The 1,153,433-nt window shown below is 34.8% G+C and overlaps 11 protein-coding genes, 2 long non-coding RNA genes, 3 other non-coding genes and 2 pseudogenes across 25 annotated transcripts; 10 read left to right on the top strand and 8 right to left on the bottom strand.

The window, feature by feature from the left end:
- The window catches only part of LOC149409941 (endothelin-converting enzyme homolog), a 21,773-nt pseudogene extending 195 nt beyond the window's left edge, over positions 1-21,578 (top strand).
- A 10,379-nt stretch (positions 21,579-31,957) lies between these two features.
- LOC149409940 (endothelin-converting enzyme homolog) lies at positions 31,958-50,863 on the top strand. Its single transcript, XM_089649105.1, has 13 exons — positions 31,958-32,060; positions 34,533-34,760; positions 38,710-38,920; positions 39,911-39,983; positions 41,229-41,647; positions 42,346-42,439; positions 42,629-42,698; positions 44,137-44,319; positions 45,438-45,599; positions 46,337-46,526; positions 48,544-48,674; positions 49,086-49,225; positions 50,684-50,863. The coding sequence occupies exons 1-13, from the start codon at positions 31,958-31,960 to the stop codon at positions 50,861-50,863; spliced, it is 2,184 nt and encodes a 727-aa protein (XP_089505231.1).
- Positions 50,864-59,137: 8,274 nt separating this feature from the next.
- On the bottom strand, positions 59,138-59,210 carry TRNAS-AGA (transfer RNA serine (anticodon AGA)). The gene has a single exon. It is a non-coding gene; the product is annotated as a tRNA-Ser (tRNA).
- A 2,850-nt stretch (positions 59,211-62,060) lies between these two features.
- Positions 62,061-79,453, bottom strand: LOC149409938 (endothelin-converting enzyme homolog). Its single transcript, XM_089649361.1, has 9 exons — positions 79,385-79,453; positions 76,167-76,585; positions 74,922-75,139; positions 73,622-73,804; positions 71,186-71,347; positions 70,495-70,684; positions 64,977-65,107; positions 64,647-64,786; positions 62,061-62,257 (listed from the first exon to the last, which is right to left on the bottom strand). The coding sequence occupies exons 2-9, from the start codon at positions 76,574-76,576 to the stop codon at positions 62,078-62,080; spliced, it is 1,614 nt and encodes a 537-aa protein (XP_089505487.1). The 5' UTR covers positions 76,577-76,585; positions 79,385-79,453; the 3' UTR covers positions 62,061-62,077.
- A 1,516-nt stretch (positions 79,454-80,969) lies between these two features.
- Positions 80,970-83,800, bottom strand: LOC149409937 (neprilysin-3-like). The gene is made up of 3 exons (XM_089649104.1): positions 83,697-83,800; positions 82,125-82,343; positions 80,970-81,184 (listed from the first exon to the last, which is right to left on the bottom strand). The coding sequence occupies exons 2-3, from the start codon at positions 82,315-82,317 to the stop codon at positions 80,970-80,972; spliced, it is 408 nt and encodes a 135-aa protein (XP_089505230.1). The 5' UTR covers positions 82,318-82,343; positions 83,697-83,800.
- Positions 83,801-115,291: 31,491 nt separating this feature from the next.
- Positions 115,292-117,532, bottom strand: LOC149409936 (uncharacterized). Its single transcript, XR_016305103.1, has 2 exons — positions 117,375-117,532; positions 115,292-115,610 (listed from the first exon to the last, which is right to left on the bottom strand). It is a non-coding gene; the product is annotated as an uncharacterized LOC149409936 (long non-coding RNA).
- Positions 117,533-121,071: 3,539 nt separating this feature from the next.
- LOC149409935 (uncharacterized) lies at positions 121,072-122,446 on the top strand. Its single transcript, XR_016305104.1, has 2 exons — positions 121,072-121,245; positions 122,203-122,446. It is a non-coding gene; the product is annotated as an uncharacterized LOC149409935 (long non-coding RNA).
- Positions 122,447-169,384: 46,938 nt separating this feature from the next.
- Positions 169,385-307,867, bottom strand: Nep3 (M13 family metallopeptidase neprilysin 3). Of its 2 annotated transcripts, none has more exons than XM_089649359.1 (14): positions 307,722-307,867; positions 236,046-236,156; positions 199,832-199,976; positions 198,268-198,486; positions 197,335-197,548; positions 190,694-190,766; positions 182,439-182,857; positions 180,761-180,924; positions 179,844-180,026; positions 178,099-178,260; positions 174,699-174,888; positions 174,478-174,608; positions 172,879-173,018; positions 169,385-170,240 (listed from the first exon to the last, which is right to left on the bottom strand). In XM_089649359.1, exons 1-14 carry the CDS (start codon positions 307,752-307,754, stop codon positions 170,064-170,066), a joined length of 2,361 nt encoding a protein of 786 aa, XP_089505485.1. In that variant the 5' UTR covers positions 307,755-307,867; the 3' UTR covers positions 169,385-170,063. The 2 variants fall into 2 exon arrangements, with proteins under 2 accessions (XP_089505485.1, XP_089505486.1); XM_089649360.1 differs by lacking the exon at positions 307,722-307,867 and adding an exon at positions 238,256-238,346.
- TRNAY-GUA (transfer RNA tyrosine (anticodon GUA)) lies at positions 230,610-230,699 on the top strand. The gene is given in 2 exon segments: positions 230,610-230,646; positions 230,664-230,699. It is a non-coding gene; the product is annotated as a tRNA-Tyr (tRNA).
- A 4,494-nt stretch (positions 307,868-312,361) lies between the features above and the next one.
- Positions 312,362-416,521, top strand: CRMP (Collapsin Response Mediator Protein). Of its 2 annotated transcripts, none has more exons than XM_089649320.1 (14): positions 312,362-312,506; positions 367,614-367,708; positions 389,278-389,462; positions 392,267-392,343; positions 393,056-393,256; positions 396,121-396,267; positions 397,613-397,742; positions 403,028-403,049; positions 405,181-405,329; positions 406,823-407,010; positions 408,527-408,611; positions 409,458-409,604; positions 410,016-410,153; positions 410,821-416,521. In XM_089649320.1, exons 1-14 carry the CDS (start codon positions 312,468-312,470, stop codon positions 410,898-410,900), a joined length of 1,683 nt encoding a protein of 560 aa, XP_089505446.1. In that variant the 5' UTR covers positions 312,362-312,467; the 3' UTR covers positions 410,901-416,521. The 2 variants fall into 2 exon arrangements, with proteins under 2 accessions (XP_089505446.1, XP_089505445.1); XM_089649319.1 differs by having other exon boundaries at positions 402,941-403,049.
- An 8,108-nt stretch (positions 416,522-424,629) lies between these two features.
- pan (transcription factor pangolin) lies at positions 424,630-855,032 on the bottom strand. Of its 4 annotated transcripts, XM_089649145.1 has the most exons (13): positions 854,891-855,032; positions 838,212-839,454; positions 783,687-783,725; positions 664,758-664,821; positions 640,536-640,639; positions 486,627-486,750; positions 478,777-478,867; positions 463,128-463,223; positions 457,790-458,020; positions 441,854-442,079; positions 441,014-441,179; positions 432,581-432,650; positions 424,630-427,298 (listed from the first exon to the last, which is right to left on the bottom strand). In XM_089649145.1, exons 2-13 carry the CDS (start codon positions 838,380-838,382, stop codon positions 426,533-426,535), a joined length of 2,148 nt encoding a protein of 715 aa, XP_089505271.1. In that variant the 5' UTR covers positions 838,383-839,454; positions 854,891-855,032; the 3' UTR covers positions 424,630-426,532. The 4 variants fall into 4 exon arrangements, with proteins under 4 accessions (XP_089505271.1, XP_089505269.1, XP_089505270.1 ...); XM_089649143.1 differs by lacking the exons at positions 441,014-441,179; positions 854,891-855,032 and adding an exon at positions 439,357-439,510 and having other exon boundaries at positions 838,212-839,220; XM_089649144.1 differs by lacking the exons at positions 783,687-783,725; positions 854,891-855,032 and having other exon boundaries at positions 838,212-839,220.
- LOC149409931 (small ribosomal subunit protein uS15 pseudogene) lies at positions 674,924-675,934 on the top strand (annotated as a pseudogene).
- TRNAG-GCC (transfer RNA glycine (anticodon GCC)) lies at positions 773,357-773,429 on the bottom strand. The gene has a single exon. It is a non-coding gene; the product is annotated as a tRNA-Gly (tRNA).
- A 44,251-nt stretch (positions 855,033-899,283) lies between the features above and the next one.
- On the top strand, positions 899,284-926,549 carry LOC149409928 (UPAR/Ly6 domain-containing protein crok-like). The gene is made up of 3 exons (XM_089649139.1): positions 899,284-899,894; positions 921,590-921,751; positions 925,461-926,549. Exons 1-3 carry the CDS (start codon positions 899,837-899,839, stop codon positions 925,703-925,705), a joined length of 465 nt encoding a protein of 154 aa, XP_089505265.1. The 5' UTR covers positions 899,284-899,836; the 3' UTR covers positions 925,706-926,549.
- A 13,407-nt stretch (positions 926,550-939,956) lies between these two features.
- Vinc (vinculin) lies at positions 939,957-1,086,670 on the top strand. Its single transcript, XM_089649321.1, has 23 exons — positions 939,957-940,019; positions 1,008,161-1,008,268; positions 1,026,742-1,026,887; positions 1,027,889-1,027,994; positions 1,031,570-1,031,804; positions 1,033,788-1,033,869; positions 1,036,535-1,036,652; positions 1,041,621-1,041,809; positions 1,047,517-1,047,626; positions 1,049,081-1,049,183; positions 1,050,980-1,051,116; positions 1,052,163-1,052,293; positions 1,052,440-1,052,591; positions 1,053,536-1,053,601; positions 1,054,503-1,054,614; positions 1,054,959-1,055,052; positions 1,056,457-1,056,652; positions 1,070,145-1,070,372; positions 1,071,018-1,071,147; positions 1,072,495-1,072,607; positions 1,073,613-1,073,703; positions 1,078,749-1,078,813; positions 1,084,891-1,086,670. Exons 1-23 carry the CDS (start codon positions 939,963-939,965, stop codon positions 1,084,996-1,084,998), a joined length of 2,877 nt encoding a protein of 958 aa, XP_089505447.1. The 5' UTR covers positions 939,957-939,962; the 3' UTR covers positions 1,084,999-1,086,670.
- On the bottom strand, positions 1,037,693-1,040,270 carry LOC149409927 (uncharacterized). The gene is made up of 3 exons (XM_089649060.1): positions 1,040,083-1,040,270; positions 1,038,624-1,039,122; positions 1,037,693-1,037,746 (listed from the first exon to the last, which is right to left on the bottom strand). The coding sequence occupies exons 1-3, from the start codon at positions 1,040,268-1,040,270 to the stop codon at positions 1,037,693-1,037,695; spliced, it is 741 nt and encodes a 246-aa protein (XP_089505186.1).
- Positions 1,086,671-1,105,502: 18,832 nt separating the features above from the next.
- On the top strand, positions 1,105,503-1,109,139 carry LOC149409925 (5-hydroxyisourate hydrolase). Its single transcript, XM_089649183.1, has 3 exons — positions 1,105,503-1,105,630; positions 1,107,439-1,107,721; positions 1,108,619-1,109,139. Exons 2-3 carry the CDS (start codon positions 1,107,449-1,107,451, stop codon positions 1,108,706-1,108,708), a joined length of 363 nt encoding a protein of 120 aa, XP_089505309.1. The 5' UTR covers positions 1,105,503-1,105,630; positions 1,107,439-1,107,448; the 3' UTR covers positions 1,108,709-1,109,139.
- Positions 1,109,140-1,123,205: 14,066 nt separating this feature from the next.
- LOC149409924 (kelch repeat and BTB domain-containing protein 8-like) lies at positions 1,123,206-1,138,583 on the top strand. 5 transcript variants are annotated; one of them, XM_089649389.1, is made up of 3 exons: positions 1,123,206-1,123,320; positions 1,128,762-1,129,539; positions 1,138,326-1,138,583. In XM_089649389.1, the coding sequence occupies exons 2-3, from the start codon at positions 1,128,807-1,128,809 to the stop codon at positions 1,138,346-1,138,348; spliced, it is 756 nt and encodes a 251-aa protein (XP_089505515.1). In that variant the 5' UTR covers positions 1,123,206-1,123,320; positions 1,128,762-1,128,806; the 3' UTR covers positions 1,138,349-1,138,583. The 5 variants fall into 5 exon arrangements, with proteins under 5 accessions (XP_089505515.1, XP_089505512.1, XP_089505511.1 ...); XM_089649386.1 differs by lacking the exon at positions 1,138,326-1,138,583 and adding an exon at positions 1,126,983-1,127,095 and having other exon boundaries at positions 1,128,762-1,133,001; XM_089649387.1 differs by lacking the exons at positions 1,123,206-1,123,320; positions 1,138,326-1,138,583 and adding exons at positions 1,123,502-1,123,840; positions 1,126,983-1,127,095 and having other exon boundaries at positions 1,128,762-1,133,001.
- Positions 1,138,584-1,153,433: the final 14,850 nt, after the last annotated feature.

Raw genomic sequence — 1,153,433 nt, 5'->3', positions numbered from 1 at the left:
TCATATCTGGTCACTAAACATGACTAAAGCCATTTCAAGCAATATTTCAACTCTACGCAGTGATATGCTAGCCAGGCTACATTTAAAATTATGCGACATAAGCAGGAGATGACGGTCAGAACAATTTACGGAGCGCCATTATTACGCGGCTGTCATCTGTCAAAGTGACAGATCCCATACAAAGAAATGATATTCCGCGGCAGTTCCCCAATTGATCTGACCCCCTCTCCTGAGGAAGATTGTAGCGTCACCCTAACGTATGCGCGCATAATATAGCGTAATGTGTCTAAGGCTTCAAATATAATTTACAAGCGCACGCCGGGCTTTGAACCCGCGACCTTCGGGTTGCTGGTTGAGAGCCTTACCCCTCCACCACGGAGAACGTCGAATTTATCAATTTGACATGCATATTTATATACAGATAATTATTTATACTGGGTTTTACAGATGTTCTCAATTAAACTAGTCCCTGCGAGAGCTCGTACGTTCGTCCTCTTTCTTCTCACGCGTCTTGTTTGAAATCGAAAAAGACGAACGATACTAGAACGATGACGTTACGTACTGTGACTAGTTAACCTGAGAACAATCCAGTTATCAAAACTCAGTTAATACAAAAATAGGTAGGAATATAAAAATACAAAAAATCCAAATATATGTAATGTCTACATGAAAATTATGTAAACGCTCACTCAAATGACATGATACAATGCTCATACAAAGAGAGACAAGAGACACGAAGAGAGGCACAATTGATACAATAACCGATTTTTTTTCTGAATCCGGAAAAATTATCGTCAAAAATGTCTACTTCAGCACACTGTATATTTCTGAAAACTTTACTTATTCTTGCTAGGTTTCTTACTAAGTGTTAAGATTTGTTTGGGCTTGATGAAGTCTTCAATAACAGACGAATGGTTTTTTTTTGTTTTAACTGCACAAAACTGCATTTCACTTTATTTAATGTTACAAAGAGTTAAATTATTCCCGACCCGGACAAAACACTTTTACTAATGGTCTGCAGACCATAATAACTGCTTGTTACTATTTTATAGGAGAGAAGAATCCAGTCGGCGAGGCTTTTTATAATCTAACCAAGTAAAATACATTGACAAGCTAATTGTAAACAAACACTGTCAAAGAAAGCCAATTGATAAGGCAAAACATCTGTTTTATCTGTTAGCCCTAGTTTTACCTCTGACCGCTAGGTGCTAGGCAGGAGCCTGTAAAGTAACTGGTGGTGAACTTTGCTAATTGTTAAGAATAAGTAAAGTTTCAAAAGTCTTTAGAAATGTTGTTTTGTTAATTGGTCAGAAGTCTTCTGAAGTATGCTTCCACAATATGGAATCCTCAATATTAGAGTAAATATATATTTAGCAGAATATATACAGAGGAAATTTTCGGAACAGAAACATAAGAAAATTATTAAAATGATAACTTTACAAAAAAGACGTACATTGTCAGATCTATTTTTTGATGTGACAGCATTTTTTATTTTGTGAACTATCATTTTTACTAATGAATAAATTTGAATAATTGAAAATGGAGAACTTTGATGTTTACAAAAAGCATAAAAATGTAAATGTCTATGTATTTTAATTATCATCTATTACCAAACCCGAAATTAATGTCTTATATTATGAGGATGAGGTTAACTTAACTCATGGAGGAATGTAGCATCGTGATGAGGGTGATATCAAAATATGTTGATGTGTCACAGGGTACTTCAACAGGAAACTGCCACAGTCGCCTGGAAACGTTTAGCATCGTATTAGTGACCTCTTTGCTGTTGATAGTGGACATAGCCAACGCCAGTGAGTATGAATCGTTCTTCTTAAAACAACATAAGACTCTTATAATGGGAGTTTGCTCTACGCTCACATTTTTTATTATTACTGATGAACGTATTACTAAAATCTAAAATATTTCTAGAGGGATCCCTATGGATGTGAGTTATTTATAATTAAGATTAATAAAAACAGTACTTTACCACTAAAATATGTTTTTAAAACGGTTTTAAAATTTTATAAAACGTTTTTCAACAAAAAATTTGCGGTAACCACCATATTTTATTTTTCTATGTGGTGAGTTAGTAACCTCCCGAGGAATCCCTCTAGAAAAATTTGACATTTTAGTAATACGTTCATCAGAATTAATAAAAATAAACCCCACGGAAAGATCGATTTACCATGTCTTGTAGTGCAAAGTCGACCTTCGGTCCGTTCATTACGCAGAGCCGTGCGCCGAATATTATTTTTACAAGATTTTATCACTTATTTAGTTAAGATTCCCAGTTTATTTCAAATATTTGATAAAGCAAATTCAACCGCAGGTCTGTCCAATACACCAGGGCCGCGCGTCACATATTTTCGTGCACGACTGCTTCACTTACGTCTTTATGTTTCTCGTTTTATTTTAATGTATTGTCTCGTCTTTACAGAATAATTAAAATGTACACCTCTATGTAACCAAACGTTTCAACCGCAGTTTGTGAAAAAATTATGAAACATTGTAAATTTTTTGTTAATTACAGTCAAACTTGGTTATAACGAGCACGAGGGGATCGACTAAATTTGTTCCTTATAGCCGTTAAGGCGATGCACTACGTCGTGTAATATTTTAAATTGAGTCGCTATCAATAAAAACCCTTACGTAGATGGCGATAAGGATTAAATTCCCGCTTAACACCATCCGCCTGTTTTGATTTATGCAAGAAAAAAACATGGCCAAAAAGTGCCTTTAATTTTATTTTGTGGATGTTCAGGCATAGATATTTAATTTTTCTCCGATCATTTTATAAATAACTTAATTTGCCACATTATACAATAAAATCATAACCGAAAATGGGTTCGTAAGTAGGAGATTTTGAACTTTAAAGCAGTTTTAATAGGCCTATAAATTATTTTTTTCTGGGCTTATAAAAATACTTATATAAAAAAATACTCGATTATTTCAAAGGCCAAGATGTATTCTACTCGCAGTATTTAATTAAAGCATCTGAAATATTTCTAGGCGACCAAATTTTCAAACCAAAAACACATGATTTTGCATTACTACGTATGGCATCGCCTTAATCGTTATATTCAAAATAGGTTTTTTTAAAGTTGTATGTACCCACCTACCTGCCTCAACCATCAATATATTCACAAAAGTACAGCATGTTACGAGTAGGAAACTAAAAAGGTAGGTAATAAAAAATAGTTAGAAAAATACTCGGGATTTCGCTTTCATGCTTCTCAATTTCCTCTTCAAAACAATCAAAGCATTATAATTATCATCCTTCCAAGAAAAATGTCAATAAATTGTCTATCTTATTATCATTACCTTGTACGTACTGTACCTACCGCTTGTAAAATCGCACTTGTCATAAATAACTAGTTTTCGGGATTGTTTCATTATTTATTGTTAAAATTTTACTTATCACAAACCAGTGATGCTCAAATTAGGCCAGGCAAATCATCGGAAACTCAAAATTAACGTAAATTTAAAGATGCTTCTAAATAAGAAAATTATCTGAAATACTTGATATTATAATGAAAGTAATTACAATTTTATTGTAATTTTACTATAAAAAGATCGTGAATCAGAAAATGACCTTCATCACTCGAATGAAACTATTAAGTTTGCTTGCAATCATTTACTTATTATTTGCCTAAGATCATTTTGCAGACGATCATTTGAAAGTTATAATCAATTGATAACGATCATTTTACCTATAACCATTTAAAGGAATACTATAATGTCTAGTGCTTACTGAAATGCATACAGGGCCGTCCCTATGCGGGCGCAATTGGAGCAGTCCGCTCCGGGCGCCGAACTGTCAAGGCGCTAACCTAACCTAACCTAACACCTAATAATGCTATTGAGTTTAATTTTTACATAAACAGTTTGGACATATAACCGATTGTTATCTTTAATAGTTTACTCCCTGCCTACTCCCCATAACCGTTCTATTATCATTGTCACCAGGAGACGGGATGTACCAAAACAGTACCTCTTCTGACGCGCTACTGATCACAAGTGGCTAGTTCAATTCCGGGTTATGTGCGATTTGCCCTTGAGTTTTTGTGCTGGCAGAGCGAGGGAAAACTGAGGACACCAAGACTTTCAATATTCTGGTGGCATCCTCTCAGAGTTCCATTCCGTTCCCCTTTCTATATTTCGTATGAATTTTTTTCTGAATTTCAGATGAATCAGATGATACTTTCCAGTCGACTTGTCTGTCGGACGCTTGTAACCACACGGCTAGAGAGATGTTCAAATCTTTGGACACGACGGTGGATCCCTGTGATGACTTCTATGCCTTTGCCTGTGGGGGATGGATCGACAACAATACTATTCCGGAAGGCTTATCCCGATGGAGTATCTCCGACATACGGCAGATTCGAAACATGGTGATTATCCAAAATGCTTTGGGTCAGTTGAAAGAACATTGCTTAAATATTATATTATTTTTAATTTTTTTGATTGTGTTATTTTTGATATCCATACTAGATTTTTGTCATATATATAATAGAAAAAATATATTTCAGTTTGGTAGCATTTCGACCTCAAATCCAAATTTCAGATTTGGATGAAGATGGCTGCGCAGTCGTTCCTTTTAAGGCCTTTTTGTATCGCAAATGTCAAAAATAAAGTCAGCATTTTCATATTTTAGTCGTTTTTTATGATATGATTTGACAACCATTGTAAGTCCACCTTGTCGTCGAACTTCATCTTTTCGATAGGGCTCTCGAGTAGTGGTTCTTCCTAAGTTTTTGAATATTTCCAGAATACCAATGATTCCATAGACGGACTGGTTTTAATTTTCCCGTTCTATCGCAGAATGCATTCCATCATAAATTAAATCATTTCATCAAAGTCTATTGCCGAGTTGTCCTGTCATCCATTCCACTTCAGACCATAATTTTTAGTACAATTCCTCGACCGTTTTGTATAATTATCTTCCCAGATATTTAAAGTGTCAGAATGAGAAGTCTCGTACTGTAATTGTGTGAATAATCTGTCGTACAATAATAATAAATACATAACTAAAATTAGTAAAAAAATTACAAAGTGTCCAAAAAACATCAGTTTCTATTAAATCATTACAGACAAAATCGACCTTGAAAAGGTAGAATCCAAAGCAGAACAGAAAGCGCGTCTTTACTACGACGCGTGTCTTGACGTAGATACGATCGAAACTCTTGGTGGCACCCCCCTTCAGAAGTTGATAAGCAATGTCGGAGGCTGGAATATCTCTACCAGTGGATTTCAACCATATAAATTCAACCTGGAGACGACCCTTCAGAAACTAATGGAAAGGTAGGAAGCTATTCGTCACCATAACCACAAAATTGAACATAACCACAAGAACGAACTTGAAAAGCCTCGGTGTCAGCTCTTTTAAAAGCTAGATTTTTTCAGATATCCATCTTATTATTTTATACAGAACTCAATCAAGTAAAATGAGAATTTAAAAGTTATTTTTCTAAGGAACCGGGTTATTTCTGTGTTGAAATCACAGTCACAGAAATTTTCCTTTCCCCAGGATACGAAAATATTCTTTGAAACAGTTTTTTTTCAAAAATTCTCTTGCTTTCCACACTTTCATGTGGCAGTTGGTACATTTTTTAATCTGTTTCCTTGACTACTTGAATCTTCTCACTTAAAAGGCTGTCAGCGTCTGTACCATGGGGATTTTTGAAAAATACGTGTTTATTTATTTATTTTTCGCCTATTAAGGCTTTTGCATACATATATAACAATATTTAAGAAATTATACTCGTAAATAGTGCAGGAAATGAATTCGATCTACACAGTATGTAGGTACAAAATATAAAAATAAAAAATCCATATATTTTTTTCCTTCTGCCGACAAAATACTGTTAAGGTGCAAAATACTGTCAATTTGCTTATATACTATTAAATAGCTTTTTCAAAATATTCCTCTACTTGATGAAAAAACTTTCAATAAGGTATGTTTATATAATGAAATTGATGTACTAAATATATCAACAACATCGGAGTATTTGTTTCCTAGCTGTTGAATCCATCGCATAGGAGTGTGATATTGGGACGTTGATATAGAATTGCTATAATAGTATGGTAGGTACTGTCTTGTAACCGACCTGCTTGGAGTATAAAAAAAGAGATTACATATAATAAATCAGGGGTATCAAAAATTGAATTAATGATTTTATACAAGCAGATTAAATCGGAAATGATTCTACGATCAGATAATATTATTAAATTTACAAACTAGGTCGAGTGAGGTATCATTTATATGTTTTCATTCGTACTGATTTTGGGCGGACTCTTCATTTATATTGCCAAGATGTATGTATCACCAAAATATGAGTGCACAAATTTTGTAATTAATTAAACTCTTGCTTGATTCCTTGCTCCATCTTGGACCCGTCTGTGAACAAGATGAGTTCCTGTTTTTTCAGGTTGGACCTGCAATCGTGCCTCATTCCTCTTTGTGGGGTACATCGCTCTAAACATGATTTTAAATTGGATAGTTTAGGTAAAGATTGGTGAATTCGGTTTTTATCCAGTTTTTTAACAACATTTTTCTATGTGTTTATAAGATGATATATTTGCACACTTTTTTTTCACTAAACCCACACAAATAATTTCCTTCGCGGTCTATCTCATCTTTGCTAATGCTGTGTTGAGGGACTTTTTAAGGTAAGTTCTGTCAATACCGTTGTATGAGGGGTGGGTAGAAATCTAGGGAACACTGTATTTAAGTTCATATATCCTTTGACCTCATGAATTGGTCGAGAGAGACCAATTGGAGAGGTCAAAGGGTCTCTCTAAACCATCCTTTCCCGATCTGACTGTTTGTGGACAGGCGTATCCCCCACCAAGACCTGAACAAACCTCTCCCGATGAACCCATGAGCCACTGCTAAATAAATAAAAAAAATAGCAAACCACTCGGGGTGATCTATGGCAGATGTGTTTGTTATACAATAAATGGTTCACGGGGATATGGTAACCAAATCCACCTGTGTCTTAAAATTTGAAATTATATTTGATACATTTTTACTTAAGTTGGCTTGCAACCTTAGAAAAGCCATGGAACGACATCTTTATCTGTGTCGATCAACTCGAAGTCAGTGTTTATTCTGCTGACATCTCGAGCTCATATTGTCCTAATTTACCTCCTCTGGAATTTTTTTATAAATCTGTAAAGGGTTCAATGCTAACTCTTCCAATTCGTTTCCCTCAAATGTTTAACATAGTAATAAAATGTCTTCTTTACAGATATTCTATTGAGGCATTTTTTACTTGGTCTGTTGTACAAGATGCACAAAATTCATCGAATAACGTCATTACTGTAAGTATAATAAAGCTACAAACATACTTTTCTAAGAACAACACTTTACATCTATTAATGCCGCAATACCTAGAACCAGTTTATTTATTATGTTACCAACAATAAAATTATTATCGAAAGTAATAATTTTATACTTGTACCAGAATTAAAAATTATAATACATCAACTTAAATGTAACAGAACTAATTGCAATCAAGAATGTTCTATACTTAGTCTAACTTCTGAAATTAAATAAATATCTTGGTATATACGAGTATATAGATCAACATTTTAAATGGAAAAAACAAATTTGTGAACTTGTCAAAAGAATTAGAAAATGTATTTATATACCTATTTATAAGACTTAGAAATATTCTTAGACTAGAAAACCTAAAAAGCGTGTACTATGCAATTGTAAAATCTATATTACAATATGGTATTATTGGCTGGGGAGGAACTTATAACAATATATTAAATCCACTTAAAATAGTTCAAAGATTGATAATTAAAGTAATATTGAAAAAACCATCCAAATTTTCTACTGAGATTCTCTTTTCAGTATTCAATGTACCCACAATAGACAATATATATAAAAAAATATTTAATTCTACAAATTTATAAAGAAATACAGTTAAATAACTTACAATTCAATTATCTTTCTATATTCTATATATCTTTTTATTTATATCTGTGATTCTATATAAATTCGCATTATCTAAAATTAGATCAAACTCCCGCCACCTCGGAACAGGCTCAGCCTAGTGAGGTGGATTATACGAAAAAAAATGTATATTAATTTATTGGTTAATAAATAATTAAAAAAAAAAAAATTCATCAGCAAGATATCAAAAAACTATCAAAATCCCAAAACTTAATACAAAGCACACACAAAATACCTATCTCTATCTAGGTATAACACATTTTAACATCCTTCCATTATATCTAAAAAATATTGAAGATATTCAGGAATTTAAAATAAAATTAAAAAATTACCTAAAACTACTATAAAAGTCCATATCTTTAAAATAAAATTAAAAAATTACCTAAAACTACTATAAAAGTCCATATCTTACTTTTATTATTATTTCCTTCAAATCTTGAAACTGTATTATTGATAAATCTTGCCTATTTCTTACTTACCCCTTTGGTTTTGCAAATATATTATTTACTTACTTACATGATTCCATATAATTGAGCTAGGATTCACTCACCAAACACAAGAGCCTCGTCTCTTTATGGTGAGGAATAGCTATTATTATTTACGTTGATAACACTGTAAAATATGTATTATTGTATATTTATTGTAAAAAACATACAAATATCAAATTAAAAAAAAATTAAAAAAAAATTATAATTAACAGTAGATTTTTTTTTTGTATTAGGCAATTCACCCTAAAGAGAGTGCTATGTAAAACTACTTGACAGCCTGCAAGAGTCGCAACGCTCACTGACTCTGGCGGAATAAAAAGGTACAATCAAACACGGCTACCGTATTGATAGAGTTGACCGGACATGGAACACACAAGTTTACTTGTAACACTAAAAAATTAAAACAGTTTTTTTTTGACAACAATACTTCTATTTTTTAACGTGTTTTAAAATTTAATAAAAAATTGTTTGACTCAGGATTGAATCTTCCTACCCAGGAACTGGAGTCCACAACTACAATTCTGTTAAAAAAACAACACCCACAATTGGCAACTCTTTTGCTAGTATTGCTGATGTTTTTATTATGCCTCTATAGATATATAGGGCGGTACTTGTAGTGCATATTTTAACGAGCTCACTGAATAATTTTTATTTTTCCTCTTCATTGATTCCATGATTGTTTAGTTGTATAAAATAAACCTTACAATATATATTTTTTTCTATGTTTGTACTTCAACTGTCAGCAACTAGCATATATTTAAATGACACTTGTGTCGTTAATTTTATTTTTTTTACTGCTGCAACTTGTAATTTAAGAAACTTGGACCCCGAAACGTACCTTCTCTCTCTTTCGGCATCAAGATTTGGTCTGTAATCTGAATCGTAACTATATGTATTTTCGTTAATTTAATTTCAGATCGACCAAGCAGATTTTGAGATGCCAACTCGCAACAATTACTTAAACAAAACAGATAACAAAAAAATATTAGACGCCTATCTCGAATTTATGACAAACACCTCTGTGCTTCTTGGAGCCGACGAAACTGACGCCAGAACACAGATGCTCGACGTCATAGAGTTTGAGACGGATCTGGCGAACATCACAACTCCTGACGAGAATAGGCATGATATAGAGGAGTTGTACCACGCCATGTCCTTGGAAGAGTTGCAACAGTTGAGTCCTTTCATCAACTGGCAGGACTACTTCAACAATGTGTTCAGAATGGTTTCGAGGAAGATCACCATTAAAGAGAGAGTTGTGGTTTATGGCAAAGATTACTTGGTGAAATTAAACATCCTGGTAAACGAGTACGCGGAAACAGAAAAGGGTAGAAAGTGAGTAATTGTCTATCTACCACGTATCGTTTAAAGATCCACATGTAACAATTTACATAACTTAAAAATATACGAAAAAATATAAAAAAAATTACAGAAATCTTAAATGCCAATTATGAAAATTTCAAGAGACCTAGAGTTATTTTTTTGCAACAACCTTTTGTCACGCTGTGCCTGGTTGGTACGTCGATTCTGCCACGTAGAATACACAGCAGATCGTGGTGTCGAACCTGGCCGTAGTTGTTTGGTACGAACAATTGACGGCATTTCAGTAACTGTTGATGAAATATTTCATTATTTTTAATGCTGGTATTGTAAATGCCTCATTATTCTTAGATTGGAGACTTTCGCAGCGTGATTCGAAAGCAAATACATGTGATGGGTAAATCACGGATAGTCACTATACATTCTAATACAAAGATAAATGGTGATATTGACATATTTAATGTTAAGTTGGCGAATTTTGTGGATAACATGAAATATGTATTCAACATTACTTTTTTTTTTTAAATTTGTTCTATTGTTTTTGCTGATTTATTTTTGATCTTTTTTGTTATTTTTTTTATTAGGTACAATATTTTTTACAATTCAAGTTTTCCAGTAATGTAGGCCTCACTGGGTGGCTTGCCCGTGCTGAGGCCTTCATTTTATAATATGAAAATATAAAATGATCTTATAATGCAGTTGAACATTGACTTCATTGCTTTGGGATTGGAAAATTGTTTACCTTATCGTAATCATCAGATTAATCAAAATTCATCAGATTTCAACGTACATTTTCGGTAATATTATAAGACAAGATGTTTTATGCATAGCACAAAGGATTACAAATTATAATTAGCAATAATGAGTCGCCTGAAAAATCCGTACAAATTGAAAATATCTCCCGAGTAAAAATAAATGCTGCTGACGGGAATCGAACCCGCACTTTATGATCTCCGGTCAGGTGTTTTGAACCACAGAGCTACGTCGGTTTATTTCCAATACGCCAAATAATTCAATATGTGCTAGTACTTCAATCAACAATTACTGCTTATTATATTTTTTTCACCTTTAAACAATCTAATTATACTAAGATATCTAGTAGGGTTAAACGAATTTCTAATTTCGAATTTTATCTTCAAACCTAGTGCAAATATAAGTGCATTATGAAGCACTTAATTATGCTATTAAAATAACCCTATGAGTCATCGTTTGGGAATAACTAACATAAAGACCTTCAGTCAAATTTAAACATTACATTAATTGGGAAAACTTTAGTGGGGTAATAACCATAAGAATTTCTAACATTTTACTCAGAAATCAGTAATTGAAATTAAAATACCTATCTAGAAATAATATAAATGTATCGTCTGTAAGTGGGCTACCCACAGTTTGATAATGCCTTCAGAGGGCGAAACAGCTGTTACGCGTAATAATAATTACACAGCAGAAATTGTTTAAAAAAAACTGTTTTTATAAACCCAATAACAATATTATTGAATATATAAAAAAATAAAAATTAAACTTGATAACAATAAATAATAAAATACTAATTATTGCTTATAATAATTTGTTAACTTTCGGGTTCTGTTATTATATCATTGTAGGCTATTTGGTAGACAGAACTGAAATAATAACAGACCTTGAAAACATTTTTCACGGAACTTAAAAATGAACTGTGAAATATGAAGAATTGTTCGAATTCTCTAAAACAACCCGTCCTACCACCACAATTGACTGATCTGTGCGCGATGGTCAATCTTTCTCAAAGGCAACAATCAAGGCTGTGATCGGCCAATTCTGATGCGTCAATTCTATGCTTCTAGTACCCTGAACAACTATATGATATGGCAGGCGGTCAAGGATTTATCTCGCTACCTTAGCAAGGACTTCAGGGATGCGAATAATGCTTATCAAATGGCAGTGACTGGCTCCATGGGCGGCGAGACGATGACTGACTCTGAGGGCGATGCGGCGATGACTGAGTCCGAGGGCGGTGACGTGATGATTGCCTCCAAGAGTGGTAAAAGGCGGCGGTATACCTGCGCCACGGATACCGATGAGGCCATTGGTTGGTAGATCATGTTTTACTACAGACAATTGGGTATTCCTGGTATGGCAGGCGGTTTTGAAGTGGAGATAGTCTGCATAGCTCTCCTGAGATATCCTTCAGGAAATAGGCCTACTGTGCTGTTTCTGAAGTTTCACCTTACTTTTTTAGCAGTGGCCTAACCCCTATAATTTTCAGTACGGTTGTAGTTAAGAAGGTATACATAGCTTCTGTAAGCTGTAAAATAAATTTAACGTAAAAATTTTTTATCACAGCCCCACGTTTGGGCGCCAAGGTAAAGAACAATAATTGACAATTTCTCGCTTGAAATTCTGCCTACCCCTGGTTTAGGGTTGATTGTTTGTTATTATTGATTAATCTGCGTGTCCTACAGGACTCTCAGATTTTGGATTTAATAAATCTGTACCGTTTTGTAGGTTGACCGTCTCTTTTTTGGTTTGGACTACGAAAACTTTTAAAGACTATCGCAAAATTTTGAAGAATCTCTCCAATATCTCCATACCTCTTGTGTGTAATTCCCTTCAACTCGCTTCTGATGTCCAAACAGCTATTTCCTTCCAAAACTCTTTTTAATCTTTACCGCTATACAGGGTGTCCGGGGGTAATGCACACATGGTAGAATGGATGGTAGAATTAAAAAAGTAAAAAAATTTTTTCCCGTACTAAATTATTTTACAATAGGAAAATATTTATTTTCCCTTATAAACAATTCAACTTTTTTACCTTAAAACTACTTTAAAACGTTGATTAATATTTTCTACTTCTAAAATCATGTAGAATCACCTTCCGAAGTTAGTGCACTTTACCACCGGACACCCTGTATAGGAACTGACATAAAGATTTTTTAATAATTTTAATTTATCTTTTAGATTTTGCGACGGGTGCCATGTTTGTGCGTGAGATGTTCAGCGAAGAGTCAAGGTTGGAGGCTGTTGAGATGATTGAGAATATTCGTGGGGCCTTCAAGAAGAACTTACAGACCCTCAGCTGGTTGCATAAAGAAACCAGGGACCAGGCGGTACTAAAAGAGGACGCCATCAGCCAATTGATTGGTATTATTTTCTTCTTTTGTTGTAGTAAAACTGAGTGAAATAGGCGTCACGAGTCTGATAAATAATGCAGTAAAAGTTCCTATTTCACTGAGTACATAAAGTTTATTTTTCACTTCATTGAATTATTATTGAAAAAAAATATTTGTTTAACGGAAAATCAATTTCGTTAGCCCGACTTCGTTTCTTTCACGGTATGTCAGACACATTTGAAGTTAGTTAAATTGTTAATTAAATATTAAATCAAATTTGTTTTCCAAACGTAAATAGTATAGAAATCTAGATGCAGACTATAAATATGCTGCGAAATGCAGTACAACTACAATAAATTTAAGCTGGGTGACTAGTGGACTCGAACGCAGTATTTCCTTATTTCTTAAGCATAAACCAGTCTTGTGTTGAGAATGCACAGAAAAAACCTTCCTACAGAAGCAACCAAACTACTTATCAACTCTTACGTAGTCTCACGTCTCGATTACTGCAACGGCATTTATGCCAGCCTTCCAAGTGTTTAATGCAGCAGCACGACTCATAACAGGGGTTTCAAAATATTCGCACATTTCAGAACACCTTCGTAACCTTCACTGGCTCAAGTTCCCTGAAAGAATCCAGTACAAACTGTGCTGGATGGTGTTTAAATCCATCAATGAAATGGCCCCACCCTACATCTCTTAACTATGCGTCCCGGAAAACACTGGTCTGAGGCAGTCAACTCCTAGATCAGCAACATTATCAGCTGTAGGCAGACTGATAGAACCTAAGCGCAAGCCAAATACTAAGTTTGGTGATCGCGCTTTCCGAGTATCTGGGCCGAAGGCTTGGAATAAACTCCCTCCGGAACTAAGATCCATAACAAGTCCAACAGAATTCAGGTCTAAACTAAAAACTTACCTTTTTAAGCTGTCGTACCCTTAAATTAAATATACCATTCCTAAGAGAAAGTCCAGTTATATTCAATTTTCCAATTATGTCCTACATCCTGTATCTAAATTTCGCTAATAAACAATTAGATAATGTTAATTAAGTGTTAATCTCAAGTGACCTACCAGGTTAGTATTGTACTGTATATTATCTCCATAAATAGTTAAGTTATAATATAGAGCACTGTAAAAATGTATTATAAGTTTGTACAGCGCCCTTGAGGTGATTTTGCACAAAAACGGCGCAATACAAGTCATCCAATTATATTATTATTATAAAATTCCACTTTTAAATTTATTTCGAGCTATACACCATTTGCTGCACAATTTGGAGGAAAACTATTTATTTGTTCCTTGTATAAACATTATTTAAGCTTCTGAATTCTGTGCAGATTCGTGCTTTATTTAAAACCAGTCTATTGTTCTGAATGTGCAACAAATTTGATTTATGGACTCTTATGCAGACGCTCGCGTTACGAGTGCAACTTTACATTTGAAGTTGCATACTTATTTGTGAACACAAAGTTTGATTACGCATTTTTTTATTCGTTTATTCGAAGAATTCTTGAATCTTAGCTTCTCGCTAACCCCTCCCCAATAGACTTCGTGATAAATAATAAAACTAAGATATCCTTTTCACATTATGAAGAACAACAAAAAACAAATTTACCCAAATCCACGAAAAAGTTGTTCCGGGCTGCACCTTGAAGGGCAAAAATTTCCCTGATTTGACAGCCAACTTCTTTTATGGGAGGGCGCGCGAAGAAAAAGATGATTTTTCGTAACGCAAAATACTGTTTTTTTTTCAGGTTTCCCAGACTTCATCCTGAACGCAAAGGAGTTGGACCAAAAGTATTTGGAACTTAACGTGAAGGAAAGAGAATACTTCCAGAATAATATAGAGGTCCAGTTGTTCGAAATGAAGAATATTCTGAAAAAACTAGACGAACCTTCCAACAGAAAAGAATGGAGTATGTTACATCTCATTGGTTAATTCAGCCTGATTGAAGTCGTATAAATTGTTTGCCATGTTTGGATCGAAACAATGCTTATCTTCTTTGTTTAATTTATTTTCTAACTAACTAACTAACTAACCATCACGCCGTTTCCCCGCAGGGGTAGGCAGAGAGGACGGACCGCCAAACAACTCGGTCTTGGCACACACTCCTTGCCTCATTCACATTCATACATCGTCTCATACAAACTCTTCTATTATTCTGACTCTTGACATGGCCCGACTCGAGTATCTGATTCACTTGATCGTGCCATGTCTTCCTCGGGCGTCCCCGACTTCTGCTACCATTCACATTTGCATCATATATCCTCCTTACACTCCTATCTTCGCTCATTCGCTCTACATGCCCAAACCATCTAAGCGTCCCTTTCTTAATCTTACTCATTACGCTTACATCAGCCTTACACTCTTTGCGGATCTCCACATTCCTCACACGATCAAACATGGTTTTACCACACATACGCCTCAGGGATCTCATTTCAACAGCATTTAATCTACTTTCATCCTTTCTTTGCCAGTTCCATGCCTCACTTCCATACATCAAGGTAGGTACCAGCACTCCGTTGTGGACTGCTAACTTCGCTTTTTTGGACAATTTTTTGTTAGCGCCTACGGCGTTTAGTCCTCCATTAACGGAATTACCTGCATTTACCCTTCTTTCGATATCTCTGTCAGCCTTCCCATCTCTCGTAAACATACTTCCTAAATACACAAACTCATCCACCTGCTCCAAGTATTCCCCATTCACAATTATATTGCACACTTTATTTATTTTCCAATTTACGTATTTACTTTTAGTAAAAACCAAACCCTTACTAATTAACAAAAATAAAGAATTTCAAGCAACAACCAACATACCCAAAAACAGAGTAAGGAAACTAAAGATTTACTTAGAATAACGTACTTTGCCTACTGCTAATCAATAATAGAATATGGCATTAAAGGATGGGATCTTTTAAAAGATACACACAACCATTTTGCACAGCACATATCCAACATAATCACCAAAAGTTAACAAAATGAGCACCGTTAACATAATTTGAACACAAATTTCTGTGGAGAACTTTAAAATACTACACATAAACCAGTATAGTATGCATAATCGCTCTCCTAATAATAACCAACTTTTTTTTTCTTTTTTTTAATAGAATGACAAAAATTCTCGGGTTTCGAATAATCTGACAACATTTTAAATGTCCCACTACCATCACAATAATCGAAAATGTTGTTTGTGCGATGATGAAAGACTTACGGCGGGCTTTGTTTCGTTCAAATGTTTCACAGATGATTGATAGATGTCATATACATTTTTCGAGTTTTTAACGAAAGATCCTAAGGCAAATACTTTTTATACATTCTTTCAGCTTTATAAATCCTTCACAAAAGCCAGTGTATAGAACCTAATAACATTATTCAATATCGCCCTAAATTTTTTCTGCTATTTTGTCAGACTATGCTCGTGCTCAGAATTCACACATGGATCCGTCCGTGTATTCCTGCGACAGACAATGTGTGATTTCTGCACATTCAAATATTTATTTTCTTTAGCCACGGCTCTCGCCACGACAAACGCTGACTACAATCCCCTAAGCAACCAGATATGCTTCCCCGCTGGCATCCTGCAGTTCCCCTACTATCATCGCAAGAACCCAAAGAGTATTAACTACGGAGCCATTGGCACGGTGATGGGTCACGAACTGACGCATGCCTTTGATGACCAGGGAAGAAAGTACGATAGGTGAGGACATCACATTTTTCAGAGATGTGCTTTATTTAAAATAAATCCATTTCAAATGGAAATGCAAAATGCAAAATGGGTATTTTACATTTTAAATGCTTTTCTAAAAACCATTTTGCATTTTAAATGCTTTTCTCATTTTTTTGCATTTTCCATTTTAAATGCTTTTCTCAATGCATTTTCCATTTTAAATGATTTTTTTTTCAACACACTTCCTACTATCTCCACTCATCTTTTTTTCATAAGCCCCAAATATCAGTCCGTCCTCAACCTCACTATGAGAGATAATTTACATTTGTCAAGTTGCTCCCTGGTAGAAGCTCTGGCAATTGAGTGATACCATTACAAAAAATACTGATTCAAATACTGAACATGGGGCCATGATGCTATTAAATGTTAGATAGCAGTTTCTATGTTTTTTTCTAATTTTTTGTGGTTTCATAATCTGTAGTCGTGCTTTTGGATTTACCATCATGTAATATGTTTGTTCTACATTGATGTCCATTATTAAATGACAAAATTGTTTAAAAATTCTATAATTATTTTAATTGTTTGACCTGAGAAACCATTTTGCATTTTCAATGCATTTTGAAAATAGGTATTTTGCATTTTGCATTTGAAATGCTTTTCTAAAAACCATTTTGCATTTTGCATTTTCAAATGGAAAAGTTTTGACCCATTTCCATTTTGCATTTCAAATGGTTTTGGGTACCCATTTTGCACATCTCTGATCTTTTTACAGCACCCCTCAGACAGCAACCCTCACAATTTGCCTCCGCCATCCCTTCAAACATTGGCTTTATATTATTTTTTGTTCAATTCAGCTGAACTGTCCGGTGAGTGCAATACATTTTATTATGGTGTCTTAAGGGAAATTCTCTATCTATGGTGTAGGGGCGCGCCCTTCCACATGACGACAGCCTGGACGAGAGTGTTTTCCAATTTATGATAGCGTTAACTCGTCCCGGCTATTCTGTGGCACATCAAAATAGTGAACCTATGTGCTCTTCCCTCTGCGAATATCTGCGAAGCGCTGCATCGTCAAGGGAGGCCGAACAGCGTCCTATGTGCGTTGTTATACTGTACTTGAAATGTATTCACGGCGTCTTGTGCATACTTGACCGTAGTTCTCTAGTGTAAAATCTCATGCAGTACGTCCGGAATTCACAAATAATTCCAATATGATTTGGGGATAGTCATTGATTATAAGTTAAAAAAAATTACATCATGTGAGTATTATTACGAATAAAGCAAAGAAAATGCAAGGTTTCATAATAAGAATCATCGAATACTTTGGTAATTCAATCATTTTTTTTAAATATATTTACTCCACATCGGAGGCCTCGTAGAAAATAATTTTCCTCATATCTGATGTCATCTTTAGGGAAGGTGTGTGAAGGGTACTTTTTATATTTATTTTTAGAAAAAATTTTAGAAAAATATTAAAATTAACATACCTACATAACAAAATAAAAAAAATGTTATTCATGCCACCATTAATTTACCACTGGAGACAGAAGTGTGACAATTATTCGCAATACAAAAGTTTTATTTAGTTAAATTATAAGTAGATGGGGTGAGAGTGGGAACATGGGATAGTATAAAAGAACGAATGACGGGATTAGTTGGGGAGGTAGATTGAGTTTGGCAAAGCGAAACAAACCAAGTTCGCGGAGCGCGGAGCGTCACGCCGCCTATCTTTCTAAAATTTGTCAATAAAGTATTAGTGCTCACAATAAAGAACATATCTTGCGCGATTTTTAACTATTGTATATAACGCCGACGTTCAAAATTTATTTTTTCATTGATTATTTGAGTTCTCGATGAAGGGTGTGCGATCCCACGAGTTTCGCATGAAACAACATCAAAGAAAAAATAAAAATATTTCGAGGGTAAAAAATACAAGAAAAAACTCCAGTCGAGTTTTATACTTACCTCTCTCCCCAAACGTTACAAATGAAACAAAAATAAATCTCGTTCTGTAAATTAATGTTAATTTGTCGTGTTAATACAAAAAAATATATAATTTTCATCACTGAAGATACTATTAATTAACCTCAAACGAAATGTGTGTAACAGAAATATGAGATAGAGTCAGTAGCATCGCTCCCCGTACTTCCAAACATAACCCCGCCAAACATAAGGTGAGAAATTGCAACACTGAGGGAATGCAAGAAGGCGCTGCAAAAAGCGCAATACCTTTGCATGAAGATGTCGTCTCCCACCCGGCATGCTTCTTGTAGTCCAGATAGCCCTTCTGGGCGGAAGGAGAGAGGCTCCTCCGATTACCTCTCACCCCAGAAGATAGGTGGAAACATGAGTGGCAAACGGCCAACGTGGGAAATACCAATCTCATACAGGACCCCACCGAGAGATAGCCTGTGTTCTCATTGCCTCGCAAAACCTGGTCCGCCATCAATAGTTTAAGGTGCTCCCATAGACGCTGTGCCGACATGATGCACAGATGGGGCCTTTAAGAGTCGACGATGTGTGAATGTGGTGCGGTGCAGACAACCGAACATGTGGTCAACGAATGACCGCTCCATTCACTCCCTGGCGGGATTGATGAGGTCCACATGGCGACGCCTGAGGCCCTAGACTGGCTCGCAGATCTAAATGTCCCCTTCTGACCCCCCCACCATAAGAAAGAAGAAGAAGAAGTCGCATCTAGGAGTTGAGTCCGGGACCAAAGCCTTTCCGGGACTTTGCTCTACCATTGAACTAATCCTCTTCGCCATATTTAACCACATCACACTTCGACTAAAAACTACCTTTATTTTCTGAACGCTTTTTTTGGTTACTATTTTTCTTTGTGATTGCTAGATTCTACCCGATTTTAATTACAGTCTAGTAGATTTCTATTTACTTTCTCATAAGTCTAGGGTGAATATTCAATATTTTAATGGTAAAATAACTCATTTGGTAAAACCTAAACTTGGGATATTTAGTCAACGAAGATAAAATTAACAACTCTAAAAACGAAAGACATGAAACAGAACAATCAAAAAAAGATTCAGTCGCATCTAGGAATTGAACCCAAGACTTCAGCCTTGCAAGTTGTTATGGTCGAATTATCTCAGTGGTCATAACACTTCCCGGGCAAGGAAGAGGTCCTGGGTTCAATTCCTCGATACGTTTGAAACTTTTTCTTTCTTTTCTCTTTCACATATTTCGTCTGAGAGTCGTTAATATTTTCATTCGTGATTAAATCATTTTTTACATTTGTAATTTTTTGTATCTTTCGGCTGAGTAGATTTTCATAATTGTATGGACTTATTTGTCTGCCTAACTGAGTTTTATAACTGGATTGTTGGCATATAAATTGTACCACCTGAAAGAACCCAGTATAAATAAATAAAAATTAACATTTTCAATAATTTCACCATAAATTTTAATTTTGCTTTCACTGCATGTCTTCTTCTATTGTCCAATATTGTCAAATATATTGTCTTTTTTATTCAATTAAAGCATCTTTATTTTTATATTTTTTTTATTTCCGGATGGTAGATTTGGCAACTTGAACAACTGGTGGACGAATGACAGCATCCACCAGTTTGATCTGAGGACTGCCTGCATCAGAGACTAGTACTCCAACTACTCCGTGGAAGGGCTTCATCTGAATGGGAGAAATACCATAGGTAAGTTATATGCAATGCCAAGCTTAACATTTACTTAGGTAAGAGTTCAAACACATTAAGAAGGTGGTTTGAAAGTGAGATATGGAAATAAGATACACGTAATTTTTATATTTATTCTGTAAAACCTTTGTGAGTTATTACGAAAAGATATCAACTGGCGAACAGCTAGTCAACAATATTGATGTTTCAGATGAGAATATAGCGGACAATGGCGGTCTGAAAGCGGCTTTCCACGCTTACTTGGAGTACTCCAAAACTGCGGCTAAGAACTACACCTTGCCCGGCCTCGAATATTCACACAGGCAGCTTTTCTTCATTTCGTATGGACAGGTAACATAATAACCTAACCTAACCTAACATAAGTTTTCCACAAAACTCACACGTAGAAAGCTCATCAATGCAAACAACTATGGATTATCAAATGCATCACTAAGGACGGGTTGTTTTGAACAATTCATCACATTTCAAAGTTAATTTTCAAGTTCTATGAAATATTTTTTCAAGTTCTGTTTTTATTTCAATTTTGTCAAGCAACTAGCCTACAATGATATAATAACAGAACTTGAATAGGGCTTTCACAGAACCCGGAAATGAACGTTGAAATTTGATGAATTGTTCAAATTCTCCGAAACAACCCGTCCTTAGGATTTATGTAGAATTACCAAGTCGGTGAATCTTTCTGTCCTTGTTGGACAATTTTTTTGATATTGATTGAAAAATAACATAATCGTAATTTATTTTTGGGTACTGTGCCGTGTTACGCTATTTTCTTCTTAAGCCAAAGATTCTGACAGAGTTACAGTGACCATCATCGGAGCAAATGTGTACTTGAAGAATATGTTGAATCGTCTGAAGACTAGTATTTCAGTATCATTAGTTGATTTCAAAAGGTTTTCGTTTTTTAGTTTTGGCCTAGCCGTCAAGTATCGGATACCAAGAAGTAAGCTTATCCTCATCGTCTCTTTAATGGGGTTTTAGTGGATTTGGAAATCATCCGCATTTGCCGCCAAGATCTAAACAGACCTCACCCCATTAACCCGACTACTAAGTAGGCAAACTTCTCTGAGGGTGACCTATGGCATAGGTTTAGTTATCCAATGAATGGTACCTGGACGGCGTTACCCATACCCGCCTCACAAATTGAAAATGAAATTCTTATCTAGTTATAAAACATCTTTCGGTAAACCTATTTTTTGTAGATTTGGTGTGAAGCCAGGCCGAAGAAAGAACAGGTGGCCTTCCGGGTAGAGTCGGATGGACATTCAATCAATAAATATAGAGCCATCGGTTCCCTTTCCAACTTGCCTGAGTTCTCCCAGGAGTTCAACTGTCCACTGGGATCAAACATGAACCCAGTCAAGAAGTGCGGAGTTTGGTGAACACGCCCCAAATAATAGATACTTGAAAGGTTGAAAAAATAATGAAAGGTCTCCATTCTGTCTCTAACTGGCGAACGTACCTTGACCTCATGACCCTGTAAAAAATCTACAACAACTTTATCGATTGTTATGACTTACTCAAACTTAAAAACTTTTAAAATACTTTTTGAAATATCATTAGAACAACTAGGTTTGACAACATACTCTACAATCGACTGTCTTGACTTACTCAAACTAATACATTTTAAAATATCACTAGAACTAGAACAACTAGGGTTACTGACTTATTCCACATTATCTGAACTTATGGACTACTCAAACTAATAAAATTTAATATATGACCAGAAAAGCTAGGTTTGACGACTTATTCCACATTATCCGGACTTATGGACTACTCAAACTAATAAACTTTAATATATCACCAGAACAGTTAGGGTTGACGACTTATTCCACATTATCCGAACTTATGGACTACTCAAACTAATAAACTTTAATATTTCACCAGAACAGCTATGTTTGACGACTTATTCCACATTATCCGAACTTATGGACTACTCAAACTAATACATTTTAATATATAACCAGAACAGCTAGGTTTGACGACTAATTCCACATTACCGAACTTACGGACTACTCAAACTAATAAACTTTAATATATCACCAGAACAGCTAGGTTTGACGACTTATTCCACATTACCGAACTTACGGACTACTCAAACTAATAAACTTTAAAATACCGCTCAGAACAACTAGGATTGACGACTAATACCATACTAGACTTGCTCAAACTATTAAAATTTAAAATACCACTCAGAACAACTAGGATTGACGACTAATACCATATTAGACTTGCTCAAACTATTAAACTTTAAGATATCACCAGAACGACTAGGTTTGTTGCTATTGTTATTGCTTATTAAATATTTTTATTAAATATTTTTGCTTCTAAACTTTTCTAAAAAATATTTGTAAGCTTTTGCTTATGGAAATTGTTCACTTCTCTCATTTTACCATTTAAAATTTACGTGTAAAAAATATATGTAAATGTTTTGATTGATTTGTATTTGGAGTATTATGTCGTGTTGCGCTTCCTCCTTGATGTGTAATCTCCTCTGATGATGGACACTGCAATGCTGTCCGAAAAGTTGGCTAAAAAAGGAGGTAGTGCAACATGGCATTATACCCCAAAAACAAATCACTATCATTTTATTGGCCGTGAAAATTTCAAATCATACCATATATGTAAATGTTTATTTATCTGCTGCTAAAAATAAACTGTGGTAAATAGGATTTTCAATGTCGATTTTTCCTGTTAATGTTTTTTATTGTCTTTTTTATTACTGTAATATTCTGTGTTTTCTCCTTACAAGAAAATAAATGAAAAATATATTTTATTTTTTTATTTTATTGATAATTGGGTCATATTTCACCCTCCATGCTAGGGATGGCCCTATGTTATGGCGGGTGAATTTCACAGTTTGCGGACATAGAATCTATACATTACTATAATATAAAAAAGAAAATAAGAAAAATGATGTATAGCTAGTTTGGGTTGCAAGAAGAGAATGGAGAAGATAGAGAATTATAAGAAGATGAAAAATTTGAGAAATTATTAGTATATAGATCACACTAATTAATTATGTACATACTATACCGCTAAGTTAAGGAATAAGGATATGTTATGTTTTGTCTGAAAGGTGATTAAATTGATAGAGTCTAGAATGAATGAGTATTGTAGTTGTAATGTATTCCGTATGTAAGGATCCATTTCGTAATTTGTTTTTTAAAGGAATGGGGTTGACTCACGGTTTTTAGGTTTTCAGGGATAAGGTTAAAGATTTTAGGAGCTAGGAAGAAAAATTGTCTTCGAACTGACGTGGTATGTAGTGAAGGTACTTTGTAGTGACCGTTGGTTATTTGTTCTGGTGGTGTAGTTGGGTTGTAAGAGAGTTTTGTTTTTATATTTGAACAGGAAATGTATGTAGGAAAATTTTAGGTGGAGTTGTCGTATGTTTAAGACCTTATACTCTATAAGGAGTCGAGTGGAGGGATATCTTGTCGGTCGCTTGTTAATGACACGTATTACAATTTTTTTGACTTTTAGAAGAGGTTCGATGGTAGATTGTGCATTATATTATTATAGTGTGATATAATAATAGATAGAAATGGAAAATAAAGTTAAAAAAAACTATTTTCAATTAGTGTTCTACACATACAGTTGTAGAACAGGATAGTAATATAAGTACGCCCAACAATTGAATTTGGGAGCCACCTCTGGGCTGGAGCCCCACAATACTTGATAAACTACTTGACTTGCAAAGGAGCGCGGTCCTTCTGATTGACAATCCATTGTTAACGGACCGATTGCCGTCTTTTACGCACATACGTAATATCAGTATTCTGAGTCTGTTCTACAGGTATTTAAATGGAGTCTGCTCTAAGAAGCTAGCAGCATTGATTTCCAGTGCACGAGTGCACGTGCGTAAAATTGACGTACACGAGTGGAACTCCCGTTCACAGGTTGTTGGCTTAAAGAGAACAGGCCGATTCTTCGACTGGTATGTGTGTAAGACAGCTCGTATGTGGAACAAGCTACTGGCATCGGTTTATCCTCCATATAAACATATAACAGACCGGATCTCTTCGAGATATTCATAACGATTTTTTATTTTCCGAAAATGAATTTAAACAGTTTTTCCAAAGAAACGTCACTATCTCAATAATAATGACTATTTTTCAAATTTTCTTCAGCCCGGCAGGTAGGTACCATATCATTAAAAAAGTTCCAATGAGAAATTTCCTATTAGAATTAAGTTTTTTTTAATATAATACATGTATTTTGAAATTTTAAATTTATAAAATAATAGATTTGGTATTATTCAAGAAAAAAGTAAAATTATTTTTTTTAAAACTAGATAATGTTATCGTATGATTTCAATTATATTTTATCAATACAAAATGCGTAATAACTGACAAAAATCATTTAGGTTATCACCAAAAAATTCAAATTTCTGACTTGAGTTGACAAGTCTTGCCATTCTGGACATTGTTGAATGGTATCCATAATTTGTGATTGAAGAAAAGCAAATCATTATTTCTGAGTCTACGGGAAGGGATATTGAAAAGGATGAGTTGCAACAAAGTAGGTGAGTCAATCATACTGTTAATATTTTTTTAAATGCAGATGAGGTCAAAGTCCTTTCTACGTTTTTCTAAAGAAAATGATTTAATTTTAATTCAAGTTCAGCCTCTATTTTTAATATTATAGGGTATTTGCTTCCAGTCTTTTGTGGCGTCATTTTAATTTGTAACGGATGAGAATCAATATTGCTCCTATATCCTGCAATTGATTTATCAGAATTTCTTCAATAGAAAAAAATGATAATAATTTAGCAGTAATCTTGCGTTAATCACAAAACCGAAGATAATTTGTCCTGATGTATAAAGCAGGTAAAATTAACTGAAGCAATTAAATAATGAAGGTATTTATTAATGCACGGATATTTTAATACAAAATAAGGAAAATGTATCCTTAGATGACCTCTAAGACAAGTTAGGTCACTCTGTACATGGTTTTGTATTATATTAAAGTAAAGTCATACTATGAATGTACACGGTGTTCAGAAGCTCGTAGTACAAGTGAAAAACTGGTGGAAACTTCACCCAGCACATGGAGATTTTGAAAAATGATAATGTTTTACTTAAAATGCGTGAGCAGATTAATTCAAAACTGGAAATTTATCGTTACATTCTGAACACAAAACTGGTACGAGGTCCCAAATTTAACTAAAACTACACCCACAACATGAAAATGGTTTCAAAGGATTTTTGCAGCACATGGTCTGCAACTAGAATATTAAAACTGTACTTCTAATAATAACAATAATAATTGGATGACTTGCATACCTCCGTTTTTGTGCAAAATCACCTCAAAGGCGCTGTACAAACTTATAATACATTTATACAGTGATCTATGTTATTACTAACTATTTATGGAGATAATATACAGTACAATACTTACCTGATAGGTCACATGAGATTTACACTTAATTAAGATTAACTAATTGTTTATTAGCGAAATTTAGATACAGGATTGAGGATATAATTGGAAAATTGAATATAACTGGACTTTCTCTCAGAAATGGTATATTTAATTTAAGGGTACGACAGCTAAAAAGGGTAAGTTTTTAGTTAAGACCTGAATTCTGTTGGACTTGTTATAGATCTTAGTTACGGAGGGAGTTTATTCCAAGCCTTCGGCCCAGATACTCCGAAAGCGCGATCACCAAACTTAGTATTTGGCTTGCGCTTAGGTTCCATCAGTCTGCCTACAGTTGATGATGTTGCTGATCTAAGAGTTGACTGCCTCAGACCAGTGTTTTCCGGGACGCATAGTTCAGAGATGTAGGGTGGGGCCATTTCATGGATGGATTTAAACACCATCCAGCACAGTTTGTACTGGATTCTTTCAGGGTACTTGAGCCAGTGAAGGTTACGAAGGTGTTCTGAAATGTGCGAATATTTTGAAACTAACTGACTAACTCTAGAATGGTTTCCTTTTTTAATGAGTCTGATAAATCCAGCATTGTAATTTTATCTGCAAGCGAGTCTCCAGTTTAATTAACAAGACGTTCATAATTTCTTATTACACATTTAATTTCATTGAAGATTTTCATTTAAGAATAATTTTCATTTTATAAATTTTAATTAAATTAAAAAGGTTTGTTGGTTCGCCTATTCATTTGTGTTTAAATTATTTCTAGTAACGTAGGTACATATGCAAAAACGTGTCAGCTATATTATACCTCTATCTTAGGTTTTATAATAATGTCTTCAAAATGTATCTGAAACACATTGAAAGAAAACCGTTCACGCGTTCCGAAAGTGATATTTTTGTATTTTTTTTTGTGGTCAGTAGGCCGCATCAAAAGTACTCAATGGCTGTTCCAAAAAGACTCCCGGGCCGCAGGTTCCCAAACCCTGCTTTATAACAATACCATTTTATAGTTGTAAAATTCTATCCATCGCAAAAACGACAAACACACAAAACATCATCACCAAAAAATTCACATCAGCCCAAAGGATGACTTCTCCAGCACATTGCCTAGCATACTGACTGTGTGAAGATAGCTGTACACGGTTTTACAGACAGAATCCAGTACCTACTGTAAAAACAAAGCCCTCCGAAACATCTGTTCGATTTGTTTTGGGTACCCCCTCGTATGCTAATATTATAAGAGAGAAGAATTTAAAAAGAAGAAAAATAATGTAAGTTAAATCTGTAGAAATGTTAAATAAATCAAAATATAATATATCAAGCAAGTATTTTCGTAACGAGAAATAATTAAATTGAATAACTATCAAATTGTCTGAAATTAGTCAATTAATTAAGTTCACAGTGTTTGTTTGCAAAGTGATGAATTCTTGGAATTCGTGAATAAATAGAGTAGGTAGTGTTGAGGTTATTATTACAGTTAAAAGTGTATGTGCTTCGGGTTTGCCTGGTAGGTAAATTCTTGTAAATTAATTCCAATTGCTGTCAATTAGAGATTTAATAATCTCTAAATAGTATAAAAAAAATTAGCTTTCCTCTGTGTCTGTTTGTACGCTTTGTTCTTCTAAACTACGCAACGGATTTCGATAGAGTTTTCGCTATTAATTAGAGAATTTCTTCCGAAAGGTTTATTCATATATTATATGCATAGTATATTTATAGAAAGTAGAGAAAAGTACTTAAAATTATTCCTACAGTGTGCCTTACCCAATACAGATCTAATATTATACCACTAAATATACTGTTTATAAAAAGTAATGAAAAAACTTATAATAACAGCAATAACAGCATGACATTAACAAAACAAGAACATTAAAACTAAAACCTAATTTAAAACAGGAGGCAGTTTGTACTTAAAAATGGGTGGTAATCTTTATCTTCTCACAGGATGCATGAGATACTCCTAGAAGAGTTGAACAAGGGACATTATTTTCAAACTCATTAAAATCAATTGCGTTGGTCTCAGATTGAAGAAATAAGGAAAAGGATTCATACTGTGACATGATATGATCGTATCATATTATACAGTACACAGATGTGATAAGATTTGATCAAAGATGTGTCATCGTACAATTTTGAGATGAGCAAATATGTCTATCACGTCCGACATAACCCCATACTCAATATGAAACCCTGCATTATCATCGCATCGCTTGTAATTTCATCGATGTGTGAGTTCAACTGCAGACTCTCGTGAAATAAGAAACCAAGATCTCGAATCTGCGATACTCGAAGAAGATTAGCACCATTAATTAAATAAGAAAAATTAAGAGGATTTTTACCTTTGCAAAAACCAATAATCGAGGATTTACCAATATTTTATTGGAAATCATTTTCTGAACACCGTACAACATAGCGCGATCATTATCATCTCTAGGCCATCGATGAGTCAGTACGATTGTAATTGAATTCCCTAAGATTAATAGATCAGTGAATAAAACCTTGTCCGTTAATGCGTCATAATAATTATAATTATTTACCATAAATACATACCTTTGCATTTTAATAGATTTTCTATCGAAGAGTTTGTTTTGCCACTTAGTTGGTGTTCTGCTTTGTTCAGAAAAACACGGATTTTAATGTTATTTTCCTTCTTACTTTAAATATAATATAAGTTATCGTTTAAGTTGTACCAAGAATGGTGACCGTTGGAGAAAGTGGACGTAGAACGCCCATCAGTCGGGTAAATACTGATTTTTCATTTCAAGTTATTTACATTTCCCCATTTACTCAAAGCTTTTCGGAAATTTGTTAGTTTAGATACTAACGAAACTTAAAACAGAACAAAACACAGAAAAGTAACAAGGTTTTTTTTTCTGTATGTTGTGTTCATGTTTCGTTTATATTTATTAGTATTATCTTCAGCGATGAATTATATTATGTGTATAAAATTTATAACTCATCGGAAGTTTTTAACTGAAAGTTGTACTCATCATAAACATATATTTCCAAGACAAAAATGTAACACCACTGTTATCAGATAACACATCTGCCCTGATGATGGACACTGCAATGCTGTATCTATGTATTTTACATTGAACTTCTCTTTAATCGCTTTTAATAAGTGTTTATCGTTTTCTATTGTTCTGATATTTTTGGGTAGGCTGTTGAAGTATTTTTTCCCTAGATATATGTAATGATGTTAAGCAAAAGTGGTGTTACATTTTTGTGTTGGAAATATATGTTTTTGGCGAGTACAACTTTCAGTTTAAAAGCTGTGATTTTGTTTTTCTTTTATTATTTGAGTTATTATGTTTTTTTGGACAAGATCATTAAATTTTAATACTTTAAATTCTTCAAATATTAGGTGTGTTGGATAATCTCTTGGTTTTTTCAATATTATTTTTATAATTAGACGTTGTACAATTTCAACAAGGAGTAGATTTGTTTTGTATGCAGCTCCCCAGCTGATTACAGCGTATTGGAGATTTGATTGTACTAAAGCGTGGCAGACTGATGTTAGAATTTCCAATCAGAGAAAATTTTGAATATTAAAAAATATATAAATTAATTTTCTTATTTTGTTGACGGTTTGGTTGACTTGATCTTTCCAGTTTAGGTTTTTGTCTATTATTATTCCTAAGTATTTAATTTTATTTGAAATTTTCAATGTGGAATAGTTTATTGTACAGTTTTATGTTTTTTTAAATTGTCGTGTATAATTATGTCAAAATTTTGTGGAACGTCATTTGCTTTTATTGAAAATGGTATAACGTGAGTTTTTTCGCTATTGAGAGATAGTTAGTTTATGTCAAACCAGTATTTAAGACTTTTTATGTCTTCTGTTGCTTTTAGTTTTACTAATTCCCATGTATTGTCACTTTTAATGATGACTGTATCGTCAGCATAAGAGGTTATATTACCATGAAATGTTTGAGAAAATATCCCGTTTACATATAAGGTGAATAATATTGGACCCAGTACCGTACCTTGTGGGATTCCATAATTATATGTATCTTTATTACTATATACATTGTTTATTTTGGCATATTGAGAGCGATTATTTAGATAGCTTTTTATCCAATTTGTTACATTCTTTTTAATGTTCAGATTATCTAATTTTTCCATAAGTTTTATGTGGGATATACTGTCGAAAGCTTTTCTCATGTCTTTTTTTATTTTTATTTTTTTTTATTTTTATGTGACACCTCACAAGAGCGTCCCTGCCTGTGCAGTGTACAGACAGGGGAACTATGTCACCACCCGGTTGGGCGGCGTTGTGAGGCGGAATAAGGTAGGGGCTGTAGGAAGGGATTTGTTAATGCAGGCCTTGAAGAGGCTCGGATTATAGGAGGGAGGAAAAACAGATTCCGGTAGCTCGTTCCACATACGAGCCGACTTACACAAAAACGAGTCGTAAAAACGGCCCGTTCTCATGAAGCCAACGTCAACCGTGAACGGGTGTTCAGTTCGTGTCCGTCGAGTTTCGCGCACGTGCACCGGTGCATCAGGAATCAATGCTGCTAGCTCTTTGGAGCGGGATCCATTGAAATACCTGTAGAACAGACACAGCATGCCTACATTGCGTCTATGCATTAGAGAAGGCAATCGGTCTGTTAACAACGGATTGTCAATTAGACGGATCGCTCTCCTTTGCACAGATTCAAGCAGGTTTATTAAGTATTTTGGGGCACCAGCCCAAAGGTGGCTCCCAAATTCAATAGTTGGGCGGACTTGAGACTTGTACAGGGTCAGCAGCTGGTCACTGTTGAAGAATCTCCTAGCCCTGTACAAGACGCCCAACTTTTTGGAGGCCTGATTTACTCGGGCTTCTATGGATCCCCGATACTTGAGCTGGTCTGATATAGTAACTCCAAGCATTTCAATGGAGTCTTTATTGGGGAGAGTGCTCCCATCAAATTGCACCAGACAGTCATTGATCTCCCTTTTTGCCGAAATCAGACACGCTTGGGTTTTTGCGACGTTGAAAGTGACCAAATTGGCCTTACCCCAGGCACGAACCATCTCGAGGTGGTGGTCAATTTTTTGCTTCAAAACTTCCCGAGCTGTTCGGACATCATAGGTGGAAGGGGGCCTTTCAAAAAGATAACCCTCGTGAACGGTGCTGTCATCAGCGTAGCAGTGAATTGGTGCACATTCAACGAGATCGTTGATGTGCAATAAAAATAGCGTCGGAGACAGCACAGATCCTTGTGGCACCCCCGCATTGATTTGGTGCGATGAGGAAGAAGAGCCGTCAACCACGGTTTGAATTGTTCTTCCCCTCAGAAAGTCCGCAATCCAACTATGCAGGATTGGGTGGATCCCATACGATGGTAACTTTCCGATAAGCGCCCGGTGCCAGACTCTGTCAAAGGCTTTGGAGATATCCAACCCAACGGTTTGAGTTTCACCAAAACGTTCCATGAAAGGTCAATGAAAATACCAGCACATTTTTTCGTATATGCTAGATGTGAGATTTTCAATTGCATCTTGTGTTCCTCGCGCTTTTCGTAATCCGTATTGGTTGTTGTGAAGTATTTTGTTGTTTCCAACAAATTCCATTAATTGAGATTTTACAACTTTTAAAATTATTTTGCCTATATTTGAAATGAGGGAAATTGGTCGATATTTTTTTACAAAATGGGTATTTCCACTTTTAAAAATAGGTGAAATAATTTTTTTCTTATAATTAGACGGAAATATTCCATTTTTGAGACTTAATATATTAATTAGTGAGTTAATGGTTTTATCACATGGTCTTTAATAGATTTTAAAATTTGTACTGTTATATTGTCATAACCTGGAGACGACCCTCCTTTCATATTTTCAATTATGTTTAAAATATCTACTTTGCTGATCATTTTAAATTGTGATATTGTGTTTGGATTTCGTATATTTTCTATAATTGGTTGTTTATTCGATCTTTTTGTAACATTCATTTTTTTGGCTAGGTTTTGTCCCACTTTTGCGAAAAATGAGTTGAAAACTTAACACATTTTTTTGGGTTTTCTTTGGCATTTATTATTATGTTATTTTCATCTCTAATTTCATTTATTGATTGTTTTTGTTTATTGTTTTCTATTGAACAGTTGATTGTTTGCCAGATTATTTTAGGGTTGTTTTCAGAGCTTATTATTTAATGTCTGTAGTAGTCATCTTTATTGATTTTAATTAGTCGCGTCAATTTATTTTTATATTTTTTGTAATTTCTATCCAATTCTACGTTGTTTGGGAAATTAATTGTTTGTGTGTAAAGCTTACTTTTTTTTCTTATTGAATTTTATAGACTCTGAGTGATCTACGGTTTCAAGAATTTATTTTTTGCCAGATTACGATTTGGAATTTCAGTGATATGATGATAATGATGTAATAATATTTTGATATGTCACAGGGTACTTCACCATTGGACTGCCACAGTCGCCTGGAAAAGTTTCTCTTCGTATTACTGACCTCCTTGCTTTTGATAGTGGACCGAGCCACCTCCAGTGAGTATGAATTTTTCTTCTTAAATGGCCGAAATTTTGAAACAATCCCAGTCTCATTTGTGTGTGTGCCAGCAGAACCACTGAGAGCGGGGTTCTTGCACCGACGATCGACAAAGCTCTAGGTGTGTCAATAGTATTGCCTCAATACGATATTGACGAAATCCGTCATCTGTGGTCAGTTAGCGATATTTGCGAGCACTGTCAGAATATGAATCCGACAGTCGGTAGTCAAAATTTTCTACTTTAGCGCGGCCTCCAAGGTGTAGGATTTGCTGTCAATATGCACAACTTTTTAGATAACTTCGTTCGTTATGCAAAATAATTGACTTGTTAATTGATGGAAGTGAACTAACTAAGCGCTTAGAATTGAAAGAAATCGTATACACGATCCGTAGACTTAATTAATTCATCCTAGACGCGATCAATTGATTCCTTTCGAGAAACAAAAGTTGTTAGTTATGAAGAATGACCTCATGAAACAACCAACTCACTTTTTGGTGTACAAAAGTACATGAGGACAGCCAAAGTTATTATTCAATTTCAAAATTGACAATTTATTAATATTTTTAACTTTTACGTAACCTATGTACATATGTCAATTTATAATTTATTGCGTTGTCGATATCGGTCTGGCTATCAACAGCACGACCGTACTCGGGAAACCATCAAAGTATTAATAATAATTATTTAGATACATACAATTAAAACATAACACGCCATCAAATATTGCTGTCCAGGGTATAGGCAGGGTAACGGTCGCTTCAGTCGGATTCAACGAGTAGTTTTGGGTGTACGCGCGTTTTGTGATAACAGGCCGATAAGCTAGAAAAATGAGTTGTGCATATGGAGAGGGGCATGGTGGGGTTAATTTTTCTCTCCAGCAAAAAAACTATGTTACTTATATGCAAGCTTTTTCGAGATTCATATTTTCAAACTATCAAAATTAAATATGGTTGTACCAAGTTAGTAATAGCATTGCAGTGTTCCTTTGAACAAAGAAATTTAAAATCATGATTGTTGCATGTACCTATTTTTGAATTTCATAAACCTGCTATTTTCATTCTAAAATTGGTTTCCGCTGGGTCTAGAAGGAGAAATGAATTTTACACATAAAATTGTGGAAGATGCACATTGTTTTAGTGGATTGATCTGCCAACTACAGGATTTTCCAATAAGAGGTGTTATTTTGATATTCAATCGTCAAAGATCAATGGTTTCGTTGCTTGTGTGGCACGTAGCGTCGTCTCGTTGAAAATAAACGTTGTCTCTGGACAACGTTTATTTTCTGTCAATACCATTCAATTCCGGCCATAAAAATCATTAATCATCTCTCTATAGCGCAATCCATTCACCGTAACTGTTGCTCCAGCCTCATTTTCGAAAAAGTAAGGTCCAATGACTCCGCCGGACCAACCGGTGCCAAAACTGCACCAAACAGTCACACGTTGAGGATAGAGAGGCTTTTCAACAATAATTCTTGGGTTTTCCGAACCCCAGATGCGACAATTTTGCTTGTTGACGAAGCCACCGAGGTGGAAAAGGGCCTCATCACTCAAGATGATTTGCATTTGATTCACTCAAGTGAATTTTAATAATTTCAATGCGTTGTTGAAGCGTGTATTGTTCCGTTTTTATTAATGGCGTAGTTTCTACTTGTCAAGTGTCAAAAAATTACAGTTACAAAAGTAACATCTACCGAAATAGCGGGCTATTCAAAATAACACCTCTTATTGGAAAACCCTGTATATATTATATAGATTTATGAGCCTTATTGGAGGCATCACATTCAGGTTAGGGCATCTTTTTAAATGCACTAAGGCAATTTCTAAGACAATCATATATTATTTCTATGTGAGAAAGCCCGCCTTGTTGGGTCTATTTACGCGCCCAGTTTGAATAAAGGTACATATGTGCTATTAAATTCAATGTGGAGACTAGGAATACAAGACAAAATATAACATTCTTCTGCAATACATACACGACCAACCATCAGACACACTCACTGACCAATAGGATGCATGATCTGGGCAACAAGTATGGGGGCGCTATTGATTTATTTATTGACTCCATTTATAGAACTAAGCATAATCTATACCAACACTTTGTCGAATCCTACAAATTAGAATAGCGTTTGTAAATTAGTTTTAATATTTTGTCTTATTTGTAGTGTTGTTGTAAATTCTTTTTTACTTTATGTTACTCTTACGTTTTACTAGTATTGCTTCATATTTTCACATTATACTTGTAATCACAATTTTACACGTATTTTGTACCTACTTTACAATGGATTACATCTATTTACTGTCAGTATCTCCTGTATAATACAGATATTCTCCTATGTACATTGCATCATGTATCACTTTTATGTAAAAGCCTTTTTAGGCGTATATATATAAATAAATAAATTGCTCGTTCAATATTATATACTGCGGAGCCCTAAAAAATTATATGTTTTTCTTTTTATAAATACAGATGTTTCAAATGACAACTTCCAGTCGACGTGTCTATCGAACATTTGTAACTACACGGCTAGCGAGATGTCCAAGTCTTTGGACAGGAGTGTGGATCCCTGTGATGACTTCTACACCTTCGCCTGTGGAGGCTGGATCGAGAACAACGCCATTCCAAAGGGCGTACCCCAATGGGATATCCGCGACGTGGTGGAGCTTCGAAACATGCTGATTGTCCAGGAAGCTTTGGGTCAGTTGAAAGAACATTGCTTAGAGGAGTGTGTTAAGGGATTTTTTTCGGTGTTCGGTTTTCTTCAACTCTCCATTATTTTTTCATTTAAATTTATTTTATTTTTTGTATTTTATTTAAAACTTTTATACATCACGATAATTCAGGTTTTACACTGAATATTTTGCATATTATGATTAACACTTCTCTTCCGTTAACAGCACTTGCTTGTGGATGGAAAAGAAGTGTAAGTTTTGAATATATATATATATGTTAAAAACTATACGATATATATCGTCGATCGTTGCCCTTATAAAAAAACGAACCAACCAAAAAATCTTAATCTGTGAGACAGACGCTTAAGGTGAAGCTTAATGCTAAATAGTGATTTTCGATTAATCTTTTTAACGAATTGGTGAACATTATGAATATCAAAAATATGCTTTACATAAATTGAAGCTTTTAATGTCGTTTTCTTTGAGTAGAATACAAATAAATAGTTTAATTACTCAATAAAAAACATAAATCTAAACTACTACAAAATATATTTATTCAATGAAAATGTATGAATTCTTAAATAAAACAACTTTAAAAAAGTACAATATTTTGGCTAAGATTATCTGTGACAATTTCCCGTGAATAACTTTTTTGCTTTCTTATAAAACTGATTACAAAATAAATAAAACCACTTTAGAGCTTGAAATCGAGCGTTTCTTAACTCCGTTTGCCGAGCGCTTTTAATTCCGATTACATATATTCGTGACGATATAAGGTACACCAAGAATAGTCATATACACATGTTTGGCTCGATAGCTCAATCCATTCACCGTAATTATTGCTCCAGCCTCATTTTCGAAAAAGTAAGGTCCAATGACTCCGCCGGACCATAAACCGCACCAAACAGTCACACGTTGAGAATAGAGAGGCTTTTCAACAATAAATCTTGGGTTTTCCGAGCCCAAGATGCGACAATTTTGCTTGTTGACGAAGCCACCGAGGTGGAAATGGGCCTCATCACTCAAAATGATTTGCATTTGATTCACTCAAGTGAATTTTTATAATTTTAATGCGTTGTTAAAGCGTGTATCGTTCCATTTTTATTAATGGCGTAGTTTCTACTTGTCAAATGTCAAAAAATGACAGTTTCAAAAGTAACATCTACCGAATTAGCGGGCTATTCAAAATAACACATCTTATTGGAAAATACTGTACATTTAAAAGATGGAGAGCTTCAAAGAAAACGACCTGACTCCGACTCCGTGTACGATGTTATTAAGTGGTTAGTTTTTTTTTAATTGACTGACGTTTGATTGAAACGCAATAATTTATTAAAAAAAAAAAGAAAATATTCATAATATGGCTGATCTTCTTGCTCTTTGACGTTCTTCATTCTTCTTCTGATTCTGTTTCATCCATAACTTCAATGTGAGGAACATCATTAGAGACTGGAAGTTTTGAATACTAGTGGTGGTATTCTTTTAAAATGTTTTTGAAGGTGCAGAATTCCCATATGTAATTTTTTTTGTAATCTTTTTAGGCAAAAGTTTTTTGAAACCTCGAAGGTTCCACATTAATAAACACGTACATTTGTGTACCCACTTTTGTGATAATATCTAATCTGGATGATTTCCGGTTGATTTTAATATTCTACCATCTTATCATGTCAGCATTTAAATTTTTTTTATTTATATATATTTTTTTTATGTGACACCTCACAAGAGCGTCCCTGCCTATGCAGTGTACAGACAGGGGAACTATGTCACCACCCGGTTGGGCGGCGTTGTGAGGCGGAGTAAGGTAGGGGCTGTAGGAAGGGATTTGTTAATGCGGGCCTTGAAGAGGCTCGGATTATAGGAGGGAGGAAAAACAGATGCCGGTAGCTCATTCCACATACGAGCCGACTTACACAAAAACGAGTCGTAAAAACGGCCCGTTCTTATGAAGCCAACGTCAACCGTGAACGGGTGTTCAGCTCGTGTCCGTCGAGTTTTGCGCACGTGCACCGGTGCATCAGGAATCAATGTTGCTAGCTCCTCGGAGCAGGCTCCATTGAAATACCTATAGAACAGACACAGTATGCCTTCATTGCGTCTATGCATTAGAGAAGGCAATCGGTCTGTTAACAATGGATTGTCAATCAGACGGATCGCTCTCCTTTGCACAGATTCAAGCAGGTTTATTAAGTATTTTGGGGCACCAGCCCAAAGCTCCCAAATGCAATAGTTGGGCGGACTTGAGACTATTACAGGGTCACCAGCTGGTCACTGTTGAAGAATCTCCTAGCGCTGTACAAGACGCCCAACTTCTTGAAGGCCTGATTTACTCGGGCTTCTATGGATCCCCGATACTTTAGCCGGTCTGATATAGTAACTCCAAGCATTTCAATGGAGTCTTTATTGGGGAGAGTGCTCCCATCAAATTGCACCATACAGTCATTGATCTCCCTCTTTGCCGAAATCAGACACGCTTGGGTTTTTGTGACGTTGAAACTGACCAAGTTGGCCTTACCCCAGGCACGAACCATCTCGAGGTGGTGGTCAATTTTTTGCTTCAAAACTTCCCGAACTGTTCGGACATCATAGGTGGAAGGGGGCATGTCAAAAAGATAACCCTCGTGAACGGTGCTGTCATCAGCGTAGCAGTGAATTGGTGCACATTCAACGAGATCGTTGATGTGCAATAAAAACAGCGTCAGAGACAGCACAGATCCTTGTGGCACCCCCGCATTGATTTGGTGCGGTGAGGAAGAAAAGCCGTCAACCACGGTTTTAATTGTTCTTCCCCTCAGAAAGTCCGCAATCCAACTATGCAGGGTTGGGTGGATCCCATACGATGGTAACTTCCCGATAAGCGCCCGGTGCCAGACTCTGTCAAAGGCTTTGGAGATATCCAACCCAACGGTTTGAGTTTCACCAAAACGCTCCATGTACCGCCCCCAAATATGCGTCACATATCCGAGTAGATCGCCACACGATCGGTTTCGACGAAATCTATATTGCTGATCGCTTAGGATATTGTTATTCTCGAGATATGTGAGCAATTTGTTGTTAACCACCCTTTCTAATACCTTCGAGAGTATGGAAGTGATGGCTATGGGGCGGTAGTTAGAAGGGTCGGAGCGGTCCCCCTTTTTTGGGATTGGGTGGACGATTGCCTTTTTCCAAAGATCTGGCACCTTTCCACCTTTGAGAGAGAGCCTAAATAATTTCGCGAGCACTGGAGTTATTTCTGCAGAACACTTCTTGAGGACCAAGGCAGGTATTCCGTCCGGCCCACTGGCTTTGTCGACTTTCAGCTCGTTCAAGACTCGAAGAACCTCTCTGTTTCGGATCTTCGGTTCCTCCATTTGAAAACCGCAGTGCGGAATGGAAGGGGGAGTCTCTCCGTTATCTTGAAGAGTTGAGATTTCCGCGAAAATTTTGCCTAATAATTCAGCTTTCTCGCTGGCCGAGTTAGCCAACCGACCATCAGGCTTGGTCAGAGGTGGGAAAGTGGTTCTGCAGAAATTTCTTCCGATCGAGCTAGCGAGTGACTAGAAAGCACGGCTACCAAAGAGGCAGTCAGCCAGCTTTTTCGCAATTTTCTGGTCGTGGTTGCTCTTAGCTCTATTTAGAACTCTCTTGAGATAATCTTCCGGAGTGCATTAAAAGCCGTATTTTAGTCGTTTATGATATGATTTGACACCTTTTCGTCGAACTTCATCTCATCGATAGGGCTCTCGATTAGTGGTTCCTCCTCGTAAGTTTTTGAATATTTCCAGAATGCCAATGATTCCATAGACGGACTGGTTTTAACTTTACGTTCTATCGCAGAATGCATTCCATCACAAATTAATTCATTTCACCAAACAGAGCATATTGCCAAGCTGAATCGTCATCCATTCCACTTCAGACCATAATTTTTAGTACAATTCCTAAATTGCAGTCCATATAAGTGTCCAAAACCATCAATTTATATCAATTCATTACAGAAAAAATCAACATTGAAAAAGAAGAATCTAAAGCAGAACAGAAAGCGCGTATTTACTACGACGCGTGTCTTGACGTAGATACGATCGAAACTCTCGGTGGCACCCCCCTGAAGAAGTTGATAAGCAATGTCGGAGGCTGGAATATCTCTGCCAGTGGATTTCAACCACATAAATTCAACCTGGAGACGACCCTTCAGAAACTAATGGAAAGGTAGGAAGCTACTTATCAACATAACCACAGAATTGAAAATAACCACATAATTGAACATAACCACATAATTGAAAATAACCACATAATTGAACATAACTGTAACCACAGAATTGAACATAACCACAAAAACGAACAACAAGAGCACTTTTTTTTAATTTAATGTAAATTAAAATCTTTTTTTTTCATAAGCAGCAATTACTTTGTGGTTAGACATTATATTTTTAAAAATAAAACAAACACTTGAAAACAAACAAACAAACTGTATTTAACCACGAAGCTTCATCAGGATATAATAATAACTGGTTATAATAACAGTTATTATTATATCCTGATGAAGGTGGGTTGAAGCGAAACCGGTCGATGTGTAAAATAATAAATATTCGTGGTTAAATACAAAGTGTTTTTTAGGAAAAAAAGTCTTTTTTAAGGAAATGGAGAAGAGGAAATTTTGAAAAGGAAAAAGGTGTGAGGGATGGAAAGAAACCTCAGGATCAGTGTGTCCAGGAGTGACGTACATATGAATCTATCTCTCCAGCTGCGATGAGTCGGAGAGACCAGTTGGAGAGGTCAAAGGGTCTCCCTAAACCAGCCTCTCCTGATCTGGCCAACCATGCAGCTGGTGAGCAAGCGCATCCACCGTCAAGACCTGAACAAACGTTACCAGATGAACTCGTGCACCTCTGCTAAATCACCTAACGTAGGAACCATGGCACGGGTGTTGGTTATCACATAAATGGTTCCCAGAGCGGCGGTACCCAAGCCTGCCTCCCAAGTTATATCTTCAAAAATTCTTCTTCTGTTTTTGCCGATAGGTTTCTGTATAGTTTTTGCTGCTGACACTCCGAGCTCGTGTCCAAATTCACCTAATCTGGGATTTTTCATGAATACTGGCAAGGTTTCAATGCTTTAGTTACTATTATTATTATTATTATTTTAGTTCTTTTCCCTAAAATGCTTTGCATAGTAATAAATTTTTTTCTTATTTTCCAGATACCCCACAGATGTATTCTTTACCTGGTCTGTTATACAAGATCCACGAAATTCAACGAAGAACGTCATTTCTGTAAGTATAATAACAAGTCGAACGATGGCTACCCATATTTAAGTCACATCACTCTACACTTGAGCCATCGCTGCCTAAATTTAGGTATCCGGTTTTCGCCTTTTTTATTATTTATTAGACCTACAAATATGGGATAAACGATGACATTGGCAAATCTTTGGAGTTTTTTTCCCAACTTTGCTTGCTTTGCATAGACGTCTTCCTTTGAAATTGAACTCTGTATAGAGGATGTCTAGTTTTTAGCATATTCAGTACGTATCCAAGTGTCAAGCACATCTCGGATCATCAAATTACTCATTAGATTTCCTAACTTAATAGCAGATCAATCACTACTGTCATGAATGTTTTGCTACCAGCGATGTCCCCCAAGGTTCGCACCTGGGACGTTTATTATTTATCCTATAAATCATTTACGTTACTGACATTTTTCTGTCTTTTATACCCGCAAAAGTTTTTGTTTGTTTCTGTTTTTTTTTCTTCGTTAGTTTAATTTACTGCGCCTTAACGTATATTATTTTTTCTTTTTTTTTTACTTATATTAAATTAATCTGATAATTTTTCATTTCTTTCATCTTTCTACATTTTGTATTATTTGTGTACTATGACTGTCAGTAACTATCATGTATGTAAATGGCACTTGTGCAATTAACTCTAAATAAATATATGCATAGATTTTTACTCTTGCAACTTCTCACTAAAATCTCATTTGAGCAAATTGGACCAGGGTCCAAATGTGATCTTTCGTACGGCATCCAGATTACGTAAATATATTGTTTACATTAACTATATATATTTACAGCTATTTAAATTAGCTCCACTATAAAGGATTCCGTGTGGAGGGTCTTTTTAGGAAAAGGAAGGAGAGAAAGTTTTGGGAAGGAAAATGTTTGAAGGGTCGGTAGGAGTCTAAGGGTCAATATGTCCAGATGTGACGGATGTATGAATCCATCCCTCCTACGGTCGTGAATCTGAATAAAAAAAACAAAATGTCTCCTTCAATCATCTCTCCCGATCCGGACCTCCAAGCAGCAGGTGTACAAACGCATCTGCCGCCAAGACCTTGACGAACATCAGTCCATAAACTCAGGCACCCATGCTAAGTCATCAAATGCAGTGACCACTTAGGGTGATCTATGGCAGAGATTTTGGTTGTATAAATGGTTCCCGGAGCGCCGATACCCATACCCGCCTCCCAAATTGAAAATCTGAATCGTAACTATATGTATTTTCATTAATTAATTTCAGATCGCCGAAGCAGTTTTTGAGATGCCAACTCGCAACAATTATTTAAACAAATCAGAGAACAAAAAAATATTAGACGCCTATCTCAAATTCATGACAAAGACCTCCGTGCTTCTTGGAGCTAACGAAACTGACGCCAGAACACAGATGCTCGACGTCATAGAGTTTGAGACGGATCTGGCGAACATCACAACCCCTAGCGAGAACAGGCATGATATAGAGGAGCAGTACCATGCCATGTCCTTTAAAGAGTTGCAAGAGTTGAGCCCTTTCATCAATTGGCAGGACTACTTCAACAATGTGTTCAGAATGGTGTCGAGGAAGATCACCATTAAAGAGAGAGTTGTGGTTTATGGCAAAGATTACTTGGTGAAATTAAACATCCTGGTAAACGAGTACGCGAAAACAGAAAACGGTAGAAAGTGAGTAATTGTCTATCTACCACGTTTTGTTTACAGATACACATGTAACAATTTATATTACTTAAAAATAAATATTTGAAATAATAGTAAATTTTACAGAAGCCTTCAAGGCCAATGTGGAAAATGTCAAGATACCTAGAGATGTCAATTAGCAGCACTATACCTCTCGTCAGGCTGTGTTTGGTAAGCACGTCGATTCTGCCACGTGTATACAGTAGGTCGTGGTGTCGAACCGGGCGGTATTTGTTCTGTAGGAACAATTGAAGGCATTCCAGTGGGTGTTAATGAAATAGCATATTTTTAATGCAGTTATTGTAAGGGCTCCTTTCTTCATGGACTGGAGACTTAAAGCGCGTCTCAGAAAGCAAATCCATGTGATGGATGAATCACGGGTACTCACCATGCATTCTAATACAAAGTTACCTTAGAAACTTTTTTAAATGTGTTCTAGTAATTCTACATATTTTCGCAGATATGGGGCCCAAACAACAAATGCTTATTCTATTTTTATCTTGTAATGCAGTTGAACATCGACATCATTGTTCTGGGCTTAAAAAAATATTTACCTTATCGTGTATAAGGCACTGAGCGGGCTGTTACCATCACACTTGAGTGATCTGTGCGCGAGGGTCAATTTTACTCAGAGGCAACTCACGCTCAAGTTGGCAAATTCTGATGCATCAATTCTATGCTTCTAGTACCCTGAACAACTATCTGATATGGCAGGCGGTCAAGTCGTTACCTTCCTACCTTAGCAAGGACTTCAGAGATGTAGATAATGCGTTCCAAGAGGCAGTGACTGGCTCCGAGAGCGACGAAACGATGACTGACTCTGAGGACGGAGAAGCGATGATTGACTACGAGAGCGAAGGGACAGCGACTGACTCCGAGAACGACGAGGAAATGACAGACTCCGAGGGCGGTGAAGTGATGATTGACTCCGAGAACGGCGAGGCGACGACTGACTCCGAGAGCGGCGAGGCGATCACTGACTCCGAAGGCGACGAAGCGTTGCTGCTCGAGTGCGCCTCGAATACCGATGACGCCATGGGTGGGTACATCACGTTTTATACGTGGCTACTTCCTGGTATGGCAGGCGTTTTTTAAAGCGGTGATATTCTAAAAATTGTTGCTCTATTAAAGATTGTTGCTATATTAAAGATTGTAACACTATTAAATATTGTTGATCTATTAAAGATTGTGGTTCTATTAAAGATTGTACCATTATTAAATATTGTTGATCTATTAAAGATTGTTGCTCTATTAAAGATTGTTGCTCTATTAAAGATTGTTGCTCTATTTAAATCGTTGCTCTCTTGTGGCACGGAACTGACTTAATTAATTTGAGAGGATTAGTAAAAACATACGGGACAAAGTTATTTTGATACCAGATTTAAAGAACATATGCGATCGTTTAAAACTAATAATAAAATACAGTCACAATTCGCCAAACATCTCGTAGATAATAATCATTCGATCTGTGATAATAATAGGTACACGAACACCTTTACGTAAACAAAATAAAGGGCGCAAACTCAATATTTTAGAGCAGTTGGAAATAAATAAAAATTCTAACAAACCAAAAGCTATCTTGATAAATGAACAAACAAATATAATTCGCTCCCCGCTTTTAGATATTCTTAAGCCAATTCCGAAAGCAAACCCATTAGTCGTCATTTAGGAATTACGTAATGATTAGAATAATAACCTTTAGTCAAACTTAAACAACACACTAATTAGGGAAACTTTTAAAAGGGTATAATAACCAATTGCAGTCATTTTACTCAGAAATTAGTAAGGGAAATCAGTAGATAATTAAAAATAAAAGCAATGAAATCTTTTTATCACAAACACCTATCTAGTGAAATAAATACATCGTCTGTAAGTGCAACACTTTGATAATGCCTTCAGAAGGCGAAACAGCTGTCACACGTAATAATAATTACACAGCAGAACTTGTTTATAAATATACTGTTTTTTATAAATTGAATAATAATATTATCGAGTCTATAAAAGAAATTAAAAAAATATGATGGAGTTCTACAAAGGAAACTTAAAAAAAAAAAAAAAAATGAGGTTGTATTAGTAAAAACGAATTCGCTGCCGCGTCCTATCGTTTGTTTAGTTAATATTAATATATATTTTTATATCTTTCGTTGAACAACGTAATTAATTTGCTGAAAACATTAAAGTGTTTTTTAACTGCCACACTTTATCTGAAATTTGTAAGACAATAACAGTATATTTGTATTGCAACGTCAGTCGTTAGTTGATCTTTTCATTTTTGTTTTGAACTACGAAAACTTTATAGAGAGACTGCAAAATTTTAAAGGATCCCTCCTTGGTTACCTCTTATATGCCGTTCTCTTCCACTGAGTTCTGATGGCTAAAAATCTCCTTCCTTCCGAATAATTTTTCAATCTTGCCCGATGTATAGTAACCGAGCTAAGGATATGTTTTAAATTACAATATAATTTTTTTGGTTTTAGGTTTTGCGACGAGTGCCATGTTTGTGCGTGAGATATTCAGCAAAAAGTCAAGGTTGGAGGCTGTGAAAATGATTGAGAATATTCGTGGGGCCTTCAAGAAGAACTTACAGACCCTCAGCTGGTTGGATAAGGAAACCAGGGACCAGGCGGTACTAAAACAGGACGCCATCAGCCAATTAATTGGTATTCTATTATTTTTCTTCTTTAATGGTGGACAATCTCGGATTAGGCGACACGAGTCGAAAGTGTTAAATAATGTAGCGAAAGTGACCATTTCACTGAAGAGAGAAAGTTTTTTGTATCACTTCTTTGAATAATTGTTGATCAAATTAATAAAAAATAAAAAATATATTTAAAGAATGTGTCAATTACGTTAACCCACGTGGGTCAAAGTTCTACGACAGTAGTGGAAAAACAGCGGCCAGCGAGCACTTTTGGTGAGATTTTCTGGAAGCACCGCTAAAAACTTACACTAAGATCGCGATCATGGTATGTCAGATATAATGTCAAACTAGTATTGTATTCAAAATGCGCAGATAAAAATCCAGTTGTAGATTTATCTGCTGACGCATTTCGAAGGATACCATTCTCGTGTTTCCAGTGCAGTTATAAAATTCAATTTGCAGAGTCTACTGCAAAAATCTGAGGAAAACCATTTTCGTGTTTTAATTGTAATCGTGATTATAGCAATGGACTCGCATACAGATTAACTCTTAAGTTAAAACCAGTTTAGTGTTCTGAATGTAACGATACAATTATAGCTGTGGATTTATCTGCCGACGCATTTCGAGGAAGGCGTTCTCATGTTCCGAAGTTGAAAGTTCGAGTTGTACCATTTGTAAATTCGAAGAGAAATTTCTTGTTTATTCCTCATATAACCATCTATTAACATATCTGGGCTTGTGGACTCTATTCTGAACAGCTTTTGAATTAAAACCAGTCTCTTGTTCTGAATATGCAACATAAAATTCGAGTTGACTCATCTCCTAGCTCAATTCAAGGCAAACCATTCTCGCGCAGTTGTAATTTATAGTTTCTTTTCTTATTTATATAATGTTCGGTGCCTTCAGTCTTGGTGATTGTCAGACTTTTGGAACATGAAATACGCCCACATTTAACTTCTTTATTCTATGATGATGATTTAGACGGAGTTGTTTCGGGCTGCATCTTGTAGGGTAAAGATTGCCCTGATGACAGCCAACCTCTATTATTGAGAGGGCACCAGATAAAGAAGACGATGGTTCATACTCAATTGGGTCCTCGCGTAGCATTTGGATTTTGCAAAACATAATTTTTTTCAGGTTACCCCGACTACATCCTGAACGCAGCGGAGTTGGACCAGAAGTACTTTGAACTTGAAGTGAAACCAAATGAATACTTCCAGAATTATATAGAGGTCCAGTTGTATGAAATGAAGAAGATCCTGAAAAAACTGGACGAACCTATCAACAGAACGGAATGGAGTATGTTACATCTTGTTGATTAATTCAGTTTGATTTAATGTCATGTTAATTGTTTGCCATTTTTTCGTCGCAACAATACCTACTTATATTCTCTGTATTCTGCATCTTCCAATTTTAATTCATATTAAATCTTAAGAAAATATGAAACAGAAGAAAATACAAAAATATGAAAAAGTAACGGTCTCAACTGGAAATCGAACCCACGATCTCTGTCTTACTGGGCAACGCCTCAACCAACTCGACTATCTATCTAATCATCATACATAAATTTTATCGGGATAAGCGAATGATCCTGAGGCAAATAATTTCAGCTTCACACATCCTTTAATGATAATATTCCTTGAATTTTTTACGAATCTTCGCTTGTGTACAGAACCTAATAATGTAATACGATATCACCCTCTATTTATTCTGCTAGTATAAGATTTTGCGCATAATTCACACACGGATCCATCCAAATATTCCTGCGACGGAGAGATCGGCTCGGTCCAGCAATCAGTTGTCCGTCACGAGCCAATCCGTGCTCAAAGGTACGAAACGGATTGGCTCGCCAAACATGACCTCATTTGCAGTCGATAAGCATGAGACCTCAAATGAGATGCTTAACGCTAGAATGTCCGAGTAAATCCACCTAGGAAATCCGTGTGTGAATTCGCTCACCGAACGTACTCGGAAGAAAAATCCGCCGAGCAAATCCTTGTATGAATTATGTGAATTAAACACTTTCTTTTCTCCAGCCACGGCTCCCTCCACCGCGAACGCTGAGTATGATCTCACCAAAAACCAGATATGCTTCCCCGCTGGCATCCTGCAGTTCCCCTACTACCATCGCAAGAACCCAAAGAGCATTAACTACGGAGCCATTGGCTCGGTGATGGGTCACGAACTGACGCATGCCTTTGATGAACAGGGAAGAAAGTTCGATAGGTGAGGACATCACATTTTTACCACAATAACGCGAGAGACAGCAACCATCATAATTTGCTTCCGCCAACCCTTTAAAACCTTGGCTTTATAATAATTTTTGTGTAATTCAGCTGAACAGACCGGTGAGTGCCATACCTCGTCTACGCGTCAATGTATTAATTACGCGATATAAAATTGAATATTGGATATAAATTTTCAACGTATTTAACACTAGTATTACGGTGACCGTTGGAAAATTCTAAATGTATGGTGAAGGGGCGATGCCACTGGGCGATGAACTGGATGAAAATGTTTCCCACTACTGATAGCGCTGCCTCAACCCAGCTACTCTGCGGTGCATGCCTTCCCTCATAAGCAGCGAACCCATGCACCCTTCCCTCTGCAAACATCTACGAGGCGCTGCATCGCCAAGGGAGGCTGTTGTTATACTGTAATTGGAATGTATTCCTGACGCCTTGTGCGTACTTGTCCGTAGTTCTATAGCGTTCAAGCTTACACAGTACGTCTGGAATTCACAAACAATTTGAAAATCTAACGGATCAAGTCCAATTACGTCACATTACATATTACACGAAGTTAACACTAGGAGAAATCTTACAATAAAAGATGCTATGACATCAGCCATGACAAAAATAGAGCACAAATACTATAGAGATGATGTCAAGTCAAGGCAGTAATAAGGTTTTGATGTATGTTCACGACTACTAATATAATGATATCCTCACTGATATCTCCCGTGCTGAGGATTTCATTTACATATGATACAAATTTTAGCAGTGTGAATAATAATAAAGCAATTATAAATATATAGTGTTTTTACCTAAATAATTATAAATATATTTCATTATTGGGCGAACTTGAGATTTGTTTAGGGTAAGCAGCTGGTTACTATTAAAGAATATGCTAGCCCTATTTACCAAGCCATATTTACTCGGATTAGCCAGGATGCATACATGCCTATACTTCTATACTTGAGCTGGTATGATATACTTAATTCAAGAATTTCAATGGAGTCTTTATTAGGGAGGCTGTTTCCATTGAATTGCACTTCTTAAATGATCTACCCTTTTGCCAAAATTAGACATGCTTGGGTTTTTGAGACAGTAAAACTGAACAGGTTGGCCTTACCCTAGGCACAAAACTTCTCGATGTGGTGGTCAACTACTTGTCTCAAAACCTCCCGAGCAGTTATATCATAAGTTTTGATGGGGCTTGTCAAAAAGATAATGCTCGTGAACGATGCCGTCGTCAACATAGCAATTAATTCATGCACATTCAACGAGGTAATTGATGTCTAACAAAAACAGTGTTGGTGACAGCACAGATCCTTGTGGCACTTCCGAATTGATTAGGTGCGGAGAGAAAGAAAAACCTTCGGTTTGAATTGCCCTCCCATTGAGAAAGTCCGCAATTTAACTTTGCAGGATTGAATGGATCCCACACGATGGTAATTTCCTGATAAGCGCCCGGTGCCGGACCCTGTTAGAGGATTTGAAGATATCCAATCTGACGGGTTGAGTTTCTCCAAAACTTTCCAAGTACGGCCCCAAATATTCGCCACATATCCGAGCAGATCACCGCATGATTGGTTTCGTTGAAATCCATATTGCCGATCGCTTATGATGTTGTTATTCTCGAGGTATATGAGCAACTTGTTACTAACCACCCTTTCCAATACCTTTGAATATAAAAGTGGCTATGGGGCGGTAATTAGAAGAATCGGAGAGGTCTCTTTTCTTAAGGATTGGGTGAACGAGTGCTTTTTTCCAAAAATGCGTCACTTTTCCACTTTTGATTGAGAGCTTAAATAATTTTTGAGAACACCGAAGTTAATTCTGCCGAACACCTTTTAAAGGCAGTTATTCCGTCTGGGCCGCTGGCTTTTTATCATAAATATTGTGTATCCTTTGATTGAGTACATTCATTATCAATTTTAATGTTGCTTTCACTGCATTTTGTTTTTTTTTGTATTCACTTTAAGCATCTTCATTTATTTTCTTTTCTTTTCGGGTGGCAGATTTGGCAACTTGAACAACTGGTGGATGAACGACAGCGTCCACCTGTTTGACCTGAAGACTGCCTGCATCAGAGACCAGTACTCCAACTACTCCGAGGAAGGACTTCAACTAGATGGGGGAAATACAATTGGTAAGATTTAAGAAATGCTATGCTTTTTTTCATGTAAGTAAGCGTTCAAACAGATGAAGAAGATCGTTTGAAAGGGAGTTTTTTTATTATGAAAAACACCTATTTAGCTTTATGGAAAATATAATAAAACTTCATAACATGAGAGAGAAAAAAAACTTTTCTGAATATGAGTATGAATATTTCTGAAGAAACTACTTTAATGGTAGATTATATAGTACTATTATGAATTTTTAATCCCATTTTCTGGTAAGGTACAATTTACAAAAACATTATTTTCCAAAAACCAAGTAAGTTCCCAATAAACAGAATCATCAGGCAAACAGTGAAGATTGATGAAAATTGAAAATGTTGGTACGTAACGGAGATATTATGTCACTTTATAAAGTTTAATCAACAATATTGATGTTTCAGATGAGAATATAGCGGACAATGGCGGTCTGAAAGCGGCTTTCCACGCTTACTTGGAGTACTCCAAAACTGCGGCTAAGAACTACACCTTGCCCGGACTCGACTATACACACAGGCAGCTTTTCTTCATTTCGTATGGACAGGTAACATATTGAGTTAACCTAACCTAACCCTGAAATAAGTTAAAACGCCACGAGACTATTAGAAGGGGTTTGCTCTAAGCTCACAGTTTACCATCAAAATAGTTTGAGTACGTTTTACTATAAAAGGAACTTCGGGGTTTTTCGCTCTAACTTTTCTGATATACACTTTCTAATTTTGTATTTATTTATTTATTTATTAACGCACTTTTTAGACGTATTTTATAGATCAATAGTAAAAATTGTAGAGTATATAACTGAATTGTGATAACAATGAGCTCTATACTCTGTTTAAGACTCTGTGACTCTAAACGTCACAAAGTTCATAAAACTGGGAAGAGTTCGGTGGCTAGGTCATGTGGAGAGAATGACCGAGCATCAAGAACCAAAGTCCCTGCTGAGCTCAAGACCGATAGGGAGAAGGAGCCTGGGAAGGCCAAGGTTAAGATGGAGCGACAACGTCCTCAAAGATTTGTCTGCCTTGGAGCTTCGAAACTGGAGAGAGCTGGCGCGGGACCGAGATGAGTGGAGGAAGACTCTTGAGGAGGCCAAGACCCACCAGGGGTTGTAGAGCCAAAAGTGATGATGATGATGATATAACTGAATTGACTCAGTAACAATGTTTGTATTTGTTAGGTTAACAATATCGATGACCACAGACTTGGTATAATTATTTCCCTTCATTATTTATTCTGGACAATGATGAGGAAAGCATAATATGGTAGTTAGTACCAGAATTTATGCATTGAAACAAATCCCGACTTCTAGTATTACATAGTGTAATCCGAAAGCTTGTTGATGCAAGCAATTCTGGACTATAAAATAAATCGTTTAGAATTTTTTTTAGAAAGATTAATTTTTTCAAGTCAGTGAAAATCCTTCTGTCTTTGTTTGACCTGATTATAAAAAATATTTAGGATATCGATTTAATAACAAAATTATCTTGATTGATTTTTGGGGTATTATGCCCTGTTGCACTACCTGCTTCTTTAGCCAAAATTTCGAACAGCGTTACAGCTTCCATCATCAGAGCAGACATGTATTTGAAGAATATGGTGAAATGAATGTATGTTCATGTATCTAGATGCGATATCGAGTTGTGTGCTCCAATCCTCTGAAGGCTAGTATTTCAGTGCAATCAGTTTATTTTAAAAGGTTTTCGGCATTCAGTTTTGGCATAGCCGTCGAGCACCACTTACCAAAAACTAATTTTAGTTCCGTTGTCTCTTTTAATGTAAATGGGGTTTTTAATTCGCCGCCAAGATCTGGACAGAACTCACCTCATGAACCCGGACATCCCTTCTATGTCACATAACCACTCTTTTGAGGTGACTTATGGCAGAGGTGTTGGTTATCGAATGAATGGTTCCCCAAATGGCGGTACCCATACCCGCCATCCAAATTGGAATTGAAACTCTTTTCTATTTATAAAACATCTTTCGGTAAACCTATTTGTTGCAGATCTGGTGTGAAGCCAAGCAGAAGAAGGAACAAGCGGCCTACCTGATAGAGTCAGATAAACACTCCTTAAATAAATACAGAGTCATCGGATCCCTTTCCAACTTTCCTGAGTTCTCCCAGGAGTTCAGCTGTCCACTGGGATCAAACATGAACCCAGTCAAGAAGTGTGGAGTTTGGTGAACACGCCCCAACTAATAGGTACCTAAATGAAAGGTCTCCATTCTGTCTCTAACACGCGAACATACCTTGACCTCATGAACCTGTATAAAATCTGCAACAACGTTATCGACTGTCTTGACTTACTCAAACTTAAAAACTTTTAAAATATCATCCAGAAAAACTAGGTTTAATGACTTATTCAACATTAGAATTCCGGACTTACGGATTTGTTTCACAGAATTGAATTGAAAGAACAGAAAGTTTTATTCAAGTTCTGTTATTATTTCAGTTTTGTCAAACAACTAGCCTATAATGATATAGTAACAGAACTTGAACAGGACTATCACAGAACCCGAAAATGAACGTTGAAATTCGATGATTTGTTCAAAATTTGTGAAACAAACCATCCTAAAATATCACTTATTCAAATCACCTCAGGTTTGAGGACTTATTCCGCGTTATTTTCAAACTATTCATACCCATTGATCAGTTTAATTGAGTTAAATTAATTAAATTTATAGATTTAACCGACTTGCAGAAGAACCATGAGCGATTTGGTACTTTTATTCAATGGCTTAATGCAGTGCTCCGAAACCGGTGTGCCGTAAGCCGGATACAGGTGTGCCGCGGTCAAATTCAATGTATTTGACATTTTACAATATTTCATTATGTATTTAATACACAATGACAAATTATTTTTCATAATATTGTCTATTTTTCAAAATGTAGTATAGACTCTTTGGAATATTCTGTGCTGAAATGGGAGCTTTATATGAATCCTTATAGTTTTATATTGAAATTCGTTGTCTATCCCGAGGCAAAGTTTTGGCTAGATTGTTTGAGCTTCGTCATGAGGTGCGTGAGTTTCTTTTAAATCTATATATGCACAAATTATATCAGCGCCTCGATGATGAATACTGATTGATTAAACTTGTATACATGGCTGATATATTCCAGCATTTGAATGAACTTAATAAAAAAAGGTCCAAATGAGAATATATTGACGAGCTCCGACAAATTACAAGGGTTGAAAAAAAACTCGAACTTTGCCAGAAAGAGTTGCAAAAAGGATGTTTGGAAATGTACCAAAAGACAAACCAAAGTACAATAAAAAACAAACAATTAATTGTGGATCTGGTCCAACAACATTTAAGTAAGCTTCAGCACAAATTTAATCTGTATTTTTATTCCATTAATACGGAACAATACGATGGGATTCGAAATCCTTTGCAACTAATGCAATAAATTTTACGGAAGCACTGCCTCTATATAATTCAAGAAGAATTTACAGATTTATATATAATTACATGACTTTAAAACTTCACTTCTCCGAAGTCCATTAGATGTTTTCTGGATTTACGTTATCTTATAAGAATATACTCGCATTTTCGACAAAGCAATCTTAACAATACTTCCATTTTCAACGACATATTTATGTGAGAAAAGTTTTTCAACGTTTGTATTAATTAAAAATGATACGCGGTCATGCTTAAAAGTCGTGCTGTCAAAAATCGAGCCGAATATAAAACTTATGTGTTCATTCAAACAAGCAGGTATCACATTAATTTATTATAATTTTATAATAATTAATAAATATGTCATAGTTATATATGTAATATATATGTATACTTTTCAAATAAAAAAAAATACTAAAAATTTGTGTATCAATTTAATACCTATATATTTTAGCTTTTGGTGTGCCGCGGAAATCTATGAAGAATTTTAGTGTGTCTTAGGTGAGAAAAGGTTGCGAAGCACTGGCTTAATGGATGCACCAAAAATTCAAATCCTTGTAATTCCTTTTTAAATTTCCGTTTTCAAATAAGTGTCCAAATCTATCAAAAAATAATCAAAGTCACTGTTAATTCTACCTTATTATCATATTCAAAGTCACTGTCGATTCTACCTTCTTATCATAATCCTCAAACTGACTTCTTTATTAATTTCCTCAATGTTAAGAATCGTAACCCCTCCTCCAATTTCCCTTGTAGACTTACACTATTATAGTCACAGTTATTTTCATTTGGGAGGAGGGATTGGGTACCGCCGCCCATGGAACCATTTATTAGATGACCAATACCTCTGCCATAGATCACCCCAAGTGGTTCTACCCAGATCCTCCTCCCCTTCCTTTCCTTAAAAAGATCAAACGATTTCAGGAAGGTCTGATATTCTGGTGTTCTGAACTGGTCGTGGTCGATATAGTTACCCGCCAGCCCCATGTCCATCAACGAGGAAGAGGAATTGGATACCTGAAAACAATATAAAGTTATAATTTTTATTTTTTCGATGTGAAAAATATTTTGAGGTTAAACTTGGCATGTGTGACAAGACGAGACGACGCTCTTGTCATAAATGCCTCTCGTCGGCTCTTTCCTTACGGCTGCCAAAACTCTGTGCGTTATTATTTCTTCCATTCTCACTAAACTGGCAATGGATATTTTTAAATTAATGATGATGAATTTTTAATTTGTAATATGTTACTTAATAACAATTAGGATTAAGAGCAGTAAAGAGTTGGCTGAATAATTACATCTTAACTTTGAATACAATAAAAATTAAATATGTGACATTTAGTATATCATCAAAAAGTCAGCCTTCTGACACTCAAAATCTAATTATACATAATTGTCTGCTAAATTGTAATTGCCACCCCTTGGAAAGTGTAGATTGTATCATGTATCTAGGTGTAAAGATTGATAAATTTTTAAGATGTAATGATCATATCTATATGTTAACAAAGAATATTAGGAGACTTACATTTATTTTTAAAGAACTTCGACACATATTGGACAAAGAGAAATTAAAAACTGTCTATTTTGCCTTAGTCCAATCTCGACTTTCTTATGACATAGTATGCTGGGGATCATGTCTAAAGTCCAATGTTGAACCACTAAATATTACTCAAAAATTGATCCTTAAAGTGATGTACAAAAAAAAATTCTGTTATCCATCCAACCTACTTTATAAGGAATGTAATTTTATGGGCATAAAACAGCTATATATCACTCAAATACTTTGTCGATTTTTTATCAATATTAAATTTGCTGAAAGAACACAACAAATGGGGACAACTAGAATTAACTCTACATTGAACTTTGTGGCGGTACACACCAAAACATATTTTGGTCAAAGAAATTATTTATATCAGGCACCACTTATGTTTAATATTCTTCCAAATCATATTAAGTCTATCAATTCCTTAGTTAAATTTAAAAAGTTAATTAAGGTTTTTGTATTGACAGACGATTGTCTTAATATTTTTTCATCCTTGTCCTTTCTTAAATAATAAGATTTTATATAAGTCCCATTTGCCAAAAACTGAATGTCACCCTAGCTGTCTTAATTACCTACTTTGCTTCTTCTTTTGAATAATGATTAATGATTAGTTATGGTTCAAATATTGTTACAATATACTGTCAAATTACCCATCAGGTAACACATCTAATACTTATGTTTAATGTATAGTGAGATGCAATAAATAAATAAATAAATAATAAAAATAATTGTTTTACTTTCAAAAATATAACTACCTGTTTACTTTCATTTTCACCTGCCTCAATAATAAAATATTTCTATGTTTACAACTGCCAGGCGTTCCATGACGGCTATCTTTTTTATATCATTTTATACGTTTTGATAGATTCCATGGTTAAGGTATGCTTGGCTACAAATTCGGAAGTCGCGGTTTCAAATCCCGGCGTGCGAAACTAAATTTTGCTTTAATAATACGAGATTCGTTCACAATTATTTATTTGTTCATTTAACATGTCTCGTCTATTTGCCACATGTGGTTGATAAATTGATGGTAAATACTTTTAGTATCATCGTGGTTAAAACTCACATTCAGAATCTTAACGATGCCTGACATGGCTTTAGCCGTGTTTGGTATAGCCAGGTACTTTTCCACCTTCCTCTAACCCATTTCCTTCCAAATTATGCCAAAGTATAACTGGTCCAGACGATAGGAGCGGCTGGAACTCTTTGACATGTGGGAATAGTTTAGAAGCATACAGAAAAGACAAGTTCTAAGAAGCCATAGAAGGTATTACAAAAAAATATAAATATTACAAAAATAAATTGAAATTATGTTTAATAAAATGAAGCACAGAAACAGGTGACACGAAGATGGAGAATCTGCAGCAAGAATCCTAGGTGGTGAGTAAACTGGACCAGCTGCTGCAGCGAGAGAGTGCACCGCGTCCACCAACAGTGCCAGCACGAGGTTCGTCATCCGTCCAGGTATATGTCTGCTGCTAAAAGAGCGCTGACACAATATCCTCTCATAGATAGATACCAGACCTTTGCAGCACCGCTGTGACATTTGACGAAGATAGAGGATGGAGACTCTGCAGCAAAAATCGTAGGTGGTGAGAAAACTGGACCAGCTGCTGCAGCGGAAGAGTGCATCAGTGAGTTTTCTGGCGAGATTGATCTGGGCAAGAAGAGTTGATGGCGGAATGAGAGCCCGAGTAGTTGAAACATTTAGTTGTGGAGGAATAAGACCATTGATCAGCTGGGTGGTTTTCTTTACATTTAAAACATCACGGCGGTGATCAGCATGCAGCTTTGGTATGACCAAAATGGCAGCAAATTGAAAGATTTAGTGGTGTTGTTGAACTGGAAGATACTCTCAGTATGGCCCTGGTGAAAGACGATTCAGAATTGAATCGTTGCTTGAAATGGATTCGGTCGTGTTTGGTGACCAGATCTAAATAGCCAGATACTCCATCCCCATCTCCTTCCCCTCCCCAATACCTTCAGCCTCACAACATATCCCAATTGGGGATGCCATAAGTTTCTCTGGCTCCAGTTGGATGGGAGCGGTTGGGCCTCTTGTGAGGTTCACATATGAAAACAAAACAAAAAAACGGTTCGAGTGAATTATTATTTTTTTGGTAAACTAATGTTTTTAAGACAAGATTTTTTTATGCAAAGCACAAAGGGTAACAATTATTTTACAAGCAATAATTATTCGCCTGAAACACTCATCCACATTGAAAAATCTCCTGATAAAAGATACATGACGCCAACGGGACTCGAACCCGTGTCCCTTCGATTTCCGGTCGACAGCTCTGACCACTGAGCTATGGCGGCTTATCTCTTACCCGCGAAACTATTCAATATATACTAGTGTTTCATTCAACAATTACTGCTTGTTACATTTTTCACCTGAAAACAACCAACTTTATTTTATATGAGAAAGGCATTGTAAGTGCTAACTCTCTCACTAGATGGCGTCGAGACAAATTGTCTACATTTTTAGGTGAAATACTTGAACTTGTCAAATATTAATTATTATTTTTTTGGTAAACTAATGTTTTTAAGACAAGATTTTTTTTATGCATAGCACAAAGGGTAACAATTATTTTACAAGCAATAATTATTCGCCTGAAACACTCATCCAGAGGAGGAGGCGTCCTGATAGCAGTAAATAAAAAAATTTCATCGAAATTATTAAAAAACAAAAACAATGATGTTGAGCAAATTTTTGTAATGTTAAACGATAAATCCAAAAAAACTATCATCGGATGTGTATATATTCCACCAAATTCTAATATAATAATGTATAAAAATCACTGTGAAGATGTCGAGCTACTCAAATCTAACCACCCTAATCACAATATTATAATTTGCGGTGATTATAACCTACCTAATTGTAAATTTAATGATTTGGATTACTTACCATTAACGGCGTGCGAGAGAGAAATCTTAGACATGTCGAACTATTTAGGTCTATTTCAATGTAACAATGTGCTGAATTGTAGTAATCGGACACTTGATTTAATTTTTTCTACTGATGAGGGTATAAAAGTCTATGAGTCAGCCGAATCCTTTGACCCAATTGATAGTCACCACCCTCCACTTACAATACTAGTATCTATTACAATAGAGTGTGACCCTCTAATTAAAAATTGTAGTCGTAATTTCATTAATGCTAATTACCAGGACATTAATCATGCACTTAACAAAGTAAATTGGTCTGTTCTCAAGGAAGGTTATCTCAACTATAGCGTAGAACTATTTTACTCTCAACTGAATAGTATCATTTCCGACACAATTCCTCTAATTCATCATAAAGTACGAAAGTATCCGATATGGTTCAGCAAAGAATTAATTCAGTTAATTGTTATTAAAAAAGAAACACATAAAAAATATAAAGAACACAGAACGATTCCCAACTATACGGCATTCAACAATATTAGAAGAGATTGCAAAAAAATGACAAAAAGATGTTATAAAAATTACATTAATTCCGTTGAGAACACGATACTTCATGATGTAAAATGCTTTTGGAAATACACAAAATCAATGAAAAACAATGATGCTGGTATTTCTGGTAATATACGTTACAGACAAAATAGCTCCAGTAAAATTTATGAAATTGTTAACATGTTTGCTGATTACTTTAAGGACGTGTATGAACCTGATATTCCAGATGACTTAATTCCTTACTTCAATTCGGATATGAATTTACACTTATCGCAAATACACATTGATATTGAAGACATTATAGTCTGTATTAAATCACTTGAACCCAAAACGAGCTCGGGACCTGATAAGATTCCTTCCATCTTACTTAAGAATTGTGTCCAAAGTTTATCTGTTCCGCTTAATATACTGTTCAACAAGTCACTCTCCACAGGACACTTTCCACAAATATGGAAACTTAGCTACCTAACTCCTGTATTTAATAGTGGTGATAAATCCTTTGTTGAAAATTATCGGCCTATCTGTATTCAATCGTCTATTTGCGCAATTGAACTTTTAAAAAAACTAAACTTTTTGAGAAATTGATTCTTAAGAAAATCAGCTTCTTTGTAAACTCTTGTATCGCAACTTGTTAACACGGCTTTATCTCCGGCAGATCAACTTTGACTAACCTAACATTATATGAAAATTTTATTTCCAATGCACTTGCCAACAAACAACAAGTTGATTCTATATATACCGACTTCAGTAAGGCGTTTGATACGGTCTGTCATAAAATCCTCATTAATAAACTTTTGAAACTCGGCATTAATGGAAACCTTTTATCTTGGTTTAAGAGTTACCTACATAGGCGTCAGTTAACTGTCTGTATTAATGATCACTTATCCTACATGTTCGAAGCTACCAGTGGCGTACCCCAGGGTTCGCATCTTGGTCCTTTACTTTTTAATTTATTCATTAACGACGTAACAAACATATTCACCCGTGTTCTCATTCTAATGTTCGCTGATGATATGAAGATATATAGAATTATTGACAATATCGAGGACTGTCTAACACTTCAATCTAATATTAATAGCTTTTACGATTGGTGTCTTAAAAACAAATTAACTCTTAATGTAAAAAAATGTCAACTTATGAGATTCCACAGAAAAAAAACCCATTTTTGTTCACCTACTTTCTCAATAATCACACCTTATTATCTGTGGATGAAATAAGAGACCTTGGTATAACCTTTGACACTAAATTAACATTCAATAAACACATTAATAATATAACCAGTAAAGCAATGCAAATGTTAGGATTTGTCTTACGGATTTCAAAGGATTTTAAAAATTTAAAAACTGTCAAATTACTTTACACTTCACTTGTTAGAAGCCAACTAGAATTTAACACCACCATTTGGAGTCCTTACTACAGTGTACATGAGAATTCCCTTGAGCGAGTCCAAAATAAATTTTTACGTTATATTAATTTTAAACTGGGAATATTCGTTGAAAACATTAATTACCCCTCTCTGTTACAATTATTGGGACTCGATACATTAAAAGAAAGAAGAATTTGTTTTGACCTATTTTATTTATTTAAAATCGTTACCAACCTGTTGAACTCCCCTGAACTTCTTTCGTTAATATGTTTCCATGTACCTAGTCGATCAGTTCGTTTCAAATTACCCTATCATTGCAACAATACAGGATCTAACGCTGAACTCAATTCCATAATGAATCGCCTACATGTACTTGGTAATAAATATGTTTTGGATGAATCTATAAACATTACTAGCTTAAACTCATACAAACACTACTTAATTAAAACTGTATGTCAGCGCTTCTCAGATTGATTATAATCAAATATAGTTTTAAAGTATTAATTTATCCGGGATTTATTGTATATGAATTGTTTATATATTTATATATATATTGTTGTATTGTATTTATAATAACTATTTCTATTGTTCTCTTTTATGTATTTTATATTTATATTTTTTTGTAAAAGCCGCTATAATCGGCGTTAATAAATAATAAATAAATAAATAAATAAATAAATAAATCCACATTGAAAAATCTCCTGATAAAAGATACATGACGCCAACGGGACTCGAACCCGTGTCCCTTCGATTTCTGGTCGACAGCTCTGACCACTGAGCTATGGCGGCTTATCTCTTACCCGCGAAATGATTCAATATATACTAGTGTTTCATTCAACAATTACTGCTTGTTATATTTTTTCACCTGAAAACAACCAACTTTATTTTATATGAGAAAGGCATGGACACGGGTTCGAGTCCCGTTGGCGTCATGTATCTTTTATCAGGAGATTTTTCAATGTGGATGAGTGTTTCAGGCGAATAATTATGGTTCGAGTGAAATATTCACTTATTTGTAGAAATATGGCATTGATACCGCCGCCCCCATTGGGTATCCAACACCTCTGCCAAAGGTCACCCAAATGCTTGCTACGTTGTGTGACTGAGGTATGGGGAGAGACCGTTTAAAAAAGACGCTTTGATCTCTCCAGCTGGGATATCTCGACCCATCGCTTTGCGCCGAAGTGAGATGGATGGATTTATAGGTACGTCTGTCTCTCCTGAACCAGATACCTACCGACCCTTCACACGTTTTACTATCCAGAATTTAATCTCCTTCCTTTTCTTAAAAAATGTATGAAATATGCTTTCAAGTTTTCCTGTTAGAAATAGCAACATATTTTTTTTAATGCAAACGTGAAAAAAAGTTTAAAAATGACTAACCTTATGTTTTTCTTAACTACAATGACTGATTATAAAAGAAAAAAGTTGACACGTTTTATTAAACAAATGTGTTTTAAACATTAGTTATCTTGTTAAAAATAATAAGTAAAAAAAAAAAAAAAAAAAAAATCATTTTTTTGTGAACATTTTAATATTTAAAAAAAAAAAAAAAAAAAAATTATATATATTTTTTTATTTAACAAAATAGGTAGACCAACAAAGCTGTCACATGCCAGCTTGTCTGCAGGATCCACCGAATCAAAATATCTTAAGTCTATGTCTATAACATTGTATGATTATGTGTACATGAGTAAGTCTTATTTCTAAGTAGTTATAATAATTAAAAATATGTGGTTAACTTTTAGATTTAAATATAAAGCGTGGTGTTTTCTCTTTCTAACACCGTTTAGATCATGACGGTAGAATACAACAACTTCTATGAGACTCGTACGAGCTGTTCCCAAAAGTGAACAAATTATCCTGAGCGGTTAAATGAAGATACTTATTCTTAAAATAAAAAAGTTGTAAAGTTAATAATTGTTGTCTCGGCACAGGATATTCCTAGTGACATAACTACAAAACCATCGCCAAACAAACCCATATGTAATATTAACCCATTAGTGCCCTAATTATTTTTAATGCATCTAGGTTATCCTTAGTTTAATTAGACCAAAGTGAAAATAAACACTTACATTTAGATATTGAAGACAATATTAGTGTATAAACGAAAATCTGAAATAGAAAAATCAGAAAAGGAAACGGTCACATCTGGGACTCGAACCCAGGACCCTTGTCTTTCCGAGACAGTGCTCTACCAACTGAGCTAATGGGACCCTATTCCCCTCAGTCACTTTTAACTGTATCATACTTCGAATAAGAACTACTAACATTGTGTTCATTTTTTCACCGCACATTTTTATTGGCAACTATCTTTATATAACTAACTATCAACTAACTTTATATAACTATCTCAGTTGGTAGAGCACTGTCCCGGAAAGACAAGGGTCCTGGGTTCGAGTCCCAGATGTGACCGTTTCCTTTTCTGATTTTTCTGTTTCAGATTTTCGTTTAGAAATCACTAACATTGTCTTCAATATTTAAATATTACAATTTGAGGTTTTACTCAATAGTTCCTCAAGTTATTCCGAAAAATAAATAAACTTACATTTAGTTTAAAAGTTATTTTTTACCGATATAATAGGCCACTTGCATGGATTTCATAACGACTTGGAAAAAATCGTGTGGATAGATCTTTTTACTAAGATTACGAAAATGTTAGTAAAATTTTGTAGAAATGTACATTTATTTTTATTTTTAAATAAATAAATCCATTATTTGGGCTCGTGTCGTCACTACATGAAAATGTCCCGTCTACTGAAAATGTTCCTATTAATTTTGTAAAATTCCCCACTGATTTAATTTTTTTATATGGCATCACTTTGATTTCAGGCGAATTTTTGAATTCGTTCACTAGATTTATTGTTTTTTCTCTGCGAACTTTTCATTTGGTTTGAATTTTTGACAGATGTGAAGAGAACCCCGTACAATTTAGATGTCGGTACGTGTTTTAGAGGTATAATGGTTATGGTGCTGATTTTATCAAAATCAAATTTTATAATATTCTTATTATTATTATAATTTACAAGTACAAGTATATTACATTGGATTTATTAATATAGAAGTTGTACATTATAATGATTTATGATCAATAAGATGGATCAAGGAAAAAAATATTTATGAGATGTAATATTTTTGGTATGCCTCGTTATTCTGCTGTGTCACTCGTGTGGAAAATGTTCTTTTTTTTTAAATGATTTTCGGCTATGTAATCATTGTTTTTTCTCACCTATAAAATTATGTCCCGTCTTTCCGGTTTATAAAAAAAGGTCTGATTTTTCGGATTGAAATTTTCAAAAAATCCCCAGGGTTTCAAAAATACGATTAAAAAAATAATAATAATACAGAATGTTTTCCTTAACCGGAAAAAAAAATTAAAAAATATGATGCAAGTGGCCTATTGTTGCTATCATATGGTATCGCTGACAAGTATGTATAACGAAAACAAGTATGAAAGTATGAAAGAATATGGGTGAAAAAATATGGTATCAAGTGAAAAGCGCAATAAACTCAAATCATGTGTTAAAACAATTTTTTTCAGAATTTTACAATAAACATATTTTTAATTATTATTCTTATTGTAACATATTTGGCAAAACGAGGACTGCAAAAGCCACATTTTTATTTTATTTAGGTATCTATTATTTGGGGCGTGTTCACCAAACTCCACACTTCTTAACTGGGTTCATGTTTGATCCCAGTGGACAGCTGAACTCCTGGGAGAACTCGGGAAAGTTGGAAAGCGAACCGATGACTCTGTATTTATCCATTGAGTGTTCATCCGACTCTATTAGGAAGGCAACTTGTTCCTTCTTTTCTTTGGCTTCACACCAGATCTGCAACAAATAAGGTTTACCGAAAGAGGTTTTATAATTAAACAAAATTTTCCATTTCATTTGGGAGGCGGGTATGGGTACCGCCGTCCAGGGAACCATTCATTGGATAACCAACACCTCTGCCATAAGTCATTCCAAGATAAGTTTGGTGACTTAGTAGGGGTTTCCAGGTTCATGGGATGTGGTCTCTCCAGATCTTGCTGGCGGATGCGGATGATACCCAAATCCACGAAAAACTCATTAAGGCGAAGATTAATGCTAAATCACTATTTTGATTAATCTTTATAACGAATTGGTGTACATTATGAATACCAAAAAATATGCTTTCGATAAATTGAAAGTTTTCCTGTCGATTCGCTTGAGTAGAATACAAATAAAATAGTAATTCACTCAATTAAAAATATAAATATAACTAATAAAATAATAAAAATTATTTAATAGAAATGTATGAACACGTAAAGGAAAAAATCAGTTTCACTTGATTAACTTTTTTTGCTCTCTTATAAAATTATTTACAAATTAAATAAAAACCAGTTTTGTGCTTGAAATCGAATGTTTCTAGGACTCCATTTGTCAAGCGATTTTAATGTCTATTACCTATAATATAATATAAGGCCTATCCGAAAGAGATAAACGGAGACTAGAGGCTTTTGAGATGTGGTCCTATAGAAGATTGTTAGGAATTTCCTGGAGAGACCATATTACAAATGAGGAGGTTCTCCAAAGAATCGAAGGAGGAATGCACCTGCTCAGGACCTTGTCCGAAAGGCGTGCAAGATGGATCGGCCATGTTATACGACAAGAAGGCCTCTTGCATGTCATAATGGAGGGTATGACCGAGGGGACCAACTCTAGGGGACGCCCACGCCGAGAGTACCTGGAGGACCTGCTGGTGGACGTGCGCTGATCATCATATGCAGAAGTCAAGAGAGCCGCACAAGACAGGGATGAATGGAAGAGGAGATTAGATGAAATTGCTGCAAACCAATCCCAGGATTCAAACCAGAGAGAGAGAAGGTTTACCAAGAATATACACATTTTTGGCTTGTAGCTTCCTCTTAACATTAAGAAGACGACTAGGCTAAGCTTAGTTCGTGATAACCGGTACTTAACGACTAGACCAAAACTAAACGCCGAAAACCTAAAATTAACTGATTATACTGAAATACTAGTCCTCAGAGGATTGGATAAATCAGAATAATGTTGATTTCCAATCAATATATTTTTTTTAATATTAAGGTCCAACAAGATCAGAAAGATTTTCACTGACTTTTTATTTCTACATAAAATTCTAAATTATATATTCGATGGTCCAGATAAGCTTTTGTATTTCAATGGTAATACTAGATGTCGGGATTTATTCCAATGTATAAATTCTGGGACTAACTACCATATGTATTCCTCATTGAATAGAATACTAATAGAGGGAAATAATTATACCGAGTCAAAAAAATAACTTAACAAATACAAAGGTTGTTATTATTAATTATTACTATTCATATGTAAAAGCTTATAAATTAATTAAGAAAAAATTGTACACCATTGTAACTTATCTTAGTTAGTGAAAAAAATAACTTTTCGTGGTAAAATTTACATTATACATTTTTATGGTAAAGTAACCACTGTTTTTATTAATCTTAAATATGAAAAACTTATATACCGTGGACTCCCGCTTTAAATTTTTTTTTTATATTAACTCCACACAGGAGGCCCTGAAGAAAAAAATTTCCCTCAGGGCCTATGTCATCTTTGGGGATGCTGTGTGGAGGGTCTTTTTGTGGAGAGGAAGGAGTGAACATGGGTCTTGAAGAGTCCCATGTTGTAGGAGGGAGGAAACACAGAGGCCGGCAGTTTGTTCCACAGCCGAGCTGTTGAACTTAAGAACGAATCGTAGAAACGACCCGTTCTCGTGTGACAAATGTCAACCGTGTACAAATGTTGGGCGCTCGTTTGGCGTGTATCCCGACTACGCACCGGTGCCGAAGGGATCAATGACGCTAGTTCCTCAGAGCATCTTCCATTGTAATACCGATAGAACAAAGACAACATACCTACCTGACGCCTGTGCTCTAAAGATTGCAGTCCGTCTGTTAAGATTGGGGAATCTATCAAACGGACCGCCCGTTTCTGCACAGAGTCAAGGGTTTTTTTCAGGTATTTTGATATGGCATTTATTCAGATATGGCTGCCAAATTCGACAGTAGGGCGCACTTGCGATTTGTACAGGGTCGGCAGTTGTGTACTATTAAAGTATCTGCGGGCCCAGCATATTTACTAATTCGCATAAATTAATTAAAGTTTTAACCTCGAGCAAGCCCCATTTTTAGAGTCTTGTAGTGTCTGAACTTATTTCAGGGTTAGGTTAGGTAAGGTTAGCTTACTATGTTACCTGTGCGTATGAAATGAAGAAAAGCTGCCTATGTGAATAGTCGAGTCCGGGCAAGGTGTAGTTCTTAGCTGCAGTTTTGGAGTACTCCAAGTAAGCGTGAAAAGCCGCTTTCAGACCGCCATTGTCCGCTATATTCTCATCTGAAACATCAATATTGTTGACTAGCTGTTCGCCAGTTGATATCTTTTCGTAATAACTCACAAAGGTTTTACAGAATAAATATAAAAATTACGTGTATCTTATTTCCATATCTCACTTTCAAACCACCTTCTTAATGTGTTTGAACTCTTACCTAAGTAAATGTTAAGCTTGGCATTTCATATAACTTACCTATGGTATTTCTCCCATTCAGATGAAGCCCTTCCACGGAGTAGTTGGAGTACTGGTCTCTGATGCAGGCAGTCCTCAGATAAAATTGGTGGATGCTGTCGTTCGTCCACCAGTTGTTCAAGTTGCCAAATCTACCATCCGGAAATAAAAAAATATAAATGGAGATGCTTAAATTAAATTTAAAAAAAATATTAGACACAATAAAATATGCAAACAAAATTAAAATTGATGATGAAACTTAAAAATGTTAATTTTTATTAATTTATTTATTGAAACTGGGGTATTACAGAAGGTATCACTTACATGCGAACAATCCAGTTATAAAAACTTAGTTAATATACAAATAGATACATAAAATTACAAAATTATAAAATGATTTAATTATAGAAGATGACTTATTAATGACTGTCAAACGAAAAATGTGAAACGGTAAAGAGAGAAAAATATTCAGTCGTATTTGGGAATTAAACCCAGGACCTCTTCCTTACCCGGGAAGTGCTATGACCACTAAGAGAATTCGACCATATCTACTTGCGAGGCTGAAGTCTTGGGTTCAATTCCTAGTTTCAATCGTATTTATGAATTGAACCCAGGACCTCTTCCTTGCCCGGGAAGTGCTATGACCACTGAGAGAATTCGACCACATCTACTTGCGAGGCTGAAGTCTTGGGTTCAATTCCTAGATTCAATCGTATTTTGAATTGAACCCAGGACCTCTTCCTTGCCCGGGAAGTGCTATGACCACTGAGAGAATTCGACCATATCTACTTGCGAGGCTGAAGTCTTGGGTTCAATTCCTAGATTCAATCGTATTTATGAATTGAACCCAGGACCTCTTCCTTGCCCGGGAAGTGCTATGACCACTGAGAGAATTCGACCATATCTACTTGCGAGGCTGAAGTCTTGGGGTCAATTCCTAGATTCAGTCGTATCTAGGAATTGAACCCAGGACCTCTTCCTTGCCCGCTAAGTGCTATGACCACTGAGAGAATTCGACCATATCTAATTGCGAGGCTGAAGTATTGGGTTCAATTCCTAGATTCAGTCGTATTTATGAATTGAACCCAGGACCTCTTCCTTGCCCGGGAGGTGCTATGACCACTGAGAGAATTCGACCATATCTAATTGCGAGGCTAAAGTATTGGGTTCAATTCCTAGATTCAGTCGTATTTATGAATTGAACCCAAGACCTCTTCCTTGCCCGGGAAGTGCTATGACCACTGAGAGAATTCGACCACATCAACTTGCGAAGCTGAAGTCATGGGTTTAATTCCTAGATTCGACCGAATGTTTTTTCTGATTGTTTGTTTCACGTCTTTCGTTTGAGAGTTATTTATTTTATCTTCGATAATTAAATATCACAAGTTGAGGTTTTACCAAATAAGTTATTCTACCATTAAAATATTAAATATTCATCATAGACTTGTGAAAAAGTCAATAGATGTCGATAATATAAATGATGACACTATCTACTAGATTGCAGTTAAAATCGGGTACTGTATCGAACATGAAAACACGAATTTATTGCATTTAATATTATAAAATTTACGAGTTAAAAAATGCACCACGATAATCGGCTACTAAGCGAATCGAGCCAGAGAAAAATCAGAATATTGAACACCTGACGCTGACTCATAAAAACATCTGCGTTTAAACAGTAAACAAGTTTTTTGTTTGATGGTATTGTTGTCACAATAATGCTTCTTGGAGAAATTATAAATACCGAGTTAAAACAAAATATTGTGTCAGTCAAGTTTAAAAATTACCACGAGTGGACGGAAAACCTCCAGTTAAATCGCGATCTGTTAATTATAATTAAAAATTATAAATTCCTGAGTGTCAACTGAATCCTCCATCACGGCGCAATCATTTTAAAGATAACAACTATTTGCAAGAGCTGTTTACGGCCGGCACTCTATCAGCTGAGCCAGACGCATCTGTCATCATTACAATAATGGGGCGTCTCCGTGTGCCGGCTCTTATAATCAACTTAACTGCCCACTGCCGGTGATCACCTAGAGGCTGGCCAATCCCTGCTGCATTGATGCTGACAACCTAAAGGCTGACGAATACCTGCTGGCAACCGACTGAACTGCCCACTGCCGGTGATCACCTAGAGGCTGACCAATCCCTGCTGCATTGATGCTGACAACCTAGATGCTGATGAATACCTGCTGGCTACCGACTGAACTGCCCACTGCCCGTGATCACCTAGAGGCTGGCCAATCCCTGCTGCATTGATGCTGATAATCTAGAGGCTGATGAATACCTGCTGGCTACCGACTGAACTGCCCACTGCCCGTGATCACCTAGAGGCTGGGCAATCCCTGCTGCATCGATGCTGATAATGTAGAGGCTGATCAATTCTTCCTGGCTACCAACTGAATTGGCCATTGATGCTGAAAACCTAGAAGCCGGCCAATTCTTCCTGGCTACCAACTGAATTGGCCATTGATGCTGAAAACCTAGAAGCCGGCCAATTCTTCCTGGCTACCAACTGAATTAGCCATTAATACTGAAAACCTAGAAGCCGGCCAATTCTTCCTGGCTACCAACTGAATTAGCCATTGATGCTGACAACCTAGAAGCCGGCCAATTCTTCCTGGCTACCAACTGAATTAGCCATTAATACTGAAAACCTAGAAGCCGGCCAATTCTTCCTGGCTACCAACTGAATTAGCCATTGATGCTGACAACCTAGAAGCCGGCCAATTCTTCCTGGCTACCAACTGAATTAGCCATTAATACTGAAAACCTAGAAGCCGGCCAATTCTTCCTGGCTACCAACTGAATTAGCCATTGATGCTGACAACCTAGAAGCCGGCCAATTCTTCCTGGCTACCAACTGAATTAGCCATTAATACTGAAAACCTAGAAGCCGGCCAATTCTTCCTGGCTACCAACTGAATTAGCCATTGATGCTGACAACCTAGAAGCCGGCCAATTCTTCCTGGCTACCAACTGAATTAGCCATTAATACTGAAAACCTAGAAGCCGGCCAATTCTTCCTGGCTACCAACGGAATTAGCCATTAATACTGGAAACCTAGAAGCCGGCCAATTCTTCCTGGCTACCAACTGAATTAGCCATTAATACTGAAAACCTAGAAGCCGGCCAATTCTTCCTGGCTACCAACTGAATTAGCCATTAATACTGAAAACCTAGAAGCCGGCCAATTCTTCCTGGCTACCAACTGAATTAGCCATTGATGCTGACAACCTAGAAGCCGGCCAATTCTTCCTGGCTACCAACTGAATTAGCCATTAATACTGAAAACCTAGAAGCCGGCCAATTCTTCCTGGCTACCAACTGAATTAGCCATTAATACTGAAAACCTAGAAGCCGGCCAATTCTTCCTGGCTACCAACTGAATTAGCCATTAATACTGAAAACCTAGAAGCCGGCCAATTCTTCCTGGCTACCAACTGAATTAGCCATTGATGCTGACAACCTAGAAGCCGGCCAATTCTTCCTGGCTACCAACTGAATTAGCCATTAATACTGAAAACCTAGAAGCCGGCCAATTCTTCCTGGCTACCAACTGAATTAGCCATTAATACTGAAAACCTAGAAGCCGGCCAATTCTTCCTGGCTACCAACTGAATTAGCCATTGATGCTGACAACCTAGAAGCCGGCCAATTCTTCCTGGCTACCAACTGAATTAGCCATTAATACTGAAAACCTAGAAGCCGGCCAATTCTTCCTGGCTACCAACTGAATTAGCCATTAATACTGAAAACCTAGAAGCCGGCCAATTCTTCCTGGCTACCAACTGAATTAGCCATTGATGCTGACAACCTAGAAGCCGGCCAATTCTTCCTGGCTACCAACTGAATTAGCCATTAATACTGAAAACCTAGAAGCCGGCCAATTCTTCCTGGCTACCAACTGAATTAGCCATTAATACTGAAAACCTAGAAGCCGGCCAATTCTTCCTGGCTACCAACTGAATTAGCCATTAATACTGAAAACCTAGAAGCCGGCCAATTCTTCCTGGCTACCAACTGAATTAGCCATTGATGCTGACAACCTAGAAGCCGGCCAATTCTTCCTGGCTACCAACTGAATTAGCCATTAATACTGAAAACCTAGAAGCCGGCCAATTCTTCCTGGCTACCAACTGAATTAGCCATTAATACTGAAAACCTAGAAGCCGGCCAATTCTTCCTGGCTACCAACTGAATTAGCCATTGATGCTGACAACCTAGAAGCCGGCCAATTCTTCCTGGCTACCAACTGAATTAGCCATTAATACTGAAAACCTAGAAGCCGGCCAATTCTTCCTGGCTACCAACTGAATTAGCCATTAATACTGAAAACCTAGAAGCCGGCCAATTCTTCCTGGCTACCAACTGAATTGGCCATTGATGCTGAAAACCTAGAAGCCGGCCAATTCTTCCTGGCTACCAACTGAATTAGCCATTAATACTGAAAACCTAGAAGCCGGCCAATTCTTCCTGGCTACCAACTGAATTAGCCATTGATGCTGACAACCTAGAAGCTGGCCGATCTTGCTGGCTACCAACTGAATTAGCCATTGATGCTGAAATCCTAGAGGCCGGCCAATTTTTCCTGGCTACCAACTGAATTAGCCATTGATGCTGAACACCTAGAGGCTGGCCAATTCTTCCTGGCTACCGACTCAATTAGCCATTGATGCTGATAACCTAGAAGCTGGCCGATCTTGCTGGCTACCAATTGAACTGGCCACTGCTGCAGCAGTCGCCCACGCCATTTACTGTATCGTATGGCGCGATGATGCACAATGTGCTCGAATCTGAAAGTATCGCTGAAAGGATTCCGGTTGTATCAGTTTTCTATCTGTGTTTTAAATCCCAGTTGTATTGAAATACATATAACTATTTCTTGTGAATTGGGCTGGCTGTAAAAAATAGGAAGTACCTATAAGCTACACCCCTTTGTACGTTATGTATACCAAAACAATACTTGTAATTAAAATTTCATTTTGATTCGAATCGTTTTTCTTTTATGATGGTTTGGATAGAACACCTCACGGTGTTTTACTTAAATCATTACCCAGGTTGAGGACTGATGTGTGCCGGTGCTTATTATTTACAGTCTTTTCTTGATCAGGCAAACACGTCCCGTACAGGTAAAATGACGGAAATCATAAAAATTCTTGTATATTATTGTACGACAAATAAACCATTCATCTACAGCACAAGATATCTTATTTTAACATTTGTAACGTTTGGGGAGAGATGTAAGTATAACACTGGACATCTGGCAGGGTCCAATTTATAAGTCGGAGTCTGAAAATGCAGCCGATTCTCTCTCTCTCTGTGTCTCTCGTTTTACTGTGGTAAATTGTGATATGTTTTCCTCACCTATCGAACATTTTGCCATCGTCATCAAAGGTATTTAAGGCGTCTAAGAATTGAACCCAGGACCTCTTCCTTGCCCGATAAGTACTGTAACCACTGAGATAATTTGCGGAGGCAAATTGTGAGGGTTGCTGTCTCTCGTTTTATTGTGGTAAAAATATGATTTCCTCACCTATCGTACTTTCTTCCCTGGTCATCAAAGGCATGCGTCAGTTCGTGACCCATCACCGAGCCAATGGCTCCGTAGTTAATGCTCTTTGGATTCTTGCGATGGTAGAAAGGGATCTGCAGGATGCCAGCGGGGAAGCATATCTGGTTTTTGGTGACATCATATACAGCGTTCACCGTGGAGGGAGCAATGGCTGAAGAAAGGAAAGATTTTAATCCGCAGAATTCACAGACGGATGTGCTCGGCGGATCTTACACATCTGCCCTGATGATGGACACTCTAACGTTGTCCGAAACGTTGGCTAAAGAAGGAGTTAGCGCAACACGGCATAACACCCCAAAAACAAATATAAAAAACTTTGTATGTTTGGATAATAAATAATGTTTGTATTGTTTTTTTTTATAAGTTCCACCCTATACTGTAATGGCATATTGTATTATTGATTGAAAGTATGCAAAGTACGTCATTCTAAGTAAATCCTTAGTTTCCTTTGTCTTTTTTTGAGTATGTTGGTTGTTAATGTAAATGTTTTATTTATGTAAATAAATACGGGTGTAGTTATTACTATTAGTAAATACTAAAATTTTAAGATGCAGAATACAGAGAAGATAAGCATTGTTGCAACGCAAGATAGCAAACAATTGACATGACTTTGACTAAATCAAACTGAAAAACGAAATAAGATATAACATACGCCATTCCTTTCGGTTGATAGGTTTGTCCAGTTCTTCCAAATTCTTCTTTGATTCAAGCAACTGGATCTTTACATAATTCTGGAAGTATTCATTTGGCTTCAGGTCAAGTTCAAAGTACTTCTGGTCCAACTCCGCTGCGTTCAGGTTGTAGTCGGGGTAACCTGCAAAAACAGTATTTTGCAGATACGATTATGTTCCCTCCCATCTGTCATCAGGGCATCCTTTTCCCTACTAGGTGCAGCCCTTTACAACTCCGTCTCAATCAATCCTCGTTGTATTTTTAATACCTCACTTAAGCACAGGACAATTATAATAACAAACATGTCATATCAAATGTATAGGACATACAAAGTATAAGAGAACAAATAATTAACAGCCACAGTGCCACTATGGCACAGGAAAAAACAATAATATTAATGTAATATAATTTAGTTTATGTTCTCAAATAAAAACATTTTTTTATTATTTTTTTTTTTAACGGCAATATAAAGCAAAGTATAAAGATACAATATTAAGTAAAAAAAATAAAGTGATGTAGTTTGTTCTCAGTCCTCCTCACTAGGTATTCCTGTTCCAAGGCGGACTGTAGGTTGTTGTATGTGTGTTGATCATGATTTCCTCATCTTCTAATTTGTTGGTTTCCAAAAAATATAAAATCAATTAAGCAAAATGTATTTATGTTTTTGGTCTGTGGGTTGCGTTGGGGTTACTTCATAAATTTAATGATTTCCTCATCTTCATGTTTAGTTAGTCATAATATGATGACTTTTTAAAACTTTTCTATATCCATGGTGTTTTTAATTTCAGTAGGAAGAACATTATATAATTTTATAGCATGCGGAAATAGTGGTTTTTCTGGCCGAAAGATGTATTTAATTATGGAATGTTTAGTAGATTTGAGGATTTCGTCCTTGTAGTGTAGGTGTGTTGTTCAGCAAGGTATTTATATTTTTCTTTAAAATTGAGTAGTGAATTTTTTGAGTACAGTCTTATTATGCTGAACACGTAATTTTTTTTTTTCAATTATTTTGATGGAGTCCTTATGGATTATTTTTATTATTACTTTTTGTGTTTTAACGAGCTGCTTCATTCTGAGTAGACATTAAACATAAACGGTACAAAGGAGGAAGAGGAAACCAAACAATTCCCAGTAGCTTGAGAATGTGGCATATTATAGTAAATTGAAAAAGAAGTTAAGAGCTGGGGGAAGTTTATTCTAGATGAGCGGACCAGTTACACGAAAAGAGCGATCATAGTAAACGAATCGATTTGACAGTAATATCTTGAATAAGAGTCCTTCGAGTATGTTGTCAATCGCTCAAGTTTTGTCGAACACACAGTTCGATATAGGCTGGCTCCATTCTTTGCAACGCGTTGAAGGTCATTAATCCCCCGCATTCCCAATTTCTACCGATTTATAACAAGTTATGTGAAATTCTCCCAATAGAAAAAAATCGCAAAGTAAGCTCCGAAAATTATTAAAACGCGTTTTGTTCTGTTATTTAATAAGTTATAGGAATGAAAAAAATCACAGTGTATCTTTAAATAAAACTAAAGCATTTGTCGAGAGATGTTTGCTCTATTTGAATGGAGTCGTGTTTTATTAAATATTTTCACTAGTTCCGCTTAATTTTTATCGTTTTTTAATATTAGCGCGCTCCCTCTTACATTCGTATTTACATATCTCCCTTTCAAACCATCTTTAAACGCTTACTTCGGGGCCTTAAGCAGATTTTGAACTCTATTCTTTCAGGGATGAATTCAATGAAGGCGATCCCTCAGAAATGGGGTTATACGACAATACTTAGATTTATCAAAACTCATTATCGCTGCATCATTAAAAAACTGGATTCTATAGAAATGGTTTCTGAGGTACAGACTATTGTCTATAGTGAAACTCAGAAATTTCATTTATAATAAATATAGTCCGAAAGTTTTAATTGTGGTCTTACGAGGAACAAACAAATTGTTTCCTCCGAAAATTTTTAATTTCCAATGGAACATGAGAACGGCTTCCTTTAAAATGCGTCACCGGAATCTCGCAACTAGAATTGTATTGTTACATGTAAAACACATAGCTGGTTTTAACTTAAAAATAAATCTGTGTGCGAGTCCACTGCATTAATTATGATTATTACCAACACATGAAAATGGTTTTTCTCCGATTTATGCAATACATAATCTGCAACTCAAATTTTATAACTGCACTTGAAACACAAGAATGGTTTCCTTCGAAATGCGTCAGCAGATGAATCCACAACTGGAATTTTATCTGTGCATTCTGAACACAAAACTGGTTTAAATTTAAGAAAAAAATCTCCTAACCAGTTTAAATTTATTGTAGTTGTACTCTTTTTTACAGCATACATGTCTACAACTAGATATCTATAATTACTGCGGAACGCGAAGATGAAATGAGACAAATGATAGAATACCAATCAATTGGCTGATGGCGTTTTCTTTTAGTACCGCCTGGTCCCTGGTTTCCTTATCCAACCAACTGAGGGTCTGTAAGTTCTTCTTGAAGGCCCCGCGAATATTCTTAATCATTTCTACAGCCTCCAATCTTGATTGTTCGCTGAATATCTCACGCACAAACAAAGCACCCGTCGCAAAAGCTAAAAGAAAAAATAAATTACATTAAAATTCTAAAAAATCTTTAGTTCAGTTTTAAAAAGGATTTTTGGCCATCAGAAGTGAGTTGAGGGGAATGATACACAAGAGGTGAACCAAGGAGCGATCTTTGAGTTTGAGCGTGTTTTGTCCAAACCCAAAACAGACGGTCTATTAACAACTCACTCAATTGCATCACCAAATTAAGATAAAATATGTTTTTTTTTAAATACCCAAAACAAGGCAAATGCCACTATCATGGTGGTAACATAGAACAAATAACAAATACAATAATATAATAGAGATTTTTCTGGGAGAAACAGAAGGACCATTTATCTTCCGGGAAGAAAAACAGTGCTTGTTGAATAAATTAAAATAAAACTCAAATGTTTCTATTATTAATTTACCAGTCATTGCGTTCAGAAAATAGAAAAGCATTCTCAACCCAACCTAACCTAACCCTCTTATTTATTTCGAAGCCTTCAAAATATGTGATATTTTTTGCGACACGTCAACGGGTCAGAGAATAGGAACTTTATTCCTCCCTCTGCCTATGTACACCTGTGATTCTCGATGCAAATTTCAATGCCCCACATCAAAGATTATTTAGAAAATCAGTGCCGTGCCATAATACGAGTCGATCAACGACAGTTGAAATTGGTCGTGATCTTTTATTGTCTTTTTTCACTGCTGATGTATATTTATTTAATAACCACGGTATAAATATACCATAAATAATAATTGCATGTCACAGAATACAAGAATAATCAAATACTATAAATATGTATATTTTAAAATAACTATTAACTGTGGCAGTTGATCGTAAATTGAAGTCAGAGAGTGTAAAATGAATACAAGTTCTAGAAGAATATAAAAGTGTGTATTGTTTTTCCGCTAGCATAAAACTTAACTATAAACATGCTGAATATACCGTCTAAGGCCACAAAGTCAAAGGAGTTTGGAAAAAAACTTAATAAACAGCCTAGGCCAGAGGGATATCTTACGGGCCAGCCTTACAGTGGGAATCTTACGGGAACTATTCAGACTATCTCCGTTTCAAAAACGCATGCCATACTAGGAAGTAACCAGATGTCTGTTGGGAGTAAAATTTGATTTACCCACCCATGGCGTCATTGGTTTCCGAGGCACACTTGAGCCGTGACACTTCGTCTCTCTCGGAGTCAGTCATCGCCTCGCCGTTCTCGGAGTCAGTCATCGTTTCGTCACTCTCGGAGCCAGTCACTACCTCTTGGAATGCACTAGCTGCATCTCTGAAGTTCTTGCTAAGGTAGGGAGATAAGGACTTGACCGCCTGCCATATCATGTAGTTGTTCAGGGTACTAGAAGCATAGAATTGATGCACCAAGAATTGAGTCAACAGAATTCATTGAGTGAATTGAATCAAGCGTGAGCTGCCTCTGAGTAAGATTGAACCTCGCGCACAGATCACTCAAGCGTGATGGTGACAGCCCGCTCAGTGCCATATGCACGATAAGGTTAACATTTTTTAAGTCAGAAACAATGACGTCGATGTTCAACTGCATTACAATATCAAAAATAGAATAAGCTTTTGCTGGTTGGACCCCACATCTGCAAAAATACTGAAACGAATCCAAAAAAAGTTTCTAAGGTTTCTTTGTATAAGAATTCATGGTGAGTATCCGTGATATTGATATGTCACATGGATTTTCTTTTTGAATCACTCTATGACAGTGTCCAGTGAGGGGTAAGAACAAGATGTATGGTGATTCTAAATGGTATCTCTAGGACTCTTGAAATTTTCAACATTGGCCTAAAAGGTTTCTATAACAATAATTTTTATTTCATCACGCCGTTTCCCAACAGTGGTAGGCAGAGATAATGGACCGCCAAACAACTCGGTCTTGGTAAACACTCCTTGCCTCATTCATACATCATCGTACATACATCGTCATACATCGTCTTATAAATATTCTTCTGTTATTCACTCATTTGTTCGTTCATTCATTTTTTTTCATGCTCAAACCATATAAACGTCCCTCTCTTAACCTTACTCATTATGCTTACGCCTTGTATTATTTGCGGAACTCAAAATTTCTTACACGAGCATACATGGTCCACATACGCCTTTCAGTCTACTTTCACCCTTCCTCTGCCAGTTCCATACATCACTGCCGCACATCAGGATAGGTTCCAGCACTCCATTTTCGAATGCTAGCTTCACTTCTTGGGATAATTTTTTGTTATTGCCAACTGCGTTCAGCCCTCTATTAATGAGATCCTTACATTTAACCTTCTTTCTATATATGTATCACCCTTTTCATTTCTCGTAAACATATTTCTTAATTAATAAATCTGTAATGCACAAAAAGATCCATAGTTACTGACTTCCTGCCTTTTTCCGTATCCGCATACCGGTTCACCAGGATATTTAACTTCATCAAGTAATCTTTGGGGTAAACCACGACTCTCTCTTTAGTGGTGATCTTTCTTGACACCATTCTGAATACATTGTTGAAGTAGTCCTTCCAGTTAATGAAAGAGCTCAACTCTTGCAACTCTTGTAAGGACACGGTGTGGTACAGCTCCTCTTTATCACGTCTGTTCTCGCTAGGGGTTGTAATGTTTGCCAGTTCCGTCTCAAACTTTATGACGTCGAGCATCTGTGTTCTGGCGTCAGTTTCGTTGGCTCCAAGAAGCACAGAGATGTTTGTCATGAATTTGAGATAGGCGTCTAATATTTTTTTGTTCTCTGTTTTGTTTAAATAATTGTTGCGAGTTGGCATCTCGAAAATCATTTCGAAGATCTGAAATTAAATTAATAATAATCCATATGATGACGATTCAGATTACACACCAAATCTGGATGCTGTACGAGAGAGTACGTTTCGGGGTCTAATATCCTAAATTAGATTTTTGAGAGAAGTTGCAGCAGAAACAAAGATACTGGAGTGGAATCACGAGCGACTTAGGTAAAATAACATGTGGAATGCCCCAGGGATCAATTCTTGAGGCGTTGCTGTTCCTAATCTATGATAATGACATAACAAAGTGGGGTTTTAAAGGAATTCTACAGCTTTATGCGAATAACACAGTAATTTTTTTATAGCAAACCGAATCTATCGGAGCTTGAAACGGTAATGAATGTTGATATTTCCCATTTCACAAACTGGTTGAGAATAACCAAACTGACCCTCAACGTAAAAAAACGCATTACATACTTTTCGAAAACAAGAGAAATTGCAGCCTCACTATCAAAATTAGTGACAACTTCTCGAAAAGAAAACGAACACAATACAGGGTGTATCGGCACTAACCCGACAAACTTTAACCAGCTATTCCTTAGCACATTTGGAGTAAAAAATGTTATGTGCACTTTGCTGTTCGGTAGCATTTTTTTTCAATTAAAAACAAAAAAATTAAAAATTTCCACACTACATCACTGTCATTGGCATTGCGTTTCGTGTTCAACAGCTGTTATAAGCAAGTATATCAAAAGCGTCTTCGCTCTTTCGCACACACTAAATAATAATAGTTAAAAATGAGACGAATGTTACCGTGCCATTTCGTTGTGATTGTAAAAGTGCGCCAATATAGGTACACACGTGCATTATTCAACGGAATTCGAATAAAATATTTGCCAGATGGGTTTTCAAACTTTGACAAAGGATAAAACAGTGGTGACATGTGGTGAAAATATGAATAATAAATTTTTTATTAAAAAAAAAACGTTACCGGACAGCAAAGTGCACATAAGAATTTTTACTCCAAATATGCTAAGGAATAGCTGGTTAAAGTTTGTCGGGTACGTGCCGATACACCCTGTATACATATTATATAGATTCTCAGCTATCGTGAGATCTCCACATAAACCATGTGAAGGAGAAAATTACCCGCATAACTGGTGTTCTATATAAGTTTCAAGGATTACTACCCATTAATATAGTAACTTCGGTGTATTATGCCATGGTACATTCACACCTATCCTATCTCTGCTAGATCTGAGGCTTTGCCTCAAAGAAACTGATAGCTGACCTGCAGGTGTTCCAAAACTGAGCTCTCAGAAATGTTCTTCGTCTTCCATGAGACACACATATCAAGGAAATCTATTTAATTTCTGGTATCCTTCCCATCACAGTCTTTCCCAAACATGAAATCACGACAACCATCCTACAAATCACTCAACAATCAATCCACTCTGCTTTACAATCAAGACACCCACCACCACAATACTCGGAATAACAATAAAATTCGCATTCCTCTAACACACACTACGAAATATGGAATAAAATATCTTAACTATATTGCTTACACACTCTATAACTCTCTTCCAGATATGTATAAAAACAGCCAGCATTATTCAAGCATTCAAAGGCTTTAAAATAATAATTTTTGTAAAACTTATAAAAACTAAAATACGAAATTCTCGTCAATTTGTACTATGTTTTGTTTCTCTCTCTCTCCTTTTCTATCCCTTGTATTTGTAATCGAACATAATCTATTTTTACCAATGTATTTTTGGGTAAGTATCTTTTTCTAAATTCTGATCTTGTCGCTTTGCTTATGTTTATATCCCTGTCTGTTTCCTTTTTTATTTCTTCTTGTTTTTTCTACTTAACTTCCCTTTTTCCATTCGTGTACTGTTTTGTATGTGAAACTTATAATTATAATATCAAAATACCAATGTTTTAACTCCTATTGTAAGTTCCTCTCGTCCTACAATGAGTTTTATAACTATTCTATCAAGAAATGAAAATAAAAAAATAAAAAAAATGAACGGCGGAAGTGCGATTTACAAACATGCTACTTACTGACAATCGATATTCGACAATTAAATATAGAAACAAGAAAGAAAATAAATAAATATTTTATGTATGGAAGTAAACAAAACATAAAAGAATAAATATTCGTGCGCAATAAATGAAATCAATGAAGCAGATAAAACAAAAACATGTTATGCAGTGATCTCGTTAAAATTAGAACTGCAAAGTGTTTGATAAGTACAGCTTTAAACATCGATAGAGGCACTTCAAAAACATCAGCCACATTAGCAAAAGATTTACCAATGATTTGTAATCTATTTATAACAGAAATATCCCGTAACCTTAGTATAATTATCGTCAAAATAATACAAGGAACCTAATGCAGGCCTGGGGAATCTTTTCTTTTTTAATTTTAAAAGACGTTCGAAAATTGATGTACTTCAAAAACGGGTTGATTTTTTGAAGTGTTTTTTATGTGTTGTTGTGCCGAAAACATAGTTGACTGAGAGTAGCAAAATCCTGATTCGACCAAACCACTTTGCATTTCCTCTATCTGTAAATTTGTGTGTGTGTTCCGTGTCCTGTCAATCATGTCAAGACGGTAGCCGTGTTTGACAGTGCCTTTTTATTCCACCCGAGTACATGAGCGTTGCGACTGTTGCGAGCTTTCAAGTGGGAGTGATCAACATTCCGCGAAGTCTACTGTTCACCGAATTAATAGTTTATAATAATTGTAATTACAAGTACCCATAAATTTTCTAAGCTGATTCTAGGTATCAAGGCATTCGTAGTTGAAAAGTGTTGATCTTAAAAAAGTGTGTTATAAAGCTTCACTATACTTACAGTAATGACATTCTTCGATGAATTTTGTGCATCTCGTACAACAGCCCAGTTAAAAAATGCTTCCGTGGAGTACCTGTAAAATAATAAAACATTTCTACTCGTATGTCAAAGTATTTAGGGGAAAAAAATTGGAAGCGTTGGAATTGAACACTTTCCAAATTTAAAAAAATCCAGATGATGTAAATTAGGACAATATGAGCTCGAGATGTTAGCAGAACAAACAATGTACAGAAAGCTCTCGGCAGAAACAGAAGGGAGATTTCGAGTTGATTGAATCACACTGCATCCGGAAAAGATGGCATAGGCCCCGAGGAAAATTATTTACATCAGGGTTCGTGTGTGGGGTTAGTTTAAAAAAAATCTTCATAACGGTTCTAAAGAATATTTTCGTATCCTGTTGGGAGGAGAAATTCTGTGAAAAAATCAAAGATTTCAACACAAAAATAACAGGTTCCTTAGCCAAATAACTTTAAAATTATCAGTATAAAATAAAGCGATGGAATATCGAAAAAAAAACTTGCTTTAAAAGAGCCGAGTTGGCAAACTAATGCTGTTCAATTTTATTTTTTTAAAGAAAGATAAATATTCACGGATTACGAATAACCTGACAATATCAAATAATAACCAACAAAGCTTTGAAAATGTTGGGATTTATTTTAAGGGTATCTAGTGATTTCAAAAATGTAAATACTGTAAAAACATTATATATGTCACTTGTAAGGAGTCATGTAGAATACAATTCCACAGTTTGGTCCCCAAATTATAAGGTTCATTCACATGCGATTGAAAGAATCAAAAATAAATTTTTAAGATATGTAAATTTTAAAATGGGCATCCCTAGAGAAAACCTAAATTACGATAACGTACTTTGTTCATTAAATTTAGTAAAATTATCTGATCGCAGAATTATTTCCGATTTAACCTCTTTGTATAAAATTATTAATTCAATGTTTGATACCCCTGATTTATTATATGTAATCTCTTTTCATACTCCAAGCATGTCGGTTACAAGACAGTACCTACCATATTATTGTCACTATCACACTCCAATGCGACGGATTCAACAGCTAGGAAACAAATACTACGATGTTGTTGATATAATATTTAGTACATCAATTTCAATATTAAGCAAACCTATTGAAGTTTTTTTAACAATTAGTGGAATATTTTAATAAAGGTATTTAATTTAATTTGACTAACACATAATAATTTTGTAAACTGAAACAGAAAAAAATATTGTGATTTTTTATGTTTTGTGCCTTCATACTGTGTAGATCAAGTTCAGTGATATTTTGACTTTATAGTTATTTTTCTGCAATTGTTTTAAATAGTCGCCTGCACTATTTTCATGTATAAAATCGTAAATATTTTTTATATATTTGTATGTAAAAGCCTTAATAGACGTGAAATAAATAAATAAATAAATATTTGAAAATCTCCTACTACCACCACAGTAAGCGGAAAATATTGGTTGTGTTGTGATGGAGGCCTTAGCCAGCTGAGTAATTGAACACCAAACGCGATGTCAACTCAGCCACCGACCGGCTTTTATTGTGGTTATATTAAATTTTGTGGTTATGGTGATCTACCTTTTCGTTAGTTTCTGAAGGGTCGTCTCCAGGTTGAATTTATGAGGTTGAAATCCACTGAAAGAGATATTCCAGCCTCCGACATTGCTTATCAACTTCTGAAGGGGGGTGCCACCAAGAGTTTCGATCGTACCTACGTCAAGACACGCGTCGTAGTAAAGACGCGCTTTCTGTTCTGCTTTGGATTCTACCTTTTCAAGGTCGATTTTGTCTGTAATGATTTAATAGAAACTGAGTCTTTTTGGTCTCTTTGTGTTTTTTAATAAATTTCATGTATTTATTATTTATTGTACGACAGATTATTCATACAATTACAGTATAAAAATTCTCATTTTGACACTTTCAACATACAAAGAATGTCGTAAGAGGAACAGCTGAACAACTTCTTCCTTCAAAAGATCCTTTTAGATTTGAGGCCACGACAAAGCAATTAATTATTTAAATAAAAAAAGGGAAAGCAACAAAAACGAAACCCCGAAAAAGGGCGTTAATCAATAAATAAATAAATATTTGCTAAGGCCAAAGTAATTAATTATTTAGATGTGTGCTACGACAAAGGGAATGGGACAATGTAAATAAAATATTGTAAACTAGACAAAGCATACTCATATGTAAAGCATTTAAGCATTAAAATGAATCATTAACATAAAAAAGTTTTTTTTTTCAACATTGAGGATTTAAAAAAAAAAATCGCAAGTTGCGCCACAATACGAAGTATGTCAAAAAAATACAAATAAATAGTAGTATATCTGTGTGTAAGGATATAATGGCCAACCTTATGATTCCAGAGATAGCCTCATTTTTAATGTCAGTGCCATACAAATTTTTCTTAAAAAAATGATAACTTCTTCATTTGTACACGCAATTGCTTCATACGAAATTTTATAGCATAGTAATGATCAGCAGAATCCATTTCTAGCCAAAAAATACCCTTGATAATTCAAGTCTCTATGTCTATGAAAAGCGATTTTCAGCCCACTGTGCGACGCACTGAAATTTTGGATTCGTACTAAAAATTGTGGTTTGATGAGGAATAAATAACAAAATCTCTGTAAATTAACATTTGTGAAAATATCGTTTTGTTCACAACAGCAAAAAATAATTTAAATGAATAAATAATGGAGTGTTCAAGGAATTTTCTGTCAACTGACCCAAAATATTCTGCAGGCTCAGCAAGTTCCGAATCTGTAGCATATCGAAGGCACTCCACCGGGGTAAGCCTTTTAGAAAAGGAGTCCAGCCCCCACAGGCGAAGGTGTAGAAGTCATCACAGGGATCCACCGTCCTGTCCAAAGACTTGGACATCTCGCTAGCAGTGTAGTTACAAATGTTCGATAGACACATGGACTGGAAGTTATCATTTGATTTATCTGAATTTATAAAAAAAAGAAACACATTCATTTTTTCAGGGCGTCGTGATTTCTCTCCTAAAAATAATAGCATCTTTACCTCAATAATTGTGATAAAAAATTGCCTAAATGTATAAGAGCATTCAGTTATTTTTTTATATTTTTTTACAACTGCTGATGTACCTCGTTCTAAGATCACATTTTACATGGTTTTGTGTGTTTGTAAATTAAGTTAAGTTATTTTTATAAGTATGTTCATTTGTTGTAAGTGCTAAAATATGGCAAGAATTGTATATATAGAAAGATGCACTTGAAAGTGATCTCTTTCTGCAAATAAATATATAGAAAGATGCATCTGAAAGTGATCTTTTCCTACAAATAGTAAGGCTCGTAAACATCCAAGTAGTTGACAGATCATTGGGTATCTTTCTTTGTTTTTTTAAAGAAAAATTCGGATCTTTAACCAGACCCAACCGACAAATTCACAATAAAAAACGGGTTTTTGAAATTCAAAAATTTATGTAAAAACATGATGTTTAATTTTTCTTTGTCCAAAAGGACAACTAAAGGCCATCTGTTGTGCGTTCCAGCAAGCACTAAAAATTTGAGTGCTTCTTCAATAATCCTTAAGGTGTCCAAAAGATTATTATTTGATTGATAAGTAATAAACTAACCAAAAGAAAAAAATAAACCTTTTTATGATGCTGAACCAACGTTTGTACTTTAGCAATAGTTCTGACATGACACCACCAACGTTAATTTTGATAATTGAAACTTCAAACCCTGTTTTCACATCTTAAAAACGTTAATGGCTCGACTGATCTTGAAAAAGATTTTTTTTAAATATGGCATCACTGCCCGAATCGCTGCACTCGGTGGTCTTGCTTGCAAACACGCAAGTGAGAAAGTAGGATTTTTAGAAATAATAAAAGTTGACTGCTCGCAATAGCAACGACGACGCGACGTTCGGCCATCTAAGGAGAATAATTCATACTTACTGGAGGTAGAAAGAGCCTCCACAGTTATAACCACTATTCATGCATACTAGAGGTGGCAAAAGCCTCCACAGTTATAACCACTATTCATACGTACTGGAGGTGGCAAAAGCCACCACGGTTATAATCACTATTCATACTTACTGGAGGTGGCAAAAGCCTCCACGGTTATAATCACTGTTCATACTTACTGGAGGTGGTAAAAGCCACCACGGTTATAACCACTATTCATACTTACTGGAGGTGGCAAAAGCCACCACGGTTATAATCACTATTCATACTTACTGGAGGTGGCAAAAGCCTCCACGGTTATAATCACTGTTCATACTTACTGGAGGTGGCAAAAGCCACCACGGTTATAATCACTGTTCATACTTACTGGAGGTGGCAAAAGCCACCACGGTTATAACCACTATCAAAACGAGCGAGGTCACCAATACGATGAGAAACTTTTTCTGGCGACTGTGGCAGACCCATGGTAAAGTATCCTGTAATAAATCAAAATTTTATTACATCATCATCATCACAATACTACATTCCAGGGTGGAAGTTGGCCTCATGCACTAAAAATTCTTCTCGGATTTCGTAATAGAGGATAATTATAATAAAGATGTTAAAATAAGATAATGTTAGACCTGGTTGTATTACACAGAGTCATTGACAACTTAATTGACAGCCTTGCCATCTTTGCCACAGTTAAATTCCATTTTCCGACTAGCAACACAACACAAAATGTAGCATTCTTCTGCAATATATACACTAACTTGATCTAACCAATATGATGCATGATCTGGGCAACAAGTTTGGGGGTACTATTGATATGTTTACTGACTTCATATACAGAATTAAGCGTAATCTATACCAGCACTTTGTTGAATCCTACAAATTATAGTAGCGTTGGTAATGTTGTTTTATTTCTTTGTCTTATGTATAGTATTGTTCTAGTTTCAATATTAATTGATGTTTCTGTTACATGTTTTACTAATATTGTTTAATATTCTGTTCTTAAAATCCATGTAAGAGCCCGGCTGGCGTAAAACAAAATAAAATAAAATAAAAATAACATAAAATAAATTATGCGAAAGGTACAAGGATACCACCGTCCAAGAACTGGCCACGACCACTAAGGAAAATCCTTTTGACTCGCTTCTTTCATATTACACGAAAAAATCCAACGGTCTGAAATGATTCCTTCCAAAGGATATAAACATCCGGCCAAACACCAATACTAGAGTTTTTTAACACAACCTTACAGAACATAGCATCAGGGACGACCACTCGGAACCAAAAATGTCAATTTATTTATTTTTATCAAGTTTAATTTGTAGAACTCCATTTTAATTTTATTTTTTTTATATATTCAATAATATTATTATTAGATTTATAAAAACAGTTTATTTTTAAACAAGATCTGCTGTATAATTATTATTATGACATCTGCTTCGCCCTCTGAAGGCATTATCAAACTGTGTATATTATTTCTATATAGGTATTTTAATTTCAATTACTGATTCCCTAATTCAGGGCTTCCCAAACTTTTTTCAACTGTGACGCCCTTGGGAAGTTGCCATATTTTTGCGCCCCCCCCCCCGTTACTAAAAATCTAAGCCCCCCGCCGCTCATTTGTACCAAGCGTAGTATTTTGAAGCCCCCCCCCAGAACGTGTCACGTAGTATGGGTACGTTACCTAATAACAATTTTTCAGAAAAACTCCAAATAGTATCTAAATTTTTTATTAGAAAATAAAGAACACAACATAAAAACAAAAAAGCAAACAAAAAAGATAAAAAAGCATTTTTTTCTTTGGTATTAATGAGAAGGATGTGCTTGCTTTTCTGAGCATAGTTTCTCAAAACGAGGTTGAAGTTTCGAAATCGCCACTCTAGTCTCTGCCTCTAAATTTATTTTTGATCTGTACTTATTCTTAATTACTGCAACTGCAGAGAAACCTGTCTCACACAAGTATGATGTCGCAAACGGTAATAAAACCCTTAACGCTGCAGTGCTGATGGAACGATATTCTCGCTATAAAGATTGCCTCACGACGCCCCTGGGAAGATCCCGCGGCGCCCCGGGGCGTCGCGACTCACAGTTAGGGAAGCCCTGCCCTAATTGATTTCTGAGTAAAATGTTAGAAATTATTAATGGTTATCACCCCAGTAAAGTTTTCCCAATTACTGTAATGTTTAAAAAAAATGTCAATGTTTTTCTATACCCATAGAGAAAAATTGAATACGATGAAATAAATTATTGAATTATTTTATTTTATTTATCAATTAGTATAGCTTGAAAACTGTTTTTTGGAATAATTTTATCGAGTAAAACCTCAAATTGTAGTATTTAATTATTTAAGACAATATTAGCGATTTCCAAACGAATTTCTGAAACAGAAAAATCAGAAAAGGATAGGTCACATCTAGGACTCGAACCCAGGACCCTTGCCTTGCCGGGGCACCGCTCTACCAACTGAGCTAATGGGACCCTATCTCCTTCGGTCACATTTAACTGTATCATACTTCGAATAAGAACTACCAACATTGTCTTCATTTTTTCACCGCACAATTTTTACTGGCATCTATCTTTATGTATTATCGTAAGATTCATCCCAAACTAAATGCAATGAAGACAGCGTCTTTTAGATAAACCTATCTTATTTTTTTTAATGTGCGACATCTATTGACTTTTCTGCAAGTCTAGGATGAATATTTATTTTTTTGGAATAACTTTATTGAGTAAAACTTCAAATTGTAAAATTTAATTATTGAAGACAATATTAGCGATTTCTAAACGAAAACGTGCTAGATTTATTAGTATTATCTTCTTTTTCAATGATTTGTCACATTGATGTGAAAAACCTTCAAAATAAGTCAAAAAGAAAAAGCTGTTTCTTTAATATTTTTTACAGTTGAAACGAGATGTTGTTTTTGGTATATATTCGTATTTAAAAGTGTGTCCAAATATTACTATACAGGGTGTATCGGCACGTACCCGACAAACTTTAACCAGCTATTCCTTAGCATATTTGGAGTAAAAAATCTTATGTGCACTTTGCTGTCCGGTAACGTTTTTTTTTAATAAAAAAATTATTATTCATATTTTCACCACATGTCACCACTGTTTTACCCTTTGACAAAGTTTGAAAACCCATCTGGCAAATATTTTATTCGAATTCCGTTGAATAATGCACGTGTGTACCTATATTGGCGCACGTTTACAGTCACAACGAAATAGCACGGCACCATTCGTTTCATTTTTAACTATTATTATTTAGTGTGTGCGAAAGAGCGAATACGCTTTTTGACATACTTGCTTATAACAGCTGTTGAACACGAAACGCAATGCCAATGACAGTGATGTAGTGTGAAAATTTTAAATTTTTTTGTTTTTAATTGAAAAAAAATGCTACCGGACAGCAAAGTGCCCATAACATTTTTTACTCCAAATGTGCTAAGGAATAGCTGGTTAAAGTTTGTCGGGTTAGTGCCGATACACCCTGTATGCATAACTATTTAAGAGTGTGTCTAAATATTACTACATGCATAAATAATTAAGAGTGTGTCTAAATATTACTATATGCATAAGTATTTAAGAGTGTGTCTAAACATTACTATATGCATAAGTATTTAAGAGTGTGTCTAAATATTATTATATGCATAAGTATTTAAGAGTGTGTCTATATATTACTATATGCATAAGTATTTAAAAGTATGTCTGAATATTACTTTATTTAAAAGTATTTAAGAGTATGTCTAAATATTACTTTATTTAAAAGTATTTAAGAGTGTGTCTAAATATTACTATATTTAAAAGTATTTAAGAGTGTGTCTGAATATTACTTTATTTAAAAGTATTTATGATTGTGTCTAAATATTACTTTATTTAAAAGTATTTATGATTGTGTCTAAATATTACTTTATTCAAAAGTATTTAAGAGTGTGTCTAAATATTACTTTATTTAAAAGTATTTAAGAGTGTGTCTGAATATTACTTTATTTAAAAGTATTTATGATTGTGTCTAAATATTACTTTATTTAAAAGTATTTATGATTGTGTCTAAATATTACTTTATTTAAAAGTATTTATGAGTGTGTCTAAATATTACTTCATTTAAAAGTATTTATGATTGTGTCTAAATATTACTTTATTTAAAAGTATTTATGATTGTGTTTAAATATTACTTTATTTAAAAGTATTTATGATTGTGCCTAAAAATTACTTTATTTAAAAGTATTTAAGAGTGTGTCTGAATATTACTTTATTTAAAAGTATTTATGATTGTGTCTAAATATTACTTTATTTAAAAGTATTTATGAGTGTGTCTAAATATTACTTCATTTAAAAGTATTTATGATTGTGTCTAAACATTACTTTATTTAAAAGTATTTATGATTGTATCTAAATATTACTTTATTTAAAAGTATTTATGATTGTGTCTAAAAATTACTTTATTTAAAAGTATTTATGATTGTGTCTAAATATTACTTTATTTAAAAGTATTTATGATTGTGTATAAATATTACTTTATTTTTTATTTATTTTTTATTATTTTTTTTTATTTATTAACATTCAAACCTGCTAAACTACTTATGTAGTTTGTCAGCAGGTACATAATGACAACATTTTTGCAATAACATGGTACAATGATAAACAGTATGTAGGGATGTATAATGTTGATGATAAATTAACAATAAATGATAAGTTGGTTAAATTACAGAATTGTATAAATATAAATATTTAAGAAGCAGTATAAGCCTCATATAACAACACAAGCACAAATGAATTTAATATGAACAAATGAATATAATCAACAAGTACTTCTATGGTTTTAATAAACATAAGGTAATACAAATTTATAACGATTTTCCATTTCCCTAGGATGTGAATTCCAATTAGGAAAACAAGGTCTTCAGTAGTGCATCAATATAGATCCTCAGTATCTAATAGCCATTTCCTTTGATTATATTTGACTTTGACTGTAAAAACGTTTATATTTTTAATTGTCATTGGTAGTTTATTAAATATTCTGGATACAATAAAGTTTAGGGTTCTTTCACCGTATTTATTGGTACATTTCGGGACCAACAATCCTTCATTTTGGGTGAATCTTGTATTATGTTTATGGAAAACTCTTTCCCTACACAAGGAATCAGACAATATAAGATGTTGACTTACAATATTATAAAACAATAATCCTCTGACAGGTAAAACATTCAGAGACTTGTATATTAATTAAAAGTATTTACGATTGTGTCTAAATATTACTTTATTGAAAAGTATTTAGGAGTGCGTCTAAATATTAGTATATTTACAAACGCCTTTGAGGTTATTTTCTCACGAAAACGGCGCTACAGAAATGATCCAATTTAATTTCAACTACATTATTTACATCGCATTGCTAAAAAGACAGTCCGTCGACCAAAAAAAGATAGCATGATTGATAGGTGCAAGTCTATTAAAATTTTCTATTATATGTATTACAGATTTATATAATCCTATTACAATACACATGAAAAAAATGAAATAGCCTTTAATTATTATTTTTTATTCAAGAAATAAATTAATTGCGTATACTAAAGCAGTATTTTCATTGAATTTCTACATATTATTATGAAATTTGAACACTACTCTTCCATTTTCCATGGAAGCATTAGCTTTTGTTTGATAGAGGAGTGCAGAAGCAGATTATTGTACTTATTTATAAGTAATTAAGTTAATTATTCGGAATCGCTGGCCACGGATAATACGAAATATTTTTAAATATTGATAAAACCTTCTGATTTACCTTAATTACTATAAAAGGAAATTGTCTTTTTTTGGTATTTCTGATACCATATGAGTGGCTAGAATTTTTATAATTTACTCTATGCAAATACTAGGTAGGTACTATTTTGGCCCAACTAATAAAATAAAGGTATTTAGGCATGTTTTATAAATAAAGAATTTTTTTTAAATAGGTTATTATAGGTTAGGTTAGGATAGGTTAGGTTAAGATGGGTTAGGTTGGGTTATGATAGGTTAGGTTAGGATTGGTTAGGTTAGGTTAGGTTGGGTTATTATAGGTTAGGTTAAGTTAAGATAGGTTAGGTTAGGGTAGGTTAGGTTAGGTTAAGTTGGGTAATGATAAGTTATAACATTACCGGTTATGTTATTGTTTTACCGGTAATAACCGGTAAGTAATAAGTAATAACTTTAGAGTTTAATTTCAAAGATGTGTTTTACGAGTATAAAAAGTGTTTTAACCCCTTCAACGTTTGAGGGTTTTATTAAAGTATTTTCATCTTTTTTTCTATCATGCGGAAATACTTATTTTTTTGTCCTTAGAAATATGAGAATAATAATTCTTTTCAGTTTTCCGCAAATATTTATACTGAAATCCATTAATAAAATCCTAAAAAATACCCAATATGAATAATTTATATTTCGCGCCGCTATCGTAATAATCGGTTTAACTTTAAAATAAAAAAATTAAAAAAATTTATGTGAATCAGATAAAAGTGAAGGTATAGTTTTCTTACAAAATCCCAAAACAACCCGAACGTATTTTCGAAATATGGAATTCTCTCAAATTTTCTATGATTAGAGTAAAAATTTAATTAAAAATGTGTTAGCATTTTTGACACGTTTTTTTGCGTAAAGTCAAAAAATAATATGTATATAGCGCAATTAAAATACACAGAAAATATTGCAAACTGTACAAAAGTGATGCAAGAAGGGTGAATGGGGTGCGCAGTAGGCACTTAAACTTTTGTTGGCACTGTTCTGCCTTGTTTCGGTGATATTTATACAAGGCAGAACATTTTAAATTTCGTTGGCACTGTTCTGCTTTGTTTCGATGGTATTTATACAAGGCAGAACATTTTAAATTTTGTTGGCACTGTTCTGTCTTGTGTTGATGGTATTTATACAAGGCAGAACATTTTAACCTCCGTTGGTACTGTTCTACCTTGTATCGATGGTATTTATAAATAAGATTATTACATATCTGTCAGTGTTATTAAAAAAAGTCACGGATGTCATTTACGAGTGTAAAAAATGCTCATAAGCTCACTTTAACTTTCAACTGTTACTTTTGTCTTGTATAGATGTAATTTTGATTTTTAATTTCTAAAAAACTAATGTAAACACTAGACAATAACCGTTGTACAATAATATTTTTTGTTTTAGTACTGTATATTTTTGCTTTCCCAAATAGGAAAAGCGTATTCTAGTAATGATCGTATCATGCAGTTGAACATTGCTGTCATATGTCAAGAAATAATAATAAATAAATAAAAATGCAGTATTTACCCAATTATTGAGCGTTCTCCGCACACTTTCTACAATTGATGCCATTCTAGTGATCACTAAATCAAACTATTGGTAATTTATATTAACTTTTAGGCAACAAGGAAAATAATACGAAAAAACTGTGTAATTGCATGATAAAGAAAATTCATAATATGTATTCTTTGATGAATAAATTATAAGATAAATAATTATTATGTTGCAATAGTTGACTGTTTGGTGTAGAGAAGGGGTAGATAAACTGCGGCCCGCGAAGCCATTTGGTACCGCCCGCGCGCAATTTTGATGCGCCTTGCTGACCACAAAATAAAAACAAGTATAAAAAAATTACAAGTCAGCTGTAGTTACACCAATACTAAAAATGTCACCAATGATAACCTAGAAAATTATCGACTTGTTTGAAATTTACCTTTCATATCAAACTTACCTTTCATATGGTGACCGGTCAGTGGTTGAGTGGGCATAGCGCTTGGGTCTCACCCGAGCGTCGCGTGTTCGATTCCTCGGCTGGCTAAGTCCTCCATCACAACACAAGCAACATTTTCGGCTTTCTGTGGTGGTAGTAGGAGATTTTCAAACATTGTTGGGTTATTCGTAACCTGGGAATGTTTGTCTTTCTTTTTTAAAAAAAAAAAAAAAAAAAAAAAATATCAAAAATCCTGGAGAAAATTTCCGCTGCATAAATAACCGAGGAAGCTATTTTAATAAAATTCGATAAAAATCCGAACAAATTATTTCTACGTCCTGGGTGTAGCTTTAATAAAGCTGGGGACTCGAAAAAGATTCAATCTTAAGTTAAAAGTAGTTTTGTGTTCTGAGTGATGTGAATTATTTTTGGATCAATTTTATACCACTAGTGCCATCTGTGAAGGTTAGATTATATTGTGTATGAAAGGTTCTTGCCTCCGCTATGTATTTATTGTTAGTTCGCGTCGGCAAGAACAATTCCTGTATTGCTGATTTTTGAATTTGAAGTTTGTCAACTGTCTTGTCATATAAAAGGTTAGGTTAGATTAAAAACGCTCTCTTGCTCAAAAACAATCAAATGTTTCACCTTTCCTAAAGAATCACAGGAACTGGCCTGTATCTATATTATTTTACTGTAAAATTGCCTAGTCATATTATGTGAAAGTCTATATTAATTGTGATTAAAATAATTCAGTTTGCTCTAAAAAATAACGGAGTTTAATTAAAAGAACCCTAATTTATAACATGATGTGAGAAAATTCCATTTGCGGATTCATCTGTTTCGAAGGAAACCGTTCGCATGTTCCGAGTGGAGTTTAAATTCTAATTCAAAATGGCACTTCTGATTTTGTTTTGCTGAAAACGATATTTTTTTTGTTTTCTATAAATCGATTTTTTGTGTGAAGATTTTCCTGAAAATCTCCTGAAAATCTTCATACAAAAATCTATTTTTATAAAAAAAATCGGTTTCAGCTACAACAACATCAATAACGCCATTTTTTGTAATATTGGCACTTTAGTAACCCAAAATTCACGAGCCGCCACTAGACACTACAAATATCCAAATGGAGCCCGACGGAGAAAAGGTTCCGTACCCCTCATGTAGAGAGTAAGTTGTGGATTATACCTTTCGACTGGGATGTTTCGCCGTGGTGAGACTAACAGTATCTACCACTAATATGATTGTGTTACGACCGAGACTCGAACTCGCAACCATTCAAGAGAAATTGATTTTGGGAAAATATAAATTTATTTATTTATTTATTTAACGCCCATGGGGCTTTTACATGGTTGGTAGTATAATTGTAATTTGACAAATACTTTGAAACATAAGAAATGAGAATAAAATTACATTTGATAAAAGCTATGCAACAAGTCATACAAACACAAGAAACAAAAACAGAAAATTACAGCTATTTGTTGGTTTACATGATGTGTTTAGGAGTATTGTTTAAATAAATGTTTCAAATGATCCACAAAACTTGCCAAGTTGGTATTGAATATGTCAACATCACCCAAGTGGGTAAAGGGCAAAAACTTTATAATAACCTACCAAATGTCATAAAAGAAGCCCCAAGCCTTAGCACTTTTCGTAGGACATGTGTTATATATGTAAAAAATATTTTTTGTTTGTTGAACATACTCACCAATATTATTTTAGTCACTTATATATCTTATATAATATAATTTTGTGTATTTATCTTTTTCTCTTAAAATGTAATTGTTATTTTTTGTATTTTTTTTATATTCCTACTAATAAATAAATAAATAAAAATTCAAAAACAAGCAAACAAAAACAAGTAATGATTTCCCATGGTATGAAGTCGTTGTATCGGAGAGTGGGCAATGTAGTTACGCTTATGTGTGCTGCTGTAGAATATTGTATTTTGTCGTGTTGTTACTGTGGGTGTATGTATGTTTATAAGTTGCAGGAGTTAACAACAGTCGAATTTAGAGTTAAGTATTTTGAATAAGAACGTTAAATCGTTTATTTTACGTCTATCTTCTAATGTATGTATTTTTAGAGTATTTAATAAGAAATTTTATTTTAAGTCTTCGGCAGGGATATTTAATAATGATAATAATGGGATATTTATATAAATAATATAGATATGTCAAAACTAGGTCATAACTGATTAAATTGTTTTCGCATTATGTTTTCCTTGTATCACAAGGTCAATGTAATCGGCGTACTATCTTTGTTTTTTAACTGCATAATTTTTACAATTATATAACAATAATAATATTCTGATAATAATATGACGCATATAACAATAATAATATGCGTTTGCCCAAAAGCTGCGTGGCGGGCCGTATCAGTAGAGGCCGTTTGAGAGACAGCCTTTGACCTCTCCAGCCGGACTCTCTGGACCCAACGCCTTGCGCAGTGGGAGAGATTGATTTATAGGTTATTATCTTCTGGGGTGAGAGGTAATCGGCGGAGCCTCTCTCCTTCCAAGCGGCACGCCGCACCGGGTGGTAGACGGCATCAGTAAAACCGCTAAAATTGATTCTCTGGAATGCGAAGTTCTTCATTTGAAGGAAGTCATAAAGGACGTAAATATTAAAATAAATCAACGAGAACAATTTTACAGACTAAATAAAGTTTAAATTTTAAAAAGTGAAAACCTTCATGATATCGTAGCGAATATATTCCAGAAGGTTGGATATCAACTAACTCCGCAGCGGTACTATTTTTACAAAAAATTGCCACCTCTGTGATAGATTTCCTGGAATTACTAGAAATAATTCAATTAAGAGTACCCATCAGACAAACCAGACAAAATCAAACATTAAAAATCCCACACTAACTATCCCAAACACTAACTCAAAACAAAATGCTTTTATTCACCGTGCTTCGTACAATTTTGATATATTTTATTCTTCATACAGTGAATTAGACTTATTTAACTCAGCACCCCACAATTTCAAACCTAAAATCAATAAATAATTATACTATCATTATTATTTTTTATAAATACACATACGTACATGCTACACATTACACAGACTAGATCCATCCCATACCCCTCCCTTCCGCCATCCCATCCCTATAGGCTAATGTAACTTTTTTTCTTACATAAATATTATATATATTCACTAAATAATTAAAATACCTAAGTGAAAACCTATTATTTGTTAAATAATTAACACTTTCTACACCATACCTTGTAATAATTATATAACTGTTGGTTTTCCAAATAAAAAAAAAATAAAACTACCAAAAGGGGGCAAAGATTTTATTCAAAGAGTGCGGCCATGGCCAACGGCAACTTTCAAATCCATACCTTCGTCCAATATTGTTATATCTGCCTTATTTTGCAGATTTAAGTTTTGAGAACTCTTTGTTAAAAATTAAAAGGTTAAGTAAAGTACGTTACAAATAATAGGTCTGGATTTAGCTACACTGTTCATTACCCGAGGGTTGGTAATTCTCTGGTCCGAGAAGCTTGTTCCCTGTCAATCTCATCTCACAAGCAATTGTTACACTCTAGCGACATCTGTCGGACTCTGGAGTAAGCTTTATGACTAGCGCCATCTATCGCTTAAATACTCAACTTATTACCATACATCACAAATATTATTGTACGTCTTCTTGGGCGAGATTACAAGGACGATTTTTTGGCAGCTGATCGTCGCCACCGGACCTTGACTATATTCTACACTAGCCGTATATTCCTCAATGACCACCTCATGCCTTCTAACCAGCTACTTATGAAGAAAGCCAGGGAACTTAAAACTGAAAGAAATTATAAATACCTTGACAAAAAAACTGTTACATATTTATGAGAAATAGTGACGGTTCTCCTTCTATTCGAATTTCCTCTGAGGCAGATATAAAACAAAATAGCATTACTCCTTTAAAATATAATATACAATTCAATCAGTACACAGAATTTAAAAATATGCTTTGATCTTATAACTTTCAGTACACAAATTACTTTTAATCAAGTTACGTCGTTTGCAGTTTATTTATTGTTTTTAGTATAATCATGCGAAAACTGTATTACTACTAACTGTCTTTATATGTTTTATAATATTTTGTAACTCCTTATAATGTTTATTTTTTTGTCATTTATAAATATAAAAGTAGGTACAAATACTAAACCAATTATATAGTCATTTTAAATACATGTAGGATTACGAAAGATATTTTAAATATTTATATTGAGGGATCAGTAGGATTTATAGGCCCTGTTAGTAGTAGTAGAAGTTCTACCGAGCCGAACCCTCTGATATGAAAATATCTGGAGTCGGTGAATTATTTTCCCATTTGTTCTCTGGTGAGTTGACGTGTTGTTCTTGTATTGTTTTGTATTTATTTTGCTTATATAATGCACTTGCATAATGTTGATTGACTAGATGATCATTTGTGGAAAAGTGTGTGGAAGGGTTTTGTTTTTCCTGTGGGGAAGATTTAACCCGAAAAAAATAGCAAAAAAAAACTTATTGGAATTTTATTGGTCTAGAACAGGGGTCTCCAAACTTTTCAGCCGGAGGGCCACATTGACTACTCCTGTGAGTTCAGAGGGCCAAAACCGTTTTAGGGAGGGGGGGGGGGTAGACAATAGATTTTTCAGGGATGAAAATATAGATTTAGATAACGTAGCTTTGAAGATAATTTTTGATACTCGTTTCTCAGACCTTGATATCATTGCGAATCAAATAAAGATTTTTGAAAAAAATCCTCTCGATATATTCGCGCGATACTTGTGGACGCAATGTATTGGTGCCAAGTACCTCGCCAACGAGCATATTTATTTATTCGCAAGAAAAAAATCGCGGTGTTTTCGCCCCTTCTGAGCAAGGTCTTAGCCATTAGCTGTCGCGGGTCCTTGATGACACTGATCATAAGATGTCGCGGGCCGGATGGAAGACACTGGCGGGCCGGATGTGGCCCGCGGGCCGTAGTTTGGAGACCCCTGGTCTAGAACATATGAATAATTACTACTCATGCTTAAATGTACTCACTGTTTGTTTCCTAAATAAAATGTCCATTCGGCCAGGAAAGAAAATTAACTACCCAGTTTTTAACGATTTAAAGGCAATAAAAAACACTCAAGGAAAAATATTTGACAAATAAGGACATGTTCAGAGTAACTGGAACATACTAAAAAGAACTCGAAACATACAAGGCATCCAATTTTAAGATTTGCAAGCCTGTATACGGAAATAATTAAAACTAATAAGGAAAAGTTTTAGCATCTACAAGATTTAAAACAAACGTTAGAAAAAGATTACCATTCCTTCAGTGATAACCTTGCGCAAATAGGAAGTTACCTAAACAAATGGAGTTGTTGTGTGTACCTACACGTGAGACACGACTCTGCATAGTGTTCAACAGTCTTCGTATTGTTATTTATAAAATTAACCAACATGCAAACTGTAATCTTTTAAATTCTTAATGAATTGGAATTTTAGGTTAGACGTTCGAAAATGCCTTAACCGTTTTCTCAAACTACATTTATTACAGACAGACAAACTAACTAACTAACCATCACGCAGTTTCCCCGCTGGGTAGGCAGAAAGGACGGACCGCCAAACAACTCGGTCTTTGCACACACTCATTTCCTCATTCACATTTATACATCGTCTCATACATACTCTTCTATTATTCTAATCTTGACATGGCCCGACTCAAGTATCTGATTCACTTGGTCGTGCCATGTCTTCCTCGGGCGTCCCCGACTTCTGCTACCATTCACATTTGCTCTACATGCCCAAACCATCTAAGCGTCTTTTTCTTGATATTACTCATTACGCTTACATCAGCCTTGCACTCTTTGCGGATCTCCACATTTCTCACACGATCATACATGGTGTTATGAAAATAACATAGGATTATTTTTCTTTCTTGACAGTAAGTAAGAACCTGTCAAATTTGTGATTTGTCTTGTCTATTGTTTATGTTCTGGCAATAACAGGAAGTGACTAAAATTGAAGATGGCGTCACTTCCCGGCGGACAGAGAGGAGTGTGCGCGTCCGGTCGGGGGTCGATTATTATTTCTGGAGGTCTGAGGATCTGATCGAAATATATTTCATGGATTTGTGATTATTACCGAAATGCTCAGTTTGTGCTTCATGTTTAGATGTTTAATAATATTTCCAGCGAGTGGAATTCGCCACGGGTGGCGTGCGTAATGAAAACGTATTTTGCCATGTGCGGCTGTGGAGGTAATCAGAGTTTATCCAAGTGATCGGTGGTTATTTCTGCCGATAGACTGTTTTCGCCGTGAGCATTTTGATTCGGAGCATTTTTAAGTCCCACCTTGCCTCATGGAAGGGCAACTTACGGGTTATCCGTGGAACCGGCATCTTGGCTGGTACTCACTGGGCCGATGCTAGTCACGCCCTGACGCCGACGTCTACACCTCATCTTGGCTGGTACTCACTGGGCCGATACCAGTCACATTCTGAAGCTGTCGTCTACTCCTCATCTTGGCTGGTACTCACTGGGCCGATGCCAGTCACACCCTGACGCCGACGTCCTCTAGCTACTTGGCTGATTCATCTAGTCCGCCATTCGTGGCACTCAGCGTTCGTTCCTCATAACTATATACGTACATATTATTTTAGACAGGGTAGATAGATTCTACGTTCTGGTCGATGGGGGTAAGTTTTCACCTTTTTGTATATCTCTTTGAAATTTATCAAAATATACCTTGTTACGGTCAGTCTAAAGTTTAACCTGAATACTTTCATTTTATAACCTTGCAACTTCCTTTCAAACATCATGTAGATGGGATATATTTTTCCCGCCCTGTATGGAGAATTATGCTCTACCGTCGGTTGGTCGGTTTGGCGAGTTCTTTTCCAGTTCAACCACTGGAAGGGACTCTGGCGCGTTTGGTCTTTCTAAGACCAACAAAGTCAAACTTGGCCACCCACTTTTCAGTCATCATAACAGTCAATATTGTACTTAAAAACCTAACTTAACCCAGCCTATTAACACAAAATTGGGCCAAGTAAGTATCATAACATTGTGGTTTATTAACCACAATGTATTATTAAGGTATTCCTTAACATAACAATGGTTTTACCACACATACGCCTCAGGGATCTTATTTCAACAGCATTCAATCTACTTTCATCCTTTTTCTGCCAGGTCCATGCCTCACTTCCGTACATCAGGGTAGGTACCAGCACTCCATTGTGGACTGCTAACTTAGCTTCAAGTTAGTTTAAACATAGAATAAAGATTAACATAAGAAGTGCGCGGGTATGCTTCGTGATCCAAATATAATCCCAATTACGAAATTAAAATGGGATAGCGATATACAAAGAGAGACAGACCGCGTGCAAAATGTTCTAGAACCAAAAGGTACCAAATCAGTGTCAGATTTGCTTCCATTCAAATTTATATGGAAGACACTTCTACTTTTTATATTTATTCTATGAGTTTAAATTTTAACTTGTTGCAACCGGCTTCATACGAGCCTGAGTTTGTCTTTGAAAAATTCTGACATAAAATTAACCTATTTTCGGGAACGGAACTGATAACATTACTAAGAGATTTGCTAGGGGAGCCCGTCACCTTAGACATTTTCAATTATATTATTGCTTGTAGTAGAAGTCTACAAAGTGGCGTTTGGCGCCATTTTAAAATGCTGACCCTTAATTATTATTGGCTTCAAATATACTTGTATATTATTCATTTGAGTAATTATTTTGTAAAAATCACTTTCATAATATGTACTTCTCAAATGGAGCATCATATGAAGTGTAAATTCGAAGACACTTTAACGGGCACTCTTAGTGGAAACTTCGATTGAATAGTCTCAGTGAAAACTATTAATGGACACTTCAATTGGAAACATAAGCGCATATTCTGTGACATTTAAATATTGCAGACTCAGTGTAAATATTCAGTGGACAAACTCGTTGAAAACTTTTGGTGTACATTTCAAATAGACATTTGAAGTGCAAATTCGATGACAATTTAACTGGACACTCTACGTGTAAACATTCAGTGGACCAGCTCGGTGAAAACTTTTGGTGAACACTTTGAAATGGACATTTGAAGTGGAAATTCTAAGACACCTTAAGTGGATACTCTCAGGTAAACATTCAACGGACCAGCTCCGTGAAAACTTTTGGTGGAAACTTCAAATGAACATATAAAGTGGAAATTCGAAGAAACATTCAGTGAACACTTCAGGTGTAAACTTCAACGGACACTTGGTTTTTAGAACACCTTGAGTGGATACTGTTCCACTTGGCAATTAATTCACACAGCAATCAGTTATGAATAAAATACACCGCAATAATAAATTTCTAACTTGTTCATTATTTTTTTAATAGTCTCAACTCTGTTTGAATCTCAGGTGATGTATAAAGAAACAGTATGAAGGACAAGGTTAATAGAGGATAGATCAAGGACAAGCAAAAGATGGACTACTAACCTCGAATTCTATAAATCTTTGAACTAGTAGTTCTATGAACAATAGTCCTCGCATCCAAAAAAAATGTTTTTAATTTTCTCTTATTTAATAGTTCAAAATCGAAATTTGTAGGTAGGTACTTAAATACCTACCTACCTACATAATTATAAATCATGTATTTTATATTTAAAAAAATATATATATATATACATTTATTGCGTCCGTGCGTAAATCCGTCTTTGGGCGTCCAGCACTACTAGTTCTTTTTTTAAGATTGTTTTTGTGAATATTGCACTATGTATTGCTCAGAATAAACGCTTATATCATATTTTATTAATATTCATAATAATGCAGGTTTTGATGTTTATTATACTTTCATACATTTCTTGCGTCACGTTCATACTCACGTCTGGGTGTATATTTTTTGTATATTGAAGATTCCTTTTAATATAGGTTTCACGTCCTTTCAATCTAATTTAATTCTTACGTCTTCCGTATTTTGCTGACTATTCTAATAAAGGTTTCACGTCCATACTGAATAATTTATTGTGGCGTCCGAGTGTATATTATTTGTTTGTTACATGGCGTTTTGAATGTGGATTCAATTTTTACGTCTTCCGTATATAAGGCCCTTAAGACTCTTGGATTTGTTTTGAAAGTGTCAAAAGTCAAAAGACTTCAATAATTTAGGCACATTTAGGCCGTTGTTATGCCCCTTATATTATATAACCCCTTCGGATTACATGTTATTACACTTATTCTGATCTGAGAGATATATTTCACCTTAAAAATTTACAAAAATCAATCTGACTACTCCATTTTATCTCTTTTAAGATCACGCTATAAAAAACTACAAAGAAATTGTCACAATCAATACCTAATTAACGTTGAACACAAAATATCCTCTGATCCAAAAAATCTTTGGAATTATGTTAAATAAAATTCCAAATCACAGGGTGTTCCAAACACTGTATTCCTAAGGGATGAAAAAGCTGAGAACGGATCTGAGATTGTTAACTTATTCTCCAAATATTTTAGTTCTGTTTACATCAAGGATGTTCAAACTTCTCAAAATATGCCATACAACTACAACATTCATAATTCTTCCATTATTCATTGTATTGAAGTTGACGAACGTCTGGTGCAGACATATCTGGAAAATTTAAAACTAAATAAAGGCGCAGGCCCAGATCAAATTCCCCCCTTCTTCATCCTGAAATGCGCAAGCAGTCTCTCTAAGCCGTTATCCATTATATTCAATCGTTCCTTAAAAGAGGGTGTGGTATCTAATACTTGGAAAACTGCCTTCATCAACACCCATTTTGAAAACCGGGCAAAAATCTGACATTGAAAACTATCGTCCTATTTCAAAATTGTGTGTCTTCAGCAAGGTGTTTGAAAAAATAATATACGATCAGATGTTTCCCGCTTTGAAATCCTCACTCAATATTAACCAATATGGGTTTATGAGTGGAAAATCAACAACAACCAATCTAATAGCATTCACGGAATTCTTGCAAGATTATATGGATTAACGTGTACAAGTAGACGCAATATATATGGATTATAGCAAAGCTTTTGACCTAGTGAATCACGACATATTATTACGCAAGCTTATGCAAATCGGAGTCCACGGTGATCTTCTCAGATGGCTCTCATCTTATGTATCAAACCGTAGTCAATTCATAGTTGGGGGTGGCTTTAAATCGGACTGGGTAACCGTCCCATCAGGTGTGCCTCAAGGATCTCTATTGGGACCGTTACTATTTAACATTTACTGACTGTATTGCTGACTGTCAAAAAATGCAAGAGGACCTAAACCGTCTTAATATTTACTGTACACAGCATACCCTTAAAATGAATGTTAAAAAGTGTTTCGTTGTAAATTTCACACGAAATAAAAATATCATTATCAATGAATATAACCTGAACGGCTCAATATTAATCACCAAAACAGAAATCAAAGATTTGGGAGTGACATTGGACTCTAAGCTTATTTTTGAAATTCATATAGACTCAGTCACATCAAAGCCTCTAAAATGTTAGGATTAATTCTTAGGACATGTAAAAAATTCAATAACTTTATAACAATGAAAATCCTATATTTTGCTTATGTTCGCAGCTTACTAGAATACGCGTCACAAGTTTGGAACCCGCAATACATATCATATGAGGAAATTCTAGAACGTGTTCAAAATCGTTTTCTACGATACTTAGATTTCCGCAGCTACCGCCCACATCTAAGTCACCAAGATTCAGCAGCGTACTTCAATATACTATCATTGGAAGTTCGAAGAAGTTCGGCCGATGTTCTCTTTCTTCAAAAAATAGCCAGGTCCGTTGTTGATTGCCCAGAACTCCTAGAACGAATACAGATACGAGTTCCTAACAGACGAACCAGATCAAACATGATTTTTAGCCTCCCTCGATGCAACACTAATTCTAAGCAGAATTCTTTCATCTATCGTGCGTCCAACACTTTTAACACACACTATTCACAATTTGACATATTTAACTCTGCACCACACTCTTTAAAATCCCACAGACACTCTCTCATTACCTTACAATAACAATAACTACAGATACCATCCAATACAACCACCACTCTTCCTTTTTTTTCGTTTTTTAATTTTTTTTTTACGCATATTTTTATTACTATACCTCAACCTAACCGATCCCCCCCATCTTACCCCCTCCCTATTCCCCCCTAAATAACTTGTCTCTTGAAATGTAATTTTCCTTAGTAAATATCTCGTCATCACTACACTTGTATACAATACCTATGTGGAAACCTGTAAATGGTTTAATTATTGTAACTCAATTATTATTATGCTTTTGTGAATGTAAATTGTTGGTATCCCAAATAAAATAATAAATAAATAGTTTTCAAATTCAATTAAAAATCAGAGATTTTTGTTAAAAGTCGGGATCAAATACACCAATACAATCAACCGTGTGACACTGCTACGCGAAGAGTGTGCGAGGAAATGACACGCTACTGATGTCCCGCTTTAGTTCGCTATGCGGGAACATTCGAGGATCCCACCACTTACCCGCCCCGGTATAGGTAACTTATGGTTACCCCTTCAGGGCTCTTGCAAGTACGCTATTTTTTTTTGTTAAAAACGACTCTACATTTAATAAGAACGAAGCTAAACCTCGAATGTCCCCGCATACGTTTTTAGGGAAGCAGTCTGCGAGTGCTTACTGTGTACAATGTTAGTTTGTTAGTAGAGTACTTGCCTCTGTTTCTATGTTAGTAGAAGGGGAAAAAAATAAATACAAAAATAAAAACAACTGGTGTAGACTGTTTGTCTACATAGTATGTGCATAGTAATTTAGAGAAAACAAAAGTATAAACGAAAAACATCTGGTGCTGGTCCGGAGAGGAATAATCCACATTCTTCTCGGCGGTCCCGAGGCGAGTCAGCTGGTGATTGGGTTGATCGGTTACGAAGTCAGGGGACCGCTCCCCTTAGCCGATTTCTCGGTGGTGCCCTGAAGAAAGTGTAACTGGGAGCTGGGGGAGTGGATACCCGAAGACCTTAGGGAGAGATGCGTCGAGTCGTCGGAGGCGGGGAGGAAGATCCCCTAAGGTCGACCGACCATCCCTCAAACCTGCTACTGTCCTCGGGGGAGGTGCGGTAGGTTTGTGGATATCCTGTTTCCGGGGTCTGTCCGTTGGCCGTATGAGGGGACGAGGTTTATCCACCCCCTTGTGGGGAAAATGGACATTGACAGAACATTGATGTTCAGTTTCATCCCGGACTCGTGTTGCCCCTAAAGATGTCTTCTATATGGGTGTATAACCTGAATAACAAAATATAAGAAAAGAAAGCAGAAGAGAAATGTGAGGAAACTATAAAGAAAATTATGAAGCAAAAATAAAACAAAAGTATTAAAGAACGGATAATTGGTAGAAGCTACAATTTCCATAGCAAAAAAAAAAATATATATATTATTTGTCATTCCAAGGTATCCACAAAGATGGGAGCTGCTGCTCCTGGGTCTGATATTTATCATCTGAGCTGGGTGAAGAACAATTATCAGCAAAATCTGGCGAGGGTGTAAAAGAGTATACAAATCATGGTCAAGGAAGTCAGGAGCAAGTACACCAGGTTATGATTGATTTTACTCTAGTCAGCGACTCTCAAAGCTGGCCACCTCTCAACCCATGACTTAACATACTTCCTCAGACATTCGAAATATGTCTTGTTCGAAACGAGATCGGCGTTCCAAACTGGTCTCGTGATTACATCTAGGCCTCTCAGTAATTCATCCCTCGCATCCGTCATTATTTCGCAGTGCCACAGAATGTGCTCGGCGGGAACATGAGAAATCCACACGTCCGCAGTTGCATAGCATCCAGCGCCAGTCAGTCGTGGGCCGTCGTTAGATATTGACTCCTCGCACGTTTTTTTAGCATCTGCCGATGGTTTTTTCATGTTTTCAACAATTAAATTACAATGATTATTACTTTTGATATAACATGTAATAAACATAAGCGACTAGCTATGAATATTCATATTTTTCCGATATTAAATCGCTTATTTTGAGATGTGTATTGACTACACAACACCGGAACGCGTGGATTTTTTTAGCACAGTAAGGTTAAAAAAAGACTCGTTCGACAAAAGTGTTGCTTATGAAAAAAAAATTCCAATTATTTTTGGCAGTTCGGTGAAGGTTGAGGTGACTTTGAATAACTGAACCCATCGTAAATCAACAGGCAATGTGGAATCACTAGATTGTATGAACTGAGGAAATACTTAGTTTAATTTGTCGACATTTTTCAAACCAAGTACTACCACAGTATCTTCGTAACTTACTGCACTTGTAAGATTGAATTTGGAAAAGATTTTGAATACAGAATCCTCAAAATCATAATATTTCTGTATGTATTCAAGAATTCTCCTGTAAACCTTATTGGCTTCTTTTCTAATTATTGATATAATAATAATAATAACATAACATTTATATAGCGCAGTTTTGTGTTGTTTCACTTCAAGTGCGCTTAACTATAATAAACTTAAAATAAAATTTCCTATTGTGTTCCTTTTAAAAAAAATTAATTACATAATATGAAATAAAGAATAAACGGTTTACACAAAAGCAGAGAATAAAATTTAACAATAACAGTGCTATTTTATTAGAGGATAACAATAAAAGACAGTGACAGTGCACGAAAAATAAGAACTTTAAAATTAAAATATTATATAAAACAGGAAAACATTAAAATATTATATAATTTATTTTTTATTTATTTATTCGAGACACAAACAGGATATTTATAAAAACATTAATAATGGATTACAAAATAAAAAAGTACAATTATAAATATCCCTAGACTAATGTGTCTGCAGCAATCACATTTGCACATTCACATAAGCAAACATGTAAAATAATGACAGTATTTAAATACAAAACTTAAAACTTAATTACAAAGATTTAAGCACATAATAAGTAGAAAAATTTAAAGAGTACATATTAAAAAAAATTCTAAACCACTAAACATTTTTTTTATTTATTTATTTTTCTTTTTTTTTTAAGTACAGAAATCGTGGAGATATTTCTTGAAACACGTTATATTATTTGCAAAAATATCTATGACAGTGTGTATTTTAGCAAGATCATTGTATGATCGAGACATTCTAGACATAGGATTAAAATATCCAGTGTTATTGGCAAAAATTTCGGTCCAAAATATGTTCATATTTCTAGTATATTTGGGCCTGGCGTAAAAATTGATTTGATTGACTAAGTTACTATTAACACGATTATTCACAATTTTGTAAAGCATTAAGAGGTCATTTATATTTCGTCTTTTAACTAAACTCTCTAATTTGAAATATGTAAGTCTTTGTTCATACCCATTTAGAAGATGGTAGACACCTGATCGATAAGACAAAATCCGTGTAAATTTTCTTTGGACAGATTCAAGTCTGGATACTTGTGTAATGTAATGTGGATTCCAGACTGTTGACCCGTACTCAAGAACACTGCGGATTAACGAATTGAATAGAATTATTAGGCTATTAGAGTTCTTGAACAGTTTAGTTGATCTTACAATAAAACCTAGTACTTTATTTGATTTATTTACAATGTATTCTATGTGTTGGTTGAACGTTAGTTTGTTGTCGAATATAATTCCTAAATCTTTGATCGATTCAACTGTTTCCAGATTGTGACCACATATGCTATATGAGTATAGAGTTTTGTTGGTGTTCTTGGTGAAATTTATAACTTTGCACTTAGCTATATTCAATTCCATTTCATTGTCAATACACCAGGCAGATAATGTGTTAAGGTCTTGTTGTAAGAGTTCACAATCTTCCATAGATTTAATTGCTTTATATATCTTGAGGTCGTCAGCGTATAGAGAAAAATTACAGTGGAGTTTACATGTAAGGTCGTTGATGAAGATTAAGAAAAGCAAGGGTCCAAGGTGTGATCCTTGTGGAACGCCCGACGTGACTAAAATTGGGGAAGAGTTAAAACCGTTAACAGTAACCAATTGACTTCTATTTGATAAATATGATTCTAACCAACGAAGCAGATTTCCGTGTATGCCGATTTTATCCAGTTTATTCATTAAGATAGGGTGACTAACTTTGTCGAAAGCCTTACTGAAATCGGTGTATACGGCATCTACTTGTGTTTTTTTATTCATTGATTTACACAGAAATTCCATATACTCGATTAAATTAGTGTTTGTGGATCGTTTAGCTACAAAGCCATGTTGAAAAGGGCTAAGTATGTGTGTTACATGATTAAATATTTCTTTATATACAATGGACTCAAATATTTTGCCAAAACAAGATAAAAGGCTGATAGGACGGTAGTTCTTTACATCGTTTTTACTGCCAGACTTATGGATCGGAATGACGTGGGCAACTTTCCACAGATCTGGAAATACCCCTTCGTTCAGACTTTTGACAAATAATTTGTGTAAAGGTGCTGCAAGTTGATCTGCACAATTTCGAATGAATAGTGGAGGAATACCATCTGGACCGGAACCTTTATTGATATCGAGAGTGTTCAACTTCACCTTGACCTCGTCTAGGGTTATTTTGATATGAGATAGTGGATAATTATAGAGTGGGAAAGAATGTTTAGAGTCACTTTTAGAATTAGATGGTGAGCTAAATACAGAAGAGAAGTAAGTAGAAAAGAGTTCGCATGTTTCTTTGCCATTTGTTGCTGATTTGTCGTGGAGATGCATGATTTTTGGGAGAGAATTAGAAACTCTTTTCGATTTAATGAGGGTTGACAGATTTTTGATACTGTTAGGGAGAGAATTTTCTATGGAATCTACATAGGCTTTAAGGCAGGAACGTATGGATAATTTTACTCTAGCCCTCAAGATGGAAAAACTGTCATAGTCACATTGATTTTTGTATTTTTTCCACTTTTTTCTAAACTTTTCTTTTTCTCTGAGTTGGTGGATCAAAGCACTGCTGAACCAAATTGGAAACCTTTTGTTGCTGTTTCTTAAGCGCGGAGTATGTTTTTCAATTGATAGCCATAATAGGTTATAAAAATGTAGTAGGGAGTCATTACAATTCAGAGTATTAAGATCGTTCCAGTTATTTAGTGATAGCATTTCATTGCATTTAGTGTAGTCCGTTTTATTGAAGTTATATTTGATGTGATCTGGGTTGGTGGGTAGGAGTCTGTATTTAGACATTAGAAACTCGAATTCAATGGGAGGATGATAGGAGTCAACTTTAGATAGCACATGTGAAGCAATTTGAATTTCAAGGTGATTGTTGGAAAACACTAAATCTAAAATTCGATCTATATTATTAGAGACGTGATTGAACTGATTAAGTCCAGTCAAATTTTGAAATTCTAGTAGGGATATTGATTTTTGGCTATTATATATGACTGGTCTGGTGTGAATTTTATTGAAATTTAATGGGCATTGAATAGATGGTACATTAAAATCGCCCATTATTATTGTTACATCCTCTGATGATAAATTATTATATGTTGTTTGACACTTTTCGAAAAAATCTCTGAGATTTTCGATTGGAATATCTGGAGGCAAATACGCCAAACATAAGTTGATGGTTTGCCTAGATGTTTCATACAATTTAAATTTAATCCATAAATCTTCTGTAAATTTTGAGTTGTGTGTTGGGACTGTGATAGATGTCATTTCTTTTTTTATGGCTATTAGAACTCCACCACCTGATTTTTTAAAAGAACTCGATGTGTCCCTATCTCGTCTGTAAATATTATATCGATCATCTACTATTTCATGGTCATAGATTGAGGAGTCTAACCATGTTTCTGTAAGACAAATTAAATCATAATTGCAACTGAGCACTTCGCAGTGCAAATCATTTAATTTGCTTTTTAAACCACGTACATTTTGATAGTAAAATGTTATTGCCGTTTTGCTAGAATGCATTTTGAAAGTATATAATTAAGCATTACTAAATATGTATTTTTGTAAAATTGATGTGAAAATAATTTATGTGTTATTAAGTAATTATGCTTTGAAAGGGGGCAATTTTGAACATGAGAATATTTTGTTTGTTTGTGGTAAGTGATTTTGTCTATGGTATCAGATATTGACAGAACTAGGTTAAGAAGTTCATTTATGATTAGGTTAATTGATTGTAAACATAACATTTGTGTCGTAATAGCACAATTACTTGCAATGATGTGTAATAGTTTTTTGTACTTAGCAGGTTGTAATAATTCATGAGAGTAGTGACAGATCGTGTGAATCGTGTTTTTTAGTGACTTTGTACAGTAATTAAATAATGTTAGATTTATATATTTCCTAAAGGGCCGGTTGATCTGGTAGAATGTGCATCTTGTGTTGACTTCAATGTTGATAGCCTGTTGACATCCTCTTGGTCAGCAATTAGGATTATGGGGGTTGAATCGCTTATACGAGTAAATATTTTGCAGTTTCTTACCCAACAATAGCGAATTTTACCGGCTATTATAGGTGGACATTAAACATAAAAGTACAATAAGGAGGAAACCGAAACCAAACAATTACCGGAAAACTTCAAAACCAGGCTTTTTATAGTATATTAAAAAAGAAGCTTAGATTCATGAGAATATAAATGATTTTAAATTATTAAATATGATTTTTTGAATAATTTTGTTTTTAAAACCCGTTTAAATTCAGCCAAATTTTGTATATTGGTAAGGGCTGGGGGAAGTTTATTCCAAATGAGTGGGCCAGCTACACGAAAAGAGCGATCATAGTAAACAGCTCGATTTGACCGAGAAAGTTCGATTAAACGATTGGTAACATCTAGATCTGCTGACCTCAGAGTAAGCTGTCTATCGCTTAGGTTTTGTCGGACACATAATTCCGCTATATAGGCTGGCGCCATTCCCTGCAATGCTTTGAAGGTCATTAAGCAGATCTTGAACTCTATTCTTTCAGGGCATCGAAGCCAATGAAGACGATCCCTTAGAAGCGGGGTTATACGACAATGCTTAGATTCACCAAAAATCATTCTCGCCGCAGCATTGAAAACGGACTGGATTCTGTTGAATTGTTTTTTAGGTAGGCCAGCATATGCACTATTACAATAGTCCATACGTGAGACAACGAACGAATTAATGAGTGATTTTGCTCCATCAAAGGGAAGGCATCTCCTAATTGATTTTATTTGCCTTAGATGGAAAAAGCCAGCACTTACAGTTTTTGAAATTTGCGATTCAAGAGAAAGACAATTGTCTAAAGTAAAACCTAGAAATTTTATTTCCGTAGAAGGGATTATATTTGTATTCTGAATACGGATTGGACTGGAGTCGATGAGGGTTTGTCTTCCAGGAGAAGCTATCCAAATAAATTCCGTCTTTGTCGGATTAAGTTTGAGTTTATTAACAGACATCCAACTTGAAACCGTGTCAATGAAACTAACCACCTCGTTTTTAAGGACGTCTTTTTCATCCGGGGAGCAAAACTTGAAAATCAAACGATCATCCGCGTAGCCTTGTGATTCAAAGCCAGCTGAGTGAATGAGTCGTTCGAGACGATTAGTATATAGAATGAAGAGAATGGGACCCAGTACAGAACCCTGGGGAACTCCAAATTCGATGGGAGTTTCAGGTGATGTATATTTATTGAAAGTTACTGAAGCTACTCGTCCAGACAGGTACGATGACATCCATTGGAGTACATCACCTCGAACGCCAAATTCGGTTTCAAGCACATTTAATAAAATACTATGATCTACAGTGTCAAATGCCGCACTCATATCAAGAACAAATTCCAAACCCAACTTACCTGCTTCCATCCCGATTATCAAATCTGAAATTACCCGCAAAAGAACAGTTTCCGTTGAATGAAACTGTCGATAAGCAGATTGATTTTTGGCAAATAGACCGGCCGAGTTCAAGTACCCCACCAATTGTTTGGCAACGATTTTCTCAAGCAGTTTTGACAGAAATGGTAGGTTAGATATTGGCCTGTAATTATCCGTATTGTCTGTATCAAGATTTTGTTTTTTTAGAATCGGAGTTATAATTGATTTTTTTAGTGTTCCCGGTACAAGTGAATTTACTAGTGACTTCTGGATAATTGCGGTAATTATAGACGTTATATCCGGAAGACATTTCTTTAAGAGCCAGGTAGGTATGGGGTCTTGTGTGCATTGTTTATTAGGACAAGACATCACAGCACGCGTGACATCTTCTTCCGTTACAGCTGCGAAAGTAGTGAAGTCACCAGAGAGCGGACTTGGTGCTGCGACAGAAGGCGATCCTACTACACTGAGGGCCCGAATGTTTTCAACCTTATTTCTGAAGTGTGTTGCGAGGCTGTTTGCTTCAAGGGAGGAATCAACCTTGATGTTGCTCTCTCCAGACAGAGTCTTTATGTTTTGCCAGAGCTTTCGAGGGTCCTTTTCTGACTCAATTTGGTCACACCAAAAGTTTGATTTTTTCTTCGTCACTTCTTCTTTATACACTTTTTGCTTTGCAATCCAAAGCTGCCGATTGCTGAGAGTTGGGTTCCGTCTGTAAGCCCTCTCCAATTTACGCATTTCCCTTTTCCTTTGAAGACATTCTGCATCGAACCATTTACTGCAATTTCTAATGCGGCAGATCTTTTCTGTGAAAGGAGCATTTTTATCAATTAATGCCAGTAGCGTAGAATTATAGAGAGTAACTAACTCTTCTACCTGCATTTCGCAATACTTTTCCTTATCACAGAGGGGCGAGGTTTTTAATTCGATGCAAAATGTCTCGAAGTCGAATTCTCTCCAATTTCTGGAGATAATGGATTTAAACTCCAGTTTTGGAGGATCGAAGGCAAACACGGATGTGACGAGACGATGATCCGATAGTCCAATGTCCGTAACATCTACGATTTTCGGAGGAAAACCGACCCGGGAAATTATTGCGTCAAGTGTGCCTCCTGCATCATGAGTAGGTGAGTTAACCCACTGGTCGCAGCCGAAGTCACGCAGAATTTTATTAAATTTTTTAGTCATGGGATTGGCTTTCTTTTCCAAGTGAATATTTATATCTCCCAGAATAACAACGTCGCAATTGTAATTGGAGGTACACTCCAGGAGAGATCTAAAATCATTGAAAAAAATTGCAGTCGGTGTGCATGACCCGGGACGATAGATGGAAATTATCACGAGGGATGCACCATTAGCTGAAGCCTTGCAGCCGACAAACTCAAAAGTGGTATACACCTGACGTATTCCTATACTGTCTAAGCGAATACCATTTTGCGCTACAATTGCAACCCCCCCGCAATTTGTAAAATGAACGTTGCTTGTGTCCGTTTTGATCGGTCTTGCAGCTTCATACACCGAGAAACCGCTTGACCGAAGTGTTTTGATGGAGTATGAGTCTGCATTCTCATGCCAAGTCTCCGATAGCGCCAAAATATGAATATCTTTGCCCCTTATCAGATCCACAATATCTTCGTGTTTATTAGCAATGGATCTCGCATTCCAAGCCGCAACATTCAGAGACTTAGGTGGACGCAAATTTCTGGTTTGAGCTAACCGCAGATTTTTCACTAATTTTACCTTCCTTCCGGCTCTACACCCTCGTTTCCTTCCCTTACGTTGGGGAAGAAGTACACCATTGTCCTTTTCATTATCAACACTATTAAAACTATTATGATTGTTTATTACCGGTAAGGGTCGTAAGGCATACAGTTCGTCCAAAGTATATCTTATCATGATTTATGACCTTACTACCCATTTCGAAATGTTCCCACAAATAATAAAACGTAACCCTACACCGGTCATCGCTCCACCCCGGCAGAAAAACATGTGGCATCCATCTGTGAACCCACACTGCACTTTTAAATACAGCTATGTCTGTTAAAAGTTTTTGAATAAAACTCTTACTTCAGTATTTTAAATTGTCATATCTATTAGAATTTACACTAAACAACTATTTTAACATAAAAAACACAACAATTTTAATATTTCACTTATAAGGACGAACTTTCAGAACACTAGTATAAGAACTACCCCGTCAGGAGAATTAAAGTCCAGGAGCTTATATAGACACGTGTCTGCAGCTTCTAAGCGCGAACACAACTGCCTTGATCTTGATCTTGATCAGAAGGCCTCAAAAACTTTATGTTTCTCATTTTTTTGGCACCGTAAAATTCATCATGCAGTCGGCTTTCAACCTTGTCTTTTATGTTTCGACAATATCAATCGGTCAACAGCTCTCCCCAAACTAAACCATCTAGTTGGCCCATGTCGTAAAAGTTTTCTGTATTCAATTTCGAACTCCTCGAAAAATGTTTGTAATTCTCTCATGCGTTCTGTTCACTGTTCACGTTCACGTTCTTTTCACTGTTCACTGTTTTGTTTGCAAAATTCCGCATACACTTTGAAGAACGTGGCAATTACAATTTGCTTTAACGACTTTGGTGTCAGAATATTTCTCATTAATTTTTTGGGACACGGAATCGTGAGCACCATAATTCACCGATGCATTGTCTGCAGAGAATGCAGACACCAAAGTTGTCATGTTGAAGCATAAAATTTTCAATGTTCTCAAAATATCTTTTGAGATGTTTCGTTGGGATCCTCATAAAAATCCCCTAATTTATCTTGAACACCTTTTTCTTAGTCAAAGTATCTGATGACTATTGGATACACTCAGTCAGACAGCCACACCGTGATGGTAGTCTGTCGCTTCGCTGCCCGGTCTGACCCGGAGATATCGGAGTTAAACCCGTAGCCCGGAACGTCAAACCCGGAAAGGTGGCAGCCCTATTTGTACCCTTAATATACACATGCAATCTATAATACCTAGCATTTTTTAAAAAAATTGGCAATTGATGTTATACTAATTCTCTAAAAACGTGTATAATAAATTGTTTCAAGTTAATTTGAAGATTGAATTATTTTTACAACTAATTTAAAGATTGAAATTTGTTAATTTGTTTATTTAATTACGTTTGTAGTTTTTCAATGAGACTTTGAATTCTGTTCGCACATCACCTTTGAAACATTATTTTCTTTTTGTATTTACTAATGTTAGCCTGGGATTAAGTGGCAATATATAAAAGTAAGGATAGGTTTATTATCTAGAGGTAAAAAAAATATTTAAGAATACTAAAAATGTATAACCACACAAAGAGATAATAAAAAATAAATTAATTAGCATCCTACCATATAATCTGTCTGGTAAAGGGCTTGCATAGGTAAAATAAAGGTGTGATACCAGTTCTTGATGCGAAGTAGTAGATTCCGGTTCTTCACAGAAACTCAAAGTTTATAATTTATCCAAAAAATAGTCTTGTAGTACAATGCAAAACAGCCTTACGTTGCTGGTCTCCCAAAGGGTCCCTCTTAACCAATTAGGATCGGCAGATGCCATCCGATTCCATCAATCAAATCGTCAATGCTTCATATGCAAAGCTGGTGCTCATAAAAATTGGCGAATGTGTTCGTCGAACCTCAGCCAAGAGGAAATGCCGCTGCTCTGGGCTGGTGATCAAAGAATGGCCACTGCTTCCAATGCAAATCACAGATCCTTGCTCCCTCAGGTTTGGCAACTCTCCAAGTCAGAATTTCAGGGCTGTCAATTTGACCAATAGCAAAATGACAATGTGTAGGTACTTAAAGGTCCCACATACCAAGACCATACATGCGATGTAAGTAAAGTGATGCACACACACCTTGTTACGAATCTTATATGTAACACATACTCCAATGTAAACACGATCTCCTGAAACTCACCTTCTGGAGTAGTAGAATAATTAAATGTATTTATTTTGCACAATGTTATAATTTTTAAACTTACTTTATTTTGTAATAAATAAATTATCTTTACTAAGCACCCTATTACTAAGATAACTAACGATCCAATTCAATAACTAAATTAACCACTTCTTTTGCCCAGCATAATTATACCCACAAAGGAGAAAAATCTTTAATAAATTACCAGACGAAATCAGAAGCATTAATGATTAAAAAAAATATATTAAGGAAAATCATTAAAAAAAAAAACTGCTTCCTCTAGTTTCACTTGAAAATCTCACAAATTATCCTACAATACTCTACAATATTTTTTTCTTCTTCCCTAATTCAACAATTTGTATGGATTTTAACTTCGCCATTATTTTTTACTTTTTTACCATAACCTTAATGCAACATAAATCTTTAATTTAAAATATGTTAGTTATTTCACCAAATAATGCATTAAATTGCTATACCATTATATTTACGCAAATGTACACTCCTCTTCCATCCACAAGCAAATGCTTTTAATGGAAGAGTAGTATACATAGAAAACAGAAGCTATGTAAAATCTGAATTTTAATATTACGTTCAAAAGTTTAATTAATAAAAAAAATTGTATAATTTTCCTTTGATGCCCAACAATCGGAGTTTATATATATAATTATGTGATGGCGAACCTTGTCAAAAGCATTACTAAAATCAGTGTTTTCCTCGTGTTGTTTGAAACCAAGGGATTTAAAATCAAATCATTAAATAACTGGTAGAGCGACCTCTGTGATGAATTCATGTTGGTTAAAAACCATAGTGTTGTTAATAGATTCTACGACAGTATCTAACACTAATTTCTCAAAAAGTTTCGGTAAAGCAGACATTTTTTGGTATGTTGTTTGATGTATCGCTTTTATCGCCTTTTTATAATAATGTGTTATGTTACTCTTTTAGCACTGAGCCGGAAAAAACCAGAGCTAAAGACTCATTAAAGAGTTTATATTAAGTATACATCAGAGTACTAACACAAGTTATTAAAAATATTGGATGAATATCATCCGGTCGTAGAAGACATTAATATTCTGGACGTGAACGACATTTAATCAGCTTAGAAGCATTAATGATCTCCCTGTGGTTGTCTTGCTATCCACTTTATTAGTGACTATGGAGGTTCGAGTAATTCTCGACCTTTAATTATAAACCACGGCGTCCTTCAAGGAAGCGATTTGGTACCACCACGTTCATCAATTCAACAATCTGATTAATCCAACACATTTGTGATCTTCCTCTTATTCCTCTACTTTTCACTTTGACAGTAACAACAATAACCTTTTTTTATAAATGCGTTCATTCCGGAAGAGCTAGGTATCCACAAAAGGTTTTCAACTATCTGCCTACAACTAATTTTAAGATTGGACACTTTGCTTGCCAAACTGAGGACTCCAACTTTGAGAAACTCATGGGGAAGGTCACTAAAGCGCTGGAGTGACCAAGTATCATTGGCGTCCAGTAAGTTGGTGTGTTCGGCTCTCCATGCAGCTCAAAACCACAAGGAATGAAGGAACCATGTCCACCATGGAAATTGGAGTGGGAGTCACAATCTTCAGCAATTAGGAACTTAAGAAGGATAAATTAAGAGAGTAAGTAAATCATTAAAAAAATCTTTATTAATCAAAAATTAGATTTTTTTATATCATGGCTTCTTAGCAATATATAAATTATTAATATAAATTATGGCCGTTTTCATTGCTTCCGCTGTTTCCCCCGCCACCGTGTCCCCCGCTACCGCGTCCCCCGTTCCCCTTGCCACCATGTCCCCCGTTCCCCTTGCCACCATTTCCCCCGTTCCCCTTGCCACCATTTCCCCCGTTCCCCTTGCCACCATGTCCCCCGCGAACACCGCTGCCGTGTTTGCCGCCGTGTTTGCCGTCATGTTTTCCTTTTCCTAAACTGGCTGAAACCATCTGTAGAAATTGGAAAACAAAAATTGGTATTATAGCTTCAAAGAAAAGTTTTGTAAAAAAGATAACCCTTGTCTGATTTTAGAAGAATTTTGAACCCACACAACTTTCTCGTCAAATTTTGGGTACTTCCAAGTTAAATGCAATGTTATTTATATTTATTTTTTTGAAAATTTCACTAAAACAAGTACAATTTTTGGAAACTTGATGAAACTATATTTTATTTTTTTTTGTATTTGATTTAAACATTGATACTTATAAATTTGAATATTTAATTTTTTTTTAAATAATTAAAATAAATAAATAACATATATTTTAACTCCAAACGTCGAAAAATTGTGGAGAACATGAAGTTTTAAAAACACATTCATTTTATTTAGGAAATTTGTAAGAAAACGATTACGTTACTTTTTAACTTGTATATGAATAAAAAAAAATATAGTAATTCCCAGATAATAACACAAAAAATTAAACTTTGGATTTATTGTTGTCGTTTATTGCGCAACATAAGCGTTAATTTTTTGGATATATATTTACATAAGTCTTTTATATTATTAAAATACATCACTTTAAACTGTTGAGTAAAAAATAATATGTCAGAAATAACCTAGAATTTTCAAAACAGGAACTTCGTGTGTCACTCAGCTGAAACGCAGCGTTGCCAGCTCTTTTGCAGCCAGTTTAATATATTATTTATTAGTAAGAGTTTGAAACAGTCTTTATTCAAAGTCCTTAAATTAAAATTACCCCATAAAGTAATTTTGCTGTTATCGAAGAAAACATTAAAGAAGTTAAGAGCAGTTCGCTTCAATAACTAAAAAAATGAGCATATAAGCAACATCTATTTTATTCATATTAATATTCCTAACTAACAACAAAATTTGAAGTTATATTTTCATTGAAGTTTTACTTGAGGCACTTGATACATTGAGCTCAATACTATATAAAATGTTAACTGAAATGCTAATTGCTCCGTTTTGATCTCATTTTTGGATGTTTCGTATTGCATTATATTTGTTTTTTAACGTATTTTATTCATCTCTTTCCAGCATGATTACTTATCTAAATATCACATTCACGTATTTTGACCATTATAAATGCATACGTTACATTAAAATTGTACTTAAAAATTCATTTTTGAGCATTGTAATCGAATAAAAAAGTGAAAAATATATATATTTTTTAATTTTAATCTTAATTTAATTTAATAGATAATATTTCACCCTTACAGTTTTGATTAAATGCGTTTTTATTAAGAAATTCAAAACTAATTCATAAATCTACTCGAATGATTGGTACCATTCCTCAAAATATTAATATGAAAACATGTATTACTGCTTACTGTAGCTTATAGCCAATATTTTTAGGTTCTATAAGTATGGCACACTATGACAAGCGATCGATCAAAACGTTTTAGCAAACTTGGCATAATAATGTTTATATTTTTACCCTCTAACAGCGTACCCTTTTACGATCTGTGCAGCTCAAAAAACAACCAACTACTTGTATTCTACATGGTTATCAGTTGTTTAGGGTTATAAATACGTTTTTGAGACCCAAAATCTTACATTATATTGTTTGTGTAAAGTGTTTTATACAAATTAACGATAATATCGGTCACCAAGACGCAGGCAGTTGTTGCCTGGTATGGCGTTTAATGTATCAATGCTTTGTAAATGTCAATTAAATGCCATACATTTAATTAACGATCTATTGATAAAAATAAATTCACTATAAAAAGAAAAAAAACTGTGTTCAATATCTTACCATAGAGGTGGCTAGCAGGAAGCAAACAAAGAACAGAATAGAGAACTGCATTTTGAACAATTGATTGGTTAACTGATCAAAGTTGATTAGTGGTTGATGCGAAGTTGGTCCAGCTTTTATACTTTAGCAAAATGAACAGGTGTATGCTGACCTTCTTAGATGTCAATCTAACAGACCGATCGATCTGTAATACACGAAAAAGTTTTTGACCACTATCGAAACAATTTATTTAGTCTGTATTTTGACTACTTCAGCGTTCAAAGATGGTTTGAAAGGGATATATGTAAATACGAATGTTAGAGGGAGCGCGCTAATATACAAGCGTTATTTTGTCCACATTATAGTCCCTCAATAAAGAATACCTAAGACAGAGAGACAAACATTTTTCCTCAAAGGCCTATGTAATCTTTGTGGACGCTGTGTGGAGTGTGTTTTTAAGGAAAGGAAGTAATAAAAGGTATGAAGAGGTGGATAGGAATCTGGAACTCTGTGTGTCAAAGAGATACATATTTCTTCGACAGCGGTGTAAGACGATGGGTCGGGAGACCAAGAAGAAAACTTCCTGATAAAAAATAATTAACAATCTCAATAAATTATTCATTTTTATAAAACATGGTTTGGTTACCCAATAAATGGTTCCCGGGGTGACGCAAATTATTGGAACTACATTAAAACTTAAATTTACCGTTTAGTTGGTTTACAGTTCACAAATTTGTCCGCTTGAAATGCATCGCGTATTCATTTCTTCTGATAAGTAAATCTCCATCATTGAACAAGCAACATCGTCTGCTCACAATTATGTTAATTGGAGAGTTCCCAATATTATGCGATTATAGGAAATGATTGTCTGTGTTCTAATTTTTTTCTAAAAAATTATTGATTAACATTAAGCATTTTTATAGTTCCTCCAACAAAACTTATAAATTGACGTTGAAGACCTTTTGCAGTGATAGTATTTTTCTTAACAATATAAAAGCATAATAGTAATGATTGTATAAACAAATAAAACAATCACACTGTATATGAACAGATGCAACTGTTTTTTTCATTTCAAAAGCAAATGTTGTAAACAACCAAGTGTGTGCATACAAACTGTTAAAACTAAATATTGGAACTGTTTTCGCCAATTGCTTACAATATAAAATATGTACATACATTTATTGTGTCATTATTATTACATTAGGTACTAACGACGGCCGGCATAGTCCAGTGGTAACGCATTGGACTGCCATTCCGAAGGTCGCGGGTTCGAACCCGGCGTGCGCAAATAAATTTTATTTGATTGATTTGTGTTATTTCACAATTAATTCATTAAAATAATATATGGTATATTTGCGGCACGTTCCAGAGTGGAAGATACTACCAGTATCGCCCTGGTGTAAGACCACCATTCAGAATTGAAACGTTGCTCTAAATGGCTTTAGCCGTGTTTAGTGACTAGATCTGAATAGCCAGGTACTTCCCCACCTTCCTCTTTCCCTTCCCCACTTACCTTCAGCCTCACAACATCCCCCAATTGGGGATGCCATAGTCTCACTGGCTCCAGACGGGAGCAGTTGGGACTCTTGAGAGGTATTCACTATAAAAAAAAAATATATAAAAATAACCCACGAAAAATCACTAAATATTATAATTCCAATTTTTAAAAACACAATTAAAATAATTTTCTATAAATATAAGACTACAGATAGATAATCAATCGTCAATCTGAATTCGTCTAAGCAAACTGTTTGTTTTTTGAATATGACACTTAAAATCAAAGCAAACCCTAGTTCTAAAGATAATTGGGCCGGAGTTGGACGGACACTTTAACCCAAATCATTTTAAAAAATAATAGTATGATTCCGAAAACGTTTATTAATTGGGAGTCAGAATCAGAGAAAATCACGGAAACAATCGGACCCCGTCCTTGCAAAATACCCATGAAAAATATTTTTTTTCTGTATTTGCGCTTTTCAAATATGTATTTCAGATATATTTCAAAATCACAAAAACCAAATAGTTTATTCTACGAAGTAACCGATTGATTTAATGTACATTAGCGACATTTGTTCACAAGCAGTGAGCTGTGAAGCTGACGTCATTGTAAAAGTGTAAATTTTCGGATATTTTTATGAAAACATCAGTTAAGTAGAGTTTGGTAAAATATTAAAAGATTTACAGCTTTGCATTTGGGATTCTTTATAATATGAAGCAGGAGCACGATGAAATTGAAAATTTCACATTAGAATGATAGACTTACTTCCAATTATTTTATATCATACCCTGAACACGGTAGCGCTGTCGATACCCAAACGATATTGACAGAAAATATATTTAAAAAATCGTTAAACGATGGTGAAATGTGTGCAAGCGAGACAGAATTCTTGCACAGTTTATGTAAAGAGATGAATGCGTGTCTCATCCTCTCCCACCACACCAGCTAAACACCTGGATAATCCTTACCTGTATCGCTTAGCTAAAATACCTCACAGATCGCAACACTAACGGATCTCTCCATGAATTGACAAAGCTAAACGTATAACAACTACGTAAAAATATGAATAAATTGATAATGCTGAATTGAAATACTAACTAATATGTACATTGGCAGTTTTTTTTGTCACTGAAAAGGGAGTCAATTAGATAATGATGTTTTTATCCACAATGTGTCATATTTAAACAACAACAACTACTATCATTAGCCGGGAAGGATTCAATAGACCGCGTTTACAATTTTTTCAATTCAAGAGCTTCGTTAGTTCAACTCCTTTCATTAATAAGCCAGTAGTTTTGCATAACGAACGACATAATTAAAAAAGATGGGTATATTTACGTTTGTCTATCGGCCATCGAAACATTTCTTACATATTATTGTTGTACTCGCAAATATCGCTAACCGACCATATACGACAACTTTATTCAATATATAGTATTGATTATAAACTCTAAGCCATGCTAGATAGCTTGGTCACAGCTTGACTAATTCTTTTGTCACAAATAATCCTTTAAATCATGAAGATGACAACGTTTAACGAGCATCCCAACAGCTCCTGTTCGTCTGAAGCCAGGGAGACTATGGTGTCCCCGATTGTGAAACGTTATGAGGCTGAATATGTGGAGAGGAGAACGACCTGTCATGACCTGAGAATGGAGGTCTTTTAACATGGCAATACTTGAACTGTAAATGTTCACCGTTAGCTTTCACCCAATAATATGTTCATCTGATCAGGCGTCACAATATAAAGGTACTCTGACACTAATTACTCTCCAAACGCACCTTCTTCAGAAGTTCCCTAATTGTTGAAAATCAGAAACCCCACCTCAACACCCGTTTGACCATGGCGTCCTCAAACTGGTCTTTCAACCCATCGCCTTGCGCAGCAGTGGAAGGAATAAACTAATACGTCCTTCACTCCTGGACACACTGATCTCTTTAGATTCCCCGATCTTCCCCTCCTTTCTTTCTTTAAAGAAGACACTTCACACAGAATCTAACAGATGACAAATTATTTTCCTCAGGGGTGTGTTGTAAATGTAACAATTTCAAATAAATATCCCTGAAAACCCTCTCCAAATACTTTAATAAGATGGATGCCTACATAATATGTAAATAATATTCATAAAGAATGTATCAAACACTCATAAATTAATAAAATAACAGAGCTTCAGTAAATCAGTCAAATAAATAAATAATGTTTTATTTCTATTTTGGTAATTAGTACAGGTGCTGTTATGGCGTTAAATAAATAGGAACATGTTTTTATTACAGTTGCAACTGCGTATAAAAGCTGGTGCACATTTATAGCGAGTATCAGAATCTAACATTCAAATCACAATGAAGTTCGCTAATATCCTTTTCGTCGCCTTTGTGCTTATGGCTTCATTCATGGTAAGATATACTAATATATATATTTTCTGTTTCTTTTTCTATTGTTCCCATGGATGTACGATTATTCCTTTCTTGTTCGTATGGTGGAGAGTTGGTGGATGTCAAAGTTGAATGCTGAGGTTCTATGGCGCTTCCAGATTTTTATTCAATGAAACTCTTAAACATAAAACATAGGTTTTACAGAAGTCTTTATTGGGTACATGTGAAAATTTACCAAGTTATACCAATTTTATAAGTGACAAAAGTCCTATCTACCGTTCTTCACATTATTTATTTCATCTTATTCTCTCTTTATCACTTTGCGCACGTTTTTCTTACATAATTTGATTTTGACTACCGAAAAACTTTAGCATAGAAGAAAATCCTATATCATCGCAATTTGTAGTCCGTTTCCACCGTGGGGTGCAGTCCGATGCTTAGTAATACACATAAGCACAGACATAACTCTTTGATCCTCGGTCTATGAGGTCTGTGATATACGATTAGTACAACGAATCGGTCATCTTCTTCTGCTTCTTCTATTTTAACCTTTTCCTTTTTTAAGTATGGCGTCCCTTGATTGTTGGTACCTCCACTACCCATGGTCCTGTGGTCCAATAAATATTCCCGACGTCTTTGTTACATGATAAGTCCGATGAATCGGTCATCGTCATCTTTTCCTCGACCCGTTACCTTTGAACTATGGCGTCCCTCAAGGTAGAGTTTTCTGACCCCCACTTCCTACAATCGTCCATGATACAATGATTAGTCCAACGAATCTTTCATCTTCTTTCACTTCTTCTACTTCTATTTGCCAAGAGTTTATCTAGGTACGAGAACCCTTTTCCAACAACTATGGCATCCCTCAAGTATCCCAGAAGAAGTCACTAAATCTTCAAAATTAGATATTGCTGTAGAGAGAACCAAACGCATTTGTCCCCTAAGCTACTAACTGGTGTTTGTTTGTACTTTTTTCAGGCCACATCAGCTCGTCGCACAAACTATCGTGGCAGCGATGTCAACAAGGGTTGGGTTAAAGGATACGGAAAATACTAAGCTCTTCAAAACCAATAATGAAATAAACCAAAAGAAAAAAAAATTGACTCCGCTCACCAGAAAACCCGTTTTTCAAAATTCAAAATAACCATTAAAGATTCAATGGAAGTTCCTCTAGTCATTGAAATAGCTAATAAATAAAGCTCAATGACAACTCTTTGAAAAATGTTTTCATTTTTATTTTAATGTCTGGTGGAAGCTGTATTTTCTCAAACGTGTTGTAGATGGGATTGTAATTTTCAAAATTTTCAAATTTTATGGTTTTTAGTTGTTTTTGTTGTTGAGGAATGAGACAATTTCGATTTTTTTATTTATTTACATACTTGAGTAGAAATTGCTATACTATATATGTATTATATTATGGAAACTGCTGTACATAGAGAGATGCTGTATAGTATGATATGAAATCGTCAAACATTCTGATTTCTATTGTCTGTAGTGTGAATTATTTGTGCATGAAATTATTGATATTAACTGAAATCAAATTTGCTTTGAATTTATGAATTTTAGGAACCTCGTGATCGAGGAGTAAGGCTCTCGATTAGCAATTCGAAGGTCGCAGTTGTAAATCCCGGTGTGCGCAAGTAAATATTATTTGATGAATTTGTATTATTTCACAATTCATTCATTCAATATTGTATACATGAGACACTTTCCAGAGTGGAAGATACTTTCAGTATCGCCCTGGTTTAAGACCACCTTCCAAAATTGAAACGATGTATGAAATGAGTTTGGCCGTGTTTTGTGAGCGGATCTGAGTAGCCAGGTACTCAACCACCTTCCTTTTCCCCCATCTCCTCCCATTCCTCACAACCTTCAGTCTCAAAACATACCCCATTAGAAGATGCAGTAGTCTCAGTGGCTCAAGACCGTTGGGACTCTTCTGCGGTATTCACACAAAAAAATATCATTTTAATAAGTGGAACTGCTTGTGACTGTCACTTTTTACTTAAACACACCTTCTTCAAAAGTTCCCTAATTGTTGAAAATCAGGAACCCTACTTCAAGTTACGTTTGACAAAAAAATCTTCCAGCAAACCATGGCGTACCTCAAGGAAGAGATTTGAGACCTATACTCGGATAATTTATGTATATATATATATATATATATATATGTATATTGCTCAGAATAATCGTTAATATCATATTTTTTAATATTCATAATAATGCAGGTTTTGATGTTTATTATACTTTCACACATTTCTTGCGTCACGTACATATACTCACGTCCGGGTGTGTATTTTTTGTATATTGAAGGTTCCTTTTGTGATGGTTTGGACACATACATAATATAAACGAGACGAACGTACTCCAAAAATTTTTTGTTCAGATTAACAACATATAATACAACAGGCAGGCCCTTAAGTAAACACGTTCCCACGGGAAGGTAGGAAAAAGAGAGGAGATTGCTGGACGAAGACAGTCGGGTTTTAGACTTGAATAGCGAGAGAGCTCGTAGAAATTAATTAGAATCGGTGGTGATTTAAAAAGAATGTGTGAAATTGCTCTTAGTTAGTGAATTCTGATGGTGTCAAAAATTATTGTTAAATATTTAAATTAAAGAGTGAAATATTATTGTGTCAAGAATAGGACATATTTCCAGTTAACCGCTCTGTTCTTCCTGGAATTCCCGTAATTACCCCTTCCACTTTGTCGACATCTCTCTCAAACACTTAACATTTTTGTATTTATGTGTCAATATTTTGTGTAGTAGATTAGTTTTAAATATTCTCCTGACGAAGGAAGGGATCTTCCGAAACCGGTAGAGTGAAAATAAAACTATCGTGGTCAAAAACAAATTTATGTGTTTTTATTATAAAATAATAATAACAATAATAATAATTGGATAATTTGTAGAGCGCCGTTTTGTGAAAAATCACCTCAGGGGCGCTAAGTGTTGTGCAATCGCGATTATATTATAAAATTGTGTTAATTTAAACGTGATTTCGTAAACAGTTCGAACTAAATTGCTTGTCTTAAAAACATGGAAATAATAATAATAATAATTGCGTTTTAAAACAGAGTGAACGTATTTAGCGGCAGGAAGTGTTTACCATGTCGGTTAATCGAGCTAGGGAGGAATTAATAATTAGCGAGATGGCGTCTTATCTTCAGAGACCGTAAAACAAAGAATCAGACAAATCAACAGGAAGTTATGTAGCTCTGAGATAAATCATAAGACTGCGGGTTCGAATCCTGACAGAGGTTTTAGGGAGGTACAATTTTATTCACAGAATTATTTAATTACTCTGTTATAGACATAGGGAGGAGACAAAAAAAACTGAACAAATTGCAAGGGCTTCGCTAAAAGGAGGAAGGAATGCCGAGAGAGAGAAGTTAAACTAAACTGATTTAGCTATGTAGGGTGGAACCAAGTAAGCTTCATACTGTGATTGGGAGATGGCTCACAGGGTGAGTTTTTTTTAATATTATTTATTAAATTCCAGAAGACCCTTTAAAAAACGGATGCAACCGAAGAACAGGAACCAGGATTACAACACCTGCCACCCAAATGATGTTTTCATTAAAGGAATTTCAGTTGTAAGAAGGTAACGGGCCAATGACCTTTCATATGTAGGCCGATAACATTTAATTTAGGGGAACGCCTCGGTCCGGGGGGTCATATTAAAAATTTACCTATCTGCCGATCTGTTATTCTTTTAAAAAACATTACGAATCGTGGCGTTGTCCCTGCGATAGGTATTGAATCACTGACGAAAACATTAAATACTTATTTCAAATTAGGCAAACCAATATAAATTCGCAGTTTAAAAATACCTATCTACAGAGTACCTATCACAACACTGGCGTACAATTGAAACAGCGAACACCACCAGCCGGGACAAGAGGCAGGGTACACTCAGTCGAATAGGGAGGGAGGTTTTGCTAGCGTATGGCCACCCGAATAGAAAGCGATCGGATGCAACCAGACAGAACAAAAATGAATACTTATCATCTGTTATTTGACTTTCTAATTTACAAATTGGGATACACAAGAACAAATCTAGAGTCAAGTCAAAAAGGGGAGATGGTAATCTCCGAAATAAAACTACCAACCGAACAACTTTTCTCAACAGGTCCCTTTCGAGAGGTAGGCAGCCTCATAAAATTAAATGCCAAAATCAAAACAAATATCCGTTTATACCTACCTGAGAGGATAGGTATTCAATACAAGATACCCATACCTAATACACGAGGGAACTAGTAACCTCATAAAATAATTACTGGAACTAAATATTAAAATATATATTATGTTTTATTTTTTTGGCATCCAGAAACACACCAGACCTGACAACAAACTGTCTATTGATAGTGAGAACTTTGAATAAATATCATGTTGCATCTTGTATAAAATAGTACTTACTGGGCGCAGGCGTACGACAATTTTTTTACAACGATTATTAAATATCCTTAATAAATACGATATCCTTAATAAAAATATATCATTTCATAACGCGCCAGTTCGCTCCATTGCAGAGGGCGGTCGGACATTTTTAGGTCGGGACATCAATTTACCGTCTACTGTATATATCTATCAATCTACCGTCAATGTAACCATCAAAATGTCCACCCGCGCAGGGTGCTTTTTAGAGTCAGTGCTATGTGGCATCGTTTTAAATGAACTGAATGTTGCCAAATCTGGCGTTTTGCTTCACCAAGGGCTCAAACAATACATAACAATGTATTGTTTGAGCCCTTGTTGTATATCGCAAACGGCCACGGAGACGCAATACTATCAATGTAATGCGTGGACGCAGCACGGCCGTCGTTGTGTATACAATATTTATTTGTTGGATAATTTGTATAGCTCCGCTTTTGTGAGATATCACCTCAGGGGCGCTTTACAGTTAATAAAAATCAAATAATATCTCTGTTTATATTTAACTTAATTAGTTCAACCTCAAATTGTAATATTTTAATTAATGAGTTAAACTTATTACTATCATTAAGTTAAAAATAAAAATATGTTTTTATTTTTATTTCTTATCATCTTTAGTGTTACAATATTTATAACATAATATTATATAATATTTTAATCACTTTTCTGATAAATAGGTAAGATCCCTGTACTTAGGAGAGGACAAAAATATATTTTTACATATATTAATAATCTTACAAGAAAATACAATAAAAGTAATAAAGACAGGTTAGTTATAAATAATACTAAGGAATGATAAGCAGAAACATAATATGTGGAGTTTATTAAGCAGAATACTGTCATGTTTTGTCAATGACAGTTGTTGAGTAGTGTTCTGCTCCGTATTAAAATAGCGAAATTGAGTGAAAAAAGTTAATTTAATCAGTATAAAAAGTTTATTTAATCAGTATAAAGTAGCTGCAGAGTTGAAGAAGTTGTCGAATGACAAGTTGAAGCAACGAAGTTTCAGTGCCGGACTGTCTACATACATTAAAACAGTTAAATAAAGCATAAAAAAGTCTACCAAGCGAAATCACTTACAGTTGCGCAGTAGTGCGGTACACAGAAGTGAAAAGTATTTAGGATTTACTCACTTATGTGTTTTGGGTTAAAACAGATCCTAAAGGACTCTCAATATCAGAAGGTTGTTTTTAATAAAAGAATATTGAAATTCACTGAGTTTATTTGAACACATTGTAATACGCGACAATAAAATTTACATGGACGATTCTAGAATGTAGACGGTAATGTAGAAGGCACAACCAGTCGGGTCCAGCGGGAAATCAAGAATAATTCGGTCGGCTCACTGGCGGACCGTTGTGTTGAACACAGAATGTTGCCATAATCAGGAAATTAAATTAATAATTATTTTGTGCTGTTCGCTGTCAGGTCGCTGGTAGGTACCGTCTACATACTTCGCCCCCAGTTGTTAAACGATATATAAAGTAAGAAACATATAGTAGTATACATGATTTAAAAAGAAAAAAAATTATAAAGTTGAGAACTTGTCAGTGATTATAACACACAATTGTACATTTTTAAATTTAATACAACAGGAATTATTTTTTTTTAAATTATTTTCAACTGTATATCGAAATATGTTATTTATTATCTCTACATATTAATGGAGATAGTAATATTAAACAAAAATGAAACTGGGCAGTGTCCTCATCCAGTCTGGCATATTCCATTTTTATTTCCATTGTAAACTATTGTTATTACATATGGAATGCCAAATAACATTTACATGTTTACATAAACATTTGGATAGAATTATCGCATAAATTATCACATGTTATATTATATTACTACATTAAAAAATTTTATCATCTGTGAATTTGATATTAAAAAATATAGCCTAAAAGTGCTTAAAATTATAACTTAAAATTATACAAGGCTTCAACGCGTAAAGCGTAATTATTTTCAATGCAAGTTGCAATTTCTTCGCTATTTGCGGAATGGTGAAAGTATATAAAAAAAAACTTAAAAACTATTAACGCTTGCGGAATATTTTTAAAATTATAAAAAACATGTTTGTACAGTTATATATTTTGGTAATATGTGATACATTGTTTTACATGAACAATATAAGACATATTATTAAGCTATTATATATTTAGGACATTAGCGTGGTGTGACATTTCTAAGTATAGGTATATAAGATTTGCTTATACGTATCTAAGTACATAGGTTAGTTAGATCATTTATTTATTTTTTAGGAAAAGAAATGCCTTTTTATGCTTTAAACTGTCCTAATCTGTCTGGGAAATGAACTCTTCGACCAGATTTTGTGGTTCTGATTATTTCTGGTAATACTGGAACAGATGTAGGAACAGATACATTTTCTTCTGCAGGAACAAAAGCAGGTTTGAGGCGGTCTATTGTGACACGCTTAGGTTTTCCTTTTACAGTAATTAGGAATGTTTTTTCATTCCGTTCTTCCACTTTGTACGGGCCTTCGTACGGATTCTGCAGTGGTCTTCTTCCACCGTCAGTTCTGAGGAACACATGTGTCGCGCTAGGTAGGTCTTTGTGGACAAAAAACTTTCCTGTACCATGAACATTGGCAGGGGTTGGTTTAATGGCTTCGAACGTATTTTGTAGCCGTCCAATATATGTGTCTGGTTCCTCGCGTGGTGTTGCTGTGAAGAAATCACAGGGTAATTTAAGGGTTCTACCGTAGGTTAATTCAGCTGGTGAACACTTCAGATCTTCTCGTACCGTTGCTCTCAAACCAAGTAGAACTAGTGGGAGGCTTTCGACCCAATTTCGATCGCCACAAGCCATGAGAGAGGCTTTTAAGGTGCGGTGCCATCTCTCGATCATACCGTTAGCTTGTGGGTGGTACGCGGTGGTCCTAGAATGTTTTATTCCAAATTTTTCGGTTAGTTTTTTGAAGAGGCAGGACTCAAATTGTCTGCCCTGATCCGAACTGATGGTATCTGGGGTTCCGTGACGGGCAATCCAATGTGTTGTCAGTGCAGTAGCGACGGTTTCTGCAGTCATATCTTTCAAAGGGATTGCTTCGGGCCATTGTGTGTACCTGTCAATCATAGTGAGTATATATTGGTACTCGTTACACGCTGGGAGAGGTCCAACCAGGTCGATATGAACATTACGGAATCGACCCTCTGGTAGTAAATACGTTGCTAATGGTGCAACCGTATGTCGAGAGACCTTAGCTTTTTGGCAAGCTATGCACTGTTTGACAAAGTTTTTTATGTCTGTCGCCATGTTAGGCCAAACAAATCTTTGTTTTATGGTCTTTGTCGTTCCCAGGATGCCAGGATGGCAAACATTGTGTACACTTTCGATTACCTGCATTCGCATGCAAGCGGGTACGAATGGTCTGATATGGCCCGTTGATACGTCACACCATATTGAAGCTTCCGAGCCTGGAATCACCATTTGACATAAGGCGAGGGCGGTGTCATCTTTTGCCTTCATAAGTCCGTCGTCTTGACACTGCGCTTTCTCCATCTGCCTGTAGACAATAGAAGTAGGGCTGTTAATCTCTTCGATTCGAGATAGTGCGTCCGCTACTATATTTTGTTCTCCAGAGATATGCCTGATGTCCGTTGAAAATTGGGCAATGTAATCCAACTGTCTCTCTTGACGTGGAGAGCTAGAGGCTCGCTTCTTGCAAAAAGCAAAGGTGATTGGCTTGTGATCTGTATAGATGGTGAAATTTCGACCTTCAATATGACTTCTAAAATATTTTACCGCTTCGAAAACACCAGTAAGTTCTCGATCGAAGGTACTGTATTTTCGCTGTGCTGGTGAAAATTTCTTGGAAAAGAATGCTAAAGGTTCCCAAGAATCGCCATTTGACTGTTGTAATGACGCACCCATAGCTATGTCGCTAGCATCAACCATTATAGCTATTTTAGCGTTGGTATTTGGGTGTGCGAGTAATGCTGCGTCAGCTAAGAGTTGTTTGCATTCGTTGAATGCGTCCGTCAGTTCTTGATTCCAAGTTATTTTCCTCTTGTCATTTTTCTTATAACCGGCAATGCAATCAAATAATTTAGTTTGAGTGTTGATAGCCTTAAGGAGGAATCTTCTATAATAGTTCAACATGCCTAAAAAACGTCGCAAGTCTTTTGCTGTTTTAGGTAATGGAAAATTTATGACGGCATTCACCTTTTCTTTGATAGGCGACATTCCTTTTTGTGTTATTGTGTGACCCAGGAAGTTGACTGTAGGTACGCCAAATTGGCATTTATTAATGTTGATTACTAGATCATATTCAGCAAGGCGTTTGAGTAATATTTCCAAGTGTTTTCTATGTTCTTCTTCATTTTTAGAAGCAATCATCAGGATGTCATCAAGGTATACGAAACAAAAGTCCAAATCTCTTGTCACAGCATACATAAAACGTTGAAAGCTTTGCGCTGCGTTTGATAAACCAAATTGCATGGATGTGAATTCGAATAATCCAAATGGTGTGATGATGGCAGTCTTCGGAATGTCTTCAGGTTTCACTGGTATTTGATGATAAGCCCTGGTCAAGTCAATTGTGCTGAATATGGTTGCATCTGCAAGTTTGTGTGCAAAATCATGAAGTTGAGGTATTGGAAATTTATCCGGGATCGTTTTAGCATTAAGACGACGATAATCGCCGCAAGGACGCCACTCGCCGTTGGGTTTTTTTACCATATGTAACGGGCTGGCCCAATTACTTTTAGAAGGCCTGCAGATCCCTTGTTCCATCAGATATTTGAATTCTTTCTTCGCCGCTTCCAGTAGGGCTGGTGCTAGCCTGCGGGCTCGTTCGGTAACGGGTGGTCCTCGAGTTTCGATGCAGTGGGTCACTGAGTGTTTTTTGGCGTTTGATGTCTTCATGATAGGTCTTGTTAAGTTTGGGAATTTGTTTAGAATATCACGGTATTTTTGCGATGAAGAAATTGTGGAAATACCGGATGTAGGTCCCTTATGAGTTATTCCTTTTATGACTAATCCTGTTGACTGGTCTGCGATTGTTGACTTTTTTAAATTCACCGTTAGGTTGAAATGATGAAGAAAGTCTGCACCTAGGATTGGTCTTGATACTTCAGCCACAATAAATCGCCATTTTAGTGCTCGACGTAGGCCAAAATCGAGTTCTACAGTTCTTGTGCCGTATGTCTTGATGGGATTTCCATTTGCACCATATAGTGTAGCTGGACAGTTGTCAGAAGTGATGTTATTTTTGTTGTATGACGGGTTTCTAGGAATGACAGAAACGTCCGCCCCAGTGTCCACTAGGAATTTTTGTCTAGTTTGTAGATCATAAACAAAGAGACGACATGTGTTACTCGGAATCTCGCACGTCCCTACTGAGAGGTTCCGTTGTCGTTTCCCGAATTTTTGTTTTTGAAATTACATGGTTGGTAACATCTGAAGGATTTTTCGCCATAACGTCTGTGGAAATGACATAATCCATCAGGATTCCTCTTGGGTGATCTACCGCGAGACCTGGACCTCGGCCTTCCAGCGGGATTCTGTTGTGATGAATTGTTGTAAGAGTAATTTCGACGTGGGCTCTGGTTTTGTCGTCCACGGAAGTTTGTAAAGTTGTTATTTTGAGACATTTTTAAACGTGACACTTCATGTGTAAGGTCGGAAATTTGCTGTTGAAGTTGTAATAATATAGAATTTTCCGTATTTTCCTTTCTTGAGGTACCCGGTTTATTTTGATGGTCTACAGCACTGCATTCGGATGACTGGTAGACGTCTATTATTTTATCAGCCGCCAACGCGAGCTGATTCGTGTCATTGTCGGTTAAAGCTGACAGGATTGCTTGGACGTGTTGCGGTAAACGCTGCAACCAGAGTGTTCTCACTATAGCACTGTCCGCTAAAGCTGGTCCGGCAAGTTCCATCATGTGTCGGAGGAGTCCGGTTGGTTTCCGATCTTCCAGCTGGATTCCAGTAAGTAGTCGGATGAGTCGCTTCTCAGACGAATCTTGCAGTCTGTCAATAAGTGCCGCTTTGAGGCTTAAATATTTGTCAGTTGCGGGTGGTTTTGTGACAATATCGCTAACGCATTGTAGAGTTTGAGAATCTAGCGCTGCAATAATTATGTTATATTTAGTAAAGTCGTCCTTAACACGTGAATTAGCAAATTGCGCTTCCGCCTGTACTAGCCAAAGCGATATACTTTCTCTCCAGCATGGTGGTAACCTGACTGTTACATAATTGATATTTGAATCGGGATTAGTTCCGCTTGACGATTCCATGTTTTCGGTTTTCTTTGTATCCAGTTTATTCGTAGTTGATTCAAATGTTTTCTTCAAGTTGGGAATTTCTTCATCCGATATCATTCTGACATTTTCGTAGTATTTAAATGGACAAGTTTAATGCATGTAAGGCTTAAGATTTAAATACGTATTTAAGCAAAATGTAATTAGTTAACATAAGATTATCTTTAACCATTCACTATCAAGTAAAAAAATCAGAAAAACTTTAATACATATGTTTAGAACCATCTATGTATTTATGTTGAAAATATTTGTAAATACTGCGTGGATAATCAAAGACGCAAACCAAAAATTTGAATGGAAGTAGTCTACACTAAATAGTTTTCAAAGATTTCGAATAATAATGTTAAATCAATAATGTGAAATAATTAATAATATAATGAAATTCAAGAATCATACATGTTTTTGTTAAGATGCTTTTCAGATTCATGTACATTATTTTAAAATTGATAACTGATTTGTGAAAATTGCAAGAATTGTAAAATCATTAGAAATATTTGCAAAATATGAATTTATTTTTAAAAAAACATTCAACGTTATTCATAAAATATTTTTTGGAACTGCATAAAATTATTAAATTTTTTATATTATTACTGTAGGTATGACTCTAATATTGCAGTTATAATATTTCAAAAGTTCTAGAAGATTTTTTTATTCAAACATGTGCTGATTTGCAACATATTATTTAAAATTCATTATTATTTACGTCTAATCAATGCAACATATTATTTGAAATGCATTATTATTTACGTCAAATCAATGCAACATATTATTTGAAATGCATTATTATTTACGTCAAATCAATGCAACATATTAACTTTAATATGTATATTTAATAGTATGTAAAAACTGTTTAAACATTTACGTGACGTGAATATGATTTCTTCTTTCTTTCTGGAACTTGTAATCCCAGGATGACTCAGGATGACTCAGGAAAACTGGAATTCGCCCAGCAGATCGTCTTTCTGCATATGGACCGATGTAATGTGGCGAAATCTCGCCCCGCTGATGAAATGTATCGTGACGTCGTATTTGCAACTGCTTGAAGTGGTTGTCATGACGCAATCCGTCTTCCGATGGATGTAGCTGGTCGGTCTTTCCTGGAATTAAGTTTAAAACGCACTTAATGCTCGAAGAAACAAGTATATTATATGATTAGTTGGGACATTTTATTAAAAAGTTAAAAGACTTTAATCATTTGTAGGTATTTCGTTAAATTGAAAACTCGTACTGCATATTAATGCTTGTAAACACCATGGTTGGGGTGCTAAATAGCAGATCGCGCGATGCGCTTTATCTTAAACGATACTGAGAACATTTATTTTCGTTAATTATGAGAAAATAATAGTTAAAGTTACTTACGGAGGGGTATTCTGTCTCAGGATCCTTGATTCCACGCTGTCTCGACTGGATGGCAGGTAATAATAATGATAAATACGCGTAATTTAGAATGACAATAATGTCAATACGTGTGAAACTTCGGGTCACCAATTTATGATGACGGATGACAATAATGATACGCATGAAACGTCGGGTCACCAATTTAGGATTTACTCACTTATGTGTTTTGGGTTAAAACAGATCCTAAAGGACTCTCAATATCAGAAGGTTGTTTTTAATAAAAGAATATTGAAATTCACTGAGTTTATTTGAACACATTGTAATACGCGACAATAAAATTTACATGGACGATTCTAGAATGTAGACGGTAATGTAGAAGGCACAACCAGTCGGGTCCAGCGGGAAATCAAGAATAATTCGGTCGGCTCACTGGCGGACCGTTGTGTTGAACACAGAATGTTGCCATAATCAGGAAATTAAATTAATAATTATTTTGTGCTGTTCGCTGTCAGGTCGCTGGTAGGTACCGTCTACAAGTACTTTAAATTTGAACAAATTAAATTAACAAATTTTAAACGAAAATAAATAAATTTGAACGCCACAACTACACATTGTACAGTTATTGCTACTTGACCATAGAGGGCAGAAAAACGTGCAGGAATTAAACAAAAAATAAAATAAATTAATGCGTTCCGCTATTCGTCAACAGATGGAACTAAACACATAAATTGTTTCAAACTAATTGCGAAACAAATATATTTTTATTATTCCAATAAAATCAAGAAACCTCGCATACAAGACAAATATACAGAAACTGAATAAATAAATACATTATTAAAATAAACGTAAATAATTACAAAAATGGACTGCTATAGTTTCGATAATATTATTAGTCTAAACAAGAGCATTAAATGTAGCATAATATGCTTAAATGCATTTCATTACACCTGCTTAAATAGCACCGTAGAAAAATTTAAAAAAATGTCAAAAACACTCAGAGACAACTGGAAATGCAAAAAATGTAAAGCATTGGATCCTAAAACTCAACACAATCCAATTACACTCCTTCTTCTAGTAAGAACTTAGCGACTCAACATACACTGAAAACCCAGAAAATATGAATGACATTATAAATTGCATCGACAAAAAATTCTATGAAATGAAAACAGTTATTTTAAACAAGATAGAAACGGAATCTGCGGACAATAAAAAAATCGCTTCAATTTATAAGCGATCAATATGATACATTCATAAAATTTATTGAAAAAAATCGACAGTTAGAAAAAGAAATATCGGAAATAAAATATGAACTAGAGCAAAAAAACATAGAATTCAAAAGTATTTTAGTAAAAACAACAGAGATGAAACAGGCGACACTGAAAAAGTATCTCGAAATATCAGGTATCCAAAATCATGATCCTAAAATGACAAAAAACATAATAAAAGAAATAACTATATATTTACTGTAAAAAACATACAAATATTAAATTTAAAAAAAATTTAAAAAAAACAAAAAACTGCTGCGTGCGGAGTTCAAACTGAAGACACAGAAATTTCGAATATAAATCACATCCAAGATCGCCGACCAAACCATCGACCAAAAATAACTTTCAAATTAAATAACAAAAATAAAAGGGATGCTATACTATCATCAAGAAAAGGTCTCACTACGGAGGCAATAAACCAGCCCGGAAAACAAAATATTTACATTGGAGAAGTAATGACGCCATACTATAAGCAACTAATGTGGAAATTAAAAAACCATGCAAAAATAATTAACTACAAATTTGTAGGGTTTCGTGGAGGCCAACTATTAACCAGGAAGACTCCGGAAGGCAAAATTTTCAATATTAAACATTCTGATGACATAAATAAATTGACATAAACACAACTCCACACGTAACTACGCTTCACATCATATACTTACACAATTAATCACCAACATGGCGGATTACATGGAATATACAGACTCGGACAACCAACACTACTGTGTAAGTACAAACGATTTTAATCTATGGACAAACATCACAAACAAAAAAATAGAATCAAAATATTACACCAAAACATTAGGTCAATTAATAAAAAATTTGATGAATTTACGATATACCTACAACAGCTTGATAATAATTTTGATATAATTGTGCTGACAGAATGCTGATTGAACGATAAATATGTACCAAAAACAATCGAAAACTATAACACACACCACACAAAAAAACACAAAAATCAAAATGATCGTATAGTTATATCCAACAATGATAAAATAAACACAATCGTCAAAGGAATACACATAATAGACTCCAACTGCATACAAATAACATATGATAAAGAAACGTGTATTCTTGCGATGTACAGATCTCTATCCAAAAACAACATTACACATTTCCTAACTGCACTTAACAATACTTTAAAAGAAATCAACAAAAATAAAAATATCATCATCATTGGAGACCTAAACATAAACATCTTACAAAACGGACACCCACAAAATATAGAATACCTAACTCTACTAGCACAGCATGGACTGGAGCCAACGATAAAGGTTCCAACACGAGTCACACAAAACACAAAAAGTTGCATAGATCATATAAAGATCAAAACAAAACTAAAAACCAAAACCGTAGTACTTCAAAGCACTATCACAGACCACTACATGAATATGATAGCAATAGACACCGAAAACACAAAACCCAACCAACAGAAAATATTCACAAAAAAATAATTAACTACTCAAACTTGAAAGAAAAACTCAAAAAATAGACTGGAGTACAATATACCAAATAGAGAACGTGGAAGAGGCCTGGGATAAATTTAATAACATGTTAGCACAAGAAATAAATAATAACACTATTATAAAACAAGTAAAACTCACACACAAAGCAAAAAAATTAAACTATAGATAACACAGGGAATATTAAACTGTGTTCGTAAAAGAGACAAAATTCACAAACAGAGTTAAAAATACACCCTACGACATGGAACAACTTAATTACTGTAAAAGATATAGAAACATCTGCACGAAAATTATTAGAGTGGCTAAAGCAAGGCTGCCCAACCTTTTTAACAGTTGGGCCAAATTGACGATTTTGAATCACTGGCGGGCCACTGAGTACCTGACAGTTCCTGTTTCCATGGGGGGGGGGGGTTGTTAGAGAATTTCTATAAAACATAATTCCCCACAAAAAAAATTCAGAACGAGTGCTCCCCACAAAATATTGAAATCCATGGGGGGGGGGTGGCTACAAGATTCCATTTCGGACGCAAGAAATATTATATCAAAAATTTACCGGTGTATTTTTGTTTAAAAAGTAAGTTCACAACACTGGTGACCGCGCGCAAGCTGCATTGTTTGTTTTACCGCGGGCCCGCGACACTTTTTCAAATTGGCGGATTGACGGGTTTTTTGAAAATGGTTCACGCGGGCCACTTATAATTCGTTCGCGGGCCACATTGTGGCCCGCGGGCCTGGGGTTGGGCAGCCTTGGGCTAAAGAATTGTATTACAGAGAAAAACTTAAAAAAGAAAAAAATAACCCAAAGGAAATATGGAAAATATTAAAAGTAGTTACATACACACAAAAATACAAACAGAAAAATACTATTGAAAATCTAAATATTAACTAAAAAAAATTTGATGTCAATACAAATACAGAAACTAAAACAAATCATGTGAATAACTTCTTCGCAAATATAGGAAAAGTTTTAGCAAACCGCAAATTGCATAACACAAACACACTACCACAAACAAATAGATCAAATATCAATAAAAACCCGACACAACACAGATTTACAATAAAAACAACCTCGGAAGAGGAAATTGACAAAATAATAAACACATTGAAAGACCGAATTGCTCCTGGATTAGATGAGATAACAACGGATTGCATTAAGATATTGAAAAATGAAATTTCAAAACCTATAACACACTTAATCAACCTAAGTATAACACACTCCTGCTTTCCTAGTACTCTTAAAAAAGGACTAGTGATCCCCATTTATAAATCCGGAGACAAAATGGAAATAACTAACTATAGACCAATCACTCTATTAAACTCGCTTTCAAAGATTTTCGAAAGAGTATTAAAAAACCAAATTATAAAATACCTAGAAGAAAACAAATTAATCTCGGATGACCAATATGAATTTAGGGACAAAATAGGCACAAAAGAAGCTTTGGCATGTACAATAGATTATATACATAGCAACTTAGATCAAGGGTACAAATGCATAGCGATATATCTAGATTTAGCAAAAGCCTTTGACTCAATCTGCCACAATTCACTTTTTAAAAAATTAGAAAACATGGGTATCAAAGGCAAGGAACTTCAACTATTAAAAAATTATATGAGTAACAGAACACAACAAGTCAAAATTAACAATCATACTAGTAAACCACTGCCGATTACATATGGAGTTCCACAAGGAAGCATACTAGGGCCCGTTTTTTTTACTATTTACATAAATGAACTTTGCAGCATGAAAATAGACGGTGAAATAGTTAGCTATGCTGATGACACAGTTTTACTCTTCAAATCTAAAGATTGGAATAATGCATATAACATAGCGAATTTGGGAATCTCGCAAGTGAAAACATGGCTAGACTCAAACATACTTACACTTAACATATCAAAGACAAAATTCACAACATACAGTATAAATAGCACGGGAAAGCCAAAAAACAACAAAAACACCATAAAAACACACGAATGTTTAAACACCAACGTCTGCAATTGCCCTCCTCTAGAAAAAACAGAACAAATAAAGTATCTAGGAATCGTAATTGACCATAACCTTAGATGGATACCTCACATCAAACAAATCACAAAAAAACTTCTCAAAACCATTTGATTCCGAAATTTCAGCCTGTTTGGTACCATAAAACCAGAAAAAATTGTTTTAAAGTCCGAACCCAAGTTACAAATAAGCGACATAAAAAAGATAGTTTTTCCAAAAATGCAACTTTTTTCCGATATTAAAATCGATTTTGGTTTGAACCATTATTCTGATAGGGATTCAGAAATTTCAGGCCGTTTGGTAGCATAGAGCCTGAAAAAATCGGTTTTAAAGTCCGAACCCATGTATCAGATAACGGCCATAAAAAAGATAATTTTTCCTGAAATTCAACCGTATTAAGATTTTGTATCTGAAATCGCTTTAAACCATGATACTTATCACAATTCCTAAATATCAACCCGTTCGGTACCATTGAGACAATAAAATTGCTTTCAAAGTCCGAACCAAGTCTCAAATTACCGCCATAAAAACGATGATTTTTCTAGAAAAGCAACTTTTTTCAGATTAAAAGAGTTGTTTCGTTTCGAACCATTATTCTGATAGGAATACCGAAATTTCAACCCGTTTGGTACCATAGAGCCAGAAAAAGATGGTTTTAAAGTCCGAACCCAAGTCTCAAATTAGCGCCATAAAAAAAATTTTTTTTTTCCAGAAATGCAATTATATAGAGATTTTATAACTATATTCGCTTTGAACCATTATTCTTATCACAATCCCTAAATTTTAGCGCGTTCGGTACCATAAAGCCAGAAAAAATTGTTTTAAAGTCCGAACCCAAGTCTCAAATTAGCGCCATAAAAAAGATGATTTTTCCTCTAATGCAACTTTATTTAGACTTTGTAATTAAAATAGCTCTTAACCATGATTCTTATCACAATTTCTAAATATTAACCCGTTCGGTACAATAGAGCCAGAAAAAATCGGTTTTAAAGTCCGAACCCAAGTCTCAAATTAGCGCCATCAAATATAATTTTTCGAGAAAAGCATTTTTTCAGATTTAAAAAGTGATTTTGGTTTGAACCATTTTTCTCATAGAAATTCCGAAATTTCAGCCCGTTTGGTAGAATACAACCAGAAAAAAATGGTTTTAAAGTCCGAACCCAAGTTTCAAATAAGCGTCATAAAAAAGAGATTTTTGCAGAAATGCACCTTTTTCAGATATTAACAGTGATGTTGGTTTGAACCATTCTTCTGATGGGGATTCCAAAATTTCAGCCCGTTTGGTACCATCGAACCAGAAAAAATTGGATTTAAAGTCCGAACCAAAGTATCAAATTAGCAACATAAAAACGATAATTTTTCCTGAAACTCAACGGTATTAAGATTTTGTAACTGAAATCGCTTTAAACCATGATACTTATCAAAATTCCTTAAGATCAAGCCGTTCGGTACCATTGAGACAAAAAAATTGGTTTCAAGGTCCAAACCCAAGTCTCAAATTAGCGCCATAAAAAAGATGATATTTCCAGAAATGTTTTTTTTTAAATTTAATGAGTGATTTCGGTTTTAACCATCATTCTTATGGGGAATATAAATTCAATCTTATGGGGAATCTGAAATTTCAGCCCGTTTGGTACCATACAACCAGAAAAAAATGGTTTTAAAGTCCGAACCCAAGTCTCAAATTCGCGCCATATACAAGATGATTTTTCCTGAAATGAAAATTTATTTGGATTTTATAACTGAATTCGCTTTGAACCATGATTCTTATCACAATTTTTAAATGTTAGCCCGTTTGGTACCATAAAGCCAGAAAGAACAGTTTTAAAGTCCGAACCCAAGTTTCAAATAAGCGTCATAAAAAAGATGATTTTTGAAGAAATGCACCTTTTTCAGATATTCAAAGTGATATGGTTTGAACCATTTTTCTGATAGGGATTCCGAAATTTCAACCCGTTTGGTACCATACATCCAGAAAAAAATGATTTTAAAGTCCGAACCAAAGTTTCAAATAAGCGTCTTAAAAAAGATGATTTTTCCTGAAATGCACCTTTATTAGGATTTCATAACTGAATTCGCTTTGAACCATGATTCTTATCACATTTCTTAAATTTTATCCCGTTTGGTACCATAAAGCCAGAAAAAATTGTTTTAAAGTCCGAACCCAAGTTCCAAATAAGCGCCAACAATCAAATAGTTTTTTCAGAAATGCAAATTATTTCAGATATTAAAAGTGATTTCGATTTGAACCATTATTCTGATAGGGATTCAGAAATTTCAGCCCTTTTGGTACAATACGACCAGAAAAAAATGGTTTTAAAGTCTAAACCCAAGTCTCAAATAAGCGCCACAAAAAAGATGATTTTTCCAGAAATGCAACTTTTTTCCGATATTTAAAGTGATTTTCGGTTTGAACCATTATTCTGATAGGAATTTTGAAATTTCAACCCGTTTGGTACCATAGAGCCAGAAAAGATGGGTTTTAAAGTCCGAACCCAAGTTTCAAATAAGCGCCATAAAAAAGATAGTTTTTCCAGAAATGTAACTTTATTTAGATTTCATTACTGAATTCGCTTTGAACCATGATTCTTATATCAATTCCTAAATGTTAGCCCGTTTGGTAACATAAAGCCAGAAGAAATGGTTTTAAGGTCCGAACCCAAGTTTCAAATTAGCGCCATAAAAAAAATGATTTTTCCAGAAATGCAACTTATTTCAGATATTAAAAGTGATTTTGGTTTGAACCATTATTCTGATTGGGATTCCGAAATTTCAGCCCGTTTGGTACCATCGAACCAGAAAAAATAGGTTTTAATGTCCGAACCAAGTCTCAAGTTAGCGCCATAAAAAAGATGATTTTTCCTCTAATGCAACTTTATTAAGACTTTGTAATTAAAATCTCTCTTAACTATGATTCTTATCACAATTCCTAAATATCAACCCGTTCGGTACAATAGAGCCAGAAAAAATCGGTTTTAAAGTCCGAACCCAAGTCTCAAATTAGCGCCATAAAAAAGATTATTTTTCGAGAAAAAAATTTTTTCAGATTTAAAAAGTGATTTTGGTTTGAACGATTTTTCTCATAGAAATTCCGAAATTTCAGCCCGTTTTGTAGAATACAACCAGAAAAAATGGTTTTAAAGTCCGAACCCAAGTTTCAAATAAGCGTCATAAAAAAGATGATTTTTGAAGAAATGCACCTTTTTCAGATATTAAAAGTGATATTGGTTTGAACCATTTTTCTGATAGAGATTCCGAAATTTAGGCCCGTTTGATACCATCGAACCAGAAAAAATTGGATTTAAAGTTCGAACCAAAGTTTCAAATTAGCGCCATAAAAAAGATAATTTTTCCTGAAACTCAACCGTATTAAGATTTTGTAACTGAAATCGCTTTAAACCATGATACTTATCAAAATTCCTTAAGATCAAGCCGTTCGGTACCATTGAGACCAAAAAATTGGTTTCAAGGTCCGAACCCAAGTCTCAAATTAGCGCCATAAAAAAGATGATATTTCCAGGAATGTTTTTTTAATATATTTTATGAGTGATTTCGGTTTTAACCATCATTCTTATGGGGAAACTGAAATTTCAGCCCGTTTGGTACCATACAACCAGAAAAAAATGGTTTTAGTCCGAACCCAAGTCTCGAATTCGCGCCATAAACAAGATGATTTTTCCTGAAATGCAACTTTATTTAGATTTTATAACTGAATTCGCTTTGAACCATTATTCTTATCACAATTTTTAAATGTTAGCCCGTTTGGTACCATAAAGCCAGAAAGAATCGTTTTAAAGTCCGAACCCAAGTTTCAAATAAGCGCCATAAAAAAATTATTTTTCCAGAAATGCATCTTATTTCAGATATTAAAAGTGATTTTGGTTTGAACCATTATTCTGATTGGGATTCAGAAATTTCAGCCCGTTTGGTACCATCGAACCAAAAAAAATTGGTTTTAAAGTCCGAACCCAAGTCTCAAATTAGCGCCATAAAAAAGATGATTTTTCCTCTAATGCAACTTTATTAAGACTTTGTCATTAAAATCGCTCCTAACCATGATTCTTATCACAAATCCTAAATATTAACCCGTTCGGTACAATAGAGCCAGAAAAAATCGGTTTTAAAGTCCGAACCCAAGTCTCAAATTAGCGCCATAAAAATGATAATTTTTCGAGAAAAGCATTTTTTCAGATTTAGAGAGTGATTTTGGTTTGAACTATTTTTCTCATAGAAATTCCGAAATTTCAGCCCGTTTGGTAGAATACAACCAGAAAAAAATGGTTTAAAAGTCCGAACCCAAGTATCGAATTAGCGCCATGAAAAAGATGATATTTCAAGAAATGCTATTTTTTCTATTTGAAGAGTGATTTCGGTTTAAAACATTATTCTCATAGAGATTTCCAAATTTCAGCCCGTTTGGTACCATACAACCAGAAAAAAATGGTTTTAAAGTCCGATCCCAAGTCTCAAATTCGCGCCATAAACAAGATGATTTTTCGTGAAATGCAACTTTATGAAGATTTTATAACTGAATTCGCTATGAACCATGATTCTTATCACAATTTTTCAATTTTAGCCCGTTTTGTATAATAAAGCCAGAAAACATTGTATTAAAGTCCAAACCCAAGTCTCAAATAAGCGCCACAAAAAAGATGATTTTTCCTGAAATGCAACATTAATAAGATTTTATAACTGAATTAACTTTGAACAATGATTCTAATCACAATTTTTAAATGTTAACCCGTTTGGTACCATAAAGCCAGAAAGAATCGTTTTAAAGTCCGAACCCAAGTTTCAAATTAGCGCCATAAAAATGATAATTTTTCGAGAAAAGCATTTTTTCAGATTTAGAGAGTGATTTTGGTTTAAACCATTTTTCTCATAGAAATTCCGAAATTTCAGCCCGTTTGGTAGAATACAACCAGAAAAAAATGGTTTAAAAGTCCGAACCCAAGTATCGAATTAGCGCCATGAAAAAGATGATATTTCACGAAATGCTATTTTTTCTATTTAAAGAGTGATTTCGGTTAAAAACATTATTCTCATAGAGATTCCAAAATTTCAGCCCGTTTGGTACCATACAACCAGAAAAAAATGGTTTTAAAGTCCGAACCCAAGTCTCAAATTCGCGCCATAAACAGGATGATTTTTCGTGAAATGCAACTTTATGAAGATTTTATAACTGAATTCGCTATGAACCATGATTCTTATCACAATTTTTCAATTTTAGCCCGTTTTGTATCATAAAGCCAGAAAACATTGTATTAAAGTCCAAACCCAAATCTCAAATTAGCGCCATAAAAAAGTTGATTTTTCCTGAAATGCGACTTTATTAAGATTTTATAACTGAATTCACTTTGAACCATTATTCTTATCACATTTTTTAAATGTTCACACGTTTGGTACCATAAAGCCAGAAAGAATCGTTTTGAAGTCGGAAACCAAGTTTCAAATAAGCGCCATAAAAAAGAATTTTTTTCCAGAAATGCAACTTTAATCAGATATTAAAAGTTATTTTTGTTTGAACCATTATTCTGATTGGGATTCTGAAATTTCAGCCCGTTCGGTAACATTGAACCAGAAAAAAATGGTTTTAAAGTCCGAACCCAAGTATCGAATTAGCGCCATGAAAAAGTTCATATTTCACGAAATGCTGTTTTTTATATTTAAACAGTGATTTCGGTTAAAACCATTATTCTTATAGAGATCCCGAAATTTCAGCCCGTTTGTTACCATACAACCAGAAAAAAATGGTTTTAAAGTCCGAACCTAAGTCTCAAATTAGCGCCATAAAAAAGTTTTTTTTCCAGAAATGCAACTTCATTAAGATTTTATAACTAAATTGGCTTTGAACCATTATTCTTATCCCAATCCCTAAATTTTAGCCCGTTTGGTACCATAAAGCCAGAAAAAATTGTTCTAAAGTCCGAACCCAAGTCTCAAATTAGTGCCATAAAAAAGATGATTTTTCCTGTAATGCAACTTTATTAAGATTTTATTACTGAATTCGCTTTGAACCATGATTCTTATCACAATTTTTAAATGTTAGCCCGTTTGGTACCATAAAGCCAGAAAGAATCGTTTTAAAGTCCGAACCCAATTTTCAAATAAGCGCCATAAAAAAGATGATTTTTCCAGAAATGCACCTTTTTCAGATATTAAAAGTGATGTTGGTTTGAACCATTTTTCTGATAGGAATTCCGAAATTTCGGCCCGTTTGGTACCATCGAACCAGAAAAAATTGGATTTTAAGTCCGAACCCAAGTATCAAATTAGCGCCATAAAAAGGATAATTTTTCCTGAAACTCAACTGTATTAAGATTTTGTAACTGAAATCGCTTTAAACCATGATACTTATCAAAATTCCTTAAGATCAAGCCGATCGGTACCATTGAGACAAAAAAATTGGTTTAAAGGTCCGAACCCAAAATTCAAATAAGCGCCATAAAAAAGATTATTTTTCCAGAAATGCAACTTTATTAAGATGTTATAACTGAATTCGCTTTGAACCATGATTCTTATCACAATTCCTCAATGTTAGCCCGTTTTGTACCATAAAGCCAGAAAAAATTGTTTAAAAGTCCGAACCCAAGTCTCAAATTAGCGCCATAAAAAAGATGATTTTTCCAGAAATGCAACTTTTTTCTGATATTAAAAGTGATTTTGATTTGAACCATTATTCTGATAGGGATTCAGAAATTTCAGCCCTTTTTGTACCATAGAGCCAGAAAACATTGTTTTAAAGTCCGAACCCAAGTCTCAAATTAGCGCAATAAATAAGATGATTTTTCCTGAAATGCAACTTTATTAAGATTTTATAACTGAATTCGCATTGAACCATGATTCTTATCACAATTTTTAAATGTTTGCCCGATTGGTACCATAAAGACAGAAATAATCGTTTTAAAGTCCGAACCCAAGTTTCAAATAAGCGCCATAAAAAATATGATTTTTCTAGAAATGCAACTTTTTTCAGATATGAAAAATGATTTTTGTTTGAATTATTATTCTGATTGGGATTCCGAAATTCCAGCCTGTTTAGATCATAGAGCCAGAAAAAATGTGTTTTAAAGTTAGAACCCAAGTTTCAAATAAGCGCCATAAAAAATATATTTTTTTCTGAAATCCAATATATCCAGAAATGCTTTTTTTATATTTAAAGAGTTATTTCGGTTAAGATCAATATTCTTATAGAGAATCTGAAATTTCAGCCCGTTTAGTACATAGAGCCAGAAAAAAACGGTTTTTAAGTCCGAACCCATGTCTCAAATTAGCGCCATAAACAAGATGATTTTTCCTGAAATGCAACTTTATTAAGATTTTATAACTGAATTCGCTTTGAATCATGATTCTTATCACAATTCCTAAATGTTAGCCCGTTTGGTACCATAAAGCCAGAAAAAATTGTTTCAAGGTCCGAACCCAAGTTCCAAATAAGCGCCATAAAAAAGATAGTTTTTCCGGAAATGCAAATTATTTCAAATATTTAAAGTGATTTTGGTTTGAACCATTATTCTGATTGGAATTCCGAAATTTCAGCCCGTTTTGTACTATAGAACAAGAATAAATTGGTTTTAAAGTCCGAACCCATGTCTCAAATTAGCGCCATAAAAAAGATGATATTTCCAGAAATGCAACTTTTTTCAGATATTAAAAGTGATTTTGGTTTGAATCATTATTCTGATTGGGATTCCGAAATTTCAGCCCGTTTTGTACTATAGAACAAGAATAAATTGGTTTTAAAGTCCGAACCCATGTCTCAAATTAGCGCCATAAAAAAGATGATTTTTCTAGAAATGCAACTTTATTAAGATTTTGTAACTGAAATCGCTTTTGAAATTTTGGAATAGTGTTAAGAATCATGGTCCAAAGCGAATTCAGTTAAAAAATCTTAATAAAGTTGCATTTACAGAAAAATCATCTTTTTTATAGCGCTATTTTGAGACTTGGGTTTGGACTTTAAACGCAATTTTTTCTAGCACTTTGGTACCAAACGGGTGAAAATATCGGAATCCCTATCAGAATAATTGTTCAAAACGAAATCACTCTTAAAATCTGAAAAAAATTTCATTTCTGGATGAATCATATTTATTATTGCCCTTTTTTGACACTTGGGTTCGGACTTTCATTTTTTCTTGCTCTATGGTACCAAACGGGCCGAAATTTTGGATCCCTATCAGAATATTGGTTCCAACCGAAATCACTCTTAAAAATCTGAAAAAAATTGCATTTCTGGAAAAACTCATCATTTTTACTGCGCTAATTTGAGACTTGGGTTCGGACTTTTAAACCCATTTTTTCAGGCTCTGTTACTTAACAAGCTGAACTTTCGGAATCCTTATCACAATAATGGTTCAAACCGAAATCACTCTTAAAATCATAAAAAATTTCATTTATGGATAAATCGTATTTATTATGGCCCTAATTTGACACTTGGGTTCGAGATTTCATTTTTTCTGGCTCTACGGTACCAAACGGGTTGAAATTTTGGATTATTGATAAGAATCATGGTCCAAAGCGAATTCAGACACAAAATCTTAATAAAGTTGCATTTCTGGAAAAATCATCGTTTTTATTGCGCTAATTTACGACTTGGGTTCGGATATTTAAGTGAGAAGAAAACTAAGGTCACAACATAATACTGTTTTTTGCCAGACAACAAAAGAGTAATTCGTGTATTTATGTATATATTTATTCCCTCTCGTACTTTGTTGTATTTGTTGATCCGTTTGCATTTGTTGATCCACCGCGGATATGTTGATCCATTACCCAAGCTCGCATACATATTATGTAAATCCCTACAGATCAACTTGTGTCATCGAGATTTAGCCGTGAGCCACGCTCATTTTTCGGTCGCATATACATTTTACACGATTGATTTATTGACGAATCACAGTCAGCCTTACGCCCTTCGTTCTTCAACAGTTGATTTTACCCCTCGCCATTATCTTCTCGTCTATTAATTCCTATGTCTGTGGTTGATCTATATTTTTCTGAAACTTGACGGCTTGCATGCTTTGTAACTTGTAACCGCCAATTTCGCGCGCGTTGTCGTTCTTCTTAGATTTTGTTAGTACATCCATATTTTATGAAAATGACTTTATACTTAAAGAGGATAGACTGCCTTACGCGTATTTATATTGAAATGGAACTTTCGCAAACGTCAAATCCATGCTAAAAAAATCTTTTTAACTTAATTTACTACGTTTCGTCACTTAGCAGGGGTGCCCGGTAGCCCGGAGTGAAAGAGGTCGAAAAAAATTTTTTTTCGAATTTCAAAAACCCTATATCATTTAATGTTGCTGTAGATAAATAGCTGTTGAAAAATATTTTTTATTTTTTTTTGACGTATGATCTTCAGGTGGCGCAGAGGACCTGAAATTTTGAAAAAATGATCGATTCTAGAAATTTAAAAAAAATTTAAAACAAAATTATTATCATATTTAACTTTATTATTTGAATTAAAATATAAGGAACATTAAGAAAATATATATTTTTTAATCATTTCAGCCTTCAGTCGTGTCATATGCGTATGGGGTAGCTCCCTGAATTCCAGAGGAAAAGTGTAATTTTGTTCCGAATTTCGGCATTTCTTTTCTCGATTTTATTCTTGCTCGAATATATCCATCGCGTGCTGTACTTCCGCAAACAGCCAAGCTAGCTTCAGTGACCAGCTTCACATCTCTTTCCACAGCCTGTGTGTGACTGGGAAAATTTTCAATCCGGATATTTATATGTTCGCTCATAATTTTGTCCCATAATTCACTGTCACCGTATTTTTTTTTGAATGGTGGCTAGAATATTTTTTCTGTCTTCCAGTTTATCAAATCATAATAATCGTTGGCTTCGAAGTTTAGTTTTGGAGCCAAGAATGTCCTTACTTTTTTCTCCTTTGCATTTTGTCGGGCTTTAAGAATTCTTCTTACTGCTAATTCTTTTATATGCTGTCTTTCATCTTGTAGCATCGCTAATAAAATATTTTCAGAATGAGCGAAGAAAGAATTCCGCTCGATTATTCGAAAAACAATTGTTTTCAGCTCATATTTTAAATAGGAGCATCTTTTTATCATACTAAGGACATGTTTCGGACAATCTTTACATGAAGGTTTTGTTTTTATGGTGAACCATATTGGCGCATACACTTTTATCACAAACGTAGCATTCTCAACCAGACTATGAGTTGGAAACTTTGTTGCTACATATAGTCTCAATATTCTATTTGCACAGGTTAGCCAACGAGAGTGTGCCAGCTTTCCTGGTTGCTTATTAGCCAAATCAGTTTTTACGCTGCCTTGTGTTACAGCTTGACAAATTTCATACAGATATTTTTGATCATTGCTTAGAATTTTCGATATCGGGTAAGACTGTCGTAATTTTATCAATTTTCACCACAGGGAGGTCTTCACAGTGCTGTAACATCTTGCCAATGACTCCTGCGAACGTATTGGGACCTAAAGTACTGCCATCCAAAATATTAAAAAGATGACGCAGTGGTAATTCGTTGGCATGCAACAAACATATAAACCACTGTAATGGTCTATTTAAATGTCTTTCAATCAATGCGATTGCTTCATTCTTGAAGCCCGTGTTTACAGCCGCTCCATCGCATCCAATGGCTACAATGGTTGATAAATCTCCGAAGTGCAAATTTAAAAATTCTACAATTGAATCCTTATTAGAATTAGCGGTTCCAGAAGGAGGCGCGACGTGGCCAATGTACTAAGAATCTGGCTCGGAGAGCAAAACAATATGTTGTTCAGTAATGGTTCTCCTGTGGTACTTGTTATCATGTTTTTCCTGCACAATGGTCTTGTCTTTCCGACCATCAAAATATAACCCACTTATTTTACCGTCAGAACTCCCGAAGCTCGAAATCTGCCTTCTTTGCAACTCTTCTCGAACTTTTCGGCGCTCGCGTCGTAATTTACTTCTATCTATTACTTTTGAGAAATCTTGTTTACAAATAAAACCAATATCTTGAAGAACTGCACTGGCGATGGTTGATGCTGATCTGTCGGAGACAACAGTCCTGTCACAGGCAGTGGCAAGATTTTTTAATCGATGCCTCATCTGATTTGTTTGTGATTTCGATGTGGATGGCGTGGAGTATGTCGGAAAAAGTGTATAAAAGTCTGGATCTTGATTGCTGTCTGATAATCTTACACTATCATCCGAGGTCTCTGAAGTCTCTGGTGAGGGGCTCAGAGGTTTCTCAACAGTCTGTTTTTGAAGTAATTTATTTTGCTTCATCAGTCGTAATTGCCTACGCTCCAAAGCCTTGGATGCCACTATATCTTTTGAGCCGATATACATTTTGCGGGTACTTCTCTGATCTTGCAGGAATTCTAAGCTCCTTCTTGGGTATTTTCACTAAACATTTACAAAAATCGACACAAATGCACTTGCAAACAGCAATATCAAAGAGTTTTTTTGTTGCATCTTCATAAAATTCAGTTTTCTTTTTAGGTACTCGACATTTCAAGGATTTGTACTTGTGATAATACCGGGTTAGTTTAGTTACAATTTAACGTTCAGTTACAATAGGAATAGACGCTTTATTTTTTGTTGTTTTTGTTTGACCGGTCAGTGGTTGAGTGGGCATAGCGCTTGGGTCTCACCCGAGCGTCGCGTGTTCGATTCCTCGGCTGGCTAAGTCCTCCGTCACAACACAAGCAACATTTTCGGCTTTCTGTGGTGGTAGTAGGATATTTTCAAACATTGTTGTGTTATTCGTAATCCGGGAATGTTTGTCTTACTTTTAAAAAAAAAAAAAAAATTCCACAACGTAATTAGATCAATTGCAATTATTTCACATATATCTTTCACGGAAGGATCTTTTCCATTTGATAACCACTGCAAGTCATTTTTAATCCACAAATAATACTTTATTACATCCGAATAAGTTGGCAACACATTGTCTTTTAATTTTTCTGGGCCACCAAACATAGAACACATTGAATTTTTTCTTGTTTTAGGCATATTACAAAGAAATCACAATCAAGTTTTCGTAGCTGTTCCAACGAACGTGCTAATGTCAGTTAATTACTGATTAACTGCAGCTGTTGTTACGCAAAATAGTGTCAAAGGGTGGGGGGAAGAGGAGTAAGTTAGATGGCTAAAACTAAAATACATTTTGTGACGTTTAAGCTGGATTAGATGATGCGCTTATTTACTATCAAAATCTGAAAAAGCACCATTTTTGTAGAACTTTAGGGTCAGTGCGCCACCTGAAGATGAAGTTGGAATTTGATGATATTTTGTGTACTTTATAGGGTACTGCCAAGGCACCCATTGGTAATATAGGAAACACGAAATTTGAAAAAAAGTTTTTTCTCTCCGCCCTAGTGCCCGGGTTCATGGGGTGAGGTTTGTCTAGGTCATTTTATTAGAGAAATTTTTAACTTGAACTGATTGAATAAAATTTTATTTTAATGTATCTTTTACCATCTCTCCCGACGTAAGTTTTTTGTAATGATTAAGTTGAAACAAAGCGTAATATCCATAATATGCATACGCAGTTAGTGACTATGTGCGTCTGTCTGCGCTTAGTTTAGAAAAACTACCTAACGGATTTTATTAGCGTTTATACCATAATTTATAGATTTCCCCCGGAAGGTTAATATGTAAATAATGCATGCATATTACGTTGATAGAAAGAAGAGAAAATTCGATGTTTTATGAACAAGATGAAAAAAAAATTTACATTAGAACTCTGTCTAAACCTTATGAAATACATCAAAATTATGTACAACGGAATTGTATATTTATTAATTTATGAGACGATTTTTAAAGCGCCGCTTTTGTGCGATAAATTTTGGAATCGTAGAAAAAATCACGGTCTGAAAAGAAATCAATATCAAAATCTGCATAAAGAAGCATTTGTGGAAAAATGGTCATTCTTACGGGTACAAATGAAAGACAAAGGTTCGATCTTTAGGAGTCCTTTACTCAAGTTCTATGGCGCCGAACGGACTGAAATTTTGGAGTCCTACCAAAAATCACGGTTTGAAGCGAAATCAATATCAAAATCGACATAAAGATACATTTGTGGGAAAATCACCATTTTTTTATTTTTTATATATACAATAATATTATTATTGGGTTGTCACGCGTAATAATAATTACACAGCAGAACTTTTTTAAAAATAAACTGTTTTTATAAACCCAATAATAATATTAATAAGAAGGATTTATGCTTGCCATTCAGGATAGAGTCATTAATACTAAAAATTATAGAAAGCATATAATCAAAGATACAAATCAAATTGATGATTTGTGTAGAAAATGTTTGGCTTTTCCGGAAACTATAGAACATATTATATCGGGATGTTCTATATTAGCACCGTCCGAGTATACATTTAGGCACAATCAAGTTTTAAAAATAATTCACCAAAATTTGGTAATTAAACATAACTTGATTGACTGCCGTAATGTAGTACCATATTATGAATACGAACCAAATTCATTTTTAGAAAACGAATTTTATAAAATATATTATGATAAAACTATACTAACAGACCGAGCGATTAGTCATAATAGACCCGATATAGTTTTACATGACAAAATTAAAAAAATAACTTATATCATTGATGTCGCTATTCCAAATTCCTGTAATATTCAAAAATCTGTTAGTGAAAAAATAATAAAATACACAGATTTAGGAAATGAAATAAAAAGAATTTGGCATTCTCAGACTATAAAAATATTACCATTCGTTATTTCGGCTACTGGCATTATACCTAGCTCTCTAATTAAAAATTTAGGCGTATTAGATCTATCAAAAAAATTATATATAAAGATGCAAAAGTCGGTCATTTTGAATACATGTAGGATAACAAAAGATTTTTTAAATATTTATGTTGAGGGATCAGTAGGATTTATAGGCCCTGTTAGAAGTTCTACCGAGCCGAACCCTCTGATATGAAAATATCTGGAGACGGTGAATTATTTTCCCATTTGATCTCTGGTGATTTGACGTGTTGTTCTTGTATTGTTTTGTATTTATTTTGCTTATATAATGCACTTACATAATGTTGATTGACTAGATGATCATTTGTGGAAAAGTGAGTGGAAGGGTTAAGTTTTTCCTTTGGGGAAGACTTAACCCGGACAACTAAATCGGAAGTTTAAAAATAAAAAAAATATATATATTAATAATAATAATATTTGTGTAGAAAATGTTTGACTTTTCCGGAAACTATAGAACATATTATATCGGGATGTTCTATATTAGCACCGTCCGAGTATACATTTAGGCACAATCAAGTTTTAAAAATAATTCACCAAAATTTGGTAATTAAACATAACTTGATTGACTGCCGTAATGTAGTACCATATTATGAATACGAACCAAATTCATTTTTAGAAAACGAATTTTATAAAATATATTATGATAAAACTATACTAACAGACCGAGCGATTAGTCATAATAGACCCGATATAGTTTTACATGACAAAATTAAAAAAATAACTTATATCATTGATGTCGCTATTCCAAATTCCTGTAATATTCAAAAATCTGTTAGTGAAAAAATAAGAAAATACACAGATTTAGGAAATGAAATAAAAAGAATTTGGCATTCTCAGACTATAAAAATATTACCATTCGTTATTTCGGCTACTGGCATTATACCTAGCTCTCTAATTAAAAATTTAGGCGTATTAGATCTATCAAAAAAATTATATATAAAGATGCAAAAGTCGGTCATTTTGAATACATGTAGGATAACAAAAGATTTTTTAAATATTTATGTTGAGGGATCAGTAGGATTTATAGGCCCTGTTAGAAGTTCTACCGAGCCGAACCCTCTGATATGAAAATATCTGGAGACGGTGAATTATTTTCCCATTTGATCTCTGGTGATTTGACATGTTGTTCTTGTATTGTTTTGTATTTATTTTGCTTATATAATGCACTTACATAATGTTAATTGACTAGATGATCATTTGTGGAAAAGTGAGTGGAAGGGTTAAGTTTTTCCTTTGGGGAAGATTTAACCCGGACAACTAAATCGGAAGTTAAAAAAAAAAAAAATATATAAAAAATAAAATAATAAAATGGAGTTCTACAAATTAAACTTAATAACAATAAATAAAAATCACCATTCTTACGGGCAGAAAAGCAAGCCTTGGATTCGAACTTTGAGAGTCGTTTTCTCCGGTTCTATGGCGCTGAACCAAAGATATTAGAAGAACGAGATGTGCTATGAGCAGTTCATACTGTGTGGAATTGTTTTGCCCAGTGTCGCCGGTTTTGTTCACCAATACTTCTGCACACCTTCGCTTACGCTAAGGTATCCGCACTAATACATGGAACAGATTTCTGTGCGTACACGTCCCGATACCGTTCAAAGTACCCTAATTAGGTAGTACTCCGCCTACGGTCCGGCGACCAACATACCATATCTCGTTCTTCTAATATCTTTGCGCTGAACGGATTGAAATTTTGGAATCGTACTAAGAAAAACGGTCTTAAGCGAAATAAATATCAAAATCTGCATAAAGAAACATTTGTGGGAAAATCATTATTCTTACGGGCAGAAATGAAAGACTTGGGTTCGATCTTTAGTGGTCTTTATCTCAAGTTCTATAGCGCCGAACGGATTGAAATTTTGGAATCGTACAAAAAATCACGGTTTGAAGCGAAATCATTATCAAAATCAACATAAATAAGCATTTGTGGGAAAATCATCATTCTTACGGGCACAAATGAATTCGATCTTTCAGAGTCGTTTTCTCAGGTTCTGTGGCACCGAACGGAATGAAATTTAGAAAACTTACTAAGAATCACGGACTGAAGAGAAATCAATATCTCCATAATGAAGCATTTGTGGGAAAGTCATCATTCTTACGGGCAGAAATGAAAGACATTTGGATATTTAAAAGACGTTTTCTCAGGTTCTATGGTGTCAATCAATTTCGAGTTCTGCCTAAAGTAGAATTTGTGGGAAAATCTTCATGCATATATATAAGGCTATATACACAGACAGTGATATTCCTCTTTTTTTAACGTAAAGTGTGCGAAATTTCATCAAAAAGTATCAAAATTTTGCTTCAAAGTATGTGAAAAGATGATTGTCTTTTGTCCAAATCTCATGTAGACAGTGACATTTCTCTTGTTTTGAAGGTAAAGTGTTCAAAATTTCATCATTAGTGAAAAAAGTAAGGGATTGCATCGTTTCTTGGTAATGTCCAATTAATTTTTTTTTTAAATAATTAAATGTTGTTAACACACTTTTGCATGATAATTATTTTTTTAACTAAGGATAAATACATACAAAAATTTTCTTGGTGTCAATCAGTACCTCCCTGAAAATAACTTGTGTTTAGGAAGGGAGTATTATCATAAGTTCTATAAATTAAATAATTTTGCGCCTTTTAACTCGAGTTCAGACCAGATACATTGCTTAGAAGTAGTGAAGATTGCAGGATCGTGTTTTGCTAGGCGCCTATTTATTGCGCCAATCAGGTGTTAAATACAAACATGCTGTACAAGAAACGGTGTGTTTATTTTTATATCAACAAAGTTACAACACATTCTGTAACTGCTTTTATTAGGACCTTACGTACTTTTGTTGAACTGTTGTTTTTATATACCCCGGACAGAACATAAGTGCTATTTTATATGAATGGCATTGATGGCAAATCTATGTTGATGGGAAATTGTCTGGCAGCCATCTTGTATGACTAACTTTTGAACTGATTTTTATGCAATGTGGTGCATAATGAGCTATTATAATTTTAATTTTGTGCTGTTAATGCAGTTATAACAGGTTATGATTTATCGGAGTATTTGCAAGGAATGTAAATATCATTTAAAAATTTAAGTTAGTAGATTTTGGCATTTTTCATACATCTTTCCCCTTACCCCGCAGCTTCAAATTGTTCTTGAATAACTCCATCCAGAGCTCTTTAGGTTCATGATTATATACAATACTATTGAAATCCTTTGTACAACAGAACTCTCTATGACAACTTGTATTGTTCCTGCTTATATGGTTGATACTAAGTTTATTATGTTGTGTACTGTACACTTATTATTGAACTCCCAAACATCTTACATCTAACAATGTATACATGTAAAAGCCTTCAAGGAGAGAATGAATGCATAAATAAATAGGCTGTGTCTTGTTGTATAATAATTATTATCCTATCTGCTAATAATGAACGTTATTATTTTCTTTCAAGTAAATTATATTATATTTATCTTTGTTTGTGCCGTTTGTACCGCAGATATATAATTTGACACATATGTTGTAAACAGATAGAGAATTAGTTGGCAACAAGCAATGGAGCGATACGCACCTGAAGAACGCGGAATTGTTACAGCTTAATTGAACAATTTCCGGTCTGTTATAAATTCAATATAAATCATAGTATTAGAATCATTTTGCTGTTATGGTTTATGTAAAACTACTTTATTTACCCTGTTATACTTATATACTGAAACTAACTAACTAACTAACTAACCTCATTGTTTCTGGTTACGCCATTACGCATTATACATTAATTTGCACGTACATCTCAATTAATACACACATATTTACATATATGCGACTACTGTTAATTTTCGGGAAATCGACAGTTTACATTTATTTCAGTTTGAACATAAGTATTATATAGCCAAAATAAAACCAATTAAACTGTACTGAGATAATATTGTTGTTCATTTTTCCTACCTTCATTCTATTCCCGCACCTTTCTGTGCACATTGTGCAATCAGTCTGTTACAATAACCCGCATCGCTCACTATAAAAAACGCTCCCGCGCTAGATCTTATCTCGCTTATCTTATTACATTTTACATCCGCGCCCGTCTAGGGCAAAACCGCTTAGTGTTCAGTGCCACCGCCGTGAGATAACTGAGGATAAACAGGAAAAAAATGAGTGCCCCTTTTCCTAACGGTGAGTTCTTCCTTATCCATACAACATATTATTGTCTTAAGTGCAGTGGTAATTACACTAACATTCAAGGTCTTTCGACAAACATTTTTTACACTCCAAAAAACATAACATAACACCTTTTACACACCAGTTTCTTTTGACCCCGTCTACACTACGGTCCACGGGCCAGTGTTGGCAATCAAAGTGGAAATTTTTCATGTGTAAAATAAACAGAACTGGAATATATGATAATGACAAAAATAAGTACAAAAAGTTTAGCGAAAATGTCCATTGTCTCCCAAGCTAATGATTTTTTTTTCAAATTTGCCCTAAAAAATTCCAACTTCAGAATTGATTTACAATCCTCGACTTCGAGATTAAAATCAATCCTCGACTACGAATCAAGGGGGTCGAGTGTTTAAAATCCTTGACTACGAATCTACAGATTCGATTGGTTTAAATTCTCAATTACGAGTAATTTGTGTTATTTAATAATTACATTCCAGAGTTTATTTATTTATTTATTAATCTTAAGTTAGCTCACATCTTTGTGTGTGCTAATAGTTTTATAAACATATAAACATGTACATTGTTTGGCAAACATAATCTTTCTTTAAATATTTCAATAAAGTCACAAAAAAGAAACATTAATAATTGAGATAGACATATTTTCTTAATTCATTTTTGAACTTATTAATATTTTCTATCACAGCAATTTCCTTCGGGATTTTGTTATAGAGTTGAACGGCCTGGTACATCAGAGATTTTTGGGTGCTTGTTTTTTTTCTTGTTGGCAATCAAATTTGCTTAGAATTTCTCGTCCCGTGTCCGTGTATCTCGTTATTGTAATTTATTTTTCTTTTCAGTTCCTTAGACATCATCCCTATGTTAATTTTATGTTTAAAAATAAGTACATTCAAATACACAGTTTGCTTCACCGTCAAAATATTCAGCTCCTTTAACATGTCTCTTATCCGTGTGTATATGTTGCGCTTAAGTATTATTCGCATTGCTTTATTTTGCAGTATTTGCATTTTTTTCATTTTCTCTTTATTGCAGAGAAAAAGAATACTTGAACAGTAATTAAAGTGTGGTGATATAATTGTATTGTATATTATCTGGCATGTTTCTTTATTTACTTTGTTTCTGATTCTACCAAGAAATGATATTTTTTTGCAATTTTTTTAATTGTATAGTCTGCATTTTTTGAGAAGTTCAATTTTGAGTCTATAATAACACCTAGATATTTAATCACATTAAAGAGTGATGGAAGATATTTCTCAGTTTCGAAACGTCGCGTCGCCTGAAATGGCAATAGCACTGTTTTATGACTAGACCTGAATAGCCTGGCATTTCCAACCTTCCTCTTACCTTCTTCCAAAGGGGATGCCATATTTCCACTGACTCCTGGCAGTTGCAAATCCTGAACATTACCTATCACATTAAAAAATAAGAATAAAATGAAAATATTTGTATGAAATCATTAATTTTTATTCCACAAAAGTATAATATTTTTAATAAGTTATTCCAAAAGTGTTCCACTATATATTTTTGGTACATTCAATTACAGGTCATTAAAATTAAGTACACAAACTTATTTGTATTTTTAAGCTATCTACACACAAATATAAACATACAATTTCTCTCTGTAACAACAAAAAAAAACAAGAAGCAACACATTACCAGATAATTATTAATACAGATTGGAAAAAAGTTAATAAAAAAAGTGACACTGAAATTTCTAAAAATGAATTGATATGTCAGAGAAGTTTTTAAATCAATAATTTTGTGATATTATATGAACCAAAAAGATTTTCATATAAATCAATAATTTTTACTTTCAGGTTCGTTTATTTTTTTACTATATTATGAATTAGCTATATTCCGCCACGCGTTGCCGTAGCTCAGTCTGTCTGTGTAGATAACCATAGCACGTGTTGGTTTTACGTCCAACAGATGGAGCTGTTTTCAAAAAAGCAAGTTTGTCCAACAGACTGTGGTGTTTTTAAAAAGAAACATGTTTTTTTATATAAAAATGTTGTGTTGGTTCAAACACACGTATTCCAATGCAACGTTGTGTCAAAATTTCAAACCAATCAGTGTCGAGCTTTCGGAGATGTAGGTAGGCAAAACATTGCGCTATATGCAGCACGGCTTGGTCAATTTCAGCATATCGCTGAAATAGACCAAGCCACGAAAATATAGCATGGTCTGTCACAGGCTTTAATAAACATTTACATATTTATTTATATAGATTATTACTAAATAAAATAAAAACCTATTGACAATATTTTTAATGTCTAAAGCTGTGACCGAGTTTGAAAACGTTTTCTATGGCTCAGTCTATACATGGTGTCTGGAAACTAGCGGTTAAAGCGGGAAACTGTTGAAACTACATCACATTTGGAGTCGATTTTAAAGTATAACTTTTGTTGATTTGTGCTATCGTTTTCGTGTAAATCAAATCAGAAGTTGAAATTTTATTTTATATTTTTAAAAAATCGATCGCTACGGGGTTTCCATCAACTGTTTATTGTCTTTTAAAATGCATCGAAGCGTAAACCTGGCTCCAAAAGTTTTTTTTAAATGTAAAAAAAATAAATTTAAATGTTCGAATCGTAGAACTTATGTGTTCTCTATATGATGTTGATAAGATAACTTCCTGCCTATTCCATGAGTTCGGACACAGCGTATAAAGTAAAAATCAACATACAAAGGAAAAAACAACATAAAAGGAAGTGTTGGTAAAAAAAAAACGAAATAAGATAGTAAATTTTAAAAAAAGAAGAATTAATATCTGAAATAATATTTCGATAAGTTATTAACAGCTTGCATTGGGAATTGTTTGTTTCAGGTGTTTGCCTCTTAAAACCGATTATTTAATCTTATATTTGCAAACATATCAACGGTCCTGTGGTTAAGATAAAATACTATTAGAATTTGGCAACCAGATCACACCCACATACCCCAATACCAACATACCCCAATTCGGTATGCCATAATTTCACAGTCTCTGGTTTATAAATAAAAATAACTGCAAAGTGCAGAGAATTTGGCGGGCTGGTGTGGGAACCGCCGCCCCGGGACCTCTCACATATGTCACTTCAAGTAATTCGCTATGTTTGGTGAATTTGAGGGGTGCTGGGGTTTATGGGGTGAGGTTTGATCGGAAGACAATGGTTGAGAGAGACCCTTTAACCACTCCAACAGGACTCTATTCATCGCAGTGGAAGAAAAGAATTTATACGTCAGTCACTTCCAGTTAGATTCCTATCCACCCCTCGTACCTGTTTCCTTCCCAGAACTTCCCCTCCTTTATTTTCTTCAAAATACCCTTTACACAGCATCCCCAAAGATGACATAGGCCATTATTTTCCTCAAGACCTCCTGTGTGGAGCTAATGTCAAAAAAAGGTGACAGGAACATTCATATTGTCTGTTTGTATTGTTGTAACCTATGCTATAAGAATGACGCGGATAATAATATTACTGTGTTAATTTGTGTGTTTCCAATTGGCAACATTATTGTCAAATAAATATAAATAATTTTTGAAAAAAAAAATACTGTACTATCAGTGGAGAGATACCGCTAGTGTTTTGTGCACATTTCTGTGCTTCCGAAGTAAGCTCAATTTTTCCTTACTTTCATGTAAAAATGATTTAAACAATTCAAATATCGACATTCTTTCTAGAAAAGATTGAATTTTCATTATTAATTTTTGGGGTATTATGCCGTGTTGGGCTTCCTCTTTTTTTAGCCAAAGTTTTGGGCACAATTACAGTGTCCAACATCAGAGATGTGTAGATTGTATTAACACGGCATCCATTCTAAACAAACACACACCTGCTATGATAATGTACACAGTAACGCTGTCCTGAACGTTGGCTAAAGAATAAGGTAGCGCAACACGGCATAATACCCCAAAAATAAATCACAATACTACTTTTGAACATGAAAATCATATCAAATTTTGGTGGCGTCTGTGCTCGAGGGATAAGGGGATCGACTAGCAATTTGAAGGTTGCGGGTTCAAATCCAGGCGTACAACTAAATTAAATTTGATTAATTTGTGTAATTTCAATTAAAATAACACATAGGAAGATACTCTCAGTATCACCCTGGTGTAAGACCCCCTTTCGAAATTGAAACATTACTTGAAATGACTTTTCACACTTCTATGAAAAATCTGATCAGTATTAACTAAATATAAAAACTGTTACATTATTCCAGAGATGTGCAAAATGGGTACCCAAAACCATTTGAAATGCAAAATGGAAATGGGTCAAAACTTTTCCATTTGAAAATGCAAAATGCAAAATGGTTTTTAGAAAAGCATTTAAAATGCAAAATGAAAATACCCATTTTCAAAATGCATTGAAAATGCAAAATGGTTTCTCAGGTCAAATAATTAAAATAATTATAGAATTTTTAAACAGTTTTTTCATTTAATAATGGACATCAATGTAGAACAAACATATTACATGATGGTTAATCAAAAAATGCCACGACTACAGATTATGAACCACAAAAACTTTGCGCTGGACAAATGTTGCCAACGTAAAAACATAGAAACTGCTATCTAACATTTGATATTACAGCGTCATGGCCCCATGTTCAGTATTTGAATCAGTATTTTTTTTAATGGTATCACTCAATTGCCAGGGCTCCTACCAGGGAGCAACTTGACAAATGTAAATTATCTCTCATAGCGAGGTTGAGGACCGACTGATATTTGGGGCTTATGAAAAAAAGATGAGTGGAGATAGTAAGAAGAATGTTGCAAAAAAGCATTTAAAATGGAAAATGCATTGAGAAAAGCATTTAAAATGCAAAATGGTTTTTAGAAAAGCATTTAAAATGCAAAATGGAAAATACCCATTTTGCATTTTGCTTTTCCATTTGAAATGGATTTATTTGAAATAAAGTACATCTCTGCATTATTCGAATACTAGCTGCCGTGTACCCGTCCCCGGCGTGGCTCGACTTTCAAACATACACTTTTCTCCACTTTCCATAAATATAATATGCATGTATTATATACATAAACCTTCCAGAAGAAATTCTCTAAAGGATAGTGAAAACCCTATCAAAATCCGTTGCTTAGTTTAGAAGAACTAAGCGCACAAACAGACAGATGCAGATGGCGATTTTTTTAAATTCTATTTCGTGATGCAAGTTATAATGTTAACTTAAACTTCATTTTTGTAGCTTTTGTTACTAAAGTTATTTTTTTTAAATTACAACACCCAGACAATTTTTTTTTGTCAAAATATTTTTCAGTACCTACATAATCTATTGAAAAAAAGATATTTAAAAAGAGTAAATAATTTTTTATATATATTATATATTATATATACCAACATTTTCCTAACATGTTCCAGGTAGGTACTTCCGAACGTTCCTCATCAATTTCTCTTCTCCACTTTGTTCAGCCACCCAACATACCCCAATTGGGGTTGCCGTAGTCCCACTGGCTTCGTACAGTTGGGACTATTGCGCGGTATTCACATTTTAAAAAGAATCTGCTTTGTATGTTGATTGTCATCAAATAATATTAAGTTACATAAATATTTATTAAGATTCAAGCAACTAACTAAAAACTTTAATAAAAATGTCTTTTTTTACTCACAAAAATAGGAATAAAATAAAATTCAAACAAATTATTACAATTAATAAACTTACAACAATTTTTTTTTTCTTAAAAACTATTTTATAATAGACATCTAAAAAAACTTTGAACAAAAAATAAAAAATATTGATCACATATATTTAAAATGGCTTTTTAAGCAAACATTCGCATAAATATTATATATTTTTATTATTAGAAAAAAATAATTGTTTTTGTGTTATGATTATAAATTAATGATTTAGGTTAGGTTAGAATATGAAATATTTTCACTTTTCCAGCCTAGGTCAGCACTCAAAAATACTCACTTCGTAAATTGCTAATACATACAAGCAATACTGCAATTGATTATCTATGCAGAAACGGACAATGGATTGATCTTTAGAGCAGTCCTTGTTCTACTGGCATTTCAATGGAAGATGCTCACGAAGAACTAGAGTCATTAATCCCGTTGGCACCGGTGAATAGTCATAAAACACGCCAAAAGGTGCGCCCAACATTTGACAGTATACAGTTGACATTTCTCACATGAGAACCGGTCATTTCTACGACCAGAGTTCAAGAACTCGTTCACAGCTTGGCTGTGGAACCATTTGCCAGCTTCTGCATTTCCTCCCGTCTACAACATGCGTCTCTTCAAGACCAGTGTTCCCTCCTCAAAGAGACAACTCACCACACAGCATCCACAAAAATGACTTAGTTTGGAGTTAATGTAAAAAAATATACTATCTGTATTTTCTCAAAAAAAATCTTTATTTTAAATGCCTTCGCCGGTTTTCAAACTGCAACTATTGCAGATATTTTAGTATGTTTTCATAAAATTTAAATTACAGTTTAAGAATGTTGTTCGCTTGAAACATTAAGACATTTTTCTAACCCCATTAAGAAAATATAGATAAATCAATTGTTTCACAGAATTTGAACAAATCATCAAATTTCAAAGGTAAAATTCTATTCAAGTTCTGTTATTATTTTATCATGGGCCTGTTGGTTCACAATACTTGGATAATATCAGAACTTGGGATATTAAATTTTAAATTTGAGGAATCGTTTTAGAAATTTGCATTGTGGCGTTTAGGGCTATTTTTGAGTGTTAACCTTCAAGGCGATGCACTGCGTAGTAATTTAAAATCATTTGTTTTTGGTTTGAAAATTTGGTCGCCTAGAAATGTTTCAGATGCTTTAATTAAATACTGCGAGTAGAATACATCTTGACCTTTTAAATAATCAAGTATTTTTTAGATAAGTCTTTTTCTAAGCCCAGAAAAAAATAATGTAAAGGCCTATGAAAACTGCTTTAAAGTTCAAAATTTCATAATTACGAACCCATTTTCGGTTATGATTTTATTGTATAATGTGGTAAATTAAGTTATTTAAAAAAGATCGAAAAAAAATTAAATATTTATGCCGAACATCCACAAAATAAAATAAAAGGCACTTTTTGGCCATGTTTTTTTCTTGCATAAATCAAAACAGGCGGATGGTGATAAGCGGGAATTTAAACCTTATCGCCATCTACGTAAGGGTTGTTATTGATAGCGGCTCAATTTAAAATATTACACAACATAGTGCATTGCCTTAAGAAATAATGATAAATACATTCATGTAGGTAGTATATAGGTTCAGTGTTGAAATTTGGGGTATAAATAAAAAGACAGTCTTACTTTAAATAAATTAGGTTAAATTTGACCTATTTTTGGAATGGAAAAATAAAATTAATACACATTATTTGGTGTAAAAAGATAAATAAGGTCACATTGACCCTACTTGGGAAATGGAAAAATAGAGGATACAAAATCGATTCAACTGTGTAAAACATTTTATACTTGTATACATATATCTAACCAATTCTTTTTTTCCACAATACTTAAAACTAATACAGATATTTTAAATATATTATATATTAATCTCTGCTTACCCTTACGGGTAACAGTGTGATAGTTGATTAATTAGTGACTATAACTTTCTTATCACACAATTGATATATTGGTAACAATTATAGGAAATGTAAAGAATTATTGAAATATACAGGGATACATTAAAGATTATAACCTGAGATTCCTGGTCATATTTGGAGTAAAACTGTAGACATCTCTTTGCTCTCCGATATCATACATCCGATCGAGCTGAAACTCGGCAGATTGACTCGTTATCGATGACAATGTATTCTTAAAACTTTTGGTGGCAATCACGTACACACACACGGATTACTCTGAAATCAGTTGACATTACACCTGTTAATATACGAAATAAATATCCTAACCTATTGGCATTGACCCGAGTTGTCGACTCCAGTTCCTGGTTAAAAAGGATAAATCCTCAGTCAAACCATTTTTTTTAGTTTTTAAAGACATTTTAACATAGTTATATAATATTAAAAACGTTTGTTTTTAAATGGTTGATTTTTTTTTCGATTAAAAAATAAATAAAAATTTATGTTACGCATCGCCACTGAGTACATCAGTTACCTAGTGCATCACGTGATACGCACTCCGTCATGTTCCAGCAGCACGGTACAGACGAGACAGAGTGCGTATCACATGATCAGTTGCGTCGTGTGGCAGTGTGATCAGAATTTTAAAAAAAATCATCAAACAGCAAGATAACATTATATTTTTAACTCCAAAACTGCACATGAATCGCTGGTTAAAGTCTTACGGTTACGTGATGATACACCCTGTATAATTCAGGCCATTTTAAAAGCAGTAACCAAAAAAGGGCCTCACAATAAAAAAATTAAAAAAAACTGCTGTGCAAATTGCATGATGCCAGAGCTCACCGTTTTTTTTCTCTCAGAGCCATGAGATTTATTTATTATCGGTTCTTTAGAAACAGATTTGTAACTTTATTGTTAAGTTTGCAAGCAAAAAAGATTAAAGAAATAATTTATTTAACATTTTGAAATTATTCAAAACTTTTATATTTATTTATAACTAGGTCTCTGTAGCTCAATTGGGAGAGTGTTTTCCTGATAAGACACAGGATCTGGGTTCAATTCCCAGTTGCGACTGTTACGTTTTTATTTTACGGGCCATTTTCTACTTCATATTTCATTGAGTTTGTTAACCTTTCCCTTACTGTGCTAAAAAAATCCACACGTCCCAATGCTGTGTATTCAATACACATCTCAAAATAAGCGATTTAATATCGAACAAATATGAATATTCATAGCTAATCGCTTATGTTTATTATATTTTATATCAAAAGTGATAATAATTGTAATTTAATTGCTGAAAACGTGAAAAAACCATCGGCAGATGCTAAAAAACGTGCGAGGAGTCCAAATCTAACTATGAGCCCACGACCCACTGACTGCCGGCTGGCACAACAGGCGCTGGATGGTCGCTGGACGCACACACACAGCTATGCGGTCGTAGGTATCGGATGGTCTAAATCAAAATACAACTGCGTACGTGTGGATTTCTCATGTTCCCATATAGCGAACTAAAGCGGGACATCAATAGCGTGTCATTTCCTCGCACACTCTTCGCGTAGCAGTGCCACACGGTTGATTGGATTGGTGTATTTGTTCCCAATTTTTAACAAAAATCTCTGATTTTTAATTGAATTTGAAAACTATGTAAAATATTATTTTTTAATTCAGTGCATAAATGTATAACGGAAGAATACCTAAAGTCTGAACCCAGAATTTATTGTATTTATAGAGTTATTAAAGTTATTAGAAGCAATGTGTAGTAAATACACACCACAGATGAGGAAAGTTTAATAAAATCTTCTTTATCAATGATTAAAACTTATTAGTTAACCTCTCAGGCTAATTTGTTCGGTTTTGCGAACAAACAGATAATAACCGTAGATTCAATTTGTTCGCTTTTGGGAAAAGTTCTAATCGTTATGTCTCCCTTACCGTCGTAGCGAGAAATCAAAACGATGTTAGAAAGAGAAAACACCACTCTTTATAACAAATTATTATAAGCAATAGTTAGTCACGTGAAATATCCATACAAATTGAAAACATGTCGCTGACGGGAATCGAACCCGCACCTTCTGATGTCCGGTCAGATGCTCTAAACCTACTAGAGCAGAGGTTCCCAAAGTGGTCTATATAGACCCCCAGGGGCTATGCAATACATAAAAATAGAATTGAAAGTGTTCAAAATAGATTTTTAAGGTACCTTAATTTCCGCTCTTTTCGATCTCATATCAGTAATGAAGACTCTGCAAAGTTCTTCAATATACAGACGTTAACTTTCCGAAGAAATATAGCAGATTCGGTAATGTTATTCAAAATTACACACAATTTAATCGATAGTCCTGATCTTCTTCAACGCCTATTATTCCATGTTCCCAATCGCAACAGCAGACAGTCGCTTACTTTTGCTTATAATAATTTGTTATCCTTTGTGCTATGCATAAAAAACCTCATTTTATAAACATTATTTTATCATTAAAAAAATAACCACTCTTTATATTCAAATCTAGAAGTTAACTAGGAAGAATTAAAATGTGCAACCTATCAAAGCAAAGGTTTCAATGGCAATATGAGAAAAAATTATGAAACATTGCGATTTTTGTCTAAATTATTTTTGTATGAAATGATAAATAAAGTGAAGTGACGTTTATAATACATTTGTTTGGTAAAATGTGTGTGTTTTTTTTTTTAATTATAATTTATTTTAGTTCAGGGTTTAGACGAAAAAATGTAACATGAGCCATTTTTTAACTTTTTTATGTTTGCATTCATTATAAATTATATGTTCTGTTTTAACAAAAAAAATTAAAAATTATTTTATCACCTTTCAAAAACAGTTTTTATTTTTTGGATACAATGAGAAATATTCCATTTATTTGGATTTTATTGCAAAGCGGAAATAAACACAAATTTTCCAACCTTCTGACGGTGTCTTTAAGAAATATAATAGTCAATATGCCAGAGGCCTGAGGGGTTAAGCGTGAATAAAAAAATTATCTTAAGTTTTTTTTCTGGTGTTATATGCTCTTAATGTAGTTGTAAAATTAGGTACTGGATTTCGGGAAGGGTCAGCAGTAAAAACAACACATACTTTGTGTAGACTTATGCTGCTACGAGCAATACCGACGATTTGTCAGTAATTTCTCTAAGGGTAATTAAAGAATGTTTTCAGTGGATTGAATCACCAATACAATATTTTATTTGTATTGGTGTATCTTGTAAGAATTGAGTTTTAATATGCACCAAACCATTAATTAATATTTCTTACGTACAGGCGCAAACAACCAATAATTTATCTTAATAAATTAAAGCATAACTTGCAAAATGTGTTTTTCCTAAAATAATTAAATTAGTGCCATCTATTAACGAGCAGTGAATGCATCATTTTCAAGCTTATAAAGTTTACCTTAAGGATAAATGCAGAGATTTGCAAAATGGGAAACCCAAAACCATTTGAAATGAAAAATGGAAATGGGTCAAAACTTTTCCATTTGAAAATGCAAAATGGGTTTTTGAAAAGCATTTTAAATGCAAAATACCTATTTTCAAAATGCATTGAAAATGCAAAATGGTTTCTCAGGTCAAACAATTAAAATTATTATAGAATTTTTAAACAATTTTGTCATTTAATAATGGACATCAATGTAGAACAAACATATTACTTGATGGTAAATCCAAAAACACCACGACTACAGATTATGAAACCACAAAAAAATTGCGCGGGACCAATGTTTCCAACGTAAAAACATAGAAACTGCTATCTAACATTTAATATTACAGCGTCATGGCCCCATGTTCAGTACCTATTTGAATCAGTAGTTTTTGTAATGGTATCACTCAATTGCCAAGGCTCCTACCAGGGAGCAACTTGACAAATATAAATTCTCTCATAGCGAGGTTGAGGACCGACTGATATTTGGGGCTTATGAAAAAAAGATGAGTGGAGATAGTAGGAAGAATGTTGCAAAAAAGCATTTAAAATGGAAAATGCATTGAAAAAAGCATTTAAAATGCAAAATGCAAAATGGTTTTTAGAAAAGCATTTAAAATGCATAATTGAAAATACCCATTTTGCATTTTGCATTTCCATTCGAAATGTATTTATTTGAAATAAAGCATATCTCTGGATAAATGTAATCTATACGTTTATGGATGGCGTTAATTTAATTATTTTATAAAAAAACACATTTTGCAAGTTATGCTCTAAAATACTAAGACGAATCATTTGTTTGCGCCCGTACACACGCAATTTGAATAAATAGCTCAAAGAAAACCTCAATTAATCTAGTTTATCCTCAAACTGTAATCTTTTAAATTCTTAATGAATTGGAATTTTAGGTTAAACGTTCGAAAATGCTTTAACTGTTTCTCAAACTACACCTATTACAGACAGAATTTAAAATATCACAGTAGTTTAAACATATAATAAAGAATAACATAAGAAGTGCGCGGGTATGCTTCGTGATCAAAATATAATCCCAATTTGGGCATATATTTCCGGACAAAACTGCGTTTCGCCGTGATTACGAAATTCAAATGGGATGGCGATATACAAAGAGAGACAGACCGCATGCAAAATGGTCTAGAACCAAAAGGTACCAAATCAGTGGCAAATTTGTTTCCAATCAAATTTATATGGAAAGCACTTCTACTTTTTTATATTTATTCTATGAGTTTAAATTTTAACTTGTTGCAACCGGCTTCATATAAGAGCCTGAAAAATATCCAGTCAGAATCTTTGAAAAAATCCTGACAGAAAATAAATGTATTTTTGGGAACGGAACTGGTGTCGATTGAAAGTGCGGGAACTGCTTATGTAGGGTATGTAAGCGCATGTGTTACAACCAGTAACTTGCCCAACCCTATGATATCATAACTAAGAGATTTACTGATAAATCATTTATATTATTGCTTGTAGTAGAAGTCTACAAAGTGGCGTTTGGCGCCATTTTAGAATGCTGACCCTCAATTATTATTGGCTTCAAATATACTTGTATATCATTCATTTCACTAATTATTTGGTGAAAATCACTTTCATAAATATGTACTTCTCAAATGCAGCATATTATGAAGTGTAAATTCGATGACATTTTAAGTGGACAATCTTAGTGGAAACTTCGATTGAATAGTCTTTGTGCAAACTGTTAGTGGAGACATAAGCGCATATTCTGTGATGTTTCAATATTGCACACTCTCAGTGTAAACATTTAGTGGCCAGGCTCGTTGAAAACTTTTGGTGTACATTTCAAATGGGCACTTGAAGTTGAAATTTTAAGACACTTTAGTAGACATTCTCAGTGTAAAAATTTAACTGACCAGCTCGGTGAAAACTTTTGGTGAACACTTTCAAATAGACATTTGAAGTGGAAATTCTAAGACACTTTAAGTGTACACCCTACCCTCAGTGTAAACATTCAATGAACCAGCTCGGTGAAAATTTTTGTTGAACACTTTCAAATAGACATTTGAAGTGGAAATTCTAAGACACTTTAAGTGTACACTCTCAGTGTAAACATTCAATGGACCAGCACGGAGAAAACTTTTGGTGGACAATTCAAATGGGCACTTGAAGTGGAAATTTAAAGACACTTTAGTGGACACTCTGAGTGTAAACATTCATCGGACCAGCTCGGTGAAAACTTTTGGTAGACACTTCAAATGAACATATAAAGTGGGAATTCTATGAAACTTTCAGTGAACATTTTAGGTGTAAACTTCAATGGACACTTAAAGTGTACACTTGGTTTTTGGAACACCTTGAGTGGATACTTTTCCACTTGGCAATTAATTCACAAACCCATCACTTATGAATAACATACATCGTAATAATAAATGACTAACTTTTTCACTAAATTATTTAAAACTAAACAAATAAAGTGCAAAAAATATTATACGTAAACAAAAATGACTTTACAGCTAAGAAAAAAATCTTCAATGCAATAATTCTCCAAAACTTAAGCATTTACAAATTGTTAGAATTATTATGTGTAAGGAAATATATTTAGTTTATCCCTAAACAACTTCAATAATACATAATTTTATTGTTCTTAGATAAAATGACTTGTAAAACTTACTTTGATCAATTCATTTTCAGCTGCTCAAAGCTGCATAAGTACACAAGGAAAATAAGCTAATTTGAACACTATTTCATTACACATTAAATATCAGTTTCCTACACTCGGTCCGTCGTTCAAACCCCGTTTAGATCCCAAAATGTGTCAAAATTCTCAGAAAAATTTCAATCACCAAATCACTTCAATTCAATAACATCATTTTAGTTTCAACATCCCAGATGTAATTTTATGTAACTTGCAATCTCGTTTCAAATTTTGAATATGGAACAATTTTACAACATGTTTAGAACACTCACTTAAAGCAGTTTCAAAATAAAAATATAATTAACTTTCATTCTCTTTTCAATCTGTTTCCATTTTCAAAAAATGCGAGATTCAATCTGATACTAGAACTTTCACTCTTGTTCCAAAACATTGACTTGTGAAATTTTTTAATTTTTGGAACCTTCATTCTCGTTTAAAATTTTCGAAGTTGGAACATTCATTCTTGTTTCAATTTCTTTATAATTCAATTGGGCATTTGATTGGAGATGTTCACCAAACGACGCACTTTTTGACTGGGTTCATCTTTGAACCCAGTGGACAATTGAACTCCTTGGAGAACTCGGGAAGGTTCGATAATGAACCAATGACTCTGTATTTGGCGATAGAGTGGTCATCTTTCTCCATCATGACGACTGTTGCCTCCTTCGTCATTGCGGAACACCAGACCTGAAAAAATGACATTAATACATTTATAGATACGTACAATACCAGTGATAAATTTATATTATTTATTTTTATACCGCATGAGAATCCCAACTGGTCCCTGACCACTCTCTACGTTACCCTAGGAGATGGGGAAGATGTAGGCTACTTCCCAGCCTTCCTCTTCCCCATCCCTTCCTTTCTCCACCCCTTTACCCTCATAACATACCCCAATTTAAAATTAAAATAAATATTAAACATAAACTCAAAAAGCCATGATGAAAATTATACTGAAAGTTCCTGTAAGAACTAGCACTGACGAAATCTTCACCAATCTTAATGTACTGGACGGGAATCCGCACAAGACTGTAGATTTGGGCGCCGATTCCAAACCGTGTCTTCAACCGATGAGAATGCTCCTTTACGGCCGATGATGATGATAGTAGTGTAAATTTATGATAAAATCTGCCTCCCGCACCCAGGCTTGGTGAATGTTGGGCACTGGGTGTGCTTTCGTCTCTGCTCGCTCCTGGCATTGGCAGTTTTCCAGAGTAGGGCCGGCTGGTCTTGAGGAGGTAACGCCAGAAGGTTTGGAGCAGAAGACTTGGCGAGGTGAGGCAGATGGTGGGCAGGAGTCACTTGTTGATAAATAAAACGCTTGGTTTCGGTGGTAAAGATGAACTAATTTTTATTTTTTGTGTGGCTGCTTATATGCAATAAGCATGACTCGCACCCTACATTGGGCTGTGAGTCAAAAAGTGGTGGGGGATTCTATCCGCGCCAGTAATGTGTTTATATCTGACGGCCGGCATAGTCCAGTGGTAACGCATTGGACTGCCATTCCGAAGGTCGCGGGTTCGAACCCGGCGTGCGCAAATAAATTTTATTTGATTAATTTGTGTTATTTCACAATTGATTAATTAAAAATAATATATAGTATATTTGCGGCACGTTCCAGAGTGGAAGATACTACCAGTATCGCCCTGGTGTAAGACCACCATTCAGAATTGAAACGTTGCTCCAAACGGCTTTAGCCGTGTTTAGTGACTAGATCTGAATAGCCAGGTACTTCCCCACCTTCCTCTTTCCCTTCCCCACTTACCTTCAGCCTCACAACATCCCCCAATTGGGGATGCCATAGTCTCACTGGCTCCAGACGGGAGCAGTTGGGACTCTTGTGAGGTATTCACTGTAAAAAAAAAAAAAAAAATATATGCCCCGGCAAAATGTCGCATATTCATTTTGCCGGTAGCATAGCCGAAGGTAGACGCTTAAATTTGCGAGTTTGAAAAGATTTTGAAGGCTTACATGAATAACAATTACATAGTTTAAATGCATAGTAGTTATAAGAATGTGTATCTTGACAACTAGATTTTTTGTTTGTCAAGATACGACAAAAAATAAGAAAAGTTTGTAAATAAAAGTGTAAAAATGATCTTGAAGCGATCAAATTTGTAAAATATCTTAAGTTAGTATTTTTCTCAGGTTCCCCGTAACATAGCGCTCAGAAAGAGATAAGATTCACTATGCTACGAGGTTCCTGGATTTTTGTACACGCAAAAAAGGTAAAAATTATTGTAAAAAAATGGTTATACATATGTGTGAAAAACAGCATTTTTAATATCTCCTCAGTGGTAGCACATAGCAAATAGTGTTTATTTAACTACCGCTGAGGAGATGTACAAGTAAAATATAGACATTTGAAAGATTTAAAAATTGATTTTTCCTAGTAAATTTTACATAGTAAAATGTTGAACATCGATCCGCTCGACCAAGATAGACGTGCGATGCGGTATCGACGCCGTTCGGAGACAAAGTTTTCAAGCCGCCTTGGCCGAAAATGGGAACAAAATGACCAGTGGCGGGGAGTGGTGATTTCGCCAGTGGCGTGGGGTAGGCACATTTTATAAATGTAAAACATACATATAAATATAATATGAAGTTAAGTAATGTGGCCAACTACATCCGTTACACTTAACATCATGTCAATTAAACAACTATACTCTAAAACTATACTCATTTACATTCATAAGTACAAAACCCAAGAAATAACAACAAACACGTACAATAGAAACACTAGATCTCATGGTCAAAAACTTATCCAACAAATAACTACTAATAAACTTTTGGGCAAAAAAGCTTCTTATATCATAGTATTAAACTCTACAATAAAATACCACTCTCATTCAAAAACCTCAACATTATAACATTTAAATCTCAAATAAAAAACTGGATACTTAATATAGGGAGATCTGAAATAGAAAATATACTGATATCAAACACAGATTAAAACCGAATCTACTAAACTGAACTATACAAAAAACACTATCTTACTTATTTTAAAATTATTAAAAAAAAAAAAAAAAAAAATTATACTACCTGATATATGTTTATAATTAAATTCATATGTTACTTTGTTGTAATATTAATTTCTTATAATTAAATTATAATATGTAAATGACATCCTCAGCACGGGAGATCCCAGTGAGGATATCATTATCTCCATATTGTTACTAAGAAAAGAAGACAATAAATTATTATTATTATTATTATCAATTGGGTATGCTATAGTCCAACTGGCTCCAGATGGCAGGGAGCAGATGGGACTCATTGTGCGGTACTCATTTTCTAAATAAATAAAGTTAGGTTAGGTTAATTTTACCTGTGCGAACGAAATGAAGAAAAGCTGCCTATGCGAATAATTGAGTCCGGGCAAGGTGTCGTTCTTCGCCGCAGTAGTGGAGTATTCCAAATAGGCGTGGAAGGCTGACTTCAAGCCGCCATTGTCCGCTATGTTCTCTCCTAGACCAACAGCAAAACAAAACAATCAACAGAGTCATTAAGGCAGTTCTAAAAATCTGCATACTTGCTGGTAGCAGATTCATCCATAAAAGGTCCTGTCAGACCTTCTTCCACAGGGATAAGCAAGTATCCGATACTCGGCGATACAAGCGCAGATATTCTTACGCAGCCGCATGACATTTTGTAAACACGTTGACGACGCCACCAGCTACCAGTCGGGCAAGGTTATTACCACTAACATTTTCGAGACTTAACACATGGTATCACTTAGGTCAGACACCTTGGAACAATGACTAAATGAAATCTAAAGTAATGGAGTTTGAAAGAGAGAGTACAAAAACAGTGTGCAATATAGTTGTGAATGAGGAATACTTGGAGCAGGTGGATGATTTCGTGTGTTTAGGAAGTATGTTTACGAGAGATGGGAAGGCTGACAGAGATATTGAAAGAAGGGTAAATGCAGGTAACTCCATTAATGGAGGACTGAACGCAGTTGGCGCTAACAAAAAAATGTCCAAAGAAACAAAGCTAGCAGTCCACAATGGAGTGCTGGTACCTACCCTGATGTATGGAAGTGAGGCATGGAATTGGCAAAGAAAGGATGAAAGTAGACTGAATGCTGTAGAAATGAGATCCCCTAGACGTATGTGTGGTAAAACCATGTATGATCGTGTGAGAAACGTGGAGATCCGCAAACAATGCAAGGCTGATGTAAGTGTGATGAGTAAGATTAAGAAAGGGACGCTTAGATGTTTTAGGCATGTAGAGCGAATGAGCGAAGAAAGGAGTGTAAGGATAATATATGACACAGGGATGCAATAAAAATATATGGCATGATCAAGTGAATTAGATACTTGAGTCAGGCATAGTCAGAATAATAGAAGAGTATATATGAGACGATGTATGAATGTGAATGAGGCAAGAAGTGTGTGGTGTGACCGAGTTGTTTGGCGGTCCGTCCTCTCTGCCTACCCCTGCTGCTAAACAGTGTGATGGTTAGTTAGTTAGTATGTGCTGTAAATCTAAAAAAAATGCCTTGAGCACTGGAGATTTACGGACATTCGGTTTTGGATTTGGCCAGGCTTATTTAAAAATCATACCTCCGCATATTAATATGGAAACTGATTAGTGTGGTTTAAGGCCAACAAATCCACCTATATTTCTTCGTTTATCCCATATTTGTGGGTTTATAATTGAGCTACTTGCAGGGATTTCGAAATAAATTAGAAAAAATTAGTAAGCGAACAAGAAAGGATTCTGAATTGTGTAATGTGGATATATTCAAACAACAAAACACATTGTAGAAGAATGCCCTCCACACCAGTTTCCAGGAGGCACTGAACCAAGTAACTCCTGATGCCGTTGACTAGCGGAATAAGCTCAGCATTTCATTTTGGCCTTCACCAACCGTCCCCCTTCTCATGAAGAAGAATTCATAAAGCAAAAATGATGAACTTACCCAAGCTCTGTTTCCCGTTGATTTTGACTCCTTCCTCGGAAAAGTTGGAGTACTGATCCTTGAAGCAGGCGGTCCGAAGGTTGAACTGTTCAATGGTTTCATTGTTCCACCAGCGATTCAGGTTGCCAAATCTGCAAGTTAAAGGAATAGATGAGAAAACAACCGAGAAATCGTAAAAAAATACATTTTAGAATTAGCGACGCGGGAAAAAATATCCTCACCGATCGTACTCCCTGCCCTGGTCATCGAAGGCGTGCGTGAGCTCGTGCCCCATGACCACACCCATGGCCCCGTAGTTGATGCTCTTGGGGTTCTTGCCGTCGTAGAAGGGCAGCTGCAGAATGCCAGCGGGAAACACTATCTGGTTCTTGGTGGGAGTGTAGTAAGCGTTCACCGTGGTGGGGGTCATGCCTGAACAAAATTAAAAGTCTCATAATTGTTGCACTTACTAATATTTAAAAATTTTGAAATTTTTGAAAAGTTGTTTTTTTTAAATTTCAAAAATCAAATTTATAAATTTCGAAATTTTTGAAATGTTGTTTTTTTTTAAATTTCAAAATTTATAAATTTCGAAATTTTTGGAATTATTCAAAAACTTTGAAATTTAAAAACAAAATTGAATATATTAATTGAAAAAATAAAATTTTTGGAATCTAAAAGAAAAACATTGTAAAGAAATTATAATAATAATAATAATAATAAATTCTTTATTCCAGGATGTGGGGAGGTTAGTGCAATCCCACACATCCCATAGAGGATATAAGTACAAATAATATTTACATATAGTAAAATAAATAAAAAGAGATTAATAAATTAAAAATTAAATAGAAAATGAAATTAAGTTAAAGCAGAGAAGCACGGGAATCCATCAGTTCTGAGATTGTGGGAGCAAGTATCTTTCTCCATTGGTCTTCAATGCTCGATCCTGAAGTCAGACGGGATTCAATGATAATAATGTTTCTCGAATGGTTTATCCATTCCCTCAGTCCTGCAATCCTGGTTCTTAACAGAGCTGTAAATCCTGGAACTCGCCCTTCTGTAAACATTGAGGAGGCACTGCAGTGCCTGGGGAGTCCGAACATCAATCGGTAAGCGTTGTTATATTGCACCCGAAGCCTTTAATAATGTGCTACTGTACTACTTAGCACACAGTACCAAGCACTTAGGTGCTACGGTACCTAGGTCGTCGTAGAACCTACTGGACACTTTGGCCGTTGCCTAGAGGTCAAGTCGGACGGTACTAGAAACTACCACGCTATTCCAACAGGTACGACCGCTAGAATCTTGGACGTAACGGGCGGCAACATATTGTAGCAGTAATAACTAGAATGTTCGGGAACGTTCTTAGGTGCAACTTGAATAGCATTGAACCTACTAACGAAACATTGTATGTACTGCCCATCTACCTATTTGCTGGACTATTCTCGATGCATTCAGGCCTTACATAATTTTAACACGCTAATCCAGATAACTCAATCATTTTGCGCCGCTATTACTTAAATAATCTTACTGTTTCTATTGTGATTAATTACTTGTATGGTATATAAAATATTGTTAAAATTTATTCACGCATAGTTTATCCCGGCAACAGAATAATCCAATTATAAAATATTACATGGTTTAATTTCATCACCAAACACATCTTCAACCTTCGCAACACATATTATGTAAAAAAAATATTTGAATTTATCTACAATACTCTCTCAGTAATCTGCGGTTCGATTATAACACAGGGTCTCCATTGAAACTGTCAAGGAAGACACTGTGGTTTTACTTAATACAATAATCCGCCGTTATTTTTACTAGTTGAAACCACAAATCAAGCTCTATAATTCGTCAGTGTTCTTATTTCAAATTCAGTGGTTCGCCTCATGTCTAGACTAGAGCACCGAATTTTGTACACCGACGGGTCGAGTTATCTTACTCTACACGCTCAGTTACTATACCGCCGTCTAGCTTGCTAGAACTGACCGTTTTACCAGTCAACAGGGTTCATTATCGTTATTTTAGGACATTCCGGTTAGTCTTTTTATAAATAGGGGTCTTCTCAAAACCAAAAACATAACAACTTAACTTTAAACCAAAAAGAAATTGGAAAGTATATTTAACGAAACATCTTTTTTTTATTTTTTTTTTTTATTATATTTATTCAAGAAATTTCTTTACAATGTATGATATACATATATATATTTCACTAGTAATAAGATAAAAGATATTATGATATGGTTATTATTTATTATTTTCAATGTTCTCCCATAATAAGCAATTGCTTATGTGTATGGGATGAGGTATTATTTGTTTAGTTTCTTAGATTTATTTTATTTTTAAATTTATGTTGTGTTGCATCGATTGCGGTGTTTGTTTTTACGAAATACCTGTTTTAATTTGTAACATATGTGTAATTAACTAACAAACTAACGCCGTTTAACGCCTAAGAGGACGGACCGCCAAACAACTCGGTCTTGGCACACACTCCTTGCCTCATTCACATTCATATTCTCATAGATCTATTATTCTGACTCTTGACATAGCCCGAATCAAGTATCTGATTCACTTGATCGTGCCATGTCTTCCTCGGGCGTCCCCGACTTCTGCTACCATTCACATTTGCATCATATATTGTCCTTACACTCCTTTGATCATTCGCTCTACATGCCCAAACCATCTAAGGGTCTCTTTCTTAATCTTACTCATTACGCTTACATCAGCCTTGATCTCTTTGCAGACTGTTAGCTACGCTTCTTTGGACAATTTTTTGGTAGCGCCAACTACGTTCAGTCCTCCATTAATGGAGTTACCTGCATTTACCCTTCTTTCAATATCTCTGTCAGCCTTCCCATCTCTCATAAACATACTTCCTAAATACACAAACTCATCCACCTGCTCCAAGTATTCCTCATTCACAACTATATTGCACTCTGTTTTCGTACTCCCTCTTTCATACACCATTATTTTAGACGTACTTACATTCATCATTAATTCATTCTTCATACATACTTCGTTCATCCTAGACACGAGAGACTGTAGATCATCCATACTATTAGCAATCAGCACCGCATCATCAGCATACAACAGGCAACATACTTTCAGATTACTATATGTGTTAATAATATTTGGATGATTTGTATAGTGCCGTTTTTGTGAAAAATCACCTCCAAGGCTCTGGTACAAATATATAATAAATTTCTACAATGATCTATCTTACATTGCATCCACCGGTTCATTGGGAGGTCACTTGAGATTAAAACTGTTTATTGTTTATTACAGAAATTTAGATGCAATTTGCACACAGAGGACATAATTGGAACACATGTAATTGGAAATGCCATTATCAATTTCAGTATTTATTTTAATAATATATGTTCTTTAATGAGAGTATTTAGAAGAGGAAAAACAAATTTTATGTTAGGCGGTAAAACAGTACAGGGATTCGATTTGAATTTATTTTTAATGGGATTCGTCCCTTGGTATGAGACAGATTGAGTTTATGACTTTTAAAAACGCAAATCCAAAAAGAAAATTATGATTAGGATATATTATATGTAATACAAGAATGCTGTAACCTGCCATTGCACGGATTAGTGAGACTGTACGGTAATAAAAAAAATCCATCCAACTTACCCCATCTGGTCTTGTTGACGGGCTCGTCCAGTTTTTCCAGATTTTTCCTCAAAGTGAACACCATAACCTCTATATTATTCTGGAAGTACTCATTTGGCTTCACATCCAGCTCGAAGTACTGCTTGTCCAACTCCTGTGCGTTCAAGATGTAGTTTGGGAAACCTGGAAAAACATACATTACCTTAATGATGAACTCTTAATAATATGCAAAATACAATCATGAACGCAGTGTAGTTAATTTTGTTTTTACACGATTTTGAAAACAATGATAGCATTAGTTTTTAAGACAAACCTAGAATTTTCCCAATCCTTTGTGTATACTAATAATAATAATAAGAAAAATAAGAAAATACACAGATTTAGGAAATGAGAAAAGAAAACGGCTCGGAAAACCCAAGAGTTATTGTTGAAAAGCCTCTCTATCCTCAACGTGTGACTGTGTTTGTTGCGGTTAATAGTCGGGCAGAGTCATTGGACCTTACTTTTTCGAAAATGAGGCTGAAGCAACAGTTACGGTGAATGGATTGCGCTATCGAGAGATGATTAATGATTTTTTATGGCCGGAATTGGATGGTATTGATCTGGACAACGTTTACTTTCAACAAGACGGCGCTACGTGCCACACAAGCAACAAAACCATTGATATTTTACGATTGAATATCAAAATAACACCTCTTATTGAAAAACCCTGTACATGTAGGATTACGAAAGATTTTTTAAATATTTATATTGAGGGATCAGTAAGATTTATAGGTCCAGTTAGGAGTTCTACCGTGCCGAACTTTCTGATATGAAAATATCTGGAGTCGGTGAATTATTTTCCCATTTGATCTCTGGTGAGTGGACGTTTTGTTCTTGTATTGTTTTGTATTTATTATACTTTTTTTTATTTTTTTTTTATTATTGAATAAATAGTTAATACATATCAACAAACAAGTCCTGCTTATATAATGTACTTGCATAAGGTGGATTAACTAGATGATCATTTGTGGAAAAGTGTGTGGAAGGGTTTAGTTTTTCCTGTGGGGAAGATTTAACCCGGACATAAAGTCGGAAAAAATATTAATAATGTTTGGATTATTTGCATAGCGCAGTTTTGTTAAGGACGCTTAACAACTTAATTTATGCATTCAATCTATTCCTATCACTTAGACTTTAAACTTTTTCCTTTTGGCTTATGACCAAGTTTAATAGCTAGTGACTTATAACTAGTGGCCTATAACTAAGATAGTAATAAACGATAATGTGTTTAGTACAACTCTATTATAAATGTAATTTTTTTAACATCCTGTGATGTAAACAATTTTTAATGGAAACATAATATCCCCTGTGTTAAAATAGAATTAGTTTGTATTATTAAAACTACATACTATCGTTAGCAATAATAAAATGCTAAGTAAATTATAAGCAGAACCAATTTTTTCATTTGGCGTATAATCTAAATGGGAAAATGACAATTAAAATAATTTTCTTTAAAAATATTACATATTGATAAGTACTTTATAGCTTGTTCTGGATTCTCCAAACGTACACTGCCAATTTCTAAAATGAAGCTAAAATTGAAAGCAAAAGTTCTAGAGTTTATTGAACCGGAGTTTCAGACAGAGACAAACCCAAATTATTATTTTTAATAACATAAACCATGCATATTGAAAGATATCAACAACTTTTTGTGCCCAATTAATAAAATTGTGAGAAGTAAACATCAAGTTTCAAATACAATGGTCAGAAGAAGAATGGTTTACCTATCATATCAGTTATGGCATCTGCTTTCAGTAATGCCTGGTCTCTGGTCTCCTTGTCCATCCAGCTGAGGGTCCGAAGGTTCTTTTTGAAGGCCTCTCGAAGACCCTCAATCATCACCTCTCCCTGCGGCTTTGCCTCTCCGTGGAACGACTCCCGCACAAACATGGCACCAACAGCAAAACCTGGAAGAAAAATTATTCATTAAGTCAGAGATTTATTAACTTACTTCTCTCTCTCGGTTCAAAGCCGCCTTTTCAATGATATTTTCAGCGAGGAAACTCTCAGAGCGAACTATTAGGACTGTTAACAAGATACTGCCACCTCACACACACCACACCAAGGTACCATATATCAATACAATATTAACTAAATCCGCACATCTATAATTATAAGGTGGCGCTAAGGTATTTGAGAGCATGATCAGCATATAATTCAGCCTCCTGATTATGACATATGAAATTTCAGTCTGAAAAATCAATATTAAAATTATCTAAACTTTATCTACGGAACAAAAAAAGTTTGGGGACCTCCGTTCTATACTCACAAATTAATTTATGATTGTAAAATGATTTTCGCTGAAAGTTTCCAGGTTTCTGTAAAATAATAATAATTTTATTTGGATGATTTGTATTGCGCCATTTTTGTGCAAAATTACCTCAAGGGCACTGTACAAATATATTTACATATATACATTTCTATGTATGTTATTACTAACTACAGACTACTCAAACTATTATCAATTTATGTGTAACAGATTGCATCCACCAGTTCGTCGATCATTAATACAAAGCTATATGTAGAATGAACGTGATGCTAGAATGTACGTATGTTATTATTCTGATTTATTTATATTTTGAACAGGCAGATAATTTACAATACCAAGTAATAAGTTGTAAGTAATATGCGATGTACCAACCAATGGCGTTGTTGGTGTCGGTGACACAGTAGCGCCACAACTCCTCACCGCCCTCGGAACCAAACACCGCTTTGCGCAGCACCTTAGCTGCGTCTCTAAAGGCCTTGCTAAGGTAGGGGGATACCGATCTGGCTGCTTGCCATATCAGATAGTTGTTCAGTGTACTGAAGACATACAAGAAAATATTTTTTGTAAACATAACATTTCGAAATACAAAGATTACTCGATAATACAACAAAAATGGCAACAATCGTTCTTCTAGATCAGAAGTTCCCAAAGTGGTCTATATGGACCCCCAGGGGTCAATATCGGCTTGCTGAGGGTCTATGTCAGCGAGAAAAAAATTTGGGGGTCCACGAGATTCAAATGGGGGTACATACGAGCGGACCCCCATTTACCTCAAGTCAACATTTAGGAGTTCCGTAAATGACACAATAGACCTAACACAAATACATGGTGTCCGGAAACTCGTAGTACAAGCGGGAAACTGGTGAATCTACATCACATTTGGAGTCGATTTTGTAGTATATTTTTTTTTTTATTTGAGCTTTCGTTATCGAGTAAATCGAGTTAGAAGTTGATTTTTTTTTTTTTTTTTTTTAATCAAATTCTTATAAATTATTACTGAAGATCAAAGTACCCAACTAATTAAAACTATTTGAAAGTAAAACAAATGAAGAAACTCGGATTTGAAGCATTATTTTGAAATCACCCTTCATTTAATCCGGTGTAATCATAAAATATTTCTGCTCTGTAGGGTTAAAACATCTGTTGTTCAACCCTAAACACCAGAAAAAACTTTAACCCTAAAATAGCCGAAAAATATTTTTTTTTGTTTTTTTTTTTTTTTTGTGAAAATGCTCAAATCAAAAAACTTTATGTTTATTTGGGTTCCCCATGTGGTGTAGATTCTCCAGTTTCCCGCTTGTACTACGAGTTTCCGGACACCGTGTATAATAGACTGAGAAATTACTTATTTGATATTTGCATTTTTATATTTCGTAAAGTTGTTAATTGAGGTATATAAATAGAGTCTACGTTCCTTTTGTCGTCAGAATTAATATATTCAAGCAAAAAATTGCACATTGGAAGTCGCGAATTTTCCTAGTTGGGAACTTGTTTTTGAAAAACGTCCAGGGTTAATAATGACTTTCAACATTTAAATGTACTTTATACAGACTTCAAAACTAAGTTTGAGGCCATTTTGACTATCGAAATGGTACGTTGAAGAATCGGAAAACATGTGACAAAAAGAAATGACCGGAATAAGCACTGACAAAGAACTTAAGGGGCAGTTCTGTAGGGCCAGCTACATAAAGAAATTCCCGTTGCTTATCCTGCTTCATTTTCATTTGGTGTAATACATCACAAGGATGCCCCTGTCTGCACAATGTAAAGACAGAGGAACTATACCGCCACCCGGTTGTTGGACAGGCAAGGGAAGGGAATATCTTTACTAAAAAAATAAATGATTATCACATGGGACGTTAAAAGTTTTAGGAAAATTCAATATTCAGCAGGTAAGGGGTCTACGGAAAAAAAAAAATTTGGCAAGTGGTCTACGGGGCAAAAAAGTTTGGGAACCTCTGTTCTAGATAGAGCTTTCACTAGCTACTAATTATTGTTTATAATAAGTGAGATATCCTTTGTGCTATGAATAAAAATAAGTATAACTCACTTGTTGCCCTTTTCTGTTGCCGCATAACCATTCACTAGCGTGTTTAACTTCACCAAGAACTCTTTGGCATAGACCACAACTCTCTCTTTAGTGGTGATCTTCCTCGACACCATTCTAAACACGTCGTTGAAGTAATCCTGCCACTTGATGAAAGGACTGAGATCTTGCAGTTCTTGCACCGACATGGCGTGGTACAGCTCCTCCTCGTCGCGTCTGTTCTCGCTAGGGGTTGTGATGTTCGCCAGATCCGTCTCAAACTCTATGACGTCGAGCATCTGTGTTCTGGCATCAGTTTCATTGGCTCCAAGAAGCACGGAGATCTTTGTCATGAATTCGAGATATGCGTCCAAGATTTTTTTGTGTGCAGTTTTGTTTAAGTAATTATCGCGAGTGGGGAGGTTTAGACTTCCTTGATCCACCTAAAATGATTTAAATGTACAAGTTACTTTTTATTCTATAACGAAAGCCAACCTTAAGGGGGAAGTATCATAAATAGCGCTAAACATCACTTTGTATTTACCTAGTAAAAGGAATACCACTAATAATTTATCTAAAAATTCTATAGGGGTAGTTAGAAAAATGTCTTATGTTACCAGTGAATTAACTTTTTTTATCGTAAACTTTTTTATTCTATATGAAATACACATTGCAACTTTACGTAAAACTTCAAAAATGCCTTCGCTGGAAGCAGAATAGCTCCTATCAGAGAGATTTTTTTTTTAAATCCATCGGTCATCTCAAAGTAAATATGATACAGGTCATTTTAAATAAATAAAAAACACTTTAACATATATGGATTTTTGTTGTGATTCAATTAAACTTCCCGAATATTTCAATTATTTTCCGTCATACAAAATCCTATGGATGAAATCATTGTCCATGGCTTGACCGAACACCGCTAGTCACTGTCAGTCTCGAGGTGAATTCGGAAGTGAGAGCACGCCTTTTTTGTTTATTCTCTAGTCCTCGGCCAACTTTCAAATTTCTAATAGGAATCCAGAGGAGATTGGTGCTATAGCCAAGGGGTAAGTGGAAATTAAATATTATTTATTTTGTAATATATAATTTGAAACTTGTTTTACGGTCTCAACTTTTTTTTACCTTTTTCAGTTACCAATACGTAAATAATAAAGGGGCACATAAATGGGAAATAATAAAGGGACTCGCGCGTACAGCGCCGAATGAGACCGCTCCACTGGAGGAAAAGAAGAATAAGGTTTGTCAAAATACATCATTCCGATGGACACGTTTTCTACAAATTTTTACCGACTTCTATCGAAGTCGGTAAAACGGATTAGGTGGTGGCTTGAACTCGGATCTAATTTCAAAATGCATTATTTCGGCATCAATCATAAATTTCTCCAGTTCTCTACCGATTTAGTTCAAAATCGGGATTAGGGAGTTTGGATGTGCACTGAACTCGGATCTAATGTCAAAATGCATAATTTCAGCATCCATCTTGGATTTCTTCAGTTCTCTACCGATTTAGTTCAAAATCGGGATTAGGGAGTTTAGATGTGCATTGAACTCGGATCTAATGTCAAAATTCATAATTTCAGCATCCATCTTGGATTTCTTCAGTTCTCTGCCGATTTAGTTCAAAATCGGGATTAGGGAGTTTGGATGTGCATTGAACTCGGATCTAACGTCATAACTTCAGCATCCAGCTTGAATTTCTTGAGTTTTCTGCAGATTTGGTGCAAAATCTGGATTACGGAGTTTGGAGATGGACTTTGCGAGACTAGTGTGAAGGTGCTTTCAACGATTCTACCGATTCCTTTCAAACTGTCGCTAAGATTGGGAACAATGTCTATCAGATCCATTGATAAATGCACTGAATTTCGTTGATGGCTAATTCCGGGTAGTAGTATTATAAATAAATTATTTAAAAAAATATATATAAATATATATATGAGAGAGAGAGAAAATAAATATAAAATAATATATTACCGGTAACATGCATAGTAAGAATTATAGTGTATTTTATACAATGTACAAAAAACTTTTTTAATAGCCTTAACCATAAAGAAAGCCAAAGTTTTGGCACTTTTCGAGGATATTATGCTAAAAACATGAAAAAAGTATTTTTAACCAAGACATTTAGATATTTTTTTATCAATTTTTATCAACTTCTTTATATCTATCTTAGACTTTGTTTTTTTCTTAGTTTATGTACTTCATTCTACTTTTTTGTATATCTAAGTTAATATTGTAAAATATATTCTTTCCTGAGTACGAAAAAAACATTGAAATAAATTTTCAAATTACATTCACGATTTACAAATAAACTTTTTTCCATTTCTATCGCACTAAATATATAATCAAAAAATATTTGTCGTAACTGAATTTTACGTTTTCCCTTTTTTCACACCCATTGCTTTCTGGTAATATTATATTTAAAAAAAAACAGTTATTGTCATTACACAAACCGTACAATCAAATTTATGAACCAAAAATCTTTTCCAAGTCAAAACACGATTAGATTCTATGTGACTTTGAGTAAAAAATTGAGACGTCAAAAAAGGTCCAGGGCGTAAAAGATGTGACTGTATATCCATTATTTTGCTAGTATGATTTTTATTCTGTCAAGTTGTATCCATTATTTTGTAAATAAATATAAATTTTATAAAGCACGTGTATTTTTATTTCGTATTTTATCAAAACCGTGTCAATCATCCCCCTATCTACTCAAAAGACGCAGGTGTTGGTTTTGAAACCGCAGCTGTTCTAGCGGCCGACCGATTCATTTACAAGTAGCAATAATACCTAACTGTACTGAGGTTGAGATTTGATACCGTCCCCTTAACCTACTAAAGGGAAGTGTAAGATGCATGATTTAATGCTAAGACTTTTTTTCATAATCAATTTGAAAGAATCAATTTTGTGCACATTGTCTATTGCCACCATCCGAGGTGTAGGCATCATTTTTAACACCAATGCACAATTGAATATTTTTGCCCATAGTCGCAATGAGTTTAGGGAATTCCTGGAATTAAATTAATAGTTTTAAAAAATGCACGTCGAGATTCCCTGCAAGAAATTAATTTTTTTTTTTTTTTTTTTTTTTTTTATTTAGTTACTTTTTAAAATAATTAGGTACATTTTTGTATGGCACATGCAATAAAATATATATATAAAATTAAAACAGATCATTGAAGTCCTCCTCACTAGGAGATCCTGTGCTGAGGGGGACTATATATGTTAGAATACGTTTTCAGCAACTAAGATGATGTTTTAAATATATTAGTTAGTTCTTCTTCCGATATTTCCTTAAGCCAAGATTTGATGTCCTTAATGTAGTTATTTTTCGTTTTCCTTTGTTTGATGTTGAGAGGGAGTTTATTATATAATTTAATTGCTAAAAATTCAGAGTTTCTTTGTCCAAAGGTAGAATTACATTTAGGAATATTTAGCATGTCTGTTTGCTTGGCTCTGGTTTTATGATCGTGAGAGGGGTTTGCCTCTGGTTTATTTTTTAAGTGATGAACTAGAATATTTTTAGCATAGATTTTTTGTAAACTTGGAACATCAAACAGATTAAAAATATCAGTAGTTGGCGTCCTTACGGGGAGCTTTAATATGGTCTTTATGATCCAATTTTGAGTTTTCTTTAGTAGTTTAATATGGTTTGATGATGCTGAGCCCCATCCTATTATTCCATATTCCAGTAGAGAGTGGCATAGCGCATAATATACTCTCTTTAGATCTGTAGTTGACAAGATATTTCGTATTTTTTTGAAGAAATAGATGAGTTTTGTTAGCTTTTTTGAGGTTCCTTCGATGTGTGCATCCCAAAGAAGTTTGTCGTCAATTACGATCCCAAGATATTTAATTGTTTTAGTTTGGACTATATGCGGGCAAGAACATTGCGGATATTTATTTAGACATTCATGTAATTTGAGTGTATGCTCATTCGTTGGTTGACCTCTGTTGGTTTTAGAGAAAGTTAGATATTTAGTTTTACTCACATTTAATGTAAGGGAGTTTGCTTTTAACCAGTTTTGGAGTACAGTCAGACCTTGCTCCGCTTTTTTATGTGTGCTTGTCCAATTTTGTTCATAGAATATAATGACAGTGTCATCTGCAAAGCTCATTATGTCTCCTTCAATGGGAAGACTCATAAGGTCATTAATATAAATGAGAAATAGTATTGGACCCAATACGCTTCCTTGAGGGACACCGTACTTGATTGATAGAGTTTTGCTACTTTTATTACCAATTTGTACATACTGCTCTCTTCCAGTTAAGTAACTTTTAATTAGATTTAGAGTTGTTTGTGTTATTCCATTTTTTTTTAATTTAAAAAATAGTATTTCATGGTCAATTGTATCAAAAGCTTTTTGAAGGTCAATAAAAACTGCCAAGCATTTTTTACCTTCATCCAGTTTTTTTATAATTGTATTTGTTACTTTAGCTATAGCATCACCAGTACCCAGGTTTTCCCTAAAACCGTATTGCGTCGTTGATAATATTTTATTTTCATCCAAAAATTTAACCATTTGTTTTTTTATTACTTTTTCCAATATTTTCGATAGTGTAGGTAATAGACTAATTGGTCGATAGTTAGATATATCATTTTTGGGACCGCTTTTGTATATTGGAATAATCGTAGCAACTTTAAGACGTGTGGGAAAAATACCTTTTCTTATTGAAAGATTTACAAGGTACGTCAGTGGGTAGATTAGCTCATTTAGTAGATATTTAATTGCTCTGTTTGATATTAGTTCATTTCCCGATGAGGTATTTGTGTTTAGGGAGGCTATGGTATTTCTTATATCTTCACTTGTTATCTTGACTATGTTAAGGGAGTTTTCTTGATTGACATTTTCATTCCATACTGTTTTTTCGGCAGTAAATGAAGATTGTTTGATTTTATTCGCTAAGTTCGAGCCTATATTGCAAAAATAGTTGTTTGCAAAGTTGAGAATTTTTTCTGGATGTTCTGCAAAAGATGTTGGTATCCTGTCAATGTTTAATTCTTTAATGTTTTTAACATTGTGCGAGGCTTTAGCGTTTGTAATTTCGTTTATAATCTGCCAGAATTTCCGGGAATCATTATTACATTCCTCGATTTTCTTTTTATAGAATGCTTCTTTAGCATAACGGATTACATTTTTACAAATGTTACGATATCTTTTGTAGAAGCGATGTAAATGGATATCATAGGGGTGGTTTCTTACTTTTCTGTGGAGTTCGTCTCTTTTCCTGATTGAGTTGATAATGTTCTGACTAATCCAGGGTTTAATATGAATATTTTTATGAGATATCTTTTTTTCTGTCGTTATGGTGTTTGATAGAATAATGTTCTGAGTAAAGTCAATAAAATAATTCCAAGCAGCATCAGTATCATCATTGCCAAGAAGGTTTGACCAGTCAGCAATTTGTAGCTCGATTTTAACGTTTTCCCAATTTGTTTCAGACTTTGCTATGACAGATTTCTTTTTTTGATTTATAGATGTATTTTTATTATTAATAGATAGAAGTATTGTGTAGTGATCAGTCAGTGTAGAAGGGTAAATAATGGTTTGAGTTAATTTATCAGTTTTACTAAAAATATGATCAATGCATGATTTGCTTTCATTCCATACTCGTGTAGGTTCATCAACCAGGCTTTTAAAACCATGGTGAGCTAGTGTATGTATGTAATCATATTTTTTTGGATTTCCATTTTCCAGGATATCAATATTTATATCTCCGATAATAAAAACATTCTTAGTATTTTTGAGTAAGTTAAGCTCAAAATGTAAGGAGTTTAAGAATGGCTCCAGATTTTTTGTAGAAGGTGATCTATATATTGCGAGAACTGTTATATCCTTACCAATTGATATCCTTAGACAGTTTGCGTTATTAATATTGATCTCTTTGACTTCAACTTCAGTGTCTTCTTTAATGTATGCAATAACACCATCACTCTTTGTATTATTCATTAGTGTGGAGTAAGAGACATATTTATCAATTTGTAGAGGGTAGTGTTTATCAGTTAACCAACATTCAGTAAGTATAATTATGTCCCAGGTTAAATTTAAACTTTTAATTAATATTTGTAGCTCGTCAAAGTTTTTGTTTATGCTTCTAATATTTTGATGCAGTATGTTAAAATTTTTGTTCATTGTTGAAAGGTTAGGTAAGTTTGCTCTTTTTGCATTAGGTTCCGTGGTTAATGTAGTGTCAGCCATTTTTAATTTTTGTTATATTTGTTATTTTGAGCCATTTTATTTATATGATGTTTTTCAAATCGTCTATATGTTTAACGTAAATTATTTTTTCGTTTGCATTTCTTCTTGCCATTATTTTTCCCTCTTTGTGCCAGACGTATTCTTAGTTTTTTTCTTTTGAGATTTGTTTGGTTTTCCAAAGAAGTTCCTTATGGTAAGGGCTCAGTTCTTCAGCTATGTATATTGTTTCAGTTGAAATATCTTTGATCGCAGCATAATTGATGTTTTTTCTATTTGCAATAAGCTTGTCTCTGGTCAATTTATCTGAAAATTGCACTAGTATTTTAGGTGGTGCATTGATTCGCCTATCAGGTATCCTTTTTACCTCTATAATTTCGCTGTATTTTAGGTCCACTCCTGCCGCCGCTGCCACTTTTTTAACCACTTCAATTTGCTGTTCCCCATTTTTTTGTGGAATGCCAGCTATTTCAATATAATTAGAGCGGGTTTTGTACTCCATATCTGAAATTTTTATTTCTAATTGTTTAATTATAGTATTTTTCTCCTGGTGCTCTTTTTTCAGGTTTATAAATTCATTTTCAATTTTTTTGTTTTGTAGGATTGTTAACTCTAGTTTTTTAATCAAATCATCGTATTGACTGCTCATAAACTCCATGCTTTTTTGGGTGTCCTGTTGTTGCTTTTCAATTTTTGAAATAATTTCTTTTTTTATAGCATCTAGTTTTTTTTCGAAAATCAGTGTAATTTTTTCTATGCTGAATTTTTCTTCAGGTTCAATGTTAGCACCCTTTCCTCTAGTGTTAGCCATTATTTACTGTTAAATGTAACAACCTGCCCCGGTTTTAGATATTGAAGTAGAGGTACAATACCGGTGTTGACAGTTAGATGTTTTATTTTTATCTATGGATAACTATGGAGTGACAGTTTTATAAGATTTATTCTCAATTTTTTTGTAATCACTTTAGTTATCCGGGATTACGGATATTAAATCGATTTTTTGTAATCTAACTCACAGTTTCGAGCACTTTTCCACACAAATCACTCACTTTCGGTATAGATATTATAAATAATAGCAGGATAACTTATTTGCACTTGTATACGTATTTGTAGTCCATAGAAGAGTGAATAGAATCCATAGAATTTGTGAATACATTTTGAAAAGTTAAATGTTTTTCAAAGAAAAGTTACTTTTAACCTTTCAACTCTGTTTAGTTCTCCGGTGACCATTCTTTAAAAAAAAAAAAAACTAAATTAAATATGTTCTTATGAATAGTTCATCACAGTATCAGTAGAAAATTCAGGGTTTTCCAATAAGAGGTGTTATTTTGAATAACCCGCTATTTCGGTAGATGTTACTTTTAAAGCTATCATTTTTTGATATTTGACAAGTAGAAACTACGCCATTTATAAAAATGGAACGATACACGCTTCAACAACGCATTGAAATAATAAAAATTCACTTGAGTGAATCAAATGCAAATCATTTGAGTGATGAGGCCCATTTCCACCTCGATGGCTTCGTCAACAAGCAAAATTGTCGCATCTGGGGCTCGGAAAACCCGAGAGTTATTGTTGAAAAGCCTCTCTATACTCAACGTGTGACTGTTTGGTGCGGTTCATGGTCCGACGGAGTCATTGGACCTTACTTTTTCGAAAATGAGGCTGGAGCAACAGTTACGGTGAATGGATTGCTATCGAGAGACGATTAATGATTTTTTATGGCCGGAATTGGATGGTATTGATCTGGAAAACGTTTACTTTCAACAAGACGGCGCTACGTGTCACACAAGCAACAAAACCATTGATCTTTTACGATTGAATATCAAAATAACACCTCTTATTGGAAAACCCTGTACTTGTTTTTTTTTTTCTTTGTTTTTTTAATTTTTTTTTTGACAAAGTTAGCTATTCTGGGGAAGCTTCTTATGATAAATTATTATCTGATAAACAGGAAGCAATCGAAAAATAAGATACATTTAGTTTTTATTCCGATTTCAAGCAAAACTCGTCAAGGTGATATTGGTGCGGTTCCGAATTCTCATCACCACAGTCAACAGGTGAAAACTTGATTTTACTCACAATGATGACGTGCTTTGATGAATTTCGATCGTCTTCTCCAACAGCCCAGTTGAAGAATCCATTGATACTGTATCTGAAAATGAGAAAACGTGATATTTTTTTTTTTTTTTTTTTTTATTTATTATAAATTTTTAAAGATACAGGTATATGCAGTCCCACAAAGCAGTCACACATGACGGCTTGTCTGTAGGTTCTACAAATAATATATATAAAACATTTTTAATTTTTAATACATGTATGACACAAAATTATACAATAAACAATATCACAAAATAATATATATCAAAGTACCTACCTATATACAAATTATTTAGGCAGGTACGTTGAGATGTTCAGGAATACATCAATAATAATGTTCAGAGATACATTGATTCGTCGCTTATTAGCCAACGCTTAGTGTTTTTGGGGCAGGGTCTCTCATTATTCTGAGGTTTAAAATAATTATTAAATTTATTGAAAATCTCTGGTATTAAATATTTAAGCGTTCGGCTTCCATACTTATTTGTTACTCTTGGAATAATGAGGCCCTTATTTTCAGTGAATCTTGTTGTGTGATTATGCACCGGTTGCTTTTTATATTTGCTATCTCCCTCATTATCCATTATAATAATGTACCAAAGAAGACCCTTTATTGGAAGTAGGCCCTCAGAACCATACAGTAGTTTTAGATTACTTCTTTGTCTGTAGATATTCGGTGGTACAATTTTTTTTATTATAGCAATTTGTAAGTTTTGTATATATTTAATATAAATATTGCTTGAGTGCCCCCAAGTTCGTATGCCATATCTGAGTATGGATTCGACCATAGAAAAATAAATTATTTTAAGAGTACAATGAGGCAAAACATATTTCAGTTTATAAAAATTACTTGCAAAAGATCGGAGCTGGTTACAGATTTTAGCCACTTGTTTATCCCATTTAAATTTATTGTCTACTATTAGTCCCAGATAAGTATATTCGTTAGTAAAGTCAATTGTTTCACAGTGGCAAATATTTTCAATTTTTCTATGAATACATTCAGAATTATGAGCAATTATTTTGGGTATATTCCATATTCCCAGGCTTGGTGATTTTACATACATACATTTTGTTTTTTTAACATTAATAATTAAACCAACATCATGAGCCCATTTAAGTAGCTCGTTAAAGTCACTTTGCAATTGTTGAATAGCTATGATAGGATTTTCATTGGATACTACAAGTGCAGTATCGTCAGCAAAAATGAATCTAAAGGCCTTTTTAAAGAGTTTTGACATAACAATAACATATATAATGTACAATTTTGGACCTAAAATTGATCCTTGCGGTACTCCTGATTTAATATGTCTTCCTTTACTCATATCATTTAAAATCTTTACGTTCATTTTTCTATTAGTTAAGTAGTTTTTAAAGAATGAGAGGAGTTTACCCCGGATTCCAATGTTTTCAAGAACCTTAATTAATTGTATATGGCTGAGAGTGTCAAAAGCTTTTGAGTAGTCAATAAAAAGCACCAGTACATGTTTTTTAGAATTAAGTTGAGAATTTATAAAATCAGAAAATTTTTCCAGCAATTTATCACAACTTTTTTTTTTCTGGAACCCGTACTGGCATTCATCTATAATATTCAAATTATTCAAATATTTATCTAAATTTATCGAAATATATTTTTCTAAAATTTTTTCTAGTGCCGGGAGAATAGAAATTGGCCTGTAATTGTTAATTTCGGAGTGATCTCCATTTTTGAAAATAGGTCTTACAATGCTATTTTTTAATTCATCGGGGATGAGGCTGGTATCGATTATTCTGTTGATAAAGTGAGCAATAACAGGGCTAAGTAATTTGACATGTTTTTTTAAATCAAACATACGAATTAGATCTATGCCCGGTGACTTTGAATTTTTCATACCTCCGATAATATATTCAATTTGCTTAGCATTAGCTCTAGGTAAGTACATTGAATGCGGTAGGGATTCTTGCAAGTGATTAGACGCTCGGAAATCACATTCATGTAACAACTTATTAACTCCTTCATCAAAAAAGTTAGCAAAATTTTCTGCCACTGCATCAGAAGATTGTGACTTTAGGAAATATTTAGATAAGACTTCATCGCAACCAGATTTATTTTTCCTACCCAAAATTGTATTAATTTCATTCCATGTTTTTTTAATGTTCTTGAAACAGTGATTAAATTTGTTATTATAGTATGCCTTTTTTGTGTTTAATATTTGTTTATTAAGTTTATTTCTATATTTTTTGAAAGAGATTTCATATTTTTTATTATTAGGCGTGTTTTTCCACTTTTTCCACATGGCATCTCGTATTAGAATACTTTCAGCGAGACTGTCATTCATCCAAGTTTTTTGGTTATTTCGAAATTTTTTTGTTTTTAATTTTGTAAAGGTACTTTTTTCATAAATATTTTTAAAAATCGATTTTAATTCTGCATAAATAATGTTTGGTTCAGACAATTTTAACATTGCATTCCAATCGGTGATTTCGATCAATAAATCAATCCTTTTGTCCGATAGTGCAGTGTAATACTCTTGGTGCGATTTGTCGACGGTACATTTATCATAGTAACAGAAGTTAATACTAGCTGCAGTTAGGTAGTGGTCAGCTATTATTGAATCGCATACGCATGAACTGATTTCGGTCGTCTCCTTCACTCTTACATAAATATGGTCTAAACATGAAGCCGTTACATAGTTAGTCAATATCGCTTCTCTAGTCACATCATTTATACATCTGGTCATTCCAAAATGAGACATGAGGTTTTCATATTGCATAGTTATGGGTTCGTGTACATTTAATAAGTTAATATTCGTATCACCTAGAACCAATACGGATTCTTTTATATCAATATTTCCCAATATTGTCTCCAGCTCATCAAGAAATAATTTTTTTTTTGTATTAGGCGGTCTATATATTGCTAAAAGATGTAAGCGAATATGTTTGTTTACTGAAATGGTTCCGTAAACGCATTCAAAATTATTAGTCATAATATTTATTTTTTCAAATGTAAGGTGATCTTTCACGTACACAATAATACCGCCACCCGATCTTTTTGTTCGACAAAAATGGTACGAATTAAATCCCGGTAATTTATAAAGATTTATATTATTTTCATTAATAGACGTTTCGCATAGCGAAATTAAGTCGATGTTTCTCAAAGAGCTAGAAACAATTAATAGGAAAGTGTCCCAATATTTAGATAAAGATCGTATATTTAAGTTGAGGGCAGTTATTTTATTATTTCCTAACACATGTTTTTTTGTAGCCCAGTTTTCAAAAATTGACGTGCGTTCATAATCTATTTCTGCTGAATCAAAATCACAGTTCAAGTCACCCATATAGAATAATATTTTAATTGGCAGCAATAATATATAAACATGTATTGGGATTTATAAATATAAATACGATAGATACATAACAATATAGCAGTTAGTATTTCCGATATGTTCCAGGTTAGATTATAGTTTTGTACAGAACAAGGTAGGTTTACTAATCGGCAACAATAATTACATATTGAACTTTTTCTACACATACAAATACACGAAGAGTGCGCGAACATCAATATAATCATAGATTTCAGTATACTAGCGTTTAACACTGTGGCAATGGGATAATGCATTGTAACATAAATGGCAAAAATTTTCGGCAAGGATATGAAATATTTATGTCTCAATAAATTATATACATTACGATGCATAAATGAAAGTGATAATATGAAGTTAAAAAATGAAAAAATTGTGATTAGCATTGTAATTGTTTTTTAGAATTATAATACATACCTAATCATAGTCTATACGACTTTGAGCGATATGCATCATCTTTTTGTAGTAAGAACAAATTAGTATTATTAGCTTTGTGATTGGTATTTAGGGTCATCTTGAATAAGGTGTTCTGATGTGCACAGTTACTACATTTTTCTTCAGTTTTTTTGTTAGGGCATTCCTTCCATTCGTGATCTTTTGCGCAATGTAAACACGTCGCACGTTTGTCCTTATTAAAACATTTTAATGCAGTGTGACCAAATTTGAGACAATGGTAGCATTGCGTCAAGGGGCTGGCATCTTCCACTCGTACTCTGCTAAAACCAATGTTAATTTTTTCCTTTTCCATGAGGTAAGACCTTACTGCTCCGCTGGTTTCAAATATATAATTAGTGAGTCCATTTTGGTTTTTTGGTTTAAACATTTTTATTAGTTTAATCGTGTTTTTAGTATCGCTATTCATGATATCTTTTATTCCATCGTTTTGTGTTTTTATTGCCTCAATTATGTCCTCTTCAGTTAAATCTACTTGAAGATTTCTTATGAATATTTTTGGATTTTTCTTTCTTAATTCCTCTGCAACCATGTTTTTTTTAAGGGTTTTATTGATTTCATCTGTCAATTTCTCTGCATGTTCTTTTGAAGGACAAGATATAATTAATTTATTTTGCGAGGCTTTTCGTATTCCGTTCACTGCGATACCCAAGTTTGCTATTTTAATTTTCTTTACGATTTGTTCTTTAATAGCATCCGATGTCATGTTCGAATCTTCACCTTTGATGATCAATGAGAATTTGGATTCCGGGATTACTTTGAGACAACTTGCGTATGTTTTTTTTTCAAAATAGCTCGTATTCTCGATTTTTTTTTCTAATTTTTCAATTAGTTTTGACTGCAGACAAACAATCTCGTTTTGAAAAGATATTTTTTCCTGAGTCCATTTTTCTTCTAATAGTTTTATATTTAATTCCAGATTATTTTTAGCTTTCGAGTCCTTTACCGTAGAAATATTTGAAATTTCTAATTTTATGTTTTCTATTATCGACAGCACGTCCATAATGGGTTAAGCTTGTGACCGCCTCGCGGAACACCTCGCTCCCGGCAAAACTTAGATAAATGTGACAATTCTCTAATAATGTATTGTCTTTCTATAAACACGTCTACACACTACCACGGTAGAATGACGAATGAATTAATTGTTGTAACGGACGTACTGCTCCAATATCAGCCGACGTCGCCCCATATTAAAATCTGCTATTTACCTTAACTTTGCCTGTCCTTAAATTGAATAAACTGCCTGTAAATGTATGAAAAATTATGTAAAAATGTATATTTAATGTCAATATGTAATGTCAATACAATAAATGAAACGTCGGAGCTTGGCTAGAGGTATACGGGCAGAGAAGTAGTGTGAGAGCTGGTAAAATCATAAACATGTTTTAATTCGGGCACGATTGTTAGAACCGTGCCAAAACGTAGTGGGAAGCCGTGCCGTGCGCCATGCGCCGTCATAGCGTCACAAATGACCGGTGGTACGCCGTCATTACGTCCCACGGGCACGGTTCTGAGGATCGTGCCCAAACAAAGGAAGGCCGTGGTCACGTTCGGCCACGGCCCGAATCTACCGGCCGAGCGGTGGGGCGCCGCGATAGCGTCGCAAACACGGCTCACGGATTCCAGGAATCAAAGAGAAAGTGAGCCCGTGTGCGCGTCGTGCGCCCGCTGGCGGCTATAAAACGGGCAACAGGCCCTCAAAACGTCAGATCTCCAGCAACCACCACCAGCTCTACACCTCTCTCTCTGCTCTGCCCTCTACCTCGCTCCGACTTCTGCTTCTACTCGCCTTCTTTTACTCTGACCCCCGCCTCACCCTGGACCACGGACTTGCCTACCCCTTCGGACCAGACTCGGAATCAGCTCAAGAACAAGCGACAAGCAATCGGACCAGCTCTACAGCGGCTTCAGAGACGGCCCCGTTCTACCCCTCCACGCCACTGAAGGACGACATCTCACGCCTCCACAGATTGGGATCACCGGCCCCATTTACAGTCTTGTGTGTCACACGATTACGTCTGATACAATTGTTATCTAAGCGTCCCTTTCTCAATCTTTTTCACTACAATTTCTTCATCTTTGCATTCTTTCCAGATGTCTACATTTGTAATACTATCGACATTGACCAAAAAAAAAAATTTTTAATAGAAAGATAAACATCCCCGGTTATGAATAACCTGACAATATTTGAAAAACTCCTGCAACCATCATTATAAGCGAAAGATGGACTACTCGCCTCGAATTCTACCGATCTATGAACTAGTAACAGTTCTGTGAACAGTAGTCCTCGCATTCAAAAAAAGTATGTTTTCAATTTTTAATAAATCAAAATCAAAATTTGTAATTAGGTACTTAAATACCAACCTACCTTCTTAATTAAAAACCATATATTTTAAATTAAAAAAGTATATATCTCTAAATAGTATAAAACAAAGTCACTCTCCGTATCTGCCTACTTGTGCGCTTAGTTCTTCTAAACTACCTAACGGATTTTGATAGGGTTTTTTTTCACTATCATTTAGAGAACTTCTTCCGGAAGGTTTATATGTCTATAATGCATGCATATTATATTGATAGAAAGGAGAGAAAAGTCAATGTTTTATAAACAAGTTAACTTAATTTAATATCCGCTTCACTCACTGAACTACCTACACGCGCAGTAACAATAACGTGCCGGTGGCATCGCGAACAGCGCGGCGGACACAACCGTTGCGTGTGGCAGTTGGCACACTACTGAACCATTAAAACCAACGAACCAGCTTGAAACGGGCACAAAAAGTACAATCAAATTTGCACACAAATGAAACAGTCAAATTAAAACTGGACTCCTACCTGTTCTGTAGTATCTGAAAGGTCCTCTGCAGGTTAAACTTGTGAAGCACGAATCCACTGGCTGATATGTTCCAACCTCCGACCTTCTTGATAAGGTCCTGAAGCGGAGCGCCTCCGAGGGTCTCGATGGTCTCGTTTACATCGAGACATGCGTCAAAGTAGATGCGTGCTTTTTGTTCCGCTTTGGATTTCACCTTGTCAAGGTTGATTTTTTCTGCAATCAAAAGGTTGCACTTCAATTTAATAAAAAATTATCGTACACGCAGAATAAGAAGCTCGATGATCCGAGATGGACTTAACACGGAACTCCTGATACTCTTACTAAATTCTACTGCATGCAACTATAAAAGGAAGAGGTCCAGTGGGTCGCCTCAGGCAAAGTTGGAAGAAGCAACTCCAGAGGCTGTGTGAGGAAAGGTTGGTCAGGAGGAGCCAACGACTCAGCTGTGGAGTGATTTGCCAATCTCAGTGTTTCCTTCCTCTTGCAACATGGGTATCTTCAAGATTCATGTTCACTCCTTTCTCTCCTCCCAAAGACCCCCCCACGCAGCATCTTTGCGTGAAATCTCAGCGGATTTGAGTGAAATTATTTTCCTCAAGGCCTCCATGTAGAGTTCATGTAAAAAAAAAAAAAAAACCATCAAACTTATCACAATCCCATCCTCTGCATCCTGATCCTGATCCTAATCCTCAAAATAGATAACAGTGTATTTCTATTATAAGATTATGAGGTATTGACCAAAACCTGAAGCTGAAAAAAGTCCCTCTACACACCCCTCCAATCAATGTTCTCTCAACTGGCCCAAAACATTTGGAAAATCAGTTGATTCTGAACCCTTATCTTCTCTATTTTGTACAGGATTCATGTTAACAAAATCCAAAACTGAAAAGTCCCAAAACATGACTCCCTTTAAGTATGTTCTTTCAACCAACCTAAAGCATTCCGGACAATCAGCTGGTTCTGGATCTGTAACTTCTCGAAGATGCCCCAGATGGACTTTCCCTCCGGAATGGGGTTGTTCTTGATCCATCCTCCGCAGGCGAAGGCATAGAAGTCGTCACAGGGATCTACCTTCCTGTCCAAAGACCTGGACATCTCGCTTGCTGTGTATACGCAAGTGTCTGTTAGACACATTGACTGGAAGGTGTCATCTGAAATTATAAAAAAAAAACCATTAACACCTTCACACTTACAGGCACATTGTAGAAGAGTGTCAGACATTGGACGTCAAAAACAAGTTCGTTGTTGTAGACCCATGTGTTAAACTGCCATTGTTCTCTCTCCCTCGGAAGACGTGAACGTTACTAAAATGCATCCGGTGCAGTAACAGTCGCTGAGAGTATAAGATGCACAAAACGGAGCCTAAATGAAGCCTTGAGCCAAAAGGATTCTGAATTGTGTAAATGTGGACATATTCAAACAACAGCACACATTGTCACATCTGTGCCGAATCAAGGGTCCGATGCCATCGATTAACTGCATAACCTCTGCATCGCACTTTCACCTCCACTAAATCTCCTCTATCATAGGAAGAAGACTTCTGAAGAATTCAGTAGTTTCCGTGGCCTGACAGTATTAAAAAATACATTATCAGCAGGTACAGTGTAGAGTATGAGCAAAATTTGAAGTTCAGAATGACAAGGCAAGAAACAATGAAAGATTTTCAGTCAACTGCTCAGACAAAGATTAAAAATATTGAAAAAATGTCATACGGCTGGCCCTAGCATTCTCACTGCAGGTGGCTTGCGTGTGGCAACAAAACCGAGTCAGCAATATCAAATAACACATTGTTCCAGGTCACAACAAAATACTCACTGTAGGTGGCTTATATATGCTACATGGGCATATAATAATAATATTTGGGTGATGTTTACAGCGCCGTTTTTGTGCAAAATCGCAATGGCACTGAAATCACCACAAGGGCGCTTATGCCTAGTAAATTTCAGTGGTTCTAAAATTCAAAAATCTGTAACAAACTCCACAGCACAATGAGTGGTGTTTGAGTTATTAGGTTCGGTCACGGTGCATAGATGGCACTAGAGTATGTAACTAGTCGGTAATAATAAGTGACACAGTTTGAAATAGGCATACGAGACTGTCTTAAAGTAAGGACTCAAATCCGATTCAGAGTTCATCCGAATAGACTCAGTTCCTTGGACCTATTCTTTCTCACCCAATCCAGGTGGAACTCCACGGAGTTGGGGAACGCCAAGAGTCATAGGAGTTACAAGAGTGAACGAACTAATCAGATTTTTAAACTAATACAGGTGAAGGTTGAGGGGGGATTGAGAGGGAGTTTTGAGGGTGGGGGGTTTGAGGAGGGGGGGAGAACCGTGTACTTATTGTGAAACAGAAGTTTTATTTCACCAGAATAATCGCAACAATATATTTAGCACTGAATAAAAATAAATTATATTTAAAAACATCCACGTCAGCAATATCAATTGCGCATTGATCTCGTATGTGATATGTATGACTCTATAAATAGTTACTCACTGAAGGTGGCTATGGCGCTGTCAGGAGCCAGACCCGGAGAGGCGGACAGGAGGACAGTCAGGACCACCACAATGAGGAACAAGGATGCCACCAGTGCGAGGAGGCACTTCTCTAGATGACTGCGGGAGCCCCACACTGAAATACCCTGCAAAAGATAAATATATTCAAATATAAAATTGGATTTCAGGAACAGATCATGGACAAATACTATTGTAAAAAATAACTAACAAGTCAATAACACAATACATAACACATTCACGTAACACACAATGTTAACCTTTCCGGGAGTATGGACGCTAATGTACGACGGTACACACTTTCGCCAAAGGAGTATGGACGGCTATGGACGACAGGGGTCACATATTCATATTCGATGCATATTCTGTAAATATGCATCGAATTGCCATCTATGTACATATTTCTGTAACTTTACACCAATTTTAAACATTTTACATCATTATCGACAGAGATATCAGCTGTTATTTATTTTGCATACTATAATAAAATTTAATCAAAAAATATATTTTTTTATTTATGTAAAAAAAACTCACTACCCAGAGCACGGCCAGCATTACGTAACTTACTCCCGGAAAGGTTAATAGTGCACGCCATTGATCTGCTTCTGGAGCCAAAAAAAACATTTTTTTTAATTTGACAATTTTCCTCTGCATAGAGACGAGCATTCCTTGTTTGACTTGTCCGTTTGACAGTTGTGACTCCATCTCCTGTCTGTAACCACGGTTCAATGAACTCTAGAACTCGAGAATTTGCTTTGAATTAAAGTAGCATTTTCAAAATTGGAACTGATTGTGTGAAGAATTCAGACAAGCGATAGATACCTACCTATTATTATACAGGGTGTCTGGTGGTAAAGTGCCCAAACTTCGGGAGGTGATTCTACATGATAGTACAAGTAAAAAAAAAAAAAAAAAATTCTAAATTTCAAGGTTTTAAGGAAGTTTTCAGGTAAAAAAAAAGTTGAATTGTTTGGACGGAAAAAATATTTAAAATATCATCTGTCAGGTGTGACAGGTCTGTATGAAAGAGACGAGTATTTTTGTATGCATGGCTGCCGGACAGAACCATTGATACATGTAGAAATGCTGATGTGACGTCATACTCGGTCGGACATGTCCTTACGTGTAAACTAGCTAAAGACAGAGTTGAGAATAGCCTCCTTAATCCTTCAAGTACGAATCAAGTTCATAAACATCAACCCTAAAATAATGGGTGTATAAAAGATATAACACATCTAAAAGATGTATTATATTTAGATGACATATAAAGCGAAAAAATAGGTTCCGTTTTTTTACCTCCAACTCTCTATAACAAAAACTACCGAATCCGGTCTACACGCATCGCTTAGCGCATTCTAATAGTGGAACTTAGAGCTACAATTCGAGGTGCTAGTGCGTCCTAATATCTCGTTGAAAATTTTCCACTATTAGAACACGATCTGCGTAGACCAGATTCGGCAGTTTTGTAAGACAGTTGGAGGTCAGTTAGAGGTCAGTTGGAGGTAAAAAATCGGAACCTATTTTTTCGCTTCATGTCTTATCTAAATATAATACCTCTGTGTAGTGGATCAAGTTTAGACGAGATTTTAGTACGCAATAGCACATTTAATTGGTAGATCTAAAAACAGGCGTACCGGTGGAGGCGTCAATGTATAGGGGTTTTGTATTAGAGATATTGTTTTCTGTTAATTTTATTACCTTAAAAAAAAAAGTTACAAATCAGTGTACAATATACATTATAATATGCATTTATAGTTGTAATGTGCAAACTTTCTTAAAATAAAGACATATATATTATTATTATAAAAGGTGTAGCGATGCTACGAGAATTTTCTGGAACGCTCGCCAATGCAAAACGCATTGTAGTGGGAACGCGCTAAATAATTTTTTAAATTTTTTTTTTTTTTTATATTAACTCCTCACAGGAGGCCCTGAAGAAAATAATTTCCCTCAGGGCCTATGTCATCTTTGGGGATGATGTGTGGAGGGTCTTTTTGTGGAGAGGAAGGAGTGAACATGGGTCTTGAAGAGTCCCATGTTGTAGGAGGGAGGAAACACAGAGGCCGGCAGTTCGTTCCACAGCCGAGCTGTTGAACTTAAGAACGAATCGTAGAAGCGACCCGTTCTCATGTGACAAATTTCAACCATGTACAAACGTTGGGCGCGCGTTTGGCGTGTATCCCGACTACGCACCGGTGCCGAAGGGATCAATGACGCTAGTTCCTCAGAGCATCTTCCATTGTAATACCGATAGAACAAGGACAGCATACCCACCTGACGCCTGTGCTCTAAAGATTGCAGTCCATTTGTTAAGATTGGGGAATCTATCAAATGGACCGCCCGTTTTTGCACAGAGTCAAGGGTTTTTTTCAGGTATTTAGGGGCTCCGGACCAGAGATGGCTGCCAAATTCGACAGTTGGGCGCACTTGCGATTTGTACAGGGTCAGCAGTTGTGTATTATTAAAGTATCTGCGGGCCCTGTACAGTACGCCCAGCTTCTGAGAGGCCAACTTTACTCTGGCTTCGATGGAGCCCCCGTACCTGAGCTGTTCACTTATAGTTATACCAAGCATATCAATGGAAGGCCTGTTCGGAAGATTGCTTCCGTTGAAGGAGACTAGATTATCATTTGGATCCCTTTTAGACGTAATCAGACAGGATTGGGTCTTTTAAACATTAAATTCGACGAGATTATTTTTACCCCAGGAGGAAATACTCTTGAATGCGAGTGTTCAGCGTTCCTACCTACAGTTATGAACCTCGAATGTACCCGGGCAGCTATATGATTATAATGAGGCGCATCGAGAAGTACTTAGTCAGTCTTTAATTAGCAGCTTTACGAGTGACCAACTAGCGAACACTGCGACTGCTTGCTGCGTACTGAAGCGGCCGACCGCCGACCGCCAGTTCCCCCGCATCCCGTCCCGCTCTTTCTTCACCACGCCGCTACAGGACCTACTCACCTACACCCGGCTCTGCACGGACTACAATTAATTATGGACTAGTCAGTTTCTACATTTCTATAAAGAAAGAGTGAAATTTAAAAGAATTCACCTTCTTTGGCACCATGTCCTCTGCTGTCTTGGGGGTGATGACATTGTCAAAGAGATTCGACCTAGAAGAAGTTGACTCGAACAAATGACGAGGATGTGACATCTTCGAACACCTTTTTAACATCCAGCAATAATAACAGATATTTACGAGTATATCACAATTTCAAACTGTTTCACAAAATAAACAAAGCACGGTTTACATTATCACACTTTAAAATATTTTTGGAACGAATTGAGAGACCTCCTCAAAAGCGACCAAAATAATAGGAAAATTAAGATTTAAACGAAGAATGTTAATGCCGCGCAAGAGTCCCATCTGCTCCCACTATAAAGATACTACTAGAAGATATACGAATATCTTTTAGGGAAGCACAGCCGCTGTATCTTAGATTTTTTGTGAATATAATACCTTTATAGAGAAATGCAGAGATTTGCAAAAAATGCGAGGCATGTGAGATTAAGAAAGGACGCTTAGATGGTTTGGTCATGTAGAGCGAATGACGCAATTTTATTTACATTAGCTTCACACAGGAGGCCCTGAGGAAAATAATGTCCAATGTAATAATGAAGCTGTGTGGAAGCTTTTTTTAAGGAGAGGAAGATTTGGGAAGAAAAAAGGTACGAGGGGTGGATAGAAATCTGGGGATCAGTACGTCCAGGAGTGACGAATGTATGAATCTATCCCCTCCCACTGCGGTGCAACGCGATGTTCCGAGAGAGTCCTGTTGAAGAGGTCAAAAGGTCTCTCTCAACCAGTCTCTACCGATCTGGTCTGCCACGCGTTGGTTAACAGACGCATCCTCCGCAAAGACCCGAATTTACCTCACCCCATGAACCCGGCCACCCCTGCGAAGTCACCAAATGCAGCGAACCACTCGGGGTGACCTATGTCAGAGGTTTTGGTTATCCAATGAATGGTTCCCTGGGTGGCGTAACCCATACCCGCCCCCCAAATTGGAGTATGTACGAATTTAAATGAGGCAAGGAGTGTGTGCCAAAACCGAGTTGTTTTGCGGTCCGTCCTCTCTGCCTATCCCTGCGAAAAACGGCGTGATGTTAGTTAGTTAGTTAGCGATTAGCGAAGTATTTGGTTATCTAGTTGGGAGAACCGATAATAAAACCACATTTTAAAATGTTGAAAGGGCTTTTGGTACCAATTAAAGACAGTTAAACCAAGTTTGTTTTCACAGTAATCCGACGCGAATCCAAGGGAAGACTGATGTTTAAATAGCAGACAGAATAAGCGATACTTGGTTTGTTATTTTCTCTCTTCCAAAGCTGGATTAGAAAAGTAAATATTGAGATTATCAGATCACATGGTTTGCTGCGAGCAATAATTATTACATATTATACACGGTATCCGGAAACTAGTGTTACAAGAGGGAAACTGTTGAATCTACAAGGAGAAAAATGAGTATTGCTGGTTTATTGTTTGTCCGGTCGGTGGCCGAGTTGACATCGCGCTTGGGTCCCACTCGGGCGTAGTGTGTTCAATTCCTCGGCTGGCTAAGTCCTCCATCACAACACAAGCAACATTTTCAGCGTACTGTGGTGGTAGTAGGAGATTTTCAAATATTGTCAGGTTATTCGTAACCCGGGAATGTTTGTCTTTCTTTAAAAAAAAAAAAAAAATCGTTATTTAAAAATCTCTTCAAATTATTGGTAATCCGGTTAAAAACGGAACTTCAGGCCGCTGCCTGATAAACTTTCAGTAAAGTTGTAATAATATCGGAACACGTGTTCATGCACCTGCGTTTATCTTAATAACGTATAATGACGAAATTCAAAAATTAGGATGTTTATGAACGCGTGTTATGACATCGTATTTGACATACGTATTTGTATTTTACTGAAAGTTTGTTGGGAAAACTATCAATTTATTCGTTAATGGCCTGCAATCGCGTTTTTAACCGGAATACGAATATTTGAAGAGATTCTTAATAAATTATTCATATTTTTTATAAGTGAGTTTTCTCCGTTAGTTACATATAAAACGCAAAAAAAAATATTTTTTCTCTTTTTAAATACATTTTTTTGATTATTTTTTTTTGATAAACTAATGTTTATAAGACAAGGTTTTATGCATAGCACAAAGGATAACAAATAATTAGTCGCCTCAAATATTAATACAAATTGAAAATATCTCCTGAGTAAAATATTTGACAAGTCAAAAATATTTCACCAATAAATGAAGGTATAATATGTCTCGACGCCATCTAGTGAGAAATTTAGAACTAACAAAGCCTTTCTTACTAAAATAAAGTTGGTTGTTTACAGGTGGAAAAAATATAATAAGCAGTAATTGTTGATTGAGGTGCTAGTACATATTGAATCATTTGGCGGGTGGGAAATAAGTCGACATAGCTCAATGGTTACAGAGCACCTGGCCGGACATCAGAAAGCACGGGTTCAATTCCCGTTGGCGGTATTTATTTTTACTCAGGAGATAGTTTCAATTTGTATTAATATTTCAGGGGACTAATTATTTACAACTTTTTGAATTTCATTTTTTTTCGGGAATGATCTTGGAAGTGGAAATTAACCGACTTCCCGACATCCGATCGAGCTGAAACTCAACAGATAGACTCGTTGTCGATGACACACATACGCACATGGAAATATACGCTTTAAATATATTTCTCAGAAATTGGATGACATTACAGCAGCATTCGAAATAAATGTCGGTCTTAGACAATAAAAATAATAATAATAATAATAATATTTGGATTGTAGAGCGCCGTTTTTGTGAAAAATCACCTCAAGGGCACACAATTAGGATTTGGCGCAGTTATCTCCAGTCCCTGGTAAGGATGGTTTAATCCTTAGTTAAACAAAAAAATATTAATAAAAATAGATGTATCATAGTAAAAAAAGTTTTTTTTTTGGATTTGTTTTTTTTTTGACAAATAAAATTTCGATTAAAAACATACTGAAGCCAGGTCTCTATGCTTCTACTTAACTAGTAACACCGTAGAGATTGAAAATTTTGAATTTTGAAAGAAGCTCAATTTTGTATTTTAACATGCGTAGAAGCATTGAGACCCGGCTTCAGTCCACTCGGCTAGTGTGACCTATTTTTGTTATAGCACCGTAGATACTGAACATTTTGAATTTGACCATAAAAAACTTCCGATTCGATTTACTTAAAAAACCAAAAAAAAATTCACAAAACCGACTTCAAATGTGATGTAGATTCCCCTGTTTCCCGCTTGTACCACCAGTTTCCAAACACTGTGTATAAGGTAATGCACGAGCATCTGTGTTGTATTATTATTAAGCATAAGGTGTGCTTAGCTTGCGGTTTTTGAACCAATATATATATTTTAATTTCATGTTCTGAAGTCACATGAACTTAAATTATATTTCACTGCCACAATACTGTCAATACCAGAGATGTGCAAAATGGGTACTCAAAACCATTTGAAATGCAAAATGGAAATGGGTCAAAACTTTTCCATTTGAAAATGCAAAATGCAAAATGGTTTTTAGAAAAGCATTTCAAATGCAAAATGCAAAATACCTATTTTCAAAATGCATTGAAAATGCAAAATGGTTTCTCAGGTCAAACAATTAAAATAATTATAGAATTTTTAAACAATTTTGTCATTTAATAATGGACATCAATGTAGAACAAACATATTACATGATGGTAAATCCAAAAACACCATGACTACAGATTATGAAACCACAAAAAAAAATTGCGCGGGATTAATGTTGCCAACGTAAAAAAATAGAAAGTTCTATCTAACATTTAATATTACAGCGTCATGGCTCCATGTTCAGTATTTGTATCAGTATTTTTTGTAATGGTATCACTCAATTGCCAGGGCTCCTACCGGGGAGCAACTTGACAAATGTAAATTATCTCTCATAGCGAGGTTGAGGACCGACTGATATTTGGGGCTTATGAAAAAAAGATAAGTGGAGAAAGTAGGAAGAATGTTGCAAAAAAGCATTTAAAATGGAAAATGCATTGAGAAAAGCATTTAAAATGCAAAATGCAAAATGGTTTTTAGAAAAGCATTTAAAATGCAAAATGGAAAATACCCATTTTGCATTTTGCATTTCCATTTGAAATGGATTTATTTGAAATAAAGCACATCTCTGGTCAATACCAATTAGTTTATAATCTCCCTTATACCAAGCATACAAGGTAACCAGTATGCAGAAGTGGCAGATATTTTTAATATAAAACTATTCAAAAATACTGAATCCTCTACAATACCGCGTATTCATCAAACAAGGTCAAATCACAATGATAGGGTCATAAAACCACATTCGGACAAAGAAATTATATTTATTTTGCGACGAAACATCACAACATCCTTCCCCCTGATATAAAGCGAATAGAAAATTTTAATGATTGCAAATTAAGAATAAAAATCTGGCTGAAAGAGATTAATGGATAAACTCTGAAAAAACATTAAAAATTATATAGAAAACTAATAAAACAGAAATGAATAACTTGAGTCCGCTTCAGCACAGGTCACCCAGTAAGGAGGACTATGAAATACAATTAACAATACATATATTTAATATCATATTTTGTATGTACAAGTACAATACAATACAGTTAAAATGTGACCGAAGGGGATAGGGTCCCATTAGCTCAGTGGTAGAGCGGTGTCCCGGAAAGAAAAGGGTCCTGGGTTCGAGTCCTAGATGTGACCGTATCCTTTTCTGATTTTTCTGTTTCAGATTTTCGTTTACAAATCACTGATATTGTGTTCAGTAATTTGCATTTTTATTTGCATAGATGGTTACGAAGAAATTAAAAGTGTAATTGATGAACTGACCGACTATCTCCGCATTATAATCACACTATGGGTGTATTACACCATCATTTTGTTACCTTATCCATGGGATAATGTATATTAATAAATAATAAATAAATAAGTACTCTCGCAATAGGTAGAAAACTATAGGACTTAAAATTTGAAATTGGGCGGAGGTAAATAGAATCACATAAATGAGTCATCTAAACGTGGCCTAATCACAATTTGAAAATAGGCTTGAACGCCGAAACAGCTGTCAAAACAATAAATAAAAAACTAATACTTGCAGAACTTAATAATAACATGATTAAATTTGATTTATAATTTTATAATGATAAATAATTCATTAATTTAATTTACTAATGTAAAGCAACGAAAAAAATCACATGATCACATTTTTTCAGTTTGCAATGTTTTCTTTACATTTGAAATGCGCTATATACATCTTATTTTTTTAATTTTCCGTAAAAACAAATACTGTTTTAGAAACTAGATAAAATTATCTTTCCGGTGTATGTATTTACAATAAACATTACGTTTTCTAAATAATAAAATATTAATATCAAACGTAAAAAATGTTGACAAAAAAGCTAACCATATTTTTACTTAATTTTTACCCAATCATAAAAAAGTTGAGAGAACTCGATATTTCAAAAATCACATTCGTTTTATTTTGGGAATTTGTAAGAAAATTGTACCTTCACTTTTATCTCGTTCATATAATAAAAAATAAGAAATATTTTTTAAAGTTAAACCGACTGTTGCGATAGCGGCGCGAAATATGAATTATTAATTTAAGGCGATGCACTACGTCGTGTAATATTTTGAATCGAGCTGCCATCAATAACACTCCTTACGTAAATGGCGATAAGGCTTAAATTCCCGCTTAACACCATCCAGCTGTTTTGATTTAGGCAAGAAAAAAACATGGCCAAAAAGTGCCTTTTATTTTATTTTGTGGATTTTCAGGCATAAATATTTAAATGTTTTCCGATCATTTTATAAATAACTTAATTTGCCACATTATACAATAAAACCATAACCGAAAATGGGTTCGTAAGTGTTATATCTCTGCCTTTACTTGCAGATTTAGTGTGTTGGGAACTCTTTGATAAGTAAAAGGTTCTTAAAAAATAATCATAAACAATAATTAGTCATCCGAAATACTAATACAAATTGAAAATATCTCCCGAGTAAAAATAAATGCCGCCAACGGGAATTGAACCCGTGCCTTCTGATATCCGGTCAGGTGCTATATAATAGGTCCCTATATAATCGATCGAAGTGCATGAAAATTAAAATTTGTATCTACCCAACTGCAAGGCGTTTGATGCTCCGTTCTCGAAAATGTCACCATCCTTGAATTAGTACAAACAACTTATGATCTAAAACGTGGCCATTACTAGTAAAAGAATTAGTAATACGAAGATCCTGAACGGCGTGTTCGTCCGAACAAAGCACAAAACTAAGTATGTTCGTGTTGGTAATGAGTGGAGTCTTCAATGCAAATCTTAAATAACATAATATTATTAATAATTCTGATGGTAATAAACTCATTATTATTCAACATTCATTGTTTTATACGGAGATTTACTAATATCATAGTATCCATCACCATAATAATATCGTCACCTTAATCTGTCTACAAAAATAAAAATGTAAATGTTCGTTTGTTCAAAATCTTATATCTCTGAAAGTTCTTCGCTGATTGCCTTGAAATTTTCGTACAACGTTGCATTCGAATATTCGTGTGTATTTATATACCTATATTATATAGATGTCTATGACAGGAAATAACATGTTTTTTTTAAACAGCGCCATCTATTGGACCTAAAAGCAACACCCGTTATTTTTTTCTCTATCTGCACACACATACTGACCCACAGCAATGCGTGGCGGGGTACAACTAGTATATATATATAAAATTTTCAATGTTTGTCAAAAATTTTTCGTACAACGTTGCATTCGAATATGCTTGTGTTTTTATATACCTATATTATATAAATGTCACCTGTGACTGGAAAAAACATGTTTTTTTTAAACAGCGCCATCTATTGGACCTAAAAGCAACACCCGTTATTTTGTCTCTATCTGCACAGACATACTGAGCCACAGCAATGCGTGGCGGGGTACAACTAGTATATATATATATATATATATATGTATATAAAAAATTCAATGTTCGTTTGTTCAAAATCGAAAGTTCTTCGATGATTGCCTTGAAATTTTCGTACAACGTTGCATTCGAATATGCTTGTGTTTTTATATACCTATATTATATAAATGTCACCTGTGGCTGGAAAAAACATGTTTTTTTAAACAGCGCCATCTATTGGACCTAAAAGCAACACCCGTTATTTTTCTCTATCTGCATAGACATACTGAGCCACAGTAATGCGTGGCGGGGTACAGCTAGTATATACATAAAAATTTCAATGTTCGTTTGTTCAAAATCGAAAGTTCTTCGCTGATTGCCTTGAAATTTTCGTACAACGTTGCATTCGAATATGCATGTGTTTTTATATACCTATTTTATATAAATGTCACCTGTGAAAGGTAAAAAAAAGCTTATTTGAAAACCAGTGTAATCTGTTCGACAAACATGTTTTTTTGAAAAACAGCGCCATCTGTTGGGCGTGAAAGCAACACGCGCTATTGTTTCTCTATCTGCACAGACAGACTGAGCCATAGCAACTCGTGTGTGGTACAGCTAGTTATAAGTAAATTCGTAATTTGTTTTTGATAAATGTAGGAAAAACCCATTAAGGCAACAAAAGACTTCAACAACGGGGGTTTGCCCCAGGCTCACATTTCAATTAATTCCAACGAATTCTTAACCATGACGTATGTCTTTTTACAGCGATCCCTACGGATGTGAGCTATTTACATTTAAGATTATTACCATTAATTTAATTTTTAAAAAGAAAGACAAACATTCCCGGGTTACGAATAACCTGGCAAGCGGAAAATGTTGCTTGTGTTGTGACGGAGGACTTAGCCAGCCGAGGAATTGAACACACTACGCCTGGCTGGGACCCAAACGAGATGCCAACTCAGCCACCGACCGGTCAAAAAATAAGTATCCTTTTGGGAAAATACATTATCTGATAAGACACGATACAATTTACAAAACATCATTTTGCAAAAAAAAAGTAAGTTATTACGAGGATAGTGTCAACAGGTGTACGGCGGGCGATTATTATTTTACTCCAGGCATCCTTAAGCAAAGAAGCGAAGCTAGCAGTCCATAATACTTTAAAATTGATTCACTGAGTGTACGGAGGCATTATAAGGATGCACTATTCCTGTATACAGTAGTTAACAATAATATTCAATGCCCAGAGTTGCTAAACAAGATTCCATTCAATGTACCTGCGCGTTCAACACGCTCTTCTACCCTGTTCAGGGTGGATCAATGCAAAACGAACTCTAAGCAGAATTCTTGCCTGAACAGACTATGCAATAATTACAATAGCGTATTATCCAAGGTGGATATTTTCAATTGCAAACTTACCAAATACAAGAAGTCCATAAAAGAATATTTTTCTGATGGTTTGTGAATAATGTTGTCTCTATTGTTTATATTTCTATTGTGATTTGATTTATATCTACAATCTCTCTCCATGGCTATAAATGTTTTGTTTGGTAATTTTTCGTTTTATATAATCTTTTGTTTTGTATAAATTTTTGAATTCATATTCCTTCCTTACAAATTTAATTAACTCATTCCATATTATGCTGTCTCAGTAGAGGTAAAGTCACAAGGAGGAAATCCATAATTGGTTATATTTTGGCTATATAATACGTATGTACAAAATGAAATAAATGTAAAATGTCGATTTCCCGAAAATTAATAAATAAATGCAAGACAGTGAGGCATGGAACTTGCATAGGAAGGACGAAAGAATTCTGAATGCTGTAGAAATGAGATCCCTGAGGCGTATGTGTGCAAAACCATATATGATCGTTTGAGAAATGTGGAAATTCGCAAAGAATGCAAGGCTGATGTAAGCGTAATGAGTAAAATTAAGAAAGGGGCGCTTTAATGGTTTATGGATGTAGAGCGAATGAACGAAGAAAATGAGTGTAAGGAGAATATATGAAGCAAATGTGAATGGTAGCAGAAGTCGGGGACGTCCGAGGAAGACAAGGCACGATCAGTGAACCATATACTCATTTCGGGCCATGTCAAGAGTCAGATTAACAGAAGAGTATGTATGAGACGATGTATGAATGTCAATGAAGCAAGGAGTGTGTGCCAAGACCTAGTTGCTTGGCGGTCCATCCTCTCTGCCTACCTCTGCGGAGAAACGGCGTGATCGCTAGTTAGTTGGTCAGAATTCATTTTGTCTGATTACCAGGGAAAAATTAATTAAATTAACAAAAAAAACATATATACAGGTTTTCCAATAAGAGGTGTTATTTTAATATTCAATCGTAAAAGATCAATGGTTTCGTTGCTTGTGTGGCACGTAGCGCCGTCTTGTTGAAAGTAAACGTTGTCCAGATCAATACCATTCAATTCCGGTCATAAAAAATCATTAAGCATCTCTCGATAGCGCAATCCATTCACCGTAACTGTTGCTCCAGCCTCATTTTCGAAAAGTAAGGTCCAATGACTCCGCCAGACCATAAACCGCACCAAACAGCCACACGTTGTGGATAGAGAGGCTTTTCAACAATAAATCTTGGGTTTTCCGAGCCCCAGATGCGACAATTTTGCTTGTTGACAAGGCCGCCGAGGTGGAAATGGGCCTCATCACTCAAGATGATTTGCATTTGATTCACTCAAGTGAATTTTAATAATTTCAATGTGTTGTTGAAGCGTGTATTGTTCCATTTTTATTAATGGCGTAGTTTCTACTTATCAGATGTCAAAAAATTACAGCTTCAAAAGTAACATCTACCGAAATAGCGGGCTATTCAAAATAACACCTCTTATTGGAAAACCCTTTTGTTTTTTTGTTAATTTAATTCATATAAATATATACATTTGAATAAAAAAATTGAAATAATCACTTTATATACGTATACAGTTTTTGTATGAATTATCGTAGATTTTTGTTGTAATATCTTTAAAAAATTATAAAATATATCATTCAAATACCGATTTGTGAAAAAATATGAGATTTGCTAATTAAGGTGACGATATTATTATAAGTTAATACGATAGTTCTTCTCATTGCCAGGGTTGACGATTTATGCAAATATTTAAAAAATAATTAAAACTGTAGATTTATAAACTGTAATAATCCAAAATTATGTGTTTTAAGTAATATTACAAATGCTTTCATTAAATACTCTTACTTGACCTTACTTTAAACCGGGCATATTACTCTAAGCCTAAAGATAAAAAGAGTTATTAAAAAACGTAAAAATGAAATATTTTATTTATTTACTAATTTTCGGGAAATCGACAGCTTACATTTATTTCTGTTTGTGCACAAGTATTATATGGCCAAAATAAAACCAATTATGGATTTCCTCCTTGTGACTTTACCTCTACTGAGAAAGCATAATAAGGAATAAGTAAATTAAATTTGTAAGAAAGGAATATGAATTCAAATATTTATACAAAACAAAAGATTATCTAAAAAGAAAAATTTACAAAACAAAACATTTATCAATACATTTATATCCACGGAGAGAGGTTGTACGTAGATATAAATTAAATCATAATAGAAATATAAACAATAGAGACGTAACATTATTCGCAAACCATCAGAGAAATATTGTTTTATGGACCTCTTGTATTTGGTAAGTTCCCAGCTGAAAATATCTTAAGGCGATGCCATACGTAGTAATGCAAAATCATGTGTTTTTGGTTTGAAAATTTGGTCGCCTAGAAATGTTTCAGATGCTTTTATTAAATACTGCGAGTAGAATACATCTTGGCCTTTGAAATAATCGAGTATTTTTTAGATAAGTCTTTTAATAAGCCCAGAAAAAAATAATGTATAAGGCCTATGAAAACTTCTTTTAAGTTCAAAATCTCCTACTTACGAACCCATTCTCGGTTATGATTTTATTGTATAATGTGGAAAATTAAGTTATTTATAAAATGATCGAAAAAAATTAAATAATGCCTGAACATCCACAAAATAAAATAAAAGGCACTTTTAGGCCATGTTTTTTTCTTGCATAAATCAAAACAGGCGGATGGTGTTAAGCGGGAATTTAAACCTTATCGCCATCTACGTAAGGGTATTGATAGCGGCTCAATTTAAAATATTACACGACGTAGTGCATCGCCTTAAACCTTGTATAATACGTTATTGTAATTATTGCATAGTCTGTCCAGGCAAGAATTCTGCTTAGAGTTCGTTTTGCATTGATCCACCCTGAACAGGACAGAAGAGCGTGTTGAACGCTCAGGTACATTGAATTGAATCTTATTTTATGTGATTATTAATTATTTTAAGGCAATTATCTTTAATAATGCATTAATAATAATTATTATTCACCCTTCAGGCTAAATAGGCCACTTGCAAGGATTTTCTAATGACTTGGAAAAAAATGAGTGGATAGATTTCTCTACTAAGATTACGAAAATGTTACTCAAAAAATTTTGAAATGTATAGTTTTTTTTAAATAAAATAAATAAATCTGTTATTTTTGGCTTGTGACGTCACCACTTGAAAATGTTCCGTCTCCAATATTATTGAATTAATTTTTGTAAAATTCCACACTGATTATTTTTTTTATATGGCAACACCTTGATTTCCGGCGACTTGTGAATTTGAATATTGACACTTGTTTGGGGTTTGGCTGTTTGTATTGTAGTCCGCTAACTTTGTTGAGAAATTAAGCATATATTATTTGGAAATGATTGAAGTAGGTTTTGTTCAGGGTCAGTCTGACAATTTGCCGAACATAGATTCATTTATGATGGCTACTTTTCTAAGTAATAATATGAATTTCATTGGAAGCGAAATTAGAAATGTCAAAACAAAAAGGTTAGTATTTTTTCTGTATCTTCTAATATACGAATATTATGTTATATATTTTGACAACATTTAATATGTACTTATATATTATGTTTCCATCAATTATTATTATTAAGACAATTGTTAACATTCAGTTATATGCAACTGTCTTTTGTTTTCAACGTGTTATTATTATATATTTTAAAGGTCTGCACGTGAAAGTTATGGTGATAATGCTATCGGGTATGTGCAGGTAAAAAGAGAAGGTCCTATCTGCACAGTGAAAGCAAAAATAACCCCCGAGCACCGTGTCCGCCAAAAAGCATACTCTGTTGTACTTTTGTGTGATGAGATGGAAGATGAAATACAAGTCTTAGAATGTCAAGACTGTGCAGCTTCTAGAGGTTAGTTGAACTGTATGTCGCTATATTGTAAAATATGTTTCTCTCCTCTAACCTCTACACTCTTCTACCCTATGGAGATGTGGGGAAGAGCAAACTCTTGTGTGATGTAACAAACACAGAATCATTGCGAGGGTCTCTGCCAGCTACCTGTTGACAAATAATTTATATTTGGAACATTTTGCTTTCAGGTGGCTGTAAACATGCACTGGCATTTCTAACATGGCTCCATAGGAGAAGTGAAGAACCAGCGTCGACATCTGTCGACTGTTATTGGAGAAAATCAAAGTTATCGTGTGTCGGAACCTCCCAAAAGTTCATTCTGGCATCCCAAGTTGGCAAGAACGCAGTAAAAAGCGTGGAAAAAGGTAATGGAGATTTCCTGGCAGCAGTACTCCAAAGGAGTCTTAAGGAGGGGCTTCGATGCCAACTGACTCAACTTTACATGGATCCGAAGCCCACTGACTGTTTGTCCATGCACAGGATGATTTCTGCTTTTAAGAAAACACGAAACCTGCACAATACAAGTGCTACAGATTTCATCAATTTTATTACATGTGATCTAAATATTCCTCCAAATATCTTCGAGGAAGTTTTTTCATTAACAAGAAAGCAGGCTAACTGCCCGTTATGGTACGAAATGCGATATGGCAGAATTACTGCATCCAAACTATACGAGGCAGCTAACTGCAAAACATTGGATGGAACATTGACTGAAGTCATCTTAGGGGCAGCCAAGATTCCAGACACAAAGGCTATGCAACGAGGTCGGCTTTTAGAACCTTTGGTGTTAAAGGTACTAGCAAACCAACTGGGACACAAATATAAAGAATGTGGTTTCAAAATCAGTTGCAAATTACCAATTATCGGTGGCTCCCCGGATGCAGTCACTGATGATTATATTGTTGAGGTCAAGTGTCCAGTCAAACATAGTACAATGAAAAATTACTTTTTTGAGGGTGTTGTTGCCAGAAAGTATTATGCACAAATGCAAATACAAATGTTTGTACTGAACAAATTCAAGGGAGTGTTTTGTGTTGCTGAACCCAACTTTGAATCATCTGGCAAAATAAATGTTTTCCACATCGATTACGATGAAGAATTCTGTGTCGAAGCTATTAATAAAGCCATGCTGTTTTGGTCCAGAGCTATATTTCCTGTACTTAAAAAAAATGTATAGGTATACATTATTTGAAATAAATCACGTATTTACTGCACTACACTCGCTTCTTTATTCATAATAATACATGATTATATTGATTATGTACAATAGCATCATATTATTTTCATCCCATCCACCATAGTATAATATGTATTTGTATAAAGTGACAGAAAAACAAAAACAAAAAGTTTACATAAGACATATTTTTACATTTATACCTAGTATTTATTTGATAATACGTACACATGTTATTGTATTATCGCATAGATTTTTTTTGTATTTATTATTGGAAGTAAGAAAATGATTACAAAGTGGAAATTCTAACACAAATAGAAATGTATTAAAAAGTGGAACATGATCACTTTGCTACAACACAACTGTATTTATATAAACTTGATGTAAAAGTAAGGCGTAATGAATGAATAGCAATCAATCCACTCTCAGTAAAATATTGGAAGCATTATTATAGTCAGTACTTGCACTGACTGGTAACGCTGGCCGCTAGATGGCGCTAGTGTAGCATGTTGCATTTCTTCGGGACAATACAAACCTAATGGCGGGCTTTAATATTCTTTTTACGTGTGAGCATAAGAACAGTAAGGTCGTATGTAGGTTACTAAATATTTTATTTTCGACTTATATAATTTATTAACGTAAAATAAAGAAAACATTTCAAATAACATGCATTAAAAAAAACCAACCCACAGAAGTCACGGGGCTAGGAGGCGCTAGTATAGCATAATCAGAATGTATGGTAAATGTAAGAAGTTGAAGGTGTTATACATAAATTATTCTACAGTATTTGATATTATCCCTTTTGGTGGCTTCATTGCCTATAAACTCTAAGTAAAAGCTCCAACATATGTTTTTATAAAAAACACATACTGGCGCTATAATTACATAATATTATACACTTTAGACTTATTCTATATACATTACATGAAGGATAAACAAAATTACACTGGTACATATTATGAATATTTATATTCAAGTTAAAGTTTATATGATAATGAAGCGCACATAACATTTTAAACTAAACATTAGCGTAGAGCACAAAACACTAAAAGACTAATAATATTAATAAGACTAATATGATCAAATTATTGGTTTTTGTAGATTTATGAGTCCACATGCAATCATAACAATATGGTCAACTTGTTGAGTCAAATGGAAGTCTATACAAGAATGTGGCTTTAGAATATTATACTCTCTGAGCCGGCTTATTACACGTTCAACGTGTATACGCAGGGCTGCTATTTGCTTGGATAACTTCACCTCTCTTTTAGTGCTATTTACACCTGTAACAACACTTGGTGGACGCACAAGTTGACAATGTTTGCCTTCTAAAATAGTAGCTAGTTGCTTAAAACCTCTATCTGCCATTACCGACATGCCTTCAGACAAGTTGTCCAAGAAGCCGCACTTTTCCACAATCATCATATCTGTAGTACGTCCACCAAAGCCCTTTGAAATGAAGTTAATAAAGCCATCAGGAGTGATTGATATTAGGTACTTGAGTGTATTGCATTTTTTATATTCTGACCAAGTTAGTGCCTGCTGCAGTGGATTTGATGGCTTCTCTATCTGAATTTCAAAACAGTCTATGATTGATACGACATGTTTGTATCTTGCTCTGAATGGAATTGGTAGTAAGGCTTCTATTGCTTCTGACTTAGGCCAAAATACCAGTTCTGCAAGATGACGAGATAACTTCGGTAAACTTTGCTTAAAGATTCTTGAAGCTTGAGCCTCAGAAAGGCCAAATTCATCACCTAAAATGCTGAAACTAGAGTTTAATTTAATTTTTTTTAAAACGATTAAAACATTTAAAATGTTTATATTTTCAAGGAGTGCTAGGGTTTTAACAATCCAATAAAAATCTTTAAGGATTCCTAAATACAGCTTTGGTTTGTTTTCAATATGCTGCAGAGTTAATTTCAATGACAGACTTTTGAAATCACTATTTGAACTACTATCAACGTACGAATCTGACGTAGCTTGTTGGGAGTATTCTGAACCAGATGCCGATTCCGAGGCAGAACTGTCTGGCTGAAGAGTGACATGCTTTAGTTGTACATTCTTGGTATTTTTATTATGCTTCACAGGAGAAGTACTTACGTCACGAGTAGTTAAACACTCGATTGGACCCCTACTGTGTTCTTTTCCTGTATTTGTCAATTTACTTTTGAATTTCTTTTTCAAATTGCATTGAATGGCTTTCGAATCAGTTGCGTTCTCAACTATCAACATGTGAAAGTTTTCTTCGGAGCTTGATGTATCTTGTGGTCCATCCACATGTTGTTGAAGTATTTGGAGTCCAGAGCATTGAGGCTTCTCGAGAGGAAACGACACTTCCAGTTCAACGTAGTCTTGAGGTTGATTGATGATCTGTTGTGGCACAGACTCATCCACATCAGACAGGCAAGGAGACATTGGCTCGAGACTTGCAACAAACACTTCACCGCCTTTAGATGAGCTTGGATGCTGATCCACCACATTGAGTAGATCTCGCCCATCAGCTCCAATTTGACATTCAAATTTATGAGGAATGGTTCCTTTTTTTAAAAGCACCCTTTTACTTAGATGTTGGGGCCATTTCCGAGCATCCACGCTTAACTGAAAATAAAAATACAACTTATCAAGAGACATTGTATTTATTCAATACAAACTTAACAATGCAAATATAATAAGTATCTTCATTTGAGAATAGCCTGCAAAAGTGTAACAATATTGTAATGTGTGTAGGCTTGTTGTCACTAGGTAATAGACCCACCTACTCAACCTACTGTACTGTACAGCAAACTATTCGTGAAGCATGCAACAAAGAAAAATATGTATTTTTTAAATATTGTGTTCAAACAATAATATTGTAAAAAATATACTTACATTAAAATGATCTTCACAGACATATCGTACGGTTTTATTTGACAGTTCACCCAATTGACTGGACCTATGAATTGCAATACACCATTGTTTTCTAATTGCTGAAATTCGCGGTACAACGAAAAATCTTTTTTCCTTAGTAGTCGCCGAAGTATTTGGGCACAAAGGAACCATACAATATTTATAATTATTTTTACGATCTCGGATCCTACGGTTACTACACGAATCCATGTTTAATTAAATAACAAAACAGTAACAAAACGCAGCGTTAGAATTGGAAGTACTTCGTTTTGACATGACAGATATTATTCAGAAGTGACAGATGTTATGATGTGAAAATCGTACAGATTATCCTTCCGTGGCGGCTGTCTTAGAAGTATAATGGTGATGGTCCTGATTTTAACAAAATCAAATTTAATAATATATTATTATGAGTTTATGAGTACAAGAATAATTTAAATCGCAACATTTGGATAGTATCAAACAAGAGGTACAATATCAAGTTATATGTTATATAACTAGAATGTGCAGCTGTTAAAAATAGTCTCATTGCAAAAACAAAAACCAACCTTGGTACATATAGAATATATAGGTACTTCGACCAACTAAATATATTTTATGAGAACCTTCTTTATACTTGTTTATATATTTCATATTGTTGATAAACCTTCCCCTTTAATTCATTTAATTTTATGTACATTAGGTTTTATTGTAAAATATTTGGATTAAGTGACTGAACATTATAATCGTATATATTCATCAATCCTATAATATTGTGTATAAGTATATTTATATTATATGTCATCTCATTTAATATGGCAGACTGAGATTGCAATATCCTCCCAGTACTGCTGGAATAAAACTTTAAATAAATTAATAAGGATTAATGATCAATAAGAAGGTTCAAGGAAAAAAATATTTATGAGATGTAATATTTTTGGTATGCCTCGTTATTCTCCTCTGCCATTCGTGTGAAATGCGTCGTTTTTTTTTTAAATGTTTTTGGGCTATGTAATTATTTTGTTTTCGCACCCATAAATTATGTTCCGTCTTTCCGGTTTATGAAAAAATGGTCCGATTTTTCGGATTAAAATTTTCAAAAAATCGCCATGGTTTCAAAAATACGATTAAAAAAAAAAAAAAAATACAGAATGTCTTAGAATATTTGCCTAAACCGGAAAATAAAATAAAAAAATGGGATGCAAGAGGCCTATTGTTGAGTTTTGCGAACTAACAGTTTTTAACCCGTAGAGTCAATTATACCGCTTTTGGTAACAGCTCATAATATGGTCTTATAGAAATCGTTGTCTCCCTTACCTTCATGGTTAGAATTATGAATTACACGGTGGTAGAAAGAGAAAACACTACGCTTTAAATTCAAATCCAGACGTTCACCACAGAAGAATTAAAAAGTAATTAAATTAACAGCGTCTTTAAGAAATATAACGGTCAATATGCCAGAAGCCTGAGGTGTCAATTTTTTTAAAATAACATAATTAATACATGTTTTTTTACGCCTAATTGGCAAACAGCATACCCTATACAAAACGGTGTACAAAAGTACCTGCCAAATGGTTATCGTTTTCAATGGGTAGGTATTCAAATGTTTCGCATTAAATTTATAAATATTATGGTTTTCAAGGCATTGTGAAAATTTGTTTATTTTTTAAATCCACGTGATAGTTGTAAACACTGAACAGAAAATTAAAAGAAGTGTAATCTGTACCTGCCGATTTGAAAACTGATGTCGCAAATTTACAATTTACCTTTTCTCACTAGAGAATTCGTGTGTCGAGGTGGGAAGCTTTACAATCATAGTAAATAATAATTTAAAAAATATAAGAGAACTTAATATAATTTTGAAAATATAAGCCCAGAAAATTATTACAAAAATAAACACTATTGTTATTTAAATTAAAATTACAGCTGCACGGTGTAATTTTACTGATATAAAATATTGACAATTTATTAATAATGCCTTCAAATTATTCGTAATTCGGTTAAAAATGGGACTGCAGGCACTTAACGAATGAATTGATAGGTTCCCTAATAAACTTTTTAATGATTTAAACAGAAATAAACTCTTATTTTGTATGATTTGCTTTTATTAACTGATAAGAAGTGCATTTGTTATACACTCGCTTTGCAATGTCACAGAAGAAGAAAAGTACATATATTCTACCTACAACAAGGTCAAGTTAGAGTTACTACAAAAGGGCGGGAAATTTAAATCCATCACTCCCTCTAAATTCGAGCCTTATAATATTAAAAAAAATAACTGGATATTAATTACCCTTTGAAACAAGATAACTTTCAAAATATTCTTACATAATATTATTTGTAGAGTTTTTTAATTGTGCATTCCAAGTTTAGATCTTAAAAATTGAAATTTATCCTTTGGCAATGCTTTGGTAAATATATCTGCATATTGATTATCACTACTTACAAATTTTAGATCAATAATTTTTTGATAATATTTTTCTTTAACAAAGTGGTACTTGATGTCGATATGTTTACAGCGTTTATGGAAGTTTACATTTTTGATAACACTGATCGCACTTTGATTGTCTAAATGTAAGCACATTGTATCTTGTTTATATTCCTCAATATCACATAACAACTGTTTTATCCACATAGCTTCTTTGGTTGCAGCACAGGCTGCCATAAATTCTGCTTCTGTTGTTGACAGGGCAACTGTTTGTTGTCTTTGGCTAGACCATGTTATAGCTGCTCCATTTTTGATGAAAACATAGCCCGTGATTGAACGTCTTGTATCAGGATCATTGGCATAGTCAGCATCACTATAACCAGTCACTACTGGTGGCTGTGATGTGGATGAGTAATACAGTCCGTACTCTTTTGTATCTTTCAGATATTTGAAGATTTTCATCACGGCATTCCAGTGTGTTTTATTGTAACAATTTAAAAATCGACTCACTAGGCTCACTGCATACATAATTTCAGGTCGACTCACTATAGCTAGGTGCATGAGGGAACCCACAGCTTCTCTGTAAGGAATGTTCTTTTCTGGGTCTCCATCTCCTTTTTGTAACTTTACATGAGGGTCCACAGGAACACTGTTGGGGTTGGCATCAGTCATGTTAAACTTGTGCAATATCTGTTCCACATATTTAGTTTGATGTATGAATATACCATTGCTGAGTATCTCAATTTGCATGCCTACAAAGTTACTCACTGAATTCACTATTTTTACATCAAATACAGTTTTTAAGTCATTAGTTATTTCTTTTAGTACTGATTCATCTTTAGAAAATAACAAGCCGTCATCAACATACAGGCAAAGGTAGCATTTCTTATTGTTGACTTGACCAACATAAACACATTGATCAGCTTTGCTGTTGACGAAACCAAATTTCTTTAAAATCGAGTCAAACTTCTTATTCCAGCAACGGGGAGATTGCTTCAAGCCATACAGAGACTTGTTGAGCTTACATACCATATTGCCTTCACTAGGCAGACCTTCAGGTGGAGTCATTAATATAGTCTCTTCAAGCTCACCGTATAAGAATGCAGTTTTAATGTCAAGTTGGATGATTTTAAGGTTATACTGGACAGCCATGGATAATAATAAACGTATCGAATCATACCTTACAGTTGGTGCAAAGGTTTCGGTGTAGTCGATACCTGCTGTTTGTGCAAATCCTTTTGCACAAAGTCGTGCCTTGAACCGTGGACCCGTTGACTCCTCCTTTATTCGGAACACCCATTTGCATCCTATCACTTTAGCATTTGGAGGTTTTTCTATCAATATCCAGGTTTCATTCTTCTTATGTGCATCTAGTTCTTCATCAATTGATTTTATCCATTTTTCTTTATTTTCTGAACTAATTGCTTCTTCATATGTTTCCGGAACATCAGGAATAAATGAACATAGGTAAGTACTTTCTTCAGGCAAGTTTTTGTTTTTGTTTCTAGGTCTCAACTTCACACTACTTACTTCAGGTGATTCAATACTGGTGTCTGGTATGTATTCACTGTCAGAAGTGGATTTGTTTTCTTTTACAGATTCATTTGAACTTTCTGAGGCACAATCTTCATCTTTTGAACTTTCTGAGGCACAATCTTCATCTTTTGAACTTTCCTCTTCTGTTTCAATTTTATTCATGGATAATTCTAAAGGAACAAAGTCTCTTTTCACAGAAGATTCAAGAAATGTAGCATCTCTACTTTTTATTACTTTTCTGGAATTCGGCAGTATGAATCTATAACCTTTTGTGTGGTCACAGTATCCGATGAAGATCATCTTTTGTGCTTTTGGATCCCATTTCTTGCGCTTTTCTTTAGGCAGGTGAACCATTGCCTCACATCCAAATATACGCATATGATTCACATTTGGTTTCAGGCCAAACCATTTTTCCATGGGAGTTTTGAACAACAAGGATCTCGTTGGAGAACGATTGATGATATAAGCGGCAGTGTGTATTGCATCAGCCCAATATAACTTTGGCAGTTCAGCATTGAGAAGCATACACTTTGCTCTTTCCACCAGTGTTCTATTCATGCGTTCCGCTGTACCATTCTGTTCAGGTGTGTACGGTGTGGTTGTCTGGTGTATGATTCCAGCACTTTTCAGGAAATCGGAAAAATTTTTGTTATCATATTCTAAGCCATTGTCTGTCCGAAGAATCTTTATATGAGTATCCAGTTGATTCTCAACTTCTTGTTTAAATTCTTTAAATTTTCCAAGAGCTTCAGATTTGTTGTGGAGAAAGTATACAAAAATTTTCTTTGAGTAGTCATCGAGAAAAGTTATAAAGTATCTTGCACCACCAAGAGATTGGGTTTCCATTGGCCCACATATGTCAGAGTGAATCAATTCTAGGGGTTTGCTAACCTTTGATCCTTCACTTTTAAAAGGTAATCGTGTCTGTTTACCTTCCTTGCAGGTTATACATGTCAGATTTTCTGTTTTGTTTAGAAAAGTTACATGTTTAGTATTTTCAGCCATTTTCATTAAACTGTGAAAATTCAGATGCCCCATTCTTTGGTGCCACAGGTAAGCATCTTGTTCTTCAACATTAGTCATGTGAGCATGCCCTCCAGGCATGTTCAGCCGGTACATGTTGTTAACAATACTTGCAGTTGCTACTATTTGATGCTTGCTGTTCAAGATGACACAGCCGGAGTTATCAAATTTTACTTGGCCACCATTTCGAATAATTTGACTCACAGATAGCAGGTTAGTTGCTAGTCCATGGACATGTAGAACATTTGTAAACAGAATCTTATTTTCTTGGCCTTTGTCATTATAAACATCTAAACTCACTTCTCCCGAGCTTTGCACAGATAACACTTTATTGTCTGCAACTCTAATGTTCTTTATTACAGGAGTTGATTCCTTTTGAAAGAGATTCTTGTTCTTCGTCATATGAGCTGAGGCGCCTGAGTCTATGTACCAGGCGTCATCATAATTAGACGATGCGATAAACACAGCAGCATAGGATGAGGTAGGTTTCTGTACCTTGTTTTTGGGTTTTGATTTACATTCAGGGCTCTTGTGGCCATATTTGTTACAGGAATAACATCTCGGACCCTTGGTTTGTTTCTTGTCATTGTTATGAAACCTTTTATTTACTGCGAAGGCTGTTGTGTTGTTTTCATAATTTCTCACATCTTGCAATAATTTAGCTTTAACAGAATCTGCAGTTATCTTCGTGCCAGAGCTTTCAATTGCTATAATCATTGGCTGATATGAGTCGGGCAGACCGGAGAGCAGCAAAGTCCCGAGCCACTCATCGTCCACTTTGAAGCCAATATTGCGGAGCTTGTGAGCTGTCGACATTATTTTGCTCACATATTCTTCAATACTTTTACATGCACTGAGCGAGGTATTACACAAATCACGCAGAAGACCAACCCGGCGTGTCAACCCGGAATCATCAAATGCCGCTGCCAATTTATCCCATACTCCTTTTGCCGTACTTTCTTCTTCTATGTGTACATAATTAATAGGATCGACAAGAAGAATAATTTTTGTTTTTGCTTTTGTGTCTTTTTTCGTATCAATCACTGTAAATGTGTCAGCTGTTTTAATACAATCCCACAATTCCTCGTGTTGTAGGTAGGTTTTCACTGCGAATTGCCATGTCGCATAGTTTTCACGGCCGGTTAACTTTTCGATTAATGCCAATGAACTGTTTGTTGCCATTTTTATGTATGAAAACACAGAGTTCAAACACGAAAACACTTTGGAATATGATTCGAGAAAGTCACTATTTTGTTTTTGAAGTAGAGGTTATGTTTTCACTGCGGAGGTTATGTTTTACTAATAGTCCTTTTTTCACTGCTAGTTTATTAGAAAAAACTTTCACTGAATGCCTCTGGGTTATCTGGGCCCATAACCTAATGATTTAAACAGAAATAAACTCTTATTTTGTATGATTTGCTTTTATTAACTGATAAGAAGTGCATTTGTTATACACTCGCTTTGCAATGTCACAGAAGAAGAAAAGTACATATATTCTACCTACAACAAGGTCAAGTTAGAGTTACTACAAAAGGGCGGGAAATTTAAATCCATCACTTTTAGTAAAACACGAATGTATAATCACGATGTCGAAACGCGTGTTTATAAATGTATTGTCCGATGCTCTGTAGGAAACCCGCTTGCAAATTTAGACTTACGGAATTCAATACCTACTGCGTTTGTGTGGAAGCACTATGAAACAATACATGATTAATACTTCAGAGGTAAGAGATAAAAATCGGAATATTTCCGCATTTCGTCATTGGATATTATGAAAGCAGACGCGTGTTCCGATATATTAGGAATGTACAAAAAGTTTATTAGAAACGGCCTGCAATCCCGTTTTTAACCGGATTATAACAAATACTCACTTGTCTCCGTGTGGGCAGTACGTTGGCAAAAATAACATTTTACTGACTAAATAAATATCACAAAGTACCAGTGTTGGCTTAGCACCAGTCACAATCATAGGGTGACCATACTGACAATGACAAAAGGGGTAGTATGAATAATTATTAACAAAACAAAAAAACAATAAATACATAAAAATAGATAAATACTAACAGGTGAGTAATTTTATATTTGAAAAATATTATTAAATGCTTGATAAATTTCATTTCAAGCTAAAATTGATCTTTCTTTGGGCACACAGACACGTCCATAGCACGTATCCACTGATCTAATAATTCAGTGATAGCAACTACTGTCATTACTAGATTGACAGTACCTACGTACAAGGTCGCTTACGTCTAATTAACATAGCAATGATCTTCGTTTGATGGTCACATAACTGCAGATGTCGTAATTATACAGTAATAACTGAGTCCACTTAACAGCTAATTATTAACTGCAGATACTGTGCAATTTGTGCGTTCTACTCGAATAGTGAAGTTCGAATACTCAAAATGAATCGATTCATATCTAATCCAAACATAACTCGTAGATTTTAGAGTAGAATTTAGTGCTTGGTTTTAAAACGTGTTGTGTTTTTTTGGTTTAGTTTTTTTTTGAAGTGCAACTTCTTTACGCGCGTCATGCATTTTCGAGGACCGGAGTAAAACCGACTCGTGACCGTCACGAAAAACCGTGATCATTTGGTGGTGGGGGTACGGGACCCCCACCACCGCTCACCGTTCACTGTCGCTCTCTCACCGTAGTCGCTTACTGAGGTGAGGGAGCCACTGACGAACGTTCTCTCTCTCTCTCTCTCTCTCTCTCTCTCTCTTCTCTCTCTTCTCTCTCTTCTCTCTCTTCTCTCTCTTCTCTCTCTTCTCTCTCTTCTCTCTCTTCTCTCTCTTCTCTCTTTTCCTCTCTTTTCCTCTCTTTTCCTCTCTCTCTAGCCAACGACGCCACGCCAGGCATCAGCTGCTTGCTTCGTGTACTGCGCGGTGAGTGTAATACGAGTGAAATACGTAATTGATTGTAGTTTAGAGAGAAGAATACTAAAAGTTTCACTTCTGTCGTGCGTAGGCTTGCCACACACTGTATTTTTTTTTTAATGGGGACCCGGGGAAAAGCCGCTATCTTAAAAGCCTTCTCTTCGATTTTTCATACATATTTTTAAAAAATCAAGGTACGACTAGTAAAGGTAATTTTAAAAAATTAAGACAGCTTTATATGTTTTTTTAATTAATTTTACCTACCCAACTAACTAAATATTTTCTTTAAACATAAATCGAAAACACACGATTTTAAAAAATATATATTTTCAGAAACTGGCAATACTTATTTTTCTCATGCATATCTTTCTATGAGACATCTTGGTGTTGCCATTTAAAACCGTGTAAACAATTCTACTTTAAATGTTAGACTGTACCCATCACGAATTTACATTAAAAACATAAAATACTCGAACCCTTTGAATCGGTGGGATCGATTCGAGTTATCCGAAGATTCATTTTAAAGCACAAATAACTATAATCTTTTGAATCGGATGGATCGGTTCGATTTTCACGAGTTAATTTAAAAATATAAATAATTGGAATTCTTTGGATCGATTAGAAAGATTCAAATTTTACGAAGATTCATTTTAAAACCTAAATAACTGGAATCGTTTGGGTCGATTCGAGTTTTACGAAGAATAATTTTAAAACATAAATTACTCGGATCTTTGAATCGGTTAGATCGATTCGAGTTATACGAAGATTAATTTTAAAACATAAATACTCGAATCTTTTGAATCGGTTGGATCGATTCCTGTTTGCAAATATATATATACAGGGTTTTCCAATAAGAGGTGTTATTTTGAATAGCCTGCTATTTCGGTAGATGTTACTTTTGAAGCTGTCATTTTTTGACATTTGATAAGTAGGAACTACGCCATTAATAAAAATGGAACGATACACGCTTCAACAACACATTGAAATTATTAAAATTCACTTGAGTGAATCAAATGCAAATCATCTTGAGTGATGAGGCCCATTTCCACCTCGGTGGCTTCGTCAACAAGCAAAGTTGTCGCATCTGGGGCTCGGAAAACCCAAGAGTTATTAAAGCCTTTGACACATTACGCTATATTGCCACGCCATAATTATGCGCGCATAATTTTGGCGTGGCATATACGTATTACATGTTGGGGTGACACGCTACTATCATCTTTCTCGGGAGAGAGGGGTTAGACCAATTGGGAAACTGCCGCGGAATATCATTTCTTTGTATGGAATATATTACTTTGACAGATGGCCGCGTAATTAAGGCGATCCGTAAATTGTTCTGACTCCTTCTCCTGCCGTAGGTAGAAGAGGGTGAGGGAGCCTGGCTAGCAGATCACAGCACTTATAACACATTATCTTTTTAGGTGTGACAGGTCTTTATGCGATTGTATGACGAGCAATAAAGAGTTATGTAAACCGCTTTTAACTTATAGCGTAATCTGTCACCAGTTTAGGTATGTTGTAAACAGAAGTGGCGACATCTGTTATTTTCAAAAAGAACCGTCGAAGTTTTCAAACCGCGGCAGGGGGTTTTTATTTGCTAGTAAAAATGATGGTGCACGACGCGATTCGAACCCGCGACCTTCGGAATATCATCTTATCTTCTGATTTTAACCGATCCACCACAAAGATCATGAAATCTTCCTATATACTTCCATATACTCATTTCCTTTCGCTTCAAAGTGTTTTCAAATTGCTCTAATATCACCGGCGTCTGAACAAAAACATATTCCAATGTCAAAAATAATTTGTCTGAAATGCGTTGAAATTCTTTCAAAGTGAGATTTTAGCGAAGTAAAACTCAGTGAGCCAAGTAAATTCAAGCCAGAAAGATTTTGGCCGGTTTTCGATGCTTTGAGAAAATTTCGAGTATTTTTCTTTTAATAAAATTTAAGGCATAACTGAGAAACAAAAGACAATCGCCGCTTTCCCGCCAAACGAGCACGGAAAACCCATTACTGGACTAATTGAATTGGAAAACAATCGTGCAAACACTTGTGCAGAGAGAAGTGTTATTAATGATGAAGAAAATACGGAGAACTAGGTACCTAACTGGCTAAATAACCATCACGCCGTTTCACCAAAGGGGTAGGCGGAGAGGATAGACAGTCAAACAAAACAATCAGTCGCACACGAAGAAAAATGAGAATAATAAATACATGTTCGAACGTGAAATACTTGAGGCACATTATTAATCAAGACCTATCGGACGATGGCGATATCGAATGACAAAGGAGAAGCCTAAGCATAGTGTCTAATATGATTGCCCGCAGATTTTGCAAATGCAGCAATACCGTTAAAAAATACTGTTCAACGCATTCTGTACTGGCCTGTATACGTGTGAGACATGGTGTCACTACCGAACTTGCTCGATGGAACGACTCCGAATTCAATATAATGGCGCCTGTAGAATCATATTTGGATACCGAAGATACAGCAGCGCATCGACAATGTTCACGGAACTAGGACTGAATGGATTTGCCTGCCTGATGAGACACCGGGTCACTGGAGCCAGGATGCGGCTAATGGCCTCCGCCAACACGTTGGTGACCGCAGCCTACCAGCACCAAGCGCCACTCCTGAGTGAGAAACGGGATTACAGGCCGTTTCCTGTTAACTTTTAGTACATTGCACCTGCACCATGCCTTGATTATATATAATAGGACATTTAAAAAACCAAGTTAAACTATTTAAGGCGATGCCATACGTAGTACCTAATGCAAAATCATGTGTTTTTAGTTTGAAAATTTGGTCGCCTAGAAATGTTTCAGATGCTTTAATTAAATACTGCGAGTAGAATACATCTTGGCCTTTGAAATAATCGAGAATTTTTTAGATAAGTCTTTTTATAAGCCCAGAAAAAAATAATGTATAAGGCCTATAAAAACTGCTTTAAAGTTCAAAATCTCCTACTTACGAACCCATTTTCGGTTATGTTTTTATTGTATAATGTGGCAAATTAAGTTATTTATAAAATGATTGGAAAAATATTAAATATTTATGCCTGAACATCCACAAAATAAAATAAAAGGCACTTTTTGGCCATGTTTTTTTCTTGCACAAATCAACGGGAATTTAAACCTTATCGCCATCAACGTAAGGTTTGTTATTGATAGCGGCTCAATTTAAAATATTACACGACGTAGTGCATCGCCTTGTATAGGTTGTTTGTCAGAAATTCAAATGTAACATTGTCACCAATTTGATTTTTTTTGACCGGCAATCAGAAGGCTGAGGGTTCAATTCCTGTCGGCGACATGTATTTTTTCTCTGAATTTTTTTTTAAATTTATACAAGTGTTTTACGCTAATAATTATTGCTTAAAATGATATTATTGTATTGTAATACGTATTTGTTTCACTTAATCGTGCCATGTCTTCAAGGGCGTCATCGACTTATTCAACCATTCATTCCAAGTCATACATTCTCCTTACACCTCTCTCTTCGTTTATTACTGACTTCTCATTTTACCATATATAATTATGAGATTCATCTTTTCCTCCTGGCGGCACTGATAAGAAAAAACTTTGAACTCAACATCGTAATCGGATGAATGATATATGAACGCGTACGGTACAAACAAACACACATTTGTATGTACATAGATGTATATAGATTAGTAATCTCGGTCTACGTATCGCCTTCGATAGCTCAGTTGGTAGAGCGGTGGACTGTAATGTGAAGTTGTATAGATATCCATAGGCCGCTGGTTCAAATCCGGCTCGAAGGAATTGGGAAAATTTTTTAAATATATTATTCTCATTTTTTATCATAATTGTTTAGACAATTTTTTATCACATACAAGTTTTTATATATTATTTTTATTCCTGCAATCAATTTCTATTTTTTTTTTTTCTTTGTTTATTTCTATGTAATTGATTTCAAATCTGGCTCGAAATAATTGGGAATATTGTCATCATTATTCTATTTTTACTAGTTTTTACAACACAATTTTTTTAAATATATTTTTTATTCTTATTCTTTTTTTTTACTAGTGTTAACAAGACACAACTTTTTAAAATATATTTTTTATCATTATTCTTTTTTTTTACTAGTTTTAACAAGACACAACTTTCTAAAATATATTTTTTATCATTATTCTTTTTTTACTAGTTTTATTTTTTTTAAATATATATTTTATCGTTATTCTTTTTTACTAGTTTTCACAAGACACAAATTATTAAAATTTATTTTTTATCATTATTCTTTTTTTACTAATTTTTACATCTATTACAACTCATATGTCTATGATTACAACAATATATTTCTTTCCTAAAATCAATTTTTATTTTGTTTTATTTTTTATATGTGTAATTAATTGATTATTGGGTATTTCAAATCTGGCTCGATGGAATTGGTAATATTTTTTGTTGTTATATTTATATTTTTTTATCATTATTCGTTTTTTAGCATTTAGTATTAAATACAAAATTATATTTTTTTCCTTTTATTTTGGGTATTTCTTATATAATTATGACAACAACAAATTAATACTCGAATAGAATGAAGTTTGTGGACACATTAAAAATTAAATGTTACATAATTATAAAGGTCCTGCTGCTGACAGGACCGTTGTAATATTTCTGTTTATTTAGGTCGCGCAAATAGGGTTGATTCCACAGACATAGGAATTAATAGACGAGAAGATAATGGCGAGGGGTAAAATCAACTGTTGAAGAACGAAGGGGGTTAAGCTGACTGTGATTCGTCAATAAATCAATCTGACAGTAAATAGGCATCTCGCATTATAATATCACCATTTAGTTCTTAAAAGTAAAATCTGCTTTTGAATGAATAGACATTTTTACATGGGAGCGCAAATTACTCGCCACGTTATGAACTAATTTGCGAAGTCCAAATTCGGCAAAGTAAATTTCTTCTGTTTGCAGAGTCGTAGTTAGTTTCAGAGTATTTAGTTAAGACACTTTTACAAATGTTTCATAATTTACTTACCCCAGTAAACAACGATGAGCACACTTGAGAATCGCTACATTGTTTATTTATTTATTTATATTTATTTATATTTATTTGGGAAAATCAACAGATTATTTACATATATAAGAATAAACTAAATAATAAAGATTAAAAAAAAAAAAAAAAAAAAAAAAAAACAAAAAAAAAAAAAAAATAAATAAAAAAAAATCCAATAACAGATTTTCACTTAAAATTATAATAATAATAAAAAATATTAAAACAAGAAACTAAGGGTTCTGTACCCGTGGCCTGAGAAATTTACAAAAAATACAAAATTGTAAATAATAAATAAAAAATAATAACAGATCTAGGAACACAAATAATATACTAATAACCAGCTAAATTTCAAAAATTTAAATTTAACTGATATACTAATAACCAACTAAAATTCAAAACAAAATGTATTGTAAAATTTCAACACAGCAGCAATCAATAACACTACACAATAGCAATAATAACAATATAATAAATGTATACCTACAACTAAATTGAACACATGAGTATAAATTGGAAGGTAAGTAACTGGAAAGGATTCAAAGCAATAACATGATAACTTCAAGTAGAATATTTAAAATTATTTAATGTTAGTTATTACATATCTTTTAAAGGTTCCTAAATTACTTGAGAATATGTCCATATCATTAAAATTCTTATTAAATATACTACAGGCTCTGAATATAAACGCATTTTGTCTTATATTAGTAGAACATTTATGGAGATGAAAAAGTGATTTTTCTCTAGTTCTAACGCTCGGAACTCTAAAATTAATTTCAGACAGAAGGGGAGAACAACCAATAAAGCCATTGATAATTTTATGGAGATATATTATATCTGCGGAGTCTCTTCTAGTTTTTAATGGCTTAAGTCCATAAAGGTCCATCGAGCTGTTTACGTCAAGGTTTGAATTTAGTTTGAAATTTAAATGATGGACAAATTTTCTTTGGATGGCTTCAATGCGATTTATGTAAATATTATATTGAGGATTCCATATGGGAGAAGCGAATTCAAGATGACTGCGAACATAAGAAAAATACAATATTTTAAGTGTTATGATATTATTAAATTCTTTTCCAATACGGAATAAGAATCCTAGCATTCTAAGGGCTTTCTTAACAATCATATCAATATGAGCCTCAAATGTAAGTTTAAACATATACTATCACATTGTGATGTGATAGTATATGTTTCTAAAACTGATCCATATAATACGGTGTGAATAAGCCTAAAATAAAGTAAAATAATGCTTACTTATGGAATGTAATACGACAATTGGGTTTATTCTCTTTTTCACATCTATTTTTACAAGTTTTCATATAACAAGTCAACATTTTGCCGTGTTATTTCGTAAAATGAACCGATGATGCCTCGACCATAGTTCGCACAAGAATGATGACGTCACGTTTTCAAATTTCACTTGAGGCCATACGCGAGCCCAGCCGGCTCCAATGGAACCGGTATGGGGAGTGGGGATAATACGCTTTTAATCACTTAGGGCAGGTCTACTAATATTCATATGTCTATGGTTGATTCGAACAATGGAGACTTATAATTGTATTGATGTTTACACTTCCAACAACGATGTCCTCTCTAAGCGTCACTGAGAAACACCTAACTTGCTAACGCCTAACTTATTGTTATTAGCGAGAAAGAGACAACAAGTATGTACAATCACCGAATTTAAACACATATTCGAAAACTTTTTACAGTAGTTAATAGTATCTGCGTAACGCTTTCGACAGCGATATACTTTTGAAGAGTTACCGAGAAACAGCAATTTGTCTTGCTTAAGAGGAAACTACAAGCCAAAATGTGTATATTCTTGATTTACCTTATATTGTAGGTAATAGGCATTAAAATCGCTGACAAACGGAGTCTAGAAACGTTCGATTTCAAGCACAAAATTGGTTTTTATTTATTTTGTAAACAAGTTTATAAGAAAGCAAAAAAGTTAATCAAGTGAAACTGTCACAGATAATCTTAGCTATAATACTGTATTTTTTTCCTTTACGCGTTCATACATTTCTATTGAAAAAATATTTTTTTTAGTAGCTTACATGTATATTTTTTATCGAGTCATTTATTTTTTTTTAATTTGTTCTACTAAAGCATAATTTTTAGTTTTCATAATGTACACCAATTCGTTATAAAGATTAATCAAAAAAGGTGATTTAGCATTAAGCTTCGCCTTAAGCTTACGCGTCGTACAGTAGGATTGCGGGCATGGAAATACGTAACACTACTCCCGTGCCGCACCGACCCGTGTACGGGCGCCAATAGAAATATGTGGAGTTACTTCTGTTGGTACCATATCCTATCGGAGGTTAACCATCGTAAGGGCCTATTTTAAAATAAACGCAATTGAACTAGATTCTTCGTCTATTGTATTTTACGCCAATGTTGAGTTCATTGTATTACATTATTCTGCAACACTAAGGACGGGTTGTTTCGGAGAATTTGAACAATTCATCAAATTTCAACGTTAATTTGCGAGTTCTGTGAAAGTCTTATTCAAGTTCTGATATTATATCATTACAGGCTAGTTGCTTGACAGAATTGAAATATTAACAGAACTAGAAAATATCTTTTACAGAACTTGCAAATTAACGTTGAAATTTGATGAATTATTCAGATTCTCCGAAACAACCCGTCCTAAGTGCGACGATTCTTCGTCGTACTTCATCCGCCGCGGTTCTGTAATCATATCATTTGATATGTTCGCCAAATAGAACTGTAGCATTTATTATATGTATGTAGAAAACCTTGGTCAAGGAGCTTGTGCAAACACGAACCGGGCGACGGACCGAGCAGGCAGAGATGGCCAACCATGGAATAAACTGATGGAAATAAACATGAATAGAATTTGATATTGGATTTTTGTATTTTGACTATTTTGCAACATGTTACTTCTAAACTCGACACTGTACAAGCGGTTCCATGATAACTCAACACAGTGACACTTCAACACGCTTTTAAAACGTGATATAAAGTCATTAGAAACGATGATTTTTTTTTTTTTAACCTAACCTAACCTAACCTAACCTGACCTGACCTGACCTGACCTGACCTGACCTGACCTGACCTGACCTGACCTGACCTGACCTGACCTGACCTGACCTGACCTGACCTGACCTGACCTAACCTACTTAACCCAGTTAATAAAGTTTTTGTTTCATCACTTTCCGTGACTTTATATAACTTTTTAAACATGTGATGAATTATCATTGTGACGATGTATCCGCTCACCAGTACAAGCGTATGCGCGGAAATTTAGCAGCCACCTCTGGACTAGATCTTCCAAAGAGTTTATCACTAACCGCGTGGTATCGATCTGGCCTACAAACCAAATAATATATCGAATTAGATAAAACACAAGCCCATATATTAATGTAAACAGTCACCTCCGGGCTGGAGCTCTCATAGCGTTTATTACTTATCGCATGGTATCGAGATTACCATCATGCTGCGTATCGCCACCTCTGGGCTGGAGTTCCCAGAAACTTAAGGCTGCCATACGTAGTAATTCAAAATGATGTTTTTTTTGTTTGAAAATTTGGTCGCCTAGAAATGTTTCAGATGCTTTAATTAAATACTGCGAGTAGAATACATCTTGGCCTTTGAAATAATCGAGTATTTTTTATATAAGTTTTTTTATAAGCCCAGAAAAAAATAATGTAAAGCCCTATGAAAACTGCTTTAATGTTCAAAATCTCCTACTTACGAACCCATTTTCGATTATGATTTTATTGTATAATGTGGCAAATTAAGTTATTTATAAAATGATCGAAAAAAAATAATATTTATGCAGGAACATCCACAAAATAAAATAAAAGGCACTTTTTGGCCATGTTTTTTTCTTGCGTAAATCAAAACAGGCGGACGGCGTTAAGCTGGAATTTACACCTTACCGCCATCTACATAAGGGTTGTTATTGATAGCGGCTCAATTTAAAATATTACACGACGTAGTGCATCGCCTTAACGCATGATACCTATCAATTTGATCCTCGTTGCATCTACCACTATTAATACGGAACAGTGGTAGCCCAAATTCGAAAGTTAGCAGCCACCTCTTGGCTGTAGCTCCCATAAAGATTGTCACTCACCGTGTGGTATCTGATGTGTGTGGTGGTAGAAGAAACGCCCTCATTGAGTTGTATGGAACTGACGCTGCTGACGTCCTCGTCGACAAACTCAGTCTTTTTGTAACGCGCCATCTGTTGAGAGAACATATAATTAAAATAAATAATCAACAAAATATTCACCCTAGTATAGAAAAAATGGTAAAGAGAAGACACATAATCTTGTGCCATCTCCACTCATATTTTTTTTCATAAGCCCCAAATATCAGTCGGTCCTCAACCTCGCTATGAGAGATAATTTACATTTGTCAAGTTGCTCCCTGGTAGGAGCCCTGGCAATTGAGTGATACCATTACAAAAAATACTGAACATGGGGCCATGAAACTGTAATATTAAATGTTAGATAGCAGTTTCTATGTTTTTACGTTGGAAACATTAGTCCCGCGCAATTTTTTTGTGGTTTCATAATCTGTAGTCATGGTGTTTTTGGATATACCATCATATAATATGTTTGTTCTACATTGAAGTCCATTATTAAATGAAAAAATTCTATAATTATTTTAATTGTTTGACCTGAGAAACCATTTTGAAAATAGGTATTTTGCATTTTGCATTTGAAATGCTTTTCTAAACATAAGCTCTTTTATACATAATTCTTCAACACATATAGTACTAAACTTATTTTTCTATTTTTATATTACTAATTTTTTTACTTCTATTTTTTCTTATTATTTTTAAATATTTTTTACTAAACATTTAGTTTATATATAAATTGTTAATTACCAGCCTCAGAACAGACTATGTCTAGTGAGGAGGGCAATGAAAAAAAAAACATCTGTACAGAACCAACCTTAAATAAACGCCCGGGTTGCCGGCACTGAAACTGAAAAACCATTTTGCATTTTCAAATGGAAAAGTTTTGACCCATTTTCATTTTGCATTTCAAATGGTTTTGGGTACCCATTTTGCACATCTCTGGTAGATAGCAACAAAGGCGGGGCATTAACCCTTACTATAACTGCCTCCCAAAATGATATTCAGATATAAAAATGAGATTAGTTGGATAACCAACGCTTCGTGCCCGGGTTCATGGGTGAGATTTGTCACGGCGCGGCGGCGGAAGCGTTTGCCCACCAACTGCGTTTCGGGTCGGATTGGGAGATGCCGATTGAGGGGACCATTCACCTCTTCAGCCGGAGTTGCACCGCACTGGGAGGGATGGATTCAAACGTCTGTCAGTCCTGGAGACACTGACCCCCAGATTCCTACCAACCCTTTATACATTTTCCTTCCCGGAACCTCCTCTCGTTCATTTCCTTAACCTGTTAACCGGGCGGGATGTATAAACACGTCAAACGTAAACAGTATCGGGTACGGGTAGGACATATGAATACGTCCTTGAAATATATGTTGCGCCCTGGAACGAGCGGGACGTATATTTCCGAGCATATAACACGGAAATTGAGTTATGAATTTTTACATATTTTAATTTTTTAAACTCAATGTTTCTCTTTTATCTGTGTGCTTTTGTTTATTGTTCTGTAATTAAAACCTTTTTTATATTTTTTGTAATCTTTATAATTGTTTGTAAAATTTCTAGTTTTTTAATTCAATGTTTTCATTTTTATAATGCATAAATGAAAAACAATAATAATATGAAATTACGTCCTCCGGGCGTGACGTACTGATACGTCCTAGTGAAGGAGTTCGCGCCCGTTATATGCTGCGTAATTCAAACCGGAATTCCCCGGTTAACAGGTTAAAATCCATCGCCTTGCACCGCGGTGGGAGGGATGAATTCATACGCCTGTCAGTCCTGGACACACTGACCCCCCAGATTCCTATCAATCTTTTATACCTTTTTCCTTCCCAGAACCTCCTATCCTTCATTTCCTTAAAATACCCACCACACAACATCCCCAAAAATGACACAAAGGTGTAAAAAAATATAGTATGAAAGCGATGAATTTTTGGGTTGTTATGGCGTGTTGCTCTTTCTCCTTCTTTAGGCAAAGTTTCGGACAGCGCTACAGTGTCCACGATCAGGACAGATGTGGTGAAGTGTGTGTTTTTTGTATGTTAATTGCAAACAATCCATATTGATAGTAGTAGGTAATAGTTATATGAATATTCAAGATGGCCACGAACAAAACGCAAAATTATCCATATTATAAATAATATCCACATAAATACAATAAAAATTTAAAAAAATACATTAAAAAAATTATACTCACAAACAGCCGGTCAAAAAAGGAAGCCATTTTTCTATACACTTTTATAGTTCATGCGACAATAAATACTTAAAAAACAGTATTAGTTACTCTGAAAAAAAAAACACAAAATTTTTAATCACCACTTTTTAAATTAGTCAATAAATTATTTATTACACTAAATTCTACTAATAATAGTATAGACTACAATCACATCACACTTTTAAAACTTTTTGAATATTTTTAAATTCACAATAAATTTTTAATTCAGTTTGATTTCTGCTTTGTTATCGCTACATATCTATAACTTTTTTAAATGTTTAATACAGTTCTACCTTACGCTTAAGCCCCCGCATTCCCAATTTCTACCGATTTATAACAAGTTTCCCTGAAACTCTTAAGTTTTTATGTTCCAAAAAAAATGTTATTTTTGAAGATAATATCTATACATTTGTTATGTCGAAACGTTTATTACATGAAATTCTCTAGATAGAAAAAAATCGCAAAGTAAGCTCCGAAAATTATTTAAAACACATTTTGTTCTGTTATTTAGTATGTTATAAGCATGAAAAAAAAATCACAGTGTATCTTTAAATGAAACTAAAGCATTTATTGAGAGATTTTTACTCTATTTCAAACGAGTCGTGTTTTATTAAATATTTTCACCATTTTCGCTTAATTATTATCGTTTTTTAACATTAGCGCGCTCCCTCTAACATTCGTATTTACATATCTCCCTTTCAAACCATTTTTGAACGCGTACTACGAGGCCTTAAAAGGAAGCTACAAGCCAAAAATATGTACATTCTTGGTATACCTTATTAGATTGTAGGTAATAGGCATTAATATCGCTTGACAAACGGAGTCTAGAAACGCTTGATTTCAAGCACAAAACTGGTTTTTATTTATTTTGTAAATAATATTATAAGAAAGCAAAAAAGTTAATCAAGTGAAACTCTCACAGATAATCCTAGCTATAATTCTGTATTTTTTAAAAGGTGTTTCCTTTATGCGTTCATACATTTCTATTGAAAAAATATATTTTTTAGTAGTTTACATTTATATTTTCAAACTAATAAGAAGTGTTATTTTGAATAGCCCGCTATTTTGGTAGATGTTACCTTTTGAAGCTGTCATTTTTTGACATATGACAAGTAGAAACTACGCCATTAATAAAAATGGAACGATACACGCTTCAACAAAACATTGAAATTATTAAAATTCACTTGAGTGAATCAAATGCAAATCATCTTGAGTGATGAGGCCCATTTCCACCTCGGTGGCTTCGTCAACAAGCAAAATTGTCGCATCTGGGGCTCGGAAAACCCAAGAGTTATTGTTGAAAAGCCTCTCTATCCTCAACGTGTGACTGTTTGGTGCGGTTTATAGTCCGGGGGAGTCATTGGACCTTACTTTTTCGAAAATGAGGCTGGAGCAACAGTTACGGTGAATTTATTGCGCTATCGAGAGATGATGATTTTTTATGTCCGGAATTGGATGGTATTGATCTGGACAACGTTTACTTTCAACAAGACGGCGCTACGTGCCACACAAGCAACGAAACCATTGATCTTTTACGATTGAATATCAAAATAACACCTCTTATTGGAAAACCCTCTATTATTACATTTGGAGTTATTTAAATAGTGAGTGTTTTTAGGAAGTACTTACACACGGAGTCCGGAAACTCGCATTACAAGCGGGAAAATAAATCTACATCAGATTTGGAGTCGATTTTGTGGTATAACTTTTAGAGTAAGTCCAAGGATGGAAATTTTTAAGTCAAATTTGAAAAAACGATCATCAGAGTGTTAATATTAGCTGTTGTCAAAATACGTCGTAGCTTAGACCCGGCTACAAAAGTTTGTAACGCAAAAATAGAAAAAAAATGTGAAAGAAAAAAAGAGTTTTTTGTGAATATTCACCGGTTTCCCGCTTGTACTACGAGTTTGCGGACACCGTGTATAATATATTTATTATGTTCACGAGGGTCGGAGAGGTTGATAAGAATATTGATTTATTGACAAAAAAAATATGTTGTCATATAATACTCGTTTGACAGAATGATAAGCATGCCCAATAAATGACATTGGATCATTTAGTAAAAACGACACCTCAAAGACGCTTAACGGCACTCAAACCGGCGACAAAACAAACTGCGTGGCGTGCCAGACCCTTTGACCTCTCCAACTCGTCTCTCTTGGCCCATCGCCTTGCGCCGCAACGGGAAGGCAAGATCAATCGTCCTGGACAAACTGATCCCCAGATTTCTACCCACCCCTCTTTTTCACTCTCAGAACTTCCTCTCCTACCTTTCCTTAAAAATACCCTCCACACAGCATCCCGAAAGATGACATTGGCCCTGAGGGAAATTATTTTCCCCAGGGAATGTGAAGGCTAATGTAAAAAAATATTATGAAAGTATGAAAGCGATTATTTTTTGATTTAAGATTTTCACGGCCAAAAGTATTTTTGCTATTTGTTTTTGGGGTGTTATGTGTCACGCTAACTCCTTCTTTAGCCAATGTTTCGGACAGCATTGCAGTGTCCATCATCAGGGCAGATGTGTTATTTGAGGTTGTGGTGACATCCTCATACATAAGCTCACATTTCACCACAACCTCAAATAACACATCTGCCCTGACATCCTCATACATAAGCTCACATTTCACCACAACCTCAAATAACACATCTGCCCTGACATCCTCATACATAAGCTCACATTTCACCACAACCTCAAATAACACATCTGCCCTGACATCCTCATACATAAGCTCACATTTCACCACAACCTCAAATAACACATCTGCCCTGACATCCTCATACATAAGCTCACATTTCACCACAACCTCAAATAACACATCTGCCCTGACATCCTCATACATAAGCTCACATTTCACCACAACCTCAAATAACACATCTGCCCTGACATCCTCATACATAAGCTCACATTTCACCACAACCTCAAATAACACATCTGCCCTGACATCCTCATACATAAGCTCACATTTCACCACAACCTCAAATAACACATCTGCCCTGACATCCTCATACATAAGCTCGCATTTCACCACAACCTCAAATAACACATCTGCCCTGACATCCTCATACATAAGCTCGCATTTCACCACAACCTCAAATAACACATCTGCCCTGACATCCTCATACATAAGCTCGCATTTCACCACAACCTCAAATAACACATCTGCCCTGACATCCTCATACATAAGCTCGCATTTCACCACAACCTCAAATAACACATCTGCCCTGACATCCTCATACATAAGCTCACATTTCACCACAACCTCAAATAACACATCTGCCCTGACATCCTCATACATAAGCTCACATTTCACCACAACCTCAAATAACACATCTGCCCTGACATCCTCATACATAAGCTCACATTTCACCACAACCTCAAATAACACATCTGCCCTGACATCCTCATACATAAGCTCACATTTCACCACAACCTCAAATAACACATCTGCCCTGACATCCTCATACATAAGCTCACATTTCACCACAACCTCAAATAACACATCTGCCCTGACATCCTCATACATAAGCTCGCATTTCACCACAACCTCAAATAACACATCTGCCCTGACATCCTCATACATAAGCTCGCATTTCACCACAACCTCAAATAACACATCTGCCCTGACATCCTCATACATAAGCTCGCATTTCACCACAACCTCAAATAACACATCTGCCCTGACATCCTCATACATAAGCTCGCATTTCACCACAACCTCAAATAACACATCTGCCCTGACATCCTCATACATAAGCTCGCATTTCACCACAACCTCAAATAACACATCTGCCCTGACATCCTCATACATAAGCTCACATTTCACCACAACCTCAAATAACACATCTGCCCTGACATCCTCATACATAAGCTCACATTTCACCACAACCTCAAATAACACATCTGCCCTGATGATGAACACTGCAATGCTGTCCGAAACGTTGGCTAAAGAAGAAGTTAGCGCGACACGGCATAACACCCCAAAAACAAATGACCAAAAAAAGATTATTTTTTGGGTCGTTATAGCGTGTTGCTTTTCCTCCTTCTGTAGCCAACATTTCAGACATTACAGCTACAGTATCCACCATCGGGACAGATGAGGTGAAGTGTGCGTTTTGTATGTGGATAGCAAACAATCCACATTGATAGTAGTAGGTAATAGTGCTATATGAATATTCAAGATGGCCACGAACAAGACGTAAAATTATCCATATGAATTTGAAATTGCTATTTAAATTTTGTGCACACCGATGGTATTTTTCTGTGGCATCTCCAGCGACCGTTTCCACAAATCTTACCTTAAGGCGATGCACTACGTAGTAATTTAAAATCATGTGTTTTTGGTTTGAAAATTTGGTCGCCTAGAAATGTTTCAGATGCTTTAATTTAATACTGCGAGTAGAATACATCTTGGCCTTGAAATAATTATTAATTAGTATTTTTTAGATAAGTCTTTTTATAAGCCCAGAAAAAAAAATGTATAGGCCTATGAAAACTGCTTTAAAGTTAAAAATCTCCTGCTTAGGAACCCATTTTCGGTTATGGTTTTATTATATAATGTGGCAAATTAAGTTATTTATAAAATGATCGAAATTTTTTTTAATATTTGTGCCTGAACATCCACAAAATAAAATAAAAGGCACTTTTTGGCCATGCTTATTCATACTTGCACATTTATTTTTCTATAAAATAGTATTTTTTAGTTCTTTTATGATATTTTTATTATTATTTCATCCATGATTCATACTTGCATACTTATGTTTCTATAAAATAGTATTTTTTAGTTCTTTTATGTTATTTTTATTATTATTTCATCCATGATTCATACTTGCATACTTATGTTTCTATAAAATAGTATTTTTTAGTTCTTTTATGTTATTTTTATTATTATTTCATCCATGATTCATACTTGCATACTTATGTTTCTATAAAATAGTATTTTTTAGTTCTCTTATGTTATTTTTATTATTATTTCATGTATAACTACCACAACACGGGCATTAGCCTTGTATGGTAGTTAAAAAAATGTCAAAAAATGTAACATGTAAACATTTATTAAATAATAAATAAAAACATAAAAAAATGTTATTTTCTTGCATAAATCAAAACATGTGGATGGTGTGAAGCGGAAATTTAAGCCTAATCGCCATCTACGTAAGGTGTGTTATTGATACCGGCTCTTTTCAAAATATTACACGAAGTAGTGCATCGCCTTAAGGCGATGCCATACGTAGTAATGAAAAATTATGTGTTTTTGGTTTGAAAATTTGGTCGCCTAGAAATGTTTCAGATGCTTTAATTAAATACTGCGAGTAGAATACATCTTTACCTTTGAAATAATCGAGTATTTTTTAGATAAGTCTTTTTATAAGCCCAGAAAAAAAGAATGTATAGGCCTATGAAAACTGCTTTAAAGTTCAAAATCTCCTACTTACGAGCCCATTTTCGGTTATGATTTTATTTTATAATGTGGCAAATTAAGTTATTTATAAAATGATCGGAAAAAAATTAAATATTTATGCCTGAACATCCACAAAATAAAATAAAATGCACTTTTTGGCCATGTTTTTTTCTTGCATAAATCAAAACAGGCGGATGGTGTTAAGCGGGAATTTAAACCTTATCGCCATCTACGTAAGGTGTGTTATTGATAGCGGCTCGATTCAAAATATTACACGACGTAGTGCATCGCCTTAAACATTATTGTTTCCGTCCACATTCCGTTTCCTTCCTTTTGTGAAAGATTGGGGCGCGGTGGGCGTGGCCAAACGCATTTTATTTGGTGGTCTGTGGTGGAGATCTATCTCCGCATCGTACACTTGACGTTTGAAGTCTACGTAAATAATTATTTAAGCGTCAAAAAATTTCAAGATGAGTTCTGAACAGGAAGAGATGCTAGAGATAAGTTTATAGATGCCGCATCAATGAGAAAACACAGATTTCGAGTTACCGTACTCACGACCTCGAAATTTTGGGATTTTTTCCGTGTTTCTGATACCGATTTCGAAGAACCACTTTTAATTACGAGATTCGCTTAAACAATTTCACCAGAAATTGGGAGTAGGTACATTACCATTTATGGCTACTAGGAATTCGTACACGCGCTAAAGGTACCATTTAAGAATTTCAAAAATAGAATTAAGGCGATGCACCACGTCGTGTAATATTTTAAATTGAGCCGCTATCAATAACAACCAGAGATGTGCTTTATTTCAAATAAATCCATTTCAAATGGAAATGCAAAATGCAAAATGGGTATTTTCCATTTTGCATTTTAAATGCTTTTCTCAATGCATTTTCCATTTTAAATGCTTTTTTGCAACATTTTTCCTACTATCTCCACTCATCTTTTTTTCATAAGCCCCAAATATCAGTCGGTCCTCAACCTCGCTATGAGAGATAATTTACATTTGTCAAGTTGCCCCCTGGTAGGAGCCCTGGCAATTAAGTGATACCATTTCAAAAAATACTGAACATGGGGCCATGACGCTGAAATATTAAATGTTAGATAGCAGTTTCTATGTTTTTACGTTGGCAACATTAGTCCCGCGCAATTTTTTTGTGGTTTCATAATCTGTAGTCGTGGTGTTTTTGGATTTACCATCATGTAATATGTTTGTTCTACATTGATGTCTATTATTAACCCCTTCAGTAATCATTTAAAAATTAAAAATGGAAAAAAAACACCCTTTTTTTAATCAATGAATTCAAAATATATATCATCATGTAAAAGCCATTTCGGGCCCAAAATGGGACTGAATATTGATGTTGTGGTGCATAGTGTGAAATTTTTTTTTATTTATTTTTTATTTTATTTTTATTTTATTTCATTTAAACGCCCATAGGGCTTTTACATATAATAATGTACATCTTTATTTTTTTAGTTATACATTTTATATTTAAAAAAATACATATAGATTACATATAAAAATGTCAGATTTAGCAAAATATAGGTTACATAAAATATAAGAGTTTAAAAAATTAGGTATGATAGAGTGCAAATAAGTGCGACAAAAAATATAAAATTTGCCAAAATCCTCCAAATCAACGATAATGTTAATAAGAAGGTATAAAATTAGTTGATAACAATAGTTTACAAAGTATGTAAAAATAGTTCGCACATACTCCGTTTAAAGTTGGCCAAGTTCAAATTATTGTCAAATACATTCAACGTTGTATTGGAGAGTGAAAACTATAGTTGGAATGAGATGTGTGTATGTAAAATGTTGATATTTGCCTAGTTGTTCGTGTAGGTATGTGTAGATTTATTAAATGCAGGAGTTCACAACAATCGAATTTAGAGTTCAATAATTTTAATAAAAAGGTTAGGTCGTTTATTTTTCTTCTGTTTTCTAATGTCGGAATATTTAAATGATTCAATAATGACTGGTAATTTATGTGTTCTAAAGGGATGTTAAGTTTAAAATTGACGAAGCGTAGAAATTTTCTTTGAATTCTTTCAACATTATGAATATGTACATTGTAGAAGGGTGACCAAACTATGGAGTTATGTTCTATCAGGCTTCTAACAAGGGATATGTACAATAGTTTTATGATTTGTAAAGATTTAAAGTTTTTAATTGTTCTTAATATAAAACCTAATGTTTTCATACCCTTATTCACAGTTTGTTGAATGTGGGCCGTAAAGTCTAGTTTCTCATCCATTATTATGCCAAGATCTCGCATTTCCTTTACTCTTTCTAAATTTGTTTTATTTATTGAATAGCCAAAAAATTGTGATGTTTTTTTTCTGGAAAAGGTCAAAATTTTGCATTTTTCTACATTTAAATATAAATTGTTTTGTGAACACCACTTATTTAGCATGTCTATATTAGATTGAAGAACTTGACAGTCGTTTAATGAGGTTATTTCTTTATATAATTTAATATCGTCGGCGAATAGCAGTACATTGACATTTTCAAAGCAGTTGACTATGTCATTTATAAAAACAATAAATAAAATTGGGCCAAGATGACTACCTTGCGGTACGCCACTAGTGGCCAAAAATGGTTTAGATAAAAAAAGATTTTATTTTAACAAGTAAAGTTCTACCAGATATGTAGCTACTTAACCAGCTTAACATATTTGCTCTGATTCCTATAGCATGAAGTTTTTGGATCAGTACTTTGTGAGACACTTTATCAAAGGCTTTCGAAAAATCAGTATATATACAGTCAACTTGTTTATTTTTAGAAAAAGACTCCAATATATAGTTTTGAAACAGTAGTAAATTTGTTGTAGTTGATCTACCTCTAATGAAGCCATGTTGTTTGTCATTTATTAATTTTGTTAGTGTAGGATATATTTCTTCCAAAACTAAAGATTCAAAGATTTTGGGTAATACAGATTGTATGCATATTGGTCGATAGTTTGAAATGTCAGTCTCGTCACCTTTTTTAAATATTGGAATAATATAGCTGGATTTCCAGTAGACGGGAAAATATCCAGAGGATAGTAGGTGGTTACATAAAATGGTTAGTGGTTTAGACAATACGGAGGAGCACTGTTTTAGGAAAATTGGCGGGATGGTGTCCGGGCCTGCAGACTTGTTTATGTCTAAGGAATTTAATTTTTTTTGCAAGATTCTTCGGTGATGTAGCAGTCTGTTAAATGTGTGGTTTTTTTTAATGTGTATGAAGGAATATTTTCTTCTAGTGTTTCATCATCATAAACATTTTTAAAGAAGTCAGAAAAAAGATTTACAATGTCTTGCGTATTGTTGGCGTATTTGTCGTCCATGTGCATTTCTGGAGGATAGTCTGTGCTGTCGTTGTTTATTTTTTTAATAAATTTCCAGAGATTGTTCGAGTTTAAGGCTGTGTTCTCGATAGAATTTATATATGTTTTATAACAGATTTTAGAGAGATCTTTGCATTTTTTCCTACTTTCACTGAAATTTGTATAGTCGATTTTCTTCAGAGTTTTTTTGAATTTTTTATGAAGTATTTTTTTTTGTTGTAGTGAGGCTATTAGTTCTGATGAGAAGTAAGTTGGATATGTATGTTTTTTAGGAGTAAATAGTGGTACATATGATTTGATAGTGGTGGAGAATATTGAATATAGATTTTCTAAGGAATCGTCAGTATTAACATCAGACAAAAAAGACCAGTCAACATGCGAAAGATGAGAATTTATAGATTCAAAATCTGCTTTTTTGTAGTTGAGAGTTTTTTCAACGGGTTTCGGCTCGACGCCACATATATTTAACTTAATATAAAGAGGGGGGTGATGGTTATCAACAGGTAACAGAGGATCATTACATTTCTCAATGAACAATTTAGGATAATTTGATATTGCTAGATCTAGTAAGCGATCATTTATGTTGTATATAAAGTTATGTTGTAAAACATTTAAAAAATTTGTCATATCTAAAATCTCACGTGCACGATCATTTTGACTTTCATTAACAATGAAACCACTATCACTTGTTTTCCATTTTAGGTTAGGGAGGTTGTAATCCCCGAGAATAATAATTTTAGAGTTAGGATATTTGTAGAGTAGATTTTCAACGTCTTCGCTGTGGCTTCGATAGTTTCCGGCATCAGATAGTGGCGGTGTGTATAAAGTTGCAATTATTATCTTTTCTACAGTGGTATCAATTTGTACAAATAGTTGTTCGAGTGTATTATTTTTTGTTTTGAGTTTTCTTGACATCAATTTCTTCTTTATTGCAATTAGTACTCCGCCTCCCCTTGTTTTGGAACTGGATTTAGAGTTTCTATCGCAGCGAAAAATTTTGTAGTTGTTGAGTCCGAGTTCTGTTGATTTTATTTCCGAGTCGAGCCAAGTTTCTGTCAGCACGTATACGTCGTAATGGTGTAGCGATATTGTAGAACGTAGTTCATTTAATTTGGTGCGTAGTCCCCGCGCGTTCTGGTAGTATATCTTGAGTTTGCATCGTTTTTTGGCGGTGTTTGCACTATTTTAGGGTTTCCGTTTACATATTTTATAGTAATATCATTTTCGCCATTTGTCTTTCGTTTTTCCAGTTCTTCTCTTAGATTTTTTAGATGTTTTTGTTGAAAAATTGTAGCATCGGGGTATATCCTTGTGTTGTTTTTTAAAAGATGACGTTTACTTAGTAATGTTCTGGATGTTGTGGAGTTATTGAATTCTATTTTAAGGGACCTTGGTTTTTCAACACTTGGTTTTCCAATGCGGTAAACACGTAGCATATCACGGTTTGCGGTATCATCGAGAGCAGAGATTAAAACCGTTACCTTGTTTTTGTCATCTATTAATTTGTTGGCCGCAGTCGTTTCAGTGCTTTCGGGTATATTACAAAGAATGATGTTTTTAGCTCTTTCGCTACGCTCATTAATTTCAGAAATTACCTCGCAAATGTCGAGGTTGTTTTGTGGGGCTGGGATATTTATTCCGATTTCCTTATAAGCCCGTAATTCACCCTCTAGACTAGCAGTTTTATTAGACACCGTTTGCGCCAATCTACCAATAGCTATTAAGAAATGACTTGTAATTGGGGTTAGTTTTGTTATTTAGTCTTTCGTGAACTTATTTGCTGGATCCGTTAAACAGGTATTAAATGCAGCCACAGCATTTTCTACATTTGTTATAAATGATTCGACATCCATTATGGTAAAAATTGGATTGCAAGTAGAAAAAAGGTTATTATTTTTATTTAATTATTTAACTGCAATGGTTTCACTCCCCTGAAAAGTTGGTTTACTCCGAGTACCTATGTAATATGTCTATGAGTACTTATGTAGTTACAATACACTGCGAGACAGTAAGTTTGACAAGGCAGGTAGCAATAATAATCTTCCAGATATTTGCACTGAGTCACTTTTAATTATTATTTTGTTTTCACTTTTGACACTTTAAAATCACTCTTTTTAAAGATGTAAGACCAGTTACACTTTTGGGCAATTGAAGCCACGTTTTAATATACTTTTCGCTGCTTTTGAGTATATAAATTCACTGGTTTTCTATTAATTTGTATAGAGCGAATATTTGATGTGCTCACCGTGTGTTGTTGTTGTGTTGATAAAAATGATTAAAAATTTTCTTTAGTATGAATTCCGAATTCTGGCACATAAGAGCCGCCCGAGTATACTCGGGCGTGGTCCTTAAGAGGTTAAATGACAAAATTGTTTAAAAATTCTATAATTATTTTAATTGTTTGACCTGAGAAACCATTTTGCATTTTCAATGCATTTTTAAAAAAGGTATTTTGCATTTTGCATTTGAAATGCTTTTCTAAAAACCATTTTGCATTTTCAAATGGAAAAGTTTTGACCCATTTCCATTTTGCATTTCAAATGGTTTTGGGTACCCATTTTGCACATCTCTGATAACAACCCTTAATTAGATGGCGGTAAGGTTTAAATTCCCGCTTAACACCATCCGCCTGTTTTGATTTATGCAAGAAAAAAACATGGCCAAAAAGTGCCTTTTATTTTATTTTATGAATGTTCAGGCATAAACATAAAAAAAAATTCGCTCATTTTATAAATAACTTTATTTGCAACATTATTCAACAAGATCATAACCGAAAATGGGCTCGTAAGTAGGAGATTTTGAAATTTAAAGCAGTTTTCATAGGCCTTTACATTATTTTTTCTGGGCTTATAAAAAGCCTTATCTAAAAAATACTCTATTATTTCAAAGGCCTAGATGTATTCTACTCGCAGTATTTAATTAAAGCATCTGAAACATTTCTAGGCGACCAAATTTTCAAACCAAAATCATATGATTTTGCATTACTACGTATGGCATCGCCTTAATAGACTAAAGAAGAAAAACGTCAGAATCTTAACGGCGTAAGTGAAGCAGCCGTGCACAAAATATGCAACGCGCGGCTCTCGTGTATTGGACACAACTACGGTTTAATTTGTCCTATCAAATCTCTAAATCTCCCGTAGTAAGCGTTAAAAGACGGTTTCAAAGAGAGATATCTAAATACGAATGTTAGAGGGAGCGCGCTTATATGAAAAAAAAGAATAACAATTAAGCAAAAGAGGTGAAAATATTTAATAAAACACGATTCGTTTGAAATACAGCGAAAATCTCTCGAAAAATGCTTTAGCTGCATTTAAAAATACACGGGGAAATTTTCCATGTCTATAATATACTAAATAACAGAACAAAACGAGTTGTTAATAATTTTCGGAGCTTACTTTGCGATTTTTTTCTATCGAAGGAATTTTATATAATTAAGGTTTCGGCATAACAAATTTACAGATATCATCTGCAAAAATAACATTGATTTTTTTAGTTACTTAAAAAATATAAGCGAGAAACTTGTTATAAATCGGTAGAAATTGGGAATGCGGGGACGTAAGTGATGAAGTCGTGTAAAACAATATTTGGCGCGCGGCCCGGGGAAATGGAAGGACCTACGGTCGATTTTGCCCTAGCAGGCCTAGAAAATCGATGTGTCCGTGGGGTTTTTCTTAATTATTTCTGATGAACGTACTACCAAAATCTCAAATGTTTCTAGAGAATCGAGGTTACTAATTAATCGTCTAGAGAAATAAAATCTTGTATTGAAATCTTACTACATCAAAAAATAAATTTTGTAGATATTTATAAAACGTTTTATAAAATTTTAAAACCGTTTTACATATAATATTTTATTGGAAAAGTCTTGTTTTTATAAATCTTAAATGTGAATAACTTACATCAGTGGGGATCCCTCTAGAAACATTTTGAGATTTTAGTAATACGTTCATATGAAATAATTCAAATGTGAGCGAGAAATAACCATCTATGACAATATTATTTATTTTCTATTTATTTATTTATTTATTTATGTATTTATTTACGCCCTAATGGGCTTTTACAAAAGTAGTTAACAAGTAATACAGTTGTGTTACATAGTTTACAATAAATTATGATTTTTGATTAAATTAAGGTAAATTCAAATTAATAGTGTGGATTACGGAAAGCTAAATATGTTTTGAGGAACGTATTCATATAAAAACCAAAGTGTATTCACTACGGAGTTGTGAATTCATATGAAATAATTAAATAATATTAAACTTATACCTAATTATGAAACTCGCTCAGTGCAAATAACCTCAAAAAGTCATGCGATTTTAAGTTCCGTATCGTACACCGCACACTTGGTTATGTCTACGTAAATAATTACGTAGATTTCAAGACGTCGTCGTGCGATTTAAGCGAGCTACAGACAGCTGCGCACGAAGTCCACGGCCACGATGGACACGAATTTTTTTTCATCTCAGCGGTCAAATCGTGAGCGGTGTGAGGGGGGAGAAACGTGCCTGACGTGGGCCCCGCAAGCCTTGCTCGGCCGGCGCACCCGTTGCAGCCCACGCGTGTGCCTCTAACATCACTTACTCACGCAGCCGTGCGTAGCGTGCGCGTGGTTCGCGATGTGTGGATATGTATGGCAGTTCATAGTAAACGAAGCTAAAGCCACGTGTGAAACGTAGCCGTGCGCAGCTATCTGTGGCCCGCCTTATGCTCCGTGACTGACAGTCTAAAAATGAAATAATCTGAGATTTTTTCCATCGGCCATGGAAAACACAATCATAGCACTTTCGAACAAAAATTTTAACGGGAATGCCCCTATTTCGAATGCTCGCTAATGTTTTATGATATTGTTTGAAGTAATGTTTGTGGTAACGGTCGCAGAAAATAGATTTTGACTAAGTATGTAAGTTGCAAACACAAACACAAAAGCATTTCAGAAAAAATAACATTTTTTGTTTTAAAATTGGACGACCGCACAGAGAAAGAGAATAAACAGAAATATAAGCTTACTATCGAAAAAATAACGATGCTTTAAAAACTAAACACTTTAATCAACTGGAAGAAGAGAAAAATCCGCTGATGCAGGTATTTTATTTTTTCTTTGATTTATGACCAAACAAACATCGACTGACGTCAAACGTATTGAGCAAATTCAAACCACAAACGGTGGATTCAGAGGAATAGTGACATAATGTCCCAAAATTAAATTTAATTCACATTTTTACAGAAAAGAACAATAATATTGAAGAAGCAACGTGTTTTAACTAAATTGAACTTCATGAAATATCCAAGTGGTTAAATATAAATAAACTGAAATTAAATTCATGGTGTTATGTAAAAAATCTAAATAAAGTTATTACCTTAAACATATAGACAGTCAAAATATTGAAGACGTAGAAGAAATTAAATGCTTCTGCATTATTTTATTTTTATATTATAAATAATGGATAAAAAATTAAAACTTAACATTTAAAATTAGTCTTTAAAACAAGGAAATTAATCTATAACACCACTGTAGCATCCCACTTGAATTACTGCAATAAAACCCAAAAGAATGGAAATAATTCAGAACAGGGGCAAAAGGTCTATATTGTGCTGTAGCAGATATACTAGGATGAATACAATGTAACCCCAACTCAACCATCAAGTGTGTGACAACGTTTAATCTATTAGTATTAGACTTTAAAACAGGGTAATTAGTATACAACACCACTGTAGAATCACTGCAATAAAACACAACTTAAAAGAATGGAAATAATTCAGAACAGAGGCATGAGATCTACATTTTGCTGTAGCAGATATACTAGGATAAACACAATGCAACGTCAACTCAATTTTCTAAGTGTGTGGCAACGTTTAGTCTATAATACCCTAGTAATAGACTTTAAAACAAAGAAATTGGTCTACAACACCACTGTAGCATCCCACCTGGATTACTGCAATAAATCAGAACTTAAACGAATGGAAATAATTCAGAGCAGAGGGATGTGGTCTATATTTTGCTGTAGCAGATATACTAGGATAAACACAATGCAACGTCAACTCAATTTCCTAAGTTTTGTGGCAACGTTTAGTCTATAATACCCTAGTATTAATATATATATATACGTTAAAAATACAATGTTACATGTTATACCCCAAAAACAAATAACAAAAATACACGTTATACTGTATATCAGTCAGTCAAACGTTCAACAGATTCCCAGCTTACAAATAACCTAACAATTTTTCAACTCTCCCTAATCCTATCATTACCGCTGAGATTGTTGCTTGTACAATAATGGACGACTTAGCTTGCAGAGGATTGAATCAAAACTGATATAATACATTATAGACTATGAACTGTTTATATTTGGTGCAGTTATTGATATCTATTTAAGATACTTTTGAGAGTTAGTCATAGATGGCAGTGCTTGCACTGTCGAGTCCCGAATAGTTCCGACTGCACCCGAAGTGTAGCCGATTGATAGGCAGGGAGCTCATTTGTATTTCTATGCTCCGGCAGAATAACTCATAGACTCAAACCGTCTTACTCATAATAGATAATACGGAGGGTTATTAAAACAGGTTATTAGAAAACCTTACACATAATCACACGCATGCGTACTGCGTATACCAGCCGTAATACTGCAGTATTAGTGGCTGACAGGTTTTTAAACCGTGCGACCACCAGGATTAGGGACTTATTACCATGGTATTAAGACGGAGATCGCGGACTTTGTTAAAAATCAGTTTGATTCCACAAATATCGATCGGTCGCGCAATGAAAATTTAAAAAAAAGCAGTAATACCCATTGGCAGCACTATCAGAGGAATATTTTAAATCGAAGTATCGATTTACCAAAGCAAATACGGAACGCATAATCTCAAATTGGCCAAATTTCGAAGCAATTCAAAGCAGACCGGGTCAATGACATCGTCAATGTCGTCTGAAGAAACGTGAAGTTAGCAGCTAAACGCAAAATGCAAAAATGACCGTATTTTTGAGGATTGGAACAAAGTGGTGCCAGTCTAAAATGAACTTGTAATCTTGAACAAATCAAACTTTATTGAAGATTCCGGTACTCAAGTATATTTTATACCAAGTGGTAATTAAAACTCACTAGTAATCACAGACATTACAGACTACTACATTTAAGTCCCGACGTTGCCTGGACGTTGAAGAGAGTTTTTAGAAATCAAATACAGACAGAATTTTTGTTCTTCAACGTCAAGTGTAAGAAATTGTATCAAGAAGTACCAAAATTTCTGCTTTAAAGAATGCGAAAAGTGGATAGTGGTGGTTTTTAACATGTAAACAGTGACCTTCGTCTTGTTTTATGGTCAATCTCGGAATAAAACATGATATTTATTTTAAAAACAAAACCCACACCAGCACAGTCCTCTTTACATATATCTAAATAGTTTAAAACAAAGTCGCTATCCAAGTCTATCTGTTTGTGCGCTTAGTTCTTCTAAACTACGCAACGTATTTTGATATGGTCTTCACTATCATTTAGGATTTTTTTTCCGGAAGGTTTATATATATATAATACATGCATGTTATATTTATAGATATTATAGAAAAGTCAAGCAACGATGGGTACACAGCTAATATATATTAAAAGCTTAAAATATAGATTATTATCGAAGTAATTTCCGGTGTGTCGGTTGGTAAGGCTGTTCATATCCTGCATTCCAGAAAGGTGGGATAAAAGGTTTTACCAGGGATAGTACCAGATGCAGCCTTTAAAATAGCTAAGGATATATAAAAACACATCTTAGTAAGCTAACCTAACTACAGCTGTGAAATTATCTTTTTGCGATAACTTCACGGATTGATCGAAGTATCCGAACACATTACTCACGCAGATGCATTTTTAACATACAGCATGTTTTAAAACTTATTATACAACTTCAGAAAAAAAATGTCTCAGTGATGCTTTTCAAGGACATTGCTGTCTGAAGTGTATTTACATGCACCAATACACACAATACTACGTGTGTATTACTCTAATTAAGCAGAAAACAAAAGTGATATTCAAATAGAGAGGTATTTAAAATAAATACAGTGTGTGGCAAGCCTACGCACGACGGAAGTGAAACTTTTATTATTCTTCTCTCTCTCTTTTCATTTCATTCTCTCTTTTTTTCTGTCTATTGACATATTTATAAGTAGCATATGATAAAAAAAATTAAAAGTTATAAAAATATGGGATTCGAACCCGGGTCCTGCATAACGAGTGTCGAACGCTCTGCCTCTAGACCGCGGTTATTACGTATTCGACCAAAATATCATATAGTCAAAATATCTAAAAGTCGCAGCACGAGAGCATATTATCACTTTAAAAAAAAATATTATTAAAAAAATCACAAAAAAAAAATAGTTAAAGCGGGGATCGAACCTCGGTTCTTCACGACGAAAATCGGGCGCTCTGCCTCTAGACCGCGAAGCTGTGTTTGGAGAGTGACCTAAAGTAGGTATATAATATTGGCTAGGCTCCTATAGCGAAATGATCACGGTTTTTCATGACGGTCATGAGTTGGTTTTACTCCGGTCCTCGAAATTGCATAATGCGCGTAAAGAAGTTTCACTTCAAAATTTCTTTGCATTGCAACTTTCATTTCGCTAAAGTGGGTGACAGATTACGCTATAAGATCAAAGCGTTTTATATAACGCCGTATTGCTCTCCATACAACATCCCATACAGACCTGTCACACCTAAAAAGATTATGCGTAAGTGTGGGCGTGGCATGCATTTTAATCTGCTAGCCAGGCTATATTTGTAAATTATGCGACCCCTCTCCTACCTATGGCAGAAGAAGGAGTCAACAATTTACAGATTGTCGTAATTATGCGGCTGTCATCTGTCAAAATGACAGATCCCATACAAAGAAATGATATTCCGCGGCAGTTCCCCAATTGATCTGGCCCCTCTCCTGAGGAAGATTATAGCGTAGTGTGTCCAACATATAATTCGAATATAACACGCACAAATTATGCGCGCATAATATAGCATAATGTGTCTTAATGCTAAATTTGACTTATACCACTGCAACCGTGAACCTTTACGTACGAATGGTAAACATTAAATCAAAATATGGCGAATAATAATTATCACTTTGAATTTCGGGAAAGTTTTGAGTTCAGTGATGTTTTTATGTGGCACGCGTCACTGAACCGTGTTCTCCTAATATTTGATAATTTATATAGCGCCGTTTTTATTAGTAACTAGCTAAGTGTACCCGGCGTTCGTTCATCACTTAAGTCTCATTTTATCACAAATAATGACGTAATTCGTGTTTTTCGCAGGCGTCCTAGACATTTTATACCTTTAAATTCAAGGTACAGTTTTAAACCCTCTGTTATTTATAATATATTTAATGTCTCTAAATATGACAAAATTATTTCATACGCTGATGACACAGTATTACAAATAAAAGCTGATACTTGGACGAAAGAAAACAACATAGTTAACGCAGTTATGAACAAACTAAAAAAAATTGTTTGATATAAATTTTGTAACACTAAATTCGAAAAAAAAACTATTATATTATATATTGCGTAAAAAACAAGAAACACCTAAAAAAATAATTAGAATCCACTCTAGGACAAATACACAACAACATAACTGCAATAACTTGTCTTTAGTAATAGAAAGCAAAACCAAAATAAAATACCTAGGCATTACAGTAGACCAATGCCTAAAATGGTCCATACACAAACATTCTCAAATACAGAGTGAGGAAACTAACAGACATATACTAAATAAAGATTTACTTAGAATGACATACTTTGCTTTCTGCCAATCACTAATACATTATGGCACTATAAGATAAATAGTACAAATAGAAAAGAATTTAAAGTCAAAAAACTAAATATATTATACTTCCATCATGCAACATTACAAATATAATAGATAATATTGTAAATAAAAATTCACCTTTTAAAAACAATAGATTACTCAGACAAACGTCAATACTCCCAACTCCAAAATGTAAAAAAAAACAATGGGGCAATTCAACTATAAATATGTTGGAGTAAATTTATTGAATTCAATGAAATTATCCGAAGTATAAATAACGACAAAGATTTTAAACTTCACGTCAAAAAACACACTGAAAATGTAAACTGAATACTTTGGCGTATTACATAAAAAATAACGAACGAAATTACACACCCCTCACACACACAAGCCTAGCTTTATTTTCGTGGTACATTTTATGTTTAAAATTAATTAAAATTACGTGAAATAATTACTATATTTCTGTCACTATTTTTTGTCATAAAATATATATATATTTTTTAATGTTACATTATTTTTCAATTCACTTAAAGAAATCCACTTTAAGGCGATGCACTACGTCGTGTAATATTTTGAATTGAGCCGATCAATAACAACCCTTACGTAGATGGCGATAAGGTTTAAATTCCCGCTTAACACCATCCGCCTGTTATGATTTATGCAAGAAAAAAACATGGCCAAAAAGTGCCTTTTATTTTATTTTGTGGATTTTCAGGCATAAATATTAAATTTTTTTCGATCATTTTATAAAAAACTTAATTTGTCACATTATACAATAAAATGATAACCGAAAATGGGTTCGTAAGTAGGAGATTTTGAACTTTAAAGCAGTTTTCATAGGCCTTTACATTATTTTTTCTGGGCTTATAAAAAGACTTATCTAAAAAATACTCGATTATTTCAAAGGCCAAAATGTATTCTACTCGCAGTATTTAATTCAAGCATCTGAAATATTTCTAGGCGACCAAATTTTCAAAACAAAAACACATGATTTTGCATTACTACGTATGGCATCACCTTAAAAAGAAAACTTCAAAATTTTCATCGTTATCAGATGAATGGTGTAGGAACGCGTATGGGATAAACAAATAATTATTATAGAAACTGTTACGCTTGCCGTAAAACAACATACAAATCAGATGTAACAACAAGTAAGCTGCTCGATGGCACTGACTTAATCACGTGACACTTCAAATACCGTCGCACTCCCAGTTCTGAACTGTAACCAAGTGACGTCAACAATTAATATTAATAATCAGCCTTGGTTATATTATATTATTGTGAAAGTCTCAAACCTAATATATTGCGGTTTTGTATCACCTGATAACGTTGGTGAATATTAATTGTTTTATCGATAATGGGAAACATGCAACCATTTTATAATTTTTAATCTAGTGAAGAAAACTAGATTTTTTTTTTTTTTAATAATTTCCCTCGGGGGCTTATGTCATTTCAGGGAAGGCTGAGTAGAGTTTATTCATGAGGAGAGAAATGGGTGGAGATGGGTTTTGAAGAGACCCATGTTGTCGGAGGGAGGAAACAGCCGAGCTGTTGAAGTTAAAAACTAGCGAAACCGGAGCCGAAATATCGTGTCCATTGAAATACCGGTAGAACAAAGACAGCATTCACACCTAACGAATCTATCAAACTACCTTAATTATAGAACAACTGACTGAGCGCGGAAAAAGATTAATAATTATAAAGGAGTGTTTATACGAACATTTCGTAAATCGCAAAAAAGTAGACATTTATCAAAACGTTTTTATTTGGGCACCACTGAAAGAAAAATACCAGCATTTTTTGCCAAGTTTTTCATTTCTCAAAGTTTCGCGGTGCACATATACTACACACACACACATATACTACACATATACATATATACTACACACGCACACATATATGCGGAACACACACATATACTACACACACACACGTTTTTCTCTATTGAATTGGGTAGTTACGTTAAAAAGAAAACTATTTTTTTATTGTAATTAGTTGTTTTTTAGTTTAACATATTTATGTTTTTATATAAAAGAAATATATTTTAAAATAAATAAAAAAAATCTGTCATAGTAAATTCATAAATGAATTCTACATACAAATAAATTATTTAAAATCACATCACACATACATACTACACACACACACACACACACACACACAAAACTACACACACACAAAAACCACATAACATACAAACATATATACTACACACACACATATACTACACACATACATATACTAGACACACACATATACTACACACACACATATACTAGACACACACATATAGTACCCACACACATATACTACTTACACACATATACTACACACAAACATATACTACACACACACACACACACACATAAACTACACACGTCACCTAGTTATTAAGGAATAGACATATAACTTACCAAACATTACAAGGAAACATATCATAGGCACCCAACATAAAATATCTAATTCCTGTAAATTGTTTCATCAGTGTAACTCGTGTGATGTTTGTTTCCATAATATCAAATAAAATTAATAATATCTACAATTACAAAAAAACCGCATTCGTAAATTTAAAATCAACGCAAGATGCCCATCTTTTTTAAGTGGTCGGAATTTTCGCGATACTGACGATTGTACGCACGAAACAATACGGATTAATTTCAACACGGAAAACCAAAAAGGAAAATAGCATTTCGCGTCATAATTTTAAGTAAACCGGTAGCCTGCAAAATATAATTTTTCGCAATGGTGAAAAACCACAATCGAAGAAATATTGATTGAAATGACTTTAGCCGTGTTTGGGACCAGATCTGAATAAACGGAAAGAAATCGATTTTGTCCTCACGATACTTAATAAAAAAATTTAAGAATGTTTTACTGAATTGCCTTGATACTACATGGTTTTCCTATAAGATGTGTTATTTTGAATAGCCCGCTATTTCGGTAGATGTTACTTTTGAAGCTGTCATTTGTTGACATTTGACAAGTAGAAACTACGCCATTAATAAAAATGGAACGATACACTACTCAACAACGCATTGAAATTATTAAAATTCACTTGAGTGAATCAAATGCAAATCATCTTGAGTGATGAGGCCCATTTCCACCTCGGTGGCTTCGTCAACAAGCAAAATTGTCGCATCTGGGGCTCGGAAAACCCAAGAGTTATTGTTGAAAAGCCTCTCTATCCTCAACGTGTGACTGTTTGGTACGGTTTATGGTCCGGCGGAGTCATTGGACCTTACTTTTTCGAAAATGAGGCTCGAGCAACAGTTACGGTGAATGGATTGCGCTATCGAGAGATGATTAATGATTTTTTATGGCCGGATTTGGATGGTATTGATCTGTACAACTTTTACTTTCAACAAGACGGCGCTAGATGCCACACAAGCAACGAAACCATTGATCTTTTACGATTGAATATCAAAATAACACCTCTTATTGGAAAACCCTGTACAATTCAAACAGATTCAAAACTTTTTTCAAAATTTCAACATTTTAGGGTAGTTATCAGGTAAGTTGAACTGTGTGTATGGAAAAATATTTTTGTATTAAAATAAAAGCAAAGGAATATCGAAAAACAGTATTTTTTTACTTCTACCATCATACCATCATGAGGAATCACCTCCCGAAGTTAGTGCACTAAACCCCGGGACACACTGTATCATTTATAATTTTATCAAACATACTGATGTCGGTCATGTCTTTTTGTCATTGTAACAGTGATTCAACGAATTCGTATTTGTTTTGAATTCAAGTGTCATATGAAAATTGGAACTGATTGTGAAAATATGTGATTAACAGTTTTGTTTAAACTTTTAGAATTAATTTCGACAAGCAGATTTCGTGATTTATTATTTACTTACTAAATATATGTAACTAACTAGATTTGCCAACATAACATCTTGTGCTTTTTCACGTGTCTGGGCGAGTTAATCAATACATTACATCTGAGAAAAAACATGTTCGCTGAGATAATATAACCTTGAAGTATATAGGTCAATCAGTATCATGGTACCTACGTTTAACAAGACCCTCATTTAGTTAATCTATTCCGCTCCGTGCTTTCGTTAACAGTATTTAACCCCGCGGGCATTTTACCATTATATAAACTCCCATAAATACGAGTTCCTGGAGCTCAACGAAAAAAAAATTATTTATAAGTCTGCATATTGTCATCATTTGTAATGTTAAATAATTTACTTGTAATAAAAAAAAATATATATTTCTTAAAGAAACTGTCATTTGAGAAATCGAGCGTATTTCCGCTTTGCAATAAAATCCAAAAAAACGGAATATGTCTGAACGTATCCGAAAAATAAAAATTAATTTTGTAAGCTTTCAAATTTATAAAATAAACATATAATTTTCTAAATAGTATAATTTTGAAAGTAAACATAAAAAAGTTTAAAAAATTGCACACCTTACGTTTTTTCGTTTAAACACTGAACAAAAATTACGGATATAACACATTTTATCCGACAAATGTATTATAAACATTACTAATTTTTTTTTTCAAATTCAATAATATAATTATGAAATTCTGCAAGTATTTTTTTGGTTTTTGCTATTGTTACAGATGTGGCCTTGAAAGCCGAAACAGCTGTAACAATAACAAAAACCAAAAAATACTTGCAGAACTTAAAAATTATATTATTAAATTAGATTTTAACTAAATTTTACACAATAAATAAATGGAGTTCTACGGATTAAACACAAAAACAATAAATAATTACTAATCTTGGTTATAAGCCACTAGTTATAAGTCACTAGTTATTAAGCTTAGTTATAAGCCAGAAGTAATAAGTTATGAGTCATAGGAATACATTATACTGTATAAACTAAGTTATTAAGCGCCCTTGATGTGATTTTCTCACGAGAACGGCGCTATACAAATAATCCAATCATTATTATTACCGTCACGTTACTTTTTTTTCGTTCCATATGAAAATAAATTTATGAAAAAATCACAAAGTTTCGTACATTTTTCTCAAATTGCGGTCGGAATCTTCGGCTTCCTAGAGGTACAAATTTTATTTTTTCTGTATTTAACTTTTAGATTTGAATATAAAGTGTATTGTTTTTTCTTTCTAACACTATTTAGATCATATTATGACAGTAAGGGAGACAACGATTTTACGAACAAATTGATTCTACTGGAGGGGTTAATCAGTTGAGTGCCGCGGTCGACTCTGACTGTTTATACCATAAAAATTAGCTACAATTAGCTCGGTATACAAACCATAAAAAATTACAAACTCAGTAGTAACACGGATACGTTACCTTACACAGCACAGCATATTTGTAACGTAATAAGACGAAAGAATATTCCAGTGAAATTGAATAAAATATCATTTTTAATGTAAACTACAAACCAATCAGGCCACGCGGTGCAGAATCTATCACCCAATGATACGTCCTCATAAAACTTGTTATATCTCCCTTTCTATTATGGTGAGACATAATATATAACATAAACAGATTTAGAAAGAGAGAAAAAATCACTATCACTTTACGTTTAAAAGTTTACTAAAGTCTCTCGGTATATTAGTTTGAAATGAAACTACAAAAAAAGAAAACCGGTAAAAATTTCACTCAATCAAAGTTAGCCAATTTAAAAAAAAATTCAAGCTGGTAAGAGATTTTAAAAACGTTCATAATTTTAACATTGTCAATTGCATAACACAGTGTAAAACTTGTAGTATAACTGCAAATATCTTTTAATATTCTATTTCGATTAACGTTGGAACTTGTTTTCCATTTCTCGCTAATAGAAATTAATTAGGCGTAAGCTAGACAAAAGGCTATTTCTCAGTGACGCTTTTATAAGTACATCACTGTCGGAAGCCCAGCACAGCACATACAATCTTAAGGCGATGCACAACTTCGTGTAATATTTTAAATCGAGCCGCTATCAATAACACATCTTACGTAGATGGCGATAAGGTTTAAATTCCCGCTTAACACCATCCGCCTGTTTTGATTTATGGATGAATAAAACATGGCCAAAAAGTGCCTTTTATTTTATTTTGTGGATGTTCAGGCATAATTTTTTTCCGATCATTTTATAAATAACTTAATTTGCCACATTATACAATAAAAACATAACCGAAAATGGGTTCGTAAGCAGGAGATTTTGAACTTTAAAGCAGTTTTCATAGGCCTATACATTATTTTTTTCTGGACTTATAAAAAGACTTATATAAAAAATTCTCAATTATTTCAACGGTCAAGATGTATTCTACTCGCAAAATTTAATTAAAGCATCTGAAACATTTCTAGGCGACCAAATTTTCAAATTAAAAACACATGATTTTGCATTACTACGTATGATATCGCCTTCCAATCAGGCCACATCGTGCAGAATCTATCATCCAATGATACGTCCTCATAAAACTTGTTCTATCTCCCTTTCTATTATGGTGAGAAATTTTTTTAATTTTTTTTTATTTATTTAACGCCCAGAGGGCTTTTCCATGGTTGGTAGTATAATTTTAATTTGACAAATACTTTCAAACATAAAAAATAAGAATAAAATTACATTTGTTAAAAGCTATGCAACAAGTCATACAAACACAAGAAACAAAAACAGAAAATTACACCTATTTGTTGGTTTACATGATGTGTTTAGGAGTATTGTTGAAATAAATGTTTTAAATGATCCACAAAACTTGCCAAGTTGGTATTGAATATGTCAACATCACCCAAGTAATGATTTCCCATGGTGTGAAGTCGTTGTATCGGAGAGTGGGCAATGTAGTTACGCTTATGTGTGCTGCTGTAGAATATTGTATTTTGTCGTGTTGTTACTGTGGGTGTATGTATGTTTATAAGTTGCAGGAGTTCACAACAGTCGAATTTAGAGTTAAGTATTTTGAATAAGAACGTTAAATCGTTTATTTTACGTCTATCTTCTAATGTATGTATTTTTAGAGTATTTAGTAAGAAATTGTATTTTAAGTCTTCGACAGGGATATTTAATTTAAAATATAACATAAACAGATTTAGAGAGAGAAAAAAATCAATATCACTTTACGTTTAAAGGTTTACTTAAGTCTCTCGGTATATTAGTTTGAAATGAAACTACAAAAATAAAAAAACCGCTAAAAATTTCACTCGGTCAAAGTTAGACTTTTTTATTATTATTTTTTATATAAAAACGAAAAGTAATTTGTGAAATAACACAAATTAATCAAATAAAAATTACTTGCTCGCGCCGGGATTTAAAGCCGAGATCTATTTAGGATTTTATAAATTGTCTTATAAGCAATAATTATTAGCCTGAAACACTCATCCACATTGTAAAATCTCCTGATAAAAGATACATGACGCCAACGGGACAACGGGAAATCGAAAGGACACGGGTTCATGTCCCGTTGGCGTCATGTATCTTTTATAAGGAGATTTTACAATGTGGATGAGTGTTTCAGGCTAATAATTATTGCTTCTAAGACAATTTATAAAATCCTTTATAATTACCATTATTATAGGCGGAAAATATTGCTTTGCAAGAGGACTTAGCTAGAAGAGGACCCAACGCACTCGTCCACTTGGCTACTAACAATCTACTATCAACTATTAACCCTATTGTTAAAAAAACTATACTATATACTATCATATCTTCTAAATCATTAGTAATATAACGTAAGTCTACTCATACTTGTTGATAATATTTTGTACGTACATGTATCTTCGTCTAGAGCTTGTATTAATTTTATACTTTCTGTTGTCATTTTATGATCAAATGCCACAGTTAATTCTTATTCTGCGACATGAATTATTGTGTATGGTATATTTATACCGTTGATGTTAAATAAACAAATAAAAACAGTATTTAAATGCGTCTTGTAAATTAAGGTACCTTATTGGAGTAAAATGTTACCTTTGCTAGAGGATTAGCAGAGGACTCAACGCATTCGTCCACTTAGCTACTAACAACCTACTATTCACTTTACAACTAATCATATAGTTAAAAAAAACACAAATATTTCAATACCTCTTGTATATTAACCACTATTCATATTATTTCAAACACTAGATTTTCACTGTTTTATGATTATAACTACGTGATATATATAATGTGTATTTTTTAGTTATTTTCGTAAGCGCGACAGTCGACACCTCTCGGCGATGTCCCGAAGCACACTGAACTAAATACGTATTACTGGATTTACTGGAATATTTTCGGCTGGCGTCAAATAATATTCTAACCAAGGCTTTTCAAACATCGGAAAATTCCTACAAAAAAGGAAAAACACAACACGTTTTTTGTGAGAAACTGAGAATCGCGAACCCATATCAAATTATATTACTTATGAATGCCAAAAGTAGTGAGTACACACATATACAGGGTTTTCCAATAAGATGTGTTATTTTGAATAGCCCGCTATTTCGGTAGATGTTACTTTTGAATCTGTAATTTTTTGACATTTGATAAGTAGAAACTACGCCATTCATAAAAATGGAACGATACACGCTTCAACAACGCATTGAAATTATTAAAATTCACTTGAGTGAATCAAATGCAAATCATCTTGAGTGATGAAGCCCATTTCCACCTCGGTGGCTTCGTCAACAAGCAAAATAGTCGCATCTGGGGCTCGGAAAACCCAAGAGTTATTGTTGAAAAGCCTCTCTATCCTCAACGTGTGCGTTTAGTGCGGTTTATGATCCGGTCATTAGACCTTACTTTTTCGAAAATGAGGCTGGAGCAACAGTTACGGTGAATGGATTGCGCTATCGAGAGATGATTAATGATTTTTTATGGCCGGATTGGATGGTATTGATCTGGACAACGTTTACTTTCAACAAGACGGCGCTACGTGCCACACAAGCAACGAAACCATTGATATTTTACGATTGAATATCAAAATAACCCTATATTAAGAGACGATAATAAGTAAGCGACAATGGTGAAATAATTTAATAAAACCTGTCATGCAAAAATTTATTTGCGTGACTCCGCGGCACCCTCCAAGAAATGCACCGGCAGATCAACATTTTGTAAGGCTTACCAAAAATGTCTATTCTCACTACAAATTAGTTTTGTTCTGTGTACTCGACGACGCGCGACGTAAGGTTTGTTGCATCGGGATCCTAGGTTAGTACCTACCTAAAAGTATTATTAACACATTCTTTGCGGGAAACGAGAAAACTCGTCATACGCCTTTTTACAGTAAGACGCGGGAGACGAGTTTACTCGTTTTGTTGAGCAAAGCGGTAAGTAGCGGGAAACTTGTAAACAAGGGGTTCTAAATAGGTGCGGGGTCATGTGTTTTCTATTGTCGGCGGTACCCGATCTATCTACCTGTCAATAATACAATGAGTTTGAAACACAACAAAAAAATAAAATCGCTGTCGCGTATGTTCCGCTCACAAACTACGCAGTGAAACATGGTACATATGCAAGTTTTGCAATGTGCCCCTGCATAAAGGAAGGTGTTTCGAACGCTAGCACACATTGAAGCACTATTAGATTATAGTTTTTTTATATGTATTGAAAATTTCTAAATAATCTTGTTATTTTGTATGAATAAATTTCGATTGTGAAATACTGTTTTTTCTATGATTCCCAAGAAAGTAGAAAGTTTTTGTTCATAAAAAAAGGAATCACACATACATTGCTAAATAAATAAATAGAGACATCTTTTTAAAGTAAAACACTGAAAGTTTAATCGAAAAATATCAAATAGATCATAAGATATGAATATTTTGCGGAAAGTCTAATTTTGGCGCTAAAATTTAAAAAAAAATCCGCGCTTCTCCCCCAATTTGGCGGTAAAATGCCCGACCATACAGTGTTAAAAACTAGCTGTACCTGTAACGTGAACCCAGCGTTGCTGGAGTTTATCCTTAGGAGATAGACGTATACCATTGTGCACTTTTCTCTAGGCCTTTTTAATGTGTACAATTCCCACAGACATAGGAATTAATAGACGAGAAGATAATGGCGAGGGGTAAAATCAACTGTTGAAGAACGAAGGGAGTAAGGCTGACTGTGATTCGTCAATAAATGTTCATAATTTACTTCCCAGCAACCGACCAGCTTTGTGTTTCGCGTCCAGACGTTTCTCGATGTGATAGTATATGTTTCTAAAACTGATCTATATTATACGATGTGAATATGCTTAAAATAAAGTAAAATAATGCTTATATATGGAATGTAATACGACAATTGGGTTTATTCTCTTTTTCAAATCTATTTTTACAAGTTTTCATAGTACAAGTCAACATTTTGCCGTGTTATTTCGTAAAATGAACCGATGATGCCTCGACCATAGTTCGCACAAGAATGATGACGTCACGTTTTCAAATTTCACTTGAGGCCATACGCGAGCCCAGCCGGCTCCAATGGAACCGGTATGGGGAGTGGGGATAATACGCTTTTAATCACTTAGGGCAGGTCTACTAATATTCATATGTCTATGACAATTCCGTAGTAAGTTATTTTGATGTATATCATAAGGTTTAACTAGCGTTAGCAATGTAAGCGCCCGAATTTTTTTTCTACTATCAAAAAACATCGACTTTTCGCTACTTTCTATAAATATAATATGCATGTATTATATATATAAATCTTCCGGAAGAAATTCTCTAAGTGATAGTGAAAACCCCATTCCGCACAAGAGTCCCAACTGCTACTGACGAGCCAGTGCGACTATGGTCTCCCCAATCGTTGTCACATAAATATTTTGTGACAAGTGAAGTTCTTGCTTAATTGGGGTTATTTTGTCTATGGTGTTTTTTTTTGAACTTTGGCAATAATTTTGAGGAAGGAAGGACAGATTTGTTTATGATCACTTCCTCCCCGGCCTGCTTGGCCAGTGGGTCGTGGATCCAGTCACTCGCCTTTTAAGGGGTTTTAATCTGAGTTAATCATGTGAATAGAAGTTATTATTTTCTTTCAAAAAGGGCGCGGGGTGTTTATCCTTTCACGAATAGTTCGTGTTGGTTATTATTTCTAGTGGGGATTATGGAATCCCGCTTTTCATCCAGTGTTGGCCGTTGGTCATATTTGTAATACTCGTGTTTCGGAACTGAAACCGTAAATGGATCGGTCCTAGCTATGGCTAGTAGTTGATGGCTGAGTTTCCCCGCGTCGCGAAGGAACGGATTGCTGTTCCCGAAGTCTGTAAGACGAGTCTGGTCGGTTACCTCGTGCTGCAGACCTGATGTTCCTGCAGGCACGCGTTGTAGGAGTTGCGTCCTCCCGTTCCACTAAGAGAAGGATGTCCTGGCTCCGTAAGAAGAGTCTGGTTGCTTGCCTCGTGCTGCAGGCCTGATGTTCCTGCAGGCGCCCGTTGTAGGAGTTGCGTCCTCCCGTGTCCACTAAGAGAAGGATGTCCTGGCCTTCGTCCCGGGTCCGTTCCCCGCTACCGACAGCAAGTTTTCGTTCGCCACTCGTTGTTATTCCTTCGTTCCTCGACCACGTAAAGTTAGTTTAGTTTGGTTCAGGAGTCCATCTGGTATGTGCCTTACTTTTATTCCTATTGTTACATGGTTATTATTTTGTACTCCTTTGTTGTAACTTTTGATGGTTTCAATATAATTTCTGTTAAGAATTTACTCTTATTATTTCTGATCACCCAACTTACTTGACAGGAAATTAATCCCACAATCATGAGATTGAGGTCTTCGCTCTACCGTTTTTGTATACATTGGAATGTACCTACATTACTTTTTACACCCCAACAAACTATACCATTACATTTGGCGCCCCAACATTTTCATACCATTACATCGTGTTATGTGTGGGGCTGCAGGAAGTAGGAAGTAAATCAAGTGTAGAAGGGAAATAGGTACCTAGCTATTAAAAATCTCTTCAAATTATTGGTAATCACTTTAAAATCTTTAGTAAAAGTTTTAGTTAATTCGTAATAGCAATATGTGGATGAATTGTATGGCGCCGTTTTTGTGCAAAGTAACCTCAAGGGCGCTGTACAAATATACAGGGTGTATCGGCACTAACCCGACAAACTTTAACCAGCTATTCCTTAGCACATTTGGAGTAAAAAATGTTATGTGCACTTTGCTGTCCGGTAACGTTTTTTTTTAATAAAAAATTAATTAAACATATTTTCACCACATGTCACCACTGTTTTATCCTTTGTCAATATTTGAAAGCAACATCGCAACTCTCGCGTGTTGCTGCGAACGAAGCCCGTATTACATAATCCAGTACCAGAAAAGAAATATTTTATTTAACAATAATGATTATTCACATTTTTCGTATGCGAATCACTGATTGTCTTCTTGTATTGTACACATCAGTTTTATTTTTGTATCTAAATTGTTTCACCTCTGGAATGCTTTGGTTTCACCTCTTACGCGTTTCACGTATTAAATAGTCTAATTTTGAAACTAAGAAACTAATTAATAGATTTCCTGAATTTATAATCGAAGTCCAATAATTCTGAGCACTTTTAAAAACAATTTTCCTCACTTAGGTACTTATCAATAATAATAATTGGATTATTTGAACAGCGCCGTTGTTTTTTAAATCACCGTAAGTGCTCTGTCAAAATGTTACTTGCTAGGCTATCCTACAACGTATATTTTTTAATAAATTTAGTTATTTACAACTTCGCGGAATGTGATTTATGAATATTATTGCTTATGTTAAAAGCCTTCCAGAATTACCGGAATATAACGAGCAGCTTGACACACTTAAGTTTATTTCCACTAATTTGAAGGTACAAAGAATGTATAGTTTTAAAAACAATCCCGATGAATCAAAAAACGGTTCATATAAAACTGCTGCGCAACACACTGAGACAAAGGAAAGCACTCACACAAACGTCATGACTGCATTGGATTGAACACCTGCAAATGAATGCTGCCAGATTGCTAATTTATTTAAACAATAATTATTAAATTTTATTTAAAATATCGCAATTTTTTTAAAAAATCGACAATAAATTACAACTATAATTTAAAAAAAATATTCTTAACCCCACGCTTTTTCGTAATTGATTAATTAATTCAGAATTTAAACGTTGCTTGAAATGACTAGCCGTATTTGGTGACCAGATCTGAATATCCAGGTTCAGAATTTAAACGTTGCTTGAAATGACTAGCCGTATTTGGTGACCAGATCTGAATATCCAGGTTTAGAATTTAAACGTTGCTTGAAATGACTAGCCGTATTTGGTGACCAGATCTGAATATCCAGGTTCAGAATTTAAACGTTGCTTGAAATGACTAGCCGTATTTGGTGACCAGATCTGAATATCCAGGTTTAGAATTTAAACGTTGCTTGAAATGACTAGCCGTATTTGGTGACCAGATCTGAATATCCAGGTTCAGAATTTAAACGTTGCTTGAAATGACTAGCCGTATTTGGTGACCAGATCTGAATATCCAGGTTTAGAATTTAAACGTTACTTGAAATGACTAGCCGTATTTGGTGACCAGATCTGAATATCCAGGTTCAGAATTTAAACGTTGCTTGAAATGACTAGCCGTATTTGGTGACCAGATCTGAATATCCAGGTACTTCCTCACCTTCCACTCCTTCCCTTAGCCATAAAACTTACCCCAATTCAACATAAAAATTGTTTAAATTATCGGATGTAATGAAATGCATAATAATTAGACCCCAAAATACTTAATTATTCAGGGAAATAAACCCCTGAGTCATCAGTTGGAAATACCAACGACATTAAGTGAAATTAACAATGCAATAATCCTATTATTGCATTGTTTAAAATTTCACTTAATTATTAGCATTAGCAAATAATATTGGGATTAGCAAATAATAATTTACGACAATTTACTCGGAAATCAATAAAGCCAGAATAATAAAAAAAGAAAGTTATCACTTACGTCGTCTGTAAGTGGCTTTACCAAAGTTTGATAATGCCGTCAGAAGGTGAAACAGCTGTCACGCGTAATAATAATTACAACTAGCAGAACTTGTTTATAAACACACTGTTTTTATAAATTTTTTAATAAGACTGTTAAAATAAAAAAAAATCTCTAAATTGAAATGGAGTTCTACAAACTAAACTTAAAATCAAATAAATTTATTGCGAAGGTTCAAAGTACTGTACTGTAATATTATATTAAATAATTTTTACGTGTTTAATTATTGTTTAAAGTCAGATTAAAGCGATTAAAAAACCCACCTGGCAATTCTTATTCGAGTTTCGTTGTTTTTACGTATTGGCGCGCTTACAAGCATCAGTCGTCTCATTTTTAACCATTAATATTTAGTGTGTAGGAAAGAGAGAAGACGCTTTTCGACACACTTGTCGAAAAACTTGTTGAATGCCGACGGGCATACTCTTCTACAGATTTTATTAAATATTGATATGTAGGTAATATTGATGTGTAAATGAATGACATTGTGAGAATTTTACCAATAAATAATAAATGAAAATGCGGACATGTAGTTTATGTTAATTTTTTTATTGGAGCATTTGTTCGAAGTGACTACCATTATTTTCGATGCAAGCGTGTAGTCTTGTTATATTTTGATTATTTAAGTTAGCAGGATTTGCTTTAATTTGTGCAGCGGCTTCCATCACTCGTTCGAGCAGTTGCTCTCTTGAGGCTATTGGCTTAGCATACACTTTTTCGTTGAGAGCCCCCCACAGGTAGTAATCCAGGGGGGTCAGGTCGGGTGATCTTGGTGGCCAAGCAATGGCCGGACTTCCACGGCCTATCCAACGACCAGGAAACTCGACATCCAAGTAGTTCCGCACGGCAATCGAATAGTGTGGTGGGGCTCCATCGTGCTGGAACCACATTCTCCGTAGTAATTCGAGGTTCACATCTTCCAGAATCTCGCCCAGTTGCACTTGTAAGAACTCCAAATACATCGGTCCATTTAGTCTGGGAGGCAACTCGATTGGACCGAGTATTTGATTTCCCAGGATTCCTGCCCACATGTTGATGGAAAATCTGTCCTGGCTCGACGACTCCCGAACAAGCTTGGGGTTTTGTTCAGCCCAATGGTGCAAGTTGTGCACATTTAGCACTCCTGTTTTAGTGAACTGTGCTTCGTCGGTAAACAATATGTTTTTCATGAAGTCTGCATCTCTTATGACATTATGCAGCATTCTTCTGCAGTACACGACTCTGGAAAAGTGGTCATTCTCCATGAGGCCTTGGCAGCGCCTATAGTGAAAAGGTTTGAGCCCGTGCTTCTTCAGAACTCTCCATACCGCCATGTGTTCCCTGTGTCCTATCATCAGAGCGACCCGACGCACGGACAGCGTGGGGTCTTCGGTAATTAAGTTCAGGATTCTCTCCTCAACTGCCACAGGAACGATGTTGTGTCCTCCGCCGGCGCCTTCAATCCGTCCGATGCCACAGTCACGCAATTGTTGATACATCTGAAACAAAACAACAAATAACAACTGCTTTTATTATTCAGCTCAGTAATAATGTCAAATAAACAATCGCGGGCTTTTTCACTCATTTTATTTTTAAAGAACACTTATTTTAGGCACATATCAGAAAACTTACGTTTTCTCTTCATTTATTTCATTTTTTTATAGTAAAATGTATAACAAAGTGTTTTAAATTATAATTTTCTTAACTAGGTACGGTTGATATCTTGGATTCACAGGGGTGAAATTGAATTCAAGTAATTTAAATAATCCCATGGTGAGAAAGGGAGTGAATTCAATTGCAGTGAATGATGCATTTATTAGAGATTAAAATTAATTAACTTTTTAAAACGCCGTTTAGTGACCACTGAACACAAATCACCTAAAGTACAATTTACATTTTTAAAGTTGGTGGCCCCTTGTTATGTTTTTAATGTTCCCAGTTTAAATTTCAAAAGCGCTTTTTGGCATTATCAATGAATGTAAATAGTTTCAATAAACAATTGATAGGGTACAAACCTGGACAAAGGTAGCATGGTGTGGGACGCGTCTTCCAGGAAACCTCATGCGATACTCCCTTACGGCTGCTCGTGAATTTCCATTGCAAAATCCATAAACAAAAACAATATCTGCTTGCTCGGCAGGTGGATAATTGAGGGGCATATTTCAACAGTAAAAACTTAGATAACAAAACAAAAACGAAACTAGAAACTTGATGACATGCGAACTCCCAAAACAGCACTGACCACTGATACGAGACGGGGTGGCGGGAACCACACGGGACTTGAGACAGAATATGTGTGAAAGAGATGACAGTAGCGCGGCGTTGCCAATTATTTTACCCCTATACTGTGGGCAGTAGCGGAGTGTGGAAATTTTATTTATTTTTTGTTTTTAAAAGAAAAAAAATGTTACCGGACAGCAAAGTGTACATAACATTTTTTACTCCAAATGTGCTAAGGAATAGCTGGTTAAAGTTTGTCGGGTTAGTGCCGATACACCCTGTATAATACATTTCTACAATGATCCATTTTATTACTAATATACAATACAATACTTACCTGGTAGGTCACTAAGGTAGGTAATTAACATTAACTAATTGTTTATTATTTAATGTTAATTTACTAGGATATTCAAAAAGCCAAGATAAACTATTTAAGTACTGTTTGTTTTTCAGAAATTCATGTGAAACATTGTTACCAAATGGCCATTTTGTTTATTCGTAATAATATCGGAACACGTGTTCATGCATCTGCGTTTATCTTAATAATATATAATCACGAAATGCGAAAATGTTAGTATTTCTGATATGAAATACTAACATTTTCGCTTCTTTCTTTCTGAAAATGATATCTCACATCTGCCTTGATGATGGACACTGTAACGTTGTCCGAAACGTTGGCTAAAGAAGGAGTTAGCGCAACACGGCATAACACCCCAAAAACAAATACCAAAAATACTTTTGGCAGTGAAAATATTAAATCATATTTAAATGTTAGAATGTTTAATGAACACGTGTTCCGACATCGCCACAAAACATTGGTATTTTACAAAAAGTTAATCAGGATACCTAGCGACATTATTTTATACTACTTAGAGATAATACTGGAATAAAAATGTTAAAAGTTTGAGAACATTTGCTGGCGTGTGTGCGATACCACTAAATTAATACGAAAGCAAACAACAGCGAAATTCGAAACCGATCTACAGACAAATAAATAGGTAGGTAGGAATCAAAACAAAAATTTGACCTTTTTTGGGTTAGTGCTATAATAATCATTATTATTGTAGATAAAAAGCCCTAAATATCTTTATTGGTTTTTCCCGATTGCACACTGAGAATAATGAAATAAATCTCTTCAAATTAATACGGTGAAAAACGGGATTGCAGGCCGTTTCGTGAGAAAAGTGAAATCTTAATAGATCGGAACACGTATTCATTCACCCGCATTTGCCGTGATAATATATGATGACAAATGACGAAATGCGAAAAAAAAATGATTTTTATGAACACGTGTTCCGACATCGTGACAAAACTAAAAGTTTAAAAGGAAATCTATCAATTCATTCGTTAAGAGGAAGCTACAAGCCAAAAACGTGTATATTTTTGGTATACCTTATATTTTAGGTAATAAACGGAGTCAAGAAACGTTCGATTTCAAGCAAAAAAACTGGTTATTATTTATTTTGTAAAAAATAATTTTGTAAAAAATTTATTCATGTGAAACTGTCACAGATAATATGCGTCTGTTTTTATATACCTATGTTATATAGATGTCACCTGGGATGGGTAAAAACGTGTTTTTTTTAAAAAAAACAGCGCCATCTGTTGGACGTAAAAGCAACATGCGTTATTGTTTCTCTATCTGCACAGACAGACTGAGTCACAGCAACGCGTGGTGGGGTACAGCTAGTATAAAATAAAAATGAATTTTTATCGCCAACAATGAAAAAATCGAGGACACGGAAAACTCTCTTCAATATTTTAATAAATAAATTTCTGCGATCAAAAAATTTAATTAGGCTACTCCTCACAAGACCGCCCCTGTTAAGGTTAAACGCAACGCTCGTTGTATTCTACGTGATCACAGATGGCGTTAATTAATTAATTTTGTTTAAATACGCTTTTGCAAGGTATTGCTTTACAATATTAAGACAAATCATTTTTTTGCGCCCGTATATACACAATATGAATATGAATCAATAGTTTTGTTCGTTTAAAGACTTAATTCTTTCGAGAAAGGCACACAAATACAATATTTTACCGATGATTCAATCCAATATTGTATTTGTATGCCTTTCTCGATAAAATTGAGTTTTTATATGGACCAAACTATTTATTCATATTCATATTGCGTATATGAGGGCGCAAACAAATAATTTGTCTTAATACTGTAATTTACAGTATATTATGTTCACACTAGACTACATATATCATACAAAGTAACAATACTCCATTGGTCACCATGAAACAGGCAGCCGCCTAGTATGGTGATCGAATATATCTACTTTATGTAAATTGTTGGTTATGTATCATGTGTTTTATAAATAAATAAATAAATAAAATAAACTCTTTTTAAATATTTTCTGCTAAATTATATTTTATTTTTGTATTCATAAAAAAATGGTAGGACCACTGTGTTGATGTATAAAACAGGTACTGAAAGAAAAGGGCCTCGCGGATGCGCCTCTGCCCACGCTCTGATTAGTCCACGCTACGCCACTGACTGTAAAGCAATACCTTGCAAAAGCGTATTTAAACAAAATGAATTAATTAACGCCATCTGTGAACACGTAGAATACAACGAGCGTTGCGTTTAACCTTAATGCACTGGAGCTGTGTCGCCACCCGGTTGGGCAGCGTTATTATTATTATTATTATGGTCTCGGCCCATTCTTAGGGCCAAAACTATACAACTTCATTCCTGATGCTTAGGAAAAGGAAAATACACGTGTTCTTCGTAATTTAACCACTTCTTGGCTACATCAATTAGAAAGAGATGAGAGTGACATAATTTTAAAAAAAAACAGTTAGTTATGTTATAATCTATTGCAAGTCTTAATCCTTATTAATTGCAACGTTTTTTCAAACGGTGAAGATCTTTAGGACATTTGAGATTTTGAACTAATGAACATTTACATTTTTATTTGTATAGATAGATTCCTGATATTAAAAATAGGAGCAAGCGAACGAATTTTAAAATACACAGTTTTTTGTATTCACAAGCTCTAGGGAGACCTTCGACTGCAGTGATAATAAATACAGAGATGTCTTCCTCAGACGTCCTCGACCTCATCAACCATTCACTTCCAAGTCAAACATTGTCCTTACACCTCATTCTTCGTTCATCACTTATGTCTCAATTTACCCCAAATAATTATTTGATTCTTGTCTTCCTCGGCCATCCCCGACTTTTTCTGCCATTCGATTCATGTTGTGTCATGAAATCCACATTGTTACTGTTAAAAAAACTGTCCACGTTCCTCACACGATCAAACATGGTTTTACCACACTTACGCCTCAGGGATCTCATTTCAACAGCATTCATTGTACTTTCATCCTTTCTTTGCCAGTTCCATGCCTCACTTCCATACATCAAGGTAGGTACCAGCACTCCGTTGTGGACTGCTAACTTCGCTTCTTTGGAAAATTTTTGTTAGCGCCAACTGCGTTCAGAATCTCTTCAAATTATTAGCAAATCCGGTTAAGAACAGGTTTCCTGATAAACTTTTAGTAATTTACGAATATATTATCATGATGTCGGAACACGTGTTCATGAAAATCCGAATATTTTTGCATTACAACGAAAATTCATTGTATCGTCATGATATATAAATATATATTATCAAGGCAATTCAAGAAAACATTCTTAAATTGATTTTTATTAATAAACCTGTTAATTTATCGTGAGGGCAAAATCGGTTTCTCTCCGTTTATTCAGATGTGGTCACAAACACGGTTAAAGTCATTTCAATCAATATTTCTTCGATTGTGGTTTTTCACCGGTGCGAAAAATTATATTTTGCATTTAATTAGGCTACCGGTTTACTTAAAATTATGACGTCAAATGCTATTTTCCTTTTTGGTTTTCCGGGTTGAAATTAATCCGTATTGTTTCGCACGTACAATCGTCAGTATCGCGAAAATTCCGACCACTTAAAAAATATGGGCATCGTGCGTTGATTTTTAATTGACGAATACGTTTTTTTTTGTGATTGTAGATATTATTAATTTTATTTGATATTATGGAAACAAACATTACACGATTTACACTGATGAAACAATACACTTTATATTCAAATCTAGAAGTTAAATACAGAAGAATTAAAATTTGTACCTCTAGGAAATTGAAGATTCCGACCGCAATTTGAGAAAAATGTACGAAACTTTGTGATTTTTTTATAAATTTATTTTCATATGGAATGACAAAAAAGCAAGGTGACAGTAATAATTTCGATTGGATTATTTGTATAGCGCCGTTCTCGTGAGAAAATCACTTGAAGGGCGCTCAATAACTTAGTACATTATAATGTATTCCTATGACTCATAACTTATTACTTTTAGCTTATAACTAAGCTTAAGGCGAAGCTTAATGCCAAATCACTATTTTGATTAATCTTTATAACGAATTGGTGTACATTATGAATACCAAAAAATATACTTTACATAAATTGAAGGTTTTCCTGTCGTTTCGCTTGAGTAGAAAATACAAATGAAAAACATTAATTACTCAAAAAATATATAAATGTAAACTACTAAAAAAAATATTTTTTCAATAGAAATGTATGAACGCATAAAGGAAACAACTTTAAAAAATACAGTATTATAGCTAAGATTATCTGTGACAGTTTCACTTGATTAACTTTTGTGCTTTCTTATAAAATTATTTACAAAATAAATAAAAACCAGTTTTGTGCTTGAAATCGAACGTTTCTAGACTCGTTTTGTTAAGCAATTTTAATGCCTATTACCTACAACATAAGGTATACGAAGAATATACACATTTTTGGCTTGTAGCTTCCTCTTAAATTCAAATATTATTGCAGTGCAGCGATAAAGCGTTAAGCCTTTCTCGAGCGTACCCGATTTCTTCTCCCACTCAAACTACATTCTAAACACTCATGGCACTTATAAGAACACACTTCAAAAGTTTCATCGCAATCGGATGAATGGTGTAGGTGTACGGAACCAACAAAGAAACACTCATTTTTATATATATTGATTACCTTAGGTTACCTGTTTAGAGCAAGTAAGTGCCTACCTTAAATAATGATAATAAGGCAGAAACCTAAATGTAACAAATTAATATAACGCCATCTGGTATCTCCCGATAAAGCTAACCATGATAATATTTGCAGTCCACATTAATAAAGCTATTGATAATATTGCAGGGGTTTTCGCAAATTCATTTCTGAGTACAAACTGCCTCCTGTTTTATATTATATTTTAGTTTTAATGTACTTGTTTTGTCCTGTCCTGCTGTTATTGTTATTCTAAGTTTTGTCATCACTTTGTATGAACAGTATATTTAGTGTTATAATATTAGATCTGTATTGGGTAAGGCACACTGTAGGAATAATTTTAAGAACATGACCACTAATACAAAATTACCGTTTTTAAGTTTGTGATAGTAAAGCGCAATTGAAGTGAAATGACACTGAATAACTTGTATTTCAAATAATAAAATTCGAAAGTGTATTTAATCATTTTTCAAAAACAGTTTCTGTTTTTGGAAATGTTCAGAAATATTCCATTTATTTGGATTTTATTGCAAAGCGAAAAACTCCGAAATTCTGACAGAATAGGCCTGAGGAGCTAATAAGTATGGCAATTGTCCCCGCGTCAAGTGGCTTGTGTATAATTTACGCTATATAAAGTCTATGAAGGAGACGTGCGTCCACGCCACGCCTCGACCACTTGTGTGTAAACCCCACCTAATGGTAAGTATACATTTACAAACCGTAACGCGAACCGAGGCACGAATTACGGGAAAGGAACGAAACAACTGCAAGCGGCGTTTGCGACATGTGCGGTTGCTTCATTCATTTCCCGTAAATTGTGGTTCAGTTCGGCAGTTCGGCTCGCGTATGTATACGTAGCATAAGAGGACTAATTATCACCTACTTAAATCTTAAAATCGACAAAGCAAAAATTACTTTAGTTTGTCTATGAATACCCTTCAAAACATAAAAATATAACAATACACGATCTTTTGCGCACAATTTAAGGTTAAAAGTGTGGCACCTCTGGACTCGCAGCTTGCAACAATACACGCGACCTGTAATCCTGCAAAGTCTATTCAGCTATCTATTTCCGATCTTATCTGTGGAGAACCACAGATAAAGAGAACAAACAATACGACTGAATACAAAATGGCTCATCGCGCGCGGTACCTACCTGTTTTTTTTTACGTATGTACATTTTTATAAAAGGGGCAACAATGTTGCTGCAACTTTGCTGTGAGATAAATGTTTCAATGCAAACTATTTTTTACGGATTGGTCATTTATTTTTAAAGTGAATACGGCGCAAGGATCCCAAATGATTGAAGCCAGAGGGACTATGACATTCTTAATGTGGGTATATTGTGATGCTGAAGGGAGCGGGGAAGGGAAGGATACGGAAAAGAAAATGTTAGGTTAGGTAAATTAGACCATCATACAAGGTGGGGCAAAAGTAATGTCATAATGTGAATTGGCTGCAATTTTGTTAGAAACAAAAAAATTAGGCTCTGTTTTCACGGAAAGTTTATTTGAAGGTTTACACGAGACACTCAGCCAAATGCTTAAGTGTTTGCGCACATAGTTCTGGACGACGAGAAAAACGATGACGAAGTTCATGCTGCGTTAAAACAACACACCGGAAATTGGTCAAATAAACAGTAACAATAATTCCGCGTTCTTCAGGAACGTATCGCTCCATTGCTTATTGACAACTAATTTTCTATCCGTCTACAACATAAATGTCAAAGCACAATGACATTTGACGCCACAAAATTATGGCACATTCACATTATGACATTACTATCGCCTAACCTTGAACAAGTTAGTATAATTATGCAGAAAAAAAACCCTGCTTCTTATATATACTATAAATAAGTAAAAAAAATTCGAAATTCTATTTTTCCAAAGAAGAATATTTATTTAATTATTTATTGAAGACAATATTTGCGATTCCTAAACGAAAATTTGAAACAGAAAAATCAGAAATAGATAGGTCAAATCTAGGCTCACTTCATGTCATAGATGTGACCGTACATTTATCTGTTTCAAATTTTCGTTTAGGAATCGCTAATATTGTCTTCAATAATTAAATATTACAATTTGAAGTTTTACTTACTAAGCTATTCCAAAAAAAAAGAATTATTATATTTCCTAGCAAACAATTCAACTGTTTAGCCTAAAAACTGCCTTAACACGTTAAATTTTTTTTAAACTTATACTATCATGTCGTAACCTTCCGAAGTTAGTGCACTTTACCCCCGGACATCCTGTATAAATATATCGTAAAGTGGCTTCACCACAGCTTGATAATACTTTTGGAAGGCGAAACAGCTGTCGGGTAATAGTTATTAAACAATCTAAAATTCAAAAATAAGTTATTGTTGCACTTTTTTTTTCCTTTATTCGTAAAATATATTTGTATGCAGTTTTTTACATGCTTTTCGACTACCACACTAGACACATGTCCGTATTATGGTAGTCGAATGAATATATGTCACCGTTCTTACAATAATTGAATATAATATGGTCAGCGTATTTGCCTTCCAAGCAGTTGATCGGGGTTTCGATTCTCGGCCGTGGCATATTAATTTATTTTATTTTACATCCCGTGATTTTTCACGGGTCAGCGCGAGTATCATTATAAAAGCGTAAACAAGATGGAGGAATTAGCTAGCTCCATGATAACTCAACACAGTGACAATTCAACACATCTTTAAAACATTATATAAGGTCATAAAAAGATGAAAAAACAAATCTATAAACCTAACACATTTTACCTAGTTTTTTTCGCCACTTTTCATGACTTTATTGTATCACTTTTAAAGCTGTGTTGAATTGTCATTTTGAGTTATCCAGTCACCAGTTGATTGAACCCGCGCCGCCTGGGTGAGGGAACCCGATGCTATGTTCACTAAGCTACTAAACCTGGTGGGGGACAGAGGGTTAGCTAACTTCACAAGGGGGGGAGGGGAAACAGCCTTACTGGCTAGAAGCACCATCAAGGAGGCAGAAGGACTTGAAGTACGAGCAATTGAAAAAATAATAAGTCTTTTGTTATAAGGTTCTGTCAATTCTGCAAAACCTTTTCATTGTTTTCGAGTGTTAACCTTCAAAATGCCAGGATGCAAAACAAAAATTGTGTTGCCATGATGGGGTGATTCAGTTACCCCATGCTTTTTAGCATTTTCTTCCATTTATTCATACATTTTATCGAAAATTACTCTTATAACTCACACATTTAACGTCTTTTCGTGAAATAAAAATTATAATTTCGATTGTCCGATTGACCACTGATACGAGACGGGGTGGCGGGAACCACACGGGACTTGAGACAGAATATGTGTGAAAGAGATGACAGTAGCGCGGCGTTGCCAATTATTTTACCCCTATACTGTGGGCAGTAGCGGAGTGTGGAAATTTTATTTATTTTTTGTTTTTAAAAGAAAAAAAATGTTACCGGACAGCAAAGTGTACATAACATTTTTTACTCCAAATGTGCTAAGGAATAGCTGGTTAAAGTTTGTCGGGTTAGTGCCGATACACCCTGTATAATACATTTCTACAATGATCCATTTTATTACTAATATACAATACAATACTTACCTGGTAGGTCACTAAGGTAGGTAATTAACATTAACTAATTGTTTATTATTTAATGTTAATTTACTAGGATATTCAAAAAGCCAAGATAAACTATTTAAGTACTGTTTGTTTTTCAGAAATTCATGTGAAACATTGTTACCAAATGGCCATTTTGTTTATTCGTAATAATATCGGAACACGTGTTCATGCATCTGCGTTTATCTTAATAATATATAATCACGAAATGCGAAAATGTTAGTATTTCTGATATGAAATACTAACATTTTCGCTTCTTTCTTTCTGAAAATGATATCTCACATCTGCCTTGATGATGGACACTGTAACGTTGTCCGAAACGTTGGCTAAAGAAGGAGTTAGCGCAACACGGCATAACACCCCAAAAACAAATACCAAAAATACTTTTGGCAGTGAAAATATTAAATCATATTTAAATGTTAGAATGTTTAATGAACACGTGTTCCGACATCGCCACAAAACATTGGTATTTTACAAAAAGTTAATCAGGATACCTAGCGACATTATTTTATACTACTTAGAGATAATACTGGAATAAAAATGTTAAAAGTTTGAGAACATTTGCTGGCGTGTGTGCGATACCACTAAATTAATACGAAAGCAAACAACAGCGAAATTCGAAACCGATCTACAGACAAATAAATAGGTAGGTAGGAATCAAAACAAAAATTTGACCTTTTTTGGGTTAGTGCTATAATAATCATTATTATTGTAGATAAAAAGCCCTAAATATCTTTATTGGTTTTTCCCGATTGCACACTGAGAATAATGAAATAAATCTCTTCAAATTAATACGGTGAAAAACGGGATTGCAGGCCGTTTCGTGAGAAAAGTGAAATCTTAATAGATCGGAACACGTATTCATTCACCCGCATTTGCCGTGATAATATATGATGACAAATGACGAAATGCGAAAAAAAAATGATTTTTATGAACACGTGTTCCGACATCGTGACAAAACTAAAAGTTTAAAAGGAAATCTATCAATTCATTCGTTAAGAGGAAGCTACAAGCCAAAAACGTGTATATTTTTGGTATACCTTATATTTTAGGTAATAAACGGAGTCAAGAAACGTTCGATTTCAAGCAAAAAAACTGGTTATTATTTATTTTGTAAAAAATAATTTTGTAAAAAATTTATTCATGTGAAACTGTCACAGATAATATGCGTCTGTTTTTATATACCTATGTTATATAGATGTCACCTGGGATGGGTAAAAACGTGTTTTTTTTAAAAAAAACAGCGCCATCTGTTGGACGTAAAAGCAACATGCGTTATTGTTTCTCTATCTGCACAGACAGACTGAGTCACAGCAACGCGTGGTGGGGTACAGCTAGTATAAAATAAAAATGAATTTTTATCGCCAACAATGAAAAAATCGAGGACACGGAAAACTCTCTTCAATATTTTAATAAATAAATTTCTGCGATCAAAAAATTTAATTAGGCTACTCCTCACAAGACCGCCCCTGTTAAGGTTAAACGCAACGCTCGTTGTATTCTACGTGATCACAGATGGCGTTAATTAATTAATTTTGTTTAAATACGCTTTTGCAAGGTATTGCTTTACAATATTAAGACAAATCATTTTTTTGCGCCCGTATATACACAATATGAATATGAATCAATAGTTTTGTTCGTTTAAAGACTTAATTCTTTCGAGAAAGGCACACAAATACAATATTTTACCGATGATTCAATCCAATATTGTATTTGTATGCCTTTCTCGATAAAATTGAGTTTTTATATGGACCAAACTATTTATTCATATTCATATTGCGTATATGAGGGCGCAAACAAATAATTTGTCTTAATACTGTAATTTACAGTATATTATGTTCACACTAGACTACATATATCATACAAAGTAACAATACTCCATTGGTCACCATGAAACAGGCAGCCGCCTAGTATGGTGATCGAATATATCTACTTTATGTAAATTGTTGGTTATGTATCATGTGTTTTATAAATAAATAAATAAATAAAATAAACTCTTTTTAAATATTTTCTGCTAAATTATATTTTATTTTTGTATTCATAAAAAAATGGTAGGACCACTGTGTTGATGTATAAAACAGGTACTGAAAGAAAAGGGCCTCGCGGATGCGCCTCTGCCCACGCTCTGATTAGTCCACGCTACGCCACTGACTGTAAAGCAATACCTTGCAAAAGCGTATTTAAACAAAATGAATTAATTAACGCCATCTGTGAACACGTAGAATACAACGAGCGTTGCGTTTAACCTTAATGCACTGGAGCTGTGTCGCCACCCGGTTGGGCAGCGTTATTATTATTATTATTATGGTCTCGGCCCATTCTTAGGGCCAAAACTATACAACTTCATTCCTGATGCTTAGGAAAAGGAAAATACACGTGTTCTTCGTAATTTAACCACTTCTTGGCTACATCAATTAGAAAGAGATGAGAGTGACATAATTTTAAAAAAAAACAGTTAGTTATGTTATAATCTATTGCAAGTCTTAATCCTTATTAATTGCAACGTTTTTTCAAACGGTGAAGATCTTTAGGACATTTGAGATTTTGAACTAATGAACATTTACATTTTTATTTGTATAGATAGATTCCTGATATTAAAAATAGGAGCAAGCGAACGAATTTTAAAATACACAGTTTTTTGTATTCACAAGCTCTAGGGAGACCTTCGACTGCAGTGATAATAAATACAGAGATGTCTTCCTCAGACGTCCTCGACCTCATCAACCATTCACTTCCAAGTCAAACATTGTCCTTACACCTCATTCTTCGTTCATCACTTATGTCTCAATTTACCCCAAATAATTATTTGATTCTTGTCTTCCTCGGCCATCCCCGACTTTTTCTGCCATTCGATTCATGTTGTGTCATGAAATCCACATTGTTACTGTTAAAAAAACTGTCCACGTTCCTCACACGATCAAACATGGTTTTACCACACTTACGCCTCAGGGATCTCATTTCAACAGCATTCATTGTACTTTCATCCTTTCTTTGCCAGTTCCATGCCTCACTTCCATACATCAAGGTAGGTACCAGCACTCCGTTGTGGACTGCTAACTTCGCTTCTTTGGAAAATTTTTGTTAGCGCCAACTGCGTTCAGAATCTCTTCAAATTATTAGCAAATCCGGTTAAGAACAGGTTTCCTGATAAACTTTTAGTAATTTACGAATATATTATCATGATGTCGGAACACGTGTTCATGAAAATCCGAATATTTTTGCATTACAACGAAAATTCATTGTATCGTCATGATATATAAATATATATTATCAAGGCAATTCAAGAAAACATTCTTAAATTGATTTTTATTAATAAACCTGTTAATTTATCGTGAGGGCAAAATCGGTTTCTCTCCGTTTATTCAGATGTGGTCACAAACACGGTTAAAGTCATTTCAATCAATATTTCTTCGATTGTGGTTTTTCACCGGTGCGAAAAATTATATTTTGCATTTAATTAGGCTACCGGTTTACTTAAAATTATGACGTCAAATGCTATTTTCCTTTTTGGTTTTCCGGGTTGAAATTAATCCGTATTGTTTCGCACGTACAATCGTCAGTATCGCGAAAATTCCGACCACTTAAAAAATATGGGCATCGTGCGTTGATTTTTAATTGACGAATACGTTTTTTTTTGTGATTGTAGATATTATTAATTTTATTTGATATTATGGAAACAAACATTACACGATTTACACTGATGAAACAATACACTTTATATTCAAATCTAGAAGTTAAATACAGAAGAATTAAAATTTGTACCTCTAGGAAATTGAAGATTCCGACCGCAATTTGAGAAAAATGTACGAAACTTTGTGATTTTTTTATAAATTTATTTTCATATGGAATGACAAAAAAGCAAGGTGACAGTAATAATTTCGATTGGATTATTTGTATAGCGCCGTTCTCGTGAGAAAATCACTTGAAGGGCGCTCAATAACTTAGTACATTATAATGTATTCCTATGACTCATAACTTATTACTTTTAGCTTATAACTAAGCTTAAGGCGAAGCTTAATGCCAAATCACTATTTTGATTAATCTTTATAACGAATTGGTGTACATTATGAATACCAAAAAATATACTTTACATAAATTGAAGGTTTTCCTGTCGTTTCGCTTGAGTAGAAAATACAAATGAAAAACATTAATTACTCAAAAAATATATAAATGTAAACTACTAAAAAAAATATTTTTTCAATAGAAATGTATGAACGCATAAAGGAAACAACTTTAAAAAATACAGTATTATAGCTAAGATTATCTGTGACAGTTTCACTTGATTAACTTTTGTGCTTTCTTATAAAATTATTTACAAAATAAATAAAAACCAGTTTTGTGCTTGAAATCGAACGTTTCTAGACTCGTTTTGTTAAGCAATTTTAATGCCTATTACCTACAACATAAGGTATACGAAGAATATACACATTTTTGGCTTGTAGCTTCCTCTTAAATTCAAATATTATTGCAGTGCAGCGATAAAGCGTTAAGCCTTTCTCGAGCGTACCCGATTTCTTCTCCCACTCAAACTACATTCTAAACACTCATGGCACTTATAAGAACACACTTCAAAAGTTTCATCGCAATCGGATGAATGGTGTAGGTGTACGGAACCAACAAAGAAACACTCATTTTTATATATATTGATTACCTTAGGTTACCTGTTTAGAGCAAGTAAGTGCCTACCTTAAATAATGATAATAAGGCAGAAACCTAAATGTAACAAATTAATATAACGCCATCTGGTATCTCCCGATAAAGCTAACCATGATAATATTTGCAGTCCACATTAATAAAGCTATTGATAATATTGCAGGGGTTTTCGCAAATTCATTTCTGAGTACAAACTGCCTCCTGTTTTATATTATATTTTAGTTTTAATGTACTTGTTTTGTCCTGTCCTGCTGTTATTGTTATTCTAAGTTTTGTCATCACTTTGTATGAACAGTATATTTAGTGTTATAATATTAGATCTGTATTGGGTAAGGCACACTGTAGGAATAATTTTAAGAACATGACCACTAATACAAAATTACCGTTTTTAAGTTTGTGATAGTAAAGCGCAATTGAAGTGAAATGACACTGAATAACTTGTATTTCAAATAATAAAATTCGAAAGTGTATTTAATCATTTTTCAAAAACAGTTTCTGTTTTTGGAAATGTTCAGAAATATTCCATTTATTTGGATTTTATTGCAAAGCGAAAAACTCCGAAATTCTGACAGAATAGGCCTGAGGAGCTAATAAGTATGGCAATTGTCCCCGCGTCAAGTGGCTTGTGTATAATTTACGCTATATAAAGTCTATGAAGGAGACGTGCGTCCACGCCACGCCTCGACCACTTGTGTGTAAACCCCACCTAATGGTAAGTATACATTTACAAACCGTAACGCGAACCGAGGCACGAATTACGGGAAAGGAACGAAACAACTGCAAGCGGCGTTTGCGACATGTGCGGTTGCTTCATTCATTTCCCGTAAATTGTGGTTCAGTTCGGCAGTTCGGCTCGCGTATGTATACGTAGCATAAGAGGACTAATTATCACCTACTTAAATCTTAAAATCGACAAAGCAAAAATTACTTTAGTTTGTCTATGAATACCCTTCAAAACATAAAAATATAACAATACACGATCTTTTGCGCACAATTTAAGGTTAAAAGTGTGGCACCTCTGGACTCGCAGCTTGCAACAATACACGCGACCTGTAATCCTGCAAAGTCTATTCAGCTATCTATTTCCGATCTTATCTGTGGAGAACCACAGATAAAGAGAACAAACAATACGACTGAATACAAAATGGCTCATCGCGCGCGGTACCTACCTGTTTTTTTTTACGTATGTACATTTTTATAAAAGGGGCAACAATGTTGCTGCAACTTTGCTGTGAGATAAATGTTTCAATGCAAACTATTTTTTACGGATTGGTCATTTATTTTTAAAGTGAATACGGCGCAAGGATCCCAAATGATTGAAGCCAGAGGGACTATGACATTCTTAATGTGGGTATATTGTGATGCTGAAGGGAGCGGGGAAGGGAAGGATACGGAAAAGAAAATGTTAGGTTAGGTAAATTAGACCATCATACAAGGTGGGGCAAAAGTAATGTCATAATGTGAATTGGCTGCAATTTTGTTAGAAACAAAAAAATTAGGCTCTGTTTTCACGGAAAGTTTATTTGAAGGTTTACACGAGACACTCAGCCAAATGCTTAAGTGTTTGCGCACATAGTTCTGGACGACGAGAAAAACGATGACGAAGTTCATGCTGCGTTAAAACAACACACCGGAAATTGGTCAAATAAACAGTAACAATAATTCCGCGTTCTTCAGGAACGTATCGCTCCATTGCTTATTGACAACTAATTTTCTATCCGTCTACAACATAAATGTCAAAGCACAATGACATTTGACGCCACAAAATTATGGCACATTCACATTATGACATTACTATCGCCTAACCTTGAACAAGTTAGTATAATTATGCAGAAAAAAAACCCTGCTTCTTATATATACTATAAATAAGTAAAAAAAATTCGAAATTCTATTTTTCCAAAGAAGAATATTTATTTAATTATTTATTGAAGACAATATTTGCGATTCCTAAACGAAAATTTGAAACAGAAAAATCAGAAATAGATAGGTCAAATCTAGGCTCACTTCATGTCATAGATGTGACCGTACATTTATCTGTTTCAAATTTTCGTTTAGGAATCGCTAATATTGTCTTCAATAATTAAATATTACAATTTGAAGTTTTACTTACTAAGCTATTCCAAAAAAAAAGAATTATTATATTTCCTAGCAAACAATTCAACTGTTTAGCCTAAAAACTGCCTTAACACGTTAAATTTTTTTTAAACTTATACTATCATGTCGTAACCTTCCGAAGTTAGTGCACTTTACCCCCGGACATCCTGTATAAATATATCGTAAAGTGGCTTCACCACAGCTTGATAATACTTTTGGAAGGCGAAACAGCTGTCGGGTAATAGTTATTAAACAATCTAAAATTCAAAAATAAGTTATTGTTGCACTTTTTTTTTCCTTTATTCGTAAAATATATTTGTATGCAGTTTTTTACATGCTTTTCGACTACCACACTAGACACATGTCCGTATTATGGTAGTCGAATGAATATATGTCACCGTTCTTACAATAATTGAATATAATATGGTCAGCGTATTTGCCTTCCAAGCAGTTGATCGGGGTTTCGATTCTCGGCCGTGGCATATTAATTTATTTTATTTTACATCCCGTGATTTTTCACGGGTCAGCGCGAGTATCATTATAAAAGCGTAAACAAGATGGAGGAATTAGCTAGCTCCATGATAACTCAACACAGTGACAATTCAACACATCTTTAAAACATTATATAAGGTCATAAAAAGATGAAAAAACAAATCTATAAACCTAACACATTTTACCTAGTTTTTTTCGCCACTTTTCATGACTTTATTGTATCACTTTTAAAGCTGTGTTGAATTGTCATTTTGAGTTATCCAGTCACCAGTTGATTGAACCCGCGCCGCCTGGGTGAGGGAACCCGATGCTATGTTCACTAAGCTACTAAACCTGGTGGGGGACAGAGGGTTAGCTAACTTCACAGGGGGGGGAGGGGAAACAGCCTTACTGGCTAGAAGCACCATCAAGGAGGCAGAAGGACTTGAAGTACGAGCAATTGAAAAAATAATAAGTCTTTTGTTATAAGGTTCTGTCAATTCTGCAAAACCTTTTCATTGTTTTCGAGTGTTAACCTTCAAAATGCCAGGATGCAAAACAAAAATTGTGTTGCCATGATGGGGTGATTCAGTTACCCCATGCTTTTTAGCATTTTCTTCCATTTATTCATACATTTTATCGAAAATTACTCTTATAACTCACACATTTAACGTCTTTTCGTGAAATAAAAATTATAATTTCGATTGTCTGTTCTGTGCGTTAGTTAGTTGTTATGACTTATGCATGGGTGGGTAAACATGTATCCAAGAAATAAACGTTTAGAATGTACTAACAATACTCCAAATGTCAGTTTTTTGTTGTTAATTTTCTGGGAATTATAAGCAAATTAAAAAAATATATATATTGTATGAACGAGGAAAAAAACGAGTTTTCTTCCAGCTTTCCTAAATAAATGGAATGTTTTTTTTTAATTTCGTATTCTAGTAGCGGAAATTAACTCACTTCCCGACATCCGATCGTCAGTTTCAACTCGATAAATAGACTCCTTGTCGATGACAATGCATTCCATCATCTTTTGGTGGCAATCACATACATAGACACGGACATATACGCATTTCTCTGAAATCAGATGACATTATGGAAGTTAATATAAGGAATAAATGTCGGTACTACGCGATCGGCATTTGGCGAGGTTATTATTGTGGTAAAAAAGCTAATTTACGGGTTGATTTTGGTCATGTTTGAAATTAAAATATTCCAATTGAGAAATATTAATAAATATTTAAAATAAAGATCTCTAAAATTTAATTTTATCTAGTTTCTAAAATGGTATTTATTTTTACGAAATCTTCAAAAAGAAGAAGGACATATGTTAAATTTATTTATAACCAAATGACGTGTACCCGGTGTTGTTCGATTTCTCTACTTTCTATAAATATACATAAACTTTTCGGAAGAAATTCTCTAAATGATAGAGAAAACTAATTACAATAGAATTAAAAGAACTAAGCGCACAAAAAGACAGCTGACGCGGGTAGCGACCTTGTTTTATACTATCTGAAGATTGAAAATATCCCGAAATTCGATGAGAAATTTCCAGTGCCAAGTTTATACAGCAAATAAATCATCCTATTCCACTGTGTAAACAACATCTAAGACTTTTTATGGCTACTTAAAATATCATTTTTTTCAATTTTAGTATATTAGTAAGGTTTTTACATACACGGTTGTTTATGAATTGTATAAAATTTAAACCTCGTTTGTAAGTAAGGCTGTAAGACGGATCTCGACTTATTACACACGGAGAATAATCTAATTAAGAGATTTTGACTACCCCTGTTGGCAACGGAAAGGTTAACACTACTTCAGAGTATCACTTCGCAACGACATGGAATCAGATAGGTAGTCTTCTAAGGGAATAAAAATAGTTTCAGGAGACAGTTGACAGTTGACAATTGGAGGGAAGAAAGATTTAAAAGCATATAATTTAATAATTAATGAGATTTTCATGGTTATTATGCCTTGTTGCGCTTCCTGCTTGAGCCGCCTTACTCTTTGAAGGGTTATCGGTTTATGGTTTTTGATAAGGAATACAAATACTTACGTCCGTTGTTCCCAACTTTGCGAAGGATCAATCTCAGGCTCCGATCAGCCAAGTGATTTGTTCAGTAACGTTCGATTCGCCTGTTTCCAAACATGTTTACCGTTGATTATGTAAGTGGCCCGCCCACTTTCATAGACAATAAAATGACATCAAAGTAAAAACTTTCAATGTTAAATTAATATTGACGAATTAATTATTGTTTTTTATTAATGCATATAATTTTCTTTAAATACTGTAATACATACACCGATATTTTATATTTATTTTAAACAAACGTATGTAATGTGTTAAAAATAGAGTATTTGCTTGACTTCAATGCCCGTGTCTTGGCATCGCGAATATTTTTCACTCTATCGACACTTTATAACTAGTCATTTACTGAGGCAGGCCTAATCCGGTAGTTTGCCTTCCTTAAGAGGAACGGCTGCGGTGCCTGTTTCATACAAAATTTTAATTTGGATTTACGGCTAAAATACTAGAGTAAACTGTTTTTTTTTTTTTTTTAGTTAAAAGACATGGTATATATAAAGTACGCATATGGATCAGATTTTCGATTTTTGCCTTAAATTATAGAATATAGGCCCCAGAAGATGACGATTTTACATGATTTTACGAGGCATCTTTGGCAATTTTTTGTGACCAAATGGAAGATATTTTTTGAAAAAATCTCACATATCCCGTCTCAGGCATATAATGAACTATACAATAAAATTTGAATCTTCACTGAAAAAAGTTTTATTTGCTTCAAAAGCCGAATTTGGTGGCCACAAATTCAACGTATATTTAACTAGCTTTTTTGTTATTGTCTCATTCGCACTTTCTTGAGTCGGGCTGGCTAGAGTAGGTGAAGCACGGGCCGGGGGGCAGGGGCTCGGGTGAGATCGCCCGCCTAACAAATACATGCATACATACCTACGTCAATCGTCCTTAGAGTCATTTTTTATTATTATTGCTAGTGTATGTATATGTGACATTCGCAGTCGGCCCGCGCGGACATATAATTGACGAATTTGTTACTTTGTTTACGAATAATATTATTTTTAAACTCCACAGTTTTTGACCGAAGCATCCCCAAATAATTTATTTCATTCAACATGGGTAAGTAATCATTATTTGAGCATTTTTAACAATGATAATTAGGTTATGAATTAGGGTACTTACGTTATTGATTTTTATAAAATGTTATTTGTGTTTTAGGTCGAAAGTGGATACGTGGTAAGCCACCCAGTATGCACCGGAAAAAGAGGAAGTGCAATGTCAAAAAGACAGAAAGAACTCGGAACAGGTGAAAATTAAATGCAATATTTAAATCAATATTTATTATAAGTATTTATTTTTTACGGTAAAAATGTAATGTTTTTTTGTTGTTTTCAGTTCCGTAAATGATGTTAAAGATTGTCAGGCTAAATTTGCCAACAAGGATTTTTTCGATGCTAACATCGATGTGAATTGTGGGATTTTGAGCAAACGGTAAGCAAATAATTTTATAATAAAAACAAATTTATGTGTTTTTATTATAAATTATGATGAGCCACAAAGTGAATGCTTTTTACAATTACGAAATAATTTTATTTTCACAAGAACAAACTCTCGAGAATATACACAATAACATCAAGATACCATCTTTTGGTTGTAGTGAGAGTTTCATTTTATTGCCGTTCAGCTTTTAGTTTTGATGACAGTGTTTTTACACATTGGTACAATTCAATATTACACCGACGATCTTTAATTAAAAGTGATTAAATTTAAGAATAAAAACCGTCCTCCATTTTTGCCTATAATTGCTTGTATTATTTTGTCGAATTTGTAAGTAAAATCACTACACATATTGATCATACCTTGACAGTATAATATGCGGTCTTTTGTTTTCACGGTTTGATGCCTGATTTTTTTTCTTTTAGTACCGATGTGATTGAACCCGAAATATCGTCGCAGAAAATGTCAGACGTATCACCCGACATTATATAACATATAAGTAATGCCTTTAGTTAGAAAATTTGGAAAATTTTGTGGTTGACTGACAAATTTTATGAAATTAAATTTTTAATTAAATTTTATTTATGTAATTATTTATTTGCTTATTTATATTGGAGTCTGTTCTTACTATACAACTACTACCTGTCCGACTTTTTTTATTTTTCACCTTGTGCACATGTATTGTGTAGATTATAAAATAGGATTTTTTCAGTATAAAAAATCTGGGACTAACTACCATAAATGTATTCCTCACTGCCTAGAATGGACGGAAATAATTATACCGATTCATTGAACATTTTTAATAAAATATGCTTGTTGCTATTATTCTTGCTGTTATTGTGCTGCTATTTTTATGGTTATTTTTATTTATAGTTGTATTACTTAATTTTGTTGTTCACATAATATTCTTCTTAGACAACACTTAAAAATAATCTCGACCAAAATCCCAGTGATAAAGTCAGTGCGTGTTCGGAATTATATACACAGCGACACGACTTTATAACTTTCTTCCAGATAAAATAAAAAAAAATGTGATTCACAATAAAATTTCAAAGGTAATGTAAAAATTAAAAAATAAAATATTATGTCAACAGTAACGGTAAGGCCTTTACCGGTGCACTTACACAAATTTTAAGTAAGTGTATATTTCTATTCTCTACAATTATATTACTTACTGTTCATATATTATTTACGGCTGTTAATTCTATGTACTTATCTAATTTATAAACTTATACACCTATTATTACTATTATTATAATTTCGTCTGTCGCCACATGTACAATGCACGTGTACAATTTCCGTATCTCCTACAATAATACACGTATCTGCTAATTTAAATGAACTAAACAAAAGGGTGATTCCCCGTTTTGATGCAAATATATTCACGCACAAAAGAAAAAAAGCATTTCTCTTTTACTGGCCTTCAATGCGTGATATCACTGCCATGTAATAGAGACGGCAGTGGTGATATTGTCAGTGCCTAACGTGTACATGCGCATATACCAATACTATTAAAGAATAGGTCGGAAGCCCTTGTATGTCTGTGTCTGATAATGGAATGAACTAAACGAAAGGGACATTTCACCGACTTCGTGCAAATATTCAAGCATTGAACTTAATTTCTTTTTTATTTAATCTCATATTATCTAACTTTTTTTGATCGCTTGCAACGTCAGCCGTACTAAAAGCCAGGTACTCCCTCTCCGTTCCCCGCTGCACGCTCCGTTAGAGAGGGACACAGGACAATAATTATTTTTGCGGGAGTCGAAATTTCGTCCGCGAAAACAACGCTCTTAAATTGGTTGATCGCTCAGTCGTCACCTTTCCGTTGGGAATAGCGTAGCAGCAGTGTTGAGCCAAAATTTCGGCTCAACTATTGATCAGTAGGATTGGGAACAACGGCCGTTAGCCTTCTTTAATCACTCGTTGTTTCGCAGAAATCGCGTGTGACAAAGTCGTCAAATGGTCATTCAGCGCCATTTTGTTTTTTTTTTACATTAAACACCGATTCTAGGTGCGTTTCAGCTTTCGGTCAATTTATAATAAGCTAACAAGCTTAACAACATGACAGTTGTCCTCTTCTGCTGATCACAATTTGTTCAAAATATGAAACGGACTTAGGACGGGTTGTTTCACAGAATATGAACAATTCATCAAATTTCAAAGTTTTCCTATTGAAGTTATGTTACTATATTAGTTTTGTCAAACAACTGGCCAATAATAATATAATAACAAAACTCGAATAGAACCTTCACAGAACTTGAAAATCAAATTTGAATTTGATGAATTTTTTAAATTCTATGAAATACCCCGTCTTTATAATCGGCATTTAACGGAGATCTTTCAACTGTCAAAAAAACAAAATGGATATGAATGACCACATGATGAGAATGTTACATTTGTATTTCTGAGAAAAACCTGTACTTAAATAGTTTAACTAGGTTTTTGAAATATCCTAGACTTACACCGCTGCTATTCTAGCCGATGAATCGTTTTCAGAAGTAAAAATACCACCAAACTGAAATTAATTTGATGTGTGTGGCTGGCATAAAATAACGAGCATTTCGCAATCTTTAGATTGATGTTTCTGTCGAAAGCAGAAATTTGCAAATTCTCTGGCACAGGGTCAAAAATACAAAACCATAATATTTACGCTGCGGCCGAAGTACATACTCGTAGCACTGTTTTTGTAAATATTTTTTGATTTAGGAAATACTTGATTTTTGAGATTGGATGATTTATTACTTGCGAAAGAATCTTCAAAAATCGCATGCACATTATTTTTAAATTTACATTCCTAACTTTCACACCGTACAAAAAAAGGCTGTTTTGTGTTTTTACTAGCACAAAATTTGGATTACCGTGATCAAATTTCAATAAGCCTATTTTAAATACATCTATGTAAAACCATGTATGATCGTGTTAGATATGTGGAGATCCGTAAGAATGCAAGGCTGATGTAAGCGTAATGAGTAAGATTAAGAAAAGGACGCTTAGATGGACGATGGTTTGGGCATGTAGAGCGAATGAACGAAGAAAGGAGTTTAAGGTGAATAAATGAGTTCGAGTAAGACATGGCACGATCAAGTGAATCAGATGCTTGAGTCGGGCCATGTCAAGAGTCAGTATAATAGAAGAGCATGTATGAGACGAGGTATGAATGTGAATGAGGCAAGAAGTATGTGCCAAGACCGAGTTGTTTGGCAGTTCTTCCTCTCTGCCTACCCCGGAAAATGGCGTGATGGTTAGTTAACCACTTATGTTGACCTATGGCATAGGTATTGGTTATCCAATGAATGGTTCCCAGGGCGGCGGTACCCATACCCGCCTCCCAAATTACATGTATTAGTCATCAATCGTTGGTTAAAGTTCGTCGGGTACGTAAGTCCTGATACACCCTATTTAAGTAACGTACAATAAAGAGGAAGCTACAAGCCAAAAATGTGTATATTTTTGGTATACCTTATATCGTAGGTAATAGGCATTAAAATCGCTTGACAAACGGAGACTAGAAACGTTCGATTTCAAGCAAAAAACTGTTTTTTATTTATTTTGTAAATAATTTTATAAGAAAGCAAAAAATTAAATCAAGTGAAACTGTCACAGAAAATCTTAGCTATAATACTGTATTTTTTAAAGTTGTTTCCTTTATGCGTTCATACATTTCTATTGAAAAAAATTTTTTTTTAGTAGTTTGCATTCATATTTTTTATTGAGTAATTTATATTTTTATTTGTATTCTACTCAAGCGAAGCGATAGTAAAACTTTCAATTTATCTAAAGCATATTTTTTGGTATTCATAATGTACACCAATTCGTTATAAAGATTAATCAAAATAGTGATTTGGTATTAAACTTCGCCTTAATAACGTTTTTTTAACGAATAAATCTGAGCGTTTCGGCTTGCCTCCTAGTGATATTGACAACTGTGTGACGTCATCTGAACCCGAATCCCTTGGTACCACTTATTGAATCCGCTTTTACGTCCATGTTATAAACAAATCTAACTTTGACAATAAATTTCATAATGAAAATGTAAGTCAAAAAAATGTTGGCGTTCAAGTTAGACTATGAATACTGTTAAAAAAAATAGACTGGAATTTCTCACTGTGTAGGTTGACACGAAAAATTAACGACCTCTGGGATTTTTTACACCCTTTGTAACTAAGTTACTCCATTATTCATTATACCGTAGTGTTTTTCGTAAAACAAAGTGTAAATATTTCTAGTTATCACATGGAGAGAGGCCTATTTACCCTAAAATGGGTTAATGTTGTTTTAATATTGATTACACAAGAGTACATGAGGTTTTTCTTGGGTTATAGGAGGGAGGAAACACAAAATCCATCAATTTATTCTAAATATTAAAGGTATATTTTCATTTGGTTACTTTTTCTCTAAATAGTATAAAACAAAGGTGATATACGCGTCTGTTTGTTTCTGTGCATAGTTCTTCTAAACTACGCAACGGATTTTGATAGGGTTTTCACCATAATTTAGAGAATTTCTTCCGGAAGGTTTATATATGTAACACATGTACATTATATTTGTCATACGGCGTATATTCTGGTCTAGTAATGTGTAATTTCTATCACCTAATAAATTCTTTAAAAAAGTACTATAGGATTCATATGTCTTATACTGATTTATAAAAGTGGAAATTCTAACTATACAATTGTAAATGTGCTCAAAAATGCCCTGGAAAGAATCTCAGACTTGTGATGTCCCGAAAGAAACCATTCATCTGTTCTGAATGCAATTACTAATGTTATCCAAATCGAACCTGGTAATAAATTGCATCTTTACGATTCTTTCAAGGATAAAGAAACCATCCTGTCACTTCGAATGCAATCAACGATGTTCTCAAATTTGTTTTGACAGCATCGCCATTCCATTGTAAGAATATTATGTACTAAATACACAATTTGGCTGTCCTGAAACGGGAATCCTTTCCGGTTGGACAAAAATTAAAAAAATAATTTATAAAAAGTTTTTAAAAAATCGATGTTTTGTGATGAAGGCGAAGCTTATTGCCAAATCACTATTTTGATTAATCTTTATAAATAATTGGTGTACATTATGAATACCAAAAAATATGCTTTAGATAAATTGAAGGTTTTCCTATCGCTTCGCTTGATATACAAATAAAAAAATAAATGCAAACTACTAAAAAATATATTTTTTCAATAGAAATGTATGAACGCGTAAAGGAAACAACTTTTAAAAAATACAGTATTATAGCTAAGATTATCTGTGACAGTTTCACTTGATTAACTTTTTTGCTTTCTTATAAAATTATTTACAAATTAAATAAAAACCAGTTTTTTGCTTGAAATCGAACGTTTCTAGACTACGTTTTTGATGCGATTTTAATGACTATTACCTACGATATAAGGTATACCAAGAATATACACATTTTTGGCTTGTAGCTTCCTCTTAAGTCGTAAAAAAAAATTTCAAGGGCTTACACTGCTAACGCTGGCTAAACCTTATGAGATAAATCAAAATAATGCCTACTTCGAAATTGTATATCTTAAAAAGGCCTACAGAAAAGTCCTTAATCTCCTAAAGAAAAGTAGTATCAGATAAAAAGAAAATTAGAAACGTACTTTTTTCGAAGTGAAGTCTTCTGTCACAGAACTACTAGTTCTAAAATATGGACAGGAATAACAAAGCCTGGGAATAACTAAGTAGGACTACTACTAGAAGCGAATAGATATTTTGCTCATACATTAGCTAAAGGTAATTGAATCCTCTTCTTAAGGCGATGCCTATACGTAGTAATGTAAAATCATGTGTTTTTGGTTTGAAAATTTGGTCGCCTAGAAATGTTTCAGATACTTTAATTAAATACTGCGAGTAGAATACATCTTGACCTTTGAAATAATCGAGTATTTATTAGATAAGTCTTTTTATAAGCCCAGAAAAAAATAATGTATACGGCCTATAAAAACTGCTTTAAAGTTCAAAATCTCCTTCTTACGAACCCATTTTCGGTTATAATTTTATTGTATAATGTGGAAAATTAAGTTATTTATAAAATGATCGAAAAAATATTAAATATTTATGCCTGAACATCCACAAAATAAAATAAAAGGCAATTTGTGGCCATGTTTTTTACTTGCATAAATCAAAACAGGCGAATGGTGTTAAGAGGGAATTTAAACCTTATCGCCATCTGCGTAAGGGTTGTTATTGATAGCGGCTAAATTTAAAATATTACACGACGTAGTGTATCGCCTTGATTTATTATCATGTGTTGAGATTAATGATGTGTTTATCCACGCGTTTTATCATAATAATACATAGACCACTTGTAACAGGGAAACTGGAAGTTGAAACAACATACACCACGATTTATTGAAGATACCGCACGGTAGAACAGATGTTCTAGCACAGGTCGAGGGGAAATGTTCTGTACTAGCAAGTTTACTCATTTACTCATTTAAAATAATATTGCCCTGGTGTAAGATCACCATTCAGAATTAAAACGTTGCTTGAAATGGCTTTGGCCGTGTTTGGTGACCATATCTGAATAGCCAGAAACTTTCCTACCTTCCTCTCCCCACTACCTTCAGCCTCACAACATATCCCAATTGGGGACGCCACATTCTCACTGGCTCCAGATGGTGGGGAGCAGTTGGGACTTTTGTGGGGTTTCAGATTAGAGGAATAGTGCTATTGAATTAAATTTCTAAAACAGTGAATGTAAAAAAATTGGTAACTGGGCAACTTAGATAAAAGTGATATAAAGTCATGAAAAGTGATGGAAAAAAACTAGGTTAAATACGTTGATGTATTATTGGTTCCGTGATAACTCAACACAATGACAATTCAACACATATTTCAATAGTGATATAAAGTCATGAAAAGTGATGAAACGAAAACTAGGTGTAATAGGTAACGTAGGTTATGTTAGTTTTTTTTCGTCGCTTTTAATCACTTTAGGTGTTTTGAATTGCCATCGTGTTGAGTTAGCATGGAACCAATAATACATTAACCTAGTTTTTGTTTCATCACTTTTAATGACTTTATATCACTATTTAACTGTGTGTTGAATTGTCATTTTGATGAGTTATCCAGTTATCGTCATCTTCGGGAATGCTGTGTGGAGTTAACCACGGTATAAAAAAAACCTTTTTTTTTTCTTGTTTATTCCAGATTCATTCTGCTGTGGTAAATAAAAACACAGTATCGTCCTCGAGTTTCAAGGAAGACACTGTGTTATTAGTTACCGCAGCAGTATTGCCGAATCTATCGAGACCATATTGCAGGAGGGAGGAAACACAGAAGCCATGAAATACCAACTACTCTGTACAAGTGTACCCGTATATATCAAAAGCTGCACGTAGGAGTTACAAAGCAAATAGGTTCGACCGAGTGAACAAAATAATCCTAGAAGTGTGATCTATTACGAATTGAAAGAAAACTGAATCGCCAAGTTGCAATAGAACTTTCGACTCCTAGGGCCTAGACAGTCTAAATAAATCGACTATGCCCGTGAAAGAATTTCAACATTTGAAAAAGTTTGATCAATTTCACTCGAAGTAAGGAAAACTTGACCTTAGTCTGGCACACAGAAACGCTCACAACATTTTTTTATCGGATAATCCCTTCACTGTATGATTCCTAGAACCTTGAAGAGTCCCAACTGCTCCCAACCTGGGAAATGTTGTGAGGCTGAATGAAGTGAGAAGGAGGGGAAGGAGATGAGATATAAGAAAGTGGGAAAGTACCCGGCTATTCAGATATTATCACCAAACATGGCTAAAGCCATTTCAAGCAACAAATCAATATCAATAAAATCAAATATCTGCTAAAAAAAATTTTTGAAAAAAAAAAATTATCACCCGAAGTAAGGGCAATATGACCTTACTTCGGGCACACGGTAACGCCAGCAACTCGCTTCTATTGGTTCGGCTCTTCAGTGGTTCAACCCGACAAACTGCAGACATTTGATATGAACCATTTACAATTCCGGTCAATTTAGTTAATAGCCAGTTGCACTCCATGAATGCAATAACTATCAGTATGCAGCTAAGTGCGTCACTTGCTAAATATTACAGCAATCATAGTGGTAGATACTCTCAGTATCACCCTGGTGAAAGAACAATATATTCAGAATCGAATCATTGCTTGAATTAGCTTTAAATGAGTTTGGTGACCAAATCTGAATAGCTAGACACTTCCCAAACTTCCTTTCATTCATCTTCTTCCATTCCCCACATCCTACATACTCACAACATAACACAATTGGGGATGCCATAGTCTCACTGGCTCCAAACGGTTGGGAGCAATTGGGACACTTGTGCGGTATTCACATAAAAAATTAAGAAAAAAAAGTTTTGAGATAAAAAATGTATGAAATTTAAGTGAGTGTAGAAGAAATGAGATCCCCGAGGCGTATGTGTGTTAGATCATGCATGGTTGTATTGCAAATGTGGAGATACGGAAAGAATATAAGGCTGATGTATTCATAACGAACATGAAAGAAAACAAATTATTATAAGCATCAATTACTTGTCTGAAATCTCTATACAAATTAAAAATATCTCCTGGGTAAAAATAAATGCCACCGACGGGAATTGAACCCGCACCTTCTGATGTCCGGTCAGATGCTCTGAACCACTGAGCTATATCGGCTTATTCCCAAACCGCCAAATATTTCACCAACAAATGTAGATATAATATTTCTCAACGCCATCTAGTGGGAAATTCAGCACTAACAAAGCCATTCCTACAAAAATAAATTTGATTGTTTACAGGTGAAAAACATATATGATAAGACGTGGCTCAGAGCACCTGACCGGACGTCAGAATGTGCGGGTTCAATTCCCATCGGCGGCATTATTTTTACTCGGGAGATATTTTCAATTTGTATGGATATTTCAGACGAGTAATTAAAGCTTTTAATAATTTGTTATCCTTTGTGCTTTGCATAAAAACCTTGTCTTATAAACATTAGTTTATCATAAAAAAAAATAATTAAGAAAGTTAAGGTAAGGACAGATTGTTTCACAGAATTTTAATAATTCATAAGATTTATTTATTTTTTGGAATAACTTAATAAGTAAAACCTCAAATCGTAACATATAATTAATGAAGCCAATATTAGCGATTCTTAAAAGAAAATTTTGTCGCAGGAAAATCAGAAAAAGATACGGTCACATCTAGGACTTGAACTCAAGACCCTCACCTTGCCGAGATGCCGCTCTACCAACTGAGCTAATGGGACCTTCGGTCATATTAAAATGTATCATACTTCGAATAAGAACTACCAAAATTAACTTCATTCTCTCGTCGCACATTTATTTTATTTTTCTGAGTAAAATTTTCGTTTAAGACTCTCTAATATTATCTTCAATAATTAATTCATAAAATTTAAAAAAAAAAGTTCTGTGAAAGTTCAATTCAAGTTCTGTTATTATTTCACTGCGGGCCTGTTGTTTCACATTATTTGGATAGTAACAGAACTTAATGATAGCCTGAAAACTGTGAATCGAATAAGTAAATTTAAGAAAAACTGTCATAAAATAAATGAGCAAACAAAAGTAATCAGATTACACATCTGCCCTGATGATGGACACTGCAATACTGTCCGAAACGTTGGCTAATGAATTAGGTAGCTCTACACGGCATAACACCCCAAATACAAATCACTATAATACTTTTGGCCGTGAAAATCTCAAATTGGATAAGATATTTAGTTAGAAAGTTAAATTCTTGTATTTCTTTTACTATAAAATGATATAAAATTAAACAACCAGTCGTTAGATGGTTTGAACATTAAAAAAACTAATAATAAATTAACATTAAACTAAAAAAATTATAGTAAAATATTGCAGAATAGAAATATTATTTATTTGGATAATACCAATTTTAATAACTACCAACGACATCTGTTGAAATCCTTAGAAGCTTTTCTCAGTCAACAAATTAATTGAGTGTAATTTGTATGAATTATGAACAATTTGATTGTATTTTGAGTGAGCCAAGTATGTTTTGATCTCGCCAATAAAAAAGTGGTGATAAATTAATCGTGAGTCTTTTATCAGGATCAAGAATGACTCACAATAGCAGTTAGTAATATTTTTAGAGTTGCGTATATAAACTTGGCAAGGGAAAAGTCAATAAGTTTTAATGAATAAATATATCTTTGTGTGTTCGCGCTGTACACAACTGCAAAATCAAAGGAATTTGAGAATAATGGCGGCAGAGCAGTAAGAACCTTGGCGTGATCTTGGCACATAGCGTCCGTAGTCACAGGTTCAATTCCTTTCAAGGGCAAATTAACAAATCAACACGGGCATTAGCCTAGTGTGATAGTCAAAAGAAAATGTACTGCATCATCGTGTAAATTTTTATTAAATAAAAAAATGAAACACTAACTAACCATCACGCCGTTTTTCGGCAGGGGTAGGCAGAGAGGACGGACTGCTAAACAACTCTGTATTGGCACACACTTCTTGCCTAATTCATACTCTTCTATTATTCTGACTCTTGACATGGCCCGACTCGAGTATCTGATTCACTTGATCTTGCCATGTCTTCCTCGGGCGTCCCCGACTTCTGCTACCATTCGCATTTGCATCATATATCCTACTTACACTCTTTTCTTCGCTCATTTGCTCTATATGCCCAAACCATCTAAGCGTACCTTTCTTAATCTTACTCATTACGCTTACACCAGCCTTGCACTCTTTGCGGATCTCCACATTCCTCACACGGATCATACATGGTTTTACCACACATACGCCTCAGGGATCTCATTTCAACAGCATTCAGTCTATTTTCATCCTTTCTCTGCCAGTTCCATGCCTCAATTACATAAATCAGGGTAGGTACCAGCACTACATTGTGGACTGCTAACTTCACTTCTTTGAACAATTTTTTGTTAGCGCCAACTGCGTTCAGTCCTCCATAAATGGAATTACCTGCATTTACCCTTCTTTCAATACCTCTGTCAGCCTTCCCATTTCTCGTAAACATACTCCCTAGATACACAAACTCATCCACCTACTCCAAGTATTCCTCACTCACAACTATATTGCACACTGTTTTCATACTCTCTCTTTCAAACACCATTACTTTAGACTTACTTACATTCATCATTAACTCATTCTTCATACATACTTCGTTCATCCTAGACACGAGAGACTGACTGCAGATCATCCATACTATTAGCAATCAGCACCGCATCATCAGCATACAACAGGCAACATACTTTCAGATTATTCAATATTATTTATTTATTTTTTTACATTAGCTCCCCACAGGAGGCCCTGAAGAAAATAATTCCCCTCAGAACCTATGTCATCTTTGCAGATGTTAGCTGACGTTTTTAATATGCCTCTATTGAAGTATAATGTTGTACTAATTAAACATTTTAGCAGTACATATTTTAAAAAGGTTTTTTCGTTTTCGTTTTCGTTTCTTCTTCATTTCTTTCTATAACTATGAACTAATACATTTTCTTTTGTCTTGTTTACTTACATAGTCTTATAATTTTTTTCTTTTCATTCTTCTTTCTATATTGTACTACTAGCTGTACCCCAACACTAGTTGCTGTGGCTCAGTCTTTCTGTGCAGATAGAGAAACAATAGTGTTGCTTATACGTCTAACAGATGTAGCTGTTTAAAAAAAAAAAATGTTTTTTATATAGATAGATGACTGTCAAGAACTATCACGTATGCAATTGGCACTTGTGCCATTAATTCTAAATAAATAAATCATTATTTTTTGTTACACTTCAGCGCCTCTCTCTGTACGGTGTTAAGACAATGGAACTTCATATTTTGCCACCCGGATGGGCAACGTTGTGAGACAGGTTAAGGTAGTGGCTGTAGGTTGGGAATAATTGAAGAGGCCCGGATTATATGAAGGAGGATAAAATTGATGCCGGTGGCTCGTTCCACTTGCGAGCTGACTTACGCAAAAAACGTGTTCAAGAAACGACCCGTTCTCGTGAAGCCAACATCAACTGACAACGGGTTTTCCACTAAGAGATAAAATGATTTCTGTAAGATCATATGATAAAAATCTAAAATGGAACCATCATGTTACTGTATTAACAAACTAAATACTAAAGCTAGCGTACATCTTCAAGACTCTAAGAAATGTATTGGATATGGTTTCATTAAAAACTGTATACTGTGCGCTTGTTCAATCAATGCTTTCACATAGTGTTGTCTGTTGGGGTTCTTGTCAAAAGACTACTCTAAAGCATTTAAATATTGCACAAAATTTTTTTTTCAAAATAATGTATTACAAAAGTTTTTTTGTATTCGTCACAGTTATTATATAGTGAAAGTAAGATTATATCAATAAGGCGGTTGTACATAATACAGGCTCTCTGTAAATGATGTCAGTAAGGCGGTTTTACATAATACAGGCTCTCTGTAAATGATGTCAGTAAGGCAGTTGTACATAATACAGGCTCTCTGTAAATGATGTCAGTAAGGCAGTTGTACATAATACAGGCTCTCTGTAAATGATGTCAGTAAGGCAGTTGTACATAATACAGGCTCTCTGTAAATGATGTCAGTATGGCAGTTGTACAGAATACAGGCTCTCTGTAAATGATGTCAGTATGGCAGTTGTACAGAATACAGGCTCTCTGTAAATGATGTCAGTGAGGCAGTTGTACATAATACAGGCTCTCTGTACATTGATACTGCCAAAAGGTCACAACAAGTGCGCAACACTAGATTGGGTTCTTCTTTGATGTATCAGCGGGCGAATACCAGAACATCCTTTGGACGAAGGAGTTTTTCTTATAAAGCTCCGTTGCTTTATAATATGCTCAGTGAAAATATAAAAAACTCTAGGTACATTAAATCTATTCAAGAAAATGGTCGAAAATTCCATACTAGCTGAGAGTGGTGATTTTGCATTACCCATATCGTAGCTTTTGTAATAAATTAGAAACCCCATATTCGATATAATCCATCTATGTAAGAATTATTTACTTTACTTATTTGATTAAATATAATTGTAAAGCTGCTCATCTCGACACAGGAATTCTCTAGTGAGATGAGCAGCGGAGAAAAAATATATATATATGAGTTGTTACCAAACGCAAACAAATAAGCATGGAGAGTTAATCTGTTATTCTGATTCAAATCAAGTATTCAGTAGTATCCTCGAGCTTAGTAATAATCCATCTAGTTAGTTTTTAGGATTTCAAAGCAATCAGTGAAGAATGAACATTTTCTTTTTTTATTTATATAGAAGATAGATACATTATTACCAACAAGTTTAATAAAAACACATTTTGGGCAAGACAATATTATACAATTAAAAGGAAATGATTTTTAAGTAAGATACATGGATTTTAAAACAGATTAGAATTCAGTGTTTCCCACGGTGGGGCGTACGCCCCAGAGACGAGACACATATGTATTCCACATATAAAGGGGAATACTCATCAGTCATACAAAAAAAAAAATTAGCGCCATAAGCGATTTACTCATTAAAAAACGAAATCGATTGGATATAACTAATAGAGGGGACATAAGACTGTATTTAAATAAGTTAGATCCGGACATAAAATTTCTTTGTAGCAAGCGTAACTGAATTTAATAATGAATTAGGCCACAAGATATGTGTGTGTTTGCACTAAATTTCAATCATCACTTGTGTTTTATTATTGTTTTAATTTTTATTTTATTCTACTTAATTACATTTTCAATTAGTGTTTTGTAATAATTTCAGTTATAATATATGTATTAGAATAGGTTTTATTTGATTTCATTAGGGGTTCATATGTTCACAAACATATTACAATATGATTTGAAAATTTACCTGCTGTTTGAGAGAAAGAGAGAAAGCTGAGAAACACTGGATTAGATAGACCAGTGGTTGGCAAAGTGCGGCTCCGGAGCCGCATCCGGCTCTTTGGCTCCTTAATTGCGGCTCTGGCACAAATATCCACGGCCAGCAGGTATCAGCAGGTTTCAGGAGTTTAAAAACAGCAGAGCGACATTAGAATTCGTCAAAAATCCTCTTAATGCTACGATAACTGAGTTGAAATTTTCTCCTTTTGGCATTGACATTGGTAACATTGAAATACAATTGCAGAATTTAAAAAACAATGTAATATGGAGCTCTAAATTTCAATGTCTTGGTATTGATTTTAAAATATTGGAGAATTTTTTGGCTCTACATATTCATGCGAACAATGTTTTTCAAGCATGAACTTTATCAAGAGTAAACTGAGAAGTCGTCTCATTGATGAGAACCTGGAATCATGCCTAAAATTAAAAATAACAACATACAAACCTGATAAACTGAAACTTTCCAAGGAGATGCAAGGACATTGTTCGCATTAAGTGTTTATGAGTCATTGTCATGATTTATATTTATGGATTCCTTTTTATATTATTGTTTATCAACAAATAACATTTTCAACAGTAATTACAGTTTCTCTTGAGGTATAAGGTTAATATGTAGCTATTTATTTAATCTCAAGTTTATTTCTCGGTGACAGAGAAAGCGGAGGCTGTTTGTGTTCAATCAACGTCAATCCACCGCGATGACGTCACAATATTTATCAAGTGTGAAATCATGTTTTATTCAGTGTACCCGTAATTTAATGTAGGTCTTAAATCATAAAAAAGGTTTACTAAAATAAAAAAACAGATTCGGCTCTAAGAATTTTTTTTAATTGTTGTAATGTGCATATTTGGCTCTTCGGCCAATAAGTTTGCCGACCACTGAGATAGACTTAACACAGTTAATTGAAAAATATTTCATAAATACATTATGAAGGATTTACAGAAGTTAGAGAGTTCGAAAGAAAGATTGTGTCACTGGTAAAGCTACTGAGCAGATATCCTTCGAGAGCTTTTGCCAATGTTTTTTTTTTAATATTCATGGAAGCTTGAGGTTAGTAGGTAATGCATTGTATTACGTATATGCAATGTATTGTAAGGAATTAATTCCAAATTTATTCTTTTAAGTAGATGACGATAAGTGTATTTGATTTTGTGCTTGTGTTTTGTGCGGGTTTATGCAGGAAAATGAAATTAATGAATAATAAATAATTTTGTTATCTTTAACCTGTGGCTTTTCATAGAAGAAATTAAAAAAAATATTTTTTTATAACATAGGTAGTGGGTACTACTATTATTATTTAGGCCTTGTATGATTAATATAAATTCACTTTGAAAAATTATTCTGCAGCACTTACGAATGCATATTAATTATTTACGTAAAACAACATACAATTTTAATTATGTTACCATAAGGTACCATTTGACATCAGTACATTGGAGAATTAAAGACGCATATTATTGCAATAGAATGTCTATCAAAATGACAGCTTTAACAACGAAAATAAATGGATTAATTAATTTGACATAACACAGAGGCATGCGGGTAAAGTAATGGATAAAATTACAACTAAACCGACTAACTAAATTAATGGCTAAATGTATTTACGAGTGGCTACTGAAAATGGTATTCAAAATATAAAATGTCACTTTTTAACCTGGGATCCGGGTTGCAGATGTAAAGAAGGCATACGGACTATGAATTAGTCCCAAACGCTGGCTGCACACTAATTATCACATCGGATTTAAGTCAGGATGAAGCACAGTAACCCGTTAAAACGATCCGCGGACTAGCGGAGAAGAATTCAACCCCAAGCTCACTGACATTTCGACCCTTGGAAAACAAGAATCCATCATATAAAATAATGTCTCACAATAATAGTCTCTAAATTAAGTTAGATTAGAGGTTATTGTCGTATGGCGTTAGTGTGTCAGATAGAACTTTCTTATTCTGATTGGAATACCAAGGTTCCATCACATTAAATAATTTCATGCGATAGTGGTCTTTAAAGTTGGTCGCATTAGAAGTAATAATATTAAGGCTTTAGCGTGTGAGATGGGACTTTGTCGTTCTGAGGGCTCGATCTGTAAATTTATCAAAGATCTTTGTACCAAAACAGAAAAGTAAGAAATCGAGCTTCGAAAGGCGGGAAAAAAACCTAGCGGCGAAAAATATCACTACGAAAAAAGCGTTAATAAAAATAATATTGACTGCCGATGAACGAAGAAAGAAGAATAAATGTAAAGAAAAATATTGAATATTTATAGTGAAAGGTAATGATAGAACAGTAGCATGGAACGTTTTCCTTGGGCTTCCCCGACCTCTTCCATTCGCTTTCGCCTAATATAGTATCCTTATACTCATTGAAATTTTTTAAAACGCGTGAGCCACGCTCATTTTTTCAAAATGTATTTCATAAGAAATATGTTGAAAGTTTATTTCCTACCGCTAGGTGGCAGTAGTAAAAACATAATTTAAATAATTTATGAGAATTTATGTGAGATTCCATTTGAAGCAAAAATCCTTTAACTTCCGGAAAATCGTCTAAGAAAATTTTGTCCTTGAAGCGGAGGTCTTTTGTATTTTCTTTACACAGTTAACGTTTCCACATGTTAATGTTTTGTTTAACATAAAAAGATAACAACTTTGTTTATCTGCTAAAGTTCGCGTTGCGTAATTCTAGACGTCAAAAATAAGATAATGCCGACAATAATAATAACATTTCGCGGTGGTAAAGTTCACGATAAAATATTTACCAGCAAAATACAAAGTCACAATACTTACGTTTTTTTAAAACCATTATAATTTACGATAAATCACATATCGGTTTATAGGCACCACTCTTATCTTATTACGATGAATCTATAAATTTATATTATCTTTTGTAAGAAACTATAGGAAATGATTTTTAAAAGTTCAGAACGTGTTCCAAAACGAGATTCGTCGAGATTGTTGGGTTTTGGAACTGAAACGTCAAACGCGGTAGTCGGCGGGAGATCTCTGGCGGTAATTTTCTGAACTACTTTATCAGGAGTAGTGATGGGAAGATGATACTATCGATGTTATCGTAATGAAATCACAAAAATAGTTTTTAATTAAATTTATTAATAAAATTTAATTTATTTTACTTCACATATAATATTGAACCAAAAAGTGAAACTACAAATATTTACCGTCGTACTAATTAGATTCTTACACGCCAGTTGCAAACATTTTCGATTGCTTCGTTCATTTCCCATGAGTTGAGGCAGTTCGGCTCGCGTATGTGTACGTAGCATAATATTTACACCTAGTTTTTTAGTAAGGCTGTTAGTGTTGTTCCGGTGAATAATTATTAAGAGTTGTTTAGACGTTCGCATTCGGTATCAATTACTTGTTTTTTTTTTCAATTTTACACAACCAGTTTTACGTGCCACGAAGAACCTTGTGGCTTTCGTTTCATGTATATTGTTGATAATATTAACCCAAATTCTGTTATTTTTAATGATTAAGTATTTTATTTCATAATATTTATAAATTCGCTGGCATTAAGAAATCATGTTACATTTCATCAATTTGTAATATCTCTAGGAACCATTTGTTTGGGTACTGGAGGTATTCTTAACCCTGGAACAAATGATATTAAACAAATTGATAGTCGATGAAATTACACGAATTCTTTAAATATCTACGAAAGCAATTTTTTCCAACTTTGTGGTTTGACGTTATAATTAAGTGAAATGTTACTCAACATAACCTTCCCTGAAAACTAACCTAAGTACAGACATTTATATAGTATACAGGTTGTTCGGGAGTAAAGTACACTAACTTGGGAAGGTGATTCTACATGATGGTAGAAGTAAAAAAGATGAATAACTTGTAATATTTTTCCATACAAACCATTCAACTTTTTTTACCTGAAAACTACCCTCTAACTTTGGAGTTTTAAAAGTGTTTTAATCTTTTCTACTTCTAAAATCATGTAAAATCACCCCCCGAAGTTAGTGCACTTTACCCACGAACACCCTGTAAAAACGAGAGAAAGCAAGCATGTTATAGGAGGGCAAAGCAACAGAATATGGATGGGAGAGGGATAGAGGAGAAAGGGAAGAACTTTTACTTTTGTGTTTTTCTATGGTTATTTTTGTTTTTATATTCCGAAAAACCATTTTTTTTTTTTTTTTTTTAATATTGATTACATTTTATGATTTTGATTGTCCAACTAGGAAGGATTCCCGTTTCGGGACAGTCAAATTTACAGGTTTCAAGTTATCCTAGACGAATACAGGATTTAAGACTAGCTAAAATAAGTATGTAAAAACGAAGATACATAAAAAAGATACATAAAGATTACATAGAGGCGTTCGTGATTACAAATTACATTTTTTAGTATCATTTCGGAACCAGTCCTGCCTAGATCCAACAACCATTTTGTCACTCTTGGACCGAAGGATGACAATTCACACAGTTTCAGCTGAGAGGGGATTTAATTATATATTTTAGGACCGAGATATGAGAATACTTTTTGATAAGCCGCTCTGTTGCTTGTTGGAACGGAAAGGTCATTCCTTCCCTTACTTCTGGTTTGATGTTTGTGTTTGGCTGTTTTCATTTTGTTTTTATTTTTATGAACATGAATTACATTTTTTTATATAGCACTGTCGGAAATCTAGTACATTAAATTCCTTGAAGAGAGCGTCGCTCAAATATCTGAAAGGTTTCTTCATAATAACACGTAAAATAGATTTCTGTGCCTTCAATAACGGCTTTCATGTTGTTCTTCCTGCACCTCCCCACCCAATGCAACCGTAGGTTATGATTGAGATACAAAGCCCGTAGTATATGTTTTTTAAGTCTTGTTTTTTTTTAATTTCCCGTAATGAAATAAATATGTGAATCAGGGTGCGCACTCTTTTAGCTACATTTTCAATCTGGTTCTTCCATTTGAGGTTATTATCAATTATAACGTCTAAATATTTAATAAATTTAACGCACTCGAGGGCTTCACACTTACATGGAGGGTTATTATTTCCAAAATTACAGTTAATTTGATGTATTATAAGGTGGTGAGGTGTTTGGGGTTGCCCTGAAATAGTAGAACTGCATGTTAGGTATTTGTTTTTTGATACGTTTAATGTTAGCAAATTGCTGTCCAGCCATTGTTTCACTCTGTTTATAACGGTGTTAGCAAGGTGGTGTGTTTCCTTCCAATCGTCTCCTTAACGGTATCATCTGCGAACGTAATAATTTTCCCACCTATATGTTGATTACACAGTTCGTTAATATATATAATGAAGAGAAGAGGACCTAGCGTACTTCCTTGTGGAAAACCAAAATTATTTTCTAATGAAGTGCTAATATCCACATTAATTCTAGTTTGTTGGAATCGATTAGAAATATAACTCTATATCCATTAAAAAGCTTTTCCCGTTACTCCTATATTTCTCAGTCTTTGTAGGAGTATTTTGTGAGATATTATGTCGAAAGCCTTTGCCGGGTCCAGGAATAGGGCAATGGTTTTCTTGCCCCGGTCCACATTTTCTGCTATAGTTTCCGTGATACATGCGATGGCATCATCCGTTCCTTTACCCGACCGAAAGCCGTACTGGTTTGGGCTTAGCAATTTATAGTTCTCCACATATTCGCTTAGCCTTGTTTTGAAGATCTTTTCAATGACTTTGGATATGAGGTTGAGGTTGTTATGAGGTTGTTATATTTCTTGCGCGTAAATTCTACCCATTTCCGTAGCCTCTTACACCACCAATTTGATGCTATTTCCTTTAGCTTTCCTCTCAATTTCAACCTTATATAACAATGTAAATATCTGTGCTAACTAATGTAAGCCTAAAATAATACTGTCTTCTAGAAGGTTATGACAGTGTGTTAATCATAATGTGGTTAAATAAATTAACTTTGAGTAGGCGCCTGAGTAATTCCTGAGACGTATGTGTGTAAAACTATATGGGATCTTACGAGAAATGTAAAAAACAATGTAAAAACAATGCAGAACTGATGTAAGCGTAAGTGTATGTATGAATGTGAATGAAGAAAATAGTGTATTCCAAAACGGAGTTGTTTGGCGGCCCGTCCTCTCTTCCTACCCCTGCCGAGAAACGTCGTGATGGCAATTAGTTAGTTAGGTACCATTATTGTTCTCATGCAAAAACCCAATGGGTGTTAATAAATAAATTCTAAAATCGGTTTCCGTATCAGTAACGTTGAGAACAGTAAATTCGATAATTCACTGGAAAGCCCCATCCCTAGCCGAGCTCGAAGAGCGGTAGTTTGTGGCGGGCCCGTCCGACCCACTGCGCAAGCCAGATTAAAATTTTCCTTCCGCTCGACGGTCGCCCCGACGTGTAGCTCGAAATCAAAATTTTCCATTCGTTGAAAATCGGTTTGTTCTGTGAAAATCATAGTGAAGATGGCCGCACCTGTCAAAAAAGTTCCCATCCACCTCCAGGTGAGCTTTATCAATCACAATTAATCAAAATATCAGCCTAATTTAGTTGTTTTTCCATTTAAACCTATCGATTTTTCTCGCATAGACCAGCGCTTTCGTTGCGCTGTGCGTTTAAAATATTTTTTACTATGCTCTAGCGATTACAGTTAGTTACTTCCGAGTGTAGCTGTGAATAGATTGTTAACCTTTTGTAGTTAAGAATCTATTGTTTTACTTTTTACTGTTGTTTAATATTGTTTAAAAGCGACGTTTTTATAAGCTGGGCGTTTTCTACAGCAATAGAAAATCGAGACACCGGTTTTATGCGACAAAATAGACTTTCGATTTTACTAGATACCACTTTTCTTCGTTGAGCCATTAAAGATTCTCGTTTATCGACTCTCCATTTCACAAGCATATTGAATGAGTTAATATAAACGTAATAATAAATTAATTATGTTTATAACTTGCATTTTGTAACGTTTTTATCTCAACCTTTACAGCGTGTGTTTTCTCACGAGAATCTGGAAATTTTCCAATAAACATACTTCAAATATTTTGCCAGATTTTCCTGAGAATTGAGATTAAACGTTGATAATACTATGTATGCTACATTGTTTGGGTTTAGAATGCAAGGTGTAACAAATAACATTAAGAAAGGGACGCTTAGATGGTTTGCACATTAAGAAAGGAGGGTAATGAAAATAATATGGCACGTTCGAGTGACATGTCAAGAACGACAAAAGAGTATGTATGAGACGATGCATGAATGTGAATGAAGCAATGAGAGTTGTGCAATGTTCCATTCTCTCTGCTTACATCTGCAGAGAACCGACGTGGTAGTTACCTAGTTTGCCTTTGTTAGCACATCGTAAATAACGTTATTTATAAACTTTATTTACCCGTAGAGTTAAGCAGAGATGATGGTAAACCACAAATCTCTGTCGTGACTTACTTCTTGCTTCATTTACATTCATACGTTGTCTCGTGCATAATTTTCTGATATTCCATCGACATACTGGTGTATGTTTGATTAATTTACTTTTTCTATCCTCTTGCAAATCATAATAACATACTCTTCAAGAACACCTTTTTAGATTACACGTCTCGTTATTCATATACATGGTCTTAAAGAGTAATATACATGGGTCCAAGAGGACCATGTTTTAGGAAGTTGGACCCAGATGCCTGCAAATCGACTCAAGAACGAGTCGTTGAAACGACCAGTTCTCCTGTTTAAAATGTCAACCGCGACAATTTTATTAATTTATTTTGTAAGAAACAATCAGCTTTTATATAATATTCAATAATAGATATAAATATACAAGTTAACTGAAGTCAAGCCACAGAAGTTTCTTATGTTAAAGTTAATTGGAAATGAAGTTTTAATATCTTATTTTATACAAAGGATATTTTATTTTTATTACGTGTAAATGTTAATTTATTGCATTTTGCGATGTTAATAACAAGTTTGTTTAATTCGCAATAGACAAAGAGACGATTGAGATCCTCTTGAAGTTTAATGCAGTCGTTGATTGATTTAATAATTAAGTATATTTTTTATCATCTGTATGAGCTAGGTAGTTAGCACGTAAAAAACATTTGTGAATATCGTATATATACATAGTAAATAATAATGGGCCTAAATGAGAACCTTGAGGTACACCGGAGGGCACAGAGAAGAAGCTGGACTTTGTTCCCTCAACTAAGACACTTTGAAATCTACTCCAAAGGTATGAAGTGAGCCACCGGAGTAAGTCACCATGGATGTAAGTCACAATGTTGGGCACGCATTTGGCTTTCATTTCAACGTGCCATGTCGGGCGTCCCGAATTTTTCTACCATTCATATTCGCGTCATATTCTCTCCTTATACTCTTTTATTCGGTCATTCGCTCTACCAAACTATCTAAACTTCTCTTTCTTAATCAAACTCACTACGCTTGCCGAATATGTACCTAAACTGTGCCGAAGGGATCAATGACGCTAGTTCCTCGAAGCATCTTCCATTGTAATACCGATAGAACAAGGGCAGCATTCCCACCTGACACCTGTGATATAAAGTTTGCAATACGTTCCTTCCATTCCTGCAAAATCAAAAGTTTTTTTATTGGTACTAGTATCATGTCATCCCCAATATTGGTATTCTATGAGGAGAGGAAAGATATCAGAAATGGGGGATTTGAAAGTACCAACCTTGCTATTCACATCTGATCACCAAACACGCCGAAATACATACGAAGCAACAACTTAGGTATGTAGGTACTGAGCACATCTATGACCTCCATTTACACACGAGTGTTAGTCTCTCCTAAAGGTAAATATAATTAATTATAATTTGAAATATGTTCTTATTATGTGAATTTAAATAATTATATTGTATATTATATAATAAAAAATAAAAAATGAATCCTTGCTTCAACCACATTCATGCATCCTGTCACATTTCATACCCTTTTTACTGATAAACCGGCTCTAAAAACGTTGTTAATTATACGTTATTACAGCAGCAACGTCAAACTTTCCTACAGTTAAGAATAATATAATACTAGCAGATAAAAACCCGCTGCTGTGGTTTGAAAACTTCAACGGTTCTTTTTTTAAATAACAGAGGGCGACACATCCGTTTACAACAGTCCTAAACTGAACAGTCTTTGATAATAATACAATCAGATACCAAATCTTGGAATCGTTTGTTTTTTTTACTTGTCTGTTCATTTTTCTGGTTGTCTATGATCGAGACAATGTCAATAATATAACTCCGCAAAGGTACTGCAGTGCGGAACTGTACGCACTCAGATTTCAGGTACTAACTGTACGTAGCAACGAGGTGCAAATACTTCCTCTACCAAGTCTTCCATTAATCTCCCCCGTTTATCAATTATTGGGCTCAGAGAAAAAGGAGTATTGCCAATTTATTAAGAATGTTTTAAAATTATTGGTAATCTGGTAAAAATGGGATTGCAGGCCTTAGCGAATGAATTAACAGCTTAGATTATCAGATTATCACGACGTCTGAAAACGTGTTCATGAATATCCTAATATTATCTCATTTCGTCATTATCAAGGCAAATGCATACACGTGTTGGGAATTTACTAAAATTTTATCAGGAAACGGACTGCAATCCCGTTTTTTATCCGAATTTCCAGTAATTCAAACAATAAATTAGCAATATTCATTTATCTCCGTGTACTCGCTTGCTTTCATGATATGATACAATTATCAGTTACAATTTTGAAAATTAAAAGTTTATTGAACTTGAATTAATTTTAAGCATTTCGCAGGAATACAGTTTTCAAATCACGAACCCGTGCACCGACAACCGAAATTAGTATTATTAATTACATGGTTCTAAATTTAAACATTTCGAATCTACAGGGTTTTCCAATAAGGGGTGTTATTTTGATATTCAATCGTAAAAGATCAATGGTTTCGTTGCTTGTGTGGCACGTAGCGCCGTCTTGTTGAAAGTAAACGTTGTCCAGATCAATACCATCCAATTCCGGCCATAAAAAATCATTAATCATCTCTCGATAGCGCAATCCATTCACCGTAACTGTTGCTCCAGCCTCATTTTCGAAAAAGTAAGGTCCAATGACTCCGCCGGACCATAAACCGCACCAAACAGTCACACGTTGAGAATAGAGAGGCTTTTCAACAATAACTCTTGGGTTTTCCGAGCCCCAGATGCGACAATTTTGCTTGTTGACGAAGCCACCGAGGTGGAAATGGGCCTCATCACTCAAGATGATTTGCATTTGATTCACACAAGTGAATTTTAATAATTTCAATGCGTTGTTGAAACGTGTATCGTTCCATTTTTATTAATGGCGTAGTTTCTACTTGTCAAATGTCAAAAATTACAGCTTCAAAAGTAACATCTACCGAAATAACGGGCTATTCAAAATAACACCTCTTATTGGAAAACCCTGTAGTTTCGAAAACCAGCTCATGTCATGATTGACAGATTAAGTTGTAAATAGAATAGTTGACAGTTGACACAAGAAAGAAAGTGCATGGTAGGATTAATCGAGTCCGCCTGCTAAAATATATTGACATAAAAAAGAAAACGAAAACGATCTATTATATGGTATTGTCATTGCTAGCGCAGCCCCGTGAAAAATCGCGGGATATTATAACTGTAGGATGTATGAAGCCAAAAGCATTTATAAAATAGTAGCTGAGGTATACCCGGCGTTGCCAGGGGTTATCCTTAGGAGATAGACATATACCATTGAAGACTTTTATGTAGGCCTTTTAAACATATATAATCCCCTAGTACATTATGTTTATGTATCTCATAAGGTTTAGACAGCTTTAGCAATGTAAGCGCCCGAAAATATTTTGTTTACGACTTGATTATAAAATGCATGAACACATATGATATTTTTTTGGGGTGTATCGGCACTAACCCGACAAACTTTAACCAGCTATTCCTTAGTACATTTGGAGTAAAAAATGTTATGGGCACTTTGCTGTCCGGTAGCATTTTTTTTCAATTAAAAAAAAAAAAAAAAATTCCACACTACATCACTGTCATTGGCATTGCGTTTCGTGTTCAACAACTGTTATAAGTATGTCAAAAAGCGTCTTCGCTCTTTCGTACACACTGAATAATAATAGTTAAAAATGAGACGAATGGTGCCGTGCCATTTCGTTGTGATTGTAAAAGTGCGCCAATATAGGTACACACGTGCATTATTCAACGGAATTCGAATAAAATATTTGCCAGATGGGTTTTCAAACTTTGACAGAGGATAAAACAGTGGTGACATGTGGTGAAAATATGAATAATAATTTTTTTATTTAAAAAAAAACGTTACCGGACAGCAAAGTGCACATAAGATTTTTTACTCCAAATATGCTAAGGAATAGCTGGTTAAAGTTTGTCGGGTACGTGCCGATACACCCCGTATATAAACCTTCCGAAATAAATTCTCTAAATGATAGTGAAAACCCTATCAAAATCCGTTGCATAGTTTAAATGAACTAAGCGCATAAACAGAGACAGCGACTTTGTTTTATACTATTTAGAGATTATAGATAATAACGATTTGCCTCGGGATCATTGCCTTTCAAAATTAAATACTGTCAATTTTAGAGATCTGATCTGAAATTAGTATAGGAAGAACTAGGAAAGTATGCTGAATACTGAAGAAATGAGATAAAACCACAGACATAGGAATTAATAGACGAGAAGATAATGGCGAGGGGTAAAATCAACTGTTGAAGAACGAAGGGGGTTAAGCTGACTGTGATTCGTCAATAAATCAATCTGACAGTAAATAGGCATCTCGCATTATAATATCACCATTTAGTTCTTAAAAGTAAAATCTGCTTTGAATGAATAGACATTTTTACATGGGAGCGCAAATTACTCGCCACGTTATGAACTAATTTGCGAAGTCCAAATTCGGCAAAGTAAATTTCTTCTGTTTGCAGAGTCGTAGTTAGTTTCAGAGTATTTAGTTAAGACACTTTTATAAATGTTCATAATTTACTTCCCAGCAACCAACCAGCTTTGTGTTTCGCGTCCAGACGTTTCTCGATGTGATAGTAACAACTGATTCATATTATGCGATGTGAATATGCTTAAAATAAAGTAAAATAATGCTTATATATGGAATGTAATACGACAATTGGGTTTATTCTCTTTTTCACATCTATTTTTACAAGTTTTCATAGTACAAGTCAACATTTTGCCGTGTTATTTCGTAAAATGAACCGATGATGCCTCGACCATAGTTCGCACAAGAATGATGACGTCACGTTTTCAAATTTCATTTGAGGCCATACGCGAGCCCAGCCGGCTCAATGGAACCGGTATGGGGAGTGGGGATAATACGCTTTTAATCACTTAGGGCAGGTCTACTAATATTCATATGTCTATGGATAAAACTATGTATGATCGTGTGAGAAATATGGAGATTCTCGAAGAATGCATAATTAAGATGAAGAGTGTAAGGAGAATATATATGACGCGAGAATATATATGACCCGAATGTGAATGGTAGAGGAAGTCGGGGACGCCCTAGGAAGACATGGCACGATCAAGTAAACCAGTTATTTGAGTCTGACCATGTCAAGATTCGGAATGACAGAAGGGTAACTATTTATGAAACAAAGTATGAATGTGAATGAGGCAAGAAGTGTGTGCCAAGACCGAGTTGTTTAGCGGTCCGTCATCTCTGCCTACCCATTCAGAAACGTTCGTTAGTTACTTTTATAATTGTACGTAAACAATTCTATTAATTTCCATTTAATTGCGCCCATATTACAACGATACAGATGTTATCTCATTTATTGTAATTTTTGCTCTTGCAAGTTATTTAAAACACATTTTTGTATAGAGTTGGTAATTTATTTTTAAAATGATTAACCAATATTCGTGTAAAGCATTTGATGTTATGCTTGCAAAACCACAATCATCGCTGTATATTATTATTATACTGTAGGTAAACTCGCCAACTTTACCCACTAGACTAGAACTGGACAACGGTGTTTCTTCTTAAATCAATGTTACACGTAAATATCATAAAAATCACCTTCAACATCATGACTAATTTCTTCAAAGAAAATACAAAGTAATAATAATACCTTTACTGGAAAGCAGAAAAATTGTTTTTTTGCATCGGGAAAATCATTTGAACAGTGAGCTCTGGTGTAAATAAATTTGCACAACTCTTTCTGGCTGAAATGTATAGATCAAATCGAGCCGTTTACTATGATCGCTCTTTTCGTGTAACAGGCCCGCTCATCTGGAGTAAACTTCTCAGCTCTTACTAATCTCCAGAATCTGAATTTAAACGGGCTTTAAAAACAAAATTATTTAAAAAATCTTACCATTTATAAATCTTAACTTCTTTTCGATATTTTATAATAAGCCATATTCTAAAACTTCCGGTAATTGTTTGGTTTCGTTTGTCTCCTTATTGTACCTTTTTAAAATGTCTTCTCAGAAGATTCTCATTTCTGAGCACAAACTGCCTCCTGTTTTATATTATGTCTTTAGTTTTAAATTCTTGTTTTGTCCTGTCCTGTTGTTATTGTTATTCTACGTTTTGTCGTCACTTTGTATAAACAGTATATTTAGTGTTGTAATATTATATCTGTATTGGGTAAGGCACACTGTAGGAATAATTTTAAGAACTTTACCACTTATACTAAATTACCGTTTTTACGCTTGTTATAGTAAAGCGCACTTGAAGTGAAATTACACTAAACTGCGCTATACAGGGTGTATCGGCACGTACCCGACAAACTTTAACCAGCTATTCCTTAGCATATTTGGAGTAAAAAATCTTATGTGCACTTTGCTGTCCGGTAACGTTTTTTTTTAATAAAAAATTTACTATTCATATTTTCACCACATGTCACCACTGTTTAATCCTTTGTCAAAGTTTGAAAACCCATCTGGCAATATTTTATTCGAATTCCGTTGAATAATGTACGTGTGTACCTATATTGGCGCGCTTTTACAATCACAACGAAATGGCACGGCACCATTCGTCTCATTTTTAACTATTATTATTTAGTGTGTGCGAAAGAGCGAAGAAGCTTTTCGACATAATTGCTTATAACAGCTGTTGAACACGAAAAGCAATGCCAATGACAGTGATGTAGTGTGGAAATTTTTAATTTTTTTGTTTTTAATTGAAAAAAAAATGCTACCGGACAGCAAAGTGCCCATAACATTTTTTACTCCAAATGTGCTAAGGAATAGCTGGTTAAAGTTTGTCGGGTTAGTGCCGATACACCCTTATCAACTTTACCATTTTCAGCTTCCTACGTCAACCCCATCGTGAGGCATGGCGCTTTGCAATATCCATCGATTTGTTTGAAAAGTGCACAGCTCTATCCGCCTTGAATTTCGACCTCACTACAAGCATTTCCATTACGAGCTATGGGGCTTTAAAATATCCCTCAAACTGTCAACATAAGTAAACTGCTATCACGAATTCGACCTTCAACGTCAATCTATGAAACTTTCAAGTATTCATTGAACAGTTTTAAATTCCCACAGCTTTTTGTGACTGGGATTTCAAAGGCAGCTATTTTCAGATCGCAAAGTGATTTCCATTATGAGCTATGAAAGCAATCACATTATCGATTATATTGATTTTTAAAATACATATATCTCAGTTTCACTTTTGTCCGGGTGAATGAATGAATACAAATTTTAGAAGTGGAAATTAACCCACTCTTTTGTATGCAATCGAGCTGAAATTCGGCAGATAGACTTTTTATAGATGACAATGCACTATATCAACTTTTGGTGGCAATCACTCACACATACGCGAAAATAAACGCATTTTTCTGAAATGGTATGACAATACAGCATTAAGGATTAAGAAGGTAAGGAAGGAAATAATACATCTAACTAATAAACTAACTAACTAATCACGCCATTTCCCCGCAGGGGTAGGCAGAGAGGACTGACCGCCAAACAACTCGGTCTTGGCACACATTTCATGCCTCCTTCATTCATACATACTCTTCTATTATTCTGACTCTTGACATGGCCCGAATCAAGTATCTGATTCACTTAATCGTGGCATGCCTACCTCGGGCGTCCCCGACTTCTGCTACCATTCACATTGCGTCATATATTTTCCTTACACTCTTTTCTTTAACTTATAATTTCTTTATCTTTATAAGTTTTATCAAATAGATAATTATTTTTAGTCGATTTATTTGCGTTTACCTGATGAAATCTATTAGTAGAGTTTTATCAATGTTTTACATCGTTATATAATGTTATTACTAAATAAGGTGCTTAACTTTCATAGATTAGATTATTTTTAAGTATTCGATAGAGGCTGACTACTATTTTTAATATTACCTACAAATGTTTTTATGATCGGATTTTTTTAATTTGAATTCCTCTTTCTGATATTTTTTTACACTAGCCCAACACGGGAGGTCCAGAGAAAAATAATTTCCCTCGGGGCCTATGTCACGTTCGTGGATGCTGTGTAGAGGGTTTTTTAAGGAAAGGATTTAGAGAAAGTAGTGGTAAATATGGGAAGGAAAAGGTGTGAGGGTTGGGTAAGAATCTAGGGATCACTGAGTCCAGGAGTGAAGGATGTTTGAATTCATCCCTCCCACTGTGGTGCAAGTCGATGGGTCGAGAGAGTCCTGCTGGAGAGGTGAAAAGATCTCCCTCAACCAGTCTCAGTAGGTGGACAGTCGCATTTTCACTCCATGAACCCGGAACCCCTAATAAGTCACCAAACGTAGCGAACCACTGGGGTCACCGGGGTGACCTGTGGTAGAGGTGTTGGTTATCCAATGAATGGTGCCCGGGCGGCGGTACCCATTCCTGCCTCCCAAATAAATAAATAAAATATTGTGAAAATATGTTGTTTGTGCAATGATGGAGGACTTAGCTAGCAGGTGAATTAAACCCACAATGCTCGGGTGGGAACCAGACGCATGTGTACACTCAGCTACTAACCGATCATTTGTGTTAGATATTTTTTTAACAAAAAGTCAACAGGAAATTTTCAATGCTCGCATTTTGATAGAAGAGACCTTATGTTTATCAACCCATTAAAATAAAATAAAATCAACCAGTGAATAACATAGTTATACGTTTATTTTTGCCGCTAAAACTCACCCTACGTACTTGGGTAGATTATAATAAAATCACAATTTATATGTAATCTATATAAAAGTAGGATAAGTGTTTCGTTTGAGGTGCAAAAAGAATCAGTAAGAATGCAATAAGAATCAGTAATCAATGCACAGTAAGAATCCGTCTGAAGTATGCACAGATGAAACAAATAAAAATTAGTATGCCCATGGGTTAACCGCTGTAATGTCATCAGATTTGAGGTGATGCACGACGTAGTAATGCAAAATCATATGTTTTTGGTTTGAAAATTTGGTCGCCTAGAAATGTTTCAGATGCTTTAGTTAAATACTGCGAGTAGAATACATCGTGGACTTTGAAATAATCGAGTATTTTTTAGATAAGTCTTTTTATAAGCCCAGAAAAAAATAATGTATAAGGCCTATTAAAACTGCTTTAAAGTTCAAAATCTCCTACTTACGAACCCATTCTCGATGATTTTATTGTATAATGTGGCAAATTAAATTATTTATAAAATGATCGGAAAAAAATGAAATATTTATGCCTGAACATCCACAAAATAAAATAAAAGGCACATTTTGGCCATGTTTTTTTCTTGCATAAATCAAAACAGGCGGATGGTGTTAAGCGGGAATTTAAACCTTATCGCCATCTACGTAAGGGGTGTTATTGATAGCGGCTCGATTTAAAATATTACACGAAGAATTGCATCGCCTTGAAATGCGTACATTACGGCGTGTGTGTGCGTGATTACAACCAAAAGTTGATAGAACGCACATTGACAAGTCTGTCTTCCAAATTTCGGGTCGATCAGATATCGGGAAGTGGGTTAATTTCCGTTTCCAAAATTTGCATAAAAAAACAAAATTTAAAATCTTATAGATGTACTAAAAAGTACATCAAAGTGTGACCATTAAAAATTTCTGGATATATCTTGCTTACATCGGCAGTGTTGCCAGATGCTCACTAAATTTCCGTTGCCCCATCCATTTCCTTTCACCTCATAGAATTTCCTTTTAAAAGTTCGGAAGGTAGGTTTTACGTGTGGATATTAAATGTATTGAAAGAATATCCAGCAATAAATAATTAATTTTATTCATTATTTAGCTTGTCCTACGTAGAATGTAGGTTCTACACGAGAACTGCGAAAAATGTATTTATCATGCATTACCGTATTCAGTATAAAAATAAAGACTTATTTTGCAGATCACATAAATTTATATAAAATTTCCGAAGAAAAAATCATAATTGCAGACCGAAGTGCAAATACAGGGTTTTCCAATAAGAGGTGTTATTTTGATATTCAATCGTAAAAGATCAATGGTTCCGTTGCTTGTGTGGCACGTAGCGCCGTCTTGTTGAAAGTAAACGTTGTCCAGATCAATACCATCCAATTCCGGCCATGAAAAATCATTAATCATCTCTCGATAGCGCAATCCATTCACCGTAACTGTTGCTCCAGCCTCATTTTCGAAAAAATAAGGTCCAATGACTCCGCCGGACCATAAACCGCACCAAACAGTTACACGTTGAGGATAGAGAGGCTTTTCAACAATAACTCTTGGGTTTTCCAAGCCCCAGATGCGACAATTTTGCTTGTTGACGAAGCCACCGAGGTGGAAATGGGCCTCATCACTCAAGATGATTTGCATTTGATTCACTCAAGTGAATTTTAATAATTTAAATGCGTTCTTGAAGCGTGTATCGTTCCATTTTTAATAATGGCGTAGTTTCTACTTGTCAAATGTCAAAAAATGACAGCTTCAAAAGTAACATCTACCGAAATAGCGGGCTATTCAAAATAATACCTCTTATTGGAAAACCCTATATATTATATAAACCGTGTCTGGAAACTCGCAGGACAAAACTGGAGAATCTATTGGAGATCGAGAATCTCACATTTCGAGTCGATTTTGTGTTATAACTATTTTACTTTGGGAGGCAGGTTTGGGTACAGCCGCCCCGGGAACCATTTATTGGATAACCAATAATAAATAAATAACAAAATAAACATTATGTATTTGCATTCACAATATTGAATTTCAGATAACGTATCTTACTTGAACAGTAGATTACGTAACGTAATAATAAATACATAAACATACATTCTAGGTACCTACCTACCTCAATCATAATATTTGTCATAAGTTAATTTTGTTTGTTTAATTCGTGTTATCGTATAAAAAACTAGCTGTGCACCAGCACGCTTTGCGCGCACTCAGTCTGTCTGTGCAGATAAAAGAAAAATAGCGCGTGTTGCTTTTACGTCCAACAGATGGCGCAAATTTTTTTTAGACATAATTTTTGTACCTCTCACACGTGACATCTACTAAATATAAGTATATAAAAACACACCCGTATTTGAATGCAATGCAATGTTGTGTCAAAATTTTAAAGCAATCGGTGAAGAATTTTCGGAGATTTAGGATTTTGAACAAACGAACACTTAGGACGGGTTGTTTCAGAGAATTTGAACAATTCATCAAATTTCAACATTCATTTTCAGGTTCTGTGTAAGTCCTATTCAAGTTCTGTTATTATATCATTATAGGCTATAAATTATAATTTATATTATAATTTACTTTTATAAATTTTAAATTAAACATCCTACTAGAAGACTTACAATATCATTTTATATTAAATACTTTAAAAATACACACATTGGAAGACAGGCGTAAAATAAACGACTTAACTTTTTTATTCACGATTCTAAACTCTAAATTCGACTGTTGCGAACTTCTGCAACTCATAAACTTACGAATACCTACAATAACAACACGACAAAATACACTATTCCAATGCAACACACATAAGCGCAATTACATTGCGAACTTCCCAATACAACGGTTTCACACTATGTGAAACCAATACTTAGGTGATGTCGATATATTTAATATTAACTTTGCGAATTTTGTGGATTACGTAAAAGACTTCAGTTTCAGTTTCAGTGCCGGCAACCCGGGCGTTTATTTAAGGTTGGTTCTGTACAGATGTTTTTTTTTTCATTACCTTCCTCACTAGACATAGTCTGTTCTGAGGCTGGTAATTAACAATTTATATATGTATTAACTAATTGTTTAGTAAAAAATATTTAAAAATAATAAGAAAAAATAGAAGTAAAAAAATGAGTAATATAAAAATAAGTGTAGTACTATATGTGTTGAAGAATTATGTATAAAAATATGAAATGAGTATTTCGTATTATAATAAATTGTAAAATTTTGTAATTTTGTTAGAATTTGTGTGCAGTATGGTTTGTAAAATGCATTAGATGTTTAGAATATTTCTAATATCTGTTCTTTGTTTTATCATCAACCAGTTTACAAATCTTTTGAACACCCAATTCAAATTATTTGGTAAGACGTAAGTTTTAGTTTGGGTTAGGAACATGTTGAATATGTGAGGAGCCAGGAAAGATTTATGTCTTTTAGCGAAATTTGATTTGATATACGGTACTTGTAATTGTTTGTGTGTAATTGCTCTCGTGTTTTGCGAGTGAGTTATGTGATGTGGTAATTTTTTTATGCAGTTTTTGTAGATGATCTTCTTTATGAATGGTTTATCTATGTCTAATAAGTTATTTTCAATCATTAGCTGTTCTGTCGGATGTTGATAAGGCTTTCTAAACATAATTCGAATTATTGATTTATGGTTAATTTTAAGGGATTTGAGATGAGTGTCTGCTGCTACTCCCCATACTGAAATACCATACATTAGAATACCTTGACAAAGTGCAAAGTATATATTTTTTAGCTGATTTAATGACATAATATTTCGTATTGTTTTGAAGATGTATGATAGTTTCGGGATTTTTTTTGTTATTAGGTTAATTTGGAGATCCCATTTTAGATTATGGTCAACAGTTAAGCCGAGATATTTGATATTATCCGCATAATCTATTTTGTCACAAGTACAGCGTGTGTTATTTGTGGAAGTATTGGTGCAGGGGTGAAGATGTAATTGTGGGCGACTTATTTAAACACTATTCCTAAATGGAAGTTATATTTTTGTAAGCCATTCAAATCGCTGTATTTTTTAATTTATGTTCTTTTATTTTTAATATTTCTTCCTCATGTTTTGAAACTGTGATTAATATTGTACCACCTACATGTAAAAGCCCTCGGGCGTTAAATAAATGAATAAAAAAATAGGCTAGTTGCTTGACAAAACTGAAATAAAAACAAAACTTGAAAAAATCTTTCACAGAACTTGAAAATTAACTTTGAAATTTGAAGAATTGTTCTAATTCTCCGAAACAACCCGTCCTTACATTTATATTTATATAGATCAAAGATATTAGAAGAACGAGATGTGCTATGCGCAGTTCGTACTGAGTGGAATTGTTTTGCCGAGTGTCGCCGGTTTTGTTCACCAATACTACTGCACACCTTCGCTTGCGCTAAGGTATCCGCACTAATACATAGAACAGATTTCTGTGCGTACACGTCCCGATACCGTTCAAAGTACCCTAATTAGGTAGTACTCCGGCTACGGTCCGGCGGCCAACATAGCATATCTCGTTCTTCTAATAACTTTGATATAGATAGATAGACCAGCTGATTTGTACCCGGCTTTGCTCTGGATTATAATGTTTCAAAGTAAAGTTTTGAGGTTAAAAAAGTGGGTGTGTCAAGCCTACGCAAGACAGAAGTGAAACTTCTTTTGTTAAACCGTATGAACCACAATCAATTACGTATTTCACTCGTATTACACTCACGACGCAGTATACTAACCAAGCAGCTGATGCTTGGCGTGGCGCAGTTCGCTGGTGTCTGAGAGAGAGGAAAGAAGAGAAGAGAGAGAACGTTCGTGAGCGGCTCCCCCACCTCAACAAGCGCATATGGTGAGAGAGGGACAGTGAACGGTGAGCGGTGGTGGGGGTACCCGCATTTTCGTGTCGATCCTGACTCGGTTTTACTTCGTCCATCGAAAATCCATTACGCGCCTAAAGAAGTTTCACTTCAAAAAAGGTGGAAATAATATTATCGTACCAATTGAAAAGCTTACTTTTTAAAAGTATTTGTTCCGCTTGATCGTGGCATTTCTGCCTTGGTCGTCCTCGACTTCTATATTTCACTTTCGCGTCATACATTCTTCTTGCACCCATTTCTTTATTCTTCACATACGTCACATTTTGCCACACTTAGATATATAAGAGTATTATATAAGAGCGAATGAACGAATAAAGAAGTGTAAGGATAATATATGACGCAAATGTGAATGGTAGCAGAAGTCGGGGACGCCCGAGGAAGACATGGCACCATCAAGTGGATCAGTCGGGCCATGTCAAAATATATATATATATATTTTTTTTTATTAGTAAAAAAAGATACACGAATTACATAATATAACATTTACATAATATAATTACACAATATAGTACAGTTATTAATTACATAATATTAATATTTGATGTACCCCCATAAATAAGCAGGGGTTTACTTTTATTTTTTTATTTTTACCCATCGTGTAAACATGTACCAATCTTTATTTTAAAAGAAATAACTTTTTCACCTGCCATTCATACTTTATTACGATGATTTCGTGACCTTTATCCCATTTCTCTAAAATAATCTCCTAAACCCAGTTTCCTGAGATCAAATATAGATTCTAAATACTCAGACTGCAAAAATCCATCTCAAAATACCCGTTAAAGAGACAAACGCGCTGCATTTATCTCGTTTTATCTCTCGCCATCGACAGAGATGCAAGATGCTGTCGCTACAGCTTTTGAGGTATTTCACGCCGGGTGAGATGAAGTGAGATGCACGATTCTATTTGAGAAGATTATGCAAAGTTTTCGGCTTGAATTATTATGCAACTGTAATGGCGTTGACTCTATGGATCCGTTTTAAAATTATTATTACGAGTTAAAACTGTTTAAACCAACATCGATAAAAGAATGATAGATAAATCCCCGATGACTAAGTAAGAATAACAATTACAGGATAATTTAATTTATTTTATATAACACCGCAAGATTTCCTGGGATCTATCGAATTATTTACAAACAGATAGATAACACAGAAAATGTCACTTTTTAAAGATACTGAATATAGCACGGTTTCACAGTTGTCATGTTTTCCTCCATACTATTGATAATATTACAATTATTATAACACTAGCTATACCCCGCTACGCGCTGCTGTGGCTCAGTATGTCTGTGCAGATAGAGAAACAATAGCGCGTTTTGCTTTTATGTCGAACAGAAGGCGCTGTTTTAAAAGAAACCTATTTATTTATTTATTTAACGCCCAGAGGTATTTTACATGTAGGTGGTACAAATTTGATGACAGACAATTTTGAAACATGAGAAAGAAATAATAAAAATAAAATTACATTAAAAAATAATATATGCAAAAAACAAAATTAAAAAGAACAAAAACATAAATTAAAAAATACAGCGATTTGACTGCTTTGCAAAAATACAACTTAGAAATAGTGTTGAAATAAATCTTTTACGTGATCCACAAAATTCGCAAAGTTAATATTAAATATATCGACATTTTCCCATAGTGTGAAACCATTGTATTAGGGAGTTCGCAGTGTAATTGCGCTTATGTGTGTTGCAGTGGAATAGTGTAATTTGTCGTTTTGTTATTGTAGGTATTCGTAAATTTATGAGTTGCAGAAGTTCGCAACAGTCGAATTTAGAGTTTAGAATCTTCAATAAAAAAGTTAAGTCGTTTATTTTACGCCTGTCTTCCAATGTGCGTATTTTTAGAATATTTAATAAGAGATGATATTGTAAATCTTCTAGTGGGATATTTAATTAAAAGTGTATAAAACGTAGAAATATTTTTTGTATTCGCTCAATGTTATTAATGTGAATTTTGTAAGAGGGAGACCAAACTACTGAGTTGTATTCAATTATGCTTTCAACTAGAGATATGTGTACCAGTTTAATGGCTTGTACGGAGTTAAAGTTTTTAGTTGTTCTTAATATGAAGCCTAGTGTTTTCATGCCTATATAATACTAGTGGATCCCCCGCAATGCTTCGTTTTCATGCCTATATAATACTAGTGGATCCCCCGCAATGCTTCGTTTTCATGCCTATATAATACTAGTGGATCCCCCGCAATGCTTCGTTTTCATGCCTATATAATACTAGTGGATCCCCCGCAATGCTTCGTTTTCGACGTTTTCGTGCCTATATAATACTAGTGGATCCCCGCAATGCTTCGTTTTCATGCCTATATAATACTAGTGGATCCCCCGCAATGCTTCGTTTTCATGCCTATATAATACTAGTGGATCCCCCGTAATGCCTCGTTTTCGTGCCTATATAATACTAGTGGATCCCCCGCAATGCTTCGTTTTCATGCCTATATAATACTAGTGGATCCCCCGCAATGCTTCGTTTTCATGCCTATATAATACTAATGGATCCCCCGTAATGCCTCGTTTTCGTGCCTATATAATACTAGTGGATCCCCCGCAATGCTTCGTTATTGCTAATGTCTTTCTCGGGCGCCTCCGACTTCTTCCACAATTCACTATTGTATACCATAATGCAACCGTTAAAAACTACATTACATCGACTTTAATTATGTGTATGTATATTAGGATGGGGTGGCGCACTAGATACATTTATAAAACCACTACAAACAGTACAAAATCATATTATCAAGGTTATATATAATAAAAAGAGGACATTTTCGACTGATCAATTGTACAAGGAATCTGAACTATTCAATCTCCGTAAACTATTTTTACTTCAAAGCCTAAAATATGTCATGAAAAACCAAAACAAATTAAAAAAATATGAACCCAAAATCAACTTTAGAAGAAATCATGTATTTTATACCCCACAATCAATACCAAACTAATGCAAACTCACAGTAGCTTTATTGGACCTCGCACTTTTAATCTATTACCAAAAAAAAATCAAGTAACAACTAAACTAGCGCAATACCAAAAAGAATTAAAGTTGTGGCTGTACAATGCAAATGTTGAAGCATTATTCATTTAATTTTTACTTTTTTCTATTTTGTTTCTGTATAGTTATTATTATTTTATTTTGTGTTCTTTTAATTCATATATATTATCTTACAATCTTTATTTTTACATGGATTTATTTTTAATATGCACCTCTTGCACAATCTTTTAGACTAACTTTAATTATAATCCTACCGTTTTTCTTTATTATGCTTTCTGTTATTTTTAGGTACAAAAATCTAATGTATAAACTTATATTACCCACGCACAGGCTGCGCCTTAGTGGGTTCCCTTTCCTATTATTATAAAACTTGTAATGTCAAATATATAAATTGGGAAAAAAAAAAAAAAAAATCGACTCTGTATCTCATTACGATGCCGAGATATTGAGTTAAGTATTCGTTGTGTGTCCCCGACTGCTTCTACCATCTATACATCTTTAAACAATACTGGCCCACGAATGGTGTGATCATTCTTAAATCATGTGGCAGTTTTTCGAGGCTGTAGCTTCCAGACACTCCGAAAGCACGCTCACCTAACTTAGTATAGAAAGGTTACACGAAATGGCTTTAGCCGTGTTTTGTGACCAGATCTGAATAGCCATGTACCCTCCTCTTTCTCATCTCTCTTAAAATAAGTAACAATGAGGAAGCAAACATAAATATACAGGGTTTATCGGCACGTACCCGACAAACTTTAACCAGCTATTCCTTAGTATATTTGGAGTAAAAAATCTTATGTGCACTTTGCTGTCCGGTAACGTTTTTTTTTAATAAAAAATATATTATTCATATTTTCACCACATGTCACCACTGTTTTATCCTTTTTCAATGTTTGAAAACCCATCTGGCCATATTTTATTCGAATTCCGTTGAATAATGCACGTGTGTACCTATATTGGCGCACTTTTACAATCACAACGAAATGGCACGGCACCATTCGTCTCATTTTTAACTATTATTATTTAGTGTGTGCGAAAGAGCGAAGACGCTTTTCGACATACTTGCTTATAACAGCTGTTGAACCCGAAAAGCAATGCCAATGACACTGATGTAGTGTGGAAATTTTTAATTTTTTTGTTTTTAATTGAAAAAAAATGCTACCGGACAGCAAAGTGCCCATAACATTTTTTACTCAAAATTTGCTGAGGAATAGCCGGTTAAAGTTTGTCGGGTTAGTGCCGATACACCCTGTATAAGCAAGACAAAAGATTGTCGAAAGTGGATAAATATGCACCAATACACGCATTCCTAGGTGTGTGTTGTATGCCTCAATTGCTAAAAGAAGTTCAAAAGTAACTTTGAAAACGACGATATTTATACTTAAAATAATAAACAATCTATTAAAATCTATTAAAAATTTAGGCGTATTAGATCTATCAAAAAATTTATATATAAAGATGCAAAAGTCGGTCATTTTGAATACATGTAGGATAACAAAAGATTTTTTAAATATTTATGTTGAGGGATCAGTAGGATTTATAGGCCCTGTTAGAAGTTCTACCGAGCCGAACCCTCTGATATGAAAATATCTGGAGACGGTGAATTTTTTTTCCCATTTGATATCTGGTGATTTGACGTGTTGTTGTTCTTGTATTGTTTTGTATTTATTTTACTTATATAATGCACTTACATAGTGTTGATTGACTAGCTGATCATTTGTGGAAAAGTGAGTGGAAGGGTTAAGTTTTTCCTTTGGGGAAGACTTAACCCGGACAACTAAATCGGAAGTTTAAAAAAAAAAAAAAAAAAACACTTAAGGCGAAGCTTAATGCTAAATCACTATTTTGATTAATCTTCATAACGAATTGGTGTACATTATGAATACCAAAAAATATGCTTTAGATAAATTGAAGGTTTTCCTGTCGTTTCGTTTGAGTAGAATACAAATAAAAAAAAAAAATTACTCAATAAAAAATATAAATGTAAACCACTAAAAAAATACATTATTATATCTGAGATTATCTGTGACAGTTTCACTTGATTAACTTTTTTGCTTTCTTATAAAATTATTTACAAAATAAATAAAAATCAGTTTTGTGCTTGAAATCGAACGTGTCTAGACTCCGTTTGTCGAGCGATTTTAATGCCTATTACCTACAATATAAGGTATAACGAGAATATACACATTATTGGCTTGTAGCTTCCTCTTAAAGAAAATTGTATAGGTACAACAAGGACAGTCACAAACATAATACGAAGAACATGCAATGAAATTACGCTACCTAAAAAAGGACAAAGCCAATACACAAAATAGCTTACTGTACAAAAGAATACAATATTTATAATGCGTTGAAGGAAACCATAAAGTCTACACAAATTGATAGATTCAAGCTGAATTGCAGGAGCCATACTAATAAAAATAAAGTGCAATAATGTATTTTTATGAATGGCACAAAGGATAACAAATTATTATAAGCAATAATTAGTCGCCTGAAATATCCATACAAATTGAAAATATCTCCCGAGTAAAAATAAATGCCGCCGACGGGAATTGAACCCGTGGGAAATTAGTGGAAAATTTAGCACTAACAAAGCCTTTCCTACAAAATAAAGTTGGTTGTTTACAGATGAAAAAATATAATAAACAATAATTGTTGATTGAAGTAGGTACTAGTACATATTGAATTATTTGGCGTGTTTGAAATAAGCCGACGTAGTTCAGTGGTCTCAGAGCACATCAGAAGGCTCGGGTTCGATTCCCATCGGCAATAATGTATGTATGTAACAAATTAGACATTTGTAAAATTGGATGTACAAATGGCTAAAATTAATTTACTAAATTAAAAAAATAAAATAAAAAATATTCACTTAACAAAATAATTGTAAAAAAATAACAGTTAAAATAATTATTCGCTGTTCGCATTCTTAATTGATTGACGGATTATTGAACGGGAAAATTACTACAGTCTAAAAAAATTATTCATTCAATCAACTAGCCAGCTGTAAACTATTTCCGGTAGGTACCTACCGATGAGAACTTTGCTAGATATAAAACGATACAAAAGATATTTAAATCAATTTACTTGCCTACAACGTGTAACGAAATTGCAGATACGCTTGACACGCCTAACTTAGCAGTCGGTGACTATGTATGTTGGGAATATTAGTGCAAAATTAATCCCTAGAGATTTTTTATGATAAATAGAAAAAAATAACTTTGTTTTTAATGCCACTGTATTGTACGAGTATATATTCTTAGGTGACCGGATAACGCATCAAAATGACAATTCAACACACTTATAAAAAGGGTTATAAAGTTATGAAAAGTAATGAAACAAAAACTAGGTTACAAATGTAACTATATTTTTTTCATCACTTTTAATGAATTTATATCACCTTTTAAATGTGTGTTCAATTGTCATTTTGAGTTAATATTTTATTTATCACTCCATGTAACTCCTCAAAATGACAATTCAACACATCTATAAAAAGTGTTATAAAGTTATGAAAAGTGATGAAACAAAAACTAGGTATTAAATAGTTACATATGTAACCTATTTAACCGAGTCACTTTTATTGACTTTATATCACCTTTTAAAGATGTGTTGAATTGCCATTTTGAGGAGTTATAATTATTGGAAACCGCACAAGAGTCCCATCTGCTCCCTACCGTCTGGAGCCAGTTAGACTATGGCGTCCCCAAGCAAGGTATATTGTGAGGCTGAATGTAGTGGGGTAAGGTAAGTAAGGCGGGGAAGTACCTGGCTATACAGATGTGGTCACCAAACACGGCCAAAGCCATTTCAAGCAACGTTTCAATTCTGAATGGTATGGTATTACCCCTTGACCACGTATTTAAAAAATATATTTGCCTCACACTACAAAAATATTGACATCTGTGTAAAATATATATGTGTCAAATTTTATAGATATATTAATTAACTAATTCATTTGGATGAATTGTTTTCATAGTCAATACCATTTTCGAAAATCAATTCAAATCCCAGTTTTAGAGGACATTGAACAGGAAAGACACATCACACACACGAAGAGACACACCACTGAAATAACTGTTTTTAATTACCAAGTTACGAATAACCTGGCAGTATCTGACTGCTATCATTAAAGTAGGAAAATATTGCTTGAGTAATGTTTGGGGACTAATGCACGTTTTACACGATGCTTTTGTTTGTCCAGTTTTCATGGGTCTTTTCAAGAGTTTTAGGGATGAAAAAATAGAACGTGTTCTATTTTGGTACCGATTTTCGTTCAGTTTAAGATGGCGGACATTATTTGACATCAGCTGTCATCTGTCATTGTTTTACGTAACTATATTACGGGGAAATGTTACATGTTTATTTCGTTTTATATTTAAAATATTTGTTTTAAAAATACAATGTATGTGTTTATTACTGATTGATAGCGTCTATTACTGATCGCTTTTGTGAATTTCAAGGGCACGGAGAAAACTAACTGAATGAATTGACAGGTTTCCTAACAAAACTGTGGGTAAACACGAATATGTTATTAATAAATTCTAACTGTCACACTTCGTCGTTGTGTTTATCAGGAAAAATACAGCTGCATGAACACGTGTTCTGATATATTCACGATGAACTAGTATTTGAATAAATCAGTTAATTTTTCTATGTTTGTATTCTTTATAATTTCTTGAGAAAAACAGATGATTTCTTGTGATCTATGTTCAGGGTGTTGCTATTTTTGACGCCACCGGAAATACCAACCACCAAGTCACCCAAAATATTATTTCTTCTTTAATGGCAATTATTTGTATGAAATCGTATGAACGTATAAAAACGAAAAATTCCTCAAGGAACAATATTTGGACCATTGCTATTTCTAAAGTATGTAAATGACATTTTCCAACAGAAAATTAATGGTGCGGTTATTCTCTTATGCAGATGATATTGTATTAACAATTTTAAAAAGTTAAAATTAAAACTAGTTAACAAATTTGCAAAATAAAGATAGTAATACTTGACAACATAATATTTTATGCTCCTTTCAGAAACAGAATTTAATGATCGTGGAACGCAAAGATTTTTCGTATGGGTCCCGATATAGTTTCCATGTAGTTCCAGGGGATCAGTATATAAAAAAAGAAATGTGTAAAACGACCATTAGCTAGGAGAGTATTGAACTCACGACGTCCGTAGCTTTAGACCGCTCGACCAACTAACCTTACTTTATAAATATCTGAACATGTATATTATTTGATTAAATAATAATTAAGTGAACATTACTTCAAATCGTGCCGTTGTTAAGAAGAGTAAAGAAAATCTCAAGATTGAATTTTAATTTCTACGAATTCGTTCGGCAAAAAAAATGGTGCCATTAGAACGGTAAATATTGATAAAATTGTTGAATGAAATTCTCAGTACCACGCTACGGAAATCGTTTTTCATAGTGTTCCTGGAATTTTGTATACATTATTCAAACTGCTTTCATCTCCCCTTAGTTCTTGCAAGCTTCACTGAAAATCCATAAATCGCTGCGTAGGTACACACTTCAAATAAATTCCATGCATTGTCTACATTCCTTCAAATGGTACCGACATAATTCGTCTTTGCTTTTTGTAGATCGGAAGTTAGCATGCATTAACGACTTCCTTTGAAATTCTATACAACGTTTTAAATACATGTTATTATATTATTATCACCGAAGCTCCAACCTTTGGAAGAACAAGCTTGGACACGTCTAGAAAACGTCTCCAAATCAACCGAATATCTTTAGGGTAGTCTCGGAATGAACCATATATGGATCACAAGGGATTTACACATTGCTGGTTTGAAAACTCAGCTATCGTGGAGAGCATCATTTCTATGTTCCCGATGGTTATCTCCGTCACCGACAGCATAGACTTACGCTGCCTTACTAATAAAAAATTACTACACAACCGTTAAATGGTAATTTTGTTACACATTGAATAAATACTGTACAATTTCTATTTGGAATCATTACTAATAAAAATTTATTTAACTGGCTGCGAAAGAACTGGCGACATTGAATTTTGGCAGACTAGCGCATGCGTAATTTTACCGCGTGAATTTAATAAAACTCCCATGAATGTGATTTTTTTTTATCAACACAGATACCTTATGCATGTGTAGATAAATACAAATTTAAAAAATCAACGTTTATACTATGCCCTAATGGATTAAAATGTTAGATTTTTTCGGTTATTCTTTAGGAATTATAATTATAATTTTGAATTGTATGAACTAGATAAAAAATAAAGTGACAGCTTTCTTGCAAACGACATTTGCACTTTTTCAAATATATTTCAAAAATAAAAATCTAATAGGTAATTTTATATAATTTCTTCAAAATAAGTATAAATACCTATATAGGAACTTTTAAAATACCTTGGAAAAATTCCGAAATTCGATGAGAAATTATTATTATTTCAAGTACTCGTATACACACAGATAAACAACCCTATTTGACTGGATAAGCAATGTATATATCTTTCCATTAACTATTTTATGTCAGTTTCTATATAAGTAAGGTTTTCACATACACGGCTGCTTATCAATTGTATTAAACTTTCACCATAATTGTAAGGTTGTTAATCTTTAAACAGTTGTGAACTGTACACCATTTTCTTGAATGGCTTACAACATTCTCTCTTGTGAAAGGCCATCTTTCAGAAATATAATTGTCACTCTGTCACTGTGCTTGCTTTTAGTTACGACCCATTAAGGCTAATTTGTTCAGTGTCCCGTTACGGAATTAAGTAACAGCATGGCACTCTGTAAAACTAAGATAGCGTCACCTATTTACGGCTGGATCATTGTTATCTGTTGATATCAATCAACCAAAATGTTAAATTGATTAGCTGCAGGAAAATGATGCGGCCATTAGATAGGGTAATGGATAAAAATGAATCAAATTCGTTGCACTTCATAATATATAGATATGGCTTCTATTTATTGATTATTCTTGATTGTGAGTTAGTTCGCATCGTCGTGTGTGCTAATAATTTTAGGAACATTAATTAAATAGTATAAAACAATGTCGCTGAACTAAGCACATAAACAAACAGGGTTTTCACTATTATTTAGAGAATTTCTTCCAGAACACAGACATAGGAATTAATAGACGAGAAGATAATGGCGAGGGGTAAAATCAACTGTTGAAGAACGAAGGGCGTAAGGCTGACTGTGATTCGTCAATAAATCAATCTGACAGTAAATAGGCATCTCGCATTATAATATCACCATTTACTTCTTAAAAGTAAAATCTGCTTTGGAATGAATAGACATTTTTACATGGGAGCGCAAATTACCCGCCACGTTATGAACAAATTTGCGAAGTCCAAATTCGGCAAAAAAATTCGGTTGTATTTTCAGAGTCGAATATTTCGTTTAAGTATTTAGTTAAGACACTTTTATAAATGTTCATAATTTACTTCCCAGCAACCAACCAGCTTTGTGTTTCGCGTCCGGACGTTTCTCGATATGATAGTATAATATGTTTCTAAAACTGATCTATAGTATACGATGTGAATATGCTTAAAATAAAGTAAAATAATGCTTATATATGGAATGTAATACGACAATTGGGTTTATTCTCTTTTTCACATCTATTTTTACAAGTTTTCATAGTACAAGTCAACATTTTGCCGTGTTATTTCGTAAAATGAACCGATGATGCCTCGACCATAGTTCGCACAAGAATGATGACGTCACGTTTTCAAATTTCACTTGAGGCCATACGCCAGCCCAGCCGGTTCCAATGGAACCGGTATGGGGAGTGGGGATAATACGCTTTTAATCACTTAGGGCAGGTCTACTAATATTCATATGTCTATGTTCCAGAAGGTTTTTATGTATAATTCATGCATATTATATTTATAGAAGTAGAGTGTGTTTTTGGTTTGAAAATTTGGTCGCCTAGAAATATTTCAGATGCTTTAATTATACGAAAACTAGAATTCTTTGAAAATCATCAACATTTTAAATTTTAAAAATTTACCACGCAATTGCCGCATTTCTATGCCGGCGTTATTCTGTTCGAAGTACGTTACAAAACAATGTAAGTACTTTGAGTATCACCCTGGTGATGTAATCGTCCTATTGAGCTAATTCGTCGTTTGATTGGATCATCGTCCCATTGGAAAGGTCACAGATACACAGTAAACAGTATGGGATACATACTGTTCGAAATTTAAAACAAATATAAAGATTAGAGGACAAACGATCAGTGTTCAATTTAAAAAATATAGAAAATACAAACATAATTTTTTTACAAATACAAAAATACACCTTTTTCACAATAATAATGTTAGATACGGAATGGACAATATTTATATTTTGAAATAAAACAATAACTTCGTTTGTAACCACGATTAATACAATAATAAATTATTTTTGGGGTATTATGCCGTGTTGCGCTACCTCCTTATTTAGCCAACGTTTCGGACAGCATTGCAGTGTCCATCATCAGGGCAGATGTGTAATCCGATTTATATGTTATAATACCGACCGGTTTCGCTTAAGGATATACAATTAAACTGATCAAAAATTTACAATGTGTGAGCTTATTTACATACAGAAAGAGACAAAATATATTATAAAGGAACAGTGAGAGAGTGAAATTAACATCTTACATAGTGATAGAGAGAAAGAGAGAGGTGATATCTAATTAGTTAGCAAGTTATGTCTACAGGGACAATACGTCACTTGAAAAGGTGATTAAGGTTTTTTCCGAGTTTATGGGAAAAATCCCTTTTATCGGGCTATTGCAAACATTTAATTGATTATTAAGTATTTGGATTTTTGTTTTAACAAATTTATTTATTTCAAGTGCTTCCAAATTATTTAGTCTGATGCCATGACCATTTCTGTGTAAAATCTAAGCACCTGTGTTTTTACTGAAGGTATTATCTTTATCGATATTGAACTAACAATAATTAAAAAAAGTCGCGGTAAATATTGGTTATAATGCCGATCTCATTGATATAATTTTAAATAAAAAACAATAACAAAACATGCTAAAATTTCATGAATCCAGAGCTCTCCATTTGAGAGTTGTTGTTGCTTCGTTCAATCAGATTTTTGCTCTATGGTTATAGGTAGTATACATTAATCAACACGTTTTATCAGCAAAACTTTCAGAGTAGTTTAATGTTTGCAAATATTTAATGAACGTACCAAGTAAATTTTTATCAATGTAAACTTCAAATAACCATAGCTGGATAAAAATTCAACAGTATTCTGTAAAAAAAATTAACCAACTAACTAACCATCACGCCGTTTCTCTGCAGAGGTAGGCAGAGAGGACGGACCGCCAAACAACTCGGTCTTGGCAAACACCCCTTGCCTCATTCACATTCATACATACTCTTGATATGGCCCGACTCGAGTATCTGATTCACTTGATCGTGCCATGTCTTCCGCATGTGTACCCGACGTTCTGCTACCATTCACATTCGCATCAAACCTTCTAAGCGTCCCTTTCTTAATCTTACTCATTACGCTTACATCAGCCTTGCACTCCTTGTGGATCTCCAAATTTCTCACACGATCATACATGGTATTACTACAAATACGCCTCAGGGATCTCGTTTTAACTGCTTACTTCCATACATCAGAGTAGGGACCAGCACTCCATTGTAGACTGAAACATTACGTATTGTAAGTAAATATATGTCCCATACAAATTGGTATATTCGAGACAACATCTAGGTTACATATTAATTCGTATAGAACTTTGTAATCATACAAAGGCATCGTAGGTTGGATTCGAAGTTTAGACCGTTACCTTTTTAGTTTTATGTGTCTTGTTCTGTTTCACGTTTCGTTCAGATTTATTATTATATTTTCTTATTCAATGATATACTACATTCATGGGTATAACCTTCAGAAGTTTATTATAGTAAAGAGAATTTATTCCAATAAAAATTTAAATATTCATTTACACTTTTAGGAAAAGTCGATAGGTGTCCCATATAAATAAAAATCGGATATGTTTGTCCGAGGCACTAAATAGGTTACAAATAAATTTAGATATTTGTAATCATTCAGAAAGATAACAGCCAAAAATACGGGAAAATTAGTTGAAACCGATATACAGGGTGTATCGGCACGTACCCGACAAACTTTAACCAGCTATTCCTTAGCACATTAGGAGTAAAAAATGTTATTGGCACTTTGCTGTCCGGTAACATTTTTTAAAAATTAAAAACAAAAAAATAAAATATTCCACTCTCCGCACTGTCATTGGCATTGCTTCTCGTGTTCAACAGCTGTTATTAGCAAGTATGTCGAAAAGCGTATACGCTCTTTCGTACACACTAAATAATAATACAGGGTTTTCCAATAAGAGGTGTTATTTTGAATAGCCCGCTATTTTGGTAGATGTTACTTTTGAAGCTGTCATTTTTTGACATTTGACAAGTAGAAACTACGCCATTAATAAAAATGGAACGATACACGCTTCAACAACGCATTGGAATTATTAAAATTCACTTGAGTGAATCAAATGCAAAACATCTTGATTGATGAGGCCCATTTCCACCTCGGTGGCTTCGTCAACAAGCAAAATTGTCGCATCTTTGGCTCGGAAAACCCAATAGTTATTGTTGAAAAGCCTCTTTATCTTCAACGTGTGACTGTTTAGTGCGGTTTATGGTCCGGCGGAGTCATTGGACCTTACTTTTTCGAAAATGAGCCTGGAGCAACAGTTACGGTGAATGGATTGCACTATCGAGAGATGATTAATGTTTTTTTTTATGGCCGGAATTGGATGGTATTGATTTGGACAACGTTTAATTTCAACAAGACGGCGCTTTGTGCCACACAAGCAACGAAACCATTGATCTTTTACGATTGAATATCAAAATAACACCTCTTATTGGAAAACCCTGTAGTTAAAACTGAGACGAATGGTGCCGTGCGATTTCATGGTGATTGTAAAAGCGGGCCAATGTAGGTACATACTTATATTATTTAACGAAACTCGAATACAATATTGCCAGATGGGTTTTCAAACTTTGACAAAGGATAAAATAATGGTGACATGTGGTGAAAATATGAATAGTATTTTTTTTTTATTAAAAACCGAACAGCAAAAGTGGCCATATTTGTTTTACTCCATATATGCTCAGGAATCGCTGATTAAAATTAGTCGGGTACGTGCCGATACACCCTGTATAAGATCGACAAAAAATACGTAAAAAAGGGTGACCGGATAAATCACCAAAATGATAATTCATCACATCTTTAAAAAGTTTTATAAAGTCATGGAAAGTGATGAAACAAAAACCTTATTAACTGGGTTAAGTAGGTTAGGTTAGGTTAGGTTTAATTTATTTTTTTTTCTAATGACTTTATATCACTTTTTAAAGGTGTGTTGAATTGTCACTGTACTGAGTTATCATGGAACCGTAAAAAAGATGGTCACAATAGCTTAGAGTTAGAGGTGTTGTCTAGGTAAGAAAGAGAGAGAGAAGGTTTTTATTGTTAGATTTATCAGTGTTATTTTCTTCTTCTTTTATTAAATTATTATAAGTGTTCAAAAGGGATGTTTTCAATCGGTCAGAAAAAATTCATAAGCAATGATTATTTTAATTTTTTTTTTACGTTTTGAATTATTACCCCAGGAAGAAAACATCACCTGCCACCACTGGGGACAAGTAATGGAGTCAGAAAAAAAATTGCGGTAGAAAATCTCATTGTTTTAATATTTTTTGATGAATGATGTCATTAGCGCATTTTAATTAAATTCATTAGTTCCCGCAATTACAAAGCACATTTCTCTGAGTTAATTGTTCATTAAAAATGTTCTCTCAAATGGATGCCCTTCACAGACATAGGAATTAATAGACGAGAAGATAATGGCGAGGGGTAAAATCAACTGTTGAATAACGAAGGGAGTGAAGCTGACTGTGATTCGTCAATAAATCAATCTGACAGTAAATAGGCATATCGCATTATAATATCACCATTTACTTCTTAAAAGTAAAATCTGCTTTTGAATGAATAGACATTTTTACATGGGAGCGCAAATTACTCGCCACGTTATGAACAAATTTGCGAAGCCCAAATTCGGCAAAAAAATTCGGTTCCATTTTCAGAGTCGAATATTTCGTTAAGTATTTAGTTAAGACACTTTTATAAATGTTCATAATTTACTTCCCAGCAACCAACCAGCTTTGTGTTTCGCGTCCAGACGTTTCTCGATGTGATAGTAACAACTGATTCATATTATACGATGTGAATATGCTTAAAATAAAGTAAAATAATGCTTATATATGGAATGTAATACGACAATTGGGTTTATTCTCTTTTTCACATCTATTTTTACAAGTTTTCATAGTACAAGTCAACATTTTGCCGTGTTATTTCGTAAAATGAACCGATGATGCCTCGACCATAGCCTCGGCAGGTCTACTAATATTCATATGTCTATGATGCCCTTTGGAGAAATTTTTATTATTTACTAGCTGGCATGCACCCGGCGTTGCTCGGGGACTTATAAACAGTTTAGGGTAAATTTTGTGGTTGTGAATTCTAGAGTACCCGACAACTGGGTGAATTTTTAAGGTGGAAATAATATTATTGTATTGTAATACGTATTTTGTACACTTGATCAACTTCAACAATTCACATTCCAAGTCATACATTCTCTTTGCACCTCTTTATTCGTTCTTCATTTACATTTAATAATAATAATAATGATTTATTGTCTACTTTTCTTAAGTAAAATATAGAGATAATGATATCCTCACTGGGATCTCCCGTGCTGAGGATTTCATTTACATATTATAATTTAATTATAAGAAATTAATATTACAACAAAGTTATATATGAATTTAATTATGAACATATATCATGTAGTATAATTTTTTTTAATAATTTAAAAATAAGTAAGATAGTGTTTTTTGGTATAGTTCAGTTGATTCTGTTTTAGTCTGTGTTTGATATTAGTAAATTTTCTATTTCAGATATCCCTATATTAAGTATCCAGCTTTTTATTTGAGATTTAAATGTTATAATGTTGAGGTTTTTGAGTGAGAGTGGTATTTTATTGTAGAGTTTAATACTATGATATAAGAAGCTTTTTTGCCCAAAAGTTGTATTAGTAGTTATTTGTTGGATAAGTTTTTGACCATGAGATCTAGTGTTTCTATTGTACGTGTTTGTTGTTATTTCTTGGGTTTTGTACTTATGAATTTAAATGAGTATACTTTTAGAATATAGTTGTTTAATTGACATGATGTTAAGATTGGTGAAGATTTCGTCAGTGCTAGTTCTTACTTTACTTAGCTTTTTGAGTTTTAATTAGTGGATTTAGTATATTTTATTTGCACTGCCCATAGACATATGAATATTAGTAGACCTGCCCTAAGTGATTAAAAGCGTATTATCCCCACTCCCCATACCGGTTCCATTGGAACCGGCTGGGCTGGCGTATGGCCTCAAGTGAAATTTGAAAACGTGACGTCATCATTCTTGTGCGAACTATGGTCGAGGCATCATCGGTTCGTTTTATTTGACGCGAAACACAAAGCTGGTTGGTTGCTGGGAAGTAAATTATGAACATTTATAAAAGTGTCTTAACTAAATACTTAAACGAAATATTCGACTCTGAAAATAGAACCGAATTTTTTTGCCGAATTTGGACTTCGCAAATTTGTTTATAACGTGGCGAGTAATTTGCGCTCCCATGTAAAAATGTCTATTCATTCAAAAGCAGATTTTACTTTTAAGAAGTAAATGGTGATATTATAATGCGAGATGCCTATTTACTGTCAGATTGATTTATTGACGAATCACAGTCAGCTTCACTCCCTTCGTTATTCAACAGTTGATTTTACCCCTCGCCATTATCTTCTCGTCTATTAATTCCTATGTCTGTGGCACTGCCCCATCCGATAATACCGTATTCTAACAGTGATTGGCAGAGAGCCATGTAGATTTTGATTAAGTCTTTTTTAATGAGCACATTCCTGATAGTTTTGAAAAAATAACTTAGTTTTTTAATTTTATTATCTAAATAGCTAATGTAATTGGTCCATTTTAAATTTCCATCAATTTTTAGACCTAGACCTAGCTCGAAGAAGTCAACTTATCATACTATTTAATTCGTGTCTTCTTCGAGCGTCCCCAACTTCTTCTACCATTCAAACTACTCTCTAAGCACTCCTGGCACTAATAAGAACAAACTTTATAGGAACGCGTAAGGGACAAACAAAGAAAAAATCATTTTTATGTAAATATGTAGATAGCTATCTCTGTACCGTTGTGGTATGCACATTGGCCTTAAATCCTGATTCAGTGAGACTATGGCATCCCCCATTGGGGGTGTGAGTGGATAAGGGAAGGAGATGGGGAGGATGAAGGTTGGGAAGCACCAGGCTATTCAGATCTTCTTTTCATGTCTAGCCCATCGCAGTCTTTGTGATAAAATCTTTATATTATACAGGGTGTGTCGGCACGTACCCGACAAACTTTAACCAGCTATTCCTTAGCACATTTGGAGTAAAAAATGTTATCGGCACTTTGCTGTCCGGTAGCATTTTTTTTGATAAAAAATTTATTATTCATATTTTCACCACATGTCACCACTGTTTTATCATTTGTCAAAGTTTGAAAACCCGTCTGGCAATATTTTGTTCGAGTTTTGTTGAATAATGTACGTACGTACCTACGTTGGCGCGCTTTTACAATCACAACGAAATGGCACGGCACCATTCGTCTCATTTTTGACTATTATTATTTAGTGTGTACGAAAGAGCGAGGACACTTTTTGACACACTTGAATAACAGCTGTTGAACACGAGAAACAATGCAAATGACATTGACGGAGTGTGGATTTTTTATTTATTTTTTGTTTTTAATGGAAAAAAAATGTTACCGGACAGCAAAGCACCCATAAAATTTTTTACTCCAAATGTGCTGTGGAATAGCTGGTTAAAGTTTGTCGGGTACTTGCCGATACACCCTGTATATAAGATTTTCGAGTGCAAGGTTCATTTTAATATATAACTTTATTATACTCGCATAGTCAAAAGTTATTAATAAATTATCTAAATTACGTATTCGAAGACATTACTGTAACAACTGGACACTTTTGCAACTCACATAATATTATGTGCACAAGTCGTACAAAACCTTTGGATGACGTAACACATAATACTATTTAATTAAATACTATATTTTACTATTTTTTTACCAAACATTTGGTTTATATATAAATTGTTAATTACCAGCCTCAGAACAGACTTTGTCTAGTGAGGAGGATAATGAAAAAAAACATCTGTACAGAACCAACCTTAAATAAACGCCCGGGTTGCCGGCACTGAAACTGAAACTGAAACTGAATAAAATTAGATCGATTTTCCAAAATTTATTTCTAACATCAAATCCTTCTTAAGCTTCTTTGTGTATTCCGCAAAAAGTGTCCCAGCTGCTCCATCCCTCTGGGACCAGTGGGACTATGACATCCCTAATTGGTGTATGTTGTGTGGATGAAGGTAATCGGGAGGGGAAGGAGATGGGGTAGAGGATGGTGTAAGTATCTGACTATTCATATCTGGTCACCAAACACGGCCAAAGGACCTAGTAAGATAATAACTAGTAATTCTGTGAACAGTGGACCGCGTAACAATTTTTTTGTTATACTTTCCCCTTGTTTTATGGGAATACCATAAGATTCCCAACTGTTTTCAACCGTCTGGAGCCAGTGAGACTATGGCGTCCACCATTGGAGTATCTTGTGAGGCTGTAGATAGTAGGGAAGTGAAGGATATGGGGAAGGAATACGTTTCAATTCGGAATTGTGATCCTACACCAGGGCGATACTGATAATATCTTCCACTCTGCACCCTGGAACGTGCCGAAAATATACTTTTGATTAATAAATTATGAAATAACACAAATTAATTAAACTGATTTGAACCTGCGACCTCCGGATTGCTAGTCTTAATTGAAAACAAAATTAATTGAAATTTGTACTACAATTTCTGTCAGTTGGACGTATTTAAGTCGACACAACACAATATTCCGATAGTATCTTCAGAATAATGGAACTTTGAAATTACGAATTAAGTCTCTGCGATTCATTTTTTGTTGTTCTTCATTATAAGCATCCACTAAACCACAAAAAAAACTAAAAACTAGAATCTACAATACAGAAAACTAGCTCAACTCCCCGGCATTGCTCGGGCTTCACACAGAGTTGTTCGTAATCTGACTTAGACAGTGACCTTCCTCTTGTTTCGAAGTGTGCAAATTTTCATCAACCTCGGAATAAAACTGTAGATTTGTATACAAATCAAATCTTCACCGGCCGGTTGCGCCTCCGTGACAATTAAATATAATAGGTAGATACGTGAGAAAAACATTTCATGTTACTACAATGCAATGGCACAAAATACATAGACAGATAGATGTAACACGGTCAACATACTCACAGACATACACACACACAACGTACACTTAAACATACTTTCTGTTTAACAGCTCGGCTGTGTTTCTTCTCTCCTAAAACAGGTTCAATAGTTCCTTTCCTCAAAAGTCACTCCGCACAGCATCCCCAAAGAATGATATGTTACTCAGGGCCCCATTAAAAACTTTAAATTTTCGGCTCTCGTCCAAATGGTTTACGATCCATAATCTCCATACATAAATACAGAACACATCTCCAAATTAACACCATATACTCTGGTCTGTCATGGTGACCGCAGAATTAGACCGTTCCATGTCCCATCTCATTATTTACCGTGTACACATTCACGCGTGGGAATTGGTAGGTGCCAACTCTAAATTGAGAGATATTGACCAAAGTATGCCCCAACAGCTGTGCAAACAACGAAGTGTAAACAGTTTGTAAAAAGTGTGAATACAAGATGTTATTTAATTGTGTTGTAACAAATATAATACATCACATAGTGGCACTTAATATATCATTGAAATCGTAATCAGTTAATGACCTTGATCGATGGTCAATGACCTACCTTTGGATCATTAATATGTGCCAATCAAAGTTTTATTTTTACAAAACTGCCGTACAAAGGTCCCACCAAGCGATAAAACGCTTTTGTTGTTATCAAATATTTAAATATATCTCGTGGCCCAAGGGTTGTGGCGTCAATTTGCTTGAATATTCTAAAAATAGACCATTGTCCGTTGTTGCCCAACGCAGCGCTGGCCCAACGTGTACAGGATCACTAAGCGGTTCCATAATAACTCGACTCAATGATAATTGACACCTTTAAAAATTCATTAAAAGCGATGAAAAAAACAATGCATTAACCTTACCTATGTAACCCCATTTTTCGTTTCATCACTTTTTAAAGGTGTGTTGAATCGTCATTTTGATGAGTTGTCCAACGTTGGCCGGCAATCCGATTATTGTTCATTTTCGTGCACACATCAAAGGATCTTGGTGCCAACTCGCCAACAGCGTTTACACGTTGGCACAAGTTAGCTATGTGCTAAGTTAGCTATTCTTCAAGTTGATACAATTTATACTGACTTTAGCAAAGCCTTTGATACTGTTTCTCATCGCATTTTAATGGAAAAATTAGAACATTTGGGAATAAGCGGCAACTTTCTCGAATGGCTTAGAAGTTACTTATCATACAGAAAATTATCTGTAAAAATTACCTCCACAACTTCTTACACTTTTACCTAGGACCAATTCTTTTCCTACTATTTATTAATGAAATTTCACTAATTTTCGATAATATTCACTTTCTTCTATTCGCCGACGATCTAAAGATGTTTAAATCGATCGGTAATTCTTCTGATTGTTTAACTCTACAAATGAACTTAAATAAACTTTATGAATGGTGCATCGCAAACAAATTACATCTTAATATCAACAAATGCCAAACGATCAGTTTCCTTAGATCTAAAACCCCTTTATTATTCGACTACTCAATTAACAATGCCAATCTAAAAAGAGTTTTTGAATTCAATGACCTTGGAGTTATCTTTGACTCCAAATTACGCTTCTTGAATCACATTAATAGCATTACCAGTAAGGGATTACAAATGCTTGGATTTATTCTCAGAATCGCTAAAGACTTTAATAACATAAAAACTATAAAATTACTATACACGTCTCTGGTTAGAAGTCAGGTTGAATACAATGCAACCATTTGGTGTCCTCATTTCAACTCTCATTGTTTACAAATTGAAAAAATTCAAAATAAATTTTTACGTTTTATTAATTTCAAAATTGGTATTCCTATTATTATGAATAAATCAATTATGTCAATTTACGCAGTAAACCTAACTTATCGAAATTATCTGAAAGGCGAAAAATATTTGATCTCCTTTTATTATATAAAATTGTTCATTCAAGGTTAGACTGCCCTGACACTATAAACTTGCTATCTTTACATATACCTCCAAAATATACTAGACGGAATATTTTATTCTATAACAATAACTTCGCTACGAATTCTGTATTAGAAAGAATACATAGGTTGGGCAATGAACTAAGTGATGTCGCTGATATATTTAATTTAAACTTCAATACATTTAAAGCCAAATTAGTCCACCACTTTTTAAATGTAAATAATATATGAGAAATCATTATATTTTATTTCGATTTTCTATTGTTTGTTTTATACTGTTGTTAAAAATGAAATTTGTAATTTTTATTTACTTAAAAGCCCAATAGGGCGTCAATAAATAAATAAATAAAATGTGTACTAGTGGCTTTACTGCGTCGTAACTCCGCAACGTAAAGGGTTACATTAGTTATTCGTGCGTCGTCGTGTTGATCTTGGGGTCTTTTAAAAAGCAAGCTGTGCGGGAAAACAATAATTATGCTCAGTGACGACCGAAAAATGTATTCACTCAAAAAGGTTACGATAGCGTGGTGTATACTACAAATCCCATATTTTTCAAGAAGCCATATAAATTCTAAGGTTATGATTGACTTGACAATATAATTTTTTTAAATAAAGCAATTTTTTTTATTTATTTTTTTTTTTCCTTTATTTTTTCCCAATTTATACATTTGAAATTACAGTTTTATAGTAATAAGAAAGGGAACCCACTAAGGCGCAGCCTGTGCGTGGGTAATATAAGTGCATACATTATATTTTTGTACCTGAAAATAACAGTAAGCATATAAGAAAAACGGTAGGATTATAATTAAAGTTAGTCTAAAAGATTGTGCAAGAGGTGCATATTAAAAATAAATCAAAGTAAAAATAAAGATTGTAAGATAATATATATGAATTAAAAGAACACAAAATAAAATAATAATAACTATATAGAAACAAAATAGAAAAAAAAAGTAAAAATTAAATGAATAATGCTTCAACATTTGCATTGTACAGCCACAACTTTAATTCTTTTTGGTATTGCGCTAGTTTAGTTGTTACTTGAATTTTTTTTGGTAATAGATTAAAAGTGCGAGGTCCAATAAAGCTACTGTGAGTTTGCATTAGTTTGGTATTGGTTTGTGGGGTATAAAATACATGATTTCTTCTAAAGTTGATTTTGGGTTCATATTTTTGAAATTTGTTTTGGTTTTTCATGACATATTTCAGGCTTTGAAGTAAAAATAGTTTACGGAGATTGAATAGTTGAGATTCCTTGTACAATTGATCAGTCGAAAATGTCCTCTTTTGATTATATATAACCTTGATAATATGATTTTGTACTATTTGAAAGCGCTTTTTTCGATTTTCAAAACTCGAGCGGAACCGGGTTTCGTCAAATCAGCTACAGTCTATCCATAATAATGCATCTAGTGTTGGTATATAATGTCTTTCAACAAAAGTTGTCAGAAGAGAAACGTCAAAATAAACCAAGACATAAAATCCAGAAATAGAATCATTGATTTGGAGTTTTTTTATAAATATCTACGGTTCATCTCGACTCTCGGCACATCAAAACTAGCTAGTGGGATGGACCTAATACACACTGTGATGATAAAAATACTATTTAGATAAAAAGATCCCGAAAGAATACTCGTAAACGGTCTAAACTTAGCCCCAAAAAAGTGCTTTGTTTTAGGTAAATACGACAGTTTTGTAATAAAATCTTAAATATATTGTTGTCACCAAAATCCAGGACCGAAATAAGGGTGGGCAAACTTAAGTAACTGTACCCGGACGCCCTATTTGAAGGGATGTCAAATTTTGCTGGAAAAAGAGATTGTACCATCCTTAACATATTGTTATGTATTTTATTTAATTTTTCACGCGTTCGTAAATATTGTGAGCTTAATTCCCGTCATGACGCTAAAAATCCTCGCGGGTACAGGTACGGCCGCCCCGGGAACCATTTATGGGATAATTAACACCTCTGCCAAATGTCACTCCAGTGAGTGAGGTTTATCTAGGTCTTGGCGGTGAGTATATCTGCCCATAATGTGTCAATAGAAACGGCAAATCTCAACGCTGTGTTGTTTTTCCCCCAATTTTACACCGATTTGGTTAAATTCTTCGTATTTCGTTTTACGATACCTTATTTATTCATCATTTTTTTTCAAATAAATAATTGTTGTCTTTGCACATGTGTGCTATACCCAAATTCAAACTCCACAGTCTTTAACTGGTGATAACTAGCATAATTTTGTTTTCTATCATAACCCCACTTTGCCCTATCACAAGATAAAGTTAATTATTTTAATGGTATTGACTGAAAGCGAACCTTTACCTGCTGACTAGATTCTACTAAACGTGTTGAGTTAAAAATAGGTCACTTATAATAACTACTATCTACTATAGGTGGCTTATAATAGCTACTTACTAATCACTATTTACTTCTCGCTGCTTGGTATTCACCTTTCCTCGCTTAACAATAATCATAAATATGTAATAGTGTTATGATAAGGGGTTCAGTGACCTAGGGCACATACGCCACTTGTTTTTATTTCGTACCGGGTGGCCAGGAACTAGGAACTAATTATAATCCATATAAGGCGACTTCCGTAGGGTTTAGCGTTTGATTTTTTTTGTATTATTGTTCCATAAGCCCTTTTAATTTTATGTTTATTATTTGCAGGATGGTTAGGGAACCATATTAGCGTTAAATCTGTGATTTGTTTTATCTGAGTCCCAACAGCTAATGACGAGCCAGTGCGACTATAGTATCCCAAATTGTGGGAATACAGGAAGTGGGAAGAAAAGGAAATGGGGAAGGGAAAGGGGTATAGGTATTTAAACCTGCAAGGAGATAAATGAGTATTGCTTATTCATTAAAAATCTCTTCAAATTATTGGTAATACATAATTAATAATAAAATCTTTAGTAAAAGTTTCAAAAAAGGGACACGTGTTCATGCACCTGCGTTTGTCTTAATAATATATAATCACGAAATTCAAAAATGTTAGGATAATAATGAACACGTATTCCGACATCGTCACAAAACATTAGTATTTACTAAAAGTTTATCAGAATATCTATCAATTCATTCGTGGCCTGCAATCCCGTTTTTAATCGGATTACAAATAATTTGAGGAGATTCTCAATAAATTAGCAATATTTTTTATCAATTTTATTCAATTATATTTTCTTCGTGTGCTAACCAAACACGGCTAAAGCCATTTCAAGCAAAGTTTATATTCTGAATGGTGGTCTTTCACCTTTCATTTTTGTTTGTTAAAATTTTTAAATTGTCATAATAAGTAGTAAATAAATTAATTAAGTCTCAGGTAAGACCACGATTTTTTTAAACAGCGCCGTCTGTTGGACGTAAAAGCAAAACGCGCTATTGTTTCTCTACCTGCACAGACAGACTGAACCACAGTAACGCAAATTTAAGCGTGCTAATTCGGCTACATAATCTTTGCTAGGCTTGAAACTAATTCCTTGGCACATATCAAATTTGACATTTACGTAAATAATTGCATACTTTTGTCTCATCTAAATTTACGTAAATTACCTATTTTTATCAATGTGTATCGTAGAGCGATGGGGAATGTCGATTTGTTAAAGGATGTTATTCAATATAAAACAGTATTTAAAGAACTACATTGACACTCTCCGATACAACGACTTCATACCATGGGAAATCATTACTTGGGTGATGTTGACATATTCAATACCAACTTAGCAAGTTTTGTGGATCATTTAAAACATTTATTTCAACAATACTCCTAAACACATCATGTAAACCTACAAATTGCTGTAATTTTCTGTTTTTGTTTCTTGTGTTTGTATGACTTGTTGCATAGCTTTTATCAAATGTAATTTTATTCTCATTTTTTATGTTTCAAAGTATTTGTCAAATTAAAATTATACTACCAACCATGTAAAAGCCCTCTGGGCGTTAAATAAATAAAAATAAGAAGGATTTTAAAAGCTCCAATAATGAGAACAGTTTGTTTTCAACGGTTGGGGCCCGTCTCATTTTCACGAATAGCCCACTGACTCCTACAAAACAAATACTGATTGCAATGAAGTTCTTCGCATGATATAGCACCATGCTTATTGGTGGTCGTTGAAATTTTGAAACATCGTGATAGCTGTTTGATTTTGCAAAGAAACACGTTATAACATCTATTTAAAATGTCCAGGAATTGTAGTCAACCGCCCTAACAACTGAGCCAAATCCAGATTGGGTAGGACCATTATATGATATTTTTTTCGGGAATAATTAATTAATGAAAATCTTGGAAGCGTAAATTAGCCCACTTCCTGACATCCGATCGAGCTGAAACTCGGCAAACAGATTCGATGTCGATGACAACGCATCCTATCTATTGGTGACAAACATGTACACACACGAGAACACATACACATTTCTCTCAAATCGGATGACATTACAGCAGTTAATATACGAAATAAATGTCGGTTCTACCCCCGATCGGCATTTAGCGAGGTCGGGAGAGTTGTCGACTCAACTTCCTGGGTAGGAAGTTTCAATCCTTGTTAAACCATTTTTTTCAATTTTTTGCAGTTGATCACAATTTCTGGGGAGGAAGGTTCAATCCTCATTTAAACGAAAACAAAAAAGATGTATCTTAGTTCTATAACCTTACTCACTTAGATAAGTAGAAATCAAATAAGACAACAGTTTTTCAAAATCAGATAACAGTAATTATCGAAAAACTCCCAGACAACGTCGGGGACTTTAGCTAGTATTTAATAAAATATTTATATTTTCGTAGAAAGCAATCACTTTGTGGTTTAACATTTTAATGAAATAAAAACAATATTTTTTGTTTAAAACCACGAATTTTTATTAATTTTAAGACCGACCGGTTTCGCTTCACTCGAGCATCGTCAGGGTACAAAATTAAACTAATCAATACTACAAAATGTGTCATTATATATACATACAGAGGGAGATAGAAAGTAAAACCAAAATGAAACAACAATATATTAAAAGAAAACGATTAGTGTATATAAATATTATAATAATAGAGAATAGGCATTAATAATTGTAAAGTGATTAAGGGATACTGGGAATTTTACAGTTTACAGGGAATATTCCCAGTATTGGGCTTTTTGACAAATCTAATTGATTATTCAGAATTAAACTTTTGGTTTTAATGGCTTTCTTTATTTCTAGTGCTTCTAGGTTATTCAATTTGTTACTATGGTCTTTTTTATGGAGAATCTTAGCACCGGTGCTTTTATTGAAGGTATGATCTTTTTCAATAAGATGATTGGCAAACTCTGAAAAGCCATTGCTATTTTGGCATCTAAGATGTTCTTTAATCCTAATGTTGACATTGAGTGAAGCGAAACCGGTCAGTCTTAAAATTAATAAAAATTCGTGGTTTTAAACAAAAAATATTGTTTTTATTTCATTAAAATATTTATTACCAACTTTCCTTTCAAAGACTGTATCTATACCATGATTAAACAATTTATTTGTATGCATTACGTACATCTTCTCGTCAATACAATCAACGTCTAACCGTACTCCATTCAGTCCTGTGGACGCCCCCGGCATTCTCAACCATCCCCATTTGCCTCGTAAATCTGCTTGTCACGCCCTAGTCACTAAAACTCTGTAATAGCACAGTGGATGGAAGACGAATTGCCGTTTAAATCTGAAGCCGAGATAATTTTGTTTATCGCATGGAAGCATGGTGAGTTTGTACCAGGTACCGTTATTAGTAGCTGTGGATTTTGTACAGAATCGCGGGTTATACGGTGACTGGTAGTTAGTGGTAGATAAATGTAATATATGGCAATTTAATACTGTCACGCTATGCCAGAGATCGTAGATTGACATCACTGTGTTGATTTTGACAGACATTTTGAACGTTTAACGTTTAGGTAGGCCAGAAAGAATGGTCGATCTCCAAAAGGATATGAGAACCCTTTCGTGCAAATGTAAACTCAGCCATCCTGACAAATCGGCAATTGCGGAGCATTTAAATGAAACCTTACTTTGGATTTGTTCCTGACGTCCTGGGAAGACCCAAAACGCACAGGGCACGCCTAATTACGGATGCAATTGAAATTTACAAAATCAAATGAACAGAAATTAATTTAAAAAACATATTCAACAAGCAACTACAAATATAAAATCTCCTTTACTATGGTACTAAACTCTACAATAAAATCCCACTCTGAATGGGATCAATCATTCAAAACGCACAACAATAATTTTACATTTAAATCTCAAATAAAAATCAAACAAAATACAGACTGAAAGTGAAATCTCTCAACTAAACAACAACAAAAAAACATCTTTTAATATATTTATAATTACTTTGTATATCGATACCACTAATTTTTAATAATATGTACATGAAATCCTCAGCACGGTAGATCCCAGTGACGATATCATTATATCTATATGTTGCAAAAAAAGACAATAAAACACTCATTCTTATTATATTACTAGTAGTAAATTAGTATAACTATGTTTTTACTATAAAAATCATTCAACAAGTGAATTATCATTCACCGTGTACATAAAATTGACTACAAAATCGAACTAAATTCGCGCGTGGACTAACTTTAAGTTCAATATAGTGGCACAGTGTATAAATAGTCAACTAACCTCGCGATACAATCAATAACCTATTGTATAACGAATGCTAGCCATACCTATTACCTGTATATTATAACACAAGTTCCAACATAGGGCCGGACCTAGTAAGACAATTACTAGTGATTCTGTGAACAATTGAGTTTTTTTTTATAATTTCCTATATTGTTTTATGGGAATTCCGTAAAAGAGTTCCAACTTTTTTCAACCGTCTGGAGCCAGTGAGACTATGGCATCCACCATTGGAGTATTTTGTGAGGCTGAATGTAGTAGGGAAGTGATATGTTGGAGAGTACCTACCTGGCTATCAGATCTTTTTACCAATCACGGGTAAAGCCTCTTTAAGCAACGTTTCAATTCTGAATGGTGGTCTTACACCAGTGCCACATTGAGAGTATATTCCAATCTAGAACAAGCCGCAAGTATACTATATTTTATTTTGAATTAATTAATTGTGAAAAAACTCAATTTTATCAAATAAAATTTATTCGCTCACGTCGGGATTTGAACCCACCACCCTCGGGTGTCATACTTAATACTTTGCTAGCTAGCTGTGGACCAACTTCAACAAAGCATCTCTAAAAAGAATGGAAGTACAGTACAACAATTCATACCGAATAGTTTTTGGGCTGTCCTGGTACTGCAGTGCCACTGAGATGATTGTAGAAGGACCTGCTCCCGGATTCCGAGCACTAATGAAAAAACGGATCACCAGCTTTCGAAAACGAAACGAAAACGGTCTTGTGATGGCAGCACTGCACTTCTGGCAGGGAATTCTGATTTACAAGCGATGGAGCCAATTTCTGATGTCATAGATTAAAAAAATATCTAAATATATATTTTTTAAATGTATTACATGGTGTTTTTTTGTTCAGTTGAGTGGTTTCAGTTTCAGTCTGTATTTGGTGTCAGTATATTTTCTATTTCTGATCACCCTTTGTTTTGAATCCAGCTTTTTATTTAAGATATAAATGTTATAATATGGTTGTAAGTTTTGAATGAGAGTGGGATTTTGCTGTAGAGTTAAGTACCACAGTATAGGAAGCTCTTTTGTAAGTTGATATGTAATGTTATTAAGGCGATGCACTACGTCGTGTAATATTTTAAATTGAGACACTATCAATAACAACCCTTACGTAGATGGCGATAAGTTTTAAGCTGAAGAAGGAACTTTGATGTTAGAAATAAATTTTGGAAAATCGATCTAATTTTATTATGTGTTACGTCATCCAAAGGTTTTGTACGACTTGTGCACATAATATTATGTGGGTTGCAAAAGTGTCCAGATGTTACAGTAATGTCTTCGAATACGTAATTTAGATAATTTATTAATAACTTTTGACTATGCGAGTATAATACAGTTATATATTAAGGCGATGCACTACGTGGTGTAATATTTTAAATTGAGCCGCTATCAATAATAACCCTTACGGAGATGGCGATAAGGTTTAAATTACCGCTTAACACCATCCGCCTGTTTTGATTTATGCAAGAAAAAAACATGGCCAAAAAGTGCCTTTTATTTTATTTTGTGGATGTTCAGGCATAAATATTTTTTTTTTCGATCATTTTATAAATAACTTAATCTGCCACATTATACAATAAAATCATAACCGAAAATGGGTTCGTAAGTAGGAGATTTTGAACTTTAAAGCAGTTTTCATAGGCCTTATACATTATTTTTTTCTGAGCTTATAAAAAGACTTATCTAAAAAATACTCGATTCGGTCCTGCGTCCACAGCTCTAGGTCACGACCGCTCTTTGTACACATTTGAATTGTATTCAAGTCTTTTGATCGAACGATATAACTCATTATTTATTTTGTCCAAAGTTTTTTTTTTCAAATTCTTCTATTCATTATTTGGTTCCAATTTTGGCGTTGCCCGAAAATGGATCGATGTTTTATTGTTTAATAAATAATCGTATAGAATACTGTCAGTATCGCCCTGTTGAAAGACCACCAATCAACATTATTGAGACTTAGCTTGAAATTGGTTTAGCCGTATAAATTAATTATTAGTTAATTTATTGGACAATCTGGACTATTTATAACAAGTTTTTGTTTAACTATTTAAGTTTTTAAGTTCCAAAAGTTATTTTTGAAGATAATATCTATACATTTATTATGCCGAAACGTTAATTATATGAAATTCCCTCAATAGAAAAAAATCGCAAAGTAAGCTCCGAAACACATTTTGTTCTGTTATTTAATATGTTATAGGCATTAAAAAATTCTCAGTGTATCTTTAAACGCAACTAAAGCATTTTTCGAGAGTTTTTTGATGTATTTCATCTTCTATCGATTCATTTGATAAGTTCAGTAGCCAATTATCTAAACAGAAAAAAATGAGTATTGGATTTTATTAAAAATCTCCTCAAATTATTGGTATTCCGAATAAAATCGGGATCGCAGTCCATTTCCTGATAAAATTTTACTAAATCCTTATCATATCGGAACACGTGTTCGTGCACCTGCATTTGCCTTGATACGTTCGTATTTACTAACAGTTTATCAGGAAATGTAACCCGTTTTTAACCGTATTACGAATAATTTGAGGAGATTCTTAATAAATTAACAATATTTATATCATAAGTCTTTTCCGTGTGGTCACTTAACATGGCTAAAGCCATTTCAAGCAACGTTTCGATTCTGAATGTTGATGTTTCACCAGGACGATACTGAGAGCATCTATCACTTAGGACGGAAGTTCTGTGAAGGTTCTATTCAGGTTCTGTTATTATTTCAATTTCCTGAAACAACTTGCCAATAATGATAAAATAACAGAACTTGAAAATCAACTTTGAAATTTGATGAATTGTTCAAATTCTACGAAACAACCCATCCTTTGAAGTGAAATAAGAATTTATTTTATATGTTTGGGAACCATTATACCTAGTTAGATTTTTTTTCTTTCTTTTGTCAGTTTGTACACGAACACATTCTAGCGTGAATAAATTACACAAACATCGTAACAGTAAACAGACGTAAGCAGTAAGTGGTTTTTGCTGCACGTATCAAGAACTTTTCAATGTCACAGGTTAAAAAATAATAATTGTACGATATTTACAACCTTACAACATGCAGATATGAATTATTTAAATGAGCCATAGACATATGAATATTATTCATATGTCTATGAAATGAGTTGATAATTTCTTTACTAAAAATGCAATAATTTTGACATTATACATAATATATGTCATATGTACGGTCACAACTAGAATTCGCCTCAGTAATTTGGAATCCTCAATATCAAACATATCGTATTGAAAATATTCAGAAAAAATTTATGAAACACCTATCGTATCGTTTAAGTGACCATCAATTTGTCCCTGTCACTTTATATAAACGCAGAAAAATCTCTGATGCATTATTCTTACACAAAATCGTGAACTGCCTTGTTGATTCATCATTTCTGTTAGAAAGGATTGCATTTCGTTGCCCCAAGCAAAACACCAGATCGAACGATTTATTTAGAATACCACATTGTAAATCCAAATAGCGCAAAACTCTGTAATAGTATGTAGACATTTTCAGCCATAACTTGATATCATATCAAATTCAGCTTAATAAATTAATAAATTAAAATACTTTTATTTTATTCGATTTTTTTGTTGTGAAAATTACATTATTATCACCCGTAGTGAATAGTATAGCTATTCGAAAAGTTGTATTTTTTCTATTTGTTTTTAATATAATGTATTTCTTTATTATGTTTATTTTTTTGCCATTTAATATGTTGTGTAGGTAAAAAATACTAAATCAACATTTAACTCAATGAAACTTAATTGGTATAGAACATATGAACGTTTATTGTTATATTTTTTTACTGTACGACTGTTTGCTTACTAAATAAAAAGAAATAAAAAATATATTAATTACAACTTTAGTATACTTGTGTTCCTGATGAAGTGAACTTGGTTCATGAAACATGTTGAGATTTTGTATCGAAATAAAGTGATGTAAACAATGTTATTTGTGTTTTAATAAAAAATAAATAATGCCATCACAAAGTGAAAAGCAGTTAGAAGAAGTTTTCTTCGAAAAATTAAAAAAATATATATTATTAAGTGAACAACTTTTATGCTGAAACTAGCGAAGACCCTGTGAAAAATCACGGGATATTATAATTGTAGAATTTGAGAAGTTGAAAGTATTTATAATTTTTTTTATGTGAAACCACACAAGTGTCCTCAACTGCTCCCAACCTTCTAGATCCAGTGAGACTATGGCATCCCCGATCGGGGTATGTTGTGAGGCTGATGGTAGTGTGGAGAGGAATGAGATGGGAACCTTGCTATTCAGATCTGGTCACCAAACACGCCCAAAGCCATTTCAAGCAACGTTTCAATTCTGAATGGCGGTCTTACACCAGGGTGATACTAAGAGTATCTTCCACTCTGTAACGAGCCGCAAATAAACTATATATTTCCTTAAATGAGTAATTTTTGGAATAACATAAATTAATCTAAATTTTTTTTTTGTCGTAGCTGTACTTTTTTAATTATCCTGTATTGTAACATTTCTCCTTGTATTCATTTCATGTCATATGTAATGTGTTGTAATTGGACACGGTCCGTTAGTAAATAAATAAATCTCAGACCTGGTCACCAAAAACAGTTGAGGTTATTTTTTTATTATTTTATTTTATTTAATTATTTATTTAAGTTTTAATCCAGCGGGACTGGGAGGATAGTGCAATCCCAGTCTGCCATATTAAATGAAATGCAGTAAAACAGGGAAACAATAAAAAAAGTAAAAAATTATAAAAATGGAAATAAGATAAAACAAAGAGAAAAAAGTATACTAGGCAGGCACCTAAACATGAAATTAAAATATAAATCAAAAATAAAATAGTCATATAAATAGGTAATACAATAAAAACATGAATTAGGTCGCCGCATCATCTGCATCCATCGCTCATTGAGTGGGGAACTGAGCCACTCGGATGCAGCCACAACGATGATGTTGGTTGACTTCCGAGTCCTACCCCAGAAGCTGGCTAGTCGCTGGCGAAGTAAGGCGGGGAATGAGTGCACCCTCCCTTCAATAAACATTGTGGAGGCACTGCAAAACCTCGGTAGTTGCATGAGCTGCCTGTATGCATTATTGTAGCACACCCTCAGCTTGTCCCATTGCCCTGCTGGGTATTGTGTCCACAGTTCAGATGTGTACAGTGCAGTGCAGAATGCCTTGAAAAGTAATTTTCTGACATCATCGCTACAGTGGTAGAACCGCCTTGAGAGCATTCCGGCCCGTATATTGATTGCTCTTCTTTGTCGTTCCATGTCTTCTATATCCTTCATATCTTCGGTTGGGATATGTCCCAGATATTTAACCTGCGAGGCTACAAGTAGTTCTTTTCCGTCTAAACAGATTGGAGGAATGGGATTATGTTATAGGTTAGGTTTTTTATTTCACTTTTCTTAGAAATTGTGTTTTGTATCTGTTCTGTTCTGTTTTGTCTTGGAAGATTAGAATCAAAACAAATAATAGTTACGTCTCTCCACTACATATCTCTACTCTTTGTACGTTTAATCAATTATACCTATAACTCAAAGCGGATGGAACTGTCTCGCTGTCTGATCCTTTAGGCAGCATCCGATGTGGAAGGTTTGTTGTATATTGTAGAACGCAGCAGACTTATCCGGCATCGCTCAATTAGATATTTGTGCAGTCATTGTTAAGAGTATATTGTATCCATTAGTATTAATTTCTTTGCTTTTGAATTTTAGCTTTTCCAATTTTTTTTTCAACCCAACCTAACTTCACTGTCTTGAACTTTTCTTCGTGTTATATATCTTCTAGCTGACATGTAACGTCGTTGCTCGACTTTTCTCTACTTTCAATAAATATAATATTCATGTATTATATATATAAACCTTCCGGAAAATATTCTCTAAATGATAGTGAAAACCGCATCAATCTTCGTTATTACACAGTTAAGAAGAACTAAGAGCACAAATAGACAGACGCGGATAGTGACTTTGTTTAATACTATTTAGAGATTAGCCACGATTATGAATTTACTAAAAGTTTATCAGGAAACAGCCTGTATTCCGGTTATTCGTTCATTATGATCTGGGATGTTCCGGGATGTTCCCTAACGTTCCAGACTATTACCGAATATATTCCACAACATTCCAGAATGTTCTGGAATGTTGTGGAATGCTCTCGAATACTCTCGAATGTTCTTTGGACTGTTTAAGAAATTTGTACCGGGTGATACTTCCAGCCCTTATATTTTCAAAAGCACGCCCTTCAGGTAAAAACGGGAACCTTCTTAATGGATGGTGGATAGAGAACTACCACACCATATAACTCCTTTTATCGCACTGGGACTACAGAGCACAGCACTACATCTGGGAGACCAGAAATCTTTATCTTAATATTGATTAGGATTTCTGGTCTACTTTCTCATTATTATTAGTAGGTATATATGCCTATTTTCTTTAGAACCATTCCTTCCATGATACATCGAAGTTATATTGGTTTTGAGCTACTCCAAAGCCATTTTTTTCATTCCTTACTCTATGTATGCAGGGCATAAAAGACAACTCGTTATTTACACTAACTAAAAAGTGCTGAACTAATTTGGCTTTGAATGTGTCAAAATTTATATGTAAAATATCAAGCGACATCATTGCCCAGTCTGTGTATTCTCTCCAAAACACGGTGTTACTGTTGTGAAATAGTATATTCCATCTAGAATGCTTTGTAGGTACATGTAAAAACGACAAATATATAGCGTCAGGGCAGTCAAATCTTGAATAAACAATTTTATAATAATAATATTTGGATGATTTTTATAGCCCCGATTTTGTGCAAAATCACCTCAAGGGCGCTGTAAATAAAATTATACAATAAAAGGAGATCAAATATTTTTCGACTCTCATATAATTTCGATAAATTGAGTAATGTTTCATAATTGATTTTATCTTTTTTTTATTTTTCATTTCAATCAATTTCAAGTCTATTTCCATTTATAGCTCAATTCGTGTTCCAGCCTAAATCTATTTGTCCCTAGGCCTACGATATTTTGAAAAGTGAGTATTGAAGCTCTGACGAAGCTTTGTCGTACTACAACTACAATTATAATAAAAGTCCCCCATACATTGAAAACATTTTTAACAGCTTTCGTACGTGTCGGGAGCTGTCACCGACGCATTTAAAAATACGTTTTAACACGTCTCGTCGACGGCACAATAATTTCCATTACGAGCTGTTTATTACTAAAATTTACCGAAGCTTTTAAAAATAGCTTTTTTGTAAAGAGCGCTCCGAGCTGCCATAGAATTAAGTCTGTTAAAATGGTTTACTTTCACAAATAATATGTCTAACTTATATCATAATTTCTGGTAAAGTAGAGCTTCAGGCGAAGCTTAATACCAAATCACTATTTCAATTAATCTTTATAACGAATTGGTGTACATTATGAATACCAAAAAATATGCTTTAGATAAATTGAAGGTTTTTCTATTGAATTTTACGTTTCGCTTGAGTAGAATACAAATAAAAAAATAAATTACTCAGTAAAAAATATAAATATATAATATTTTTTCAATAGAAATGTATCAACGCGTAAAGGAAACAACTTTTTAAAAATACAGTATTATAGCTAAGATTATCTGTGACAGTTTCACTTGATTAACTTTTTTGCTTTCTTATAAAATTATTTACAAAATAAATAAGAACCAGTTTTGTGCTTGAAATCGAACGTTTCTAGACTCCGTTTGTCAAGCGATTTTAATGTCTATTACCTACAATATAAGGTATACCAAGAATATACAAATTTTTGGCTTGTAGCTTCCTCTTAACAGCACTCAGAAATATCGATTTGGGAAGAATGTTTACGAAAGATGGAAAGACTGATGGAGATATTGAAAGAAGGGTAAATGCAGTTAACTGCATTAATGGAGGACTGAACGCGGTTGGCGCTAACAAAAAGCTGTCCAAAGAAGCGAAGCTAGCAGTCTACAATGGATTACTGGTACCTACACTGATGTATGGCAGTGAAGCACGGAATTGACAAAGGAAGGATCAAAGCAAACTAAATGCTGTAGTAATGAGATACCTGAGGCGTATGCGTGGTAAAACCATGTATGATACACTTTGTATAAACAGTATATTTAGTGTTATAATATTAGATTGGATAAGGCACACTGGCACTACATGACATGACATGAGATGACCACCAATAATACTAAATTACCCTTTTTAAGTTTGTTATAGTTAAGCGCACTTGAAGTAAAATGACACTAAACTGCACTATATAAATGCTATATTTTTATTATTATTATATGATCGTGTGAGAAATGTGGAGATCCGCAAATAATGCAAGGCTGATGTATGCTTCGTGAGTAAGATTAAGAAAGTGACGCTCAGATTGTTTGGGCATATAGATAGAGCGAGTGAACGAAGGAAGGATAATATATGACGGAAATGTGAATGGTTAAACGAAATCGGGAACGCCCGAAGAAGACCTGGCACGATCAAGTCAGAATAATAATAGAGTATGTATGAATATGGATGAGGCAAGGGGTGTGTGCCAAGACCGAGTTGTTTGGCGGTCCGTCCTCTCTGCCTGCCCCGGCGGGAAAACGGCGTGATGGTTAGTTAGAAATATGTGACCAGAGTTTTAAACACCCCATCCTTAGTTTATGAAAATACGATGTAGATATAATTTTGGGTTAAACGCCCGCATGGATACCGTTTAGAACTGTTGTCACTTCAATAATATTTCGTTGATATCTGGCACCGTGGCTTTGTGTAACTTGATAGGGCGCACTTAGAAAAGCTGGAAAAATTGTTGACTTAGTGACCTTACGTAAATAACACCAAGTGGAAGGAAGACATGGGAAGAAAACGTCTTCTAATATTACTTCAAAATACACAAAGTGAAGTACGAAACACCGTAGAAGAAAGATAATAATATTGTGTTAGTAGCCGAGTTGACCAAACCTAATGGTTCCTCCATCATTGCACAAGCAACAATTTCCACTATAATGATGGCAGTAGGAGGAATTCAAATATTGTCAGGATTTTTTTTTAAATAATGCACAAGATTCCCAACCGACTGGAGCCAGTGAGACTATGGCATCCCCAATTGGAGAATGTTGTGAGGCTGAAGGTTGTGGGGAGGGGAAGGAGATGGCGAAGAGAAAGGTTGATAGCTACCTAATAGTAACACAATTACACAATAGTAACACTATCTTGTTGAATAATATGACAAGCAAATTGAGTAGGTAATACACTAATGGCAAATATAAGAATAATAATAAAAAATTGTAAAAAAAATTAAAATTTGAAAGAAAATGAGTATGTAAAACGAAGATACAACTAGGCGTTCATGATAAATAATTATCAGATTACTTTTTTAGTAATATTTTGGAATCAGTCCTGCCTAGATCTAATAACCATTTTGTTATTTTTGGACCGAAGGATGAAAATTCACACAGTTTCAGCTGTGAAGAGATTTTGTTGTATATTTTAGGACCGAGATGTGAAAATAGTTTTTGATAAGCCGCTCTGTTGCTTGTTGTAACGGAATTTTCTTTCTTCCCTTACTTCTGGTTTGATGTTTGTGTTCGGCTATAATTGAACTGAACTTAATGTGATTACCGCACAAGAGTCTCAACTGCCCGTAACCAGTGTGACATTGGCATACTCAAGGTGAGATTGTGGGTCTGAAGAAAGTGGGGAAAGGAGAAGATGTGGTTGGGTTGAAAGTAGTTGATTATTCAGATCTGTTCACGATGCACGAATTTCGGTTTGAATATCCAGAGCGATATTGGTGGTATAGAGTTATCTGCCGCAAATTAAATTCTATACGAAAACATGTACGCTCTATGAGTAATATTGTCACTGAACGAGTCACCAGCATTTATGACTGCAAGCAATAGCAATCCCCATTTTTATTTTTTTTTTAAATAATTGTCTTTCGTAATGTTTTCCCCACTGGGATTTCCCGTGCTGGGAAAGACATTTAACGTTTTCATCATTTTATTTTATTTTATTAAATTTTTATATAATATAATGTATCTCACTTCAATCAGTCTGTGTTTGGTTGTAATGTCCTATCAATTTCGTGTCTCCCTGTGTCCCAAATCCAATGTTTTACGAACGCTTTGAATTTATTGATATTGGTTTGTTTTTTGTAGGAGAGGGGTAATTTGTTATAAAGTTTTATGCCGTAGTAAATGAAATTTCTTTGTCCATTGTCTTCGTTTTTGCTTGTTGGATGTATTTTCAATTGTAGGATCTAGTGATTTTGTTAGGTATGTTCGTTAGTAGACCAAGAGTATTTTTTGTGAGTTTAATGAAGGTTTTAGCATAGAGTTGTTTAAGTGACATGATGTTTAGATTATTAAAAAATATGGTCAGAGAAAGTTCTGATAGGTACTTTGAGTAGTATTTTCAAGATAGCTTTTTGCGTTATAATTAGATTTAAAGTGAATTTGCACTTCCCCATCCAAGTGTTCCATATTCTAATAAAGATTGACATATGACCACGTAGATTCTGATGATTCTCTTTTGACATGAACATATTTGTTTTAAAAAAGTGTGTAAGTTTCTTTGAAATTGTTAGTTGTACAGTTTATATGTTCTATCCATTTAAGATTTTTATCGATTTCTATGCCTAGATAACTTATGTGGTTGACCTTTTTCTAATGACGGACAGTCGCATAGTCGTTTTATATCTTGGCAATCGTTGATTTTTATACTGAAGTTCGATAATTCATCTTCCGTGTTGCTTATTTTGAATGCAATATGTTTAATTTTCTTCCCATTCAGGGTAAGTGTGTTTAAATTTAGCCATTTCTTGATATTGTATAAAGCAGCTTAAGCTTTGTTAAATGTTTGCTGAGTTTGCTCCCAGTTTTCTTCATTTGTAACATCTACAGTTGATAACGCGGTGTCATCGGCAAAACTTATAATTTCACCATCGGTTTCTATATTGCACAAGTGGTCAACGTAAATTAAAAACAAGATCGGACCCAAAACGCTACCCTGGGGCACACCAAATTTTATGTCAAGTGGTTGGCTAGATTTATTACCAATTTTTACTATTTGTTTTCTATTTGTAATGTAGCTTTTGAATAATCGGGTGGCGGGTATGGATACCGAGGTACCGCGGTCCTGGAAACCATTCATTCGATAACCAACACCTCTGCCATAGGTTACCCCCAGTACGTCGCTACATTTGGTCACTTAGTAGGGGTACACGGGTTCACGGAGTGAGGTTTGTCCAGGTCTTTGCACCGCACGTAGAAAACATACTGATAAAAAAATATTGCTAATTATTAAGAATCTCTTCAAATTATTCAGAATCCGGTTAAAAACGGGATTGCAGTAACGAATGAATTTATAGGTATCCTGATAAAAATTTTGTAAAATACTAATGTTTTGTCACGATGTCGGAACACGTGTTAATCCTAACATTTTCGCATTTCATCGTTATATTTTACTAAACAAACACGTTTTCCGATATTATTACGAATTTACTAAAAGCTTATCAGGAAGCGGCCTGCAGTCCCATTTTTAACCAGATTATCAATAATTTGAATAAATCAGCAGTACCTACTCACTTTCTTATGATCCGTCTGCCCATGAATTGTGTGGAGGCAGGATTGATCCTTTGATCTATCAAGCCGGACTCTCTCGACACACCGCCTTTCACCGCAAGGAGGGATGAATTCAAACATTCGTCTCTCCTGGACACACCCCTCACAACTTTTTCCTTCCCAGAACATTGGAATTTGATAGATAAGTGACAAGTGTATGTACTAACCAGCAACCTTACTTAAAAACATCCTCGTAGCATCCTCAAACATGGCGTAAGCGAAATTTTTTACCTCATATATAATTGGAGTTAATTTAAAAAACAACCTTCCTACAGCCCCTACCTTGACGTATATCATAACGTTATACATTTATACCGCAGTGCGGAAAGCATCTCGTGAGCAATATCATAAATAAAATTCTCATAAAAAGGAAAGGCTTTAGATGAAATTCAGTCCAATACTTGATTCGAAAAAAGGTAAAAAATATTGTGTGTTATTATTTCAGAAAATAATTTTCTGAAATCAATGTGTTATGTTATTTTAGTTAGGTACTTACTAGCGGCAGGTTCTAGACTACGGCCTGAAAGGTTCTAGACTTTACTAAGCGCGTGTGACTTCTATATAAATACCACACCTCTGTACCTAGAGTCAGTCTATTAATCATGAGCCAACCGGGTCCACCATACCTTTGGCTTACTTCACACTGGAGTACCATGAAGACCCATGGTTTGATGGACACCATAGAGACTCCGACTTCATCGTCGTGATCATGGACCACGGATACACATCCCACCGTGATGTGGCCTACATGCATCCCATCGTGATGCACATCAACTAATGACTACATCGTTGTTTGTCGTCAGCAATAACTGTGACTACTCTGGCTACTCTACGTGAACTTTGTAATTCGACTACCTCAATAAAGAAACTGCTAGGATACCACACGCATCTTTCATTCGCATCTCCTTACCATCAAATCCCCTGAAGTGTCCAACACATCAATACTAATTTCCAAAATTTCAAAGCAAATTTGAATTTGTTGAACGTCTGAAATAATTAGTGTGTTTGATATCGGAAGAGGAAGATTAAGAAGATGAAAAACGCCATTAACAGATTGTTTTCTTCTTTATTTACAGAGTTCCCAGAACCGTCTGCTGATCAAAAACGGCAAGGTGGTCAACGATGACGGTATGCAAGATGCTGACGTCTACATTGAAGACGGAATCATCAAGTAAGTTCGATACCCACCTTCTAAAAATTATGATCTCTCCACTTCACTCATTCAAGACATTTTTCGGTCTGCCGCAGGGTTCTCCCCGATATTATGTCGGCAGATCGATATATTCGTATCTCACTTCACTGAAGACGGAATCATCGAGTAAGTTCGAAACTCAATACCCACCTTCATCGCTATACTATCTCTCCACTTCACTCCTAATCCACTTTTGATGATAACTTCTAGTATACTTTTGTTGTAATAATTTAGGTAGCTTAAAAAAACTTCAAAAACAATTCAGAATAAAGGAACGAGACAAATTTTGAAGTGTAATAAATATAAAGCAATACGGAAAATTCTTAATGATATAATATAATATAATGTCTGTACAATTCTATTGAGTGTAACTACATAGATATATATGCAAATAGTCTCACTTATTTTAAAAAGCAAATTAGCAATAGATTGTGAATGTTTGTTGTTTTTTTTTTATTTACTCTATTTGTTTTCTGTTTTATTTTTGTTTCTCTTGTTTTTTTGGATCATATATTTATCTGTATGTTTTGTTTCTGATATCTCCTTTTTTTGCCTTTGCTCACGTTTTGCTGTTTATATATTTTTTGTTAATACATAGTGTATAATGACACTTAATCTGTGCATGATGTGAACATTTTTAAGTGGACTGTTGACATATACGTTTTTTTTTTGCAGCGCTTATCTAATGATTTTTTTTCATGTTAATAGTCTGTAAATGTTCCTAAACAATAAATAAATAAATAAAAATATAATGAGTGCTAAGAATTTTCTAAAACTTTTTTGTTTTTTTCTACTATTTTTACTACCAACTGACTTTAAAGACAAACTAATAATAATAATATCTTTATTTGGGAAAGTTTACACATTACAACTATACATACATATTATGGTGTACATTGATTTGTAACTTTTATATTTAAGGTTATAAAATTAACAAAAAAATACAAACATAATATTGTGAAGGTAAAAAGAAAATAAAAGTACAGTTGAGGTTTCTCAAATACCGCCTCACTAGGCTAGCCTGTGTTGAGGCAGAATTTTTCGTGTTAGTTCCTAATACCTTTGAACATACCTATACTTGTATTAAGATGTATTCGCTCAATAATGTGGTGACTTCAATAACTGCGAATTTGGGTGAATGTACCGGTGAAGGCCCTATTCTTATTTTTGATCCAAATTTTTACATTATCTTTGAAATTTTTTTGTGAATCACATTGTTTTATGTTGTCTGGAAGAATATTGTTGAGTCTTGTCGCAAAGTATTAAAAGTTTCGTTGACCAAACGTAGTATGTACTATCGGTATTTGTAGTAAGTTTTTACAACAAAGTTCTCCACACACATCATACAAGACAGAAATAAAACATTAGACTAAAAAGATTTAACAAATTTAAAACACATAATTGTTTCCCGTATAGAGGCATTCTAATGCGTAGCTTAGTTTCCATTGAAATTCAAAATTTTCCCGTATTAAGCATATGTAAAGATAAATTTTAAAAAAATAGTCTGTAATAAACGTATAACTAAGAAGAGATTTAAACCCGTGACCTCCGGGTTGCTAATCGAGAATACCGCACAAGAGTCGCAACTGTTGCGAGGCTGATGAAGGTAGTGGGAATGGAAAAGAGGTGGGGAGTAGAACGGTGGGAAACAAACACGGCTAAAGCCATTTCAAGCATCGTTTAAATTCTGAATGATGGTGTTACACCAGAGCTATACTGAGAGTATCTTCTACTCTAAAACGTGCCTCAAATATATCTCATATTGTTAAAATGAATAAAATTGTGAAATAACACAAATCAATCAAATAAAATTTACTTACCAACGTCGGGATTTGAACAGGTGACCTTCGACCTGCTAGTCGAGAGTCTTACCGCTCGACCACGGTGGTCAAATTTAGTTAATCAGAAAGTTCCTCAACAGCATTGTAATCAAAACAGAGTCCAATAATATAAGTTCAACAGACCTTCGTATCTTTACAAGCATTACAGAGGACGTTGGTGTTTATTCTGATTAAAAAACAGCTATTTCCATAAACCAGAACCATAAAACGAATAAATTATTAGCCCGGTCATGGTTGGTTGTGTTGGGTTAGGAATTAATTCATTAGGAGACCGCACCTGCCAATTAATCGGGAGTGAGAGGGGTGGGGAAGGTTGGGAACGAATTGGAGCCTCGTTAATTAGCGGCAAGTGTCGAAAAACAACGATTAATTTGTGGGGCGCAACGATAAGGGTGAATATTTTTTAAATTGTGATGAATTTAAAATTCTTTCACACCATAGATATCCAAATTGGTAGACTGGCCCTTGCATGAAATCCGGGTATCATTTCGACGAGCTGGAACCAAACAACATGACCATATTTTTGGCACCAGGGGGGTTAGAGAATGCTTTGAATAATCTATGATATCAGTCGTACGTTGAACGCAGAAGGGTGCACATTGAAATAACCAAATTCTGCACAGTAAAGTAAAGTTTGGTAAAGTCAGGTAACTGTTTGAAGCGCAGTCCATTGTGAGACTTTTCAGCGCAGGATCTGAATTTTCGTAGAAACAGTTTAAAAACCGAACCGCTTTCAAATCGGGTTGCGTAGCGACGCTAAAAATGAGTGAGGTGGGTAAATTACTACACATTTGTAAAAGTGTCTAACTGAATAGTGTAACAACATATTTAGTTTTGGAAATTAGCCCGAACTTTTGATTACGCAGCGAGCAATTAGCGCGTCATTGCAAAAATATAATCGTTCGTAACCCGATTTTATTTTTGCAGATTAAAAGGTGATATTACAATGCGAGTCGCCTGTATACTGACAGATTCATTTATCGACAAATTTCAGAAAGGGAAACGGTCAATTATGCCCCCCTACCAGCTCCTCGCTTCATTCGCATTCATATATCATCTCATAAACATCTCTTCTATTATCCTGATTCTCGACATGGCCCATCTAAACTATTTGGTTCACTTGATCGTGCCATGTCTTCCTCGGACATCCCTGACTTGACCCGATCTTGAAATCCAGATTCGCGTCATATATTCTCCTTGAACTCCTTTCTTCGTTCATTCGCTCTACATGCCCAAACTATCTAAGCGTCCCTTTCTTGATCTCACTTTCTTAAGCTTACATCAACCTTGCATTCTTTTGGAGTCACCATATTAGTCACACGATCATACATGGTTTCACCACGCATCAGGGAATTATTTTTACAAAGTTTAGTTTGCTTTCATTCTACCTCTGCCAGTTCCATGTTTCACTGTTATTTACCACTGCACTTCATTATGGACGGCTAGCTTCGCTTCTTTGGACAATTCTTGGTAGCGCCAACCGCGTTCAGTCCTCTATAAATCTCTGTAAAATCTAATATTTGGGAGATTTTGAGCATTATTTTTTAATGATAAACTAATGTTTATAATACAAAGTTTTTTATGCATAGCACAATGGATAACAAATAATTATAAGCAATAATTAATCGCCTGAAATATCCATACAAATTGGAGTGGGAAATTTAGCACTAACAAAGCCTTTCCCACAAAAATAAAATTGGTTGTTTACAGGTGAAAAATATAGTAAGCAGTAATTGTTGATTGAAGCACTAGTACATATTGACTTATTTGGTGGGTTGGCAATAAGCCGACGTAGCTCAGTGGTTCAGAGCACCTTACCGGACATTAGAAGGTGCGGGTTCAATTCCCGTCGGCGGCATTAATTTTTATCCGGGAGATATTTTCAATTTTTTATGGATATTTCAGGCGACTAATTATTGCTTATAATCATTCTTTATTCAAATAGCAACCTAGGTAAATAAAATTATTAAATATTCGAAAGCTATAACATCCCTTCTGGGAACTTTAACATATTCGTATACTTACCACCCCTAGAGGGTTGTTTGCCTTTAATACGTGCTATGTGATGTCACGCGCTTACCCCTATTCCTATTTAGTATCATGACCTCATACTCATAGGGATTTGCTTTGTTCTGTTTTCTCCCCTAGCGTCAGAGGAAACGCAACCTCACCCCTCTCGGAGAGGGTTGGTTTCAATTTATTCTGTCTGGGAAAATGAACGTAGTCTGGGAGGATAATAATTATAATTTTAGCCTGTCTACGCATTGGAGATGTGGAGGTTTTGAGTCATTATTCTCTGTTGTGTTCCCACAAACAGTTCTCCAACTCGTGAAAGGATTCAATACTTAGCGTATTACAATAGTTACTCGATAGTCGACCTAACTAGGAACTGGCTAAATGAGATCTGTAAACACTAAGTTTGTCTGGAAGCAGCCTAACTGGCCCTAGCGACTACTGACTACTAGCTGCCATCTTGCGGACTTCCAAGCAAGCTCTTTGCACTGCCCTCTATGAGTGCATCTGTGAAGCTCTTAGCTAACTCACTTCGCAACATTCTCTAACGAAAATTCGTTGCTATGCGCTTCAGGAATTCACAGATTCATTAATCAAGACTATTTTAAATGCGTTCACTAGGGGATGCGTATTCTGAAAAAAAAACCTAAAATTTCATACCACCTACTCTTGTGAATTGGTTTGAAATTGCTTCCGCGCGTCGACAGCCTCTCTCGACATTGAATAAGCTTAAGAAAAACCAAACCAAACTAATTATTGTTTTATTTTTTAAACCAAAATGTACAACAAATATCTAGTAGGGATATGTGCTATTTTATTTATTTTTGTTTTAAATTATAATAATAATATTTGGCTAATTTATATAGCGCTGTTTTCGTGAAAAATCACCTCAGGGGAGCTGTAATTATGAAATATTATTATATTTTATAGTAAAATTTTGTGAGTTCACCTGTAGATTTTGTAGGGGGAAGATGAGAAAAATGGGAGATTTTACCTGAACCATGCTTTATATAACACGAGAGAAATAATGCATTGCACAACAATGAAACAAACATTGGTCTTCCTAGTTGTTAATATTTCACTATCAGTTATCTTCATTATCTTCAGTTTTAATGTTTCACCTCCTTCTGAGCTCTTTCTATGTCCTTCTCTTTCTTTCTTCTTCCCCCCATCTCTCCAAACCTTCATTAAAACAATTACTTCTGTAATAACAGCGTACAGAGATAATAGAGTGTTTGTTGCACAGTTCATACGTTCTCACGCAAACGAGAAGCTAACCTGGGTAATTCTCCAATCCATCTTGCTCGCAATCGCCGTCGAACATACATTGGTCGACATTATTATTCTTGAGTATCGTCGACGGTACATACTAGTGTATCGAACCACTCGTCGTTCGAGTGGAATGAATTCGTCAAGAATCGAGGCCCTGTAAGCTTGAAATCGTGTGTAGGTTCTTTACCATTGCGCCATTTAGGCACATCAGGAACAAACTGCAATAAATATCTTCTATTATATAAAGTTGATTGTCTGTTTGTGGCGGGCGGTGTGGATTTGATTTGTATAAAAATCAACAGTTTTATTCCGAGTTTGATTAAAATTTGCACACTTGACCTACAAACAAAACAACTGTCTAAATAAGATTTCTAAAAACCACCCCCCATTTCATTTTCCTACCCCCTAAAGCAGTATTTGAATGCTACTCTACGAATTTTCGAACATTTGACGTACAAATTAAGACGAAAATCACTGATTAAATTTCGACAAATTCTGCACAAAGCCCGGGCAACGCCCGGGAGATCGATAGTAAGTTTCAAAAAAATTTCACAAAACCTACAATTATAATATTCCATAATTTTTCGCGGGTCTGCGCTGGTATAATATTCTTATGTTGTTTTCTCGAATGAATAAAAAAATAAATGAATTAATTCAAGTCTTGAAAGTGGAAATTAACACACTTCCCGACATGCGATCGAGCTGAAACTCGCCAGATAGACCCGTTGGCGAAGACAATGCATTCTATCAACATTTAATTGTAATTTATAAATAATCTGCTAAATAATAAAATCGATAGTCCCGAATTGCTATCCGTCATTGGTTTAAATGTTCCAACGAGGCGTTACAGGCACACTACACTATTTCATATTGAAGCCAACAATACCAAGGCAGCAAACAACTCAGTAATTACTCGCGCAATCACAACATACACCCATTACGAAAAATTACTACATTTAGACATCTTTCGTGATTCCTTTCTAACATACAAAACTAATTTTTTAAATTTCTTAACATGACATATTTCAAAAATATTTTTACATCATTTTTCAAAACTTCTATGTATTAACAGTCAATTTCAATTCGTGAGCTTATTATAATTCTTGTTTTCAAATCATTTATTATTATCTATCCACACACTTCCTTCCTTTTATAACAATCTCAGGCGAAATTACGCAATGATATTTTATGGACATACGTAATAGCTACTATAACTATGTAATAACGAAAAATATCTAACTGTATCTTATTGTACTGTGTATGTCTTAACAAATAAATAAATAATCAATCTCATACACACGTGGACATATAAGCATTTTTTTAGTTTTTTTTTTTTAATTCAGTTGTACAGGTTGATTAGCTTCTTACATCCATTGGCATCTTATTAAATATAGAAGGTAGAAGATAAGTGAATGTTCGATGGCCGTATTTATTCATTTGGTGACCAGTTTTGAATATCCAGATGCTTCTCAACCTTTCTCTTACCCATCTCCTTCCCTTCCAAAATCCCTTCTTCCTCACAACTTCGCTCTTCGCTTTCGCCGGGCCGGACTAGCGGAGCCATCTATCGACAGTTCATCAAACTCCGCAAATCAAAATCCTTTTTCGAAAGAATTCACTTCAACAAATATTAACTTTTTTGACTGGAAATATTTACATTACATAAAATCTGTTGATGATGCAGTGGAATATTTTTACTCAGTATTGAGTAGTATTTTTAATCTGTGTGCACCCATAAAAAAACCACGCAAAGTAAATGTCAACTATCCGGTGTGGTTTGAGAAATGTACAGGGTTTTCCAATAAGAGGTGTTATTTTTATATTCAATCGTAAAATATCAATGGTTTCGTTTCTTGTGTGGCAGGTAGCGCCGTCTTGTTGAAAGTAAACGTTGTCCAGATCAATACCATCCAATTCCGGCCAGAAAAAATCATTCATCATCTCTCGATAGCGCAATCCATTCACCGTCACTGTTGCTCCAGCCTCGTTTTCAGAAAAGTAAGGTCCAATGACTCCGCCGGACCATAAACCGCACTAAACAGTCACACGTTGAGAGAAAGGCTTTTCAATAATAACTCTTGGGTTTTCCGAGCCCCAGATGCGACAATTGTGGAAACAACACCGAGGTGGAAATTGGCTTCATCACTCAAGATAATTTGCATTTGATTCACTCATGTGAATTTTAATAATTTTAATGCGTTGTTGAAGCGTGTATCGTTCCATTTTTATTAATGGCGTAGTTTCTACTTGTCAAATGTCAAAAAATGAGAGCTTCAAAAGTAACATTTACCGAAATAGCGAGCTATTCAAAATAACACCTCATATTGGAAAACCCTAATTTGTAAAAAACTGACAAATAAAATAAAACCATTCTTTCGGGGAAATCATCATGGTTTTCTGTAAAAAAAAACTACTATTTCCAATCTCCTCTAACTTTCACATAAAGTAGCAAAAGAATTGGACGCACAATATCAAACTGACGTGATTTATACTGACTTTGCAAAAGCATTCGACCGTGTAGATCACGACGTACTCTTACGAAAGATCCATAGAATAGGCTTTGACCAACCTCTAATACAATTTCTTGCAACGTATTTAAAAAACAGAACACCATATTTATGTATAGGTGGCAGAGATGTGCAAAATGGGTACCCAAAACCATTTGAAATGCAAAATGGAAATGGGTCAAAACTTTTCCATTTGAAAATGCAAAATGCAAAATGGTTTTTAGAAAAGCATTTCAAATGCAAAATGCAAAATACCTATTTTCAAAATGCATTGAAAATGCAAAATGGTTTCTCAGGTCAAACAATCAAAATAATTATAGAATTTTTAAACAATTTTGTCATTTAATAATGGACATCAATGTAGAACAAACATATTACATGATGGTAAATCCAAAACATTGTGTTTCATGTGACTACAGATTATGAAACCCCAAATATTTGCGCGGGACTAATGTTGCCAACGTAAAAACATAGAAACTGCTATCTAACATTTAATATTATAGCGTCATGGCCCCATGTTCAGTATTTGAATCAGTATTTTTTGTAATGGCATCACTCAATTGCCAGGGCTCCTACCAGGGAGCAACTTGACAAATGTAAATTATTTCTCATAGCGAGGTTGAGGACCGGCTGATATTTGGGGCTTATGAAAAAAAGATGAGTGAAGATAGAAGGAAGAATGTTGCAAAAAAGCATTTAAAATGGAAAATGCATCGAGAAAAGCATTTAAAATGCAAAATGGTTTTTAGAAAAGCATTTAAAATGCAAAATGGAAAATACCCATTTTGCATTTTGCATTTCCATTTGAAATGGATTTATTTGAAATAAAGCACATCTCTGATAGGTGGCCATGAGTCCAGGGAATGCCCGGAATTTTCAGGAATACCACAGGGGTCAAACTTGGGACCTCTACTATTTTTGATATTAATAGATGATGTTCAACAATGCATCCAAAGTACCACTTGCTTGCTTTTTTCTGACGATCTTAAACTGCTCAGGATGATATGCGACATTCAATATTGTTTTAAATTGCAACTTGATTTAGACGCAATATCTTCATGGGCAGATGAGAATAAACTTTCCTTTAATGTAAAAAAATGTGTCACTATGACGTATACGCGTTCCGAAAACCCGATCAAATTTGATTACAAACTAAATGATGAAATATTGTCATCAGTGAAACCCATAAGGGTCCTCGGTGTTACATTTGATCCCAAACTTACTTTTTCAGATCATATAATGTGATTGCTATCATCTTGTTATAAACTTCTTGGATTTGTGATAAGAATAAGCAAACAACTCTTCAAGCCCGAAGCAATGACATCGATGTTCTACTGCCTTATACGATCAAAATTAGAATACGCTTCTGCTGTCTGGGCCCCATACCAGCAAAAATACATTGAATTATTAGAACAAATTCAAAAAAAATTCTAAGATATCTTGATATGAGAACGCATGGTGAATACCCACGATTTATGCATCACATAGATTTGCTCTTCGAAACGCACTACGAAAGTCTCAAATCTAGGAGAAATGGGACCCTTCAAGTAACAGCTTTTAAAATCATGAACTATTTCATTGACATTCATACTTCTTGGAATGCTATAAATTGTTTGTACCGAACAACTACCGTCAGGGTCGACGCCACGACTTGCTCTATATTCCACACGGAAGAATAAATGATACCTCTTGGTCTCTTGACATTTTTAACATTGGCCTTGAAGATTTTAAGTCATTTTAGGCAAGAACTCTAAAATATCAGTTATTGTAAACTGTTTCATTTGAAGCTTTGTATATTTCATGTGTATTTTAGTGGGATTGCATCAATCTGTAATGCACAAAAAAAACTTGGTCCGATTGGTCTCACAGGCTCCGGAAAGTTGGAAATGGGACTCTTGCGCGGTATTCACTTAGAAAACATCTCAATCGTCAACAATACAGGAGAATATAAAACGTTGAATAATCGGTTCGTTTATCTAAGCCACGCATCGATCGTACAAAAAAACTAAATTCATTTATAAATGCAGCAAACAAAAACTGTTCACACTTATCGGCGTAGGATTGATTATAAAGCTAGTAATGTTGGTACAGACAGACCCCTTAACTAATTAAGTTCTTCCGGTCTGCCGGCATGGCAAATATCCGCATTGGGCATGGAACTACGCCTAGCCGCAAATACGGTATAAACATCCAGGACCGAATTTACTCTAAAAAGTGCCCCAAAAAAATTTTTACCTGATTTGTAAAAAAGTGCTTCAATAACTCTTCTATCGATTGAAATTTCCTATCCCAAGTTGTCTGTCATCGGGACTTTTGATTTATTTTGCTGTCTGATTCCCGACAAATTCCGATTTTTTAATAGCATTTTTTTTTCTGTTAAAATTATCTTTTTTTCGGATTCACTGCCCATATTTAAAAGGAGCATCATGTCAATGATATAAACTGTTCAATGCATATACATTAGCATGGAGCGACATTGCAAAAATCAAATCTCGGTATTGTATTGTATTGTAATAGCTGCCAAAAGATGCTTCATGTCATTCATATTCTCGTAAAAATACTTTAAAAAATCTAAACTTATGTCTTCATTCAACAACCTAGCGATTTCGTAACGTAAAAAACGTAAATTTAGCCTTTTTTTTCCCAAAATCTGAGTACAGTCTCAAAAATATAAAATAATATCCATTACTTTCAATTGCATTTACCTTATTGAACATTACATGTTTTATATTAAAAAAAAAAACACTGCATAAATTGCTGTTAAACTAGTGAGTTTGTGAGCGCTGTGGAGGTGGGGGGGATAATTTCGCAGAAACTAGATGCGACTTGCATCTAGTTTTCATCGGAGAACGATTTCAGAAGAACATTATTCCATTTTATCTGAGCCGGGGTCTCAATATGTTGGACATGTTACACCATCATCAGGAACTGGCAAAAACATCGCAAAGAGCATGTTACACCATTTAAAAATGAACAGTTTTAATTTGAATGATTTATCAGCGATTGGATGTGATGGGACTGCTGTCAATACAGGCAAAAAAATGGAACTATTAGATTCATGGAATTGGAATTAGGTCATCCGTTACAATGGTTTATCTGTCAGCTGCATGCAAACGAACTTCCCCTTCGCCACTTGTTTCAAAACTTAGATGGTGCTACAACAGGACCTAAAGGGTTTTCAGGACCTATTGAAAAACTTCTTTCAAGCAGCTCTAAAAAAACCGTTATAAATTATTCACCAATACACTTTGAGATGCACAAACTCAACGCAGAGGAATTGAAAAATTTGAGCACGGACCAAAAATACTTGTACGAAATATGTTTTGCAGTTACAACAGGTCACTGCCCACCAAATTTATCAAACCGTCCGCGTCATCCAGGTAGTATTTGTCACTCACGCTGGTTGACGACAGCAAACTCAATACTTCAATTATATATAGGAACAACTAACCCTTCAGTGAACCTAAAAATTCTTGCTGAATATGTTGTTAAAGCATATGCTCCGACATGGTTTGAGATAAAGAGGCACCCGTCGTGTAAAGATGGGGCATTACATGTTTTTACTATAATAAAACTCACCCGATATTTGAGCACCGATCTACGAGATATAATTAATCCAGTAATTCAAAGAAACGCCTATTTTGCCACCCGGAAAATCCGCTACTATCCATGATAATGGATGACAACCTTATTGTAAGAGAATTGGGTTTGAGACGAATATTAAAGGCGCGAGATAGATGTCCGAGTCCATCTGTTGTTAGAGACTTTATTATTCCAACAATAAACTTTTCAGCAAGTAAATATTACGATATTATCAACTGGCAGGAATGCGAAGTTACACCGCCACCGATACTATCCGAAATCAGTAACCTAGTCAAAATGATAAATAATTTCGGTGAAGAAAAGGACAGTATTGAATTTCCCAGATTTCCCTGCCACACTCAAGCAGTCGAGAGGTGCATCAAATTAGTTACCCAGGCATCGTTGTCTACAGTTGGGCCTGAAGCAAGAGATGGATTCATTCGGGCGACAATAAAATCTAGGCATATAATGCCCGAATTTCACACCAAATCTCATTTCAAAACACGATAAATATTATAAAACTTCGATAATGTTTAAAAAAATTCTCTTTGTTAAAGTATTTTATTTAATATAAAAACATGTTTCTCAAAAACACGAAAAAAACAATAAAAAATCAATAATCCTCTTCAAAAAACCAAAAATAGACCCCGCCTTGAAACTGTGGTAATTTTATTTTTATTTTCACATGTGTTATGCACCTTATTAGCTATAAAACCCCTAATAAAATTGTATTTTTGTTATGAATATCGCTTGTTTATAATGCTTGGCAGAGTTTTCAGCGACTTTTTTCATACAATTTTTTTCTAAATATAAATGTGCTGGTTGTTGAATAAAGGAATGTTTCGATCGAGTTGATTTTTTTAGACGAAAGAGGTGTTATATAAAGGCAACTTTTTTTTGCTATTACAGTACTGGCATCTTTAAAAAAAAAAGTCCCATACAACGTCACTCCACCCTAATATACATACACACACACACACCTAAACACTAACACTACACACTTCATCCGGTATTTACTAAATATACATACCACATACAAGACATTACAAGGAAACATATTATGTGTACCCACAACGAAATATTTAATTTCTATAAATGCTTTCAAAACTGTAACCAATATTTGCTGTTTGTTTCTATTATATAAAATAAATAAATCATGTATGGGTATGTACTTTGTAGCTTGTCTGAACTCTTCAAACAAACTGTTTAAATTTTGAAAATTTTACTTAAATTAAATTTGAGTTTAATAGACCAGATTTCACACAGGAATAACTTACACCACAGATAACCGAATTCATCTTGGATTAGCAGGTGTACTGAGAAAGAATCTCGAAGCGATTCTAACGTTTGCAAATGTGAAACTAATAGTTCGAGCATTACGGATTTTTGAGTTTCTGACATAACACCGCCATAACACAGAAAAAAATAATACTACAATCTTTATTCGTATGTATTAAAACAATAAATTAATGAAGCTAATTCATTTTAGAATTCCACTTTATCAAGATCAGGAAAGATTTACGTTTCCTCCTATTTCTATTATCATCATTTTAAATTTTAAAGATTGTTTTGTTTACGCCAAATTTATTTCAATTCCTGACTCCATAATTACCCGAATGCCCAGAATACTTGATTTTGTTACGCTCTCAAATGGGACCTGTATGATTTCGAATTATTGTGTAAATGAAAAACAAATGCAATACTGAACTTTTTATCCTCAACAAACGAATCTTTACTCCACTAGTTTCCTGAAGGCACAACTGCACCGATAACCTCAGCATACCACTACGACCTCCATCAATTATTTTCTACCACACAAAGAAAAGTTATCTAAAATTTATCGTAAACGGAACTTTTACGATCTTTTTTCGGGGGACCCCAAGAATTTTGGCGCCCGCTGCTACATCCCATTATATCCCACGGCCAGTCCGGACCTGTAATATGTGCCATGCAGTCCCATAAAGCAATACGGGACTGTCAAAGCGTAATTGGGCGAGCGCTGAATGCAAATGGCACCATCATTCCTATCAGGGATTCCCAACACGTAGGCACTCTAATATTTTTTATACTTAAATAATAGATGAGGTGCATTATTTGCATAGATTATATCATATTTAGGGGACGTGTCATAGATGAAAGATTCTGGATTAGTGATGGACGTAATCAAAATATTCGTTTCGAATCAAACGACGACCTCTTGTTCGAGCGAAAAAGATACTCGACTACGAATTCAGAGGTGAATTCGTATCTCAGCGTGCGCAAATGAATTTTAATTAACCTCTCAGGCCTCTGGCATATTGACCGTTATATTTCTTAAAGATGTTGTCAAAGAGACAGAGAATTTGTGTGTTTTTCCGCATCTCATAAAATCCAAAGAAATTGGTTGTTTTTATTAGAAATAAACACAATTTTGATAAACATAATTTTTTTAAATATAAAAAGTTTTTAAAATGGCTCACGTACTTTTTTCTAACTAAAATTACTGAAAACGAAAAAAAAGCTCTAAATTGTGGATACTTTAGATTCTTAGAGCTATACATTTTAATTCTTCTGTGGTAATCTTTTAGATTTGAGTATAAAGCGTGGTGTTTTCTCTTTCTACTATTGTTTAAATCATATTTCTCAACTATTTCTATAAGGCCATGCAGGTATTTGTAGTGGTAGGTACAGTAAATTAGCCAGAGACATTAAAAATGAAAAAGTTGTGTTTATATCAGCTGAAAATTCGAAAAAAAATCGATTAATTTAAAAATAATCGACTGTCAAAAAATGTATATCTCTACAAGGCCATCACTAGTGCCTAGTAAGGATGCGGAGATGTTTATCTCTTAGCACATCCTCCGGACATATAAAATAAACATTCGGCTTCGTCACCATTTAAAAAAACTTTTCAGTTCAACTAACTTCAAAATGTGTTTCTTTTTTACATAAATCAGAAATGAACCGGGGATTTAACAATAATTGAAAAATTTAAAAAAGTATTTTGGCAATTTGTCTTATTTTTCTACTGGTTTATAACAAGTTTCTAGTTAACTTAAAGTTTTAAAGTTCCAAAAAAAAATATACATATGTTATTTTTGAAGAAAATATCTATACATTTGTAATGCCAAAAAGTTAATTATATGAAATTCACAAAAAAAAAATCACAAAGTAAGCTCCGAAAATGATTTAAAACACTTTTGTTCTGTTATTTAATATGTTATAGGCATGAAAAAATCCGCAGTGTTTCTTTAAATGCAAGTAAAACATTTTTCCACAGATTTTTGCTCTGTATAAAACGAGTCGTGTTTTATTAAATATATTTACAATTTTCGCTTAATTATTATCATTTTTTAAATATTATCACGCTCCCTCTTACATTCGTATGTACATATATCCCTTTCAAACCAATTTGAACGCTTACTACGGGGCCTTAAAGCTTATGATGTAAACTGTGTAAAAATTGTTATATTAGTCGACTAAAAAAAATTAAGTTATAAAAATCTGTGCATATTTCATGACACCAGAGCTTACCATTCGAGAGATGTTTGCTTTATACAAGTGATCCATTATTATATATTTTAATTAGTGACCTAATATCATATCTAACGTCAATCTTCCCAATGAACGGGTCGCTTCTGCGACTCAACAGCTCGGCTGTGTGATAACTATTTGTCGGCCGCTGTGTTTCCTCCCTCCTACAACATTTTTTTTTTTTTTTACAGTATTACCGCACAAGAGTCCCAACTGCTCCCGTCTGGAGCCAGTGAGACTATGGCATCCCCAATTGGGGTATGTTGTGAGGCTGAGGGTATTGGGGAGGGGAGGGAGATGGGGAAGAGGAAGGTGGGGAAGTACCTGGCTATTCAGATCTGGTCACCAAACACGGCTAAAGCCATTTCAAGCAACGTTTCAATTCTGAATGGTGGTCTTACACCAGGGCGATACTGAGAGTATCTTCCACTCTGGAACGTGCCGCAAATATACTATATATTATTTTAAATTAATTAATTGTGAAATAACACAAATTAATCAAATAAAATTTATTTGCGCACGCCGGGTTCGAACCCGCGACCGTCGGATCTGTAGTCAAAAGCGTATACCACTAGACCACGCCGGCCGTCATTCACATGGGTTGTACCCTCCACACAGCATCCCCAAAGATAACGCAGGCTCTGAGGGAAATTATTTTCCTCCTGTGTTGAGTTAATGTAAAAAAAAATAATAATAATTTGGTTGTAATATAAATATTTTTTTACAAAGGTTTGAGGAACGATGTTCTAATGTCAAATGTAGCATGTACATCAAATATAAATGGTATACTTTGTAATATTCTCTAAAGCGGCATAATATTAAAATTTACATTCAGTTTTCCGTTGGACACAAATAAGTGTGACTTAAGTCACTGTGACCTTTTTTAGATAATTGCAGTGACAAGTCACATTAGTAAAGCATTCCTTGATGACATTTAAGTCAGTCATTTGATAGCCTCTTCATGACAGTCATTTGCATAAAAGGGGCGATGTTTTCCAACTTGCGTAAACACCGTTTCTTTGTAATTAAATAATAGGTATTCTAGAACATTTATTTGTGATTTCAGACAAGCTAAAAGAGCCGGGCAAGCTATATGGGATGCAAAAAAAATACATTTTTTTACTTGTGACCTTTGACCTTAAAAATCGCGTTATTTATCGCCAAATTTTCATTCTTTTTTTATATGTGACACCTCATAAAAGCGCCCCTGTCTATATAGTGTAAAGGCGGAGGAACTATTTTATATGTGACACCTCACAAAAGCGCCCCTGTCTGTATAGTGTAAAGGCGGAGGAACTATTTTATATATGACACCTCACAAAAGCGCCCCTGTCTGTATAGTGTAAAGGCGGAGGAACTATTTTATATGTGACACCTCACAAAAGCGCCCCTGTCTGTATAGTGTAAAGGCGGAGGAACTATTTTATATGTGACACCTCACAAAAGCGCCCCTGTCTGTATAGTGTAGAGGCGGAGGAACTATTTTATATGTGACACCTCACAAAAGCGCCCCTGTCTGTATAATGTAAAGGCGGAGGAACTATTTTATATGTGACACCTCACAAAAGCGCCCCTGTCTGTATAGTGTAAAGGCGGAGGAACTATTTCGCCACCGGGTTCAGGTAGGTTCATGTATATAGGAAGGGATTTATTAATGCGGGTCTTGAAGAGGATTATATGTAGGAGGAAGAACAGATGCCGGTAGCTCGTTCCTCATTCGAGGCGACTTGCACAGAAACGAGTCGAAGAAGCGGCCCGTTCTCATGAAGCCAACATAAACTTTGAACGGGTGTTCCGCTCGTGTACGTCGAGTTTCACGCACGTACACCGGTACACCGGAGATCAATGCTGCAGTTCCCTTAGAGCAGACTCAGCATGCCCACATCGCATCTGTATATTAGAGATCACGGACGGACTCTATCTTTTGCGTATTTTTTTACGAAAATCGTGCTATATTCTGAAAAGCATTGGTATTTTGCAACAATATGATGTTACGTAACATTTTAGTACTTTGCAGCCTGGCCATTTGGAATATAAAATATTATTTTCTTATTTTAAAATACTAGAAAATTCGCATAATTTGCCCGAAAATTGTGAATTTCACGTTACTCTGGTGAAATGGCAAAATTTGCGCTTCGTTGTCTACTTGTGTGTAGGTTTTTTTTTCCTGATGAAAATAATTTCCCTCTGGGCCTACGTCATCATTGGTGCTGATGCTGTATGGAGGATCCTTGTGAGGGGAGGAAGGGGTGAACATGGGGCGGCAAAATCATCCATAGACGAGCTGTTGAACTCGAGAACGAGTGGCTTCTACAACTTGGCGTGTTTCCTGACTATGTATCGATGCCGAAGGGATCAATGACGCCAGTTCCTCAAAGCATCTTCCATTGTAATACAGGTAGAACTTGCCTAATACCTACCTGCCGCCTGTGCTCTATAGATTGCAATTCATTTGTTAACGGACCGCCCCACCTTACATAGATTTTACACTAGGGTGATTAAAATTATATTTTTCATAATTTATGGTGATTTACAGCTTATAGATATATCTTCGATTTCACTATATTTTTACAGAGTAAATTTGGTCTTTAGTGTGGAGGGCTGTTAATTGATTGAATTGGAAATTAAAAGCATATAAGTTTCAATGAAGTATACCTAATTAATTGTAGATAAGCTGATGATTGTGCGTTTTTTATTGATAACAAAGAACAGGTGAAATCTCTAATTAAAGACCTTATCAGTTAATCCACAAGACTGAAAGAATAAACAAATCAAATGTTTCTTATCATAACTTTATGAAAATCAAAATAAAAATAGAATACTGTATATCTAAATGAAATAGAATAAAGTACCTCTAAATGAAAGAGAATACAATACATCTAAATGACTTAAAATACAGTATACTATCTAAATGAAATAGAATACGGTACATCTTAATTAAATAGAATACAGTATAATATCTAAATGAAATAGAATAAAGTACATCTAAATGAAATAGAATAAGTATAATATCTAAATTAAATAGAATACAGTACATCTATATGAAATAGAATATAGTATAATATCTAAATGAATTACAATAAAGTACATCTAAACGAAACAGAATACCTATATTGTAAATATCACTATAAATTAATTGTACGTTCCGTTTTAAGATGGCGGCCGTTTTAATGGTTCAGTAAACACTTTTTTTTTCAAATGTGAAATTATCGTGTTTATTTATACTTGTCATTGAGATAGAGACATGTCATTAAATTGTATAATTCCCTTATTTTAATATAAAAATGTTAAATTAAATATATGGTTTATAATTGAATAAATAGGTATTTAAGTTCCTACTTACAAATCTCATGATTTCAGGGCAAATTTTGGTTTTGATTTATTAGATATCGTAAGAGAAAATTAGAAACAAACTTTTATGTACTTGAGGTTCACTGTTTTCAAAATTATTAGTGTACTAGCTGTACCCCGCCTGTTACCGTGGATAAGTCTGTCTGTGCAGATAGAGAAACAATCGCGCGTGTTGCTTTTACGTCCAACAGATAGCGCTGATCAAAAAAACATGTTTTTACCTGCCGCAGGTGACATCTATATGTATAATTGTGTTGCGTTAAATTGCATTGTGTCAAAATTTCAAAGCAATCGGTGAGATTTGAGATTTTGAGCAAACCAACATTTACATTCTTATTTATATTTATCAGATTGATAGATTATATCAAATATATTATTCCATTTTGTTTGTTATTAGATTATTCATGCCACAATACTATTTTGATAAACCGGAAGATACAAACGTGACGTCCAGAATTTTTATAAATGTGACGTAAGAATCAGAAACGTGTGTAGGTTATAAACTATAAATACACATAACGTTTGGCAATATTCGACGGATATCGCGTTTTTAATACAGTTTTTATGCGAAAAGAGATAACCTTACTTGTTTAATTGATTACAACAGTGGCTCTCAACCTTTTTTCAAGTCGTCTATTTTTCATCATTTCCATAGTCGACCAATGAATAATATGACTTTACACTCAGTGTGATTAAATAGCTCAAATGATTTTTTATTAAAAAAGAAATATAACATATTATAATGTATAATATTTTTTATGTGAATAACACATAAGAGTCCCAACTGCTCCCAACCGTCGGGAGCCAGTGAGACTGTGTTTTGAGGCTGAAGATACGACGGGAGAGGAGGGCGATAGAGCAGAGGACGGTGGGGAAGTACCTGGCTATTCAGATATGGTCACCAAACACGGTTAAAGCCATTTAATTTAATTTGTGTTGTATTTAAAACAAAACAAATCAATTAAATAAAAGTTTCTTGTGCACGCTGGGATTTAAACCCTTTACCTCCGGATTCGTAGTCAAGAGCCTTACCACGGAGGCCGTCGCTACTTCATAATATGTGGGTAAAATTTATAGGGTTGATTATTCCTCATAATTAAAGATTCCGTACAATCCGAAATTTGTCGGTAGTGTTGGGTATCAAATTGTTCTGAAATGTGTCAAAATGTTCTGAAAAATAGTATCAAAATGTTCTGCCACTTTAGATCAATATTTTCTGAATTAAATTGTTCTTACAGTTATCAAAATTTTGTGAAACGTGTTCAAATGTTCTGAAATGTTCTCAAATGTGATTCACAATAACAGTTGAGAAACACTGCTTTAAATGCGTCACTCATAGATAAATAAATAAAATTTGATTAATAACTTCTGTAAATTCATTCATGTTGAAATATAGAAACATTTATGTATATATAATGTACCCAATGCACAGTTTTCTCTACCCAATGGTCCCCCCTTAGGTAAATTACGCGAACTTATCGTGCAGAAACACAACTGGGGGAGATTAGAGGTCTGATTAGCTTGCAGCAGACGCGGTAAATCACCGCAATTCCGTGCAAATCGTATGCAAAACGTGCATGCTATTATACTAAAAAAGCATTTCCAACTGACATTTCTTGTCACGCAAAAATGGCTTTAATTAAATTTACGTTACTTTGATTTTCTGACATTTCCTTGATTATCTTGTGACATTAAATAAACCATAAGAACTGACCTTGTTACATATTGTAGGGCGCCATGTTTTGTATGTATTTTTTGTCAAGGAATTGATCTCACAAAATTTAATAATAATTTAGAATACGATGTCCAGTAACATCAAGCTAGCTAACTCGTTGGAGTTAAATGTCGTCTGGAGATACACCCATCCATGAGCACTCGTTTGAGCGGCTACACAACCGAGATGCTAGGCGGTCAATTGCAAATCAACATCAGTTCATACTTGCTGATGAGTCAATTTTAGATTCCTGGGGTAGCAATTGAAACTGTTACAAACGAAGCAAACCACTCGGGGTGACCTAAGGCAGAGGTGTTGGTTATCCAATGAATGGTTCCCGGGGCGGCGGTAGTCATACCCGACTCCCAAATTGTAGGTATTGTCGGTAAAGGCACTGTTTGTTTTACTTTGGACTGTTATAAACTATAGCAGTGCTATTAAGGTTTTCTTACTATCTTAAAATATGGAATTTTGTAACTTTGGCACTCGAAAACTAATCGATTTGTACGAAATTCATAAAAGTGCCAATATCTCGAAAACTCCAAAGGATAACGTTGACTTTTAGGACACTCTGTATATGCTGAGGCTGCTGTCACTTGAAAATGAGCCGTATTGAGCCGTTACCCCCGAGACACTATATACAGGGTTTGGTGCGGTTTATGGTCCGGCGGATTCATTGGACCTTACATTTTCGAAAATGAGGCTGGAGCAACATTTACGGGGAATGGATTGCGCTATCGAGAGATGATTAATGATTTTTTATGGCCGGAATTGGATGGTATTGATCTGGACAACGTTTACTTTCAACAAGACGGCGCTACGTGCCACACAAGCAACGAAACCATTGATCTTTTACGATTGAACATCAAAATAACACCTCTTATTGGAAAACCCTGTACTATCCGAGGGATCTAGGAGGTATTGACTGAGCTCGTTAAATATGACTTTGTGGCTGTAATATCGGACGCATAAATAAATATGTTATTTCAAAATGTTGAAAATATTATCTTAACTGTGGCGAAAACACGCAACCCTTCGAGGTTCCCTAAATTAAAACAGGCACGTTTTATTAATGAAGTTAGTCACCGATGGGATAGGCAGATACGATGAAACATCACGATGTACGAAAAATGATTCATATTGCTGAATTAGATATTTCGTTAACAAACTTTTACCTCTCTGACATGGAGATAAGATTCCCGGATTTGGCCCGATGAATATAACAAATCATCACACAATTTCCATGCAAACGTAGGCAGAAAATATAAAACGTCATACAACTGCGTATTGGCAAACATTTCTTGAAGCTATAACGACAACAGTTATATTTTTCTCGCCACCAACAGAATGACTTTAAAAAAATTATATCATATACGGAATTATTCAATTTATCCAAATAAAAGTCACCAATTCTCTTTTCAAACTTTCCTCAGGAAGGTAGGTACCTACCATCATATTGATTATTCCGATTTGAGAGCTCGTAGCAAGAACCACGATCATGCGAACTCTGGCGGGATAAAAATGTAGTATTCAACACGGCCACCATCTTGAACCTGAGTCGAAACATAACAAACAAATTTGCAGAGAGAAATGGTCAAATGGTCTACTTAAAACAGGACTTCGCTACGCTCAATTGTTCAACAGTTGATGTAAATTGGGCCTCTACTCATCTACGAGTAGCTGTTATTTCCAAAAGACTAGTTATATTTTAATACTCAGGTTCTAACTTAATTTTATGATTTTTACTGTCCACAGGGAGATTGGACGCAACCTCATCATCCCCGGAGGCACACGCACTATCGAGGCTGGTGGAAAGCTGGTTCTCCCTGGCGGTATCGACCCCCACACCCACTTGGAGCTGGAGATGATGGGGGCGCAGACCATCGACAACTTCTACAGCGGGACCCGCGCTGCTGTCGCTGGGGGCACTACCATGATCAGTAAGCAATATTTTTCTATATGTAATTGCTAGATATCGGATTGTATAAATATGCATATGCATAAAACATATTTGACCCTTTCCGGTGGTTAGTGCATATGTAAGCCTTTTGTTCGTTAAGTGCATATCACCGTTTTGATCGTTAGTTCATATTTAAGCCTTTTTGTTCGTTAGTGCATATGTAAGCCATTTCGGTCGTTAGTGAATATTTAAGCCTTTTTGTTGGTTAGTGCATATTTAAGCCTTTTTGTTCGTTAGTGTATATTTAACCATTTTGTTCGTTAGTGCACCCTTTAGCTCTTTGTTCGTTAGTGCAGATTAAGCCTTTTTGGTCATTAGTGTATATTTTTTCGCCGATTTTAAGGCCCCGCATTTATAATTTCTATCGGCATAATATAACATTCCTTAATAATTAGGAAGCTCTTGAAAAATGTAGGTTATTTTTAAGATAATCTCTATTCAGATGCAAAATTGAAAAAGTAATTAAGTATATAAAATTAGCTCCTTAGAAATAAATCGCAAAGTATGTTAAGAAAATTATAAAAAAAAACATCTATCTGGTTCAGTTATTTAGCGTGTTACAGATATGAAAAAACGCAGTGTTTATTTAAATGATACTTAACTCAGACGTCAAGATATTCTTGCTCTATTTTAAATAAGCCGTGTTTTATTAAACACTTTTACAACAGTCACTTGCGCTTATTCATTGCAATCTTTCTTAAAGCTATATAAAAAAGTTTAAATTACAGCTTTGGCTATAAAATGAATCTACAATTTTGCTTTATTCTCTTTTGTATTCTCCGACTTTTCAATAACATTATTTTTTATAATTAATTCCAATATAACGAGAGATTTTACGCTATAAAAGAAATAGTGACATGATTGTCTTCTTGAATATTCTTACAATCGTCTGCCCATCTTAGGCTGAGCACATCTAATTAATGTTGGCAATAGGTAAGATTTTCCCACAGCTGTAAAAACTCAAAATCAGAAAATACCATCTTTCTCCTCGGTATTAACTCTTGACAGGCCAAGATGCCAAACAAAGCGTCTGTAACCAAGTGGTCTTCCGACGACCCCATGCATTTTCTGTCTTATGGGCTTTTAAACTATAGAAATCCCAATTATTCAGTCGATTATTAATTGTAACTTATGTATTTGCGCAGGAATATACGTAAAATACTAAAGTGATGTGTCAAGTATTTCAGCTAATACAGGATTTTCCAATAAGAGGTGTTATTTTGAATAGCCCGCTATTTCTGTAGATGTTACTTTTGAAGCTGTCATTTTTTGACATTTGACAAGTAGAAACTACGCCATTAATAAAAATGGAACGATACACGCTTCAACAACACATTGAAATTATTTAAATTCACTTGAGTGAATCAAATGCAAATCATCTTGAGTGATGAGGCCCATTTCCACCTCGGTGGCTTCGTCAACGAGCAAAATTATCGCATCTGGGGCTCGGAAAACCCAAGAGTTATTGTTGAAAAGCCTCTCTATCCTCAACGTGTAACTGTTTGGTGCGGTTTATGGTCCGGCGGAGTCATTGGACCTTACTTTTTCGAAAATGAGGCTGGAGCAACAGTTACGGTGAATGGATTGCGCTATCGAGAGATGATTAATGATTTTTTATGGGCGGAATTGGATGGTATTGATCTGGACAACATTAACTTTCAACAAGACGGCGCTACGTGCCACACAAGCAAAGAAACCATTGATCTTTTACGATTGAATATCAAAATAACACCTCTCATTGATAATTAAGTGCGTCTGAGACGACAAATACTAATGAGGTATTTTTTACAAACAAGGAATTCAGTTTAAGATGTTTTGGAGATTTAAAGTTTATTTATCTGATTCTGATCATTGTTCTACAAACATGTAATTTTAATATTTTTTTATTTGAAAACCCGCTCGTTCCGAAACGGTTCCAACTGGCTACAGTCATTATGACATAGAAACCGCCAATATCTGATAAGACAGTTGCCCCCTACGTCGCCCAGCATGATATCAACGCCGCAGAATTCACGAATTAAAACGGACGCATTGGCGGCAAATCGAAAATGGTACATTTAATTATTTATAGAAAACTCATTCGTTATCGTAAAGTATTGAAGCAGTCCGCTCCGGACGAAGACTTTCCAAGGCGCCAGGGAGCCAAGGAGCCAAGGCGCTGATAATACCTAACACCTAGTACAGCGCCAGGCACCGTTTGGCCAAGGGCTGGCCCTGCCAATAATTATGACATGGCAAAGGACGAACTCCGTGAAACAGCTGTAAGCTCCTTGGCTCAGGCCCCTGAAATCGCTGGTTTAAATATCAACGTGGGATAATTTAAAAATATATATTACTTACGTTTTTTTCAGATGGAGAATTTTCATAAATTAAAAAAAAAACAATATATTTATGTAGGTATTTGAATCTCGCTCCAGAGTACTAGACGCTCATGAGACACCACCATTTGGAACAAAACTTTGCTTGAAATGGCTTTAGCTATGTTTTGTCACTAGATCTGAATACACGAGTACTTTCCAAACGTCATTTTTCCTTCGCTTTTCCACTTCCTTTAGCCTGCAACCAGCATATTATAACATTCTCCAAACCTAACCTAACCTAACTCAACCTTCTCCTTCTGCTTCACTTCGCCCATTTCCTGCAGCCTCGTAACATTCCCTAAATGTGGATTAAATAGTTTCACTAAATGATTATATAAATTTGTATTATAATGTTATATGGGAATTCTCCATAATTTAGCATAGTTCCATACCATTTTCTAAGTATCAAACCTTTTGTTTGCAGTTGACTTTGCTCTACCCAGAAAAGGAGAATCGCTTGTGGAGGCCTACAATAGATGGCGTGAACTTGCTGATGTCAAGGTTTGTAGAATATTTAAAATATAATATTGAAAATACTATGGATGTATTAGCACTTACTCAGAAGACTAACCAGCCATTCATGATCATTTTTGAAGTAAAAAATTTAGATGTTATTTTTATTCAACTATCATAACCATAAAAATAAATTTCTATAACAGATATTATCCTTACCTGTTTTGATTCTTATTTTTATAAATACTCTCGGGTAACGAATAACCCGACAATATTTGAAAAAATCCTACTACCAGTTCCTGTTGTTTGGGTGTTGATGGAAGCCTTAGCTAGAAACGAATTGTACCCACGCCTAGGTGGGAACCAACGCATTTTTCCACTAACAGGTCAATATAATTGATTGAGTATAGCGAAGTTCTGTTTTAACTCAACCGTTTTGCATTTCGTCTGTTTTAAAGAATCTTATTCTTAGTCATGTTTTCAATATTAGGCACCTACCTGCCTTCAAAAGTATTAAATAAGAATTCTCATTGAGATAGTGACGCTTCTTTAAATTGCATAATTCTCTATTTGAATTTTTTTTAAATGTTATGTAAAATATATTAATGTTTATAATAATAGTATTTAAATACCAACCTACATATATTTTGATTTTAGAGGGAATTTTTGATTTTGATGTATTAAATAAGATAAAAATTATTAACTTTTTTGTACGCGAAATCGATCGTTATTTATATAGAAATTTTTTCTCAATTTCCAGGTCTGCTGCGATTACGCACTCCACGTCGGAGTAACCTGGTGGTCAGAGTCCGTACAGAAGGAGATGGCGGTGCTGTGCAGCGAGGACTACGGAGTCAACTCCTTCAAGATGTTTATGGCCTACCGGGACGCCTGGATGCTAGATGACTATGAGCTCTACTCTGCATTCCAGGCCTGCAGTCAACTTGGAGCTGTTCCTCAGGTAACCTAACCTAATTTAGTGTCTCCCGACCCGGCCTGATATTGGTGGGCAGATGTACCCGCCGCACGGTGGGCTGAAAATCGCCTCTCATAGACATAGAAACTTGAATTTTCAAGTGTATTTTTTTTGGCTAGAAATGGATTCTGCTGATCATTACTATGCTATAAAAATTTGTATGAAGCAATTGCGTGTACAAATGAAGGAGTCATCATTTTTTTAAGAAAAATTTGTATGGAACTGACATTAAAAATGAGGCTATCTCTGGAATCATAAGGTTGACCATTATATCCTTACACACAAATATACTATTATTTATTTATATTTTTTTGACATACTTCGTATTGTGGCGAAACTTGTGATTTTTTTTTTAAAAATCCTCAAAGTTGAAAAAAAAAACTTTTTTATGTTGAAGATTCATTTTAATGCTTAAATGCTTTACATATGAGTATGCTTTGTCTAGTTTACAATATTTTATTTACACTGCAAGCCTAAAAGCATTTAAGCATTAAAATGAATCATCAACATTAAAAAGGGTTTTTTTCAACTTTGAGGATTTTTAAAAAAAAAATCGCACCTTGCGCCACAATATGAAGTATGTCAAAAAAATACAAATAAATAGTAGTATTATCTGTATGTAAGGATAGAACGGCCAACCTTATGATTCCAGAGATAGCCTCATTTTTAATGTCAGCGCCATACAAATTTTTCTTAAAAAAATTATAACTCCTTCATTTGTACACGCAATTGCTTCGTACGACATTTTATAGCATAGTAATGATCAGCAGAATCCATTTCTAGCCAAAAAAAATACCCTTGAAAATTCAAGTCTCTATGTCTATGAAAGCCGATTTTCAGCCCACTGTGCGCCGTCAAGAACTAGACAAACTTTATCTAAACGTGAATCAGAGCACACCTTCTATGTCACTAAACGTACAGAACCACTTGATTGATACACGAAAGATTCCCTGAGCGACGTAACGCAAACCAGCCTCCCAAATAGGGTATTTTCACTGTTTTTTCACAGACATAGGAATTAATAGACGAGAAGATAATGGCGAGGGGTAAAATCAACTGTTGAAGAACGAAGGGCGTAAGACTGACTGTGATTCGTCAATAAATCAATCTGACAGTAAATAGGCATCTCGCATTATAATATCACCATTTACTTCTTAAAAGTAAATTCTGCTTTTGAATGAATAGACATTTTTACATGGGAGCGCAAATTACTCGCCACGTTATGAACAAATTTGCGAAGTCCAAATTCGGCAAAAAAATTCGGTTCTATTTTCAGAGTCGAATATTTCGTTTAAGTATTTAGTTAAGACACTTTTATAAATGTTCATAATTTACTTCCCAGCAACCAACCAGCTTTGTGTTTCGCGTCCAGACGTTTCTCGATGTGATAGTATATGTTTCTAAAACTGATCTATATTATACGATGTGAATATGCTTAAAATAAAGTAAAATAATGCTTATATATGGAATGTAATACGACAATTGGGTTTATTCTCTTTTTCACATCTATTTTTACAAGTTTTCATAGTACAAGTCAACATTTTGCCGTGTTATTTCGTAAAATGAACCGATGATGCCTCGACCATAGTTCGCACAAGAATGATGACGTCACGTTTTCAAATTTCACTTGAGGCCATACGCGAGCCCAGCCGGCTCCAATGGAACCGGTATGGGGAGTGGGGATAATACGCTTTTAATCACTTAGGGCAGGTCTACTAATATTCATATGTCTATGATTTCTTGCCATTTTGGAATGTGCAGTTTTGGATAGTGTTTAAAATAAACAATTATAAATGAAAATATTAAAATTACATATTTTTAGTGCGATAATCAAAATCAGAAAAATAAACTTCAAATAAATATGGGACGCATTTTTATCGTTATTCATAGTTTGTGAAAATACCCCATTGATATCTCCTTCAAGTCGAACGTTAGTTTGCTGTACTAAATATTACCTGTAATACAGGGTTTTCCAATAAGAGGTGTTATTTTGAATAGCCCGCTATTTCTGTAGATGTTGCTTTTGAAGCTGTCATTTTTTGACATTTGACAAGTAGAAACTACGCCATTAATAAAAATGGAACGATACACGCTTTAACAACGCATTGAAATTATTAAAATTCACTTGAGTGAATCAAATGCAAATCATCTTGAGTGAAGAGGCCCATTTCCACCTCGGTGGCTTCATCAACAAGCAAAATTGTCGCATCTGGGGCTCGGAAAACCCAAGAGTTATTGTTTAAAAGCCTCTCTATCTTCAACGTGTGACTGTTTGGTGCGGTTTATGGCCCGGCGGAGTCATTGGACCTTTCTTTTTCGAAAATGAGGCTGGAGCAACAGTTACGGTGAATGGATTGCGCTATCGAGAGATGATTAATGATTTTTTATGGGCGGAATTGGATGGTATTGATCTGGACAACTTTTACTTTCAACAAGACGGCACTACGTGCCACACAAGCAACGAAACCATTGATCTTTTACGATTGAATATCAAAATAACACCTCTTATTGGAAAACCCTGTATTAAATATTAACCAGCAGATAAAGTGTTTGGAAACTTTGACAGTTATATTTTAAAATAACAGAGGGTGCCACATGCGTTTACAACAATCCAAAACTGTGCAGTCATTACGATAATAATATAAGATTGAACAGTTATTTCTGTAACCTACTCTCACTAACATCTAAATAATACTACCGTCAACCTTGTGACATAGTCCCACTGGATCCAGGTGGTTGGGATCACCTCTGTGATAATTAGTTAGTCCAACGCATCGGTGATCTTCAGCTTCTCCAGCCCTCCATTTAATTTCTCTTCTCTAACATTGTTGAATTTGTATTTGTTCCAGGTCCATGCGGAGAACGGGCACATCATTGCCAAGAATGTGGAGCGTCTGAATTCTAAGGGGGTGACAGGGGCTGAAGGTCACGAGCTCTCCAGGAATGAGGAGGTTGAGGCAGAAGCTGTCAACCGGGCCTGCGTTATTGCCAACCAGGTCAGTGCTACTATCTGGATGCCTAGTGCGGCCATATCGATAACGAAGCATTATCAGAGTATCTAGTACGATAGATCGATAAAACCCTATATCAATACGATATTGACTAAATCCATCGTCTATGGTTACTAGGCGGTGTGTGCGAGAACAGTCAGCAATTGTTTGCGACGGCCGGCAGACTAAATCTGCTAAGCGTGACGTCTAACCTTCACTGAGCTTCCGTCAACTGTCAATTTACACAACTTCTTTAATAATGTTGTTCGTTATGCAAAATTACTAACTTATTAATGAACGGAGGCAGACAAATGAAGCTCGTAAGAATTGAAAGATGTCGTATATGTGATCAATTGAATCCGTTTGAGCCTAGAAAAACGAGTTATGGCTAAAGACCTCATTGACCATTTAACTCCCATTATAGTATCAAAAAGTACATTTAGACTGCCAATAGTTCCAACGTACATTAAAGTGAGTGTATTTCAATTTAACACTGTCAACTTATTCGTATTTTATCGTAGAAGTTTAAAAATGTCGATCTATGGACGATACTCGCCAGTGTTGCCATCGTAAGGCGTTTTCTTATTTATTTCGTTGTCAATATCCGCTTGGCTATCAACATGCCTAACAAGCGCAACCGTGCTCGGGCAATCAATATACAATCGTCATTATTTAAGCCTATCAATCCAATATTGTTAAGTTATTGATTTGACCGTGCAAGACCCCCGGTAGGATAAAATTAGCTGTCGATGTCCCGTGCATGAATGTCAGGGAAAAAATGCCCTATGATAGCAACGCGTAATTGGAATATCAAAATTATATATATTTGGAATATCATAACCGGTTTTATTAATTATTTTAGGAATTCTTTGATTGCTTTTGACCAAAGGTCGTTAGCCATTACCCATGATATTCTAAATAACTATCGAAGCTACGTTTACAGAAGTTCAAATATGTCAACGTTGAGCAAAGAGCAGCCTGTGCAAGTGAATATACAAATTTTTGCCAGAATGTTTTTTGACAGTGAATTAGAGCTATACACAGCGTCTGGAAATTCGTAGTACAAGCAGGAAACTAGTAAATTGGGCTAAATAGAACATTTGATTTCATTCAAATTTGAACGGAAGAAACTTCTAGTTTTCTTCTTTATTCTATGGTGTACAAGTTTACCAATGAACAAACAAACTGGTGCAGCATACCAACGATATTGGCCCGATGTCAACTGTCAAATGTAATTATCATACTAATCACCAATATTGTTGATTTTTATCATGTTGACTTTCATGATCTTACTTCTGTCACTGTACGCGCTTTTTAAGGCAACCTTTTATTTTATTAATTAACCTTCCAGGCCCAAACCCCGCTGTACATCGTGCACATGATGTCCAAGTCTGCTGTGAAGGCCCTGACTGACGCCCGTCGCCGTGGCCAGAACAAGCCTGTGTTCGGGGAGACCTTGGCGGCCACCGTCGGCACTGACGGTAATGTTGCTTACCCTTTGTTATTGTCACTTCGAGGAATCTAACATCGGAGCGGGGCTTCTCATTGCTTCTAATATCTCAATGTCAATGGTAAAAATGATAACACAATGTGCTCTGCGGTCACACTGATTCGAGGCAATGCCGCATGTATAAAAATCCAGACCACTAGACCTTCGTCCATGGCGATACGCAATTATCCGATACGTGACAATTCAAGTATCTTGGCGACCACCGTCAGCCGGGCGAGGTCGTCCCCACTCACTTCGTCGAGACTTAACTAAACATGGTGTTACTCGTGTCAAACATTTTATAACAATGCATTCAGATCAATGCAAGGAATAAAACAGTCAACAAAGAATGACAGGATATTAAAATGACAGTTACATCAACTGTTTGGTTGATAGCAAGGTTATGGCATTCTAATTTTAACATTTCGAGAGATGATTAACGGCGCAACGTTGGTCTAGTGATTTCAGTAGCAACGTGTGCGGACTGTGTGCGACCAATTTATGCGACTAAGTACACCACATAAGCATCAGATACTCGCATGTCCCTATGGACGAAGGGCCTAAAAGAAAGGGTTTTTTGTTTTTAACAAGTTCGGTGGCCAGGTTTTGCTGAAAAAATAAGACAAAATCATATTGTGATTGTTGTCGGACAATTAATTGTGATTGTGGTCAAGGTAACTTGATTGGATTCAGAATTTTAAAGTCAACACAATATTATGGAAGAAGCCATAAAAACAATTTCTAATATCCAATCATTTCATCTAATTTTTAATGAGCAATATTTTTACATATCGTCACTTTAATTAGTAAATTACCTTACCTGGTCCATCTAGGCTTCTTTACAGGAGAAACAAAAAACTTTGTGCGCATACTAAATGTATGCAATCAAATAAATACTAGTTTCCTTGTAAAATAATAAATTTTGGTATAATTTTGGACCGATTTGTTAAAAGAATGAATCCTTATTTAACCAAATATCTAAGTTATGAATTGCAAATAAATCTGTATTTTTTCAAAAAAAAAATTTTTATTGATTTTTTTTAAATTCCTGCATTATTTTAATAATATTTATAGAAAAATTGTAATTTGCACAAAAAAATACACTGAAAAAAAAGATTAGTACAAAAAATATCTTAAATCTAGCTTTTTGCCTAAAATTTCTCATAATTTCTTGATACTATTGTTTGTATCACACGGATGTGAGATTTCTTTAGTAATATATTTTTAAAATGCCACAAGATGGCGTTCATCTCAATTTGTGAAAAAATGCAAAGGAATTTTAATTAATTAAGGTGACAATAATCTTTTGGAATAACTATCTCAAATATGATTTTTTATCAATTTGTGTCCCTTACTAATATTGCTTTTTCCAGCTTCGGGTAAATGTTTCATTAATCGAAATTGTCTCTAAAAAATCTATAATAAGGTGTGATCCAATTCGAGTTTCCTATATTGACAACACTGTAAATTAAACAACTGTCATTAATGGCGCATGTTTAACGGATCAAATGTTTGTTCGATACAACACATTTACCAAATGGATCGTTTGATTACCGCTCAAAAATTGTTTAATTATTCCATAGCAATAACAATTCTGTGCGAACTGTGTATCAACCTTTATGGGAAGATTATGGTCAATTTAACTTTCCTACTGAGCGAACAATTGAACAATGAGCCAAAATCAAGCGATTTAACGTTTCGACGACAAGTCGCGTCTACGCCAACAAACCTAAAACGTTGGAGCATCTAAAAACTGACATACGCTAAATTACAGCCTAGATAGCCCACCAAACATTTGAAAAAGTCATGGAAAATTATCTCAAAAGAATCAACTACTGCAGAAGTTACAGAGTTACTATTTGCTCGACATCATGTTGCATAGTGAATTGATATACTAAATATTCGATTAATAAAAAAATATGTATGATAATCTTACATTTTGTGCTTTTTCATAAATAAAAGTTGGGAAACTGGAGTTGGATCACCTTTATAAACAACCATCCCATTTAACCATTTAAAAAACGTAATAAAGTTTAATTTGCTTTTGTTTACATCGTTATGAAAATAATGCTTTTGATTGTCCATTATACAGTGTGGCTCATAAATAAACATCTGAAACTTAATGCTAGAATTGCCTATGTACGTTTTTATGATTTGAGCTAGATGTCAGGATGTACCTACTCTAAAATCCATTCTTTGATTGCTATAAAAACCTATTACAACCATTCACGATCAATGGAATTGTGGCATATCTAATGTGTAGATTTGTAGAAATCGGCAAGCAATAACCTCTCTTGAACAAATCACTTATTTGACGTAGGCACTTCTAGCATAAACCTAAAGCCCTGGACAGAAAAAAATTGAAGCCGCCGGGTGAGGAGGAAGATATATGAAAAATGCCAAAACCTACTGAATTCTTTTAATAACATATCCCGTAATGTCTCATCAAATACCCAAAAAAAACACAAGCCGTTATAACTGCATTAACAGTACACAAATAAAATTGTAATACTTCATTATGCACCACTTTGCATACAAATCATTTCAAACGTTAGTCATACAAGATGGCTGCCAGACAATTCCCCCTCACTCTAGATTTGGCTTCAATGCTATTCATTATACAAAATAGCACTAATACTCTGTCCAGAACTTTTTAAGTCCATGCTTCTAGCATTCCCCCGGATATGTACATTCCTACTATCAATAGTTTAAATATAACCTTAGAGCTGTGGTGACATGAAATTTTAATCGCTTTTTCTATGCAGAATTTCTAGGTTAACGCAAACTATTTTAAACCCAAAAAAAAATTGTATGTCTCAAAGATTCTTCCAAAATTATTGTTGCAATCGGAAGAATTGCATGTATGTGTTACTTCAATTGTATTTTTTTAGTATACTCTTATATAGGGTGTATCGGCAAGTACCCGACAAACTTTAACCATCTATTCCTCAGCACATTTGGAGTAAAAAATGTTATGGGCGCTTTGCTGTCCGATAACATTTTTTTTCCATTAAAAACAAAAAATAAATAAAAAATCCACACTCCGTCACTGTTATTTGCATTGTTTCTCGTGTTCAACAGCTGTTATTAGCAAGTGTGTCAAAAAGTGTCCTCGCTCTTTCGTACACACTAAATAATAATAGTTAAAAATGAGACGAATGGTTCCGTGCCATTTCATTGTGATTATAAAAGCGCGCCAACGTAGTTACGTACGTACATTATTCAACGAAACTCAAACAAAATATTGCCAGACGGGTTTTCAAACTTTGACAAAGGATAAAACATTGGTGACATGTGGTGAAAATATGAATAGTAAATTTTTTATAAAAAAAAAAATGTTACCGGACAGCAAAGTGCCCATAACATTTTTTACTCCAAATGTGCTTAGGAATAGCTGGTTAAAGTTTGTCCGGTACGTGCCGATACACCCTGTATAGGATGTCCCAAAAAATAGTTTCAAGCGAAATTAGAATTTCAACTAACTTTGGGATTCAACATTTTTTATGGCGCAATGGTATCAGATATGCCCACAATTGTTTTTGTGTCTACAAAGTATACTATTTACCAAATTAGGAAAAAAATCAAGCATGTATCTCAATAATTCATCTCTGTGACCAATAATCTCTTGTATTTCACAAAAAATACTTTAAAAAAAATCATAACCCGAAAACAAAAAATCGCTGAACTTACATGGGGATGATTTGAGTACCCCTGGGGGTGCTCTACCCCTGAATTTTCACTTGACACAATTTTTTCGGACACCCTATATTTTGTTTATCAAATTTTGGGTCACATTGCTCATAATATTATTTCGTGTCTGTATTTTTATGTGTTTTGTATAAAAAAGCCTATTGATTTTAAAAACATATGTAAAAGTCAGTCAATTTGCTTTTGTTATTGATGTAATTACAATATTGAACTATCAAAACCTCATAAAACTGTGAATAATAATTATTATTTTACATACAAGGTTTTTATTTTTCACTATTGTTGTGGGTTCGCTTGGCATAATATCTCATATATTCAACTTTCTGCTATTTTAATTATTTAAATATTATTTCATGTATCATTAATTTCTTTTAGTTCAAACATTTACTTGCTGATTATCTTTTCTTACTATTTTAAATAATATATTTTTCTTCTTTTTTTATCTTTATCTTTTTGCACCAGTGAGAAATGTCAAAATTAACGAAAAACTTGTGAATCATTAGTTTAGATGCTTATAATAAATTGAAGTTCATCGGAGAGGTCAAGAGAATAATAAATAAATCTTTTTCTTACCAGAGGTTGGCTATCATCGTGGAAATAGACCAAAAATAGTGCAAATTCATCTTTACATAAATCATATTTTGCCAGTACCTACCAGTACTATTACATTCATAATAGTAATCCATTTTAACCTCAAAAATTCCGAAAACAGTTATTTAGGGTTGATTACAAAGGTCCAATTTAATAGATTTCTATTATACTCTTTGAGCTATTAACTTGGCGTAACAGTGCTTAGGTTAATCACAGTTGACATTTAATTATGATTACAAGTGCTTTCTTTGTAGCCTATAGCGATAAAATAACATTAGTACGATGGAATAGAGTAATTTGGTAGGCAATTATTGGCTTAGTTCCAACAGCGTTAGTCAGACAAGCTGGCAGTCGTGCAGCCAGATAATCTGACAGTCAGACAAGCATGAAAACAATTGTAATGTTAGACAGACAACTAGTCAGGTAATCACTTGGTCAGACAGTTCAGAACACAGCAGTAGTACAATCGAACAAATTGTCAAACAGACGGACACACACTCATACATTCAGCAGAGTAGACTGCAGACATATGTAGTCAGACAGACAGGCAAACTGATACAGACTTCCGATAGAGCAGACAATGTTTCAGTCAAAAGACGGTCATGCTGTCAGTCATTCATACAAACGATCAATCAAATATCATACTGTTAGGCAGTTAGATAAACAGCCAGACTATCAAATAATAGTAACGCAGTCAAGACAGTCAATCAAGCATATAATCATACCGTCTGGCAGTGAGATGACAGCCAGACTGTCAAATAGTAAAACAGTTAAGAAGACAGATAATCATTCAGAAAGATAGATAAACAGTCAGGAAGACAAATAATCAATCAGGCAGGCAGGCAGGCTACACCTAATCTTCCATATGTATTGAAATGAGATATTGTTAAGGCTCCCAGTGTAAGAATGTTTGCTTCCGCCATGCCGCTGGACACGTGATGTCCCCTCCGCTCCGGCCCGATCCAACCACTCCCGCAGCCATCATCGAGGCGCTCGCCAGGTGAGTCTTATGGGGGATTTACACTATTAATTTTTGTCGACTTATTCCCTTTGTCATGTCTTTGCGATTCGCCGTACAGCCAATCCATTAAAACAGTTGATTAATCAATTGCATGCGACAAGTTATTAATAATAATATTTGGATGATTTATATAGCTCTGTTTTGGTTGCAAAATCACCTCAAGGGCGCTGTACAAATATATAATACACTTCTACTTAGCTATACAGATAATATTATGGAGATAATATGAGTCGTGTAATTTCTATACCCGCTATATCAACTTTCATTGATTTGGAGAAAACCGCAAAAAACTGTCACATCTCTAGCGTACATAAGTAAATGCATTACAATTTTTTATATAATGAATTGGAGTAATAAAATTTCGAAAAGCATTTATTTTTCTATATATGTCTAGCAATAATTAAGTAATTTCGATAAATAAAATGGATATAGCGGATTTTGATACTCACTTCGTGATTTTGAAAGTCAACTGAGGCGACATGGCGGGTTTAGAAACTCACGCGTAGATCATTTTGACACACGAGCGTGGCGTCAGAGCGGCGGCCATATTGTATTTTGGCAAAATAACTGCTTGTGATTCGTTGAATCCGATATAGCGGGTTTTGATAGTAACTTTCTGTATGATATAGCGGATTTGGTTTCTCACTCGCAGTTTAAACATGGTTTTTGGTCGCGATAAGGAGGGTTTTGAAACTCAATTTTAGGCTCTTCTTGTTGCTTGCAAAAATGTGAACAAGATGTCATACTCAGATCATTTTGTCAAAAAATCGGATATAGCGGGTATAGAAATTATAGGATTCATATACAGTACAATACTTACCTGGTAGGTCACTTGAGATTAACACTTAATTAACATTAACTAATTGTTTATTAGCGAAATTTAGGACATAATTGGAAAATTTGATATAATTGAACTTTCTCTCAGGAATGGTATATTTCATTTAAGGGTATGAAAGCTTAAAAGGTAAGTTTTTAGTTTTAGACCTGAATTCTGTTGGACTTGTTATGGATCTTAGTTCCGGAGGGAGTTTATTTCAAGCCTTCGGCCCAGATGCTCCGAAAGCGCGATCACCAAACTTAGTATTTGGCTTGTGCTTAATTTCCATCAGTCTGCCTACAGCTGATGATGTTGCTGATCTAAGAGTTGACTGCCTCAGACCAGTGTTTTCCGGGACGCATAGTTTAGAGATGTAGGGTGGGGCCATTTCATTGATGGATTTAAACATCATTTTGTTTAAAAATGTTTAGCAGAACAGATGAGTGACTGACCCGTCCACTTTGGCACTTCAGTCACATGCGGCCTGTGTAATCACCAATTTACATGGTCGCAAGGGCGCTTAACAAAGTGAGAAAATAACTTAAAGGAGTAGCCAAAATTAACAGAAATAAATTAAACGCAATATAATTTCACATTTTAATAATGTTGCTTCTTCGGTTAAGATGAATAAATTAAAATATAGTATTTTCTCTCGGTTGGACTAAATTTATTTTCTGCATATCTGAATGTGAAACTGTATCCTCCCTTAGTTTAAGATACAAAAAAGTGTTGAACTAGAGATGCCATGTCTGCTTTCTGCATGTAATTGAATTATGAGACATTAACTTACCGTATAAATATTACTACTTGGGTAGTAAGAGATAAATCAAATAATAAAATTATGGAAAATTTTACAAGAATTTTCATAGTAATTGGCCAATTTATGTAACAAAGTAAGATTCAATGATTTGTAATTAGCCCACCCAAAAGATGATACCATAATTAATCCCTGTTATTAAGTGAATTGACATCTATACATAGTAGTACCAGACAGAGTTCGTATGTGATGTCAATGTTCTAGAATATTCTGTCTTTTTCTTCTTCATACAAGAAGTGTGAGAAGAAAGAGGACGATCGTCGATGACATTCATACAACCTCTCTCTGGGACTACTTTAATTAGAAAGTTGAAAGCAAAAATATTGTTGAAGAACAAGCAAACATTGCCTGATTGTATTAGGCCTTTTTAATGAATATTTTTATGAACAATAATATTTTATAATTTATTATTAAGAAAGCTAATGTTATTGCGGGCAAAATAATCTTTAACTAATGCATCATGATTGCCCCGTCAGAGACGATCTTCAGCTGACAGGCAGTGACCACTGCACCTTCACAGAGGAGGACAAGAATCTGGGCAAGGATGACTTCAGTAAGATCCCCAATGGAGTCAACGGAGTGGAGGACCGCATGTCCATCGTGTGGGAACGCGGAGTACACTCAGGTCAGTACCAGACTAAATACATAAATTAGATTCCTAAATACACAATCAGAGTTTCCTAAACGTATTTGCCTCTCTGACCCTTTTCCAAATATATTGATTTCTACATGAAAACTATGTTGCTTTTCCAACCAATAATACCATAGACAATGTTATACATGTAATAATAATTGAATTACGTCCTTTGGGAGTCACATTTTATCGCAACTTTTTCCCCTTGTCCTACTCGGGTCGGGGACTACTCCAGACGCCCCTGACCTGAGCTACTTCAGGATAAAAGAAATACACATTACAACTATAGAATTATTAATTATTAGAGTGGTAAGTTTGAAAAATACATCATTAATGATGTTGTTGCGTCTGAAAATATATTTTTTTAAATTACTATTTTTTGGGGATGCTACGCTTCAAAAGTTATGGAACTTCACTAGAGAGCCTAAGCGAAATCCAAACACTAAGTTTGGTGATCGTGCATTCGGAGTATCCGGCCCTAAGGCTTGGAATAAACTTCCTATGGAATTGAGATGTATAACCAGCCCAACAGAATTTAGATCCAAACTAAAAACTCACTTTTTCAGACACTCATTTCCATAAATCTGTCATTCTATCCAAATATTTCTTTTTTTTCATTTTTTTATACTGTAATTGTTACATTATCTAGCGTTTCCGTTCATTCAATTTTTCTATTGACTTGCCTACCAATGGACAATGGACAATATCAGCGGGAACATAACAAGTCAATCGGTTTAATTGTTGGCAGATGAATCATCTAAATGCGTTTAAGATTGACGATTGATTTTATTCATTAATTTCATTCATTTAACATATATATCCAGCTAACAATAAAATCACCCTAATATAATAGAACTTCCTTCTTCTTCTGGCGTTAGTAAGATTAGATTGTTAACCCTTGGGACCTTCTAAGACCCAAACAGTCCCAAATGCCGTGCGCGCATTATACTCTCCTAAGACCATATTTATCCCAGAACGACCGCACATTATTAAAATGCATATATCTCTCTTCCTCTCATCTAAAAATTAATTATTTCTTTTATGTCAGAAAGAGAACGAAATAGTGCTTGTTACTGTCTTTGAAAAAATGGAAGCTTATAGAAAGTTCGATCCGTGCAAATCAACAACGTCTCAAGGGTTAATATTAATTTTAGTTGTAAGTTGCTAAATATGTAAATACTCGTATATATGTCTTTAAGATAGTAGTTATAGGCCTTAGTCGTAAGTCACTAGATATAAGTCTTAGAGATAAGTCAGTAGTTCTAGTATTAACTATTTAAGAAATATATTTGTACAGCGCCCTTGAGGTGATTTCTCACGAAAACGGCGCTATATAAATTAGCCAAATATTATTATTATTATTATTACTAATTTATCGCTTGTCTGAATTTGCACAATCAGTTACAATTTTGAAAGTTTGATTTCATTGAACATGAATAACGCAAACAACCGAAATGAGTATGTTTGATGTTTTATAATTCCAGGTGCCATGGATCCTTGCCGTTTTGTGGCGGTAACCAGCGCCAATGCAGCGAAGATCTTCAACCTGTACCCTCAGAAGGGGCGCATCGCCGAGGGCAGTGACGCCGACATCGTGGTGTGGGACCCTCAGGCCACTAGGACCATCTCGGCACAGACCCACCACCAAGCCGTGGACTTTAACATCTTTGAGGTATGCCAGTTAATTTTGATAATGCGGAAAGTGTACATTTGTTAGTGTGTTTCTTTCACAGAAAGGCTCCTTGACACAACAATCTAAACTAACTAACCTAATAAATTTAAACTAACCTATTTTTTTAACATGACCTATGTAATATTGATGTCCCTGGTCAATTTTTCTCGTTTGCCGACGATACTACAATAACGATTCAAGGAAAACGTGGGAAGATACTATCAATAAACTATACAATACGACAATAGATAAGCTAGTGTTAATACCTATGCGAAACAACTTGGCGTTATTTCTAATTGCACATTTCACTACACTAACTAACTAACTAACCATCACGCCATTTACCACAGGGATAGGCAGAGGGGACGGACCGCCAAACAACTCGGTCTTGGTACACAATCCTTGCCTCATTCACATTCATACATATTCTTCTATTATTCTGGCTCTTGACATGTCCCGACTCACGTATTTGATTCACTTGGTCGTGCTATGTCTTCCTCGGGTGATATGTTTACGCGTGAAACTAGCAGTGTAACTATGTTGAATTGTTTGTATGGGAAAATAAATATTCTTCTACAGAAAATATTATAGTATGGGAAAAGTATTCTAAATAAGTTATTTATCTTTTTTACTCTACCATCATGTGTAGAATCACCTCTCGAAATTCGTGCACTTTACCGCCGGACACTCTATATCAGTGTTTCCCACGGTGGGGCATAACGCGTCAGAGGTGGGGCACCACACTTCAGAGATGAGACACGTAGGCATTCCACATATAAAGGGGAATAAGCAATTTACTCATTAAAAAACGAAATCGATTGGATATAACTAATAGAGGGAACCTAATACTGAAATTAAAAAAGTTAGATCCGGACATAAAGTTTCTTTGTAGCAAGCGTAACTTAATTTAATAATGAATTGGCGTCAATATATGTGTGTGTTTGTACTAAATTTCAATTGTCACTTGTGTTTTATCATTGTTTTAATTTTAATTTTATTCTACTATTTCATACTACATTTTCAATTTTATGTTTTGTAATAATTTCAGATATAATACATGTGTATTAGAATAGGTTTTATTTAATTTCATTAGAGTTTCATATGTTTACAAACATATTACAATATGATTTGAAAATTTACCTGCTGTTTAGTTAAAAAAGATGCCAGTGAGGCATCTGACTTTTGAAAAGACTACAGTGGGGCAAGGCATGAAGAAGGCTGGGAAACACTGCTCTATATAGAACAACTTTGTGCATTGCAGAAAAAAGCTTTGATGATGCCATGGTTGCTGTGATACTGAAGGTTGGACAACACTAAATTTGTACAATTTACACCAACTTGTTGGTGTCATGCAAATATGTATTTATAACATGCATGCAACTAGTTGCATAATGTAAATTCGGCTTTAGTAACTAGATTTGTCATAAACCTTTCTCAATTTAATTTTTAAAGTTGTGTGAAAGATTCAAAGCATAACCCGGTTATATACATAACGATGACTGTTGTTTTTTTCCAGGGACAAAATGTGCATGGCGTTCCCCAATACGTGATTTGCAGCGGACGAGTTTGTGTGGATGACGGAGAACTGAGAGTTGCTGAAGGTAACCAACATTCATTTGTACTTCTATTTTATAATAATACTAGCTGAGGTCCCCGGCGTTGCCCGGGCGCAGAGTCTTTCGAAATCAGACATAGACAGTAATTATTTTCCTCTTATTTTGAACATCAAGTGTGGAAAATTCCATCAAATTAAGTATCAAAATTCTGCTTTAAAGGGTGGGAAAATGGATTGGGGATGGTTTTTCGAAAACTCGTGTAGACTCTTCCTCCCGTTTTAAACGGTAAATTTGTTTAAAAAACAAACCCACACCGAGACTACATATATTATGTATTTTTCGAAATCAGATGTAGACAGTGATTTGTTTTAATTACATTTTTTTTATTCCTCTTGTTTTATTATTATTATTATGTAATGAGCAGGCAGCATTCTGCTGATGCGCTCATATCTGATTTCACAACAAGTTTGACAGTAATTGAGTCGTTTTAAGTTTGAACTAAGTTAAGTTTGGGTTAAGGTTAGGTTTTTTTTTTTTTTTTTCGGTTAAGTTTGCAAAATTTCATCAATAATGAAAGAAAACTGTAAATTTGTATAAAAATCAAATCTGTGTCTGCCCGCCCGCCTGCCACAGACACTCTTCTTTACATAAATCGATTTAAAAACGAATGGTGTATTGGCTTATCTGCTTGTGAGAGTGTACACCTGTCACTGGTTTTCTTTCATCACGGGCAGCCACTTTGCAAGATGGTTGCCATTTTCCAAATTGATGTATTTTCTAAATTTTTGAACCGTAAAAATCTTAATCTTTATGATAAGAAGAACAATAATAATGGTAATTAGTGGTCAAATCATATTATTTAATTAATATTTTGCATAATATGTATTTCAGGCCACGGCAAGTTTGTGAAGACCCCTGTGAATAGCCCGTACGTGTTTGGCTCCACCCAACTCTCATCTTCAGTGCCTTCTGTGGACGAACCGCGCGAGGAAGAAGTTCCTCATGAGAGATACACCAATGGCAAGGCCAATTTACCTGGTGAGATTTACAACATACCTACATATATTTATTTAATAATATGTCGACAACTATTCCATTTTGATAGAAACTTACTGAGGAAGGATTAGGACTGTCAACAAGACACTGCCACCTGAAGCCCGCCACACTGCCATTGAAGGAGCTAGTAGGACTCTTAACAGGACATTATGAGGCTCAAGGAAAAAAAGTCCACCCCGGTAGAGCTGGGATGCCGGAGTAAGGTCTTAAATACTCCAAGAGGAGTCACCGTTAGCGCCATTCAGCTCTGTGAACGGTAACTCACCTTGAACTAGGGATGACTATTGTAGGTCGGGTTTCCACTCTTCAACGCTAGGTCCCTAATATGTAGAAGTATGTAATTTATTTCTAAGATGCTTGGTTGGTCTAAGAATTTGGGTTGAACTGTTGCAGAACTGAACATCATGTCTCCGGCCCAGCATAAGTACCTGGAGGACATGAGCGCCTCTTCCACCTGCTCCACCCCCACGGGCAGGAAGATGCGCGGAGATAATCAGAGGAACATGCAAGACTCTACCTTCTCCATCAGCGGTAAGCCTATTCATTCACTTCACACGTTCAACACAATATATTCAGGGCTGGCCCCTTTGCAGGCGTAATTGGATCAGTCTGCTCCGGTCGCCGAATTGCCAAAGCGCTGATAATACCTCACCTAACACATCGCCCTTGAAATTATTTTTCATAAAAACAGGCGCTACACGAACACACAATCATTCAAATATTGTTGATTACAGCGATCCCCTACCTAGGTGTCCACTGGTTTTGACAAGGAACGCCAAAGTGTTACTTACGCCAGGCGCTGTTGGCTCAGGGCCGGCCCTGAATATGTTCAAAGAAAATGGATCACTTTGAGATATTTCAAATCATCATCTGCGTATCGTTGAAATGTAACTACTACTCTCGATGTTACTGTGACATTTAAATAAATCTGGAATAATAGTGGCCTAAGATTGGTGCCCTGTGGTATCCCACGAGTTCCCGTAGTACCTAAATCCTTTTCAATAACAACTGAGTAATATCCATCAGTAAGAAACTACAAAACAACTTTAGAAAATTGCCTTATATATCTTATGTTTAGGATGTTACCAAATCTTATTACATTTTATGACCATCAAAACAACGATTCGCACCATTTTGAATTTTTGATCTGAGCCCGATTCTCATTGCAATTATCAAATCATCTGTTTAACCATTGTAGAGGAACTGGAAGGAGCAGATCGCCGAACGTCCGTCCGAGTTCGGAACCCCCCCGGAGGCAAGTCCTCTGGACTGTGGTAAACATACCATCCATCACAAGGCGCGTTGCAATGAAGGAAGACAGCAGGGCAAGCTAAATCCCGACACGGGCTTGGAGGGAGCGCACAGGCCGACCTAGATCACCACTGACTGGCCCGGTCTGACACTCACTCCAACGACACATTTGACTGTTAGAAGATTGGATAAGTAGGATCGCAACTATCATTTAATCATCATCATCATTGTAATTGTGTATTTTAAGTTATTTTAGTTTTAATGTGAGGTGAGTTTGGTCCTGAGATGATTCAATTCTACTTTTAATGTTAAAAGTATAGAGTAACCACTCTCAGAATCACCCGGGTGAAAGACCACCATTCAGAATCAAAACTTAGCTAGAAATGGCTTTAGCCATGTTTGGTAATCATATCTGAATAGCCAGGTACTCCCGACCTTCCTCTTCCCCATCTCAATCGGAGATGCCATACTCACACTAACAGTTGGGAGTAGTTGGGACCTAGAGCGGAATTCGCATAAAAAACAAATTATTAATTTTTTAAATGATTCTGGATTGAATTATCCTCCCTGGGCCAAGTGAACATCATATTATAGTAGCGAAACAATTTTAAAAATCATTTTGACCATTCTCATGACAAACTTTTATCTTTTACGACAAATTGGCAAGTGCTACGCTACGGCTTATAAATACAAAAAAAAATATCTTAAAATTTTACTCAAGTATTTCAGATTACTTTAAGTTAATTTTTATTTATTAAAATTTTTCTCTACAAACCATTTACATATTTTAATATATTTTTTAAATTATGTACCTTCGAATTTTTAAAACAGAGTTATTTATAACAACTCTTTGTTTTTAATTAATTATATATTGTGCTTATAGTAATTGCTTGATGCAAAATATTACAAATTTGTTACATGTTGTTAGCGGTAAAAACAAACAAATTAATTCACAAATCAAACTATTTTGAATGCAATTAAACAAAAAACATTGACGTAGGAATTAAACAATTGAATCCAGAATCACGTAATGCTTTATTTCATTATTAAACTTTAAACTAACTACATTATGTACAACTTTTAATAACGTAACCGTTACGTCACAAACTCACGATAGTTAGATAATTAACATCAATGTAATTTAACTTTAAGAACATTGTTTAACCTTCATTAATTTTGTTATAATATCGCAAACTCACATAAACGTAATGTCACATTAAGAATGTCATTTAACTTTTATTAATGTGACTTTTACTTCACAAACTCAAAACAACTGTGTTACATCAATGTAATGTAACATTAAAAATGTTACTTAACTTTTATTAATGTAATTTTTACATTATACACTAATAAAAGCTATGTTACATTAAGAATGTTACTTAACTTTTGTTAATGTAATTTCACATTATACACTCATAAAAGCTGTTACATTAATGTAATGTAACATTAAGAATGTTACTTAACTTTTATTATTACTGTTATATCACAAAGTCTTAACAGCTGTGTTACAGCAATGTTAATAATGTTAACTTTTATTTATTAATGTGACTGTTACATCAAACAACTGTAACATTAAGAATGTTACTTAATTTCCATTGCTGTGACTATCACTCCATAAACTCACATTTGTAACATTACATCAATGAAATGTATAATTAAGATTGTTATGTAACTTTTATTAATGTGACTCTAACGTAACAAACTTTCAACATCTATGTTACAATAATGTAATGTAACCATTAAGTAACGTTATTTAACTTTTTTAAGTAACTTAGCATACATTTGTTAACCAGACACAAAATAATCATATCACCGATGATAATAGCAATTACATTTTTAATTTATTTAAAACACTTTAATTTTTAATAAATTGATTCAATTTAATTTCGTCCATTTCAAATATTGTCATTTTTAGAATAGATTTTTTTAGTGGACAAAATTATATAATAATTATGCAATAACACCTACCGTAAAATAAAAATATGACATAAGTTTGTACTTTTTTAGCTTGTTGTGCTGTTTTTGGACTTTCATATCTTTTATATAATATTGTAATTGAAATAAACCAAATAATATGAATATGTATTTGTCAAGTGCTTTATGTATGTTTTATGTAATAGCTTGTGGATTTGTAGGTTAAATGTATCATCGCATTGTATTGAATGAGATATTTTGTTGACTTTAAAAAAAATAATCTAATGTCATGAAGGATGTGGTTCTAGATTTTCACGGCCAAAATTGTTATAGTCATGTTTTGGGGTATTATGCCGTGTTGCACTACCTTCTCCTTTAGCCAACGTTTCTGAAAGCGTTACGGCGTCCATCATCAGAGCAGATGTGTAATCGAAGAAGTGTATGCTTATAGATTCGATACCGTGTTGCCAACTCCAACCCTCTAATGTCTAGTATCGGTGTAGCCGTCAATTATTGGATACCATGAACTATTGAGCTTAGTCCCGTTGCCTTTATTAATATTAATGGGATATTTATGAATTTTAATGTGTCTTCCCAGGACTTCAGCAACAAATTCAAAGTAATGGCCGGTTTCAATTAAATTCTTTGCCATTGCCGATTTGTCAGGGTGGCCGAGTTTACATGCTCAAAAGCGTTCTGATATTTTTTTGGGGATCGTCCATTCTGTCTGACCCACATAAACCGGAACAGCTGAGTTTCTAAACTCCATCTGTCTCAAGAGGAAATTTTATTTTTGCAGACCTCAGTAAGTCTTGTATTTTCGAGATGGTTCTGAAGATATTGATTAAAGAAGGATGTAGCGCAACTCAGCGTAATACTCCAAAAATAAATCACTATAATGTCACGAAGTTCAACCAAAACCTTCTATATAATTAGACTAGCCAAGATGGCCGCCAAGATGGTCGTCAAAATGGCTGCCAAGATGGCTGTCATTCTTGTACAAACATAATTTCTTACATTTAAGATGTTTAGTAGCTCTTATCGCAGATAACATAGCAACCAAATACGAAAAATCATCTCAAGAATTATACGCACCAATAAAATGCTAATTGAAAAGTACAAATCTTTTAGTCCTTTTAATAAGTTTCTGTCAATATTTGAATGACAATCTCATGTTGTTGAAAATACTGTATTTTTAGAGTATGTTTTTCTATTTGAAGACAGACGTGCCCGAAGGTTACGAGTATGTAAAACTGTGTTACAAAATCCTTTTCAATTTTATTTGAATTGGCCTAATTGCTAGGCTTATAAAGAAGGAATTTGCAAATTTATTATTCGAGTTTTCAAAATCTTCGCCTTTAGTCGACCATGACTCTTTTAGTCTGCCTCTTTCTCCTTGAGATCTTATGATATCCTAAAACCTTAGCACAAAGATAGATTTTTTTCGCTTTCGGCATTGCCCATGCGCTGGACTTCGAAAAGTGGCAAAACTACACTTCGATTCAATCGAAATCCATCGGCTATCTCATAAAACGTATTCAGAGTGAAAATTATGTAAAAGCAAACCAAAAATATGTTAGAATTTGCTGTAAAAATAATAATAATTGTATTTTAGAATAAATTATTTGGAACCAATGTAACTTTATTGTGCGTCTTCACTTATTATGGTACATAGTACACTCATTTCTATACGTACATATTTATTACTAGGACACTGAGTTATTTGGTTTGTTTCTTATTAAATACCTGCAGTTGCTTGAATAGCTTCATATCGCCTCTGAAATCAACAAGGAATAAGTCACAAGTATTTTAAAATGACTCTTTAATCAATAAACTGTCCCTGTTATTTGAGATTCTCTTCTTTGTTATAACTTTTTAAAAAAAGATTAAAAGGTCAAACTAATAATATATTTTTCTTTTGATAATTTATCAGCTACTGCAAAAATGCAGCTTATTACTCTTTGCTTTGATGTAAAGTAAAAGAAAATAATCGTAACGCATTCGGCCACGAAAACCTTGGACATTTTGGCTTAACACGAAAATGGCTTTTAGCGTCTACTTTTGCCTTGATGCAGTTTGTAAAAGTTACATCACTGTACACTTATTACAGAGCAGCTTATGGCTCGACTGTTGGTGAATTTAAAAACAAGAAAGAAACCATTTTCCATCAGTTTTAAAAAGATGCGAATTCATAATGTTATTAATTTTAATTTTTTTTAGCTTCTAGGTTATCTAAATACCTCTTTTCTTGTTGTGTTTTTCATTCAGTACAAAAAATATTTTACTATGTCATCTACATTACATTATAAGCTTCAAGTTTCTAGTCTTTTTCTATTAGTTGATTGCACAGCGACTTGCGAGCTATTTTTTGACACATTGACATAAACAATCAGTGGCGTAGCTATAGCATTCACATGGGGGGGGGGGATTCGACCCTAAGGGAGAGATTGATGTCAGATTTACTGATGAAACTGAAGAATTCACTGCTCCTGGACCTAACATAACATTTTCTAAAAGATTTCCAGTTTTTGACAACTACCATGGTCGAGCGGTTAAGACTCTACTATGAATCCAGAGTTTGCAGGTTCAAATCTCAGAATGCGCAAATAAATTTTATGTGTGTTATTCTGCATTTAATTAATATAAAATAATGATATATAATACAGGGTTTTCCAATAAGAGGTGTTATTTTGATATTCAATCGTACAAGATCAATGGTTTCGTTGCTTGTGTGGCACGTAGCGCCGTCTTGTTGAAATTAAACGTTGTCCAGATCAATACCATCCAATTCCGGCCATAAAAAATCATTAATCATCTCTCGATAGCGCAATCCATTCACCGCAAATGTTGCTCCAGCCTCTTTTTCGAAAAAGTAAGGTCCAATGACTCTGCTGGACTATAAACCGCACCAAACAGTCACATGTTGAGGATAGAGAAGCTTTTCAACAATAATTCTTGGGTTTTCCGAGCCCCAGATGCGACAATTTTGCTTCTTGACGAAGCCACCGAGGTGGAAATGGGCCTCATCACTCAAGATGATTTGCATTTGATTCACTAAGTGAATTTTAATAATTTCAATGCGTTGTTGAGGCGTTTATCGTTCCATTTTTATTAATGGCGTAGTTTCTACTTCAAATGTCAAAAAATGACAGCTTCAAAAGTAACATCTACCGAAATAGCGGGCTATTCAAAATAACACCTCTTATTGGAAAACCCTGTATATTTTCGACACATTTCTGAGTAGTAGATACTCTTAGTATTGCCCTGGTAAAAGACCACCATTCAGAATCGAATCGTTACTTGAAATGGCTTTAACTTTGTTTGGTGACTAGACTTGAATAACCAGTTTCTTCCCAATCTTCCTTTTCACCATCTCCTTCCCTTCCCCACTACCTTCATGCCATATTTCCACAGGCTCCGGGTAGTTGGGAATTCAATTGTGCAGAATTCACATTGTTTAGCACATTGTGTCTAGTTGGCAAGTTGCGTACAATCTCACGTTACTTCGCACCACGTATACACTTGTTTATATTTCATATTTGTTGCATTTATATCACCGTTTGACGTTTGTTTTTGGAGATGTTTATTTCGTTTTAATTCTACTATTTAATATCTTTAATGTCTGATTGTTTGTATCAGTTTTGCATTATTATTATTATTATTATGAAAATGTCTACACTCTGTTTATCCCGTTGATAATTTGTATGTATGGATTAATTTAATTATAAACCAAAGTGAAGTAATTGTGACTTTTATTACCACCACGAGAAATGCATATAATGGAAACAAGCGAGATGAGCCTTGTACTATTACTGGTATGAATAATACTACTTGCAAATCATATTGCCTTTGTTTCTACCTACAAAAATCAAACATATAACTTTCTTTGCATAACACGTGAAACGTATAGGTTAAAACATCCCAACCTGAACTTAATACTTTTTATTTTTCTAACACATGTCATAATAATCATTGAAAACAATATTAGCGACTCTCGAACGAAAATTTGAAACAGAAATTTCTGACAAAGATTTCAAAGTTTGGGTGTGATGAGTACTACGTAAATTTTTTTATTAAAATACAGGGTTTTCCAACAAGAGGTGTTATTTTGAATAGCCCGATATTTCGGTAGATGTTACTTTTGAAGCTGCATTTTTCAACATTTAATAAGTAGAAACTACGTCATTAATAAAAATGGAACGATACACGCTTCAACAACGCATTGAAATTATTAAAATTCACTTGAGTGAATCAAATGCAAATCATCTTGAGTGATGAGGCCCATTTCCACCTCGGTGGCTTCGTCAACAAGCAAAATTGTCGCATCTGGGGCTCGGAAAACCCAAGAGTTATTGTTGAAAAGCCTCTCTATCCTCAACGTGTGACTGTTTGGTGCGGTTTATGGTCCGGCGGAGTCATTGGACCTTACTTTTTCGAAAATGAGGCTGGAGCAACAACTGGACAACGTTTACTTTCAACAAGACGGCGCTACGTGCCACACAAGCAACGAAACCATTGATCTTTTACGATTGAATATCAAAAGAACACCTCTTACTGGAAAACCCTGTATATGTATTATTTTCAAAGAAATAGCCGTTTCAAACAAAAAGCATTTTCCCGAATGGGACCCTTGTTTTCGCCCGCATGAAATATGTTAATAATAATTGGATGATTTGTCATCATACAGCGCCGTTTTCTTCACAAAATCATCTCAAGGGTCTTTAAATAATAGTAAAATACTGCGATTGGTAGGGCCCCGGTCGGCCCGGGCCGGGTCAGATGATTTGATCTTGGTGGCCCTATCTTTGGGCACGAGTTTCGGGGCCCCCTCAAGCCGGGGGCCTATAAGACCCATAAGGTAAAGGCGGAACTGCAAGGGGGCCCCAGAAAAGCCCAGTCAGCATTTGCTTTGGCACATTATGGCCAGCGATCTCTCAAAACATTTTGCAAACTTGCCATAATATGCCAAAAATCGATTGAATGGATAAAATACTCTTTTCTATCTACATATGTTCATGTTCTAATTTTTAATTTAGACCACTTTATAGCGGAGTGGACAAATGTGTCGGGTTCCGACCTAGGCGTCAGGGGTTCAATTCCTCTGCTGGCTAAGACCTCCGTTATTGCACAAGAAACATTTTTCCACAATAATGTTAATAGTAGGAAGAATTGAAATACTGTCAGGTTATTAATAACCTGGGAATTGTACTCAACATTTGTACACGGTTGACATTATTTGTCATGATTGTGACAACGGATCGTTTCTGATGGTTCTCGAGTTCAACAGCTGGGCTGTGGAACTATTTGTCGGCCTCTGTTCCTCCCTCCTACAACATGGGTCTCTTAAAGACCCCTCCCTCTCCTCGAAAAGATCTTCCACACATTACATCCCCAAAGATGACATAGGACCTGAGGGAAATCATCTGACCTCCTGTGTGAAGTTACTATAAAAAAATAATAAAAACCATATCACACAAAAGAAAACACAGATTATTATCGATATAATATATTTATTTTACGTAGGTACATTCATTTTTCTATACAAATTTACGTAGACAAAACTGTAATTTCATTTTATATTTTACTTTGTTGCAAAAATCACGCTTCTCCCTTTCGTATTAACAAACCTCCCCTCACACGCGATACCCTAAACTTGCTTATTTACACTGTTCCTTATAACATTAACAGATATGAAATAATGGTACAGGACAAATCAGAAGAGTGACAAATCAAAACACTTTTGAAAAGCGATGGAAAAAAAATTTTAGTTTAGGTTTTTTTTTTTCATAGTTTTTAATGACAATATCACTTTTCAAGAATGTTTTGATTTGTCACTCTTCTGATTTGTCGTGGAACCGAAATAATGTCCTATCTCCTACAGACATGTCATACTTACACTAGCAACAACTAGTTCCCCTTTTTACAAACTTACATCAACGAGTTTCACAGACCGAGGGCGTTATTCATGTTTGGTTTGTAAGACTGAACCTGATTGGAATTTAGTAGAGGCAAACAACTTTGACATCACAACAAGTCTCGCAGACCGAGAGAACTATTCATTATTCATGTTTGGTTTATAAGACTGAACCTGATTGGAGTTTAGTAGAGGCAAACCTTTGACAACACAACAAGTCTCACAGACCGAGAGGACTATTCATGTTTGGTTTATGAGTTTAACCGTCACAAACAATTACAAAGTTACATCAACAAGTCTCACAGACCTAGTGCGCTACTACTATTTGGTTTATGAACCTGTTTGAAGTTTAGTAGAAATGGGATAGTCCTACTAATTCAAGTGTTTGAGTGTATAGGAATAATTTAAAGGAGGATGGTAGAATATATTATTATACTGGAATACTCGGCCAAATGGCGACTGGCGCTAGTAAAAACATCATTAAATCGCTGTATTAGGTGCTATGCATTATCAGCGCCTTGGCTGCTTGGCTTTGCACCTGCATAGTTCCAGCCCTGGTAATACTTTAAGGAAATCGGACACCGAAAACTTGACCAAATGCGAGTCCCAGAGGCAGACCGTGAAAGAAGTGAACTGACTGTATGGAAGAGGATTGGAGCAGGACCAGAAGAACTAAAGATTGGAGATGAATGGCCAGAGACCACACCCAGTGAAGAGCATTTGTGGAGAGAGCCAAATCCCACACTGAGATGTGGCACATACCAATTCTTGTAGAAATGTAAAGTTTTGGAATAGAATATAAGAATTTGTTTGTGGTGTCCATGTCAATGAATTAATAGAAATATGGCTTAGATACATGGAACTAGGAGATATTGCAAGAAATCTCACGATGATTATGGTGAAAAGACAGTCAAGTTGAGATATTGAGGAAAGAATAAAGTAAACTATGGCCTGAGTGAGAGTTTTGAAAACCATCCTAGAAACACAAAAAATATAATGTTTTTTAAATTGAAGTAACTTTGTAGACATCATTTGAATCCTATAATTTCTATACCCGCTATATCCGATTTTTTGACAAAATGATCTGAGTATGACATCTTGTTCACATTTTTGCGAGCAACAAGAGGAGCCTAAAATTGAGTTTCCAAACCCTCCTTATCATGACCAAAAACCATGTTAAAACTGCGAGTGAGAAACCAAATCCGCTATATCATACAGAAAGTCACTATCAAAACCCGCTATATCGGATTCAACGAATCACAAGCAGTTATTTTGCCAAAATACAATATGGCCGCCGCTCTGACGCCACGTCGTGTGTCAAAATGATCTACGCGTGAGTTTCTAAACCCGCCATGTCGCCTCAGTTGACTTGCAAAATCACGAAGTGAGTATCAAAATCCGCTATATCCATTTTATTTATCGAAATTACTTAATTATTGCTAGACATATATAGAAAAATAAATGCTTTTCGAAATTTTATTACTCCAATTCATTATATAAAAAATTTTAATGCATTTACTTATGTACGCTAGAGATGTGACAGTTTTTTGCGGTTTTCTCCAAATCAATGAAAGTTGATATAGCGGGTATAGAAATTACACGACTCATTTTATTTATATAAACACGCCGGTTTCAGCACAACTGTGCCTTCATCAGGGCAGACATAAACTTTATTCGGCTAGTTATATCTGCCCAACCAAATGTGTTTAATAGAATCACTTAGTATATACAGGACGAGAAAAATTGAGTTACAAGGTTTGTTTTGAATTATCCGGAATGACTTAAGACGGGTTGCTTCACAGCAATTCAAATGTAAGATTGTCATCAAAGGTCTCCGTTAATTGCCGATTCTAATTCCGTTTCAGCTTCTGAACAAGTTGTGAATAGCAGAAGAGGACAACTATCATATTGTTAAGCTTGTCAGTTACAATTACAATTCGATAGAAAGCTGAAACGCATCTAGAATCAGCGTGATGTTTCAAATGTCATAAAAACAACATGGCGCTGAACGGCCATTTAATGACTTTGTCACAAGTGAATTTGTGTAAAACAACAGGTCCTAAATAAAACAAGTAGAGATGTATGAATTTAAACTAGAAGACTGAGGCCAGATAAAGGTTGTTGGAGGATATATTATGTAGTGGTATGATATTGTTTATCTTTTTTACTAAATAAATAGCGTGAAATTATTTCAGATGGAAACTATTTAAATTCATTTTTTGGTTATATACAAGGCGATTAGAAGTTGATGCAAAGATAATAAATATTGAAAAAAAACACCTTGTATTGCCGCTGTAGATCGATGTAAAGGGCAAGGTTTTCAGTTGATACTAGACCAAACAAGTTGAGAGTAAATTTTGAAGATTTTTCAATAAACTTTTATTAAATCGCCTGATTTTTTTAAAATAAATATTAGGTAGTGATCTTTGTCTATCAACTACCAATATTTTGTTATCAATTTATTTCCAACTTTTCTGATTATTTCTCAATATTTTTGATTATTTCTCAATATTTCTGATTATTTCTCAATATTTCTGATTTTTTCTCAATATTTCTGATCATTTCTTAATATTTCTCAATATTTCTGATTATTTTCAATTTGGGAGGCGGTTATGTGTACCGCCGCCCCGGGAACCATTTATTTGATAACCAACACCATAGGTTACCCCAAGTGATTCAAAACGTTTGGTGATTTAGCAGGGCTGAGGTTTGTCTAGGTCTAGAGGACGGATGGATCCCACCAACTGCGTGGCGGGCCGAATCGGGAGAGACTGGTTGAGGAAGACCTTTTGACTACTCCAGCCGCACTCTCCACTCATCGCCTAGCACCGCAGTGACAGGGATGGATTCATACGTCTGTCACTCCTAGACTCGTTGACCCCCAAACTCCTACCCACCCCTCATACCTTTTTACTTACTAGGACTTCCTTTCCCTAAAAAAAACCCTCCACACAGCATCCCCAAAAATGAAATAGTGAGAAAATAGAATGAAATAGTGAAATTTTAAATCGACACTTTTGCACATGAACTTTTTGTTTGTACACTTTTTGTCTATAACATCCTCCAATACATAGCATGAAGTACAAGTTACCCTGTGTATTATTATATAGTTATAAACCAAACATAAATAAAGCCCCTCGATATATTATTGAAAGCTTAACAAGTAAATGCATCATGGTAATTAAAACTCATAGACAAATATTTAAAAACACTTGAAAAAAAATAATGATGACAATTATAAACATATTATTTCAATTCATCAAAATATTATATAAATAATACCTAACAATAAATTTGTCATAAAAATATTTGTCAAATGAGTCAATCAATTTTTTTTTATTTATTAAATGCATTTTTAAGTTTGCCCTTTTGCTGAGAAAAAAAATAACATTTTAACTACATATTATAAAACGATTGATTGATTTGGATTTTTTTGTTTTATTTCTAACAGTTCAATAATAATTATAGCCGACAAGACAACCTGAAATGCTGTTCCTACCAGAACAGTAGTATAGAATGGTGCAACGGTGATTATTTGTGCAAATATTTTAAACTTAAACAGATCAGTCACAAAAAACAAAATGAAAAAAATTAATAATCTCATTTAGGAATTTTTACTATTTCATAAAAAAAAATAAAAAAAAGTTTAGATAGCTCAGTGGTTAGAGCATCTACCCAAAAACTTAAATATGTGATGAAAATTTTGATTTGAAAATGTAATTTTTATTTTAAAATTTATTTTTAATTTCATTTGACTATCAAATCTCCACAAATTAATTAAATAGTATTTGAAGTTGGTAAAAAAACATATTGTGAAAATGATGAACAAAATTAATGAGGTAGGAAATTAAAAAATATAATTTAATTTAAATGTTTTGTTTTAATCATTTGAAAAGTTACTGAAGTAATTTTACCTATTCTCTAGTTACAGCTTATAATCAAAAAACTTGGCACAAATTTGTTCGGGTCTTAAACTTGGTCAAAACAAACTTGTAGATCTATCAATTAACTACAAAGGGTTTATCATATGAAATACACTTAAATATTATGCTAAAATTACTAAGAGGGGTTGTTTAATTTGTGGTTCAGCTAAAACAGTGGATAAAATAGCAAGAATCCCCACAAGAGAGCCACAGTTAGACATGGCTTCCCCAATTGGGTATGTTTTGAGGCTGAAGCTATTGGGATGGGGAGGGAGATGGGCGAGGAAGTAACTGACTGTTCTGATCTGGCCACCAAACACGACCAAAGCCATTTCAAGCAACGTTTCAATTCTCAATGGTGGTCTTACACCGGGGCAATACCGAGAGTATCTTCCACTCTGGAACATGCCGCAAATACACTACATTAATCAAATGAACACAAATTAATCAATTAAAATTTGCTTGCGCACGCTGGGATTTGAACCGGCGACTTCTGGATTGCTAGTCGAGAACCCTCGACCACGGAGGCAGTCATACTTACTACTTTAAATATACCAAGAATGAATCAATTGGGCCGAGATATTATTCAATTTAGAATTAACTTCCCAACTTGGTCAAATTTTCAGAAACAAACATTAAAGAAAGCACTGTGTTTGTAATTAATTAATTACTAATTATTTGGTCATATACTTACAGCGATAAAATCATTTGCTTCATACAAGACTCTATGAATTTCTTTTTACTGTAACGTGCACCAGTCATTAAGCATATCAGCATGACTGTTATGGTTGACAGCCAATCACAATTTGATCACAATTTTTAAGCTTTAAACTTGCCGAGAATCAGCAAAAAAATCAAAAGGGTCTTGTGATGGATTTTGAAACACCCCGACCTAACGTTACACAGGTGGCTTCAGGGTTTCCCTCGGGGATTATCTTTGGGGACGCTGTGTCGAGAGTATTTAAATATTGAAAGACTCATGTGTAGGAGGGATGAAACACAGAAAAATGGGTGATTGGCAATTTTCCAAACATTTGATTTAATTTTAACAATGTATTTAAGTGTTAAATTAACCAGGAGATCTACATGTTTGTCATTTTGACCAATAACATAATACAAGTTTTATTTTGAATATTTTAATAAGCTACTTTCGGGCATTGAATTACCAATGCCGCCCCTAAACATTATTACAATTAATTATCTTTCATCACAATGTTTTAAACGGGTCAATTTTTAATGTAAAGATGAATTTTATTGTTTGATGACAAATATTATTTAAATTTTACAGATTCCACAAATTTCAACACATTTTAAACAAAAAAAAATGTCCATCCAATTCTGATATTTTACGCAAGAGCAATATTACAAAAATTAATTTAAATATTTTGTGGATTTCTTAGGCGTCGCATTCAGTCAATTAACACATTCAATGGCAATGTTTTTTATAGAAGTCTGAAATGCATAAAAGAATCAATCGACATTAGTCAGTCAAATTTTCAGAAATAAAAATGACGTCATATGCAAATGCACTCTTATTAGACAAGTATGGTTAAGTTATTAGTTAGGCTGCAGTCTACAGGGTAAAGATTTCCCTGATGATAGACAACCTCTGATAGGAGAGGAAACCATAAGAAGATGGTAAAGTTTTATGTTTAATTCGTCTACAATAAAAGTTGACCCAATAAAACTGAGAAAAGTTTCAAAATGAAAGATAAAAATAAAGACCCGATTGTTTGATAAATGCGACTTCTTTTTAAACTAAATAAGTAATCAATTATTTTATGAGATCAACCTCATAATTAATATAACATATTCCGCCCTTACATAATACACTTTTACATTAGCACTAAATAAAAAGAAGAAACAAAGTTTTGCACCACAATTTTTTAACAAATATTTTACAAATTTTATTTTTGTAAAACTTTTTTTGTTTTACATTTTTTGTAAAAATTTGCGAATGCCTAAGTAAAGATAAAAAATGAACTTAAGTTTAATTGGCACTGAGGAACATTTTGTGTATAAAACATTATTTTAAACACGATTATGAAAGTATTTTTAAATATTTTATACATGTCATGTTTTTAAATGCACTCGCGAACAGACGACAATTTTTAAAAAAGTGCAAAATATAATAAAAATAATGCAAACTGTACCCCGAATTTATTTTTTATATTTATTAAAAAGAATTTAATTTTAGCTATTGAAATACTGGCGTAACACGCAACTGAAAAAAGAAAATATTTTGAAAATTTAATAATTTAGTTTATGATCAGTTGTGTATTATTGCAAAATTGACTTACCATGGCGTAGACAGGCGCAATTTGATACTGAAAGCATCATCTGCATACCCCATCAGAGACAAGAAGTTAAAAAATTAATTTATTGGAAAAAAACTCTTCTTATCATCTGATTGCACAAAGAAGTTAAGTTGAGTCTTCCGAACCGAAATTAAAATTTAGAATTTCATTATTCTTTTTTTACTTTTGAATTTTTTATAAAATAAAAATCTACATATTGAATAATTTTTTAAATCCCCAATTAAATTTTAATTTCATAAGGAGAAGACTCTCGATTTAAACTTTTAAACATCCCGGTAAAGTTGATTTTGGCAAATCGAGAGTGATCTTCCTTTTTAGAATATTTTCAGTGTGCAAATAAAAATAATATTTCAATAGTAGTAGATCTAACAAACATATAAAAAAATCACATAGTTACACATAATAAAATATTAAAAAAACAATCGTTTAACATTATTAAAAAAAGGATTTGTGTAAAAATCATATTTACAAACGATAAGAAGCACTCAAAGAGTCCACGTAAAGAATTTATAAAATATAATAGTAAAAAGGTGCTCTTGTGAAAAAATATATAAAGCGATTCATTAAAATTCTTCAAACATTTCACATTATTGCACGATAATTTCGATTAATTTAATTTTAATATTATTACTTTCAAACTCAATTTCATTTAATAAGAAAAGAATAATAATTATTATTTTTTAAATGTCCACACATGAAGTATGTCACACGCATGACACACGATCGGTCAACAAACTTAAGACACTATTTAAAAATATATATACACAAATTGTACAAGTTAAATTTCTAATTTATGACACATTTCTTGATTTCCCTGCGAAATTACAAACACTTTTAATTCATTTTTATACAAGCGTTTATTAAATTTATAATTAATTAAGCGTTTAACCTTAGACTCGACCGTTCATTTTACAATTTTCTATGGAATTTTTTCAAGTCCACCACAAATCTACACCGTTCACTACTATTTTGAATATAATGCTACTTTATAAGGCCTTTCGAATTCACTCAGTGTTTTTAACGTCTATGTCAGAAATCAATATGTTTTCTGTGATACGCTACAAAATAAAACAGTCATTATAAAGATAATCATTTTTACAATTTTGTTCCATGAAATATAATCTTTGTTATGGCAAAAGTGTACAACTTTTACAAAGTTGTTAAAATATTTTTCTTACATATGACAACTTTTGAAGCTCTCAGAAAAAGTTGGTATGGCAAAAAGATGTATCTTAGAATGAAATTTATAACAATAAAACATCAATAAGTTATAGAAAAAAATTAAGAGTTGAGTTGTGATACAAAGTATGCCACTTTAGATATAAAATTGTTTGAAATGCCTTTAATTCTGTAAACAAATCTTATTATATCCTATCGCCATCTAAGTGCGGACATTTTTGCTAGTGATTAGGACAATAACTCGTGGAAAATGATAATAACAGTTTGAAAAGACAATAAAATAGTAATAGTAAAACTAACAGAGATGTGGACTGTTTTATTTAGTTTCTAATATAGAAGGCATATTGTTTAACAAACGCACTGCGCTTGAAATGAGTTATCACAGAAGACATACCGACTCGACAGCTAAGACTATGAAACAGAAATGACCTTATTAGAATTATTGGTATTGTTTGTATTATTGGTATTACTGCCGCTGGGGCTCGTTCCGGCCGAAGCGTTTCCCCCCCCGCTGCCGTTGCTTGTGGGGATGCTCCCACCGTTTCTCGGGGGCTCCCCCAACAAGTGGTGATTGTGGTGATTACCGAACCCAGTCAAATTGCGAGAATATTCTTCGAGGATGTTGGGGGTTCCACCGTTCGATGATGACGGGATGTTCTTCGCATTGTAGTCTCGTTGACCGAACGGCATCATTTGTGGGGGGAGTTGATTTGTGGATGTTGAGCGTATAGCGGCTAAATGCGCCTCGCTTATCCCGTTGAACCCGCACGATCTACTCGTTAACCTGTTAACGCTTAACGGGTTGTTTGCGTCTCGTGGATTAGTGCCGACGGGTAGTCTCTGTAGCGGCAAAGCTTGTGGAGGGTTAAGCATGTTGGGCGTGGGAGGTTTGACATTGATGTTGTGGAGTTCGAGGTTGTCGTGCGGCGAGGGAGATGGCAGGGTGGCCAGGCTGGCAGGGCTTGGCAGGAGCGCCACAGGAGAGGTGAGCGAGGAGAGCGCCGAGAGGGCGGGACTGCTGACCGAGTCGTTGTCGTGGTTTGACGAGTCATCGGAGTCGCTGGCCCCGTCGTCTGCGTCGGCCTCTCCATCGGGCTCCGGGTCCTCACCAGGGGGCGCCCGGCCCCCGCACGCAGCCGCCAGGGCCTCCATGTAGCGCACGCATTTTTTCTTGCGCCTGGAAAATATTAAAACACATTATAGAATAGTGAATTCATAGGAAACACTATTACACAAATAAATAGTATCAATAACATTATATCAGTAATATAATATCTATCTAATTCTAACGAAATTACTCTCCCCTAAGAGTGGTAAGAGCGCTAGTGACTAATATCTGAATAAAGCCAAAAGGAATATTAAGAGACCCAATCGCTCCGTGATATATGTGAAACACTATTGACCCCAAAGATATTAGAAGAACGAGATATGCTATGTTGGCCGCCGGACCGTAGGCGGAGTACTACCTAATTAGGGTACTTTGAATACTATCGGGACGTGTACGCACAGAAATCTGTTCTATGTATTAGTGCGGCTACCTTAGCGTAAGCGAAGGTGTGCAGTAGTATTGGTGAACAAAACCGGCGACACTGGGCAAAACAATTCCACACAGTATGAACTGCTCATAGCACATCTCGTTCTTCTAATATCTTTGATTGACCCCCTTTCGGTACTGTTGAATAATAACAACAACAGACTAAATATAATTTAACTAGTTGAGATGTTTTCGATTGTATAAAAAAAGTTTTAGCTAAATGCAAATTTGAAACTATGGATGAAACAACTAAGTTCTGAAAATAATAGTAACGGCAGATCGAATACAAATAATTTATTTAACTGTAGGGAAAATGAATACTTTGAGTAAAAATGAATACACTTGAGGTCATTTTGCACAACAATGGCGCTATAAAAAATCATCCAAATATTATTTAAAGTACAGTAAAATCTTAAATTCAATATTTTGTGTTATTTTTCTTGTTTATCTACGGGTTCTATGGTAGATCCGACAAGTTCCAACGTCATTAGAACTAAATCCGCTAGCTATGATACATTAAGGAGACAACTTATTATTCTGGAAATAATTATTCTCTTAAAGAGAGGACACTTCGTAATAGAAAATATTCAAATTGTTTTTCAAAGAAAATCAAAATATAGAAACCTCTTTGCATAGCTTTGATAAATGGAAAATAATAACATTGTAACATTTAAGTAGATAAATTTGACAATGTTATTTAAAAGACAAATTGAATGACACACAAAAACATGCGATCATAAATCAATTGACACAATGTATTTTCTTATGAATTAATTGTACCTACATAGCCACAAAATCATGCTCTGGAAAAAAGTGCAGTAAATTAAAATATTTTATTTATTTTCACATCTAAGTGAAATTTAAAAAAATGTATGTAACTTAAAACTACTACAAAATGTCACAGGTACACAAAAAACTAACAAATTTAGACTAGAAATAAAAAAAAAATAATAGAAAAAAAAACTTGTGAAGTCAACTAAATATTATAAAATGACAAAGAAACTCGAAATTAAATAAAATAATCGAAGTTTTAACATTGAATGAAAACAAATGACTGAAAATTAATATTGGTTAAGGTAGGTTAGTTCAAAACTGATCAAAATAAAAAAGATACCTACCTATTATATTCAATAAAGTTTTAAAAAGTATTTACTATTTATTTAGTATTTGGTTTTGACAGAGAAATATAGGTTAGGTTTTAAAATTACTGTTAATTTGAAAATATATAAGCAAAGCATGTCAGGCCATTCGTTAAAGACTGGTTTTGAGACCTTTACAAAATATTATTGGCAAGAATTCTTACAGTCCAACTCTAAGATTGCTTACCAAAGTACTAAAGATATTATAAAAATTTATATAAAATACAACATCAAGATTAAATTTACTAAACTGCCATGTGAGAGATATTATATTCTAAGCTTTCCAACAGAAATCAATTTGAAATGGTCATAAATATTTTTAGCACGTAGTAATACCTGAAAAAAATTACTTTTAAAATTTTTAAAGTTATAAAGAATAAGTGAGATAAAGTTGAAGCGCTGTAGACTGCCAAGAGTCCAAATGAGAAGGGCAACTATCCAATATAGATAGAAACTCACTGAAGGAGCTAGAAGGTCTATTAACAGGACACTGTCACCTCAGACACACATCACACATGCAGCTGCCCCAGCAGTGGAAAGCAAATGTACTAATAGCTCTAGGAAATGTAAATAGAATGAAGATACATCCTTTCTCTTATGGCGACAATGTTCCGATTTGATGGGAAGCAAACTCAGATACCTGGGAAGTTGAATACCATGTTGTGGAACCAGGAGACATGGCCATTAACAAATCTGCTGAACTTTATTAACACTCCCTTTTCGAATGCGGGTATTGCACTTACCCCAAACAAGAGTTTTGTGTGATATCCAAGTTACGTCACATACTCTATAACTTAGAAAAAATATTTGGCAATCGATCTTCACCGCAAACAAGCCGTGAGTGCGGTCCTAAAAGATGCATTTTATTGGAAAAGACTACAATAATTATATATCTGAGTATGCTTGATCTTTTTTTACAGTTCTGCATTGGGTAACTACCTAATGATTGGCTGCCGGGCAAATATGGTAAAAACGGTAGGCAGTAACTAATATCTGAGTGTTGTTGAAAAGTACAAAATGAACATTAAGAGACACGATTGCTGTCCGCGATATATGGGAGGCACTAGTAACCCCCCTTGGGGTCTTTGTTTTTTTTTACCTTCTGGTACGTATAGATTAAAGGAACTAGGCTATTTTCAAGGAAATGAGGTAAATATGGAAGGTAGCGCAATGGGCACATGGCTTCAGTGCAATGCAGACCGTCTCCGAGAAACACACAAAGGTTTTAATAAAAATATTATTTACAACCAATTGTAAGGAGTTGGTGATTTCTGTCGAAATACTGACAATTTTATTGTGGTACATAATATTGAGAGAAGAGTGTATTGCATTATTTCAATGCTTTAAAATTACTCTCAAAACAGAATTTTATAATGCTAAAGACTTTTTTTAAATGATGTTGTGTACATATGAAATGTAACAACTTCACAATTCCAAGCAACAAGAAAAAGATTTCTCACATGGCCACTCTAAGGCTAATACAAAATGATAACCGGATAAAACAGAACAATGACAAAACAAAATATTATGAAATATCAAAAGGTTAGATTAGAATTTTTTTCTTTTCTTCTCATGTTCTTTTCTGTCACTGTTCTGTTTTATCATGAAACCACAAAAAAACACAACGAAAAAAATAGCACGGCCAAAAAAAGAACACAACACTCAACAAGAGAAACAGACATTCGTTTGGGGACAACTGACCGCTAGCGAGGCAAAGTGGTGCAACTCTGGTAACCTCTGGCACTATAGGTCCACGTAGGTGGGCTCCTGGGGGGACCCGAGGACGGCCGGGGGTCCCGCGCCCCTCAGTAGCCCTAGGGCCCCCCCGCCCACTGCGGCCGACACCAACACTCCGCTTGATTCTGGACTGGATTCATCAACATATGTCCAAATAACCGCGATTACGATCATTCCGTACCATGTTCAAATTCCATTTTGCATGGAATGATTCATTAGTTCATCCCACAATTCAAATGTGTTCCATTTTAAAAAATAATGTAGGTGTTCCGATTCATAAGTTCATCCCACAATTCAAATGCGTTCCATTTTCAAAAACAATGTAGGTGTTCCGATTCACAAGTTATCCCACAATTCAAATGTGGTTCCATTTTATATGTCATGATTCATAAGTTCATCCCACGGTTCAAATTTGGTTTCAATTTCAATGATTTAAATATTGCACAATTCGAATGTGGTTCCATTTTGCAGAACGTTTTAAATGTTTGCATTCATAAGTTCATCCCATGATTTTCATTTAGTATCATGATTCAGAGTTGTCATTTTGTTCCATTATTGGAATGTGGTTTTCCATGGGTTTTTAGGCGACATTCATAGGATTTTAGTCAAGGTAATTATGATTTTAAAACACAAATAAATGTTTTATTTGATATGATGGGTAAATTCACCATGCAACAATAATCCATTTGACGAAGTTGTCAGATATCGTGTAGAATAGTAAAAATAAATTTACGGAGTTCAATAATGCCAGAGATTCGAGGGTTCACCATTTTGAATATATCGTCGATGTTTCGGTCCATCCAGGGAGAAGCAGCAATCATAATTTTGAGAGAACATTTGATTATTTTACAGAAATTGACAGAAAGTATTACATTTATGAAAAATAAAAATTAAATAAAAAAGACAAAACACGAACTTTGAAAACTGGTGTCAACTTTGAAACGACAATATAAAATAAAAAAATAACGAAAAACTCCATTAGAAAACAAGTAGAATTTTTAAGCTTGGTGTTTTTAATTGTGTAGGTTGTGTTGGATTTTTTTTTTTTTTTTTTCAGAAAATATGTCAATTTATTTATAGAACAGATGAATTAATTAAAAGTTCTGTCAATAATTATGATTGCCGATTCCCTCTCAATGGGGGTGTGTTAATGCTACACATGAATGCTATTATTTTTCTTTTTCAAAAAACTCATTTCAAGCACCAATACTCTAAAAAACATGGTTTCTAATTCGCCAATATTTAATTATCTCTATTTGAACGGCTACAGTGAAAGAAACATATTAAAATGAATTTATTTTATATTATATACAATTTGAAACTACTTTTTATTAATTGATGTTCTTATTTTGAAAACGGTTTATTTTTAAATATGGGATTTTTGGTTTCCGCGCTTCTGTTCCAAGTGAAAAGACATATTTTCTGATTTGTTTATTTTTGGGTTTGGGTTTTGTGGGTTAGGAGTTTTTAAACTGATGTGTGTGTTTTTTAATATTTTTTTATAAACATATCAAATTGACACAAGTTTTCAAAATACGACTGAATAACAAATGAAAATAAAATAAATTATACACTGATTTAAAGATATAAAATATAAAAAACAAAAAAATTTAAATTAATAATAGGTATATAAATATTAATTTTAAAAAATTCAGTCTTTCCACATAGAAACAATATATACAGACACCAAAAAATCATATTACAAATTAATTAAACAAACACATTTAACAGGTACTAACTTGAATTCTCAAAAAGAATTAAAAGGGGAATATTATTTAAAAAAATTGAGGAGTAGCTTTCAGAAATTTAATAAATAAAAACTTTTTTACTAAAGTTAAAAAAAAATAAAAAGTGGATCTTAAATTTTTTCATGTTAACATAAAAAATTGTTGAACATAATTTTGAATCTTTTATAGGAATTTTATGTTTTAATGGCAAAAAAATATTGGCTAACTACTAGTCTCGTCTTATGGACCGGAGAATTATAAAAATATAAAAAAACACACTAAACACTAAAAACAAAAATCTAAAATAAATTTGACAAATTACCTGCAAGGTTTGCACCATTGACTTTGTTGGTCCAACCCATAACGGGCTCTGCACTTCTTTAAGTTGTTTCCTAGAAAATCGAAGAAAATGTTGAAATTACAAAAATAATGGTTATATTTTAATAAAAATAAAAAAGACTCGACTTTAAAATAAAAAAAGACTCGATTTTTTAGATATTAAATTAAAAAAAAATTTTTTCAAAAATTTAAAAATTTAAACGAGATTTGAAAAATAAGAAAAGAAGCTGAATTTCAAAATCTTACTCAATTAGAATTAATAATTTTATAAATGCTCGGAATATTTTACATTAAAAAATCTTAAAATTAATTATTGAAGCAAAATATTGGTAAGATAAAAAAGGGAGCATCAGCAATCTTATAGAAATACCATGTCAAAACTAACTTTTAAACAAATTTGAAAATGAATAGTCAAGAAATTTTCCAACATTTTGTGAAAAAAAGTTACAGGAGATGTAAAAAACTTTTTTTATAAATCAGCAAACATTTCTGTGAAATAATGTAATATTACAAAAGTAATAATGGTACTTGCTGAGATGTGAGCTTTCGAAAAATGTTGGTTAAAATATTTTGACTAATAACAATCGATATTTTGAGAATTTTGTACTGTATAATAAGGTATTTTCATCGTTCTTTTTTATTCTTTAAAAAATTACGAAAACGAAGGTTTATATCTTTAAAAAGAAATACAAACTTTCACGGGTTACGAATAATCTGACAATCTTTGAAAATCTCCTACTGTAAGTTCACAGTAAGCGGAAAATGTTGCTTGTGTTGTGATGGAGGACTTAGCCAACCGCGGAATTGGACACAATACGCCTGGATGGGACCCAAACGCGATGTCAACTCAGCCACCGATCGGTTTCAGGTATTTTATATTTGACGAATAAATTATCTACGATTTATATGTGTCATTTTCGATTTGCTGCCAAAACGACATGTTTATTTTTATTCGTGAATTTTGCGGCGCTGACATCACGTTGGTGACATCCCTCTTATTACCAGACATTTGTGTTTTCTATGTCATAAAGACGCTGTAGCCAGATCTATGTCAAAACGACGCTGTAGCCAGATCAATGTCATAATGACGTGTAGATAGATCTGTCATAATGACGCTGTAGCCAGATCCATGTCGTAATGACGTTGTAGTCAGATCTATGGCATAATGACGCTGTAGTTAGATCTATGTCGTAATGAAGTTATAGTCAGATCTATGGCATAATGACGCTGTAGTTAGATCTATGTCGTAATGAAGTTATAGTCAGATCTATGGCATAATGACGCTGTAGTTAGATCTATGTCGTAATGAAGTTGTAGTCAGATCTATGGCATAATGACGCTGTAGTTAGATCTATGTCGTAATGAAGTTGTAGTCAGATCTATGGCATAATGACGCTGTAGTTAGATCTATGTCGTAATGAAGTTGTAGTCAGATCTATGGCATAATGACGCTGCAGCCAGATCTATGTCGTAATGACGTTGTAGCCAGATCTATGTCATAATGATGCTGTAGCCAGATCTATGTCAAAACGACGCTGTAGCCAGATCTATGTCATAATGATGCTGTAGCCAGATCTATGTCATAATGATGCTGTAGCCAGATCTATGTCAAAACGACGCTGTAGCCAGATCTATGTCATAATGACGTGTAGATAGATCTATGTCATAATGACGTTGTAGCCAGATCCATGTCGTAATGACGTTGTAGTCAGATCTATGGCATAATGAAGTTATAGTCAGATCTATGGCATAATGACGCTGTAGTTAGATCTATGTCGTAATGAAGTTATAGTCAGATCTATGGCATAATGACGCTGTAGTTAGATCTATGTCGTAATGAAGTTATAGTCAGATCTATGGCATAATGACGCTGTAGTTAGATCTATGTCGTAATGAAGTTGTAGTCAGATCTATGGCATAATGACGCTGTAGTTAGATCTATGTCGTAATGAAGTTGTAGTCAGATCTATGGCATAATGACGCTGTAGTTAGATCTATGTCATAATGAAGTTGTAGTCAGATCTATGGCATAGTGACGCTGCAGCCAGATCTATGTCGTAATGACGTTGTAGCCAGATCTATGTCATAATGATGCTGTAGCCAGATCTATGTCAAAACGACGCTGTAGCCAGATCTATGTCATAATGATGCTGTAGCCAGATCTATGTCATAATGATGCTGTAGCCAGATCTATGTCAAAACGACGCTGTAGCCAGATCTATGTCATAATGACGTGTAGATAGATCTATGTCATAATGACACTGTAGCCAGATCCATGTCGTAATGACGATGTAGTCAGATCTATGGCATAATGACGCTGTAGTTAGATCTATGTCGTAATGAAGTTGTAGTCAGATCTATGGCATAATGACGTTGTAACCAGATCTATGTCATAATGATGCTGTAACCAGATCTATGTCATAATGACGTTGTAACCAGATCTATGTCATAATGATGCTGTAGCCAAATCAATGTCATAATAACGCTGTAGTCAGATGAAACCGTTTCAGAATGTGCAATTTTAGATAGTTTTTAAAATCAATACGAATGAAAATTACACATTTTTAGTAGAAAGAACAAAATCAGAAAAATAAACTATAAATATTTCACACATTTTTAATAGTTTGTGAAAATACCCCATTGTATACGTACATTAGTTAAGTATATTAAAACTATTTTAAAATCTGTAATACAAGAAATTGATGTTTTAACATAGTATTTTCTATATAAACTATAATCATTTACACTAAGTAAGGCATGCATGGTTAAAAGTTGAACTAACTAATCTACCAACACCATTTCATGCAAAGGGAACATAAAAAAGGAATAAAAAGGGGAAAAGAAGGGAAGGGTAAGACAAAAAAGGGGAGAGGTGGGTGAATATAGAATAATAATAATCAATCGATTTTCAAGTACTACACTACATAATATTCAAAAATAATTTCATTTACTTACAAAAAGTTCAAAAAATACAAAAATAACCAAAAAGTACACTGAATTAAAATTAAACAACTTTTTTCAAAAGCAAAAAGCAGAATAGGTTCATTGTGTTGGGATAAAATTGACGTAGACTTTTTTTAATATGGCCAGCTCAAAATAAACAAGGAAGATAAGCAAAAATGATATATATTACAGTATTCAATAAGGTATAAATTCCAAAAACAGTTCAGCAGTCGGCTTACGACCGAAATAAGGAAAACGGCAGAGAACAATACAAAATGTATGCAGCGAACATAAATGAATAATGAAAATAAATAAAATGTGATTTTATAAATGGCGTCCATAGATGGCACCTTAATCGGATTTTTAATCTATAAATATTATTATAATCTAGTAAAAATATAGTTTTTTATGAATAATTTATTGACGTATCCTTTTTGGTGTTACGATTAAATATTATAAAATTTTGCAGTTATGACGTCTAAAATTATAAAGTAAATATTATAAAGTTTTGCATCTGAGTAGATATAAACAATTAACGATTATTTTTCTATTCTTGATGTTTTAATAGAGCCTCGTAACATCTTAGGAAAATGAAGTATCGTCAGTGAGGTTCAGATCGGCAGTTCGGCTCGCGTATGTATACGTAGCATTAGATGTGACGTAGTTATTCAATGAACAACTCTCATTCAAGCAAACGCATAAGTAAAAGCTCCTGATAAACTATGTTTTTATTGATTTTGAAATTGTTTTTGGTAGGAATCGAACCTTTCAATAATAATAATAATAATAATAATTGGATAATTTGTAGAGCGCCGTTTTTGTGAAAAATCACCTCAAGGGCGCTATCAATACAACCAATACGTGTCACAAATTTATACTGAACCCAACACTGTTTCAAACAACCGACGAAAGTAACTACCGCTGTTCGTTTATCTTCACTGTCAACTACATCTTTGATTCACACATAAGGATGGAAGTTTGAATAATTCTAAAGTACCTATTTTATATAACTGATTCATACCATTTCAAACATTATAAATATCTTTCAGATGTTAAATTTTTTTTCAGGATTTCCACAGGGATCGAAACTGTGACCTGGTTTATTACCAAAAAATTACGCTTCATTCACGATATATACTTCTTACACACTCTCCTCATCAGAAGTTGGCTATCATCACCCTACTGCAGACCCGAAGAATTCAGAGAAACCGCACTTGTACTTCCTCCTCTATCACTAACACGATATAAAAAGAAATACATAAAAGAGATGATAGTAACGAATTATTAGAACTCTAGACTTTCTTTGGGGAGACGTGTTGACATGCAAATAAAATTGCGGAATTCACAATGTCCAATCTAAGTTATTTAGTTATTTGAGAAAAAAAAATATTTTCTGCATATCCCTTACGCGTAATTTACAATTGGGCATTCATCATCATTTATGCAACGCACAAATTCTTAAATTCTCGTGAGTTTCAAGTAGTAATGGCAGTACACTCGCGTGCACCTGTAAATAAGTAAAGCTGTAATTAGTGGATAATTACGCCCAGGAAATGATAAACACTAATGACAGTGCGTACTACATTAATTGAACCAGTACAATTTATTAAACTTAAACATGTGACGAATCGGATAATAATTACACACGTAAATTAAACTTACAGAAGTGGTGTAATTTTTTATAATTATATCCGAGGAATGCAGCGAGAGTAGCATGTGCTATGTTCGTACAAATTGACGAGCCCGAATGAATGTTTTAAATTCATCAGTAAAAATGTAACCACCAATTTTTTATGTTTCTGAATAAAAAAAGTAGACGTCCACGTCATAAAGAGATTAGTACAACTTGTTGAGCACATTATTTTAATACTTTTATACGAATGAATCTGGATCATAAAATGTAATAGATAAAAGTTGATTTATTGATTTCTAGATAATGTAGATTTCACTGTCGATTAAGCCATTTTTTTGTCCTACGCTCTTTGAAAATGTCAATTAATTACTTCAGCAAAGGGTTCATCAAAACGTTTCCTAGGTTTTTGTAAAAGTTTTTATTGCAGTCGTTAATACAGCTCGTGTAAAAATATTTCTTGGATAAGGCTTAACATGTAAATGAAGCGTTGTTCGTTCTTAAATTCCTGCGGAGATGTAATCTTTCGAAACCCTGCAACTGCCTTCGAGTAACGGTACTCCCTGCGCGCAGAGACGTCATAATATTAAGTCGATTGCATTTGTAAGATGCGATTCTGCCGTTTAACTTGAAGTATGCATCGCACGTCCGTTCGCAGACATCTGATGCTCTTGCGAAGGGATCTACAAGACCAAACATTGACTGGATCTCACCAGAATGTCAAATAACAGAAGAACCATCTATTGAAGGTAAAACGTATTCAAAAATAATCGGACGAGTAAAAGGAAATGAAAAACCGGGACAACCATTTGAAGGGGGCCGTATCAAGATTGTAAAAAAACAACAAAATCAAAAGGGAGTTGAAGTAAAGGTAAAAAAACTAATCAATACTCAAAGGAACAAAATTAAAAAAAAAGGAAAATTCAAGAGGCAAAATATGATGCTACTCCTCAAAACCCAACAGGCGCGAAGTTTGGTTTATGAGCTGATGACAGGGCGGGAAGAGGAAGAAAGGCTGTGGAGGGTGGAGGAACAGTGCATGGAGGTTGAAGGAATTATTACGACCATGAAACAATTCAAAAGAGCTTCTCGATATTGGAGCTACGTAACGGATTCTGGGTTGGAGTGACATTACCTAAAATATGTAGAGGGCTTGTTGGAAGCGAGCAAAATAAAAACCGGAACTATGATGTATAGTAATGCTGACGTTGTTTTAAACCTTTTAAAGACATCGTAAAGAAGCGAAGAAGTCAATAATTATTAGAAGGTAGGAGTAAAAGGAACTTTAAAGGATTCACGACTAATAAAGTAGAAAATATGGATGTTTGTTTATTGTAGAATTGGTCTGCAATACGAATATTGGGCATTTTTACACCAAAGACGATACATGAGTTCGTAACGAAATCGTTGGAATCTAACAGAGTATGTACCAGAGTTATTATAGTGTTCCGGAAAGCCAAAACGTTGCCTCGTACCGTCACGATAGGTTATCTTTTTACTCTACGATTCAAATTCTTATATTACTTTGCAATTCAAAATTGCACTAGACTACATTTTCCCATTACCAGCATGCTTTGTCAAAATTAAAAGTATAAATGAGGGTATCATCACAATGGATCCACACAGTGAAGAAGTAATCTCTTCAATTGTCACAATCACAATACTCGACCTGGTCTTTTCGGCTTTATTCTCATTCCACGACATTTGCATTCTTCGTAGAATCTATGCAGTGTCTCCAGAACATTTTGTATAGATTCTAAGAAGATTACGATAGACTATTTGGCCAGGAATGTTTGGAAAGGATAACATGATACATGTTTGTGCTGATGATCTCAGAGTAGTCAAAAATCTTTTATTTTGCAGCCCATTAACTGCAAAATACAAGACCTGTGTAGGTCAACTGGCAAGTGAAATCACCAGCAACAAAACAGGATCACGGTATCCTGGTAACAGACGCGTGGATGTTACAAGTAAAGTGGATATTGCGATGTACCCTCAACCGTTCATCTTACTTGGTCGTGGACAAATTGGCCAAAAGGCTAAAAGATACGAAGCGATCAACAGTGCTACAAGTCTACTTCCTATTATGGAGATGCTCTTGGGTGATGGGGGGGAGGGTGGCGGGTGAGGAGATGTGGGTAGTGCTGGGGGGGGGGGGTGGTCGAGGACCGGCGTCAAGGCAGTACCTCCATCGGTTGTCTCCTGTTTTCGCTTCCTCTTCTTGCCCCTTTGGGTGTTAGCCCTAGAAGACCAATCTGGGTATAGTTGCATGTGGAGCTGCCTTTCCCTGCGCGCGAGCTCGTAATATTTGGCCTGTTCCTCACGCCCCAGCGCGTGCCACTGTCGCGTTATATGAAAAGAAAATGACAATCACAAACACCTGCCGTTGTAGTTGGACTAGCCAGGGAGGGTACAGGGCATATACTCACGCATCGCTTCACTCAACCCTTCCATCACAAATAATAAGGGAGGAGAATATAATGTAATAAAATAATAATAAAAGTATTCTGTCAAACAATGGAAGGTAAAATGTGAGTGAAACATAACATCCGAGAACAAGGAGTGTCTTGTTTGGTCCTCTTGCATCACTTAGTGTTGCTGCGACGGCTGTTACAGTTGTGATACCTGAAGATGCTTGTACAAGTAACGCTCGACGGTGCGACGGGTGCTAGAAAAACAGCCTTGTTCAAAGGACACAGCGTTTTGGTCGAGCTCGTCGAAATGTTCACCGATTGTTAATTTAGAATGCTTAATAATTTTGAACGGATATTAAAATTTTGGCCAATTGTTCGTAAACGTGGGGTGAAAAATTTTGAACCTATTCTGCGTGTCCGATGTTAGCGACACCTTGAAAACCGATTGCTCTTACATCCTACAGGTTGGAGTGTGAGGAACTAAAGGGGAACGACACGATCCACTGGTACATCACACACTAACCGACAAGTAAGGCCTATACAACAGGACTCCACGAGGGGAAAGCACAACCAGTTACCGAAACACCACTGCAATCAACTTCTTTCTTGAGTGAAACACAATAGGAGTGTAGGGTCTTTCAGGACTTTCTTCGAAGCTTGTCTCGGACTTTGGCTGTGTCTTCCCCGGGGCAACAAATACTACATCGCCACCTTTGTTTAGTCTAAGTTATTTGGAAGCATTTCGTCCCGGTGACGGTTGTGCCATCTTTGCATAAAGACGGGATGCCCGGCGCATCGTAACACACACCATGAACCACCACTACCGCCTGTTCTTAGTCCGGTTTTCAGCTGCTTTTCTAGCACAACTAATCGGTGCAGAGATCCCAGAAGAAACAAAAGATTTAAAACAATACATCACACCAAGCAAATTCTTAATTTGATTCCCCAAAAGTAACCTTTAAACCCAGAGATAGTTTGAATGCGACACACGATAGTTTGTTGGTTTCAAACGCGAAATAAATAGCTAGGTGGATGCCGAGAGATTCCCATCTGAGATACAACTAGCACAAAACAACAGAGATAGAGACAATACACACTCTTAACGGAAAAGAAAACAGAAAGATCAGTAGAAAGATCGAGATGATATTGCTGAGGAGGGATCGGGAAAGGGGGTATAAAACAAAAAACCCAACGGAGAACAGCGCGATGGACTTAAAATCAAATAAGAGCTTTCTCGACTCGACGCTTACTCAACTTTAGTCCATCTCGCGCGTGTTAGGATGATAAAGAAAGACCCAGAGAAAGGACAAGAGATTCTGACAAGGTGGTTTAACATTGGGATAGAAGGGATCTTTGTTAGCACAATTTCGACTGGGGAATGTATTTAGTTCTGGTTTAGCGCCATCGTTCAACGGCTTTGGTGCCGTACCTCCCAGATCCGCAGGGCTTCGTTCCTTTTTCCGTTTTTTCTTTTTCGACCCATATCCATAGTTGTCCCTAGCACTCCATCCGGGGTACAGTTGCATATGAAGCTGTCTCTCCTGCCGAGCCTTTTCGTAGTATTTTGCCTGTTCATCTCGACTTAGGGAGTGCCACTATACAGCGAGTAGGTAACAAAATATGTATTTAGTCATTTTTACAGTCGTAAAGGGACCTACTTCTCCTAATAAATATGTTTTTAAGCAGTCAAATATGTAAAGAAAAAATAATAGGATTTTTAATATTTATGTGAAAATGCAATTGGAAATGTTTTATGATTGTTGGTCTCTCAAAAGTCTTGATCTACATGAATAACAGAATAAAACACAAGTAAATAATATAACGTTCTAAAGTTCTACTGTATGGTTTCTTCGTCTGCTCTCCAAAAAATGTTGATATGCTAGAAATGAAATCATGAGAATGTTGTTTTACACTGCATTCAAAGACCGTTCACATGTTAATTTATTAAACAATCATTCCAGTCATTTTGTTCTTTGTTGTGGGTATAATATTTTAAAACATACAAAAGTACATCATGTAGCTCAAATACACGTTGGTCACATCTCACATACAGCTTCTTTAAGTGTTGTTATCTTTTCAAATCAAGCTTACACATTTTTATCAATGGGACTTGATTTCATTTAATAATATCTCATATTCGATTTCTCCTAAAGAGATTTTGGCAGCTGACATTCAATCTTATACACCCTGAGAACATTATTCAATCATAAAATTTTCAAAAACAACTTAAAAAACTAAGATATTTGCAAAAAGAAATATTTGGACTTACCCGTCTGCCTAGAATCTGGTTGATGGCGGCGCTCTCTTTGAGCGTGCACTCGGCGACCACCTTTGCGCGCATCTCCTTCATGTACAGCATGAAGGCGTTCAGCGGCTTCTTGATGTGAGGCTTCTTGTTCTTATCGTTAGCCGCCCCGCCAGCGCCTTGGTTGCCACCTTGGGGAGTTCCAGGCGCGCTTCCGGGACCATCGCTCTTGTCTGACTTGTCGAGACCCCTGCGGAAAAACAAAAAAATAAATTAAGGTAAACCTCACCCTCCGGGGAAAAAACGCTTCGGTAAACTCCCAGTAATTCTTCAATTACCCGCCTGTGCAAGCGCTAGCCTATCTACCACTCATCACTCTTTCACATAACCAAAGCTCATAAAATCATCAATGTTTGCATTTTTTACCTCGGGTCAAGTTTCGTGAACATAGAAAATACCTCAAATTTTATTAGTACCAAGTTATTTAAGGATATTTCGTAGGTTAAGAGCTAACTAGCATTTTTGTTCATTGAGTTTTAATAATCTAGCATTCTTTACAATGTTTTTTATCATTGAAAAAAGGATTCATGATTTATTAATCGAGAATTCGTCCGCTCCGGAGTCCTCGAACTGGTAGAAGTTTGTAAGTCTCTCCTTGTAGGAAATACATTGAATAGACCATGTAGTGTGCCAACTACCGCACGCAACGGTTGTGTCCGCCGCGATGTTCGCGATGCCACCGGCTCGTTATTGTTACCGCGCGTGCAGGTAGTGCAGTGAGTGAAGCGGATACCAAATTAAGTGGGCCTCCAACTACAAACTATGCCGCTATTTAAGGGGCCGAAGACCGATAGGTCTCCCGGCCAAGGGGAGTCAAAAAATATCGGGGAACAATTAAAAATATTGTCCCTGAATATTGAGGGAACCTCTCGATCAAAGGTGGATTTTTTATTAAAAATACTCACTGACAGAAATATCGATATTTTGCTACTCCAGGAAACTCATATCGTAGAAACCGACTCACCACGCTTGGATATTCCCGGCTACCTTCTAGCGGCAGTGCGGGGACACCCAAAACATGGGCTTGCAACCTACATCAAGCCGGAGTTGCAGAATATCACCCGAAAAATCACTGATGGATATCACGCGATCGGAATTCAGGTTGGAAAACTCGCTGTATTTAATATCTACAAACCTCCCAATGAACTATGGCAGTCACCAGCTCTTCCTGCATACAATCACCCGGCGGTGTATGTGGGAGATTTCAACAGCCACCACTTCCTATGGGGCTACTCGACGACCGATAAAGCTGGAGAGCAGATCACGGATTGGGCGTCAGCACAGGATTGCCAACTTATTTACGATGCTAAGCAAAAGGGAACATTTTTCTCTGCGCGATGGCGACGTGAATATACGCCAGACTTGTGTTTTGTCTCTACAGCGCCGGACGGAAAACCTATGAGGGCTTCGAGAACTATATTGAACAGTTTCCCACATAGCCAACACAGGCCAGTCATGCTAAGCATAGGCATACAGATTCCGTGTATTTCCAGCAATCCGTTGCCGCGATGGAATCTAAGAAAGGCAGAATGGCGAGACTTCTCGGAATATGTTGACAGGGTTGTGGATAACATACCACCAAAGCCGAATTCCTACGACCGTTTTTCAAACCTTTTATTTATAGCCGCAAAGAAATTTATACCTAGAGGCTACAGAAAAGTGTATATTCCAACATGGAGCTCAGAAAGTGAACAGCTTCTAGCCGAATTCGAGAGGACGAATGACCCAGACACTGCCTCTGACCTTCTCCAGTCTCTGGACGACGGACGTATGAAACGGTGGAATGAATTAATGGAGGAAATGAATTTCGAGCACTCGAGCAGAAAAGCATGGCAAACACTAAGGCGACTTGGAGCTGCAGATCAGCCAACTAAAACAATGCCCAAAGTGTCACCAAATGCTGTTGCTCAGCAACTACTCCGTAGTTCAAAAACGACAACAAGGTCTAACATAAACCACCAGGTCCAAAAATCTCTGAAGGCGGCGCGGCTAAAATGGCCGGTGAACCCCAACACTGTGGTCGCCGTTACAGCTGACGATGTAGATATCGCCCTCACTTCAACAAAAGCTGGGAAAGCAGCTGGATGTGATGGAGTTCTCCCAGACTTTCTGAAACATGCTGGACCACGGACAAAAATATGGATCGCAAAACTATTTACTGAAATTTTCAAAACTGGAGAAATACCAAATACCTGGAGAAAGTCTAAAGTTATTGCGATCCTCAAACCCAACAAGCCAGCAGAGGATCCGAACAGCTACCGGCCAATTTCACTTTTAAGTACCATGTACAAACTTCTTGAGCGAGTTGTGCTCCGCAGACTTACTCCAATTTTGGAGAAAGTGGTCCCACAAGAGCAAGCTGGCTTCAGACCAGGCCGTAACTGCTGCGATCAGGTGTTAGCACTGACAACACACATTGAATCTGGTTTCCAGAAACGGCTGAAGACTGCGGCAGCGTTCATTGATCTCTCTGCGGCCTACGACACGGTGTGGCACAAAGGCCTCCTTGTTAAACTGTACGACACCATAGAGGATGGCAACACAGTACGACTCATTGAGCAACTGCTAACTGGCCGTACCTTCAGGGTTTTTCTAGGAGGGCGAAAAAGCAAAAAAATACCCCTCAATAATGGCCTTGCCCAGGGCTCAGTGCTGGCCCCATCGCTATTTAACATCTACACTCGAGACCTCCCTCACACTGAAGGCAGAAAATTTGCTTACGCAGATGACATCGCCGTCACAGCTCAAGCCAAAACCCTTAAAGCAGCAGAAGATATCCTCAATTCTGACCTAAAGGCTTTGGAAGAATATTTCCTCAATTGGCGACTAAAGCCAAATGGGTCGAAAACAGTTGCGACAGCTTTTCATCTTAGCAATTCACAAGCGGATGCCAAACTCTGTGTTCAGTTTGATGGAAAAAATATTTACCATGACCCCCACCCCCGCTATCTCGGAGTTACTTTGGACAGGAGCTTGAACTACCGGCAACACATGGAAACAGTGGGTAAAAAAACCAGGACAAGGCTTAACTTAGTTAATAAGCTAGCTGGAACTAGCTGGGGATGCGACGCCAACACGCTCAGAACAGCATCCATTGCCCTGGTTTTCTCAACGGCTGAATACTGTGCTCCAGTATGGGCTAGAAGCGCCCACACTTCCATGGTAGACGTTCAGCTTAATGCCACAATGCGAACCATCAGCGGGACTTTAAAATCTACTCCTCTCCCTTGGCTCCCCGTACTTGCAAACATAACCCCGCCAAACATCAGGCGAGAAATTGCAACACTGAGGGAATACAAGAAGGCGCTGCAAAAAAGCGCAATACCTCTACACGAAGATGTCGTCTCCCACCCGGCATGCCGCTTGAAGTCCCGAAAGCCCTTCTGGGCGGAAGGAGAGAGGCTCCTCCGACTACCTCTCACCCCAGAAGATAGGTGGAAACTTGAGTGGCAAACGGCCAACGTGGGAAATGCCCATCTCATACAGGACCCCACCGAGAGACAGCCTGGGTTCTCACTGCCTCGCAAAACCTGGTCCGCCATCAATAGGTTAAGGTGCTCCCATAGCCGCTGTGCCCACATGATGCACAGATGGGGCCTTAAAGAGTCGGCGATGTGTGAATGTGGTGCGGTGCAGACTACCGAACATGTGGTCAACGAATGCCCGCTCCATTCATTCCCCGGCGGGATTGATGAGGTCCACATGGCGACGCCTGAGGCCCTAAAATGGCTCGCAGATCTAGATGTCCCCCTCTGACCCCCCACCATACGAAAGAAGAAGAAGATTGAATAGACCGAGAATGTTATTGCAGATGGGTTTTTTGGATCTCGTCGGATAATTTATATATATTTTTGTGATAATAATAATAATTGGATAATTTGTAGAGCGCCGTTTTTGTGAAAAATCACCTCAAGGGCGCTGTACAATTTATTTCCTAGGATCTACATTTGTTATTTAGAAATGATACCAAAACATACTTACCTGGCAAGTCACTTCCAACAAACACACTTATATTAAAAAGTTTATGCTTATAAAAGATAGAACTGCACGCAGAGGACACTATATCAAAAAACACTGGTCGTCGCATGATCTTAAGTCTGCTATAGTTTTTATTTTAATTTAAATGTATTTTAACTGTCTTAAAAGCCTACAAATTGTTAGTTGTTATCATTTTTATTTATTTTTTTTTAATTATTATTTTTATTTATTTTATTTTATTTTTAGTATTTTTTACATTTTGTTAATTTAAATTTAAATTTAAATTGCCGTCAACTGTGAAAGTGAAGGTTTCTGAAATTATGGATACGACTGTCTGAAAAGGTGCGTTTTAAGTTTAGACCTAAATTCTGTCGAGTCTGCGATCATTCTCAAATCATGTGGCAGTCCATTCCAGGCTTTAGGTCCTGACACGGCAAAAGCACGCTCACCGAACTTAGTATCTGGTGTGCGCTTTGGTTCCTTCAACCTTCCGATAGCTGATGACGTTGCTGACCTAAGGGTTGACTGTCGGGAGTTGGAATCTTCTGGAATACACAATTCTGATAAATAAGCCGGAGCCATTCCGTTAAGTGACTTAAATACCATCCAGCATACCTTGAACTGGATTCTTTCAGGACATTTGAGCCAGTGCAGATTTTTGAGATGCTCTGAAATGTGGGAGTATTTAGATACTCCGGTGATAAGCCTTGCCGCGGCGTTGAAAACGGATTGTAATTTGTTGATTTGACATTTAGGGAGACTTGCATATATTCCGTTGCAATAATCTAGACGTGAAACAACATAGGAATTGACTAGCAATTTAGTCGCCTCTGTTGGCAGGTTTCTCCGCACTGCTTTAATTTGCCTTAATTGAAAGAACCCCGTGCTTACAGTTCTGTTCACCTGAGTTTTAAGGGAAAAATTAGCATCCAGATTGACACCCAGTAATTTGATGCACGTTTTTGGAGTGATGTCACTTCCGGAAATGGTTATTGGGGAGTTTTCAATGTTATGCTGACGTCTGCTTGTAGCAGTCCACAGAAACTCAGTCTTTGTGGGATTCAGTTTCAATCTATTTGAGGTCATCCAGCGAGTAATTGCTTCTATACACTCAGTTATACGAATTTTTAGACTGTTTATTTCTTCTGGTAAGCAGTAAAAATAAACTTGCTGGTCATCAGCGTAGCAGTGAGATAGAAGGCCGAATGATTCTATTATTTTAGCGACATCATTTGTGAAGAGGATGAAGAGTAGTGGGCCCAGAACGGACCCTTGGGGTACTCCAGATGAAAGGGTTGCATAATTTGATTGGTTTTTTCCTACTTTTACGGCTTGTAAACGGTTGGCCAGGTACGATGTCAGCCAGGTCTTAACATCACAGTTTAAACCAAATGATTCATCTAATCGTTTAATAAGAAAGTCATGGTCAATCGTGTCAAATGCAGCACTCATGTCCAAGACTGAAAGAAGTGCCAGTTTACCCGACTCAATGGCAGTAGTTATGTCCGACAAAACACGTAGTAACCCGGTTTCTGTGGAGTGGAACCGTCTGTATGCAGATTGGTATTTAGATTGGTGATATAAATACAATACGTGCGGTTTAAATCTCGCACCTTTAAAGTATTATGTTACGTTTTCAAGTAAACTACCGACGAATGGATGTTACTAATGTGAGAATTCTGGAAGAAAAGAAGGCAGAATTGCTGTGTTGACGTTATTTATAGAATTGACATTTGAAACCATAAAAAGGTGAAAGAAACATGTCTAAATTGACAAGTGAAATGTCTATTGTCGGCTGCGTTTACTATTAGAGTGCAGCCACATACAACTAAACAAAATTGAAAAGATTAAAACAAAGAATAACATCGAATGAAAGGTATTAAATATCAATATGATAATCTTGTCGTGATAAATAAATTTATTGGATTAATTTTAAGATTTAACGAGGCTTGGTGAAAAATTCTAAAATACAAGCACGGACTATGAAATAGTTAAAATTTTGGTAATAAACCGTGAAGGGTCATTTAAGGTTAAACGCAACGCTCGTTGTATTCTACGTGTTCACAGATGGCGTTAATTAATTAATTTTATTTAAATACGCTTTTGCAAGGTATTGCTTTACAGTATTAAGACAAATTATTTGTTTGCGCCCGCATATACGCAATATGAATATGAATAAATAGTTTTGTCCATATAAAAACTCAATTCTATCGAGAAAGGCATACAAATACAATATTGGATTGAATCATCGGTAAAATATTGTATTTGTGTGCCTTTCTCGAAAGAATTAAGTCTTTAAACGAACAAAACTATTGATTCATATTCATATTGCGTATATACGGGCGCAAACAAATGATTTGTCCTAATACTGTAAAGCAATACCTTGCAAAAGCGTATTTAAACAAAATTAATTAATTAACGCCATCTGTGAACACGTAGAATACAACGAGCGTTGCGTTTAACCTTAAATCTTTTGATTACAGAATTTAGACACAACGGATCTGAAATAATTATTGCAACGCTTAGAGTTAGGTACTTATTTTTTAGGGATTTTCATTATCAGATAGACATACACCATCGGGGACATGCTGTGGGCCTTTTTAAGATAAACAATTCCATAGTACATTATTTTGATGTATCTCATGAGGCTTAGCCAGCATTAGCAATGTAGTGCCCGAAAATATATTTTTACGACTTGATTATAAAACATCGACTTTTCTCTACTTTCTATAAATATAATATGCATGTATCGTAGACGTAAACCTTTTGGAAGAAATTCTATAAATGATAGTAAAAACCCTATCAAAATCCGTTGCGTAGTTTAGAAGAACTAAGCGCACAAACAGACAGACGCGAATAGCGACTTTATTTTATGCTATTTAGAGATTTCTGGCTATAACTTCCTGAAGAGAGAGTTTTAAGTTTCACCCTGAATTATATTTAATATGTGAGAGTTTATTCCATGATGTAATACTGAAGCTTCGAAAGACCTGAATATCAATTGGCCATGTAGGAAATTATCATTGTAGGATGAAAATAAAATCAGAAATGTTGGAACGTTCAAGTAAACCAACATTCAAACAGGTTTTGTTCTGAATTCAAGTACCTTCAAGAAGTCTTCATAATAATAATAGATGTTTTAATATCTTCCTGTTTGTAACAAATAGAGATAATGATATCCTCACTGGGATCTCCAGTGCTAAGGATTTCATAACTTGTTACATATTATTAAAGTTCAGTAGTAATTTTTTCTGAAATAATTATAAATAAATCACATGAAGTTTTTAGTGCAGTTTTTAGTGGTTTTGGTTTTCAATCTGTATTTGGGGTCAGTCATCGATATAGTTGGTCGATGGGGTCAGTATATTATCTATTTCTGATATGCCTATATTATGTATGCAGCTTTATATTTCAGATTTAAGTGTTATAATATAGTTGTGAGTTTGGATTGAGAGTGGGATTTGTTTTAAAGTTTAGTTCCATAGAAAAGGAAACGTTTTTGTCCAAATGTTGTATTTATGCTGCTTGTTAAATATGTTTTTGTCCAAATGTTGTATTTATGTTTCTTGTTAGATATGTTTTTGTCCAAATGTTGTATTTATATTGCTTGTTAGATATGTTTTTGTCCAAATGTTGTATTTATATTGCTTGTTAGATATGTTTTTGTCCAAATGTTGTATTTATATTGCTTGTTAGATATGTTTTTGTCCAAATGTTGTTGCTTGTTAGACATTTTTTTTGTATATATATATATATATTTTTATCATTTAATATTAAAAGAAACTTGGGCACATTACTTTCAACAGTGAACCAAGCAGAAAAGCTGTCATTTTCGCTTCCATTGAAAATTACAAACACAACCTTGGTGGAGTCGTATTGAAATGTCACTTACGAGCTTGTTATGAATGAAACTTTAATCTCTCATTCCTTTGGATTTACACAATGCCATTAATTTTAAATATAATGATCGGCTTTATTTTTGGCCTTGTCAGCCAAGAAGGCAACAGACCAAAATCACAAGTTTGCAGGAATAAATCTACTTAGGTACTTTGATGTTACCATTTAAGCTATACGGTTTTTACTATGTATTTCCCATAAGTGTTGTTAATACCAGCAAATATTATTATCACGAATCAAGTGTAACGGAGCAACTTGCAATACTAACAATCGGAAAATCGTATTAAATTCACAGTACAGGGTGTTCCGCTGCACGGAGAAAAATGAATATGGCTGATTTACTAAAATCCTGTTAAAAACGAGATTAACATTTTCTAAACAAACTATCAGTACATTCAGAATAAATCTGAACACGTGTTCACGCAGCTGCGCTTATCCAAATAAATATAAAGATGAAATTCGAAAATATCAGATTTTTTATGACATCCCCATAATGTATCCGAGTCCCAGTAAACGGCTGGAGAGTTTTGTCAGTGACAGTTACGTTTTTATATTTATTAAGAAGTTATTTTATCTAAGTCTTTGTAAAATACTTATTATGTTACATTTTTAATATCATATTGTCAATCCCTCAAATCCCGCAATTTAAATAAATAAAAATCCCGCAATCCCGCGGATTTCTAAATTAAATCCTGCAATCCCGCGGGATTTAAAAAAGGTGCGGGATTTTCAAACCCACTGTTAAAAACCTAAAGTAATTTTTTTTATATTTTTTATAGTGAATACCTCACAAGAGTCCCAACTGCTCCCGTCTGGAGCCAGTGAGACTATGGCATCCCCAATTGAGGGATGTTGTGAGGCTGAAGGTAAGTGGGGAAGGGAAAGAGGAAGGTGGGGAAGTACCTGGCTATTCAGATCTAGTCACTAAACACGGCTAAAGCCATTTGGAGCAACGTTTCAATTCTGAATGGTGGTCTTACACCAGGGCGATACTGGTAGTATCTTCCACTCTGGAACGTGCCGCAAATATACTATATATTATTTTAATTAATTAATTGTGAAATAACACAAATCAATCAAATAAAATTTATTTGCGCACGCCGGGTTCGAACCCGCGACCTTCGGAATGGCAGTCCAATGCGTTACCACTGGACTATGCCGGCCGTCAGATAATACGTCAGATAATACGCCGTAATACGCCAGATCCGCCACCCAGTTTTATCGTTTGCCCTGTAGGTACTTTATTTTATTATCAGTATGCATTGCTCAAAGTCTCCATATGGATTACTTGGCAAGGACTCGCCGGGCTTAACCAATAATCCATGTAAATCAGTTTTTAATGCGCCGATAAAATAATACGCTTTTACTGCTGGCAATTAAATTATTCCGTGACGTTATTGCAACCAAAACATGGTGATCCCTAGGAATGAAAGCAGTTTTATAAGTAAACTTTCTCAAGTAAGGTTTTTGACGTAATCCGATGCCGGATTAGGGGAGGCAGTCGCGTCCAAATGAGCGACTGATTTTGTCAGGGTAATTTCAAAGTAACTTTTTTTACTGAAAATAGATATAGCGCCGCCATCTTAATGTCGTTTTAAAGAGGAAGGATGAAAGTTTATGCCGGTACTGCGTTTATAGCGGCAGGACGGCGCGAACTGCGCACGCGGAAAGTGAACTCACATTTTTTTTTACTATCCGGATTCGACACGTATCCATATGCGGGATCATATCTCAATATAATTGTCCGATGTGGACACCTGTCCGATAATTATCTGATCTGAGTGAACCGAGTGTTATTTTGAAGAGAAGTGAAGTTACATCTCATCCTGAGCTCCAATGTGAAAAAAATCCCGATTTACCTAAAATGTCAAAATAAAACCAGAAATACGACAATCGAGCACGAAAGGGCAGTAATGACTCGGATAAGGCCAATCTCAAATTCCGTCCACTCTGCCTACCCAAGCGAGGAAACGGCGTGATTGGTTAGTTAGGTAGCTAATTCAGTACCGTGTCCATTGATATATTTTGTAGATAGTGACGTTGCGACACCACAATAATTCCATCCTGTACTCTCCACAGACTCTACTCTACATGATTGTAAGCACATTATCGCCAGTTGACAGCTATTTCGGCGGCGAACATAATATATCGCACCTCCGGTGCTAAACTGTCACTTATGCAAGTTTTGTCAAAATTGATCTAAGTATGAGAAAAAATAACTAATGTACCTCTTTAGTTGGTGTGTCATCGTCGTTTGTGTAGTGCGTATAATTTCCGCGTGAGGGTAGTTATGTCGTTATGGTTTTGGTGCAAATCTAACCTCCACTGGGAGAAACAACGTTTGATTGGTTAGTTGCGCGCGGCACCCCGCACGAATAGCAGTCTCCTGGAGCTACAACGCCACTAAGGTAATTATGACAATTCATTTTTATGATTTTGGAGCAATAACAACATTTAAGTTGGTTGTGACATGAAATAATAAAGATACTTGGGTACGTAGTGACATTGTTTCCCCCAACCCTTATGTTTTATGGTATAAAGTTTTCGTTCGATTAAAAATTGTGACAATGTTCCTGATTCGTGGGGCGAAGAAGACTGGTAAACCATTTGTTGTAAAAGAAATGAATTACGATGATTTCTTTGATTTGAAGTCACTTGAGGAAAACATGAAGTTAAATATAGCAAAAATTTAAACGGAGATGTAATCAAAACTGGTGATATTAAATGCATTAAATTCACAAAGAATTGTGAAAATTACCAATATCGAACAACTTACAAAACTGAAAACTGGGAGGAAGCAAAAGCTATAATTCAACCAAGAGGAAAAAATTTACGCGGAAGTAGAGGCAACGCCCAAAGAATAGATGACATTCCCTTCAAGCAAGCATACACTTCAAAAATTCCAATTACAGAACGCAAAAAGCGTGATTTATTGCAATTAGTGGAGGCAAATATCATACCAAGATACTATGAAAGTTTCTATAATGATATCATTTAATTGTTTGTGCTTCTAACATTCTATAAAGTCACATTTCCACTTACAGGGAAAACAAGTTTATTGAAACCACATCGTTAAAGACTCCCTGATTTTCCTGGGAATGTGACAATAAATTTAAGGTTTTTGTTTTTTTAAGAGTACCCCAATTAGTACAAAATTAATGCTAATTAAAATAATAATAATAAGTAAAAGAAATTGTATTTGTTTGATACTGTTGTTAATTGCGTAATTATAGTATTTAAATAGGAACCATACGTGACCAATGACTGATTTAATATGAAACATCGTTGAAAACCGTTCGTAAAATGGTAAGAAGACTGAGATTAAAAAGTCTGATTAATAGTAAAGTTCTATATGTAGAATTAAGAAAGTTTGTTATACTGCTTTGATATTTTAATTAATAAAACTTTAGAAAAGTATGATATCGTGTTTTGATTGTTATGACATAATTGCCTGGTAAATTGTTTTCTAGTGCCATAATGTCACTTCTGGGAGGGTTGTAAATTTAAAATGTTTATATTTTTTTATTACAAAGTTGTGAGACGTTTGCTTTTACTTTGATATGAAGTTTAAAGTTGTAGTTTAAATAATTACCAGTTCATTTTTTAGACAAGAAGAACTATACATTATAATAGGATGTCGAATTTTCAAACGCTTCTCCTGAAAAATTACATTATTTGCATAAGTGACAGTTTAGCACCGGAGGTGCGATATGTACAAGTACAGACGTACATTCTACAGATGGAAATAATCTGGGGTCCGGTGCGGAACGCAGCACGTGTGGGTGCCCTAACGGCACTCGGAAATGCCGCTACGGAAATAAATACGCCCGAGCTAGCCAGGCCAGCCCCGCGTCACACGTGGCGAGTGGCGAGTGACGCCGGACGTCGGACGTCGGACGTCGGGACGCAGACGGATCCCGCGCCCGCCGTCGAACAGAGCACCGACGCCGAATTTGTCGTCGGTTGTCAAAGAAAAGGCCATTGATGTTTTTTAGATCATGTGAATCGACAGATATTTTAATCGTCCGAAATAAGTTGTATCTTGAATGTTATTCAGTAAAATACAGCGATCTTAGTATAAATTATGATACAGCATTTTTTTTACATTACAGTTTTAGCTCTAAAAACAAGACAGATGTGTAAAAGTGTTTTCCTACTTACGAACTTCGGAGTTACTTTAATTTGAAAATTGAGACAATTTTTGATATTCAAACTTTTGATTGAAAATTCAACTTTTGTCCTAATTTCAAGGTCCACAAAAAAATTTAAGCTCTAAGGTCATTCCTGTTATAAAAAAAGTAGTAGCTACCCTTGTAAAAATTACGACAAGACGGCGAATCGTTCGTTTTATATTAATTGTTCAATAATATAAAAAAAATGTGCAGAAACTTGGACAAAGTCACAGCTAACAGGCAAACATTTTCTTACTTATAAGGATTCCCTAATACGACGCGCTGCAGTGTTGGTATAGCCATACGAGGAAGAGGGCCGTAACCTGCTCGGTTTAAAATCTTTATTCATAATAATATTCTTGCAAGATTTTTTTAGACTGACAACACTTTGTTCTTAATCTCAAAAACACGGTAATTTTCGCATTTCGCGTTTTGTTGTTGATTTCACGTTTTTTAAGATGACATTATTTGTAAAGTCCCGGTCTGTTTTTATTTCCATCGAAATCCTGCTAATTCGATTGATTATGCGTCCCGTATTTGCTTTGGATATTTCGATTTAAAATAATCCTCCGATAGTGCTGCAAATGGGTATCACTGATTTTTTCCATTCTATTTTTGTTAAACTTCACGAAAAACCGAAAACCAATTCGGGCATTCCACATATTGCCGGCGCTATGTCGATATCTGGCAGCTACTAATGCGGCCGGTATCCCGACCTTACACGCACGTATAATATTTATTCCGCGATTATGAGTGAGACAGTTTGGCTATACCACGGCTGAATCCAGGATGAAACATCCCAGTCTTACCCGCTTTGTACGTGAAGCCATAATCCGTCTGTACGGATCTTCAAATCTCTTGAAAAAGCTTGGCGAGGCCTTCATTCAGCATTCAATCGAGTACGGCTTATAAATTTTCTTTTAAATGCACATGCCTTACTTAAAACCCAATCAATTAAAAATAATATAGTAATAAAAAAAAACTATACGACAGCGACACAGAAATTTAGACGCCACCCCACAAATAATGCAATAAATTGAAGAAATAATATAAAACTTGTTAAAATAAAATGAAAATTTGTCGTTTCGCCGACAGTTTAATGTGATATTATTTTTTCCAGGACGATGTTGGCGCCTCTACCCACCTCCGCGAGATGGCGCCAGGCGCCAGAGTATTCCGAATTCGAATTACCAATTTAAATTTAGAACGTCCCGTCGGACGTCTCCCGCGCAGCGTGATGCGCATGGCAAGCAAGAAGGGAGATCCTTGAATTTATTAGCTCGTAGCGTCCGACCGCTTGATAGCTGATTTAGTGTGCAAACGTGTTTGCTTTTAAATCTTCTCTCAACCTTTGACGGTCATCGCTATATGTAATGTAGCTTTGACCCTTCGTCTGAAAGTTTTTCCCGATTATAACAATGGTCTGTTAAATAATTGTGTTTGCAGATGTTAAAATGAAAATAATAAATGATTAATTGCCTTAACTCCTCAGGCCTTGCAATAAAATCCAAATAAATGGAATATTTCTGGACGTATTAAAAAACTAAAAACTGTTTTAGAAAGGTGATGAAATACGCTCTATATTTTATTTTCAGAATTTATTTTTTCATATATTTTTAAAATAATACGTTTTTGTAACTAAAATCACTGAAAAAGAAAAATATATAAAAACACAATTTATTAGACAAATGTATTACAAAATTTATTGTCAACTCACTTTTTTGTTTTTATTTTTTCAAATTACGTTTGGTATCTTTGTTTTCGTAAAGGAGCACATTTTAATTCTTCTTCGGTTAAATTTTTAATATAAAGCGTGGTGTTTTCTCTTTCTAACGCCGTTTAGATCATATAGTAAGGAATTTACAACTATTTATGTGGGGACATACATAGTTGTTCCCAAAAGCGAACAAATTAGCCTGAAAGGTTAACGATAGAAAATATTTGAAGGAAGAAGTAGATTGAGGTCGATACGTAAAGTCTTGTTTCCACGTAAGTATATGGATTATAGTATGTAAAAATAAACAATTAACGGATAAGGATCCGAACAATCAACGAATCATTGAATCGATGAATAGAGGAATCATTAAAAAACAATTAATCCAGTAATCAATCGATCAATGAATCAAAGATCATTTATGACACATTTACCGAATCAAAAAATATATTGTAGCGTAGGTTATATAGTTTTACTGATTTGTGTTGGAATAATTTATTTTCAGTTTTATTTTATAATTTTCGATAGCCAATTTATATTCTGTTTTTATAATCTATGTAAAACCGAATAAAGATAAACAGTTGATTAATAAGAAAATAAATTCAGGATCAAGTGATCGATAATCTAATCCGTTGTGAATACGTCAAGGAATCGACCATTAAATCAATAAATCATTGAATCAATTAACCGTTGAATAAAATATCATTCAAAATCTGAAAAAAGCAATGAATCATTCAATAAATCAAACAACTAACACTTCAATCATTGAATCAGTGAAGGAATCACAGAATTAAACAATCATTGATTCAATCAAACATAAAATCAATATTAAGTAATTAAATATTTAATCAAGCAGTCAAACATGATTTAAGATTTTCATGGCCAAAAGTATTTTTGTTATTTGTTTTTGGGGTGTTATGCCGTGTTGCGCTAACTCCTTCTTTAGCCAACGTTTCGGACAGCACTGCAGTGTCCATCATCAGGGCAGATGTGTTATTGCATCACATCTGCCCCGATGATGGACACTGCAATGTAGTCCGAAACGTTGGCTAAAGAAGGAGTTAGCGCAACACGGCATAACACCCCAAAAACAAATAACACAAAAAAAAGCAGTCAAACGTTTATTAAATCTATAATCGAATCAATCATACATTGAATCGAATAAAATATCAATAATTGAATACATCAACCATTTAATCCATCAACCATTGAATCAATCTATCATTGAATCACGCGATCATTAAATAAATCTATCTATCTATAAATATATCAAAATCTTAAATCTCGGAAAGTTCTTTACAGATTGCTTTGAAATTTTGACACAACGTTGCATACGAATACGAGTGTGATTTTAAACCTAACCTAACCTAAGTTCTAGCCTAACCTAACCTAACCTAAGTTATATAGATGTCACCTGTGACAGGTAAAAATAAGCTTTTTTAAAAACGGCGTTATATTTTGGACGTAAAAGCTACATGAGCTATGTTTCTCCATATGCACAGACAGGCTGATCCACAGCAACGCGTGGCGTGGTACAGCTAGTCAGTAAATAAATCAATGAATCAATCGATCAATCACTGAATCAATCGATCAATCTTTGAATCAATCGATTAATCACTGAATCAATCGATTGATCTTTGAATCAATCGATCAATCACTGAATCAATCGATCAATCTTTGAATCAATCGATCAATCAATGAATCAATCGATCAATCATTGAATCAATCGATCAATCATTGAATTAATAAATCAATCATTGAATCAATCGATCAATCATTGAATCAATCGATCAATAATTGAATCAAGAAATTAATCGTTGAATACATCAATAATCAAATCAAGCATTGAATAAATTAATAATAGAATCAATCAATCATTGAATTTAGCGATCAATCATTGAATCAATAGATCAATCATTGAATCAATCGATCAATCATTGAATCAATCGATCAATAATTGAATCAATCGATCAATCATTGAATCAAGAAATTAATCTTGAATACATCAATAATCAAATCAAGCATGGAATAAATTAATAATAGAATCAATCAATCATAGAATCTATCAATCATTGAATCTAGCGATCGTTGAATAGGTCAATCATCAATGAATCAAGCAATGCACGGCAGGCTGCTTACCTAGAGTACCGATGCGCCATCAGATCCTGGCCGTCCTTGGGCTGCTGTTGCTGCTGCTGTTGTTGCTGCTGCGCGAGCTGCTGCGCTGCGTGCGCGGCGTGCGCGGCGTGCTGCGCGGCGTGGTGCGCGGCGGCCGGGTGCGCGGCCAGCGGGTGCAGGGGGTGCGGGGAAAGGGGGTGGCCGCCGGCTATCAGGCCGGGGGAGAAGCGGTACAGCTCGCTCGGGGAGAAACTAAACAAAACCAATTCATTCAGATTAGTTCAATAATAAAACAGGCACAACATTTCGACAAAGAAACTATAAATATAACAATAGAAATACATTGCGACTAAACATGGGATAACAAAAGGTCGTGCAATAATTATTAGTCAACTCATCCAAATCTAAATTAAACGTTCTCTAATCCCATTATTGTTACCAATATTCTGACTTGTTCACTAGACCAGTGTTCCGCAAACTTTTTGTGTTCAAGGTACACCTATCAACTCAAGAAATTTTAGAGGTACACCCACAGACATATGAATATATAGACTAGAAATTAAAGGTGAGGGGTAAAATCAACTGTTGAAGAACGAAGGGGGTAAAGCTGACTGTGATTCGTCAATAAATCAATCTGACAGTATATAGGCATCTCGCATTATAATATCACCATTTAGTTCTTAAAAGTAAAATCTGCTTTTATAAGAATAGACGTTTTTACATGGGAGCGCAAATTACTCGCCACGTTATGAACAAATTTGCGAAGTCCAAATTCGGCAAAAAAAAATTCTTCTATTTTCAGAGTCCAATATTTTGTTTACGTATTTAGTTAAGACACTTTTATAAGTGTTCATAATTTACTTCCCAGTAACAACGATGCGCACACTTGAGAATCGCTACATTCGACCAGATGTATCTCGATGTGATAGTATATGTTTCTACAACTGATTCATATTATACGATGTGAATAAGCTTAAAATGATGCTTAGATATGGAATGTAATACGACAATTGGGTTTATTCTCTTTTTCACATCTATTTTTACAAGTTTTCATAGCACAAGCCACTATTTTGCCGTGTTGTTTTATAAAATGCCTCGACCATAGCTCGACGCTAGTTCGAACAAGAATGATGACGTCACATTCTCAAGATTCACGGGAAGCCATACGCGAGCCCAGCCGGCTCCAATGGAACCGGTATGGGGAGTGGGGAATAATACGCTTTTAATCACTTAGGGCAGGTCTACTAATATTCATATGTCTATGGGTACACCAAAGAAAAAAGCAATATTTATTTAATACTAAAATTAATATACCTAATATAAAAAGATGTTTAGTAAGAAATGTGAGCTGTGAAATGTGAGTAAGATAAGTATGCTCTCATCTCTTCATTGGTCGTCCTCGGGCGTTCTCTTTTTTTCGATTTAATAGTAGTGAGAGTTGAAAATCTCAATTCGCATAAGTAGGTTGTGGCAAATGGTAATATATATTTTCAACAGCATGCTTTGAAAGCAGTGGATACTTTTTTTATATGCAGCCAAAAATGTGCTAGCTCTACTTAGGAAAATTTTAGTTTTGATGCCCGATCAGTTTTTAACTCCATGAATTCGTCCTGCTCGTTTATCGGTAAGTGTCCAAGGGAAATGTTATCCGAGAGTGGATTTCGTACCCAGTCCATAGGTTGTAGGTCACACTTAGGAAAATAACAGTTCATTTTTCTGCTAATAGCTCCAAGTGTTTCACTATGAAACCCTGCACTTTTTTTCTGAATCGGCAGCCATGACATTTGGAAACAATTCATTACTACCATTGACAGTGTGGCTGATCCATAACTTAGCGCGAAAGCTTTCAATTTTGTCCGAAGATATTAAAATATAAGAATTCTTGCCGAGCATTTTTCTGTTGAGCTCATTTAAATGAGCGAATATGTCCGCTAGATATGCAAGTTTTAATACCCATTCTTCCTTTTTAAACACAGAAGCAAAATCTGAACCCTGGGCCTCTAAAAACGTCTGGGACTCATTTTTTAGCTTGTAAATCCGAAATGATGTATCCGTATGAACAGAAGTGACTGATGATCTGCTCCCATTTGCTTTCTTATTATCTTCACAATACCTTGAATTTTTTCCGCGGCACACCAACTGATCACCACGGTACACCAGTGTGCCGCGGCACACGCTTTGCGGAACACTGCACTAGACCAAGCCATCCCCGACATTTTTTACCGTTTTCTTTTCACTCATTTCTTCGTTCATTACATTCGCAAAAAAGCTTCCCTTTCTTCGATCTTGCATTCTTTGCATTTCTCACAATATCATAATATCATTTCATGCCTCACTGCCGTACATCAGGGTAGGTACCAGCACTCAATTGTGGACTACGAGCTTCGCTTCTTTGGACAATTGAATCAGATAGATTAAAGGGCAATAATAAATAGCACTTCCTAACATCCATCAGCAAAAAATCGAAGAAAAACTAATTTGCCCACAAAGACCGACAATCTTGAAGCCTAAAACGACCGACCCATATTTCTCACGCGCTATTTGGAGCACCGCCACAGTGAATGAAGCTAATTCTAAAGCCGAGTGTTTTTTCATCGTCTTTTATGTTTGATGAGCGTCTTGAAAGGCAAATTACACCCCCACTCCCACCCCTTCTCCGTCAGCCAGCTTTTGTTTTACGGATGGGCATTCAGAGTTCCTCATTGAAAAGTGTCCCAGTACGAAGTATACTGCGCAGCCGACGGACGAAATGAAGGGTGGGGAATGAGAGACTGATTGCGATATACACATCTGCCCTGATGATGGACACTGTAACGTTGTCCAAAAAGAAAGAAGCGCAAACACGGAAAAATAAGTTCAATTTTGGATGCGGTTTCGTGGGGTGAGGTTTGTTCAGATCTTGGCAGCGGATGCGTCTACCCACCAACTGCACCTCAATGGGAGGGATTGATTCACACGTTCGTCACTACTGACCCTTACATTCCTACCGACTCCTCATACCATTTTACTTCCCAGAACTTCCTCTTTTATTATTTTTTTGTGTATCAAAAACATTTTTTTTTGAAAGAGATCAATAAAAAAACAACAAATTTTAAATTAAATATCCCACTAGAAGAATTACAATATCATTTTTTATTAAATACTTTAAAAATACACACATTGGAAGACAGGCGTAAAATAAACGAGTTAATTTTTTTTATTCAAGATTCTAAACTCTAAATTCGACTGTTGCGAACTTCTGCAACTTATAAACTTACGAATACCTACAATAACAACACGACAAAATACACTATTCCACTGCAACACACATAAGCGCAATTACATTGCGAACTCCCCAATACAACGGTTTCACACTATGGGAAACCAATACTTAGGTGATGTCGATATATTTAATATTAACTTTGCGAATTTTGTGGATTACGTAAAAGACTTATTTAAACACTATTCCTAAATGGAAGTTATATTTTTGTAAGCCATTCAAATTGAGGTATTTTTTAATTTATGTTCTTTTTTTTAATATTTCTTTCTCATGTTTCAAAACTGTCACTAAAATTGTACCACCTACATGGAAAAGCTCTCTGGGCGTTAAATAAATGAATAAATAATAATAAATAAATAAATAATAACAAAAAACACTAAAAACGACATAGAAGACAAATATAATTAAATAAGTTTAGATCCTTAGTGAGGAGGACTAATAAATTACTATACTTAAATTCACCATAATATTTCGTATTTACAATGTTTTGTCGCTAATATAATTTTTTTTTAGTTTTTAATAGTATAGTAGCATCTCATTTAAATTACTGCTCTAGTGTCATTTTCTTGTGCAGCCAAAAACAGATAAAGAAATTGCAAATAATTCAAAATAGAGGCATGCGAGCAGTATTGAATTGTAGTAGGTATTCTGAGATAATTATTATGCAGAAACAACTAGGCATGTTAAGTGTGAGAGAGTGTATAATTGACAATACGCTAAAAAATAAGATGCTCCCGAAATACATGTTCAAGAATGTAAATTTTAATTTCGCAATACGCGGCTAACCCATGACAACCTGTGGAGATTTTAATTTCGCAATACGCGGCTAACCCATGACAACCTGTGGAGATTTTAGACTTACAAAAACGAATTTGTCGCAAATCCAAAATAATCCTTATTTTAAAGGATTTAAGATTTTTAATAAACTACCAACAGATGTTAAAAGAAGCTAAAAGCATTGCTGCTTATCGTTGGTTATGCCTAAATACTATAAAGAATATGTTATATGTGTTGTAATGTGTCCTTAATGCCATAGAAATAAGAGTATGAAAATAAACAAAAGTCTATGTTAGGGAATCCGCTTTGCTTAATTCACATTCATATATGGACGTCTACATACTCTGATATTATTCTGACTTTTCCTGGGGCGATTACGACCTTTTCTTCCTTCATACACAGGATTTCATCTCCATCTCCTCACTCGTTATACGGTCTACATGGTTTAACACCCACGCGTCTTAGTGATCTCATTTCTACACAAATCAGTCTACTTCCTTATTTCCATGCCTAATGAGCGATGTACACGATGCTATTTTTCGTCAAGTTTCCATATGAGCCGTCTTACCACAATGTGGATACACGATGAATGATGAATAAAATACGTGTTCTATTATCGGTTTAAGATGGAGGACATTATTTGACATATCTGTCGTCTACTTTACGTAATTATACTATGTGATGTTTATTTCGTTTTAAATTTAAAATATTGATTCAAAAAGGCAATAATATGCGTTTATTACTGATTGTGAACATGTATTATAGTTCGGTGTATTTTTATGACAACGGCGACGGTAAATTTATTATCGATTAGATTTAATACCTTCGCTATTTAATACGATTTCTTGAAAGTGTCAGAATATAAAAATAATAATAATGCTGTAAATCTAAGATTTTTCATAAGAGTCCCGATAGTGTTTCAATATGGGGATCGGTATGAAAAAAAACATCGTGTAAAACATCCATTACACATCAGAGTTTGTATTGCGAACTACCAGTGTCGTACGTAACATACGATCCTGTAAATCTAAGATTTTTCATAAGAGTCCCGATATTGTTTCAATATGGGGATCGGTATGAAAAAAAACATCGTGTAAACCATCCATTACACATCAGAGTTTGTATTTCGAACTACCAGCGTCGTACGTAACATACGTAGTACTTATCAATCAAGCTTTTTATTGTAGGTACAAAAATCATTCGTGTTAAACGTGTACATCAGAAACCTATTCAGAATCTTCCAAAGTTGTAATTGTTACGAGAATGTTTTATAATTTTAGTGATAGAGTTACAGTGGTAGTGTGTTAGGAGAGGGGTGCTCACCTGGTAAGACTAGAGCTAGTGATGGGAAGAGAAGTGGGGTAGGGACTCCTGAAGCCGCTCGCAGCTGACGAGATGGGGTACATCGATGGTGTGTGCCTGAAACAAATATTAAAAAAATAATTAAATACAGTTACAAACATTCGAAAAGAAGAGAACGATGGTTTAAAATGGGGATATTTAAATAAGAATGATACAAGTGAGCGCGATAATATTAAAAAAATAGTATATTAAAGTATAAGTGGATAAACAGGTCTTTAAAACACGCGCGATTTTTCAAGCACGACGGCGTAGCCGAGTGCTCGAAATAAAGCAAGTGTTTTAAAGACCAGTTATCCACGAATACTTTACGCTATTTTTTTTTTATTGGTACACTTTGAAAACATAAATATTGATATTATTATTAAAAATTTGGAAATAAGAACTATTAATGAATTCGTGATGTGACATCACAATATCTTGTTGTCATGGAAATGAAAAACACAAACATTAATTTGCAATCTGTCACATAAGATTAATAGTTGGATTTATAGTTAAAAGTTGACATTTAGACTTCACATTTTGTTGATTTGTTGATGTTGCCATGGTAACTTTAAAAAAACGCGCGTTCCATAAAGTGCGATTTAAACACGCTAGAGCGTACTTTAAATGAGTAAAAAAGGGCACCAATAAAAAAACTATTATAATGAAAGGAAATGCTATTATTATTTTCCTTTATAAACACTGTGCATGAAAACATTATATATTTATTGTAAAAAAATACAAATATTAAATAAATATAATTAGACGTAAGCGATTGTTTTGAACATATTTCGTTTTTGACTGTTTTTGCTTTAGAGGTTGTTGTTTATTTTGCTTCTATTTTTTTTTTTTGATTTTGCTTTGCTTTTTTTTGATCTTGCTTAGATTTTGTTGTGCTTATTTAGCTGTTCTTTGTAATAAATAAAAAAATACATGTAAAATCCCAGCCGGGCGTGAAATTAGAAAAAAATAAATATTGAATAAAACAACTTACTTAAAATAGAGCAAAAATCTCTCTACATCTAAGTTAAATATCATTTAAAGAAATACAGATGTTTATCACACCTATAAGATGTTAAAAAAACAGAACCAGATGCGTTTTTTATAATTATTCCTGATTTTTTTCTATTACTTTTTCAACTCTGCGTCTATCTTGGTTATCTAAAATCAAGACAGTATGTAAACTTAATGACTCTGGGTGTAGAGGTTGGGGGTTCAAAACTCGAGAGATCAAATAAATAACCGTCCTTTTTTTAAATGTGAACCGCCAAGAGTCCCAACTGCCCCCAACCGTCTGGAGCCAGTGAGACTATGACATCTCCAATTGGGGTACGTTGTGAGACTGAAGATAGTGGGGAGGGGAAGGAGATGGGAAAGAGGAATGTAGGTAGGGTAGTACCTGGCCATTTAGATCTGGTCAGCAAAACGGCTGAAGCCATTTCAAGCAATGTTTCAAATCGGAATGGTGGTCTTACACCAGGGCGATGCTGAGAGTATCTTCCACCTTGAACGTCCGCAAGCATACTACATATTATTATTAATGAATAAATTGTGTAACAGTACAAATTAATCAAATTAAATTTACTTGCGCACGCCGGGATTTGAACCCGCGACTTTTAACATTAAACCCACAACAACATTGACCCGCGTTAACATTAAAAACACAAATAATTCAAAGCATCATAAATCAAAATGTAAACATCCCTCCTCTAGTTAAAATTACATTTACTGCCAGTAACACTACTTGTACAAAATATTTCAACACCACCAGACAGACAGACAGACAGACAGACAGACAGACAGACCACTACCACTGGGAAGTTGTCGCGATATAATCAGAGCACTGATTAAATGTAATATCATTAGAGAGAATGTAGAGATGATAATTTAGTACTGAGAGATGAGGTAGGAGCAGTAGGGTAGAGTGGGGCTAGTTGAACATGATTTTGTAAAATTAACCATAGAATATTGGAAAGCCCTCGGGCATCTGGCATATTGACCGTTAGATACACTGTAACAGGGACGGAGAATTTGTGTGTTTTTCCACATTGCAATAAAATTCGAATAAATGGAATATTTTTTAACGTATCCCAAAATTAAAAAGTGTTTTTAAAAGGAGGTTAAATACGCTTTCAAATTTTACTGTTGAAAATAAACAATTTTTTCTAAATACAAAATTTGGAGGCATACGTGAAAGGGTTTATTTTTTGTCTAAACACTGAACTAAAAATTACGAAACACGAAAAAATATACATTTTTTAGACAAATATATTATAAATATTTTTTGTTGCCTCACTTTTCGTCGTTTCATTTATTTCATTAATAAAAATCATACATTTTTCCCCAATTACGTTCGGAACCTTTGGTTTCATAGAGGTGAACATTTGAATCCTTCTGTAGTTATTTGAATATAAAACTTGGTTTTTTCTCTTTCTAACACCGATTAGTTCATATTTCTAACATACCGTATGAGCTATACCTAAAAGCGAACAAATTGACTATACGGGTAATAGCTGTTTATTCCCAAAACCGAACAAATTAGCACGAGGAGTTAAGATTGTTTCATTTTCTAGCGTTTGCAATGAAATTCAATATAAAAATACATCAACCAAATTAATTCATTCAAACTAATGATTTATTTTTTTGGTTGGTTTTCTTTTTAAAATTGCGGTCTTCCGATCTTTGCCAACCATTTTATTAAATATTCACATTAGATATATCTAATTTGTATTCGACAGAGTTGATCTTTTGGCGCAATCAACCCCACGCATGTCATCTTACAAATTTCATCAAATAACTCATACACCGCAATATGTATGTAATGTTAAAATAATCACCAATTTAACATAAAGATAACTTAAATTGATTCCTTTGTCGATAGCGTCTTTTTTAACTCTTGACAGTTCAAGATGCCAAACAAAACGTCTGTAACCAAGTGGGTCTTCCGACGAACACATGCATTTTTCTGTCTTATGGGCTTTTAAACTATAGAAATCCCAATAATTCAGTCAATCTAGACAATATAAATAAAGTTGACCATAAACATATCACAAGAAGCCACACCAGAAATAACATTATGATCCCAACGAGCAATACGGCAAAGTATCAAAAGACACACACATACTTGGGACCTAAACTGTACAACAAAATCCCCTCTGAATTAAATATAAAAACTTGTAATATTTCCTACATAGGCCCAATAATAACTAAATGGTTGATTGGACTGGGTAGAGGAGAATCTGAAATAATGTTAAAAAACGTCACATAATAAATAGACATAGTATAGACATAGACTAATCCTAATCACACGCTATATATATCTTCCATTATTCTAATTATTGCTCATACACAATTGAAACATACACTAGTTGCGCGTGAGGTTTAAAATTGAATAGCCTTAAATGTGTACCCTTCACCCCCCTTTGCCCCTTGTCCCCTTTCCTTGATCCGGGCCCAGAGACAAGGAGTATTGTTATCAGTTGTTATCGTTGCATCTTACCCGCGAACATTTCGTCTTATATTGAAACCCGCATATGTTGAACTCGGCCGTGACTATTTTGGAGCACACATCGTCCAGTGAAACGTTTTTACCCGCCGCAGTGAATTTCACTGTCTTGTTTTGTTTTGTGTTAAGTGTTAATGTTAATTGTATGCAAACTGATAAGAGAACAGAACCAGCGGCTTAAGGAGAACGAGACCAGGGTAAGTCTTTTGGCCTTTCCTACTCATTTTCCTCTTGCAAAACACTAAGGCAATTCAATTCGTTTTTATTTGTCTTAGTCTATATCGCATCCGCATTACCGCAACCCCCCGCACAATTGCGTACGAAAGATTTCCGCACAACCATCAAATTGGTCCAATTTCGAACCGGGTTATATTGCATTACTTTCGTTCGCAATTGCAATCTATAATCATTATTTGTACCAAAATCATGGCATTTGCATTATAAATGGGTTAAAATTTAGTCCGTCAAATAGTTATATTAAAAACGAATTACATTTAATTCCTCGTGGCAAATTATAGGTTGACAATAATTTAATCGTGTATGTAGGTACCTGGTTTAACGCAAGGAATCGTATTGTGTAAGTAGGTACTTGTATTCAATACTGAATTCTAATAATACGAGTACATACTTCGCTAGCGTTAAGTACGTAGGTATGTATTAACGACCGCTAATAATAGTTAGTAAACAAAAATAATAATTCAGTTGTTATTGAGTTTAATTTGGAAACACTTAGAAGAATTGTTTACTTTGATCAATTACGCTAGCGTTAATTAAATTATAGCGTTATTTAAATTATAATTAATTATTTGGGTTAATTATTTATTGCTAAATACATAATGGCCACTAAAGAAAAAAAGTTGAGATTACTGACGGCTCAGCGAGATGCGTTAGATGCACGTCTTACTAAGTTATTTGAATTATCAAATAAAATTTCCGACTTGAGTATTCTAGAGGAGTTTCTTTCGTTAGTTGAAACTCTAGACTTGACTAGAAGTAAGTATGAGGACATATCTCAACAAATAAATATATTAAATTTGGAAATCGATTCAAACTTTGAACCTGATTTTGAAAGATGGTTCAAGTTCGACGATATGTACGGACATATCAAAAGAAAAATATCATTAAATCGGGAAAACACTTCGCGGGTGGTTAGTAAACAGAAAAAATGTAGTGTAAAACTCCCACCGATTGAATTGGCATATTTCGATGGGGAAATAAAAAATTGGCCCATATTTTATTCAAGTTTTATTAACACCGTACACAATAACGATACACTTTCGAATTCAGAAAAGTTATATTATTTGTTGGGAAAAATTAGTAACCGTGTTAAATCAACGTTCGCCGGGATCATTTTATCGCCGGAAAATTACGAAATTATTTTTAACTCGTTGATCGATAAATATAACGACAAAAGAGTAATATCTTCTGCATACATCGATCAAATTTTGGATTTTAAATCCTTTGCTGTTGCAAATATTAATAATCTGGAATCCTTCATTGATCATTTTGCGTCAGCTGTGGCAGCCGTTAAAAATGTAAATTTAGATAATTTGTGTGACTTTATTTTCTTACACATTGCATTGAAAAAACTTGATATGGACTCGGTGAAAGGATTCGAAACATACAATCGGGAAAATGAATTCCCCTCGTTTGAAGACTTGGTGAAATTTGTGCGTGAACAAGTTAAGATCTTGCAAAGAACCGGTTCTTCAAGGAAATCGGGGGAAAATAAAAGTGAAACGTTAAAACGGTCACAAAGATCGACGCAAGCCTATATGAGTGCTGGTAGTGAGGAAAATCGTCAGCCTATTAAATGTTTACTTTGCAATAATCTATCGCATGGAAATTTGTTTAAATGTTCAGAATTTAAAAAATTGACTGTAAGGGAACGGTTCAATTTTATCAAAAGCAAGGGATTCTGTTTTAGGTGCCTTAGTGATAGACATAAGGCTAGGACTTGCAATTCAAATCAAAATTGTCATAAGTGTAATGACAAGTTTCATCATACAATGTTACATTTTGAAGAACAGGGTGCATCACACAAGGGGCAGTCAGACTCTCAAAATGCCCAAAGAATTGAAAACCAGAAAGCTGATCAATTGAATGATCCAAAACCGGGCTGCTCCAATTCTGATGTAGCTTTGTGTACTTTTTCAACTGTTCGATCTCATAGTCTAAAGACTCATTGTACTGTATTGCTGGCTACCGCACGAGTGGGAATAATAGACGCACAGGGAAATGAACATCTCGTTAGGTGTTTATTGGACAGCGCATCTCAGAGCAATTTTATTACTCGGGATTGTTGTAGAAAATTAGGATTTTTTGAATATCAACGCCCGTCTTGTTCCACCGTTAAGGGTATTGGAGGATCGTCTAAGCCCATTACAGGCTCCATACAGACCGAAATTTACTCTCGTTTCAATCGATCAATAAATTATAACATTACTTCATTGATTGTGAATAAAGTTACAGAGCGCTTACCTACCGCCAAAGTTGATGTACCTTCATTGTCATATTTGAATGACTTACCGTTGGCGGATGAGTCATATGGAGAACCAGGAGAAATTGACATGTTGCTAGGAGCCCAGCTCTTCCCGCATCTCCTGTTGTCAAAAAGGGTTCAAGACCCTTTTCAGAGGTATAATCTGCATGCTTTAGAAACAGTTCTAGGATACGTTATTTTGGGATCAGCACCAACTCGGGTTGAGGATAATGTTAGCGTATCTTGTTGTGCCATGCTAGAAGAACCAGATGATATTTGTCTCAAAAGATTTTGGGAATTAGAAGAGGTAAACGTACCGTCTATTAAAAGTCCTGAAGATCGTGAATGTGAGGAAATATATCAAAGAACAACCACAAGAGATCCTGAAAATGGAAGATATATAGTAACTTTGCCATTTAAAGGGGATGTTTCAACCCTTGGGGATTCATTTGCAATGGCAAAGAAACGTTTTTTATGCCTTGAACGTAAATTGGAAGCCTCTCCAAAATTAAGAGAAGCTTATAATAATATTATCAATGAATATTTAGAGAAGGATTATTTGACTCTCAGCACTTCAAATGAAGGAAATGAGATGCCTTCATACATAATTCCGCACCATGGAGTTGTACGAGAGGATAAAATCACGACCAGTTTGAGAATAGTCCTGGACGCTAGCGCAAAAACAAGCACTTCCGTGTCATTGAATAATATGTTATATAGTGGGGAAAATTTACAGGGAAATTTATTTAATATAATTATGAATTTTCGTGTATTCCCAATAGCTCTCTCAGCTGATATACGCAAAATGTTTTTGTGTATAGGAGTGAAAGATAGTGATCGGAGATATCAACGAATCTTGTATCGCTTCTCGCCCAGCGAAGATATTAAAACTTATGAGTTTAACCGCGTTTGTTTTGGTCTTACATCCAGCCCATTTCAAGCTTTACGCACTATCAGGCAATTGGCCTCCGATGAAGGAGAAGCTTTTCCTGAGGCTAAGAAAATTATTGAAGAATTTTTATATATGGATGATTTTGTATATAGTATGGAAACTGAAGAGGGTGCAAAGGAAACGTCCTCTCAGTTAATCGCATTATTGAAGACTGGCCAATTTGACCTTGTCAAGTGGACCAGCAATTCGCAAAATGTTCTGGAATCTATTCCAGATTCGCATCGCTTATCAGCGATAAAGGAATTTGATGAAGTAAGCATGCATAAAATATTGGGCTTATACTGGTCACCAAATTCCGATTTATTCTCGTTCGTCACTTCTACACCTAAAACAGGTTGTACAAAACGAAATATATTGTCTTGTGTCGCAAAAATATGGGATATTATGGGCTTCATCGCGCCTGTCGTTTTATATGCCAAGCTTTTAATTAAACAATTGTGGCTACACAAATGCGATTGGGATGATGAGCCTCCCGACGATATTGTAAGGATATGGACGCAATTCTGTGAGGAACTTTCCTCACTGAATAGAATACAAATTCCGCGTCATACTGGCATCACGTCCAGTAGCATCGTAACCATTGTTGGTTTCGCAGATGCCAGCGAAAAGGCATATGGAGGTATAGTGTATTTCCATGTCCAAAATCATGAAGCAATTTCAGTACATGTTGCTTGTGCAAAATCGAAGGTTTCTCCTGTGAAAATTGTTTCTCTCGCACGATTAGAACTTTGCGCTGCATTAATACTTGCAAAATTAATGCATAACGTAATAGAAACCTTAGAAAAACGCTTGAAAATTGAAAATATATACGCATTTACTGATTCCACTGTAGCACTTTGTTGGATTCAGTCTTCTCCGCACCGTTGGGGGACATTCGTGGCTAATAGAGTTGCTAAAATTCAATCTGAATTATCAGCTACCTGTTTTAATCATATCGCAGGCACAGATAATCCCGCTGATTGTCTGTCACGAGGGCTTACCCCCAATCAAATTTTAGATCACCCGCTATGGTTTCATGGCCCACCGTGGATGAAATTTAGGCCTGATCGGTGGCCTATTACCACATTTGATGTTACTATGGTGACAGAACTACCCGAACAGAAGTCTATTTCGTTAGTAATGACTTCTGGTCTAGAAGAATATGATATTCTAACCCTGTCAAAGCGCTTTTCCTCGTGGAATAAATTATTACGATGTTTGGTTTACGTATTTCGTTTTCTTAAGGTGTTGCCATATCGAAAATATATAAGTGGGTCAGATTTAGAGTTCGTTGAGCTTAAAATATTGCGCGAAATACAACGAGCGTACTTTCCCGGGGAATTGATAAATCTACAACAAGGAAAGACGTGTAAACCCGTATTTCAACGTTTGAGACCGTTCTTGAATGACGGAATCATAAGGTTGGGAGGTCGTTTAGTTAATTCGGATTTAAATTATGATCAAAAGCACCCCATAGTTCTCCCGCGAAAGGATCACGTTTTAAATTTGTTGGTTGATCATTATCATAAAATTCATTGTCACTCGGGTCCCGCATTATTAATGTCTATTTTGAGGCAAAAATATTGGATACTGTCAGCCCGTAGTTTAATTCGAAATCGAGTACATAAATGCAATTCGTGTTTTCGGCTACGCCCTAAAACAATTGCACCTTTAATGGCGGATCATAGAGATTGTCGTGTCATTCAGTCTATAAAACCATTTACGCATGTGGGTATAGACTTTGCCGGGCCTTTAAGGGTAACTGTATCACGCGGACGTGGAATTCGTTCTCAAAAGGCGTATATTTGTTTATTTGTGTGTTTGACAACAAGAGCTATACACCTTGAATTGGCATCAAGTTTGAGCACCGAATGTTTTCTGAACGCATTCAAACGATTTCTTTCTAGGCGTGGTCCTGTGTCAAATTTATACTCAGACAACGGAACTAACTTTGTAGGAGCCAAGAGAAAATTGAATGAATTGCACGCATTTTCGTCATCTTCACATTTTGGTGAAGAATTCGCAAGTATTTTGGCCAATAATAGAATAAGCTGGCATTTGAATGCGCCAATAGCACCCCACTTTGGAGGAAATTGGGAATCCAATATTAAAAGTATGAAGACTCATCTTTTTCGGGTAATAGGAGATCAGATTCTATCGTTTGAAGAGGCAACTACAGTACTTGCACAAGTAGAAACCATTCTGAATACGAGGCCATTGTGTAAAACGCTCTCTTCAGACCCCTCCGAGCCCCTTGCGTTAACGCCAGCTCACTTCTTAACGACAACTCCCTTAAAACACCTGCCCGCCATAGAAATCGAGAAGGATAATTTGAACCTTCTATCGCGTCATGATTTACTCGATAAATTAATTCAATCATTCTGGAAGCGATGGAGATTAGATTACTTGCATACTTTGCAAGTACGTCCAAAATGGAATACTCCTACTAATCCAGTAAAGGTCGGCTTAGTAGTAATAGTGGGAACTGAAAACGCCCCACCATTACATTGGCCGTTAGCTATTATTGATGAAGTTTTCCCCGCAAAAGATGGAGTAATTCGTGTTGCTCGTGTCAGAACAGTGCTGGGATCTTATATTCGCCCAGTAATACGGCTATACCCTTTGCCAACTCAATAGTAGTCTAGTAGCATTAGGTTTAGTCAATGTAGGTTAGGAAATTTAGGATAACTGTAGGTTATGTTAATTTGTTTATATGATAAATGCCATGACAATGCGGTTTAAAAGGGGTGATTTCGCACCCTTTCAAGGCGGGGGGGATAGTTGCGCGTGAGGTTTAAAATTGAATAGCCTTAAATGTGTACCCTTCACCCCCCTTTGCCCCTTGTCCCCTTTCCTTGATCCGGGCCCAGAGACAAGGAGTATTGTTATCAGTTGTTATCGTTGCATCTTACCCGCGAACATTTCGTCTTATATTGAAACCCGCATATGTTGAACTCGGCCGTGACTATTTTGGAGCACACATCGTCCAGTGAAACGTTTTTACCCGCCGCAGTGAATTTCACTGTCTTGTTTTGTTTTGTGTTAAGTGTTAATGTTAATTGTATGCAAACTGATAAGAGAACAGAACCAGCGGCTTAAGGAGAACGAGACCAGGGTAAGTCTTTTGGCCTTTCCTACTCATTTTCCTCTTGCAAAACACTAAGGCAATTCAATTCGTTTTTATTTGTCTTAGTCTATATCGCATCCGCATTACCGCAACCCCCCGCACAATTGCGTACGAAAGATTTCCGCACAACCATACACAACAGCTCAAATTCGACTCTATCATAAGTTTGTAACGTTCAAACATCACAAATTAAATCATTAATGAGATATATTATAGACATAGACAAATCACACACTTACTTTCACATATTTTTGGTTCCTTGGAACGGGCAATTTGCCTAGTTAGGAACCAATAATTTCGACCTGATAAGGTACAATAATCTATAATCACTAAAAATATTTTAATTATATCTTGTATCATATTGTACTGTGTGTAAATCTAAAGGAATAAATAAATAAATAAAAATAAATTATTAATGGTAACTTACGTATTTGCGCAGGAATACGTAAAATACTAAAATGATACGTCAAGTATTTAAGCTAATATAAGGACGATAGTAATTTTGGGCACTACCTACTCCCCCACTTGGCTGCGGGAGAAACTCACACAGAATGTTAGGTGGCGACAAACGGTTTATCAAGGCCCGTGATTCAACTAGCCCCCTGGTTCAACTAGCCCCGCCCGACTCCAGGCGACTGTGGAAACGGTAGGATCAGAAGACGACTGTGGAAACTCATTCTGAGCGCGCTTCGTCCAATTAAACCCTGCAGACGGTCCCTAATAACTTCTTATTCCGTCCGCTCGGTGCGCGCAGAGTGGATAATGAGGCAAACATTATTTATAACTGGCAACTAGGTGTAAAGCTATTATTTGTCAGGGGATATGTTGATACAGAGGACTGCGAAACAATAAACAACAAAACAAAATAATATAGAAAGGATACAGCACAAATTACTTAGATTTATTAAATCTAAACTTAATATTCCAATTCAAAAAACGGATTATTGGTAATAGATAGATTAGATTTTCTTTTGATTATTATGGCTCCTACAATTCAGCTTGAATCTATCAATTGGTTCAGACTTTATAGTTTCTGGCAGCGAATTATAATATTACATTCCTTTGTATAGTAAACTGTTTTGTGTATTGGCTATGTCCTTTTTTGGTATCCGCATTTTATTGCACTTTCTTGTGTGATGTTAAGAATTTTCTTGTTGTTATTATGATTCAAAAGTGTTTTGGTAAAACGTAGTTTATTATTTTATGTATAAATATCAACGCGTTCAAGGTCAGTGTCTGTTGCACTGTTAGCCAATTTAGTTCCTTTAAAATTTTAGTTACTTTTGAAAATCTATTTCGCATTTTATGGTAGCCACCCTGAAATTCTCGACAAAATAAAATTATATACAGGATGTCCAGGGGTAAAGTACGCTAACTTCGGGAGGTGAAACTTCATGAAGTAGAAGTAAAAAATCAGTTTTTTTTTTGTATTTCCAACGTTTTGGGTGAAAAAGTTGAATTATTTGTATGGAAAACATAATATTATGCTATGAAAAAAAAAAATGAATGGGGAAAAAATATTGAAAACATATTTTTTTTTCAAATAAAAAAATAAATTTGATTTTTAATTAATGCATGGATGGAATAAATCGAAATGAGAAAGTGAGTCACATACGGTTCAAACTGTAAATAAGTCAAGCAACTAATCAATATGGATAAAAACTCACTGAGAAGGCAAGAGTTTTAGTCAAAGGTTTTCAGAAATCGTGCAAAACGATACGACTCTATCGCCCCACTCAGAAGTTACTCTTGTAATTTACTAATTAACCAAATTTCCAGCAGACGAACATTAGTCATAGGTACGTAGCAATAATTGAAATAAATATTATTACAAAAAAAAATACTTTGAACAATTATTTTGAGAAAACGCTTCCTAGCGCTTTCAGTTGTGATTTTCTCCCAATACCAATAATGGCCGCGTTCCTTCAATTTTTCTAATTGCCGTCTCCAATTAGTGTTCCTCCCTCACACTCCAATCGCTCGCCCCATACGATCGCCGCCCGGCCTGCACTGCGAATGTGAAAACTAACTTCTAATTAACGCTCACAGTCAGAGCGCGCACCGCTGCCAGACTGCGTATCCCAGGCTCGCTTAGAATGTGATGCGGATTATAATATTAATTTGTACGACGCGGTCACATTCTAATCGCACGGAGGACGAAGGACGAAAGGCCGCGTCGATCAGAGTGTGACCAACTGTTATGTAGAATATAACAAATTGTCACTCTAATTAAAAGGATGCATTCTCAGTGCGCGCGTCGTCTAGTGCGGAGTATGGAAGGCAAATGAGGAAGCGAACGAAATTACATTAAAAAACTACCTAAATGAAAAGATAAAACTTAAAAAATGACTGGAATTAATTAGGCGGCTTTGGCCCAGTTCCGTCTTATTGAAAAATTTAAATATATTCAATGTTCCATAACAGATGATATAAATGATATTTTGAGATGAAAATAGTTCGCCTGTACAAATTTCACGATCCCTGAGCTCACCGTTCAGCTTCTTAAGAAAATTTTATAGATAAATATATTACTTAAAAGACACCAATTTCTATGTATCAAAATTCAGCTAGATTGAGTAATTTTTGGGAATACAGCGGTTTCGCCAAAATTCAGCTAGATTGAGTAATTTTTGGGAATACAGCGGTTTCGCCAAAATTCAGCTAGATTGAGTAATTTTTGGGAATACAGCGGTTTCGCCAAAATTCAGCTAGATTGAAAATTTTTGGGAATACAGCGGTTTCGCCAAAATTCAGCTAGATTGAGTAATTTTTGGGAATACAGCGGTTTCGCCAAAATTCAGCTAGATTGAGTAATTTTTGGGAATACAGCGGTTTCGCCAAAATTCAGCTAGATTGAAAATTTTTGGGAATACAGCGGTTTCGCCAAAATTCAGCTAGATTGAGTAATTTTTGGGAATACAGCGGTTTCGCCAAAATTCAGCTAGATTGAGTAATTTTTGGGAATACAGCGGTTTCGCCAAAATTCAGCTAGATTGAGTAATTTTTGGGAATACAACGGTTTCGCCAAAATTCAGCTAGGTTGAGTAATTTTGGGGAATACAGCTGTTTCGCCTAAATACATGGTTACAAATTTTAGAAACCGATGTATATTTATAAATAGTTTAAATTTCCAAGCCACATTCCGATTTCGCTTTAATACGGTGACCGAACTAAAAAATATATATTTAACTATAATAATAATAATAATAATACTAGGATGACTTGTATAGCGCCGTTTTTGTGCAAAAACACCTCAAGGGCGCTGTGTAGTGAAATACTCTGCAAAACAGTTTCAAGAGAATTGTAGAAAATTAAAAAAATATGAAAAATAGTATGCAGTACGCACGGATAATGGGGCACAAGAAATAACGAAACTAAACGAAAACTATTTAAAATACGTAAATAGCAGTAAAAAAACGATGACATGAAAATGGCTGTTAAAAACAAAAACAAAACTACACTTGTTTGAAAAATACGGAGAATAACACAGAACACAGGACGGAAGAAACAAGGAAACAAAACGTTAAAAAAACTATTTCATTTAACATATCCTTTCATAGTCAAAAATTTCAATTAAAGAAAAGGTCTTTTGTTTGGTCTGGTGTTCATCAAAGAGGCCCAGTCGCTTTTGAGAAAAAAAAACTCCATTGAAGTACATTCCCATCGTGGAGCAGGGCGGCCAATGCAGGCGGCTGCGTTTGGAGTGTGACTCCGGCAATTAAAAGCGACCATAATTATTATTTCACTGGATAAATTGGAGTGGTACTGAGATGAAGACTAATGATGGAGTTTGCATTGAGAAAACAGAATGATTAGCGAATTGGAAGATGTATTATGCCATTTTTAAGATCAAGTGATCAAGAACTGGGTCATTTAAAATTATCACTGACTTAATTATGCAACGTTTAAAAATTACCAAAAAAGTTACTTGACGTCAAGAAAATTACTTTAAATCCCGGCTTCTGAATTTCTAACGATATATACTCGTATGTACTTAATATTATCACTGACTTAATTATGCAACGTTTAAAAATTACCAAAAAAGTTACTTGACGTCAAGAAAATTACTTAAAACCCCGCATTCTGAATTTCTACTGACATGTACATAAAATTATTTCCGACTTAATTATTCAACGTTTAAAAATTCCAAAAAAAAGTTACTTGACGTCAAGAAAATTACTTTAAATCCCGGCTTCTGAATTTCTAACGATATATACTCGTATGTACTTACTATTATAACTGACTTAATTATGCAACGTTTAAAAATTACAAAGAAAAGTTACTTGACATCGAGAAAATTACTTAAAACCCCTCATTCTGAATTTCTACAAAATAGACACATTTCTTACTGACTTAATTGTGCAAAGTTTAAAAATTACCAAAAAATTTAGTTGACATAGAGAAAATTACTTAACCCCGTATTCTGAATTTAAAAATTTCCTTTTTAATTTTTTTAGCAATTTCACAAAAAGGATAAATTAACTTTACTTAAACAATTCAAATTCTACCGGTCTGTAGAAAAAACATTACTTCTCCCAAGAGTAAAACTAACAGCATATATTTCTCTAACAGCATATATTTCAAAGCCTCTACGAATTTACTGGTGAACTTCTCGACTGCAAAATGTAAACTTTTATGCCGAAAGCTTAAAGTAACGATCTTTAAAACATCTTTTAAGTATATCACACTGATAATACTGACATTCTTTAGGGTACAGACAATTATTTAAAAAATAAATAAAAACGACCTCTTGATGAAAAAAATTATCATGCGAAAGAGGCAATTTCAAATATACACCTGCCCAATTAAGGAACAAAACGAAATAAAAAATGTACTCCAGCATATTTCATGTACATTAATAATTTCCACGATTGGGCAAAGAAAATAAAAACAATCACATGTTAAATTTTATGATAATAATTTAGTAAAATTGTTTTGAATAAAAACAAATAGGTTTTTCATATTATTACGATATAGGTAACAGGACATTATAAGCTCTACTTATTAGTATGGGCGGCAGCTGTATCGCCTTCCGAAAAACAGTGTATATCATTATGTAATTTAATATGTAGGTGTATTTCCGCCCGTAGAGTACCACGAGGATCTCCTTTAGGACCTGCTTTAAATAATTTAATTTTCTACTGTAATTGAAAGATCCAGACAGATAACCAACAAGTTAATATTACAACTAAATAAAAAGATGCTTTGTTTTAAACTATTTTATTGTAATTTATACATTACGTAAACTAGTTTCGGTTATTTTCTATTCTTCTTTAGGACTTCTTCATTATTATAAATGAACCTAGATGAAACTAGTTGAAGTTTTTTATTTTTTTTTTTTTTTTTTTTTATTTTTTTTTTTTTATTTAGTAGCTATATTATACATTTTTTTTTACATTTTTATAAGAATAATGTAAGTAATGTATGCATTTTAATAGAGTCGTTAAAAACAAAGTAACTTTTTATTTAAGTATAATGTGAAGCCACAGAGTGATTGCTTTCTTAAATAGATTAATATTAATTCTAAAAATCATTATCTTAGTTGGTACGAATGTGTTTATGATTAAAGATGGTGATAAAACTTACCAAGAAGCTGCAACTTGCGACATCTCTGGACCAAGCATCGGATAGGGGTAGGCTCCACCAGCAAAAGGGTACATGGCCGGCCTTGTTAATCCTGGGAAAAGGAGAAGGTTTGATTAACATACAAGAGAAGAAAAACCATTTCAAGAAGAGCATAAAAGGGAATAATAACAACTGGATTCCAATGATAAGGGTCTGCTATCAGCTCTAAAAGTGACTTCGAAACTGGTAACCACGTTCTGCTGAGTTGTTCCAGGCTGCAAACTTCGAGATGAAATTTGCTCTGATTATAGCCAACTTCAGATAGGAGAAGGCACCAGAAGAAGGAGAAAGCACCAAAATTAACATTCAATGGATTCATATTGCCAGAGTTTTAGTAGGACATTAATTTTGTCCCATTTCCATCTTTTTCCTAGCTTTGTAAAATGCCCTTTTTGGTGCTCTAAAAATAAACTATTACAATAAATTTATTGCTTTAATTAAAGATTCAAGGCTATTGAAAAAATGCAGAGTTAAACGATAAGCTTTGATTCCAACGAGGTTTTCTCCGAGAAGCTTGATTAATTGTTTCATATAAAACAACGGCCGCAAAGTTTATTTTCAAATCACCAGATTAATCCGCCAGCAAGACAGCGTGGTCCCAAGAGCAATAACTCTTCTTCAGAACATTGTCCCTCGGCCAGTTCCTTGTTTATGGCGCAATAAGTGTCCCATTATCTGCACAATGAGTGCCAGATGTAAAGCTCTCCCTAATCCATTATCCACGTTCATGTTTACTGCCGGCGATACTAAATACCAAAGGCCCGTTCCGCGCGGCGATTTTTACGATTTTCCCTTGCAAATAAATGAAAGAAGGAAAATCATCCGGCCAAAGCAGTACCAAGAAGTCCTTTGAACTAACAGGGTGGCCTGCGGCGCGTTTATATGTCAATATATCAGAGGTGGTCGAAGAGTTATCACCGCATTATCGGAGGGTTTAGTGTACCGGGTGAAATGGACTTGAGATGAAAGGATTGGAGACGGTGACAGCGTTTGGGATGCTGTTTGAAGATCGTTAACACTCTCTCTTTTAGAAGTCATTCATAATCCTAGTTTATCGAGCAGATTAATAGGAGGAGTTGAGACAGAAATGAGTGTTGATATAATGTGGAACATGATTTTGACTATATATTTCAGATTTTTTTTTTTTTAATCTATGGAGACTAACATAACTTTTTTTTTTTTTTTTTTTTTTTTTATTCACATTTAAACCCGCTAAACTACTTATGTAGTTTGTCAGCAGGGATAGAATCTTTAAGTACGTTTATGTATTTTGTTACAGATGACACACATAAACTTCACTTTGACTTTGGTTCAAGATTTTGCTTATGATAGCCTGCGATAAGCGAGCCCTAAGGGTCTGAGACAGAGGTGTGAAATCGTCGGATCACGACAATAGAAAGAATTTTATTTTTTTATTTTTTTTGCTGGATTTTATTTAGGTATTGGAGCCAGGAAGGAGTCTGAAAGGGTCGAGAGGATGCACTAGGTGGCATGAAAGGCTGGGAGGTGACTGGAGAGACTAGGGTAGACTAGGATGAGGTGATTTTGCACAGCGGTGCTGCCAAGGTCTGTTATCTATGTGAGGATATTGTGTCGGCGCTCTTTATTGGCAGCAGACACTTGTCAGCGCTATATTAGCGGCGGACACATGCCTGAGCGGATGACGAGCCTCGTGCTGGCACAGTTGGTGGACGAGGTAGTCTCTCTCCCTGCAGCAGCTGGTACAGTTCCTTCGCTACCTAGGACTCTTGCAGCAGAGTCTCCATCTTCTGTCTTTGTCGAGCGTCACAGCGGTGCTGCCAAGGTTTGTTGTCTATGTGAGGATGTTGTGTCGGCGCTCTTTATTGGCAGCAGACACATGTCAGCGCTATATTGGTGGCAGACACATGCCTGAACGGATGACGAACCTCGTGCTGGCACAGTTGGTCTAAATAACAAATGTAGATCCTAGGAAATAAATTGTACAGCGCCCTTGAGGTGATTTTTCACAAAAACGGCGCTCTACAAATTATCCAATTATTATTATTATTAGTAACAGAAAGAAACATATTATAAAAATAATCAGGTGGACCCTTTGTGCTTATGTTATCTATGGGGATGATGAGTGTAATAAAGTGAAGCAGTTAACAAGGGTCTTAATGAACCCATGTTGTAGGAGGGAGGAAACACAACTCAAGTAGTATTTCCACTGCTATCAGTTGGATATGGCAATTAACCGTTCTCATGCCACAAATAAATGTGTCTCCTGACGAACGACCTATAACGACCGTTCGTCAAAAACTCTTTCACATAAATACCAGTAGAATCAAGGTAAATGTACGTCCTAAATATTGCAACCTATTCGGTAAGATAGTAGATCTATCAAACGGATTGCTCGTTTCTGCACGAGGTTGATTAAACTAGGTATCTAGGAGTTAGTTCCAAACTAGATGCGAAAACAGATGGATGCACTTGCGATTTATACAAAGTTTTGTAATTTAACAGTATTTTTTACAGATTGGAGCAGTAACAAATAAACTCAGCAGCAGGGTTTTGACGTAACAGTCAAAAAGAACCACGGTCAAGGAAGAGTGTCTTTTTCTGAAGCTCGTCCACTCACCAATCTTTTATCGCAACGCCAGTATCAAGAATTATTTCCACACTTCCTAAGCGGTATAAATAAGGCAAGAGCTTTCGCGTCAGTTTTGCTTCTCGGGTACCGATGGGCTCCGAGATTCGCCACCAGTGCATGGTATAAATACTCCACTTCAATAAGCTGTTCCAGGAACAGGCCCTTTGAAGGGAACCGCCGTATAGCCCGTTAATTACTGCAGATATTATTTTTTAAATTATAGCTATTTCTGTCATTGCATCATAAATGTAATAATATATCTTCATATACTCATAGTCAAAATCGAGCAGTAAATTAGCTCTAGCAATTAATCGAGCTAAGATCGATGCACCGGTAATTATTATAGAAATAAACGTGGACAAATAGATGCGTCTCCAAAACATCTTGGATTGCTAAGGTTGATTTAAAAGTTCTTCATCGAATGGTCAGAAAGTTGTCGCAATTAGCTACATCCCGTAAGATAAGTTTGGGCTAACATTTTGGGTCATATTACGAGGAGCTACAAATACAAGATTACATTGCCTTTGAAACCTTTACGGCTTTAAAACCTACACAAATAATATGAAGACAATTGTTCAGGGCCTGCAATATCCAACGCCACGATTGCCTCAATGTTGGCTCTCATATAGAGAGTTTTGCGATTCTGATATTTTAAATATTAATTTATTGCTGATGATGGTAATAAAGCCTAGATTCTAAGAATAAGTGGGACAGAGAGTGCTTTAAGCAAGTGCGCCAATTATAAAATCGTCATTAATAATAGTTAGCAAGGTATTTGTGTGCATTTGAACAGTTGGTGTAACACGCAACGCGTTGAATATTAATGACCTGTTAGCAGTCAGATAGAAGCGAGTGCGTTTTATTGTGATGAATTGAATAAACTCACTAATGTATTAATATAATCACATCTCTTATCCAACGTAGCAAATACAATGGAGGCTGTCTTTCAACAGTTGCGGCAACTACCAGATCAAAATATCCGGTGGTAAATAGTACTTGCCTTAGAATGTTTCTGTTAAGACAATGCCAAAAGTCGAAGTGTCGTATTATGGCGTTCTGAGAGATTTTCTCAAAATATTATGGACAGTCGCAACAGACGAAAGAAAGGAACTTAACGATCGAATTAAAATCTTTAGGTCATAGAAGCATGATGGGAATGACGTGCTTTTTCTCTGCCGGTAACTTAATTAAAGATGCCAATACAAACAAGTGAATAAATAATATCCTGAGGCGTATGTTTAGTAATAAAACCATGAATGACCGTAATACATATGTTGAGATACGGAAATACTGTAAGGTTGAAGAAAGCGCATTAAACAAGACGCTTAGATGGAATGTGCAGTGGCCACGAGAATGACACGAAAGTTAACGGGAGAAGAAGTCGGGGACATCCGAGAAAGATACGGCAAGGCCAAGTGAAGCAAATACTCGAGTCGGGTCGTGTCAAGAGTATAAATAACAATATTTCCTGCGAAGAGAAGATTCATGAATGTGAATGAAGCAAGAAGCGTGTGTCAAGAGAGAGTTTAGTGGCAGTCTATCTCTCTACCTACCCCTCCGGGCAAATTTAGTAAGCAAAACTACAAAAGTCCAATTTTTCCCTTCGACAGTGGAAATCAATATCTTCCTGATACTCCTTTCGTCGTTCATCTGCTATGCATATCATTACGCTTATTTTAACCACATTCATTCCGGATCTCCACATTATCTATTCTATGCTATTTACCGCAGTACTATTCTCAACCAGCGCGTCCCGTCCGTTTAGCGCTAATCACTCCACAATTTATTAGCGCGCCCCGCCCGCTAGGATTCAGCGTTATTAATGCCACCGCATTAATAATAATACGCGGGGCCACGAGCTACGCGAGATGACGAGGTGAGGACAAGAGGTGGCGGTCATTTAAAGAGCGTTAATTTGGAATTGTTGGGAAAATCCGCAAAAGTATCCGCAAGATAACAATCGCGAGAGTTATGAAAATTAAAGACGTCTTAGTTTTGCTGAACCACGTATTGTGTAGATTCTTTCGCATGCAATAAAGTTCGTATTTGGTTGATGAGAAAACTTTGATGGATATCAGTTCTTGCTTGTCAACCTATTCCAAATTTCTTCACCCGGCTATAACATCTATATGTCACATGTGAAAGAATTTCCCGTTAGGAATATCAACCTAATTTTGCTTCATCTCTGGCCTTAACCAAATCATCAGTTCTTAACCAAACGTGTGTCAGGAATTTCAAATTCTTTCATAGAATTGTCGAGGAGTCAAAGACACCTTGTGAATTTGCCTTGTGATCGGGTCTAACTAGGCCATTGCTTAACCTAACGTGTGTCAGGAATTTCAAATTCTTTCATAGAATCGTCGAGGAGTCAAAGACACCTTGTGAATTTGCCTTGTGATCGGGTCTAACTAGGCCATTGCTTAAACTAACGTGTGTCAGAAATTTCAAATTCTTTCACAGAATCGTCTAGGAGTCAAAGACACCTATTGTTCGTGGTGAATTTGCCATGTGATAGGGTCTAACTTGGCCATCACTCAGCCAAACATGTGTAAGGATTTCCGATACTTTTATAGACCCGTATAGGAGTCAAAGACACCTAGTGTTCGCGGTGAATTTGCCTTGTGATCGGGTCTAACTTGGCCATCACTCAACCAAACGTGTATAAGGAATTTCGGATAATTTCATAGAATCGCCTAGGAGTCAAAGACACCTTGTGAATTTGTCTTGTGATCGAGTCTAACTTGGCCTTCGCTTAACCAAACGTGTGTAAGGAATTCCCGATTCTTTTATCGAAATCACCCAGGAGTCAAAGACACCTCTGCGCGCCAAGTGCATCTAATTGCGTACCACCCAGCTACAGATGCAGCCACCAGCCACAAGCCATAGAGTACGCAGCATCCGCTCCGTTTATCTCTCGCAATGTTAATATGGCGTGTTTGTCGCTCCGCCAGGTCGTTGTCATCCTGCTAATGCGTGAATGTGGATGCGATCTCTCCTTCGCCATCCACAATAAATGCTGTCACATTGCTGGCCAAATGGATGCAGGAAGACTATGAAAGTCCAAATATTGAAATTCAATAATAAAAAGCGGTTCCGTGACAACTTAGAACACTGACAAATCAGAACACTTCTGAAAAGTGATAAAGTAATGAAACCTAACCAAATCTAACATATTTAACCTAGTTTTCTAATAAACTATTTAACTTATATAACTTTTTAATTTATATAACTTTTCATATAAACTATTATTTATGATTTCATATACATCACTTCACTCTACTAAAACTTTTCATATAATCACCAACTGATCAAATGTTTAAATCAAAAGACCAAAGCATTAGTTGTAATTGTAAATGGTAAGTTAAAGGTTAAATAAATAGAGTAGTAAAAAGCGCCTTGAGGTAATTTTCTCATAAAAATGGCGCTATAGAAATAATCTAATCATTATTATAATTAGACCTCTGAAACTCTTACTCCGGAGAGAGACAAAATCTTTTCAGGCCTCCATGCGAAATGTTCAATTCTTGGCACTCTGCCAAATCTCAGCCCAATGCAAAGAATCCTCTGATGCATTAACGCGATATTACGCAATATTTACTGCCGCAAATTTGTCTTCTTCTTCAGATTAATAATCGTAGTAAGTAACCGCCATTGATCTACGGGAATTAACGGCGTTTGATGGGAACGATGAAGGATTCAGTGGCAACCGTTTTACACTCAGTCGTGTTATTAACTAGCATAAAAAACAGGCTGAATATATTTATTATAATAGTGATGTGGTTATTCGAGAGTTAGTGAGGGGAAAGCTACTCTAGAGTTTTTTTTTTTTTTTTTTTTTACAGTATTACCGCACAAGAGTCCCAACTGCTCCCGTCTGGAGCCAGTGAGACTATGGCATCCCCAATTGGGGTATGATGTGAGGCTGAGGGTATTGGGGAGGGGAGGGAGATGGGGAAGAGGAAGGTGGGGAAGTACCTGGCTATTCAGATCTGGTCACCAAACACGGCTAAAGCCATTTCAAGCAACGTTTCAATTCTGAATGGTGGTCTTACACCAGGGCGATACTGAGAGTATCTTCCACTCTGGAACGTGCCGCAAATATACTATATATTATTTTTAAATTAATTAATTGTGAAATAACACAAATTAATCAAATAAAATTTATTTGCGCACGCCGGGTTCGAACCCGCGACCTTCGGATCTGTAGTCAAAAGCGTATACCACTAGACCACGCCGGCCGTATACCACTAGACCATGCAAGGAGAGGCAGAGTCTGCAACGGACAGAGGCCGCTGAAGTAGCACAGGACAGGAAATATCTGGAGGCAGTAGGCATCTAATTGAAGCGAAGGTGAGAGCTTTTTCATAATATGATCATCCGAGTTTTATTATGATAAAAACTTGTCATACCTCTTCATACTCTCAGCGAGACGTCTGATCCAATATTCTGCGCGATTGAGGTCTATATCTTTCCTCTCGTATCGTGCAGCTATTACTTGGTTTTTTATTAGTTGTGTAGTGGTAACAGTGAGAATATCTTCCCATACAGACGAATGATCCACCTCTAAGCCATCAATCCGACTATATTTACGACTTCCTCAAAACTCGTCAAGTTTGACAAAAGGTTACACAAATGACTACTGTTGACGCAACTATACGGATCTCCCTTTACCATATATTCCTACATTCCTCCACCCAATTACTTGTCCCTGTCTGACAGTATGGAGTACATACCTACATCAGAGACATTGCAACAATTTATTATACATTACCAGTCTGTTATTAAAACCTGTGCCGTAAACACGTTTAGTGCTCCCTCCGTGTGTATAATATCGAGTGTATTGCGGAATATTGTGTCACCCGCAATGTCTCTCAAGGCCATAATATCGATTTGCAACAAGCCCAAGGGGTAAGTCTGATTCCCTTTCCAATTCCAACTGTTAACCACAGCTGTGTCAAATATTGATTACAATCTATTTCGTGAATAAAACAACATTTATGAACAATGAATATTTATGACTCCACTACAACACTCTTTTTATAACAAATAATGCCAGTTCGTTGTAGAACAATCATGCCCTCATCGGGACAAGAACACATACCCGAAGAAGGTTAACCAGAGATTCCTGAGCATTAAAAACGTTGATGTCATTTTGCTGTACGATGATATTTTTAAAAATTATTTTTGAATGGAGGCTTACCTATCGCCGCCTTGTCCAGCTGGTAGGGCGGGATGCCCATGTGCGCGGGCGGGGGCTGGGCCAGGTCCCCGTTATGGCAGAACAGTGGTAACGCGCCAGCGGCACTTAGGCCCATCTTGGATGTCTGCAAACAAGAAGAAAAAAAACACGAAGATTAGATTATGGCGAACAGTATATCAAAATTAGAAAAAAAAATGTCGAAAACAATTCAAAATCAATAAAAACTAGAAAGTAGTCTAATTGTAGCAGTGGGGAGATAAACTTTTTTGTTTGTTTTTTTATGTCAAACCGTACGAATGCTCCCGTCTGGAGCTAGTGAGACTATGGCATCCTCAATTGAGGTATGTTGTGAGGCTGAAGATAGTAGATAGGGAATATGAATGGGAAATAGGAAGGTGGGAGAGTATCTGGCTATTGAGATCTGGACACCGAACACGGCTAAAGCCATTTCAAGTTACGTTTCAATTCTGAATGGTCTTACACCAGGGCGATACTGAGAGTGTCTATTTTTTATTTAAACTTCTGATTTTATGTCCCTTCCACACACTTTTCCACAAATTATCATCTAGTCAATCAACACTATGCAAGTGCATTATATAAGCAAAATAAATACAAAACAATACAAGAACAACACGTCAACTCACCAGAGATCAAATGGGAAAATAATTCACCGACTCCAGATATTTTCATATCAGAGGGTTCGGCTCGGTAGAACTCCTAACTGGACCTATAAATCCTACTGACCCCTCAACATAAATATTTAACAAATCTTTCGTTATCCTACATGTATTCAGAATGACCGACTTTTGCATCTTTATATATAATTTTTTTGATAGATCTAATACGCCTAAATTTTGAATTTGAGAGCTAGGTATAATGCCAGTAGCCGAAATAACGAATGGTAATATTTTTATAGTCTGAGAATGCCAAATTATTTTTATTTCATTTCCTAAATCTGTGTATTTTCTTATTTTTTCATTAACAGATTTTTGAATATTACAGGAATTTGGAATAGCGACATTAATGATATAGGTTATTTTTTTAACTAGTAGATTAAAAAGATATGATATTATTATTATTATTATTATTCCATTACATTACATTTCTTTATTGATCCCATAATAACAATTGTGTTGAATTGACAAAGCATATAAAACGAACTGAAAAACAAATTACCTCAAATCTGAATAAAATAAGAATGACAAAATGCACGTCTTCCACTCTGGAACGTGCTGCAAGTATACTGTATAGTGAAATAACACAAATTCATAAAAGTAAAATTTATGCGCGCGTCTGGATTTGAACCCGCGACCTTCGGATTGCTTGTCGAGAGCCTTACATATAAAATAAATAATTAAAATAAGCTTCATTGATCTGTCGCTGAGAGCTCCGTTGTAAAACATCTTTCTTATAAATTTCACAAGAGCGAGATTACAACTGAGCTATCAGCGGTATACCACAAAACTTGTGCCTAGTGGTATTCAAGTTCAAATCAAGCACATAATTTATCTAAAACAATCGAAATGAAGCCGCATACATTTCAAAAGATATCATTAAATCGTATTGTCGTATCGCCAACGCACCTTACATGGATACTGTCCCAACTCATATTAGCATACCCCCACCGGGTGGCCTTGCCAGTCTGCCCATTGCAGGAACTGTATATTCTGTACAACTCCAGCAGTTGGGAACGTAATGCAATCGGGGAGCGTATAGATTGGTGGGGTACAATTATTCATTTTAAGATTTGGAGTATGGTGGTCCAATTTGATATAACTTACTAGCCATCACACTGGTCTGAGGCAGTCAACTCTTAGATCAGCAGCTGTAGGCAGACTGATGGAACCTAAGCGCAAGCCAAATACTAAGTTTGGTGATCGCGCTTTCGGAGTATCTGGGCCGAAGGCTTGGAATAAACTCCCTCCAGAACTAAGATCCATAACAAGTCCAACAGAATTCAGGTCTAAACTAAAAACTTACCTTTTAAAGCTGTCATGCCCTTACATTAAATATACCATTCCTGAGAGAAAGTCCAGATTTATCCAATTATGTCCTAAATCCTGTATCTACATTTCGCTAATAAACAATTAGTTAATGTTAATTAAGTGTTAATCTCAAGTGACCTACCAGATAAGTATTTTACTGTATATTATCTCCATATATAGTTAGTAATAACATAGATCATTGTAGAAATGTATTATATATTTGTACAGCGCGCTTGAGGTGATTTTGCACAAAAACGGTCCTATACAAATAATCCAAGTATTATTATTATTACGTTGATCCACTGGGTATGAGGGTATGCAGATAATAGAACGACACACAACTCTGTCTTGGCACACACTACTTGCTTCATTCACATTCATACATCTTCTTCCACGTCCTCTGACGGCCTCCGTGGTCGAGGGATAAGGCTCTCAACTTCAAATCCCGGCATACGCAAATAAAACTGTCTTAGTTCACAAAAAATTCAATTAAAATAATATATGGTATATTTGCGGCAAGTTGCAGATTGGAATATACTCTCAGTATCGCCCTGGTGTAAGACCACCATTCAGAATTGAAACGTTGCTTGAAATGACTTTTGTCACTACCCCTGTCAATTAATGTATAAAAAAATAGTCAAAAATTGGTAACAGAAAGAAACAAAGCTTTTAAACAAAACTCTCCGCCAAACTGAACTTGAAACGTTTCCCTTTTACAAAAGCTCCCAAAAATAACAATGCTGGATAATATACTTTATGTAGATGGACATTCTGGTATCGTACTGTACTCTCAATTAGCATCAGAACGATATTGAGGCTATGTCATTCGCTAGTTAGGCAGTTTGGTAGTTTCGTTAGCGTGTTAGCCAATTAAAATCAGACGTGATATGGTATACTAAATTCGTCGGGAGATGTGTTGTGTTTTGGGGACTGAGCTCGGGTAATAAAGGATTGCAATGGTTTTATCGATTTTTTTATATGTATATTGACGTAGGATGCTGGGCGAAGCAATTAAAAGATTCGATAAAATTGATTGAGGGAAAGGGAAGTTAAAAGTTATATAGTTAAGAGTTAATTATGAAAATATACAGTAACAATAATGAATAGTGGTACACAGTTTAGATTTCTTTAGTTAATCGTGCACGGGGAAAGATCAAAAGGCCTGTCATATTTGGGGATGCTATGTGGAGGGTCTTTTATGGAAATGAAAGAATGGAGGTTCTGGGAAGGAGAAATGAATGATGGTAGGAATCTGGGGGTCAGTGTTTCCAGGAGTGACCGATAGAAATATTGCTAATTTATTAAGAATGGGATTGCAGGCCCTTGAAGAATGAATTGGTAGGTTTCCTGTTACACTCTAAATAAAAGAAGAATATATTATCACGTGTAGGTGCTTGAACACGTGTTCTAATATATCAGGAATGTACTAAAATTTTATCAGGAAACGGCATGCAATCCCATTTTTTAATCGGATTACAAATAATATGAAGACATTTTCAATAAATCAACAATACTCATTTTTCTCCGTGTGTGTTTGACATACACTTTTTTGAAATACAAATCTTACCTGGTTACGAATAACCTGATAATATTTTTATTCCAATAACTACCATCCTAATAAGCAGAACATCGTGCAATGATGGAGGATTTTGCTAGCGGAAAATCTCGATGGAGTTTTCATTTGGTGTTGTTTTCTTGATTCTCGACCTTCATTTATACCAGATAATAATATCGATCAGTTGTTCTTCAATGTGTCAGGCACGTGGGATAATTAGTCAAAAGGTAAACGCAACACATTTAGATATGATACATTTATATCAGATAATAATATCGGTCAGTTGTTCTTCAAAGTGTCAGGCACGTGGGATAATTAGTCAAAAGGTAAATGCAACACATTTAGATATGATACATTTATACCAGATAATAATATCGGTCAGTTGTTCTTCAAAGTATCAGGCACGTGGGATAATTAGTCAAAAGGTAAACGCAACACATTTAGATATGATACATTTATATCAGATAATAATATCGGTCAGTTGTTCTTCAAAGTGTCAGGCACGTGGGATAATTAGTCAAAAGGTAAATGCAACACATTTAGATATGATACATTTATACCAGATAATAATATCGGTCAGTTGTTCTTCAAAGTGTCAGGCACGTGGGATAATTAGTCAAAAGGTAAACGCAACACATTTAGATATGATACAATTTAGATTCTGTTGGCTAGTTTTGATATGAAATGTTTTACGGATGTAGTATAAATTATACTGCCCAGCGGACGGACGCAATGAGATACTGATGTAAAAGAGATACTGCTTGCGATATATACACTGGAACGTTGGCTTTAGAAGGAGGTAGAATAACACGGCATAATACTCCAAAAATAAATCACTATAATGATGGAAATGTATTTAAACCCATGTAATTAGATAGAGCCTAGTAAGTCATATTTGCTCAGCGATTTTTTACAAAAACGGCGCTACACAAATTATCCAATTATTATTATTAAGTTAAAAAATAGTGGACAGCCGTAGTTTGATGAGGCACGTAATAAAATATATATTTACTTATAGTCGAACGAAGGTTACTTTTCGAACAGCCCTCATATATGCCCTGCCACACATTATTTCCAATTCTCACTTCAAAGTGGTAGAGTTTCGCATTGCAATCAGTCGTCCCACCTCCCCGCACAGGAAGGCAGAGAGGATCACAGTCACTACTCCCATCAGCATCCATTCACAGGAGTGCCGCCGTGGTACAGGAAGTTAGGAGGTGCGAGGGGGTGGTACAGGGTGCTGCAGAGCGCATTATCGGTTGTCAGTTTGGAATAGCTTCAGGCAATTTATGCCTAAATTGTATTCCCGAATTAATTAGTTCTAGTTTTTATTTATTTTTAAAGTAAATCAAATGTAATTTTATTAATAAGTTTTGAAAATACGTTCAGATCAAATTTGACATAATTTAGTTTAATAAAAGTACACGGAATTCGACGAATTAAACACAATAAAAAAATTCTAACTGATTTATCTGTAATATGACTTCTTCACGGAGAAAAATTACTAACATTGAACATTGCTAATTTATTAAAAATGAATTGATAGGTCTCGTAATAAACTTTTAGTAAAACACGGACGATGTCCGAATATGATTAATATTTCCGCATTTCGACATTGGATGTTATCAAGACGAATGCAGATGGTTGAACACGTGTTTCGATATGTTGGGAAGTTACTAAAAGTTATCAGGAAACGGTCTGCAATACCGTTTTTAACCGCAACACCAGTAATTTGAATTTTAATAAATTAGCAAAATTCATTTTTGTCCGTGTTCTCCGTAACTTTTCATGCCCAAGGGGGTGTGGAGAGGTGGCGCAGGGTGCCAGGAGTGAGGTGCTACGGGGTGCTAATCACCGCACCATGTCACCCCGGTGGAATTAGCTGCTTGCACCGCTCTGATCGCTTCCGAGCCGCTCTCTCCTTTGTACCGCGGCCAAATTACCTCCGTGGAGAAGTACATTATGCGCAACTCCATTCGCTGTTGAGTGTTGAGAAACGAGACTTTTAATTTCAAGATGTGGCCACTGTAGCCATTGAGTGGTCTTATTTTGTACGCAAAGATTGGATGCAGAAGTTACTTGCAATTTTTTTTACATCAACTTCCATAATCTTTCGTAATCTGGTTAAAAACCAGGATTGCAGGCCCTTAACGAATGTAGTGACAGGTTTCCTGGTAAACTTTTAGTATAATAAGAATGTATTATCACGACGTCGAAACATGTGTTCATTAAAATCCATTATTTTTCGAATTTCGTTATTATATATTATCGAAGCAAATGAACACTTTACTAAAAGTTTATCATGAAACGGCCTGCAATCCCGTATTTAACCGGATTACCAATAATTTTAAGAGATTCTTAATAAATTAGCAATACTCATTTTCTCCGTGCATCTTTGAAGATAAAGTAAAAATGTATGAGGGGTGGGTAGGAATATGGGAATCAGTGTGTCCAGGAGTGACGTATGAATCCATCCCTTTCCCCACTGCTATGGGTCGAGAGAGTCCGGTTGGAGAGGTAAAAGGGTCTCCCTCAACCGACCAGCCACGCACCTGTTGGGCAGACGCTGGATTAACCTCACTCCTTAAACTCGGACTACACTCAAGTCACTTGGGGTGACATAGGACAGAGAGGCAGAGACTGAGGTGTTGATTAGCTCGGGGCGGCGGTACCCATACCCGCCTCCCAAATTGATTTTGGTTTCCAAGGCAGCTTGGAAATTTTTAACATATTTCAATGCCATTTTAATGCTGTTGCGTTTATTTTGTAGTTATTGAAATTGTCGAAAGTTGTTGACGTGGAGTGTCATGCATTTACTTAATAAAACCTACAACAAAACATAACACCATTTTATTTGCTATATGTAACTCTTAGTATTGCCGTGGTAAAAGACCACCAATCAGAATAGAAACGTTCCTTGAAATGGCTTTAGCCGTATTTGGTGACCAAATGAGACATTCCCTTCATTTCCCCACTCCCTTCGGACTCGCAACATACCCCTCTAGGGAATGCAGCAGTAGATGCAGTACTAAATATTCACCGTCCAACATCTAAATTAAAATCCAGATAAACATGTTTAAGTACGATGCGTGGTCTACTGTTCTCTAATTTTACAACTACGCCACTGGCAAAACCCCCTCCCTATCTTACATCACAATGTTAGACCCATCGTTAAAAATGTTGAATAAAATAAAATAATAATTGTGCGATAATCGCGTAGACTATCAACACATAGGTTAGATTATAATGGTTTTAATCTATGCAGGTATGTGCCTATGTAAATTAACGCTCCGTTCGCTGAATGTGACTTACGGAAGAGTTGGTTGTGATGTTCGTATGTTGGAGGAATTCACAGGCACTCGTATAAGATTGAACTAATTATAACTCCGGCTAAAAATCGAATTGACACATCGGATGTTTTTGTCAACTGTCATTAGCTGACGTTTTCATACGGCGCGGGCGGCTCGATTCAACTCAAAGCAACACTGCGCAGATTCAAACCAGTAAAATTTGAATCCTAGCTCCTTATTGGTTGGAGCGGAAAAGCGTTAAAACAATGCAGCGTCACGAAACAATAATAATTAATTCAGTCAGTGGGCCTTTAAAATGGAGCGGAATACCTGTTGAGTGGATTAAGAAGCTTATGAAAACTTTATATGCTAACTAACTAACTATCACGTCGTTTCGCCGCAGAGTAGGCAGAGAGGAAGGACCGCCAAACAACTCGGTCACACCGCACACTCCTTGCCTCGTTCACATTCATACATCGTCTTCAATTATTCTGACTATTGATATGGCCCGATAATACATACAATGTTTTACCACACATACGCCTCAGGGATATCATTTCCGCTTTTAGTGTAGTTTTATCCTTCCTGTGCCAATTCCATACATCAGGCTAGGCATCAGCACTTCATTTTGGACTGCTAGTTGTTTTCTTTGGACAATTTTTTGAAGCTGCAACCGCGTTTAGTTCTCCATTAATGGAGTTACCTGCATTTACCTTCTTTCAATATACAGGGTGTATCGGCACTAACCCGACAAACTTTAACCAGCTATTCCTTAGCACATTTGGAGTAAAAAATGTTATGGGCACTTTGCTGTCCGGTAGCATTTTTTTTTCAATTAAAAACAAAAAAATTTAAAATTTCCACACTACATCACTGTCATTGGCATTGCGTTTCGTGTTCAACAGCTGTTATAAGCAAGTATGTCAAAAAGCGTATTCGCTCTTTCGCACACACTAAATAATAATAGTTAAAAATTAAACGAATGGTGCCGTGCTATTTCGTTGTGACTGTAAACGTGCGCCAATATAGGCACACACGTGCATTATTCAACGGAATTCGAATAAAATATTTGCCAGATGGGTTTTCAAACTTTGTCAAAGGGTAAAACAGTGGTGACATGTGGTGAAAATATGAATAATAATTTTTTTATTAAAAAAAAACGTTACCGGACAGCAAAGTGCACATAAGATTTTTTACTCCAAATATGCTAAGGAATAGCTGGTTAAAGTTTGTCGGGTACGTGCCGATACACCCTGTATACAGACACATGTTAACAAGTAATTTTTTCTACACATTAATACTCTGTTCAAACAGAATATTCTCTGTTAACCATAGCATTCTATACCTTAATGGAATTTATTTATATTAACTACTGACTATTATCATAGACACCTCACACTTCGACTTATGACAGGTCTTATACAAGTCTAGTATTAGTTCAACTATTGTTACACTGGTATATATTTCTTTTGAATTATGCATTGTCTTACTGCACTTATATTAATAACTGCATCACTTACAATAATGTTTTTGTGTACACATTAATTGTTCTGTAATTTATTGCTATTATTATCCTGTTTACCACTGTACGCTTATAATTCGATTATCACTGTATTGTAAAATCCATTTTATGGCGTTTGAATAAATAAATAAATATCTCTATCAACCTTCCCATATCTCGTCATAATTATTGATCAAAATTAATAAAGTAATTATTAAGTGCTACAAATATGTTAGTTTAGATTAATATAATAGCTGTTTCGGGGTTTAATGCCACTATCCTGCTAGAAATCTGGCTCAATAAAGTCAATCAAAAATAAGCGACATTTCAAAAATTTTAACAGATTTTTTTATTTATAGTTTCTTTACATTGTATCTTTTTAGAATTTTTAACCACACTAGGACAAGCCTGTGTTGAGGTTAATAATTTTACAAAATATTTAAAAAAATAGCACAAAGATTATATATTAAGATAACAATATTGTTACATTGACTTTTCTATAAATTGGATACCTACATGGTACCTATCAGCCTATTCATTACAGTATAATGTTGTAAACATGTAGGGTGACCATGCTATTTAATTGCAAGAAAAATGTAACAAACTATTAATTTTAAAAACAGAGCAGAAAGAAAGAGAGAAAAAAAATTACATTATAAAAAAAAATATGAAAAAATAAACGTATTCAAAATATTATGCCACAATTTAAAAGGACAAAGATGAGAGAATATGTTGGAAATCCTCGGAAGGCAGAAATAATTTAACATTATTTTTAAATGTACACAAGGAATTTGACGAATTAATGTGATCTGTTCTGCTATTAAATAGAAGTGGAGCCTGGTACAAATAATGTCTCTGCCCAAATGAGGGTGAATTGCCATAAAGTTCAGACAAGAGCCAATTCTTGTAGTACGAATTTGTTGCGTTCTTTTCGCAGAACTAATATTGTTAAAAAATCTGCATAGCGTTTGTATGATAAATAGTTGAATCAAGAATTCAGATTATCAAGTTGTCTATGTCTGTGCATGCAAATTTACTAAAACAATTTCAGTAATACATGTCCCAAAAGTACCCCTAGGTGCCATCACATCACAAAACCAATTAACAAGTTATTATTTAAGTAATTACTATTATAAATTACAAACAAGTCAAAATTCAAAAAAAAAAAATACAGCCCACCAGCGCCAAAACACTCCCGTAAAGGCGTCATCGAAACTTCAAAGAATCACAACGCAATATTCGAGACAAAATAATAACATTTTGCAAAATAATTAATAATATCGGTGATTGAATATTGTTAGGGGGTGTTTGGTGTGAGGGTACTACAAAGGAACAAGGTAATTAACTCAGGTGTCAACTGCAAGCCTAGGCTGTATGAAAAGGTGCCCCAAACGGGCTACCCTTGTGCAGGCTTTGTCGATTTTAATTTTAGGGGGAGTGGACCAAAGGTAACAAACAATATGATTAATATTAGTTACTACCTGTTATAAGTGACAACATTGTTGGTTTATGGAGCGTGGACTGTATTAACAGTGAATTACCGATTTAAGGGTATAAAGGAAAATCTAGATTAGTCCATAATGAAGTGTCAGAATTCAATTTTCATCATCGTTCTGTTCTTGTGAACGGTAACTCCATTAATGGAGAACTGAACGCAGTTGGCGCTAACAAAAAATTGCCCAAAGAAGCGAAGCTAGCAGTCCACAATGGAGTGCTGATACCTACCCTGATGTACGGAAGTGAGGCATGGAACTTTCAGAGAAAGGATGAAAGTAGACTGAATGCTGTAGAAATGAGATCCCTGAGGCTGATGTAAGCGTAATGAGTAAGATCAAGAAAGGGACGCTTAGATGGTTTGGGCATGTAGAGCAAATGAGCGAAGAAAGGAGTGTAAGGAGAATATACGATGCAAATGTGAATGGTAGCAGAAGTCGGGGACGCCCGAGGAAGACATGGCACGACCAAGTGAATCAGATACATGAGTCGGGCCAAATCAAGAGTCAGAATAATAGAAGAGTATGTATAAGACGATGTATGAATGTGAATGCGGCAAGGAGTTGTGTGCCAAGACAGTTGTTTGGCGGTCCGTCCTCTCTGCTCACCCCTGCGGGGAAACGGCGTGATGGTTAGTTAGTTATTTAGTTAGTAACGAGAATGTAAATTATAAATTCTGAGGTCCTTCGAAAAAAATATATCCATATTTTGTAACAAGATATATAAAGGAACTGGATTAATTTGACTAAATAATAACTAATGATTACCCAATAAATAAATACATAATATAAGGGGAAAGCAAGGTTTTGAAATCCACAAAGAAAGAGCGTGAAGTTTAATACGCCATGCTAATGCATGCTATAATAGAGTGATATTATTCCGGCGAAGATTCTTAATTAATTAGCAATAGTCATTTTCCTCCGCGTATAATATAATATCGTTAATACAAAGAAAAACATGTAAAAGTAAAACATCAGTTTTGTCTGAAACGGGGGATTAGTACTGGTAGATGTTTGGAATTTTTACGTTTCCCAGTAAAAACAATCGCTCGAGAGGCATTACGGCGCGAAACTGGCGCAAAAATAAACAAAAATACAACTTGCCGGGATAAAACACTTTGCCTAAAACAAAAAGCAAGGAATAAAAAAACAATGATTGCTAAAACCTTTCCGGGCAGAGGCAAAGGACAAAGGCAGAAAATACTTTGGCTGGTTCACAATCGATACTAGGCGAGGCGGAATGGAAAATTGGACGCGAGGGGAGGGGGGAAATAAAATAAAAATCCTTAATCCGTCCCAAGTCTGGCGTAACCAACCATCCCCAACCTACCCAACCTCCCCCTCCACTCCCAACACCCCCAAGCCGCGGTATCTCGCCCGATTCTGAATATATTGCCGGAGGCGCGGGCAACAATCATTACTGTACAAGTGATTCTAATCCTTTGTTTTAGATGTGAGCGTTTGATTACTACGATATTCACCGAGAAGACTATAATTCGATAGTATTTATAATATTTTATCTGCCTACCAATAAGTCATTTAGTCCTCTTTCAGTCGTAAGTTATAAGATATAATTAAAGCGTCATAAGTGGTAGTAGTCGTTCAGAATATATCTGAACACGTAATCAACGCATTGTGGCCTTGTCCGAATAAATGTAATGGACGAGATGCTTAAATATTATCATGTTGAAGAACACGTGTTCCGACTACATCATAAGATATTCGTGCTTTACTGATGTTTGTTATAAAATTTGTCAAAATCATTCGTCGTAAGTCTTTAGTCACGTTTTTTTACAAGAAAAGGAATAATTTGACCAGATTTTTAATAAAATGACAGTAAGTTTTCTCATTGTGCAGTCCTTGGGGTTATTTTTCACAAAAACGACGCCATACAAATCATCCAAACTATTACTAAAGTAGCTTTTAAGCTTTAGCATAGCGTCTTGTCAAAGTGATAAATTAGTAGCTCTGTAGCTTTTGAAGGCTGTTTGAATTTTTAATTTTCTTTTCTCTAACTCCAGCATCTTAAAGAACATAAAAAACTGGGGTGGTTAACGTTTTTGATACGTAGGTAAAAAAAAATAACATTATGTTGTGCCGTATTGGGAAAGTCTGGGATTTTTAGAATTATTTAATAGTAGCTTCGTTTCATAAAAAAGGTAGTATAGATGTAAGAACTGATAAAAGAACCCACCTAGTCCTCAAAACGGTTCGGGATAATCGTGAGTTTCGTGACGTCACAGTTCACAGTTCGAGTTAAATACATAAGTTGAGATGTTTTTATCAATATTTTTGTTAAATTTAAAGATTTTCTATTCCATTTTTACTAATGTAAATATAACATTGAAGAAGGTATTACTAATAAAATGAAACATGAAACAGAAAGAGACACAGAAGAATAAAAAGGTAACGGTCTCAACTGGGAATCCAACCCAGGATACAAGTTAACGGTCTCAACTGGGAATCCAACCCAGGATACAAGGTAATGGTCTCAACTGGGAATCCAACCCAGGATACAAGGAAACGGTCTCAAATGGGAATCCAACCCAGGATATAAGGTAACGGTCTCAACTGGGAATCCAACCCAAGATACCGTCTTATTAAAGTCGTTATAATAATAATAATAATATTGGACAATTTTTATAGCGCCGCTTTTGTGAGTTATCACCTCAGGGGCAGGCGTTATCCTGGTAAGACAGATATCATGGGTTCGATTCCCAGTTGAGACTGTTACCTTTTTGTGTATGAAGGAAATGTTGTTTGAAATTCTACCAGGAGTCCATAAATTCGAAGATCACCAGTTCTCCACACCCTCAACCAAGCTCGCGGACTTTCTGTACCATTGCGAACAAACCTACTATATATTCATTCCCAGCCAGCACGTGGGTATGTGTGTGACGGCGTATATAAGGCGGGGGCATGTGTGCGTGCGCAGGGGTGGCGCCGGATGCTGGGTTGCCATGGCGACGCCACCCGGCCCCCGCCCGCACCCGCCTCCCGCGCCAGCCCCACCGCGCAAGGATCCCCCGCGCGTCTGCCGATCAGACCGCGGCTAGGTGTTGACGCGATGCAGCCGGGTAAAGAGAAATTAATCGGATTGACGCGAATGGCACGGCGCTAATGCGATTATATATATGTGTTGTATAAACGTAGATATAAGGACTAGGTTAGTTATACTACGTTCATGTTATGTTCCAAACATTTTTTTGTATTCAAATTTAAAAATAAAGGGAAATTGAATTAAATGCGGACTAATAAATTATTGAAGAGTCAAATCGTCTTTATTTATAAAGGGTGTTAAGAGACCTAATTGACTTACTTTTAACCAGTGGTTGGTTCCTGACAGATATTATTAGGAGTAAAAAATGTAAGTAAAATTTTGAATTCCGGTGACTTATTTGATGTTTTTTTTTCAAAACCAAGCTTAAAAGAAAACTTCCACATTTTGTCACTGGTCACTAGGCCTAGTAACCGACCAACGCACCCTAATCTTAATTGTCTAATATCTAAGGATTTTTTTACGTTAAAAAAAAAATAAAGAATGTCACCGGATTCTAAAATTTTATTTTTTACAAGAAAGTCCCTTAACATCCTGAACATAAAGATGAAATTTTACAAACGTTTTCACAAAAATACTCCTCATTACCTTCGGATTCAATAGTCGGGATTTATTTCAGTGTAGAAATTATGGTACAAACTACCATATGTATTCCTCATTACTTAGAATGCTGATCGTGGGAAATAATTATACTCGTCAGTGGACATCTTTAATTTATCACGTATACAAAAGATCGTTACTTAGACAATATAGTTATGTATTATAAATATGTACTGTATTAATATATATGGCGCTAATAAACTAGTAAATATGTAAACAAAATAGTAGGAATGTCACTGTTTATTCGAGATTTCTAAAAACACCCCAACTCATTTTCTCACCCCTTAAAATAGAATTTTTTTACTTCTTGATGAAATTTTGCACACTTGACGTTTCAGAAAAACTCGGACTAATTAATTTTCTATTTTTCTCAAAAGCTACTTACAATCTTAGATTAAAGCCGCGTCTAATCCCGATAACAACAGTAATTCGCTAATAGTCCATACACTTTCAATCAAAAATTGGACTTGATCCAAATTAAAAACGTGAAATATCCCAAATTGATTTACGTTTTGAGAAAAAACTTCAAACGCCGGGAGTCGTGTTTACTCTGCGAATGGACCGAGGAATAGAGAGATAAATATTATAGCGCCATGGCGTGACTTTGAAAAGTAAAACTGTGGAAATTGGTTTAGTCTGGGCGATAGACTGTTTGTGTTCAGGATGGTGGATATTGGTGGCGTATATACAAGGAATTTTGGTTTGGTAACTATTCATTTTCATAAAGGTTTAATTTAAGAGAAAAATACTTGAATTGAAAATTATTTTTTTGTGAAATAAACATACGAGTATATTTTAAACTTAGGTAAAATTAGATTCAAAATATTAATATTTTGCATTGTGTTTCGTGTTATTTGTCTACTACAGCGCCCTTGAGGTGATTTCTCACGAAAACGGCGCTATATAAATTAGCCAAATATTACGTCATTATGATAACTGTCATTTGTTTATCTATTTGTAAACACTCGGTTTAGCTAAATTTCTGACCTGATATTTTATCAATACTTTCAACTTCATAAATCCTATAATTATAAGACCACGTGATTTTTAACGGGTCAGCGCTAGTAAAATAAAAGATAAATCATACAGCAACAATACCATTCCGTTTTAAGAGGAAGCTACAAGCCAAAAATGTGTATATTCTTGGTAGGTATACCTTATATCGTACGTAATAGGCATTAAAATCGCTTGACAAACGGAGTCTAGAAACGTTCGATTTCAAGCAAAAAACTGTTTTTTTTTTATTTATTTTGTAAATAATTTTATAAGAAAGCAAAAAAGTAAATCAAGTGAAACTGTCACAGATAATCATGGCTATAATATTTTATTTTTTTAAAGTTGTTTCCATTATGCGATCATACATTTATATTGAAAAAATGTATTTTTTAGTAGTTTGCTTTTATATTTTTTATTGAGTAATTTATTTTTTATTTGTATTCTAATCAAGCGAAGCGATAGGAAAACCTTCAATTTATCTGAAACATATTTTTTTGGTATTCATAATGTACCTACACCAATTCGTTATAAAGATTAATCAAAATAGTGATTTGGCATTAAGCTTCGCCTTAAGTTTCAACTCAAAGAAGGCTTAATTTCCCCAGCAATTTTCTTTAATTATATATTAGTCACAATATGACAACATTAATCTCGTTAACCATACGATCTAACATAGAATTGTAAACTACATTTATCATCAGCAGTTAATCATAACAGAGATAGGTAATGCAAATAAGTTATAACTACCAAATCCTGAATCCGTATATTAAAACCGTTCTTCAAACTCCCAGTTGTATCAAGGGGGGTTGGAATTTGCACCGAAGGCTGCTGGCAGGCACTCCCCCACACCTACTGGGTGGGGGTGGTAGGGGTGGGAGTGGGGTGTACCGGCACCCCGAGATAATTACGGGACGGATAGGGTTATTCGAGCGAGAGAACCTTACAGAATCTCATTCGACTACATATTCATCAAATATAAAATATATAGTAAGCAAGAATCTTTATATACGGAAAGAATATCATATTATGTACCTATATTTTAAGGCAGGGTATTTTCTATGTCTTTTAATATAATATCAATGTTAAGATTTTATATTACAGGTGGTTTTCAACATGTAGAGCGGATGGACGGAGAAAGAAATAAGCAAAATAATAATAATTGGTCAATTTCATAATTCCTTAATTAAATATAAAACAATTAGGAGAAACCCAACATAATCATACCACATACCATCATGTGGCGGCCTCCGTGATCAAGGAGTAAGGCTCTCGACTATCAAGCCGGAGGTCGCGGGTTGAAACCCGACGAGCACAAGTAAATTTAATTTGTGTTATTTCATTATGTACTCGTTTAAAATATTATATAGTACATTTGCGGCACGTTCCAGAGTGAAAGCTACTCTCAGTATCAACCTTATGGAAGACCAACATTCAGAATTGAAACCCTGCTTGAAATGGCTTTGGCCGTGTTTGGTGACCAGATCTGTATAATAGCCAGGTACTTCCCTATCTTTGTCTTCCCCATCTCCTTCCCCTCCCTACACCTCCGGCCTCACAACATACCCCAATTGGGGATGCCATAGCCTCACCGGCTCCAGACAGTTGGGAGTCTCTCTCTATAAAATAAACACACGATTGTATCGCAACTAATTGACGAATTAATAAAAATAATAATTAGGTACACAAAGTTGATCTGTTTTGTTCATGTTATTTCTATATATGTCCCATTTTTACATAATGAGTAGAGGATGTCAAGTTTGTGGATTGTATATTTACACAATGGGCCTTTCACTGAGTGCTTACAGCAGGTGAGCAGACGGTCTGTTTTTCAATGATGTCACCAAAATATTGTCATTATAAGAATAATGTTAATGGAAGCAAAAAAACTCGCTTGAATAATTCCGCTGCGAAAAAAAAAGCAGATTTGATGGAAGCGTTAACAACAAAGTAAACAAAAAGCTTTATTTTCAAATGTAGGTCTTATTTAGATTTGTATGTCGTTGTTAACGCGACATAGAACTCTAATATCGGAGGTTAGCTCGACGCTCACATTTTAATTATTTCTTATGAACGTATTACTAAAATCCAGTGGCGGCTCTTCTATGGGGGTCATTTGGTCAATGACCTCCCAAAAATATACTACAATATTATTAATCAAAAAAAAACTATTTAACAAACTACCCGATCATTAATTTAGTTTTGATATTCGTGCAGATTCTTACGGTAATGGCGGGTTCCAGAGCCATCTAGCGTCCAAATGAGAAGCTATTGTATACCTACTGTAAGTCATTTTAAATTTTGTCCCCAAACTATCTCCTTTCTTTCTCTTTGAAATACAGACAAAGGAGGTAAAAACTATCTGACGTCTGACGTATGTTTGATATTTTTTATTTTTTATTTTTTTATTTTTTATTTATTATATAAGTACATTTTTGTTTATTTGTTACAATATATGATCACTATTTCAGGACCCCTCTTCCATAGAAGCATTAACTTGTGGCTGGAAGAGGAATGTACATTGTTTTATTACAATAAGTAAGTAATTAAAAATTAAATGATTTTAAACTTATTTGAAGTGAGTTATTCTTAAGATTAATTCAATTGGAAACATTTTTATTTTTTGTAAGTTTGTCTTTAAAATATTTTTTCACAGTGTTTATTATTTGGATGTTATCATTAATGTTTCTAATTTCTTCAGGTAGTCGATTGAAAAAAATTCTTGCCCGGTAAGTGTAATAATTTTGTGCAAAGGAAGTGTTTAATTTTGGGCATGGAAAAATATATTTAAGTCTAGTACGGTTTTCAGTTAGAAATTGATACTTGTCTTTTTCTAATATATCATGCAAAATTTATTTTAAATGGGTTTTCGGACATGACCGCGGTTATAATAATATATATTACTAATTTATATACCAGATTTAATTTTTTTAGACGATGAATTAGTAACTTCCCGAGGGGTCCCTCTAGAAACATTTGAGATTTTGATAATACGTTCAACACATACATTTTGACATTTATTGCGAGTATTAACTGTTGTAATGTCATCCGATTTCAGAGAAATGCATGTATCCGCGTCTATACAGCACACATCATACCCAACGATGTACGAGTATATACCTAAAAGATACTCTATGTTGACAAGTGTCGAAATACGTGGAATGCGAAAGAACGCAGATTTGAAAGTAGGTTACTTCCGCAGTCATTCTGATTTTATTCTTTAAGCTGACGATATGAAAACATGCAAATGCATAAGGTCAGTAGAAGATTAATGAACATTACAAAGAAAATGCGATAACAATTTGACATAAAAATCATCCACACTTACAACCTGAACCACATTCCTCTTCAACTAGTTGAAAAATCAGAGAACTTAAGAGTATTACTTGACTATAAATTGTTATTTAAAGACACATCTGTTGAACACATCTTAGAAAAAAACTACAAACAAAAGGGGTTCATTCTACGCATCACAAAACCATTCAATAAACCTATTACAAACTATATTTGACATTTATAAGATTTCAGTAGGTACCAAACATATATTAACCGAATTGGATATATTTAAAAAAACTGAAACGCCTGTCGTATCGCTTTGAATAATCATAAATGTAACTCGATTAATTTTTGACGTACCGTTTCTATATAAAACAGTGAACTGCCTTACGGACTCACCAGCTCTATTAGAAAAGATTCTTTGCCCTTAACGCAATATCAGATCGAATACCTTATTTTACATTTAACAATTCAAATCAAAATACACCCAAAACTCTTTACTCGGACGTATCTGCAAAACCTATTCCCTAAGAGATATTGATATTTTCCACTGTATCTACCCTTATTTTGTAAAAATCAAATTACCGCGCCCTTGAGGTGATTTTTCACAAAAACGGCGCTCTACAAATTATCCAATTATTATTATTATTATTATTATTACCCTTACAATGAACTTTAACCAAAAGAATTCTTTTAAATTGTAGGTCTATTCTTTTCAGATTTTTTTTTACTTATAACATAAAATACCTACTTTCTTCTTAACCTGTAACCATCAAAAAGATTTAAAATGGAACATACCTAGTTTATTTAATACTCAACATTTTAAGTGCAAAATTAATTCACATATATAACTGTATGTTTCATGAGGTGATTTTTCACAAAAACGGCGCTCTACAAATTATCCAATTATTATTATTATTTCCTAAATATACTCAAATAAAAATAATTAAAAATCCTTTACAATAATATGAGAAAATGTTATTATTTTTGACAAGTGTACAATATTTACTCCGTTGATGACATTAATTAGAGTAACTTTTGCGTCGTAAATCGTAATTAGTGAAAAAGTGAGCGCGCCGTCAAAAAGACGACGCGAATGCGGAAAAAATGCCGAATTTCTGGGCCAATAGTCGCGAAATGTAAAGGAAATCTCCTAACTGGAAGGGCTCGCGCTGGAAAAGGCAACGAAATACAAGGGATTTTGGCTGCCGCATTCAAGAAAGCAAGCCGAGCGTCCATTTTAAGGGTATTGTAATGAGAATACATAAACAGACCCAAAGGGGGAGGTTTGGAAGCGCCGCAAGAGCGAGGGAGACGCGAACCAAGACACACCAACAAGCTGAAAAGAGACGTAGGAAACTGTAGAGCGAGAGCTATGGGAAGCTGGGAGGGACAGAGAGGGAGATTTTGCGAATATACTTAAAGAGGTATCGCAAAAGCGAGACAGAAACGGGGACAAGAACGAGACAGGGTCTCAAAAAGGGGGGTTTTCGGAAAATGGCCGCCAGAATGAGACGGAGAGACCGCATTAAACCCAGACGATGCAGGAATAGAGCGAGATGAATAAGGGATGGGATGAAAAACGAAGCGGACTTGTATTATAGACCATCCGGGTGGGATGCGAAGGAAATTCAAATTAGGAATGATTTCGAAGGGTCGGCAAGATGGTTTCGGGGGGTGGATGGCGTTGTAGCCTCCCCCTGTTACCACCCGCGACCCGCCACCCACTGGGGAGGTGCAGCCGGCGTTAAACTGTGTGACGCAAAGCGAACAGCCGAGAACCGAATTAACGGGAGGTTAAGATTCTTAATTGGATTTGTTTTTAACGGCAGCGCCCCTTGTAAGAGCTAAGACAAAACGGGAACAAAAGGTTCAATATTTCGAAAGCGGTTATTTTATGAATTTTATTTTATTTTTGGAAACATATCAAATGTAATAATTATATTTTGCCCTTACTAAATAAAAGGGGTTCTTTTTATATAGCCGAAGAAAGCAAGAACTTTATGCTTTGATTGACGAATTCATTGACTTGCAGTCACAATTTTTCTCAGAATCCAAAACCTTACTTTAACCAAGATGCAATGGAAAACCTTGACAAAAAATAAAGAAAATAACCTTTTTTGTCGATTGAGGAAAAGGTGAAATTTCCACGATCAACGTCAAAAATTGATTTTTTTTTAATCAATCAACTCATCGAAACTGTAAAACTTTTTTTGTCTCAAACGGTAACTATTCAATAACGGTGAGTTCTGAAATCACGAAATTTACCCAGCTTCTTCTGTCTGAAATGTGATGTATAGTTGCATATGTTGCAGAAAAATTGACGAAAAAATTCTAATTTACAAATTTACTAAATAAGCATGCCTACTTCAATACAAATATTTTATTTTTAACCATTTGAAATGGTAGGTAAGTACCTATCACTAAAAAACAAATGAATGAAATAAATCAAATCAATTGCATCAATGAAATAAATCACATCAATTGCCTCAATCAAATAAATCCCATCAATTGCCTCAATCAAATAAATCCCATCAATTGCCTCAATCAAATAAATCACATCAATTGCCTCAATCAAATAAATCACATCAATTGCCTCAATCAAATAAATCACATCAATTGCCTCAATCTAATAAATCATATCAATGGCCTCAATCAAATAAATCACATCAATTGCCTCAATCAAATAAATCCCAACAATTGCCTCAATCAAATAAATCACATCAATTGCCTCAATCAAGTAGATGGCGTCAATCACATAAATACCATTATTTATTTAATTATAATTAGCGGCACAAGTGACATTTACATATATGATAGTTTTTGACAGTACAGTATAGATAGAAGAAAGAAAATAAAAATTATACAAGTAAACAAAAATTAAATCAAAAGTAATCTGAACTTCGCTATTGTTAGTACGTTATCGACAACCATTCTATTCCTTCTTTATTAAACATATTTTCCTCCATCGGGTGCCACTGGCCAGGGCCGAAAACAAGCAACAGAGGCTGGGCCGATAATTGGAGGGAAGTCGACGTTTCGCGAAAAAAAATGGATTTTCAAATTCGTGCTTCCGTTCCGCGGTGGTCGACTGTAACAGAAGTAGTACCCACATGAGGGTCAATTCAATAAAGTGAACTAGGCAGAACCATTGCGACCTCTCTTAAGAGCTTTAGGCAGAATAAGTTTTTTTTAAGTCAGAACTCAGATTTATTTACTTATTAATCGTGTAGTTAAATATCACTTCAAGGGTATATTGCCTTTATAGCCAAAAAATAACACAGTGTAATGATTTTTTAAAAGGCAATAAATACTAGAGAATAAGCGTAATCAATTAAAGGACGAGTTTACAAAAAAAATTGGAAAAACATAACACGTCAATCGTCAGTCGGAACATAACACGTCAATCGGTTTAATTGTTGGCAGATGAATCATCTAAATACGGTAAATATCGACGATTAATTTCAATCATTTATATGTATACTTTTCTATAAATCCAGCTAACCCATTGGGCGCATTTTGCACCCGTATTTTAAAATTAATTATGAAACACCCTAATATAATAGAACTTCCTTCTACTTCTGGAGTTAGTAAAATTAGAAAGTGTATTTATCGATGTATTTTTAAATGTAAGTATGTTAGTTTTAAGTTTATATATATGTAAATATAATCTTCATTAAGACAATTGTTATATACGACTTAGTCGTAAGTCACAATGTATAAGTCTCAAATGTAAGACACTAGTTTTAAGTAAGTAGTTTAAGTATGTATTAGTTGATAAATATATTTGCGAAAGTGGCGCTATATAAATTAGCCAAATATTATCATTAATACTAATATACATTACATTAAAATGTAGAAAAGCAAGAAAGATTCTTTAAAAGTTTTTTTTACTTTTGAGGTGTTAACGCTCTTTCTTTAGAAACAAATGTTTCGGACATTTTGATATCGTCTATCATCGCAGCATAAACGTTGCCTATAGAAAGATGAGAAAGAATAACACTGCTCAATAAATTATACGTGTAACAATATGCAACAGTTTTTTTCATCAGCAATTTTTGCAATACATGATAATACATATCGACTGTGTTTTGATAAAACCCTGCAAGCCACAAAAAGAAAACTTTACAAGAGACGATATAAACGAATATTTACAAATTGGTATAACTAATTAAAAATCTTAAAGTATTTTTTTTTAAATTTTGTAAAAAAAGGTATTGCAAAATTGTGGGACAAAAAATCTAATTATAAGCTAAAATCAAAGGAGCGTAAAAATAAAGAATTATATTTGGTATAATTGAGTTCAAGCGGGTTAGTTGGTCAGTTAAAGTATTATGTATTTACGATGTTCAGATTAGTTCATTATTAGTTTCATTCAGTATCAACTGTGTTCATTATTTTACCCCTGATTATAGTTCTAGTAAAACAAGCTTTTTTCTCGACTCTTATTGTGAGGTCACATTTTTTCTTACTAGTTCGCTGTAACGAATCGGGCCCACATTAGGGGTGGTAGGGGAGAACTAACCGATTGAAGGAGGGTAGCTCCAATTATACGAATTTTCCCGGTTCCGGAGAGCGAATATATTTTGTATATACTATTATTATATGGGAAATATAAGGGCGGAAGCGTGCGTTAAAGTCTACGTTTTAATGTGGAAAATTGGGTATTTATATATACGGTAATACTTAGAAATATAACTTCGAACAGGGTAACTACAAATAATATATTATAATAAAGAAGAAAACGTTAGAAAATCAATTCGTTTAAACGAAACCCGGAGAAAAATAAGTATTGCTAATTTATTAACCCTTAAATGCATGATTTATTAATTTTTCTGGAAAAAAAATATTTTGTAGATATTTACATGCATATGCAAGGAAATATAAAGAATTTTTTTTTTTTGTAATTTTTTAATGATATTTGATTTTAAAAAAATGTTGCAGATTTACAACACCATGTATTTAATAAAAAATAATATGAACAATTTACGTATGAAAAAAAAATAAAAAACCTAAAAAAATTTCTCAAAACTAATAAGTGTACCGGAAAAATACGAGTTATTATATATAAGTATTGTATTATTGTATCTACTTACCTAATAAAATCAAAATAATAACAGCAAAACCAAACTGTAATTCTAACCTCCAACCAATTTTCGAGAATCTTCACTTTGTTAAAGAAAAAGTGACATTTGATATTCGCGAAAGAAAAAAAAGGTGATGCCACTCGATAAAATATATTACCGTGAAGTTGATAATTCTAAAACGGCATGCATTAAGTATACACCAAAGAGTTAAAGGTGGTTTGAACGGTATGTTGCCGTTTTGCAACAGTATGCATTTAAGGGTTAAGAATCTAGTGCACCTGACTGGCAATCAGAAGTCTGCAGGTTCGATTCCCGTCGGCGACATTTATTTTTCTCGGAAGATTTTTTCTTTATATGGGTGTTTCAGACTGATAATTATTGCTTATAATAATTTGTTATCCTCTGTGCTTTGCATACAAAACTTGTCTTGTAAGCATAAGTTTATCTTTAAAAAAATATGTAATAAGAATCTGTTCAAATTACTGGTAATCCGTTTAAAAACAGGATTGCAGGAATTACGAATGAATTACTGGGTTTCCTGATAAACTTTTAGTAAATTACGAACATATTGATTGACTCACCTACTTTTTGCAACTTATCCCTTCCCGTACACAAATTATTGATAACATTCACCAATGTCCAAAATGGCAAGACTTGTCAACTCAAGTCAGAACCTTGAATTTTTGGGTGAAAGCCGAAATGATTTTTGCAAATAATATTTTAAATTGATGTGGCATGAGTTGTAAACTCCATCAAAACCTTGTTCCTGTCTTGTCTTGACATTATCTTTATTGTTTATGTGCCCTATTTTAGTCATAGCAGTATTTACTTTTAATTATCCTGTACTGTAACATTTCTCCTTGTATTAACTTCGTGTAAGATGTAATGTGTTATAATTGGACATGGTCCGTTAGTAAATAAATAAATAAATATTATCACGACGTCAACACATGTTCACGAAATGCACGTGCATTTGCATTGACATCATGTATATAATATACCATGAAGATATTTGAAAGTGTCTAATTTAATCTAAGAATATATTTTGGCACGATATCTTCGAAGCGACAGTGGAAATAATATTAGCTAGTAGTCACAGCTTACCCCTTGGCAGACAGGTGAGGAAGGTGCTTTATTTAGCAGTGGACACAGCACCATATCACAGACCTATATCTATTGAAGTCAGTAGTTAGGGGGAGATAGAACGATTCGAATGTCGAATATTCGGTAGGTATAGATTTTTTGTAAATAAATCTGAACATTTTTTATTTAAAAAAAACTATTAATAAATTTTAGATTATGCATACTATATTATTCACGATTTTAGGCTTCCTAAGACAAATTCATCGGCAACACAAATCAATATTTATTGTAAAGGTTTCAAAATGTTCAATGAACTAACTTCCTTTAAAAAGTCTTGTAGTCTTTCGTGGTTATGTCTCAATGTTGGGAAGTCCAAACATTGGTACGTAGGTAATAGAATAATTTTATGGTAGTTTTAGAATAGATGTACAATAGATTACTATTGCAATTATTTTAAGAATATTTTATTTAAAAACCACCATTTATTTACTATTAAAACAAAGACAAACATTCCCGATTACGAATACTATGGCCATAAAAAAATTGAAAATCTCCTGCTACCACCACAGTAAGCGGAAAATTTTGCGTGTATCATGATGGAGGACTTAGCAAGTGGAGGAACTGAACTCACGACGCCTGGGTGGGACACAGACGCGATGCCAGCTCAGCCACTGACCGGTCGCTACATAAATAATGTATTAGTCATTAGGTGTTGCCCAAATTTCAGAATTCTTTTTTCTTTAGTGAAAAATTTCAAAAACAAGGACCAAACGTTGGCTAAAGAAGGAGAAAGAGCAACAAGGCATAATTACCCAAAAATAATCACGATAATAGTTTTGACTTTGTTTTATATTTTCTTTCAAATTTTTCTCCTCATGGTAATAGCACAGCAAGCTGAATTTTTTTATGTAGAAATGACAGACAAAAAACTGTACAAATTTAATGACATCAGAGCTTTCCGTACGAGAGATTTTTGCTGCTTCGACACCTGGACAACTAATTTGTAACTAAAATGATATAAACCGAATGTACTTACCGTTATGCCAATTCAAACCAAATCATTTTCTTATAAACTGCGTAGAACGAAATTTTAAAACGCCGAAAAGAAAAACGTTCGACAAATTATTTCCATTGAATTTTGAATTTTTACAATATCTACCAAAAGCAACTGCCGAAAAAAAACATTCGACCTAATATAATTTAACTTTCACCTCCCATCTCTACGTGTCCATCCGCTAGGCTAGCCGCTCATCACGCATGCATGTATTCCCTTTGAGGTTTCACCGTGAATGTTTTATTAGGGCAGCGCGGTGGGCGGCGGTGGGCGGCTGCGCGGGGGTAGGGCAGGGGCTCTGGGCGGAAGGCCGCCCTAGCTGTCTTTACTGGATGCCAAGTACAGAATTTAAGCTACGTTAGATGTTGCACATTCATAAGGATGGAATAATACATCAATGTGGTATTCCGTCATCTCTTAATAAAGTTTCGATTAGCGCTAAGTAAACGTCTGTTTTAATTTAATGTACAATGATGACAGTGTCTAGTACTAGTAGTATTCTATAGCTCATTGTGACTGCAGATATAAAATGATCCAACTGACAGCACCAATAAGGAGGAACACCAGTCCCTTCTTTATTTATTTTTTCTATCAAAAAGCCCTGTAAACAGGGTGTATCGGCACGTGCCCGACAAACTTTAACCCTATATCCTTAGCACATTTGGAGTAAAAATGTTATGGGCACTTTGCTGTCCGGTAACATTTTTTTTTAATAAAAAAATTTTCATTCATATTTTCACCACATGTCACCACTGTTTTATCCTTTGTCAAAGTTTGAAAACCCATCCGTCAATATTTTATTCGAGTTTCGTTGAATAATGTACATACGTACCTACATTGGCGCGCTTTTACAATCACAACGAAATGGTATGGCACCATTCGTCTCATTTTTAACTATTATTATTTAGTGTGTAGGAAAGAGCGAATATGCTTTTTGACACACTTGCTAATAACGGCTGTTGAACACGAGAAACAATGCCAATGACAGTGACGAAGTGTGGATTTTTTTATTTAAAACAAATGTTACCCGACAGCAAAGTGCCCCTAACATTTTTTACTCCAAATGTGCTAAGGAATAGCTGGTTAAAGTTTGTCGGGTACGTGCCGATACACCCTGTATAGTACGGGATTGGAGTCTTTATATTCTTAAGATTATCCGCTTTTAACATTGAAGAACACTGGCTAAAATATTAGCATCTCTTCACTAATGTTATTGTATTGAACCAAAGTGCAAAAATACATCCGTGACCGCGCGTGATAAGCAATTTACCGGTGTTTAAAAACCTGCATTACTACGAAAGAAAAACACATTGTATGCCATAAATACATTACTCACGCAGACTGGTTGTGATGTCAGAGTCAGCAGATTCAGTTGTACCAACTAAACGGTGTGTTTTAATATGATAATGTGTTATTCGTTTTTAAATGACGATTTATAAATTTTACGTACAATAAAACTTATATACAGGTTTTCCAATAAGAGTTGTTATTTTGATATTCAATCGTAAAAGATCAATGGTTTCGTTGCTTGTGTGGCACGTAGCGCCGTCTTGTTGAAAGTAAACGTTGTCCAGATCAATACCATACAATTCCGGCCATAAAAAATCATTAATCATCTCTCGATAGCGCAATCCATTCACCGTAATTGTAGCTCCAGCCTCATTTTCGAAAAAGTAAGGTCCAATGACTCCGCCAGACCATAAACCGCACCAAACAGTCACACGTTGAGGATAGAGAGGCTTTTCAACAATAACTCTTGGGTTTTCCGAGCCCCAGATGCGACAATTTTGCTTGTTGACGAAGCCACCGAGGTGGAAATGGGCCTCATCACTCAAGATGATTTGCATTTGATTCACTCAAGTGAATTTTAATAATTTCAACAATGCGTTGTTGAAGCGTGTATCGTTCCATTTTTATTAATGGCGTAGTTTCTACTTGTCAAATGTCAAAAAAAAGGCAGCTTCAAAAGTAACATCTACCGAAATAGCGGGCTATTTAAAATAACACCTCTTATTGGAAAACCCTGTATTAAGAATCAGCGGTTATTGATCCATATGTATATCCATTTAAAGCCATAATAGTTTTCACTGTGGTTCCTTACTTTACTATAACATTATTACTACCTTCTAATTTGAACTGTCTAGTGTAGCATTTAACTTCTAACCTAATCCCCACCTGTAAATGCTACAATGTGACAACTGAAAGAATTACACATCACTTATCAGTTGAACTACATATGCATTATTTATAGCAAATTATTCCCTCAGACTATACCCGTAAATTAGCTACATGTCTTCCGTGTAATTTAGATATTATTTCGCTGAAGCGGAGGGCGCATGAGAGCCACAATAAAAGTAAAGACAAGGCAGGCTAATTGCTCAGGAACCCTCAAATTATGCCACTTAGCTCTTTGTCATTTTTACTTTCGTGGGATATGTGGTAGACATTTTACAAATGGAAGTCTATTAAAGAATTAATGAAGAATTAATGCAGAAGTGAACAAGACTGTCAAAAGAAGAATTGATAACAATTCCACTATGAAGTTGTGATAATAATATTGATTATGGTAATGTGTGGAATAGGTGAAAGAATGATAATAATTATGTTTTACCTATGTAGGATGTGTGCTCCTGGTAGATTACTTACAAATAGACAAATTGTTTATTTTAATGTAAAATCCTGAATTCAGCAGGAGCTAAAAGGTTTCATATGCAGAGAGAATAACAGTCCATAATTGACTTCTGCTAGTAACCCTAATGACAGTGAGGCTTTTAACAGATAGAAGATAAGTGGTACTCATGAAGAATGTTCGTACGATAAAGGCATTGAGACCTTAAATCTAGAATGAGTATTGCTGATAAAATATTTAATAAATCGGAACACGTGTCCCGACATCGCGATAACGCATTCGTGTTTTACTGAAAGTTTAAGGCCTGCAATCCCGTTTTTAACCGGATTAGGAATAATTTGAAGAGATTCTTAATAAATTAGAAATTATCAGTAAAATTTTCTACGTATGTAATAAAGTGGTCAAAAGAACTAGCCTAGCAGTCCGCCGTGGAGTTCTGACACCAATCTTGATGGGAGACAGAGAGCTGGCCGTGGTAGATGGTCTCAGTATCGCCCTGGTAAAAACAACCATTCCGAAAAGATAGGGTTTATAAAGATTTTATGGGTGGTTGGTCTCGGCGGTACAAGCGGCACATTACACCAAACTGCCCTATGAGTGGGACTATACCATCTCCAACTCAGAGATGCGAGATTGAAGAAAGATGGGAATGAGATGGAAAATAAAAGGGATGAGAAATATCTAATTATACTGATACCGAAACTAGTAAGGCTATTTCCAGCAACGTTTCGATTTCGAAGAGGTTACATTAACAGAGCAATACAGAGGTTACCACTTGGGATACTATATTCAGAATAAAGACAGTTTTCTTTAATTATTGAAGACAATATTAGCGATTCCTAAACGAAAATTAGAAAAAAATACCAACTGAGCTAATGGGTAATAATCTCCTTCGGTCATATTTAACTGCATCATATTTCGAATAAGAACTACCAGCATTGTCTTCATTTTCTTACCGCACATTTTTATTGGCTGCTATCTTTATGTATGATCACAAATTCAACCCGAACTAAGGCAGTGTTTTAGATAAATATATCTTATTTTAATATGCATGTGCGACATCTATTGACTTGTTGTTAGAGCGGTGCCCCGGCAAAGCAAAGGTCTTGGGTTCAAGTCCTAGATGTGACCGTATCTATTTTATTTTCTGTTTTAAATTTTCATTTGGGAATCTCTAATATTGTCTTTAATAATTAAATATTACAATTTGAAGTTTTACTCTCTAAGTTATTCCAAAAACAAAATAGTATTATTTGCTTATGAATCATTGGTTCGACTTACTTATGCACTTGGGCTATATATATTTCCATGTCATGTTAATTTGCAAACTACCCTCTGAGCACAGTTCCACCCCTCCACTTCGCTTTTCAGCCTTCTCTGTCATTTGAATTATAAAAACCCACCCTCGGCTTACGGCAGGGTCATTTTGTAAGGGAAGGGGAGAATTTTCACAACCCCTGCAATTTAAAACGCTAGAAAAGAGACAAAATTGTCATAATCAAAAATACAACCTAACTGGAAATTGGATATGAATCGATATATTCACGGCCAAAAGTATTTTTGGGGTATTATGCCGTGTTGCACTACCTCCTTCTTTAGCCAAATGTGTAATTATTTATTATTGTATTCCTATGAACAAGTGGGCTATCGCTGTACAAGTGATAGTCGTAAACCGTTTGACTTAAAATATTTTAATAGAAAATTAACTGTTTTTATTAATCCTAAATATAAATAAATTACATCCGTAGGGATCGCTCTAGAAAATTTTGAGATTTTAGTAATAAGTTGATGAGAAATAATTCAAGTGTGAGCGTCGAGAAAACCTTCGTTATTATATGACGCCATAAAACAACCAACAAGATGGAACACAGAGAGAAATAAAGATTGCTAATTTATTAAGAATCTCTCCAAATAATTGGTAATTCCGGTTAAACACGGGATTGCAGGCCTTATGAACGAATTAACAGGTTTCCTGAAATACTTTTAGTAAATTACGAATATATTATCATGATGTCGAAACACGTGTTCATGAAAATCCGAATATTTTTGCATTGCAACGAAAATTCTGTGCATCGTCATGAAAACATTCTTAAAATTATGCTTTATTAATAAGGCCTGTTAATTTATCGTGAGGTCAATAATCGATTTCTCCCCGTGTACACACTTATTTATTTTATTTTATTATCAATAATAATAATAGGTAAAACACTCAGTTAATATAAGGGTGTGTATACATTTGCTAACCGAAACGCGAACCGTACCACGAATTACGGGAAAGGAACGAATCAACTGCAAGCGGCATTTCGCGCCATTTGCAGTTGCTTCCTTTCTTTTCCATTAAGTTGGGGTTCAGTTCGGCAGTTCGGGTCGCGGATGTATACGTAGCATAAGAATACCTATCTTTAAAATTTGAAAAAAAAAACGACGCACTTCACAAACTCTGATTTCATTTTTGAAAAAACGTGGTTGTTTCTGTTCATATGACAGTTTGTCGATTCACACTGAACTAATAGAGATAGATATCTGTTAAGATTTCTGCAAAATATTTAAATACGTTAGTGAGAAAAGGATTATCAAAATAAGAGTGGGCAACTACTAGTTTCGAGCAGTCATAGTCAAGTTTACCCTACGTTAAAACAAAGTACATTGCAAGTTTTCCACACGCATCGTATGAATATCAGGAAGTGAATTTATTAAAATGCATTACAGCAGCAGTGTGAAAATAAAATGAAAAATAAATTCCTTGTAGGAGAAGTTCCTTATCATTAATGACAAAGTGGGCGAAACTTAGGGACGTTTTACACGATGCTTTTTCTGCTTCCAGATTTCCATATGGGTCGACTTTTCATATAAAGGATTCGCGATAAACGAAAAGACGTGTTCCATTTTTAAACCGATTTTCGTACAGTTTAAGATGGCGTACATTATTTGATGTCTTTTCTGCGTAACTATAGTATGTGGAAATATTGCATTACGTTTTATATTTCAAATATTGATAAAAAGATAAAAACACATTGAATAACCATCTTACAGAGTCACACCACATATTTAATTAAAAAAAAATACTGGCGTCAACGGAATAGGGAACAGTTGATATAGGCTGGATAACTTAGAAGCATTAGAGGTCCGGAAAGTCAAACACTTTAATAGCAAAGTCATTAACAACCAAATAAACGTAAATAAAAATCCGATACTTAGGTTGTTCCCAACCTAACTCCCCCTCTACCTCCACCGCTGTGGCTTAGCCATTTTTTTAAACCACTGTAAAGGCATGATATATTTATAACACATTCATGTTACTTTTAGATTTTTGTTTAGTATAGTACTAGACGGCCGGCATAGTCCAGTGGTAACGCATTGGACTGCCATTCCGAAGGTCGCGGGTTCGAACCCGGCGTGCGCAAATAAATTTTATTTGATTAATTTGTGTTATTTCACAATTAAAATAATATATAGCATATTTGCGGCACGTTCCAGAGTGGAAGATACTACCAGTATCGCCCTGGTGTAAGACCACCATTCAGAATTGAAACGTTGCTCCAAATGGCTTTAGCCGTGTTTAGTGACTAGATCTGAATAGCCAGGTACTTCCCCACCTTCCTCTTTCCCTTCCCCACTTACCTTCAGCCTCACAACATCCCCCAATTGGGAATGCCATAGTCTCACTGGCTCCAGACGGGAGTAGTTGGGACTCTTGTGAGGTATTCACTATAAAAATAAAAAAATTAAAAAAAAGTACTATACTTCCTCGAAGAAGCTACGGTTATAGCGAAACCTGAGCATCGATTCTCGACGAAGTCATTCCACTTGGAGAATCGATACCCTGGTTAGCATTAGGTATGACAAATAAAAGTGGTGAACAAAGTTTTTGTTCTATTTTAAATTATAATATCACATCGCAAAGTATCTGCATAATATAAAAAAACTAAAATGTGTGATTATTACTGATTGTGAATGTTGCGAGTATTTTTTTGTTGACGGCAAAGGTAAAGGCAATAAATGACTGATGCTTTCATGTGATCTTTGGCAATGTTTAAGGTGTTGCCATTTTTTGTCTACTAGTCCAAAAATATTATTTATTTTCTAATGGCAACTATTTGTATGAAATCGTGTGAAAATAAAGTAAAGATTCTTCACATGCGTCCCGTTATAGTTTACAAAGAGGGGTCGTTGAAAAAACGGTATCGTGTAAAGCGCACATTACGTTACTTTAAATCAAAATTAATTAAAATTGGCAAGGGTTAAAAGAATACTCCTTTAAATTTACTAGCGAGACTGTCCGAGAGAAGCAGGGTGAGAGAGAGCACATCAACTACACAATTATAATATAAGCAACAACTGCGCGATACGCGAGCAAATCTTGTGCTCCCTCGCCCGAGATAAGTTTTGTCGAAAGTGAATCATTATTATTATTTTTTAGTGTGAACACCACACAAGAGTCCTGACTGCCCCCAACCGTCTGAAGCCGAATATTAAGCGTAACATTTTTTTAAATTTTCGATTTGACAGATCGTAGAAGAACTATGAAAATGCGAACTCTGGCAGGATAAAAAGGTGATATCCAACAACTATCTTGAAGCGGAACGTAAGAAACAAGTTTACAGATGAAATGCCAAATTGTCAAGTTAAAACAGGACTTCGCTGCGCTCAGTCAAACATATTTTTATAGCATAGTTAGGTTCGATAGAATAAAAATAAAGTTTGTTTAACTTTAAATGTCTGTGTAGAGCCAGGGGATACAAATTATGGTACGCTGGTCACGCGTCACGTGATACTAGAACAGTAGCCACTAAAGGGAGAAGCGGCATAATTTTTCAATTGCAGTACAAATATCTTATTAATTAGACGGAGAATGCCGTAAATAAATTAATTAGAGGATCGATATTATCTCCACGGCGGAATGGGGTGAATTCATAAATAAGTTAACAGTTACACGCACGGATGCTAGAAGGAAAAATACTAATAATTATAATATTTGAATGATTTATACGTACAGGGTCGTTTTAGTGAAAAATCATCACAAGGGCGCTATAACTTATTGCTAACTATAGATACGTCAACTCATTGTATCAACCAGATCATCGATCAATAATATAAAACTATATGTACAATGCATTAGACCAATGAACGTGATGCTATGTTAAAATGTACATGTTTAACCGGTCGGTGGCTGAATTGACATCGCGTTTGGGTCACACCAAGGCGTAGTGTGTTAAATTCCTCGGCAGACAAAGTCCTCTATCACAACACAAGCAACATTTTCCGCTTAGTGTGGTGGTAGTAGGAGATTTTGTCATGGTTTTTTTTGTTATTTGTTTTTGGGGTGTTATGCCGTGTTGCGCTAACTCCTTTTTTTAGCCAACGTTTCAGACAGCATTGCAGTGTCCATCATCAGGGCAGATGTGTTATTTGAGGTTGTGGTGAAATGTGAGCTTATGTATGAGGATGTGATACCGTGTTGCCAGCTCCAACCCTCTGAGTTAACATTAACGTATAATTTTTAATGTGGTTTTCTTCGTAAAACAGAAAAAACACAAACCCGCGAATGCTTGTCTTTCTTGTTAAAAAACATATACATATTATTATAATGCAGGTGAGATTTGATTCAAACTACTGTTTTAATAATAATAATATTTGTATGATTTTTATAGCGCCGTATTTGTGAAAAATCACCTTAAGGGCGCAACACAACATATATGATAAATTTCTACAATAATGTATCTTATTATTATTACTAACTACACACTAGTGAAACTATTATTTACAGATTGCATCTACCGGTTCGTTGATCACTAATACAAAACTGTACAATGCATTTGATAAATGAACATGATTCTGCGTTGGAATGTACATATATTGTTATTTATTTATATTCTGTACAGGACCATACCTGCCTGTCAAGTCACACTGTTTAGTGTTTATTAGAGAAATTTAGGTACAGTTTCGCAGAAAGAGGATATAGTTGATTATTACTATTTACGATAGTCCATTTTAAACTTTAACTGAAGAGATAATCATGAATGTATTGGGTCCAAATATTGGAAAGAAGAAAAACTCACAATTCTAAATACTTTAAATAAATTAATATCTATTTTTGTTAAATTGAAGCATTCAATCCATCCAATCTCCATGACATCATAACCCCACACAAACAATAACAACGTATTTAATGAATGCGTTACGAATTGAATTGTTCTAAAGACTGACGTGCTGGTATTTGGGTTTCAATTGATACAGTGGCGGAACGGCCGCCCGGTCAGCGTGTCAGGGCCACTGTAAACTAGAAAATAATAACTTAAAAATTCATTAATTATTAAATTACTTTAAAAATATCAAACTATACAGTAAGTTGACAAATAAAAACAGTTATTTACAATTAAGAGAATTGATGAGATAAACAGGCAAAAATAGTTAGGTGTAAAAAAATATTTTTTTACGGCTAACAATTATCTGAGACGTGATATTTCCTTCTTGCGAAAGTTTAATACAAGACTAAATATAAATAATACTTTTAATTTGTATATATTAAATATTTTGTGGCTAATTTTCATGGCGCCATTTACTACACTATCTAATAATAAGACTAAAAACAATAGTTTTAGATTTTTTTTAATATTTGAACACTACTTTTTTGATTACATAAACCGACCGGATTCGGTTCAGCACTGAACCTTCAACATGATTCTATAAATACATACATAATATGCAATGTTCAACGAAAAAGTGATTGCTTCCTGATAAACCGGAGCTAAAATTGCTATCAACAGCGCTCTACTAGATGTAAGAGATAATTAAAATTTTCCTAATCTTTGGGCGTTATACTACGAAAGTGCGATCTCAGAACTTAGATATTGTTACTAAACATAGCTGTAGTCATTACAAAAAAAGTTTCGTTAATGAAAGATGGTCTCTAGAAAAGGGCGATAATGAGTCTATCTTTTACTATAGACCGAGCGACTTGACGAGATTCGAGGGTCAGAAAAATTATTGATACGCCAATGGATTACCACTAGTTATTAAGTGATATGTATGGTGGATAAGATACAGGAAGGGAAGCTTAAATGGACGAATTAAACGTCAATTGAGGATGGGTGCCTTACAGATAACATCAAGGAAGGGATGCACAGGTGATAATTACTCACAGATAATTTACATGCACGATTGCCTATAATATAAAAAAGGTATTTAGAGAATGTCAGAAATAAAAATATCGAAATCGATATTAAAATGTATTTATGTTAGAGGTGGGGGTACCGCATTTTCATCATACACGGTGTCCGGAAACAAGTGGTACAAGCGGGAAACATTTTGTTTTTATTATGTTGTGCTTTTATTTGAAGTGGTGAAACTTTTGGAGTCTAGTCTACGCTTCGACGCACTTAACTGACAATAAACAGTTCATAGTAGACCAATAGGGACCAATTTTTATTAAATATGACGTATCGCGTACATATATCGCGAACTGACCAAGGATGACGGATTTTGTCAATATCGTATTGATATTGGATTTCGTATATTGCTATCCCATTTGATGGAAAAGAAAATATCATAATGATGACGAAACGCAGTTATGCATATAGTCGTTTTATGAAATTAAAGCAAAAAATGATCAGACTTTTGGAAAACAAAACACGGCCACTTCGCATTTCTAGTGAACTTCTTTATTCTGCGGCTTATAAATCTTGATTTCGCATAATTTAAAATACATTTGATAAGTAGGTCTGAACACACAGCCCAGTCAAACACAGAAACAGATTTATACAATATACATACATACACGTAGTAGTAGCTACTACCTCCTTCGTACGGAATAAGCATAAATAGATTACATCGTGCAAAACCGTCGGCAAAACATCAAAGGAATTTCTGCATCCCTTTCGCACTCGTGGGATGTGCCTTGAAGTGAAAGCGAGAGGCAAGCATGACGAGTGAAGTGTGCGGATGTGTGCGTTGTGTATTATTATTCCTTGGTACGGTGTGTGCCGTGTACCTCGTTACGGGATAAACAAAGTGTAGTAAGTAGGGAGGAGGAGGGGAAGAAGATGGGGATTGGATAGGGGGGATAAAGCAGAGGAACTAAACTTTAAGAGAAAACGCACGGAGCGCGTGGGACATATCATTTTTATTTTTTTAAAAAGCGATATAGCAAGAACACCTCCAATCGAAAAATTAGGACTACGAAAATTACATTTTTAATTGATTTGTTTTACTACCCGGTTTTACCCTGAGATTACAAAATCATATTTATTATCACAATACGGCGTCTTGTCATGTAATTTGACAGATACGTCGATATTTCAAAGCTTAATAAGTGCATGACTGAAATGACACCAAGAGCCGAAATGGTTAAGTTGACTCCATAACGCTTTACAATTTCTGAACGCCAAAGCTCACCTAACAAAGAGTATTAACAATGTCTGATTTATATAGATGTTATTAAATTAAACAAATATTTTTTTATTTAACCACTTATTTCTTTGAATTTACCAACCGGTTTTGCTTGGCATAAGCTTCATTACGGCATTTTTATTATTGGCTTAATAATTTCAAGGCACTATAGTTCATGATAGAAATGGCGTTGCGTGCTGAAAATGCAGACATATTTAAAAAAAAGTCCTCTGTTTCCAAGCAGTTTTGAACTTGCGTAATTAGTTACAAATCTTTGAAGTAAAATTGTATTAATAATCATGTTCTTTTATTCTTATAATTTATTTATTTAAATCTCAAATAATTTAAAATAAATTAAATCGTATTTAGATACTTTAATTGGGTTGCATACTCCTGCCAGTTCGCCGCGGACGCGAGGAAGAGACACAGTAATCATGGGAAGCGAACCGGTGGCTTGCGAACCTAACCAGGTCCCTGAATTATTCACCGAGTAATAATAGCACCTCCTCTCATTACTGCTACAGCTCACAATAATACGCTAACTGTGCTTATGTATGAAGATGTGATAGCGTGTTGCCAGCTCCAACACTCTAAGAGCTGATATTAAAGTATAATTTTAAAGTGGTTTTTCGCGTTTAGTTTTGGTGTAGCCGTCAATTACCGGATACCAAGAACTGCTGAGCTTATCTCCATTTTCTCTATTAATATTTACGGGATTTTTGTGAATTTCAATTGCCTCCGTAATCAGCCGTGCTCTATAAGTTTTGGGTCTCCCCAGGACAAAGTGTTCCTGAATAATACAAGATTTTCCAATAAGAGGTGTTATTTTGAATAGCACGCTATTTCGGTAGACGTTACTTTTGAAACTGTAATTTTTTGACATTTGACAAGTAGAAAATACGCCATTAATAAAAATGTAACGATACACGCTTCAACAACGCATCGAAATTATTAAAATTCACTTGAGTGAATCAAATGCAAATCATCTTGAGTGATGAGGCCCATTTCCACCTCGGTGGCTTCGTCAACAAGCAAAATTGTCGCATCTGGGGCTCGAAAAACCCAAGAGTTATTGTTGAAAAGTTCGTTCAATTCGTGAGCTTATTATAATTATTAAATTTCTTGGCATGACATATTTCAAAAATATTTTCACATCATTTTTCAAAACTCCTATGTACATATTAACAGTCAATTACAATTCGTGAGCTTATTATAATTCTTGTTTTCAATTCATTTATTACTATTATTATTTATCATTTTTATTATTATCCACACACTTCCTTCCTTTTATAACAATCTCAGGCGAAATTACGTAATGATATTTTATGGACATACGTAATAGGTACTACAACTATGTAATAACTAAATTTATCTAACTGTATCTTATTGTACTGTGTATGTCTTAAAAAAAAAAAAATAAATAAATAAAAAAGCCTCTCTATCCTCAAAATGTGACTGTTTGGTGCGGTTTATGGTCCCGCGGAGTCATTGGACCTTACTTTTTCGAAAATGAGGCTGCAGCAACAGTTACGGTGAATGGATTGCGCTATCGAGAGACGATTAATGATTTTTTTATGGTTGGAATTGGATGGTATTGATCTGGACAACGTTTACTTTCAACAAGACGGCGCTACGTGCCATACAAGCAACGAAACCATTGATCTTTTACGATTGAATATCAAAATAACACCTCTTATTGGAAAAACCTGTATAATAGGTACTCTACTATAATACTTTTGGCCGTGAAAATCTCAAATCATACCTATTTATTGTCACATTAATACATACTAGAGAACCTAAATCTGGTGGTAGGAATTTGAAAGTGAATCAACGTGAATGTATCAGGGCTATCCAAATAACAATTAACAATTTCATACAATTTCAAACATTTTTCTTCTGTCACTTCAACAATTGCAATGGATGAATTAAAAAAACTTCTAAAGGAATTATAATAATATCAAAATCGTACGAAATCCAGCAGTTGTTTTACAATGAAATCATAAGTCTCTACTGCTCTCAAGCGACCGAGACTCACAGTGAGACTATGGAATCTCCAATCAGGGTGTGTTGTGAGGGTGAAGGTAGTGGCGAGGGTAAGGAGATGAGAATGATGAGGATGAGAAGTACATGGTCACCAAACACGGTTAAAGCCATTTCAAGCAACGTTTCGATTCTGAACGGCGATCTTTCACCAGGGGATGCTGAAAATGCCGCAAATATACATTTGTATATTATTACAATTTAACCAATTGAATTGATTTTGAAAATTGTGAAATAATACAAATTAATTAATTAAAATTAACTTGCGCACAACGGGATTGATTTCAAAACGCGACCTGGGATCGTAACCAAGTAACAACTCAACCACGGAGGCCGCCATAGTAATAACATCATCAGAATCGAACGAAATCAGTTTTTTCTTGTTTTTACATTGTTATTGTCATGTCACTTGTAAAACTAATATAATATAATGACGAAACTATTCGCAATTTTCCATAATTTCAATCGTATGTATAAAAACAGTGGGGTGGTGTCATTAATCTATTTTTTTTTCTTTTTCTCCTACAAATTTCATTATAAGCGGAAAAAATGTTGTTTGTTTAGTGATGGAAAACTTTGCCAGCAGAGGAATTAAACGATGCCCAGGTGGGAACCCAACGCACTTGTAGACTCCGCTGCTTCTGTCACATATGAAAGTTAACTCTTCTTCCAAGAATTTCGAAATATCAATTTATACGACAGCGTCTTTACCGATGTGGATCGCTTTCATGGATATATTATTGAAATACCTCAGAAAAACCGCCACGCTATCTGCGTGAGAGTTTAGTTTTTAATTCGTATTTTAGTTCGATATTATAATAAACAACCAAAAAACTTACCCCTTGAAGATAGAAACTTTAACATTGCTTGTTTGTATTTCGTAGTTCAACAAAGTTATGTCAAAGACACTTACCTGAAACAAGAAAAAACAGATGTTAGATAAATGAACAAAAATAAAACATTACCAAGTACATAACATAAAAGAAGAAATGATGATTTATTATGTGCCATCTGCAGAGCAGATCTTACACATCCAAATTGATAAATGCGCCAATCAGGGAAAGGGGAATAAACTTAATCGCGAGGAGCGCGGGAAGATTAGGGTATTATTTCAATAAATGTATACAGGCAATTCGCATTGTAATATCACCATTCGGTCCTCGAAAATAAAATCTGCTAACGAATTACTAGACCTTTTTACAATGGCGCGCGAATTGCTGGCTACTTAGAAATCATAAATTTTACACAACTAATAATAAAACCATTTACCACACGGAGAAAAATGAGCACGGATTTTTATCAAGATAAAGGCGATGCCATACGTAGTAATGCAAACTCATGTGTTTTTGGTTTGAAAATTTGGTCGCCTAGAAATGTTTCAGATACTTTAATTAAATACTGCGAGTAGAATACATCTTGGCCTTTGAAATAATCGAGTATTTTATAGATAAGTCTTTTTATAAGCCCAGAAAAAAATAATGTAAAGGCCTATGAAAACTGCTTTAAAGTTCAAAATCTCCTACTTACGAACCCATTTTCGGTTATGATTTTATTGTATAATGTGGCAAATTAAGTTATTTATAAAATGATCGAAAAAAAATTAAATATTTATGCCTGAACATCCACAAAATAAAATAAAAGGCACTGTTTGGCCATGTTTTTTTCTTGCATAAATCAAAACAGGCGGATGACGTTAAGCGGGAATTTAAACCTTATCGCCATCTACGTAAGGGTTGTTATTGATAGCGGCTCAATTCAAAATATTACACGACGTAGTGCATCGCCTTAAAATGAGACTGCATGACTAACTAACTAACCATCACGCCGTTAACGGTAGGCAGAGAGGACGGACCGCTAAACAAGTAGAATACGACGTATTGTCACTAGGTTGTCCTTCCTACTCTCAACTCTTGACTCTTGACATGGCCTGACTCGAGTTTCTGATTCACTTGATCGTCCCATATCGTCCTCATGCATGACCATTTCCTAGTAAAATATAAGTCGTTCAGAATATATCTGAACACATTTTCATGCAGGTAGCCTTGTCCGAATAAATATAATGGATGAGCATATTCGTGCTTTGCTGATTTTGTTTGTTATGAAATTTGTTAATTCATTCGTTATAGGTCTCCAGTCCCGTATTTAACTGGAACACGAATAATTTAACAATGTTTTTAATAAATTAACAACATTTCACGTCATTTTCTACATTCATGATTATTTATCAGCGGTTTAAAATTTAGATTTATTAGTAGTAATGCCCTTAACATTTGGCATATTTTTTTATTCACCACCACCTACGTATTTTATTTGTTTATTTGAAAATTTTACATTTATAAAAATATGTGTTTCAGCTCCCAAGCCAACAGTTGCCCCCACCATAACGCGAAACTAGTTAACTGCAATAATGATTACGCAGATTTATCACAATAATGTTCAAGTCTGCGCACGTCGCCTGCGCACGTCGCCTGCGCACGTCGCCTGCGCGGCTGCGCGGTCCGCCGGCACTGGGTCACGGCGCACGGAGGACCGACCAATTATCGCCTACGACTTCTTTGAACATCCACAATCATCATTGTTATTATTATTATTATTATTCGACTAATTTGGCGGAAGACCGCCCCACAGAAAATACCTACGTCATAAATTATTGAAACTAATAGTTTTTGTCAACAATATTATAGTACAGCTACTATCATTGCAAACACTGAAGAGATAAACCGAAAGAAGTGTTTTGTGGGCGTGTCCGTATTTCCGAAGTAAGGTCAATATTTTTTCGTATTTCTTTACAAAATTACGAAGAACAAATACCAACCGTCCAATAATTGTGTACAACAATATGCAAGAACTGACTTTTGAATAATTCTCCCGGCTATTTAACCGGAGGTCGCGGGTTCAAATGTCGGCATGCGCAAGTAAATTGTATTTGATTAATTTGTGTTATTTTACAATTTACTCATTTAAAATAATATATAGTATACTTGCTACACGTTACTACGACCACCATTCAGATTTGAAATCTTGCTTGAAATGGCTTTGGCCGTGTTTGGTGAACACATCTGAATAGCCAGGTACTTCCCTACCTTCCTCTTACTAATCTCCTTCCCCTCTATACTACCTTCAGCCTCACAACATACCCCAACTGGATAACATAGTCTGACTGCCTCGAGACGATTGAATGCAGTTAGGACTCTTGTGCGATATCCATAGAGAAGTGGCGTGCATAGAGTTTTGGATCAGGGTAGCAAGAATTTTCTGTTTATCTCTCCACATAAATTCTTCCTGATTTAAATTTTTTCTTTTCATCTATTTAGTATTTTTTGTAATTATTACCCATACCTACTTCATTAGTAAGGATTAAGAAAACTAATTTTCATCAGACCTAATTACCAAGACATTTTAAGGACACACGTAATAAGCAGGGTCGACCCTGTGCGGGCGCAATTGGAGCAGTCCGCTCCGAGCGCCAAAATGCAAAGGATAATATCTAACACCTAACAGTAAGAAGACATCGCTACACAAATATACAAATAATAGGAATATTACCGATTACAGTGGTCGCATACGTAGGCGTCAAATTTTTCTCACAGCAGGCGCCTTTTCGCTCAGGGCCGACCCTGGTAATGGGTACATAAAACTATGAATAACGTAAAATGTGCTGTGAATGTACAAATAAAAATGCATTTACAAGAAAATGAAATTACAACGGACCTCTCGACGCAATGACAAATCAATGTAAAAATCACAGCCTTCATACAAATGTTGATACTAGATAAAACATTATAATATAAACCAAAATTGATTAGAAGTCAAACACCTGGCACCATCTGTTGGAGTTATTTATAAGTTATGCAACGTCATTTAGAATATATGAATATTTTAATCTTATCGCTTTTGCTTTGTGTGTGCTTTGATTTGTTTGGACGACGCATCCATCAAAATTCGCAATCTTTTAGATGGGCACTTATTAAATATTTTAATAAAAAGGTTCAATAAATAAATAGTATTATTTATATTAGTTTGTGTCATGGCCTGCAATGGTTAATTAAGAATTTAATTATTTATTGCAAGGATATATTGACACAAGCACGTATTGCGCAAAGGACCTTGTGCGAATTAACGATGTTTCATGGTATGGCTACGCACACCAAATTTAATACGTTCATAGATTATTTTGAAATACCGTTGCTACTGTTGTGGGACTATGACATTCTCAATTTAGGAATGTTTATTCATTTATATTTATTTGTAAGAAACAAACAGATTACACAGGGCGTTAAATAATGTGCTTGACTTAGGTACATTAACCAGTGATTCCTGACTTTATTTGGAGTAAATGTAATTAAGGCGATGCACTACGTCGTGTAATATTTTAAATTGAGCCGCTATCAATAACAACCCTTACGTAGATGGCGATAAGGTTTAAATTCCGGCTTAACACCATCCGCCTGTTTTGATTTATGCAAGAAAAAAACATGGCCAAACAGTGCCTTTTATTTTATTTTGTGGATGTTCAGGCATAATTTTTTTTTTCGATCATTTTATAAATAACTTAATTTGCCACATTATACAATAAAATCATAACAGAAAATGGGTTCGTAAGTAGGAGATTTTGAACTTTAAAGCATTTTTCATAGGCCTTATACATTATTTTTTTCTGGGCTTATAAAAAGACTTATCTAAAAAATACTCGATTATTACAAAGGTCAAGATGTATTCTACTCGCGGTACTCGCTCCCCCTGGAAACTCATTTGCGTTCATACATTTCTATTGAAAAAAAAAAAATTTGTAGAAGTTTGCATTTATATTTTTTATTGAGTAATTTATTTTTTTATTTGTATTCTACTCAAGCGAAGCGATACGAAAACATTCAATTTAACTAAAGCATATTTTTTGATTTTCATAATGTACACCAATTCGTTATAAAGATTAATCAAAATAGTGATTTGGCATTAAGCTTCGCCTTAATGAAAAACCTATCAAAATCCGTTGCGTTGTTTAGAAGAACTAGGCGCATAAAGAGACAGATGCGGGTAGCGACATTGCTTTATACTATGGCTGCAGTAAGTATAGAGGGGAAGATGGTGAAATGAAAAGTAGGTAAATAATTGACACTTCAGGTTTAATATATAAACATAGCTAAATAATTCAGTGCAAAGTTTTGATACTGAATGGTAGCATTTCCCCAGTTAGATACCGTTCGGTATCTATCCCTTCTGTACGAATATTTGATGAAAAATTCATTATTTGAAATTATAAGAAAACGTTACATTTGTAATTAAGTAGGTAGATGTGTATTGAAGTACCAACGCACAAATCTAATGATATCATAGGAAATTTTGTTTTTGATTAAAATTAAATAAGAGAAATCTATTTAATTTTAATCAACAACAACATGAACTCCTAGTACACGGAGAAAAAAGAGTATTGCTGATTTATTAAAATCGGGGCAGCAAGCCGTTTTTAAATAAAATATTAGTACATTCCTAATATATGGAAACACGTGTTCATGCACCTGCGTTTGTCCTGTTAATATAATAATAGTCCCGTTTTCAACAGGATTACGAATAATTTGAAGAGATTTTTAATATATTAGCAATATTTTAAATCAGTAAGATTTCTCCATGTAATATATACATATATTGATTATTTAATTACGAGGCTCCGCCAGTGGGGGGGGAGGGGGGGTCAGAAAGAGGGAGGGACTAAGAACGAGTTGCAAATCATGTCTTGAGTTTGGACATGTGCAAAAAGCGGAGTGAATACTGGGCAGGCCAGCGAACCCAACGCATTCGAATATTAGTGGTTTGTTGACAGAACAAGCGAGATGCCAAAATATGTATTTCGTTTGTTATTTATTTATGGAAGAGCTACCTGGTTAACAGGTTATACAGGGTGTTCCAAGGTAAACGTTGGTCTGAGGCAGTCAACTCTTAGATCAGTAACATCATCAGCTGTAGGCAGACTGATGGAACCTAAGCGCAAGCCAAATACTAAGTTTGGTGATCGCGCTTTCGGAGCATCTGGGCCGAAGGCTTGGAATAAACTCCCTCCGGAACTAAGATCCATAACAAGTCCAACAGAATTCAGCTCCGAACTAAAAACTTACCTTTTTAAGCTGTCATACCCTTAAATTAAATATATCATTCCCGAGAGTAAGTCCAGTTATATCCAATTTTCCACGTCCTAAATCCTGTATCTAAGTTTCGCTAATAAAAAATTAGTTAATGTTAATTAAGTGTTAATCTCAAGTGACCTATCGGGTAAGTATTGTACTGTATATTATCAACATATATATTTAGTAATAACATAGATCATTGTATAAATATATTATATATTCGTACAGCGTCCTTGAGGTAATTTTTTACAAAAACGGCGCTATACAAATTATCCAAATATCATTATAATTATAAATTCCTACACACACAGCACCAACACCCGTTTTGATTTATAAGAAAAAACCCTAAATGCATGATTGTTTTTTTTGTTTGTGAAGTTCAGGCACAAATGTTAAAATGTTTTCCGATCATGATCTAAAGAACTTAATTTTCCACATTATCCAATACAATCATAACCGAAAAGGGGTTCTTAAGTAGAAGATTTTGCTCAAACTATTATCATTTTTTAATGATAAACTAATGTTTATAACACAAGGTTTTTATGCACAATACAATACAGATTTTTATGCAAATACAATAAGCAGTAATTTTTGATTGAAGAACTAGTACATTTTGAATTATTTGGCGTGTTGGAAATAAGCCGACGTGGCTCAGTGGTACAGAGCACCTGACCGGACATCAGAATGTGTAAGTTCAATTCCCGTCGGCGGCATTTATTTTTACTCGGGAGATACTTTCAATTTCTATTGATATTACAGGGGACTAATTATTGCTTATAATACAAAACTACATACATGCAAAAAGAATTTTGAGCAATGAACGTCAAGGGAAGTCATAAAATGAGAAGAAATAAAAATATAATAATAATTAATTTATTGAACTAATATGGCGTTTAAGTCTGTGCCTCTACAACCCATTTCTTTAGCGTCTGCTATTTAGAAGACTGTAATAAATAATATTAGATAATCACCCTGACCTTGGGCGGCAAAGGTGGCACCACGCCACACCATTTTACCAACATTGTGATCAATTACAAGTAAACTAAGATGTGAAAACACCTTTTTACTAAGTGATCATATGCCCAGATCCGATTTTTTGTACGGATAATGGGATAGCGTGGCACATCAACACACCACCAAACCAACACTGTGATCATTACAGGAATATATCAGGTGACCTCAGACATTAAAAGACCCTTTTTGCTAAGTGCCGATATGTCCAGAGACTAGTTTTTTTTGTTTTTTTATGCGACACGCATACATAGGTGTTTTACTGTGTGGATATTGGAGTTATTTATTTAATACGTAATTATAGTATTCGGTGTAGTTAAATATGATATAACAAGCTTTTGAAAAAGTAATTTTGATTTATAGGTGTTGCTGATTGAACGCTTTTGAAAATTAATGAAATAAATTAAAACACTTTGTTTTTACCACGATAATCTTTATTTTTTTTAAATCGACATGTCTCGAGAACGATTTTCTCTTCATCAGGACATAAATTGTACTAAAACTAATTATCAAGTATAAGTAGAAATGAAAGTAAGGGGGGGGGGGAGAGGTGGAAAGGGGAGGAGCTTAGAAGATCAAAGACAAAAAATTACAATGGAAATATGTTTAGGATAGGGTTATTCACAAAATTAATTTGATTATTAATAATATTTTAATTTCTATTGACATTTTTCCTAATTTCTAATATTTCTAAAAGATCTAAGTGAAAACCACAAACGTAAGTGTGTAAAATTTTTAAACCAGTATTTATATTAAATGAATGGTTGAATTCAATTAGATGATTAGCAAATTCCGAATAATTATTGCTATTTAGACATCTCAAATGTTCCTTAAGCCTCGTTTCAAAATTTCAGCAAGTTTTACCTATGTAAAAATGGTTACAATCAACACAATTCAATTGGTAAACTCCGGATTTTTTCGTTTTTTGGTCTTTGTCCTTGTTATTTAAAATATAATTTTTCAATTTATTATTTGAATAGAAAGCTGGCTGTATTGTATTAGGGATTTTTTTGTTATTAAATTAGTATAAACAATATTTTTCTCCATTGTTTTTTAATATTATCACTAAGCAATGGGTAAATGTATGACAAATGAATTTTTTTTGTTTAATATGTCGTCTATTAATTTAGGCATATTAAATATTTTACGTGTTTTAATTTATTTCATTAATAAAATGGTGCCACAAAGTGAAATTGCAAAATTTGAAGAAGCTTTTGAAAATATTTAAAGTACCCAACTAAACAGCTAACACGTCGTTTCCCGAAGGGCTATGTGGAGATGGTAGACTTCCACACAACTACCTCGTGAAACACGCTCCTTGCTTCATTCAAATTCATACATTATACATCGTGGCATTCTGAAAAACTGTTAAGTAATGTCGTTTAAAATTATACATAGTAACTTATTAATGACACACCCACTAAAAACAACACAACACATACTCGTACATTTAAACACCATACATTCTTATTTTTTAATGATAAACTAATGTTTATAAGAAAAGGTTTTACACATAGCATAAAGGATAACAAATAATTATAAGCAATAATTAGTCGCCTGAAATATCAATATAAATTGAAAATATCTCCCGAGTAAAAATAAATGCTTGAGATAATTGATTGAGGTACAAGTACATATTGACTCATTTGGCGGGTTGGAAATAAGCCGACATAGCTCAGGGTTTCAGAGCACCTGACCAGACATCAGAAGGCACGGGTTCAATTCCCGTTGGCAATATATAATATACGTATAAATTAAAATTTTAATGTTCGTTTATTCAAAATCTTAAATCTCCGAAAGTTTGACACGTTGCATTCGAAAATGCGTGTGTTTTTATAAACCTGAAGTTATGTTCGGTATTCTTTTTATTCATAAATAACTACGAAATTTGGCTGAAGCGGTTTTTAATAATACATCCGAAAACAATAAATAAACATAGAAAATACAACAAAATGATTTACGAAAGGAAGGTTCGAGAATGTTCCGAAGCGCGTCACGTAGGCAAAATAATTCGATCTCTATGTCGCGGTTGCTGGTACTGTACTGACCATTTCACGTTGTCGCTTATCTATGTAGGTGGAAAATAAAACATTGTCGAACATTCCAGTTGCTACAGAAACAAATATAAAAAAAAAGAAAATCCAAGAAGCTTTGAAACTTCTAGAATAACGTTCGAGTCAAGTAGTGGCGTACCACTACACACCTATATTATATAGATGTCACCTGTGACAGGAGAAAACAAAACTCTCTATTGTTTCTCTATCTGCACAGACAGACTCAGCCACAGCAATGTGTGGGCTGGGTACAGCTAGTATATAAATACATATTTAAATGTTCGTTTATTCAAAATCTTAAATCTCCGGTCAGAAAGTTCTTGACCGATATCTTGGGAATGGTATATTTACCGACAGACTTTCTCTTGGGAATGGTATATTTAATTTAAGGGTATGACAGCTTAAAAGGGTAAGTTTTTAGTTAAGACCTGAATTCTGTTGGACTTGTTATGGATCTTAGTTCCGAAGGGAATTAATTCCAAGCCTTCGGCCCAGATACTCCGAAAGCGCGATCACCAAACTTAGTATTTGGCTTGCGCTTAGGTTCCATCAGTCTGCCTACAGCTGATGATGTTGCTGATCTAAGAGTTGACTGCCTCAGACCAAATTTATAAATTACCAAGGAGGCCGTCAATATACTAAATTGAGATACGCAGAAATTCTTTTCTAACAAACATAACTTCGTGTTCCTAGGAACGAGTAATTTGGTAGCAGGTACTATTATTTCTTCTGCCTATTTCTGTTCAGATAATTGCTTTCTTTCTAAACAAAATTGTTTGTTTAAGATCAAAGAGCGTGTTTGTTTTTTTATTCGAGTCTAATGCGGGGCGCTCTGCGAGCAATTTGTAGAGTCAGCGGGGAGCGAGCCGGATGAAAGACGTATGTGGGTACCACAACTTACATTGATTCCTTTCTAACAGAAAAACAAATAATTTAATGCAGGTGAGATTTGATTCAAACTACTTTTATAATAATAATAATAGTTGGATGATTGTTACAGCGCCGGTTTTGTGAAAAATCCCCTCGAGGGCGATGTACTAATCAATATATATTATAAAAGTAAGTGTATAATGTGCGTGCGGCTAAAATTCAGAAACGAGTCCTTATCAGTTCCGTGTTAAGAGTCCCTCAGATATGGTGTATGTGGTATCCCTCTATCCCCCATCCATGAAGAAGGTTCCCGTTTTTACGTGAAGAGCGTGCTTTTGAAGATATAAGGGCTGGAATTTTCGCTATCTAAAAATTTGTTATTCGGGAATGGTCTGGAACGTTCGGAAACATCCTGGAACACCTCACATCATAATGACCTGAACACGGGATTACAGGCCGTTTCCTGATAAACTTTTAGTAAATTCGTAATCCTGACAATGCATTGGTATCTCTAAATAGTATAAAACAATGTCACGATCCGCGTCTGTCTGTTTGTGCGCGTAGTTCTTCTAAACTATGCAATGGAGTTTTATAGGGTTTTCACTATCATTTAGAGATTTTCTTCCGGAAGGTTTATACAGGATTTTACAATAAGAGGTGTTATTTTGAATAGCCCGCTATATCGGTATATGTTACTTTTGAAGCTGTCATTTTTTGACATTTGACAATTTTGATTCAGAAACTACGCCATTAATAAAAATGGAACGATACACGCTTCAACAAAGCATTGAAATTATTAAAATTTACTTGAGTGAATCAAATGCAAATCATCTTGAGTGATGAGGCCCATTTCCACCTCGGTGGCTTCGTCAACAAGCAAAATTGTCGCATCTGGGGCTCGGAAAACCCAAGAGTTATTGTTGAAAAGCCTCTTTATCCTCAACATGTGACAGTTTAGTGCGGTTTATGGTCCGGCAGTCATTGTCAAAATGAGGCTGGAGCAACAGTTACCGTGAATGGATTGCGCTATCGAGAGATGATTAATGATTTTTTATGGCCGGAATTGGATGGTATTGATCTGGACAACGTTTACTTTCAACAAGACGGCGCTACATGCCACACAAGCAACGAAACCATTGATCTTTTACGATTGAATATCAAAATAACACATATTATTGAAAAACCCTGTATATATAATACATTTTTTTTTTTTCTGTTTTTTTAATGGATGGATAACATAGATATGGATATTATATTTATTGAAAGTAGAGAAAAGTCGAGCAACGCCGGGTAAACTTCGGCTTGTTATACACGGTGTCCGGAAACTCGTAGTACAAGCGGGAAACTGGAGAATCTACACCACATGGGGAACCCAAAAAAACATAAAGTTTTTTGATTTGAGCATTTTCAGAAAAAAAACCAAAAAAAAATATTTTTCGGCTATTTTAGGGTTAAAGTTTTTTCTGGTGTTTAGGGTTGAATAACAGATGTTTTAACCCTGCAGAGCAGAAATATTTTATGATTACACCGGGTTAAATGAAGGGTGATTTCAAAATAATGCTTCAAATCCGAGTTTCTTCATTTGTTTTACTTTCAAATAGTTTTAATTAGTTGGGTACTTTGATCTTCAGTAATAATTTATAAGAATTTGATTAAAAAAAAAAAAAATCAACTTCAAACTCGATTTACTCGATAACGAAAGCTCAAATAAAAAAAAAATATACTACAAAATCGACTCCAAATGTGATGTAGATTCACCAGTTTCCCGCTTGTACTACGAGTTTCCGGACACCCTGTATAATAAATTTCTACAATGATCTATCTTATGACCATTATCAACTTATGGCTAACAGATTGCATCTACCGGTTCGTAGATCACTAATACAAAACTGTACAACGCATTTTACCAATGAACGTGATGCTGCGTTAGACTGTACATAATATTGTTATTTATATTTTGCACACGCAGTTAATACATAGGACCATACCATAATTCCCTCGGGGACTATGTCATATTTGGGGATGCTGTACAGAGGGTGTTATTAGGAAAGGAAGGGGAGGAAGTTCTGGGAAGGAATATTTAGAAGGGTTGGGCAGGAATCTGAGGTCAGTGTGTCCAGGAGGTATGAATCCATCCCTCGCACTGAGGTGCGAGGCGATACTGAGAGCGTCTTGCTAGAGAGGTCAAAAGGTCACTCTCAACCAGTCTCCCGATCCGATCACAGTCGGTGAGAAACCTCACCTCATGAACCCGGGCAACCCTGCTAAGTCACCAAACGTAGAGAACACTTGGGGTGACCTATGGCAGAGGTGTTGGTTATCCAATAAATGTTTCCCCGGGGCGGCGGTACCCATATTCGCCTTACAAATTTAAAGTCAATTTAATTAAATAATTTTAAAGTCAAGGACAATTCCTTATCCCGTATTCCTTATTCCTTATCACGTTCATTGGCCAACGCATTTTATGTACAGTTTTGTATTAGTGATCGACGAATCGGTGGATGCAATCTGTTGGCCATAAGTTGATAATAGTTTGTCCAGTCTGTAGTTAGTAATAAGATAGAACATTGTAGAAATATATTATATATTTCTACAGCGCCCTTGAGGTGGTTATCACAAACACGGCGCTATAGAAGTCATCGAAATATTATAATTATTGTTATTAAATATAACAGGAATCTCTCCCTGGAATGTGTGACTTTCCTTTAAAAAATAACATAAATCCTTTATTTAAATAATAATTGCAAAAAATGCAAAAGCCTACACTATTATTTCCACCCTTATTATTATCACAGTCCTAAATTCACACCCAATTACTCCCTTAAGCATATAATGTACACCACAATCAAAATGAATTTAATAAATATTCACGCAATTTGAAAAGCGCAACTTGGAGAGCAGTAAATAGTGATGTGGAGAATGTGTTTAATAAGAGATGAAGGATGATATTATATGCAGTTGGGAATAATTAATAGCAGTGAGGCAGAGTACGCTGTTTCTATCCACCGGAGGCATTCCAATCATTCTACTAAGTACGAATGCATGACAATGATGAAGGCATACCGTAGTTATACGAGTAGCTAACCAGCTTGTCAAATGGTGAGCTTTAGAACTAACTTTACAAGGACGGATTGTTCCACAGAATTTGAACAATTCAACAAATTTCAAAGTTAATATTCAAGTTCTGTTTTTATTTCACCATGAGCCGTTTGTTTCATAGAAAGGTGTGAAATCGTCGGATCACGACAAAAGAAAGATTTTTTTTTTTTTTTTTGCTGGATTTTATTTAGGTATTGGAGCCAGGAAGGAGTCTGAAAGGGTCGAGAGGATGCACTAGGTGGCATGAAAGGCTGGGAGGTGACTGGAGAGACTAGGGTAGAATAGGATGAGGTGATTTTGCACAGCGGTGCTGCCAAGATCTGTTATCTATGTGAGGATGTTGTGTCGGCGCTCTTTATTGGCAGCAGACACATGTCAGCGCTATATTGGCGGCAGACACATGCCTGAACGGATGACGAACCTCGTGCTGGCACAGTTGGTCTAAATAACAAATGTAGATCCTAGGAAATAAATTGTACAGCGCCCTTGAGGTGATTTTTCAGAAAAACGGCGCTCTACAAATTATCCAATTATTATTATTATTACTTGGATAATAACAGAACTTGAATAGGACTTTTGCACAATTTATATTTTAACTTTGAAATCAAATGAATTGTTCAAATTTTATGAAACAACCCGTCGCAAGGTGTCTTCATCCCATAGAACCATAGACTAATATTATCAATGCATAGAACCGACGGGACATCGTGAATTTTGACGATATAATGAAATTAATACTTTTATGATTGAAAATACTTTTTAAGGCGAAGCTTAATGCTAAATCACTATTTTTATTAATCTTTAAAACGAATTGGTTTACATTATGAATACCAAAAAATATGCTTTAGATAACTTAAAGATCTATCGCTTCGCTCGAGTAGAATACAAATAAAAAAATAAATTACTCAGTAAAAAATATAAATGATAACTACTAAAAAAAAGATTTTTTCAATAGAAATGTATGAACGCGTACAAAAACGACTTAAAAAATATAGTATTATAAGCTAGGATTATCTTTAACAGTTTCTCTTGATTAACTTAAATAAAAACTTACCTTTTTAAGCTGTCGTACCCTTAAATTAAATATACCATTCCTAAGAGAAAGTCCAGTTATATTCAATTTTTCAAGTCCTAAATCCTGTATCTAAATTTCGCCAATAAACAATTAGAAAATGTTAATTAAGTGTTAATCTCAAGTGACATACCAGGTAAGTATTGTACTGTATATTTTCTCCATAAATAGTTAAGTAATAACATAGATCACTGTAGAAATGTATTATAAGTTTGTACAGCGCCCTTGAGGTGTTTTTGCACAAAAACGGCGCTATACAAGTCATCCAAGTATTATTATTATTAACTTTTTTGCTCGTAAAAATTTTTACAAAATAAATAAAAATCAGTTTTGTGCTTAAAATCGAACATTTCTAGACTCCGTTTGTCAAGCGATTTTAATGCCTATTGCCTACAATATAAGGTATACCAAGAATATACACATTTTTGGCTTGTTAAGGATTATCTTAATGTGGTTTGAAGGTTAATTATCAGCGTGGACATAGTCGTGGGTCAAACATGACTCCATTTGAAGTAATCAATTGTTGATTTAGGTTTTTTTGTTAATTTCGAAAGCTCGTACTGTTAATATTGTTTATTTTTGGTTTGCATTTTTTTTTATATTTCATACTTTACGGATTTTTTAAGGTCTCGAAAATAAGAGTAAAAATAAAAATTTCAGGTGTGTATATTTTTATTTCTCTCTATTTGGAGACAATATTTTAATTATTTATTTAATTTTTGAAACTTCAGAGATTAGTGTCGCGAAAGAAGATCTTTATTATTTCTGACAAACTTTTATTTTTACATATTTTCCTATAGTTAGTCTTTTTCCAAATATATTAAGGTCTGCGCTAGTTATTATTATTATCCGAGTTTTAGTAAAAATCGCAAATCACAAAACAATGCTACAGTTTGACAATCGCCAACAATACAAAGAGAGCTATGCACGTTACAGAGGGACAGGGAGTAGGGAGGTAGAGGTATCACCATCGGGTGGGAGGAGGGGGCGGAGAAGGGGTGGGTGAAGGGGAGGCAATCCTTTGAAGTCGCCGCCACATGTTGTTTTGTTCTATGGCAGTACCTAACTACCTCTATCTAGCCAGTGTTACCAACACCACGATCTCGGTCTCGTAGAGACGGGCAGGGCCGCACAGGGATGGGGCGATACGTGTGGGCGGAAATGTGCAACCCCTAACAATAATTCGAATATGTTGGAAATATGTGTACTTCATTATTATTTTTATTATGTTTTTTTTTAAATACGCACATGTGCCGAAGGGATCAATGACACTAGTTTCACGGATTATTCCGCTGAAATTAAATTTAACAAAAAAAAATTGTAATACAAATAGTCGTAGCTGCAATTTTGCTATTTGTAATACAAGTATTCGAATAACATCTACGAGGCGTCAGGTACATATCCTATAAAAAAGGTTATTCATTTGGAAACATGTTCCAATTATCGTTTAAAAGAGAAAAATCAAAATCAATCTAATTTGATTTAAACCGAACAATAAAACGGCTGATCCGAGTGCGCAGAAATAATTACAGTAAATGTGTATTTAACGAACGCTTTTGAAAAAGTAAAAATAAATTTATCATAACTTTTTTAGTCGAGCACTAATAAAAAAAAAGCTCCCAAAGTTTCCCGGTACGAGCTTGAAACACGAACATCTAGTCCTTTATATTAGCATTTTTTTCAATCCAGCATTAAAACAAAAACGAAAACAAAACTCAACCAAAATTCAAACTCAGGTGAGAATATTGATACCATCTCTCTCACACCTGCAGTCAGCCAGCCTCGTTTGGCAAACAGCAGTGAACCAGTTACCGTTTCCCCTGCGCCCGCCCCCGCCTCCGAGTCGGTTACACCGGCTGAGAGCAGCGGCGTTAACGTCAAGCAAACCCCCCGCACCGAGCCGCCCTCCTGCCCATTGTTATCATACAGTGCCGCCTTACGCAATAAAAACAAAATTTTAGTCGTAGGAACCAATGACTCGAGTAAGATTAAAGTAATACCCAAACAAAAATTTATTATCGTTTCACGCTTAGATCCCGACACGACGACGGAGGAAGTCATTTCCCATGTCAAAACGAATACAGCTCTCAGCTGTAATGCTGAAAAGTTTATGGCGTTTTCTAAAGAATACTCATCCTTTAAAATAGGAGTCGACGAGCAGAACATAGATTTACTACTAAAAGAAGAACTATGGCCCCGAGGAGTGGTTGTCCGTCATTTTAGATATTATAATAAACGCATTTCAGGTCAAGAAAACGCGAAAAAGCCGACCGAATCAAAATGACTGCTACTATACCAGAACGTGCGAGGACTTAGGTCTAAGATGAATCAATTTCTAGAAAATGTTCTTAACCAAGAACATAAATTCATCGTGATTACGGAGTCTTGGCTAAACGATTCGATATTTAACGCGCAAATTTTCGACAGCAGATACACAGTTTTCCGAAAAGACAGAAGCACTCAACAAACACGAGGTGGTGGACTACTGCTCGCTTTACTAAACGAAGAAAACATGCGAGCCGAACGACTTTCCCATCTGGAAACGGGAGACGAAAATTTATGGGTCAAAGTCACAATTCAAGGCTTATGTTTATTTATTTGTTCTGTTTATATCCCACCCAGTTCAAAAACGCATATTTACACGACTTTTTTCGAAACTTTAATTAGTAACTTAACTTACCTTGTTGATAAAAAAATCTTAGTGATTGGTGATTTTAACATTAATTCTTCACAAAATCCACGTGCAGTGAACACTGAGCTTTTATATGTTATGGAACTTTTTCAATTGAAGCAGTTTAATACAGTACTTAACTCATGTAATCGTACTTTGGATCTAGTATTAAGTAACTTTAGTATGTTTACAAAAAAATCCGATTTCTGTCTTGTTCAAGAAGATAATTATCACCCGACACTTGTGTCAGAAATTAGTCTTGATCATGACAGACCGTTGAAAAGTCGTTGTTTACATTCAGAAAATAACTTTCGTGGTTGGAATTTCCGCAAAGGAGACTTTGAGAATCTGTACAGCCAATTGCGTGACCACAATTGGCTGGCTATCTTGGAGATCTCCGATGTTGACGAAGCAGTTAAGTACTTCTACGATACCCTATACGCGTATTTTGACAAATGTTTTCTAAGAAAAAAAGCGCCGCGAAATGAAAACTATCCTAGATGGTTTTCGCGTGAGATTATCGGGGACATAAAGACGAAGCTTGTATACCATCGACGGTGGAAACGATCAGGTTTGGATAGTGAACACGAGTTATTCAAATCCTATCGTACAAAAATTAAACATAGCATTTCAATAGCACACAAAAAATATATTGTGGAGGTAGAGAATAATGTTAAACACGATCCAAAGTCGTTTTGGAAATATGTTTCTGACAAAAAAAATGACAGAGGCCTCTTAAATCATATTATTCTGAATGATTGTACTTACAAAGGAACTGACGTACCGGAAGCTTTCGCAAAATATTTCCAATCTGTCTATAATCCAGAAAAAGCTGATTTTGATTCTTACGTACCAGGACAGATTGGATTGACAAAAGCTCAAAACATATCTATAGAAAACGTTAATAACATGGATTTCAGTTTAGCAATAAGAAAATTGAAACCAAAAACATCATTTGGCCCTGATTTCATTCCACCCTTCGTCATTAAGGGTTGTTCTGAACCACTGTCTAATCCACTTCTACATATATTTAATCTTACGATTAAAAACGGAATTTTTCCTAAACTGTGGAAGCTGTCAAAAGTTACCCCTCTACATAAAGATGGTGACAAGTGTCAGGCAACCAATTACCGTCCTATAGCAATTCTTTCCGCACCTGCCAAGTTATTCGAAATAATTATTCATAAATATGTATATGCCAAGGTTGAACCATTCTTGATCGAACAACAACACGGATTTCGACGTGGCCGATCAACCACTACAAACTTGATGGCATATACTGATTACGTGGCGAGAGCGCTCGATAATAATGAGCAAGTTGACACGTCATACCATGACTTTGCGAAAGCTTTCGATAAGGTTGATCACTTAGTGCTCTTAAGTAGGCTTGAAGAAATTGGTTTTTCAGAAAACTTAATTAAACTCTTTGCTAACTATTTAAAAGAAAGGGAACAATTCGTTTCCTATGGTGGTTTTAACTCTAACGCGTATCCTACAAACTCTGGTGTGCCGCAGGGTTCCAATTTAGGACCCTTATTGTTTCTAATTTTTATAAATAATATTCGGGGAAAAATCAAATTCGTCCGTTTTTTACTTTTTGCAGATGATATTAAACTGTTCTTAAGAATAAGATCATTAGAAGACTGTAAAAAGCTCCAGGAAGATATAAATGCAATTATTGACTGGAGTATTGACAGCAAACTCGGTTTCAACTTCCAAAAATGCTCAGTTATGTGTTTTACGAGGTCACAAAAGATCGTATATTTTAATTACAAAATGAAAGATACATCACTAAAGCATACGGTGACTTATAAGGACTTAGGAATTGTGTATGACGCTCGCTTAACATTTCACGCTCACATTGAAAAGATCTGTAAATCAGCTACAAGAATGTTAGGTTTTGTCATACACAATTCAAAGGAACTGACAAACCTTGCAGTCATTAGGCTGCTTTACTTTAGCTTAGTGCGTAGCATTCTCGAGAGTGGATCTCAGGTATGGGGGCCAGAGGACACTGTCTATGTACTAATGGTCGAGAAAATTCAAAAGAAATTTTTACGATACCTCTATATGAGAGAGTTTGGTTTTTACCCATGGCTGTTTCCAACAGCATTTATCTCGGGAATGCTGAATATCTGCAGCCTTAGTTCCAGACGGGACGTCGCATTATTGATGATGGCTTACAAGCTTCTGAATGGTTTAGTATCAATTCCAGACATTCTGTCAAAAATAGGACTTTATGTCCCGGATAATTTCACGAGAGGCCGCCAACACAGGCTTTTAATTCTTCCCAGGTCCAGAACTAACTTACCAATGGTGATGCCCCTGGGAAGACTCACTAGGTTAATTAACTCCCTTCCAGCTAACTTGGATATTTTCCATATGTCCTACAACGACTTTAAGCGCGAAATATTGTATTTGTTTTAACTGTATACTTATGTATAATTTTTTTTCCATATTTTGTTTACCGCTTTTGCATATGTTTTAACTGTATACTTATGTATAAAATTTTCTTCAATAATTTGTTTACCGCTTTTGCAATGTATTGGTTTTTGTACTGTTTTTGCAAATAAATAAATAAAAAAAAAAAAAAAAATATGTAATATTTTTTTAAAATTAATAAATAAATAAATAAAATTTCAAAAGGTTAATTTCATTTCAAAATATTAATTTGAATTCAAAAGATTGATTTGATTTCAAAATATTAATTTGATTTCAAAAGATTAATTTGATTTTTTTTTTTAAACATACAACAAACGATGTTGCACTCCCATGAGTTATCAAACTCATTAAGGGATCGCCAATTGGTAGTTTTGAAATAGAAGAGTTAAAAAATAAAATAAAAGAGTTTTGTACAGAAAAATTAGACCCAACCCAACCCAATGTGAAAATGATTTTTCGTAACGCGGAAACGTTGCTCTTTATTTTCTGTTCTAGCTTTTTTTTAAAGAAAGACAAACATTCCCAGGCTACGAATAACCTGACAGTATTTTAAAATCTCTTTGTTAAGCGCCTTTCAGGTGAAATTTCACAGTTTGGGCCGCCCCCATTGAGTTATATATAAAAGAGTATACATTCCTTACAATATCGATGTGAAATATTGTTCCCGTGCGAGAAGTAGGAAGAGGAGTGTGGCGGCTGTGGATGTCGCCCGAATCCTTCCGACCGCAAACGAACTCAACGAACGTCTGGAAGATTACCACAACAAACTCGTGGTGCAAATGCTCCACGATTTTTTGACACTAATAAGTTAATTTATACGACTACTAAGTTTGGTAAAACACTACTTACAGTTGAAAGGTATAACTTTCCCTATATTTTCCAGTACAACTTGTACAATATCATAGCGTGCATGTTGGCATTTTCAAGTTATCGCCGTAGGCATGTGCTTATAACCGACTGGTGCCCGAGATAGCTCACGGATCGGACAATGATCCGATATGCTTGATCCATACTTCGAACGCCAAAACTTCCTCTATCTGTATACCTCATTGGCCGCCCCAAAGATCCGCCGCCCGTAAGCGCCGCTCACATTAAATCTACATAGAAGCGACGTCCCTGTAAACAGAGACACAAGGTATATCATTGTACACTGTCTCACTTATTCACAGACGCATTAGTTAGCTATTCGGACCGGTGATGTACCAGTACAGTACCCAGTACTAGAAAGCAGGCGAGCTTTTGAGTTATAGTTAGCATTGTCCAATCTATTACACTTTTTAAATACTTCTTTTGAAAGATTTACTCTTTATTGGTGGTAATTATGACTGTCAAGAGATCACATTAATGAAAAATGTATTAAAAGCAAGCTACATCATCAGCTGTAGGCAGACTGATACAACCTATGCGCAAGCCAAATACTAAGTTTGGTGATCGCGCTTCCGGAGTATCTGGGCTGAAGGCTTGGAATAAATTTCCTCCAGAACCAAGATCCATAACAAGTTCAACAGAATTCAGGTCTAAACTAAAAACTTACCTTTTTAAGCTGTCGTACCCTTAAATTAAATATACCATTCCTAAGAGAAAGTCCAGTTATATTCAATTTTCCAATTATGTCCTAAATCCTGTATCAAAATTTCGCAAATAAACAATTATATAATTTTAATTAAGTGTTAATCTCAAGTGACCTACTAGGTAAGTATTGTACTGTATATTATCTCCAGAAATAGTTAAGTAATAACATAGATCACTGTAGAGATGTATTATAAGTTTGTACAGCGCCCTTGAGGTGATTTTGCACAAAAACGGCGCTTTACAAGTCATCCAATTATTAGTATTATTATTATTAAGACTTACCCCCTTACTAATAAACGTGTTTATTAGTAAGGGGAATTTTATTGGAATAATTTTTTAAGGTTATACCCATTAATATAATAGTATCATTGAAGAAGAAGATAATACTAATAAATCTAAATAAAACATGTAACAGAATAAGACACAGAAAAATAAAAAGGTAACGGTCTCAACTGAAAATCGAACCCAGGACCTCTCTCTTTCCGGGACAACGACTCTAACCCCTAGGCCATTGGAGACCTAATTATTTTATGTAATTTTTGTCGGTCTCATATTTCGAATTCAGAATTAACGATATTGTCCTCAACTTATTTTTCGCATATTTTTGAATGCTATCTTTTTGAATGATAACAAAGTTCGAAAAAAAATTTTTTTGTAACCTAGATAGTGTTTCGGATAATCAATATGAGATCGATAAATGACATAAAATAATTAAGTCCCAATGGCCGAGTAGTTAGGGGCGTAGTCCCGGCTTTCAAGGCCATTTTCAAACTGTGGTTTTGCACATAGAAAAAAGGGCCTTAGATTAAATTTACTTGAACAATTAGAAATCAATAAAAGAACCAATGACCCTAACATATATATTAATATATTAATTAATAAAGTAAGGAAAATAATTTATTCCCCGCTTCTAAGTATGTTCACAAAACCTAAACAATATAACACATTTAAATAAATTAATAACTGCTATATCATTATTAAACAATTAAGATAACATTAATGTGGGGAAAACAGACTTCAAAATACCCCCACAGAATATGAAATCTATTGTCACAATTATTTTTATCAGTAAATTGGTTTAACCAGTAATAAATCATTTTAAATTGGGAGGGGGTAAAATAGAATCATATTAATAAGTCGTCTAAACGTGGCTAAACCACAGTTTGAAAGTGGCCTTGCAAGCCGAAAAAGCTCATTATGCAAAGATTTAAAATTTAATATTTTTTAAAGATTTAATATAAGATTTCGACATGAGGGTCTCTCCTATTGATTATTATAATATTAAAATTTTCAGTTGGATACATAAATGTTAATTCACTTTCATGTTCCTACCATTAGATCAAGATTCTCTAATGTGTATTATGATTATAAATTATAATTCGGTTTCAGGCTGCGATTCTGTTATTTATTTTTTTATAAAAAATTGACATTACTAGAATTTTAATGATAACAAAAAAGTCACAAGGCGGCGTCTGCAGGTTCTACATTTTGCTGGTAGACGGTCACTTCTGATTGTAGATGCTTCCTTTATCATAATAATAATGTTTTGATGATTTGTATAGTGCCGTTTTTGTGCAAAATACCTCAAGGGCGCTGTTCAAATATATAATACATTGATCTACAATGATCTTATTAAGTATATATGGAGATAATATACAGTACCATACTTACCTGGTAGGTCACTTGAGATTGACACTTAATTAACATTAATTAATTGTTTATTAACGAAAATTTAAATACAGGTTTAGGACATAATTGGAAAATTGGACTTTCCGGTATTTATTTTAATAATATGGTAACAGGATAAATCATCACAATGATAATTCATCACATCTATAAAAAGTTATATAAAGTCATGGAAAGTGATGAAACACAAACTTAATTAACTGGGTTATGTAGGATAAGTTAGGTTAGGTTGGGCTAGGTTAAAAAAAAAATTCATCGTTTCTAATGACTTTATATCACTTTTTAAAAGTGTGTTCAATTGTTAATGTGTTGTTCATGGAACCTAATAATATATATTTATGTTCTTTAATGACCGTGTTTAGGAAATGATCATGTTTCCATTTGATTTGATTATGATTTGGGTATATTTTGTAGATAGATATCTCAAATTTTTGAATTCCTCTGAGTCAGTTTAGATTTTAAATTTTGTATCTCGAATTCAAATAAAACCTTTTTTTTAAATATAATTTTTTTTAGTATAAATAGATTACACACCGTTAGTAACTCTTATGCTATGTTAGCTGATGTTTGTAATATGCTGTATAAAGCTGTACTAATTAAACATTTTAGCAGTGCATAAATTTAACGAGGTCACTGCATCTCAGGTTTTTTGTCCTAATGATTAATTTTATTTATTCATATAATCTTATAATTTTTCTTTTCTTACTTCTTATTGAACAATAACTGCCAATAACTATAATGTGTATAAATGGTACTTGTGCCGCAAATTCCAAATAAATAAATAATGTTTTGAAAAAAAAAAAATTAATGGTCATTTTCAAAATTGGAACTGATTTGTCAAGAATTGAGACTATCCTGTGATTTTCAAGGGCACGCTGTACTAGTATGCAATAATAAGATTTTAACCATGTTTTTCATGCAAAACCATAAAATGGCTAAACGTCGCTAAAAATAAAACGGCGCTATAGTTTATGCGATACCTCTACATGCGAGAGTTCGGATATTACCCTTTATTGTATCCCTCTGATTTTCTTGCCGGAATGCTGGGGATAGAACGTCTAGACGTTAGGAGAAATATTGCAATGGTGTTAGTGGCGCACAAGCTGCTAAATGGGCACATTTGCAATCCAGATATTCTGGAACGAATTTCTTTTTATGTCCCTGATAATTTCATCAGAGCTAGACAGCACAGATTATTTATTTTTCCAAGGGGCAGGACCAACCTACCAATGATCATGCCTTTGGGGAGAATAACTACTTTGTTAAATCACATTTCTTCTGTGATTGACATTTTCAATTTGAACCAAAGAGAATTAAAGACGGCAATAAGCATACTATTTAACAAATCTGGTTAATCAGATAGTATTGATGTATTTACCCATGCAAATAAATGTATGTACTGACTTCTTATAAACTGTAATTTATAAACTGTTATTTGTGAAATGTAAATGGAATATACTGTTTTTCACAATAAATCAATAAAATAAAATAAAAATAAATAAAATAAAAAGCTTAATCGATGCATTATTATTTCTAGCAGACCTTAAATATAGTCAGTAACTAGACGCGCGCGCACTTACACAATGCTATTAGCATTAAACATAAGATAAACCATCCGTGTAGATATATATATATAAAAAACACTATATTGAAGTATGCGTGTGTACTTTATACGAATGAAAAAAATGATTCGACTAAGATATTTAAACTGTGGTTCCAGCGGATTAAAATTATATTCATATATCGGTAATTCATTCGTTTATTTGGGTTCTTATTTTAAAACCCGAATTCGCCCCACATTTAAACTGTCCCGAAATAAATATTATTATTATTTTCAAAGTACACAATCTGCTATTACTGCTAACGAGAGTGGTGTGGAAAGAATATTTGATTTTTACACAAAACTACAATTTTAATCCCAGATTACAAGAGAAAGCTCCCTGTCAAAGTCTGATTTCGAAAAACTCTGCAAATGCAGGGTAACGCCGGGAACTTCAGCTAGCAAATAACAAAGAAACGAGAGTCTCCATTCATTTTCAAGCTCAAATCTTTTTAATCTTACACATTTAATTTTTTTATTTAAATTGAAAATACACAGGTATTCGGGGTAAAGTGATTCTACATGAAAGTACGAGTAAAAAAGGTGAATAACTTTTTTCGAGTTTGTATGGAGAAAATAATAGTAGTTAACTAAGATCTCCATCATTGCACAAGAAATACTTTTCCACTATAATTTTGGTAGAAGGAGATTTTTAATTGTTGTTAAGGTAATCCGTAACCAGATAATGAAAGAAATTAAAAAAATATATATCTCTCAAATGTTTTATTTTTTTTATAAATGACGGATGGACAGTTTGGGAAGCCGTCCCGCGAATCCGCCGAAAGATAGAGGAAATATTTATGGACGTTTGAACAAACATTAATTAAGTATGGTGTTTTTTTTATAAGATGCTAATGTGAACATTCCTAGTTAACAATATTAATTATTGCGGCTCTTTACCGTAACGGCCATGGGAAAATCGGCGAGATCAAACAGAACTGTAGGACCTACCGAGCCATATTTATTGCGTACGAGGTGCGGTGACAAAATAATATGGAGGATGTGTCGTCTGTTCAATTACCGGAGGAAGGATGAAAATATGTAGATAACTAACTTGATTAATTAATAATCATGTCGTTTCTCCGCAGGGGTGGGCAGAGAGGACGGACCGCTAAACAACTCGGTCTTGGCGCACACTGATTGCCTCATTCACATCCATACATCGACTTACAAATACTCTTCTTCTTCGAATTATTATTCTTCTTATTCGAAGTATGCAAGGGTCCAGGCCTGCGATTCTGGAGTCAAACGATCAATCGTTTTCGTATGCGCCGTCTTCGAGTGAAAAACTACTAGTCGTCGCGACTAACTTTTTCGAATGTTTCAATTTTACGTATTCTTGAGCGTCGAACGGTCGAAGTTGGTAGAAGAGATGATTATATTGGCACCCCTGTGAATATTGTCTATGTTCCTGATGTTTTTGGGATTTCTATGGTGTGACTGTCAAACAGACAATAGTTATTCGTTATTCAAAACAGAAATGGCTGCGGGACATATTACAAATTGCCAAAAGCAACTCTTAATTGAGCTTGTAAGCTCCGATAAAGACTTAGTAAGTGGGAAATTTTCACCCACTTTTACATTTGCGGAATCCGCGCGGTAAAACAAAAATTGACAGCTAGACTAGATTTTGACAGTCAATTCCATAGAAACGCCAACAACCTACCACTCGCTGCCCTGTTTCTACTGGTTATACCCAGTAGCTGTTGTGTGGAATGACTTTTGACGTTTGGCGTCGAAGTATGTACCTTCGACCAATTTCGGGAATAGCAACGACGACCAACGTACGTACTTTCGACGGCGATTACGAGCGCCCTCGATTCAGGAATAGAGCCCCTGGGTTCGTGTCCTAGATGTGACCGTATCCTTTTCTGATTTTTCTGTTACAGATTTTCGTTTAAAAATCGCTAATATTGTCTTCAATAATTAAATATTACAATTTGAGGTTTTACCCACTAAAGTTATTCCAAAAAAATAAATACTCTTCTATTATTCTGACTCTTGACATAGCCCGAATCAAGTATCTGATTCATTTGATCGTGCCTTGCCTTCCTCGGGCGTCCCCGACTTCTGCTACCATTCACATTGGCGTCAAATATATTCCTTACACTCCTTTCTTCGGTCATTCGCTCTACATACCCAAACCATCTAAGCGTCCCTTTCTGTTGGCCAGTTTCTTCACATAACTGAAATGATAACAGAACTTGTATAGAATTTTAACATTGAAATTTGATGAATTGTTCATGTTCAGTGAAACAACCCGTCCTTAGGCTTACGTCTCATGACATCACTGACTATGCGTCCCGGAAAACACTGGTCTGAGGCAGTCAACTCTTAGATCAGCAACATCATCAGCTGTAGGCAGACTGATGGAACCTAAGCGCAAGCCAAATACCAAGTTTGGTGATCGCGCTTTCGGTGTATCTGGGCCGAAGGCTTGGAATAAACTCCCTCCGGAACTAAGATCCATAACAAGTCCAACAGAATTCAGGTCTAAACTAAAAACTTACATTTTTAAGCTGTCGTACCCTTAAATTAAATATACCATTCCTAAGAGAAAGTCCAGTTATATTCAATTTTCCAATTATGTCCTAAATCCTGTATCTAAATTTCGCTAATAAACAATTAGGTATATAATGTTAATCAAGTGACCTACCAGGTAAGTATTGTACTGTATATTTTCTCCATAAATAGTTAAGTAATAACATAGATCACTGTAGAGATGTATTATAAGTTTGTACAGCGCCGTTGAGGTGATTTTGCACAAAAACGGCGCTATACAAGTCATCCAATTATTATTATTATTATCACATTACAGCTGTTGTGTGTGACATAAAAAAAAACTAATCATAGATTTTATTTCAAGAAATCCCATCGTAAATTTGATATTGTCATCCTCCGCAGTAAAGTTATCATCCAACAGTTTGTTTATAGTAGGAAAGACGTATTAATATCACAGGGACCAGGTAGGTAGACAGGTAGGTAGGTTGTGGGAGGTGGGAGGGAGGTAGGTACCGACTGGCTGGGTGGGTAGGTGTTGGTGTTTTTGTGATTGTTGTCGGGAATATTTATGATCGACAAGGTTTGTACTGATTAAATGGCTAAGGGCCCGTTCCCACTTCCGTTTTCAAATCGGAGGCGGGTCCCGTTTTAAAAACGGACGGCCAATGGCCCTGTTCACACTACCGTTTTAAAAACGGATCCGTTTTAAAAACGGACCATACTCTACGAAAAAAAATAATTTTGTCGATTCAACAAAAACATGTTATTTGCTCATTATTCAGTAATGGTGCGCAATGGACGACGATGAAGCTCTTGTTGTCATGTGGTACTTATTAAATAGAAGGAAAAAAGTGAAAAGAAAATTTTTGGGTACACCCAATCATAGCCGAATGATTTTCTGTAGGAATTTTCCAAGTGTTAATTGGTGAGTTGAGAAGTGATGAACTAAAGTTCTTTAATTATTTTAGAATAATAATGATTGGATTATTTATATAGCGCCGTTTTCACCATGAAAAATCACCTCAAGGGCGCTTAATGGCTTAAGAGAATGTCTATCACTTCCTTTAACCATCTACTGGAATGAGTTTCAGAGAGCTTAACATATCAAAATACAAAATTGAGAAAGTGCATTTGTCCTGAAGAAGAAAGGCTATCGATATTTTAAAATAAGAAAACAATAACAACTCAAATATTTTTTATTATGTGTTTATTTAACTAATACGCTCTTCCGTGCATCTCATTAAAGCTTTAAAATTTAAAAAAAGTAAACTTAAAAAAATAAAAATAAATATTTTGATGTACAAAAGTTGTGTACACCAAGTGTTTTGTTTTTATTTAGTTAAAGATAAAATATTACCATACTCTTTCTTCGACCAGTGGTATTAAATTTTCGGGATTTATTTCCTTATCCATTATTGTAGTTTTGATTTATTTACTTAACAAAATAACCAAATACAAGCACGCAGCGTGCTTGCTTCCTTGCGACAGGGAGCGGGCGGGGAGGGGTCGGGGTTTGGCGGGGACTCTGCCGGAACGACTGGACGACAAGTGTGAACAGCTCCATACAACACTATGAGCGAGCGTGTGCCGACACGATTTGAAAACGGACGCGCTGCGTAGGCGAGCCATCCGACAAAAAATGTCGGATCTGTTTTCAAATCGTGTCGGACAAGTGTGAACAGCTCCATACATCCACTACAGCCACTAGGGCATCCGTTTTTAAAACGGGACCCGCCTCCGATTTGAAAACGGTAGTGGGAACGGGCCCTAATGGATGCTGTTATGGGAATTCCACACAGGGACGGATTGAGAAAAAAATACGCTCGTATAAAAACTGCATTAAATATTTATAATCGATTTTAAAATAAGGGAGATATATATTTTAAAAATACGCTACAATCCAATCGTGGAATGTAAATAATTTTATATCAGTAAAACCGCTTATTTTAAATTGTATCAATTGTATAAAAAAATGGCCGAACCTAACAAACCTAATACAAATTTTACCCACCATTTAAATAGGTATAAATTTTTTAGTGAAAAAAGAAACTATTTAAATGGGTATGAATTTTTTAACGAAATAATAAACTATTGAAATAGATATGATTTTTTTATGAAATAATAAACTATTTAAATAGGTATGAATTTTGACGAAAACACTTGATTATTTAATAGTGCTGTTTTTTGAGAATCTCAAAGGTGCTGTAAAAATCTAGAAAAAGGGGACAGATAAATTACATTGAAATTACTTAGCTTCACAAATAGACTAAATTAAGAGTGGTAGATACGCTCAGAATTGCAGTATCCAAGCGTTGCTGGGAATAGCTTTAACTTTTCCTATTCAGTATCCAAGTAGAAATCCAATATAGAAACTAGAACAATACTACATAATATGAGACATCACTAAAACTACATTACCAACGCTACTGTAATTTGTAAAATTCAACAAATGGAGTCGGCAAGTATATGTCATGCATCCAATTGGTAAGTGAGTGTGTCTGATAGTTGGTTGTGTATGTATTGCAGAAGTGATGTTGATAAAATGTGCGAATGTTGATGTTTGTAAATGACTGAACTGATGATGTCTTAAAATTTTGTTTATTTCCATTTCGGGTTCAAGATACAGGTAATAGAAGATGATGAGCGTGGATCCGTGGACACTTCAAATAAAAAATGTGATTATTTTGTTCATGTCAAACTATTACCGCAGGCTTTTTATGTCCAATCCGTAACTGCAAATATAATACAGCATAGAGAATTCCACGGTTCGATTCCTGTCCGCGTGCAACGTGCCGATTGCAACAAAGTGCATGCCTCAACTAGACCAGACTAACACATGTACACTTAGCTCAAGCAGACGCGCCGCAGGCGATCATTTTTTATTCGTGGAGCAATAGTTTTCCCTTTGCTTCTTGTATGCTGAAATGCATACGTATGGTGGATGGAAGTGATTGATAGTGAATTTAATTGAGTTTTTATGTGATTAGAGTTGATTTATTGCGGTGATATGAAATGTTGAGATTGTGAAAAATGCAAAGGAAATACAATATATTATATTTATCGAAGAGTGGCGAGTACCTCCCAACTATAAATAATAGGGTATTTAAAAACTATGGATACCGTTAAAAACATATTATACCGGGAATAGGGTATTTTCATTAATTATGAATACCATTAAAAACATATTATACCGGGTATAGGGTATTTTCACAAACTATGGATACCGTTAAAAATATATTATACCGGGAATATGGTATTTTCATTAATTATGAATACCGTTAAAAACATATTATACCGGGTATAGGGTATTTTCACAAACTATGGATACCGTTAAAACATATTTTACCGGGTATGGGTACCGCCGCCCCGGGAACATCGGACTAAAAATTTAAATATTTTCAGTAATAATAATTATTGATTTTAAAAACTAATCTAAAACCGCACATTCCTAACCGGTTCGAACAATGTGATTATGACGTAGAAAACGCTACTGGCCGTGGCCGGTGTATCGTCAACAACGCCATATTCATGAACTTCCCAGCCTTTCTCTTTCCCGTCACCTTCCCTCCACACTCCTAAACGTAGAAAAATGAGTATTGATAATTTATTTTCAAATCTCTTCAAATTATTAATAATCCGGGTAAAAACGGGATTGCAAGACGTTTCGTTATAAACTTTTAGAAAAAGTCTAATACATCAAAACACGTTTTCATGCACCTGCATTGATGGTATAAAATGACGAAATGCAAAAATATCAGAATTTTTATGAACACGTGTTCCGACGTCGTGATAATACATTCGTATTTTACAAAAAGTTTATTAGGGAATCCTATCAATTTATCCGTTAAGGGCCTGCAATCCCGTTTTTAACCGGATTACGAATAATTTGAAGAGCTTCTTAATAAATTAGAAATCCGTGTACGCTAACTACTGGGACTCCTATACAGTATTACACTACTAAATGCCATTTACATCAATTAGTACAAGTAAAAAGAAATCATAGTTTACTCAAAAAATTAAATTAATTATTAAAATATAACTAATTTTGGTAAGCTTTCGAAAGTGACGACCATTGCTCACGACTCGCACTTCCTGTCTGCCGGAAATTAAAAGCACTGCTCAAAAGCCTATTTCTCGAGCCATTCATATTAATGGTGTAAATAAATTCACCTAACTACTTGTTATGTTACTGAATTTATCACTTAAAATTATTATTATGATGGGCGTACAACTGGTACTAAATCAGTTGGATTTTTAATTGTTCTTGTTAATTGTTAACGATAGCCATTTTTTTAATTCACACGAAATGGTGTTGAAACACTAATTATACTTTACGTAAAATATATTGTAGTCTGATGGCGTAATTGGGACTAAGAAATTAAAGCGCAAACTAGTGAAAAATTACAGGATATTATAATTGTTGGATTTGTGGAACTGAGTTTGTGTAAAGAACAAGCACAATTTAGGCCCGGTAGGTATATCAGTTAATAATGTTGAGCTTAGCGCGGCTTGAAACATAATCCGTATATAGGTCGTATCGAATAAAAACAAACATGTCATTTTGACGGCATACCGAAAATCGGTTTGGGTATGTAGGCGAATGAACGAAGAAAGGAGTGTATATGACACGAATAAGAATGTTAGAAGAAGTCGGGGACGCCCGAGGAAGACATGGCACGATCAAGTGAATCAGTTACTTGATTTGAACCATGTCAAGAGTCGGAAAAATAAGGAGTATGTATAGAATGAGTAGAAATTTGAATGAGGCAAGAAGTGTGTGCCAAGATCGAGTGGGCTGGGGAAACGGCATGTTGGTTAGTTAGTTAGCACATTTTAAATCGTTATAGTAAATTTATTCGTCAACATAAAAATGAAATACCTTCTTAACTTTAGTAGAATAAAAAATAGTGATAATACCATATGGTTGCAAAATTATTTATAACAATGCGTTTCGTGATCAGTTGTGGAAGTTATCAAATATATCTGATTTCTGGATACATGACTTACAAAATTTAAAAATGACGTTTAAAATAATTTTCTGTCCAAATATTATATTATATGTTTAGGTAGGTACATTCATCGTTTCCTGAATTCTTGACACAATCAGTTCCAAAAAATAAAATCAGTTCCATAAAATTCATAAAAAGGACAGTAGATAGTGTGAACGGACCCTTAGGCCATCCAGTAATGAATAAGCGCAGCTTTAGTTTTGGCATTTTCATTACTGAAATCGTCTGCGTCTACCATATTAAAAACATGGGTACTGTTGATATACTTCTGCCGATGATAGCTCCGTTCTAACCTCTCTTACATTCATCGTTCGTGCCGAGGAAGAGGTTATAACGTTATCCTGCTGCTAACGCACCGCTTTAAACCTCTCCTTCTGTTATATTCAACGTTTATGAGAAAGAAAGAGAGGTTGTAACGGGGGTATCAGCAATTAATAAACAAATTGTCCTGCCGCTAAGAGTTCAATTATAAATTTTAACCTCTCTTAAGTACATAATACATAGATGGATTATATCGTATATGGGTTTTCTAAGGTGGTTTATGACAAAAGCTACGATATGGGTAATCCAAAATCACAACTCTCAGCTAGTATGGAATTTTTGACCATTTTCTTGAATAGATTTTTACTGAGTATGTTATAAAGTAACGTAACTTTATAAGAAAAGCTCCTTTGTCCAAAGGATGTTCCGGTATTCAACGGCTGATACATTAAAGAAGAACCCAATTTATTGCTTATTGATTTTCTCACCTGAAAACAACCAACATTATTTCCTTTGGGAGGTGTCGAGATATATTATATCTTCATCTGATGATGAATAATTTTTAAATATGTATTTGTGTTTCAGGCTAATAATTATTAGCCTGAAACACTTTTGCTTATAATCATTTTTTATCCTCTGTGCTTTGCATAAAAACCTAGTCTTGTAAACATAAGTTTATCTCAGAAAGAACGAGAGGAAGTGTAAGAACAATCGGCGGTACGTTTATAGTCCTGCTGCTGAGGGATCAGTTCTAGCCATTCTTTCTGTGATATTCAAGGTTTATGAGAGAGAATGAAAGGTTATACACAACTGAGCTATCGGCGGTGTGCCTGTATGCCGGTATGGGTCGGAGCGGGAACATAGGTACCCAGTATTAATCAAAGAGGGACGATTACACCGTGGCGGTAATGGATTAAAAGAATTTTTAACGTGACATGGCGACGGAGAGATTTCGAAAAATTATTTTGTAAAGAATATTGAAGTCAATGCTTTTAGTTCATATAGCGTGGGAGCTGAAGAGATTACAGTTTACAGCTTTGACTATAGACTTACAGTGTCTGATTCGTCTATTCACAATAAAAAGCGCATGGGATTTTTTTTTACAACACAGGCATAGTTGACATAGGCTCTGAGAAAAATAATTTCTCTCAGGGCCTATATCAACTTTGGGAATGCTGTGTGGAGTCTTTTTGTGGAAAGGAAAGAGTGCAACTGTTGTAGGAGGGAGGAAACAATGAGGTCGGTAAATCCTTCCATAGCCGAGTTGTTAACGACCCGTTCACATGTATTAAATGGTATATTGGATATTATAATTGTAGGATTGATGAAGCTGAAAGCATTTGTAAAATATTTGTCTCAGGGTCACATTGCCTTTCAAAAACAATTATTGCCAATTTTGTTTGTAATATAAGTATGTAATTATATTTTTTGTTGACAGTTTAGAGAAAGAGAGACGTCATAAATTTACCTTTGGAATGAATACCGTTAGTAAACTTGAAAAATAAGCTGAGAAAGATTTAAACAAAAGATATTCACATTCATCAAACTTACCTTTTTAAGCTGTCATACCGTTAAATTAAATATACCATTCCTGAGAGAAAGTACAAATATATACAATGTTCTAATTATTTTCTAAATCCTGTATCTAAATTTCGCTAATAAACCATTAGTTAATGTTGATTAAGTGTTAATCTTAAGTGACCTACAGGTAAGTATGGTACTGTATATTATCTTCATATATAGTTAGTAATAACATAGATCATTGTAGAAATGTATTATATATTTGTACAGCGCCCTTAAGGTGATTTTGCCCAAAAACGGCGCTATACAAATCATCCAAATATTATTCTTACTAAAGAGTCTAACAATTGCTCGCCACTTGCAGCAACGTTTTCATTCTGAATCATTGTGTTACATTTTGGCCGATACTGAGGTTACCTACTACCGAGAGCCATTCATCAATCTTTGCGAAATTATCAATTTAAATAAGATTTTTCAAGAAAATTGAATGCGGAATCTATATAATTAAACGCAATAACACCGTCTACCCGCTAAATTCAAATAGGCACATAAACCTTCAAAGGCTATATTAAATCGTAACGAAGGGAGAAAGAAAAACAAACGTTCAAAAAGGCGATAATGAAATAAGCCACGAAGATTATTTTGATTGGTCTTAGAAATGATAAATCTACGGAAGACGAAAAAAATCACGTTTATTCTCTCGTTTTACCTCATCTCACTTTGCCGCTCGTTGGTGGGGGTGGGAGGTGGGTGGTGAGTGGGGGTGGGAGGTGGGTGGTGAGTGGTGGGGGAGGGGGTAGTATGGTCTAAGTCTCCCTACACCTCTAAATCATCCTGCAAAGAGAGGACTCGACAGTAGTGGGGGGCACGCGAAATGGTGAAATAATGAAAAAGATTTAACGTTTTTAATATTGCGTGTCTTTTTTTTTGCCACATTTTTTTAACGAAAAACGGGTCTGTGCATCTCCGAAGAAGAAGGGATTTCGATAGTAAGGAGAAACAAATCTTCTTAATTAATTAATCATTTTGGAATAATTGATTATAATTTTGCGGGCGAATGGTGGCGTGGCGGACACGGGGCGGGCGGCCTGAATTTGATTTGTAAACAAATCTACAGTTTTATTCCAGAATTGTTGAAATTTTGCACACTTGACCATTAACTCAAGAGGAAGGTCACTGTCTACATTAGATTTCGCAAAAAAAAAACTGTGCAAAGCCTGGGTAACGCCGCACTTCAGATCGAAATAAATTAAAACTATAGATAATTACATTTTATACACTGCTTCGTAAATCAACCATTGTATTTGCATCTTACAACCTAAATACAACGAACAAACATTTGAAAAATATTACTTAATGTGACCTAACTCACTATGGGCTACAAACATACGAACTCCAAAATTCCATATATTCCCATTGACTCTACTGCTGTACGTGTTTGTGAAATGTGGATTGGAGGATATCTTTCTCCGAGGGAAGATCAAAGGAACGAGAAACAGAGCGCCAAAAGCCTCAAGGGACTGTCAGAGGAAATTCGTCATGTTTATAATGTTATATAAAATTATTAAGAATTTTATTATAAAACTAAAATTATTTTAAAGCTACCGGTTGTGTTCCTACAGCGGCATTAAAACGTAAAACGTCTAAATTCCCTGTCTGCTTTAAAACCTCTCAAAGTCTGCGATGAAGACGAAGGTTTCCTAGGGGTCTAAGAGGGGGGGGGGTCGACCGGAAGTCCGGTAGAAATAGAACCGGAAGGAAGCGGCGGCGGGCGGTCGTTACGTATTGTCACAAGAAATTTTTACTTAAATTGAAAAGCAGGAAATGAGGGATGTGTGCTCTGGAGGTTAGCAATTTATTTATGGGGATTTGAAGAGATAATATATTGTTTGCGTCAGAAGACAAGATATTGATTTAACGGCCCTCCACATTACCAACCAAAATCTTTTAAGTGTAGGTATTATGAATATTCCGAGATTCAATTAAACAGTTGCGTTTAGACGGACCGCACAACGCATGAGAGCCGCTCCAAACTACCAAATTAAATAGTTGGGCAATTAAAAGGGCAAAATAAAGTGTACGAAATCATTTGTGACTATAATCCTCTCAATAATAACTCCTTAAAATAATCAAATATACGCAATAAGACGCATTACCTTGTAACCTAAAACTTCCAGTAACAAACAAAAAATATATGCAAAAGCTTTTAAAAGATATTTTCTGCCCATCTTTATTAACCAGTGACAAAATCTTTCTTTAAAACTTTGGTATATCTTTTTTAATGTATTTATAAAATATTTTTCAATGAACTGTGTTAAGTCTGTTTGGTCTGTTTTATAATCTGCGAATACTCTTCTTTGAACTAAATTAAATTCATATCAATAAATTTAAATTTAAAATTTGGTAAAAATAATGTCGATTTTTTTTTAAATGAGTTGTTTTTCCTCTATAGACTCAAAAACTACTGGACCGATTTCACTGAAAATTTTAAAGTTTGTTCTTATTAGTGTCGGGAGTGTTTAGAGATTGAATGGTCATAGAAGTCGGGGACGCCCGAAGAAGACTAATCCACTGTAATGAGATACAGAGTCGAATAAAAGTAGATATAATGTTTTTTTTTAATAGTAACAATGTGGTATAGTGTAGTGAATGGTGGGAGTCGGGGACGTCCGAGGAAGACGTGGAACAATCAAGTGAAACAAAAACTTATATAACGTAAAAATTATCGATTCTTTAGAATGATATTATTTCCACCATAAAAACAGAGCCAGCTTTCACAACCTAAAAAAATTACTACAAAACATTAATTACCACGGACAACGCCGGGAACATGTCAGCTAGTGTATTATAAGCGGCTCTCGTGCGTTGTTCGGCCCGTCTAGAGACAATCGATGATAATAATATGAATACAAGGCATGTATGATACCATAGAACCTAAGCGCAAGCCAAATACTAAGTTTGGTGATCGCGCTTTCGGAGTATCTGGGCCGAAGGCTTGGAATAAACTCCAATCGGAACTAAGATCCATAACAAGTCCAACAGAATTCAGGTCTAAACTAAAAACTTTCCTTTTTAAGCTGTCGTACCCTTAGATTAAATATACCATTCCTAAGAGAAAGTCCAGTTATATTCAATTTTTCAATTAAGTCCTAAATCCTGTATCTAAATTTCGCCAATAAACAATCAGATAATGTTAATTAAGTGTTAATCTCAAGTGACCTACCAGGTAAGTATTGTACTGTATATTATCTCCATAAATAGTTAAGTAATAACATAGATCACTGTAGAAATGTATTATGGGTTTGTACAGCGCCCTTGAGGTGATTTTGCACAAAAACGGGGCTATACAAGTCATCCAATTATTATTATTATTATATATGAATGTGAATGAAGCAAGGAGCGAAAAGTGTGGCGGTCTATCCTCAGAGAGATGGCTAGTTAGTTAGTTTATTATTATCCCAGCGCCTTTGAGGTGATTTGCACAAAAAAGGCGCTATATACGAATCAAAAAAAAAAAAATATTATTATCACCAGTTCTGCGGAGTGTGGCAATTGATAATAAGCACTGTGCACAGAGGCAGTGGCGCGGTCAGGACACGTGCCGCCCCGGGGCGTACGGGGCCTCGTCGGCAACTTGTTAAGCCACTGCTTTTATTCTCTGCGCGGTGACAGCCGTAATTGGCGAGATAATGAACATAATGATACTTTAAACTTTTTAACGAAAATGTATAGAGAAGTGGTTGGAAAGTGACAAAGAAACGCCACCCTTCTCAGAAGGCACTTAAATCTACGCAATTAAAAGAAACTTTTTTTTAAATAATTTTTTTCATTTCTTATTTCATTAAGTTCTGCAAGTATTTCAGTTATCATTATTGTGACAAGCTTTTTCGAAGTTCAAGGCCAATATTGTGGTTATACCACATTGAGACGACTTATTTACATAAGTAGCTGTAGTCCCTAGTCCCCGGCGTTGCCCGGTATTTACGCAGAGTTTTTCGAAATCAGATGTAGACAGTGATTTTCCTTCAATTATATAGTAAGGTAATAAATAAAAATGGGTGTATCGGCACTAACCCGACAAACTTTAACCAGCTATTCCTTAGCACATTTGGAGTAAAAAATGTTATGGGCACTTTGCTGTCCGGTAGCATTTTTTTTTCAATTAAAAACAAAAATTTTTAAAATTTCCACACTACATCACTGTCATTGGAATGCGTTTCGTGTTCAACAGCTGTTATAAGCAAGTATGTCAAAAAGCGTCTTCGCTCTTTCGCACACACTAAATAATAATAGTTAAAAATGAGACGAATGGTGCCGTGCTATTTCGTTGTGACTGTAAACGTGCGCCAATATAGGTACACACGTGCATTATTCAACGGAATTCGAATAAAATATTTGCCAGGTGGGTTTTCAAACTTTGTCAAAGGATAAAACAGTGGTGACATGTGGTGAAAATATGAATAATAATTTTTTTATTAAAAAAAAAACGTTACCGGACAGCAAAGTGCACATAAGATTTTTTACTCCAAATATGCTAAGGAATAGCTGGTTAAAGTTTGTCGGGTACGTGCCGATACACCCTGTATAATGCCGTTTTTGTGCGAAATCACCTCAAGGAAGCTGTCAAAAAAATATAATACACTTTTACAATGATCTAATAACTATATACGGAGATAATATACAGTACCATACTTACCTGGTAATACTTACTTACCTGGTAAAATATAAAAATAAAATAAATTTAATATATCCAGTACGTAATAATAATTTAGATAAATTTGCATGTTTAGAATTTTTCGGTCCAATATCTTTAAAAATAGCGAAAGAAATGAAAAAATGTGGTCTAAATATTGCTTTTAAAACTAATAATAATATAGGAACTTACCTCAAAAACTCTAAAAGTAAAATCCCTAAACTTAAAAATAGCGGCATTTATGAATTAAAATGCGACCATATAGACTGTGATGCCGTTTATATTGGACAGACTGGGAGAGCCTTTTCAACTAGATTCAAAAAACATATGCGTTGCTATAAAAATAATAAAATTGATTCAAAATTCGCAGCTCACCTCTTGGAGTAAAACCACGTCCCGCTTGACAACAACGAGCCTAAACCTTTAAACATAGAAAGAAAGGGTTTTAGATTAAATTTACTAGAACAATGAGAGATAAATAAAAGAACTAATGATCCAAACATAACCCTAATTAATAATCAAACAAAAATGATCAATTCTCCCCTGCTTAATATTTTCAAAAAACCCAAAAAATATAATTCCTTAACATAATCATCCACGTACCAACAATTAAGAAAACCTTTAGGTCATTAATTTTAAAAGGTGTGCAAACACTGCTGGCCAATTCTTAATGAATCATTTTTGAACATTATAGAAATTTAAATAGGTGGGGATAAATAAAATCATATAAATAAGTCGTCGCCGTGTGGACATATCCACAGTTTGATAATGGCCTCAAAAGCCGAAACAGCTGTCACATTAAAGACTGTAAAAATAACAGAAATACTTGCAGAACTTAATAATTATTATAACATTATTAAATTTGATTTATTTTAAATTTATTTAAAAAACATTAAATGGAGTTCTACGAATTAAACACCAAAACAATAAATAGTTATATATAATTAAAAATAATCACAAAGGACTGTACACTGTACAATCTCCTCCAAAAGCAGAGCAAATTTCAATCTGCACTCAAAAAATAAAAATCTGCAAATTACACATCAATTCGTAGTTGAAAAAAATAAAAATAAAACTACCCTTAACCTGTCATTGACGTGGCATAAAAATAGCGGGGTTCAGAGTACCCAGGGTAGAAATAAAAAATAAATAGAACCCCGCAGCGAACAAAACACGGCCGTACCACTCGAGTGCGTCCCTAATAACTATTGCGAAATTATACACAAGGGTTGAAAGGCGGAAGGTGGTTCATACCCCCGACTACCCTATTCACGAATAGCACGGTTAAAATCACACACGTTGATTAATCAAATGTGTAGATTTTAAAAATATATATATTAAATAATGCTTCTGTAGGTTTTATGCGTTTTATTTTATTGCTGTGATTGATTTGATATTGCTTATTTTTATTACGTTAGGCGTACGGGGAACAGTCTAATTTTGTATCTAACATAATGTAAATTTTTTTCAAAATACATTTTACAAAGGAAAATGAGTGGTGTCTACATAATATTAAATATACTAATTTCGGTTGTTGGTGGATGTGTAATGTGAAATAATACTACGTAATGCGTAACATTATTCAAGTTCAATGAACTTTTATTTTTAGTCAATGTATAATTGACGATTATAAATTTTTTGAAAAGTGGCCCTGAATGGTGTGACGGGTGACATTTGAATATTGTCCTTAGCAATAGTTAGTGAGTTAATATCATGGGACGGAGAATTGAAGATATAAAATATTTTATATTCAAATATATCAAAAATTGAAATATCCAAACCCCGCACACAATACAAGTTCATCTGGTCAAATTATTCGTTAAAAACGGGACTGGAAGCCTATAACGAATGATTTGTCTAATTTATTAACAAACTACCAGTATAGCACGAACACGTTATGAGGAAGTCGGAACACACCTCACGAAGTTTATGCACTTCTCCCCCGGACACCCTATATACCTATTCTAATCCACTGTCTAAGTTCAGTAAGACTAAATTAAATCACGATGTCCAAACACTTTATTCTGAAGTAGTATAAAGCGCGGATAGAAGTCCTTGTATCTCTGTTTGCTATGGCATGTTCCCCTGTTGACCAAGGGCTTGTAACTTTAGTTTCTGCCCCCAAATTCAAATATATCCATTTCGTCTGAGCAAACAATAATATGCGTAAGTTGGAGTACCTATAGAATGTACCAATTCACCCCGTGCTGGGAAAGGGGGTATATGAAATGGATAGATATTGGATTTTAACGGGATATAATGGGTTGTTTGCAATACAAGATGATAAAACGACGTAAGTAAGTCAAAACGACGTAAGTCAAAACGACGTAAGTGAATATGACGTAAGTGAAAACGACGTAAGTGAAAACGACGTAAGTCAAAACGACGTAAGTCAAAACGACGTAAGTCAAAACGACGTAAGTCAAAACGACGTAAGTCAAAACGACGTAAGTCAAAACGACGTAAGTGAATACGACGTAAGTGAAAACGACGTAAGTGAAAACGACGTAAGTCAAAAAAGACGTAAGTGAAAACGACGTAAGTCAAAACGACGTAAGTCAAAAAGACGTCTGAGCAAACAATAATATGCGTAAGTTGGAGTACCTAAGTTGGAGGACGTAAGTCAAAACGACGTAAGTCAAAACTACTTAAGATTCATCGCATTCCGAATTTCTACCAAAATGTAAAACGTTTCACTTCAACAGCTCTTAAAAAATATACATAATATTTTTATCTATTCACTAGTCGAGTTGAAAAGGTGAAATTCTAATGTGAAATTCTAATATGTTCCTAAAATTATAAAACACGCCTGGTTGTGGACACTGTAATGTTGTCCGAAACGTTGGATAAAAAAGGAGGCTGTGCAACACGGCACAAATACCCCAAAAATAAATCAATATTACATCTGGTTCTGTTATTTAACATGTTATGGGTATGAAAAATAATCACAATGTTTCTTTATATGCTACTTGAATTTGATTTGAAGAGATTTTGCTCCTAAACAAGTCTTGTTTTATTAAATAGTTTCATAGCATTCGCTTACGCATAATTATCTACGTTTTTTTAATATTAGCACGCTCCATCTATCATTCGTATTTAGACATCTCTCTTTCAAACAATCTTCCTTAATCTTCTTCTTCTTTTTGAACGCTTATTACAGAGCCTTAAGAAAATGGAGTAAGTCAAAATGACGAAATATTATAAGTCGAGAAAAATAAGTGACTTCTCCATTATTGGATCTTAAAGAGTCAGTAGCAGTACTACCCTATACATGTTTAATGTTGAATATCTTGTTGAAGTCTCATTTTTGAACAGAGAATTGTTTTTTTTCTCGGGGAAAGTTCTAAGTCATTGAAAGTGCTTTATCACAAATATTGTTCTGTTATGACAATATTATACTTCTCTAAATAGTATAAAATAAAGTCGATAGACGCATCTTCTGTGTGTGTGCTTAATTCTTCTGAACTACGCAACGGATTTTGATAGGGTTTTCACTATCATTTAGAGAATTTCTTGCGAAAGGTTTATATATATGATAAATGCGTAATATATTTATAGAAAGTAGAGAAAAGTTGATGTTTTGTAATCAAGTCGTAAAAATATTATTTCGGGCGCTTACATTGCTAACGCTGTCTAAACCTTCTGAGATACACCAAAATAATGAACAACGGAATTGTATACCCATAGACATATGAATATTAGTAGACCTGCCCTAAGTGATTAAAAGCGTATTATCCCCACTCCCCATACCGGTTCCATTGGAGCCGGCTGTGCTCGCGTATGGCCTCAAGTGAAATTTGAAAACGTGACGTCATCATTCTTGTGCGAACTATGGTCGAGGCATCATCGGTTCATTTTACGAAATAACACGGCAAAATGTTGACTTGTACTATGAAAACTTGTAAAAATAGATGTGAAAAAGAGAATAAACCCAATTGTCGTATTACATTCCATATATAAGCATTATTTTACTTTATTTTAAGCATATTCACATCGTATAATATGAATCAGTTGTTACTATCACATCGAGAAACGTCTGGACGCGAAACACAAAGCTGGTTGGTTGCTGGGAAGTAAATTATGAACATTTATAAAAGTGTCTTAACTAAATACTTAAACGAAATATTCGACTCTGAAAATACAATCGAATTTTTTTGCCGAATTTGGACTTCGCAAATTTGTTCATAACGTGGCGAGTAATTTGCGCTCCCATGTAAAAATGTCTATTCATTCAAAAGCAGATTTTACTTTTAAAAAGTAAATGGTGGTATTATAATGCGAGATGCCTATTTACTGTCAGATTGATTTATTGACGAATCACAGTCAGCTTCACTCCCTTCGTTCTTCAACAGTTGATTTTACCCCTCGCCATTATCTTCTCGTCTATTAATTCCTATGTCTGTGTGTATACCTTAAAAAGGCCTGTAGAAAAATCCAGGATGGTATATGTATATCTCCTAAGGATAACCCCCAGCAACGCCGGGTACCGGTCAGCTAGTTACAAATAAAACTTGCCATACCCGAACCATTAATTCGACAACTTACGATTATTAACATATTTGGAAAAGAATGTTTCGATTATTCCCATCACAAGATTCGATACGTAGCTGTCTAATTATAGACGCGTATTTCATAGATCACCCCACCGCACAGATAATCCCTAGAAGTTTGATTTTTACTGAATGCAAGAAAACTGATATCGAAAATTTACGATAAGACCATTTGACTGCTAGGCAAGCCGCCTCCAGACACACCCGAATCGCCCACCGTCTTCAGAAAGATGTGGAAAGGGATCGAACAACGGGGTATTTACTTATTTATTTATTTAACGCCCATAGGGCTTTTACATGGTTGGTAGTATAATTTTAGTTTGACAGATACTTTGAAACATAAAAAATATAGAATAAAATTACATTTGATAAAAGCTATGCAACAAGTCATACAAACACAAGAAACAAAAACAGAAAATTACAGCTATTTGTAGGTTTACATGATGTGTTTAGGAATATTGTTGAAATAAATGTTTTAAATGATCCACAAAACTTGCCAAGTTGGTATTGAATATGTCAACATCACCCAAGAAATGATGGGGTATGTAATATACTCGTATGTCCGCCTGTTTAAGTGTGATTACCACCACAGTTGTTAGAATGCACCGTCCTCGACAACAAGTCTATCTGCTGAGTGTCAGGCCGATCAGATATCGGGAAGTGGGTTCCACTTCATTCGTGCTACATTCATTCGAGAAAACAAAAGTCAAATTCAAAGTGTATTCGCCACTTTGTAAGTTAGTTTTTAAATAAAGTAAATTGAATTATATCTTTTCTATAACCGTCATTGATTCCTGAAAGTTTGTGTGGAAAACTTTATCGGACTAATCCACCTTCAGTTCGTGTGGCGTTTGTGGCAATCCCTATCGATCCTACACACACAATAATGCATGCTTAAAAATTAAATTTGCAAAAACTTTTTAAGATATGCAACATATGGTATTGTAAATAGGTACATTAAAAAATATGGGGCACTAGATTTCTGAGAACCTGTGGTGTAAAGCAAAGATTTTTTATATGGATTCCAATGAAGTTTCCACATGGGGACAGGCAAAAAAATTTGACAATCTGTTTTTTAAGAAAAATTTCACCAGAAGTAAGGTGAAATTTAGCTGGCTTCGGGAACACAGGCACACTCACAACACACTTCTATCGGTCTATCTCTTCAGTGGATCACTAATACCTAGAACGTACGCAGTTGTATTTAGTTGAATGTTGACTCTGGTAATAATTACGCTATTGATATTGACTGAGAGAATCTTTGTTTTTTTTACTTGTCATTTAGTGTGACCACAGAATAGATACTACACACACACACACACGTGTGACTTTACTCAATGATGTCATAACTCAGAACAACTTGCTCTTCGTGATTTTTTATGTCAAATCAACGGCGCTTAGATTGTAGCATTTCAATAGATTTATTATTTGTTTATTTAAACCGGGATTTTGTCACATTTACTATAAATAAAAAAGAAATAATTAATATATTATGAACACAATAATACGATTACTATGCACACATCCATAGCGTATTTGATGTGATAATGTCAATGATAAATTCATCTATCTTCACGGACAGATTTCAAGTACCTGAATGTTAGTTTTTTATTATTTTTTTATGTGACACTTCACAAGAGCGCCCCTGTCTTTACACAGTACACGCTACAGGATCTATATCGCTATGGAGCAGAATTATGAGGCGTGTTAAGGTAGAGGCTGTATAAAGGTGTATATTAATGAGGGTCTTGAAGAGGCCTGGATTATACGAATGAGGAAAAGGTCGTTCCACATGGGAGCCGACTTACACAAGAATGAGTCGAAGAAACGACCAGTTCTCATGAAGCCAACATCAAATGTGAATAGATGTTCCGCTTGTGTCCGTCGAGTTTCGTGTACGTGCACCGGTGTACAGGGGATCAATATCCTTCGAACAGGCTCCATCTATGACAGTTAACATAAATCAAATAAACTTCTTAAGAAATTCACCCGGTATTTTAATTAAAATAATGGCCGTTAAGTGGGTATCAAAATGTCCCTGTTAAATCTAAACAATCGTCCAGTGTGCGCAATATTCCTAATTGAACGAGTCTGTTCGAAACTGCGACTACTCCTTGGTAGCGGACATGATGCGCCACATTTGACAAGAACCTATGACATGGGACAGATTGCCCGTGTAATTACAACGGACTATAATACGACTTGACACAGACGATCATTGTATTCAAATTAAATAGTAAGAAATGTAAAATGCAAAAACAATTAACGTCAGTGACATTCATTGTTAATGGTTTTAAATATTTTTTAAAGAAACACAAAAATTTCCGGGTTACGAATAACTTGAGAATATTTGAATTCCTTCTACTACTTTTAATAGCAATAATAGAGGACTTAGCTAGCACAGGAGATAATAATAATAATAATTGGATAATTTGTAGAGCGCCGTTTTTGTGAAAAATCACCTCAAGGGCGCTGTAAAATTTATTTCCTAGGATCTACATTTGTTATTTAGAAAAGATACCAAAACATACTTACCTGGCAAGTCACTTCCGACAAACACACTTATATTAAAAAGTTTATGTTTATAAAAGATAGAACTGCACGCAGAGGACACTATATCAAAAAACACTGGTCGTCGCATGATCTTAAGTCTGCTATAGTTTTTATTTTAAATTAAATGTATTTTAACTGTCTTAAAAGCCTACAAGATTATTTATTATTTTCCTTATCATTTTTATTTATTTATTTTTAATTAAGTATTATTTTTATTTATTTTATTTTATTTTTCGTATTTTTTACATTTTGTTAATTTAAATTGCCGTCGACTGTGAAAGTGGAGGTTTCTGAACCCGACGCATTTATCCGGTTAGCTACTAACCGGTCATAACTTGAATAAGATAAGATAAAGTATAATTACTTACCCCAAGAATTATTGTCGACGGGTTTGATAAAGACTCAACACTTACCTGTAAAAAAAGGAAAGAATTACTTAACAATTAGGTAATAAGCAAACGTAAAAAAAGATCACTTAACAATCAGGTAATAACATATCATTCAAAAAATCATTACTTAACAATTAGGTAATAAGCATTAAACCTTAAAAAAAACATTACTTAACAATAAAAAAAATAAAAGACACAGAAAATAATATATGAGGTAAATGCAGAAAATTCTATTAACGATTATTATGAATCCAGCTGTATTTATTCAATTAATATATTTGTACAGCGCCCTTGAGGTGATTTTTCACGAAAATGACGCTATATAAAATAGCCAATTATTATTATTGACGAAAGACTGAACGCTAGTGGAGCTAACATAACATTGTCCAAGGAAACGAATATAGCAGTCCACAATGGAATGCTGATACCTAACCTGATTTATGGCAGTGAGGCATAGAACTGTTAGAGGAAGGATAAAAGTAGACTGAGTGCTGTAGAAATGAGATCCCTGAGACGTATGTATAGCAATATGTGATCGTGTGAGAAATGTAAAGATTCGCAAGTAATGCCAGGCTGGCATAAGCTTTTTAGGTTTAGTTTGGTGGAGAGGTTTGTTACTTTCTCTGATTTTTTATAAATTAATTTATAAGGCTTGAGGCTGGCAGAGGAAGAATGAAAGTAGACTGAATGCTGTAGAAATGAGATCCCTAAGACGTATGTATGGTAAAACCATGTATGAGAAATGTGGAGATTCGCAAAGAATATAAGGTAATAAGTAAGATTAACAAAGGAACGCTTAGAAGGTGTGGGCATGTAGAGCTAATGAGCGAAGAAGGGAATGTAAGACCGAGTTGTTTGGCGGTCCACCCTCTCGGTTAGTTAGTTAGTTAGTAACATAATATACAGCCATAACATAGTCATGGTGTACCGGCATTCTACTAACAGGAAGGAAACAAAGAGGTTTGAAATTTACTTTGATCGCTCTTTTAGTGTAACAGGCCCGCTCATCTGAAATAGACTTCCCTCAGCTCTTGCTGATCTCCAGAATTTGCCTGAATTTAAACGGGCTTTAAAATCAAAATTATTTCAAAAATCTTAACTTTTTTCAATATTTTTTTATAACAGGCCATATTCTAAAACTTCCGGTAATTGTTTGGTTTCGGTTGCCTCCTTATTGTACCTTTTTAAAATGTCTGCTCAGAAGATTCTCATTTCTGAGCACAAAATGCCACCTGTTTTATATTATGTTTTAGTTTTAAAATTCTTGTTTTGTCCTGTCATTCTGTTATTTTTATTCTAAGTTTTATCATCACTTTGTATAAACAGTATATTTAGTATTATAATATTAGATCTGTATTGGGTAAGGCACACTGTAGGAATAATTAAAAATAAGAACATGACCACTAATACTAAATTACCGTTTTAAAGTTTGTTATAGTTAAGCGCACTTGAAGTGAAATGACACTAAACTGCGCTATATAAATGTGATGTTATACTATCATTATTATTATTTGAAAGGCAGGAAAAGCTTAGAAAGTAAACGATGTTTAAAAAAATGAATATTGTCTATCTCCTGAACCGATGGAGATAAGATAACTCAAACTGTCAGTCTCATTAGTAGAGATGTGCTCACGCCCATCGCTCCATCGCGGACATGCGCAACACACTCCCGTGCGCAGCGCACTTGCGCCACGTGCACTGAAATGTTGGCGCAGCGAATTGGAAGGTTTAATCCCTGACGCAATGAGCGAACGTTAAAAATTATAATTTAAATGGGTATTTTTAGAGAATAATGAGAAAAACTCAACACATCTGTATTATGTATCAATATGTTATTATTTGACTTGCTGATTTGACAAAATTCGATTTTTTGTATGAAGATTTTCAGGAAATCCGTCGGCCGAACTGAAATTTCCTGAAAATCTTCATACGAAAAATCGAATTTTCCAAAAAAATTAAAAATCGTTTTCAGCTACAACATCATAAATAACGCAATTTTTTTGTAATATTAGCACTCTAGTACACCCAAAAGTCACGAGCCGCCACTGCTTGTATCATGTATGTAAAAGCTCTAAGGGCATTCAATAAACGAATAAATTAAATTAAAATATCTTGAAAATCGTTCGAATTCGATAAAACTTGGAATAGGTTATCGCTTTATGAATCAAAATGGTTTATACTAATTTGAAATTTTCGTTTGAGATACAATAATTAAATTGTGTGATGTTGAATACAATCTACCTACTACCTACCCCTTCGCAGAAAAACTCTCTTAATGGAAAGTTAGTACGCTTTAACATTGTGTCCGAGTCTGAAAGTCCGAATTCCTTTTTCACAGTTGATTTTTTTAATAGTCACCTGATAAAACTGGGGGCCAATATTTGTCTTTTTCTATTGACTCAACCCTTCTGCCCGGACGCCAGACAAGTAAATAAGTTAGTAGAATAAGTGGGAAGAAGTAGAAAGAAGTAAGAAAGAGTGACAGAAGGTCCGAGAAGAACAAACACGAGATGACCACTGCTGGTTTCACAGAGCAAATAAAACACTTTTCTTGGGAATACGGAGGAGAATGTTTGCAGAGAAGAAAGGTGTTGGAGAAATAGTTTGTTTTGGAAGAGGAATTTAAACAATTGCATTATTCCAGGAATGATGCTGTTTTTGGAAGAAATAAAACACAAGATGATGATAAGAAGTAATGAACGCGATAAAGATTAGGATATATTAATAAGTGAACAGTAACTAGGGTCCTAACTCCTACATAACTTATCAAAAAAGCAAAATGTGGGGACGTGCCGGTAGTTGATATCTATATTACATAGATTTAAAAATATTCACAATAGCGTCAAAATCGAGAGAGGAAATATGGGAATAATTTGTATAGACGTTTCCTCAAGAACGCGAAAATGGACAAAATATATTAAAATTATGTTAAATGAACAAGATTACTAGATAAAGAAACTAAAGTAAGGTTAATTTAAGATATTGATCCCAGAAATGTACGAAACAACCCAAAAGGACAGTAATCTTTAGATCACTTGGAACGAGTTCGTGAAATATCACGTCTTTGAGTTGTGTGTAATTTTTATGTCGCATTTAGTTGCTTATTGAGTAAAATTAATATGTATCAGATGAAAAAACCTAAAGCTATAAACATAGATTAAATGATTTTATAAAAAGGGAAAACAAACCAGAAACAAATCGTCGCAAAACAGTTTAAAGACAGGTGAAAAACTTCCAAAGAAGAGATTAAAGTAACAAGACAGTAAATGTAAAATAGAAAAAAACATCCAAAGAAGAGAGTAAAGTAACAAGACAGTAAATACCAAATAGAAAAAAAACATCCAAAGAAGAGAGTAAAGTAACAAGACAGTAAATGCCAAATAGAAAAAAAAACATCCAAAGAAGAGAGTAAAGTAACAAGACAGTAAATTCCAAATAGAAAAAAAAAACATCCAAAGAAGATAGTAAAGTAACAAGACAGTAAATGCCAAATAGAAAAAAAACAGACTTGTCAGGAAACAATATTAACTTATAATTATCACATCAAAATGTTAGCCCATTGCATAACTTTTCGACACAAAAGGACCTAATGAAAAATTAGATCAATCAGATGCAAGCTAGTACATATTAAAACAAGTGTGATGAATTCTCACATATCGTTTGAAGTAGAAACAATTACACAACAGAGTGTTTGTATTTGTAGTGCAATGAGCCAATTGGACTGTTTTGTAAGATGTTTGAAAATAAACATAGCGCGCAAGAGTTGTTTCATAATGGAAGGATTGTTTGATAATATTGTGAGTTGTGAGCATAATGCGAAATGATGAAATAATGCATGATTGAAAATGTAGCTTAAAACAAGAGAAGTAATGGAGAAAATTAGCTGGATTGATCAAACAGAGCCGATATTGACCGAGAGGATTTCAGTGGAGCAGAAGTGTTTTAGGCAAATAGACGAACGTGAAACATTGTCCCCTCTTGGCATAACAAAACTGTTCTATTTCACGTGACCAACATTAAAGTATGCCTCGTATTGGTTTCTAGCTTTGGACATAGTTAATAACCAACCTATTGTTTTATATTGTATGGCTTTGTATCATTTTTAGAGCTAGCCTGTATTTCTAACCTTAATTCTATAAAGAAATAATAATAAATGTTCACTATTGGGTAAATTTTTATCTTCTATGTTCTGTGTCTTTTTAAAGTTTTTCGATCCTTACAGTTTATCCCACAAAAAAGGTTCTTTCACAGTTTGCGACATTCGTAAAAAAACAGTTTAATCTAGGTGCATTTAAGTAAATTTCTAGCTTTAAAATGCGTTCGTAATGTGAAATTTCACAAAATTATGTTTTAAAAAATAGCCAGCCATTTTCGTGATTCAAAGCGTCTTTCTCATTCGAAAGCGACACATACCTTTCACGTCGTTTGCTCATTTGCCCAATCTGTGGGCGACCGAAGTTTTCCCAACCAAGGACGATTTTAGATGATATTTGAATTCAATCTTTTGTACTTTTTTCCACAAACATTTCCTACTTTGTCATAATTTATTCGTCCACAAACTGAGGATAGAAAAGTAAAGCAGTTTGTATCATATTTAAATGAGACGTCTGACTGCACAGTGGCGCTCTGAATCCAATTTTCATCTGCTGTGGATATTTCTATTTCCATTCACCCTCACAAGAGAATGCTTCAGAGGGTGGTGGGGGAGAAATGGATCGCGGAGGAGAAACAAAGAGGAGTCTCCGATAGGGGAAGACGGGGAGGCAGGTATATGGCGGGAAAATAAAGATTAGGGGAGGTCCCAGTCCAGTTCCCCGAGGCACTCCGGCAAATGGGAAAGCGGTCACCTTCCCCTAATCCGTAAATAGTAAATACATACGGTCAGGGATACTGGGGAGTGTTTGGGTGAAGACACGCCGATATCCGCGTGCGATTCTTGAGATTTTAATAGAATAGGGGTAGAATCGGAGTGTTCATTGTATTTTTGGGTGAAAGTGTTTTATGAACTTTGTTTGTATTTTAACTGTGTTACCAGGATTCAGTATACGATAGAATCGTAACAATTAATACTCAAAGTCTTAGAAGTGGCTAGAATGCTCGACTAGCAGTCAAATGTATCGAGTTATATTAGCCTGCGGGTGGGTACCGACTCACTGCCTTTATAGAACGATTTATGTTTATGTTTAATGAAATAAAAATAAAAAATATTTAAACAAAAAAAAATTTTTTTTTTCATCTACGGGAAAACAACAAAATAAAAGTTTCCGTAAACAAAAATGTTTTATTCTGTGTGAAATAATGTCCACTCTGTTGTCATATAGGTTAAAGTGGCAAAAAAGTAAGTTAAAAAAAACGTAAAATCGAGAATTCGAATGATTCTAATAAATTTAATACCTCTCCAAACGAACATATTTTGATAAAGACAAAATAAACTTGTACGCACAATTGCACAGCACTCAATTTTTTGGTCCGTAACAGCAGTAACTCTCGAAAGTTGTGCTCGCGCGTCATGTAATTAACAAAGCCATTTACAGGTTAATGCAGCTATTTTCAGTTCAAAGCGTCGTTTCTATAATGTGCTTTAAAATATCTCATCCGTCTTTAAGACAAGACGCCAAATTTTTCGTTACATGTTTTTCAAATATTAATCAATCAGAAAAAATATTTTCTGCTTTATATTTAAGACCATAAAAATACCTCAGTGATCAAAAAATATTAGTTTTACAAATTAAGGGTCATTCAAACAGTATACTATTATCAGTGCAATTTGTATAGGCGCCTTGTACAGGCTGGCCCAATTTACAAAAAAGTATTTAATTAAAACATCATAATAAAGCACTCATAAAAAGGTACATTTGGTAAAAATCCGTCTCGAAGGACCAAATTTAATACAAACGGAGCCATCTCTACCGGGGAGGTGTTCCATACAAATAATTTGTCTGTCACCGTCGTCAATCGGAAATATTTGTAAGTCATCGGAATTTTTAGCAGAGTCACGTAGTTTGTTATTGAATAATGACGAAATAATCGACTTTGGAAGGTTTTTGTTGTTGTTGTTTGAATTGTGGTTTATGGACTACGTTGCAGGTGTTTTGAAAAAATAGCGTTTAAAATGTTTGGCTAACAAATTAGTGTTTAATATAATTATTATATTGATAATTTTATCTTGAAAAATTTAAAAGCATTTTCTTAATTTAGTAATAAGTTTCTAAAAATTGCTGGGCTTTAAGATTATTTTACACTCAGATTTGGAAGTTCGTAAAAAAACGTAGGTACAGTTTTTAAAAATAAATTTTAATTTGACTACTGACTAATAGGCATTTGAAAGCTTTGTCTTATATATTTGAATGGCAAGTACTTCTGGCATTTGACAGCTTTGTCTTATATTTTTGAATGGCAAGTACTTCTGGCATTTAAAGCTTTGTCTTATGACTATATTTAAATGGCAAGTACTACTGGAATTTGAAAGTTTTGTCTTATGACCATATTTGAATGGCAAGTACTTAACAATTTTTTCAAATGTTTGACCACTGGCTTACAATTAGTTTAAATGTGGCATTTAAACTAAGGTTAAGGTCATTGAAGATTTAACACCAAAACATAACAGAAAATTTTGAAATTACCTATTATTTAACCCACCACAATAAGTTCCAGACATAGATGAACCATCACCAATCAGCAGGTATTCAATCTACCGAGGTGTCAATAACGCGACGAGCTACACTGAAAGCGTGAGCTGTAACTCGCGTTTAACAAAGGCGTGGTGATGCCCTAATGGTAATGAACACGCTAGGCTTGCGGCTTTGTTCCTGGGACCAGGTAATGAATGCATCTATTGACATGAGTACAGTTTAGAGCTGAGAAATTAAAGTGATTGCAATTGATACCATTAAAGATCAAGTGTAGAAGTAAGAAGCAGTCAAAAAAAGCGAGGTTAAATTAGAAAATCAGTTATAAACACAAAAATACAAATATATCTTTCGAAATTATCAAAAATAATTGATGGTGTAACTCGTTAGAAAGAAGATTTAATCGCATGAGACATGGTCATGAGTAATTAAATATTCATGTGATAGTAGTTTTATTAAGTTCAGAAAGAACCTTCATCCTTTATTAGAACAAAAAGCTGATGATTAGCATGATCGCATGATTAACAGACGTAAGCACATTTCATATAAATAATATTTAAATATCTAACCAACGAGATTAAGAAATTGTGACAAAATAATATTCAACTTCGTGCCGTAGTCCACAGAAGCCCTATAAGTGAACAACTCTAACTTCAAGGGACCGTGAAAAGGCACTCAAAAACGTGTTTGGAGGTTTTGAGGTTAAGTGCTTGGTGACAAAACCATTTATTTAAAGAGTTGATGAGTCTGTTTTGTAAGCGTAGTATTATTAGTAAGGCCGCGGGTTACCATCTTCAGTCTAGTGATGGTTTTACGCTTTCTTGAAATGGATACGAGATATAAAGTGAATGGATTTTAAAGCCTGAATGCCTACTCTTAAATCGAGTATCACATCTCGACCTCCGGCATATATTTTAAGTCGTTTAACTTGCACCTTTTAGATAAAAAAAGGTGTAAAATTGAATTTCGAGGGCATTACAGAAAGGCTTACAAAAATATAAGATATGAAACGAATGTACCACCCAACTACTGGATTTCGTTTTTTTTTTAAATATTTATTTATTTAAATATTTCTTTATTACAACAAAGTTAGGTTAAACTGTTAGATAGCATATTTATTGTTTTTGTGTATAATTCGTAGAATAATATAAAATAAACCTTCAGAAGTCTGCATTCGTTCTTGCATTTATTTGGTTTAAATTCGTCCAAAATAATAATATCAACAAGTCCTCTCAATTCCACCTTCTCGTCGCCGCGGGTGTTGGTTGGATGCTGCGGAGATGTGGGGACGTTGAGAGGTCGGTCTGTAAAACACACCCTGTGGGAGGGGTGGACTGTCCCGCCCCCCTCCCCGAACAGCCTGCCCGTACTGGAAACGTGAAACAGTATATATATATATGATAGTAGACATACAGGGTGTTTACGCTAAGGCTTTTGAGGGAGTATAATTTGCATCAGAATACCAATGTTTAAAATCAACGAAAACAGAATATTTGTAGGTTCACACAGTCACAACAAGGAATTGAACCCAGGATCTCTTGTCTTAAACCACTCAACCATTGGAACCGATAAGCGTCATATTGTCGATATCATATTTTAAATTTAGAATTAAGACATAATATATAAAGACATATCGCCTGTCATCTTGCAACCATTTTTGGCATCTACCTTTTCAAATGGAAACAAATTTTCTAATGAAATTGGTTTGTAACCGAGATAGTGTCTCGGATAATAGTTACAATAATAATAAAAACTTGTATAATTATTAAAAAATATAAATATATATCCCCGCAGAAATTGTTAAGATCTAACGTATGTTAACAACCTACAGTCAACAAACATGAAGATAAGGAAATACACACACACACACATGAAAATGAGATCTACAAACATGAACATGACGAAATCAACAAGCATGAAGACGATGTCTCAACATAATGATGGGGAAATCGACAAACATGAAGACAATGTCTACAAACATTAAGATGAGGAAATCATGAAGAAACACAAACACAACAACCCAGTCCGATTCGGAACAGGAATCCCTATAGACTGTGAATATATGTATCATTATACTACGTATCTCACATAGTTATTAATAAAACAAATAAAATAAAGAAGGGCGACTCCCGAGATGCTGAGATGAGTCATGACGTGACTCCTGAGGTGACTTCTGAGGTGACTCCTGGGGTGACTCTTGACGTGACTCTTGAAGCGACTCCTGACAGGCACGCAAAGCTAGATATTCCCCTCTGACCCCCAAACATACGAAATAAGTATTTTGAAGATAGTTTATATTACTCAGTATTATTAATATGTGTGCACGAGCGAAGAAGGTCAGAAACTGCATACAAAGTTTAAACTGATAACATTATTTTAGTTAGTAAGTTTCGAGTCCATCCTGTGATTTATGCTTAGGTTTATACACATAAACAGGGCGGCAAACTTCAAAGCGAAGCCTGCCGGTGACGTGGGGTAGGGGTGGTAGTATTTATTTCAGGCGAGGGTGGCCGGCAGGGGGAGTGGTGGGGCAAGGGGAAGGGGCTGCTCGTAGCTCCAGCTTTAAAACAGTGTATAAGAAAATTGCACGGAAATTCCACTTGTGAGTTAACGGCTGTGTGCGTGTGTATAAATTTGTATGCACGTTTGTTTTATGTTTTAGGGGTCTTCTCAGGGGAGGAAGCACTAAAACAGGGGTGAAGACCGAAGGTGGACTTGTTGGGTTCTAGTTTTACTTTGTATCGCTTCGAAACTGAGTTAAAATGTGAACTGAACTTATACTGCCGCAGAACTTAGGCAAGGGCCATCACAGGACCCAAAGCTTGGAATAGACCACCACGTCTTAAAAGAATATCATATTCATAGAAAGAAAACAGAAGCACACCTATATTTTTTTAGCTTATTTATCACCCTCGAGTTGATATTTCAAAAACTATACAACTATTCATATGTTATCATCCTGGTTCTCTTCTTTCAGATGTCTCTCCTCCTCATCAAACTGGGAAACTGATATTGTCGATCCCGTAGATTTATGAAGAAAACGTATTATGTCTAGGGATAAATGGCGTCTCTTGAAGAGTGATTTGGCCTATTCTAAAACTTGGAAATAATGAAAAATAAGAAATTGAAAGCATTCACTTCTTCAAAGTAACAATCCTCCCTACCAACAGAAATGTGACTTGGGATAGCAACGACCTCGTCATTTTTAGCACGTACGAGCTTTTATTGAACAAAGAGAAAGCTTTCAAGTATTATAAAAAAACACAATCAACTTTGCTAGACATTGATGGACACAAAAACAACGCAACCATGTTTTGTGACACCAACCACAAGATAAAACAATGAGTCGAATATGATCCTACAGCAAGCACGGGTGAAGTAAATAATTTGTATAAAATGTGAGCAAGCGTGGATTGAAGTAGTTACAGTGAAATAGCATGTAAGTTTGTTCGGAACGTGCATCGGAAAAACTGATGAAACACCAGCGAGAAAGGGGTATTTTCAAAGCAAGTAAGGGTAGGTGAAATTTATTATTATAGGGGAGCAAAATGCTGAAAAGTTATGTACGTGTGTGACAGTTTACACTGAAGAGATATTATTGCGTCGTGCAATAAGTTTAAAGTTTCTTTGTGGAAAAATAAATTATTAGAAAATGGAGTACCGCAGGGCTCGCTTTAGAGCTCTGTGTTAAATATTATCATTAAAATATTCGCATGACGATTAAAATAATATTATATGGTGAAAAGTAATATCAGTTCATCGATGGGTACATCAAAAAAACACGAATTTAGTGATCCTTAACAAACTTGATGTTAGCAGTTAAAAATGAAGATGTCTTGTTGTGAGTATAAAGATTTTAATATGAACACAAATGGTATGGGTGTTATTAATATCAGTAAATATCAAAAGGAAGGTACAACAGAAAATAAAATTGGGAAACATTCTGACCATCATGTCTTTTCATGTCCATCAACCCACTGCAAAACGTTTCGCGCTGTTAAGCGAAAACCTTAAAAGGGGTCGCGATAAAATTGAAATCAATAAAAAAATAATGCAACCATTATACTCAAGACTTACAGTACCCGGGGTGGCTCATACCATAATTGGCCGCCCTTCGTGCCGGCATTATGAAATATAGATTATTATTATTTTCGGGGGTGTTTTCGAATCCGGGTACGAAAATACGTGTTAAAAGCGAAATAATTACGGGAATGGATGGGCGGGGGAGGGTTAAACGGCTCCCAAATAACAACCAGCGATACGTGTTACTTTGTTACTTGTGAAATAAATGGGGTATTACTGAAAGGATTTTAAAGTGTAACAGCGGGGGGGGGGACGGAAGGTCGCCTGGGGGTTCAAGAAAGACTAAGAAACAATACCACAAAAAATATTACGCGAATTACAGCTTTGAAGGATTTTTGTAATCCAGATAAAGAGATACAAACGAAAAAACAATTTTATTCTTGTGTGAAACCGCACAAGTGTCCCAACTGCTCTCAACCGTCGAATGTATAGAAGTTAACTACAGAAAAACTAAAATACAGCTACAGCTCTATGAAACCACAAATTTCGTCCGCAATTTGTGAAAAAATTATGAAACTTTGTATTAATTATTTTTATATGAAATGACAAAAAGGCAGCAATGTTAATAATACATTCGTTTAGAAAAATATGTTTTTTTTCGTTATCAGTAATTGTTCGGTGTTTAAAAAAAACGTAAGGTGAGTCACTTCTAAAACTGATTTAATGTTTGATTTTTAAAAGTCCGTCAAGGCGTTAAATTAATAAATAAATATCCCAGAGGCCTGAGGGGTTAATGGCAACTACATAATATATAGGTATGAAACGTAGTTATTAAAATAATGATCTTATAATGCAAATAAATTCCATACGGGAATATCGAAAATATGGAAATAGGTGTCGTGTAAAGCGCTCATAAGAAAGGGACACTTCGATTTATTGAACTTGAATGAAAGAAAAGATCGGAATGCACGAGGAAAACTTCAAATTAGAGATTAGACGATGTATAAATGTGAATGAAGCAATATCCTTATCGCTCCCTACCATATAAAAATAATGCTACAAATTTTCATTAAATGTTTTTGTAAGATTTGAGCTTATCGGAAAACAGGGGCGTGTTGTCTCATTACCCGTCGGCCGACCAATAAATTTTAGTGTAAAAATTATACAGAATTAACCCGGCTCATACTTAAACGGCGTGTGGTATACATTTGCCACTTGAAATAACGGCCTTATCAATCTTTATACCCCATATCAGTGGATATATGAACTGTAACACGCGAGTACCAGAGAAAAACGCTAATTCAATTTGCAGTAAATCAGAAAACGTGATTTTGAAATACTACCTTTCATTTAGATTAGCAGTAATTGATTGAAGAAAGCGAGGATATATTTTTAACATTTCCTTGGGTAAAGTAACTTCGGTTATCCAGTTAAAATTGATGCTAAATATTAAATAGCTCGTAAACACGCTTTCACGTATTATGTTTTAAAAAAACGCTGTTGTTACCTTGTGTACAACACTTTTTGAAACGAACATGCAAACAGGTTTCGTCGGCGCAGATATTAAGTGGATGAATATGTACTATATAATTGATTTGAATTAAGAATGACGAAGTAGTCTATGTAGTATACTTTGCTTCTAAATAACTATTATCTCGTTATCACCATTATCTCGTTTCTACGCAGGGGTAGACAGAGAGGACTGACCGTCAAACAATCACCCTCGTTCACATTCATACATCGTATCATACATCCTCTTGATATATCCTGAATCAAGTATATGGTTCACTCGATCATTCCCCATTATTTTCTTTCTATTATGCTATAATTGACCAATTGTCAGCCGCTCAAGAAAAACGAAAATTTGTCCTATCTAGTGTGTGCGTATGTCAAAATAATGATTAGACATATTTTAGGCAAAAAAATCAACTAAAAATCACATTTCCAGAAATAATCACATTATTTCATGGGTATCGTGATTCTCTTATTAAATGAAACTCCGGATTCAACAAAACACTGGGACTTTTAATGCGATAGATTATAGAGGAATAATCAGGACCTCAACTTTGAGGTTCTCACCTTATTTAATTTCCTATAATTCTCGACAGCTAACGCCATCTATGGGTAACCCAATTGACTAATCTAGTGTCATATAATTATAAGCAATAGTTAGTCGCCTGAAATATCAATACAAATTGAAAATATCTCAAGAGTAAAAATAAATGCCGTCAACGGGAATTGAACCCGTACCTTCTGATGTCTGGTCAGGTTTTCTGAAACCACTGAGCTATGTCGGCTTATTTCCAACCCGCCAAATAATTCAATATGTACTAGTACCTCAATCAACAATTACAGAATATTTTATTTTTAAATAATTAGAGGCATGGAACTGGCAGAGAAATTAAGAATGAAAGTAGATTGAATGCTGTTGAAATGAGATCCCTGAGGCGTATGTGGGGTAAAACCATATATGATCGTGTGAGGATGTGGAGATCCGCAAAGAGTGCAAGGTTGATGTAAGCGTAATGAGTGAGATTAAGAAAGGGACGCTTAGATGGTTTGGGCATGTAGGCGAATGAGCGAAAAAAGGATTGTAAGGAGGATATATGCTGCAAATGCGAATGGTAGCAGAAGTCGGGGACGCCCAAGGAAGACATGGCACGATCAAGTAAATCAGATACTCGAGTCGGGCCATGTCAAGAGTCAGAATAATAGAAGAGTATGTATGAATGTGAATAAGGCAAGAAGTGTGTGCCATGACCGAGTTGTTTGGCGGTCCGTCCTCTCTGCCTACCCCTGCGATGAAACAGCATGATCGTTGGTTAGTTTAATTAGTTAGTTAGTTAAACGCTCATCTTATTATTATTTACACTCTAGACAAATCATTATAACAGATTACATCAACCGGTTCATCAATAATACAAAACAATATATATATTTTTTTAATTTAGTTATTTTTTTAAATAATTAGGTACATTTTTGTGTGGCACATATAATGCGTTTGACCAGTGAATATTATTATCTATATTCTGTACAGGCAGTTAATATACAGGATCACACTTACCCGGAGATCATTTGAGATTAACACTGTTTATTGTTTCGATTAGAAAAACGTGGATACAGTTCGTACATGTCATTGGAAATACTATAATTTTATTCTGATACTCATTTTAATAATATATATACTTATTTCCTTTAATGAACGTGTTTGGGAAAGAAAAATCAAATGTTATGGTGGGCGGTACAACAATACAAGGATTTGACCTTACGCATTTTATACCTTTATTTATCTTCATAAATGTGATTGGTCCCTCGGTATGAAAAAGATTGAAATAAAAATCAAAAAAGAAATAACGATTTAAAAATAATTCTACTTTTATCAGAATCGTGCTTTTGGCCACCTAAAGTCGCATTCGGACCTCTGTGCTACAACCCCCAAACGATTCGAGCACAAGCGCCAAATTATCGGCATGTTAATCGGCGTATTAATATTTCATAGGGGGCACCGCACAATGGCGTGATATGACGGGGTTAAATGTTTTTAATATTATTATTATTATAAGTATTGTAAGCAATACCGGCTCAAAGTAGGGGAGAGATTCTAAGTGGTTGTACCATGTGGCGAATTAATTTTTTTCAGTACTTAATCGGTTTATAAAAATATGCGAGGATAAACGGCGCGGCGCGCGCGGTTGTTCGATTTACTCATTGTTCATTGTGTTGCTGTGGACAATTTTGTAATATTATGAAAAGACACTTTTGTTGGATTTATATTTTTAATATTATGTCAATATACTCGTACATGTGTGTGTTAATTGAACCAGTAACTTGCAGACGTATAATTATTTTATGACTGAATTTGGAATTCAAATCAATTTTAGACCGAAATTTATGTCAGTAATAATAATAATAACATGGCATTTATATAGCGCAGTTTGGTGTCATTTTACTTCAAGTGCGCTTAACTGTAACAAACTTAAAAACGGTAATTTAGTATTAGTGGTCATGTTCTTAAAATTATTCCTACAGTGTGCCTTACCCAATACAGATCTAATAATATAACACTAAATATACTGTTTATACAAAGTGATGACAATACTTAGAATAACAGCAGGACAGGACAAAACAAGAACATTAAAACTAAAGCATAATATAAAACAGGAGGCAGTTTGTGCTCAGAAATGAGAATCCTTGTATCGCAGCCGAAACCTTCATGAAATAATATGGTTATATTTAGAGTTATTGGAGAAATAATTTAGTTTGTGGTGTGTTATTTTTGTGTGGAAATAGATTATGTAGTTTGTTCTCCTGTGTGAAATTACTTTATGTAGTCCGTTGGGTGTCGTATGTTTAATCATGTGCGAAAAACAGATTAGACAGTTGTTGAATGCACAAAATCCTGTGTAAAATTGGTAATTTACTTTCGTTTTTGTTGAGAGATGTGTGTTTAAACTCCCGTGGGAAAAACGGGTTAGATAGTTTATTAAATGTTTAAAATTATGTGGGAAAATTGGATTCATAATGCAGTTTGTCGAGTGTTCGTAATTAAAGCGAATTTAGTTTACGTAGTTTATTGATGGCTCACACTCCTGTGAGGAATTCATGTTATGTAGTTCGTTGAGTATTCATACTTATAGGGATATTGGTTTATATATATAGTTTTGTATTGGTGTCGACGAACGCTGGATGCAATCTGTCAGCCATAAGTTGATAATATTTTGTCTAGCCAAACTAGCCATTTTTCTCTTGTGGTAATAATAATAAAAATGTTTGGATGACTTGTCGACGTTTTTGTGCAAAATCACCTCAAGGGCGCTGTAAAAATATATAATACATTTCTACAATGATCTATCTTATAAATAACCAAAGTCGTAATATGCCAAATTTGGAGAACGGCGAAATCTATGTGAATTAATTGAATTTAAACCGCAGACAGCAGTTTATGTGTTTCCATAATTAATATTTTGAGAAATAACATTAATTAAATAATATTATATCAAATGTATACGCATCGCTATTATATTGTATTATGTATTTTTTTTTAGCTTTATTGTGAGGAAATTAAAGAAACGTCGATTCTTAGAATTAACAGTTGATTCTAACCAAGTTTTACAATCGCATATCGAAATGGCTACTATTGCAATTAAAACCCAAAGGGTTCCGCTCGAAAGCGAGCTAACATAAAAGCATAATACGAAAAAGAAAAGTGAAAAAATTAGGCATCAGAATTAATTATTAGGTACCGTTTTCTACCCCCGGAGAGGGCTGGATCAAAGGAAAAGGAAAAGGGGAAGGTCAGAACACTGTACGGGGGTTAATATCATGATGCTGTAGTAATAATGACGGCCACTGAATATGGGGAACGGCAAATCCAATATCGGATATTTGAATGTCAAAGACAACGCTTATTGCATTTACAGGGGTCGGTCGTAGGGGTTGGTATTTTAGATTCAGATGGGACACAAACAGGTTTATGTTGGTCCCAATCTAGGAGGAATGATAACATGCAAGATTTTCGGAAACTGGTGATAAAAGCGAGAGACTTTATTAGTGCAGTTTTATTTAGAATGTCATTTTTTGTAAATTTGTAATGTTGCATGGTAGAAGTATAATAATGTGTTTAGTTTTCTGACTTTAATTTTTTTAAACAGAAAATCTAATAAATATGTACATAATGTATATGGTTTAGGTAGAGTTGTTTTTTTTTATTAACTAGCAGACGTACATCCGGGGTTGCTCGGTTTTATAAATGGTTTGGAGTTATGTTTTGAGTTTTGTGAATTCTAGTGTACCTGAAAACTGGTTCTATTTTTGTTTAGGATTTATAAATTTTTGTTTCATTTGATTGAATTTCTATTTTTTAATTTTTAAACTAGCTAGTTAGCAATTTTTATCGGAAACTTTTGGGTTCAAAAGCGATTGCAGCAAGGTCTACTACGCTTTGGCGCATTTTAAAAGACAGTAAACGTTAAGTCCAATTATGTTCTAAATCCTGTATCTAAATTTCGCTAATAAACAATTAGTTAATGTTAATTAAGTGTTAATCTCAAGTGACCTACCAGGTAAGTATAGTAGTGTATTTTATCTCCATATTTAGTTTAGTTAATAGACCGTTGTAAAAGTGTATTATATATTTGTACAGCGCCCTTGAAGTGATTTTGCACAAAAACGGCGCTATACAAATCATACAAATATTATTATTATTAAACACAGCTGGTATTAACCCAGCAGCGACAGATTTTTTTCAAATTTGACATAAAAAATTCCAACTTCGCTTAAAGCTCGATTTAAAAATTATACCACAAAATCGATTTCAAATATAATTTAGATTCCCCGGTCTCCCGCATGTACCACTAGTTTTCAGACACCATGTATAGTAGCGCATAAAAATCGAAAAAGTGTTAAATTTTGAGTAATACGCAAATAAATTTAATCGAATATCACTTCTAGGGTTCTCCCCACTGAAATCTTTTATTGATTTAATTTGGTTTTAATATACAACGGTCGCGAGAATGCAAAATGTATAACAGCATTATTTGTGGGATACGCTAAGGCATCATGAAACTTGCACAGCTTTTACAGTAGAGATTTTTTTTAGATCATTGCAAATTCGGGGACGCCCGAGGAAGACATGGGACGACCAAGTTAATCAGATACTTAAGTCCGGTCACGTTAAGAGTCAGAATAATAGAAGGGCGTGTATGTGACGATGTACGAATGTGAATGAGGCAAGAAGTGTGTGCCAAGACCGAGTTGTTTGGCGGTCCGTCCTCTTTGCCTACCCCTGCGGGGAAACGGTGTGATGATTAGTTAGTTACTTAAGAAAACTATTTTTAGTTCTAAAATCCACTACCCCCATGAGTTATGGAGTTTTAAAATATTTATTTTAAAATTAAAAAAAAAATTAAGACCCTAAATGTATATTTTCTTTTAAATGATATACTTTTTATATTTCTTCTATATCTAATACTTGACATATTCTTTTAAGGCGATGCACTACGTCGTATAATATTTTAAATTGAGCCGCTATCAATAACAACCCTTACGTAGATGGCGATAAGGTTTAAATTCCCGCCCAACACCATCCGCCTGTTTTGATTTATGCAAGAAAAAAAACGTGGCCAAAAAGTGACTTTTATTTTATTTTGTGGATGTTCAGACATAAATATTTATTTTTTTCCGATCTTTTTATAAATAACTTAATTTGCCACATTATAAAATAAAAGCATAACCGAAAATGGGTTCGTAAGTAGGAGATTTTGAACTTTAAAGCGGTTTTCATAGGCCTTATACATAATTTTTTTCTGGGCTTATAAAAAGACTTATCTAAAAAATACTCGATTATTTCAAAGGCCAAGATGTATTCTACTCGCAGTTTTAATTAAAGCATCTGAAACATTTCTAGGCGACCAAATTTTCAAACCAAAAACACATGATTTTGCATTACTACGTATGGCATCGCCTTAACTAAATGTGTTCATTTAGTTTCGTATAAAGTGGTAAATAAAGTTAATAACAAAAAAAACCAAAGGTAAGCGATTTTTAAAACTTATGCGTTCGAAATTTTTTAAATTTGTATATCATATTACGTTTGTTCGTAATATTAAAATCTGAAAAGAGTGTGAAGAGAGAAATCTGTATATATTATATAATCAACCACCACAAGACGGACATGTGCCTAGCTTGGTGGTTTAAACATTCCTAATAATTGTAATAACCATTTCACTGAATAAAGAAAAAAATCGAAAATATTTAAAAATACATTTTTCGATTGCAAATAAGAATAAAAAAGAGTGGTGAAGCCATATTGAAGGGTTGTAAATTGAAAATTTAATACAATTTGAACCCTTAACCAGATTCTGTCATATTTTATAGGACTGGGAGAGGACATGTGTAGAGATAAACGGCTTACTGAAGATAGGACAATTATTAGTTTATATTTATATGGTAATACTACAAGAGGGAGTGAGACGATGAAACGTTCAATTAGTATTTAAAAAAATTAATTGTAAAATTAAGGCACGCATTCTTTTTTTAATTTGTGCATCGCACAAGATTCCCAACAGCTCCCAACCGTCTGGAGCCAGTGAGACTATGGCATCCCCGATTGGGGTGTGTTGTGAAGCTGAAGGTAGTGGGGAGGGGTAGGAGATGGCGAAGAGGAAGGTGGGGAAGTATCTGGCTATACACACACGGTACACCAAACACTGCCAAAGCCATTTCCAGCAACGTTTCAATCCTGAAAGGCGGTCTTACACCAGGGCGATACTGAGAGTAACTTCCACTCTGGAACGTGTCTCAAATATTCTTTATATTATTTTTAATGTTTTTTAATAATATATAAATATGTTTCATAATTAATTTTAAAACACGGGTGCAAAATGCATCCAATGGGTTAACTGGATTTGTAGAAAAGTATACCATATGTATCTTAAATGAATGAAGAGAATGAATGAAATTAATCGTCGATCTTTACCGCATTTAGAAGAAGTCGGGTACACCCGAGGAAGACATGGCACGACCAAGTGAATCAGATATTTGAGTCGGGCCATGTCAAGAGTCAGAACAATAGAAGAGTATGTATGAGACGATGTATGAATGTGAATTAGGCAAGGAGTGTGTGCCAATACCGCGTTGTTTGCCCGTCCTACCTCTGCCTACCCCTGCGGAGAAACGGCGTGATGGTTAGATAGTTAGTTAGTTTATCTGCCAACAATTGAAACGGTTGACGTGTTATGTTCCCACCGATATTGTCTATCGGTAGTTAGGCAAGTCAATAGCTATTTTTTGTATTTCTTGGGCATTAACACAGACATAGGAATTAATAGACGAGAAGATAATGGCGAGGGGTAAAATCAACTGTTGAAGAACGAAGGGGGTAAGGCTGACTGTGATTCGTCAATAAATCAATCTGACAGTAAATAGGCATCTCGGATTATAATATCACCATTTAGTTCTTAAAAGTAAAAATCTGCTTTTGAATGAATAGACATTTTTACATGGGAGCGCAAATTACTCGCCACGTTATGAACTAATTTGCGAAGTCCAAATTCGGCAAAGTAAATTTCTTCTGTTTGCAGAGTCGTAGTTAGTTTCAGAGTATTTAGTTAAGACACTTTTACAAATGTTTCATAATTTACTTACCCCAGTAAATAACGATGAGCACACTTGAGAATCGCTACATTGTGATGTGATAGTATATGTTTCTAAAACTGATCCATATAATACGTGTGAATAAGCTTAAAATAAAGTAAAATAATGCTTACTTATGGAATGTAATACGACAATTGGGTTTATTCTCTTTTTCACATCTATTTTTACAAGTTTTCATAGTACAAGTCAACATTTTGCCGTGTTATTTCGTAAAATGAACCGATGATGCCTCGACCATAGTTCGCACAAGAATGATGACGTCACGTTTTCAAATTTCACTTGAGGCCATATGCGAGCCCAGCCGGCTCAATGGAACCGGTATGGGGAGTGGGGATAATACGCTTTTAATCACTTAGGGCAGGTCTACTAATATTCATATGTCTATGGGCATTAACTATATGACAATTTCTAGACATTTTAGTTTTATTGAGTTTTATTTTCCTTTATTGTAAGTCACATTTATTGACAATTTTTCTTCCTCCTCCCCTCCTCCCACCTTTCTCGCCCCCTTCCCCCACCCCCAAATCACCCCACCCACCTAATAAAATCTAATCTTTCTATACTTGTATAATTTTGAAGTTAGTTTTAAGATTGCTCGTTAATGAAACGGTTGTATTGAAACCAGTAGCAAAGTAAACAAAATTTAAGTAACAAATGTACATTGGAATAAAACTCCATCAAACAAAAAAGTCTATAGAATTTTGACTTTATCATGTAAAAATAATTAATAAAAAAATCACAAAATTTTATACATTTTTCTTAAATTACGGTCGGAACCTTTGGCTTTTTTGTTGTTAACCGGTAGATGAATCTATGTAAAGATCTACGATTAATTTCATTCAAAGAAGTGTACATTTCAATTATTTTGTGGTTAACATCTAGTTTTTAAAATAAAGTGTGGTATTTGTTTCTTTCTAACACCGATTAAATCATATTTCTCACCATGACAGTAGGGGAGGTACAACGATGCTATAATTAAATTGGTGACCGGATAAATCATCAAAATGATAATTCATCACATCTTTAAAAAGTTATAAAAAGTCATGGAAAGTGATGAAACAAAAACTTTATTAACTGTGTTAAGTAGGTTAGGTGAAGTTAAAAAAAAAATTCATCGATTTTAATGACTTATATCACTTTTTAAAGGTGTGTTGAATAGTCACTGTGTTGAGTTAGCATGGAACCAATTAAATTAGCCAGAGGGTTTAACAATAAATATAATAAGTAAATCTCAAGTCATGGTGTTTGAAAGCGAGAGTACGAAGAAAATACATGAACAACAGATGGTCTGAGGCAGTCAACTCTTAGATCAGCAACATCATCAGCTGTGGGCAGACTGATGGAACCTAACCGCAAGCCAAATACTAAGTTTGGTGATCGCGCTTTCGGAGTATCTGGGCCGAAGGCTTGGAATACACTCCTCCGAATCACAATTCCCAACGTGAAGATCCATAACAAGTCCAACAGAATTCAGGTCTAAACTAAAAACTTACCTTTTTAAGCTGTTATACCCTTAAATTAAATATACCATTTCTAAGAGAAAGTCCAGTTATATTCAATTTTCCAATTATGTCCTAAATCCTAAATCCTAAATCTAAATTTCGCTTAATAAACAATAAGATCATTTTAATTAAGTGTTAATCTCAAGCGACCTACCAGGTAAGTATTGTAATGTATATTATCTCCATAAATAGTTAGTAATAACATAGATCACTGTATAAATGTATTATAAATTTGTACAGCGCCCTTGAGGTGATTTTGCACAAAAACGGCGCTATACAAGTCATCCAATTATTATTATTATTATTAAGGATTTTTAAATATTTTAAATTCAGCCAAATTCAGGATAGCTGTGGGAAGTCTATTCCAAACGAGCGAGTATTGCTTAACCTGTATTACTACATCTACAAGTATTACAGCATCAACCAACGTTCTGCAAACATCCCAGCAACATCGCCGCGCCATGTTCACAGCATGTAATAACACCCGGGCGGCCCAGAAGGGTGGCGCACCCCGTCCCTACCAGCCGATTATGTTTCTACCCACTGTCAAATCGCAGCCCCTTCAGTCGGAAAGCTTTTAGCAAGCCAGAAACGGTTAGAGATGTTATCTGCAGGTTTTACGTTCCTCCCACTCGATGCAATGGGGAATTACACCGAAATTATACCTAAATTACTACTTATAATAAAAATTGTTATTAAATCCAGTGCACTTTACTATAGTGGTTTATTTTGAGCATTGAAAGAGTTTTAGTACTATTCCATATCCCTTGTCATCTCCCATGTGCCCCCAAACCTTACTTAAGTCTTACTAATAATAATAATTCTTCATTTTCCAAACGCATATTTTTATTGGATGCTATCTATCATACCTGTATGTATGATTGCAAGATTCTACCCTAACTAAATGCAATTTAGATAGTGTCTTGGAAAATATATCCATTTTTATTTTAATGTGCGGAATCTATTGACTTTTCTACAAATCTAGATTGAATATTTTTTATAAATTTTAGAATAACTTAAGATTAACAAATCAATTCATTCGTTGAGGGCCTGCGATTCGGTTTTTAACCGGATGAAGAATAATTTGAAGAGATTTTTAATACATTAGAAATACTTAAGTTTCTACGTGTATTACTAAAAGTTTAATTTATACGATATATTTAAAAACGATAAGTTCATAAGCTTGACTCTGAATTTATTTATTTAACGATACAAAAGAAAGTACAACTTTCATATTAAGAAGCTTTGCCTGTCCAACTAGGAAAGTTTCCCGTTCCAGGACAGACGAATTATTTTCATTTATCAACTGTTTTGACTTAGATTGGTAATAGTACAATTCTATTTATCTTTTAACAAAACTATCCCTCGATATATCGTGAATCGACAAATTCTAGCTTGTATTCGATAGCATAGATGTCATCGTCCTGAGAAACCCAACAATAGATTCGATGGTGTATACTTCCCTACATAAAGAAATGGAAGAAAATATCATAAGCTCCGCTTGACGAGGTTATAATGGAGTAAGAAAGGCTAACTGTGATTTAATCGCAGACCCGATCTGACCTTGGAAATCCTAATGGTCGTACCTGATTGAAGTCACATAGATTGATTGTTAGAGAGTTGATAAAAACAAGTTGGAAAGTTTTGGCTTATTCGGTGAAATAATGGAAAACTTATTTTGTTTTTGAACGTTTATTTTGATGTAGGTAAGCAAAATTTCAATATTTTGGTAGAAAAGAATACATTTCACAGTGAGTAACACGATGCACGAGCAAAAATAAAATCTAAGAAATAAACAAAAGTAGATGTAAATTGTTGAATTTGGTCTATTGTTATTTTTAAGATGTTGTCATTTATTACGATTTAGTACCTTCCCAAAATATTATTAGGCAACTATCTATATAAAATCCTAAGTATGAAAATAATGATCATGTAAAGAAAAAAAAATCACATGGGTCCCGATAAGGGACCAAATTGTCAAAATTGGTTCAATTCCCGTCGGCTGCATTTATTTTTACTCGGGAGATATTTTCAATTTCTACGGATATTTCGTGCGAGTAATTAATGCACATAATAATTTGTTATCCTTTGTGCTATGCATAAAAACCTTGTCTTATAAACATTAGTTTATCATTAAAAAATATATATATATTTGACAAGTCAAAATATTTCACCAACGTAGATAATATGATACCATAATAAAAATAATAATAATATTGGACAATTTGTATAGCGCCGCTTTTGTGAGATATCACCTCAGGGGCCATCTAGTGGTAAACTCAGCACTAACAAAGCCTTTCCTAAAAAAATAAATTTGATTATTTACAAGTGAAAAAATATAAAAAGAAGTAATTTTCAATTGAAGTACTTGTACATATTAAATTAACAAAAAAATAACAAAAAAACATTTATAAAACGCTTAGCAGCGTGCTATAGTAACTTTATCCAAAATTGCCACGAATAATGATTTCCACTTAGCTACAAAGCTTTCTTAAAAAACCTTTAAAATATTGATCCAATTAAAGAAAACAAGCCCTATTTAGAAATACTGCTGACGCCTGTTTATGTGTTTATCTCTTAAACTTAAAAAATCCAGACGCCAAAAAAGCAAATATCAAAAGCTCACTCAAGTGGCTTCAGTCTTAAGAAAGATTGCACCGTGATAACCTACGCACTTATAATGTAATAAATAAAGTCCCATCGTCTTTAGAGGCTCTTAGAGGGTTTAAAAGAAATCTAGGCTCAGCCTAAAGGCTTATTTATGATATTTTATTTTTCAGACTCACAAAAACACTGATTTTTTTGTAAGCAAACTTCGTGGCGCCTTGAGGATTAGATGAGAAGCTTTTCAATGACAATACTTGATGTTTTAGAAAGGGGTTGGAAACAAATGCAACTAAATAAAATAATAAAATTCGAATGAATTATTGTTATTGTTTTAGCATTAAAGTTCTTAATAGACGCAATTGACGAGAAGATAATGGCGAGGGGTAAAATCAACTGTTGAAGAACGAAGGGGGTAAGGCTGACTGTGATTCGTCAATAAATCAATCTGACAGTAAATAGGCATCTCGCATTATAATATCACCATTTAGTTCTTAAAAGTAAAATCTGCTTTTGAATGAATAGACATTTTTACATGGGAGCGCAAATTACTCGCCACGTTATGAACTAATTTGCGAAGTCCAAATTCGGCAAAGTAAGGCAGCTTCTATTTTCCGAGTCGTAGTTAGTTTCAGAGTATTTAGTTAAGACACTTTTACAAATGTTTCATAATTTACTTACCCCAGTAAACAACGATGAGCACACTTGAGAATCGCTACATTGTGATGTGATAGTATATGTTTCTAAAACTGATCCATATAATACGGTGTGAATAAGCTTAAAATAAAGTAAAATAATGCTTACTTATGGAATGTAATACGACAATTGGGTTTATTCTCTTTTTCACATCTATTTTTACAAGTTTTCATATCACAAGTCAACATTTTGCAGTGTTATTTCGTAAAATGAACCGATGATGCCTCGACCATAGTTCGCACAAGAATGATGACGTCACGTTTTCAAATTTCACTTGAGGCCATACGGGAGCACAGCCGGCTCCAATGGAACCGGTATGGGGAGTGGGGAATAATACGCTTTTAATCACTTAGTATATATACCACCGCCGAATTTACTGTAGGCCTTTTTAAGATATACAATTCCGTATTATGATTTAAGATTTTCAAGGCCAAAAGTATTTTTGTTATTTGTTTTTGGGGTGTTATGCCGTGTTGCGCTAACTCCTTCTTTAGCCAACGTATAACACATCTGCCCTGATGATGGACACTGCATTGCTGTCCGAAACGTTGGCTAAAGAAGGAGTTAGCGCAACACGGCATAACACCCCAAAAACAAATAACAAAAAAAATCCGTAGTATGTTATTTTGATGTATCTCATAAGGTTTAGCCAGCGTTAGCAATGTAGTGCTCGATAAAATATTTTTACGACTTGATTATAAGACATCGATTTTTCTCTACTTTCTATAAATATAGTGTGCATGTTTTGTATATGTAAACCATCCGGAATAAATTAATAAAGGTGACTAAATAATAGTGAAAACCCTACCAATATCCGTTGCTTAGTTTAGAAGAACTAAGCGCACAAACTGACAGATGCGGATAGCGACTTTATTTTATACTATTTAGAGATTCAATTTCAATCCAACGTCTTGTACAATGCTATGGAGACATATTTACAAACAGTCTTATATTTTTTTAATGTTTTAAAAAGTAAATTAAGCATGGGTGTGCATTGCGGTCCAAGAAAACGGTGCAATAAAAATAATCCAACTATGTTAACACATTTAAAGTGCACTTGTGAATTAACACAAATATACAGATGTTATTATCATTATACTGCATACTGTACTGTATATTATCTCCATAAATAGTTAAGTAATAACATAGATCACTGTAGAAATGTATTCTAAATTTGTACAGCGCCCTTGAGGTGATTTTGCACAAAAACGGCGCTATAAAGTCATCCAATTATTCTTATTTATTTATTATTATTACATTTAAATCCATACAACACTGCCAAAATACACAATTAATTTTGTTGCATTTTTTTAAATCCGTTAATGTACGAGTACATAATAATCTTCTCCGTCAATACGAGTATAATCACAGATCGCAGTTCCCCATTCTAAACTCCTACACCCCACCAAAACAGGACTGGGGGCCATAATGATGACTATCTGCGTTTGTCATCTGCCGGAGGTATTGTCATCAGTTTTTTCCGCCTTTGTCCGGTGTCCCCTGCGACATCATCCGATATTTCGAAGCCCTCAATAAATAAATAATAATTATTAGAGCATTCTGTCATTGAAATATTATATACTATATTTCGAATTGTGCTTGCAATATTTTATAAAGTATTCATGGCAATTATTATAATATCTGCCTCGTGTATTTTGTTAGAATCCTTGACTTTGTGGATTAAGGGTTGTTGGTTCCATTCTCATAGATTAGAATTTGACTGACTGTTTTTTTATTTCAAAATAAAATAGTTAATTTATAATAACAATATAATATTTTCACTGCATTTTTATTCTCGAAAAAAATAAAGAAAAAAATACGGAATTTATTGTCGTTTTATTTTCATGTTCACGAATTAACTTTCTATACCGATTTAAAATATGCCATTTTTTCTGATTTTATTGGCGGATTCGGCGGCGCTGACGTCACGCCGGGCAACGTTAGTTACATCCGTCTTACCAGACATTGGCGGTTTCTGTGTCATAATGACGTTGTAGCCAGTTGGAACCGTTTCTAAATGTGCGGTTTTAGAACGTTTTTAAAATCAATAATTATGAATGAAAATATTAAAATGACATATTTTTAGTGCGACAATCGCAATCAGAAAAATAAACTTTGAATCTTCCACACATTTTTAACGGTATTCATATTATGCGAAAATATCCCATTTCGGTGGTGTCTCTGCGTAAGGCTCTGTAGATTTTTCGCACTAAATCTACAGAGCCTTACGCAGAGACATTTGTAGATTTGAGCCTTACGCAGAGACACCACCGAAAATATCCCATTTCGGTGGTGTCTCTGCGTAAGGCTCTGTAGATTTGAGATTTACTTTGATTTTAAAAATTGGAACTGACTGTGGGAACGACTCAGATAACTAGATACAAAGTATATTCAATTAATTAATAATGCTTTATTATTTGGAAAGTGCGGCTATTTCTTTTGTTTTAATTTTTGATGGATGTCGTAATTTTTCAAGTTAAGTGCATTCATTCGAAAAGTAAATTTCTGATCGTCTTTTGAAATCCTGAAACAAATACTTTCAGCTTCACAAATCCTATAATTATAATATCCCGTGATTTTTCATGGGTCTTCACAAGTAATCAATTGTTTCATATATCTACATTTTTTTATGCATTTAAAACATAAATATCTAGGCCGGTTATTTCACAGATAATAACAGACAGGACTTTAACAAAACTTGAATATTAACTTTGAGATTCGACGAATTGTTCCTATATACAACGTTTGGCTCTAAAAATTGCATATTTGCAGCATCTGAAATATTTATACCCAAAATAAACTATTTTACACTGGGAAAATTCGCTATAACCTAATAATATTTAATAACTCCGCTCATCTCAAGTGCAACTTACAATCCGGTTTCGCCACCCTTCCAGTTACGTGGACAGATGATGATCACTTGCAGTCGCGTGTCACCAGCTAAAAGCTCCGTGGAGGTAGTCAGTTGTATTGTAGGAATTGCTAAGTAGCGTACATCACTCGACTATTTGTTCAGAATTAGCATATGAATGTGGATAACATCGACGCACGCGCCCCGTGTCACTGTTTCTGGGTTGTCGGTACTCTTTACTGCACAATTTAGGGGACAAATTTTACGTATTGTCAGTAGGATTTACCGGGAAGGGGTAGCCAATCGTTTAATTGAACCGTTGAAAATAGTTTTATTTTTTTATCGGGGATAAATTTAAAATCTAGATAATCTAGTAATCAGACTGGACCAGTCTGATGATGTATGTGATTTCCTGAAACTCATCACGAAAATTAAAATAAAATTCAAAATCGGATTTCATTATAGGATTCAGTATTGCTGTAGAAATGAGATCCCTAAGACGTATGTGCGGTAAAACTATGTATGATCGTTTGAGAAATGTGGAGATTCGCAAAGAGTGCAAGGCTGATGTAAGCGTAATGTAATGAGTAAGATTAAGAAAGGGACGCTTAGATGGTTTGGGCATGTAGAGCGAATGAGTGAAGAAAGGAGTGTAAGGAGAATATATGATGCAAATGTGAATGGTAGCAGAAGTCGGGGATGCCCGACTAAGGCATGGCAGATCAAGTGAATCAGGTATTTGAGTCGGGCCATGTCAAGAGTCAGAATAATAGAAGAGTATGCATGAATGTGAATGAGGCAAAGAAGTGTGTGTGCCAAGACCGAGTTGTTTGTTTGTTTGTTATGTCTCACTAGGGTACACCTGTGTCGAGACAGACGTATTCAGGTACTTAAAGATTACTTACAAAGGGGCTATTATAAAATTATTGAATCTATTATTTTATTTTGTATGTGAATTGTTGTTACTGTTTACGTGTAATATGGTTTACATATGTTTGTGATAGTGGGACGCCCAATACTTGTTATCCATTTCTTTATTTCATGTTTAAATTTGGTCATTGACTCTGTTCGTCTAATAGTGGCTGGTAGTATATTGTATAGTTTGCAAGCTATGTATTTAAAATGTCTTTGCCCAAAGGTGGTTTTAGCAAAAGGAGTTTGGAGAAGTTCATTTTATTTTTGGCTCGGGTATTGTGTATCGTTTGAGTTGGTTTGTATAGTGTTTTGCTGTTTTGGTGTAAATTAATCAAGATGGATCTTGCAAAGAGCTGTTTTATGTCCATATCGTTGATAGTATTGAAGATAGCATCAGTGCTGGTAGAAAGAGGAAGTTTGAGAATTATATTTATTAATTTTTGTGCTTTAATAATTGGGTCGAGGGCACTAGAAGAAGTATTACCCCAAGCTAAAATTCCGTATTCTATGTGTGATTGGCATAGTGAGAAATACACTGATTTTAAAAGTTTTGGGTTAAGGAAATTATGTGTTTGTTTGAAAAAGTAAATAGATTTACGATTTTTTTTTGTAATGTTATAGATATGTTGTTTCCAGTTTAGGTGTGTGTCAAAGGTTAGTCCTAGATATTTGATATTGATTGCTTGTTCTAGGCATGGGCAGTCACAATTCCGGTCAAGGGGAGAATTTTCGCAAAAGTGTATTTTGAAAGTTAGGTTTGACTTTGGGATATTGCTGAGACTAAACAGTTAGTATTTTGTTTTAGGTACATTCAGAGTTAGTGAATTAGAGTCGAGCCACTGTTTTACCTTTTGAATTCCTTCCTCCGCTTTGGCGTATACGGTAGGCCAGTCTTTCGATTGGTTAGTTATTATCACAGACATATGAATATATAGACTAGAAATTAAAGGTGAGGGGTAAAATCAACTGTTGAAGAACGAAGGGGGTAAAGCTGACTGTGATTCGTCAATAAATCAATCTGACAGTATATAGGCATCTCGCATTATAATATCACCATTTAGTTCTTAAAAGTAAAATCTGCTTTTGAATGAATAGACATTTTTACATGGGAGCGCAAATTACTCGCCACGTTATGAACAAATTTGCGAAGTCCAAATTCGGCAAAAAAAAATTTCTTCTATTTTCGGAGTCGAATATTTTGTTTACGTATTTAGTTAAGACACTTTTATAAGTGTTCATAATTTAGTTCCCAGTAACCAACGATGCGTACAGATATATCTCGATGTGATAGTATATGTTTCTACAAACTGATCCATATTATACGATGTAATTACGCTTAAAATAATGCTTACATATGGAATGTAATACGACAATTGGGTTTATTCTCTTTTTCACATCTATTTTTACAAGTTTTCATAGCTAAGCCAACATTTTGCCGTGTTATTTCGTAAAATGCCTCGACCATAGCTCGACGCTAGTTCGAACAAGAATGATGACGTCACATTCTCAAGATTCACGGGAAGCCATACGCGAGCCCAGCCGGCTCCAATGGAACCGGTATGGGGAGTGAGGAATAATACGCCTTTAATCACTTAGGGCAGGTCTACTAATATTCATATGTCTATGGTTATTATGCTTCTTTAGCCAATATTTAGGTCAGGGTTACAGTGTCCATCACCAGGGCAGACGTGCATATTGTGGTGAAGTATATGTTCATATGTATGTAGAAGTGATACAGTGTTGCAACCCTTAATACTCGTAGTGTGGTTTTCTGCGTTTAGTTTTGGCGTAGCGGAAGTAGTTTTGAGCACTTAAACTGGGAAGGCTCAAAACGTATCGAGCACGCCTAGTTACAAAGACGATTGAAATCCGCAAAACCCCCAAAATATAAATAGGGAAGACAGGGCCATGCTAATACTTTTTGGTATCCGGTATTAGACGGCAACACAAAATCTAACGAAGAAAATCTCGTTTATTTTCCACACGTTCTTAAATATATCGCAACGTTGAACATGAATAAGATTATTGTAGTATTTATTTTTTACTCCTAGCTGATAAAATTGGTGATCCCTGTTCAGGGTTTAATAGTCGTATCAATCCCGGATCTTTGGATAATTAAAAAAAGGGGCACACAGATAAAGGAATATCCTCCGTAGGTACTTTACCTACCCCTTCATAGACCACCCCACCCCTTCTGGTTCTGCGGCGATTGGAGATGCACCCCTATTGATGTCACCGTTCAAAACATATCTACCCCGTTATTTGTACAAGGATGTTTACCATTTGTCATGACAAACAATCCAATGGCAATTTTGAACAATTTGTATGCGAGGGATAAGATTATAAATAAACATAGATATCAAGCTAATACAGAACCGAATAATTAATGAACTTATGCTATAAAACACAGTATAGTAGAAGGCGAACAGAATATTTCAGCTGTAATTGTATCCTGGCTATATAATACTTATGTACAAACTGATTAAATTTAAACTGGATTTCCCGAACATTAATAAATAAATTTCAGAAAAAAATGTACGAAAGAACATAAAATTTAAAATATTGCAAATCAAAAATTACTGGCCAAGTTAAGTTATCTGACATTCCTGATGGTATGCCCTAGACCTAGACGTCAGATTCTTGATTCGTAATTTTCTTCCGTCAACTTAAAGACTCTCGTTATTAAATAATCTACTTATATGCACGTTCCGACAAAGATTAAGCGTTAATTTGGCTCTTGCCAATGAAAATTTCATGTATACAATAAAACTAAAGTAACTTCAGGTACAAGTAGTTCTCTAATATTTTATGTTTGTACAAAATAAGATAAAACAGTAAAAATTGTACAGCGTTACAGGTTAATTTTCACAAAAACGGCGCTATACAAATTATCCAATTATTATTATTGGCATCTTGAAAATACTGACCATCCTGAATAGATTGCATTTCAAAAAAGGCAATCATTTTTGAGATTTGAAAAACAAAGCTTTTTCTTGTACCAAAATACATATCACATGTGGCCAAGTCATTTTGAATGTCTATCTTTTTTAATTCTATGCTCACGTGAAAAAAACAAAAAACTATTTCTGATTCTCATAAAGCATTGACTAAGCTCATCCCAATATCAATACTTCCCGCTATTATTTATCCTGCACAGTTTAGGACAGGACCTAATCCAGTGCCCTGCGGAACCCTGCTTGCACATGTCAAAACCGGAGTACAAATTAATATCACTGCGAACATCACCATTACCCAGATAGCGATCAGCTATGGGGTCGCATTGACGGAGAAGCACAAAGGACACGGTACTCACCGGTCAAATAATACGTATCTAATCCACGACGGGAGGGCTGATGAAGAATGATAAAAAATACCCCCTTCTGTTAAGCGAATTTTTTATGTCAAAAATATTGTATTAAAAGGATGCAAAAATCCATGTTAATGTATTTTTCAGCTTGGTGACATAGATTAATTAATGAAAATTGGACTACTTTTATAGCCGCATTAATATAATGTACCGCATAAGACGTCAAACTGTCTGGAGTCAGTACAATTACATTATTTTATTATTCTGTTTATGATGAAACCAAGTCATTCGTATCTATATCCATAACTATTGGTACCTAGATTCAAAACTCCCACCACTCTGCTCTACAAAGAATTATATAGACAGTAAAATCCATCTCTATGGCATGTAATGATTGAAAGGAAACAACCTGCCCCGTCGTGCCCTCTGCAAATAAGGGAGACGGGGGCAACTGAAGCACGGGGCAACGTTTTTATTATACTCTTTGCGTATCAAATACATTCAACGATTGGGATGGATTACATTTGAGGTATTCTCAAACGTTTATAAACAATTTTTTTTTATATATTAACACGATTTTCAAAAGCACCAATAAGAATTCAGCCTACGTATGCTTGTGCTCGAAAAACTCACAATTGTTTAGAGAGTGGTTTAAATAAGGAATTCTTAGAGCAATATCTGCACCGGAATGAGATATGTAATGTTTTAACTGTAACATAGTGGAATACTGTAGTGAATAGTGGAAGAAGTCGGAGACGCCCGAGAAAGACCACTAGTATAGTATAAAATATTACTTTTCATTTTGACTAATTAAGCAAGACGCCATTTCCCGAAATGGATAGGCACAGAGGATAGACGACACACACCTGGTACACACCTCTTCGCTTCATTCACATTCATGCGCCTTCTCATTACGCAACTAGTATTCTGTTATTCTGACTCTTGAAATACTCAAAGTACATATTCGATTCACTTGACCGTGCCATGTCCTCCTCGAGTGACTTATTCCATCATTAATAATAAGTACCGAAGATATAAGCCATCAAAGCGTTGATATTTGTGAATTGCACCAATTCGTGTCTCTTGTGACGTCACGAGTTACCATTGCATACAAGTTCACTTTGAAGGGTCGTAACTTAGTTATTTTTGGTTATTTCGAAAAACTAATTTTACTGTGTTTATTAACTCTATAATTTTAATAAAAAAATAAGAGATAACCTCACGCATTATGGACAAAATGTATTGTGGAAAAAACAATTGAGAAAATTATCAAGATAAATAGTTAACCTTTTCGGCTAACTTGTTCGATTTCGTGAACAAATCATATTTTACATTTACCGACATTTCTTACCTTTTTACTTCAATACTACACTACACTAATTGTAGCTAGTGAGCTTACCAAAATTGTCCGATTCCGAGACTTCACAATCTCGGAAACAAATATTCTGATCTGGTGATATATTTCATTTGAAAACTGATCAGTATAAATGGTGTATATTCTATCACTTTTATTCTTCCAGACACAAATAGACCTATGTACCCATATAACTTCTCCGCTTCTACTATTTTGTTTTGTTGAATCTTTTAAATTCAATTATATGCGTGAGGATTCATTTTTGCCATTATGTTTACATTCTTCTTTATTGTATTAATTTTTAAGTGTTTACTCTGATACAAAATGCATGTATTTTGTGTTTTTAAAGAAAAGCCCACTACGGCGTGTAATAAATAAATAAATAAATATGGTTTCATAGAAATCGTTGTATCTCCCTTAATGCCTTGGTGAATAATATGATCTAAACCAAGGCTGCCCAACCTTTTTAACAGTTGGGCCAAATCGACGATTTAAAAATCACTGGCGGGCCACTGAATACTTACAGTTCCTATTTCCATGGGGGGGGGTTGTTAGAGAATTTCTACAAAACATAATTCCCACGAAAATAATTCAAAATGAGTGCTCCCCACAAAATATTTGAAATCCATGGGGGGGGGGGTTGTTTATTTATTTATTTATTTATTTTCACATATACGGCACAACATGTGCCATTCACATACTAAATTACAGAGAATAGTACAGCAACATAAGGAATGCAACAATATAAATCTAAGTATAATGGTTTAATCAGTAAATAGTAGTAAGGTTAAAAGTATGAAAAAAAGAGATATAAATAAAATATAAGTAGCAATCTGTAGTATAGTATTAAGTCAATGTAAGAAATTATATGTAATAATATACAATAAAGTAGTATAAGCAAGAATGAAGTGCTTATAAAATGTCTGAAAGGCAATAAGAGTTTGTAAAAAATAAAATAAAATAAAAATTAGAAAGGTATATACTATTAGAAAATGAAAAGAATAAAATAAATACTATTTTATAATATGAAAAGGAAACAAAAGTAATAAATGGGAGAATCACGTGTATAATAATAAATATAAATATAATATAATAAATAATGTGCGACACTGCTTGACAGTCCGATAAAGTTTTACATAGTACCTACCTATGATGACTATGATATATAATGCACTGATATCAGCTTCTACCTATCGAGTACTAGTAGTTTTTAATCTGAAGTACATAAACATTATTGTTACGGAACTTCGCTGAGAAAAGTTCCGAATTCTCGAATTCCATGGGGGGGGGGGGGGTGGCTACAAGATTCCATTTCGGACGCAAAAAATATTATATCAAAAACCGGTGTATTTTTGTATAAAAAGTAAAGAGGTTAGATTTTTTCGTCGCTGATTCTCGTTCTGAGTAGCCTAAATAGCGATAAATCGCCTTCGTTGGCAACACTGGTGACCGCGCGCAAGCTGCATTGTTTGTTTTACCGCGGGCCCGCGACACTTTTTCAAATTGGCGGGTTTTTTGAAAATGGTTCACGCGGGCCACTTATAATTCGTTCGCGGGCCACAATGTGGCCCGCGGGCCTGGGGTTGGGCAGCCTTGATCTAAACGGTGCGGTGTTAGAAAGAGAAAACATCACGCTTTATATTCAAATCTAGGAGTTAACACAGAAAAATTAAAATGTGCACCTTTATGAGACGTGAGGTGACCGTAACGTTTGTATTAATTACATTTGTAAAATTCGTATGTTTCAATTTATTTTTTTTAAACTTAATTATAATTATTTTTTTTCAAATTTTAGTTTAACAAAAATTTAGTTTTTATTTACTATAATAAAATTTGAAAGCATATTTTATCACCTTTCAAAGGAAGTTTTTACTTTTCGGATACGTTCAAAAATATAACATTTATTTGGATTTTATTGCAAAGCGGAAATACTCAGAAATTATGTCAAAATATAATTAGGCCAGGGGAGTTAAGTATTAGAAGTGTCGCAAGTTTGAGAACATCAAATTTACTTTATCTGCGCATCTACATCCCATTGACAAATTAGGGGTGCATCTCTCGCTCTGTTCGTCTCAGTCATTAGGGGACACGATACCTCCACGCGCCCTGCATCCGCACTCAATCGGGGGTCGTCGCAAGTCGCAATAATGATGATGATAATACAATATACAATACTGCCCCATGAACGGATGCTGTGATGGTATTACTTAATACTCCGGGCATTAAATGCTGGACGCCATTTGGCAGGGTAGTGTGTTGCATTGTAATAATGTGATGTCGACTGGTCGTGGATAAAAGGTTTTATTCATATTGTGGAATATGTAATAATTTATGAGACGGATGTATTGTTAAAGGGATGATGTCATTTGAAGGCTTTAGGGGTGTTTGCATTTATTACCTGTCAATCATGTGATGGTGATATTAAAAGTAAGAAGAAAAAAAAAACAGTTAAGGCGATGCACTACTACGTCGTGTAATATTTTAAATTGAGCCGCTATCAATAACAACCCTTACGTAGATGGCGATAAGGTTTAAATTCCCGCTTAACACCATCCGCCTGTTTTGATTTATGCAAGAAAAAAACATGGCCAAAAAGTGCCTTTTATTTTATTTTGTGGATGTTCAAGCATAAATATTTAATTTTTTTTAATTTTAATAACTTAATTTGCCACATTATACAATAAAATCATAACCGAAAATGGGTTCGTAAATAGGAGATTTTGAACTTTAAAGCAGTTTTCATAGGCCTTTACATTATTTTTTTCTGGGCTTATAAAAAGACTTATCTAAAAAATACTCGATTATTTCAAAGGCCAAGATGTATTCTACTCGCAGTATTTAATTAAAGCATCTGAAACATTTCTATGCGACCAAATTTTCAAACTAAAAACACATGATTTTGTGTAACACGACGGCTAACAATAACACTTCTTATGTAGATGGCAATAAGGTTTAAATTCTCGCTTAACACCTGCCGCCATTTTTCTTTATTTATGCAAGAAAAAACCGCAGCCTAAATGGGTGTTTTATTTTATTTTACGAAGTTCAGGCACAAATATTTGTATTTTGCGTCATTTTCTAAAGAACTCTATTTGCCACATTATACAATATAACCGAAAAGGGCTTCGTTAGTAGCTTGAGGTGATTTTTACAAAAACGGCGCTTTAAAAATCATCCAAATATTATTAATATTATAAAGTAGGAGTTTTAGAACTTAAAACATTTTTTATAGGCCTGATACTTAATTTTTTTCTGAGCTTATCAAAAGACTTATAGTACGGACGCAATAACAATTTTTTCAAAATATTGTTAAACAATACTTTGCAAAAAGCGTATTTTAATAAAATAAATTAATTAACGCCATTTATGGACACGTAGAATATAACGAGCGTCGCGTTTACCCTTAAGTATTAAAGATCTGAATCATAAATCCGTTTAATGCATTAAAAATAATATAATGGTGAGCTTTGGCCTCATGAAATTAGACCATCTCGACTGGAATACCTATCTAGTTCAATGCCATTATGTTTAATTTGCAAAACCATTTCCATAATGAACTCAATAGATGACCATTAAAATTTATTTTAAAATAAAGTATACAATACGTAACTATATGCATTGTATTCTCAAAAGTTAAGAAACTCATTGTAGGATCATATACAGTGTAGTACTACCTACCTTAATCCGCCTCACAACGATGCCCAACCGGGTGGAGACAAAGCTCCCCTGCATTTACATTGTACAGACGGTGGCGTTCTTGTGTTATTAATATTTATTAAAGGTAAACATATGTTTACAAGAAAGGGTTGTATGCGAAGCAGAAAGGATAACAAATTATTATAAGCAATAATTATTAGCCTGAAACACTAAAATAAATTGAAAAAATCTTCCGGGAAAAAATAAATGCCGAAAAATTGAACCTAAATAATTATAAAGCGAGAAAATGTGTATTTAACAATACCTTTCCTACAAACATAAAGTTCGTTGTTTTCAGATGAAAAAGTCAAAAAAGCAATAATTGTTGCATGAAATACTTGTATTTATTGAATTATTTGGCGGTTAAAAATAAGCCGACGTATCACAGCAGTTGCACACGTGCACCTGACAGGCAATCAGAAGGTACGGGTTCGATTCCCGTCGGCGGCTTTTTTTTTCCAGGAATATTTAAAAAAAAAAATTATATTTGTGTTTCAGGCTAATAATTATTGCTTATAATAATTTAGCTCTTGTGTAAGTTTAAGCATCCTACTTTGAGATTTATTTTTGGTTAGGGTGAGGATTGAACCTTCATCCCCAGGGACAGAGGTAAACCGCGCTAACAACCGAGCCAAATACCGACTGGGTAGGACCGACATTTATTTCGTAAATTAACATCAAATCAAGGGCGTGATTCACCAAGCTCGAAAGGATGTCGGGAAGTGGATTTATTACTTATACTTCCAAGATTTTCAAAGATGCATTTAAAAAAAATGACGATTAAACTTTACAACAAGTTATTTATTATGGACGAGATGTTTCACAGAATTTGAACAATTCATCAAAACTTATTATTCAAGTCGTGTAGAAGTTCTATTCAAGTTCTGTTATTATCTAGATACTGAGAAGCAACCGGGCCACGATGAAATAATAACAGAACATGAATAGAAAGAACTTGAATTTTAAATTTGAGGATTTGTTCAAATTCTATGAAACAACCTGTCTTATGGGTTTAAATTTAACTTACCAATTATGTGCACAGAATTTTGAAGACAAAATTGAGAATGGATTGAATTTTGGCACTTACCTGAAAAGAAAGAAAAATGATTTATTAGAAAAAAGTTAAAAACATTATAGAAACAAAAAACTGCAATGAACAAAATTGATTCATAACATATTTAAGCTATGTACACGGACAAAACTCACTGATAAAATATTGTTAATTTATTAAGAATCTATTATTTTGTAATAATAAACTAATGTTTATAAGACAAGGTTTTTTATGCATAGCACAAAGGATAACAAATTATTATGAGCAATAATTGGTCGCCTGAAATATCCATACAAATTGAATGCTCTGGACCCCCTAGGTAGCTCAGTGGTACAGAGCACCTGACCGGACATCAGAAGGTGCGGGTTCAATTCCCGTCGGCGGCATTTATTTTTACTCGGGAAATATTTTCAATTTGTATGGATATTTCAGGGGACTAATTTTTGCTTATAAAAATTTGTTATTAAGAATCTCTTATTATGGATTGCAGGCAATTATTGAAAGAATTGATGGGTATCCTTTTAGTAAACTACCAATGTTTTGTCACGATGTCGGAACATGTGTTCATAAAAATTCTAACAGTTCCGAATTTCGTCATTATGTATGATTAAAACAAACGTAGGTGCATGAACACGTGATCACTCAAACGAATTTACTCAAAATTTACCAGGAAGCGCCCTGCAGTCCCAATTTTTAACCGGATTACCAATAATTTAAAGAGATTCTTAACAAATTCGAAATACGCATTTTTCTAAGTCTATGATATAAAAAAACGACAGATAATAATTACATATTTACTATAGCCGGAAAATCACAACATGACTGTTCCTAAACAATAGAATCATAGTTCAAGATAGCATCCTTCTGAATCAAGCAGTTATAGTTGACCGGAAGTTTGAAAGCATTGTTGACTGGTAGCTTCCTTTCGTTGCGTAGGTTAAGCAACGTTAAGTCATCAGTTTCTATAGTAATATAATCATGACCATTGGCATTGACCGTATTGTAAACGGGAAAGCAACATTACGAAAGTAAAAGTAGGAACTTTGCTTCACTGATCTTTGTAGCTTACAGTCAATTAACAGCTCTCCACATTGGCGATACATTCTTGTTTTGCATTGCTCAATCTAGGGAAGTTTCAACAATTCGTCAAATTCAAGTTCTGTTGTGATTTCAGTTTTGTGAGCAAGTGGCCAGTAATGATATAATAATAGAACCTTCTCAGAACTTGCAAATCAACTTTGAAATTTGACGAAGTGTTCAAATTCCGTGAAACAACCCGTCTTAAGAATCAATAGATCATTTGATTAATCCCGCTCCATTTGAACTCTTTTGACCCATCTTTTAATGATTTTTATGAACACGTGTTCCGACATCATGATGATACGATCGCATTTTACTAAAATATTATTAGGAAACCTATCAAATCATTCGGTAAATACCAGTAATCCAGTTTTTAAACGGATTACGAATCATTTGAAGAGATTCTTAATAAATTAGCTTTTTTTTTCTTTCCTTTATTCGTAAAATATATTTTTATACAGTTTTTTACATGGTTTTCGACTACCACACTAGACACATGTCCGTATTATGGTAGTCGAAGATATATATGATATATTTTATATCAGTAAGTTTTGTCCGTGTACCCCTAGATACCTGCCAATTTCTCATACATTTCTCGATCTCAGAAACTCCTCTCTTTCATTTACATAAAATACCCTCCACACTGAATCCCCAAATATGACAAGCTCTTAGAGAAATAATGATAATCCCGTCCAGGCCCCAATTAATGGAGTTTCTTACATTTGCCACCTTCTTTCAATATATCCATCAGAATATCCATCTCTTGTAAACGTAGGTACTCTTCCATTCATATATTTCATATTATTTACTGGCTTAGGAACTGGCAAAGAAAGGATGAAAGTAGATTGAATGCTGTTGAAATGAGATCCCTGAGGCGTATGTGTGGTAAAACCATGTATGATCGTGTGAGGAATGTGGAGATCCGCAAAGAGTGCAAGGCTGATGTAAGCGTAATGAGTGAGATCAAGAAAGGGACGCTTAGATGGTTTGGGCATGTAGAGCGAATGAGCGAAGAAAGGAGTGCAAGGAGAATATACGATGCAAATGTGAATGGTAGCAGAAGTCGGGGACGCCCGAGGAAGACATGGCACGATCAAGTGAATCAAATACTTGAGTCGGGCCATGTCAAGAGCCAGAACAATAGAATAGTATGCATGAGATGATGTGTGAATGAGGCAAGGAGTGTGTGGTGTGACCGAGTTGTTTGGAGGTCCGTCCTCTCTGCCTACCCCTGCGGGGAAATGGCGTGATGGTTAGTTAGTTAGTTATTTACATGGGTGGCACACACGGGTGGTAGATACATATTCTCAGCATCGTCCTGGTGAAAGACAATTGTTCAGATTCGATGACCAGATCTGAAGCCAACCAACCTCCCCCCATCTCTTTTCCCTCCACAACATACTCCGACTGGGGATGCCATAGTATACCTTCCTGTCCCATCACATTCTATCTGATTTGAATGGATGAATGAATACAAGTACGTTAAATTGTTTGTGAGGCGTCATTACACTGATTATCAACAAGCACCCGAATTGAAGAACAAAATTGTTGATGATCTTATACGCTGTATGCAAAGATTAATGTTTAGAAGCATGTTTCATTATGCCATAAAAGCTTGGATCGACAGCCGTCATGCCTCCAATTACACACGTCCGTGATGGTCTTCCTACCGGCCAGTACAAAGGTTACACGTCGGTCATTATCACGTCTGACGGCTGTAGCGTTTTACGATGGAAATGCGTCATAAACGACGTCGTTACGGCGTGAAGACGCAACACCAAGAGTGGCAGAAGTGGGCAGCCGAAGATGGCATTAGTATTCTGAATATTTATACTGATCGCTTGCAACACTGTATCACTTCTACATACATAAACACAATCTACACATCTGCCCTGATAATGTCCGAAACGTAGGAAGCGCAGCACGGCACAGTAACCCAAAAATAATATTGATGATTTATTTAGAGGTGATCAAGTTATATATTTTTAAAATTGCTTTAGCCGTGCTATGAGACCAGCTCAGAATAATAACCTTCCTCCTACACATCTTATTTCGCTCCCCATTCCCCCCGGCTCTTAACCACATTAACGATTTCATACTAGCTGAAGTCCCCTGCGTTGCTCGGGCTTTACGCAGAGTTTTTCAAAATCAGATGTAGACCGTAATTTTTCTAACGTTCATTAAATCTGGAAAATATCACCAAGAACTATCAAAATTCTGCTTTAAGGCGATGCCATACGTAGTAATGCAAAATCATGTGTTTTTGGTTTGAAAATTTGGTCGCCTAGAAATGTTTCAGATGCTTTAATTAAATACTGCGAGTAGAATACATCTTGCCCTTTGAAATAATCGAGTATGTTTTAGATAAGTCTTTTTATAAGCCCGGAAAAAAATTATGTAAAGGCCTATGAAAACTGCTTTAAAGTTCAAAATCTCCTACTTACGAACCCATTTTCGGTTATGATTTTATTGTATAATGTGGCAAATTAAGTTATTTATAAAATGATCGAAAAAAATTAAATATTTATGCCTGAACATCCACAAAATAAAATAAAAGGCACTTTTTGGCCATGTTTTTTTCTTGCATAAATCAAAACAGGCGGATGGTGTTAAGCGGAAATTTAAACCTTATCGCCACCTACGTAAGGGTTGTTATTGATAGCGGCTCAATTAAAAATATTCCACGACGTAGTGCATCGCCTTAAGAGGGTGGGGAAAGTTGATAGGGGTGGTTTGTCAACATCTCATGTAGACAGAGACCTTCGTCTTGCTCTGAAAGTTAAGTATGTATGCAAAATTTTATAAATCTCTAAGGAAAAACAAAAACTATTGGTAATCTCAAGTGACCTCCCATTTAAGAATGGTCCTGTATATAATCTGCCTGTACAGAATATAATTAAATAATATTATATGAACATTGTAAAGCAGCATCACGTTCATTGGTCAAATGCATTTTTCATATAGTTTGTATAAGTGATCGACGAACCGGTGGATGAAATCTGTTAGCCATAAGTTATTATGATGGTTTGTCTAGTCAATAAGTCAATATAAGATAGAACCTTGTAGAAATATATTACATATTTGTACAGCGCCCTTGAGTCGAGTTTTAACAAAAACGGCACTTTACAAATCGACCAAACAATATTATTATGTGAATTACCTAATACAAAAAAAAAAAATTAACAACACACCTCTCCGACAACGTCCATATTCGTTGTCCGTAAAAAAAAAAAACATCAATTTATCTTGTTAAATTATCTCGTCTAGCTTCAATATTTGCCAGAAACCGAACTCGCAAACCTACAATTCAAAATAAAATGCAATACTACAAGACTACGTTTAAACTACCGAGTTTAAAAATTCCCTCATGTAAAAACAAAATTTTTGTTTGTTTTTTAGATGGCATGAGAAAAGCATGGCACGATCACGTGAACCAAATATTGAGTCGTGCCAAGTCAATAGTCAAAAGAGAAGGATATGTTGAGTGTGCCAAAACCGAGTTGTTTGGCGGTCCATGCTCTCTGCTTACCTCTGCGAGGGAACGGCGTGATGGTTAGTTAGTTAGTTGTTTTCTGTTCAATGAAAATTCTATCTTTCGCTTTTGAGGCAGGATTTCATAGAATAAGTCTGAGATTATTTAAAATGCTGATCACATGTACCCAAAAGTGAATGTCCTTTAAAACTTATGTACTATAGAATACATTACTACCTTTCTAAACAAATTATTATTGTCTCTTTGGTGCATTGTGGATTTGAATTTATTGATAATAACGCATTCATGGAGTCATAGTGAACGTGACACCTTTTTTAAATCGCCACCACGTCTTGGACCTTACTCTACCAAAAAAAAACAACCAAAAACCTGGCCCCTTGAGTGTGCGTAGTAAATTGTCGCATTGTCTACCAAAACGGGAGAACCACGAGTGATTTCCGTTGGTTCTGCTTCTGCTGTCGAAGTTTTTTGGGGACGCACGAAATTGAACAGGCAATAAAATGCCACACAGATTTTCAAAACAGAATATTTTAATTTATTTCGTTGCAATTTGCCTGAGTATTATTAGTTAGCGGACAATTTTGAGACCTTGTGATACGCCGAAATTATATGCATGTAAAAATGCCACTCAGATTTTGTATATTGAATATTTTAATTTATTTCACTGCAGATTTAGTAGCGTTATTATGAATAAGTGGACAATTATTGAATCATTGTGGTAGTTATAATATGTGGAGCTTGGAAATGTTATATTTACATTCTATTAGCTTCTATTTGTGTTTTATTAGTACTTTATGTATAAATAAGTGATTAAATTAGGGCGAACCTATTTAGGATTCCTTGTGGTAATCCTTTATAATTCACAATAATTCTGATATAATGACATACTCATTTCACATTCATTTGTTATGGACTGGATTAGAATCCTTGTGGCACACCACAAAATATTTTATATAAGTGTAGTTGAATTATGTAGATAGGCATCCTTGGAAGAAAGACGGAAGTCGAAAATTCGTTATACATTCCAGTTTTATCCTGCATTTGTCCTTCTCGGCAATTAAAATTGGAATCCTTGTCTAATTCACTTTCTATATCTTTCTGTATCTCTTCCTCATAGAACATGAATAGAATACGAGTTAAATAGTTTCGACATTACGTAGGTACCTTCTATATTTAATAAAGTATCGGGCTTTCAACCAAACTTTCGACACTATGTAAGTACTTTCTATATCTTATCCGCCGCGTATTTTCGATTATGAGTAAGAAGACTGAACTGATCAACTCATAAAATATTCACTATCGATTGATCTAGTCTCGTCTCTTAGTAACTCGTCTTCCAGCCAAGCTCGGTTGTACTTTAGAGTGGATGTGGTACCAATCTACTATGTCACATATTTCATTCATACTTCGTACATTCGCATCATTTATTCATCGCGCATCTCCTCCATACTGAGAAACTACGACCTCGAAGTCTGTGCGATTTGCAGTTTACCTGTGGCAATCAATACAGGTAACAAACAAAATAATCTACGACAATTGCAAAATTTTCAAGTTCTGTTGATAGTCGCAGTTATTTTTACGACTGGAAGCTGTTTCGCCTTCCGAAGACATTGTAAAACTGTACTCAAACTAATAGAACCTGAATGAAATACAAAAAAAAGGTGATTAATATTTGCACACAGTAGGCATATTGTAGCAGGTATACGGAGAAAAATCACTGATAAAAAAATATTGTTAACTTATTTAGAATCTCTTCAAATTATTCTTAATCCGGTTAAAAACGGGATTGCAAACCCTTCACGAATGAATTGATAGGTTTCCTAATAAACGTATTATCACGATGTCGGAACACATGTTCATAAAAATAATAATATTTCGTCATTGTATATTATCAAGGGAAATGCAGGAGCATGAACACGTATTCGAAAATCCCGTTCTAATCCGGATTTCCAATAGTTTGAAAAGATTTTGAATAAATTGGCAATATTAATTTTTCTCCTTGTACTTACTTAATTTAAGCTTTTCGAAAGTGTTTAGGAAAGGAAAAGCAAATTTTATGCTGGCGGTACTACAGTATAAGGTTTTGATCAGAATTCACTTTCCTAACCGTACACATGTTATTATTATTATTTATTTAGGTAGGAAATTCCCAGACTCTCGCCCTAAATCACAAAATATTAAAATGATTTTCAAATCGCAAATTAGGCTCCAAACAAAAATGGGTTTTCATACAAACTACCTCAAAGCGTTACAAATACAATTGATATTAACCCTTTTACTCCAAATAACATTTCTCTTACATAAATTTATTCTATGCATAACTGATAAATGCACCTGCTGCGGGTAAACGTCCTTGTCGCACTTGCGAAACTAATATTTGTGGTTTCATCGCTGTCTCGCTCTTCACAAAACATCGATGGGGTTTTCGCATATTTTTTATGCATTCAAGAACTCGTCTCCTCACGTCTGTCTCACTCCCTCCACATTTCCTGTTAATAAGTAACTCACTGCTCAGGGGTTACTTTTCTCCTAAACATCGAATCGTCAGTGTATTTTATGTGCATATTTGAATAAAGTAGTACAACATCTTTAGTTGCACCAAGCTAAGAATGGAGAAGTAGGGGTAACCCCATGAAGACACGGCCCGATCAAATAACTAAGTCGGAATATGCCAAGAGTCGGAACAACAGAAGAGAATATCACAGTACCCCTGTGGAGAGCGTCGTTATCTCAGTGTCTGGACATACGAACTTACTAGTGGCAAGTTAACTAACTACAAGAGGGAAACTGGTGAATCCACATCACATTTTGAGTCGATTTTGTAGTATACCTTTTTTTGATACGAGCTTTCGTATAAATCAAGTAAATCGAGTCCGAAGTTAAAATATTTAAGGACAAATTTGAAAAAAAATCAGCTGATTATGATTTGCGTCGAAGCGTATACCCGACGAAAACTTTATGTATGTGATGTTGATTCACGAGTTTCCGGACACCGTGTATAGTACAGGGTTTTCCAATAAGAGGTGTTATTTTGAATAGCCCGCTATTTCGGTAGATGTTACTTTTGACATTGCTGTCATTTTTTGACATTTGACAAGTAGAAACTACACAATTAATAAAAATGGAACGATACACGCTTCAACAACGCATTGAAATTATTAAAATTCACTTGATTGAATCAAATGCAAATCATCTTGAGTGATGAGGCTCATTTCCACCTCGGTGGCTTCGTTAACAAGCAAAATTGTCGCAACTGGGGCTCGGAAAACCCAAGAATTATTGTTGAAAAGCCTCTCTATCCTCAACGTGAGACTGTTTGGTGCGGTTTATGATCCGGCGACCTTACTTTTTCGAAAATGAGGCTGGAGCAACAGTTACGGTGAATGGATTGCGCTATCGAGAGATGATTAATGATTTTTTATGGCCGGAATTGGATGGTATTGATCTGGACAACGTTTACTTTCAACAAGACGGCGCTACGTGCCACACAAGCAACGAAACCATTGATCTTTTACGATTGAATATCAAAATAACACCTCTTATTGGAAAAACCTGTATATAGGCATGAATGTGAATGAAGCAAGGAGTGTGTCCCAAGAGAGAGGTGATGACAGGTGGGAATACGCTTACACGTTACAGTAAAAAAAATACTAGACAAAATTATCTTTCCGTTGTATCCATTTACAATAAACATTAATAATTGTAAATAATAAAATTTTAATAGCAAACGTTAAAAATGTTGTCAAAAATGCTAACCACATTTTTACTTAATTTTTTTACTCCAATCATAGAAAAATTGAGAAAACTCAATGTTTCGAAAACACATCCGTTTTGTATGGGGAATTTGTAAGAAAACTGTACCTTCACTTTTATCTCGTATAATAAAAAATAAGAAATAACTTTTTAAAGTTAAACCTATTGTTACGATAGCGGCGCGAAATATGAATTATTAATTTTGGCTATTTTTATGATTTTATTAACGGAATACAGTATAAATATTTGAGGCAAACTGGAAAGAATTGATAAATCTCTTTCTAACGTCAAAAAAATTATGTACGAGTATTTCCGAATGATAAGAAAAAAAAATACTCTAATAAAATATGGCCCGGTCATATATGACCCTCGAACACTGGAGGGGTTAAAATGAAAAGGAGGTATCTCAGCTCACACCCCTTACACCAGACAATAAAATATGGCCCGGTCATATATGACCCTCGAACACTGGAGGGGTTAAAATGAAAAGGAGGTATCTCAGCTCACACCCCTTACACCAGACAATAAAATATGGCCCGGTCATATATGACCCTCGAACACTGGAGGGGTTAAAATGAAAAGGAGGTATCTCAGCTCACACCCCTTACACCAGACAATAAAATATGGCCCGGTCATATATGACCCTCGAACACTGGAGGGGTTAAAATGAAAAGGAGGTATCTCAGCTCACACCCCTTACACCAGACAATTAAAATATTTCAAATACGGAATAATAGAATACTATGATTTAAAAAGAATCCCTTTTCAAGTCTGTAAACCTTTTTTATTACATTAAAATCCAGGACGCTTATTTAATCAAAGGACTTTTTTAATTCCATCCTTATTTTTTCTAACAGATCTTTTATTTGCCTTTTATTCAAATACTCCTTCGTTCTTTAATGTATTTTTTTTAATTCAGTCAATCATTTCTTTTGTGTTGGAAATTTGTATTATTAAATAATAATGTGTCAATACTTCACGATTTTTTCGTTTGTAATTAACGTTATTTTGTTGATTTACTTCATCTGTTAAAACAACTGAAGAGATCAAACGAAAGAAGTGTGATGTGGACATGTCCGTGTACCAAAATTAAACTCAATTTTTCCTTACTTCAAATATCGAATAATTTCTTCGAACATAAAAACAGTTTAATTGGAAGTCTGAAGCAAAGGAGTGGAAAGGGCTTATTTATTTATCCAGTAATTAAATCAATTTAAGAGGCAATTTAATTTAACACAGAAATAGTAAAAAATTATACACTTTTTTTCTATCTTTTTATAATAATCTTTTGAATGTATTTAGTGGTAAATTTATGATATAAACTGCCTTGGCGTAATTATTTCCCTCTATTAGCATTCTGGGCAATGAGGAGTACACATGGTAGTTAGTCTCAGAATGTTTGCACTGAAATAAATCCTGACTTTTCTAGTATTACGTAGTGGAATCCGAAAGTTTATCATTGCAAGCAATTCTAGACTTTCAAATGAATCATTTAGAAGTTTATATAGAAATATCAAGTCAATGAAAATCCTCCTTATGATGTAAGTTGAAGACAATAGTTTTTTTTCAAATCTGTATAGGTCACACTTCTATGTTGATAACTTAAGCTTTTATTGGATGATATTGGAAAATGCCTAACATAATTTCAAATGTTGATCCAATCAATGTTTAGACCGCCAAATCAAATACATACATAGTTCAATTTCTCTTGTAACTAAATACTCCATCATTGCACAAGCAACGGCATTTATTTTTATTCGGGAGATATTTCCAATTTGTATTGATATTGCAGGCGACTAATTATTGCTTATAATAATTTATTATCCTTTGTGCTATGCATAAAAACCTTTTCTTATAAACATTATATTGTTTATCATTAAAAAAATAATATAATCTATCCGATATTTATATCTTTAAAGATATTAATTTTTTAAATGTTGAAATTTTTGAAGCTCTATTTTAGACTCTAAGCTGACATTAAATAACACTTTAAAATATACGCGGGTGCTTTAAAGCACTGAGAAACGTTTAAGGCGTTAAGGACGGAAGCGGACCGAAAAGAAAAAAGGAAGAAAAGACGAAATAAAGTATGCAAAGTCGTCTTCTTCTTCACTCGCGTCTGGTTCATTTGCCATTCCAGTACCTGCCGGAAGCAGGGGAAACGGATTAAGGGGAAGCGAAGGGAAAGCGAGGAGAAGTGAAGGGGAACATTGAATATTTAAGTATCGAACGGCTGGAGATGAAATGCGACGGAAAGCAGTTGAGATGTCGTACATTTTATATCGAGTATACCTCGTACGGTTTGTTTGTATGCGCTGTAGCCAAAGTATTTAAATATTGGAAATTTTGAACGTATATATATGATAGATGTATAATGCATGTGGGAAGTTTTTGTCTTCCATTGACTGGAGTTTTAAAATTTAAAGAGCTCATCTTTATCGAACGACTCCGGTTTAAAAATACACGTCGTAAAGTCAAGTCGGGAATTGTGTACTCGCCGATGTTTTTCAAAAAACAGTGTTCATTTTCATAAACTAAAGTAACTGTAGCGCCATTTCCTCGCAGGGTTGGGCAGAAAGCATTTCAATAACATCAAGAATAATTAAAAATAATACGAAATTATAGCTTAATTCTGAAAACTCTCCAGGATTTTTTTTACATTAACTCCATTGGACAGGAGGGACATAAGGGAAATATTTTACCTGGGGGCTACGTCATCTTTCTGAAAGCTGTGTGGAGGGTATTTTTAAGAAAATTAAGTTCTGGTAAGAAAAAGGTATGAGGGTGTGTCCAGGAGAGACGCGACGTACGAATTCATTACTACCATTGCGGTGAAAGGTGATGATTTGAGACAGTCCGTTTGGAGAGGTCTCTATCAACTGTCCTCGCAGTAAGTGGGCAAACTCATCCAAGACCTGGATAAACCTCACCCCATTAATCCAGGCATCCCTGCTAAGTCACCAAATGTAGCGAATTAAATTAAAGCAAAGAACAAGTTACGGTCAAACGAAATAATATTTATTTAATTATATTAAAGAAACAATTAGCGATTTTTAAACGGAAAATCTGAAAAAGATACAAAACTAAATGTAATCTAAACAGAGTCTTGGATAAATATATCCTATTCTTTGTATGTGCGATATCTATTGACTTTTTTGCATGTCTTGGATAAATATTTATTTTTGGAAACAAGGAGAAGGTCCTGGGTTCAAGTCCTAGATGTGACCGTATCTTTTTGATTTTTCAGTTTCAAATGTTTGTTTAAAAATCGTTAATATTGTCTTCAATGATTAAATATTACAATTTGAGATTTTACTAATTAAGTTATTCCAAAAATTAACAAAATAATATTACCAACATATTTACACAGGGCGGAAGTAAAGCAAACAAACACGAGTGTCAACAATGTATCAAACTAATAATCATAATTTAGATTCATAAACAATAATGACACCTCTTTTCGTATTGATTCAATAAACAAACATTATCAAAGGCAACCCCACATCAAAACATCGGGGAGTTGAACGGTCACAGCAACCGTACATAAACACATTATTATTTCATCGTCAGCTTTCATCGCCCGAGGCAATATTTCATCATGTCATCACGTCATCATAACATTGTACAGTCAATATAGCCATAATGGCCCAGTGCTTACTAGTCCCATAATACAACCACGAAAAAATTAACACCATTGGGGTGGAATTACGATGGGTATGTCATAAAACCACCCTAATTCCAGCGGTGCAAAACAAGTGTTAATAAAAAAAAATTAACAGATAAATCAATGTATATTTTATAGATATTCTCATTTCCTGCAGCTATTGGAACTTTCGGTCATTTTATTGGTTTACTATTTAAACTTTTTAGGGTGTAGTAATTTGTAGGATAAATTGTAAAAAGAAATCACAAAATATCGAAGATTTTTGAACAGATGTGTTTTGTTTCTCTCTGAATTTAGTACAAAATGCTCAGAGTGAAAAATCTTAACTTTAAAGGAGAAATTAGTTTATTTGATGCAAATCTCGAATTTCAGTCCACCATGTCAATTAAATAATGACATCGAGCGTTAAAGAGTTTTGATAAAAAAAAAATCTTTAAAAAAAGACACCACCGTATTCTCAATTGTTCAATACGAGATTCTAAAAAATAAAGTCGATATCGACTGAGATAAAACAAAAATTTCTAGACGAAACCAGGCATTAAAACTAATTTATAAAACATACAAAAGTACTCCTTTGAATTGAAATGGGCAATAATTTCAAGCGCCCCAATGAAATTTAAAAATTTTAAGGAAAATTTAAGAACTTTTCATTTACAACAGAAATCGTCAGGGAGAGAGGAACAAACAAACGGCGTGACCTAATACTTTTCTGTGATTTGTCGATAAATGAATCTGACAGTATACAGGCAACTCATATTGAAATATCACATAAAATCTGGTTACGAATTACTAGTCCTTTTTACATTGGTGCACAAATTATTGCTGCGCAAAAAGCTTAACTACATATCCCAAATCGGGTAAACGAAAACTCTGGCATGTTTCCAAATATTAATATTTTGTTACGCTATTTATTTAGACACTTTTTAAAGTTTTTTAATTTACCCACCTCACAAATTTTGGGCAGCGCTGCAAACTGTTGCCTTACTTTAGTGAACTTTACTTTTCTGGTTATTTAAATGTGCGCTCTTCGGCGGTCAATGTAAGAGTGATGTCGTAGTTTATTCAAATCATTCTCGAACCCTCCTAGTGCTGAAAATATGACGACATGGTTTGCCTCCAACTCGTCGAAATGATACTCAGATTTTATGTTAGGGCAAGCATATCAATTTGTCTTTAGGCTCGTCTACCACCGTTTAGGTTCCCCTGTCCAAACCCCTCAGCTTTCAATATATCCACCGTTTAATATATGCCTAGTATTAATATCATTATGATTATTATTTACATCATAACCAGTGGAAGTGATAGATAGAGGGAAGAGGATGTTGAGTTTGTTCGGGGGATTTCATCGTGTTATTTGTTATTATTTATCCATAGATACTCTGCTGATGTTCATATTGCGCTGTTGGGTATTTTCACGGTAGAGGGATAAGGGTTGCAACAAGTGGAGAATTAGGGGGTGTTTATTATTAATATTGTATAAATATGATGTTGAACAGAAAAGCCTCTCAAATATAATGAATGAGTGCATGCATGTTTGTGAATACCGTACAAGAATCCTAATTACTCCCAACAGTCTGAAGCCAGTGAGACTATGGCCTCCCCAATTGGGGAATGTTGTGAGGCTGGAGATGGTGTAGAAGCGAAGGAGATGGGAAAGTGGAAGGTTGAGAAATACCTGGCTATCGGATCTGGCTATAAAACACGGCTAATACCAATTCAAGAAACCTTTCAATTCTGAATGGTGGTCTTTCACTAGGGCGACACTGAGAGTAGATATCACTATGTTCATATCTGAAAAGCAAGGTACTTCTCTACATTCGACTTAAAAATTATATGTACACAATAACAAAAAATTGAATACATGAGGTTGACGTACAGTAAAACAATGTAAGACCGTTTGAAGAATGAGAAAGAAGAATTGAAGGTAATAAATAAGATTAAAAAAGATTTGAACGATTTCAAAATATCTGCATACATGTACAAATTAATATGTGCAACGTGACACATTGCATTAAAAAAAGCAATTTGACTTAACCCCATAAAGAACCTCAATTTGAATTCACCCCTTTTCGAACACCATTATCCCAGTTAATGATTATAAAAAAAAGCATTACCAAGCGACCAATATATCTCATTACTGAACAAGACTAGTCGGGATTCGAACCCGCGACTCGAGTGGTAATCGCCGTTAACGAGGGCTGTAATCCGGCGGGCCACAATGGACAATAATAGCAATTAGGACAGCTATTACGCCATTAGGGGTGGAAAGAAACTAAGCCTTCTCATAGAGTTATCCAATATGGTAATACGTAATCATAAAGACAGAGGTGGGTGAACAAGTGAACATGGCAGTGTTTTGTTTAGAATATTGCGAGATCTTAATAGATAATGATGGGAAGAATGGTAGGCAGCAGAACTAACCTCTCAGAAATCCACCATGGATTTGCAAGTAGCTCGCCGCACTTTCTATGATTTATAGGTATTTTGAACTTTAAAAAATGCTCCCGGTAAACTTAAATCTTTATTATTAATTGAATTTATTTATTGTTATTTAAAGTACAATTAAGCAGATTGTCAACATGGTGTACTTGTTAAATTACACTGTAAATATGTACACAAAACATTATTATTACATAATATTGTTACTTTTTCCGATTTTATGTCCGGGTTAAATCTTCCCCATAGGAAAAACTAAACCCTTCCACACACTTTTCCACAAATGATCATCTAGTCAATCAACATTATGCAAGTGCATTATATAAGCAAAATAAATACAAAACAATACAAGAACAACACGTCAACTCGCCAGAGATCAAATGGGAAAATAATTCAACGACTCCAGATATTTTCATATCAGAGGGTTCGGCTCGGTAGAACTCCTAACAGGGCCTATAAATCCTACTGATCCCTCAATATAAATATTTAAAAAATCTTTCACTATCCTACATGTATTTAAAATTACTGATTTTTGCATTTTTATTTATAAAATTTTTGATAGATCTAATACGCCTAAATTTTTAATGAGAGAGCTAGGTATAATAACAGTAGCCGAAATAACGAATGGTAATATTTTTATAGTCTGAGAATGCCGAATTATTTTTATCTCATTTCCTAAATCTGTGTATTTTCTTATTTTTCATTAACATATTTTTGAATATTACAAGATTTTATTATTGGCACACATAATCTAAAATAACACTAAATCGACAAGCGAATAAATATCAACTATTGATTGAAAGTGATGATTAGTATAAAGTATTTCTACTTATGTGCCATGTTTTCAGCATATATCTGAATCTATTTGGGAACTTACATTTTTTTATGTTACTTGGCAACATGTTGAACATTTTGGGCAAGTTATATTCTAGGGTTATATTTTAGAATGAGCAGCCTTCATTCTTTGTGAACCTAGTGTTGTTTTCATGTTTCAATTTCTTTGTATATTCATGGTGAGATATATTATGCTGAATCAATATTTTGTATCATAGTAAGGCCTGCACAGGCAAGATATTTAAGTTTCGATACAACTTGTGATTTTTTAAAAACTATTATTTAGAAGAAGAAGATATACTAATAATAATAATAGACCAGTCAGTGGCTGAGTGGGCATCGCGTTTGGGTCCCACCCAGGCGCCGTGTGTTCAATTCCTCAGCTGGCTAAGTCCTCCATCACAACACAAGCAACAGGTATTAGGAGATTTTCAATTATTGTCAGGTAATTCGTAACCCGGGAGTGTTTGTCTTAAACAGAACAAGACATAGAAAATAAAAAAGGCAAGGGTCGCAACCGGGAATCGAACCCAGAATCTCTGTCTTACCGGGACAACGCCTCAATCCACTCGATCATGGTAACCTATTTTTTTACGTCATTTTTGTCGATCTCATATTTCAAATTCAGAATTGATAATATTATATTAAAATTCGCATTAATAAGAGAGGCCAGCTAACTAACTAAATATCACGCCGTTTCTCCATAGAGCTCTGACTGCCAGCCAAACAACTCCGTATTAGCCCTTGCCTTATTCATTTTCATAAATCGTCTTATACATTCTCTTCTGTTATGCCGACTCTCGACATTTTCCACATTTCTAACACGAACATACATGATTTTACTACACATACGCCCCAGGGATCTCATTCATAGAGCTTTAAGTCTACTTTTATACTTCCTCTGCCTGTTCCATGCCTCACTGCCATTAAGTGGGGCGAAACAGTTATCACGCGTTAAAATGGCTCTTTGTTAAGATATATTAAAAATAACAGGATACAATTCTAAGATATCGAAGCAAAAACGATGATGAATGTGAAAGTGGAAAATAAATGCCGATACAACCATAAAATTACTATCTTAGACGTGATATCACAAGATTGCAATTTAATCAGACGGTTCATCGCAATAAAAAAACTAACACATCACAATAAAAAACATTGAAATTTCCGATATCAAGAATTCAGTGACCCCGCGTGATCTAAGATAACATTCAAGTGCCCAACATAAATGTATTTGATAAATTTAATAATAAATTTGTGTTAAATATGTGAAGCAACACGCCCTAATGGCCAGGCTCAAATTAACTGGCATTAATATTAGCATAATTCGCCCAGGGGTCGAAGCGGAGGCTAACACTTTAACTGCATATAGCAGGGATGTAAGAATAACATCGATGTTTTGAGACTTGGATGTTTTTATCCAAGAAGAAGAATTTGCGATAGGTTAGAAGTAAGACTAGTGGAATGAATTCCAGTGAATTAAATTAGTCGTTAGTGTGCCAGAGAACGCAAGAGATGGACTGACGTGATGTAGGAGAAGATTGGACAAGGAATAAAAGAAATGAGGTCTAGAGGCAAATGGTGAAGGACCGAAGTCAGTAGAGCATTTGTATTTTGATGTAAGGAAGCAAAACTTGAGACATTTTTTCTTTTTGTAAGGCTTAAGCTCAAAGCCGGACACCAGACGGCTCTCGAAAAATCGCAAAGAACCAGAACTAAATAAGCTCAAAGCACATATTCTAGTTCTTCAGTTCTAAACAAACAAGAAATTTGAAGAAGTTTCTTAGTGATAAGACTAATACCGCGGGTTCGCTCGACGCTCACATTTAAATTATTTCTGATGAACGCATTACTAAAATCGAGAATTTTTCTAGAGGGATTCTTACGGATGTAAGTTATTTATATTTAAATTAATAAAAACAGAACCTTACCATTCAAATATTTCATGTAAAACTGTTTGAAAATTTTATGAAATTTTTTTCATGTATAAATTAGCGGTAAGCACCAGATTTTATTTTTATAGACGATGAATTGGTAACTTACCGAGGGATCCCTCTAGAAACATTTGAGATTTTAGTAATACGTTCATCAGAAATAATGAAAATAAACTCCACGGAAAGATCGATTTTCTAGACCTGTTAGGGCCAAGTCATTACGCCAGGCCGCGCGTCGAATATTGTTTTTATGCGACTTCATCATTAAGGTTTCCACTTTATTTAAGAGATTTGATAGGGAAAATTCAACCGCAGGTCTGTCCAACACGACAGGCAGCACGTCGCATATTTTTGTGCGCGGCTGCTTCACTTATGTCTTTAAGATTCTGGCTATATTTTAGGGTATTGTCTCGTTTAAAGGGAATACTATCTGGAGGATTGAAGACAAAAACCATGAATCATGGTAAATGTGGTATTCGAGGTAAATCTCTAAGACGAAACTTAGAACAAAATCTTTTGTAAAGAGGTCCAATTGCAATGGTCCCAAATCGGATCCCTGAGAAATCCAAATAAAAGTGTCGTGAAGTTTGACTGTTTAACCATCCTTTACGCATTATGAACGATTGTTTTATAACCGGTATGTCGAGCCATCGATATTCGGTACCTACGATGTTTTGATATTTTTATTCGTTTGGTCGATGCTATGAACCACATCCCTGCCAAAATTGACTATGACCAACCTAACTCCAGTTAACGCGGACATGTGCCAGACAAATCGGTGGTGAAAAAAACGCTCCTTGCACATTATGTGCCGTTCAGTGATAAATTATACAAAATGAATTGGAAATTATGATGGTACAGATGATAGGATCGTTAAACGGATACACGCAAGGTGTGGGTGGTGGAACGGATCAACCAGCAAACTGATATGCTATAAAATAGAAAAAGATTGAAATAGAAGTTATTCATAAAATCAATTGAAATTTGCACAATACATGATTATTGTGAAGTCCTCAAAACGTATTCTGTGAAGGAACATGTAAAAGACCAGCTGGGTAAAAGCAAATAAGATAAAATAGTTCTTAGTTTGGCTATGGACATAACTATGCTGCTAAAGTGTAATGAACAAGCACAGAAAATTTATGAATATGGATTGTCAAGATAAACACAAGAACGAGCCGAGAACGTCCCATTATTTTATGTTACAATCAACAGAATCTGCAAGTCGAGGATGTATAGTAAGTCAATGTAAGGAACAAGGAGTGTGGAATTTCTTGCAGTCTTGCCTAATTGATTATTCTTTGCAGTTTACCCGCAAATTTAAACTAACTTATACTGGTTACAAATATTATTGGTTTCAGAGCCCGCGACACCTATCCTTTCAAAATGCTTTCTTTAAAATGAGATTAATAGCTAAATATATTGAATGAAACTTTAATAATTTTGAAGCGTCATAGAGATGATATTCCACAAAAAATGGACCACGTAAATTAAGCCTATAAGTTTAATTGCTTCGCAAGCTGATATTTCAAGCATTTTAGGAAGAATTTTACTCACACTAGCATCTTCGAAAGGAGATATAGCTATCACTTCAGGAATATGTTATACGAAAGGTGTAAAGCTGTTTCAAATAGGTTAAAGGTTAATTGCTAAGGAGACATAAATTCGTCTCTAACCCAAGAAAATGAGCATGTAGAGAAGCCACAGTAATAAAAAAATTGTATTATTCGCCCTGGTGAATTCTTGACCATAATTGCGACCCTCAGCGGCCGCCCTTGCAATTACTAAGGGTTGGTTGGTTGGAAATATTCAGACAAGGGATGATTGGGTTGACATCACGTGTAGTCTGCTAAGGTCGCCGGCCGACTACAAACAGTGGTGCGAAGATTAGAAGAATGATAGCAAAGAGGCTGGGCTCGTTATAATTTATGATTTTTTAAAGAAAGACCAACATTCTATAGTTACGTAACGTGTGTTTGTAACGTGACAATATTTAAAAACTCCTACTTCCATCGTTATAGCATAGTGGATAGTGTCCTTAGTGCAATGATGTGGACTTAGCTAGCAAAGGAATTGAATCACTCAGCTATTATATAGCATACTTTAATAATGAAATCAACGAAATAGACAATACGCGGCCTAACCGAATAATCGGCTGTGAAACACGACATAGCAAATAAGATAGCAAAATCCATATAATTGTAATAAAATAAATAAATGTAAATATTTTTTTATTACAAAGAAAGACAAACATTCCCGTGTTACGAGTAACCTAACAATATTTGAAAATCTTCTACTATCACCACAGTAAGCGGAAAATGTTACTTGTGTCTTGTGAATTGAACTCGCGATGCTCGGGTAGGAACCAGAAGCGATGCCCACACGGCCACTGACCGGTGAAATCATTGTATACCACACCTGTTAAATTAACCCCTCCATTCTCTCAACTTTTGGTGGCAATCACGTACACACACGGACATATACTCATTTCGCTGAAAGAGGATGACATTACAGCAATTAATATGCGATATAAACGACTGCCCTACCCGATCAGCATTTGGCGAGCGTGGTAGTGTTGTCAACTCCGGTTATTATAAACCAAAATTATGTTTTTAATGTTTCAAAAGACAATTTAAAATTGATATATTATAGTTTAAAAAAACCGTTATTTTATCTAAAATGACCAGCCTATATGTAAATAATATTATGTTTTTTTCTGAATCTGTTTGTAAATAGTAAAATAAGATATAGACTATGAATTCTTATCAAATTGTACAGCTCCCTTGAGGTGATTTTTCACAAAAACGGCACTCTACAAGTTATCCAACTTTTTTTATTATATTCAATGACGAAATGCGAAAATATTATAATTTTTATGAACACATGTTCTGACATCGCGATAACACATTCGTGTTTTACTGAAATTTTACTAAGAAAACTATCAATTCATTCGTTAAAGGCCTGCAATCCCGTTTTAACCGGATTACGAATAATTTGAAGAGATTATTAATAAATTAGCAATATTTTCTATCAGTAAATTTTCTGCGTGTGGCACGAACAAATCACGTACGACTACTGCTACATGGCTGTCGAAACATTGAATTTCTATAGCAATGTAAACCACTTCAAGCAACCAATTGACTCGAACATTCAAACCCATGAATGAAAACACACCCTTTAAAAATATAAACGAAATATGAATCTATAAAAATGAAATAATAAAAACAGGCTATAAAGTAACCCACCCTCCCGATATTATCCGAATAATTGGAGGCATATAATAATCGCGCACCGCAAAGGGGTGAGTAATTCATACAAATCGTTGAAACGAACGGGGTGGTTTCAGTTTTATAATATTTAATAGGGTGTAACGCAGTTCCGAATAAATTGATTATACAATTGATGGACGTCGTGTGAATAATGGCTTGGTAGTTTAAAGGAAAACGTAGGTTGCAGTTTTTATTGCCAGGGTTCAAACCTGGGTATAAGGTTCAGAAAGGAAAGAAATCAGAGCTAAACTTAAAACTAACCTTTTTAAATATATTCCATAAAGAAGAAATATTTCACCCACACAGTCAGCGACATTGTATATAACTAAATGTGTAAAAATGTAAGCAACCAAGAATTTTAAGGACATTTTATATTAATAGATTATATATATTTCTCTTTCAATGTCTTATGTATTTTATTATTTTTGTATTATAAAATGAAGACCTCAGCACGGGTAAGCCACCCAGTGAGGCCAACATTACTGGATAACTATGAAATTTAATAATTTTTTTTTAAATACAGGGTTTTCCAATATGAGGTGTTATTTTGAATAGCCCGCTATTTCGGTAGATGTTACTTTTGAAGCTGTCATTTTTTGACATTTGACAAGTAGAAACACCGCCATTAATAAAAATAGAACAATACACGCTTCAACAACGCATTGAAATTATTAAAATTCACTTGAGTGAATCAAATGCAAATCATCTTGAGTGATGAGGCCCATTTCCACCTCGGTGGCTTCGTCAACAAGCAAAATTGTCGCATCTGGGGCTCGGAAAACCCAAGAGTTATTGTTGAAAAGCCTCTCTATCCTCAACGTGTGACTCTTTGGTGCGGTTTATGGTCCGGCGGAGTCATTGGACCTTACTTTTTCGAAAATGAGGCTGGAGCAACAGTTACGGTGAATGGATGGCTATCGAGAGATGATTAATGATTTTTGTGACCGGAATTGGATGGTATTGATCTGGACAACGAAACCATTGATCTTTTACGATTGAATATCAAAATAACACTTGTTATTGGAAAACCCTGTACTATGTTTGGTGGTCGCGCTTTGGCCCAGATGCCAAAGGCTTAGAATAAACTTCCACGAACTATCCATAACAAGTCCAACAGAATTCAGGTCTAAACTAAAAACTTATAAAAGCGCTCTTATTTATTTATTTATTATTGGATAATTTGTATAGCGCCGCTTTTGTGAGATATCACCTCAGGGGCGCTTTACAGTTGATGCAGGTATTACAGAAAATATAAATATTACAAAAATAGAGTGAAGTTAAGTTAAGTAAAATGAAGTAAAGGAACAGGTGACACGAAGATAGAAGATGGAGACTCTGCAGCAAGAATCCCAGGTGGTGAAGAAACTGGTCCAGCTGCTGCAGCGAAAGAGTCCACCGCGTCCACCAACAGTGCCAGCACGAGGTTCGTCATCCGTCCAGGTATGTGTCTGCTGCTAATAAAGCGCTGACACACTATCCTCTCACAGATACCAGACCTTGGCAGCACCGCTGTGACGTTCTACGAAGATAGAAGATGGAGACTCTGCAGCAAGAATCCTAAGTGGTGAAGGAACTGGACCAGCTGCTGCAGTAAGAGAGTCCACCGCGTCCAACAACAGCGTCCAGGTATGTATCTGCTGCTAATAAAGCGCTGACACCTCACATAGATAAGAGACCCTGGCAGCACCGCCGTGACGTTTGGCAAGTCCATCATTTATCTCCATGTAATCCTGTTCCTGGTAATTGTTGAAGTGGTGCATTCTGTCCGCAATAAAAAAAAGCGACGGTTGGGTAATAAATTGCCCTGGGCTTAGTAAAAAACCAGTGTCCAAGCTTGCCCAGTTTCCGAGAATTTTGTTGAAAACATCTGGAGTGTATTTACCGGTCGCCGTTCGTTTCGAAAGTCCGATATTTTTGAGCAAATTTCAGAATATTCACTTTAAAACACTGCACTCAAATCACATATTATAAAGTTCTAATAATTATTAAGTTTATTTTTATTTAAGTTCAAATGTTGATGGATTGATTTTAAAAATAATTTCAAAGGGATGTTGCCTCATTTCCCTTGAAAATACTAAAAAAACACAAAGCGGTTGGAGGAAGCGTTAGGACGCGTCCTGCTGCCACGAAGGGCGCTACAATACGCTCTTGACTCATTATCCAATTATTTAGGTATGCAAATTTACAATTTATGTGATACTGCACTAGATTTTACCCGGAACCGGTAGTACTATGACTTATAAATTGGAAAATGTGAGGGAAGCAGAGAATAAACAGTATAAAAAATTCTAAGAAAAAGGAAATGGCTTTGAAATGGCTAATGTTTCGATTCTGAACGGTGGTCATTAAACTCCGTCAAATTATGAGTTTTATCCGATGCCAAGCAAAACTAGTAGGTAAATATCTCTGCAATATGGTCAGGCGACTTTAATAATCACATTAATAACATAATAACATTGAAAGAGTCCAACGCACATTTTTGTTCATGATTTTTACTACATTGTTGAAGTTAAGAAGTGACAGAAGAAAATTGGTAGACCTTATATTTTAATTAATATTATTTTTGTACTGTGACTGTCAGTAACTATCATATATATAAATGGCGCTTTTGCTGTTAATTCGTAATAAATGGCTGATGTTTTTATAATGCCTCTATTGAAGAATAAACCGAATGTAGGTAGCGCTAGCCAACACTGCTTATGATTCTGAAAACATTTGGGAAAATTTTGTTAGTTTTCAATTTTTTTTTTCATAATTAAAAATCAATTCCAACTGAAACTAATAAAAACTAAAAATATTCCAAAAATTATTCCATGATCAATATCAATCATACACCGCTCAAAATATTAACAAAAAAATCAACCCTTAACAAAATAATATTTTCCCATTGATGAATAAAACGGGGTGGAAATCGGAAGTGGGTAGCCAGAAAAGGGGGTGGGCGAGGGGTTGGATTTATCAATGGGTTTCCGGTCTGCGGGGCCTCTAATGGGCAAAACCGGGTATTTAGTTGCCCCATAAGGGCAAGGGGAGGGAGGACAGAATCGATATCGTCATCACGCCTCATTGAATGTCGATTCTGGTCCGCCTTATTAAGTAATGCCGGCGCTGTCATATTTTTCTGCCTTGTTAAGTACCGTAATAATGAAGGGATTGCATTATTAGGGTCGCAGGTTGAAATGGGAGGTGGTTAAGAAGGTAGTTGTGTTCTGGGATTTTGCGACGTCATTTTAGAAAAATAATAATTTTTAAACTGTCCAAAGAAGCGACACTAGCAGTCCACGTTGCAGAGCTGGTACCTACCCTGATGAATGTCAGCGAAGCATGGAACAGGCAGAGGAATGCTGAGGAAATGAGATACCTGATCCCTACATGATCGTAGAGATTCGCAAAGATTGCAAGGCTGATATGTAAAATTTCAACATAATATAGTTAACACTATAACAGACGACAGATTATGTCAAATATCGTCCGCCATCTTAAACTGTACCAAAATCGGTACCAAAATAAAACACGTTCTTTTTCATCCCGATTTACGTTACGTTATTTACTTATAAGTCCGGTTGTAAAAGTCAAAGGATCTCCCTCATCTGGACTCTTCCGATCCAGCAAGCCACGCAGCTGATGATGAGCAGACGCATTCGCCACCAAGTCATGGACAAACCTCACACAGTGAGTCACCAAACGTAGCGAACCACTTGGGGGTGACCTATGAATGGCAGAGGTGTTCCCGCTTCCCAAATCGAATATATTTGAAAAGAGTATCCACATGGAAACTGTACGAAAAAAAACATTGTGTAAAATGTGTGTGCGGCATGGATTTCTGTTAAACTATTCAAAATCTATAATGCGAGAAATACGGATATACGAAATGACTCATTCTGACATCGGCTCAGACGTAGGTTGTTAAGTGTATTGTACTTTCCGTTTAATGTGACGTTTCTTGATGCATTGCCGGTAATTGGCAAAGCAAGCAGGGAATTTTGTGCCCACGTCACATTTCCATACTGATCCTGACGAGTTCGGAGAGCTGGGACTGGTGCAATGTTTTCTTGCACACCCACCCTTAACCCTCAGGATGCCAGGGGTAAAATGCCACTCGATCGCCGTACACCGGCTGACTTTACTGTCGTAATAACATACTTATTTTTGAAAACTGATGTTTTTCTAAAATGTGACGTTTTACCATAAAATGTGATTATATATTTATAAAAAAATACATATCTATCCTACGTAGTTTCCCCAGGATAGAGGCAATGCCAACCGTATTATTGCGACACCACTAACATGGAATCGCAATTGTATATTGCCGTTCGCCGTATACAGAATTTGGGTAATGATTGTAAGGATATTTTTGACGTATTTAACGCATAAATCACAGGTCATAGTAGAATTTATATCGGCAAGCAGAACAACAAATCTAATTAAACAAACTGTATAACTCTGCTTCGACTAATTTCAATTTATTTATGGTCTATTCCCCATCTGCTATTTTTCTATCTTGCATTGTAAAGTAATTAGTATTTGTGATGTTATACTCATTTAGATGTTCTTTGTGTTAAAAACATAAACATGTAAAAGCACAGCTGGGTGTCAACGTCTCCGAGAATCTTTACTGACCATTAATACGGCCAAGGCATTTATTTACCAGATAAAATAAGCATATTTGAAAGTGACGAAACAAAAAGCTAGAATAATAATAATAAACACAATTTGGTTGCGAAACAACTAAATAAAAAAAACGTGTGCTAGAAGCATTTTTAAGGATCAAAACACCATAAAATCGAGGCAAGTGCTGTGAGCTACTAGAAAATCCACAGTGGATGTCTGGCACACTAAGGGTTAAGGTAAGAAGTTAAAGGACGTCTAGGGATTCATACAGGAAGGTGTTGATTAATGGTGAACTTGTAAATGAACACAGTTAAATGACGTAGGCATATGTATGAGGGACGGATTAAGCTAAAGATTGTTGGTCGGTTTCAGTAGTTCAGTGATTTTCGTTTTTTTTTTCCAACTTGTTTTCAATTTCAAATAACAACAAAAATCTTTCACACATCGTCACTGGTCACTTCGAATAATAGCCCGATCCCCACCACGAACTTCAGATCAATTCAGAAATCAGAAAAATTCAGAAAAAAACTCCAAATTTCAGAATTTCAGATTTTTTCAGAAAGTCAGAAAAAAACTCTCTATATATAGATATTCTTAAATAAAATAGGTACTAAAAAAGAAAGACACAAATTCCCTCGCAACGTTTAAACTGAAAATATTTTAATTTGTCCTACCACTATCATTATAAGTGGAATAGGTTGCTTGTGTAATGAAGGAATAAACTAAAGCAGAAGAGTTCAAATCGCGACGCCGAAGCCTGCTTGAAAACCCAATGCATTTTCAACACAGCTACCCGCCAAATACTAAATTCAAATCGATTATATACTACATACAACGTGAACTCGTCATTTAAGTGTAAGATTAGCAACAAACTTTTGCTATTGTGTTCATTTTGGTTGTAACACCATGCCTCAACCGCGCAAAGCCTTCGGAAGCGAAACAATTGCGTTAAAATAACTATACCTAGCGGGAATGATTTGAGATTTTCACGGCCATAATATAGTATTATAGAAGTTAGCAGTCCACAATGGAGTGCTGGTACCTACCCTGATGTATGGAAGTGAGGCATGGAACTGGCAAAGAAAGGATGAAAGTAGATTGAATGCTGTTGAAATGAGATCCCTGAGGCGTATGTGTGGTAAAACCATGTATGATCGTGTGAGGAATGTGGATATCCGCAAAGAGTGCAAGGCTGATGTAAGCGTAATGAGTAAGATCAAGAAAGGGACGCTTAGATGGTTTGGGCATGTAGAGCGAATGAGCGAAGAAAGGAGTGTAAGGAGAATATACGATGCAAATGTGAATGGTAGCAGAAGTCGGGGACGCCCGAGGAAGACATGGCACGACCAAGTGAATCAGATACTTGAGTCGGGCCATGTCAAGAGTCAGAACAATAGAAGAGTATGTATGAGACGATGTATGAATGTGAATGAGGCAAGGAGTGTGTGCCAAAACCGAGTTGTTTGGCGGTCCGTCCTCTCTGCCTACCCCTGCGGGGAAACGGCGTGATGGTTAGTTAGTTAGTTAGTTAGTTAGTGATTTATTTTTGTGGTATTATGTCGTGCCGCGCTACCTCCTTCATTAGGCAACGTTTCGGACAGCATTACAGTGTCACAGTTTTGCATTACATGCACTCGCAATACAGTACACAAATTTCATTTCAGTACAAAGTTCTATACATCTTTTTTGGCCTGAAACCAAACACACTTCGAAAGCGCGACCAAAATTTTTATTTATTTATAATCTTTGGGAAATCAACATTTGATTTTTATCATTTTTTACATTATACCAATAATACAACCAATTAAAGATTTCCTTGTAACATTTCTTGAATCTATTTTAGTCCTTACGAAATGCAAAGAAAGGGACTCGGTTCAAACATATTTCAATACTAGTGAAGGAATAAATTAATAATGGCATTACCAATTACACGTGTTCCAATTTAATTATGTCCTCTGCGTTCGAGCTGTTCATAAATTTCTCTAAAAGAAAATGAAAAGTGATAATCTCAAGTGAACTCCCAGGTAAATATGGTCCAATATCAATATATTATCTGCCTGTACGGAATGTAAATAAGATAAATTGTAATATATGTCCATTAGTAGCATAAGGTTCGTTGATCGAATTCATTGTACATATAGTTTTGTATTAGTGATCGACGAACCGGTGGATGCAATCTGTTACCCATAGTTGATGATGATAGTTAGTCTATTCTATGGTTAGTGGTAGGATATATCATTATAGAAATATATTATATATTTGTACAGGGCCCTTGGGGTGATTTTTTTTGCAAAAACGGCGTTATAAAAATTATGCAAATATTATTTTTATATACGTACAGCAGAACCTATCTCCCAACTTCCTTTACTTTGTAGTATTATATACTTTTTTCCACGGTATTTCAGAGCACAAAAGCAGAATTAAGTTAGTGTAGTATTATATAATAAGAGTTGAAGACATAATTTGGTCCAGAAAGTTCCGCTGCTCACTAGGGGTCAGATATAATAAGAAAAAGACCTCTCCAAAATAACAAAGCCCAAAAAAACTCAAAATACAAGAAAGCCTTCTTACGCGAATGCAGCAATCAAAATTTCTCGCCTCTTTGAATAGCCGAAAATGGCGCACCACTAGAAACACCTTATCATTAGAGGGGGGGGGGACTCTCAGGAATAGGGGGGGTCGAGACCTTTTCCACAAGTGCCCTTAAGCTTTATGGAAATTTCGGGGATACGCAAGGTGCACACCCTTAACATTTTGAAAGAAATGAGAATTTTTAATAACAAAAGTTGTTTCTTAAATTGTTCATACGTAAAATGAAATATTTTTTTGGTAAACTTTCGCCTACACAGAGAAAATGACTAAAATTTAAATAGCAAATGCAAGGCGATTTTTCCTAGATAATATATTTTTGCTGTAACGCAATTTTCATGAGCACGTGTTCCGAAATCATGATAATATATTGGCAATTTACTAAAAGTTTATCAGGAAACCTGTTAATTCATGCGTAAGGACTGCAATCCCGTTTTAAACTGGAATTACCAATAATTTGAAGAGATTCTTAATAGTTTAGCAAAAGTAATTTATTATCATTATTATTTGAAACATTACATAAACTTGTATTTGTTGCATCTCACAATGTGACACTTTTTATTTAAATATTGCACAAGAGTTCCAACTGCTCCCAACCGTTTCGAGCCATTGAGAGTAATGCTACCCCAATTGGGATAATGTGTTGTAAGGCTGAAGGCAGTGGGGAGGGGATAGAAATCAATAAGAGGAAGGTGGAGAAAGGTTACCTGACTATTCATATCTTCACCAAGCCCGGCTAAAGTCTTTTCAAGCAACATTTTCATTCTGAATGGTTAGTCTTTCACTAAGCCAGTACCGAGAGTATCATCCACTCTGGATATTGTTAATATTATTTAAAATAAATTAATTGTTGCACATTTATTTTTTTAAAAGTGAATATATTATCTTATTTATGTAGCGTTTCCCTAACGTTCCCCTACCCCCAAATCGTCAAGAAAAAGACGCAGAGAAGAAGAGAAGCGGTGAGAAGAGTAGAGGAAGGTGGGGGGGGGGGTTGCGTAATGCGCCGAAAGGTTTATCGGAGCATACGTAATGAATTTCTGTAGTGGGGTCACCCCCCTCGGCCCGGGCGCCGCCGGGGCACCCCAGCGACCCGACTGCCCCCTCGAGAGGGGACGAGAAAGCACGCAGCGTCTTAAGGTACAGCTACCAGAGAATGTTCAATTTAGAAGAACCTATTGAAGATATTTTGTTGTGTAACTAACTAACCATCACGCCGTTTCTCAGCAGGGGTAGGCAGAGAGGACGAAACACTAAACAATTGGCACACAACCCTTGTTTTGTTTCCATGACCCGACTCTATTATTTCATTTTAATTGCCGGCAACCCGGGCGTTTATTGCAATAACATAATCATATACAAACAAGTAAGTAACCCGCCTCAGTAGAAGATTTCTGTTCTGAGGCGGGTACATATATATATGTTTACACATACATACATAAATACGCTTACATGTATATATACCTATTAATCAATATGTACAAATACATTCATACGAGTACTTACACATATATTTACACATACGTACACACATACAATCACATACGTATACTCATGCATGGAAATAATCATAAAAAAATAAGTATACAAAGTTTAAATAAAATATTTGGATTTGGTTCACTTGATTGCCATGTCTTCGTCGGGCGTCCCCGATTTTTTCTATCATTCACATTCAAATCGTCTAAGCGTCCCTTTCTTAATCTCACTCATTACGCATACAACAACCTTGCATTTTTTCCGAATCTCCACATATCTCACGGCATCATACATGGATTTTCCACACATCAGCCTCAGGGATACATTTCTACAGCATTTAGTCTACTTTCATCCTTTATCTGCCAGTTACAAGCCTCACTTCCATACACCACACCAGGGTAGGTACCAGCACTCCATTGTGGACTGCTAGTTTCGCTTCCTTGGACAATTTTTTGTTAACGCTAACTGCTTTCAGTCCTCCATTAATGGAGTTACCTGCATTTACCCTTCTTTCAATATCTCTGTCAGCCTTCCCATCTCTCGTTAACATACTTCCTAAATACAAAAACTAATCCATCTGCTCTAAGTATTCCTCATTCACGAATATATTGAACACTGTTTTCGTACTCTCTCTTTCAAACTGACTCTAAATGACTTTAGACTTACTTATGTTCATCATTAACTTCATCCTAGACACGAGAAACTGCAGATCTTCTATACTGTTAGCAATCATCACCGCATCATCAGTGAGACAGATACTTGAGTCGGGCCTTGTCAAGAGTTAGAATAATAGAAGAGTATGTGTGAGACAATGTATGAATGCGAATGAGGAAACGAGTGTGTGCCAAGTACGAGTTGTTTAGCGGTTCGTCATCTCTGTCTACCCCTGCGGAAAACGGCGTGATTGTTAGTTAGTTAACAACTTATAAGGCAAACATGCTATAAGGTTCTATAAGGTTCCAAATTTAGTGTAAAGTTAAAAACTAAATTGGTAATGAAAAGAGATATCTAAAGAAAATTGTTACCAACAATTACGGCAGTAATAACAATAAAACTTGTAAAATTTCAATCGAAAACAATATTCGAAGAATTTGAGAACCGCTTATTTCTTAAATCCTCTCAAAAATGTCCCCCAGCCGAGAATTTCCCTATCCTCTAACCCCCCCCCCCCACATTTTCCTTCCCTTCCCCAGCCTTTTCCCGCCATCCCCTCGATAAGGGTGGGCGCCCCATACCCACACTTACAACTAATACCCGAGTATATAAATGCGTGCTGGGCGAAAACCTGTACCTCCCCACATCGAGAGTAGAACCTTTCTAGTATGAGACTGCAAATACCAGACTCAAGAATAGTCGTAAGGGTTGAATAATAACATGTTATACACGGTGTCTGGAAACTAGTGGCACAAGCGGGAAACCGGTAAATCTAGAACTACAACCTCAAAAAAAAAATACCCTCGATCCGAGCAAGTTATTTCTATTTTTCCCGCAAATGAAAGGTTTAAAAACTTTTTCAGCCCGGTTGTACCGATATAGCAACAGATTTCTTTTAAATTTAAACTTAAAAATCGTAAATCTTTCTTTATTTACTCAAAAACGAAAGCTCTAATCAAATCAATTCAGTTATATTTATTTTGATTTTACTATGTTCTGTAAAACAACACAATCGGGTGTAATAAAGGTTTTCTAATTATCAAACGTCCTTTACAACAAACTGTTCATTTTTATAGTTTTCGACAGGTCGGTGGCTGAGTTGACATCGCGTTTAGGTCCCACCCAGTAGAAGTGTCTTCAATTCCTCGGCTGGCTAAGTCCTCCATCACAACACAAGCAACATTTTCCGCTTACTTTGGTGGTAGCAGAAGATTAAAATATTGTCAGGTTATTCATAATCCGGGTTTGTCTTACTTTAAAAAAATTATAAATTTATAATTATGGTAACAAACTTACTTTAACTACTACAGTGACTTATTTTTGGGAAATTATGCCATGTTGCGCTACCTCCTTCTCCAGTCAACGTTTCGGACACATTTACGGTGTCCATCATAAGGAGAGATATGTAAACGAAGATTTATACAAAGTATTTCATAATCATATAAAAAAGATAGTTGAAAATTGGACAAAGGCGAACTCGTTTTGAATATTCAAATAAAACAAATTAAAATACTGCAATCTCTTAGTCCCCGCCCAGTGACTCTTTTGAGAATTCAATATTTAACGAAAATGGTCGAAGACGAAATTCTTGGGTGCGGATTACTTCGCCAAATATCCTGAAAATTCCTCGCTGAAATTTCTGCTGAAATCTGCGGAGCAAATATTTGGTGATTTCGTCTTGAAAATTTCTTTTATTTATCGGCGGATTGGAGAAGAGAATAAATAGCGTCTGGATGTATCCTTGCGTGAAAGGGGAGGATTTAGAAAATTTAAAAGAATTCAAAATGTTATAGGGGGTGTTCCAATCAAACTTAGGGATGATTGCGAGTGCAATGGAAAGTGTTCAAATCGAGATATTCAAAAAGGTCTTCATTCTCACCGCACATTTTTATTGGCTGCTATCTTTATGTATGATCGCAAGATCCAACCCGAACTACATGCAATCTAGACAGTGTCTTAGATAAATATATATTATTTTAATTTTAATGTGCGACATCTTTTGATTATTTATGCAACTCTAAGATGGACCTGACAATATTCCTCTTACTACCATCATTATAAGCGTAAAATGTTGCTTGTGCATTGATGGAGGATTAAGCTAGCAGAGGATTGAACCCGCGATGCTTGGGTAAGAATCTGGAGCCTTATACCGCTAGTCCAACTAATGCATCATTTAATTTCTCAGTAACTTAATATAATATTAAGAAAATGGTACGTAAATAAACAAGAATATGGTTCGAAGGAACCTTAACAGCCGTCCAATTATTCGTCAAGGTTCGATTTCTTTTACAATGCAAAAGCAGAAAACCACATTTAAAAGACGCTTGCAACACGTTAGGTTCTATATGCATAAATACACAATCAACCACAATCTACACATCTACCCTGATGTTGGGCTCTGTAACGCTGCCGATAAGTTAGCTAAAGAAGGACAATTCGCAAAACAACATAACTCAAAATTAATCACGTTAATCAACTAAATATGTATATAATTTTCTATAATAATAAGATCATTGCAAATAAATGATTAGGCAGTGCAATATCTGAGGTTCTTCTCTTGCAGCAGTGTATTTTTATCATCCCTTTATAGTAAAATCCATCAATATGTAGAAGGGTTTGTTGGACTCACCATAGATACGGGTAGGGGGTGTCCGGAGGCTCCGTTGGGGTAGGGATAGGGGGCCATCAAATACCCCATGTTGAAGCCGGCGTGGGGGGGCGCTTCTAATTTCCCTGCAAACATAAGAAAAAAAAGGTTATTTTTTTAAGAAATGCACTCAATTGGCGCTGTTCACCACATATAACAATGTCACCTAAATTATTCACGCGGTTATTCATCAGTTAGTTATAGCCACGTTTGAGAAATAGGCAGTTTACAAACCAATGACACTGCATAGTAACAATGTCACGTAAATCTCCAAAAGCCCATGTGAATAACAATACCTGGCTGAATTAATGAAAAATCACCTGGAGAGCAGTTTACAAACCATGACACTACATAATATCAATGTCACCTAAATTATTCACGCGGTTATTCATTAGTTAGTTTTAGCAATGTTTGAGAAACAGGTAGTTTACAAACCATTACATTACGTAATAACAATGTCACCTACATTATTCACGCGGTCATTCATTAGTTTGTTATAGCAACGAGGTATAAACAGGTAGTTTACAAACCATGACATTACGTTTTATCAATATCACGTTAATTATTCACGCGGTCATTCATTAGTTAATTACAGACCATTCATCAGTTAGTGACAGTTTACAAACCATGACACTACATAATAACAACGCCACCGAAATTCACGCGGTCATTCGTTAGTTCGTTATAGCAACGTTTGTGAAACAGGCAGTTTACAAACCATGAGATTGCGTAATAACAATGTCACTTAAATTATTCAAGCGGCCATTAGCACACACTCCTTGCCACATTCAAATTCATACATCTTATCATTCATATGTACTTTTCTATCATTCTGACTCTTAACATGACCCGACCCAAGTAATCCTCAGACGTTCCCGCCTTCTTCTACCATTCACCTTTGCGTCATATACATATCTTACACTCCTTTCTTCGTCAATTCGCTCTACATGCTCAAACCATCTGAGCGTTCCTTTCTTAATCTTACTCACGCTTACTCAATACAGGATAACCTAGTGACGCAGTTTTTGAGAAACCTAAACTTTTTCTATTTATTACACACTACCTTTTGTTTGTATATTATTATTTTCTGTTGTTAACTCACCTAATATATAAACAAATGTACAATATGGACACTTAAGGCCTATCCGCACACAAAAGTGCCGGCACGTGACCGACAGTTCCGTACCGTACAGTACCGTGACGTGCTATTCGTACATGTCAGTACCGACACGGCACGACACGGCGACGCGCAGTGAATGGCGCAGGGATTAGTAGGTACTCTACGCAGCTTCAAGATCACAATTAGCAGCGATTGCTTTAATATATGATGAAGACGAAGAAATTAATGTGAGAAGAAGGCATTGGGTTCATAATGCGTGGAGGAAAAAAGAAGAAGAAGGAGAGTTCGCCACCCTATATAAACATCTGATGGATGATGAATCAAAGTTTTTCGAGTATTTCAATATTGTTCCACATGTTTGATTTAAAATTAAGGTCCATGTATTTTCTATGTGAAAGGTCATAAATTGCAGAATGTACACGGACCAATTCAATCAACTGTTCGTCGTCCATCTTGAAATACTGCGACCGTGTCAGTGAAAATATTGTCCGCTAGAAATTCACGTCCCGTCACGGCGAGCGTCGGCGCAGCACTGACATCACTGAACGTCACTGTCACTGACGAGTACGGATAGTGCCGTACAAAATGTATGCCACAATATCATTTTTCACTGACACTGATGGATACGTCACGTGTCGGCACGTGTCGGCACTGTGCCGGCACTGTTGTGTGCGGATAGGCCTTTAACAAGTATTCTTAGTTATGGTTGCAAATTTATTAAATAAAGATATATTTGCGGTTCTCCACATTTCTCACACGGTTTTATCATACATACGCCTCAGGGATCTCATTTATGCAGCATTCATCCTTCTTCTACCAGTTCCATTCCCCACTGTCATCCATCAGGGTAGGTACAAACACTTCAATCCTGTTTTTAACCATATTACCAATAATTTAAAGAGATTTTTAATAAATTAGCAACACTCATTTGTCTCCGTGTGATAACCGATAACGCAAAAAAAACTTAATAAATTGCATGAAATATCAGCTCAGGGGCGCTTTTCAAACAATGACACCACATAATAACAATGTCACCTAAATTATTCACGCGGTCATTCGTCAGTTAGTTACGGCACGCGTGAGAACCGATAACTCGATAATCACACCGGATTACAATTACTAGACACCGCACGGCAATATACCTATTATTATTACTACATGTGGCCGGGAACCATTACGGTCATTATTATGACAATTACTGTTGGACACTGGACATACCTCGCGATAGGTGCTCGCGTGGTTGGCGTATTCTAGAGGGAGACTGAACGGATTAATGCGGTTACAGTAAAGTTTAGATTTCAGATAGTAAGTTAGTGCTAGTAGCGGGAGGGTTTAGACCAGAGGTTCCCAAAGTGGTCTATATGGACCCCCAGGGGTCGATATCGGCTTGCTGGGGGTCTATGTCAGCGAGAAAAAAACTTGGGGGTCCACAAGATTCAAATGGGGGTACATACGAGCGGACCCCCATTTACCTCAAACTCAATATTTAGGAGTTCCGTAAATGACACATTACACCTAACACAAATAACACTGTTTACGTAATACTAATAATAATAATAGACTGAGAAATTACTTATTTGATATTTGTATGTTTATATATCGTAAAGTTGTTTATTGAGGTATATAAATAGAGTCTACGTTCCTTTTTTCGTCGGAATTAATATATTGAACCAAAATATTGCACAGTGGAAGCCGCTAATTTCCCTAGTTCCCCAACTTGTTTTGACATTCAACATTTAGATGTACTTCACACAGACTTCAAAACTAAGTTTGAAGACATTTTGACTGTGGAAATGGAATGTTGAAGAATCGGATATCATATGACAATAAGAACTGATCGGAATAAGCGCTAACAAAGAACTTAAGGGGCAGTTCTGTAGGGCCAGCTACAGAAAGAAATTCCCGTTGCTTATCCTGCTCCATTTTCATTTGGTGTAATACCTCACAAGGGCGCCCCTGACTGCACAATGCAAAAACAGAGGAACTATATCGCCACCCGGTTGTAGGGTAGGCAAGGGAAGGGAATCTTTTTACGAAAAAAATAAATGATCACATGAGACGTTAATAGTTTTAGAAAAATTCAATATTCGGCAGACAGGAGGGGGTCTACGGAAAAAAAAATATTTGGCAAGTGGTCTACGGGGCAACAAAGTTTGGGAACCTCTGGTCTAGACGGACTCCGTGGTCTAGGGGGTAAGACTCTCGACTAGCAATCCGAAGGTCGCGGGTTCAAATCACGGCGAATTTGTTTTATTTCACAAGTATCGCCCGTATATATGGATTTAGTCGTGTTTGGTTACCAGATCTGAATAACCAGGTACTTCTTTTTCCTCATTTCCTTCCCCTTTTCACTATCTTCAGCGTCACAACATACCCCCATTGGAAATGTCTCACTGTCCCCAGTAGGTTGGGAGCAGTTGAGCGATATATACCTACATAAAAAAAGACAGTAAATAATTTATTATAAATTTAGCTTAGGTTTTTTTTTTTATATTCATCGAGTTCACATTGCAGCTTATTGTGGTATTAGATATGTTTTAGATTAGGTAAATCCGAACAGGACTAGAAATTTTCTTTAAGCCCCCGCATACCCAATTTGTACCGATTTATAACAAGTTAAATCTTTAAGTTCTTATGTTCCAAAAATATATATACTATTTTTTTAAGATAATATCTATACTTTTTTTGTTCAAACGAGTCGTGTTTTATTAAATATTTTCACCATTTTCGCTTAAGGCAAAGCTTGCTTATTTATTTATTGGACAATTTGTATAGCGCCGCTTTTGTGAGATATCACCTAAGGGGCGCTTTACAGTTGATGCAGGTAATGTTAAATCACTATTTTGTTCAATCTTTATAACCAAAGATATTAGAAGAACGAGATATGCTATGTTGGCCGCCGGACCGTAGGCGGAGTACTACCTAATGAGGGTACTTTGAATACTATCGGGACGTGTACGCACAGAAATCTGTTCTATTTATTAGTGCGGATACCTTAGCGTAAGCGAAGGTGTGCAGTAGTATTGGTGAACAAAACCGGCGACACTGGGCAAAACAATTCCACACAGTATGAACTGCTCATAGCACATCTCGTTCTTCTAATATCTTTGTTCATAACGAATTGGTTTACATTATGAGTACCAAAAAATATGCTTTAGATAAATTGAAGGTTTTCTTATCGTTTCGCTTGAGTAGAATACAAATAAAATAATAAATTACTCAATACAAAATATAAATGAAACTACTACTAAAAAAAAAAAATTCAATAGAAATAAATGAATGCGTAAAGGAAACAACTTTAAAAAATACGGTGTTATAGCTAAGATTATCTGTGACAGTTTCACTTGATTAACTTTTTTGCTTTCTTATAAAATTACTTACAAAATAAATAAAAACCAGTTTTGTGCTTAAAATCGAACGTTTTTAGATTCCGTTTGTCAAGGGATTTTAATGCCTATTACCTACAATATAAGGTATACCAGGAGTATACACATCGTTTTTTTAAATATTAGCGCGCTCCCTCTAACATTCGTATTTACATATCTCCCTTTCAAACCATCTTTGAACGCTTACTACGGAGCCTTAAGATCAATGCGCCGTTGCCGTTCGAGTACCGTTGCCGCGATGATGTCATTGTTAGGGATGCTGGTCTTTTTGGAAGGGAATGCAAGGCTGATGTAAGATGAAAAAAATCTGGTTCAATTAACTCAATTCTGCTATATGAAGGATTTAAACAAGCGATATATTAATTATATAATATTATATTTTCAGAGAAAATTATTTTAATTGTCTTAAACTAAAATGGAATTACAATATCCCGTGATTTTCGGTGATTTTTCACAAAACGGAGCTACACAAAATATACTATTGGTATTACCAATAACGTTAGTTCTTCGGGCACCTTCTATTAAAACACTGGTAGAACAGACACAGCTTTGCCAATCAGCTTTTGCCATATCCGAGGAAGACGACCAATAATATTTTTTCGTGCTTTCATATCACTTATTTGAACCGAGCGTTTTCGTATTGTTTTTCAGCTAACATTCGACCATTCGCTGGTTTATCCAAGTTTTTGTACTTCGTTATTAATTTAAAAAGAAAACTAAAGCAGTATTTGGACACAGAAAATCACAAATGTGTTTATAATACCTCGTGCGTGCCTCCGTTAGGCCTAGTTCGTTACATTTATAAAACTGTTTAAGGTTTAATGGGCAAGCCTCGTTGTCGAGTGGTAGATGTCGCGGCTTCGGGGTGAGCAACCGAAGGTTCGTGTTCGACACCCATTAGGGACCTAACAAGGGCCTGTAACTGCCGGGAGCCAAGCGATTTTTTTTGCTTTGGTTTCTTTCTCTTTACACGTAAAGGGGATTTTTTGCGATTGTTGTGGAATGGTCACGTGGTTCGGTCACGTAGGACCGAAGAAACGTGAGAATGTATGAAAAGATAAGAAGGTGTTTTGAAGGAGTCGAGGACATACAGGGAACACAATCATAATAATCAAATTAACTATAGTGATGTTCGTTTAGAGATGAGCTGACCTAGTTGATTTACGTCGTGATCTTATCAAATAATGTTCTTATGGGTAGAATACAATTACAAAATACAACTACCTCTTGGATAAAATGTCTCTATTGAAACATCCAGAAAGAAGAATAAGCACAGATTTAATACTGTTACAAAGAATACTACATTTTAAAATTGACTGTCCCGAAGTACTTCAATGTATCAATATCCATGTTCCCAAAAAATCATGCCGACATTTCTTACCTTTTTACTTCAATAACACCAGGACACTAGCTTACCAAAATTCTCCGATTCCGAGACTTCACAATCTCGGAAACCAATATTCTGATCTGGGTGATGTATTTCATTTGAAAAGTAATCAGTATAAATGTTGTATATCCTATCACTTTTATTCTTCTAGACACAAATAGAACTATGTACCCATATAACTTCTCCGCTTCTACTATTTTGTTTTGTTGAATCTTTTAAATTCAATTATATGCGTGAGGATTCATTTTTGCCATTATGTTTACATTCTTCTTTATTGTATTAATTTTTAACTGTTTACTCTGATACAAAATGCTTGTATTTTTTTAAAGAAAAGCCTACTAGGGCGTACAATAAATAAAATAAATAAAAAATTAAATATTAATTTACACTGCGATACCAGTTACTACCTCGGAATGTAATTAATTGTAATATCCTTGATATCAGTGTATGAGCTCACCCTTAGATGGCACTAGATTAGTCTATTAGGTGTCCCATAGATGGCGTTAGCTGTCGAGTACTGTAGACACCGAGTGAATAATTAATAAGGTGGGACCCTCAAGGTCGGGTTCCATATTATTCTAACCGCCTGCTAATTACGATTTCAGAGACTATTATCAAACTATCACATTAAAAGTACTAGTGTTTTGTTAAAGCCGGAGTTTTATTGAATAAGAGTTTGTGAGAAAATCCCGGAGACACAACAGTAACGATTACGATTTCAGAGACTATTATCAAACTATCACAATAAAAGTACTAGTGTTTTGTTAAAGTCGGAGTTTTATTGAATAAGAGTTTGTGAGAAAATCCCGGAGACACAACAGTAACGATTACGATTTCAGAGACTATTATCAAACTATCACAATAAAAGTACTAATTTTTTCAAAAGAAATGTATGAACGCGTAAAGGAAACAACTTTAAAAAATACGGTATTATAGCTAAGATTATTATCTGTGACAGTTTTACTTGTTTAACTTTTTTGCTTTTTTATAAAATTATTTCCAAAATAAACAAAAACCAGTTTTGTGCTTGAAATCGAACGTTTCTAGACTCCATTTGTCAAGCGATTTTAATGCCTATTACCTACAATATAAGGTAAACCAAGAATATACACATTTTTGGCTTGTAGCTTCCTCCTAAATTAGGGTTTTGACCGGTCGGTGGCTGAGTTGACGTCGCATTTGGGTCCCACCCAGGCGTAGTGTGTTCAATTCCTCGGCTGGCCAAGTCCTCCATCACAACACAAGCAACATTTTCCGCTTACTGTGGCGGTAGTAGGAGATTTTCAAATATTGTCAGGTTATTCGTAACCCGTGAATGTTTGTCATTATTTTTATTTTATTTAAACAATACACACCACAGGTGGGTTACAAGTGCTTACTGATTTGTTACGAGTTACCGTCTAGCTTGTGTGAAACGAAACATATCAATTCGGTTAAAATTTGTAGTTTTAAAATGTTTTTTTTGTTTCATTCTTCAGCTTCAAAACAATAAAATTATTATAAAATTTTATTATTCTTTTGTTCCACCGAGAATACCAATTCACAAGCAATAGTTTCAATTACTTTGGTAGGTACAAGTCAATCTTTAAAGTGATTGTCCTGTTCCTACCAAATGAATCCTGAATCTAATACTTAATCACGCGTTGCAATTAATTAGGTAGCAATGAGTAATGTATGTTGACCCAACTTCTCGTTACTCGTGTGATGTCTCGACAGTGTAACATTCACGAGTCGATATCTAACAAACAAATGTAATAGTCAAAGTAATGATTATTTTCACTTCTATCATAAAATTGTGATTTTGAAAAAAGCTGCAGGTTTACCGTAGATTCATATTTTGCTCAGCCTGTACACTTCCGCCGAATTATCGCCTTATTCAGGATCGAAACGTTGCTTCATATAGCTTTAACAGTTATTCAAATTACATTAATATATTGCGCACCATGTTATTTCTTAGACAATTATCTAGTAGAAGAGAACGTAAGTAAGGAAGTGGAACGGAGTGTAAGGAGAATATACGATGCAAATGTGAATGGTAGCAGAAGTCGGGGACGCCCGATGAAGACACGGCACGACCAAGTGAATCAGTTACTTGAGTCGGGCCATATCAAGAGTCAGAATAATACAGGGTTTTCCAATAAGAGGTGTAATTTGGAATAGCCCGATATTGCGGTAGAGTTACTTTTGAAGCTGTCATTTTTCGACATTTGATAAGTAGAAACTACGCCATTAATAAAAATGGAACGATACACGCTTCAACAACGGCCCATTTCCACCTCGGTGGCTTCGTCAACAAGCAAAATTGTCGCATCTGGGGCTCGGAAAACCCAAGAGTTATTGTTGAAAAGCCTCTCTATCTTCAACGTGTGACTGTTCGGTGCGGTTTATGGTCCGGCGGAGTCATTGGACCTTACTTTTTCGAAAATGAGGCTGGAGCAACAGTTACGGTGAATGGATTGCGCTATCGAGAGATGATTAATGATTTTTTATGGCCGGAATTGGATGGTATCGATCTGGACAGCGTTTACTTTCAACAAGACGGCGCTACGTGCCACACAAGCAACGAAACCATTGATCTTTTATAACATCTCTTATTGGAAAACCCTGTAGAAGAGTATGTATGAAAAGATGCAAAATTATTTTGTCTCATTTCTGTAAGAAAAATAACTCTCAAAGCCATCTGTGTTCTATTTCCTTACATACTTGTATGACGAAGTTTTAACATCAAGTTTTCAAAGCTTCCGTTTATTTTACAAGGTTCTAACAACACCTTGAACAATTTTGCAATTGCCAATTTGTTTGTATCTGCCAGTTGATCGCAGATAAGCAGTGTAAGTGTAGTTCGCCACTTTAGTTGGATAAGGTTCTAACTTCGCCTTGCCACGTTTATGAATGAAATATTTTCTTTTAAAATATGATAAACTAAAATACTTTACACAAGACTCAACCACAAAATCAGAAATCGGTAAATAGATGATGAGAAATCGTATTTGCAAACATTGACACATCATATCTCAGAACAAGGTAGAGTGAAGTTAGAACCCTGTCCAATCGAGGTGAAGATTTGTGGATTAAGTTTACAAATTTCTAATTTATTATAACTAACACATTATTACATTTTCCCCCGTTTAATATGGTTCATTCAAACTAGTTTAAATTTACTAATTGGTGAAGATTAAGGGCGGGTTGTTTCAGAGAATTTAGACAATTCTTCAAATTAAAAGTAAATTTTTAAGTAGTTATTATTTCAGTTCTGTCAAGAAACTAGTATATAATAATATGATGACTGAACCCGAAAATGAACGTTTAAATTTGATGAATTGTTCAAATTCTCTGAAACAACCCATCCGTAGTTTAGGTAATATTTCATACCTTTGTAGAGTATACTGTTTTTGGTATTAGCTTTGTCCTTTTAGGTAGTTTGATATCATTGCACGTTCTTGTATTATGTCGGTGAATGTCCTTGCCGTACATAATTTCGTTTTAAAAAGTATTTTGATAACAGGTTATTTAATATTTTATGTATAAATGTCATCGCTTTCAAGGTCACTCTTTTTTGAAGAGTTTAAATTAGAATTATTCAATAAAAAACGGATTAGATTCAAAATACTAATTCATCGGCAGAATTTTTTTGAAAATTTAATCAATTATTTCTAAATGTACGTCGTCTCTTCAAAAATGCCCATCGCGAAGCTGGTTCTCGCGTCTCTCTTCACGAATAATAATTATTGACAATCAAGGTGACATCACCCATCGGAACAAGAGTCAATATGCTAATAATCGAAAGTATTGGTATTTGGTACACAATAGAATGCTCGAGCCCGTTCGATCAGCGATGAACACAATAAGCTCGAACACAAACACGTACGACATGAAGATGAAAACGAACACAAGCAGTTACAACTAGACGCATCACCTTGGAGCATTAGACATTCCGAACGAACAGACGCGGAAATAGACGAACTATGTAAATAGTATATAGTATATAGCATACAAAACTCTGCCTTCTAATAACAACTATGAAACAGGGATCTATCTGCTTGTCGTTCGTCTCAAGCAGTGAAAATCCTACAACAATAAGCTCTGGCGTAGTAAAATAAGCATTTCTTATTTCTGATATTTCGAAGCAAACGTAACTGATTTGAGCTGGCAACGTTATTTTAATCACAGAATACGACAGGACACTATATTGTTTGTTGTTCCTGTTTTTCAATAAGAATGAAATCGAAAAATTGAGAAAAACTAGAGCAAGACTGGGTAGTAAGTAAATGTAAATAATAAAAATTGGAATTGAAATTCTCTCGATAGAAAAAAATCGCAAAGTACGTTCCGAAATTTTTTAAACACATTTAGTTAGCCCAATAACTGTTTCTTTAAATATTGCTTTAGACACTCTATTTTAAATAAGTCGCCCTTTATTAAATATTTTCGCTAACGCCTATGAATTAAAATCGTTTTTTACTACGCGCTCTCTTAATAGTTAAGGCGATGCCATACGTAGTAATTCAAATTCATGTGTTTTTGGTTTGATAATTTGGTCGCCTAGAAATGTTTCAGATGATTTAATTAAATACTGCGAGTAGAATACATCTTGGCCTTTGAAATAATCGAGTACTTTTTAGATAAGTCTTTTTATAAGCCCAGAAAAAAGTAATGTAAAGGCCTATGAAAACTGCTTTAAAGTTCAAAATCTCCTACTTACGAACCCATTTTCGGTTATGATTTTATTGTATAATGTGACAAATTAAGTTATTTATAAAATGATCGAAAAAAAATTAAATATTTATCCCTGAACATCCACAAAATAAAATAAAAGGCACTTTCTGGCCATGTTTTTTTCTTGCATAAATCAAAACAGGCGGATGGTGTTAAGAGGGATTTTAAACCTTATCGCCATCTACGTAAGGGTTGTTATTGATAGCGTCTCAATTTAAAATATTACACGACGTAGTGCATCGCCTTAACATTCGTATGTACATATCTCCCTTTCAGACAATCTTCTTCTTTTTGAACGCTTACTACGGAGCTTTAAATCACAGAATAGTTATTTTGCAAACATATTCTAAAATCTCTGAGACATCAGTATCAGAAAATAAAGAAGAAGATGGAGTATGATAGATAAAATACAAACCACACTATAAACTTTAAATCCAAATTCCTAGAATGCTGTCGCATTCGTAGTATACAGAGAGATGTAGTTGTAGTAGGTAGGTAGCTACCTATTCCACACGTGACGGGGTGTCTTGCGAGCGGTGTTCCGAGAAGAGTACCCACATTAATCACACAAAGACCGAATAAATGTGAAACACATGTAAAATGGCCGACTTCGGTGTGGTCACTTCGGGACGTGCAAAAAATGCATCTACACACACACAATTTTATTTTCTTTATGACAACATTTTTGGATTAGTGGGAATATTTTTATCTTTGGGGTTTCAAATTACTTTATGAAGTGCAAGAGAAAATCAGGCCATGGCCGCATCATAATATTACAAAAGAACTGCGGCAAGTCTATTTCGGTATCTCTAAATAATATAAAATAAAGTCGTTATACGCGTCTGTCTGTTTGACCGCTTAGTTCTGCTAAACTACGCAACGGATTTTGATAGGGTTTTCACTATCGTTTAGAAAATTTCTTCCGGAAGGTTTATATATAATAAATGCATATTATATATGCATATAGAATGTAGAGAACGGTGAAAAAATGTTTTGTAATTAAGTCATAAAACATATATTTTCAGATGCTTACATTACTAACGCTGACTAAACCTTATGAGATACATCAAAATAATGTACTCGTACCTACTACGGAATTGTCACGTATTCAAAGTCAAAGACTATCGTAAATCAAAAAATCTATTCATAAACGGCAACAAATACAAACTGAGTACATCATTATTGTAGGCCTGCATTAGTATTTCACATTTAACATAGATCATTGTAGAAATGCATTATATATTTGTACAGCGCCTTTGAGGTGATTTTGCACAAAAACGGCGCTATACAAATCACCCAAATATTATTATTTGAGTGTGGTAGATACTTTCAGTATCGCCCTGTTCAAAGACGACCATTCAGCATCAAAAAGTTGTTTGAAATGGCTTTAACCGTGGCGGTGATCAATTCTGAATATCCAGGTACTTCCCCACTATCCTCTTCTTCATCTCCACCCCCTCCCCACCACCTTCAGCGTCACAACATATGCCAATTAGGGATGCCATAGACTCACTGGCTCCAGACGGTTGGGAGCATAGAAACATACAATTAGAGGCGCTATTGACTACTAATATTTCGTCAAAACATGTTCCACCATTAGAACGCGATAAGCGGTACAAGTTTAGCGTTGGAGGTTAATTGGAGGTAAAAAAAGTGGAAACATATTTTTTCGCTACATGTCTCATCTAAGTAGAATACATCAATCTGGTTGGGAGCAGTTGCAACTCTCATGCGAACTCGCACAAAACAAACATTATTTGAATTCCTCATACTACCATTATTATAAGCGAAAAAAGTTGCTTGTGAAATGATGCAGTACTGGATTATGCTAGCGTAGGTTTGAAACAGCGACGCCTGGGTGGGAACGCAAAGCCTTGGACCTCTCGGCCACTAATCTGCCAAGCACAATCGTAGGGAACATTGATCAAATTAATGCGTCATATTTCACTCATATTCTTTCAAGACAATTATAAAATAATTTCGTGGAAGACAGAAAAAACCACGAATTCAAGATAACCACAGACTATGAAGATAACCAAATAATGCATCACGAACTTAATTATAGATGAACGATTGTAAAAGACGCAAAGAATCAAAATAAATTAATCAGTATAACTTGTTAGCTCGCCACCTTATTACAAAAAAAACCACAAACGAGATAGACCTACCTATAACGAAAAAAATAACAACATGTCCCTTATAACCTCTATAAACATAAATCCATTAAAATACAAATTAAAATTTCCGTGACTCCTCGTTCGGAGAATTTCGATCAATCCACTTAGAAATCCGTTCTAACGTCTCGTTTCGTTACACGGGTCGTTTTTGGGAAAGAGGGAGAAGTTGCAATTGAGCTATCGGCAGTATATACTTAACTCGTGTTTACAAGTTTTTTTTGCTAATTTATTATTACCCATCCTCTTGCGGCCCATACGGAGATATTTACGCACGTCAAGTTTTTTCTCTGGTAGGATCCCTGATTATCTAATTCTACTGATAACATTCCTCAGAATACTGAAATACTGGCCCTCAGAGCTCCGGTCTAACCTCTCATTCAGGTAAATAGTTTGTTTATGGGAAAAAGGGATACGTTACAATGGAGCTATCAGCGGTGGGCTTTAATCCAGTGTTTACAAGTATTTTTGGCCAATTTCCTGGCCCGCCTGTAGATGATTTGGATTTAACGTAGGTCCCTTCAACGCTTCAAGAGATCCACTTTGTCCTGACTGAATGTTAAATACATACAAATGTAGAGATACTTGAATTGCAGAGTAGTGCAATCTTTGGTATCGAAGTAGATTTATTTATAAATTACTCTGAAACATCAGGTAACTTTATTCAGGATATTTCACAAGTATGAAAACATTAAAGGTAAAATTCTCGATATGACAATACTCTAATATTTGATACACTTAACTTCTAAGTATTCTAATGGTGGTCCTGACAACTTCAAATCACTTACGGGTCATATATTCTCCTTCCTAGCTATTAGAAGATCGAATGAAGCAAAATTCAGTCCTGATATTATATGTTCGTAGATCGCGTTTTAAAAATATCAGCCAAAAACCTTAAATAAAATACTCCTTCGTAAACCAAGATGGATAAAACACCGACAGAGTTCATTCACAACGAAACCTTGAAATACCATCAAACTTGTAGCGATTGTATTTTAAATAACAAATATAAATTTCAGTCAATCAAAATTGCTCTCTCTCTAAGCAGCTACTAGTTAATACCGTTTCCGGCGGTCCTGAAAATTCTCACTATGAGGCTTCAGGCTTGGATCCTGAACCTAGCACTCTTTGACCATTGAACTGACATCTTAATTGGGCCCCTTTTGAAGCAATCGCACTGCCAACCATAGAAAAAAATCGACCCCCTTAATAGCACTTCTGCCCAATTAACCAGTTTTTAGATCCAACAACATATGGCGAAATGTTGCACATCGCTGAGCCCTGATTAGGTCTAACCAGGCCCAGACTAAACACTATGATCATTCAGATTACTCTCGGCTATAATTTGGTCCATCGAGCCGGATTGCAGCGACCAGGGTATAATATATTATGGCTTTGGGACCTCTCACAACCTCAATCGCGTGGTGTTTGTTTACGAACCTTCAACCTGAAACCATCAGTAATTATAACTTTGAAGTGATTTGTGACAGAATATTATAATGTGACACTAATGGATGCATTTTGAACTGATTTTAGTTCTAACCAAGTTGCCAATATTCCCGCGGATTTCTGCGTAATACGTAAAATTACGTTAATTTTCAAAATCGCAACTGATTATGGGAACCAAGTAATAAATCAGGAACCAAATTTCATTTTAATAATAATTCTTTAGTTCAAATGTGTATTTCGTTTGATCAAATTTTTGAAAGATATCGTTTTGTTATAAGTTTGCTAACGGTTGGAAATATATAATGATGAACAGATTTTTAAGCCTAACCCAATTTAATTATTTTTTATAATATTATAATTCCTTTTTGCAAAATTGTGTGTACACCGTATAGAATGCTATTGAATAAAAAAATGACCTCATATGTAGTTCCAGTCTACATTATCTTATTAACGTATGTAGTTCCATTTAAAATGATTCTATTAACGTATGTAGTTCCATTCGAAATATTTATATTAACAAATGTAGTTCCGTTCAAAACAATTCTATTAAGGTTTGTAGTTCAATTCAAAATGATTGTATTCACGTATGTAGTTCCATTGGAAATAATTCTATTAACGTATGTAGTTCCCGTTCAAAACGTTTCTATTAACGTATGTAGTTCCATTAGAAATGATTCTATTATCGTATGTAGTTCCATTAAAAACTATTCTATTAACGTATGTATAGTATAATAACATAGTAGAAATGTATTATACACTTGCACGGCGCCCTTGAGGTGATTTTGCACAAAAACGGCGCTATAAAAATAATCCAAATATTATTATTATTATTATGTAGTTCCAGTCAAAATGATTCTATTCGCGTATGTAGTTCAATTAGAAATAATTCTATTAACGTATGTAGTTCCATTCGAAATTATTCTATTAATGTATTATTATTATTATTATTTATTGGATAATTTGTATAGCGCCGCTTTTGTGAGATATCACCTCAGGGGCGCTTTGTGCTTTGTGCTTTATGTAGTTCCATTTGAAATGTTTCCCTAAAATATAATAATACCAGGTGCGATTTTATGTAAAAATCAATATTTCCGTATTATTTACTTATCAAGATGCACTAAAAAACCGATAATGTTACATAGAGATACTCGTAATATAATGCATCAGGGTAAAGTGAAAAACATTCACAAAGAAGTTGCTTTCTAATATCGATGTGTTACGATTTTACCATCAAGTACCCTCACTTATCACCCTTAATAACTAACTAACGATCACGCCGTTTCCTCGCAGGGGTAGGCAGAGAGGACCGATCACCAACAACTCTGTCTTGGCATACACTCCTTGCCTCATTCATACATAGTCGCATACATACTCTTCTATTATTCTGACTTTCGATCGTGCCAGTCTCACATTCATATTTGCGTAATATATTCTCCTTTCTTCGTTCATTCACTCTCACCCTTGAGATAGTATTTTACAAAAAATGACGCTATAAAATACATAAAGCCAAGTTAAAGATATTAATTTAATAAGAAAACTTAATGATCAAATTTTGAAATAAGTTTCGTCGTATTGAAATTGCCTATGTTACGTTGTCGCCAATTTTAGACCCCTCGTTCCCATTGTAGTCAACACGTGTTGCATACACATAAAACACCTTACACCTCACACAGGCATAGGTAGATAAGTGTTAAAGTGTGGGTGCGCCGACTTGGGCATAAATATTTGCTTTATTTTTTGTGGCTTAGTAATTCATAGCAGACAGGGTTGTCCAAACATAATAATTATACAAAAATAAAAACCGGTTATATCACAGATAAGTCATTTTTACGTCACTCAATATATTTTCCTATAAAAAACAATTTCAATGAATTTTCCTCAAAGGAATGTTGTCATTTATTATAATTATGAACTGATAAATTTACAAAATGTCGCTCTTGTAATAAATTAATCTTGTTTAATGACTTATTTCCTTCAATACACTAATGTAATTAATTATAAATGCAGGAATCTCATCAATAATATTTAGAGTCATATGAGATCATTACTAACGTGTGGCAGAAAATATCTAGACTTTTATTGGACGCATCAAGTGCACGTTTCATCAGGTTTCATCAGGATGGAATGCCATACACTACTTGTTTCTTTTCCTTTCTCGCATCGATTTTCTTATTGGTTTTACATTATTCGAAGCCTTAAGGCCCCGTATTAAGCGTTCAAAGATGGTTTGAAGAGGAGATATGTAAATACGAATGTTAGAGGGAGCGCGCTAATATTAAAAAATCGATAATAATTAAGCGAAAATGGTGAAAATATTTAATAAACCACGACTCGTCTGAAATACAGCAAAAATCTCTGGACAAATGCTCTAGTTTCATTTAAAGATACACTGCGAATTTGTTCATGCCAATAATATATTAAATAACAGAACAAAACATGTTTTTTTATAATTTTATGAGATTACTTTGCGTTTTTATTCCATCGGCAGAATTTCATATAATTAACGTTTCGGCATAACGTACATATAGATATTATCTTCTTTTTTTGGAACCAAAAAAATTAAATAGTGAACGAGAGACATGTAATAAATCGATATAAATTGGGTATGCGGAGACTTAGGATACGTTCAGAAATATTCCGTTCATTAAGAAGCGGAAATATACACAAATTCTCCGACCTTCTGACAGCTTCTTCAAAAAATATAGCGGTCAATATTCCAGAGGCCTGAGGGATTAAGGATTATGATTTCTGACTCAAGTTTTTGAAGGACTTCATGTCTTTTTGACGTAGTTGGGGTTTATTTTCGTTTGCTTGCGTATAATATTCATTTTACTATTTAATTTTGAACACTTTATTCTACAAACGTTGCGCCCCTGCCATATCACACTTAATAGTCCCGAAGCAGGTAGAGAACCTTTTTTCCATAAAATATTTATGATTGGGGAACAAAGACGGCCTCAGTTCTGACAGCCGCGACTATAATAGTAAATTGTACAATAATAATAATAATAACACACACTAGACAGGTTATTTATTACCGAAAGGTCCCAAGTGCCATCGTGGGATAATGGACCAATCCAGCAATAATAGACCATGTAGACCGGGTTGCTGTAGTCATAAACGATACTGTTTATGTTATATGCGGTTTGATTTGGTTATATCGTCACCTTAGTCGGACAAGGTTCTAACTGTCATTTTTTTTTTCTAATGCAAACGATATCTTTTGCTCACTTATATAACCAAAATAACTTTCAGAGCCAACTGTGTAGTATTTCCGTAAACATTTATATGATGAAGTTATAACATCAAGTTTTTAAAGCTTCCATTTTTATATCACACATCACTTTGAACTTTTTTCAATTGCCATTTTGTTTGTATATGCCAGTTGATCGTTTTTACGAGGCACAGTGTAGTTCGTCACTATAGTTGGACAGGATTCTAACTTCGTCTTACGTGCCTAAGTTTGCACGTACCATTTTCTGATTTTGAGATTCGACCTTTTGGAAAGTTAGCATATTCTAAAGGAATATATTTAATTAGAACGTGATCCTATCTTGGAACGGCGTTAAGGAAATTTAGTTAGATCCTTATGCAATTAATTATTATGCCCTAGCTAGTTGCATATGGTTGTAACTGCACATTCGTAACCTCCACTGGCTCAAGTGCCCTGAAAGAATCCAGTACAAACTGTGCTGGATGGTGTTTAAATCCATCAATTAAATAGCCCCACCCTACATCTAAGAACTATGCGTCCCGGAAAACACTGGTCTGAGGCAGTCAACTCTTAAATCAGCAACATCATCAGCTGTAGGCAGACTGATAGAACCTAAGCGCAAGCCAAATACTAAGTTTGGTGATCGCATCTGGGCCGAAGGCTTGGAATAAACTCCCTCCGGAACTAAGATCCATAACAAGTTCAACAGAATTCAGGTCTAAACTAAAATCTTGCCTTTTCAAGCTGTCATACCCTTAAATTAAATATACCATTCCTGAGAGAAAGTCCAGTTATATTAAATTTTCCAATTATGTCCAAAATCCTGTATCTAAATTTCGCTAATAAACAATTAGTTAATGTTAATTAAGTGTTAATCTCGAGTGACCTACCAGGCAAGTATTGTATTGTATATTATCTCTATATATAGTTAGTAATAAAATGGATCATTTTAGAAATGTATTATATATTTGTACAGCGCCCTTGAGGTGATTTTGTACAAAAACGGCGCTATACAAGTCATCCAAATATTATTATTATCATTTAAGTATGTTCCAAAATGTTAAGTATACGTCCAATTTAATTATTTTCCATTTAAAATATGTTAAACAAAATATAAAACAATATTCAATCTCAAAACCAGAATTCGGTAAATAGATAATGACAGATCGTCTTTGTAAACAACGCCTAGTTTTTCAGAACAACGTAGAGGGAAGTTAGAACCCTGTTAAACGATATATCGCTCGATTAAAAGTGAAATCAGACGTGACGAATTATCGAATTTAAAAGGTAAATTTTATAGCGCCTTTTCCGTGAAATTGCATCTTAAGGGCACTGTACAAAAACAACTCTAAGCGTACATATATTCAAATCGAATTAAATCAATAAATATTTGAAATCATTGACAAAACAGTACGAATTTTACTGTTTTTAAAAATCGTTATCATAATTCTATGATCTCAACTACAAAACTCTCGAATGGTGAGATCCTGGTGTCATGAAAATTGTGCAGTATTTTCTGCCGGAAATTTCTAGATAGACTTAATAATTTCAGCTCGCAACTTTATTTCCATCGTGAGCTTATGAAGCTCTGAAATATCCTTCGTCAAAAGATACGTTAAGACGACATATTGTTTTTTCTTTCATATTTGTCAAAAAATAGTGTAGGAGAATGGAGAAAGTTATAGATACGAGTTATACACGGTGTCCGGAAACTCGTAGTACAAGCGGGAAACTGGAGAATCTACACCACATGGGGAACCCAAAAAAACATAAAGTTTTTTGATTTGAGCATTTTCAAAAAAAAAAAAAAACCAAAAAAAAATATTTTTCGGCTATTTTAGGGTTAAAGTTTTTTCTGGTGTTTAGGGTTGAATAACAGATGTTTTAACCCTGCAGAGCAGAAATATTTTATGATTACACCGGGTTAAATGAAGGGTGATTTCAAAATAATGCTTCAAATCCGAGTTTCTTCATTTGTTTTACTTTCAAATAGTTTTAATTAGTTGGGTACTTTGATCTTCAGTAATAATTTATAAGAATTTGATTAAAAAAAAAAAAATCAACTTCAAACTCGATTTACTCGATAACGAAAGCTCAAATAAAAAAAAAATATACTACAAAATCGACTCCAAATGTGATGTAGATTCACCAGTTTCCCGCTTGTACTACGAGTTTCCGGACACCCTGTATAACGATTCTTTAGAGACTAATTTCTAACCTTTTCTGGCGCCCATAAGTTAAAATTAGTTAAAAATTGTAATATATAAAAGAGTCCCATTTTAAAAGTTTTATTTGATTTATGTACGTTTAACTTAACACATATTAAACAGTTTAAGTTCTGAGTTTTTTTAAGGTGAATACTGCACAAGACTTTCAACTGCTCCCAACAATCTAGGGCCAATGGTACTAAGGCAATTCCAATTCGGGTATGTTACGAGGCCGAATAAATTAGGGAGGGGAAAGGGAAGATTAGGAAATACCTGGTTTTTCAAATCTTATCACCAGACACGACTAAAGCCATTTCAAGCAACGATTCGATTCGATTTACGCCGGTCCTACTTGAATGTCTATGAAGGCATTGCTGTCTGATAATTTTACGCAAATATTGTATACCAATCTCTTTCCAAGGGTCCCTGCCAGCTAAAAAAGTAATATAAACAAAGTGTCCCATTTTGTTATCTTCTTGTCTCTTGTGTGGAAGAATATTTAATCAAATGGAAAGTATACTAAACTAAAACCGGTAGAATGGGTAATAAATTCAATAACTTATGGCACTGGAGATGCGGAAATTGTTCATTTTTGTAATGAATTGTGCCAAAGTGAAAACGATTATTTTGTAATGTGGTACGTACATTTTTAAACGTATCAATAAATGTCCCAAAACTGGCATTGACTTCAGTTTATGGAGATGTATTACAAAGAAGGATTTAATTTCAGAAGATGCTTTTATAGTTGGGGTGTAATAATCAGTTCCATGATAAACACAATGACTATTCAACACACCTTTAAAAAGTGATTTAAAGTCATTAAAAACGATGAAAAAATTTAAACCTAACGTAACCTAACCTACTCAACCCAGTTTATAAAGTTTTTGTTTCATCACTTTCCATGACTTTATATAATTTTTTAAAGATGAATGAATTATATTGATGAATTATCATTTTGATGATTTATCCAGTCACCGTAATAATCATGTATTGTTTCATAGTGCGTTCACACAAACGAAGTATTGAATTCCGCAAGTCAAGTACGCTTGGAGTGTGCTACAATGAATTTTTAGTTATAGTTGCAAATTTCTTTCATTAAATATAAATTATTTTACACAATGGTGCTTGCTCTTTTATCAGGGCGATACTGGGAGTATCTATCTACATCTACCATACCGCGACGTTACCAATAATTATGTGGCGTCAACTGAACACTTAGTAAACAGTTTGAGTGCGGAGAACCAACGCAGGTTTTACTAGCTTTTTAACCTGTCCGGTAAAAAGCTCGTTACTTCGGAATGCCACTATTTAAATACGAGATGAAAGCACACAATCGACCCGTAGACCGCAGAGGTACAAGAAAGGGACGCTCAACTTGGACCGCAATGGTTATACAAAGGTCTATAAACGTTATTATGTAAGAAATTATCATATTGTAAAATATGGTCAGGTAGGATTATATAGGAAAAACAAGGGAGGCCCCTCTTGTAAAAATTATTCATGTTTTTTAATACGATACTAGTTCTGAAACGACCTTGGAATTCGGAAGTAACCTTGGCTTGGAAAGTAAGTCTTGTTTAAGTGAGTGAGTTTTTGATTTTATTTCGTGAACTCAATTAAAAATTTTAAAATGTTTTACGATTAAAAATATTATTTACCAGAGCAAAAATCTCGAGAAATAATAATTACAATTTTAAACAAGACAAATTAAATATTTTTTGTATAAATATTATGATATTATCAATCTACTTTAATGCTTGTCTGAATGCTACATACAAGCAGAACCAATTTTGAAAATGACCCTCGAATTCAAAGAAAATGTACGTCCATTGAACGTGGAAATTTTCTCACAAGAATAACGTCCACCATAGAAAACCGATATTAGTATGTTTTATGGTTCATATATATTATATTTAACAATAAAACAAACTGGAAAATCATTTTATATGTTAATTCGAAAGTAACAAGTTTTCAGAAAAAAACAAAAACTATTGACAGGTAAGCACTACACAATAATCATTCACAAGCTTAAATTTCATGATCATGGCAACATTATTTGCATCATGAATTGTGGAGATTTTAAACAACAGATAAGACGCCATATGGTGAATTCTATACTTTTCATCATCCCAAGAAAATTAATTTTAAGGCTTGAGCAATGCCGCGTTATTATTATGACAGAATGATATAATGATAAGATGTCATGGTATTAATGAAGTCTTCATAAGTACCAGACTTTTCAAGATGGGGTAGTTTTTAGAGACGCCGAGGCCAATCTAGCGCATTCTATAACATTGGTTTGGTATTATAATAATATGCTCTGGTTATTGTCTTGTTTGACGTGTCGTAAAACGATCAGATTTATAGAGGTTATTCCGATACAAAAAAAACTAAATTAAATGGAAAAACACAAACATTACAATTCATAGACGGTATTTTAAAATTTGTGGCAACCCTTCCTCAAAAATAGAAATATTATAGGAAGAAAGAGAAGAATCTAAAATAAATGTAGTAAAACTGAAAAATACTACATTATATGCACATATTTCAAATTTGTGGTAACCCTGTATAAAAAATAGAAATATTATAGGGAGAAAGAGAAGAAGCTAAAATAAATGTAGTAAAACTGAAAAATACTACATTATATACACGTATTTCAAATTTGTGCTGACCCTGTATTAAAACTAACAATGTTGCTGTATTTATTTACAATTTTATTGTTTGTGCTTATTTGTTTATTTACAATTCTGTCAAACTTCGAGATATATAAAGTATTGGGTTCGATATCCGTGTTTGTCTCAATAGAAAAACAACATTTACTTGCCATCCTAACCTAATCTATAGAGATTAAATCCTATACAAATGTACGTGCTTTATAAGGTTTTGTAAAGATTACCTTTTGTTAGGTTAGGTTAGCAATGCAATCTGTTGCTAATGTAGGATTTTCAAAAATATATCGTCTGGTTTAAGTAATCATCTAAATAAATAATGGCACAGTTTTGTATCAAACCCACATTTGTGGTCGAGGGTTAAGGCTCTCGACCAGCTATCTGGAGATCGCGGGTTCAAATTCCGGCGTGCGCAAGTAAATTTTATTTGATTAAAGTTGCGTTATTTCACAAATAATTTTAAATATTTGCGGCACGTTCCTGAGTGGAAGATACTTTTAGTATCCCCCACGTGTAAGACCACCATTCAAAATTGAAACGTTACATGAAACGGGTTAAGCCGTATTTGGTGACTAAACATGAATAATATAACCTTGAGCCTCTCAACATTCCCCAATTTTTTGGGTGCCATAGTCTCACTGGCTCAGTTCATTTTTTTGTTCATTTATAAAAAGAGGTGAAGTGTCAACTTAATTTAGAAACTAGCTAAAGTCTCCGGCGTTCCCCGTGATTTACAAAGAGTTGTTCGAAATTAGATGTAGACAGTAATTTCCCTCTCATTTTGAAAGTCAAGTGTACAAAATTTCATCAGGAAGTATCAAAATACTCTAGTGTTGAAAAAGGGGGTGGATCACAGACATAGGAATTAATAGACGAGAAGATAAAGGCGAGGGGTAAAATCAACTGTTGAAGAACGAAGGGAGTGAAGATGACTGTGATTCGTCAATAAATCAATCTGACAGTAAATAGGCATCTCGCATTATAATATCACCATTTACTTCTTAAAAGTAAAATCTGCTTTGAATGAATAGACATTTTTACATGGGAGCGCAAATTACTCGCCACGTTATGAACAAATTTGCGAAGTCCAAATTCGGCAAAGTAAGGCAGCTTCTATATTCAGAGTCATAGTTAGTTTCAGAGTATTTAGTTAAGACACTTTTATAAATGTTCATAATTTACTTTCCAGCAACCAACCAGCTTTGTGTTTCGCGTCCAGACGTTTCTCGATGTGATAGTAACAACTGATTCATATTACACGATGTGAATATGCTTAAAATAAAATAAAATAATGCTTATATATGGAATGTAATACGACAATTGGGTTTATTCTCTTTTTTCGCATCTATTTTTACCAGTTTTCATAGTACAAGTAAACATTTTGCCGTGTTATTTCGTAAAATGAACCGATGATGCCTCGACCATAGTTCGCACAAGAATGATGACGTCACGTTTTCAAATATCACTTGAGGCCGTACGCGAGCCCAGCCGGCTCAATGGAACCGGTATGGGGAGTGGGGATAATACGCTTTTAATCACTTAGGGCAGGTCTACTAATATTCATATGTCTATGGGGTGGATGGTTTACAAGATGTCATCTAGACAGTGACATTTCTCCTTATACATATATATTGATAAATAGATATGAACGAACTTTGAATTTTTCAGTTAAGTCAGATTTACGCAAACTTTAAAATTTCTACATAATCTGAGAATTTGGTCAGTGTAAGATTTGATGTCGTGTTTCATGTGGTTCATACATTGATTTGTGTATGCTATTAAAAACGTAAAAAACGCGAATCCAATTTGCAAACACCCTCCATACATTTTGTTGATTAAGTGGAGGCTTTTGGGATTTTGATAAATACATAAAGAAACTCACCGAAGACTGGACTGTGATCTGCCCTGGTGGTAAGCTTGCTGCTGTAAGGCTCTCCGGACTTTTCCTGCAAAAACACACAAAAGAACATCATTAATAATTACAATTTGAGAGGCGGGTATGGGTACCGCCGCCCCGGAAACCATTTATTGGATAATCAAAACAAATCCGAGTTATAATCACTCATACAAAGACTCATAGCTGAAATTTGTATGTTTGATTGTTACATATAAAGAATCTGGTTTGACCAACATTAAATCATTAAAAATTAAAACAAAACGTCAGCACGTGTATCAATATTTGAGATTAATTTAGGATACATTATTTGAGAAACCACGGCTAAAGCGATTTGCTAAAACAACACAAGTCGACTATTGGCTTCGATCCAGAAAAAATAATAATGAAATTTTATTTATTCGATACCATTGTATAACTAATTTATTTTTAGAAGAAAGTGTTTTGATGAGATACTTTGATATTTCTCAATACCTATATCAAAAGTATGTTTTTTAATGTTTTGTTTCAAAGTGGGAAAGTGGGATTATCGATAAAAGATAATTGAAGTAATAAATTTATTACGTATATTAACGTCGTTAAAGATAATATTAGATATTCAAAATATTCCTGGTTGTGAATATAATATCGGAAATGCGAATTAATTTCTAACACAACTATAACAACAATCTAATGATGGTGCTGATTCCAAGCGTATATTGATTGGTTCTTCGATCTCGAATACTTTCTCATTCCCGCATCGCTTCGTCTCTTACTAATCCGGTTGAGGGATGCTATTGGTCAGGTTTTCACCCTGCCGCACAGGGACTGATTTTTTTTTACTTATGTTTTTCAATTAACCACTGACACTAAAAATTACACCCGGAATCTAATTACTACGCAAAATATTCTAATAATTACTCTGTAATGGGTCGCAAACAGAGATATACACGGCGCTCTTTTACGTAGGTACTAAGTACCATGTAATATATTCTTATAATTACTATGTAATGGGTCGCAAACAGAGATATACAAGGCGCTCTTTTACGTACTAAGTACTATGTAATATATTCTTATAATTACTATGTAATGGGTCGCAAACAGAGATATACACGGCGCTCTTTTACGTACTAAGTACCATGTAATATATTCTTATAATTACCCTGTAATGGGTCACAAACAAAGATATACACGGCGCTCTTTTACGATCCAAGTACTATGTAATATATTCTTATAATTACTATGTAATGGGTCGCAAACAGAGATATACACGGCGCTCTTTTACGTACTAAGTACCATGTAATATATTCTTATAATTACCCTGTAATGGGTCACAAACAAAGATATACACGGCGCTCTTTTACGATCCAAGTACTATGTAATATATTCTTATAATTACTATGTAATGGGTCGCAAACAGAGATATACACGGCGCTCTTTTACGTACTAAGTACCATGTAATATATTCTTATAATTACCCTGTAATGGGTCACAAACAAAGATATACACGGCGCTCATTTACGATCCAAGTACTATGTAATATATTCTTATAATTACTATGTAATGGGTCGCAAACAGAGATATACACGGCGCTCTTTTACGTACTAAGTACTATGTAATATATTCTTATAATAACTCTGTAATGGGTCACATACACGGCGCGCTTTTGCGCTGTGGTTTTTTTCAATTTTAATGGGGTTTACTTTCAGTTATTGTAAGTTAATGTTGATTGCTTTGTGAGTTTTGCCAAATAATTTCTATAAAAATAACGTTTTAACCAAAAATCACATTCTGTATTCAGGTTCAATTTAACTTTTTAACTAGAATTGGTCTACATATTTATTTTGTATTTTTAATATCTGTGTTATATCTCTAAATAGTATAAAATAAAGTCACTATCCGCGTCTGTCTGTTTGTGCGCTTAGTTCTTCTAAACTACGCAAGGAATTTCGATAGGGTTTTCACAGCCGTTTAGAGGTTTATACACATAATATATGGATACTATATCTTATGTAATAAAAAGGCCTACAAAAAAGTCCGCTATGGTATATATCTATATCTATCTCATAAAATTAACCGCTGGGTACATATCAGCTAGTAGTATTATAATCAATATATGCAATACCTAGAGTGCATATTTTTTTAAACTATTTCAAAGCATTAACATTTACTCATAAGTGTATTTATTTAATAATTTCATTACAACACGTCATTTAACGCAAAAATTAAATTAATCATCCTAACATAAAATACCTGCTAACTTAGACATCGTATTTATTTATACTAGCTCCACACAGGAGGCCCCGAGGTAGATCATGTATTTCGGGGCCTGTGCCGTCTTTGGGATGCTGTGTGGAGGGTTAATTTAAGGAGAAAGGAAAGAATAGTCTGGGAAGGAAAAAGGGATGAAGGGTGGGTGGGAACATGGGGGTCAATGTGTCTAGAAGTTACGGACGTACCAATCCATCCTTCCAACTGTGGTGAATGGCGTCGGGAGAGCCCTGCTAGAGAGGTCGAAAGGTCTCTCTCAACCAATCTCTCTCGATTCGGCGAGAGGTGTTGGTTACCCAATAAATGATACCCTCCTCCCAAAAATAAATCTAAGATTGTGTTGTTTCAAAAACACGGTCTCTTGACCTAGATTCACTACTTCCTTTCCTCGAAAAACATCACAGCATCCTCAAAGAAGACATAGGCTACAAGGTAAACTATTTTCCTCCAAGCCTACTGTATGGAGTAAACATATATAATATATATTTAAAAAAATATATTAATTTAACCGGCGGTTGCGACGCATTGAATTCCTAATTGCATCACAAATCTTGATTTACTTCCTAAAGGTAAAAGCCGTGTATTTATGACATCGTCAGCCGCTGCATAAGGTATGTTTAATTTCATAACTACATTACATAGATGATTATCAAATTAATTTACTACGCACATGCACACAAACAGCACAGGTACATCACAACATTATAAAATGATTGCATCTTAATTCTGAGATAACTCGACTCGGCTCTTTCCACTGATATGTAATTCTCAAGGTTGGCCCTGAAGTTGCAAACTTATCCAAAAGAATCTTCCCTTCAACCTCACTACATACATTGGGGAATAACATAGCCCCACAAGCGGATCGGAGATCTGGGAGTCTTGTACGTTGTTCACATTTAAAAAAAATCAGTGTAAAATATCGTTTGGAAGTGTAACAGACAGCAATATTGAGTTATGTTCAACTTTTTCCTTCTTCCTGAGTTGAGTCAAAGTTTTGCATAATTTTACAATGTAGCTTTGGGGCAAATGTTGAACAAGGCTCTCGGAAATATGGAGAAAGCTCTAAGTTACAAAACTTATCCAAAATAATCTTCCCTTCAACCTTACTACATACATTGGGGAATGCCATAGCTACACAAGCTTCGGACAGATGGGAGTCTTGAAAATTTTGGTTTTTAAGTGTAACAAACAACAATATTGAGTTATGTTCAACTTTTTCCGCCTTCCTGAGTTGAGTCAAAGTGTTGGACAATTTTGCAATGTCGCTTCGGGGCAGATGTTGGACACCTAAAGGCTGTCCGAAACATGGATAAAGCTCTAAACGCCCCCAAAGATAGTCAATAATAATAATAATAATAACATGGCATTTATATAGCGCAGTTTAGTGTCATGTCATTTCAAGTGCGCTTAACTATAACAAACTTAAAAACGGTAATTTAGTTTTAGTGGTCATGTTCTTAAAATTATTCCCACAGTGTGACTTACCCAATACAGATCTAATATTATAACACTAAATATACTGTTTATACAAAGTGATGACAAAACTTAGAATAACAATAACAGCAGGACAGGAAAAAACAAGCATATTAAAACTAAAACATAATATAAAACAGGAGGCCATTTGTGCTCAGAAATGAGAATCTTCTGAGCAGACATTTTAAAAGGGTACAATAAGGAGGCAACCGAAATCAAACAATTACCAGAAAGTTTAGAATATGGCTTAATATATAATATTGAAAAGAAATTAAGATTTATAAATAGTAAGATTTTTTATTTAGGACTATTGGCCATAAAAATCTTGAATAGTGTCTCCGAGGTATCAAATAATACTTCCAATGTAATGATACCCTGGAAGCAAATTATTGGCTCCAACGGATATACGTAAAAGGTTGGCAAACAAAATGAAGGTATACAAAATTATCGTGATGAAATGATCGTAACTCTCAAATGATCGTAAGCAAATAATATTGTCTGTGTGTCACGTTAGAATAAAAAGATTTGATACTATTAACGTATAATCATATATTTTATGAGTTAAAGTACATTACACTCACTGCATACTGAAAAATACATTTTAATACTTGTCGTTATCATATTATAAGTTAGTTTTACAGAGTTTGTTTTACGCTAATCTAAATAACAGTTAACAGTAAATATATCTAGGCAAAATATGTAAAAAAATCTTATTTACGGTCATTTTCAAATTTACGATCAAATGAGCTTACGATCAAATAATAATTACGATTGTTTTTCAATTCCAATCTTTTTGCTTAGGATCAAAACGTCGGTTACCGGCACCAACATAGAATAAAAAATGTTTATTTTTTTTTTTTTATATTAACTCCACACAGGAGGCCCTGAAGAAAATAATTTCCCTCAGGGCCTATGTCATCTTTGGGGATGCTGTGTGGAGGGTCTTTTTGTGGAGAGGAAGGAGTAAACATGGGTCTTGAAGAGTCCCATGTTGTAGGAGGGAGGAAACACAGAGGCCGGCAGTTCGTTCCACAGGCGAGCTGTTGAACCTAAGAACGAATCGTAGAAGCGACCCGTTCTCATGTGACAAATGTCAACCGTGTACAAATGTTGGGCGCGCGTTTGACGTGTATCCCGACTACGCACCGGTGCCGAAGGGATCAATGACGCTAGTTCCTCAGAGCATCTTCCATTGTAATACCGATACCTCCGGACCAGAGATGGCTGCCAAATTCGACAGTAGGGCGCACTTGCGATTTGTACAGGTAATTAAGATCTATTGATAGTTAGATAGAGTAAACAGTGAAATAGAAAAAAAAACAAATAATGTCAATAAATTAATCAAATTTCGTAAGAATTGGGGTAGTTTTTGATCGTGCCATGTTTTCCTCGGGCGTCCCCGACTTCTGCTACCATTCACATTTGCGTCATATTTTCTCCTTACACCCCTTTCTTTGCTCATTCGCTCTACATGCCCAAACCATCTAAGCGTCCCTTTCTTAATCTTACTCATTACGCTTACATCAGCCTTGCACTCTTTGCGAATCTCCACATTTCTCACTCGGTCACACATGGTATTGCCACTGTTAACACAACTATATGCACCTCCCTGTGTTAACATGCTCCATGTCACTGTTAACATGCTCCTGCATTCGACACCCGACCTGTTCTCCAATCACCTGTCCCTGTCTGACAGTGTGGACTACTTAAATCAGTGACATTTGCAACAATTTATTCATACATGACCAGTGTGTCAAGAAAATCTGTGCAGTCTACACGTGTTCCTTCAGTGCATTTAATTCGAGTCTACAATGGAGCTTGTACAGTGATGACCATGGAGTATACAGATCAATATCAATCGAAAATACCAAGGGTAAGTCAGAAGCCTTTCCAATTCTAACTGTTAACCACAGGTACCCCGAGAGTTGTGTCATATGTTGACTACAGTTCACAATTAAATCACAAACTGCATACGATATTGCGACAAAAATCACAAAAGCACAACATTTCAGTAAACTTAACATTAATAATGGTTTCATCTAATGAATTTTGAATCATTGCTTTATATGACAGTCTTAAATGTAGTTGTTTGAACAATACTGCATCACGCAACATTATTACTTAGTTCATCGCTTCCTCTAGTCCTTCTTGTTTGTCCCCAAACAATGGATAAACATGGTCTCATCTGGTTTATTTAAAGTTTAAACATTAGACGTGTGCTTTATCTACCTTCACCGCTTTCTTCTTAAACCGTCATGCGGCATCTTGTGGCTGCTGTACATTTTGTACATAATATGTAAAACGCATGTAGAAATACCCTTATCACATGTTGGAAACTGTTGAAATTATTGTTAACGAAGTTGCATTGGATAACATGCAGACACAGGGTTCATGGTATATAAAAAATACATTTAATGTGATTAACGCAGTTCTAAAGAGGAATGAAAAATAAATTAGGCATATTTTAAGGCTGGATAATGAGGGGAGTGTGAAAAGGTAAATAAGATAATAATTTGATTGTACCTGGCTACGCAGATCTAGTCACTAAATGTGTCGATTCTGAATTACAGGCGTCTCTCAAAGAGGTGACACTGAGCAATCTATGACATTTCGCCTAAAGTGCGAACGAGTATTTTAAATATTTATGTGACATATAAATTTTATAATGAAATCTGCCCTGATGATGGACACTGTAACGCTGTACGAAAGGTTAGCTAAAGGAGGCATAATAATAATGTTTATTTCAGAGCGGTGGGTGCAACAATATTATGTATTCCCAAAAATTAATATACGTAATTAATAACATAATTTCACGTTAATAGTGCATTTTCCAACGCCGGGTATAGAACCGGTGAACACTACTTAGTACGAAGACAAGGAGCTTTCCGCTCTGGCTTATCTACATATTGTAGAAGAATAATCAACTATATTAAATTAAATATAAGTTGTTTTCTAGCTTTGTTCAACGCAGTTGATGAGATATTTAACAACGAAAAAATTATAAATCTTCGAGAATCATAGGAATGTTGAAACCCCTAAGACAAATCAAATCTAACAACCCTTATTTGGGATTAAGAGGGAAGTAATCTATCTAAGATAAAGCTAAGAGGGCGAGTAAGTATTGGGCCTGTGGTCAAGCCTTGATTGAAGTAAATCTCTCACAAGGGGTGGCTTGTGTGTTGTGTGGCCATCAGATCAGGCAGTGGGGGTGAAAAATGGGGGGGTTGGAGGTTAGAGGACGGATGTAGCAAGGGTAAATAATATAAGGGATGAAGGTATCGGAAAGGAATTCCTCAAAGACAAAGAAACCAAAGTTCCGTTAATTGCTTATAAAATATAACTATATTGTGTGGTTAAAACATGAATACAAAAGGAATAATTTCACTATTAATAATGTTACTAATGATTGTTGTAATCACAGATATCCAAATTAATATATTGGTCCTAACATGAAATCTGGATAGATAGTAGTTCACAATGGTGTGTTGGTACATACCCTGTTATATGAGAGTGACGCATGGATCTGGCAGAGGAAGGATGAAAGTAGAGTGAATGCTGTTGATATGAGATCCCCGAGGCGTATGTGTGGTAAAACCATATATGATCGTGTGAAAAAGCGTCATGAGTAAGATTAAGAAAGGGAAGCTTAGATGGTTTGGGCATGTAGAGCGAATGAGCGAAGAAAGGAGTGTAAGGAGAATATATGATGCGAATGCGAATGGTAGCAGAAGTTGGGGAAGCCCGAGGAAGACATGGCACGATTAACTGAATCAGATACTCGAGTCGGGCCATGTCAAGAATGTGAATGAGGCAAGGAGTGTGTGCAAAGACCGAGTTGTTTGGCGGTCCGTCCTCTCTGCCTACCCCTGCGGTTAACCGGCGTGATGGTTAGTTAGTTAGTAAATTCCTAATTTGCATATTATCTGTTATCCTAGATTGATTGTTGGCAATATTATCAATGTTTTGATCACACGTAATAAAATCACAAAAGTTCCTTTACTTTCCCTTCACCAATTCTTGATTGCATCAATCCGGCAAAGTTGCATCAATCCATCAAGATCAATCAATTACCTCCAAGGACCATTTCACGGTCTGCCCGAGTTACCAGTAAGTAAGGACTATTAGTTAATATAATATATAGGAATACCTTCCGCAGGATGTTCGAGGTTAAGTATAGGGGTAGATTCCACCCCTCAATGCCGCATTAGGCCGTTTCTACGATTGATATTTGATTTAGGGGATGTTTCTTGCTTGGAGGCTTCTTGACCTAATGAGGGGTGGAATTGCACGTAATAAAAGAAATCACAGTTAATTCAAGCTACTGGGGCAATACGATTGGCATTGTCATCTTGGAGATTTCATTTGATTAGTTATATTCATTTCAACGTAGATATAAAATAAATAGAATTTACTAGTACTTCAATCAACAATTACTGCTTATTATATTTTTTCACCTGTAAACAACCAACTTTATTTTTGTAGGAAAGGCTTTGTTAGTGCTAAATTTCCCACTAGATGGCGTCGAGACATATTATATCTACATTGGTGAAATATTTTGACTTGTCAAATATTATTATTTTTTTAATGATAAACTAATGTTTATAAGACAAGGTTTTATGCATAGCAAAAAGGATAACACATTATTATAAGCAATAATTAGTCGGCGGCATTTATTTTTACTCGGGAGATATTTTCAATTTGTATTGCATTTATCCTTTGTGCTATGCATAAAACCTTATAAACCCTAGTGAGGAGGACTGTGAAAAAAATACAAAAAATATACTTATATTATACTTTAAACCTACATAATGTACAAATTTTGCTATTGATATTAATAAAAAAAAAAAAAAAAAAAAAATTGTTAATCATAAAAAAAAATTATATGGTAATAATATTTGAATTCTTTTTATAGTGCCGTTTTTGTGAAAAATCACCTGATTGACATTAAGGTTAAACGTAACGTACCTTATAATCTACGGGTTCAATTCATAGAATTTGGTAATTAGCTATTTTCGAGAAATTATATCTTTCAAACAGTCATTTATCTGAAACAATATCATGTGTAGGAATAAATAATCAAAGATGTTTTCGCAGAAAGCAATCACTTTATGATTTGACCATAACATTGTGTTTAACCATTTACGACGCATCCATTCAACAATCGTTGCCACAACACGCAGACAATTGGATTGACTTATATAAAGGGTTTTCCAATAAGAGGTGTTATTTTGAATAGCCCGCTATTTCGGTAGATGTTACTTTTGTAACTGTCATTTTTTGACATCTGACAAGTAGAAACTAAGCCATTAATAAAAATGGAACGATACACGCTTTAACAACGCATTGAAATTATTAAAATTCACTATAAAAATGGTGAAAATTTGGCAGAGACGGTTCGTAAACTCGGAAAATTTTTGGGTCGTCGTGAAGCACCTTGTCGGACCGCTATACAGAAATTGGTGGAAAAATTCGAGCTGTTGGGACAACTTAGTGATGTGAAGAATAAAACCCGTGCACGTCACTCAAGAACAGCCGAGAATATTGCTGCTGTAGCCGAAAGTGTTGAAGAAAACCCAGGTTTGTCCATTCCTCGTCGTTCTTTGGAATTAGGCATTCCACAAACGTCATTACACCGTATTTTGCATAAAGATTTGTGTCTTAAGGCTTATAAAGTTCAGGTAACACAAGAACTCAAGGCCGCCGATCATCAACAACGTCGTGTCTTTGCTGATTGGGTCCTTGAAATGCGTGAAAATGATCCGGAATTCCATCGAAAAATCATTTCGAGTGATGAGGCCCATTTCCACCTCGGTGGCTTCGTCAACAAGCAAAATTGTCGCATCTGGGGCTTGGAAAACCCTAGAGTTATTGTTGAAAAGCCTCTCTATCCTCAACGTGTGACTGTTTGGTGCGGTTTATGGTCCGGCGGAGTCATTGGACCTTACTTTTTCGAAAATGAGGCTGGAGCAACAGTTACGGTGAATGGATTGCGCTATCGAGAAATGATTAATGATTTTTTATGGCCGCAATTGGATGGTATTGATCTGGACAACGTTAACTTTCAACAAGACGGCGCTACGTGCCACACAAGCAACGAAACCATTGATCTTTTACGATTTAATATAAAAATAACACTTCTTATTGGAAAACCCTGTATAATATACGCTTTTGTTACATTTTCCCAAAACACGAATCTTTTATTTGTTTCATGTCTATATCCCCTTAGGAGGAAAACAAACAGTAGAAAGCTAGAATCGCCAGTGATTCGGTACGTGACCTGTTGACCAATATCCTATCAACCCTCCAATCTTTATTGAATCTGCTGCCCCATCCCTTGTACACATTAAATACCCCTGCTCCCTTTCTGACCGGAAGATAAACAACTAGCATTCGAAGGTTTAATCTTTCAAGGTTAAACGTCGGACGGCAAAATGGGTCGAATGCATGCCATGGTACGGGAATATCCCAGTCTTTTCTTCCATACCGTCGAAGTGCACCTACATGGTTAAAGTGAAAATGTGGAGGATGAAACTTAAGCAATAGATAGCTTACTCTAAGGTCAGCAGATCTAGACGTTAGTAATCGTCTAATCGAACTTTCTAGGTCAAATCGAGCCGTATACTATGATCGTTCTTTTAGTGTAACAGGCCCGCTCATCTGGCATAGACTTCCCTCAGCTCTTACTAATCTCCAGAATTTGGCTGAATTTAAGCGGGCTTTAAAAACAAAATTATTTAAAAAATCTTACCATTCATAAATTTTAACTTCTTTTTAATATTTTATAATAAGTCATATTCTAAAACTTCCGGTAATTGTTTGGTTTTGGTTGTCTCCTTATTGTACCTTTTTAAAATGTCTGCTCAGAAAATTCTCATTTCTGAGCACAAACTACCTCCTGTTTTATATTATGTTTTAGTTTTAATATTCTTGTTTTGTCCTGTCCTGCTGTTATTGTTATTCTAAGTTTTGTCATCACTTGGTATAAACAGTACCTATGTTTAGTGTTATAATATTAGATCTGTATTGGGTAAGGCACACTGTAGGAATAATTTTAAGAACCACTAATACTGAAATACCATTTTTTAAGTTTGTTATACGAGTAGTTAAGCGCAATTGAAGTGAAATGACACTAAACTGCGCTATATAAATGCCATGTTATTATTACGAAATTTTCAAAGTGGGAAAGAAAGGTTTGACCCCATCCCAAATCGGTGGCATCTTGAGGGATTCCTATGGAGTCGCTCAGGTCTGATTTGTGACTGGCAAGAAGATCCACAGAATCATGAATGGCCAGGTCGCCGATTTGCCCGAGGACCTCTGCGACCTCATCAAGAGGGCTGTGAAGCACAACAGGAAGAATTCATCGTCTCGTCCGCTACTGCAAGACAATGAGCGTGCTCGTTCCCAACTGGAAGTGCGAATCTATTACAGATTATAATTAATTTTACTATTCTGATGTTCAATAAATACCTTTAAATATTATACTTTAATTTACGTAAAAGAAGAAAAAAAAGTCCCTGAGGGAAATTATTTTCCTCGAGGCCTTCTGTATGGTCTAAAATGTTTAAAAAAAAACAGGTTTTCTGTGTGTATTTTCTAGTTCAATATCCATTATGTGCTGTGTAGCGTTAAAATATACATTCAACTTTAAAAACAAATACAAAAACAATTATAATTTTAAGTAATTAGTTAGTTGTAAATCATTCGACGTTAATCTTAGTTATAAGCCACCAGCTATGAAACTGAGTGATAAGCCAAAGTTTAAGTGATAGGAATAAATTAAATGCATAAATTAAGTTGTTAAGCGCCGTTGAGGTGATTTTCTCAGGAAAACGGCGCTATACAAATAATTGAATCATTATTGCACAGAAAAGTTGTATACGTTTCAATAGCCGAAACGCTCTTATAAACAATTTTAGAACACAAAATTACCTAACAATATACGCAAAGCAAAAACATAACAAATACTCTTCGTTACAATAGTTTCATTTAGCGCTAGTGCGTCGATTTCATAGAACCGTTTAACCACAATTGATTGAATTGCACCACCGATATCGTGGCTTGTATCTCCACCAATCCGAGGTATTATCACACCCTTAATCCCCTATCAATCCACTCCCCTACTACCCACCCACCCCCACACCCCCTGGAAGTAGGAAAAACCTCCCCTAACGGACCAATGGTATCGTAATAAAGATGTAACTAAAACCATGTAACGTTTGCTCCCGAAACAACCTGTTGAATTGATATAATAGATACTAGGTATTTGTGTGGCGATCGGAAAAGTTAATTGTAATAAATAGGTTTATAGATATATTGCAGTATGTAGCTGCATACACCAGTGTCTAGTGTTTACAAACACAATTAATTTATAGCTTTAGTTACGTATTACTCTTAAAATGAATAACTGGAAAAATAAATACAACTTTAAAAATAACATAGTATTTATATAGCATAGTTTAGTGTCATTTCAAGTGCGCTTTACTATTACAAACTTAAAATGGTAATTTAGTACTAGTGGTCATTATCATTATTCCTAGAGTGCGCCTTACCGAATATATATTTAATAATATATTAATTTATTAAGTTAAACACATAAATTATAAACTAAACTTACACTTCTCAAATTATACCGAATCCATTAAATTTCATAATTTTAACTCCCTACAAACACGACGTCTAATTTTTGATCAAATCTTATTGTGTAAAATCCTAAATCATTATCTGGACTCACCAGAACTTACCAATTTAATAAATCTTCATATTCCGTCTAGATCAACCCGACAATCTTGATTTATTTTATCTACCCTCGTGTAGAACCAACATTCTAAAAAATTCCCCAATTCCTCGTATATGTGCACAATATAATACGAAATTTTACAGCATTGACATTTTTGGTAATATCCTAAAGAAATATCGATATGAAGTAATGCGTACGATCGATTATTAATATGAGAGTATGGAATGTATCGGGAGCATCTCCTATCCTCTTCCTATTTTCCTCTTCCTCTCCCCTTCCTTAACACCAAATTAATTTTAAGATATTAAAACTTCATTTCCAATGAACTTTAACATAAGAAACTTCTGTGTTAACTTGTAAATTTATATCTATCATTGTATATTATATAAAAGCTGTTTGTTTTTTACAAAATAAATAAAACAAATAATAAAAATAACAGTGCTATCATAAGCACAGGACAAAACAAGAACATTCTGTTAGAATACCGCACAATAGTTCCAACTGCTCCTAACTGATGTGAGTCGGTGAGACTATTTCATCCCCAAATAGTTTCAACTACTCTTAACTGATGTGAGTCAGTGAGACTATTTCATCCCCAATAGTTCCAACTGCTCCTAACTGATGCGAGTCAGTGAGACTATTTCATCCCCAACAGTTCCAACTGCTCCTAACTGATGTGAGTCAGTGAGACTATTTCATACCCAATAGTTCCAACTGCTCCTAACTGATGTGAGTCAGTGAGACTATTTCATCCCCAATAGTTCCAACTGCTCCTAACTGATGTGAGTCAGTGAGACTATTTCATCCACAATAGTTCCAACTGCTCCTATCTGATGAATGTCAGTACTATTTCATCCCCAACAGTTCCAACTGCTCCTAACTGATGTGAGTCAGTGAGACTATTTCATCCACAATTGTGGTATGCGAGGCTGAATGGAGTGTTTTAATGCTGTTTTAAATTCTCTAAATATTAGTAAACTAACACATTTTTTGTACAAATACAACAATAAAACACTCTTAAAGCACACACCACCAGAACTATATATATACTACGTCAGCACAAAGACAATTCAAATACATAAATCCTAAAATCTTTAACCTAATCCCTGAAAACTTGAAAATAAAATTAAACTTTAATACTTTCAAAACATAAATAACGCGATGAATCCTTTCAACTGCAATACATTTCAAGATAAACACCCGTAAATTTTACACTATAATCCCCAAATCTCTCTTCATACATCTCTCGCATTCCTTATTCAATTTTCTTAATTAAATTATAAATATTTTACTAAAAAAATTAATATTGAAAAATCGTATAAAAAAAACAACAAAATTAAAGAGTTGCAGTGTCTAATAGTTAATGTTTGGTTAGTATAGGGATAATCCGAGGTTTGTATGGCCTGTCTGTCATCGTGTCATAATGATCATCTCCACTTCAAAGCACTATCATTTTATAAGACTAACTGATTGAAACACGCAAGCTTCAAGCGGTTCTCCGATTACCTCTCACGCGATCGTTCCTACGTACAATACCTACTGTACAAATAGTAATAATAATCATGTTTGTACGTTATATAGTGTGATTTAATAATAATAGTTATACATTGCTGTGTTGGGTTGTTGCATTTTTATAAAATAATTCCCTTGGTTTGTATAAAACTAGAAAATAACTTTAAACTTATAAAAACCGATTTACTTAGAAAATCAATTGTGAGGCAAATAATGTAAAATATTTGATTTTCCCTCAATGTGACAAAATCACAGTATGATAATGGTTTTGAACGCAGTAACAGCTGTCACGATACAATACGAATACATAGTACACCAGAGGGAACTGATTTGTTATTTTTTTATCTGTCTGACAGGAGAATTATTACAGTTACACAGAGTCATTAACAATTTAATTCACAGTCCCGCCATCGTTGCCACTATTAAATTCCATGTGCCGACTAGGAATACAAGACAAAATAAAAACATTCTTCTGAAATACATACACAACCAACTATCAGACACACTCCTGACCGGATGCATGATCCGGGCAAAAAGTATGGGGGTATAAAGGTATACTATTGATATATTTACTGACTCCATTTATAGAATCAAGCGTACTAGCACAATTTAAAAGCCCAGCTACACTACTCGCGAAGTTGATCGAAGTTGACCTAATACGATAGTGTGGGCACGAACTTCGCTTCGCTTCGGGCATCTTCGCTTCGCTTGGCCCGACTTCCGATTGTTGTCGGTAAATGCGCCCGAGTCAAAGGACTCGAAGTTCGAACACGAAGTGTCTGCCCACACTACTCGGTTCACTTCAGTTCGCTTCGAGACGTCGTGTTTGGTGGTTGTGCGTGCGCAGAGTCATAGTGACTATACGTAATAAAATATGGCTTCTACACTGTGGTCACAGGACCTAATTTTTTTGTTCCTAGAAACACTCCAATCCGAGGCGGTTATTTGGGACCCAATTGAAAGGGACCATAAAGATAACTAACCATCACGCCGTTTCCCCGCAGGGGTAGGCAGAGAGGACGGACCGCCAAACTACTCGGTCTTGGCACACACTCCTTGCCTCATTCACATTCATACATCGTCTCATACATACTCTTCTATTATTCTGACTCTTGACATGGCCCGACTCGAGTATCTGATTCACTTGATCGTTCCATGTCTTCCTCGGGCGTCCCCGACTTCTGCTACCATTCACATTTGCATCATATATCCTCCTTTTTTTAATTTTTTTTTTATAGTGAATACCTCACAAGAGTCCCAACTGCTCCAGTCTGGAGCCAGTGAGACTATGGCATCCCCAATTGGGGGATGTTGTGAGGCTGAAGGTAAGTGGGGAAGGGAAAGAGGAAGGTGGGGAAGTACCTGGCTATTCAGATCTAGTCACTAAACACGGCTAAAGCCATTTGGAGCAACGTTTCAATTCTGAATGGTGGTCTTACACCAGGGCGATACTGGTAGTATCTTCCATTCTGGAACGTGCCGCAAATATACTATATATTATTTTAATTAATTAATTGTGAAATAACACAAATTAATCAAATAAAATTTATTTGCGCACGCCGGGTTCGAACCCGCGACCTTCGGAATGGCAGTCCAATGCGTTACCACTGGACTATGCCGGCCGTCACACTCCTATCTTCGCTCATTCGCTCTACATGCCCAAACCATCTAAGCGTCCCTTTCTTAATCTTACTCATTACGCTTACATCAGCCTTGCACTCTTTGCGGATCTCCACATTCCTCACACGATCAAACATGGTTTTACCACACATACGCCCTTGAGGTGATTTTTCACAAAAACGGCGCTTTACAAATTATCCAATTATTATTATTATTATACACCTCAGGGATCTCATTTCAACAGCATTTAATCTACTTTCATCCTTTATTTGCCACTTGAACGTCCATGTTGCCTAGTGCACGGACTCCGAGAGACTGAGCTACTCGCGAAGTTGCACGAGTGTGTGGGCATGCACTTCGGACTTCGGCTAACTTCGTCGAGGACTTCGTCGAAGCGCCGAAGCGAGTAGTGTAGCGGCCGCTTAAGGGAATGACAGCTTAAAAGGGTAATTTTTTAGTTTAGACCTAAATTCTGTTGGACTTGTTATGGATCTTAGTTCCGGAGGGAGTTTATTCCAAGCCTTCGGCCCAGATGCTCCGAAAGCGCGATCACCAAACTTAGTATTTGGCTTGCGCTTAGGTTCCATCAGTCTGCCTACAGCTGATGATGTTGCTGATCTAAGAGTTGACTGCCTCAGACCAGCGTTTTCCGGGACGCAAAGTTCCTGTTATGCATGTAAGCCCGGCTAGGCGAAAACCTAATAAAATAAAATATTTTTTTAAGGGCTTGGAATACGTGCTCCGTGGAAGGGAAGGAGGTTGGAGTTTAAAGGTTTCTGCTGTATAAAATACGAAAAGTTTTCTGGACTAAATTTTGTTTAACTTTCCGAACGAAAAAAAACAACAAAATTTTTATTGGTTTGATCTTGAACCTAGTGAAAATTTTGCCTGCGGCGCTTTGTTTTACCGTGCCGTAATTGTTTATTTTAAAATTTCTTAGTTTTAATTTTTACGTTTCTCAAACCACCCACTGCAAAGTTAACTGTGTCAAGTGTAAGTACCCTTACCCCTTGAGACCCGCGAACATATCGAAAATGGATAAATTGGCCTTCTAGCTAAAAAGGTTGATCATCACTGATTAAGAGTACCTTCTACAAGGAGAAAAATGAGTATTGTTAATTTATTAAGAATGTCTTAAAATTATTGGTAATTCTTAACAGGATTGCAGGCCATTTCCCGATAAACTTTTAATAAATTCCTAATATATCGGAACACGTATTCATGTACCTACATTTGTCTTGATAATTTATAATGACGAAATGCGAAAATATTAGGATTTTCATGAACATGTGTTCCGGCATCGTGATAATATATTCGTCTCTATTATACTAAAATAAAGTCCCTATCCGCGTCTGTCTGTTTGTGCGCTTAGTTCTTCTAAACTACGCAACGGATTTTGATAGGGTTTTCACTATTATCTAGAGAATTTCTTCCGGAAGGTTTATAATAATAATAATTGGATGATTGTATCACATCATCATCACTTTTGGCTCTACAACCCCTGGTGGGTCTTGGCCTCCTCAAGAGTCTTCCTCCACTCATCTCGGTCCCGCGCCAGCTCTCTCCAGTTTCGAAGCTCCAAGGCAGACAAATCTTTGAGGACGTTGTCGCTCCATCTTAACCTTGGCCTTCCCAGGCTCCTTCTCCCTATCGGTCTTGAGCTCAGCAGGGACTTTGGTTCTTGATGCTCGGTCATTCTCTCCACATGACCTAGCCACCGAAGTCTTCCCAGTTTTATGAATTTTGTGACGTTTAGCTCCTTAAACAGAGTATAGAGCTCATTGTTAAAACGTCTGCGCCAAAATTCATTTTCTAGAACCGGTCCGAAGATGCGCCTCAAAATTTTCCTTTCAAAAACGTCCAGTGCTCGCTCATTCTTCTTAGTTAGAACCCACGTCTCGGCTGCGTACGTAAGCACTGGTCTAATTAGTGTTTTGTACACTAATACCTTGGTGGTTCTGGAAAGCAAGTCTGGTTTTATCTGTTTTTGTAGGCGGAAATAGCAGCGGTTTGCATTCACGATGCGCTTCTGGATCTCCTCTGTAGTGTTGTTATTGTTTGTTATCAGGGAGCCCAGGTATGTGAATCTTGGTACCGTTTCAAAATTTTGGCTTCCACATACGAGAGATGGGGTTTGTTGGGTACATCCTACGGCCATGTATTTGGTCTTCTGCTGGTTTACTACAAGACCCATATTTTTGGCAGAACTTTCAAGATTTATGAAGGCGTCTTGTAAATCATCGGGATTTTTCGCAATTATGTCGATATCATCAGCGTAAGCCAATAGTTGCACAGAGTTGTCAAATATCGTTCCTCTTTTCTCAATGCCTGAGTCACGAATAACTTTTTCTAAGGCTATGTTAAATAAGAGGCAGGCCAATCCATCTCCTTGTCTCACCCCGTAGAGCGCTTCAAATGGTTCGGACAGATCACTGCCAACCCTGACTCTACACGTTACTGGGGACATTGTCAGTTTCACCAGATTGATCAGCTTACGCGGTATTCCAAACTCACTCATTGCATTATACATTATACTATGGATGATTGTATAGCGCCGCTTTTGTGCAAAATCACCTCGAGGGTGCTGTACAAATACATAATACATTTTTCTACAAATGTTTTTATTCTTATTTATTTATACATATATTTTGTACAGGCAGATTATATACGGTACCATAGTAATATATATACATGCATAATATATTTTTAGAAAGTAGAGAAAAGTCAAGCAACACCGGGTACAAGTCAGTTAAAATTTTTCCAGGAAACCTCGTTAAGATCCTGCAATCTCATTTTTAACCGGATTACCAATAATTTTAAGAAATTCTTTGTAAATCAGCGATACTCATTTTTCTTAGTGTACTACAAAGAAGCGCAAAAAAATGCATGTATTTTTCTTCCCAGCAAAACACTTGCAGCTTAATATTTCATGTTCAAAGTGGTCGAAGAAAATAAATAAACAGGGCCATAACCATTATTAACATCGATGCAGCCAAACGGGTCAGCTTCAACGGGACAATACGCTAAAAAATCTGATCTGTGAAACAATACGTATTTCCACAGTAATTTATGGCCGGCTCTCATATCTTTATAGCGCCGAGGCGGCCGGATAAGTAGAAATATTGTACGTAATAATAATATTATGTGGTATGAATAACGTGTAGATATACAAGCAATAAACATGCTGCATGATTTATATGGTAATAATGTCGTCATAATAACGTGAATGTGTTATAAGTACCTACTGAAAGAAAGCGCACGAGAAAAAGACGGAACAGCCAGGCTTTGAGTTCTTACATCAACTGTAGTCTAACTCATAATCGATAATACGGGGGCATAAGACCGAGTTAGTAGAAAATGTTACTCATAATCACGCGCATGTTTATTGCGTATAACGCCAGTAATAAGGCAGGATTAGTATTATAGCGCCTGACCCCCAGGAATAGGAATGTATTACGATTGTATTTTTCAAACTTTCTTAACAATCTGTTTGATTTGACAAATATCGATCTGTTGCGTAATGAAAACTGTAAAAAAGCAGTAATACCCATTTGTAGTAGATATTTTAAATCCAAATATCGATTTATCAAAGCAAAAATGGGACGCATAATCGAATTTACCGGATTTCGACGCAATTCAAAACAGACTAGATCAATGAAACTAGATCAATCACCTCAACACAGGCTTGTACTAGTGAGGTTAAAAATTTTAACTTTTAAAAAAAGATACAATGTAAAAAAACGATAAATAAATAAAAATGACATTACAAATGAAGAAAAATTAAGTTAGAAACAAAACGCGAAAATGACCGAGTTTGTGAGGTTTGGAACAAAGTGGTGCCAGCCTAAAAATTATTTGCATGAATGAGTAACGATTTTAACTCGAGCAGTATACGGCCCTCTTCCCCGTATAACTATATCAGCGCAGCGTATTAGGAAATATTTATAAGTAACACTGGATGTGTATTATTACATTGCTTGATTTAAAATTGGTCGTATAGTCACATTACTATCTTCACGCATTTAGGCCCTAAAGTTCAATATAATAATCGTTCCTCGCCTCCCTGCATTACATCAGGGTAGATACCAGCACTCCATTGTGGACTGGTTGCTTCGCTTATTTGGACATTGCTAGCGCCATTCCTCCATATAAATATGAGGCTATAATTGGAGGGTAGGTACCAGAAGAGCGGATGCATTAATGAAAAGGCGAGATAGTTATTTACAAAAGGTTAGGTTAGGTACGTTTAACTTTAAAAAAAAATTAAAAAGTCGATATCGTAATAACAAGAACACATAGATCATTCATAAATCATCAGATATATAATTATAATCAGTCAGTTTATCAATCACGATAATTTACAAGTTATAAATGGCTGCGGTGTATTTGCAAGTCAGTTTCTAGGAATTGTCATGATGAACTGGAAAGGGATATTTTATTATAATGTGTATGAGTTTCTGCGGACGAAGCAGTTCTCGGTAACCCGCAGGACATCCGGAATCCTGCGGTTGTTATAGAAACGCTAACGTTTTACTAAAACGGCAATCATATAAATTATTATTTACTAAACGAAACTGAGAAGAATACGCAATACAACAAAACACATTCGAATAATAAACCCCGACTAACTCCAAGCTAATCGTTTTCATGGCCGAAATACATCTTACATAAAGCCAGCCATGTTTGTGCTCGCAAAACTCGAAAAGTTGTCAACTGATATCGCTGAAAATTTCACTGTTTGTTCTCATTGGTGCCAGGAGTGTTTAAATGGTAGGAGAAGTCGGGGACGTCCGAGGAATACTTAACGCAATATCTCTGCATTGAAATGAGATACGGAGTCGAATCAAATTCGATGTAATGTAGTTTTTTAACAGTAACATTGTGGTATACAGTAGTGAATGGTGGGAGAAGTCGAAGACGAACGACAAAGACATGGCACGATCACGTAAATCAGATACTTGAGTTGGGCAATCTGTTGTATTATTAGTATAAACCTAACTTGACTTACTTAATCCTTCAAACTAATCAGTTTGCTTTTGGGAAAAACTTATATGGTCTCATAGAAATCGTTGTCTCCCTTTCTGTCATGGTGAGAAATATGATCTAAACGGTATTAGAAAGAGAAAACACCACGCTTTATATTCAAATCTATTAGTTAACCACAACAGAAGAGTTAGAATGTGCACCTTTATGAAACCAAAAGCTCCGACCGCAGTATGAAAAAAACCGAATTTTTTATGAATTATTTTTATACGAAATACAAAAAAGTGAGGTGATACATTTGTCTAATAAAATGCGTGTTTATTTTTTTTGTTATCAACAATTTTAATTACAAAAAACGTAGTACGTCGTTTAATAATATTTAAAAAAAATAATTATTTCTAATAATAAAATTTTCCAAAAGAGTGTTTAATTTTCGGATACGTTCGGAAATATTCCATTTATTTGGATTTTATTGCAAAGCGGAAATACTCGACCTTCTGACAGAATATGCCTGAGGTTCGAGTTAAATAATTAAATATATATTCTTCCAATTCTTCTTCTTCGAATGGTGGGGAAAAGTTGGTGGAGGACAAAGTGGGATGCTGAGGTTATTCAGCCTGTCGACGACATCAGGAGCCACTTGGTTCAGCACGAATGTGCCATAGAGAAACCGATGAAGGGGACAATATAATAAATACCACGAGGGCATAGAAAAAGAAGAACAAAAGAAATGTGACGTGGGTTATGTTTTATGATGCGAAATTCTGGCAAATCGGGCATAAAATTTTCAATAGAAAACAGTGTTTCTTCATAATTATAATTCTATTCAAAACTACATTAAAGGCATTTCTAGTGTGTGTTATCTATTCGCACGCGCAGCGCTACAAACAACGAGACCCAACTGATAATCCAGCGGAAGATTGGTGGAGGACGCTTGAAACCATGGATAATAGAAACAAAGATTGATATGGCATGGAAGCATGCCGACTATCACAAAGGTACGGCCAAACTACACGAACTATCAAAGCGGTTATACAATGAAAGCCATGCGTTTGGTGTGTAGGTTGATGCGAGCAACAGTAGCAATTTGTAATGTACAGCAGTGGGTACTCAAACGATATCTCTCCAGATATACTCTCAATATTTATGTCTCTTAGACTGTGCCCTTATCTCCAGTCTAAGATGCTCCTGGAAACTTGGTATTCTCCAAAAATACACGTTCTTACTGAACAGTGGAACTTATACAGATTACGATTATACGGGGTTTTCCAATAAGAGGTGTTATTTTGAATAGCCCGCTATTTCGGTAGATGTTACTTTAAAAGCTGCCATTTTTTGACATTTGACAAGTAGAAACTACGCCATTAATAAAAATGGAACGATACACGCTTCAACAACGCATTGAAATTATTAAAATTCACTTGAGTGAATCAAATGAGGCCCATTTCCACCTCGGTGGCTTTGTCAACAAGCAAAATTGTCGCATCTGGGGCTCGGAAAGTCCAAGGGTTATTGTTGAAAAGCCTCTCTATCCTCAACGTGTGACTGTTTGGTGCGGTTTATGGTCTGGCGGAGTTATTGGACCTTACTTTTTCGAAAATGAGGCTGGAGCAACAGTTACGGTGAATGGTTCGCTATCGAGCGATGATTAATGATTTTTTATGGCCGGAATTGGATGGTATTGATCTGGACAACGTTTACTTTCAACAAGACGGCGCTACGTGCCACACAAGCAACGAAACCATTGATCTTTTACGATTGAATATCAATGTAACACCTCTTATTGGAAAACCTTGTAGATACACTCACTGAGTAACTACGACTAGCTCAAGGATCGGGCAGTTTGGATCTGAGCAGCCCATCGCCTAGGGACAGCTCTGTACCGAAGGCACCTTACAATCTCCGGCGATTTCGAAGTCTCGCAACTAACCCGATCTTTCTACAGACACACCTATCAGCGAGAGCTGCACAACACTACAATATGGATAATTGTACATAACCCATCTCCTTTGTTTCTATTATTTAAGGTAGTGATTCATGATGATAGCTCCCATACAGAAGAAGACACTAACAAGAGTAGAAGAAAACAGATTGATTGAGTAATAACAATAACTATTTATAAACATTACGTATTCAGTAGTAGATGTTTAGTATGACCTATTTGCTGAGAGCAATATAACGATAATTAATATATTATTGTTTATATCAGCAGTGACCCCAGGAAGCTTGGTCTGGCACTACAGATAGTAGGACTGCAACAATAAGTGCAGTAGTTGCATCCACAGTACAAGACTGCATCACATCACATTAGTCGATTTAAGGTGATTGACTGTGGAACTAAAAGTGATCAAAAACCAACAGTAAAAATAATTATTTTAGTATTTCCTTACTTATGCATGAATGAAATTTAAACAAAAAAAATGATCACAGACCGAATAAAAATTAAAGGTACACAATTTTTTCAAAGCCTATTTACCCCAAACCAAACAAACACAATATAACATGTATTTATGTTATTTAATAAGATCTACTAATAAGAAACTGGCAGAGGAAGGATTAAAGTAGACTGAATGCTGAAGAAATGAGATCCTTGAGGCGTATGTGTGGTAAAACCAAGTATGATAGTGTGAGAAATGTCGAGATTCACGAAAAAAGCAAGGCTGATGTAAGTGTGAAGAGTAAGATTAAGAAAACGACGCTTAGATGGTTTGGGTATGTAGAGCGAATGAGCGAAGAAAGGAGTGTAAAGAGGAATATATGAAGCAAATGTGAAACAAATGTGAATTAAATGAATCAGTTACTTGAGTTCGGCAATCTGTTGGACAAACGTGCTTTTATTAAAAAAACTTATCTTATGATTAAGTCAGTTTTTGTATCTAACTAACTAACTCACCATCACGAGTATCTGATTCACTTGGTCGTGGCATGTCTTCCTCGGGCGTCCCCGAATTCTGCTAACATCAGTTTTTGTAATTTTATTTATATATTTGTATATTAACTAAAGTAACTGGATTATTCTCACGTAAGAGAGAACATCTGTACAACTCAGTATAAAAAAAATAAAAAAATATTAATGGAAGTAAGGTTTTATCTTCTCCATCGACTCCTGCGAGAAAATGGTGATGGTTAATTTACATAAAAAAAATACCCAATATGATAGGTTCATACCTATAATAAATATTACTGATCTAAGATATTGTCGATAGTCAGTAAAAAAACGACTTGAAACAAAGATATCAAATTTTCAAACGTTTCATATTTCTTAACTAACTACCATACTTACTTATAGTAATCGTAAAAATATGTTAACAAATTACGCCCATAAAAATATCAATAGTAAAAAACAAACAAAACAAAAAAAATTCGCCAAGTAAATGAATTAGTGACCGACTTGGGATACACAATACACAGGTTGTTTCGGGACGATCCCGACATTCTTTAGCCAATGATTCCTGGGCTTATTTGGAGTAAAATGTAGATATCATACTGAATCTTTTACATATATAATAAACCTTACTTCCTAGCTCTTTAATGCTGGATTTATGCTAGTCTCACACGAGTGCTATGTGGTATTTGGGCGTGGCAAGTATAGCTCATGTTCTAGTCTCACAGGGAAGCTATAATCTTCCATACTGTAGGGAAGAGGAAGTTTATGCGGGGGAAGGACAAACAACGGATTGCCTCCTTGTACCTTTTAAAATGTCTGCTCAGAAGATTCTCATTTCTGAGCACTGCAACTGCCTCCTGTTTCATATTATGTTTTTAGTTTTAATATTCTTGTTTTGTCCTGTCCTGCTGTTATTGTTTTTTTTTAAGTTTTGTAATCACTTTGTATTTTGTATAAACTGTATATTTAGTGTTATAATATTAGATCTGTATTTATCTTTATATTCTGTTAGATCTGATCTATTTTAAGAACATGACCACTAATACTAAATTACTGTTTTTAAGTTTGTTATAGTTAAGCGCACGAAGTGAAATGATACTAAACTGCGCTATATAAATGCCATGTTATTATTATTATTAACTGAATATCATTTCTTTTCACGGGATATGTCACCTTGACAGCTGAAAGTCGCGTGACCACGGCAGCTCCATAATTTATCTGCCCCCTGCCCTGAGGGGATAACATCATTTTAGATATAGAACAACACAACATCTAGGTCACGCCTACACGTATAATATATTATCTGTCTGTGAAACGTTTATTGTATGGTGAGCGATATGGTGATATAGGCCACACCCAAATACCGTATTGATCACGTAGCGCTCGTGAGAGACTAGCATTAGTTCAATAAAATAACATTAGACCAGAAAAACTTACCCCTTGAAGATATTAATTTTGTATATGTTTCGATGTTGTACTAATGTCAAAGACACTTACCTGAAAAAAAAAGGAAAGCATTTTTTAGAAAATTGATCAAAAAGTAAATATCAATAATAATAATAATTGTACAGCAATGGAATTAATATTAAGATTCAGGACGGGGGAGGGTTGGCCAATAACGATATGAGACAGAATTTTTTCATTTCAGAGATATGCGTATATGTCCGCGTGTGTACGTGATATAAAGTTGCCACATTGATAGAATGCATTGTCAAAGACAACGAGTTTATCTGCCGAGTATCAGCTCGATCGGACGTCGGAAAGTGAGTTAATATCCGCTTCAAATGTATGCATTAATTCGTTACCAAAATCAGAAGTGAAATTCAAATAGATGTTTTTAAAAATGTAAAAATCTATTTCATCCGAAGGAAGACGATTTACTTCAAGAATCGCTGGTTAAAAATCTGTCGAAATCAACGTACATTCATTCATAACCAATTTTTACTACAATCTTAAATAATGTCTCTACGTATATAAAATGATAATATTCCTAACTTCGGGAATTGATTCCTCAGAGTTACATTGTAAATTAGTCCGAACAATAATACACAAATACTCGTAAAGCAGCGTAATAAATCAGGCAATAAATGTTTCCCAGAGGGCGTAAAATAAAAATAAATTTTAAATATAATAATAATAAACGCCCCACAAAGGTATTTGAGTAAATTAAGGAAGGCTTCATTAGAGAGAGAGAGAGCGATGGGAAGGTGAGACGAAAGGTAATAGCAGGTGTAACGAACCATCGTAATAAATATTTTATTTTATTTTATTAAACAAATAAAATAATTACGTATAACATCGTTTTTACACTGAGTTTCTCCATATTAAGAGATTTGAAAACTACTATTCCATAGAAGCGTTAGCTTGTGTTTGGAAGAGGAGTGCACAGTGCATTGTTGTAGTTGATCTTAACTTTGAACTGATCGTCGAACCGAATAAGTAGGTACCTACATATAATAATATTACGTATATTTTACCAGAAAATTATTTGAATCCCATATTTGTGTATTTCTTTTGTTTAAATTTCTTAAGATTAGAACTAGACTAGTTAGCTAGACAAGTAAAGTCAGATTTCGTGATTTTTCAAGAGTTATTATTTATAGAATTTATTTACTAGATTTACTAAAGTTGTTTCCTCGAAAGGTTAATTTCTGATAGCAACAAATTATCATTACATGATTATAAAGGATATAGGCAATGTGTATTTAAATATGGCTCTAAGTAAGCTCTGGTGTCATGAAAAATGCACAGAATTTTTTGTCTAGAATTTTAAAGTAAACTTAACAATTTCCAGTTGCAAACGATATTTCGATCAAAAAATAAATATTCAACTAAGTTCAAAAATAAGACACGACGCCATATTGACTGTAACAAACATATTTTTCATCGTTCAATATGAAAATAAAGCATTGAAACACGGAAGCATTCTTATAATCAATTTCGGTTTCGTGTGAGTAATTTAAGTATACCTAAACGAAAAAAAATTAAGGTGTTATTAAATTTGAATTTTTTTAATATTTGGTCCCGCGTTCCGATGGTTGCGACCATCTTCTCAGACACCAACTCGGTTAGTGAGAAAAAGCGCAAAAAAACACTGTTCGAAAAACGGTGTTGTCAGCGGCGGCCACGGCCAAATAACTACCTGCTTGGGCGGTTCCCATCCACACACAAATACACATAATAATATCACATTATTATAATACGGAGTGATGCACAAAATACTGGAGTGCAACAGGCAACATGCCTTGGATGTAAAAGCCTCTTTGTTTTGTTTTTAAAAGAAAAACTAACATTCCTGGATTACGAATAGCCTGACAATATTTGAAAATCTCCTACTACCACCAAAGTAAGCGCAAAATTTTGCTTGTGTTGTGATGGAGGACTTAGCCAGCCGAGGAACTGAATACACGACGCCGGGATGGAACCCAAACGCGATGCCTCAGCCACTAACCGGTAGTTTCTGTGTGGACCGGTATCAATTTTTTCGGAGACAGGGACTGTGGCACCACCAAAGCGGGGGAGAGAAATGTTGGGAAGTACGTACCTCGTATAAATAGAGTATTCAGATTAGACTTATAAACATTCCGATGCGTTTGTATTAATATTCGTGTCAAAGAGCACCTAAGATGTATAAATAATAATGGTTTCTCCGAATTTTCAAACCATCTCATTTATTTGCGTTATAAACAGTCATTATACATTAATAATAATAAAATTAGGAATAAAAATACAGGGGTCAAAATACAAAATAAAATTGCAGTTTATTGTTTTATTTTAAATTACGATTGTCATATAACAAAGTATCTGCGTCATATGAAAAAAAAACTTTTAAAGTTGTTCGATATGATTTAAGATTCTTACAACAGCTGAAAAAAGGCCGCGGAAATGCCCCGTTTTCAGAAAGCAGGCCACTCGCGATATAAAATTGAGTGCAAAGGATTCTCAACTATTAGGCTGGAAATGTGCCACGCGTACGTCGGTCGATTGGAATAATTTGTAGGCGAATGAATGAAGAGCTATAGTGCTACGCCTTTCACTACGCGCTATATAAATGTTGAAAAATAGTAAGTATTGTAAAAGTCTAGATTGAATGTATTTGAAAGGGAAGTGAATTTATTAACTAGTAAAGTGATAATGTATGCTAGCCTAATGTTCTAGTATGAATTGATTGCGTATTTCCTTAATAGGAACAAAGGCGTATACATTATTACCGACGAGCTTTATTGTACTAGGGTACATTGACTTTCGCATGAATTTTATATGAAAAGCTGCCGGTTGAATCGTAATTTTTTTTATTATAATAATAAGCAGCAAATGTCAACCGTGCACTGAGTATAGTTGTATTGTATCTACTGGGTATATTTTAAAGTCTATAGTTGGGCACGCGTTTGGCGTGCCTCCGGCTGTGCACAGGTGCCGAAGGGATCAAAGGCGCTAGTTTTCCTGGACACCTTATTTGAAATACCAATAGTACAAACACATTATTTCCGCCATATGTATAAATTTATAAACTTCCAATTTGTCCATTAAGCTGGAAGCAATCACATGGCAATTTTTGATAATTTAACGAAAATAATAAACTTTGTTTGCACCACTATCAAACATAGGACTAATTCCGGTTATCAGTGCACTAAATTGCGTAAAATTATTCACGTTAAATTTTCATTTTTCAAAATCGGAAGAAAATAAATATAGGTACATTTTAGACAAACGATAGAGTAGGTACCAAAATTGTTATTTTTAATAACAATTTTTTTGAAATGCGTTAAGTCTGTTATGCGTCTAAGTTCTAAAGAATTGGTGTGTTACCTAGATAGTGTCTCGGATAAACATAACCGATTTTTATTTTTATTGGACACCTATTATAATAAAATACACATTAAAAAAGAAGGGGACCCAATAACCGAGTGGTTGGATGCGTTGTTCTGCTAAGACAGAGGTCCTGGTTTCGATTCCCAATTGAGACCGTTACCTTTTTATTTTTCTCTGTCTTGTTCTGTTTCATGTTTCGTTTAGATTTATTAGTATTATCTTCTTCTTCAATTCTATTATATTACATCGGTGGGCATAACCGTCAAAAGTTTAAAAAGGAAAGTTATATATAAATATAATCAAATACTATAAAAGTATTAAAAAAAATAAAAATAAAATTAATTAAAAAAAATATATATAAAAATATTAAAAAAATTTAAAAAAATCAGCTTCACAAATCGTACAATTATAATATGCCGTGATTTTTCACGGGTTTCAGATAGAGGGCTCTTGAGGTGATTTTTCACAAAAACAGCGCTATACAAATCATCCAATTATTTTTTTTTTCTCAAAATGAGTGTTGATTTTTCCGGTATAAGGAAGTTTGCGGTTGTTTACTGAATACAACATTAGGTCATCCACGGTCAGGGAGGGGTGATCACATCTCGTTATGGTAACGAGCCGGACCCGCGGTGGTTCTCGGAAGAGGCAGGAACCGAACCCGAACTTTCGGCATGACCACCGCACGATAATTACATTACAGTATACCCATTCCTACTACCACACCACTGTGGACGTTTCGGCTGCGGTCGATTGGGTAGACATTTTTGAATGATTACTTCCTGAGGTCTGAATAAATTTGATTTTATGATTATTTTTTTGTTGATTTAAGTTTTTTTAACAGGTGTGTCTGTATGTCTTTGATTGTTGACATTTTGGCAGGGTTTATTTAATAATTTATTAATGTCTTTTTGGGGGTCCTTACATTTGAATAGTAAATATCTGATTATATTATAGTATTGTTATCCTAATGACTGTACAGTTTACGATCGTTGTAAAGGAAAGTGGCACCATCTGTTATTTTCAAAAAGAACCGTTGAAGTTTTCAAACAGCATCAAAACACTTGGAATTTATTAATACAGTTCATATTTATTATACACAACTAAACTGCCTCAGTTACAAACTTTTGTATTTGTGAAGTGATAAATTAAAGACTGTCGAATCCACTGACTCAGTATAATTATTTCCCTCCATAAGTATTCTGAAGAATGATAAATACATACGGTAGTGGTAGTTAGTCCCAGAATTTCAACACTGCAATAAATCCCGACTTATTAGATAGTATTACGCAGTGGAATCCGAAAGATTATCGATGCAAGCAATTCTCGACTACCAAATATTAACTTTATTGGGCAACCATTTTCAATTATACATCTTCGACACGGATAAAAACTAACCTAACCTAACCAAACTTTTCTCCGGATTAAAATAATAAATTGAATATAAATAAAAATAATCTTAAAAAAAAAGATAAATAAATAAAAAAATATAAATCCTCTCCGGAATATCGATAACGAGATCAAGACACAGGTAAAACAATATTTTTCTTTACAAATAAACAAAAAAAATCTGCGAAGATTTTTTTATGTATTTCATATGTGTATCATGTTTTTCTGTTGTCCCTCTTTAAACGTGTGTCATCTTTTCTGTGTTGCCTTATCTAGAATTAGTGCTAATCTTGGAAGTGTAAATAGAAATATGCCCATTTAAATAATATTATTATTCTAAAGCATCAGTTTTAAGTCGTCGTCCAAAATGTACATAATGTGTAAGGTGATCGCTTTGCCATTGAACAAGAGGAAACATAAATTCAACACGAGTCCAGAATACAAAGGATGAACTAGATAAATATAACACAAGACAAGAAATAATATGGACAAGCCAAAGACGTAAATAATAGACAATATATTGAACTGGAGGCAATTATTCTTAGAGTCAAACAATGAACAGTCAACGAATGAGCAATGATGACCAGTTGACCAATGGCTAGAGGCGTACCGCTGATCGTTTATGAGCCATTGTAACGTCTCTCTCCGTCTCATAAACGATGTATAAAGCAGAAAGAGAGGTTATAACAGAGTTTTTAGTGGCAGGACCATAGATAATCCATGCAGGAAATTGCGGATGTCGACTGTAAGACAAAAGGAGTTAATCCGCTTTTCCTAAGCTCCTAGGATTTGGACCCTATTGTAAAAACGACCCGTTCTTATGCGGGAAATGTCAATTGTATATAAACGTTTTGCGTTATCTTCCGGCTGTGCCTGTTCATCGGTGCCAAATGGGTCCAAAGACGATGTTGATTATTCGAAGCACCCTTCGTTGAAATACCGGTAAAACGAAATTTAAAACAGGTAACGTGTTTTTTTGAACGAGTGATGTGTTAATTTGTGGGAAATGAGAAATTACGCGGTTTCTTTTTATAATAAATGAAAACTTAAGATAGAAGAAGTCCGGTACGCCCATAGAAGACATGGTACGATCAAGTGAATCAAATATTCGAGTTAGGTCATGTTAAGAGATGAGCAGATGTGTTATTAACTATATATATTAATAACACATCTGCCCCGATGATGGACACTGCAATGCTGTCCGAAACGTTGGCTAAAGAAGGAGTTAGCGCAACACGGCATAACACCCCAAAAACAAATAACAAAAATACTTTTGGCCGTGAAAATCTTAAATCTGCCAAAAATTGTATAATGTGGGTTATTCCCTTATGAATTGTCGCAGCCGGTATTACGTAAGGTCAATAGAATCGACAATGCGCGGCGAAACCGGTTAGGCGAAACAGCCATCTATTTGACTGGGTAGTGGGCAGCGGGCAGCGGGCAGCGATAGCAAACAGCCCCGGGGCGTTGTTATAGTTGTAATAATAGTGCGCATTCAAAAGTGTGACGTCATCCGACCAAAGGCGCGCTAACAAGAGGATTTCTTCTCGGGTGGAGGCAAAGTGATACAGGGTGGAGCAAAGGATGCGAAAATATATTAATTTATTCAATGGTAGATAATATTGCAATACAATTTGACGTCCTACGTGGTCGATGGGTAAGGCTCCCGATCAGAAATCCGAAGGTAGCGGGTTCAATTAATTCATTTAAAATAATATATAGTATACTTGCGGCACTTTTCAGAGTGGAAGATACTCTCAGTATCGCCCTAGTGGAAGACCACCATCCAGAAATAAAACGTTTCTTGAAATGGCTTTAGGCGTGTTAGATAACCAGATCTTAAAAGCCCTGCTGATGGACACTGTAAAGCTGTCCGAAACGTTGGCTAAAGAAGCAGGTAGAGCAACACGACATAATCAATAAACACGCTCATAGAACATAAATACGTATTAGTTAAGCAAATACCGGAAAGTCCAATTATGTCCTCCGCGTGCGAATCGTATCTAAATTTCTCTAATAAACAATAAACAGTCTTAATCTCAAGTGACCTACCAGGTAAGTATGGTACTGTATATTATTTCCGAAAAATATAAGTAAATATGAATAATAGCATATGTACATTTGTAGAAATATATTATATATTTGCTATAAAGATCATCCAAATATTTTATACTTCCGATTTTATGTCCGGGTTAAATCTTCCCCATAGGAAAAACTAAACCCTTCCACACACTTTTCCACAAATGATCATCTGGTCAATCAACATTATGCAAGTGCATTATATAAGCAAAATAAATACAAAACAATACAAAAACAACACGTCAAATCACCAGAGATCAAATGGGAAAATAATTCACCGACTCCAGATATTTTCATATCCGAGGGTTCGGCTCGGTAGAACTCCTAACAGGGCCTATAAATCCTACTGATCCCTCAACATAAATATTTAAAAAAATTATTATTATTACTACCCCGAAAACAAATCTATGTTATTCATGTCATTTATGTTACTCATGGCGTATCTTTCGTTACCGAGTGCAGTTGAGGGCCGCAGAAAATTGTCGATAAAGATTGCCCTGATGATAGACAACCTCCGTTAAAAGCGACACCAGAGTGAGACGATTTTTACAGAGCTAACTAATCTACAGAAAAAAAACATCATGATTAAATAAATATATTATTATAAATATATATTTTTTCTGGTGCAACTGCGCCACCCAATAAAACGTGGTACAGTAGAACAGACCGTCCATCGTTTCTCGGAAGGTTCCGCACTGTACCTATATACTATGTTTTGTATACCTGCACCCAACAGCCAACACACCAACCAACGAACCGACGAACCGACCAAATAAACTACTAGCAGCTAGGTTCCTCGCGACTACCAAAAACAGCCAACCTCAATATAAAACTCTGCTACAAGAAAGAATCTATATTTACACAGTCTCAAGGACATTTGCGAATTATTTATTAAAAATTTGAAAATATGGACAATGAATGAGAACATTTTGTAGTACTCTGTTGATATAAGAGGAATCTAAAATCTGAACGACACTATTATCTATTTAAAACTAGCTTACGTGTACCCAGCGTTGCTGGGGGTTATCCTTAGGAGATAGACATTACCATCGCATACTTTTCTGTAGGCCTTTTAAGATACACAAATCCGTTGTACAGTATTTGGATGTATCTCATAAGGCTTAGCCAATGTTAGCAATGTAAGCGCCCGAATTGTTTTTTACGTCTTGATTACAAAACATCGATTTTTCTCTACTATATATAATTATAACATCCTTGTATTACAAATATACATAAACCTTCAGGAAGAAATTCTCTAAATGATAGTAAAATTCTATCAAAATCCGTTGTGTTATTTTGACAGATGCGTATTTTTTTTTTTTATATTTACTCCACACAGGAGGCCCTGAAGAAAATAATTTCCCTCGGGGCCTATGTCATCTTTGGGGATGCTGTGTGGAGGGTCTTTTTTGGAGAGGAAGGAGTGAACATGGGTCTTGAAGAGTCCCATGTTGTAGGAGGGAGGAAACACAGAGGCCGGCAGTTCTTTCCACAGCCGAGCTGTTGAACTTAAGAACGAATCGTAGAAGCGACCCGTTCTCATGTGACAAGTGTCAACTGTGTACAAATGTTGGGCGCGCGTTTGGCGTGTATCCCGACTACGCACCGGTGCCTAAGGGATCAATGACGCTAGTTCCTCAGAGCATCTTCCATTGTAATACCGATAGAACAAGGACAGCATACCTACCTGACGCCTGTGCTCTAAAGATTACAGTCCGTTTGTTAAGATTGGGGAATCTATCAAACGGACCGCCCGTTTCTGCACAGAGTCAAGGGTTTTTTTCAGGTATTTTGGGGCTCCAGACCAGAGATGGCTGCCAAATTCGACAGTAGGGCGCACTTGCGATTTGTACAGGGTGAGCAGTTGTGTACTATTAAAGTATCTGCGGGCCCTGTACAGTACGCCCAGCTTCTGAGAGGCCAACTTTACTCTGGCTTCGATGGAGCCCCCGTACCTGAGCTGGTCACTTATAGTTACACCAAGCATATCAATGGAAGGCCTGTTCGGAAGATTGCTTCCGTTGAAGGAGACTAGATTATCATTTGGATCCCTTTTAGACGTAATCAGACAGGATTGGGTCTTTGAAACATTAAATTCGTATATACTATGTATTTAGATATTAGAGATTTAAAGAAACATAAGTTTTTATTATTGTTTTTGTTTAGTTAGGTTAGGCTAACAGAATAATTCCGGACATTAAGTAGGTATATGACAGTAAATTTATAAAGCATAGTTTTGTAATATTTCATCGCTTGTGCGCTTTAGACTAAATAACCTAACCTAATATGAAAGTGTTAAACTTATCGTTAATACACATACCTAAAGACAGGCAAATTTGTCAGAATTTGTTGAAATTGTTATAAAAAAACACTGACTAAGTTGTAGTTGATTCACAATTTATTTTTGTAAAGGAGGACTATTATAAATTGCGTATTGTTTTAGCATTAAAACGTTAATAATATTTTTTCCTAGAAAGTAAACACTTGCGGTGTGACACTGTAAATAAATAAAAATATTGTTAACTATTTTTTACATCGCTATTTACTTTAATATTGAGTGAAGCTCGAATCAAAGCGAAATCAGGTCGATGTTAAAAATATTTGTGTTAACGAAGTTATTGTTGCGGATTGTTCTACAATTAAAATACATATTGGCCTAATTTTTATAGAGCACGTTTTGAGAAATGTCGTCTCGAAAGCGATTTGCAAAGCTGGAAAAAATACCTCAAAAAATACCAAAAGAGGCATCATAAAATGTGAAGCCAACGAGGCAATATAAAATGTGAAACAAACGAGGGCTTATAAAACGTGAAGCAAACGAGGAATTATAAAATGTGAAGCAAACGAGACATTATAAAATGTGAAGCATATGAGGCTTTATAAAATGTGAAGCAAACGACGCTTTATAAAATCAATGAAAACATATGCAAGAAAGCTTCAGATTTGTAGGATCCTAATCACTTCAATAGTGCTTTGCAAAAGAGTTTTAATATAAGCCGTCATAATCCCAACACCCGAATGGAAACTTATCCTACCTATCTTGGCAATCCGTTGGCTTTGATATGACAAACCACGTCACCCAGACCGAAATCTTTGCATTTAACTGTGCACATCTTTTCACAGAAACTATTTTTTTATGCTTGGTCAGGAATCGAACCCGAGATCACCGGTCCATAGCCAAAAGTCCCAAAACTATGCCACTGCCATATTTTAATAGAATACTATCAAATTACAATTTATTTTTAACAACAAAAAAAGAACACAACCACGCGCTTAATAAAACAAAGGCAATTCTGATAAACACCAGTAAAAATTTCAATCTATTAAAACCAGAAGCATTCATAACCATTCCAGACTAATGTGTTTCGGTGAAGCGAATGTTTCCCTAACGAGGCTTGCAAAATAGAACCACGCGTCAAAACGTCAAATTCACAACAAAGAAATCAATTTGATACGGTAAGTAGTATAATAAACACTTTTACAAGGTGCCCAAACACCTTATTAATAATTTGACTCGGTTCAGGTTTGTGGTTTGGACTAAGGACAACATGATGAAAGGATAAGTCGTGGGAACTACAAGATGAAAAGAAATAACGAAAACGTGGTCAAGAACAAAATATGTGAGGTTTTTTTAAGGTGGAGCATTGAATTTACATGTCGTTAGGGCTATGATGAATGCGCTATAAGTGGAAATTACAAAAGCCAAAGGAGCACGGAAATCGGGATGTAAGTTTGTAGAATTGTTCATGGTTTGTTCGTGTGAGCTTTGATAGGCATTAAATTTATTAATTACATAAAATGTCAGATACTTTGTTTACTATTATATTATGGTTAGTCCTCAAGGTATGATAAATAAATCATCATTGCAACATTAGATAGAATAGTGGTTTTAGCAAAATTTAAATCAGAAATTTGAATGGGTGGTATACAAATATCAATACGGTCACTATTTATTTAAGGTTCGTCCAAATTCAGGGATACAATATTTCATATAATGAAGTTAAATTACAATATAAAATACTTCTTACTAATTGATAGCTTCGTTAAGAGCCATTGAAATCATTTGTTACTAAAATGGAGCCAAATGTTATAGTAAATTTATAAAAAAGAACTATTCGTGTTTGTAATTTCCACATTTTGTTTAAGTGCTTTTAAGATTCCCCATTATCCCAACATATGATTACTGTTCTGATTGTAAAGGGGTATATAATTTGACGACGGTAAGGTTAAAATTTCAGCCGGTTTTGTAAAGTCGGATTTAAAAAGGCTCCAAGTGGGATCCCTGCGGAATGCCTAAATATGTTTGTTGTGCAGATTATACGGGGGGTGTGCGTGACGAACTAACTACTGCCACTCCGCCACTCTGCCGGCCGCCTATTGTGATTTGAGGTGCATGGATGCAGAAGAATCAATTATTATTAAGGTGACGCGTGTAGCAACATGTTATTAGATGTCTATAAGGTGGACATGAGAGAGTTTGTTATAAAAAAACTTTCTTGGAAGGTCAACGAAGGCAGATTTAAAAGGATGAATGGCATTTTATTGTATTGACGTGAAATGATGACGTACGTGATGCTAGAATGTACATATTATGTTACTATTCTTATTTATTTATATTTTATACAGTATGGAAATACGTTTTCTGTATTTGCGTGGACAATTCGATCTAGTCTAGTAAGTTAATTTTGTACAGCGCCCTTGAGGTGTTTTTTTTTTACATAAACGGCGCTATACAAATTATCCAACTACCACTATTATTAAAGTATATTTGTGGCACGATCCAGAATTGAAGATACAACATCGCCCTGCTGAAAGAGCACCGTTTGGAATTGAAGCATTGCTTAAAATGGCTTGTTTGATGACCAGATTTGAAAAGCCATCCTTCTCTCCATCTCCTTCCTTTCCCCAATTCATTCAGCCTTACAACATAACCTATTAGGGATACCATAATATTCGGCCCACTGGCTTAGGACATGGATAGTGGGAAACAGCTGGGAGTCCTGTGCGCCGTGCGGTAGGGGTAATATAAAAGAGCCCCTTTAAATCACCTTGTCTTGATGATTTTTGAGGTAAAAAGGCGCTATAATAGCACAAATATCATTACATTATTAGTTATTAACTAACTAATGAGTATTAACTCTGCTAAAGACTTTATTCCTGCATCAACTACGTACTAACTGCATTTCTTCCTTCACGTTTAACAATAATTCTTCAACGTGGCTCCGAATTCGGTTCGGTTCAAGTCCGTCCTTATTCGAACCGGTTTTGTTTCGAACTTCGAAACCATTCACAAAGCCAAAACGGCCCGTGGTTTTACACGAACGTTCGCTTCACCAATTAGGGTCCGTCAAAATGGATTGGGTTTTTTTTTAACGAGAGTAGGCTGTTTTTTCTCGTTCTTATTTTTAATTTGGGTTCGGAGCCGTGATGTGAGGAGTTGATAATTGCACCGAGCCATCACTTGACTATTATTCGAGAGTTCTGATTGATAGCAGTTGTAAATTGGAAGAGGAATTGGGGAAAATAATTAAAGAAGTAATTAAAACTGTGACTTGATTGTAAGTATTACGAGGGTGGACTATAGATGTACATATTATTATCTAATTTAAAAAAAAACAGGGTTGGTATGTATTAGTATAATTATAGCATCTAAACGAAAACAGTAGTGGAGAATGATTTTAGAAAACGTCAAGATAACATGGTAAGATCAAGTAAAAGGAGTATTTTAGGTGAACAAACGATTATGTGACACGCATTTTGCTTCATCCACTTTCGTAACGACGGCTTAGAGCTTTTTTTTTTTTTTTTTTTATTAACAAAATTTTTGATACATATACAATTCAGGTACATACATAGTAATATAGAATGAAAGAGTAACAAAAAAATACCACAAAGGCGAAGCCTGAGCGTGGGTATTATAGTGTAAGGATAAAACAGTGGTGTTTAAAATATATATTTTTTTAAACTTGTTAAATGTATCTATAGAGATCAATGTGATTGGTTTTACACGATTTTACATTTTTTAGCTAAAATAATGTATCTCCAATTTTGACCAAAAATGAGCCAAGTACTGAAATGGTTTTAAGGACTTTCCTGCGGGGAAACGACGCGATGGTTGGTTGGTTAGTTAGTTAGGAAGTTGTTAAAGCCATAAACAGCTATGCTTTTAATATAAAGGTGGTAAGGAGATGCATCTTCCGCTATGAAACAATGTTCTATGCACTCTTATAAATATTTATTTTGGTTGTAAAGATATGTATTCTTCTATCCTCAATTTAAAAAAAAAAAAGAAAGTAAAGCATTCCCGGGTTACGAATAACCTGACAATATTTGAAAATATCCTACTACCACCACAGTAAGCGGAAAATGTTGCTTGTGTTTTGATGGAGGACTTAGCCAGCCGAGGAATTGAACACACTACGACTGGGTGGGACCCAAACGCGATGTCAACTCGGCCACCGACCGGTCTTAAAAAACTTAAAAACTTACTAATGTAAAATATTACTAATTTACTAAGAATCTCTTCAAAACATTCGTAATCTGGTTAAAAACGGGATTGCAGGCCTTTAACGAATGAATTGACAGATTTCCTCTCAGTAAAACGCGAATGCATTGTCATGATGTCGGAACACATGTTTTAATATTTTCGCTTTTCGTCATTGTATATTATCAGGATAAACGCAGATGCATGAACACGTGTTCCGAAATATTATGAATGAACTAAAAGTTTATTAGGAAACGGCCTGCAATCCCGTTTTTTTCGTGTAGAATCTTATTATATAACTTTGATCAACAATGAATTGGCAGTCACTAATTAGTACTATTACAAATGCTTAATCATATTACAACACTTTAGCAATAATTAATTGAACAAGTTTTTTTGAAATGCAAAAACCAAACTTCCTTTAAATAATTAAAAAAATAACATAATTCTCGTTGAATATTAAATGCATTGCGAATCAATACCAACCGTAAATCAGTGGTAGAAAATTAGCGGATCCGAAAAATAACGGTCTAAGTCCTAAATATAGCATTTTTGGATAAGTTTATAAAGTGTATATGACTAAATCATCAAAAACTTAATTTAACTGCTTTCTACCTGGAGAACGGATAATGATATTCTTATATTTCTTTAATGACTGCATAACTTCATAGACTGCCCTCAAATATGAAGTGCTTATAAATATCAGTCTCTCTGTTAAATATTTTCCACTGTGACAACCAAAACACAAATTATTCAATAACTTGCAAAGTTGCGCATTTTCACCATACTGCCAATATATAAACAGACCATTTCGACATTTATTATTCATTAAATTTACTAAAATTATCCGAACGAAGAATTATTTGCGATTTAATGTGTTTGTTTAAAATTATTAATTCGTCATTGAGTTGCTTCATTTAATTTCGTTCTACGTTCCTGGCAGGACAGTTACAAGACACTGCCTAACATACTATTGTAGCAATTCTTCTACGACTTCGCAATATTACGCGCGCCTATGAGACGAATCCAAAATTTGGGAAACATATACTCTGATGTTGTAGATATATTTAGCTCAACAATATTCCAATATAAGTTAGCTTTAATACATTTTATGACTTCAAATAGAATTGTTTCATTTGGTGTAATGTAAACCATTATAGACCAAGCAGAGTTAAGACTCTGGAAGTGCAAAATGTAGTTGATCGATTTATTGTATCTAATGATCAAATGATATTTATTTTACGTACTGAAGTATTAAATTTCTGCTTATTTTAACTTATTATGTCTGTAAAAACCCTACGGGCGTTTAATAAATAAATAAATCCTCCATCATTATTTCAAAATTTATATGATAATGCATTAATGTCATTTTAAATGTCTACTATTTTTACAATAGCTGTGTTGTATGTACCTACTCCTTTAAACTTATTATTTGTTCGATAGGTATTATGTTTGTAAAAACTGCTACAAGCATTCAATAGAAAAATAAAAAGCAACAAAAAAACTTATTCCTCTATTATCGTGTGCCATTCTAAAACCGGCGTTAATTCGGTGACGAATCGAATCTCGTTCTCATCGAGATGGATGGACCAGTCCATCATATTACTGAAAATTAATATAAAAAACTATTAATAATATGCTTGCAGAATTAATACTGACAATAATTAGAGGTTCCGTGAGCCGTGGGTGCCATACTGCGATTGTAGCCGGTCGTAAATTATGAGAAATCTCTACCGAATAAGTGAAAAAACGTTGGCAAATGAAGAAAACAAGTTCCAGTGGGCGTAGGTGATCAATATAAACTATTTATCAATGTTATACAATGATTAATCAATAATAGAGTATATTTATATTGATTCTACCGTGGTTTAAGATGTTTTATATCTGTGTATCTCAAATATATAATCAAAACATTTCGTGAGTAGTATCTCCACACTATCGTTACTTTTTGGGTGAAAACATATTTGGTTCATCAACGGCCATAATTTTTTTTTTTGGTTAGTTTAATTTTTACAACACCTCAAGATCTACACGACGACGCACCAATAACTCATGCAACCCTTCCTCTGAAAGGAACGAGTGAACCTGAGTCTTGAATAGACCCATATTGTAGGAGGGAGGAACACAAATGAGGACGTTAGGGTTAATTGAAGTACTAGTACATATTGAATTATTTGGCTAGTTGGAAACAAGCCGACGTAGCTCAGTGGTCCAGAGCACCTGACCGGACATCAGAAGGTGCGGGTTCAATTCCCGTCGTCGGCATTTATTTTTACTCGGGAGTTATTTTCAATTTGTATGGATATTTCGGGTGACTAATTATTGCTTATAATAATTTGATCACCTAGAGTTACACCAAGCATATCAATGGAATGCTTGTTGGGAAGATTGCTTCTTCGATCTACTTGAGGGTCTCTATATTCTCCGGACACTCTATGGCCATGCGCTGTTGTGTTCAAATAACATGTCACCTTCTTAGTCTTATTCATTACACTTATGTAAGTAGGTGCAAAGGAAAAAAATATTTGAATAATGCAATATTGTGCATGCATCGACAAGAATTCCACAAAGTTGACATGACATTCAAGCAATCACATTGCTGTCCGTAATAATTCATAATGTTTACGTATAAAACCACAAAGTCATAAAATTAGAGCTTAAAATACACGAATTGATAGAAGTATTTAGTGGGGGTGTCCAAAGTGCTCAAAGTAAGGTCAATTTATCTTCCTTCTGGTAAAATTGTTCAAAAAATTTCAAATACAGAAATTTTATCTTGAACGGATAATCTATTTTATTGACCGTCTGGGGTCAAGAAGTCATAAAGTCTCAATATGTAAAATCGGTAGAAATCACACTTCTACAGAATTTCTATTCAGTGCATATATAACATAGGCGGCTTTACACTGTGATGTAAAAATATTTATCTAATTATTGCGAAGAGAAATTATTTTTCAACTATTATTTATTTTTAATGTCCACTTTTTAATGTTCGCCATAAAAATATTCACAAAGAAATACCCCATTTTTAATGGATCTTAAATTAACGCGAAATATTAAACGTCGAGATTTTTTCGCAAAGCATAAATATTAAAATCGGACGTCTGTAGTTTTAAAGTTTTAAGCGCAATCGTTAAAGTAAAACTTTTATTACCAATACATTATGTTCCAGCATACCTACGTAATAATATTGTCAGGTTCGACCTCGAAATTTTGTGGCAAGACCAAGTAAAATTATTGGTGTGTAATTAATGATGTATAAAATTTAATGTTTTCAGCTGATACGCTTGACTTGAAAATTTGATGAGAAGTTGAAACGGACCGAGAGTCAAACTACAAGGGATGAAAGTTAAAAAAAAATTAAAAGTATCTTTTATGTTATCGACAAATCTAAAAACGTTGTCTTTTTTATACGGTTTAAGATTAAAATTGAAAAATTGTGCAAATTTTTGAGAAATTTACTTTTCTGCACGTGTCTTATATGAACTCGGTTTATGTCGATTTCTAACCGAGCCGCGGGACAGCGGGTTAAGAGAACTATTTGTCAAACAGACGCAAGGTCGTTCTTTTAAGTTTTTCCTTCCTAAGGTCGTAATGGAACAAAATAACACATATTTTCTTTAGATTTTAATGCATACTCATAAGTAAATTACCCCCAAAGATTCGCGGTACGAAATTGAAACGCGGGTGTAAAAGAAAGATTCGCTGAAACATTCCTTTGAGTGTCAATATCCGGTTTTGTTTTATTTTGTGTGGGACCTTTAATTCCCAAATAAACGTGGCCAAGAAAACATGAGCTTCGTCCAAACAGTTCATACAAATCACAACACACATTTACAACTAAGCCTGCCAAAGGGACATTACCATAAGTGTTCAACTTTATATTGAATGTTAATAAATAAATAAATAAATTTAAAAAAATACTTACTCACACTTGTCTAACTCATACGTTGCAGGTCTCTCGGATTCTGGACAAAGCTCCTGGTGCACCACGTTGGGCGCCAGTGTTACAAGCTACAAATTACGATAGGAAAATCTATGGATTTTAAGAATTTGACAATTTACGCAACAGTAGTTAAATTAATTGGAAATAATTACAACGAAAGCTCTAGAATTCCACACCCTCGTGGTAGGGGAAAAGAACGGGGATCCTACGGAGCCACTAGTTCCCTGCGCGCGGCACCCAACAACGGAGAGCGCTAGACGCGTTACATTGGTGTGTATTTCCAGCTCTCCACCTGAACTCAAGAGGCCGGAACTCGCTGAAACTGTGCGAATGCAGAGGCACAATAGTGCTAGCAAGTGGCGAATTAAAACCATTAAGGCGGGGATCCATGGGAATTGCGCTTTTGGGACATTCCTTTATTTTTGTAGTGGATTTTTTGAGAAAAATTACACGAAATTATCGACAGTTTATTCAGCGGAAGAACATGCATGCGAAAAATTGGCGTCCCGATTGACAGCCAGAAGTTACACGTGGGATAACTTCAGTGCTTATAGCAATAAATCGGGTTAACGATATTCTGACGTCTGCTTGTGCTGCTTATTTGAGACCATCCAAAGGGTAAATACTTTGGTATAGGGATGGGTATTAAAACCAAATTCTATCCAAATATTTCTTTTTTTTCATTTTTTTATACCGTAATTGTTACATTATCTAGCGATTCCGTTCATTCAATTTTGCTATTGACTTGCCTACCAGTGGACAATGGACAATATCAGCGGGAACATAACAAGTTAATCGATTTAATTGTTGGCAGATGAATCATCTAAATGCGTTTAAGATTGGCGATTGATTGATTTTATTCATTAATTTAATTCATTTAACATATAATATATCCAGCTAACAATAAATTCACCCTAATATAATAGAACTTCCTTCTTCTTCTGGCGTTAGTAAGATTAAATTGTTAATTTTAATTTTAGTTTTAAGTTGCCAAATATGTAAATACTCGTGTATATGTCGTTAAGATAGTAGTTATAGGCCTTAGTCGTAAGTCACTAGATATAAGTCTTAGAGATAAGTCAGTAGTTCTAGTATTAAATATTTAAGAAATATATTTGTACAGCGCCCTTGAGGTGATTTCTCACGAAAACGGCGCTATATAAATTAGCCAAATATTATTATTATTACTATATTAAAACGACAATAAAGAGAAGTAGGCCTAGAATGGATCCCTGGGGGTATTCCAGAAAAAAGTTTTAAAGTTTGATAAACTTTTCAAGGCTGGTAAACGATTGGTTACACATGCCTGTTAATCCTTAATATCAATGTTTTGTGTCAGCATTTGACCTATCAATCATTTGATCGTATGATAAGAAACACGTGGTTAAACGTGTCAAAAGAAACATGTAAAGGTGGCAAGTTATGTCAGACAGTACACAATCTGTTGAGTTAATCAATGCCTTATTCCAGTTTTGGTGTTAAATTTAAATAATAATTATTTAATGTTCCCACGCGAATTATAGCCCACTAAGTAAATTTTCTTCGTAGTATTTCTCTTTGCTATATGCAAATGCCTAATCAAATCGTTGCGTAACATGAACATACATTAAAATTCCCAAACCAAGTCCAGCGCGAACGTAACCTGACGCAGTAAGTTTTGTTTGTATTAATTGTTATTTTCCAGATGCAAATATTTGTCTAACAATATGAAAATAAAAAAAAATTCCCAGACAATTACAGTCACCCTAAAAGCTCCGCAAGAATCCACATGGCGCTTTACATCTCGAGTAGAAATTACTGCAGACTAGTGCATAATTATGTTCACTGCAGATTCGTCTGCTTTTGCCGGTACTCCTGTTCCCCTGCACCACAAACCCAGTGGAGTTGCCTGTTCCCTGATACTTACCAACACCCCACTACCTCACACACCTCCCCGTCACTTAGCGAACGGGATGTAGAAAGGTGCAGCCACTTCGGTCTCAAATTTGGCGTGCATCTACGTGTTTAAATGTACACTTGCATATTCAATGTAAAAAATGAGAGCAGATCTACGAACTAACCTTAACAATCGTCACTTATCGCAATATAAAATCTTATTTCATTGAATGGGCAATTTACTATGATCGCTATTTTCGTGTAACAGGCCCGATCATCTGGAATAAACTTCCCTCAGCTCTTACTAAACTCCAGAATTTAAACGGGCTTTAAAAAATTTATTTAAAAAATCTCAACTTCTTTTCAATATTTTTTTTAAGTCATATTCTCAAACTTCCGGTAATTGTTTGGTTTCGGTTGCCTCCTTTTTGTACTTTTTTTAAATGTCTGATCAGAAGATTCTCATTTCTGAGCACAAACTGCCTCCTGTTTTATATTATGTTTTAGTTTTAATGTTCTTGTTTTGTCCTGTCCGACTGTTTTTGTTATTCTAAGTTTTGTCATCACTTTGTATAAACAGTATATTTAGTGTTATAATATTGGATCTGAATTGGGTAAGACACACTGTAGGAATAATTTTAAGAACATGCCCACTAATACTAAAACACCGTTTTAAGTTTGTTATAGTGAAGCGCACTTGAAGTGAAATGACACTAAACTGCGCTGTATAAATGCTATGTTATTATTATTGATCGTTTTATGTATTCCCAATCTACTCTTTTTCCATCTTGCATGGTGGAGAATTTTGTTTTTGTGACGTAAAAGCCCAGCTTTTTTTATTTTTAAAATTAGGTACAATTGTTTACAGACTACAATAATCCAGCATATAACAGGAACTAAGAAACGTAAAAATGAAAGAAGAGAATGGTAGGTATGTACCTAATTACACCTGAATATAGCAATGACAAATTGCATCAGGAAGATAATATCTGAACTACGTTTGGATGGAATACATTGATTCAAGCTATGTTATAAGTTTTGGAGTTAAATTGTAGACCTGATGATGGTTAGGTTATATACACAAAGGAAGCGGCCGGAACTGGGGGGATCGAACTTAGGATTACAGGGACTACACCTTTAACTAAGCTGTATTAGCCAAGTCTTAGATCATGTTGTAGTTTATTCCAAGTTTTCTTATATATTCCGAACTTGGTTATGCGCTTTGTTTCTTTTATCTTACGATAGCCGATGACGTTACTGGTCTTAGAAATGATTCATGAATCGATTATACCCACTGTTGGTGTTTTATAAAACCCGGGTTCGTTTATTATAACAAACAACTTGAATAAATAACAATGAGATAAAAAAGGAGTGATAATAATTGTAGATTCCGGCATGCGGCAGTAATGGCGAAGAGAGCAGGAGAGCGGGAGGCGCAGGAGAGAAGAAGAACCTAAACCGCAGAAGCTGATGAGTGTCCCACCGCAAGTAACACAAAGAAATGACGTGAAACAGGCGGTAACAGTGATATTGCCAACGAGAAGAAATACAAATAATCGTTGGTGCACCAAACACAAGATTAGAGGTATGTACCAGGGTTAGGACGTTGACAGAAGGGTGAAGTTGTGAAAAAATCATTGGAGCAAGTAGATGAGTTTGAGAGAAGGAGAGGGTGATAAGGACATTGACATAAGGGTCGAAGCAGAAAACTCCGCTAATGGAGGACTGAAAAGTTGCGGATGAAAAGTTAGCCAGAGCAAAGGCGAAATCAGACCGAATGCAGTAATCCCTGGCGGTTTGTATTCACAAAAAATGGTAGTGCGCTAAAAACATTGCCAGTCTATCCCCTACACTAGGTAAAGAATGCTCCAGAATTATCCGTATGCACACTGAACTAAAGTGGTGCCATCTCGGCGCGACAAATAAATTTATTGTGTCTTTGGGTATTTCCGCCTCGCCGAAGAGCTCGGAGGCACTGATGAGCGCCGCTCATGTTTCTGAGAAATTTCAATACAACTATCAACATCCACGCTCTGCACGTATAGATAATTGATGTTCCCAGGCGACATTTACCGGTGAGCGATATGGAATCTGATAGCAACACGTAACTTATGACACGTGATACAAAGAACGAAAATATGAGCGAGTTGAATTGAATTTAATGTTACTATTTTATTACTGATGTTTGCGTTGGTCCAACGCTCCTTAGCGCTAGCTGCCACTGATAGAAATAATATTCCAGAAGGAAGCGTATATTTAAAACCGTTTACTGTAACTAAAGGGCTATTTAAATGGTTTGTATTTAATGCCCAGGTGCATAGGACAAGTTTGGGTTGCCCCAAGATTAGAGGAAGACATGCAACAAGCAACCGAATCAAATATTGAGTCAGTGCATATTCATGAGCTGCAATTAAATTAGATTTTATGGAGCAAGTAATTAAATGAAATTGAAAGAATGAAAAAAAAAAGTTTACGTAAAATAAAGATCAAATCATTTCCAATGGTTGAACCTAAAATTTTGAGTTTGTTAACTTGACAAATAAAAGGACATATCAAAATAAACACACACCACTGAAAGAATTCAAGGCATCTTGAATATGGTCGAAGGAAATAAATAAAATAGTAAATCAAAATAGCACCTAAGACTGAATGCAATAAGGATCTGAATCCTATAAAAGTTCAATAACCTTGAAAAAATCTTGCAACTTTTTTCCCACAAAAAAATCATAAACCAACACATGATGACATGGGAAAATGACATCTATCATCCTTATGATAAAAACGATAATTGAATGAAGATTCAAAGGATTCTGGATCTCTTTGATGCACAAAAGTTGAAGATTGACCCTATGGGAATGGCGGCCGTGACTTGCTTATTTTCTCATTCAAATAATAAAATAAAAGATAAACGAAATAAAAGTGGAGAGTGAACAAAAGAACGAGGAAAAAAGGGTGGGGGTGTTGGACAAGACGGGGTTTATGGCCTATCAAAAATATTAAAGATGAAAAAAAACAATAGAATGTCTGTCCGATGACTAGAAAGACGAAAGGATTAAGTCATCACTATTTAGTATACTTACAGTATAGAATAATGATTTTAATTGACAGTCTGTTAATGCCCATCCATGACAGGCGAAACGAATCAAAGGCACACAATGTAGTAAGGATACGTTATGTTTATATTATCTATCAACTATTTACAGAAAATCTGTGGGCTGAAGCAACGAAACCCCTCGAATAGTGAGCTTTGGCGTCATGAATTTTATATTTCTATCATGAGCTAGGGAGCTTTGAAAATTACAAGGTAGTATCTACCAGTATAAATTACCTGATATAAATACGAAACAATCCCTTAACCCCTCGGACTAATTTGTTCGCTTTTGGCAACAGCTCATATGGTCTTACAGAAATCATTGTGTCTCCCTTACTAGGATGGTTAGAAATATGATGTACGCGGTGTTAGAAAGAGAGAACACCACGCTTTGTATTAAAACAAGACTAAACATGTATACCTCTATGAAACCGAAGGTTCTGACCGCAATTTTAAAAAACTATGAAACTTAACGAATTTTTTATTAATTATTTTTATATAAAATATCAAAAAGTTAGGTGACAATAAAGTTTGTAATTCATTTGTGTAACAAAACGTGTGCGTTTTTTTGCGTATCAGTAAATTTACTTATAAAAAGGTCAGCCATTTTCAAATTAATTTAATTTCTATTTTTCTGATACGTTCAGAAATATTCTAATATTTATCTAGATTTTATTGCAGAGGCCTGAGGGTTTAAAGCAATTTATTAACTTAAATTGTACCTACACCATAGTAAATCATTTGTCTTTGCTTTACATTTTAATATTCTTTTCATATACCAATGACCCCTTTCTTGATCTTATCCTCGTGTATCACACGCACACACAAACGCCCGTTTGTCTTTGTATCATAATATAGTATTATACAGCAGTATATAGTGTACATAAAATATAGAATTTTGATTCCAATAACAGAGCATTGTAATGCAATCGAAACGAGGCATCTCAAATTGTTCTATGGCCCCACGAATTAGCCCCACCTGATAATCTCGAATAACTCCACTCCAGTTGTGAATACGTACTTAGAAGTTTATTGGAACACGGTGTACCTAAAGTCATACCCTCTTACGAATAAACGTGTTTTACATTTTACACAACTGATAAACAACCATGGACCTTAAATAAATAATTGCGTATAAGTTGTGTAAAATTTAGTTTTTAGTTTCTAATGAATATATAAATAAATAACTGGTCGGTGGCTGAGTTGACATCGCGTTTGGGTCCCACCCAAGCGTAGTGTGTTCAATTCCTCGGCTGGCTTGCTTGCTGACGTACTTCCCAACATTTCTCTCCCCCTCTTTGGGGGTTCCATAGTCCCTGTCTCCGAAAAAATTTCCACCGTTCCACACAGAAACTACCGGTTAGTGTCTGAGGCATCGCGTTTGGGTTCCATCCCGGCGTCGTGTATTCAGTTCCTCGGCTGGCTAAGTCCTCCATCACAACACAAGCAACATTTTCCGATTACTGTGGTTGTATTAGGAGATTTTCACATATTGCCAGGTTATTCGTAACCAGGGAATGTTTGTCTGTCTTTACAAAAAAAAAAAAAAAATATATATATATATATATATATATATATATATATATATATGTATATATAGTAGCGAGTATAGGAACGTGTTCAGGCTTAAAACCAAATATTTCAGTATATTCTGATCACCCGGTATCTTATAAGTATACAAAATTGAATAATACAGTAATTTACGAGATATCGTCATATTTCGAGTTTCGAATCTCAATTTGGTAACCTTTCCCTTCTCTCATCCCAACCCAACCTTCATCTTGCCTGTGTTGGTATTGCGTCCGGGGCGTGATCTGTTACGCCCATGGGCCATAACAAGCGAGGCGTTATGCGCATGCGTACACCCCTACCTTTCCTCTCCCCCTTCTCCGACCCTTACTCGTTCCCGGCGTGATATCCAAATTACATATATAGAATAAAGAGGAATACAAGAAATGCAATGTGGACGTTTTTCGTGATCGAAAAATCTGACCATTCTTTGCTATAATAATAATAATAACATGGAATTTATATAGCGCAGTTTAGTGTCATTTCACTTCAAGTGCGCTTAACTACTCGTTTAACAAACTTTAAAAAAAATGGTAATTCAGTATTAATGGTTCTTAAAATTATTCCTACAGTGTGCCTTACCCAATACAGATCTAATATTATAACACTAAATACACTGTTTATACAAAGTGATGACAAAACTTAGAATAACAATAACAGTAGGACAGGACAAAACACGAATATTAAAACTAAAACATAACATAAAACAGGAGGCAGTTTGTGCTCAGAAATGAGAATTTTCTGAGCAGACACTTTAAAAAGGTACAATAAGGAGACAACCGAAACCAAACAATTACCGGAAGTTTGAAACTGCATATTTAATCATCATTATAAAAATTCAAATGGGATGATGATTTACAATGTCAGGCAAGTGCAAGTGTGTCGTAATATTATATGCGAATGAGTTTGGGTTTATGGACTGTAATCAATATTTGACACAACTATTGGGTTGGCTGTGGTTAACAGTTAGAATTGGAAAGCATTCTGACTTAGCATTCGGACACTGCATGGTCATCACTGCAGAAGCTAATAAACTCGAATTAAACGCACATGTATGTAATAGTAAAATTGTACCGAAAGTTCTTCACCGATTACTTTGAAATTTTGTTTATACAGGGTGTATCGGCAGGTACCCGACAAACTTTAACCAGCTATTCCTTAGCATATTTGGAGTAAAAAATCTTATGGGCACTTTGCTGTCCGGTAACGTTTTTTTTTAATAAAAAAATTACTATTCATATTTTCACCACATGTCACCACTGTTTTATCCTTTGTCAAAGTTTGAAAACCCATCTGGCAAATATTTTATTCGAATTCCGTTGAGTAATGCACGCGTGTACTTATGTTGGCGCGCTTTTACAAACTTAAACTAAATCCCACAAAGACAGAATTTATGTGGATAGCTTCCCCTGGAAGGCAAGCTCTCCTTGACTTCAGTCCAATCCGTATTCAGGATACGGATATAATCCCTTCTGCAGAAATAAAATTTCTAGGTTTCACTATGGACAATATTCTTTCTCTTGAATCGCAAATTTCAAAAGTTGTGAGTTCTGGTTTTTTCCATTTAAGGCAGATAAAATCAATCAGGAGATGCCTTCCCTCTGATGGAGCAAAGTCACTCATAAATTCGTTCGTCGTCTCACGTATGGACTATTGCAATAGTGCATATGCCGGCCTACCTCAGAAACAAATCAATAGAATCCAGTCAGTTTTTAATGCTGCGGCAAGAATGATTTTTGGTGAATCTAAGTATTGCCGTATAACCCCACTTCTAAGGGATCGCCTTCACTGGCTTCGATGCCCTGAAAGAATAGAGTTTAAGATCTGCTTAATGACCTTCAAAGCATTGCAAGGAATGGCGCCAGCATATATATCGGAACTATGTATCCGACAAAACTTAAGCAATAGACAGCTTACTCTAAGGTCAGCAGATCTAGATATTAGTAATCGTCTAATCGAACTTTCTAGGTCAAATCGAGCTGTTTACTATGATCGTTCTTTTAGTGTAACAGGCCCTCTCATCTGGAATAGACTTCCCTCAGCTCTTACTAATCTCCAGAATTTGGCTGAATTTAAACGAGCTTTAAAAACAAAATTATTTGAAAAATCTTACCATTTATAAATTTTAACTTCTTTTCAATACTTATAATAAGCCATATTCTAAAACTTCCGGTAATTGTTTGGTTTCGGTTGTCTCCTTATTGTACCTTTTTAGTGTCTGCTCAGAAAATTCTCATTTCTGAGCAAAAACTGCCTCCTGTTTTATGTTATGTTTTAGTTTTAATATTCGTGTTTTGTCCTGTCCTACTGTTATTGTTATTCTAAGTTTTTTCATCACTTTGTATAAACAGTGTATTTAGTGTTATAATATTAGATCTGTATTGGGTAAGGCACACTGTAGGAATAATTTTAAGAACTATTAACACTGAATTACCATTTTTTTAAAGTTTGTTATACGAGTAGTTAAGCGCACTTGAAGTGAAATGACACTAAACTGCGCTATATAAATTCCATGTTATTATTATTATTATTACAACGAAATGGCACGGCACCATTCGTCTCATTTTTAACTATTATTATTTAGTGTGTGCGAAAGAGCGAAGACGCTTTTTGACATACTTGCTTATAACAGCTGTTGAACACGAAACGCAATGCCAATGACAGTGATGTAGTTTGGAAATTTTATTTTTTTTTTGTTTTTAATTGAAAAAAAAATGTTACCGGACAGCAAAGTGCCCATAACATTTTTTACTCCAAATGTGCTAAGGAATAGCTTGTTAAAGTTTGTCGGGTTAGTGTCGATACACCCTGTATATTATATAGATATCACCTGAGACAGGTAAAAACAAGCATTTTTAAAACAGCGCCATTTGTTGGAAGTAAAAGCAACACGCGCTATTGTTTCTCTATTTGCACAGACAGACCGAGCCACACCAACGCATGGTGCGGTACATTTAGTGTATAAATAAATTGTTGCAAATGTCACTGATGTTAGTACTCCACACTGTCAGACAGGGACAGGTAGAGGTTTGGTGGGATAAATGCAGGAACACGTGTTAAAGCAAGATGCATATGGGTGCGTCAAAAGTAAGAGAGACAGGGCACGTGCTAAATGGACTAGAACGAAAGGTACTTGAGGTGTTTTTGCACAAAAACGGCGCTATACAAGTATTATTATTATTATTATTACTACGTTAGTGGCGACCAGAGATGTACTTTATTTCAAATAAATCCATTTCAAATGGAAATGCAAAATGGGTATTTTCCATTTTGCATTTTAAATGCTTTTCTAAAAACCATTTTGCATTTTGCATTTTAAATGCTTTTCTCAATGCATTTTCCATTTTAAATGCCATTTTGAAACATTCTTCCTACTATCTCCACTCATCTTTTTTTCATAAGCCCCAAATATCAGTCGGTCCTCAACCTCGCTATGAGAGATAATTTACATTTGTCAAGTTACTCCCTGGTAGGAGCCCTGGCAATTGAGTGATACCATTACAAAAAATACTGATTCAAATACTGAACATGGGGCCATGACGCTATAATATTAAATGTTAGATAGCAGTTTCTATGTTTTTACGTTGGCAACATTAGTCCCGCGAAAAATTTTTTGTAGTTTCATAATCTGTAGTCGTGGTGAGAGTGGTATATTTATGGTCGTGGTGTTTTTGGATTTACCATCATGTAATATGTTTGTTCTACATTGATGTCCATTATTAAATGACAAAATTGTTTAAAAATTCTATAATTATTTTAATTGTTTGACCTGAGAAACCATTTTGCATTTTCAATGCATTTTGAAAATAGGTATTTTGCATTTTGCATTTGAAATGCTTTTCTAAAAACCATTTTGCATTTTGCATTTTCAAATGGAAAAGTTTTGACCCATTTCCATTTTGCATTTCAAATGGTTTTGGGTACCCATTTTGCACATCTCTGGTGGCGACATTGGTTTCCATTGAAATCTGAAGAAATTTCTAGATATCTTCTTTGATCTAAGATAACTAGTTTAATGTTATGGGTACAGAAAAGTTGTTGTTTTTAAGGAACTATAAAAGCCCGGCTAGTTGCCAAGTTGAGTATCAAAAGCTGTATTGCTTGCCTGAATTCTTGACACATCAATTCTAAACTTAAAAATGACACTTAAATTCAAAGCAAATAAGAGAACATTGAAAGATAGTCACAATCACATACACCCAATCGAGACCTGTGAAAAATCACAGGATATTATAATTCCTATTTTGAAATAAAATTAAATTAATATGTTAGCGCGGAGAAACATAATGTTACTGACAATTTCACTGTTTTAAGTACAGATGATTAAATGGGCTCAGAGGTCACGAGTGCAAAGCCCATAGACGTGCAAAAAATATATTATCGCATTAACTATAGTATATTTGCACTTCATTTTGGAAGATATGTCGTCCCCATACAACCAAAATGATACATTTTTGTGTGACTACTGTTCGAAATTACCTTAAATATCCTGTCAAATCAAAGTGACGGTGACTGATATCGGTAAAGTCAATCTTAATGTTGTACTTTACTTTGAACACACTGTTTTGAACTGATAAGACGATAGATACCTAATATTTACTAGACTCACCGGGGCGATACTGAGAGTACTCCTGAGGTGACAGAAGTACAGAAAATGATCTGTAATTATCACTAGTTTGAATAGTTTTTTTTTTTTTTTTTTTTAATATTTTATTTATTTTATAAAATACAGTATAATTATTTAAATTTACTTAGTAAGAACATATTTCAATAAAAATTAACATGTTTACCTTTACAAGAGTCTAAAAATAGTGTGTAAAGGGAAAAAAAATAAAAACTTAACATACATATGTAAATAGAAGAAAAAAAGAATCATAAAAACATATAAAGTGAAGAGATTTTAGTTTTTTTATACAATAATTTATAAAATAATATAATAGTGAGATATCATCGTCATTCTAATTCGTTAAATTATTTAAGGAAGTGAAGTATATTTTATTTTTAAATTTATTATGGTCCGGTTCTAATCTCATCTCTGTCGTTAGTTGATTAAACCACACCACTCCAGTGTACGTGTAATAGTGTTGTGCAAAACTGGTGTGCATTAATGGAGTGCATAAGCGACCCATTGTATTTTGCCTATTGCTCTCGACACGAACCATGGCATGGTGTGACTTCTTATAGAGATCTTTGTGGATTTGAAGCAGCGTATTTTTTGTATATGTATTTTTTAGTGATGGGACTTGAAAATCTTGGAAAAGTTGTGAGGAAAGTTAAAATTAAATCAATTAAAAACTAGCGTACACTCGTGAAATTACTATCACGGGATAGTAGCAGATTTCACGCAGGACTTACGCACAGACAACCGCAATTAGTATTTTTGACCAGCGCAGACCAGTGAAAGATCAAGAGATCGTCTGAAATCTTGACAAATCAGTTCCAAATTGGAAAATGGCACAATTAAAACAATTTTCTGTTAAGGCCCCGTAGTAAGCTTTCAAAGATGGTTTGAAAGGGAGATATATAAATACGAATGTTAGAGGGAGCGCGCTAATATTAAAAAAAACGATAATAATTAAGCGAAAATGGTAAAAATATTTAATAAAACGTAAAAAGCTTTATTTGCATTTAAAGATACGCTATTTTCATGCCTTTAACATATTAAATAACAGAACAAAAAGTGTTTTTAATAATTTTCGGAGCTTACTTAGCGATTTTTTTCTATCGAGGGAATTTCATATAATTAACGTTTCGGCATAACAAATTGTATAGATATTATCTTAAAAAATTACACATAAACGAGTTAATGAGAAAAATTGTAGAAATTGGGAATGCGGGGGGATTTAAATTTTAAAAAATATATCATAAGTAGGTACCGAGTTTGTCTGAATTCTTGACAAGAGCATTTGAGTTCACTGTACCAGAGTTAAAATCATTCATAGAATCACAACCGGAATTAGTACACGGAGAAACTGAGTATTGCTAATATATTAAGAATCTCAAATTATTGGTAATACGGTTAAAGACGGGACTGAAAATTATTTCGAAAATTAACTGCTGTAATTTCATTCGATTTTAGAGAAATGCGTTCAATCGTGATAATGCATTCAAAATTTACTAAAAGTTTATTATGAAATCTGTTAATTCATTCGTTAAAGGTCTGCAATTCCATTTTCAACCGGATTACCAATAATTTGAAGAGATTCTTAATAGATTAGCAATATTCATTTTTATCCGTGTGTATTTGATGATAATATCAGATTTGAGTCTTAAATCAAAATAACTATAAGCAAAGAAATTCCAACTCTTCTGCATAGTGCGTACTATATCCAAAGCAGATGGGAATACGCACAAACCTGGATTTAACACTGATAATACTACAAGAGAATTCGGCGTGGAAGCGTGGGCACCGGAGACAGAACACAATCATGAACCGTGATGTGTACGCATACTTCAAGCACTAACACCAGGGCGTGCGGGCCGGTTTCACGCGCGTATCGTCCGACGATATCGGCTGGTTAATGTCTCGGCTTGCGGGCCTCGTTATGCTGCAAGAGGTGTTCAAACTGTGAACTGCAATTGATTTTCTTTAAATACATCTATTTGAATTTTAAGTTTTCTTTTGGCAATGAATCAATCACCGACATCCGATCGAGCAGAAACTCGGCTGATAGACGCGTTGTATATGACAATGCAATGCATTTGGAGATCATAGCAAAAGCTCGAAAATCACTTCTAAGGGTCGTCCTTAAAACCCATTTAGGTACCCCAGTGATGTATTATTCGAAGAGTTACGAGGTCTTGATGTAAGGCAACTAACTATACATAAGAAAAATTATATTACAAACACAAACACAAAAACAGCAATCGAGCAATCCAGTAGTTCCACTTGCTACTACTCTTACTTGGGGCCAAAAAATGTTAATCTCATACCCGATAAATGGAAATCGAAAAGTGCACGCATTCCGCGTAAATCGGTTAATCGGCTTCTGGATTTAGGGAGAGTCAAGAGCGAACATATTCTATCTTACAGATAAACAACAATATTTAATACATTCATATAATTATTTGACTTTTTGAAATAATTGCATACAGAGAGCTCCGGGCCAAAAGGCCCTTTTCTCTTACATCATGAGTTTAAATTGGTTGTAGGAAAATCATATAATTATTTAATATTACCTGAAATTCTCACAACACTTAAAAAACTAAAATAATAATTCTTAGACATCACAAAAACAATGAAAAAAAATAAGATTAAGAAGGTAAACTTATCTCTTATATTGTAAAAATGAAAGTGATTTCCACAATGTTATGTAAAAAGTAATTTTTCCAATGATTTGAATTTATTGTCATGTATTTGTTTTACATTACCTACTTCGTATGAACTAAACCTATCAATTTGATTGTCCTGAAACGGGAAACCTTCCCAGTTGGACAGTCAAAGATTCATTATTCTTTAATTATATTTTTTAGTATCTAATAAATATATGTAAATCTAAATAAATGAAAATAATATCTGATAAATATGATCCATTCCGAAAAGGGAACAAATTGACAGTACGAGTAATAGATGTTTGTCCGTAAAACCGAACAAATTAGCCAGAGCAGTTAAGAAAATAGCAGTTAGAATCTTCCTTTTCGTATTGTACAAATAAATTACCTCACGGCTGTAGTGATTTTTGATACATTAATAAATAAATCAGAAATTAAAGGATTGGCGTTACTTTCTTGATGCTATAAGTCACGAGATCACGAGCCACAGTTCAACAAGCGTCAGGAATCCGGTTATACGAAATTAGGCATATATTTATGTTAGGAAACGTGTCGGCCAACAGCCGGAGCCTTAACACTGAATACAAATCGTGTTATATAAACATTCATTGATGGCATTACCATTACAGTCAGCCAGTTCGCTCCAGCTTTCAGAGCTCCACCACACTACTACTGGTGCACGCCACTGTACTGATGCACGCACATACCACAATACACAATAGCGACATCATCGGACAAATTTCTACATACTAATTATTCTAATTTGAACACAGTTACTCGACAATTTTTATTAAAAACTTACAAATTAAGAAGAATCTCTGAAGAAACTTCAGCTTTTGATCATTTCTCCACAGGATTAGGCATATAAAAAGGAATGTGGAGTCGCAATATTGTATGTGAATCAATTTGTGGTTGTATTGACTGTAATCAATATTTAACACAACTATATTAGTAGCTCTGGTTAACAGTTGTTGCAATGTCACGAATGCAGGTACTCCACACTGTCAGACAGGAACAGGTAATTCGGTGGAGGAATGCAGGAACATGTGTTAAATTTCGATATTTTATAATAAGCTTTATTCTAAAACTTCAGGTAATTGTTTGGTTTCGGTTGCCTTCTTGTACCTTTAAAAAGTCTGCTCAGAAGATTCTCATTTCTGAGCACAAACTGCCTCCTGTTTTATATTATGTTTTTAGTTTTAATATTATTGTTTTGTCCTGTCCTGCTGTTATTGCTATTCTAAGTTTTGTCATAATTTTGTATAACATATAAACACAATAAACATAAACAGTATATTTAGTGTTATAATATTAGATATGTATTGGGTATAACATGACCACTAATACTAAATTACCGTTTTTAAGTTTGTTATGGTAAAGCGCACTTGAAGTGGAATGACACTAAGCTGCGCTATATAAATGCCATTTTATTATTCTTATTAGTCCACAATGGAGTGCTGGTACCTACCCTGATGTATGGAAGTGAAGCATGGAACTGGCAAAGAAAGGATGAAAGTAGATTGAATAGTGTAGAAATGAGATCGCTGAGGCGTATGTGTGGTAAAACCATGTATGATCGTGTGAGGAATGTGGATATCCGCAAAGAGTGCAAGGCTGATGTAAGCGTTATGAGTAAGATTAAGAAAGGGACGCTTAGATGGTTTGGGCATGTAGAGCGAATGAGCGAAGAAAGGAGTGTAAGGAGAATATACGATGCAAATGTGAATGATAGCAGAAGTCGGGGACGCCCGAGGAAGACATGGCACGACCAAGTGAATCAGATACTTGAGTCGGGCCATGTCAAGAGTCAGAACAATAGAAGAGTATGTATGAGACGATGTATGAATGTGAATGAGGCAAGGAGTGTGTGCCAAGACTGAGTTGTTTGGCGGTCCGTCCTCTCTGCCTACCCCTGCGGGGAAACGGCGTGATGGTTAGTTAGTTAGTTATTATTCTTAATAGTTACGTAAACAAAATGTACCACGTCTTGCTTTTGTTCTTTCATCTCAAACGTTAAAAAATGCTCAATCGTATGACCTCGATGTCACCAACTTGACTGAGAGTAATTTAGTTGCACTATCATGGATTTCCATGAAGGAATTATAGATAAAAACAATCTACACGTAGTGCCAAATTTTCAAATAAGCTTATTTATAAATTCTGCATGTATTTTCCAACGGTAGATTTTGATTAAGAAACCGTGACCTCTCCTGACCTACCACTGTGCATCGAAAGATATACTCGTAGGTAACATTAAAAACACGCTTTTTTAGTATTTATGATACCAGGGCACACAACACAAATTTTAAAAATAAACTTTTTTTAATATAAATAGTTTTCTCGTTTTGTGATTTTTAACTACTATCACTAAGCAATATTTGTTTGTACTAACTAGTCATGATAATCAATTGGAAATACCCAATCATATTTCTCCTGGTATTTTGTTCCTGTCAGCAGGTTCACGTTTGTACGTTTATTATTATTTTGTATTTATTGACATCTATGGGCTCCCGTTTCACAGGTTAAAATTTTGAGTCTAAATTCTCAACAAATCTGTTCCAACTTTGAAAAATTGGAATTAAAAAAATATATATTATTAGTAGACATACTTCATCGCTTGTCTGAATTCTCCAAACAAACACTTCCAATTTTGAAAATGATGTGACTTAAATTCAAAGCCAAAATTCTAGAGTGAAACGGAGTCATAACTGAAGTTAGTATTAAAACAAACGGGTATGTTGGTGGAAATTGCAGCTCACTTATAACAAATATGCATACCTAATGAAATGCAAAAAAATAAATACACAATATTGACTTCTTCAATAATCGCATATTCACTTAGTGGCGTCATTTTTTTTATACTATTAATGTTGTACTTACACAAATTTATTTTGATCTATGAACATAATATTGAAGCTAATATCTGATCGAGGATTAATAAAAAGCCATAATAATGAATAATAACCAATAACCTAGATAAGATTTAACTTGCATGTTAACAAAAGAAGTAGCAGTTATTTAAACAAAATGGGTTAAAAGCCGGATATGAGTAAAGATGCACATGCAATAATTTGTGTTGAAACAAGGAGAGGTCCAGTTAATTGGATGCAATTAGCAAACAAAACTGATTCATGATTCGGACATGGATGAGAATGCATTCTAAACATGAAACAGGTTTGGGAACGAGAACCGATGCAACATGCAATATTATAATGCAGTTATTATAACTATGTCTTGAGTGAGACTTGAGATTTACTTCTTTATAACTATAAATTACATAATATTATAAAATACACGAAAAGTAGAGAATTTTGAAAACATTTTTATGAATAAGTCGTTCTAGAGAGAAAAAAAATTATATGGTTGTCGTTTTACAGTGAACAAAAAGCATCAGCGTCAGTTGTTAAGAGGAAGCTACAAGCCAAAAAATTGTATATTCTTGGTATATCTTATATTGTAGGTAAAATGCATTAAAATCGCTTGACAAATGGAGTCTAGAAACGTTCAATTTCAAGCACAAAACTGGTTTTTATTTATTTTGTAAATAATTTTATAAGAAATCAAAAAAGTTAATCAAGTGAAACTGTCACAGATAATCTTAGCTATAGTACTGTATTTTTTAAAGTTGTTTCCTTTACGCGTTCATACATTTTTATTGAAAAAAAATATTTTTTACTAGTTTAACTTTTATTATTGCGTAATTTATTTTTTTATTGGTATTAATCAAGCGAAACGATAGGAAAACCTTCAATTTATCTAAAGTATATTTTTTGGTATTCATAATGTACACCAATTCGTTATAAAGATTAATCAAAATAGTGATTTAGCAAAGCTCCGCCTTAAGGAAATAACTTACAGTTCTGTTAATAGTAGACCTCGCGTTCAAAAAGTATGTTTTTAATTTTCTCTAATTTAAAAAAAGAAAACCAAAAATTTCCTCTGAAAACATTAGATTTGTAGATACGTAAAATACCTACCTACTTAATTATAATCCATATATTACATTGTGTAAATTTTTATAATTTCAAATAAGGAATTATAAAATTTCTCAAAAGAAACGGCATTATCTCAATGACAATTATTTTTTTCAAACTTTCATATCATAATACTGAAAAAATTATATTAAGATAGTTCAAATATACACGACGATTTCATATTTTTTTTTTTAAACATTAAATCGACCGCCATCTTGATACGGAACGTACAAACAGATGCGGACAAACGGTTGAGTTAAAACAGGATTCTCTACGCTCAGTCATTTGAAACTTCGGTGGTTATTTTGGAAGAAACACAATCAACGGAGTTTAAAGGGGAACAAAAACATGTGGATAATAATTTACAAAAAATAAAATTAGAGTAGTCGTTTTACTGTTAGATTTTAATATTTATTATTCTAGCCTGCGTGTGGCTTTACGCTTCATTTGACTGAGATTTCTCCTGTCTACGATTTCTTATGTAAATCCACATGTCCGGTGTTTTTATTGTCATATCTGCTCCAAGAAAAAAACTTAATAAAAGTTAAAATTAACATCAATAAAAGTGTATTTATCTGAGGTGACCCAGGTAAGTTAGTGTTTTCTGTATCTGTTTGTAAATAATTCAATTAGATAGAGCATAAGAAATCACATTTGATTTTTCACAAATCGGCGCTATAATAATTATCCAATTATTGTGGTGTAATATTTGGAATCGGGCCGCAAACAATAACTCTCCTTACGTAGATAGCGATAAGGTTTAAATTTACGATTAACACAGGCCGCCAGATTTGATTTATGCAAGAAAAAAACATCGGTAAAATGTGTATTTAATTTTATTTTGTGGAGTTCAGGCACAAACATTTAAATGTTTTTTCGATAATTTTCTTAAGAACTTCATTTTCCACCTTATACAATAAAACCATAACCGAAAAGCGGTTCATAGGTAGGAGATTTCGAACTTTAAATCAGTTTTTATAGGCCTGATACCATACAAAAATTAGTTTTAGATATCTAATGCTTTTCTTTGAAATGGTTTATGTTAGAAACTATTAAATTTCCAATTATCAAAGCCAAAATAGATATTGAAAAAAAAGGTTGAATAGGCACCTACTGAGCATTCTCAAATACTATATTTGAGGCTAATAAATGATAAGTGATAAGTAATGCAACGATAGAAATTTTGTGATTATTAAATTATTAAATGATGACAAAAATCTTTCGTTTGATGTAATTATCGCATGAAGATTGGTTTGCATCGCGATATGAATCAAAACGTCAACTACAAGTCACAAAACCGAGAACCGTGAAAACTGCATAACGGATGCTGCAAACTTATATATTTTTAATCTTCATCTCATCTGTGGATGTATGCACGGTAAGGTGACCATTGGTACTGGTTTTCCAGAACAGTACTGGTTACAAAAAGGTCTAAAAATATATTCCCAAAAATTACACCACCCATTTTCAAGCGAACTACTAGCGATATATTGTCGATTCAGAATTGGTGAACACCTACAAAAATATGCACGGTTCACTCGAGCGAATTACATATATATATATAATTATATATATATAATTTTAACATATTATTTAATTAATACCGTTACTCAAAATATTAACATAAAAACGCATTAAACTGCTTACTGCGATATAAAGCCGACGAATCCACCTAATTTCACCGTTAATATCATATTCTTAGGTTTTATAAATTTGGCACAATCTATAAAAGGGCAAGCGATTACTAAAAGCGTTTTTGAAAACTTGGCATGATAAGTCTAAAATTGCTCGAGTGGATGAGAAAGTTTACAAACGAATTTGTATTGACATTAATGTTTCAATCAAATATATTTTTAGTTCATGTATCCACTTGAAGTTTTTTGTCTCTAAATAAATTAAGAAACCCTAACAAATGTTTTTTTTTCTTTCAGATACTGTCCTGATTTACAAAAGTAAAAATGGTCACCTTTGTATGGAGATGTACGGTGAACTTATGGTACATGCGCAGACGCAAGCCGCAGTCCTAAAATAGGAGTGCGCGACGGAAATGCCGGCCGCGTGTGCTTCGCGCAATCCGTTCTCCACTCACCACTCTGTTCTACGTATGTGCTGGTGAGGAAACAGGGAATCAAGTCTCCAATCCAGGCCGCTCGCAATCGCCGTCAAAAGTACATACATTGATCGACATTCTTATTCCTGAGTTTCGTCGAAGGTACATACTTACATACGCCAAAGACGTTCCACTCGAACAACGAGTGGGTCAAACCATTCGTTGTTCGAGTAGAATGACTTCGGTCGCAGCAATGTTCGAGCCCAAGACGGGACGGAGGAAAAGTTCTTCACCAACTGTCAACGATGGAAAATTAAAACACGTTTTCAGACGAGAAAATGGTCGAGAATATTTAAGGTTTCATATCTCCTCATTTACGTTTTTTTTTATATTACTTTGATTTCATTTTTATTTTTTTTCTATTACTTACTATTAAATGGCCTTAAAAATCTTAAACATTCTGCTTAGGATCAGATGCGAAATTATAAATAGTCTTTTACACATTTAGTTATTTTAAATGTCGTGACTGTGAAAGTGAATGGTTTCTGACTTAAAGTTAAGTCACTACATATATGTCATAGATGTAAACTAAACTGACTTAAAACTAGTTACAAGTCATCTTGTCTTATATGTAGTCTGAAGTCACTAGTTATAAGTAAGACTCTCAGTTGTAAGACTCTCAGTTGTAAGACGTAAGTTGTATATTTATTATTTGTACAGCGTCCTCGAGGTGATTTTTAAGGCGTTAATAAAGCAACCAAATATTACAGGGTTTTCCAATAAGAGGTGTTATTTTGAATAGCCCGCTATTTCGGTAGATGTTACTTTTGAAGCTGTCATTTTTTGACATGTGACAAGTAGAAACTACGCCATAAATAAAAATGGAACGATACACGCTTCAACAACGCATTGAAATTATTAAAATTCACTTGAGTGAATTAAATGCAAATCATCTTGAGTGATGAGGCCCATTTCCACCTCGGTGGCTTCGTCAACAAGCAAAATTGTCGCATCTGGGGCTCGGAAAACCCAAGAGTTATTGTTGAAAAGCCTCTATCGCCCTGGTTTAAAACCGCCATTCAGAATCGAAACGTTGCTTGAAATGGCTTTCGCCGTGTTTAGTGACCAGGTCTGAATAGCCAAGTACTTTCCCACCTTCCTCATATCCTGACCCTCTCCACACCCATACGCCTCACAACATACCCTAATTGAGGATACTATAGTCTCACTGGCTTCGGATGGTTAGGAGCAGTTGGGACTCACAAAAAAATGCCAATGCGGCTATGGAATCCTTAATGGGAAGGGAAGAAGATGGGAAGAGGAAGGTTAAGAAGCACCTAACTATACAGCTCTGGTCACTAAACAAGTGATTAGATGCAACATTTCGATTCTGAATGGTGGACTTTCACAGTAAGCACCACTTTGGGCAGCATGTCATATGAAGGTCCGATGATTTTACAATCTCCCAGAGGAAGAAGGAAGAACGTTGAAGGTTACAGATGTTTGCGAAAAATATATTTATTAAAAGAAACTCGCGCATGCGCGTCAAATATTAATGCTTTATCTTATCTGAGCACATAACGATTATCAGATATGTGTTTTTTTCATAACAGATACCGCATTGTGAAGGAAATTTGATGAAATTTGTCGTAAATCAGTGTTTTCAACGATGACACTATACATACAAAAAATCAATGATATCCCACCTAATCACAAGCCATCCTGATAACACGACATTTTCTTGTTTAGATCACGATAAACATTATTATTAAAATACTAGCGCAGACTGGTGAAAAATCACGGGATATTATAATTATACGATTTTTGAATAATTATTTATTTTTAATTTATTTATTGGACAATTTGTATAGCGCCGCTTTTGTGAAATATCACCTCAAGAACAAACACTGCCAATTTTAAAGGTCAGAAATTTACCTATCGAATGAAAACCGTTAGTAAATTTGAAAAATTACAACTGACAAAAATTTTAACAAAAGAAATACACATTTCAAATATAAAATTATTAATTAAAGAATTCAAATTAATCATTTTGGTAGGAAGGTAGGTACTTTATCGTTTGTCGGATTTGTTCCCACAGTTAGTTTTAATTTTGAAAATTAGACTTAAATTCAAAGCAAATCCAAGTTGCTCAGCTCATTAAATGGAGTTAAATTATAGTGAGAAAATAGTATTTTTAATAATAAATTATATCGTTTTGGTAAAGTTTCACCCGAAAGACGTTGTTCTTGAAAATAACTAAAAACCATTGTTAAATCAGGTTAGTAGAAATATTTGCTGTTGACAAAGATAATAAAAACTACAGAAAGAAGGAATAATGCAGGAAACTTTATTAATAGAGGACTAAACGGGGTTGGCGTTGGTAAAAAAAATGACCAAAGAAGCGAAGCTAGCAGACCACAATGAGCTGATACCAACCCTGATGTACGGCAGTGAGGCATGGAACTGACGTAGGAAGGATTAAAGAAAATTGAATTTTGTATAAATGAGATGCCAGATGTATGATAAAACCAATTATAACCGTGGTAAAAATGCGGATATTCGGAAAGAATGCAAGTCAGATGGAAACGTAATGAAAGGGATGCCTTTAGCAAGTAGAATGGATCAATAAAGAAAGGAGTGAAAGGAATATATGACGCGAAGGTGAACGGAGGAAGTCGGGGACGCCCAAAGAAGACATGGCACTACCAAGTGGTAAATAATAATATATGTACATTCTAATGCAGCATCACGTTCGTTAGTCAAATGCATTGTACACGTAGTTTTGTATTAGTGCTCGACGAACCGGAGGATGCAATCCGTTAGCTATAGTTGATAATAGTTTGTTGAGTCTATATTCACAAGCGAATGCCAAACTATGTGTTCAGTTCAGTTTGATGGAAAAAATATTTACCATGACCCCCATCCCCGCATCTTGGAGTTACTTTGGACAGGAGCTTGAACTACCGGCAACACATGGAAACAGTGGGTAAAAAAACTAGGACAAGGCTTAACTTAGTTAATAAGCTAGCTGGAACTAGCTGGGGATGTGACGCAAACACGCTCAGAACAGCATCCATTGCCCTGGTTTTCTCAACGGCTGAATACTGTGCTCCAGTATGGGCTAGAAGCGCCCACATTTCCATGATAGACGTTCAGCTTAATGCCACAATGCGAACCATCAGCGGGAATTGAAAATCTACTCCTCTCCCTTGGCTCCTCATACTTGCAAACATAACCCCGCCCAACATCAGGCGAGAAATTGCAACACTGAGGGAATACAAGAAGGCGCTGCAAAAAAGCGCAATACCACGAAGATGTCGTCTCCCACCCGGCATGCCGCTTGTAGTCCCGAAAGCTCTTCTGGGCGGAAAGAGAGAGACTCCTCCGATTACCTCTCACCCCAGAAGATAGGTGGAAACTTGAGTGGAAAACGGCCAACGTGGAAAATGCTAATCTCATACAGGACCCCACCGAGAGACAGCCTGGGTTCTCATTGCCTCGCAAAACCTGGTCCGCCATCAATAGCTTAAGGTGCTCCCATAGCCGCTGTCCCCACATGATGCACAGATGGGGCCTTAAAGAGTCGGCGATGTGTGAATGTGGTGCGGTGCAGACCACCGAACATGTGGTCAACGAATGCCCGCTCCATTCAATCCCCGGCGGGATTGATGAGGTTCACATGGCGAAGCCTGAGGCCCTAGAATGGCTCGCAGACCTAGATGTCCCCCTCTGAACCCCCACCATACGAAAGAAGAAGAAGTCTATAGTTAGTAATAAGATAAATCTTTGTATAAATGTATTACTCTCCTTCCTTCCCTTAAAAATACTCTACACACCATATCTCCAAAGATGACATAGACCCTCTGGGAAATTATTTTCCTCAAGGCCTCCTGTGTAGCGTTAGTGTAAAAAATTCCTTTGACGATAAAGGCGCCATTAAAAATTTGCTGCAACAATCCTTACGATTATAAAAAGCACATTAATTCCCGCAATAATTTATTAAAAACATTACTTTTTGAAAATTAAAAATCCAACACCGTTCGCGCCAAGCACCTTTCAATGTCCTTTCGCCTCGACAATTCATAAAAACACTTGGTTTATCGATGTCGTTAACGCGAAACCGGTTTGTGGCATTTTAGGCAATAAAACTGGAAGCCAATTTCAGTGCAAATTGCTTAAAAGTAATAACCTTAACTTAGTCACATTTGATTTTTGAAATTAAATCTGACATTGCTGAAAGTGCGCGAAAAAACGATTGGAACACGTTTATATGACAGAGAATGGTTGATATTGTGCTGCCGCTGAGAGAGGAGTCAGTCACAAAGTAGCTTTCTGTAGGTTCCATGAAATAAAGTAATAAAAAGTGATGAATAATTTTTTTACTAAAAGTTTATCAGGAAACCTGTTAATTCATTCGTAAAGGCCTTACACCCATTTTTTAATCCGGATTACCCATAATTTGAAAAGATCCATAATAAATTAGCCAAAATTATACTTTGCTTAGAGAATTGCTTAGAGGAATTAATACACGAGAAATTTACATATGTACTGTTAACTCATATAATAAAGAATATCTAAGTGTGTTAAGTCGAAGCTTAACGCCAAATCACTATTTTGAATAATATTTATAACGAATTGGTGTACATTATGAATACCAAAAATATGCTTTAGATCAGAGGTTCCCAAAGTGGTCTATATGGACCCCCAGGGGTCGATATCGGCATGCTGGGGGTCTATGTCAGCGAGAAAAAAATTTCGGGGTCCACGAGATTCAAATGGGGGTACATACGAGCGGACCCCCATTTACCTCAAGTCAACATTTAGGAGTTCCGTAAATGACACAATAGACCTAACACAAATATAATAGACTGAGAAATGACTTATTTGATATTTGTATTTTTATATTTCGTAAAGTTGTTAATTGAGGTATATAAATAGAATCTACGTTCCTTTTCTAGTCAGAATTAATATATTCAAGCAAAACATTGCACATTAGAAACCGCGAATTTTCCTAGTTCCCCAACTTGTTTTTGAAAAATGTCCAGGGTAATAATGACGTTCAACATTTAAATGCACTTCACACAGACTTCAAAACTAAGTTTGAGCACATTTTGACTATGGAAATGGAACGTTGAAGAATCGGATATCATGTGACAATACCTCATAAGGGTGCCCCTGTATACCGCCACCGGTTGTTGGGCAGGCAAGGGAAGGGAATATTTTTACCAAAAAAATAAATGATTATCACATGGGACGTTAATAGTTTTAGGAAAATTCAATATTCGGCAGGCAGGGGGTCTACGTATTCGTTCGCGGACCGCGTCTGCGCATCCCTATACTCCTATACTAGACACTGGTCACTCGTGAACTAAATTCTCTAAAATTCAGGAAGGACAAATCTGGAATGCGGCCGGGCAAGTGAAATATTTGAACAGTGGTGGGACCGTAACTCGGAACAAATATTAGGTTAACAGAGCAAAGACAAGACATTTTACAAGACGTTGAACGTAGTCTCGGGTGCGGGTTACTCTTCAACTGAAAGAGGGAGGGCCAAAAAAAAGAATGCAAGAGAATGCAAGAGAACAAAAGAATTTAGAATTGAAGAGGTGTATATAGGGAATTAGAATGTGTGGTAGAAAAAAACGACACGAAAAATAAGGTAAAACAATCTAGATGAATTTACTAGAATAGTCACAGTCAGGCGATATAGAGCGAATGTAAGAAGAAAGAGCTTACTAATTTAATAACAAAATAATATACCGTCAAGAACAACACGACAAACCGAATTGAGACGTTTTATATCTGTATATTGCAATAATTGATAGTAAAATGATGAGAATTACGTCCGTGCGTGAAAACGTTTTTCGTTCATCACATCATTGACGTTTTTTGCTGCTCGTCTTACTTTTTAGAGCGCTTCAAGATCTACACGACGACGCACGAAAAACTCTTGTAACCCTTTTTGTTGCGGATTTATGACTGTATATTCTTCGGTCCCGCGGTGTGAATTAATTTTATTTGCCCACATGGATCAACATTAGAAAAAAATTTCCCAAATTCCCCGTAACTATGTTTTTTCATTAATTTCTTTCAGACAGATTTTTATTCTTGATTTGTAATCATTCAAATTTTCTATTCGCTTTATATCAGGAGGAAGGATGTTGTGGTGTTTCGTCGCAAAATAAATATAATTTCTTTGTCCGAATTTGATTTTATGACCTGGAATAGGTTTTATGTCATTGTGATTTGACCTTGTTTGATGAATACGCGATATTGTAGAGGATTAAGTATTTATTAATTAACTTTAAACTATGGATATTCTATATTTGCATAATGTAAGTAGTTTCTTACTAATAAATTATAATGTAATACATAAACAAAACAAAGGAGTTATTTTTTTAGTTTAAAAGAAGAGGTTTTTATGCATAGCACAAAGGAAATAAATTATCATAAGCAATAATTATCTTTTGTGCTATGCATAAAAACCTTGTCTTATAAACATAAGTTTATCATTAAAAAAATAATAATATTTGACAAGTCAAAATATTTCACCAACAAATGTAGATATAATATGTCTCGACGCCATCTAGTGGGAAATTTAGCACTAACAAAGCCTTTCCTACAAAAATAAAGTTGGATGTTTACAGGTGGAAAAAATATAATAAGCAGTAATTGTTGATTGAAGTACTAGTACGTATTGAATTATTTGGCGGGTTGTAAATAAGCCAAGGTGGCTCAGTGGTCTGAGAGAGCGTCTGACCGGACATCAGAAGGCGCGGGTTCAATTGGTGGTGGCATTTATTTTTACTCGGGAGATATTTTTAATTTATTGCTTATAAAAGAAAGGAGTTTACACGAATGTGAATGATTCGCACCGTGGTTCGTCTGGGGCATTATTTTCATGTCTATACGCAGCATAAGATCATGTATAAAATCAGACTGTTATTAACACGGCGATAATATTCATAGTAAGTACCATGTCAACACCTTGAGATTAGTCGAGGTGCAGGTGATGTGTTCGGGTAACGATAAGCCACAAGAAACTGGTTACATGCAAGATAAGGATTTAAGAATGAACTTTGGAGAATGATGAGGGGAAAGAGATGATATGAGGTGGTTCTAGTTTAAGGGGAGATACTGAGAGATCGAGAAAGTGTGCCTAAAAAAAATAATAATACGAAATCAAATATTTCCGCTTGACATTCAATTCCAAATACATTCGCCGTTTTTGAACGTATAATGAAATGTTGTTTTTGAAAATAAATAAATATATTAAAATATTGAACGCACATAAATTAAAATAATACAGAAGCGTATATGGTAAACTTTTAAATGAAAAGACAACGCTTAATAAAATAGCATGCATGAGACGATGTATGAATGTAAGTGAGGCAAAAATTGTGTGCCAAGACCGAGTTGTTTGGCGGTCCGTTCTCTCTGCCTACCCTTGCGGGGAAACGGCGTGATAGTTAGTTAATAGAAAAACGATAGGACGAACGAAAAACAACAGGAAAGTGGAATCTAAAACCGTCATCATATTTAAAAAATCTGGTTTGAAAGTAGAGTTATAGAGGTTCAAATCACAGAATTTTGTCAACTGTAACACTAACAATTAGGAAAAGTGAGCACTGGCGTCATGAAACTTGCAAGTTTTTTATTTTTTACGAGGCCAATGCAACTATTCTCCAGTATCATTGACATTTGCACTATAAGCTATGGAGCTTTAAAATAATATTGACAATAAGAAGAATGATATCTGAAACAGATTTGAAAATGTACTAAGCCGGTTAACATTTTAGGAAAAAGTAAATTGATTTCGGAATCTATGAAAATAAACAAAATTGATAACAAGAGTAGAAGTACAGGAAAACTACCAAATTGATAGGCAAATCAAGAATTCTCCCACAGTCGCGGGTTCAGAAGCCGGCGTGTGCAAAAATTTTTTATTTAATGAATTTGTGTAATTTCATAGTTCATTAATTTAAAATAATATACAATATACTTGCGGCACGTTCCAGAGCGGAAGACACTCTCAGTTTCGCCCTGGTTAAAAGACGATTTAGTCAGAATTGAAACGTGGCTTGAAACGGCTTGGGCCATGTTTGGTGAACAGATCTGAATAGCGAGAAACTCCCCACCTTCATCTCCCTCATCTCCTCCCCCTCCCAGATACTTTCAGCCTCACAACACACCCCAATTGGAGATGCCATAGTCTCACTGGCTACAGACGGTTGGGACTACAAGATTACAAAGAATTTAGCTTATTTTGAATCACTTATTGTTTATCAAATTATTATAAGCAATAATTAGTCGCTTGAAATATACATACAAATCGAAAATATATCCAGAGTAAAAATAAATGCCGCCGACGGGAATTGAATCCGCACCTTCTGATGTCCGGTCAGGTGCTCTGAGACCTCTGAGCTACGTCGGCTTATATCCAACATGCCAAATAATTCAATATGTACTAGTACTTCAATCAGTAATTACTGCTTATTATATTTTTAGTCTCTCGTGTCTAGGATGAATGAAGTATGCATGAATAATGAGTTAATGATGAATGTAAGTAAGTCTAAAGTAATGGTGTTTGAAAGAGAGAGTACGAAAACAGTGTGCAATATAGTTGTGAATGAGGAATACTTGGAGCAGGTGGATGAGTTTGTGTATTTAGGAAGCATGTTTACGAGAGATTGGAAGGCTGACAGATATATTGAAAGAAGAGTAAATGCAAATGAAGGTAACTCCATTAATGGAGGACTGAACGCAGTTGGCGCTAACAAAAAATTGTCCAAAGAAGCGAAGTTAGCAGTCCACAATGGAGTGCTGGTACCTACCCTGATGTATGGAAGTGAGGCAGGGAACTGGCAAAGAAAGGATGACAGTAGATTGAATGCTGTTGAAATGAGATCCCTGAGGCGTATGTGTGGTAAAACCATGTATGATCGTGTGAGGAATGTGGAGATCCGCAAAGAGTGTAAGGCTAATGTGAGCGTAATAAGTAAGATCAAGAAAGGGACGCTCAGATGGTTTGGGCATGTAGAGCGAATGTGCGAAGAAAGCAGTGTAAGGAGAATATACGATGCAAATGTGAATGGTAGCAGAAGTCGGGGACGCCCGAGGAAGACATGGCACGACCAAGTGAATCAGATACTTGAGTCGGGCCATGTCAAGAGTCAGAACAATAGAAGAGTATGTATGAATGTGAATGAGGCAAGACCGAGTTGTTTGGCGGTCCGTCCTCTCTGCCTACCCCTGCGGGGAAACGGCGTGATGGTTAGTTAGTTTGGTTATATTTTCAATTTGTATGGATATTTCAAGCGACTAATTATTGCTTATAATAATTTGTTATCCTTTTTGCTATGCATAAAAAAACCTTGTCTTATAAACATTATTTTATCATTAAAAACAAATAACACTTATTGTTTGATAGTGTGTATCCTTACCAATCGATTAAACGATACAATATAAATCATGTTCAATAGCGACGTTCAAAGATCGGATAAAACTGATCATTTTCCATCATGTTTTAAATTAGCGAACAGATGCATCAGTTTAATTAGTGGAAATACAGAAATACCTGTATCCGATTACAGCTTGAGTTAGATCCTGAGAGATAGTCTACTAATCTGTTTAATTTATCTGGTACATACCTGTGAACAAGAGAAAAAACATGTATTAGGGAAATGTAATATGTAATAACATTAAAATGATTGTTTTATTTATTCATTTCTATTCTCTTATATACAATTTATGTAAGAAGTACCAGTTGTCCAGTTATACAAAAAATGTTAAATAAATAATAATATAAGTACATTCTAATGCAGCATCACGTTCATTGGTTCAGATGCAATCTCTTAGACATAAGTTACTAATAGTTTGCATAGTCTATGGTTAGTACTAAGATAGATAGCATTGAAGAAATATATAATATATATGTACAGCGCCCCGGGGGTGATTTTTCACAAAAACGGCGCTATACAAATCATCCAAATATTATTATTATTTACTGTCGATATCCCAGATTCCGGTATCTACATCTAGGTAAACTTGAGCAAACATCCACCGAGAACGTTGGCATTAATCTACTTTTGACATATTTATTTTTATTATCATTATTATTTATCGTGTACAACCTCGCACGTGTAATCCTGCCCACGTAGGGCCGCAATTGTGTCATAGTCAGAAGCAATATCGGACTAGCTATCGTACCAAAAGATAACCGATACGTATATATATATATATTATTTTGACAGTTGGAAGTGTGATGGAACGTCCGTGTTCCACTATCACATATCAGAGGACAATGTTGCCAGTTAAATATGAAACAAAAAATGAACAAGTAACTTTTTCCAAGAGTAAAAATTTCCAAGATTCTCAGTTGCAAAATGGTAGAAATTACTGCTGGCTTGTCTTTATTTTTTTCCGTTGGATATTTTAAAGGGGGCGACAATTCTTTAAAAAATTTCTGAAGACTTCCTAAAACTATTTCAAAAAATTAATTTAAAAATATATATACAGTATCTTTACCTTTTTTTATTATTTTAACAGTTTTTACTATTTTTTCACATTGTATCATTTGTATGGCTACCATAACACGGGCCTAGTATGGTAGTTGCAAATTGTAATGTTTAAAAATCTATAAAATAAAAGAAAAAATAAATAAATAATGGGGTACCCGTACATTTTCGATACCTACCAGATAATATTATATTTATTATATTTTTTTTTATTTTTTTATTTTTTTGTTTTAATATATATGAAAAAATATTTTTTTACATAAATAAGTATACAAGATATAAAACAATAGAAATTAAAGTAGCCTTTCCTCACCATAAAGAGACAATTCTCTTGTGTTTGGTGAGGGATTATGTGCATTATTATTATTGGATTATGTGCACCAAAATGGAGAAATATACAATTTAACATATACTATAAATGCATTAAAAATGCCAAATTAGACACTACCAATGCTAAATCGTCTGTTTTTTAATTTTTAATTTATATATATATTTGTTAACATGTAATTGTTGGGTTATGTAATATAATGTGTATTTGTTGGGTTAGCTGGAAGAAATAGGATGTAACCTTTATACTCTGTATTTCTCTGCAATAAATGTTAATTTGAATCAAGAATAGTGTCTGCGGCGGACGGTGTGGTACTAAATACGAGATTGATGAAATTTTGCACACTTTACCTTCAAACTTAGATGAAGGTGACTGTCACAAAAACCATCCCCACTCCCTTTTCTCACACCTTATGAAGAGGAAAATTATTGTCTACATCCGATTTCGATAAACTCAGCGTAAAGCCCGGCCAAAGCCGGAGATAGGTAGTATACGATAAAAAAACTTCCGCTAGTTTATAATAAAACGGAATGTAAGTTAAATTTTTTTTATTTTATTTTATTTATATAGTGGGGGGTGGGGGAGGGGTTGATTTTGAGGTACTTGCTGGGTGTTCCTTCAGAGGTATATAAAATCTACTACCAAACGTAATTTGCATAACAACAGATTTTTTCTCACGGCAATGTAGTAGCACAAAATAAAATCGTCGAGTTTTTCCAGGATCAAAAAATTTCTACATTAATTTTTCCCTGGATCTAGGGAATTTTTTCTCGGATATGACATCACCGCGTGAGGCTCACATCCGTTTACATCTATCTATCCCTTTATCAATCCGAATTCTTATCCGCGGTGATGTACGAAGAATGAGTTGACAAGTTATTTTAATGTCTGTCCATGTTTGCACTGGTGGACAGAATTATTGATTCTGACTCCTGTTCGGTGTATATTGGTTTTGGATCTAATTCGATAACAGTTAGCTGGGAAGATTGTTCAACCAACACCTTTGTGTCAAACATGTCAGTAGAAGCTAGGAGTTTGTTAGAACTAACGGTTTTGATTTGAATACAAGAAGAAAACTGGAATAAAATCTTTAAGGGCATTCGTAAAATAAATACTTTACTTTTGGGCTTATTTATAAATGGAATCCATCTCAAGAAGTGAGGGTTACATTTTTTACATTGGCTTCTCACAGGAGGCTCTGAGGAATATCATTTCCATCAGCGTCTAAAACATCTTTGCGGAGGGTATTTTAAGGAAAAGAAGGAAAGGAGGTTCTGGGAAGGAAAATATATATGTGGGGTGGGTAGGAATCTGGGGTTCATTATGTCCAAGAGTGGCAGACGTGTAAATCCATCTCTTCCACTGCGGTACAAGGCGATGGGTCGAGAGTCAGGCTGGAGACTTCAAAGGGTCTCCCCCAACCGGCCTCTCCCGATCCAGCCCGCCACACAGCTGGTGGATAGATGTATTCGCCGCCAAGACACGGACAAACCTCACCCCATAAACCATTGATGTGGTTATAATTGCATTCATTACATAAACGAAACATTTTGAAATAAAAACTAAACTTAAGAATCGGAATGGTTTGTTGTTGTTTTCTTTATTTTTCTGTATGGCATGGAAAACTAGACTTTAAACCAGGCATTTACACGGAAAAAAGAAACTTGTGTGAATAAATATACGCATCCTAAAAATACCCTGTAATAAGATGACTAATGTAGCGTAGATGCCTCTTGTGCTAGTAGCTCATGGAGCATAGGTTCGCCCCTCCAGTTTCAGAACCGAGGTGATCTCGCAGTTAGGTTTAGATCAACAGACATTTTGAGAGCATAAGAGGACTAACATTAGTCTTCTGACTGTCCTATACTAACTACTAGTCTAAACAAAGACACAATGTTTTTTTGTGAAAAAAGATTTTTATTATCAAGAACCATTCACAACAAATATAAAAATAATAATTTAAAATAACTCTTTTTGTTGTAACACTGCGAGAGTAAATACTGATAAAGGTAAAGATTGATGGGACAGACATCGAAACGTGACTGATAAGAATCTTCACTGGAGTAGTTATTTAGGGTGAAGAAATCCCTAATGATAGCCAACCTCGGATAAGAGAGGACACTAGAAGACGAAGAAGAACTCAATTCAACACAGAATACGATCTGCGTGGCGGGCCTTTTGGAGGGAATGGTAGAAAATGTTTAAAAACTACATTAAAAATAATTACTACATGAAATCTTTCTGAAGTAGATTTCAACCAGAGTGCCATTCTTCGGTATACACAATCCACATGTGCTTATTTTATTGGCAAACATTAAAATTTAAATATAATACGTACAGCATTGCGTCTCAAAGCTGCGGAATGACCTTAAACGGTTGTGAAAAAAACACAAAGCGGAACGTTCAGCAGAACAAGGGGGTCTTTATTGAAGTCCCGAGAGAGGAGGGGTAGGATGTGGGGGACAGGGCAGGGCATTTATTAATAGCGCCCAGTGCCCTGGCAGATTAATGACCAAATATGGTAGAGCAAATGTAGGAGGCTGGGAAGTGCAGAAGTTGTCAGAGGTCACAGACTGTTAACTAATTTAATAAACGACTATTCAAAACACGTATTGGTTAGTCACAACAGCTAGGTTGTCTCAATAAAGATAATAATAATAATAAATTAGGAGTACAGGGGATGTGAACCGATTTTAACTTAGATAATTCCACACATGAGGTTCTGAGTTTTCTCTAAGTGTCTTTTTAGCAATAGGAATGAGTAGCCAGGGTCTTGTGGAGATTCACGCGGAGCTCAAAAACAAGTCGTAAATACGAGCTATTCTCATGTACTGATCGTAGGGCTCGAGTTTGTGGTGTCTCGCGAAGGTTCAGAAACAATCCATGATGCCTGTTCTTCAGAGCACCATCAATTCAAACACCGATACAACAAACACAGCGTTTTCATTAGACGTTTATATAGATACTATCTGATGACTGAAATCCGTCCGTTAAGATGCACATTTTATACAGACCAATATTTGGTTATTCAATTTGTCAAGACATTGTGTTTTAAATATAATTTTCAGCAACCCACCGCCATCACGTTCATTCGAAGACATTCCTGAACGATCGCAATCCGTCCGCCAAGATAGGGAAACTTATCAAACAGATTGTCAGTTTTTGCCGAGACTCAATGGATGTTTTCTGATATCTAGTGACTAAACACCAATATTTGGTTGTACAAATCTGCAAGGACACTGCAATTTAAAATATTATTTATTGCTTGTTTATTTCTTACCAGCAAGTCCTAAACGTTGGCCATTACTTCTTATTTCGCAGAGGAACGACTGTTATCTGGGCTGGGAACAATGCTTCATTAGACATGCCGACCGATCTGTTATCAACAAAAGAGACTAAAGCTAACGTGAGTCACCAACAAGACGCCATAGCAAGCGATTCTGCCATACGCCATAAAGCCGAATTCAAATCAACAAACTCAACTGAACAAACTGTTCTGGCATTGGACACTAACGTAATGAATTTTACGTGCTCGTTCGGTTAATAGCGCTATGTATGGATGGGATTTAGTGTAGCTAGGTTAAATTGTTGTGACAGAAACATATGCTTGCGATCAGACTCGACAGAGTTTAGCGCTAAACATAAAACTTATCTTTTCAGACAATCATATAAGAGGAAGTAGAAAAGAGATCCCTGAGTCGTATGTGTGTAAAACCTTGTATGATCGCGTGAGAAATGTGGAGATCCGCAAGGAATGCAAGGCTGATGTGATCAAGCGTCTGCCTACCCTTGATGGGAAACGGCGAAATGCTTAGTAGGTTAGTTCATATCGATAAAGTTAGTCAATAATAAATCACCTTCACAGAACGCGACATTGTAAATAACTAAATGCGTAAAAAATGTAAATAAATATTGCAAATGTTATTTTAACATTTTTAAGACCATTTTAATGACAAACTATTTTAAACTTTTTAAGGTCATTTTGTAAAAATTCTCCCGTCCTAAAAGTGAACAGTAAAAATATTAATATTTACAATAATATCAAATATATTTTTTTCTCTAACCTTCTAATAATGATATAATATATCAAGAGTAATGGAGCATAAAATAGGAACTGAAAAATAATACAATGTGCAGTGTTTTTAAGATTGTGTCATCTCCGAGCTTTAATTTTCTAATAAAATTGAGTTTATCTGAAGTTTTAAGAAAAATGATAAGTCAGGTAATTGATGTTTTCTGTATCTGTTTGTAAATAATACAATTAGAGCTTAGGAAATCATAATTGTACACTGCCCTTGAGGTGATTTTTCACAAAAACGGCGTTGTACAAATTATCCCTGATTTTACATTTGCTATATCACCCGCCATTACTAGTTATATTACATTTATTAGAACAGTAGTGGCAAAAGCAGAGTTCAATTTTTACATTTAAAATATTCCGCTGTGTTCTCTTTCGAACAGATTCGATACAATATATATCGACGGTCGAGAACAAGATATAAAAAGATCGAGAAATAACAAAACTTTAAATAATTTGTAAAATATTACTGACTAATCGCTCGAGCTTTAATTTAAGCTTTCAAAATCATAAAAACATCTTGTAAATCATAAGTGAAAATACTACCCACACCTGTATTCTAAGAATTGGTTGCCTGACTGAAATATGACAAAATATAGGACAAATCAGAGCTGACATCTTCATGTAAAATCTGAACGTTTGACGCGTATAATGGTGGAGATTTTTTTACATCTTGGAGCAATGCCAAACGGCTTCGTGTTAAGTCTACCAGATGAGAAAATAATAATAAAATAAAATAAAACATCCGAGATAATGTATGACGGGATGCTGTTGGGGAGTTGAGCCGTTCTTTATCTCGGACAAATTACGGAATTAATGTGGTGGCACGACACAGCTTAATAATTTCATATTAAAGACTCTTCTCTTAAATGATGGGTAAAAGGAGCGAGATGATTATTGTGAGTATTTTGAAATATATAATTATATTTGAAAGAATTTTCTTGACTTAAAAGCTTACTGCATTCCCACTTAGAATTGGTTCATTAATAAAGAGTTCACAGGAAACAATTTAACATCACACGTGTGGACTTTACGACTATTTATAGTATGACGATTGATTTGAAGCTTTTGGTACAAACTCGATCTAAGTTGGAAGAAGTTTCTAGAAAACATATTATTCCTTCCATACAGTGGAGAATTTCGACGGAAAATCCTTAGCGTAAAAAATATGCAAAAGATTCACACAGTGTTATGAAAACGCTCCGAGTAGAAAATAATCAAATGTTTGCAGGGGAACGGTATATGGGTTAGCAGCTTTGATGAGCAACATTTTTAGTCACTCTACTAGAATCTGTTTTATAATTTTCCTCTTGTAATATTTTGATTGTGTCAAGAATTTAGTAAAGCGATAAAGTACCCACTATAATATTTTTTTAAAAAGGAAAATTATTGCCATTCTATATTTGAAATCTGTCCATATTTATTTTGTTTAAAATTATCATTGTTAATCTCGACACACAGAAACAGTTTCCTTGATTTTTCAAGGGTCTGCGGTTTTGAGCTAACGTGTAATAATTGTCAATCCAACAATTATAGTAATGATTGCAAACAGAGAAGAGAAGAGACCCCAGGATTGACCCTTGAGGAACCCCAGAAAAAAAAACAAGAAACTTAGTGGATTGGAAGATAAAATAAATTATTTCCCTCAGGAACTCCTGTGTGGAGATAATGGTTTTTTTTAAGGTGTACAAGGTACAGGTTTGCTACAGGAGTGCAGTATGGTAATGGAAAAATCAATACCATTCTCACCAATATTGGTCACACAAGGATTGCACTCTTGCAATATGATTGTTTTATTTTTCTAGGAAAGTAGCGTTTTTCTGTAATTACATTTGATTTTAATGTTTATTTTATACTTTTTGCTCACTCAAAATATCATTCAGAAATACAAAGAATCTTTAAATGGCTTAACTCATCTTTATTTATAATAATACTAATATTTGGATGATTTGTATGGCGCAGTTTTTGTGCAAAATCACCTCAAGGGCGCAATTGAAGTTTTGCAAAAAAAATCCAGATGTTCCGACTTATGCTATTTTTTTATCGAAATAAAAAAGTTTCTTCTATCAATCTTTCTTCACAGGTCTGCGCTAGTACCTATTACATATAATAATGATGATGAAATTAATAGTAAAGTTAGCTTCTAATCATAATTACTTTTACAGGTAATATTTGTCAATCAGAAAAATTGTCTTTCAGATAAAAAACACCCACAAACGAATTTATAAAGACACTGGCTTGTACCCCGCCACTGAGCCTATAGAAAAACAATAGCGCGTTTTGCTTTCAAGTTAACATATAGCTTTGTTTAAAAAAAAATTACCTGTCACACGTCACTTATATAAATTATAATTTATATAAAAACACAAGCATATTCGAATGCAACATTTTGTGTTTAAATTTTAAAAGCAATCGGTGAAGAACTTTTGGAGATTTAAGATTTAAAAAAGGAACGTTTTTATTTGTATAGATAGATAAATAGATTGGGATCATCTATGTCGAGTGAACTGACTCCCTAAATTCGATCTATTTACAACTTTATATCCTCCCTAAGAAGTAGGAGGGTATAAAAGGTACAAAGGAATTAGACACACAACAGAACGCCTTTCTTACACCGGTGTTTTCCGTATTGTATAGACTCAACATTTAACCGCCCTTAGTAGTTAGGTCCGCTTTGAAGGTAGCAAGTACTTGTATGAAACGTTTATTTATAAGAGGCAAGGTGGATTTTAAGTTTGGCGAGGGGTGACTTAAGAGTTGTAATTTAAGAAAAATTGTTTTTATTAAGGGCATACCTAGCAAAACAATCCATAATCTGCCCTTTCATAGATAGCGCGAATTTATATTAGTCATGATTTAAACTATTAAGATGAATCATTTGTTTGTGCTGTTTTGTCTGGAGAAAGTAAGACTATGGCATAGGAAGGTGGGGATGTACCTGGCTAGTCATTAAACACGGCCAAAGCCATTTCAAGCACCAGGGAGATACTGAGAGTATCTTCCACTCTGGATAGTGCCGCAAATTTATTAAATATTATTTTAAATAAGTAAATTGTGAAATAATACAAATTAATCAAGTAAAATTTAATTGCGCACGCTGTGATTTGAACCCGTGACCTCCAGCTTGCTAGTAGAGAGCCATGGAGGCCGTCAAATTGCCGTCTGTACTAAATAATAATTTAATAAATATTTTTGTCCGTATACAAACTCAATTCATTCAAGAAGGGAATACAAAATTGTGGTGGTTCAGTCAAATTCTGAATTCTTTTAAGAGGAAGCTACAAGCCAAAAATGTGTATATTCTTGGTATACCTTATATCTTAGGTAATAGGCATTAAAATCGCTTGACAAACGGAGTCTAGAAACGTTCGATTTCAAGCAAAAAAACTGGTTTTTATTTATTTTATAAACAATTTTATAAGAAAGCAAAAAAATTAATCAAGTGAAATTGTCACAGATAATCTTAGCTATAATACTGTAATTTTTAAAAGTTGTTTCCTTTATGCGTTCATACATTTCTATTGAAAAATATTTTTTTTAGTAGTTTGCATGTATATTTTTTATTGAGTAATTTATTTTTTTATTTGAATTCTACTCAAGCGAAGCGATAGAAAAACCTTCAATTTATCTATAGCATAATTTTTGGTACTCATAATTTACACCAATTCGTTATAAAGATTAATCAGAATAGTGATTTGGCATTAAGCTTCGCCAATCCAATCAATCCGAGACACTTTATAGGTTACAGACCAATTTCATCATAAACTTTGTTTACATTAAAAAGTAGATGCTAAAAATATAGGAAAAAATTGTTGCAAGATGATATTGTAAATTCTGAATTTGAAATATGATATGACGTTTAATAAATAGGTTCGAATGAACAAGTTGGTAATAAATATCAGCTAATATAGCATAAGAGTATAATCCAATTATATATCGTGGGGTTACTGCCAAAATTTGGTAACTTACAAAAACATGTTTTGGAGTAAACTTAATTTTAAAGGTAAATCTTCATTATAAAATCAAGGTTTACAAAAACATGTTTTGGAGTAAACTTAATTTTAAAGGTAAATCTTCATTATAAAATCAAGGTTTTGTAAGTTACCAACTTTTGGTGGGGTTACTGCCAAAAGTTGTTAACTTACAAAAACATGTTTTGGAGTAAACTTAATTTTAAAGGTTTATCTTCATTATAAAATCAAGGTTTTGAGAAATAATGTTAATGTAAATCTCTTTGGTGTTGTCTATTAAACAAACATGCTTATTTTGTTGCGTCACATTAAATGTTTTTACAATATTTTTCTAACAAAGTTTTATAAAAAAACAGCAGTAGCTAAAACCACAAACATATTCCAGACACAGATTATAACGCATAAACATTAAAATCATCGCTAATATGTAGTTAGCAACTTTTGGCAGTAACCCCACGACAAGTAGTTTAAATAAAGACTTTTTCCAAAAGTTCATAATTTAAAAAAGAATTTGTTGTAAATCTTACAAAACTATTAACACGACCCTCTCCAAAATCATGGGACATTTTTTTAATACCATTTCGTACCAGGAAGGTCCCGTATGTCGACAATAGGACCTTGCAGAAGAGGGGGGCGAACGATAATATTTCAACAATATAATAATAGCCAGGGGAGCAACAATAGTGGCGGGCATTCTTCTGCAGTAATTCTGCAGAAGTGCAGGTCTACAGGTTCCGGGAAATTAAGGTAGACAGCAACGTATGGCGACAGTGCAATATTATGCAGGTTGGGTTCGAAAGGATGTGGTTCGAATCTCGTAAGTGGATAATTTATTTTATTTTTTCTATGCACTGCTGGGCTTTTATGTTTTTTTAGACGAATTCCCACACAGGAGGCCCTGAGGAAAATAAATTCACTCACGGCCTATTTCATATTTTGGGATGCTGTGTGTGCAAACAAAACGTCTGTAACCAAGTGGGTCTTCCGACGACCCCATGCATTTTTCTGTCTTATGGGCTTTTAAACTATAGAAATCCCAATTATTCAGTCAATTATTAATAGTAACTTATGTATTTGGGAAGAAATACGTAAAATATTAAAATAGAGCAATGAGAACCATATTGAAGAAAAATAGATACTCAAAAATTAAGAACATGTTGAAGGAGTTAAATATCTTGTCATTTAAACAAATTATTTACTTTAATACCATATTTTTAATCTACAAGATAATCAATGGCCATACGTCTAGTGAATTCCTAAGAAAATTGATAAACTACAGAACACACACACATGAGAAGAGGAAAAGAAATGAATTGAGACTCCCCTTCAGGAAAAAAACACAGAGTCAAAAGTCATTGATGTACGGAGCGTTGGAGATATTTGGAGAGCTACCAGAAGAAATAAAATCAGAAGAAAACATAAAAACATTTAAAATTAAATTACGAAAATATGTGATTGATTCATTTAAATGTGTTACTATAATTATATGTATATAAGGATTGTATAAGGACATAGATAACTATATACTTACTTAAAATACCGCAATAAACAATAAACAATATGTCAAGTATTTAAGCTAATATAAAGAGGAAAGTAATTTTGGGTACTAACTACTCCCCCCACTTGGCTACGGGATAGTTAAGAAGAGGAAGTTCTGGTAAGGTAAGGGGTATGAGGGTTGGGAAGGAATCTAGGGATCAGTATGTACAGGAGTGACGAACATATGAATATATCACTCTCACTGAGGATACTGTAGAGACCAGTTGGAGAGGTCAAAGGGTCTCCCAAACCAGTCTCTCCCGATCTGGCACGCCACGAAGCTGGTGGGCAGGATCGTCCTGATGAACCCGGGCACCCCTGCTAAATCACCAAACGTAGCGAACCACTTGGGGTGACCTATGGCAGAGTTGTTGGTTATCCAATAAATGGTTCCCGGGGCGGCGGTACCCAAACCCTCTCAAACTGGCGCGCAAAACAACATACTAAAGTAAGAAAGGAACGTTTTGAGTTTACCCATAAAACGGAATAAATTTTAATTGTAGGGAATTTATCGCCGTCAAGATTCTACGTGAGAATGATGTCAAAAGGACTTTTCTTTCCGACCTCAATCAACCAATTTCTCCGCAAAACCTTTCTAACGTATTCAGGTAATTTATAGTTATATAAACATGGATATTTTTCCATTTCCAGGACAAATTTAACATTCAAATCGTGTTCGACCCTCATTTCTGACAAACGAGTAGAATATGCGAATGCAACTCGGGTAGCGTGCAACTGACATCAAACCCGTAGTCGACGCGTATACTACGCGCACAAAACTCGAGTCGCTTGTGAACATCTCCGTATACGAATGGCCTAACGCTATCCGAAAATTAGGAAGTGCAACACGGCAAAACACCCCTCTAGAAATTTATGTTTCAGCTCTATGAAAATGTTGGGTTTTTGTTTACTTAGTATTTGTAGAAATAAGATCCCTGAGGCATATGTGTAATAAAACCATGTATGATTACGAGCTCAGAGACGCTCAGATGTTTTGGGCATGTAGAGTGAATTAACGGAGAAACTAGTGTGAATGATAGGAGAAGTCGGGCACGCCCGAGCAAAACATGGCACGATCAAGTAAATCAGACACTTGAGTCGGGCCTTGTCAGGGGTCAAAATAATAGAAGAGAATGTATGAATGTGAATGCGACAAGGAGGTCCGAGTTGTTTGGCGTCTATCCTATTTACCTACCCCTGCGGAGAACCGGCGTGATGGTTAGTTCATTACAGTAATTGGGGAAACTTTATTGGGGTAATAACCATTAATAATTTCTAACATTTTATTCAGAAATCAATTAAGAAATCAGTAATTGAAATTAAAATACCTATATAGAAATAATATAAATGTATCGTCTGTAAGTGGGCTACCCACAGTTTGATAATGCCTTCAGAGGGCGAAACAGCTGTCACGCGTAATAATAATTACACAGCAGAACTTGTTTAAAAATAAACTGTTTTTATAAACCCAATAACAATATTATTGAATATATAAAAAAATAATAATTAAATGGTTAGTTAGTATTTGTCTCTTCTTACTAGAACGTCTGCCGACCCATGCACTAACTAAACAGTTTGGAAGCCACCGTTTCAGACAGAACAGATGACTCCACAAAAAAATCTTGGCATCCCGTCACTAGCACGCCGTTAACTTGGCACTTATACCCGCTCTAATCTTCTGAATAGCCAATAGCCAGTCTCTTAGGAAGCTGCCACGGAGGTCCAATCTTATCTCCCAGCTTCTTTTATCCAACAGTATCTCTCGTTGTTCCTTATTGCCAATCTGGCCCCCCTCGAGGAGACGCTAAGCATCCGTGGACCATAAATCTTCATTTACAACTTTTTTTATTAATTGATCGCTTTTTTATAGTGTTTTCTTTTAGGCGATGTTTTACATCACGAATTTTCAAACAGAATTTTTTTTCAAATGTTTTTGAAGTTAAAAGTAATTTTGAAAATCATTACAAGGACTAACTGAAATCAAATAAATTTGTAGGTTTCTAAATAGCTTTGTAAATCAAGCATTTTTGTAAATAATCATCAAAAAGTAGCGTTAAAATAATGTGTAAATTTCACACAACGAGGTGTTAGGTTTAAAAATATTTATGAAAAAAATTGTGTTAAGTAGGTACTAGTTACTACCTGACGGTTAAGTCGCATTTAAAGATACACTGTGATTTTTTTAATACCTATAAAATGTCAAAGTGTTAATAATAATAATAAAATAATAATAATTGGATGACTTGTATAGCGCCGTTTTTGTGCAAAATCACCTCAAGGGCGCTGTACAAACTTATAATACATTTCTACAGAAAAAAGAAAAACATGTTATAAATCAGTAGAAATTCAGAATTCGGGGGCTTAAGGAATAATTTTACCAGTCTGAAAATGGCTATAATAAGCTGAAACCGGTAACGGTAAAAAAAAATAAAGTGAATGAAAGTTTTAAATTGTTTCTATCATTGTCTGTATCAATAATGGAAATATTAATGAATTCGATTCGTGGATTTTATTTGCATCTGCAGAGTTTTGATATCCATCCCTACAGCACCTTTAATAATAATTTATTCATATTTCACCTTAGACAGCACTTAGCAGCAACAACATTGCACATTAGTGCAGTTTTCCGTATCTGTTCATCGTGCGTTTTATCTCCCCAATACCTCCGTCTTCCTTCTCGTCCCGTTTTGCATAAATACCCGGCATTAATGCGCAATGTGCAATGTGCATCCCAACCAACAAACGCCCACTCCTCTCCTAACTCCACCTGCCACCCAAGAGTCGAGACTTGTCGTCGTATCTTTGACAGAATAGTGCACATTTTGCATCTTGCAGAATATGCACACGTGAGTACTGTAAAATTGCATGTTCATCACGGGCTGATTGCGTAGCTATATGTTTTCAAGTCATTTAATATATTTTCATTCGATACTTGTGGATAATAATTTAAATTGTATTAGTAAAATTATTGATCTAGGCATTATGTTCGACAGTAAACTCACCTTTGTATGTCATATCAATAATATTATCAACAAGGCCCTAAAGACTCTTGGCTTTGTTTTGAGAGCTGCAAAAGATTTCAATAATTTAGGAACATTTATTATGTTATATAAAACCCTTGTAAAATGCCAACTTGAGTATAACTCTACGTTATGGTCTCCATTTTTCAATATTCATTCAGATACCATTGAAAAGATTCAACGGAAGTTTCTAAGGTTTATAAATTATAAGCTGCATATTTCTATACAAAACATAAATTACAATTACCTCTTGGATAAAATCTCTCTATTGAAACTTCCAGAAAGAAGAATAAGCACAGATGTAATGCTGTTACAAAGAATACTACATTTTAAAATTGACTGTCCCAAATTACTTCAATTTATCAATGTCCATGTTCCCAAAAAATCATGCCGACATTTCTTACCTTTTTACTTCAATAACACCAGGACACTAGCTTACCAAAATTCTCAGATTCCGAGACTTCACAATTTCGGAAACAAATATTCTGATCTGGGTGATATATTTCATCTTAAAACTAATCAGTATAAATATTGTATATTCTATCACTTTTATTCTTCTAGACACAAATAGACCTATGTACCCATATAACTTCTCCGCTTCTACTATTTTGTTTTGTTGAATCTTTTAAATTCAATTATATGCGTGAGGATTCATTTTTGTCATTATGTTTACATTCTTCTTTATTGTATTAATTTTTAAGTGTTTACTCTGATACAAAATGATTGTATTTTTTAAAAGAAAAGTCCACTAGGGCGTGTAATAAATAAATTAATAATATTAGACACATCTGCCACTTGTATGAAACTGAGATATTGAGGTTGCTAAAGTAAAACCTAAACTAAGAAAATGGCTATTATTACTTTTAATGGATAATAGATATTGATGCCCTAATGAATCCTTTGTATTGCCATTGTTATCGGAATCCACATTACGACTTATAATTTTGTAATAACTCATCTACTTCCTTACGTCTATAGATACAGATATCGATGCCCTACTGAAGCGCTTGTATTGCCATTGCAACGGAATCCACATTACGACTTATAATTTTGTAATAATTCATCTACCTACTTACATCTATACATACAGATATGGATGCCCTACTGAAGACCTTTTATTGCCATTGCAAGTGGAATCTACACTACGACTTATAATTTTGTAATACCTCATCTACCTACATACAGATATTGATGCCCTACTGAAGCCCACGTATTGTCATTGCAATCGGAATCCACATTACCTACGACTTATAATTTTGTAATACTTCATCTACCTACATACAGATATTGATGCCCTACTGAAGCCCATGTATTGTCATTGCAATCGGAATCCACATTACGACTTATAATTTTGTAATACCTCATCTACCTAAACATCACATCTTACATCTATAAAACTATAGATGTGATTGTTCATTTATACTTGTTTGTTGTATAATCTAAAACTGATATTTACAATATTCTCTTAATTTAACCCATTGATCTAGGGATTAATTTTTCATCATCAAATGTACCATGTTATCAATATGTACCTGCTGACAAACTACAAACGTATTTTAGCAGGTTAGAATGTAATTTTTAAAAAAGACGTTGCACAAATTTTAGATAGGGATTTAAAAAGAATTTTTTAAGAAACTTGAAATATCAGACAGAATTTTTTGTCCAAAATACAATATAATAATATATTATGTGTATTTTATTGGAGTGGAGTGGGTACAACGGAGTCGCTCCAGCGCCTGTGAGATGATTTTAGACAATAAATTCAAATTGATAAATTATTATTTAGTAATGTATGATAAATCACGGGATAGTACTATTTTGTTTTAAAATATTATATTATAGGTGGGTATTTAACGCTTGTCTGAATTCTTCACACGACCAGTTCCAATTTAGAAAATGGTTTAAATGTTGAGTCAATGAGGCGTACCAGGCATACTACGCTTTTTCATATAGAAGCCAACAACATTAATGCAGCAAATAACTCACCAATCACAACATATATACCCACTACGAAAAACTGCTAAACCTGGACATTTTTAATGATTCTTTTCATTACTAACTATTGCAATTAGTTTTCAATTTTTCTTTAATTAATGGTCAATCACAATTCGTGAGCTTCGTGTACTTATTGATTTAAAAACAAAAACAAAAAAAAATATATAAAAAAAAACTCTTCCACTTTCCACACATCTTCTTCCTATTTAGTATTCTTTGTTACAAATACTCGCACCTATGAAAATAACAAGACATTTTAGGCACATAAGTAATAGGTATATTAATTATGTATAATTTAATTTAGAACCACATAACTTGTAGTAAAATGTACTGTGAATGTCAAAATAAATAAATAAAAATGACACTTAAATTCAAAGCAAAATCAAGTTAATTTAACCAGAGTTACGCAGGACGCTCAGACATCCGATATTAGTATTTTTGATGATACGTGTGTGAATGTACAGGGTTTTCCAATAAGAGGTGTTATTTTGATATTCAATCGTAAAAGATCAATAGTTTCGTTGCTTGTGTGACACGTAGCGCCGTCTTGTTGAAAAATCATTAATCATCTCTCGACAGCGCAATCCATTCACCGTAACTGTTGCTCCAGCCTCATTTTCGAAAAAGTAAGGTCCAATGACTCCGCCGGACCATAAACCGCACCAAACAGTCACACGTTGAGGATAGTGAGGCTTTTCAACAATAACTCTTGGGTTTTCCGAGCCCCAGATGCGACAATTTTGCTTGTTGACGAAGCCACCGAGGTGGAAATGGGCCTCATCACTTTTGATTCACTCAAGTGAATTTTAATAATTTCAATGCGTTGATGAAGCGTTGTCAAATGTAAAAAAATGACAGCTTCAAAAGTAACATCTACCGAAATAGCGGGCTATTCAAAAATAACACCTCTTATTTGAAAACCCTGTATGTACCGCAGATATTTGTAATGTTAAATCCGATTTATTAGGCGTATAATATTCATAAATAACACTAAGCTAATGTTTAGAATCTTAACCGTATTGCAGTTAGTATAATTTCCAGCGAAAGCTTTAATATAATTACACACTACGACGGAACAGATAAGGGAGAATGAGAGAGAGAGAGAGAGAGAGAGAGAGAGAGAGAGAGAGAGAGAAAGACTGTACAGGTAAAATCGTATAATGTACAATTTACTCGAATTTGCAATGCGAACGTGTCGTCGATTATATCGGCAGAACTTGTTTCAATTAGTGATCGCATTTAATTGACTTTAAGTATCGCGGCAATCGCATCGGGAGATCGGCCTGTAAATGATAATACGTGGACGTGAAAAGAGGATGTTCATGATAATTATTGTAAAGAAATAATACCAATGATAAATTATACACTAGATTGGCACAATAAAATATTGAAATCTTTCAGTAATTTTAAGATGTAGCCTAAAATATTAACGCATGTAGCAGCAAAAACAACAACAACAACAACAAATTCAACAGTCTAGAAATCAATGGTGTAGCAATTTTCATTTGAGTCAAAATCTAAAAATACTCATTTAAGGGAGGATTGTTTCCCAGAATTTGAAATACATTAATCAAATTTTAAAGTTAAAATTCAAATTCTGCAAAAGTTCTATCCTGTTAAATTATTTATTAATTCTTCATAGTTATCTTCAATTATGATTATTAGTGTATCATCGGCAATTAGTTGTACTATGCATTTTTAAAATATTTTTACCATGTCATTAATAAAGAGTATGAACAATAGAGGTCCAAGGACTGATCCCTGTGGTACTCCTAATTTTTTCTCCAATGGTTTTGAAAATTGGTTATTTACTTTTGTTACCTGTTTCTGGTCTTTCAAATAATCTTCTGTTAATTAAATGGACACGGCTGAGCGTATATATTAGTATTCCTTGATCTATAGTTTCGAATGCCCTTTGATAATACAAAAAATATTACAAGATAAATTAATTAATCAATTTATTAGTAATTATTGTTAAGTTTATTTATCCATCATCAACCAATATGATCACGAAATTTTATTAACGACGAAAGGGGCCACCTAGACTATAAAATGTCGTGGTTTACGTTAATTATAATCATTATTGTTCACACAAAGTAGAGGCAGATTTTATTTTACGTCGTTATTAAATAAAATGATATTCGGTGTGTACGAATCAAAATTGAAATCCAATCACTGTCATCTGCCCGAGGATAAATTTCCATATTTATTTTACTACATGTCATATTCAATACATTATAATGAATACTTCTAAACTTGCATTGGTAGAATAAATGACGGTGCAATGTTTTTGTCCCCATCTCTTATTTATCCATTAATTTGCATATCACAGATCTTTTAAACGTCTATTTTTCTGTTTCATATTTTTGTCGTTAATATTGTCTTCAATAATTTAAAAGAAAATATGCCCAGGGATCTGTACTAGGCCCACGTCTAAAACGAATATAATTTCAAGTTATTGTAAGTCCTGCGTCCAGCTCAGCATGCCGGTATTACAATTTACTGTTTTACTCATCAAGTTGTTAAATTTTTATTACCAAAAATAAATATTTATATGGATTACGCTGGAGTCAGCTTCGCATCTCCACAGTCGTAATTTATTTTTACACCAGCTGAAGTCCCCGGCGTTGCACAGAGCTTATCAAAATCAGACGTAGACGGTATTTTCTTCGTCCAGAACGTCCAGTTTACAAAATTGCATTAAAAAATTATCAAAATTCAGATTTAAGGTGTGGGAAAAGGGGGTGGGGGTGATATTTCGAAATGTCACGTAGACAGTATCTTCCCTCCTGTTTTGAAGGTCAAGTGTGCAAAAATTACATCAATCTCGAAATAAAAAGGTAAATTTTTAAAAAAACAGCAAGAAACCTACGCAAGGCAGATATAATATTTGTACTGAATTAGAAAACGTTTCCTTACGAACGAAATTCAATAGAAACAGGTAAAAAATTGAAGGTAGAACTTAATGCAACTGAATGAGATCCAGAAAAGATGTGAACATGACAAGGACACAAGAAAATGGATGATAAATAACAGGAAGAAGAACTATTATTGTTTTAAAGCTGTATTGGTTTCAAAATACACAAATCTTTACGAATTACAGCCACAGATAAGGGCGGAGACTGCTAATAGATGAAGATAAAAAACTTACCTTAAAGTCAGACAGTTCAGTGGTTATTTTTTTCAAAATCAGTCTCCCATAAAATATAAATACGTCTGGTCAGCAAATGGCCGTCACGCTGTGAATAAGGCTTTATTCTTTACTCAAGGGATGCAAAAATGTCTATGTCTGACAAAACCTTGACAGGGGTGGGGAGGTGGGCATCTACATGCCAGATGAAAACATCGATACAAAAGGAACGGTACAGACAACAATAGGAGATGCAGAGATCTACGAGCTTTTTTGAACATGTACAAAATATACGATAAAATATGTAGGATAAATTATTGAGCAAAATTAATATTAAGTCACAATGTGTAGTGCCAAAGATCCAACAGAAGAGATGGTATGGTCACATGGCTAATATTGCCAGTGCATAAAACTATTCTTAAATAGGTACACACTCGGATGCACATGTATTAATTACTGCAGGGGTAGACAGTAACTGTGGTACTGTATACTCGAATATACAGTTAGTAATAACATAGATTTTTTTTTTAATTTAATCAAAATCAAATTTAATAATATAATTATTAAGTTCTGCAAGTATTTTTTGGTTTTTGTTATTGTTACAGCTGAAACAGCTGATAATTATATTATTAAATTTGATTTTAATTAAATTAAAAAAAAAATTAAATGGAGTTCTACGAATTAAACACAAAAACAATAAATAAATTATTAACATAGATCATTGTAGAAATGTATTACATATTTAAATAAATTAATAACATAGATCAATGTAGAAATGTATTACATATTTGTACAGCGCCCTTGAGGTGATTTTGCACAGTAACGGCGCTATTATTACTATAACTCCAAATCTCTTCTGGTACAACTTCAATGTTTTGCCCACAAATCTCATCATACTCGTATATTATCCATTGGCCATAAATATGTATATATACGTTTTTAGTCACTAGTTGTGTGTCACTAGCAAGTCTTAAATGACGTCACTAGTTATCAGTTACTGGCTATAAGTCTTAGTTGTAAGTCACTAGTTATAAATCTCAGGTATAAGTAACTAGTTATAAATCTTAGCCATGAGTTATAACTTTTAAGTAAGTGATAAGCATTCATTCTAAATATATATTTGGGTAATTAGTATAGCGTTGAAAAATGACCTCAAACATTATTCCTAAGCTCTTCATTATGACGAAACAATAGGTACCATACCCTAACATAACTACGTAAGTCAATAAGGCGTCTACAAAAATATTCGGCGCGCTGCCCGGCGTATTGGACGGACCTACGATCGATTTTGCCCTAGCAGACTTAGAAAACTGATCTTTCCGCCGGGTTTATTTTCATTAATTCTAATAAACGTATTAAATTTAAACCGTTTTACGTAAAATATTTTAATGGTGAGGTACTGCTTTTATTAATCTTAAATATAAATAACTTACATCCATGGGTACGAATTTATGGGAATTAATTCATTAAAATGTGAGTCTCGAGCCAGCCCCCCGTTATTAGATCTTGTGTCGCCTTAAAGACACTCGTAGGTAATTTATTTAAACAACTTATTGATAGTTCAAGGCTCGCGTACCAAAAGTGTGCACTCCTGACACAGAAGTTGTAATATAAAAGATAGATACAACTTGAAGACAATTAGGGACGCCAGAAGACCGTGCAATATGGTGTACAAACACTAAATATACAACAATAAAGGGACTTGGACATAGACAGGCCAGGTATAGTTTTCAGGAGAAAGCCGAAGGCAAACATACCTACCTTTTATTTCGAGGAATCCAAACTACTTACTGAATGCGGAATGCCCAGGGATAATGGGTGCGAAAAACAATATTTGTTTATTTGAGGGATTTTGATGAGTTTGACGGGAAAATTGGAGGGTATCTGAAAATTGACTAATCAATCAACTACTGAAATAATAATAATAAAAAATCATGATTTTTTTCGTATGATGAAAAACGTTAGAAAGTAATAACTGTTTACGGAGTGGGTCACAGTTCAGGACAAGGAAATTGTGAGAAAGTTGAGAATTCTCTAGCGATTCCGGTCAACTACTTTGATAATGTCAAAATGCTATTGATTTGCTTACCAATGGACAATGGACAATATCAATGGGAACATAACGCGTCAATCGGTTTAATTGTCGGCAGATGAATCATCTAAATGCGTTAAAGATGGACGATTAATTTCATTCATTTAAGATTCAGCTTCATAAACAGCTAACCCAGTGGGCGAATTTTGCACCCGTATTCTAAAATGAATTATAAAAACACCCTAATATTATAGAACTTCCTTCTTCTTCTGGGGCTAGTAGAATTAGATTGTTAATGTGAGTTGTAAGTTTCTACATATGTAAATATATGTCATTAAGATAGTAGTTATAGGTCTTAGTCGTAAGTCACTAGATATAAGTCAGTAGTTCTAGTATTAATTATTTGAGAAATATATTTGTACAGCGCCCTTGAGGAGATTCTTCACGAAAACGTCGCTATATAAATTAGCCAAATATTATTATTAATGTGGTGGAAGAGACTGAGATGGATAGGCAAACAAGTATAGAATTAGTAAAAAAAAGACCAACAGGATATTAGATCCAACACAACAACTGAATTTAATAATTTGACAGAGAAATGCAGACTTTCACGGCCATTTCCACAATGTCTGCAATTATCGCTCAACCAACAAAAGTTTGTCCATCTTTTGTGACTCAACATTGAAGAATGCAAAATTACACCCTGTCTCCGCGCAAGACAAACAGAAATTACCTACAATAAAGCCAGAGAGAATAATAGCGCTTTAACGATTGGAACTAACATCAAAATACAAAACATACAGACTTATGCGAAACCCTTTAGGTTTTTGGACAATGCAAATCAAAACAATGTGATTGCCGTGAAATCTGCAAAGAGGTTGCCATCTCCAGTTGTCATGGACCATAATAAACCATTCACATGACTGAACGCTTGGCGCTTGGAAGGGCATCTCTTAGTGGTTGAAAAGCCTACTTTAGTTTTGGAAATAATTCAGCAGATCAAAACAACGACGTGGTTGAATTAATTAATTAGCACAAGAAGCCCAGCAATCTTCAGTTGCCAAGGACTCTAAAGAATCCATTTGTTAACTAAATGATTGGCGCTTGGAAGGGTACGCCTAAATGGTTGATAGGTCCTACTTAAGCGAAAATAAAGTGTAAATCGATCACGAGTGATGTCATGGCTAGTTTGTTACCTGCCCAAAATCTCAAATTAGTTTTCGGAATAGAAATCCAAGACACTTCTGAGAAAGAGAGTTTTGAAATTGAATGAATCTGAGGGTTTGAGCGGTCTATGGTATAAATCTTCAAGCAAGAATTTTAGAATATTTGCAATACAACTTGTTGAATTTTACTTTAATTATGGGAGCTGAAATAAATTGCTTCGTCGCGTCAATCGACAGTCTCAAATTTCGCAATAAATATTCGCAAAAGCCTTTTTTTTACACATTCCGGAATGGAGACCATTATTATAGTTCATTTGATATGTTTTGCAATAACAATTTATTATGCGTAAAATATTTTTATATCTTACAACTGACAGGACGGGCAGTAATTTTAACAATATGTATTTGTATATATAAATAAGTGGTAACCGGATAAATCATCACAATAATAATTCATCACATCTTTAAAAAGTTGTATAAAGTCATGGAAAGTGATGAAACAAAAACTTTATTAACTGGGTTATGTAGGTTAAGTTAGGTTAGGTGAAAAAAAATTTTTTTTCATCGTTTCTAATGACTTTATATCACTTTTTAAAAGTGTGTTGAGTTATAATAAGTATGTTATTCGTAAATCTCTAATGTTAAGCCGCGAGTCATATTGTAAAAGAATTGCTTAAATAGCCACTCGGTAATAAAAATATTGCGTAGTCAATAGTTAGTTATAAGTCTCTAGCGGTTAATCTTAGTTATAAGCCACTAGTAACAACTCGAAGTTATAAGTCTAAGTGATAGGGTATAAGTTAAATGTATAAATTAAGTTGTAAAGCGCCCTTGAGGTGATTTTCTCACGAAAACGGCGCTATAGAGATGATCCAAACATTATTATTTTGTAAAGTTCAGACCCGAAATAGAAAATGATTTCCAATCACAAATTAGAACTGAATAAACAAACTAAGAACAATGAAAATAAATGTTTGTACGTATGTAGGGTATTTTGCCGCAAACAGATTTGAGGCAATGTTTCCTTTGGATGAGTAAAATCGTCGTAACCAGTCAATGATCTGATCTACTTCAAAGCGGTACAAACAGTTTTAAAAAAACACATCTAAAAACGACAATGGTATAAAATCGTAGAACGCCCGCTAGGAAACATAGAATAAAAACCCAATTCAATATAAGATAACTAATATCAAATAATGAATACCACGAAAAAGCCAATGATCTCTATTAAATGAAAATAAAATACAAACTAATTCAAACTGAATGAAATAACTTCTCAAATCAGTACACTGTCACTGACCCGATATTTTTTTTAACAAAATCTCATTTAATTTCACAAAATTAGATTCAGTAGTATGAAACGCAGCAAAAACGCACTTCCAGTTAATATGTGACAATACAATTGTGAATAATGAGAGACCCTGCCCTAAAATCATAAAACTGTGGTTAATAAATGATCAATCCATGTACCTTTGAACACCTTAATGTAAATTCCCAAACTCTTTGTTTTTAGTGAGGTGCATTAGATAAATTATGTATTTACAATTACTCGTTAGAAATATATTTTGCGAATGTCTGCAATAAAATAAAATCTGTGAAATGTACCTACTTAGAAATAAGACTTACTCATGTACACATAATCATACAATGTTATAGACATAGACTTAAAATATTTTGATTCGGTGGATCATGCAGACAAGCTGGCATGTGACAGCTTTGTTGGTCTACCTATTTTGTTAAATAAAAAAAAGTGTTATACATATTGTTGAAATAAAAAAATAAAATAAATAAAAAAAACTGCGGAGTACCTATAAAATAAAGTAAAAATTCCAGATGTCTCTTCTGAACAGAAATAAAGCCAGTAACGTATAGTTACGGATTAATCCAGAGTTTCTCAAACTAAATCAACTATCGCCTAATAAGTTCGCCGAAGGATAGAGTCCTCCCACAGCCGCTGGGCCCATATGATGCACAGGTGGAGTCTAAAAGAGTGGGCTATTTGTGAATGCGGTACGGTGCAGACCACCGAACACGTGGTCTAATAATGCCCGCTGCAATCATTCCCCGGCGGGATTGATGAGGTCCACAAGGCGACGCCCTAGACTGGCTCACTAACCTATATTCTGACCTCCACACCTAGGGAAATAAGAAGAAGTTCACCGCCCGCGTTTTGTGAGTGCCGTGCGTCATTTACGTGCAGAAAATGACATAATGACATTTATTTTGACAAATTATAATATATTCCTTACTTGAATATCACAACATATATGATTTATAATTATACTTAATAATTTGATTTGCAAGTAGGTAGGTATTTAAGTACTTACTTACAAATCTTACGATTTCAGAGGAAATTTTGGTTGTGAATTATTAAATAAGAGAAAAATCAGAAACGCACTTTTTTGGACGCGAGGTCTACTTTCACAGAACTATTAGTAAAATGTTAATAGTGTAGAAATGTTGGGAACGTGTTTGGCCTGTCCCAAGGAACAAGGGATCAATATAAAGATCACCTGTAGCCCTAGATGCTACCATCGCCCCCTACATCGCCCCCAGGTAGGCGACATCACCACTTTGAGAATCGCTGCCAATCAAACGAAAGCTGCATAAAAAAATAAAATCATGTTGTTTATATCCAATCAACCAGTCACTAAAATGGTAAATACGAGTGCCATGAGATTATAAATACACAGGAGTCATTAATCATATTTTGACATTTGCATATTTTATATTTTTACGGACGTTGCGAGATAATAGAGACGCCTTGTATGGCCAAATTAGAATAGCAGATTTTATTATTCTTGCATAATTATAATTGGGTTTCTTTTCTAACAGGATGGCAACACAGAATACATTATAAAAGAGATAATACATCGTTTAAATCGAATGAAATAGCTAATTCAAAACAGTACGATGGTTAAAATACATCAATCAAAACCAAAATGGATACTGCTTGACAAATCGGAGATTACAAGCCCATATTATCCTACATATCTATGCCGTTAACTTCGATCACGTAAAAAAATTAAAACTCAATTTAAAAGCTCACAACGATTAATTCATATACATTTTTTATTCATTAAATCCACACAGGGGACCTTGAGGAAAACAATTACCTTCGGGGCCAATGTCATCTTTGCGAATGCCCATGAAGAACCGCAGAGGCCGGAAAATCGTTCCACAGCCGAGCTATTGATCTCAAGAACGAGTCATAAAGCCGACCCGTTCGCATGTGACAAATGTCAACCGTGCACAAAAGTTGGGCGCGCGTTTCGCGTTTTTCTCGACTGCGCACCGATGCCAAAGGGATCAATGACGCCAATTTCTCGGAGAATCTTCTGTTGAAATATCGTTAGAACAATCCCACCTGACGCCTGTACTGTTAAGATTTCAATCCGTTTGTTAAGAGAGGGTCCAGAAATGGAAAACTTTAAAACTAAATGAACATCTACGGAATTTTAACGCAGGTTTTGAATGTATTATATTATTTAGATCAATAACCAAAGCGAAGCTAGCAGTCCACAGTGTAATGCTGGTACCTACCCTGATCTATGGAACTGACATAGGTAGGTTTAAAGTAGACTGAAAGCTGTAGAGGTTTTTTGTGTCTGCTGTGTGGTAAAAGCATGTATTATAGAGTTAGAAATGTGGAGATTTGCAAAGAATGTGAGCGCACGAGTAAGATTAATGGGCAACAAGTTTGGAGGTACGAGTACTATTGATATATTTATTGATTCCATTTTATATTAAGCATAATCTATACCAGCACTTTGTTGAATCCTACAAATCGTAGTAGCGTTGGTTATGTACAGGGTTTTCCAATAAGAGGTGTTATTTTGATATTCAATCGTAAAAGATCAATGGTTTCGTTGCTTGTGTGGCACGAAATTCGAAGCCAATTCCGGCCATAAAAAATCATTAATCATCTCTCGATAGCGCAATCCATTCACCGTAACTGTTGCTCCAGCCTCATTTTCGAAAAAGTAAGGTCCAATGACTCCGCCGGACCATAAACCGCACCAAACAGTCACTTTTCAACAGAGGCTTTTCAACAATAACTCTTTATGCGTTGTTAAGCGTGTATCGTTCCATTTTTATTAATGGCGTAGTTTCTACTTGTCAAATGTCAAAAAATGACAGCTTCAAAAGTAACATCTACCGAAATAGCGGGCTATTCAAAATAACACCTCTTATTGGAAAACCTTGTAGTGTAGTGATTTGTCTTATATGTAGTATTGTTCTAGTTTCTATATTATTTTATGTATATTCTTCTCACTAGGTATATTCTGTTCTTAAAATCCATGTAAAAACTTGGCTGGGCGAAAAAAAAATAAAAAAAAAAGATTAAAATGAACGAAGAAAGTAGTTCAAGAATAAGAACGAATATACTCGTACATTTTTACATTTATTATGACGCGAAAGTCAATAGTACCAGAAGGCGGGTACCAAATACTTGAGTCGAGCCAAGTCGAGTCAGAATAACGATGTATGAATGTGAATGAAGCAAGGAGTGTGTGCCAATACCGAGTTGTTTGGGAGAACATCCTCTGCAGAAAACGGCGTGATGGTTAGTTAGTTATGATCAATAATTGTTAACAAGAGTGGGGGGAAAATGAGCCTACTTCGGAACGCTCAACAAAGTTCTCTCGCTTTATCTCTTCAGTGATCAAAGACATCAGACGAAGGAGGTAGTAATATTTAAACTTAACTGGTTTATCTACGATCGTTAAATATTTTTTCCTCTTTTCCATATCCTCATTTGAATGCGGCGCAATCAGTCATGTAAACGGTGAATGGACAGAACGATCGGGGGTTGGCTATTAAAAAATCCCAAAGAAATAATAATTTATGACAGTTGTTTGTGAATGGGGCCCATAAATCGCCGAGACAATTGGGCCCGCGGGCCTTGCTTGAATAGCCCCTGCTTTGTGCAAGACAAGACGTGTGTGATAAGGTTTATTTAAGTAGGTGTTGGCAGGGGTGACAATCAAGGGGAAAACATTTTATTTTAAAGAAATCAACAGATCTTGAAGCATAAATACAAAACTAATTTTACAACCCGGTTTCGCCCGAATTGCTTGATTATTTTGACCAGTTAAAAAATAATGAACAAACATCATATTTTGTTTGACAAGTAAATGGATATTTCAATGCACCATAACTCAACATCGAAATGATATTGAGAGTTAAAAATAGATGTGCGAAATTAAAATATTCAAACTGAAAATATGTCAAATTTCACGACTCCAGAGTTCACCGTTCGAGAGTTTTTGCTGCTTTGATATACATAAATAACTGAAAATCTATGTATCAGTCGCAGCTTCCGTCAAACGATGAGCTTGGTGTCAAGAAATTTACACAGCACATTTATTTTAGGCTCTTGACGTCCATCATAAGCTACATACGAAACATTAATTTAACTGTAAAAAAAAAGGTCAAGACGCCATATTGTCTGGTCTACAGATATGTTTTAATTTATTATTGAATAATAAAAAAATCAGATACGTATTTTAATAAATCCAAAAGTTAGATGAAGGAATTTTAATGTGTTGTTGGTTTAAGCTTCATCGCTCTTGCCTGCTCATCCCAAAGTAACGACGTGTTGCAACTATGCATAAATAAACAACAAGATCACACTGGCTTGGGGGCCTCTGTTTCCTCCGGTATGCGACATTACAATTTAATATGTCCATTTAACTTTGTGAGGCGGCCATATTTCTCCCCCACCTACCATCATCCCATCCCGTACAAACAAGCTAACTACCAAAAAAAGGATACAATCAAAAACGTTTTAAATGAAATCGTTAGTAAACAGATCATCTGAGCTTTTGAAGAGGTGGTGAATGTTGTTAGTAAAAATTGCACATATTTCGATATCTGGACTGTCAAGAAAAAAAAGGTGGGATTCAGTAAAAAGAAAGAAATTAATAATTTTATAACTAAAGTGGTTTTGTAGTTGATAAATTGAGCTTTTTAAGATGTGGAAAATGTTGGTAGAAAAGAATTAACGGTTATCATTTGATGTCAAAATTTAAAAAGTGGAACTCAGTAAAAAGGAAGAATTGATGAATGTTGAAACTGGATGTTGTGGATGTTGTTTATTATTACTTTGTGAAGAGTTAAAGTAGTAAATAATTGCAAAGAACAGTCTCAGGACTGCAGTGACGAAAAAAGCAGAAAAGCAGCCAAAGGGAAGAAATTAGGAATGTATAAGTTGAAATGAGTGTGAATTTAGTAAATGTTACTTTTGAAGAGGTAGTAGTGAATGTTACTAGAAAAGAATTGCGGCTTATAATATCAAGACTACAGAGAAAAATAAATTAAAACCGGCAAAAAGGAAGAAAGTAATAAAGTTTCAGTTGTAATGTGTTGTTTGTTGGTAACCGTACCTTTTTAAGAGGTGGTGAATGTTACTAGAATAGAATTGGTTATGCCGTACAAAGAAAACGAAAAAACCGGACGCTGTGCTGCTAGTTATCTGGCCGCTAATCCGATCATCTTAAATTATATGCTAATTTAGATAAATAAACATATGGACGGAAAAAAACTTGTTATGCCGTGTTATACGGATTACAGGCAGTATGAGAGAATAAAATAATGATAAATTCTGTAGTGCTCGTGTCGAAATGACTTGGTGTCTAAACATCGGCCAACACCTGCCAATGTGATTATGTCTTCCGTTAAGTCATTAAATTAATAACTCCGTCAAATCACCGATACGGAATAAGCGAGATGAACTGAATGACAGACTCGACAGCATTGAGAGCGTCATTCAAAACTCATGGCTTTAGAAAATCTTATACACACTTACATGAATAAAGAATACAATATTTTGAAAATTACTAATTAAATTTTGCTGGAACATAATAAAAACCACATCACTTTGTAATTAACACATCATCTGACCCCGGTTAGTGGACAGTGCGCAAGATACCAACCAAACCTTGGGGGGTTCAATTGTCTGCTTAGTTAAGTCCTCTATCATTGCACAAGTAACATTTTCACACTATAATGATGGAAGTAAGATTAATGAAAATATTATCAGATGATTCGTAAGCCGGGAATTTCGACACAACAATCTCTCTAACTTCATCAAGACAAAATAATAATAAAAAGGCAAAGTAATTCAACTATTATTTAAAATTATTTTTTAGCTACTTGAGGTGAAATTTCACAAAAAAATATCCACTAAAAATATGAATCAGTATAATAATATTATCTAGAAACTTTCACAAAACATTAATAAAAAGGTTAACTGGTTTGAAAGTAGGATAAAACCATGACTTACCAGTTCTTAGCCACCATAGGAAGAAATACGAGAGCTGTAAGACATTATATTATTATACCCCTAAACCTGCCGTTTTAAAAGCTAAATCTACATCAGCATCTGAGATTAGTTAAATCTTTCATTTCCTAATGCCGCCTACCAGATATAGAGAGAAGAATGGAAGAACAAAAGAAGGGAGGGATAAAAATAAAAATTTCAAAGGAAACAAAAGACGGATAAGCCGACTCAGGAAAGATTGAGCTACCTAGCCAAGTGGTGAAATACCACAAGACTTTATTACCATTTTTCTCTTAGATAAGTGTGGACAATCACCATTATGTTATTCTGATTCCTTGACATGGCCCAACGTGTCATGTCTTCATGTCTTACACGGAAACGAAACACAGTGTAACAAAAAATATAGTAAATTAAAAAAATTTCAAAGATGGTGAAGTTCTTAAACGAGCCTAAAGAAACTATAAGTCAACCTAAACATGGAGTCGGGCATATCTATTGTCTCAACACTTAATGCAATGAATAAATGAGAAAAAATTATTGGGGGTCCCTCAGGGATAAATTTGGGTCCAAAATTATATGTTACTGGAATGTCGAAATGAAGCAAAGAGGCCAAGATACGATACGCTTTTAAGGTATTAAAACTGTCCTTTTGCTACTGTGAAAAAAATACATTATTGAGTAAATTCTGGGCCAGATTATAAGTAAAAATCCTGAATGACACAAATAAATCGTCTAGGGGTGAACCAACTACAGAACAGTAAAACATTGTACTATGAATCAATGCGAACAGTACAATACGAGCAAGATAAAAAAAGCTGTTTGAACAGGTTGCCAGCCAAACCTCTTCCTTTGTGCACTTATCAGCCCATCCTCGCATATCATAGGCAACGCAGGGACGCGTCAAGAGTGTTGACACTCAAACCAGTCAGTTTAACAAACGGAGGAGTCAAAACATCATACATTGAATTGCACCAATCTAGATGAACCCTTCTTTCGAACTCAAGACCTAGGGTGCGGAATCAAAGAGCTAACTGCTCTGTCACGAATGTTGTCAAATTGACTTGTGGCAATGATTTGCGACCAGATTTGAACAGCCAGAAACCCCCCGACCCTCCTCTTCTCCATCTTCTTCTATTAACTTTCTCCAGCCTTACGACATAACCCAAAGAGATCGTCACCTATTTTTAAATTTTTTTTTATGAAAATATATTAAATTTAAAGAATTATTACCGACAGTAAAATAAATTTTTCGATACATTTAAAAATGATGAAGTTACGAGCATTTAAAGTAAACATTAGTAAAATGTAGGCAACAGTACAAAACATAATGGCAGTGCTACTGCAGGCTACTAATGTGCCGTGATGTCACACCATCTTCGGCCGATCGCAAATACCATCAATTTGAGGGTTATCTTCTTGTATTTTACGAAAATTCAAAAACTTGTGCCTTCAACATGCTCTTAATCAATATGGAACATTAGAAAAAACCTTCAAATTTTATTGTAAGAGCGACCTCATCAGTTAGTTGTAGGAAGCAGTAAGTTCTCCCTCATTCCCAAAAACAACGCATTTAACAGTCGGAGAATTTAGACCTTAGCAATCTTCTTATTGCGCGTTAATGATAAGTGGGTTTCTGCGCCCCTCTGAATGATCCCAAACACCCAATAATTCAAGGTTTCCCCCCGTCAACAAGTAGTGGCAACAAGTGACCCCATTAGCCCCTAATCTCTCCTGAAGGGGCGGTGCACTAAACAGGCCATGGGGAATGATGCCGTGATGGGTGATTTACTACCCGGTTTAAAGAAGGTAACAACAAAGGTGAGGAATTAGATGACAGACAAAATGAACAAAGAAAACAGAGATTTCTTAACATAATCAAGTTATTTTGTGCCCGATAACACGATTTCTCTGTATGTATGAATGTAGATGTTTAGATTTCAATGTATGTGTGAATGTAGATGTTTAGATTTCAATGTATGTGTGAATGTAGATGCTTAGATATTAATGTATGTATGAATGTAAATTTTTAGATTTGAATGTATGTTTTTATGGAGTATGAATGGATATGTTTATATTTCAATGTATGCGCGAATGTAGATGTTTAGATTTTAATGTATGTGTGAATGTAGATGTTGAGATTTGAATGTATGTATAAATGTAGATGTTTAGATTACATCCTGAAAAGATAAATATGCAAGTGTGTTATGGTCGTGTATGTGTTCCCGATAAATAATTTCATTGGTTTTCTTTCAGATCGATGTGCTAACAAGAGTCACGTTTGATCTAGAAATTAAAGACAGAAAAAGCTGTGCGAATTTCGGGATTCCAGAACGCACTGTTCGTAAGATTTTGCTGCTCCATACAAAGACCTTTCACCTCTTCAGCCGGACTCTCTCGACCCATTGCCATCCCTCAAGGAGGATGCACACCAATAGGAGGAATGGATTCATACGTATGTCAGTCCTGAACACACTGACCCCAAGATCTAAAACCTCCCTCGCATTCGTTTCCTTGAAAGAGCTTCCATACAGCCTCCCCAAAGATGACAAAGGCCTTGAGGAAAATTATTTTATTTTGGCGGCAATGTAAAAAAAAGATTATTAACTTGATAATAAGCAAAGAGAAAGAAAACATGAAAACAATAATTTATGTATCCGAGTAGGCACAGGTATATAAAAAAGGTTGCTAAGTAGTTATCCATATTCATTTAAAATCAGTCAGTGGGAAGATCAAGTCAACTTATCATTGATTTGTTACCCGGCGTTATGCGCTTCCGCGCCTGACTACCGGATGGGGAAGAAAAAATATGTCTAGTGAATTAATTCATGGGACGTGAGTCGTCATGCTCGATCAGTCGACCGGGCCAAGTGAGAAAAGAGGCAAGGAGGATGTTTTAACCCTTTCAGACAAAAACATCATACGTATCTAAAGCGAATAAAATTTTTCGGTTTTTGATTATCAATAAGAAACTTGAGTGAAAATATTATTTATTTAATGAAAAAATACACTTTGTAAAACACCACTTTTATTTTGAATTAATATTAACAGCCAACCAGGTTTCGCTTAGCTCAAGCTTCGTCAGGGCATATCAAGTTGATATGATAAGCCCTGACGAGTTTGCGTTTACGAGCTTGAGCTAAGCGAAACCTGGTTGGCTGTTAATATTAATTCAAAATAAAAGTGGTGTTTTACAAAGTGTATTTTTTCATTTAATATATAATGTCACATCACAAAGTGTTTGCTTCCTTCGAAAATATTATTGCTTAAATAAATATGTCAAGGATGAAAGTAGACAGGACGCTGTTGAAATGAGATCCCTGAGGCGTTTGTGTGGTAAACACATGTATAATCGTGTGAGAAATGTGGAGATCCGCAAAGAGTGCAAGACTGATGTAAGCGTAATGAGTAAGATCAAGAAAGGGACGCTTAGATGGTTTGGGCATGTAGAGCGAAGAAAGGTGTGTAAGGAGAATATGTGATGCGAATGGTAGCAGAAGTCGGGGACGCCCGAGGAAGACATGGCACGATCGAGTGAATCAGATACTCGAGTGGGGCCATGTCAAGAGTCAGAATAACAGAAGAGTATGTATGTATCCCGTCAGAATTCGGTCGTTTTGGTGGGCTTTGAAAACTGCAAACTTATCTATTAAATCGATATTTGCAAAAAAAATACTGGTATGTACGTGAACTTTCATATGAATATTTTTTAACATTGACTGGAATTCTTTATTGCTAGCAATACTGGCTTTTCGTGGTATTTTTGTTGTTGGATTCTGGCAAATCGTTTAGACGCTAGCCATGTTTATATTTTAATTGGTAACGTTTGTGTTAAATCTCGGAGTTATTTTAGTTTTTTTTATAAATAGTACTTGAATATTCTTTCCGGTCAGTGGCTGCGTTGGCATCGCGTTTGGGTCCCACCCAGGTGTCGTGTATTTAATTCTTCGGCTGGCTTCTGGCTTCCCCCATCACAGCACATGCAACATTTTCCACTAACTGTGTTGAAAGTAAGAGATATTAAAATATTGTCAGGTTATTCGTAATCCGGGAATGTTTGTCTTTCTTTAAACAAATAAAAATAAATAAAAGGTATAAGAGATGAAAAGTGATGAAAAAAATTAGGGTAACGAATTGTATCACTCTTAATGACTTTATAACTATTAGTTATCAAAAGAGTTTTGTTTTATTTATTCTTACATAAATTAAAACTTCTAATAATTTCACAATGTTAAACTATTATAAATTCTATTTTTTATCTCTGGCCATTTTAATTTAGTCCTGAAAGGGTTAAGGCACTCTGTACAGAAATGTGAAGTCAGTTGGTAGGGCCAAGCGAGACAAGGGGAAACAAGGACGCTCGAAGGCTTCACTCTGAACAGTAGTGAGAAGTCAGCGGTAAGGAGGAGCATAGAAGATTAAACGGGTGTGATGATTAATTCGTTGGATTGATTTGTTACGCTATTGGTAGGAATGTGATGGGATGGAAGAGGATAGGAATTTGATTATTGAATGAATCTGATCGATTTCCGTGGAATGTAAATCTTATATCAAACGAAGGAGCGATAATAATTAATGGATAATTTATATAGTATCGTTTTGTGAGAAGTGTGAGACCGCTTTAATAATTCTAACTCTGCGAGTGAATTCGCAATGAAGACATTCGGCCTGATTGAACTATCTAAACTATAAACAAATTGCCATTAATTCAAAATAACATTTACAGTCAAACACGTGTTTAATGTGCAGATTGATGATTTAAAACGCTACACAGTGTGCGACCTGCAAAACAAGGAGACAAAATTATCTCAAATTAAACCCCGACCCGCATTTTGAATTTCTACCGAAATAAATATACCACGCTCCCATTGAACACTTAAAAGATTTTAAGCTCTTAAAAAATATGTTATTTTTTTAAGCATAATCTTTATTCAGATCCGGGATAAAAAGTAATTTGTAATAGTATCTTGGTTTAATAAATTTGCAACTAGAAACATGTAAATAGATAGAATACATAACAAATAGATAAAGTTGAGGATTCTCATAGCCTGCCTCACTAGGCTATTAAGGCTAGCCTGTGTTGAGGCAGTCATTTTGAATGCTTGTAAAGGAGCCTTAATGATGATTGACATGATATAATTTTCTTTGGATTGGCGAGGCTGGCGGTCCAAGATGGGGTGCAGGTACTAACCCTGATGTATGGAAGTTAGGCATGAATTTGGCAAAGGAAGGTTGAAAGTAGAGAGAATGCTGATCCAAATGAGAAAATTCAGAATTAATATGGAGCAGATGAACGGAGAAAGGAGTGTAAGACCAAGAAAGACATGGCACGACCAAGCGCTTCAAATATGTACTTGAAACGGACCACGTCAGGAGTACACGGAGGAAAATCAGATGTTAATTAAAAAAACAAATATCTTCAAATTATTGGTAATCCAGTTAAAACCGGGATTGCAGGCCATATCCTGAAAAAACCTGCACTTGCCTCGATAATACATAACGACGAAACGCGAAAATATTAGCATTTTTACGAAAATTTCGACAACGTTATAAAATATTCATATTTTACTAAAAGTTTATTAGGAAACCCATTAATTCATTTGTTAAGAGCCTGCGATCCCGTTTTTAACCGGATTACAAATAATTTGAAGAGATTTATAATAAATTAGCAATACTCGTCTCCGTGTACAACAGAAGAGTATCAGAGTATATTATTGTTTGAGACGATGCATCAATATTAATTAAGCAAGGAGTATGTTCCAAAACAGGGCTGTGTAGCGGTCCGTCCTCTCTGCTTTCCCCTGCGGGGAATGGCGTGATGGTTAATTAGTTAACTCGTCAAAATCAAGCAACAGGTGTTTTTGTTGTTATTATTAATAGCACGTTGATTGTTCAAATTAAACTCCAATTAAAGCTTGATTCGGTTCAACTCCGGGCCGCATAAGAATAGAGGAAGAAGGCCGGCAGTGACTCGGCAGTCCTCTTCTTCTATTACTGCGGCTGCGCGTTGCGGAGGATTAGACCAGGCAGACACCGCACAGCGAGACTCGGATCGGGGCACAATGGATGGCAGAGCGAACGTTTAATGGTGGTGAAGTCAGCAAAATGAACGCAGGAGAGTTAACGAGACTGATTGGGGAAGGGGAATTATGATTCTTGGTTGTACGGATTGTTTGGAAGCTTTGAAAAGCTTGGAATTTTAAAAAAAAATACATCATTAAAAAAGACATGTCAAAAAGATGATAAAACTGTTTTTTCTTTGGTTCCATGAAGCTAGTAAATAGTTTTTTAAATTTCAACTCTGATGTATTGCAGTAAGGGTTCCACAGCAACTCAGGACAGTGGTAATTCAACACGCTTTTCAAATATGATATAGTCATTAAAAGCGATGAAATAAAACTGGCCTAAAAACCATAACGTACTAACGTAACCAGTTTAACCTGGTTTTTTCGTTACTTTTCATGACTTTATATCACTTTTAAAAAGTGTTTCGAATTGCCACTGTCCTGAGTTAACCGGATACCGGCGGTAAGGAGCGGAATTAAGAGGAAGGATGAAATTAGACTAATTACTGTGGAAATAAGATCCTTGGGCTGCAATTGTGTTAAAAACGTGTAAGACAGTAATTGTCCATTCACTCTCCTAAATATAATAGAAGGAGCGAATATGGACAGAGAAAGGGGTAAACATTCGACGCACAAGTAAGAGGTGGAAGAAATCTGGTCTAAGTCAAATACTTCTTGGTCAACTTGTCAAGGTTCGAAATTTCTATGAATTAGAATGAAGCACGGCGCGTTCATTGTGACAGTTTTTAGCGTTCTATGCTTTAATGGCGTGATTATTCGATACGGTAAAACCACAAAGCTTACGTTCCATGCATGGTAATGAAAAAGTTAACATTTTTTGCAGGCAAAATCAAAAAGCTATTATTATTAGTTAAATATTGGCTTCCTATAATTGGATTGGATTTGATTGAAACGCTTTATTTTTATCACTAATAATTTACAGTTCAAATAAATGTTACGGTTAAAACCAAATATTATAAATTTGTATAATTTAAAGCTGTATCCAGCTTTCAAAACGCTCTAACAATAAATATTAATACTTGGCAAATTTTTAAAGCAACTACCTACTGGATGTGTCTTTTGAATTTGGTGAAAAGAATCCAAGTGACCATGAATAAATAATAGTAATGGCTTATGTTCAAAACAAGCTTCACTTTCCAGTGAAATTTCACCGTAAACTTTAGGCGTCGACGAAACGCATACGAAATAATAAAAAAGGACGGTTGTTTATGGCTTTTACTTGGAATATGGTACCATGGGTGAGGCATGTTAACGCATAATACCAACATGGGGAACGGGACGCAGGACTTACAACAGCTTGAAATTATCTTCGTTTTATATTCGTTTTAGTAGAGGGCCTAGTACAGATCCCTGGGCTTATTTTCTTTTTAATCATTGAAGACAATATTAACGACTCTCAAACGATAAATGTGAAAGAGAAAAGACAGAAAAAGATTCAGTCGAATCTAGGAATTGAACCCAGGACCTCTTCCTTGGCGGGGAAGAGCTCTGACCACCGAGCTAATTCGACCATATCAACTTAAGTTATTTTTAACTGTATCATACGACTGAGAGTTACTAAAATTATATTCATTTTCATTGGCTGCTATACGAATGATTGCTAGATGCAATTCTAAGATGCAACTGAATCCTTTTTTCTGTTCTTTTTCACATATTTCGTTTGATAATCGTTAATATTAACACCCAAGGTCAAACCCAAGGACAGGAGAATTTGTTGAAAAATGCGCAGTAATTTTAGTTTTAGTCTTCAAGGTTTGTAAAGAAATTTGAAGGTTGTATTGAAAAAAATCCTTATCAAATGTAGGAAGTTGTGTATGGTCCTACCGCCGAGAGCTCCGTTGGAACCTGTTTTTTTACATTAATTCAACTTTATCCTTGCGAAAGTACCTGAACACTGTGAACTGCGGTGTAACTTCCTTATTAATATTAATTTATCCTTGTAAAAGTACCTACAGGTTGATAGCTCTGCGTTGTAACGTTTCTGTTACATGCAGTGTTGGTGACGACGACAGAAGGATACAGTTTAATTATTGTTGACTATATAATAATGGCATTAGGTATTAGTCATATTAGGTATATAAGGACAAACACGCACTTTCTTTCAATGACATGACACAATACAATTAAAGCTGTCTATATTTTCACACGGGTCGCCCTGACACTAGCCAGCGTTACTCCGAAGTCGCGAAATAATCGGAAATCATGATTTGTATTGAGAGACGAACCAGCCTTCAAGGTGAAATACAACACAGGTGTGATACGAATATTGAGAAGCCAATATCGACGAAGCAAGGGACACTACAATAAAAAGAAGACACTCTGTAGAAAAGACCACATTGAAAATAAACAAAACAAAAACGATCGAATATTTTGATAAGGTTTTGGTTGTTAACTAGATATTAATAAGTCACTTTTGATGAGGTGCACCCGGCAATGGAAGAAAATTTACACTACTAAGAAGACGTTCAGGAGAAAGAAGAATTTTTAAATCAGCAATACAGAAACAGTCCAAAATATTTGATTAATTTTGTTGAAGAGGTTGATCAAGCGAATGAACTTGGTCGTAAGACTATTTCACATGGACATAAAAAGTAAACAAAAAGGTGAACACATTTTGATGAGGTCAATCAAACTATGCAAAAGAATCGTAATTACAAAGAAGACACTCTGCAAAAAGAAGACTTAGAAATTCAGCAAAATACAGATGACGCGAAAACAATGATTGAATATTTTGACGAGGTTGATCATACCATGAACTTGAGTGTTAAAAACTTAGAAGACACGAAGTAGGAGGGTTCTATGAAGACTAAGTCAAATTGTATAGTAAATAACCACCATATTTTTAATGAATTTTTTGGTGAGGTGTGTGTTCAGAAGATTGAAGAGCAAGAAATACCTTACTATGCTAATTGAGGAAGACGCCAAATTGAAGGTGTGTTTTGCGGTATGTTAAATTTTGGTGAATCCTTATTGAGGTTTTGAAATGGTCAAGCAAATAAACTGTTCGTAAATCTATCAATGAATACATTGTCAGATTATTTATTTAATTAATTAATTAATTTAAATTCTGTGAAAAGGTTCAGACTTATGGAAAAAAACTGACAAAATTAAAAAATATATATATATCAAGAATGCTGGTACTGCGTGCTTTAAGAGTTTTTAATTTATTGTTTATTTGTGTATATGCTTTCATTAAGACATGAGTTTTGTATAATCCAATGCTTTGAAAGCACGATCTCTGAACTAGCAAGCTTTGGTTCCTTCAACCTTTCGATAGCTTTGTGATCTAAGAGTTGACTGTATCAGATAAATATTTATAAGATTTCTCAAATTTTAACAATTTTAAAGCCAATAGGTAAATTTAAAATTAGGAAGTATGAAATTATCTTATGTATTTTACTCCAGGGTTTAAAATAATACACCAATGTGATCATTTGCTATGTAAGTGAAAACCAGTGACATAAAAACAATAATAAATATTACAGCCTGTTTCGTTGCGAAATTATCAGGGAATCTGAGACCGAAATGACAAGCGAGAGATTAAATACATAAATTAAACTTTCACCTTGCACGAAGATGGGATACTTATTCTTGGAATGCACTCAGATGCAGCTGCGATATGCAGAAAGTGTCGAGAGGCAAGTATCAATGGCAGCCATAAAAAACAGCGTAGGATAAGGTTTCCAGCAGTCCACAATAGAATTCGGATACCAACCAAGATGGTTTTGGTGTACAAGACCAGGGCAGAAGTCGGGGACGCCCGAGGAAGACATGGCACGATCAAGTGAATCAGATACTAGAGTCGGGCCATGTCAAGAGTCAGAATAATAGAAGAGTATGTATGAGACGATGTATGAATGTGAATGAGGCAAGAAGTGTGTGCCAAGACCGAGTTGTTTGGCGGTCTGTCCTCTCTGCCTACCCCTGCGGGGAAACGGCGTGATGGTTAGTTAGTTAGTTAGTTTAGACCAGGAATATATAGCCACATCAAATGAATTAACCAGTTTACTGTAGTGACGTCCGTCACCTTGAGAAAAAGTTGTAGATAATTTATTCCAAAGCAGTCAGAAAAGAAGCAAGCATCAAATAAAAGTATTTTCTAAAGCAATATTTAGTGCAAGAGATTCTGAACTTATTCCTCATACCAGTTCCTTTGTAAATAAGGGTTAAACTCGCTTAAAAAATTTCACCGATTTTTGTATACAGGACACCGGTGTCCCATCTACAGATTGTAAATAAGCTTTATTTTTGTACTTATCACATATATAATTTACATAATCATTAAATTTGATTTATTTTACAATTTTTAATGGAGGTTTTAATGGAGTTATACGAACACAATAGAATAAATTGAATGTAGTAGAAGTGACAAAAAGTGCAAAACAACACACAACCACAAAAATCTAATGATCTGAAAATAGCGCAAAGCATTAGATGTTCTGGAGTCTAAGTTCGCGATTAGTAAGTCAACAATCATAACTTTTTAGACACCATCGTGAAAAATTTTATAAGGCTGTTGCCAAAGGGCAAAATCTTTCGTTTTAACGGTATAAATATTTTTTGTTAGCAACCTAAGAGTTCCCGAAGCGAATTGAACACACAAAGAAAAAAGCCACACCGGGAGCGAATCAACTTTCGTGAAATAGATACACAATTAAGGCAAGACCTCCACGTTCATGATCAGAGAATGTTGATAAATGAAGAGCAATAGAAGTCCATTGACGACAGCAAAAAATAATTAAAGAGTTACGAAAAAGGACAGATTACTGGAAAATACAGAACACATAACCACAAAAAAGGTGGCAATCTAATTTTAAAGGCATCATGGTGAGCAGGCGTGCATCTACGGTGGTAAAAAGGTAACTTGAAGGTAATTGAAGAATCAATCGTGACTTGTAAAATTAACAGAAAATTTGATGTAAAAAATGATTCTATGATTTTTGTGGGAGGTACAATCGAGTTCTCCACGACACGATTTAAGGCGATACACCACCTCGTGTAACAATTGGAATCGGGCGGCTAACAATAACGTTCCTTATTTAGATGGCGATAAGGTGTACATTCCCGCTTAACGCCAGCCGCCTGTTTTGATTTATGGTAGAAAAAACAATTGTTAAAAAGCGATTTATTTTATTTTACGTAGTTCAGTCACAAATATTTTACGATCATTTTTTAAAGAACTTAATTTGCCACATTATACGATAAAACTATAACCTAAAAGGTGTTCGTAAATGGGAGATTTTGAACTTTAAAGCAGTTTTTGTAGGCATGATACTTTATTTTTTTATCTGGGCTTATAAAAAAGTTTTATCAAAAAAAGTATGTAAATATTTCGAAGCAATAAAATTTTCAAACAAAAAACACATTTTTTTGCATTACTTCGTAGTGCATCGTCTCAAGGCTCATCTAAAAAATCATAATTTTAATCTATATTTTTTTTACACAAGGGAAAGTAATAATCAATGGTTTCAAAAAAATAATTACATTACATTAATTTACAATTTGTAAAAAAATACTAAAACTAAAAATATCAGAGATAATATTTTGACATTAAAATATTGTTCAGGTGTGTTTGAACATCGATTTTTTGTGTTGAAAATATCGATACAATTTGTATATTCGTTTTTTCAAACTTTGTAGGAGAGGAATTGCGAGTTTGTTACATAATTTGTTTGTGAACGGTGACATTTAAGTAGGTGCATATGCTTAGTGTGTCGATTAGGTACTCTTAAATTGACTAGACTCAAGAGATCGCAACAGTTAGGCACGTGGTTGGAACCTTTATTTCTGTTTTTAAGGGAAATTTAAATATAGTTTCAGGGTATTTCATAGTTTCGTGGAGAGCTCCCTAGAGGGGACGTTGAGTTGGACACTATCTTCAAACAATTTGAAAGATAAAGGCAGACTGATGGAACCTAAGCGCAAGCCAAATACTAAGTTTGGAGATCGCGCTTTCGGAGCATCTGGGCCTCCCTCTCGAACTAAGATCCATAATATGTTCAACAGAATTCAGGTCTAAACTAAAAACTTACCTTTTTAAGCTGTCATATCCTTAAATTAAATATACCATTCCTGAGAGTAGCATTCTAGTATTGCCTATAATACATCCTTATCACACTTTTCTTATTGGATTTTTATTATTCGAAATCTGTCTCATACCGAGGGACGAATCACATATAGGAAAGTGAATTCAGATCAAAACCTTGTACTTAAGTACCAAAAATTTGTTTTTCCTTTCCTAAACACGCTCATTAAAGAACATAAATATAAAATAATTAAAAGAAATACCGTAGAATCCAATTATGTCCTGCGAGTGAGAACCGTTTCTAAATTTCACTAACAAACAATAAACAGTGTTAATTTCAAGTGACTTACCAGATAAGTATGGTATCGTATATTATCTCCATATTAAGTAGTTAGTAATAACATAGATCACTGTAGAAATGTATATTTGTGTGATTTGAGGTATATTGCACAAAAACGGCGCCATACAAATCATCCAAATATTATTATTATATCTAATTCTTCAATGACTAGCAAAAAGCGTTTGATAAAACTGTAAATTCATAAATCTTCCCGTCTAGACATCGTCAAAAGTAACCGTTACTCTGTGTTTATCGCATGCAATCATTCTCATCCTTTCATTATTCTTATCTGGTATGACTTAAAGGATTTTCATTCTGCTACCCGAATCCTTAATGACTAAATTCGTTAATTAAATACCACTGTTAACGTGTCTAATCGTGCTCTGACACCATATTAATTAAATTAAATTAGTTTTGTGCTACGTGCTAAAGATTTAAAGTAATTGGAAACCCTATATCCTTAACTGGATCAACTGATCATTTTGTAAAGAGAAGCAAAATTAATAGTTCAACTAATGAGACTTATTGGAGGTAGGATAAAACTGAGATGGCAAGTTCATTAAGTACATAGCCCGCACAAGGTAAGAAATGGTAATCGAAAACCGTGCATGGTAAAATAAATCGGTGGCAAGTAGTGTATCTAACAGACAAGGTTTTTTATTTATTTTTATTTTATTTTATTTCATTTAAACGCCCATAGGGCTTTTACATATAATAATGTACATCTTTATTTTTTTAGTTATACATTTTATATAAAAAAAAAATACATATAGATTACATATAAAAATGTCAGATTTAGCAAAATATAGGTTACATAAAATATAAGAGTTTAAAAAATTAGGTATGATAGAGTGCAAATAAGTGCGACAAAAAATATAAAATTTGCCAAAATCCTCCAAATCAACGATAATGTTAATAAGAAGGTATAAAATTAGTTGATAACAATAGTTTACAAAGTATGTAAAAATAGTTCGCACATACTCCGTTTAAAGTTGGCCAAGTTCAAATTATTGTCAAATACATTTATATTATTTAAGTATTTGTTACCAAGACTGTGTAAACGTTGTATTGGAGAGTGAAAACTATAGTTGGAATGAGATGTATGTATGTAAAATGTTGATATTTGCCTAGTTGTTCGTGTAGGTATGTGTAGATTTATTAAATGCAGGAGTTCACAACAATCGAATTTAGAGTTCAATAATTTTAATAAAAAGGTTAGGTCGTTTATTTTTCTTCTGTTTTCTAATGTCGGAATATTTAAATGATTCAATAATGACTGGTAATTTATGTGTTCTAAAGGGATGTTAAGTTTAAAATTGACGAAGCGTAGAAATTTTCTTTGAATTCTTTCAACATTATGAATATGTACATTGTAGAAGGGTGACCAAACTATGGAGTTATGTTCTATCAGGCTTCTAACAAGGGATATGTACAATAGTTTTATGATTTGTAAAGATTTAAAGTTTTTAATTGTTCTTAATATAAAACCTAATGTTTTCATACCCTTATTCACAGTTTGTTGAATGTGGGCCGTAAAGTCTAGTTTCTCATCCATTATTATGCCAAGATCTCGCATTTCCTTTACTCTTTCTAAATTTGTTTTATTTATTGAATAGCCAAAAAATTGTGATGTTTTTTTTCTGGAAAAGGTCAAAATTTTGCATTTTTCTACATTTAAATATAAATTGTTTTGTGAACACCACTTATTTAGCATGTCTATATTAGATTGAAGAACTTGACAGTCGTTTAATGAGGTTATTTCTTTATATAATTTAATATCGTCGGCGAATAGCAGTACATTGACATTTTCAAAGCAGTTGACTATGTCATTTATAAAAACAATAAATAAAATTGGGCCAAGATGACTACCTTGCGGTACGCCACTAGTGGCACTAGGTTCTAACATATTTTCCACACAAGAGGTCCTAAGGGCATTAATTTCCCTCAGGGCCTACATCATCTTAGTGGATGCTATGTGGAGGAGAAGGATTGAACATGGGTGTAGGCCGGAAGAAACACAGAGGCCGGCAAATCGTTTCACAGCCGAGCTGTTGAACTCGAGAACGAATCGTAGAAGCTACCCTTTTCCATGTGACTACATAATTAGAAGTAAGAAGATTATCATGAATATTAATTTCAGTTGTATTTGCCTTAGTCCTGCGTGAAATCTGGCTCGTTGAACTCAAATCGGTTTTGAATTTATTTTTGCCCCCGCATGCCCAATTTCTACTGATTTATAACAAGTTTCTCGATAACTTTTTTAGTTAAGTTCCAAAAAAAAGTTGTTTTTGAAGATAATATCTATCCATTTTTTATGCAGAAACGTTAATTATATGAAACTCCCTCGATAGAAAAAAATCGGAGAGTAAGCTCCGAAAATGATTAAAAACGCGTTTTGTTCAATAGTTAAATAACAATTTAATATGTTATAGGCATGAAAAAAATCATAGGGTATCTTTAAATGCAACTAAAGCATTTGTTGAGAGATTTTTGCCCTATTTCAAACGAGTCGTGTTTTATTGCATATTTTCCCAAGTTTTGCTTAATTATTATCTTTTTTTTTAAATATTAGTACGCTCCCTGTAACATTTGTATTTACATATTTCCTTTTCAAACCACCTTTGCTAAACACGAGTCATCTAATTACGGATAAGCGCTTAATCATAATGGTTTTAAAATTAGATTGATTCGTAGAATATTGTTTGGTTCGGATTTCTAATTTGTAAAACTACTTACATAAAGTAGTTGTACAAAATCTAAGCCTCGTGTATTCTTACATTAATGATCTCTTCAATAGAGGGAATATTTGAATTCTGACCGTAGAACGTGTCTTTCGAAACTAATTTTTCATTTCATTTACATGGAGAAAAATGATGCTATTAAAAAGTGACAGCTAGTATGCGGTTCCTGATAAAACATTTTATTGACACATCTTTTTACTATCAAATACCCAAAAAAAATCATCCGTTATAACTGCATTAACAACACAAAAAATTATAATAGTTCATTTTGCACCACTTTGCCAAATACTAAGTTTGTTAAAATACGAAGGCTTGGAATAAACTCCCTCCGGAACTAAGATCCATAACAAGTCCAACAGAATTCAGGTCTAAACTAAAAACTTACCTTTTCAAGCTGTCTATGTCCTGTGTCCTAAATCCTGTATCTAAATTTCGCTAATAAACAATTAGATAATGGTAATTAAGTGTTAATCAAGTGACCTATCAGGTAAGTATTGTACTGTATATTATCTCCATAAATAGTTAAGTAATAACATAGATCACTGTAAAATGTATTATATGTTTGTACAGCGCCCTTGAGGCGATTTTGCACAAAAACGGCGCTATACAAGTCATCCAATTATTATTATTATTAAAAGTTTGTCATACAAGATAGCTGCCAGGCAATTTCCCATCATCCTAGATTTGGTTTGAGATTCCTTTCATAAAAAATCTCTCAGTCCGGGGTTTTATAGGTTCATGTTGATCATCTACATTTTCAAAGTCACTTACAGACAGTTCTGCAAGTATCTTTTAACAAACTCGTATGTCACAAAATAGTAAAACTTCCCCTATGAACTTTACACGTACCTCAAATTTGTGATGAATCTGTAATATATTAGTGCATAACCCATTAATGGAGACCATGATTAAAAAAATAAATAAATTCTTCAATATTTTGTACTTCATTATTGTGTTCGTTTTATAGCACTAATCCAAAATTGTAACTCGTTCAAATTCAAACGTGTACAAAATACGTCCTCACGTATCAAAACATCGTGGTGTTTGCATGCTGACTGCATGACTGCACGTAGAGTTGCATAACTGCATTACTGCATGCAATGGGAGGTGATACATATTGTATGCCTCATGCTATGCACGTGTCCTGTGCGCATTTACATACGAGGCGATGCATACCTCTTTAGCACATTAATATCGTCAAACTGTCTCGATGCTCGTGGAGTGTCGGTTTTCAGTTCTGCAGTCATTGAGAACATTCCGATGGATAGGGATTCCTAAAGTGGACGATGCGAAGAGATTAGTTGCTGAGTGGACAAATGCGCCTGGTTTCGTGGGTTCATTTCATCTACTAGCTAAGACGTCATTTATTGCACAAGCAACAGTTTCAACTTGTAATGATGGCAGTAAGGTCTTTTCAAACATTGTCAGGTTATTCATAACCAGCAGACAGATGAATTTGGACAAAATAATATGAGAATTTGATTCTTACACGGATTAAAATAATTAATGCTAAATTATAAGAATCTCTTCAAATTATCGATAATTCTGGATAAAAACGGGATTGCAGACCTTAAGAATGAATCAACAGGTTTCCTAATAAACTTTTAGTAAACTAAGAATACGTAATCATGATGTCGGAATATTTTTGCATTACAACGAAAATTATTTGTATCGTCATAATATATATTTAATAAGGCACATCTATAAAACATTCTTAAATTGATGTTTTATTAAAAACGCATGTAAATTTATCACGAGGGCAAAAAGTGAGATATTCTTCACACCGAATTAGTCTAAATAAAGTATTTTGACTATTATTCCGACATCCCAATAAAAAAATACAAGAGCTAAGACATTAGTCATCTATTCACCTCCAAGGTAGAGAAATAAAATCGTAACTAGTTAACCATCACGCCGTTTCCGCAGAGGGATAGGCAGAAAGGACAGACCGACACACAACCCTGTCTCGGCGCACACTCCTTGCCTCATTCACATTCATACATCGTTTCAAACATACTCTTCTATTATATTCTTCCAAATCATACTAAGTCAATTCTTTAGTTAAATTTAGAGTTTGCATTGACAGACGATTGTCTTAATATTTTTTCATCCTTGAATAAGATTAATATTTTATAAAAGTCCCATTTGCTAAAAACTGAATGTTACCCTAGCTGTCTTTATTATCTACTTGTTTCTTATTGGGAATAATGATTAATAAATAGTTATGGTTCAAAGATTGTTACAATATACTGTCAAATTAACCATCTGGTAACTTCATCATAAATATACATTTTTTTCGTTGAAATATTTTGTGTTTGTATGTAGTATTTACTTTATGTTTGTGATTACTCTATGTTAGCTTCATTCAAATATAAATTGTTAACCTCGATACAGGCTTAGTATTAGTGAGGTTGATTTTTATGAGAAAAAATGTGATTTATGTATAGTAAGATGCAATAAATATATTCTGTTCTGATATTGTTGTTGTAATTAAAAAGAATTTTCGATCAAGTAGTTCTAGTTGGTATGTTGAAGGTGATTAGTATGCTCAATAAATCAGGGCTGTCTATAATTCCATTCCATCCACACGAATTGCATCATTCACTTTCATATTTTATCTATTAAATAAAAATCATGCTTAAAATTATTTGTAGGACTCACCTGGAAGTAACGAAATGAGGCGAAAGCTGCGAGAACGCTCTGTGTACAAAAAGAGAAGAAAAAAGAGTTATATTATAAAGTGCTAAAATTACAGTTTGAACAATAGATAATTTATGGATATGAGGAAAAGTTTTGGGACTGAAGAAAACATAGAAAAGAAAGAGGACAGTAGTGGGTCTGTTTTAATCACGGGAACCTAGAAGATTCAGCAAGCTGTGAAATTCAAAAATATTATGTACTTCCAACGTGTTCCTTGAAGATTTTAAAAAGTTTATCATTTATTTCAAATTCAGTAAAAATATGTTAACCCTTTCATCCAACAAAATTCAAATTAACACGAACTTTGTGATGTTTTTTACCTTAACGGTAGCGATTTAGAAAAGCCATGTTTTCGTTTTATTATAGCTTGTAATCTTTTCTGTGGTGTCTATTTTTTCCGCTCGCTTGAAATCCTTATTCCCGCCACAAAAACGATAAATACCTATTTTGACATCTGCTGATTGTGAGTTTCATGGAATTTCTGCCGTCATTGATTTCTTCATTTAAGGTGAGTATCAATATTTTATACTTGAATTACAAATATTTTAACACATAAAGATGTGTTCTATAATAGTAACATCAGTTTAATTCACTGTTCACAGTCATTTGCCAGAATATTGTAAATGAATTTCAATGTTCATTCAAATTAACACTGGTAGTGACGGACTAGTATGGCGAATTTTTAAAGATTATGATCTTAGATTATTTCTGAATGAATTTTAGTTAAAATGTTATTTGTTTCAAACCTTAGAGATTATCACTACATTGTAAATATGCATTTTTCACATGAAACAGTTATTTGTATTACTTTTGTGTTATTTTTATTTTACCTTACTATTTTAAAAATAACATCTGACGTCCAATGTTAAGCCAAATTAACATAGAATAATTTCGAAAAAAAATTAAATACCAAAAATTTTCTGAAGTATTATCAAGCATTACATATTTTATATATGTGGAAACAATAATGCGGTTGAGAAATGGTTAAGGGTGTTAGATATGTACCGCATTTCGAGTTCCAACATAATTGGAGTGGTGTCTGCCATGATGATGATCTAATTTGGTTAATAGAAAGAAACATACAGTTGAAACGAGTAGGTCTTCAACAAATAATTGATGTTCAGAAGAGTCGAGGCTATTGAAGTGCACCCGGGAATGTTCCCGGCACTAATATCTGTACCCGAGAAGCTTACGAATGCAACTCCGAAACATGAAATGATTGATAATTGAAAAAAAATGTTTGAGGAAATAACGAGAAATTTGCTAAAAACACAAATTTTCGGCTCTCCTGAACATTCCATGTTTTGGAGTTGCGTCCGTATGTTTCTCCGGACTTATATGTATTTTTGATTGAAAGTTATTCTGAATGAAGTTGTCTTTTTTATCAAAGGGTGACAGTAAAAGGAGTTATGAGCTTTTAAAGGGAACTTGGGTAAACGTATACAATCGTGTGTCTTGATATCACACGAGACACAATTCATAATTCGAATGGCTGCAGTACACATACAGTACAGATGTCATACACTTTTCGGCCTGCCGCAGATATCAACGTTTTGACAGCGAGTAGTTAGTAACTATTCGATATTTTCTAGCTCTGCGTAAAGCCCCGGCAACGCAAACGAACACAGCTAGTATTTGAATAAAATATTGTTAAATGGATTATTGCTATAAACTTAGAATCAACATGTTCACCGATAATTAAATTCTTAGGCAGATGTTACAGTATTAAATTAAACCAATCTAGGACGTATGTCTTTAAAGTATTAAGTAACAGTGTCACAACTGTCACAAGATTTCCGTTTTGATCAACGACTAAGTCAGAAAAAGACCAATTAACGCACTGCAAGTCAATCCGATACAAGTTTTATATCTCTACTTCGAGAGAGACGACATAGTTTATCTGAGAATACACATTAAAGACGCCGTATATGGAATCACCTGGATTTAAACCCGTAAGACATGTGTTAGTTAGTGATAAATACAAAATAGTAACGAAAAAAGATATAAGTTTAGCCATAGCTAGTGAAGTGCACCCGGGAATATTCCACGATCTAATACAGTAAAATTAAAACCTCCTAGATCACAAGGCCGGGACACTGAATCAAATCAGCCTCCTAACTTGTATGAGAACCAAAATGTGTATATTCTTGGTATACCTTATATCGTAGGTAATAGGCATTAAAATCGCTTGACAAACGGAGTCTAGAAACGTTCGAATTCAAGCAAAAAACTTTTTTTATTTATTTTGTAAATAATTTTATAAGAAAGCAAAAAAGTTAATCAAGTGAAACTGTCACAGATAATCTTAGCTATAAAACTGTATTTTTTAAAAGTTGTTTCCTTTACGCATTCATACATTTCTATTGAAAAAATATTTTTTGCAGTAGTTTGCATTTATATTTTTTAATGAGTAATTTATTTTTTTATTTGTATTCTACTCAAGCGAAGCGATAGGAAAACCTTCAATTTAACTAAAGCATATATTTCGGTTTTCATAATGTACATCAATTCGGTATAAAGATTAATCAAAATAGGTATTTGGGATTAAGCTTCGCCTTAAGATATTTAATAAATAGGAATATAGAAAAAAAATTTTTTTAATTTTTTTGTAAAATTCCATACAAGTTGGGAGGCTGATTTTAATGAATGTCCCGGTCTTGTGATCTAGGAGGTTTTGGTACAGTATGATTGTACCACTCCAGCCAGGAGCACTCCTGTCCCGGTGAGAACGATACATCAGGGGGCAATGATTTGTTACATGTACTCTGTGGATGGTAAGGAATTGAAGTTTAATCGACCGGTATAAAAAGATGGCAACCTAATAAGCCAATTTTGGAATTAAGCATGGGCAGGAATCAAGGAATTCTTTCTTCTTCTCAGCTCTTCTAGTCAATTTTTTATTCTTCTTGAAACATTAAATTTCGTTGCAGGAGACAACCTCATAGGAATTTCAACATTTAGATAAAAATTCCCGCAATATTCCCTGTTTCGGAAATTTACCCATCATTGGTGATAGCAGGCCTTATTTTTATACTCGAATGTTGTATATATTTTATAGGAATTTAAACAAATTTAATAATTACAGGGTTTTTTTAAAAGTCGATACCTGAAATACAAGAGTCCCAATCGTGTATTTTTGCAAACTATGGATACCGTTAAAAATGTGTGGAACATTTTTAATTTATTTATTTATTTATTTAATATCAACGGTATAAATATACCATAAACAATGATTACATGTCACAGTTAAAATCGTAGAAATATTTTAAAAAAAGAATTACAAATATATGTGGCATTTGATTGTGAAATGACATTAGATAGTAAGTAAGTAAGTAAACAAGAGATACAAGTACATAAGTTTCTATAGTGCAAATAAGGTAGAATTAGATTAAATTAATATTAATTGAAAAGATTTGATAGCATAGCCCTCTTGTACCTACCTTGCGTGCAGTTAAATAGATCTGCCACATCTGCGTATCTATTACTAACTTCATGCAACGTAGGTACAAGCGAGTGTTTGGAATACTCAGTAAAATAATATATAATGTTAAATACTTAATGTTAAACTTTTAATCTAAAACCGGAAGGGTTCAAACTGGTTACAACGTTGTTATGACGTAAGTTAGCCGGCGTGACGTCAACAACGGCGTATAAAAACAAACATGTCGTTTTACCGGCATATCAAAAATGGCACATTTTAAATCGTCAAAGTTATCAACAAGAAAGAAACAGATAAAATACTCTGATGGCAGTGAGACTGTGGCATCTCTAATTGGGGTATGATGTCTGGTTGAAACGGTAATGAAGGTAAGGAGATGAGTGGAGGAAGGTTAAGAAGTACCTAGTAGGCAATTATTGCCAGTTCAAGCAACTTTTGGATGTTGAATGGTAGTCTTTCACTAGAAATGCGGACCGCTTGTTAAACTTGTCTATTATACATAAACCTCAGTGGACTTGATTAATTATATCTTATTATATTATATACTTTGTGAATGGTCGCTGTGAACGCTGCAAACCGGTTTTGATGGTCGGTGCGCGCGCAGCTCCATATTGATAATATTAACTAGATTTTTAATACGAAGAGATATCTGAAATGAAATTTCCGCGTCCCTTATAAACTAGCCGAAAAATTAATAGGAGTTGTTTAAAGCCACAATAAATAGATTTAAATTAAAGTTTAAACCTTCTACGTTTTGTGGGATCAAAAGTTTTAGTTAAGATTTCAAAGTGTGAGTGATTTTTGCGCAAAAACTAATTAAAGTAAAAAAATATTAAATGTCAAGTTGAGTGACTTTGTCTATGCAATAAAACAAATATTAAATAGTGATTGCCACCATCAATTTTTCATCAAGCATAATTAAAGAGGGGCATTTGTGAACTTACTAAAATAGTGATGTCTAGCACACGTAGCAAAACCCCAATAATTTCGGAAGATAAATTGAACATGGATAAGATTATTGAATACATTGATAAAAAATTTGAAACCCTGAAAAAAGATATATTTACAAAAATTGATTTACAAACTACAGAAACTACAAAAAGTATTGATTTTATCAGTGCTCAATACGATGAGATGTTAAAAAAAATTGAGGTCTCAAATAATTTAAATCGAGCGATTCAAACAGATTTTGAAAATATAAAAAAAGACCAAATGGAAAAAAATATGATTATTAAAAAACTTGAAATCCGACTTTCTGATTTGGAAACGTTATCAAAATCTAATAGTTTGGAAATAGCAGGAATTCCACAACAAAACCGCGAACAACCTGTGGAAATTGTTAAAAAAGTTGCTGCCGCAGCAGGAATCCACCTCTTACACACTGATATAACTGACGTCACGAGAGTCTCAGACAGACGAAATGAAGCCCCTCCTAAACTTCTTGTGACCTTTTCCGATAAAAGAAAAAGAGATTCCCTCCTTGATAAGAAAAAGGAAATAAATTATAATGAAATCAAGGATCTGGCGACATCTCGAATCTTCATCGGGGAAGAATTAAGCCCGTATCATAAAGAAATCCTATGGAAAACAAAACAATTATCAAAAGAAAAAAATTACCAATATGTATGGTACAAACAGGGTAAAGTTATGATACGCAAAAAACAAGATGATAAAATTATCTACATTAAGCACCTTGATGATATGGTGAAAATAATTTAGTGAATAATATGAACAACATTACTTAATCCACTTAATAATTTAAATTGAGAAAATGAATAACGCACTAACAACAAACATACCAAACATATCATCCATAAACAATAATTTTAACATAATGCACCAGAATATTAGAAGTATCAATAAAAACTTTGATGAACTACAAATATTGATGAAAAGCTTAAATTTAAAATGGGATATTATTATTCTTACTGAATGTTGGCTAACTGATAAATACTACCCCCTACAAATTGGGAATTATGTCCCTTACTCTACAATAATGAACAACACAAAAAATGATGGTGTCATCGTATATATTAAAGAAGATATAGAAGCTGATGTCAGAGAGATCTGTATCAATAATGCAAACTGTCTAAGTATATCAATCGGTAATGACACAACAATACTCGCAATTTATAGATCTCCTTCTACACAAAATCTAGAGCCATTCCTCAACTCCTTATCTAATCAACTAAGTCTACTAAAAAGAACTAAAGATGTATTTATCATCGGTGATATAAATATTGATATTCTTGAAAATGGCCATCCAAAAAAATTTGATTATATGCAAACACTAGCATACCATGGATTTAAAAGCCTAATTGATGAACCAACACGTGTATATAATGAAAGCAAAACTTGCATTGATCATATCTTTTGTAAAACTAATAGAAAAACTCAAGCCATTATTTGTACTACCACACTGACAGACCATTATACAATAATTCTATCAATTACAAAAAAAAATACATATGTAAACCAAAAAAAGAAATCACTCCTAACGAAATCTGAAACAAATTGGGAAAACGTCAAATGCGAGTTAACAGTGAATGACTGGACAAGCCTTCTGGAAAAAGATGATACTGATACTGCTTGGAGTTATTTTATAGAAGTTTTACAGAACATTATCCTATCAAACACCAAAACCATAGAAAAAAAGTTATCTCATAAAAATTTACACATTAAACCTTGGATTAGTCAGAATATTATAAACTCAATCAGAAAAAGAGATGAACTGCACAAAAAAGTCAAAAACAACCCTTATGATATCCTAACACTTCGATTCTACAAAAGATATCGTAATACATGTAAAAATGTAATACGTTATGCTAAAGAAACATTCTATAAAAACAAGATTGATGAATGTCATAATGATTCACGTAAACTCTGGCAGATCATAAATGAAATAACTAATGCTAAAGCCTCACATAATGACAATAGCATTAAGGAATTAAACATTGATGAGATTCCCACATCTTTTACAGAACACCCGGACAAACTTCTTGACTTTATAAACAACTATTTTTGCAATATAGGCTCAAACTTAGCAAATAAAATTAAACAAAATTCAATTAGTACTATCGAAAATACAGTGAGGATTGACGATGTAAATCAAGAAAACAGCCTCAATATTGTCAAGATAACAAGTGATGAAATAAGAAATATTATAGCCTCCCTAAATATAAATACTTCATCGGGAAATGAACTGATATCAAGCAAATCAATTAAATATCTACAAAATGAGTTAATCCACCCACTGACGTATCTTATAAATCTGTCAATATCAAATGGTATTTTTCCTGCTTGTCTTAAAATTGCTACGATCATTCCAATATATAAAAACGGTCCCAAAAATGATGTATCAAACTATCGACCAATTAGTATTTTAACTACACTATCAAAAATATTAGAAAAAGTTATAAAAAAACAAATGCTTACATTTTTGGATTCTAATAAAATATTATCATCTACGCAGTATGGTTTTAGGGAAAACCTGGGTACTGGTGACGCTATAGCTAATGTAACAAATACAATTATTAGAAAATTGGATGAAGGCAAAAAATGCCTAGCAGTTTTCATTGATCTTCAAAAAGCTTTCGATACCATTGACCACGAAATACTGTATTTAAAACTAAAAAAAAATGGAATAACCGAAACAACCCTAAACCTACTTAGAAGTTACTTAACGGGAAGAGAACAATTTGTACAAATTGGTAAAAGAAGGAGCAAAACTCTACCAATTAAGTACGGTGTCCCCCAGGGAAGCGTATTAGGACCTATACTATTTCTAATTTACATAAATGACCTTATGAATCTTCCCATCAAAGGAAACATAATGAGCTTTGCAGATGACACTGTAATTTTATTCCATGAACAAGATTGGACAAGCACATATAAGGAGGCTGAACATGGCCTAACTGTTCTTCAAAACTGGCTTAAAGCAAACTCCCTTACATTAAATGTGAATAAAACCAAATATTTAATTTTCTCCAAAAACAAAAGAGGACAACCAATGAATGAGCATATACTCAAACTACATGAATGTCAAAAAAAATTTCCTCAATGTTCCTGCTCGATTATAACTCAAACCAAAAGCATAAAATATCTTGGTATTGAAATTGACGATAAACTACACTGGGATTCACACATTGATCGTACTTCAAAAAAGTTAACTAAACTCATCTACTTCTTCAAAAAATTACGGAACATTTTGTCAGCTACGGATTTAAAGAGAGTTTACTATGCTTTATGCCACTCCAAATTGGAATATGGAATAATAGGATGGGGCTCAGCAGTATCAAAACATATAAAACAGCTGAAGGTTACTCAGAATTGCATCATAAAGACCATACTAAAGGTTCCCATAAGGACATCAACAACAGAAATTTTTAAACAATTTGACGTTCCAAGCATACAGAAAATCTATGCCAAAAACATTTTGGTACAACACCTCAAAAATAATTCTCAGGAAAACACCTCACATACTCATAATACCAGAGCCAAACAAACAGAGATACTAACTATACCAAAGTGTAACTCTACCTTTGGACAAAGAAGCTCTGAATTTTTAGCAGTAAAGGTATATAACAAACTCCCACTTAGTATCAAACAAATCAAAACAAAAAACAACTGCATTAAGAACATTAAATCTTGGCTTAAGGAATTACCGGAAAAAGAACTTACTAGCATATTTAAAACATCGTCGTAGAAGTTTCTGGAAACCCTTACCCAAAACATGAAGTCGAACCATAGAAGTCGCTGAAAAATTATTCAAAACCTAGTCCCCCTCAGCACAGGATCTCCTAGTGAGGAGGACTATAAAAATCTATATCAATTAATCATATAAATATATATAATTCTTATAAAAATGTTTAAAAAAATGTAATATAGTAACTAAATAAAAAAAAAAAAAAAAAAAAAAAAATCTATGACAGGAACTGGTTGGTACAAGAATTATTTAACTGTGAAACCTTCAGCAAACTGATGAAATAATGTAACCAACAAAACAGATATTTAAACATTTAAAAGACTCATTAGCTTTCCATAAACTAGGAATGTTTGTCAACATAATATTAAAAACTATTAAAAATTACACAAATAAATAATGATACATAACAAAAGGTAGAATTTATTTAGCAGGATAGCATTACTTTGGGGAGGTTTTAATTAAACGTATAGTAATAAAAGAAATTTAAATTCATAGTAAAGTGAAAAATCACGGGATAATCGTCAAAGACTATGGGTGTTTGTTGTGTGTGAAGAATATTTCGCAAATTTGCACAAGGGGTTAATTATCTGCTGAAGTAAAGGAAGCGTGAGATTTTTGCAGGACTTAAAAACGGCGAACATGTTGTGAAAGGGTGGTTAAGTGGGTGTCTCAGTGGAAACGAGAAAGAGACAAACCCGATGAAGACTGCGTGGAAGAGGATCGTAGCAGAAGGAATGCCTGGAGGTAAATGGCGAGGTACCGCAGTCAATAGAAAACATTTGTGGAGGATTCAAAATCCAGATGATAATGAATAATAATGAAACACTCCTTTCATATTTGTTGTGTTCGGTGAATGTTGACTAAAATAAAAACGAAAAAAATATTTATAAAAACTGAAATTTCATTGAAAGTCATCCCTGTTACATAACCTCTAACATTTTTATAAATACCATGTATAACGTAGTTAGTTATTAGAATTGATTCATATCGCCTCAACGTAATATTGTGACAGATCAAACGGCGTGGAAGAAACGTGCGACGCCGGGACGAATCGATTGGTAAAAGTAGTAGTTGATTAGACCGCTGTCTGTCTGTTATTGAGTGTGACGACGGTGAAAAAAAAAACACAAATTAATAAATATAAACGGTCTTACTAAAAAACTTGGCATAAATTTTATTCAATTAATAAAAGACCGTGTATGTGAAAACATTACTAATATAGAAACTGGCATAAAATAGTCCATTGTAAGATATATACATTGTTTAGCCAAAGAGGGTTGCTTAAACTTAGATAGAATTTGATATTTATAAATTGGAATATTGAACTGCGAAATTTTTTAAAACACCTTTTATTTAGGGAATCTGCAACAAAACAGTCACCTCACTTTTAATCTTGTTTATACAATAAAAATATATAATAATAATTTCCAGAAGAGAATAACAACAAAAGTGAGATTTTGAATTCATAGTTACCGCAATATACACGTTGATTTCAATGATAGATGAAACATTTGTGTTAAAAAAACATCACTTTCATAGAATTTTTATTAAATTCACGCGGTAAAAGTCAATCAAAGAATAACGTGTACGAAATAACCAAATTTTTTCAAGACAGGAATTTCACGAAAAATCCAACGTTGCCAGTTCTTTCGAAGCCCAGTTAAAAATATTTTTTATTAGTAACAACTCGAATCTAAACTTTTAGTCTTTATACAATGTGTAAAAAAGAAACACCGTTTAACGAATGTGAAGTGGATTTTCTTTAGTAAGGCTGATAATATATATTTTGAGTGAGAGACAAATTTTGCAATTTTTAACCATAGAATTGCCGATAGCGAAAAAAATAAATAAAGATTAAATAAATAGAAAAAAAAGAGTTTAAAATGAAAAGTTGCCAAGTGAAATTTTAAGGTAAAAGGTTACAGTGTGAAGTTAAGTGAAAAGTTAGACATGTTTATTACTCTATAAAGTTATAAAATTAAAAAATTTAAAGTGATAATTCTCAATGCGAAGTTTAAAGGTTAAAGTGAAACGTTACAAAGTGAAAGGTTACAGAATGAAGTTAAATGAAAAGTTAGACGTGTACGGTTAAAGAATTAAAATTTAAAGTTACAATTTTCATGTAATATAGATTCACCAGTTTCCCGTACATAACATAAAAAAATCGTTTCCAACTTGTGGTAAGCAAGGCTGTTTATAACGTCTAGTTTTCCAGAACTTTTAATTAAGGATTATAGCTATCGTTATAATCAGGTTTAGTAATGAGAAGGTAAATAATAATAATTGTTAAAGGATAAAGGAATTTTCTATAATTTTCAAAATGAAGCTTTCTACTCGGTCGGTTTTGGTCCCCAATTTTAATTCCGACTTGTAATTAGAATTTTTTGTTGCGTGAACGGGTTATTCACTGTGGAACGTTAGAGATGAATCTAACCCCTACCCCCGCACTGGCGAAATGAAAATATTCACAGGGTTGCAGGGGTTAGAAGTAGGGGTTGTTAAGTTATTATAAAAATAAATGTGTAATAAAAATAAATAAATTTGTAACAAACATAATATTGGTAATTGCTCCTTATTAGGTCGCGGGTTTTAATTTATAATAATAATAACATGGCATGTTATATGGCGCAGTTAACTGTCATTTCACTTCAAGTGCGCTAACTCTAGAAAAATTACAGACTGTAATTTAGTATTAGTGGTCATGTTCTTAAAATTATTAGTACAGTGTGCCTTACCTAATAAAGATCTGATATAATAATAATAAAAATGATTATGCAAAGTTTACCACATTTTGTAAAAAAAAACAGAATCTTCTGTATCTGCATTTCCCCCCATCGTGAATAATACTATCAGTAATGGCCTGGTAGATAAAAAAACTTATTCAGAATTGAAACTATGTTTGAAACTGTGTTATCAATGTTTCATATTATACAACTCGACGACTATATCTTAATAGTGAAATAGGGGACACTACAGTCACATTGCCTCAATTAAGCCCTGGTAAGGCGTGCCTGAAATATTCAGCCGTTATCGTCGTTACGACACATTCAAGATACCACACGGCAGAACAGATGTTCTAGCACAGCATAGAATGACAAGTGGAATGATGCTATTGAATTATTTCTAAATAACTAATTATTCTTTAAATAACATAATAAGTTTGTATACCTGCCTTCCCAAATGTTAAAATAAGAAACCTCGTATTTATTTAAGAATTACTGCGAAGGACTGCAATATTGATCGATATAATTGTTCAACAGAAAATGTAAAATAAAAAGAATACACTTGAACTACACCAATTTTAAGAAATGTCTATTCGTTTCGTTAACTTAATGATGAGAGCCAAACCTCCGATAGGAGCAGACACCAGAATATAAATAACTAAAATTATTATGTCATAAAACTGTCAAAACAAAAATAAACCAACCCTTAAAAATTACAATCATTTCCAATTAAATTCATTTTACTTTGACCAACCCTGTCAGACCGAACAAACAACACAAGGGAAGCCGCCTGCGCCTTGGGGATGAGAAATGTCGAACCAGGGGGAGGTGGGCGATGGTGGGTGGTGAAAGGGTGGTGATGGGTGGTGGTAGCCACCCCCTTCCCCATGGTGTACCTCCGGCAAAATGGCGGCGTGAGTCTCCCCATTGGTCCAAAGCTCCTCCCCATAACTACCCCTGCCTCTCCCGTTCCAGGGGGTTGGAACCCTTAAACTTATCTATTTTACTCCCACTTCTACGTCTGATCTTGTTCCATGTCCATAGGTATTTATGAATAAAAATAAGTTAAGTTTATAAAATCGTCTCATACATACTCTTCTATTATTCTGATTCACTTTATCGTGCCATGTCTTCCTCGGGCGTCCCCGACTTCTGCTATCATTCACATTTACGTCATATATTCTCATTACAATCATTTCATCGCTCATTCGCTCTACATACCCATCTAAGTGTCTCCACATTTCACACATGATCATACATGGTTTTACCACACATACGACACAGGGATCTCATTTCTACAGCAGTCAGTCTACTTTCATCTTTGTCAGTTCCATGCCTCATTTCCATACATCAGGGTAGGTACCAGCACTCCACTGTGGGCTGCTAGCTTCGCTTCTAAGGTTATAGCAATTATGTACAGCGACAAACGTCTTTTAAAACATGAGTTTCGACATATCCCATTTTATATATTGCTGAAGCCATATTTTAGAAAAATTCAACTATTTGAAAAAACATTATAAAACCGATCCAAATGTGATTATGATTATAATTTTTTACAGATTAAAATATTTTTTTGAAAATAAGAATTGCAAAAAATTATTACTATTATTATTGTAGAAAGCAATCACTTTGAGGTTTGATATATTTATTAAAAATAAAACACTTTTTTTTAAACCACGAGTTTTTAATATTTTTTATAACCGACCGGTTTCGCTTTACTCAAGAATCTCCAGGGTACAAATTATTACTTATTAAAAAAAATATTACAGTAATAATTTGTACCCTGAAGATGCTTGTGTAAAGCGAAACCGGTCGGTTATAAAAATTATTGAAAACTCGTGGTTTTAAAACAAAAAGTATTTTTTATTTATTAAAAATTATTAACGAATCGTCTAAATACAACAACAATAACAAGTCTTTGGTTCGTAGTTATATTTAACAAGATCGTGTTGATACTAAAATGACTGCATTGTTTATTACCGACGCTTAAGATTTTTCAACTTTTATAACATCGTGTGAATTTGTTTAGAGACGAGGCGTGAGTCACGCTTTTGAGATTCGAACCCATCCGAACATAATATAAACGTGGAGATTAATCGCTTTTTTTGAAATTTAATTTGGGCAATATTTATTTCAATAAAGTCCAAAATAATCGTGTGTGATTAAATCAGTTATAATATAATGTTATTGTAATCTTCAGACTGTTTTGCCATATCTCAAAATTATTAAAAAAATATATCAACTCCTCAAGTTCAGTACACCATTCAACAATTCACACGAACAGTATGTAACTAAAAAAGCATTAGAAAAACTCCATAATAACAATACAGTATTAACTTCAAATCGTTGGGATTTTTTAAACTTATAAAATGTTACATAGGTTTTCTTCCCCTGCAAAATTTGCTTATGGGCAGATGGAATTAGCAGTAAGCTAACGACATTTTCGCTTTGAGTAGAATACAAATAAAAAAATAAATTACTGAATAAAAAATATAAATGTAAACTACCTAAAAAAAAAATAATATTTCAATAGAAATGTATGAACGCATAAAGGAAAAAAACTTTAAAAAATACAGTATTATAGCTAAGATTATCTGTGACAGTTTCACTTGATTAACTTTTTGCTTTCTTATAAAATTATTTACAAAATAAATAAAAACCAGTTTTGTGCTTGAAATCGAACGTTTCTAGACTCTGTTTGCCAAGCGATTTTAATGCCTATTTTCTAATATATAAGTTATACAATATTCATCTTAACTAGAAGATGAATTAAACCTACTTGAACTCCATTTTTCTCAAATATGATCTCAAGGACGATGTAAATAGCTATAACATAAATTTAAATTATAGTTCAAGAACCTTCTAACACGACTTAATATGATATAATATATGTGCGAATTTGCGGCATGTTCTAGTGTTCAAGGTACCCTTAATATCACGCTAATAAAGATGGCCACTCACGATCGAAACGTTGATTGAAATGACTTTAGTCGTGTTTGGTAACTAGATCTGAATAACCAGGTATTTCCTAACCCTCATCATCCCATCTTCTACCACTCCCCACTCCCTCCAGCCTCACAACATTCCCCAATTGGCGACAGTGTTGCCAAGTTAGCATATTATATGCTAAATTTGGCATAATTACTCCATGTTTAGCATAACTATTATGCTTTTAGCATATCGCATATTTATTTAGCTTATTTTTACAGAAACATCAAAATAATAAAAACCAATTTTTTAACTAACAAGTTAAATGGGAATCCTTGACTTCCACTGTAAAGTTTTGGAATAAAGTCATGCAATATAAAGATGCAGCTAATAATAACCCCTTCGGTGATTTATGTCAGTTTGCAATGTCTATTTTAACATTGCCGCATTCAAATGCGGATATTGAACGTGTATTTAGTCAAATGAGTCTGGTCAAAACAAAACTCCGAAATCGTTTGGCGGTGAGAACCCTGAATGCCATTTTGTACGTGAGATTTGGCCTAAAGAGAGCAGGAAAGTGCTGTTATTCTTATACACTGTTCCTGACGAAGTACTACGCTGCATTGGGACCAAAGAAAGTTACGACTCCGTCTCTCAGCCTTCCACATCAGCTGCTGTTAATGAAGAAGAAGATGAAGATATTGATATTTTATTTCACTGATTTTGTTTGTAAGTTAAATTTATGTTAGCTTTTTTTGGGCATTTTTTAAAGTAATTTAGCATATTTCTGGCATATTTTTCCCATCACTCTATTTCTCAATAAATACTAAGTTAAATTTATGTTGGCTTTTTTTTGGCATTTTTTAAAGGAATTTAGCATATTTTTCCCATCACTCTTATTTTGAAGTAGTTGAGTTGGCAACACTGATTGGCGATGCGATAGTCCCACTGACTCCGGACAGTTGGGAACAATTGAGAATATTGCGCGATAATCGCATTTAAAAATAATTTTGAATAAAAAGTAATAACCAAGAAAATGTTTGGCGTTTCTCTTAACAAATTTATATTGCAATTGTTAACATTAAATTAAATTAAAAACTACATCCCAAAATAATATTTGTACAAAGTAACCAAATAATGATTTATAAGAAAAAACCTTCATTGTTAGTTCGCTACCCTAAATTTCGAGGGCTGTCCCATCCAATTTGGGTCTCAATACGTTCAACCTTCGTCAGGTGAAAATAACGCGGAATCTACCTGTTCCGGAGATACCTGTTTTTAGTGATGGGTAAATTCCTGGGAATTTATTTTTAGGGAATATTCCCGTTAGGGGAACATTGTGGAAATTTTCATCAAAATGGTGAAATCCCCAGACTAATCATGACAGTCGGCTTTCTGCCGAAGTCATTAACTGACAAAATATTGATTCTGAGATAATCGATAATGTTTCAGCTACATTTAATCAGTTATATCCCAAATCAAATAATAATAAATTTTTCTTTTTTAAATGTACTTTTATTAAAAAGAAAATATTGCTATTATATGTGATAATTAATATTTTATTTTTTCATTTTAATAGGAAAAACTGCACTTTGTGACCTATTATATACATCGTTTTTTTTAACATTACCTCCGGAGGCTCTGAGGAAAAAAATTACCCCATGGGTCTATGTCATCTTTAGGAATGCTGAGTATAATAATAATAATATTTGGATGATTTGCATAGCGTCGTTTTTGTGCAAAATCACCTAAATGGCGCTGTACAAATTTATAATACATTTCTACAATGATCTATGTTATTACTAACTATATATGGAGATAATATACAGTACAATACTTACCTGGTAGGTCACTTGAGATTAACACTTAATTAAAATTAACTAATTATTTATTAGCGAAAATTTAGATACACGATTTAGGACATAATTGGAAAATTGGATATAACGAAACATTCTCTCAGGAATGGTAAATTTAATTTAAGGGTATGGACAGCTTAAAAATGTAAGTTTTTAGTTTAGACCTGAATTCTGTTGGACTTTTTATGGATCTTAGTTCTGGAGGGAGTTTATTCCAAGCCTTATGTATGAGTATGTATTAGACAGTGTATGAATGTGAATGAGGCAAGGAGTGTGTGTTCAAGGAAAAGTTGTTTGGCAGTGTGTCCTCTCTGCATACCCCTGCGGCGTGATGGTTATAACGTTAATTATAATTTTAATTATTCCAATTTTGAGCCATTAAAACGTGATATTGTATTGTTAATAATTTTTGGTATCATACGCATTAAGTGACTATTTAGATGCTCAATTAGCTATAAACAATGTCTTATTCGACATAAAGACTTATTTAGTGTATAATGCGTGATAAAATATGTAGATTGTGACTTCTTACTCAGTGTTAAGAAAAATGTCACTTAATGACTATAGATTCATATTCATTAAAAAGATTGGAGACAACCTCATTTATAACTAACTTTTTTTAAATTCCCAACTTTAGGGAATTTGTATAAGTTAGTGGAATAATTCCGGGTGCACCATCCCTATCTGTTTTGCAGACTTTTTGACAATACAGGGATTATTTTGGATATATTACTCATGGGATGAAAACTACGGGGTAGACTTTTTTTTAAACTTATTATTATTATATTGAGGTTTTGTTTGATTAGGCGGAAAAAATGTTCATGACTCCATTTGCAAAGCTCTTTCTGTCTGCTATTTATAGGTTATTGCAATCACTTTCATCTCGGTAAATCATTTTCGTCATGAATTACAGAGCTTTAAAATACAGGGTGTATCGGCACGTACCCGACAAACTTTAACCAGCTATTCCTTAGCATATTTGGAGTAAAAAATCTTATGTGCACTTTGCTGTCCGGTAACGTTTTTTTTTAATAAAAAATTTATTATTCATATTTTCACCACATGTCACCACTGTTTTATCCTTTGACAGAGTTTGAAAACCCATCTGGCAAATATTTTATTCGAATTCCGTTGAATAATGCACGTGTGTACCTATATTGGCGCACGTTTTCAGTCACAACGAAATAGCACGGCACCATTCGTCTCATTTTTAACTATTATTATTTAGTGTGTGCGAAAGAGCGAAGACGCTTTTTGACATACTTGCTTATAACAGCTGTTTAACACGAAACGCAATGCCAATGACAGTGATGTAGTGTGGAAATTTTAATTTTTTTTATTTTTAATTGAAAAAAAAATGCTACCGGACAGCAAAGTGCCCATAACATTTTTTACTCCAAATGTGCTAAGGAATAGCTGGTTAAAGTTTGTCGGGTTAGTGCCGATACACCCTGTATACGCATTTAACGGACAAAAAGTAGGAAAAAATGACGTAAACTCGTTGGTTTAGTTTTTAACGGGTGGTGTAATAACTACTAGCATTTAAATATGTATGTAATTAAGTCACTAGTTTTAAGTCACTAGTTTTAAGTCAGTAGTTTTTATAAGTCTTGGATGTAAGTCACTTATATTAGTTATAATCAAGTTATATTAATTTAATTATAAATTCGCCGTAGAGGTGATTTTTCACAAAAACGACGCTACATAAATCATCCAAATATTATAATAATTATAGTTACTCGTGGTATGTTAAAAACATAATAAAAAAAGATTTTTCAACTTAATTTCAAAATATTAACTATCTACCATGCTTGCGTTACGCCTAAAATAATTCTTTGTTAGTTCGCTTCCGTGAATCCTAACATACAGGTGCAGCAAACAGACAGTGCAGTTTTGAAGGGCCGGTACATCCCTTGTGGTGGAGGTAGGAATCTTGGAGGGTCTCATTGTGTCGGGAGGGTCGTGCCGTTTTCAGTCGCGACAGCCAGCGGGCCTTCCAGCTACAATTTGCGACTTTTTCTGAAGGAAAATGATTTTAAACACCGGCCTCATACCTTGGAAGAACTCAAGGCGATCCTTGAATTCGAGAGGAGATCGCCGCTCTACCCGTGATGATGTGACAAACTGCGGCCGAAAACTTCAGAAATCTCCTTCATTAATGTAAGGAGCCATCATCTTTATGATGCCATCTTCAGAACTTGATCCATAAAACGGTATGATGTACCAAATTAAATAAAATAAACCCCATTTCTGTACGTTGCGCCGTTTTTTTAATTGCCCTTCAAAACAGCGCTGTCTGTTTTTGCACTGTCTATTTAGCCGCACCCTGTATTTACAGTCAGGTACTCAAACACGAATACATGCATTTTTTGTCCGTATTTGACATGAGCACATACTGTTGTTAGTTGAAGGGCGGAATGCATTATTAGAATGCACTCGCCGTTGTTTGTCTGTCTGTTGTTCGCCTGTTGCAAATGGTAACTTCACGCCTATATGCATATTATGCACGCCTTGTATAATTATTTGTTCCTATAGATATGCAGTTAGCAAGGCAAACAATTCAAATATTTAATTGAACACAATTTTACCCGCTGCACTCAAAATGATATTAAAATTATTGAAGATAGACGAAGAAGAGAGTGTTAGGAGAATATATGAAACGAAAGCGAATGGAATAAAAGTTTGAGACGCTAGAGCAAGACATGGCTTAAACTATCAAATTAAATACTTATAATAATAATAATAATAAGTGTTTTATTATCTTTTTTTTGTGTAACAAATAGATATAATGATATCCTCAATGGGATCTCCCGTGCTGAGGATTTCATTTACTTATGTATAATTTAATTATAAGAAAATTAATATTACATCAAAGTTACAAATAAATTTTATTATGAACAAATATCATGAAATATATTTTTCATAATAAACAATAATTATTAGATAATTTCTACAGCGACATTTTAGTTGGAAAATCACGCCGAGAGCTTTTGTTCAATTCAATTGATTTAACCCATAACTTAATAATAATTGGATGACTTGTATAGCGCCGCTTTTGTGCAAAACCACCTCAAGGGCGCTGTACAAACTTATAATAATTTCTACAGTGATCTATGTTATTACTTAACTATTTATGGAGATAATATACAGTACAATACTTACCTGGTAGGTCACTTGAGATTAACACTTAATTAACATTATCTAATTGTTTATTAGCGAAATTTAGATACAGGATTTAAGACATAATTGGAGAATTGAATATAACTGGACTTTCTCTTAGGAATGGTATATTTAATTTAAGCGTAAGACAGCTTAAAAATGTAAGTTTTTAGTTTAGACCTGAATTCTGTTGGACTTGTTATGGATCTTAGTTCCGGAGGGAGTTTATTCCAAGCCTTCGGCCCAGATGCGATCACCAAACTTAGTATTTGGCTTGCGCTTAGGTTCCATCAGTCTGCCGGTATATTTAATTTAAGCGTAAGACAGCTTAAAAATGTAAGTTTTTAGTTTAGACCTGAATTCTGTTGGACTTGTTATGGATCTTAGTTCCGGAGGGAGTTTATTCCAAGCCTTCGGCCCAGATGCGATCACCAAACTTAGTATTTGGCTTGCGCTTAGGTTCCATCAGTCTGCCTACAGCTGATGATGTTGCTGATCTAAAAGTTGACTGCCTCAGACCAGTGTTTTCCGGAACCCATAGTTCAGAGATGTAGGGTGGGGCCATTTCATTGATGGATTTAAACACCATCCAGCACAGTTTTTACTGGATTCTTTCAGGGCACTTGAGCCAGTGAAGGTCATGAAGGTGTTCTGAAATGTGTGAATATTTTGAAACCCCGGTTATGAGCCGCGCTACTGCATTAAACACTGATTGAAGTTTGTCAATTTGATATTTTGGAACACTCTGACTTATAACTTATATCTTACAGCTGCGATATATTACTAGTAGCTTACAACTAAGTTTTATAACTATTGACTGGTGACCTTCATCTAAAACATAAAACTAATAACTTCAAATAATACGTATTTATGACCAAATGGATCTTAATCATTTGGGTGCCAATCGTCGATTTTCGTCGATTCGTGTTTAACGAAGATTGCCGATCGTCGATTTCCGTCGATTGCGTCAGTCGTGTTCTGATTCGCGCGTACGTCTGTACGTAAAATTCTCATTTTTTCGAAACGCCTGGACTTCGGGATCCTCCTCCGCGTGATTCTAAACCAATATTCTTTAATAAAACACCGAAAAAATCATCGAAATCCTTGAAAATTCAAAGAATTTATGGGGTTTTAAAAAAATATATAGTTTCATAAAAAATAATGTTTTTTTGGTGGCATTTTACAAGCAACTGTATGAATTTTTTTGGCACTCAAACGGTTAATACTCTTAAGGCCCCGTAGTAAGCGTTCAGATATGGTTTGAAAGGGAGATAAGTAAATACGAATGTTAGAGTGAGAGCGCTAATATGTAAAAACGATAACAATTAAGCGAAAACAGTGATAATATTTAATAAAACACTTCGAGTCGATTGAAATAGAGCAAAAATCTCTCAAGTAAACAAGTGCTTTAGTTGCATTTAAAGATACACTGTGTTTTTTTTCATGCCTATAACAAATTAAAAAACACAACAAAGCGTATTTTAAATAATTTTCGGAACTTACTCGAGGGAATTTCATATATAAAAAAATAACATATATTTTTCTGGAATTTAAAAATTTAAAGAGTTAACGAGAAACTAGTTATAAATCGGTAAAAAATTGATGTGCGGGGCTTACTACACAATACTTTCATCTATAAAATATACACATTACAAATACATATTCTGATTATTGCCCGAGCTGTTAGTCAGTCGGTCCCTATCGCAGCGATGAAAAGAGGTTATGGTAAGTTATAAATCTTAGCAGTAAGTTATTAGTTATAAGTTATAAGTCTAAGAAGTTAGGTTAGCGAAACGCCATTGAGGTGATTTTCGCAATGGCATTATTATTATTATTACGGTAAAAGACGAGAATACCCGAGGAAGACATCTCATGACCAAGTGAATAAAATTCATATGTTCTTGAGTCAGGTCATGTCAAAAGCCAGAATAAGAGTATGAATGCAAATGAAGCAAGGACTGTGAGCTAAGACAGTTATGAGGCAGTCTAACCTCTGCAAACAGTTGGGAATTGTGAAGCATTTGGTATGTCTGCCTGTTTATGTGTTGGCTGAAAGGGGGTGGGACGGAGAGGGAGGGGGGACGGAGAGGGAGGGGGCCCGGACTCCATTTGGTTAACCAGAGAGCGTAAAAGGCTAAAATAACATCATTTAAATACTCCGGGTTCTTTCCCGAGGAGCCAGCAACCAACCAGCCAGCCAACAAAGCGGCACGGTGATAAATCGTCGAGTTTAGGACCCAATGCCAGGGTTGACAAAATTACACACAAATTAAAGGCACGCCGTCATTAAGGTTAAACGCAACGCTCGTTGTATTCTACGTGTTCACAGATGGCGTTAATTAATTAATTTTGTTTAAAAACGTTTTTGCAAGGTATTGCTTTACAATATTAAGACAAATCATTTGTTTGCGCCCGTATATACGCAATATGAATATGAATCAATAGTTTTGTTCGTTTAAAGACTTAATTCTTTCGAGAAAGGCACACAAATACAATATTTTACCGATGATTCAATCCAATATTGTATTTGTATGCCTTTATCGATAGAATTGAGTTTTTATATGGACAAAACTATTTATTCATATTCATATTGCGTATATGAGGGCGCAAACAAATAATTTGTCTTAATACTGTAAAGCAATACCTTGCAAAAGCGTATTTAAACAAAATTAATTAATTAACGCCATCTGTGAACACGTAGAATACAACGAGCGTTGCGTTTAACCTTAATTATTAAACATACTTACTTCGATTGTTGGTGCGTGGGTAAGTAATGTGAAATATTACTACGTAAAGCGTAATGGAAGGTTCAATGAAATTTTAATTTAAAAATTTAACTACTTATAGTATTAGACAAGCGATAAACTAAGTTAAAAATTATTTGACGAATATAATTGGTTATATCCAGCTAACAATAAAAACACCCTAATATAATGGAACTTCCTTCTTCTTCTGGCGTTAGTAAGATTAGATTGTTAATATTAATTTTAGTTGTAAGTTGCTAAATATGTAAATACTCGTATATATGTCGTTAAGATAGTAGTTATAGGCCTCAGTCGTACGTCACTAGATATAAGTCTTAGAGATAAGTCAGTAGTTCTAGTATTAACTATTTCAGAAATATATTTGTACAGCGCCCTTGAGGTGATTTCTCACGAAAACGGCTCTATATAAATTAGCCAAATATTATTATTATTATTTATTTTATTCAAATGTTTCACAGATACTCAAATGAATTAATAGAGTGAAGATACGTCACTGAAACTTCATACGTGGTTTCATTGAACTAAGTCCATTGGACATGCTTTATTTATATATTCTACGCCCATAGGGGCTTCTACAAACATTTGATGGTTCCATGATAACTCAACACACTTTTAAAAAGAGATATAATGTCATTAGCAAAGAGAAAAAAAAATTGTTTAACCTAACCTACATAACCAAGTTCATAAAGTTTTTGTTTCATCACTTTCCATGACTATATATAAAAGATGTGATGAATTATCATTGTGATGATTTATCCGGTTACCACATTTGATATGTATAATAGTTTAGTGCAACAGTAATCAAGAAATAAAAGTTTGCTGTTAGTTATTAAATCCAATGCAGAAGAATAGTATTAATGCTTAGCTTAGTTATTAATATTATTGAGGTATGTTACTATAGCCTTCTTGTAACTATATTCCATGAAGTTAAGCACATCTACAATTTCTGCGAAATTGTTACCAATCTAGGTACAAGTGAGTATCTAAATGACTCCTGCCCTGATATTTACTGACTACCATCACGCCGTTTCCCCGCAGGGGTATGCAGAGAAAATAGACCGCCAAGCAACTCAGTCTTGGCACACACTACTTGCCTCATCCACATTCATACATACGCTTTTATTATACCGTCCTGATATTGTTGTTGTAATGTAAAATAATATTGTTGTTGTAATTAAAAATAATATTTTTGTTCTAGTCAGTATGTTGAAGGTGATTAGTAGGCTCAATAAATCAGGGCTATCTATAATTACATTAACAAATTTAAAAATAAAAGTCAAGTGGGAAACGAGTCTATCAGAGTTTTAATAATTTTAATTTTTTCATCAAGTGTTTGTAATTTATTATATCGACTTTAAATTCAATATATCTTAGAAATTTATGCTGAATTATATTATATGAAAGGCCTTTTTCATATAATATGTAGATACATTTTCTTCGAGTTTCATAAGCCGTGCAACATTTTTTGTTCGATTATTAATAATATAACGTGTCTTCTATTTTTATAATGTCATAATTTTTCCAGTTTACTAACATTGGTCAGGTAATTTTTTTCTTTTGAAAGGCAATGATCCTGAGGCAAATATTTTTTTTATAAAATACTTTCAGCTTCCCAAATCCTACTATCATAATAACTCGCATTTTTTCACGGGTTTACGTTAGTCATTCATAATTTTCTATACATTGATTTTTTTAAATGTTAGGTTGAATAAGGTATGGAGGAGGCGAAGATGCGTAAGATGACGGTTAAAAAATGCACCTACCTTACTAATTTGATCTAGTGACTAAACGTAGATATGGATTTGATTCAAATCTTGGTAATAAAACAATTACGATAAACTGCAGAGACGATACCAAAAAATATTCACTAATTGACTAAGAGTAGCGGAGTTCTGTTTTAACCCGAACACTTTGCATTGAATCTGTCTGTAAAATTGATTGTGTGTTCCGTGTCCGGTCAATCCTTTCAATATGGTAGCTGTTTTGGATAGTACCTTTTTACTCCGTTACGAGCTGTCAAATCGTAATAATCTTGTAAAATGTAACTTATAGTGTGTTTTGTTATTTTTTTTTTTTTTTTTTTAATATTGATTACATTTTATGATTTTGACTGTCCAACTAGGAAGGATTCCCGTTTCAGGACAGTCAAATTTACAGGTAATTAGTTCGTAGTAATTTCTATCATGAGCGTTGTGATAACCACTCAACGGCCATATATTATATAGTTGTACAATGTTCATTTCACAATACAGGGTGTATCGGCACTAACCCGACAAACTTTAACCAGCTATTCCTTAGCACATTTGGAGTAAAAAATGTTATTGGCACTTTGCTGTCCGGTAGCATTTTTTTTTCAACTAAAAACAAAAATAATAAAAATTTCCACACTCCATCACTGTCATTGGCATTGCTTTTCGTGTTCAACAGCTGTTATAAGCAAGTATGCCGAAAAGCGTCTTCGCTCTTTTACACACACTAAATAATAATAGTTAAAAATGAGACGAATGGTGCCGTGCCATTTCGTTGTGATTGTAAAAGCGCGCCAATATAGGTACACACGTACATTATTCAACGGAATTCGAATAAAATATTGCCAGATGGGTTTTCAAACTTTGATAAAGGATAAAACAGTGGTATGAATAATAATTTTTTTATTAAAAAAAAAACGTTACCGGACAGCAAAGTGCACATAAGATTTTTTACTCCAAATATGCTAAGGAATAGCTGGTTAAAGTTTGTCGGGTACGTGCCGATACACCCTGCATAATTTCGTAACATTATAAATTTTTTTAAATATATTTTCAGTACATAATAATGAATTTATATTATTATTATTATTATTGGATAATTTGTATAGCGCCGCTTTTGTGAGATATCACCTCAGGGGCGCTTTACAGTTGATGCAGGTATTACAGAAAATATAAATATTACAAAAATAGAGTGAAGTTAAGTTAAGTAAAATGAAGTAAAGGAACAGGTGACACGAAGATAGAAGATGGAGACTCTGCAGTAAGAATCCCAGGTGGTGAAGAAACTGGTCCAGCTGCTGCAGCGAAAGAGTCCACCGCGTCCACCAACAGTGCCAGCACGAGGTTCGTCATCCGTCCAGGTATGTGTCTGCTGCTAATAAAGCGCTGACACACTATCCTCTCACAGATACCAGACCTTGGCAGCACCGCTGTGACGTTCTACGAAGATAGAAGATGGAGACTCTGCAGCAAGAATCCTAAGTGGTGAAGGAACTGGACCAGCTGCTGCAGTAAGAGAGTCCACCACGTCCAACAACAGCGTCCAGGTATGTATCTGCTGCTAATAAAGCGCTGACACATCACATAGATAAGAGACCCTGGCACCACCGCTGTGACGTTTGGCAATTCCATCATTTATCTCCATGTAATCCTGTTCCTGGTAATTGTTGAAGTGGTGCATTCTGTCCGCAATAAAAAGCGACGGTTGGGTAATAAATTATCCTGTGCTTAGTAAAAAACTTGCCAGTGTCCAAGCTTGCCCAGTTTCCGAGAATTTTGTTGAAAACATCTGGAGTGCATTACCGGTCGCCCTTCGTTTCGAAAGTCCAATATTTTTGAGCAAATTTCAGAATATTCACTTTAAAACACTGCACTCAAATCACATATTATAAAGTTCTAATAATTATTAAGTTTATTTTTATTTAAGTTCAAATGTTGATGGATTGATTTTAAAAATAATTTCAAAGGGATGTTGCCTCATTTCCCTTGAAAATACTAAAAAAACACAAAGCGGTTGGAGGAAGCGTTAGGACGCGTCCTGCTGCCACGAAGGGCGCTACAATATTATTATTGTTGTAAAATTACGTAAAGGTCAATATACTTGTCTTCCGGGCAATAACTTCATCGTGGATCGAATCTCGGCAATTAAAAAAAAAAGAGTTTTTTTAATTGTAGGCAATTTGTTTTATTTTCCTGCCATTTTTCCACAGATGTTTTCCAAGAGTTGACCAAGAAAAGTAAAATTGAAAAATCGATCGCAAAAATCAGGTATGAAAATATAGTACCTATTTTAACAATATCTGATGTTGCGTGGAAATACAATATTGACGAATGCTAAACAATTAGTAAATGTTAATCTCAAGTGACCTACCAGGTAAGTATAGTACCATATATTATCTGCATACATAGTAAGTAATTACATAGATCATTGTAGAAATGTATTATATATTGAGGTGATTTTGCACAAAAACGGCGCTATATAAATCATCCAAATATTATTATTATTATTCAAACCGTTTCCAGGTTTATCTTTCGTTCAAGTAAACATTTAACACGCTCAAATAACGGTAAAATAGACGCAATAATAATAAGTTATATGTATTTTTAATAACAGGGTTTTATTACAAACTGTGGGAGCATTTCAGATACCTTAAATTCCTTCGCATCATTACTCAACTTCCGAGGAAGCCAAAAACTTGATTAGTGCGGATTTCACTAGTCAAGAAGTCATTAGTCAGTAAACTTTTTTCAAAAAAAAAAAAAAATTAATTACATAGTTATGAACCCAAAACTGGCATCAAGCAGGGTCGTCAAAGCTTTTTAGAATTTTGATTTCGGGGTCTTTTAACACAAGACACAAATCAAAATCTGATAAATTAAAAAAAAAATCATTTTATTTATGGAATCGTACATAATTTATTTCAAAGACGTCAGAGAAACTGCATACATCAAATAAAAAGTATTATCTAAAGCAATATTTAGCGCAAGCAATTCTGAACTTATTTTTCATACAGTTCAAAAAAAATTGTACATAAGGGTTAAAAAGGCTTAAAAATTCATCGATTTTTGTATGGAGGACACCGGTGGTGTCCCATCCCCAGTTTATGAGTAAAATCTCAAATTGTCATACTTAATCATTGAATGCAATATTAGCGATTTTCAAACGAAATTTTGAAACAGAACGAGGTACGGTCGCAACTAGGAATCTTTCTAGATGCTAAAAATGATCTATCCTACCTTTGATTCTGTTCCAAAGTTCAAAAAGTTCATACACTAATGGGTAAAAGTCAGGTTCAAAATATATTAGTATCATCCATTAAAATTATTCATTACAAATCTGAATTATTTTATTATTTCAACATATTCATTCAAGCTCTTCGTAAAATCACCCTAAAAGTGACACATACAAAGATTCAGAAAATAAAATTTTGAGGTGATTATAAAAATTCTAAACCCCTAAAATTCGGAGATCCTTGAGTGTAATATATCTATAAAAAAAACTCCACACATTGAAGGACCAGCCTATTGGCCAACCCTACAGACCCCGAAAACCAAAAAGGGCCTTGGTACTTCGTAGAACGACCGAAAAATCTCTGGATATAACCACAGTGGGTCAGAAACGGACAAAAGGTCCTAAAAAAATCCTCCAGGGTGATAAATTATGCTCATTGTTGTTTCAAAACTGGATACAGAACTTTTTTACGAACAAAATTTAAACCTAACCTGACAAAATATAACCACAACATCGAAAGGAACCAAATTCAAGTATACAAAAATCAATAAAACAGATACTAATAGGATGAACACTTTTGTTGTAGTGTAATTAACTTAACGCAATTCTGGAAGAAATCAGGATTCGTCTTTAAAGATCATCCTCAAATCGCCAAGAAATTTTCGAGTTAAAAGAGAGATTGTAAAAATGGATTTCTCAGAAAAGCAAAACGAAAATTTGAGTACAGTAATAAATACGTAATTTTTACAACACCTCTTTATTTTGCTAGTTAACATTTTTATGAGTGATATTAAAATGGAATCGAGGAAATAATATAATGGGATAGGTTCCCCTTTTAATGGGGATACTGTTAAAAAATAAATTGGATTTACAATTTTATTATTGTTTTAAGTTGATTTCTGTTAAACCCACATGTGGTTTTTGTATGAATAATCCATCTCTTCCCCTTTTGGCTCCTCACACCATTTTTAAACTCACAATTTACAACAATTGTTCGGTTTTCATATTTAAAAATAAAGCACGATAAAAGTTCCGTGAAAGAGCGTCGTCCCGTCTTGCTACGCAAGAGTCGGTTTAACTTACCTAAACATACATAATCGTAAACTAAATGCATACATAAGGAATGCATTTCTTCATGAGTAATGCATCCAGATGTGAATTACAGCATGCAGAGTACTGCATAGGACGTCAGATGATCGTGACGAGGGGTCAAGGTTTACAGTAAATTAGTGCACCGGTGATACGAATGCACTTTACTGCATACTACATCAAACTTGTTAGGTTTTAACACAGACACACAATCAAAATGTTTTCATAATTAATTAACCCCTGAGGCCTCTGGCATATTGACCGCTAGATTTCTTAAATATTCTGTCAGAAAATCTGAGAATTTGTGCGTATTTCAACTTCTCAATAAAATCCAAATAAACGAGATATTTCTGAACATATCTGAAAACTAAAAAATGTTTTAAAAAAGTGATAAAATGTGCTTTCGAATTATATTATTAGGAATAAACATATATTTTTTGAAACACAAAAAAATTAAAAAAGGTTTTAAAAATGAAACTAACACTTAACTAAAATTAAGGATAAAGAAAATACACATATTTTATAACATCATTTTACTTACAATCATCCGAATTTTCATCATTTTACTTACAATCATCCGAATACTCCCGAAGTCGTCCAGAGATGACCGAAGCTTCGGCAGACGATTAATTGAACACGTGTTACGCTGGCGGGATGCTGAACGCATTAATAGCTGGTAGCAGAGTAGGTACATTACTAAGCCAACTGCCCAAGTCTACAGCAGTGGTTTAGTCTGTTTAACCTTCCAGCGGGCGCGTTGAGAAATTTCCCTTGAGCGGGCGCTTGTCGTAAATTTTACGTCATCAAGTTTTCTCCATGTAAGTGGTGTTTTCTTTATACAAACGTTAGGGAATTTCTTTAAGGATATGAAAAATCATAATAGGCAGTACTTAAAAAAAAAATATTTGACTTTCTTAAAAAAAACGAAGCAACACTCTTAACATGTTAATATTTCAAAACAAAATATTGTATCCACCTATTTAGTCAGAATCAATATTCTCATCCTTACAATTTTTACAAACCACCTCAACTGAAGAATGGTTCTCGCATGTAAAGGACTGGCAACGGCAACACTTCATTGATGCTGAGGATCTTTTCTTATCCAGTGCACATAACCGACAAACACCGCATTTTGGAAAGCTTCTGTTTTCTTCTTCTGTTATCGGTTCAACTGCCCTACCGTAATTCACTTTGAGAAAATCATTTATATCTTGCGGTAAATGTTTGACATTTGATTTGACTCTAGCATAGCTCGAAGCTCGATGCTTACAACTAAGTCGCAAGAGTGGGGGAAGCGATAAGGCGCGTTTGTCGTAAATTTTACGACAGCGCGCCCGCTGGAAGGTTAACTGGGAAGAGGCGGACATTCCTAAAGTGAGAGATGCAAGAGAAGATTTGCGAGGAATCTAATCATTTAAAAAACTAATGTCAGTTGTGGGTCAGTCTGTGATTGTAACCATGGTTCAATGATCTCGGATTCGTTTTTAATTTAAGTGCCATTTTTTAAATTTGAGCCGATTGTGTCAAGAATTTAGACAAGCGAAAAAATACTTACCTCCAGGAAAATGTTTTTATGTGAAACTGCACAACAGTCCCAACTGCTCCACTAAGCATCAGGCGAAGCTTAATGCCAAATCACTAATTTGATTAATCTTTATAACGAATTGGTGTACATTATGAAAACCAAAAAATAGGCTTTAGTTAAATTGAAGGTTTTCCTATCGCTTACAACGCTCGTAGAATAGAAATAAAAAATAAATTACTCAATAAAAAATATAAATGCAAACTACTAGAAAAAATATTTTTTCAATAGAAATGTATGAACGCGTAAAGGAAACAACTTTTTTAAAATACAGTTTTATAGCTAAGATTATCTGTGAGAGTTTCACGTGATTAAATTTTGTTTCTTATAAAATTATTTACAAAATAAATAAAAACCAGTTTTTTGCTTAAAATCGAACGTTTATAGACTCCGTTTGTCACATATATACACATTTTTGGCATGTAACTTCCTCATAAGAGGGATTACAAAGTTCTAGTGTGAGAACAGTTCGTTTTCGGCAATTAATTCGTCATGATTTCATGAAACGTGAGCAGACTACGGAAAACAAATACTATTTCAAATTATTATCCTCGTGTCGCGCAAATAAATGGTAGGGAAGGTAATGGAGAAGTTGGGGACGCCCCAAAACGACATGGCACGATTAAGTCGAATTATGTTTTAAATTCTAAACAAGTCGATTTTTTCGGTCTTGAATATCAAATTAAGTAACAATCATTTAGTCTGTAATCGTAATAAATTCAATCAAAAATTTAATTCATCAGTATGTACATGTAAATGTGAATAATTTAATATGATGACGAGCTACGAACAATCACGAATTCTTGCATCACACACATCCGCTTTATAAATCATCCGTTTTTATACGGTGAAGGAAAAATCTCAGAGAATGTGTTATATTCAGAAAAAAAATATTATCTCAATGTTTATTGTAAAATTGAAAAATAACTTTTAACTATTACAAACGTAAGTACTTTAATATAAAAATATCAATTGAAAATATAGAAACATATAAAACGGCGTCTAGTTTAATTGTTTTTTCATTTCAAAGCTCCAGAGCTCACGAAGGAAATGACTGCGGGGTGAAAATTGGGGCGTTCACACATAGAGACGCTAACAGAAAAATCCGGGCTAATTTCATGTCGTCTGAAATCACAGTTCGAGAGATTTTGCTGCTTCAGAAAGAATATACAGGGTGTATCGGCAAGTACCCGACAAACTTTAACCAGCTATTCCTCAGCACATTTGGAATAAAAAATCTTAGGTGCACTTTGCTGTCCGGTAACGTTTTTTTTTAATAAAAAATTATTATTCATATTTTCACCACATGTCACCACTGTTTTATCCTTTGTCAAAGTTTGAAAACCCATCTGGCAATATTTTATTCGAATTCCATTGAATAATGCATGTGTGTACCTATATTGGCGCACTTTTACAGTCACAACGAAATGGCACGGCACCATTCGTCTCATTTTCAACTATTATTATTTAGTGTGTGCGAAAGAGCGAAGACGCTTTTCTACATACTTGCTTATAACAGCTGTTGAACACGAAAAGCAAAGCCAATGACAGTGATGTAGTGTGGAAATTTTTAATTATTTTGTTTTTTTGAAAAAAAATGCTACCGGACAGCAAAGTGCCCATAACATTTTTTACTCCAAATGTGCTAAGGAGTAGCTGGTTAAAGTTTGTCGGGTACGTGCCGATACACCCTGTATATATGATATTAGAAGTTATACTGTAACAATAGAGGTAAGGTTAGGTTAGGTTAGGTAGTTTGCTGTATCTAAGAAATTTATTTTGATTTTCATACAGTTTTTTTTTGTCAAAGTGTAAATAATCGTCCTAGAACCACTTTCCTTTGATCACAAAGTCCTAAGTATATCACCGACCTTTGTCATTCGCCGTATATAAAAAGCTCTCACTGGGCGAATTCGGGTACAGGGTATCGATTCTATAATCGAGGCTGTTTGCAATCGCCGTCGAAAGTACATACATTGGTTAACATTCTTATTCTTGAGTATCGTTGAAGGTACATAATTATATACGACAAACGTTAAGTCATTCCACTCCAACAACGAGTGAGTCGAACCACTCGATGTTCGAGTGGAATGACTTCGTCGAGAATCGAGACCCAGATATGTACGACTCGCTCGATAATATGACAGATCGACGTTTAGCCTTGCATCCTCCACATCTAAATTATAATCAATTTCACACACACACAAACTTACACTTACGATCATTATCCAAGACACATAATACAATAAATAATAACACACTCATGCGCCCGATAAATCGCCTCCGCTAACCGAGATCTGATCGGGCAGGCGCGATATCGGCCCCGGGCAGTGTTTGAAAACATACCGGTTAAACATACACACAACAGCGGTGTGCACGTGCGTCGCTCGTAATGACGCTTTGTATGTTGTGATGATATTATGCAGCTTAATGTTAGTAAGAGAATCATGTTGTTATAATGTTATGTTGGTAATAGAATAATGTAGTTATAATAAATACAGTGTTTAAAAACATACAAAGCGGTGACTATGAACGAGAAATGTTTGAAATGGTATTTTGTATGTTGTGATGAAAATGCGTTTTTTTTATTTAATTAATTTTACTATATGAGTAAGGACGAAATTCTTTGCAACGTTGCACAACGGAAATCACAATGGAAAGAAAAAATTAAAAAATTACCTAAAACTACTATAAAAGTCCATATCTTACTCTTATTATTATTTCCTTCAAATCTTGAAACTGTATTATTGATAAATCTTGCCTATTTCTTACTTATCCCTTTGGTTTTGCAAATATATTATTTACTTACTTACATGATTCCATATAATTGAGCTAGGATTCACTCACCAAACACAAGAGCCTCGTCTCTTTATGGTGAGGAAAAGCTATTATTATTTACCTTTATAACACTGTATAATATGTATAAATTGTATATTTATTGTAAAAAAACATACAAATATTAAATAAAGAAAATAAAAAAAATAAAAAAAAGAATCACACTAGAAAATATGTAGCACAAAGGAATCACAAATTTAAATCAATGTTAAATGTGTTCAATTTTAAGATGTATAAACAATTCACCATTATTAAATTACGAAATTTTTTCTAAAAATTCTACCACTTTTGGAAAATAGTAATAAAATATTACAAATTATTTTTATACAAAATGACAAGTATTTAGACGAGAAAACGTAAGGTGAGCAATTTTTAAAACTTTTTTGTTTGATTTCAAATTTATATGATAATAATAACATTTTGATGATTTTTATAGCGCCGTTTTTGTGCAAAATCACCGAAAGGGCACTCTTTTAATAATAAAATTTAATTTCATCACATTTTAAAAACATTTTTTAGTTTACGGATATGTTCAGAAATATTCCATTTATTTGGATTTTATTGAGATGCGGAAATACTTACAAATTCTCTGACTACCTGAGAGCATCTTTAAAAAATATAACGGTCAATATGCCAGAGGCCTTAAGGGTTAATCTAGTTTAATAAAACAAAAACAAAACTCCATTGTCTTTCTACTGTACGTGAAAAAAATAAAAGCGACAGTTGAAAACTCTAGTTACACGGCAACACGGAATCGCTGATAAAAAAATATTATTCACAAGCAATAACCACTGACTGTCAAATTAACAGGCCGGCAATACATCATCTGCCGCAGATGACGGGGTCATGGGTCAAGGTCCCGAGGCGGTGATTATCCCTCTGCCTTCCCACGCCGGTCAGCGCACAAGAGGTGTGTAATTTGAACAAAAAAAACAACACATAACACGAGTTATCTCGGGTGTAGTCTGTTCAAGGCGATGGATGGTGATATTGAAATTAACTGACTAGTTTATTAATTTATTTCAAGCGTTTAAAAAAATAAAATATTAAATCCACACAGGAGGCAATGAAGAAAATAATTTCCCTCAGGGTCTATGTCATCTTTGGGGAAGCCATGTTAATGGTATTGAGGAGAGGAAGGAGCGAACGTGGTCTTAAAGAGACCCATGTTGTAGGAAGGAGGAAACACCATTCCATAACCAAGCTGTCAACTCAAGAACGACTTATAAAAACGATCCAAATGTCAACTGAGTGTTGGGGTGGCTTGTAGCGCGTTTCTCGACTATGACGAGCTATTTCAGAGCATCTTCCATTAAAATACCGGTAGAATAAGGACAGCATTCCCACCTGAAAACTGTGCTCTTAAGATTACAATCCGATTAGATCTGAAGGGGTTTTAAAAAAGCGTAATGGCGTTCACGTGTGATATTTATTTAGTACTGGATATACAAATTGTACATTTTTTAAATGTTTTGACTCTCCAACTAGGAAATATTCTCGATTTAGAACTGTCAAAATTTTAAATACATATTTTGTACCAAAAAAAGAGAAAAAATGTATCAAAATATGAAGTTAACTGATGTTTGTTCAGCATACCTTATTAAAATAATAGGTTTATATTTATAATGATTAAAACATATAGATTTTCAACTGGTGTTTGCAACGCTAAGATGCGTTGCATGTCCGTTGCAGTCCATGTTATATTTTTTTGTTTTTGTGTTTTTTTTATTGTTAATAATAATAAATGTTTTATTATCTTCACTTTTTTCTAACAAATAGAGATAATGATCCTCGCTAGGATCTCCCGTGCTGAGGATTTCATTTCCATATTTAAATTTAAAGGTACGAAATTTATGAAATAATAATTATTATAAATATATTATGTAGTGTGTAAATAAAATTATTTAGTCTGTTTAGTGCAGGTGTGTGGTTTCGGTTACAGTCTGTATTGTATTTGGTATTAGTATGTTTTCTATTTCTGATCATCCTACCGTTTGTACCGAGCTTTTTATTTAGGATTTTAATCTTGTTGTGAATTTAAAACGGTAGTGGGATTTGGTTGTAAAGTTTAGTGCCATAATATAAGAAGCTTTTTCGCCCAAAAGTAGTATTCGTAGTTACTTGTTGGATATGTTTTTGACGCTAAGATTTAGTGTTAGTTGTAATTTCTTGTGTTTTATATTTATGAATGTAAAAGAGAATTGCTTTAGAATAGAGTTGTTTAATTGACATGATGTTAAGATTTCGTCAATGCTAATTCTTAAAGCGACTAACTATAGTCAGAACTCACATTCAAAAACATAAAAAAATAAGTCATTACCCGTCCCCAGTGCAGAAAAGGACATGTTTTGCCAGTAAATTACACGAGATATTTTCAATCAGACATGAAGATATAAAATAATAAATTTACACCTAATTTCAAATAAAAGCAACGAGTGTTTGTGCCATATATTTTAGAAATACAATAAATATTATACTCGAAATAGCATTGAAGCATCGAACAGACTCTACTGACGTTTTGTTTTCCTAACAGATCTCGTTATGGGTGCTATCGTGTGAATGTTAAGGGAACGAACGGCGGCCCACGCCATTATGACGGGAATAGTAATTGGATCCAAGAATCCGTCACGGCCGTACGGACACCGTTTGGCAGGATAATTCATACTTAGGATACAAAATCAGGCTATAAACAGGGAAAAGAAACAAGTTAATAATGTACACAGAATAGAATTAGAATAAGTGGAATATACTAAAACTTTGATTGAAATGCTTTAGCCGTGTTTGGTGACCAGATCTGAATAGCCAGGTACTTCCCCATAACCTTTACCTCCCCACTACGTTCAGCCTCACAACATACCCCATTGGGGATGCCATAGTTTCACTGGCTCCAAATGTCTGGGACTCTTGTGCGGTATAAACATAAATTATTATCAGCCACGCTGTTTCCCCGCAGGGGTATGCAGAGAGGACAGACCGTCACACAACTGTATCGGCATACTCTTTGCTTCGTTCATATTCGTGCATCGCATCATACATCCTTCTGTTAATGTGACTCTTGACATGGTGCGACTCACGCATTTGGTTCACTGGATCATTTCATGTCTTCTTCGGGAGTCCTTGACTTCATAGTTTTTTTTAATGGCCATTTGAGCAGGCCTAACACGAAAGAGAAACAGATGTTGTAAATTTTATAGTGATTTATTTTTGGGGTATTATACCTCCTTCTTTGTTTCGGACAGCATTAGTGTCCATTGACAGGGCAGGTGTGGTTTATAGTGATTTATTTTGGGGTATTATGCCGTGATGCGTTACTTACTTTTATAGCCAACGTTTCAGACAGCATTACATTCTCCATCATCAGGGCAGATGTGGTGATGATGGGACACTGAAATGCTGGCTAAAGAAGGAGTTAGCGCAACACGGCATAACAGCCCAAAAACAAATAACAAAAACACCATATACTTGTTAGTTTCACATCTACCAAAAACGTAATTTTCTAATGATAACTGAAACTATCCTAAACTAACTACATGTACATTACTTTCTCGGTAATCCGCCACTGGTTTATCCCACGACTGCTATCGCGACTGATAGCGCAACACGGCATAATACCCCAAAAACAAATCACTATAATACATTTGGCCATGAAAATCGCAAATCATATCAGATATTCTACTTTATATCCTTGTATTTTTTCGCTTTTTAATTGTACTACTATATACTTACCACCGCCCGGTTTCGCGCAAATTACAACACTATATTGAAATGTGTAGACTCTATATTGTTAAACTTTCATACGTACATACGATAATAATTAAATAAATACAAAGGAATACCCGTGAAGAATCGCATCAGAAGCGTAACGTTTGATAATATACAATACAAAATAATAATACGATATACATGTATCTAATAATACAAGATGTATTTTATTTTGACAGTGTGATTCGAGGGTATTATCACAATCCGATAAGCGTTACAAATTTTAATACAGCTACATACTACTTCATAGATTTACATACGAGTCGAGCATACGTTCATATTGGATCCAATTTATTGTTGGACCGACACACATTATGATTGCCTGAAGCCATATTTTTGTTCGTAACACGACTGAGGTGTTTATACTTTAAAATATGCAAAGCATGATTTAATACGTCTTCTAGTTGTGCTTCTCTTATTGATATAATGGATAATAATATTTTCAATTCTATTTATTTAATAATTTCAAAAACAATATACAATTGTTCATTTTAATGCGTTTTTAAATACATACATGTAACTCCTCAGACCTCGGCCTTTCGCTTTGCAATAAAATCCTAATGAATGGAATATTTATGAACGTATCCGAAAACTAAAAACTGTTTTTGAAAGGTGATAAAATACGCTCTCATATTTTTTTAGTAGAACTAAATGTATATTTTTTGAAATGTTAAAATTTTTAATGCAAACATGAAAACAAATTAAAATAGCTCACTTTACGTTTTTTGTAACTTAAATTACTGACAAAAATACACATATAAAAACAAACATAACAAACTTATATGTCACCTCGCCTGTTTTTGTCGTTTCTTACAAAATTATTAATAAACCGTGTTTTTATAAATAAAAAGGTGCACATTTTAATTATTTTGTTGTTAACTTCTAGATTTGAATATAAAGCGTGGTGTTTTCTCTTTTCAACACAGTTTAGATCAATTTCTCACGTGATGTTTCTGAGACCATATGAGTTGTTCCCAAAAGCGACCAAATTAACTTGAAGGGTTAAGGAAAATTCTTACATAAATATAAATGTATATCAACTATATTAATAATAATAACAGAGCTTGCCTTTTAAAAGCAGCTTCATTGATGATAAATTAATCGATGTCCGAATTGATTCTGTTCAAAAGCAAGATTGTTCTTCCCACCGGCATGACCATTAGTAACGTTATTCCTGCAGGCTAGGAGATAGAAAGTCTACGCTGTCGGTGAAGTAGATAACCATAGGGAACATAGATATGAATGCTCTCCATGATAACCGAGTTTTCAAACCATACAGGAATCAGTCTGGAAAAAATGCATGCCATTGTGTACATCCCTCCTCACCCGTAGATGGTTCATTTCGAGCAAAACCAAAATACGCTAGGATAGAGCAACGGGTAGTAGCCATACTTCCTAAAGTAGATAAATCTCAGGAACTTGTTAACTAATAATAATAACATGGCATTTATATAGCGCAGTTTAGTGTCATTTCACTTCAAGTGAATAAAAAAATGGTAATTCGGTATTAGTGGTTCTTAAAATTATTCCTACTGTGTGCCTTATCCTATACAGATCTAATATTATAACACTTAATACACTGTTTATACAAAGTGATCACAAAACTTAGAATAAAAATAACAGCAGGACAGGACAAAACACGAATATTAAAACTAAAACATAATATAAAACAGGAGGCAGTTTGTGCTCAGAAATGAGAATTTTTTGACATTTTAAAAAGGTACCTACAATAAGGAGACAACCGAAACCAAACAATTACCGGAAGTTAATATATGGAGAATATGGCTTATTATAAAATATTGAAAAGAAGTTAAAATTTATAAATGGTAAGATTTTTTAAATCATTTTGTTTTAAAAGCCCGTTTAAATTCAGACAAATTCTGGAGATTAGTAAAAGCTGAGGGAAGTCTATTCCAGATGAGAGGGCCTGTTACACTAAAAGAACGATCATAGTAAACAGCTCGATTGGACCTAGAAAGTTCGATTAGACGATTACTAACATCTAGATCTGCTGACCTTAGAGCACAGTTAGTTGTCACATTTGGGAATGCTGTGCTTATGGTATATATAAGGAAGGAAATGAGTGAACCTCGACCTTGATGAAACCTGAGTTGTACCTGAGGGAGGAAACACAAAAGTCGATAGTTCATTAAATAGCCAAGCTTTGCAGCATTAGAATGATGTTTGACGCATCTCACGACTGCTCACTGGTACCAAAGAGATCAATGATGCCAATGATGTAGCATCTCATACTTTCGAAGCTAATCTCTCTTTTAAATTCCACGTATATGACATTGTCTCCCGTACCAACAAATGCATGGAGAACAAAATAAATTTCAAATTCGCCAAAATAGGGCAATGAGAACAATACTCAGACGAAATAGATATTCAAAAGTAAATAAAATGTTAAAGGAATTAAATTGGCTAACGGTGAAACAGACGTTGTCCTTGAACACAATGATATTTGTACACAAAATAGTAAACAACCCGCTACCCAAATATTTTTCAAATAAAATTGTATACAACAAGGACATACACAAACATAAAACAAGGACGTGCAATGAAATCAGGCTACCAAAAAAGGACAAGGCGAGTACTTAGAATAGTATTCTATATAGAGGGATGAAATACTCGTACTATAACGCGCTGCCGGAAAATCTAAAGTCTGCCCCAATTGGAAAATTCAAGATGTTGTGTAGGAGCCACATCAAGCAAGAAAAAATATAGTATATTTATATGTAACAAATTAATAAATAAATGGATTTGTTCATCATTTACTAAAGGAATGCAATACGTAGAACGTATGAAGTACTTTCTTACTTTTTTTAGGTACCATTTATTGGATAACCAACACCTCTGCCATAGGTAGTTCCAAGTGGTTCGCTACGTTTGGTTACTTAGCAAGATTTGGAGAGACAGGTTGAGGGAGATCTTTATACCTGTCCAGTAGGACTCTCTTGCACGTGGGAGGGGTGAATTCAAACATCCGTCAATCTTGGACACACTGACCCCCAGATTCCTAGCCACCCCTCTTACCTTTTTCCTTCCCAGATATTCCTCTACATACTTTCATTTAAAAAAACCTCTACACAGCATCCCAAAGAAGTTACCAAAAACAGATACACTGTAATATTTTTTATTATAAATAACAGATCGTCATTGCATACATTGTTGTATGGATGTGAAACATGGACCTTGAAAGTAAATACCATGAACAGGTTAGAGGCTTTTGAAATGTGGCTTCACCGGAGAACACTCAAAGTCCCATGGACCGACATGATCACCAACGCAGAAATTCTCAGGCGGGCTAGAGCAAAGAGAGAACTGCTTAGATTAATAAAAATCAGGAAAATTTCATATCTGGGTCATGTACTTCGAGGGGAGAAGTATCACTTGCTCCAGTTAATATTGAAAGGCAAGATAGAGGGTCGCAGAGGGCCTGGTAGGAGACAAATGTCTTGGCTGCGAAATATACGAGAGTGGACCGGCATTAGAAGTGTGGAGGAGCTATTCCGGGCAGCGCAAGACAAAGAGACATTTTCTAGAGTGATCGCCAACGTCGGGGGGACCTGATACGGCACATAAAGAAGAAGAAGATTGCATACAACTTGAAACTTTAGTTTGAAAAATGAAATGCTAGGACTAAGGATTGGTTGTATCATACAATTCGAACAATTCATTAAATTTCAACGTTCATTTTCGAGTTCTGTAAACGAGTACTTTCGACCTAAGTCTTATTCAAGTTCTGTTATGTATCATTATAGGCTAGTTGCTTGAAAACTGAAATAATAACAGAACTTGAAAATTAACTTTGAAATTTGAAAAATTGTTCAAATTCTCCGAAACAAACCGTACTTAATGCGATTTATTTTGGCCTAAACATAAGTAAAATAATAATTATAGTTAGTATAAATAAGTAGTGTAATAATCTATGTTTAATTCAAGTCTCCTTATAGGAATATTCAAACCAGCTCGCATTTACCTTAGATCAATGCGAGACAATCTTGAGGTACGTTTTACACGCTTAGGCAATTAGTCCGACTTGCCTCCTTATTAACACAGGTAGATATACCAAGCTCAGTCTACAACAGGTAGTTGTTCCCAAGTATCGATAAGGTAGGAGTTCAAAACCTTTATTCTAAACTAGCTGTTCCCCGCCACGCGTTGCTGTGGTTCAGTTTGTATGTGCAAATAGAAGAACAATAGCGCATGTTGCTTTTACATCCAGTACACCAATATAATAAAGGAATATAAAAACACGCGCGTTTTCGAATGCAAAGTTGTGTCAAAATTTCAAAGCAATCGATGAAGAACTTTCAGAGATTTAAGATTTTGAACAAACGAACAATATGTCAAATTGAGAGAGGAAAGAGTCCATCATAAATCCCAACTTTTGCACGAAGATAGCGAATTAAAATTAGATTCGCATCAAGTAAAACACGAAAGATAAAATGGTTCATACGGAATTGAAATGGACCATGAAACCTTTGCAAGATTGGGTAGTTACCCACCAAACACTGTGAAAAGCCATGTGGAAAGAAAAGAACACCAGATGACCAGACAATGAATCATAACTATTGGATGTCCAGTGGAAACGATTCATGGGCAAAAAATGTGGAAACGCTAAAGATGGATGTAGAGATGGATAATAGAGATAGATCATTTTATACGACCCGGGTCGCTCACGACCCACCGGTGAAGTGATCGGGTCGAGAGTACACGCTCTGTAATCGGGTACTTTTACACATGGAAAAATGCCATAAAGAAGGGTTAAGTGTCAGCTACACTACTCGCTTCGACGCTTCGACGAAGTCCTCGACGAAGTTAGCCGAAGTTCGAAGTGCGTGCCCACACACTCGTGCAACTTCGCGAGTAACTCAGTCTAACTCGCTTCGAGTCCTTTGACTCGGACGCATTTACCGACAACAATCGGAAGTCGGGCGAAGCGAAGCGAAGTTGCCCGAAGCGAAGTGAAGTTCGTGCCCACACTATCGTATTCGGTCAACTTCGATCAACTTCGCGAGTAGTGTAGCTGGACTTTTAGACGTAGCTAAATGCTAACATATTTTAGATTTCAGTTATCTACCATCTTTATTGGTCTCTCGCGAGAACGAAATTCGAGATGCCTGGTCTACAAAATTCAAGTGCAGGATCAAACCGATCGCTTATTGGTACGAACCACCTATGGTGAGCCACCAGCGTGTTACAATGATCGGGTAGTTTACGATCGACCTAGGACTAGATCGAAATTAACTATCAACTCGCAAATCTAATTGCGAATGTAACCATTGTGAGGTTCTATAGGTCCCAAGTACTGCATTTGACTTCATGTCCAAAATGGAAGCAAAACAGATCGAAGAAGAGGTAGACTGACTACGATGAAATTCATAAAGAAATAAAATGATTGGAAAAGAATGGCGTTGGTTTGAAGGCAGTGGAGAATTGTTGTGGAGGAGACCAAATTCCACCCTGGGATGTAGAATTGTAATAATGATGAAGTTTCTATCATTTTTAAATGCGGCACTGGCGTAATACTCATAACGTACTAATGAAGTCCTGAAGGAAAGCAAGGTCAATGGCAGCGTTATGAATAATAGTTCCGTAGAAAGCTTTGTGGTCTGACATTACAAATCGAAATAAAACATCTCTTTGCGTAAACCGCAAAAACATTAGAATATAGGACGTGAATAAGCAAAAGAAAAATATTTAAAAAAATCATACATGAGACGATGTATGAATGTGAATGAGGCAAGATGTGTGTGACAAGACCGAGTTGTTTCGCGGTCCGTCCTCTGCCTACCCCTGAAACGGCTTGATTGAGTTTAATACATGAAAGAAGTCGAGGTCATTCTAGGAAAAAATGGTATGCTTAAATGCATCAGATCAGGCTGAGTAGTATTATACTAGATTGATACGCGACTTTTTTAAACAGTTAAGTTTACTTAGCGACAGCACTGACTTCGTAATGTGACGGTCGTACGCCCAGGTCTGCACTCTAGTCGGCCTTTGATATGTGTATATATATATTAATATATATAGAAATAGGCGGAAATTCTGGGACTAACTACAGTATGTATTCCTCTTTGCCCAGAATACTAATGGAGGGAAACAATTATAAAAAGTCAGTGAACATCTTCAATTTGTGTTAAAACAAATATAAAATGTTGATAATGAAGCAATTCAGTTATGTACAATAAATAATGTATATTTCTTAATATTCTCATGTAAAGGCCCCGAAAAAGGGCGTTAATAAATATAAGTGCGACGTTATATCCTCTATTTCTACACCCATTCCTGCTTCTACAGTGAAAGGGCTTGGTATAAGTAAGTTAGTTTTTTTTTATTTTTTATAGTGAATACCTCACAAGAGTCCCAACTGCTCCCGTCTGGAGCCAGTGAGACTACGGCATCCCCAATTGGGGGATGTTGTGAGGCTGAAGGTAAGTGGGGAAGGGAAAGAGGAAGGTGGGGAAGTACCTGGCTATTCAGATCTAGTCACTAAACACGGCTAAAGCCATTTGGAGCAACGTTTCAATTCTGAATGGTGGTCTTACACCAGGGCGATACTGGTAGTATCTTCCACTCTGGAACGTGCCGCAAATATACTATATATTATTTTAATTAATTAATTAATTAATTGTGAAATAACACAAATTAATCAAATAAAATTTATTTGCGCACGCCGGGTTCGAACCCGCGACCTTCGGAATGGCAGTCCAATGCGTTACCACTGGACTATGCCGGCCGTCAAAATAGTTAACATAGTGTTTTTCTCTTCAACAGAATAATACATTTTTAAGAAAAGAAAGCTTTATCAAAAACTTTAAAAATGCAGAAAAAAAACTCTTGTATTTTTTTTTAAATAATTCTGCACTAAAGTTTTCGCACCTCTGCCACGGCACATTACAGGGAATGACCTCGATCCCGGAGCGAGGAGTCTATTACGCGCTGCAAATCAGCAACTACTGATCACCGAATAGGATACGGAGGTAATTGCGATGAGTTCGACGAGTGGAGAGCGCACCCGCACCTGCCGAGTGAACAGCCAACTGACCTCTACACTTACCCACCTGACCGTTCACAGGTAGAGGAATAATTATGGTGAAGGGATTATTACCCTGGTGAAATACTACTGTTCAGAATCGAAATGGCGTTACCATCATTGTTTGGTGGCCAGATCTGAATAGCCAGGTAATTCCGCACATTCGTTTATCACATCTCCTTCTGTAGTGGGAGACCACTACCTTCGGCCTCAAAACACGACTCAATTAGGGATGCTATAGTCTTACTCGATCCAGACGATTGTGAGCAGTTGAAACTCTTGTACAACGGGGTAGTTATCGATTTACAGAACAACACAGAAAAGTTTTAATGTTATTTAAAACAGTAATAAAGAATAAGTCAACAAGAATAAGAACAAGACAACTACGGCTGAAGTTTATGGACGCGTATTTGTAATGAATGAATTAATCTAAATAAAAATGGAGGCACATCTTTAAAAAATTACTGATTTCATCATGCTAAATGAGTTCGATACTCAAGGCTAACTTACTCCCTTTTCATAACAAGTTATACGTAGTGAAAAACAACAGAACAAATCGTAGATAAAATATACAGGGTTTTCCAATAAGAGGTGTTATTTTGATATTCAATCGTAAAATATCAATGGTTTCGTTTCTTGTGTGGCACGTAGCGCCGTCTTGTTGAAATTAAACGTTGTCCAGATCAATACCATCCAATTCCGGCCATAAAAAATCATTAATCATCTCTCGATAGCGCATTCCATTCACCGTAACTGTTGCTCCAGCCTCATTTTCGAAAAAGTAAGGTCCAATGACTCCGCCGGACCATAATCCGCACCAAACAGTCACGTGTTGAGGATAGAGAGGCTTTTCAACAATAACTTTTGGGTTTTCCGAGCCCCAGATGCGACAATTTTGCTTGTTGACGAAGCCACCGAGGTGGAAATGGGCCTCATCACTCAAGATGATTTGCACTTGATTCACTCAAGTGAATTTTAATAATTTCAATGTGTTGTTGAAGCGCGTATCGTTCCATTTTTATTAATGGCGTAGTTTCTACTTGTCAAATGTCAAAAAATGACAGCTTCAAAAGTAACATCTATCGAAATAGCGGGCTATTCAAAATAACACCGCTTATTGGAAAACCCTGTATTATCTATTAATCTTAGTGTTAAACCTAAAATTATGTTTATCACAGAAAACAAACAATGTTTTAAAAATCTGTATCACGAAGGAAAAATATAAATTAAAAAGTTATCTTTCATGCTGACGAGGCAAAACTTTCAAAAAGCCTAAAGCTAAAGGCGAACCAGCTGTCACAGCAAGTATAACTTAATGGATTAACGAACTATAAATCTACCACAAAACAGCACAAAAACAACATACTAATAATTATTATTACCATAGTAGGTGTAACAAAAAATAATAACAACGTTTGTTATTCATGCCAGACAGTTTTTTTTGCCAGGCTTTACCATACAACTCCCAACACGCCTACTAACCAATCAATCGCCCGAAGAAACGTATAATTTCACGCTTCCAAAAATTATTATTGCAATGGGTCTAACTTAGAGATTGTTGAACCAGGATCAATATAAAAGATAACCTAGCAAAAAAATAAACATCTTCAAAATTTCAAATACCAAATTATAAAAAGTATTACTAACGAACCTCGAACTACTTTGTAATCAAAAATTGATAATCAGTTATGTAGCAAGTTACTTCAAAAATCTTTATTTATCGTTGCTATAAAAATCAAGCGAAAATTGTCATTATTAATTTGATTAAGTGCTAAGATTTGTCATAATTCATTACCTAGCAACTAATTCGTGATCAAACATCACCTTTCTGGCAATTTCAACCGTAATAAAAAACGCCCTATCTATATAATCAAATACTTATCTGATTCAATTCTTAATTCATTGTTCCAACAATAAGCAAGAAAACCATGCAATTTCTGTCCTAAAGTACTAAGATTTGTCCGATTCCATTCACGTGAATAATCTTTTTTTGATATACCAATCAAACAATAAATTAAAAAAGGCGTTCCGCAAGGTACACATTTGGGACTTCTCTAAAAAATCTTCCCCTAAAATAGTTTTAAGATGAACCTTTAGATTACGGTGGATAGGTGATCGAGCTTTACAATATTTAGATACAGGATCGGAGGATGTTTTGTGAAGGTTGAATGCCACGACAGGTAGGAAGAACGCAGGTAACACAATGGTATTCAGGTTCAACACCAGAGGGGAAGAAATGAACGAGCCCAACAACATGCATTAGGTAAGGTGTTGGGGGAAGCAAAATAAGTATTGAATAACAGATTAGATACTGATGAACCAATGATTTGAACTGAAGAATTCATTGATTCGGATGTTCAGAAAAAATACATGAAAAAAATATCAGAAATTTAATACATTTTGACTGTGATTCTTCCACAACTTTGTGGACCATATTAAATATACTTATTCCAACCCTATTCATAAGCATTCTGTTGTTTATTTCCGTAAAGCTACCGTATATTTATTACTTGTATTTTATATATATATCGTAATTTTATTTTCAAAATTATTATTTCTCATGTTAAAGAAAAAAGTTCTCGGGCTAAAATAAATAAATCTGTATGTATGATGCAGAAAACCTCTAACAGTAAGATCAGGCGTCATGAATTTTTTACACCTTTTCTGTTTGAAATTTCTATATTAACACAATTATTTTCAGCGCACTATGCCATTTCCACCATGAGAAATATCAAAGTGTCTGAAAAGAAAGATAAGATGACATATTGCTTGTTATCAATATCTTTGAATAAGAAAATATTGTCAAACAAAGATGAAAATTGTAGAGACTGAATAATTTGTTTGACTGTTCGAAATATACACATACACAAGAATGCAAATCTTGGGCGAAGCAGAGTAGTAAAATAAGTCGTAATAATGACTTAAATATTTGGCAGTTGTATCGTTAAATAAATTATGCAAATAATTATTTGATTGCGAAGACGACGTTTCGTATGACATTGAATCTGCAATGTTTATTTTAAAACATCGGATCGAGGTGTGATCTTCAAAAATCATTATTTGAAATATCTATTTTTTAATCTTTTGAGTGGGCGAATATTATCATCGTTTTAGAATTGAATATATATATTTATCTGCTGTCCCATTAATGTCCCACGCATTGCATTATATTTTCAATAAGAAATGCATTAATTCAGTAGAAAAATAATAGAGAAAAAAATTACCGTACTAAATATAGAATGTGGATGGGACAATTGATATTTGTATTAGAAGATGTCGAAACACCACCCGTCTCTTCCTTGGCACGCACCATTTGCTTCATCCACGTTCATACATACTAGTATTTTATTCCAAATATTAGAATGGTTTTGCGTGTTGAACCGACGTATTTGTCAACTCTGACAGCTATGTGAGAAGGTTTTAACTCCTCAGATTAATTTGTTCGGGTTTGGGAACAAACAGCTATTATCCGGGAGTCAATTTGTTCGCTTTTAGGAACAGCTCATATGGTATAGAAATCGTAGTGTCTCCCTTACCGTCATGGTACGAAATATGAACTAAACGGTGTTAGAAAGAGAAAACACCAAGCTTTATATTCAAATATAGAAGTAAACCACAGAATAATTAAAATGTACACCACTATGAAACCAATAATTAAGAAACTGTGTGAATTTTTTATTAATTATTTATATATAAAATGACAAAAAATTGAGATTGCAGTAATGTTTATAATACATTTGTCTACTGTTTTTTTTGTCGTTATCAGTCATTTCAGTTTAGTGTTTAGACGAAAAAACGTAAGGTGAGCCATTTTTTAAACTTTTGCTTGATTTCAAAATTTCAATCTTTCAAAAAAATTATGTTTATTTCTAGTAATAATAATTTATTTAATATTACAATTTGAGATTTTACTCAAGTTATTAAAAAAAATCTAATAATAAAATTTGACAGTGTATTTCATCCCCTTTTAGAAACAGAATACACACAAACTCTCCGACTTGCTGACACCATCTTTAATAAATATAAAATTAACATGCCAGAGGCCTGGAGGGTTAAGAGATATTTTTAAGGATTTTAATGGTTTAAAAACATGATGTCAAAACAGTATAAAAAAATTATTAATAATTGAGAAATTAATGTAAATATAAAAGTAATCGAGTAACGTGCTACGTCTATGTTCTCCAGGTATCGATCGAGTGATGCGATATTACAATAATCGAATGAAAAGGCCCAATAACTTGGTTCCTTTTTATTACCTGTCAAAATACGAACAAACAAAACGCAGAACATGCATTCTTCAAGTGACTGGTTTGTTCGCCAATTTGTTTGTTGTATATCCATTCGATTGTACGGTTCAAAAGAACCGTGTTCTATTGAAATGTAATATTGTATGGGAAAATTACAGAATGTATTACGTGGACTCAATTATATATATATATATTTTTTTTAATTTTGAGTTAGCATCCATGTGTGAACCGTGTTAAAAATGTGGAGATCCCATAGACATATGAATATTAGTAGACCTGCCCTAAGTGATTAAAAGCGTATTATCCCCACTCCCCATACCGGTTCCATTGGAGCCGGCTGTGCTCGCGTATAGCCTCAAGTGAAATTTGAAAACGTGACGTCATCATTCTTGTGCGAACTATGGTCGAGGCATCATCGGTTCATTTTAAGAAATAACACGGCAAAATGTTGACTTGTGATATGAAAACTTGTAAAAATAGATGTGAAAAAGAGAATAAACCCAATTGTCGTATTACATTCCATAAGTAAGCATTATTTTACTCTATTTTAAGCTTATTCACACCGTATTATATGGATCAGTTTTAGAAACGTATACTATCACATCACAATGTAGTGATTCTCAAGTGTGCTCATCGTTGTTTACTGGGGTAAGTAAATTATGAAACATTTGTAAAAGTGTCTTAACTAAATACTCTGAAACTAACTACGACTCTGCAAACAGAAGAAATTTACTTTGCCGAATTTGAACTTCGCAAATTAGTTCATAACGTGGCGAGTAATTTGCGCTCCCATGTAAAAATGTCTATTCATTCAAAAGCAGATTTTACTTTTAAGAAGTAAATGGTGATATTATAATGCGAGATGCCTATTTACTGTCAGATTGATTTATTGACGAATCACAGTCAGCTTCACCCCCTTCGTTCTTCAACAGTTGATATTACCCCTCGCCATTATCTTCTCGTCTATTAATTCCTATGTCTGTGGGAGATCCGGAAAATAATGCAAGGCTGATGTAAGTGAAATGTTTAAGATTAAGAAAGGAACGCTTAGATGGTTCGGGCATGCAGAGAGGATGCATGACGAAATGAGAATATATGACGCGTAAGTTAATGGTAAAAGAAGTCACGGGCGTCCGAGTAAGATATGGCAAGATAAAGTTAATCGAATACAGAGTTGTGTGGCGGTCTATCCTTTCTGCTAAATCATAAATATCATAAATTGCTTGGAGTAAGTATATCTGAACAGCTTAAGAACAGCTCAAGTATCGGTGCTCTGTAGAAGTCCGAGTAAATCTGGCTTCTAAGAAGCTGAGCGTCATGTACCACCTCTGGGCTGGAGCCCCACAATACTAGATAAACCTACTTGAGTCTGTGCAAAGGAGGACGGTTCGCCTGATTGACAATCCATTGTTAACATACCGATTGCCATCTCTAATACACAGAGGCAATGTGGGCATGCTGAGTCTGTTCTACAGGTATTTTAATGGAGCATGCTCTATGGAGCTAGCAACATTGATCCCCGGTGCACCGAAGCACATGTTGTGTGAAACTCGACGTACACGAGCGGAACATCCGTCCACAGTTGATGTTGGCTTCATAAGAACCGGCCGCTTCTTTGACTCGTTTTTTTGTAAGTCGGTTCATATGTGGAACGAGCTACCGAGCATCTGTTTTTACTCCTTCACATAATCAGGGCCTCTTCAAGATCCCTTACTACAGCCACTACCTTAACCCGCCTCACAACGATGCCCAACCGGGTGGCGAAAGCTCCCCTGCCTTTACATTGTACAAACAGGGGCGCTCTTGTGAGGTATCACAAAAAAAGATATTTATATACATATTATGTATATCCTTCGAAACCCTTCTAACACGTAAATCTCTTAATTTGTCGTCGTGATTTATAGACACCCTGTACCACTAAGTCGTCTAAACTCAAGGCTAAAAACTTAAGATAAGCTCGATCCATTACGTGACTGCCGTGAAACCGATTAGCGCGGCTAAATAAACGTTCGGACCAACTATTTCATTAGTCTGTTTTTATTATTATTATTTGTCTTGTTGTAAATGAGAGATTAGTGTTTTTGTTACCATCCTATACAAGCGCGAAGAGGAACGGATAATCGGAGGAATTATTTTTTTTAAATAATTTTTGGTAGATAATACAGCGATTATTTTGTCTATGGATGTTAGAATAATGGACGGCTTATTTATTGTTATCAAATTTAATTTGTAGAATTCCGTATTATTATTATGTATTTAGTACAGGATATACAAATTATAGCACTCAAATTTGGATGAATTAACATATTTATACATTTTATACAAAAAATATGAAGAAAAAAGAGAAAAGCATAAAAAAAAACATTAATACATAAAGTTAACTGATGTTTGTTTAGTATGTATATTCAAATAATAATGATAATAAAATAATAGGTATATATACTTAATAATAAAGAATTAAAACTGATGTTTGCTTTGCATATTTTAGTACAATATACATATTTTGTAAAAAATAATAAAATATTAATTGATTAAAACATTAAGTTAACTGCTGAAGATTTAGCAAGCTAAAATAATAAGTGGGTACATTTACTTAATAATTAAGGATTCCAACTGATATTTGCATTGCATATTATAGTACAACATACATATTTTGTAAAAACAAAAAAAAGAGAAAAAATAAAATACTAGATTAAAACATAAAGTTAACTGCTGATGATTTAGCCAGCTAAAATAATAAGTGGGTACATTTACTTAATAATTGAGGATTAAATCTGATATATGCATTGCATATTATAACACAACATAGATATTTTGTAAAAACAAAAAAGAGAAGAGAAATAATAAAATAAAATAATAGATTAAAACATAAAGCTAACTTGCTGATAAGCAAGCAAAATAATGGGTAGGTACATAACAACGAATTAAAATATATATGTAGTTATCTGGTGTTTGCTCTACATAGTAATTAATTACTTAGTACTACGTGTATATTTTGTAAAAAGAAAAATACTTTTATATTTACTAACAAGTTTTTCTGACAAAATCTATTTTATATTATTTATACATATTTCAGTTACTTGAAAAATGCTTTTATAATCGTTACCAATGCCCTTATTGATTTACGAGAAAATTTTCGGAAATTATTAATGGTTATTATCCGATAAAATTTCCCTAATTATAGCATTGTTGATATTTGACTAAAAGTCGTTAAAATGTTGTTTCCTAATTTAACATTTGGATGACGCAGGGTTTTTCCTGCCTTATTTTTCCTGACTATATTATTATGGTCTATAGTAATTGAACACGGCTTACATATTTGGGAGTGGCTTTTAGGATTATTATAAATTTATTAATTTCCAAGTACTCTAAAACATTTAGTTTACGGCTTTATTTTGTACTAGCTGACGTGAACCCCGGGTTGCTCGGAGATATGAATGATTTGTAGTAAATTTTTAACAGTGCATAAGTATATATTTTGGTAAAAAGCAGTCACTTTGTGGTTTGACATATTATTAAATAAAAATGAAACAATTTGTTTAAAAACCACGATTTGTTGCAAATTTTATTAATACCGACCGGTTTCGCTTTGTAGAAGCATCTTCAGGGTTCAAAATTTGATTAATCAAAAATACATTCAGTGTGCTTATAATACATACATATCATAGAATGAGACAAAATTATTACAATGTTTTGTCTCACTCTATGATACGTATATATTGTAAGCACACCCATTATATTTAAAAACCACGAATTGTTCCTAGAAGCCTCGTCAGGGTTCAAAATTTGACTAATCAAAATTATAATGGGTGTATTTTTGAAACGAGAATTTGAGCGAAACCGGTCGGTCTTAATAAAATTTACAAAAATTCGTGGTTTTTAAACATAGATTATTATTTAATAATCAAGTATAAATTTGTTTTACTTGATCGTGCCATTCCTTCTTCAGGCGTCCCGGACTTCTACCATTCTTTTCCCATCATACATTCTTCTTACACATATCTCTTCGTTCATCGCATACGCCTAAATTTGACACAAATAATTATTTGATTCGTGTAGTCCTCGGGCGTCCCCGACAATTTCTACCATTCACTACCGTATACCATATTATTATAATTGAAAAAAATTACTAATAAGTCTTCCTCGGTCGTCCCAGATTTCTTCCACCGTTAAAACCACTCTCTATTCAGTCGGTCAAATCGATCCAGTAGTTTCTGAGTCAATAGGGAACAAACAAACAAACAAGAAATAATATGTGAGGAAGTGAATATTTTAAAGAATCATTATAATTATTTGTGGACTCGAATTTTCCATCAAAAACATTAAAGTTAATTAAATCATTAATTTATGTTGCCTTCCGTGATAACAGCATGCCCTGCAAAGCAAATAAATAATAACGTTACCGAGATGACCTTATAAACAACGAGCATAAACAATACGCAAGATAAACAATATCCCACAACGCTCAGTGATAAACCCTAAAGATATGTCTCCATGCAATGAGAACGTCACTTCTTCAAACGAACGTGACGAGAAAATTAAAGTAGGTAATGTACTGTGAGAATTGTAGGCAAGAAGACGACTCAGAAACGAGTAGTCTTAATATGAAAACTACAAAGAAAAGATAGAATAACTTAAATCTTACCTATGTTCTATTATTTATGGAAAGCCTGGTGTATAAAACTCCAATTCAACGCCTTAAATTAATTGAAAAATCAGTCGGTAAAAAACTTTTTTTTTTCTATAGTAGGTACATCTATTTTTATTTAAAGACGTATTTGATTTTTTTTGTTTGACTGGGGATTGAACCTTCCTCCCCAGGAACTGACTAAAATGAGTGAACACTCAGCTAGTAGCCTCAGGCCAAATCGTAATTGGATGGTACCGACATTTATTTACTGATGTAATTTTTTATTATGTAATCAAATTTCAAAGAAATGCGTGTGTGCGTGAGTGCTACTAAAAGGTAATAGAATGCATTGTCATCGACAATGAGTCTATCTGTCGAGTTTCAGCTCGATCGGATGCCAGGAAGTGGGTTAATTTTCACTTCCAAGATTCCTTTTCATTCATTCAATCAAGAAAACAAAGATGAAATTCACATAGATGCATTTAAAAAGTGTAGATAGGTTACAGAGACAACGCGCGTGGTTTCATTGAACTAGGTCCAGTGGACATACTTGAGCATTCTTGTGTTTAATATCGCACATAAGTTAGTTTGGCAGAAAAGATCCTACAACTGAAATGTCACCAGCTGCAACAAACACCTTGTGCTTTTGAGGGGCGCAAAATCATTTATTATTTCAATAAATAAATTATTCACAAGAGTTGTAGCTACTCGAAAACGATAAAGCTGCCCCGTCCTATATCTATGTCGTTCTTACAAACATATTAATTGAACGTCTATTTTTGTCACAACGTTTGGAGAAAGAATTTACTGGAAACATAAAAGAGTGAGACAATAACTTGTCTGTAATGTAATGTCATTGGTTGGTGCTAACAACAAAAAATGTGCTAAGATGCAAAGCTAGCAGTCCACAACGGAATGCTGGTACCCACAGTGAGACAGTGGAAATGGCAGAGGAAGGATGAAATTAGATTGATCTTGTAAGGTAAAACCATGTGTGATCATGTGAAAAATGTGGAGATTCGCAAAGAATGCTATGCCGATGTAAGCGTAATGAGTAGGATTAAGATGGTTTGGGCATGTACAACCAATGTACGAAGAAAGGAGTGTAAGAATAAAGCATGACGCGAATGAGAATAGTAGAAAAGGTCGAGGTCGCCCGTGGAATACATGGCACATACAGCTAGATAAGTGAACCAATAACTTGATACTTCCCGTATAATAATAGCATGTGTATGATATTTTAAATTTACTGTAATTCAGTAAAATCAGCAAATTTAATTGGTATTCAGTGTTAATAGTTACAATAAATAAAGTAGGCATTAATGCTAAAAGTATCAAACATCTTCAACAATAAATTTTATGCATACATTTAAGCTGTTAAACGATTCAACCTACTTTAAATCATTATCTATTTGATGACTGTGAATTAATTACTTCTTTCCACACATTTACATGCAGCATTATCTTATTTATTTGATCTGAAACCAATAAAATCACTATCTTAGTCGGTTCAAGCGATTTGATGGGATATATTCTTAGTTTTATTCGGGAAAGTGACAAGATTAAAATTATTGTATAAATAAATGTTGATATCCGTTAAATTTATCAAACGTGTACAGAAAACATCGGAAATCTATAACAGTGGAATTTAAATAGGTAATTTGATATGAAGAGAAGTGAATAGGCTATTTGGTCAGAGAAGTCGTTCGATGAAACCTGTTTTTACGGAATCGATCGAATTCCAAGTCAGTTTACTCCTTTCAAAGGCAGCTTGCAGAAGTTTGGAGCAAACCCAACTTATAAATATTGTCTTACATATCGTCGCCTAAGTGAGACAAGGTTTTAAATATAATTTATTTTTTTAAATAAAAATGACATTTGAATGCAAAACTATTTATTTTGCTCATTTCTATAACCAAAATAATTTTCAGAACCATCTGCGTTGTATTTCCGTAGATACTTGCATGACGAAGTTCTAACATCAAGTTTTTAAAGCTGTTCAATGTTCTAACATCTATAACTTTGAAACTTTTGCAATTGCGTTTTCTCTATTTCGAATTCTTTCAAAATTATGGAAGTAATGTTATTTTTTTTTTAAATTTAATAATTTGATATATTAAAATTGTATTATTTAGACATGTCAATGTTTATTTAAAATATACACATCTGATATAATTTTATCTAGTTTCTAAATTGGTATTTGTTTTTACGTTAACTTCAAAAATAAGAAATATATAGCACATTTAAAATACCTCGGAAGCGTTCAGAAATTCCACGAGAAAAAAATAAAAGTCCTAATAAACTACTTTTAAAGGGACTTGTAGTTAAAAAATTTTTAAAGTCTGAAGGCTTAAGGTTAAAGAATGCGAGGCGAACCATCACTATAAAGTGGCAGGATCCTGGTAATAAGAGAACGCAGTTACTACATAACAAATCATTCAAAAAGCAACAACTGGGCGATAAGAGAGTGCAGAAATAGCAGTTGGGTATCTTGATAAAAGTCCAACGGAATATCTGCAGGGTTTTGCAGGTTCAACGAATACCCAGACTGGCTCATCAATATATCAGCCTAGACTTAAATCTTCGGTAGACAGTGGGTTTCTGCAGACATCCGTTCCGTGGCCGGGAGAGTCGGGAACCGCTGTTCTAGGCGAGAAGTTTGTGAGAAGTTTGCTAGTATCAACAGGTGATGGTTGGAAGTTGTAAGGATAAATAGGAAACAGTTTGATTATAATTGGACTCACCTCGCTCTCCGTCAGATCGATAAGGCTGGACTTCTCCTCTAGCAGGTTCTCGGAGCTGCGCTTCTCGTCTTCCCCGTCCCCCTCGTCCTTGAAGACCTTGACCTCGTCCGTGGAGCCGAGCTCGTCGCCCGCGGGACCCCCGGGGGGCGGCGGCCCCCCGCCTTGAGGCATGGCCTCACGCCGACATTCGCCCCCCTCCTGCTTGACCCCCTCGCGGCTAAAGCATGCTTGGCTGTAGTCCTCGGGCTTCCTGCGGGCGTCTATCTTGTAGGGGTCCTCGCCCAACTTGTACCCGGCCTTCTCGGGGTGCTTCCTAAAACATCCTGCCCGTAGGTCTTCGCCCACTCCCTTGCCCACTCTGCTTTCCCCAATCTTGTACAGGTTATCTTCCCCTATTTTGAATGCGTGCTCTCCGCGTGTCCTGAACTGGCGGGCTTCGTCTATTATCCTCCTGCTGACGTAGCGTTCGTCCTCTTTAAAACATCTCGAACTAAAATACTCGTTGAAGCCTTTATCTAAGATGGTTTCTCCTATTCTGTGGAGTTCTTCTTCGCGGAGTCTGAAAGGGCTATTGACTTCTTCGCGTAATCTGAACGGGCTGTTGACTTCTTCGCGCAATCTGAAGGGGCTTTCTTCGCGTGGTCTAAAAGGGCTTTCTCCTTCACGCAGTCTGAACGGGCTTTCGGGAGCTCTGTTTTTGAGGTGGGATTCAAAGTCGTGCCTGTAGTATCTCAGATCAAACTTGTCTCTTGCTTCCTTGGTAGGTTCGCTATCATTGGTCTTGTACAGGCTCTCCTCCTCCAACTTGTAGCTGTCCTCGCCTATTTTGTAGGCGCTTTCTTCCCCTCTCTTGTTGGGCGTACCGGGGGCACGCCAATCGTCGTCCTCGGCACCTATTTTAATGTTTTCCCCCCAATTCTGTTCTGAACATGCCTTCTGCGCGGCTTTGCCTGTAGCTGGACAGGTACCCTGATCTTCAATCTTGTTACAGCATGACGCACCAAATGAAATTCTTTATTTAAACAAGCCTACACAATCTTGCAGACTTATATAACGTGTCTTTACCGGAACACTTTTTTATACTCTCCTTAAATTTCTTAACACTTATCTTGATGTTATCAAAATCTTGTTTCACTGTTAGCACTATATTTTGTTATCAACTCTTTGACTGTTGCACTTTCTCAATAATAATAATTAGTTTCACTTGTTTGCTTTTTGATCACGTTTCTTATCTATATGTTCACTGGAAAAATAACATTAAATTCATCAGTCAACACGTTCTCAAGGTGAATAACTCGCATTGCCAAAGTGTTTGTAGTGCCCTGCAACTAATGGAAAAAGAAAAAGTAGGTATAAGAAGATAAGATAGCATTAGAAGTATTAAGATCTGTATGAACTTGCTAAATCTTTCTTGATAATGATTCTACATTTGCGACTATGACAAATTAATGTGATTTCATAATGTAACGTAAGTCAGAGATAGTAATGTTTATCTGGTGGGCGTTTGTTTGTTTACTAAAATTGTACAAAGGAAATGTTGTATTGTATATAAAAATGCTTGTAAAACCTAGATGAAAGTGGATTTAATGAGACTATGACATCCACAGTTGGGGTATGTTGTGAGGGGAAGGAGATACGGAGGAGGAAAGGGAGGTAGTACCTGGCTATTCAGAGCTGGTCACCAAACACGGCTAAACCAATTTCAAGCAACGTTTCAATTCTAGATGGTCAATCATCCACTCTGGCACTTGTCGCAAGTATACTACATATTATTTTGTAATGAATAAATTGTGAAATAACACAAATTAATCAAATAAAACTTACCTTTTTAAGCTGTCGTACCCTTAAATTAAATATACCATTCCTAAGAGAAAGTCCAGTTATATTCAAGTTTCCAATTATGTCCTACATCCTGTATCTAAATTTCGCTAATAAACAATTAGATAATGTTAATCTCAAGTGACCTACCAGGTAAGTATTGTAGTGTATATTATCTCCATAAATAGTTAAGTAATAACATAGATCACTGTAGAAATGTATTATAAGTTTGTACAGCGCCCTTGAGGTGATTTTGCACAAAAACGGCGCTATACAAGTCATCCAGTTATTATTATTATTAAATAAAATTTACTTGCGCATGCCGGGATTTGAACCCGCGACCTCCGGCTTGCTAGTGGAGAGTCTTATCCCTCGACCACAAAAATTAAATTGTATGATATGTAACATAATATTTTCGATAACTTTTTATGGTAACCTAACTTTCATTATTAAATACCAAGCACTGAACAAGATATTAACGGGTGCTGTGGGCGTGCCAGTGTGCCGCAATTCTCATTTGAACAGATAACCAAATTCATTGACCCGTATAGGGCCTAGGGAAGCCCAGCACGGGATATCCCGGTGGGGAAAACATGACATAAATAAAATTAAGTCAATACAAATCATAGTAAATAAACTAACAAAATAAAAAAGGTGTCTAATATCGACATAACTTTTTCTAGGGATTTTCTATTCAGTCATGTTTTCTACGCTTATTAATAAATACCTTCCTACAGCCCCTGCCTTAACCCGCCTGACAACGCTACCCAACCGGGTGGCGACATAGCTACCTTGCATTTACACTGTACAGACAGGGGCGATCTTGTGAGTTGTCACATAACAAAAAAAACTAAAACAAAACAAACGAATCAAGACTAAAAGTATATCTTGAGATAAGTATACCTACTCATGATTACATAATTTTAGTACACGAATTAATTATGGAATAAAATTACGTAGAAGCGATATATTTTGAGGAACATCGTCCTTTAGTTGTTACAAACCTATCAAATTACACCACAGACATTTTCAAAATATTATTATTTTTAAAATTCTGAGTAATAACCGGTTCTGAGAACTGATTAAAATGGGCGCTTGTGATTCTAGTGACAATATTATCAGACTATTACAATATGTATTGACGAAATGGTGAGGCGATTGAAACCCAATATCAATAATTCTGATGTCACGGTTTGCTTAAATCAAAATCATTTTGTCAAATTTAAGATAGAGGATGTTCAGAAAGAGACATTATAAAAAGCTTCATGTATAAACCATAGCACGATTTGATCAAAAAAATAGAAGCAAACGGTCAGTAAAGTGAATCTTGCAAGTAAATTATTTTCTGTATGGAATTCCCAAGCAAACGTGACTATTTTCAGCAAATTCCATTATTTACTTTGGAGCTTGCTGAAAATAAATTGAAACATACATTTGATATATAGAAATAAGGGTAAATGCTAGTAAGGGAACCGAACGCGGTTGGCGCTAACAAATAATTGTCCAAAGAAGCGAAGCTAGCGGTCCACAATGGAATGCTGGTACTCGTACTACCCTGATGTATGGCGGTGAGGCATGGAACTGGCAGAGGAAGAATAAAATTACACTGAATGCTCTAGATAGAGATGAGATTCCTGAGGAGTATGTGTGATAAAACAATATATGATCATGTGAGGAACGTGGAGATCCGCAAAGAATACAAGGCTGAAGTAAGCAAATTGAATATGATTAAGAACGGGTCGCTTAGATTTCGTATATAGAGTGAATGACCGAAGAAATTATCCGAATGAATCAAGTCAACAAGATACTTGAGTCGGGCAATGTCAAGAGTAGGAATAAATAATAGAATAGTATGTATGAATGTGAATGAGGCAAGGAGTGTGTGCAAAGATCGAGTTATTTGGCTGTCCGTCCTCTACCTACACCCGCGGGTAAACGGCGTTATGGTTAGTTAGTTAGTTATCCTAATTTTTTTACATTAATTCCACACAGGAGGCTATGAAAAAAGTAATTGTCATCTTTGGGGATGTTGTGTAGTGGGTCTTTTTGAGAAGAGGGAAGAATGAACATGGGTCGTGGAGAGGCCTATGAACTTCTGAATCAAACATTGAACCGTCAATGGCTGAGTTTGCATGGCGTCTGGTTCCCGCACAGACATCGTGAGTTCAATTACTCGTTTGGCTAAGTCCTCAAAGACAACACAAGCAACATTTTCTGCTTACTGCGATGGTAGTAAAAGATTTTCATATGCTGTCAGGTTATTCGTAACCCAGGAATGTTTATCTATATTTATTAAAAAATATATATATATATATTAAAATACCTTTAAATTAACTAATACACTGTACGTAATAATCAGTCAAAAACAATTAATAATAATGATTCGAATTCTATAAAAAACATACATATCAAATATCCAGATAGTAGGTACCTACGTATATCTGACGAATAATCATGAATCGGGACTGACGTTTGGGATCTGTCACTTTTCGTGCAACGAACTGGACAAAAATCACGCATTTATGAAACTAGGAACCGCAAACGTATGTAAGAGGATACTACGCCAAGGTAATGTTACAATGTTACTGAGTAACTGTGTTGGTTATAAGCTATAAGTGTCTTACATTATTTTTGACTACACGATTGTATTTTATTTATAAGAGCCATAGAAGATACTTTACTTGTCAGAAAAGTATATTTTCTGTAAACGTTTTCAAATGGAGCCACTAAAGCCGTAAGTTCTGTACAGAAAAAAAAATTCTATAAAAATTATACAATTATTATTATAAAAATAACTTGATTATAAACGTAAAAATAATATGTCAGAACATATTAAATATGCTGTACTTCTACCGCAGCCTAAATGGATTAAAAATTTATCGGAGGTTGGCTAACTAAGGATGGGTTGTTTCGCAGAATTTGAACAATTCATTAAATTTCAACGTTCATTTTCGGGTTCTGTTATTATATCATTATAGGCTAGTTGTTTGACAGAGCTTGAAAATGAACTTTGAAGAATTCTACGAAACGACCCGTCCCAAGTCTTTAAGAGTCCAAAAGAGATAGATATTCTCTCCACATCGCCTCGGTGAAAGATCAATTTTAAGAATAGAAACGTGTTTGGTAACCACATACTATCAACCTTTATCTTCTCCGTCTCCTACCCTTCCGCACTCCCTTCAGCCGCACAACATACCCCGATTAGAGGTCCCATAGTCTCACCGGTTCCGGACAGTCGGGAGTAGTTCTAAGAAGGGAGTAGGACTTCTTGTAAGATATTCACATAAATATATAAAAGTATTTTCTTTCCTCCTATACTGTCTAGGGTCAACTAACGTCAGGTAAATCTTTAATCCCTGAAGGCTGAAACACATCGGTAGAATTACATTTTTTGGAATGTAAAAAAGAAGAATGATTTTACTTTTGTAAATAACGTTTGATATATTTTGATACAGCGATGAATGCATCAAGTTTTCTACAGTTATTCGGTCGCATTAAAGATGCAGTTTGTCCGTTGAACCCGAAAAACGAAACACGATGTTAGCGATAAGGAGAATCAAATATAAAATAAGAAACAAGCCACAAGTGAGGATATTTGCATCTCGAAGGGAGTAACGAACTCAAGGATATACGAAACATCTGCCTGAGAACATGAAACACGCGAAGGAGGGAAATTGATGTCAGTATCCCCCTGTTACTGCTTGGTAACGAGAAAAATCTTAAAAGTCGTAATGTGATATGCGGAAATGTCTGGACAAAAGTGTAAATTGAAGAAAACAGGAGACAATGACTTTATAGTTGAATTAAATATACAAGTAGTTCTAAAATAGGAATATCACTGGCAAAAATAGCAATTTCGGATGTGTCTGCGATTGTAACCGTAGTTTTGACGGCCGGCATAGTCCAGTGGTAACGCATTGGACTCCCATTCCGAAGGTCGCGGGTTCGAACCCGGCGTGCGCAAATAAATTTTATTTGATTAATTTGTGTTATTTCACAATTAATTAATTAAAATAATATATAGTATATTTGCGGCACGTTCCAGAGTGGAAGATACTACCAGTATCGCCCTGGTGTAAGACCACCATTCAGAATTGAAACGTTGCTCCAAATGGCTTTAGCCGTGTTTAGTGACTAGATCTGAATAGCCAGGTACTTCCCCACCTTCCTCTTTCCCTTCCCCACTTACCTTCAGCCTCACAACATCCCCCAATTGGGGATGCCATAGTCTCACTGGCTCCAGACGGGAGCAGTTGGGATTCTTGTGAGGTATTCACTATAAAAAAAAAAAAAAAAGTTCAATGAACTCGGATTTGTTTTGAATTTAAGCGTCATTTTCAAAATTGGAACTGATTTTGCCAATACTTCAGAAAGGCGATAAAGTATCTAAATACAATAAAATATTTTATTGTTATTTACTAACTAACTAGATTTACCAACACAATATCCCTTGATTTTTAAACTCTGTGAATAGTGTATAGTTGAAGACGTGTGATTAACACAAACACATACATAAGAATGTTAACAGCCTTTTTAATCAGAGCGAATTGATTTAATTTGTCAAATGAAACTACATAAAGATTAAAATGAATACAGATACAAAAAACAGTGTTTTTGTGATAGCGGATAGATATAGGACCACATTTCACTCCATAAATACTCGAACACATTATGACCAGTGAAATAAATTACATTAGATGGGGTGAGGTGAGATAGCAAGCAAATACAATGAAGATGGGCTCAATGATAACACTCAAGGTGGCCAAAGAAAACTATTCAAAATTGCTGAAAATTCTATGTTTTTCAAATCTTAAAGATTATTTAAAAACGGATTGTGAACCCGATTAGATATCAACACTTATCAATGCATTCGGTGGTGCAGATATTATGAATACAAAAAAAGTGGGTGTGTCAAGCCTACGCAAGACAGAAGTGAAACTTCTAGTATTCCTCTCTCTCTATTTTCATTTCATCATCTCTATTTTCTCTCTTAGGTTAGTTTGAAAATTAGAGGTTAAATAATTCAACGACGAAGCATGGATTTGCTTTTTCTAATATTTTCTTATAGATGAATGACGTTCGATTAATGTATAGTTCCAAAAATTTTCAATTTATTCACAAGTATACAATATTACATAAATAACAATATTACAATTAAAAATTACAAAGAAATTACAATGACAATGATGTGTTCATCACCTCTATCTCGTCACTACTCATTTTTAACACTGAAATTCTGTACCAAACCGTATGAACCACAATCAATTACGTATTTCACTCGTATTACACTCACGACGCAGTATACTAACCAAGCAGCTGATGCTTGGCGTGGCGCAGTTCGCTGGTGTCTGAGAGAGAGGAAAGAAGAGAAGAGAGAGAACGTTCGTGAGCGGCTCCCCCACCTCAACAAGCGCATATGGTGAGAGAGGGACAGTGAACGGTGAGCGGTGGTGGGGGTACCCGCATTTTCGTGTCGATCCTGACTCGGTTTTACTCCGTCCCCGAAAATCCATTACGCGCCTAAAGAAGTTTCACTTCAAAAAAACAGGGTTCTCGTAATTTTCCCCGACTTGGTTATGAAGGGTGTTTAATCATAATATGAAAATAAATACTGCGTATAAACACGACAAAAAAACTCCAGTTTATACGCACCCTTAGAGAAGCACGGAAGCTATGGCAGTGGTAAGAGCAGACGTTCGGGTACCGAAACCTCCAGAGATCAATATTATGGCCGCTCTAATCGAAATATTACTGTAAAACATAGACCTGTTCAATTAACTGGTTGGTAGCCGAATTTTTGGGTTGCATTGATTTGCTTGCACCTCCCCTATCATAGCACAAGCAACATTTTCCGTCCATTATTTAAGGCGATGCACTACGTCGTGTAATATTTTAAATTGAGCCACTATCAATAACAACCCTTACGTAGATGGCGATAAGGTTTAAATTCCCGCTTAACACCATCCGGCTGTTTTGATTTATGCAAGAAAAAAAACGTGGCCTAAAAGTGCCTTTTATTTTATTTTGTGGATGTTCAGGCATAAATATTTAATTTTTTTTCGATCATTTTATAAATAACTTAATTTGCCACATTATACAATAAAATCATAACCGAAAATGGGTTCGTAAGTAGGAGATTTTGAACTTTAAAGCAGTTTTCATAGGCCTTTATACTATTTTTTTCTGGGCTTACAAAAATACTTATCTAAAAAATACTCGATTATTTCAAAGGTCAAGATGTATTCTACTCGCAGTATTTAATTAAAGCATCTGAAACATTTCTAGGCGACCAAATTTTCAAACCAAAAATACATGATTTTGCATTACTACGAATGGCATCGCCTTAAGAGGGAGAAATTTTATATTGTCAGGTTATTCGTATATTACCGGGAAAATAAAATATTATTAATAAAGGTATGATTACATTAAACAAATTTAATAATCAATCCTGCAGTGAGGCGTTTATTCTTTTATCGTAAGGGCCAACCTGTTTGGCTCTTTTTCGACACCTCGAGTCGACAGTCGCCCATCTTAACACGTTCGGGGCGGGACAGGAATGTGAATCGATTTAAATAAATTATAATAATATGCTAACGGGCGTGAAGGTGTTGGCGCGGCGATATGAACATATCGCTTGTAGGTGATATTTTTCAAATATTAAAGTTAAAACAAACAGGAAAAACTGGCATGATCAAGACAAACGGGCATCTAAAAGAACGTATGCCTAATATATACATTAATTTTAGAAGTTACATATAAATACTAACCTAAGATAACATAATTACATTTTCTACTTTTTTTTAATTTGAAGCATAGCAAATGAATTGAAAATATATAAGTCTTTTATCCGTCGTGAGTATCGAACTCGATCTGACCGACGGTTAGTCGGGCGTTCTATCCACCGGGAATATATCGGTAACCTCATTACAAATGATATACGACCGGTCGGTGGCCGAGTTGACATCGTGTTTGGGTCCCACCCAGGCGTAGTGTGTTCAATTCCTCGGCTGGCTAAGTCCTCCATCACAACACAAGCAACGTTTTTAGCTTACTGTGGTGGTAGTAGGAGATTTTCAAATATTGTCAGGTTAAATATATATATATATTTATAAAATTATGTAGAAGTTATCTACCTGTTTCCCCTGAATTCAACATATTTTTTTCAAGAATTTAACAACTGAATAATGGATATTTCAAACCTGCATGGCTCATTTTTTATTTGTTGGACAATTTGTATAGCGCCGCTTTTGTGAGATATCACCTCATGATGGAAAGGTTACTGCGAGCTGAAGAGTGAAAAAAAATGTTTACTGCTAATTTATTAAGAATCTCTTCAAATTATTGGAATTCGGTTAAAAATGGGATTGCAGGCCGTTTCCTGATAATCATTTAGTAAAATCCTAATATAACGGAACACGTGTTAATGCACCTGCATTTGCCTTGGTAGTATATAGTGACTAAATGCAAATATATTAGGATTTTTTGAACACGTGTTTCAACATAGTGATATTTCGCATTTTACTATAAGTTTAACAGAAAACCATTAATTCATTCGTTAAGAGCCAAGTGCAACGCCGTTTTAACCGGATGACCAATAATTTTAAAAAAATTCTTAATAAATTAGCAGTGCGCATTTTTCTCCGTGTGACTAATCATGGTAGCAAAATTAAATATGAATGAAATTAATATAAAAAAAATTAAGTTAATTAAAGTACAGTACTAGTTTATTAAGCTGTTTTCTACATTTGTCAAGCGTCCTTCGGATAGTATAAAAATTATTATAATCATTAAATATTGATATTTTTGTATTTCAGCAGGAATTGAACTTATGAACTTTGAAAATAAATCATTTTCTTTTCAATAGATGTTAACAATAACAAATTCATATTAGTTGAACAATAATTCCTATAACATTAATATAAAACAATATTATTATTACTCTGCTTTAAGATAACCCGTACGGCGAACACGCGCCCGGCAGCCGTAAACAAACGACGCTGTTAAAACAAACGAACGCGGGCGGCCATCTTGAGAGGAACCAAATTTAAATTAAGAACAGAATACAGCTCTCTTTTGTTTCTGTTTCGTCCTTAGAACGGAAATGCCTCTCGGAGCCGAGGAACTATGTGAGACAGAATTATACTGATTTTTTTCCTCACTTTTGCGTAAAATTGATTGTTTTAGCAGATAAGCAATTTCAATGTACTGTCTGGGACCTAGGAGTCTAACACTCTTATGTGAAAGAGATAAACCGATAGAAAAGCGTTGTGGGCGTGTGTGTGTGTGCTCCCATCAAGTAAAATTTTCCCATAATTATGGTAAAATTGAATTTGGACTGGAGTCCCAAAATATCCTGAAAAAACCCTTGAGTTCGTGCAAAAACGTGCAGTCCGTTTGACAGATTTTCGTATATTAACAAACGGATTGCAATCTTAAGAGAGCAGGCGTCACGTGGGAATGCTGTCCTTATTTTAGCGGTATTTCAGTTGAAGATGCTCGTAGGAACTAGCGTCACTAATCCCTTCGACGCTGGTGCAGTCGAGAAAAATATGCCAAAGACGCGCCAGACATTTGTAACATGAGAACGGGTCGATTCTACAAACTCGTTCTTGAGTTCAACAGCTCGACTCTGGAATGAATTGTCGTTCTCTGTGTTTTCTCCCTCCTATAACACGGATCTCTTCAAGACCCAGGTTCACTCCTTCTCCACTCATTGACCCTCCAAAGATTACAATATACTCTGGGGTATAAGTAACGTGTGGGAGTTAATGAAAAAAATCTCAATTCTTTGTACAGCAGATAATCAATTTCCACAGCTTGTTGGGGGCCTTAGAGACGAAAATCATGTATGTAAAATATTTAGAGGCTCTGTATTTCATTACAGAAAAAAACGCGACTTGTTGAAATAGTCATCAAAGTTTCATGACGCCAGAGCTCACCGTTAAAGATTTATACTACTTCAGACATGACACTAACAGACTTACAATTAAAACATCTGTTCATTTATATAACTTTTTTGCAATACGTTCAACTATGATTTGATAAAAATTAATTAATCACTTCCATAAATAAAGAAAAAATCACAGAAGAGATAAACAAATATATTTTATTACGTTTCATTAATGCTTTATCAAAAATATGCACGGTATTGCATTATATAATATATTCGCTTGATAAAAATTGTGACCGACAAATATGACTCAGATATTCAATGCATAAAAAGTATAAATAAGTACATGGTATGTGAAAAAAGCGAATGATATGTAGTACTATCATCTGTGGTTTCCGTTTGTCTCAAATGTTATTAAAATAAATTATTATTTAGTATTTAGTAGATTTATATTTCGTAAATTCGGGCTGTAATAGCCGCTTGTAAAAAGTTATCCACAGAGGCGAGGTTAGCAGTCCACAATGGGGTGCTGAAACCAACACTGATGTACGGCAGTGAAACATGAAACTGGCAGAGGAAGGATACAAGCAGATTTAATGCTGTAGAAATGAGATCCCTGAGGCGTATGTTAGATAAAACCACGTTTGAACGCGTTACAAATAATGTGATGGAGATCATGGAAGAATGCAAGACTTATTTGAGTACCCCACAATAGTCTTAAATGTCTGGAGCCAGTGAGACTATGGCATCCCCAATTGGGGTATTTATTGAGGCTAAAAGTAATGGGGATGGAAAGGAGGAAGGTGGGGAAGGCGCTACTGAAAGAATCTACCGCTCTGGAACGTGCCGCAAATATACAATATATTATTTTTAGTGAGTAAATTGTGAAGTAGCACGAGTTAATCAAATAAAATTTGATGCGCACGCCGGGATTTCAACCCACGACCTCCGGCTTGCTAGTCGAGGGCCTTACCCCTCGATTACAGCCTTCGTGGTAAGGTTCTCGCTATCGCTAATATCCGTACATTCTCACTAAAAATTTGCCGTTAAAATGATCCGAATATTTTGCATTATTAAACTTCCAAAAATCTTGTCACAAAATACCCAAAGTGGATATTACATATAATAATGATAAGGAAAAATAAATTATTACTATTGATAGCAGAAAAAAGGAGATAACGGTTTAATTGCTACGTAGATAAGAATACCCAACTCTTTTATGAAAATGCCAGTATATACATATAATAATTAAAAAATACTGTGACCCGGCGTTAATAGGGACCTAAACAAACAGGTTTCTGTGTGGACAAATGGGTCGCTTTTCAATGCTTTGCTAGTTTAGTCCCCCATCATTGCACATGCATCAGTTTAGCACTTTTTTCCAAAAAAAAAACCTGTCAAAAGTTCTTGATGTACGAATTACCAACGGAAATAAAAAAAATAGAAGAAAATATAAACAAATTCATACTTCAATTGCGTAAATACGTATACTATTCACACTAAAAATGTGTCAGGGCATTTAAAAACCACAAATAAATAAATAGAATTTGTCTTTCTTTTAAAAACATTCTATGCAAAAGTGCATTTTTTATGTAAGTTTTTTGGTAGTGCTGTAGCTTTGTAAGGATGTGCAGTCTACAATAGAGTTTTAATACCAATCCTGATACATGATTGTGAAGCATGTAACTACCAGAGAAAGGACTTGTAAACTTGGAAACAGAACAAGACACAGAAAAAAATAAAAAGAAAACTGGGAATCGAACCCAGTATCTGTTTTACCGGGACAAATCCTCGAACCACTAGGCCAATGGGACCTAATTATTTTACGTTATTTTTGTCGATTTCACATTTCATAAAATAATTATATGTTACGTTGATGGGTATAACCTAAAAGGTATTATAATAAAAAATAAAAATAAGGACAAAGATTAGCTACACGCTTATGAGCAAAATAAAAAAGGCGTATTTTGATGACAAATCAAGTATCAAGGTTGTAAATTAGCATATTGAAACTTCCTATCTCGAAACTTGATAAAATATTTTGACCTAAATAGAATATAATATATACCTATGTATACATTTTAGGAATAATATTCTCATGTGAAATCTGAGCACCTATGCGAATTGTCCTTGGAATAGATTTGAAATTAGAATCAACTATAAAAAAGGTTTCCATATTAAAAATATAACTTGATAGTTTCAATATAAAATGTTTGATTTATATTTTATGCATAAATAATGTGGGAATAGAACCCAATATAATTAACCCAAAAAAATTCCAAAATATGATTCATAAATGCACCTCAGGTTATCAATTTTTGGAAATGAATTTAACAATTCTAAGACATTACCTAGTAGATAGTTGGTAATTAGTGTCATTACTCATTACTGTAATGTAATGCTCTGGGAAACACCCTTTTAGTACTGTTTTCGTAGTAAAAATTCTGGACTAATTTACTAGAATTTTACTTAGAAAATTAACTAAATACTAAACCAATCACAATAATATTTTAACATTTTGCATTAAGTAAACCATTTGCGACGGGTACCGCCACCCGGGGAACCGTTTAATGGAAAACCAAAAACCATGCCATAGGTCACCCTAAGTGGTTCGCTACGTTTGTTGACTTAGCAGGGGTGCCCGGGTTCACGGGATGAGGTTTGTCTAGGTCTTGGCATCGGATGCGTTCGCCTACCTACAGCATCGCGGGCCAAATCGGGAGACTGGTTAAGGGAGACCTTTTAACCTCTCAAGCCGGACTTTCTCGACCCATCAACTTACACCGTAGTGGGAGGGAAGGATTCACACGTCCGTCACCCCAGAATTTTTACCCACCACTCAAACCATTTTCCTTCCAAGAACTTCCTTTATAAATATAAAAAACCCTCCACACAGCATTCCCAAAGATGACATAGGCCCAAAGGAAAAATTGTTTTCTCAGGCCCTCCTGTGTGCAGTTAATGTAAAAAAATCTATATTTTAATACAGGAATCGAACCTGCAATCTCTAAAAGTTAAATGTACGGGTATAGTAGTGTTTGGTAACCCGATCTGACTAGCCAAATACTTCCCAACCTTTCTCTTCCCCATCTATGTTCCTTCAGTCCACAACATACACCATTAGGAAAGCCATAGTCCCCACTGGCCCAGTTTTACCCTTAAGATGTTAAAAATATTACAGTAAAACTTTTAAAAACTAAATAGCAACCTTTAAAACAAACAGAAAGAACGTAATTAATTATCAGGTGGTTCGCTAAATCATCTGCCTAGCACTTCGGGACAGGGTTTCGGGTTAACCCCACTTATAACAATGTATTTCGTACCTGCCCGGGCGATAATTGATTTTTAATTGAATTATAATGATTACATATGGCGGAGGAAAGTAGAATTTATGAATGGGTATTGTAGAATATGATTGCCGTTATTTTAAAGTTGTATTTAATTTAAATAAGGGGTTTTAAAGATGTAGAATTCATCTTTAAGTTGTTGCAAATGTACGTTTCGTAAAACATAAAAAAATATATAAACATAACCTTAAAATACTACCTAATAAAATTTTCATAAATAACTGTATTTAATAGATTGGGATATACTCAAAAATTTCATTCAATTACTATGTAACAAGAAAGGATTTCGAAGTGCTGATTTCGATATAGAAGTAGCGAATGTACCTAATTTATACTAATTCTTATAGAAGCGTTCAGGAAACAAAAACAACATTTCACATAGATGTGATACAAATTTTAAACGCGTTCTAAAAACAACATTACGGAAAAAATAACATCTAACGGGATGTTGGTTTTTTCTATACATGTAAAAAAAACTAAAAAATAGCCAAGTGTAAAATAAGTTTTGAAACATTGGCAGACGATGTAAAAGTTCAAAATGTCGGCCGTGCGGGCACACGTGCTCAAATTGGAAATATTCCAGACTTTACAGACCTGTCGGAAAGGGAACAAACATTCCACAACAGTCCCGAAGCGACCATATTGGAACAGGGAATGACTGTGCAAAAGAAATAAAGATATTATATTCGTGAGGACTCGAAATATTAAATTCTATATTGCAATAGTGCAGGTAAACTTTGAAAAAGGGTTTATTAGAGATGACCAACATACAACATGATATCTTGCAATATTATAAAAACTTTGAAAATGGGGTTTGTTAAAGAGGACTCGACAGTCAACATGCAAAATGATATCTTGCAATATTATAGAAACTTTGAAAATGGGGTTTGTTAAAGAGGACTCGACAGTCAACATGCAAAATGATATCTTGCAATATTGTAAACTTTAAAAGGGGGTTTATTAGAGAGGATTCAACAGTCAACAAATCATTTGCAATATTGTTAACTGTGTAAAGGGGTTTATTTGAGAGGGTTCAAGGTGAAAAATGATTATATTTTGTAGTGTGATGTTATTTGAATGTTATATATTTTTGCGGAGTTTATACGAAAACTTAGGGACTTACATTATTTCTACTTCTATAAAATAGCTTCAGACACAACTATGACATATTTGGGGTGATATTTCATAAAAATTAAGATATGAAAAAGAGCCAAGAACTCACGGAAAAGTAACAAACTTTTACAGTTTTGTAATAGCACTCCTACTTCCAGAAAACAACTTCAAATACAAGATTGGTGGATTTCTAACCATTTTAAATAATTGATATGTTTTGGGACGTGTTTATAAAAGTAACAAAAGTTCAAAACTTGGTGAAAAATGGCGATTATATTTAATAAGTTATTGCAAGTTTCAGCCTGCAGAGTGAAGATCGCCCTGATGATAGCCAACCTTCGATAGGAGAGGGCACCATAATAAGAAAAATAATATGAAAATAAATATGTTAGTTTAGGATATGTCATCATTTTCATTTTCGCTTTAGATTATAGTATAATTTCTATAATGAATCAAGTACACGATATGTCAATGCGTATTTAAGCACGCTGGTCGTAAAACTATAGAATATCACGTACGCCGGTCATAGTATTGTTATTATACTAATGTATTATAACACTCTGAAAGTAAAGTTGGTACGTCCATTGCAACTTGCAACTGACTCACATAATACAAGTTTAGTTTCGAACTCCATTTGCCGTCGACAAGACAAATTATTTACGACTCGACTCGTTATCACGCCGCTAGATAAATCATATCGCTATGACGATTGCAGTCTGAGACAGACCGATAGCAAAATATAAAATAATTATTTCCCGCCGACGGAAAAAATAATCTTGCAAACAAGCTGTCAAAATTTTGAAGAACTGAAACTACCTACTTCGAAAATTAATTAAAGAACTAGTAGATAGACGACTATCCAAAAACAAACTGCGTTTTAGCCATTGTTTGGCGACCAGATCTAAATAGCCGGGTGCTTCCCAATCTTTTCATCACTTCAGCCTGACAGTATAATACAATTTGAGATGCCATAGTCCCATTTGGGCCGTAAAAAACACATAATAGGTATATATATATCTGTATGTCTCCCGCCGGCGGCAAGGTGGTCATAAAAACACAAAATGTAGATCCTGCAAACAAGCTGTCAAAAAACAAACATAAACTCCCACGCAGAATAATTAGCTGCCTAGTTCAGCGGCCGACCATCATCTCACAAGTCACATTATAAATACATTCATCAATTATTCGTAGACTAGATAACAACGTAGACACGAAGTAATCACACAACACTTTATATTATTTCCACATGGGCAGGACACTACAGAACAACATTGTAAACAATCCGAATACACAAAACTTTTAATACTGTTTACAAAAACAACTCATAAACTGCTCAAAAGTTCACAAAACTTTAATAAAATAAACAAAAGAATGTCATAGAGGGAGAAAAAAATTAGATTTTTGTTGTGTCGTTCGAAAACTGAAAAATTCTCATATCACAATATAAATTTGAGTTTTGGAACTTTTTGAGTGGTTTGAATCAGTTGTTCGCGTGGTAGAAATATTCTCACTGTTTGGCTTTGTACACAATGGGCTTTTAGTCGACAACTTTGTAAACGCGTAAGGTGAAGAGTTTAAACTCGATTTGTGTTATTTTGTTATTTATTATTTCGGTGTGGCGGACGGCCGTAACACGAACGTAACAGGTCGGCTGGCGCGCGCGGACTGGACGCGGCGGGAAGGTCCCGGGGCTGCCATGCGCGAGCCGCATATTTCGGCCATGTTTATTCCTGACAAATTCCCCATGCGCGCCGGTCTACATACTACTGATACTATGCGGAAGCTTTTTTGGTTAATTTTCATTTCTTGTGCATTTGCCTTTGAGTTAGTACGGTGAAGAACTTCAATTTGCTTGGATAAAGTTTTGTTGATCTTTGTTTTACTTGCATTCATTTTATTTTATTTGAATTGTTTATCATAACTTGGTTCAACAGAGAATTAAAAACTTCTCACTGTGTTAGGACATTTTAGTATAACTAAAAATTCTTTATGACCTACTAAAAAATAAACTTATCCATAGATAAGTAAATTATTCACTGAAAACAGTTTCCCCGCATAATTGAATCATTCTGCTAAAGATTGATATGTTTTTTTAACGATATCATTTATTTGTACAGTTTTGGTGCATTTCTCCATATGTAATACGTTTTCATGGACTTGTGTCAATGCCGATTCTCTCCTTATTGCAGTGAAAAAAAATTATATCATGGATCAAAGCAAAGGTAACATCTAAAATGTACGTAAAAGAAAAGGGTAACTTCATCAAAATTAGCATAGAGATACTGAAAAAAAAATGGCCTTGAAGTGACTTATATTTTCTGGTTGTATTTGAGCTTATTGAATAATTCATGTCACTTTACAGAAATCGTCAATATCATTTATAGCGCGGGAAATATAGATCACACGTCCGACAAAGATGACATATACCCAGCAGGGAAATTATTTTCTTCGAGGCCTGTGTGGGGTTAATGAAACAAAGTAAGGGATTGTATCGTTTCTTAGTAATGTCCAATTCAAAAAATATCTATATGTATAATGTTGTTAACACATTTGTGCATGATTTTTTTTACTATGGATAAATACGTACATGATTATGTTTCTTGGTGTTATTTACAGTATTTCCCTAATTGAAAATAACTCGTGTTTGGGAAGGGAGTATTGTCATAAGTTGCATAAATTAAATACTTTTGGGAATACTACGGAAAAAAGAGGACAGAAAATTATAAAAAAATACATGCATACTTACATACAAATATATTTTATGGACATTTTTTTTCTTTCAAACGCATATAATATTATAAAGACAATCAAATAAAAAATTATGTTCACTCATAAATTTTGTCGTAACTTCATGATGCACATTTTCAGTGTGGAAAAACTTTATAATATTTTTTGAATTTACCTTTAAATTATATTACACGTTAGGAATATTGAGTCCGTCGGTATTAATGAATCAACATAGTTTGTAGAACATTTAATAACTGCTAACCAATTGATATGTCAGCTCCATTACTTACTGCAATGAACATTATGATCTGATTTAAAATATGTAACCAACGATTTTAGTCAATTTCCCGGAAATTAAACTTCGTTTATTTTGTCTAACGAAGTTATATAGGTCAGAATGAAAATGATCGATTAATTTTATGTACTCAATTGGTCAAAGCTTTCATTTGCGACACGCATATCAAATGGTTTTATAAATATTTTAAATATATTTATTTTCGATTTCCTCACAATCAGGTAAATTTTTCCCAACATTGCCACACTGTTAACAAAAGAACGCAGTCAGCGAACCTTGAGTGGGCCGGCGATAGCCCGCGCTTGCGCGCCTGCGAGTGCGAGCGAGCGCGCAACACACACCTATGCGCCGAAACCTACTAGCCAGACAGGAACAGCGATACCTCGCCGTGCTAGACAAAGATAACGACACACCCGCCTCTTGGAAGCTGCCACAGGAATGATGCAGCTACGACCTACGTCCACAAATAAAACGAGACGACGCCAACATTTTTACACGAAGCCTAACGAGATGAACGATGATCGCATGTTATTTTTAAAGAAATGTCTTTCATACGGTTATTTTCGACGTACGTTTCAAGGATGAAAATGAGTGCGCGATAAAAAAATGTATGAACTCTTATGAGATGCAAGATAATGGTGAGTCATTTTTTAAAGAAGATTACTTGTGTCTCGTTCGGATGCTTGTTAGCACGGCCATCTATCTACGTCGGGATAAAAGTTTATCCTTGTGTTTTCATATCACCCCATAGAAATATTGTGAAGAAATTTATACACAAACATTGAGATTATTCGTATGGCATATCTTGAAAAAGTAACATTACATTCCAAGTTATTAACACAAATAGAAAAAAGTACAATCAATTCCATAGACAAATTTAAAACACTTTAACTTTAATTCTTACATTGTTATAAATTGATAACAAATTTAATTTATAAACTCAAATCATTTGAGACAGGATAAAGATTAACATTTGAATTTCTAACAAGGAAAGATGGAAATACTTTAGATTGTTTTATTTCCGTTTAAAATGAAGATAATTCAATTCTGCAAAAGTTTCGACACTTTTGGATAAGATATATAATTAAAAAATGAGCTCGTTATTCTTCTGTGCAACTTAGGGGTCAAGGATTCGATTAATTTCCAAGTGCAAGAAAAACAAGCCATTATACCTATTATTTATATCTGTTCAAACAATCATGGCGTCAGAAAAAATGTTGTGGATTTGGGTTTAGGAGTTGTGAGATTTCGTAGAACTTCCGAATAACTTTGCCTCTTTGTCTAAAAGGTTCAAAATCAGGTGAAGTACAATTATTTATTCAAATATTATTACTTTTGTTTTATTAATAAGGGCAGATTCTTATGATAAATACACAGGTAACCATGCAGCTAAAACTATCCTAACCTAACAATTATATTGACAGTTGTTAATTATATATATTGACAGTAAGTGCTTGAAGAAAATAATATCTTGTAATTTCTTTTGTTTTTTTAATACATCTATGTATTTGAATTTCGAATTTGTTTTATGAATGAATAAATAAACGATTGAATTAATGAATTAATCAATCCATGGAAGTGGAAATTAACCCACCATGGATGCCATTGGTGCCCTAGGCATCCGATCGATCTGAAACTTTGTAGATAGACTCGATATCGATGACAATGCGTTCTATTAACTTTTGGTGGCACTCTCGCACGCACGCATTTCTCTGTACCATTCAATTAGGATTAGGCGATTAAGGTGATAGCGTGGTTCATTCATTTTAGTCAGTCTCTAGGGAGGATGGTTGAATCCTCAGTCAAATAAAAAAAATGTATATAGGTTTGTATATTTTTGTTAATACATCTTACCTTGCAATACCGGTGGAACAGCCGGTTGTGAGGCTGAATGAGGAAGATTGGAAACTAAGCTAAAAAGTCGTTGAGTGTGAAAAATAGTCTTTATTATTACATGAGAAAAATTACTAATATAGAATATTGCTAATTTCATCAAATTTAAAAGTTGAGTTGGAAGTTCTGTGACTGTTCTGTTTAAATTCTATTATTATGTTTTCATTGGCCAGTTGCTTCACAAAACTGAAATCACAACAGAACCTTCACAGAACACATTGCTATTTTTTAATTTTTAAAAGAAAGTCAAACATTCCCAGGTTACGAATAACCTGAAAATATTTGAAAATCTCCTACTACCACCACAGTAAGCTGAAAATGTTGCTTGTGTTGTGATGGAGGACTTAGCCAGCCGAGGAATTGAACACACTACGCCTGGGTGGGACACAAACGCGATGTCAACTCAGCCACCGACCGAGTAATTCCCAATAATTCCCATATATGTATTGGGAATTCACTAAAAGTTTATCAGGAAACAGCCTGCAATCTCGTTTTTAATCGGATTACCAATAATTTAAACAGATTTTCAATAAATTAGCAATTCTCATTTTTGTCCATGTATTCTTGTTTGAAATTTCCGGCAGTTGAATTTTCGCTTCCTTAATTCATGCATCGTCCAAAGGCAGAGGGGTTATGGGGCGTGTCTGACAATCATCACGCTTGTTTACAAAGCAGGCTTCGGCGGGCCCGTGCTAATTGCATGACTCCCCCACCCGCTCACCTCGCAACACACCTCACAGCCTGTCCTGGCGGGATCGAAGCAAGTGGTGTATGTATATTTATATTGTACAGCCGATAGCTAACTGATTATCAAATCAACCTAACCTAATCTAACCTAGCCTAAACGAACCTCACCTTATTTAAAATATCATGACTTTTGTGAACATTAGACCTCACGTCCAAAAAAGTATGTTTCTAATTTTCATAAATCAAATCCGTTTTTCCTCGAAAATAAGATTTTAAGGCGATGCCATACGTAGTAATGCAAAATCATGTGTTTTTGGTTTGAAAATTTGGTCGCCTAGAAATTGTTCAGATGCTTTAATGAAATACTGCGAGTAGAATTCATCTTGGCCTTTGGAATAGTCGAATATTTTTTAGATGAGTATTTTTATGAGCCCAGAAAAAAATAATGTAATGGCCTATGAAAACTGCTTTAAAGTTCAAAATCTCATACTTACGAACCCATTTTCGGTTACGATTTATTGTATAATGTGGCAAATTAAGTTATTTATAAAATGATCAAAAATCATTTAAATATTTATGCCTGAACATCCACAAAATAAAATAAAAGGCACTTTTTGGCCATGTTTTTTACTTGCATAAATCAAAACGGGCGGATAGTGTTAAGCGGGAATTTAAACTTTATCGCCATCTACGTAAGGGTTGTTATTGATAGCGGCTCAATTTAAAATATTACATGACGTAGTGCATCGCCAATTCAAAAATGTTTTAAATAATTTTATTATACTTAATTTATTAATAGAGGGAACTCTTAAACTTCTTTATCAATGTGAAACAATCCTGCACAAATCATCATCAAAATATAAAATTTGAAACAGAAAACTAAAATTTATCGACAGCGGCCATTAAAACTTTTGGCGCCAAGTTGTGCGAAAAGCGGACACAGGCGAGCATAGCGGCCTACTAGCGACCCACTGACAAGCGAGCATGTTCGCGGCGAACGGTCCAAGCATTACGTCACGCGAGCATGCCCGCACCTGTGGATTGATTCGTCTCGGCTCGCGTGTCCATAGGCCCACTGACGGGCGAGCAGTAAATAGAATTCTTCTTCTTTTTCTTATTAAATAAAAAAAAGTCACAATTTGGCCTATTATCATATCGGTAGTTTCCACTAGGGCGGCCCAACGATGGAGAATCTAAAGAGGAAACTCTAGATCTTTCACCTTTGGAACACTAGACCCTTTCCGAGGGGTTAGATCAGAGGTTCCCAAACATTTTTGCCCCGTAGACCACTTGCCAAAATTTTTTTTTCCGTAGACCCCCTGCCTGCGAATACTGATTTTTCCTAAAACTATTAACATCCCATGTGATAATCATTTATTGTTTTGGTAAAAATATTCCCTTCCCTTGCCTGCCCAACAACCGGGTGGCGGTATACAGGGGCACCCTTGTGAGGTATTGTCACATGATATCCGATTCTTCAACGTTCCATTTCCATAGTCAAAATGTCCTCAAACGTAGTTTTAAAGTATGTGTGAAGTGCATTTAAATGTTGAACGTCATTATTACCCTGGACATTTTTCAAAAACAAGTTGGGGAACTAGGAAAATTCGCGGCTTCCAATAATAATAAATAATAATACTTGGATGACTTGTATAGCGCCGTTTTTGTGCAAAAACACCTCAAGGGCGCTGTACAAACTTATAATACATTTCTACAGTGATCTATGTTATTACTTAACTATTTATAGAGAAAATATACAGTACAATACTTACCTGGTAGGTCACTTGAGATTAACACTTAATTAACATTATCTAATTTTTTTTTTTTTTTTTAATTTGTGTATTACAGACTTGTGTCCATTTACAATACACATGTAACATTAACTACACAATGTAAAGAATAATAAATAAATGATACGAAACAATAAAAGAAAAAGAATAGAAATAACAAGTTATAAATAGTGATTTTTTACATTCATATGCCTCTTGAATTCTTCAAGGCTACTATTAAAAATATCGATAGTCTTGGAGGCGTTGTTTAACAGCGCCATACCTCGTGTCATGCTATGCCGAGCCAGTACGTCCGTTCTGCCACGTGGGATACATAGCAGATCATGGTGCCGTCCCTGGCTGTAGTTGTTCGGTACGTATAACTTATAGCATTTCAGAAGGTATGGGCTATCTATTAAATTATTAAGAATTTTGTACGCCGTTACTGCAAGGGCCCCACTCCTCCCCGAGTGGAGACTTTGGTAGCGCGTTTCGGCAAGCAATTTTTCGTGATGCATGAATCGCGGGTACTCGGGTATTGTTTATTGGCGAAATTTAGATACAGGATTTAGGACTTAATTGAAAAATTGAATATAACTGGACTTTCTCTTAGGATTGGTATATTTAATTTAAGGGTACGACAGCTTAAAAAGGTAAGTTTTTAGTTTAGACCTGAATTCTGTTGGACTTGTTATGGATCTTAGTTCCGGAGGGAGTTTATTCCAAGCCTTCGGCCCAGATACTCCGAAAGCGCGATCACCAAACTTAGTATTTGGCTTGCGCATAGGTTCTATCAGTCTGCCTACAGCTGCTGATGTTGCTGATCTAAGCGTTGACTGCCTCAGACCAGTGTTTTCCGGGAAGCATAGTTCAGAGATGTAGGGTGGGGCCATTTCATTGATGGATTTAAACACCATCCAGCACAGTTTGTACTGGATTCTTTCAGGGCACTTGAGCCAGTGAAGGTTACGAAGGTGTTCTGAAATGTGCGAATATTTTGAAACCCCGGTTATGAGCCGTGCTGCTGCATTAAACACTGATTGAAGTTTGTCAATTTGATATTTTGGAAGGCTGGCATAAATGCCGTTGCAGTAATCGAGACATGAGACTACGTAAGAGTTGATAAGTAGTTTTGTTGCTTCTGAAGGAAGGTTTCTTCGGACAGACTTGAGTTGTCTTAGGTGAAAAAAACCGGTGCTCACAGTCCTATTTATTTGACTTTTAAACGAAAAGTCTGAATCTAAATTGACACCGAGAAGTTTGACTGTTGTTTTTGGGATGATATCGCTGCCGGAAATAGTAATAGGTGAATTGTCTATGAAATGTTGACGTTTGTTTGTGGCTACCCAGAGAAACTCAGTCTTAGATGGATTGAGCTTCAGCTTGTTTGAAGACATCCAACGAGTTATTGCTTCTAGACATTCAGTTATACGGATTTTGAGACTATTGATTTCATTTGGAGCGCAGTAAAAATAAACTTGCTGATCGTCAGCGTAGCAGTGAGACAAGAGATCAAATGACTCGATTATTTTGGCGACATCATTTGTAAAAAGGATGAAGAGAAGTGGACCCAAAACGGATCCCTGGGGTATCCCTGAAGAAAGTGTTGCGAAGTTGGACAATTTATTTCCAACCCTCACGGCTTGTAAGCGATTGGATAAATAGGATACCAGCCAATTTTTAATGTCGGAATTCAAACCAAATGTTTCCCCTAATCTCCTAATTCATGATCAATCGTGTCAAACGCTGCACTCATGTCTAGGAGTGAGATAATAAATAACTTACCTGACTCTACGGCCAGAGTTATGTCTGATAGCATACGAAGTAGTCCGGTTTCAGTTGAATGGAACTTTCTGTACGCAGATTGATGTTTTGCGAATAATTTATTTGAATTCAAGTGACTGGTTATTTGTGCGGCAGCAATTTTCTCCAGGATATTTGAAATAAATGGTAAGTTTGAAACGGGCCGATAATTACCTAAGTTATCGGCGTCTAGTTGTGAATTTTTCAGGATTGGTGTAACTACAGCTGACTTGAGTGGTTCAGGAAAGTCACCGGTGCTAAGTGATTTATTAAAAACGTGAACTAGGAATGGAGCTAAAACAGTAGAACATTGTTTTAATAACCATGTCGGTATGGGATCAAGACTGCACTGTTTATTAGGCGAGCTTGAAATAATTTTTATTACTTCTTCCAGCGTTGTGGGTTTGAAGGAAGACAAAATTCCTTTAGAATTTAAAGTGAATATTGGCGGAGGGGCGTGAGATGCGGAAGCACGAATGGATTCAATTTTTTCCCGAAAAGCAAAGCCTTTTTTGAGAAAGCTTCCGGGGTAATATCTATTTTCGTTGGAACAGTGACTTCGGAAATTACTGTCTTTATTGAGTTCCAAAGACGTCGCGGGTCGGTTCGCTCAGAGTTAATCTTTTCTTTCAAATAGTCTGATCTTTTGGAATTAATTTTACACGTATACTGTTTTTGAGCAAGGATCCACTCGTCTCTTGTAGTTACAGAAGAGTTTTTCCTATAGGTCCTCTCTAATTCCCGCATAAGTCTCTTCTGGTTTCGACATTCATCGTCAAACCAGCCGTCAGACTTTCGAACTTTCCGTGTTTTTGATGATGTCGGGGCATATTTATTTAACAGAAATGAAATGTGCAATGTTTTGCTTGAATATATTAATTCTGACTAGAAAAGGAACGTAGACTCTATTTATATACCTCAATTAACAACTTTATTCAATATAAAACTACAAATATCAAACAAGTCATTTCTCAGACTATTATATTTGTGTTAGGTCTATTGTGTCATTTACGGAACTCCTACATGTCGACTTAAGGTAAATGGGGGTCCACTCGTATGTACCCCCATTTGAATCTCGTGGACCTCCAAATTTTTTTCTCGCTGACATAGACCCCCAGCATGCTGATATCGACCCCTGGGGGTCCATATAGACCACTTTGGGAACCTCTGGGTTAGATGCTTGAAATCAAAAATGATCTCTAAAGTGTTGCAAGGGCAAGCGATTCTGTTATTTTTTTATGCACTTTCTCATGGCATAAAAACTTCCAGCTACGGCGAAATTCCAATGCCACCAGCGCATCGGTTTGATCGGTTTGACGGTGGGAAAAATTCTTGTCACTGGTGCACGAACTGTTTTCCAGAGGTTAAGATTTAGGTTAAGTTATTTAACTCCGAAATTATCGATTTTCGTTGATGAGTCCTGTATACATATAAGAGCCAGGAAGATAAGCCAGCCGGATCTGTGGTCTAGAGTTCGTGTGTAGTGCTCCCGTGAGAATAGACCACAGGCTCTCAAATTTAATTCGACCAATACCCAATTTGAGATTTAAAAAAAAATCTAGTCCTTCCCATATTTTCAACTTACCCTTTTACATTATCATCTGTTAGGTAACTTAAAAACAGTTATTGCAAATATAATTTTTAAACATGCATTTTTATATGGATAGGATAGATACATAGTGTGACTAGGGTTGCCAGATGTCCGGTTTTGGACCGGACCGTGCGGTTTTTTGAACGGCTGTCCGGTCTATAAAATTTTGAAAAACCGGAAAATAGAATATCCGTTTTTTTTTAAATATGTGACATAAATACCTCACTCACGAGATAATTTACAGATAAAAAGCCGTGAGCGATTCTGGCAGGTGGTAGCAAGAAATCTGTTGAAAATGGTACAATATGTGTGCAGTTTTCCTGTCTCCAATGCTGTCGTAGAAAGAGTTTTTACTGTAATGGGTAATGTATGAACTGACGAAAGAAATCTACTAGGTGCGAATACCGTAAAAAGCGAATTATATTTTTTCTTCAATTTAAATTTCAGTTGCATTGAATTTAAAGATACAATTTCATGCAATGCACTATTATTTAAAGCAGTAGCATCTTCTAGTGGCAAATATGAATAGCAATAATAAATATAAGTTTTAATGTTTGCTTTAAGTGTTTCTTTACCTTTCACCCTCAGAAATTTTCGGTAATTTTCTCTGTTTGTTTTGGCTAAAATCAAAGGGGTTTATGATTATCAAAGGACCCTTTGATTTTCGACAAATTGTACAAAAAATATCAAATGTTCGATAAAAAATGTTCGGGTTTTTTATCTGGACAATCTTGCAACCCTAAGTGTGATCCATATATCATACTTCTGAGATCAAATAATGTTTCAATTAAATATATATTGGAGATGTAATACACATCGATAGGAACAAGATAAACTTGCAACCACTCTTTTACCTCACGTGAGTATCCGAATTTGTACAGAACAAGTTAGAACAAAATATATAATCTTGCAAATTCGTGCAGGGTTGTAACAATAGCGTTGTTTAATAAAAACTTAAGGCGATGCCATACGTAGTAATGCAAAATCATGTGTTTTTGGTTTGAAAATTTGGTCGCTTAGAAATGTTTCAGATGCCTTAATTAAATACTGCGAGTAGAATACATCTTGGCCTTTGTAATAATCGAGTATTTTATACATAAGTCTTTTTATAAGCCCAGAAAAAAATAATTTATAAGGTCTATGAAAACTGCTTTAAAGTTCAAAATCTCCTACTTACGAACCTATTTTCGGTTATGGTTTTATTGTATAGTGTGGCATATTAAGTTATTTATAAAATGATCGGAAAACATTCAAATATTTATGACTGAACATCCACAAAATAAAATAAAAGGCACTTTTGGGCCATGTTTTTTTCTTGCCTCAATCAAAACAGCTGGATGGTATTAAGGCGATGCCATACGTAGTAATGCAAAATCATGTGTTTTTGGTTTGAAAATTTGGTCGCCTAGAAATGTTTCAGATGCTTTAATTAAATACTGCGAGTAGAATACATCTTGGCCTTTGAAATGTTCGAGTATTTTTTATATAAGTCTTTTTATAAGCCCAGAAAAAAATAATGTATAGGACTATGAAAACTGCTTTAAAGTTCAAAATCTCCTACTTACGAACCCATTTTCGGTTATGATTTTATTGTATAATGTGGAAAATTAAGTTATTTATAAAATGATTGGAAAAAAAATAAATATTTATGCCTGAACATCCACAAAATAAAATAAAAGGCACTTTTTGGCCTTGTTTTTTTCTTGCATAAATCAAAACAGGCGGATGGTGTTAAGCGGGAACTTAAACCTTATCGCCATCTACGTAAGGGTTGTTATTGATAGCGGCTCAATTTAAAATATTACACGACGTAGTGCATCGCCTTAAGTGGGAATTTAAGCCTTATCGCCATCTACGTAAGGAATGTTATTGATGGCGGCTCGATTCAAAATATTACACGACGTATGGCATCGCCTTAATTGCTGCTAATACGGCACGAACTGAGTATGGATAGGCCGATACAGTTTTACATACAAACTTTGAGGAACCAATGATGGTGATATCAATATACAATGAAATATATTGAAATATATATATCAAGAAACTGCAACCAGAAAGAGAAAAAACAATTTGCCTTCCTGCTCGCCCTGTGGAGCTGCTCACTTGTTCAAAGAATTTCAAGCTTCATCAAATCAACCGAGGTGTGTAAACTGCACTTTTCAAAATGTCAGATTTAAACTGTCATTTCCTACCAATCATAATGCGAATGATAAAACCAACTGTTTATATTATAAAAAAATGCTGGCATTCGCACAACAGAAAATTGAATACTAATTTGGATTCAAGGTATATTTTTCATAGTAACTCATGTTTATTGTCAATATATTATGCATGTACCTGCACATTCAAAAATTTAAAAACTAACAAAATTAATAATGCTATGACATATGCTTTAAAAAAACATGATGTTTCTTATCAATCTCCAGTATATAAAACAAGTATACTTACTATTAAAACTGAAAATTCTAAGAAATATTCAAAAATGATACTAACAATTAAAAAAAAATGTCCATAATCAAACTAACTGTCAATATTACAAAAAAATACTTGCTCTTACGCAACAAAAATTGGAATATTGTTATAAATTTTAAAGATGTCTATAAAAATAACCCATGTCTATTCTCAATGTCTTACAAATACGCATGTATTTTTGAATATCCACAAGATATAAAAAAATAATAATTCTATAGTCTATACATTAAAAAACCGACAAATCTTTCATCATTCTACATACTTTAAAGTCAGGATATATGTATTTAAAACCAAAAAATTTAAATCATTCTCTATATTGAAGATAAAAAACCTAAATATTTTCTTCATGATAACACATCTCTACATACTACACTTTTATGTTTATTTTTACAATACATTACATCTACGTTCTACATTTGTATATTCCTACCAGAAAATAGATAATACAACAACAATCCACAACTACGTTTATCGAAGGCTAGTAAATTATAGAATACTAAAGTCTAATTATAGATATATTAATTTGTCAAAATTATTATTATATACATTACTAACCCATATATCATGCTGCCAATATTCTATATGCAATATCATTCCATTACTAGCGTTTTACTTAATTTAAAAACTAACTAACAAAATGGCTAATACCCAGTTTTTTTCATAAAAACACTTTCGTATAAGCAAGTAAAAAAAACAACATTATTATTATTTAATTCGGCTAGATTCTGTTCTATTTCTATGGACAGAATTTGTCTGCCGTCACCTCTTTAGATTTCATTAACGCCCCCTAATTTACTTTGACCGTTCTACTGCGTCCCTGAAAGCCTCCAGCGCCCACAAGGGGGCGTTATCGCCCACTTTGAGAAAGACTGCTATAGACAAACATAAATATTAGTTTACATTTAATTCAAATACTTTGTGTACAACACTTTAGTATTTCATATATATATATATATAATCAAAATGACGCGACAAAGAAATTTTACACCTATTGAAGAAATAATTATTAGTACTAAAAAAAATTGTCCAAAGAAGCGAACCTAGCAGTACACAATGGAGTGTTGGTACCTATCCTGATGTATGGCAGTGAGGCATGGAACTGGCAGAGGAAGGATGCAAGTAGACTGAATGCTGTAGAAATGAGATCCCTGAGGCGTACGTGTGGTAAAACCATGTATGATCGTGTGAGAAATGTGGAGATCCGCAAAGAATGCAAGGTTGATAGTAAGCGTAATGAGCAAGATTAAGAAAGGGACGCTTAGATGGTTTGGACATGTAGAGCGAATGAGCGAAGAAAGTGTAAGTAGAATATATGACGCAAATGCGAATGGTAGAACTCGGGGACGCCCGAGAAGCATCGGATACTTGAGTCGGGGTCATGTCAAGAGTCAGAATAATAGAACAGGATGAGACGATGTATGATGCGAAGAGTGTGTGTCAAGACCGAGTTGTTTGGCGGTCCGTCCTCTCTGCCTACCCCTGCGGGGAAACGGCGTGATAGTTAGTTAGTTACCTACCTATTCACAATACTAATTTTGTATACAAATAACGTACGTCACATCTTCTTTCTACGGTCCAGACAAGGCGGTGAATGAGACAGAATTCCCAGAAGGACAGAGAAGGAGAGATGATTTGACTCCGGATTTGTTGAGGTTTGGAATTTCGTTCGACCGTCTTGAATTTTTTTGTGGTGTGTCGTTATTCGTTACAAGATTCGTTAGCCGAAGACCGGTAGTATGGGATGCCGCTGACAGGTACATTGTGACCTCTCCCTCTATCTTATAAACGACGTTCGTAGCGAAACGAGAGGTTAAAACGGTGCCCTCGACGGTGGGTTATAATTTAAATATTGTTTGAATTATCTGCGGCAATTTGCTTGCGTGTGAGGCGCATCTTGTATAAATAATTCAACGTGTGAAATTTTGATTGCGTGTGTGTTTCTTGCTAGATTATTACTCTTGCTGAACGAGGGCTGGCCAGGCCAGTCCCAGCCAGTCCTGAATAAACTGACACGTTGACAGCACCGATAGGTTAGAAAATTTATTTTTAGTTTTATTTACTTTGACTTTCTTTTAGTAGAAGTCAGGGGGATATAACTCCGATCGAAAATAGCATCGAAATATTGTGACGTCATATGATTGCCAACCTGTATCCACCAATGAAAAACTATGAAAGTATATTCCATAGACTTTCAGGTGTATGTAGGTATAATAAATAGGCTCCGAATGAGAATTGTACTGTCTATACAGGGTGTATCGGCAAGTACCCGACAAACTTTAACCAGCTATTCCTTAGCAGATTTGGAGTAAAAAATGTTATGGGCGCTTTTCTGTCCGGTAACATTTTTTTCCATTAAAAACAAAAAATAAATAAAAAAATCCACACTCCGTCACTGTCATTTGCATTGTTTCTCGTGTTCAACAGCTGTTATTAGCAAGTGTGTCAAAAAGTGTCCTCGCTCTTTCGTACACACTAAATAATCATAGTTAAAAATGAGACGAATGGTGCCGTGCCATTTCGTTGTGATTGTAAAAGCGCGCCAACGTAGGTACGTACGTACATTATTCAACGAAACTCGAACAAAATATTGCCAGACGGGTTTTAAAACTTTGACAAAGGATAAAACATTGGTGACATGTGGTGAAAATATGAATAGTAATTTTTTATTAAAAAAAATGTTACCAGACAGCAAAGTGCCCATAACATTTTTTACTCCAAATGTGCCAAGGAATAGCTGGTTAAAGTTTGTCGGGTACGTACCGATACACCCTGTATATTGGCGTATCTATGATTTTTATGACCAATTTGTTTCACACAAAAAGCACGAAGGTATCGATCTAGTGAGTGGTTTATTTATGGTAGAAGTGGTGGACACCCTTGGAAGACATGGCACCAAAGAACAACAAGTGAACCAATTACTTGAACAGAAGTATGAGACGATATATGAATGTGACTGAAGCAAGGACTGTGCCAATACCGAGTTTCTCGGAGGTCCGTCATCTCTGCCTACCCTGGTGGAAAGTGGTTAGTTAGTTATTTGACAATTATTCAATCGAATCTGTGGGTTTCCGCTCTGGATATTACATATATTGTGAATTTGCATTAGGCATTAATGTATATGTATAGTTTTGTGAATACATGGCTCTCCAGAAGTTGTCACTAAATGGACAAAGCTATTTAAGGAAACGTTTCTATTTTGAATTATGGTCTTACACCAGGGCAATACTGAGAGTATATTAAATATCACCATTCAGAATCCAAAAGTTTCTTGATATACCTAATTATTTTTATAAGCAATAATTATTAGCCTGAAACACTCATCCACATTGAAAAATCTCCTGATAAAAGATACATGACGCCAACGGGACTTGAACCCGTGTCCTTTCGATTTCCGATCGACAGCTCTGATCACTGAGCTATGGCGGCTTATCTCTTGTCCGCGAAATAATTCAATATATACTAGTGTTTCATTCAACAATTACTGCTTATTACAATTTTTCACTTGAAAACAACCAACTTTATTTTATATGAGAAAGGCATTGTAAGTGCTAACTCTCTCACTAGATGGCGTCGAGACAAATTGTCTACATTTTTTGGTGAAGATACTTGAACTTGTCAAATATTAATTATTATTTTTTTGGTAAACTAATGTTTAAGACAAGATTTTTTATGCATAGCACAAAGGGTAACAATTATTTTTGATCAAAAAGTGGTCAGAGCTGTCGACCGGAAATCGAAAGGACACGGGTTCAAGTCCCGTTGGCGTCATGTATCTTTTATCAGGAGATTTTTCAATGTGGATGAGTGTTTCAGGCTAATAATTATTGCTTATAAAAATAATTGTTACCCTTTGTGCTATGCATAAAAAATCTTGTCTTAAACATTAGTTTACCAAAAAAATAATTATTTCTTGATATACCTTTATTTATGACAATTCCACTCGCTCTTGTGCGGTAACTTCTCATATAAAATTTAAAAAAAGAGTTTTTGACACATTCTAAAATAAATTGTATTAAAAAAAAGGTTTCAGAATAACTCAACACAATGAAAATTCAACACATCTTTAAATAAATATATGGTTATATAATCGTTAAAAAAACTAACCTACAAACCTAACCAACGTAACCTATTTAACCTAGCTTTTTGTTTAATTAATTTTCATTATTATTGTACATCACTTTTTAAAGGTAGGAACTGTCGTTTTGGTGAGTTATCTGTTAACATAAAAAAATAGTTCAGCATCAAAGCGTATAAAATTTACCTTAAAATACACACCAACACAAATAATAAATAATGGAATCACTTCTAGCAAATTAAATTCTCCATACCTGTCAATAATACATTTACGCGCCAAAACGATCCACAGTGTTGCCAGATGTAAAAAAATTAGGCATGAAAAACAAACTAAATAATAATAATGTAATGGTATTATGTGGCTATATATGTAGGTAGCTACTACGGCCCGTTATAGTTAGGTGAGTACCTATTTGGATGGGCGGGAAATGTCGTTAGGTATATACATTTATCATACATCTCGTTTCAAGTTCAATATTTCTATGCTTGATCTGTAGTCAGGAGTTTTAAACTATTTTAAAAGAAGCACACATTATATTTATTATTATTTTTTAATTGTTTGGGTTGAAGACATTTTTTTAAGATTGGCGTTAAATTTGTTGCATTAGTTATCGAGGAATTAATAAAACAATATGGAGTCATGTTATGATTGCTCCAATGCCACGTAGATTAGGAAATGGCGTTAAGGCCCCGTAGTAAGCGTTCAAAGATGGTTTGAAAGGGAGATATGTAAATACGAATGTTAGAGGGAGCGAGCTTATATAAAAAACGATAATAAACGAAAAGGGTGAAAACATTTAATATAACACGACTCGTTTGAAATAGAGCAAAAATCTCTCGACTAATGCTGTAGTTGCATTTAAAGATACACTGTGAATTTTATCATGCCTATAACGGTTCCATGATAACTCAACATAGTGACAATTCAACACACTTTTAAAAAGTGATATAAGGTAATTTGAAACGATGAAAAAAAATAATTTAAACCTAACCTAACCTACTTAACCCTACTTAATAAAGTTTTTGTTTCATCACTTCCCATGACTTTATATAACTTTTTAAAGATGTGATGAATTATCATTTAGATGATTTATCCGGTCACCAACAAATGAATAGATATTATCTTAAAAAAATAACATATATTTTTTCGGAACTTAAAAACAAGAGTTAACGAGAAACTTGTTATTCGGTAGAAATTGGGTATAATATATAACAGCTGCGTCAACCTATAAAAAGGGATGCAAATTTCATGACGCCAGAAAACCCCTTGTTGCTACCCGACTTTGCCCGAGTTTTTTAACACACTTTTTTTCTTTTGAAACAATATGCATGACTTTTTATGGTTATTAATGAAACATTTCGAAGCTCCATAGCTCTCGATGGGAAGATGTTGCATTGTAGTGGAAATTGAACAAAAAAGTCGAGAAAAATGTTGCAAAGTGAGGTTAGGTTTTTTCTGCTCAGGTCTCTTTTTTTTAGTAAAATATGTTGGATTTCCGAAACACATGTGCTTTTATTTCGTGAAAATGACGGGACAAAGTTGACTTCTGACTCCGATTTCCACCGAATTACAACATAATTTACTTAAACAGGGCCTTAATATTCTTACTAATAAACGTGTAAATTTTACACAACTGATTTAAAAAAAATTAATTTTGGAAATAATCTCTATATATTTGCCGAGCTAAAAAAGTTCTTATTTGAATTTCCCTCGGAAGATGAAAATCAGGTTCAATGATTTAACATATAGTGTTTCTTTAAATGCTACAAAAGATAACTGTCAAGAGATTTTTGCTCTATTTTAAATGCTTTATAAATTAGCGCAGTCCCTCTAACATTGGTATTTACATTAAAAAAAAGTATTCCGAACACTTGAACTGAATCATATCAAATTTACCAAAATAACTACACCCCCCATAAACATAAGCCCTGCTTATTTATGGGGTTACATCAAATACTTATATTATATCATATTATATTATGTAATTAAAAACTGTTTTATATTATGTAATGTAATTCGTGTATCTTTTTTTATGAATAAAAAAATTAAAAAAAACATCTCCCTTTCAAACCATATTCTTACTCTTTTTGAACGCTTACTACGGAGCCTTAACTATTCAGGCCTCTGACATATTGAGCGTAATGTTTCTCAGAGATGCTGTCAGAAAGTCGGATAATTATCGTGTATTTCCGTTTCGAAATAAAATCTAAATAAATGATATATTTCTGAACATATCCAAAAACTAAAAACTCTTTTGGTAAGGTTATAAAACACGCTTTCATATTTTATAATTGGAAATAAATATATAATATTGAAATCAAATATAAAAAAATTGCTAACCCTATTTTTTTTCTTTAATCACTGAACTAAAATACTTGAAAACGAAAAAACTAATATCGTATGAGACAAATTTATTATAAACATTACTGCCACCTCATTTTTGGTTGTTTCATATAAAAATAATAAATATTATCACAAAGTTACATAAATTTTTCTCAAATTGCGATTGGAACATTTGATTTCATAGAGGTGTATATTTTAATTAATCTGTGGCCAACTTCTATATTTGAATATCAAGCTTGGTGTTTTCTCTTTCTAACACAGTTTAATTCATATTTCTATCTATGACGATAAGAGAGACACAACGATTTCTATGAGATCATATGAACTTTTTCGATTGATTGACTCTACGCGTTTAGCTGATTGGTCGCAAAACCGAACAAACTGGTCGGCTAAATACAGGGTTTTCCAATAAGAGGTGTTATTTTGAATAGCCCGCTATTTCGGTAGATGTTACTTTTAAAGCTGTCACTTTTTGACATTTGACAAGTAGAAACTACGCCATTAATAAAAATGGAACGATACACGTTTCAACAACGCATTGAAATTATTAAAATTCACTTGAGTGAATCAAATGCAAATCATCTTGAGTGATGAGGCCCATTTCCACCTCGGTGGCTTCGTCAGCAAGCAAATTTGTCGCATCTGGGTCTCGGAAAACCCAAGAGTTATTGTTGAAAAGCCTCTCTATCCTCAACGTGTGACTGTTTGGTGCGGTTTATGGTCGGGCGGAGTCATTTGACCTTACTTTTTCGAAAATGAGGCTGGAGCAACAGTTACGGTGAATGGATTGCGCTATCGAGAGATGATTAATGTTTTTTTATGGCCGGAATTGGATGGTATTGATCTGGACAACGTTTACTTTCAACAAGACGGCGCTACGTGCCACACAAGCAACGAAACCATTGATCTTTTACGATTGAATATCAAAATAACACCTCTTATTGGAAAACCCTGTATCAATTAAAATATTATAATAATTTTAATAATCATTCAGTTGTTAACCCATGACTTTATGAGACCACGAGTGGCATGACGCAATCTTCTCGATAAAAAAATCTCGATCCTCGTTCAATGATCGACTGTATTACAAAAAATTCTCGAGTTATATAATATTACTTTATTTATAAATTCGGCGTCAGTATTTAGCGAACAATTTATGGTAGTTTTTTCACGAATATACTAAGTTATTTAATAAATATCGCTGATGATATTAAAAAAGCCCATTGAATAAATAATACAATATAATACAAAATAGTTTTGGTTGGTTTTTTTTATTTATTTATGAATTTAACTAGGATCTATTTATGGAGATTTCGGATTACAATGATAGATACAGTGTGACACAAAAGTAAATATTTATATTTAAAAAAATAAAAAATCAGCCAGCGTAGTTTGTGCTCGCAAAACTCGTCGAAAAGTAGTCAACCGATATCGCTGAAAATTTCTAATTTAATTTCTAAATGTACATAGTAGTGAATGGTAGAAGTCGGAGACGACCGAATTCTAGTCCACTAGAATAATACAATAACTATTGAGGGGTTAATTGTTTTATTTCACAATTTATTAATCTGAATTTAAATATAGTATATTTGCGGCATGTTCCAGAGTGGAAAATACTCTCAGTATCGCCCTGGTGTAAGACCATCATTAAAAAATGAAACGTTGTTTGAGATGGCTTTGTCCGTGTTTGTTGACCAGATCTGAATAGCTAGGTACTTCCCCATCTCCTTCCTCTAACCACTACCATCAGCCTCACAACATACCCCAAATGGGGATGCCATAGTCTCACTGGCTCCAGAAAGTTGGGAGCAGTTGGAACTCTTGTGTGGTTTCACATTAAAAAATTATGTACATATATTAAATACGTAAGTAAAGAGTGTGACACTCTTCGATCGGTGTGGCTTTGTATTTTATACAAATAGATTGATGAAATTTTGCACACTTGACCTTGAGATTATGTATCATTTCACATGTCATTTAAAACCAATAATATTTAGTAAATTTAGGAAAATAATTTCCCTCCGGGCTTATAGGGATGCTTTGTGGAGGGTCTTTTATTAAGGAAAGGAAAGAGAGGAAGTTCTGGGAAGGTAAAGTGTATGATGGTTGGGCAGGAATCTACGGATTAGTGTGTCCAGGAGTGACGGACAAATGAATATATCCCCCCCACTTTTGCGCGGGAGAACAGTTGGAGAGGTCAAAGGGTCTCTCCGAACCAACCTCTGCCGATCGGGCAGGCTCATCCTGAACACACCTCACCCGATGAACCTGGGCACCCCTGCTAAATTACCAAACGTAGTGAACAACTTGGGGTGACTATGCCAGAGGTGTCGGTTCCACTACGTAATACTACAAGTCGGGATTTATTTCAGTGCAGAAATTCTGGTACTAACTACCATGTGTATTTCTCATTGCCCAGAATACTTATGGAGGGAAATAATTATAAAATAAGAGCTTCTCAGATGCACTCACAGAGGGCAGTGAATAGAGCTTGCGTGGAAGTCCGCAAGATGGCAGCAAGTAGCCAGTAGTCGCCAGGACCAGTTAGAATGCTCGCAGACAAACTTGTGTCTCAGATCTCAATTAGCCAGCTTCTGGTTCGGTCGACTATCGAGTTACCATTGTAATACGCGAAGTATTAATAAATCCCTGATTTATCACAAAGAACCAATTATGTATTTATAATCTCCTTCCACGACGAGTTGGAGAACTGTTTGTGGGAACACAACATGCACTTAGTTCTTATAAACTACCGAACGGATTTTGATAGAGTTTTCACTATCTTTTTACTAAAAGTCTGCGATGGTGTATGACTATGTCCTAAGGATGACCCACAGAAACGCGGGGTAATAGTAAATTAATAAATAATTATTAAATAAAATAGAGCTACGAGGATTATGCTGAAGAAAAATAGATATAAGGAAATGTTGAAGGAGTTAAATATCTTGTCACTTAAACAAATTATTTACTTCAATACTATATTTTAAATCTACAAAATAATGAATGGCTATTCGTCATTTGAATTTATAAGAAAACTTATAACCTGCTGTACAAACATACACAAGAGACGAGGATAAGAAATGAAATAAGACTACCTTTCAGAAAAAAGTCGAAAGTCCCCGATGTACGGGATATTTGGCGAATTACCTGCTAAAGGAAAAAAATATAAACAAATTTAAACTTAAATTACGTTAGTATGTGATTTATTCATGCTAAAAAATATTTAAAAAAAATGTAACTATATTTGAAAACCACAAATAAATGAACAAATTATTTGATGTACATCAGTTAATTTAAATATTTTAAATTTACTTTCAAATCTTGAGTCACCCTGTAGTGTTATTCAAATTTTCTTTTTTTTGGTACCGCCGCCCCAGGAACCATTATTGGATAACTAACACCTCTGCCACAGGTAACCCCGACCGAAAGACCTTCCTACAACATGGGTCTCTTCAAGACCCAAGTTCACTCCTTCCTCTCCTCGAAAAGACCCTCCACACAGCATCCCCAAAGATGACATAGGCCCGGAATAGTGGGAGGGAAGGGAAGGCGATGGATCCAGTGTGTGTAGAATAATAATAATTATAACATAGCATTTATATAGCGCAGTTTAGTGTCATTTCACTTCAAGTGCGCTAATGTAATGTAATAATGTATTGTGTATAATAATATCTATGTATATGGTTTAAATAGAATTGTTTTTAATATTGATATTTGTGCTATTTTAAGTGGTTGTTCCACCCCATCCTATAACGCCATATTGTATTATTGATTGGCAGAAAGCAAAATGCCGTCATACTGAGTAAATCTTTTTTTAGAATATGTCTAAGGACGGGTTGTTTCGATAAATTGAACAATTCTTCATTTTTTCAAAGTTAATTTTCCAGTTTTATTAATGTTTTGTTATTATTTCAGTTCTGTCAAGCAACTAGTCTAAACAGAACTTAATTAGGACTTTCACATAACTTAAAAATGAACGTTGAATTTTGAACATTACCATGTAAATGCTGTACTTCGTGTGTGTACCTTAGTGTGTACGCAGTTCTTTGGAGTACGCCTCATAAGTTTAAAATCCAAGGTACATTTTGCATATAGAAAGGATTGAGAAATTCTGTCAAGTTCTGTGAAAAATTTTTTCAAGTTCTGTTTTTATTTCAGTTCTGTCAAGCATCTAGCCTATAATTGTATAATAACAGAATCATAATAGAACTTTCACAGAACCCGAAAATGAACGTTGAAATTTGGTGAATTGTTCAAATTCTGCGAAACAACATCTATGTATATTAGTTTCCCCACTTCCAGCAATTTCTCAATCCTTTCTATATGCAAAATGTACCTTGGATTTTAAACTTATGAGGCGTACTCCAAAGAACTGCGTACACACTAAGGTACACACACGAAGTACAGCATTTACATGGTATTTAAATTTTTTTTAAATGTTGCAGTGTCTGAGTAGGTACAAAGACAAGCATCTTGGAAGCTTTTGCAACCATGGATTCGATGAGGCGATCAAAAAGCAATTGTCGTTAATCAGAGATGTGCAAAATGGGTACCCAAAACCATTTGAAATGCAAAATGGAAATGGGTCAAAACTTTTCCATTTGAAAATGCAAAATGCAAAATGGTTTTTAGCAAAGCATTTCAAATGCAAAATACCTATTTTCAAAATGCATTGAAAATGCAAAATGGTTTCTAAGGTCAAACAATCAAAATAATTATACAATTCTTAAACAATTTTGTCATTTAATAATGGACATCAATGTAGAACAAACATATTACATGATGGTAAATCCAAAAACACCACGACTACAGATTATGAAACCACAAAAAATTTGCGCGGGACTAATGTTGCCAACGTAAAAACATAGAAACTGCTATCTAACATTTAATATTACAGCGTCATGGCCCCATGTTCAGTATTTGAATCAGTATTTTTTGTAATGGTATCACTCAATTGCCAGGGCTTCTACCAGTGAGCAACTTGACAAATGTAAATTATCTCTCATAGCGAGGTTGAGGACTGACTGATATTTGGGGCTTATCAAAATAAAGATGAGTGGAGATAGTAGGAAGAATGTTGCAAAAAAGCATTTAAAATGGAAAATGCATTGAGAAAAGCATTTAAAATGCAAAATGGTTTTTAGAAAAGCATTTAAAATGCAAAATGGAAAATACCCATTTTGCATTTTGCATTTCCATTTGAAATGGATTTATTTGAAATAAAGCACATCTCTGTCGTTAATTAATTAGTTGTCAATCAATGAATATCTAACAAGAATAGTCTGATAATAAGGTTGTTTGTGTCTATTAGTCCCGTAGCATCCTCAGCACTGTCGGGATGCTGCGATATCCTGACTCTACCTCCGACCTGGGTCCGGGCTGTTGGCTATTGACTGTTGGTAGGCTGGTTGGTTGCTTGTATGGTCCGTACCCTTGTTTATGGTTTCTCTCAGTGGTTTTTTTGTTTATTCACCAGTCCCGGGCGGATCGGCTCCGTAAACCAGTTTTGGTCCGAGCGAGGCCAAAATATATCCGCGCTGAACTGTCAGAACAGTGTAACGCGTAACAAAATTTATTTAAAACCTCAATTCATGTACATACAGTTTACATAATATGTAGAAATGTTTTGCGAACACCTCACTAGGAGAACATGTGCTGAGGTGTTGGCACGTTTTCATCAAAAGATAGTTCCGCCAATGGCGGCAGTTTTGTATACATATTTGGTTAGTAGCAGTTAAAGTACGTCATAATGTACATGAAGTGAACATAACACGATAAGTAAATAATATATGTGTAATGTGTACAAATTTAAACATTTTAACAAATGGTTTAGTAAACTATTATTATTTAAACGTTAATAGTCGGTTATCTTATAAGTTCGATTAAAAAAAATAATAATTGGATAACTTGTTTAGCGCAGTTTTTGTCAAAAATCACCTCAAAGGTGCTGCACAAAAATGATTTTCTAGGCTATATCTACTTATTTATAAAACAGATACAGAAAATATACTAGAAAATATTCAGAAATTAATTTAAAAAAATTCTAGCTTAATTTTCTATGTTTGCTTAAATATTTAAATTTTACGATACTTTCGAGGTGAAGATAACACTAGACAAATCAATATCTAGATTTTTACTGTAGCAAAGACTAAATTTAAAAAAAAATACGCAGTGAAACAAAATCGATTTCAAAGGAAAAAAAATTACCATAGAGGTAAAATTAGATTTAAAGTGGCTTTTTTGTAATATATGCGCTTTCGTTTTGATAAAGTATTTATGCGGCCAAAACCAGGCAATGGATAACCTTTGTATTTCACCGAAGCACTTGAAATTGGATTTACAGATTTATGATCAAGACGATTTTTTGTAATATTTTAGATCAATACGTACCATATAAATAAGTGTAACATATAAACAACAAAAAAACTGGAGTATCATGGCCACTTAAGAGTAAACACAGATGACAAAAACGATTTCTTCTAAATAGAAAAAATTCAAGGTATCAAATGGAATAAAATTTTTAAAAAAACGTTGGAGAAACATTTAGAAGAAATTCATAGTACAGAACCGCATAGTTTGCGAGAACTAGTGTAGTTATCAACGACTGATAATTTTGCCAAAAAAGTACACGGAATGTCATATAATATTGCGAAAGTGAAAACATTGGAAAGTAAGCTATCAGACCTCGAATGGTAACGCCAAGTTTGGGCAAGTTCAATAGTCCACAAATCAAGGACGTAAATTAGAATGAATTAAAAACGATGTGACGTGGAGTGTTTGCACTAAGGCAAACTGCCACCCAATACAGGGCCGAGGATTTAGAGTTCAAGTCCCAAGGCTGAGTGTCATAATCTGGATATATATCGACTTATTCGATTTGATTCAGGAGATGCATGCTTAAAATTAACTCTTATTCGGGGACGCCTCATATAGCAGCCAGTAAAAATGTGCGGTGAGAAAATTAAGACAATGTTGGTAGTTCTTATTTGAAGTATGACACAGTTAAATATGAGATATGGTCCCATTAGCTCAGTTGGTAGTACGGTGCCCCGGCAAGGCAAGGGTCCTGAGTTCAAGTCCTAGATGTGACCGTATCTTTTTCTGTTTCAAATTTTCATTTAAGAATCGCTAGTATTGTCTTCAATAATTAAAATATTATAGGTACAAGGGGAGGTCCCTTCATAAATGCTTTGGATGCTCCGTATCCCTTGAATAAAATGCTATGGATTTTTTCTTTTAAGGTAAGCTAGACCACTCTTTCCCATACACAACGACACAAAGTACTGTATACATTCTCATTATATGATCAAATATATTTGAACTACGTAAACACACAGATGCCAGAAAAAGGTCAGAGTGGATACTATCTTTATTCCGCTTCCACATAACTCGAAAGTATTTGAATTTCGCGCATGCGCCTTCAGTCCAGCCTGCCTAGGTATTTTTATGCTAAATACCCACTTGACAACAGCATCCAACGTACCATAAACAACTTAAAAATACTTTAATGCACAGAATAGCATGCCCTATTACGTTATTATTTATATCATGCCTATTACGAATCGAATGGATTGTTTTTGACACAGTTAGAAATTTGTTTGCGTGACGCATTTTTGACAGTTTGGCTTGTATAACACATTAATTTAATTTTGGATCTCTAATTGATCTTGCTAAGCGTAAATGATTTTTAGAACCAACTTGACATAAGTATTATTTTTATCAGTAATTGCATTTTGTTCGTGGCGCCTAGTCTTCAGATTTGTATACTTCACAGTAAATATTATTCATATACATTCTGCAGTCTTTATAAATATTTATAGTTTCAATACCACTCAACGGATTTCGCTATAATGTGTAGATGATTTAAGTTAGGATATTTAGTATATGTAGTTTAAGATGTCTCCATATGTGTCAGTAATAATGGCATATGAGAGAGACATCATGTCGGCCATACCCGAATGCTAGCCGATCCTCAGGCGAACGTCTCAGTACGATTATAACTTAGAACCATAGTAACAAAGTAGTAAAGATATTAGTGTATAGTATGGACGGAGGTCCAATTCAATATTTATTGTAAATATCTCACTATAATAAACTTACTCGTAATCTCAGACGAACCACAGTAATTATTGAAATCTCCTGATCATCAAGTGTATTGCAAATTAAGAAGATAATTAACAATACACCACACATATATATATATTATTCAGCATCCCTTCCACAAAAAGTCTCCGACCGCCACTGTTAAAATTACTCTATCTTTCTACTAACAAAATTTTACAATGACTTTTCACTTCGGTTGTGCTGTGTTGTATAATTAATAGAATAGTTAGTTAAAACAGTTTTCATTAATTAACTAGCTGCATACCGCCACGCATAGCTGTGGCTCAGTCTGTCTGTGCAGATAGAGGAATAGCGCTTGTTGGTTTTACGTCCAACATGTTCAAATTAGTTAAAATCACGTTTTTAACTGTCACGGTAAAAACACACGCGTATTCGAATGCAACGTTGAGTCAAATTTTCAAAGCAATCGTTGAAGAAGTTTCGAAGATTTATGATTTTGAACAAACGAATATTTACATTTTTATTTATATAGATATAAATTTGGTGCTTACCACGTTTTAGTCGGGGCCCGTCCATAATGTATGTTGGTACACTAACTAGCGTTCCCGCCGCGCCTGTAACGAGATTAATATAGGGAAAAAACGATGATTTATGGGTCCGAACTTAACACCTATCGAGGAAGCGAGACTTCTTACCCACCTTACTTGTTGCTCCTCTCTCCTCTCTCCTCTCTCCTCGTGCATAGCTTTACATAACATTGCGATAGATTCAAACAATTATCAACACATGCTGCTTGACATGGCTTTAGCTGTGTTTGGTGACCTTCTGGTGATTCTCAACCTTCAACTTGCCTTCAAATGAAAATAGATTTGCCTTACATACATATATTTTTAACATAGGTCCACAAAGGAAGCCCTGAGGAAAATAATTTTTCTCAGGTACTAGGTGTGTCATCTTTGGCGATGCTCTGTGGAGGGTCTATTAATCAAATTAAGGAGTGGAAGTTCTGGGAAAGAAAAGGGTTTTACGGGTGGGTAGTAATCTGAACTGAAAGGGTCATTGTGTCCAGGAGTGACACACGTGAGAATCTGGCAGGAGAAGTGAAAGGGTCAATCTAAAACCCATGAACCCAGGCACCCCTGCTAAGTCACTAAACTTAGCTAGCCACTTGGTGTGACCTATTGCAGAGCTGTTAGTTTTCCAATTGATGATTCCCAGATTATTATTAAGAATAATCGATACCTAGATTGAAAGGGCTTTAGCGATTTTTAGTGACCAGGAACAGGCAGGTACTCTACAACCTTCCTCTTTCTCATCTCCTTCCTGAACTTAACACCTATCGAGGAAGCCAGCGAAACTTCCCCACTCTTCATACTTCTTGCTTTTCACCACTAATTATTCACTAATCATTAAAATGTAAGATTATCTATTTCTGCATACCACTATTGATAGTTGGAGTGTCACTTAAAATGACATAAAATTTCTTTTAAAAATTATAAGTAGAATCATTCAAATCAATATCAACCCCGAAACTTTCCATATTCCTTACCAAAGAACCAATAGTCGCCTGTATAACATTCACTGTAGTGGCAAGATTCCGGACATATTTAGATATAGCCCCATCGATATAATCCATCAAAATTTCTGTCATAAAAAATAAAAAAATAAATTATTTCGTCGAATCTTTGGAGCTAAATTATTTAATTCAGAATATCAGTGTACTCTCTTTACATTAGTATAATATCTGACAATAATACACACTGTATTGAGCTAACCATGATCAAAATATTAATACAATCATTAGGCATATAATTAATTATTACAGTCGAGACAATAAAGTAATTATTACAAACAATCAAACATGTGTTTTGTTTTCATTCGAGACGAATTATAATCAGAGTTTTGAGACATCTATTGTTTTTGTACAAAAACATTCAACGCATTTTTCCAAGAATGTCTAGAATTTCACAGAAGACATTACTGCCATCTATTGCATTTTTTAGAAATCTTTTTGGTATGTATTTGGTATGTGGTAAAGACGGCAGTGGTATGTGACTTGTAAATTGCAAATATTAACCAAAGATGGCAGTAGAGGTAACAAAAATTGGTTTTTGTTTCTGTAATGCAAATTTTTCAATTTACTGAGTGGATTTCTTTCTATGATCTGTTCATTTGTAGATAATTACGCAGTCTGTCCAAGGGGAGTGCCACTCCAAGGGCCCCCGAACAAATATAAAACTTGTCTAGCATGTTCTCTTGGTTAACTTCTGATTTTATCATTATTTTTTATATTTAAGCTAAGTACCAACTTATGTGAAATCTCCTCCACAGAGGAGGCCCCGAGGGAAAAGATTTCCCTCATGTACGTTATCTTTGGGGATGTTATGTGGAGGGTTTTTAATGAGGAGAGGAAGAAATGACCATTGTTGTAGGAGGGATTAAGCACAGATCCTTCCAGAATCCTTCCATAGCCGAGCTGTTGAACACAAGAATGAGTAGTAGAAACAAAAACGTCAACAGATTTTGTAAGTGAGTTTCCCGGCTATGTACCGGTATCGAAGAGATCAATGACGCTAGCTCCTTAGAGCATCTTCCATTGAAATACCCGTAGAATAAGGAATTAACTTCGTACGTACACTAGAGGCGCTAAAGTACTCGCTAGCTCTACCGCCTGTTTGGAGATAGCCTTCAAACCGTAGTGGTCTACACATTTTACGGTTTAATTCAATACGGCGCGGCCAGAGGCGGATTAACTGTTGAGAGCGCCCTAGGCAAGCACCTCATCGGCGCCCCTCTAGCGACCACATATTATAAATTTTAACAAGTACCTAAAGTAGCCGAATTTGTAGTTAGGTGGGTTTTACGTGAAAATAAAAATTTCGTGGGGGGGGGGGGGTGGCTAGAGAATTTCAAGAAAATAAAATTTGTCCCGAAAAAAAAATTCATGGGGGGGGGGGGTGGCTAGAGAATTGTTTAAAATTGATGTTTTTACGTGAAAATTATGTTTTTAACTTGACTCTGAAGTAGCCCGACCAGTCGCGGCTGACGGAGTAGGCAGCATGGACAAATCGTGTTGTTTAGAACTAGTAGGAATTTCACATTGAATAGACTCGGTAGAAGACGCACTGTGAATTGCGTTAGAAAATTCCGAATCATCACTTTTTAATTTAGAAAAAAATGTCTCAATATGTTTCGTATGCTTTATAATAGTTTGATTTTTTCTTCTTTTTCCTTAGCCTTCCTTTTATAAGCTGCACCACTAGGTTTCTTCTTCAATTCACTCATTATTTGGGTAATGAACTAAAACGCAATGTACTAATTAATTCACACAAATACCGCTGCGAGTACGTAATCAATAGAAGCGCGTGTAACCGGCGACATCCAAGCTGAAGTGTGACTGTCACCCCGTCATCCGTTCGGAAGTCCGGTGCCGGCCGCTTAGCCCCTGCCCCCGCTGCGCCCTTTGCCCTGCAATCTAGCAACGCCCGCGAACGAATCCACGAGCGAGCGGTCTTCTATTAAAAAATCATGCGATGGAGGCATGGAGGAATAATCAAGAAGGCGAGTATGCTTTGGAAGCTCTGCATCTCTACAGAAGTAAATAATCTTTTATATTGTGTAAGCAGGTGCATACTTACTTACAAAATTAAGTTTATATATATATTTTTTTTAATTCTAGGGGCGCCCGCCGGCGCCCCTTTGTAACTGGCGCCCCTAGGCACGTGCCTACTTTGCCTTAGGGTTAATCCGCCACTGGGCGCGGCGCCTCAGCAATGCTCCGTACAGATATGCCTGCTCTAATTGCTTGTACATAGAACTGAGCCTACTGTTTTATAATACATCGCATTGCATGCAAGAATTTAAACAATTTTTATCGTTGAAGATAATACAAAAAAAAATCCAAACGATACTAATTCTAATTTTGCAACAAATTTTTTCTCATATTTTTGGCAGCTACCCTTTTTGACGATCACAACATTCGAATGAATTGATTTGAAACCTAAATAGCGTCTCGGATAAGTCAAATAAGATGTTTTAATAAAAATTGTCCTATCATCGATTTGTATCCGCAATAAGAATGAAAGTATATGTAAAAAAAACAATAAGTTCTAATAGTTGTCTGTCTCGTGGACATAAATCATAAATACATCCATAGATAGTATCTACCGCGCCATGCAGATGACAATATGACGGGGTGACCCAATAACTCGTTAAATTAATCACTTATTTATTGGTATGGATTCGCAGGGGTATATGGTACACCCCTACCTGCGGCCAGGCGCGAGGGAGAGGGAGGTATGGTGCAGCTGGCTGTCTCGCTCTGCAGTCTATGATGACGTCACATTGCCATGACGTCACAGGAGGTGTGATTCTCAAACGGTGGGACGTAAAAGTAAGCAATGTTTTTATTAGATACTCCCAATGAATATAAGATTTCGTAGGACAAAATGTCCGCGAGCCGAGTCATGAATTACAGGAAAGGAACAAAACAACCGCGTTCAGTGTTTCGCTCGTAACCGTCTGGAGTCAGTGAACTAATAGCATCTCCAATAAGGAAGTTGAGTGAAAAATATTTTGACTTATAAAAAATATGTTCATGTGGATCAAAAAATATCGATTCTAAATATATAAATATATTTCTATATTATTATTCTTAGAATTAGTTAAACTTTCTTGAAAAAGCATTCAATAGCAATAGACTGTATACGCTCCACGATTGGTCGAAAGAATTCTGACGTCACATGTGTCGTGACTTGTACGTACAACGGATCACCTATGGTGCATCCACAGACATAGGAATTAATAGACGAGAAGATAATGGCGAGGGGTAAAATCAACTGTTGAAGAACGAAGGGGGTTAAGCTGACTGTGATTCGTCAATAAATCAATCTGACAGTAAATAGGCATCTCGCATTATAATATCACCATTTACTTCTTAAAAGTAAAATCTGCTTTTGAATGAATAGACATTTTTACATGGGAGCGCAAATTACTCGCCACGTTATGAACTAATTTGCGAAGTCCAAATTCGGCAAAGTAAATTTCTTCTGTTTGCAGAGTCGTAGTTAGTTTCAGAGTATTTAGTTAAGACACTTTTACAAATGTTTCATAATTTACTTACCCCAGTAAACAACGATGAGCACACTTGAGAATCGCTACATTGTGATGTGATAGTATATGTTTCTAAAACTGATCCATATAATACGGTGTGAATAAGCTTAAAATAGAGTAAAATAATGCTTACTTATGGAATGTAATACGACAATTGGGTTTATTCTCTTTTTCACATCTATTTTTACAAGTTTTCATATCACAAGTCAACATTTTGCCGTGTTATTTCGTAAAATGAACCGATGATGCCTCGACCATAGTTCGCACAAGAATGATGACGTCACGTTTTCAAATTTCACTTGAGGCCATACGCGAGCCCAGCCGGCTCCAATGGAACCGGTATGGGGAGTGGGGATAATACGCTTTTAATCACTTAGGGCAGGTCTACTAATATTCATATGTCTATGGGTGCATCTCTTTCTATTACATGAAATCTTAATCAATTTTTTTTTTTTTAATAACATCAATTCTAATAGACGGTTAACATTGGTAAAAAAATTACTGGAATTCCTTGTTGAAGAATTTTTCCATTTTTCCAAAATTTTTCCATACAAAATGCTTAAGCGACGTGGTTTTCACAGTTCGAATGACGTCACACCACACCCCGCCTCTTACCGCCCGTTTTGGCGGGCTAAATAAAATTTAAACTTTGAGAATTAATTTAATTATGAAAACAAACTATAAAAAAAAATACCAGCATTTAAGTTTGAATGCGAACATTGATAAAATAAAATAAAAAAAAATGGACTCAACTTCCTTATTGGTGGGCTGAATGCAGTAAAGAGGGGAAGGAGATGTTGAAGAGGAAGTTGGGGAAATGCGTGACTATTCAGATCTGGTCATAATTACAGGGGAACTATGTCGCTACCGGATTGGGCGGCGTTGTGAGGCGAGTTAAGGCCTACCTAAGGCCCCTAGGCTGTACATATGCATATATGTACTGAAGACGCCCGGGTTATAATATAAAGGAGGAAAAACAGATGCCGGTAGCTCGTTCCACATGCAAAAACGAGCCGGAAAACGATTCGTTCTTATGAAGCCTAATCCAAATGCGAATGGGTTTCCGTCAAGACGTGCACCGGTATACGTGGGATTAATGCCGCTGGCTGCTTAGAGCAGGCTTGAAATATCCGTAGAACAGACTCTCGTTTGCCTAAATTGCGTCTGTGCATTCGAGATGGCAATTATGTATGTATTAAGTATTATAAATAAGCAAAGTGTAAATTAAAAAGTAAAAATTTAGTCTTATATTATACCACACGAAGCCAAATTTAAAGTTTTACAAATAAATAAAAATAAAATCGGTCTGTTGACAACGGATTGTTAATCAGACGGGCCGCCCTGGTTTGCATAGAATCGAGTTGGTTTGTCAGGTTTGTCAGGAGTTCCAGCCCAGAGGTGGCTTCCAGATTCAATTGTTTTGTGTAAGGTTAGGAGCTTTTTTTATTATTTTTTTATTATGGCGACTATTTAAACATTGTGCATACAAATTATGATGCTAAATATATGTATATAGTAAGTTGTATTTCTAGGGTGTGACCTGTGCTGAGGCGGACTAAAGTGATTCAATTCTGTTTTATTAGTTTTAATGTTTTGTTCAAAGTTTTTTCATTAATCTTTTTCAGCCAGATTTTTATTCTTGATTTGTAAATATTCAAATTTTGTATTCGCTTTATATCAGGGGGAAGAATGTTGTGGAGTTTCGTCGCAAAATAAATATAACTTCTTTGCCCGAATGTGGTTTTATGACTTGGAATATTTTTTTATGTCATTGTGATTTGACTTTGTTTGATGAATACGCGGAATTGCAGAGGATTCAGTGTTTTTGAATAGTTTCAATAATATATTTTTAGCATATATTTGTTGTAAATTTGGTACATCAATACAAATTTCAACCGAAGGCGTTCTTATGGATACTTTCAGTATGGTCTTTGTGATTCCTTTTTGAATTGTGTTCAGGATATGTAAATACAGGGTTTTCCAATAAGTGTTATTTTGATATTCAATCGTAAAAGATCAATGGTTTCGTTGCTTGTGTGGCACGTAGCGTCGTCTTGTTGAAAGTAAACGTTGTCCAGATCAATTCCATCCAATTCCGGCCATAAAAAATCATTAATCATCTCTCGATAGCGCAATCCATTCACCGTAACTGGTGTTCCAGCCTCATTTTCGAAAAAGTAAGGTCCAATGACTCCGCCGGACCATAAACCGCACCAAACAGTCACACGTTGAGGATACAGAGGGTTTTCAACAATAACTCTTGGGTTTTCCGAGTCCCAGATGCGACAATTTTGCTTGTTGACGAAGCCACCGAGGTGGAAATGGGCCTCATCACTCAAGACGATTTGCATTTGATTCAATCAAGTGAATTTTAGTCATTTCTACCGAAATAGCTTGCTATTCAAAATAGCAGATCCCCATCCTATAATTCCATATTCAATACGAGAATATCATAAGGCGTAATAGGTTACTATTGAAGAATCTGCTAGTACAAGACGTCTAATTCTGAAGCAAACGTCTTATTACCTAATAACCTACAGCTTGAGAAGCACGCGGTCATAGATTGCCTATCGCTACCAAGCACCAAGCATTGGTAGGAAAAGGGGGGGGGGATGGTTGTAGGGGAGGGGGTGGTTGAGAGAGGGTGGGAAGCGGAGCGGAAAATTATAAGGGTAGTAAAATTACTGGGTGGTTGTTAGGTCACTTATTCTTTAACAAATTGTTACCTAATAATTCTATATAAATGTATTATACTGGTATGTTGGTATAAGTATGTCTGATTTGAAGACAACATATTCTAAAATAATATCTTTAATTTTATATTTTATCCCAGATGACGGCATCCGTGTTCGAGGGGAAAGGTTCTCGACTAGCAAGCTGGAGGTCGAGGGTTCAAATGCCGGCGTGCGAAAGTAAATTTTATTTGTGTTTTTCACAAATAACTAATTAAAAATAATATAAAGTATATTTGCGGCACGTTCCGGAGTGAAAGATACTCTCAGTATCGCCCTGGTTTAAGACGACCATTCAGAATTCATTCGAATTGAAATCAGATATCAGTTCTGAATAGCCAGGTATTTCACCCACTATCCAATTCCCTTCCCCTCCCCACTAGCTTCAGCCTAACAGCATACTCCAGACGGTTGGGAGCAGTTGGGACTCTTGTGCCGTTTTACAAAGCCTAAAAGTTAATGATGAATCTTTATTTCGTGATATTTAGTTCTACATTTGTCAAATAATAATTAATTTCAGGTAAAAGCAATTAATTTAATTAGACCATAATATTTTTCTCTCAATTAGTCTGTAGGTAATAGATTCAGATTATTAAACTCTTTTTGTTTGTATTTATGATCATTGAAAAATACGTCGTAATGACTGATTATTTAATATAATGAAACTTAAGTATCACGATGTTAACCAACTAACCATCCACCGTTTCACCGCAGGGGTAGGCAGGGAGGAAGGACCGCACACATTCCTTGCTTCATTCACATTCATACATGGTTTCATACATACTCTTCTGTTATTCCGAGTCTTAACATGGCCCGACTCAAGTATCTGGTTCATTTGTTCGTGCCATGTCTTCTCCGGATGTCTCTGACTTCTATTACCATTCACATTAGCGTCATATATTCTCTTTACACTCTGCCCAAACCATCTAAGCGTCCCTTTCTTAATCTTACTCATCATGCTTACATTAGCCTTGCATTCTTTGCGAATCACCTCATTTCTCATTCGATCACAAATGGTTTTATCACCCATATGCCTTAGGGATCTTATTTCTACAACATTCAGTCTGATTTCGTCCTTCCTCTGTCAGTTCCATGCATGACTACCATACATCAGGGTAGGTACCAGTACTCCATTGTGGACTGCTAGCTTCGCTTCCTTGGACTATTGTTTATCCTCAATTGATGGAGTTACCTGCATTTACCCTTCTTTCAATATCTCTGTCAGCCTTCCCATCTCTCTAAAACAGGGGTTCCCAACCTTTTTGTACTCCAGAGCTAAAATATCGGTAAGGTGGCGGGCATCACCTATTTTTAATCGACAAACTCGGGGCAGCAATTGCAATAAAAATGACGACAACGCGGTTCCAGGTGGGGAATGCTATTTGCACATCACTCCTTGTACACGCCGAAAGCCCGAAGCGAGCCATGATCGCCGAACCGATCGGGACACTACGAGCACGTGAATACTGTCAGTTTGGCTGTCGGGGCCATGCTTATTGCTTTCACTGACAGACATAGCTGACAGAGTCATGTGCCATGTGTTTTGGCGCCTTCGGGGTTCATCAGCTCAGTTCGTGGCGTTCGTTAATTTCGAGTTTTCTGCGTGTACAAGGAGTGATGTGCAAATAGAACTCCGCGTTCCAGGCTAGCGTGAAGAGTGAAGTCTGGCTCACCGCTAGACAAGTTGCGACAAGTACTGTCAGCAAAGGAACCACTCATACATACAATATCGCAAACATACGAACGTATTTAATAAACCTAGGCACTCAAAAAATTGAAACTCTAACAAATAAATAAAAATAATTCACATTTTTAATTAAAGTTTTTGAAAAACTTATTTCACTGTCGAATAGTGGCGGGCATATACGTGCCCGCGGGCACGGGGTTGGGAACCCCTGCTCTAGAACATACCTACTTCCTAAATACACAAACTCATCCACCTGCTCCAAGTATTCCTCATTCACAACTATATTGCACACTGTTTTCGTACTCTCTATTTCAAACACCATGACTTTAGACTTACTTACGTTCATAATTAACTCATTCTTCACGCATACTTCGTTCATCCTAGACACGAGAGCAGCGGCGTAGCTACCTAGGGGCTACGCGGGGCAGTGCCCCGGGGCCCTCAAGCTCAGGGGGCCCTCGAATCCTTACCAGAAATCTCGATCGAACTGAACTTTTGGAAATTTCTCCCATTTTCAAAATAAATATGACAGGTTGCAACTTGCAACCCCACTTTAATCATGACAACTCAGTTGAGAGAAATTCAAAAGTTATGCCCAGGGAATTCCCCTAAATTCAGGAAACAGCATCAAACGTTGGGATCTACTGTCAAAATTCACTGGCGAATCGGACACCACTCTAAAAAAACTAAATCCGACTAGATGGTCCAGTAGGGTCAATACGATATCTGCAATAAAACTTCGTTATTTTGATATTACGAGTATCAAAGCATTATCAGATATAGTTCTAAAGAGTCCTAATAAAGATGAGCGTAGTGAGTTCGTGTTGCTTTGCGAATTCATGCACAGTGTATTGAACGACATCAATTATGCATCCAAAACTTTACAAAAATGCGACATCAATTTGGGTGAGGCGAGTAAAGTTTTAGCAGAGACCAAAGCAAAGTTGCAAATTTATAGAAATGATTTCGAATTATTCAAGTGCAAAGCCAGTGAAACTGCAAGAAAATATGGTATCGATAACCATTTTCAAAAAAAAAGGCAAAGAAAAGTTTTAAAACATTTTGATGAATTAACTGCTGATCACCGATTTCCAAACCGAGAAAAAACATTTAAAATTGAGATTTTCAATAATGTACTAGACACAGTAATATTTCAATTAGTATTATATATATTATAAATACACGTTTTATTGGTATGAGTGCAGTCTGTCATATATTCGATTTTCTAACACCAACATTTTTATTACATGTTGATGAAGCAACTTTATTACAAAAGTGTGACGAATTCCAAAAAAAATATATAGGCAAATAATACAGATATAATAGGCCCTAGATTTTCACTTCAATTTATTAATATTTACCATCTAGTTTTACCTCAACTAACTCAAGCATGGACTGTTCACCAATTATGTAAGGAAATAATGAGCAAATATGGAGTGCTAGAATGCGACCTAACGGAAGTATTTATAGCAATGTTATTATTCTTTACAATTCCTGTCACTTCTGCAGCAGCTGAAAGGTCATTTAGCAAATTAAAAATAATAAAAAATTATTTAAGAAATAAGATGGGCCAAACTCGACTCCGACATTTATCGCTAATAGCAATTGAAAACAAAACCGCATCAAGCCTGGATTTAAACGAAGTCATTGATACTTTTGCGAAAACCAAAGCTAGGAAAAAAATGTAAATATAATTGTTATTAAGTCAGTTGGTAGGCCCGACCTTTATATAATAAACCCTTGAATCTTCTCTATTTCGTTTTATTAGCCAAACCTACACCAAGTATTAATTGTAATTTATGTTGTTACTGTTTAATATTTTTATTACCTGCCCTGCAGTCTGCAGTGCATAGAAAAAAGCTTAAGTAGCTTAGCATTTTTAAAGTGTTGTCTATTTCATATTTTTATTTGATAAAACCTAATCAGTTTACATAGCAGTGGGGCCCCATTTTTTAATTTGCCCCAGGGCCCTTGATTACCTAGCTACGCCACTGCACGAGAGACTGTAGATCTTTCATGCTGTTAGAAATCAGCTTACAAAAGGCAGCATACTTTCAGATTACTCAATTTCGCACCCAATCTAGTATCACGATGTTAGTTAACTAAAATAATGAATATCAGGTGGAACTTTAGATGGAAGTCTAATTGGTGTAACGATATTAATCCTCAATATAATAATTTGTGTCAAGTAGAACAAGCTGAATAAGTGCGTTTAGTTACTGAGTCGTTATTATTGTCTTCGGGAATATTCCCAGAACTTTGGGAGGAGTGTCGGTTTTCCCTAAGATACGCTTGTGCAGTGATGAAAAATAAAAAAGGTAAGAAAATAATACAAAGCAACATGTCCAGGAATCCAAATCAGAGTTACAGCTTTACCATTTTTTTTCATATATTATATCTGAGGGAAATTTCTTCCCTCTTTTAATCCCCGATCAAACTCCTAATGAGCCAATAACCCAACGAACTACCACTGTTAGTTTGGGAGTGCATCAGTTAAAATGAATATGTTTTTATTTTATTGATTAATTTGTGTTATTTCATATTATATTTGATATATTTGCGTCATGCATGAAAAGAGGTATAAATTTTCAGTATTGCTCTGGCGAAACACCACATTCAGAATCGAAACGTTGTTTGAAATGGCTTTAGCCCTATTTGGTGATCATATATCACATCTGAATATCATCACGTATCTCGTATACAATATCACGTATCTCACCCCCTTCCTCTGTCCGATTCCCTCCCCTCCCCCTAGCTTCACAGCATTCCCCAATTGAGGATGCCATAGTCTGATTGGCTCCAGAAGGTAGAGACCAGTTGGCACTATTTATGCGAGTTACTCCCATAAAAAAAAAGTTTTCAGGTCAAAAAAACTGTACGGAAATTTGTTTACCTTAAATAAGATGGTAGCCAATATCCCGGAAATAACTTGAAAAATAATATTAATAATTTTCAAGCAAGTAGGAGATTGATAAAAATGACTTTAACTCAATTTGCAGAGATAGAGTAGAGGTTTAAGATGGTCAGGATGGAGTAGAGGTTCCATGTTCGAGACTCTGTCTCAATCTAATCTTTTTTTATTTTAACATTTAAGTTTTGTTATAATGAGGTTACTTATATTTGAAACAATCTGTACTTTATTAAACTGCACATGCGCATTCAATCCTCAATATATATTCCCACCCATACTATAAAAGGTCATCTCATTCGGATCAATAATTCACAAACTGTTTCGCAATCTTCGCCCCAGAATAAAAAGGGACAACTACTGTCATATGTTGTTAAGATTTCAACAACTCCATACTTATATGTGCCAATTAAAGTTGTAAAAAATTCCACTCGTGTTGTATTATGACTTAGAGGCATGTTTACACCGTCAACAAAATTTGTCTGTAGAAATTAGAAAATACGTCTTTTAAAACATTATCATGAATTTTGAACACTTTACAATAATAACGAGAATTGGTTAGATTATGTTACAAAGTTTTTTTTGCATAGTTTCCGTGAAAAATCGTGGGTACTTCTAGCTAACCCAAAGATTGATAAGTGTCTGCAATCGCTGTACTATGAAAATATATCCAAAATATGTCTTTAAAAATATAAAAGAAAGGAAAAATTTATAATGTTATTATAAAGTTCTGTAATTCTGATAGACTGATACAAATATATCCCTTAAAAAATTATATATTCTTTGCTCCTTAGCATTTTTAAGAAACAAGGTAACAATTAATAACGAACGGCTATGTTTGAATACGGTATTATCGGATAGGAAAGTGTAAATTTCTATATTCTAAAATAAATAATTAAAAACAAAAGAGGGACAATGAAAATTATTCTGAAAGTCATTGTAAGTACTAGCACTGACGAAATCTTCAATAATCTTATCGTTACGTCGATTAAACAACTCTATTCTAAAACAATACTCCTTTATTCATAAATTCAAAACACGAGAAATATCAACTAACACGTATATTAGATACACTAGATTTCAAGGTCAAAAACATATTCAACAAGCAACTACAACATACAACTTAGGGTAAATTATAAGGAGTTTACATCTCCCGAAAATAATGACAACATTATTTTTACCCACATTCTTGTGAGGCTGGCATCACTTTAAGCCTGCGCGCGATACTTCGCGCGGAAAATATTTTACTCTGTTTCCAGCGGTCTAGCCGTCGGGTTAGCCTTAAATCTCCTCTAGCGTACGCGATCTGTTTGTTCATAAAATTATTGTAACGTGAGTTTTGTTAAAATAAAAACTGAATTGGAAATATCCGAATTCTCATTATTACACACCGAGAGTAATCACGCAACCTTGGATAGGAGATTGGAAAACCACAGAATCATTCAGCCAACAACACTAGATCTCAAGGTCAAAAACTTATCTAACAAATAACTACAAATACAACTTTTGGGCAAAAAAGCTTCTTATATCATAGTATTAAACTCTACAATAAAATAAAACTCTCACTCAAAAACCTCAACATTATAACATTTAAATCTCAAATAAAAAGCTGGATACTTAATATAGATCTGAAATAGAAAATATACTGATATCAAACACAGACTAAAACCGAATCTACTAAACTGAACTATACAAAAAACACTATCTTACTTATTATAAAATTATTTAAAAAATAAATAAACAAAGTACATGATATATGTTTATAATTAAATTCATATTTTACTTGGTTGTAATATTAATTTATTAGAAATTAAATTATAATATGCAAATGAAATCCTCAGCACGGGAGATCCCAGTGAGGATATCATTATCTCCATTTGCTACTAAGAAAAGAAGACAATACATCATTATTATTATTATTATTATTATTATTAAATTGGCGATAATCACAACCCTCCAAACAACATTTGGACAAAAGATTTTCCTATACTATGGTACTAAACTCTATAACAAAATCTCACTCTCATTCAGAACTCACAAAAAGATTGTAACATTAAAATCTCAAATAAAAAGCTGGATACAAAACATAGGAAGATCAGAAATAGATAATATACTGACACCAAATACAAACTGAAACTGAAACCACTCAACTGAAAAAAAACATTTAATCTGTAATAGTATAAAACAAAATCGCTATCCGTGTCTGTCTGTTTGTGCGCTTAGTTCTTCTAAACTACGCAACGGATTTTGATATGGTTTTCACTATCCTTTAGAGAATTTATTCCGGAAGGTTTAGATATATAATACATGCATATTATATTTGTAGAAAGTAGAGAAAAGTCTAGCGACGCCGTGTACACATCCGATTTATAATGACTCCATATTATCTATACTGCTAAATTTTAAGACTGATGAACCTAGTGAGGGTATGATTATCTCTATTTGTTAGAAGAAATGCAGATAATAAAATATTTATTATTATCGATTAAAATAGAATTTATGCCATTAATAAATCAAACGACTATTTGCCGATGATACACTAACATATATAATTGGAGAAAACTATGAAGAACTAATAAACATTTTAAATAATGAACTAGATAATGTATCAAGATGGCTAAAAATAAATAAGCTTAAATTAAATACAAAAAAAACAAAATGTATGGTAATTGGTTATAAGAAGACATCCAGCGAAAGCAAAATCAAAATTGATGGTGAAATTATTGAAAATGTTACCGATATAAAATACTTAGGAGTTATAATAGATTCCAAACTCAACTTTAACAAACATGCTGAATATACCCAAAAGAAAATTGGAAAAAAGATATCTTTTTTGGGAAGAATTCGCCAAAAACTGTCCGAAAAAACTGCAATCACCATTTATAACTCCATTATTGCTCCACGTTTTAATTACTGCTCAACTATCCTTTTTCTGTGTAACGATCGAGAGCAAAATAAATTTCAAATTCTCCAAAATAGGGCAATGAGAATAATACTCAGCCGAAATAGATATTCAAAAGTAAATAAAATGTTAAACGAACTAAATTTGCTAACGGTGAAACAGATGTTGACCTTGAACACGATGATATTTGTACACAAAATAGTAAACAACCTGCTTCCGAAATATTTTTCAAATAAAATTGTATACAACAAAGACATACACAAACATAAAACTAGGACGTGCAATGAAATCAGGCTACCAAAAAAGGACAAGGCGAATACACAGAACAGTATATTCTATAAAGGGATGAAATACTATAACGCGCTGCCGGAAAACCTAAAGACTGCCCCAATTGAAAAATTCAAGATGTTGTGTAAAAGCCACATAAAACAAGAAAAAACATAGAATATCAAAATGTAAAAATTAATTAGTCATTTGTAAACTTTAATGTACAAATTACTAAAACAAAAATTAATAAAAAAAAAAAAAAAAAAAAAAAAAAAATCATTAATGTGGGTAGAACTGAGAATTTAATTGGAAGTTTCTCATTCAATTTTTTATCTAAGTAAATCGGTTTTATCCGATAATATTAATAAATCACTTAAAATATTGGACAAATAAAGATATGGTCGGGTAAAATAAAATCATATAAACAAGTCGTCTCAACGTGGCATAACCACAGTTGTTTAATAAAAGCATTGAACGCGGAAACAGCTGCCACAATAATAAACTAAAATACTTGCAGAACTTAATAAATAATAACTTTACATATTAAAATTGATTAGCTTAATTTAAAAAAAAAAATGGTGTTCTACGAATCAAATACAAAACATGCACTTAATCTATCCAACAACCTAGATTCTAGGTTAGTGGCCGAATGGTTTGAAGCGTCGCTAAAAGATGCATTAAGTTCCTCTTTTAAAAATTCAAAGTTTAACATTTAATTTGTTTTGAAAATTTCGACCACCACATTTTGTATAGTCTACGGTTTATGTAGGTTTTAATAATAATAATAATGATTTATTGTCTTCTTTTCTTAGTAACATATAGAGATAATGATATCCTCACTGGGATCTCCCGTGCTGAGGATTTCATTTACATATTATAATTTAATTATAAGAAATTAATATTACAACAAAGTAACATATGAATTTAATTATAAACATATATCATGTGGTATAATTTTTTTAAATTATTTTAAAATAAGTAAGATAGTGTTTTTTGTATAGTTCAGTTAAGTAGATTCTGTTTTAGTCTGTGTTTGATATCAGTATATTTTCTATTTCAGATCTCCCTATATTAAGTATCCAGTTTTTATTTGAGATTTAAATGTTATAATGTTGAGGTTTTTGAGTGAGAGTGGTATTTTATTGTAGAGTTTAATACTATGATATAAGAAGCTTTTTTGCCCAAAAGTTGTATTAGTAGTTATTTGTTGGATAAGTTTTTGACAATGAGATCTAGTGTTTCTATTGTACATGTTTGTTGTTATTTCTTGGGTTTTTTTTATTTTTTTTTTATTTTTTCTTAAAAAGAAAGACAAACATTCCCAGGTTACGAATAACCCAACAATGTTTGAAAATCTCCTACTACCACCACAGAAAGCCGAAAATATTGCTTGTGTTGTGATGGAGGACTTAGCCAGCCGAGGAATCGAACACGCGACGCTCGGGTGAGACCCAAGCGCTATGCCCACTCAACCACTGACCGGTCGTTTATTTAAATAACCTAAACTAAGAACCTGAGTAACTATTTTGTGTGTGTATTACCTTGCACGTCATCTGCCCCGACGCGACGCGAGTAGTTGTTTCTTGTAGTAATAATTTTTTTAAAAATTTATTTTACAATTAAGGTGATTTTCTCAACTACAAGGCTCATGCCCGTATTATGGTAGTCGTAGGTACATGATTTATGTAAGAATAACAACAATAAAACGTAACCGAAAAGGAAATTGTAAAACAAAAATTTAAAACTAAAATTATTATTTATTAAAAATTAAAATTATGGCTTTTCGACACAGCAGTTGAAACTTTTTTTTATTTAATTTGTATCAATTTATGTTTCTCATAAAATATTCACCATATATTACATATATTACAATAAACACTTATAACTTCACTATACACTATTATAAACACTTTTTATACAAAACGCTTATACAAAATGTAATCTTGTTTTTATTTTATATGCCCACAATTTGTTTATTTCTAGGTACAATAAAATAATAACTTAAATATATTACCCACGCACAGGCTGCGCCTTAGTGGGTTCCCATTATTCTTATTGATTTATATAATATTGTATGTAATTAATGTAAAAATTGGGAAAAATAAAGGAATTAAAAAAAAAAAAAAAACAACCATATTATAAATAAAAATAAAGATAAAACTGTTTGGTAAAAAAGGAAATAGAAATAAAAATATTAAAATATATGTAAAATTATACCAAACTATTTTATGTCATTTTTTTTACCGGTAAATCTTGATACGTAGGTACTTATCTAGAAATGCACCTATTTACGTTCACATTGTCAAATTTGAATTTGTTGAAAGAAGTTGAAACAAAATGTGAAAATTTTATCTTCTTTTGGTGTGCGATTGTTTTGTAAATATTCTTTCCTGTAAAACAAAAAAAAAACAAATAATACTGTGAAATAATCTTTTTACTTCGTTCCAACTGCTTGAATATTCATTGAACGTGAGAAAGACAGTCTCCCATACTGCCCGTAGAGCTGTCACTATGTGAGTTTTCCAGGAGCTTTTCAATGTCTGCGTATTGGCCATTTCCCACCGCGCAGCCGTCCTAAACACACCGAAAGCGGCACAATATCTCGGAAAACCAATCCAGAGCAATAAATCAAACATATCCCGAAGAAAACAGCCAGAAATGTCCAAAAAACACAGCCACACACCTGAATAATGAGAACGCAAATGGGCGGCAATCCGGAAAAGTCAGAAAATAAAGCGGGAAAGTGAAAAAAGCAAAAGGATTCAAGATTACATAACGACATAACCTCAAAAAACGCTGCGAAAATCGCTGAAAACACATCTAAAACGAGCTTACATCATCTGAAATTGCATAAAATTGATAATTTGTGTTAAAATCAACGTTTTTCTTTGTTTTAAATACGTCGTTATTATTTTTTATGCTGTAATTTTGATAATTGCGAGCGAACCTAACCTACAAATCTAATTGGATTACCATTTTATTTCTGCCCTAGTTTTGCGCGAATTAGAATACGGCAGTAATAATTCTGTACGGGTTACGAGTGGTTTAGTGTTTTAGGGTGGAGTGATACAAAGTGATATTTGATAACAATATAATTAGTGGCTATTTGAATTAACAGACTTATAAGAAGATGAAGTTTCTGGAGCTGTTCGCTGTTATATGTGTTTTGGCGGTTTTACCAGATCAAGGTAAGATATTAGAAATATTTATCAAAAATTATTAATTATAACCCATTTGCACACGACGTTTTGGGTAGGTACCCACCATATATTTTGAAACGTTTATATCGTAACCAAAACTAAACTAATTTAAGCTTACGTAACCTAACCTATACTAACCCAAACTAACCTAAATTAACCTCATTTACACTAACCTAAACTAATCCAAATCAAATATATATTTTTTGAGATAATTCACCTGCTATCAACCGTCTGGAACACTGGAGTCTATGGCACCCCCAATTGGAGTATGTTGCGAGGCTAAAAGCAGGCGAAAGAGATGGGAAAGAGGGAAGTGGGGAAGTAACTGACTATTCAGAGCTGGTCACCAAATACATCAATTCTGAATGGCGGTCTTAACACCAGGGCAATACTAAGAAAATCTTCCACTCTAGAACTTGTCGCAAATATACTATATAAATAAAACAAATTCATCATATAAATTTGCGATATGAATCCGCGACCTCCGGATTGCTATTCGAGAGCCTTACGCCTCGACCACGGTGATTAAACATCTACGTATTTTTTAACGGTTGAGATCACGGTTAGGTTGTATTGCATTACGCTTTACATAACATATAATGTTTTTTAAAATTTTTTAATTGCTTATTATTAGAGTACAACTAAATTCTGGGGGTAGGTACCTAATACATCGCCTACTGCAATAGTGTGTAACTAAGGGATTACCTCTAAAATAAATGATGACCCTAATTATCGCCAGTAGTTATTACATAAAGCTTTAAATTGTTTTAAATTAATACCAACGCAAAAATTCCGCCATTTTCATATTTTTCTTTTCCGCATATTTTTGAATAGGTGCAAATTAAAATGTGGAGTACACGGAGAAAAAATGACAATTGCTAATTTATTAAAAATATCTTTAAAAAATTAGAAATTATTGGTAATTCTGGTTAAAAAACTTGATTGCAGGCCTTACGAATGAATTAAAAAATTTCCTGATAAACTTTTAGTAAATTACGAATATATTATCACATGTCTTAAACATTTTTAAATTGATGCTTTATTGATAAGACAATTTAATTTATCGTTAGGGCAAAAATCGATTTCTCTTCGTGTAGGAACACCATAATTTTCCACAGTTAGTAGTGGTACTTACCCTAAACAATAAAAGAAAAGCACAAATTTGTTAGTACTTAAATATTTTATATTTTATGTAGGATAAATTTTATGTGAAGCAATAAATATTATGGGAATGGGTATGGTACCTACCCAAGTTACTAAAATAGTACCTACCCATAATAATAGTCAAAATATAGGCACCCATCTTATTTAAAAAAGTGATCGAATTACGTAAGTCAAAATATTTCAAATAAGCTAAATTCATATTTCGTTTAGTGTTCGTTACAATCTTAACAAATATAATGTAAAAAGTTGTATATATATACGACAACTTGCTACAATAATATCTACACGTAATAATAACAAAAAACATCCCATTTATTATAAAAAAGTGACTTACGTAAGTCAAAATGTCTCAGACAAGCTAAAATCTTATCTTTCTTTTAAAGTTTGACACACAGCTAGTAATTTACATAACGTTAAAAATGAATATCAAGTTTGTATCGTTTCTATGAGATATTTTATTTTAATAATTTATGATCTTCACCCCTCTTTGTGTAATCACATTTAACCTTGACCTTATGAATTTGTGGTTCGGATCTTCGCTTATACTAGCGTAAACTATGACCTATTGCAGTAAACCGAACACAATTAAGAAAAATGATTTATTTGTCGATAAACTAATATTTAATTAGCTGAAATCTTTTTTACATAACCTTCAATTATATATTGTGTAATATGTATACATTTCTATGAACATACTCATATACAATATAAACATGTAATGGTCTCTCCATAGTTTAATTTTGTTTATTTCACTTTCCGCTTGAAGAAAATACTTTTTAAAATAATTTTTGTTTTCTATAAATAATGAAAAATAATAAGAAAAATATATTTGTCTAGTAGTAGATAGAACTACCCGGATTTCAACTCTCTTCATCGAATCGAAAAATATCGCATTTTAATTATCTGAGAAATAAATGGATATTTAAAAGCTTAATAAATGTCACAACGAATATATATATTTTTTTATTTAGTAAAAGATTATACATTATTTAAGAAATCTTTTGACTGCCCAACTAGGAGGATTCCCGTTTTAGGACAGTCAAATTAGGATGAGTATTAACATTTTGATAAGTATATTATTAAAATTTGCATTCACCAAGAAATTTAAGAAACTGTGCAAATTTAATTACTTCTGTTGTATTTCCAATGGTTTTTCAACACACTCTTGAAAAGTGTTATAAAGTCATGGAGGGTTATTAAAAAAATTGAATAAACAAGTTAAGTTAGGTTAGGTTTATAGACACTTTTCTAATAATAATAATATTTTTTTAATCTTTCGTGTGAAAATCACCCCTAGTGCGCTGTACAACTTAATTTATACATTTAAGACCCCGTAGTAAGCGTTCAAATATGGTTTAAAAGGGAGATATGTAAATATGAATGTTAGAGGGAGCGCGCTGATATAAATAATTAAGCGAAACTGATGAAAATATTCAATAAAACACGACTCGTTTGAAATAGAGCAAAAATCTTTCGACAAATGCTTTAGTTGCATTTAAAGATACACTGTGAATTTTTCATGCCTTTAAAATATTAAATAACAGAACAAAACGTGTTTTTAATAATTAGCGTTTTTTTCTTATTAACTTTTCGGCATAACAAATGTATAAATATTATCTTTAAAAAATAACATATATATTTATTGGAACATAAAAACTTAAGGCGATGCACTACGTCGTGTAATATTTTAAATTGAGCCGCTATCAATAACAACCCTTCCGTAGATGGCGATAAGGTTTAAATTCCCGCTTAACACCATTCGCCTGTTTTGATTTATGCTAGAAAAAAACATGGCCAAAAAGTGCCTTTTATTTTATTTTGTGGATGTTGGCTTCAACACAACACTTGGACATTTGTTGGATAGATTCACAATGGACTCCTACCTAGAGGTCCTCACCTAATTTATTATCCTATTATCGCCATCTATGGGAAACCTAATAGACTAATCTAGTAACATCTATGGGTGAGCTCATACACTAATATCGAGGATATTATGACTTCAAAGTTAATTGTTTGAGAGTTTTTTCTGCTTTAGAAAACTGCTTTAAAGAAAGATTATCTAATTTACTATAAAAAAGGCACACAACTACACATATGAAACAAAGATAGTATTCTTGGAAACTCTGAAAGCCCTAACAAGTGCCCAGGGTAATTTATTATCCCGTCCGTCGCCTTTTATTGCGAGACAATGCACCACTAACATAATCACCAGAAACAGGTGTACAAGGAGATGGACTTGCCGAACGTCACAGCGGTGCTGCCAAGGTCTGGAATCCATGAGAGGACATTGTGTCAGCGCTCTATTAGCAGAAGACACATACCTGGACGGATGACGAACCTCGTGCTGGCACTGTTGGTGGACGCGGTGCACTCTCTCGCTGCAGCAGCTGGTCCAGTTTCCTCACCACCTAGGATTCTTGCAGCAGATTCTCCATCTTCGTGTCACCTGTTTCTGTACTTCATTTTATTTAACTTAATTTGAATTTCAATTTGTAATATTTATACTTTTTTTGTAATATCTGCATTAACTGTAAAGCGCCCCTGAGGTGATATCTCACAAAAGCGGCGCTATACAAATCATCCAATAAATAAATAAATAATAAAATTGTATGCATGATAAGGATGTAAAAAACAACATGACACGATAAAGAGAAAAAAATGTGTTTGCGTGTATAACTTTTGATATAGTTGTACCAAATTATTGACATTACAATTGCAATTCTCTGTTTTAATATCTACTATATAACTCTACTGATAATCAATTCTTCTTATACGTGCCTGAAAACTCCAGCCGCAGTCATTGCCACGACTTGTTTAAGATACCACATGGCAGAACAGATACTCTAGTACGATACTCGAGCATAACACGACAAGAAGAATGTTGCTATTGAATGATATTTCTAAAACAGTGGATATTTTTAATTATCTACTCTTTAATTAACTTTATGTTAAGAATGTTAAAATAAGAAATTTTGTTATGTAAATGTTAATTCATGATTAATCTGACGTAAAATAATTTGAATTAAAAAAAATATGATTTAATGTAGTGGAAAATTCACTGTGCAAATTTTAAGTGGAAACTGAAAGCTTAAGAAATAAACTTTTGGTCTCAGATGTCTCATTTAGAAAGACCCAATGGAGTTTGGACAGTACCAAACCTGGGATCATACGGTGAATGAGAATTTCTACTAAAGTTTTAATGTTTCTAAGACTCCTTTACGTTAAAAAATAGTCTATTTATAAAAAGCTAGCTACCGAAAATTGCAAAACCTAACATTACATAAGCTACTTTCATTTGAAAAGATTATGTAATGTTAGGTTTGGTTGTAAGTACTTATTATCCGGTATCCTTTTCAAAATGTAACCTAACATAACTTGATGTATTCAATCACTTTTAGATTAGTTTAGATGGAACTTTTAAGTATTCCGAAATCAATTTTATAATTAACCCCCTTCTAATATTAAAAACATATATTCAATGTATGAAACACGTTAGTAGAATAAGGTTTATTGCCCGAAATCAAAAGCATTAAAAACACTTTATTGTTAAAATAATAATCACTTTACACGAAGAATTCATCGACTAATAAATTGTTCTGTACAAATTAATACCTGATTTCTTCTCAGTAATTATTTAATCTTTTTCTAACTTTTTTCTGATTGAACTATTGAATCAGTGGTCAGTGGCCGAGTTGACATCGCGCTTAGGTCCCACCCAGGCGTAGTGTGTTCAATTCCTCGGCTGGCTAAGTCCTCCATCACAACACAAGCAACATTTTCAGCTTACTGTGGTGGTAGTAGGAGATTTTAAAATATTTTCAGGTTATTCGTAACCCGGGAATGTTTGTCTTTCTTTAAAAAAAAAAAATTCTTTTGTCCAAAAAGGCATCTTGTTTTTTCGAAGTGAATTGGATAACTATGGATTGTAATGACGCCGTGAAATGAAAATAGTTGCTTATAACACTATATAGAACAACCGGATAAAACAGATAATAATAAGTATTGTTAGGTTAGGTTGCGTTAGGTACGGTTATTTCAAGTTACGTTGGTTGTTTGTTCTTTTTTTAACACTTTTCTTGTTTTTTTGGCACGGTTCTGTTTTGTTTCGCCACCGTACTGTTTTACCACTTCTGGTTGTTCTGTTTTATAATTGTTCTGTTTTGTCATTGTTCTGTTTTGTTACTGTTCTGTTTTGTCACTATTCTGTTTTGTCATGGAACTTTAGTATAGGTTCTAGAAAACTCGTGCTAAGGTTTTAATGTTTCTATGGCCCTTTCACGTAACGTAACTAGTCGCAAGAAGTCCAGTCTATTTATAAATAGCTGGCCACGGAAAGTTCATTTCATACAAAATATTTTGTCATTAGAAGAAATAGGTTTTGGCCAGAATTTTTATATTTTTTATTCGTAATCTTATAGAAATTACCAAAATCACCAAATACCTTACCTTTACAATTTACCACAATTAGCTTACATGCGATAAATCAATTACTTTAATAGGCACCATCAATATATTGAATTGCCAAACAGGGTCCAGGACACTTCCTTGGGGAACTCCGAAAGTGTTTGAGAGTGGTTGGTCGATTTTGCTTTATTGATATTGGCATCTTGTATTTCAAGGTACATTTCCTTTTTTATTATTGTATTACAGATTAATCATCCGTCTACAGTACGCATTTTCTCATGAGGTGATTTTTCACTAAAACGTCGCTATATGAATTATCTAATTATTATTATTATTAAGATTTGGGAAGATTCGTGTATGTCCGAAAAGTTTAAAGGTTATTTAAAGAATAACTAAATACATCTACAGATTGTTTTAGAAATTTAATTTCATAGCACTATTACCCTTGTCTTGCCATGCTATGCTAGAAAATCTGTTCTGCCATATGGTATCTTGAACAAGGTTACGTTCTACGTAAAAAGAATGGTTACCTATGCACTATAATGTTTGACTAAGTATTGCAATTTGTGCATACTTTAGCGCCTGGTTTCTAGGCTAAATAATAATAATAATAATAATAATGATGATTTATTGTCTTCTTTTCTTAGTAACATATAGAGATAATGATATCCTCACTGGGATTTCCCGTGCTGAGGATTTCATTTACATATTATTATAATTTAATTATAAGAAATTAATATTACAACAATGTAACATATGAATTTAATTATAAACATATATCTTGTAGTATATATATATTTTTTTAATAATTTTAAAATAAGTAAGATAGTGTTTTTTTGTACGGTTTCTTTTAGTAGATTCGGTTTTAGTCTGTGTTTGATATCAGTATATTTTCTATTTCAGATCTCCCTATATTAAGTATCCAGCTTTTTATTTGAGATTTAAATATTATAATGTTGCGGTTTTTGAGTGAGAGTGGTATTTTACTGTAGAGTTTAATACTATGATATAAGAAGCTATATATTCGTTGTTTCAAGCATTTTCATATGGTGCATGAACCTCGGATAAGTTCCATGCGGCTGCATATAGATATACCTAAGGATTTTTTTCTGGGTTTGTTCAATCGTATTTATGTATTTAGTTTGATGCAAATGCCATACACCACTAGTACACTCAAGCTTTGTTCCTTATAATGCCTTCAAACATGGCTATCATTGCACCTGGATCGTTTAAAAATTTAGTAATACTGGATAAGTGTCACATCTTTCCCAAACCCGTCATCTATGGCCACTGGCAACTAGAAGTTGAAGGAAGCCAGAGTCAAGTTATCCTCTCAGAAGCTGGGTGTACTGTACTATAATAGTACACAACTGTTTACCCTGTACAAATCGCAAGTGCGCCCCACTGTTGAATTTGGCAACCACCTCTGGTCTGGGGCCCTAGAATATCGGAAAAGCGGATTGGAATCTTTAGATCACAGGCGTCAGATATGTATGCTGTCCTTGTTCTACACGGAGAAAACTTACTGATATGAAATATTGTTAATTTATTAAAAATTTGGTCAAATTATTCGTTTTCCTGTTAAAAACTGGACTGCAGACCTTTAACGAATGAATTAACAGGTTTCATAACAAACTATCAGTAAAACACGAATATGTTATGGGGAAGTCGGAACACGTATTATAAGGCCACCTGCGTGAATTCGTGTTCAGATATATTTTGAATGACTAATATTTTATTAGGAAATGGTCGTGCAGTCATATTTTTAATAATATCATTTTTCTCGCGCCCAACATATATGTACATGGTTGACATTTATCACCTGGGAACGGGTCGCTTCTACGACTCTTCCTTGAGTTCAACAGCCCTGATGTGGAACGATTTGCTGGTCTTTGTGTTTCTTCCCTCCTTCACTTCACTGGACTTCACTCCTTCCTAACTAAGTAACTAAACATCACGCCGTTTCTCAGGAGTAGGCAGAGAGGACGGACCGCCAAACAACTCGGTCTTGAAACACACTCCTTGCCTCATTCACAATCATACATACTCTCATATTATTCTGACTCTTGACATGGCCCGACTCAAGTATCTAATTTACTTGATCGCGCTATGTCTTCCTCAGGCGTTCCCAACTTCTGCTACCATTCACATTTGCGTCATATATTATCCATACACTCCTTTCTTCGCCATTCGCTCTACATGCCCAAATCATCTAAACGTCCCTTTGTAAATCTTCCTCATTACGCTTAAATCAGCCTTGCATTGTTTGCGAATCTCCACATTTCTCACATGATCATACATGGTTTTACCACACATAGATACGCCTCAGGGATCTCATTTCTTCAGCATTCAGTCTACTTTTATCCTTCCTATGCCAGTTCCATGTCTAAATGCCATACATCAGGGCAGGTACCAATACTCGATTGTAAGATCCTCTACACAGCATCCCCAGATATAGCACTTCTGTGAGGAGTTAATACAATTTATTTTTTTAATAAAAATACTACGAAAAATTTCGCAATAAAAGTAACTTCTCGGGTAGTAACTACTATTAATATATTAAACTAACCTTACCTTTTGGTTACAAACGTGTGCGAAATGTCCCCACTAAAGTTGAAGGAACTAATTTCGTGTTAAGGGCGTTTCGTTAATATTCTTGCGTGACTTACAATTCTCAATTTGATAGAAATAAAATAGGACTCATTATAGTAATAACTTTTTCATATCAAAGATTGATAGTTTTTTTCTTTGGAGAGAAAACACATCAAAGATTTAAATGCGAACTTTTGTAGGTAGGTACCTATTGTGTTTTACGCTCGTACCGAGAAACTTCACTATATGATTAATTAATTAAAAAATTCAAAACTATTATTTATTTATTTTATACAGGATTTTCCAATAAGAGGTGTTATTTTGATATTCAATCGTAAAACATCGATGGTTTCGTTGCTTGTGTGGCACGTAGCACGTAGCACGTCTTGTTGAAAGTAAACGTTGTCCAGATCAATACCATCCAATTCCGGCCATAAAAAATCATTAATCATCTCTCGATAGCGCAATCCATTCACCGTAACTGTTGCTCCAGCCTCATTTTCGAAAAAGTAAGGTCCAATGACTTCGCCGGACCATAAACCGCACCAAACAGTCACACTTTGAGAATAGAGAGGCTTTTCAACAATAAATCTTGGGTTTTCCGAGCCCCAGATTCGACAATTTTACTTGTTGACGAAGCCACCGAGGTGGAAATGGGCCTCATCACTCAAGATGATTTGCATTTGATTCACTCAAGTGAATTTTAATAATTTCAATGCGTTGTTGAAGCGTGTATCGTTCCATTTTTATCAATGGCGTAGTTTCTACTTGTCAAATGTCAGCAAATGACAATAGAAATGACAGCTTCAAAAGTAACATCTACCGAAACAGCGGGCTATTCAAAATAACACCTCTTATTGGAAAACCCTGTATATATAAATTACAAACAATACAAACAAAATGAAACTTTGTCTGTCCAATTGGGAAGGATTCCCGTTTCAGGACAGCTAAATTGTGTATTTAGTAAATAATATTCTTACAATGGAATGGCGATGCTGTCAAAACAAAATTTGAGAACATTGTTGATTGCATTCGAAGTGACAGGATGGTTTCTTTATCCTTGAAAGAATCGCAAAGATGTAATTTATTACCAGGGTCAATTTGGATAACATTAGTAATTGCAATCAGAACAGATGAATGGTTTCTTTCGGGACATCACAAGTCTGAGATTCTTTCCAGGGCATTTTGGAGAACATTTACAATTGTATAGTTAGAATTTCCACATTTATAAATCAGTATAAGACATATGAATCCTATAGTACTTTTTTTAGAATTTCTTAGGTGATAGAAATTACACATTACTAGACCAGAATATATGCCGTATGACATATGAATTTCCAATTTAAAAATTTAGAATCTTTATTTATTAAATGGCTAACAAAACCGCGCAAAAGATTCGTAACTTTAAATAATAACAACAATGAAGATCAAGTATTAAGAACAAAAATAACCATTTTTAAACTTGAAATAAAAAGTGACTTTAGAGCCTTATCTCTCATAAGTATAAAATAGCCTTTTGGAAGATAAAAAATAAAATATATTATACATAATATTAATATTTATTTTTGTTTTCTGAATCTTTTTTGTCATTTTTCTAATATTAATAAATATTTTTTTAAATAAGTCATTATCAATACACCTGTTATCTTTATAATATTATCCATCTATTTATCTCTCTGTATATTAAGAGGAGTGTTTCGGTATGACATGTAGGTTTGTTGTGTACAGTTTTGTTCGGAGATTGTGATATTTTACACACTTGACCTTCAAAACAAGAGGAAGGTGAAAACCAACCCCCTCTCCTCTTCCCACCCCTTAAAGCGGATTTTTTATACATCTTGATGAAATTTGGCACACTTGACGTTCAAAATAAGAGTAAAATTGCTGTCTAAAACTGAGGTCCGGGCAACGCCAAAGAAATGTAAAATTTTGTTCGGAGATCAATAATATTTTCCTCACTTGATCTTCAAAACAGGAGAAAGGTCACACTGTCTATATTTGATTTTGAAAAACCACATCTTTGTAAAACCCTTACAGCAGAAATTTGATACTGGAAGAAGATATTCATTTTTTCAAAAGCTGTTTTTCTTAAGCAATAACACCCTTACTAAAAAAAATACTTTACAATGGTGTTTTTGTTAGATGTTGTACAATTTCTATTTTAAATTATTACAAAAAACTTGTCTCACAAAATTGTATTTTGGCAGACTGGCGCATTTTCCCGTCAAAATGAGTAATGTGATTAGTTGTTTGAGATTTGTGATTCAAATAATGTTTTTTGTTCATAATTTCGATTATAATGACCAATTTACCATTATATTGGTACAATTTAATATATATACCTACTATTATTTGTGTTATTTTTCAGTTTTAATTTAGTTTCATGTTTCATATTATTTTTTTATTATCTGTTGTCGCGTGAATTTTATGAGAATTTAATTAAAATTACATTTTGCAATTGTATGTACAAATAAATAAAATAAATATATGTTAATATTGTACCAAAATGAATCCAAAATGTCTGTTTTTTTTTGGTTATAATCTGGATATTACAATCATAATTTTTAATTGTATGAACGAGATAAAATTGAAGTAACAATTTTCTTGACTTGGACTAAACGGAATTTTTAATTCTGAAATTTTTCGACGTTTTAATTTAAAATGTTTGTGATAAGCTTTGTTTGAAATTAAAATATTGCAATTTCATTGAAATATTAACATATTATCATAAAAGGTAATTTAATCTAATTTATAAAATGGTGTTTGTTTTTACGACATTTTCAAAATGTAGAAATATATAAAAAATTTAAATACCTTTAAATTTAATAAAATTCAAAAATTCGGTAGGAAATATTCACGTTTATATTACAGATAATATTAATTGGAATAAGTTAATGAGTAAAACCTCAAATTGTAATATTTAATTATTGAAGACAGTATATTAGCGATTCCTAAATGAAAATCTGAAACAGAAAAATCAGAAAAAGATACGATCACATCTAGGACTCGAACCCAGGACCCTTGCTTTGCCGAGGCACCGCTCTACCAACTGAGCTAATGGGACCCTATCTCCTTCGGTCATATTTAACTGTATTATACTTTGAATAAGAACTATTAACATTGTCTTCATTTTTCTCACCGCACATTTTTTTATGTATGATCGCAAGATTCAACCCGAACTAAATACAATCTAGACATTGTCTTTTAAATAAACATATCTTATATTTATTTTCGTTTAGGAATCGGTTATATTGTCTTCAATAATTAAATTCAATGTTTATCTTTCCATGAACCATTTTATATCAGATTCTATTAGTAAGCTTTTCACATCCACAGTCAATTATCAATTGAATTTTCACCACATTTTTTAGTGGTTTGTTCCAAAATTAAACAAATATTTTAATGCACCAGAACTTATCATTTAAATGATGTATTGAGCTGTTACATTGACCCTAAAATATACAGGAAAAAACAATTTTATTAAATTTTCACGCCATTTTCCAGAGTTCACTGATAGAACGCTGATTTTCACACGGGAAAATATGTGTTAGTTCTAAAAATATTATTTTGTAGACGCATTCAATGATATTTTTATGTCGTGTGTTAATGGGAGTGACATTCAAATACTTGGGGTTTGGGAGATAGAAAGGTTAAAACTAGGGATGGAAAACTGCCTAAATAAAAACGTAATGTTTTTTTTTCTCAATGTGACTATTGCACAAAAGTAACTGTAAAGAGCGAGTCTAACTAAGTCATCCCCACGCAGAGAAAATTCGATAAAACGATAAATTAAAAGGTCTTTTTAATAAAACATTAATTATGAATGTTTTATCGATAATATGTCATGACAATACAAATAATTTGTTGTAATGCAATAATATTCGAATTTGCATGGACACCATGATAACATCTTCGTAATTTACTCAAAGTGTATCAGGAAACCTGTTAATCATTCTTAAGGCATGCAATCACGCTTTTAACCGATAATTTAATTCTATGGTAATTTTAATAGTATTTTTCTCTTTGTTGTGGGGCTGGAAAGAGTCGGAAGGGGGAGGAGATTAGGAGGAGGAAGGTTAGGAATTACCTGACTGTTCTGATCTGCTCAGAAAACACAATTAAAACCATTTCCACCAAACCAGTTCCAGAGTTCATTGAACCAGAAAGCAGAACACACGCAATACCAAAATAAATATTTTTGATGATGTGTATGGTCACAAGTTACAAACCTTAATTTAATAAATGGTGTGATCAAATGCTATGAAGTTTGCCTATATCACGGAGCGTCAATCGCCTGTAAATAATTGATTTTCCTTTTCAAATACTTTTATTAATAAACCAAAAGGGATTGTATTCCTATTTTAGAGATTTTTTCCAATACATTGTTAGTTTTAATGATTGCCATTGTTTTGAAGCACTTTGGGTGTAAAATTTTAAAGCAAAATTTAACATTTTTGTTCATACGAAGCAGATACATTTTTATACTTTATGCCAAATGTATTTCGCTACAATTTAGCTTCTTCAGGGCAGTACAATACTAAAATCTGCAAATAACATGCGTCACCAATATATTAAGCTTTCACATAGGATTGCAAAAAATTATGCTAAGTTTCAGTGAGGAGGTCATCAATTTCAAACTTTCCATATTCATTGAACAAATTAATTATGATAATTTAATGAAATCACTTGATATAACTGACTTTTCTTGCAGAAGAAGTGATTTGGTAATTTTAACAAATTAATTAATGTTTTAATGGCGTCATCGTAACACGAGGCTTCCAGAGTTGATCTTTGTTTATTCGTCGAAACAGAATTATTTCATTAATTCCCAAGACAAAGTATACGTAGGCGTGAAATTAATTCAGTTCCGTTGATATTTTCGTTTATTTCGAGAAAAACGACTATTGCTAATCAATAATTAATGAATCTTTAAATTATTGGTAATTCCGGTTGAAATATGATTACAGCGTTCCGAATGACTTAACGGGTTTCCTGATAAACTTTTAGTACCTAAATTACGAATAGATTGTAATATGAAGAATCTTCGAAAGAATCGCAGATTTTCCAATACTTTTATATTTATTATGTGAATATCACACAAGAGTCCCAACTGCTCCCAACAACCTTGCCCCAGTGAGATTATGCAATCCCCAATTGGGGTATGTTGTGAGGCTGAAGGTAGAGGAAAGGGGAAGAAGATGAGAAAGAGTCTGGTATATATTTAGATCTGGTCACCAAACACAGCTAAAACCATTTCAAGCGAATATTCAATTCTGAATGTACCAGGGCGATACTGAGAGTATTTTCCACTTGTTCTAATTCTAACCCGTTTCTATTCTGTGTTCATTATAAACTGTTGTTCTTTTCGCTGTTTATCGACTGATTTTGTATCCTAAGTATGAATTATCCTGTCACATGGTGTCCGTACGGCCGTGACGAAATCTTGGATCCAATTATTATTCCGGTCACAATGACGCGGGTCGCCGTTCGTTCCATCTGATCACCAAACACGGCTAAACCCATTTCAAGCAACTTTTAAATTCTGAATCTAAGTCTGTGGTCTTACACCAGGGCGATGTTGAAAGCATCTCCAACTCTGGAATAAATATGGACTTAAATGATTAAATTGTAAAATGTCACAAATTAAGGGCCTCAGCTCCCAGTAAGGCCCAGATTATGAAATAATGTATTGAAAGATGCACAAGATTGTAAGGATGCGGCAAAAGTAATCACTCGATGTTCTTTAGCTGTAATTTTTTTTTTTAATGATAAACTTTGGTACTGCTTGTGAAATTTGTTTATTTAATCCATTACCGATTTATGTCTTGTTGATTTGTATTCTGCGTGTGTTTACTTTACAAATGTCAAAACCAAATTGACATTTTGCGTCATTTGCAAAAGTTATAGAGTTTTCCAATAGGGTGATTACTTTTGCCCCAACATGTACTTATCTAATAAATGAAAAAATCAAATAAAATGTATTTGCGCATTCGGGATTTGAACCAGCGACCCCCGGATTGCTAGTCGAGAGTCCTGCTTCTCGTCAGAAAATAGGGAGACGAAAAGAGGGATGTTGGATATAGTAACACTGCCCACATATTATCTTTATCTATTATCTATGCCCAGATTGTCTTTTTTTTAATGTATATTTTAAAAGTTATGAAATTTTACATCTTATACCTAATATATCATTTTCTATGACTACTACAATATTATTTACTACTTACATACTAAAATTTGTACTTCACAAAATTGAGACATAATCCACGAAAAACTGCAAGACTTTTAGCTTCCTTAACAAATACCGGGAGTTCATTGAACATTTTAAAACCTTTATAATAAATATTGTTTTGTGTTCCCGATAAATGCGTTTTAGGAAGCATAAAAGCGTTGCAGTTTCTCGTAGGATATAAATGAACTGTACTATTAATTCTAACATTCTTTGACATACAGTCAGCTAACATTTTATTTTTTAACTTATAAAAAAACACTAAAGTATTATAAACTAATCGCCTTTGCTTCTGAACTTGTTCCTGTCAAGCACTTGTTAAACGATTGTCAATAAGAATGGTTTATTTATTAAACTCAATACAATTATAATCGTATTCTTATTTCACCGCAATATAACATGATCGTAGTCCTGCCTCTCGTATCTTCTGTCAGGACGTCTTCAAGAATTTAGTCGCCAATGTGGAGGGTCGTTAATTTTGAACCAAGGATTTCCAAAAACCCATGTGTATGACGTCACTGGCTTCCCCCAAAAATCCACGATAAGATCGTTTGGCAAAATTCCAAAAGGTACCGTTCAAACTACCTTCCCTTCGCCTGGTAGCTGGTAGGTACCTATCTAGGCACTACATATAACGTTATTATATAGGTAGTATATTTACCCAACTACCTACTGCAGGAAAATTTGGGTCACATGGTGCACGTTGCAGTTATGTAACAAAACTGCAGTCTATTCAATACCAGAGATTGAGCATCAGATTGTACTGATTGCCCCCTGATGATGAACTAAATGCAATAATTTTGAATTAAATTGTCATAAGGTTAACATTTTTTGTATTTAATAAGTGATAAAATAAAACAATAACTTGTACAACTTTTATATTTTATATTTAAGACGAAGCTTAATCCCAAATCACTATTTTGATTAATCTTTATAACGAATTGGTGGACATTATGAATACCAAAAAAATATGCTTTAGATAAATTGAAGGTTTTCCTATCGCTTCGGTTGAGTAGAATACAAATAAAAAAATAAATTTTTCAATAAAAAATATAAATGCAAACTACTAAAAAAAATATTTTTTCAATAGAAATGTATGAACGCATAAAGAAAACAAAACTTTAAAAAATACAGTATTATAGCTAAGATTATATTTGACAGTTTCACTTGATTAACTTTTTTGCATTCTTATAAAATTATTTACAAAATAAATAAAAAACAGTTTTTTGCTTGAATTCGAACGTTTCTAGACTCCTTTTGTGAAGCGATTTTAATGCCTATTACCTACTATATAAGGTAAACCAAGAATAAACACATTTTTGGCTTGTAGTTTCTTCTTAATGCTGACCGGATTTCGCTACAATCGTAGCTCCTTCAGGGGTCTAAAATAGGTACTTTATTCAAATCTAAAATCTACAAGTAACATGTATTATCAATATACACAAACAAAAGGAAGCGGGTAGAGGGCTGGAAAAAGAGTGGTCTTTGTCAATAGGGATCAACCTAAATATCGGGCTTTTATTTAAGTCAATTTAATTGTTGATAATTTTTTTGGCTTTTCGTAACTCTAGTGCCTCCAAGTTTTCCATTTCTATAAAGTAACCTGACCCCTGTATTTTTGTTAAATTAAGCCATTACTATTTAGGCATATCATGCCTTACTTGTGCGGTGTACAATGTACATTTATCTTAATAATAACATGTCAAGTATTGGGTTGTCACTGCATGCAACGTCAATTGTCAATATCAAATTGAGTTGTATTAAACTATACGACATAACTGTCCTTGATTGGGGCAAGTGGTTTGTGAACTATTTCATTAGATGCATCATCTCGTGCATGATCTAAAGAGGAGTACCGACTTCATTCACAATTAATAATAATATTACATTCTCACAGCCACGTAATCTCATCCTAATAAACGATGTTTTTCCGTTGAGAATGTCACTCTCACATATAAATATGTAATATCATTCAAGAATATATAATTTCTTATACACAGTCAATTTTTATCATTCGGAAATTCTCAAAGCCTGTTGTCAGTTTCTTCATCCATACACGGTGTCAAACTGGTGAATCTACATCACAGTAAATCGAGTCCGAAGTTGGAATTTTCAAGTCAAATTTGAAAAATCTTTCGCAAGAGCTTTAATAAGAGCTGTTTAATATATTTTGAAATGTGTGAAGGGTGGTAGTCTCAGTCCCAAAAATTTTTTGAGACTATTTAACTGCCGCAAAAATGAAAAGTAAAAAAAAATTGTTCTTTATATTTATAAACTTACAAACGAAGAATATTGTTTTATGATCAATCGGTTCAAAATTATGTTGTTTCATGCATATAATTTTGTATTGTATATTCTGACCAAACTTTGGCAGGATTTAAAAAGTGATTTAAATAAAAAACAATGCAAGCATTAGAAGCACGCATCAAACGCTGCACTTCTTGACACAATAACATTATTATGAAACCGCGATCACAACGTGTGTTGCCAACATCGTTCAGCTACACTACTGCAAATCGCATTGACACATAATGTTGACCTTACTAGGTCGTTTTTGTGCAAAATCACCTCAAGGGCGCTGTACAAACTTATAATACATTTCTACAGTGATCTATGTTATTACTTAATTATTTATGGAGAAAATATACAGTACAATACTTACCTGGTAGGTCACTTGAGATTAACACTTAATTAACATTATCTAATTGTTTATTGGCGAAATTCAGATACAGGATTTAGGACTTAATTGAAAAATTGAATATAACTGGACTTTCTCTTAGAAATGGTATATTTAATTTAAGGAATGGTATATTTAATTTAAGGGTACGACAGCTTAAAAAGGTAAGTTTTTAGTTTAGACCTGAATTCTGTTGGACTTGTTATGGATCTTAGTTCTGGAGGGAGTTTATTCCAAGCCTTCGGCCCAGATACTCCGAAAGCGCGATCACCAAACTTAGTATTTGGCTTGCGCTTAGGTTCTATCAGTCTGCCTACAGCTGATGATGTTGCTGATCTAAGAGTTGACTGCCTCAGACAAGTGTTTTCCGGGACGCATAGTTCAGAGATGTAGGGTGGGGCCATTTCATTGATGGATTTAAACACCATCCAGCACAGTTTGTACTGGATTCTTTCAGGGCACTTGACCCAGTGAAGGTTACGAAGGTGTTCTGAAATGTGCGAATATTTTGAAACCCCGGTTATGAGCCGTGCTGCTGCATTAAACACTGATTGAAGTTTTTCAATTTGATATTTTGGAAGGCTGGCATAAATGCCGTTGCAGTAATCGAGACGTGATACCACGTAGGAGTTGATAAGTAGTTTTGTTGCTTCTGTAGGAAGGTTTCTTCGGACAGACTTGAGTTGTCTTAGATGAGAAAAACCGGTGTTTACAGTCCTATTTATTTGACTTCTAAACGAAAAGTCTGAATCTAAATTGACACCGAGAAGTTTGACTGTTGTTTTTGGGATGATAACGCTGCCAGAAATAGTAATAGGTGAATCGTCTATGATATGTTGACGTTTGTTTGTGGCTGCCCAGAGAAACTCAGTCTTAGATGGATTGAGCTTCAGCTTGTTTGAAGACATCCAACGAGTTATTGCTTCTAGACACGGATATTATACGGATCTTGAGACTATTGATTTCATTTGGAGCGCAATAAAAATAAACTTTCTGATTTTAGAGTATTGTCTCGTCTTAAGTTCGTTCGTAGCTCGGCGACAATTGGCCGCTTTAATGCCATATCTTCCAATGTTTCTATTGTCAAAGGATGGGAATGATATTAATTCCAATCAGAATGTCTTAGTATTAGCGCTTTTGCTAAAATCACCATCAATTACATAATACGACAATCGCCCAATCTGCTATGTAGAGAAATATGAATACGTAAATGTACCTACTAGACAATAAGACCGTAATTTTTATAGCATACAAAAATAGGTCAAACGCAATCATTACTTTCTGCGCAAGCGAATAATGTAGGTCACAAATAGGTATTAGGTACAAACGCCAATATTGCGTAATGTCGCGACGGTTTAAATTGTGTGCGACGGAAATTTACTATGGTAAATTTTGATTAAAAATTAATATTTTGCCGTTGGTCATTTTTGTCAAATTTGTACAAGTTTCTGTGTATTTCATTCAGTTACTTTTACGCTCCACTTATGATTTCAAAACTTCAAGAACTCACAACAACATTTGAAAATTATAATCTAAAATAAAAAAAAATCAAACTGGATACTTAACATAGGGAGATCAGAAATAGATAATATACTAACACCAAATACAGACTCAAACTGAAACCACTCAACTGAACAAAAGAAAATCACCATTATAATTTATTGTAATTAAGTTTAATTTGTAGAACTCCATTTTAATTTTAATTTTTTTTATATTCAATAATCAAATTCATTATCAAGCTGTTTGTTGACAGTTTGATAATGCCTTCAGAGGGCGAAACAGCTGTCACGCGTAGTAATAATTACACAGCAGAACTTGTTTAAAAATAAACTGTTTTTATAAACCCAATAACAATATTATTGAATATATAAAAAAAAACCATTATAATTATTTAAGAAAACAACATTGAATATATTTATGATAATTATAATACTTTATAATATCCATACTACTAAATTTTAATAATATGTAAATGAAATCCTCATCACGGGAGATCCCAGTGAGAATATCATTATTACTATTTGTTACAAAAAAAAATTGGTAAATTTTAAAAATTTAATCAAATATTTTTGATATCATATGGATTTTGGAAACTGAAACGGGATTTTTTTATAAAAACATTACCTTTTTGATATTATATGACGTTTGGTAATTTTCCGGATTGGAAGAATTTTATTTTCAGAAAAATGTTCGGAAAATGGGTCGGGAAATTATAATAAATACATTTATATCTTTGATTATTGTGTGAATTTTTTTGGAGAAATTCTGAAAAAAAAATTCTTAAGAGAAAATTGGAAGAAATAGTTCGAAAAAGTTTTCGGAAAATTGAGTATAGTTTTTAAATTTTCTTATCTTGGATGCTGTTTGAAAACTTCAATAATTTTTTTTTTTTAAACACAGGGCGACACTTACTTTTAAATGAACATCTTCCATTAAAGTTCCGTTGCATCTGAGACATAATTAATTCTTTTTTCCTCTCCGTCTACTTCCGGATTGCAAAAACCACTTTACCAGAATGCATTAAGAAAGTCATCCGATTTCCGCAAACTGAAGCCTATTTGTTTTAGGCGTCAGGAAGCGGAAAAATGCCATCTATTATATTATAATTGCCATCTTCCAGTTGTACAACTTTCTATTTCATTATTTACAAAAGAAAAACCATTTTCCTACGTAGTCGAGAAGTTTTTCATTCTTACGTCATCCTGAAAATAGAATAATAATTAAAATAGTAATAAATATGAAACAAGACACGTATAATGCAAATGTAACGGTCGCAACAGGGAATCGAGCCCACGATCTCTGTCTTACCGGGAGAACGCTTTTAAATACTCAGCCTTTAGACTTATTTTAACAATGAGAAAAAAATAGACGTTTTACTGCTATTATCAGAATTAGAAAAATAAAATTTAAATCTTCCACACATTTTTGACGGTGTCAACGGATTGTGAAAATAAACTATTCCTATTTCATATTGCTGACGCTAACGATTCGACGTTCTATGGTCCGGTAATTCAGTTGATTTTAAGCTTGGCTTGGTTGAAATGTCGAGCTTAGCGCGGCTTGAAACATAATCCGGATATAGGTCGCAAGCCCAGACAAAACCAATACTACACGGATTGTTAATGGTTCTAGTAGCGGAACGTGTTTCTTTTTTCTTAAAAAGAAACACGTCTTCTTTTTCTTTTTTGTAAAACCAAACGACTGTCTACGTGAGTGGTATATCTATGCTTTCTACTGTGATCGAGAGATCGGCTCGATTTTTTAAAATGTTAATGACGACAGTTTATTCATGAATTTAAAATATTTTTAGACGGGTTGATTTATTACAAGTTGATTTTTGATAAAGTTCCCTACTTCAATCAGCATGGTGTTATATGCGAAGAGACTAATTTTAAATAGTATTTGTTTTGCCGGAGTCTCGCACTATTCATGAAATTAACCCCTGAAAACTAACTGTCCTGATGTTTAAACTTTTAAAATCCCTTATATACTCGTAAATTTCGATGATATAGAAGTATTAAATTATTTACGTAAAAATGTCAGATTCGATATGTGATTGCTAGCGCCTCGGCGTCTAAAAAATGAACTATTTTGTGGCTTGTAAAGTCTTGAGCAGCAGATTTAGCTCGATTAAATTTAAGCGAGGAATGTCTTACATAGCGAGGATATGGACAGAATTATTGACTGATATACCAGGCCTATTAATTAGCAATTGTATGCAAGAATTGAAAGTGGTGGATTGGGCGCGAATTTGAGTAATCTGAAAGTATGTTGCCTGTTGTATGTTGCTGATGCAGTGATGATTGCTAACTATATGGAAAATCTACAGTCTATCGTGTCTAGGACGAACGAAGTATGTATGAAGAATGAGTTAATGATGAATGTAAGTAAGTGAGTCAGTTTGAAAGAGAGAGTACGAAAACAGAGTGCAATATAGTCGTGAATGAGAAATACTTGGAGCAAGTGGATGAGTTTGTGTATTTGGGAAGTATGTTTACGAGAGTTGGGAACGCTGATAGAGATATTGAAAGAAGGTAACTCCATTAATGGAGAGCTGAACGCGGTTGGCGCTAGCAAAAAATGTCCAAAGAAGCGAAGCTAGCAGTCCACAATGGAGTGTTGGTACCTACCCTGATGTATGTATGGAAGTGAGGCATGGAACTGGCAGAGGAAGGACGAAAGTAGACTGAATGCTGTGGAAATGAGATCCCTGAGGCGTATGTGTGGTAAAACGTGGAGATCCGCAAAGAATGAAAGGCTGATGCAAGCGTAATGATTAAGATTAAGAAAGGGACGCTTAGATGGTTTGGGCATTGTAGAGTGAATATGTGACGCGAATGTGAATGGTAGAAGAAGTTGGGGACGCCCGAGAAAGACATGGCACGATCAAGTGAATCAAATAGTTGAGTCGGGCCATATTAAGGTAGAAGAGTATGTATGATACGATATATGAATCTGGCAAGGAGTGTGTGCCAAGACAGAGTTGTTTGTCGGTCCGTCCTTTCTGCCTACCCCTGCGACGAAACGGCGTGATGGTTGGTTGGTTAGTTAGTTATGTTGTAGCACCAATAACTGATGCATAGCACCAACTAACAATACTGTATTCTCTTATTGCAGCTCTGTCCATCACCTGTTACCAATGCAACAGTGCTTACGACCCCAGATGCGGGGACCCGTTTGACCCCTACTCCCTGGGAACCATCAACTGCTCTATGAAAATCCCCCTGGATCACATGCCGGAGGTCAGGCCAGCCATTTGCAGGAAGAACCACCAGAAAGGTAAGTTACAACCAAACCATATCAAACTTGAGGAGGTCAATAGACAACTAACGGTGCACACACACACGCGTATGAGGAGCTGTACCGAATTCATCGAACTCAAGAAGCCAGTGTTAACCAATACCAGTGGCCGCCTATTCTCTCGATGGAAGAATTTCCCAACATCGTTGAAGAAGCGATTGAGTTCCTACAGAGGGCGATGTAGTTTGGATTAGATTCTGTGACACAATATTGGAGTTTAAAGGAGAAATCTTCAGCGGTATTAGTGGAACGAGGGAAATTTATTATACATCTCGCAAGACTCAAACATACTTACACTTAACATATCAAAGACAAAATTCACAATATACAGTATAAATAGCACGGGACAGCCAAAAAACAACACAAACACCATAAAAATACACGAATGTTTAAACACCAACATCTGCGATTGCCCTCCTCTAGAAAAAACGTGACAAATAAAGTATCTAGGAATCGTAACTGACCATAAACTTAGATGGATACCTCACATCAAACAAATCACAAATAAACTTCTCAAAACAATACACATTTTCCTAAACATAAGAAACATATATAAAATAAAACAATTGAAAACAATATATTTTGCACTTTGCCAATCAATAATAGAATATGGAATTATTGCTTGGGGAGGAGCAACAAAATCGGCTATCAATTACATAGAAACCGCACAGAAAACGATCTTAAAGGTAATACTAAAAAAACATAGACTGACTGATACAGATCAAATATTCAACAGCTGTGACGTACTAGATATACGCCAATTATACGTTAAAACACTACTAAACTACATTTTGGACAAAAAAAATAAATTTCAACATACACAAAATAACACTAACAGACCAGTTAGACAAGCGTATAAAGAAAACATAAAAACTCCGACAGTAAATTCAAGCTTTGGACAAAGACACTACCAATACCATGCTATAAAAGCTTTCAACAGTGTAAAACTTGAAATTAAAATTGAGGAAAATAAAAATAAATTCACACAAAAAATTACAAAATGGATTAAAGAACAAAAAAGACAATATTACCAAAATGTCATAGAATAAATTAAAAATAAAACCTACACGTAACACACAAAACCAATATAAACAAACATCACTCACAAACACGCAAGATTATTTTCAATGTATTATTTTTTAATTTTAAATATATTATTATGTATTTTTAATTTTAAATGTATTATTTTCTCTTTAAATGTATTATGTAGATTATATTTTCATATTATAAAATGAAGGCCTCAGCACGGGAAAGCCACCCAGTGAGGCCTACATTACTGGAAAACTTAAAATGTAAAAAATATTGTACCAAATAAATAAATAAATAGAGTCCAGAAACTAGTTGTACAAGCGGGACACATTAGGTTTTGGCGTACAATTTGAAATAATAATATCTGTCGAACAGGTAAATTGGATTCGGGGTTAGTTTATCTGTTGACCGCCTGCTTTGTAGAGCTTTAGGTTGTAGATAATTTACTTAAGTATAATATTGCAAAATATTGAAGTGTTTTATGCCTCCTTGGTTTATCTTGTTGAAAAATAGGAATTCTCGGAATCAGAACAAATAGATTGGTAACCGAAGGTCATGGTGAATTCTAATTCGACTTATCTTCAATCTGCAATAGGGCGCAGTTTCCGATTTGGATTTCACTTTAAATAATGGACTGTAAAATGAAATGCCGATATTGGTCGACATTGATTCGTTTATAGAACTTCGACCTTCTCATTCAACTCTTATATTTTTTTACTAGGCCAAGCCTTACTAAATTTAACCTATTTGTACCTAACAATACACCCTTGACTTTAATTAAGTGTAAAAAAAATCCCTCGAATTTAGACGTCAGGTGAGAATGCCGTGCTCATTCTAATGGAATTTCAATTTGAATAGATTTGAATTCATGACAATTTTGATGTTTTTTTTCAACTTAAACATACAAAATCAATCGGTGTTGGAGAATTGAGGTCGGGGTGGGGTGTTGTACGGTTTCTTGCCTGAGTGATCATTGACAACACGTGTAAGATTTTTCTTGTTGTTTGGTTTTGAAAAAAAAAACAACATCGACAAAGTCCCTGGATTCCAAATATTCTTTTACATTTTTTACTCCAAATAATGTCAGGAATCACTGGTTAAAATAAACACGTCCCTTAACACCCTTATAGATAGATAGATTTAGCAAATATAAAATAGGAAATAAATTAAAAAATCTGTAGTAAAAAATGTACGTATATTATAGCTCGGCAACAGTCAGCACGCTTCCATGGCTTATTTCCCGTTGTTTCTCTTGTCTGTATTATTATTCTATTCTTCTTTAGTGGTTTCCTCACTGCTGACGATCGTATATATATTTTTTGCTTTACAGACTGTATACATATCGTATCTCCCCCTTCATGGGAAGGTCCCTGTCCCTGTCCCTGCTTCAACATATTATCATATCATCATATTAATCCAACTTTTAATGTGATTTTGTTCGAAGTTATCATTTTTTTTTCTGCTGAAATTTCATTAGTATTCACTATTGTATAAATACTAATCCATATATGTTATGGTTAAGGTTTTCACGGGTGTAAGATGTAGAATAATGTTCTCGGTTTACCCGCGTAAAGTAGTCCTTAAAAGGACTTTTTAATTTCTGACGTTTCGGACAGATCTCACTGTCCATCTTCAGAGGCCTTATGTCCTGAATTCCGTCTCAAACTGAACGCTTTCGCGTGTCTGTTCGGTCCAGAAGTCAAGATACAAGTGGGTGCTCATCAATTCTTATGTCTAGGACGAAGTATGCGTGTTGATAGTGATTTGACGGTAGAGGGGGTGGGGGCGGGGTTGGCAATATCAATCAGTATGTGTGTAGCGACCTCATTGGGTTGCTTTGAACTTGTTGGAAGTGTTTCTGAGAATTTTGGAAATGCCGGTTTTGGGTTATTTTGGTCAATTATAACTTTCCAGGTGTTGGGAATTCTAATTGAGTCATTTCTGGTATTCATATTATTTTTATGTTTATGAATTTCAATTGCTTCGCGGTAAATTCTTTTTGGCTCATTGTATATGCTAGCTATTGTTGTGGTATTATTAAAGTCCATTTTATGACCTTCATTAAGGACATGTTGCACTATGGATGAAGTTAAGCGTTTATTAGTGACATCCACCTTGTGTTCTGCAATTCTACATGATATTTTTCTGTTACACCGTCCAATATACACCTTTTCACATGCCCCACAAGGTATTTTATAAATACCATGAGACTCAAGTGGAATGTGGTCTTTCGGACTTCTTAATAGAGATATATTATATACATATGTTCCTAATTCCTGCTGTGCAAGGGCACTTGAGTGTCCAGAGTCGTTTTCACATAAATGTAGCATCGTTTAGTAAAAAAATCGAGTCCTAGTAGTGCTTCTTGAAGGAGTAACCATTTGTTAATTATACCAGGGTGAGGAAGGGTTAGGTCCCCTCAACTGCTAAGGATAGTGACCCCTACAAGAGGACCCCGATAAGGCTCCTTCACTCCTCAAGGTTCTGTGCTGCACGGAGAGCCAAGGATACCGACGTTCCAGATGCCAGTGATATTTGGCCACTCTAACGCATCGGTGATTTTCCCTGCTTCTCCTGCCACGCACTTTGCTAGTGACTATGAGTTTCTTCGTGTTATTTCTCAATGTTATTAGCCTACTTAATGAATGTATTTTTCCAGTTTACGGCAAGGTCCGCATAGTCCGAGGCTGTGGGTACCTAACCGACGAGGAAAGAGACAATAAAGCCTGCATGAGGAGAACGGGAACTCACGATGTCTTCGTCTACTATTGTTCCTGCACGGGCGACCTCTGCAACTCAGGAAAATCCCTTTCACCGCCTGGTTACACCTTCTTCCTGCTGGCAACACTGGCGGCCATCTTGGCGGGAAAACGAACTGTCACTTCGAACGATATGAATTTATGAATTGATTTTTCATGATTTCATTGAATGTGGATGATTAAGTTGATATTACTGTTGTCGAATTTTGTTTGTATTGTTTGAGTTAATTATAAAAAAAATATTTATAGATGACTGTTTCAAGTTAAAGGGCGAAAGTGACAAATAGTAACAATTCTAAAGTTGTGATTCTAGTTTCAACGTTTGAACAAACAGTGAAATGATCCCAGGCAAAATCTAAAAAATCAAAATGGCGCTCTATCAAACTAATTAAAATTTAAACCTTCCCGCGTCATAACCTTCTTCTTGCTTATAGCCTTCCCACCCCAGTACCTCCCTGAACGCTTCACAAATCTGTCTAGATATATATATATACATGCACACACTCCTTACCTCATTCGTAGTAGCCTATGCGCTATAAAGACCCACTGCCGTGGTTGACAATCTTCAACACTTCTTTTGGCAAATAACAGAGGGCGCCACTTAAGTTTACAACAATCCTAAACTGTACAGTCATTAATAACACCATCATATAATCTTCGTCATAGGTATCGACGTTTAACATGAATCTATTTAAGCATTTGGTTCACTTGATCGCGCCATGTTTTTCTCGGACGTCCTCGACTTCTTCTTTCTATTCGAGTTCCATGAAAATAGTAATATTATGTATGTCACTTACACCCTTTTAACTTGCGACAGTCAATATTTTGTTGTTATAACCTTTCAATGTTGATAAAATTATATAATGATAAAAATATAGAAATTAGTTTTAATATCGTTTCTTTTCTTAGATGAAAACATTATATTGCGCTCGAAATTCTGCAATAAATGCAATTTACTTAATACCTACTTAATTTAAATTTTATGTTCAAATTTGGAATAATAATTAATAATTTTTTTCGTTTAAATTATTATAATAAAGCAATTAATTATTGTTTTGATAAATCTAGGAAGTTGCATTTGAGTCCTTTAAAATTAAATATCAGCTTGGGAAAAGTCAATAATAGTGATGTAAAATAATTTTCAGATTATACTAATTAAGCATATCCAAATACTTTTTCATCATATCCTCACTTTAGTTTACAGTGTACTTTTTTACCGACTTACATAATCATTTTACTAACTGGTTGTAAAAATTCAGCTTTACAAAGTGATTGGTAGCTGATGCGAAATATAAATAACAAAGGATGGAATAGAGGAGACATTTACACCCAAAAATCTTACTGTGAACATATCGCCACTATACAGATAAAACTCAGTAAGTAGAACTCAGGAGATGTAGTGAAATTTCAAATGAATCTTGCTCCAAGATTAACTCTCAGGTTCGATTGTAGGTTTGCAACTGCAGCGAACCGTGATGATTCAATGATGGAAGTGACACACACCGAAACCATAAATGTAATATATGTAAAAAGATTCACACACTTACTAAGATATCAAAGTTTTATAGCAATTTTACAAATGGGCCATCTTTAAAAAAACATCTACAAGAAACAAAGACTTCATCCAATCACCTACAAAATACTTTAGTGAATCTTTCTCTAGTCCAACTAAAAACGTTAATCCTTTCTTAAATTGCAATTTAGAAAATATAAAGATTTTTGCTAATAACTATGAATTAACAACTTGTATACTTACTGAGTTTTTCCTCAAACACGTTTATGTGTAGTCAATTACAGTCAATTATCAATCATTTTGAAGATGGTAATAAGTGAAAAAATGTTAAAATCAAATTAATCCACTTGTATTCCTGCTGAAGATAAATGTTAGGGCGAGGTCTTCAATAATAAAGGAGAAATGCAAAGAAGAGAGGTAAACATTCTCAAACGTTATTGAGAAAAAGCACCAAAAAAAGAACCTAAATGCAATAACATAGAAGTGTTTGTAATTTAATAAGAAAACTAAATTGTTCAACACCTTTTGAAGACCCCGCCCCCTACGTCACTCTTTCTCAGCGATACAGGTGGATTATCCCGTTGCAGTTGTTAAATTTGGTATTTTTAACTATTTATCATATCTGCAATAATTAAGAATTGTCATCATATTCACTTTTACTTGAATATGTGTTCGATCATGTTCCATTACAAAACAAATAAACAAACAAACAAAAAAAACAGAACATTGAAGAAAAGTTAAGAAAAATAAACTAACCTATTCTTTTATCATGTTCTATTTTGTCACTGTTCTGTTTAATATGTTTACCGTCCTAATTGTACATTGTTAAAATATATATATTTCATCAAGTACCAGTCACTGTACAATAAAAACAATCATTTTAAAAGCAATTTTTGCTTTTTAAAAATAATAATAATTGTAGTTATAACAGCAATAAATAATTTTTAACCCCTGCTTCAAAATCATCAAAGCAATGACAAAGTTTATTCAGAACGAACTTTCTAACATATCAAAAGTTTTATAGCAATTTTACAAATCGGCCATCTTGATAAAACAACTACATAAACAAAGAATTCATCCAATCATCTACAAAAATAATATTAATCTTGATAAAAGTGTTAATTATTTGATTATTTTTGTAGAAAAAATCTAATGCAATGTGATAACGCTAGCGTCCCTTAAAAGCTGTTTGCCACTAAATAAAACAAAAACAACTAAATCTTTCAATGTTATCAAATTAATACTATAGAGTTACAACATAGACATTTTAATGCATAGAGATTCTTCAATATAATAATATATATATTATATTTAATTTAGGTAAACTATCTTTAAATCACAGAAACTCACTATCTAGGGTCCGAAATAGATGTAGTGTATTCCTAATGCTTTGTTATGCATCCTAACCTAATCTAACCTAACCCAACATTACCTTACACGAACTGTACTGATTTTTTGCTTCGGTAGACTATTGCTTTCACTTTGGTTTTCTAGTTGCATTCTTATGGTGTTACACAACAAATCTAACCTAACCCAACCTAACTTAACCACAATTGTCCTTATTTTCAACAACTCATTCACTATTCTTTACCTTATGCAGCAAACATGGATGTAATACACCTCTGACTATAAATTAAATATATATTTCGGACCCAGTTCGTTACACATCTCAATGTCACCAAGAGATATAATTTTCATACAGAATAAATTTTTGGGGGACGAATTTTACTGACATCTAATAAAGCTAGTCTCACACGGTCACTATACTCTCATAATATATGTGAACCTAGCCAATTTCACCATATCACTCGATAATATTTGCTCGCTATACATTCCCATTATATGGTGAAACAGGCCAATTCCATGCATAATATGAGAGTATAGCTCTTGTGTGAGACTAGCATAAATGTATAATAAACATTTATTATTTGTATAGACATAATTAATAATATTATGTAAAAAATATCTTCTAATGTAGGTAAGTTGTAACATTTTGTGTGCGGCCTTTTAGACTTATGAATATTTGTTTATCTATGCATACTTATTACTTATGTAAGATTGTTTGCTAATATTGTATTTGCAAATTATGCTAAAAAATATTTATATATAATTAAAATAAATGTATTTATTACCATAGAGAACAAAAATCTCCAATGCAATTAATTTTTATTTATTTTTTTCCAACAATATTCAAAAGGTATGATTTAACAAACGGACATTGCCCTCAATTCTTTTTACATTTTTCTTATTCTTCGTGTGGTACTCTCCCCTATCGAAGGTTCCCTGCGGCTGCAATCTGGAAGAACTCAGCAGTTTTAACATTCAACTGCAGAATATAATGCAAATTTGTTCTTATTGTATAATATATTGTTTATATAAGTCTCATTTACTAAAAACTGAATGTCACCCTAGCTGTCTTTATTATCTACTTGTTTCTTCTTGGGAATAATGATTAATAAGTAGTTATGGTTCAAATATTGTTACAATATACTGTCAAATTACCCATCTGATCACATCAACACATCTAATTCAAATTTTTTGTTTATTTTTGATATATTTTGTGTTTGTATGTAGTGTTACTTTATGTTTGTGTTACTCTATGTGTGCTTCACTCAAATGTAAATTGTTAACCTCGATACAGGCTTAGTCCTAGTGAGGTTGATTTTTATGAGAAAAAACATGATTTATGTTTAGTGAGATGCAATAAATTAATCAATACATTGTGTATATATGTATACTAAATCAAAATGGTACTGACATAGAAATACAAAACACTCCTGTTATGTTGAATATTCACTAAAGAAACACTGTTGTCAAATGTTTAAATTCTTTGTATGTCCAACATATAATATGTAAATTGCTGATGTAAACTTTGCCCCTGCAGGGGTAACATTGCGCAACTAAAAAATGTACATGTTTGGGAAAACACTCTTTTTGAAATTTGATGCTTTGTAGTGACTTGTTATTTTGTTAGTGGCAAAACCAAAGATATTAGAAGAACGAGATATGCTATGTTGGCCGCCGGACCGTAGCCGGAGTACTACCTAATTAGGGTACTTTGAACGGTATCGGGACGTGTACGCACAGAAATCTGTTCTATGTATTAGTGCGGATACCTTAGCGCAAGCGAAGGTGTGCAGTAGTATTGGCGAACAAAACCGGCGACACTCGGCAAAATAATTCCACTCAGTACGAACTGCGCATAGCACATCTCGTTCTTCTAATATCTTTGGGCAAAACACTGCCATTATTCTTGTCAGCTGATCACAACACTCCAACTTATGTCAATATAATAAGATATTACTTTATGAAATGTGATAAAAATAATGTCAACAAATATGTAGTATTTATCTAGATATTTAAAAAAATATATGCAACGTTACCCAGAAAGGGGCTAAGTAAAGCCACTTTACAGTAAATTATGTTCTTTTTTTCCGGTGTTTAATTTCCTTTCGAATGTAGGTCCTAACCTCAATTTAAACTGAGTTTAATTTTTAATCCCAGTTCACAACTTAAAACCATACAAGTTCTCTAGTTGATTGGTGCTTACGCTTAAGGAACAAGTCACTTTAGTTGTATAGGAAAGATTAATTAATTAATTACACTATCGAATCAACTAAGTACTAACTTTATGTTCTAATTTTATAAATTTATATCATGATAATATGTTTGCATTATACTTTCAAAAGTAAAAATCTTTTTTCCATCCATTGATTTGAAAGTTGTTAGATTAAGGGTACTCTTTAAAGAATTATTAATCTGCTCTTTCATAGATGGCAGTAATTTAATTATTTTAGGAAAAAAACACTATTTGCAAGTTATGCTTCAAAATCAATAATTTATTTGTGCTCTTATGCAACATGATTATGCAATACGAATATGAATAAATAGTTTTATCCATTTAGTTTTATTTATTGTATTTGCACACCTTTCTTAGCGTGCTAATACAATACTGTACCACTGATTCAATTCAATATTGTGTTTGTATGCCTTTCTTGAAAGAATTGAGTTTGTTTACGGGCAAAACTATTTGTTCATATTCATATTGCGTGTGTACGGGCGTAACCAAATAATTCATTTAATATTTTAAAGCATAACTTGCAAACGAGTATTTTCATCAAATAGTTAAATTAGCGCCATCTATAAAAGATCAGATATATACCCTTAAATAATAATATTAAAAAAACACTTAAGAATAATATTGAAGAGTTGAGTGGAAAAGGGTTACTGTGTGTTTTACTGGCTTTCTAATTGAAGCTGCTCTAAAGAACTAGCGCTTTTGACACAATAGTTACTGATGCACGGCCGGGTGACATGCCAAACGCTTGCCCAACATTCGCAGACGTTTGACATTTTCCACGTGGCAACATATTCTGTGAAATGACTTGCAGTATTTTGCATTGCCTCGCTCCTACAATGTGGGTGTCGTCAAGACCATGTTTTACTTCTTCCTTTACTTAATTAATTAAATTAATTTCGTACAGTGTCTTCTAAGATGAAATACCTAGGCCCTGGGAGAAACTTCAATTGCATTACTTTTATCGCTAAGCTATTGTAATACGTACCAGCAAATATCTTTTATTTAATTTCACACGTTAGTTTAAGAATTTAAATCGTATAATAAGAGTACGTGTGTGTGTCATAAGTTTAATTGTGCAAGTGATATTTAACTATGTAACTAATTGATGTTTTTATTTGATTGATTAAAATAATATATAGAAAAATCTAAACATTAGTTAAAAATAAATTACATTGCTTGTTTGGAAATTTTCACAAAAAATGTGTTCAAAAGAAATTATAGTTGTTGTGTTTTGCAATAGAAAATAAATTTGAATGTTAAAACTATGAGTGTCGATAGATTAATTTGAAGCAATATCAATAAATTAATTAACGGTTAAATATTGTGTAAAAATATTTTTTGTTGTTTCAGTTTGTTTGTATTGTATAATGAACATTTTTTGTCCACTAAGTAGAAATGAAATATTTCTAGCGATATTAAACATATTTTAATTCGTAAGGCTCTTGCAAAATCTATTTAAATGCATTTTTATTAAAAAATCTTGAAAAAATTGACACAAAATAGTATATAATATATATTTTGCCGAGGTATAATAATGTCTTGCTTTATTTTATAGAAGAAAATTTTTGTGAAAACTTTGTGAGAAATTGATGTTATATTTTCTAAAATACTTGCATATTATGTATATCAAATAAATGAAGCTTTTTTATAAATAATTCGTGTATATTGTCAGTGTGCATTACAAAACTGTTGTCCATTAATATTAAAAATATATATTAAATAAAATATATATCTACGTACAGTAGAACGCCGATTACGAAAAACATTTTTTGTCCATGTTTTGGTCGTTCAAACGTTGTTTGTTCAAAAATTATTCATCCAAACATTAATCGGTCGATCATTTGTTGTCCAAATATTGTTCAAACATTGCTCATCCAAATGCTGGCTGCCCAAACATTGTTTTCCAAAGCTTGATCAAGCAAATATTGGTTGTTTGATCATTGGAAGTGCAAATACTGGTCATTAAAACACTGTTAATCCAAACGCTGGCTGTCCAAACATTGTTTGTTGATCATTGGTTGTCCAAATATGTACTGGTCATTCCAACATTGTTTGATCAAACATCGGTGTTCAAGTTTTGGTCTGTCAAAAATTGTTTATCCAAACATTGGTTGTCCAAAAATTGCTTGACCAAACATCAGTTGTTGAATTTTCGGTCTTTTAAACATTGGTAGTTCAATCGAAATCGACAATTCTCAGACTGTTAAAATAACTAACGTCTTTTCTAACACCTAAGAAGTTTGTATAATTGGCGATCTACTGTATAGCTGTTCTCTTACAATCAAAATACCTGACAAATATGCTAAATCACAAATACCTAGTTATAAGTAAGGCAAACTGAGCTTAATGCTGCTACACGCTAAGGCATGTAGCTAATATAAGTACAAAACGTCGGCAAATTTACTATTGTTGTTATAAGTTTATTAAATGAATTATGTTTTTATAAATACTAAGAAACTAAAACAAGCAAAGACATAGATACATGTATCGCAAACAGAGTTGAGTCGAATACAGTAACTACCTTTGTGCATCGCTTGCTTATATTCTACTTTAGAAAATAAAATTCCAGTGAAAATTAAAAACTTACTCTTAAAAAAAATAAACCAAACTCACTTGAAAAAGTTTTCGAAGAACTAGCGAAATTTTTTTGAATATTCAAATTTAAAGATTCTTTAAACTTGTTGTCTCTTTCTCGCTAATAACAATAAGTATATGTAAGTAAGATAAAATACTGTTTCTCAGTAACGTTTGGCAAGGAAGTGTGTATGTACATATTTACACAATTCTATGTTTGTGTCATTTGCCTCAACTCTCGTTGAGCGACCTTTATCTATGGATATGATTTGAAATTTTCACAGCCAAAAGTATAATGGTGATTTATTTTTGGGGTATTATGTCGTGTTGCACTTCCTTCTTCTTTAGCCAATGTTTCGGACAGCATTACAGTGGCGATCATCAGGGCAGATGTATAGACTGTAGTGAAGTGTGAATGAAATGACACACACTCTACCACAACCTACAGATCTGCCCTGATGATGGCTACTGTAACGCTATCTCAAAACGTTGACTAAAGAAAGAGGAAGCGCAGCACGACACAATAACCCAAAAATTAATCACAATAAGACCTGTATGTATGATTTTATATCTATTTAATTTTGGTTTCAAACTCAATCAATTTAAACGTACTTACATTTAGAGTATAAATTCTTGTAGAAAACTGATGATATTATAAATTATGTGGCAGGTATTAAATTTTTTTGATATAACAATGATTGGACTTCTACATTTCGTCAGTTTGTCCTATTTATTTTTATTATTTACAGAAAATTTACTGACAACACTATAGACTTAATTGAAAAGAATATTTATAAAAATATCTACATATTATCATGTATTGTTATTTTCTTACAACTGCTATTTACACCAATGTTTTATGAAATGTGTGTATAAAAATCTGTGACATTATACATTATGTATGCTATGATTTGTCCAATTACCATCGTGATATTATGTATTTGACAAATTATTAACAATACTCATTGGAAAGTGGTGATTTTACATGTTAGTCCTTACATAACATACAAAAGCAAATTTGTTTTGCCAACCTTGATAATATGTAATGATTTTTGACGTATCAAATAATGCCATAATGCTACAGAAGTAAAATTTAACAGTGGATTGACATGCAAAGAAACTGCTAGCTTTAAAAAAGACAGCAAGATAGAAAATATTATAATTGACAATGTCCACCTCTAAATGTTGATAGGAATTATTAGAACACATTCGTTCAAAGCAATAACATTACGGCGTATCATAAATACATAGAATTTTTTATACAGTACAATGTTTTAACCACAAAAATAATTTAAATTTATGACAAGCTTCGGTAATATACAATTCAGAAGTTACAGCTTAAAAAACTAAATGTATTAAATTAAACATACGGTCCTATGTTCCCGGTAAACTGATTAATTTCTCTTTACCTATCTTTGTGTTATATATTTCCAACTCTAAATAAATTTACTAGTCAGTCAGAATCACATATGCATTCACTCTGAAAGAGCTTTTCATCCACAATAGGCTTTTAACTGTCTAACTACAAAGTATTTTAAGAAACTTTGGACGCCAAACTGAGGATTCCAACTTGGAGAAAGTTATAGTCACTGGCAAATTGGAAGGCAGGAGACGTAGAGAAAGGTTACGAATGCGCTGGAGTAACCAAGTATCACTGGCGTTAGGTACATCAGTGTCAGAAGCTCTCCACGGTGCGCGGAACCGCAAGAAGTGGGGGATATTTGTCCACGATTGGAGTGGAATCACGACCTTCGGCAATCACGAATCGACTTAAGAAGAATATTATTAATTTTTTTTTCCGTACAATAACCAACTTATAATAAGTTCGGTTAAATGATAGACATTCTAAATACGGGTTGTTTCATAGAATTTGAACAATAAATTCCAATGTTGTATTTCAAGTTCTGTGAAGGTTTTATTCAAGTTCTGTTATTATTTCAGTTTTGTCAAACAACTGGCCAATAATAATATAATAACAGAACTTGAATAAAACCTTCACAAAACTTGTAAATCAACTTTGAAATTTGATTACTGTTCAAATGTTTTGAAAAAACCCTACCTTTTTGCGAGAAACTACCATTCAGAATCGATGCATTTCTGTGACCAGATCTGAATAGTCAAGTACAACCCAACCTTCTTCCTCTCATCTTCTTCCCTTTCCCACTATCTTCAGTCTCACAGCATAGCAAAGATAGCCTCCGTGGTCGAGGGGTAAAGCTCTCGACTAGCAATCCGAAGGTCGCAGTTTCAAATCCCGGCATGCGCAAGTAAATTTTATTAGATGACTTTGTGTTATTTCACAATTTATCAATTAAAAATAAAATATAGTATGCTTGCAGCACCTTCCAGAGTGGAAGATACTCTCAGTATCGCCCTGGTGTAAGAATTGAAATGACCAAATACAACCAAACCTTTCTCTGCCCATCTCCTTCTCTTCCCCACTACCTTCAGTCTCACAACATATCCCAATTAGGGATGCCATAGTATCACTCACTGCGTACAGTCGGGAGCAGTTGGACTATTCTGTGCAATATAATATTGTGGTTAAAATAATGTATTTGTTAATTAATTATTTTCACTAATGACAAGTAGGCAGTGCTATTTGTTAGTTGATTACAAAATGTACCTAATACATAATACTTGTAATGAAGTACAATTTTACCATCAGTTAGAGTAAACATTTTCGGCACTTTTGCTAACTAAGTAGCTTAATACTGAGTGTATTTCTTTTGAGATGTGTAATCATTTGATTGGATTCAATGAAAAGTTTATTTTGTAAGTATGTTTGTAGAATATTTAAGTATATTTAGTGTAATGAACTTATGTAAACATAAGAGACGCCTACGCTATATTGTAATAAACAAATTAAACAATGATTTGGTTGTAATTATTTTTTATTTTTTCATGAAGTAAATGTTTAAAAAAGTGCACTGTAAATAAGTTTTCAGTTGCAACCATAAACCATCTATGTGACCAGCTCTAGGCAGAAACAGGAGGTCCATTTGACAGATTCCCCTATCCCCCATGTCAGGTAGGTATACTGTCCTTGTTTTACCGGTATTACAATGGAAGATGCTCCGAGGAACTAGCGTCATTGATCCCTTCGGCACCGGCGCATAGTCGGAAAACACGCCAAACGTGCACCCAACATATGTACATGGTTGATATTTGCACACGAAAATAGGTCACTTCCACAACTCATTCTTGAGTTCAACAGCTCGGCTGTGGAACGATTTGTCGTCCTCTATGTTTCCTCCCTCCTACAACATGGGACTCTTCAAAACCTATGTTCATTCGTTCTTCTCTCGTCAAAAAGACTCTCTGCACAGCATCCTCAACACGTCAACTCACCAGAGATCAAATGGGAAAATAATTCACCGACTCCAGATATTTTCATATCAGAGGGTTCGGCTCGATAGAACTCCTAACAGGGCCTATAAATCCTACTGATCCCTCAACATAAATATTTAAAAAAATCTTTCGTAATCCTACACGTATTTAAAATGACTGATTTTTGTATTTTTATAAATAAATTTTTTGATAGATCTAATACGCCTAAATTTTTAATGAGAGAGCTAGGTATAAATATATTTAAAAAAATATTAATAGTTTCCAGTTTCCATGTTATGTGGTTTTCATAACTAACTAATGTCACTGAGAAATATTTTTTTAAAATAATAACCAAATGGATTTTTACCCGATCATATTTCTGTGCTCCTGGTATTTTGTTCCCGTCAACAAGTATTGACGTTTATTTTAGTTATAAAATATCTATCGTAGACTTGTGAAAAATTACACACAGTCTGAATTCTCGACAAATCATCACAATAAACATCATATTGTTTGTCTGAATTCTCTCAACAAATCATCGCAGTAAACATCATATTGTAGATAGGTACTTTATCGCTTGTCTGAATTCTCTCGACAAATCATCGCAGTAAACATCATATTGTAGATAGGTATTTTATATCTTGTCTGAATTCTCCCGACAAACATAATTTTGACAACAATGCCACTTAAATTTAAAGTAAATCGAAGATTTCGTATTTTGAATCGTAGTTACAGACCGATTCCGAAATTAATATGGGTAAACTTGTCGAATTCCGCCGTTTGCAAAGGCTCTTTAAGAAAACAATAAGTACTTGATTTCAAATTAAATATCTAATGGAGACAACTATTTAAGTCGGGGGTTTAAGTAAACATGCATAGGTTTTTAGGGTGTTAGTTTGGGTTATTTTAATAATATATGCGTATTTCCCAACCTTCAAACATAACTTTGATTGAGAAAAAATGGAACTTTAATGGATCTTTTACCATCTCCCACGACATAAATAGTTATTTGTTGTAGTAATAAAGTTGAAACCAAGTGGTATTTAGATTTTTTTGCGTATTAAGCTTGCAGCAGAATACGAAAAGTTTTTTTTTATATTTTATGTACTCATTACTATAAAAATACTCGTCATTGAGTAGTAAATATTTATTTCCAACATTCATAGAAAGTAAAGTTTAGAAAGAAATTGAATTTGTTTTTACAGATGTTGATAGATTGTGGATTATTAAATCTGCTGATTAAACAGGGAGTTTCGGGTAAATATAAGAACTGTAGGTCAAATGTAACTATGACGAATAAAAAAGAGTTATGCAAACAATACTCATTTCAAACAACAATCGAGAGAAAAACATATTTTGATTTTACCTCTGTTTTCAGGTGCTGTCAAATGTAAGTCGAAGTGTTGCAAGTTTAGAACTGTTTACAACCGATATATTTTATGGCCAAAAGGTGAAGAAAGTCACTACAGATGGATGAATAAATATTGCAGTGATTATAGAATTGTTATTTTTTATTGTCTCACAAAATTAAGACATAATATGGCAATTTTTTTTTTTTTTTAAGACAAACATTATCGGGTTACGAATGACCTGAGAATATTTGAAAATCTACTCCTACTACCACCACAATTAGCATAAAATGTCGTTTGTATTGTGATGGAGGAGCCAGTCGTGGAATTGAATAAACCACGCCTGGGGTGGGACCTAAACGCGATGCCAACTCAGCCACGGACAGGTCCTGTTATGTTATGTTTCTAGAAAATTCTTAAAAGTTGTTCATGTATGACAAAAATATGGGTGTATCAACGAATTAAACAATACGGTCGGGTGGCATTTTCGTATTTAAAATTTGCGTCGAATATTTTATTCTGGTGTGACTGAGATGTGACTGTTCATTGATGGTGTGATGAGATGATAAGATAAGCTTAATCGCTTAATAAGACGAATACGGAATATTGTATGCACAGAGCGGAAGATAATCTCAGTATAGCCCCTAAATGGCTTTAGCCATGTTTGGTGACCACATCTGAATAGCGAGGTACTCCACCACCTTCCTCTTCCCCATATCATCCCCCAACCTATTACCTTCAGCCTCACAACATGCTCCGATTTGGGATGCCATAGTTTCACTGGTTCTAGATGGTTGGGGGCAATTGAGAATGTTGTGCGGATTCGAATTAAAAAAATTAAAAAATTCCCTACTGCTAGTAGGTTGTCCTTCTTATGGTTATGTGTTGCTATGTTCTCTAGCTAACGATCTAATTGAAAAAAATATGATAACAGATACTTTGATTGTATTTACGAATGAAATGTTATTTCTTGGTTTTTCTATAGTTTGCATTATAATGCAAGAACTTTTTCATTAAACATCTGTATGCATTGTAAGGTCATTACATTTAATTTTTTTATTCTAAAACAACGAAGAACAAAATATAATGAAAACATCTGCATACGAAACACTAAATAATTTTGATGGTGCACTGAAGAAATTACTCTGACACGGACGAAAGAAAACGTTATTGGCATAATTATACACGGTGTCCGGAAACTCGTAGTACAAGCGGGAAACTGGAGAATCTACACCACATGGGGAACCCAAAAAAACATAAAGTTTTTTGATTTGAGCATTTTCAAAAAAAAAAAAAAAAACCAAAAAAAAAATTTTTTCGGTTATTTTAGGGTTAAAGTTTTTTCTGGTGTTTAGGGTTGAATAACAGATGTTTTAACCCTGCAGAGCAGAAATATTTTATGATTACACCGGGTTAAATGAAGGGTGATTTCAAAATAATGCTTCAAATCCGAGTTTCTTCATTTGTTTTACTTTCAAATAGTTTTAATTAGTTGGGTACTTTGATCTTCAGTAATAATTTATAAGAATTTGATTAAAAAAAAAAAAAAATCAACTTCAAACTCGATTTACTCGATAACGAAAGCTCAAATAAAAAAAATATATACTACAAAATCGACTCCAAATGTGATGTAGATTCACCAGTTTCCCGCTTGTACTACGAGTTTCCGGACACCCTGTATATTGGAAATACACAAAAAATTTGGAACCTTTGATTTTAACAATTTTAATAAACTATTTAATACAATGTTTCGACTACAAAAATAATCAATCGAAATTGTTTGTGCATTAAAATTTACGCTTTTGTTAAGTGCCTTTCCATGTATTTTTATGGGTTCCTTTTTTTGTATAGGCAACCATCTTAAGTTACTTTCCCTAATAACAACCGTTTAACGGTGGTATGTTTAGCGTGTAACAGCGATCACACTACTGGCAACACTAGTGCTCTGTGTCAGTTTGTAAAGTCGGTCGTGTCCGCGACGGATGTAACGCCGAATCGTTATTCTTATTTTATTTTCGTTTTTAGTTATTGATGTTTATGTGCAGTTTCCGTTAAAATGCCTGTGTTTCACACAAAGATAATCGAGAGCATCTTGGAGCCGGTCGCCCAACAGGTCAGTAACATTTTACAATTCCTAAAAATAACACGGAATGTCACTCGACATATTTTCGCAAAATGTTTATTTTTTCAGCGAAGAAAAAAGGATCAAACTCCGCTAAAACACATTTTAATATAATAAACACACATCCAAACATTCCCAAATACAAGACGTATGTAATTTAAGTTGTTAAAGTATGTTTTATGATCAATTTGAAGTGTGCAATGGGCGTTTTTTAGAATCAAGTTAATCTACAAAACTATATTTACCGCGTATCCTTTTATGGGCAGACTAACATCTACACCTTCCCCGTAAGGCTGGCGGAAATGTATTTATTTGTTAGTTTCGATAAGTCAGACGAGAATTAAGTCAACTTAAATATGCGTCATATGAAATGAGTAATTGTTCAAGATGTACTTGGAATTCGAAGTATGCGTTCATATTATTTGTTTTGGTTTGAAACTCAAGGCGGGATGGTAACACCGTTCGCAAAACATAATAATTTATTTCATACATAAATACCGGATAATTTAGGTTTTATTGTGGTTTACATAAATTTTGCTACGTATTTATGTTCGTAGTCTGTCTATTTTCCGGTGACCTTCTTGGAAAATTGACCCGTTTATGTAACGTTGTCTTGCAGTGTTTTCTTTTCCTATTCGATGTCAATTAGAATCCTTTTCGATTTTTCTAATCAATATTTTATCTTTTGTTGGTTGTGTTATATACCACTCAGTGGCGGTTCGTGACTTCTCAGCGAGCTAGAGTATTAATATTTATAGAATAACAACATTGTTGATATTGTTGTAGCAATTTTTTTTTCAAAATTTCAATTTTTTGTATGAAGATTTATGTATAAAGATTTTGTGGTAAATATTTACCTACGACTACCGTTTTTACTACTACAAAAAATTGCCCCTTTAATAACGCCTGCTCGCGTCCCCTTTAGAGTTATATCCCAGTTTTCAAGTAGTTTGTGGGCTACGCTAGGTTTGTATAGACTGGTTTGTGATTTAATTCTACCTAATCCAACCTAACCTAACATGTACGGAATATTTTCTCAAACGGTAGTCGTAGGTAAATAATTACCGATTTTGTTGATTTAGATTTCTTGTATGAAGATTTAAAAAAATCGAAATAAAAAATAAACAATTTTCAGCTACAACATCAATAATGTCCAATTTTTATATAATTTTTAATTTTCTCTAGCTTATTATTATATATAAGTTGACAAAAATTTTTTAGGTAGGTTTATTTTTTACGTAAAAGCCGAATGCGATTTACAAATGACTACCCGGCTTCGCCCGAGTTTCAACCCTTAGTTTTCTAAATAATATTTTGGTGTCTTGTCTTTTTTGACATCGTTCATCATTTAAGGCGATGCACTACGTTGTAATTTAAAATCATGTGTTTTTGGTTTGAAAATTTGGTCGCCTAGAAATGTTTCAGATGCTTTAATTAAATACTGCGAGTAGAATAAATCCTGGCCTTTGAAATGATGGAGAATTTTTTAGATAAGTCTTTTTATAAGCCCAGAAAAAAATAATGTATAGGCCTATGAAAACTGCTTTAAAGTTCAAAATCTCCTACTTACGAACCCATTTTCTGTTATGGTTTTATTGCATAATGTGGCAAATTAAGTTATTTATAATATGATCGAAAAACATTTAAATATTTGTGCCTGAACATCCACAAAATAAAATAAAAGGCACTTTTTGGCCATGTTTTTTTCTTGCATAAATCAAAACAGGTGGATGGTGTGAAGCGGGAATTTAAGCCTTATCGCCATCTACGTAAGATGTGTTATTGATAGCGGCTCGATTCAAAATATTACACGACGTAGTGCATCGTCTTAATGTAAATATCTTAGTTCACGACGGAATGACCATGGAAGTTGAATATATGTAAGAAGTTACATTGACCTAGAAATTGCAGTCAATTACTTCGTAATGCCAGAGTTTACCAGGAGTTTTTCTTATTTTATGACAGTTTAGTAGGTATTTCAAAGCTTCGTAGCTCACGATGGAAATGACTTGAATATAGTTATTTTGACCTAGAAATTTCTCAAAAATACAGCCGTGCTACAATCGGATTTCTGTATAGCTTTTTCATGTCAGCAAATAAATACTTACCAGTTACGTAGGTAAAATTAATAGCATTGAACTGATGTTGTAATGTTGTTTAGAGGATGGCGGGGAAGTACCTGGCTATCCATTTCTGGTCTGGATTGAAATAATATATCGTATACTTGCGGCACGTTCTAGAGTGTATGATACTCTCAGTATCGCCCTGGTGTAAGATCACCATTCAGAATTAAAACGTTGCTTGAAATGGATTTAGCCATGTTTTGGTGCGCGTATCTGAATAGCCAGGTACCCCCCCACCTTCCTCTTCCCCATCTCCTTCCTCTCCCCATTACCTTCAGCCATACTCAAATTAGGGATGCCATAGTCTCACTGGCTCCAGACGGTTGGGAGCAAAAAAATATTTTTAAAATGCTTAGATTTTTTTTTGTATTCATGAAACATACACTAGCGATGTCACAGACTGAAAAGTTAACCGTGTCGAGCTGAATGCATGTTTACCAAAATTACCTGACCTTATTTTATAACCCTCTGTGACCTACTTATTAATGGACGATTCCTTATTCAAATGTCAGCTGAATAAGTAGATTTCAGACTACAATACTAAAACTGACCTACTTCTGTTTGTAAAATTTTTTTTTTGATGTTGTTGCATAACCTAACCATATAATATAATATAACAGCAGGGCGATACAATGTGAACGCCTAGGGTAAATACAATAGTGTAAACTCAGACAAATTATACTCATATGTAAAGCATTTAAGCATTAAAATGAATCATCAACATAATTTTTTTTTTCAACTTTGATGATTTAAAAAAAAGCGCAAGCTGCGCCACAGTACGAAGTATGTCAAAAAAATAAAAATAAATAGTAGTATATCTGTGTGTAAGGATAGAATGGCCAACCTTATGATTCCAGAGATAGCTTCATTTTTAATGTCAGTGCCATACAAATTTTTCATAAAAAAATGATAACTCCTTCATTTGTACAAGCAATTGCTTCATACGAAATTTTATAGCATAGTAATGATCAGAAGAATTCATTTCTAGCCAAAAAAAAGACCCTCGAAAATTCAAGTCTCTATGTCTATGAAAGGCGATTTTCAGCCCACTGTGCGCCGCAGCCTAAAATTTGATCAGGTCCAAGGATAAAACAATAACTGCTATTGATTCTTTCTTATCGTTCGGAAAGTCACTTTCCAAATAGATAAATTGTATCAGACGTAGATTTCAACAAAATGACGCTAAATTATCTAGTCTTTATTAAAAAACTACTAATTTCGGTTGTGTGTCTTTGGGTCTGTAACTCCGGTTCAATGAACTCTAAAATTGGGATTTGTATTGATTGATTTTCAAAATTGGAACTCAATTTAAGAACGATTCAGGCATTTTTTTTATTAATTAATAATAATTTATTTGTAAGAAACAAACAGCTTTTACATACTATACAATGATAGATATAAATATATAAGTTAACTGAAGTCAAGCCACAGAAGTTTCTTATGCTAAAGTTCATTGGAAATGAAGTTTTAATATCTTAAAATTAATTTTGTGTTAAAGGAAGGGGAGAGGAAGAGGAAAATAGGAAGAGGATAGGAGATGCTCCCGATACATTCCATACTCTCATATTCATAATCGATCGTACGCATTACTTCATATCGATATTTCTTTAGGTTATTACCAAAAATGTCAATGCTGTAAGATTTTGTATTATATTGTGCACATATACGAGGAATTGGGGAATTTTTTCGAATTTTTGTTCTACACGAGGGTAGATAAAATAAATCAGATTGTCGGATTGATCTAGACGGAATATGAAGATTTATTAAATTGGTAAGTTCCGGTGAGTCCAGACAATTAGGATTTTAAACAATAAGATTTGATCAAAAATTAGACGTCGTATTTGGAGGGAGTTAAAATAATGCTGTATTTGAAATGTGTATTTATTTTGTTTTAACTTTTGACAGAAGATGTCGTAATTTTTCAAGTTTTCTACCAGTGTTCATGTTCATTCGGAAGGTAAATTTCTGATCGTCTCTAAAATTGACAATGTTTGTTTTTGAAATTCACAAATCCCAATATTATAATATCCCGTGATTTTTCACGGGTCTGCGCTAGTTTATAATAAAGTACGTGCCCAAAGTATGCATATCTTCCAAAATCACATTGAATTCGCCCTGTAAAGCACTTTTTTAAACTCTTGACCCAGTTTGGGAATCACTGATCTGGTCTATACGTCCTGCAGATATTTCGACCTTGCCCACTAAATTATATTGGCTAATCGAATATCGTTGGTTAGCTGATGGAAAATGGCAATTTACTTAGAAATTAATTAAAGTGATTATTTAATAAACGGGTTTTAGGTAATGTAGAAGTTTTTGAAAGTCGATGTTTTATAATTAAGTCGTAAAAATATATTTTCGGGTACTACATTGTTAATGCTGTCTAAACCTTATGAGTAGACATCGGATTATATGCATTTGCATATTTGCATATGCAAATGCATATAAGTCTATAATTACGACGTTAATGCATATTTCAGCCTTTTTTCCCAAATCGTGCATATTTCGTTTAAGAGGAAACCGGGTGGTGTTTTTTCCATACAAACGTATTCCTCATTTCCCTCTCTGGATTTTGACACTAGAGAAAATATTTTTTTTACATAATATGAATATTGACTGCAAGCGTGTCGGTACGTTTTGATTTTTTTGATAAGTTACTTTTTATAGGAGTTATAACCCTTCAAAAATTGTTAAAATTGCCTTTTTTAACGCCATCAACAAACGTTCAGTATACAAATAAGACGATGTATTTTTAAAAAAAGCAAAACGTACAGACATAGAATGTTTTCTTTCAATACATTTGGTAAAAAAAATCTTGGAAATCGGTTCAGTTTTGGAGTAGAAAAATGAGGACTACAAAACCTCGATTTTGACAATTTTATTTAGGTATTATCAGGCTGAGGTGCATGTGTCCCTTTCTCTCAGTATTCGGGGGTGAGGGGGGGCGGAGAGGGTTTTGTTGAATACGTATACAGTCAACGAAGTGATGTGACATTCTCAATAATTATATCGATACACTAGTCCACTAGTGTTGTCATGTCCCGAGTTATCGATGTTTTTTTAAAATTATTTTTCTGTTTGGTGACTCATCTTGAGTGTGCCAATACTTACCGAGCTTATTTACTAAAGATATTGTGACAAATTTAATTTGTTTACGTCAAATAAATTAATCGAAAAAAATTGAAAAAAAAACACCTGTTACAGAGAGACCCCGAGATGATTCCGTTCCGTATTGCCGAGTTGGATATGGAACACAAAAATTAATTAAATTATTTTTTGATAACTTTTGAAGGTTGTACTCAACATAATATTATCCCTTTGTAGGACACTTTTTTTTAAGATACAACTACCGAACCAAAAAAAAACTTTTATATTTGACTATATATATTGTTCTAGATTTTTTTTTAATTATATTTTACAAGAAAATGTGTGATGGTAAGTAAGTACATACACCACTGATCGTTTGATGGAATGCTGGTACAGCGTATGTTCAGTGGTACATGCATCTACCACATGTTGTTGAATCGATTATGTTATTATAATATCATATTATACAAATGAATATTGAAATATATGTATAAGAGGCACCATATTGTTTATTGTGCTACATATTAGGTACATACACATAACTAGTTTAGTTTTTATTTAACTTTTTTAATACGTTATATTATTACAGAAAAATGCACTTTTGGGAATACCTCCTACATCATTTTGACATTTTCAATCTTCTTCAATGATCTAATATTTTTTGTTTTTAAACGCTTTATTGTAAAAAAAATACTGTTTAACATCTACACAATGAAATTAAAACAATTTATGGTCCAGACCTTTCCCTCGCCGGTAAATTTCTTAGTATGCGACCGTCAATTATTTCTGGTAAAAGGCATTGGTGGTAGAAATTTTCTAACAGTGGAACGATTTTTTGCCAGATTTCATCGTCCCTCTCAATTTTTTCATACAGCAAACCTTTTGGACTCCACACAACAAAATAACAATAATTACGACGAGTAATATGTAACTGGCCTTGTACTTGGTAGAAGTAATTATGATTCCGTTTTAATGTTAAAGAATGGTCTTCCAATTTACAGTAATCAATTATCTTTTGTGCAATTCCCTCTTCTGGTGACATATTTGCTACACTATAAGGGCATTTAATTTCAATTATAGAATCCTCACCGATAAGGCCATCCGGACTTGCCGCTAAAAAGTTTTTGGTTTTATCGATAAATAGCCCACAAGCGGATACCTGCAAACTTGTTTTTTTTGAAAATTGCTCTATTGCTAGGCTTTCATTTTCTTTTCCATAATTTGTGGCCATAGTTCCTTTGAATTGTGAGTACAGTAAAGAGTTTAATACTCCCGTAACTGAAGTTTTTTGCCGAAGCTTATATATTTTTCCGAAGTTAGACGCCGTTATCCGCTTACGTCTTTCAATTGCCCACAGATTGTTATTGTTTTGGCCTACCGTATTCCGTTCGAGCTCTTCCTTATTCGTTGAAGATAATTCTTTGAGAAATTCCTCTTTTTTCGTTTCAAATATTTCAGGTGGCATATCTGGTTCTAATTCCAATTGACCATAATTTTCATCGGGCCCTGTAACTTTTTTTCTTTTTTCTGTCGTATTTTCATTATACTTTAGTTTTTTTTTTCGACACATTTGTGTATTCTCCTTCGAACGTCGTTTTCTCTCTATAAAGTGCTTCGTGTATTTGCCGGGACTGTGGCCTTGGATTTTCTTTTGTATTCTTGAATGGGTTGCCAATTCACTATTCCACGAAGCTACTGCTCCAAAACATCTTGCTTGGTAAGATCCTCTTGTAGTAAAATTTACCCTTTTTCCACCTATAAATTTGGCGATAACGTTGTTGAATTGCTCCACAGTGTTATTTGTCACGTCAATAATAAGACTTTCTGCATTTGCTATTAGAGACAATAAGAATTGTTGGATATCAGTCCATATTCCATAATCTCGAAGATCGCTTACTAAATTTGGATCATCAGTATACTTCTCCGGCTTGCAATAGTACGATGCACAATTTTTATGATCACCAAACACATGATTTGCGGTATTTTTTATGTCCATTTTCAATTTTTTTTATTTTATCACTTTGTACTGTGTTTTCTTGCTCTTTCCTGTAATTTACTGCTCCAACTACAGCTCTTCTCATGCGTAAAACGTTTGCTTCAACCTTTTTCCTTATATGAACTGGTACAAAGCCTTTAGCGTTGTTGGTTTTTTACATTTTGTTGCAAAAATTGCGGAGTAAGTGATTTTTGCACTCTATTTTTTGTACTATAAGGTTAGGACCATATGGCATTTGTTGCATTATTTTTTCATGATGCTGGAGTCGCCATCACCAACTAGTTTGTTAAATTTCAATCCATGCATTTCCATGCTTCTCGAGAACCCTTCTGCTATAATGTGGGCTTCCATGGCATGAGCTCGGAGCAGGCAGTCACATGCAGTCATACGCACAAGTTGCGATGTGACTGAGATGATGAGTCAACAGCAGGCGCTCTAGTTGCGAGTTGCGACATGACTTTTTTATGTGTGCAGCAACCTGTATACACGCACCCACAAGTCTCATTTACTTGTGCGTGTGCAGAAGATGAGCTCGGAGCAGGCAGTCACATGTATATAACTACGCACAAGTCGCGATGTGACTGAGGTGATGAGCGAACAGCAGGCGCTCTAGTTGCGAGTTGCGACGTGACTTTTTGTATGTTAATACCGCACAAGAGTCCGAACTGCTCCCGTCTGGAGCCAGTGAGACTGTGGATTCCCCAATTGGCGACTTAATTGGACTAGTATTACAAAACCCTGTAAGCTGATAGCTGATTTGGCCGTAACTAAGTCGCCGCGTGTATCATTATTTCTCCAGACAATTATTTTATATTATATTTAATTAATATTCTTTTTAATGAATATTATTTTTAATATTGTGAAACAACATAAATTAATTAAAATCAATTTACTTGCGCACGCCGTGATTTGAATCCGAGACCTCCGGACTCGAAGTCGAGAGCCTTACCCCTCAACTACGGAGGCAAAATAAATGTATCTACGTACATATTTGTAGTAAGTAATAATAATAATAAAGTTAAGTACAAAACAATATTAAATAATGTAGACATCACTATTTTATTACGAATATGTACCTAGGCACCTACTTAATTTTTGGAATAAATGAATAACAGTAAATGAAATAATAAGAACTGATCGCGATAATTTGACGCGAAGTCGCTATCCGGCGCGGCGCGACGTTTCGTGCTTCGAACACCTGCAGCCACGCACACACACGCATTGGGGTTCACCAATACACCGATAGCGCTTTTGCTGTCTCCGCTGAGATGAACGAAATAGAAATAATTTTTACAAATAGGTACCTATCGTTAAAATTTCTCGGCGCTCCTGCGCGCTCTTAATAGCGGGAGGTATCATCTACGTATAGGGAGCTAGGTGACGATGACGCGTAGGGCACGAGCGCGGAGGCCATACATGGTGAAAGCTGACCAAGCCTTGCAAACTTTTTATCCAAATTTACTACACATTACCTGCTTAGCTCACGGGTTTCATCGCCTTGCAGAAGAGATACGGCAAGAGTATGGGAATGTTAATAAATTGATTTCCTCTACAAAAAAGTGGTTTTAAAAGCACCGTCGCGTGTGCAGTCTTATAAAGAGCAATTGCCAAATCTAGCATTGCCGCCAGAACCCATAATTTACACGATGGGGTACTTGGCTAAAGGCAGTATTATTCTATGCTGAAAATTTTGAGGCCGTAAAACAAGTAGGTAGTTGGGCAATTTGACAGTTCTGAGGCCATTGCAATTCATCCAAGCAAGCTAGTATTTGAAGACGCATCCATTAAACAGAATATCGCCCTCATCTCAACACATTTCCACAAGTTACCAGATACCATAAAAAATTGGAAACAAAAAACCTTCCTCTAATTAAAGCAACAGAAATACTGGAAACAATGATCGAACTCGCCAACGCCCTTCCTAATTCAATATCAGAAAAGATTCGTAAGAAGTTAGACTCTATTTTGCTTAAAAACCCGAGTCTTGAAGATATGAAGAACATTAATGCCTACATCAACGGCACAGGTCATACCCTGCCTAAACAGATATCTCCAGAAATGGCGCCAAATTTTAAATTCTGTCCAATGACGTCAGTTGACGTAGAGAGGTTGTTTTCGGCGTACAAATTAATACTGGGTGACAAACATCACAAATTTGAGCTCCAAAATTTGTAAAAATACTTAGTTGTATATTGCCACAAAAACTATGCATAATTTTAAGAATATTTCGCTGTTTTTGTACGGTCTTTAATTAAAATATATAAAAATATAAATGGTTTTTTGATTTTGCATTGTGCATATTTTGGGCAAATCAAGAGTTTTTAGTGCATATTTCGGCCTTTTTTAGTGCATATTTGCATGCATATTTTGGCACTTTGTTAGTGCATATAATCCGATGTCTACTTATGAGATACATCAACATAATGTACTACGGAATTGTATATATTAGAAAGGCCTACAGAAAAGTTCGTGATGGTATATGTCTATCTCCTATGCATAATCCCCAGCAACTCTGGGTACACGTCACCTAGTTTATAATAAAAAGTATTTTCGTTGGTAGCTTGCGTTTATAACAGTACAACACCTACAGATTTGCTGTGATCATGTCTGGGTATTATCGTCCTGATCGAACGTTCGATCAACCATACAAAAAAATCTGTACTTCTGTCAATAAGGACATAGATGATTACTACCAGAAATCAAACTTAAAGGCCGTCAAAAGTATATAAACAAAAAAATATATTTCAAATGTATCTACTTGGAAAGTTGATATAAAAAAAGCATATTAAAATTCGGTTTCTTTAAATAAATAAAATAAAATGTTTGTTATTTTAATTTTAACACTGTTCAGTGTAAAAATTGCGGCTTTTAAGTCAGTGTTAAGTAAAGAAACATTGGCATTATTATTTGCTGTGTAAATAATTTTTTTCTTAGAATCTGAGAAAAATCACCGTGAAATATTTGTAAACAGATGTGAGAAGCTGCATATATTTGCAATTAGTAAACGCATTATTTTTTTTCGAATACCTAATTCTTCCTTATTAAATAGTTATTATTTTTACTTTTGAATATTAATATAAACTTTGTAGTTATCCATTATAAATAAATCAAACAAAAAGAAATCCCTTAAAGCTGGGTCCAGACATGTTCTTTTGTCCGTACCGTACCTCCGTTTCGTACCAGCGTCGCGATCCAAAAACTCTGGACGCATCATCTTTTGTCCGTACCGTACCTCCGTTTCGTATCCGCGTCGCGATCAAGAGCCCGTATCTCCGTAACGTCGCTGCGATCATCGCGTGTCCATTTCCTCCCACCATGTCGTCGACTGCGGAAGTGTTTGAGAATTTGACGATTGCTTGCGCGTCCTTCATTGTTATTCACAATAATATAACGAAAAAAAAACAAAAAAGGCGACGTTGGTGGGAGTTAGAATTGTTCAAAAACAGAGAAAGATGTAAAGCTGGGTCCAGACATGTTCTTTTGTCCGTACCGTACCTCCGTTTCGTACCAGCGTCGCGATCCAAAAACTCTGGACGCATCATCTTTTGTCCGTACCGTACCTCCGTTTCGTATCCGCGTCGCGATCAAGAGCCCGTATCTCCGTAACGTCGCTGCGATCATCGCGTGTCCATTTCCTCCCACCATGTCGTCGACTGCGGAAGTGTTTGAGAATTTGACGATTGCTTGCGCGTCCTTCATTGTTATTCACAATAATATAACGAAAAAAAAACAAAAAAGGCGACGTTGGTGGGAGTTAGAATTGTTCAAAAACAGAGAAAGATGTAAGACGCCGCGAACACGTCCAGACTGGCGCAGACCCGTACCGTATCGCCTTTGAACGGGCCGAAAAACCGACTCGCGATGGATCGGAGCGTACCTCTATCCGTATCGAGATGCCGTACCACCGTACCGTACCGAACGGGCGTCCAAACTAGCGTTCTTGATCGCGACGCTGGTACGAAACGGAGGTACGGTACGGACAAAAGAACATGTCTGGACCGAGCTTTAGACGCCGCGAACACGTCCAGACTGGCGCAGACCCGTACCGTATCGCCTTTGAACGGGCCGAAAAACCGACTCGCGATGGATCGGAGCGTACCTCTATCCGTATCGAGATGCCGTACCACCGTACCGTACCGAACGGGCGTCCAAACTAGCGTTCTTGATCGCGACGCTGGTACGAAACGGAGGTACGGTACGGACAAAAGAACATGTCTGGACCGAGCTTAAAGCTGGGTCCAGACATGTTCTTTTGTCCGTACCGTACCTCCGTTTCGTACCAGCGTCGCGATCCAAAAACTCTGGACGCATCATCTTTTGTCCGTACCGTACCTCCGTTTCGTATACGCGTCGCGATCAAGAGCCCGTATCTCCGTAACGTCGCTGCGATCATCGCGTGTCCATTTCCTCCCACCATGTCGTCGACTGCGGAAGTGTTTGAGAATTTGACGATTGCTTGCGCGTCCTTCATTGTTATTCACAATAATATAACGAAAAAAAAACAAAAAAGGCGACGTTGGTGGGAGTTAGAATTGTTCAAAAACAGAGAAAGATGTAAGACGCCGCGAACACGTCCAGACTGGCGCAGACCCGTACCGTATCGCCTTTGAACGGGCCGAAAAACCGACTCGCGATGGATCGGAGCGTACCTCTATCCGTATCGAGATGCCGTACCACCGTACCGTACCGAACGGGCGTCCAAACTAGCGTTCTTGATTGCGACGCTGGTACGAAACGGAGGTACGGTACGGACAAAAGAACATGTCTGGACCGAGCTTTAGGCGATGCACTACTTCGTGTAATATTTTGAATCGAGCCAACATCAATAACACTCCTTACGTAGATGGCGATAAGGCTTAAATTCCCGCTTAACACCATCCAGCTGTTTTGATTTAGGTAAGAAAAAAACATGGCCAAAAAGTGCCTTTTATTTTATTTTGTGGATGTTCAGGCATAAATATTTAAATGTTTTCCGATCATTTTATAAATAACTTAATTTGCCACATTATACAATAAAACCATAACCGAAAATGGGTTCGTAGGTAGGAAATTTTGAACTTTAAAGCAGTTTTCATAGGCCTTATAAATTATTTTTTTATGGGCTTATAAAAAGACTTATCTAAAAAATACTCGATTATTTTAAAGGCCAAGATGTATTATACTCGCGGTATTTATTTAAAGCATCTGAAACATTTCTAGGCGACCAAATTTTCAAACCAAAAACACACGATTTTGCATTACTACGTAGTGCATCGCCTTCATAATAATAAGTGTATTATTAATAAACAAAAAAATATTATCTTACTGTTCCATCTTAGACATGATCCTTTTCATCATCCCTTCCATCTCCTCCCCTCACTCTTCACTAATCCCTAGTCACGCCCCCACTCCCACTTCAACACTTAGTTATATATTATTTTCCCCCGTTCTTTTGTAATGTTAAATTAGTATATTTTGCCCTGAGGAATGAACGCTTTATCCGAAACCGGTCAGCGTGAATATTTTTTTTATTATTTTCTTGCTAGAGTAATGACAATGAGTTACAAAACTCATTGTAAGACGAGAGGAACTTACAATACCATAGGTGGGAGTTAGGTAGGTAACCGAGGGAGATAGGGTCTCATTAGCTCAGTGGTACAGTGGGGTCGCGGCAAGACAAGGGTCCTGGGTTCGAGTCCTAGATGTGACCATATCCTTTTCTGATTTTTCTGTTTCAGATTTTCGTTTAGAAATCGCCAATATTGTCTTCAATAATTATTTATATTTTGTATTGAAGTTCGTGTTATTGAAGTGCCCTCGAGGGTTTTTAATAAAACATGTTGCTATTTGTATCATTATTATTATTGTTACACGGAGAAAAATGATCCTGTTAAAAAGTGACTAAATGCGAACTTCCTGATAAAATATTAGTCATTCAGAATATATCGAGAACACGTGTTCTTTTACTAATATATATCATGATGGAATACAACAATATATGTAACCGGTCGGTGGCTGAGTTGATATCGCGTTTGGGTTTGGGTCCCACCCAGGGGTAGTGTGTTCAATTCCTCGGCCTGCTACGTCCTCCATCACAACACAAGCAACATTTTCCGCTTATTGTGGTGGTAGTAGGATATTTTCAAATATTGTCAGGTTATTCGTAACCCAGGAATGTTTGTATTTCTTTTAAAAAAGTTAAAAAATATATATAGTAATCAATATTAGTATTTGTATGAACACGTATTCCGTTCTGCTTTTGACAGATAATTTGTTAGGAATTCCTTCAATTCATTCGTTATAGGCCTGCAATCTCATTTTTAACAGGAAAACGAGTAATTTGACCAGATTTTTAATAAATAAACAGTATTTGATATCAGTAAGTTTTCTCCGTGGAGATTCAGACAAAGGTTGCTTTATAAGAAATATTTATTTTTGTAATCTGCATTCATCTCGGGAGAAGGCGAGTTTATAATGATATCATTGACTGAATTGGACATAGCGATACTGTATTATGTAATGCAGGGTTTCTCAATCGAAATCAACTTGGCCACATGGTCAGAAAGAAATTATATTTTATTATATATTATATTTTTTGATAGTGATATTCTCGGAAATAACATTTAAAAAAAATAACATTTTCTAACCAACCATAACGCCGTTTCTCCGATAGGGTAGACAGAGAGGATGAACCGCCAGACAACTCTGTCTTGGAACACACTCTTTGCTTAATTTTTTAAAATTATTGCATTTATTGTACGACTGATTATTCATCCGTTTACAGTACCATCTTCTCATTCTGACACTCTTAACATCTGGAAAGATAATTATAAAAAAACTCTTAACGCTATGTAAGGAGGAATTAAATACTTTTTTTTATATTAACTCCACACAGGAGGTCCTGAAGAAAATAATTTCCCTCAGGGCCTATGTCATCTTTGGGGATGCTGTGTGGAGGGTCTTTTTGTGGAGAGGAAGGAGTCAACATGGGTCTTGAAGAGTCCCAAGTTGTAGGAGGGAGGAAACACAGAGGCCGGCAGTTCGTTCCACAGCCGAGCTCTGTTGAACCTAAGAACGAATCGTAGAAGCGACCCGTTCTCATGTGACAAATGTCAACCGTGTACAAATGTTGGGCGCGCGTTTGGCGTGTATCCCGACTACGCACCGGTGCCGAAGGGATCAATGACGCTAGTTCCTCAGAGCATCTTCCATTGTAATACCGATAGAATAAGGACAGCATACCTATCTGACGCCTGTGCTCTAAAGATTGCAGTCCGTTTGTTAAGATTGGGGAATCTATCAAACGGACCGCCCGTTTCTGCACAGAGTCAAGGGTTTTTTCAGGTATTTTGGGGCTCCGGACCAGAGATGGCTGCCAAATTCGACAGTAGGGCGCACTACATCCACTGTGTCAGAAATATCATTCAATAGTCATTCCTCGTGTCATGCTATGCTGTGCTAGAACATCTGTTCTGCCGTGTGGTGTCTTGAATAAGTCGTGGCGACGACAGCAATTTAATTTCAATTCAAATTTTAATTCAGTTTTCAGGCGCGTATAAGCCATAGCCTTCGAATTCTTTTGACATGTAATCATCGTCTCTTACATACCCTTCTGTTATTCTGACTCTTGTGACCCGACTTAAGTATTTGGTCCACTCGATCGTGCCATGTCTTCCTCGGGCGTCCCCTACTTCTTCAACCATTCACATTCGCGTCATATATCCACTAGAGCGATCGGTTGATATTGCATATTATTTAATAAATACAGGGGTTTCCAATAAGAGGTGTTATTTTGAATAGCCCGCTATTTCGGTAGATGTTACTTTTGAAGCTGTAATTTTTTGACATTTGACAAGTAGAAACTACGCCATTAATACAAATTGATTGATGAGGCCCATTTCCACCTCAGTGGCTTCGTCACCAAAAAAAGTCGCATCTGGGGCTCGGAAAACCCAAGAGTAATTGTTGAAAAGCCTCTCTATCCACAACTTGTGACTGTTTGGTGCGGTTTTGGTCCGGCGGAGTCATTGGACCTTACTTTTTCGAAAATGAGGCTGGAGCAACAGTTACGGTGAATGGATTGCGCTATCGAGAGATGATTAATGATTTTTTATGGCCGGAATTGGATGGTATTGATCTGGACAACGTTTACTTTCAACAATACGGTGCTACGTGCCACACAAGCAACGAAACCATTGATCTTTTACGATTGAATATCAAAATAACACCTCTTATTGGAAAACCCTGTATAATACCTCAAAATATTAATATGGAAAACATATGAATTGCTTACTGCGGTTGAGAGCCAATGATTCCATCGAGATTTAGCCATTTACCACATATTTTTAGGTTCTATAAAGTTGGCACATTATTGCAAGCGATCATTCAAAAAGTTTTCGCAAACTTGCCATAATATGCAAAAAATCGCTCGAGTGGATATTCAACTTCCACTCCAATCTTCGTTCATAAGCCGAGTACACTCAAAAAGTCTCAAACAGATTGAGAATCCATGATTTAATGCTATAACAATATTATTAATATGGACTTGCGTATATTTTACCGGTATTTTCAAATACATTCACATGAAAATAAACTCGCACAGGCGGTGGTACATACATGGCATAATATTTTATTATGTGTGTAGTATATGGAAAACCAGGCGACATCCCACGTTTTTGTCACGAATTCTTTTTTGGTGAATTGAAAAGTAACGACTTGTTTTTTCGTCTCAAATCGACATCTGTCACTTATGAATATCTTTTTAGTCGATTTTACAAATCAAAGAACAGTCGAAATGACAAAATGACGTGACTGGATTACTAAATATGAATTTAGTTTTACCCTGTCGAAAGAATGCCTTTCAAAATAGAATTTTTATTTGAAATTGTTTTATTAAGTTTATTGACTAGATATGACAGGCCGACTTCCTTCTTTCCTTTCACTCGGCCACCGTTGAATCTATCTTCAACTTCGTGCGATTCTTGATATTATTATATTCTTATTATATATTCTTCCTTAAGGCCCGGGAGTAAGTGTTCAGAAATGGTTTGAAAGGGAGATATTAGTAGTTAGTATAGTATAGAATAGGCTACTAATTAGTGTTAGTAGCCTATTCCAAGTACTCAGATAGAGGTGTATATATTGTTTATATGCGTGAGGATGCGTCATATGGGTGTATGTATACATGTGCTGTTATATGTATATAGGTATGTCTGCTGCTATAAACACATGTGTGCTTGCATGCACACATATTAAAAATTATATATATAATTATGTACATTTTTACAATCTAATGCTAATTTACTTCTTTCTCCTTTCTAATTTCTATCTTCTACTTTTTATTACAATTTTTCCAAAATTTTAGCTTCATCTATAGTTACTAATTTCATATGTTTACACTAGATTTCATATTTCATACAAATTAATTACACTCAATTGGTCATCATGAAACAGGCAGCCGCCTAGTATGGTGATCCATTATATCTACTTTATGTAAATTTCATAATAATGTAACATGTATTAAATATTAAATAAATAAAATTTAAACACGAATGTTAGAAGGAGCGCGCTAATATTAAAAAAACGATAATAATTAAGCGAAAATAGTGAAAATATTTAATAAAACACGCCTTGTTTGAAATATAGCAAAAATCTCTCGACAGATGCTTTAGTTGCATTTAAAGTTACACTGCGAATTTGTCAGGCCTGTAACATATTAAATAACAGAACAAAACGTGTTTTTAATAATTTTCGGAGCTTACTTTGAGATTTTTTTCTATCGAGCGAATTTCATATAATTAACGTTACAGCATAAAAAATGTATATATATTATATTTAAAAAATAACATATACTTTTTTGTATCTTAAAAACGTAGCGTATCTTAAGAGTTAACGAGAAAGTTGTTATAAATCGGTAGAAATTGGGTATGCGGGGCTTAAGGCTCCGCTATAAGCGTTCAAAAAGAAGAAGAGGATGGTTTTAAAGGGGATATGTTAATACGAATGATAGAGGGAGCGCGCTAACGTAAAAAACGTTTACAATGAGTAGGCGTATTTTGGTAGGCGGGAATGGGTACCGCCGCCCTGGGAACCATTTATTGGATGACCAACACCTCTGCCACAGGTCACCCCAAGTGGTTCGCTACGTTTGGTGACTTAGCAGGGGTGCCCGGGTTTATGGGTTAAGGTTTGCCCGGGTCTTGGTGGCGGGTGCGTCGGCCCACCTTCTGCGTGGCGGGCCGGTTGGGAGATGCTGGTTGAGGGAGACCCTTTACAACCGGTTACCGCTGTCCGGGCCGCTCGATAGTACAGGGGCCCGACCCTCAGGCTCACGACTAAGGGTGGGCTGCCCCATCAGCGAGTGTAAAAACCCCGCCACTGCTGTTGTGCCGGTTCGTGACCGGAGGGGACCCAGCAGCAGCGTTTGGGGCGCATTGGATGCCCTCTCCAGCCGGACTCTCCCAGCCTATCGCCTAGCACCGCAGTGGGTGGGCTGGAACCAAACGCTCATCACTCCTGGACAGCCTGAACCCCAGATTCCTACCCACCCCTCATACCTTTCCTTTCCAGACCTTTCCTTTCACCTCCTACCCTTACAAAAAAAAAAAAAAAATTCATGAATATACAACACAACAATTTTAACATCATTACAGCGGCGAGTAGCAGGCGTCCCCGGTGCGGGCCAAAACTGTTGGTAAATTTTGCCAACATTCGCGGCCTGCACACTAATTTAAATTCCGTCCATCACCATCTTTTGTCCCAACGTCCCAACCTTCTTTTCCTATCCGAAACTCAGATAGCCGAGCCGCCAGACTCCTCCTATCTGGACTGCCCGGGCTTTACCCTCGCAAGCAAATTCCGACTGAAAGGAGGAGTCTGCCTCTATAGTCGAGCTGACGTCAACTGTGTGCGACTATTGAGTCTGGAAAACTCCAGATTCGACGTAATGTGGGTGCGCGTCAATCTTGCCAGTACGGCAAGATTCTACGCATGTCTATACCGCTCACCGAACCATAGCGAATCAGACACTTCCGAGCTCTTCAAACATTTGAGCGATACTATTGATGATCTCTTGCCCCGCTACCCTTCGGCCGAGTTTGTTGTTCTGGGGGACTTCAACGTTCATAACGAACCATGGTTGAAGTTCTCAGGCCCAACGGACTCGGCTGGCCGACAGGCGGAATCCTTTGCCATTTGCTACGGATTAGAGCAATTGGTTCAGGAGCCTACAAGGGTTCCTGATGTCCAGACTCACCGCTCCAATCTGTTAGACCTATTCTTAACTACTGTGCCACACGGTTATAAGATTGACGTCACAGCGCCTCTGGGATCATCTGACCACTGCCTAGTGACGACATCAATCCCCGTTAGCCTCAGACCAACCAATGAGAGGCTGAGGAGAAAAGTGTGGCACTATAGGTCAGCAGATTGGTTCGGTATGCGGGCCCATTTCAATGCTTTTCCGTGGTCAGCTGTTTGTTTTCGGACTTCGGACCCTTCAAGATGTGCCCAGGAGATTGGTGAAGTCATCAAATCGGCGATGGATGGCTTCATACAATCGACTACTAAAGAAACTGTCGTGGGCTCAAAGCCGTGGTTCAGTCGACAATGCTCCGAAGCAGTTCGACGAAAAAACGCGGCTTACCGAGCCTACAACACATCTCGAACGCCCGAAAGCAGATCAGCATACAACAAATCGGCAAAGGAATGCAAGAGAATCATCAATAGATCAAAATTCGAACACGACCTGCAGATCAGCAAAAAGCTGGCTGCCTGCCCGCATGGCAGCAGAGCATTCTGGTCGCTTGCGGGCTCAATAGGTCGAAATTTTTGCAAACCCAGTTTGCCACCTCTTACCAGACCTGACGGCTCACTAGCAAACACCGCCACCGAAAAGGCAAACCTTTTAGGGAAAATGTTTGCGGAAAACTCGACCCTCGACGACGGGGGTGCTGTTCCGCCGTCGGTTCCTCACTGCGGCTTCTTTATGAAAAAGCTGAGGATCCGGCATCGGGATGTACTCCACGTCATACGGGGGCTCGATGTTAACAAAGCTAGTGGACCTGATGGAATACCTGCCCTGGTATTGCAGAGGTGTGCTGCGGAAATAGTTCCAGTTTTGACAAAGCTCTTCAAAATGTCCCTGAAGTGTGGCACTGTGCCCTCTGGTTGGAAAAAAGCGGTAATTCACCCTATTCCCAAGAAAGGTGACCGCTCCAACCCGGCCAACTACCGCCCCATAGCGATCACATCAGTTCTGTCCAAAGTGATGGAACGTGTGATCAACGACAAACTGCTCACATACCTCGAGAAGAACAAAATTATCAACGACCGTCAATACGGATTCCGGCGGAACCGCTCGTGCGGTGATCTTCTCGCGTATGTGACGCATGTTTGGGGGCGGTGCCTGGAACGTCACGGTGAGACCCAAACGGTCGCACTAGACATATCCAAGGCCTTTGACCGGGTCTGGCACCGAGGACTTGTCAACAAATTGCATTCTTACGGACTTCCCGCATCCCTGTGTACGTGGATTGCTGACTTTTTAAGGGATAGGTCGATTCAGGCGGTTGCTGACGGTTTCACCTCATCCTCACACTCTATAAATGCTGGCGTCCCACAGGGATCGGTTCTGTCTCCGACTTTGTTTTTGTTGCACATCAATGACCTTTTGACATGTGCACCGATTCATTGTTACGCGGATGACAGTACAGTTCATGATAGCTTTTTGTTTGACAAGCCCCCAAAGGGCACACAAACTCCAACGGCTCGGAGGGCTTTGAAGCAGAGAATGGACGGTTATCTCGAGAGTATTTCCTCCTGGGGTAAAAATAATCTCGTCGAATTTAATGTTTCAAAGACCCAATCCTGTCTGATTACGTCTAAAAGGGATCCAAATGATAATCTAGTCTCCTTCAACGGAAGCAATCTTCCGAACAGGCCTTCCATTGATATGCTTGGTGTAACTATAAGTGACCAGCTCAGGTACGGGGGCTCCATCGAAGCCAGAGTAAAGTTGGCCTCTCAGAAGCTGGGCGTACTGTACAGGGCCCGCAGATATTTTAATAGTACACAACTGCTCACCCTGTACAAATCGCAAGTGCGCCCTACTGTCGAATTTGGCAGCCATCTCTGGTCTGGAGCCCCAAAATACCTGAAAAAAACCCTTGACTCTGTGCAGAAACGGGCGGTCCGTTTGATAGATTCCCCAATCTTAACAAACGGACTGCAATCTTTAGAGCACAGGCGTCAGGTAGGTATGCTGTCCTTGTTCTATCGGTATTACAATGGAAGATGCTCTGAGGAACTAGCGTCATTGATCCCTTCGGCACCGGTGCGTAGTCGGGATACACGCCAAACGCGCGCCCAACATTTGTACACAGTTGACACTTGTCACATGAGAACAAGTCGCTTCTACGATTCGTTATTAAGTTCAACAGCTCGGCTGTGGAACGAACTGCCGGCCTCTGTGTTTCCTCCCTCCTACAACATGGGACTCTTCAAGACCCATGTTCACTCCTTCCTCTCCACAAAAAGACCCTCCACACAGCATCCCCAAAGATGACATAGGCCCTGAGGGAAATTATTTTCTTCAGGGCCTCCTGTGTGGAGTAAATATAAAAAAAAAAAAAAAGGCGTAGGCGACTGTTGTGAAAATATTTAATAAAACATGACTTATTTAAAATCTCTTGACATGTGAGTTAAGTAGCATTTAAAGAAACACGAGAGAATTTCATATAATTACTATTTCAATTCAGCATCTGAAAAGAGATTATCTTCCAAAATAACATATATTTTTCATAATTGGAATTCGGTATTTATATCTTACCTTCTCAGGACTCAGGTATATTCTGTCAGAAAGTCGGAGTATTTCCGCTTTGCAATAAAAATAACATATATTTTTCATAATTGGAATTCGGTATTTATATCTTACCTTCTCAGGACTCAGGTATATTCTGTCAGAAAGTCGGAGTATTTCCGCTTTGCAATAAAAATAACATATATTTTTCATAATTGGAATTCGGTATTTATATCTTACCTTCTCAGGACTCAGGTATATTCTGTCAGAAAGTCGGAGTATTTCCGCTTTGCAATAAAAATAACATATATTTTTCATATTTGGAATTCGGTATTTATATCTTACCTTCTCAGGACTCAGGTATATTCTGTCAGAAAGTCGGAGTATTTCCGCTTTGCAATAAAAATAACATATATTTTTCATAATTGGAATTCGGTATTTATATCTTACCTTCTCAGGACTCAGGTATATTCTGTCAGAAAGTCGGAGAATTTCCGCTTTGCAATAAAAATAACATATATTTTTCATAATTGGAATTCGGTATTTATATCTTACCTTCTCAGGACTCAGGTATATTCTGTCAGAAAGTCTGAGTATTTCCGCTTTGCAATAAAATCCAAATAAATGGAATATTTCTGAACGTATCCGAAAACTGAAAACTAATTTTGAAAAGTGATAAAATACGCTATCAAATTTTATGATTAGAAATAGACATTTATTTTTTGATGTATTAAAATTTTGAATGCATACATGAAAACAAATTAAAATTGCGCACTTTACGATTTTTGCAATTTATATTACTGATAGCGAAAATACATATATAAAAACACACTTACTTTATTAGACAAATATATAACAAACGTTAGTATCACCTCGTTTTTTTGTCGATTCTTATCAAAATTAAAAAAAGGTGCAAATTTGAATTCTTTTGTGGTTAACTTCTAGATTTGAATATAAAGCGTGGTGTTTTCTCTTTCTAACACCGTTTAGATCATATTTCTCACCACGACAGTAAGGGAGTCTGTGATAGCAGATGAGTTGTTCCCAAAAGCGAACAAATTAGCCTGAAAGGTTAAGTATTTGATTTACTCCAATTTGCCTCGCTATCTTTCTTGGGCGTATCTTTCTCTCCAGTTTCAATCGATGTTAGTACGTGCCCAAAATCATCTAAGTGTCCATTTCTCGATCTTATTTATTACACTTGCATTCCTCTTGGATCTCCTCATTTGTAATTCGATCATGCTTAGTTTTAACACACGAATCTCATTTCTACAGGAGTCAGTATACATACTTTTTCTTCATTCCTCTGCCAGCTCCGTGCCTCTTTGCTATACATCAGAGTCGGTATTAGAACTGCGTTGCGAACTGCCAGCCTCTCTACCTTTTGACAACTTATTCTAGGTATTACTGACCACTTTATTAAATCCTCCAATCATTATATTTATTGCGTTTAACCTTCTGTCGATGTCCTTTTCAACCATTCTTCGACTTACTTATTATATTAGCTAGCGTTTCAGTTTTTGAATCTTCCCACGCACAAGACTATCGATAACCTTTATTCTTTGCATTGGATTCAATCATGTCATACCTACATTATGTAGGTTTTGATATATTAATATTTATGTGTTTACAAATTAAATTTAATATTCACGGTGTATCATAAACTGGGCGTATCTGGGATTTGAACACTAGACCCGAGGCTGACCTAAACCCACTCGACTAACTGTGTTCCTTTTCAGAGATTTATTAATTTAACCTACAATTAACCCTTTGTACTCCAAATTATTTTTAAATACAGGGTTTTCCAATAAGAAGTGTTATTTTGAATAGCCCGCTATTTCGATAGATGTTACTTTTGAAGCTGTCATTTTTTGACATTTGACAAGTAGAAACTACGCCATTAATAAAAATGGAACGATACACGCTTCAACAACGCATTGAAATTATTAAAATTCACTTGAGTGAATCAAATCGGAAAACCCAAGAGTTATTGTTGAAAAGCCTCTTTATTCTCAACATGTGTCTGTTTCGTGCGGTTTATGGTCCGGCGGAGTCATTCGACCTTACTTTTTCGAAAATGAGGCTGAGCAACAGTTACGGTGAATGGATTGCGCTATCGAGAGATGATTAATGATTTTTTATGGCCGGAATTGGATGGTATTGATCTGGACAACGTTTACTTTCAACAAGACGGCGCTACGTGCCACACAAGCAACGAAACCATTGATCTTTTACGATTGAATATCAAAATAACACCTCTTATTGAAAAACCCTGTAGTATACCAGCTACTCCATAGAGTGTAATGTAAACAATATGAGAAAAAATTACGATATTTTTAGAAAATTCGAAAAAAATGTTTTTTTGGTAAGGGGCAGTAAATAAAATAATATAGTTTTGTTAAGAAATATATATTTATTTTCATATAAGATTGTAAATAAATGAATAATTTTCATATTCTAATCTTTATAATTTTTTGTGTGGTATTCTAGAAAGCAGTCAATCAGTTAAAAAACTTACCAACCGTCACATAGAGCGCACGCAAAAATATTGCTCCACAAAAATTATCCGAATTTTAGCGTATAATTCAAAAAAAAGCAAACAAGATATCAGTAAACGTTTACATGAAGATAAATTACAGTTAAATTCTACGGACTGTGAACTCTGAGTGATTTCATTAAGTGATTTCAAGTGATTCCAAGTGAACAATCTCTACAAAGTGACAGTGACTTTTGTCGAAAAAATCCATCAGCTTATTTCATAAAATTTCTCTACCAAGAGATTTCATATTGCACCTATTTCACGATACGTCATAAGCGGCCAATAGCGCAGTGGCGTGAACAGTCACGAAAGCGGCAGTCTAGACAGGGGAGATATCTGAACCAAGTGATTTCGAATCCTACTGTTTCAAAAAGTTTTTTTTTTTTTTTTCTGTTACTTTAATAATAAATTAGCTAAATAACCTAAACTACTTGAAAATAGATTACAGTGACTACTTAAATAATTGGAACTGAAGGAAATAGAACTAAATTTAACTTAATTAAAGTGACATCTATCGACCAAATCATAAGCACAAATTTAAAAATGTCGAAATCACGTAAAAACACCAGTGCATCTCCTACTCCTCATTCAGCCGAATTACTCGAAGACCTAACACATCGACTAATGTCGCACATAGACACAAAAATAGATGAATTAAAAAACGAACTTTTCAAAAAAATGAACCTTGAAGCAGCAGAAAGACAAAAAACCATAGACTTTCTTTGTAATAAATATGATGAATTAATAGAAAAAATAGAACAATCCATTCTCTCGGAAAAAACAATGATGACAGATATCGAAACATTAAAAAAAACATTAAACGAAAAAAGTATTCTACTAAAGAATCTGGAAATACGGGCTGCCGAAAGCGACCATAGAATACTGGCAGACTCGTTAGAAATATCCGGAGTACCTCTTAAAGCGGATGAATCTATATTGGAAATAGTAAGGTCAATAGCCGAAACAGCGGACATTCAGATCCTTCCGGAAGACATTCTACAGGCCGTCAGACTACATCCAACTACTGCCAAGGCTCAACCAGGGGGACCGTCTGCAGCATCAACGTCAACAAAACAAAGGGACCATCCGAAAATCAAAATTAGATTCAATAATCCTAAATTACGTGAGCTTTTGCTCTCTAAGAAAAGAGAAGTCAAATACAAAACATCCCCAGGGCTAAACTCAAAAATCTACATCAGTGAAATCCTGTCACCATATCTAAAGGAACTACTATGGAAAACAAAACAACAAGCCATCACAAAGGGATATGCATTTGTATGGACCAAAGATGGAAAGGTTATGGCGCGGAAAGCCGAGAAAGATAAAATAATTTATATTAAACACTCCGATGATATAATAAAGATGATCTGAATTTACTATCCCAAAATCGTACACATCCATCCGATAATTTTAATCTTACCATGGCTAAACAATTAAAAATATTACACCAAAACATACGCAGTATCTCAAAAAATTTTGACAATTTCACTGTCGTACTTCAACAATTGGAGACAGAATTTGACGTGATAATTCTCACAGAATGTTGGCTAGATAAAATCTTCACACCAATACAATTACCTAATTATACGGTCACTCACTCCAAAAATATTAAAAATCAAAATGACGGTATTGTAATTTACTGCAAAAAACATCTACATTCAACTTTAACGGAGGTAGATATCACAGACGCAAACGGCTTTGAAATAATCATAAATAATGACATGTGTATTTTAGCTATGTATCGATCACCTTCTATAAAAAACATATTTCCCTTTCTGAGGTCCTTAGACAGTCAACTTATCAAAATGAAAAAACAAAAAAATATCTGCTTAATAGGAGATATGAATATAAACATTTTAGAAAATAAAAAACATCCACAAAGTGACGATTACTTAAACCTTTTGTTATTCCATGGACTCTTTAGCACCATAAATGAACCCACAAGAGTCAACTTTAAACAAAATAACCTATTACCCACGCAAACTTGTATTGACCACATTATGTTAAAAACAAAAAGATCATACAAATCCACAATCCATCACTCGACAATTACAGACCACTATACACTTATCCTGGAAATAAATACTACAAACAATTCACAAGAAATACACTCCAAAACCACAAAAACCCACAATACAACTGATATTTTAAAACTAAATGACATACTACTTAATAAAAAATGGGAAGAACTCGTAGAAAACAATAAAATTAATGAAGCATGGTCACTTTTTATAGAATGTATTCAAGACGAATTAAAAAAAAATACCATCACGTCCGAAAAAAGTTCTCCAACTAAACATAAACTTCTAAAACCGTGGATATCAAAAGGACTCATAACAAGTTTCAGTAAAAGAGACAAACTCCACAAACAATGCAAATCTAACCCATATGACATCTATCTCATAAATTTCTATAAACGATATCGAAACTTATGCACGCGACTTGCACGTATATCGAAAGAAATATATTATAAAAATAAATTAGATAAATGCAACAAGGACCCCAAAAAAATTTGGCAAATCCTAAAAGAAATATCCCACACATCTTCAAAGAAAGGCGATTCCATAACCGAGATTAAAATAGATAACGAGATTATTAAGACATCAGAACAACCACTAAAAGTATGTAATTTTGTGAATAACTATTTCGCTAACGTCGGCAAGGTATTAGCAAACAGAATCACTACAAATGACGATATCCCAGAATTCTCAAACCACTATACACACACTAGTGTTTCTTCCTTTAAAATTCCGTACATTACCCAAATACAAACACTAAAACTTATAAACGAACTAAAAAACACAAACTCTCAGGGTAGCGACAAAATATCACCGATGACACTAAAAATAATAAAGTCAGCACTTCTTATCCCACTTACTATACTTATAAATCGGTCCATTAAAGAAGGAGTGTTCCCAACTATTTTGAAAACGGGCAAAGTAATTCCAATCCACAAAAAAGGAAACAAGGAAGAAATTAATAATTACAGACCAATTACAATTCTAAACACGCTCTCAAAAATTCTCGAGAAACATATCAAAAACCACCTTTTAATTTTTCTTAACAAAAACAATATACTATCACCAAATCAATTTGGATTCAGGGAAAATATGAGTACCTCACATGCCATAGCCTCAGTAACAGACTTCCTCAAAACAAATATAGATCAGGGTAAAAAATGCCTTGGAATATTCCTAGACCTGGCAAAAGCGTTTGACACAATTCACCACCAAAACCTGTTCAATAAACTTAAATATTTCGGAATCACGGGAACAGAACTCAAATTAATTGAAAGCTACATGGAAAATCGCACCCAATATACCTCAATAGAAAACACATGTAGTGACAAGGAACAAGTATCCTACGGAGTACCACAAGGCAGCGTACTTGGCCCAATCCTATTTCTTATTTATATTAACGATCTTTGTCACCTCGAATTAGACGGGGAAATTATAAGCTTTGCTGATGACACTGTGTTACTTTTTAAGGCCACTGACTGGAACACACTAATCACAAAAGCTGAAGTTGGCCTAAATATCTCAAAAAAATGGCTTGACTCTAACTTATTGACTTTAAATATAGATAAGACTAAATTCATAACCATTAGCATAAACTCGAGAGGCCAACCCGCCAAAAACATCTACCTTAAAATACATTCCTGTCACTCAGCGAGCACCCCATGCAATTGTCCTCCAATCACACAAACCGAAAATATCAAATATCTGGGTATATACTTCGACCGATATTTAAAATGGGACAGACATATTGAATCGGTTAAAGGAAAGATAAACAAGTTGATTTACTTTTTCAAAAACGTGAGAAATATACTGAACATATTTGATATTAAGAATATATACCTCGCAATAGCACAATCTATAATGGAATACGGCATTATTGCCTGGGGCTTTGCCAGTAAAAAATACATAGACACACTATTTAAAGCTCAGAAAACCTTAATAAAAGTAATACTTAAAGTACCAATACTAACACCCACTTCAACCATATTTAAACAATACCCAGTGTTGAAGATTCAAAAACTATATTCAAAACAAATACTTACTTTCCTTTACAAGAACCTAAACACATTTAAAACTTCACAAACTTCTCGCAATACCAGAACAAGACATGCACACCAACTACTAATACCAAAAACCAACACATCCTTTGGACAAAAACACTACAGATTCCAGGCTATAAAACTATTCAATTCACTTCCAACACAATATAAAACATCTAATCTTACAGAATACAAAAAACACATATGGAACTGGCTACAATCCTGTTAATATTTAACTTTTTTGGAATAACTATGGAAAAACTACTGTTATAACTATGGAAAAATCGATTTTATATTTTAATTTTTAATGTTTCTCTGTGTAACCAACTCCACTGTATTGTTTTAGAATTATATAACTTTACAATTGAAAAAGTCCTCCACAACACAGGTGAACTCCTAGCGTGGAGGACAATATACTATACCATTGTTTAACAAATATATTAAAGAATAAATAAAAATAAAAAAAAAAATAAAAAAAGTCGCCCAAATGCATACGTGGCTTTTTAGGACACGTTTCACAGCACCGAAAGAACTTACAAAAAGCATTTCACTTATTTTTTAAAACAATTTGTTTCCTATATCCGATTGTAAACTTTATTTATATAATTTAGTTATCATACTAGTATGTAATTCTTTTGTTTTGTCGTTGCAAAAAAATATTTATTCTGTATTTTTAGGTACTTGTGCTGTAAATACAAATATAATGCACGAAGTAGAATATGCATGATTTGTTGCGGTTTTCAAACCTGTCTCGAGCGAAGTTAAATCTGGTCAGAGTATTTTAAGGAATTTGTGCGATGCAAGTTTTTACCGTTTTGGGCGAGTTTTTTAAAGCGTTTATCGTGTGATCGCTAGTTTGTTCTCTGAGAGTAAAACGAAGAAAAAAACACTCACATTTACATACTTGTATACCTATTGCCAGAAAGCATAGCTTGGGAATTACTTACAAATATAATAAAATTTGGCTTACTTGTCGATTCTTCGTTTTTAGGCTGTCGGGAAGGAGATTGTAAAGGCGTATACCCTCATGGCGTATACTTTTACCACTTTCAGTCTTTAATGTATTCGTGTATAGTTTATTATTTTGTTTGGTTTTACGCCCAGCTGGGCTTTTACATGGATTATAACAACATAATATACCTAGTGTGCTATAGAAAATTATACACAAAGTTTTTAAAGCATCCAATAACTTATAAACTAAATATTAAACAATATTAGTAAAACATGTGACAGTAACATAAAATAAAATAGAAGATAGAAATATACTGAATATAAGACAAATTACTAAAAGTACATTACCAACGCTACTATAATGTGTAGGATTCATCAAAGTGCCGGTATAGATTAAGCTTAGTTCTATATAATAGTACCTACCCCCAAACTTGTTGCCCAGATCATGCATCTGTGTCTCATAGCTGGTTGTGTATGTATTGCAGAAGAATGTTACATTTTGTCTTGTGTTCCTAGTAGGTACATGGAATTTAATAGTGGCGACAATAGCAGGGCTATCAATTAATTATTATGTCGACTTGTGTAATGTTAGTGTACTTATGTACTTGTTTTTTTTTAAATAAAATTTTGTGTTTTGGGTTTGTGTGTTCATACCGAACCGAGTGGGGATGACGTTACTGTTAACCGACAAAACCGAGGTACATATGACGTCACGCGTACCCTATCAGATTTCCGATTACCGATGATTGGTACTTGGAATGGACTGAATTTTAACGACAAGAAAGATCAAACGGTCCTTGTGAATGATGTTTGTTTCTTTTGGAGTCCTCTTGCTTTCTGGAAGAATCCATAAGTTATTGTTCATAGATGTTCATCTTATAAGCAATATTAACGTTACAGATTTCACAATACGAACTCTTTTACAATCACCACACGGCAATATTTAATGTAACCGAACTCAGGAATGATAATCTACACTATTTACGGACTTTTCACGAGATTAATTGTTACGAGGAACGAAATAATATGCAACTTTTAACGATGACAAAAATTCGAACCTAAAACAAACGATGATTCCAAGGTAAGACAGAAAAGCATCAACAAACAAGCGAAAAAGCAATTTGAGTCGGAACTGGGACTTTGAATAATCATGATGTTTTCTGACTAATACATCCAATGCTTACAGCACCGTTATATCGGAACTACATAACACGTCATAAACTTGTGTATACAAAAGCACTATTACAAAACAGATTCTTGGCGCTGTTCCACCATTTCCCATTATTCTATACGAAATAATATATCATATTATATTTTCCTGAATTAGATGCCGTTCTACCTGTGCTTGTTGGCAAACAACGAAAGATGGCGGGTTTCATTTTTAACTTTACTAACATCATTCACAGGATATGCGCTGAGTTAAAAAGATAAAAAATGTTTGTTGGCATTTTATTTTTGTATTTTACTATCAGCGAAATCTTCAAGGTTCGAGCCGGGAGTCTATGGTACCAGAGAATGTGACTGGATGTTGGTTTGCTAATTTAGTTTTATCGTTGTCTTCAGGACAATTCTAAAGTCATTTTTGTATATTTTTGTCGCATAGCGTTTAGAAAATGTACAAATTAATTTGTCTCAAAGGATTTTTGATGTCTTTTCAATTTTATTTTATTACTTAAATTTCTTCAATGTCCGCCAAACGTAACACTCATGCAGTGATCACGCGAGGACAGTAAAATACTGTTTTGTCCCATCTCCGGATCACTTATGTGAACAGTAGTTTGGTTAGAACAATGAACCAAGACACTGTACCGGAGGTAGACGGGCAAGCTATCTCAGCAGAATAGTGTCTTACCCCCACCAACGCGCCCGGCGCGCGCGGCGTTGTCCGCGTGTAAACGCGTTTTGACAAAACTGTAGGACATAATATAATACAATACATATTGTTATAAAAGATAATGTTTTTCACGAACTCGCTCGTAACGCACATCGTCGTGAATGTATCAATTTTGACAGCGTTCCGTGTTTGAACACGGTAGATATTTTGTATTGTCCTGCCCTGTGCGGTCAAGGTTGTTCACGGAGCAGGGACCAGGACACTATTGTATTGTCTTCTGTATTGTCCTCGTGTGATAACGGCATAACATGACAATACATTATTATAATATTAACTTTGAAACAAAAAATCTTTATGATTTAAGATTTTCACGGCCAAAAGTATTATAGTGATTTGTTTTTGGGGTATTATGCCGTGTTGCTCTACCTCCTTATTTAGCTAACGTTTCGAACAGCATTGCAGTGTCCATCATCATGACAGATGTGTAATTTAAGTTAAAAATGTTTTTATGTCAAAATTACAGATGGACACTGCAATGCTGTCTGAAACGTTGGCTAAAGAAGGAGGTAGCGCAACACGGCATAATACCCCAAAAACAAATCACTATAAAAATCTGTATGTTTGAAACACAAATAGCACATATTAATTTTGAATACATCTACAGGGTTTTCCAATAAGAGGTGTTATTTTAATATTCAATCGTAAAAGATCAATGGTTTCGTTGCTTGTGTGGCACGTAGCACCGTCTTGTTGAAAGTAAACGTTGTCCAGATCAATACCATCCAATTCCGGCCATAAACAATCATTAATCATCTCTCTATAGCGCAATCCATTCACCGTAACTGTTGCTCCAGCCTCATTTTCGAAAAAGTAAGGTCCAATGACTCCGCCGGACCATAAAACGCACCAAACAGACACACGTTGAGAATAGAGAGGCTTTTCAACAATAACTCTTGGGTTTTCCAAGCCCCATATGCGACAATTTTGCTTGTTGACGAAGCCACCGAGGTGGAAATGGGCCTTATCACTCAAGATGATTTGCATTTGATTCACTCAAGTGAATTTTAATAATTTCAATGCGTTGGTGAAGCGTGTATCGTTCCATTTTTATTAATGGCGTAGTTTTTACTTGTCGAATGTCAAAAAAAGACAGCTTCAAAAGTAACACCTACCGAAATATCGGGCTATTCAAAATAACACCTCTTATTAGAAAACCCTGTATATCCAATCTCGCGCGACCGTTTAAATCACCCCACAAGAGTGCCAATGTGTGAATGTTGTAGCGCTAACATTGTAAATTAGTATTCTTAAAGGAATTCATTCCAGACGCGTTGGATTACGCATGATCAAAGGGGTGCAAAATTCACATGCCTTAAAGACGCTACGCGCATGCGTCGATAGTGCACGGGTCGAGTTAAATATCTGCACTGTTCCAACACGCGATTTGCCGTTATGAGCGTAATTTGTCACCGTTTCAGCGGACGAATACCGCCAAGTTATAGTTTTGTGGACAACGGAATATGCACGTCTCGTTTGTTACGTACTTTACATACATACTTTCGTATATTGATGACTGGGGCACAGATCTCGTTGCTGTAAGTTATGTGAAGACTGAAGACAAGCACAAATGCATAAATGCACAATACATGCACACACCAAGGAGCCGCCTATAAATCCAAGGGCTAACAGTATAGTTTTATTTTAAAATATTTGTAATGTTGACTTGTAAATAAAATTTGTTGTTCTGTGTTCTGTCCTTGCAGACCTTTAATCTATGACAGTCGAGTTTAAGCTGCTAGTTAACGAGTATTTACACAACTTCAGACTATTTATAGTTTAACACCGGACTATCTGCCAACCGCTTTTAACTCCAGGGGATTTAATAACCGTAGCGGAAACCACGCTAAAAATAACTACTTACCAACTTGCTAAATCAACATGTGATTTCTTGGCATCACACTGTGTCTAAGGTAGACTGGCTTTGATGCTAAACAATAGGAAAGAAAACAAACTGATCTAATGATTTTAACCAGTGGCGTTTTTCTCTAATGTGCGGATGTGCAGTGAACCCTAAAGAATAACAACGCCAAACAAAACTACAATTTAAACAGCGCGCCACTACACCGTAGTAAAAAAAAACCCGGCCAAAATCTATAAAACCTCTGGTACATTTCATTTATAAAGTCTGTTCCAAAGTGTGTTATTAGGTATCTAAGGGAGAAAATTCGTTATTCGAGTGCGCCGCTATAGCTTTTCTATACTCGGAACGGAACCGAACATTACCGAAAGCTCGCATTCGGATGATACAGGGTTTTCCAATAAGAGGTGTTATTTTGATATTCAATCGTAAAAGATCAATGGTTTCGTTGCTTGTGTGGTACTCAGCGCCGTCTTGTTGAAAGTAAACGTTGTCCAGATCAATACCATCCAATTCCGGCCATAAAAAATCATTAATCATCTCTCGATAGCGCAATCCATTCATCGTAACTGTTGCTCCAGCCTCATTTTTGAAAAAGTAAGGTTCAATGACTCCGCGGACCATGAACCGCACCAAACAGTCACACGTTGAGGATAGAGAGGCTTTTCAACAATAACTCTTGGGTTTTCCAAGCCCCATATGCGACAATTTTGCTTGTTGACGAAGCCACCGAGGTGGAAATGGGCCTCATCACTCAAGATGATTTGCATTTGATTCACTCAAGTGAATTTTAATAATTTCAATGCGTTATTGAAGCGTGTATCGTTCCATTTTTATCAATAACGTAGTTTCTACTTGTCAAATGTCAAAAAATGACAGCTTCAAAAGTAACATCTACCGAAATAGCGGGCTATTCAAAATAACACCTCTTATTGGAAAACCCTGTAGTAAACATGAACAGTTTGTTGTAAAGCACGTAAATATAACAATATTATGATATTATTATCATTGTGATTGGTGATCACTGATCAACACAGTGTGGGAATCACTGATTGCAGAATGTCAGAGGATTGTGTAAAACGCCCTTCACGCAATGACGAAACGTATAATATTTGTTTACACGCATTCTAAAACCGACGCAGTTCCGACGTCTTACATCACCGCCCCGTTTATATCTCTAAATAGTATAAAATAAAGTCGCTATCCGCGTCTGTCTGTTTGTGCGCTTAGTTCTTCTAAACTACAGAACGCATCTATATATGGTTTTCACTATCATTTAGAGAATTTCTTCCGGAAGGTTTTGGTATAAAATACACGCATATTATGTTTATAGAAAGTAGAGAAAAGTCGATGTTTTGTAATTAAGACGTAAAAAAATATTTTCTGGCGCTTACATTGCTAACGCTGGCTAAACCTCATGAGATACATCAAAATAATGTACTACGGAATTGTATATCTTAAAAAGGCCTAGACAAAAGTCCGAGATGGTATATGTCCATCTCCTAAGATTAACTACCAGCAACGCTGGGTACCCTTTACACAGCTAGTATTTTATACGTCGAAGTTGCGACGCGTCGGTCCCCATTTCCATTGCGGAGTATGTTTCTGTTGTGGCAGAAGTAGGGCGCCGATGACACAGCTAATGGGGAATCTGACATGTTATGGGAAATGTCATTTAGTGCGGGGTTTGATGGGTTATGGGAATTGTTGAGATATTTTACATGTGGGAAGAGATTGAACTTTATTTGTCTCGAAGAATGTTACAAGACAGATATGATTTAAGATTATTTATTTATTTCACGCCTATTAAGGCTTTCACATACATATATATATAAAAAAATATTTACGAAATTATACACGAAAATAGTGCAGGAAACGACTATTTAAAACAATTTGCAGAAAAATAAATATAAAGTCAAAATATCACTGAACTTGATCTACACAGCATGCAGGCACAAAACATAAAAAATCCAAAATATTTTTTCTGTTTCAGTTAACAAAATTATTATGTGTTAGTCAAATAAAATACCTTTATTAAAATATTCCACTACTTCATGAAAAAAACTTCAATAGGGTATGCTTATATATTGAAATTGATGTACTAAATATATCAACAACATCGTAGTATTTGTTTCCTAGCTGTTGAATCCGTCGCATAGGAGTGTGATATTGGGACGTTGATATAGAATTGCTACAATAATATTGTAGGTACTGTCTTGTAACCGATATGCTTGGAGTATGAAAAGAGATTACATATAATAAATCAGGGGTGTCAAACATTGAATTAATGATGTTATACAAACAAGTTAAATCGGAAATAATTCTACGATCAGATAATTTTATTAAATTTAATGAACAAAGTACGTTATCGTAATTTAGGTTTTCTCTAGGAATGCCCATTTTAAAATTTACATATCTTAAAAATTTATTTTGGATTCTTTATTATTAATTAATTATATATCTTAAGTTATCACGGTTAAAAGTATTATCGTGATTATTTTTTGGGTTATTAAGCCGTGTTGCCCTTCCTACTTCTTTAGCCAACGTTTTGGACTGCGTTACAGTGCCAATCGTCTTAATCTGACCTGCAGCTAGTTCATAAGGTGAAAGATTTATTACCGTATTCCAGTTTTCCTAGGACTTTATTGCGGTAGTACATACTTGAATTGAACTATCAAAACCTCGCTTTATAAATAAATCCTTTCGTTAGGATCATTTTATTTCCATCGGTAAATAGTTAACAAGACATACGAGTCCCAACAGCTCCAGCACGGCAAAATCCATTTCAAGCAACGTTTCAATTCTAAATGGTGGTCTTACTCCAGGTCAATACTGACAGTTTAATATCTTGCACAGATAAGTTGATGGGCCGCAGACACAATGAAAAAAATAGAGGGAACGTTGGTCTTAGCTGCTCCCAACTGTCTGTCTGTCTGGAGCCAGTGAGACTATGGCATCCATAATTATGGTATGTTGTGAGGCTGAAGGTGGTGTGGAGGGGATGGAGATGAGGAAGAGGAAGGTGGGGAAATACCCAACGGGTATTGATATATAATATATAAGCGAAAATATACTTATTAGTATGTTAAACGACGAACGAAGACAGATTAGAGAGTTGGCTCTCAGACGGATTCTAAGTATCCGAGAACTTACGTTGGGGTTCTCTCCAATAAGAGTATTTAAGCTACCTACTTTTAATTTCAACGCAGAAGACTATATTGACTTGATCTACTGGGAAAAAAACATCAGAAGCACCTCTTACAAAACTGATATCTAGCGAGACATTAATCGTTGCCATTGCAGACCACGAAATTATCTAATCCAACATTTTGAGTAAGTTCCGATTGATGCCCTGGTAACGGCATCATGTTCTGCTGTTTGCGGCTCTGAAAGACGTGAAGGGTGGATACAAAACAAGCTAGAATCTTGTCGTATAATGCCAGTATTGAATTCGAAGAAGGACTATAAAATACAATAACTTTTATGATTTTTGACTATATTTTTTAGCAGTGTTTGTGATTTTTTTGTGTAGCAATAGTACTTTTATTGTTTCTTGATTAGTAAATAATAATATTGGTAAATGAAAAGTTGATTTTTTAAATATTTTAACTACTTTTATTGAGCAAAGATTAAACCCTTCTTTTTCTAGTTTCACGCTATTTTTTAAAAATTTGAATTGACTTGGGGCAGTACTTGCACTCGAAATATCTTAATGCTGTCATAATGACTTTTAAAGGTATCCCCATAGAGCATCCATTCCACACCCCGCTGCTAAGAAAAACATAAAAACAAAAAATCGATCCACCCTACTCATCATTGAAGATGATATGCATTTGATTCACTCAAGTGAATTTTAATAATTTCAATGTGTTGTTGAAGCGTGTATCGTTCCATTTTTATTAATGGCGTAGTTTCTAAAAAAATGACAGCTTCAAAAGTAACATCTACCGAAATAGCGGGCTATTCAAAATAACACCTCTTTGCCGGCCTCTGTGTTTCCTACCTCCTACAACATGGGTCTCTTCAAGACCAAGACCCATGAACACTCTTTCATTGGTAAGAGACCCAGAGGGTTATTATTTTCCTCGGTGCCTCCTGTCTGCAGTAAATATTAAATAAAACACTTCGTGCGGTATTGCCCTGCAAACGTGCCTACTGATAGAGTACGAATTTTCTAGTATCTTCACGTGTTCGTAGAGTTGTTTCGTTATCGTTTTTGAGATTATACTCGTAGTCAGCTCGCTGACACATTTGAGTCCGCTAAATAATCACGATAAGTTTATATAGTACTTACAGATTAATATTCCGATAAGATAAACAGCATATGGGGCGTGGCCCTTCCATAAAGTCATGCAATAATACAGGGTTTTCCAATAAGACGTGTTATTTTGATATTCAAAGAAAAATGCCATTTTTTTAATATAAATGATCGAATGTTTATTTCATTATAAAGAGGTATGCCGTTAATAGTGAAAAATAACATCAGTCAAATGACCACCACGACCACGCCTACAGGACCATATACTTTTCATGAAATTTTTCATAACCAAATCGCAAAGTGGCTGCTTTATGTCCTCGATAGCCTCACGACTTCCATCTTTGAGGTCTTGAATCGACGCTGGGCTGTTGGCGTAGACCTTCTCTTTCACGTGGCCCCAAAGGAAGGAGTCGCAAGGTGTTAAATCACAAGATCTCGGTGGCCAATTGTGATCACCTCTTCGAGAGATAACACGGTCCGGAAACTTTTCCCGTAAAAGATCAATGGTTTCGTTGCTTGTGTGGCGCGTAGCGCCACAATTAATGATTTTTTATGGCCGGAATTGTATGGTATTGATTAGGACAACGTTTACTTTCAACAAGACGGCGCTACGTGCCACACAATCAATGAAACCATTGATCTTTTACGATTGAATATTAAAATAACACCTCAAAATTGGAAACCCTGTAGTTGATGACTTCGTCGCACTTGAATTTCTGACAAACAACTGAGCCTAGAATTAATAGTGTTTCTGCCGTAGTGCGATGGGTCCCCAATCAGAAGAGTACAAGAGAAGGAAGATGAGTTTCCCAGAGAAATTTCGTGGTATGATCGTAAAACGTAGTTTACTAAACAAACTTAATAATCCACAGACCAAGTTATGCAATAACTAAACGACGGTGATTTGTAAAATGATCGTAAACGAAATGATTGTATACAAAATTATCGTAAGCAAAATGATCGTAATCAAATAATTGTAACTCTCAGATCATTGTAAGAAAAATGATCGTGAGCAAAATTATAGTAATCAAATGCTCATTTAAAAAAATCTTATCTCTCAAATGATTGTAAGCAAAATGATCGTGAGCAAAATGATGGAAATCAAATGATCGTAATCAAATAATCGTAACTCTCAAATGATTGTAAGCAAAATGATCGTGAGCAAAATTATGCTAATCAAATGATCGTAATTAAATAATCGTAACTCTCAAATGATTGTAAGCAAAATGATCGTGAGCAAAATTATGGTAATCAAATGATCGTAATCAAATAATCGTAACTCTCAAATGATAAAAATCATTATAAATGCCGATTTCCATTCTCTTTTAATATTTTTATTTTAGTGTGAAAATTAAATTTTAATTTCTAATCTTTATTTTTAGTTTAAATTTATCTTTATTTTAATGTTGTTTTTTGTTTAAATGTATAAATTCGTATATTTTAAAATGGGGGCCTCAGCACGGGTAAATAACCCAGTGAGGCCAACATTACTGAATTAAGATATGAAATACTGTAAAATAATGTATCAATAAAAATAAATTGTAAGCAAAATGATCGTGAGAAAAATGATGGTAATCAAATGGTCGTAATCAAATAATCGTAACTCTCAAATGATTGTAAGCAAAATGATGGTACCTAATCAAATAATCGTAACTCTCAAATGATTGTAAGCAAAATGATCGTGAGCAAAATGATCGTGAGCAAAATGATCGTGAGCAAAATGATCGTGAGCAAAATGATCGTGAGCAAAATGATCGTGGGCAAATAATAAGCAAATGAATAAGCAATTGATTATAAGCAAATAATTTGATCAATTGGTAATTTACGATCAAATGATAATTACGATCCTTTGTAAGCGATCCTTTTTCTTACGATCAAAACGTCGGTTAACCTAACCAACTATTCTTCGTAAATTTTCTACTGCGTTCGCCCTATATTTGGACACTGTCAACTGTCGAGTTTAGTACGTCAAGGTAGCCTTTCGGAGTGATAACCCACATCACCTTCTAGGGCACAGTGTGGGCTTCACCAGCCTACTATATACTGGATATAGCCACATGTAGACACACACTATTACGATATCCTCTGTTGCTACGTCATTGTTACGCGATGTTAGTTTATCGGCGTTAGTATGGACAGGTGTATGAAATAAACAGAATTAAGGTAGCCTAAGGTCTACGTAATGTGAATAATGCAGTGGAATCCCTGTTAAGTGAGCCAGTTAAACAAAAAAATTACTTTACCAGCTGCCGGTTAGTTTCGATACCGATTTAAGTAACGTACTCTCCCATAATCCGTCTGTGTTAACTCGATAATTCAAGTCTTCAGCTCTTCTAAGGTGTGGGGGCGGTGTTTGAAAACTTTCTTCTTCAAATAACCCCACAGAAAATGTTGCACATGCTTAAATCTGGCGAGCGCGCTGGCCATCCCTCGTCACCCCTCAGAGACGCAAGTCGAGCAGAGAACATGCTGTGTCGGGGCTGTGTGTGCTGTAGCCCACTGATGTGTCGTATTTAGTCTATGGCTGTAGCCCCATCTTTTTGATGCAGATGCAGATCTCCCAGATTAGTTTCGTCACTCATTTGTTGAAATTTTTGCTGCAAGAAAAGCAGCCCAAAGCTTCAGAAATAGACTACATCAGTGTATTGCTGTGTAAGGCCGCTATCTTGGTGAAGTGATTTATTTATTAATTAACGCCGTTTTTCGGGGATTTTACATGAGAATATTAAAGAAATATACATTAATTATTATACATAACTGAATTGCTTCATTAGCAACATTTTATATTTGTTTAAAGATAAATTGAAGAAGTCCACTGACTTGGTATAATTGTTTCCCTCAATTAGTATTCTGGACAAAGAGGAATACATATGGTAGTTAGTCCCAGAATATCTGCACTGAAATAAATCCTGACTTCTAGTATTACGTTGTGGAATCCGAAAGCTTATCAATTCTAGCAATACCGGACTGTCAGCTAAATCATTTAGAATTTTGCATAGAAATTCTTCTGTCTGACAATTTGAGCATATTCATATAATTTAACAGAGTGTTGTAGTTCAACACAATTGCTGGAATACCCATTATAAAATTTATAAAACGTAAGAATTTGTTTTGTATTCTTTCAACAGCTTGTACATGTATATTATAATGTGGGTTCCAGACAGGAGAATTGTACTCAAGTTGACTTCTTACGTAGGCAAAATATAACAATTTAATACACTTTATTCTGCTTAGCCTAGTTATAAATCCCAACATTCTTAAGCCCCTATTAGAGATTTCTGTTATGTGGTTAACAAATGAAAGATTTGATTGAAAAGTGATGCCTAAGTCTTTGATTTGTGTTAATGTCTCAAGCACATTGTTATCAATGTTGTAATCTAAAATCACTTATATTCAAAACTTTAAGAAAAAAATGGGATGATAAATAAATAACTTGTTTAAGCATGTTTTTTTTTGTCATTTTGATTCGATCTAATGGGATGGATATGCGGTAAAGTAGAGGATTCCGTATTTTTTAACTGTATATATTTGGCTTATTATAATATTTGTCATACATTTGGTACGTCAAACTATTGAAAATTTCAATCAAAGGCATTCTTATGAGTACTTTCAGTATGGTGTGTATAGGTTTTTATAATGCCTTTTTGAATTGTTTAGGTTATGTTCATACTTCTATGTAGTAGATCCTTATCTTATAATTCCACATTCGATTCGAGTATTGTGGCCATTCTTTCTTTTCTAGAAATCTAGCTTAGCAGTTTCCACTTCTGTTTCATCCTCTGACTTTTTTTTAACCGGGATCATAGCATTTGTCATGTTTTTGCGAGTCGACTCACAGTGAGTTGGCTGTATCTAACAAATTTGATACGTTTTAATTGATTTCAGTTTACGCTATACTGTGGGAGGTGTGGCATTGTGCAACTTAGTCCGTGCTAATAGCCGCTTAGCATTCTTACACGCTCAAGGTCTAGACTAGATCTGAACGACCAGGGGATCCCATATGGCCGATTGGAATAGTATTATTTACTTATTTTCACCATATTGGGCTTTTCATAGTGATCATAAATTTACTTAGAAACAACAGTATATAGCATAAAATACAATATTAACTTAACTTTAAATAATATTGTAATTTAAATCAATCATTTCTACTTTAAAGAAACCTTGAAATTTATATAATAAAAAAGCAATCATATTGCGTATCTGCATAAATTAAGATTATTATTTATTAAATATGTTTACAAGACAACCTTTTATGCAAAGCACAAAGGATAACAAATTATTAGCCTGAAACACAAATATAAATTGAAAAAATCTTCCGGGAAAAAATAAATGCATTAAAATAAAATAATTTTTGTTTTAAAACCACGAGTTTTTAATAATTGTTAGAAAAGACCTATTTCGCTTTACTCAAGCATCTTCAGAGTACAAATTATTACTAAACAAGAAGTACAAAGTGAGAGCTTATATATAACAAAAATTTGAGGGAGACAACATGATATAAATATAACAAACACAGAGAAAGCATTTAATACATTTGTACAAGTACAAAAGACATGGGAAAAACCGAAAGATAATTATGTAGACCAGAGGTTCCCAAAGTAGTCTATATCGACCCCCAGGGGTCGATATCGGCATGCTGGGGGTCTATGTCAGCGAGAAAAAAAATTGGGGGTCCACGAGATTCAAATGGGGGTACATACGAGCGGACCCCCATTTACCTCAAGTCAACCTTTAGGTGTTAAATGACACAATAGACCCAATACAAATATAATAGACTGAGAAATTACTCATTTGATATTTGTAGTTTTATATTTCGTAAATTTGTTGATTAGAGTCTACGTTCCTTTTCTCGTCACAATTTAAATATTGAACCAAAACATTGCACATTGGAAGCCGCGAATTTTCCTAGTTCCCCAACTTGTTTTTGAAAAACGTTCAGGGTAATAATGACGTTCAACATTTAAATGCACTTCACACAGACTTCAAAACTAAGTTTGAGGATATTTTGACTGTGGAAATGGAACGTTAAAGAATCGGATATCATGTGACAAGAAGAACTGACCGGAATAACCACTGTCAAAGAACTTAAGGGGCAGTTCTGTAGGGCCAGCTACAGAAAGAAATTCCCGTTGCTTATCCTGCTTCATTTTCATTTGGTGTAATACCTCACAAGGGCGCCCCTGTCTGCACAATGTAAAGAAAGAGGAACTATACCACCACCCGGTTGTAGGACAGGCAAGAGAATCTTTTTAAGAAAAAAATAAATGATTATCACATGGGATGTTAATAGTTTTAGGAAAATTCAATATTCTGCAGGCAGGGGGTCACGGATAAAATTATATTTGGCAAGTGGTCTACGGGGCAAAAAAGTTTGGGAACCTCTGATGTAGACTAATGGATTATAATAATATATCTGGAGAAACAAAGCATCAACTGACATGGTGATAAGGAGAACTTAAACATTTTAAAGGGTTTATTGGAAACAAACCTAATATTGGACTACTTGATATATTTAACTGATTATTGAGAATAGGACTTTTGATTTTTACAGCTTTTTTTATTTCCAGTGCTTCTAGATTATTGAGTCAGTTACCATTTCCGTTTGTATGTAAAATATTAATGCCGGTGCTATGACAGAAAGTATGATCTGTACTAATCAGATGATTGGCAAATTGGCAGTGTCCATCATCAGAGCAGATGTGTAAACTACACATTTTTGTCGATGACATATAATATGATGGACATTAATTAATATAAAATAAACGATTTAACGTTCTTATTCAAAATACTTAACTCTAAATTCGACTGTTGTGAACTCCTGCAACTTATAAACATACACCCAGAGTAACAACACGACAAAATACAATATTCTACAGCAGCACACATAAGCGTAACTACATTGCCCACTCTCCGATACAACGACTTCACACCATGGGAAATCATTACTTGGGTGATGTTGAGATATTCAATACCAACTTGGCAAGTTTTGTGGATCATTTAAAACATTTATTTCAACAATACTCCTAAACACATCATGTAAACCTACAAATAGCTGTAATTTTCTGTTTTTGTTTCTTGTGTTTGTATGACTTGTTGCATAGCTTTTATCAAATGTAATTTTATTCTTATTTTTTATGTTTCAAAGTATCTGTCAAATTAAAATTATACTACCAACCATGTAAAAGCCCTTTGGGCGTTAAATAAATAAATTATAATGCTGTCCGAAACGTTTGCTAAGAAGGAGGTAGCACAACACGGCATAATACCCCAAAAATAAATCAGTATAAAACCGTTAGTAAACTTTAACCGTTTGGGTGCCAATCGTCGATTTTCGTCGATTCGTGTTTTAGCGAATATTGCCGATCGTCGATTTCCGTCGATTGCGCCAGTCGTGTTCTGATTCGCGCGTACGTCTGTACGTAAAATTCTCATTTTTTCGAAACGCCTGGACTTCGGGATCCTCCTCCGCGTGATTCTAAACCAATATTCTTTAATAAAACACCGAAAAAATCATCGAAATCCTTAAAAATTCAAAGAATTTATGGGGTTTTAAAAAAATATATAGTTTCATAAAAAATAATGTTTTTTTGGTGGCATTTTACAAGCAACTGTATGAATTTTTTTGGCACTCAAACGGTTAAAAATCATTACATGGTGATTTAGATTTCGTGATTTTTTGAAGGTTCTGCGATTTTTTCATTTTCAAGAAAGCTTTATTTACTAACTAAATTGATTGTGTGAAATAATATCCCTTGATAATTCACGGATTTGCGTTTTTATTGTATTTACTTATATTTAATTTTGAATGTGGTTTTTTTCTTGAGTCGAGAATTCTCTAAATATCTCTCTGTGCAGTTATTACTGTATTATGAGACTGGTGCAAGTCTTGTTTATGCAGTCCATCCGTTAAATTGAATCGAGGTCGTTGGTACAGAATTCTACCCACGGCCAACCAGAACAACTCTGAACAATGTCAGGTTTACGATTTAGTTTCAGATAATACCTCTTCACCACCAAACTCATCGTGCTGCTCTCAACAGTTTTTTTAATTTATTTATTGACGCCCTATTGGGCTTTTAAGTACATAACAATTACAAATTTCATTTTTAACAACAGTATAAAACAAACAATAGAAAATCGAAATAAAATATAATGATTTCTCATACATTATTTACATTTTAAAAATGGTGGACTAATTTGGCTTTAAATGTATTGAAGTTTAAATCAAATATGTCAGCGACATCACTTAGTTCATTGCCCAATCTATGTATTCTTTCTAACACAGAATTCGTAGCGAAGTTATTGGTGTAGAATAAAATATTCCGTCTAGTATATTTTGGAGGTATATGTAAAGATAGCAAATTTATAGTGTCAGGGCAGTCCAACCTTGAATGAACAATTTCATATAATTTTATTTTTATTTTTGTTTATTGCAGAAACAAACAGTACATAATTACATAGATGACAATAGTTACAAAATTATAAAAGTTAGTACAATAATTGGTACCAATGACATGTCGCTGACATATATGCATATATAAAAGGAGATCAAATATTTTTCGCCTTTCAGATAATTTCGATAAGTTAAGTTACTGCGTAAATTGACATAATTGATTTCAATAATAGGAATACCAATTTTGAAATTAATAAAACGTAAAAATTTATTTTGAATTTTTTCAATTTGTAAACAATGAGAGTTGAAATGAGGACAACAAATGGTTGAATTGCACTCAACCTGACTTCTAACCAGAGACGTGTATAGTAATTTTATAGTTTTTATGTTATTAAAGTCTTTAGCGATTCTGAGAATAAATCCAAGCATTTGTAATCCCTTACTGGTAATGCTATTAATGTGATTCAAGAAGCGTAATTTGGAGTCAAAGATAACTCCAAGGTCATTGAATTCAAAGACTCTTTTTAGGTTGGCATTGTTAATTGAGTAGTCGAATAATAAAGGGGTTTTAGATCTATGGAAACTGATCGTTTGGCATTTGTTGATATTAAGATGTAATTTGTTTACGATGCACCATTCATAAAGTTTATTTAAGTTCATTTGTAGAGTTAAACAATCAGAATAATTACCGATCGATTTAAACATCTTTAGATCGTCGGCGAATAGAAGAAAGTGAATATTATCGAAAATTAGTGAAATGTCATTAATAAATAGTAGGAAAAGAATTGGTCCTAGGTGGGAACCTTGGGGGACCCCACTTAAGGCAAAAAAAGTGTAAGAAGTTGTGGAGGTAATTTTTACAGATAATTTTCTGTATGATAAGTAACTTCTAAGCCATTCGAGAAAGTTGCCGCTTATTCCCAAGTGTTCTAATTTTTCCATTAAAATGCGATGAGAAACAGTATCAAAGGCTTTGCTAAAGTTACGAGAGAAATTCTCAATTATTCAATGTTGATTGATAATTTGAAATACTCGACTAACTAACTAACTACTACATCGTTTCTTAGAAGAGAGGATGGACCACAGCACAATTAGGTCTGTTTATCATTTAAAATGTACACAACAGACAGGATGTACATAAACAAATTAACAATAACCGTACAATAACAGTGTACAACAATTTCTGAGAATAAAACAACATCAACAAAAACAAGACACGATAAAGTTTGGGACAAGTAAAAATGAAAGATTCATGTTTAGTAAAGTTATTGGGGCTATCGTTATTAAATATGTCCGAAATCTTGCCACTGCAGTGGATGTTATATTGGAAAGGAATATGGAAAGTTTCGGCTTTTCTTAGTAATATGAAAGATCCACGACGGACGATCCTTTAATTTTTATTATGCTTATTTATATGATGTTTTTATTTTATGTTATCATTAGGTATTAAAAAACAGATTGCAATCCTTATAGTCAGGTAGGGAGGCGGTCCCTTTTCTACTGGTACTACAATGGAAGATGCTCTGAAGAACTAGCGTCATTGATCCCTTCGGCAACGGTGCATAGTTGAGAAACAAGCCAAACGCGTGCCCAACATATGCACACAGTTGATTTGTCACATGAAAACGGGTCGCTTCTACGACTCGTTATTGAGTTCAATAGCTCGGCTGTGGAACGATTTGTCGGTCTCTGTGTTTCTTCCCTCCTCTCTTTCCTCTCCTAAAAAAGAGCCTCCCCACAGCATCCCCAAAGATGACACAGGCCGTGAGGGAAATTGTTTTCCTCGGGGCCTCGTGTGGGGAATTAATGTATATAAAAAAGGTATTATGAGGTACTGTTCTTGTAAGTATAATATATCATGTAATATGGTAGACTGAGCTAGCACAGTATCCTCCCAGTCCTACTAGATTAAAAACATAAATAAAATAAATGAGTAGACGGTGATTGATTTTGATTTTGATTGTTGCCAAGGGGGGAGATTCTGCACAGCTATTTATAATTTAGAAACTTGGTTGGATGGGTTTAACATTTTGAAATTCGTGCTTTTCGAATTCACAGTTTCTCTAAATGGGCCAAAGTAAATAGGAGTAATGACTTATAAAATGATGTTGGAGATAGGCCTGCGGAAGAAAGGTTCAGTGTCATTCCAGACATCACTAAAAGTGGTTTCACCTTGTCAAAATAGTAAGTTTTAATATCATTATCTTATCCTATTAAGCTTTACAGAGGTCATGTATCAAATGAAACTTGCATTAAAACCATTAAATGTCTCCTTATTAACATTAGTCAACTCTCAACTGTATTAACCTCTGTAAATTTTGAATGTCAAGTGACGATCGTCAAGTACCGTGGCACCGACACGATGAAATAATCGAGACCAGTTAAGACCCCGTAGTAAGCGCTCAAAGATGGTTTGAAAGGGAGATACTCATAAAAATAAATAACTCAATACTAAAAAAACTATAATAATTAAGAGAAAATGGTGAAAATATTTAATAAAACACGAATTGTTTGAAATAGAGCAAAAATCTCTCGACAGAGGCTTTAGTTACATTTAAAGATACACTGTGAATTTTTCATGCCTATAACATATTAAATAACAGAACAAAACGTGTTTTTAATAATTTTCGGAGCTTTGCGATTTTTTTTCTATCGAGGGAATTTCACATAGTTAACGTTTCGGCATAACAAATGGTATAGATATAATCTACAAAAATATTTTTTTTTATGGAACTTAAAAAGTTAACGAGATATTTGTTATAAATCTGTAGAAATTGGGTTTATAATGTCTCCCTACGAATTGTATGCGCTTACATCTTGTTAGGGTATTTAAATGATTAAATATTTACTGGATATAGCACGTCGATGTTTTACTTTGTTGGTATTTTAGCTTTGTTTTCTGACTTTCATTGAAATTTTTCTTTTATTGTACATCATTTAACTGTTCTTCCTGTTCTGGTGCCCCTAAAACTGCAACCAAGAACAACTTTCGTGGAACAACTAAACACATACCAATCGTTTCAAAAAGTTTCACGTCTCCCAACAATTCCCCCCTGGATTATCAGCTGCACAGTCTTATATTTGTGATGTCGCCAAGATAATATAGTCTCTTTGTTAAATATATAAATATATATTTCAAACTTTTGACCATTCGATGAAGACTCTCTATTCGTCATACTATCATTCGATTGATGACGAAATTACACATGGATATAATTATCACTGTTTTATTTTGGTAATTTTTTACATTTGTTGAAAAGAATGTGACCTTACTGGCGTACCCCGTTCCAAGGTCAAAGTCTGGTGCAATTTGATGGGAGCACTCTCCCCAATAAAGACTCCATTGAAATGCTTGGAGTTACTATATCAGACCAGCTCAAGTATCGGGGATCCATAGAAGCCCGAGTAAATCAGGCCTCCAAAAAGTTGGGCGTCTTGTACAGGGCTAGGAGATTCTTCAACAGTGACCAGCTGCTGACCCTGTACAAGTCTCAAGTCCGCCCAACTATTGAATTTAGGAGCCACCTTTGGGCTGGTGCCCCAAAATACTTGATAAACCTGCTTGAATCTGTGCAAAGGAGAGCGATCCGTCTGATTGACAATGCATAGACGCAATGTAGGCATGCTGTGTCTGTTTTACAGGTATTTCAATGGAGCCTGCTCCAAGGAGCTAGCAGCATTGATTCCTGATGCACCGGTGCACGTGCGCGAAACTCGACGGACACGAACTGAACACCCGTTCACGGTTGACGTTGGCTTCATGAGAACGGGCCGTTTTTACGACTCGTTTTTGTGTAAGTCGGCTCGTATGTGGAACGAGCTACCGGCATTTGTTTTTCCTCCCTCCTATAATCCGAGCCTCTTCAAGGCCCGCATCAACGATTCCCTTCCTACTGCCCCTACCTTATTCCGCCTCACAACGCCGCCTAACCGGGTGGTGACATAGTTCCCCTGTCTGTACACTGCACAGGCAGGGACACTATTGTGAGGTATCACATAAAAAAAGGTAACATTGTACATGGTAATTTGTATGAATTATAAATTGTCAAATTGGTCAAGTTTTTTTATTGAGTCATTTTTGTAAACGTTCAAAATATACAAGAGGTAAATTATAAAGCGAAATAATAGAAGAAAAACATAACATTATACAAGAAAAATGTATAGTGGAAAAAGATACAAAAGAAAATCATAACATTATACAAGAAAACTGTATAGTGGAAAAACACACAAATGACAGAAAAACATAAAATTATATAAGAAAATTGTATAGTGGAAAAACATACAAAAGAAAAACATAACATTATACAAGAAAAATGTATTGTGGAAAAACACACAAAAGAAAAACATAACATTATACAAGAGAATTGTATAGTGGAAAAACATACAAAAGAAAAACATAACATTATACAAGAAAACTGTATAGTGGAAAAACACACAAAAGAAAAACATAACATTATACAAGAAACTGTATAGTGGAAAAACATACAAAAGAAAAACATAACATTAGACAATAAAACTGTATAGTGGAAAAACATACAAAAGACAAACATAACATCATACAAGAAAACTGTATAGTGAAAACACATACAAAAGAAAAAAATAACATTATACAAGAAAACGGTATAGTGGAAAAACATACAAAAGAAAAAATAACATAACGTTCATCTTTGTTAGGTTGCAACATTTTATCTATAGTATTCCTTCCCGTGTCCATAATCCATATCTTAATACTTCTTCTGAAGTCGGTTATTTGTTTAGTGGTTTTTATTGCAAGAGGGACGATATTAAATAGTTTTATAGAGAAATTTTGCTAATTTCTTTGCCCAAAAGTCGTTTTAATTGTAGGTTGGTGAAATGTATGTTGTAATCTTGTGAATAGACTCGAGTTTGTGTGTGCAAAGTTATCCTGGTTTTTTAATGCATAAATTAAAATATCTCACGAATATAATTGTTTCAGAGACATTACAGGGAATTAAAACATACTACACCTACACTACTTAAATTACATGTACTTAAATTGCACCTACCGGAATTAAACACCCCAAAAAACACACCCTAAATAACGCAACCTATCCCTAAATTTAGTTTTTTTTTTCAAATATGGAATTTATTTAGCACACACTTAAACACTCTACAATTAAACATATTTTTTGACGTATGTATTTCTAGTAGGTGTAATTCTCTCCATGTGTAATTGCGGGTGTGTGTAATTTCGTCCGGACGCCATTTTGAGGATGCGTCTATTATATTATCATCATTTCAAAAGCTTCTCTCGTATGTGTCAATGGTTTGTTTAGTGTCCAGGTTTTCAAGCCTGATTATTTTCATTCTGATCCTTGAATACATTTTAGGTTACGGTTCAAATAATCTAAAAGCGTTCATGAATTGTTGTGTGAAGCACGTTCCATCCTGCGAGTAAAGCCTGCGACATACCACGCTATAAGCGCGCTATATTTTCGTGGCTTGGCCTATTTCAGCGTATTGCTCGCCATACAATCCCAATGGGAAATAGGCTAAGCCATGATGCATTATTATATATGTATTATTCTCACTACAAAAAATAACTAAACACAAATTAATATCATAATCCATGATGAAAATTGTGACAATGTCAACTGTAAACTACTTAATTCTATTTGTACTGTAATCAACTCTTCTTCTGAAATTAAATATCTTGGTGTGATCATCGATGAAAATCTGAAATGGAAAAGCCATATTACGGAGTTAGTAAAGAGAATAAGGAAATGTATATATATATTTGTTAGGTTAAGAAATATTTTTAATGTGAAAATAATAAAAAATGTGTATTATGCTCTTGTCCACTCCCTGCTTATCTACGAATCATAGGTTGGGGAGGATCTTATAAAAACAACCTAAACTTAGTAAAAGTCTCGCAAAAAATCATTATAAAGGTAATACTTAAAAAAAACTCTACTTTCCCAACAAAATTGCTTTTTAAATTGTTTCCAGTACCAAATATTGATGATATATTTAAGCAAACTTCCATTTTTAAAATGTGTAAAGAAAAAAATAACACAGAATATCAAGAATTTTACAAACTTATGAGAAATGGAAATCAATTTATTACGCCAATCTTTAAAACAACTCAAATGCAAAACCATTATATTTACCAAGCCATAAAAAACTACAATAATCTCCCTTCCGAATTGCGCTGTATTACGAACCAACAAGAACAAATAAATAAAATCAAACTTTTTTTCCAAAAAAACTTATAGTAAAAAAAAAAATATATATATATATTATTATCTAAAGTTTACACATAACATAATATTATAACATAGAATCTAAGTAAGAATCGTGGCTCCCTTATCTGGCACAAGAGCTCCTCTTTTGTGATAAGGTATACATGACCAATTATCAACCTAAATATTATATTTTGCAAAATATGTATGTATTAATGTAACCCATATGATCTATATTAAAATAATAATTTTAAAAAAATATATATATATACCGAAATCTGCCAGCCCCATTATCAGAGATGTGCAAAATGGGTACCCAAAACCATTTGAAATGCAAAATGGAAATGGGTCAAAACTTTTCCATTTGAAAATGCAAAATGCAAAATGGTTTTTAGAAAAGCATTTCAAATGCAAAATGCAAAATACCTATTTTCAAAATGCATTGAAAATGAAAAATGGTTTCTCAGGTCAAACAATTAAAATAATTATAGAATTTTTAAACAATTTTGTCATTTAATAATGGATATCAATGTAGAAAAAACATATTACATGATGGTAAATCCAAAAACACCAGTTTTTTCAACAAAACACAATCCAAAACGACCACATATTATGAAACCACAAAAAATTTGCGCGGGACTAATTTTGCCAGCGTAAAACATAGAAAGTGCTATTTAACATATAATATTACAGCGTCATGGCCCCATGTTCAGTAGGTATTTTTTGTAATGGTATCACTCAATTGCCAGGGCTCCTACCAGGGAGAAACTTGACAAATGTAAATTATCTCTCTGGTTTATTTATGTATCTCTCATAGCGAGGTTGAGGACCGACTGATATTTGGGGCTAATAAAAAAAAGATGAGTGGAGATGGTAGGAAGAATGTTGCAAAAAAGCATTTAAAATGGAAAATGCATTGAGAAAAGCATTTAAAATGCAAAATGGTTTTTAGAAAAGCATTTAAAATGCAAAATGGAAAATACCCATTTTGCATTTCCATTTGAAATGGATTTATTTGAAATAAAGCACATCTCTGCCCATTATTAGTTCGACCAAAAACAAAATACCTACCCTATCTACCCTAGCGTCAAAGCGCGGTGCGGGAGGAGAATACGGTGTGGCATGCCGGAATCAGTGCACGGCTAATAAATCATGCCTTTTCTGTGCATGGCGAGATACGCTGATCTGTGCACCTTCTTTTGCTTGCAGTCTAGCTATAATGAATGAATTCATCGTGTCTGCGGGATTTTTCCTGTAGTAAGGATGTGAAGACCGCCAGTTGTCTCCTAGCCTTTACTTCTTGTGTAGGTATACCAGCTATGACGTAAAGTTAGTGATAATAACTGAGCGCCCCCGCTGTCAGCATTAGCGCTGTCCTGCCCCCGTACGGATAAAAGAATAATCATAACTTTTGATGCTAAAACTGTGGCACAAAATAGAAATAAAATATGTCAAAATTCTGACTTTGAAAATCAACCCGTAAAAACCGACATTTACTTTGTATATTAACTGCTGTAATCTCATTTCAGAGAATGTCATTATGTGTCAGCGTGTGTATTCATGATTGCCACCAAAAGTTGACAGAATGCATTGTCATCGACGACGAGTCTATATGCTGAGTCAGCTCGATCGGATGTCAGGAAGTGGGTTTATTTCCGCTTCCAATATTTGCATTCATTTTTTACCAAAACAACAAATGACATTCAATTAGATTTATTTAAAAATCTAACCTTTTCATATTGACGTTTTCTTAAAAATGTTTTTTTTTTTTTTTTCAAATCTTTGGTTCCTTTTTATGTGCACGAGAGTCCCAATTACTCCCAACCTTCTAGAGCCAATGAGAATAAGGCATCCCCAATTTGGTATGTTGTGAGGTTGAAGGTAGTAGGGAGGGGAAGGAGGTGGGGAAGAGATGGATAGGGGGACCTGATAAGTCCAACATATGGCACTGTGGGATATCTATATAATATAGCTATATAAAAACTAACGCGTATTCGAATACAACGTTTGTCAAAATTTCAAAGCAATTGGTGAAGAACTTTCAGAGATTTAAAATTTTGTACAAAAAAACATTTATATTTTCATTTATGTACTAGCTGTACCCCGCCATGCGTTGCTGTTGCTCAGTTTGTCTGTGCAGATAGAGAAACAAAAGTATGTGTTGCTTTTACCTCAAACGGATGGCCTTGATTTTTTTTAAATAATACAGATATACAACACACTCTCGAAATCAAATGCAACGTTATGTTAAAATTTCAAAGCAATTTAAACTCGGTATTCCCATTGAAAGTATAAACTATAATTACTTGGTGAAAACATTAAATTTATTAAAACTCTCAGATCGAAGAATTATATCCGACTTAATATTTATGGTAAAAATTGTAAATGGTAGTGTAGACAGCCTTGATTTAATTAACCTCATTGAATTTCATGCACCCATAAGAGCTACTCGCTCTAAAACCCTCTTAAATTGTAACAATTCTAAGACTGAACATTTGAAACACTCGCTTGTACCTAGATTACATGAAATTAGTAATAGGTACGCAGATGTAGCTGATCTGTTTAACTGCACAGAAGCTAGGTACAAAAAGGTTTAATATCATATCTTTTCATACTTACGTAAAAAGTCAAATAAATATATATATAAAATGAACTGCCTGGGGCAACTGAGGAAACTTGGTCAATAAGGTGAACCAACAGCTTAATTGGCACTTACCTACTTTCAACCAAAACCTGAAAATAAATGCATACATTTTAGCTATTGTAATATATTATATCATGTATCTATACAATCATATATTTCAATCAATACTAATCTAACCTAGTCTACCTATAAGTTTTGCATGTAATTGTATCTCTAACTTTTTATATCCATCTAGAGTTTCTGTTAATTGTATATTTTCTGATGTCACTGTTTATAATTTACTGTATATGGTATATTTTATACCGTTGATAAAAATAAAATAAAAGATTTTGAAAAAACGAACATTTACATTTTTGTTTATAAATATATATTTATTTATTTCACATATACGGCACAACATGTGCCATTCACATACTAATTTACAGAGAATAGTACAGCAACATAAGGAATGCAACAATATAAATCTAAGTATAATGGTATAATCAGTAAATAGTAAGTAAGGTTAAAAGTATGAAAAAAAGAGATATAATTATAATATAAGTAGCAATCTGTAGTATAGTAATAAGTCAAAGTAAGAAATTATATGTAATAATACAAAAAAGTAGTATATAAACTTTTGGGAACCACTTTTCTCCCACACTCCGTTCAAATTTTATCAATGGTCGAAATAAATTAATCGAAACCACACAATCACTCCCAACAATATAAAACCTAACTTTATTTTAACTTCATCACTTGCTCATTAGCATCTCGATCACGAAGCTTCGATTAACTTAACATTTTTCAATTCGACCCCGATAGAAGAATGTTAGAATTACTATATTAGGCAAAACTATGAACTTATGATGAGTTAAACTTTAAACCAAAGGCGTTCTGAATGTATTAATTATTATAATTAATACATACGTCATGACGTATTGTGTGGGTTAGCAAAATATAGCGTCATCTGTTTCGTTATTTTTTATACCGTTTAAAGTTGGATCCAACGCACATTTTTATATGACCAGCACCAATTAAGGGTATTTTTCGCTCAACAACAACACATTGAACAAAATTTGGTAATATGTATCAAGTCATAATTATTACCTTTCCCTGTCTCGTAGGTCATGTCATAATATGATTTCTGTTTTGCAAGTCACCGTCATAATATTATCCCTGTTTCGAAGTCATGTCATTATATGGTTTATTTTATACACGTGATCGTCATGATATTATCCCTGTTTTGTAGTCATGTCATTATATGATTTCCGTTTCGCAGGTCACCGTTATAATAGTATCCCTGTTTCGAAGTCATGTCATTATATGGTTTATTTTATACACGTGATCGTCATAATATTATCCCTGTTTCGTAGTCATGTCATTATATGATTTCCGTTTCGCAGGTCACCGTTATAATAGTATCCCTGTTTCGAAGTCATGTCATTATATGGTTTATTTTATGCAGGTCACCGTCATAATATTATACGTTTCGTATGTATTGTATGTTGTTGTCACCATGTCGTCATTTACATCATTTCGTAGTTCATAACATTAACACATTTTCATCGTAATATTGAAGGTCATGATAAAATTAATAAAGTAATCATCGTTTCGTAGGTCACGTATATCATAAAGTAATCATCATTTCGTAGGGCACGTATATCATAAAGTAATCATCATTTCGTAGGGCACGTATATCATAAAGTAATCATCATTTCGTAGGTCACGTATATCATAAAAATTGGCTATGAATCACTTGAATTTCAACCGTTATTGTTGGCGGAAGATATTTCGATAAAATGAGGTAATTTCCAAAATTTGTCATAGTTATTTTTACTCTCGCATCGCAACCAACATCTCGCTAAAACATTATTATAAGAAGTGTTTATGGGAAGTAAAATAGATAGTTGTTTCGATAAAGTACACCGACCAGATGAACCGACAGAATTGGGATGTTGGCGTGTCAGTGTGCCCGAAGCAGGCTCGCTTTTTCCTCACTTTCGCAGAAATTGACCAAACATTTTCACATGTTGTCTAATTTCTTTCTTGAGCAGATGTCTAAACAATTGAAAAACATTATCTTCTCAAATTTGTCATATCTGGGGATGCTGCACGGAGAAAAATCGATTTTTGCCCTCACCATAAATTAACGGCCCTTAATAATAAAACATCAAATTAATAATGTTTTATTGATTTGCTTTGATAATATATCATTTTTGGGCATTAATGAAAAACTAATGTTTACGAGACAATGTTTTTATGCATAGCACAAAGAGTAACATTTTTATTTAAGCAATAATTACTAACCTGAAACACCTATATAAATTTTAAAAATCTTCCGAGTAAAAATAAATGCCGCCGACGGGAATTGAACCAGCAGCCTTCTGATCAGCCAGCCGGTCAGGTGCTCTACCAATAAAATAAATAAACCCTAATAAGAAGAAAAAGATAAAAACTCTATTAAGCAATATTTGTTGAATGAAAAATACTAGTACATATTGAATAATTCGGCGAGTTTTGAATAAGCCGACGTAGCGTAATTGGTAGAGCATCTGACCGGCAATCAGAAGGCTGTGGGTTCTATTCCCGTCGACGGCATGTATTTTTTTTTCTGATTTTTTTTTTCAATTTTTGTATGTATTCCAGGCTAACAATTATTGCTTAAAAAATATTTATTTGTTTACGCATTGAAGGATTTTACACGTATACATTGTAGGTAGGTTATTCAGGAGTAGAATAATAAGTATTGTTCATAAAATAGTAAACTGAGTATGAATGATATAAGCAGGTACAATACAAGTTATCATAGAGAATTCTGTTGTAAAAAGGAGTACAATAATTGCATAAAATAGAGTACAAAATAATTACTATAAAAGTACAGGGTTTTCCAATAAGAGGTGTTATTTTGATATTCAATCGTAAAAGATCAATGGTTTTGTTGCTTGTGTGGCACGTAGCGTCGTCTTGTTGAAAGTAAACGTTGTCCAGATCAATACCATCCAATTCTGGCCATAAATCATTAATCATCTCTCGATAGCGAATCCATTCACCGTAACTGTTGCTCCAGCCTCATTTTCGAAAAAGTAAGGTCCAATGACTCCGCCGGACCATAAACCGCACCAAATAGTCACACGTTGGAGGATAGAGAGGCTTTTCAACAATAACTCTTGGGTTTTCCGAGCCCCAGATGCGACAATTTTGCTTGTTGACGAAGCCACCGAGGTGGAAATGGGCCTCATCACTCAAGATGATTTGCATTTGATTCACTCAAGTGAATTTTTATAATTTCAATGCGTTGTTGAAGCGTGTATTGTTCCATTTTTATTAATGGCGTAGTTTTCACTTGTCAAATGTCAAAAAATGACAGCTTCAAAAGTAACATCTACCGAAATAGCGGGCTATTCAAAATAACACCTCTTATTGGAAAACCCTGTAGTTCCAGAGCAATGTGTAGTAACTTTGTTGATATTAATAAAAATAAACCTGAACAGTTAGTTGTAAAGTATATTTGTATTTAGCAAATCTTTTTTACGCCAGATAGAATGTTTTACAGAACATAGCTAAATTAATACAGCGATAAAAAGTGTCTCAGGAGTCCCAACTGCTCCCAACCGTCTGGGGCTAGTGAGACTATGGCATCCCCAATTGGGATATGTTTTGGGGCTGAAGGTGGTGGGGAAGGGAAGAGGAAGGTGGGGAAGTACCTAGCTATTCGGAAACACGGCTAAAGTCATTTTAAACATTCACACCAAGCCGATACGTGCCGCAAATTTATTTTATTTTATTTATTTATTTAACGCCCAGAGGGCTTTTACGTGTAGGTGGTACAATTTTAATGACAGACAGTTTTGAAACATGAGAAAGAAATGATAAAAATAAAATTACATTAAAAAATATATAATATGCTGTATATTATTTTAAACGAGTAATTTCTGTTATTTGTTTTTGGCGTGTTATGCCTTGTTGCAGTGTCCATCATCAGGGCAGATGTGTTATTACCAGAGATGTGCATAATGGGTACCCAAAACCATTTGAAATGCAAAATGGAAATGGGTCAAAACTTTTCCATTTCAAAATTGTTTAAAAAATACCTATTTTCAAAATGCATTGAAAATGCAGAATGGTTTCTCAGGTCAAACAATTAAAATAATTATAGAATTTTTAAACAATTTTGTCATTTAATAATGGACATCAATGTAGAACAAACATATTACATGATGGTAAATCCAAAAACACCACGACCATAAATATACCACTCTCACCACGACTACAGATTATGAAACCACAAAAAATTTGCGCCGGACTAATGTTGCCAACGTAAAAACATAGAAACTGCTATCTAACATTTAATATTACAGCGTCATGGCCCCATGTTCAGTATTTAAATCAGTATTTTTTGTAATGGTATCACTCAATTGCCAGAGCTCCTACCAGGGAGCAACTTGACAAATGTAAATTATCTCTCATAGCGAGGTTGAGGACCGACTGATATTTGGGGCTTATGAAAAAAAGATGAGTGGAGATAGTAGGAAGAATATTGCAATAAAGCATTTAAAATGGAAAATGCATTGAGAAAAGCATTTAAAATGCAAAATGGAAAATACCCATTTTGCATTTCCATTTGAAATGGATTTATTTGAAATAAAGCACATCTCTGGTTATTACACTGTGTTATTATTTCGGACACTGCAATGCTGTCCGAAACGTTGGCTAAAGAAGGAATTAGCGCAACACGGCATAACACCCCAAAAACAAATAACAAAAATACTTTTGGCCGTGAAAATCTTAAATCATATTTGAGTAATTTCTGAATTAACACATATTAATCAAATATAATTATTTGCGCACACCGGGATTTGAACCCGCGACCTTCAGCTGCTAGTCGAGGGCCTTACCCCTCGACCGTCGCAAGGCCGTCAAGAAACGGTACGAAAGATATAACATTTAGAACGTAATTCTTGACATTTTTTAATATTTGATTGGGTGGTTTTTACAACTTATATTATAGTATAACTTGCTGACCACAAGGCAGGTAAATTGTAAACGCAAATATATGATTCACGTGATAAATATTCTCTGAAGTGTATTATTTAATAAATTAATATTAAACAATGTGTTGGTTATACTATTAAGTCAAACCTTCTTGTGGTCGATAAGAAAATGAGAATAAATTGAGTGACGCCATTTGGCTGCATTCCCATCACATTATTCAATGTGGCTAATTAATGGCCGGAACCAAAGAATTGACCGTAGGAAAAAAGAGTTCACTTGAGTCATATTTATTTCTTGGTAACTAAAGTGAAATATGAATGTATTAGACGGGATAATACGGCGAGTGGTATGAAGTATTGGATTAAGGCGATGCCATAGTACGTAGTAATGCATTATCATGTGTTTTTGGTTTGAAAATTTGGTCGCCTAGAAATGTTTCAGATGCTTTAATTAAATATTGCGAGTAGAATACATCTTGGCCTTTAAAATAATCGAGTATTTTTTAGATAAGTCTTTTTATAAGCCCAGAAAAAAATCATGTATAAGGCCTATGAAAACTGCTTTAAAGTTCAAAATCTCCTACTCACGAACCCATTTTCGGTTATGATTTTATTGTATAGTGTGGAAAATTAAGTTATTTATAAAATGACCAAAAAAAATTAATTATTTATGCCTGAACATACACAAAATAAAATATAAGGCACTTTTTGGCCATGTTTATTTCTTGCATAAATCAAAACAGGCGGATGGTGTTAAGCGGGAATTTAAACCTTATCGCCATCTACGTAGGGGTTGTTATTGATAGCGGCTCAATTTAAAATATTACACAACGTAGTGCATCGCCTTAAAGGTTGTTTTACACGATGTTTTTTTCGTCCAATTTCCATACTGGCTTTTCGTGTAGATTCTGGATGAAAAAAACGACGTTATATTATTGTACCGATTCTCGTACAGTTTAAGATGGCGGACATTATTCGACATCTGTCATTTTTTTATCCCCTAAAGCTTCTGACATTTTGCAATGTACTGGTCTTACTGTCAGAATACCCACTGATTCCGCGGAAAATATTTCCACATTACTTATTTATTTATTTAATTTATTCATTTTCGGGGAATCGACAGTTTACATTTAATCAGTTTGTACATAAGTATTGTATAGCTAAAATAAAACCAATAATGAATTTCCTCCTTGTGACTTTACCTCTACTGAGACAGCATAATATGGAATAAGTAAATTAAATTTGTGAGAAAGGAATATGAATTTAATAATTTATACAAAACAAAAGATTATATAAAACGAAAAATTTACAAAACAATACATTTATAGCCATGGAGAGAGGTTGTAGATATAAATCAAGTCATAATAGAGATATAAACAATAGAGACATAAACATTATTCACAAACCATCAGAGAAATATTCTTTTATGGACCTCTTGTATTTGGTAAGTTCGGAACTGAAAATATCATATAAAAGCGTAAGGGGTTAAGTAAGTTACTTAACCCCTTGTAAGTTAGTTATATTATGTGGAATTGTTGCAGGTTTTTTCGTTTCATATTTAAAATATGTGTCTATTATACGTGTTTATTACCGATTGTGAACGTGTATTATTCACAATTTATTTAAAATGAATTAATTCATTTATATACATGATAGTTATTGACAGTCATAGTATATATATAAGTAAACAAGACAAAAGAAAAAACAATATAGGTAATATACTTAAATAACGGAACGTATATATATATATATATTAGTACAAAGTTAATGAAGAATAAAACAAAAAAAAACCTGTTATGCAGTGACCGCGTTAAAATATGCACTGCTAAAATGTTTAATTAGTACAGCTTTATACTTCAGTAGAGGCATTTTAAAAACATCAGCTAACATAGCATAAGAGTTACCAATGGTGTCTAATCTATTTATATTAACTCCCGCCCCGCATTGCTGTGACTCAGACTGTCTGTGAAGAATAGCGCGTGTTGCGTTTACGTCCAACAGATGGCGCTGTTTAAAAAAACATGCTTTTACCTGTCACAGGTGAAATCTATATAATATAGGTATAATAAATGACACGTTGTGTAAAAATTTCAAAGCAATCGTTAAATTGAGATTTAACATTTTAAACAAATGAACCATAACATTTTTATATAAATTGTAAAATTGTGCTTAAAAATATCCAAATTCAACAATCAACAAATAAAAGAAATAATTCTGCCGTTTATTTCATATTTTTTAATTAACTACCGTTGCTGTGACTCAGTCTGTCTGTGCAGATAGAGAAACAGTAGCGCGTGTTGCTTTTACGTCCAACATATGGCGCTGTTTTTCAAAATATCATATTTTTACCTATCACAGGTGACACCTATATAATGGTGACCGGATAAATCATCAAAATGATAATTCATTACATCTTTAAAAAGTTATATAAAGTGATGAAACAAAAACTTTATTAACTGGGTTAAGTAGGTTTGGTTAGGTTAGGTTAGGTTTAAATATTTTTTTTCATCGTTTCTAATGACTTTATATTACTTTTTAAAGGTGTGTTGAATTGTCACTGTGTTGAGTTATCATGGAACCCTATATAATATGAGTATATAAAACACAAGCTTTTTCGAATGCAACATTGTGTCAATATTTAAAAGAAATCTGTGAAGAACTTTGGGAGATCTAAGATTTTGAACAACCGAACATTTATATTAATACTGTAGACTGAAACCGTAGTATAATTGTCTCAATAATACTCAAGGGAACCTTGATCCGATGGTAGGAACACAAAAGTGAATCAATTGAATTATTGTGAAATTTGAAATGTGTTGAATCAAACGATTTTTTTGTGAAATTCGAAATGTGTTGAATCAAATGATTTATTGTGAAATTCGAAATGTGTTGAATCAAATGATTTATTGTGAAATTCGAAATGTGTTGAATCAAATGATTTTTTGTGAAATTCGAAATGTGTTGAATCAAATGATTTATTGTGAAATCCGAAATGTGCTGAATCAAATGATTTATTTGTTGACTGCAACGGCAAACGGATATGCCGGTCTTGCCCAACGAGTCTCGCTTTATAAAAAGAGACATCCTTCGATTGTAGCACCACATTTACATAATCATTTTATGATGCACTATAAATTAGAAAAAAAAACATCGTCATTCGATTCATAGAATAATAAAACAATTATTAATCATCGATAACAATGGTTACTATAACACTAACATAGTAATATTATGTATTATTACTTAATGTTTTGGTTCTCTTCCACGAAGGCGAACGGATAACCATTGTCTCTTTCCTTCCACGTATAACAATAATAATTTCGCGCCAAATGTTCTGTCAGACTTCGCGCCAATTTAGCGTCAGTTTGAATTTTTAATTTTCGAACGCGCAACCGGAAACGAACACGGTTCTAAATTTAAATTGCGCCGTCCAATCAGCGACGGTCTAGCGGACTGACAGAGATTCGGAACAAAGGAGTTCTATATTTATGTAACATACTATTATTTGAACCGATTTACAATTTGTTTATTCCCGGCGTCGCCAGGGATTTTTTAAAATTATTTTTTAAGTATTAAAAAGTTAAACAAAAACATCTCGAGTCATAGACAACCAGACCAGGGAGAAATATCTGCCAAAAAGACCCTATGGGTGTTTGATGTCTGAAAATGGTTTTAGGGGTCAACTGTCACAATACTACAAGATGCCATTTTGTTTCATTCGTATATAATTCGGCTACAAAATTTTCAGTTTCTGTTCCCACAAACAGTTCTCCAACTCGTCGTTGAAGGAGATTATAAATAAATGGTTCTTTGTGATAAATCAGGGATTTATTAATACTTCGCGTATTACAATGGTGACTCGATAGTCGACCTAACTAGAAGCTGGCTAATTGAGATCTGAAACAGTAAGTTTGCCTGGGAGCATTCCCACTGGCCTTGGCGACTACTGTCCACTAGCTGCCATCTTGCGGACTTCCAAGCAAGCTCTATGCACTGCCCTCTATGAGTGCATCTGTGAAGCTCTTACTTCTCCACAAGGTTGATCTCACTTTTCCAGATATTTGCTTCTTCAGATATCACAGAAATATTAATTTTCCGCTTCATAATAAAGATTTATCCATATTGATTTATTTTTGGGGTATTATGCCGTGTTACGCTACCCCCTTCTTTAGCCAACGTTTCGGATAGCATTACAATGCCCGTCGTGCCTATTTTTTTTTCATTTAGTAGATGCGATACCGTGCTGCCAGCCCCAATTCACTAAGAGATGGTATTACGCTATAATTCAAAATTGTTTTCTGCGTTTAGTTTTGGTGTAGCCGTCAAGTACCGGATTCGAAGAACTGTTGAGCTCAGCCCCGTCGTCTTTATTAATATGAATTTCAATTGCCTCCGTCATTAGGCGTGCTCAATGCGTTTTAGGTCTTCCAAGGATCAGGAACAAATCATTACACATTATACATTTGCCCTGATGATGGACACTGTAATGCTGTCCGAAACGTTGGCTAAAGAAGTGGGTAGCCCAACATGTAAAGTACCTCAAAAATTATCCACCATATACTTTTGGCCTTGAAAATCTCAAACCATACCCAAGATTTTCCTCAAAATCGTGATTGTTTCAAAATGTGAGTATCTTTCTCACGACCGAAGTAATGAACGTGAATAATTCAATTTCTCACGTATTTCCCTAGGTCATGCGAATCCATTCTTTGGCTGGAATGCGCTATGATATCTGAAACACTATTATCTGGAGAAAATTATCGTCTTTGTGCCTCTTTCTATTGTTTGCAAAAGTGTGAGAAAATGTTTTCAAATTGTTTATTTCTATTCATTCTTTTCACACCGTCTGGAGAGTTATGTTTTTTGATACACAACTAAGTATTTAAAAATATTTCCTCGCTTCAGTATATCGACGCTCTTAAATTAAAAAAAAATCTAGTCTATAATAATGGGCGTTTTACAAGATGCTTTTTTCGTCCGTCGGTCCAGAGGTGGCCCAATGCTCTGGGCTGTCGATCTGTTTGATTTTTGAACTGCTGAGGTATTATTTTCTTCAGAGCGAATGCGTCAAAAATATTGCAGGTTTGGCAATCTAACCAATGCACAATGTTTAATTGAGTAAATAATGGAGGTGCTCACACCGAAACCATCGATATACATCAATTAGAAGGAACCACACACCATGTTACTCATTATTTATACTGCAGGGTTGGCAATCTAACCAATGCACAATGGTTAATTGAGTAAATAATGGAGGTGCTCACACCGAAACCATAGATATTAATTAATTAGAAGGAACCACACACCATGTTACTCATTATTTATATTGCAGTGTCGGCAATCTAACCAATGCACAATGGTTAATTGAGTAAATAATGGAGGTGCTCACACCGAAACCATCGATATACATCAATTAGAAGGAACCACACACCATGTTACTCATTATTTATACTGCAGAGTTGGCAATCTAACCAATGCACAATGGTTAATTGAGTAAATAATGGAGGTGCTCACACCGAAACCATAGATATTAATTAATTAGAAGGAACCACACACCATGTTACTCATTATTTATATTGCAGTGTCGGCAATCTAACCAATGCACAATGGTTAATTGAGTAAATAATGGAGGTGCTCACACCGAAACCATAGATATTAATTAATTAGAAGGAACCACACACCATGTTACTCATTATTTATATTGCAGTGTCGGCAATCTAACCAATGCACAATGGTTAATTGAGTAAATAATGGAGGTGCTCACACCGAAACCATCGATATACATCAATTAGAAGGAACCACACACCATGTTACTCATTATTTATACTGCAGAGTTGGCAATCTAACCAATGCACAATGGTTAATTGAGTAAATAATGGAGGTGCTCACACCGAAACCATAGATATTAATTAATTAGAAGGAACCACACACCATGTTACTCATTATTTATATTGCAGTGTCGGCAATCTAACCAATGCACAATGGTTAATTGAGTAAATAATGGAGGTGCTCACACCGAAACCATCGATGTACATCAATTAGAAGGAACCACACACCATGTTACTCATTATTTATACTGCAGAGTTGGCAATCTAACCAATGCACAATGGTTAATTGAGTAAATAATGGAGGTGCTCACACCGAAACCATAGATATTAATTAATTAGAAGGAACCACACACCATGTTACTCATTATTTATATTGCAGTGTCGGCAATCTAACCAATGCACAATGGTTAATTGAGTAAATAATGGAGGTGCTCACACCGAAACCATCGATATACATCAATTAGAAGGAACCACACACCATGTTACTCATTATTTATATTGCAGTGTCGGCAATCTAACCAATGCACAATGGTTAATTGAGTAAATAATGGAGGTGCTCACACCGAAACCATCGATATACATCAATTAGAAGGAACCACACACCATGTTACTCATTATTTATACTGCAGAGTTGGCAATCTAACCAATGCACAATGGTTAATTGAGTAAATAATGGAGGTGCTCACACCGAAACCATAGATATTAATTAATTAGAAGGAACCACACACCATGTTACTCATTATTTATATTGCAGTGTCGGCAATCTAACCAATGCACAATGGTTAATTGAGTAAATAATGGAGGTGCTCACACCGAAACCATCGATATACATCAATTAGAAGGAACCACACACCATGTTACTCATTATTTATACTGCAGAGTTGGCAATCTAACCAATGCACAATGGTTAATTGAGTAAATAATGGAGGTGCTCACACCGAAACCATAGATATTAATTAATTAGAAGGAACCACACACCATGTTACTCATTATTTATATTGCAGTGTCGGCAATCTAACCAATGCACAATGGTTAATTGAGTAAATAATGGAGGTGCTCACACCGAAACCATCGATATATATCAATTAGAAGGAACCACACACCATGTTACTCATTCTTTATATTGCAGGTTTGGCAATCTAACCAATGCACAATGTTTAATTGAGTAAATAATGGAGGTGCTCACACCGAAACCATCGATATGAATCAATTACAAGGAACCATGTTACTCATTCTTTATATTGCAGAGTTGGCAATCTGACCAACGCACAATGGTTAATTCAGTAAATAATGGAGGTGCTCACACCGAAACCATAGATATAAATCAATTAGAAGGAACCACACAACATGTTACTAATCCTTTATGTAACAAGATGTGAAACAGATAAAACACTTCCCGCCAAGGAAGAGGTCCTGGGTTCTTTTCCTAGATGCGACTGAATCTTTTTCTGTTTTACATCTTTCATTTTGAGAGTCATTAATATTGTCTTCAATGATTAATTATTTATTATATCTCTAAATAGTATAACATAAAGTAGCTATCCGCGTCTGTCTGTTTGTGCGCTTAGTTCTTCTAAACTACGCAACGGATTTTGACAGGATTTTCACTATCATTTAGAGAATTTCTTCCGGAAGGTTTATATATATAAAACATGCATATTATATTTATAGAAAGTATATAAAAGTCGTTGTTTTGTAATCCGAGTCGTAAAAAAATATTTACGGGCGCTTACATTGCTAACGCTGGCTAAACCTTATGAGATACATCAAAATAATGTACTACGGAATTGTATATCCTAAAAAGGCCCACAGAAAATTCCTCAACGGTATAAGTCTATCTCCTAAAGATAACTTCCAGTAACGCCGGGTAGAAGTCAGCCAGTTATTTATAAACCTACCTATTAGATTTTTCATATTGTTCACATGTGAGTTAGAATACTCCAATTATAATACGAATAACTCGTAACTCACATCTAATACAAAGAGATGCAAGAGATAAAAGTTATGAGGGTGAATAGTATTTGTCGTAAATATTAAAAGATAAAACTTTCTTCCGATGATTTTCTCAATATTTTCGTGATGATTCACCGCCGTGAATAGACTGGTTCTGCTATAAACAAAACAAAAATATTAACGAGTTCTTAAAATAACATCCAAGTCTTTAGGCGTGACTAACCGCTCATGTGCGTTCCCCAAAATCCACTCCTCTTAAATGTTGTTTACAGCCAAAATCAACTGCCAAATTGAAGTGTCAGAAATTATGTAACTTTGATTTTTTTTAGAGATTTTGTAACACAACGTGTATAAATCTGAACATTTGATCAAACGCTCCCCAATTGAACAAACGCTCAAAAATTGATCAAACGCTCCACAATTGATCAAACGCTCAGCAATTCATCAAACGCTCCACAATTAATCATTCGCTCCACAATTGAAAAAACGCCACGTAATTGATCAATTGCTCCACAATTAATAAAACGCTACATGATTTTATTTTATTTTATTTTTGAAGTGAAACTTCTTTACGCGCGTCATGCAATTTCTAGGACCGGAGTAAAACCGACTCATGACCGAAACGAAAATGCGGGTACCCCCACCACCGATTAAAGTTCATTTGATCTAGTCAAAGTTTTGAAGTAACATATAAATGCTTCTTAGCTCATCTCGACAACTGGCGTTGGTGGTGTAATGGTCAGCATAGTTGACTTCCAAGCAGTTGATCCGAGTTCGATTCTCGGCCATCGCACATTATTTTTTTGTTTTTAACGCCTTTTTCATTCAATATCTTATTTTTTAGTAGGTCAGAACATTTTTTAAAAGAAAATAATATTGCAAAATAATAAAAACACTTATCTCACTGTGATAAAACATTACTCCGCTAGAGCGCGCTTTGCGTTATTGTGTTGGATTAAAATTATTATCTAATCCGTATATTATGATAATTGTATTACATTTATTTAATTAATTTATTTATTTTGATAATATGTAATAATTTACAGAAAAAAAAATTAAAACTATCTCCCTCTGATAAAATATCCGTTCGCTAGAGCGCACTACGCGATCTTGTGTGGGATTCTATTTCTGTACATTGTACATTATTTTTAAAAATATATTATATTTTGGGTGTGATGTAGGTAACATTATAAAACATAACAAGCTCTCATATTTTCAGAACCTACATAATATAATCAATTTATGCGGCTTTGCTTACAGTTGGTGCTCAGCGTGGTTGGCTTTCAATCAGTTAAGCGAGGTTCGATTCTCGGCTGTGGCATTTTTGAAGTGAAACCTTGTTGAGGTGGGGGAGCCGCTCACGAACGTTCTCTCTCTTCTCTTCTTTCCTCTCTCTCAGACACCAGCGAACTGCGCCACGCCAAGCATCAGCTGAAACTAGAAGTTTCACTTCTGTCTTGCGTAGGCTTGACACACCCACTTTTTTATTTTAAATACATAAACGGCTATAATGCCTTTTATAAATAAACATATAACTGAGTACAAAAGTAAGAAAAATAATATCACTACATAATAATAGTTTTAAACTTAAAAATTTGAACATGATTGATTGAACGCCCCACAATTGATGAAACACTTCACAATTGTTAAAGCGCTCGATAATTAATCAACCGCTCCACAATTGATCAAATGCTCCACAATTGATCAAACGCTCCACGATTGATCAAACATGTCGGTTAGAGTATCATCTGATTAGGATACATGTGACACTACTTGGTGCTTCAAAACAGATCATTTTTACCGGTTTAACCTTTAACCCCTCATGCTAATTTGTTTGGTTTTACGAACAAACGGCTATTATCCGTAGAGTTAAATTGTTCTCTTTTCGGAACAGCTCATATGTCCTTGAACTTGAAAATTAACTTTGAAATTTGATAAATTGTTTAAATTCTGTGAAACAACCTGTCCTTAGTTTTCGGATACGTTCAGAAATATTCCATTTATTTGGATTTAATTACAAAGCGGAAAAATCACTCGAGTTCTCCGACTTTCTGAAAACGTCTTTAAGAAATATATTGGTCAATGGGGTGAATTTCTGACGTTTGTACACGTAGTTTGCCGACGAATGCCGATTTGGTAAACTAATGGCGCACTAAAACATGTTTGCCTTGCTCCTTGCCTCATTCACATTCATACATACTCTTCTATTATTCTGACTCTTGACATGGCCTGACTCAAGTATCGGTTTCACTTGATCGTGCCATGTCTTCGTCAGGCGTCCCCGACTTCTACTAAATAATCACAATATATAAAAATTCAGCGTGCGTATGTTTGTGCTCACAAAAATCGAAAAGTAGTCGACCGATATCGCTGAAAATTTAAGTTTGTTTTATTAATGCTAGGAGTGTTTAGAGAGTATTTAGGTTTGAATGGTAAAAGTAGTCGGGGACGCTCGATGGATACTTAACGCAATATCTCTGTTTCGAAATGAGATACGGAGAGTAGAGTCAATTCCGAACAAAAAATATTGTATTTTCTTAACACGATGAATAATTTATATATTAAATGAAATCTAACCTTTCCTTCTCTCCTTTCCAGGTTTCCCGGCTGGTGATACTCCACGAAGAGGCCGAAGATGGCAACGCTATGCCAGATCTCTACAGGCCCGTGCAGGCGGTGGCGCACGCGGTCAACAATCTCGTCAAGGTAGGCTGTCCTACAGATCATTCTTTTATTTATTTATTATTTATTGTGTTAGTTTATACAACATTTGAATATAAACAAGATAATATTTCATTTTGTAACTTTAAATATTTTTACAATAAACATAACATTTCTTTTTAAATACATTCATTCTTCAGACTTTCGGGCATTTCATCATACATCTTTAGTCCTTTGTACATTAGGCAGTTCTGTGATTTTGATTTCTTCATATGTGGCAATCTAATTCTATTTACATTTCTGGTTTCGTAATCATGAACATCTCTATTTCAAACGATTTTACCCTTAAAATATTTTGGCATTTGGTTGTTCATGACTTTATGCACAACAATTAACATATTAAATAACAGTCACTTTTGTATTTGAATCCAATTTAGCTGTTCTCTCATTCGATTAATGCTTGTGTATTTGCCTTTTCCCAGTACACATCTCATAGCTCTATTCTGTATAGCATCTAGTTTGTTCAAATTTCCTTCATTGGCCAAATATAACATAGTAGAGCAATAATATAATTGTGGAGCAACTATAGTTTTACAAATGAGCTCTGTAGTGTTTCCATTTAGTTTATTTCTTAATCTTCTAAAAAAAATTTTTTTTTTTGATACCTTCTTTAGCAAATATTTAAAATTTGCTGTGAAAGTGAGTTTTGAATCGAGTATTATTACACCCAGGTACTTAATTTCATTTACTTTTTCATTTCTTTAATTATTAATTGTCAATTTTAACTCTGTGTTATGCGTTTTGTTGCCAATTTCCATATATTTTTTTTTGTTTGCATTTAGTTTTAATTTGTTTAATTTCAGCCATTTCGCTATATTTTGTAGGTCTTCATTTAATTTATTGATTGCGTCTATGAACTCTTCACATGAAATATAGATTAATGAATCGTCTGCAAATAATCTAATTCTGCAATGTTTTATGGTTTTAATTATATCATTTATGTAAATAATGAATAGAATTGGACCTAATACCGACCCTTGCGGAACACCGAGGTTGTTTTCTATTGGTTCTGATTCTAAGCTTTCGACTTTTGTTACCTGTTTTCTTTCGTGGAGATATTCTCTGAAAAGATTTAGAGCTACTTCAGAAAGACCTATATCTTCTAATTTTTCCAAAAGTTTTTTTCCTTTCTATCGTTTCAAATGCTCTTTTGAAATCTAAGGATGCTGCAATGGTGATTTTTTCTTTGTCTGTTTCTTTCTTCCAAGTATCAATCACTATGTTTATTGCCGCTTCACAAGAGTTATTGTTCCGGAATCCTGATTGTTCGTCACATAATATATGTTTTTTCAAATACTCAACGAGTTGTTTCTTTATTACAATTTCTAGTACCTGTTCGTATTTGAGTGTTCGTGTTCGTATGAGTGAACCATAGGGAATGTAGATGGGTATGGCCATTAACCCTATAAATTTTAAGACAGATCCATTTCCAGGTCGCTGCATTATTTCTAGGTAGATTGCTAAAAGATATTTGTCTTTTTCTATAATGCCCCCTTTGTCTTCACCCTGCGTGACTTGGCATAAATTACATTTCCCGGAAATTGTCAGTATGTATTGTGTTACGATGTTTACCAATGTTTCCCTGCTGCTATATTTATTTACTGTTTCACTGTTTACAAGACATATATAATTACATTTAGTATACTACCTAAATTTTATGAATGATTCGTGTGGTCGCAATATTGAACGCGAATCATTATTTGCTTTGTTTTAGACTGTAATAAATGTTAACAGTTAGAATTGGAAAGGATTCTGACTTACCCCTGGTCTTTTCGATTGATAGACTTGAGTCACTTGAGGGACACTGCTTGGCCATCTCTGCCCAAACTTCCCTAATAGACTCGAATTAAACGCACCGAAGATACATGTTCACTGTACCGGTTTTCTTAACAGACTGGTCATTTATAAATATTTTTTTGCAATTGTCACTGATAGAGGTACTCCACACTGGCAGACAGGTACAGAAGACCAATTGTATTTGGTGACCGCCAGCCAGTCCGTTTTCTCGACCGGTCGGTGGCTGAGTTGACATCGCGTTTGGGTCCCACCCAGGCGTAGTGTGTTCAATTCCTCGGCTGGCTAAGTCCTCCATCACAACACAAGCAACATTTTCCGCTTACTGTGGTGGTAGTAGGATATTTTCAAATATTATCAGGGTATTCGTAACCCGGGAATGTTTGTCTTTATTTTTAAATTAATAAATATAATTAATTATATTCATCCTTCAATCGATTTTCATTGACGCTGTTTAGGCAATATCTTTTATGTCATTATTTATTTTAATCAGATGAGTTGGGGCGGGCGTTGATTCAAGAAGACCAAGTCTTTGTTCTAAATCGGTCAACTGTGACTAACCGCAAACCCCCCTTCGAAACTTTTCTCAGCTCTCAAAGTCGTCAAAGGGGAACGACTAACTTACACAAATTATATTGGTGATCGAGCAACTCAGGACAGTGGCAATGTAATACAATTCAACACACTCCTGAAGAGTGATATAAAGTCATGAAAAGTGATGAAAAAACTAGGTTAGATAGTAAGGATATTGTGTCAGCGCTTTATTAGCAGCAGACACATAACCTGTACGGATTACGAACCTCGTGCTGGCACTGTTGGTGGACTCTCTCGCTGCATCAGCTGGTCCAGTTTCTTCACCACCTAGGATTCTTGCTGCAGAGTCTCCATCTTGTATCTTCGTCAAACGTCACAGCGATGCTGCCAAGGTCTGGTATCTGCGAGAGGATATTGTGTCAGCGTTTTATTAGCGGCAGACACATACCTGGACGGATGACGAACCTCGTACTGGCACTGTTGGTGGAAGCCGTGGACTCTCTCGCTGCAGCAGCTGGTCCAGTTTCTTCACCACCTAGGATTCTTGCTTGAGTCTCTATCTTCTATCTTCGTGTCGCCTGTTCTTCATTTTACTTAACTTAACATTACTTTATTTTTGTGATATTTATATTTTTTGTAATACCTGCATCAACTGTCAAGCGCCCCTGAGGCTGATATCTCACAAAAGCGGCGCTATAAAAATTGTCAAATAAATTAAGTAATTAATTATGTTAGATTAAAAAAAAATGGCTGTTGCTATTGTTTTAAAGAATCTCTTTAAATTATTGGTAATTCCGATTGATTGCAGGCCTTGCGAATTAACAGACTTCCTCATAATCTTTTCGTAAATTACTAATATGTTATCATAATGTCGAACACGTGTTCCTGACAATCCGAATATTTAACTAAAATTCTTTGTATCGTCATGATATTATTATCAGGATAAATCGATAAAACATTATTAAATTGGTGTATTATTAACAATGCCTGTTCATTTTTTGCATTTGTCATAAAAATATATCATGACCAAATGCAAACATATTCGGAATTGCGTGTTTTGACATCGTTATAATATATTCGCAATTTACTAAAAGTTTATCAGAAATCCTCTTAATTCATTCGTAATTTCTGCAATCCCGTTTTTAACCGGATAACCAACCATTTGAAGAGATTCTTAATAAATTAGCAATACTTATTTTTCTCCGTGCTCAACATACCCCAATAATTGATTGAATTTGTCCCACTGGCTCTGGACAGTTGAACTCTTGTTCCAGTATCACATACCAAAATTAACGTCTTATTTGTCAGATAGATGGCTCCGTAATTTTATTACAGACAGATTTCTCAGAAGGATGTAAATAATTTGAAACGGCAACGATCTGGTTTAGGACGCTGAAAAGTAACTGAACCAAATTTAATATACTCGTCGGTCATCCGCGGCGATATTCTCATCAATTTAATGTTGATTCATGACTCATTTGGGACGATTTACGAGCTCTTTATAACCGCACGAAGATTGGGCGAAACCAACGGATATTAATGTGGATTTGTTGCAAAAACCACCTCAAGCTAGGCCAATACACTGCATCAAATCGGCCTCTTATTTCTGCGAGATCCTGCTGTATATATGTTGCTGCTGTATGTATATTATTCATTAAAACTTTTTTTGAAATTTTTGAAGTAGGTATTTAGTTATACCTATAAGAATGTAGAATGGCTTACGATTGCTGGATAATAAATAGCCTTGACAACGTTGCTTTGCTGATATGGCTTATAACCTCTTAAACGGTCACATCAGCAATCTAGAGCTTTTGTTTCGAATGCAGAAACAAAAGCTCTAGATTGCTGATGTGACCCTTCGAGAGGTTATAGGCCATATCAGCAAAGCAACGTAGTCAATAAATAGCCTTGACAATGTTGCTTTGCTGATATGCACTATAACTTCTTAACGGTCACGTCAGCAATAAGCCAATAAACCCCTCGGAAAAACTATGGTGCTCTTAAATAAACTTACGCCTGGTTTCGATATTATCCACGTGAACATTGATAAATTCAAGATGATAATAATTGAGTAACTAGTATTGGCTAATAATCTCCAGTGTACTGTTAATTCCTTTCATTCAATAGGAATATACTTAATGATCGGGGTTTATTACAAATACTTCGGTCCGTCTAAGATTACAAGTTTATTTATTGTCGTTAGATAATTACAATGAATATCTTGCAGGACATACGTCCGTTCTGTAGAAGACTCTTGAGTTATTCTAGCGAAGGAAGAAACTCGTACTGAGCTGCTGGCCTGGAGATCGACTGGCATCGGCTGTACTCGTAACCATTCGGGTATAGCCGACATCATGTCTCTGTCATGTGGCGTCACTACTAAATATCCATTACTTAGATCTACACACTCTACCGAAATCTGTCAAGCGGTATTGAAATGACAACTATTTATCAACACTACATAATGTAATGTACATTTGATCGGATTGTAATTCTGTAAGTGTACCTACTTGTAAAATAGAAATAAGAGGCCGATTTGATTCAGTGTCCTGGCCTGGATTGAGGTGGTTTTGCGTTTAAACGAAGGCTGACTGGAAATGCGAAGCATTAGAAATTTGTTAACGTTGGCATGTAAATAACTGCTCTAAAGGGTTGGGAGATATTGATCCACGTAAGTAGGGCTTCAAAAATGCAAATATTGAATATTTTATTTAACGTAATGTGGGCTCCACAAGTCTTGGTGTTAGGCAATGTAAATACTATGGCATCCCCGATTTAGGGTATATTGGGGGATTGAAAGGTGTAAGGGGAAGAGGATGGACGGGAAGTATCAGGATGTTCAGATCAGGTCACTAAACATTCTAAACATGGCGTAAACTGTGGCTGATGTAGGTAATGGAAAATATTATGAAAGAATCTCTTAACCCTAGATTCGTAACCTTATCTAAGACGAATATTATTCATAAACATTCGTCTCACAGACGACTAAATTTAAGTGACGAGTTTTGGGGTACTTGTAAATAAAATAAATAAAATAAGTATGGCACTCCTTAAAATGTTTAATTAGGTAACAAAAAAATAATAAACGAGTTAAAAGTAAATTTCATCGGTACATTCCACACACATGAGGCCGCGATGGTCCATGCACATATACTTTTTGCATTGCTTGCATTGGAACCTTGTCATATGCCGTTTTTCATAATCACAATAACCACAAACTTTTTTTTGAGTACCACTTGGACCATGTGTGGCAATGGTAGGCATTTCATCTAAAACTTCAGCGATTTTCCTTTTTAGGCATCTCTTCAAAGTTGGCATTCCGTGTCTTTTACGTAACCATGTCGTTATCACTGTTGGAATCTGTCGGTACCATTTCATCTAATTCCACATGATCTTCGACATCACTGATTTCTACGTCCTTTTGCTGATTGGTAAAATTATCATCTCCAGAATCAGATAAACGATTCAAATATTCATCAATTTGCCGATCATCCATTCTAAAATAAAATAAAAAGATTTTATGTAAAATACACACAATAATACATTTTTAACGATAAAATAAGATGTAACTATAAATAATAACTCATAGGGGAGAGTATGGTATATCGTACTGGTCGGTAAATCGTACCACCTCGATATTTTTGCTAAGGGTCACTATTTTTTAATCCTTGAAATACTCTGCCAACCGTTAGAATCGTCATAGTTGTCCCGCCATTTTTATTTAGTGTTGGATCATGCGTGCGCTGGCAGTGGAGTATTTTAGTTTTTTCACAATCTTCACCTAATTTTCTCGGCTCCTGCGTAAGGTGATTTCGTGTTCAAAGGTAGGTATGTTAGTTTTTTCTCAAATGAAGTTCACTTAGCATGTTTGTATTCTGCAATTTACTATTGCAAAATCATATTTGTCACCGTCGTTTATATGTTTTGTTGTCATTTCTTCATAAAAACTCAGAGTTTGTTAAATCGTACCGCAAGTGGTTTGGTAAATCGTACCGGTACGATTTACCGTAATTTTTTTGTTGTTTTTAAAGTAAATTATTTTCTAGTTTTAAATTAAAGAGTTCAGTACAACAAACACCAGAGATCTCGTCAGAGCCTTTGTTGCGACCACCACCACCAGTGACCTCGTCAGAGTCTTCCTTTTCACCACTAGATGCAGTTCAGAAAGTTGAATTGGTGCAAACGAATTCAAACGCGTCGACATCTTTTCAACTATCAATTCTTGAGATTTCTCCAATACCAAAGAACCAAGGAAAAAGAACCCGCGCACAGCACAAAAAGCTGCTGAAATAACGGCAAGTCCGTATAAAAAAGGACTAGAAGTTGCTGCTGGTAGCTCAGCTGTCAAAATGCCCAAATTAAAAATTGAAAAAAAAAAGATTATTAAAACTGATAAAAAGCCCATTAAGGGTAAGAAGTGTGCTCGACGAAAGAAGGCCAATTGCAGAAGTGGTGATAATGAAGATGCTGACAGTATTGTCATTTTGAATGATTCGGATACGGATATTGTTGATGACGATGAAGAAAACATATGCCACCTATGCTTTGGCAATTATTTTGAAAAGGCGAGACCCAAAAGAGACAGGATCCAGTGCGTTCGTTGCCATAAATGGGTGCATGAAGCTTGCACCAGTAACCCAGACATTTGCGACACTAGCATGCCTTAAAAATGTCCATGTTTTCTTCAACAAAAATTGGAATAATGGTCTAGGTACGATTTACCATACCGGTGGTACGATTAACGATACCGGTTCGTTGAATCGTACCGAAAACCATTTTTTATAAAACGTTTAATTTGAAAACATTCCAGATGCCTGTAAAATATTATTTAAATAAGTATCGTACCTAATAAAATAAGTATTTATTTGAACCTAATTCCACTTCTCTAACCAATTTCAATCATACAGTATTGAGAGTTAAGTGCGAAGTGGTACGATATACCATACTCTCCCCTATAGAATAATATCATATACTTACTTTTACTCTGTATAACCAGAACTCATCAAAAACAATGTTTTCAAAATAACTTGCAGTCTCGTCAAAAGTTACACTATTCATAAACATTCGTCTCTCAGACGTTCAAAGGTCTATAACTTGTCCACAAGACTTCACTGTGAGGCAAGCACACCCGCGTTACTAATGAACAAGCGATCTAGGAAAGTACTTGAGAGGTCATCATTCTATATCTTTCACTCGAGACACTAGAAACAAATTTACGTTTTGCGCGGTCTGTGGGACGAATGGTTATGAATCTAGGGTTAAGGCAAAGCTTAATGTTAAATCACTATTTTAGATTAATCTTAATAATAAATTGGTTTACATTATGAATACCAAAAAATATGCTTTAGATAAATTGATGTTTTTCCTATCGTTTCCCTTGAGTAGAATTGAAATATAATAAAATAAAAATATTAATTACTCAATAAAAAAAATTAATTCAAGGTAAAAAAAATAAAAATAAATTTCAATAGTAATGTGTGTAAACATAAACAGAAACAACTTTAAAAAATACAATATTATAGGTAAGTTTATCTGTGACACTTTCCCTTGATTATATATTATAAAATTGTGTACAAAATAAATAAAAACCACTTTCGTGTTTGAAATCGAACGTTTCTAGACTCCGTTTGCCAAGCGATTTTAATGGCTATTACCTGTATTCGTGACGATATAAGGCATACCAAGAATATACACATAGGCTTGTAGCTTCCTCTTAAATCCACTCGGACCACGTCGTGCTATATCTATCAGTCACCTAATGACACATCCTCGTGAAACTCGTTCTATCTCCCTTTTCTATATCTTTGTAATGTAACTATTTATACAGGGTTTCCAATAAAAGGTTTTATTTTGATATTCAATCGTAAAAGATCAATGGTTTCGTTGCTTGTGTGGCACGTAGCGCCGTCTTGTTGAAAGTAAACGTTGTCCAGATCAATACCATCCAATTCCGGCCATAAAAAATCATTAATCATCTCTCGATAGCGCAATCCATTCACCGTAACTGTTGCTCCAGCCTCATTTTCGAAAAAGTAAGGTCCAATGACTCCGCCAGACCATAAACCGCACCAAACAGTCACACGTTGAGGATAGGAGAGGCTTTTAAACAATAACTCTTGGGTTTTCCGAGCCCCTGATTCGACGATTTTGCTTGTTGACGAAGCCACCGAGGTGGAAATGGGCCTCATCACTCAAGATGGTTTGCATTTGATTCACTCAAGTGAATTTTAATAATTTCAATGCGTTGTTGAAGCATGTATCTTATCCATTTTTATTAATGGCGTAGTTTCTACTTGTCAAATGTCAAAAAATGACAGCTTCAAAAGTAACATCTACCGAAATAGCGGGCTATTCAAAATAACACCTCTTATTGGAAAACCCTACACAATGAGAGTGGCGGACAACGGGCTGGCGGCGTTTGTTTGATTTTTATACAAATCTACAGTTTTATTCAGAGATTGATGAAATTTTGGATTCTTGACTTTCAAAACAAGTGGAAGGTCACTGTCTATATCTGATTTCGAAAAACTCTGTGTAAAGTCCGGTCAACGCCGGGAAATTCAACTATTCTATCTTGTATTTATAGAAAAATGTCTGTGTTTTTTAAATAATTTGTTTCCAGTAATTCTGTATATTTACCAGTTTCCAACGTTATGTTTATATTATGTGTTACTCTTAGTAAGAGAATTTCACCACACGAATTCTTTTAGAAGATCCATAGATATTCTATTTAATAGACCTGCCAATCAGGGAAAGAGGAACAAACTTTCTATGTAATAGCGATTTGTTTTTGGGGTATTGGGTACAACTAGGGAATGCAATCCCGCAAGAAAATGTCAATCCAGGTATTTGCGGGACTGAACAATCTTAGTCCCGCTGGATCCAGGTATTTGCGGGATCCAGCAGAGTGGACTTAGATATCTAATCAATCGTATAATAAAGACCTTATACCTCGATCTACCAACCTTGTGTTTAGACTTTTAAATTTATACCCATAATAAAACAAGTTCTTTGGGTCATATTAAATGATTTTAAAGTTTAAGTCATAAATTGGCAAAGAATAAGATAAGACATAAATTTACATAACATACCCGCCTCGGAACAGACTTTGGTCTAGTGAGGTGGGTAAAAGAAATCTATGTACACAAATGAAAATAAAATAAACGCCCGGATTTCCGGCACTGAAACTGAAACTGAACTGAAACTTAAATTTAAATAATAACTTTCACACGATAAACAATATTCTTGTACAATGAGCATCATAAGTTTAATTAAACATTATTTTGAACATAGCTTAGTAAAAAAGTTAAAGTATTGATTGTGTCATCTGATAAAGGGCTTCTGATATTGGACACAAGGTAGCCAGCGGCTGAAAAAGCTCGTTCAGCTTCCACGCTGGTTGGCACAATAGTCATTAGCGCATTGTAAGTGAATTGAAGGTATGTACCTTTTAATCCACCGGACTCGGAAATTCAGAGTAAGTGAGGGTAAATCTGTAGTTGCTATCTTTCAACTTTAAAAGATCTTGAATAACCATCATTTTTAGTGTCTTGCCGTAATTCATAACCATTAATTTGATTGAATTAGACGATGTTGGTAAGTTAAAACCCCCGGCTTTAAAAAGATCTCGCAAATCCGACGAGGTACAGAAAACTCGGAATGGTAAACCATCTTTGGACACTTTTGGACCTCTTTTTGACGGTATTGTTTTCGCTTGAAAAATGGTCAGTGATTTTATTTGTTGATGGTTGAGGTTCACAATGAGCCGATGTGGAAGAACTGGACGTCGATGCAGTTGTAGAAGCTTCTCTGTAATCCCGCCAGTCCAGCGGGATCCCGCAAAATTTTCGACCGAGATTAGTCCCGCAAAATGTCTCGGTTTTTCGGGATCCCGGTATACCGGGATTGCATTCCCTAGGTACAACCAATATCTCCTAGATCCCCGGGGGTAACGTTACAACACGGTATCGCATCTTCATACATAAGCACACATTTCACCACAACCTTAGATTACACAACTGCCTTGATGATGGACACTGCAATGCTGTCCGAAACGTTGCCTGACGAAGGAGGTAGCGAAACACGGCATAATACCCCAAAAACAAATCGACTATAAAACAAAAACTCCGTTTGTCTCACTAACATCAAAATGAGTCAAATTAATGCAACCGAAAAAGTTCTAGAAAAGTGATGACTCACGATCTTGGTGTATCTCGGTGTTTTGTTTGTTTTGCTTTCTCTCATTTTCTTAAACGTGGCTAAAACCACAGAAATGGCCGTGATTCTATAATTTTAAGTAAAAACTGTTTTTTACAAGTGGAAAAAATCTATAATACTTTTGGCCGTGAAAATCTCAAATCATACCAAACTTTCTCTGATTTGTCAATGAATGATTCTGACAGTATACAGGCAACTCGCATCGTAATATCTCTGATATCTAAATAGTATAAAAAAAGTCGCTATCTGCGTCTGTCTGTTTGGGTGCTTAGTTCTTCTAAACTACCCAACGGATTTTGATAGGGTTTTTACTATCATCTAGAGAATGTCTTCCGGAAGGTTTTTTTATAAATATAATACATGCATATTATATTTATAGAAAGTAAGGAGTAGTCTAGCAACGCCAGGTACACGTCAGCTAGCCACTAATAATTTGGGAGGCGGGTTTGGGTAGCGCCGCCCCGGGAAACATTTATTAGATAACCAACACCTATTGGTCACCCCGAGTGGTTCGCTACGATTGGTGATTTAACAGGGGTGTCCGGGTTCATCGGGTGAGGTGTGTTCAGGATGCGCCTACCCACCCTTTGGGGGAGACCCTTTGACCTCTCCAACTGCACTCTCTTGACCCATCTCAGTTTCAGCATCGCTAACCCAAGCGGATCGATGCTGGTCCTGCGCAGAAAAGTACCACAACGAACAGAGTTGCAAACCTTTGCCTTGCTTTAGCGAACTTTACTTTTCTGCACAGGGTCTGGTTATTTCAATGTATGCTCTTTGGTGGTCAATTTTCGACTGATGTCTTAGTTTATTCTAAGCCAGAGGTTCCCAAACGTTTTTGCCCCGTAGACCACTTGCCAATTTTTTTTTTCCGTAGACCCCCTGCCTGCCGAATATTGAATTTTCCTAAAACTATTAACGTCCCATGTGATAATCATTTATTTTTTTAGTAAAAATATTCCCTTCCCTTGCCTGCCCAACAACCGGGTGGCGCAAAGATATTAGAAGAACGAGATGTGCTATGAGCAGTTCGTACTGAGTGGAATTGTTTTGCCGAGTGTCGCCGGTTTTGTTCACCAATACTACTGCACACCTTCGCTTGCGCTAAGGTATCTGCACTAATACATAGAACAGATTTCTGTGCGTACTCGTCCCGATACCGTTCAAAGTACCCTAATTAGGTAGTACTCCGGCTACGGTCCGGCGGCCAACATAGCATATCTCGTTCTTCTAATATCTTTGGGGTGGCGGTATAGTTGTTCTGTCTTTACATTTTGCAGACAGGGGCGCCCTTGTGAAGTATTATACCAAATGAAAATGAAGCAGGATAAGCAACGGGAATTTCTTTCTGTAGCTAGCCCTACAGAAATGCCCCTTAAGTTCTTTGTCAGTGCTTATTCCGGTCAGTTCTTCTTGTCACATGATATCCGATTCTTCAACGTTACATTTCCACAGTCAAAATGTCCTCAAACTTAGTTTTGAAGTCTGTGTGAAGTGCATTTAAATGTTGAACGTCATTATTACCCTGGACGTTTTTCAAAAACAAGTTAAAAACAAGGAACTAGGAAAATTCAAGGCTTCCAATGTGCAATTTTTTGCTTGAATATATTAATTCTGACGAGAAAAGAAACATAGACTCTATTTATATACCTTAATTAACAACTTTACGAAATATAAAAATACAAAAATCAAATAAGTAATTTCTTAGTCTATTATATTTGTGTTAGGTCTATTGTTTCATTTACGAAACTCCTAAATGTTGATTTGAGTCAAATGGGGGTCCGCTCGTATGTACCCCCATTTGAATCTCGTGGACCCCCAAATTTTTTTCTCCCTGCCATAGACCCCCAGCATGCCGATATCGACCCCTGGGGGTCCATATAGACCACTTTGGGAACCTCTGTTCTAAGCATTCTCGTACCCTCCTGGTACCAAAAATATGGTCACGTGGTTTGCCTCCAGCTCGAAGAAATGATACCCTGATTTCATGTTAAGGCAAGTCTATTGTATTTGGAAGTCTATGAGAAGATCACACTAAAACAAATGCGTTTGAATGTGTGTTAGGAGAGATTTATGATACGGTTACTTATAACTACAAACTGACAGTTATAACAAACTATATGGGAATGTAATGTTTTTAAACATCGTTTAGAATAAAGTGTTATGTGTAATGCGATATGTTAGGGTCCGTATTAATAGCACAAAATTTTCGTGAGCCGAGCCGCAAATTATGGGAAAGAAACAAAGTAACCCCAAGCCGTTTGCAGTTGCCTAGTTCCTTTCCCATAATTCACAGCTCGGCTCGCGGAATTTTGTCGTGTTTATACGTAGATAAGTGTCCGTATAAACAGAACAATTTTTTCGTGTTTATACGTAGCCCAATAGAATGATGAATTTAGAATGAATAACTGAAAACCTACAGTTTAAGAATGTGCCACTTTAAGAATGTGATTGAGAGTTTTGGTGGTCTTTAACCAGGGCGTTACTGAGAGTATCTTTCACTCTGATCTAATTTTATTTGTCGGTTCAACCAAATCTCGTTTCCGTTTCGTATGACGCACCGTTTCGTCTCTGCAAATAAATATAAAATATACTAAAACCACGGCGAGATTGGCAGAGTAATTTATGGGTTGTCTGTTTGCGGAATAATTAAAACCAGATGAAAGAAGCGTTATAAAAATACCGTCAATTTCTAGAATAATGAAAAATGTCTGACGCCACGGAGAATAAAATTTCAGAAAGATACTAATTATGCATGGTTTTCCAATAAAATGTGTTATTTTGATATTCAATCGTAAAAGATAAATGGTTTCGTTGCTTGTGTGGCACGTAGCGCCGTCTTGTTGAAAGTAAACGTTGTCCAGATCAATACCATCCAATTCCGGCCATAAAAAATCATTAATCATCTCTCGATAGCCCAATCAATTCACCGTAACTGTTGCTCCAGCCTCATTTTCGAAAAAGTAAGGTCCAATGACTCCGCCAGACCATAAACCGCACCAAACAGTCACACGTTGAGGATAGAGAGGCTTTTCAACAATAACTCTTGGGTTTTCCGAGCCCCAGATGCGACAATTTGGCTTGTTGACGAGGCCACCGAGGTGGAAATGGGCCTCATCACTCAAGATGATTTGCATTTGATTCACTCAAGTGAATTTTAATAATTTCAATGCGTTGTTGAAGCGTGTATCGTTCCATTTTTATTGATGGCGTAGTTTCTACTTGTCAAGCTTTAAAAGTAACATCTACCGAAATAGCGGGCTATTCAAAATAACACCTCTTATTGGAAAACCCTGTATTAGGGTTGCTACAAGTTGGAAATATTTAGTAAAATTTTTGCTCTAAAATTGATGAAATTTTGCACACTTGACCTTCAAAACAGGAAGAAGGTAATTGTCTACATGAGATTTCGATAAACCACCCCACCCACCTTTCCTACCCCTTGAAGCTGAATTTTGGTAGTTGACAAAATTTTACACACTTGACGTTCAAAATTACTGTCAAACATTCTGTATAAAGGTCGGGCAATGCCGGGGACTTCAGCTAGTTCAGATTATATTCAGTCGGTGTCAGGAATAGTATGTATATGAGACGATGACTGAAAACAGAATTGTGGCGGTCTATACTCTCTGCCTACTCCTCCCGGGAAATGGCGTGATTGTTAGTTAGATTTTAAATATAATTTCAGACGATCAAAAATACATTGGTTTGTAGTTCTATAAAAAAGCTTTTATCAATCGATATTCACCCACCGCCTCTGTTTTAGGGGTCAACCTTCGTTTTATAAAATCGTCGCTTTATAACATGACACTTGAGTACAATAAGCGGCGCCTTCTGTATAATACAACTACCAATAATACTTTGTGTTCTGTAGAGATTTATCTCCGGAGTCTTTGATGTATCTAAATTCCCTAGTTATTTCTGTTACAGTCACTCTGGTACTCCTAGAGTCTAGCCTACAGACTCCAGACGTGAGAGATTTCATCCCAGATTTAGAAATGGGATAACTTGTATTTTTTCAGTATATTTTAGGACGCGAGTCGGCGTGTTTCGTAACACGCCATTTCCGTGTGAAAAGTGGCTTAGAAATTAGTAGACAGATTTTCTTTTGAAACCACAAGATTTTGATGAAATATAATTTTTTTTGTGATTTTTCTGTGAACCTCTTTTGACCGTCTTAACGTGTAATTTTCTTGAAAAGTGGTTTAAAAAAGGGTTGGCTGGTTTTCTTAAATCAAACTTTTAAGTTTTTAGAAAGCTTTAGGCATTTTTTCGTTAAAAACATGCTTTTGGTATTTAAATTATCGGAACATGTTTTGCAGCTTAAAATTAACTAGTCAAATTCACCATTTCTTGAATCAAACTATTTTGTTTTGATGCAATTGTAAGCATTTCTTGTGCAAAACTGTGATTTGAACCGTTTTTCTATTTTACGAGTGCGATTTGTGGTTGATTCTTTCAAACTTTGAGTTTTTTTAATGGCAAATTACAATTTTAAGCTTATTTCAGTGACACTATATATATTTACACCTTTTTTCTTTTTAAAACATCGTCTTTTGATTGTCGAGGATGCGAGTTAGTTTTTAATTAGTGTTTTGTTTACGTTCTGATGGTGTCTTCGCTGGGTGATTTGTGTTGTGTCAACGATGCAAATGTTTGCGGTTCGGCACGATCCAAAAACAAGACTTCTACTGGAATATTAATTAAGGTAAAAACGTATTGACATATCAGTTCAAATATTTAGGTATTATATATTTATTTAGGTATTATATATATTTAGGTATATATAAAGTATGATCTGTTCGAATTAAACTATTTGTTTATCGCGGAGGAAAATTTTCGAATAATAATATTTTTGTCGAGGGGTCGGAATATATACTTTGATTTCTGTAACTGCTTTGAACCATCTGTATGATCTGTTCGAATTAAACTATTTGTTTATCGGGGAGGAAAATTTTCGAATAATAATATTTTTGTCGAGAGGTCTGAATATATACTTTGATTTCTGTAACTGATTTGAACCATCACATCGCATGTTTCTTAGTTCGTCGGAGCACCTTCCATTTAAATACCGTTATTTTGCCCTAATTATTTACAAAGCATTCCAACTTTACATCAATGTTCTAAAGACTATTGCAATGAGTACGTTCGGTTTTTTTAACTGACACCTCACAAAAACACCCCTGTTTGTGCAATGTAAGAACAGGGTAATAGCCACCCGGTTGGGCATCGTTGTGAGGCGGGTTAAGGTAGGGGCTGTTTGAAGGGATTTTTTTAATGAGGGTCTTGAAGATGCCCGGATTATATGAAGGAAGAAAAGCAGATGTCGGTAGTTCGTTATACAAGCCGACTTACACAAAAACGTGTCGAATAAACGACCCGTTTATGGAGCCAACATCAAATACTGTGAACGGGGGTTCCGCTCGTATTCGTCATTCTCCTTAGAGCAGGCTCCATTAAAATACTAGTAGAACAGACGCAATATAATGCGTCTGTGCATTGAAGATGGCTAGGGCAATCATCAAACGGACCACCCGTTTCTGCACATCGTATGATATATTTTTTTATTATATTTAATTATTCAGACATATTTTCTTCCATTGACTTAATACTCACAACCAATTGATTGACCTTTAAAGCGTTTTATCAATGGACCGTCTTGTATTATGGCATGAGGTCAACATGGCACAATCAATTATTTTTTAATGATAATGTGTTATTGTTGCTTGTGTTCGGTCTTTGGTTTGTGTCTTCGCTATTTAATTAATGGGATGGTTGCCCTTCGTTGTCTTTGTTGAAATTGTCTGCTGATGAATTGACATTGTTTAATGGGTGTCTGTCTATTATTGGTTAATTGGCTTAGATTGGTTTATTGTTTTTATTGGTTAATGTCGAGATGCATTTCACAATGGCGAATTAATATTTCTGGCCACTGGCCATCTGCCAATCTGTTATTTGTATATAAATGAATCTGACAGTATACAGGCAACTCGCATTGTAAAATCACCATTCAGTCCTCGAAAATAAAATCTGCTTATGAATTACTAGTCCTCTTTACAATGGCGCGCAAATTGCTGTCTGCATTATACTATAAATCCCAAATCATGTAAACAAAAGTTTGGGCTTGTTTGCAATATTGAATACTCACTTCATTCCTTTTACAGCGTCGCTGCGCTAGGCGTTTCGTTTAAAAATGAACATTCAGATCCTGCGCAGAAAAGTCCCACAATGGACAGCGCTGCAAACATTTGCCTTACTTTAGGAAACTTTAATTTTCTGCACAGGGTTTGGTGATTTCAATGTGCGCTCTTCGGCGGTCAATGTACGACTGATGTCGTAGTATATTCAAAGCCTTCTCGAACCCTCCTGGTGTAAAAATAACATAGTCACGTGGTTTGCCTCTAAATCGTCGAAATGATACCCAATTTCATGCTAGGGCAAGTCTATAAATTTGGATATCTATGGTTGTAGTATATTTTTCAACCATGTTAATTCTTCTGATGACATCTTCGAACCATGTCTGCTCTTTCAATGAGTCCTTTTAACAAAATTACATCTTTTAAAATGGTCGAATCTTTCAACAATGTCAACTCTTCCAATGACCTCTTTTATAACATCTTCCAACATTATCAAATCGTTCAATGACATCTTCTAACCATGTCAATCTTTCAATGAGCTCCTTTAACAATATGACATCTTCCAGCAATGTCAATTCTTTTGATGACCTGTTTTACCAAAACGACATCTTGAAATCTTCCAATCTTGTCAAAATTTTCAATGAGATCTTCTTACCATATTAAAGCTTACAACTATGCCAAAGCTTCCAATATCACTTCCAATTATGTTAAATCTTCCAATGACATCTTCTAACAATGTCTTACAACAATATCAACTCTTCCAATAATCAAAGACACCATGTAAACATTTCGACCCTTTCAAATAATAGTATTTTCTAAATACATTATCTGCTGACCCTGTGCAAATCGCAAATACACACCAATGTTGAATTTGGCAGCCACCTCTGGTCTGGAGCCTTTTTTTTTTTTTAATGGCTGATTTTCACGGAGTTCCCGTGAGCACTTAGGCCATAGGCCTGTTGTGCTATCTCTGTTTTATCGCAATCCCTTAACAACAACCCAGTCCCTTTAATAAAGTTCACCAGGGTTGTTATTGGGTATGTGGCTATGTCTTCTGGTTCTACTCTATGTCTCCCCAGGTATCTGAGCCTAATTCCCACCAGGGCAGGACATTGGCACCATAGGTGAATTGGAGTCTCTTCATCCTCTTCACATTTCCTGCATCTGTTGGTGTTTTCCACTCCCAATATCTGCATGTGTCTCCTGAGATGGCAGTGTCCCGTTAGTAGTCCTACCAGTTCCCTCAGTGAGTTTCTGACCATATCGAGTAGTTTCTTGGTTCGTCTAGGGTCTGGTCCTTTTATGAGTACTTTGGATTGTCTCATTCCAGGTGCCCTCTCCCATTCTTTGCAGTGCTGGGATTTGACCCACCTATCAATATGTAATTTAGGTCTGGAGCCTTGAAATACTTGTAAAAAACCCTTAATTCTGGAAAGATACTGGCATGATAGATTCCCCTGTCGAAACAAAGGTATTGCAATCTTTAAAGCCCAGGCGTCAGGTGGTAATGCTGTCCTTGTTCTACAAGTATTCAATGGAAGAAGCTCAGAGAAACCAGAGTCATTGATCCCTTCGACACCGGTGCATACTCATGAAAAACGCATTTGTACACTGTTCATTTGTCACATGAGAATGGGTCGTTTCTGCGACTTGTTCTTCAACAGCTTCTTCCTCTCCAAGGCATAGATTCCTGTGTGGAGTTAATGTAAAAAAAACTTCTTTAAAATACCTTACAAGAAATGCGCTGTCTATATAAACGTCCTCTTCTTTTTCCAGGTGGGCCACGAGACCATCAACTCCTCAGATGACGGAGTGCTGCGCCAGGAGATGCCATCGGCCCTCGTGAGAGTGGAGGGCGCCGCTGGCCTGCTGCAGGACGCCTCCGCCATGCTGAGGGACGATCCCTACTCTGGACCTGCCAGGTAACAGACAAACTAAAAAATCACCTCTGGGCTGGTGCCCCACAATACTTGGTAAACCTACTTGATTCTGTGCAAAGGGTGGTCCGTCTGATTTACAATCCATTCTTAACAGACTGATTGTCATCTCTAATGCACGCAATGTGGGAATGCGCAGTCTGTTATACAGGTATTTTAATGGAGTCTGCTCTAAGGAGCTAGCAGCATTGATCCCCAGTGCACCGAGCACTCCAACTGTGAGCGGAACACCCGTTCACAGTCGTGTTGGCTTCATGCTTCTTCGATTGGTTTTCGTGTAAGCTGGCTCATATATGGAAAGAGTTACCGACATCTGTTTTCCTCCTTCATAAAACCTGGGCCTCTTCAAGACACGCAATAATAAATCCCTTCTTAAAGCCCCTACATTAACCTGCCTCACAATGCTGCCCTACCGGGTGGTGACATAGCTCCCCTGCCTTAACAATCTACGGACAGGGGAGCTCTTGTGAGGTGTCACATAAAAAAAAAACAGCCATCATTGTTAGATATGATTGGAGATTTTCACGGCAAAAATTATTATCGTGATTTATTTTTGGGATACTATGCAATGTCTCGCTAACTCCTTCTTTAGCCAACTTTCTTCCAATCTTCTTCGATTATTATTGCACTCAGGTGTATTTTGAAAGGGTATCGAGAAATTCTATCAAGTTCTCCGTGCACGTCAAATTCTTTCCCTCAGTAGTGCAGCCTCTGCTCTTCTCCCGTCGACTTTCCGTGATGTACCTCACTACCTCCTTGTACATCTTGAGGAAAGCCAAGCTGCCCAATAGATGGTTCCTTCTCTTTCTCAGATTCTCCAATCGCCGTACAACTGTGTGAACTTCCTCCCCATAGATATGATTTGAGATTGTAATTTTTTTCAACTCTGAGTTCAGTGCAGAGATTTGTTTATTATCAAAGACAGAAAAGGAATACGTATGAGTATACATACTATTCAAGGTATTAAATTACAATTTTTTTTCCAGAAAAAAGCTGATTGAAGGATCTCGAGGAATCCTGCAGGGAACATCGGCCCTGCTTCTCTGTTTCGATGAATCAGAAGTTAGAAAGATCGTCAAAGAATGCAAAAAGGTAAGGAAAGATTTTACATAAAATCTGTCAAGTGTATTAAATGGTCTTTTTAATGACCGGTTGGTGGCTGAGTTGACATCGCGTTTGGGTCCCACCCAGATGTAGTGTGTTCAATTCCTCGGCTGGCTAAGTCCTCATCCCACCAAAAGCAAGCTTTTCCGCTTACTGTGGTGGTAGTAGGAGATTTTCAAATATTGTCAGGTTATTCGTAACCCGGAAATGTTTGTCTTTCTTTTTAAAGTAAAGTTTTTCCTTTAATAACCTACGTTGGGTGTTTGACGATGTCTTCTAGTTTTACGCCATAACTACGTTTCTTCATCATCTTCACATTTCCTTCAGCTGTTCAGTGTTTGCTTTCCACTCCCGACAGCTGCTTGTGTCTCCAAAGTTGGCATCCTGTATCCTGATAATAGTCCTACTAGCTCACTCGAGGAGTTTACAACTGTAGCCACGACGAATAACATGATTTATCATATAACCTTAATAGCGTGACTGTTGATTGCTACTTTAAATGGGACATACAAATACACAAAATTTGTAAACGGCTGAGGGCGATAGTGGGTAGAATATACAAATTGAAGTGTTTCGTTCCTATGAATACCTTAAGAATTATTTACATGTCACTCGCGGAATCAACTTTAAAATATGGAATAACCACTTGGGGACATTCTTGCAAAACAAATTTAAATTACGCACAATCAATACAAAATTCTATCGTTAAATTACTAGTTAAAAAAAATATTTTTTCGCAGAGACGAAACATTTCACTTTTGTATCAAAATTTAACAGTTTTGCCGGTGCAGGCCTTATTGTGGTATAAAATATTGATTCAGCACATATCTGACTCTGAGTATAAGAGGAAAGTTGAACATGGGCACAATACTAGGTTCACAAAGAATGAAGGCATGCTTGTACCTAAACATAATAATAAATACGGACAGCGAACCCTTGAGTATAATGTGCCTAAAATATATAATATGCTACCTGGTAATATTAAGAAATGCGAATTTCCAAATAGAGTCAGATATTTGCTGAAAACATGGCTACTAGGTAGAAATAATTTGTATTAGGCGATTTAAAGTGTAAGTTTATTGTTATTGTATAAATTAAGGTCTAAGTTGTAATCTGTAAAAAGTTGTAATAAAAATCCTGTTTGACAAACTACTTAACTGTAGTTTAACGGGATATATATGAAATAAAAAAAAAAAAATAAAAAAAGCCTTCCAGAACACATTAAGTCGTCTAATTCCTCGTGTACTTATAAAAATAATATTTAAATATTTGTACTAGCCGAGGATTGCCAACAATTTTTTTCATATTCGTCCTTTCAAATGAATGGCATAATATGTTGTATACGTGTATATATTTTTTTCTTTTCTCTGTTCATTTTAAAATTAATAGTTTAGTAAGTTTTTTTACAAACAAATTATCAACATATGGTCACCCTACATGCTTACTACATTATACTGTAATGAATTGGCTGGAATTAGCTTAATAAGTACCCAATTCATAGAAACATTAATGTAGCAATATTTTTCTCACAATATATAAGCTTTGTGTTATTTTTATTATTTTGTAAAATTACCTCAACACAGGCTTGTCCAAGTGAGGTTAAAAATTCTAACGTAAAAAAGATACAATGTAAAGAAATAATAAACAAATATCATTTTGAAGAGCGCTCCATCAAAACTTTTACTAAAAAAATCCATCCATAGGAGCTGAATCCAGATTGCACCTATAAACAGATAATTCCTATGGAATATTATTTCAAATGAACAATATTCTGTCTCCTAGAGTGAAAGATAAGCACCTCTCCTATCTCTAGATCCGAAATAGTCATATTTCGATTCGGCGCACACAGCTTCTATAAAATACGCCAGATGTCACTTTCCGATAATGTAATCTTTGTGTGCGTCCCGGATGAAAACTAAAAACAATAAATCTATACATGGTGTCCGGAAACTCGTAGTACAAGCGGGAAACTGGTGAATCTACATCACATTTGGAGTCGATTTTGTAGTATAATTTTTTTTTGATTTGAGCTTTCGTTTTCGAGTAAATCGAGTAAGAAGTTGATTTTTTTTGGATCAAATTCTTATAAATTATTACTGAAGATCAAAGTACCCAACTAATTAAAACTATTTAAAAATTTAAAAGTAAAACAAATAATGACGAAAAAATTTGAACCCTGAAATAGCCGAAAAAAAAAATTTTTTGTTTTTTTTTTTTTTTTATAAAAATGCTCAAATCAAAAAACTTTATGTTTATTTGGGTTCCCCGTGTGGTATACATTCTCCAGTTTCCGGCTTGTACTACGAGTTTCCGGACACCATGTATAAATAAAAATATAAATGTTTGTTTGTTCAAAGTTTTAAATCTCCAAAAGATCTTCAATGATTGCTTTGAAATGTTGACATAACATTTCATTCGAATTTGCGTGTGTTTTTATATATATCTATATTATATAGATGTCACCTGTGACAGGTAAAAACATCTTTTTTTTTGAAAAACAGTGCAATCTTTTGGATAAATATACTTTTTTTGTGACAAACACCACTATACTCTTGGTTGTAAAAGCAATTATTTCTCTATCTGCAAACAGACTGAACCAGAGCAATGCGTGGCGGGGTATAGCTAATCTATCTTCTATACAGGGTGTATCGGCAAGTACCCGACAAACTTTAACCAGCTATTCCTCAGCACATTTGGAGTAAAAAATGTTATTGGCGCTTTGCTGTCCGGTAACATTTTTTTCCATTAAAAACAAAAAATAAATAAAAAATCCACACCCCGTCACTGTCATTTGCATTGTTTCTCGTGTTCAACAGCTGTTATTAGCAAGTGTGTCAAAAAGTGTCCTCGCTCTTTCGTACACACTAAATAATAATAGTTAAAAATGAGACTAATGGTGCCGTGCCATTTCGTTGTGATTGTAAAAGCGCGCCAACGTAGGTACGTACGTACATTATTCAACGAAACTCTAACAAAATATTGCCAGATGGGTTTTCAAACTTTGACAAAGGATAAAAAATTGGTGACATGTGGTGAAAATATGAATAGTAAATTTTTTATTAAAAAAAATGTTATCGGACAGCAAAGTGCCCATAACATTTTTTACTCCAAATGTGCTAAGGAATAGCTGGTTAAAGTTTGTCGGGTACGTGCCGATACACCCTGTATAAATAAAAATGTAAATGTTTGTTTGTTCAAAATCTTAAATCTCCGAAACTTCTTCACCGATTTCTTTGAAATTTTGACACAACTTTGCATTTGAATACGCTGTGTTTTTATATACCTGTATTATACAGATGTCACCTGTGACAGGTAAAAACATGCTTTTTTGTCACCTGTGATGGGTAAATTTTTTTTTTTTTTAAAACAGCACCATCTGTTGAACGTAAAAGAAACACTCACTATTGTTTCTCTATCTGCACATACTGAGGCACAGCAATGCGTGACGAGGTACAGCTAGTAATAAATAAATATTATAGAATCTACAAAACATTATTTCATATTTGTGTTGTTGGATTTTTTTTATCCCTTATAATATTATTAGTTTATTTTATTTTATTTAGGTACTGGATTACCTGGCAGTTGCAGAAGTCATAGATTCAATGGAAGACCTGGTTCAGTTCCTTCGGGATTTGAGTCCCTCCCTTTCCCGTGTGGGCCGAGAAGTGTCCTCAAGGACCCAGGATCTGACGCACAGGGCTCATGCGGAGGCCCTCACCCGGGGCCTCGAGCAAGTCAAGACCCTGGCTCCAATTCTGATATGCTCCATGAAGATATACATTCACATCTTGAGCGAAGGTATGTTTCGATTGACTCATTAAAAAAAATTGCTTAACGTGAATACCTTATTAGTTTTTATCCAGAATTATTAATTTAATTTCTTAATTTCAACGCCCTGGTGGGCTTTTACATAAAAAGTTTTTTACATAACAAGCTTTTACATAACATACAGAAACATTTTTAAATGGAAAAAGATAGACTTTAAAAATAAAAATAAAAGTAAACGTAATATGAAAGGTAGGTAGGTGAATAGATAAGTTAAGGTAGAGTTAATTCATTGCAATAAAAGAGAAATAAACTAGTAGGTATGTTAACAATTACAAAATTACATGTGAATGGCTAAATGTGATACATGACAAAATTTATTTTTTTATTTATTTGTTTGTTCTCGCCTTGACGGCTTTTACATGCAAGGTAAATCATACAGGAGCATTATAACAAGTATATAGCATCATAAGAAGTATAACATAGTAAATAAAATAATAAGCTGAGCATGAAAGACATAAGTAGGCACAACACAGGTAGGTATTAGTATACGATAAGTAAATTGTATATTGTATAAAGGAGTTCAACCAGCAAATACTTATTTGGTCTCAGGCTACAGTACATTCAGCAATTATAATTGTCACAATATTACACCAAACATAATTACAAACATACTCGAAGCATACCGGTTGGCAGTGGTGTAATTATAATAACATTTTATTATTTATATTGTGTACAACAGACATAGGGTTAACATAAACATTGCCAAGAAATAATAACTTAATAAAGAATAAATACCAACGGTCCAATAACAGTTAGCAACGATATGCGTACAAGAGAAAATAAAGCGTGGGTCAAGTGAAAACAAAACAATGATTAAAGCTTTCTAAAAGAGGGAAGTGAATTGGGATGTGTGTGTTAATTTCTTTGTATGTATATCTGTTAAATTGTTTTTGCATTTGTATGTATGTGTGTGTTTGTATATATGTTTGTTTGTCTAGTTGTATATTTTGTTTGTATAATAATAATAATAATAATAATAATAAATTCTTTATTCCAGGATGTGGGGAGGTTAGTGCAATCCCACACATCCCATAGATGATATAAGTACAAATAATATTTACATAGAGTAACATAAATAAAATAAATAAAAAGAGATTAAAAAATTAAAAATGAAATTAAGTTAAAGCAGAGAAGCACGGGAATCCATCGGATCTAAGATTGTGGGAGCAAGTATCTTTCTCCAATGGTCTTCAATGCTCGATCCTGAAGTCAGACGGGATTCTATGATAATAGTGTATGTTTGTTTGTTTTTATGTTTGTTTGTATGTTTGTTTGTATGTTTGTTTGTATGTTTATATGTTTGTGTTTTTGTTTATATATATGATAAGAATCCAATTATAAAAACTCAGTTATCATATAGATTGGTACATAAAATTACAAAATTATATGAAAACTCACTCAAAACGCAAATAATACAACAAGAGGCAAGAGACACAAAGAGACACAAGTGATACATAATATAATTAGCTAAACAAATTTGTACATATTTTTTAGCAATAGCAGGACATTTTTTCTGAATCTTTATAATTATCTACGAAAATGTCTACTTCAGCACACGATCTTATTATATAACCCACACATTTGGGTCAGAGAGCAAAAATAGGCGATATTCAAATAAGTATTCAGGTGATACGTGCTACGGCGTCTTAAACAATAAGAATTGGGAAAATTAATTTCTATATTGCTAAGACATAATATAGTATCGAAATACATTAAAAAACAGCGAATGAATGTGAAGCTGGAAAATTTGATGACATAATATTACTTTGTCTAGGCATGAAAGGTTTAATTTGTTACTAATTACATTAAAAGTTAAATTAAACATAATGAAAAATATCTTGTTTTTCTTGACTGAAACAATTGACCCTGTTCCCGATTGTGGAAGAAAGTTGTTTTTTTTACCTAACCTAACCTAACCAACTATGTAACTAATAGTTAGTTTCTTTTTTGCAGGTGGTAAGGGAATTGAGGAGGCCTCTGAGAATCGCAACTATCTCTCCACACGCATGGCCAATGAAATTCATGAAATCATCAGGTAAAATTTTTTTTTTCATATGGTAATAATTTAATCATCGATACATCCCTTTCTTTAAATTTGTTTTTTTTTTTTTTTTTTTATAGTGAATACCTCACAAGAGTCCCAACTGCTCCCGTCTGGAGCCAGTGAGACTATGGCATCCCCAATTGGGGGATGTTGTGAGGCTGAAGGCAAGTGGGGAAGGGAAAGAGGAAGGTGGGGAAGTACCTGGCTATTCAGATCTAGTCACTAAACACGGCTAAAGCCATTTGGAGCAACGTTTCAATTCTGAATGGTGGTCTTACACCAGGGCGTTACTGGTAGTATCTTCCACTCTGGAACGTGCCGCAAATATACTATATATTATTTTAATTAATTAATTGTGAAATAACACAAATTAATCAAATAAAGTTTATTTGCTTACGCCGGGTTCGAACCCGCGACCTTCGGAATGGCAGTCCAATGCGTTACCACTGGACTATGCCGGCCGTCAACAACCGGTCAGATGCTATGTGATTTCTCTGTCATACAATGTCTCTTGAAGATCTCATTAAAATGACCCTGTGAACTAGAACTGGGTCGATCACGACCCACTGGCAAAGTAAGTTTTTAGATTTTCACGGCCAAAAGCATTTTTGTTGTTTGTTTTTGGGGTGTTATGCCGTGTTGCGCTAACTTCTTCTTTAGCCGACGTTTCGAACAGCGTTGCAGTGTCCATCATCAGGGCAGATCCGGTAGATCCGAAGATGTGTAATTGTTGGTTGTCGAGTTTGTGCTTATTTACTTGGAAGCGATACCGTGCCGCCAGCTTCAATCCACTACGAGCCTGTAGGTATTACAGTACAAGGGAACTGCAATTTTAAGTGAAAGCACAGTATTTACGTTAGCCTGGGGCCCGTCCAAGTGCGAAATGCCAACGGAAGTGGCGACATCTTGTGGCGAATTCTAGAATTAGAAAACCGATTGAAAGCAAATGTACCCAGTATCAAGGTATAAATTCAATGGTTTTATATTGTATTATTATATGGTATTAGAGTATACTTAGACATGTTATTTGCGTTTAGCTTTGGTGTAGCCGTCAATGTAATGTAACTGGCAAAGTGTTTGAGTACTTTTACACGTGGAAAAAATGCCGTAGAAGTGCCGCTGCCGCCCACCGTATAGGTCGAAGTAAAAGTATCTGATCTAGGTATAGGGTGTAGGTAGTCCATATTTATTTATTAATCTTGATCTAGAGTTCGCTCACATCGTCGTGTGTGCTAATGATTTTAGAAACATATTTATATAAAAATTAAAATTATTTGGCAAACATAATATATCTTCAAATATATTAAAAAACACAAACAATCAATATTTGAGGTGGAAATACTTTCTTAATTCCTTTTTAAAACGATTTATATTTTTAAGGTCATTCGGGATTTTATTGTAAAGTTTATTGGTCATATATATTTTAAAAAATGTTTTACGTTACCTCCACACAGGAGGCCCTAAGGAAAACAATTTCCCTTTGGGCCTATGTCACTCTGGGGATGCTGTGTGGAGGGTATTTTGAGGAGAAAAAGGAGTGAACATGGGTCTTGAAGAGACCAAACTATTGAACTCGATAACGAGTCATAGAAGCGAGCCGTTCTCATGTGACTAATGTAAACCGTGCACAAATGTTTGGCATGCGTTTGGCGTGTTTCCTGATTATGCGCTGTTGTCTAAGGGATCAATGACGCTAGTTCCTCGGAGCGTCTTCCATTGTAATAACGGTAGAACAAGGACAGCATATAAATATATAAATAAATTCATAGATGCATAAATTGTGTAGATTGTTCTCACGACACAGAAGCAGTCATGGTTATTCTGAAATGCACTGTCACAGCCAAAGATATTAGAAGAACGAGATGTGCTATGAGCAGTTCATACTGTGCGGAATTGTTTTGCCCAGTGTCGCCGGTTTTGTTCACCAATACTACTGCACACCTCCGCTTACGCTAAGGTATCCGCACTAATACATAGAACAGATTTCTGTGCGTACATGTCCCGATAGTATTCAAAGTACCCTAATTAGGTAGTACTCCGCCTACGGTCCGGCGGCTAACATAGCATATCTCGTTCTTCTAATATCTTTGGTCACAGCGGTTCCAGGACCCAGTTACCGGGAACTGACACATGGAGTACATGGAACTTATTCTTTACACAATTCATTTTGGAACCCGATCCCGTTGGCGGGAAGGTGTATCGGTATGCTAATAATTGCTGATATGATCCAATTTGGATACTAAGAACAAACTTGCCATCTCTATTTCTCCGTCACGAGAATGAGTCTGCAAAATACGCCCGGTCTGCAAAATTTATACATCTATGGTCACTTGTCACACCCATGAATGATCGGGTAGTTCACTATCGACCCAGTACTACTGTGGACAGTATACACAAAGATGACATAGACCTCCTGTTTTCATTTAAATTTTTTTAAACTTATTTAATTGCGATTCTCTCGGATGACAAAGAAAAAGTTATCAATTTTAAGGTTAAGGACAATTCCTTGTAGAATCAAAATAGCCCCTCAGGGTTGTCATTGGGTATTTTGAGTTAGTTATCTTATTCTTTTGTATGGTTAGGGGTCATTATCATAGTCTCTAGTCTAGGACTTTTATGAAACGCATTCAATATGGTGTTTTTATTTTATTTTCAGAGTGTTGCAACTGACAACTTACGATGAGGAGACCAGTGACCACGATAGTCTGTCAGCTCTCAAAAGTCTTCAGAGTCAACTGGCCAACAAACTCAACATGGCTAATGAGTGGCTCAATGTAAGTCTATACACGGTGTCCGGAAATTAGTTGTACAAGCGGAAAACTTGTGAATCTACATCGTATTATGCTTGGCGGCCGGTCAAAATTGATTTTGCACAGAATCTAACAGAGGATCGGTGTTAAATGAGTCGAACGCCGATCATTCTCTGGAGACATTTTTTTTTACAACACTTGGTGTGTAAAAGATATTATGTTATGTTGTTTTAGGAGTGTAAAAAATTTATGTCGAAGGACCTTGAATGTTAGTGTAATTACCACTGCACATGAGACAATAATATGTTGTATGAAAGGAAGGACTCACCCAGTGTTGCCAACTCAACTACTTCAAAATATGCTAGAGTGATGGGAAAAATATGCCAGAAATATGCTAAATTCCTTTAAAAAATGCCAAAAAAAAGCCAACATAAATTTAATTTAGAAATAAAATCAGTGAAATAAAATATCAATATCTTCATATTCTTCTTCTTCATCAACAGCAGCTGATGGGGAAGCCTGAGAGACGGTGTCGTAACTTTCTTTGGTCCCAATGCAGCGTAGTACTTTGTCAGGAACAGTGTAAGAATAACAGCACTTTCCTGCTCTCTTTAGGCCAAATCTCACATACAAAATGGCATTCAGGGTTCTCACCGCCAAACGATTTCGGAGTTTTGTTTTGACCAGACTCATTTGGCTAAATACACGTTCAATGTCCGCATTTGAATACGGCAATGTTAAAATAGACATTGCAAACTGACATAAATCACCGAAGGGGTTATTATTAGCTGCATCTTTATGTTGCATGACTTCATTCCAAAACTCTACAGTGGAAGTCAAGGATTCCCATTTAATGTGAACTATGTTTCTCCATTGAGACACCAGTTTTTCAATCGATATCATTTTTGTTAGTTAAAAAATTGGTTTTTATTATTTTCATGTTTCTGTAAAAATAAGCCAAATAAATATGCTATATGCTAAAAGCATAATAGTTGTGCTAAACATGGAGTTATTATGCCAAATTTAGCATATAATATGCTAACTTGGCAACACTGGACTCACCATTAGGAACAAGGGTACTTGTTTTCTTCCTGTTTATTCTCCTCACAGCAATGGCACTGAACACATAACGGTTTGCACAATATCGGCGCGGATGAGAATGTAATAATGTAAGCGAGATAAGATCTCGCGCGGATGCGGTTTTTTTATAGTGAGCTATGCGGGTTATTGAAACAGACTGACTGCAATGTGCACAGAAAGGTACAAGAATTCAAATAGTAATGTAATAAAATACATGCATTTTTTACAAATAAAACATCACTAAATGGCCCACCACTGACTTTAACTTCAGTTTATGGAGTGGTATTACAAAATTAGGCTTCAATTTAACCTTTCCCTTACTGTCCTAAAAAAATACACGCGTTCCGGTGCTGTGTAGTCAATACACATCTTAAAATAAGCGATTTAAAATCGGAAAAATATGAATATTTATAGCCAATCGCTTATGTTTATTATATTTTATTTCAAAAGTGATAATAATTCTAATTTAATAGCTGAAAACATGAAAAAACCATCGGCAGAAGCTAAAAAAACGTGCGAGGAGTGCTTATCTAATGACGGTCCGTGACCGAATGGCGGCTGATTCTGCTGATGGGCGCTGGACTACACGCACATGACGCACACAGCTTTGCGTGTTTACGCTGCCAGTCTTGCAGGGGTTTCAAACTTAAATTTTTTTTTAAAGGAAATAAACAAATTTTTAAAAAGAAATATTATATTGAGAAACTAAACATTAAAAATTCCACATGCATTATATTTAAATATAACAGCAAAATTATGTAAGAACAAAACAATACAGCGAAATTAAAAATAATAAAAATTTTAAACCAAATATATTAAATTGTTAATCTAAATTGCATTGCAATTGTGGCAGGAAATATATTTTTTTTCTTTTCTGTGGCTTGTGCATACAGATTTTTGACAAATATGACAAACTATGGTGCTTCTTTTTTTTGTGTTGTATGGGCAAAATCTGCAAGTTTTCGACGGTGCTCGGGACACTAGTACATTTCTTGAATCACTCGTAATATCATTCGTAACAGCAGTTGCCGGTGGTGTTTCTTGATAATATGACAAAACTGTCTCGAAAGCATCTTGTTGTTGTTTGTGAAATTTGACCGTGCTGTTTTTTCTTTTCATTACATTGGGCTTAGCCAACTCTAAACCTAGCTGTCTTATGAATAATTTCCTTTTACTTCTATTATTTTTTTTCCACTCCGGATACTTTTGAATCCATAATAAATATGTGTTCAGTGCAGCAATGTCTAACATTTCCATGAACAAACGAAACGGCCATCTTCTTGTCGACCTTACACACGAATACTCGGAGGTCATTTTGTCCCCTGTGTCAACGGCACCCTTGGTTTTATTGTAATGTAAAATTATATCCGGTTTTTTTGTATCGGTTTGGCTTATTTCATTTCCAAGGAATTGAGTTGACAGCAGCAAAACTGCTTTATTTTGCTGAGGCACATATGACACAAGTGTTTTATTTGATGTAAAACCAAACTGGCTACTATACAATGGCCTTTCTTTTGATGGCAAAAACTCTTTAGGGATTTCCCTCTTATTTTTGCGAAGAGTGCCAGTTATGGTCAGATTTTTAGATAGAAGATTGTCCGCCAGTGGTACTGACGTAAAAAAATTATCTGTGGTTATGCCTCTATTGGTGCCATATTGAGGTTCCACCAATTCCATAACGACACGATTGCCTTGATTTATTTCTCTTTTATTATTTATCATACCGCTGTATATTTGCATGTTACATATATATGCGGTTTTAGCATCTGCAGCGATCCATATTTTGATGCCATACCTGGCTGGCTTTGACTTCATATATACCCGAAATGGACATTTACCTCTAAACGCCGCCAAACGCTCATCCACGGTTATATCAAGCGATGGAGAGTAATTTGATTTACATGCATCTACCAATTTACTGAATATCGACTTAATTGGCTCTAGCTTGTCTGAAGAAGCTTCAAATCTCTCTCGTCTTGTATCTCTATTATCAAAACGGATCTGACTATAAATATTTATGAACCTGTCTCGAGACATAGCTGCCGTGAAAAACGGCTGACAAAATGGACTTTCACTTGTCCACAACTCATTCAAACTTAGTTTTCGGGTGCGATTTCTGCTAGAAGCAAGCATTATACCGATGAAAGCATATAATTCATCTTCGGATAATTGCTCAATCATATTCCCGGGTAAACGCCTCAATTGACGATTCGTTTCTTGGCATATTTCTGTCACCATATCTGCGCTTATAAATAAAGCAAACATTTCTCTTATTGTGTTAGCTAATAAACTACCATTTTTCAGGCCGGAAGTTTCATTGACAATATTGCATTGCCGACGTCTCGATGATGATGGTGGTAATACATTCCATTCGAATCCATGTTTTGAAACCAGTATTTCTCCCTCGTCTTCATTTTCACTAGTCGATTCCGAGTCCGATTCTTCTAAATGTTCAACCAAATCTTCAGTATCTGATATGTCATTGTTCATTTCAAACTCAATATCACTATCATAATCAAGTTCTTGCGCTATCTCTTCTTCTGTTAAATTTCTGTCAGTCATTATTCTTCCTGAAAATGGAAGGGTTTTTGTAAATATGTAATGTAAAACGCAGTATTGCTTAGCTGAATATTATAACGAATAAGAAAAAAAATGTAAAATTTGAAATAAATATTCAAAAATAAATCTTAGATCAATGATTAAATGACGAAAGCGCACGGATAAATAGTTACGTAATACACACTTTTCAATACTATAATATAAGGTAATAGTATAACACAGTATTCGGAAATTAATGAAAAAGTACTTACCAAAAATTATTAATTTAATTATCGAACGGAAATAATGATTCACTTTAGTACCCCTGCACAAGTTGGTCACGAGTGGTAGCTACACAATGCGGCCGTAGGTATCGATGGTCTAAATAGAACTGGGGACAAGTGGATTTCTCATGTGCCCGTATAGCGAAGTAAAGCGGGACATCAATAGCGTGTCATTTCCTCGCACACTCTTCGCGTAGCAATGGCACACGGTTGATTGTATTGGTGTATTTGTTCCCGATTTCTTATAAAAATCTCTGATTTTTAATTGAATTTGAAAACTATGTTAAATATTATTTTTTAATTCAGTGCATAAATGTATAACGGAGGAATACCTAAAATCTGAACCCAGAATTTATTATATTTATAGAGTTATTAAAGATATTAGAAGCAATGTGTAGTAAATACACACCACAGATGAGGAAAGGTTAAGACAATAATTTTATAGTTGCGTTGTGGTGAGTACTATGTAAAAAATTTAATTAAAATATATGTATTATTTTCAAAGATATAGCTGTTTCAAACAAAATCAATTTTCTCGAATGGAACCCTTGTTTTTTGACCGCATAAAATGTGTTATTATTTCTTTGAAAACAACTTTTGAATATAGTTATATCGTTTAGGATATGTATTCAGGTTTCTCAAGAGGGATATATTTTTTATTTTAATGTAAAGTTAAATATTCTAAAACTTAAGTTGAAATACATACGATTATTGAGATATATTATCTGGTAAATAGAAAACAATCACAAAAATAAATAAATCATAGTTTTTTTTCTGAAATTTGAACAAATTTCATCAAGGTAATTATCATGCATCTCTGTGTATTTTCCTCCAGCAATGAAGTGTATTCTGAAGATTTTCTGCCCCGGCTTTCAACAGGTTAACGGGTACCGTTCAATTGTCCAAAATTCTAAATGACTGTAAAGTGCTTTAAGGCAGTGCTGATTGTCAATTTTATTTTGTATCAAATTTTATGGAGCTTGAAACATTAATTCTTGCAGGTAATTGAAGATTAGGCTATGTTAGCTAGTTAGATAGAGTTAATATTAAAATTCCATATTTTCATGTTAATGAAGATGTCCATTTCCAGGATCCTGATGCATTGCGCGGCGCCCCTGGCGAGCGAGCACTACGCTCCGCCCTGGCCGCTGCAGAGCGCTGCGCCGAGCGCTTTTCGCCCCCACACGCCGAGCACACGCGCACAGTGGCCAGGGATCTGCGGCGCGCGTTGGACTCTCTCGCTGCTCTCAGGGACGCGGGCCACGGCTCTTCACCTCAGGTAACGTTCAATTTATCCACAACTATTTGCTGCATCTCTTGAATTTTGATACTTGTTCATAAAATTTTGCATCTGAAGTTCAAACTAAGCGCAAAAGCAAAGGGAACGGCGGGGACTTCAGTTATTAGACAACTAAAAGATTGACAATGTCTCCAGACGTATTTTACATTGTCAGTAGAAATGAAGTAGATATTATGCTTTTGTAATATTTATATCGATTTGCAATTAAGGCTCTACAAAAAGCTTTGATATATCTGACCTATAATGATGAAATTTCGAATAAAGAAATTTCATCACTAAAACAAGTTAAGTAATAGATCAACATCGATTTTTTTATAAAACTCAGAGCTGTAATTTTTTTTTATAAATTTCAGAACTGACATTTTGTTTTTTATAAATCTTAGAGCTGACATTTAGATTTTTTTTAATCAATGTAAATAAATCCAATTACGATTTGAGATTGTCACGGCCAAAAGTATTAACTCATACCACTCCTTTGTCGAGTGTGGCTCGACATTATATTTCTTACACCAACTCCTATGTCGAGTCATACTCGACATTATAGTAACGCAATTTCGAAAAATAATTTAAATTATCAAATGTATTTTTTTTTCTTTTAAACACTTTATATCTCATTCTGAATATTCCGAATACGCAAAATACATATATCTCGTCAAGTTTCGCCTTTTAGATAATTTTTAAAATCGTATTATTTTTAACCTTGTAAATGCACTGCGCAGTTATTTGGTTTTTTTTTTTTTTATTATTTATTGAGTTAGTTTATACATTTGAATATAAACTAATATAAACAAGATCATATTTCATTTTGTAATTTTACATATTTTTACAATAAATATAACATTTCTTTTTAAATACATTCATTCTTCCTTCATTCTTCAGACTTTCAGGCATTTCATCATACATTTTTAGTCCTTTGTACATTAGGCAGTTCTGTGATTTTGTTTTTTTCATATGTGGCAATCTAATCCTATTTACATTTCTGGTTTCGTAATTATGAACATCTCTATTAAAAACAATTTCATCCTTAAAATATTTTGGCATTTGGTTGTTCATGATTTTATGTACAAAAATTAACACATTAAATAATAGTCTCTTTTTTATAGAAATCCAATTTAGCTGTTCTCTCATTTGATCTATGTTTGCGTATTTTCCTTTTCCTAGTATACATCTCATAGCTCTATTCTGTATAACATCTAGCTTGTTCAAGTTTCCTTCATTGGCCAAATACAACACAGTAGAGCAATAATCTAAATGTGGAGCAACTATAGTTTTATAAATCAGCTCTGTAGTGTTTCCATTTAGTTTATTTCTTAATCTTCTAAGAAAATTGACTTTTTTAGATACCTTCTTTAGCACATATTCAAAATTTGCTGCGAAAGTTAGTTTTGAATCTAGTATCACACCCAGGTACTTAATTTCATTTACTTTTTCAATTTTTTCGCCATTAATTGTCAATTTTAACTCTGTGTTATGCGTTTTGTTGCCTATTTCCATATATTTTGTTTTGTTGATATTCAGTTTTAATTTGTTTAATTTCAGCCATTTCGCTATATTTTGTAGGTCTTCATTTAATTTATTGATTGCATCTATGTATTCTTCACATGAAATATAGATTAATGTATCGTCTGCAAATAATCTAATTTTGCAATGTTTTATGGTTTTAATTATATCATTAATGTAAATAATGAATAGAATTGGACCTAATACCGACCCTTGTGGAACACCGAGGTTGTTTTCTATCGGTTCTGATTCTGAGTTTTCCACTTTTGTTACCTGTTTTCTTTCATGGAGATATTCTTTGAAAAGATTTAGAGCTACTTCAGAAAGACCTATATCTTCTAATTTTTCCAAAAGTTTTTTCCTTTCTATCGTTTCAAATGCTCTTTTAAAATCTAAAAATGTTGCAATGGTGATTTTTTTATTATCTGTTTCTTTCTTCCATGTATTAATCACAATGTTTATTGCAGCTTCACAAGAGTTATTATTACGGAATCCTGATTGTTCGTCACATAATATATGATGTTTTTCCAAATACTCAACGAGTTGTTTCTTTATTACAATTTCTAGTACCTGTTCGTATTTTGGTAACATATTTATAGGTCTAAATTCTTCGCATTTTCTGGTATTAACAACTTTCGGAATCGGGATCACAATAGATGTTTTCCATGTGTTTGGAAATTTTCCACTTCTTAACGATTCATTTATTATGTTCAGTAGATGAGGTCCTATCACTGGCATTGCATCCCTTAAAACTGTAAAGCTTATTCCATCTGGACTCTCTTTTGATTTGGTGCTGTTTAGAATCTGTAAAAGATATGTTTCATCAATCTCTTTAAACACAAGTTTTTCTCGGTTTAGGGGAACATTTCTCACGCGGTTGTCTTCCTTCAGTATTGGTATACTCTGATGTAATTCCGTTATGCTGTTTACAAAATATTTGTTGAAGCAGTTCTGTATGCTACCCTGTATCTGATGTGGAAATTCAATGTCATGTTTCATCCCTTTATCTTCAGTTTGCATTAATCCTTTTATGGTTTTCCACATTTTTTTAGTGTCTCCTTTTTCACAGATAATTTTATTTTTGAAGTAATCGTTCTTACAAACTTTCAGTTGTTTTGAGTATTTATTTCTTGCATTTTTGAATGTTTTCCAGTCTTGTGAGTTTCTTGAGATTTTTGCAATTTTGTACAGTCTATCTCTTTCATATTGTATTGATTGTAGTTCTATGTTATACCATTTATTTGTTCCTCTTATTTTAGTAGTTTGGATTGGTATTAACTGGTCGATTACTTCTTGAAGGTTATTTATTAATGATTTAGCCTTTTCATTAAATTCCATTTGATGAAGTTCATTCATATCACCCAGAAGTTCAATTAACCTTTCACTGTTATATTTTTTATAATTTCTGTATTTTATTACTTTGCTGGTTTTCGTATTAGTTCTTTTTGTGTTATCTGTAATGTGGATAAGGTTATGGTCGGTTATTTTTGGCTCATCTAGAACTTTTACATTCAAATCTAATCTGTTGGATATGACAAGGTCAATTAACGTCCTGGATTTATCCGTTATTCGTGTCTCACTTTTAACAAGTTGTTTCATTCCCGATGCTTGGATAATTTTTTTAAGTCTTTTAGTATATGTATCATTCAAATTTTTAAAATTTATATTAAAGTCACCAGTTAGGATATTATCTTCTTCCTCTTCTAGGTTTTGGGTGCACCAGTTCTCTATAAATGATAAAAAGTCTTTTGTACTTGCATTTGGAGAATGGTAAATTACTCCGTATACTCCTTTCTTATATCCAGAAGTTATCCTGATCGCTAGTATCCAGCAGTTCTTTTCGTATTTTGTGTTGGAAATAACTTCAAATATTATGTCTTTTTTGATAATTATTTGGTTGCGACACATGTAAGTAGGTAGGTACTTGCCTGTCTACCTGCGTAACAATAGGAAGCGCTGAGGGATTTCTCCCAACACATAACAAAGGATTATTATACCTATTCACTTGTTATCACATAATATTTTGTTCTGTTTGTGTATTTACATTTGTTTTTACTGTTTTTAGTAGCAAATATTTCGTGTCCGAGAAAGCACATGTGTCGTTCGGTCTTGAAAATAATACTCAGTAATTAGGTGAAAATATAGTTTTACATTTCTTTTTGTAAAGAAAGAGTAATAAAAATTACATATTTTAAAAATTTTTGTTTAACTTTTTATTGAGGCCACTTTTTATCCCTTTTTTGTAAATTAATTAAGGAGTTGGTAGTAGGTAATTAAAAAAAAAATTAGGAGTGCAAAGGGTTAAGCTAAGCGTCCACCTTTCGGCATCGGACGCATCGCATCAAACGGATGAATTTTTCACAATGCGTCCACCTGATAGGCAGCGATCGTATTTGCCGCCGCAACTACCAGCAATCGGATTGCCGACGCCACTTCATTCTGTCGTGAAAAATGTGTCTGTGACGTAATGGAAGAAAGTGAAGAAGAACAATTTGTCATCGCTTGTGTGTTAGCAGAAGAGGAAGAAAATGTAAAAAAATCTAAAAAAAGGCAACATAAAATTTAATCTGTTTTCAATCTGTTCCCATATATTATCCCTTATTTGTTGGTTTGCATAATTAGGGTGCTTTAAATTATATATTTCTTCATATTCGCACAATTGTAATAAGTCGTGCCGCATCCATGATGCTAAACAACGCGTGAGGTCAAATGCAAATGGTGGAATGCTGAGCGAGCGCACGGGGTGCGTCCACCTGACCGGCATTCCGAATGTCGTCATCGGCAAGCATCGCCTCTCCAAGCAACGGCGTCGGCATTTCCGATGAGCAGATTCGAGCGATCCGTACGATGCGGATTGGTGGACGCACTTGTGTGACTTTCTATACAAAGAATACTACGATCCGTTTGATGCGATGCGTACGATGCCGAAAGGTGGATGCTTAGCTTTATCGTGATTAATTTTTGGGTTATCGTGCTGTCTTGCGCTTCCTCCTTCATTAAGGTGTCCATCAATAGGCAGATGTCAGATGTTCATCATCTAACCCGATGGACACTGTAACGCTGTTAAAAAAGGAGGAAGATCATCATGGCATAATAACCCAAAAATTAATCACAGTGAAATCAAATTATGTATTCAGCTTCGTCAGTGGGTAGAGGATATCGACTCAAATGTTTTATATTTATTTCCTTGCAACCGAACTGCAAATTTTCGCGGATAATGGAATAGAAATTCAGAATTCTGTTTCTTAAAAATCTAATAGTTTGGCGGAGGACGGCTCGGAGGGCTTTGAAGCAAAGAATGGACGGTTATCTCGAGAGTATTTCCTCCTGGGGTAAAAATAATCTCGTCGAATTTAATGTTTCAAAGACCCAATCCTGTCTGATTACGTCTAAAAGGGATCCAAATGATAATCTAGTCTCCTTCAACGGAAGCAATCTTCCGAACAGGCCTTCCATTGATATGCTTGGTGTAACTATAAGTGACCAGCTCAGGTACGGGGGCTCCATCGAAGCTAGAGTAAAGTTGGCCTCTCAGAAGCTGGGCGTACTGTACAGGGCCCGCAGATACTTTAATAGTACACAACTGCTCACCCTGTACAAATCGCAAGTGCGCCCTACTGTCGAATTTGGCAGCCATCTCTGGTCTGGAGCCCCAAAATACCTGAAAAAAACCCTTGACTCTGTGCAGAAACGGGCGGTCCGTTTGATAGATTCCCCAATCTTAACAAACGGACTGCAATCTTTAGAGCACAGGCGTCAGGTAGGTATGCTGTCCTTGTTCTATCGGTATTACAATGGAAGATGCTCTGAAGAACTAGCGTCATTGATCCCTTCGGCACCGGTGCGTAGTCGGGATACACGCCAAACGCGCGCCCAACATTTGTACACAGTTGACACTTGTCACATGAGAACGGGTCGCTTCTACGATTCGTTCTTAAGTTCAACAGCTCGGCTGTGGAACGAACTGCCGGCCTCTGTGTTTCCTCCCTCCTACAACATGGGACTCTTCAAGACCCATGTTCACTCCTTCCTCTCCACAAAAAGACCCTCCACACAGCATCCCCAAAGATGACATAGGCCCTGAGGGAAATTATTTTCTTCAGGGCCTCCTGTGTGGAGTAAATATTAAAAAAAAAAAAAAAAAAAAACTATTGTGCTGAAAAATTTATACGTTTTTTTTTCTCAGGCTATGGAGTTAGCAAGTGAAATCAGGAACAAGGTATCAGAGCTGATGCAGTCTGTCAATGAAGGAATAAAGGATGTTGAACTTCAAGGAGCTAAGACACTGCAAGGAAGGTATGTCTGATAAAATGATGCATAATTTACCTGATTTATGCTAAATTATAGCTAAAGATTGCTAGGTTTGATTGGAAACAACTGCCATAACCATTCGAGCAATAGCTACCCAAATTTGGGTAGCACTGCTAATGCTCTTGAGCGATGGCTACCCAAATTTGGGTAGCTGTATGTAGATGATTTTATGAATTTATTTTGAACATTCCTCAGAATGCCGTACTTTGCCTTATGCCAATAAATAAGACAACATAGCATTATAGGATGGGGCGGAACTTATAAAAAACACACACAATTTTATTGAAAACATATACATATTCACCAGAACTTCTGTTTAAAGAATTTAAAGTCAGAAAACTATATGGGTTATTTATTGCTATTAAGTTTAATTTGTAGAACTCTATTTTAATTTTAATTTTTTATATATTCAATAATATTGTTATTGGGTTTATAAAAACAGTTACAAAGTAAGTGGGCTACCCACAGTTTGATAATGCCTTCAGAAGGCGAAACAGCTGTCACGCGTAATAATAATTACACAGCAGAACTTGTTTAAAAATAAACTGTTTTTATAAACCCAATAACAATATTATTGAATATATAAAAAAATAAAAAAAATAAAAAAATAAAAAAAATTTTAAAAAATTATATGGGTTATACTTCTACCATGCAACATTACAAATTTACTACTTACATTACAATAAAGATTTTAAGTTTCTTCTTAAAACTCGATGTTAAGACACACTGTTAAGACACAGTCGATGGCTCCATGAGAACTGTCCGCGTCTTCAACTCGCTTTTGTGTAAAACAGCTCGTATGTGGAACGAGCTACCAGCATCCATTTTTCCTCCTTCATATAATCCGGGCCTTTTCAAGACCCGCATTAATAAATCCCTTCCTACAGTCCCTACCTTAATCCACTTCACAACGCTGCCCAACCGGGTGGCGACATAGCTCCCTTGCTTTTACACTGTACAGATAGGGGCACTCTTGTGAGGTGTCATACAAAATAAATTTCGGTAACTAATATGCAGAATTCACAGAGTGTTATAAAAATAATGATTTTTTTATAAAACCTAAAAGAGATAAACGGTGAAATATAGGTGGATTCATTGGCTGTAAACCACAGTAAGCAGTTCACGTTTCCTTATTAATATTCATAGGTACAATTTTTAGAATGAGCGTTACCAAAACGAAAACCGAATGCCTAAAATTATCGCTCAAAACATTTTTTGTTTTAAATACTCTATAGCTTGAGTGGAAAATACTGTAATATTAATATATTGTATTCTGTATAATACAAATTGTGTTCTGTATAATACAAATTGTGTTCTGTATAATACAAATTGTATTCTGTATAATACAAATTGTATTCTCAATAATACAAATTGTATTCTGTATAATACAAGTTGTGTTCTGTATAATACAAATTTGATGATAATTTGTCTGTTTTCAGATTGGAGACAGCCCACAAGTGGTTGCTGAACCCCAGTGCGGATCCTCTCACCAGATCTGAGGGTCAGAAAGCCATCAGCACCATTGTTGCCCAGGGACAAAGGGTAAAGACTCTATTTTGACAAATACTATACACAGCTCCTGTGAGCTCAGTCCTTTTCTTAAAATACACTATGGTTGTAATCGGGTATTCAGATATGTCTCCTGGGGTTCCATGATATTTTATCAAAACGACAATTAAACACACCTTTAAAAAGTGATATAGAGTCATTAAAACTGTTGAAAAAAAAACCTAGGTTAAATAGTTACCTATGTAACCTCTGGCGGGTATTTTTTGCGCAGGCGCTACGCTGTCTCTGGGCGAAAATAAAGGTCCCTCGCAAATTTGTTTTAAATCGCTATATCTTCGAAAATATTTTAATAAAAATTGGACATAGTAAAAGTACTAAATGAAAATCGAATATTGTTTGAAATGCAACTCAATTAACCTTGTAATATGTTTATTACGGTCCGCATATCGGTATCGGTATGTTATCTAAATAATATACTATCCTTTTGTTGAAATACCGATGTAAACGAAAGGCACGAAGATAAATATAAAAAGAAGACTCGCACTACGATTTGATAATTATGTACATATAGTTGAGACCTTTACAAAGAGATTGGTATATAATATTCATATAAAAACATTGAATAATTCTGTCTTTTCTGCCATTGAAATGAGGCCGGCGCAAAAGGTAGAACTACCTTTCCCGGCCTTAAGCATCAATCGACCGAATGGGTAGAACTGTCTTTCCTGGCCGAATTGTGTTAGCATGACTAGAGGAAGAGTATTATATTTTATTTTGTGAAGTTCAGGCACAAATATTCAAATGTTTTCAGATCCATACTCTAAAGAACTTATTTTGCCACATTATGCAATAAAACCATATCCGAAAATGGTTTTGTAGCGTCGAGAGAACAATTCAGAATTGTCTCATTAATAATAAACAGCTCGACCTACGTAGGTACTTGCAAAATACCGAGAACCAAAACGTAAACAAGTTACTTGCGAGTTACTACTGACAGTTAAATCGTAAACAACACAACCTACCTGTCTCCGAGCACCTGCTTGCCTACTTACGACAATACGATTGCAAATCGGTCTGGCGCATTACGCCAACTCGCTAGAAGGTTCGAGCCTATCGCCTATGCATAATTGCAACGCCGCCGAATGTTCCTGAAAGACCCAGACTGAGCGAGTGTCTCCGATTTAGTTGTAAATCCACCTACCTACTGTCGCCGCCGGCTGAATCGTATAAATAAGCCCGACGCAGCGAGCAGTCAGGATTCAGTCTCCAAACCGTCAGCCAGGTACTATCACGCTAGGGAACCTTGACCTAGATTCGCCCGCATTCTATAGTATTGTAAATAGTAAACGCGTAAATATTGCGACTGTAAAATCGATTTTTGATTTATCAATAAACGCTGTATCAGAGTTGAAGAGATTTTTGATTTGTACACCAAGATAACCACAGGTTTGAAAGTAGCATTTTTATAGTTTTTTTTTCTAGGCCTATAAAATGAATGTAGCAACCAATATGTGTTCTACTTGTAGTATTTAATTAAAACCTCTATAATATTTCTAAGCGATCAAATTTTCAAACCAAAAACAAATGATTTTGAATTATTTCGCAGTGCATCACCATACTTAAACTTTTTTGTAAACCTATCTTCCCAAATGTTAAGTGTGTTAAAATATGAAATCTTGTGCTATAAATGGATGATTAATCTATGGTACAATAATTAACATTCCTCTTCCTACTTCATGTTCCAACATTCCTTAAATTGAGAAAGCGACTCTGGGCAGTGTGGTAACATTTTAAAATTAATATAAACTAATGATATTGTTTGGTTACAGATTGCCAATGGTCTGCAAGGCCACGAGAAGTCGGAGATCCTGCAGTTGTGCGGAGAGGTTCAACGCCTGTCCAACAAGCTGGGAGAGCTGTGCGCCAGAGGGCAGGGAGAGTCCGCAGAGGCTAAGGAAATCACCAGGTAACAAAGGGAGATATGGTATGAAAGCTTGCTGACTGTCGCCAAGCTACGACCAAACCGCATGGACTGTCAAAGCAGCAATGCAATGAAAGTTACGCATATGGTTTGTAGGTATAAAGAAGTTGGGGCATTGCTGTGCTTAGATATGATTTGCAGTAGTATGGGTGAAAAGTGTTAGCAAAATTGTTCATGGCCAATTTCCCTTGTTTCTGTTATCTATGTCATAGGCGGTGCAACCGTTAAGAGTTTTCTGGCCAACTCTCGGAAATCTCTTCTACCGGTCAGTAGCTGAGTTGGCTTCGCGTTTGGATCCCACCCAGGCATCGCATGTTCAATTCCGCGGCTGGCTAAGTCCTGCATCACAACAACAGCTATATTTTCCGCTTACTGTGGTGGTAGTAGGAGATTTTCAAATATTGTCAGGTTATTCGTAACCCGTGAATATTTGTCTTTTTTTTAAAAGAAGAAGTCTCCCGCCAACTTTCTCGATACATACATCAAAGTCTTGGCCGCATCTAGGAAACCCCTTCACTCCTAGAGTTCATTTTGCCTAAGGATTCGGTGTTAGTTTCCACACCGTCCAACCAACTGAAGTTTTGTTCTCCCATCTTCTTTTTTCCTGCAGACTTATTTATTTTATTCATAATGTAACTATTTCTGTTACTACCAGCGTTTTCTTTACCTTCTTCATCATCAGCATCAGTGCTTCAACCTTGTCTCTGGGAAACGCTTCCATTCCTGCTGGTCTCTTGTTCTCTTCCTCTTATTCCTTTTGCCTAAAGATGCGACATTAGCCTCCACACCATTTCCCCACCTTTGCTTTGGTCTCTCAACACGCCTTCGTCCTGCACATTTATTGCAGATCTTCGATCCTTGCTATAGAAGGTTCCAGTTACATTATAAATCTTACCATAGACGATTCTAAATGGTATAGCTCATATTTATACCTCTTCTGCGAAACACAAATATCTTGTATGGCGGATCTAAAGATTTATATATATGAAAAATGTTTATGTATGTTAATTATTTGATTGTCTTCTTTCTAGAAATCTGTCGGACAAACTGTGCGAGCTGAAGAATGCCATTGAACGTGCGGTGGTGAACCGAGTAGTCGAAGACTTCATTGACATTGCATCTCCTCTCAAGCACTTCTCCGAGGCTGTCAACACGCCAGAAGGTAATTAAATTTTCATGCAGTTTAATTCCCATGTTATCTTTACAATCAATTGTGATATTTCAACCTCCTCAAATCTCCAAAGTGAGATTTTTAGAGAATAAAAGAAACATGGATGTATTTTTTTAAGTCAAAATTTTTTGCTGTAGGTACTCCCGGTAGAGACATGAACTTTGCCGAGAAAGCCACCAATCTGGAACACTTCAGCACGAGGGCCAACCAAACTGCGCAGATGGTGGCTGTGGGAGGCTCGGCGGCCAATAAGAGGCTGGCTGAGGATCTGATGGCCAACGCTTCACAGGTACGTGACCACCGGGCCACTCATTCTTTCTTTGGTCATCAAGAAAGACAAACAATCCCAGGTTACAAATAACCTGACAGTATTTTAACTTCTCCTACTAACATAAAATGTTGCTTGAGCCATGATGGAGGACTTGGTAGGAATCCCACGTATTTGTCCATTATTATCTGGTAAAACGGTACAATTTATAAAAACATAATTTTCAAAAAAACCAATAAGTTATTACGAAAATAGAATCAGCCGGCACTCGGCGAAAATTTAGCGTCGGCAATCAAGAATTTAATAATTGTATTTGAAATTCCCAACATGCCTCAGTATAAATTACATTAAATAAAATAATCTTTATCTAAGAGTGGTCCAATTTTTGATCCCTGGGGAAAGCCACAAACTTCAGTGATATTATTCATAATTGAATTAGCTGACGTGTACCCGGCGTTGTCCTTAGGAGATAGACATATACCATCACGGACCTTTCTGTAGGCCTTTTTAAGATATACAATTCTGTAGTACATTATGTTGATGTATCTCATAAGGTTAAGCCAATGTAAGTGCCCGAAAATATTTTTTTTCTAATTGATTATAAAACATTGACTTTTCTCTACTTTCTATGAATATAATATGCATGTATATTATATATAAACCTTCCGGAAAAAATTCTCTTGATGGTAGTGAAAACCCTATCATAATCCGTCTCATAGTTTAGAAGAACTAAACTCACAAACAGACAGACGCGGATAGCGACTTTATTTTATACTATTTAGAGATAATATGTTTTATTATCTTTATATTTTTTGTAACAATTTGAGAATAATGAAATCCTTTTTGGATCTCACGTGCTGAGAATTACATTTACATATTAAAACTTAAAATTACATGTTTAACTATTTTAATAATATGGAGTTATTGAAAGAATTGTATTAATTATAATTTATTTTGCATTTCAGGTTGAGAAACTGTCCCCACAGCTGATATCCGCTGGAAGAATTCGCCTCACCTACCCAAGCAGCAAGGTATGCAGATTTTATTTACTTTATAATTAGAAAAAAATGACTGTCACACAAAAACATAGATAATAATGTTTGCAAACAACAGTTATTTATAATGTACACAGCTTCATCATTACTCATAGTTTGTGTTCACATTTTATTTAGTTTAAAGATCTCACTCTTCATTGATAGTCATCTTCCACTGGTATGACAGTACAATCCTCATTAATATTATTTTGAATATAGCCATAGCTTTTGTGGTTATCCATTATAATTAAATAAAATAACTTTATAAAAACCACTATTTAAATTTTTAATTATATGTTTATCCTGACAAAGAAACCATTGGTTTTGAAACATGTCGATCCTTTTTAGTAGTGTTTACAAAGGTATTTATTTCATTTATGTTAAAAGCTGTAGAGCGCATATTTAAATAACCAGAACCTGCGCAGAAAAGTAAAGTTCGCTAAATTGTGGGACTGCGCTGCGTCGACGCAGGATCAGAATATTCATGTGTTCCCACAAACAGTTCTCCAACTCGTCGTGGAAGGAAATTTTTGAGAATAAGTTTTTTATATTAAATCAGGGATTTATTCAATATTTCGCTTATTACAAGAGTGACTTCGATGGTCGACCTAACTAGGAGCTGGCTAAATAGTATAACAAAATATTCAATTTTGGAAACAAGCCCGAACTTATGATGATATAATGATGCAATTGCCTGTTTACTGTTAGATTAATTTATTGACAAATTACAGAAAAGGTCACGCCCCCTCCGCACTTTGGTTTGTTCCCTTTTCCTGAAGGGATAGTCTATCAATTTGGATGTCTGTGGGACCTACTGAATCTTACAACGGTGTCAAGATATATAAGGTTCTGTTTTTTTTTAATTTCATTTTTAGACTAATTATTTTTGGTCCATCAGGTGGCAGAAGAGCATTTCAACAATCTCCGCCAACAGTACGCCGACACAGTTTTGCGCGTGAGGGACTTGTGCGACCAGGCTGTCAATCCTTTGGACTTTATCAAGACTGCTGGTGAGTGCTGATGATATTTTACAAGACAGTTTGGGATGTTTCACAGAATTTCAAATGCAACATTTTGTTTTTTTTTACATTTCAAACGCCGATTTTAGGTTCATTTCAGCTTTCTATCAAAGCTGACAAGCATAACGACATGACAGTTGTAATTTTCTGCTAATCTCAATTTGTTCAAAAGCTTAAACGGAGTTAGAACTGACGCGACGAAATGGCGACCTTTCGAGTGTAATAAAAACGTTTGAGTTTCCGTGAAACAACTGGACCTTAGCCTGTTTCTAACATCTCTTTTGTAATGAATGATGTGGTTAAATTGAAATTATATATTTTGTATGTTTTTTTAGGTGAACTGATGCAGAAACATACTTACCTGTGTGAGGAAGCCATTCGAAATGGTGATGCCCAGAAAATGGTTGATAATACTTCATCCATTGCAAGGTAAAATTGACACAATAATATTGATAATATATACAGTACTTCCTGACTACTTCGCCACCACGAAAACTGAATTGAATGAATAAATGAATGAATGAATGAATGCAAATATTGGAAATGGAAATTAACCCACTTCCCTACACCCGATCGAGCGGAAACTCGGCATTTAGAGTCGTTGTCGATGACAATGCATTTTGTCAACTTTTGGTGGCAATCACGCATACACACACTCTGAAATTGGAAGACATTACAGCTGTTAATATTGCTAACATATGGATTACCCACCAGGAATCGAACCTGGTTATGATTGGCTAAGCTCAGATAAAAGGTAGGCAGATGAAACTCGTGTACTATCAGGGGTAGGCAGTTCCTTTAATCATCAGCTCATCCATCGGATAGGAGGTCGGAAAGGTTAACACACAATAATTACACATGGGTAGATTGGCACAAGGTATATTGATTAACTCGAGAAATTACAGGGTTGACATAGATCTCTACTCTCTTCTCTCTCTGTGACGACCGGATGAAGCGTGGATTCTACATGAAGTTACAAGAATTGAACACAAGAAAGGGATAGGTTGAAAGCTTACGATTCGCCTTGAGGCGAGGTATGGTGCATCAGGCCGTACTGGTTCTTCTCGTGCCCTAAGAGGGCCCGGCGGTACCGTCGAGGTGAAGTAGGTACACAAGATGCTTCGGCATGAGCGAGGTCCCGCGAACTAAGGTTAATCTTCGGATGTAGAAACATGGTTGCGAATGATACGGCAAACTATTGGTTACAATAATTGAGTTGGTTTAAACACGCGAGAACTACGTGAGGTTCGGGTGAATTAACAATTGCCAACTGTAAGAGCGCGTGTCTTGATTACAAGCCGGAATAAGATCGCGTCTAGGATCGCGTAATTGCGCGCCATGTCGGCCAGCGTAGCAGTTTGCTCGTCAGGTACACTGTTATCGCTGCCGGGGTCAAAGTTGGACTGAGGCTCGTGGTGCGGCGAGCGGGGAGCGGGGCCGCTGGCGGCGTTCGCTTTGACCACTTACTTGGTGGAAGGGGTAACACGTGCAATGGGTACGCCGTGTTATGATGCGGTGACCATAGTTGTAGGGTAACCAACCTTTTTAACTGTAGGGGGATTATATTACGTAACAATATGCAAAGTAAATGTCGGTCCTAGCCAATCTGAGTTTGGCTCAGTTGTTAGCGCCGTTGTCCAGTCTCTGGGGAGGAAGGTTCAATCCTCAGTCAACTATTAATAAAAATAGAAGTATTATAGTAAAAACACTTAGTTTTTTATGGGTTGAATTTTTTAGAAATTTTAATTTAAAACGGTTACTACACTGCTTTTACCCCATTAAAGTAGAATAAAAAAAATTGTATCTTTATTTAAGTGGATTGCATTTTTCCAGGCTGGCAAACCGCGTGCTGCTGGTATGCGCCCAGGAGATGGAAAACAGTGACGACCCGACCCTGCGTGCCGAGCTGGGAGCAGTGCATGCGCGACTCCAGGCCGCCGTGGCACCGGCCGTGCGCGCCGCCAAGGCCGTGGCCCTCAATCCTGGCGATCACGCCTCCGCCAACATGTGGAGGGAGAATAACAACGAGGTAATTCACATGTTTATACTGGTGTCAGCGTTTGGTAAATTTTGGTAAAGTTGAGTCTTCTGAAAACAGTTGTTGAAAGTTGATCAAACGTTGACGGACCGAGAGTCAATGGTTAATGGTAACTATCATCTCTTCTTTTTCAAGAGTTCCAACTGAAGCCGTTGGGGCATCCCCAATCAGGGTATGTTCTCAGTCTAAAGGTAGTGGGAAGAGAAAGGAGATGGGGAAGATAAAGGTGGGGAAGTGCCTGACTATTCAAATCTGGTCACCCAACACGGCTAAAGCCATTTCATTTCATTTTATTTTCAAGATTCTGAATGGAGGCCTTAGGGTAATACTGAGAGTATCTATCGCTCTGGATGCCTAAAATATATTATTTATTATTTTTTGATTCTTTAATTTCGTAATACACAACACAACACAAATCTTTTTCTACACAGTGTTCGGAGGTAAAGTGCACTAACTTCGGGAGGTGATTCTGCATGATGGTAAAAGTAAAAAGAAAAATAACTTTTTTTTTTCGAAATTCCATTGTTTATTTTTACCAGAAAACTACCTTAAAATATTGGAATTTCGAAAAAAGTTATTTATCCCTGGATGATGATCTGGCGTGTAGGTAGCACAGATCATCTAGGGAATATAATATTTCCCTATGAAAAATATATTGTGGATTAATAAACTATCTCTGCAGGGAGAAAAATAACAAACCAGTCACCAAAATACAAATGAACAGAAAAACTCACCCAAGAATGGCATTCACAAATGGAGGTCTTCTATTTTTGTCATCAGCTTCGGTTTCAGGCAGCAATCAGCAATCACTTTGCATTTGCACTCGAAAAGGTTATAAGGAACAACCAGCTCACAAGAGAGAAAAATTATTAATGATAGAGATGAATCAGCACATTCATCGTAACACACAGTGTCGAATTTGTGACATTTTATTTTGTCAAAAATATATATTTTAATTATTTTTATCTTAAATAGACCTCTTTTGACGAAATATCATGTCTCAGATGAATCTACTGAACAGATGTAACAGGTGACCGCAATTTGGTTATCATTCACCTGCAGAGAAAATACTATGCGAAATTGACAAGAGATGTCGCTTTTTGTCTATTCTATTTTTAAAAATTAATTAATTAATTATGTTTGTATATTAAAATAATTTTAAATTAAGTTTTAAATCTAATGCTTCTCCATACTCCCCGCCTTGGAAGTTCTCAGAACTTGCAAAGAAGTAAGAGAACAACGTACAAATAAATAAACGTCAAATCATTTCAAGTGACTCTATTCACATATAATATCCAAGAATTACGTCGGAAGGTCACCAAAAAAAAGCTTTCAACAGAACGAAAAGTATAAACTTAATAAAGTTCAACTGACAAGAGTACAATTAACTGTAACGGAATATCATGGCATAGTCGGAGATAATTTGAACTACCAAAAAAAATAACAAAAAATAAAAACAAAAAATAGAAGTAAGCAAATTATTGAGTCGGAAGGGGATATAACTTGATAACCGGTCGTTTGAAGAACCCAAATCGTGTCTTCACCGTCGCAACGCGAACAATTTTGTCCAATCCGGGATGGACCTCAGTGATTACACCCAAAGGCCAGTTCAACGGAGGGGAATCTTCCTGTCCCACTAGAACGACAGTTCCGATCTCAATCGGATGATCAGGGGTAGCCCACTTCTGCCTGACTTGCAAAGTGTGCAGATACTCCACACGCCATTTTTTCCAGAAAGACTGAACCATACTATCCAATAATCGTTTGCGCTGAGCGAAATTAATTTTACTGCCCGTCGGGATAGATGCAGGTAAGTATTGTAATGGTGTAGTCATTAAAAAATGCGCAGGTGTTATGATTTCCGGATCAGGGTCGGAAGATACGGCTGTGAGCGGGCGAGAGTTCATTATGCACTCTATTTGCACCAACACAGTCTGAAGCTCCTCATAAGTGAGAAGCTGAGTTCCGATCACTCGGTATAAGTGAGTTTTCATGCTTTTCACGTTAGACTCCCACATACCTCCGAAATGGGGTGCGCGGGGTGGAATCATTTTCCACTCGATACGACGCTTGGCGAGTTCTCGTTTTAACGCGGGCTCATATTCCGATTCAACTAAAAACTTGTAAAGGTCATCCAATTGTGCCTTTGCACCCACAAAATTGGTACCATTATCCGAATACAAGCACGACACAGGGCCACGCCGTGAAATAAAACGGCTGAAAGCAGCCAGGAAAGCATTTGAAGTTAAGTCAGAGACCAACTCAATATGAATGGCCTTAGTCACAAGGCATACAAACAGACAAATATATGCCTTCTGCGAATGTTGTCCTCTCCGACGAGCAAGCGTAATACGTAGAGGACCCGCGTAATCAACACCGGTGTGAACGAAGGCTTTTGCTTCAGTAATACGATATGAAGGTAAATCTGCCATCTTTGGGGTAGGATGTGATGGATTTGAGCGGAAGCAGCAGTTGCATTTCCGCACCCTTGCCCTAATAACCGTCCTAGCATCTAATATCCAATAGCGCTGACGTAATATAGACATAAGAAGTCCTGGACCGGTATGACAGTTCATGACATGAAAGTGATCTATGATAAGATTTACAACACAGTCATGTTTAGGTAGTAATATCGGATGTTTAACCTCAAAAGGTAAGTCCGATTTAGAAAGGCGTCCCCCGATACGTAACAAATTGTCCTCATCAAGAAATAAAGACAAACCCTGAAGCCTTTTGGAGTGGAATTTGCCTTTCTGAAGTGCAGCAATATCATTTGAAAAATGAGCATTTTGCACGGAACGAAGTACAGCCTTTTCAGCAGTCACAAGATTATTGACAATTCCAGAGGAAGGTGATATCTTTTTTATGAATCGGAGAATATAAACGACACTCCTTAGTAGTTTATCCCAAGTGGATATACGCTGGGCCAGTTCACCCAGAACCGATTGTTCACCCAGAACCATTGCAGTGAGCACATTAACTTTGTGTTCAGGCATTTCACCGGTATTGGTGGGGCGAAACGGTTTTACTGGCCATTCCAAAGGTGGGTGGCGAATCCATGATGGGCCGTTCCACCATAAATCATGTGAAACGAGTTGAGAGGGTAGCATGCCACGAGAAAGGCAATCGCTCGGGTTTTCAATACCGGCGACATGGTAAAAATTTTCCGGAGACAAATTTTCCTGGCACTGAGCTACACGATTGCTAACAAACACCGACCAACGATGCGGTGAGGAATGTATCCAGGAGAGCGCAATGGTAGAATCTGAAAACGCGTATGTTCCTGCAATAGAAAGACGCGCACGATAACTATCTTGAACCGTCCGTATCAACTTTGACATCAAAACTGCGGCACAAAGCTCCAAACGAGCGAGAGTTGTCACTCTCGTGGGAGAAACCTTTGATTTTGCACACAATAACCTCACTGAAATATTTCCAGAGAGATCAGTGGTGTGCAAATAAATCACGCAGCCATAACCATTCATGCTCGCATCGCAGAAGGCGACAACGAGCACTGTACTGTCCTTTAGGACGCCAACATGGCGGGGGATTTTTACTGTCGAAATTAAAGGAAATTCCTGTGTGAGAGCCGAAAACCTTTGAATAACGCTCTCAGGGGGTATATCATCCCAACCAATGTTACACAGCCATAGCTCCTTAATAAGTAATTTCGCATACAGAATGACAGGGGCGACCAAGCCGAGAACATCGAACAAGCGGGCTATTATGGAGAGTATGTTCCGCTTCGTGCACTTCTCCTGAACATAAGAAGACGTAAAGAAGAAGCTGTCATCAGCTGGTTCCCACGAAAGGCCTAACACCTTAGCGGCATTGTTAGAACCAACAGTAAAGTCCACAGGGCTTCGGTGCGAATCTGGAAGATTCTCAAGTACCACTGAAGAATTACTAGTCCATTTTACCAAATCAAAGGCACCGTACTTAAACAACGAGATCAATTCTCGCGACAGACGTACGGCACTGGGTTCATCTACAATAGAATATACCAGGTCGTCCATATACAACTTAGACTCTGCCACATTGGCAGCGTCCGGAAAATGTTGTCTCATATCCTGGGCCAACTGTCGAACAGTGCGCATTGCCAAGTATGGACTAGCTGTTAGTCCGAAAGGGACCCGATTGAATTGAAAGGTTTGTATGGGATCGTTGTCCGCGAACCGAAATAGAATTTTCAAATATTTGCGATGCTTGCTTGGAACCTCAATCTGCAAATACATCTGCTTTATGTCTGCAGTAATAGCAATGGGAAAAAGACGAAAGTCTAACAGAAGCAAAAACAGATCGGCTTGCAAATTCGGACCAGTATAAATCACGTCATTTAATGACAATCCTGTATGTGTCTTAGCGCTCGCGTCAAGTACAATCCGAGGCATAGGTTTATCCGGGCGAGTGACAGCGTGATGCGGAATGTAATATCCGTCATCGGTAATATCCGACATTGAAACTTTTGCTAAATAACCGTTTTCAATGTACTCATGAATAACTTTATTATAATTCTCCCGCAAAGCCGGTGAATGTTTAAATTTTCGCTCCAAAGCCATAAATCGGCGCTGAGCAGTAGCAAGGGAATTACCCAATTGCTTCGGGTCTTTACAGAAAGGTAAAGCAACAGAATACCTTCCGTCGACGGTGCGAGAAATGGATGATATAAATAAATTCTCACATTCCGTCTCTTCCGGACTTAGAAATTGCATGTTGGGTATTTCCTCTAACAGCCAAAATTTTTGTACTAAGTCATTAAGCGCAAGTGCTGAAAATGACGTACTTGTATTAAGCACATTACTAGGGTAGTCACCCATTAACACAAAACCGAAAGCTGTTGCTAATGCCGGAGGTTCGCCGTTACCAGATTCAACCCTGTTCCCTAAATAAATATATGGGAACAGTTGTGCACCTAATACTATATCCACGCATCCAGGAATATTCCACGTTAAGTCAGCGAGAGGTATACCCTTTAAGTAACTCATATCACCCTTGGTTATATAGTGATTAGGTAGCTGATCTGTAATACTGTCAATGACAAGCGCATAAATATTATATTTATTATTCGGGTACACGCGGGACTCAATGTCCAAATAAACGTAACCCAAAATTGGTTTGGATGCTGAACCGATTCCTTTTACAAAGGAATTGTTTAAAGGAATTATTGGTAAGTTGAGGATCTTGCAACAATCAACAGTAATTAAATTGTTCTGTGAACCGTTATCCATTAAGCACCGAACAATAACTTTATTTCCATTTTTACTCTTTGCGAATACTTGCGCGGTTGATAATAGAATCGTATTATGTGTCGCTTTCACAGAAAGGGAACATGAGTTATTTATGTTTAGCGGAGGTTCTTCTAATTGTGTATCACAATTTTCAGATGTCCCTGTAGATGTTCGCGACGTGTGTGCGTGGGTACTTGATGGAGTTTTAGCATTGTCATCAGCACTGCCAAAATGCAACAAAGTGTGATGACGTTTTTTACAAAACTCACAAGTTAAAACCGATTTACACGCGTTTATTGTATGCCCTCCACTAAGGCAATTTACGCAAGCATGTTTTGACTTTATAAATTCAAACGCGCCTGTGAAGAGCTCATATTTTTAAATTTAACGCAATCTTTAATTGTATGATTAGTTTTATTACAAACAAGACAACAATTTGTGCGCGAAGCCGTAAACCGAGGTACATTCTCGTTGCTAGCAAGGAACGATTTAAAATTTTTATTAGAACGAAATGACGACGTAGTGGGCAGTTTTTTACCGGTTTCATTTGAATTGCCTAAACGTTCTAAAATCTTAACCTGATCTTGAACAAACGAGACTAAATCGTCATATGTCGGAATCTCTTTATTCCTGACTGACAGCTCGAAAATCTGTGCGATTTGAAAATCAATTTTTCTAAATGCACAATGAAATAATATAAAATCAGTTAAATTTTCAATCTCTAATTGTTTTAACGCTGCTACTGATGCAGAAAAATTTTCAATAAAAAAGTCAAGACTGCCAGATGTATTTGTACAATTTTTTGCATCAAGAATATTATTTAAATAATGTGTGCCTAGTGCACGTTTATTTTGAAATTTGTTTACCAAAGCATTCCAGATTATATTGTATGTGTCACCTCCAGGTACAATGCCTGAAGTAACCTTTAAAGCGCCGTGTGTCAATTTACCAATTAAATATTGAACACGCTGGGCGTCGGTTAATTGTCTATTATTATGTACATTAGATTTGAAAGCTTGGTAGAAAGTAGGCCAATTTCCCATTTTACCATCAAATGATGGTAATTCCAAAGGTGGCAATTTAATAATACAATGATCCCGCGAATCGTTGCGTGACGCGTTTTGAAGGTTAAATCGACTTCGTTTGACCTTCAAATAAATATCATCAAATGCATTTAATTGTTGGAAATCCGGTTTAAATGAGTCGTCCAAAGTCAACTGACGGTCGTTAAGTTTGTCAATAACAGTTTCAAACTGAACTCTCAAGTCTTCAATCATATCCGACTTTGTCATGAAGTCTTCATTTTTTCTTGACTCGAAGGTATTTAAATTATTTGATAAATTATACAATTCATTCATCCGCAAAAAAAGATTTTCCTTTTTTGCCGTCAAAAGAGTCAACGTTCTATCCTGAATATCTCCAGAAACTTCTTCAGTAATTCTCGGCATTTTTAATGAGATGACAAAATATTCTTAACCAAAAAAAGTATACAATAATGTTGTAAGTATTGTAAATTAGAATTCTCCAAAAATTACGACAATTCCAATATATTATATGTTTCGAATCTACCAAAGAATACGTAAAAAAACGAAACTAAATTCACTATACCTAAATAATATTAAGTAATTTGAGCTTTAATGAAATTTACCAAAAAATACGCAAATTTCTAATGCTAGAAAAATTATTTATGTATGCTAGAAATTGGTACTGATAGGTACTTCTTAAATCACCAAAAAAATTACGTGAATAGAACATCCATTTATCATGTTTCCAAATCTAAATCACTAAATATTAATCAATTTTCGCTAGCAATATATCCGAGCTACGTAGGACCAAACTTATGGTTGATGATCTGGCGTGTAGGTAGCACAGATCATCTAGGGAATATGATATTTCCCTGGATGATCTGTGCTACCTACACGCCAGATCATCAACCATAAGTTTGGTCCTTCGAGCCGGATGATCTGGCGTGTAGGTAGCACAGATCATCTAGGGAATATAATATTTCCCTATGAAAAATATATTGTGGATTAATAAACTATCTCTGCAGGGAGAAAAATAACAAACCAGTCACCAAAATACAAATGAACAGAAAAACTCACCCAAGAATGGCATTCACAAATGGAGGTCTTCTATTTTTGTCATCAGCTTCGGTTTCAGGCAGCAATCAGCAATCACTTTGCATTTGCACTCGAAAAGGTTATAAGGAACAACCAGCTCACAAGAGAGAAAAATTATTAATGATAGAGATGAATCAGCACATTCATCGTAACACACAGTGTCGAATTTGTGACATTTTATTTTGTCAAAAATATATATTTTAATTATTTTTATCTTAAATAGACCTCTTTTGACGAAATATCATGTCTCAGATGAATCTACTGAACAGATGTAACAGGTGACCGCAATTTGGTTATCATTCACCTGCAGAGAAAATACTATGCGAAATTGACAAGAGATGTCGCTTTTTGTCTATTCTATTTTTAAAAATTAATTAATTAATTATGTTTGTATATTAAAATAATTTTAAATTAAGTTTTAAATCTAATGCTTCTCCAATCCCTTTTTATTTGGATCATCATTTTATTTTATTTTATTTTTTTATTTTTTTATTTTATTTATTTGGGAAAATCAACAGATTATTTACATATATAAGAATAAACTAAATAATAAAGATAAAATCCAATAACAGATTTTCACTTAAAATTATAATAATAATAAAAAATATTAAAACAAGAAACTAAGGGTTCTGTACCCGTGGCCTGAGAAATTTACAAAAAATACAAAATTGTAAATAATAAATAAAAAATAATAACAGATCTAGGAACACAAATAATATACTAATAACCAGCTAAATTTCAAAAATTATAAATTTAACTGATATACTAATAACCAACTAAAATTCAAAACAAAATGTATTGTAAAATTTCAACACAGCAGCAATCAATAACACTACACAATAGCAATAATAACAATATAATAAATGTATACCTACAACTAAATTGAACACATGAGTATAAATTGGAAGGTAAGTAACTGGAAAGGATTCAAAGCAATAACATGATAACTTCAAGTAGAATATTTAAAATTATTTAATGTTAGTTATTACATATCTTTTAAAGGTTCCTAAATTACTTGAGAATATGTCCATATCATTAAAATTCTTATTAAATATACTACAGGCTCTGAATATAAACGCATTTTGTCTTATATTAGTAGAACATTTATGGAGATGAAAAAGTGATTTTTCTCTAGTTCTAACGCTCGGAACTCTAAAATTAATTTCAGACAGAAGGGGAGAACAATCAATAAAGCCATTGATAATTTTATGGAGATATATTATATCTGCGGAGTCTCTTCTAGTTTTTAATGGCTTAAGTCCATAAAGGTCCATCGAGCTGTTTACGTCAAGGTTTGAATTTAGTTTGAAATTTAAATGATGGACAAATTTTCTTTGGATGGTTTCAATGCGATTTATGTAAATATTATATTGAGGATTCCATATGGGAGAAGCGAATTCAAGATGACTGCGAACATAAGAAAAATACAATATTTTAAGTGTTATGATATTATTAAATTCTTTTCCAATACGGAATAAGAATCCTAGCATTCTAAGGGCTTTCTTAACAATCATATCAATATGAGCCTCAAATGTAAGTTTACTGTCAAGTATAACACCTAGATCACGAATTTGTGTAACTTTTTTGAGTAGTTGGCCAGCTATATGATAATTATGGTCAAACTTAATTTTATTTCTAGTGAAGGTAATTACATAACATTTAGAAGTGTTCATGTTGAGACGATTGCGGATACAATAATCATTAAGCCTATACAGATCTTCTTGTAGTTTAAAGCAGTCAATTATAGAATTAATAGGCAGGAATATTTTCATATCATCAGCGAAAAGTAGAACATTTGCATAATTAAAGCATTTTATAATGTCGTTGATGAAAATTGTAAACAGTAACGGTCCCAGGTGAGATCCTTGGGGCACACCTGAGGGTATATTTACAATCTCAGAGATGAAGCCATTTATTGTTACTCCCTGAGTGCGCCCATTAAGATAGGAGACTAACCATCTATATAAATCCCCATGAATTCCCAAAGCTAGTAATTTGGACAAAAGAAGACTGTGGTCAATTTTATCAAACGCTTTTGAGAAGTCTGTATAGATTACGTCAACTTGGATTTGATCATCCATTGATTTAGTAATATTTTCAATGAAAATGGCAAGATTAGATACAACCGATCTTTTTTTCATAAAGCCATGTTGGTTCACGAGTATTACAGACTCGATGCAGTTATATAGTTGTTCATGAACAATTTTTTCAAAAATTTTACTAAAGATTGGTAATTTAGATATCGGTCGATAGTTCTGGACATCATTTTTAGCCCCAGACTTAAAAACAGGTGTGATGAGAGCACTCTTCCAACGATCAGGAAAGATACCTTCTTTCAATGAGGATTGAAAGAGCAATAATAGGGGCTTCGAGATTACCTTGCTACACATTTTGATAAAGAAAGCCGGAATTTTATCACTACCCGCACCCAGTGAGCTAGAAATAGTATCGATTATTTTTTCTATTTTTTGTTTTGAAACTGATACCGAGGAGATATTAACTTGATTGTCAAAATGATAGTTGGTAGAGTGTACATCGGAAATAGTGTTGTAATTAAAGGTGGAGACGAAATGCTGTGAGAACAGGTTACATATTGCGAAAGGATTTTCAGCAGTCACTTCGCCCAGTTTCATAACATGAGGCAAACCAGAATTATTTCTTTTTCCTTTAACATAAGACCAAAAGTTTTTAGGGTCACGAGATATATTAAGTTCAGCGTTTGTTATAAATTGTTTAAGACATTCTCTAGACAATTTCTTTTGCCTTGATCTAAGGATACAGAATTCATGGTAGTCTAAAGGATTGGACCACCTTTTCCACATTTTAAACACTTAATATTTTTCCTTAGTCAGTTTTATTAGGGCTGGACTAAACCAATAGGGATAAGAATTATTAATATGAACTTCCTTTGACGGGACGTTTAATCGAATGATTTCATATAAAATTGTATAAAAGCGGTCAATAGCAGTATTGGTTGATAGGTTTAAAAATTCTGCATCCCAATCAATACTACTAAGGACGTTATTTATTGTTTCATAGTTAGCTTTCCTAAAAAGATTGATTGTTCGTTTGTTGTCCACCATAGGAGTTTCCAGAGATATGTTAATGTCAACAAGAATGCTTTTATGATGTTTACATTCAGGGATGAGATACTGGTCAGTATTTGATACAATTACAGGGATCGAGCTAAAAACAAGGTCTAGGTATGTATGATTATTATTTGGAAAGGTGCAGTACTGTGATAGATCAGTAAATGAAAGGGTGTCAGATAGTTTGGAAATAATTTCAGATTTAGAGCCATTCGTAATTTGCATACTATTACCATTACTTAAAGACCAGTTAATTTGAGGTAAGTTGAAATCACCCGATATGACAAAATGATCATCGTGATGTAGTCCTCGAAGTTCACATAATTTATCCATGAATTCATTTATATTTTGTGAGTGATTGTTTCCTGGAGGTATGTAAACACAGCATAAATGAATTTTTATGAAATTATTAATCGTAACAGTCACCCAGATGTCTTCAGCATTCGTGTTAAAATCCTTACGTTCATGAGCTATGAGGTGCTTCTTCAACGCAATCATTACTCCACCTCCTCTTTTTTGCTCATTGCGATCGCGCCTAAATACCAGGTAACGGTTGTCAAATAGCTCTTTACTAGCAATACTGTCTACAAGCCAAGTTTCAGTTATCATAATAATATCATAGTTGTTATTGGTAACATTAAAATAAAATCTATCAGTCTTAGAACGCAGTCCAGTCACATTTTGATAATATACATTCAACATTTTAGTACATTTAGTTGATAAAATATATAAAATATAAGATTGATAAAATAGTTGTAAGCATGTTCTAGTAAATTATAAATATTAGAGTGGTGTTGTAGTAACGCAAGCAGAGTAATTGTAGGATAATTTGGATTAAAGTTGGTAGTATTAAAAGAGTTAGTTGTTAATATTATACAAATAAAGAAAAACCAGTACAAAGGATGATATTTTAAAGTAGGAAAAAAGATAAGGTAGATAGGAAAAATAAATTGATAATAGCTTATAGTCACACGAGACGATGCTAAATCTAAGAAGATTATCAGCAAAAAACCTGAGTCACGTCAGATTCCAATGTCACCTGAATAATGGGACTAGTTTCATTTTTGCGTATAAATATTTTTCCGTATTTGATCCATCTGAATTTAAAGTTTTTATCCTTGCTTAAGTCTCTCACTGTCTTGAAGAGCGCACGGGTTGCAGCAGTCAGATGCTCGTTGACATAAATTTTGGAGTCCCCGGGAAGCTTCAAATCACTTGAGTTGAGACTGCCTTTCTTCCTTATAGCAGCAAGAAAGTTATCTCTACTGCGGCTGGCTGTGAACTTTACTACAATTGGACGAGTAAATTCAGGATTTTCTCTGGGTAATTCCTTGACCCTTGTACGAGAGATTCCATCAATATCATTTGGGAGAACATCAACACCTGCCTTGGCTCCTAGCAATTTTATGATATCTATTAAATTTTCATTTCTTTTTTCCGGTATGCCAATAATTTCCACGTTATTTTTTAATGAGGTTTGCTCAAGACGGTTTAATTTGGACAATACCAGATTATAATTAGTTTGAAGTTCATTGTTTTTGACTTCGAGGTTATTAATTTTGGAGTGACACTTTCTTAGCGCATCATTCATTGTTTTTAATTGCATGAACACTTTATTAATTTCTTCTTTAATTTCGTCCTTAAACAAAATTAGTAAATTACCAAAGTCTGGCTCTGAACCAGCCTCAGCAGCGGGGCTCTCTACGGCAACATTACGTTTTGACTTAGTACCCGCTTTAGTAGGTAGAACAGACATTATGAATAGGTACTGAACTGTCAAGGTTATGAAACAATGAATTGTAGCACTCTGTAGAGTCAACGAAATCACACGATCACTTACGATGTACAATATACAAGTGAAATAATTAATTACGCAACAACTTTTTGTGGAATTGATCACTTTTATAAGCCCAAATAAACATTAAATTAACAACGATTTTACAGTCGACCACTTGGTTCAAGAGTGTTGTTAAGAGTGTAGAATCATCTCCCGAAGTTAGTGCACTTTACCCCCGGATAGTTATTATACACGGTGTCCGGAAACTCGTAGTACAAGCGGGAAACTGGAGAATCTACACCACATGGGGAACCCAAAAAAACATAAAGTTTTTTGATTTGAGCATTTTCAAAAAAAAAAACCAAAAAAAAATATTTTTCGGCTATTTTAGGGTTAAAGTTTTTTCTGGTGTTTAGGGTTGAATAACAGATGTTTTAACCCTGCAGAGCAGAAATATTTTATGATTACACCGGGTTAAATGAAGGGTGATTTCAAAATAATGCTTCAAATCCGAGTTTCTTCATTTGTTTTACTTTCAAATAGTTTTAATTAGTTGGGTACTTTGATCTTCAGTAATAATTTATAAGAATTTGATTAAAAAAAAAAAAAAAAAAAAAAAAAATCAACTTCAAACTCGATTTACTCGATAACGAAAGCTCAAATAAAAAAAAAAAATACTACAAAATCGACTCCAAATGTGATGTAGATTCACCAGTTTCCCGCTTGTACTACGAGTTTCCGGACACCCTGTATAAAGAGTATATGTGGGTGGCTTTGTTTTTTTGTATAAATCTAAATTTTTATTCTGAGATTGATGAAATTTTGCACACTTGGTCTTCAAAACAAGAGAAAAGTCACTGTCCACATAGGAGGTCTTGTTTTGAATTTTAAATTTAGACTTGTTATATCAAAAAAATTAGCGTCCTTGCGAGAGCTCTGAAGGGGTACCACCAGTAACTGGAACAGGGCGGGGAAGTGGTGGGCCTCCTCCAGAATGTCCACATGAGATTTCGAAAAACGACCCCTATTCTATTTTCCCACCCTTTAATATTGAATTTCGATACTTGATGAAATTTTGCACACTTGATGTTCAAAACAAGAGGAAAATTACTGTCTACATCTCGAAAAACTCTGCTTAAAGCTTGTGCAATTCTGGGACTTAAGCTAGTTAATCAAATAAAATTCTTAGCACTCCATTCCGGAGGCTGTCAAAATGTTTTTATCTGTATCGTTCTTCACTAACAACATACTAAAAATCCTTTTTTCTAGCTTTTGGCTTGCGTCAACGGTGTGGAGCAAGTATTCCATCGCCGGGCCGGTGCCCGCACTCCGGTGCCGCCGCGCACCCCGCTGCCTGACGATCTGGTGCCCCCGCCGCGCCCCCCACCTCCGCAGACCATGGGCGCTCCGCCCCCGAGGCCCCCGCCCCCCGCAGATACGGATGATGAAGAGGAATCCATCTTCAAGAGGCAGCCGCATCCCAGCCAGCCTATTATGGTGAGAAGCCACTTTTAGTAGGAAACTGTAATTGTTTAAATGGCAATAAAGAAAACTTAAAAAAGCTTTTATTATACATCAGATTCTAAGGAAATTTAATGTTCAAACTTCTTTAATTTTTTTAACATTTTGGGCCTTACTAATAAACGTTTATTAAAATTTTAAACAACTGACAAACAACCATATATATTTCGTAAATGGTTGTTTATCAGTTGTGTAAAATTTTAATAAACGTTTATTGGTAGGAGGGTTAGTGAGATAAATCCATGGAATTTTGATATTTACAAATAAGTCATTTACTAGATGTTACATCAAAGTAAAAAGTATGCATTTTTAGAATTCCAAATTTATTTAAGGTTAAGGAAAATTTGGTTTTGTAATTTTTCCGGTCTAGTCCCGGATTCGGAAGTCCTATAGTTTTTTTCTCAAATCGGTTTTACTCCATTTTATGAGCCCCTCACCCTTAGGAAGCTGATAGTTCTCTCCGGGTCGTCAGCCCATATCATCTAAGGGCGACCTCTGCTTCATTTACCAAATGATATCTATCTCACTTTAATCACCTTGTATATTTCAAAATACAAAGAATACAAGTTTTTACTATTATGTTGTTCAGAATTTATTAATAAATACAACTTTATCAACCAGGTTGCTGCTCACAATCTCCATCGTGCAGTCAGACAATGGTCTTCCAAAGACAATGAAATCATTGCCGCAGCTAAGAAGATGGCCATCCTCATGGCCAGACTATCAGAGCTCGTCAGGAGCGACTCCAAGGGTATGTTTTACATTATAGCCACAGCAAAATTTGCAACCAATTGCCTCTTGTATCAAAGTTATGTAAAAAAGGTGTCCCACAGGGCTCCCACTTGGGTTCTGTTTTATTTTTTATTAATTTATCTTTATATGTGTTGTAGTGTAAACCTAATGGTAAATACACATATTATGTGGGCATTGTATAGCTATATCTAAATTCTAGACTTACTCCAATTGACATGAATATTTTCTATTCCCTTTTACCATACTCTCTAAACCTATCCCACGCTTACCCATTATTTTTAATGAGGCTTATCAAGTTTTATTCATAGTAGTGATATCAATTTGTGCTGTTGGTGCAAAAAATCATTGAAAATATCATAATCTTACATGAAGAAAGATAATTTGTAAAATAATATTTTGTACATTGCAACTGATCATTAAACTTCATTAATCTTATTTCAAGCAATCATCCACAATTTACAGGTAAAAATGGGTTCAGAATTCACTAAGAAACCACTTATCACAAGTACACCATTATCAAATGATTAAAAAGATAAAATGAAATTGAGGTTAACTTTCCAAAAATCCTGGGCTATCAAAGAGGATAGTGACAGTTCACTTTTGATAGAAAAACGCACTAAAAGAAAAAAACACAATTACTACACCTATACAGCAATAATAATTTTCACATTAGAACAACTTAGAACACCAAATTTTCTCCACAGTTTTCACTAATGTCACTGAATAATTAACATAATTTTTCAATCATGATATAATATTGTAGTTGTGTATAAATGTCATTACTAATGCTTATAATAAATGTTGTCAATATGCTTTTCTTGCTTCCCTTCTCCTTTTGCAACGGACAGTGGTGGCTCGTAATATTAGCGGTATGTGCATTATTTCAATTATGAATTTTAAAAACTGTACAGTTGAATAATGTGTTTGAATACAAAAATATTTTTATCTTCTCCAAACAAGATTTATTCTTCTCTAAACACAATTACTTTTTAAAAGATTTCTTCTAATTGAAATACAATTCCTTCTTTTCTAAACAAGATTATTTCATGCCTGAACAAGATTTCTTCTTATTAAAATACAATTCCTTCTTTGCTAAACAATATTCTTTCTTATCCAAACAAGATTTCTTCTTATTGAAATGCGATTCTTTCTTTTCTAAACAAGATTCTTTCTTCTATAAACAAGATTTATTCTCCTCTAAACATGATTTCTTCTTCTTTTAATAAGATCTCTTCTTCTCTTAACCAGTTTCTACCTTTTCTCTCATGTTTGTAATCTTACTCACATTCGCAGTGAAATAGTTAGTTGTTCAATCTTTAACATTTTTATGATGTGGACATTCCAGGTAGCAAGCGTGAACTGATTGCCACGGCGAAGGCGATAGCTGAGGCATCCGAAGAAGTCACGAGATTGGCGAAGAAATTGGCCCTTGAATGCACAGACAAGAGAATCAGAACTGTAAGTCACAGACAATACTTGTAATTTTTTTTCAATAACATTAGAACATTACGACTTTTTGTAATTTTTTTCAGAATATCTGTTTCGCCATGCTACAGATTTTGTCAGAATGACATTTTAAAGGTTATCAATGAAAAGGGCCATACTAAAAGATCTAATTATTGAATGAATCGAATCAAGTGAATGATTGAATCAGTTTGGCCGAGTGTTTATTCCTCATGCTTTAAATTGTAATTTCTCAAAAAAGATGTATTGTAGATAGTACATCTTTCAAAATATATTGTGTTTTACCCTCGGGGCGTTTCAATAAAATAAATAAATAAAAAATAAAATAAACTGAATAATTCAATCAAGTGAATGATCGAATCAAGTGAATGATCAAATCAAGTGAATGATCGAATCAAGTGAATGATCGAATCAAGTGAATGATCGAATCAAGTGAATGATCGAATCATGTGAATGATCGAATCAAGTGAAGGATTGAATCAAGTGAATGATTGAATCAAGTGAATGATCGAATCAAGTGAATGATCGAATCAAATAAATGATGGAATCAAATAAAAAAATGTCAAATTGAATCAACTAAAGTTATTAAATTAAATTTACCTTACTCTTCGTGTGCCGGCACTAAATTATTGCAGCGCGCCAGATAATTCTATTTTCGTAATGACTTACTTGTTTTTTGCAAAATTATATTTTTGTAAATTGTATCGTTTTGCCAGATAATGTGTTTATATATTTATAAAAAATAATATAAGTGGTTAAATTAATGAATTATTAAATATAAAATGATTTAATCAAATTAATTAAAGGAATCAAATGAATGAATGAATCAATTTAAAGTACCTAACCAAAATTAATCAAATTGATTAAAGGAATCGAATGAATGAATGAATCGATTTGAAGTACCGAGCTATATACTACTAGTAACTGGTTAAATCTTTCCTATTTTATGTTTTCTCTCCAGTATTCTTCAAATTAACTAATAATATATTGTTTTTTCAGAACCTGCTGCAAGTCTGTGAAAGAATTCCCACTATCGGCACACAGCTTAAGATTCTATCCACCGTCAAGGCCACCATGTTGGGCGCCCAAGGTATGTTCCCAATCTAATTATATAAACTCTATCAACAATAGCAATTTTACTAAAATATATTTAATTATAATGCCCTATTTGAAGCTTTGATACCAAACAAGGCCTACATAATGGATTTGTCATTTTTTCACATCGAATCGTAAACCAGATTAGGGATTCAGCAATTATTACTTTGTCAATTATGATTATTGATAAACCAGTAATCATATGATTAGTGTTGTTTAAAAATAAGTTTCAAACCATATCTTTATTTCCTCGTCTGTATACACGGTGTATCGGCACGTACCCGACAAACTTTAACCAGCTATTCCTTAGCATATTTGGAGTAAAAAATCTTATGTGCACTTTGCTGTCCGGTAACGTTTTTTTTTAATAAAAAATTTACTATTCATATTTTCACCACATGTCACCACTGTTTTATCCTTTGTCAAAGTTTGAAAACCCATCTGGCAATATTTTATTCGAATTCCGTTGAATAATGTACGTGTGTACCTATATTGGCGCGCTTTTACAATCACAACGAAATGGCACGGCACTATTCGTCTCATTTTTAACTATTATTATTTAGTGTGTGCGAAAGAGCGAAGACGCTTTTCGACATACTTGCTTATAACAGCTGTTGAACACGAAAAGAAATGCCAATGACAGTGATGTAGTGTGGAAATTTTTAATTTTTTTGTTTTTAATTGAAAAAAAAATGCTACCGGACAGCAAAGTGCCCATAACATTTTTTACTCCAAATGTGCCAAGGAATAGTTGGTTAAAGTTTTTCGGGTACGTGCCGATACACCCTGTATACAACAAACGTAAAATATGTGTTTTTGGCATACTTATACCCCCATCTATGCCACAAATACATAATGTGTTTCGGCATACGCAAGTGAGGAAATAAATGTATGGTTTTGTTTGTAACTAGAAACAGCTCATTTCGGAATCATCCAGTTGTAGTAATTACCCCCACGATATTATACTGTATCTATTAATATAGTTTTTAAGCAATGATTATATTTTTTCTATGTTTTTCCGCTGCCTTGCTCAGTGGGTATGCCGGAATACAGAGGTATTGTATTTTACTTTGGTGTCTAAGTCACCCCATCGGCACCATTAGACTCATCTAGGTCTCTTGTAAAGCACGTCAACTCAAAAACAAAATTGAATACATCACAAAAAATAAATTCATGTAACAGCAATTCCTCGAAAGTTTAACTCTTTGACTGCACAAGAAACAAAGTTAACACATATATGTAAAAATATTAGGTAATAATTAAATTTAAAAGTTGGAATTTATTTCCTATTTTTTGTTGTTTACATTGATTTTGAGTTGAACACGGATCTGCTAAGTGGACAGATCCGCCCTTGTAGTCCTGCGACGGACAGATCTACTCAGTCCATCGCTCCGCAGTCCGTCTGTCCGTCGTAACGGATCGCCGAGCATGAAGCTATTCACAGTCGACGAGCATGAGACATCATAATTCGCCGCTCGAATGTCCGTTGGTGAATTCTGCGCTTATTGCATTGCACCAATTTAACCAAATGTCATGTACACTTCATACCAATGAAAATTGTTTTAGAATAGTATTATATGTATATATAATTGTTAGATTAGGAATGTTTAATGTTATAGATATACAGCTGCTTTCGCCATTCAAACTGGGCGATTTCTACATTGATAATTAAATGCATAATTTCAGTGTCAAGTACCAGTCTATTTTTGTCAGGGAGCTACACTTAATGTTAAAACTTCTTTCACTGAGTGTAAGTTATTACTTATTGTTTCACTGGATCACTCAGTTTTGTTTGCTGAAAGCGACTGTCATTTTTAAGACTTTACTTTAATTGTAGTGGTGACTAACAAAATTATCAAAAATTATTTACGATTCATACTGTTGGAAGTGTAGAGAATTACGTAGAGCGCCAGTGTTGTGTTTGGAGCTCCCCACGTTATTTTTATTTTATTTTTGTTTATTGCAGAAACAAACAGTACATAATTACATAGATGACAATAGTTACAAAATTATAAAAGTTAGTACAATAATTGGTACCAATGACATGTCGCTGACATATATGCATATGAGGTATATTATACATTTTACGGTTAAGTTACATTTTTAAGTTAAGTTAAATTAGTGTGCTGGGGAAGGAGAGAGGTGTGTGTGAGTGTTTGTGTGTGTGTGTACGTGTGCATGTGTGTCTGTGTGTGGTTGTATGTGTTATGTGGGCGAATTCAGTGTGCTAAAAAAGTTTTTCTTAAATAGAGGGAGAGAATCAAAAAATATATCGGTATTTGTGCTTGTTTGAATTGAGTTGAATGTTTGAAGGATGCGAGAAATAGGGGAATTGGCTGCAGCGTTTGTATTATTACTAGTTGTGTAAAAAAGGTTGGTGTGTCGAGTTATGCGCCAGTGTTAGGAATTGGCGTGGGGCGCCTGTGTTAGGAACCATGTAGGGCGTCATTGTTAGGCTTGGAGCTCAGTGTAGAATCATGAGAATCAAATCATTCAGGTTAGGGTCGGCAAGAATGCCTTTACACGGGGGACTTTCAACAATCTAGACTTCACTTCTCTCGTCAAATTAAACTCCTATGGGAATGATAAATGGGTGTATTTACAGTCAACAGGTACATTGTATAACACAAATGGGGACACAGTATACATTCTAAATTATTTCCTGGCTGGTTGAATTGAACAATCTCTCTCGTATTTGCACTGGCTGGCAGGCGTGTTTAACAGACATTAAAAGAAGGCACATGATGGGGCAAAGGTTAAGTAATACGCTTACATGAGCTGTCTCGGGAGATGCAGGAGTTGTGAGACCATGGAGGTGTTACTCACAATCATGGTGGAGTAGTTACCAAGGTGGTGCTCGTCCACACGCGCAAAACGTGCGCGTGCCAGGCTTCAATAATGTGGCGTGCACTTCGCGTCCGAGACCGGTTTTGTAGCAAACCACACACACATGTTGTCAAGACCAAAGCTAGATTCCGGGTGATGGCTGCTGGCCATTGATGTATTATACTAGATTAGCCCTGTCTAGTTAAATTCATTTTAAAAATAACGCCACGTAGCGTACGTCACAAATATAGAGATGAACTTAACAACCCAACTCTGTTTAAACTCCTTGTACAAGCGTTCAAACTCGTAAGCGAAACCACGGAGAATTTGTTGTCAGAGGTGTTGTAATATGGACATAATTCAAATTTAAATATTTGGAAGTGGGTTATTTTTGTGATTGAAAAAATGAACTTGCCCATCATAGCTGATAAGCAAAATAGCTTACTCTAGATCTAGACCAACAAAAGGTAAAACGCAATGCACAGTGACCATTTCGCATTGCGACACAATGCGTGGGCCTTTTCATAAATGTGCATGTGAACCAAACCAAAATTGTGTTGGGGTTATTTTTAAATGAATATGCCGTGTCTAGTCTAATTTAGTCTATGCCGCTGGCGGCTGCAGAAAGCCGTTGGTGTTTGGCGTTGCTTGCGCAGTGAGATGTGCGCATGCGGCTTTGTGTTGCCAAGGATCTACGTTTAATTTTAGTTTCGCGGGGTTTTTAAAATGCGCTTGAGAGATCTGCTTCGTGACAATACAAAAAAGGGTTTCATGTTTTTAGTAGTGAATTACTACAAAATACTTGTAAATTATGTTTACATTTAAAGAATCTACTGGAAAGGTTTTAATTTGTGATAAAGTACATAAGCATTTTCGCCAAAGTTTGTACATTGCATTTTTGTCATGTCCCACTATTTTGATCGGTTTTTCCATCGTTACATATTGTACAATGTTGAAAATTTATATGTTTTTTATATGAAAATTGATTAATTTACTTTATTTAGTCAGTTAAATACAACTATTGTACCTGTATAAATTTTTAATTAATTATTTATATCAAAAAGAAGTGTGTTTTTTACCACGTCCCATTTCTGTATTCAATTAAACAAAGTCTGATTTCGTATTTAATTTAAGGTTTGTAAGATTTATTTTGTGGTGTCTTAAATGGCTTGCATAATATATTTTTTGAAAATATACAGATTTACACAAATTTGGACCAACATTGAAAAAAATTAAGTTTAACATTAGTCTCAGATTTTCTGCACTGAAAAAAAAATCCCGACTTCTAGTAATCTGGTATTGGTGGAAACTTACAAATAAAATGTCAAAGAAACGAAAAGGAAAGAAAATGATAAAAACATGTTGTTGACCCAACTATATGCATCTCTCTTTAACATTTGTTCCTGCATTCCTCCAACCAATTACCTGCCCCTGTCTGACAGTGGGGAGTACCTAAATACCTAAAAGTAACAAAATGGAGAGTATAAAAATGATAAAAAAAATCCTGTTGACGCAACTATATGCGTCTCCCTTTAACATTTGTTCCTGCATTCCTCCACCCAATTACCTGACCCTGTCTGACATTGGGGAGTACCTACATACCTAAAAGTAACAAAATGGAGAGTATAAAAATGATAAATCATGTACAAATTTTGGCAAAATTGCACTATCCACAAAGATATGTTTTCTGCATAGACTAAATTAGACTAGACACGGCATAATCATTTAAAAATAACCCCAACACAATTTTGGTTTGGTTCACATGCACATTTATGAAAAGGCCCACGCATTGTGTCGCAATGCGAAATGGGCACTGTGCATTGCGTTTTACCTTTTGTTGGTCTAGAGTAAGCTATTTTGCTTCTCAGCTATGCTGGGCAAGTTCATTTTTTCAATCACAAAAATAACCCAGTTCCAAATATTTAAATTTGAATTATGTCCATATTACAACACCTCTGACAACAAATTCTCCGTGGTTTCGCTTACGAGTTTGAACGCTTGTACAAGGAGTTTAAACAGAGTTGGGTTGTTAAGTTCATCTCCATGTTTGTGACGTACGCTACGTGGCGTTATTTTTAAAATTAATTTAACTAGACAGGGCTAATCTAGTATAATACATCAATGGTTTTCTGTCATTGATTTACTTGCTGTAGGGAGTAATATATTATTTTTATTTTGTATGTTTTATTAACATTTATTATTCTGTATTTGTAGGAAGTGAAGAGGACCAGGAAGCAACTGAGATGCTGGTTGGAAACGCACAAAACTTGATGCAAAGCGTAAGTTCATTTTTATTAGTCTCTTGACTCTTTTATAAAATTAAATACAGATCTGATAGCCAGATATATACTTCCTTTTCTCATTCTCACTCCCAAGAAAGTCCCCGTAAGAACTTGCACTGACAAACTCTTCAAAAAACTTAACATTGTGTCAATTAAATAACAACTCTATTCTAAAACAATACTCCTTTATATTCATAAATACAAAACACAAGAAATATCAACTAACACGGATATTAGAAACACTAGATCTCAAGGTCAAAAACATATCCAACAAGCAACTAAAACATACAACATTTGGGCAAAAAAGCTTTCTATACTATGGTGCTAAACTCTACGACAAAATCCCTTTTTTTTTTTTTTGATTTTATGGATTCTTTCGTAATCCTCTAACTAGCTAGGGCTTATAACAATACCCTTCATGTTTCTAGCTGACTAGTACTGCGGCTCATTTGGCCTTATTACTATTACCATCTGATGGTTGTATTTACTTGACTGATTTTATATTACATTAATGAGTTTTATGAGGAAAAATTCTTAACTGGATAAAAAACCTCATACAAATGACAAGAAAAAGAAAAACAATAAGTTCTGAACTTTTTACGCTGTTTTACCTTTGTGAATTACTGAATGTAAATATTTCATTTTTTCATAATTTGGCTGCGTCCTTTTCACTTCGGTGGTCTGTACATCTACCTGCGGTGAGAAAAAGCATTTGAGGGAAAAAACGTGTGGGATAAAAACATTTTGTTATGTTAAAAAGGATACGTTGCGCTAATAATTATCATCTTCTTCTTCTAATTCTTCACTGGCGCTGTCATCATTCTCATGGAACTTCATGATTAGGTGTTTGGGCATCCTATGTTTGTAGTTAAATGCGAGATCCGCTGGCGAGTTATAATTACCCAGCGCTTTAATTAATGGATTATCCGGGTTCAGAGTGTTGTAGAATCGTGATGTGAGTTGGTATGCGTGCTCCTGTAATGTAGGTATATCTTCTCGTTCGTGTATTCTTTTTAGGTTTGTGTATCGTGGTGTGTTGTAGGCGATTTTTATGCATTTGTTTTGAGTAACTTGAAGTTTGTTGAATGTAGTGTGTGCAATGTTACTCCAAACCGGTAAAGCGTATGTTAGCGCAGGGCGTATTAGGCTGAGGTACAGATGAATTTTCTTCCTTTTAGCTAGCGAGCTCTTTCTGTTGAATATTGGGCTTATCGATCCTATTGCTTTTTGTGTTTTCGCCGTCGCTATGGCGATGTGAGCTTTCCAATTTAGTTTTGAGTCCATTGTGAGTCCCAGGTACTTGACTTCGGATTTCCAATCTAGTTGCTTTCCACCCATGAGAATTTTGGCTTGCGGGATGTTATTTTTGAGTTTTCGCGTGAATGTTATCGCTTCAGTTTTAGTCTCGTTTAGTTTCAGCCGCCATTTTTTGTAGTATTCGGTGAGCGTGTCGAGGCCTCTCTGTACGTATTTCACGGCCATTTCAGGCTTTCTTGAGGTAGCGTAGACTCCCACATCGTCCGCATAAATTGCCTTGTTACATTTCTCATTTAGCGGAGGTATATCGTAGGTATACAGATTGAAAAAGTGCGGTCCGAGTAAACTTCCCTGCGGGACTCCTTTAGGTATATTTCGTCTTGTTGATGTAGCATCGCCCACTTTGACTGTGAAGGTTCGGTTTTCTAGGTACGATTGCGCAATTCTTATGATGTAAGTTGGCGTGTTGGTAATGTACATTTTGTATATGAGGCCTTCTATCCACACCGTGTCAAAGGCTTTTTCGAGGTCCAATAGCGCCATTACGGTGTATCGTTTATTATTGAATCCTCTAATAATTTGTTCTGCGACTCGCGTAAGTTGGTGGGTTGTAGAATGCTTTTTTCGAAAACCGAATTGTTCGTCAGGAAGGGTCTTATTTTGCTCGTGGTGAGGTAGGTACCTGTTTAGGACGATTTGCTCAAGGACTTTGCTCAGTGTTGGTAATAAGCTGATAGGTCGATAATTTGACGGATTCGATCGATCTTTGTTTGGCTTGTGAAACGGTAGGACTGACGCATTTTTCCATGATGTCGGGAAGTGGCCGAGTAGAAGGCAGGCGTTGAATATTTTTACAATATAAATTATTGCTCTCTGCGGTAGGTGTTTTAGCAGGATATTATTTATTTGATCTTCGCCTGGGGCCTTGTTTGGTTTGAGGCACTTTATGATAAGGGCCACTTCTCTCGGGGTGCAAAGTTTTATATCCTCCGTATCGGTCTGCGTTTTTTGGTTCAGTTCTTCTACCGTTTCTGCCACCAGGATGTTTGTTTCCGGGTCTTCCATCCCGTCTGTTGTTGAAAATGCTTTTTCGAATCCGTCTGCCAATAAATTTGCTTTTTCCTCATCTGAGAGTGCCAGGACCGGAGAGTTTGGCCACTTCAGGGGCGGGATGCTGTTATCTTGATGTCGCAGGGCCTTGGACATTCGCCATATTGAGTTGTCCTGAGTACTGAGAGATTCGACTTTCTTTGACCACAGAGTATTTTTCAACGTTGCAATTTCTTCCTTTATTTCCCTTCCGAGAGAATTTACTGCTACTTTGAAGCATGCCTCTCGGGTATTGTGGTAAATCCTGCGTAGTCTATTTTTTTCTGTGATCAGGAATTTTATGTGAGGTGTGAGCTCTACTTGGAAGGGTTTAATTTTCTTATTCTTGATGAATTTATCTCGAGCTTCTTGAATACATTTTGTGAGGATTGACACGGCTTTTTCTATGCCCTCCGTAGTTGATAGTGTCTCGGATGTTAGATAAATTTTTTCATTAATAAATTTCTTGAACCCATTCCAATCGGCGTTTTTGTAATCGAGTTGAGTCCTTGTTATTCTCACGTGACTTCCGCCTATCGAAAAGCTCACAGGTAGGTGGTCGGAAGTTAGTTTATCCTGTGTAATCAGGGGAGAAATATTTATAATATTTTTTGCCAGTGCAATGTCGAGAGTTGCAGGATATTTGCTTCTTTTATCGTAACGTGTTGGCCTGTCCGGTGCGAGTAATCTATATTCGTGATTTTCCATGTGATTATATAGGATTTTGCCGTTCTTATTTGCTCTGAAATTATTCCAGTACCTATGTTTGGAGTTTAGATCACCTGCTATGAGTACTCTCGTACCTAGTGCCAGTAGTTTGTTAAGATCGCCTCTCGTGATGTTTTTTTTGTTTGAAGGGCAGTACGCCGAGACAATAGTGTGCATCTGGTTATTTATCTCCATCCTGATTACGGTGGCTTCCATATTCTCTAGTACTGGCGTGGGTATCCTCGTTATCCGGAGACCCTGGCGAGTGAGTATAGCAGTTCCGCCTCCTTTACGAGTCGATGTTGTAGAGGATCTGTCATTTCTGTGTACGTCGAATCCTGGCACTCTGAGTCGGTCATCTTCTTTGAGGTACGTTTCGCAAAGTAGAATAATGTCAGTCTGTAAGCTGCTTGTGAGCTCAGTTAATTCCTCTATCTTGGCTCGGATGCTCCAAGCATTCCACATTAGGATTTTTACCTCTGGGCCCTCTTTATCCATTGATGGTGTCGGTGAGAAGTTCCATGAGAATGATCAGCTTTTCCTCTTTGGATGAGCAAGAAGCCAGTCTTCCACGTACTCTGATGAGGTTGCGGAGTAATGACATTATGTCCTCGTCATCAGAGGAGTTTCCGGTGTTTGGCGCTTGGCGTTGTGTGTGAGGCGCTTGGCGTTGTTCCGGTGTGGGCGGTGGGGCCCTTCGTGGTTCTTGAGGTTCAGGAGCCTGTTGCTGGTGGTTGTTTCGGCCCGCTACGTCGGCCCAGGACCGGCCGTCTACTCGGGCCGAGGGGATCTGTACACGAGGCTCTGCCTCTTTGCGCCTCTGGGCGTTGGTGTACTCCTGTCTGCGTTGGAGAGCAGCTACATATGCCACCCTGTTGGGGCATTCACTGTAGTTAGCGGGATGTGCTCCACCGCAATTGCAGCAGACGGCCGGCTCTTCTCTATTCGTTTTGGGGCACTCCGGTGTGGCGTGAGCTCCTTCACATTTTACGCAGCGGGCTACGTGGGCGCAATTTCTGGACCCATGTCCGAAATTTTGGCACCTGTGGCACTGTGTGCCGTATTGGAGGTGGTTGCTCCGGTATTTACGCATTGAGATCCTGCAATGGCACAGGTAGACCACTGCGGCTCTCAGGTGGCCCATATTTGTTTCCTGGCCAAAGTGGGCCAGGTATAGCGGGTATTCCAATCCCGGGGTGGTCATTCTGACGACTGTCCTTGCAGGGAAGCCTTGGGCCTCCAGGTCTTCCATAATTTCGTCTGAAGTCATATCCGGAAGTCCCCTGATGACGGCTGTTGACAGCTGTTTGTGGGCTTCTACGGAGCTCACCACAACGCTAATTTTGCCACCTTTGTTGTAGCGGAAGTTGAAGTTTGCATTTCCTATATGCTTCTGAACTTCGTTGGTAATTTGTCCATGCGTCATGGATCCAATTGTCATGATAATTGGGGGTACTCGAGTACTCTTTCTGAGTGTGCTCGTTGTTGTTTGCTCACGGCTGGTGGACGCCACTGGTCCTGGTGGCGTCGGGCGTCTCTTTTGGGCTGGCGGCGCTGTCTCATGGCTCGGCTCGCTTACCTCGTGTAGCGTTTCGTACTTGTTCGGGTGCACCAGCCGAAATACGGGCTTTGGAAGCGAATGAGGGCGCTTGGAGGACGTAGCCCTGGTCCATTGAACCTCCATTGGTGACGTTGGTCTTGATGCTTGAGATCCGGCGCTGGTGCCGGACTTCGACGGTGATCCTGAGGCGGCGCTGGTGCCGGGCCTTGACGGTGAACGTGATCCGGCGCTAGTGGCCCTCGACGTTGCAAATGTAAATTCTGGCCTGTTTGTCAGTATATTGATCCTATATCCGGTAGCTCCCTCCGGGAATTCCATCGGTAGGTTCTTAGAGCATTTGTTCCTGCGCTCCTTGATTGTGGCGTCCAAAAAGGCTCTCTTAGCGTGACCGGTCATTTTATCGATATTATGAGTATTTTGCCGTACGTGGGAGGGGTAGGGGGGATTTCTGAAATAAATGCAGTAAGATTATAATTTGGGCCGATCTGAATGTCGGCAGTGACCGATTGCACCTAGCGCCTTACGGCTCCAGTTAGCGTCGGTTTGTCACCATTCAGGTCTTCCTTTAGATTTTGCCTATTCTCTGTGTTAACAGTGTCCCAATCCGCCGTGGAACCGATCTTGTTAATCCGCCAGAGAATCAGGCTAATCGCAAATATTTGTTAATGTTCGCAACAATCGCAAGTCTCAGTTAGATCCTTAAAGCCAACTTGAAAGTCGGCTAGACCGATTGCCTCGGGCGCCTTGCGGCACCAAATAGCGTCGGTTTTTGCCACCTTACAAATCTTCCTTTCAACTTGGTCTATTTTCTGTGCTGACAGTGTCCCAATCCGCCGTGGAACCAAACTTGCCAAACCACCAGAAAATACAAACTAGTCATAAGTTCTCAACCCAATCAATCAACCAATGTCCCCACTCTCATTCAAAACTCACAACAATATTTTAACATTTAAATCTCAAATAAAAAGCTGGATTCAAAACATAGGGAGATCAGAAATAGAAGATATACTGAAACCAAATACAGACTGAAACAGAAACCACTCAACTGAACAAAAAAATGCCTTGTAATATATTTATAATTATTAAAAAAAAAACACTATTTAATGTATTTATAATTACTATATATTATCCATACTACAAAATTTTAATAATATCTGAATGAAATCCTCAGTACGGGAGATTCCAGTGAGGATATCATTATATCTATTTGTTACAAAAAAGGAAGATAGTAAAAAACTTATTCAGTCTCACAATACATCCTGATTAGGGTTGCCGTAGACCCACTGGCTCCTGACAGTTGGCAGCAGTTCGTACTATTATGGGGTATTCACACAAAAAATTTTTAATAACCACTAGTTTTGGACCAATTGGCTACGATAACCTAATCTTTTGGTTATTTTTCCTTCTTTCATAATTATTATAACCGTTGTTTTCACTATTTATGTCTTCTCTTCACCAGGTTAAGGAGACAGTCAAGGCCGCAGAAGGTGCCTCCATCAAAATAAGGACTGACCAAGGAGGATACCAACTCCGTTGGGTCAGGAGATCCCCCTGGTACCAGATGTAAAAAAACAGAACCGAGTCACACAATTTTACTAAAAAACACCACATCAGTGCATTAGATACAAGGAATGAAAACATAGAGTAACCTAACCTAACTAATGAAGAGAATTGAGTTGTAGACTTGCAAAACCCACTCTAGAATTTTTGTAATGATGGAGATTTTTTATAGTGTTATTCATATTGTAGCTGTTCGATTTGGACAGATTGATTCGTACTTGTGAATCAATTCAGTGTGATTCATTGTACGGATTGAATCAATTCAGTGTGATTCATCATACGGATTGAATGAATTCAATGCGATTTTCCACTTCAATTGAATCAATTCAGTGTGATTCGTCATGTTAATTGAATCAATTCAGTTGTGCGATTCATCATATCGATTGAATCACTTAATTTGGTAAGGCTTGTATTCTGTCAAAAGTTCGCTAAATGCAACAGATGGACGTATTATAACTTTGTTTTTCGTATTATTCTCGATGTTCGCCAAACACGGCTGATTTCAACTGATCCCACACATTGATTTGTGTTGTTGTGTGATAAGTTTTAAGGACGAAATTAATCGATTGTACGTCGTCATTTATACTGAATTGATTCATTTGATTAATTCGCTTGTCCAATTGATTTGATTCATATGGTATTTTTTTCTCATGCCTGATAAACAGAAGTATTAAAACCTCTAATTATGTTACTCTATTGATGTCTTTCTGTTTGCAATAATATTTTTTTTATAAGATATTTTACTACTACTTTCTAGTGCAAGTGAAATTTATGCTATTTGACAAATAGAATTTTTCATGCCATCGAAATGGATCAATGTAAAAACAAAAAATTATGTCATTTTCAAATATCTAATTTAAATATTTTATATGCGTTTAACGAATCATTTAGTTTAATTTAATGATTAGATTTATAAGTGATGATTTTTTTATTTCGTCGCCATTTTGTTCCATTTTGAATCGTCTAACTTTTTTTTACTTCGTTGGTAAAAATTGTGTTTGATATTCAACAGATTCCTAACTTTATTGACATTTTTATTAAAAATTCTAAATCTCGTTTTGATTTTAAAAATTAATAATTATTAAAAATTTGTTTGTTTGGTTGTTAATTTTATTAAAATTAATATTGTTATCAGTTGTTTACTTTAAATTATTTAATAAATTATTATTGAAAAAAAATATATATTAAGGATATATTTTCGAACATAATCAAAATCAATTTAAAACATTTATTTATTTTACTACTTATTCATTATTATATTTCATTAATTCAAAAATTATTGTTAAAAATAAATTTGACCCCTGAGCGCCAATGTTAAAAATTATTTTTTAACGTTGGCATGTGAGGGGTTAATTTTTTTATATCGTAACGAAACGTGGATACTTCTTTCATTATTCGTAAACGTGTTTATTTCATGCCGATTTTTTTATCGTCTTTAAAATATGTTTAATGATAGAACGTCCAAACCCTTGTCCTGCCGGAAGGAGCTTCCGGAAGGACAATTCGACGAGTGTGCGTCCTGCCAGCAGTACGCAATTTTTTGCGGTTTTTGTATGAATATAAGAGGCTGTCCTTCTAGCAGTACTCGACTTTTATGCATGTTAAAAATAGGCAGAGGTGACAAACTTTCTGTATTTTATTTAATAAAATTAGATATGGGCGCTTATTAACATAACAGGGTAGAAAATAAACAAGAAAATGAAAAAAAAAACGAAAGTGAAAATTGTATTTATTTTGAGAAAATTAAAAAAAGGTATAATAAAATAAGACATGGGCGCTTATTAATATAACAGGGTAGAAAATAAACAAGAAAATGAAGAAAAAAAAACGTAAGTGAAAATTGTATTTACTTTGAGAAAATTAAAAAAAGGATTATGCTGGAATTCCATTCGCGATATGGTAGGTGAAGCAGTTTCTTCCTGTCTGTGGAGAGCATAAAACACATCGCGGACCACATGTCTTGCAAAAAAAGCTCGCCTTCTGCTGTTTTTTGTTGACTCTGGAGCAAACTATACATTTGCGTTGAACTCTCTTTCTGTCATCTGATTTTGACAGGGCCTCAAGAATGTGTTCTCCGCTGTGAGCGATGTTCTCGTGTGGTGGCGGCTCATTCTCTTGTAGGTTATCATCGTCATTAATAGTTAGAGCTAATACCAGGTTGGTAGTAAACCACCTGTGAGACACCTGATCATGTTCGGAGCGAAAGAAATTATTAAAAACCAAATACGCATTCGTTTCTATAATGCCCAGAACTGAGGCATATATTCTATGTTCCCATTTTTGTGTGCCCCAAGCTTTCTCCAATGCCAATCCATCCTGCCTAATGTGATTGTGAATATCGATAGCCGCAGCCCCGTCAAAATATTGCTGGACTAATTTAGGCCGATCGACTTCTCGGTAAAATAAATTTCCTTCATCGTCCCACCTTCTTTTGCGTGATGGCAGGCCAGGCAGTGTCGTTTCGCAAGTGGCTACAAATGTATGAATCTTTTTGTCTCTCCAGGCACAGGCAGTGAGCTGCACAGAGTCTTTTTCTGCTGTACTCACAACAGATGCCCCCTTATGCGTAGGACACTGAGCTGCCATCTCAGACACAGGATAGAAACTATGTGCTGTCTTTACCAGTCCAATAAAATACAATCCAACTTTGAATAACTCCACAGCTGTTTTGACTGAAGCAAACCAAGAGTCACCAACTATAACTCTGCCAGAACCATACCATGGCTCTGTCAATCTCAAAGTAGTTGCAGTTCCTGCGCCAAATTCTCTTTGCCATTTCTTCGTACTCATTGCTTCTTTGCCCTCATTAATTTCCATTCTGATCATAATGTTTGTGTCACTATCACACGCTGTTTTTACTTCACAACCGACTCCTTTTGGTTTTCTTTTAATCTTCATAACTGCTGGCATTCCGTTTTTGAAGTACGCACCCCTTCCATACCAGGCGAACATGGATTCATCTACAGTTATTTTTGACCCAGGATGGATGGTATCTTTTAGTTTATCATTCACCATCGTTACTAATGTTCTAGTGTTACGCCATTTATCAGAAAAATCAAGGTCTGAGGATTGTGTGAAGCGCAATGCCATGAGAATGATCTCAAATCTTTGGCGGCTCATACCAAATCTTTGTCCAAAATTTGCAGGGGGATATATTCCATCAGAGGTGGTATTCCAATAGGATCGTCGATCTGGAAGTTCTTGAAGAGTCATAGCATATAATATGCCAAAAACAGTTAATAATTCCTTCTCGTTCAACAGTTTTTGTCTTGCTGGAAACGAATAGTTGGTGCAATGGACTATGTAACTAAGCTTCTCTCTCGGAAATATCATGAAAAATGCATCCTTGATACTTCGTGCGGGCCCCAATGGTACTAGCAAGGTAGCTTTGAAATAGCCTTGTTGTCGTTGATCGACACGTATTGCTTCATGAAAAGTCCAGGTAACACCCTTTGCAACTGTTGTATTTCGAGCAGAATTTACGTTGCTTGTACTTGAATTCGGATGTACTGAAATACTTGTCTCGTCATCTTCGCTCGAAGAAGAAGAACCCGATTCAGACGATGCTGAAAAAAAATCCATTATTAGTGATCAACAGACGCAAAGGGGTGTAGGTACTCAATATATTTAAACTTAAAATTATTTTCCAAATAAATATAAGCAATAATTATTAGCCAGAAACACCCATACAAATTGAAAAAATCTTCCGAGAAGAAATAATAACCGCCGACGCGTCGCGACGGTACTCACACCCTCCTGATTTCCGGTCAGGTGATCGATCCATTGAGCTACGCCGGCCTATCTCCTGTCCCGTCAAATTATTCAATATGTATTAGAAATATTTCGTTCAACAACTATTGCTTATTTTATTATTTCACCTAAGAACAACATACTTTATTATAGTAGGGAAGGCAATTTTACTTGCTAAATTCCCCACTAGATAGCGTCGCGACAAATTATGTCTACATTTTATTGGTGAATACTTAGAATTGTCAAATATTATTATTTTTCGTCGTCGGCAGTTATTATATCTTCTCGGAAGATTTTTTCAATTTGTATGGGTGTTTCTGGCTAATAATTATTGCTTATAATAATTTGTAATCCTTTGTGATATGCATAAAAACCTTGTCTTATAAACATTAATAAAGTTTATCAGTTAAAAAATAATAAAAATATTTTTAATACACACACACCCAGGCACAGACACACAGGCAAGCACGCGCCCACACACACAGACACGCAAATACATACGCATACATACCCATACAAGTCAAACTTAGCAAAGTTAATTTATGTTGTGCCTGTCAAAAAAAAATTGTCAATCACGTAAATAATGGAAACGAACAAGCAACCTCCAAGTACTATTTTTTCTATGGGAATATACTAGGCTTACTATAAACGTAAGCCTATGAATAAAATAAGAAAGTTTGTACTTACAATGTTCTTCATTTGTATTTGCTTCCACTAAATTGTCATTTTCGGTTTCAGCAATTAGAACTCCAACGGGCACGGTTGATATTTTTTTGTCAATTTCCCAATATACCCTTGCATAATTGTTTTCTAACTTTTTTACAGTGCCCCAACAATAACTAATGTCGTAATTATCACCAAAATGTTTGCGACTCCATGTGTTTAGGCCATCATTTTCGTCGAAATACGTGGCTTTGACGCGAACGCGGACCCCACGTCTTATACTCGCCGCCATTTTGGCCAGACTGATCGCAGAAATACGATTCAAAAACTCGCTGAATCAGAAAGAGACGCACTATGCAATGCAGTTAACGGCATCCTGCTAGCAGGCCTACAAAGCCGCATATAAACAAAAAACTTACGTCCTACCGGTAGTACGTAAAGTCCTGCTGGCAGGACGCTGGACGTTCTATCATTAATGAGTATTTTTAATACAAAAAAACTTACCTAATATTAAAGACTAAACAATCATTTTTTCGACTTTAAACTCTTTTATTATTTTATAAAATTCTTTACTGTACTAGCTTTTGCTTTAAAAATATATTATATAGTCAAAATATTGACAAGAGTCTAAAAATGGTGATAAAAAATGTAGAACCTTTTCAAAAGTTATCAATTTTTAAAAGTAAATGTTCTTACTAATCTGTGAAATGCTTGCCTTAAAATTAGTTACGGATGGAGTACCTTAATATATAAGAAAATATTAAAAGAATTTCAAAGTTGCCAATGCCTAAAAGAAAATTAAATTTGAAAAACAGTGTTTTACCTAAATTGTATTTTTTTCTTAAATTTATTAATAAGCAATGAATTTAAAGGATTATTTTAAAATTGGAATATGTAAAGAGTTGCCTAAAAATGTGCCCTAATAATGTTCGTAAAGGAAAGACTATGAAATTTAACCCTTTGTACGCATTTGGCTCATATTTGAGCCGTGTCAAAAACACCCATGAATGGGAAATGAAGGGTCAATTTGTTTTTAAAAGCAATCATATTCAATATTGTAATTGATGGAAAAGCACTGAAGATATTTAATTGTTAAATGTGAATTTGTAAAAAACATGGATATTTAAAAAATATCACAAAAATGCCCATTAACGTAAAATACATTGAAATTTTTGTCAATTAATAATTTTTATCCATGTTTTTTGACAATCGATGTATGGCCAATTTGCTTTTTTATGTCTTTGTAACTTAGACTAGCAGTCCAATGTCTAGAAGAATGACCTCAACCTAAATGTACACAACGTTTGTGTAAATGTACACAACGTTGGTGTAAATGTACACAACTTTGGTGTAAATCTACACAACGTTGGTGTAAATGTACACAATGTTGGTGTAAATCTACACAATGTTGGTGTAAATGTACACAATGTTGGTGTAAATGTACACAGCGTTGGTGTAAATGTACACAAGTTTGTGCAATATTAGTTTATTCTTCCATAACTGTAGCTTAAACATACAGATATAATCATTGTAACTTTGCAAGATATATATTTTATATCCATGTACATTATTCATACAAATATTATATACATAATATTTTTATAGTAAGCCAATCCCACAATGAACATTGTAGCGTTGGAAAGAACAAAAGAAGATGTGCTGCACTGTCGGCCATTTTGTGTAGTCATGTTTTCAAGATGGTCGCCATTTTAGGCTGCCAAATGCTTTCATTTAAATACAGTGAAAATCAATGTAAAATAGTTAAATTAATTTAAATTAAAAGCTCGCTAATATTGAGTAGGATATATAAAACCAATTTATGTTTACAGTGATCAACTTCTTTGAACACTTCTCTCAATAGGAGATTCAAAAAACATTGTTTTGATTTATTATAATTTTTTTAGTAAAATTCATTACTTTCCTGTAAAAGCATAAAAAGTGTGATTCTGAGCTTATCTAGACTGAGTTATTCTAGACTGCAGCCTGCAGGGTGAAGATTTCTCTGAATTTTAACTAGATAACATGTCTGATTTTATAAATGTGGCATTTGGCCATCTTGGAAGCTGATTTTGGTTATGTAATTTCATCCTTACGCTACATCTTTTACGGCTATGTAATCTAAGGTTGTAATAATCCCATTTAAAATGTGCTTACCCGTAAATAATGCGACAAATTACATGATTTTAAGTTTGTCTTATTACATTTATAACGTAAACAGTGAAATAAATGATAGTCCACTAATATTTATATGATTTTTTTTATTTTCATTTGCCTTATTTTTCATTTGCATTTTTGTACATATGGTATTTATTTGTTTTATGTAAAATTTTTGCAACACAAGTACTCTCTCAGTAATCTGCCGCTCCATTATCTGACAACTACTATAAACCGTCATTATTTTTACTACTTGAAAGCCCAAAATCAAGCTCTATAATTGGCCGGTATTCGTATATCAAATTCAGTAGTCTGCAGCGTGCTTAGATTCAAGTGCCTAGCTTTGTACACTGATAGGTTGGTTACGCAGTCAGTTTCTTTACCGCCATGTAGCTTGCTAGAGCTGATCGTTACACTAATTATTATTGTTGTTTTTAGTTATTTCTCTGTATTCTAGAAACTGTCGTGTTTCTGTTCATTTCGTTCTGCGTCATTTAAAGAAAATTTAATTAACGAAATGGTGTCTTCCCGCAAGCGTAAACATGACACAGTGACAGCCCGGCTGCAGATTCGCCGCTCTGGCAACCCTGCAACTGCACTGTGAATCATAGACCGACTACTAGAAGATCATCAAATTACGCAGACTTCTTTTAGACGTGAAGAGATAATACAACGCCCTTTGAAAGCTTGGACTCTTTGGGGACGTTCTCCAAGACACTGCACCGCAGGAGCGCCTACATAAATGATGTGCAAGCGCCAGCCGACAGTCAAGTACTCATTCGTTCTCAGCCGCACGAACCGAGCTACAATCGCTACTGATGACACGTGCGTTCCAGCCGTGCCCGACGCCAGCATTCCGAGGCCAACATGTGTCACTTGCGTCTCCAGCCTACGTTGCGATGGTCTTCCGAGACCGACCCTCGTCTCCGGCCCCTTGCACCGCCAGAGCCTCCGCCGGCACGGTGTCGATTGAGGAACATAGGAAGATTAAAGCACCTCCATACTCCTCTTCTCTTCGAGCAAACCTTCCATTACGAACTCAGTGACTTCCTTATTCTCAATTATTATCGTCATTGATTAACGAGATCTGCCATTTCATGAATAACATTTATTTTTCTCTCTCTACCACTTTCATACACACCCACAGCACCTTAACTTTTAATAACGAAAAATTAAAACTTTACGAAAGATAGCGGTGATTTTACGAAATACCTATTTTCATTTTTAGCATATTTTGTATGTATTACTATAATCTATCACTTTCACCATTGCAATTGGAAACTTGCCAGGTTTTTCGGGTGGCGAATTATTGAGAGAGTACTGGATATATATATTTTAACCTTATCTTTGCGGCCGTCACATAAATGATCCATCGGCGGCTATTGCCGTACACGTATGTAGCTTATGTGATTCATGAAGTTGAAAAGGCCAGCGTTGTAAAGGTTAATGGCTTTATCGTAGAAGGCATAATATGATACAGGGTGATTGTCGGGAGCGAAACGCCACACAAATCCACTCCGACACACTCCTTGCTTCATTGACTTTTTTTCAATTTCACTAAAAAATATTCTTCTATGAAGTCGAATGACAAGTTTCAAACATAATGCATCTGTACGAGTGCTGTGTTCAGGTCAGTATATATAGGTAATACATAGTATTGAATAGATGACTAAACTTTTTTTTCATGTTAATATAAGTACATATGAATTTTCAATTTAAAACCCAGTAAAATTCTACCTCTAAATTATGTACCTATCCTTAGCTAGTTTTTTAATCCTATATCCTATAAAAATTCAAAATAGTTTATAGTGTTTCAAACAAAAATATTTTCAATGCAAATCCGTGTATCCTATTATTAGAGTGAACGATACTTTCAGTATTGCTCGGATGAAAAACTGCCACTCAGAATCGAAACGTTGCTTAATATGGCAATAGCCGTGCTTAGTGACCGGGGGGTCTAGCATAGTGAAATCGATGACTTTACAATATTTGATCGATAGGCGTAACTACCAATTTTCTGAGTACGTTTGTGCTGTGATAGCCAGACCAATCTCCATATATGCCGGCAGCACTGGAAGTATTTTCATTCGTCAGACGGCTAGGTAAAAGTTAAAAATACTAATAAATTGACAATGTTGAATTGAAATAATATCTTTAATTTACATTGGCAGTCCGAATTTAGTTTTTGACGAAAATACGGAGTTAATTAGTTCATGAAGTCATAACTAAAAGCTTTTGTTTCTCCAGGCTGGAACGGAATCAATTGATCGCGTCTTAGATGTATAATTAAGTCTATGGATTGTGTATACAATTTCTTTCAGTTCTAAGAGCTTAGTTAGTTCACCTGCATTTATTAATTAGCGAATTATTTTGCATAACGAACGACGTTATCCAAAAAGTTGTGCATATTGTCTGCTTATCTGACACCTTCATAGACTAAATTAGACTAGACACGGCATAATCATTTAAAAATAACCCCAACACAATTTTGGTTTGGTTCACGTGCACATTTATGAAAAGGCCCACGCATTGTGTCGCAATGCGAAATGGGCACTGTGCATTGCGTTTTAACCTTTTGTTGGTCTAGAGCAGGGGTCTCCAAACTTTTCAGCCGGAGGGCCACATTGACTACTCCAGTGAGTTCAGAGTGCCAAAACCGTTTTAATTTCTAGACACCCATATTTTCTGTCCTAGGGAGGGGGGGGGGGTAGACAAAAGACAAATTTTTGATACTCGTTTCTCAGACCTTGATATCATTGCGAATCAAATAAAGATTTTTCAAAAAAATCCTCTCGATATATTCGCGCGATACTTGTGGACGCAATGTATTGGTGCCAAGTACCTCGCCAACGAGCATATTTATTTATTCGCATGAAAAAATTCGCGGAGTTTTCGCCCCTTCTGAGCAAGGTCTTAGCCATTAGCTGTCGCGGGTCCTTGATGACACTGGTCATAAGATGTCGCGGGCCGGATGGAAGACACTGGCGGGCCGGATACGGCCCGCGGGCCGTAGTTTGGAGACCCCTGGTCTAGAGTAAGCTATTTTGCTTCTCAGCTATGCTGGGCAAGTTCATTTTTTCAATCACAAAAATAACCCAGTTCCAAATATTTAAATTTGAATTATGTCCATATTACAACACCTCTGAGAACAAATTCTCCGTGGCTTCGCTTACGAGTTTGAACGCTTGTACAAAGAGTTTAAACAGAGTTGGGTTGTTAAGTTCATCTCCATATTTGTGACGTACGCTACGTGGCGTTATTTTAAAAATGAATATAACTAGACAGGGCTAATCTAGTATAATACATCAATGGACACCTTGGATGCCGCGCTGAAAGCAGCCGCTTTTGTCTATCGACTGTCAGAATCTAACTGACCATAGATGAGGGATTTCGTCAATATCGTTTTGACATAGGGCTTTATCACTTGTCCATGCTAGACCTCCAGACCTGAATAGTCAGGTACTTCCACTTTACCACGTCCTTCAGCTCATGACATATCCCAATTAGGGATGCAGTAGTTTCATATGTTATTAATTTATATTGATGATAAATAAATAAAATTCAACATTTGTAGCACAATCTACTTAAGAAATTATTACATATTGAATTCTTCCATATTACGCGGAAAAACTAGCCAAAATAGTATATTTTTATTCTTATGAAAAATAATTAAAGAATAAATTTAGCCTTAGAAATGTTGTGATAATATGTATTGCTTATCGCTGTAAAATATGTATATATTTATAGCGTAATTATTTTTGCTAGCATAAATAGATGCATAAAAATCTTGTAGCTAAGCAACAAAGAATAATTATTGCTTTCGCATTTTAACTTTAACTATAAAGCAGAAATCTATTTATCTGTTGAGCAAAACCTCTCGAACTGTGAGGCCTGGCATCATGAAATTTGAAAAGTTTTTCTGTTTGCAGAAAAGCGCCATTTCCATCTTACTTTTAGACAGAAGTGTTTTAAGCTTGCAGCAGTCACATCCGTCATGAGATATGGAGCATTGAAATTTCCATTTAACTTGTTTTATCCCATGTGGCCAAACCTCTCGAACAGTGAGTCTGGCATCATGAAATTTGAAAAGTTTTTCTGTTTGCCGAACAGCGCCATTTCCATACTTTTGACAGAAGTATTTTCAGCTTGCAACTCACTTCCGTCTTGAGATATGGAGTTTTGAAATTTACATGTAACTTGTTTTATCGCATTTAGCAAAAACTCTCAAACAGTGAGGTATGGCGTAAAGAAATTTGAAAAGTTTTTTGTGTGTGCCTAATAGCACCATTTCCATCTTACTTTCCGACAGAAGTATTATTATCAGCTTATAACAGTCACTTCCATTTAATTTGTTTTATATTTACAAACATGTTTTATTGTCCTTAGCAATTTAACATTATATTATGGCTAGTAATTTGTGATTGTGCAAAGATCTCATATACATCAGTTTCGTTCCTACCATAACAGCCCGGTTTTAACTGCAGGGTCCAAGTACAATTTTTACAGCATGTTATAAATTTCTTAAATACACATAATAAATAGTCAACCTATATATAATATCATGAAATATATTATACCTGTGTGATATCTTAGAGTTCCTGTATTACAGAGATGCACAACCAACGGCCCGCAAACCCATTTCTTGCCTTATTTAAAGTTGGCCCACTTACCTGCTATCAAACATATGAAACACGATTTTTTTGTTAAGGCGAAGCTTAATGCTAAATCATTATTTTGATTAATCTTTACAACGAATTGGTGTACATTATGAATACCGAAAAATAAGTTTAGATAAATTGAAGGTTTTACTATCGTTTCGCTTGAGTAGAATACAAATAAAAAAATAAATTACTCCATAAAAAATATAAATGCAAACTACTAAAAAAAACATTTTTTCAATAGAAATGTATGAACCCATAAAGGAAACAACTTAAAAAAAATACAGTATTATAGCTAAGATTATCTCTGACAGTTTCACTTGATTAACTTTTTTGCTTTCTTTTAAAATTATTTACAAAATAAATAAAAAACAGTTTTTTGCTTGAATTCGAACGTTTCTAGTCTCCGTTTGTCAAGCGATTTTAATGCTTATCACCTACAATATAAGGTATACCAAGAATATACAAATTTTTGGCTTGTAGCTTTCTCTAATACCCCGTGTCCTAAATAAATTCGATTTGTTGGTAGTGTGCCTATTTGAGATTTCTCGCCAAATATATGGAAAAATAAATGGTTCTAAGTTCCCAAAATCTATTTGGGAGGTTCAGGTTCAGGTCTCGTAGTGGGAGGGATGGATTCATACTTTCGTCGCTCCTGGATTCCTATCCACCCCTCATACCTTTTCCTTCCAAGAACTCCCCTTTCTTAAAAAAAAAGACTCTATACACAACATCCTCAAAGATGAAATAGTCCCTGAAGAAATTTATTTCCTCAGGGCTTCCTGTGTTGAGTTAATGTAAAAATATGATTCCATGATAACTCGACACAATGAAAATTCTACACACCTTTAAAGTGATATAAAGTCATTAAAACCTATTTAAGCTTGTTTTTGTTTCATCACTTTTCATGACTTTATATCACTTTTTAAAGGTGTGTTGAATTGTCATTTTGATGAGTCATGTAAAGTGATGAAACAAAAACAAGCCTAAATATTTTAATGATTTTTTCATCACTTTTCAAGACTTTATATCACTTTTTAAGGTGTGTTGAATTGTCATTGTGATGAGTCATGAAAAGTGATGAAACAAAAACAGTGTAAAATGTTAATTATTTTTTTATAACTTTTCATGACTTTATATCATTTTTTAAAGGTGTGTTCAATTGTCAATTTGATGAGTTATCCAGTCACAAAAAAAAATATACTCTGCGATCTGTGAAAGTTTGATAAACAGGTAAACGTTACTAAATGGATTGTGCATCACTGATTTAATATATACACTGTATTAATTAAGAACTATTTTTAGCTTGCAGTGCCATTTCCATCACAAGTTATGGAGCTTTGAGATATCCATTTAACTGTCAATAAATGAGACACCAATTGTTTGTTCCATAATAATTTTAAATAATGTGTTTTGTTTAATGCTACATTATAGATATTAACAGAATAAAAATTATAACAGATATAAATAATATTTTTAACAAACTCCCAATAATTTATTTTTATATCTATGAATGTAATTGATTAATTAATTTAGGGTGTATTTCATTACTTCTGAGTAAACTGTTGAGTAAATACTCGTCAAGTCACTTTAATGACCTATGGCTGAGTTGGCATCGTGTTTGGGTTCCACCCAGGTGTAGCGTGTTCAATTCCTCAGCTGGCTAATCCTCCATCACAATACAAGCAATATTTTCCGTTTACTGTGGTGGTAGTAGGAGATTGTCAAATATTGTCAGGTTATTCGTAACCAGGGGATGTTTGTCTTTATTTTGTAAATTCAATGATAGGATTAACATGGCAGTAAAAACAGGCATTTACTTGACGTGTAGTATCACACAGAGATGGTGAAACAGATAATCTATGGCGCTAATCAACAATTTACTCAGAGGTGTTGAAATACCCACTAACAATAGTGTTTAACCTAAAAGAAGATCGAAGCAAGTATGTTTTCAACCGGCCTAAAATGTGTAGAAATCGTATTGCAGATTGCAATGAAATGTGTAGAGTAATCTTGTAAGAATTGTTCTAGAGTAGAAGTATTGAGTAAAGAATTTATTAACAATGTTGCCAGTATATTTAAGATTGGGTTGTAACATTGTCACTAACCCTTAGGAGCTGAAGTCCTGCAATTTCAGTGTTTATGAATTGTGCTTACGCACGTCACGAAGCAATGCAATTGGAGTGTCGACCTTATTAATTCATTTTGCCTTTGGTTATTACTTCTACTGGGTTTGTTAAACAAAAATTAAAATGTAACTTTATCAAGTATGGTATTGTTTTCATGTTGGCCTTAACAAAAAATGTATTTTTATTTATTGAATATTCTTGCCGGCTCCTACCGGTTAAACCTTCCTCGCCGGTGCTGTCAACTGATGTGATGTGTCTCTAATTATTTAAATATCTCTGTAAATATACTAAACACAGCGTTCATATTTTAGACGTTCTTCAGCAATACAGTTATGTATCAGATAAAATAATTAAAATATAGTATAAGTGTCTATCGAATGTAACAGAAAAAAATTGTTTTTTAGATAAATTGGGAAAAATTTAGTTGATATATATACCTATGGCTGTTAACTTGCAGAGTGGTGCGGTAGTCAGTGAGAAAGGCGTTTCGTTCACCATGCCGCGATGCGTGATCGTCAACAATAGCTTGCGGTCTGCCAGCTGTAACGGATGTATCATGCATTTTATGCGTGGCCAATTTTTCCTCGTTTTCAGCACCAACACGTAATATTTAACTTATGCCTGTGTGTACTATTGATAAAATGATTAACGTAAGTTATAAATGTAAACTTTTTATCCAACTTAAAAATTCTAAATGTGTACGCTGCGTACTGAATATACAGCAACGGAGCTCGAGGGATTTTCTAGCACCGTAAGGGAGGGTTAAATAATGGCCAATCCCGTTTGTTTCAGCTTTTGAACAAATTTTGATTATCAGAAAAGCACGACTGTCATGTTGTTATGCATATCAGCTGATCACAATTTGATAAAAAGCTGAAATTGCCCTAGAATTAGCGTTTAACGGGGACCTTTCAAATGTAAAAAATAAACAAAATGGCGCTGATTGGCCATTTGATGATTGTATGTTACATTTGAATTTCTGCGAAACACCGCAACCTGAATCTGTGCGTAGAATTTTAAAGTTTGTGTAGACTGAATGAGGAATAACTTTTTTTGGCCTCTAATTGAATTTTTGTATCAAAGTGTTGTAATATTTACATTACCATTACTAGTAGAATACCACTTATTAAATGTACACATAATGTAGAATTTTCTAAAGTGACAATCTAATCAGATCTGTCAGTGGCTGAGTGAAAAATGCGTCGGTTTCCCACCCAGACGTAGTGGGTTCAATTCCTAGACTCGCTAAGTCGTCCATCATTGCACAAGCAACATCTTTCCACTATAATGATCGTAGTAGGAGTTTAAAAAATATTTTTAGGTTATTTGTAACCCGCGAATTTCTGTCTTTCTAAAAAAGTTTAATGTTGTGTTGATTCAGTTAATTTTTTCTAACCTAACCTAACTGGGCAACTGCTCTAAACCATTGAGCTATTGTGGCAATCTTTTGATCTTCTATTAACGCATTCATTGTGACATTAAATTGACATATTTAATAACCGTGGCATCTAGGATTACGGCTATGGCCGTTGTCACAAACAATGCTTGAAACATGCTCGTTGTGACACTAAATGGAGACATGCTTCAGTAACTCAATTGAATTTTTCTGTCTTGTAAGATATTTGTAGGATTATGGCTATAGCCGTTGTCACAAACAATGCTTGTAACATGCTCGTTGTGACACTGCCTGCTTGAATTAACTCACTTCAGATTTCAGTCTTGTAAGATTATTGATAAGTTGTCACAAACAATGCTTGCAACATGTTCATTGAGACCATTGCTAATAGAAACAAAGAGAGATGTGCGATGGAAGTGGACCGTCGCCGAGCTACGACCAAACTGCACTACTATCAAAGTGACAATGAGTGTTATGGTTTGGTGTTTAGATAAAAATAAAGACGAGGCGTGGTTGCGCATACATTTTTTTTTTAATGTTCACGTCACATGAACGCCCCTGTCTGTACAGTGTAAAGGCATGGGAACTATATCGCCACCCGGTTGGGCAGCGTTGTGAGATGGGTTAAGGTAGGGGCAGTAGGAAGGGATTTATTAATGCGGGTCTTGAAGAGGTTCGGATTATATGAAGGAGGAAAAACAGATGCCGGTAGCTCGTAACACATACAAAAACGAGTCGAAAAAAACGGCCTCATGAAGCCAACATCAACTGTGAACGAGTGTTCCGCTCATATACGCCAAGTTTCAAGTGCACCGGGATCAATGATGCTAGCTTCTTAGAGCAGGCTTTATTAAAATACCTGTAGAATGGACTCAGCATGCCCACATTGCGTCTGTGCATTAGATCAGGCAATTGGTCTGTTAACAATGGTTGTCAATAAGACAGACAGCCGTCTTTTGCACAGAAACGAGTAGGTTTATCAAGTATTGCGGGGCTCCAGCCCAGAGGTGGCTCTCAAGATCAATTGTTGGGCATACTTGAGATTTGTATAGATGCGTTTTGCAGTAGTATGGGTGAACAATGTTGGCAACGCTTTCATGCTACTGTTCTTATATCAATACCTTCATTCTACATATGATCTATCTCGCAATCAGAGGTTGTTATTTGACTTGTACGATTTCATGTTAATAATGGTTCATGGCACATCTCCTTTGTTTTTATTATCTATGATTGTGGAAGGAAGTTGTGTGCGGTAATATTTTATCAAGTAATTCTCGCCTCATTTCAGGTTTGTTTTTGTAAGATAGACCACATGTTTGTTTAAAAAATTGTACTAATGAAAAATTTATTATGTAGTTTCAAAAATTCGCTGAGCCTAGATTTGAAAACAACTTTTTTAGTATACTTTCGATACATAAATAAAAATGTTAAGGCGATGCACTACATCGTGTAGTATTTTAAATTGAGCCGCTATCAATAACAACCCTTACGTAGATGGCGATAAGGTATAAATTCCCGCTTAACACCATCCGCCTGTTTTGATGCAAGAAAAAAACATGGCCAAAAAGTGCCTTTTATTTTATTTTGTGGATGTTCAGGCATAAATATATTTTTTTTTTTCGATCATTTTATAAATAACTTAATTTGCCACATTATACAGTAAAATCATAACCGAAAATGGGTTCGTAACCGTAAGTAGGAGATTTTAAACTTTAAAGCAGTTTTCATAGGCCTTATACATTATTTTTTTCTGAGCTTATAAAAAGACTTATCTAAAAAATACTCGATTGTTGCAAAGGCCAAGATGTATTCTACTCGCAGTATTTAATGAAAGCATCTGAAACATTTCTAGGCGATCAAATTTTCAAACCAAAAACACATGATTTTGCATTACTACGTATGGCATCGCCTTAATTTTCTTTTGTTAAAAATCTTAAATCTCTGAAAGATATTCACCGATTGCTTTGAAATTTTGACACAACTTTGCATTTGAATACGCATGCGTTTTTTTATACCTGTATTAGATAGATGTCACCTGAGACGGAAAAATGTGCTTTTTTTTGAAAAACAGCGCCCTCTGTTGGACAAACATACTTTTACTGAAAAGTAGCGCCATCTGTTGGACGTAAAAGCAACATGCGCTATTGCTTATCTATCTGCACAGAGAGAATGAGCCATAGCAACGCGTGGCGGGGTACAGCTAGTTATAAATAGAATTGCAATATTTTACATCAAAATTTCGAAAACAAATAACCGCTTTCATACAAACTTCAAGATTTTAAATGAGTTTTACGAATTGTAAATATTTGTTTTTATTGTCTCCTGTAAAGTTTGTATATTATTGTGGCTTGAAGGGTTTTAGCAAACCGCAGTCTTAACCAGTCTAATAAGTCACCAGTATAACCTATGTCTATATTTATTTATTTATTTATTACACGCCCTAGTGGGCTTTTCTTTAAAAAAAAATACAAGCATTTTGTATCAGAGTAAACACTTAAAAATTAATACAATAAAGAAGAATGTAAACATAATGGCAAAAATGAATCCTCACGCATATAATTGAATTTAAAAGATTCAACAAAACAAAATAGTAGAAGCGGAGAAGTTATATGGGTACATAGGTCTATTTGTGTCTAGAAGAATAAAAGTGATAGAATATACAACATTTATACAGATTAGTTTTCAAATAAAATATATCACCCAGATCAGAAAGATTGTGAAGTCTCGGAATCGGAGAATTTTGGTAAGCTAGTGTCCTGGTGTTATTGAAGTAAAAAGGTAAGAAATGTCGGCATGATTTTTTGGGAACATGGATATTGATACATTGAAGTAATTCGGGACAGTCAATTTTAAAATGTAGTATTCTTTGTAACAGTATTAAATCTGTGCTTATTCTTCTTTCTGAAAGTTTCAATAGAGACATTTTATCCAAGAGGTAATTGTAATTTATGTTTTGTATAGGAATATGCAATTTATAATTTATAAACCTTAGAAACTTATATACCACTATTCAGAGTTGAAATGTTGCTTGAAATGACTTTAGCCATGTGTTTGGTGACCAAATCTGAACAGCCAGCCTCATAACATACTCCGATTGGGGATACCATAGTGCCACAGGTTTAATATTATTTATCTACAGTATTTGCATAATTTTTTATTATCTGTATTGGCGAGGTCAGTTTTATTTCAAATCGGTATAGATCACACTTCTAAACATTTTGTGTTCAGTGGTTTGAGACCTATTTTGTAGCGGTATTGACTCACCTATGTAACTATTTAATATTAATCAAAAAAACTAGACTTAGATTTCTGCAAGCGCTTCGAGAAATTATTATTAACAGTGCTTTCATAATATTGTATTAATAACTAATTGTAATGAGTGTAAAATAAATATATTAAAATAATTACATTGTATTTATTTAAGAGTAAATTTAAAAGACCAACATCATCCTTGGACATATATATAAATAACTAACTAACCTTCATGCTGTTCCGCAGGGGTAAGCAGATATGATAGACCGCCAAACAACTCTACTTTGGCACACACTCCTTGCCTCATTAACATACTCTTCTGTTATTATGACTTTTGACATGGCCCGATTCAAGTATCTGATTCACTTTGTTGTGCCATGTCTTCCTCGGGCGTCCCCGACTTCTGTAACCATTCACATTTGCATCATATATTCTCCTTACACTCCTTTCTTTGCTTATTCGCTCTACATACCCAAACCATCTAAGCGTCCCTTTCTAGATCTTAATCATTACGCTTACATCAGCCTTGCACTCTTTGCGGATCTCCACATTTCTCACACGATCATACATGGTTTTACCACACATACACCTCAGGGATCTCATTTATACAGCATTCAGTCTACTTTCATCCTTTCTCTGCCAGTTCCATGCCTCATTTCCATACACCAGGGTAGGTACCAGCACTCCATTGTGGACTGCTAGCTTTGCTTCTTTGGACAATTTTTTGTTAGCGCTAACTGCGTTCAGTCCTCCATTAATGGAGTTACCTGCATTTACCCTTCTTTCAATATCTCTACAGCCTTTCCATCTCTCGTAAACATACTCCCTAACTACACAAACTCATCCACCTGCTCCAAGTATTCCTCATTCACAACTATATTGCACTGTTGGTACCACCTACACCTTTCCTTTTGATCTACTTTATGAATATTATTATTGCCCACCGACCCAATTCCTACCTTTCCTATGCCGACTTAGTGTACTTCAGTTCAGTTGAAAAAATCGTCCTGTCAACATCTTAACTGTGTTTGATTACGGAGCCCCTTTTTTCACTGAGTTATGCAGGGAGAATCTTTATTATTTATTCCAAATAAGCGCAGGAATCGCTTGTTACAGTCTGTCGGGTACGAAATCCTGATACACCTGTATAAAATAAAATAGTCCGTCCGTACCTTAACAAACAGAGACTTGAAATTGTGTTCCGTTTGGTTTGGCGAAGGTATGCAATGAAGTCAGAGAGAGATTCAAGCTTCAAATTCCTTTATCTACAAGATGGAGTATGGCTACTACCCGTGGCTCTATCCTAATGACTTTCTTTTGGGTATACTCGGAATGAACCATTTACGGGTCAGAAGGGATGTACACATTTCTTCAGACTGATTTGTGGATGGTTTGAAATCTCGGCTATCATGGAGAGCATTCATTTCTATGTTCCCGATGGTAATCTCCGTCACCGACAACATAGACTATTCTATCTCCCAGCCTGTAGGACTAACTTGCCTGCAGGTCATGCCTGTGGGGAGAGCAATCTTGCTGTTGAACAGAATCAATTCGGATGTCGACATTTTTAGCATCAATGAAGCTGCCTTTAAAAGGCAAGCTCTGTTATTACTAGTATAGTTGATATACACACTGTCTATATTTATCAAAGAATTTTCCTTAACTATTTAACCTTCCAGCGGGCACGCTGTCGTAAAATTTACGACAGACACGCCTTATCGCTTCCCCCACTCTTACGACTTAGTCGTAAGCATCGAGCTTCGAGCTATGCTAGAGTCAAATCAAATGTCAAACATTTAACGCAAGATATAAATGCTTTTCTCAAAGTGAATTACGGTCGGGCAGTTGAACCGATAATAGAAGATGAAAACAGAAGCTTTCCAAAATGCGGTGTTTGTCGGTTATGTGCACTGGATAAGAAAAGATCCTCAGCATCAATGAAGTGTTGCCATTGCCAGTCCTTTACATGCAAGAACCATTCTTCAGTTGAGGTGCTTTGTAACAATTGTAGGGATGAGAATATTGATTCTGACTAAATAGGTTGATAAAATATTTTGTTTTGAAATATTAACATGTTTAGAGTGTTGCTTCGTTTTTTTTAAGAAAGTCAAATAATTTTTTTTAAGTACTGCCTATTATGATTTTTCATATCCTTAAAGAAATTCCCTAACATTTGTATAAAGAAAACACCACTTACATGGAGAAAACTCGATGACGTAAAATTTACGACAAGCGCCCGCTCAAGGGAAATTTCTCAACGCGCCCACTGGAAGGTTAAAAACAGATTAAAATGAATAATTTTAAATTTAATAAATAATTTGAAAAGATAGTTGAAAAAATATTATATTCAAAAAAGAAAATAATTGAATAAACAAACGTAATACTAAACCACAAATGCATAAATATCTCTTCTTATTTACTTTAATAAATTATCGTCGTTTAAATAAAGATAAATAATCACACTATCTGTCGCGGTTCTTATCTGAAAAACGCAGATAACTTACTTAACCTATAAAAGTACCGAGTACGTAATTGAAGAACAAAACAAGTTTATTTTCTCGTGGTTGGCGGTTGTGTGGGTTCTGTCTTGTTAAATTAGCGATTTTAAGTAATTCTGAGAACTATACTGCATTAAATGTGAGTATATATTGTACGTTTTTAACTTTTAAACGTTTGTTATTGTTTTTAAAAGTTATTGCGACCGAATGACAGCCGGTTTACAAATTTCAAAGTTCATAATGTTGTCAAAATTGACAGAAGGAAAAAGTAGACGCACTTTCAACATGAGTATTAGGTGCCTACATAATTAAAGACTTTTATTCATCAACATAAACAAATGCGAATAATAATTCGAATCAAATATAATAATAAAATCATAGAAAGATTTTGAAATACAAACTGATACAAACTGTCAAAATGTCAAAATACACAAAATTACTGTTTTCAAACAGTATCAGCTATATAATATATATGTAGCAGTGAAAATAAAATAACAAAATATTACGATTCTCAAACGGTGAATATTATTTCTGTAGGTAGGTACTTACCTTGTAACGAAAAGTTGGCAAATTATTTAATTGTGACAATGTGAGGTTAAGAAAAACGGCCAAATTCGATTTTTAACTATTTGTAAACTTTTATTATTCATACTCGTTTATACGCATAGATTATTGAAGGACCACATCGTTTCAACATAATTACTGTAAGAAATAACTATTTAGGTCGGTGGAAATGGATAATAATGTATTTGAATACCAATTTCGTAAAAATGAAAATCTGTTCGTATTTTCGTCTTAAGGCGATGCACTACGTCGTGTAATATTTTGAATCGAGCCGCTATCGATAACACACCTTACGTAGATGGCGATAAGGCTTAAATTCCCGCTTTACACTATCCACCGGTTTTGATTTATGCAAGAAAAAAACATGGCCAAAAAGTGCCTTTTATTTTATTTTGTGGATGTTCAGGCACAAATATTTAAATGTTTTTCGATCATTTTATAAATAACTTAATTTGCCACAATATACAATAAAACCATAACCAAAAATGGGTTCGTAAGTAGGAGATTTTGAACTTTAAAGCAGTTTTCATAGGCCTATACATTATTTTTTTCTGGGCTTATAAAAAGACTTATCTAAAAAATACTCCATTATTTCAAAGGCCAGGATATGTTCTACTCGCAGTATTTAATTAAAGCATCTGAAACATTTCTAGGCGACCAAATTTACAAACCAAAAACACATGATTTTAAATTATCATGTAGTTCATCGCCTTAAGACTATCTAAAGTGATGAAAAAACTTACAGAATCTTCCGATGTTTTCATATCATGAGTCTAGTCCAGGTTATGAATGGAGTCACGGTACCAGCTCAATATTTTCGTACAGCTCAAAGAGTTGACTCAATTAAACAACGGCTCAATTGAACGGGAGCCATGAGCTCAGAGCCTTTGAGCAATGAGAATACTGTATTCACACGGAACGACTCTCCCGAAATGACTCCCCGATACGGCTCCCAGCTCCCAGCTCTCAGCATATGAATGATCGTACGACGCTTTGTACCGGTACGCCACCTCGTACCACGAGGATAATAAGATGCTAGGTAGTTGGTTGGTTGGTTGTCAGACTATCAGACGCCGTTCATGTCTCTTAGTATGTAATAACAATCAATACTTGCTAATTTGAATGGCGCTATTTTTATAAAATATCTCACGATAAAAAAGGAGTAACCGTTCAATTGAGCCGTGGTATGGTTCACCGGGAGTCGTCCGAATGCGGCTCATCAAAAAGAGATAGCTCAATTGTACTGCTCGCTCATAAACGACTCATCGCTAATACAGAATCGTACAGTGGGTTCAAGCTAAATCAGATTGTCGAGTTTAAGGGTTATTTTAATTTTGAATGACCATCTTGTCAATATTTTCCTTAAATCTTTCATTATTTCAGAGCCATCACTATGGCATCATTACCCAGACCACCAATATCCACCCACATCTTGGACATATCCCAGGGAAAGGCTGTTGCAGGCCTCGAGGTGATGCTGTACCGCCTCGATACAAAGCTCTACAAGTCCTGGGAACTGGTGAACAGTTGTGTCTCCTCGGACGATGGAAGATGCGCTGACTTTACCACCAGGGAACACTTCCAATTGGGCACATATAAATTCAGATTTGAAGTCGGAAAATATTTTGAGGCAAAGGGTGTTGAGACTCTTTATCCATTTATTGAGGTAAGATATTATGATATTTTTTTATGTTTTTAGAACTGCAACATAATCTCCCTTTGCTGTCACAAAAAAAACTTGAAACATGGTTGTTGTGATACTGGTTAAACGTTGGCGCCCCTTTTCAAACCCAGTATACAGTCTAGGTAGGTGGTCACTGTAATCAATAATATTAAAATGATTTGTATTTTTGTGCAGCGTCATTTTTATGAAAAATATTCTCAAGGGCGATGTCTTAAACTGCTAGGTACTGGGTATTATCAGCGCCTTGGCGCATTTGCAATTCGGTGCCCGGAGCGGACTGTTCCAATTGCGCCCGCATATGGCTGTTTCGTACTAATAGTGTTCATTCATGGCCCATATCCCTTATATATACATATAAGCGTACATATTTTAACATTAGTTCCTCACACAACAAAAATCTCTCAGGGCCTATGCCATATTTATGGATGCTGTGTAGAGGGTCTTTTTAGGTAAAGGAAGGAGAGAAAGTTCTGAAAAGTAAAAAGGTACGAGGGGTGAGTAGGAACCTTGGGGTCAATATGTCCGGGAGTAACGGATGTATGAATCCATCCCTCCCATTTCGTTGCAATGCGATGGGTCGAGAGAGTCCGGCTGGTGAGGTCAAAAGGTCTCCCTCGACCAATCTAACCAGATCGAGCCCACCACGCAGCAGGTGGGCAAACGAATTCGCCGTCAAGTCCTAGACAAACCCGGGCACCCCTGCAAAGTCACCAAACGTAGAAAACCACTTGTGGTGACCTATGGCAGGGGTAAATCCAATAATTTGTTTCCCGGGGTGGCGGTACCCAATCCCTCCTCCCAAATTATGTACGATTACTAACTTGTTTAAATAATATTGCATAGACGATGCCTTTAATTAATATTAATGTTTTATTTCAGATTTACGTGAAGGTTTTATCTACGGATAGTCACTACCACATTCCTTTATTGCTGAGTCCTTTTGGATATTCCACTTATAGAGGGACATAGAAAATAAAACAAATAAATAAATAATTATGCAGTGTGTATCAGCATGCACTCGAAAGGCTTCCCGAGCATATTCGGAGTAAAGAATGTCGAAATCATTTTGCTGTCCGATAACATTTTTTCAATTAAAAACATAAAAATATTTTTCCATCACACGTCGCCACTGGGTTCATCCTAACGCATCACGTGATAAGCTCTCCATCTCGTTCCAGCAGCACCGTACAAACGAGACAGATAATATCACGTGATCCGTTGCGATGTGTAGAGATTTGATGAGTGGCGAGATATGTTAGAATTTTCGTTCTTGTTTTTAATTGAAAGACAGCAAAATGACATCTACATGTTTTACTCCAAATATGCTGACGAATTGCTGTGTAAAATCTTTCGAATACGTGCTGATACACCTTGTATATTAATAACAATAAAGTTTTTAAATTTAAATACCCTTCAATATATGAGATTTTATCACTGTGAAGTCCGTTTAATGCCTTTATAACATTACCAGCTGATGTGTAACTGGCGTTGCTGGGGGTTATCCTTAGGAGATAGACATATACCATCGAGGACTTTTGTCTAGGCCTTTTTAAGATATACAATTCCGTAGTACATTATTTTGATGTATCTCATAAGGTTTAGCCAGCGTTAGCAATGTAAGCGCCCAACAAAATTTTTTTCGACTGACATGTTTTACCTTCCGAAAAAAAATTTTAAACGACAGTGAAAACCCTATCAAAATCCGCTGCCTAGTTTAGAAAAAACTATGCGCACATCAGAGAGACGCGGGTATCGATTTTATTTTATACTATTTAGAGATTTATACTATGAAATTGGATGGCGGAATAATAGTCAAGAGCTCGAGACAACTGGTGATTAAGAAGAGTCATAGGAAAACCACTTCTTATTTATTGATTCATGTTCTCCATAAAACGGTTATGTGCCAATATTACGGAGAAAATTACACATTTGAGGTAGGTACATGTAAGTATGAAAGGTCATGGGGCATTTTTTGACATATGTCGATGGTCAATGCAGAATGATGCAATCATTCTAATTGCGCAATTTTTCCCTAAATATCTCCTGATAAAAAGAACAACCGTTCAATTGAGTCGTGTAACGACTTACCGGGAGTCGTACTAATAAGGCTCATCAAAAAGAACTAGCTCAATTGTGTGACTCGTTCATGAACGACTCATCGCTAATTGCGTGATTTATGATAGGGTTGGACGCTCCTTGTTTCGCTAAAGTACTTACCTATTTATTTACATAATTAGGATTAATTTTGTAACTAAATAAATAACAACAATGGGAGTAAATTAGAGAAGTAACTATCCTAACTAAATAAAATGTAGTATCGTGGGATGAACCTTTTTGGTCCCTTTTGGACCCTAATTAAGTACCTACCTATTTTTGCATTGCTAATATCAGGTAATATCCCAAATTTTTAATCCATTGAGAAGGTCAAGTGAGTACCGACGCGTGCCGGCGCTAATTATTATACCTAGTGCCAAATTATTACCTGCATACCCTTGCGGGGAAATGGTGTGATTTGTAAGTAGGCACCTACTTTATTTGCTACCGATTTTTTTTAAATATTTCTATCTGAATTTCACTTTTGATTTCTTCAATGAATGAAGTGGATTCTTGGAAGCGGAAATTAACCCACTTGCCAACTTCCGATCAAGCTGAAACTCGGCAGATACACTCATTGTCGATGACAATGCCTTCTGTCAACTTTTTGTGGTAATCATGCACACACACGCTGACATACACGAATTTTTCTGAAATTGTATGACATTACAGCGAAATTAATATCGGTCCTACCCGATTGGGATTTGGCCCAGTTAGCGCGGTTAACCTCAGTTACATGGGAGGAAGGTTCAATCAAAAATAATTAATTACAATAAATTCAAACGAAATACAAAAAAACTTTTAAAAGACATTTTACAAGTTCACAGCTGTTAAGAGCCAGTCCCTTGGGAGGAAAGTTCAATCTTCAGTCAAACCATTTTTTGAATACATTAATAAAAATAGTTTTTTATGTATGAAGGCACACATTCCCGAATTACAGATAACCTGACAAGTATATATTGATACTCTTCTACTATCATCATTATAAGCGGAAGTTGTTGCTTATGCAGTGATGAAGGTCTTTGCCAGCAGAGGAATAATTGAACCCGTTATGCCCGACGCATTTGTTAACTCAGACATCGATAGGTACAAGCATTATGTGTAAATATACCCTCAGGTGTGCCCCAAGGATCTCACCTGGGACCGTTACTGTTTACAATTTTCATCAACGACATTATAAAATGCTTTAATTATGCAAATGTTCTACTTTTCGCTGATGATATGAAAATATTCCTGCCTATTAATTCTATAATTGACTGCTTTAAACTACAAGAAGATCTATATAGGCTTAATGATTATTGTATCCGCAATCGTCTCAACATGAACACTTCTAAATGTTATGTAATTACCTTCACTAGAAATAAAATTAAGTTTGACCATAATTATCATATAGCTGGCCAACTACTCAAAAAAGTTACACAAATTCGTGATCTAGGTGTTATACTTGACAGTAAACTTACATTTGAGGCTCATATTGATATGATTGTTAAGAAAGCCCTTAGAATGCTAGGATTCTTATTCCGTATTGGAAAAGAATTTAATAATATCATAACACTTAAAATATTGTATTTTTCTTATGTTCGCAGTCATCTTGAATTCGCTTCTCCCATATGGAATCCTCAATATAATATTTACATAAATCGCATTGAAGCCATCCAAAGAAAATTTGTCCATCATTTAAATTTCAAACTAAATTCAAACCTTGACGTAAACAGCTCGATGGACCTTTATGGACTTAAGCCATTAAAAACTAGAAGAGACTCCGCAGATATAATATATCTCCATAAAATTATCAATGGCTTTATTGATTGTTCTCCCCTTCTGTCTGAAATTAATTTTAGAGTTCCGAGCGTTAGAACTAGAGAAAAATCACTTTTTCATCTCCATAAATGTTCTACTAATATAAGACAAAATGCGTTTATATTCAGAGCCTGTAGTATATTTAATAAGAATTTTAATGATATGGACATATTCTCAAGTAATTTAGGAACCTTTAAAAGATATGTAATAACTAACATTAAATAATTTTAAATATTCTACTTGAAGTTATCATGTTATTGCTTTGAATCCTTTCCAGTTACTTACCTTCCAATTTATACTCATGTGTTCAATTTAGTTGTAGGTATACATTTATTATATTGTTATTATTGCTATTGTGTAGTGTTATTGATTGCTGCTGTGTTGAAATTTTACAATACATTTTGTTTTGAATTTTAGTTGGTTATTAGTATATCAGTTAAATTTAAATTTTTGAAATTTAGCTGGTTATTAGTATATTATTTGTGTTCCTAGATCTGTTATTATTTTTTATTTATTATTTACAATTTTGTATTTTTTGTAAATTTCTCAGGCCACGGGTACAGAACCCTTAGTTTCTTGTTTTAATATTTTTTATTATTATTATAATTTTAAGTGAAAATCTGTTATTGGATTTTATCTATATTATTTAGTTTATTCTTATATATGTAAATAATCTGTTGATTTTCCCAAATAAATAAAATAAATAAAATAAAATAAAATAAAATTATACGCCAGTAATACGCCAATAAGAGTGCTAGATACTCTCAGTATCGCCCCGGTGAAAGATCACAGTCCAGAATCGAAAATTGTTTGAAATGGTTTTAGCTGTGTTTGGTGACCAGGTCTTAATAGTTAGGTACTTCGCAATAATCGCAATATACCATCCATAGGTAGGTATAGGTACAATTTTAAAAAGTTTCATAGATATTTTAGACCCCCATAGTTCGTAACAGAAATGACGATGTGAGTCGAAAAACATATTATGTATTATGGAGTAAATTAAGAAAATTATGAGCAAATTTCATGACGCCAGAGCTCACTGTTTTATTGTGGATTTTTTTTACGAACGAATATATTACTTTTTTTAACTTTCAGTTCAGGTCAAAACTGTACAATATTTTAGTAAAATAATGAATTGATAAAATTGCTAATAGTATGGATGATCTACAGTCTCTCGAGTCTAGGATGAACGAAGAATACATGAAGAATGAGTTAATGATGAATGTAAGTAAGTCTAAAGTAATGGTGTTTGAAAGAGAGAGTACGAAAACAGTGTGCAATATAGTTGTGAATGAGGAATACTTGGAGCAGGTGGATGAGTTTGTGTATATAGGAAGTATGTTCTAATTCTAGAGAGATGGGAAGGCTGACAGAGATATTGAAAGAAGAGTAAATGCAGGTAACTCCATTCATGGAGGAATGAACGCAGTTGGCGCTAACAAAAAAATGTCCAAAGAAGCGAAGTTAGCAGTCCGCAATGGAGTGCTGGTACCTACCCTGATGTATGGAAGTGAGGCATGGAACTGGCAAAGAAAGGATGAAAGTAGATTGAATGCTGTTGAAATGAGATCCCTGAGGCGTATGTGTGGTAAAACCATGTATGATCGTGTGAGGAATGTGGAGATCCGCAAAGAGTGCAAGGCTGATATAAGCGTAATGAGTAAGATCAAGAAAGGGACGCTCAGATGGTTTGGGCATGTAGATTGAATAAGCGAAGAAAGAAGTATAAGGAGAATATACGATGAAAATGTGAATGGTAGCAGAAGTCGGGGACGCCCGAGGAAGACATGGCACGACCAAGTAAATCAGATACTTGAGTCGGGCCATGTGAAGAGTCAGAACAATAGAAGAGTATGTATGAGACGATGTATGAATGTGAATGAGGCAAGGAGTGTGTGCCAAGACCGAGTTGTTTGGTTGTTTGGCCTCTCTGCCTACCCCTGCGAGATTACTGTTAGTTAGAATTATTCCGTTATATGCCTATGAAGTCAGTCTAATTATAATATATCAGTTGTAGTCAGTATAATATATTTTGGACTTTGTATTGTGTTAGTTTGTCATCTTAAGAGGACGCTACAAGCCAAAAATGTATATGTTCTTGGTATACCTTATATTGTAGGTAATAGGCATTAAAATCGCTTGACAAACGGAGTCCAGAAACGTTCGATTTCAAGCAAAAAACTGGTTTTTATTTATTTTGTTAATAATTTTATAAGAAAGCAAAAAAGTTAATCAAGTGAAACTGTCACAGATAATCTTAGCTAAAAAACTGTATTTTTAAAAGTTTTTTTTCCTTTATGCGTTCATAAATTTCTATTGAAAAAATATTTTTTGTAGTAGTTTGCATTTATATTTTTTATTGAGTAATTTTTATTTTTATTTGTATTCTACTCAAGCGAAGCGATAGGAAAACATTCAATTTAACTAGATTCATTTTCATTTACCTAAAAACTAGAATATTGTTGGATACAAAGTTATTTTGGACAAGTGCTCAACTATAAATGTATTGTTATCAGTAATATTAACAGTTCGAAATGAAGGTATGCATGGAACCCACTTCAAATTAGGGTTTTGTTGACACCTCTCCAATCTAAAATTACCCCGACAATATACTTCAAGTAATGATTGTAAGTGTAAATTAACAAATTTAAAATGGACAATTTGTGAACCTTTTTGACACAAATTAACATAAATTTTTTGAATCCCCAATAAGGCATCCTTTGAGAGGTGCAATGGTTAAAATAAACCCACAGAACTGCCTTAATTACAAAATAATATGATGTTATAACGCTTCCGATTTCAGAGGTAGAAATTTACACCTTAAAGCAGGTACCTGTTATAATTTTGATGTAATGAGCATCATTAATTGGGGTTGCAAATACCCACTGCAGCAGTTGGTTAAATATGCGGTACTGACGTATATATAATATTTTAAAGGATAGATACATTTTAAAATTAAAAACAACACACATTTGAGCAGTCTTCTCCAGGCGCCGAATTGCCAAGGGGCCAAGACGCTGTTAATACCCTGACAACGAGACACTGGTCGAGGGAGTCAGAGAAACTGGATGAGGGAGATCTTTTTACCTCTTCAGCAGGACTCTCTCTCGACCTATCGCCTTTCACCGCAGTGGGAGGGATGAATTCAAACGTCTGTCACTCCTGGACACACTGACCCCCAAATTCCTATCCACCTCTCATATACAGGGTTTTCAATAAGAGGTGTTATTTTGAATAGTCCGCTATTTCGGTAGATGTTACTTTTGAAGCTGTCATTTTTTGACATTTGACAAGTAGAAACTACGCCATTCATAAAAATGGAACGATACACGCTTCAACAACGCATTGAAATTATTAAAATTCACTTGAGTGAATCAAATTCAAATCATCTTGAGTGATGAGGCCCATTTCCACCTCGGTGGCTTCGTCAACAAGCAAAATCTGGGGCTCGGAAAACCCAAGAGTTATTGTTGAAAAGCCTCTCTATCTTCAACGTGTGACTGTTTGGTGCGGTTTATGGTCCGGCGGAGTCATTGGACCTTACTTTTTTTACGGTGAATGCATTTAACAGTTGCGGTGAATGGATTGGGCTATCGAGAGATGATTAATGATTTTTTATGGCCGGAATTGGATGGTATTGATCTGGACAACGTTTACTTTCAACAAAACGGCGCTACGTGCCACACAAGCAACGAAAACATTGATCTTTTACGATTGAATATCAAAATAACACCTCTTAATGGAAAACCAGTATTTTTCCATCCTAGATCTTTCTCTCCTTCCTTTCCCTAAAAAAACCCTAACACAGTATGTCTAAAGATGGCATGGTGGAGTGGATCCTCCTATGTCCTAACACATCGCTCTCGAGATTATTTTTCCTATAAACGACGCTACGCAAAAATACAAATCATCCTAATATTATTACAGTGATTACTTAACTAGACGTTCACTGGTTTTGACAAGGTGCGCCAAAATTTTCCTCGCGCCAGGAGCTGTTTCGTTCAGGGTCGGCTCTGTCCAGTGTTTCGGACTGAACGCGGTTGGCGCTAATAAAACAAATGCCAAAGAAGCGAAGCTAGCAGTCCACAATGATGTGCTAGTACCTCCTTGATGTATGGCACTGAGGCATGTATGTGGTAAAACCATGTAGTTGAGATTCGGAGAGAACAGAAGGCCCATGTAAGCCTAATGAGTAAGATTAATAAACTGATGTTTCCCCTTCCATACACAAGCAAATGCTTTCAATGGAAGAGTAGTAAAAAGACCCAAGATGTAAAATGAATTATGTACCATGTAAACATATTATTAAAAATAAAAAATAATTACAAAAAAAAAAAAAAAAATGGTTTGGGCATGTAAAGCAATTGCGAAATGAGAGTTAGGAGAAAATATATATTGCATATTGCTCGCCATACAATCCCATACATACCTGTCACGTGTTATAAGTGTGGGCGTGGCGACGATATGCGCTGTGATCTACTAGCCAGGCTATATTTGAAAATTATGCGGAACAATTTACGGAGCGCTATAATTACACGGCTGTCATCTGTCAAAGTGACAGATCCCATACAAAGAAATGATATTCCGCGGCAGTTTCCGAATTGATCTGACCCCCTCTCCTGAGGAAGATTATAGCATAGTGTTTCACCCCAACATATAATACGTATATGCCACGCCCAAATTATGCGCGCATAATATAGCGTAATGTGTCAAATACAGGGTTTTCCAATAAGAGGTGTTATTTTGATATTCAATCGTAAAAGATCAATGGTTTCGTTGCTTGTGTGGCACGTAGTGCCGTCTTGTTGAAAGTAAAAGTTGTCCAGATCAATACCATCCAATTCCGGCCATAAAAATCATTAATCATCGCTCGATAGCGCAATCCATTCACCGTAACTGTTGCTCCAGCCTCATTTTCGAAAAAGTAAGGTCCAATGACTCCGCCGGGCCATAAACTGCACGAAACAGTCACACGTTGAGGATAAAAAGGCTTTTCAACAATAACTTTTACGAGCCTCAAATGCGACAATTTTGCTTGTTGACGAAGCCACCGAGGTGGAAATGTGCTTCATCACTCAAGATGATTTGCATTTGATTCACTCAAGTGAATTTTAATAATTTCAATGCGTTGTTGAAGCGTGTATTGTTCCATTTTTATTAATGGCGTAGTTTCTACTTGTCAAATGTTAAAAAATCACATTTTCAAAAGTAACATCTACCGAAATAGCAGGCTATTTAAAATAACACCTCTTATTGGAAAACCCTTTACTTGAGTCGGGCCAAGAGTGAGAATAATAGAGAAGTACATAGAGATCATGGGTTAGTTATAATTTTCTTTCTTATTTTTTAATTGTATAAATAAAAATAAAAAAAATAATTTAAATAGTAAGTTTCTTGTCACCTTGTGCCCGAGTGCAGGATGTTAATTACCCTCAGTATCTACCTTCTGATCGCGATTGAGTATACGCTGCTTTAAATGGATTTGGCAGTGTTTAGTGAATAACAGAAGAGTATGTATGGGGCGATGTATGTTTGGCGGGGAAACGGCTTGATGCTTCAATAAACCCTTCCACAACATAAACACTCTATATTCCCTTTACACCTCATATATTCGCCCGCACCTGGAACACTGTACCTACATCGATCTGGACTCCTTTATACCAAGCCCATATCGAAAGAATAGAAAGAATTAAAAAAAAATTAAACTCATAAATTATAAACTAAACTCAAACTTCTCAAATTATACCGAATCCATTAAATTTCATAATTTTAACTCCCTCCAAACACGACGTCTAATTTTTGATCAAATCTTATTATTTAAAATCCTAAATAATGATCTGGACTCACCAGAACTTACCAATTTAATAAATCTTCATATTCCGTCTAGATCAACCCGACAATCTTGATTTATTTTATCTACCCTCGTGTAGAACAAACATTCGAAAAAAATCCCCAATTCCTCGTATATGTGCACAATATAATACAAAATTTTACAGCATTGACATTTTTGGTAATAACCTAAAGAAATATCGATATGAAGTAATGCGTACGATCGAGTATGGAATGTATCGGGAGCATCTCCTATCCTCTTCCTATTTTCCTCTTCCTCTCCCCTTCCTTTAACACCTAAATTAATTTTAAGATATTAAAACTTCACTTCTAATGAACTTTAACATAAGAAACTTCTGTGGCTTGACTTCAGTTAACTTGTATATTTATATCTATCATTGTATATTATATAAAAGCTGTTTGTTTCTTACAAAATAAATAAATAAGTTAGTTAGTGAATAGACCCAAATAACCAGGTACATCTCAGCACAGTTCCACTTGCTCCAGTCAGTTGGGACAGGCGGTAACAATTCTTCCAAGTTGATGAATATGCCACGAAAATCCTGGCATAGCAACAGGCATCGTATTTTTCAATACATAACCACGTGGCATAAGGCTATATAAAAATTGAGGCGTGCGCAAGTAAATTTGATTAATTTGTGTTATTTCACAATTAATTAATTAAAAATTATACAGGGTGTATCGGCACTTACCCGACAAACTTTAACCAGCTATTCCTTAGCACATTTGGAGTAAAAAATATTATGGGCACTTTACTGTCCGGTAGCATTTTTTTTTCAAATAAAAACAAAAAAATTAAAAATTTCCACACTACATCACTGTCATTGGCATTGCTTTTCGTGTTCAACAGCTGTTATAAGCAAGTATGTCGAAAAGCGTCTTCGCCATAGACATATGAATATTAGTAGACCTGCCCTAAGTGATTAAAAGCGTATTATCCCCACTCCCCATACCGGTTCCATTGGAACCGGCTGTGCTGGCGTATGGCCTCAAGTGAAATTTGAAAACGTGACGTCATCATTCTTGTGCGAACTATGGTCGAGGCATCATCGGTTCATTTGACGAAATAACACGGCAAAATGTTGACTTGTACTATGAAAACTTGTAAAAATAGATGTGAAAAAGAGAATAAACCCAATTGTCGTATTACATTCCATATATAAGCATTATTTTACTTTATTTTAAGCATATTCACATCGTATAATATAGATCAGTTTTAGAAACATATACTATCACATCGAGAAACGTCTGGACGCGAAACACAAAGCTGGTTGGTTGCTGGGAAGTAAATTATGAACATTTATAAAAGTGTCTTAACTAAATACTTAAACGAAATATTCGACTCTGAAAATACAACCGAATTTTTTTGCCGAATTTGGACTTCGCAAATTTGTTCATAACGTGGCGAGTAATTTGCGCTCCCATGTAAAAATGTCTATTCATTCAAAAGCAGATTTTACTTTTAAGAAGTAAATGGTGATATTATAATGCGAGATGCCTATTTACTGTCAGATTGATTTATTGACGAATCACAGTCAGCCTTACGCCCTTCGTTCTTCAACAGTTGATTTTACCCCTCGCCATTATCTTCTCGTCTATTAATTCCTATGTCTGTGGTCTTCGCTCTTTCGCACACACTAAATAATAATAGTTAAAAATGAGACGAATGGTGCCGTGCCGTTTCGTTGCGATTGTAAAAGTGCGCCAATATAGGTACACACGTGCATTATTCGACGGAATTCGAATAAAATAATAAATAAAAAGGATAAAACAGTGGTGAAAATATGAATAATAATTTTTTTATTAAAAAAAAACGTTACCGGACAGCAAAGTTCACATAAGATTTTTTACTCCAAATATGCTAAGGAATAGCTGGTTAAAGTTTGTCGGGTACGTGCCGATACACCCTGTATGTGGTATGCTTGCGGCACGTTCCAGAGTGGAAGATACTATCAGTATCTCCCTGGTGTAAGAATACCATTCAGTTGGTTGAAATTGCTTTTGCCGTGTTTGGTGACCAGATCAGAATAGCCAGGTAGGTACTCCCCCACCTTCTTATTCCCTATCTCTTTCCCCTCCCCAATAGCTTCATCCTCACAACATATTAAATCGGGGATGCCATAGTCTCACTGCCACGTAGATCTGGTCACGAAACACGTCTAAAGCCATTTCAAGCAACGTTTAAATTCAGATAATATTTCAACCATGATAATACCTCACTCACTATTCTGCGTAGCAACAAGCAATATTTACAATACATAACCACGTGGTAAGCCACGCTACATGTACATGCTACACGTGTCTATGTATTTCTATTAAAATTCCTGGAAATGTTATTATTCCACATTTTTCCAACTTCTTTCCCTCACAAACTTCTCTCAATTGTTCCTTTTATTGTTATTTTACAGTTCGAGAAAGTTCATAATACAAAGTGCAAAAATATATACAAGTCATTATTGAAATGCCGCTGAGTTGAAAAGTTGAAACTTCTCTTTTTGTTACATGTGTCGTTTATGGGACAGAGGGAGAGGTAACAATGAAGCTATCAGCAGTACTTCCGACAAAGACTTCATAGGTATTATAACGAAGTGTTCAAAGTTTTTTAAAATTCAACAAAAAAAAATTTCATTATTCATTCCCTACAACATTACAGTATTTCTGTTTCATTCCTCAATAAAAACGGTAAGTTCTAGCGTCATGAAATTTGCACAGCATTTTCTGTATACATTTTCTACGTCAATGCACATTTTTTTCAGTTCATAGGTATCAAAAAACTTAGGGTTTTAACTTTAAACATAGTTTAAAATACACTTTTTAACTGTTAAATTCTAGCTTTAACCCTTTTTACCTCTTGTTTGTTCCATATTTATCGTTTTGATCGTGCCATGTCCCCGTTTTTTTTATATAAATCTATTTGAATTTGATAATGAATGCATGCAAATCTCGGAGGCGGAAATTAACGCACTTCCAGACATCCGATCAAGCTGACTCGTTGTCAATGACAATGCATTCTATCAACTTTTGGTGGCAATCACAAATTCATACACGGACATACACGCATTTCTGTGATATTGGATGACATTACGGCAGTTAATATACGAAATAAATGTCAGTCTTAGTGGGATTTGACTGTGTTGTTAGAGCGGTTGATTCCAGTCCCCATGGAGGAAGATTCAATCATCAGTCAAATCATTTTTGACTTTTTTTAATGTTGAGCCCCTGGGGAGGATGGTTCAATCCTCAGTTAAACCAAAAAATATGTATTTTTTAAATGAATCTATTAATAAAATTAGATGTATTATAGTAACAAAATGTTGTTTACGGGTTGATTTTTTCCATCCCTGACACTCTTTTCTCCGTCCATCCGCTCTACACGTCCAAAATCATCGAAGCAACATCCTTTAATTTTATTTACTAGTTACGATTGCATCTACCCTTTAATTATTTGGTCGCCAAACACACATGCGCCTCAAGGATCTCAAATTTTCAGCACAGTCTTCTTTGGCCATTGATCTACAAGTTCCATGCCTCACTGCCATACATCAGGGCTGGAATCATAACTCCATCGTGGACTGCTAACCTTGACTCTTTTGAAGTTGTTTTATTTGCGACTACTGCATGCAGTGATTGAGTTTTTCAACCTATACCTATGTTGGGTACCCTTTTGTGTTTTCAGTAGGTACCTACAGGTAGGTAGGCAGGTTAGGTTTACACATCAATTTTACCCGAAAGGGTAAGCAGGTAATTGGGTGACGCCACAATAATGAAGTTACGCACGCGCCTATACCCACTTGACCGTCGAAATAAAATATCAATAGGTTTAAGATTTTGAATATTATGCATAATTAGGTAGGGAGGTGCCTAATGAGGGTTCAAAAAGGGACAAAAAGGGTCCATACCACATTTGTTTACGTTTTCTGCGGTTATAAAAGGTACCTACCTACCATTGTTGATATTTATTTAAAGTATTATGCAAGAAATCAACCAAATAAACACTAATTACATTATAATATAGAGTTTTTATTAGATTTCATGTACCTAGTAATGCCCACGGTTTTGTAAAAACGTGGTAAAAGATATTTATTTGCTCTGTTGTCGGCTGAAAATATTGGTATTTCTTTCCAACACATTAAACTGTGGTGCGAAATGTCCAATGCCGGCTCTTTTCAGCTCTGTCTCTTTCCGTTTCATGAAATTCCGTGTTGCTGATCGTTTCAGTTTCAGTGAGAGACTCGAGACTTGATTTTCTATTGAATTAGAAGCGTAGTGGTGGGATTTCAAGTAAAAATAATCGAAATCGAAATATTCAGTTTTTATTGTAGATTTGTAAATATTAATCAATAAACCACAATTCAATTTTGGCAAACTACCAGAATTCGCTCGAGTTAAAAAGTATTGTTTTTGAGTTTAATTTATTTAAGTTTTAACTCCATTTCAATTTTTATAAAGTACATTTTTGATAATGACTGTATAATAAATAATAGCCTAGCAGAAGTTTTAAAAATGAATAAATCGTTTTTAAATACAATTACACTAAACATTATAAAAAAACCGTAAGAATAGTATCGAAAATAATTATTTTTAACTTCTCCACCATCTTTTTTGCACAACTCTTAGAAAGAGTGCTTTAAAGTTATGTAATTATCTTTAATCGTAACCATGAATTGTCATTAATACAGGGAAATTATATTGAAAAATCATGTGGTAAATACAATTAAGTCGCCAACTTAGAATAATTGCTGTACCCAACAAAATTATTAAGGAAATGGTTTTACAGACCAATTTATTTTGAATTACTTTTAAAGTGAAATACTTAATAAACGGCGTACAATTTTCAAATAATAAATGAAATTATAATAAAATCCAAGAAAAACTGAACGATAGAAAATAATAGGAAATATGTTGAAATTTTAAAAAAAGAAGGGAAGAAATAAATGCAGCGTATTTTATTTATATTTTGTGAATATAAATACTGTGAATAGTTTGTAACTTTATTGCTATAGTGATTTGGGTAATTTTTATTTTAGCACATATGTGTAACCATTGTATTATATAAGGCATTATTTTATGTTCAATAAATACATGTTAAAAGTAATAACGATACATGTAATATTTGGCCTTCAAAAAATGTTTATGAAATATAAAAATTGATATTTAAAACGAAATTAAAGCAATTGAAGTTTATTTAATAGTCTCGAGTTTTTTTAGTCTTGTATATTAGGGTTAAAACATATTTTTAGTTTTTTATTTATTTATTTATTTACTATAACATACAAGATAATTATTTTAATTAACAAAATAAGTACATATTTCAAATTATAATTTAAACATATTTACCTTTACGAGAGTCTAACACTCGTGTGTAATTTAAATTTTAATTTGAGACTTAGGATGGGTTGTTTCACAGAATTTGAACAATTCGACAAATTATAAAGACGAGTTTATTTAAGTTTATTCAAGTTTTGTTATTGTATAATTATTGATCAGTTGTTTGACATAACCTTTACAGAACTTGAAAATCAACTTTGAAGTTTGTGAAACAACCCGTCCTAACAGTTATGTATATTTGATTCTTGTTTCTTTTACAAATGCGTGACTTAGCATTAATTTGTTATTGCTGAAATTGCACGAGAAAATATTCGATTATAAAGAGAATAATCGATCTCTCGACTCCATCACTACACGCTTCCACAACTTTGGCATCTACTCGTGAGTTTGTTGCTTTTTATTTGGTGCTGTCATATGGCGGAGAGCGGCGGCATTTTGTTGCTCGCTATGAGAACCGAATGGTTTCTACACGAATAAACCGACAAAAACGCGTTATGGATTGATTAAATGTAAGTACAAATGATATATATTCAATTAGCAATCTCCCAAGACCTGTCATTTGTTATTTATTCATTTATATCGGCATTAAATCTGACATTTCAACCATGGCGAAGTGCGGAACTAGAAAATGACAACCACGCCACGCTCTCCCGTGTCGATTTTGTAATTTAAAAATATATTTTGGGAATGCTTGGTTTAAATGACGTTTATTTGACATGATCGAAACATTAAAAACGTTTTAAATGCAAAATATTCAATTGATAGAATGATACAGAACTCAGTTTTATTTTGTTTTGGAAATATCTTCAAATCTGACAGCACGCTGACAACCTTTCCCAACAAACTAAAGCGCATTTTACGCACTATTTATCTGGACTTCAAATTAATTATGTTAAAATGAAATTAAAGTACCTGAAATTAAGTTATAGTATTACATGTAAATTCACAGTTTATTCTGGAAGAATTGAAGTAAAAACCGTTATATTTAAAGTAGTGCGTTGTTGACATGTTAATATTTAACGGTTTCATGTAATTATTACACTTGCATTTTGAGGTTATTTTGTGTAATTCAATATCTTATTGTACCACTTTAACGCTTATACTCAATCCTTATTGTTTTTGTTTTAAATCTTATAGAATTAGTATAAAAATAATGGGTATACTTGTCGAATTCCGTTGCATGCAAAAGCTCTTTAAAAAACAACACTTGATTTTAACTTAAATATCTAATGGAGACAACTATTTAAGTCGGGGGTTTATTTAAATGTGCACAGAATAGGTTTTTAAGGTTTTTTGGGTTTGGTTTGGGTTATTTTAATAATTTATACGTATTTTCTAACCTCCAAACATAACTTTTATTGAGAAAAATGGAACTTTAATGCATCTTATATCATCTCACACCATATAATTAGTTATTTCTTGTAAAAAGTAAGTTGAAAACAAGTGCTATTTATATATTTTTGCGTGCAGCGGAATTTGACAATTTTAATAAATAATGTTTGCGTGTGCAATAATAATTATTGCCATTGTTTTCTAAAAGTTTTTTTATATGAAAATATTATACATCAATGTATTCTGTACAAATAATTCAGACGTGATTTGAGTTATGTCAATAGTCTTCATAACAGCAGAGTATGTATGAATGCAATTAACACGTTCACGGGCAGTGAGACACCCTACTTTGGCACTATTTGATTGTATTAGATTTTTGCGATTGCTCTAGCATTTCCGTCATGGTACGTACCAACCAACACCATCAAGTGCGACGCGAATGCTCTAGCAGACGACACTGAATAGATCTCAATACATTTGACGCATGCTATAGCATACGCCACCACGCGGGGTACGCCGGGCGAGCTGTAGGAGAAGGGGTAAACACTGTTTTATCTTTGTGTGCAGAAAAGGTCTCATGTGACAGTAAGCGATCTGTGGTTGTGTCAGCAGTGACAGTAAGAAATAGACTACCTATATTTTATAAGGATAAAGCAACTGCTCAAGCATATCTGACAGAAAAACTCAATAAACTTCGAATGCTATAGCATCCGCGACATAATTAAACTATCCAATGCGAATGCTATAGCATGCTTGTCCGGGAACGTCTTAATTCAAGTGTCAAGATGGTCAATCTCTGCCGAAATGATGCTATGGTTAGTTAGAATTCACACTGTATGAGAAAGTTGCGACACCGCACCTCATAGCTTCGGAGTTTACATGACATCTACAAATGCGTTGCCACTGAGTTGTTTGATGATAGTTAACCTCAGAGAAGGTTCCTTGATATGTGCATTGCACTGCTTATCTTCAGCCGTAACCAACGACATCTGTTCCCCAATCATCGATTTAAAAAAGTACGCTCCAGTCATAATTCCCGCCAAGTCATTGCTGAAAACAGTTGAGTCTTCAGCAAACGAGTCGTGAATATTTCGTTGTGCACAAAACCTTACAGCGTCTGGCGGTATCGAGACAGCTCGGCCCGTTGAAACGGTTACACGAATGTGACAGATATATAATCCCATGCACTATCGACAGTTACAAAATTATTAAATTACAATTTTTAATCTTAACACATTGTAGTGGGGCGCTTCAAACAATAGACTCTAGCCTATAGCGGGTGTTTTTCGCGATTAGTGCATAAATATATCGCTTTCCTAAAATTGACACAATTTCTAAACCAGATAATATTTTCAATTGAAATTTTCAAAGAAATCATATATGACATTTGATCATCAAAAATAAATTATAATTGCTTTGATTACTTCATAATTTCACCACATTTCAAAGCTGAATATAAAAATCTGATATTAATTCAGTAAATAGCATTCAATATTCAATATTTGAAAATTCTATGTAAAAGATAACATGTTTATTCATATCATATAGTTATATAATAAATAATAATATATATTTGCCATGCCCGCAATTTTACAATCGCTGGATGTGTGAAATCTGATCGCGTAAATTGAACAGTGTCGCCTAAGGTTGAAGGCGCACACTCAATAACTCATGTTTAATTGCTTCTTGTCAAAAAAGAATCTTTTGCGGTTGTCTCGCCTAATTGAAGAGCCCATTCCACTTATAAATCTTAGTATTTCACGCTGATAACAAACTCGTATAATGCCGTTTCCCGCCAAAAACCGACAGTCGACAAAAACGGCATTTGCCGTGTCCCGCAGTTGACCGACAGTCCGCGAAAAACGGCAAAGGCCGTGTCCCGACGATAATGTGTTAAATTTGATACGATAGAGAGTATCCCCTTGCCATAGGCTTAAATACGAGCACCTAAAGTTGTTTTAAAACTTTATTTATTGGAGCGCCAATGTCAAGTCTGATGAGCATGGACCCTTGTCAATCACTAGGGCTATGATGGGGCTAAGGCAAGGAGGGCAGAATGTGTGAAAGCATTGAAGAACCTTGATCATGTTGTCCTGTCTGAGGGTGTCTGGAGAGTCCGCCAGCGGTGAGCAGGACGACAGGTCCCCGTGAAATCCAAATGAGTTAGCTCCGGGTAGAGATTTGTGGGAAGGAGTGCGCGAGGCCATTCTCAATTAACCAGCATCCATTAAACGTTTGGCAGGCTACGCGGGGACAATGAGGATTCATCTTTGTGTCACCCCGACAGCATGCTTGGTAATCCAGTGTAGTCTCCAAGGAATTATACTTCAAAAACACTCACAAATAAAACTATTTTATAATCCAAATAACTGATTGTATATTTTAATCTCACCGAACAACAACACTCGAACAAAGAACAGGCTGATCTAGCGCAAGAGTCAAAACGTTTGTTTTATGTTTGGTTAGTTTACATGGAAAGTCTGTATCCTTCATTCTCCGAAGGATCGGTTGATGGTATCCGCATGCTCTTTTTCATTTTTTGATATAAATTTGTCTGGCAAAACCCAACGCACGTACTCAATTGCACCAATGGCGCGTTTGGAACTCGTCTCAACTAGTCTACGTTTTAATTAATAAAATAGTAAAGCCAATCTCAGCGCTGCGGAATCGTCCTACAAGAAAACCACGTGTCCGTTCGTTTTCCCCCCGTATTGTCACCTGTCCTTTCTACCCGCTCCGTACAACCGATCGCAGGGCAGCAACCCGAAAAACTTTCAACAAAACAATAATCGGGCACTACTTTGGCAATTTAAATTTGCATAATTTTTTAACGTTACAGCATGTGTAAAGCGCCTTGAAGGAAAGTGAATTTTGCATGACTGCAGACTTGATCCAAAGAGTGCTGATTGGATTTGCTTAGGAATACTTTAATTTCTTTATTGGATTAAATAGGTACAGTTATAATGTATACATATTACAAAGTTTGTTTTTTTTTAAATTACAATGATAGCGCTGCTATATTCACACATTGGCACTCGTGCTTGGTAAATTTAAATGGTTTCTCGAGATGCTTTTGCGAATGCTGACAGAGCAGTTTTATTTATTCAATTATTTTAAATTGTAACTAAGTAAAATTAATAAATTCCAGTACCCCCATCAATTACTTTGCTACACCTGTATTATTCACTAGCTGCACTGCTGGCAATGTGGTATTTACACTGTTTTTTTTTATTCTCGAAAAAAATTACGATAACGATATTTTTATTTAAATTTTTATGTCTACAAATAAATTTTGTATAATGATTTTAAATGTGCCATTTTCGATTGGTCGCCAAAACAAGGTGTCTGTGAATTCACGCTGGGCACCGTCGTTTTACCAGCCAGTGGTGGCTTCTATGTCATAATGCCATAACGTTGTAGCCAGTTTGAACAGTTTCATAATATGCGATTTTTCAAATCAATAATTATTAAAGAAAATATTAATATTACACATTTTTAGAACAATGACCAGAATCAGAAAATTAAACTTTAAATCTTCCCCACATTTTTAACGGTATTCCTAGTTTGCGAAAATACCCCATTTCGGTCACGAGCTGACCCTGGTTAACCTCCTATAAGAGGAAGATGTTAAAGTACCTATTTCACTTCATTAACCTCCTAAAAGATGAAGGAATCTAACCTTAGAAAATATAATTGCTGTAGTGGAGCTGGAGTCCAAAGGTCTTGGGTGAATTGGTGACATCAGGGTAAATATACAGATAAGCACGACATGGTTAATAGGAACACTTTGTATCAGTTAGATGACTAAGAGAAACAACTATTTCAGCTACCGGAAATGGAAAATAATGCATTTTAATAAGAGTTATTTTGTTACAATTAAAATCGATTGTTCGTTATTTGGCAGCCATTGTTATAGATGTGAATGTTTTAAGGTTAGTAAAAAAAATTATCCTAAAAAAATTCTATTTTTTTAGGATAATTTATTTATTTTTTATATTTTTTTTTATAAAAGATAGATTCTTAGATTACGAATAACCTGACACTATTTGAAAATCTCCTAATATCACCACTGTAAGCGGAAGATGTTGCTTGTGTTCTGACGGAGGACTTAGCCAGCCGAGGAATTGAACACACTACCCCTGGGTGGGATCCAAACGCAATGCCAACTTGGCCACTGACCGGTCTATTATATCAGTCGGAAATATTATCACGTCAAAACATGCCATTAACCGCTTCTGTGCCAAGAGCGAGTTAACTCGCATTCTTGGCCTGCTGTGCACAGCTACACTTCTACCTACTGGCATTTAAAAGGTTAAGAAAAGACGATGAAATGATCAATTTTTTTTAATGAAATGGCAATTGAAATGCATTATTTTTAATTTCTGCCTACTGAAATAGCTGTTTCTCATTATTATCTAACTGATACAAAGTGTTTATAAAATGTAATGCGCCTATTAATATAAAAAATATAATGTGTCTTGTGTATCTGTATATTTACCCTTGGGTTTAGTTGTTGGGTGCTTACTATGTATCTCTCACCAGTTCTTCTAATAGCACAATTATTCTGATTTATGAAATTATGTTAGAGATGTCCAAAATGATATTTATATGTTTTCAGAAGCTTTGACTCTGTGGGCGCCAAATCAACATCATCATAAAAATAATGGCCACTAGTGAGAAGGACGCTGACAGGGCCCATTGCGCCTTTGAATCTGGACTATACTCCGATCTGGTTATAGAGATTAACCACGGAACAGAAAAGCATTCCATAAAGGTCCACCGAATTATTCTCACCCTCACCAGCTCGGTTTGGGCATCAGCTGTGAAGTGGTCAGAAGATGGCATGTTACAAGTTACAGAGTTCCCCTACGCAACCATTCACGCAATTGTCTATTTTGCGTACACCGGACGTATCACATTTGAGAACCTTTCAGATTGTCAGAAAATCTTAGCCGCCGCTCATTACTACGATATGCCGAAACTCTCGCTCAAATGCGGCGAATACATTCAAGCGCGCTTTCTCAAAACTGAACTGGATCTGGAAACCGTTATTCAACTATTCAATATGGCGGCATTGTACGATTCAGAAATCGTCATGACTAACTGTTTGGCGTACATACAGGATAACACTAAGCTAGTGTTAGACAGTGAGGAGTTTTTGAATATATCTGCAGACGCTCTGATGATGATTCTCGTTAAAGGAATGTTTTTATGTTCGGAGAATTATATGATTAGATCTGTGCTGAGATGGGCTACCAACGCATTGACCAAATCGAATTGCGAAGATCTTCGGGATTTCCTGATACGATGCGATTTCATGTCCCACTTCCGACTGGGCAAATTACAAGTGGATGAGATGCAGGCCTTATCCAAAGACTATCCAACAATATTCTCAGGTGAGGGCAGTATATTACTTAGCCGCGATTCTTGTCGCTTTGACACTGATAACGAACTTACCATGAGAGGTATATTTAACCAAGACCTTAATATGCAGGTCATAGTTAGACGTCCCCCGATGGTGATATGTGAAGAGTTTTACAATAATGGTCCTACCGTTGCTTTCCCTATTTTTTCCACAGAGATTGAAGCCCGCTACAATTCGGTTAACCCGGATTTTAGCGGCCGTTACGAAGAAAAATTCTCAGTTTCCATCGACAATGTTGTCGGTCATTTCGATGGCGTCGTTGATAAGCGTGACGGGGCAACCGTCCACTTTCCAATGCCTGTAAATCTCATGATAGAGCAAAATTCAACGTTTAAAATATATATTACTTTAGAGAAATGCGGGATGTATTATAAAAATTCTAATTTTTCGTTAATCGGTGACGGTCTGTTTAGACAAAAGCCCGGTTTAGTCACAAATATAAATAATTTCTTTGTAAAACCTTCAACATCTATGGAAAACAGGGGAAGCGCAATGTAAACATTTTTGAAATTATTAAATAATAATTCTCTGGCAAGTTTACAAAGTAATATATCTGGCAGAATGATGTTTCAATCAATTTTTGATATGTTTAAGCAGTAATTGCTGGCTGTGAGAAACTGTATTATAATATATTAGTATATTATCAACCCCATGAAATGTACACAGGACTGTGTATGACTTGTTTTTAAATGAAATTGCTAGTTTTTATAACTAGAATATAGTAAAAGAACCTAAAACGAAAAAGAACAATTGTGGTTTAAAAAATTGGTAACCCACCATAGATCGAAACACTTACGGGCCGGCAAGAAACTTCAATAAATAAAATACAATTTTGCTAAAGCCAACGTGTAGAAAAAAAACTTACTTGATAAAGAGAAATTTTGATCTTTCTGTCTTTGACAAATCGAAAGGTACATACGGTTGACACTGCAATTGCAATGCTCCGTACCGTGCAATTCTTCAACACTGCAAATGCAGGGCTCCGGCCTCTAAGGGTTAATTATTGGTGTGTTCGGATTAAAAAAATCAACGTGCAAACTTACTAAGGTTTGGGTTTTTATCACATTTTCCCGTTAAACGCCACTTCTAGGTCGGTTTCCGCTTTTGATCAAATATGCTTGAAATTCAAATTGTGAATGTCTTGAGTTTTATGCTTAACTCGATGCACCACGTCGTGTAACATTTTAAATCGGGCTACTGATAGCGATAAGGTTTAAATTCCTGCTTATCACTAGCTGCCGCCGCCTGTTTCAATTTATGCAAAAAAAAAAAAATCACCAAAATTTTTCTAAAATTTTCTAAAACACAATCGAAAATGTGTCTATAGTATAGATTATTTTTTCATAGGCTTATAAAAAGTGCTCGATTATTTTATTGGCCATGATGTATTTAATTAAAGCACCTAAAATATTTTTAGCAATCAAACTTTCAAATAAAAAACTCATGATTTTACATCACTACTTAGTGCTTCGCCTTAAACAGCTTCTCACAATTTGATCGAAGGGTGAAATGGACCAAGAATCGGCTTTTAATGGGGACTTGTTTGAGTATTGATAAATGCGATAAAATTGCCACATTTTTAGACCACATCCCTCAATTGAGGAGCTTGGTGTAATAACAACTTATGGTGAAAATTTTAGTTTTGAGTAAAATACATTAAAAGTTTTTTTATGCGTAATATTCACTGGTGTTCAAACTTTTGCGTATAGCTCCGTCTGTGTAAATCCTACAGAAGTAATATTTACACAGCAGGTAGAAAAGGGTACCACAAAGGCGGTTTTGACAAAACAGCTTCTGCGCGTTTAATTTGTTATTGCATTTAGTTCCTCAGTTACACAATTTATTCCAGAATACATGAAATTTTGACTGTTAAAAGTTTGCGCAGGCGTTAAACCTTAAGGGCCTTACTAATAAACGATTTCTACATTTTACACAACTGATTAACAACCATTGGTAAAAGGTGTAAAATGTAAAACACGTTTATTAGTAAGAAGTACATACATCTATCATTTATTATTGAAATCATGATTTGATTAGTTTAAAAATTTTTATTTTTTTATTTTTAAGACGTTGGTACTACTGGAACTTATGTATGTTTAATGCTCTTGAATATTGCTTCTTTATTGGATATTTTAGTATTGTTGCAATATTTTTTAGACTTTAAAATGTAATTTATCCAACGGATATTGATCTAAATATTCACATTGAATTATTTCAATTAATTTTATATTATTAATGTAATTATAAATATATCTTTACCCTGTGGGTACGTGTAGGCTATAGGAAACATTTATTTTATAATGTTTTTGTTTTATGAATTTGTAATTATTACACTTTATTAATTTCTCTTGCTTTTTGACGATAATTATATTTTCCATAATTTTTTTTTAAATTTTGATGAAATGTTTGAAATTCATTTATATCATGACAAAATGATAAAAAATGACTTAACAATATATTTTTTTAAATGTGTGGTAATCATCCAAATATGTCACTTCTGTAATTAGTTGACCATTCGACCGGTCAGTGGCTGAGTTGGCATCGTGTCTGGTTTCCCACCCAGGCGCCGTGATTTCAGTTCCTCGGCTGGCTAAGTCCTCTATCATGTCACAAGCAATATTTTCCGCTTACTGTGATGGTAGTTGCAGATTTTCAAATATTTATTATATTTCGTAACCTGCGAATGTTTGTCTATCTTTTTAAAGAAATCAAATGACTAGAGAATTTAATTAATAATTTTTAATATTGTAAACCAGTCTAAAGTTGGACACACGGCATAATAATTGCATTACAGTTATATCTATCTGAAATTTTGTTGAACCTCACCTGAAGCAACAAAGACCGATGATACACATTTTTTCCATTTTAGCTATGACCCCACACTGACTGGTTTGAATATATTATGGTGTATTTTTTATTCTTAATTGTTTTAGTTATTATTAATTATTTCTTTTATGATGCGAGTTTTAGATTATAAGATCAAATATATCAAGATTTTATCTTATAAACTCCCATAGTTAATTTAACAGTGGTTTAAGTTTTATCATTTCATCGTAATTTTAGCTAAGTAATTAAACCAAAGGTATTTTTGAAAAATAACTGGCATGTCTAATCAAATCATTTTTGTAATATTAACCCCTATAGTGCTCTTGGCTACATTTGTAGTATAGTTAAATAATGACTACCTTAAGGTGCACTGCAATGCACATGTGTAAGGCTGGGTTTTAGAAGCTTTTAACAGTTTTTTTTACTGTCCATGAAAAATCCCAAGGAAAGAAATTAATTGTAGAAGTGTGTAAAGTATTTCGAATATAATTTTTGAAATTTTGTTTGGCTTTGAGGTATCTACTAAATTTTACCCATTCTATAGGGGTTAAAAATTGCTAGTATAAAGAATTAAATTTAATAATTTATTTATTCACTCCTTCATTGATTCATTAATTCTTTCATTGATTTTTTGTGTAATTTATTATTATTTTATGTATGTTTTTACTTCATTCTACATTATTTGATTCATTCTACTTGTTTTTATTAGCTATCCATTATTTGAATAGTTTTAATTAGTTCAAATAATTAAATCTTCTTGGTTTGATTCACTCAGATTGATTCTCTAATTCATTAATTCTTTCATACATTGATTGGTTCATTCATTTTTTTGTGTAATTCATTATTAATTTATATATTTTTAAATTCATTCTACATTATTTGATTCATTATACTTGTTTTTATTAGTTATTCATTATTTGATTAGTTGTTTGCATTATTTTATTAATTCATTGATCCATTCTTAATTACTTGATGCATTCTTCATTACTTGATGCATTCTAAATTATTTGATTAATTCTTCATTACTTGATTACTTCTTACAGTACAATACTGTATATTATCTCCATATATAGTTAGTAATAACATAGATCATTGTAGAAATGTATCATAAATTTGTACAGCGCCCTTGAGGTGATTTTGCACAAAAACGGCGCTATACAAATCATCCAAATATTATTATTATTATTCAATTCATTTTACATTACTTGATGAATTCTTCATTATTCAATTCATTCTTCATTACTTGATGAATTCTGCATTACTCAAATCATTCTTCATTACTTGAAGATTTCTAAATTATTATTTTCCACACTATTCATTCCGTTTTTGATTCACCGATTTCAAAATTACATTACACTGCATTATCCCTTCTTCCTATGCTTTTCTTCTTACTTTCAATTTGCTTTCTTTTCTGCTTTCTTTTTTTCTGCCTTCTTTATTTTCTTCTCTTTTCATTTCATCATCTTCTTCATGCATTCTTTCTTTCACCAACATGACCTCTCCTCTCAATCAATATGTGTTGCGAATACATATTTGCGACATTGTTAATAATTTGCGAATGTAATATTTTGCAATAATATTGTGTGTTACAATTTCTAGCAAGGAAGATGAAAAAAGCGGCATTTAATATTTAAAGATGGTTCTTTTTTTTTTGTCTTTTCAAAGGTCTAAAACTGGTCAAATCCAAAAATCGGGTTTAGTCGAGTAAATTAAAAATCCCTTGTAAAAAACTGTTAGGTCCTTCGTACACAGATATACTTACAAGCTACGTGACTGTGATGCAAACACGAGTATCGTACTGATATGCTACTGGTTTTCGTACACGGCGCTACCCGAATTATACTGAACTTGATCATTATTTCAAGTGCAGCCGTTGAATTAATACAATGTCAAGTGACTATCGACGAAGAAAGTAATATTGTTCTTAATGTTTACAAGCATGAAAAAGGGAACTCAAAGAAGATTTTGGATTCACCCATACAACGAAATAAATCAATTGACGGAGAATTATGTGAAATGGATTTTTCTTTCCAATTTCAATCTATATCATTTCCACTTATATTTCGGTAAATTATAGTTATCATCATCATCATCACTTTTGGCTCTACAACCCCCTGGTGGGTCCTGGCCTCCTCAAGAGTCTTCCTCCACTCATCTTGGTCCCGCGCCAGCTATCTCCAGTTTCGAAGCTCCAAGGCAGACAAATCTTTGAGGACGTTGTCGCTCCATCTTAACCTTGGCCTTCCCAGGCTCCTTCTCCCTATCGGTCTTGAGCTCAGCAGGGACTTTGGTTCTTGATGCTCGGTCATTCTCTCCACATGATCTAGCCACCAAAGTCTTCCCAGTTTTATGAACTTTGTGACGTTTAGCTCTTTAAACAGAGTATAGAGCTCATTGTTATAACGTCTGCGCCAAAATCCATTTTCTAGAACCGGTCCGAAGATGCGCCTCAAAATTTTCCTTTCAAAAACATCCAGTGCTCGCTCATTCTTCTTAGTTATATAAACATGAATGTTTTACCATCTCCATAACTAATTGTAACATTCAAATAATCTTCGGACTTCATTTCTGTCAAATGAGTAGAAGATGAGAATGCGACTCGTGTAGCGTGCTATCAGTACAGTCAGTAGCGTGCAACTGATATCAAACCCGTAGGCGACGTGTCGCGTCTTGTACGAACACTAGCTAAATAGCTAATAGCAAAACGGCTTAAATAAATCGATGTATATAGTAACAGCTCATATGGTCTAATACAGAGGTTCCCAAAGTGGTCTATATAGACCCCCAGGGGTCGATATCGGCTTGCTGGGGGTCTATGTCAGCGAGAAAAAAATTTGGGGGTCCACGAGATTCAAATGGGGGTACATACGAGCGGACCCTTATTTACCTCAACTCAATATTTAGGAGTTCCGTAAATGACACAATCCACCTAACACAAATATAATAGACTGAGAAATTACTTATTTGATATGTATGTTTATATTTCGTAAAGTTGTTTATTGAGGTATATATATAGAGTCTACGTTCCTTTTCTCGTCAGAATTAATATATTTAACCAAAACATTGCACATTGGAAGCCGCGAATTTTCCTAATTCCCCAACATGTTTTTGAAAAACCAGGGTAATAATGACGTTCAACATTTAGATGTACTTCACACAGACTTAATAACTAAGTTTGAGGACATTTTGACTGTGGAAATGGAATGTTGAAGAATCGGATATCATATGACAGGAAGAACTGATCGGAATAAGCCCTAACAAAGAACTTAAGGGGCAATTCTGTAGGGCCAGCTACAGAAAGAAATTCCCGTTGCTTATCCTGCTCCATTTTCATTTGGTGTAATACCTCACAAGGGCGCCCCTGTCTGCATAATGCAAAAACAAAGGAACTATATCGCCACCCGGTTGCAGAGCAGGCAAGGGAATCTTTTTACGAAAAAAATAAATGATTATCACATGGGACGTTAATAATTTTAGGAAAATTCAATATTCAGCAGACAGGGGGTCTACGGAAAAAAAAATATTTGGCAAGTGGTCTACGGTGCAAAAAAGTTTGGGAACCTCTGGTCTAATTGAAATCGTTGTATCTCCCTTACTGTCATGGTGAGAAATATGATTTAAACCCTGTTAGAAAGAGAAAATACCGCGCTTTATATTCAAATCTAGACTTTAACCATAAAAGGATTGAAATGTACAAGTCTGTGAAACCAAAATTTCCGACCGCAATTTGCGAAAAATTCATGAAAATTTGTGATTTTGTAATTACTTATTTTTTATATGAAACAACAAAAAAGTGAGGTGACAATAATGTTTGTAATACATTTTTTTTATTAATCAGGTTCAGTGTTTAGACGAAAATACGTAATGTGAGCCATTTTTAAAACTTTTTTATGCTTGCATTCGTAAATTTTAATGTATCGAAAATGTTATGTTTATTTCTAATAATATAAAATTTGAAAGCTTATTTCATCACCTTTCAAAAACAGTTTTTAGTTTTCAGAAATGTTCAGAAATATACCCTTTATTTGCATCTCTAAAAAGCATAAAATAAAGTCCCCATCCGCGTCTGTCTGTTTGTGCGCTTAGTACTTCTAAACTATGCAACCGATTTTGATAGGGTTTTCAATATCATTTAGAGAATTTATTCCGGAAGGTTTATATATATAATACATGCATATTATATTTACAGAAAGTAGAGAAATATCAATGTTTTGTAGTAAAAATATTTTTGGGCGCTTACATTGCTAACGCTGGATAAACCTTATGAGGTGCATCAAAATAATGTACTACGGAATTGTATATCTTACAAAGGCCTACAGAAAAGTCTGCCATGGTATATGTCTAACTCCTAAGAATAACTGCTAACAACGCCGGTTACACGTCATCTAGTTTTATTACAAAACGGAAATATAAAACAAATTCTCCGACCATCTGACAGCGTAAGAAATGTGACAGTCAATACGCCAGATTTAAAATACTTTCTTTTTGGATTTGTCTTGTTTTGATACTAAATGTCTCAAGAGCTGAAAGAGAAACTGATCGAACTGTGTTGTGGGTGTGTATGTTTACGCAAACTAAGCTCAATTCCTTCTTACTTTGGATGAAATTAACAGATAATAAATTTGATTGGCTTGTCTGGGACCTAGGAGTTGAAAGGTCTTATGTAGATGATTTTTTTCGAATTGGTTTAGATCATGCTTCTATAGATTTTCTGTTTCAGTGCTTAGACAAAATTTGATTTGTATCGACCCAATTTTTAGTTATTAATGCGAATAATTCTTGCGGCGACCATATTATGTGATGTTGCGTCAAATAAAAGCATATGTTGTGTAATTATCTTAAATAATATTATGTTTGCTGTGTAATAAATTATTAACTATAAACTGTCTTTAATTAATGTGATTTTATACTCCATCGATGCTACAATTTTTATACTGTGAAAAGAAATTTTTTTGTGTCTTCAAAAAGGGGATCAGAAATCTCTACAAGCACTTGAGCGATAGCTACCCGAATTTGTGAAGCACTGCTAATGCTATTGAGCGATTGCTACCCAAATTTCGGTAGTACTTCTAATGAAGCATTCAAACGATACCTACCCAAATTTGGGTAGCACCACTTAATGCACTTGACCGATAGATACACTACCCAAATTTGGGTAGAACCGCTAATTAAAGCACTTGACCGATAGCTACACATGTTTGGATAGCACCACTAATTAATGCACTTGAGCGATAGCTACCCAAATTTGGGTAGCACCGCTAATTAAAGCACTTGACCGATAGCTACACATGTTTGCATAGCATCGCTAATTAATGCACTTGACCGATAGCTACCCAAATTTGGGTAGCACCGCTAATTAATGCACTTGAGCGATAGCTACCCAAATTTGGGTAGCACCGCTAATTAATGCACTTGAGCGATAGCTACACAAATTTGGGTAGCACCGCTAATTAATGCACTTGAACGATAGCTACCCAAATTTGGGTAGCACTGATAATACATTCGAAAGATAGCTATAAATGTAGGTAAGTGATTTTTATGAATTAAAATAAATTTATTTTGAAATTCCGGCAGTCGTCTAACGTATTGTTTAGTTGCTAGCTTGATTAAGCTTGTCTCAAACGCCAAAACACATATAGATTCACCGGCTTTAAACCACAGTAAGCAGTTTATATGCTTCCTTATTAAATTCGTGGGGATGAATCCAAAACTGAATGTCGAGAAATCTCAAATTTTTGAGCTCAAAAATCAAAACTATGTTTGTGGCATTCCTATAGCTTTGTTAAATCGATAAATAAAAGGTATTTTTATGTGATATTTTTTTTGGCGATTGCGAGCGATAAAAAAAACCCAAATGCGTAATTATTGTTGTAACTTGCTTTTGTATTATTTGTCAAATATCTAAAATGGTAGTATCGCTCTTTATTGCAGACATTTTCGAAGGCTATCGCTAAACCAACAAGGATTGCTTTGACTCTGCCTAAAACAATGTTCATTGTTTAAAACAGGCTACCCACAGCTAGTCCTGATGTTTGCCGTTTCAACATCATTTGTAATGATGAATTGGCGGCAATTGAACTGAAGAATTTGATCTCAATATGAAATTATGATTAGGTTTAGTAAAATTTCTGCCACTGATTTCAAATTTTAAAATTTCATAATATTTTATAAATAGTTTTTTTTTTTAATAAACACAATAATTATACATATTGATATGTGGTATTTTTTTCTTATTTAGTTTCTTATTCTTTTAGAGTAGATCTTAATGGTAAAGCTGTTGAATAGTTTTTTCACCTTTTACATTTAAAAAAAATGTGAATACCTCACGAGGTAATGGAGAGGGGAAAGAGACGGGGAAGAGGTAGATGAGGGAGTACCTGGCTATTCAGATATGGTCACCAAACATGGCTAAAGTCATTTCAAGCAACGTTTCGATTCTGAAAGGGAGACTGAGAGATCGTCCACTCTGGAACGTGCCGCAAGTTTACTATATATTATTTGAATGAATAAATTGTCAAATAACACAAATTCATCAAAAAAAAATTACATGCGCACGCTGGAATTCGAACCTGCGACCTTACGATTGCAAGTCGAAGGCTATCACTTGACCGCAAAGACCCAAATGTATGAATACTACCATAAAAGGTGCTGATAATCCTAATGATAGAAGATAAAAAAAAACTCATAACTCTATTACCTTTTTAATTTTCATCAGGGCCTATGTCTTCTTTGGGAATGCTGTGTGTTGAGTCTCTTGAGGAAATAAAGGAGAGGGGGTTCTGGGAAGGAAAAAGGAGGGGTGGGTGATGTCCATGAGTGACTTATGAATCCATCCCTCCCACTGAGGTGCAAGGCAATGGGTCGAGAGAGGTTGGGGAGGTGAAAGGGTCTTCATCAACCGGCCTCTTCTGATCCTGGACCTAGGTCTAGGTTATTGCTAGTGTCAAGCGCCGTTTGGTAACTGACGTTTTGGTCGTAATCAAATGATCATAAGCAAAAAGATTGTATGTAAAACTCGAATCAAACTCTCAAGTTTAGGAGCCGGTCATCAAGAGTTAGAAGATCCTGAATGAAGTTTGCATAGAATAATATGTCAGTGGCCGATTTGGGCCTCCTCCATAAAAGAAGTTCAACGACAGCGCTGAAAGATTAACCCACTATTGTGAAAACCTGCCATTATTGACTATTTGTGTGGAAAAGTCCACAGCATTGCTTACTGAAGAGAATCTAATCTTTCTCTTATGTGAATCTATCTATATAAATAAAAATGTAAATGTTTGTTTGTTCAAAATCTTAAATTTCCGAAAGTTTTTCACAGATTGCTTTGAAATTTTGACACTATGTCACATTTGAATATGGGTATGTTTTTATATACCTATATTATATAGATGCCACATGTGACAGACGAAAACATGCCTTTTTTGAAAAACAGCTCCATCTGTTGGACAAACATGCTTTTTTGTAAAACAACGCCATCTGTTGGACATAAAACAACATGCGCTATTGTTTCTCTATCTGCACAGACAGACTGAGCAACATCAACGGCGGGGTACACCTTGTATAAAATAAATGATTTTATCTAAATTATATCAAATGTTTTTACTTGAATATGACACATAGACAATATTATTTGCTTATTATTTGCCTACGATCATTTTGCTTACGGTCATTTTCCTTACAATCATTTTGCTTACGATCATTTGTGAGTTAAAATCATTTGATTATGATAATTTTGTATAAAATCTTTTTTTTTACTATCATTTTACCAATAACAGCGCCCTTGGGCCTGTAAGCAGATACAATCTAAGTATGTAATTTCAATACCGCAGAAAGTCTTACAAAGGAGTTCAATAAGTGTGAGTATAGTAACAAGAGTACAAAACAAGTCAGTAGGTACTATGGCGTTGGGCGATGACTTTGTTATTATTATTATAAAAGCATGTTTGCAATTAGCAAATCTTTATTACGCCCGATTGGGTGTTTTACAGAACATGGCTAAATTAATACAACGGTAAAAGGGTTCCATGGTGAATCAACAAACTTTTGAGAAGTTATATAAAGTAATAAAAAAACAATGGTCTATAAACCTAACCTATTTAACCTAGTTTTTTCATCACTTTTTATGACTTTATATCACTTTTCAAAGGTGTGTTGAATTGATAAGAACCATATAAAGAAACAGAATAACAAGAGTATGACTGAGATGATAATGTACGAATGTGAATAAAGCAAGGATTGTGTGGTGGTCCATTATCTCTGCCTTTTTCCTGAGCCAAACGGCGTCTGGTGCTATTGAAAGCCTCAAGGCCGCTGTTGCATGTTTGAGGTTTGCTCCAATTGCCCCTGCACAGGGCCGGCAGTGACCTTTTCCCCTGGGGAAAACATCATGGTTAAAAAGTTAAATTTAATTATATTGCCAAAATTACTTTCCACTTTCTTGGTTTTACTTAGATTGTGGAATAAAGTCAAACTTTCACTAAGAGGTCGCTCAGTTTTATTGGTGAAAAGTGGCCTTCTTATCACCACCGTTTACTTAAATTTATAAAGGCTATTCATTTTTTCTGTTTCACAGTTTACTGACATCTATATTTGAAAATGAAAGCTTTCGCGGATTATGACATCTATTGACCAAAAGTGAAAGCTTTGTCGAAGCTAAAATGAAAAATGCTTGTTAAAGCTTTCGAGAATTTTCAATAGAGGACAGTCTTATAGCAACAATCTGATTTAAAAAAAATGATTAATTATCACTCTATTACACTTCACATGTTAAGCATTACATAGGTGTAATTCTAAAAAAAAAAACATAAGTAAATGTGACCTAACTACAGCATCACTTTGGTTGGACAAATGGACAGGGTTCTAACTTCACTTCACCCTGTTCTTAGGAATGTTTGCACATTACAACTAAAAAATGCTTATTATGATGGATATTGTACATTGATTAGATTTTTTTTTTAGTTTATAAAATTAACAGAAAAATACAAAAATAATATGATGAAGGTAAAAAAGAAGATTAAGTACGGTTAGTTGAGGTTTCTCAAATACCGCCTCACTAGGCTAGCCTGTGTTGAGGCAGAATTTTTCAAGTTACTTTCTAATACCTTTGAACATACCTATACTTGTATTAAGATGTATTCGCTCAATAATGTGGTGACTTCAATAACTGCGACTTTGGGTGAATGCACCGGTAAAGGCCCTATTCTTATTTTTGATCCAAGTTTTTACATTTTTTTGTGAATCACATTGTTTTATATTATCTGGAAAAATGTAGTATAGTACAGGGTTTTCCAATAAGAGGTGTTATTTTGAATAGCCCGCTATTTTGGTAGATGTTACTTTTGAAGCTGTCATTTTTTGACATTTGACAAGTAGAAACTACGCCATTAATAAAAATGTAACGATACACGCTTCAACAACGCATTGAAATTATTAAAATTCACTTGAGTTTTTGTTTGTTTTTGAATCTTTATTTAGATGTATGCAAATGTATGAGTGAATCAAATGCAAATCATCTTGAGTGATGAGGCCCATTTCCACCTCGGTGGCTTCGTCAACAAGCAAAATTGTCGCATCTGGGGCTCGGAAAACCCAAGAGTTATTGTTGAAAAGCCTCTCTATCCTCAACGTGTGACTGTTTGGTGCGGTTTATGGTCCGGCGGAGTCATTGGACTTTACTTTTTCGAAAATGAGGCTGGAGCAACAGTTACGGTGAATGGATTGCGCTATCGAGAGATGATTAATGGTTTTTTATAACCGGAATTGGATGGTATTGATCTGGACAACGTTTACTTTCAACAAGACAGCGCTACGTGCCACACAAGCAACGAAACCATCGATCTTTTACGATTGAATATCAAAATAACACCTCTTATTGGAAAACCCTGTATAATAAGTAGGCTCCGAATGAGAATTGTACTGTCTATATATTGGCAAATCTACGGTTTTTTAGGTCAAATTTGTTTCACACAAAAAGCCCGAAGACTTCGATCTAGTGAGTGGTTTATTTATGGTACCTACTTAGGTGAAGTTAGTAGATACCTACATAGTGTGCTCCGGGTTGTTTTTATGTTCCCAGAATATAAACAAACAATGGCCTCTGTTCTCGAAATCTACAGCTTCCAGCGTCCAACCAATGAGCAGGAAGAACATTTACATACACAGAATACAGACAATTGCCACTTCCTGCCATATGAACGACTCTTTAGAGATTGTAGAGTCTTGTCGCAAAGTATTTAAAGTTTCGTTGACCAAAAGTAATATGCGTTATCGGCATTTGAAGTAAGTTTTTGTTGTTGCTTCGAGTACATCGTGCATTTGAAATTTTTTCGTAGTAATTATGTATATTTGTGTTTAGATGAGTTTGGATAGTTTTGCATATAGCTGCCGAATATCAAACACATTCCTAATATTGAAGATTAGGTTCGAGTCTGTAATTAAAGGTAGCCTAAGAATTAATTTTAAAATAGTTTTCTGAGCCTTTATGATTGGGTCTAGTACAGATGAAGTGCCAGCTCCTGATATATAATAGATTGGCAGACTGCAAAATAAATCATTTTCAGGTGTTGTAAGCAGTGGCGGCCGGTGGTCAAAATATGTGGGGGTTCACCGGATTACAACATTAAGTCATAAAATAAATTAAATAAAGGTACATACCTATTTATAAAGAAGTTATATTCTCTGTTCATTTTGTTTAGCAAAGACCTCTATCAATGCTTAACACTGATAGTGCGTTCAGTCTGTCCTGGCTCAACGTGTTAAAAGATTTTATTCTTTTTAACGTTGAGAAACATCTTTAGCTTTCAACTGAGGTCATTCCAAAGGTCATGAATGGTGCACAAAAGTTTTAGTAATTTCACAGTCTCGGGAAAGTCTTCTAATAAACAAGTACTATAAAAAAGTTGTAAAATTGATAAAGCGCCGTTAGCTTTTGAAAAATCGTCGCGGGCGTAAATTGCACAGAGTTTACCTTTTAGGTACTGAACTTTATTTAGGAAGTCATACGTTTTAAGCGTCACATTGAAATCATGTTCTGGGAAATTTGACCTGTATCGATTTTTATTAAATAGCTCATTATGGTGTTTACCTTAGGCACGGTAGCCTGAATCCAATTGCATTCTGATGTCAACTTTTCCTAAAACCTTTAAGCTCAAAACTTTTTGTAAATGTAAATGATAAGAATTATGTTTTTTGATTTTTTCAGAAAGGTGAGTTACATCAGTAACACCGCTGATTGTCCAAACTGAATCAACATCGTAAATTAAACACGTAAAAAAAAATAAACTATTCAATTGATCACATGCACAGAGCTACAAGCTTTGTTATACGTACATTGTTTTGTTAAATGATCGAGTAAACTTCTTCGATCCAGATTTGCACTCTTATTTTATTATCAGTTCAGGTTTTAGGTGGACCGGCATTTTTTATTATCACTTTGTTTTCAAAACTCGACCTATTATTCTTAATGTATTCCACATTCAAACTCATTCTTAATTTATACGTTGAACAAACACAAAAGTAATCATAAATTAGTATAACATGCAATTGATATGCCTTATTAATAATTGATATACAAGATCGATATAACCTGCAATTAAACTTCAAAACTTTCTCAGAGTAAGAAAAGTTTTAAATTCAAGAGACAATGCCTGGCAACGGCGAGTACTGACTGAACTGATAATAAGTAATCTGACCATCACTCATCTCTTAATGACAAGTTTTATCCTGTATGCTTGTACCGAAGAAGCGTAACATTCGCTGAAAAATAGCAGATGGTAAATTGAAACAACGATATCGACAATAATATCAAACATACGCGTTTTAGTTTAACTTTCTACTGAATAAACCGTTCCTTCTGATGTGGTGGTAAAACTCCGAACGCCGTTCTTGATATGGTATTATTTGCAAAGAATAGTATGTAATGGTATGGACCCACGCTTTCGACTGTTCCACAAAATATGCGACAAAGCAGTTAAATTTTGGATCGCAATCGAAAACGAACTGCTACGAACATAGGCACAAGTCAAAGTCGGTCTGCAAGTTAAGCGCGCTTAATAAGTAGGTACCTTTTGAATGAGATATTATAACCGAACCGAGTTTCGTATTGTGATTAGCCATGTCGGAAATCTTGTTGGTTGTTCGGCGCTCGGGAGCACATATTAGCTGGCCGCCACTGGTTGTAAGCCGAGAAAGTTGATTCTAAATATGAAAGATGTTTCTGAATATGAGGTGTCAAAGTTTGAAAAGATTCTCGTGGTTCATTTAACAATTTTTAAGTTCAATCTTTTGTCAGTATTTTAGTTCAACATATTTAAATAGGACGTGTAAGTATTGTAATATATTATACAGTGCCAGAGAACATTTCGCCCCTGCGTCAACTGGGTTCTACCAATACCCCCTAGATTCCTAGATCCCGTCCAGTGTCCGATAGTGCGTCGGGGGTGCTCGGGGGTAACAGTTCTACCCTTTGAGCGGCGTGCCTTTTGCTACTGTGGAACTTTTTTGTGTCTATATTATTTATATCAAAATGTTTATAGCTAAATATACTGTATGTCTGTATTTTTCGGTATCCCGCATACTACACTACTTCTTAGCTTAGCAGCTTGCCTGAACTCTTGTTTTAAGGCGCAATTGACTGGGGCCTGCCAAATTGGATCCCGCAATCTACATTACTCTTAAGCAATGCAGCTGGTCTGAACTCGAGTTTCAAGGCTTAATAAATAGACGCCTAGTAAAATACGATCCTGCAATCTACACTACGTGCTGTTTTTAAGATCTAAAAACAATATATTTTTTCAAGGTTTTTTTTAATTTTCTCATCCACAAATACATACAACCACAAATTAAAAACCACCACCGTAATGAGATATGGAGTCGAATTAAATTCGATGTAATGTAGTTTTTTAACAGCAACATTGTGTGAATATATAACAGTGAATAGTGTAAGAAGTCGGAGGCGCCCGAGAAAGACATTACCTATAGCGAAGCGTTGTGGGTAATCCACCTGTATTATATAGATTTCACCTGTGACAGGTAAAAATATGTTTTTTTGAAAAACCGCGCAATCTGTTGGATAGACATGCTTTAAAAAAGAGCAACACTGCACAGACAGACTGAGCAACAGCAATGCGTGGCGGAGTACAGTTAGTTGACAAAATGAAAAAAATGGGTTGGTAATAATAATGAATAATTAAAGATGTATTATTTTAAATTTCTTTATTTGTGTGTTTTTTATTATTTACTATAATAATTGGTGAGATTGGTACAATAAATACCATTTATAATCTGTTACTCCTCCCAAACCTTACACTTATAACCTTAAAGTAATTGTAATTTCTATTTTATAATTGATAAATCATTTTTATCGACACTATGCCCTTAGGTTTCTATTTAGTACGATTTGAGAAATACGATCATATTAATTACACAGGTTTTATTATTATAATATTTTAAAAAGTAATTAGTTTAAAATTATAATTGAGTATAGAGGAATCTCTTCGTTAGCAGAAATTAAAAATGCAAAAGCTCGATTAGATTTTAAATCATATTTGATGAAATTAATCGTAAAATTATTTTATCATTACGAAAATTATGTGAAAATGAATTGATGTACCGTATACACATCGATAAAAGAAATAGGGAGATATGGCCTCGAAACAAACTGCACGTTTCACGAACTATCAAAGTGGATTTGCAATGAAAGTTATGCGTTTTGTGTGCAGAGAACGATGTTGACGACACGCTTTGTGCACGCTGTTTCATACTAATAATGGTTCATGGCATATCTCCCTTATTTATTTTATCTACAGGTATACCCGTGAAAGCTCTGTTGTAATTTGAAACATCTCTTTCTTTCTCACAAACGAAAAATACATTAGAAAGAGAGGTTACATTATTACAAAGAATCAAATAATATTAAACAAGTTTCTTTTAAAAATTACTTTTTTTGATATGGAAAAAAATTAAGCAATTGAATACACGGAGAAAAATGACTATTGCTTATGTCTTGAGAATCTCTTCGTTTTACTGGTAATTGCAGTTAAAAGCGGGATTGAATGCCTTTTGAATGAATTAACAGCTTTCCTGATAAACTTAGATAGTAAATTACGAATATACTATCATGATTTCAGAACACGTGTTGATGAAAATACGAATATTATACAGTACAGGTTCAATGTTCATAACTCTTTTTTTTTATGTTTCTGGTTTTCATATTTTAAAGGTGTTTTAAGCCATCATTTCTAATAACATATATTATTTTATTTAAATAGACCAATTTCATAATTACAAGAAGATTGGAGTCCAGTTTAGACTTAGAAGAGATGAGATGTTTAACGGAGGGGAGGCAATTTGAAATAAGGCTTGATAGAAGAGATGATATTTGTTTAGATAGAGACAACTAAAAAAATATGTGATTTAAAGTTCCCACTAACTTGTAACTAAGTCCAATCTGGGAGACAAGTAATGGAACAATGTCCAATTCTTATTAGAATAAGTGAGGATATTTTTTATTTGGAAAATTGGGGGGAGTTGGTGAAACCACAGTTTTAATGGGATAGTCCTCTGTATCAAACTTAATATTAAAAAGAAAAAATGTACTAAAAAGAACACATTTTAAAGCTTTCCAAAAACTGTAAAAAAAGGTCTAATGAATTCAAATTGATCAACGTATAAATGCACTAGTTGTCAGCTTTTCGCTAAATAAATATTTAATTTATTTATCAATTATTTTGCTTATTTTTTTTCCACGTGAAAAGTGAGAGTCACATAACTTTTGAATAAACTATACATATTCGCATACAGGGTGATTTTATACAAGATATATGAAAATAGAATTTCGTTCATTCATTTGTTTTTATACAAATCTACAGTTTTGTCTACACTTGACCTTTAAAACAATGGAAAGGTCAATTTTTATTTGGGATTTCAAAAAAAACCATTTCCCTTTCCCACCCCTTAAAGCAAAATTTAGATATTACTTGATGAAATTTTGCACACTTAACGTTCAACCCGTTTAAATCTGATGTAAAAAAAAACCTCTGCGTAACGCCCGGGCCATGCCGGGAACTTCAGCTAGTTTTAGATATAATTTAATATTAGAACTATTTTAAAAAATCATCATATTATGTGTTTGAAAACCGCGCTAGAAACATGGTTTTGTCTATTTTATATCTCCTCTGTTACATAAATATGTCTAATCATGCACTAGACCCCCTATATGCGAACATATATATATTATTGATCAGTTCATAAATTATATTAATAGAGCGTTCTATTTTGAAACTAAATTTGAAAAAAAAAACAAAAGAAAATGTGTGTAGGTACCTTAGAATGAATTCCAAAAATGATTGTAAAATACAAAACTTAATCCATAATCAATCATATCCGGTTAGTTTAACAAAAAAAGAATTCCAGACCAAAATTATAACGATTCAAAAAAAAATGCGACAAACAATCAACATCACTTTCCGAATTACGTATAAAATCAAATATCGTAATGCTTTATCGTCGATAGGATGGGTTATGACGTCATTCGTACCCCGCTACTAGGTACAGCAGTAAGAATAACTATTGATATAAATAACTCGAATATCAAATTGTAAAATTCGAATATTTGATTTAAAAATTACTAGAATTCATTTTAGGTTAGGTACCTACCATCATAATTTTAACATTTTATGATATAATAATGATACAGGTATGATGCAAGTGTGATTTCAAATGGTACTATTACAAAATGCCAATTATTCTACAAGTTATCAATTAAATAAGAATACAAGTTAACAGAGCATAATATACAAACAGGGATAATTTTACAAAAAGAGGTACATTAATTTCATATAAAAATATATAAATGCGAATTATTTTACAGTACAATAATTTGGTAAATCATTATTTCGTTTAAAAATAACATTACAAATAGTTATTACACATTTTAGAATAAGGAAAATAATACAGTTTTACAATGATTATGTAATAATATATATATTAATGCATTTTGGTATAAAATAATTGCTGTACGATTTCATAAAAGTCAACTAAATTAAATAAAATTACAATTTAGAAAAAAAAATCTACTTTATTTTACAATCATTGGATCACATGACTATATAAATTATATAATAATTCATTGATTGGAAATTAAAATAAAAAAAATGCTATTAATGTTCTCAGGAGGTGGGAAAATTATTTTCCCTAGCGAAGATGCCTTTTCCAGATGAAAAAGTTAGGTTATTATTTAAATATTGGTAGTATGATAATTTTTTGAAACTTCGACGAATTCTACTTCAAGTAAGTTAATAGAAAATCTGTTACAAAAATTAAGAAGATAACTGTGTAATTTTGTTGGTATTTATGTTATTTATAATACAGTGATATTGATATTTGACGACCTTCAATACAAAGACAGAAATTCAGTTGGTGTTTAGAGTTGGCTTTGGATGACTGTAGATTCCCGACGATCTGTCAAATATTAAACTCTATTCGCTGGTGGTAAATGCTACACGGAGAAAAATGCGTATTGCTAATTTATTACATAATCTCTTCATATAGTTACCCGGTTAAAAACTGGAATGCAGGCCGTTTCCTGATAAATTTATATTTTAGTAAATTCCTGATACATCGGAACACGTGTTAATGCATCTCCTTGGGTCATATGTTAGGAATAAGAACTACTAACATTATCTTAATTTTTTCACTGCACATTTTTATTGGCTGCTATCTTTATGTATTCACATTCTAAGTATGATGCTGAAGTAGATAGGGACCTATTAGCTCAATTGGCAAGACAATTGTCCCGGGTTCAACTCCTAGATGCCATCGTATCTTTTTCTGATTTTTTTGTTTCAAATTTTCGTTTAAGAATCGCTAATATTGCCTTCAATAATTAAATATTACAATTTGAAGTTTAAGTTATTCCAACAACAATTTATGGCAAGACTACTGAAAAACCACAACAGTTTTCTCATGTTTAACAGGTTTGTGAATCTACTGTGATAATACATAAATACCTAGTGATTTATTTTCACAAAGTTGTCTTGAAATTTTATTGAAAAAAATAAATAAATCAACATTGTGTAAATTGAATTGTGTTCTATTAAAAAGGGTTAATATTAAATGGGTTCCTCATTTTTCTGTATATGTCTTACGTTCTTTGAATATTTAAAAAATATATTATAAATATGCATCTTTTCTTCACTCCCTTGAATTAGGATCCCTTGATTTCAAAATTTATCTTATCTCGATTTCAAAATAATCGAGATAACTAACAATTTGTTATTTAAATTAATCATTTTTAAATTATATTTTTGTTTTTGTTTTACAGGTTTATTTTATATAAGTAAATATTGGGATGTTACAAAATCGTTCTTTGGTAAAACAAATATTATATTAAGCATACAAAATAAACTCTCTTAGCATCAAAAACCTATTTTTTCAGATCTTGTTAAAATTCCAATAATCCATTATCTAAAAATAATATCAACTTTTGCTTCAAAATTATTTAAAAAGATCTTCAGTGAGGCTGGGTTGTTCAATACAAAGTTTAACTAAAACTGAGTTTCAGCTAAATTAATATTTAGCCGAAACTTTAAATTTAAATCACTTAAGCCCTTACTAATAAAGGTGTTATAAGTTTTAAACAACTATTAATTAATGAAAAATTGTTGTTTTATTGTGAGGAAAAATAACTAAATAATTTATCATTTAAATTTTTAAATACAAAATTCGGCGCCCTTGATTACTGTTGATGAAACATTTTAAATCGTAAAGTATGAGTTTTTAACTCAATTTTCTTGTTTAAAGCTTATTGAATTACATTTTATAAATTTAAACCTTAGACAATGGATATATTCGAATTTTAATTATTAATTTACTTAGAAATTGGTTTTTGACTTACGTTAAACATTTTTTGGTTCTACTAGATAGTTTCATTGGTTATTTTGGATAAAATACAACTTATAAATACATGTATATTAATTAACAGGTTGAAAATTATACAAAAATAATGAAATAGTACAAAAATAACTTCGATGTAAAATCAAGAAAAAATAAGTTTAAAAAATAAAACTAAAAAAATTTGTTAATTAAATTTATAAATTAAATAGGACGGATCAAAAAGGGATTAAAAAACAATTTTAATTAAGTAAATAGTATCTTAAAAAAAGATTTTAAAAAATCAAGTAGGTACATAACAAAAAAACATTTCATTAAAAATATATTTGCAGTATTTTTTCAATATTTGATATTAGTTTTTTTTTTTTGGTTTTAAAATACATTTTTCTTTATGTGTTCTTGAATATGATGAATTATTAAGGCTTGGTTTATTTCATTTTTTGGGTAAATAAAGACATATTTTAATTTTAATCGAAATTGATTAAACATTATGAGTGATAACGTTCCAAACCGTTATTATTGGAAAGATTTAAAAGTGAAAATGGAGTTACAATGAATGAAGTAACCGGGTCTAAGTGGCGAAAGAAGAAATAATACGTAGAAAAATAAACTTAATTTAATTTTAATCTCTGATGTTATTAGACTAAGGTAATACAAAAAACAACTGTTTGTTTAAAAAAAAAAAACTTAAAATTACTTGTGCAATTTCTTAAAATATTCTAATATTTACAATCTCTTTCGTAATAATTATGAAATTTAATGAAATTGGTTATTCAAAGCTATCAATTAAATGATTGTAATTTTTTAATAATTGAGCAAAACTTCGCCGAATTGAAATCTTTTCAGAATAAATGCGAATTAAAAGAAATGCTACTATACTCATAATTAAAAAAAATACAGTGGACTCCCGATTTTCTGGAATTTTTTTGAAAAAAATTTTGTTATACTGATTTCCCGGTTTATCCAAATATATTTACAAAATGCTCCATAAAACAAATAATACACATATAAAAACCACAATTTATTCAACATATCAACATTCAACAGTGCTCAGAAAAGCATGTTTTCGTAAATATCAGAAAACATGTAATTTTTTTTTTTTTAATAATTTTTTTTCCTGTATACGCCGGTTAAGGTGCATATATATATATGTTACTGACTTTAGTATTTTTACGTTAACAACATGGATAATATCAACAACATCTCGGATAAGCTTAACCCAGTAAATCGAGAGCTTTCTGTACATCAAATCGATTTTTCAACAAAAAAATAATTAAAATTACACTTTTTGTATAAAAAAAATCACATAAATTGGGACAAAAATCTTATATCATATAACAAGGAATTAATAAACATAAAATACATTCTTAAAAATACCTTAAATAATCTAAAAAACAATTATGAAAAACATATATAAATAAATATAAAAAAGTCGAATATTGAAATTTACATCTTTTGGCATTCAAAAATCGCATTTCATATTAGAATTCTAAATAACATTTGAAAAATTGGAAAAATGTTCTAAATACAAAAAAATAAGTACACATTTTAAAAATTTAATTTGTACAAGTGTCAAATTGACAATAATAATAATTATGCTTACAATTATTTTTAAATTCAAACATTTTATTGGTGTTCCTTTGTTTAAGCAAAGAATAGTCCAAATTATTCGAAATTTAAAAAAAATAATAATTTTTTTTCACTTTTTAATGTCACTGATCACCTCAAATGCATGACAAAGGTACCACTCCACCGATAGCTAAATTTCATATTGTTTTATTTTATTTTGGCCTATGCGTGGATGGAACCTTTTTTTATATCAAGACCAATTTTCACTTTGAACGTTTGTAATTTAAGTAACACCACCACAATTTGCACTTTCAAATTTTTCGTAGATTTTCAGATTTCTTCAAGATCGTAGTGCGGCCAGGAGGTATTTTTTTTCGGATCTGAAAAAATAAGTTAATAATAAATATAGATGAAATAATAAGAAAGTTTTTGGATAATAACAACAAAAAATTGATTTTTGAAAGATCCTTAGGTCTTAATTGAAATGAAGCAGTGAAATCAAATTCCAACAGCAAAATGCTATGCAAATATCATGATGCTAGAGCTCACACGGATGAAAAAAAGTATTGCTTATTTTTAAGAATCTATTAAAATTATTGGTTTTCCAGTTAAAAACGGGATTGCAGGCCGTTTCGTGATAACCTGGATTTGCCTTAATTTTTATTTATTTTTATGAACACGTGTTCCGACATTGTAAGAATAAATTCATATTTTACTAAGGACGGGTTATTTCAGAAAATTTGAAAAATTCTTCACAATTCAAAGTTAATTTTCAAGTTCTGTGAAAGTTTTCTTCTTATTTTTAAAAGTTATTATTTCAGTTTTGTCAAGTAACTGGCCTATAATGATATAATAACAGAACTTAAATAGGAAATTCACAGAACCCAAAAATGATCGTTGAAATTTGATAAATTGTTTAAATTCTATGAAAAAACCCGCCCTAAAAGTTTGCATTGAGAACGTATTGAGAATGTTACATTCTAGGCTTAAAAGAATATAACTTTTATACAAGTAATTTTACTAAACAAAAACATGTATTTTATAATATATTATATACAACATTACTCTATGATATTTTAAAAGGGGTGAATTTTTTCAATGAAAAATCCCAATTGACATATTCAGTGAAAACCCCCCGTACAAATTGAATTTAGATTCTGACCTTTTCGAAATCGAGGGGATTTCCTTTTGGGGCCCTTGGGACCCCACAGACAGGGGGGGCCTTTCCAACAAAGGGGCACATTAAATGCAAGACCATTTGCCGTTTTATTGCATTGAAACTTGTTTTGCTTTGTGCATTATTGGTATTTCATGGAGGCATTAAAAAACTAAGTAGTTTTTCGCGAGGGTTTTTTTTATTAAACTTTATCAAATTACATGTAAAGTTATTTTATGCTTTGTTTGACAAAACATTAGTATATTTAATAATGTTGAAATAATTGTTCATCAATCTTGCAATTTCCCGACATCCGATCGGGCTGAAACTCGCCAGATAGATTAGTTGTCGATTACGACGCATTCTATCAAATTTTAGTGGCAATCACGTACACAAACGCGTACATAAATCGGATGATATTACAG

Source organism: Hesperophylax consimilis, chromosome 29 (genome assembly GCF_061612785.1).
Source record: "Hesperophylax consimilis isolate HC1 chromosome 29, BYU_Hcon_1.0, whole genome shotgun sequence".
NCBI lineage: Eukaryota > Metazoa > Arthropoda > Insecta > Trichoptera > Limnephilidae > Hesperophylax > Hesperophylax consimilis.
This window is presented reverse-complemented; position numbering and strand designations above follow the sequence as displayed.

Bases quoted from the DNA above. Each gene is read 5' to 3' on its own strand.
- LOC149409940 (XM_089649105.1), top strand. From the start codon at position 31,958: ATGTCACAGGGTACTTCACCATTGGACTGCCACAGTCGCCTGGAAAAG. The intron at 42,440-42,628 runs GCAGTGACTGGC...GAGAGCGGCGAG, and splicing joins TAGATAATGCGTTCCAAGAG to GCGATCACTGACTCCGAAGG. The intron at 42,699-44,136 runs GTGGGTACATCA...TTTTGGTTTTAG, and splicing joins GAATACCGATGACGCCATGG to GTTTTGCGACGAGTGCCATG.
- LOC149409938 (XM_089649361.1), bottom strand. From the start codon at position 76,576: ATGATTTTCGAGATGCCAACTCGCAACAATTATTTAAACAAAACAGAG. The intron at 71,348-73,621 runs GTATTCTATCAT...CTGTTTTTGCAG, and splicing joins CGCCATCAGCCAATTGATTG to GTTACCCCGACTACAACCTG. The intron at 64,787-64,976 runs GTAAGTTATATG...TTGATGTTTCAG, and splicing joins GAATGGGAGAAATACCATAG to ATGAGAATATAGCGGACAAT.
- LOC149409937 (XM_089649104.1), bottom strand. From the start codon at position 82,317: ATGTGTCTATCGAACATTTGTAACTACACTGCTAGCGAGATGTCCAAG. The intron at 81,185-82,124 runs GTCAGTTGACAG...AAATCATTACAG, and splicing joins GAGCCTGCAGAATATTTTGG to ACAAAATCGACCTTGAAAAG.
- Nep3 (XM_089649359.1), bottom strand. From the start codon at position 307,754: ATGCCTTCTTTACATCTGCAACCCGGATCCCAG. The intron at 190,767-197,334 runs GTAGGAGTCCAG...TCTCATTTTCAG, and splicing joins TTTCAGATACTACAGAACAG to ATACAGTATCAATGGATTCT. The intron at 174,609-174,698 runs GTGAGGATATTT...TTTAACTTGCAG, and splicing joins CAGGGCAGGGAGTACGATCG to ATTTGGCAACCTGAATCGCT.
- CRMP (XM_089649319.1), top strand. From the start codon at position 312,468: ATGGCCGCACCTGTCAAAAAAGTTCCCATCCACCTCCAG. The intron at 408,612-409,457 runs GTAACCAACATT...TATGTATTTCAG, and splicing joins AGAACTGAGAGTTGCTGAAG to GCCACGGCAAGTTTGTGAAG. The intron at 410,154-410,820 runs GTAAGCCTATTC...TAACCATTGTAG, and splicing joins CTCTACCTTCTCCATCAGCG to AGGAACTGGAAGGAGCAGAT.
- pan (XM_089649145.1), bottom strand. From the start codon at position 838,382: ATGCCTCAAGGCGGGGGGCCGCCGCCCCCCGGGGGTCCCGCGGGCGAC. The intron at 783,726-838,211 runs GTGAGTCCAATT...TTTTGTACACAG, and splicing joins TCGATCTGACGGAGAGCGAG to AGCGTTCTCGCAGCTTTCGC. The intron at 463,224-478,776 runs GTAAGTTTTATC...TATTTGTTTCAG, and splicing joins TCGCAAGTTGCAGCTTCTTG to GCACACACCATCGATGTACC.
- LOC149409928 (XM_089649139.1), top strand. From the start codon at position 899,837: ATGAAGTTTCTGGAGCTGTTCGCTGTTATATGTGTTTTGGCGGTTTTA. The intron at 899,895-921,589 runs GTAAGATATTAG...CTCTTATTGCAG, and splicing joins GGCGGTTTTACCAGATCAAG to CTCTGTCCATCACCTGTTAC. The intron at 921,752-925,460 runs GTAAGTTACAAC...GTATTTTTCCAG, and splicing joins CAGGAAGAACCACCAGAAAG to TTTACGGCAAGGTCCGCATA.
- Vinc (XM_089649321.1), top strand. From the start codon at position 939,963: ATGCCTGTGTTTCACACAAAGATAATCGAGAGCATCTTGGAGCCGGTC. The intron at 1,027,995-1,031,569 runs GTAAGGAAAGAT...TATTTTATTTAG, and splicing joins TCGTCAAAGAATGCAAAAAG to GTACTGGATTACCTGGCAGT. The intron at 1,049,184-1,050,979 runs GTAAAGACTCTA...GTTTGGTTACAG, and splicing joins TTGTTGCCCAGGGACAAAGG to ATTGCCAATGGTCTGCAAGG.
- LOC149409927 (XM_089649060.1), bottom strand. From the start codon at position 1,040,270: ATGACTGACAGAAATTTAACAGAAGAAGAGATAGCGCAAGAACTTGAT. The intron at 1,039,123-1,040,082 runs CGAATGGAATGT...GCTGCTGTCAAC, and splicing joins CTGGTTTCAAAACATGGATT to TCAATTCCTTGGAAATGAAA. The intron at 1,037,747-1,038,623 runs GTTTGTCATATT...TTATGTGTTCAG, and splicing joins CAAAAAAAAGAAGCACCATA to TGCCATTGCTGTGAGGAGAA.
- LOC149409925 (XM_089649183.1), top strand. From the start codon at position 1,107,449: ATGGCATCATTACCCAGACCACCAATATCCACCCACATCTTGGACATA. The intron at 1,107,722-1,108,618 runs GTAAGATATTAT...GTTTTATTTCAG, and splicing joins CTCTTTATCCATTTATTGAG to ATTTACGTGAAGGTTTTATC.
- LOC149409924 (XM_089649385.1), top strand. From the start codon at position 1,128,807: ATGGCCACTAGTGAGAAGGACGCTGACAGGGCCCATTGCGCCTTTGAA.